This window comes from Mesoplodon mirus (genome assembly GCF_964341445.2).
Source record: "Mesoplodon mirus genome assembly, chromosome: X".
Lineage (NCBI taxonomy): Eukaryota > Metazoa > Chordata > Mammalia > Artiodactyla > Ziphiidae > Mesoplodon > Mesoplodon mirus.
Genome location: NC_138981.1, coordinates 58,867,044 through 60,020,476, shown reverse-complemented (window position 1 = coordinate 60,020,476; position 1,153,433 = coordinate 58,867,044). Strand labels below are relative to the sequence as shown.

Below are 1,153,433 nucleotides of genomic sequence, written 5' to 3'. Positions count from 1 at the left end.
AAAAATCACATCAGAGGAAGGGGTAAGTGAATTAGAGCCCAATAAAGCTGTTATGAAAAAATGGGAGGGGGGGATCCCCAAACCAAAAAACAGGAGAGAATGGCCCCAGGCCTGGTTTTGCCCGGCCTGGGGGGTGGCGATCCCTCCTTGGCAGTTTCAGCTACTCAAGTCACTATCTCTTTTGCCCATTCCTTTCTTGATCAGCAAAAAGCCAAGGCCAGCTCATCCAGGGGGAGGTCAGATGTTGCAGGAGAAAGAACTTCACAAACACACAAGCCACCTCTTCGTTTACTGTAAAATCCTGTTTAATGTGTAACATTTCAGGCAGAGAGAGGCCTTAGGGACTAGAGGCAAAGGCAGCCCTGACCAACCCCCACTCCAGCTTATCTGCCTGTTTCTCCCTCCCTACCTCCTCCACCCCAGACATGTCCTCCTTTTCCTTGGGCCGGCAAGCACTGTTCCTCCTTTTCTTGCGTTTGCTACCCTCCCTTCTCCACCCACACGTCCACAGCACCCTCCCTCCACTCCACTTGCCCACATCCCTCCCTACTGATGTGACTCCAGAAATAGGGTATCTGACAGCACGGGGTTAAGATTAGTTTCATAATTGGAGATGTTGTCAGAGCATCCTACCTCTGGTCCCCAGTGGTCCCAGGGAGAGGGAGAGGGAAGTGGAAGGGGTGCAGGCAACGAGCGCGGCCCACACGCCCAGTAGCCTTGAGTGCTGGCGTGGGTGGCCTCCAGTTCCCCACCCCTTCAGCCCCTGAGGCAGAAGGCCCTGGGAGGAAGGGAAGTTGGGAGAGAAGGAAGGTTTTGATGGAGCAATCCCTAGCAGTCTGAGGCCTGTGCACCGAGCCCTGTGCACCGGCAGGGGAGAAGGAGGGGCAGGCCGGTGCAGGGTGGGGGACGGGATGGGAGGTTGCCTGGTCTGTGGCATCAGCAGGCTGAGCAGCGGTCGCTCTTCTCGGCCAGCCCGGCCCCGGTGCCGGGGCTGCGGCGCAGTATGTCTTTCAGGGAGCCGTCCTGCTCGCTGAGCAGCTTGTTGATCTCGTTCTGCTTGTACTCAGGTGAGAGGCGGTGGCCGAAGCCCCCGGAGCCCTTGCGGGAGGGCGGATTGGAGCGGCGCTGGGCTCGGCGGGCGCAGGCCCGGAAGATGAGGTACACCACCTCGGCCACGTTGAGGATGATACAGATGCCGGAGGCGGCCAACATGAAGACAGTGAAGACGGTTTTCTCCGTGGGGCGGGACACGAAGCAGTCCACTGTGTTGGGGCAGGGGTAGGCCTCACATTTGACCAGCCGCACCATGGCGTAGCCAGGGTAGAGCAGATAAAAGACGTACATGAAGGCGGCTTCGAACAGCAGCCGGAAGACCACGCTGATGACATAGGTCCACCACAGTGTCCCTGAGATGTGGACCTTGTGCCTCTTCACCTCCTCCAGGTGTAGGGGGTCCCCGTGGCCCTCAAGTCGCAGCATTTTCTTTTCTATGTGCTGCTGGTGAGCCACGTGCATGGCCACGAGGAGAGCTGGGGTGGAAACCAAGATGAGCTGCAGAGACCACAGACGCACATGGGAAATGGGGAAAAAGTGGTCGTAGCAGACGCTGTTGCAGCCAGGCTGGAGGGTGTTGCAGATGAAGGAAGACTTCTCGTCACCCCACACGCTCTCGGCAGCCACCACCAGCACCATGATTCTGAAGATAAAGATGACCGAGAGCCACACTCGGCCAATGGCAGTAGAATGCCGGTTCACACCACTGAGCAAGGTGTACAAACCCGTCCAATTCATCCTGCCTCATTCACACCTGCAAAACATGAGCCACAGAGCAAGCTGTCAGGAACCTGGGGCCGAAAGCCAGGCACCATAACGCTGCCTGACACCCCCTTACCCCTTCCGAGAGCCAGGGACAAGAAAGGAAGAAGGAGAGTCATAGCTTTCCTCACCACCCCCTCTCCCGTGCTAGCCTCTCCTTCTCTTTCTCTTCCTCCTACTTCTCCTCCTCCTCCCTCATTCACTTGATGACTTGACCTCCCTGAGCCCCATCTCCCTTCTTCGCCTTTATCCAACATTCTTTCCTCTCCTGCCCTTTGTTGCCAGGCCCATCTTGTTCTGCCGGCCCATCCTCTTTAGCTCCCCCTCCCCCAGCTCCTTAAGTCTGGACCTGGGGCAAACCCAACAAAGCCTCATTACCTTGGGGAGCGCCTATCCCTGAGGCCACCCAGACAGGTCCCCTATGGTCTCATGTCTGTGCAGGGGGAGTGGTCCCTGGGTCCGCGCCTGCGTCCCAATTCATCACCGCCCGGTGCTGGGGAGTCATATGCTGCTTTATACCCAGTGTCTGCACAATGGGACCTTTGTGGGGCTCTGAACAACGCCCTTTAGAATTCAGATCAAACGCCCTGACTTCCGCCCACCCTACACACAGAGCACTTGTGTCCCAGCGCCGGACACCCAGCCTGCACCCACCTGTTCTGTGCCCGCCCGGTCCATCGCCGCACCCGCCCCATAGCCCCACCAGAAGAATGGCCACAGCGGGGCGGGCAGGGGGAAGATGGAACAAAGACAGGTGCATGTAAGAGGGGACCCGGGGGAACAGGAGGCTCTGGGCTGAGGCCCTCTCCGGTGACTCTACTAGAAACTTAGATTCAGCAGGATTTTTCCTAGGCTTAGATCCCCTCCAGGGAACGGGTGAGCTTGAGGTTAGGAAAGGGAGCTCACATTTATCAAGCTAGGAACTGTGCTAAGCGTTTTCCCATACATTCTTTCTTTTGACCCATTTAGCAAGCGTCTAAGGACTGTTACCCCAGTCTTTCCAGCTGAGGAAGCTGAAGCTCAGATAAGTTAAGTAACTCGCTCAAGATCACACAGCTGAAGTGTTTGAGTAAGATGAAACACAAAGGTATCCGCAGCAGAAGTCTAGGCTCTTTCCATGGTATAATCCTTGTGCTTTTGCTGATGGTGTCCACAAAAGCGAAGCCTAGCCGTTAATGTCAACAACAGCAGCAGCAACAGAAGCAAAAGCTAATGCTACCCATAAAAGCACAAGAAACAAGGAAGCTGCTGACCAGTGAGTACAGTCCAACTCCAGTGTCATGGAGCAAACCCTGACCATTCCTCCTTGAGCCCATATCGAGGGTGGCCAGGTGAGGACAAGCCAGGAGGAGAAAGCAAACGTTAAGCAAGCAAACAGAAAGTTAGAAGATGCAATAGGTAAGAGTCACCTAGCTTTGGGTCTGAATACTGGTTCTTCACTGGCTACGACTTTGGGCTGAGTTACCGAACCTCTGAGTCTGCCGTGTTCATCTATAAATGGGGTTAATACCCAGGGTTATGGTGAGGTTCAAAGAAGCCACCTGCAAAAGTTCTTAGCCCAGCTCCAATCTCATAGTTGGTGATCAAGGGAAGTAAAAACCTTATCAGGAAGAGAAAACAATGTGGCTTCGGAGGAACTAAGTGATCTGCCAAACCCAATATCCCTCTTTTTTCCTTCCCAATGCTGTTGTTGACCTATAGTGTCTCTCTGAGACAGAACAGACTGTTCCATTGCTGCCCTGCCCCCAAGTCAAGCATACATGGTAACTCCTGGTTTCCTGAGCTTGCTGGTTGCTCTAGGGAAGAAATTCCCCTCTGTCCCTTAGGCAGGCAAAGAAGGCCTCCCCACCACTTCTGCCATTAAGTTGCAGGGAGATCATGCTGGAAGCCGGGAACTGGCTGTGAGAGCACACAGGCCTGGACGCAGGGGCAGTGGTTGTTGTAAGGGAAAGGGTAGGGTATTAGCAGCTGGAAAAGCTGTGGGGAACGGAATGGAATGACAGGAACTGGGGGACGAAGGGACGGTCCATGGGAGATAGATTACTTCTCTGAACAAGGTTTCTTCATTTAGCTTAACAAAAAAGCCTCAGCCAGTTTACGCTGTGGGCCTAAACCAGTGTGGGAAAAGCAGGGATGCAGGTGCCCTTTCTCCCAAGCCTGGGATTCTGAAGGCAGAGCTGCTACAGGAGGTACCCCGGGAAGAAATGCTTCATCCAGTGAGACACGTTAGAGTCAAAAACAGGTGGTCGAGGAGCATTATTAAGAATAACCATTTCCGGGGCTTCCCTGGTGGCACAGTGGTTGAGAATCTGCCTGCCAATGCAGGGGACACGGGTTCGAGCCCTGGTCTGGGAGGATCCCACATGCCGCGGAGCAACTAGGCCCGTGAGCCACAACTACTGAGCCTGCGCGTCTGGAGCTTGTGCTCCACAGCAAGAGAGGCCGCGATAGTGAGAGGCCTGCGCACCGCAATGAAGAGTGGTCCCCGCTTGCCACAACTAGACAAAGCCCTCGCACAGAAACGAAGACCCAACACAGCAAAAATAAATAAATTAATTAATAAACTCCTACCCCCAACATCTTCTTTAAAAAAAAAAAAAAGAATAACCATTTCCTGAGCCCCTGTTATGGGCCAGGCCCTTGCATGCACACGATCTCACGTGAATCTCAGAACAACCCCGTGACGGAGGTGTTATTTGTAATCCTCATGTCACAGACGAGGAAACTGAGGCAAAGGAAGGTGAAGGGCCTTACCCCAGTGTCACAAGGGTCATGCAGTGAGTACGTGCCGGAGCTGGGATTTGAGCCAGGTCAAGCTGACTCCAGAGCCCATACTCTTTCCCATAAGGCTTTACTGCCTCAGCTACAATGATCATTTTTCTTTCTATGAGTGTGTTTTAGAAACAGAGAGATCGAAGACTGGTCTGGCTTTTATTCTCTTCTAGCTCTTCTCCCCTTTCCTATAACTGACAGCTGTTTTCCTCTCCTCCCTTCCCAGGGCTTTCGGCGGCCTCCTGATTTGTTCTGTTTCCCCTTCCTTACCTTTCTCCAGCTGCTTCCTCAAACCTCAGAGCAAACTTCATATGTTCTCTTCTCTCTGTCCCTCAGCGGTGCCCCACAGACAGCCTGGCCACCCCTGAGTTTCTAGGTTCTTGTAGCTCTCCGCCTCCCATCTTCTTGAGCCCTCTGGGACATAGCCAGGAGCTCCCTTTGGGGCCCCTAAGGACCCTTGTGCAGGCACTGGGATCTCAATTTTTGCTCTCCCTTTGGAAGGAGAGCTGATCCCTATGTCAACATCAATACCTCAAGGGTTTCATTTCAAAAACATCCAGGGGACTTACCTGATTTTGAAATCCAAACTGTTTTTGTGACTTTGGGTTAAAGTCCAGGTATTGATATGCTCTGTGTTGCTCCAGGAGTGTTTTGCTCTCATGTTTAATTGGGCAAGACTTCTCTGACCATGTCAGGCTCTGGCCTTGCCCTCATATTCAGATTTGCCCAAGCACTCAAGCACAGTTCCAAATCAGGAGATCGTCCTCAGTGTCTCCAACTAATATTATGCCCGCTTCTCAGACAAGGCAGTCGAGGCTCAGAGAGGTTAAATAACTTACCTCAGTGACAACTGCACTGCTGCCAAATGGTAGAGTCAAATTTCAAATTTGTTCTCCTCTGACCCTAAAGCCTTTGTACACTGGCAGCCTCCCTTCCTTAAAGGACACTGCATTCTGAGACCAGGCCCATAACTCAAAATCGTATACTCCTTTCCACGTGTGCCAGCATGCGTGGGTATGCGTGCACACACACACACTTTCATCAAGTCTGTCTCTCTCTTTCTGCTCCCACCTCTTCCCCGTGCCTCCTTCCAACTCCTTGTGTCTTTCTGGTTTGGGGAAGAGAGGCCCGGCTGGGCTGGCTGAGGTTACACTCAGCTTCAGACTCCACACTCCCTCTCCTGTTTCACAGGCAGCCTCTGGCCAGGAAAGGACAGGGACCTTTCTTTGAGATTTTCTTCTGAATTCTGGGCTGCCTTCATCAGTTTGGCTAAGACCAAACTCCTCCGGCCCTCTGCCTCTTCACCTGCTTCTCTTCACCGCCTACCCCCTGTGGTTCCACAGCACCTCAGTCGCTGCACTGTTCCCTCCACGCTGCCATACGTATTCTGTGGCCGGGCTTGGGTCAGGGCCAATCTAGCTCATTCCAGTTTTCTTCTTCTCTCACTCTGCCATGGTCTTTCCACAGAACTGCTGCTAATATCAGCTCCCTTCGTCACTGTTTGGACTATGCCCTCTTATGCCTCCATCAGCTATCTGACTTCCTGTTGCTCTCTACTTGGGCTTATTATAGCAGCCACCATTTATGAAATACCTACTGTGTGCTAGAAGTGGTCTGTTCCTTAACTCTTATCCTCACTACACCCTGTGAGCTGTGGGTTATTGTCTGCAATTCACAGAGGAGGAGATGGAGGCTCAAAGAAGCTGAGTAACTTATCACACAGCTGGTAAGCCAGTGCTGGAGCTCAGATTAGGATTCATGTTGGCCCCTCACCAAAGCCTGGGTCCCTTCCCCATTGCTCTGCTGCATCCTCATATAGACTTCTCTCCATTCAAACCCCTCTTGTCTCTATTCTCCTCTCCCCATCTCATTTTCTAAAAGTCCATGCATTCTGAAGTGCCATTCCCAACAGCTGGAACAACTTTTAAACAGCTGGGGTGGGGGGAGCCACCCGTCTTCTAGATCTCCCAATCATCAGTTACACCAAGCTCAGCTTGAGTCTCCCTGTCTCCCTCAAGAAGAAGGAAACGCATGCTCCCAAATCTTGGCCCCATTGGCTGGTCCTCTGGGCCTGCTGAGTGCACTGTATTCATCCGCTGACAGCCCCCATGTTGGTTGCACGCCTGGTTTACCTTCCAATCAGGGAAGGAAGACAGCACCGGGCAGTGCCCAGAGGCCCCACCGAACCCTAACCCTGTGTGGCAGGAAATGTCTTAAAGAGATAAACTTGGCCACCCTGAGCTTGGTGGGGGCCCCTCAAGTCTTTCCGGGGATTTGACCCTGTGGAGATGAGGGGGATTCTTGTCTGGGAAAAAAAAGAGTGAGAGCAGAAGCAACACGGAGCCTGGAAAGAGGATGAGTTGGGGGTTACAGAGAGAAACTAAGCAAGCCTGGCGGGAGGGGCCTCAGCCCAGCTCAGAAGGAAGCAGAGAAGGGATCTAAGTGGCTGAATCCTGAGCCCAAGAGAAGGCAAAACCCGGGCCTCTCCCCAGCCCCTGCTTCTGCCCTCCTGGGCCACACCAGCCCCCGGGGCCCACCTCCCTCAGCCCCCAGCTTCCTCACCTGGCTGCTGCTGCCCTTTCCCAGGGAATGTCTGCAAGCGTGTCTGCACTATGTCACTAGGTACTGTCAGCCCAGTCCAGGGGAGGGACAAAGAGCCCAGGGCTGGAGCCAGATATGGCCCACAGCCCAAGAGGAACCAGACAAACATTAACCAGCCCTACTTCCTCCCACACAAAATCATTAAATAAGATTGATCCCCTGAGCTCCCAGTGGCTTTGGAGACACAGATCACATAGCCTGAAGTTACTGCCCTGTCCCAGAGGAAGAGAGGCATCATCGTCACCCATGTATGCATATTTAGCCCAGTCTGGGAGGCTGAACTGGACCTGGGCTCAGCCCTCAGCCTTCCCCAACCCCTGGCCATAGGTAGATCCAATATGTGCCATCCCTTCCATCCCTTCCAGCTCCCAGTCTTTAAAATGATATGACTATGGGGAGAAAAAAAAAAGCCATGGGCAATGCTTACTGGCCACTTGAGGCTGAGGTGAGAGACGGCAGTGCTTCCCCCACATGGCAGTACCAGGGTGCTCTGTGGCCGTCTGTTTATCGCCCATGCCCTGAGTGGCTAGGGATGGACCAAAGTATTTCCAATCCCATCCCAGAACCCCAAAACCTCTTCAGAATTGCCTTCTACCCTCGGGGCCAAAGCAGTTGAACCACAAAATGTATCGTGTGCAGCAACAGATCTTGGCAATCATTAAGGTAAACAGAGAATGTCAACCATTAACTGAGGGATCAGTCCAGTTTGAAGGAAGGTTTACCTGAAGATCCTGCTAACTCTGTGACCTGAGTGGCAGTGAAGAAATAAGTGAAGTCAGCAGAAACTGGTCCCCTGACTTCTCTTCACCCCAGCCCAAGCTCACTGCCAGAAAGAGAGCCAGAGCTCTGGCTTCCCTTGGCCAAACCCGGGCATATGGGTACATCAACTGATAAGTCTTTACTGGACACCTGTTGGGTACCCAGTACTGGTTACATGCCAGGGGCAGATGGCAGGAGAGGGGGAAACATCCTAACTGTTCTTAAGGAATTTATCAACTTCCGGAGGAGACAAGACCAAGACTCAAAAGTTGCCATGACGGATTTCCCTCGTGGCGCAGTGGTTGGGAATCTGCCTGCCAATGAAGGGGACATGGGTTCGAACCCTTGTCTGGGAAGATCCCACATGCCACATAGCAACTAAACCCGTGTGCCACAACTACTGAGCCTGCGCTCTGGAGCCCGTGAGCCACAACTACTGAAGCCCACATGCCTAGAGCCTATGCTCTACAACAAGAGAGGCCATGGCAATGAGAAGCCTGCGCACCACAACGAAGAGTAGCCCCCGCTCACCAAAGCTAGAGAAAAGCCCACCTGCAGCAATGAAGACCCAACTCAGCCAAAAAAAAAAAAAGTTGCCGTGAAAAATATTAGTGTATGTTCAGTTATGTGGTTCTGACTTGGACTGCTGAGAGAGTTTGAAGAAGGGGAAGATGAGGGTAAATTGAGGTAACCAGGGAAGACTTCCTAGAGGAGGTGAGGCTTGAGTGGAAAAGTAAAGGATGGGGGGCTTCCCTGGGGGCGCAGTGGTTAAGACTCCGCCTGCCAAGGCAGGGGACATGGGTTCGAGCCCTGGTCCAGGAAGATCCCACGTGCCGCAGAGCAACTAAGCCCATGCACCACAACTACTGAGTCTACATGCCACAACTACTGAAGCCCACGTGCCTAGAGCCTGTGCTCTGCAACAAGAGAAGCCACCACTATGAGAAGCCCTCGCACCCCAGCGAAGAGTATCTCCCGCTCGCCACAACTAGAGAAAGCCCGTGGGCAGCAACGAAGACCCAAAGCAGCCAAAAATAAATAAATAAGTTGTGTGTGTGTGTGTGTGTGTGTGTGTGTGTGTGTAAATATACATAAAAAGAGTAAAGTATGAGTGGGAGTTGGAAAGGTGAAGGGTAGGGCTAGCATTCCGGGGAGGAACACTGTGAGTAAAGGCAGAAAGGTAGGAATGAGTAGGGTATGTCTGGGAGACAGAAAGGAGGCAAGACTGTGTTGGGTGGCTGTGGACAATACCATCAGTCAGCTAAGGGGCTCAGAGCAGGAAGGATATTTAAAGTCAGGTAGGGAATTCCTTCAGTGAGTGTCTGGTAAACTTGGTATAAGGCAAAACTGAGCTAGACACCATGGGGGACAGGCTGAATGCCATTTTTTGGCGCTTGGCAGTTCCTGCTGAGAGTACAGGTTGGAGTAGATAAAGAGGACTAGCTTTCCTTGAGTACTTAGTGGGTGAAAGGCAATGTTCAAAGTGCTTTGCAAGTATCACTTTGATTCTCAAAATAGCCCTCTGTGGGTTTCCCTGGTGGCGCAGTGGTTAAGAATCTGCCTGCCAATGCAGGAGATACGGGTCCAAGCCCTGGTCTGGGAAGATCCACATTAGTGGAGCAACTAAGCCCGTGTGCCACAACTACTGAAGCACATGCGCCTAGAGCCCATGCTCTGCAACAAGAGAAGCCAACACAATGAGAAGCCTGCAGACTTCAACGAAGAGCCCCCCCCCGCTTCGCTGCAACTAGAGAAAGCCCGTGCACAGTAGCAAAGACCCAACGCAGCTAAAAGTAAATAAAATAAAAAATTAATTAATTAATTAAAAAAATAGCCCTCTGCCATATATGTTATTAATATTCCCATGTTACAGGGGAATTAAGACACACAGAGGATAAGTGACATAACTGAGGTCACCCAGCTAGCAAGTGACAAAGCAAGATTTGAACCCAGGGAGTCTGGCACCAGAGCTTGTTAGTTTAACCATGACATCACAGCCGATGAGCTCTATAGGTCCCATGGAGTATCTGAGTGAAAACTGGTCCTTGACTCTAGAAGGGTCTAAGCTAGCAGGAAAGATGAGAGGTATACCCGAGTACCTACAACAAGGGAGTATGTCCTAAATGACATACGTAGATATGAGGGGCCAGAAGGCGTTCAGATGTAGGAGTATTAAGGTAGGTTTTATTGGAAGAGGCAGAGTGGGACATGGGTCATAAAAGAGATAGAGAGGCCAGGCATTCCAGGTGACAGGAAGCTGTGAGATGTTTAGGGAATGGTGGGCAGACCTGTTTGACCAGAAGAGAAAGCTCCTATAACAGAGCTCCTAGGAAGGGAAAATACAGGTCAATATCAGTGTGTACTCATTGTTTCTTAGAGTTCGGGCATGGTTTCTCTAGGGTGCTTGCAGTTCTAGGCTACAGGAAGTCTTTTAGAGTAGTTTGTAGTTGTATAAAAAATACTGTTGTTAGAAGCCACTTGTCCTCTGCCTGTTTATTGCTGCTTGAATACATCTTCTGGATGGGGTGCTGCTGCAAGAGAGAGGAAAGGCGAGGGGAGAGAAGGCAGAGCAAGGGAGAGGGAAAGGGGAGGAAAACGGAGAGGAGGGGAGGAAAACTGTACTGCAGGGAGCAGTGCAAATCCATTTGCTTCTGGTAAGCAGCTAAAAACAGCGTCTGCCTTGAATCCTAAGCAGACCTCCTTCTTACAGTGGACGTTTTGGGGCAATATTAAAATTTTTTTTACATCAGACTGTTTATTTCCTCAGATTCACTCAGGGAGATCTTCATTAGATCTGGAAACATACAAGATAAGAGGCCCTAAACTTAAGCCTGCTGTGGCTCAGACATTAGCCCAAACAAGGGCTTTCCCCGTTCTGTTCCACCCAGGACCAGGACAGTTGCTGGAAAAAACTGATCACTTTATTTCAGAGCACATTTCACCAGGAACATGGTCATAGTTCAGAGGTTCTGAACGCATCAACAGAATCAGCAGGCCAGTGGGAGCTCTGCTCATTACACCCCAGAGCAGTGCCGGCTGCCTCAGCACAGCGATCTTGAGGCTTCCCGGGATGGCCTGCAGCAGTACTGACTTGCATGTGGAGTCCATCATCCAGTCCGTCCCTGGGCCTCATTATCGAACAAAATGTGGCATTTTGTATGGCTTTGATCAATGAGACAGCATTGCTGTATGGCTCAGCAATCAAAGGGGACAGCTTCCCATATAAATGTTGCTTAAGACACACAGGCCAAAAAGACCTTCCCAAATGGGTCCATAAGATTAAGGAAATGGCTAACCCTGAAAATCTGCAGAATATTTCAAAAGTCCCCACCCCAGCTCAGGCTGTGGAAGGTTATGCAAACTGTTTCCATAAGGGCTGCTAGGGAAAAATGGAAGTTGTCCTGTATTCATAATTGGTTTTGGTTGTCACAAATCCTTTTTAAAGGACACATAATTATATGAATGAGTTTGTGCCTCAGGAATTCATATTCTCAGAAGAGGTCAAGAAGGGGGAGTTATCAATATTTTTTCAAGAGAGTTTCTGAACAACTGGACACACAGAGTGCACCAATTCACTTGACATTAAGCATATACCTTTTGCTCTTAGGGCTGTTTGGAGCAGGAAACAAAGCAAAGCTGCTTCAGTCCTCCCCCTCAAAAAACCTGAGTGTAAAATATCCTGAAACCAGCCCCACACGATCAGGATAGTGCACTCATTCTACCAACAGTAAAGCTTATTGATTTCTTGGGAGTAAGATCATTAGGCAGCACCACATCCGCTCCCTGCAGTTTGAAATTCACTTTGCCTCCATTTTTGTATTTTATCAAGACCCGAATTCCTGGGGTTTGAGGAATGGTACTGTATTTCACTGGCGTCTGAGCACTGCACCAACAGAGGGTATGCTCGCAAAAGATTCCAGAAAATTCCACGTCATTTCAGGTAGCCAAGTGAAACAAGGGTAATGGGAAATTGGAACTTTTGGGCTCCCATCTTAATGCTACAGCTTGATGTCCATTTCCTGATCTTTCTGCTTTGGGGTACAGTGCACTGTAGGACCCAGGGAGCGGTGCAGGGGAAGAAAATTCCTAGATTGCATCCAATCCCAAGGTGTCTAGACGTAGCATGATAGCAGTGAGGAATCAGAGAGGAGTCCAGGTTACAGCCAGAAAAATGGGGCCAAGAGTCAAGTTTGAAGGGTGAAGCAAAAAGAACACAGGAGAATTTAGCTTGTTCTGCGAATTAATTGTCCAAGTTTGCTAATTGTCCAACCTGATGAGCTGACGCCCTGCCCATTAAGCTGTTAATAGTTTAGTACTTTCTTTTCATTTTCCTTTCTTTTTCTTTTTCTTTTTTTTTTTTGGCCGCGCTCCACAGCTTGTGGGATCCTAGTTCCCCGACCAGGGATAGAACTCGGGCCCTCAGCAGTGAAAACTGTGGAGTCCTAAGCACTGGCCCGCCAGGGAATTCCCACCAGTTTCCTTTCTTTACATGTACACCGATCACTGAAATCATACTGTATATAAAGGGGATTTCTTTTTCATAGGATCCTTTTCCAGGACTTCCAAGTAGAAATGTATTGGTTCATCACCCACCCCCTCAAACTGATAATCCAATAAAACATGTAAATCAGGCCCTAAATAGAAGCCCCGAGGCTCATCATTTCTGTCTAATCTTTGGACTTCTCTGCTCTTCTCTCTGTCACCGAAGTTTGTCAACAATAACACCATGAATGCCTCATCCAGAATCCCTCTGCCTCAGCAATCAGAGCCACTGCCTCTCTTATTTCTCTGAACCACCCAATGCTCTTAGGTCAATACCTAGGGGAGTGCCAGGCTGCTGATGACCCCCTGAAGGCCAAGGCTTCTGTTGACAAGCATTGCTCATAGGAGGGATGGTAGGCTGTCTAGGTAGGAAACCCAGGCACTTTTCCCCCAATTCCACCTGCCCCAGTCAACTCTGCTGCCAATTAAAGGACTGATTCCTAGGCCCATTCAGACCCCTGAAATCATGAACCCCATTGCTTCTGCCTAAAGCTGCCCCTGTTCCTGTTCATGTACATCCATCCACCCTACCAGGGATAGGGAGCCAGCCTGTGTGTTACAGGGATTCCTGGATAGCCCCACCAACGTGGATTCCAGGGAGAGAACTGTGGGTCAGAGGGGTACCCCTAGGAGCTTGAGTCCAACCTTAACTCTCATCCATAATGCTTTGAGCCAACTCACCTCCAGCCCCAGCCAATACAGTGGGGGGGGGTGTATGTGTGTGTGTGTGCGTGTGTGTGTGCGCGCGCGCGCGTGCGCGTGTCACAAGGAGAAAATAGGATCTACTCCTATATACCTTCTTTAAACTGTCAAATCAGTCCCTGCAACAGGCTCTGAGCACTGTATAAAAGAAGGAGCTCTCATACCTCTTCATCCTTTACAGCCTTCATTCTAACTTGCCTACTTTCCTTAATTTGTTCCTTGCACCTGAATAGGACAATCCTGCTCCCAAGCCTCTCAGACAAAGATTTTGTCTCCCTTCTGTTTCCATCCTCATCTTGCCTTTTGTCTAAAGATTATGGTTCTCCTCTATGGCTTTGCTGCTCTGGGTCTCCTCATGTGAAAACCTCTTCTATTTGGATGCCCCTAGGATCCTTCTCCCTCTGTTCGCCCCAGAAGCAGACACATCCTGAATCAGGATTCCATAATCTATGGGGCCTCTGCCTCAGATAAAAAAGTAAGAGCTTCAGATTCTCTGAAGAGGCCTCCATTTTGGTTGATTTTTCCTCCTACAAAAGACAAGGGTGATTGAGCTACTTCATTGTCTCCTAGGCAATGGGTGTTCAGTGGCATTGGATTTGCCAGCATGAGGGCGCTTTTCAGAATGTCAAGCGGTTATTGATTGCTGAATCTGTGTTGGTGCTTTAATAAACATAAACTGCTCTTTCTCACTGTTGACATTTCACCTCACAGTGCTGGGGATGGGTTGAGCTGTAGCATGCACTGAGGTTTGGCATTATTCCTAGAGAACAACATTGTCTACAAAACTGAGTTACACACCTTGATAAAGAAGCCCTGACTGTTATCACATGAGTCACAAGAACTTCCACAATGATTTCATACTTATCGCAAGCTTTGGGGGAAGGCTCTTTTCCAAGTATTAACCCACACTTTAAATTAGGTAGCCACATACGTAGCATTGGAGTCTTTCACTCAGTTCTAACGATGGTAAGTTTGTCTCTGAGCCCAGAAGAGCAATTTCTGATGTTGATTCCTTGAGCTGGCTGTTGCTTCCAATTCCACACTATGCTGTACCCCTTACACTGAAAATCTGAGTGTCAGAAGACCTTCATAACCTACCCCTGTTCAGGGTGCTTAAAGCCACCACGCATAGTGTGGGAGTCTTAAACTGGATGATATCTGAAAGTGGGCTTCTGCTCTATGTCTTTTCCTTCTTAACCACATTTTAAAAATTAATTTATTAACTTATTTTTAGTTTTGGCTGTGTTGGGTCTTCTTTGCTGCACACAGGCTTTCTCTAGTTGCGGCGAGCGGGGGCTATTCTTCATTGCGGTGCCGCAGGCTTCTCACTACGGTGACTTCTCTTGTTGCAGAGCACAGGCTCTAGGCACACAGACTTCAGTAGCTGTAGCACACGGGCACAGTAGTTGTGGCTCACAGGCTCTAAAGCGCAGGCTCAGTTGTTGTGGCACACAAGCTTAGTTGCTCCGTGGCATGTGGGATCTTCCCAGACCAGGGCTCGAACCCGTGTCCCCTGCATTGGCAGACAGATTCTTAACCACTGTGCCACCAGGGAAGCCCTTAACCACATTTTTTGAATGACATGTCTATACTTGCCTTCTACACTTCTTCATCTCCCGTTCACTCTTCCATTCCTCTCCAGTCCGGCTTCTGCCCCTGCTCCCTACTCCATTGAAATAGTTTTCACCAGGGTCACTTTGTTGCTAAATCCAATGGACATCCCTCAGAACTAGTCTTACTGACTCTGAGGTGTTGGATCCAGATGACCACTCCCACCTTCTCTAAAGTTCCTTCTTTGATTTTTTCCCTTTTATATTATTATTTTTATTTATTTATTTATTTTGCAGTACGCGGGCCTCTCACTGTTGTGACCTCTCCCGTTGCGGAGCACAGGCTCCGGACGCGCAGGTTCAGCGGCCATGGCTCACGGGCCCAGCCGCTCCGCGGCATGTGGGATCTTCCCGGACCGGGGCACGAACCCGTGTCCCCTGCATCGGCAGGCGGACTCTCAACCACTGCGCCACCAGGGAAGCCCTATATTATTTTTTTTATGTTTGCTGTTACACAGGTAATGCACGTTCCTTATGGAAAACTGGAAAATACCAAAACAAATCATAAGGATAAAATTTAAAATAGTCTGTAACAGGAGCCTGCGAGCCACAACTACTGAAGCCCACGCGCCTAGAGCCTGTGCTCCGCAATAAGAGAAGCCACTGCAATGAGAAGCCCGTGCACCACAACAAAGAGTAGCCCCCACTCACCGCAACTAGGGAGAAGCCCGCACGCAGCAACGAAGTCCCAATGCATCCAAAAATAAATAAATAAAATAAATAAATTTATATTTTTAAAAAGTGTTATTCTAGGGACTTCCCTGGTGGCGCAGTGGTTAAGAATCTGTCTGCCAATGCAGGGGACACAGGTTCGAGCCCTGGTCCGGGAAGATCCCACATGCCACGGAACAACTAAGTCCGTGCGCCACAGCTACTGAACCCGCACCCCTAGAGCCCATGCTCTGCAACAAGAGAAGCCACTGCAATGAGAAGCCCGCACACCGCAGCGAAGAGTAGCCCCTGCTCGCCACAACTAGAGAAAGCCCGCACGCAGCAACGAAGACCCAACGCAACCAATAAATAAAGAAAAAAGAAAAAAAAAATAGTCTGTAACATCACCACCCAGAGATAACCATTACTGCAAGGTGTGAAACCTTAGTTGTTTTTCAATGAAAATATATACATATACTTTTAAAATAAAATTGTCATTATAGAATGCATATTATTTTTATGAGGTATAATTGACATGTAACATTATATTAATTTTAGGTGTACAACATAATGATTCAACATTTGTATGCACTGTGAAATGATCACCACAGTAACTCTAGTTACCACACATAGGTACAGAATTTTTTGTGTGTGATGAGAACTTTTAACATCTACTCTCTTAACAACTTTCAAATATGCAATACAGTATTATTTACTACAGTTACCATGCTGTTCATTACATCCCCATGACTTATTTTGTAAGTGCAAGTGTGTTCCTTTTGACTCCCTTCATGCTTTTGCCCACCTTCCACCCCCCACCTCTGGCAATCACCAATCTGTTCTTTGCAATATGTATTATTTTATATCCTCTTTCACTTGCCATTATATCATGACCATTTAAAAAATGTCATTAAATATTTTTCTAAAACATATTTTTTAACACCTACAAAGTCTCCCTTGAATTTTTTTTTTTTTTATGGCTGCGTTTGGTCTTCATTGCTGCGTGGGGGCTTTCTCTAGTCATGGTGAGCAGGGGCTACTCTGTTGTGGTGAGCTGGCTTCTCATTGTGGTGGCTTCTCTTGTTGCAGAGCACAGACTCTAGGTGTGCGGGCTTCAGTAGTTGTGGCACAAGGGCTCAGTAGTTGTGGTGCATGGGCTTAGTTGCTCTGCGGCATGTAGGATCTTCCCGGACCAGGGCTTGAACCCGTGTCCCCTGCATTGGCAGGCAGATTCTTAACCACTGTGCCACCAGGGAAGTCCCTAGAATAACACTTTTTTTATATATAAATTTATATATTTTATTTATTTATTTTTGGCTGCGTTGGGTCTTCGATGCTACACGTGGGCTTTCTCTAGTTGTGGCGGGCAGGGGTTACTCTCCGTTCTGGTGCACGGGCTTCTCATTGCAGTGGCTTCTCTTGTTGCGGAGCACGGGCTCTAGGGACGCGGGTTCAGTAGCTGTGGCACACGGGCTTAGTTGCTCCGTGGCATGTGGGATCTTCCCTGACCAGGGCTTGAATCCGTGTCCCCTGCATTGGCGGGCAGATTCTTAACCACTGTGCCACCAGGGAAGTCCCTAGAATAACACTTTTTTTATATATAAATTTATATATTTTATTTATTTATTTTTGGATGCGTTGGGTCTTCGTTGCTGTGCACGGGCTTCTCCCTAGTTGCAGTGAGAGGGAGCCACTCTTCGTTGTGGTGCACGGGCTTCTCATTGCGGTGGCTTCTCTTCTTGCGGAGCACAGGCTCTAGGTGCGTGGGCTTCAGTAGTTGCAGCACATGGGTTCAGTAGTTGTGGCTCGCAGGCTCTAGGGCACAGGATCAGTAGTTGTGGCACACCAGTTTAGCTGCTCCATGGCATGTGGGATCTTCCCGGACCAGGGCTCGAACCCGTGTCCCCTGCATTGTCAGGTGGCTTCTTAACCACTGTGCCACCAGGGAAGCCCCTAGAATAATACTTTTTTAAAAAATTTAATTAATTTATTTATTTATTTTGGGCTGTGTGGGGTCTTTGTTGCTGTGCGTGGGCTTTTCTCTAGTTTCAGTGAGTGGGGGCCACCCTCTGTTGTGGTGTGCGTGCCCCTCATTGCAGTGGTTCTCTTGCTGTAGAGCACAGGCTCCAGGCGCACGGGCTCAGTAGTTGTGGCTCTTGAGCTCTAGAGCACAGACTCAGTAGTTGTGGTGCACGGGATTCGTTGCTCCGCGGCATGTGGGATCTTCCCGGACCAGCGCTCGAACCCGTGTCCCCTGCATTGGAAGGCAGACTCTCCACCACTGCACCACCAGGGAAGTCCCTAGAATAATACTTTTTAAGGGCAGAGACCATTCATCTCTGTATCAGTACTAGGTACCTGGCACGTAGTAGGTATTTAGAAAAATTTTAATGAGTGACAATTGAATTAATGATGGAGGTGGCCAACAAAAAATGAAGTTGAGGTTTTCAACCTGTCCTTAAACTGTCAACGTGAGAATGCAAGGAATTCCCTGGCAGTGCAGTGGTTAGGACTCTGCGCTCTCACTGCCCAGGGCCCGGGTTCAGCCCCTGGTCTGGGAACTAAGATCCCACAAGCCGCATGGTGCGGCCAAAAACATGAGAATGCAAATCATCTTTTATCTAGGCATTACTCCAGACATCACTTCCAGAATTGGGATGATCTGCAGAGTGGCCTTAGCTAAAAGCTGCGTCCAGTATGTCGTGGAACAGATCCTGCTACTGAGAGACCATAAAGAAGTGTCACACATGCCAACCTACTCGGTCTGCATCACCCATCACAGTTACCCACTCTTCCAAGGGAAGTGATCCAGGGAGCTCAGTCAAGAATCCTTTTCCATACTAGTCAGCCATAAAAAAGTACAAAATAATGCAACAAGGCTGCAAGTAGAGATTATCATACTAAGTGAAGTTAGTCAGAAACAGAAAGATAAATACCATATGATATTACTTATATGTGGAATCTAAAATATGACATAAATGGACCTATCTATGAAAAAGAAACAGAATCACGGACCTAGAGAACAGACTGATAGTTGCCAAGGGGGTGGAAGTTAGGGGAGGCATGGAGTGGGAGGCTGGGGTTAGCAGATGTGAGCTTTTATATTTAGAATGGATACACAACAATGTCCTACTGTATGGCACAGGGAACTATATTCAATATCCTATGATAAACCATAATGGAAAAGAATATAAAAAAAGAAAATGTATATATATATATAATGTATATATATGTATGTATGCATGTATAACTGAATTACTTTGCTGTATAGCAGTAATTAACACAACACTGTAAATCAACTACACTTCAATTTAAAAAAAAAGAATCCTTTTTCAGGGAAAGATTAATTTCTGGATCATGATAGCCTCCCTTTGCTAAAGGCTCCAAAGAGGTTCTGCTTCCACCTCCTCCCCTCTTCAGCACCAGTCTCTGCTCTCTCCAGCTATTTGTAAACCCACTGGCCGGGGACAATGGACCTGCATTGACCTCAGCTTATTTTAAAGAATGTGTGGATAAGAACTTTATCTGAGTTGTGTCACGTCTCCTACCTTATCACCCTCAAGCAAACTGTCAGGTTGAACCAAGGCTTCTCCGAAGCACACTGTTGAAGATTTTCCAATGAGGTTTCCCAGAGTTTTCTTCTCTCAACATGTCACTCCATGTTCAGCAACAGGAGTTGGTCTTGCTGAATTACTAATGAGGTGATGTCTCAAGACTTGGCTCCAAAGTTTTCCTCTCCTTTTCATTCCTTTCAATAAATATTCGTTAAGTACCTATTGTGTGCCAGGAACTCTGTTAGGGGCCGTGGAGGATGCAAAGATGAATGAGACAAGTCTCATTAGTTGTTTAAATAACCAGTGTGAATGAGTGAAATGTGTTAAACAGAAGTATAAGCAATATGTTGTGGGAACACAGGTGAGAAAAGGGGGACAGGAACTCTCTAAACACTTACCTATGTTGTCAACTACTATCACATATGTTATCATAGAGATCAATTCTGACTGGGGAAATCTGAAAAGTATTCATGCACTAGGACATTTAGTTGGGCCTTGAAAAATGAATAAGAATTTGACAAGAGGAAATCAAAGTAAGACACTCAAAGTTGAAAGAACATTATGTAAAAAGGCAACAGGGCATGAAAGTGCATGAGTTGTTCAAAGAACACAGAGTTTTGGGCATGGCTGGGTCATGAAGTATAAAAGGGTAGTGTGGGGAATGAAGCATGGAAAGGTGGGCTGGCAGCCGACTTTGGAGGAGTTTTGATGCCTAGCTTGGCCATTTGAATTTTATTTTGGAGGCAATGAGGAACCACTAAAAGCTTTTCAATGAGGGGAATGACAAGATGGAAATGAAGCTTTAGGGAGATTAATGTGGCAGAATGAACTGGGGATGGGTAAAAGAGAGGTTGCAAGCGTAGGTAGAAGGCTGTGTCAATAATCCAGGCATGAAGTTAGAAATATTCAGTCTTGGGAGGTGGCAGTGGTGACAGATCCAATAAGATTGCGAGAGGCAATATGGCACAGGACAAAGCCTGTGGACTGGGGGCTCCAATAGCCCTGGGTTTCAGTCCTGACTCCTATTTACAGGCCATGGGGATTTACCTTTCACAGATTCAGGTTTCTTTTCTGGAAAAGACGAAGCTTAGAGAAATAATTATCTTCGGGCTTCCCTGGTGGTGCAGTGATTGAGAGTCCGCCTGCCGATGAAGGGGACGCGGGTTTGTGCCCCGGTCCGGGAAGGTCCCACATGGCACGGAGCGGCTGGGCTCGTGAGCCATGGCCGCTGAGCCTGCGCGTCTGGAGCCTGTGCTCTGCAACGGGAGAGGCCGCAACAGTGAGAGGCCCGCGTACCGCAAAAAACAAAACAAAACAAAACCAAAAAAAAAACAAAAAAAAAAGAAATAATTATCTTCAAGTTCTCTTCCAGCTCTAATGTCCTGTGGTTCAGACTAAGTCACTTGTCCAATATCACAGAGCCAGGATTTGCTCCCAGGCAGTCTTGTGTCTAGGGGCAGTGTGCTTAACTCCTATACGACTAATCGACCAGATTTGGTAAGGGATTAGCTGTCTTGGAGAATGAAGGTGCCATTGATATGATGATGGAGTCAAAGAAGGAAGCTAGCCTTGTGAGGAAGGATGATGTTTCAGGCATGCTGAGTATGAGGTGTTGGTGGAACATCTGACTAACTGTTGAAAGGGTGGGAGAGCAGCTCTGGAGAGAGGCAAGGGTGGGAGATTTCAAGTTGGTGATCAAAAAACCTACAGGCAATCCTAGAAGCTGTGCAAACCGATGAGTTTATAGAAAAAGGAAGTGAGCATAGGAGAGGAAAGAGCAAAGAACTATGGGAAGTGAGAAAACGGAAAAAAAAGGCAAGGAAGGAGCAACAGACTGTGAACCTTGAACCAGCTACTTCCATTTTCTGGCTCTTCCGTCTCCGCATTTGTAAAATGAGGGGGTTGGCGCAAGTAAGCGATAAGGCTGAGACATCCTATGCATAATCAGAGAAAATAGAAGAGAAGAGAATGCCATGGAAACTGAAGAAGAGAGTTTCTAAAAGAAGGTTTGAAGAGGTCCCTTGCATCCAGTGGTGCAGAGGTGTCAGGAATTGAGGACTTAGATGAAGCCACTGCATTTAGCAGTTTAAGGAGATCCTCTCCATGGACTTCCCTGGTGGTCCAGTGGTTAAGACTCCATGCCCCTAACACAGGGGGCGCGGGTTCGATCCCTGGTTGGGGAACTAAGATCCCACATGCCATGTGGTGTGGCCAAAAGTTTTAAAAATAAATAAATAAATAAAAAGATCCTCTCCAAGGTAAGGACTTCTCCCTCTCTCTCACACCACTAATTTCCTGTACAATATTCTGCAAAATTCCATTCTCTGCTCTTCACAGTGGCTCAGCCAGTCTCCGAGATTATAAGGTGACTCAAAAATCTCTGGTGTGTGGGACTTCCTTGGTGGTTCACTGGTTAAGAGTCCACCTTCCAATGCAGGGGATGCTGGTTTGACTGCTGATCGGGGAACTAAGATCCCACATGCTGCAACTACAGAGCCCAAGCTCTCTGGAGTCCACGCGCCACAACTAGAGAGAAGCCCCCGCACGACGCAACGAAGAGCCCATGCACCACAAAGAAAAATCCCACGTGCCACAACTAAGACCCGACGTGGCCAAAAATAAATACATAAATTAAAAAAAAATCTCTGGTGTGAATCAAAAATCTTTGGTCCAGGGACTTCCCTGGTGGCGCAGTGGTTAAGAATCCACCTGCCAATGCAGGGGACACGGTTCGAGCCCTGGTCCGGGAAGATCCCACATGCCTCGGAGCAACTAAGCCCGTGCGCCACAACTACTGAGCCTGTGTTCTAGAGCCCGCAAGCCACAACTACTGAGCTTACGTGCCGCAACTACTGAAGCCCGCGTGCCTAGAGCCTGTGCTCCACAACAAGGGAAGCCACCACAGTGAGAAGCCCGCACCCCGCAATGAAGAGCAGCCCCCACTCGCCACAACTAGAGAAAGCCCGTGCGCAGCAACAAAGACCCAACACAGCCAAAAATAAATAAATAAATAAATTTATTAAAACAAAATCTCTGGTCCATACCTTCCTTTTGCACTTCAGTTCACATTTCTAACTGCCTATTAGGCATTTCCATCAGTCACTGAAATTTACCTGGCAGTAAAAATGATAATATTAAACATAATAGCTAACATTTATTGAGTACTTACTCTATTTTGTCCTATATGGTAGGCATTTTATTATCCCCACTATGCAATGAGGAAACAGACTCAGAGATGTTAAATAACGTGTCTAAGATCACACAAATGGAATGTTGCAGAACCAGGATTCTTCCTGATTCCAGAGCTCGAGAGCTTAATAATTCACTATGATCAATCAATCACAAAGTCATCATCTTTATTTTCTAAATCAGCTCAACTGCGTCACTTTGCTATTTGTTTCATTGTCCTTCAACATCTTGCCACTCTTTTAGGACAGGTTCTCAGCCCCTCGTGATCAGACAGTTACGAAAGTCTCTCAAGTCCACTTGCAGTTTGACCCTTCCAATTCTGGACATGTGACTAATCTAGCTTTAAAAAACTCTGGAAGCTTCCCATTACCTCCATTAAAGTCCAAACTCACCAACACGCCATTTATCTGTACTGAGCCACTAGTCATCCCCAAACATGGCAGAGATATTGCTGTCTATAAGCCTTTGCCTATGTGTCCCTCTACCTAGAATACCCTCCCTACCTGTCACCAGGAGAACTTCCACTCATCTTTCAAATCCCAGCTCTAATGTCATTTCCTCCGTCAAGACTTCTCAGGTTCCCAACCCCTTCTTCCAACAGAAATTATGTTCCCTCCTCTGTGCTCCCAGACCTCTATGTCTGTCTTCTACTACACTATGAGCACCTTGGGGACAGTGACCTCACCTTGATCTTCTTCATATCCCTAACGACCAAGGAAGGCACCCAATAAATGTTTGCTGGAGTTGAAAGAAATTGTAATACTCACCTTCTGTATATTTGTTATTTAACATATGGTAACTGGTATTGCTACTGCGAAAAGAAATGCCCAGATTCCGGTTTTCAGAAAAAATAGTTCACACTCACTATCCTCACTTCCTTACTTCCCACCATAATTCAATCCCTGCATTCTGGTCTCTGCCCCAACCACCAGCTTTCATTATGCTCATAAGTGGCTTCCATATTGGAAAAGCCACAGACATACTTCAGAGGGAACTTCTCACTAGTATTTGATACTAAGAACAAATCTCATTTCTAGAAAGTTACTCCTCCTTTGACTTCCGTAATATCATGCTCATGATTTTACTCTGCACTGTCCTCCTCTGGCTTCTCCATCTCTGTAGATGTTGCCCAGAATTCTAGCCTCAGTGTCTTCTTACTCCAAGTCTCTTGCTGAGTGATTTACTTGACTCTCTTGCTTTCAAGTACCATCTGTTTGTTGATGACTCCTAGAGCTCTATTTTAGGTTTTGATGTTTCCTTTCCTCCTCCACCCCTCCAGCTCATTCCAGCTATTCCCAGAGTGAACATCCATTTCTCTGCAAACTCGCATACTCCTCTTCTGGAACCTACTGCAAGGTCAATAGATGAATATATCTTCATATATAGTCTTCACCTCACATCTGGGAAGGTTTTTTTTTTTCCTTTCTTTCTTTCTTTCTTTCTTCCTTTTGGCTGAGCTGGGTCTTTCTTGTTGCACAGGGGCTTTCTCTAGTTGCGGAGAGTGGGGGCTACTCTTTGTTGCAGTGTGCGGGCTTCTCACTGTAGTGGCTTCTCTTGTTGCAGAGCATGGGATCCAGGCGAGTGGGCTTCAGTAGTTGTGGCACGTGGGCTCAATAGTTGTGGCTCGCAGGTTCTAGAGTGCAGGCTCAGTAGTTGTGGCACCCGGGCTTAGTTGCTCAGCGGCATGTGGGATCTTCCCGGACCAGGGATCGAACCCGTGCCCCCTGCATTGGCAGGTGGATTCTTAACCACTGTGCCACCAGGGAAGTCCCTGGGAAGGTTTTTAATCCATTTATATGCTATGGTGAAGGGCAAAGTTGCTGGGCACTCCTGTGAGTGTATCAGACAGTGATTATTTGTGGATATAGTGGTGTCCATTATAAGCACATTAAACTGAAATGAATGAATTCACCTAACGATTTAGAGAGGGAGAGAGAAAAATATTTAAATAGTCCAGATCCCACCTTTGCCACCTCCCGCCCGCCACTATTCCCAATCCACCCTGTAGTGAGGTACTATAGGAAACGTGGATCTAACGTTTTCTCCAAATTGCTCTCCAGCCCCATAGGAATCTCATGACACCAAGTGGGGGTTGAATTTACAGATTTCCCAACAATATGGCTCCTAACTGCATATGTACAACTTCATCAATGGCTCAGCTCAAGAAACAACAATCTGGGCTTCCCTGGTGGCGCAGTGGTTGAGAGTCCGCCTGCCGATGCAGGGGACACGGGTTGGTGCCCCGGTCCAGGAAGATCCCATATGCCGCGGAGCGGCTGGGCCCGTGAGCCATGGCCACTGAGCCTGCGCGTCCGGAGCCTGTGCTCCGCAACGGGAGAGGCCACAACAGTGAGAGCCCCGCGCACCGCAAAAAAAAAAAGAAAGAAAGAAACGGCAATCTGTCGCAAGCTCTGTTGAATTTTTTGAGATAAAGCATGTTGGCCTCCAGCGTGATATCTTCCTCATGGGTTTTTAAAGGGTGGGTTTAACTACTGTTGCTTGGGAAGAAGAAAAAGGGAGGAGGAGTTGATTTAAAGGCAACTGAAAGAAACATGTTAAGTAAATAATAGTACAAGTGGTCACATGGATCTGTCAAAAATTGTGAAGGTTATTCTTGAATGACTAAAGCTTGGGAAATATTGCCAGAGTACTCAGGTGAGAACTGGGCTAAACTGTCCTGGGAGAGTCTAGCAAGGCACTCTTGCATTGAGTTGCAAAGAAAGATTAAATTACAATCCAAAGGGTTTGTGGAGGACGGATTCCTGATCCTGACTTGCTGGTATCTAGGAGAGGGCTAAGGGAGGCTATTCCAAGAATGCAAGTGTATGGGCAGGTCCTTCAGGAAGAGCTGGGCCAGGGCAAGGACCGAGGCAAGGGTAGAGAAGCCCTGACCTTGCTAGCTCTAGACCTGTGTTTCCAACGGCCTTCTAAATATCTCCTAGATGTTCCTCAGGCACCTCTATTGGTATGCTGGAGTCAGCCTGTACTGGCAGTCGGTTGTTAATTTTTTAAAAAGACAATTTTTTTTAGAGCAGTTTTAGTTTCATAGCAAAACTGAGAAGAAGGTACAGTGATTTCCCATATACTCCCTGCCCTGACACGTGATAGCCTACTTCATTATCAACATCTCCCACTAGAGTGGTACTTTCAAAGTCCATAGTTTACCTTATGACTCTCTCTTGTTGTTGTACATTGTATGCGTTTGGGCAAATGTATAATGACATATATCCACCATTACAGTATCATACAGAGTAGTTTCACTGCTGTAAAAATCCTCTGTGCTCTGCCTATTCATTCCTCCCCCAACTCCAGCCCCTGGAAAGCACTAATTTTTTTCACTGTCTCCAAAGTTTTGTCTTTCCCAGGATGTTAGATATTGAAATCATAATTATGTAGCCCTTTCCAGTTGGCTTCTTTCACTTAGTAAGGTGCATTTGAGGTTCTTCCTTGTCTTTTTATGGCTTGATCACTCATCCCTTTTTATGAAAAATACTCCATTGTTTGGGTGTACCACATTTTATTTATCCATTCACCTAATGAAGGACATCTTGGTTGCTTCCAAGTTGTGGCAATTATGAATAAAGCTGTAATAAACATCTCAGTGCAGGTTTTTGAGTGGACATAAGTTTTCAACTCCTTTGGGTAAATACCAAGGAGTGTGATTGCTGGGTTGTATGGTAAGAGTATGTTTAGTTTTGTAAGAAACCACCAAACTGTCTTCCATTTTGCATGCCCACCAGCAATGAATGAGAGTTCCTGCTGCTCCATATCCTCACCAGCATTTGGTATTGTCAGTGTTCTGGATTTGGAGGATTCTAATAAGTGTGTAGTGGTATCTCACTGTTGTTTTAATTTGCATTGCCCTGATGGCATACAATGTAGAGCATATTTTTGTATGCTTATTTGCCACTTGGTTATCTTCTTTGATGAGGTGTCTGTTAAGGTCTTTGGCCCATTTTTAAATTGGGTTGTTTTCTCATCATTGAGTTTTAAGAGTTCTTTGTATATTTTGAATAACAGTCTTTTATCAGATGTGTCATTGGCAAATATTTTCTCTTAGTCTGTAGCTTGTATTCTCATTCTCTTGACATTCTTCACAGAGCACAAGTTTTTCATTTTAATTTTAAGCTTATTAATTATTTCTTTCATGGACTGTGCCTTTGGTGTTGTATCTAAAAAGTCATTGCCATACCCAAAGTCATCTAGGTTTTTGCCTATGCTATCTCCTAGGAGTTTTATTTTTATTTACTTTTATTTTTTTATTTTTTGGCCACACCACGCGGCATGTGGGATCTTAGTTCTCTGGTCAGGGATCAAACCCGTGCCCTCTGCAATGGAAGTGTGGAGTCTTAACCACTGGACCACGAGGGAAGTCCCTAGATCCATTTTTTGGATGTAGATGTCCAGTTGTTCCAGCCCTTGTTGTAAAGGCTGTCTTTGCTCCATTGTATTGCCTTTGCTCCTTTGTCAAAGATCAGTTGGCTATATTTATGTGGATCTATTTCTGGGCTTTATATCCTTTTCCATTGATCTTTTTGTCTATTATTGCACCAATACCACAATGTCTTGATTACTGTAGCTTTATAGTAAGTCTTGACGTTGGGTAGTGTCAGTCTTCCAATTTTGTTCTTCTCCTTCAGTATTGTGTTGGCTATTCTGGGTCTATTGCCCAGAATAAATTTGCTGATATCCACAAAATAACTTGCTGGGATTTTGATTGTGGTTTCTTTGAATATATACATCAAGTTGGGAAGAACTGACATCTTGACAATATTGAGTCTTCCGGTCCATGAACATGGAGGATCTCTCCATTTATATAGTTCTTTTTCACTTTTGTTCATAAGAGTTTTGTAGTTTTTCTCATATATTGTACATATTTTGTTAGATTTATATCTAAGTATTTGATTTTGGAGGGTGCTAATGTAAATGGTATTGTGTCTTCAGTTTCAAATTTCATGTGTTCATTACTGGTATTTAGGAAAGTGACTGACTTTTGTATATTAACCTTGCTATAATTGCTTATTAGTTCCAGGAGTTTTTTGTCATTGTTGATTCTTTTGTATTTTCTACATATCATGCCATTTGCAGACAAAGATATTTTATTTCTTTCTTCCTAATCTGTATGAATTTTCTTCTCTTTTCTTGTCTTATTGCATTAGCTAGAAATGCCAGTCCAATGTTGAAAAGGAGTGGTGAGAGGGGACATCCTTGCCTTGTTCCTAATCTTGGTGGGAAAGCTTCAAGTTTCTTACCATTAAGTATGATGTTAGCTGTAGGGTTTTTGGTAGATATTATTTATCAAGTGGAGGAAGTTTGTCTCTATTCCTAGTTTACTGAGATTTTTCTTTATCATGAATCAGTGTTGGATTTTATCAAATGCTTTTTCTGCATCTACTGATATGGTCATGTGATTTTTCTTCTTTAACTTACTGATGTGATAGGCTACCTTAATTGATTTTAGAATGTTGTACCAGTCTTGCATACCTGGGATAAATCCTAATGGATCATGGTGTATAATTCTTTTTATACAATGTTGAAGTTGGTTTGCTAATATTTCATTGAGGATTTTTGCATCTGTGTTCATGAGAGCTATTTGTCTGTAGTTTTCTTTTCTTGTAATATCTTTTTCTGGTTTTAATATTAGGGTAATGCTGGCTTCATAGAATGAGTTAGGAAGTGCTCCTTTTCATTCTATCCTCTAAAAGAGATTGTAAAGAATTGGTATAATTTCTTCCTTAAATGTTTGGGTGAATTCACCAGTGAACTCATCTGGATCTGGTGTTTTCTGTTTTTAGAGGGTTATTGATTTAATTTCATTAATAATTAGGCCTATTCAGATTGTCTATTTCTCCTTGTGTGAGTTTTGGCTGCTTGTGTCTTTCAAGGAATTGGTCCATTTCATCTAGGTAGCCAAATTTGTGGGCATAGATTTGTTTGTGGTATTCCTTTATTATCCTTTTATTGTTCATGGATCTGTAATAATGACCCCTCTTTCATTTCTGATGTTAGTAATTTGTGTTCTCCCTCTTTTTTCTTAGTTAGCCTGGCCAGAGGCTTATCAATTTTTCTGATTTTTTTCAAAGACTCAGCTTGTTTTTGTTGATTTTTGTCTATTGATTTCCTGTTTTCAATTTCACTGATTTCTGCTCTACTTCTTTTTTTTTTTTTTCTTCTGCTTATTTTGGATTTAATTTGATCTTTTTTTTTCCTGTTTCCTATGGTGGAAACTTAGATGATTGATTTTAGATCTTTATTCTTTTTGAATACAAGGATTCAGTGCTATAAATTTCCCTCTAAGCACTGCTTTTGCTGCATTCCGCACATTTTGATAAGTTGTGTATTCATTTTCGTTTAGCTCCAGATCTTTTAAAATTTGTCTTGAGATTTCTTCTTTGACTTTTGTGTTATTTAGAAGTGTGTTGTTTAGTCTCCACATATTTGGGGATTTTCCAGTTAACTTTCTATTATTGATTTCTATTTTAATTCCACTGTGGCCTGAGAGCAGACATTTCTCTCTACAGCCACCCCACCTTTTTGATTCTTGTTTAAAAAATACATCTCATCTCATTAGATTTGGCCTGATTATTTACATAAATGCAGCAAAGAAATGGTAATTGAACACATAGGCCTTTTAAAGTTTTCTTTGCTGGAACTGTTCATGAAGAATTTCACGTTAGACTTTCAAAAGCCTTCTGGAAGTCAAGCTGAGAACTTGCCATCAGATTTCATTTGCAATACCTATAGATGTGGGTGAATTCTTCTTTTCTTGAGGTCTCCAAAATAGCCCAAGATTCCTGGGCCTTCCTTGCAAGAAGTGACCTTCTTTACTCACCTGTAAGTCTGGGAAACCTGTAAGCCGGGTACCAGGCCAGTTTTCTCAAGAGGACTTTGTAAGTATTGGCTCCATAAAGTCAACCTTAGTTCCTTAAAGCTGTCTGGTCGTATCTGATTCTGTGCATATAATTTTCAGTTATGACATTCCAATCAATGTCTTGGTTATATATGCAATGTTTCTAATTATGTCCTGTTACAAGGAGGACAGATTCCTATTGAACTTATGCAAATAATTATATTGCCATGGAAATAAGAATACTCAATAAGAGTTTTCAAATTCTGGAGAGAGGACTTCCCTGATGGCAGAGTGGTTAAGAATCTGCCCGCCAATGCACGAGACAGGGTTCGAGCCCTGGTCTGGGAAGATCCCTCATGCCATGGAGCAACCAAGCCCATGCACCACAACTACTGAGCCTGTGCTCTAGAGCCTGTGAGCCACAGCTACTGAAGCCCATGCACCTAGAGCCCATGCTCCGCAACAAGAGAAGCCACTGCAATGAGAAGCCCATGCACCGCAATGAAGAGTAGCCCCCGCTCGCCGCAACCAGAGAAAGCCTGCGCGCAGCAATGAAGACCCAGTGCAGCCAAAAATAAATAATATAAATTAAAAAAAAAATTCTGGAGAGATCAGCTAGGGAGAAAATATGTTTCATTTCTGTTTACAAAAGTACAATATACTAGTTGTCATGAGTATAGCTAACTAAAGAGAAAAGAGAAAGGGGTTCCTTGAACCCAGCAGCAATATTCCAAACAAAAGCTACAATCATCCTTCATCAGTTCATTCAGTGCCATATAATTCATTCTCGTTCTTCTTGATCTTGGGTTAGCAGTTTAATGAACCCATTAGTTTCTCCACTGGAGTTCTGAAAATCCTAAGTCCACTGGTATGGTCTCAAAATTATTTAAGTAATGCCATCAGAAGCCTGTGCCCCAGATTACCTGGCACAGTCCTTTCTGGGGCTCTGAGACTGTTAAATTTTCAGGAATTTTGTGAGTGGGTTGACGTCACATTGGTAGCTTGAAATTGGCTACGGTGGGTGTATTTACACCATAGAAATCAGTAAATTAAGGATCCCCCCCTTCCAGAGCTGGTAGTTAAACATGTACCAGCACAACACCGGGCACCTCCAACTCAGCATATCTCAAACTGAACTCCTTATCTCCCCCCATAAAACCCACTCCTTACCCTATATTCCCAATCTTTATGTGAATGATGTCACCACAGATCCAGTTGTCAAGCAAGAAATCTTTGGCATTGTCCATGACTCATTTTTTCCCCATCACTCACCACATTAGTCACTGAGACTTGTCAGCTCTCCCTCAGAAATATTTTCCTGAACTAATCCTCTCTGTCACTATCTTAATTCAAGCTCCTATCATTTTTTGCCTGCACAATTGCAATAACCTCCTGAGTGATCTGCCTGCCTCCAGTACATCTGGGCACTATTTCCCATGCAGTCTTCCTGAAGTACCTCAGTGCAATCCCATCACTTGTCAACATAAAGACTGCAGCTGGGTCTCCTTTACCTGTGGGAGAATGTCCAAGATTGTCAGCATCACCCACAAAAGGCTTCATAATCTGGCCTCAGGTCTTCTTCAGCTTCATATTCCCCACCCCTCCTTACTGTATACCCCATGATCTGGTATGAATTGCTTCTTGTTCCCCAAATGTGGCCTATTCTTTCAAAACTTTAAGCCTTGGCCCATGGTATTCCTTCTGCCTGAAATCCTCTCTACCACTCAGAGCCTGGGAAATTTCCCCTCTTCTTTGACGACCCAGCTCAGAGTTAATATTCTCTGTGAACTCCCCAAGGAAAGTTAGTCTCCTCCCTCCTCCACACACAGAGTCTGTTTGTTCCTCTAATATAGAACTAAGCACCGTTTTGTAGCTATCCATTTTATAGGTCTGGTTCCCCCCACTAGACTGTGTCTTACCCCAGAGCCTAGCACAGCACTTACAACCTAGTGAGAGCTCACAAAATGTTGTTGAAAGAAGAGATGGGAGGATGAATGAATGGAGTTGATTCCTAGCTCTAATTATTGGGCTGTTTCCTGGTTTATTGTATAGAAGCCCATACCTTTAAGCCCCATTCAGGTGCTCCCAGCTCCTTAGTCCTACCTTGGTGCCCTGTCTGGCACCTTAGTCTTTGCTAGAATAGTGCTTCATCTGGCTCTTGCCAGACCTTTTGACATCTGGCATCCTGCTCTGGAAGCCCAAGCCCCATGGCAGAGCCTCTGTCACTGGCTGCCAGAAACTCTGGCTGCCAACCACCTGCCTATCTGGGCTTCGTCCTAGTGTCTGCTGTATCCTGGTTACCCTGATGCTTGCTCTACCTGCCTGTCTAAATAGCTGACTGGGGACTCTGCTGCTGCTTCTGAGATCTTCTGCTTTACCTGGTCTACTTTCAGAGTCCTGGCCCTCCCTGTTTTGCTTCCCCTGCCATCAAAGGAGTTCCATTTCTATCACTGTCCAACTAGAAGATTAGGTAAAGTGTACTGATTAAATTCATGGGCTCTAGACTCTAACTGCCTAGATTCAAATGTCACCTCTTCCACTTACAGCCAGCTGTGTGATCTTGAGGCAAGTCACTTCATCTCTTTGAACCACAGTTTCCTCATCTACAACATGGACATAATAATGATACCTACATCATAAGGCCAATGTGAGATGTAAATAAGATAATGTGCTTAACACAGTACCTGGCACATAGCACGTACTCAATAACTATTTGCTATCATTCTTTTTTTTTTTTTTTTTTCTGAACGCGGGCCTCTCACTGTTGTGGCCTCTCCCGTTGCGGAGCACAGGCTCCGGACGCGCAGGCTCAGCGGCCATGGCTCACAGGCCTAGCCTCCGCTACCGCGGCATGTGGAATCTTCCCGGACCGGGGCACAAACCCGTGTCCCCTGCATCGGCAGGCAGACTCTCAACCACTGCGCCACCAGGGAAGCCCCTGCTGTCATTCTTATTTTTATGTTCCCAGTATCTAGGACAGAGTTGGCATTCAACAAGTGTGTGTTGAGAAGGGAGGAGGAAAAGGAGTAACAATCAGTGGTTATTCAAGCTTTCCTGATCAAAGTCTGCTCCATCTGCAAATTCCACTCCCACCTCAGGATGTAAATACCTTGTGGCCATTTGGTTCTGTCACTCAGCTATTTCTGAAATCGCACCTCCTCTAGGAATCCCTTACAATTAAGAGCCAATAGCTTTGCTTGTCCCAATCTACCTAGATCTAAAACTCTCACAACTGCCCACCCCCACTTTCATCACCATTACATGCATTTATCCTGATTCCTTAGCCACAAACGGCACTGATCCCCAGATGTGTCACTGGCATGAACATCTCTGGACTCCACATTTTACCACATTAGCCCACTTCTCCCCTTCCATCTCCATGTGTTAGTGTTTTCTGCATTTTCGGTGTCATTCACTCCTTGTTGCCTTCGATGGTCAGGGCAAGGACTGTGTGCAAACTAATGAGGATAGACAGAGCTTTGGACAGAGGAACGCTTCCGAATTGTTTTTTGATGAAGATGAAGGAGAGAAGGTGGAAGCAGAAGCTGAGAAAGGGACAGTATTTGTGTCCCCACTTACTCTTCACCTCAGCAGGGGCAGAAAGCATGCTGCCTCTTTCTTGTTCATTGGCTACATTCCTCTCAGAGGCCAGAGGGGCAAGCCTGGACAATGCAAATGAGCTGTGTGGATGGGACTTAGCCAAGGGGCCTCCAAAGGGAGAGCAGCGGGGCTGCCGAGGAGGGAACAGAAAAGGAAGGTGCCTTACATATTTCTCAGCACCTTCTTTTCCCCAAGCAACAAACTACTCTCTTCTCCCAGAGACACAATACCAAAGTGCATAAGCTCCCTCTGAATAGATGCCCGAGTCTGAGGGCACTTTGCAGACTGAGTGGTCCCTGAGTCTCTAGCCTTTGGTATGATACTCAGACTCCAGGGAATTTGTTGTGCACCCACTCTGCACAAAGCCCTATACAGGCAGTGTTAAACCTAGGCAAACTGAAGCTTTCAAAAACAGGCTTTAGCTGTGGCATAAGAGACAGAGAGAAGTGGTGATGAGCGTGTGAGCATGAAAGAGCAACTGAGCCTACACGTGCCCAAAGGGGACAAATTCAGCCAGTTCCTTGCCAACTTCCTACTATACATCTGCTGGCGCCACTTCACCCTATCCGGGAAAGCATGCTGTGAGGACACTTGCCCAGGTGAAACTCCATTCATTCACTTATTTAAATGGACTGGGTCGAGGACAGCTTCTAAGTTCAGTTTCAGCCCCCTACTTGTTTTGTTCACAGCCCCCCGCCCCCAACCGCCCACTTCCCTCTCCACACCATTAACGACTCCAAGTCTGTTTCCCCTTTAGGGCCGTAGTCCCCAGCACAGCTGTCATATGTGTCTGATGCAGATGCCCAAGAGACCCACAGAAATGTTTGAAAACTTCCAACCCTAATCGCGCCTCCCCTTGAGTCCTCCCTCTGCGAGGCCAGCCGCTGAAGCGGGGCTGCTTGACCTTTGCTAGGAACTCAGAGCTGCCTGGGGTTTGGAATTGAACTGGAAACAGAGGCAGAAGCCAGCCCCCATCACCCCATCATCATTTCTCACGAGAAAGAGAAAGCTCAAAGAACAGTGACGGGTTAAGCTCCTTATAAGGAAACGAACCTTCCCGTTCCTGCGCGGAAATTGTTTTTTGCTTCTGTATGTTTCAAGTACACTGTAAAAACCACACTTGATAGGATTCACAAAAACCATTCCCCCGAAGGTGGGGGAACACCTAGGAGCCAAGAGAGATAAGACGGGCGGGGCGGGTATAAAGAAGGAGCGCCAGCGAAGAATTTAAGGGATGAGTCATCAAAAAGAAGCTGGGAAAGAGAGCGGAACAAGTAATCTAAGCTGGGAAGGAGGCGAGCATTCATTAGGCACAGACCGTGTCAATCACGTCTGCTCCACAAATGACCTGAGAGCCTCCCAGGCTTCTCAGACCGGAAAAAGGGTCTCAGTGGGCGGTCGTAAGGCTTTGAAATCGGAAAAGACAGAGCGCGAGCAGCAGTCGGAGGAGTCTGATACATCGCAGGCAGGCTGCTTGGGAAGATGGCGTTTGCCATCAAGGTCGCATGGCCACTTTAGGGGACTAAGCGAAATACTAGTGAGAATGATAGGAACAGCCAGCTAAGGATTCAGATTTTCAGGAGCAGTCTCGAATCCAAATATTTTTTTGCCAGTTAAACTCATAAGCACACTTAGGTTTGTCAGAACATAGGTCCTAAAAAACATAAAAACGACATGGGAAGGGGTGGAGTTTCACCGGGGCTCTTCTCTCTCAGGGAGCAGGAAAGTGTGGGAGATCCCAGGGGTCAGGGTGACTGCACAACCAGAAGGCAGCTGGGTGCCTTCCAGAAGGCAAGGTGGGAGGCCGATTCTGCCCGGGACTGCCAGTCTCACCAGATCTATGTTAGGCTAAAGTCTAGGCAGCTTGATCTAACTTCTGGCTTCTCACCTGTTTTGCAAGGTTGCCCTGACACAAAAGGACTTTGTTGGGTTCCCTGTACATTGCACCAGGTAAGTTCACCTACAGTTAGACTTTAGCTGATCCAGGATAGGATAAGGAATGTTAGTTAACCCCTAAACCCATTTGTTTGTATGTTCTTTTATTAGTCTTCTTATCTGTTTCCTAGCAGATGTTACTTAAAAAAAGTTGGCAACCCAGTTGTAGCTAAACTACAGGATAAAAAGGGATTTGTTAACTTATTGGCCAGTCCCGTTAGGGGGCCTCCACTCATGCCGCCCTGTATTGTAGGGACCAGGGAAGAGCTGGGACATATAAAAGTAGTGATCTGAGAATGGAAGCATTCTAATCTAGCTGATTCCTTCCATTTGCACTTCAGCCATTTTCAGTCTCCCACCCACAATCCATAATCCAAACTGAGAGCTTCCCAGGATTCCCAGCACTCAGAGGAGCCTGCAAAAGCTGTGCCTGAGAAGATGAGGGCACAACAGAAAAGCAGCCTTCAGGGGTACCTGAGGATGCAGGCAGTGGCAGAGGGATTCACCTCTTCACTAGCTCAGTCTTGTCCTTACTCAGCTCCGGCCATCCCAATTCAAGCGAACCCCTCAGTCTACCCTCTACGATTACCCCATTGTGAGGCATCATCAGACCAATTCGGTTTTAGTTTTATCGATCGCTTTGAATCTATTCAGGAATGGGGTTTGAGGGCAAAAGGGGCTACCATGTGTTCTACTCTCTGAGGCACCCCCATTCTCCCTCCCCTAACCTTTTAGAAGGGCTGTAGGAAGCCTAAGTATAGCCTCCGGGAACAGATTTCTCTTGGAAGAGTTTGGGCTCAGTCATTCTAGAACAGTTATAACTCACACGGGAGGAAACAGAGGTGAACTCATGGGGGAACCAGACCTCTTTACTGTTCCTCCCTTGGCCGCCCTAGAGGCTGACAACAATGTCTCTTGGTCAGATCTGAAAGAGAGATCTTGTAGCATCTGTTACGGATATTCAAGCCATTGTGAGAAAGTGTGTGTGAGTGGGGGGTGGGTGGAGGAAGGGGGACACAGCAAACATAATCCTGTAGTACTTGGGTAAGCACACATCTCCAGGGGTACTCTGGGGGAAACTGGAGCTTTTATCATAGAGGAAAGGATGGCCATGAGGCCTGCCCGGAGCAGCATCTTCCCTTTCTCCCTCTTCTTTTCTGTTACCCAGACCCCAGAGTGACTCTACCCTACTGGAAGGAAGCTTGCCTCATCCTAGATACTGGGCGGCGGTCCAGTGCTCTCAACTTAGGAAGGAGGCTGCTATATTCCATCTCGGACACCAGGTGGCACCAAAGTATAACCATAAATCCAAAGAAACCGGCAGGAAATGGACCTTGGGAGTCCTTGAACTATTTTCCTCTCCCTCCCCGCTCCCCACGTGGAATTGAAAAATAAGAAGCCTTTCAGATATGGTGGATAACTCTCATTCAATAAAAACGCTTGAATCTTTAATCTTCCAGCTGAAGATTCCAAGGATTTAAATGCAGCCTCAGTCCTCACCCTTCCCGGAGACCTATTTCTCAGCGGCAGATAAGGAAAATGGGACGTTCCTGGAATCATTTCAGATGCCTCCACCCTCCAGAAGAGTTGTTTTTCTTCAAGGTGGTCAGCTGAGGAGTAGCAGACATCAAACCTCGGCGGCTCTGCTCAAATCCTGGGCCCCCTTCTGAAGGGCTGCGTGCTCTGTCATGGGCATGCTAGGAATGACCATGTCTAAACAAGTTGTGATGTGGCCAACCAGCCTCATGGCCTCTTACAGTCAAACAGGACTGCTTCCAGCCCCTCGGACACGCTCCATAAATCCCCATTCCCAGGCTCCTCCACCTGGAATTCTGTCCACTCTCAGCTGTTTCTATCTGTCAGATCCAAGCCACTTGTTGAGGTGCAGATAGAGCTCCATGAAGCCTTCCTTCATTGCCCCCAGTCTGAAGGGACCTCCACTTTTCTAAATTACCATAACAACTTGTGCCATTTGCCCTATTCTTCTACTTTATGTTATAGTTGTTTGTGAACATGTCTCCCCTACAAAATTATGAGCTCCCCAAGGGCAACGACCATATTTTATGTATCTTTTTTATACCCTGTACTGATGAACAGAGTAGGCACTCAATAAATAATGATAATAATATCTTACATTTGTATGGTGCTTACAGTTTACAAAGCACATTCACATCCATTTTCCCATTTAATCCTCACAACAACCCTGTGAGGTAGGTGTTATCATCCCTGTTTTACAGATGAGCAAACAGACTCAGAGAAGTTAAAGAACTTGCCCATGGTCATACAGCTGGGAAGAGGCGGAGAAGGGTCTGAATGCAGTTTTTCTGACCCTAAATTCAGTTCTTTCAACTTTCTCTACCTGAGCTGGTGGCTGGAAATTCCTTCCTGGAGACTGAGGTCATGGAACTCATCATGGGACCGGGGGAAAAGGGAGGGGAAGATCTAAAGGTCAAACTCCTTTCATCTCTGCTCCATTCTCTCCCCCTTCCCTTGTCTCCAAAGAGGATTTCGGAATGCAATCTTACTTTATTTAAGAATGTCCTGGTGTGAGATGTCCTTGTGGATAAGAAGAAACAATGTGGGGTGAAGATGGGACAGTAAAGGTGTATTCACAGCCGGTGACTAGTGGATCTTTGGAGGCCTGAAGGGAGGTCCCTGGCCTGTCCAGTAATTTAATTAACGACTTGGATCAGGACATTGATGGCATGCTGGTCAAATTTGTAAATGACGCTGGTTTCAGGAAGATCCCAAGAGGCCATAATGAACCAGGAAAATGAAATGTGAAGTTTCATAGTCTAGTTCATCAAAACCAAATGCTTCAGTGCAAGGGAGGAGAGACGTGACTCTGTGTGAAAAGGTTTCAGGTGATTGAGGTGCCTGCAGGCTCATTATTTTTGACATTAGCTGCCTGCAATGCTAATGAATTCAGGGCTAGGATGTGGGAGATTACAGTTGTGCTTTCTTCTCTGCTCATTAGACCACAGTGGAGGACCGTCTTTAGCCTTGGACACCGCACAAGGACAGGGGCATTAGCAACCTGGAGCGTGCACAAAAGACGGAGACCAGGAGTGTGAGGGGATTTTAGAATCATCGTCTATGAACCTGGAGAAGGGATCAAAGAGGGGATGTGGTGGATCCGGATCAAGTTTTCAAATATTGGATGCTTCATCATATATAAGAAGGAGTCATCTTGTTTTGCTCGATAAGAGGGACAAAAGGCATGTGCTCTGGGTAAACATATTTTGACTCAACCTAAGGAAGAACTTTATGATGGTTCAAGATGACCAAATGTTATGCAATGGTCGGCTTTGAAAGGACAAGATATTCCCATCACTGGAGGTATTTAAACAGAGAGAGGCAAGATAACTATTGGCAAAGAGGTTGCAGAGGGGATCAAGCATCAGATCATAAGGGTGAGGAATTAGGCAATCATTAAGTCAGCTTCTGACACTGTAATTTGGGGATTCAAGTCAGGGGTAGGGGTGGGGGCCAGAGGTGAAAATCGTTGTGGCCCTCAAAGTAGGTACCTCCCAACCATTTACTATCTCTGCTTCCAGCCTGCCCTGCACAGAGACTCCAGTAATATTTTTCTGAATACTTTATCATGAGACTTTCCAGCTCACGTATCATAGAATCCCAGTAACTCTAGAGGTCATCCGGCACAGTCCTTTATCAGATGCTTTTTTGCCTTTGAATCACCCACATGGAGTGATTGTCCAGTCACTGAATATCTCTGGTGATGGCGAGCTGCCTACCATTTGGGGTAGTCTATTCTAATTTCAGAGACTATTACTAATCATTAGAAAGTTCTTCCTAAACACAGCGAAATGCTTATATCAGGCTGTTGAGATTAGGAAATTTTTTATTTTCTGTTTTTGAAACTGTTGGTAATAAATTTTTAAAGGACTTCAAGAGGCTGGAATCATGAGCCAAAACTTTTATTATCATTTTTTTCATTATAAAAAGGAAAGAAAAAAGCCTCTTCCCTCTGTTGAACCAAAATCTGCTTTCCTGTAACTTCCACCCATTAGATCTCAGAGCCCTTGGAGTCATACACAGAATAAATCTACAGCTTCCTCTTCACCATGAGCCCAGTAATGATTTGCTGACAGTAGACAAATTTCTCTGGGGATTTGCTAGTCCCCTCACTATTCTCACCACTCTTTCTCTGGCTATACTTTTGTTGACATTTCCTTTGAAGTGTGATGCCTGCATTGAACGGAGGACCTCAGGTGTGGTCTGACCAGCGCAGAGTAGCACAAGATGATCACCTCCTTTATTCTGGATGTTATACTCTTATTAATACAGCCCAAGGTCACAGTACTTTTTGTAACAACCAAACCGTGCTTTTGACTCATGGATCATGATGAGTTTTCATTTATTCTAAAACCCTCTAAGCAACATCTCTCACTTCCTACGGTTGTACTGTTACATTTTGGAATTCAAATAGGTGACTTCATATTTGTCCCTGTAAACTTTGATTTTGCTATAGCGAGTCCAGCCTCATGACTGGTATATATCATACCAGCCTCTTGACAGCTCTACGAATTCTTATTCTGTCATCTCACATTTTGGCTCTCTCTCCCAGCTATGCGTAATTTTCAAATTTGATCTAGTGACATTAAAACAGAAAGAACCCTTTTGTGTGTGGTCGTTCAACTGGTTAAGAATCACTTAGAATCCCCACATTTCTTTATATTGTCTCAAGAGTATGGTGAGAGAACGTTTTATTGAACTCCAAATACATTGTAGGGGTAGCATTCTCCTCATCTGCCCATCGAGTCACCCTATCAAAGGAAATGAGCTTGAGTGGGGAATGATTTGTTTTCCCTGAATCCATGCAGGGGCTGAGTGATCTTCTCTTCCTTTTGTAAGTGCTCACCAATCCTCCTTTTAATAATTTGTTCTTGAATCTTGCCTTCAATCAATATTTAACTCGTTGATCTCAGTGACACGGCAGTGTGCATCCCTTTCACCCTCCATGGGGTTTTCAAAGACATCACCAGTTGTCCTGCAACTTGAGCTGCAGGTCATCATAATGCCCTGGGCTGTTATTGACCTAAACTATGAGATGGAGTTGCTCAGAGCAGCTAAAGGCTCTCTGGGACTAGACTGCCTTGAGGAGCCTCTCTCTGGGGCTCACTTTGTCCCTTTGACTTTGAAAATCCTTCTCTTTGCAGAAGAGAAGGAACACAGGGGTTGCCTAGGAGGTTTTGATTCCTCTCTGTAAAACTATTAACAAATGAAAAAGGGCGCCACATCACTCATCTGGTAACACCCAAACTCCTCAGCTGTTATGAAGACCTCCACAACCTGCCTTTCCAATCTGATTTCCCACCATTTAACTTGAACCCTCTACTTCGGTCAAGTCAGTTCCCTCACTGCTCCTCAAGCACATCTAGACCTTATCTCCATGCTCTGGCTGAGGACTTTCTCCCAATTTGGAATGCCCACTATTCCACCCATCCACCCAGATCTCATCATAGCCTTTCTTGCAATTTCTGTAACTCCTGTAACCTTTATCATACAATTGAAGTCACAGAGATTATGGATGTCACTCATATGATCATAGTTCAATTTTGTCTTCCTGACAGTATGCACACCGAAAGGGGTATGTTTTATCCCTCATGGTATATAAACCAGCACAGGGCCTGGCCTACAGTCCTGATAACCATCCTCACTTCCAACAGAGATTTTCCACAGTGACCAACCTCTGGCCCTTCACACACACACCACAAGTTCAGATCCCAAGATAGCTGTGTCCAGCTCCTCAAATGACTAATATAGAAACTAGATAAATCTAAGGATGCAGGCTGGACCTGGTCTAGGCACTAATGATTTTTGCAGTGTGAAATCAAATATAACTATACCTTCGGCCCTTTAAACAAGAACCTGGGCTTTTTTAGCTGGGCTCAGGGCTGGCGGTCAACAAGGGGGCCAAGAACACTCAAGGCACCCCCGGACAGCACTGACTGTCAATTAGACTGAAACCCTGCCTGCCTTGGAGGTCACTCAGACCTTTTGAAGGTGCGAAGACCAACTGTAATCTCTCACTGATGGGTCCCAAATAGGATTGGAGCTGGGTTTGCTATGGCACCTTGAGTTCTTAGAGGAGAAGCAATGTCTAAATCTTCCCAACTAGAAAGCCTCCTAATTTGGAGGTACACACACACCCCCCAGAAGAGGAGGCCCAATTTGGTAATACCTGACATGGAGCAATGAAAGGATCATGACAACAAAGACTCTGAATTGATCTAAAATGGTCACGTAACCCAGCCCTCTCTGCCTTCAGGAAAGTGAGCACCATTGCTTCCCTTAGTCATTCACTCAATTTGGCAACTATTATTGAGGACTTACTACATGCCGTGATCAGCTCCTATCTACAGCAAAGTTTTGCCTTGTGTCTAACAATCTTTTCCCCTCTATCTGTCTCAGAAGAAATGGAGAAGAGATCACCATCTCTGTCCTGATTTAGGAGTTACATTTTTGAAGCACACTTGTCATATAGTAGGTGCTCTACAATTATTGAATGTTACTTCATCAGCTTCTTCCTTTCTAAATTAAAAAAACAAACAAACCCTAGTCCTTTGGCACATTGTTTTTGCTCTTCTCCAGACCCTCTGCAGCTTTTCCACATATACTGAAAATGTGTTGACCAAAGGCAGACCCACGACTGTCTTCAAAGGCCTAACAAATACTAGGTAGAGTGGAGAAAGTTGAGGACCATGAGAAAGGTCATATGTTACTGGACTGCATTCTAGATCTGTTTCTAACACTGTGACATTGTGCTTTTCTGAGCCCATTTACCCAGTTATAAAATAAGTGGGTTGGACTACATGACTCTGAGGTTACTTCTAATTCTAAAAATTCGGACTCTGATTACTTCCCAGTGACTCCATCCTAAATTTTTGTTATGATATGCTAGTATTTGAGTTAGTTTTGGAAAGAAGGAAGGAAGGGAGGGAGGGAGAGAGGAAGAGAAAGAAGAGGGTGGGAGGGAGCAGGGAGGGAAGAGAAAACCAGTTCTACACTACGGACTCAGACTCATTCAACTCATGACCCACCCTGCCAGCCTCTCCCCAGTTCTTTTTTCTTTTTTAACTAACCTGGGTCAAGTCAATCATTGCCCATCTCTCTTGTCCCCACGTACCATATTAGTATATTAGTCCTCGATTTTGGTCTTTGTACTGCCTTGTGTTTGTGCCCTCTGAACATCATCCTGTTGTGTTGGTTCATCTCCCTCATTTTGTCAGGGTCACTTTGAAGAATTCTATTCCTGGTTTCTGAGGTGTCAGCAACCCCACCCAACTGTCACACTTGATGAACAGACTCCTGGTTCAGTCCTTCAAGTCACTGAGAATAATACGATACCATAATGCTAACTCTGTGGAGCCCATTGAATCTGTCCCCCAGGGTTGACAGGGAGCCACTGATCACCATCCTGGAGAGGAATGCTCCCAGAGCCCCAGTGACTTCTCCAATTCTAATTCATAGACCAGGAAACCAGTATCTCTGGGGAGGAGAGGGCCCCTGCTGTCAGTCACCCAAGGCCAGGGAGTCCACATATCTGATGCTGCACTGGATTCAGACACGAAAAAGAATTTCAGCACGTTAGAGGGCAGACCTCCTCCCAGCCCCCAGTCCAGGACGAGGGCAGGGTGGTGGCAGTGGTGGCAGTGACAGAGGCAGCAGCGGGTGGTGGCGGCGGCAGCAGAGTGGTGCAGTGAAGAAGGAAGTGTTTTTTTTGATGTTTCATTAGGAGGCCCGAGGTGCTGAGAGAAGGCTTCAGCTGCAGGAACCCAGAGCGTTGGTGGGGGGGGCAGGGGGGTGGGGACTGCAACCTGATTAAGATTGGAGAGGCCTTCGTGCAGGGGGCCGGTAGTGTGCTGCCCAGACTTGTATCAGCTTAAAGGCACGGGATGCAGAGGGAGGCGCCCTGCCGGGAGGTCTGTTGGGCAAGGCCTGTGCAAGGGAGGCAGGTTGGGAGTGCTAACTGGATTTTTTATTTTTATATCAAGACACTGTGTTTAAAATTTTTACAAAGGACAAACTCCGTGGGTTTCCGTTAGTGTTTTAAGAACTTTTCTTTAAAAAAAAAAAAAGCCAACAACAACAAAAAACACCACCTTTTTGAAAGAGAAATGACAGACACAAAAGAGACTCTGTAAAGAAAATGGGGCGAATTTCTGATAGCATTACCCCAAGGGCAGAGGCAGAACCCAGATTGTACCCGGGGCACCGATAATCACATGGCCTCCACAAAACCTCCTTCACCAAATCTGCAGTCCCCTGCCTGGTATATCTAGGCCAATGCTCCTGGCCTCTGGGGGACGCAGGTCACCCTGTGGTCTCTGCGGCCCTCCACAGAGATACAGAGGTGGCTGGCAAGTTGCCCCCTAAGGCCCTCCAACCCCATCCAATGAGAGCCCCTTCCTCCTTCTCCCCATGGTTTTGCTGGAAACTGTTTCTTTCTTGGGGGCCATGTTCCTTGGTCGGATTGTGTGAGCACTGGGAGTTCCAGAGCCAGAGAGACCTGGGCCTGAAGCCCTCCCTTCCGGAGCTTCTTTGCACCCATCGGTTGGAGAAGCATTTGTTCCAAATTTTTTTTTAAAAAATCAACAAAAACAAGACCCAGAAAAAAGACCAAGTCTGGGGGAGAAAGAGCTACTCTGCTCTTTAAAGCTCCCAAGTCTGGAGTTGGTCGGTGGTGCAGTTCCAAGAGAGGTGGAAGGCGAGCACCAAGGGGGTGTCCAGCTGGTGCTTCAGGCTCCCCAGTAGTGTCTGTGGTCAGGCTCGGGGAGCCGGCTTCAGCTGCTGTTCCACGGGTCCTCAGTTCCCCAAGGACTCGTTTGCGTCCCCATTTGAAGGGTTTGTTCAGGTTTACTTCCTTATTTGTGTTGTTGCACATGCGGGTGCATGCCCACATCTGTCTATGTTTGTGCAGGTGGGTCTGCTGTCGGGTGTGGGTGCGTGCGTATACATATATGTCTGTGTGTGTGTGTGTGTGTGTGTGTGTGTGTGTGTGTGTTCGTGGATCCGGGAGGGACAGAGCCGGGATATATGCTGTGCTCTGGGCTGCAGCTATACCCGGGTGGTGGAGTGTGAGTGGGGCAGCCCGGTACTGTTGAACCCTGCAGCAAAGGTGTTATAGGGGTGCAACGTCTGCAGCCCCACCAGGGAGTTGGGGATCATAGTGATAGTGTTGGGGGTCATGAGTGGGATGTCATCAGGGGAGCGCCGCAGGGTCAGCGTGTAGTCGGGCAGTGCAGTGAGGCGCAGGGTGTCATGGGGGGGACCCGCCTCACACTCGTGGTGGGTGGGGCCCAGCTGCAGTGCTGCCAGCTCCTCCTCGGGAGCAGCTCCCAATTCAGGAGCCCCGGCTCCCCTCTGAGGGCTGGGCTGCCGCAGGGGCTCCTGACGCCGCTTGTCCTTCCGATAGTAGAGGGCGGCGAAGGCCAGGACATTAAGGAAGAGGAGGGAGGCCCCCACGGCAATGGTGACGCTTAATTCAGTGGAGTAGTCACGAGGGTTCTCCACCAGGAGCGGCCCTGCGTCCTGGTCCCCGTTCCAGGACCCTTGGGCGTTCTCGTTGCTGTAGGCGGGGGAGATGGCTGGCCGTTTGGTGCTCCAGGTCTTGCCATTGGGCCTGCGGGTGATGTGGGAGCTGTGGGTGGTATCCGGGGGCGGCACTTTGGTGGTCGTGGACGTGTAGTGGAACATGTCATGCAGGTTGTATAGGTGGGGCACCAGGTGCTTCCAAAATGCCACCTTAGTGGCACGGTAATGATCGCGGACCCTTGGCTTCAGGCCGATGTGAAGGTAGAGCTGGTCTCGGGGATTGTATTTGGACCAGGCCACTTCCTCAAAGCGGTTGGCCTTGGTGTGAATGAACTTGGTGTCCTGGGGGACCGGCTTGTTGGGATCCCTGAAATACCACATGGAAATCTGGGGTCACCACTCTACCTAGACGAGGAAAGGGTCCAGGATTCTTCCTCTCACACCCAGCCCTAAACCCCTTTCCCAGTCCAAAATGTCCCACCATTTCCATCTTTTTCAGGGTCCTTCCCTCTGTCCATACCCCTCTTTGTCCCCAGGCCTTGAACTCCTATTGCCCGTGGCATCATGGAAACCATTTCATCCTTCCCGACGCCCATCCTGTGAGATCAACCTATAGGACGCTTCTTCTTCTCACAAGCTACAGGGCACCCATCAATCTTTTCAGCTGCCTAATTTTTCTCAGAGCCCTTTAAAAGCTCTTTCTGAACGTACTTTAGTCCCACTTCACATGGCCTCCGACCATCTAACCTTGAATCCCATAGTTCTGCCAGTAACTCTCACTCCTGCTCAATCTTAATGCTGAGTTCTGAGCCTCAAGAAAAACTTTTAAGGGAAGGAAATGGCATGAAAGACTAGAAAGGGGGACGTAGGAAGAGGGATGAAGGGGTTACAAATCAAGATTTGGGGACTGTCTTAGGAAGGGAGATGAGGGAAGAGGTTTGGGTAGAGGAGCAGAGGGGAGGGCACGCTGGGGTCCCAAAGAAGAACCCCCCCAATTTCTCCTTACCCGGTCTTGGCAAAATTGGTCCAGTAGGTCATGACGACAGCACTGAGCATAACGTCATTCTTGGAGAAGTTGCAGGGGAAAAGGTCAGTGGGGCCTACCATAGGGACACCGAAAACGTAGGGTACTTCATCCCCATGAGCTGCGTCTGACCAAGCAGGCTTCATGAGGCTCTGGCAGTGATGGTAGAAGGCGTAGAAGTAGGTAGGCGAGCCATAGCGGGCGTGCAGATCAGCTGTCACCACTGAGGGCTCCACCCACTGGTGGTCAGTGAAGAGCGCCACCAGTGTTTTACGGCGGGTCTCAGGATTGTCACGGTCTGCCCAGTCTGTGTACATGAACTTGATGGTCTCCCGCAGGGTGTCCTTACCCTCAGGATAGCCATACAGATTGTCCACAAAGTTGGAGACTGAGTAGTCAAAGTCAGTGCCAGAGACACCATCCTCAGGGTCCACCACCCCTTCCACAAACTTGAGCCCCTCGCCCTGGTTGACACCTAGCATGATGTCATAGTTGAGGAACTCGCCCTGTTCCATGAGAATCTCCGGGTCATCAGGAATGACATCACCGTCAATCACGGGGCCAAAGGCCACATGGTAGCGGGCAGGCTGGATGTCCTGCTCTACCAGCTCCTTGGCACTCTTTTGCCGAAGACAGTCCACCATGTCGACGGTGTCTAGCACATTACAGCCTACCTTGTCTGCCAGCAGGCTGGTGTACTTCACTGGTTGGTAGTTCACAGCCCAGCTGGACAGAGCAGAACCACTTTGGATGATGGCCCTCTGGAAAAGCCCTGTAGAAAATAAGCAGCACCAGGTCAGATCTGTCATGTCTCTCACAGCCTAAGCCTCCCTTGTTTGTCCCTGAGGGACAGATTGAACACCTCCTCATTCCTTTGTTACTGAGGCTGCCCTCTGGGTTGAATGGACTGCAAGGGACGAGTAACCCTTTCGGCTGGAACGATGGGCTAGGACGAGAGGAGGGATTGTTGGGCTCCTTTCCTGACTGGTCCCCTGCCTGCTTCTTGCTTCCTTGTTCTGGGTGATGGTTGGTAACTTGGGGGTTAAGGAAACGCCAGGAAGAATTAACCCCTTGGGTCCCAGACATCAGCTTCCTTATGCTCCCTCTCTTTATCTCTCCTTGTCTTCCCCTCTTGCTTCCTGCCCAGCTGGGCCCAGCTCTGTGCCAGCACACCACCAGGGAGCTGGCGCTTCCACCACAAAGGGGTCTTTTTCATGAGAGATGAGAAATGCAGGCAGGAGAGAGCCTCACGTTCTGGGAGTTTAGGGAAAGATTCCCGAGGGCAAAGGCCCTATGGTCTGAAAGTCTCCAGGGAACGTGCCCTCCCAGGCTGTAACCTCCACAGACACTTTCCTTTTCCTGAAGCTACTGATGCCTCAGATCCAGATTTCCCCCTAGGTGAGAGGGAACCAGTCCCCCAAACTCAAAAAGTAGGTGATTCTTCCCCGCTAGGGAAAAAAGGTATCATTCTCTCTCTGGCCCCAACGTTCCCAAGTAAGGGAGAACCTGGCCCTCAGGTGCACAGTTCTGTTCCTCTAAGAGAAAGGGAGTTTACGGGACTTCCCTGGTGGTCCAGTGGTTAAGACTCCATGCTCCCAATGCAGGGGCCACGGGTTCGATCCCTGGTCAGGGAACTAAGATCCTGCATGCCGCATGGTGCGGCCGAAAAAGAGAGAGAGAGAGAGAGAGAGAGAGAGAGAGAGAGAGAGAGAGAGAGAGAGAAAGGGAGTTTGCACGGGTGAAAAAGAGAGGGAGAGAAATATAGATGAGTACTTAAGTGAGTCTCACTTTTTGAAAGATTATTCTCCATTAATCAGTTACAGAAAAACAGAGAGAATAAATCTTTTTTTTTTTTTAGATTTAAAAAAAATGTCTTTATTGAATTTGTTACAATATTGCTTCTGTTTTCTGTTTTGGTTTTTTGGCCACGAGTCATGTGGGATCTTAGCTCCTGGACCAGGGATCGAACCCGCACCCCCTACACTGGAAGGCAAAGTCTTAACCTCTGGAACACCGAGGAAGTCCCAAGAGGATAAATCTTTAAAGCAGCCAGGTCTCCAGGGACACAGGCCCCCTATGAGACAGAGAATAGCAGCACACCAAGAAAGGCCTTCTCCTCCCAGGGAAATAGTCCCTAATCAGAGGAGGCACCGTTCCTCTTTCCAAACAGAGGCACCCTCACAACTAGTCACTTCACCCTCCTTGGTGGAAAAAAGGAATTCCTGTTCCTGTACTGTCACCTAGGAACATATTCTAAAGGAGGGATGTACATCCGACATTCCCTACATCCCAACTTAGTCTTCCCTCACGGAGTCCCTGGAGGGATAGAGACAGAATTTCTAGGTCAGAGAAGGTGATTTTTCTCCTTCAGAAAGACAGGCCTTCTTCAAAGAGAGACTGCAAGTCTTTCTGTTAGAATATCACTAACTCATAAGGTTGATTTCAGTAAAAAATCCGTGTCCTCTCTTACGGCCTTCCTTATCTTGGCGAAGGACACTTATTTTGGGAAGATCTCTTCTTTGTGAGAAGCTCATCTTTGCCTCTCAGAGGTAGAAAGGGCTTTTATAGTCCAGAGGTGAAGAGGATGAAGAGAACACTTCCTGCTGAGCAAAAAAAAAAGGCCCTATTTGGCCCCCTTGGAAGGGTCACTGGCAGGGGGACCCACAGCAAGGAGAGAGGTTTCCCTTCGGGCTAAAAATGAAAGTCTCCCTTAGAGGGGGTTGTACAGCCCGGGGGGCGGGAGAGGTCTGGTCTGGAGTCTGATAAGAGCTCGCCATCCCTCAGGCAAAGCCCACCCGCAGGTTTGTAATCCTCACTTCGGTCCCATCGCCCTCCCCACCCCCCACCCCGTCAAGGGCAGTTCCCATCTTGCACAGATTTGTTCTTCAGCGTGAAAGGCAGAGAATGTTTCTTACACCTAACATCTAATTTCCTCTCTAGAGCTCTACCCGAAGTCATGTGTCTTTCCCACACGGAAAGACTTCCCCCCACCCAAAAAGAGCCGCTGTCCTTCAGAGAGAGACGTTCTACTCCCACGTTCCTCAATAAGACTCCCACATCAGGAGAACATTCCTTTCTCAAGATGTAAATGGGATTCTCTCCTTCCCTCTCTCACAGTGGGAGAATTACATCCTCCCCTCGAGAAACATTTCCCTTCCACTTCTCCCCAAAGGGACACCGAGCTGGCAGGTGAGGGCTGCTGACCCCCCTGGATGCTCCTGGGACATGGAATTGGGCACCCTGGAGGGACTGGGGCTCAGGGTCGGTGGCCAGCACTTGTCTAGTTCCTGTTTCGTTCCAAGAGCTACTCACCCTCAGAGTGATGCGACAGCGTGAGGAGGCTGACACAGGACGCGCCAATGCCCGAGCCAAAGACGGTGATACGGCGGGGATCGCCACCGAAGAAGGCGATATTCTCGCTCACCCAGCGGAGGGCCTGGATTTGGTCGAGGAGCCCATAGTTGCCCTTGGCAGCCTGATCGCCAGTGCTCAGGAAACCTGGATTCAACAAAGGGCACGAGGACAGTGAAGGTGGAGGGATGGAGGATTTGGATGACGGTGACAGTAGGGGGCGTGAGGACGGAGGATGAGCATGCAGCGCAGCTCTTTCCACCCAGCTAGCATTAACCATTGCTCCTTTCTGCAAGGACCAGTGCCATCACTATAGGAAGGATCGGCTTCCTACCTCCCACCCATTCTCCAGTTTGGAAGGCGAGGTCTCCAAACCGTTCAAAAGGGATGTCTCCAGCTGGGAGACTTAAACTGCAGGAACTGCAAATGACCAGGGCCCAGCATCCTCTGCCCTGATGTACCAGCCGGGACATTACCCTAGCACGTGGCAAGATAGAGTGGAAAGAGCAGGGACCCTGGAGTCAGTTTGGTTTGAGTCTTGGCTCTACCACTTACTGGCCATGTAGCTTTAGGCAAGTTATTGAGAATCTCTGGGCTCTAGTTTCCTCTTCTGTAAAATGGGGATAAAATACTTCAAAGGGTTGTAACAAGGATAAAAGGAACATAAGCGTCTCGAATATGCTCAGCACATTACACATCTATAGTTACTTCTCTTTCCCCATCCTTCTGTCTCTGGAGGAAGTGAAGATCCCAAGAGGCTACAATTCCTAAGCCCTCCTTGCCCCTCCTGTCCAAGTTCGTCCATTTCCACTTCCTTCCAGGGTCTCGGATGCCCCCTTCTCTTCATTCCCACGGCAGGTCCTCACTTTCCCCTCCTCCAAGACCTAATGAATCGGAAACTCTGGGGATGGGGCCCAGCAATCCGTGTGTTTAACAAGCTCTCCAGGTAATTCTGATGCCTGCTAAAGTTGGAAAACCACTGGGTTAGACCATCTTTTTCGTCTAGTGGAGAAATGGGGAAGTCAGTGCAGAGCGGTTACCACAGAAACAGGTCTTCCTGCCCACCCACTGGGATTCGCTGCTGAGGAGACATGTCACCATGGAGACTACCTTCCCACCCACCTGCTGGGATTTGCTGCTGTGGAGACTTGTTGCCATGGCAACTACCTTCCCGCCCACCTGCTGGCTATCCCACAGAGATGTCCTATATTCCCCCCCACCCTGCTTCCATTTTAGTCTGATCTTGCTGCTTCATTTCTTCTCTTTTCCTTGATCCTTAGGCTCCTTGGAAGGCTCTATCTTCTCCTGTCCTAGGCTGTTAGAAAGGTTCTTTCCAAGTGGGTAGCTGTGGTGCTCCTACACATTGGAAACCTATACCTGGGTGAGTATTTTTTGACCCCACAGTTAAAAGCTCATTCGTAGCCCCTGGGATCAACTTTGTGGGAGGCCATGTTTGAGGAGGCTCCCTCAGCTCACAGAGAGTTCTCTGACGGTCCTGGTAGTCCACGGGCAGAAGCTGACCTTAAACAGACTCAAGCAGGCACAAGACCCCATCACTGTCTTTCTTGAGTCCTTTAGTTTCTAGTTTCTGTAAAAGAGCTCATTTCACCCTCTTCAAGTGTGTTATTAATTTACCTTTGGTGCAATTAAGTATGTAAAGTACTTAGTTATTCCTCCCAGGACCTAGTCACAAGCCCTCTTTAGCCCCAGGTTCCCGATGAGGAAATGAGAAGGAATTAGGGAAAGCCTGAATGAGGATGAACGGAGGAGCTCTTGTTCCTCTAGACAAGAGAACCAGCTTCTCCTTTGCCCGGCTCATTCACAAGCTGAAGTTGCTCCTGCAAGTCTTAAAGTATGCTGACCAAGATCCATCCCAGCTGTCCAAGCCTTGCGACCCTCCAGCAAAAATCACTATGTGTTTCTCTTAGCCTGCCTGTCCTCTCTCCCTCCTCTCTCCTTCCCCCGTTTTCTCTCTTCCTTTTCTCTTATTTTCGCAATAGCAGACTTGGCTTCAGTCTTTGCCAAGGTATCGTCCAGTGAAATGTGTCAAGTACGTCTGTCCTAACCAGCAGGAAGAGCCTGCATTTGGATGCAGTAGGTTTCTCCAACACGTACCAGTCTCCTGGGTTAGAAACAAAGGTCTGAAAGGGCTGGGTGGAGGATTTGACCATCACTCTCTGCTCCCTCAGATCCCACAAACCTCAGGATAAGAGGCACTGAAGCCTGTGGATGATGTCATGCCAACCATCCTACTACAAGCGTCCTGCTTGAAGTGCTCTATGCAACAGGCTCAGGCAGATGATACAGCAAACGTCGCCGACCACAAGCACACAAAAACCTGTCAGTCTGGGAGAGCGATCGCTCGCTACTACCTCCCCAGTAACTCAGTCACCCACAGAAACCATGTGAGAACGAGGGCTGAAACACCAAACTCCATAAACTGTTAGAGCAAATCTGAGCCAGTCTCCCTGGGCCCAAGTTTATACTGCAGTGCATGGTAAGCTGCTTGTCAACAGAAGACAGGGGAATCTGGCACATTGTATCAAAACCAGGTATCTGTGTCACCCAAGGCTTGACATTCACCAGGTTTTCAGTTTGCCTGAAGGGTACCTGAGCAAGAATGTAGGATTAAATTCTGAAACCCAGAATAAAACTCGGCAAGCCCCTACTTCCTCAGCCCCAGGGATACCCACATCCTGTATCCTGCTGGGCTCCCTTTCTTTTGTTGGTCTCAAGCCCAGTGGGGGCTTCTCCAATTATAGCTACCCCTCTGCCTTGGATGGGAATCCATGGAATAGCCTGTGACATTCTCCAAATACCTGAATCACCAAGATGTCTAAAGAAGCACCTTGGAGGAAACCGTCTGTTTGGGCTCAGGGCTCAGAGAAGCTGATGGGAGGGAGGGTGAATGAATGCAGATAATTGAGGTCCAAAACTGGCCACCTGTTCTGGGATGTTTCGGGAAACAAAACAACAAAGCCTCAGCTCTACAGCAAAATCCCCAAGATTCAGGGACAAACCCGTGCTCTAAATCTGGCGCCAAGAGACGAAAACATCTTGAACGTACCCAGAATCCAATCAGCGGCTTATTGATTACATTTGTGTTCCAGAGCAGGCACTAAAGGGTACACAGGAAGTGGTGGGGAACTTCTGGCCAAATCTCAGTTTATGGCTCCTTCTGAGGTTTGGGTAATATTAGTTTGATCATTAACTATTTAAGCCCAAAGAATAAAACTCCTACCCCGAGATGTGCTGTTCTGGTTATCCAAACGAGAGGAGGTTATAAGGTGGCGGTGGGGGGGTCTTTTAACCTGAATTTCGTGGATAAGTTTCAGTGGGATCCATTAAATAAGTTCTGTAAGTGTGTGTGTGTGTGTGTGTGTGTGTGTGTGTGTGTGCGCACGCGCGCGCATGCGCACACATGCATCTTTGGGGGGAAGAGTCCATAGTTTTCATCAGAATTTCAAAGGGGTCCAAGACTCCCCAAAAGGTTAAGAACTTCTAATACACAAGCTTAAGGATTAGAGCAATTGAAGGGTTGTGAAGTAATCAGCAAACCAGGATATCATAGGGAGCGCTCGCCAGCAATAATAGCCTTCCGTGCAGCCCACAGCTCCCAACTGACACTTCAAATCCCGAGTCTCTCCTCTGTCTCCTTTCTGCCTCCTTTCTGTGTGTCACTCTTATCCTCTTTTCTCTTTCCCGTCCTTTCCTTCTCTTCCTTATTTTCTCCTCTCTTTTCCCCCGATGCTCCACTCTCTCTTTTGTTTCATTCCTACCTGGTCCGATCATCTGGAACTGAAGCATATTCTTAGTATTCTCCGTGCTTTCCATTGATCCTTAGAGACTGGAGCTTTGTCTTGATAATTTTTAAAAGCAACTGAGTTGAATATTTCCTGTCACTCTCATTTAGAAAATAAAGTAACACAGTTACTTCTGGCCTTCAACTACCATGCACTTGTGCCTGTGTCTCTGTGTGTGATTACGTTTGTATACGCATTACTCTTCAGGAGCTATGCAGCCCAAGCATGTGGGTTTGCAGCCAGCTTCATGGTACCATTTTTACTATCAGAGACTCAGATCCCCTTTCTCAACAGGACAGAAAAGCTTACAGAACAGGGCCTTGCCACGATGTCTGTGGCAACTCAGAGAGACAGAGGAGCAGTGGCAGAACCATGAAACCCAAAGCCCACTAGACTGCGGAGAGGCCAGGGAGACGCCCTGCATATGTCACACCCAGCATCCAGGTGCCGCTGAAGGGAGCGCAGGCTCCACTTTTTTCAGGGAATGTCATTTCTCTCGTCTGAACCCCCAAAAGGTGTCTTGCTATCCCACATAGTATTAAGGGGAAGTCAAGACAAGATTGCCTTTCTGTGTACGTAGATGCACCCAGAAGTGAAACGCAGCTCTGGGGCCTCTGGGATGCCAACGACCAAAGCCACACACTCAAAAGCAAATTAAAATAGGGTCCTGTCAGCCAACAAGCCCTGGAGTAAGCCGTGCCTAATTGCTCGTTCAGCACCCAGGCCTGCAGACCTGAGAAACAGCCCAGACACCCACTGGGGCTCAGGACCCCAGCCCTCCGGGCAGGAAGTTGGCTTCTTTGTGCCACTCCAGGGCTATGGGGCCGCGTGTGCCCTCAGAGGCCTGGGTGAGCATCCGAAAGGGAGCGAGGCCGTGTGTGCTTGGTCGCCCTTTCTGAGGCACTTGTTTGCCTCAAGACCTTGGCCACAGTTAGGCATTAACAGTTACCAAAGAAGGCACAGGGTAGAGGGGCAGCCTAGATCACCAAAATAAGCGTGTGGGTGACAGAGTATGTGTGGGGAAGGGCATATGGGTGTGTATGTATCAGGAGGTGTTTGGGAAGTAAGTGTGTGTGTGTGGGAGGGAGATGGTGTAATGGGTGGGAGTGTATGGGGATGTATGTGTGGAGAGAGTAGAATAAATGTGCAAAGTATGTATGTGGGATACGTAAGTGTGGGGTGTGCATGAGTGTGTATACGTGTATGGATATGGATGACCAGGTGTGGGGATATGGATGCGTGTATATTCGTGGGGTAGGAATATGTAATACGTATGTATTGGACATATGTATGCCAGATGTGTATAGGAAGAGTGTGTGTGTGTGTGTGTGTGTGTGCGTGTGTATGTGATATGGGTACGTGTATCGGGGCCTGTGGGTGTGTGTATAAGGGGGGATGTGTAAGCATAGTGCATGGGATGTGTATGTAGATGTGGAAGCAGGGATATGAGGGGTATGTGCGTAGTATCTGCGTACTGTGGGCTGGGGAGGTGTGGACGTGCAGGCATGGCTCCCGCATGTGTAGGGAGGGGAACGCTGGTTCGTGTTTGTGTAGGGAAGGTGAGGGACATACGTATGTGTGTGGCTGTTGGAGGAGAGGTGGATGTGGGGTGTGTAGGGGGACGTGGATCTGTCCGTGTATGTGTGGAAGGAATATCTGTGTACATTCAAGGTATATATATGTGGGGTTTGGGCGCGGATGTGGACGTGCAGGGTGTGGGTCTTTGTGTAGAGTGTATTATGGGGGTAGAGGAAAGCGTGAGTGTGGGGGCACGTGTGGTGTATGTGGGCACAGATGTGGATACAGTGATGCGGAGGGAGAGATACATGGGAACGTGTGTGTGTGTACGCGTCCATGGAAGGTGAGAGAGATCTGTGTAGGTGTGCGGTGTGGATGTGGAGTGTAGAGAGGCATCTGGGTATGTGGATACGTGCATCAGGGAGACTATACGTGTGCAGTGTGTATGGAGTGGTGGGGGAATGTGCATATATGTGAGGGGGTCTGTAGATGTAGATGTAGGGGTCTGTATGTGTGTGGGTATGTATGTGTGCTTGGGGGGGGTGAGCGAGAAATGGATGCACGCTGGTGGATGTGGGCAGCGTGGAAGGTGGACATGTGAGGGTACGTGGGTGTATGGATATGTGACTGGCTAGAAGGAGTATCTGTGCATGTGTGGGGTGTTTAGGGATGTGGGGTGGGTGGGTAGGGATGAGGATAGGACACCAGAAAATGAATTGACTCTACAAAACTCAGCCAGGCAAAAGTCTGGAACCAGAGACCTGGCTGGAGACCTAAGAGAAGGTGTGAAGTTTGAATTGAATTTCCAGTGGCATCTCAACATTCCAGGAACGGGCCTAGGGGTGCCGTGGGGAAGCCCCGGGCAGTTGGGTAGGGGCTATGGGATAACAACGTCATGGCCATGGTCGTTAGCACCAGCTAGAGAACCAAGGCGGCCTGTTTTCAGCTCCTCAGCTTTCTTTCCTCCCTCCTTGAGAACCCAGGCTTCCTTCTAGGCACCCAGCAGGGAACCATACCTAGCACTCCAACCCGATAGTTGAGGGTGATGACGATGACGTTGCCATAACTGGCCAGGACGCTGCCGTCAATCATGTTGCCTGTCCCTTCCATGTAAGAGCCTCCATGGATGTAGACCATGACAGGCTTAGCGCCACTGTCCCGGATGTCTGCAAGGAGAAGGGGTGAGACACAGGCTGGGTAGGCTGCCCTTCCTCCCCCACCCCCGCCAGCCCTGGGTGGGGGGGTGTGGGCAGCAAAGCTATCCCAGGTGCCAGGACACCACCGCCATCTCTGAGGGCAGGACTCATGGGGCTGTTCAGCCCGGAGCTTGAGCATCAGCCAGAGAAAGTTGGACGTCGGTGATGTTTTTAAAGACTCTGGTTTCAGGTGCCTCCCAGTAGTAGAAGGCAGCCAGGCGTTCCTGATACAGCTAGGTCTACCGAGGCCGTGGCTGGGCCCTGGGGGACAGGGGGAGGGAGGAAGAGAAAGGGCAGGTCCCTTAGATGGATCAGTGAGTCCCTGCCCCGGGCACCCAGGAGTCCTGGGACCTGACATGGCTTTAGAGAGCAGGGGCTGGGGAGCCCTGAAACCCCCAGGACTAGACCAGTTACATGGAAATACGGCCATTGGCAGCAGCTGGCCCCCCAGTGCAGACAGAGACAAGAGGGGCGGGAATAGGGGGTGGCACAGGAAGAGAACAAGGGAGAATGTGGGGACGGGGGAGTGAATGGCAGAGATGGGGTGTGTGTGTTGTGGGGGGGAGAACCTCACTGACATGGTTTCTCAGCCATGTGCTCGTTTACCCCATTCTCCGCGGGCACCGGGCAGACTTATCTGGAAACACTGGGGATGAGGAAGAGGTGGGAGCAGAACCGAGGATGAGGGAGCCTGCCCCCAGGCAGCTTTAAGATGAAGATGGAGCCTCCGCAGAGGCCACTCAACGAGAGACCTTTAAGCGGCTGCTCCCAAGCCCCGAGCAGTGCGGCGACAGGGCTGGGCGGCCACGAGAAGGCTCCCAGCCTGATCACCTCGACCTGAAGCCTCTCGGCCTGTGAGCTGGACCACACTCTGCCACACCGGCACAGCCCTACCAGCCACCAGTGGGCCCCCCTGAGCTGTGCGGCCCCCAGGCCAGGTCTGGGGCGTGGAGGTAGAAGGGAATGCTCTCTGCTGCCGAGCAAACACAACCTGTTTTCCTGAGGAGGAAGGAAGACTGGTTCAACCGTCACCCGAGGATCTTATGCCATCCACTGACTGGGCTGTGGCGTCCTGGCCTCAGCCCGGTGATTTGGCCCAGTCCTGAATCTAATGCAGCCCCTGGCCCTGAGGCCATCTCTCTCTTTCTGGGCGAAGGCCAAGGAGGTTCTAGGTGGCGCTGTTCCCCAGCCCCTGTGATTGTCAGTGCCTCACTCCTCAGTTCAGCATCCTGCAGGGCCCCTCTTCCAGGAGCCAGCCTCCCCGCAGAAACACAGGGGCTCCTCGCCATTCCATTTCCTCTGTGCCTCTCCTCGCCCCCGCCCCCCTCAGCCCTGCTTTCTCTCCACTCTCACTGCTGCTCAGTAGGGGCAGGTGCCCGTGAACCACAGAAGATGGGGGAGGAAGCTGTCTCTGGGCAGTGGGGACCGGGGCGAGGAGGATGCCCTCCCCATGGCTCTGCTCGTGGTCCCCTGCTCCCGCCAGCCGTGTCCATCACCCTGGAACTCCCAGTGGCCGACCAGGCCAAAGGTGGATGAACAGCCCAACGGCCTCGTACAGGAACAGAAACACACCAACGGACGGACAGACAGACAGACGGGGCTTCTCCCCATCGAGAGGGGGAGGGGCTCTGTGCCATGCACCAGCCGCCACGCCCTGCAGCCCCCAAATACCTTCATCTTCATCCCCGTCATTATCCGCTAAGTCCTCGCCCTGTTTCTTAGCGCCGGATCCTGGGGACCAGACACGGGGAGACACAACAGCACAGAACAGAGAACAAAACAGAGAGAGAATTCAAAAACAGCATGACTGCAGTGTGGCCCAGCAAGCCAGCTCTGGGCCTGGGCCCAGGACAGGCAGGAGGGATGGCAAGAACTGAGGGAATGGGTGGGCTGAGGCCCAGACCTTCATCAGGATGATAGTGCTGCAGGCCCCTGCTGTGCTGGCCTCCCTGTGCCTCTCTGTCCCCAACAGCCTGTCTCAACCAACCACCTTCCCAGCTAGGAAGGAGGTAGCAGCAGGTGGGTCAGGGCACAGAGCCAGAGACCCACTCAGGGGAAGGACTTCTCCCGGGTGGAAGGGGCTGCACGTGTGTACACAGGCAGGCTGAGCTGGAGAGCAGGGACAGGCACCAAAGGTGAGAGGCGGCATCGCCAGCACGTGTAGATACGGATATGAGCCGTTAGGGCAGAGCCAGGGATCCCAGCCCTGAGCTATTCGGGCCCAGTGGGCAGGCTCCAGCTGGGCCTCAGCTGACCCTGATTCCCACAGGAGAAAATGGGAGATGCAGCTTTCCCTCCGGTCTTCCTCACTGGGGCCTGCTCTGGGTAATGGCAAATGGGGTTCCTGCCCACAGGAACCAGGCCTGAGAGCAGCAAGCATTGCTCTGAGATCGAAAGAGAGCCAGAGAGGGATGGAGGGAGAGAAGGAAGGGGAAAAGGAGAAAAGGGACATGAGAGAGAGAGAAAGAGAGAGAGGGGGAGAGAGAGAGAAAAGACAGAGATAGGAATAATGGTAGCAGCTCCTACCATGTACCGAATGGTTACCATGTGCCAGACACTCTACTTCTGCCATCCTGTCTGATCCTTACACCCCAGTGAGGGAGAGACTATCTTTATTCCTGTTTCACTGATGGGGAAACTGAGGTTCAGAGAGGCAAAGTGACTTGCTTAAGATTGCACAGCTAGGAAGTGCTAGAGGTGAGATCCAAACCCAGGTCTGCTTGATTCCAAAGCCCATGGTCTTTCCACTGCACCATGCCACCTTTCTGGGATGGGGGAAAGGGAAGGGAAAAAATAAGTCAGGAAAGAGGTGGAGCATGGGGGGGGGGTGGAGGGGAGGGGAGGGAAGGAGAGAAAAGAAGAGACCCGAGGAGAGAAGAGAGACGTTTAGGGCCCGGGTGAGCTAGCCCCAATTCTTCTCATTCTAAGGAGGTGAGAAGTTCATCTTGAGAACGGCTTTGAGAAAGAGGACCCACTGCCTGGGTGCTAGTCAGTGTGTGGAAACGGAGGTCATTCTGCTGGCACCCCAGGGCTTATCCTCTTGTCTAAGACGTCAGATACTCTCGGCCTGGAGGCAGCAAATAGCCCTCTTTCTCAGCTGGTCTGGGTTCCCTTACAGCTATTAATCAAAACAGGAGCCGCCCTCCAATTACAAAATGGCTTTGTAACCTGGGCAAGAGCCCAGCCTGAGGGGCAGAAACTGCCTCCGGCTTCCCGAACCTCCCTCCCGTGGTGCCTACCGTCTTAACACCTGATGACGACGGTGCTGCCCTCAGAAACCCTGTGGGACATGGGGCGTCATCACCCACACAGCAGACAGCCCCCCGAACGGCAAGGAATCATCCATCCCTAAACATGAATTCCCTCCAACTTGATGGGGGTGGAGGTTGGGGGACAGGGCCTATCTTCCCCAGGAAATCCTTTGCTTCCCCTGGACCCCGACTTAGAAGATGCGTCCCGTTTGCCCCGCTCTGGGAATGTCCCTGGGTTGCTGCCTTGTCCCAGCCTCCTCCGTACAGAAGCATTTGCTCCCTCAGCTTAGCACTCGCTGAGCAACTCCTTGCCGCCACGCCTGTCCCCCACCCCCAGGCCAGGTCGACCACCGTCCCCCAGCCCAACACTGTGCTGCGGCAGGAGCCCAACCGGGCCAGCCCTGCCTGCCCTGCACACATCACAACTCTAACCACCTCTGGGGACGGGTCTCCCCCGAGAGGCAGACTTTTAAAATCTGTTCCAAAGAGCCAACAGGCCCTGGATAGGGAACTCATTTGAGCAGCTAAATGACCAGATGCCCTCTCCCACACTGTCTGGAACCCACTTCCCAGCTCGGCCTGTGGAACTTAGCTAAACCAGCTGAGTTTCAATGCTAGGCTAGGAGTTTCCTCAGAGTAGCGATCAGGTCTTCAGTTATTTCCAAATCTTTCCTCCACCTCGTATCCCTCCACATCCCAACAGCACCTAGCACGTGGCCTTGCCCATAGTCAACAATCACGACTGGTAAGTGTTTGAACTTGACTAGAGCGTCCAGTTGGCTCTCTAGCCAAACTCTCAGGACTGGACTGGACTGGACTGCCCTAGGCTCTTAATGGCGCCCTGGGGGATCATTGTTCCTAGGAAATGGTTAATGTCATCGCCTCCCCCTCCGCCACCCTGCACCCGAGTAAGCAAGTAACTAGCAGCAGCAGGTTTAAGAGACCCTCTTCCTGAAATCTTTTATACGTGAATGGAATGTTAAGACCAGAATAGTCCCCTACCACCTTCAGATGCAGAAACAGAGGTTCTCAAAGGAAAAGACTTGTCTAAGGTTTCACTGTGAGTTAGCAGCAGAGCTGGGACTCGGTCAGGCTTGTGGCTCCCAGACCCATACCCTTTCTGTGGCACTGCAATGCGTCTTCATTCGTGCAAAAACATGTTTACTGATTGCCTTCTGAGTGTGAGGTCCTGGGCTGGGTGTGGAGAGGTGGTGTAACGCTTATCCCCAGGGCAGCAGACCTCACTCAAAGCTTCAGTGAGCATCAAAAGTGCAACAGGCAGATCGCCGGGCTCTGCCCGCAGATTCTTACTCAGTAGAGGGCACTCAGCCCCAGGAATCTTGACGGCCCCACCTGGGGGAACCCCGCCCTATGATTTTCAAAGGAAAACAAACTCCAAGCTTGCCAAAGGGTAGGGACCAGGCTGTGCTTTTCCACTTGTTCCTTAGTCTTACTGTTTCCAATTCGGTTCAACCCATCCACATTTCACCATTTGTTTCAGAGTAGGGGAGGTGGGAATGACCAGATGGGAGTTGCCTCGCATGCTACAGTGGAAAGAACACGGCCCTGAGGGTCAAGAGACCCAGGTTATGGTCCAGGCCCTGCCACAGACCAGCGACGGGGCCTTGAGCAGCAGCAAGTCACTCCCCTGGGCCTGTTTCCTCATCTGTAAAATTGGGATACCAATTCCTGCCTCATAAGCTTCCACAGAAGGGGGGGGGGATTTTCTGAGGTAAGTATGCAAGCGCTTTGCAGAAAACATAAAGTGGTATTTGAACAGGAAGAGTTATTACACTGGTGGAGGGCGACAAATTCCTCCCGGAAAGAGGGTCAATTTGCAATTCGGGATCTCGCGCCTCCTTCAGAGTGCACAGTTCCTGGAGACCCCCAAGGTCTGCCACCAGGCTAGCTCGGGTCACTCAGCTAGGCCCTGGCCAGAGGTGGTGGGGGGGGGCAGGGTTGCTACACCTGGCTACAGTTTGGTCTAAGCTCCACCGCTGGAGAGTTGACTCTCGACTTTCAATCCGGGAAGGAGCACGGAAGGATGAGCTGGTGGTTCCCTCACCAGGCAAAGGTCAGAGCCTCTGGCTCCATCTTGGCGGCTTAGAGTTTCTCCTGAGGTGTCCCAGAGGGGACCACTGGCTCTGTCTTTGGCACACACTTTAGGGTGGACTTTGGGGCTGGGAAGTTTGGAAGAAATGGGGTTGCTGCTTCTGCTCTGAACCTGCCTCAGGCCACCAGAGCCTCCCTGAAGAGCAGCCGGGGCCCTCGGACGAGATGGAGCTTATGCTTGCTCACCGACCGCCCCCTGAGCCTGGGCTACTTGAAGGAAGGCTGGGTCCTCGGGGGCAAGGGCAGGTGGGCAGGCAGCCCTCCCTCTCTCTCTCTCTCCCTCCCCGCCGGCTCGCTACCTACCTCCTTTCCTACAAATTTTCTTGTTGGGCTTTCGGGCGCATTCCTTGGAAATCCGCTTTACTGTAAAATGAATAAAAAACTAAAAAATAACAGGAGGCCTCTGCCCAGGGGCATGCACCCGCACCACCCCCCAGGCCCCAAGAGCTGCTCTGCAGGCGGCACGTGGCAGAGAGCCTGTCCCACCATCTCCTTGCTTCTGTCACTTACCTTAGTGTGACCCCCGCGGGAGGAGGCGTCAGCTAGTGAAAGAGGAGGCACCTAAGCACTGCCCACCAGGCTTGCCCCCTGCCCCCCAGACACACCCAGCTCCCTTGGCCACACACACCTACCACCTCTCCGAGCAGGTGGAATGGCAGCAGGGGGGCCCGGTGGCGCCAGCATCCTCCCGCGGGCAGCTGCCAGCAGTGACCCATACTCCCCCAGGGAACCCCCATCCAGCACCTGGCCCTAGACCTGTCAAAGCTCTCAGGCCTGGCCAGGCCCCTCCTGGTAACAGTGTCACTCACACATGGGAGCTCAGACAATGCTGGGAGAGGAAAGAACGGGGAGGAGGAAGGGGGAGGCCAAGCAGAGTGATGGTTAGAAGCATTTTCACAGACAGACAGATGCATGCAGCAGGGCACACCACCACATGCCAGCCACAAACACAGCGGGGCGGGTGGGAGGCAAGGAGGGCACAGTGCCTGGCCGCACTCACCATCCTCCGTGGGCACATAGACGTTCAGGTAGAGGCAGTCTTCGTTGGGCTCCTGAATGTAAGTAGCGACGATATCCAAGTTGGCCGTGAACCAGACAGGGAGCATGACTTCGGGCACAGCTGTGTGGATGTTCTGGGGGCACACTGGGGGAAAGTGTGTGGCGTTCCGGATGCCCGACCAGGATGGGGGTGGTTCAGGGGGCAGGAAACGTTTCTCGCCGATGGGGGGGGCTGCGTAGGGCACCCCGAGGTATTGGTCCACAGGCCCCAGGATCTCACTGGGCAATGGTACCCGGGCACCCCTTAACTTCCCAAAGTGAGTATTGACTGTGGGTGCTGGGGCCTGGGTACTGGCCCTCAGCACCAAGCTCAGGAACCACAGGGTGAGGCACAGGCTCCGGCCAACTGTGGGCTTGGGGCTCAGGGACAGCGAGGGCAGGCCAAGCCGCCGCCACATGTTCCGGGCCGGGGGACTGGCAGGAAAGGCAGACTCCGGGGTCACAGCATCAGCCCAATAGGCAGCCCCTTCATGGCCACACTGACTTGAACCTCAAAACTGAGCTCTCGAGGGACACCTACAGGTGCCCGGCAACGTAGAGAGCAGGTCTTCCAAGCACCACAGCTTCAGAAAGGGGACTCCCTCAGGGCCAGACAGGCCTGTGGAAAGAGGGAAGTATGCGTCATCCAAGATGGTCGCAGAGGGCTATGGAGTGGGTCTTTGGGGCCCTGCTGCGCTTGGGCTACCCTCCTACAGTTAGGAGAGGTTTCCTATGCTCGGGGTTCCATGGACCCTCAAACGATCTCCACTGCCAGTCAGAGCCATTCGCTGTGTCCGGGCCATGGTTGGAAAAGCCAAGGGGGTCGACAGATTGACAGTTGTTGCCACTGCAAGTTGCCAGTCCCCGACTTCAACTCTTCAACCAATGGAGCTCATCGGGGTCAGCTGGAGCCAGAGTAGCATATGGTAGCAGGCGATGGGAGAACAGGAAATGGAGCTCAGGCTCCTGGGCACGCTGCGTGGACACTGAGCTCCTAGCCCCCCAAGACGCATGACCCCACACAGGGACCTCAACGTCAGGAGACGGTAGGATCGTGAACCTCACTCTGGGAATAAGGCAGAAGAAGGGAACACAGCAGATAGGCAAAGGGGCCCCCAGAGAGACCCCGTCTCCCTCTGGCAGGGCAGGGGGCAGGACAGCCATTCACCAGAGTCCCCAGACCCTCCTGTACATTTCTCAAAGCCCTCACTGCTCCCACATCCTTAAGCCTCGGTCCTTTCTGTCAGCTATCCCTAATTCACATGGGGTGCCAGAGACTGAGGCAGAAAGCGTTCTGCCTAGCACCCTAGGCATTGTTGATGCTCAGCCAGTGTAAAATAAACAGCAGAGTGCGGGGGACACCCACTCAGAGACGCGTAGAAATAAACTCACAAACACTCAAAGAGGGAGTGAGAGAGCAAGCCGGGACCACAGACACCGTGATGTTCACTCACAGAGACATACATTCCAAACCCACAGAGATAGCCTCATATAGTCTCACATTCTGAGACAGAGAGCTTCACAGAGCCAGAGACTCACAGAGAGATACCTTCAGAGACACACGCAGAGACTTACTGAAACAGAATCACACACACATCGCATAGGTAAATATCCAGAGACACATGCAGCATAATGGTGACACATAGGTGGAGACAGAAACAGAAACAGCAACACAGTCGAGGCACATAGGCCTTCTGACAAAACAGTTGTACAGTCAACATATATACACAGGCACACACAGACACTTCCGCATGGACACACACACACACACAATTTAGTTTCCCCCTATTTCTCCCGCCTTCCAAGATTGTGGGCCTGCTCCTTTAAGAACTGGCTGAAGGGGTGGGGGGAGGGAGATTGGGAACGCCCGGCAATCGGCCACCGAGAGAGGGGAATGAGAATGTGTGTGTGCCTCGTGTGTGTGTGTGTGTGTGTGTGTGTGTGTGTGAGAGAGAGAGAGAGAGAGAGAGAGAGAGACAGACAGACAGACAGACAGACAGGGAGAGAGAGAGAGGGAGAGGGAGAGGGAGAGAGAGGGAAAGAGAAAAAGAAGGAGGAGGAGGAGGGCGGGCGGGCAAAGCGACTAAAGGGGTGGGGGCTCAGAGGAAAAGGGGAGCAAAGTATGGGTGGTTAGATCCCAGACGCTGCCCAGAATGCACCCGGGTGGAGGGGAGGAGGGGACGGGGAAGGAAGGGGTAAGAGTAGGGAGGTGGGGCAGGAGGGAGTGTGTATGTGTGTGTGTGTGTGTGTGTGTGTATTGGGGGGGGATAGTCCGCAGCTGAGTTCACACAATCCCCCCATTCACCGTCTCCATGGCAACTCTGGGGCACAGACCGCTCATTCACACGGCTTCCCCGCCAGCAACCCCCCCCCCCACACACACCATTAACCCCCTCGGTGCCGCCCCTCCCCTCAAATTCCATTAACCCTTTCGGGATGCCTCCCTCTCCAGTAACCCTTCAGCACCAAATGCCATTCTCCTCTGAGTCAATTTCCTGCAGCCCCTCCCCCCGTGAACACCTAGACAAATCGACCGACCCCCAAACGCCCTCTGTACCCTAGGACCCACTGTGAGTCTTCAAGGCCAAGATCTCCATCCTGGTCCAACTTGCAGTTTGGGAGAAGACAGGGGGAGGCGGCAATGCCGGGGCTTAGAATGGCATCTGGGGGTACTTTCTGGGCTGGAGCAGTATTGGGCTAGGGGCATTGTGCAGGAATAGACTGGTGTCAAGAACTGCAGTATTGGGGGCTATGCGGGTTCGGAATGGTATTGGGGGACGGAGCTGCATTGGAATGGGGGAGGATAGGATAAAGGCCTCCATTGGGGGGGGCTGCAGAGAGTGGGGGAGGGAGCCTGGCTGTGAGATGCTATGATGGAAGAGAGATAGGGCTGCACTGCGGGGGAGGGGGGACTGGCAATGTACTATACAGGAATGGGGCTGGGGGCCTTCAGGAGGGGTATTTTGATGAGCATGCGGGCCGGGCTGTGGAAATAGAGGGACCACGGGCGGGAGGATGATAAGGGTGCGGGATTCAGGGAGGAGGTGGAGGAGAAAAGCAGGGGAGGATTGGGGGGTCAGGGGCGCTGATGGAGAACGTGGGGTTGAGATGGATGGGGAGCACTGGATGGGAAGTGGGGCTCCCCAGGATTGGGGGGGATAGGATCGGGGCAAGGTATGGGCAGCTAGAGGATGAGAGACCGGGGCAGGCGGCCTCACCTGTTCCCCGGGCTGTTGCGAGCGACTGAACCGGGCCACGGACCACCCATATCGCCTCCAGGCCAAGGGCTCCGCACCCGAATCCCCGAGATCTGCTCTCCGGCAGCCTGGCTGCTGTGCCCGCGCACCGAGGGGGCGCGCTGCGCGTGCCCGGACACGGGGGGGCGCGGTCCCTGCCATTAACTCCTTTTGTGCCAGAGATGGCTCAAGTCCTGGGGCATGGCCCAATTCCTCCCAGGCTCAAGCACGCTCTTCAAGCTCTCTCCCTACCCCCTCTCTCTCTCACACCCCTCAAGTCACAGTCAGGTGATCTTCCGGGGCAGCTAGTCCAAACTTTACCTGCAAAGCTTGAGACCTTGAAACAAAGGGAGAAACTGAGGCACTGCCTGCAGGAGTCCCCAGTCACACTCCATGAAGACCCACCTCCACCTCATTTGGCATCCCTCACCTCTCCTCAGCACCAGCACCACTCAAGCAGCACCCAGGAGGTGTGGGGGGGAGGGGCACTTTGCCCTCATCCTGTCACTTTCCCAAGGGTCAATGCTGTTCCTTTCTGCTGGGGTATGTCACACTCCGGCTGTCAGTGTGCCAGTTGTCGGACCATTTCAGTCTCTCCCCTCCAGATCTGGCTGTCTTTGTGTCTTGTGTTTCTGTGTGTAGCGCACCTGTCCAGTTTCAGTAGACCCCCACCCCAAGCCCCCCTGAGTGTCCCTTATCCCAGGCAAGCCTCTACCCCTATAGCTCCTCAGAATGTTTCTGTCAGGATAGGACAGGGCAGAAGAGAGCTTCAATCATGTTCAACTTTACCCTGTCGGGGAGTTCCACTCCCTGTGTACACAACTCTTAAACTTGGTAAGTCCCATCTGAGCAAGGACCTCATGGACCTCAAAGAGGGAATTTTTTTTTTTTTTTGTAACTTGGGTATTGACTGGTGCTCCTGGTTTTACCAGCACACTTGACACTTCCCAGTAATAGAGTGCAACTATGGCCTGGATGGTATCCTGAAGTTGTCAAATCACCTGATACCACCCACCCACGAGGCTGGGGCTGGCCCTCTTCCACCTGCAGCCTGGGCATACCAGAAGACTCCATGGTAGTAAACCAGTTGGCTCTACTGGATAGCCTTAGATCTAGGGCCCCAAACCTGAAGGCAAGGGGGCCGAGAATGGCCGCGCCACAGTTCCAAACGTGACCCTGGAGCAACAGTTTTGAGTTTTCTCTACTGGAAAATGGGAGTGAGCAGGTCACCCTGGGTAGCTGCCAAGGTGGGTCGTGTGAAAACAAGCAGTTCCAGCAACAGAGCAGAGAGAGAAAAGGGTGCTTCCCTTTGCTGGTTTCTCTTCCTCCTAGAACCATACTGTCCTTCCACCACCTATGTGGTGGCGACACTTGCCAATGGAAGGCAATGTTTCATCCCAGAAATGTGACTCAGGGAAGTTCTCTATCTAGGATATCACTTGGAACATTATGGGGGCCACAGAAGGTGGCAAAAAGGGTAAGCAGTGTCTGTCACCCCCCACCCCGAAGCTAGTTCAAAACCCAGCACGTGGGATGGGTGGAAGGAGAATCAGGTTCCAGTGACTTTTCCTCTGGCCCAGCGGCCCCCCACCAATCCCAGAGGTGTATCCTCCCATGGAGACAAATTATACAGGAGCCGCACCATCTAGCTGAGGTGAGCCGCCCTTACTGAGAGACTAAGGCCCCAACCCTTAACACGTTGCCAGGTTGGAGAAAAGAGAGGGTAGTAAGCCAATTAGAATTCAGAAATTTAGGGGGTGGAAGATAAACAGGGGAGATGATCTGAACAGAATGAAGGTGCTGACTTGCTGGTCCGGCCCGCACCCTTCCGAGAGCCCGCCCTTCCCGGATATGCAGACTCACACACTCCCTTTGCAAAGAAGCTCTGTGTATTGGGTGCAACAGCTCTGGGGTCTCTATATAAATAATATACAAAACCCAACAGCTCAATGCCTCACATTAACAAAAATACTAAAAACTCATTAAAAATGGAGCCTGAGGGAAGAGCCCCAACCACTACTGGTGCTAGCCCAGGAAGGGGACTGGGAATTAAGAGGAAAGGGTGGGGCCCCATCCAGCGCACAGGCAGTTCCTCCCGGTGGCTCAGTAGCGTCCAAATATGTTGGTACTGGGCTGTGGCTGGGTATCTGTGAAAAACCAGAGATTATCAGGGGTGGGAGGCCGAGCGGGGGTGGCGGTCTGCACTGAGGAGAGCCATTCAGGCACCGAGGGAAGGGATGGAAGGCAACGCTCCCCCTCACAACCGGGGCCTGAAGCAATCACCTCGGCTACTTTGGCCTCGCCCGCCCCGCCAGCCCCCCAGTTATTCCGCGGGGCTCTCCTTGGGAAGAAAGGCGGGCTTACTGGAGAGCTGCTGTTGGAGCTGCCGGACCAAAGCCGCTGTCTGCTGTTGTTGCTGGGTCTGCTGAAGCCCCTGCCGCTGGAACTGAGGTGAAAACGGCAAGTGGAAGACTGAACTCGAACCTTCCCCTTCCTTCCCTGTCCTCATGTCCCCAGCCCTCGGCGGAGGGCCCTGCCTTGCCTCCCGCCTCGACGTGGCTGCACACTGCCCCCAGCCTGGGCCGCTGTCCCAGAGCCCGGGGCTGGAGTCCAGCAGCTACCTGGGGCTGGGACTGGGGCTGGGGCTGGGGAGGAGCTGCCTGCTGCTGCTGCTGCTGCTGCTGCTGCTGCTGCTGCTGCTGTTGCTGCTGCTGCTGCTGCTGCTGTTGCTGCTGCTGCTGCTGCTGTGAAGACAGAAGAGATCTGTCTAGGGAGAGCAAGGGGCTGAACCTCAGTGGTGGAGGGATGGGGATGGGGGAAGAAGCACAGGGTGGGAACTCTGGGTCCGCTGCCCTCCCCGCTCAGAGAGCTGCGGAGGAAATCAAATCTGGAGCGCCAAACAGATAACCCCCAACTCTCTCCCACCAGGACCCCTGGAAACAGCGGGAGGGAAGGAACTGGCTTCTTAAGCCCCCACTACGTGCCAGCTGCCCTGCTGGGGTATGCCCTTACACTGCCTCATTCAGTGTTGAAAACCACCTGGAAGAGCCTGTGCCTCTCCTCCGCCTCCTCCTCCCCCGCTCCCAGTCCCCTTCCTCCTCCTCCTCCTCCTCCTCGGGCTCCCAGGTCCCCGACGAAAATCTAGGGCCTTTTACCCGCAGGATCTGCTGCTGCTGCTGCTGCCGGATGTGGTACTGTTGCTGCTGTTGCTGCTGCTGCTGTTGCTGCTGCTGTTGCTGCTGCTGCTGTTGCTGCTGCTGCTGCTGCTGCTGCTGCTCAGGCAGGATGGAAGCCGACCGGACGCCAGCCTGCACACCCTGGGCGCCCAGTGGGGTCATAGTGCCTATCATGGGTGTCTGCTGCAGTGTCTGGTGGGAAAACCTACAAAGACAAGGAGGCGCAGAGATCAAGGCATGGGCTGTGGGGAGGGGGGGGGGGCAGATGAGCCCCAGGTCCCTGACCCCAAAGAAACATCAACAGGCCATTTCATTCACTCCTCCTGTCACCAACCAGAAGAGCCTTTTTGGCTTCTGACAGATTTCTAGGTTGGGGAATGAGGAGCAAAGACAACACCCCATTTTAGTGTCTCCTAACCTTCGTGGTTAGGAATTTTTCAATTCTGTTGTAGCTAGTTTTCTCTCACGAAAATGAAACACAGTCTCAGCACAGGCTAGGCATTCCATAGACACCACTGAGGTTGTTCTGCTTATCACTGTTGTTGGTCCCCAGTAACACGTCAGGGTCTTGAAGACTGTTGAGTTCTATTGCCCCTTACACCTTCCTGACCCCAATCTGTACTTCACTGCAACAGGCTACTGGCTGGGCCCGTCTCAAGTCTTCTGTCACCTTCCGTACGCATCCTCTCCATGAATTCCACGTTAACCTCTCAACACGCCCAAATCATCACATCACTTTCCTGATCAAACGAGTGCTTTCTGGGGACTTCGCTGGTGGTGCAGTGGTTAAGAATCCGCCTGCCAACGCAGGGATCACGGGTTCGATCCCTGGTCCGGGAAGGTCCCACACGCCGCAGAGCAACTAAGCCCGTGCGCCACAACTACTGAGCCTGCGCTCTAGAGCCCACGAGCCACAACTGCTGAGCCTGTGTGCCGCAACTCCTGAAGCCCACATGCCTAGAGCCCGTGCTCCACAACAAGAGAAGCCACTGCAATGAGAAGCCCGCGCACCGCGACGAAGAGTAGCCCCCGCTCGTCGCAACTAGAGAAAGCTCACGCGCGGCAACAAAGACCCAACGCAGCCAAAAATAAATAAATAAATAAAATATAAATAAATTTGTTAAAAAAAAAAAAGAGTGCTTTCTGGGATTGTGTCTCAGTCCTTCACCGAATGTTCAAGGCTCTCTCTCAACCTGCACACTCCCAGCCTATCCCTACTCCTTCCCTGGCACAAGTCTTACATTCCAGCCAAGCTCTTCTCCTTCCTGTCCTCCCAGCCACCCTACTCATTCGCGTCCCCATGTCTTTGTTCATGCTACGTCCTCTACCTGGGATCCCCTTCCTTCTCCTCCTCCCCACAAATCCAAATCACAGCTATGCTTCAAAGGCCAACTCAAGTCTGACCTCCTTCACGGAACTTTCTCTGATGACTCAGGCCCACAATGATATCATCCCGCACTCTTCCTGAATTCCCATTTACTTCACAGCACCCAACTGCACAGCTGATTATATCTTTCATCACTGTGTTCCCTAAGTGTTCTTCTGAGTAAGCCTCCTCTCCCCAGGTATAGTAGAAATTCTCTGTGGTGAGGGACTTTGTATTTTTTTCAAATAGCTTTCCTCACCCCACCTGGTCCTAGCATAGTGCCGGCCACACAGTGGGCCTAAGGCACGTCTAAGTGAGGGACTTTTCTTCTGGTCCACCCCGCAGTGTTCTCAACCCTAAGCTGCGGAGCCTCAAGCCATGACTCCAAAGTCTTAACTAAGGCCTGACTGACGTTCAGCACGGTGGGAGAATGTGCTCTCTGGTCCATTCCAGCACTAAACTGCTCTAATAGTGGCTGGATGACTCCTTACCACACACTGCATCTATGAGCCCCCGATCTTTCCTTCTCATAGTCATATATACATGATTTCCCCTCTTTGGTCCTCGAAGAAATGTTGGGAAGCAGGTGTGAGAACACTGGCCGCCAGGGTCCCTTCCAGCTCTGGGATTTTGTGGTGACAGGCCAGGTGGCCAGATAAGTGTTCTTGACGCCTCCAAAAGTTCTGACTAGTCCCATCACCTCCAGGCCCAGGTTTTCCAAAATCGAAAGCCTCAGTGTGTCTCCACAACCCCCGGCTTCCTTGGGTACCTTTGAGTGGAGGTCAGCCCGTGTCCGTAGGTCGGGGCCTGCTGGTGCACATAGCCACTGGGCCGCTGTTGCAGATGGCGGGTAGGATCTACAAGAGTAGGATTGGTAGAAGAGTGGGTGCTCTGATAAGGCTGGCTGGAGTAGCTGGGGGGCACCATGGTACCTGCGGGGCCTGTGTGTTGCTGCAATCCCACATGAGAAACGTAAGGAGTATAGCCCTGGAGGGAAGGAAGAGAGACGGAGTCAGGGTCAAGACTGTGCAGTGCAGCCTGCCTCAAGCTCCCCGATTCTCACCATCTCATGCCCTTACCTGGGAGGTCTGCAAACCGTAGGAAGAGCTGGGAGTCATCTGATGGACAGATGACTGTCCCAACATCCCCTGACTCTGCTAGAGGGAAAAAGGAGACAAACTCAAACTCAGGAAGGGCTTTCTGCCACCTCGTTTCTTGTATCTCCTACTCTGTGTGTCCTTGTGAAGATCCCAATCCCTGTGACCCTCAAAAGCCCCTCTCCCTGACGGCCCTCCCTGCGGCCCCTCTCACTATCTTTGCCTGGAGCTGTTGGCGAAGGCGCTGTCCCTGGGGCACCGCAGGCTGCTGCTGTCGGTACACAGACGTCTTGTAGGAGGATGGTTCCAGTCCCATGACGCCAGTCATGGTGGTGGGCAGCACTCCAGGGTAAGGTGGTCGGGTCGGCAGCTTCTGCATCGGTAACCGCACAGGGCGGTACGGGTCCACACGGGGGCCACCTGGAAAGGGGAGCAGGCTGACCTCTTTAGGCTCTTCGTCCCTCTGCGCCCTGCTCAGCGCCCCGGGCATCCACAGCTCCTGGGAGGAGTGGCATCGCCCCTCAGGCGGAAGGCATGTTCGGGTCAGTCCCTCGTGCCTAGTAGCTGGCACTCACCTGCCGGCAGTGGCTGGTTCTGGGTGTAGAGGCCTATGGAGCCCTGCCTGTAGCTAAGGTGGGATATGGAGCCAGGGTTGGTATGGTGCAGGAGGTCCGGAGGCACTGTCACTCCATAGGGGCCACTCCGGCCTGGGCCCATTCCATAGTCCTGTGTGAACGGCACAGGAGGAAGGGGAGAGGGCTGGGGTCAGGTGGGGTAGGAGGGGGGAACAGGAGCTGGATGTATATGGTTCCCTGTTCTAATTCTAAAGGTATCCCTTCCCCAGATGCCCCCAGCCCTCCCACAAACCAGTCGCTCGACAGCATCAGGAAGAGAGAGGGGCTGGGGAAGGGGCGCGACGGGGCTGTGGCGAGGTGGCAGCGGCGCTCACCTCTGTCTTGGCGGCCGGCTGGCTGCGTTTCTTGCCCTTGGTGGACTTCTTCTTGCGTTCCTCAGTGCTGGGGGGAGCGGCCCCAGGTTTGTCAGTTTTGGGGGGCTCTGGAGCCTTTTTTTCAGGCTCCAGCAGGGCGGGGGCTGGGGGCTCCTCATCTTCCGGCGGCAGCGGCAGCGGCTCCAGGTAATAGGCGCGGGGCCGGGGCCTCAGGTGCGTGTGGTACAGCAGCAGCCGCTGCTGCTCCTCTCCGCGGGCCACGCGCCGGTCCACCCGGACTGTTCCAAACCAGCCCCAAGACAGTGGCGCTGATGGCTTCAAGCCTTCAAAAAGATCCCAGGGGGAGATCTTTTGTTTGGTGGAAACCTGTAGACCCTGCTCCGGAAAATGAGAAACAGTGAGCTGTTGAGACTTGGAAAACAGAAGACTTGGAACACTTGAGGGCTTGGAGGAGAGGGAAAAGTATCTGTTGGCAATAAAAGAAAGAAAGTCACGGGTATATTCAGGGAAGATGGTGAAAGGAAGGCACACGGACACACAGACACACGGACACACACACACACACACACACACACACACAGGAGAGAGTTAAGAGGAGATGGGGGGGGAGCAGAGGGAGACAGAGACAGAGACAGACGTTGACAGAGGAAGACAGATACAGAAACAGGAAGGCCGAGAAAGAAAAGGCAGTGAGAGACTGAAAACAGGCAGAGAGAGAGACAGAGACAGGGAGAGAGAGAGAAAAACAGGAAGAGACAGACAGGCAGAGAGAGAGAGAGAGACAAAGCCAGGCAGAAAGACAGACAGAGACACACCGAGCCAGGAAAAGAACGAAGAGTAATGCTATATGAACGGGTCGGACTTTGGCTTTTGAACTCTGCGTAACTCCGCGTTCTCTCTCTCCTCTCCCTCTACTCACACAGTGATTATGGTTACTCAACAAATACTGCAACTGACAAAGAGAGGGGACAGAGAAAACTGTGCAGAGATGGGTTGACAGGGTTGGGGGGAGAGAGATGCAGGGATAAAAGGGGTGGAGCAGTATGGGAGGCAGGTGGGGCAGAGGAAAGAGAAGGGTAGTGTGCTGAGAAATGGGTGGTACGTATAAAGGTGGATGGGGGTGATGGGAGGTGCAGAGGGGTGAAGGGAGAGACCAAGGAAAGAGAGGGAGACTCCCAAGATGGGAAGAAGAAATGTGAGGAAAATTAAGTGATCAGCTCAACACCCCAGGGATGGCTCTAGCCCACAGAGCCTGATAAACCTGTTGCAGCTACAGAGGTTAATGCAGGGGAGGCTCTGACCCAAAGGGGAACAAAGGTGGGGAGCGGGGAGCAGGGGATGGGAAGATAATGGAACATGCCTCCTTCTTGAAGATAGAGTCGAAGCCGGCAATCTTGTTGCCTTTGGTGTCGATAAGGGAGCCCTGCGGCTCACATGTGATGACATCTCGGGTCTGCTTGGGCAGTGGCAGCAGCTGGCGAACTTTTTCCAGACTGTCTGACTGGCGCTCCCCCAACTCCTTCTGCAGGCACAGAAAGATAGGACAAGAGTTCAAGGACACAGGAAAAGAGGGACGGGAAGTCTCAGGGGACAGCACAGAAGCTGGCATGAAGAAGACACTCGGTAAATCCTTACCATGTGAATAACAAAGAAAACACGGACGTGCAAGGGAAGGGTAGCGGGCTCTGGGCGGGACGATGCCACTGTGGCTGGACCGCAAACGCAAGGTCAAGGAATAGGGAGCTGAGACCCTAGGCCTCTAGGCCTCGCCCTCGCCCCCTCCTCTCACCCGCAGCTTCTTCACCAGGTTCATGTAAGCACGTTTGTTTTCCTCCATGCTGCCCTGGGAGATGCTGGACATGTCCGCAGCTAGGGTCCCATTGATGAGCACGCTCAGCATATCCAAGACGGTGGTGAAGAGCTCACTGTGGCAGGAAGCCGGCGGCGGCGGAACCAGAGGAGAAAGAGTTTCAGACAGACAGAAACAGCCGGGTTGGACACGAGCAGGGAGCAGGCACCAAAACCGTGTGGGGAACCCCGGACCGCAGAGTCCGCAGTATGAGCCACACCGATTGCAGCAGGTCGTGCACCTGGTGTCAGGGAAGGGGATCCTCTCGGGTACAAAACTGGAGGGAGGGGATGGGGATGCTTTACTTGTTGGACTGCATGTCGACAGTGCCGCTGATGATGATCTCCAGGAGGAGCACAGCCCACTCTGTGGTCTGCTGGGTGCTGCGCTGCACCGTGTCAAACATGCCCCCCACCTGCCAGGGCCACAACAAGTCAGTCAGATGGCTCAGGGGCGGAGTGCAGCATTTAAGGAAAGCTTAGATTAGAACCTGGGCTGGATGTGACTCAGGACACCTGAGGTCAATGTTCCAGTTGTACCTATGATTTGCTACATGATCTCAGGCCAACGACTTAATTCTTGACAACTCTCGGCCTTGGTTTCCTTACTTATAAAATGATGAAGTTGGACCAAAGGATGTCCAGGATCTCATTCAACATTTCACAATAGATGTCTAGGGCTTCTCGGGCCCAGCCAGAATCTAGGATACTGAGGCAAGGTCCCTGCAAGGATCCAGTCTCCTTAACCACTTTCAGGTCCTGCGTCCTTTAGGAGAGCTGGGCTAATACGTGAAGACCCAGAAGAGCCTGGGCCCTGCATCCTCACCCTCGCCTCCCTGGGCTGGGGCTTCGTTGTCTGCAGTCCTAGCCCCACCCCTTTCCTTCTTCTCCCCAGCTCCGTCTCTCACCAGGTTGAGCCGCAGTTTGAGCGCCTCATGCATTAGCTGCTTTGGCTTGCAATCATCTAAGTACTGGTCATCTCTCCAATTATTCACAATCTAAGATAAAAACAAGTACAACACACAGCTCAGGGATCTTCTCGTTTCCATGCCAAAGCACCCACGGTGTTCTTGTCAGAAAACACTGAAGATTCAGTGGCCTCTTGGCTGCATCCTTCTCTGTCCTCCTGCCCCGCTCCAGGGCCCAGAGACCTGTACCTGGTGGACCTGGCTGTAGAGGGAGGTAAGGAGTCCCTCGCGCTGCTCGTCCTGACCCTTCAGACACGTCAGCACCAGGGATAAGAAGGGCTGCTGGCTCAACAGGGACATGCTAGAGATGGGAGGAAAAGAAAAACAAAAGTACAGGACCATGGGTTGTAGGTTAGGCAACTTCCAGCCTCATTCCTCTGAGCCCCAGACTCTTCTCTTTTAAGAGCTAGCCTCTTGCTCAACTATCACTCTTATCCTCTGTCCATTTTTCTGATTTTGATCCTCACCTCTTTGCCCCAACTTTTTTTCTTCCCTGGGTATGCCTCCTCTCCTTTCTACCCCTCAGTCCCGGCCCCCTCGTAGCCGCTTTACCTCTTCTGCTTTTGTCGATCGCGTTCTTTGCGCGAAGAGGAACCCAGGTGCTGGCCCTTCTCCAATTCTTCCCCAGCAGCCTTTAACACATGCCCCTGGACTGAGGTGGGCAGTTTGGCAATGAGAGGAGCCACCAGCCACACACCAGAGCGCTCTAGGGAGCTGGAGAGATGGCGCGCACAGGGTTACAGAGGAGCCGGGCAAGGTTGGAACAACCCATCCTCTCCTTTCCTGATGGACATGCCTGGCATCTCCAGGTGGCTGAAATCATTTACACTACCAGAGGAGAAAACTCAGAAGGGGATGGGTCCTAACACGTTTCTACCCAACCTGAGCACGGGCTTGGTCTTGCTGCTGCTGGGCATGTTGCTTGCAGTGTTTCCAGAAGACGACCCTGTCTCTGCAGACTGTTGGAAAACCTCGATTGTGGCCTTGGCGATGTTCTCTAAGAGGGAGTTCATCTCCTGAGGAGGATGAAAGGCACAGGGGTGCTCAATAGGTAGCTGGCGGCAAAGGCAAAGAGATGGTAGGAGAGCTGGGAGATGAGGACATAGGAAGGCATCCATGGAGGTTGATAGGAGGGTAACGGACACAACTCTGCTGGGTGTCGTGTCCTCCAGCACCTCGTAGTATCTCTCCAATGCCCCACTGTCTTCTCCTTTACATACCTCCTTACGGCTGCGGCCACAGAAACAGCCTCTATGGCCACCGCCACCAACCTTCCCCATAGCTCAGAGCCCCAACACTCCCAACCCGTGTCCCTTATCATCGGCTCCAAAGGTCCGCCATCTTCCCATCCTCTCTGATCTCCAGAACCCAAAGGTAGGACCTAGGTTCTTCTATGGTGGCCCACCTCCCTGACATGTGTCGCTGGAAGCAAGCATGGGAAAGAGAGGGCCCGGGCACCACTCACATTGTTAGGGGTCTGCTTGATCATGAGCTGCAGCTCCAAGGAAGACTGGCGCATGGTCCACTGGTCCAAGTTCTGTGACAGAGGCCCCACCCACAAGCTAGTCATCATTGTGTCATCCCAGCCACTCAGCACCCCGATGCCAGCTCCTGATCTCTCACAACCTTGAATCACATATGCCTGGAGGCCTGAAAGGGACCTCTATGTCCCCTCTTTAGGGAAGATCATACCTAAATAGTCCAAAATGACTGAAAAGTCTATCCTATTTTAAAAGCGGTTCTGGAAAGATTTCACATCTTTCCCCAGTTTCCTGTTCCAGAGCCTCACATTCCTTACCATCAGGAAGTTCTGCTTAATGCTTAACCTAAATCTTTGATGTTGAAGTTGAAGCTCGCCGCTCCTGTTTCCAACCAGCTGCTCAAAGTCCTTTACAGACCCGAAGGCTAGTCTCAGCTAATCTCCCTTTGGCATTATCTCCGCCAGGCTGAAGAGGCCTCATTCCTTTAGCTTTTCCTCAACGGCTTTATTTTTCCACCCTCCAGTCACATGAATGTCTGCAGCAGCGTGGTGAGGCAGGAAGGGCACAGGCAGACCTGGGCTCATATACTGACTCTAAACTCCCTAGCTGTGTGAGTTCCTGAACCTTGGGCAAGTTACTTAACCTCTTCAAGCCTCAGTTTCCTCACTGGTCAAATAGGTATATTCTTACCTACTTCGCAGGGCTGTAAAGAGTAAATGAGAACATCTACGTAGAGTGCTGAGCATGGTACCCCACATGAAGCAGCCGCTCGATAAGTAATAGCTCTTTGGTAGTATTACTACTCATGACAGAGCCATGACCAACATGCCAAACACACAAGGCCAAAAACTAGGCCTCCCAGATGCTATGCCTCCCACTGATAAGCTAGAGTCCTACTCCAGATAGCTGTGCACTCACCCAACAGTTCACTCTCCAGTCTAGACCATATTGGCTTAACTTCGAAACCCATGCTGGAGCTGTTCCTCTCACCACCTTTCACCCACATCCGCATTCGCCTTCCTACTTCACTCTCTCTCTCTTTTTCTCTCAAGGTTCCCATCGTTTCACCCCAGGCTCAGGCCCCACTGCTTCCTCCAAGACCCCCATCGCCTTGGCCTACCTGGAGAATACGCTTAATGCGTTGCCGCTGAGGGTTTTCCCCATCCTCATTGTCCAGCAGCCGATGTGGGTAGCAGATGAGCTGCATGAGGCGCTGGGCCTGGGCACTACTCAACACTGGGTCTTGCAAGTCATTGCTGTCCTCACACAGCGATTTAAGGCAACGTTCTCCTACCCATTCCTGAGGAAGCCAAGAATCGGGGGACTGGGGCAACCAGTAAGCAGGTTAGGAATAAGGGGGATGGACTGGGGGGTTGGTGAGGGACATGATGTATGGCAGGGAGGTGGTGCGATCATGGCAGGAAACAGGACTATATTATATAGCGGCATTTAGGAGGGGTGGGGGGAAGGTGAGACTGACCTGCTGGCAGATGCTGCGTAGCACGTACTTGGCATAGACATCCAGACTGGCTGTCTCCACAGAGATGTTGCGGCCACCCTGCCTCCGACCGCCACTGCCACCTCCTCCCTCCTCCTCTGGAAGTTCTTCTGTTCCTCCTGTCACAGTGAAGCCTGAACCCTTCAGTTCCGCATCCCCTGTGGTTCAGAGGCAGGAGATAGGGAGGGCAGAGTGAGATCCGAATGCTGTGTGGAGACCCACCCCGGACCCACAGAAGCAGCAACTCCCCAGCTCCTGCCCTATGGGACAGAAATATACTTCCCTCCCTCGTCTCCTCCCCAAAGGTCAGAGAGACCACCTTCAGGAGGGAGAAAGACTGTCCTTTGTAGTTTAGCTGGCGCTCCACCCTATACACACTTCTGGCACCACTCCCTTCCTACCCCCATACCAAGTACAAACACAGCCTTGAGAACAGCAAACACAGCTCCATCCACAATGCGGTTCTGGGAGGCAGCCAGCAGGTGGCGGTCACAGGAGGAGCGGATTCCTACCGTAGGCTTGTCTGGGGAGACAGCTGAAGTCAGGGGAAGCAAAAGTAGAAACGGTGTGGGTGGGGTAGCCACACTTTCCACGGCTGGCCGGCTCGGATCAAGGTCACTTACTTCCGTCCGACTGGCAAGGATTGAGTTGAGGTGTCTTGAAAAGGTGGAGGAGGATGCGGCAGGTAAGCCGGGCCCCCGGCTCAGAGTCCTGTTCACTGCAAGCTACAGAGAGGAAGACAAAGCAGAGGGGAAAGGATGAAGGCGGACTGTATGTGGGTCTGTAGGTGGTGAGGGGCTAAAAGGGAAGCTGAGGCCAGGCGAAAAGAGATAAAACATTGGAGGAGAAGTGGGGTAGCAAACTGTTCTCCAGTATAAGGGGAGTACCCGGAAGGGTCAGGAACCGGAAAGATCGGGGCTGCAAATGCAGGGTTAGAAAGACGCCCCTCCCAGCCTGAGGCACGCCACAGGACTGGCCTCTGGTGCCACCAGGAGCCCCACACTGGACAACCGGAGTGCGGCCGTCCAGTGTGTATTGAGACTGGGGGGTCTAGACATTCTAGGGGTTATGGATCGGTAGTTCACCAGCATTAAGGAGCGAAGGGATGGCTGCACAGCGAATCAGATCCTCCAGGAGCAAACACTGCCGAGCAATGAGGATGGCAACAAAAGTGGCCAGGGAGTCGTGAAAAGACAGGTCACTGACCTGGAGGAGAAAAGCAGACAGACACCAGGACTCAGTGTGGAGAGAGGGCGGCTACTCAGAGCGCTTGGCCTCCACTCTGCAAAACTCTGTCCCTCCGCTCCTGTGATTAGTGGGAGCAGACCCCTGCCCCGGGAAATGCCCGGTGTCCGGCACTCCCCCACCCCCAGTCTCACATCTACATTGCAGAGGAGGTCGTTGAAACCACAAGTGCCATTGTTAGAGGAGCAGCACAAGGCCTTAAGCACTCCCAGCCACTCTGCACTCAGTGACTTGCAATAGCCGGTCAGCTCTGCACACAGGATTGCGATGTCATTCACCCTGGGGAAAAGTACAAATGCCCTCAGGAAAAACCTTGTTCCCGGCAAAACCTCAGACTCATTAACTTTTCATCTCCACCCCGGCCATAACCAAGGTTGCAGTACCTCCCAGGCATCTCATCCCTCCCAATATCAGGCGGGAGCGTGGTGCCCATTCCTCACTCAGTACGCCCCATACCTATCGGGATCATGGTGCCCCACACAGACGTGCATAAGGGCATTGCAGACAAAGCTGTAGCGGTTAGCAGGGTTCTCACTAAGACTCTTGCCTAGCCCTGTGTAGGTGAAGGTGTGAGCGGCAGGGTTCTCCAGAGTGTCAATCATGAACTCGGGTGCCCAGCGCATGTTGGATTCTGATGGTTCCACGTTGCAGTAGATGGTGTTCTTCACCTTGGAGCAGAAGTCGCTGCAGGGGTGGGTGAAAGGAGAGAGCAGCGTTGAGGAAGGGCTAGTGAGCTAGAGGGATGGTCAGGAAAGGGGAGAAAAGAAAAAAAAAAGGAGAATGTGAGGGACAAGGGGCCTTAGGGCAAGAAAAGGGGAAATGGGACAAAGCAGACCGACTGGGCAGGAAAGGAACCCAGTGAGAAGAAGGCACAGGGGCCTCTGGAGGCAGGGAGGAGGAGTGTGGGCCCTGCAGACATGGGCTGGAGGCAAGGCTGATGAGGAAGGAGGCCCACTCTCAGGAACCAAGGACATGCAGAGGACACCATCCCCAAATGGCCCCGCAGAGACCGCAGGGTCCTGGGCTGTGCTCTGCCCGAGTGGGGCCGTAATGGGAAGGAGACGGGACGAGGTCCCACTCTCTACCCCTCACCTCCCACCTCTCTTACCTGAAGAGCTCCCCAAATTTGCTCTTTAAATGGCTACAGGAGGTGTACAGATCATAGAGATAAGCAAGGATACAGCGCTCTGCGGAGGAGCCATCGGACCGGTTCATCCCATGCTTGACTACGCCACACAGCCTGTCACGAAGGGGCAAGGTCGGGAGGTGTGCCTGAAGCAATGGCAGGCCGGGGCGCAAAGATTCCCGTCCCTTGGCAATACTCTCTCCCCTCCCCACCTGAATGGCATGCACTTCCGCACAGTGAGAGCCCCACATGTTCTTCGCAGGCCACTTCCACCAGCATTCACCAGGGCCCTGCATTTTGAAGCCCTGCTTACCCCTCAAAGACCTGTGCCATCTGGTCCTGGTTGAGGATGAGGCAGGCGTGATAGTGCCGCAGGACAGCCACGATGCACAGGCACAGGCTGGTAGTGTAGCTGCCCACCAGATCCGAGGATTTGAGAAGCAACTCGGCCTCAACTACACTCAGTTCATTCAGTAGCTAGAGCAGAGTGAGCAGGGGTTGACAAATGAGAAGAGGCCTTGAGTATTACACATAACCCCCCTTCCTGTGAGAAAACTGGAGCCCCTTCCTGTTGGAGCTGCCTCAGCCTGGAAGGGCCCTGGTACCATATGCCACTGTCCCTTATTCTAGTAACGACAAGCCATGTCAGTGATCTAACCAGTCTCTGGGATACAATCCTATGAACCTCAGGATGGGAGGACAGTCTGTGCCCAGTGCTCTAATCCGTCTCTCGGGTCTCCTCAGGGAGCACTTGAGTCTCTACTCCTGCTGGCTTAGCTCATGGGCCACTCCTCCCACACTAGTCTTTCGGTCCCTCCAAATAGCCTGGGACACTGGCTTGAGCCTCTCCTCCTGTCCCTATGACCCTGTACAGCACAAACTCCTTCCCCCACCCTCATCTCCCCAGCTTCCCCACCTGAATGGCAAAGTCGATGAGGCCACTGATGCTGAGTGAATATTCCATGAGGTCGAAGATGAACTGCACATGCTGCACCAGAGGCAAGTGGTACGACATGCCAAGGGCAAAGCTCGTAATCTGCTCCAGAACATTCCGGGAGACCTAATAAGGGCAATGGGAGTGAGACAGGAAAGGAGAGAGGTGGGAAGAACCAGAGAGACCAGGAGGCTTAGCCTGCCTGAGGGGGGCAAAAAGACAAGGAGGAAAGGAAAACGGGACAAGGAGGCCGGAATGTGGGAAGGGGGCTGGACTTAGGCCCACACCTGAGCTGTGACCTGGTGTTGGTCATAATGCGAAAGGTGCTGGAACTTAGCAAAGATATCCTCGGCAGTGGGGAAGGCTTCAGGCCGGTTGCGCCGCCGCTTCTGCCCATCCTCCCCACCTGAGGGGACAGTTGAAAGGGACCAGTCGGGACAGGGAAGATAACTAGGTGACTGGGGGTGGGGAGGGGGGGTATGGAGAGAAGGCTATTGGGGGGGGCAAGGGGAAGGAAGGGAGGGAGGGAGAGAGGGAAGGAAGGAAGAGGGAAGACGGGAAGGGAGGGTCAAGGAAGGGGCGGGGAGGGATGAAGGGAAGGGGACAGTGAAGCAAAGGTTTGAAGGACCACAGACTATGTGGACCTTGGAGGAATATGTACAGGGAGGTGCTAGGTTGAGGGAGGGAAGGGAGAGGGAGGGCGGGCAGTATGGGGCTTACTGTGAGGTACCTAAGAATGTCAGGTCTCCAGGATTCAGAGGCACAATAGGAGCAAGCTGGTCTGCAGAGGGGGGGAATGAGGGGGGAAGTTTCAAAAGGACTAGAGCTCTCAGGAGACTCCAAGAGACAGGACATCGGGACATGACTAGGAGTTCCCTACACTGGGGAAGGGAAGACTGACTAGGGCGCTTTTTGGGGGGATATCGATTTAAGGCGCCTCAAACCCACCAGTTTCCGCCGTCCCTTTGCGGTTCAGAACCTTCAGGATATCCTTGGTAATTTTCTTGATGGCATGGCGGGCATCATCTCGCTGCTTTCCCACCCCAAACAGTACGACCAACCGCTGGTTGCACTCATGGCTGCATGACTCCTCCTGCATCCCAGCGGCACCATCAGACTCCAGCACGGATCGCTCTCCCTCCTCTTAAAAGCATGCTCCATACCCCCCTCAGCACCCCAGTGCTCAAGCCCTTCCCAGCATACCACACCCTTAAGAACAGCTCCAACCCCTCAGCACAGTCCTTGGACAGAAACCTGGGCTCAGAACAGATGGTCGCAAGGTGTTGGGGAACGGTACCTGGGGGATGGGAAAGTGCGTGGCATACTGCACGTGCCGCGGCTGGTCATAAAGGACCCCAAGGGTCCCTTCTAGCTTCTCCTTGGGTGGGGGCTTCACCTCCTTCTCAACATCTGGTTTCTCAGGGGATGGACTGCCCTTCCCCTCACAGGGCATAGTGGGGGAGAACAACTAAGAGAAAGGCGAAAGGGCAGAACATTTAGAGGAAGACAAAGGGATGAGGGGGCACAAAGAAACTCCCCAAAGTGGCATAACGGGAGGACCTCAGGAGCTGGATTCTCCCACACCAGGATCTAACTTACTGAGAAATCAGGCTTCTCCATGTCCTCAAAGAGCACACTGGAGCTAGGGTCGATGTCCATAGACTCCGAGAGGCCTGGATCCTGAGGGCAGAGAACAGAAGCGAAGCTGCTTTAGCCCCGAGGAGCTGCTCCCCACCATCTAGAAAAGTTGACCAGGGAGTCAAAGAGAGGAGACCATATTGGGAAAAGCACCAGTTCCAGATGCAAGCCTTGACTGGTCCCTTAACTTCCACAGGCCTTGGTTTCCTTCAGCTTTAAAATGAGGATAAGAATACCTCACAGGGTGGAATTCCCGGTGGTCCAGTGGTTAGGACTCAGCACTTTCACTGCCATGGACCCTGGTTGGATACCTGGTGGGGAAACTAAGATCCGCAAGCCGCACAACACAGCCAGAAAAGAAAAAAAAAGAATACCTCACAGGGCTGCTGTGAGGATCCAATGACAAAAACTGACATGAGAGTGCTTGCTAACCTGCAAAGCACTAAGCAAATCTTACCCTTGTCACCAGGTAAAGGATTCTCAGAGGATTCCAGGAGCCAGGAAGATGGGACTGTCAGAAGAAATGATCTAGGGCGAGGAAAAGCCCCCTCACCTCCAGCTTGCTGCTGCTGCTGCCCTCAGCCTCCTTGCGCTCGGGGTCATCGGCAGGGTCATCAAAGGGAGAGGGAGGCCGGGGACCAGGGGCTCCGAAGGCAAGGTCCCCTCGGGAGATGAGGGTGCAAGTGTACATGTTGTGGGAGAAAACATCATGTCGAATCAGTTCACAGAACAGCAGTACCAAGTTAAAGAACTCCACTCGCTCACTCTCACTTCGGGGGTCCGCTGGAGAGAGGGGATGAGAAAAGATGAGTTAGGGGAGCACGAAAGAGATGGGCAGAAAGAGAGAGGGACACACCTAAGGCATGGTGCTCCTAGGGTTCCTGAAGTAGGCAAGAATAGCAATGACTCAAAAAAAAAAACCCAAAAAACCAAAAGCCAAACCAAAAACAACAACAATAAAACCAAAACTGTTGAGGGATAAAGTGTGGTTGGTTACCCCAACTCCTGCCCCACACACCATCTCATAAAGGAATACAGCATCTCTGCTATTTATACGTGAAAATGCTTCGATCGTATGCTCCTGCTTTTATTCTTCTCTTTATTTCTCTACTCTGTTAAACTGTAAGATGAGCAAAGGCTAGGATTATGTCCAAAAGTCATTCTGCATAGAGCTCAAGACAGAAATATATCCAGAAGGCCCTTCATATGCTTTCTGATGACAGGGATGGGTGAGTCTAGGCAGAGGTAACCAGAGGGTGGCAGGGGTCCATACTCAGCATGGGAGCCTGTGTATCCAGAAACTGCAGGAGGACATCCTGGAAAATGGGAGCACTAGGAGCAGAAAGGGAGCCAGAGGCTATGGAACCCTTCTCATCTGCGGCTTCCGATTCTCCACAACGCTGTAAGATGAGAGAACAAACCGTAGGATTGGGTTTTACCTGTTTCTTCACTCGTCCATGTGCAATCCTTGAACTACTGCCTATTTTGGATCCATCCCAAGCTTTTCACTTCTACCCTCCCCCGCTTGACTCCCATTTTCTTTACCGTCTCCCAGCTGCAGCCTTGGTCACTTCTCTCTGACATCAATCCACTCCTTTCTACTTTTGCCTTATGTCCTCAACTTTCCTGTACATTCTCTACCCCTTTTTCACTCTCACAACTTCAACTTTGGTCCCACTACCAGCTCAATGTGGCTCCGACCCCAGCTGCCACTGCCCCATGGGCCCCCTAACCTCAGCCTCAATCTCTGCCTGTCTCTTCTCCAGCAGCTTGGCTACCACCATCGCACGATGACGACCAGAGCGCTTGCAGCTGACAGCCCATTCACACAGTAATGATACCACAGCATCATCATCTGAGGAGATCTGGAGACCAAAGGAAGACCAAAGGGGTGAGTAAGGTAGAGCTGGGGACAAAGAACCGAGTTCCAGTCTCCCAGCGACTAGGCCCCATCTTAAAACATCTTAAAACATAGCCCAGTAAGACCGGCTGTCTCTTCAGACATCCTCTGGTTTCAATGCCTTGCCAAGCCTTCCCCACATATATACTGTTGCTCTTGCTGTTTTTCACTCATTCTCTTCCCCTTCTTGCTTATTACCTCGTGCCCATCCTTGCTAGGCCCCAATCCAAAGATTCGATTACAGAGGGAATCAAGAGAGTTGCTGAAGTCAGAGCGCTCAAAACTATGGCTGTCCAGCACTTCCAAAGTATGGAGCACCCGTCCAATGGTGAAGCCTGAGGAGGAAAAGTGGTAAAGGGGACTTTAACTAGAGGCCCGATGTACTCCAACTTTCAGATCTGTAAGTCCTTACCTTCCCCATCCTTTCCTCAAGCATCCTTCTTACTGTCTGTCCTCTGGCACCCACCTGCAGTAGCTTCTTGGCACTTATCAAAAGACCAGCGAACCTCAACGGCCTGTCCTCGCTCCTTGATCTGCTGCTCAATCTCCCGCAACTTTGCACGGACCTGCAAAGACGAAGGCTTTAAGGATGTAGCAAGGCATACAAAAAAGGCCAGGGCTCCAGGCTAAAAGAATAGTAGCAGACTCCGAGTCACTATTTCTGAAAGAGTAACCTAAGCCTCTCACATCCCAGTTGCCTGGGAGTACCAGGCTATTGGTCAGACTTACCTGCTGAGTGAAGGCACTGTTGCCCTCTGGCATGGGCAGGTTGGAGGGGGCAATAGGCAGGTGGTCAAGTGGTGAGCCAGTCTTGATTCGGCTATCAGTCAGCGAGTAGTGCCAAACCAGGGCACTAGGACAACACAGGAGGATGGTCTGCCAGACAGGAACAGCTAAGTCAAACTCAGTTATCACGGCTACCTGTCTAGAAGCCCATTATAAGACCCAACCCTTCAGTTTCTGATCCAAAGTTATTCTGAGCCCCTGAGGTGGCATCACTCCATCTCTGAGCCCCTCCCCTCATCCACTCTCCTAAAAGGCTTTGGGCCTACTATCTAGACCTGGAAGGGAACTAACTGAAAAGGAACTAACACCCCAGAAATGAGAAGCCAACAATTTCCAAGCAAGTACTCAGTGCCTACTCTCGCCTCCAATTTAGAACCACTCCCATTTTCCAGGACAGGCACCTGAGTCTTCTCAAGATGCCTTTTAATACTTCCATGGGCCCACCTAGTACCTACCTGAAGGATACAGCTGAGGCCAAAAACTAGGGGCCGGTGTTGAGGGCACATAAGCAGGTCACTAAAGGGTGTAGAGGGTGTGCTGCTAGTTGGGGGCTGAGGAGCAGGGGTTGTGGGCAGTGTGCTTGTTGACTGAGCAGACATCACATGAGATGAGTGACTGCTCACGCCATCCAGCTGCAGGGCCAGTCTCCGCGTACAGAAGTAGGCAAGGCGGCGGGAGAGGTATGCAGACTGAACGAATTCCCCAGAGTACTGTGAAGACACGACGATCAAAACCCCCCAGTTGGGGACTTCCCTGGTGGCGCAGTGGATAAGACTCTGCACTCCCAATGCAGGGGGCCTGGGTTCGATCCCTGGTCAGGAAACTAGACCCCACATGCATGCTGCAACTAAGAGTCTGCATGCCACAACTAAGGAGCTCGCCTGCCACAACTGAGGAACCCTGGAGCCACAACTAAGACCCGGCACGACCAAATAAATAAATAAATATTAGGAAAACAAACAAACAAACAAAAAACAGTTCTCTCCAAGGGACATTGCTTTCACGTCTTATATCTCCTCACGTCCTCCCTAGACCCCCCAAATCCTAGGCCTTACTCGAAGCAGCAGGGGCAGCAGCAGTTTAAGCAATTCATCCTCTCCAGGGCGGATTTTCTCAAAGCACTCAAGTACCCAGGTCAGGAACTCATGTCTGTCCAGCATTCCGTCCTATGGGTACAAGGGATGGGAATAGGATTAGTTTTGCCAAGGGACTATTAGAGACGAGGCAGAGAAAGTAAATGAAAGAATGAAGAGAACCACGAGTCGGGCAAGGTGGCAGGCGGATTCTGTTCTATGCTGGCAGAGTGTGAGGTCAGGCTCAATCCCACGTCCCACACGACATGCCTTCTTCCTACCTGAAACATGAACATGGCCAGCTTCTCATTGTAGTCCCACTGCCGGATTGCCACCTCTACATCATGGGGCAAGGGCCCTATAGTAGAACCACAGCCCCCACTTCCGGAAGGCCCTGGCCGGTAGTATTCAGCCATCTTTTGCAGCTGCTCCCATAAGTACTTGGTGATGATCTGAGTCCATTCTAGGGGAAAGATGGGAAAAGGGCTATTTTATACTGTCCCTTTGCTTAGAACACCTTCTGTCCCCCACCCCCAGTCACCATACTTCTAAATCCTATTCATCCCCTTAGGCTCTAGTCAAATGCCACCTTCAACAACAAGGTCCTACTATATAGCACAGAGAGCTATATTCAATATCCCATAATAAACAATAACGGAAAAGAATATGCAAAAGAGTGTATATATATATGTATATATATGTAAAACTGAATCACTTCATTGTACACCGGAAACTAACATGACATTGTAAATCAACTATACTTCAAAAAAATTAATTAAAACAAAACAGAAAACAAACAAAGAAACAAATGCCACCTTCCTAAAGCCTTCCCAGGTGTCCCCAAAAGAAAGTGATATTTTTGTTCACTGAATTCTCAAAGAACCGTCTGCCTCCACTTTTGACACTACGCTTCTATATTTATTTATTTATTTTATTTTTTTTTTTTTAAAGAAGATGTTGGGGGTAGGAGTTTATTAATTAATTTATTTATTTTTGCTGTGTTGGGTCTTTGTTTCTGTGCGAGGGCTTCCCCTAGTTGTGGCAAGCGGGGACCACTCTTCATCGCGGTGCGCAGGCCTCTCTCACTATCGCGGCCTCTCTTGTTGCGGAGCACAAGCTCCAGACGCGCAGGCTCAGTAGTTGTGGCTCACGGGCCTAGCTGCTCCGCGGCATGTGGGATCTTCCCAGACCGGGGCACGAACCCGTGTCTCCTGCATTGGCAGGCAGACTCTCAACCACTGCGCCACCAGGGAAGCCCGCTTCTATATTTAATTATGGGATTCGTACATATGCCTTAGCATCCCTACTAGACTATAAGCATCCTAAGGGCAGGGATTAGATAGTGGTCATCTTTATAGCCCAGTACATGCACACAGTAGATACTCAAGATACTTGATGCTTACTAATTGAGTGAATGCAAGATACAAGCAGAAGCAAGGAATACAGATGAGGAAGGAGAATAATTGCAAGGGTCTCTCTACCACTCCTTGAAGCGATCAGTGGCGGGACCTCTGGTATTAGGAGTTACTCACCCATGAAAGGGTCAATGACATGTCTCTTCTTAACCTTGGTCTCTGTGATTGCCGCATAGTAGGCACAGGTCATCTTAATGAGCCAGGCAGCCCGCATCACAGGCACTGTGTACTTGGCCAAGTACCCAAACACTTCTTCCTTCTTACTGAAAATGGGGACCTGGATGGACATCGCAAATAGTTGAGACCTCTCTCACCCCCACGAGCTGGCACCCGTGTAGCTTCATCTGGGAATCAGAAGGTACTTGGTACCCGCGCTCCCCTCCTTGGCCTGAAGAACAAGAAACAGTACCTCACCTTTTTGGCTAGTTGTGTGAGTGGCTTGGTGCCAGCCAGATCGGTGAACCAGGTGTTAATGGCACTCTGGGATCGTGCAGTCACCAGCCAGAAGTTGTCCTTCTGGTTCACTTGGGGCTTCCTTCTACCGGTGTCAGGGAGGGTGTTACAACGTAACTTCTCTGCAATAATGCTGCTGAAGTTGGAACTGATCTGAGGGAAGAAAACTACACCTCAGGGTGGGAAGAAGGGGCAAAGAAGTGGTTGTGCCTTTGACGGGCAAATGCCAATGTGGTAGCATTAGGTTATGAAGGAAAACTCGGCCATTTAGGTCATCCCTTTAAGTCTTCCCAACCCAGGGCCTTTGCTCCTTCTCAGACTCTTCCAGCCTTTTCCTTCAGCCTGGCAGGGTTGTCTCACCTTGGCAGGATTGAAGTTGACGTTCTTGGCACTGCCATGTTCATCCCCAGAGACAGCTGGCTGGTTATTGAAACCTTGTTTTACATTCAAGGCCGTTAGTTCATCCTGAGGCAGGAAAACAACATTTTAGCTTTTTTTTTTCCCTTGGGGGTGGGAGTGGGGGTGGGGGGGTGGGAGAAGAGGGCAGAAGAGGGAGGAACAAGGGGGGGAAAAGGTAGGAGGAAGATTCGGAGAACAGATTGTGATTTAAAGCTAGGCCCTTGTATTCATTTGGACCCCACCCTCACTAAGATTCCCAATTCCCCAGAGCTCGCTCAACAGCACTCTGCCCCTGTGAGCTGGCAAGCAGCCGTAGCTCACCCAGCCGCCTCAGACAACTTTCTGAGGTGTGTGTGTGTGGAGAGGGGGGCGCCTCCAGCGTGGCCCCGACATCACTCCCGGTTCGCGCCCAGGAACCAACCCCCACCCCCACTAGGTCCTACTCTTCTACACCAGCCCACTTTACTCTTCCCCCTTTCGGGACTTGCGCTCCCACCGAACCGCCCCGCCCCCCCCTTCCCCGAGCCATCAGTTCTTCCTCCTATGGCGATTGTTGGCCCCTGGCCCCGTGGGAGCCCGGATTTCTGAACGCACCTCCTTCTGTTTGGGATCTTGAGGGTATACATCGGGAGGCCCCAGCCGCGGCCGCTTCAGGGGCCGGTGTTCGTAGCTCAAGATCCCGAAGGCCGCCATCTTGCCCAGCCCGTAGCGCCAGAGGCGCCAGCCGGGCCCGGCCGCGGGGGAGGGGGAGAGGGAGCCGAAAAGGGGGGCGGCGGTGGCGAGGACGGCAGCCGAGAGACAAGGGGGCACATTAGCAACTCTCGATCATTGACGGAAACTACCGAGGGAAACCGAGGGACGCCGGGAACCGTCGGACAATACCTACCGCAGCGGGGGCGGGGCCCAGCCCGGCGTGGGGCGGAGCTCCGCGCGCCGGGATCTTCTCCGCCCCAGCCGCCGGAGAATCGATTTCACTCAGTCAAGATCCCTGCAACGTCCGCCAGCCAGGCGCTGGGGATACGAACCTGCGAGGCGGGAGGCGGTCCCGGCGCTGAGCTCCGACTGGAACTGGATTCCCAGCGCCTCGCTCAGTTCTCGGCCTAGAATAAGTGCTCTACCATCTGCGCGTTGCTTAGAAACTCTGCCTTTTGCAAACCGCTTCTTTGTTCCTTAGTTCCTGCATCTGAAAAATGGGTGTACTAACACCTTCAAGGGACTGTTGCCAAAGATTACAAACTATGTATGCATAACAAAGCACCTATTAAACCCTGAAAGGTCGGCTCTGAGGTTCTTAACCTCTTCTGCTTCACAGTCCCTTTAAAATGCTGATGAAAGCTATGGCCCTTCTTCCCAGAAAAATGCACGTAGAGATATACAAAATGCTAGATACTTTGCAGGGAGATTCTTAGACCCCCCCTCTTGAAGTTCACTCACATATCCCCTAAGGGTCCATGAACTCCAGGTTAACCCTTGCTGTATCGAAAGAGGCACCTACTGAGTGTCAGATGCTTTTCAGACATTGTCTCCTCTAATCCGCAAAAAACCCTTATGAGTTAGGGATTATTATTGTGTCCATTTTGTGGACGAGGAAGCTGATTTTCAAAGAGTGGAAGTTTGCTTGCTCTATATTATATGGCTACTGTGTAACAGAGCTGAGACTAGGATTTTTTCTTGTCTCTGTCTCTCACTCTCTCTCTTTAAAGTAGTGTATCATCTCACTGCTGTTCTTTTTTTTCCTGCCTATTTCAATTGCAGTATATTTGATGTACAATATTATATCAGTTACAGGTGTACAACATAGTGATTGACAATTTTTAAAGTTTATACTCTACTTATAATTATTATAAAATATTGGCTATATTCCCCGTGTTGTACAATATATCCTTGTAGCTCATTTTATACATAATAGTTTGTACCTTAGTCCCCTACTCCTATATTGCCCCTCCCCCCTTCCCTCTCCCCACTGGTAACCCCTAGTTTGTTCCCTGTATCTGTGAATCTGTTTCTTTTTTGTTATATTCACTACTTTATTGTATTTTTATCTTTTTTTTTTTTTTTTTTGGCCGCGCGGCTCGCACGATCTTAGTTCCCCAGTTCCCCCACCAGGGATGGAACCCGTGCCCCCTGCAGTGGAAGCGCGGGAGCCCTAACCACTGGGCCACCAGGGAATTCCCTGTTGTATTTTTTTAGATTTCACATATAAGTGATATCATACTTTTCTTGACTCTTGATATTCTTTCTATGATGGTATTGCCTTTTAGAGAAAAGATAGAGTGCTGTAATAAAAGTAACAAATAACAATAAATAAAAAATAATAAAACCAGCACATAAATAAAAGTAACAATAACACAATGCTATTGAATCACAATGGAAAGACAAATTAATTCTGATTGGGAAGAGGAAGACATTGGAGGAGGTAACATTTGCGCTAACCCTGAGGAATTTAAACCCACGGAAAATTAGGGTGGGTTAGAACATAAGCACAGTGCCTGGCACATATTAAAGGCTCAATAAATGTTTACTAAATAAACTATTTATGTAAATAGTGTCTCCAATCAGCTCTGCGTTTGGGGGAAGATACATCTGGCAACAGAATAAAGAGTGGATTAGAGAGCAGGGGGCCTTTAGAAAGGGAGCCCAGTTAGTGGGTTCTAGTACTAATCGTGACTACAGGGAATGAAAGGCTGATTTAGCACCGTGGCTGTGGTCATGGAAAGGAGGACACGACTGCGAGAAACACAACAGAAGTAGAGCTGATAGGATTCTCAGGGTGAGAGAGACGGAGGAATCGAAGATGACTTTGAGGTTTGAAGTCTGGGTGACTGAGAGGGTGATGATACCATTAACTGAGATACAGAACACAGGAAGAGAAGCAGATTCAGGGGAAGATGAGGAGTTTGAAGCCAGTATTGTTGTTCCTTCATTTCCAGAATCTACTTCTAAGTCAGACCCCCTCACCAGTCACAATGGGGACCCAACTCTCGCAACAGCTAAGGGTGGCTATTCTGGTTTGGATAAGGTCAGAGGAAAGATAGCTATAGATGTGCCCATGGGAGCCAAGACTGCAATTTCCATCCAGCCAAGACAGTAGAGCTTTGATAGCGGTTTCAGGGTGACTGAACCAAGGAAGGAGCATAGCATAGGATGGAGGGAGGTTCAGACCCTCCACTATATGGGATAAAATAATTTAGATGAGAAGGTGGCCGGGAACAGGGGTGGTGATGAGCAGATCCTTCCCAGGATCTAGGTAGTCTGAGGCTTCTTGGGTCTGTGACAATATTGGATACCCAGCTTTAGTCTCTACTTAACACCACATTACAGTGGTGGTGTTACTTCTACAGATTAGATTAACACCTAATCTCCCAGAGGATTTAGCCTGTGTCATAGCACACATTCACCACACCCTCCGTAAAGCTCTGGCTTCTAAGGTTCTTTCCACCGGAAGTTATGACAGAAGGAAATGTGTGGGTGGGGAGGGGTAGTGGGTAAGGGGCCCAGGTTCCTGACACAGTCTACACCCAGGGAACGAAGAGTAAGCGCCATGTTGAAGCCACCATTGCCACTCAGATCCCTCTTATTTCTGCAGCTGCCTCTGCTGGGGGTGGGGCTGAAGCCAAAGGTCCTCACGCCCAATGGGAATGAAGACATCACAGCTGGTGGGAAACCTGGGACTGGAGGAGGTTGGTGAGAAGGGGAGCTGTGGGAAGGGGTCTTACTGAATTCTGGAACCTGCCACTGGACATTAGAAGGATGCAGGCAGAGTTTTAAGTGTACCATGGGGAGGGCAAGGGGAAGGGTTCCCTGCCTCACGCTGCTTCTTCTGACCATCGTGTCTTCTCTTCCCCTCCCCCACTTCATTTTCTCCCCAACCTAGACTTCTTCCTGACCTCTACACCCCCTGGGACCCTCAGTGTTTCCACTCTGCCCCTCCCAAAGGTTCAGTGTTTTGTGTTCAATGTCGAGTACATGAATTGCACCTGGAACAGCAGCTCTGAGCCCCACCCCACCAACCTGACTCTGCATTATGGGTATGAGAAGGGGAGAGGGGATCGCACGGGGGAGGAAGAGGAGGTGGGCTAGATGTGAGAGACCGCGTGGGGGCCAAGAGTATCCCAGGCTCCCCACTGTTTTCTCGTAAGGGGTAAGTCGTAAGTCAGTTCAGAGGAGCTGAGGCTGGGCTGTGGAAATCCGGAGTACCCAAGTTTACCCCACTGTTCTTCTTCCTTGAAATCTTTCTCTAGGTACAAGAACTTTAATGATGATGATAAACTCCAAGAGTGTGGCCTCTATCTATTCTCTGAAGGGATCACTTCTGGCTGTTGGTTTGGAAAAAAGGAGATCCATCTCTACCAAACATTTGTTGTCCAGCTCCAGGACCCACGGGAACACAGGAGGCAGCCCGAACAGTTGCTAAAACTGCAGGATCTGGGTAATTTGGAAAGGAGGGTCAAAGTATATTGTGGGGTATTGAGGAAAGGGGTATATAAACTAGTGTTCTTTCACCATAAGGGTACTTCGGCAGAAAAGAGGCGAGGAATAGAATGGGGAAGGGAGGAGGGCTCAGGCACACTACCTTCAGGATCCTGACTTGTCTAGGCCAGGGGAATGACCACACACGCACACATATCTCCAGTGATCCCCTGGGCTCCGGAGAACCTGACACTTCGCAACCTGAGTGAATTCCAGCTAGAACTGAGCTGGAGCAACAGACACTTGGACCATTGTTTGGAGCACCTGGTGCAGTACCGGAGTGACCGGGACCATAGCTGGACTGTGAGTGCGTGGGGATGGCAGCTCAGGCTGAGCAAGTGGGGATGAAGGATTCAATTAGCCAATAGGAAAGTTTGATCCCCAGCTCCTGTTCTGTGCCTCCCAGTTCCCCTGCCCACCTTCCACCCTCCTCTGACTCCTTTCCCTCTCATCACCCGTGAGTTTTCCTCAAGGTTTCCCTACCCATGCTCTTCCCAAAGCCAGAAAGGCAAGTAAACAAAAGCGAGCCTTTAAGGAGGCATTAAATTCTAGGCAGTGAGGGGAGCAGTGTGGCTTAAGTAGTCAAGAGAGGAGGGAGAAACTGGGAAGAACCAGAAGATGACCTGGGGTGGGGGTGGGGGGCAGCAGTTTCCATTCTCCCTTCTTTTATAGACACCCATCTTTCCCTCACCCTCTTTCTCCTCAAGGAACAAGCCGTGGGTCACAGACATAGCTTCTCTCTGCCTAGCGTGGATGCACAGAAATTCTACACGTTCCGTGTTCGAAGCCGCTATAACCCACTCTGTGGAAGCGCTCAGCATTGGAGTGACTGGAGCTGCCCCATCCACTGGGGAAGCAATACTTCAAAGGGTGAAATGGGCCTAATACATCACCCCGACCCATGAGCCCAGGAGCCTTTCTAGCACCACTGTCTTTTGCCCTACCTCCCTACCCCTAAGCCCCCAAACTTGGTGGCTCATCTCCCCTCCCTGTTCAACTCCAACCCCCAGGAAGCAGGATTTTTCTGTGTAGGGTTGGATCAGTGTGTTGTTACAGTAGGGGTGTGGATTGGGAAGGAGGCTGAGGGGGTCCTCAAAGGGGATACAGAATGTATAAAATTTCCCTGCAGCATTCCCGGAAAGCCTGCATGGTAAAGATGGCTTTGGAATCAGGCACATCTAGGGTTTAAACCTGCCTCTGCCACTTCCTACGTCTTTGACCTTGGGCACATCACTCACCTCTTTGATTCTGTTTCCTCATCTGTAAAATGGAGATAATAATTGCTCCCCGCCCCGCTCAGGAGTTATGAGGATTAAGTATACAGATAGCGTTTAGCACAGTGTCTGGCACCAAGTTGGGGCTCTAAATGTTGGCACGTAGTAGGGGCACTACAAATGTTCGGTCTCCTTTCCTTTCCTCTTTTCCATAGAGAATCCTGAGAATCCTGAGACTCCTTCGTTGTTTGCACAGAAAACTGTGCTGATCCCCCTTGTCTCCATGGCATTCATCGTGATCCTCATCTGTTTGTACTGCTGGCTGGAACGGTGAGAATTCGGAATCCCAGAAAAATGAGGTGGGGGCTGGGAGTAGGGGAAGAGGGTTATTACCGGGTCTCCAGGACTAGAGGGCAGGACAGTAAGGGATGAGGGATCACCCAAGTGGGCATGGTGTTGGAAGGAAGATGCAGGCGCAGACAACACAGAATCACTTCATTCCATGTGGGAGAACTGCGAGAAGGGTGATAAAGGAGCGTAACCGATGTGTTCCTGCTCCCTCTTTCTCCCCACTCAGGACGATGCCCCGAATTCCTACCCTCAAGAACCTAGAGGATCTGGTTACTGAATACCACGGGAACTTTTCGGTGAGAACATTGTCATAGGCAGACTGCAGTCTGTCAATGGCCAACTGCCTGCCAGCTAGACAGACAGAGCATGGGGGGCAGAGGGGAGGGGAGGGAGGCCTGCGCTAACAGGATGTGGCCGACCAGTTGGGGGATGGGCTAGACGCAGAGAGACACCCAGAAGAACTGATCCTAGATTGGTTGAGGCAGATGGAAACAGTGGTATTGAGGGCCCGGGAGTGTGTGTGTCCCTTCTGTAATCACAGTGGTTGCAGATCTTGGGAGAGTTCCCCTGGCACAGAGCCTGGGTCTTTTGCTTCCTGCTTCTAATTGAGCCCTGACCTGGAGATATCTGTCTTTAGGCCTGGAGTGGTGTGTCTAAGGGACTGGCAGAAAGTCTGCAGCCAGACTACAGTGAACGGCTCTGCCACGTCAGTGAGATCCCCCCAAAAGGAGGGGAAGGGCCTGGGGGCTCCCCCTGCAGCCAGCACAGCCCCTACTGGGCTCCTCCATGTTACACCCTGAAACCTGAGCCCTGACACCCTGACAGAACCCCAGGGCCCTGCAGCCCTAAATTTTACTAACTTGCCCTCATCCAACCAACCTGGGTCCAGTGCTCACCTCGCCCCCCTGTGGCTGATTTTGAATTTTGTGCCCCCTATAACTACCTTCTCATTCAATATCTCCTACTTGAGAATTGCCCCTTTGCCCTGTCCATGTTTCTCACCTCCCCCAGCCCAGCCCTTCCTCCTCACAGCATTGCTTCTGCTGTCCCTCCCTCCCTCCCCCTTTCCATCTACCCTTCAACTGTTCCAGGAATGAATGAGAAATAAAAGTTCTGTTGATAATCATCAAGGAAGTCTGCTGTTGTGGGGGGGGAGCAAGGGAAACGTGGGGTGCAATGCGAGTGGGAGGCATGGTGCCGAGGGGAGGAAAGAGGCGCGGTGGACTCATGCCGCGGAGGCAGCGGCACTACAGACTCACTCGAAAAGAGTGCTGTTCCAGAAACGGACTTTTCTCTAGGTGTCCTACACTCCTTCTAAGGGTCAGTTTAGAGTTAGATTTACCATGCTGCCCCCATTTTCTTTTGTTGCTGTTGTTGCCCCCATTTTAACAAATCTTTTATAGACCCCACCCAGGTTCTTCTCTCCTTAGCCTTACCTCACCTTCTGTCACACATACCACTTCTGACCTCATAATCCCTCAGCTGCAGCCTCAGGCCCCACCCCTAGGGATGCTGCTTATCCACAGCTGCCCATAGCTCTCTCCTGTTTGCCCAGTCTGGACCTCCTCAGCCAATTTAATGCATCTTCCTCTCCAGTCCCCCGACCTTATGGGCCCACTTGGCCCCCCAAGGCCTCTAGAACACCCTCCTTCTGCCATGACTTATTAAGACTCTCTGAAGAGTGAGAAGATCTTCAGAGCATGTTCATCTTTATCAAACATGGAGGTGAGGGGTACCACAGAGCTGGAGTCTATGTGTAGGGTTGGGGATGTTGGAGGGCAGTGGAGATCACAGAGATGGTATAACTGAGGAAGGACCACATGCCCCGTGTGCCATCTCTTCTCAGATAATCAACAGTTTCTGGCCAATACTAATTGTTCTGTCCTCCTGTTGCTGCATTATGTCCATCATGAAGTGGGGTTGCCTAAAACAGGTGAGAAGTGTGGGGAGGGGACTCATGGCCAAGGGTCAGAAGTAGCAGGGTCATCTCTAGCCCTCAAGTCCTCCTCCTGGCAAGAAGAGAGCTCCTTGAATCCCGACAGCTTCCTCCAACACGTTCTGAATAGGATCACTGGCCTCTTTTGCTCCCTCTCTCCCTCCTTAGCTGCCCCAGTTACCCTGTGGTCTCCCTCCAGACACCATCGATTTGTGTGATGCAATGGGGACGATGCAGCTGTTTTTCCTGATGAAGACCCTTGGGGACTATGCCAACAAATTCCTTACAGCTCGAAACACCTACTACGTTTGTAGGGTGGAGCATGAGTTAGCAGGTAGCGGCTTGGGAGCATTCCCCAGAGATAGAGTAAGGCCCCAAAGATGGACTGTGGACTTGGTCCTTCAAATAGGGCCCCTCAACCAGATCCAAATTGACCGTCTCTAGTCAGCCTAAGGAAGGGCACTGCCTCTATGACATTGGTTAGGTTAGCACATTCTGTGCACCGCTCCCCCCCCCTGACCTGACCTAGGGATGGACCAGAGGGGAGAAAAGAAGGTACACCAGCTCAAGGTAGTGTTGAGTGTTAGGGTCCTGAAATCTTGGGCTTTGGAAGGGTGGAGGCTGGGTGACGGGGGCTGGGGATCGTGCACTGCCATGTTCACAGGAACTGGACTTGAGAATGTCTACAGAGCTTTTGTGCCCCTCCTGAAGAACCCAGAACCCAAGCTAATTGGTAAGGAGCATGATGGAGGAAGAAGGCACATGGAGGGTACTGTATAACGGTGGGTGATGGAGAATATAGGGTGGGGCTGGTGTAGTCCATCAGGTAGGATCACAAGATCCTAGGAAAAGGGGAATAGGGTCTAGGGCCACTTCAGAAGGGATGTTTAGCTCAAACCAGGTGCAGTGTGCCTGTGTCACTCATCCCTCCTCGCTGTTTCTCAGCCATCTCCTCAGTACATCTCCCTATCCCCACCACATCAGTCCCATCTTTCCCTTCACCTTTCGCTCTTGGAGTCTTGGTGTCCCGATTGCCACTGAAAAGAGCAAAGCTTAGGCACCTTCAGGTCACTCCTCAGCCTAGCTTTAGGCCCGGTTACTCCAAGTGATCATTTGAACGATGGGAGGGACAGGATGGGAAGGGAAGGTCTCCAGTCCTCAGAGGTGAGGGTGCCTTTTCCTGGTTCCTAGATGCCTTGCATACACAATGTGACCTCCTGCAGAGGGGTAAAATGAAAATGCGTAGAAGACAAGAAGCCAAGAAAGTCGCTCCAGTTCATTCCAGTCGGTGAAACTCCCAGTAAGACTTCCCAAACATGGTCTGTCCCGGCAACCTCCTTTCCCCGCCAGTCTACCGAAGGCTCCTCCACCGTGGCCCTCTGGGATGAATTTCCTTTCCAAATCCAACATCCATGCCCAAGACCTGCCTCTCACCTCTTTTGTCCTGCCTTCGGCCCTAGTTTGTAAAAAGCTTCCCTGCAGGGGCCTCCTTCTCTACTTACTGACCCTATCCTTTTCCAGTCCAAATCATCAGGACACTCAGATGAAGAGGGGACCACTCGCAGTGGTCCACTCTTTAAGGCCAGAGCGAACTTTATCCGTAGTAGGGATAAAAATTGCTAACAAAATAAAGTGACCAAGTGAGAGCAGCAATACTAGGTATGAAATTACTGGCATTTAATGTGAGGTTCCTTTTTTCAAGAAAGACTTCTTCTCCCAATATCCGCACCAAGGCTTAAGTCTGCGCCAGGCATTGTGGAGGCTCTCAGGGTGGGTAGGAGCAGCGAGGGCGAGCACATGGGTGGGGGGTGAGGAAAGACAGCAAAGTCTAGCACAATGAGCCTTTGAGGGACAGAGTGGGGGGTGGGGTCTTCTCCAACCAGACTACCTCCCCCTGGGAGGCCTATCACAGCCCGCCTACTCCTGCTGGGGTTAGGTGACGGATGGGCATCTTCCCTCCCCCCACCACACTCCACCAAGTCCCCGTCTGAAATTCCCCCACCCCCCACCAGTCTGCCTCTGGGCAGTCCCTACCTCCCCCTCCGATATCCGCGGGGAACAGCGAGGCAGCAGAAACCAGAGCTGGTTATAGGCATTTATTGAATTTATTCATTTATTGATTTGACACACTTCCCCACTCCAATCTAGCACATGATACAATCTGGGTAGGCCAGGCGCTGACACAGGAAATGATGGGAACCCACAGCAGGGGCGGGGGAGGGGACAATGCAAAGGGGACTGGGGGAGGGGCTGCTTTGGGGGCTAGGGTGGAGAAGGAGCCCCAGATGGCCTTTCCTAGCAGGTGCTAGTAAACCTGATCCACATTCCCCTCCATCCCTGCTCATTTCCCAGACCCTCAGCCAAGCTCCCCAGCTCCCCTTTCCCTGTTCCGCCCCTCCCCCTGCCTGCTACTGCACACACTTCCACATAACCCCTGCAGTCAGGCAAGGGGAAGAAGGGCAGGGACAGCTGTCTGGGGCCTTGAACAGGGAGGTCTCTGTGCCTAACTTTATCACCCTAAATCCTTCCCTCCTTCACTTCTCCCCCCTCCCACCCCCTTCCAAGGCCACAGACTCATTCCTGGCCCTCAACGCACTCTCCCACCACAGCACGAACCCACAGGGGGTCACACGAGAGTGTGACTGTGCCCCAACACCACACACTCCCAGGCACAAGGTGACAGAGTGAGGGGACCTGGCTTAGGGAAACTCCAAGCTAGTTCCGTGTAGGCCGTGTTTTACAGCTGGTCCTCACGGGAGCTCTTCCCCTTGCCCCCTGCTCTCTGCTGACCTGGGGTTCTCTCCCCTACTTCCCCCATGTTTCCCGGAGTAATGTCTGTAGTGTTTGCATCAGGTCACTAGGACAAAGCCTTCAGAAAGAAAAAAGCATTCTCCCCATCACTAGCACCTTGCCACTGTTAAAAATCTCTATATTTGTGTTTATATTTCTTTAAAAGTTTATAAAAAGCCTTTCTGTTATCTGTAGCCTTCCAAGGGCGATTTGGCCTGGTGAGCCACTCCAGGCTTCAGACCTTGGCCCTTCCAGCTCCCCATTACCACCCCCGCACAATCCCACACCACTGGCACAAGGGGCCACTGCATAAAAATCCCAGGCTCAACCCAGCCTGGACCAGCTCAGATAAGACTCTACAAAAAATCCTGCTCCCGAAGGCAGGGGTAAGGCCACTGGTGACTTCACATTTCCAACAGTACTGCCCGCCCCTGCTACAAAACCTATGGGGTGGGAATGGGGTGGGGGGCCTGAGGATGGCTCCTGAGAGGGGGGCCTTACCCCCTAATTGGCACAGTGAGAATAAACCCTCTCCCTTTCCCCCTCCCCTTCCCCTCCCCACCCCCAGCTTTATAATTTCCTCAACACCCAGGTGAGCAGACCCTACCCTAGCTCTAAAGCAGGGTCCCAAATTCCCAGGGAGGGGTCAAGGGTAAAGAGTGGATATGGGCACGCCTGGCTCCGTCTCTGAAGCAGGGAATAAAGCTGCCAGCCAATGGCTCAGGGATCTGTGGGAAGAGAAAACGGAGGACAACGTAAGAGGCTCCTCTGGGGCATGACAACTTTCCACCCTCAAGATCCACACCAAGGAAAACAGAGACGGCCCCTTCCCCACCTCTCCCATGCTACCTTGTAGGGGTGAGCACTGCTGAGGGGCCTGGAGGTCCCATCTGGAAACTATGCCACTCTAACATGACATCGTCCCTCCAATTCCCCGGGACCTCCAGCTACCCCTTGTTCTACCTCTCCTTTGCTCAATCACAGGACTAGCTGGACACCTAGGAGGAGGTATAGGTTGTGAGATGCTACCGTGATTCGGAGGTGCCGTACCTGGCTCAAAGTTGAAGTCCAGTCCTTCGCCCCCATCCATGAGGTCATTGATGATGTTATCCATGTCGCACTCCAGATTCTCCATGTACATATCAAGATCGAGATCCTGAGGCATTCGGTCTTGGCTTGGAGCTTCAGTAGGAGGCGTGAGCACAGGAGCCCCCAGGGGCTTGGGGACGGGAGCACCCGCCATGACTGGAGGCGGTGCTGGTGCTATCATCGGAAGGGTGGGAACCAGACCGCTGGGGCCTGGAGCCTCTAGGGGCTTAGGACACAGGCCACCCCCTGTGCCTAGCTTACTGGAGGAAGGTATCCCCCCCAGCAACAGAAGTGTCGGAGCCTGGGACAGAATGGGATCTACCTGGGTCATGAGGACATCGGCAGGAGGTGGTGGCGTATCAGAGGTGAGCAGGGCCTCCAGGGACTGGGAGCTCGAGAAGCACCCTTCTCCTGCTGACAGGGGCCCCTCTGCTGGGCTGAAGAGGGAGGTGCTGTAGGTGTGTAAAGGGCCTGAAACCCCAGGATGCTGCAAAGAGAAGCCAGTGAGGCCGCTCCGAGACAGCAGGGAATGGGGAGATGTGAGATTGAGCCCATCTAACAGCTCCAGATCTTCTTTTAGGGTGGGAGGGACACCCCCAGCATAGCTGCTGGCCGAGGCTGGCATTTCCTCTTCCGCCAGCACCTCAGGCTCTGGCCTCCTGGGGGAGGGCCGGGTGCTGACAGTGCTGGCATTCGAACTGCTTCGCGGACGGAAGGTGCTCCACACATCAGCTTCCTCGCGGTTTCGAGAGCAAGGGCTGCCTGACCACTTGGCAAAGTGGCCAACAGGGCTCCTCGGAGTGGCACCTTCGGGCGGAGCTGGCAGCACGGCTGGTTTCTTCTTGGGGGCCTTGCTGCGGCCCCGGAGCAGCTTGCTGCTGCTATCCATGGAGGCTGCCCGGCGGCGGGGCGCCTTGCCACTCTTGCCTCCCTCTGGATTCAGCATCCACCAAGAGCTCTTGCCGGTAGCCTCGTTGTGAACCTTGATGAACTTGCTGTGCAGGGACAGGTTGTGGCGGATCGAGTTCTGGAGGGGGCAGAGGCAACAGGAAAGGGAGGTCAGCGGCCGGCAGTGCAGTCTAAAAGGACGCTGGGATGCAGCGGGGGCATTCCTGGAGACGCAAAGCTAGTCAAATCCAGGGGGAAAAGAGGCAAAGGTAGGGGTGGGGGATGGTGGCAGGGGATGAGACCACACACAGTTCCCACCCGAGCAATGAGCTACTCAGAGGGCACCGTGCCCCCCTCCCCGCCCCCCCCCCCCCAAGAGCTCACAGCGCTCTACCCCTTCCAAGTCTCTGGTGGCTGTCTCGGGCTTGTGGGCGTTGGGAAGACGCACTCCTGGTTCAGCAAGAACTAGGCTCAAGTGGGAAAGAGCGTTCCACAGCTCCACCCCTTTCCTTGAGTGCAGGCTTGGGTGGAATTTACAGGACAGTGGCGCAACAGCAGCCCAGGACAGACCCACCCTGTCCTGAGCCAGTCCTCTGAACTGGCTCCACTCTGTACAGGGCATTTGGGCCCCGGCTCTCTATAGGATTGGCAGATCCCTTTTTTCTGATTTCTCCCAATTCCTGGACACACACCCTCAAGTACATTCAGGCCAGGCTTCTCCCTGTGCCTCAAATACACCAGGCCCATCCCTCCCCTCCCTCCCTCCTTCTCCCGGGGAAGGATCTCCCCTCTCTAAATTCTACTAGCTTGTCAAGATCAAGCTGAAGTCCTCTCTCTTTTCTAAAGTGGTTGCTTGACTTCTGCAGCCAAATTTCTTGTACAGCATTTTTCATCTATTCCCCGCAAATTTCCCTAATCTATATTATGCTGTTTATGGTTTCAAGTAATTCGTCTTATCAAGTGTAAATGCCAGGACATGTTGTCCAAGTGGGCAGCCCCCAGCAGTGCCCCCCTCAGAGTGCCAATCTCCCAGTACATAATCAATATTTGTTGCCTGATCGGTGGGTGGCCCTCTGGTGACGGATGGTGAATCTCCCCTTGAGGCTCCGTCAGCTCTTGAGTGCCTTGAGTATTAGAAGCTCTGTTCTTCCTTCCTCCCTCGCTGCTGATATTCTGCTAGAGATAAGTTTTTTTCTCCAGGGGCCCAGGGAGCTGAGATTGGCAGCTTCTTGAGCCCCCAGAGCAGCTTATTTCTACTGGCTGCTCCAGGCTAGTTACACCATCCTTTTGTGTCCGCCCCACCCCACCCTCCAGGAACCTCCCTTCTCTTTCCTATCTCCTTTTCCCCACTTCTCCTCAGGAATTTGTGCATAGGATCTCCAACCTTAGGGGCATTTGACCTCCCACACAAAGGTCTTTAGTGTTTAGAAACTTGGGAGGAGGCCAGAAGGGCTTGGAGCAACTAGCAGGCTGAGGCTATGGACAGTCAGAAATCACTTCATGTGCTTCAGACTGATGCTCTAGATAAGGAGACCCTTTGCCTGGGGAAAGATGCTTAAGCAGCCTCTTGCTCCAGGGCTCTTTAGAAGTCATTGTCTGTAGTAATGGCATTCCAACTCCTCTGGCTGCGTTAGTGTTTTTGGTTCCTTCAAGGAATCACACTTGTCCATCCAGCCTGGGCTCTTAGTAACTGAGAACCACAGTGACTTTTGGCACTGTGATTTCCCACCCACCCCCCCGCACCCCCTGCCTTTCCATCCTCTAACTCTGGGTCTACTGAGAAGGTTCATTCCTTTCCCTACTACTCAGTACCCACGAGTGCCATTTGTTCATCCCCTCTTCTTTAGGCCTTGGAACTAGTACATTGTACAGCCTCCTACCTGGAGAGGTCGGCTCCCTAGAAGTCTACCGTTCTAACCTGTTGGAAGGGGGGCGACTGCTAATTGCTCCCCCAGCCACCTAAATTAAGCCTTCTTGTTCTAGGTGAGTGCCGCCCCCTGGTGGAGTGGTAGTAACCTTGGCACATCACCAGGGAAGCCAGCTCAGTCTTGAGGTCTCCCCCTTGGAGTGGGGTGGGGGTGGGGACTGGCAGGTGAGGGCCTTGGAGGCCCCAGATTTGGCCTGATTTGGCTTTGCCATCATTCCATGGCAGCATGGATTAGCAGAAAGAGCATATGATTTATAGTTAGACCTGAGTTCAAGTCCTCATTGTATCGATTTTGGCGAGTTTCCTAACCTTTCTGTACCTTGGTTTCCTAATATGTAAAATGTGGAATCTCAGAATTGCTGTGAAGATAAATGAAATTAAAATTTTTAATTACTTTGTAAACTAAAAAACCCCGTATACGTGTAAATTCTAAGGAGGGACTACACTACCGCAGCATAACTAACAACTCATGGTTATTTCTTCTACCCTGGAAAATGAACCTAAGGGAAAAGAAAAACAGCTGTGTAGGCTGGGTCCAAGGAGGGGAGCTCTGTATGAGCTGAGACTGTGGCGTGGCAGTCTACCCAGAAATAGTGCCAAGGGTCTCAGTCAGCTGTCCTGCTTTCTGTTCTGCCCAACCCCTAGGGACACTGCGGATCCGATCCCTTGATCTCTTATACCTAGGAGAAGACCCTCCTCTGCTCACTCAACCCTCTGTATTTCCTTGCATGCTGATCTCACCACCTATGGGGGCACAAGGTGTCAAAAGGAGTTAAAGCTCCCAAATCTTGTGATTAGAGTCCCATATTTCTCAGGACAAGCTTTCAGAGCATCTAGCGAGATCTTTCCTCGCAGTTTCCTCATGGAAGGCCAAGGGAACTCCCAACCTTGTGCTCTGAAGTCAGAGCCCTATCTATCTTTTCCGTGAATATTCCTCAACAGTAAATGAAAACTTCCCCCCACAACTTGGATAGCCCCTTACTAAGGAGAGTTTCTTGGCATTATATAGGGTAAACCGAGGCAGCCCCCCCTTTTTTCTTAGTGCATAAGATCTGCTACCTTACCACATGGATATCACTCTTTTTACCTTTCGCCACTTCACTCCATCTTCTTGGGTAGCAGAGTCCTAGAACAGTACTTCTACCCTGAGGTATTGGGAGGCAAGCAGGGAATCCAAGTGATCCCACAGGAATGGGAGAAAAGGTGTTGGGGTGGGAGGTGGGGGAGGAGGGAAGGCTAGGTTCCTGTGGGGAATCCACACAGTTCCTGCTGTACATAGGATAAAGACTTCTCTGTGGGGATAAGTGTTTGGGGCAGCCCAAGCCAAAGTGCTGGGAGTGTTGAGCAGTGAGCAGAGAATTCAATTTTCTCCAGGGCTAGGACAGTGTCTTATTCATCTGTGATCCTCCAGCATCAAGCACCCAGCGGCATATACTATGTCTTAAGTAAATGTTTGTCTAAATGACGACGGAAGGTGGACCTCTGGGCTAGGGGTGTAAAAGGGGCCCCAGAGTAAAGGTAAGGAGACTGGGGGGACCAGGAGCAGACGGGTATTGGGACGGAGGTAAGGGGGTCGTAGTTACCTTCCATCCTGCTGAGCTGTTGCTGTCACCCTTGTCCTTGAAGTAGGGCACTGTGCGGACCATCCACTCATAGATCTGGGCGAGTGTCAGTCGCTTCTCGGGGGCGCTTTCAATGGCCTGGCTGATGAGTTCTGCATATGACTGATTTCCCCAGGCATTCCGGCGGGAGCCTCCCTTCCGAGGACCTGTTACGGCCCCCAGGATCCCAGGCTGGGGGCCCCCTGCCGGGTCAGGGAGCCGGGAGGGCAACAGGGTCGGCTGGGAGCGCCCCTCCGAGCGCCCCTCCGTGTGTACCTTCTCTCCCAGACCTGACTCCACCTCGGCCGGCTCGGACGGCTCGGGAGCGAGCTCTGGTCGGGGAAGGGGCCAGGTGCAGGAGCGGGGACGGCTCTGGGGTTCGAAGTCGGGATCGAGGTCTACGAGCGCGGCAGCCTCTCTGGCTGAATTCTCATTCACTGGATCCATACGTGGAGTTGGACCTCCGCCGCTCAGCGTTCAGAGGAGCCTGCCACAGTCCCTCGCGATGCCTCCCCCCAGGGGGGAAGCACCGAGGGCCAGGAGGCACATTCCTGCCAGTCCTCAGAAAGTCTCGAACTTCCCCCTCGCCCCTGGACGCTAGCCCCTAAGCTGTCCCTTGCACACAGTTAGTTCTCTGATACTCTCCTCCACAACAGCCTGCAGCCTCGGAGCTCTTTCCGAGACACCACCTGTAACCTTCGCCTAGCGAAGGCACTTTTTCCCCAACCTCTCACTCAGCTTCCTGCTCTTTTAAACCTGAGGCACCGTATCCCCTCACAAATCGCGCTCCCATCACCGAACGTCTCTTTAGCTGCAGTTCCCTCCCCCTTTTAAGTTGCTGCCCCCCGGACACTCCTCCCGAATTTCCTCCACCCGGATCACTGCCCTCCCCCCCGCCCCGCTCCCCCGCGTCACTCGCCCCTCCCCTGACTCCCCCTCCCCCCGCCTCTTCCCTCCCCCCAACTCTTACTCGGGTCCACGTCCCCGCGGCCCCAGCCTCTTGAATTCCCGCACCAATCCCCCTATCAACCCCCCCCACCCCCCGCCCCCCGGGTTTCCCTTTTGTTTTGCTCCAAGCTGCGGCCCCCGCCTGACGTCTCTGTTTACCACTCGCCGGGGCAGCCATCTGCGCACGCGCCTGGAGAGCGGGTTGGGAAACAGAGTTCTCTAGTCGTGCCAGCCTGGTCGGGCTTGGGGACTACATCTCCCGTCCTACTTCGCGGCCAGGAGCCCGATCTGGGTGGCAGGAGAGCGGCGTGGCAGGATATAGAGAGGGGGAACCTTAATTATTAGAGGTCGTCGCAGACTTTTTCTTTTCTTTAAAAATCATTTTCTTCCTTTTCTCCCCTTCCCCCCTCCTCCCTTGTGATTCGGGATCGCCTAGATGAACGTGTCGAGAGATGTTAGACCGTTCCGTCTTTCCGTCAGAAGAGGGCAAAAGGAAAAAATGCGGTCCCTGCAAGAAGCAGAAAACCGAGAAGCATGAAGCAAAGAACTGACTAAATAGGCTTGTTTTCGTGTTGAGGAGATGGGCGGAGGGCTTGGGGAACATAAACAAATGGTTAGCTGATGATGGTGTCTCCCCCACCGCTCTCGACTCCCCATACGCAGTTCCCATTGATAGTGCGGTTGCTAACCAGTTTTCTCCACTGGCTCTTCTGGCCTCTCCTCAAATATTGATATTCTCCAGGTTCCCATCTTCGGCGGCTTCACTTCTCATTCAACAGGTTCCAAACAGAACTCATTATCTGTTCCTGCACCCACACCCCTATCCTCTGGATACTCTTATCTCTGAATTTGGTTAATGGTTGTCCTAATCTACCCAGTCTCCTAAGCTAGATTTACCCTTCATCTTTTCATCTCCCTAACCTCCCACATCCAAATCCCAGTTCAGGATCTTATTTATCACTGGACTAAATTGCAGCATCGTCTTAATCAGACCTCCCACCATGAATCTTTTCCCAACTGCAGTTTATGTTCTGTGCTGTCAACAAAGTAACCCTTCTAAGAAACACTCCTGGTAATAACTAAAATTTATGGAACACTTATTATGTGCCAGGCGCTGTGCTGACTGCTTTATATAAACTAGCTCCTTTACTCCTCAAATCAACCCTGTGAGGTAGGTACCCCTGTCATCCCCATTTTCCAGACGAAGACACTAATGCTCAGAGATTTAGTGACTTGCCCAAAGTCACACAGCTAGGAGGCAGGAGAACTGGAATATCACCTATATGTGATCATAGCATTTCCCTGCTTAAAACTTCCTTTGATTTTCCCCATTGCCTATGTGATAAAGTTCAAACTCCTTAGCAAGGCATACAGGTCTCTTCAGATTCAGGCCACCTTTCCTGCTTCCTCTTTCACTGGGCACATTAAGTTCTGACCAGTTTGAGTTTCACACAATTTCCTGGAAATGCCATACATACCCTTTTATACCTTTCCCTCCACATCCTGGGATGTCCTCCCTCTCATCATCCCTTCCCCAATTCTCTTATTCTGGAAAACTCTTACTCAGCCTTCCTGGTCTCCCTCAGGTACAGTTAGTTCTCTGTTTTATGCATTCCCAAGCATTTTGTGCAGGCTTATGTTATATAGCATAAACTATATTATACTGTAATTATTTGCTTATGTGTATGTATGTCTCTTCCACTAAACTGTGAACCCCTTGAAGGCAGAGACGAGTTTTATGTATCTCTGTGAGCCCACATAACAGACATTCAATAAATGTTTGTTGAATGAATGAGGTCAGGAATTGAGTGACCATTGCACTTGTGCATTTGATAACGTTTTAATAAACGTATCATATTTATTTACTGCCTGGCCATGTCCCATTTTTCCTGTTAGACGGCAAGCTCCTAGGGGTAGGGACTGTAATTTAACTTATCTGTATAGTGCCTAGCATTATACCATTGGCAGTGTTGCTTGATACGTGCCCTGTGATGACCAGGCCTTCCTCCCATCACGGTTGTAAAGCCATACCACCTGGAGTTTTTCAGAGGCCACAGCACACTAGACCTTCAAAGTGATATTAGTCTGCTCATGGTAACATAACCATCTTGGTTCTACATATTCCTGCCTTCTTCTACTCCAACACGCATTTGTCATATAGAGGGTAAACAGAAGACTGTGTATTCCCACCTGAGGTCCAGACTAGAGGGACAGGAGATAGTTGCTCACAATGCCTGCGAACATTTCCTGCCTACGCCTCTTCCAGCACAGCCTGGAGTACTTGGAAAGTGCTGCACGAGTGGTGAATTTGGTAGAAGAGGGAGGCTGGTGGGCACTAGGTCACAAGGAGCTCTCTTCTCACTGAAACAGGTGTGGTGGCAGATCATGAAGAGCTGCTGAGACAGGGAAATGGCAGGGTGGGGCAGGCACCTGTCGTGGCTTGAGTTATATCTTGTGTTGCCTCCCTTTGTGCATTTGTTTGAAAAGGTCCACCTCTCTACCAACTCATGTCCATCACCTTAAATTTCCAATTCAAAGCTCAAAACTTACATGCTCTTGGAAACTTTCCCCAACTAGCCCAACCCGACAGATCACTTAACAACTTTGCATCTCCTGAGCCTCTATGAACTCAGTTTGTATTCTTTCATTTTGTGCTTGGGGTTACATGGCTTTTCATTTCATGAGGGCATATTGTCTCCCCAACTAAAGTATAAATTCTTCAGTCAATCCACAAATGCTTATTGAGCCTTTACTGTTAAGATGAGGGTATACCTTGTAACTCCGGACAGATGAAAATGATCATAAACCATAGGACCTCCAGATGCTTTAGGAGGGTGAGCTGAAGGATCGATGGAATGGTAAGAACACCAAGACTTTAAAGCATGAATCCAGAGAGGTCAGAATTATGCACTTTATTACTGTGGCAGTGTTGGAATATATATTAGTCAAGAGAGAGAGTCAGCAAGGTGGCCTTGGAAAATAGAAGAGACGTTGGTCATGAAAGAGGACCAACACAGATGCAAACTATTATATATAGGATGGATAAACAACAAGGACCTACTGTATAGCACAGGGAACTATGTTCAGTATCCTGTGATAAACCGTAATGGAGAAGAATATGAAAAAGAATATATATATATATATATATATATATATATGTATAACTGAGTCACTTTGCTGTACTGCAGAAATTGAACACAACATTGTAAGCCAACCATCCTCCGATAAAACTAAAAAAAAAAGAGGACCAACAGCAGGGCCCCAGAAAACTGCTACAGTTATAAGTTACAAACAGAAATATGGTAGGATATGGGGGGCACAGGCCTTTTTCCCGGTTGCAAGCCCAGAGTTTATGATCTCAACTGGCTCCCCATTCCCACGTGTTTTTTTCCTCTTGAAGGTCAAAGGTGTTTGGCTCTCTTGCCTCTTTCACTGCCACCACCCACTCTTCTACCTGGGTGCCACCCCCCAAGCCTGCTGCCAAACCGGCTTTATTCATTTGAATTGAGATAGACATTTCCCCACTTTTTTCTTACCCTGCCCAGCTTTGAAAACACCCCTCCCCCCATCTAGGGTTTGCATAGGGTTTTTGCTAGTAACTACAGAGGAAGATGAAGGGGTTAACAAAAATAACAATGAGAAAGCTCAAGGAACCTCAGCTTGTCCCTGGTCTTCACAGACGTGTATGGAACATCCATGTTTTTGTAGCCCTCTTCCCTAAATCCTTCTTTTATGTGTTTCCGTGAAAGATTTCTTGTTCTTCTTGTAGAAGCCAACAACACCCTCCCAACCCTGTCGTTGTTTTTAAAAATCTTTTTAGTTAATAAACATTTCGTAAGAGCCTACATTTCCAGACACCAGGCTACGTGCTTTTGCATAAAGTACACCCCAGACTAAAGTCCTAAGATTTAGCCCCAAGTAGATTTGAGTTGGCACCACTACTAAGATCGAGGCAGCTTTCAGTCCTTTCCAAACCCTGGAAGTCAATCTGATGTAGTAAAAAGAGCACTAGGTTGAGTCAGGAGATCTGAGTCCTTGTCGTTGTTCTGTCACTAAACTAGTTGAATAATGATAATAATTACACTACTGTTAATAAGTAACATCTATTGAGTTTTTATTATGTATTAGGCACCGTGTCAAGTGCTTTACACGGATTATCTGGTTTAATCCACACAATAAGCATGTAAATTAAATGCTATTGCTATTTTCATTTCACAGAGGAAAATGAGACTTAGAGAGGGTACAGGGACCTACTTAAGATCCAGAGTTACTAAGTGGTAGGGCAGAGGTGCATATCCAGGCCATCTGACTCCAGAGCCTACACAAATCAATTCACCTCTTTGGCTTTGTTTTTCTCCGTTGTAAAATGGGAATACTGTATTAGGTGATCTCTGAAGTCTCTCCTAGGTCTAAAATCCTATTTTCTGTGATGTTTGATATGGGTACAAGACTCCAGATTGCCCTTTTGGCTTTAGACTGCCCTGAGCTTACACTTCACACCCACACAAATTCTGTCCTGGCCCCCTGCAGGAATAAGGTCCACAAAGCTTCATCTCTCAGGTTTCTGGCTCTTTCAACCGACCTTTGAGCTTTCTCATTAACCATTCCTATAGGCCTCTATGGTTTCAACCTTCTAATGGCATGATACTTACTAGGCTTATTACCAGAAGAGCTTCCAATACACAAAAAGATGCTTGTATTTTAAAAGTACATGAAAAGAGCTAGATGTGATGCTTTATATGCTATATGCTCATAGTTTTGTTTAAAATACATTGAGAAAAAAATAGGAAGAAATGCCCAAAAGTGTTAACAGTGGTTATTTTTTCTTTTTACTTTCTTATATTTTTCCAATTTTCTTTGTGTATAACTTTTAAAATGTGGGAAATGCCTTACGTTTTGCTCTTTCTATAAGGGATTTGAGGCACTTTACCAGAAAAAAAAAAACAGTACAAATGTCATCAGATTATAGAAGTAGAACATCAGAGGCATGTAGAGGAAAAAGCAGCTAATGTGCGATGACTGAACATTAAATTAATCTTCTGGGCCGCCCAGGGGAACGGGGAAAACACAGTAAATTACACAATTCTTCTTATCAGAAAGAAAGACACGTGGCAATTCCTCAAGAGAGATAGAGATTTTCGTCACTAAATTCTTTTTTCCCTCACTTGAAAAGACAGGGCTACAGCAAACAAAATTTTTTGAAAAAAATAAAAGATTTGTAATCCCATCGCCCTCATGCAATTTTCATCCTTGCCTATAGCTTTCCGTCCTTGTTCACAGACACAAATAATTTTGCATGGCTGCAATTAGACTCTATGTACCATTCTGTGTTGTTTCTTTTTTCAATGAACATATCATAAACACGTTTTCATATTCAGTCTTCTAGAATTACAATTTTTAACAGCTACATAATGGTTCATCGCTGACACTAAATTCCATAAGAAATTTCTCATGTGGGATTTACCATAAGGGACAATGTCCTCAGTAACAGTTTTATAATGCACACAGAAGAGATTTTCATATTACTTTCTTGTAACTGCCCTGGCTAAAAGCCAAGGGTATAACATTAAAGCATTTCTGCAGGGGCCGAGCTAATATGGTTCAGGCATGTAACCTTCTGGTGCTCTAACTTGCTCTGAAGACACAACTTAAAATGCCACCTAAAGAAGTGGATGGATAGAATGTCCCTTATAATATATTCCATAAATATCTCTTCTCACAGCCATGTTTTGACAGGACCTCAGAGGCTGACTACATTTATTCTCTGATGAAGCCCAGAAGAGTTGGTATGCTCTGTTGTTGACTGAGGCAGGATCCATATGTTTTGGAAGCCAGATGAACAGGTGGTTGGGTGACAGGGTTAACATTCTGGCTTGAAAGTTGAGAAGCTTGACCAGTGTTGTTGCCTGCATGGAAGTTGACCTTGCATCCCCATGGAGGTAGGGTGCAGGTGAAGCCAGATTTTTCTTAAGAAACAGCTTTTGGAACTGAGTTCCACACCACATAGGAGGGTTTTTTTTTTTACCCCCTTGGCCATGCCACATGGCATGTGGGATCTTAGTTCCCCGACCAGGGATCAAACCCCAACCCCCTGCACTGGAAGTGCGGAGTCGTAACCACTGGACCGCCAGGGAGGTCCCCAGAGGAGGCATTTTTGATCTGAACAATTTTCAAAGCCCATAACCAGTCAGGTGTCCTGGGCATAAGAAGGGAATTCTCGTAAATATTCCAATGGACCCTCTGTTTTTAGGAACTGTAGGGTCTCAGTGTGTCTGCCAGTATGAATTAGCTGCAGAATGGGGTTTTATATTGACCAATTGAATCTTGGAGACTGTCACCAAGGACAATTGAAATTTTTTACATAAGTGAGATTGAGCTGTTATTTCTGGCACTAATTGTATACCAGAGCCCACTGCCTCTTAAGAACTACATCTAATGTGTGATAATACTATGTCAGCAGAATAAAGGTGGATTCATTTTTTTTATTAATTAATTAATTAATTAATTTATGGCTGTGTTGGGTCTTAGTTGATGCACGGGGGCTTTTTCTAGTTGCAGCGAGCGGGGGGCTACTCCTCATTGCGATGCACGGCCTCTCACTGTGGTGGCTTCTCTTACTGCGGAGCATGGGCTCTAGGCATGCGGGCCTCAGCAGTCGTGCCACACGGGCTCAGCAATTGTGGCTCGCGGGCTCTAGAGCAGGCTCAGCAGCCGTGGCACACAGGCTCAGTTGCTCCATGGCATGTGGGATCTTCCCGGACCAGGGCTCGAACCCGTATCCCCAGCATTGGCAGGCAGACTCCCAACCACTGTGCCACCAGGGAAGTCCCTGGATTCACTTTTTATTTAAGAATTTTTATTGTATTAACATTACAGCCATAAAACAAAAAAAACTTTTAAAAAATAGAGAAATAGAATAAAATAATTACCCACAAACCCACCATCTTAACACAACTATCGTTAGGATTTTGTATACTTCCCTTATTTTTTTCACCACCATATTTTTACATATTTATATTCACGTTATGTATATAAATTTGTGTCCTGTTTTAATAATTATAGTTACACAAGTAAAACATAAATAGATCTTCTTTAAAATTTTAGAACATTACAGAAAAATCTAAAAATCCCTTTTAAAAAAAATCCCTTTGGTCCCTTCTCCCATTCACCTTTCCTCCCTCCTTGAAGTTAGCACTGTCATTAGTTTGATATGTACTCTTCTAGACCTTTTAAAAAAATACTCTTACATAGTAAAAATGTAGTATTGTTTTGTGTGCAATAAATGATTACATTCAGCAACTGACTTTTTTCACACAAAAATGTTTTTGAGATCTATCCTTATTGATACCTCTAGCTCATTCCCTGTAACTGCTGTATTGTATTCCATTTAATGAATATGTCACATTTTATTTAGCCATTCCCCAAGCGAGAATTCTTATCTGTGTGTGTGTTTGTGTGTGTGTGTGGGGGGGGGGCAAGAGGGTTAGTAGGTCTGCTAAGCTGCCTTAGTTTCCCTGGTGTCACTCGGAGCACATTGATGCAAAGAGACAACCTGAAGTAAGAAAAAAAATAAGTCACTTTAGGAACCCTCCTACACTGTTGGTGGAAATGTAAACTGGTACAGCCACTATGGAGAACAGTATGGAGGTTCCTTTAAAAACTGCAAATAGAGCTACGATATGATCCAGCAATCCCAATCCTGGGCATATACCCAGAGAAAACCATAATTCGAAAAGATACATGCACCCCAATGCTCATTGCAGCACTATTTACTATAGCCAGGACATGGAAGCAACCTAAATGTCCATCAACAGAGGAATGGATAAAGAAGATGTGGTACATATGTACAATGGAATATTACTCAGCCATAAAAAAAGAATGAAATAATGCCATTTGCAGCAACATGGATGGACCTAGAGATTGTCATACTGAGTGAAGTAAATCAGACCGAGAAAGACAAATATATGATATCACTTATGTGTGGAATCTTAAAAAAGGCTACAGGGCTTCCCTGGTGGCGCAGTGGTTGGGAGTCCGCCTGCCCATGCAGGGGACACGTGTTCATGCCCCAGTCTGGGAAGATCCCACATGCCACGGAGCGGCTGGGCCCGTGAGCCATGGCCGCTGAGCCTGCGCGTCCGGAGCCTGTGCTCTGCAACGGGAGAGGCCACAACAGTGAGAGGCCCGTGTACTGCAAAAAAAAAAAAAAAAGGCTACAAATGAATTTATCTACAAAACAGAAATAGAGTTACAGATATAGAAAATAAACTTATGGTTACCAGCGGGTAAGGGGGGGAGGATAAATTGGAAGATTAGAACTGACACATATACACTATTATATATAAAATAGATAACTAATAAGGACCTACTGTACAGCACAGGGAACTCTACTCAGTACTCTGTAATGGCCTATACGGGAAAAGAATCTAAAAAAGAGTGGATATATTATGTGTATAACAGATTCACTTTGCCGTACACCTGAAACTAGCACAACATTGTAAATCAACTATACCCCAATAAAATATTTTTAAAAGTCACTTTACATGCAGACGCAGAGATGCCTGATCCTCAGATCACCATCCTGTGAGTCTAGATTCACAGTGCTGTCCAATGGAACCTTCTATGATGATGGAAATATTCTATATATGCTCTGTTCAATACAGTAGCCATTAGCCACATGTGCTTATTCAGCATTTGAAATGTGGCCAGGTAACTAAGGAGCTGAAGTTTTAATTTAATTTAAATTTGGTCACATGTGGTTAGTGGCTACTGTATTGGATGGTGCAAGACTCTAGCGTACGGTAATGGAAGCCACAGTTTTTACCCTACAGTTTTTATATCATCAGGAGCTCTAAGACAATTGCATCCACCCCCTAAAGGTCAATGAATGATGTAAGATCTTGTGTTAGTCCCTTTACATGTCCTACTTTTAAGTCTCCTTGTTCCTGATTTCCAGGTGGGTTAAAAGATGGATTATCATACAGAAAAGACAAGGTTGCTAGAAATCCTTTCTGGGAAATGACTATACTCAAACCAAACCATGTAGAAATTAACTTCTAATTCCAACACTCTCGCATGACATTTAATAATCGAACCCCCCCCCCATCAGCCATCCCACTAGCCCAGTGAAAGTTTCAAGGATGACGGAAGCAATATACAAAGTCAACAGAATAATATGAATATCTTAACAAAAACAGTCTTGGCTATGAGCTGTCGAGTTGTTTGTCATAAATGGGTTTAGACCCGGAGAGAACTAATCTACTTTCTTGTTTTCCATAAATGCCTCTGGGACTTCCCGAATCCCCATCCAGATCTCCTTTATCACCCAGAATGTTCCCGACTGTCCCACATAGTCTGCTAAATCTATAGCTCACGTAGATAGGCACGTGGTTATGCAATTTGCTCCCAGAGTAGGCTCCAGAATGTCCAGACCTAGTGTCCAGTTGATCTTCCCTGGCAACATCAGGCAGATATGACAGCACATGTGGGCTGAAGAAATACATAGTGTGCCCCTGGGGAATAGTGAGGCACGAGGCACAAACACACATACTCTTAATACAGATAATAATAAAATAACATGAAAAATATGCTAGCTATGCCTGTAATAAAAATCCATGACCAGCTCCTCTTTTTCATGCGGGTGCCAATGTATGAAAGTATGTATATACATATACCTATCCTCTTATCTTTCCCTCCCCCCTCCCGTTTCCTGTTCTTTTATGTTTACTTTCTCTGATCTCTTTGCTTAGTCTCTTTCTCCTTCTGCCTCTGGCAGTTTCCACTGCTGATCCCCTTTCTTCTTTTCCTGAGGCCAGTCTTATAGCATCCTTCAACAAGGTCATGCACTTAGTTAATCTATGAGTGGTATCAGGCCATTAAGGTACAAGTTAAAGAGAAAGGAGGCTTAAACACAGTCCTGTTTTACTTGTGATTGTCGTCTGGTATATCAGGGGACCTCTACCTACCCTTAGACTTTCTATTTTAAACTTTTTAAAAAAGAAAGTCTCCCCACACTCACTATAGGAATAATGCTGCTTAAATAATGTGTTTATTAAAGAAAAATTGTGAAATACAGAAAAGAATTGTTTAAACTAACTGTAGTTCCATCACCCAGTGAAAACCACAGCCAATAATTTGGCTATATTTCTTTCCAGCATTATTTTTCCCTTCCACATAGATTTTTTTTTTTTTACAAAAACAATGTAATCACACTATACATACAATTTTGTATTTTTGGTTTTGTCTTTTTCCCACTTAACATATAAGTGTGTTTTCAAATGATTACACAGGTTTATAAATATAATTTTAGTGCCTACATAATATTCTATAAGTTGAATGCACCATAGTTTAATCATTTCCACGTTACTCGTCATTTATCTTGAAGTGGTATTGAATGAGGATTTTCACAAGCATTGATTACCAAGGATCTATGTTAAGCACATATGGATAGCCTTCAAACAGTAATTGCCCATGAAATCACAGGAAAACGATAGTTCAATGAAAGCTTCAGTTTTTCAAAGCACAGTAGATTTCTCCATAAAGTTTAAGGCAGTATAATAGTAGTCAGTCTTATAGTAGTGTCAGGACCTCCCTCTCGATGATGACAGCCTGGCATAGTAGAAAGGAAAAAATACTTTGGAATCAGACTTTCTTTTCTTTATTCAATAATATTAATTGAGTGCTTATTGCATGCACTGTAAATACACCAATAAGGAAAACATGGTGCATGCCCTAATGGAACATATAGTCTAGTGAAGGTCACAGACAATCAACTCATGTAATTACATACAGCATGATAAATGCTAAGATTGGAAAAATGTGGGGGGCTATTGATGTATTAGTGAGGGACACCTAACTTGGACTTGGGGTATCAGGAAGGCTTCCTGGAGGAAGTGGTGCTTAAGCTTAGTTGTGAAGGATGAGTAGGAGTTAGCAGGCTGAAGATAGGGAGGGGACTAGAGGAGAGACTGTGTGCTCCAGACACGGGGAACAGCAAGAATAAAGGCTTATAAGCATGAGAGAGACTCTCTTTATCTGAAGAGAGTCTTTATTTTGCCTTTGTTATTGAAGAATATTTTTACTGAACATAGAATTCTGGGTCGACAGTGATTTTTTTCCCCCAGTAATTTAAAGATGTTTTCCTACTCTCTTCTAGCATCCATAGATTCTGAGAAGTCCATTGTTATTTGAATCATTATATGTAATGTGCTGTTTTTCTCTGGTTGCTTTCGAGATTTTCTCTTGATCTTTGGTTCTCAGCAGTTTGACTATGATACACATAGGGGCAATTTTCTCCATATTTATCCTGTTTGGGCTTTGCTGAGCTTGAATCTTTAAATATATGTCCTTCGCCAAATTTGGGAAGTGTTCAACCATGTTTTCTTCCAATAGTGTTTCTGGCCCCATTCTGTCTTTTCTCTCCTTCAGGGATGCTAATCACACATATTTTAGACCACTGATGTTCTCTCATGGGTCTATAAGGCTCTATTCATTTTTTTTCAACCAACTCTCTTCTTCAGATTGGATAGATTTTATTGCTGTACCTTCAAGTTCACTTACTCTTTCCTCTGGTGTTTCATTTTGCTATTAAGTGCATCTAGTTAATTTTTTAACTTTCAGATATTGTGTTTTTCAGTTTTAGAATTTCCATGTAGTTCCTTTTTATATTTTCTATTTCTCTGCTGAAGTTTCCTATCTCTTCATTCATTACCAGGGCATTTTTCCTCTCCTCATTGAGCATCATCATCTCAGGGTTGGCCTCCATTAATTGTCTTTCCCTTGAGAATGGGCCACATTTCCCTGATTCTTCATATAGTGAGCAATTTTAGAGGCTTTACTGGACATTGTGAATGCTATCTTGTGGAGTCTCTGGATACTGTTATACTTCTCTGAAGAGTGAGGATGCATTTGTTTCAGCAGGCAATTAACTTGGTTAGATTCAAACTAAAAACCCTGCCTTGCCTGTGGTGGGTGGCAGCTCAAATCTCAGTTCCATTCTTTTAGTCTTAGATGAAAGTTGTTTTCAGTCCACCCTGTGCATGCATGGTTTAGGATAAGTCTTGGGAGGAATTTATACAGATAATTTAGGGCTCCTCCTCAGGATGTCTTTCTGATATACCCCCTCATTTTCTACAGACTGTCGTTTCCCCAGATCCTGTCCTCTGGTTCTTTAGGCTAGAAAGATGAGGGTTTCCTGTAGTAGTTTTAGCGTTGTGGCTGATGACTACAGCATGCCCTCAGGCTAAATCCATAAAAATGGGAATCCTGGCCCCTGCTGTTCCCTTCTTCTAAGTTCCAACCTCCATCCAATATCTGCCTACTTTTGTTTACTCTCTGGAGCTTTCAGGTGTGTGTGTGTGTGTGTGTGTGTGTGTGTGTGTGTGTGTGTGTGTATTTTGTGTATTTTGTCCAGAGTTTATAGTTGTTACCGGTTGAGAGTTTATTCCATCAAACCTGTGAGAGAATCTCAGATGAGCTTACTTCACACTTTGGGGGGAAAACCATTGCCCCTTTCTTTTTCACCTTAACATTTCTCTATATTATGACCCATATTCTCCTCTTGCTTCAGAGAAAAAGAAAGGCTAACTTGTTTACTTTTCCCCATTACCTCCTGTTTTTAGCAGGAACTACAGTTCTTCCAACCATTTATTCAGTTATTCAACAAATATGTATTGAACCAGCCATTGAACTAGGCATTATAGGTAACAAGAGTAAAGTCAAAATATACCCTACTTCACTGAGACCTCTCTCTTCAAGGTCATCAAACGTCTGGCTTCTTAATCACCAGATGAAATAACCTTATCTCAGTCTTATCCTTTCTAATTTCATTGATCCATCCTCCATTGACTCTGGTGACCAGTCTCTGCTTAAAACTCTCTTCTTCATCTTCCAGTTCTCTCACCTCATTGATTTCTCCTCTCATTTTCCAAGTAGAGGAATTCTCAGAGATTTTGTCCTTGGTTGCTTTGTTCTCTTGTCCTTAGTGGTCTTAATCTTAGTGTTTCAACTACTACTTCCATACCCAAGACTCCAAGTCTCTATCTTCAGTTCTGACATCTCTCCTGAGATTGAGACTTGAATTTCAACTGTTTGTCTCTACTTGGTTGTCTAACAATCACAGTAAACTGCACGTAGTCAGAATCCAACTCATTATGTAGCTCCTGAACCTATTCTTCCTCCTATGCTTCCTATATTGATTAATTCTTGATACTGGAAGCATATAATTAAATAAGAGCTGAATCAGGGCTGTTGCAAAAGGGATTTTTGCGTTGGGTGGGAAGTTTGACAATAGGGAAATCTCTAAAGTCCTTTCTAATTCTGTGATTCCATTATGGTCCCAGTACAGTGTTATCCATTTCCTTCAAGGAGTTTGCAATCGAATTGGGGGAGACAACAACTGAGTGATAGCTAGTCCTGACTTCAAATGCAGCAGGAATTCAGAGAAAGGAGATAGTGTGCATTGAAGTAGTAAGAAAAGACTAAGCTAAGGTATTCAAAGGTAGAAGCTGTATCCTGTATTTAATTTCTATCCCCACACACCATTCTCTACACACTGTAGAAGCTCTATAAAAACTCTTTGAATGATTTTGTAATCATCATTAATGTTTATTGAGTACACATTGAGTGCATAGTTCTTCACTAATGATTCAGGGGTTAACCAAGATTTGATGTAGTCTCTGACCTTTCCCAATCAATTAGTTAACCAACAAATATTTGCTGAGTGCCTATTATTTGCGATACACCATGCTAGGCATTATGGGGGATACACGATGCAAGAGAAATAAAAGTCATAGTCTCTTCCCTTAGGGAGTTTACGGTATGGTTGGTAAGATGAGACATAAATGTACACAAGACTAATTAAAAATGCGAGTCAGAGCCAAATGAACACTACAGACAAGAAGTCTGTAAAAAATTTCAAAAGTACAGATTACTGTAGACTAGATGAATATGGAGGCTTTATGGAGGAGGTGGGACCTGCACTGGGCTTTGAAGGATGGGCAGAAATTAAATAGGCTTGAAGTTATCATAGGTATTAAGAAGATAGACTTCAATACAAAAAGTTTCAGATTAAAGGCCAGATGAAGAACATCTAGGCAGGAGCAGGCAACTTACACCAGAATGTTACTAAGCTGTTGTTAGTGATATTCTACCCCCTAAACAGTTTCTTTTGGTCTTTATTTCTCTCCTTTTTCCTCTCCTAATTCTTTTTCCATCTTACTCCTTTTATGATGACTCCTTTTTAGCCCTGTATGGGCTAAAAGGATCTTCTCTGGGAGGCAGGTTGAAAACCTGGGCTCCAAAACCAGACTGGCTGGGTTCAAATCCTGACTTTACCACTTATTAGCTGTGTGATTTTGGGCAAATTGCTTAATCTGCCTGTGCCTCATTAGTAAAATGCAGCTATAAAAATAACACCTATGTCATAGGATTGTCCTGAGGATTAACTGAGTTAAAATACATAAAGTGATTAAAAGAGTGCCTGGCAGATAGTAAGTGTTCAATAAATGTTAGCTTTTATTAAGGGAAGAAAGCTGGCTAATTGCAACATTATCATCTTTCCCGGTTTTATTGTTGCTAGATGATTCATTATATAATTAACAAACACCTGTATGGAAGCTGGAGGCCAAACTCTTGTCAGCTAAAGGGTTAGGTCTTTAGTAACACCTGATAAACATGCATAGATACTCACACACTTAGGCCACACCACTTTTCCTCAGATTGCCCTCACCCCTAGGCGATTGAGAGATACTTTAGTAAAGTAAATACAGTCACCAACTTAAGTAGACAAGTTGAGTATTTAAAGGACTCTTCATCAACATTGGAAATGTTTCATTAACATTTCATCCAACTTTCAGAAGGGATTTAGTTAAAGTAGAGACGATCCCTAGGGAGGCACCAGGTGAAATTAGGGTTAAAGGAACTTCAAGAGGAGAAGTCACTACTAGTAGTAGGCAGTTGGATGGATGTGTGCAGAAAGAGAGCGGGGCTCCATAGAAAGGCAGGTAAACTCTGGATCAACATTCCCTGGAGTAGACTGTATGTCATGAGCCCTGCTCTCTGGATTTCCTCTCTGCACTACCTCTTTTACACTCAGACCCTCCCCTTACTCCCTCCCTGCAGTTCCAGACCCCTGCTCCCAAGAACAAAAACACTCCAAATTATAGGGGCTCTTGATTTGCCAATTCCTCAGGACAGTCTGAATAGAGACTAGAAAGAAGTTCTTGTCAGTATGATTGTGTATGACTGATTCGGAAATTGTGCAATCTCCTTTGGGAAAAATTTAAAGGCAGAAAGATGGATAGATGTATGTTTGATTAAGGTCCAGTATTGCCTGTGGGCAGGAGGATGAACTAATGAGATTCCTTCCAATTTGAGGATCCTAAATCTCTCTCATTCCCCTCCCAACACTGGACTCCTTTTGGCAAAGAATGAACATAGTCAAAGAAATCCAATGAGAGGAAAACGCGCATTGCTCTCACATCATGCTCTGATGTCACCTGTTTGCCAAGAGATTTGCCTTGACTATTCTATTCTCTCTGTGTGTGTGTGTGTGTGTGTGTGTATGGGAGCCAGCTGATAACAGCTGTCAATTGCATTATTACTGCAAAAGATTTAATTAGCCCAGTACTCTGCTACTCTCCTCTCCACCTTATCAAATCTTTCTCTTAAAAAAAAAAAGACCGTGTATTTACACCTCATTGTGAATTTAACTTTCACAATTCTCCAAGGGCTATTTGATTTTAAGCCTTTTCCTATTACTTACCTGTATATTCAACTTCTCTTTCTATGAAATTCTTCCCCCCCACACCCCAGTTGTTATACATATTCAAGCCTCCTTTCTCTTTAAACAAACAGACAAACAAATCCTTCTTTGTCAATGCATTGCTCTCTAGCTACCACATTCCTCAAATCTTGGGCAAGCTTCTTTAAAGAATAGTCTGTACTAAATGTTTCCACTTCACCTCTGATTCAATTCTTAATCTGCTGCAATCTGGGTTCTACTCCCAGCGCTCTACCAAACCTCTCATCTTTAGGTAATTGTCAAATTGAGTGTACATTTCCCAGGTTTTATTTGACCATTCTACTGTATTAAACACTGTTAACCACCTACTTTCCTTTTGGAAACATTTTTTATCCCACTCCTTCAGATCACTATTGTCTCCTGGTTCTCTTTCTACCTCTCCGAAAATTCCTTCCTGGGTTTCCTTCACAAGCTTCTCTTCCTGTGCCTGTCCTTTAACTTTTTTCCCAGATGGAAATAGTTTTATTTTTTCTGATTAAAAAAGGTACATGTTTATTGTTAAAAATCGGGTCCTTTAGAAAATTATAAATAAAAACATAAAACTGAAACCCCACCACCACACAGAGGTAACTACCACTAACATTTTAATTTATATGCTTCTAATTTTTAAAAATTATTATATATATCATATACAGTAATACAAATGGTATCATATTACAATATTTTTTTTCACAAATAAGATCTTTTACTTGTCACCATTAAAAGTCTGAATTTTAAACAGATTCTTGGACTGGCAGCTAATATCCACCAACTCATTCAACTTTAGCACCTGTCTCATCCCCAGTAGCATTTCCAGAACTACTACCTGTTTTTCCCCTTTTTAAAATTAATTAATTAGTTAATTTATTTTTGGCTGTGTTGGGTCTTTGTTGCTGCGCGCGGACTTTCCTCTAGTTGCGGAGAGTGGGGGGCTACTCTTCGTTGTGGAGCACGGGGTCCAGGCACGTGGGCTCAGTAGTTGTGGCGCACGGGCTTAGTTGCTCCGCGGTATGTGGGATCTTCCCGGACCAGGGATCGAACCCGTGTCCCCTGCATTGGCAGGCAGATTCTTAACCACTGTGCCACCAGGGAAGTCCCAGAACTACTACCTTCACCATGTTGCTCCATTAGTTTTCCCAATTCAAACTTGGGCTTGTTCAGCATTTTTACTTTTCTAACAAAGACACCATGGAGCGGATAAATAGATTGGCAAGTGTTTTCTATGTCTTTTCCAATGCTGTCTGGAATCAATTTATTGACCACCGCTTTCAAGTCACTTGTCTGCACCTCTTGGGTCATGAATTCCATCATCTTCTTCCGAATTTGGTGGACCTGCTGGTGCTGGGCATAAGAGGTCTTCTGAACCTGATTGTTGCATTTTTTAGTAAAACCCACACAGAATAGATGAAGCAAATAACCATCGGTAGTCTTGACGTCAACGTGAGCTTCAATCATGGTACTTTCTTCTTGGCTCCTTTTTTGCTGCCTTTTGTAAGGCGCTTGTTCTTGCTGACCGCCATGGTCTACAGTATTTTTTTACCAGCTTTTTTTCACTTTTTTCGTGGGCATCATTCCATATCAACGAATATAAGAACATTATTTTACATGGATACATAGGAGAACCCTGAATTTGGCCATTTACACAAGACACTGAGTTTTATGATCGAGGTGAAAATTTTGAGCCAACAGTTTTGATAAATAACATTAATTTTTTTTTTGGCAGCACCCCATGGATTGCAGGATCTCAGTTCCCCCATCAGGGATTGAACCCGGGCCCCAGCAGTGAAAGAGTTGAGTCCTAACCACTGGACCGCCAGGGAATTCCCATTTAAAATATTTTTACAATACAAAAGCACTTAAACATAAATTAAATGAAAATGAAAAACAACTCTCCCTGCTGTCCCTGACTCCTGTTCTCCAGTTCTGCTCTCCAGAGACAACCAGTATTACAAGTTTCCTGAGGTCAAAGGTTTTTTTTTTTTAAATACATACTGCCAATTAGCCTCCCAGAAAGATTGTACAGATTTACACTCTCATCAACATTGCATGCCTTCATCAATTTTTAAATATTCTGTCCTTGCCTCTTCACATTTTTCTTTCTACACTCTATGCTAATAATTCCCAAATCTCTAATTCTAGTCACACCCTCGAGCTCCAGGCCTGTATTTCCAGCTGCCTCCTGGACATTTGGATGTCCTACAGACACCCCAGATTTATCTAAATTGAACTCACTGTCTTCCCTCCCAAGCTCACTCTTCTTTCTGTAATTCCAATTTTGATTGGTGATACCAGCAATCCACATAGTTACCTACCTCAGAAACCTAGGAGTCATTTTATCTATTTTCTCTCTCTCCCATCAAATAGTAATAATAGCTAATAGTTACTGAGGACTTACTATTTGCACATATTTTATTTCATTGAATTCTCACAAAAGCCCCAGGGGTAGCTTTTAGTCTTATTTCCATTTTACAGAGGAGGAAAACTTGTTGGATAACATGCTCAAGGTTATACATCTAGGAAGCAATGATCTAAACCCAGGCAGCCTAAGTCCATAGCTCACACATTTAAGCCCTACACTATACTACCACCATATCTATCAGATACAACTCCTATCTATTTTATTTCCTCAGTCTCAGCCTTCTCTCTTCCCTTTTCTCCATTCCCACCACCATCATCTGATTCCAAGTACTACTGTATCAATAGATACTCATAATTGGTCACACTCAACTCAGATACATCTTCCATGTTGCCTCCAAAATAATCCTTCTAAAACACAAATCTGATCATGCCTCTGTGTGTGTGTGTGTGTGTGTGTGTGTGTGTTGAAGATCCTTCAGTGGCTTCTTATTGTCTACATTATAAAACCAAAGATCCTTTGCTTAATATAGAAGGATCATCCTCATCTGCCCATCCCCAGCCAGGCTACTTCTCTAAGCACTTCCACTACACAACCTGAATTGGTGATAATTGCCTAAAAATACCATGCTGTTTCTTATCTGGATGACTTTAAATATGCTATTCCCTCTGCAAGAAATTACCTTTCCCTATTTCCATTCCTGTTTGTCTTTTCATGTCTGTCAAACTCAGATGTTTCCTCCTCCAGGAAGCCTTCCTTAATTCCTCCAGTTACTCATGTCCTATGTGCTGCTTGGAATATTCACTTATTTTGTATTTGTCACATTATATTAGTTTATTTACTCATCTCCTTTTCTAAAACATTAACTCCTTGAGGGCGGGGACTCTCTTATTGAACTCTAGGTCTTAGTGTTTAGCATGGTGCCTGATGCGTAAGTAGTTGCTTAGGAGATATCACTTAAATTGAATTAAATAACTGTGAAATTATAGGGCCTTGTACTCCGTTGAAAGAATTTCAGGTATCAATGATATGGGAAATTTTTTTTTTGAGCAGAAGAGGGCTGGTGCAAGGAGGAGAAAGGATGACCTAAAATCACCACCTTTACTGTGGGCACTACCCTCTTCCTGTGGGCCATGTGTAAATTAGTCATACAAATATTAGTATTTCTATAGATATTCTCATGTAGACACATATTCTATCTCCATTATGGGCTGTAAGCAACCTCAGAGCAGCACCAAATTTGGACTTCGCAGAGTAGCGATAGAAGGTGTTGAAATAAATGCCCTCAGTTTGCTGAGAAATGTAATATCCGAGTACACCTGAAATTAGCTTTTACGTGGCAACAAGTGGAGGGTGAAGATATGCCCCAATTTTCCTGAAAAGTGAGAATGAGAAATCATCTTTGTATACCCCATCCTCGCTGCTTTCCTGGCACCATAAGTAGCGCTCACTGAGTGCTCAATTGTGTGTGAAATGAATTGAAACTACTAGTGGCACAAGTGGCCGGGCTGCGTTTTAGGTTCTTAGTACCATTGTTGAAACCCCACCGTCGGGAAACCACCCTTCTATTTTCGCGCAAAACCAGGACTTATTCAGGTCACGGGGCTTCGGCCTATCACTGTACGATCCTAGCTTGCGGGGCAGTGCCCACTGCTGATTGATGCACAGTATAAGACAATTTCTTGGCTTGAAGAGCAGCGATTGGCGGATCTCCCCTGTAGTGCTTCCTAGGATACTGGGGGTGCGTATTGGAGACGCAGGTTCCGGGGCGGCCATAAACACTGCCCGGAAGTCTGAATGACGCCTCCTCGGTACAGGACTTCCAGCCGTCCGCTTCGCCGCTATTCAGGGTGCCGGGCCCCGGGCCGCGGCGGCGTGCGCGTGCGTGCGTGCGTGCGTGGGCGCGCGTGCGCGGCGCCGCAGTCTGTGGGTTGGCTGGTTATTTTGCAAGCGGGAGGGGCCGCGCGCGCTCCTGCCTTCGGCCTCTGTCCCCCATACCCCCTTCCCCGGTCCCGGTCTCTCCTTCGGAAAGATGTCGGACACGGCAGTAGCTGACACTCGGCGCCTTAACTCGAAGCCGCAGGACCTGACCGACGCTTACGGGCCGCCAAGTAACTTCCTGGAGATCGACATCTTTAACCCACAGACGGTGGGCGTGGGCCGCGCGCGCTTCACCACCTATGAGGTTCGCATGCGGGTGAGTCACGGGGTGAGGGAGACAGCTGAGGGAGGACCGGGCGGCTGGGCGGGGAGGGCGGGGGTGGGCGGGGGGTGAGGCTGCCATAGGGACGGCCAACGGTGGAGAAGACGCTGGAGGGGTCATTTGGGGGTTAGGGGCTTAATAGGTTTGCAGAGAGGTCTGCCCACTCGGTTGTGGCCCAAGGATACAGAAAACTCCTGAGGGGGGACATCGGACCGGCGTGAGGGAAAACAAGTACCCATGAGCAAGAAGTGAAGCATGGCTGGAGACGGTGGGGAAGGATGGAGAGGATTAGAGTGAGGAATCCCAGGAAATAGGAATCAGGACTGTAGCGACAGAAGGAGGGAAGGAGGAGTGGAAGAGGGCCGGGGGATGGAGAGCCAAGGCGATATGCTGCGGGGTCCCATAACTAAACTAGGTTGTGGGAAGTCAGTCTGAAGAAGGGGGACAGGAAGGCCCAGAGGAGCTTCTTCTTAATGAGGTCTCCGTGGATGATGGAGTTGAACAAAGCCTAGATTAAAGGGAAGAGAGATTCCAGGAATGGGAGACAGGACAGTGGGCTTGGTGGAGCAGAAATAAGAAGGGGAGTCTCCTTGAGACTGAGTGCTTCCCAGACTTGTGTAGAATTAACATCTGAAGGAGAGAAGTGTTTAACGCTTAAGTTTTCTCAGGTACTACATGCTCACTGGAAAACCTGACCTTGCCCTCGGATTGGCGGATTGTCAGTCGCTGCCCTCATCCTGGGCTGACCCTTTAGATCTGAAGTATCCAGAATATTTATTTCAATATTTACTGGCTCTCATTTGGCATTTCTGTATATGAATGGCCATTTGCCCTTTCTGCCCTAGATTAACCTTTTGGATTCATTATATTAGTCCCTAGTCTGTAGTTAACTTTAATATATGACATTTCAGGACTGCCCCAGGAGTGGTTTCTTCCAGTGTGCATTACAGAGGACTTTATTCTCTAGTTCTTAGTCCACGATGCAAGGATGGAATGTGCAGAGTACATGGTTTGCAGTTTCTTTGGCCCCATTGAAGTGGTTACAGGCAAAAAAGTTTGAGAGCCATTTCCTAATTTTCCTTATGTTTTCTTCTCAGACTAGAGGGCCAGAATATTCTCTATGGACAGCATGCTGCTCAAACAGCATTTGAAGACCTAAAAGAGTGTATGTGCTTTTATTTTTGAATGAATGAATTGAATGAGAGAGTGTACTCTCCCACCTGGGCTTTGAAACCTAATTAAGAAGCAATGATCTCCAAATTCCAAGTTTGGCAAAGTCCAAACTGCAGAAAGAAATGCAAATAGAAAAAAATGAGAAAAACTTGTCTATATAAGAACTGTTTGAAATCATCTCTTTGTGGAAGAATGGACGTTAGAGCCCTCAAAATATGATAAAATCTGGGAACTGTTAATGGCAGAGAACTTAATTACCTGAGGAATCCTGGGCATAACTTGTTCAGTGTAAGAACTCTCTGCTGTGGGGTTTTGGAGACATTGTCTTGATGTATTACCCAAGGGCTGTAGGGATTATGAATGGAATTGTTCTCTACTTCAGGCATTCTAATAAAACAGAAACTGTTCATCTAGTGCCTACTGTGTGCCAGGCACTGAACTAGGCTTTAGTTTCTAAATCCTTACAAAAACACCATTTTACAGATAGAAAACTGAGGAGGAATGCAGTTTAAGTAATTTCCCCAAGTACACATAGCTAATAAGTGTCAGGGTTGAGATTTGAACCCAGGTCCGTCTGACTCCAAAGCCCACCATACTCTTTCCACTACACTTTAGTCTCTTCGGCAATACTTAGTTGCAGAACTTCAGTGTGCAAGTTTTTTTTTTTACCCACTAAGATTTTCATCAGTCTTTTCCACAATTACTAATTGTATAGTGATTGATGATAGGGTTGATGGCAGTTCCTAATTCTGTGGGTTTGAGTTAATTTGTATTTATGTTAATTTTGTATGGCCATATAGGCTTTTAATATTTTTGTTGAACTCTGTTTTGGGGAAAATTGGTGAAATCATTTGGTTTGAAATTGCTAATTTAAGTGACCGATCACGGTAGGCATTATAGGGAGCATGAGACTCAAGAGAATGGGCTTTGGGAATTAAGCATTGTGTATGGTAGAAGCAGATGGCACTGACTTGTTTCTTTGTATAACAGCTCAGGGAAGGAATACCCACCCCAAGAAATAAGGAGTCTGGAGAGGTATTCTGGTGGCTTAACAAGATATGTATGGAACTTTTCAAATGTCAGTTGTCCTGTGGACTTGAACTTTGCTTCTTTCTCTCCTTTCCCTTGATTTTGTGTTGATCAGAGCCAAAGGACTCTATATGCTGTACTACACAGTCGTGTCTCCCTCATATAATTTGTAGGTTGGAGCTGAGAGAGTATCCTAGTATATAGTATCCCCTTCCATAGATGGCTAGGTGCTGAGATGAAAGGCCGTTACTGTCACCATCCTGTGGGGGTGGGGAAAGAATAGCATTTTTGTAAGTCAAAGGAGGAAGTTCACAAAATGGCAGTGGGTGGTTTTGCTGTGTCTTGGAAGAATCTACTCAGCACTTTTTTTCTTTTCTTAGATCCTTCTGTTGGCTTCTGTAAAGGCCTACTGGTTAAGGTTCTACTGTTTGGGGATCACAGTATTTGTAATGAACTCTGGTGGAAACCTGGAATCTCATGATACTGAAGGGCTTTTTTTCTTGAATGATTATTTTTACTCTCAGCTTTATTGAGATATAATTGACAGATAACTTTGTGTAGGTTTGAGGTATAGAATGTGATTATTTGATACACATATATATTTTGTGCAGGATTCTGAGAATGTTCTCTATAATGGCTTATTGTGAATAAGTAATACATGCACATGGTACAAAATTCAAAAGGTATAAAAATGATATACTATAGTTATTGAAAAAAATCTGTGTATAAGTGGACCCATGCGGTTCAAACCCGTGTTGTTCCGGTGTCAACTGTACTGTAAAAATGAAGTCTCCCTCTCTCCCTCTGCCTTCCAGAGGTTCCCCTTTCTGAAGAAACCGCTGTTTCCATTTTCTTATTTATTATTCTAAAAAATAGTTTAGGTAATATTACTTTACGTATATCTCACTCCACTTCAACCCATTGACATTCCTGGGACCTTGATCCTGAGTAGAGTTGTAACTAATGTAAGTTGGCCAGTTATTTGGCTTTTGATACCCTATACCTAGAGCTAGATCCTGAAAAGACAGTTTCCAGACTTGAGGACTACAAAGCATGACATAGTGAGGAATGTGTGAAGCTCTAGCGTAGCTCCAATGCTCTTTACCTGCTCTGAGTTAGCCGTGGAGAAAGGAGAGAAACTAGCTCCTTTTTTTCCATCTACTGATTTGAATTGACTGGTGGGAAATATGGTCAGTATTAATACATTTGTTGGCCATTTCTACTTAGAACTTGTAGATAGGAATGAGGATCAGGGCTTTTTGTTTGTCGGAGGTTCCTGTTGCCATTGGAGCCTTGGGAAAATTCTCAGTGATTAAGATGTGGGAATAAGCCGATTTATATCAGGGAGCAAGCCACGGTAAGCCAACTTAATGTAAGTGCTATTTCTGCTGCACTTTCTGGATAAGGAGAGGGTAAACAGATACATAGGGCCACTATTAATCAATTGAGTATTTACTGAGTAACTTGCATAATCTGCATTTAGGGAGATCCAGCAGTAGTCATGGCTCCCGATTTCAATGAAATTATAGTTTAGTTAGGTAGCAAGACTAACATAATGCTTGAAACAGTGGTGTGTCAGGCAGTACTAAAGTCTGTGTGTCATAGGAGTTCAGAGGAGAGGGAGACCAATAAATTAAACTGGTGTTGTCAGGACAGATTTCCTGGATGAAGTGGGACTTGAGCTGGGCTTGTAGAATGGAGAGGATTTGGACAGGAAAAGCAGAGGAAAGCATAATTTGGAGGTGCTTATCTCTTGTTCTTTCCAGGGAACTTAAATTCACTTTTCAACTGAAAGTGAAATGCATGCATATGATAAATTCAAATTGCACAATGAAAAATGTGACCTACCCATTCCAGTTGTCTAGTCTTATTCTCCAAAGTCAATCACTGTTATCAGTATCTTTTCATAAATATTTAATTCATAAATATAAATATATACATGTATACATATCCCTTTTAAAAACAAATAGAGGCAGGCTGTATATACTGTTGTGTGCCTTGATTTTAATGCTTAATATCTTTCCATACTGGGACACATATATCTTTTGCATTCTTTTCATAGTTGTATTCCACTGTACAAGTGTACCATAATTTATTTAACCAGTTATCTGTTGATGGACATTTATTATTATTACAAATGAGAAAATTCAGTGAAAACCTTTGTACATACATATTTATGTACAACTTCAAATCTATTTGTAGGATAAATTCTAAGCAGCAAGGGACTTCTAGTCACCACCTGTGACAAGGCTGGATGTGGTAAGGATTGGTATTCACCTGGTGGTGTTTTGAAAGGGTTCTAGGAACATGATCCATAGGCGCTGTTTCTTTCTTAAGACCTGTCCAAGTGGTTGTGATAGGTGGCCATCACAGGCTGACACTTCTTACCATCTCTCTTCTCTCACATTCTTTCTTCCCTGTAGACAAACCTACCTATCTTCAAGCTGAAGGAGTCCTGTGTACGACGGCGCTACAGTGACTTCGAGTGGCTAAAAAATGAGCTGGAGCGAGATAGTAAGGTATGGCCCTGTTTCCTGTGTGGTACCCTTGAGAGAGGAGATCTGCATAGTTTTATAAAATCTTGAAGGCAACAGAGAGGGTGAACACCCTCTGTCTACCAAATCCCAATATACTGGATCTGGGTGATACCCTTTGAAACTTGAAAGTGGTAAGTTCAGGAGAAATTGTAAAGAAAAACTATTAGTTGACTTAGTGGCTAGAAAAGTCATACAACTTAATTCCTTTAGGTGCTAAAAATGGAAAGTGTAGCTAAATTTTTGGATGGTAGTGGACTGTCAAAGAAAGTGAAGAATATTTGGAGTTTACTTCCTTTCTTTTGAGATGGTAAACCTGTCCTCCCACAGAAACAGAGCTGGATTAATTTTTGACCTGAGCCACCCCCTGACTGTTCTTATGACCTCAGTTCTTGCAAGTTGCTGAACTATGGCATAGGATGGGCCCTATGCCTAATAGGAAATGACGTGTACAGTGCTTTACCACCTTATTCTGTCTCTGTCCTCTCCTGTGTGACTGATATTTTGCGTCTGCCTACAGATTGTAGTACCACCACTGCCTGGGAAAGCCTTGAAGCGGCAGCTCCCTTTTCGAGGAGATGAAGGGATCTTTGAGGAGTCCTTTATTGAAGAAAGGAGGCAGGGCCTCGAACAGTTTATTAACAAGTAAGCCAAGTTCCTGGGGATTCCTTTTGCTACTTTTGCCATTTTGGTCTTTCTATATGTTTCGTCTCTTTCCTCTTTTGTAATGCGTAATATGATGTGGTGCCAATTGTGTGCTGGGCTCACTGGACAGTAAAACTCCATTCCTTTGAGCAGAATTCCAATCCTGTACCTCAGGGCCTGAATAAGCGCTGCATGTTGGATGTGTCTAGGGATTTCCCCCACCTTACACCTCTATCCCCTTCCCTTCTGCAATATTAGGGTTGAAGTGGTACCCTGCTGCTGTCCTCTACTTGCTTGAACTTCAGGGCTGACTTTGCCCTTCTTCCCCTGTCCACATCCACAGCCCTATCCCTCTGCGAATTCTCTCTGATCCCAGATACTACTGATAACCATCTTGGTCTCTTTATAGAATTGCTGGGCACCCACTGGCTCAGAACGAACGCTGCCTACACATGTTCCTGCAGGAGGAGGCAATTGACAGGAACTACGTCCCTGGGAAGGTGCGCCAGTAGGAGCCCCTCTCACCACTTGCCCTCTACTTTCCTGCTGAAATGACATTGGTTTTTACACTAAGCCTCTCTCTCTCTCTTTGATCTGAAGTTGGCTCTCCATCCCCTGGCCTGATAGACTGTCTGGCACTGTGTTCCTTGGTACCTGACTATACCGTGGGCACTCTGCTAGGATCCTCTCCTCTGAGGAGAGGTGGGAAACCACAGGCAGATGCCCTTTGCTTGGGGTTGGGGGGTGGGTGGGGGGATTGGACTGGAAGGCAATTTCTTGGGCATTTACCCATGCCAGAAGGCTAACCTTGCGGGGGGCGGGTCTTGTGCTGGTGGGGCACTTGGGTACATACTGATGCTGCAAGTCCAGGGGATTTTTCTTACTCTTAGGTTTAACCAGGAACACTGAGCAGGGAAAGACCCTGCCTTTCCTACCTGCATGAACTTTTTTCCTTGTGGGGAAGGTGGCAGAGACCGAAAAGCTCTCATTTTCTCTAGGCCCGTTCCCAGTTTTCTCAAGAGTTTCTTTTGTTGTACTTTCTGTCTCCCTTGTTGCTTTTCATGGCAGTAATTCTAGAGTCTAAGCAGTATGTTGTGTGGAGCAAGGTGTGTGGGTTTTCTAGACCCATCATCATGGCTGCTTCAGAGTCAGAAGAAAGCCATAGGGCAGTTGGGGAGCTCCTGTTGCCTAGCCCCTTTCCTTTGTGGCTCCCTACTCTGGCTGCCTGTTCTCACTCACCAGCAGGTGAGTCAGAATGGGCTGGGCTGGCAGTTCTCCCTCCCCAAGCCCTTGCTACTTTTATGGGTTAGCTTTGCAGCTTTGGAGGCTTGAGGGCTATGGGAAACTCACCACTGCCAGGTAACTCCCTGAAGGGTGGGAGTGGATAATTTTCTAGGTACCTCCCGGTGGTAGGGAAGGGCATCACCACTCTCTTCCTTCCATTCTCCCTTCCCCCCATCCCATTTAGTGCTGCCACAAGACAGAAAACACATGAACAAACCACACAGTCTCTGACTTCTCCTAAGCACTTTGAGCTATTGATGGGGCTTAGGGGCAAGAGTTGTCGCTGCCCTCCCCAGCTTGGTCACAGGGTTATTGAACTGCCTGCACTTGTTTCCCATGGAACCCCAGCATTCTCCCCGGAAGCTGAGGTAGGGTTAGCACCTGGGTATAGATTTCTTAAAACTTAGAGTCTGAGGCAGCTTGTTGAGGCTGGCGACTTTCCTGGGCTTCTGTCTGGGATGTAGTGGTTTGTTTGCTGGGCCCGATATCTGTCCCAAGTGGTGGGATGGGAACAGGTTAACTCTGGTGTCAGGTCAAAAGTGGGGGCTCTTTGCTTAGACACCCTATCATGGAAGGACTGGAATTCTTTATATAGGGTCCTGAGGGAAAAGATTACTGATTCTGACAAGACCCTGATCGGAGAGATTAGGATTGGATTTTGATGTGGGGTTTGGAGTACATCTAAATGTTGAAGTTCCCCGACACAGATAGCTCTTCAGCTGCCGGGCCTGTGCCAGGGCCTGAGCGGCCCCTAGAGCGAGGCTCTGCTCCCTTTCCCAACTTCCCAGTGTTGGCGTTGTTGCTGCCTTTTTCATTTGTATCCTCTGTTATTGACTTTTAAAAAAAAAAAGATTCCTCCTTTCATTGTGCACAAGTGCTGAGAGCCTGAGGCCCCATTTCTGCTGTGTATATATCCTGACTCGGGGCTTTTATTCAGCAAAATGTTCATTCTTTTGTCAGACAATGTCATATTCAACTCTGTTCATATTAAACCACTGTGAAGCAAGCCTCTGTTTTCCTGCTTAAGTTGTAAATTTAGTACTTTTTAGTTTCTAGGATATTCTGGGTATTGTGCAGAAATTATACAACATGGTCAACGTCCTGAAGTGATAAGTAATTTTTACGTTTAAATTTTAAAAAAAGCAGAATCCTAGCTGCCTGTAGCAGTATTTACCTATCTTTCTTGCAACACGCAATTGACTTTGTCACAGAGGTAATGCATCTGCTTGCAGGAAGTAGCCATAGGTCTCAGTAACTGTGGTTTGGGTCACATTTAGCAGATTTGGTTTTTAAGCTTGTGGGTGTGTGCTAATTTGGGCAAAATGTATTTATTGTGTGTGTGTGTATATGTATATGTATATGCTATCTGTGTACATAAACACGTTTGTGCATACGCTCATCCTCCAACACACCCTCACACCCCTTACAAACACTATTTCTTTCATAGGCTTTTTACCTCAATTGAGATGTTTTTCTTTCACATAGATTTGATGCAGGCAGAAAGGTGAGTGAACTCTGAGAATTTTTGATGGATGGATATTTTCACCTGACCAGTGGGCTCTGAAATGGCTTCATACACAAAGTGGGTTTTGGGAAAGGTTTGGGATGAGAGGTTAGGTAGGAATCTTGGCATTTGGGGAGTCAAAGGTAGTTTTAATCATGTAGTTGAGCGTGGAAAGAAGGTATAGAAAGTGATGTGGTCAAAACATTATGAATTAAGATGACTTAACAATGGTATTTGGGTCCAAGTAGAAGAGTGGGGGCTGAATTGAAGAAGTTAAGAGGTTTTGGTAGTTCAGGAATTAGATGACTAAAGATATCTGAGGGGATAGGGAAGAATAACTCTTTCTGTGAGATAAGAGAAAGGAAGAGTAATAAGAGAAATGCAGCCTTCGCAGGCAGCAGTGTTGGAGAATGAATAGAGAATAACTAGAAAAAGCAGCTGTAAAATAAAATATTAAGCTGGGCTGTGATGGGGCGGGGTGCTTGAGGTAAAATAAAATGATTACATTCTCTTTCTTCAAAGACCTTATACTTCTTATACTTTAGTTCGGGAGATATCTAAACAAGACACAATAATGCTAGAGACAAAATAAGAGGTCCAGACACATCTAGTTAGTTGTCCAAACTTTTTTAATATCAGGTAAATTCCCTCTTTGGAGTCAAATGTAACTGGGTCCTGAAAGAACCCCAAATCCAAGCCCATCAACACTGGGAAGGAGAAGCATACTTTTATAAGGAATTCAAGTTTATGCATGCATCTAGGTATTTACTACTAATTAATCCCCTTTATCCATAGCACAGAAAGCAGCTCAACCTTTCACTGGGACCTGGGGGACAGAGGCTAACAATTTTTGAACATAGTAGCTACAACCAAAAGAAGTCTAAATCCTCACATTCCACAGATGCCTTATCCACCCTTTGAACCATTCTTTGAGATGAGTTGAGCTAGTAAAGGGTGGGAGAGGTGGACAGCATTCAGGCTTCTCTGGAGTTGCTGTTGGATGAGGTGTCCTATTTAAGACACTTCCATCTTCAAATACATGCTGTAATAATTTAAGTAAAATTACTTTTTTGCTTTGGAAATGCAGACCAGCTGCTCACTGAAATGGATATTTCTTCCCATCCTTGAGGACTGTTGAGTCGCCTCTGGTCTTCTCTTCTTAGACACAATAACAGTTCTAAGTTTTCCTCACTTCACTCATTTTTAACCCTTTTATCTTTATTATTCTGAAATCTCTCCAAGGTCCTCATATGTCCCTAAGTCATAGAGTCTAAAACCGGACACCACTTTAATTATAGCCTGAAGTTTAGGTGGTTGTTAGTCCATTTATACTTCGCAGTGTTCAAGTTTACTTTTAAAATGTAAACACTTTGTGACTAATTTAGCTTGTGGTTCTCTGCCACTCCCTTCCCGACCACCCACCACCCCTCATTCTTCTTATCTGTTTTTTTGCCTTGTACAAAAAAAAATTGTTCCCTATTTTACTTTTATTTTCTCTCTCCCTCCTGTCTGTCTATCTATCTGTCTGTCTCTGCTATTGAGAACAGAAAAGTCATTCCTTACAAAACAGACAAAATGGGGGTAATTATTCACATTATACAGAATAAAGGATTCTTTAAATCATGACAGGGTTTCTTTAAATAGGTGCTTCCTATGGTGGTTTTAAGTGTTTGTATATAGATCAACAACTACTTAATATAGAGAAACTGAACGTAAAGGATTAAGAGGCACTGCCAATTGAAGAACAATCAGAAATTGGATAAAACAGTAGCTCTTAAGTGAACAGTAAAATACACAGATTCACAGAAATTTATGCATTACTTTTGAAGAAAATGTTATTTATTATACCAATAATTTCCTTCATCCAGATACAGTCAACTTTTCTTTTTTTTTTTGGTACGCGGACCTCTCACTGTTGTGGCCTCTCCCGTTGTGGAGCACAGGCTCCGGACGCGCAGGCTCAGAGGCCATGGCTCATGGGCCCAGCCGCTCCGCAGCATGTGGGATCTTCCCGGACCGGGGCACGAACCCGTGTCCCCTGCATCGGCAGGCGGACTCTCAACCACTGCGCCACCAGGGAAGCCCTACAGTCAACTTTTGATCATCTGTGCTAGTAGAGGGATATACTTTTTTATTATGCATTTTCTAAAATTTAAATATAGGGATGTCTGATATTCATAAGACTTAAAAAATATTCCCTAATATGTCATCAGAATAAAGACTCAGGAAAATCTGAAAAGTAGTAGAAAGAGTAATTGGCCTGGAATAGAAACCTGGGTTCTGGAGCTGGCTATGCTATTAGCTGGCTATAGCACCTTAGGCAAATTGCTTCACCACTCTGGGCCTGTTTTCTCAGCTTTAAAGTGAGGGGATTTGACTAAATGATATCTGAGGTATCTTAAATCTCTAATGCTTATGATTTCTAACCCTTGCCAAGGAGTTGAGAAACCCTGGAGGTGATGCCACCAAAAAGGTGAAAGCACAGTTTCCCTGTGTGATGGAATTTGCTGTAGTGCAGTTAGTTTTCTCTCCCAGAAATGAATGACTCTTCACTTATCCTGATTAGATTTTGTTTGCCTATATCCTGTTGTGTCAAATCATGAGTACCCCCATTGAATCTCCGTGGTGATTTGATTTACAGCTGCCCTGATTTTATCATAGGTCTTCTAGCTGAAATTTTTATTTATTATTTTTTTAAAAATTAAAAAAATATTTTTTGGCCACACAGCATGCAGGATCTTAGTTCCCCAACCAGGGATCGAACCTGCGCCCCCTGCAGTAGGAGGGCGGAGTCTTAACCACTGGACCACCAGGGAAGGCCCTAGCCGAAATTTTTAAATGAAATAGTCACCTCATAACTATATGTAATTATTCTTGTTTAAAATATATAAATTATAACTTGATCTGATTACAAAATATATAAATTATAACTTGATCTGATTTAAAATATATAAATTATAACCTTATCTGATTACAAAAAATTACAGTATTATAAATTATAACTTGGGGCTTCCCTGGTGGCGCAGTGGTTGAGAGTCCGCCTGCTGATGCAGGGGACACGGGTTCGTGACCCGGTCCAGGAAGATCCCACATGCCACGGAGCGGCTGGGCCCGTGAGCCATGGCCGCTGACCCTGTGCGTCCGGAGCCTGTGCTCCGCAACGGGGAGAGGCCACAACAGTGAGAGGCCCGCGTACCGCAAAAAAAAAAAAAAAAAAAAAAAAAAAAAAAATATATATATATATATATATATATATATAACTTGATCTGATTATAAAAGTGCCTATTTTGTTAAAATGTTTTATTGTGATAAAGTTCAAAAGTAATGCTAATTGACAAAATTGAAACAAAACATAAATATGTAGAAAGTGAGATTTCTCCTTATTCCCTAACCCTATTCCCATTCCTCAAGAATAACTTAATTTGGTATGTGTCTTCCTAGACTTTTTTCTATGCACAAATATATGTATATGAATATATACATATATTCATACACACATATACAATCATCGAATACCCACACACTTGTATATAGTTTTTTGAAAACAAAATGGGATATTTTATGTAGTATTTTGCAACTTTATCACTTTGTAATATAGCGTGGACTTTCTCTCACATTAGTACATGGAAATTTACCTCATTTTAAAAATAATATTTCATAGTGTAGTTGTATCATCAGCCACTATTATGAGTAACGCTGCATATAACCTTGCTCGTGTGTTTTAAGTGTTTCTGTAGGATAGAGTTTGAAAGAAGGAATTCCTGGGTCAAAGGATGTGTGCATTTTAGGTTTTGATAGGTACTACTAAGATACTGTCTTAAAAAGTGCCGTTTAGGGGCTTCCCTGGGGGCGCGGTGGTTGAGAGTCCGCCTGCCGATGCAGGGGACGCGGGTTCGTGCCCTGGTCCGGGAAGATCCCACATGCCGCGGAGCGGCTGGGCCCGTGAGCCATGGCCGCTGAGCCTGCGCATCCGGAGCCTGTGCTCCGCAATGGGAGAGGCCACAGCAGTGAGAGGCCCGCGTACTGCAAAAAAAAAAAAAAAAAAAAAAAAAGTGCCGTTTGGGAACTTTCCTGGTGGCCCAGTGGTTAAGACCCCAAGCGTCTACTGCAGGGGGCGCGGGTTCGATCCCTGGTCTGGGAACTAAGATTCCACATGCTGCACAGGCATGGCCAAAAAAAAAAAAAGTGCCGTTTAGATTCCCACTTACAGCAAATGAGAATTTCTGTTTCTTCCCAAAAGTGGAGAAATTCCTGTTTCCCTACAAAGTTTTTTTGCCAAAAGTGGAAAAATATTAAACAATTCATAATTATCCAAACTAGTTGGTGGAAGTGGTATTTCTTAGTTTTAATTTGCATTTTCTGGCATATTTAGTTGTAATGATACCACTATCAGGTTTTCAAAAATTTCTCCACACATTTCATTTTAGTTGTTCTAGAAGCAGTATTTATTACTGCTAATTGAGTATCCCTACACTCCTCGCTATAGAAAAACCAATAATCTCAATTAAAGGCCCAGGATGTTCCTAGCCTTCTTCCCACCTAAATTTGGGGGAAAATGAAACAACTAGCCTAGTGGCAAAGCAACATATCTGAGGCGCTCTCATGACCAATACCTTTCTCAGGTTGGCACTCGTTGAGGCCAATCCCAGAGCAGCACTGACAGCTCAACCACAGGCTCATCTGACCTCAGGGCCAACCTCCTTGGAAACTCGGGGAGATATCACTTTGCCTCTTGGGCCACGATTCCTCCAGCTTAGATCTCCTTTTCGGTTATTTCGGTTATTTCTCCCAGATCCCTACCTTAGATTACAGGTAGGGACGGGACAAGGACAGTGACGTAGATCGAGATGGCGACTGAAATAGGAAGCCGACTTACCAGGCCTCGGCTCTTCTGGTTGGCTACCCACACGTCAGTCAGAAATGAGCAAGCTTTTAGTTGGTCTTACGCAACGGGAAGTACATACTCTCCTCTGATTGGCTTCTTAATCGAGGGGGTGGGCCATAGGGAGACCTGCTGGTTGGCTGGAATGGAAGACCAATGGGGATCCTGTGGCGCTGCTTTCGAAAGCAAAGCTTTCCTCATGGCACTTGGAAGAGTCGGCGGGGCTGCCTCGGAGCTCCCTCGGCTTGTTTGGTAACTGCCTGCAACCCGCAACCTAGCTACCCTCTAATCCCCCACCCTCACCCCATCACCCCAGGCCCTGTCACGCTTCGGCGTCTTAGAGTGTCTCTGGGTGTGCCACCGCGACTCTAGCACTTAGCGGGGCCATGCCTTACCCTGCAGGGTTCCTTCCACCACCGCCAGCCCGGAGCTCTTCCTCTGATGCGGCCCAGGGAGTGGGGGTCGGGGATCCGGAATGGGGCAAGAATTTGCTGGCAACAGGGAGAGGTTTGTGATGCCGGAAGCGGGAGAGACTGGGCTGTGTGGCGGTGAAGGCCTTTGAATTAATCCCAGGAAGGGAGCAGGAGGTGCCTGACTCAGAAAGTTCCGCCATCCAGGTGGTCACCACCGTTTGAGCCATCCATTCCCTCCGTCGCTTGATTTCACCCCTCGTCGCTTCTTCCTAGACTCATCAGCTCCAGAAGCCCTGCAGCAAATATACTGGCCCTCTCAGCCTGGATTCAGAGCCAGTGCCCTTTCTTTCTCAGTGTCAATGGACCTGACCTCGTTGCTTTATTCCTTTAACCCAATTATTTTTAATTACACTAGTACATTTTCCTTGGGAGGGGGGAACCCTCAAAACATTATACAAGGATAGTGCTAAAGTACACGTTGACCATTACCCACAATCCTAGTCCTCTTCCCCTTCCCAAAGGTCAACAGTTTGGTATGTATCCTGGTAGCCTTCCAGCTTTTTTTTTTTCTTTAAGAAAAGGTGTCGTGTCTTTATTTCTATAAAAAGTATACCATACTGTACATATCCTGAAAGTTTTTCATTAAATGTTTTGGAAACATTTTAATTTCACTACATCAAGATTTACTTCACTTTAAAAAAATGTGGCATAATACGCCATAGAATGGCTACTAAATGGTTTATTTAACCATTCCTTATCGATAGACTACTAGATTTTTCCATTTTTTTTGCTTTTACAAGCAGTCCTGCTATGAACATTCCTGACATGACTTTTTTGTCAGTTTCTCTCAGGAAGTGGTTCTCAAACTTTTTGATGTCAGGACCCCTTTACACTCCTAAGAGAATTTATGTGGGTTTATATCTATCACTATTCAATGTATTAGAAATTAATAGTGAGAGTTTTAAGATTTTCATTAAAAATAACAGCAATAAGCCCATTACATGTTAGCATAAATATTTTTAGATGAAAAATAACTTTGCCAAAGCAAAAAAAAAATGAGAACAGTAAAATTGTGCTACATTTTTTGCAAGTCTCTTTAATAGGGTTAATATGAAACATTTGGATTCTCATATCTGCTTCTGTATTTGATCTATTATGATGTTTTGGTTGAAGTATATCACACAGATGTAATTAGAAAAACAAGCAGTATTTTAATAGCCTTTTCAGATAATTGTGGATATTCTTTAATACTATATCAATCCTCAACAGTAGTAGTTTCTTAAAGATTACTTTTTTAAAGATTACTTTAATGTGGATTTTGAAACAATATCAGTCAACTTTTCATATTTTGTTGCATTAAAATCCATTAGTCTACCCTGTACTTTAATAGATCTTTTATCGGGTGCATGATTTTATAACATCATGCACTGGCAATTTATTTATTTATTTATTTTTTCTGAAGAGTCTTTTTTAAAAAATTAAATAAATTTATTTATTTTTGGCTGCATTGGGTCTTCATTGCTGTGCGCGGGCTTTCTCTGGTTGCTGCGAGCGGGGGCTACTCTTCATTGTGGTGTGCGGGCTTCTCACTGTGGTGGCTTCTCTTGTTGCGGAGCATGGGCTCTAGGCACGCGGGCTCAGTAGTTGTCGCTCATGGGCTCTAGAGTGCAGGCTCAGTAGTTGTGGCGCACGGGCTTAGTTGCTCCGTGGCATGTGGGATCTTCCCAGACCAGGGCTCGAACCCTTGTCCACTGCATTGGCAGGCGGATTCTTAACCACTGTGCCACCAGGGAAGCCCTGCACTGGCAATTTAGAAAATGTTGGTTTCACTGAGTTATGCAGGTCTTTCCAATGTTGACACAGTGTCAAAAAATCACATTCATTCATATCACCACTGCTCTCATCAGAAGTCTTTAAGTGTTGGAAAGCTGCCAAACCTATGGTGGAGGTGCAAGTTTTCCAAAGTTCGAATTTTTGCTTGAAAGCTCAGATTTTATCAGCACTGGATATTGTCAGTTGTTTTTCTTGAAGCGACAGGCTCACTTTGTCCATTTTGAGAAAATGCCTGCCAAGAACCCAAGTCCGAATAGCCGTGGTAAAATATTAGAAAGCCATGAACTCGACAATGGAGACTTAATAATTTTTACTGCTTCATCAAGGACATTCTTAAGTGTGCAGTGGTGAAAAAATACAGTGACTACTAGTACAGTTTGGTGCTACTGCCTTTTACCCACCTTTGCTTTTTCTTTTTCTCCCACCTTTGCTTTTGCACCATCAGTGCAAATGTCAACACAGTAAAAAAGGCAAATACATCTTAATACTTTTATGAAAATAGTTTTGAATCTCATAGACCACCTGAAAGGATCTTGGGAGCTTCCAGGTATCTGTGGACCACCTTTTGAGAACATCTGAACAGCTGCTCTAGGGCATATACCTAGGAGTGGTATCGTAAACTATATGCATTTGTAATCTTAGTAGATATTACCAAATGCCCCTTCAACGTGGCTGTACTAGTCTGTGCTCCCCCCAGCAGTGTGTAAGAGGTCTCAATTCTTTTTACTCTTCCCAACACTGAATATTATCACACTTTAAATTTTGCCAATATGATAGGTAGAAAATAGAATCTCATTGCTTATTTGTAGTACTCTGATTAAGAGGGAAGTTGAACATCCATTCATATGTTTATTGGCAATTTGTATTTTTTTCTGTGATGTGCCTGCTCATATCCTTTACCTGTTTTTCTATATTGTTTGTCTTTTTCTTATCCAGGATAAATAAAGAAAAATATTAGTCCTTTGTTTTATATATATTGCAAATATTGTCTCTCAGTCAATCTCTTGCCTTTTAACTTTATGGTATATTTTACTGAGTAGAAGTTTTAAATTTCAAGGTCAGATTTATCTTTTGTTTTTTGGCTTTTGAGTTTTGTGTTTTGTTTAATAAAGTCTTCCATATGCCAAGGTCATAAACATTCCTCTGTGTTTTCTTGTACAGGGGTTTCCGTGTGTTTGATTATATCTTTGATACAGCTAGGATTTATTTTTGTGGATGGTGTGAGTGACTTATATTTTTTTGTTCTTTGTTTTCAAAGGACCATTTTGAAAATAGACGAGAATACAGCAGAGAATACAGCAAAGAATAAAGGGAATTTAGGACTGTGAATCTCCAGGGTTCCTCAATTGAAGTCTTGTCCATGATGTTTTCTGACCTTAGTAGTTGGCTGCATTCAATGGGACACCTGATGAGGGGGCCATTTCCTGTAAAGAAGGATCCCATTCAGAGTCCAGCATCCCCACACCCAGCTGTCATCTGCCAATCAGTGGGAACTTCCTGTATGGCAGTGGCTCTTTCCTGGCCTCCACCCTCATGCTGGGAAAGAAGTAGTCTATAGGTGAGCTAACATCTTCCTAGAGAAATCCTCATCTGGGATGAAGGGAAGGGAAGAAACAGCCTAGTTCCAGGTATCTTTTGGAGAGTGGGAGTGGGAGAGTACCTAGCCCATCCAGACAAACAGCCCTTAAGGCAGATAGAAGAAAAATCACCAGGTGGTCTCTCTAGACTTACTCTGGAGAAGAGGTTCCTTGAGTTTTTTCTTGTCATGATAGAAAGTCCTAAGAGGTTTCTTTGGGTCAGCCATCTTTTCCTTAGGATTCAGTTTGTTCCTCTATTTTTTTTTCCTTTTAAAGTGGGTGTATTAGTTTCCTATTGCTGTTGTTACAAATTACCACAAACTCAATGGCTTAAAACAACACAGATTTATTGTCTTATAGCTCTAGATGTCAGAAGTCCAAATAGGTCTTACGGGGCTAAAATCAACGTGTTGGCAGGGCTGTGTTCCTTTTGGAGGCTTTCCAGGAGAATCCGTTCCTTGTCTTTTCCAGCTTCTAGAGGATATCCGCATTCCTTGGCTCATGGTTCCGTTCCATCTTCAAAGCCAGCAATCTCCACTTCAACTTCTACTTCTGTCTTTTCATCTCCTTCTCTGACTCTCCTGCCTCCGTCTTTCACTTATAGGGACCCTTGTGATTATGTAGAGGCCACCAGGATAATTTCCCTAACTTTAACTTAAATCACTGAAATCTTTAACTTAATCACATCATCAAAGTCTTTTTTCTTCTGCAAAGTCTCTTTTGCCATGTCAGGTAAAATATTCACAGGTTTTGGGGATTAGGACATGGCCATCTTTGGCTATTTAGCCTACCACAGTGGGTTACTTCAGCAGAAGGCTATGCTTACTCATTTGATATTGATTCATAGTTGGTAGAGAAGCATCTTTTAGGCTTGCAGGATTATATGCAACAGAATTTGTAACCCTTCCATAATAATTTCCCAGTCATATTCTGTCTGCCTTTGGTTGGGTTATAGAGGAAGTACGAGGTAGAAGGGAGAAGCTCACAAAGGAAGTTGAGGAATGGGAAGAGATGTAGGAGGAAAACCAGGAGGGTGAGGTGTCATGAAAGCCAAGGGAATAGAGTATTATTGAAAGGAAGGAAGGAAGGAAGGGGTTACATTTAATACTGTATTAAATGCTGCTGAGAGAGTAAAGTAAGATGAGGACTGAAAGGCAACTGTTAGATTTAGTGACCTTTGCAATAGCTATTTCCGTGGAGTGATGGGAAGTGGGAAGAACATTGAGTACAGAGCTCATTTAAGAGTTTTCAGGGACTCACCCGGTGGTCCAGTGGTTAAGACCCCGTGCTTCCATTGCAGGGGGCACAGGTTCTATCCCTGGTCAGGGAACTAAGATCCTGAATGCTGTGCAGTGTGGCCCCCCCAAAAAAAGAAAAAAAATCATTAAAATTAATAAAGTTTAAAAAGTATATATAAAAAAGTTTTCAAAATTTTTTTATAAAGCAGTAGAGAATGGCAGGATGGAGTTGAGAAAGGATTTTTTCCCCTCTTAAAGGTGAGTGACTTGCGTCTACTTATAAATGATGATGGAAAGGACCCAGTTGAGTGGGTAAGGTTTAATGATATAGAAGGGACTGAATTCTCATGGTTTCAGTAACCTGATTCCCAAATGTGTGGTTCTAATCAGACCTCTCTCTCAAGTTCCGGACCTGTATAATCCAACTTCCTACTGAACATGTCCACTTGGAAATCCTTCTCAAACTTAAAATGTCCATTATTAAATAACACTTTTTTGCTCCTTTCCTGCCCCCCTTCATCAACTCCCACTCCCTTTTATCATTTCTCTTCTGGATTGCTAAAGTAGCTTTCAAAGTGGCCTTTTTGTGTCTACAACTACTGTCCAATCTATTTTCTGCACAGCACCTAGAGTGATCTTTCTAAAACAGGTAGGTGACTCCAGTAAGCTTTAAAAATTCCCTATTGTTTTCAGTGTAAAAGCCAAATCCTATATTCATCTACATAGGTTCTATGCTTCAAGCCTGATGAACTATTTCCAGTTCCCAGAGAAAGCTATGTTCTTTCATGCCTCCATGCCTTCACACATACAATTCCCTCTGCTTATAATACCTTCTCCATCTTTTTGTTCCCATTCACATTTTTCTTGGCTAGTTTCTACTCATCTTTCAAGGCTCATTTCAGGCTTTCCTTTCAACTTCCTTTTGGAGGCCTTCCTTGGTTTTCCAAGGCTGGGAACTTAGGTCTCTCTGTATCCCCACAGCACCTGTGCCTTTTTTCCTTACCATACTATATATTTTCTGTAGTTGACCCATTCTTTTAATTTTTTTAAAAAGCATTTTGATTCTTCAAGTAATACATGAATATATTTTTATTAAGTCAAACATTATAGATAGTTCTTCTTTCCAGCCCCTGCAATGCAGGTCCCTGTCCCAGAGGAAACCAATGTTACCAGGTTGGTGTTTGTTCTTCCAGATCATCTTCTGTGTATTTAAAACTAGAAATATATTTTTTGATTATTTTTTCCTGTATAAGTGATATACTCCACACTGTTCCACAGCTTGCTTTTCCACTTGGCAGTATACCTAAGGGAATGAGGTAAATCAGTGGTTCTGATACAAGACATGCTGCATAGTATTCTATAGTATGCATATAGCATTTCCCACTTCCCTTTTTTTAATTGTGGTAAAATAAACATAACATTTACCATTTAATAATTATTTTCATTTTTTAAATTGAAATATAGTTGATGTGCAATATTACGTAAGTTACAGGTGTTACTGGTCCTTTACCACATGCAGTTTGAGAATCACTGAGAGATAGTTCCTAGTTTTCTGGGTTTTTTCCCATTAATTCTTTTAAAAAAATTTTTACTATTAAAATTTTTATATTGTTTTCTTATGGAAGTGTAACACATCTTTATTGTAGAAAATAAGAAAATACAAATAAAAGAAAAGAAATAGCGACACAACATGTCATTATGTAGATGTCAATCTTTTTTCGATCCATGTCTAAAATTTATCCCATGGTCTCCTATTGATGTACACTTGAATTTTTTGTTATTATAAACAATACTGTAATAAACACCCTGTGTGTTGATCCTTTTTTTTTTGGATCTCTGATTTTTTTTGCGGTACGCGGGCCTCTCACTGTTGTGGCCTCTCCCATTGCGGAGCACAGGCTCCGGACGCGCAGGCTCAGCGGCCATGGCTCATGGGCCTAGCCGCTCCGCGGCATGTGGGATCTTCCCAGACCAGGGCACGAACCCGTGTCCCCTACATTGGCAGGCGGACTCTTAACCACTGTGCCACCAGGGAAACCCCATATTGCATTTTTAAGGCTTTAAAAAACATTTTTTAATTGAAGTATAGTTAATTTGTAATGTGTTAGTTTCAAGTGCACAGTAAAGTGATTCAGTTATACTATATACATATATATGTATAAACATACATATATATGTATATACATATATTATACATATATATGTATTATACATACATGTATATACATACATATATGTATAATACATATATTATACATATATATGTATATACATACATACATATGTATATAATTTTTCAGATTCTTTTCTGTTACAGGTTATTGCAAGATATTGAGTATAGTTCCCTGTGCTATACAGTAGGCCCTTGTTGTTTATTTTATATATTGTATGGTGTATATGTTAATCCCAAACTCCTAATTTATCTTTTTGTGGACATATGCAAGTGTTTCTCTAGGGTAGGTAATGAAGAATAGAATTACTGGGTTGGAGGGTACGCACGTTTTACATTTTAATAGATGGCATAAAATTGTTCACCAAAAGGCTGAATGTTTCCAACAACAGTGTATGAGAGCACCTATTTCCCCATACCCCTGCCAGCAATTGATATCAATCTTTTTAAACTTAAAAATCTGTAAGGCAAACCTGATGTTTTGATTCATAGTTCTGATTATTAGCCAAATTATATATCTTCCTTTCATATGTTTATTAATATTTGTATTTCCTCTTTTATTATTTGCTTGTTGTATCTTTTGCTTATGTTTCTATTGAGTTGTTTTTTCTTATTGATTTGTAGGAGTTCTTTATTTTGGGGATATTAGTTATCTGTTGTCTATATATGTTGCAAACATTTCCCCCAATCTACCCTTCTTTTGTATTTATTTTTTACGTCTTTAGAATAGAAACTTTAAATTTTGATGTAGTCAAATATATATCATTCTTTTCCTTTATGGCTTTTGCTTTTTTTGTCTGTTTAAGAAGGCTGTCCCTACTCCAAGGTTTTAAACATAGTCACTTATATTTTCTTCTCATACATATCTTCCTCCTTTTTTAAACAGCTTTACTGAGGTATGATTGATGTACAATGAACTGTACATAAAGGATATAATTTGATGAGTTCTGACATATGTACATGCCCATTAAACTATCACCACAACAAACATGTCCATCACCCCCCAATATCCTCTTGTTCCTTTGTTCTCATACATTTCTAAGTGTGTATGTTTGTGTATGCATGTGTGTGCTAGGATTATTTTTTTTCATTTTTAATAAGGTATAATTTGCATATAGTAAAATTCGCTCTTTTTAGTGTGCATTTCTGCATGTTTTGACAAGTGCATACAGTTGTGTAACAACCACCATAATCAAGATATGGAATAGATCCATCACTTCAAAAAATTCCCCAGTTCCCCTTTATGGTCAACTCCTTCTCCCTACTTCCTAGTACTCACTACCTATTTTCTGTCATTATAGTTTTACATTTTCAAAACTGTCATATAAATGAAATCATACAGAATATAACCTTTTGAAACTGGCTTATTCCAATCCACACACTGCCTTTAAATTGTATCCATGTCATTCCTTGTATCATCAGTACTTTTTTTCCTTTTTATTGCTAAGTAGATTCCAATGTATGGATATACCACAGTTTGTTTTTCCATTCCCCAGTTGAGGGACATTTGGGTTGTTTCCAGCATTTGGTGATTACAAGTGCAGTCACTGTAAACATTAGCATCAGGTTTTTGTGTGAACACAAGTTTTCATTTCACTTGGGTGAATGCCTAGGAGTGGGACTGCCAGGTTGTGTAATCAGTGTATGTTTAACTTTGTAAGAAACTGCCAAACTGTTTTCCAAATTGGTTATACAATTTTGTATTCCTTTCAGTAATGTATGAGAGTTCCAGTTACTTCTAGTTCCCCAGCACTTGGTAGTGTCAGTTTTTGTTTTTTTTTTTAAAGATGTTCTAATAGGTATGTAATGTTTTTTTTAAATAAATTTATTTATTTTATTTTTGGCTGCATTGGGTCCCTGTTGCTGTGCACGGGCCTTCTCCAGTTGCGGCGAGCAGGGCCTCTCCTCGTTGCAGTGCACGGGCCCCTCATTGTGGTGGCCTCTCTTGTTGTGGAGCACGGGTTCCAGGCTCACAGGCTTCAGTAGTTGTGGCACGTGGGCTCAGTAGTTGTGGCGCACGGGCCCAGCTGCTCCGCTGCATGCAGGATCTTCCCGGACCAGGGCTCAAACCCGTGTCCCCTGCATTGGCAGGCGGACTCCCAACCACTGCACCACCAGGGAAGCCCTATTTAATGGTTTTTCATTGTGGTCTTAATTTGTATATTCCTGATGACTTAATGATATTGAGCATCTTTGGTATAATGTCTGTTCAAATCTTTTGCCCACTTAAAAAAACTGGATTGTTTTCTTATTATTGAGTTTTGAGAGTTCTTATATATTTTTGGGTATAAGTCCTTTATCAGATATGTGATTTGCAAACATTTCCTGTCAGTCTGTAGCTTGTCTTTTCATTCTCTTAGCAGTATCTTCTGAAGAGCAGAAATTCATAATTTTGTATCGATTTTTTCTTTTATGACTCATGTTTTTGGTTTCATATCTAAGGAATCTTTGTCCAACATAGGTTGTTTCTGAGTTTGTTTTTTAGGTTTTATTCTTTAAACTGTTTAGAATTTATTTTTGTGAGTGGTGTGAGGTATTGCTATAACTTAATTTTTTTCCAAACAGGTAGCTAATTGTCCCAGCACTACTTATTGACTTTCTCCAATGATTTGAAATGCCACCTTTATCATATATTAAATTCCCTTATACACATCAGTCTGTTTCTGGACCATCTTTTTGTTTTGCTGATATATTTGTTTGTTCTTATGCCAATATTAATGTCAATATCAATATCAATATGAAAATTACTGCTAAGGCTTTACCACAATTTTTTTTTTTTTTTTTTTGCGGTATGTGGGCCTCGCACTGTTGTGGCCTCTCCCGTTGCGGAGCACAGGCTCTAGACGCACAGGCTCAACGGCCATGGCTCACGGGCCCAGCCGCTCCGCGGCATGTAGGATCTTCCCGGACCGGGGCACGAACCCGTGTCCCCTGCATCCGCAGGCGGGCTCTCAACCACTGCGCCACCAGGGAAGCCCTATCACAAATTTTGATACCTGATAAGGCAAGTTTTCCTCTGTTGTATTTAAAATATTCCTTGACTAATCTACCTCATTTTTCCTTCCATGAGAATTTTTAGAATCAGCCAATAAATTCCACAAAATATCTTGCTGAGATTTTAGTTGCGATTACATTGAATTTTCAGCTTAACTGAGGGGGAGTTGATATCTTTACGTTATCGAGTTTTCCCAACCAGGAACATGGTATATCTTTCCATTTATTTAGATCTTCATTTATATTTTATAATATTTTGTAATCCTTTGTTTACTTCTTATCTGTGAACTTTTTGAGTGTAGGAACCTTTTTGTTTCATCTCTGTAGTGCCTGGCATATAGTAGGTTGCTCAATAAATGTTTGATGAACAAGTTACATTACGGTAATTGTTCAAAATTTGATTTAAAAACTATAGACTTTTTCCCGAGAAAAAAGACACAAATATACATAGAATTTTGCATAAAGTTTCAAGGGATACATGGGTACTTTCCCTGCTGCCATCCATAAACCTCATGTTAAGTATCCCTCAACAAAAGTGATAAATCCTATAATAGTGGTTGTATAAACTGCTATAGGATTTGAGGGAAGGATTTCATTACCACAGGGTATCAGGGAAAGCCTCATTAAAAATAATCTTTGCTCTGAGACTTAAAGAATGAGTAGGAGTTTCCTGGACTTTCAAGGGTGGGGTAAGGGCATCTTACACTGAAGGATCCAGTTAACCTGAAAGCCAGTTTATCCTGCAAGCCTCCTTGATCATTTGCCTTTTTGTTTACTCTTTTTCGAGCTTCCAGCTACCCTTCCACACCTTCCCTTACCCCATTCATCCACCCACTGTTGCCTCTCTTGCCGATTCTTTGCACGGTGTTTTCTGCAAAACTGATGTCATTGTAAACAAACTCAAGTGTACACTAAATTTCCTCCCCCAATTCTCTTTTCAGTTGCTTTAACTGAAGCCTTGCTTCTCCCCAGGGGTACACCTCCCTTATTGCTATGGCTCTTGAGTAAAAGCCTCACGTTATTTGTTTAACCAGTGTCCTTACTGATGAATATTTAGGTTGTTTCCAGCTTTGTTTTGTTTTTGCTATTACAATGCCACACTGAACATCCTTACATCTATGTTTGAGTACATGTGAATGTATTTGTAGGATACATTTTTGGAATTGGAACTGCTGAATTAGATGGCATGAGAATTAAAAAATTCAATAAATACTGCCAAATTAATTTTATCCAGAAAGTTTGTTCTAATGTACATTCTTACCAGCCATACATGAGAGTGCCCATATTCTTACACCTCACCATTACTGGAGAGTTATTTATCTTTTTCAGTCATTTTACTCATTAGTCATTTTTATTTGTTTCACAGGAGAAGTTGTCATTCTTATTCTTCACTGTTTTCAGACCATTGCTTTCAACCCTCAGATTAAAAGTTTCTCCTTTGCGGCTCATGCCTTCTGGTAGTATTACTTTTTATTCCTTCTTTTTTTTTTTTTTTTGGTCACGTCCCACACCTTGTGGTATCTTAGTTCCCTGAGCAGGGATTGAACCCGGGCCCCTGGCAGTCAGAACGTGGAGTCCCAACCACTGGACCACCAGGGAATTCCTGGTGGGAATTCTATATTCATTCTTGATGTAGTCATTTGTTAACTTCTTTTATATTTCCTTATATTCTTTGAGAACTCGGGCATCTGGTTCTTATTCTCCCCTCTTCCCAAACTCTAGGTCTTCACCTGCTAGCTGATCACAGTGCTCTGAGATTGGACTGGCCAAGCAACACCCTAGCTTCACAGTTCCCTGGCCACAGCTAGTGTTCTTCTCCATTCTACTTCTGTGACAAAAATCTCTCCTCCTGCTCCTGGATTTGGTTATTTCCCAGAATTACTCTACTGAAAATGTAAAATTCCATTATCTCATTCTTTGTCCTTGACTTTGGTTTGTTCCAGCTTTCTCACTACCTTAATCTTTTTGTAATTGCCCTTCAAATCCATAACCCCTCCACTTTATTTTTCAAAGGTGTTATTATTATTTTAAACATAATATGTATTATAAAAGATTTGCTTAATAACATAAACCTACAACCTAGGCAGTATAAGTCTCTGGTAATTCTATCACTCTGAGATAACCCCTGTTAAGAATTTAGTGTAAGTCTTCCAGAGTTTCATCTACACATATACTTTTAGATAATTTTTATAATAAATGGGTACACGCTATATTTTATTTAATATTTATTTATTTATTTGGTTGCATCGGGTCTTAGTTGCAGCACGCAGGATCTTCGTTGTGGCATGCGGGATTTTTCGTTGTGGTGCACGGGCTTCTCTCTAGTTGTGGCTCATGGGCTCTAGAGTGCGCGGCATGCAGGCTCTCTAGTTATGGTGTGCAGGCTCCAGAGCACGCAGACTCAGTAGTTGCGGCACACTGGCTCTCTAGTTGTGGCGCGAGGGCTCTAGAGCGCACAGGCTTAGTTGCCCCGCAGCATGCAGGATCTTAGTTCCCCCACCAGGGATTGAACCCGTGTCCCCTGAATTAGAAGGTGGATTCTTAACCGCTGGACCACCAGGGAAGTCCCCGCATGCTATATTTTATACACCATTCTGCAACTTCCTTTTTGCATAACATATTTTGGACATTTTTGTCTTTTTATACATACAGCATCAATGCATTCATGTTTTTTAAATTCAAACTTAATTTTTTATTGAGGTATAAATGGATATATAACATTATAATAGTTTCAGGTGTACAACATAATGATTCAACATTTGTGTATATTGAGAAATGGTCACCAAAATAAGTCTAGTTAACACCCATCACTATACATAGCTACAAACTTTTTTTTCTTGTGGTGAGAACTTTTTAAGATTTACTCTCTTTTTTTTATTTTCCCTGCATTGGGTCTTCGTTGCTGCACATAGGCTTTCTCTAGTTGCAGTGAGCTGGGGCTACTCTTCGTTGTGGTGCGCGGGCTTCTCATCGCCGTGGCTTCTCTTGTTGCGGAGCATAGGCTCTAGGCGCATGGGCTTCAGTAGTTGCAGCACACAGGCTCAGTAGTTGTGCTGCACAGGCTCAGTAGTTGCAGCTCATGGGCTCTAGAGCTCAGGCTCAGTAATGTGGCACACGGGCTTCGTTGCTCCGAGGCATGTGGGATCTTCCCAGACCAGGGCTCGAACGCTTGTCCACTGCACTGGCAGGCGGATTCTTAACCACTGCACCACCAGGGAAGTCCCTTTTTTTCGTTTTTTAAAAAAATTATTTTATATTGGAGTATAGTTGATTTACAATATTGTGTTAGTTTCAGGTGTACAGCAAAGTGATTTAGTTATACATATTCATATATCTATTCTTTTTCAGATTCTTTTCCCATATAGGTTATTATAGAGTATTGAGTGTAGTTCCCTGTGCTATACAGTAGATCCTTGTTGATTATTAAAAAAAAGAAAGATTTACTCTCTTAGCAACTTTCAAATATGCAATACAGTATTATTAATTACAGTCACCATGCTTTACACTACATCTCCATGATTTATTTATTTTATAACTGGATGTTTGTACCTTTTGACTCCCTTCACTCATATTGCCCCCCACCTCTGGCGACCACTAATCTGTTCTCTCATGTCTATGAGCTTGTTTTGTTTTGTTTTTTGTTTGTTTGTTTTTAGATTCCACATACAAGTGAGATCATATGGTATTTGTTTTTTTCTGACTTATTTCCCTTAGCATAATGCCTTCAAGGCCCATCCATGTTGTCACAGATGGCAAGATTTCATTCTTTTTTGTGGCTGAATAATATTCCACTGTATATATTTCCCACATCATCTTTATCCATTTATCCATTGATGGACATTTATTTTTTTATTTCACTTTTGAGTTTTTGCACTTTTCCTGATTATTCCATGTAAGGTGGAAACTATGTATGTTTAAAAGACATACACAAATCTAGTACATCAATAACCAAGTTTTTTTCTTTTTTGCTATACTATTTTCACAACCATGGGTATGCTTGCTAGGCAATATAACCATCACAGAAGCAAACGTGGGGCAGAATACTGGTAAGGAAAAGCAAAGCAAGAGAGAGCTACCAGGTATACAGACAGGCTCGTTCTACATCATTGATGGACATTTAGGTTGTTTCCATATCTTGACTATTGTAAATAATGCTGCACTGAATATAGGGGTGCATATACCTTTTTGAGTTAGCGTTTTCATTTTCTTTTTTATTTATATATCTTTATTTTATTTTTGGCTGTGTTGGGTCTTTGTTGCTGCACGTGGGCTTTCTCTAGTTGTGGCAAGCGGGGGCTATTCTTCATTGTGGTGCGCAGGCTTCTCATTGCAGCGGCTTCTTTTGTTGCAGATCATGGGCTCTAGAGTGCAGGCTCAGTAGTTGTGGTGCACGGGCTTAGTTGCTCCGAGGCATGTGGGATCTTCCCGGATCAGGGCTTGAACCCGTGTTCCCTGCACTGACAGGCAGATTCTTAACCACTGTGCCACCAGGGAAGTCCAGCGTTTTCATTTTCTTCAGAAAAATACCAAAAAGTGGAATTGCTGGATCATATGGTAGTTCTATTATTAATTTTTTGAGGAACCTCCAAACTGTTTTCCCTCATGGCTACACCAATTTACATTCCCACCAATGGTGCACAAGTGTTCCCTTTTCTCCACATCCTTGCCAACACTTGCCATTTCCTGTCTTTTTGATAATGGCCATTCTAACAGTTGTGAGTTGATATCTCATTGTGGTTTTGATTTGCATTTCCCTGATGATTAGTGATGTTGAGCATCTTTTCGTGTGCCTCTTGGCCATTTGTATGTCTTCTTTGAAAAAATGTCTATTCAGATCCTCTGCTCATTTTTTAACAATTAATTAATTAATTAATTAATTTTCGGCTGTGTTGGGTCTTCATTGCTGCACACGGGTCTTCTCTGCACACGGGTTGCGGCGAGCGGGGGCTACTCTTCATTGCAATGTGTGGACTTTTCTCCTTGCAGTGGCTTCTCTTGTTGCAGAGCATGGGCTCTAGGCTTGTGGGCTTCAGTAGTTGTGTCATGTAGGCTCAGTAGTTGTGGCTCGCAGGCTCTAGAGTACAGGCTCAGTAGTTGTGGCACATGGGCTTAGTTGCTCCAAGGCATGTGGGATCTTCCTGGACCAGGGCTTGAACCTGTGTCCCCTGCATTGGCAGGCAGATTCTTAACCACTGCGCCACCAGGGAAGTCCCCCTCTGCTCATTTTTAAATCAGGTTTCTGTTTTGTTTGTTTGTTTGTTTTTTACTATTGAGTGTATGAGTTCTTTATATATTTTGAATATTTACCCCTTAGCAGATATATGAGTTGCACATATGTTCTCCCATTCATTAGGTTGTCTTTTCATTTTATTGATAGTTTCCTTTACTGTGCAGAAGCTTTTTAGTTTGATGTAGTCCTACATGTTTGTTTTTGCTTTTGTTGCCTTTGCTTTTGATGTCAAATCCAAAAAATCATCACCAAGACCCAAGTCAATGAACTTACCACCTATGTTTTCCTCTAGGAGTTTTATAGTATCCAATCTTACATTTAGGTTTTTAATCCATTTTGAGTTTGTTTTTGTATATGGTATTAGAGGATGTTCTAATTTCATTCTTTTACATGTAGCTGTCCAGTTTCCCCAGCACCATTTGTTGAAGAGACTGCCCTTTCTCCATTGTATATTCTTGTCTCCTTTGTCATAGATTAATTGACCATAAGTGTGTGGGTTTATTTTTGGGCTATTTATTCTATTCCATTGATCTATGTGTCTGTTTTTATGCCCGCACCATACTCTTTTCTTTATTTTTTATTTTTTATTTTTTGCTTTATAACAAATTTAATCAGTTATACATATACATATGTTCCCATATCCCCTCCTTTTTGCGTCTCCCTCCCACCCTCCCTATCCGCACCATACTCTTTTGACTACTCTAGCTTTGTGATATAGTTTGAAACTGGGAAGTGTGATACCATGTTCTTCTTTCTCAAGATTGCTTTGCCTATTTGGAGTGTTAACTCATTCATTTAAAAAATATTTTATTTATTTATTTAGATGAATAAAAATTGTATATACATATGTATTTTAAAAAATTGTATATATTTAAGGTATAAAATGTGATGTTTTGATAAATGTATACATTATGATATGACTACCACAACCAAACTAATTAACATACCTCCCATAGTTATCTTTTTTTGGTGTGTGTGGTGAGAACACTTGAGATCTCTGTTAGCAATGTAATACATTTTTATTAACTACAGTCACCATGCTGTACATTAGGTTTCCAGAACTTATTTATCTTATAACTGAAAGTTTGTACCCTTTGATACAAAAAAAATTATCTTCTCTTTCCCCACCACCCCCAGCCTGTGGTAGCCACCATTCCACTTTCTGATTCAATGCCAACTAATTAATTTTAATACCTGCATAGTGTTCCATTGTATATATGGACCATCATTTTATTTAGCCAAATCCACTGATAGACATTTGGGTTGTTATAATGTTTGACTATTACAAGTACTGCTACATTCTTTGTGCACATATCTGTGTGCCTATGTGAGTATTTATGTAGGATGAAGTTTTAGAAATTATTGCTATGTGAAATGGTATGCACATTTAGAATTTTAATTATAGTCATGTAGCCTTCTAGAGTCTACCATTTTACACTCTTTACCAATAGGATATGAAAGTATTGATATGTTTTTCCCACATATTTGTCAATATTGGGTATTATCAATCATTTTTCATCTTTGCCAATATGATAGATGAGAAATTTCTTGTTCTTTCTTTCATGTTGTTTGTAATCCATTTTGTTTGCACTCAGCAGTATGTTCTGAACTTCTTTATGTTTTGAACTTCTTTCTGTGTCAATGAATATAGATTATATCATCATTTTAAGTGGCTGTGTAGCATTGCATTGTATGGATATAACATAATTTTATTTAATTTTCTCTTAATGGACTTTTTTTTTTTTTTTTTGTGGTACGCAGGCCTCTCACTGCTGCGGCCCCTCTCGCCGTGGAGCACAGGCTCCTGACGTGCAGGCCCAGCGGCCATGGCCCGTGGGCCCAGCCGCTCCGCAGCATGTGGGATCCTCCCGGACCGGGGCACGAACCCATGTCCCCTGCATCGGCAGGTGGACTCCCAACCACTGTGCCACCAGGGAAGCCCCTGGACGTTTAGATTGTCTTCTTGCTATTATAAGCTCTTGTGATGAACATTCTTACCCATGCATCTTTGTGTACTTGTCTGGTTCTCTCCTTAAAGTAAAATGTATTACTTATTAATGCATTTATTAACCAACATTTATTCCAAAATCTATAGCTTGTAAGGAACAGTTTTTGTGTAATGCTTCTTTTGCTCAGCATAATGTTTCTGAGATTTTCCCGTGTTAATCGTGCATATCAAGTTTTCTCCTTTTCATTATTGAGTGACATTCCATTGTATGAATATACCACAGTTTGTCCTTTCTATTATTGATGGACATTTGAATTGTTTACGTTTTTTAGCTATTATGACTAAAGCTGCAATGAACATTCTAGTACAAGTCTTTTTGTAAATATATGCTTTTTTTGTTTTTGTTTGTTTGTTTTTGGTAAGTCTCTAGAAGTGGCATTTCTAGACTGTAGGGTAGATGTATATTTAAATTTATAAGACACTTTGGAACAATTCTCTTAAGTGGTTGTACCATTTTATATTCATATTGACAATGTATAGGAATTCCACTTGCTCTTCATCCTGTCCAACATTTGATATGGTCAGTCTTTTAAATTTTAGCCATTTTGGTGTGTAGTAGTATCTCATTATAGTTTTAATATGTGTTTCTCTGATGACTAGTGATGTCAAGCACTTTTTCACCTGCTTATTGACTATTCATACATCTTTCTTTGTGAAGTGTCTATTCAAATATTTTCTCCATTTTTCAAATTGGATTGCTTGACTTTTTCAATTATTAAATTGTAGGAGTTCTTTTTTCTGTATTTTCAAATTAAGACTTTAATTTCTTGGGAAATTTTTAGGTTCACAACAAAATTGAGGGGAGGGGGCAGAGATTTCCCATATACTCCCTGTACCTATGCATACAAATGAAGTTTTTATACCTGTTGCTGGCAGAGAGGTAGGGAAATGAGTATACTCATCCAGTGCCTGTGGAAGTGGTTCCTTTAGCTCCTGTTAAGACTGTGCGAAAGGCGCTTCCTCCTGTTGTACCTACAGGTCTGGTTGCTATGACCACAGACCATCTGGTAAACAGAGATGCCATTTATCTTTCTCCTAGATTGTGACTTTCAACACATTCCTTATATTTTGACATCATTTTCTAAGATAGGAGTTCTTTCTATACTCTGGTTACAAGTTCTTTGTCAGGTATATGTTTTGCAAATATTTTCTCCTAGTCTGTCACTTACCTATTCATTTTCTTAGTGGTGATTTTTTTGTGTGTGTGGTGATTTTTGATGAACAGGTTCTTTTAATTTGGTCAAATCTAATTTATATTTTTTTTCTTTTATGATTATTGCCTTCTGTGTCCTTTCTAAGAAAGCTTTGTCTATCCCCAAGTCTCAAAGATCCTTTCCTGAGTTTTCTTCTAGAAACTTCATAGTTTTAACAGTTATCTTTTATGACTAGTTCCATGATCCATCTTCAATTAGTTTTCTAAAAATTTCAGCTTTATTGAGGTATAATCGACATTCAGTTAGTTTTTTGTGAATGGTGTAGGGTTGGGGTTGAGGTTTATTTTCTCTGTATTGATATCCAGTTATTCCAGCACCGTTTGTTGAAAGACTTTTCCTTTCCCCAGTTCAAAATTGCTTTGTCAAAAATCAAATTACTTTATATGTATAGGACTCGCTATTCTGTTCCATTGACCTATTTGTCTGTCAAATATTGTAGCTTTGTAGTAAGTCTTAAAGTCAGGAATATAGATCCTCAAACTTTTGTTATTCTTTTTCAAGTTTCCTTTGGATATTTTAGGTCTTTTGCATTTCCATGGACATTTAAAAATCAGCTTGTCAATTTCTGTTTTTAAAACCTGGTGGGATTATTATTACAATTTTATTAAATCTATAGATGAATTTTGGGAGGTTTAGCACCTTAACAATATTGAGTCATTCAGTCTAGGAACATGGTATATCCATTTATTTAGGCCTTTAAAAATTTCTCATTAGAATGTTTTGCAGCTTTCAGTGTAGAAGTTTCTAGATTGGTTTTAATGGATGTTATCAAATGCCTTATAGAAATGTTGTACCAGTTTGCATTATCACCAGTAGTACATTTTCTCATACTTTCATCAATACTGGATTTTATCAATGTTTTTATTCCTTGCCAGTCTCATAGGTTAAAAATTATATTTCATTTTTATTGGCATGTCTTTGACTAATGGTGAGGTTAAACATTTTTTCACAAACTGTATTTATTGATTATCTGTATATAATTTTTCATGAATTGCCTGTTCTTATTCTTTGCCCATTTTTCTTTTGGGAGGAGTTCATCATTTTCATGTTGATTCGTAATGATTTATGAAAGCTCTTTGTAAGTTAGGGAGGGGTGTGTTTGTGTGTGTGTGTGTGTCTGTGTGTAAGTGTAACTAGAGAAGTAAATAGTATTGTCTTTACAACATGAAGAAATTGAGGCTGAGAAAATCTAAGCCCAAGGTCATGCAAATAATAAGTGGCAGAGCAAGAATTTGAATCCTGGCCTGTGTGACACAAAATACCATGTTCCTTCTTTTACATAAAGACTATTTTTAGTCTCTTAATAACTTTTTCAAGACTTTTAGGGCTTCCCTGGTGGTGCACTGGTTAAGAATCCATCTGCCAATGCAGGGGACACAGGTTCGAGCCCTGGTCTGGGAAGATCCCACATGCTGCAGAGCAACTAAGCCCGTGCGCCACAACTACTGAGCCTGTGCTGTAGGGCCCATGAGCCACAACTATTGATGCCCGCGTGCCTAGAGCCTGTGCTCTGCAACAAGAGAAGCCACCGCAATGAGAAGCCCACACACCACAATGAAGAGTAGCCCCCACTCGCCGCAACTAGAGAAAGCATGCACAGCAACAATGACCCAACACAGCCAAAAATAAAAAATAATAATTAAATAAATAAATTTATTTTAAAAAAGACTTGTAAAAATTCTTTAAGATTATTGTCTCTTGGGCTTCCCTGGTGGCGCAGTGGTTGAGAGTCCGCCTGCTGATGCAGGGGACGTGGGTTCATGCCCCGGTCCGGGAAGATCCCACATGCCGCAGAACGGCTGGGCCCGTGAGCCATGGCCACTGAGCCTGTGCGTCCAGAGCCTGTGCTCCACAGCGGGAGAGGCCACAACAGTAAGAGGCCCAGGTACCGAAAAAAAAAAAAAGATTATTGTCTCTTTGGGGAAGAGATCAAAATGGTGGAGTATGAGGACACTGAGCTCACTTACCCCTATAAACACATCAAAAATACATCTACATGTGGAGCAGTTCTCACTGAAAACAAACTGGAGAGAGGAAGAAAGACTCTGCTGCAACCAAGGCTGTAAAGAAAGATCCAAACGAAGTTGCATAGAAAGGGAGGAGAAGTGATCTGGTCGGGACCTGCGCACCTTGGAGGGGACACAGAAGAGGAGAGGGATTATGTGGACTTGGAGATCCTCCCTGGGGAATGAGCAGTGCAAACCACATATTGGGCACCCCAGCCCTGGGGTCTGACACTGGGAAGACAAGTCCTCTTAGCTGGTTTGAAAGCTAGTGGGACTAACAGGAGGGCTGTAACAAACATAGTCTGTGCCCCTGAAGAGCATGCACACACTTGCTTACTCCCAAAACAAGGCAGAGGAAGCAGATCAAAACTGCCTGGGACTCTGGCCAGTATCCCACGAACTCCCCAATATGTGCCCTGGCCCACACCAAGCACCCACTATGACCTCTCTTGCTCCAGCACAGCTCCCCACTAGGGCAAGGGCTGCTGTTGCTGAGGAGAGTGTACAGTGTACTAATTGAATTAGTAATTAAGAGGAATCCCAGCAAACTAAAGTCCAGTACTGGATGGCTTCACAGGGGAGTTCTACCAAACATGTAAAGAATCCTATCCTCCTCAAACTCTTCCGAAAAACTGAAGAGGATGGAACACTCCCAAATTCATTCTACGAGGCCACCATTACCCTGATACCAAAACCAGATAAAGACACTACAAAAGAAGAGATTACAGACCAGTATCTCTGATGAATATAGATGCAAAAATCCTCAACAAAATATAAGCAAACTGAATTCAACAATATATAAAAAGGATCATACATCATGAACAAGTGGGATCTATTCCAGGGATGCAAGGATGGTTCAACATTCGCAAATCAATCAACGTGATACACCACATTAACAAAAGGAAGGATAAAAATCACATGATCATCTCAATAGATGCAGAAAAAGCATTTGACAAAATTCAACACTCATTCATAATAAGAACTCTCATCAAAGTGGATATAGGGGGAACAAATCTCAACATAATAAAGGCCATATATGAAATACCCACAGCTAACATCACACTCAATGGTGAAATGCTGAAAGCTTTTCCTCTTAAATTGGGAAAAAGACAAGGATGCCCACTCTCACCACGTGTATTTAACATAGTATTGGAAGTCCTAGCCACAGCAATCAGACAAGACAAAGAAATAAAAGGCATTTAAATTGGGAGGGAAGAAGTAAAACTCTCACTATTTACAGATGACATGGTACTATATATAGAAGACCCTAAAGTCTCCATCAGAAAACTACTAGAACTAATAAATGAATTCAGTAAAGTTGCAGGATACAAGATTAATATACAGAAATCTGTTGCTTTTCTATACACTTATAATGAACTATCAGCAAGAGAAAGCAAGAAAACAATCCTGCTTAAAATCACATCAAAAAGAATAAAATACCTAGGAGTAAACTTAACCAAGGAGGTGAAAGACCTATACCCTGAAAACTATAAAACACCGGTGAAGGGAATTGAAAATGATACAAAGAAATGGAAAGATATCCCGTATTCATGAATTGGAAGTATTAACGTTGTTAAAATGGCCATACTACCCAAAGCAATCTATAGATTTAATGCAATCCCTATTAAAATATCCATGACATTTTGCATAGAACCAGAACAAATAATCCTAAAACTTATATGGAAATCAGAAAAGACACCCCCCGCCCCCGCCCAGTAGCCAAAGCAACCTTGAGAAAAAGAACAAAGCTGGAGATATCATGCTCACTGATTTCTTGGCACAAAAATAGACACAGGTCAATGGAATAGAATAGAGAGCACAGAAATAAACTCATACACTTACGGTCAGTTAATCTCTGACAAGGTAGGCAAGAATATATAATGGGGGAAAAGGCACTCTCTTCATTAAGTGGTGCTGGGAAAACTGGACAGCTATATGTAGAAGAATGAAATTAGAACATTTTCTCACACCTCATACAAAAATAAACTCAAAATGGATTAAAGGCCTAAATGTAAAACTGGGAACCATAAAACTCCTAGGAGAAAACACAGGCAGAACACTCTTTGACACAAATAGTAGCAATATTTTTATGGATCTGTCTTCTAAGGCAAAGGAAACAGAAGCAAAAATAAAATATGGGATGTAATTAAACTTAAAAGCTTTTGCACAGCAAAGGAAACCATTGATAAAATGAAAAGACAACTGAGTGGGAGAAAGTATTTGCAAGTGATATGACCAATAAAGGGTTAATAATCCAAAATATATAAACAGATCATACAACTCAGTATCAAAAACAAACAACCTGATTTTAAAATGGGCAGAAGGCTTGAATAGACATTTTTCCATGGAGGAAATGCAGTTGGCCAACAGGCACATGAAAAGATGCTCAACATTGCTAATCATCAGAGAAGGGTAAATCAAAACCACAATGAGATATCACCTCACACCTGTTAGAATGACTATTGTCAAAAAGGCCACAAATGACAAATGTTGGCAAGGCTGTGGAGAAAAGGGAACCATAGTACACTGTTGGTGGGAATGCAGTACAGCCACTATGGAAAACAGTATGGAGGTTCCTCAAAAAACTAAAAATAGAACTACCATATGATCCAGCAATTCCACCCCAGGGTGTATATCCAAAGACAATGAAAACACAAATTTGAAAAGATACATGCACCCCAATGTTCATAGCAGCATTATTTACAATAGCCAAGATATGTAAGCAACCTATGTGTCCATCAAGAGATGAATGGATAAAGAAGACGTGTGTGTGTATACATACATATATATATAATGGAATATTACTCAGGCATAAAAAAGAATGAAATTTTGCCGTTACAACAATATGGATGGACCTGGCGGCTATCATGCTTAGTGAAATAAGTCAGAGATAGACATATACTGTATGTTATCACTTATATGTGAGACCTTAAAAAATAAACAAATAAATGAATATAATGAAACAGAAACAGACTCACAGATATAAAGAACAAACTAGTGGTTACCAGTGGGGAGAGGGAAGGGGGAGAGGCAGGAGAGGGGTATGGGATTAAGAGGTACAAACTATTATGTACAATAAATAAATGTATAATCGAACCCATGCCCCCCTGCAGTGGAAGCACCGAGTCCTAACCACTGGACCACCAGGGAAATCCCTATTCTCCTTTAATCTAAAATGGTTCCTCTGTCTTTTTTTCTTTCATTATGTTGCCATTTTTGAAGAGTTCAGGCCAGTTATTTTGTAGAATGTCCCTTAGTTTGGGATTATCTATGATTAGCTTCAGGTTATGCATTTTTTAGAGGAATATAGCAGAACTGGTATGTTCTTAATGCATTACAACAGGCGGTACATGATGTCAGTTTGTCCCATGATTGCTGATGTTAAGTTTGGCTATTCGGTTAAAGTGTAGTCTGCAAGGTTTCTCCATTGTAAATTTACTATTTTCCCTTTGTAATTAATATCCAATTTGTGGAGGTATAATTTGAGACTGTATAAATGTCTTGTTCCTCATCAAACTTTCACCCAATAGTTTTTAACATTCATTGATGATTCTTGCCTGAATCAGTTACTACTGTGTTGTTTGAAAAATGGTGGTTTTCTCAATACATCTCTATTTCTACATTTATTAGTTGGCATTCTACTGTAACGAAGAGCTTTCCCTTTACCCCATGTATTGATTTTTTTTTTTTTTTTTTTTTTTTTTTTTGCGGTACGCGGGCCTCTCACTGTTGCGGCCTCTCCTGTTGCAGAGCACAGGCTCCGGACGTGCAGGCTCAGAGGCCATGGCTCACTGGCCCAGCCGCTCCGCAGCATGTGGGATCTTCCCGGACCGGGGCACGAACCTGTGTCCCCTGCATCGGCAGGCGGACCCTCAACCACTGCGCCACCAGGGAAGCCCCCCATGTATTGATTGATTGATTGATTGATTATCAGTATGGACACATGGATTCTTATTCTTTGCATGGGTTATAATGTTTTTAGTGTCATTATTCAGTTTGATGCTTAAATTGGCCCAGACTTGGCCAGTAGGACCCCTTTCAAGCTGACTTCTGTGTCCATTTACATGTCCCCACCATTCTTTAGCACTTCCTTACTTTCTGGGACAACAAGAATATTTCAGGCTTATCTTATATTTTCCCTGCTGTAGTCCTGGAATCAGCTATTTCTTCAAGGAGCTTTGGCTCTGTTAAATGAGGAATGATATTTAGAAACCAAGATCTGGGTGCTAGGTATATTCATTGCTACTGAGGTGTCATGGCTTTTGGCTAAAAGCAGAGAGACCTAGGAATTATCCTAGGCTTTTGAATCTCTCTCAATATTCCCACCAAGTGATTGTCTAGGTCTGTGCTTGAACACTTTATTATTTGAGGATACTGCTCCAGAGATAGTCTCTTCCATTGTTGCTCAGCTCTGATACTTGACGACCCTTTACATTTGAAAACAGTGGTCATTGGTTTGCTCTACTAAGTCTTGTCTTCTTTGTGCTAAATATCTGCAATTCCTTTACTCATGGCAGAATTTTAAGATTTGCTCATCATTCTGGTTATTCTGTTCTCTTCATATTTCAGTTCATTAATATCTCTCTTTAAAGATTGGCATCCAGAATGAAACGTACTATTTCAAGTAATGTTCTGATCACTACAGAGGAGTGGTTCAGTGACTTTTTTTGTTCTAGACCCTATGCTACTACTCATGCAGGCCAAGATTAATTTAGCTTTTTTCTTTTCTTTTTTTTTCTTTCTTGACAATCACATCAATCACTCCGTTGACTTATGTTGAGGAAGTTAGTTGAAATCCCTAAGACTAATTATGCTGCTGTGTTCATCCATTTGGTACTTGCACAGTTGTGTTTTAGGACCCAGTACATGTCTTTAAGTTGATCTCTTTCTCTTCACCTTGTTAAATTTAGCCTATTATTCCTGCTTGTCAAGCTTATTCTGAATCCCAAATGTCATCCAGTTGTACTAGCTTTCTTTCTAGCTATCATCTGCAAATTTGATTAGTATGCCATTAGTGTGTTCATACAAGTAACTATTTAAAAGTATCAAGAAGGGCAGGGTGAAACTCAAATCTTTTCAGCCTGACTAGAGACTTTCTCCCATGTTGAAATCAATCCATCAAATAAGGGTTACTGCTGTTCATCTACCTTCAGTTACTGTTGTATATAGGATCTGAGCTAACAGACCTATCACAGTACACAAAATAGGTCGAATTTCTAAGTTTTTTTCATAGGGTCAGTGCTTCAAGGTCATAGGAAGGCTTATTTCCTGTAAAATGGAGGCCTTTCACATAGTCCAAACTTATTCTTGAGTGGAAATTGACCTGGTCTGGCTCCTTCTCTGTCCTCCTTGGTGACAGAGGCAAAGAGAAATGTTTCAGGGAACCAAGACTATTCTACTTTAATCATAGAATCTTCATTGAATCTAAGGAACTTTAAGGGTCATCTAGTTCAAGCTTCAAAAATTTGACTGACAAAACCTCCTATTAATGTACCCTTCTCTTTTAATCTGCTAAATCAGTCAACAAGTACTTATACACCTTATTAAAAAGGAGGAAATATGCCTTATTCTATAAGGTGCTCTCAGAATTGCAAATAAGCATAGGGAAAGGTCATTGTCTTAAAATTAAATATGAAGGATAAAAGCAGCTATCTGAAAGCATACATCTAACAGAATTAACCTACCTTAAGAGAGCGTTTCTAGGTTTTCTTTTAATGAGACTAGAGTATCTTTCAAGTTTCCATCAAAGACCAGAGTGTAGTCTTAGGAAGAAGAGAATGAAATGTAATAATGCAAAGAAATCCCAACTTACTCAACTGCGTAATAACTTGGCCATCTGACATAGTGATCCATGCATAGAAGGGGAAGGGTGGTTATCAGCAAGGAGCCTGGAAAGGAGAAGAGTGATATTTTGTTTCTTTAGCTTTTTCTGAGGGTTCTTTCTGTTATTTGTTTTTAACTACACCGATAATATGTGAATACTTCTTCCTGTAAATAATATTAAAACATTACAGGTAAGAATAAGTGTCCTTTCACCAATTCTCTTGCCCCTAGTTCTGGTTAGGTAGGCTTTTTTTTTAAACATCTTTATTGGAGTATAATTGCTTTACAATGGTGTGTTAGTTTCTGCTTTATAACAAGGTGAATCAGCTATACGTATGCATGTATCCCCATATCTCCTCCCTCTTGCGTCTCCCTCTCACTCTCCCTATCCCACCTCTCTAGATGGTCACAGAGCACCGAGCTGATCTCCCTGTGCTATGCGGCTGCTTCCCACTAGCTAGCTATTTTACATTTGGTAGTATTTTTAAGTCCATGCCACTCTCTCACTTCGTCCCAGCTTACCCTTCCCTGTCCCCATGTCCTCAAGTCCATTCTCTACGTCTGCGTCTTTATTCCTGTCCTACCCCTAGGTTCTTCAGAACCCCCTTTTTTTTTAGATTCCATATATATTTGTTAGCATACAGTATTTATTTTTCTCTTTCTGACTTACTTCACTCTGTGTGACAGACTCTAGGTCCATCCGCCTCATGACAAATAACTCAATTTCATTTCTTTTTATGGCTGAGTAATATTCCATTATGTATATGTGCCATATCTTCTTTATCCATTCATCTGTTGATGGACACTTAGGTTGCTTCCATATCCTGGCTATAGTAAATAGAACTGCAATGAACCTTGTGGTACATGACTCTTTTTGAGTTATGGTTTTCTCAGGGTATATGCCCAGTAGTTGGATTGCTGGGTTGTATGGTAGTTCTATTATTAGTTTTTTTGTTTTTTTGTTTTTTGCAGTACGCGGGCTTCTCACTGTTGTGGCGTCTCCCCTTGCGGAGCACAGGCTCCGGACGCGCAGGCTCAGTGGCCATGACTCACGGGCCCAGCCGCTCCATGGCATGTGGGATCTTCCCGGACCAGGGCACGAACCCGCGTCCCCTGCATCAGCAGGCGGACTCTCAACCACTGCGCCACCAGGGAAGCCCTATTTTTAGTTTTTTAAGGGACCTCCATACTGTTCTCCATAGTAGCTGTATCAATTTACATTCCCACCAACAGTGCAAGAGGGTTCCCTTTTTCCCACACCCTCTCCAGCATTTATTGTTTGTAGATTTTTTTTTTTTTTTTTTTTTTTTTTTTTGCGGTACACGGGCCTCTCACTGTTGTAGCCTCTCCCGTTGTGGAGCACAGGCTCCGGATGTGCAGGCTCAGCAGCCATGGCTCATGGGCCCAGCCGCTCCGTGGCATGTGGGATCTTCCCGGACCGGGGCACGAACCCGTGTCCCCTGCATCGGCAGGCGGACTGTCAACCACTGCGCCACCAGGGAAGCCCCTGTTTGTAGATTTTTTATTGATAGCCATTCTGACTGGTGTGAGGTGATACCTCACTGTAGTTTTGATTTGCATTTCTCTAATGATTAATGAGGTTGAGCATGCTTTCATGTGTTTCTTGGCAGTCTGTATACCATTTTTGGAGAAATGTCTGTTTAGGTCTTCTGCCCCTTTTTGGATTGGGTTGTTTGTTTTTTTGATATTGAGTTCCATGAGCTGCTTGTAAATTTTGGAGGTTAATCCTTTGTCAGTTGCTTCATTTGCAAGCATTTTCTCCCATTCTGAGGGTTGTCTTTTCGTCTTGTTTATGGCTTCCTTTGCTGTGCAAAAGCTTTTAAGTTTCATTAGGTCCCATTTGTTTATTTTTGGTTTTTATTCCCATTTCTCTAGGAGGTGGGTCAAAAAGGATCTTGCTGTGATTTATGTTATAGAGTGTTCTGCCTATGTTTTCCTCTAAGAGTTTGATAGTGTCTGGCCTTACATTTAGGTCTTTAATCCATTTTGAGCCTATTTTTGTGTATGGTGTGTATGGTGTTGTTAAGGAGTGTTCTAATTTCATTCTTTTACCTGTAGCTGTCCAGTTTTCCGAGCACCACTTACTGAACAGGCTGTCTTTTCTCCATTGTATATTCTTGCCTCCTTTATCAAAGATAAGGTGACCATATGTGCGTGGGTTTATCTCTGGGCTTTCTATCCTGTTCCATTGATCTATATTTCTGTTTTTGTGCCAGTGCCATACTGTCTTGATTACTGTAGCTTTGCAGTATAGTCTGAAGTCCAGGAGCCTGATTCCTCCAGCTCCATTTTTCTTTCTCAAGATTGCTTTGGCTATTCGGGGTCTTTTGTGTTTCCACACAAATTGTGAAATTTTTTGTTCTAGTTCTGTGAAAAATGCCATTGGTAGTTTGATAGGGATTGCACTGAATCTGTAGATTGCTTTGGGTAGTATAGTCATTTTCACAATGTTGCTTCGTCCAGTCCAAGAACATGGTATATCTCTCCATCTTTTTGTATCATTTTTAATTTCTTTCATCAGTGTCTTATAGTTTTCTGCATACTAGGTAGGCTTTTAATAGAAATATCTTGAGTAGAGAAGGGTATTTTATCAGGCTCTTATAATTTGATGGGTATATATCCTTTGTGGATATAAACTCTTTTTGTTTTAAAATTGTGCTCACAAATCCACCTTTTAATATGTAGTCTGGACTGCTGAATATGCCTGCCCTCCTGGAGGGACTGTCCTGTACAGATGACCTGGTGCTGGTTCTTAAAGTAATTCTGCTTCTCTTTGTAAATTAACACTTTGGCATATAATCTGGCTAATTGTGGGATTGACTAATTTGGCTTCCTAAGCACCATACCTTGGTCCACTGAGATGCCACAAAGATATTGCCTACCTAGGAGGTCATTCTTCTGTAGTTGGCAGCAAGCCTCCTGACCTTAAACAGCTCTTTGACTTCCATACGTATAGTGGGAGATGCAAAGAAATTTTAAAAAGCTCCATGAGGAGCTTATAGTTTTACTGGGAAGACTAGACATGCATTTAAGGCATTTCTTGAAGAAGATAACACTATATATTTATAACATAGGACAGTATATAGTAAAGGATTAATTGGGCAGCATGGATGAATGCTATACAAATTCATAGTCTCTTTCAGTTCCTGTCCTCTCTCCTTCTTTACCTTCAGTCACCTTTTATTTCCTCACCTCTTGCTCTTCAATTCATCTGGCTTCTCTTCTGCCATTGGCCTGGAATTGCTAGTGGTTAAAGATATGAGGCCACAGGCAATGTGTTATGCTTTGCAGTTTTGTTTTGTTTTTTGGCCGTACCGTGCGGCTTGTGGGATCTCAGTTCCCTGACCAGAGATTGAGCCCAGGCCACAGCAGTGAAAGCCTGGAATCCTAACCGCTAGTCCACCAGGGAACTCCCACTTTTTTTTTTTTTAAATAGGGTTATCTTATCCATTCCCATGGCTTCAACTGCTTAGTATACACTCACTTCACACAAGTGTATGTCCAACCCAGATCTCTTTCCTGAGTTTCAGACCCCATGTATCCATCTGCCTATGTGGATAGGCATCTCAAATTCATCATTTCCCATATTGAGCTTGTTCTTCCCTTCTCCTTCTAAACCTGTTCCTCCTCTTGTGTTCCTTATCTCAGAGAATGGCACCACTGTCAACTCAGTCGCCTAAGCCTGAAACCTTCATACCATCCTCCCTCTAGTTATTCTACCACTAAATCCTTTTAGTTCTATTTGCTAAATAGCTGTTGAATCCATATACTTCTCTCTACTCCTACTGCCACTATTCTGGTCCAGGCCACCATCACCTCTCACCTGAACTACTGCAACTGTCTCTTAATTCATCTCCCTGCTCCCACTCTTTCCTACCCCCAAATCATTCTCCACACTGTAGCCAGAGAACACTTTCTAAAACACAACCCTTCTGTGGCTTCCTAGTCCCCATAAGAGAAAGTCCACAATTCTTTGAGTAGCTTCCAAGGCCCTACATCTTGCTCCTGCATCCACTTCATTTATCAAAACTTTCCATCTCAAACTCTTTTATCTCAGTCATTCTAAACTCCTTCTTCCATTCTTGGACAACTCCATGCTCTCTTGCTCTCAAATCCAAACCTTCACACATGCTATTCCAGTGTCTGGTTGTTCCACTTTTAGTGATGCTGTGATTGAGCAGTGAGTGCAGATTGGTGACCACTTGATCCTCCCACTGTAAAGTTCCCTATTTGTCTTCTGTTAGTTTTAGCATCCAGTGGTGATCATTATCTGAATCAGTTATTTCATAAGGGGCTTCAAACTGGTGATTTTTCTAGTTCTATCATTCTTTCTACATCTGTTAGCTGGAATTCTTTCATAAAGAATTTTCTCTTGCCAACTAGGTCTATTTGGTATACTGAAATACAGTTTGTACATGATTGGTGAGGTAAATGTTTAATTCTTTTGTGATTATATTTTTAAACGTTTATTTAAATTAGTGACTTGAAGTTTGGGACAATTTTATCAGAGAAACTATTTATGAGTAGTGGTTGTGTTTCCAGAATAGCAGATAAAAGCCTACTTAATCCACAGGGTAAGTTAAACATTACACATAAGCAATGAAAAATAGAAAATATTTTTGTAATATTAGTTATTAAACAAATGAAAATTGAATGCGTTTTTGAAGTTTAATTTGAGTGCTAGTACTTGAGAGAAAGGCAGTTTCACTTAGAGGAAGAAGATGTAGATGCATACTTATGGTGATTTGAAGGGGTCCACTGAGTATTTTCAAGAGCTTTTAGAATTTGATGGCACTGGTTCTTATGTTTAATTTCACTAAGGATTTAAGCTATTTCCATTTCTGTGACTGGTGTAATACCAACACTTCTGTTATACTCAGCAACCAGAGCCCATATGCCAAGTATTAGAAGGGAGTTAAAGAGGTGAATGTGAGTGAGTGCACCTGAGACCAGAGTGGTAAAATATAAGAGGAAGGACTTTAATGCTTGGACTTAGGTGTGGGGAGGGACCAGGGCCAGAACTAGGGTGAAGCAAATGAGGTGCCTGTAGTGCCGATGCTACACTTGCTTGACCCTGAGAGTGAGTGCCACCTTAAATGTTGTGCTGTAGGACAGTGATTTTGAGCTCTGTCAGTGGGAAACAGACCAGTGAGAGCCATGGAAGGACTAGGTGCAAGAGTTCCTGGGTACAGGAGTTCGAACCTGAGCAAAGACTCTAAGGCTACAGATAAGAACCCAGACATTATGTGATAGGAGAATAAGGTTCAAAACCAAAGTATACTGAATATTGGAGGTCAAGAAAGGCTTCACAGAGACCTGTGTTGGAATCAGAAAGCTCTCCTCAGGTCAGAAAGGTTTGGGAAGAAGTGTGATAACAAAGGACAGAGGAAACAGTAGATGCAAAGGCATGGAGGTATGAAATAGCTTTAGTGGCTGGAATTTAGGGAGCAGTAGGAGATGAGGTTGGGGACCACATTATGGAGGGCTTTATAGACCATGCTGTAGATTTGAGCTTTATCTCTGTGGACCTTGGGGAACTACTGAAGTTGTTTTTTTTTTAAGATATTTTTTTATTAGTTTCTGCTTTATAACAAAGTGAATCAGTCATACATATACATCTGTTCCCACATCCCTTCCCTCATGCATCTCCCTCCCTCCCACCCTCCCCATCCCACCCCTCCAGGCGGTTACAAAGCACCGAGCTGATCTCCCTGTGCTCTGCGGCTGCTTCCCACTATCTATCTACCTTACGTGAAGTTGTTTTTATACTTGGAAGTTACACGGTCAGATTTGTGACTTTAAAAAATTATTAAATGTTTTCACATGTACTCATAAGTAAAGAAAATTGTATAATGGACCTTCATGTACCCATTAACTACATTCAATAATTATCAAGTTTTTGCTGATCTTGTTTCAGCTATCTCTTTTTTTCTTTCTCTGTCTTTCTTTCTTAAAATTTGCTGAAGTATTTTAAAGCCAATCCCAGACATCATGTTATTTCACCTGTACATATTCAGTAGGCATGTCTAAAAAGTACAAACATTTTCTTATATAACCATGCTGTCGTTAGGCTATCTTACAAAATTAATAATTCCTTAATAGCATCTAATACCCTGTCCATTATAAAATTTCTCAGATTATCTCAAAATGTTGTCTAACGGTTGGTTTGTTCATATAAAGATCCAAACAATGTTCTTATATTACAATTGGTTATTATCTTTTTTATCAGCTTATTGAGATTGCTATAGATTAAATGTTTGTGTCACCCCCCACAATTCATATGTTGAAACCTAACCCCCAGTGTTATGGTGTTAGGAGGTGGGGCCTTTGGGAGGTGATTAGGTCATGAGGACAGAACCCTCATGAATGGGATTAGTGCCCTTATAAAAGAGACTCCAGAGAGATCCCTCACCCATTCCACCATGTGAGGACACAGCGAAAAGTGGGTTGTCTATGAACAAGAAGCGGGCTCTTACCAGACATTTAATCTGCCAGCGCTTTGATCTTGGATTTCCCTGCCCCTAGAACTGTGAGAAATAAATTTCTGTTGTTTATGAGCTGCCAAGTATATGGTATTTTGTTATAGCAGCCTGGGTGAACAGACTAAGACAAGGTGTCATTGACAAATAAAAATTGCGTATATTTAGGGAATTCCCTGGTGGTCCAGTTGTTAGGATGCTGCGCTTCCACTGCAAGGGACCCGTGTTTGATCCCTGGTTGGGGCACTAAGATCCTGCAAGCTGCTCAGCCTGGCCAAAAAAAAAAATGCATATATTTAAGGTGTATAACTTGATGATTTGATATAGTTATCCATTGGGAGATATTTACCACGACCAAGGAGGGTAGGTATTAAAGGGAGAAATGTTGGTAAAGTGGTACAAAGTTTCAGTTATGCAAGATGGTTATTATTTCTTAAGTCTCTCTTAATCTAGAGAAGTCTGCATCTCACTTTTTCTTTTTCAAGCCATCGACTTGTTGCAGAAAGTGGGTCAGTTGTCCTAGAAAATCCTGCATTTTGGATTTGTCTGTTATCTTTCTTACACTGTCATTCACTTTATTCTTCTATACCACCCCATATTTTTCTATAATGGAAGTTAGCTTTAGAGGCTTGATGATATTCAGGTTCAATTATTTTTTTTTGTCAAGAATATTTCACGGGGGTTGGTGTGTAATGCACTTTGAATCACATCTGGAGGCTCATGTCTGCTCCATCTTTAATGAGCAGGTGACAGTCTGATTCCTTCTTTATGATGTTTCCCATTAACCTTTCATCTAATGGTTTAATCCATTGATGATCATTGCCAGAATTAATTATTTCACTAGGAATTTCAAAGTGGTGATTTCCTAATTTTATCTTCTACATTAGTTAGCTGGAATTCTTCGGAAAATAAACTTTCCCTCATCAGTTATGGCTATCGAGTTACCTGTACAGAGAGGACAGGAAAGATGCTTAATTCTTCATCTTGGACTTTATTGCCAATTTTTAGAATAAAGGCTTGGTGCCCTGATTACTTACTTTCAATGATATCCAATGAGTTGTATGTGTCTGTTCTCTCTTTATCATTATGAGCTGGTGTTTTAAAAAATACATTCAGTGGGGCTTCCCTGGTGGCGCAGTGGTTGAGAGTCCGCCTGCCAATGCAGGGGACACGGGTTCGTGCCCTGGTCCGGGAAGATCCCACATGCCGCAGAGTGGCTGGGCCCATAAGCCGTGGCCACTGAGCCTGCACGTCCGGAGCCTGTGCTCCGCAACAGGAGAGGCCACAGCAGTGAGAGGCCTGCGTACTGTAAAAATAAAAAAATAAATTAAAAAAAATACATTCAGTGGGTTTCAATTGATTGCACTCGTTGTCCTTGTTAGTGCTCAAATTGTCCCATATCTTGCCAAAATGTTACCTCCTATATCCTTTCCACCCTACTCATTAGGTTTCTATAGCTTGCTTGATTTTTGGCACAAAGATTATCATGTATATTTCCTGCCTGAGACCTGCCATTTCTCTAAGGAGCCTTAGTTTATTTATGTTTTCTTTTTTAACAATAGCTTTATTGAGGTATAATTTACATACCATAAAATTCACCTATCTGAAGTATACAATTCAGTGATTTTTAGTAAATTATGTAATTGTACAACTATGACCACAATCTGACTTTAGAACATTTCCATCAGACTACAAGATCTTTTGTACCCTTTTCCCATCAATTCCCTTTCTCACCCCTAGCCAACCACTAATCTACTTTCTGTCTCTATAGATTTGCCTTTTCTGTAGAATTCATATAAATGGAATCATATACTATATAACCTTTGACATCTTGCTGCTTTCAGTTAGCATTAGTTTTTTTTTTAAAAAAATGAAGATGTAAGTCACATACCCTAAAATTCACCATTTCAAATTATATAACTCAGTGGTTTTTAGTGTATTCACAAGGTTGTGCAAACATCACTACCATCTAATTCCAGAACATTTTCATCATGCCAAAAAGAAACTCTGTACCAGTTAGCAGTCAGTTCCCTTTTTCCCCCTCCCCCCAGGCCCTGGCAACCAACAATCTACTTTCTGTCTCTGAATTTGTCCACTCTGAACATTTCATATAAATGGAATCATACAATATATGACCTTTTGGTCTGGCTTCTTTCACCTATCACAGTGTTTTCAAGGTTCATCCGTGTTATAACATGTATCAGAATTTACTTTATTCCTTTTATGTCTGAATAGTATTCCACTGTATGAATATACCATATTTTGTTTATCCATTTATCAGTTGTTGGATATTTTGGGTTGTTTGGGACATATGGTAGGTAACTCTAAGTGTAACCTTTTGAGGAACTGTCACACTGTTTTCCAAAGCCGTTGCACCATTTTACATTCCCAGCAATAGTGTATGAGAGTTCCAGTTTTTTCCACGTCCTTGCCAACACTTGTTTATTGTCCATCTTTTTGATCATAGCCATCCTAGTGGGTGTAGCCACTTTGGAAAACACTTGGCAGTTCCTCAAAAGGTTAATTTCAGGCTCTGATCCCTACCCACCCCTCCTCTGAGGTTGCTGTGGTGACTTGCCTCGACTAATTCTGTAGATTCTGTCTCCTCTTCAGTTTGTAACCTATTAATGTTTCTACTATTTTTATTTATAAACCTGGCTTCCTAGGTGTCATACCTGGGTCAGGATAGCTTAGTGTTAAGCCAATGATTTGTTAGAGATTGTCCCTAAACACCTTGGGCCAGTATTTTCTTCCACCCTTTGTTGATGGAATTGTGTGTAGGGTGGGAAGTATAGTCGAAGTTCAGGGAGTTTACAAATCTTCCCTGATTTTTACTTTCTGCTAGGCCTTCTCATGTCTCCTCTGTACCTGTGTAAGGCTTCACATTTAGACAGGGAAATGTAGATAACTAGGACCCTCTCCAGTACCTTGAGCTTGAGTGCAGCCATGTACATATGTATAGCCTTCTAGACCCCAGGGATATGAGTGAGCTTATCAAGCCCTACTAGGGCTGTCTTGTTCTCTGGATCTCTCTGCTAAAGTTTCAGCAGGCCTGCTGTTCTGTTGCTTGCCCCAACCTATGTTGTAATCTCAGGTAACTGTGATGTTCATTTTCTCTGATCTAAGGAGTTTGCTATTATTTTCAACACCCCTGGGCATAGAACTTTTTTTGAGCTCATTCCTATACAAGTAATTCCCCTCCAGCAGCCAAGTTGTTGGTTTTTATGGCTTGACTTGGCCTACCCTTGTAAAATCAGCTCCAGTAGAGCTGGGGAGGGAGGTGGGAATGTGAACAGCCTCAGGCTAAAACACCATAGATTCCCACTGTTCTTACCCAAGGTTCAGTAGGTTTTCTTAAATACTTCTTAATTTATTATTTAGTTTTGGTCTATTTCCAGAATCCTGAAATGGTTGTTTTTGACAAATTTGTACAGTTGTATCATTGTTTTAGGGAGAGACAATTAGCTGAACCCCTCATTCTGCCATTCCTGAAGTCCTGCATAATTTATGTTTTATAAGATCATTCTGATAGCAATGGAAGATCACTTGGGTGGAGGGAAAACTAGTGGTCAGGAGTAGAGGATTTTACTCAGTAGTAGTTTGTAATCTATAAACAGAAATAACAAATAGAGATAGTTGGGTTGATTTGTGGGTGGGGATTAGCAGGATAGGTATGGTGGAAAATCAAGGGGATAGGAGAATTCAGAGTGCTGGTTACTGTCATTGAAGTCCCACTGTCCATGGAGTCTTTCCTAGGTAGAGAAGGAAGTGAAGTCCAAAGGGACACTGATGCCTTGGAGAATAGGTAAGAGGGTTGATGAATCAAAGGCCTTGGGAAAGTTGAAGGGTAAATTCAAATAGTGTAAGGTGTAGGACAGGTAGAAAAACAGGTAGTTCTGAGTGTGGACTCTGGTTTTGGAGGTAGAGCCATTCCAGGTGTCACTACAGAAATGGATGACTGAAATGGAGTTGAGCTGAAGAAATTAAAATAGGATATGTCATAGAGCTGCGAAGTTTGGATGTTAGATCATCAAGTGGGGATAGTGAAGGCTTTCAGGATGAAAAGGGGAAAGAAAACCGTTGGTACCAAAGTCCTCAGTGAATGTCAGGGAGAGATCTGGAAGTTGACATTTAACATTAACAGGATGATAAAACTGAGTAGTATAATTTTGAAGAAAGAAGGGCTGTTGAGAGAAGATGGTAAAATAATACTTTGGGGATCCAGTGAACAAGACATGAGAAGTTGCTAACTTGGTCTTGACTTATGTGGAGGGATGAATAAAGGAAAATGAGTAGCTTCCAATTATGAACTTTGCAAGGGAGACAGAACTTTGGATACCCAGGGTTAAGGAGAAGAGATGGAGATTGAATGGATGAACAAGACCAAAAGCAAGAAGGTTTTAGGAAATGGTGGATAGTTCTTTTTTTTTTGCTTAAGCATAGGTATAATTAGGAGTATATTAGAAGATAATATTGGCATCTATGTGGTTAGTTTGAATCTAGAATATAACTAGGGTTATTTTTAAAATATTAGTTAGATGGTACACTAAGGAAACTTTTTGAAATTATTTTGTTTAGATCTTAGGGAAATTCTGGAACTGGTATTGGTAGCTTGGAAACAATTTGACAGCTTTGGAATACTTTGACTGTGACAAATGTGAACTGGTGTATGTTTGATAAGTTATTAATGCCACCATTGGAATTGAAGGTGACTGTAAATCATAATCTTGATAGGAATGTATCCAGTAGACTGATGAGTTTAGGTCTTTTGTAATTAGAATATTGAAGCTGTAGGGCTTCCTTGGTGGCGCAGTGGTTAAGAATACACCTGCCAATGCAGGGGACACAGTTTCGAGCCCTGGTCCAGGAAGATCCCACATACCGTGGAGTCACTAAGCCTATGCACCACAACTACTGAGCCTGCGAGCCGAGAGCCTGTGCTCTGCATCAAGAGAAGGCCCCACTCACTGCAACTAGAGAAAGCCCGTGCACAGCAACAAAGACTCAGCACAGCCAAAAATAAATAAATTTTAAAAAAGTTTGCCATCTATCAAAAAAAATTGGAGCTTTAAAAATGTATGGACTTTTTGAGAGTCATGTACCACAATGTTCATTGCAGCTCTATTTACAATAGCCAGGACATGGAAGCAACCTAAGTGTCCATCAACAGATGAATGGATAAAGAAGATGTGGCACATATATACAATGGAATATTACTCAGCCATAAAAAGAAACGAAATTGAGCTATTTGTAGTGAGGTGGATCGACCTAGAGTCTGTCATACAGAGTGAAGTAAGTCAGAAAGAGAAAGACAAATACTGTATGCTAACACATATATATGGAATTTAAGAAAAAAAAATGTCATGAAGAACATAGGGGTAAGACAGGAATAAAGACACAGACCTACTAGAGAATGGACTTGAGGATATGGGGAGGGGGAAGGGTAAGCTGTGACAAAGTGAAAGAGCGGCATGGACATATATACACTACCAAACGTGAGGTAGATATCTAGTGGGAAGCAGCCGCATAGCACAGGGAGATCAGCTCGGTACTTTGTGACCGCCTGGAGGGGTGGGATAGGGAGGGTGGGAGGGAGACGCAAAAGGGAGGGGATATGGAAACATATGTATATGTATAACTGATTAAATTTGTTATAAAGCAAAAAAATAAAATTAAATTAAATTAAAAAAAAAAAAAAAAGATGCAGACCTATTAGAGAATGGACTTAAGGACAGGGGGAAGGGGAAGGGTAAGCTGGGACAAAGTGAGAGAGTGGCATGGACATATATACACTACCAAATGTAAAACTGATAGCTAGTGGGAAGCAGCCGCATAGCACAGAAAGATCAGCTTGGTGCTTTGTGACCACCTAGAGAGGTGGGATAGGGAGGATAGGAGGGAGGGAGACGCAAGAGGGAAGAGATATGGGGATATATGTATATGTATAACTGATTCACTTTGTTATAAAGCAGAAACTAACACACCATTGTAAAGCAATTATACTCTAATAAAGATGTAAAAAAATGTATTGACTTTTTGGAATAATCTATTCTTTTCCAGAACCATATGTTAATTCACTATATATATAGAAGACTGTGTAGGATCTGCTTTAGTGTGAGAGTTTTGATCTCAGTTGCCCTGAATAACTCTATTTGATGTGATTGTGTCTATGTATAAGAAACATAGGAGCGTGGGAGAAGAGAAAATGTAAAGCAAAAATGAGACTGAATTGTAGATGTAGAGCTCCAGCTATGAAAACTTTAAGATTAACTGCTGTGATGGTAATCTGGTGTATTTTCAGTTCTAGCTATCGTTTGTTATGAACTGAAAGAACATTGAAATAATTGGATACTGAGGTGCATAATTGCTGGCAATGGGATGGAGGAGGGGAGTTGGTTAGCTGGCAAGAAGCCTTATAGCTGTTTTTATATTAATACTGTATATTTGGCATTGGTTGATAACAGCAGAAAAATTATTTATGATTATGCTGGGGACTTGTTATATTGATTTTACTCTGTAATAATATGAAAGAGTTTAATGGTTACTCTTATAGATGTAATATTTCTCTTTTTTTGTCATTCCAGTAGCCATCAGAAAAGAGATCACAAAAAAGCAATTGCCTGTACAGTCCTCTTCATCATTTGTGACCTGGGATATTGAGCTCTTGGGCTGTCAGAATTCCAGTTCATGAGGCAATGTATGTCATTCTGGTCTAGCCAGGTGAGTAGTCTCTATGGACTAATACCTTGTTCTCTGAAAAGAACAAGAAAGAAAAAAAGCAAAGGAGGGGAGTATGGAAAAATCTAGATATGAATCTTAGGCCCTAGAGTAGAAGTTAAGCCTTGGGCCATAAGCAGCAAAACAGGTGGAGATGACCCTGGGGGTTATGTACAAGTTCACTAGAGTGGTATTCATGAAAAAACGCTGGGAGAATTACGTCTCTTTTGAGACCTGGCTTGACTTCAAGAATGAAGAAACTTAGATTGAACTGCAATAAAAATACCTATGAAGGCAAGGTTAAATAGGAAGGAAGTATGCTTTGAAGTTAAGATGGATAGAAGTTTAATTTTAATGAAGTATCTTTTTCTTTCTTTCTTTTTATACCAATATTTTATTTTTTTGTTTGTTTTTTTAAATTTTTATTTTATATTGGACTGTAGTTGATTTACAATGTTGTGTTAGTTTCAGGTGTACAGTAAAGTGATTCAGTTATGAAGTATCTTTTTCTAAAGAAACATCAGCTCTATATAGATGATAATCACATTTTAAAGATTTCTTTAATATTTAATAGTTAAGAGAATGAATCCCAGCTCTTTCACTTACTAGCTATGTGATCATGGGAAAATTGGTTAACCTTCTCAAACTTCAGTTTCTTTAGCTGTCAAATAGATTATTTATACTTACATGGTTATTGTACGAAATAAATGAAAAAATATATAAAGCATAAACATGATGCCTAGCACATAGGTAGAGCTCAATATACAGTCACTATTATCAGGCATTGGAAGGGAGAGTATATGAGATGGAAGTTCAATACTGTGATAAATGATTTTTTCACAGGTAGGCATGCAATCAGGTATTTCTTGTCAGAACAGTTTGCAGCAAGAAGTTTCAGGGTCAGAACATCTTGGAGATCAGGCTAGTGGGTGCTAATTAGGCCAGTTTGAAGGAGGGTAGCTTCCTTTGTTTCCTGAGTTTGTAACAAATTAGGTCTTCTACACTTTCCTTCCAGAACAGTGCTTTTAACATTAGTATTTTTAGTTAGATTTGTCATTAGTGTTTTTAATATTTTTGTTTGTTTGACTTAGATCTTGAATTTTGGGGAAGATGGCAAAATGAAGGACAGGTCAGGTAGGTAGACCATGCTAGTTGAAAACAGAGAAGATAGTAAGAGTATAAAAGGTAAAGATTTCTCCATAGTTAGTACAGATCACCTTTCGTATTGAACTCGTTAGGTCACTTGTCTGGGTAAAGTGAAACAGAATGCCTGGAGTTGAAGTGCCACAGGGAGTCTAAAACAGAGGTCCTAATGAGGCTCTCTGGCCAGCCTATTCAAGTTGAGGAGGAGTTAGGCTTCTCAGTCTAGATAGCAAAGGAGGACATGGACTGTGCTTTTTATGGACCTAGTTTTGCTGGGCCTAAAAAGGAGCCATGCAAGAGAAAGTATAAAGGTACAGGATTTTTTGTTGTTATTTCACCTTCTATTTGAAGAGTCTCTGTTTAAAATTTTTTTTCTTTTTAAATATCCTTTATTTTTAGAGCAGTTTTATGTTCACAGCAAAACTGAGCTAAAATTACTGAGAGTTCCTGTGTACCTCTTGACCCCATGCATGCACAGCCTCCCCCACAGTCAACATTCTGCACCAGAGTGGTGCATTTCTTATAATCAATGAACCTGCAATGACACATTATTATCACCCAAAGTCCATAGTTTATATTAGGGTTCATTCCTGGTATTGTACATTCAGTGGGTTTTGACAAATGTGTATGATGACATATAACCACCATTATAGTATCATACAGAATAGTTCCACCACCCTAAAAATTTTCTGTGTTCTTCCTATTTATCCCTCTCTCCTAACCCCTGGCAACCACTGGTCTTTTTACTGTTTCTATAGTTTTGATCTAATTTTAAAAAATAGCTTTATTGAGGTATAATTCACACACCACAGAAGTCACCCATGTAAAGTGTACAATCCAATGTATAATTTAGTATATTGATCTTTTCAAAGAACCAGCTTTTAGTTTCATTGATTTTTCTCTACTGATTTCTATTTTCAGTTTCATTGATTTCTGCTCTCATTCTTATTATTTCTTTTCTTCTGCTTACTTAGAATTTAATTTGCTCCTCTTTTTCTAGTTTCCTAAGGTGGAAACTTAGATTACTGATTTTAGATTGTTCTTCTTTCATGCATTTGATGCTATGACTTTCTCTCTAAGCACTGCTTTTGTGGTATCCCACACATTTTGATAAGTTATGTTTTCTTTTTTTTTAAAGATTATTTATTTATTTATTTATTTTTGGCTGTGTTGGGTCTTAGTTGCGGCACACAGGATCTTCACTGAGGCATGCAGGATCTTTCGTTGTGGCGCGTGGGCTTCTCTCTAGTTGTGGAGTGTGGGTTTTCTCTTCTCTAGTCGTGGCATGCATGCTCCAGGGCGCATGGTTTCTGTAGTTGTGGTGTGCAGGTTCCAGAGTGTGTGGGCTCTGTAGTTTGCAGCACATGGCCTCTCTAGTTGAGGCGCACAAGCTCAGTAGTTGTGGCGTGTGGGCTTAGTTGCCACGCGGCATGTGGGACCTTAGTTCCCTGACCAGGGATCGAACCCTCGTCCCCTGCATTGTAAGGTGGATTCTTTACCTCTGGACCACCTGGGAAATCCCCAAGTTATGTTTTCCTTTTCATCTAGTCAAAATATTTTTAAATTTCTCTTGAGATTTCTCCTTTGACCCATGTGTTATTTAGAAGTGTGTTGTTTAATCTCCATATATTTTGGGATTTTTTTCAGTCTTCTTTCTGTTATGATTTCTGGTTTCATTCTTCTGTGGCCTGACAGCAGAAATTGTCTGATTTCTATTCTTTTAAAGTCTGTTCTTTAAATTGTTAAGGTGTGTTTTATCCTGGTGCATGGTCCATGTGAGCTTGAGAAGAATGTATATTCTGCTGTTGTTGTATGAAGTAGTCTATAGATGTCAGTTATATCCGGTTGATTGATGGTATTGTTGAGTTCAACTACATCCTCACTGATTTTGTGTCTGCTGGATCTGTCCATTCCTGACAGAGGGATGTTGAAGTCTCCAACCAAGATATTGGATTTATCTATTTCTCTTTACAGTGCTATTAGTTTTTGCCTCACATAATTTGATGCTCTGTTGTTAGGTTGTATATACATTAAGGGTTGTTATGTCTTCCTGGAGAAGTGACCCTTTTATCATTATGTAATGCTCTTCTTTATCCCAGATAACCTTTCTTGCTTCAGAGTCCACTCTGTATGAAATTAATATAGCTACTACTTCTTCTTTTTTTTGTTAGTGTTTGCATAGTGTATTTTATTCCATCCATTTACTTTTAATCTATGTGTGTCTATATTTAGAATGGGCTTCTTGTAGACAGCATATAGCTGGTCTTGTTTTTTTATTCACTCTAACAACCTGTCTTTTAATTGGTGCATTTAGACCAATAACATTCAAAGTGATAATATTTATCATATTCATTAGTGTTTTCTATTTGCTGCCCTTGTTCTTTGTTCCCATTTTCATCTTCCATTCTTTTTCTGTCTTCTGTGGTTTTAACTGAACATTTTTTATGGTTCCTTTTTGTCTCCTTTCTTAGTATGTTAATTATACTTTTTTCCCCCTTTTGAGTAGTTGCCCTAGAGTTTTCCATATACATTTATAGCTAGTCCAAGTCTACTTTTCAAATAACACTACAGTAGACCTTTGAACAACATACACAGGTCCACTTATATGCAGATTTTTTTCCAATAAATATGCAGTTAGTCCTCTGTATTCACAGGTTTTGCATCTGTGGATTCAACTAACTGCATATTGAAATTTCCATCTGCGGTTGGTTGAATCTACAGATGTGAAACCCACAGATATGGAGGGGCAACTGTACTATGCCATTTTATATAGGGGAGTTGAGCATCCACAGATTGGGGGCTCCTGGAAACAATCCCCTGTGGATACCTAGGGATGACTGTATACTGCTTCACAGGTAGCATGAGTGCCTTATAATAACAAAATAATCCTAATTCCTCCCTCCCATTCTTTGTATCATTGCTGTCACTCATTTTGCTTCATTATAAACACACACACACTCAAGCATACATAATTGAATACACTGTTGCTATTTGAGCAAACTGGTATTTAAGATCAATTTAGAATGAGAAAAATTTCTTCTGTTCCTTTTTTTATTTATTCTCCTTCTGGTATTCCCATTATGCATATATTACACTTTTATTTTTGTTGACCGACAGTTCTTAAATAGTCTTTTCCTTTTTTTTTTTTTTTCCCGGTACGCGGGCCTCTCACTGCTGCGGCCTCTCCCGTTGCGGAGCACAGGCTCCGGACGCGCAGGCTCAGTGGCCACGGCCCACGGGCCCAGCCGCTCCGCAGCACGCGGGATCCTCCCAGACCGGGGCATGAACTCACGTCCCCTGCATCAGCAGGCGGACTCCCAACCACTGCACCACCAGGGAAGCCCTTTTCCTTTTTTTTTTAAAGTCTTTTTTTTACTTTGCTTTTTATTTCTGGAGGATTCTATTGATATATCCTCAAGTTCAGAGATCCTTTCCTCAGCCATGTGCAGTCTACTAATGAGCCTGTCAAAGGCATTCTTAATTTCTGTTACAGTGTTTTTGATCTCTAGAAAATCTTTTTGATTCTTTCTTAGAGTTTTCATCTCTCTGCTTAAATTACTCATCTGTTCTTGCACATTATCTGCTTTTTCCATTACAGCCCCTAGCATATTTATCATAGTTGTTTTAAATTCATGGCCTGATAATTCTAGCATCTGGTATGTCTGAGTCTGGTTCTGATGTTTGCTCTTTCACTTCAAGCTGTATTTTGCCTTTTGGCATGCCCTGTAATTTTTCACTGGAAGCCAGACATGGTGTATGAGGTAAAAGAACTTTGGTAAATAGGACTGTAGTAATGTACTGGTAAGGTATGGTGGGAGGAGAAGTGTTTTATAATCTTCTGATTAAGTCTTAGTCTTTTAGTGAGACTGTGTCCCTGGGCTGTGAACTTTATGTGTCTCTCAGTTTTTTTCTCCCCACTTAGGTGGTACAGGGTGTTTAGAGGGGGCAAGAGTTGGGTATTTCCCTTCCTCTAAGCTGGTTAGGCTCTGATGAGACCCCAATAGATTAGGCTCTGGTGAAATAGTTTCTCTTAAGGGTAAAACAGAATGGTCTAGCATATTTCAAAATGATTACTTTCTCCTCCTCCTACTGGAATCCTGAGAGTTGGGGGTTCCCCATGACTGGGTCTCCCTGGCTTTTTTTTTAAATCTCTCAGGCTTGTCGACTCTGATACTCCAGCATTTCATCAATAGTTCAGAATTTTCTACCCCAGTACTGGTTCCCATGGAGGTTTCTGCTCATGGGTTTCTGTTCTGGCAAGTTGTGATTCTCTGTATCTGCCTGTTTGTCTTTGCAATTTTAGGGGCAGTGTTTGCCTTGTTACCTCACTGACAGATCTAGAAGAGTTGTTGATTTTTTTAGTTTGTTCAGCTTTTTACTTGTTAAGATGGAGTGGTGACTTCTCCTTATATGCCAAACTAGAAATTTGGAAGGCTCCTTTGTCAATTTTTAATTGGATTATTTGTTTTAGTATTAAGTTGTAAGAATTTATATATTTTTGATATAAGTCCCTTAACATATATATGATTTGCAAATATTTTTCTCCCATTCTGTGAGTTGTCTTTTCACTTTCTTTCTTTTTCTTTTTTCATTACTCCCTGGAAGTCTAGTACCTTCTTTCCTCATTGTCCTGGAGAAGCTCAACCTTTTCCTCTAAATTTGAGTTATTTCTTCCCCCAGATATTTTAACCACTTTCTATCCCAGTACCTTTTTATGAGCTGCCATCTCTCAAACAAGATCTGATGGCAGGAACTGGGGGATTTTTGTCTTTCATGTGTTTGTCAACTTCTTATTTTAGGTTATGTCACAGAACAGTCATTAACGTCCTTGACTTAGAGAGCCTAGATTCTGGACACATTCGTGTGACTACTGATTTAGAATGGGGAGGGTCTAACACCTCTCATTTTTTGATGTTTCACAGAAGAGAGAATAAAACACAAATTATTGTCTAAATAAATCATCCTCTGAATTCTCCTCCCCAAGTAAATTTTTGTGCTTTAAAAATAGTTTCCCTGCTGAATTGTCTCTTTATAAGTGTCCTGTGTATCTCAGGTACCTGTGCATCTGCTTTCTCTAACTAGTTATTCTCATAGGTAAAGTGGTATCTCTTATTTATGTTATCTCTGAGCATTTTGAATTTGGGTATGTGAGATTACCTTCAAGAAAAAAGTTAGATAAGTTGATTGCAATTGGAGAGATCTTCATAATCCTGGATGTCTTGTACTTTAAAACTGTAAAAAAATTAATTTAGATGCAGTTTACAACTATGACCTCTTTATTCTCCTTGTCCAAGTTCTTTAGCCCCTGCTTATATTTGGGGAGCTCATGTCTTATTCTCCTGGGGTCTGACATGGACTATCTTGCCATGGATCCTTTTATTGATGAAAAGTCTTTTCACTTAACTGATATGTCCTTTGAAATACCAAAGTTTAAAATTTTTGTTAGTCCAGTACATCTATTTTTTTCTTTGATTACTCATGTCTTTGGTGTCATACCTAAGAATCCATTGCCCAATCCAAGGTAATGAATATTTACATTTATGTTACATTTAGGTCTTTGATCCAATTTGAGTTAATTTTGTATATGATGTGAGATAAAGGTCCAACTTTATCTTTCGAATGTGGCTATCCAATGTTCCCGGCACCATTTTATTGAAAAGACAACTCTTTCCCTATTGAATGTATTTGGCACCCTTTTCAAAAATCAATTGACCACAGATACATGGGGTTTTTTTTTAACTTTTTTTTTATTAGTTTCTGCTTTATAACAAAGTGAATCAGTCATACATATACATCTGTTCCCACATCCCTTCCCTCATGCATCTCCCTCCCTCCCACCCTCCCCATCCCACCCCTCCAGGCGGTCACAAAGCACCGAGCTGATCTCCCTGTGCTCTGCGGCTGCTTCCCACTATCTATCTACCTTACGTTTGGTAGTGTATATATGTCCATGCCTCTCTTTCGCTTTGTCACAGCTTACCCTTCCCCCTCCCCATATCCTCAAGTCCATTCTCAAGTAGGTCTGTGTCTTTATTCCCGTTTTACCCCTAGGTTCTTCATGACAATTTTTTTTCTTAAATTCCAAATATATGTGTTAGCATACGGTATTTGTCTTTCTCTTTCTGAGTTACTTCACTCTGTATGACAGACTCTAGGTCTATCCACCTCATTACAGATAGCTCAGTTTCGTTTCTCTTTATGGCTGAGTAATATTCCATAGTATATATGTGCCACATCTCCTTTATCCATTCATCCGATGATGGACACTTAGGTTGTTTCCAGCTCCGGGCTATTGTGAATAGAGCTGCAATGAACATTTTGGTACATGTCTCTTTTTGAATTATGGTTTTCTCAGGGTATATACCTAGTAGTGGGATTGCTGGGTCATATGGTAGTTCTATTTGTAGTTTTTTAAGGAACCTCCATACTGTTCTCCATAGGGGCTGTACCAATTCACATTCCCACCAGCAGTGCAAGAGGGTTCCCTTTTCTCCACACCCTCTCCAGCATTTATTGTTTCTAGATTTCTTGATGATGGCCATTCTGACTGGTGTGAGATGATATCTCATTGTAGTTTTGATTTGCATTTCTCTAATGATTAATGATGTTGAGCATTCTTTCATGTGTTTGTTGGCAGTCTGTATATCTTCTTTGGAGAAATGCCTATTTAAGTCTTCTGCCCATTTTTGGATTGGGTTGTTTGTTTTTTTGCTATTGAGCTGCATGAGCTGCTTATAAATTTTGGAGATTAATCCTTTGTCAGTTGCTTCATTTGCAAATATTTTCTCCCATTCTGAGGGTTGTCTTTTGGTCTTGTTTATGGTTTCCTTTGCTGTGCAAAAGCTTTGAAGTTTCATTAGGTCCCATTTGTTTTTCTTTGTTTTTATTTCCATTTCTCTAGGAGGTGGGTCCAAAAGGATCTTGCTGTGATTTATGTCACAGAGTGTTCTGCCTATGTTTTCGTCTAAGAGTTTGATAGTTTCTGGCCTTACATTTAGGTCTTTAATCCATTTTGAGCTTATTTTTGTGTATGGTGTTAGGGAATGATCTAATCTCATACTTTTACATGTCCCTGTCCAGTTTTCCCAGCACCACTTATTGAAGAGGCTGTCCTTTCTCCACTGTACATTCCTGTCTCCTTTATCAAAGATAAGTGGACCATATGTGCGTGGGTTTATCTCTGGGCTTTCTATCCTGTTCCATTGATCTATCTTTCTGTTTTTGTGCCAGTACCACACTGTCTTGATTACTGTAGCTTTGTAGTATACTCAGAAGTCAGGGAGCCTGATTCCTCCAGCTCCGTTTTTCGTTCTCAAGATTGCTTTGGCTATTTGGGGTCTTTTGTTTCTCCAAACAAATTTTGAAATTTTTTGTTCTAGTTCTGTGAAAAATGCCAGTGGTAGTTTGATAGGGATTGCATTGAATCTGTAGATTGCTTCCGGTAGTAGAGTCATTTTCACAATATTGATTCTTCCAATCCAGGAGCATGGTGTATCTCTCCATGTATTTGTATCATCTTTAATTTCTTTCATCAGTGTCTTATAATTTTCTGCATACAGGTCTTTTGTCTCCTTAGGTAGGTTTATTACCAGATATTTTATTCTTTTTGTTGCAATGGTAAATGGGAGTGTTTTCTTGATTTCATTTTCAGATTTTTCATCATTAGTGTACAGGAATGCCAGAGATTTCTGTGCATTAATTTTGTATCCTGCTACTTTACCAAATTCATTGATTAGCTCTAGTAGTTTTCTGGTAGCATCTTTAGGATTCTCTATGTATAGTATCATGTCATCTGCAAACAGTGACAGCTTTACTTCTTCTTTTCCCATTTGGATTCCTTTTATTTCCTTTTCTTCTCTGATTGCTGTGGCTAAAACTTCCAAAACTAGGTTGAATAAGAGTGGTGAAAGTGGGCAGCCTTGTCTTGTTCCTGATCTTAGTGGAAATGGTTTCAGTTTTTCACCATTGAGGACAATGTTGGCTGTGGGTTTGTCATAACACAGCCTTTATTATGTTGAGGAAAGTTCCCTCTATGCCTACTTTCTGCAGGGTTTTTATCATAAATGGGTGTTCAATTTTGTCGAAAGCTTTCTCTGCATCTATTGAGATGATCATATGGTTTTTCTCCTTCAACTTGTTAATATGGTGTATCACATTGATTGATTTGTGTATATTGAAGAATCCTTGCATTCCTGGAATAAACCCCACTTGATCATGGTGTATGATCCTTTTAATGTGCTGTTGGATTCTGTTTGCTAGTATTTTGTTGAGGATATTTGCATCTATGTTCATCAGTGATATTGGCCTGTAGGTTTCTTTCTTTGTGACATCCTTGCCTGGTTTTGGTATCAAGGTGATGGTGGCCTCGTAGAATGAGTTTGGGAGTGTTCCTTCCTCTGAAATTATTTGGAAGAGTTTGAGAAGGATGGGTGTTAGCTCTTCTCTAAATGTTTGATAGAATTCGCCTGTGAAGCCATCTGGTCCTGGGCTTTTGTTTGTTGGAAGATTTTTAATCACAGTTTCAATTTCAGTGCTTGTGATTGGTCTATTCATATTTTCTATTTCTTCCTGATTCAGTCTTGGCAGGTTGTGCATTTCTAAGAATTTGTCCATCTCTTCCAGGTTGTCCATTTTATTGGCATAGAGTTGCTTGTAGTAATCTCTCATGATCTTTTGTATTTCTGCAGTGTCAGTTGTTACTTCTCCTTTTTCATTTCTCATTCTATTGATTTGAGTCTTCTCCCTTTTTTTCTTGATGAGTCTGGCTAATGGTTTATCAATTTTGTTTATCTTCTCAAAGAACCAGCTTTTAGTTTTATTGATCTTTGCTATCGTTTCCTTCATTTCTTTTTCATTTATTTCTGATCTGATCTTTATGATTTCTTTCCTTCTGCTAACTTTGGGATTTTTTTGTTCTTCTTTCTCTAATTGCTTTAGGTGCAGGGTCAGGTTGTTTACTCGAGATGTTTCCTGTTTCTTAAGGTGGGATTGTATTGCTATATACTTCCCTTAGAACTGCTTTTGCTACGTCCCATAGGTTTTGGGTCGTCGTGTCTCCATTGTCATTTGTTTCTAGGTATTTTTTAATTTCCTCTTTGATTTCTTCAGTGATCACTTCGTTATTGCGTAGTGTATTGTTTAGCCTCCATGTGTTTGTATTTTTTACCAATCTTTTCCTGTAATTGATATGAAGTCTCATAGCATTGTGGTTGGAAAAGATACTTGATACAATTTCAATTTTCTTAAATTTACCAAGGCTTGATTTGTGACCCAAGATATGATCTATCCTGGAGAATGTTCCATGAGCACTTGAGAAAAATGTGTATTCTGTTGTTTTTGGATGGAATGTCCTATAAATATCAATTAAGTCCATCTTGTTTAATGTATCATTTAAAGCTTGTGTTTCCTTATTTATTTTCATTTTGGATGATCTGTCCATTGGTGAAAGTGGGGTGTTAAAGTCCCCTACTATGAGTGTGTTACTGTCGATTTCCCCTTTTATGGCTGTTAGTATTTGCCTTATGTATTGAGGTGCTCCTATGTTGGGTGCATAAATATTTACAATTGTTATATCTTCTTCTTGGATCGATCCCTTGATCATTATTTATTGTCCTTCTTTGTCTCTTCTAGGAGTCTTTATTTTAAAGTCTATTTTGTCTGATATAAGAATTGCTACTCCAGCTTTCTTTTGATTTCCATTTGCATGGAATATCTTTTTCCATCCCCTTACTTTCAGTCTGTATGTGTCTCTAGGTCTGAAGTGGGTCTCTTGTAGACAGCATATATACGGGTCTTGTTTTTGTATCCATTCAGGCAATCTGTGTCTTTTGGTGGGAGCATTTAGTCCATTTACATTTAAGGTAATTATTGATATGTATGTTCCTATTCCCATTTTCTTAACTGTTTTGGGTTCGTTATTGTAGGTCTTTTCCTTCTCTTGTGTTTCTTGCCTAGAGAAGTTCCTTTAGCATTTGTTGTAAAGCTGGTTTGGTGGTGCTGAACTCTCTCAGCTTTTGCTTGTCTGTAAAGGTTTTAATTTCTCCATCAAATCTGAATGAGATCCTTGCTGGGTAGAGTAATCTTGGTTGCAGGTTTTTCTCCTTCATCACTGTAATTATGTCCTGCCACTCCCTTCTGGCTTGTAGAGTTTCTGCTGAGAGATCAGCTGTTAACCCGATGGGGATTCCCTTGTGTGTTATTTGTTGTTTTTCCCTTGCTGCTTTTAATATGATTTCTTTGTGTTTAATTTTTGACAGTTTGATTAATATGTGTGTTGTCGTATTTCTCCTTGGATTTATTCTGTATGGGACTCTCTGTGCCTCCTGGACTTGATTAACTATTTCCTTCCCTATATTAGGGAAGTTTTCAACTATTATCTCTTCAAATATTTTCTCAGTCCCTTTCTTTTTCTCTTCTTCTTCTGGAACCCCTATAATTCGAATGTTGGTGCTTTTAATGTTGTCCCAGCAGTCTCTGAGACTGTCCTCTGTTCTTTTCATTCTTTTTTCTTTATTTTGCTCTGCATCAGTTATTTCCACTATTTTGTCTTCCACCTCATTTATCCGTTCTTCTGCCTCAGTTATTCTGCTATTGATCCCATCTAGAGTATTTTTCATTTCATTTATTGTGTTTTTAATCGATGCTTGATTCATCTTTAGTTCTTCTAGGTCCTTGTTAACTGTTTCTTGCATTTTGTCTATTCTATTTCCAAGATTTTGGATCTTGGAAATAGAATCTTGGATCATCTTTACTATCATTATTCTGAATTCTTTTTCAGGTAGACTGCCTATTTCCTCTTCATTTATTAGGTCTGGTGGGTTTTTATCTTGCTTCTTCTCCTGCTGTGTGTTTTTCTGTCTTCTCATTTTGCTTATGTTACTGTGTTTGGGGTCTCCTTTTTGCAGGCTGCAGGTTCGTAGTTCCCGTTGTTTTTGGTGTCTGTCCCCAGTGGCTAAGGTTGTTTCAGTAGGTTGTGTAGGCTTCCTTTTGGGGGGGACTAGTGCCTGTGTTCTGGTGGATGAGGCTGGATCTTGTCTTTCTGGTGGGCAGGTCCATGTCTGGTGGTGTATTTTGGGGTGTCTGTGGACTTTGTATGATTTTAGGCAGCCTCTCTGCTAATGGGTGGCATTGTGTTCCTGTCTTGCTAGTTTTTTGGCATAGGGTGTCCAGCACTGTAGCTTGCTGGTCGTTGAGTGAAGCTGGGTGCTGGTGTTGAGATGGAGATCTCTGGAAGATTTTTGCCGTTTGATATTATGTGGAGCTGGGAGGTCTCTTGTGGACCAGTGTCCTGAAGTTGGCTCTCCCACCTCAGCGGCACAGCACTGACTCCTGGCTCCTCAATTTGGGATGATTCGTTGTCTATTTATGTATTCCACAGATGCAGGGTACATCAAGTTGATTGTGGAGTTTTAATCCCTTGCTTCTGAGGCTGCTGGCAGAGATTTCCCTTTCTCTTCTTTGTCCTCACAGCTCCTGTGTCTCAGCTTTGGATTCGGCCCCACCTCTCCCTGTAGGTCGCCGGAGGGCATCTGTTCTTCGCTCGGACAGGACAGGGTTAAAGGAGCAGCCGCTTCGGGGACTCTGGCTCACTCAGGCTGGGGGACAGGGAGGGGCACGGAGTGCGGGTGGAGCCTGCAGCGGCAGAGGCCGGCGTGACGTTGCACCAGCCTGAGGCGCGCCATGCGTTCTCCCAGGGAAGCTGTCCCTGGATCCCGGGACCCCAGCAGTGACTGGCTTCACAGGTTCCCTGGAAGGGGAGCGTTGACAGTGAGCTGCGCTTGCACACGGGCCTCGCGGTGGCGGCAGCAGCCCCAGCGTCCCACGCCCGTCTCTGGGGTCCATGCTTTCAGCCGCGGCTCGCGCCCATCTCTGGAGCTCCTCCAAGCAGTGCTCTTAATCCCCTCTCCTTGCGCACCAGGAAACAAAGAGGGAAGAAAAAGTCTCTTGCCTCTTCGGCAGGTTCAAACTTTTTCCTGGACTCCCTCCCGGCTAGCTGTGGCGCATTAGCCCTTTCAGGCTGTGTTCACGCCACCAACCCCAGTCCTCTCCCTGTGCCCCGACTGAAGCCCGAGCCTCAGCTCCCAGTGCCGCCCACCCCGGCGGGTGAGCAGACAAGCCTCTCGGGCTGGTGAGTGCCGGTCGGCACTGATCCTCTGTGTGGGAATCTCTCCGCTTTGCCCTACCCAGGTACGTGGGGAGTTTCTTGCCTTTTGGGAGGTCTGAGGTCTTCTGCCAGCGTACAGTAGATGTTCTGTAGGAGTTGTTCCACATGTAGCTGTATTTCTGGTGTATCTGTCATACCTATCAGTAATCACTTTAAATGTCAATGAACTGAATGCTCCAATCAAAAGATAGAGGGTGGCTGATTGGATAAAGAAAGAAAACAAGACCCATCTATATGTTCCTTACAAGAGACTCACTTCAGACCTAAAAGCACACACAGACTGAAAGTGAAGGGACAGAAAAAATATTTCATGCAAATGGAAATGGCAAGAAAGTGGAGGTAGCAATACTCATATTAGACAAAGTAGACTTTAAAACAAAATCTATACCAAAGACAAAGAACGACATTATAAAATGATAAAGAGATTAATACAAGAAGAGGATACAACAGTCATTAATACATGTGCACCTAATACAGGAGCACCTAAATACATAAAGCAAATATTAGCAGACATAAAGTGAGAAATTGACAATAATACGATAATAGTAGTGGACTTTAACAACCCACTTACATCAATGGATAGATCATCCAGGCAGAAAGTCAATAAGGAAACAATGGTCATAAATGATACAGTAGAGCAGTTGGACTTAATTGATATCTGCAGGATATTCCATCCCAGAACAGCAGAATACACATTCTTTTCAAGTGCACATGGAATGTTCTCCGGAATAGATCACATGCTAGGCAACAAAACAAGTCTCAACAAATTTAAGAGCATAGAAATTATATCAAGTATTTTTTCCTACCAGAACAGTATGAAACAAGAAATCAACTACAGGAAGAAAAATGGAAAAAACAAAAACACGTGGAGACTAAACAACATGCTACTAAAAACCAATGGGTCAATGAATAAATCAAAGAGGAAATCAGAAAATACCTGAGGCAAAAGAAAATAAGAACACAATGTCCAGAAATCTATGGGACACAGCAAAGCAGTTCCAAGATGGAAGTTTATAATGATACAGAACTACCTCTAGAAACAAGAAAAAATGGAAACAAATACTCTAACATCTAAAGAAATTGTAAAAAGAAGAACAAACAAAGCCCAAAGTCAGCAGAAGGAAGGAAATAATAAATCAGGGAGGAAATAAATAAAATAGAGACCCCCCCCAAAACAATAGAAAAGATCAATGAAACCAAGATATGGTTGTTTGCAAAGACAAACAAGATGATAAACCTTTAGCGAGGTTCATGAAGAAAAAAAGAGGACCCAAATAAACAAAATAAGAAACGAAAGAGGAGAAATACCATCTGATATTACAGAAGTACAAAATATCATAAGAGAATACTACAAATAGTTATATGCCAAAAAATTGGACAACCTAGAAGAAATAGATAAATTTCTAGAAGCATACAACCTTCCAAAACTGAATCAGGAAGAAGTAAAAAACCTCAACTGACCAATAGTAAATAGTGAAATAGAATTTGTAATAAAAAAAATTCCTAGCAAACAAAAGTCCAGGACCAGACAGCTTTATAGGGGAATTCTAGTAAACATATAAAGAAGAACTAATACCTATCCTTCTCAAACTATTCCAAAAAATTGAAGAGGAGGGAACACTCCCAAATTCATTCCCAGAGGCCACCATTACCCTGATACCAAAACCATACAAGACACTACAAAAAGAATTACAGGCCAATATCTCTGATGAATATAGATGCAGAAGTCCTCAACAAAATATTAGCAAACTGAATTCAGCAATATATAAAAAGGATCATACACCACGATCAAGTGGGATTTATTCCAGGGATGCAAAGGTGGGTCAGTACCCACAAATCAATCAATGTGATACATCACATTAACAAAAGGAAGGATAAAAATCACATGGTCATCTCAATAGATGCATGGCCATCTCATAGCATTTGACAAAATTCAGCATCCATTCATGATAAAAACTCTCATCAACGTGGATATAGAGGCAACATATTTCAACATAATAAAGGCCATATATGACAAACCCACAACTATCATACTCAGTGGTGAAAAGATGAAAGCTTTTCCTCTAAAAACAGGAACAAGACAAAGATGCCCTCTCTTGCCACGTCTATTTAACATAGTATTGGAAGTCCTAGCCACAGCATCAGGCAAAAAAAAGAAATAAAAGGCATCCAAACTGGAAGGGGAGAAGTAAAACTCACTATTTGCAGATGACATGATACTTACTATATATAGAAAACCCTCAAGTCTCCATCAGAAAACTATTAGAACTTAATAAATGAATTCAGTAAATTTGTAGGATACAAGATTAATATACAGAAATCTGTTGCTTTTCTTTTTTTTAAGATATTTATTAGGGACCAACATATGTAAAGGGAAGCAGACTTATATATTTATTTTTTGGCTGCGTTGGATCTTTGTTGCTGTGTGTGGGCTTTCTTTAGTTGCAACAAGAAGGGGCTACTCTTTGTTGCAGTGTGCAGGCTTCTCATTGCAGTGGCTTCTCTTGTTGCAGAGCACGGGCTCTAGATGCATGGGCTTCAGTAGTTGTGGCACATGGGCTTCAGTAGTTGTGGCTCGTGGTCTGTAGAGCGCAGGCTCAGTAGTTGTGGTGCACAGGCTTAGTTGCTCCGCAGCATGTGGGATCTTCCCGGACCAGGGCTCAAACCCGTGTCCCCTGCATTAGCAGGCAGATTCTCAACCACTGCACCACCAGGGAAACCCTCTGTTGCTTTTCTATACACTTATAATGAACTATCAGCAAGAGAAAGTAATACAACAATCCTGTTTAAAATTGTATCAAAAAGAATAAAATACCTAGTAGTAAACTTAACCAAGGAGGTGAAAGACTATACTCTGAAAGCTATAAAACACTGGTGAAGGGAATTAAAGATGATCCCCCAAAATGGAAAGATAATCCCATGTTCATGGGTTGGAAGTATTAATATTGTTAAAATGGCCATACTACCCAAAGCAATCTACAGATTTAATGCAGTCCCTATTAAAATGACAGTTTGCACAAAACCAGAACAAATAATCCTAAAACTTATACGGAAATCAGAAAAGATCCCCCCAATAGCCAAAGCAACCTTGAGAAGAAGAACAAAGCTGGAGGTATCATGCTCACTGATTTATTGGCACAAAAACAGACACATAGATCAGTGGAACAGAATAGAGAGCCCAGAAATAAACTCATACACTTATGGTCAATTAATCTACAACAAGGTAGGCAAGAATATATAATGGGGGAAAAGGCAGTCTCTTCAGTAAGTGGTGCTGGGAAACTGGACAGCTACATGTAAAAGAATGAAATTAGAACATTTTCTCACATCTCATACAAAAATAAACTCAAATGGATTAAAAATCTAAATGTAAGACTGGAAATCATAAAACTCCTAGGAGAAAACACAGGCAGAACACTCTCTGACATAAATAGTAGCAATATTTTTATGGATCTGTCTCCTAAGGCAAAGGAGACAGAAGCAAATATTAAAAAATGGGACCTAATTAAACTTAAAAGCTTTTGCACAGCAAAGGAAACCACTGACAGTATGAAAAGACAACCAAATGAGTGGGAGAAAGTATTTGAAAATGATATGACCAATAAGGGGTTAATCCAAAATATATAAACAGCTCATACAACTCAATATCAAAAAAACAACCTGATTTTAAAATGAGCAGAAGGCTTGAATAGACATTTTTCCAAAGAAGATGTTCAGATGGCCAACGGGCACATGAAAAGATGCTCAACATTGCTAATCATCAGAGAAGTGTAAATCAAAACCACAATGAAATATCACCTCACATCTGTTAGAATGACTATCATCAAAAAGACCACAAATAACAAATGTTGGCAAGGCTGTGGAGAAAAGGGAGCCCTAGTACACTGTTGATGGGATTGTATATTTGTGTAGCCACTATGGAAAAGAGTATGGAGGTTCCTCCAAAAACTAGAAATAGAACTACCATATGATCCAGCAATTCCACTCCTGGGTATATATCCAAAAAAACCCCAGAAAACACGAATGTGAAAAGATACATGCACGCCAAGGTTCATAGCAGCATTATTTAGAATAGCCAAGATGTGGAAGCAACCTGAGTGTCCATCAACAGATCGATGGATAAAGAAGATGTGGTGTATATATATATATATATATATATATATATATATATATATATATATATATGTATATTATATATATATAATATACATATATATTCATATATGATAGAGTATTACTCAGCTATGAAAAAGAATGAATTTTTTGTCATTTACAGCAACATGAATGGATCTGGAGGGTATTATGCTTCATCAAATAAGTCAGGCAGAAAAAGACAAATACTGTATGATATCGCTTATATGCGGACTCTAAAAAATAAATGAATGAATATAACAAAATACAAGTAGACTCACAAATATAGAGAACAAACTAGTGGTTTTTAGTGGGGAGAGGGATGAGGGGAGGGGCAAAATAGGGGTAGATGATTAAGAGGTACTAACTACTATGTATAAAATAAATAGCTACAAGGATTTATTTTACAGCACAGGGAATACAGCCAGTGTTTTATAATAACATTAAATGGAATATAATCTATAAAAATACTGTGTCGCTATGTTGTACAACTGAATCGAGTATAATATTGGAAATCAACTATACTTCAATAAAAATAATAAAATACAGTGTTCCTCCAGTATATAACATATAGTTGGATCTCTTTTAAAAATCCATCTTACAATAATTGCCTTTTGATTGGATTGTTTAATCCACTCACATTTAATGATATTGATATAGTTGGATTATATCTGCCATTTTCGTTTTTATTTTCTGTTTCATCTCTTTTTTGTTTCTCTAGTCTTCCTTCACTGCTTTGTTTTGTATTAAGTGAATGTTTTCTAGTGTAACATTTTAATTTCTTTAATCATTTTTCCAGTGGTTATCTTTAATGAGAGATGCGTCTAATGTGTAGCATTCTGGGGTTTGATACTCCATGAGTTTCTCTATATTTAAATAGGTTTTAGAAAATAACCTTAGAGGGAGTATTAGGATATGTTGGAACTAAGATAGATTTAAAACCCTTAGCTTAAAAAAACTTGTTTCAGGGCTTCCCTGGTGGCGCAGTGGTTGAGAGTCTGCCTACCGATGCAGGGGACACGGGTTCGTGCCCCGGGCCGGGAGGATCCCACGTGTCACGGAGCGGCTGGGCCCGTGAGCCATGGCTGCTGAGCCTGCGCGTCCGGAGCCTGTGCTCTGCAACAGGAGAGGCCACAGCAGTGAGAGGCCCGCGTACCACAAAAAAAAAAAACAAAAAAAAAAAAAACAAAAACTTGTTTCAAAGTTTCCCTGAGCTCCTTTTCTACCAGTCCTCTTCTTTTCTGGCTGGCATAGTGACTTGTTACAAGGTGTGTTTAACAGACACCAGAGGGTTTTAGTAGTAGTTGGTTGCACCTAAAACTACTACTAAAGACAGTTTGGGATGGGTGATAATTTGGGGGAGGCACGTGGGCAGGAATTTACAAATCTTTTTGGTTGCCCCAAAATGACCTGAGAAAGTAACACACTACGTTAAGGCCAGGATCCCTTCAACTGAAGATTGTATATTTATCAGTTTTTACAAGAAGTTGTTAGGTAAAGCTGCTACCTGTAGGGGAACAAGTCTTAAAAGCTGGGTTGTGAAATGTAGGAGACTGGACAATGACTAGTATTCTTTTTTTTCTTCTTCTTGTGTGAAAACCATATAATCAATGGTCCTTAAGTATGAAATATTTGAAAGCCTAATATGTACAAGGCTCTAGGGCATAGAAAGGTCAACAAAGTATAGCTAGTAGTGGGGATAGACATGTATTTTGTGTTAAAGTTAAATTTCCCTACACAAGCTCAACTTATCCCCAATCTTGGGCAAATGCAGCCATGTGCTTTCACCCCTCATGCTCCTGACATGGAGTAAATATCATAGTCACATAGATAGGAGCAACTGTAAAATTAATAGCATTCCCAAGCTCAGCTTGGTTTGCTATACTGTTCTGCAGCCTTTTACTTATCCATCGTCAACACTTTCTCACTCTCCTGTTTATCTCTTCTAAGAATTTGCCATTCTTATTAAGCCCTCCACTGTGGCCTTCTTACTCTCTCACGAGCCTGTCTTCTACTTCAGAGAATATATTAGTTATCAAGTGAGGAATTTTCTCTCTCTACCTCCAAGCTGACTAGTGGTGACACCCATTTTTTACCTTCTTCCCTTCAGACTCTGGCCTTCCTATCTCAGGCTAACTCTTCCACCTTTTTTTTCTTTTTTAATTTAAAATAATGAATTTGCTTGTTTCCCCCAAATGATACATTTATTATAAAAAGTTAAACAGTGAAAGAAGTAGAGAAAAGCACTCTCTATCTTTGCTCTTGATGATCCCCTCCCTACTTCTCCATGACCTTGCTCCATCAGCTATGCTCTTCTCTCTTCTATCTTCATCCTCTTCCTCTCCCTTCTTCTTCTGCTTCCTTCCTCCCTATCTACAAATATACTCAAATCCTCAATCCAGGAAGAAACACTCTGCCTCTTCTCAAACTATAGTTTCCCTCTTTCTTTTCACTCTCATTTTTGGGATAAATTTGTCAAAACACTGGCACTGGGTATCTGAATGTGTCCTTCCTCACTTCCCATTCATTCTCTTCTCAACATACTGCAGGATGTCTTCTATTTCTCCTGTTCTAACAAGGGAGACCTAAAGTAGGTTAATATTGCTGGTTAATTCTCTCCTTTGATGAACTTCAGACAGCACTGAGAAGTAGCAAGTGATGAGTGGCTAAAGATGAGGATAAGCAGGTAGAGGCTAGGCTGCTGGGGACTGCTAACCTCTATCAGTGCTGTGGTTATTGGAAAAGAGCCCTGTAGCGCTTCAAGTAGGTTTTAAGAAAACAGAATGGAATTGAATTTTAAACGGATAATAATGGTGGCTATATGGTGTGTGGGAATGAAATAGTTGTTGGCCAAGATCCAAGGCTGGGAGACCAGTGAGGATATAATAGTTATACCATATACAAGATGGTGAGGATGTAAACTAGGGCAATTGTAAAGTTGGAGAGGATGGATTCTACAGATCTTTAGAAGAGTAGAATACAACTTTAGTGAGAACTAAGATATGTATATATTGGTGGTGTCATTGTTGAATAAGAAGATGACTTCCAGGTTTCTGGCTTGACTTAAGGAGGAAAATGGTACCATTGACTGAGATAAGCAATATAGGAGGAACAAGTTTTGTTGCCAGGGTGACAATAAGTTCAGTTTTAGACATGTTTAGGGCATTCAAGAAGAGGCAGTAATCAGGCAATAGGATATAAGAATTTGAAGCTTAAAAGAGAGATGAAGGCAGGAAGTAGGGATTTAAGAACTATCAGCACTTAGCTAATGGTTAAAAGCATGGGAATGTAAGAGATCACTTACAGAGATTATAACAAGAAGAACAGGCTAATGTTAGTACCCAAGGGAATGTTTAGAGGATGGGTTAAGGAATAGCCCAGGAAGATTTCTGTCTTCTATCCTTGGGGTTTTTTGTTTTGTTTTGTTTTGCTTTACACATTCTCTGTAAGAAGTCTTATCTATACCAGTGGCTTTAAATACTCTTTTTTTCAAAATTCAGTTTAGTATTTCTAACTCTGTACTGGACTCTTCTTCCCTGAATATTTCAAACTTAGCATCTAAGACTTAGATTTTTCATCTCAAATAATATCATCATCATTAACAATAGCAGGTCCTCCTTTCTGGGGGTGTAGGCATAACTGAGGGTGTCATCCTACCATGTGGTCTCATTGAGCATCTCTGCATCCTCAGTCTGTTACATTTTGGGTGCTCTTGAGTGGAATACAGAGAAATCAGGAGATGGAGATGAGCAAAAGGCTGCAAGCCACCCAAAATCCTACCCACAAAAAGATGGATAATGGACTTGAGGGGTGACTGTACTGCAATGTCAGGGCAGTGGAACAGGGACCACAGCCCTGACATCACCATGGATTCTTCTCAAATGGTGCAGGATAAATGCAAGTCATGTAAGTTCTTGCAATATGATGCCATTTTTATAAAGCTGAACACTAAATATACATTTCATGGGATTCATACATATGTGCTATAATTATGAAGGAAAGCAAGGGAATCAACACAGTGGCCACAATGCTTCCCTGTGGGGATGGCACAGGGGTGTGTTTTGGGGAGAGTGAAGGTGTTGATGACATTCTCATGCTCAAGGGGAGTGGTGGCTTCATGGATTTTCACCTTATGCTTTATATGTTATATATTCTTATGTATGTACCAAATATTATGCAAATAAAAAAACAAAAAGCCAACTAGACTTAACAGACATATACAGTAAGTCCCCTACATATGAATGAGTTCCTTTCTGAGAGCACATTCGTAAGTCCAATTTGTTCATAAGTCCAACAAAGTTAGCCTAGGTACTCAGCTAACACAATTGGATATATAGTATAATATTATACTTTTTGCACAAATAATACATTAAAAAAAGACAAAAAATAAAGAAAACATTTTTAATCTTACAGTACAGTACCTTGCAAAGTACAGTAGTACAGTACAACAGCTGGCATACAGGGGCTGGCATCAAGTGAACAGGCAAGAAGAGTTACTGACTGGAGGAGGGAGAGGAGCCAGGAGATGGTAGAGCTGAAAGATCATCAACAGTAGGAGATGGAGGGCAAGCTGCAATTTCACTCATGCCTGATGTTGGTGGAATGCACGTTCCCATCTCTGAAAGTTTGTAACTTGTAAGTTTGTATGTAGGGGACTTAATGTACAGAACATTCCCCCCAACAACAGCAGAATACACATTCATTTCCAGTGCATGGGGGACATTCTCCAGGAGAGATCACATGTTAGGCTGCAAAACAAGTCTTAATAAATTAAAAAGATTGAAATCGTTAAAAAAAAAACATGACAGTAGATGATATTGAGCACTTATTACATGCTGAGTACTAGGTGCTTTATGTATTTTAACTCATTTTATTTCTCACAACACCTTGATGAAGTGGCATATTATATCCATCTTCCAGATGAGGAAATTGATACGTGGAAATGTAAGTAACCTGTCCAAGGTCACATAGCTAGTAAGTGGCTATGCCTGAAATTGAACCTAAGCAGTCTGGCTCTAGAGCCATTAATTTTAACCACTGTGTTCTACTACCGTTCTTAAATTTCTTCACCATCCTTTGTTCTTAGTTTCAGTTAATGTCACCATCCCTCAGGTTTTTTAAGCTGGCAAAGTCAGTGTCATCTTCTTGACTTATCCCCGTTCCTTATCCTGAACATTATACACACTGTTATTTTGCCTTTTCTCTAGCCTGTTTTTTTTTTTTAAAGAAGATGTTGGGGGTAGGAGTTTATTAATTTATTTTTTTGTTTTTGCTGTGTTGGGTCTTCGTTTCTGTTCGAGGGCTTTCTCTAGTTGTGGCGAGCGGGGGCCACTCTTCATCGCAGTGCACAGGCCTCTCACTATCGTAGCCTCTCTTGTTGCGGAGCACAGGCTCCAGATGCGCAGGCTTAGTAGTTGTGGCTCAGGGGCCTAGTTGCTCCGCGGCATGTGGGATCCTCCCAGACCAGGGCTTGAACCCGTGTCCCCAGCATTAGCAGGCAGACTCCCAAGCACTGCGCCACCAGGGAAGCCCCTCTAGCCTCTTTTTAATTTCAACCCTTATCTACTCTTATTAGACTATTACAGTAGTCATCCCTGTGGTCTTCATGCCTCCTATCTCTTCCCTATTCCAGCTTTCTTCAACACTTTGCTGTAGCTACTATCCTACTGATCATTTCCTTGCTTAAAAGTCTCTGTTAGGGTTCCTAAAAAAGGTAAACACAGAATTTTCATATGACTTGGCAGTTTTACTCCTAGGTATATTATTAAAGAGAATTGAAAGCAGGCTTTCAAATGTAAACTTGTACATGAATGTTCATGACAGCATTATTCATCATAGCCCAAAATGGAAACAACCCAAATATCCATCACCTGATTAACAGATAAGCAAAATGTGGTATAGCCATACAATAGAACACTATTCAGAAAAAAAATGAATGAATGAAGTACTGATACATGCTACAACATGGATGAATGAACAGAATAATCCTAAGTGAAAAAAGCCAGACAGAAAAAGCCTCATACTGTATGATTTCATTTATATGAAATATCTAAAATGGCAAATTCTTAGAGACAGAAATCAGATTAGTGGTTGCCAGGGTTTGGGGGAGTGGGGGAAAGAGAACAATGGGAAGTGACTGCTTAATAGGCACATGGTTTCTTTTTGAGTGATGAAGTGTTCTGGAATTAGGTAGTGGTGATGGTTGCACAACAATGTGAATGTACTGGAAGCCACTGAATTTGCACACCTTAATGGTTAAAATGGTGACTTTTATGTTATGAGAATTTTACCTCAACTACAAAAAATCGTTTCTCTACTTACAGGATAAAGTTCAAATTCTTTAACTTGGTATACAAAGTCTCTAGTTTCATAATACACATGCACTTCCTCTCACAAATATTCTAAACATATTGAATGTAATACTTCCCTTTTGTATCTGTGCCTTTACATATTCTGTTCCCTCTGCCTAGAATATTAATATTGTTCTATTCCACTTGGCAAACTGATACTCACTTTGGAAGATTCTGCTCAAATGTTACCTTCATGTGAAGCTTTTCCTAGCTACCCCAGGCACACCTAATTGCTCCCTGGTCTATGTTCCCACAGCACCTTATTTATATTTTTGTTCTAGCATTTAGCTTAATTGTTTTGTAACTTGTCAGTTAATATATGTTGTTTCCCATTTAATCAGTGAGTTTTAAACTTTTTTGGAGGTCATAGATGATATAAAATGTGGACTCTTTCTAGAAAAATGCACATATATTCATATATTTACACAGTTTTCATGTAATTTCATGGAGTTCATGAACCTCCCAAAGGGCATGTACAGACCCACTCACCTGCATCAGAATCACCTGGAATGTTTGTTTAACAAGCCAATTCCCAGGTCCCACCCCCAGTTACTAAATCAGGATCTTTGGAGGTGACACTTTTATTCACTAGACACTGCAACACATTGAGAATAAAAATATGAATAAGATGTGACTTTGGCTCTTAAGGAATAAAGACAATCTAGTGGTAAGGGAAACATAAATAGAGAAAATGTGTCAAAGCAACAACAGAGAGTGAGATTAGAGACATACATCTTCAGAGAGAAGGCAATTAAACGAAGACAGAGAAAGAATAAGCATTTACTAAGTGCACAAGGTAAGGAAGGGCATTTCAGGAAGAAACTAAATTGCCCAGGCATGAAATGGTAAAGCAGCGCGGCCCATTCTTGTAACTGAAAATAGACTGGTATAGCTGAACTATAGGTATAGAGTAAGGAATTGATAGAAGATAAAGTTGGATAGGTGGGCAGGGGTCAGAACACAAAAGGGCCTTGTAGGGACTTATTTGGTTGTCCAGTCGTTAAGAATCCGCCCTCCAATGCAGGGGATGCGGGTTCGATCCCTGGTCGCAGAACTAAGATCCCACATACCGTGGGGCAACTAAGCCTGTGCACCACAATTACTGAGCCCATGTGCTCTAGAGCCCATGCACCGCAACTACTGAGCCTGCATGCTCTGGAGTCCATGTGCCACAACTAGAGAGCCTGCATGCTGCAACTACTGAGCCCACATGCTCTGGAGCCCGCACACCACAATTACTGAGCCCACATGCTCTGGAGCCCACGTGCCACAACTACTGAGCCTGCGCGATGCAACTACTGAGCCTGCACGCTGCAACTACTGAGCCTGCATGCTCTGGAGCCTGCACACCACAACTAGAGAGAAGCCCATGTGCAGCAACTAGAGAAGCCTGCATGCCACAACAAAGATCCCGCGTGCTTCGACTAAGACCCGATACAGCCGAATAAATAAATAAAAACAAAAACGAAACAAAAGGGCCTTGTATACCAAACTGTGTGGTAGTCATTGGAGAGGTTTTTTTGGTTGTTGTTGTCTTTGGGTTTTTTTGCCGCACCATGAGGCTTACGGGATCGTAGTTCCCCGACCAGGGATTGAACCCAGGCCACAGTGAAAGCACCACTGGACCAGCAGGGCATTCCCATTGGAGAGTTTTGAAGGGGAAAGTGCACCGTGTTTTAGACAACTGGTTACAGTGTGAAGAATAGACTGGGAAAGACCAGAGGAAGGGAGATTAGTTTAGAAGGCTATTGGAATTGTCTCAAGGGAGAAATGAGGTCCTGAACAAAGAGAGGAAGTGATAGATTTAGAGAGGTATTTCTTTTTTTTTTTTTTCAGCTGTATAGCTTGTCTTTTTATTCTCTTGACAGTGGCCTTGGCAAAACAGAAGTTTTTTAAATTGATAACATTCAATTTCTCAATTTTTTATTTTATAAATTATATTTTTGGTATCAAAAAACCCACAACCCAATCAAAATATGGGCAGAGCACCCAAATAAACATTTCTCCAAAGAAGACACACAGGTGGCCAACAGGCACATGAAAAGATGCTCAGCACCACCAATCATCAGAGAAATGCAAATCAAAACCACAACGAGGCATCTGTCACCCCACTCCACTCAGAATGGCCATCATCAAAAAGTCTACAAACAAATGCTGGAGAGGGTGTGAAGAAAAGGGAACCCTCCCACACCGTCGGTGGGAATGTAAACCAGTGCAGCCACCGGAGGACAGCCTGGAGGTCCTTAAAAAACTAAAAACAGAGCTACCATATGATCCAGCAATCCCACTCCCGGACATACATCCAGAAAAGACAAAAACTCTAATTCAAAAAGATACATGCACCCCAGTATTCATAGCAGCACTATTTACAATAGACACGACATGGAAACAGCCTAAATGTCCATCAACAGACGAACGGATAAAGAAGATGTGGGGTGTGTGTGTGTGTGTGTGTGTGTGTATGTATTTATAATGGAGTATTACTCAGCCACAAAAAAGAACGAAATAATGCCTTAACAGCAACATGGAAGGACCTAGAGATTATCACACTAAGTGAAGCAAGTCAGGCAGAGAAAGACAAATATCATATGATATCACTTATATGTGGAATCCAAAAAAATGATACAAGTGAACTTATTTACATAGAGAGGTATTTCTGAAGAAGATTCAATAGACCTTTGCTGACTAAGTAAATATGGAGAGAACGAGAGGAGTTAAGAAGGGCTTAAAGCCTTTAAATGGATTAAAATGGCTTAAAGCCTTAAAGGGCCCTGCTTTAGGAGACTAGGTCAGTGGTGAGACCATTAACTAAGAATAAAACGGTTGGCAGGAGGGCTTCCCTGGTGGTGCAGTGGTTGAGAGTCCGCCTGCCGATGCAGGGGACACGGGTTCGTGCCCCGGTCCGGGAAGATCCCACATGCCACGAAGCGGCTAGGCCCATGAGCCATGGCCACTGAGCCTGCACGTCCGGAGCCTGTGCTCCACAATGGGAGAGGCCACAACAGTGAGAGGCCCGCGTACTGCAGGAAAAAAAAAAAAAAGAAAGCAAAAAAACTGTTGGCAGTAAGACAAGTTTGGAGAGTGGTGACTGTGATATAATAATCGCTAACATTTATTGAGAGCCCACTGTGTGACAGGCACTATACTAAGTGCTTTATATGTACTCATTTTAATTCTCACAACCTTAAATGAGGTGTTACTATAATCCCCATTTTTATTAATTAAGAAGTGAAAAGAGAATGAGGAGCCAGTAAAGGAGATTGAAATTATGTTCATTCAATATTATGAATTTAGTTCTTGTTAATTTTTATGCTCATCAGTTTGGGAAGGTACTTATTTGAGCTTTTCATGCCCAGTGCTATGCCAAGAGCTTTGGAAGCTATCTATGGTATGCGATACCTTGTGCTCTCAAGTTACAATAATTGTAAAAAGCATCACTGAAGAGGTGGGACTAGGGTTTTTTTTTAATTAATTTATTTATTTCTGGTTGCATTGGGTCTTCGTTGCTGCACGTGGGCTTTCTCTAGTTGTGGCGAGCGGGGGCTACTCTTCATTGTGGTGCACAGGCTCTAGGTGTGCAGGCTCCACTAGTTGTGGCTCATGGGCTCTAGAGCTCAAGCTCAGTAGTTGTGGCACACTGGCTTAATTGCTCCACGGCATGTGGGATCTTCCCATACCAGGGCTCAAACCCATGTCCCCTGCATTGGCAGGCGGATTCTTAACCACTGCACCACCAGAGAAGTCCCTAGGGTTGTTTATTAAACAAGAGGAGGATTTAGGCACAGAGAGAGGTAGTGGGAGGACAGTCTAAGAAGAGGCAACAGTATGAAGAAAGGTATGGGGATAGAATGTGCCTGGTGTGCTCCAGGAAGAGTGAGGAAGAAATTGGTATAACTAGTGGCAATTACAAGTGTGAGAGTAACAGGAAATAAGGTAGTATTGTATTGGCAGAAGGATAGCAGATAATGGAAGACTTTGAAAACCAAGATGAAGTGTTGCGACTTGAGGCAACTAGAGAACTGTTGAGGTTCCTCGAGCAAGAGAATGGCATGATGAAAGCTGTGCTTTAGGAAGATTTTCCCAAAGCTGTGTGTAAGATATACTGGGAAACAGTAAAGGGAGACCAACTAGGAATCTGTCATGGCAAACCAGGTGTGAAGCAATGAGATCCTGGGTGGTCCCACTATCATTGAAGAAGGATGTGTAAATGAGACACATTATAATGGAATAAATGACAGATCTATTTTTGCACCCTGTATCCAAAGATGAGGCTGAGACTTTTACCTAAAAAATGGGAAGAATTGTGGTACCACTAACAGGAATGGGATATTTGAGAAGGGGAGCCAAGTGTTAGGGTAAATAATCTATTCTAGATTGTTAAAAATTCAAAATAGCTGTGGCTTGGTGTGAGATGCTCATTCTCTAAATTTAATATCTTCCTAAGATACAGTCAGGAACTAGAAAATATTAGAACTGTATATGTATTTTTTGTATAATCTCATTTATTTGTTCATTCAAGACTTATTTATTTGTAGTCTGGTGAGATTAGAGTGTGAGAGTTTGTCAGGGTAGGGGTCCAGTTGCAGACAGGTTAGAAAGAAAGAAGCTCATCAAAGAGGACCTTGCATGATGTACTGACTTTTGACTTTATTTTGCAAGTAATGGGGAGCCATCAAAAAAAGGCTTTTGAGGGCTTCCCTGGTGGCGCAGTGGTTGAGAGTCTGCCTGCCAATGCAGGGAACACGGGTTTGTGCCCCGGTCTGGGAAGATCCCACATGCCGAGGAGTGGCTGGGTCTGTGAGCCATGGCCGCTGAGTCTGCGCATCCGGATCCTGTGCTCCGCAACGGGAGAGGCCACAACAGTGAGAGGCCTGTGTACCGCAAAAAAAAAAAAAAGTCTTTTGAGCCAACAAGGTAACATATTCAGATCCTTTTTCAGCACTGGATTGTTAATTTCTTGTGGACAGTGACTCTGTATTATTTATCTTTGAACTAGTCACTCAAAGGTGACATATTGCTTTTTGTTTATTAAACATCTACAATGGGCAGGTACTGTGTTAAAGGTTTAGTGGTAAGTAACAGATCCACTTGCTACTCTCAAACAACAAACAAAAATGCACCCAGAATCTAGTATTTCCCTCCATCTCCACTGCTACCCGCCTAGATGATAAATTCTACCTGGATTATTGTGATAGCTTAGTCTGTCTGCTTCCACTTTTGCCCTTCAACAATTCATTTTTTTTCCAGAGTAGATACATTGATCTTTTCAAAAGGGTAAGGACTTATCCTTCTGGTTATGATGGAGTAACAAGGACTGGATTTACCCTTCTGCCTTAAATAACTGCAAAACTGGACAAAATATATGAAACAGCAGTTCAGAGAGAGTGAGCCTGGCTAGAGTCTAGTGGTCTCTCTGAGTTTAGGAGGCAGAGTTGAGAATTCAGGGAAGCTGAAGTGGCTAAGAAAGAGTAGTGCCTCAGTAGTGAGGACAAATTAGCTCTAGACCAAAGGTTGCTCTGGTTCTGCCTAACAAAACTTAAGAGCAAGCCTTGAAGGGATTAAACTGTTTCTGAGTAACTTAACTATATCTCAGAACAAATTGCAAAAGTATTTAAAGGAAAAATAAAGAAAAACTCCAGCACCCAACAACATAAAATCCACAATGTCTTGTATCTAGTAACAAATGATGAGGTATACAAAGCAGGAAAATATGAGCAAAATTAATCAACAGATACAGACCCAGAAATAGCACAGATGATAGGATTAGTAGACAAGGACATTAAAATAATTATTTTGAATATACTCTATTTTTTCAGTAAAGTAAAGGGAAATGTGATCATATTGAGGAGAGACATGGAGGACATAAAAAGACTGAAATTAAACTTCTAGAGATGATACATACAATGTCTGAGAAAAAAATACTTGATTGCTTTAACAGATTAGACACTACCAAAGGAAAAATTAGTTAACTTGAAGACACAGCAGTAGAAACTATCTAAATGAAACACACAGAAAAAATGACTAGAAGAAAAAATTAACAGAGCATCAGTGTACTTTGGGACAACTTCAAGTGGTCTGAACTTGGGAGAGATATTGAAAGTAGAGATAGAGATTTGCTACTCTCAATTATAATCGATGGTATTTGAAGCCATAAGGCTGGATGCCATTGCAGAGGGAGAAAATAGTACAGGGAAAACAGAAGAGGACCAACGACAGAACTTGGGAGAATGGCTTCATATAAGTAAGGGATACCTTTATAGCAGTGTTTGTTAGAAAGCAGATTCCAGAATCTCTGATTTCAAAATTTGTCACTGACAAAAGATTCTCAGCCTTCACAGCCAGATTTCTTGAAAAAACATTCTACATTCATTACTGCCACTCCTTGCATATGTGGTTGTGGAGACAAAGCAAACAAAAATTTGATGGTATTCTAGGCAGAGGGAGCAATATATTGACAAGCACAGAAGTGTGCATGACCATAGTATTTGGGGAGAATTTCAAGTAATATATTATTAATGTGTAGGGATTATGTAATGGAGTAGCAAGAGCTGAAGCTGCAAAGATCAGCATGGATCAATGGGGAACTATGGCAGGCTTTTAAGCAGAGGAGTGATATGACTACATGTGTATTTTAGAAAAAGCCATCCTGGTGGCAGTGTAGAAAATGGATTAGAAGGAAACAAGCCAAGGCAGGGAGATCAGTTAGGAGGTATATTAGTTTCCTAGAGCTGCCATAACAAATTACCACAAATTAGTTGGCTTAATATAACAGAAATGTATTATATTTCTGGAGGCTAGAAGTCCAAAATCAAGATGTTGGCAAAGCTACACTACCTCTGAAAGCTCTAGAGAAGAATCCTTCCATGTCCCTTCCTAGCTTCTGGTGCTCCCAGCAATCCTTGGCATTCTTTGGCTTGTAGCTGCATTATTACAATCTCTGCCTCCCTGTTCATGTAGCTTTCTCTGCCTCTTTCCTGTAAATACTCATGTCTTTATATGGCTTTCTTTTCTGCATGTGTTTACATGGCTTTATTAGGGCCTGCCCTAATCCAATATGACTTCATCTTAGCTACTTATATCTGCAAAAACCCTATTTCCTAATAAAGCCACATTTTGAGATTCCAAGTGGACATGAATTTGGGGGGACATTATTCACCTCAGTACAAGAGGCCATTACAGTAATCCAGGAGAGAGATGATGAGAGTCTGACATGGCAATGGGAGTGAAGTGGGATGGACAGACTCAAAAGGTAGAATTGTTATGGGCACTTGAAGGCATGCTTGATTATATCTTTCCTTTAACCAATAGTGAATCTTTTACATATATCTCTCTAATTCCATTAAAAGTCAGTGACACTGTTGCTTTTTTTTTTTGAGCTTCTACCATCTGCCTGTTTCAGATGGTACATCATTTAAGTAATAAGATTAAGTGTACAAAGGTTAAAATTCATAATTCTTTTTATAGGATCCTATAAAATCTTTTTTAATGGCAGTATAGTTGGTGTACAATATTATGTAAGTTACAGGTGTACAATATAGTGATTCATAATTTTAAAGGTTATACTCCATTTATAGTTATAAAATATTGGCTATATTCCCTGTGTTGTACACTACGTTATACATAATAGTTTGGACCTCTTAATCCCTTACCCCTGTATTGCCCCTCCCCCCTTCCCTCTCCACACTGGTAACCACTAGTTTGTTCTGTATATCTGTAAATCTGTTTCTTTTTTGTAATATTCACTAGTTTGTGATATTTTTTAGATTCCACATATAAGTGATATTATACAGTATTTGTCTTTCTCTGTCTGACTTATTTATTTCACTTAGCATAATACCCTCCAAGTCCATCCATGTTGCTGCAAATGGCAAAATTTCATTCTTTTTTACGGTTGAGTAGTATTCCATTGTGTATATATACCACATCTTCTTTATCCATTCATCTGTTGATGGATCCTCTAAATTCTAATTGGACTAGACAATCAACTTGAATTCCTTGACCTATGATGAAACCCATTATTGACTGAGAGCTCTGTGGCCCCCTGACCATAATGGTTAATTTTATTTGACAGGAACTTATTGAGAACCCATGCGTACCAGACATTATCCTAGGCCCCAGGAATACAGAAAAAAATAAGCTATGGTCCCTATCCTTACGACACTCACAGCTTGGTGTGAGACATACGGGTAAACAGATAATTGTAGCACCTCGCGATAAATACTGTGACAAAAGTAAGCATCATATACAATGAAAGAATATAAGAGAAGTAACTAACCCATTTAATTTTATTTTTTTAAATATATGTTTTATTTATTTATTTATTTTTGGCTGCATTTGGTCTTCGTTGCTGCACGCGGGCTATCTTTAGTTGCGGCGAGCGGGGGCTATTCTCTGTTGCAGTGCATGGGCTTCTCATTGCGGTGGCTTCTCTTGTTGCGGAGCATGGGCTCTAGGCACGTGGGCTTCAGTAGTTGTTGCACATGGGCTCAGTCGTTGTGGCTCTGGGGCTCTAGAGCGCAAGCTCAGTAATTGTGGTGCACAGGCTTAGTTGCTCTGTGGCATGTGGGATCTTCCTGGACCAGGGCACGAACCTGTGTCCCCTGCACTGGCACGCATATTCTTAACCACTGCGCCACCAGGGAAGTCCCTCTAACCAATTTTAGAAGGATGTTAAGGAAGACTTCTTAGAAGAGATGATGATCAAGCTGCATTTTGAAGGAAAGGTAGGAGTTAGTGTTTCTAAGTGAAATATTAGAGGAAATGGGATTCTAGGCAAAGGGACAGAAATGAGAGAACATAAGAGAGTACTTAGAAATGAGTCTGGAGAGAGTCAGGGGCTAGACCAGAAAGAGTATTGTAGGTCATGCTATGCCAAGGTATTTAGACTTTATTTTGAAGCTATGGGAAACCATAGGACTTTAAGTAGAGCAGTCATGGTCAAATTTTCATTTTAGAAAATTTACTCTGGTGGTTATGTGAAAGCTGGATTGGTAGAGGAGACAAAACTGGAAGCATGAAGACTAGTTAGGTAGCTACCAGAACAATTCAGTTAAAAAATTTCCGAGCTTGAACCTATGCAGTGGCAGTGAAGATGGGGAGATGGGGGCATATTTGAAAGAAATTTAGGGCCAAGTCAAGAAGCTCTGGAAGATCATATGTGGGGACTAATTGAGATAGATGTCAAGGATGAATCCTGTGCTCCAGACTTGAGTACCATTCACTGAATAAAGAATTCAGGAGGACAAGATTTGAGATTTGTGCAGGATGTGAAAGATGATAACATCATTTTTGTATATGTTGAGTTTGAGAGCCTGTGGAAAACAGAAGTATAGATGTATGGTGGATACCCGGATATATGGGTTTAACATTTATGAGATTTAGGATTTGTCAGTTTTATAGCTATTAGCTGAAGCCATGAGAAATGATGCAGTCATTCAGCGAGAATTTGGATCATGAGACAAGAAGAGGACTGAGGATAAGACGTAGAAAACAGGCATTTAAGGGGGGTGGGGAATGAGGCAGAGGAAATGGAGAAGGAAAACTAAAAGAAGTATTGGCCAGAGAAGTAGGAGAAAGGCTAGGGCTAGCAAAATATCCATCACCACCCAGTCTTTCAGGGCAGTGCTTGTGTCCCACCCATCACCATAAAAGAACCTGGGTATATTAGAAGCAGAGACTTCTTTTCTCTTTGAAATACAAGTATATGTTTATGGCGTTCTGTTCTATTTCATTTTTACATTAAGGATATTTATTTATTCATTTTCACTTTTCAAATTGTGAAATATACATAGAGAATATTCATATAACATGTATTTACAGTTTAACAAATAATTATAAAATGAATGCCTGTATAACCACTACTGAATTCAAGAAATAAAATGTTACTAGCACTTCAGCAGCTCACTGTATGCTCTCCCTCTCCCCCATCTAGGTAACTTACAGTAAGTTAAAAAAATTTTTTTTTGTTCCTAGCTTTTTGAGATAGAATTGACATATAGCACTGTATAGGTGTAAGGTGTACAGCATAATTATTTGACGTAACACAGTAAGTTTAGTTAATACCCATCCTCTCATATAGATACAAAAAAAAGAGAGAGAAAAAAGTGTTTTTTTCCTTATGATGAGAACTCTTAGGATTTATTCTCTTAACTTTCAGATACAACCTACAGCAGTGTTAACTATAGTGTCATCGTGTTGTGCATTACATCCCTACTACTTATTCATCTTTTTTTAAATTAATTTATTTATTTTTGGCTGTGTTGGGTCTTCATTTCTGTGCAAGGGCTTTCTCTAGTTGTGGCAAGCGGGGGCCACTCTTCATTGCGGTGCACAGGCCTCTCACTATCACAGCCTCTCTTGTTGTGGAGCACAGGCTCCAGACGCGCAGGCTCAGTAGTTGTGGCTCAGGGGCCTAGTTGCTCCACGGCATGTGGGATCCTCCCAGACCAGGGCTTGAACCCGTGTCCCCTGCATTAGCAGGCAGATTCTCAACCACTGCGCCACTAGGGAAGCCCCTACTTATTCATCTTATAACTTAAAGTTTGTACCTTTTGACCACCTTTGTCCAGTTCCCCCTCCCCCACCCCCTACCTCTCATAACCACAAATCTGATCTTTTTTTCTATGAATTTGGTTTTTTGTTTTGTTTTGTTAGATTCCACATATAATTGAGATCATACAGTATTTGTCTTTCTCTGTCTGACTTATTTCACTTAGCATAAGGTCCATCCATCCATGTTGCCATGAATGGCAGGATTTCCTTCTTTTTATGGCTTAATAATATTCATATATAGCTGAATAATATATATATATATGAGTTTTTTATACATATATATTGCAACTTCTTTATCCATTCATTTGTTGATGAATGCTTAGGTTGTTTCCATACATTGGCTATTGTAAATAATGCTGCTATGAACTTCGAGGTGCAGATATCTTTTCGAATTAGTGTTTTTGTTTTCTTTGGATATATTCCCAGAAGTGGAATTGTTGGATCATATGGTAGTTCTATTTTTAATTTTTTGAGGAAAATCCATACTGTTTTTCATAGTGGCTGTACCAATTTACATTTCCATCAGCAGTGCACAAGGGGACTTCCCTGGTGGTGCAGTGGTTAAGAATCCGCCTACCAATGCAGGGGACACGGGTTCGAGCCCTGGTTTGGGAAGATCCCACATGCTGTGGAGCAACTAAGCCCGTGCGCCACAACTACTGAGCCTGTGCTCTAGAGCCCGCAAGCCACAACTACTGAGCCCGTGAATCACAAACACTGAAGCCCATGTGCCTAGAGGCCGTGCTCGGCAGCAAGAGAAGCCACCACAGTGAGAAGCCCATGCACCACAACTAGAGAAAGCCCACGCGCAGCAACAAAAACCCAACCTAACCAAAAATAAATAAATTACTTTAAAAAAACAAAAACAAAAACAGTGCACAAGGGTTCCCTTCTCTCTACAGATTCACCAACACTTCTTATCTCTTATCTTTTTTTTAAGATTTATTTATTATTTTATTTATTTTTGGCTGCATCAGGTCTTAGTTGTGGCATGCGGGCTCTTCATTGTGGTGCGTGAGCTTCTCTCTAGTTGTGCCATGCAGGTTTTCTCTTCTCTAGTTGTGGCGCACAGGCTCCAGGGCACATGGGCTCTGTAGTTGTGGCGTGCAGGTTCCAGAGCACGTGGGCTCTGTAGTTTGCGGCATAGGGGCTTTAGTTGAGGTGCAGGAGCTCAGTAGTGGTGGCACGCAGGCTTAGTTGTCCCGCAGCATGTGGGATCCTAGTTCCCTGACCAGGGATCAAACCTGTGTCCCCGGCATTGTAAGGCGGGTTCTTTACCCCTGGATCAACAGGGAAGTCCCCTCTTATCTTTTTTGATGATGGTTATTCTAACAGGCCTGAGGTGATACCTCATTGTGGATTTAATTTGCATTTCCTTAATGACAGGTGATACTGAGCATCTTTTCATGTACCTGCTAGTTGCAGATCTTCTTTGGAAAAATATCTATTTGGGTCCTTTGCCCATTTTTTAATTGGATTACTTGGTTTTTTGCTATTGAGTTCTTCATATATTTTGGATATTAACGCTTTATCAGATATATGGTTGCAAATATTTTCTCATTCATAGGCTGTCTTTTCACTTTGGTGATGGTTTATTTTGCTGTACAGAAACTTTTTAGTTTGATGTAGTCCCAGTTATTTATTTTTTTATTTTTGCTGTTTGTGCTTTAGGTGTAATTTCCAAAAATTCACTACCAAGACCCATGTCAAGTAGCTTTTTGCCTATGTTTTCTTCTAGGAGTTTCATTGTTTCAGGTCTTTAATCTAATTTGAGTTAACTTTTTTTGTTGTTTTTTGTTTTTTGGGGTTTTTTTGTGGTACGCGGGCCTCACTGTTGAGGCCTCTCCCATTGTGGAGCACAGGCTCTGGACGCGCAGGCTCAGAGGCCGTGGCTCATGGGCCTAGCTGCTCCGCGGCATGTGGGATCCTCCCGGACCGGGGCATGAACCCGTGTCCCCTGCATCAGCAGGCGGACTCTCAACCACTGCGCCACCAGGGAAGCCATGGAGTTAACTTTTTAAGAGTTTTGTTTATTTATTTATTTATCTTGGCTGCACTGCGCGGCTTACAGGATCCTAGTTCCCTGACCAGGGATCAAACTTCCACTGCCCCCTGCAGTGAAAGTGTGGAGCCCTAACCACTGGACTTCCAGGGAATTCCCTCGAGTTAATTTTTGTGAGTGGTATAAGATAGTCAAGTGCTATTTGAACATTGGGGTGCAGATATCTCTTTGACATAGTGAAAACTTTTTATTTTGAAATATTTCAGACTTACAGAAAAGTTGTAAAAGTAGTAAATATAATTATCTTATTTTTCACCCAGATTCCCTATTGTAAATATTTTACCACATTTGTTTTATCATTTCCCCTCTCTCCCTTCTCCTCCTCCTCTTCCTCCTCTCTTTTCTCTCACTCTCTTCATTTGTTTCTGAATCACATAAATTGTAGACATAGTGCTCCTCAACCCCTAAATATTTCAGAGTGTTTTTCCTGAAAACAAGGACATTCTCTTATATAACTACAAGACAGTTATCAAAATAAGGAAATTAACATCAATGTGATACTACTATCTAATCTACATACCTTATTCAAATTACCAATTGTCCCACTAATGTCCTTTATTTCAAAAGAAAAAAAATGTCCAAGATCCAATCCAGGATAACACGTTGCATTGAATTGTCATGTCTCTTTTAGTTTCTTTTTTTTTTAAATTGAGGTGAAATTCACATAACACTGTTTTAAAGTGAACAATCTAGTGGCATTTAGTACATCCACAGTGCTCTGCAACCACCACCTCTATCAAGTTCCAAAACATTTTCATTACCCCCCAATAAAACCCCATATACATTAAGCAGTATTTCCCCATTTTCCTCTCTTCCCCCTGCTAATACCTAGCCCCTGACAACTACAAGTCTGCTTTCTGTCTCTGTGGATTTACCTATTCTGGACATCTCATACAAATGGAATCATACAATACGTGACCTTTTGTGTCGGGCTTCTTTCACTCAGCATAATGTTTACAAGGTTCATCCATGTTGTAGCATGTATCAGTACTTTGTTCCTTTTTGTGGCTGAATAATAATCCATTGCTTGGATATACTACATTTTGTTTATCCATTCATCTGTTGATGGACATTTGGATTGTTTCCACCTTTTAGCAATTGTGAATAGTGCTGCTGTGAACATATGTGTTCAAGGTTTTGTTTGAGCACCTGTCTTCAGTTCTTTGGGGTATATACCTGGCAGTAGAATTGCTGGGTCATACGTTAATTCTATATTTAACTTTTTGAGGAACCACCAAATTGAGTTTCTTTCAATCTGGAGTTCTTAGACTTTGTCATTCGTGACATCGGTATTTTTTTTTAAGAGTACAGAGGGAATTACCTGGTGGTTCAGAGGTTAGGACTCTGCATGTCCACTGCAGGAGGCATGGGTTCGATCCCTGGTTGGTGACCTAAGATCCTGCAAGCCATGCGGCGCGGCCAGAAAAAAAAAGAGAGTATAGAGTAGTTATTTTGCAGAGTGCCCCTCATTTTGGATTTGTCTGACGTTTTCACATGATTAGATTCAACCATGCATGGGGATGGGAATACCACAGAAGTAATTTGTGTCCTTCTCAGTGCATAATATCAGGAGGCACATGATACCTATTTGTGCCATTACTGGTGATACTAATGTTGATCAATTGGTTAAAGTCTGCCAGCTTTAAAAGCAAATTGTTATATGTGCTTGTGATATGCCATGTATAATATGATACCACTAATATAAAGCTAAACCACCCCAAAAGTTAGTCACTTAAACCAACATTTATTTTGTTTGCTCAAAATTCTGTGGACAATTTGGACTAGACTTAACTGGGCATTTCTTCTACTGGTCTTGCCTAGGCTCACTCATGCTGTAGCAGTCAGCTGACCACTTTGTAGGGGCTGGATGATTTAAGATGACCTTACTCACATGTCTGGCAGTTGGCAGGCTGTCAACCAGGCTGCCTAGATTTTCTTCCATGTGACCTGTCCAGAAGGTTTGGATCCGTTCATATGATAGCAAGTTCTGATGTACAAGTGCTTTTCAAGCTTCTGCTTGCATCCCATTTGTAGATATCCCATTGGCCAAAACAAATTATGTGGCCAAATCCAGAGTCAATGCAGGAGGAGACTCCCCAAGGGTGTGGATTCAGGGAGGCATGGTTCACTGGGGGCCATTGATCCGATATCTTCCATGACTACATATTTTTTAGGAATATATACATATGTAGTATAAATATCAAAACATGTATGGAAATAAGAAATACCAAAGGCTGAATACCTCTGGGGAGGTACAAAGAGGAATAGGGAATGATAGGTACACATGATACATAAACTATAGCAGTAATGTTTTATTTCTTTAAAAAATAGGAAGGAAATTTGGCAAAATGTTAGTATTTAACAAACTGAGTTGTGGGTACATGGGTGTTCATTATATTATTTTCTACCAATTTTTTTGTTTGCTTAGAGTATTTCCAAATTTTAAAAAAGTGAATGGGAGGTGTGGTAATGCAGACTAATCTTTGAAGATGTTTGGCAAAAGGAAAGGGCAATAGGGAAAGGAGGCAGCAGTTAGACAAAAAAGCGTGGTAGAAGGAGCACTATATTTATTAAGATAAGTAAAGGCTTGAGAACATTAATAGCTTGAAGAAAAGGCATCAGTAGATTAGGATGCTGAAAGAGGAAGTTAATTCAAGAAGTACTGCTGACTTTTACCAAAAAGATGAGAGATAACAAGTGTTGGCAACGATTTGAAGAAAGAGGAACCCTTGTACACTGTTGGTGGGGATGTAAATTGGAAAATAGTACAGAGATTCCTCAGAAAATTAAAAATAGAACTATGATATGATCCAGCAAACCCACTCCTGAATATATGTCCAAAGGAAATGAAATCAGGATTTCAAAGAGATATCTGTACTCTCATGTTCATTGCAGCATTATTCACAGCAGCCAAACTATGGAAATAACCTAAGTGTCCATCAACAGATGAATGGATAAAGGAGATGTGGTGTATATACACAGTGAAATATTATTCAGCCATGAGAAAGAAGGAAATCCTGACACCATATGGAACATTATACTAAGTAAAATAATCCAGACAGAGAAAGACAAATACTGTATGAGCTCACTTATATGTGGGGGAAAAAAGGTTGAACTCATATAAACAGAGAGTAAAATGGTAGTTACCAGGGGTTGGTGGTGGGGAAGATGGAGAGATATTGGTCAAAGGGTACAAGACTTCAGTTATAAGATGAATAAATTCTGGGGCTCTAACATATAGTATGGTGACCATAGTTAATAATACTGTGTTGTATACTTGAAATTTACTAAGAGAGTAGATCTTAAATATTCTCACCACACACAAAAAAGATAATTATATGAAGTGATAGATGTTTTAACTAACCTGATTGTGGTAATCATTTCACAGAGTATACATATATCAAATCATCACATTGTAAGCTTTAACTATATACAATTTTCTTTGTCAATCATGCTTCAATAAATCTAGATTAAAAAAAGAATAATTTAGTAAGATTTCACCTTAAAAAAATGTAAACTGCTCAAACATTTCAAGTTGGGCTTCCCTGGTGGCGCAGTGGTTAAGAATCTCCCTGCCAATGCAGGGGACACGGGTTCGAGCCCTGGTCCGGGAAGATCCCACATGCCACGGAGCAACTAAGCCTGTGCGCCACAACTACTGAGCCTATGCTCTAGAGCCCGCAAGCCACAACTACTGAAGCCCGTGTGCCTAGAGCCCGTGCTCTGCAACAAGAGAAGCCACCACAATGAAAAGCCCACGCACCACAATGAAGAGTAGCCGCGGCTCGCCACAACTTTGTGCATCAACAAAGACCCAATGCAGCCCAAAAAATTTTTTTAATAAAATAAATAAATTTATTAAAAAAAGAACATTTCAAGTTGGTTACAAAGCTGCCATTCTACCAAAACAAATCCACCCTCTGGTGACAATCATATAAAACATCAAATATGCAAAGCCATCTTTTTTAACCCAAAAAAATTCATATAATGGGTCTCTTGAATATTTCTATACTTTATTCTAAAGCTTCCCAAGTTAAAAGACGTTTACCCATCTAAAAAGGCAGTTAAAATACTAGTTAAGTGAAGCTATTTACTAGCAGACACTTGGGGTGGGAGGCTGAGAAATCTTGTTTGAGGCCCTAATGGGCAACACTAAACTTGATATATGATTATGTTAATGATTCCATAACTTCAAGGTAGGGAGATAATTGAATGAAATGACACGATGTCTGGGATTTGCTTTAAAATACTCCAGACAAAAAAAGAAAAAGTTAATACATAAATACTGTATATCTAGGTACATAAATAGGGAGTGATCACCTAGCTGGCTTCCCTGGGTTCAATTTTTATGTTAGTTTTTTTTTTCTCCCCCAAGTCTGCAGTTCCTACCCAAGTTGGTGAATTTATTGAGTTTTGAAATCTTAAGATATATAAATGTATACTTGTTGCTTAAAAAAGTAAATATATGTAAATGTCTCTGGAGACTCTTAAACTTGATGTTCTATAGTAATGTCTTTTGCATTTAATTTTAAGGTATAGCACCTGATGGAATTGGGCATTTTTCACAATCATAGGACTATATAGCTCTTAAGGATCCTTAAAATTTGATCCAGTTGAATTTTGGATATTTCGCATGGCTTCTTCTGACTCAAGGTCAGAACTTAAAAGGTTCATTCTACTAATATTCCCCTTGAGTCAGAAAATGTCTCCTAACTGCTCTCCTTAACAGTTTCTATATTCTTCATAATACCAGTAAAAGAGTTAATACTAACATGATTAACAAGCTCAGCAGTAATCCTCAACAGTGCCTAAATTCTTGATTTTTGATTGTATTTCCTTTTCTTTTAGACTGAAAACCTTGATTCCTAAAATAAAACACATCATCGCTATTATGTGTTTTTGCATCAAATACAAGAAAATGTTTTAAAAATACAGTATTAACACGATCAATAATGTTACAGAATAAAGTCCAAAAATAAATAAAGAAGCACTCCTGATCTATTCCTCTGTTAATCACTTCAGACAAATTCACTTAGTATATGAAAAGTGATCTTTATTAAACACTACCAAGTTGTTGGCATTCAATGCTTGTAGTTGAGTGAGTATTGAAAGGATACGGCAAGAAGAAGAAAAGCAAGGCAGCAACAAAAAGTCTACTGCCAAAGAGAGGTTTTGGAATTCATTTACACAGTAAACATTTATTGAGCACTTACAATGTGCTAAACTCACTGGGGATACAAAGATTAGTGGGACTTTGTTGCTATCACTATGGATTTACAGTCTAATGGAGATGATATTGTATAAACAGAAATACTACATTCCGTATAGTAACTGCCATTACAGAGAGGGGAACAGAATGCTATAGGAACATAGAGGGCAGAGCAATCATTTGTGTGTAATACACATTGTCTGAAGCACAGTGGTTAAAGGTTCAGCCTTTGAAGGCCTGTATTTAAATCCCACAATTTACAAGATGGAAAAGTTATTTAACTTCTCTAAATCTCAGGGGGGTTTTATCTATAAAATGATAATAATATCACAGTGTTTTAAAAAATATTTATTTATTTATTTAGGCTGTGCCAGGTCTTAGTTGCAGCACATGGGATCTTCGTTGCAGCATGGGGGCTTCTTAGTTGCAGAATGCCAGCTCTTTTTTTTTTAATTTTTTTAATGTATTTATTTATTTATTTATGGCTGTGTTGGGTCTTCGTTTCTGTGTGTGGGCTTTCTCTAGTTGCGGCGAGCAGGGGCCACTCTTCATTGTGGTGTGCAGGTCTCTCACTATCGCGGCCTCTGTTGTTGCAGAGCACAGGCTCCAGACGCGCAGGCTCAGTAGTTGTGGCGCATGGGCTTAATTGCTCCGTGGCATGTGGGATCTTCCCAGACCAGGGCTCGAACCTGTGTCCCCTGCATTGGCAGGCAGATTCTCAACCAGTGCGCCACCAGGGAAGCCCAGAATGGCAGCTCTTAATTGCAGCATGTGAACTCTTAGTTGCAGCATGTGGGATCTTCATTGCAGCATGAGGGCTTCTTAGTTGCGGCATGCCAACTCTTAGTTGTGGCATGCAAACTCAGTTATGGCACACAGTCTTCTTCGTTGTGACACACGGACTTCTTAGTTGCAGCATGCGGACTCTTAGTTGCGGCATGCATGTGGGATCTAGTTCCCCAACCAGGGATTGAACCCCTGCATTGGGAGCACAGAGTCTTACCACTGGACCACCAGGGAAGTCCCATATGACAGTATTGATTGAGGATTAAAATAAGCTAATGAACATAAATTTCTTAGTAAAACTGCTCAATAAATGATAGCTAGTTTGTGTTTCCTGAGAAGACATATACACATTTTTTCCCTGAGAGTTAGAAGGTTAGAGTGTGTACAAATGCATGGAGGTAAGAGCATGTATGCAGGGATTTGCAATTCTGTATGGCTGAAGGTGAAGTGTTAGGTTGAAGCATGAAATCTGTCATTCAGTCATGCTATAGGTATTTATTGCAGATTGTCTACATGTCAGACATGTGGAAGATGCTGTAGGGAAAAAAGCAAATTCCCCTTCTTAGACACCTAGGACATTGTCAGGTGAGGAAGAAAGAGAAGGACGTTCTAAGAGGGAATACAATGTGTTGAGACATGGGGACATAAAAGGGCCTGGTGTGTTTGTGGAATGGTGAGAAGCTTCATAGCTGGAGTTGGTGGTGGGGTAGAAAGTGAGGCTCATAAGGTAGACTGGATCCTAATATGCTAGACCAAGGAGTTTAGATTTTATCCTGTAGGAATTTGGAAGTCAGAAGAGTGGCTTTGGTTTTGTTTTGTAAAGGTCATTTTGAAAGCAGTGTGGAAGCTGAACTGGTCTGGAGTGGGGAGGGAATGGTGACAGGACTAGTTAGCAGGTGTTGTAGTTAAGTAGTCCAAACTAATATTATTAGAACTTGAACCCAGATTGTGGCAGTGCAGGCCAGGTTTGGCAGAATTATATTTCTGAGGTAGAATCAGTAGAATTGCGTGCTGCTTGACTGAATACGCAGGGTTAGGAAGAAGAGGTAGTTAGGGCAAAAGCAAAGGTTTCTAGTTTGGGAACTTGGTTTGTGATTGAGAATGAGAATATAATTAAGGAATCCAATATATCGTGGAGGATTGGGGCAGTAGAGAACACAAGTCTGATTTCAGACCAGTGGAGCTTAAGGTACCCTTGTAGTCTATAGGTAGAGATGTTTATAAGTAATTTGGAAAGCTTAAGCAGGAATTTGGGGCTAGTATTAAAAAGTTGGGGATCTATCACTGTATAGTTGATAGTTGAAGCTGTGTAAGCAGATGAACTTCTTTTTTTTTTTTTTTTTTTTCGGTACGCGGGCCTCTCACTGTTGTGGCCTCTCCCGTTGTGGAGCACAGGCTCCGGACGCGCAGGCTCAGTGGCCATGGCTCACGGGCCCAGCCGCTCCGCGCCATGTGGGATCTTCCCGGACCGGGGCACGAACCCGTGACCCCTGCATCGGCAGGCGGACTCTCAACCACTGCGCCACCAGGGAAGCCCAGATGAACTTCTTAACCCCAATGAGTAAGGATTGGACAGAAGAGGAGCATCTGACAAAGGCAAGAAAGAAGAATGAGGAGACGGTAGTGACCCAGAAGCCAAGAAGAACTTTTGAGAAATAAAAACAATAAATAGCTTTAGGCAATGTGACTACAAGCCAGTGAATTCAGCAACCAGGAAGCTTTCCTTTATAGTTTTATGGAATCTTGGCAGAAGCCAAACTGTAGTGAATTGAATGAATGGAAAAGGAGAAAGTACTGACAGTGGATGTAGACTAATCCTTCCAGAAATCTGGCTATGAATGGAAGGAGGGAGAAAGGATAGGAGTTTGTAATGAAATAGGGTGGATATAAGTGTTTTTAGTTTGTTTCGAGTGGAGAAAGTTAAGTATGTCTGTAGGTAGACAAGAAAATGTTCCATAAAAAAAAGAAACTTTTTTATCCACAACTTTTTTATCCATTCATCTGTCAATAGACACTTAGGTTGTTTCCATATCTTGGCTGTCATGAATAATGCTGCAGTGAACATTGGGGTGCAGGTATCTCTGATATTCTGTTAGTTTTTTGAGGAACTTCCATACTGTTTTCCATAGAGGCTGTACCAATTTACATTCCCACCAACAGTATATGAGGGTTCCCTTTTCTCCACACCCTCTCCAGCATTTATTGTTTGTAGACTTTTTTTTTTGTAGACTTTTTGATGATAGCCATTCTGACGGGTATGAGGTGATATCTCACTGTAGTTTTGATTTGCATTTCTCTAATAATTAGTGATCTTGTGCATCTTTTCATGTACCTGTTTGCCATCTGTATATCTTCTTTGGAAAGCTATCTGTTCAGGTCTTCTGCCCATTTTTTAAATTCAGTTGCTTGTTTTTTGATATTGAATTGTATGAGCTGTTTATATATTTTTTGATATTAACCCCTTGTTGGTCATATCATTTGCAAATATCTTCTCCCATTCCATAGTTTGTCTTTTCATTTTGTCAGTGGTTTCCTTTGCTGTGCAAAAGCTTTTAAGTTTAATAAAGTTCTGTTTGTTTATTTTTGCTTTATTTCTTTTGCCTTAGGACACAGATCCAAAAAAATATTCCTGTGATTTATGTCAGAGAGTGTTCTGCCTATGTTCTCTTCGAGGAGTTTTATGGTTTCCAGGCTCTGGTGGGGTGTGTGTGGAGAGGGACTCAAGTGGCTAGCATCAGCAAATGTGAATACCTATGGAGCAAAGATGGTGAAATCTTTAGAGGGTCTGCAGCGGCTGGGTTGGCCTTTAGTTTCTTCAGTGGCAGAATCTGCTGTTTGTCTGCAGGGCAGGTCACTGTGAACTGCGATTGCTGCCACTGCATGACTGTATTGGTAGCCCCTGTTTTTTCCTTATTCCTAGCCATCTCTATATGTCTCAGTTTTGATGGTCTGGGTGGAATGAAACTGAAGTGGGACCTTCATGTGGTGCCCAAAAGGCTGGAAACTGGTCGCCCATCCCACTCTTCCTTTTCTGGTGAGGGGAACCCTCTACCTGAGAAACCCCCTCTTGGTACTGAGCAATGCTTACTTGGGGGATGTGATGATACAAGCAAAATGAAGCTATCTTTTTTCTCTTCTTGGGCAGTTATTCTCAGGTTTTGTTTTTCTACTGTGTTGCCAAAGTTTCTTAATTGGATTACAGAGCTCTCCCACAGCTGTTTTGTTCATGGATAGCTGTCTAATTGTTGATCTTTGTTGGGGGATGGAGGCCAGGGTCTCCTATGTCACCATTTTGGTGACGTCCTTAATAAATTTTATTGTTTGGAGTTTTTTTACTATAGTAGTTAACATGTTTATTTTAGGAACTTCAGGAAATACAGATAAACAAACAGAAAAGATAAGAGAACTTGGGTACCCTACTCCCCAGAGATAATCAATACTAGCATTTTGGTATATATTCTTCAGGCCCTTTTTTCTGTGTGTAATAGCTATGCGTAGAGCCAAACTCCATCTAACCACTTCCACAAGACTTTCATCTGTCAGATTCCAAATGGTCCCAGTTAGGTTTCTACAGTACTTATTTGATAAGCCACACAGTGTATTATGTTAATGTTATTTCTTCTGGGAATCACCAAGGAGTCACATTTTCATTTTCCATACATTCTAGATTTGAAAGCATATCACTAACCATCTGTTTTAGGGATTCTAGTTTTTTTGTTCCTTCTTGCTACTGGACATGACTGTCTTATAATCCTCACTGGGAATTGATTAGTGTATAGATATTGCCAGGTAAAATAATTAGTGCTATAATGAGTATGTTGGAAGCTAAAAACTTGGAAAAAGAATTACTTACTGAAATTTTAATAAGAATTGTCATCTAAGAGATGAGATTAGCCATCTGTAGAAGTGGTTTACAAGTGTGTTATTAATGGAAACATAGGAAACAATCAAATTAATCAAGATACAGCTTTAGAACTGGGAGGCAACTAAAGAAAGCATTTCTACAAGCAATTTTTATAGACTTTTAAGATTACAACAGTATTTCTACGTCTTTCAGTTTTTCTACAACAGAAACTATGTAGAAATACTTCCTTGTCTGTATTACAGATCTGTCTCATTTTTCCCTTTTTTTTTTTTTTTTTTTTTTTTTTTTTTCGCGGTACGCAGGCCTCTCACTGTTGTGGTCTCTCCCGTTGCGGAGCACAGGCTCCAGGTGCGCAGGCCCAGCGGCCATGGCTCACGGGCCCAGCCGCTCCACGGCATGTGGGATCTTCCCGGACCGGGGCACGAACCCGTGTCCCCTGCATCGGCAGGCAGACTCTCAACCACTGCGCCACCAGGGAAGCTCTCATTTTTCCCTTTTTTATTATGGTAAAATGTACATAGCCTAAAATTTACCCTTTTAATCATTTTTCAGTGTACAGTTCAGTGGCTTTAATTACATTCAAATTTTTGTATAACCATCACCTCTATTCATTTCCAGAACTTTTTTTATCATCCCAAGCTGAAACTCTGTACCCATTAAACAATAACTCTCCATTCCTCCCTCAGCCCCTGGAAACCACTATTCTACTTTCTGTCTCCATGAATTTAACAACTCTAGGTACCTCATGTAAGTGGAATCATACAATATTTGTCTCTTTGTGTCTGGCTTATTTCACTTAGCATTCTGTCTTTAGGGTTCACCCATGTTGTAGCGTGTTCAGAATTTCCTTCCTTTTTAAGTTTGAATAATATTCCATTGTATATATATACCACATTTTGTTTATCCATTCATATGTTGATGGTCATTTGTGTTGTTTTCACCTTTTGGCTATTGTGAGTAGTGCTGCTATGAACACAGGTATACAAATATCTGTTTGAGTTCCTGTTTTCAGTTCTTTTGGGGTATATACCTAGATGTGGAATTGGTGACTCATATGGTAATTCTATGTTTAATTTTTTGTGAAACCTCTATACTGCACCATTTTACATTCCCACCAACAATGCACAAGGGTTCCAATTTCTCCACATCCTCACTAACACTTATTATTGTCTTTTGATTTTTTTAAATAATAGCCATCCTAATATCCTAATGGGTATGAAGTGGTATCTCACTATGGTTTTGATGTGCATTTCCCTAATGATTAGTGATGTTGAGCATCTTTTCATGTGTTTTTTGGCCATTTGTATATCTTCTTTGGAGAAATGTCTATTCAAGTCTTTTGCCTATCTTTAAATTAGGTTGGTTTTGTTGTTATCTTTTGAAGGATAAATTTGCTGGATACAGAATTCTAGGCTGGGTTTTTTCTTTCAACACTTTAGATATTTCATTGCACTCTCTTCTTGCTTGCATGGTTTTTGAAGAGAAGTCTGATGTAATTCTATCCTTGTACCTCTAGGTAAGGTGTTTTTTAACCCTGACTTCTTTAAAAATCTTGTCTTTGATTTTCTGTAATTTGAATATGATTTGCTTATGTGTAGATTTTTTTTTTTTGGTATTTATCCTGCTTGGTGTTCTCTGAGCTTCCTGGATCTGTGGTTTGTATCTGTCACTAATTTTGGAAAATTCTCAGCCATTATTAGTTCAAACATTTCCTCTGTTCCTTTCCTTCTTTCTTCTCTTTCTGGTATTCCCTTTATGCATATATTACACCTTTCATAATTGTCTCACAGTTATTGCATATTCCATCTTTTTCATTCTTTTTTCTTTTTGCATTCCATTTTTAGAAGTTTCTATTTACATATCTTCAAACTCACTGATTCTTTTTTTAATTTATTTTTTATTGAAATATAGTTGATTTACAATGTGTTAATTACTGCTGTACAGCAAAGTAACTCAGTTATACATATATATATATACATTCTTTTAAATATTCTTTTCCATTATGGTTTATCACAGGATATTGAATATAGTTCCCTGTGCTATACAGTAGGACCTTGTTGTTTATCCATTCTGTATATACCACAAACTCACTAATTCTTTCCTCATTTATGTCTCATCTACTGATGTGCCCATAGAAGACATTCTTCATTTCTGTTATAGTGGTTTTTATTTCTATCATTTTTGGGGGGCTCTTTCTTAGAGTTTCCATTCTCTCTGCTTACATTACACATCTGTTCTTGTATGTTGTCCAGTTTTTCCAATAGAGCCCTTAGCATATAGTTATTTTAAATTCCTGTTCTGGTAAATCCAAAATCTCTGCCATATCTGAGTCTGGTTCTGATGCTTGCTCTGTCTCTTTATACTGTGTTTTTTGCCTTTTAGTATGCCTTGTAATGTGTTATTGAAAGGTAGACATATGATGTACTAGGTAAAAGGAACTCGTAAATTGGCATGTAGTGTGAGATTGTATGTTTATTTGGCTAGGAGTTAGGCTGAGTTTACTGTTTACTGTAGCTGTGTCAGAGGTAAAATTTCCTACAGTGTCTGTTTTTTTGTTTCCCCTGTCATCTTTGAGTTTCCCTAGAGAGTCCTTCTTAAATAAGGTCTGAGATGTGCAGTTCTTTCCATTGTAATTCCCTGTTTTATACAGGAGTCTTACTGATGTGGTGGTATGATATCAGAAGATGGGAAGGATTCTATATTCCTATTTCCTGGGCTGTAATCTTTATAAGTGCTTTTTCATTGCACACCCCCACCCCTTCTTAGATGAAACAGGAAAGCTAGAGGGGGCTGGATTGGGTATTTCTATTACTGCAGATCAGCTAGGCTCTGGTAAAACTCTAGGTGGAATCTAATCATGTGCAATGTTGGTGACTCCAACTTTAGAAATAATGAATACTGGACTTCCCTGGTGGCACAGTGGTTAAGAATCCACCTGCCAATGCAGGGGACCTGGGTTCCATCCCTGGTCCGGGAAGATCCCACATGCCGCGGAGCAACTAAGCCCATGTGCCACAACTACTGAAGCCCACGTGCCTAAAGCCCGCAAGCCACAACTGAGCCCACATGCCACAACTACTGAAGCCCACGTGCCTAGAGCCCGTGCTCCACAACAAGAGAAGCCACCACAATGAGAAGCCCATGCACCACAACGAAGAGTAGCCCCCGCTGGCCACAACTAGAGAAAGCCCTCATGCAGCAACGAAGACCCAACGCAGCCAAAAATAAATAAATAAATTTATTTTAAAAGCTAATAAAATAAAAATTTTAAAAAATAAAATAAAGTGATAAGCATCTTCTAAAATATTGGATATTAATGCTTAGTGAGCTCTCAGGTTTGTAGTTCCTATGTCTGCCATGTACCTTCACATTTTCTATAGTGAGCCATTCCCCACCCCCCAACCCCTGTCCACGCATTTGCTTAATCTTCTCTGGCTTTCAGAATCAAGTGGCTAAAGGAAGAAAAGCTTAGTAAAGGGACTTAGGTTCCCTTTTTATCTACTGCTTCTTTATTGGCACCATTTCCTACTCCCCAAACAATAACTAAAAAAGCAAAAACTAATTTTCAATAAAAACCCTTTTATATTAACAGCTTTATGGCAGGTCAATGCCATATTGCCTATTCTTGGATTGTGGGGACTGTATCTGTGGGGTTTCCCAAGACAAGGAGCCTCTAGAAAGCTGGAAACATCAACCCAATTATGCACTTAATTCCTTTGTCAAGTGCTATAACCAAAGACCACACAGAGATGGTAAACCATAAGGCTTATATTTAGTATGAAGGGAACAACAGGCATATAGAGGGATCGCTCCAAGACTGTCACTTCGGGGACCTCTCTGCCTGCCCAGTCAGTATTCCTACAGGAAGTGGGGCTATTGTTAGGGATGACCTTAAGTGAAAGTGCTTAAATGTTTTCTGTGTGAGGTTTGTATGATAATAGTCAATCTTAGTTCTCTCTCTCCTCTCTTGCCTGTCTCTCTGTCCTCCACCACCACTAACAACTTTTACAGCTACTGTGATTTATCTAGAAGTGAAATACCAGTCCAGAGACCTCCAAAGTCAACATGGAAATGAAACCTCAGCAGAGCAATGTCCATTCTGTTACCTCCTGTCCAGGGCACTTTTTGCTACCCAGAGGTAGGCTGGGGCCAAAATTCTTGGTGGGTTTAACTCACCCCAGATAGTCAGAAACCAGATAGACAGGGAAGATAGGAAGGAAGGCTTGGTCCACAGAAACTGAAACGGCTCAACATTATAGTCAACTTAGTGCCGCTTGGCCCAACCTTAAGCCCTTCTAATCTCTTCTGTTCCTATCCCTGAAACCTTTATGACTCTGGCCTTTGTGTTCTTTTCTAGGTGACCAGGGTGATATTTAAAAGAAGACAGGAAGCTATAGTAACATGCAAAGCAGATTTGGAATTAGGGAGTGTTCTCCTTGGCTCCAGGTTCCAGACTTCAATTGTTTCATTCAACTTAAATTTTATGAGTACTTACTTAGGCCAGGTATTTGGTGAGACTTTGAGATAAGGATTTGCGTAAGATTTAGTCCCTGTCCAGGAAGAGTTCATAATTTGGTGGGGAACACACAAATATGAACAAATAATTGCCATATTATAAAGTGCAAGTACTAGAATAGAGGTGCTATGGGGAGCACTGTCAGTAAAAAAATCCTCAGCCAGTCTGGTTTTGGGGCCAGACCCAGTCGACTCCTGTTGGTTTCTGGAGCCAATCTGGAAAAAAGAAACTCAGGTGGAGTCTGCAAGCTCATAATGCAAAGGCTGTGGAGCTGGGAAGGGGTAGTGGCTTGCCCACCACCTCCAGAGGCAGCGGGAGGGGGGCGGCTCAAGGAGCTCAGTGGGTGCCTTCACCTGTTTGCTTATTGCTCCTGAGGACCATCAGGGTCTCCTTCATTTCCCTCTATGGATACCAGAGCTGTTGGAAGGTAAGCTGAGGCATATTAAAATTTGGGGGAGTTTGAGTAAAAACGAATTTGAATTGGGCAGCGCCAAACTGGAGGTGGTTGGGGTCGCTCTAACTATAGGAGGTGGGGGGAGAGACTTCTGTGGAGAAAAGGCAGAAGCAAAGTAAGGAAATTATTGATTGGTTATTACTTAAAGTCTAGTTGGCTGTGTGTGATTGGTTGTCCTTATCGCTGTGATTTTGAAACCTTGAGGCATTTATAGGCTTAGATTCTGGCCTGCTTACATAGGCCACCATGGCATTAGAGCCACATCAGTCTAATGGCCTCCTTATTTAATTAATTTAACAACATATATATAAATATTTAGACATGTCTCTGTATTAAGCTAAACATGAGTTCATACTAATGTCTCCAATTCATATCTATTACCCTGTGGATCATTTTAGCTTCTTCCCTTTGCTTATCTGTACCCTCCCACTCCAACAGTAAGAAAACTGGCTCCTATAATCCGCCATCAGGTACTTAATTGTTCAATTCCAGTCTACATGTATAGTGGTTTCAGAATTGCTAGCCTGTACCCTCAGGGGAGACAACTTTATCAACCAGAATAGAGTGCTTATGTACAGTCCCTTTTGCTTATATTCTTAGACACAACTCATTTACAAAGTTACTTAGGTTTGCACCTTTGCCCCCACCCACTTCAGGAAGGTTCTTTCAAACATTTGTAAAACAGATTCTTTTTTCATATTCTGCATTCTGACCTTGTATCTCTTGATCTCCTAAATGATTTTTTATTTTAGTTACATATATTAAGTTTTACTCTTTGTGCTATAAAGTTCTATGGCTTTTGAAAAACGTGTAAAGCATCCACCATTACAGTATCATAGAGAATAGTTTCACTGTCCAGAAATATTCCCCTGTGCTTCATCTATTCAACCCTCCTCCTCTTCTCCAAATTCCTGTAAACCAGTGATGTTTTTACTGTCACTATAGTTTTGCCTCTTCTAGAACGTCATATAAATGGAATTATACAGTATGTAGTCTTTTCAGACTGGCTTCTTTCACCTAGAAATATATATTTATGATTCATCCATGTTTTTGCATGGGTTGATAGTCCATTCCCTTTTATCCCTCAATAGTATCCCATTATTTGGATGTACCACAGTTTGTTTATTTAGTCACTTACTGGGGAACATCTTGGTTCCTTCTAGTAATTATGAATAAAGCTGCTATAAACATTCACATCCAAAAAAAAAAGATCCTCATAGAAGAAATATTTGAGCTGAATATTGAAGGAAAAGGAAGAGTTTACTAAGGAGAATGAGTGAGAACAGCATGAGAAAGGGCAGAGAGGGATGAAAGAACATGGCACGTTTGGGGGCCATCAGAAAGTTTTCCCTAATTGAAATGGTACATTTATGATGACAAAGTTGGAAAGGTAGGATGGGACTAGATCATAAAGATTCATGGAGTGTGGACTTTATCCTTATAGACCAATGTTTTCCAACTTCACTTATTCATATTCTACCTTCACCATTTTAATTTCTTAAATCTAGGCAATAAAATCTTTGAAATCATTAGTTTAATATATTTTCTTATGAATATTAAAATAAAAAGTATGCCTATTAAAATAAAAATGTATTCATTTGTCTCCCAACAGTGGTACACTATAACTGTTTAGAAAGATAATTCTGAGAGTGTTATATGAGAGAGAGTGGATGGAGGAGTCAAACGGGATTATTTTAAAGGCTATTGAAATACCGAGAGATGATGAAGTTCTGAACTAAAAAAAGCCTTATTGGCAGGGATGGTAAAGAGGGGAAGGACTTTAAAAGAGATTTAGGAACTAGAATAGACAGGATTTATTAATTAGAGGAAGGTAAGGATATTTATGAACTAAAATCTGGATTTGGTGACTAATTAAGTGGAAGGGTGGAAGATTACAGAAAAGGAAAGATCTAGAATTACTTGCAGGTCTCTTGTCTTGGAAGTGAATGATGGTACCAGTTAACCCAAGCAGAGAACAAGAGCAAAATTAGGTTTGAGGGAAAAAATTTCCCTCGAAAATTTATTTAATTGAAAATTTATTTTAAGTTACAAATACAATATGTTCTCACTGTAACAAGTGAAATAAAAAATGCAAGAAGATAAAGTTAAAAATCTCCCCTTTCATATCCCCCTCCCCTCCCCTTGTAACACTGAGGGTACCAATTTGTGCAGTCTTTCACACCTTCTTCATGTGTGTGTATTTATGCACACAAATATGATTATTTTTTATAAAAATGAGGTCATATTCTCTCTCCCTCCCTCTCCCCCCTCCCCCACCTCCCTCTCTCTCCGCTTTGTGCTTCCCTCCACAGCACCTGCACATCACTCCGCAGCAGTAGCAGGCCCGAAGGGGTAGGTAACAGCAAGAACAGGGGCCAAGAAACACAAGTCAGTAAGAGCCATCCACCGGAGGCAAAACTCGTAGCTAGTATCGCACAGGCACAGGTCTGTATAGTCTCCCTCGGGTCCGACATACAGGGATAGAGCATGCTATCCTCACCACATACAGCTCACCGCTTGAAGCAAAGTTCTCACGGAGTCAGGCGCGTCCTGACAGTGGCCCCTCCAGTTTTCCTCATGGTTGAAAGCATCCTGGCAGTACGCGCACCACCCACTCGGAGCGCTCCCTGTCCTCCTTCCACCACCGGGACTGGCCCCGGAATGAATGTGTCTTGATCACGCTGGCCCCACGCTGATGCCAAAGTCTGAGGAGTCCTCATGGGGGTAATTGTAGTCGTGCTTAAGGACCTTGTCCTTGGCAAAGCGCAGGTACGAGCCCACGTCTTCCAAGGGGTTCAGGTATTTGTCCCTCGCCGGCGCCGGTAGTCCTCGTAGTGTGCATCATCCAGGTCTTCTCCCTGGGTTGATGTGCACGATCTCCTAGTCGTCCAGGAAGCTCACCTGGCAGTAGGGCCTTGCCATCAGCTGTTCCAGGTGATAATGGTCTGTGGGGTATGGGTCGTGGAGGTGACCCAGGGTATAAATCCTCTGGTGCTCACAGGATGTGAGGGAGGAGATTGTCCGAATAAGTTGTTCCTTCTTCTGAGACGAATTATTGATAGAACTGTCTGTAGCTGTTGTAAAAACGTCATTGCAAAGCTCAGCTTCGCTACGGATGGTGGAAGATGATGTTGAGCTTCCTATAAGGTCTTCGATTGCTTTCCTCACTCAAGGCTTCAGACAGTAAGTCAAAACTTACTATTGTTGACCTTCCAATGATGAAAGGTTGGGTTGGCTTTGGTGTAGACCAATTCCTTTCTTAAATAGCATTCCAATACCACCAGTGTGTCTTTCTGTCGTTCACCATGGATGAGAAAGCCGATTTGTCATCCGGGTGCATGACCTTACTGATCCCACCTTCCTTCCTGTGGAAACCATCCCCCGGCTGGAGTCATCTGAGGTCATAACCACAGCCTTGACATGCATAATATAGCTGTCCTCACCTGCATGTGTTTCTTTGGTCATTTTCCTGTTCACCTACATACCTGTCCTGTGGCGGTGGGCAGCCTTCATTTTCCTGTCTGCTCCCCCTCCCCCTTATTCACATCTTGGAGATGGCCTGATTTGGTTCGGGGGTGGGGTTGCTAGAGCAAGGCAAGGCGACTGAAGTGCCTGGGCAGGGGTGCATAGGCAAGGTGGCGGGGGCTGGGACTGAGCACCCTGGGGCCAGGGGGTGGAGGCCGGCAGGGGCTCTGGGGACTTGGGAGCGGGTAGAGCGGAGAAGGGAGTGATTTGGGTGGGAAAACAAATGTGCCACTGAGAGCTGGGGAGTGCTGAGAGAAGAAGGAGAGGGCCAGCTGCCGGAGGGGGCTCAGTCCCAGGTTGCCCCCTCCCCCACCCAGGCCAGACCAATCACGGTTTTGGGGGAGCTGCACCTGCGAGGCACTGCAAGGTACCCCACTGAGCTACATCTCTCCACTCCACCGATTTACTCCATATTGGATTCTTACCATCGTCAAGAGGAGGAGCTTCCCTTTACTTTTCTTTTTTTTTTAACATCTTTATTGGAGTATAATTGCTTTACATTGCTGTGTTAGTTACTGCTGTATAACAAAGTGAGTCAGCTATATGTATATGTATATCCCCATATCCCCTCCCTCTTGTGTCTCCCTCCCACCCTCCCTATCCCACCCCTCTAGGTGGTCACAGAGCACCGAGCTGATCTCCCTGTGCTATGCGGCTGCTTCCCACTAGCTATCTATTTTACATTTGGTAGTATTTTAAAGTCCATGCCACTCTCTCACTTCGTCCCAGCTTACCCTTCCCCCTCCCCCTAAGTCCATTCTCTACGTCTGCGTCTTTATTCTTGTCCTGCCCCTAGGTTCTTCAGAAAACCTTTTTTTTTTTGATTCCATATATATATGTTAGCATACGGTATTTGTTTTTCTCTTTCTGACTTACTTCACTCTGTATGACAGACTCTAGGTCCATCCACCTCATGACAAATAACTCAATTTCGTTTCTTTTTATGGCTGATTAATATTCCATTGTATATATGTGCCACATCTTCTTTATCCATTCATCTGTTGATGGACACTTAGGTTGCTTCCATATCCTGGCTATAGTAAATAGAGCTGCAATGAACATTTTGGTACATGACTCTTTTTGAATTATGGTTTTCTCAGGGTTAATGCCCAGTAGTGGGATTGCTGTGTCATATGGTAGTTCTATTTTTAGTTTTTTAAGTGACCTCCATACTGTTCTCTATAGTGGTTGTATCAATTTACATTCCCACCAACAGTGCAAGAGGCATTCCTTTTCTCCAAACCCTCTCCAGCATTTATTGTTTGTAGATTTTTTGATGATGGCCATTCTGACTGGTGTGAGGTGATACCTCGTTGTAGTTTTGATTTGCATTTCTTTAATGGTTAGTGACGTTGAGCATCCTTTCATGTGTTTGTTGGCAATCTGTATATCTTCTTTGGAGAAATGTCTGTTTAGGTCTTCTGCCCATTTTTGGATTGGGATGTTTGCTTTTTTGTTATTGAGCTGCATATGCTGCTTGTAAATTTTGGGGATTAATCCTTTGTCAGTTGCTTCATTTGCAGTTATTTTCTCCCATTCTGAGGGTTGTCTTTTTGTCTTGTTTATAGCCAAAGCAATCTTGAGAAAGAAAAATAGAGCTGGAGGAATCAGGCTCCCTGACTTCTGACTATACTACAAATCTACAGTAATCAAGACAGTATGGTACTGGCACAAAAACAGAAATATAGATCAATGGAACAGGATAGAAAACCCAGAGATAAACCCACACACATATGGTCACCTTATCTTTGACAAAGGAGGCAAGAATATACAATGGAGAAAAGACAGCCTCTTCAATAAGTGGTGCTGGGAAAAGTGGACAGCTACATGTAAAAGAATGAAATTAGAACACTCCCTAACACCATACACAAAAATAAACTTAAAATGTATTAGAGATCTAAATGTAAGGCCAGACACTATAAAACTCTTAGAGGAAAACATAGGCCGAACACTCTGACATAAATCACAGCAAGATCCTTTTTGACCCACCTCCTAGAGAAACAGAAATAAAAACAAAAGTAAACAAATGGGACCTAATGAAACCCTTTTCTTTCTTTTTTTTTTTTTTTTTTTTTTTTGCCATACGCGGGCCTCTCACTGTTGTGGCCTCTCACTGTTGTGGCCTCTCCCGTTGCGGAGCACAGGCTCCGGACGCGCAGGCTCAGCGGCCATGGCTCACGGGCCTAGCCGCTCGGTGGCATGTGGGATCTTCCCCGGCCGGGGCACGAACCCGTGTCCCCTGCATCGGCAGGCGGACTCTCAACCACTGCGCCACCAGGGAAACCCGAAACCCTTTTCTTATAAGGACACAAGTCATATTATATTAGGGTCCACCCTGATGAGTTCAACTTTACTTGACTACATCTGCAAAGACACTTGCTATAGACTGAATCTTCCTATTCCCCCAAAATTCATATGTTGAAATCCGATTTCTAATGTGATGGTATTTGGAGGTGGGGGGCCTTGGGGTTGAATAAATTGTGAGGGTAGAGTCCTCATGAATGAGAATTACTGCCCTTTCAAAAGAGACCCCAGAGAGCTCCCTTTGCCCTTTCTGCCATGTGAGAATACAAAAAGTCAGCAGTCTGCAACCTGGAAGAGGGCTCTCCCCAGAATTCAACCATGCTGGCACCCTGATCTCAAACTTCCAGTCACTAGAACTGTGAGAAATAAATTTCTGTTATTTATAAGCTACCCACTCTGTAGTACTTTGTTATAGAAGCCTGAACTAAGACAGCCCTATTTCCAAATAAGGCCACATTCACAGATACGGGTATTAGGACTTCAACATATCTTTTTATGGGATACAATTCAACCTATAATAGTAATTTTTGATATGTTAAGGCTTGAGTCTGCCATTTTATTATTTCTTTTCTGTTTGTTTCCTCTGCTTCCTGTTCTTCTTTCTCTTTTTTTGCTTTCTTGTGCTTCCTTGAACATTTTTAAGGATTCTATCTTGATTTATTTATAGTATTTTGGGGCACACTGCTTTGTATATTTTCTTAGTTGTTGCTCTAGGAATTATAATATAAATATGTAACTTATAAAAGTCTATTGATATTGGTATTTTACTACTTCAAGTGCAGTAGAGAGACCTTACTTTCATTTAGATCCCTTTACCGTATCCACTTTAAAAATGTATAATTGTCTTAAGTATTTCCTCTACATATACTGAGACACCACATCAGACGGTGTCATAATTTTAGCTTTAACCATCAAACACGGTTTCTTAAGAGGATAGTATACCCTTATTATTTTTTTTTTAAATTTTATTTATTTTTGGCTGTACTGGGTGATACCCTTATTTTTGCCCATTCTGATGTTCTTTCCTTTCTAAAGTTCCAGGCCTCCTTCTTTTATCATTTCCTTTCTGTTTAGAGAACTTCCTTTAGCTGTTCTTTAAGGGCAGGTTTGTTAGCAACAAATTCTCTCAGTTTTCCTTTGTATCAGGGATAGTTTTACCAGACATAGAATTTGTGGTTGACAGGATTTTTTCTGAATAATTATTTTTTAGAACAGTTCTAGGTTTACAGAAAAATTGAGAAGATAGTACGGAGAGCTTCTGTATACCCCACATTCAATTTCCCCTATTGTTAACATCTTATATTAGTACATTAGTATGGTACATTTGTTACAATTAATGAAGTAATATTGATACCTTATTATTAAAGTTTATACTTCATCCAAATTTCCTTTGTTTCAACCTAATGTCCTTTATCTGTTTCAGAGCCATCCAGGATACCACATTACATTTAGTCATCATGTCTTCTTAGGCTCCTCTTGGCTGTGACAGTTTCTCAGATTTGTACTGCTTTTGATGACCTTGATAGTTTTGAGGATCACTAGACAGCTGTTTTATAGAATATCCTCTGCTGGAATTTGTCTGATGCATAACAAAACTGGAGTTATGGGTTTTGGGGAGGAAGACCACAGAGGTGAAGTACCATTTTCATTGCATCATATCAAGGGTACATAATATCAAAATGACTTATCACTTTAGATATTCACCTTGAGCACCTGGCTGAGGTGGTGTTTGTCAGGTTTCTCCACAGTAAATTTACTCTTCTATCCCCCTTCCCATATTGTACTCTTGGAAGTCACTGTGTGCACCCAAACTTGAGTAGAGTTTTGCTCTATCTCCTTGAGAGCAAACTATCTACATAAATTATTTAGAATTTTGATTGGGAGATTTGCCTCTTTTCCCCCATATATGTATGTATGTGTGTATGAATAAATGTATGTTTGTATGTATGTATTTATCCATCCAATCAGTCAATCATTATATCAGTATAGACTCATGGGTATTTATTTTATACTTTGGATTATAATACAATACTACTTTTTTGTGTCGCTCAAATTGTTCTAGCTTTGGCCATTGGGAGCTCTTTTAGTTGGCTCCTGTGTCCCTTTGACATACCCCTATCATTGTGGTTATTTTTCCTTTTGAGCACTTTCTTACTTTCTGGCTCTACAAGATGTTCTAGGCTCATCTTATGTGTTTCCTGCCCTAATCTGACAGTTCTGCTCTTTCTGTGCTTGAAAAATTTTGTGCCACTATCTTCTGGCCTGCATGGTTTCAGGTGAGGAGTCTGTTATCATTCAAATTGATGTCCACTTATAAGTAGAGCGTCGTTTTTCTTTGGCTGACTTCAGGATTTTTTCTGTCTTTCATTTTCAGAAGTTCAATTATGATGTGTCTTAGCATGGATTTCTTTGTAATTCATCCTTTCTAATAGCTGCATACTATTCTATATGTGGAGATATCACAATTGAAATGTATGCTACAGACATATAATCACTAATACAAAAATATACATATAAAGAATATTTATTGCAGCATTATTGTTAGTGGCAAAAAATGTTCCCATCTTAGACTGTAAGATCAAAGAGAGTGTGTTATTAATTGCGGGGATGTCCTCAGTGCTGTGGGCTGAGGGAATCATATTCCTCAGTTGATAGCATATTGTCATCATTGGCTCATGCAAGATTCCTCCCTTGTTTGTATGTTTTCTTTTAGCCCCGTTCTCCACTCCCATCCCCTCTTCACCCCTCAGGCAACCATTCCTTAATGTATATCCTTTTGTTTGAATATATTCTTATAAAATGCAATTTGTTATTTTGTGTGTGTATTATTTTAATTTAAATAAATCATATTGTGTTAGACATTCCAATGTTTTTTTTTCACTCTGCACACTGTTGTAGAAGCCATTCCAATCAGATGCTTGGGATGAACACAAACACACTACTGTATAGAAGATATATAACCAGCAAGGAACTACTGTATAGCACAGGGAACTGTACTCAATATTCTGTGATAACCTATATGAGAAAAGAATCTAAAAAAGAATGAATATATGTATATGTATAACTGAATCACTTTGCCATACACTTGAAACTAATACAACATTGTAAATCAACTATACTCCAATAAAATAAAAAACAAAGAAAAAAAAAGCATCTAAGGCATTCCCTCTAACTGCCGTATAGTACTCCAAGGTATATGTCTACCATATTTTCCCTATCAGCTTCTCCAGTGATGGACAAGCAGATTACCTCCACCTTCCTGTTAACACAAACAACAATGTGATGAGCATACTCATACATGCACCTTATGGACCTGTGTGGCAATTTCTTTGGCATATAAGAGATATGTATATACATGTATTTCATATTTTAATAGATATTGCCAGATTACTTTCCTGAAAGGTTACAGTAAGTCTTACTTCTACCAGAGGTGTATGAGAGTCCCTGTTATCCCTAATCTTTGCCAATATTGGATGTTATCATTCTTGTGAATTTTTGCCAGCCTTGGTGAGAAACATTGCATTTATTGCTTTAATTTGCATTTTCCTGATTACTAGGTGAGATTGGGCATCTTCTCATATGTTTCTGGCAACTTGAATTTCTTCTGTAAATTGCCTTGTTTAGAACTGAATTCTGAATGTGTTGAGTTTGTCATCTAGGAGCATCTAGATGACCTGTCTAGTAGGCAACTCAGAATATGAGTCTGTAGTTCCAAAGAGAATTAGAGTTGGGAGATAGCAAATTGAGAGTTGACAGTTTATAGATGAGAGCCAAAATCATCTAAATGGGATCTAAATGATAGGGTCATTCTTGAAAACAGTGTAAAGTGAGGAAAGAGCTGAACAGAACCCCTGCAAATACATTTAAGCAGCAGATAGAGTCAGGAAGAATGTGAGAAGGAAAAGTCACAGAGGAGGGAGAGAAGCAGGAGAGAGTGATGCCAGGGAAGCCAAGGGAGGAGAGATCGTCAAAGAAAAGGATGTGATCAGCCATGTCCAAGGCTACAGAGAGGCCCAGTGAGATTAGGACTGAAAAGTATCCGTTAGATTTGCAATTAGGGCATTATTTGTCACCTTAGTGAATGTAGTTCCAATAATATGGTGAGGTCAGAAACCAGATTGCAGGGGTTGAGAAGAGACTCAGAGGTAAGGAAGTAGATATAGTGAGAAATAGATGATCCTTTAAAGAAGTTCAGACCTAAAGGGAAGGAGAGGGGTAGCAGTTAGAGGGATTATAAGGTTTGGGGAGAGCTTCATTTGTTTTAAGAAAAGATACTTGATCATTTGTACAGGCTGAGAGAAGGAGAGGTTAGAAGCAAGAGGAAGAGAGATTTTCTAAAATGTCCAAAGTGGAACTCCTGATTTCCCTTCCAAGTTTGCTTCCCAAAACTTTCCAATCTCAGTAAATGGCACCACTATCACTTAGTTTCTCAACCCCCAAACCTGGATATGATGCTTGAGTCCTCCCTTTCATCCCTTTCTCTCATTCCATTTCATGAACAAATGGGAATGCTGGGAGAGCACCTAAATTTTCTAATATTCCAATAACCTTACCTGGCTCATTGAAGCCCTCCCAGAGCAGGATGTAGGAGCCACGCAGGTCAGGGTCAGAAAGAGGGTGAGCTTGCTTTTTATTTCCTGACCACGTTCAAGGGTAATAGTCAATTTTGAGAACAGAGCAGATGCTAGCCTCTTTAGATATTAAGAACAATACTTTCGCTTCAATGCTGTGTTTAAAATTCATGGTGAGAAGCATCAGCAAAATAGCACAAACTTGTGATGTAACTCCTCTTCATAATAGGTATTAATTCTGCTCTTCCTTCTAGTTCTCTGGCAAGATAGAGAGAGGATTCGGCTCCTGTCTAATAATGAAAGAGAAGGACATGGGTAGGGGCTGAGTGTGAAGGAAATTAGCCTATGTTTGAAAATCTACTCTGGGCCTTAGAACTCACTAGACTTAAATCCTTAACAGCAAGGAGTGTGTCTGTACCCTCAACACCCGGCACATAGTGTCGGTGCTCAATAAGTGTTTTAACCTAAAGAGCTAAATTACCTCATTTAATCCCGGCAATAACCCTATGAGGTAAATACTTTTACCCACATTATATAGATTTGGATACAAAGGCTTAGAGAATCTAGTAGCCTGCTCATTATGGGAATGTGCATGTATAAATTGTGGTGCAGTGAAAACGCAGGTCTGTGGTTTGGGGTAAGGGGATGAGGCTGTGGCAAAGAGGGTAGCTCTTTCTGGGCACTGACCTGTTTTAGAGCAGGGTTTCTCAGCCTTGAAATTTGATACTTGCAGCTGGGTAATTCTTTGTTGTGGGGGGCTGTCCTATGCATGTAAGATGTTCACTAGTATCTCTGGTCTCTACCCACTAGATGTCAGTAGCACACCCTCCCACCCCACCACATGGTGTAAGTCAAAAATGTCTCCAGACATTGTGGACAGTTAAAATCACCCCTGGTTGAGAATCACTGCTTTAGAGGCTCACAGAGCAGGGCTGGTGCTGCCCAGGAGCCTCTTTATACTCAAAGAGAGGGACTCTTCCCCAGTCTTTTCTCCCTACAAAGTCAGTGGTAGAGAAGCTGAAATGAATACAAGTTGACGTTGGCCAGTTCTAAGTCATAGACCTTTTCTGTGCCCTTTATTCTCCTTCCTCTCTTGTATATTTCTGTTTTTCCCTTCCTTGGGTCCCCCAACCCCGCCCCAGCCCTTTCTCCCATTTAGGCTAAAGTTATGCTTTGTATGAGAACTGCACCCCATGGGCACTAGAGTAGCAGTCACTCAGGGTGTTTTTGAACTTTCTGGTAAAATCCAGGCCCTTTCTGCTAACAAACTTTACTCCAGTCCCTGAGGCTGGTTGGCTCTCTCCCCCATGGTCTCCTTTGTCACATGGAGATACCAGTCATATTTGTGAGATTCCATCCATTATTAACAAAATGGTGGAGTCAGATCTATCAGAATCCAAGGCCCGTGCTCTTACCTTTACCCCTGTGGTTTTCAAACTTTAGCATGGGTCAGAATTACTTGGAAGTCATGTTGCCAGATTTTGAAAAAATAATAAAAACCAAACAAACAAACAAGACGCCCATTAAATTTTAATTTGAATATAATTATGTACCAAATATTGCAAATATTTATAGGAAAAAAATATTTGTTGTTTATCTGAAATTCAAAATTAACTGGGCCATTTTGTATTTTATCTGGTAACCTTGCCTAGAAGGCTTATTAAAACACAGCTTGGGCTTCCCTGGTGGAGCAGTGGTTAGGAATCCAACTGCCAATGCAGGGGACACGGGTTTGAGCCCTGGTCTGGGAAGATCCCACATGCCGCAGAGCAACTAAGCCCGTGCGCCACAACTACCAAGCCTGTGCTCTACAGCCCATGAGCCACAAATGCTGAATCTGCGTGCCACAGCTACTGAAGCCCGTGAGCCTAGAACCCGTGCTCGGCAATAAGAGAAGCCACTGCAATGAGAAGCCCGCGCACGCAACAAAGAGTAACCCCCGCTCACCACAACTAGAGAAAGCCTGTGTGAAGCAACGAAGACCCAACACAGCCAAAAATAAATAAATAAAAATTTAAAAAAACACAGCTTGCTGGGCCTCACTTCCCAGAGATTTTGAATCTGTAGGCCTGGATGGGGCCTGAGAATTTATGCATGCTGGTCTAGAGACCACTTTTGAGATCCATGGCACATAGGTTAAATGGTGAAAGATAAGAATGTTTCTGTGAAGCTTTTCCCTTTGATCCTCACATCCCACCAAAGCAGAAGGGAAGAAATGGCTAAAGCTTAAAGCAGGGTTCTACTTTTTTTTTTTTAACTACTGAACCACCTGATCAGAAATCCATTTGTGAGGGTATATGAATTTTTATTGATAACAATAGTCTGCTAGCTATTCAAAACTATGAATTTTGAACAATAATACAACAACATTCTAAAAGTGAGATTAGGAAACTTTATTCATACCATTTACCAAAGCCAAGTGTTAGTCATTGCTCAATTTTGATTACGTCAATGAGGATGCTTCGTTTTATAAACTGATTCCTGAGAACTATGTGATTATCACAGTCTTTAAAATTTTTTTCTTTAATCACTGCTTTCGCTAATCACAGAAGTAATGTGTGCTCATTAACTTTTAAACAAACAACCTAGAAAGTTGTGACTTTGAAAGAAAAATTCTCTATAATCCTAGTCCCAAGAGATAAGCTCTGTTAACTATTTGCTGTACATTTATAGGGGCCCTTTGCATAGTGCTGATATGTATGATTTTATTTATTTTTTAACAAAAATTAAATCATTATGAACTCATGGATTTGAATATATTTGATATCTCGGACACACCTTGCACATTTCCTGCCCCAAACCTGGAATCAGCCACTTCTCCAAAAAGCCCTGGTTCCTTTTTAGTGGGAAATGGTATTTCAAGGCCACAGTCTAGATACTAGCGGTGCTCATAGGTGCAGGGCTGGTCACTATTTCTAAGCCTTTTAAGAAAAAATGCCTCATGAGTTCACACAGATACTTTAATTCAAAGTCAGGCCTACAGGATTTTAGTTAACTCCTGTGTTATATTTGAATCTCCTTTCTTTCAAACTTGAGAATCTCGGTTCCCAAAGATATAGGGAATAATAGAATATCACATAATTACTCATTTGCTTTGTCCCACTGACATACACAACTGTCTCAGAATAACAGTATTAATACTACCACCACCAATATGATTACAAAAGCAATTAAACATTTATTTTGCATATCATCTCTCCATTTTCTCCCCTTCTGTAGCAATTATATTCTATGCTCTTACTTAGAACGTTCATTGAATCTTAGTGTGTGTGTGTGTTTATTATATTTATTTAATGCTCACTACCAGTCCTTATGTCAACGTCTTTCTAGTTATTTTGGTTTTCTGAAGTTCATTCTCTAGTAGATTCCTCAGATAGGGTTCATAGGACCAATCTTTCCTGAGTGATTACATGTTGATAATAGTTCGTAGGCTCTAATCTAGAAAGTCAGTGTATTTGTTAGCTAGGGCTGCCGTAACAAAATATCACAGACTGGGTGAATTAAACAACAGAAATTTATTTTCTCACTGTTCTGAAGGCTAGAAGTCCAAAACCTAGGTGTTGGCAAGTTTGATTCCATCTCAGGCCTTTCTCCTTGGCTTGCAGATGGTCAACTCCTCAATGTGTCCTTGCATAATCTTTTCTATGTGCAGGTACATTACTGGTATCTCTCTTTGTGTCCAAATTTCCTCTTATGAGGACAGTGGGATTGAATTACGGCCCACTCTGATTGCCCCATTTTAACTTAATCACCTTGAAAAGCCCTGCCTCCAAATATAGTTCACATTCTGAGATACTGGGCTTCAACATAAGAACACTGAGAGGGGACACAAGTCAGCCCACACCAGTCAATTTGGCTGGATATAAACTCTTTACCTCACATTTTCTTTCCATGTATATCTTGAATATGTAAATTAATTTTCTTCTGGCATAAACCATTGCTGTCAATACATCTGATGACTGGCTGATTTTCTTTCCCTTGTTCTCTTTACTTGGATACGTAAGATTTTTTTCCTTAAAGTCCAGTAATTATACTACGATATGATCATTTTGGGTTAATTTTCTCAGTTACACAAATTCCCTTCTTTTTTTTTTGTGGTACGCGGGCCTCTCACTGTTGTGGCCTCTCCCGTTGTGGAGCACAGGCTCCGCACGTGCAGGCTCAGCGGCCATGGCTCACGGGCCTAGCCGCTCCGTGGCATGTGGCATCTTCCTGGACTGGGGCACGAACCTGTGTCCCCTGCATTGGCAGGCGGACTCTCAACCACTGCGCCACCAGGGAAGCCCCACAAATTACCTTCTTAAATGTTGTTTCAAGTGTGTCAAAAGTTATTTCAAGAAAACTTTCCTATGGTCTTTATTATTCATTCTTTTTCCCTTGCTTTGGTTTTCTTTATGTATGTTGGATTTTCTTTAACTATCTTCTGAATTTGTCACTTTTCCTCAAATTCTTTCTATCTCTCTTTTCTTTTTAGTTTAAATTTTTTTCCTCTTTTCATTTTCTTTTTCTCTTAAGGCATTGTGTGTTGAGTTTATTCACTCTCGTGCTCCTTCTAGTTTAGAATTCATTTCTGATTTTTTCTTTTATTTCCAATTCTTTCCTTATTTCTATTACCTAACTTTGAAGTTTTTCTAATTCTGCATTATGTTGTTCTTCCACATCTCGTATCATTTTCTTAATGTCTTTTTACTTGTTTTAAAATAGTAGGTTATAGTTTTCATATTTTGTCATTTATCTGCCATGGTTTTATTGTCAAGGGATGTTATTAGCCTTATTTTTTCCATTATAATAAATATAACCTTGATCCTTTTCTGTTGCTCATTTTTACATGAAAAGATTTTTTTTTTAATTTTACAAGAATGTTGGATTTAGAGTAGATTTTTAAATTCATGGCTTTTGAGCTCCCTCTTCTGTTGCTTTTGTGTAATATTAAAACAAATGATATCATGGTGCTGCTCCCCTCTCCTATTTTCATCTGGACCTTCTGTTGCTGCACTGCCTAGTTTGGATTCTACTCCCAGAAGTTTCTCCTCAGTGTGGGCTTTGTCCTAGGATGGAGCTTTAGCTGGTTAGTTTTGAGAGTTCATGGGGCTCACACTACTCCAGGCCCAGATTGTTCCAGCCTCTTTAGGTCTTACCACTGCTCTGCTATAAGCATATGCAAAATCTCTCCCAGTTTTAGCTGCTGTCCTTAAATTGTCCCTCTGAGCTTTCCACTGAGTAACTTTGGCTATTTAGGGATTCTCTGGTCTTTTAGATGCCCCCTTGCTTCCCTCTGCTTCCTTTTGCTGAAACCCACATGTGTCTTATAGGTGCTGGTAATTTGTCCCCTTTCCTCATATTTTGAGGTTCATGGGGGTATCTTGTTACCTAGTTTTGTTGCAGATATTGTCTATATGTTTTGGGTTTTGCTGTCCTATTTTTTCTTTTTATAGAGGAACTTGGGGCAATTGAAAAACTATGCCACCTTACCACCTTCCAAGAATCACCCTGTCCCTTGTTTTTTTTTAAAATTCATTTATTTTTGGCTGCTTTGGGTCTTCGTTGCTGTGCGCGGGCTTTCTCTAGTTGCGGAGCGAGCAGGGGCTACTCTTTGTTGCAGTGTGCGGGCTTCTCATTGTGGTGGCTGCTCTTTGTTGTGGAGCACAGGCTCTAGGCATGTGGGCTGCAGTAGTTGTGACACGTGGGCTCAGTAGTTGTGGCTCGCGGACTCTAGAGCGCAGGCTTGGTAGTTGTGGCGCACGGGCTTAGTTGCTCTGCAGCATGTGGGATCTTCCCAGACCTTGGCTCGAACCCGTGTCCCCTGCATTGGCAGGTGGATTCTTAACCACTGTGCCACCAGAGAAGTCCCTCCATTAAGTTTTAATTGCAATTATTATATCTCTCATTTTTACAAGTTTTTAAAGTTTTTTTTTTTTTTTTTTTTTTGCGGTATGCGGGCCTCTCACTGTTGTGGCCTCTCCCATTGCGGAGCACAGGCTCCGGACGCGCAGGCTCAGTGGCCATGGCTCACAGGCCCAGCCGCTCCGTGGCATGTGGGATCTTCCCAGACCGGGGCACGAACCCGCGTCCCCTGCATCGGCAGGCGGACTCTCAACCACTGCGCCACCACGGAAGCCCAAGTTTTTAAAGTTTTTAATCAACTTTCTGAAATATTATTTACATAAAATAAAATATAATACAGTGTACCTATCTTACACAAATAGTTTGATGAGCTTTGGCAAATAAATACACCTGTGTAACTACCACCACTGTCAAGAGAGAACATTTTTATCATCCCAGAAAGTTCCCTTGTGCTCCTTCCCAGTCAATCCTTCTCACTCATGGCACCAGACAACCATTTATTTGCTTCCTGTTACTATAGATTTGCCTTTTCCAGAATGGCATATAAGTGGAATCAACAGTATGTATACTTTTTTGTGTCTGGACTCTTGCTCAGTATAATGTTTTTGAGATTCGTTCATGTTGTTGCCTGTATCAATAGTTTGTTCCTTTTTAATGCTAAGTATATTCCTTTGTATGGATATGCCACTGTTTATTCATTTATTCTCCTGTTGGTGGATTGGTAATGTTTGACTTTTATGAATAAAGCTGCTATGAGTATTCTTATACATGTCTTCTGATGGATATATACATTTATTTCTGTTGAATGTTTACCTAAGAAGAATTGCTGAGTTGTAAAGTAAATGCATGTTTAGCTTTATTAGATACTACCAAATAGTTCTCCAAAGTGATTATACCAATTTACACTGCCATTAGTAATTATCAGTAATTATCCCTCCACATTCTTGTCAAAATTGGTATTTTCAATATTTAAAAAATAGGCTTTCTTGTGAGAGAGGTGTGTTTTACTCATTTCTGAGAGTGAGCTTCTCATTTTCCTCAGGAAGTTATTTGTGGGAGTTTTTTGAGGAGTAGGGTAAAAGAACATTCTTTCAGAAAGTTTCTGTGTTTGCTTCTGCTAGGCACTTATGAGAAATGGTCTGGGACTATGTAAACTAAATGAAGGTTTTCTGGGGTTTTTTGACCACCAGATAGTGTGTATTTGAGCTATAAACTTGAGCAAGGACCAGCTTATTGTTCAATTTCTCAAGGACATGATTCTCCCCTCTATTATATTCAGAGCCAAGGCAGTCTTTTCTTTTCAGTCCCCCAGAGCTGGGGAAGTGGGGTTTGGTGAGGTTACTTTCTAGTTTGCCCTTATTTAAGGTTGTGGCCCTTTCAGGATCCAGCTAAAACCCAGGGGTACAAGAAGAAGACCTTTTTTAGACTCCCCACCTTGGAGGGACCTAGGAGTCCACAAATGTTTTACCTGAAGGTCACCAGGTTTTGCAAATGCTCCCAGGGCAAAGCAGCTTCAGTGCATCACATGTCTATATGGGTTCCGTTTTATCTTATTAATTCCTTTTTATCTTACCAGTTCTTTGATGCTTTTAATAAGGTGCTTTATGTTTTATCCAGTCTCTTAAGGGGTTTTCTGTGGGAGGTTTTGTTCAGATACCTAGTCCACCATATAACCAGGAATGCTTCATATTTCTGTTATTATTCTCCTGTACAGTTTTGTTTGTTTTTCCTGGACTCTCTAATTGCCTTTTATATTTTCTTTTTGAGGAAAGAGATCACTTTTTCTCATCATTAATATTTTCTAGCTTCTTAATTTATCCATCACTTGGAATCAATTTCATTCTTCTTGAAGACATTCTTTCTGTAGCACTCTGGTTTCTCATTCTAAATTGGACTGATTGCTTTCCAGGCCTACTTCCCAGTTGTCATCCTAGAGGGTTTTTGTCACTGGATTCATGAGTTAAGTCTCCTATTTCTTGTTTCCCATGTCTTTTTCTTTCTGGGATTTACCCTGGTTTTGTTGAAGTACATCTTAGAGTAACAAAATAAGAAAGGCTGTGCAGGAGTTATTCTTTTGAGTCTTTACATTTCTGAAAATATCTTTTTGTACTCATACTTGATTGGTGATTTGGCTAGGTTTTAAATTCTAGGTTCAGAATAATTTTCCCTCAGAATTTTAGAGAGTTATTCTAACATCCAGTGTTGCTAATGAGAAACCTGATCTTTGTTTCTTTACAGGAAACCTGCTTTTTCCTTCTGGAAGCATTTATAATTTTCTCTATTTCTGATGGTATAAAATGATATAGTGTCTAAGTATGGGTCTTTTTTCCCCTTTGGTCTTAGTAGGCCCTTAAAATCTCTTCTCTGAATTATCTGTTTCCTCCGGGGTTAATTCTGCTTGCTTCTCTTGGCCTTTCTTTTCATAATGCTGTTTTTCTTCATATGTCTGATGGTCTTTGATTGTCTCTTCATATTTATAAATGAAAGAATAGGCAGTTGATATAGGTTTTTCTACTTTATGTATGTAGATCCATTTTCTCACTAGTTCTCTCCTCTAAATAAGGGATTGGACTAGACATCTTTGTAACTGGTCAGGGCTTGTGACTAGCAGCCTTCTCTTTAGACTTGTGTTTGGAAGTTGCCTTTAGGCGGGGGGACCCCAAATGCCAGATTAAGAAGCGTTTTCATTTGCACTGGAGCACCAAAACCTATACTACCCTTTAGTTTTCTCCAGGTGTTTATTCTATTTCTACTGAGTCCTCGTCTTCTTTTATTTTTCTTTTTGTTTCTCTCTTTTCTTTCTTCCTTTCTCTCTTTCCTTGCTTTCTTTTGTTCATTCATTCTTTCTTTTTCTTCCTTTTTTTTCTTTTTTTGCTGGGAGGTAAAGATTGGGTGAAATATGCTGAATGTGGGGATGATGGGTGGGGAGATCATGGGGAACCAATGCGGACATTTGTTTCATAGACAGGCTTTCAATTCACCCCATAGTTTTCAGACTCCCTTCTTAGTTTGACCTTGAATACTTGCCAGCTCTGAAATAGGAGCCTTTCTGGGATTCTGCCAGGTACATTGGCTTGTTCCATTCTGTTTCATCAGTTGACACATTTCCAATCTTCCAGAAATTTGTTAAGCCCATTTTTTTCACTGTTAAGGCCTTATTCCTTTATTATCATTTTAATGGATGTCAAAAGGGAAGAGATAAGCACACATCTTTACTCAGATATCTTCAATTAGAACTCTCTTATTTTTATAATGGCTTCATGGTAGACCTTTGTGTAGATATAATATTGTTTATTAAAGGTCCAATTGATTGGCATTTGGGTTCTTTCCAGTTTTTCACTATTCAGACAGTGCTGCAGTAGACATCCTTTGTACATACATCTTTGGGCACCCGTGCAAGTATTTCTGTAGGATAAATTCATAAAGTAAATTTGGTAGATATCGCCAAATTGTACTCTTAAAACATAGACCCAGGGCCTCCCTGGTGGCGCAGTGGTTGAGAGTCCGCCTGCCGATGCAGGGGATACGGGTTCGTGCCCCGGTCTGGGAGGATCCCATATGCCGCGGAGCGGCTGGGCCCGTGAGCCATGGCCGCTGGGCCTGCGCATCCGGAGCCTGTGCTCCGCAACGGGGGAGGCCACAACAGTGAGAGGCCCGCATACCGAAAAAAAAAAAAAAAACATAGACCCACATCACACTCCAACTATCAGTGAATGAGAGTATCTTCCCCCCACATCTTCACAACGCTATTTGTCATTTATCATTTTCCATTTTTTGCCACTCAAATGGGCAGAAGTCTGCTCTCTCATTGTTTTAATTTTTATTTCTTAAATATGAGTGAGGTTGAGCATTTTTTCAGATGTATTGGTCATTAACCAATTTCTTCTGTGAATTGCCTGTTGATGTCTCCTTCGCCCATATTGTTTGTCTTTTTTGAGTTGATTTGTACGAGTTCTTTTTATATTATGCATCACAATTCTGACTCTGGATTTACATAATTAATAAGTTTGGGATGTGCAGAGTGAAACAAAAGCTTAAAAATAAAAAGCCTTTAGTGTGGTAATGTACATTGTGAAAAAGTGAATTTAGTGTGCAACATTTCCCAAACTAATCTGATCACAGAACTATTTTTTTTCTTGGAGTATCTTAAGAAACTAATTTTGAGGGACCAGTTTGGGAACTGCTGTCTTATCTAGCACTTAAGCTCAATGAGAGTGAAGACAATGTCTACCTTATTCACCACTGTATATCCAGCGTCCAGTGCCTGGCACGTAGTAAACTCTAAGTAAATATTTCTTGAATAAATGAATGAATACATTTTTTTTTTTTTTTTTTTTTTTTTTTTTTTTTTGCGGTACGCGGGCCTCTCACTGTTGTGGCCTCGCCCGTTGCGGAGCACAGGCTCCGGACGCACAGGCCCAGCAGCCATAGCTCACGGGCCCAGCTGCTCTGCAGCATGTGGGATCTTCCCGGACCAGGGCACGAACCCGTGTCCCCTGCATTGGCAGGCGGACTCTCAACCACTGCGCCACCAGGGAAGCCTGAATACATTTTTTTTTTTTTTTTTTTTTTTTTTTTTTTTTTTTTTTTGCGGTATGCGGGCCTCTCACTGTTGTGGCCTCTCCCGTTGCGGAGCACAGGCTCCGGACGCGCAGGCCCAGCGGCCATGGCTCACGGGCCCAGCCGCTCCGCGGCATATGGGATCCTCCCAGACCGGGGCACGAACCCGTATCCCCTGCATCGGCAGGCGGACTCTCAACCACTGCGCCACCAGGGAGGCCCTGAATACATTTTTTAATGCCCAATAATTGAGCTTTTTTTTTTACACCTACTAGTATGGTACTCTAATTCAAGATGTAGAACTTATATTTCATCTAATCTGAAACAACCTTGACTATAAGACATACCCTTGTTTTATGCACCACTAAGAAAGAAAAAAATTGCACCTTGCGCTACACCAGAAAGTAACACAACATTGTAAATCAACTATACTTCAATAAAAAATTAAATAAACAAAAAAGAAAAAAAAATACGGCCAAATAAATTATAACACAATACTATTTTAGCTTTTATAATTTATACTTTATAATTATTGAGAGCGTTCTTTAAGACTTGTTTAGAAATGGATTTTTATCATCTATAACTCTTGTACATATGTTACAAAGAACCCTGAAATGAAAATTGGTTAAGGTATTTCTAAAACCTGTTCACATTTGGAATCTGAGTCTTCTGAATTACTTTTTGGCTCAGTCAATATGTTCTGGATTTTCCTCACAATACTATTGTTTGTCATTAAGGACATTGGCAATGCAGTATTTCTGGTGGGGTGAAAGAAGTATTCTACTTTTGTCCGGGGTTTTCTTCCACGTTGCTGACAACCATTCTGCAAGTTTTGATGCTGGTACTTTCTCGATCTTACCAGAAGGTGTCAGGCAATGACAATTATATCACAACTGCTGCCGGGCCAACAGCAATCGTGACATTCCATTACTTATAAACTGCATGCCAATTTCAGAAATGTTAAAAACATGAAGAAATGTACATTTTTGAATCGATGAAATGCTATTAGATATTATCACTGTGCCCTTCCTGAATTCTGCATTTCTCCTTAGTTCAATTTATTTTTCTCTTTTCCTTTATAGCTCTGCTTTTAAAAAGGGCAGTCTGTATTTATTGTCTTCCTTTCCTCCCCTTTCATTCACCCTTTAATCTACTACATTCTAACCCCCATCACTCCAGTGGTGGTCTGCTTTCAGTCCTTATGCAGATTCATTCACCAACCAGTGAATGCTTATAGTCTGTTTGGGAAGATAACAGTAGTATGGAGCAAATCACAGAATCTTAGAGCTAGAAGGTTTCCTAATTCTGAGCTTTTCTTATGTGGCAAACCATCACATATTTGACTGTTGTTCGTGGCTCCTTTCCCATCTGCCCATTTTAGATTCATTTTTTTAAGTTCAGTAGTTCTAGCTTCTTTAGCCAGTCCTCATATGACAAGGTTTCCAGAAAACTTCCCATCTTGGTTGGACTTACATGTAGCTGGCAGAGCCCTCCTCAGATGTGGAGCCCCAAGTGAAATGCACAAAGCCCCCAAAGGAACCACAGTGACCTAGCAATCCTTTTACTATTACTGGCTAGCTTTTGCTCCCATTCCCCATAGATGCTGTTTCAAACCTTCCCTCACCTCTCTTCTCAGGTTGCCTGCTCTGTCTCCATTCCCTCCCATTTTGAAATTCTTGCCTCCCCTTAATAAAGAAAACTGAAGCCAGATACCAGCTCTTCTACTTCAAAATATAGTTACAAAATTTGTGCTCAGCCTTTCCTGTTTACCTCCCTTTGTGAAAAGCCAATAATCTTCTGCCTGTGCTCAGCATCCTATATCCTCCCATCTCTACAGGGTCCTAACTTGGCCAATATTATTCCTTCTCTTTCTTATCTCTTAAACTTTTTTTATCTTCATCACAGATTTTTGCCCTCAGCTAGTAAACATGCTTTAGGATCTACTGTATTGTGAGAAAAATGTATACTTCATTAATTCTATATCCAGCTTTAGTTAACTTTATTTTCTTCCTTTTTTCATAAACTTAACTTAAAATTTTTATTAATATTTCTTTTTTTTAAGATTTTTTTGATGTTGACCATTTTTAAAGTTTCTACTGATCTTGTTACAATATTGCCTCCACTTTTTTTAACCTTTCGGTTTTCTAGCCACAAGGCATGTGGGATCCCAGCTCCCTGACCAGAGGTTGAACCTGCACCCCGCCCCCCCCCACCCCGCCCCCTGCCACACTGGAAGACAAAGTCCCAACCAATGAACCACCAGGGAAGTCCCTATTAATATTTCTTTTTTGGTTCAAGATTCAAAAGTTATAAAAGGTCATACCAGGAAAAATTTCCCTCCCATTCCCATCCCAGTGGGAACCAGGGTTTTCAGCTTCTGTATACACACCCTTTGCAGCCCAGCCCTAATGCCCTAAGGCAGTGGTCCCCAAACTTTTTGTCACCATGGACCGGTTTCATGCAAGACAATTTTTCTACAGACCAGGGGTGGGGATGGTTTCGGGATGATTCAAGTGCATTACATTTATTGTGCACTTTATTTCTATTATTATTACATTGTAATATATAATGAAATAATTATACAACTCACCATTATGCTGACAGGAGTTGGAGCTCAGGCGGTAATGCGAGCAATGGGGAGCAGCTGTAAATACAGATGAAGCTTCGCTCGCTCACCTGCCGCTCATTTCCTGCTGTGCAGCCTGGTTCCTAACAGGCCAAGGACTGATACCGGTCCATGGACCAGGGATTGGGGACCCCTGCCCTAAGGCATCCATTGTATGTAATGAATAAACTTATCACCCATGCATCTAGAATGGCATTAGTTATGTACAGTTCTTGGGAAAATTAAGAAAATATTCACACAAATAATGTTCTATAGGGCTTTAATCTCTGAAACCCAGTTGAGAAAAGCAATAAACTATGTATATAACAACAACTGTGTATATATATATATATATTATATATATATATAATATATATATAATTTTTCTTCTTTTTTAGAGAAATGATGTAATCTTATATGCTGTCTTACATCTTTATTCACTTAACCATATATATTGGAGATCTATGTATGTATCTACATCTATTCTATCTATTAGATAGATATATATGTTTGTATACATCCACAAACCTAAAGATCTCCCTCATTAAAAAAAAATTCACCTGTATATTTTTTAAAAAGCTTTATTGAGCTATAATTCATGTACCATACAATTCACCTATTTAAATGGGTTTTAGTATATTCACAGAGTTTAGCAGTCATTCCTCATTCCTCTCAGCCCTTCCAGCCCCTGGCAGCCACTAATCTATTTTCCATATCTATAAATGTGCCTATTGTAGATATTTCATATAAATGGAATCATACAGTGTATGCTCTTTTGTGACTGTCTTCTTCCTCTTAGCATACAGTTTTCAAGGTTAATGTTATAGCATGTGGCAGTGCTTCATTTGTTTTTCTTTCTTTTAGTATTTTTTTTAGTACTTCATTTCTTTATAATGAGAAATAATATTTGACTATATGGACATACCACATTTTATTTTTCCATTCATCAATTGATAGACATTTGTTTCTATTTTTTGGCTATTATAAATAATGCTGCTATCAATATTTGTGTACAAGTTTTTTTTGTGGACATATGTTTTCATTTCTCTTGGGTATATATCTAGGTGTACATTTGCTGGGTCATATAGTAATTCTATGTTTAACCTTTGGAGAAATTGCCAAGACTGTTTTCCACAGAGACTGCACCATTTTACATTCCCACCAGCAATGTATGAGGCTTCCAATTAATCTACATCTTCACCAATACTTGTTATTATCTGTCTTTTTGATCATCCTAATGGGTGTGAAGTGGTATCTTGTGGTTTGTTTTTTTTTTCAGGGATTGAACCCACGGCCCCTGCAGTGGAAGTGTGGAGTCTTAACCACCGGACCGCCAGGGAAGTCCCCTTATTGTGTGTGTGTGTGTTTTTAATAAATTTATTTTATTTATTTATTTTTATTTTTGGCTGCGTTGGGTCTTCATTGAAGTGCGCGGGCTTCTCACTGCAGTGGCTTCTCTTGTTGCGGAGCACGGCGCGCGGGCTTCAGTAGTTGTGGCGCACGGGCTTCAGTAGTTGTGGTGCACGGGCTTTGTTGCTCTGCGGCATGTGGGATCTGCCCAGGCCAGGGCTCAAACCCGTGTCCCCTGCAATGGCAGGCGGATTCTTTTTTTTTTTTAATTTATTTATTTAGTTTTGGCTGCATTGGGTCTTTGTTGCTGTGGGCGGGCTTTCTCTAGTTGCGGCGAGTGGGGGCTGCTCTTTGCTGAGGTGCACAGGCTTCTCATTGCGGTGGTTTCTCTTGTTGCAGAGCACAGGCTCTAGGCACGTGGGCTTCAGTAGTTGTGGCACGTGGGCTCAGTAGTTGTGGCTCGCCGGCTCCAGAGTGCAGGCTCAGTAGTTGTGGCACCTGGGCTTAGTTGCTCCGCGGCATGTGGGATCTTCCCAGACCAGGGCTCGAACCCGTGTCCCCTGCATTGGCAGGCGGATTCCTAACCACACTGCACCACCAGGGAAGCCCCTTATTGTGGTTTTGATTTGCATTTTCCTGATGGCTAGTGATGTTGAGCATCTTGTCATGTTCTTTTTGGTCATTTGCATATCTTCATTGGAGAAATGTCTATTCAGATCCTTTGCCCATTTTAAAACTGAGTTATTTATCTTATTTTTTTATTGTTGTAAAATATACATAACATAAAATTTACCATTTTAACCATTTTAAAGTGTACAGTTCTGTGGCATAAAGTATGTTCACAGTGTTGTACAACCACCACCACCACCCATTGCCAGAACTTTCTCATCTTCCCCAGCTAAAACTCTGTACCTATTAAATAATAACTCTCCATTCCCACCTCTCCCCATCCCCTAGAAACTACCATTATACTCTATGTCTCTATTCATTTGACTACTCTAGGAACCTCATATAAATGGAATCATATAATATATGTCCTTTTGTGACTGGCTTATTTCCTCTAGCATGATGTCTTTAAGGTTTATCTATGTTGTAGCACATGTCAATATTTCCTTCCTTTTTAAGGTGGAATAATATTCCATTGTATGTATATACCACATTTTGTTTATCCATTCATCTGTCAATGGACACTTGAGTTATTCCACCTTTTTGGCTATTGTAAATAATACTGCTATGAACACAGGTGTACAAATACCTGCTCAAGTCCCTGCTTTCAGTTCTTTTGGGTATATACTCAGAAGTGGAATTGCTGGATCATATAGTAATTCTATGTTTAACTTTTTTAGGAATCACCATACTGTTTTCCACAGCAACTGTACCACTTTACATTCCCACCAGCAAGGCACAACAACATTTGTTATTTTCTGTTTTTTTTTTATTTTAAAATAGTCGTCTTAGTGGATGCGAAGTGGTTATCTTTTTATTATTGAATTGTAAGACTTCGTTATATATTCTAGACACAAATCTTTTATCAGATAAATGATTTGCAAATATTTCCCCCTATTTTATGGGTTGTCATTTCACTTTCTTGAAGGTGTCATTTGAAGAACAAAAGTTTTTAACTTTGATGAAATCCAATTTATCTATTAATTCTGTTGCTTGTGCTTTTGGTGTCATATCTAAAATCCATTGCTGACTCCAAGGTCATGAAGATTTACACCTATGTTTTCTTATGAGAGTTTTATAGTTTTGGCTTTTATATTTAGGTCTTTGATCCATTTCGAGGTAATTTTTGTATATGGTGTGAGATAGGCGTCCAAAGTCATTCTTTTGCAAGTGACTATCTAGTTGTCCCAACATAATTTGTTGAAAAGATTATTCTGTCTCCCATTGAATTATCTTGGCACCCTTGTCAAAAATCAGTTAACCATAAATGTGAAGGTTTATTTCTGGACTCTCAATTCTATTCCATTGAGTTATATATCTGTCCTTATGCCAGTATCACACTCTCTTGATTACTGTAGATTTGTAGTAAGTTTTGAAATTGGAAAGTGTGAGTCGTCTAACTTTGTGCTTCTTTTTAAAGATGATTTTTACTATTCTGGGTCTCTTGAGTTTCCATATGAGTTTTAAAATCAGCTTGTCAGGTTTTTTTTGTTTTGTTTGTTTGTTTGTTTTGCGGTACGCGGGCCTCTCACTGTTGTGGTCTCTCCCGTTGTGGAGCACAGGCTCCGGACGCGCAGGCCCAGCGGCCATGGCTCACAGGACCAGCCGCTCCGCGGCACGTGGGATCTTCCCGGATCAGGGCACGAACCCGTGTCCCCTGCATCGGCAGGCAGACTCTCAACCACTGTGCCACCAGGGAAGCCCCAGCTTGTCAGTTTTTGCAAAGAAGCCCATTGGAATTTTGATGAGTATTGCCTTATATCCATAGATAAATTTGGAGAGTATTGCCATCTTAATGTCAAGCCTTCTGGTCCATTAGCATGGGATGGCTTTCCATTTTTTAACATCTTCTTTGATTTCTGTCAACAATATTTTGTAGTTTTCAGAATGTAAGTTTTGTACTTCTTTTGATAAATGTATTATAAGTATTTTATTCTTTTTGATGCTGTTATAAATAAATGGAGTTTTTTTTTAATTTCATTTTTGGTTTGTTTATTGCTCCTGTATAGAAATACAATTAACTTTTATATATTGATTTTGTACCCTGAAATCCAGCTGAACTCACTTATTAGTTCTGTTGGTTTTTAGTGGATTTCTTGGGATTTTCTATATGCAACATCATGTCATCTGCAAATAGCGACTGTTTACTTCTTCCTTCCCAATCTGGATGCATCTTGTTTCTTTTCCTTGCCTAATTGCTCTAGCTCAAACTTCCAATGTTGAATATAAGTAGTGAGAGTAGACATCTTTGTCTTGTTCCTGATTATAGGGGGAAAGCATTCGGTTTTTCACCATTAAGTATGATGTTACCTGTGGATTTTTGTGTGTGTGTGTGCTTCAACCGCCTTTATTTTTTTAAATTAATTTTTATTAGAGTATGGTTGCTTTACAATGTTGTGTTAGCCTCCACTGCACAACAAAATGGATTTTTTATAGTTCTTGAGAACTGCCTCTCCTCCTGTGCTAAGTCTCTGAGTCTCTACTCTGGAGATCAGGTCAGGGACAGTGGCCTCTTGGAATGACACCCCTGTTTTATGAGCTGGGCACTGAAAAGGTCTGGTAGCCTCTGGTCTTCTTGGCTTGCCAGTGTGTGTGGAACCTCTGCCCTACAGGCTAGCTGGGCAAGGGCCTTAAGGACTGCAGTAGTTTTGTCCTGCTGCACCTCCCCTCTCTGCTCTGAGATTTAAAAAAAAAAGAGGTGTAGGATTTTTCCTAGTACTGTTATGGTTAGTTATGGTTTCATTTTATATTTAAGTTTTTTTATCCATATGGAATTTATTTTATTGTATTTTGGTACAAGATATATCTATGAATCCAACTTATTTGTTTCTAGATAGCTACCTATTTGTTCTACAGAATAGGGACGATTTTTCTTCATGTCTGCATCTCCAGTGCCTAACATAGCTCCTTGCCCATTGTGGGTTGTCTGTAAATGTGGTTTGAATGAACAAGATGGATACTGTGCTTATCTTATAATATTTAGTACCTGCCTTACTGGGCTGGACATACACTAAAATGACCCCCAGTTTGTCACACCCTGTATAATCCCCTCCCCTGAGTGCAGGTAGAACCTGTGACTTGCTTTTAATCCATAGAATATGGCAAAGGTGATGGTTTGTCACTCTCATGATTACATTAGGTTATATAAGACTCTATCTCAGCAAACTAGAATGAGAGAAACTCACCTGCTAGCTTTGAAGAAGCAAACTGCTACGAAATAAACTGCCTATGGAAAGGGCCATGTAGCAGGGAACTGCTGGTGGCCTCTAGGAGCTGAGAGTCTCAGTCCCACAACCATAAGAAACTGAATTCTGCCAACTATGTGAGTTTGGAAGAGCATCCCAAGTTCCAGATGAGGCGCCAGTCCTGGCCTATACCTTGATTTCAGACTACTGGGATCCTAAGCAAAGACCTAGCCAATCTGTGCTGGGACTCCTGACCCACAGAAACTATGCAGTAATAAATGGGATTGTTTTAAGTTGCTAAATTTGTGGTCATTTGCTACACAGCAATAGAAAACTGATTTACTTAAATTGTTGACCCATTTAGAGCTTCCAGGTTTTTTTTTCTTCATATCATTTTAAGTCAGTTTACTCCATCTTATTCCTTCAAAGTCAAGTTTTAAAATTGAATATATGACATTTAAGTATTTATTACCGTTAAATCCCATCTTCTTGGTTTGGAATCAGTGTTCTAGCATGTAGATTATTTGATAGGTTTTATCTCCTCTTCTGTGAGTTCCTCCTGGATGGCTTTTCTCTGTCCTTTCCCCCAATACACTGTGGATTGTTCTTTCTTTTGAGATACAGTAAGTCCCTTGCATACGAACCTTCAAGTTGTGAACTTTCAAAGATGTGAACGTGCATGCCATCAATGTCAGGCGTGAGTGAAATTGCAGCTTGCCCTCTGTCTCCTGTTGCTGACGATCCTTCAGCTCTACCATCTCCCACCTCCTCTCCCTCCTCCAGTCAGTAACTCTTCTTGCCTGTTCACTCGATGCCAGCCCCTGTATGCCAGCTGTTGTACCAAACTGCTGTACTTTTCAAGGTACTGTACTGTAAGATTAAAAATGTTTTCTTTATTTTTGTGTTTGTTTGTTTTTTATGTATTATTTGTGTGAAAAGTATTATAAACCTATTACAGTGTAGTACTATGTTGCCGGTTGTGTTAGTTGGGTACCTAGGCTAACTTTGTTGGACTTACGAACAAATTGGACTTACGAATGCGCTCTCGGAACGGAACTCGTTTGTATGTAGGGGACTTACTGTGTAATAGCATTATTACAGTGTGTTGTAATTATCTGCTTACACACTCATCTTTCCCCACTAGACTATGAACTCCTCAAAGACAGGGACCTTGACTTTTCATGTCTTAGTGCAGTGCCTGACATGTAACAGAAGCTCAATAATTCTTTTTGTTGTATGAATAAAATGAAAGAAGAGGTGATGAATAACAGGAAATGCTTCATAGGACTTAAACCGAAGAGGCTGAAGGAAGATATGATTTGAGGTATTCATGAAAATTTCAAGCCCCCTCTAAGGTGAATTCTGCCCCTATTTTGTCACTTAAGGATAGAGTTATGATCATAGGCCTCCCTATGTCCATTGCAGCTTATGGTGGCCTCTTTCCTGACCTAGCTGTGCTTGACAGGTACATTTAGTTCAAGACTATAATTCTTCACCCAGTTACAACACGCACACGTGTTGTTTTTCCCACACCACCAAGCAATTCTCAGACACTAGCTGGGTGTCCTAAATTCAACACAGTTCTGACACTATGTACCCGGAGATAACATCAGATCCCACAGGCTCAGTCCTACAAGACTGCCCCGCCTCCAACTTCAGACATCAATTCCAAGTCCAGGTTGTCACCTGTGCTTCTGAACTGCCAGATATAGAATGGAGGTTCCAAAACCCACTCCTTGGTTTTAATTACTTGCTAGAGTAGTTCACAGAACTCAGAGAAATATTTTACTTACTAGATTACCAGTCTATTATAAAAAGGTATAACTCAGGAACAGCCAGATGGAAGAAATACATAGGGTATGAAGAAAGGGCACAGAGATTCCATGCCCTCTCTGAGAGCACCCAGACCCCAGAAGCCCAGAAGCTCTTCAAACCTCCGTCTGTTGGGGCTTTTTTTTTTTTTTTTTTTTTTTTGCCGCACCACACAGCTTGCGAAATCTTAGTTCCCCGACCAGGGATTGAACCCAGGCCCTCGGCAGTGAAAGCGCCAAGTCCTAACCACTGGACTGCCAGGGAATTCCCTTTTTGGGGGTTTTTTATGGCAGCTTCATTACATAGACATGGTTGATTAAATCATTGGCCACTGGTGATTGATTCACCCTCCAGAACCTTCCCCTCCCCCAAGGTCAGAGGGTGGGACTGAAAGTTGTTTCTCCTGGCAACCAGCCCCCATTCTTAGGCTAGGTCCAAAAGTCACTCATTAACATAACAAAAGACACCTTGATTGCGCTCCTCTTTTAGGGAATTCCAAGGATTTTAGGATCTCTGTTCCGGAAAGGAGGCAAAGACCAAATCACAATATCACAAAGACCCCCCTCATGGCAGAAACTAATGGAGCCTGAGTACCTGAGTCACAGGTAGAATAGGCTAAATACACTTCACAGGGTAGGGAATTATTGCCAGCTCCTCCTCTTTCTGATATCTACACCAGTGCTTATTTCCTACTTTGTGATAGTGAACCCCCAAGAGTTGGGAGTGGAATCAAGAACTGACACCCTCTGAGTGTAGTGTATTACTTACGTGGCAAGGACATTCCCTAAATTTTTATCAAGGAAACCTGAATATCTTCCCTAACCTAAGGAAGAGCTCAGAGTAATTCTCAGATCTAACGGAGGGTATCAGGGCCTAATCCTCACGTCTGGAATGTAACCGATGTAAAGAAAATGAATTCATTTAATTGTATTATCAATATAATCTGTTTGAGGTTGCCAGAAAGTTGGTATTCTATGAGAAGAATAGAAATAATGGAACCAAAAGTAAGAATTTGTGAGTATATCACCAGGCTTGACCTTGAGAGCAGACATAATTTTCTCCAGAGTACAGTACAGGAGTTAATCCAACTATTCTTATTTGATGAAAAATATATCTAAGAATATCCAATTTCCTATTTATTGAAGCATTCTTTGTAATAGTGAAAATTTGAGAACAACATCAATTTACCATAATAGTTATTTTAGAATACTTCAAAAGGATATTACAGTAGATTTTGAAGAATGTTCAATGCTAAGGGTAATAGTTTACTAGAGCTGCCATAACAAAATACCACAGACTGGGCAGCTTAAACAATAGATTTTTATTTTCTCATAGTTCTAGAGGCTAGAAGTCCAAAATCAAGGTGTTGGCAAGTCTGGTTTCTTCTGAGGCCTCTCTCCTTGGCTTGCAGATGACCACATTCTTGCTGTGTTCTCACACGACTTTATTTTTCAGTGTGTACCCATTCCTGGTGTGTCCAAATTTCCTCTTATAAGAATACTAGGGCTTCCCTGGTGGCGCAGTGGTTGAGAGTCCGCCTGCCGATGCAGGGAACACGGGTTCGTGCCCTGGTCCGGGAAGATCCCACATGCTGCGGAGCGGCTGGGCCTGTGAGCCATGGCCGCTGAGCCTGCGCGTCCGGAGCCTGTGCTCCGCAACGGGAGAGGCCACAGCAGTGAGAAAACCCGCATACTGCAAAAAAAAAAAAAAAAAAAAAGAATACTAGTCAGATTGGATTAGAGCCCACCCTGATGGCCTCATTTTAACTTCATCACCTCTTGAAAGGCCCTATCTCCAAATAGAGTAACATTCTGAGGTCCTGGGAGTTAAGGCTTTAACATGTGAATTTTGGAGGAACACAGTTCAGTCCATACAATGGGAGAAAGTTTTACAATATGAATAAAAGTGCAGGATATAATATTTAGGGTGATTCTAATCATATAAACATATGCTGAAAAAGACTGGAAGGAAATACTCAAAAATATTAATAATGGTTTTCTTAGGGTTTAGGAGTTACGAATAATTTAAAAATTTTTCTTCTTTATGCATTTCTGTATTTTCTAAATTTTCCACAATGAGCACGTATTCTATAATGGAAAAATGCAATAAAAGTTACATTAAAAATTCATTCCTTTTTCCCTTAATTCTATGACTAAATCAATTTACCTTCAAGAACAGAAGACAAGGGGCGATAAATGTGGCAGAATAATTTATATCAATTGTTAAATTATAAGTGGCATTCTGTTATAAGTCAAGCTCTAGTGAGGTTGACCCTATTGACTGGTTCTCTTTTGAGTAAAATAATTAAAAATGACTTGTTCTGGGCTTCCCTGGTGGCGCAGTGGTTGAGAATCCGCCTGCCGATGCAGGGGACACGGGTTCATGCCCTCGTCCGGGAAGATCCCACATGCCGCGGAGCGGCTGGGCCCGTGAGCCATGGCCGCTGAGCCTTCTCGTCTGGAGCCTGTGCTCCGCAATGAGAGAGGCCACAACAGTGAGAGGCCCGCGTACTGCAAAAAAAAAAAAAAAAAAGACTTGTTTTTATGCGTGAAGGGGATCAAAAGGTAAAACTTCCAGTTATAAAAGTCTATGACTTAGTCCATGACTAAGTCATGGGAATGTAATGTACAGCATGGTGACTATAGTTAATAATACTGTACTGCATATTTGAAAGTAGGAGAGTGGATCTTGATGGTTCTCATCACAAGAAAAAAAATTTTGTTACTGTGTGTGGTGACGGATGTTAACTTGGATTTATTGTAGTGATCATTTTGCAATACATACAAATGTTGTATCATTACATTGTACACCTGAAACTAATATAATGTTATGTCAATTGTACCTCAATTAAAGAATTTTTTTAAACTTGTTTTTTTAATCTGAAAACCAGGGGATTCATTTCTGGACTGCAATAACACCTCTATCCACTACCCTACAACGAAACCCCTGTAGAACCTTTCATCTGGCCCTTTCTTTGACATCTAACTATGAATTCCCATCCCGAGAAGATGTTTAAATCAAAGTATCCATATCATGTACTTTAGACTACTATTTTTCTCTTTCTATGGGACCACACTTAAGAGATGTCAAAGCAGGAATCTTGTATTGCTGTGGTCTCCCAGGTTCACCCAACTATGATATTATGTCTCAACATATGAGCACACAGATTCCAAGCAACTGTTTCCAGATACCTTTATAATCACCTCCATTTTTACCCTTTAGTATATCTGTGCCTTCTTATTGCTTTCTTTTTGGGCTCTCTCTTCCCACGCTGCTCTCAGCTCTGAAACTGCATACTTTTGCCCATTCATCAGGAGCTGGTTCATCCAACTCTAGCATCCATCTTTGGGTGCATTTTCTCTTATCTAGTTCAAAGGTCATTGAGTCATATGGGCTCCCCTCCATGAAGCAAACTTGCAGAACCTGTAATTAAGGAGACATAATCTAGATGCGGGGCAACATGGTTTTCATTAGAGTTAGCATTCCTAATATTAAGAGTTTATTAAAAGGCTAATAAGTAAGCATACAGATGAGCAACTAGTGGATGGAATGTAATTAAACTTCGAAAACTGTTTTTGAGAAGCTTTTATTTCAAAGGTAATTCAAAAGGAACTATCCTTTTTCTTTCCTCATAAAGACCAGCAACTTAGCAAGATACCAGGTGCTGGGGTTAGAAGAAGAATAAAATGATCTTTATACCTGAGAAGGCCTGCCTAGTGGGGGATATGAAAAATATGAACACGATTATTCTTTTTCTTAGCCATGTGGCATGTGGCAGCTTAGTTTCCCAACCAGGGATCGAACACTTGAACCTCCTGCATGGGAAGCATGGAGTCTTAACCACTGGACTGCCAGGGAAGTCCCTGAATATGATTATTCTTTTATAGAAGAAGTACTATGTTAGATATATAAACAGAAGAACAAGCTCTCTCAGACCTAGGTTTTGGCGACATGGCTAAATGCACCAAGAAGGTTGGAATCGTGGGTAAATACGGGACCCATTATGGTGCTTCCCTCAGGAAAATGGTGAAGAAAATTGAAATCGGCCAGCACGCAAAGTACACTTGCTCCTTTGGTGGCAAAACCAAGATGAAGAGATGAGCTATGGGCATTTGGCACTGTGGTTCCTGCATGAAAACGGTAGCTGGTGGTGCTTGGACCACACCACCACTTCTGCTGTCACAATAAAGTCTGCCATCAGAAGTCTGAAGGAATTGAAGGACCAGTAGAAGCACCACCTTTTGAAATGTTGCTAGCCTATAATAAATGGGTTAATTTATGTAACAAAATTACTTTGGTTTGTTGTTAAATGTTCTTATTTGCATTGCATTAATTTTACTTTCTAAAAGAAGACTTGGATATTAAAATCCTTCTAATTTTTGTTGGAAAAAACAAAAACAAACAAACAAAACCAGAAGAACAAGAGATTAACACTACCTGAGTAGAGGATGTTAAGGTTTTAAAGGAGTCAATACATAATGCTTCCTTTTCCCCCTTCATAATTTCTAACCAACTGAGAAATAAGGCATAGGAGACCAGTAAATGGAGATTAAAATCTCAGCATTCTTACTGATGAAACTGTTGAGTGGACATGACTTTAGAGCTGCAGTCAAGTGGGCCTTTTAATTTTCTTTAATTCTCTGCACTGAATTAGAGAGACTTAACTCACCTGGTCGGGCAACCTAGGCCACCCTCACAGAGAGCAAATCAGAATGCACCCTCTCTATAGGCAGGATGGCTTCAAAAGTGGGAACTCAGGAAGAGCGGAGCCATACATACCCAGTACCTTCTCTCAAAATCATTAGTCAGGTTAGTCAGTTTTCTTCCTAGAGAGGAGTAGTGAGGAGGTAGAAAGAGAAAAGAGGTTCATTCTCTAACAGACATCTGCCTGCTCTGACCTGTGGAGACCCGCCCCTTTCTGGTACATACAGTCCCCTTGGGACTGTGCAGAAGACTTCCACTCCACCCCTGAGTGCAGAGGTGGGCACAGGACTGAGACTTGACCACTCATGGTAGCCCATAAGCCTGGGCTGGGTACAGGTCTCAAGTAGGGCCAGCCAGAGACCTCATAGGAGATTGATATGTGGACAAAGATATTGGGTCTTCAGAGTTTTTCTTAGATTACAAGTTGTAAGGATATCTCTGTCTCAATCTCTACCTCCCCACCACAAGCTGCCACACGGAGGGGACCCGTGGCAGGAGATGAGCAGAAAGAAACAGGGCCTAGAAAGAGGGAGCCTGGTGGCATTGTTTGCATCTCACTGTTCCTAAAGTGAGATCTTGCCTTGCCCTTCCCATTTATATGAGCCAATATATTCCCTTTTTTGCCTATACTAGTTTGAGTTGGATTTCTGTATTAAAAAAAAAAAGGCCTGTGTAATACAGGCCTATCTTGAAACATGAGTAGGCATTTCTAAGCTAAGAAGAGGAGGGGCATTTTAGATAAGAGACACAGCCTAGGCAAAAGCTCAGAGGTTTGAAATGTTCAGTGTGGCTAATATAATGCCAAACAAGAGAATTGAAAATGAAAGGAAACATCTTATGTGGAACAATGTGGTAAACATCTCTTCCTAATAAAATAACTTTAAAAAATAGAAATAGGACTTCCCTGGTGGTGCAGTGGTTAAGAATCTGCCTGCCAGTGCAGGGGACACAGGTTCGTGCCCTGGTCCCGGAAGATCCCACATGCCGTGGAGCAACTAAGCCTGCAGGCCACAACTACTGAGCCTGCGCTCTAGAGCCTGTGAGCCACAACTACTGAGCCCATGTGCCTAGAGCCTGTGCTGTGCAACAAGAGAAGCCACCGCAGTGAGAAGCCTGTGCACCGCAAGGAAGAGTAGCCCCCGCTCGCCGCAACTAGAGAAAGCCCCCGTGCAGCAACGAAGACCCAACACCACCAAAAATAAATAAATAAATAAATAAATTTATTTATTAAAAAAATAGAAATAGAAGGACATTTTCTTAATGCGGTAAAGGAAATCCCAAACCAACAGTCATCATACTTACTCCCTTGTAAATTGAAAATAAAACAAGGATGCCTGTTATTGCCATTATTCTTTAATATTGTCTTGGGTGTTCTGGCTAGTGCAATAAGATTTGAAACAGAAATAAGAGGAATCAATATTTGAAAAGAAGAGACAAAAATATGACTTGCAGATAATGTGGTTGTATGCCTGAGTATTCCCCAGGTAAGAGGGATATCCAAAAATCAGTAGCAATCTTGTACACCATAAATAACCAGTTAGAAAATACAGCACAAGAGATCCTATGACATGTAAGAAATATATATATATATATATATATATAATGTTTTAAAATAAACTCAATGAGAGATACATATGACCTAAGAAAAACTACAAAACTTAATTGAAAAATATAAAATGAGTTTAATAAAGAGACATCTTTTGTTTCTGGATAGAAAAACTAAATATATCAGAATATTCTCTTAAAATGGATTTATGGATTTATTATCATTCCATTCGGAACCTCAACAAAGTTTTTCTTGAAACTCAATACAGTCAGTTCTGCTATAGTCAACATACGCATTTCTGAAAATCACCGAGCTATGCAAAATTGTGCAATAAAAGCCACATGGCTTATGGGTAAGATGGGGTTAGAGGCACAATACTACAAATCTTTGTCAGTGACACAAAAAAGATAGGAGATGATTAATCAAAATGGTATCACAGTTTTACACCAATTAAATGATAAGGAATGTGTGAATACTACAATAAATATGACACTTTACCTTGAAAGAGACCTAAAGTTTGCTTGTGGAAGTGGGCACTGAATGATTTTAGCTTGTGAATTACTGTAAAGTGGTGGAAAGAGAGTTATCCGAAATTTAATGCAAAGTTGTAACACCAGAAGGATAGGTGGGACTGAAGTTCTCGTGGTGAACTGATGTAGCTGGTAGATGTCTGCAGAGTATGTATGTGTCCTGCATGTGTATTCCTGCACAGCTTGGTTTATCTGCGTGCAGTTTTCTGCATTCGTTCACTGTTTCCCATAGACCAAACTGCACATAAGCAAAGGCGGAATTTGCATTCTGCTAAAATTGTTGCCTCGATATATCAATCGCTTTGGAACAAAATCTCATTTTCAAAACAAGCAAGATAGCAGAAATGACTGTGAAATGACTGTTTCACTTTGAAAAATAAACTGCTTGAAGTACTACGTAAAAGGAGTAAGTCTTGCGTTAACAAATGTTAAAATATGGTAAAGTGCCCATTATTTAAAATGTGCTGGGAAAAGAAACTAGAAACCACATAAATGTGCATAAATAGGGGACTGGTTAAATAAATTATGGGCCACCCCTACTGTGGAACACGAGACAGCCATTTTAAAAAGTGAGGGGGTCCCATGAAAACTGATCTGGAAAGCAGTTCAAAATATATTTTCAAGAAAAAAAAACCCAGAAGAACATGTATAGTATAATCATATTTGTATTTTAAAAGCCTATCTGGGGACTTCCCTGGTGGCGCAGTGGTTAAGAATCCGCCTACCCCGCCTGCCGATGCAGGGGACGCGGGTTCGTGCCCTGGTCCGGGAGGATCCCATGTGCCGTGGAGCAGCTGGGCCTGTGAGCCATGGCCGCTGAGCCTGCGCGTCCGGAGCCTGTGCTCCGCAATGGAAGAGGCCACAACAGTGAGAGGCCCGCATACCACAAAAAAAAAAAAAAAAAAAAGAATCTGCCTACCAATGCAGGGGACACGGGTTCGAGCCCTGGTTGGGGAAGACTCCACATGCCGCGGAGCAACTAAGCCCGTGTGCTACAACTACTGAGACTGTGCTCTAGAGCCTGTCTGCCACAATGACTGAGCCCGCGTGCTGCAACGACTGACGACTGAAGCCCACTTGCCTAGAGCCCATGCCCCGCAACAAGAGAAGCCACCAAAATGAGAAGCCCGTGCGCCCCAACGAAGAGTAGGCCCCGCTCACCGCAACTAGAGGAAGCTTGTGCACAGCAATGAAGACCCAACACAGCCAAAAATAAATAAATAAATAAATTAATTAATTAACTAAAAAAAAGCTATCTGTATTTAAATTTAAATTATGTGTATATTTTCTTGTATAGGCACGGAATCTAGAAGAAAGCAAAACAAACTGTTAACAGTGGAGATCTCACAGTGGGTGGAAGTGGATTTTTATTTTCTCTCTTACATGTTTTGCTTTTGTAATTTTTAAATTAAAAACTAAATTTAATGTGCTGGCATAAAAGCAGACATAGATCAGTGAAAAATAGAGAATCCAGAGCTATATGCTAGTATATTTGAGAATTTACTACATGATAAAGTAGACATAATCAGACAGTCGAGAAAAAATGACTAATGAATTGTATTAGGCCGACTGATTTGTATTTTGACAAAACTTCAAATTATTTATATACATAATATATATAATATCACATTTCAAACACCAAAGTAAATTCCAGATGGATTACAGGGTTAAGTAGAAAAAGTGAGATATCATCTATAAGAGGGTGATCATTTAAAAGTTTTTTTTTTTTTTGCGGTACGTGGGCCTCTCACTGTTGTGGCCTCTCCCGTTGCGGAGCACAGGCTCCGGACGCGCGTGCTCAGCGGCCCTGGCTCACGGGCCCGGCCGCTCCGCGGCATGTGGGATCTTCCCGGACCGGGGCACGAACCCGTGTTCCCTGCATTGGCAGGCGGACTCTCTACCACTGCGCCACCAGGGAAGCCCCCCCATTTAAAACTTTTAATTAAAAAAAATTTTTAAAAATTCAAGCCTATGGATAATTTTAGTAGTGTAATGAATACCCATATACTGTTTACCTAAATTCACCAATTGTCAGTGTTTGCCACATTTGCTTTCTTTCTCTCCCTCTACACACACTCTCATGTGCATGCACGTGCATACACACATATGCACATTATTTTTGCTGACCCATTTGTGACACTTCATCCCTAAATACTCTCAGCACGTGTCTCCTAAGAACAAGGACATTCTCCTACATAACCTCAATACCATTATCATGCACAGGAAACTAGTACTGATACACTATCATCATCTAACACATAGTCCACATTCAAATTTCCCCAGTAGCCCCAATAATGTCCTTTATAGTTGTTTTTAAAAAATATCAAAGTTCCAATTGAGAAATATGCACTTTATAATGTCATGTCTCCTTTTTAAAAAAGTTTTATTTATTATTTACTTATTTAATTTATTTTTTGGCTGCGTTGGGTCTTCGTTGCTGTGCGTGGGTTTTCTCTAGTTGCGGCGAGCGGGGGCTGCTCTTCATTGGGGTGCGTGGGCTTCTCATTGCAGTGGCTTCTCTTGTTGCAGAGCACAGACTCCAGGCTCTCAGGCTTCAGTAGCTGTGGCATGCAGGCTCAGTAGTTTTGGCACACGGACTCAGTAGTTGTGGTGCATGGGCTTACTCTGCGGCATGTGGGATCTTCCCGGACCAGGGCTCGAACTCGTGTCCTCTGCATTGGCAGGTGGATTCTTAACCACTGCGCCATGAGGGAAGTCCCAATGTCTCTTTAATCTAAAATAATCCCCCTGAATAAAGACACAGACCTACTAGAGAATGGACTTGAGGATACGGGGAGGGGGAAGGGTAAGCTGGGACAAAGTGAGAGAGTGGCATGGACATATATACACTACCGAATGTAAAATAGATAGCTAGTGGGAAGCAGCTGCATAGCACAGGTAGATCAGCTCGTGCTTTGTGACCACCTAGAGGGGTGGGATAGGGAGGGTGGCAGGGAGGGAGACGCAAGAGGGAAGAGATATGGGGACATATGTATATGTATAACTGATTCACTTTGTTATAAAGCAGAAACTAACACACCATTGTAAAGCAATTATACGCTAATAAAGATGTTTAAAAAAATAATCCCCCTGCTTTTTTTGTCTTTTGTCTTTCAAGACAGTTGCAGAGTTCTGGCTAGTTGTCTTTTGTCTTGTCAAATGTCTCACAATCTGGATTGTCTGATTATTTCCTCATGACTAGATTCAGGTTAAAATTTTTTGGCAAAAATATGTCATGGATGATATGTATTGCTCATTACATCACATCTGGAGTGACAGAATGTCAATTTGTCCCATTATTTGTGAAGCTAACTTTGATCATTTGGTTCCATTATTTGTGAAGCTAACTTTGATCATTTGGTTAAGGTAGTTCCCCCTAGATCTCTTCACTATACAGGTTCTGTTGTAGGCAGAATTTTGGCTCCCATGACCTTCTCTCCCTGTGAATGTGTTATATTACATGGCAAAAAGGACTTTGCAAATATAATTAAGGTTACCAATCCAAAGCAGGGAGATTGTCTTGGATTACCTCAGTGGGCCCTGTGTAATCACAGAAGCCCTTAAAAGTAGAAGAGGGGAGGTCAGAGAGATTCAAAGCAGAAGGATTTGATGCTTTAGAGCTTGGAAATGGAGAAGATCATATGTTAAGGAAACGGGACTTCAGTCCTACAATTTCATGGAACTAAATTCTACGAACAATGTGAATGAGCTTGGAAATGAATTTTAGATGCTCTTCCCCAGAGCATCTAAAAAGGAATGCAGATACTTTGATTTTATCCCTGTGAGACCCTGAGCAAAGAATCCAGCCATGCAGTGCTGGACTTCTGACCTATATAAAGTGTGGAATAATAAATTTGTGTTGTTTTAAGCCTATACATCTGTAGTAATTTGTTACGGCAGAAATAGAAAACTAATGTAGGTACTTTTCCTTTTGTAATTAATATGTAAACTGTGGGGTGCTGCTTTGGGATCATGTGAATATCTTGTTTTCCATCACTCAAGGATCATCTATTGATTATGCTTATCTGAATCAGTTATTACTTGGGTGAGTACAAAACGGTGAGTTTTGAATTCTAGCATTTCTTGTAGGTTTATTAGCTGGTGTTCTTCTATAAAGAAGAGCTTCCCCCTGCCATTTAAAAGCATCACTATGACCTTATGAATTCTCTTAAAATTCAGTGTATTATCCAATACTATTAATGTTCTTTTGAAATTAAGTTTGGCAACTTCGAACATAAAATTTCAAAATTAAATATACTCACATTCTATGCTCAGCAAGTCCACTGATAGGTTTATACTCAATAGGAATGTACACATGTGTTCAGCAAATGATATTTACTAGAATGTTCATAGCAGTACTGCTTGTAGTAGCTAAAACCTGGAAAATAACCAAAAGTTGATCAACAAGGTAGAAGGAATAAATTGTGATATATTTGATATATCCCACAAAGGAATACCATACAACTAAGAATGAATGATCTACAATGACACACAACAATATGGATGAAACTCAAAAAGTTAATGTTGAATGAATTTCCTCAGTCTGGTAAAGGGTATATACAAAAACCCCACAGGGACTTCCCTGGTGGCACAGTGGTTAAGAATCCGCCTGCCAGTGCAGGGGACATGGGTTCAAGCCCTGGTCCGGGAAGATCCCACGTGCCACAGAGCAACAAAGCCTGTGCACCACAACTACTGAGCCTGCGCTCTAGAGCTCGTGAGCCACAATGACTGAGCCTGCATGCCACAACTACTGAAGCCCGTGTGCCTAGAGCCCGTGCTCTGCAACAAGAGAAGCCACGACAATGAGAAGCCCACGTGCTGCAACAAAGAGTAGCCCCCACTTGCCGCAACTAGAGAGAAAGCCTGCACGCAGCAAGGAAGACCCAACGCAGCCAAAAAAAAAAAAAAAACCCACAGCTAGCCATCATACTTAATGGTGAAAACCTGAGTGCTTTCCCCCTCTAATCAGAAACAAGGCAAGGATGTCTACTCTCACCACTTCTATTCAACACTGTACTGGAAGTTTGAGCTAGAGCAATTAGGTAAGGAAAAGAAATAAAGGGCATTCAGATTGGAAATGAAAAAGTGAAACCATCTCTGTTTGCAGATGATATGATCTTGTATATAGAAAGTCCTAAGGAATCCATTAAAACACTATTAGAACTTATAAGTGAGCTCAGCCAGGTTGCAAGGTACAGGATCTAAATACAGATATCAATTATATTTCTATAGGACCAGTGAAAAATATAAGGAAACATTTTATTTACAATAACATTAAAAAGAATAATATACTTGGGAATATATTTATCAAAAGAAGTACAAAACTTACTCTCTGAAAACTACAAAATATTGTTGACAGAAATTAAAAAGACCTTAAAAAATGGAAAGACATCCCATGTTCACAGTTCAGAAGAGTTGATATTGTTAAGATGGCAATACTATCCAAATTAATCTATGGATATAAGGCAATATCCATCAAAATTCCAGCTGTCTTCTTTGCAGAAATTGGCAAGCAGATCCTACATTTCACATGGAAATTCAAGGGACCCCAGAATAGTCGAAAGAATATTGAAAGAGAAGAACAAAATTAAAGGACTTGCATTTCCAATATCAAAACTTACTACAGGGGCTTCCCTGGTGGCGAAGTGGTTGAGAGTCTGCCTGCCGATGCAAGGGACACGGGTTCGTGCCCCGGTCCGGAAAGATCCCACATACCGCGGAGCAGCTGGGCCCGTGAGCCATGGCCGCTGAGGCTGTGCGTCCGGAGCCTGTGCTCTGCAACGGGAGAGGCCACAGCAGTGAGAGTCCCGCATACCGCAAAAAAAAAAAAATTACTATAAAGCTACAGTAATCAAGAGTGTGGGACTGGCATAAGGACAGACATATAACTCAGTGGAATAGAATTGAGAGGCCAGAATTAAACGCTCACATTTTTGGTCAGTTGATTTTTGACAAGGGTGCCAAGACAATTCAATGGGGGAAAGAATAGTCTTTTCAATAAATGGTATTGGGACACTTGATATCCATTTGCAAAAGAATGGATTTGGACCCCTACCTCACACCTTGTACAGAAATTAACTCAAAAATGGATCAAAGACCTAAATATAAGAGGTAAAACCATAAAACTCTTAGAGGGGGGCTTCCCTGGTGGCGCAGTGGTTGAGAGTCCGCCTGCCGATGTGGGGGATGCAGGTTCGTGCCCTGGTTCAGGAGGATCCCATGTGTCGCGCAGCGGCTGGGCCCGTGAGCCATGGCCGCTGGGCCTGCGTGTCCGGAGCCTGTGCTCCGCAACGGGAGAGGCCACAACAGTGAGAGGCCCGCGTACCGCAAAAAACAAAACAAAACAAAACGAAAAAAACAAAAAAAACACAATAACACACCACTTCACACTTACTAGGATGGCTATGATTAAAAAAAGATGGATTATAACAAGTGTTGGTGAGAATGTCGAATAAATGGAACCCTCATAATACGGCTGGTGGGAATGTAAAATAGTGCAGCCTTTGTGGGAAACAGTGTGGCAGTTCCTTGAAACATTAAAAATAGAGTTACCATATGATTCAACAATTCTACTACTAGGTATGTACTCAAAATAATGTAACACATATGTCCACAGAAAAACTTGTATACTAATGTTCATAGCAGCATTATTCATAATAGCAAAAAAAAAAAAGGGAGAAAACCCAAATGTCCATTGGCTGATTAATGGATAAATAAATTTTTTTTCCATACAATGGAACATTATTTGGCAATAAAAAGGAATGAAGTATGTACTTACACATGGTAGAACATCAATGAACCTTGAAAACATTATGCTAAATGAAAGAAGCTGGTTCACAGAAGACCACATATTGCGTGCTTCCATTTAGGTGAAAATGTCTAGAAAAATAGGCAAAGTTATGGAGACCAGAAGTAGAATTGTGGTTGCCTAGGGCTGGAGTGAGGGGTTTGGGAAGAAATGGGGAATGACTGGAAATGGGAACGGGGTTTCTTGTTGGGATGATGAATATGTATAAAATTGATTGTAGTAATGGGTGTACAGCTCTGTGGCTATACTAAATCTAGTGAATTGTTCACTTCAAAAGGTTGAATTTTAACTTTCTTTTTTTTTTATTTTTATTTTTTTGCGAGACACGGACCTCTCACTGTTGTGGCCTCTCCTGTTGCGGAGCACAGGCTCCAGACGCGCAGGCTCAGCGGCCATGGCTCACGGGCCCAGCCGCTCCGCGGCACGAGGGATCTTCCCAGACCGTGGCACGATCCGTGTCCCCTGCATCGGCAGGCGGACTCTCAACCACTGCGCCACCAGGGAAGCCCCAAAAGGTTGAATTTTATGGTATGTGAATTTTATCTCAATTATCAAAAGAGTACTTACTATATGTTTCCATTTATATAAAGAACAAAAACAGGTAAAAAAAAATCTAGGCTGTTAGAAGTTGGGACAGAGGTTGCCCTTGTCAGAAGGGAAAGTAGTTACTGGAAGGAAGCATGAAGGGGATTTCTGGGGCACTGATAATGGTTTGTTTCTTGATGTGGGTGCTGTTACAGGAGTGTGTTCATTTTGTGAGCATTCATTGAGCTGTACACTTTTGATACCAGTGTGCACATTTCTCTGTGTATACGGTACCTCAATAAAAAGTTAAAAATTTTTAAGCTCTGTAAATGAAAGCAACAAACATAGGAAAATATTTGAATCGAATATTACAGAAGAAAGGTTAATATCTATATAAAGAATTAATTCTCATTTATAAGGAAAGCATCAGGACCCAAATAACTAAGTTGGAAAAAGAAAAGATATGAATAAACAATTTCCAAAAGAAATAGTAATTCTAAACAGAATGCACTTCTACTTTGATTTTATTAGCAAATGACTTGTTTAAATTATAGCTATGCTGGTGAGATTGTGGTAATGTTGCTTTGCTGTAACATGGCTGATAGCACTGTAAACTGATAAAAATCCTTTGGGAATGCACTGTAACAAGTATCAACATTTACAAATATGTTCATTATCTTTGATTCAATAATTCCAATCCTGGGAATGAAGCCTAAGAAAGTAATTCAACTAGAGACATCGTATTAATGAAGGTGTTTCTTAGAACAAAGGAAAACTGGAAACAACCTGAATAAATGTTTAAATGGTTAAATAAATAATGGTACATCAGTGCTATGGAATATTATGTAACCACTAACAATGATAATTTTGAACACTAGAAGTAATTTGAAAAATATTTATTTGATCATGAAAACAGAAGCATGCAAAATTATATGAAAATATTGGGTGGGTTTTTTTCTTTTTTTGCAGTTTTCATTAGTGTTAAATTGTTTTATAATAAAAACAAACAAAAAATTCAATGTTTTGCACCTGGCCATTATACCACAAGAAAGAGTTAATGAAGCTGGAGAAATCCATAATGGTGGAGGACATCATGGAACTTCTGGAAAAATAAAAGCTGAGGAAGGAAATATGGTTGAATTCTACAAATTCATGAAAGGGATAGGTAGGTGAATGAGAAGTGTTGCATAAAATCTTGGAACGCTAGAATTGGAGAGCACCTCCTAATGCTTCTAATTAACTGATCAAGTTTTTATTGAATAATTGAATGCCTATTAAGTCCACTGTTAACCTGCACATGCTAGGCTGGTCTCTACATGGGACCCTGACTTCACTTCATGCCTCAACCCCTTGCAAACTAAGAGGCCTTCTTTATATATTCCGGTCTGTACCAAGGACTTCTTTCCCTGAATATTTACAACAGCAATTTGTCGATTAATCTCATAATTGAATCAATCACCTAATCTAAGTAACCAAATAATTATCATACACACTAAAGTATTATACTGAATATGAATTAAGTTTTTATTGAATACTTCCCATGTGCCAGGCAGGAAGAGTTGACTTCATAATCTCATCTAAGCATCTCAACAACCCTGTGAAACGTGTATATTATATCCAAAAACTGAGGCTCAGAGATGTTAGGTGATTTGCTCAAGGCCACACAGTGTCTGAGCTGGAAATTTAACCTAAGTCTAACTCCAAAGACTGCACTCCTAACCACTAGGTAATACAGTTTCAATTGTATTGTGTGTGTTTTCTATCACTAACTAGATTTTTACGACTACGAGGGCCAGGATTTTATTTTCTGTATCCTTTGTAGTCTCTTCATTGCTATGCTAGCTGCTCTACATAGTCAGTACTCAATGAATACTTAAGGAAAGCCAAAATGGAGCTGTAGCTAGCTGAAACTACCAGTTACTTCAAAAAGGATTTATATTTTAGATAGATTCATTGGTGACGTATTCATAATGGATTATTTAAAGGAAACAAGGATATTTAGGCCCGTCCTTAATCCCCAAGATGTCTTGGTGGAAGAGAACCACACCTTCACAACCCTTGGTGTTCCGTTCTAAGAACTGATTAGGCTGGATGGGGTTTTAGGGTCTGACACCCGGTGTGATCTTTCTTTGATTCTTCTGCTCCTCTTCTGTTTCCCAGAAACTGCTAGCCTAAAAGGGCTTGTCTCCATGCTGGTGCTTCTCCTGGTTTGGCTTTGCTTGCTGCCATGCCTCCTTTTCTTGTGCATTTAAATGAGGTATGGTACCCAAAGAGGCCGGTATTGAAGTCCAATACACCAGGTTTTACCAGTAAGGTGGTCAACAAATAATTATGGTGTATGTCAGGCAAGTTATGCCTCTGAGCCTCAGTTTACTCATCAGTAAAATGGAATTAAATAAGCTCCCTCCTCTAATATTTCAATATTGTCAGAATTTCATAGTTAATATTTAGTTTAACATTTATAGGTAGCTGGAGGTACACTATGGAGAGACTGGGGCCTAGAAATCTATATGGGATTAATTATCTGTGTACAGGTGGTGGTTGAAATCATCTTCTATTCTCCTGCTGACTGCATTAGGAAACACCCACAGTTGAGGGTCAGGGCTGAGGGGTTGGCGTCAGATGGCTGTCCACAATCTGGTAGGGTCCTTGGGAAAGATTTCAGGGGTGAGGTAACCTCATGTAGAAAAGAAAGCTTAGTAAGAATGAGAGTTGAGTTGGAGACTCCCCAGTGCCACCTCTCACCCCCCTCCCCCACTCCTGCCAATCACCGATTCTGACTATCAAGGCACAAAGGTAGAAAATCCCTTGGGGTTTCAGGCCATGTCCGGCTCTGACGCTGAGCGAGGAGAATGGGAAAAGGCTGCCCTCCCCCCGCTTCTCGCTCCCTGCCACGCTGAGAGAGAGAGAAAGAGAGAGAGAGAGAGAGAGAGAGGGAGAGAGAGGGAGGGGGAGAGGGAGAGGGAGAGAGAGAGAGAGAGAGAGAGAGGGCGGGCGAGAGAGAGAGAGAGAGAGAGAGAGCGAGAGAGCGGGCGAGAGAGAGCGAGAGAACGAGCGAGAGAGCGAGAGAGCGAGCGAGAGAGAGCGAGGGGGTGGGGGTGGGGTGGGGGTGGGGGGCGGGCGAGAGAGAGGGCGGGCGAGAGAGAGGTGTGTGTGTGTTGTGTAGCGAAGAGGATTGGGGGTGGGATTCCATGACGTTACCGGCTCCGCCTCCCGGTGTATAAAACAGGCGGTTGGCGCGCAACGACCCTAAGCAGCCGCTTTGAAGCCTGAGCAACTGAACTCGGCAGCCCCAACCCAACTCGGCTGAACTCAGCCTCACCGAACCCTATCCGAGACGCTCCGCGCCCTGGGCTTGCAACAGCTCCCCGGTAAGCGTTGGGGGCCGACAAGTGTGTCGGAGGGGGCGGGCGAGGGTCTGGGCATACCTAGGATTCTCTGGCAACCATGGCATGCAGTTGCATCAACGCGGCCGTGACCTGTTGCTGGCGAGACCCCAGCCCTGGGAGCCAAGGCTCCCATTTCCACCTCAGCCCCAGACCTTTTCTAGATGGGGGCATAAGAAACTGGGAGCCGAGTCGTGGGGCATAGGGCGGAACCCCTCCTCTCGGGTGTGAGCAATTTCTGGCTGCTCAGGGGCCCCCCTCGGGGGGCGTCTCCAAATCTTTAGATGTCGAAGCCACGCCTGACTGTTGATGCTTGCTGGTCAGCCTTGCGGGGCGGGAGGAAGTGGGGGAACATTTGCTTACCCCCCTGGGCGATGCCAGCGCCAGTTACACAGTGTGGGCTTGGAGAGGAGGGATGGAACTGAGTCGGTGCTCACTTTTGATCTGTAGCCGAGGTCGGTCCCCCCTCCCTCCGGGAGATCTAGGAACCTTGCTTATTTGAAGCCCTGGGGGCGAGCGCCGAAAAGGAATGTGGATATTGGGTGTGAGAAGGGGGTTCTCCCCAGAGCTGCTGGCCTTTCCTGGGTTGAGTTCTGTTTAATCCCCAAAGAGCCACAGGCCAGGGAACGGACACAATTGAGCTTCTCTGGCTCCTGGGTTGGGGTCTAGGATAAACGCTATAGTTTCCCCGCCAAAGAAAGAAGAGACTAATATTGATTGAGCACCTACTAGGTGCCAGGCCACTGAACTATAGGGAGCTTTCACATGCCTTTTCTGAAATTAGTCCTTCCACAAACCTGTGAGGTATTGTTATTCCTACTTGCATATGAAGAAACTGAGGTTAGAGGAAAAGTGACTTGCCTTTGTCCCTTCAACATCCTCCTCCCATCCCCCCCAAGCTCCTTTACTTGGTGGAGTGGGTACTGTAATTCACTCTTAGAGCTTAGGGATAATGAGCCCTATTGAAGGTCTTTTGTCTTGTTTTTCACCAGATCCTTCCTAGCATCCTCTCCAATTCCAGCTAGAATGCTGTGGCAGGCGCTTTGCAGATTTGGTCAAAAGCTGGTACGCAGACGTACACTGGAGCCAGGCATGGCTGAGACTCGCCTTGCTAGATGCCTGACCACTCTGGATTTAGTGGCCCTTGGTGTGGGCAGCACATTGGGTGCAGGCGTGTATGTCCTGGCTGGCGAGGTGGCCAAAGATAAAGCAGGACCATCCATTGTGATCTGCTTTTTGGTGGCCGCCCTATCTTCTATGTTGGCTGGGCTGTGCTATGCGGAGTTTGGTGCTCGGGTTCCCCGTTCTGGTTCTGCGTATCTCTACAGCTATGTCACTGTGGGTGAACTCTGGGCCTTCACCACTGGCTGGAACCTCATCCTCTCCTATGTCATCGGTGAGATGGTGGGGCAGGGGGGAACTGCACAGCCAATGAAGGGGCATGGAGTCAGGAAATCTGGGTGGAATGGTGAAGTGAGGTGTTCATCATTCGCAGGACTTAAATATCCATAAATGCGTGTATTTGTTGGGGGGCTGGGAGGGTTGAAGTTGTGGAGAAATTGTTTGTTCTACTTACCTCTGTCTTGGTGTCCTTAATTGACTGGCTTTGGTTCTTAAAAGATAAGAATAGGTGAAAATAGCAGGTATTCTTGTGAGACTGGTCTGGGGGAGGGAGGAGAGGATAGAGGAAACTTGACCCCGTGTTTCTGCCTCTGGTCCACCAGGTACAGCCAGTGTGGCCCGGGCCTGGAGCTCAGCTTTTGACAACCTGATTGGGAACCACATCTCTCAGACCCTGCAGGGGAGCATCTCACTGCACGTTCCCCATGTCCTCGCAGAATATCCAGACTTTTTTGCTATGGGCCTTGTGTTGTTGCTCACCGGTGAGGCAAGCGACAGGGACAGTGACGGGGGTGGGGCTAGTGGGGACTAGGCCTGGGAGCTTGTGGAGGTGAGAGCAGTGAGAAAGAAGAAGCTGGGAAGGAAAGGTCTGCACATAGAGGCAAGGAAACAAAGCTTGGACTGAGGCCTTTCTTTCCCACAGGATTGCTGGCTCTGGGGGCTAGTGAGTCAGCCCTGGTTACCAAAGTGTTCACGGTGGTGAATCTTTTGGTTCTCGGTTTTGTCATCATCTCTGGCTTCATTAAGGGAGATCTGCACAACTGGAAGCTCACAGAAGAGGACTACAAACTGGCCGTGGCTGGACTCAATGACACCTATAGGTTAGGAGATTCAGGAGATGCAGAGCTGGGAGCATGACGGGGAACAGAGGGATCTACGCTGAGGGATTCTGGATTGGCAGTGGGGAGGAATGGGATCCTAGGCCTTGAAGACCCAGCTAAATAGTTGGGCCTGAGAGAAAAGGAACAAGAGTTGGCTGAACACGCTCTTACCTTTTCTATCCCTTCTTTCACTTTAGCTTGGGCCCTCTGGGCTCTGGAGGGTTTGTGCCTTTCGGCTTCGAGGGGATTCTCCGTGGAGCAGCGACCTGTTTCTATGCATTTGTTGGTTTCGACTGTATTGCTACCACTGGTAACACAGTCATTCCGTTCCGTATGGGGCTCGGGCATCTGTGTGTGCTCAGGCGGCGTGCGGGTTGGAGTGGTAGAGGAGCAAGCCTGCTTCTCTGATTCAGAACCTTGTGCCCCTTCCTGCAGGGGAAGAGGCCCAGAATCCCCAGCATTCCATCCCCACAGGCATTGTGATTTCACTCTTCGTCTGCTTTTTGGCCTATTTTGGTGTCTCTTCGGCACTCACGCTCATGATGCCTTACTACCAGCTTCAACCCGAGAGCCCCTTGCCTGAGGCCTTTCTCTATACTGGATGGGCCCCTGCCCGCTATGTTGTAGCCATCGGATCCCTCTGTGCTCTTTCTACCAGGTCAGTGTCAAATGTTTATTCTCCTCTGCTGTCAGAGTCTCAGGTGATAGCATTCCACACCAGAGAATACCCCTTAAAAGGCCCTTAAGAAGTCCCTAAAATGGCTGTGAGCAGAAGGTGGAGACTCGTTAAGCTCACAGTCTTGAGGAGAGAGATGCCCAGTCAACGCCACTCTGGGCGTACTTCTCTCCAGCCTCTTGGGCTCTATGTTCCCCATGCCTCGGGTGATCTACGCGATGGCAGAGGATGGCCTCCTGTTTCGTGTCCTTGCCCGGATCTACACCGGCACACACACCCCCATCGTGGCCACTGTGGTCTCTGGCATTGTCGCAGGTGAAAACTCGTCTTTGCCCTTCCCCTCGTTGTTTCAGCAACTCCGTTCACTTTGCTCTTGCCTTCGCTCATGTTTTCTGCCCATCAATTTCAGCATTCATGGCATTCCTCTTTGAACTCACTGATCTGGTGGACCTCATGTCAATTGGGACCCTGCTTGCTTACTCCCTGGTGGCTATTTGTGTTCTCATCCTCAGGTGAGACTCCTTTCCTCTGCACACTGTGGTGTGGATTTTGATTCTGAGATGAGGAGTCATGGGGATCTGCTCCTCCTTCCTCCTCTTCCTTCATCATCCTGACTTTCCTTGAGGAATATGGATATCCCTCCCTGCCAAAAGGAATGGCTACCCTTAATGGTGATGAGGAAGGTTAAGCTGCCTGGGAGAAGATGGTATAGTGGTTAAAGGTTCTTAATACTGCCATCTTCCTCTTGTCTCAGGTATCAGCCTGACCAGGAGATGAGGAATGAGGAAGGTGAAGTGGAGTTGCAGGAGGAGGAGAAGATCCATGAAGCAGAGAAGCTGACCGTACAGGGACTATTCTGTCCACTCAACTCTATCCCCACTCCACTCTCTGGCCAAGTTGTCTATGTTTGTTCCTCACTGCTTGGTGAGCACTGGCATTTTTCTCTTGGGTCAGCACGATGGGAAGGAGGGGAGTGTGTGGCATTTGGTGGCTGAGAGAGGGTGACCTTCCTTGGAATGGGGTGCCTAATGTCTTAATATGTTGCTCTCAAGAACTGGTTTTGACGTTTCTCAACTTGACCCTTGAAGCTCTACTGCTGAGTGTCCTTTGCCTGGTGCTGGCCCAGTGGTCCACTCCACTGCTTTCTGGAGACCCAGTGTGGATTGCAGTGCTTGTGCTGCTCCTGATGCTCATTACTGGGATCACTGGAGTCATCTGGAGACAGCCACAGAGCTCCACTCCACTTCACTTTAAGGTAAATGACCTCTTTTTTTCCCCTCCACCAACCCATCTTGGAAGAATACGTTCCAGATACCTTGTAGTCTCATACATATTCTTTCATTGGACAAGAAGGGAAAGATATAGGAGCATACCTAGGCCAAAGATGTCTTCTCTGACCCTTCCTGTTCCATTTCCACAAATTCTGCATATTCTTGGAGTCCCATATGAGGTACACTATATGAATGGACACTGAAATACACAGCATGAGTAGGAGTCGGACTCTCCCTTTCCTGGCTTGAGTAGGTTAGGGATCTCTTTCTATATCACCCTGTGGTCTGTACAAAGAAGATTTTGCTTTGTTCCCAGGTACCTGCTTTGCCTCTCCTCCCACTAATGAGCATCTTTGTGAATATTTACCTTATGATGCAGATGACAGCTGGCACCTGGGCCCGATTTGGGGTCTGGATGCTGATTGGTAGGTATCCACTTGGGAAGAGTAGGCCTCTCGGGTCTCCTTTCCTGCCTCCTTTCCCTCTTGGTCTCGAGTAGGAGCCCTATTAAGCCTTTACAGGCCACTATTTTTCCTACCTCACAGCTACCTTTCCCTACTAGGGTTTGCTATCTACTTCGGCTATGGGATGCAGCACAGCCTGGAAGAGGTTAAGAGTGACCAACCCCCACTCAAGTCTAGGGCCAAAACTGTAGACCTGGATCTCAGCAGTGCCTGTACACATTCGATTTGACATCATCACACCTGAATGCTGTCTGTTCTCCCCGCACAATAATGGAGAGTACTCCTGACCACACAGAGAGCTAGGCTTCCCATGGGATGTTGGTGGGGGAACACAGATAGAGCTCTGTATTTATTATGGAGTGAAGGATGTGTCTGCTCTTTCTTGTCTTTTTTTTTTCCACTCGTCTACTTTTTAACTGTATCTGTAGCTGCTTACTGGCTTTAAAAAAATTGTTATTAAAAGAAACTAGAAATAGAAACTATGTCTTGTTCTTTGCTTGCTAGAGATGATATGGAGCCTGACTTTCAGTGTGGAGAGCTTCAGATAAGTGTCCTTTGTTTGCTCCCGTCACCACAAAAGTATCTGCTGTGCCTGTGTGTGCTTCTTGTTGGCTTGGGGTTTGAGTAGGGTGGTGTAAGTAGCCATCAAGTCTAGTCACACTTCAAGGAACGATCTTGAGATATGTTTTCCCCTTGCTACACAAAAGGTTAGGTTCTGAATAAGTAGACAGCAACACTCGTCTCTGGGATTTGGGGGTGGACTCTGATCTCAACACTGGCATTGGTCAGGGCCTACACTGAGACCATTGTCTTCTGTTCTACCCCTTCTAGTTGGACCAGTCCCAGGCTCCTATGACTGCCTGGACAACAGAAATTTTGGCTGTGGTGTTTAGTACTTCTGGGAAGGGGTGGACAATAGGAGAGGATGGGTAAAGGACTGTGTATATGTATAGCTACTGGTTGTTGTAAGGAAACAGAGGTTAGAGCTGCTCAGACCAAGAACTATTAATTCCTCCATTTACTCAACAAACATATGAGGAGGGCCTGTAAAATGCTAGGTCCTTGCTGGGTGCTGGGGATACAAACATGAATAAAACATAGTCCCTGCCCTCAAGGAGCTCACGATCTAGTGGGGGAGACAAGCATGTAAACAGGAAACAATGCTATTTGTCCCAGGGCAGGGGTAAGTGCCAAGAGCTGCAGAGGCACAAAGAAGGATGTGCTTGACCTGAGTGCACCCTGCGGCTTGTGGGATCTTAGTTCCCCGACCAGGGGTTAAACCCGGGCCCTCGGCAGTGAAAGCGCAGAGTCCTAACCACTGGACCGCCAGCGAATTCCCTTGAGTAGGTGTTTATGAAGTGGACTGAGGGGAGGGCTTATCTGCCAGTGAACAGTGTGCACAAAGCTGTGGAAGTGTGAAATGGCGTACTGTATTGGGGGTATGACATATAGTTTAATGTGGCTGGAGGGCAGCATATACGGGGTTGTGGTGAAAGGTAAGAGACCACATGAATGGCCTTGTATACCCTACCTAGAAATTCAGATGTTATCTTAAAATGGTGTGTGTGTGTGGAGCGGGGGAGGGGGTATTGTCACTGAATGATTCCAAGCAAAAGGGGTGGTTGGATTTATTAGTCTGGCAGCAGCAAGGAGGATGGCTTGGAAGAGGGTGGGGGAAGTTAGAGCAGTGTGATAATAGCTGCCATTTATTCAGTATTTATTTTATGCCAGATACTGTGCATACAATCTCTTTTTAGTTCTTGCAATGACCCAATGAAGTAGATGTTATGGGAATTATTTTTTACAGATGAGGAAATAGGTTTGGGGTAAGAAGTATGCTATAGGTCACATAACTTGGAGTGATCAGGGCTGGGATATGCACCCAGTTCTGACTCTGCAGCCTGTGCTCTTTAACCACTGTGCGACATTGCTAGCAGTAATTAGTTAGGAGAGCATCATAGTCATTTGGGCAAAATATTTCAGGATTTTTGGTCATTTGGATGTCGGAGGTAAGAAAGAAGTGGACGACTTAGATTTCTGGGTGAACTTTCTGGGTGAATGATCAAATTACTAGCCAAGATGGAGAGCGTAAGAGGAAGAGCATATCTGTGGAAAGATAAATTCAGTTCCAGATATGCTGAGTTTATAAACATGTACATGAGTTTAGCTTCATATAGGTGAAGATACATAATCACCCATTGGAACTTGGAGCCAGGCTAGAGGTCTAGGCTAGAGTTATAGATTTAGGAATCATCAACTTAGAGGGCAAATGAGTATGTAATGGAAGCTGTGTGTGGGGCTAAAGATTGCCTTGGGGCAAAATAAACAATCAAAAAATTTTGAAGCACAAATGATATCATTTCCTTTATGTGCAAAGAACTCATAAAAAATAAGAAAGATGAATAACTTGATAGAAAACTGAGTACAGGATATAGTGTTCAGAAAGAGAATATAAGATACCAACAAATATAAAAAAACATACTGAACCTCACTCAACAAGAAATGCAAATTAAAACAACCATGAGAATTCAGTTCTTACCTTCCAGACTGGCAAAACAAATTTCGATGACAAGGCATTGGCAAAAGTGAGGTTAAACAGGCAATCTTATGCATGATGGGGATATACATTCTTGTGACTTTTGCGGAGGGTAATTTGATGATACCAGAATTAAAAACACATTCTTTTTGATCTGACAATTTCATTTATAGGGATTAAAAATTTACGTATATGAGGATATTTACAGTAACATTATTCATAATAGCGTAAAACTTGGAAGCTACCTGATGTGCGCCGGCCAGGAACTAGTTAAGCTATATTAATTCAGTGGAAGACATACAGCCATTTAAAAGATGAGATCTTGCTTTCCTGGATATAAAAGCTCATTATAAATCTAGGTTAAATAAAACAACATGGCATTTACTCAAAAAAAGAAAAAAAAGATAGAATTATATGTGCCAAGAGGTGATATGGAAAGAGCTCCAAGTCACACTTTAAGTAGAGACAAAACAAAATGGAACAAAAACCCCAAGGTGCAGAATATTTGTGTGAAATAGCAAAAGAGGATGCATTTATACCTATTTTTTTTCTGGAAAAATTAACCAGAAACCTCTGGTTTCTCCTCTGTACTTTTTCAGTTTTTCACCAGGTACAAACATTATTTTATTCTTTTAAAAATTAAAAAGAAAAATTTTTTTTGGCTGCACGTATGGGATCTTAGTTCCCTGTCCAGGGATCCAACGTGCGTCCCCTGCGGTGGAAGCGTGGAGTCTTAACCACTGGACCACCAGGGAAGTCCCCAAACATTAGTTTTAAAATTCCTTTTAAAAATCATTATGATAGTAAAAGATTGGAGGAACTCTAACATTGAAGTGATACAGGAGGAGGAGGACTCAGTGTAGGAGGAGGTGGAGACAGGAGAGTGATATGGAAGTCTAGGGAGGAAGGGACCTCTCAGGAGCAGTCAACAATGCCAAAGGCTGCCTAGAGAGCCGAGTTAAATAAGATGAGGACAGAAAGGGTTCATTGGTTTTGTCAGTAGGTAATTGATCATTTCAAGAGCAGTTTCTGTCAGATGGTAGGGGGTACTGCAGTGGATTGTGAATGGAGGGTGAGGAAGAGGACCTGGGCTATAGGCGAGCATTTCAGGGCACCGCTGGAGGGAGCTGAAGGAGAGGTTTGGGTTTTTTGTTTTGTTTTAAGATGGGCAATTCTTGCATTTACATGCTTAAAGGAGATTGTCAGTGGAGAGAGTGATAAATCCCTGCACTACCGTTTAAATAAATCTTTTGTGAAGGAAGGAGTAGTCCTTTGATTTGGTACTCTAGGTCTTTTTTCATTCAGTGTCGTGTTTCCCAGACCTCAGACAGGTAAGTATAGCCTTCATGAATTTTTCTCTTTTTGTGTAATTCCTGTACTATTAAAAAAAAAACCCACCAATTTTTAAGCTTAAATACACTTCTTTGAAAAAGAAAACATTTTACCACTATCATAAGTGGAAAACAAAGTATTTTCCTAATACACATTAAAATATCCAACTATTAAAAATGTTTGGCTGTGCACCACCTAAAATAATCACATACACCATATTTTGGAAACAGTTAACACAGTGAATAGTATCTCCATAGGACACTATGCTTGAAGCTGGAGTAGAAAATTGCTTTAGGCATGGTCTAATCTTGATCTCCTCAAGGAGCCAGAGACAAAATTGGCCCAAATAAGTACAAAGTGGGAAATAATAGGTATCCTAAGAGAGGTCTGAACGAAGTACCATGGGAATTCACATGAAGGAGTTCTGTGAAGTCTTCATGGAAGCTGAGGCTTTTAAGCTGTGCTTTAAAGGATGGGTAAGATACGTAATTTCAGATATGGTGGGAGAGCATTTCAGGAAGAAGGAACCTTGTGCACAAAGGCAAGAAGATGGGAAAGTTTATAATTCAGTTTGCCCAGAGCCTAGGATTTTGAAGTGGTGAAGTGGAAAAAGAAGGCAGGAAAGGCAGATTCCAGTCACTCTTGAACTCAATTTCAGGGCCTGCAAGTAAAGGGCAGGAAGTGTGTGGATGAGAGTGTTATAATATGTGAAGGAGAGAGTGGGTCTGTGATTTGTTTCAATGAATTAACCTCAGCTACCTACTCATGGTTATACCCTAGATTTTGCCAGAATGTCACCTCTGAAATCACTATTTCAAACATCAAATTCTCTGTCTACATCTTCCCAAGCTCCAGCTCATTTGCTCAGGTAACCCCACTACAACAATTCTTTGACCACGTGAATCTTCCAATTCACTACTCCCCTGCTCCCCAGATACACCTTCTCTGTGTTTATCAGTTTCCTCCAATCTTTGCTTGTTCCCTTTACCACTTAAATTTCTGAATTTATTATCATTATCACGCTTGCGAATATCTTCACCTCACTAGGCAATACTCCAGAGTCCTCTCCACCCCAGCCGGAGGAATCCAAACATCTTCTCCATACTTTCACCTGTGTAGCTCAGGATTGTTGGAGGCAATCACACAGCTGGGCAGATGAATGATCATCAACCTTGACCAGGTCCTCAAAGGGGATTTCTGCCGGAAATCATCTTTTTCTCTCCGATTCCCCTGCTCGCTGAAACAACTGTTTCTTACCTTCCTCATATTCTTCAAATCTCTCCCTCCTACTCTCTGCTGTTGACTTTGCCTCATACTTTATTGCAAAAACGCATGCCCATCAGATAAAAACTCCCTCATCTTCCTGTGGATTTTTCTTTTAATGGAAATAGCTTTTCTTTTTTTCCCCTAATGATAAAAATGTGTTCATTGTAGGACATTGAAAAACTGAAAGATATAAAGAAGAAAGCAAAGATTCTCCCAAATCCCAACACTCAAAGATAAACAGTGTTAATATTTTGGTAAATACTCTTCCAGACATTTTCGTTCAAATATGCATACATAAGTGTTTATCTTTTCTGTGAGACCTTTTCAGTTTACGTATTAGTGGGATTGGTTGGTCACTGTAGCCACTTGTCTCTTCCCATTCACACCCAGGTGGAGACCATCCCAATAGTTTTCTTAAATTGAAGTGTATAGTTGATTTACAATGTTCTGTTAGTTTCAGGTGTACAGCATAGTGATTCAGCTTTGTTGCAGATTCTTTTCCATTTATAGGTTATTATAAGATATTGGCTATAATTCCCTGTGCTATACAGTAAATCCTTGTTGCTTATCTATTGTATGTGTAGTAGTTGGAACTCCCTGTATAGTAGTTTTTTTAGTCACTCAAATCTATAAAATTATACTTTTTAAAAATTAGTTAATTACTTGATTTTTATTTTTGGCTGCATTGGGTCTTCATTGCTGTGTGCGGGCTTTCTCTAGTTGCGGCGAGCAGGGGCTTCTCACTGCGGTGGCTTTTCTTGTTGCGGAGCATGGGCTCTAGGCGCATGGGCTTCAGTAGTTGTGGCACGCAGGCTCAGTAGTTGTGGCACACGGGCTTAGTTGCTCTGCGGCATGTGGGATCTTCCCGGACCAGGGCCCCAACCTGTGTCCCCTGCATTGGCAGGCGGATTCTTAACCACTGTGCCACCAGGGAAGTCCCTACACCTTTTTGAGCAGTTGGTAACTTTTTTCTTTTTTTAAACTCAACAGTGATATAGGCATTTCCCAAGTTTTATACCTCTACGTTGTTTTCACAGCAGTGTTTTTAAAGGCTGTATAAGTATGCCACTATATGGTACTAATGTACACTAGGTTGTATAAATAGTCCACATTTAACTAAGTGAACACTTAAGAGACTTACAATGCCTCAGTGAACATTTCTGTTAATCTATCTTTGCAAAATTTTTCAATTTCTTCTTTAGGAAAATTCCTAGAAGAGGAATTGTTGGGAAACGGTACACACATTTAAGACTTTGATACCAATTGCCAAACTGCCCTCCAGAAAATTTGCAGTAATTTGTACTCCTAACCAACAGTACACAAGAGTGCCTGTTTTGTGCCTCTTGTCAATTTGAGGTTTTGTTAATCTTTTTAACCTTTGCCAACCCGATAAATGAAAAAAATTCACCTTGCTTTATTATTTGCATTTCTTTGATTACTGGTGGGGTTGAACATCTCTTTATGTGTTTATTGGCTATTTATATTTCTTCCTGTACAAATTGTCTGACCATGTCCTTCGCTGATTTATGTGCTAGACTATTTGTTTTTTTTTTAATTTTAAGAGCTCTTACTGTTTATCTGTTATATATGTTGAAAAAATATTTTTCTAATCTGTGGTTTGTCTTTCAACCTTGCTTATAGTACCATTCAGAAGATTTTAATTTTTATGTGGTAAAACTTATCATTATTTTTCCTTTTGATTCTGGTTTCAGGTCACGTTTAGATCTTGTCATGTTTATAAAATACTCACCCAAACATCCTTTAGAAGTTTTATGACTCAATTTAATCTTTGATGAATCCAGAATTCATTTCAGTATATGAAGTAAGGCAGGGATCTGGTTTTATTTATTTTTTTAAATGGCTATCCAGTTGTTTCAATACTTTTTCCGGACCAGCTCTTTTCTCCACTGATTTGAATCATTTCTATATATACTCGGGTCTGTTTCCGGACTCTATTTTGTTCTGTTTATCTGTCTGCATGCACTATTACCATACAGTTGTATTTACGGTAGTTTTAATATCTGGTAGAAACTAATAAAAAATAAATAAATAAAAAGCATAAAAAAATATCTGGTAGAACAAGCCCCTGTCCCTTACTTTATTATTACTTTTGTTTTTAGAATTTTCCAGACTATAATTGCATATTTACTCTGGAGGTGTTTTTCTTCTTTTAACAAGGTGTAATGCTACCTTCTGCACTACTTTGCATTCTCGGTTGCTTACTCTCTTTTAATCCAGTCTATTAATGAGAGTCTTAATAAGCGCTCATTAGAGTCCAAGCTGTTCACCTGCCGTATGTAACAATCTCTTTCAACATTTCTGCACTAAGTTGTTAAAGGGTTGCAGTGGAAAATTTATAGTTTATGCTAGGGGTAAGGTAAGATAATTTACAGCATGTTGAGTGCTGCTTAATGGTATTTTACTACTCACTCTTGCATGTCCTCCCCAATATGTACCTGCTTCTTTTATGATCTCCTTTCCTCTTCTCTCTCTCTTTGACTTTTTTTTTCTGTCTCTTAATTCTCATTTACTTGTAACATCTAGAGAGGCCATCTAGATCAAAACCAAAAACATTGGGGCTACCCATACAACATAAGGATTTTTTACCCTTTCTGCATATTTTCCTTTATTCCACTGGCCCTTTCAGTGCAGTGGTGCCAGCTCAGTAAGTAGCCCTGACTTTGGAGTCTTATTTGCAGTCAGTATTAATCAACAGAGTCATTTGATTCCTGTATGCCTGATATAATCTTGGATAATATAATATCCATTCTACTACAGACATTATTAATCGCTAAGAGCTCTAAAAGGACCCCTGTGGGCTTGAGAGCTGAGGTCTAATTATTGTCCTGTTTCTTCATCTGTTCATCCATGAACAAAGGAGTTATGCTAGAGCCAGGAGCTTGGGTGGAATGATAGAAGTTGGGAGCCCTTAACTGCCAACCAGGAAATGGGGAGTGATAATGGGAACTAACATTCTTTAAGTACCTACCATATGCCAGCCACTGTTCTAGATGCTTTATGTACACTATTCCATTGAACCAGAAGCCTAGAATTACTTTTATTCCCATCTTACAGATGAAGAAATTGAGGCACTGAGATTCTAAGTAGCTAGCGCCAGCGCACGCAGTATGTAGTGCATGAGGATTCAGTCAATTATGGGATACTACCAGACTTCTTCCCCTGATTTAGCAATCTAGGGTTGTGAAATATATATCAAGTTGCAGGATTTAATAGAGGAGGATCCAAAAGAAAAGTGGTTAGTAGCAGTATTTCCTGTTTTCCCCCTTTTCTTCACTATACTATGTGATCTAGATGCAGAAAATTTTGAAGAGGGAAAAGAAATTATTTTTAGAAATCCCATCTTTTCCACAATAAATAACGACTGACTCTGAGACTCTCAGGGTCAGGAGGCAACTCTGTTAGTGTTCCCAGACTTCAAGCCACAATCTCTTCTCTTCATCTTGTTAGCCAGCTCCACATCTGGCTTGACTGAGGTGCACAAGGCTTAAAAGAGGGGTATGTGAGGGAAGGGGTGGGAGGCTTGTTAATGCTTTGATTTGGCGTGTCCCCAAATTTGGAGGCCTCATGCCTTAACACTGCTGTCTCTGAGTGGAGATTTCAGTAGAGGCCAACTCCTTGGTTGCAAGCATCACTCGTAGATTTAGCTGGAATCAAACATGTTCACATATATATATTCCACACCATCCCTGAAACCATTTGTTTGGAGTTGGGTAGGACCCCTGCCCTTGCTATGAGCCTGCAGGGGAGTCACTGTGTAGTTTCCTTCAGATTTGACAATGGCAGGGCAGCAGAAACATGTCTTGGGACTACAGGGTTTTTCAGTCTCCAACTTTTTTTTAAATTAATTTATTTATTTGTTTTTATTTTTGGCTGTGTTTGGTCTTCGTTGCTGCTCGCGAGCTTTCTCTAGTTGCAGCAAGCGGAGGCTACCCTTTGTTGCTGTGCGTGGGCTTCTCATTGCAGTGGCTTGTTGTGGAGCATGGGCTCTAGGCGCGTGGGCTTCAGTCGTTATGGCTCTCCGGCTCTAGAGTGAAGGCTCAGTAGCTGTGGTGCACGGGCTTGGTTGCTCTGAGGCATGTGGGATCTTCCCAGATGAGGGCTCGAACTTGTGTCCGCTGCATTGGCAGGCGGATTCTTTTTTTTAAAAATAAATTTATTTTATTTTTGGTTATGTTGGGTCTTCGTTGCTGTGTGGGCTTTCTCTAGCTGCGGCGAGTGGGGGCTATTCTTCATTGTGGTGTGCAGGCTTCTCACCGCAGTGGCTTTTTTAAAATTGCGGAACATGGGCTCTAGGTGCAGGGGCTTCAGTAGTTGTGGCTCACGGGCTCTTAAGAGTGCAGGCTGAGCAGTTGTGGTGCACGGGCTTTGTTGCTCCGCGGCATGTGGGATCTTCCTGGACCAGGGCTTGAACCCGTATGCCCTGCATTGGCAGCCAGATGCTTAACCACTGCGCCACCAGGGAAGCCCTCCTCAACTTCTTATATTTCTGACCTTTGCGCTCTTGAATAACCAGTGGGCAACATTGTTTACTTTCCGTTCCTTCCTTCCTCCCTCCCTCCCTCTGTCCCTCTTTCCCCTGCCTCCTTCCCTCTGTCCCTTTTCTTTTTTTCTTTCAAAGGCCTGCTCTCCTCTTTCCTGTAACCCTCGCCATCTGCACTCTTCCCGCAGTAACTGCAGTATGTTTCAGTATTTCACTATACTCCCTCACTTTCATTGATTCTCACCCTGGCCCTCTGAACTGCATCCCCAGAAGTTCACGCCGGGACTGTGCCCAGAAACTCATGCTTCGAGATGAAGGGAAAACGTCAATTGGGAAAGACCTTTCTCAGACATCACTATGGGGGGAGGAGCTTTCCAAGCGTCTTCACTGGCACCGTGGACTTGGTTTGCTCCGGGAGCACTGTGGCGTCGGCGGTCCCGGCGGAGGTGTACAAGTTAGTTGTTTCCAACTAGCAAGGAGATGCGGTCGTTAGGTCAACACTTTTTAAAGCGGCCCTGAGGCAGTGATTTTGAACTATGGAGCTGACTCTCCAGTGAAGAAAGACGGGGAAAGACAGGGTTTCGGGACTTGGATGAAGGATGGGGAGTGGTGCGGCGGCTCGGGCGGGACTTGGATGAAATATGCGGAGTGGTGCGGCGGCTCGGGACTTGGATGAAGTATGGGGAGTGGTGCGAAGGCGCGGGGTGGGGGTGGGGGCGAAGGACCGTCAGTGATTGGATGCTTGGGACGTACGTGCGTCAGGGTCGGGGTCGGGGGTTTTTGAACCAATTAGGCGGATCGTCCTTAAAAAAGAAGTGCGACGAAAATTTCCCGTGAGCCGGGTTCTCGTCGCTGGACAACCTGCCGCTGCCTCTCATTAACTGCTTTTTCTGGGTTTTAAAATTTCCTCAGCGTTTTTTTGGGGGGGAACAACTAACAGGAAACATTTGAAAAGAACTTTATTGAGAAGGTGGAGAATAAAGGACAGAATATTAAAATATTTTCTTATTTCGTAGGCCTGAACCGGAGATTTAAAAATGGACGCCGCTGATTTACGTTTCATGGACTTTATAGGTATTTAGCTTTGCACTAGAAAATGTCACACTGTTCGCTACCTTATCTAAGATCTTCTGAATGGGGCTTCCCTGGTGGCGCAGTGGTTGAGAGTCCGCCTGCTGATGCAGCGGACGCGGGTTCGTGCCCCGGTCCTGGAGGATCCCACATGCCGTGGAGCGGCTGGGCCCGGGAGCCATGGCCGCTGAGCCTGCACGTCCGGAGCCTGTGCTCCGCAACGGGAGAGGCCACAACAGTGAGAGGCCCGCATACCGCAAAAAAAAAAAAAAAAAAAAAATTACGGCTAGATCCTGAAGTGCCTTTCCATAGTCATCAGTTAAAAATAAATTATATCCTGTGTAGCTTTAGGTTTAAGAGCGTTTTTCTGTATTTTAATTCTTTTGAAAATTGGTATTCTATGGATGATATATTTTTTTTGCGGTACACGGGCCTCTCACTGTTGTGGCCTCTCCCGTTGCAGAGCACAGGCTCCGGACGTGCAGGCCCAGCGGCCATGGCTCACGGGCCCAGCTGCTCCGGGGCACGAACCCGCGTCCCCTGCATCGGCAGGTGGACTCTCAACCACCAGGGAAGCCCTCTATGGATGATATTTGTGGGAGTTCTTAGTAAACAGAAGCAATTCGATGGACTAGAACACCAGATTCCTCGACCATGCCAGATACGGGAGAGTTCACCATGCTTCTTTTTTTTCTGGGGACATGATTAGACCTGTGGTACATTCGCATTCACGTTCATATAATAATGAAATATGTTGTAACCAGGGTGGCTACAAATCTATGCTTTAAAAAAGTTTAGGTCAGTATTTTGTTAATGCTTGTCATTTTAAAACAATGATAAAGCCAACTACCACCTACCTGGAGATTTAATTTAGGATAGACTATCTTAAAGATATAAGTATTGAGTAGGGATTATGACTTTTAAGTATATGGTATTTGAGACTTGGTATTTACATAAATATTTGAAGCACACAGAAAAGTAAGGAGAATAATATAATGAACACCTCTAAAACTACCACTAAGTTTTGTTGAATCTTCACATTTTGTCATACGCTTCAGATATTTCAGTGTTCCAAAGAATGAAAAGATTGAGGTGCATGTTTTTCATCATTTGAAATATTACATAAATTGTATCATTTTGTATAGTTTTTTTTCCTGCAACTTGTATGTTTTGCTCAGTATTATGTTTTGGGTGTTTACCCATATGGATATTTTAGGTCTAGTTCATTTATTTACACCGCTGACTAGTAATAATACATTGAATATAAGTGTACCACAATTTATCTAATCTCAACAGCATTACAACATTGTGTTTTGTAGTGTTTATTAGGAGCTTTCAAAAATTTTTGACCGCCACCTATGGCAAGGAAATACTATATTTTACATCACATCCCAGTATCAAAAGTTTAATGAAATCATTTTACCCTTATTACACACAGCACACTATGATATTTCCTATTCTATGCTTTTTCATTTACAAAAAGTTGGTTATGACTCACTAAATTTATTTCTTGAGCACTAGTGGGTGAGGCTCTAGGGCAGTGCTGTACAATTGAAACAGTGCAAACATAAATAATTTTATATTTCCTAGTACCACATTAAAAAAGGTTAAACAGATGAAATTAATTTTAACAGGACAGATTATTTAGCTCAGTATATCCAAAATGTTATCATATCAACATGTAATTGATATAAAAATTAATGATATTTACATTCTTTTTTTTTCTGTACAAAGTCTTTGAAGTTTGGTATGTATTTTATAGTTAAAGCATATCTCATTTTGGACTTGCCACATTTCAAGCGCTCAATAGTCAAATGTGGCTAGTGGCTACTCTATAGTGGCAGTGCTATTTTGGGGGGTACGTTAAGAAGTTTTACTGCTGGGTCAAAAGCTACAAGCATGTTTAACTTAACAAATATTGCCAGATTGCTGTCCACAGTAGTTTTAACAATTTATACTGCCTCTTCTTTTCTCTTTCCCTATATTATTGCTAATATTTGGTATTGCCAGACTTTAAAAATTGTGCATGAGTGAAGGGATTTTTAAATTAATTAGTTTTGGCTGCGTTGGGTCTTCATTGCTGCATGCAGGCTTTCTCTAGTTGCGGCGAGTGGGGGCTGCTCTTTGTTGTGGTGTGCAGGCTTCTTATTGCGGTGGCTTCTCTTGTTGTGGAGCATGGGCTCAGGTGTGCGGGCTTCAGTAGTTGTGGCACATAGGCTCAGTAGTTGTGGCTCACGGGCTGTAGAGCGCAAGCTCAGTAGTTGTGGTGCATGGGCTTCTTATCGCGGTGGCTTCTCTTGTTGCGGAGCATGGGCTCTAGGTGCGCGGGCTTCAGTAGCTGTGGTACGCGGGCTCTAGAGCGCAGGCTCAGTAGTTGCGGTGTGCAGGCTTAGTTGCTCTGCGGCATGTGGGATCTTCCCGGACCAGGGATTGAACCCGTGTCCCCTGCATCGGCAGGCAGATGCTTAACCACTGCGCCACCAGGGAAGTCTGGTGGTGGTGTTTTTAGTTAACATTTTATCTTGGAGTAATTTTAGATTTACAGCATAGTACAGAGATAGTGCAGAGAGTTCCCAGACACCCATCAGCCAGTTCTATTTTCTCTCATGTTATCTTTTTTTTTTTTTGTGGTACGCAGGCCTCTCAGTGTTGTGGCCTCTCCCATTGCGGAGCACAGGCTCCGGACGCGCAGGCTCAGTGGCCATGGCTCACCGGCCCAGCCGCTCCACAGCATGTGGGGTCTTACCGGACTGGGGCACGAACCCGTGTCCCTGTATCGGCAGGTGGGCTCTCAACCACTGCACCACCAGGGAAGCCCCTACATGGGTGTTTTAATTTGCATTTCTCTGTCAGCTAGTGAACTTGGATATATTTTCATAAATTTATTGACCGTTTGAGTTTTCTTTTCTGTGTACACAACCTTTTCAGTCAGATTTTGTAAAAATGGACCACAAAGGGCCATGTGATGGCTTAGCTTATTTTCTTCTCAGGGAGAATTGACATAACATCCCTCTTTTTGTACCAACAATTCCAATCAATTTCAAGGCCAAAAAGGAATACAAATTGGTCTAAGTTATACTCACTGGGTCTAAATAATTGTAACTCCTTTTCTGCATGTCAGCTCTTCAGCTATTTGAAGGTAGTTATGTCCCCTGGGAAGTCTCTTCTTCAGATTCAGCATTTTTAGTTCTTTCAGTCATTTCTCATATTACGTGGTTTCTAGTCCTCTCATCATTTTGTGTGCTGTCCTCTGAACATGCTCTGTTCTTTTCATGTTATTCCTTAAAGTATGGTACCCAGAACAGAACACAATTCTCTAGGTTCGATATGATCAGCTCAAAATAATCTTTCTCTTTAGATTTAGGAATGATCATCATTGTCTTTAGATACTGATATAGCTAAGATTGATTTTTTTTTCTTTTTTTGGGTGGTGGCAGTCATACCACACTAATGACTCATTTTGAGCTTTTGGTCCCCAGAAGACCCTCAGTCTTTTTTTAATACATGCTTGTATTAAGCTACATCTTGCCTGTCATATATTGGTGCAGTTAGTTTTGGAGACATAAATGCAGGAATTTAATTTTTTCTTACATTAATGTCATTGCTATAACTGGAGATTTAATTTTTGTTCCTGATTATATCTTCTGTCTTATTTGTTATCTGTTTCTCTTTCAACTTCTTCATCCAAATCATAGATAAAATTGTTAAATAGGAGAGGGCCAAGGACAAAACGTTGTGTCATTAAAAACTTCACTTCAGGGACTTCCCTGGTGGTCCAGTTGCTAAGACTCTGCGCTCCCAATGCAGGGGGCCTGGGTTTGATCCCTGGGAACTAGATACCACATGCTGCAACTAAGAGTTCGCATGATGCAACTAAAAATCCCACATGCCGCAACTAAAGGTCCCGCATGCCTCAACTAAAGATCCTGCATACCACACTGAAGATCCCACATGCCGCAACTAAGACCTGACACAGCCAAATAAATAAATAAATACTAAAAAAATAAAAACTTCACTTCAGGTTGACATCAATTCATTAAGCAGCAAGCTCTGAGTATGCTTTTTAAAAAATATTTGTTTATTTTAAAATTAATTTTCATTGGAGTATAGTTGATTTACAATGTTGTGTTTGTTTCTGCTGTACAGCAAAGTGAATTGGTTATACATATGTCCACTCTTTTTTTAGATTGCATTCCCATATAGGTCAGTACAGAGTATTGAGTAGAGTTCCCTGTGCTATACAGTAGATTCTTAGTTATCTGTTTTATATATAGTAATGTGTATATGTCAATCCTAATCTCCCAATTTATCCCTCCCCCCCTTTCCCCCTTGGTGACCATAAGTTTGTTTTCTACATCTGTGACTCTATTTCTGGTTTATAGATAGGTTCATTTGTACCATTTTTTTTTAGATTCCACATAAAAGTGATATCACATGATATTTGTCTTTCTCTGTCTGACTTCACTCAGTATGACAGTGTCTAGGTCCATCCATTTTGATGCAAATGCCATTATTTTGTTCTTTTTTTATGGATGAGTAATATTTCATTGTATATATATATATATATATATATATATATATATATATATATATATATATATACACCACATCTTCTTTGTCCATTTCTCTGTCGATGGGCATTTAGGTTGCTTCCATGTCCCAGGTGTTATAAATAGTGCTGTAGTGAACATTGGGGTACATGTATCTTTTCGAATTATGGTTTTCTCCTGGTATATGCCCAGGAGTGGGATTGCAGGATCATATGGTAGCTCTATTTTTACTTTTTTAAAGGAATCTCCATAGTGTTCTCCGTAGTGGCTGCACCAGTTTACATTCCCACCAACAATGTAGGAGGAGGGTTCCCTTTTCTGCACACCCTCTCCAGCATTTATTGTTTGTAGATTTTTTGATTGCCATTGTGACTGGTGTGAGGTGATAACTTGTAGTTTTGATTTGCATTTCTCTAGTAATTAGTGATTTTGAGCATCTTTTCATGTGTCTGTTGGCCATCTGTAGCCTTCTTTGGAGAAACGTCTATTTAGGTTTTCTGCCCGTTTTTTGATTGGGTTGTTTGTTTTTTTGATACTGAGCTGCATGAGCTGTTTGTATATTTTGGAGATTAATTCCTTGTTGGTCACTTTGTTTGCAAATGTTTTCTCCCATTCTGTGGGTTGTCCTTTTGCTTTGTTTATGGTTTCCTTTGCTGTACAGAAGCTTTTAAGTTTCATTAGGTCCCATATGTTTATTTTTGTTTCTATTTTCGTTACTCTAGGAGGTGGATCAAAAAAGATGTTGCTGAGATTTATGTCAGTGTGTTCTGCCTGTTTTCCTCTAAGAGTTTTATAGTATCTGGTCTTACATTTAGGTCTTTAATCCATTTTGAGTTTATTTTTGTGCATGGTGTTAAAGAATGTTCTAATTTTATTTTTTTACATGGGGCTGTCCAGTTTTTCCAGCTCCATTTATTGAAGATATTCTCTTTTCTCCATTGTGTATTCTTGCCTCCTTTGTCATAGATCAGTTGACTGTAGTTGCGTGGGGTTTATCTCTGGGTTTTCTATCCTGTTCCATTGATCTATTTGTCTTTTTTTCTGCCAGTACCATACTGTTTCTTCTTTGTGTGTGTGTGGTACACGGGCCTCTCACTGTTGTGGCCTCTCCCGTTGTGGAGCACAGGCTCTGGACGGGCAGGCTCAGCGGCCATGGCTCACGGGCCTAGCCTCTCCGTGGCATGTGGGATCTTCCCGGACCAGGGCATGAACCTGTGTCCCCTGCATCCGCAGTCGGACTCTCAACCACTGGGCCACCAGGGAAGCCCCCCTATGGTGTCTTTCACTAAGCATAATCGTTTTGAGAGTCATCCATATTGTTTCATATATAAGTAGTTAATTCCTTTTTATTGTTTAGTAGCATTCCACTGAATGACTAGACCATAGTTTGTTTATTCATCAGTTGGTGGACGTTTTTGATTATCATGACTAAAGTTGCTGTGAGTATTCATGTATAAGTTTTAAGTGATTTAGGTTTTCATTTCTCTTGGGGAGAATATCTAGGAACAGATTTGCTGAGATGTAAAGTGCTTTTGTAACCAGGTTTTACCAGATTTTCTAGATTGTTTCCTTTTTGGAGGACAGGTTTTGAAAGGCCCAAATTCTTAATTTAAGAAACAGTAGCATCTGGGCTGGGGGTGTTTCCTAAAACTGTCCTGCTTGATTCAGAAAGAAAAAGTTCCTCATCTTGACAAGCACCAGGACCATGCAAAATAGAAGGTGACTTAACATGGGAATAGCAAAAAGTTGAGTGTTGTTGAATAGTTGTACCAAGATAATTCAGGCCAGTTGTCCTCCTCAACATGAGCGCTGTTTCTTCTTAAAGAATGGCAACTGTTTATCAAGCTTTGGAACTCCCTTTCCTGTTGTTAATTTGAAGACAATTCTCCTTTTTCTAGATTTCTAACATCTTTGTATTTGCTATAATATAAATATCCTTATGGTCTATTAAAATATCCAAGTTTTAACTTTCTTTTTTCTGTTAAATCTGTGACGACTGTTAAGGAAGTAGGTATTAACAATTTTGTATCATTAAATCTTCAGAAGCCAATGACAGTATATACTTTATTTTTTAAATTTATTTATTTATTTATTTTAAAAATTTATTATTTATGTATTTATTTATTGGCTGCATTGGTCTTAGTTGCTGTGCATGGGCTTTCTCTAGTTGTGGCGAGCGGGGGCTACTCTTCATTGCGTTGTGGTGGCTTGTTGCGGAGCACAGGCTCTAGGCACGTGGGCTTCAGTAGTTGTGGCTCGCAGGCTCAGTAGTTGTGGCACACAGGCTTAGTTGCTCTGCGGCATGTGGAATCTTCCCGGATCAGGGCTCGAACCCATGCCCCCTGCATTGGAAGGTGGACTCCCAACCACTGCACCACCAGGGAAGCCCACAGTATATACTTTAGACCAGCCCTGTACAATAGAAATATAATGTGAGCTACAATGTAATTTAAAAATTTCCAGTAGCCACATTTAAAAAGCAGAGAGAAACAGGAACAATTATTTTAAATAATAATAATAGTAATAATAATTTTGATACTATGTTTATAGCCCTACATATCCAAAATATTATTTCAACATGTAATCAATATAGAAAATTACTGAGATATTTTACATTTTTTATACTAAATCTTTGAAATCTGGTGTGTACTTTACAATTATAGCCCATCTTAATTTGGACTAACTACATTTCAAGTGCTCAGTAGTCACATGTGGCTGCCATGTTAGACTGCAGGTCTAGACTGAAAAGTTTAGTAGGAAAACTCACTCAAGATAATTGACTTTCATTGAATCTCAAACGATTTTATTCATTTGAAAGCCTCCCTCAACAATTTTTTCCCATTCCTTTAAATGCCACAGTGGGATCCTCAGATTAGGAGTGATGGAATTATTAGGAAGTGTCCCAAGAGTGTGCCATGTAGCTCAGAGTCATAAGCACAGCATCTGTATGGCCTGTGCAGAAATCTTGTTGATATACTTGTTGGAGTCACCTGGTATGCACATATTAGGTAGAAATAATATAGTTTATGAGATAAAGAGACAGTGTAACTAACAAAATGGAACTTTGTTAGTATACCATGCAATGTGTTTCAAGCTCTGGCCCATACATACCTTTCTAATGGTGTTTCCTGTAACCTTCCTTTACCCTTTTTTCCAGCCATACATAACTACTTATGGTTATTTGAACCCATTGTGCTTTCCACACCTGCATGTTTTTCCTTCTGTTTGGTATGTTGCCTGGCAAACTCTAAGTTATCCCTCAAGACCCACCTCAAATAGCACTCACTCAGTGAAGCCTATTCTGCCATCCTTATGTCCCAACTCTCAAACGGGTAGTTACTTAATTCTTCCTTTATATTTCTGTAGCGTCTTGCACTCACAACACTTACGATATTGTAAGTTTTCTCATTTTAATTTCTCTTAATAGTGTGATCTACTTGATGGTATAGACTGTTTCACTCATCTTTGTATTCCTAGTAAGATCCCTAGTATCTGCCTGATATCAAGCATTCAATAAATGTTTGTTGTATTAACTTTTTTTTTTTTTTTTTTGTTGTGGTACACGGGCCTCTCACTGCTGCGGCCTCTCCCGTTGCGGAGCACAGGCTCTGGACGCGCAGGCTCAGCGGCCATGGCTCACGGGCCCAGCCGCTCCGCGGCACGTGGGATCCTCCTGGACCGGGGCATGAACCCGCATCCCCTGCATCGGCAGGCGGACTCCCAACCACTGCGCCACCAGGGAAGCCCTGTTGTATTAACTTTTACGAGGAGAAATACAGACACCAGCCAAAGCAGAAAGTACAGTTGTTGTGGATTTTATTCATGCTGTACTACTAATAGCTTTGATCTTGGGCAAGTTAATTAACTTCCCTGTAGCCTATTTTAATTAATTATAAAATTAGAGTGGGTTACTAGAATTTTTTTTTTTTTTTGCGTTACGCGGGCCTCTCACTGTTGTGGCCTCTCCTGTTGTGGAGCACAGGCTCTGGACGCGCAGGCTCAGTGGCCATGGCTCACGGGCCTAGCTGCTCCGCGGCATGTGGGATCTTCCCGGACCGGGGCACGAACCCGTGTCCCCTGCATCGGCAGGCGGGCTCAACCACTGCGCCACCAGGGAAGCCTGGGTTACTAGAATTTTAAGGTGACTTACAGCTCTAAAAAAATTGGTTGATTGATACATGTGTATACCATACATCTTGTGTGGAAATGTGTGTAAGCTCCTCAAGGGAGGGAACTGTGTCTTGTTTACATTATTTTTCGTGCTTAGCAAAATACTTGATTATCATTAAATGTTTATTGAATTAATGAATGAAATAACTCTTGTCTCTTTCATTCATATTGCCCACAAGGTTAGTAACACTGTCACCAGGAATGATGCTATATATTTCTGATGATGATTTGGAAATGCACATGGGCTCAGATAAAACTTTCCTGTCAAAAGCAGTTCATAAGATGCTTAATTGTTTATGACATTTTGATTAGCAATTCTCTAAATAACTAGTGCATTCTGTTAGGAATGGAAAGGCTAAAGATATCTTGTGTGGAAAATTAGCCATCATTCATTTGGTTTCATTAAATATTTGACGTCTTTTGCAAGCAAGTTTTATATGTATTATGTGTAGTTTACAATAGTATAGAGATAAGAAATCACAAAGACAGTTGAATCAACTTAGGTTTCTTTCTTCCTTCGAAGACCTCTTTGGTGAGAGTTGCTATAATGTACTCAGCTTAGCTAATCCACTTCAGCCTTCCAACTGTGTTGTTATAGTCTACTTATTGCATTCCCAACCTTTCCATGTATTGTTTTTGGTCTGATTTAGATGTGAATCTACTGGGAAGGTGTCTTGGATAAGTCTGTCTTCAGTGCCTAGTGCATTGTTAACTCAGTAAACAAGTTAATTAGTTAAGTTGTTAAATAGATAGAAATAGCCTTTGGTAACCATGGTAACTAAAACAAAGCACATATTAGCTGAATAGAAGACTCAGTCAAGAGCAGCAGGGTTCAGCTACAGTGGGTAAGATGATGTAATGAGAATAAAAGAGTAATATATACAGATATTTTGTAAATATATACAGATGCTTAGGGGTAGGATTGGATGAATTGGCAAATTGAGATTGGTTATTGACCTTGCATTTTATAGGAGTGTGAAAGAAATAAGATACCAGATTCATTGCAACATTTATACAATGTGCATTTGGTTGAGAGGACTGAGTTGTGGCTCTTTTGAGATATTCCTCCTACTGCTATGGTTTGTTCAATGTAAGTATAATTCTACCCTTTAGTCTCTAAAGTTTAGTGCTCTGATGTGACTGCATGTCTTTCCTCACCAGAATCAAGTTGGAAATTCCTTTTTTGGTTAGCATGATATAGTCATCTCTTGCCTTTTTACCTCCCGCCACCACCCAGCCAGTTGCCCTGCAAAATTTTACATAGCTTTATCTCCTGATGAGCCCAGGCCTAGGTTTGCTTCAGTCCCTGAGCCAGTTCTGTACAGGGCAAGAAAGAATAACAGTATTATGTTGTAGGGAAGAGACTGGTTTGGAATGAAGTCATACTGGCCATCAGATTTGAGATTTAACATGCTAGGGGCATACTGGAGGCACCTGTTGAGCTTTAGAACTGTATCATTACTGACGGTCATGATTTTCATGGAGCTAGCCTGCCCTTTCCTAGTTGCTCTCCAGGACCAAGATGCTGCTCAGAACTACAATACACTGCTGTGAATAATTCTCTTGGAACTATGGTTCATGCACTTTCATCTGACTTCTGCATTATGATTCACTGCTTGGATTCTCTTGTGCCATACCCAGTTTGTCATTTGGGTCCTCCTGGAACATTGTATATGAAAAATGATTGTCTCTCTGACCATTAGATAGAAAGTATGATTTACAGTGTGGTTTTGTCTGTCACTAAACCTGTTTGTTCTGAGTTTGCTTGAGTTTTTTTGCCATGCCCTTTTGACACTGTTTTGGACGACTGTCCTCATTAAAAGCAGCCCCTGCTGGAATAGTGTTTCTTAGCTTACAATCAGAATTATAGTGTAGCACTCTGAATGGCGCTGGCTCATTTCTTCTCTCTCTACTGTTTTTTAGTTGTCTCAGAGTCCTGGCAAGTCAGTTCTTTCAGGCCTTTTCCAATAGGCCTAGTATAGTGGAAGGACAGGATTTCAAATTAGAAAGCCTGAGTTCAGCTCCTATTTTGCTACTTCCTCTTTCTGTCACCTTTGAGAAGTCACTATACTTTGTTATATCTCAGTTCCTGCATCTTATAAAAGTATCTCCCTTACAGAGTAGATTAATGGTTAAATGAGAATGCATGTGAAAAAAAAGATTTGAGACTGTAAAGCACTATGCAAATGTTAATTTTATTGTCATTTTTGGTTCTTTTCTCACTGAAGAAATTGCAAGTAATCATTGTGATTTGGAGTAAAATCTTGAATTGACCCTGGCAAGTCTTTGAACTCCTTTGGCTTTCGGATGACTGGTTGAGTTGATGGAGGTCACGGGGAGAGACTTGGCAGGACTGTTGATAGATTTTTTCCATGTTGTAACAGAAGCTCCTTTCCTCAAGGACAGGGAAGAAGTTTATTTTCTATTATACTGTACCTAGAATGCTCTCTACCTAATCAGAATTAATTGGTACAGATTAACGTGGCTGCCTCAGTAGAGTGACTCCCCAGTTTTAACTAGGATGAATCTCATTTAAATTAAATTGACTGCAGTCATGTTGTAAATCATAGTTTATTTCAGTAGCCAGGAAGATAATTTAATCATTTTTTTCAAAATGTACAATATTGCCTGATATAACCTTAATACAGAGTGTTGTCTTCACATCTCAGGAATAGGCTGTATTTATAGAAGCTCTTTTCTGAGCTTCTCCCAGAAGCAAGGCTCTCCTTCATAGTGTAACTCTCAACCATTCAGCTATGTGATCTCTATTACTCAGCTTTGCTGACTGCATTTTATCCTCAAGAACTGCAGTGCTCTCATTGCCTCAGCTGGTGTTGGTCAAGTTGCTCAACTGAATGACACTGAAAATATGCTTTGAAAGGACCAGAATTATTTTGACAAAGAATGAATTATATAAAATATTAAGAGAACACTCACAAATCAAAATTAACGCCTTCACAGTCTCATATACCATGTAACTAGGAGTTATAATTGGTATTCTAATAAAATACAGTTGGATTTTTTTAAAAAGGAAGTCAAATAAAAAATTTTATATTGGGTTTTTTCCTTTCAAAAACATTTCAAGAAATCTGTTTTTAAAAGATATTTGGATATTTAAAAACATCATTTAAAAACTTTCCTAATTATATTTTTTAAATTGAGGTATAATTGACATACAACATTATATTAGTTTCAGGTGTACAAAATAATGATTCAATATTCGTGTGTATTACAAAATGATCAGCACAATAAGTCTAGTTTAACATCCATCACCATAGATAGTTAGAAAATTTTTTTCTTGTGTTGGTAACTTTTAATATTTACTCTTTTTTAAAAACATCTTTATTGGAGTATAGTTGCTTTACAAAGGTGTGTTAGTTTCTGCTTTATAACAAAATGAGTCAGTTATACATATGTCCCCATATCTCTTCCCTCTTGCATCTCCCTCCCTGCCACCCTCCCTATCCCACCCCTCTAGGTGTTCACAAAGCAACGAGCTGATCTCCCTGTGCTATGGGGCTGCTTCCCACTAGCTAGCTATTTTACGTTTGGTAGTGTTATGTCCATGCCACTCTCTCACTTTGTCCCAGCTTACCCTTCCCCCTTCCAGTATCCTCAAGTCCATTCTCTAGTAGGTCTGTGTCTTTATTCCTGTCTTGCCCCTAGGTTCTTCATGACTGTTTGTTTTCTTTTGGATTCCATATATATGTGTTAGCATACGGTATTTGTTTTTCTCTTTCTGACTTACTTCAATCTGTATGACAGACTCTAGGTCCATTCACCTCACTACAAATAACTCAATTTCATTTTTTTATGGCTGAGTAATATTCCACTGTATATATGTGCCACATCCTCTTTATCCATTCATCTGTCGATGGACACTTAGGTTGCTTCCATGTCCTGGCTATTGTAAATAGAGCTGCAGTGAACATTGTGGTACATGACTCATTTTGAATTATGGTTTTCTCAGGGTATATGCCCAGTAGTGGGATTGCTGGGTCGTATGGTAGTTCTATTTTTAGTTTTTTAAGGAACCTCCATACTGTTCTCCACAGTGGCTGTATCAATTTACGTTCCCACCAACAGTGCAAGAGGGTTCCCTTTTCTCCACACCCTCTCCAGCATTTATTGTTTCTAGATTTTTTGATGATGGCCATTCTGACTGGTGTGAGATGATATCTCACTGTAGTTTTGATTCACATTTCTCTAATGATTAATGATGTTGAGCATTCTTTCATGTGTTTGTTGGCAGTCTGTATATCTTATTTGGAGAAATGTCCATTTAGGTCTTCTGCCCATTTTTGGATTGGGTTGTTTGTTTTTTTGATATTGAGCTGCATGAGCTACGTGTAAATTTTGGAGATTAATCCTTTGTCAGTTGCTTCATTTGCAAATACTTTCTCCCATTCTGAGGGTTGTCTTTTGGTCTTGTTTATGGTTTCCTTTGCTGTGTAAAAGCTTTTAAGTTTCATTAGGTCCCATTTGTTTATTTTTGTTGTTATTTCCATTTCTCTAGGAGGTGGGTCCAAAAGGATCTTGCTGTGATTTATGTCATAGAGTGTTCTGCTTATGTTTTCCTTTAAGAGTTTGATAGTTTCTGGCCTTACATTTAGGTCTTTAATCTATTTTGAGTTTATTTTTGTGTATGGTGTTAGGCATTGCTCTAAGTTCATTCTTTTATGTGTAGCTGTCCAGTTTTCCCAGCACCACTTAATAAAGAGGCTGTCTTTTCTCCATTGTATATTCTTGCCTCCTTTATCAAAGATAAGGTGACCATATGTGCTTGGGTTTATCTCTGGGCTTTGTATCCTCTTCCATTCACCTATATTTCTGTTTTTGTGCCAGTATCATACTGTCTTGATGACTGTAGCTTTGTAGTATAGTCTGAAGTCAGGGAGCTTGATTCTTCCAGCTCTGTTTTTCTTTCTCAAGATTGCTTTGGCTATTCAGGGTCTTTTGTGTTTCCATACGAATTGTGAGATTTTTTGTTCTAGTTCTGTGAAAAATGCCAGTGGCAGTTAGATAGGGATTGCATTGAATCTGTAGATTGCTTTGGGTAGTAGAGTCATTTTCACAGTGTTGATTCTTCCAATCCAAGAACATGGTATACCTCTCCATCTATTTGTGTCATATTTAATTTCTTTCATCAGTGTCTTATAATGTTCTGCATACAGGTCTTTTGTCTCCTTAGGTAGGTTTATTCCTAGATATTTTACTCTTTTTGTTGCAGTGGTAAATGGGAGTGTTTTCTTAATTTCACTTTCAGATTTTTCATCATTAGTGTATAGGAATGCAAGAGATTTCTGTGCATTAATTTTGTGTCCTGCTACTTTACCAAATTCATTGATTAGCTCTAGTAGTTTTCTGGTAGCATCTTTAGGATTCTCTATGTATAGTATTATGTCATCTGCAAACAGTGAGAGCTTTACTTCTTTTTTTCCGATTTGGATTCCTTTTATTTCTTTTTCTTCTCTGATTGCTGTGACTAAAACTTCCAAAACTAGGTTGAATAATAGTGGTGAGAGTGGGCAGCCTTGTCTTGTTCCTGGTCTTAGTGGAAATGGTTTCAGGTTTTCAGCACTGAGGACGATGTTGGCTGTGAGTTTGTCATATATGGCCTTTATTATGTTGAGGAAAGTTCTCTCTATGCCTGCTTTCTGGAGGGTTTTTATCATAAATGGGTGTTGAATTTTGTCGAAAGCTTTCTCTGCATCTATTGAGATGATCATATGGGTTTTCTCCTTCAATTTGTTAATATGGTGTTTCAGGTTGATTGATTTGCGTATATTGAAGAATCCTTGCATTCCTGGGATAAACCCCACTTGATCATGGTGTATGATCCTTTTAATGTGCTGTTGAATTCTGTTTGTTAGTATGTTGTTGAGGATATTTTCATCTATGCTCCTCAGTGATATTGGCCGGTAGTTTTCTTTTTTTTTTGTGACATCTTTGTCTGGTTTTGGTATCAGGGTAATGGTGGACTCGTAGAATGAGTTTGGGAATGTTCCTCCCTCTGCTATATTTTGGATGAGTTTGAAAAGGATAGGTGTTAGCTCTTCTCTAAATGTTTGATAGAATTCGCCTGTGAAGCCATCTGGCCCTGGGCTTTTGTTTGTTGGAAGATTTTCAATCACAGTTTCAACTTCAGTGCTTGTGATTGGTCTGGTCATATTTTCCATTTCTTCCTGGTTCAGTCTCGGAAGGTTGTGCATTTCTAAGAATTTGTCCAATTCTTCTAGGTTTTTCATTTTATTGGCATAGAGTTGCCTGTAGTAATCTCTCATGATCCTCTGTATTTCTGCAGTGTCAGTTGTTACTTCTCCTTTTTCGTTTCTAATTCTATTGATTTGAGTCTTCTCCCTTTTTTCCTTGATGAGTCTGGCTAATGGTTTGTCAGTTTTGTTTATCTTCTCAAAGAACCAGCTTTTGGTTTTATGGATCTCTTCTATCGTTTCCTTCATTTCTTTGTCATTTATTTCTGATCAGATCTTTATGATTTCTTTCCTTCTGCTAAGTTTGGGTTTTTTTTTGTTCTTCTTTCTGTAATTGCTTTAGGTATAAGGTTAGGTTGTTTATTTGAGATGTTTCTTATTTCTTAAGGTAGGATTGTATTGCTATAAACTTACCTCTTAGAACTGCTCTTGCTGCATCCCATAGGTTTTGGGTTGTTGTGTTTTCATTGTCATTTGTTTCTAGGTAATTTTGATTTCCTCTTTGATATGTTCAGTGATCTCTTGGTTATTTAGTAGTGTATTGTTTAGCCTCCGTGTGTTTGTATTTTTTACAGATTTTTTCCTGTAATGGATATCTAGTCTCGTAGCGTTGTGGTGGGAAAAGATATTTGATATGATTTCAATTTTCTTAAATTTACCAAGGCTTGATTTGTGACCCAAGATATGATGTGTCCTGGAGAGTGTTCCATGAGCACTTGAGAAGAATGTGTATTCCGTTGTTTTTGTGTGGAATGTCCTAGAAATATCAATTAAGTCAATCTTGTTGAATGTATAATTTAAAGCTTGTGTTTCCTTATTTATTTTCATTTTGGATGATCTGTGCATTGGTGAAAGTGGGGTGTTAAAGTCCCCTACTATGATTGTGTTACTGTCGATTTCTCCTTTTATAGCTGTTAGTATTTGCCTTATATATTGAGGTGCTCCTATGTTGGGTGCATAAATATTTACAATTGTTATATCTTCTTCTTGGATTGATCCCTTGATCATTACATAGTGTCCTTCTTTGTCTCTTGTAATAGTCTTTGTTTTAAAGTCTATTTTGTCTGATATGAGAATTGCTACTCCAGCTTTCTTTTGATTTCCCTCTGCATGGAATATCTTTTTCTATCCCCTCACTTTCAGTCTGTATGTGTCCCTAGGTCTGAAGTGGGTCTGTTGTAGACAGCATATATATGGGTGTTGTTTTTGTATCCATTCAGCCAGTCTACGTGTTTTGGTTGGATCATTTAATCCATTTACATTTAAGGTAATTATCAATAAGTATGTTTCTATTACCATTTTCTTAATTGTTTTGGGTTTGTTCTTGTAGGTCTTTTCCTTCTCTTGTGTTTCCTGCCTAGAGAAGTTCCTTTAGCATTTGTTGTAAAGCTGGTTTGGTGGTGCTGAATTCTCTCAGCTTTTGCCTGTCCGTAAAGTTTTTAGTTTCTCCATCAAATCAGAATGAGATCCTTGCTGGGTAGAGTAATCTTTGTTGTAGGTTTTTCTCCTTCATCACTTTAAATATTTCTTGCCCCTCCCTTCTGGCTTGCAGAGTTTCTGCTGAAAGATCATCTGTCAGACTTATGGGGATTCCCTTGGATGTTATTTGTTGTTTTTCCCTTGCTGCTTTTAATAGTTTTCTTTGTATTTAATTTTTGATAGCTTGATTAATATGTGTCTTGGCGTGTTTCTCCTTGGATTTATCCTGTATTCTTTGCTTCCTGGACTTGATTAACTATTTCCTTTCCCATATTAGGGCAGTTTTCAACTATAATCTCTTGAAATATTTTCTCAGTCCCTTTCTTTTTGTCTTCTTCTGGGACCCCTATAATTTGAATGTTGGTGCGTTTAATATTGTCCCAGAGGTCTCTGAGACTGTCCTCAATTCTTTTCATTCTTTTTTCTTTATTCTGCTCTGCATTAGTTATTTCCACTATTTTATCTCCCAGGCCACTTCTGTGTTCCTCTAACTCAGTTATTCTGCTATTGATCCCTTCTAGAGAATTTTAAATTTCATTTATTGCATTGTTCATAATTGTTTGTTTGCTCTTTAGTTCTTCTAGGTCCTTGTTAAACGTTTCTTATATTTTCTCCATTCTGTTTCCAAGATTTTGGATCATCTTTACGATCATTATTCTGAATTCTGTTTCAGGTAGACTGCCTATTTCCTCTTCATTTGTTAGGTCTCATGGGTTTTTGCCTTGCTCCTTCATCTGCTGTGTGTTTCTCTGTCTTCTCGTTTTGCTTAACTTACCGTACTTGGGTTCTCCTTTTCGCAGGCTGCAGGTTCGTAGTTCCCATTGTTTTTGCTATCTGCCCCCAGTGGCTAAGGTTGGTTCCATGGGTTGTGTAGGCTTCCTGGTGGAGGGGACTAGTGCCCATGTTCTGGTGGGTGAGGCTGGATTTTGTCTTTCTGGTGGGCAGGTCCACGTCTGGTGGTGTGTTTTGTGCTGTCTGTGGCCTTATTATGATTTTAGGCAGCCTCTCTTCTAATGGGTGGGGTTGTGTTCCTGTCTTTCTAGTTGTGTGGCATAGGGTGTCCAGCACTGTAGCTTGCTGGTCGTTGAGTGGAGCTGGGTCTTGGCGATGAGATGGAGGTCTCTGGGAGATTTTCGCCATTTGATATTACGTGGAGCTGGGAGGTCTCTTGTGGACCAGTGTCCTGAACTTGGCTTTCCCACCTCAGAGGCACAGCCCTGATGCCTGGCTGCAGCACCAAGAGCCTGTCATCCACACGGCTCAGAATAAAAGGGAGAATAAAAAGAAAGAAAAAAAGGGGAAGATAAAATAAAGTTGTTAAAATAAGAAATAAATAATAGTTTTTAAAACTTTTTTTAAGTAATAAAAAAGATGGAGGAAAGAAAGCAGAGAGCAACCAAAGGAAACCAAAAAACATCCATCAATGATAAAAAGTGATAAAAACTATATTAAAAAAACAACAACAAAAAAAAATGGACAGACAGAACACTAGGACAAATGGCAAAGGCAAAGCTATACAGAGAAAAGCACACACAGAAGCACACACATACACACTCTCAAAAAGAGAAGAAGGGGGAAAAATATATATCATTGCTCCCAAAGTCCACCTCATCAATTTAGGATGATTCGTTGTCTATTTAGGTATTTCACAGATGCAGGGTACATCAAGTTTGTTGTGGAGATTTAATCCGCTGCTCCTGAGGCTGCTGGGAGAAATTTCCCTTTCTCTTCTTTCTTCGCACAGCTCCTGGGCTTCAGCTTTGGAGTTGGACCCGCCTCTGTGTGTAGGTTGCCTGAGGGCATCTGTTCCTCACTCAGACAGGACGGGGTTAAACGAACAGCTGATTCGGGTGCTCTGGATCACTCAGGCCTGGGGGAGTGAGGGGTATGGAGTTCGGGGCGAGCCTGCGGCGGCAGAGCCCAGCGTGATGTTGCAGCAGCCTGAGGCATGCCATGTGTTCTCCCTGGGGAAGTTGTCCCTGGATCTCGAGGCCTTGGCAGTGGCGGGGTGCACAGGCTCTCGGGAGGGGCGGTGTGGATAGTGACCTGTGCTTGCACACAGGCTTCTTGGTGGTTGGAACAGCAGCCTTCGCGTCTCATGCCCGTCTCTGGGGTCTGCGCTGATAGCCGCGGCTCATGCCCGTGTCTGGAGCTCATTTATGTGCGCTCTGAATCCCCTCTCCTTGCGCACCAGGAAACAAAGAGGCAAGAAAAAGTCTTTTGCCTCTTTGGCAGCTCCAGACCCTTTCCTGGACTCCCTCCCGGCTACCTGTGGCATACTGGCCCCCTTCAGGCTGTGTTCACGCAGGCAACCCCAGTCCTCTCCCTGGGATCTGACCTTGGAAGCCTAACCCTCAGCTCGCAGACCCCACCCCCTCCAGCGGGTGAGCAGACAAGCCTCTCGGGCTGGTGAGTGCTGGTTGGCACCGATCCTGTGTGCGGGAATCTCTCCGCTTTGCCTTCCGCACCCCTGTGGCTGTGCTCTCCTCCGTGGCTCTGAAGCTTCCTCCCTCCGCCACTGGCAGTGTCTGCCCGCAAAAGGGCTTCCTAGTGTGTGGAAACCTTTCCTCCTTCACACCTCCCTCCCAGAGGTCCAGGTCCCATTCCTATTCTTTTGTCTCTCTTTTTTCTTTTTTTTTTTGCCATACCCAGGTATGTGGGGAGTTTCTTGCCTTTTGAGAAGTCTGAGGTCTTCTGCCAGCGTTCAGTAGGTGTTCTGTAGGAATTGTTCCACATGTAGATGTATTTCTGATGTATTTGTGAGGAGGAATGTGATCTCCACGTCTTACTCCTCCGCCATCTTGAAGCTCCTCCCAAGATTTACTCTTAACAATTTAAAAATATACAGTATAGTAATAACTATAGTTGCCATGCTGTATATTACATCCCTATGCCCTAATTATTTTATAACTGGAAGTTTGTACCTTTTGACTTCCTTTACCCATTTGACCCCCCCTCCACTTCCTGCTTCTGGCAACCCCCAGTCTGTTTCCTGTATTTATGAGCCTTTTTAAAAAAATGATTCCACATGTGAGATCATATGGTATTTGTCTTTCTCTGTGTGACTTATTTCACTTAGTATAACGCCTTTAAGGTCCATACCTGTTGCAGATGGCAAGATTTCATTCTTTTTTATGGCTGAATAACATTTTATTGTATATATTTAGCACATTTTAAAAATCCATTCATTAATGGAGAGTCAGGTTCTTTCCACATCTTGGCTGTTGTAAATAATGCTGCAATGAACATGGGGTTGCACAGGTCTTTTCAAGTTAGTGTTTTCATTTTCTTCAGATAAATACCCAGAAGTGGAATTGCTGGATCATATGGTAGTCCTATTTTTAATTTTTTGAGGAGCCTCCCTACTGTTTTCCATAGTGGCTGCACCAATTTACATTTCCATGAACAGTGTTGAGGGTTCCCTTTTCTCCACATCCCCGCCAACACTTGTTATTGCTTGTCTTTTTTTTTTTTTTTTTTGCGGTACATGGGCCTCTCACTGTTGTGGCCTCTCCCATTGTGGAGCACAGGCTCTGGACGCTCAGGCTCAGTGTCCATGGCTCACGGGCCTAGCCGCTCTGCGGCATGTGGGATCCTCCCAGACCGGGGCATGAACCCGTGTCCCCTGCATCAGCAGGCAGACTCTCAACCACTGCGCCACCAGGGAAGCCCTGCTTGTCTTTTTATGAGGGCCATTCTAACAGGTGTGAGGTGATATCTCATTATGGTTTTGATTTGCATTTCCTTGATGATTAATGATGTTGAACACCTTTTTTTTTTTCATGTACCTGTTGGCCTTCACTGTGTTTTCCTTGGAAAAGTGTCTATTCAGGCATTTTTTTTTTTCTGGTACGCGGGCCTCTCACTGCTGTGGCCTCTTCCGTTGCGGAGCACAGGCTCTGGATGCGCAGGCTCAGCAGCCGTGGCTCACGGACCCAGCCGCTCCGCGGCATGTGGGATCTTCCGGGACCGGGGCACGAACCCATGTCCCCTGCATCGGCAGACGGACTCTCAACCACTGCGCCACCAGGGAAGCCCTATTCAGGCATTTTTAAATTGGATTTTCTTTTGCTATTAAGTTGTATGATTTCTTTATATATTTTGGATATTAAGCCCTTATCAGATATATGATTTGCAAATATTTTCTCCCATTCTAAACTTTCCTAGTTCTGTTATCAATATTTTGAGCAAGGGCTATAATATATATACTTCTCAGCTTAATGCTTACTTAATCTTAGATGAATCAAGGTATTTAATATTAGTCCTTCTGTTAACTAATTTATGGGAGTAAGGAACCTAGAGGTTTTTCTTTTCATATGTATCATTACTTGAGGCATATGAAATATGTATGGTATATTTTCCCTAATATCTCTGATCATGCAGTGGGTACTAAAGTCTATGAACTTTAAAAAATGTTTCAGTGTATTTGAAAGTAAGTTTCTTTGTGGAGTCTCTGTGAATCTATTTTCTGATATTTAACTGAAAAGTTTTCTTTAAAAAAATTTTTATTTATTTATTTTTGGCTGCGTTGGGTCTTTGTTGCTGATCGCGGGCTTTCCCTAGTTGCTGCGAGTGGGGGCTACTTTTTGTTGTGGTGTGCGGGTTTCTCATTGTGGTGGCTTCTCTTGTTGCAGAGGATGGGCTCTAGGCATGCGGGCTCATTAGTTGTGGCTTACGGGCTCCGGAGTGCAGGCTCAGTAGTTGAGGCGCATGGGCTTATTTGCTTCCGTAGAATGTTGGATCTTCCTGGACCAGGGCTCGAACCCGTACCCCCTGCATTGTTAGGTGTATTCTTAACTACTGTGCCACCAGGCAAGTCCTGAAAATTTTTCATTTAGCAGATTTATTGTTCGTTGTAGCAGGTTAAAAACCTGTTTATTGTAGCAGATTAAAAATCTTCCAGAAGGTGCTCTTATGGTATTGTTATGAATATTAACAACATTCTTGCTAGTTAATGCTCAGAAATGTTGCAAGAAATTAGAGACATGTAGGTTATGGAGACCTCTGTTACACGAGTTTGGAAAAACCTCAATTTTGATCGTATGAAAGGCATCAATTATGGTTCTACATCATGTTTGGGTTTTAAGGAATTCTGTGGCCTAATAAGATTCAGTTATATTGGGTCTGGAGCTCAAGACTGTTTAGAAAATGGTGACATCATTTGTACAGATTCAAGAACTGGCTAATGTTGTTGCTAATTGAGCATGTCATTTTTTTCTCACAAAGTAAGGTCAAGACTTCAGCATATGTCTGTCTAATGCTTTAAAGTATTAATAAGTATTTTAGTTTTACAGGGCATGTATCTAAGTCTCCCTTCAGAATTTCTACATTTTGTAATTTTGAAGACATTGTTAATTTCTCTTCTGTAGTTTTTTTTTTTTTTTTTTTTGCGGTATGCGGGCCTCTCACTGTTGTGGCCTCCCCCGTTGCGGAGCACAGGCTCCGGACGCGCAGGCCCAGCGGCCATGGCTCACGGGCCCAGCCGCTCCGCGGCATATGGGATCCTCCCAGACCGGGGCACGAACCCGTATCCCCTGCATCGGCAGGCGGACTCTCAACCACTGCGCCACCAGGGAGGCCCTCTTCTGTAGTTTTAAGATGACCTATAATAACATGACTATTTGTGAAGTCAGTGCATTTTACTTTGAGAATGAGTAATGATGATTAAGTTATAAACAAGTGACTCCCAGGAAATACAAATTTTATTTGAAAATTATACTTTGCCTTTAGCTAGAATAAACTTTATCTCCAGTTTGGTTTTACTCTAAGGAGTATTGAAGTTTCTCCATGCTGTATTCATTTGACAAAAGTCTAGGAACAGATTTCAGAATGATTTGCTACTTTCAGCCAATGGTGATAGTTCACAGCACTTTTATCATTTATTGTTATTTCAGAAATTGTTGAAAACCTGATTATAAATGACAGTTCACCTCAGATACCTGAGACAATTGACAGCCTCTTCGTGGACATAGCAAATATCAACAGGGAGTCTATGGCTGAAATAGACGACTCTCAGGTTGGTATTTTGTTTATAACTTTTGATGATTTTGTTTATAAGTTTTGATGATTCACTGTTTTAATTAATGTATAAGTAAAAAATATAGACTTCATGATTAACATGAAATCTAAATACATGGAAATCAAGCCTAATGGCACATTTAAGGAAAATAGTGTTTTAGAAACCAATGGAAAAATATGTCTCAAATTTATATGTACTGTTTAATCTGTCTAGGCTTCAGTTTTCTCATCTGTGAAAAGGACCATAATAAAACCCACCTCCCAGTGTTGTTGTGAATAGTGAACAAAATAACATATTTAAGGTCCTGGGTGCATAGCAGTTAGTCATTAATAAGAGTTCTCGGGCTTCTCTGGTGGCGCAGTGGTTAAGAATCTGCCTGCCAACGCAGGGGACATGGGTTCGAGCCCTGGTCCTGGAAGATCCCACATGCCACGGAGAAACTAAGCCCGTGTGCCACAATAAGGGAAGCCACTATGATGAGAAGCCTGCACACCGCAATGAAAAGTAGCCCCTGCTCTCTGCAACTAGAGAAAGCCTGCGCATAGCAATGAAGACCCGACACAGCCAATAAAATAAATAAATAAAAATAATAATAGTTCTCTTTTCCTTCCAGCAAAGTAAGAAACTGCGTGGTACCTGGTAGTGGGGAACTCAGTTGAATATAAGCCTTCAGTGATGCTTTTTCGGGTTTTTTTTTTCCTAGTGTTTAATTGGAGGTCTGTCACGTAAGTTTTTTTATTTATTTTTTATTTTTTTATTTTTTTTTGCCGTACGCGGGCCTCTCACTGTTGTGGCCTCTCCCGTTGCGGAGCACAGGCTCCAGACGCGCAGGCTCAGTGGCTATGGCTCACGGGCCCAGCCGGTCTGTGGCATGTGGGATCCTCTTGGACCGGGGCACGAACCCGTGTTCCCTGCATCGGCAGGCGGACTCTCAACCACTGCGCCACCAGGGAAGCCCTGTCACTTAATTTTGAAATTGCCTTGAGGTTCTGAAATACTTTTGGGAATGTTTACCTTGGGCAGTTCCTTCCATTTTGGTGATTGCACACATGTGAGAATAAACTGAAACTTGATTCACACAGGTGAGAATAAAGTTTGTTGTAAATATGTCTTATATATAACTTTATTTATATAACTTTATATATAATTCATATGCCATATAATTTACCCATTCCAAGTGTACAATTCAATGATTTTTAGTATTTCACAGAGTTGTGCACCCATCACCACAGTTAACTTTAGAACATTTTCATCACCTCCGAAAGAAACCTCGCACCCATTCACAGACACTCTCCATTTCCTCCTCTCTCCTCCAGCTCTAGGCGACCTCTAATCTACTTTCCATCTCTGTGGATTTGCCTATCCTGGACATGTTATATAAATGGAATCATACAATATGTGGTCTTTTGGGACTGCTGTCACTTAGCATAATGTTTTCAAGGTTCTTCCATGTTGTAGCATGTATCTGTACTTCATTACTTTTATTTTTAATTCTAACTTCCATGTGAAAGCTTGAGTTTTATTTATTGATTGATTGGCTGCGTTGGGTCTTCATTGATGCACGTGGGCTTTCTCTAGTTGTGGCGAGCAGGGGCTACTCTTTGTTGCGATGTGAAAGCTTCTCATTGCGGTGGCTTCTCTAGTTGTAAAGCACAGGTTCTAGGCACGTGGGCTTCAGTAGTTGTGGCACGTGGGCTCAGTAGTTGTGGCTCGTGGGCTCTAGAGCACAGGCTCAGTAGTTGTGGTGCATGGGATTCATTGCTCTGCGGCATGTGGGATCTTCCCAGACCAGGGCTCGAACCCGTGTCCCCTGCATTGGCAGGCAGATTCTTAAACACTGCGCCACCAGGGAAGTCCCATGTACTTCATTACCTTTTATGGCTGATAATATTCCATTCTTTGGATATATCATGTTTTGTATATCCATTCATCTGTTGATGAACGTTTGGGTTGTTTACACCTTTTGGCTACTATGAATAATGCTGCTATGAACATTCATGTACAGGTTTTTATGTTTTTATTTCTCTTAGGTATATACCTAGGAGTGACATTGCTGGTCATATGGTAACTCTGTTTAACTTTTGAGGAACTGCCAGATTGTTTTCCAAAGTGACTGTATACAATTTTGCATTCCCACCAGCAGCATATCAAATTGGGTCAAAAATTGACCCAATTTTTCCACATCATCACCAATACTTATTATTAGCTTTTTGATTATAGCCATCCTAGTGAGTGTGAAGTAGTATCTCATTGTGTTTGTTTTATTTTTAATTGTGGTAAAGTATACATAATGTAAAATTTACCATCTTAACTATTTTTAAATGTAAAATTCAGTAGTATTGAGTACATTCACATCATTGTGCAACCAATCTCCAGAACTCTTTTCATCTTGCAAAACTGAAATTCTATACCTATTAAACAACAACTCCCCATTCTCCCTTTCTCGCAGACCCTGGCAACCACCATTCTACTTTCTATCTCTGTAAGTTTGACTACTCTTGGTACTTCATATAAGTGGAATCATACAGTATTTATCGCTTTGTGACTGGCATATTTCACTCAGTATAATGTCCTCAGATTTATCCATGGTGTAGTATGTGTCAGAATTTCTGCCTTTTTTTCCCCTCCCCCAGAATTTCTGTCCTTTTTAAGGCTTCATAATATTCCTTTATGTGTACATACCACGTTTTGTTTATCTATATATCAGTCCATAGATACATGAACTGCTTCTGCTTTTTTGGCTTTTGTGAATAATGCAGCTATGAACATGGGCATAAAAGTATCTGTTCAAGTCCCTGCTTTCAATTCTTTTGGGTATATACCCAGAAGTGAAATTGCTGGATCATATGGTAATTTTATTTTATTTTTTTGAGGAACTGCCATACTGTTTACCATAGTGGCTGCACCATTTTAAATTCCCATCAGTAGTGCACAAGGGTTGCAGTTTCTCTACATCCTTACCAACACTTGTTATTTCTGTTTTTTGATAGTAGTCATCCTAATGGGTGTGAGGTGGTATCTCATTGTGGTTAATTTGTTTCCCTGATGGCTGATGATGTTGAGCATCTTCTCATGTGCTTATTGGTCATTTGCATATTTTAGTTGGAGAAATATCTATTAAGATCCTTTGCCAATTTTTAAATTGAGTTGTCTTTTTATTATGAGTAGTAGGAGTTCTATATATATATTCCAGATACAAGTCACTTATCAAATACGTGACTTGTAAAATATTTTCTCTCATTCTGTGAGTTATCTTTTCACTTTCTTGATTGTATCCTCTGAAGCAAAAAAGTTTAAAATTTTGATGAAGTCTAACTTATCAAGTCTTTCTTTTATTGTTTATACTTTTGGTGTCATATCTAAGGAGGATTTTCCTAACCCAAGGTCGTGAAGACTTACTGTTATGTTTTCTTCTGAGAGTTTTATAGTTTTAGTTCTTACCTTTAGGTTTATGATCCATTTTGAGTTTACTTTTGCATATCATATGAGGAAGGGATCCAGATTCATTCTTTTGCATGTGGATATCAAGCTGTCCCAGTATGTTTGTTGACTGTTCTTTCCCCATTAAATTTGTGTTAGTATCCTTATCAAAAATCAATTGACCATAAATATGAGGGTTTATTTCTGGATTCTCAGGTCTATTCCATTGGTCTGTATGTCTGTCCTTATGCCAGTACTACACTCTCCTGATTATTGTAGATTTGTAGAAAGTTTTGAAATTGGAAATGTGAGTCGTTTAACTTTGTTCTTCTCTTTCAAGATTTTTTTGACTATTCTAGGGTCCCTTGAATTTCCATATGAAATTTAGGATCTGCTTGCCAATTTCTGCAAAGAAGACAGCTGGAATTTTGATGGGTAGTGCATAAATCCATAGATCATTTGGGGAGTATTGCCAACTCAACAATATTAAGTGTTCTAAGCCATAAAATGGTGTGTCTTTCCATTTATTTAATTTTTTCAGTGTTTTTAGTTTGGAGTGTAAGTTTTGTACTTTTTTGTTAAATTTTCTACATGTTTTATTTCTTTTGATGTTACTGTAGATGTACTGTTTTCGTAATTTAATTTAATTTGCTAATGTAATTGTTTTCCGTGTATTGATCTTGTATCCTGCAACCTTGTTAAATTTGTTAATTAGTTCTAAAGTTGTTAGTGTATTTTTTTACATAGAAGTCTCTTTTTAGAATGCTCAATATCATTAATCATTAGAGAAATGCAAATCAAAACTACAATGAGATATCATCTCACACTGCTCAGAATGGCCATCATAAAAAAATCTACAAACAATAAATGCTGGAGAGGGTGTGGAGAAAAGGGAACCCTCTTGCACTGTTGAGGGGAATGTAAATTGATACAGCCACTATGGAGAACAGTATGGAGGTTCTTTAAAAAACTAAAAATAGGGGCTTCCCTGGTGGTACAGTGGTTGAGAGTCTGCCTGCCGATGCAGGGGACACGGGTTCGTGCCCCGGTCCGGGAGGATCCCACATGCTGCAGAGTGGCTGGGCCCGTGAGCCATGGCCTCTGAGCCTGCGCGTCCAGAGCCTGTGCTCTGCAACAGGAGGGGCCACAACAGTGAGAGGCCTGCGTACTGCAAAAAATAATAATAATAAAATAAAACTAACTAAAAATAGAACTACCATATGACCCAGCAATCCCACTACTGGGCATATACCCTGAGAAAACCATAATTCAAAAAGAGTCATGTACCACAATGTTCATTGCATCTCTGTTTACAATAGCCAGGACATGGAAGCAACCTAAGTGTCCATCGACAGATGAATGGATAAAGAAGATGTGGCAGATATATACAGTGGAATATTACTCAGCCATAAAAAAAATGAAATTGAGTTATTTGTAGTGAGGTGGATGGACCTAGAGTCTATCATACAGACTGAAGTAAGTCAAAAAGAGAAAAATACCGTATGCTAACACATATATATAGAATCCAAAAAAAACCCAAACAGTCATGAAGAACCTAGGGGCAAGACAGGAATAAAGACACAGACCTACTAGAGAATGGACTTGAGGATACCGGAAGGGGGAAGGGTAAGCTGGGACAAAGTGAGAGAGTGGCATGGACATATATACACTACCAAACGTAAAATAGCTAGCTAGTGGGAAGCAGCCCCATAGCACAGGAAGATCAGCTCATTGCTTTGTGACCACCTAGAGGGGTGGGATAGGGAGGGTGGCAGGGAGGGAGACGCAAGAGGGAAGAGATATCGGCACATATGTACATGTATGACTGATTCACCTTGTAATAAAACAGAAACTAACACACCACTGTAAAGCAATTATACTCAATAAAAATGTTAAAAAAAAAAGGTGTGAACATTTTTTGGCTCATGTTATCAAATTGCTTTCCAAAATTCCCAAAATGGCAGCTTTAAGTTGTTTTACTCTGCATGCTTATTTTTCCACCTAACTACCATTTGTTCCTCTGGGAAATTTTAAGTCAAATATTAATTCCATGTGCTTTTGATGAAACAAATCAAATAATATTTCATATGAAAGTCATCATTAGGTCAACTGTGGCATGGGGATACTGTGTGAGAGAGGTGGAGATGAGCATGATAATTAGCTGCAGAATAGTAGTGAAATGATGGCCATCTAAATAAATAATCCATTTAAAGGGAAGCTCATCAGGGAAATGTGGAATTGTAGGGGGAAAAAGTAGTCTTGAGGAAATAAACTAAAATACAATTGTGCACTGTTATTGTACACAAACTGAGTTTAATATTTTTTTCCAGTTACTCCTCTTAGTCATATTACTACCAATATGTTTATGATAAGATAATGGTATATAGCTTCTATCATAGTCACTATAGCACACCGGGAGATTTAGGCCAGAGCTATGGCATATTGGTCTGAGGCAATAGTAGCACCCAGGACCAACTATTGCCTTCAGAGATCTCTTGCCAGAAACGAATCTACTGCAAATTTTATTCTTGAGATACTATGAGCTTGATTTATTTTCCATCCAGTTGACTGTGTTCAACCTGATAGATAAAACCAGAAGCTACTAGAATCTTTTCCCCCATAGTCCCTAGAACAGAACATAATAAAACAACAAATCTTATTATTTTAATATGTATTCTTTAGTTACCACTTTGGCAGGTAGTATAAGTGCTACATAAATTGAGTGAGATATGATCTTTGATTTCAAGGAATCTAGTTGGGAAATAAGAGTAACAATAAAAACAAAGAATAAATGGTACACAGTAGCATAGTTAATTGCTCAATTATGTAAAACTTAGTTAATATAGGAATTCAAAGAAGAGAGAGAGCAATGAAGACTGTAATGGTTGCTGAAAACTTCATGTATGTTCTTGGTGAGGGTGAATTTGGCTTTGAGTTACATACAGATCATGGGAGGAGGTATATCAGGTGAAGCCAACAGTATGAATAAAGGTACGCAGGAATGAACAAGTTGTGTTCATGGGACAATAAGATAATTACTCTGTGGGTAAGTTTGTGGGAGAAAAGCAAAATGGGACTAGATTATGGAGGACCTGTAAATGACCCACAATAGTGACATAAACGTGAAACATGCACGAAAGAAAATATCATTGGAGGTGGACAGTATCTTAAGTGGCTAAGCAAATGTTTCTGTTGTACAGATTGAAGAAATGGCAGTAAACCTGTGGAACTGGGCAGTTACCAAGAGAACAGCTTTGGATTTAAGTGAAGAGCAGAGTGCTAAATGTACGTATACGTTTTGTGACTCATATTATGAGGAGTGTTCTTATTATACATTAGATTGTGTCCCTGCAGTTTAAGTAATATTTTGACCTGTTCTTAGATGCAGGTTTGTTAAAAGAAAACTAAACAAAACAACCCATAAGCAGTGGTTTCTCAAGCAAACCCTGTCTTGGTTTTGTGGTTTTTCAGAGCTTAGCTCCTTATTAATAAAAATTTAAAAGCGTAACTGCAAGAAATAGTCTGCTGGTGAACAACAGAGATGATTAAAAATGAGGCGGGAAAACGAGAACTTGAAAAATTTCAAAGGACATGGAGTATTTCCTTGGAGAAGAGATGATCAGAATCTTCAGGATTCTGAAGAACCATCAAATAGTAGTTTCTCCTCTCCATTAATAAAATACTGAAAAATGTTGCTATGTGAGGAATTCAGATTAAAAAGTCTGTAAAGAATAGTTTCTTCATGAGGTGGGTTAATGAACATTGGACTGAGTTACTGAGAAAAATTATAGAAGTTTTTTGTGAGAGCAAACAAGAATAACAACAGCAAAACAAAACCCCAAAACCATATTCAGCCGCTTAGATGTATTAAATGTGATCTACTGTCTGGCAGAGTTTGGGTGCTTTAGCTAAATGGACAGGGTCTAGTGTGCTGACAGTTACTGATTTCCAACAAGGATAGGGACAGTTAATGCATTTATGGAAAGTATATGTCCCATTATAAAGTATACATTGAGGCAACAAACCAAAAGGTGAATCTCTGGAGTGCTTGGCTTGTAGACAATTGAATTTTGTCTGTATGCAACAAATAGAATTTAATACTAAGTATTTATCTTTATGAATATAAACCAAACTGTGTACAACTTCAGTGTATGTATAGGGTAATTAGTGGTTGAGATAGTCAATAATATACTTACTTTTTAGCCCACTCCTCTATTAGGATGTTTAGAGAACAGTTCTGTCTCTTTAACTCTCAGATAATAAATGTTGATATCATTGCTCCTAGAAGCCTTAGATCTTGTAGTTGCGAGGAGGGAAGAGTTGGAAATTCATCTGTGGGAGAAACTTATTACACAGGTGTTAAAATGCGATGTTAAAATGCTTTAATTCTAAACTTCTCCCATTCTGCATATCAAGGAATATTGCTCTGGCTGTTTTTCACTGCTTGTCAAATAGTGGGGATTTGGTAGATGAAGTGGGAGCTGCAGCCCTAGGACCGACCTTTCCTAATGTACTTACTCTGTATGTAGCAGTTCTTAGATATTTGGGTGCTTATTATGTGTATAATACTTTGAAGATACAGTGGAAAACAGGGTGTAGTGCAGGAAGCCTCTGATTTTAAAAAGTTTTATTCTCAAAATCTGTTGATTGGAAGATATTTTGTCTCAAAAACAAATTCAGTGTGCCTGGATTGTGTTGTGATCAAAACGTCATTAAGATTTATGCACTACAATTTATTATTATTGGGAAGAATTATGGAACAATGAACAGAAATAGGAAAGGCAGAAGTAGAGGAATGACTCTTAAACTTTAGTTTTAGACCTGTTGTATTTGAGGTGACAATAAGGTTGGAGATGTGAGACTGGAGCTTGTGAGAAAGGTCGGGCTGCCTATAGATTTGATGGTTATTCACATGGAGATGACTGTTGGAGCCACATGAATTGTTGAGTTCTCTGAGGGAGAAAATAAAGAGCAGTGGTTCTTAGATACTGATATAAATGAGAGTCACCTGTGGAGCCTTTTAAAATACAGATGCCCAGGCTCCACCATTGGAGGTTTTGATTTGGGGGGTTTAGGATGAAACCTGGGCATGTCTGTAATTTGAAAAAATTTCTCAGGAATTCTCATGCTTACCAAATATTAAGAACATTTCCCACAGAGGGACTGCTCAGTGCTGAACCAGGATAGAGTGAGGCATAGGAAGTAGTATTTTTCAAAAAGGTTATTATGATCATTGTGAAATGTAGCTGTGAAGTCAGGGAAGCTGATCTTTGGGAGTGCAGCTTTAGTAAAATGGTAAAGATGCAAAACAGGTTGCAGGGCATTAAGGAGACGAGGGAGTAGCAATAAAACAGATAGTAGGTCATTCAGTTCAAGAAGTTTGACAATGAGAGGAAGAGGAGAAATGGGAGGGAAGCTTGAAGCACAGTGGGGTTAGCTGAATTTTTTCAAGGAAGGGAGATGGATATATTTGAAGGTAGAGGGGAAGGAGTAAATTGAGAGGGAAGCACTGAAGATATCTTTGGAGAGGGAAAATAATTGAGATCAGGGTCCTTGAGTGTATGGAAGAATTAGTAAACTTTGAAAAAAAATAAAGGAAACATTTTCAAAACTGGAAATGTGGGCTTCCCTGGTGGCGCAGTGGTTGGGAGTCTGACTGCCGATGCCGGGGGAGCAGGTTCGTGCCCGGGTCCGGGAGGATCCCGCGTGCCGTGGAGCGGCTGGGCCCGCGGGCCGTGGGCCGTGGCCCGTGGCCGCTGGGCCTGCGCGTCCGGAGCCTGTGCTCCGCGGCGGGAGGGGCCGCGGCGGTGAGAGGCCCGCGTACTGCAAGACAAAACAAAAACTGGAAATGCAGGACAATGTAAATATATGTTTAGAAATTATTTTACTGAAAGTTTTTTTCCCAGAAACAAATTAAACTTGTTGAGGGATGAATGAATTTTACATTTTGTAATGGTTAATAAAATTTTGACTACTTCAATTACCCATAATTTAAGCTGGGCAAATCTTCTCTTTTTCATTGGAATATTAATTAAAAATGGTGTTAGCATAGGTAGAATGGCTGCTGAGATTTAATAACATCAAGGCAACTAGTTCAGTTATATGTGAAGTCATCTTTAAAAAATTGGGTATGTTTTATGATGAAAGAAACTACACAACTAAAGAGGTTACAATTATTCAGACTTCCTTATTTTCAGGGTAAATGAACTGTATAATGAAGATATCTGTATTTTCTAAGTTATGCTTCAAGAACTTTTACCTCATCTGCAGAAAATAATATATTTAGACAGTTTCACATTTTAGGAGAATAATCTTAAACTATTCTGATGTTCAGAAATTTTGTCAGATGTTGAATAGCTTTACATTCCAATTCTACTTAGAATTATTTTGCTGCCAGCGTGGTACATACAAGAGCATCATGTGAGTCTTTGGGATTTAAGACAGGCAGAAATTAAAATTTGAAAATCAGATATCTGTCTGACTAAAGCATTAAGCACATGATTCATTTGGTAATTTTCAGGTCATTTACTTTTGATAATTGATTTTTTAAAAAGACCTCTAAAGTTCTTATTTTTTAACAACAAAAGTGGTTTCACTTCACTCCTCTTTTCTCTTTATATGTGTATATAAAAGGGGAATGAATGTTTTGTGTTTATGGGTATCTAATTACTGTTTTGCAGTACGGCATGTTGCTTGCAAGTTGTTGTGTATGTGTGAAGGCTCAGCTGCTTCAGAAGAAACTATTCGAAGACAAATTATGGTAAGTCCTAATTAAATCAGGAGAAAGTGCAGATGCAGTGAGAGAGTCATTACTCCTGTGTAGATGGTTGAAGTTAGTGTAAACCTGGAAGGGGGTTATATCCTTTAGTTCTAGCAATGTTACTTTTATAATGATTATATCCATTACAATTAAAGGTCTCAACAGTACTGTAGTTGTTATTACAGTGATTCAGTGGACTAAAACATTGAACTTATAATTCAGGATTTATGAAAAGTAAGGAAAATAATAAAAAGTAATAGTTTTCTGCTCCATCCCTTTCTACCCCCTGTCTTGCTCCCTAGAGGCAAGTATGTTTTTTTAGTGCAAAGTTTTTTTCCTAGTGTTTTAAAACAATATTTTATTGAAAAGTTCAAATGTACACGTGAAGCAGAAAAGATAATATGATTCCCCTATTTTCCTGTTACTCAGCTAGAGTAATCATCAACTCATGACCACTCTTGTTTCTTCTGTATCTCTTCTAACAGCAAACCCCTGGCCCCATGGATTATTTTGAAATAAGTCCAAAGAAGCATTATTTTGCCCATAAATACTTCAGTACATGTCTCTAAAAGACCAGATTTCTTTTTTATTCAAACCCAATACCCATTATCATACCTGATAAAATTTAATAAAGATGTTTCGAAAATCATCAGATATCCAGTCTTCCCTCCCCACAACCCTTCCCACTTATCTCCCCCCCTTCTTTCCAGTTGGTTTTTTAGAATCAGGATTAAAGTCCACACCTTGTATTTTGTTAATATGTTCTATAGTTTACCTAAATTCTGGATTCTGATAACTGCATCCTTATGGTGTCATTTAATATAGTACTTTGTCCTCTGTTTTTCCTGTAAACTGGTAGTTAGATTTAGAAGCTTGATCTGATTCAGGTTCATTTTTGTCAAGAATAATTCATAGGCGGTATGGTGTACTTCCATCAGGAGGCACTAATGTCTCCTTGTCTCTTTTCTGTTGTGTTAGTGTCCTTTGATGATTATTGTCCCCAGATCCATTATTTCTGTGGGGGTCTGAATATTCTAATTCTGTAGTTATTTTGTTTATTAACTGGAATAGAGAGAAACTTTCATCAACTGTTTGGTTACTCTGAAGTATATTTTGTATAAGAAAGTCCTGACTCTTCCCCTTTATTTAACAGTTTTCAGAATAATGAGTTGGTTCTGTAACATCCTTAAATGATGACTAAATGTTTTTTTTAAAAAAGTATTACTGTGAACTCATGAATTTTAACATATTTAATGACTTTCAGTCCCTTGTAGTTATTATTCTTATTGAAGCACAATGTCCTATTTTGGGCTGGAAGGAGCCTCTTTAAGTGATTCTGAGTCCTTTTGGCACGACCTCAGCAGTCTTTAATAGTTTCATTTGGTTTCTGATATGGCAAGATATCCAGGCTTATCTTATATAGTTCCTACCCTAGACCTGGAATCAGCCATTCCTCTAAGGAGCCCTGCTTTCTTTTAGTGGAGAACATTTTTTAGAACCCACAGTCTGGACGTCACAAATGCTCATTACTATTGCATTGGTTATTGTTTCTAGACCTTTTTAGTGGACAGAGCTATGACATATAATTTTTTTTAAGAGAGAAAGTATATAATGAGTTCATACTGATATTTCCAATTGATATTTAGGATTATAGGGTTTTACTTAGCTTCTTGATTTTATATTTGTGTGTCTTTGGTGCTAAAAATCTTGGTGCCTAACATTAAAGTAATGAATAACCTCTTTTATCCTAGAAAATATATTTTGATAACAGTTTCAGGATATAGCAATATCGATATTATTACTAAGAATGATTTCTAAAAACGTTTAGGAATTTTTTTGCACTTTTGTTCTTAGGATATACCTCACTAGGGATGTACAGTCAAAATATTGTTTTAATATTATTAAAATATCTTAAAATTACCTGAAATAATTCCTTTCCCTATGATTAAGCTATCGACTTGATACATAGTTAGGTTTATTTGCTTCTGCTTGCTTTTGATTTTTGTGATTGCTCCCACCTACCCATTTTGATTGAATTTTGTTTTATTTTATTATTCATTTATTTATTTATGGCTGCGTTGGGTCTTCGTTGCTGCACCCGGGCTTTCGCTAGTTGTGGCGAGCAGGGGCTACTCTTGTTGCAGTGCCTGGGCTTCTCATCGCGGTGGCTTCTCTTGTTGCGGAGCATGAGCTCTAGGCACGCGGGCTTCAGTAGTTGCAGCACGTGGGCTCAGTAGTTGCAGAACGTGGGCCCTAGGGTGCGTGGGCTTCAGTAGTTGTGGCGTGTGGGCTCAGTAGTTGTGGTGCATGGGCTTAGTTGCTCTGTAGCATGTGGGCTCTTCCCGGACCAGGGATCAAACCCACGTCCCCTGAATTGGCAGGCAGATTCTTAACCACTGCACCACCAGGGAAGTCCCTGAATTTTGTTTTATAATTATGTAAAATACTGACATGGTTCTGAGGTCAAGTCAAATCTAAAGGAAGTATATTCAGAGAAGCCTAGCTTCTGTCTCTGTCCTCTTTACTCTGTTCCCTCCCTTCCCCTGTCGGTAACTATTTTGTTTATTTTATTGTTTATCCTTTTGATATGTGTGTATGTATGCATGTATGTATGTATATATGTATTTTATTGAAGTATAGTTAATTTATAATACTAGTTTCATGTGTACAACATAGTGATTCAATATTTTTATAGATTATACTCCGTTTAAAGTTATTTCAAAATAATGGCTATATTTCCCTGTGGTGTACAATATACCCTTGTTGCTTATTTATTTTATACATAGTAGTTTGCATCTCTAAATCCCCAACCCCTTTCTTGTCCTTTCTTCCTTCCCTCTCCCCACTGGTAACCACTAGTTTGTTCTCTATATCTGTGAGTTTGTTTCTGTTTTGTTATATACATTTGTTTGTCTTATCTTTTAGATTCCACATGTAAGTGATAATGTAGATTATTTGTCTTTCTCTCCTGTTGTTTTTTTTGAAACTTAAAAATATGTATTCATTTATAATAACAATAATCAACGTATTATGAGTCAGCATAAATCATGTTTTTAACAGAAAATATCTATATTTTCCAAAACAAGAGAAAATATGTGAGAAGAGTGACATTGTTTTGCATTAAGTTCTTTTTACATAAAGTTACATCACTTTTTTTTTTTTTTTGCGGTACACGCGCCTCTCACTGTTGTGGCCTCTCCCGTTGCGGGGCACAGGCTCTGGAAGCGCAGGCTCAGTGGCCATGGCTCACGGGCCTAGCCGCTCTGCGGCATGTGGGATCCTCTTGGACCGGGGCACGAACCCGTGTTGCCTGCATCGGCAGGCGGACTCTCAACCACTGCGCCACCAGGGAAGCCCACATTTTTTATTTTTATTCAAATAGAAAGTCACAAAAATTATCATCATCCTCATCAGTTCACTCAGTCCCATGTAATTAATTTTTTTTTATCTTGATCTTTTGTTAGCACTTTTATGAATTCATCAGTTTTCCATTAGAGTTCAGAAAATGCTTATTCATTCAGTTCAGCAGTATTATCAGTTACCAGAAACCTGTACTTATCAGAGTCTTTTCCATGAATTCCTTGAAGATGAAACCCTTTTATAGGAACATTTTTGCAAAAGAATCAGAGTACACGCAGAACTGTCTGTAAATGACAAAAGACTTAAAAATGACCACGGTTAAAGATTTGATAGAAGTTCATAATCAATTGATAAGGAAATTTAGTTACTTCTGAGATATACATTTTAAAGTAATAACTAGAATTATGACTTAAAACATTATACCAGAACATATAAGATTTTTAGGAATTTCATGTAATGTCTGAAACATTTATATTAACATGTTTCCATACAAATAACCCAAAGAAAGTTTAGTATTAGTTTTTTTAATTTGATTTAATTTATTTTTTTATACAGCAGCTTCTTATTAGTCATCAATTTTATACACATCAGTGTATACATGTCACACCCAATCACCCAATTCAGCACACCACCATCCCCACCCCACCGCGGCTTTCCCCCCTTGGTGGCCATACGTTTGTTCTCTACATCTGTGTCTCAACTTCTGCCCTGCAAACCGGTTCATCTGTACCATTTTTCTAGGTTCCACGTACATGCGTTAATATACAATATTGGTTTTTATTTTTCTGACTTACATCACTCCGTATGACAGTCTCTGGATCCATCCACGTCTCAACAAATGACTCAATTTCATTCCGTTTTATGGCTGAGTAATATTCCATTGTATATATGTACCACAACTTCTTTATCCATTCGTCTGTCGATGGGCATTTAGGTTGCTTCCATGACCTGGCTATTGTAAATAGTGCTGCAATGAACATTGGGGTGCATGTGTCTTTTTGAATTACGGTTTTCTCTGGGTATATGCCCAGTAGTGGGATTGCTGGATCATATGGTAATTCTAGTTTTCGTTTTTCAAGGAACCTCCATACTGTTCTCCATAGTGGCTGTGTCAATTTACATTCCCACCAACAGTGCAAGAGGTTTCCCTTTTCTACACACCCTCTCCAGCATTTGTTGTTTGTAGATTTTCTGATGTTGCCCATTCTAACTGGTGTGAGGTGATACCTCATTGTAGTTTTGATTTGCATTTCTCTAATAATTAGTGATGTTGAGCAGCTTTTCATGTCCTTCTTGGCCATCTATATGTCTTCTTTGGAGAAATGTCTGTTTAGGTCTTCTGACAGTTTTGGGATTGGGTTCTTTGTTTCTTTAATATTGAGCTGCATGAGCTGTTTTTGGAGATTAATCCTTTGTCCGTTGATTCGTTTGCAAATATTTTCTCCCATTCTGAGGGTTGTCTCTTCGTCTTGTTTATGGTTTCCCTTGCTGTGCAAAAGCTTTTAAGTTTCATTAGGTCCCATTTGTTTATTTTTGCTTTTATTTCCATTACTCTAGGAGGTGGATCAAAAGAGATCTTGCTGTGATTTATGTCAAAGAGTGTTCTGCCTATGTTTTCCTCTAAGAGTTTTATAGTGCCCAGTCATACATTTAGGTCTCTAATCCATTTTGAGTTTATTTTTGTGTATGATGTCAGGGAGTGTTCTAATTTCATTCTTTTACATGAAGCTGTCCAGTTTTCCCAGCACCACTTATTGAACAGACTGTCTTTTCTCCATTGTATATCCTTGCCTCCTTTGTCATAGATTAGTTGACCATAGGTGTGTGGGTTTATCTCTGGGCTTTCTATCTTGTTCCATTGATCTGTGTTTCTGTTTTTGTACCAGTACCATATTGTCTTGATTACTGTAGCTTTATAGTATAGTCTGAAGTCAGGGAGTCTGATTCCTCCAGCTCCGTTTTTTTCCCTCAAGACTGCTTTGGCTATTCGAGGTCTTTTGTGTCTCCATACAAATTTTAAGATTTTTTGTTCTAGTTACGTAAAAAATGCCAGTGGTAATTTGATAGGGATTGCCTTGAATCTGTAGATTGCTTTGGGTAATATAGTCATTTTCACAATATTGATTCTTCCAATCCAGGAACATGGTATATCTCTCCATCTGTTGGTATCATCTTTAATTTCCTTCATCAGTGTCTTATAGTTTTCTGCATACAGGTCTTTTGTCTCCCTAGGTAGGTTTATTCCTAGGTATTTTATTCTTTTTGTTGCAATGGTAAATGGGAGTGTTTCCTTAATTTCACTTTCAGATTTTTCATCATTAGTGTATAGGAATGCCAGAGATTTCTGTGCATTAATTGTGTATCCTGCAACTTTACCACATTCATTGATTAGCTCTAGTAGTTTTCTGGTGGCATTTTTAGGATTCTCTGTGTATAGTATCATGTCATCTGCAAACAGTGACAGGTTTACTTCTTCTCTTCCAATTTGTGTTCCTTTTATTTCCTTTTCTTCCCTTGATGGCCGTGGCTACGACTTGCAAAGCTATGTTGAATAATATTGGTTAGAGTGGACATCCTTGTCTTGTTCCTGATCTTAGAGGAAATGCTTTCAGTTTTTCACCATTGAGAACGATGTTTGCTGTGGGTTTGTCATACATGGCCTCTATTATGTTGAGGTGGGTTCCTTCTGTGCGCACTTTCTGAAGAGTTTTTATCATAAATGGGTGTTGAATTTTGTCAAAAGCTTTTTCTGCATCTATTGAGATGATCATATGGTTTTTATTCTTCAGTTTGTTAATATGGTGTATCACATTGATTCATTTGCGTATATTGAAGAATCCTTGCATCCCTGGGATAAATCCCACTTTATCATGGTGTATGATCCTTTTAATGTGTTGTTGGATTCTGTTTGCTAGTATTTTGTTGAGGATTTTTGCATCTGTATTCATCAGTGATACTGGTCTGTAATTTTCTTTCTTTGTTGTATCTTTGCCTGGTTTTGGTATCTGGGTGATGGTGGCCTCATAGAAAGAGTTTGGGAGTGTCCCTTCCTCTGCAGTTTTTTGGAAGAGTTTGAGAAGGATAGGTGTTAGCTCTTCTCTAAATGTTTGATAGAATTCACCTGTGAAGCCATCTGCTCCTGGACTTCTGTTTGTTGGAAGATTTTTAATCATAGTTTCAATTTTACTACTTGTGATTGGTCTGTTCATATTTTCTATTTCTTCCTGGTTCAGTCTTGCAAGGTTATACCTTTCTAAGAACCTTTGTAAGAATTTGTCCATTTCTTCCAGGTTGTCCATTTTATTGGCATAGAGTTGCTTGTAGTAGTCTCTTAGGATGCTTTGTATTTCTGCGGTGTCTGTTGTAACTTCTCCTTTTTCATTTCTAATTTTATTGATTTGAGTCCTCTCCCTCCTTTTCTTGATAAGTCTGGCTAATGCTTTATCAATTTTGTTTATCTTCTCAAAGACCCAGCTTTTAGTTTTATTGATCTTTGCTATTGTTTTCTTTGTTTCTATTTCATTTATTTCTGCTCTGATATTTATGATTTCTTTCCTTCTGCTAACTTTGGGTTTTGTTTATTCTTCTTTCTCCAGTTCCTTTAGGTGTAAGGTTAGATCGTTTATTTTAGATTTTTCTTGTTTCTTGAGGTAGGGTTGTATATCTATAAACTTCTCTCTTAGAACTGCTTTTGCTGCATCCCATAGGTTTTGGATTGTCGTATTTTTATTGTCATTTGTCTCTGTGTTTTTTTGATGTCCTCTTTGATTTCTTCAGTGATCTCCTGGTTATTTATTAAGGTATTGTTTAGCCTCCATGTGTTTGTGTTTTTTTACGTTTTTCTCCCTGTAGTTCATTTCTAATCTCACAGCGTTGAGGTCAGAAAAGATGCTTGATATGATTTCAATTTTCTTAAATTTACTGAGGCTTGATTTGTGACCCAAGATGTGATCTATCCTGGAGAATGTTCCGTGCACACTTGAGAAGGAAGTGTAATCTGCTCTTTTTGGATGGAATGTCCTATAAATATCAATTACATCTGTCTGGTCTATTGTGACATTTAAAGCTTGTGTTTCCTTGTTTATTTTCATTTTGGGTGATCTGTCCATTGGTGTAAGTGAGGTGTTAAAGTCCCCCACTATTACTGTGTTACTGTCGATTTCCTCTTTTATAGCTGTTCGCTGTTGCCTTATGTATTGAGGTGCTCCTATGTTGGGTGCATATATATTTATAATTGTTGTATCTTCTTCTTGGATTGATCCCTTGATCATTATGTAGTGTCCTTTCTTGTCTCTTGTAACAGTCTTTAGTTTAAAGTCTATTTTATCTGATATGAGTATTGCTACTCCAGCTTTCTTTTGATTTCCATTTGCATGGAATATCTTTTTCCATCCCCTCACTTTCAGTCTGTATGTGTCCGTAGGTCTGAAGTGGGTCTCTTGTAGACAGCATATAGATGGGTCTTGTGTTTGTATCCATTCAACAAGCCTGTGTGTTTTGGTTGGAGCATTTAATCCATTCACGTTTATGGTAATTAACGATATGTATGTTCCTATGACCATTTTCTTAATTGTTTTGGGTTTGTGTTTGTAGGTCCTTTTCTTCTCTTGTGTTTCCCCCTTAGAGAAGTTCCTTTAGCTTTTGTTGTAGAGCTGGTTTGGTGGTGCTGAATTCCCTTAGCTTTTGCTTGTCTGTAAAGCTTTTGATATCTCCTTCGAATCTGAATGAGATCCTTGCCGGGTGGAGTAATCTTGTTTGTAGGTTCTTTCCTTTCATCACTTTAAGTATATCATGCCACTCCCTTCTGACTTGTAGAACTTCTGCTGAGAAATCAGCTGTTAACCTTATGGGAGTTCCCTTGTATATTATTTGTCATTTTTCCCTTGTTGCTTTCAGTAATTTTTCTTTGTCTTTAATCTTTGCCAATTTGATTACTATGTGTTTCGGCGTGTTTCTGCTTGGGTTTATCCTGTATGGGACTTGCTGCGCTTCCTGGACTTGGGTGGGTATTTCCTTTCCCATGTCAGGGAAGTTTTCGACTGTAATCTCTTCAAATATTTTCTCTGGTCCTCTCTCTCTCTTCTTCTTCTGGGACCCCTATTATATGAGTGTTGTTGCATTTAATGTTGTCCCAGAGGTGTCTTAGGCTGTCTTCATTTCTTTTCATTCTTTTTTCTTTATTCTGGTCCACAGCAGTGAATTCCACCATTCTGTCTTCCAGGTCACTTACCTGTTCTTCTGCCTCAGTCATTCTGCTATTGATTCTTTCTAATGTAGTTTTCATTTCAGTTATTGTATTGTTCATCTCTGTTTGTTTGTTCTTTAATTCTTCTAGGTCTTTGGTAAATATTTCTTGCATCTTCTCGATCTTTGCCTCCATTCTTTTTCTGAGGTCCTGGATCATCTTCACTCTCATTCTGAATTCCTTTTCTGGAAGGTTGCCTATCTCCACTTCATTTCATTGTTTTTCTCGGGTTTATCTTGTTCCTTCATCTGGTACATAGCTCTCTGCCTTTTCATCTTGTCTATCTTTCTGTGAATGTGGTTTTTGTTCCACAGGCTGCAGGATTGTAGTTCTTCTTGCTTCTGCTCTATGCCGTCTGGTGGATGAGGCTATCTAAGAGGCTTGTATAAGTTTCTGATGGGAGGGACTGGTGGTTGGTAGAGCTGACTGTTGCTCTGGTGGGCAGAGCTCAGTAAAACTTTAATCCACTTGACTGTTGATGGGTGGGGCTGGGTTCCCTCCCTGCCAGTTTTTTTGGCCTGAGGCAACCCAACACTGGAGCCTACCTGGGCTCTTTGGTTGGGCTAATGACAGACTATGGGAGGACTCATGCCAAGGAGTACTTCCCAGAACTTTTGCTGCCAGTGTCCTTGTCCCCACGACAAGCCACAGCCAGGCTAGCCACCCACCACCTCTGCAGGCGACCCTCCAACACTAGCAGGTAGGTCTGGTTCAGTCTCCTATGGGGTCACTGCTCCTTCCCCTGGGTTCCGATGCGCACACTACTTTGTGTGTGCCCTCCAGGAGTGGAGTCTCTGTTTCCCCCAGTCCTGTTGAAGTCCTGCAATCAAATCCCACTAGGCTTCAAAGTCTGATTCTCTAGGAATTCCTCCTCCCGTTGCTGGACCCCCCAGGTTGTGAAGCCTGACATGGGGCTCAGAACCTTCACTCCAGTGGGTGGACTTCTGTGGTATAAGTGTTCTCCAGTCTGTGAGTCACCCACCCAGCAATTATGGGATTTGATTTTACTGTGATTGCGCGCCTCCTACCATCTGATTGTGGCTTCTCCTTTGTCTTTGGATGTGGGGTATCTTTTTTGGTGAGTTCCAGTGTCTTCCTGTCGATGATTGTCCAGCAGCTAGTTGTGATTCTGGTGTTCTCACAAGAGGGAGTGAGAGCACGTCCTTCTACTCCGCCGTCTTGGTTCCTCTCTCTACTTTTGCTTTTTAAATATAAGCAACTAGGTATTTATTCATATCTCTGCCTGCCCCGAGTTTCTGAGATAATTGGTAGTATTCCATATGTATACTTTGCTCCACCTTTTTTTTTACCCTATTTAACATTATATCCTAGAGATCACTCCATAGCAGTATATAGAGATGCTCGTTTGTTTTCTTTAGCTACGTAGCATTCAGTTGGTGCATGTAACTTGTCATATTCAACCAGCCCTCTTTGATGGACATTTGGATGCTGCAGTGAATTGCCTTGTGCATATATCTTTTCGTATTTTAAGGCTATTGCTTGTAACCATGTTTGTTTTTACTTCTCACGTTTACTTTCATATATCTTAATCATATGCTTATATCACTGTATTAGTTTGCTAGGGTTGCCATAACAAAATACTATACAGTGGGTGGTCTAAACAATAGAAATTTATTTTCCCACTATTCTGTCCAAGATCAAGATCCAAAATCAAGTCCAGGATCAAGGTGTTGGAAGGTTTGTTTTCTCCTGAGGGCCTCTCTCCTTGGCTTGCAGATGGCTGCCTTTTCGCTGTGTCCTCATATGGCATTTCCTCAGTGTGGGCACACACCTGGTGTCCCTTTGTGTGTCCAAATTTCTTCTTAAAAGGACACCAGTCAGATTGGATTAGGGCACACCCTAATGGTGTCATTTTAGCTTCATCATTTTGTTAAAGGTCCTATCTTCAAATACAGTCACATTCTGAGGTACTGGGAGCTGGGACTTCAACATATGAATTTTTTTGGTGGGGAGGGGCGACACAATTCAGCCTACAATAATTAAATCTTTTTTTTCTTTTTTTTTACATCTTTATTGGAGTATAATTGCTTTAAATGGTGTTAGTTTCTGCTTTATAACAAAGTGAATCAGTTATACATATACATATGTTCCCATATCTCTTCCCTCTTGCGTCTCCCTCCCACCCATCTAGGTGGTCACAAAGCACCGAGCTGATATCCCTGTGCTATGCGGCTGCTTCCCACTAGCTATCTATTTTACGTTTGGTAGTGTATATATGTCCATGCCTCTCTCTCGCTTTGTCACAGCTTACCCTTCCCCCTCCCCATATCCTCAAGTCCATTCTGTAGTAGGTCAGTGTCTTTATCAGCTTCGTATTTGATCTGTTTCTTTCTGCTATGATAGATGAAGATTTATCTCATCATATATTACCTCCCCTACTCCTTTCAGTTTTTGTTAGTTATATTATACTGTTTTTAATTTGATTATTATTACTATTTAAATTTAAATTTATTTATTTTAATATATTTAAGTTTTTATTTCTTTCTCCATCAGTTTTGAAGAGTATATCTTTACTTTCAACTCTGAGGATATTAGTACGTTTATCATTCTCTCTCCCTTTCCCCACCATTACCCTTCCAACTTCTGTTACCTCTAACATTTGCATTTTTGGCTTTATTGATTTCAAAGCATGGAACCTAAAAGGAGCATTTTATTGATTATGACTGCTGTTTAATTCTGTGGATAATAATGGTATTTCTCTTTGTTTTTCCATCTACTAGCTGTCTTAATTGTATTTTCTCATGTATTCTGTTTGTTGAGTGTGATGTCCTTTCGTATTATTGGTTTCCCTCAAATATTTGGTGATTCTTGCTTATATTTAATTTGAGATTCCTTGATAGTCTTCTGCATCACACTATTTATTGTAACTGAATCCAGTGACTGATGGAGAATTAAGACCAGAGGTTTTGCATTGACCTGTGTTATCAGCCACCTGGAACTCTGTTTTTCTCTAGCCTAAGTGATTGTACTTACTGTTCCTTTCTGGGGAGGAGGGGAGAATATATCTCTTGGGGATGAAGCCTACTGCCTGATACTCCTCCTGTTCATATCCAGAATGTTTCCACATTTTGCATTTTTGTGCATTTTAGGATATGGGATTTTGCCTCATTCCATTTGTTGTCTATTTTTCAGAGGTTCTTCATAATTTCATATCAACTGAAAACGCCCCTTATTCTTCAGGACTATTATTAATAAGAAAAATATGTATATTTTTCTTTTATTTCTAGAAAAAAAATATAAATCCCTAGAAAGGATTTATATAATATATATAATATGTATCATAATATATTTATATGATATATATATCCTTTCTAGGGGTTTATAGTATATAAAATTTATAGTATATATTATATTCATTTATAGTATATAAAATTTATAGTATATCATAGTATGTACTATATACACATCATTTCTAGGGATTTATAATAGAAGGCGTGGCTGTAGTGTGTGCTCAATCCTCCATCTTGATTCAGTCCTTGTTTGCTTCCACAGTATTTGTGCATATTACTTACCAACTATTTATTTACGTGTCTGTCAGTTATAATACTGTGAGCTTCTTCAGGGTGCCTGGCATGTAAAGGATACATAATAAACATTTGCTGGACTAAGAAAAATTTTATTAGAGACATAATTAAAAACTAGAACCAAGGTATGTTGACTTATAGGCTAGTGCTTATCATACAACTTTCTTAAAGTATGAGAGGCACAAAGTTTTTTTTTTATTTTAAGAAGATGTTGGTGGTAGGAGTTTATTAATCAATTTATTTAATTTTGCTGTGTTGTGTCTTCGTTTCTGTGCGAAGGATTTCTCTAGTTGTGGCAAGCGGGGGCCACTCTTCATCGCGATGCATGGGCCTCTCACTGTCGCGGCCTCTCTTGTTGCGGAGCACAGGCTCCAGACGCGCAGGCTCAATAGTTGTGGCTCACGGGCCTAGTTGCTCCGCGGCATGTGGGATCCTCCCAGACCAAGGCTCGAACCCATGTCCCATGCATTAGCAGGCAGATTCTCAACCACTGCACCACCAGGGAAGCCCCAGGCATTAAGTTTTAGAACTTTCTCTTCCTGTCTAAATTATCTCAATGTTTTCTTTTAGTCTTTTCTTAGAAGATGTGTTTTCAAATCTATTAATTTTTTATTATTGCTTTTCTTAAGACCGTTTCTCTTTAATTATGGAGTTCCGAACAGAGCACAGAACTCTAATAAATGCTGTTAGTTTTTTGTTTTCTGTGGATTACACTGCTGAATATGGACAGAGGATTAAATATTTTCTCCAATATAATCCTCAATCAGTTTGGAAGAGGTGTGAATTTTAAAAAATTATTTTCTGACTTCTTTCTTCCAGCTGAATATGAAAACAGGAGTAGGATGGGTGGATGTTGGAAATGCTGTGATCGCTGATGAATTTTTTCAAGCTGCCATGGCTGTAAGTTACCACTGATTTTTAGCTGTGGCAGTTATTAGTAACAATTGTGGTTATTTGCATCATTACATTGTATTGTGGTTTATTTTCCAGGGTGTGGAGCAGTTATATGTCAAATTAATGCAGAGTTGCTCCACTGAGGGCCATGTGACTATGCAGAAGAATGATACGGAGAGGGACGTTTTCAGAGTGCTGTCTTACCAAGCAGAGTCAGTAGGTATCATAGTCACTAGGGCTTCACAGTGGGGTATTTTATATACATAAATGCAAAAGTGATGACATGTAACCTATTAGAAGAAAGTCAGGTGTCATTGGTCTTTTATAGGATATTATATTTGGCCTTTTCAATCTCTGTTTTATATCTGAAGGTGACATTACTAATGGTGATTGGTACCTATTGGGGTGGATGAGATTGAAAAGACTTAAATAACTAATCATCATTTTCAGCCACTGCATGTAATGTCTATCATTTATTTGTGGCAGTGGCCTCTACTTGAAATACCTGTCTCTGTGGATATCTTACATTCATAGTCTACCTAAAATATTTGCCCAAAAAGAGCCTTCACATTTGCAATTATTCTGGGTTGTTTGCTGATGTTTTCTAAAAGTCTGCTGATGTCAGTGTTCAGAGTTGTACTTCACCTCTGTTTGGCTTGTGGGTTTTCTTCTTTTGTCACCATGCAGGTAGGTGTGCATTTTCAGTTGACAAAATGTAAGCTGTGATAAGTTTACTCCCTGAAATTATGTAATTCTAGAAATGAAAGAGACCTTAAGAATCATCTAGCATAATCTTATTTTTATTTTTTAACATCTTCATTGAGATATTTATAATTTGTATACTATAAAATTAACACATTTTAAATGTACAATTCAATGGTTTTAGTATATTCATAGAATCGTACAACCTTCACCACAATCTTAAGTTTAAAACATTTTCAGCACCCCAAAAGAAACCCCCTATCCATTAGCAGTCACTCCCTGTTCCTACTGACCCCGGCTCTAGCAACCACTAATATACTTTCTGTCTTTATAGATTTACCTATTCTGGGCATTTCATATAAATGAAATCATACAATATTTGGTCTTTTGTGATTAGCTTCTTTTACTTAGCATGTTTTCAGGGTTCATCTATGTTGTAGCATGTATCAATATTTTTATTACCAAATAATGTTCTACTGTATGGATATACCAAATTTTGTTTATCCATTCATCTATTGATGAACATTTGGATTGTCTCCAGTTTGGGCCTATTATGAATAATTCTACTGTGAACATTCACGTACAGATTTTTGTGTGTACGTTTGAAAATTTCTCTTGGATGTATACCTAGGAGTAGAATTGCTGAATAACATGATTACTCTGTGTTTAACCTTTTGTGAAACTGCCAGACTGTTTTCCACAGTGGCTGTACCATTTTACACTTCTGCCACTAGTCTCTGAGGGCTCCAATTTCTGCATATCTATGAGTTTTATAGATTTAGCACTTACATTTATGTCTTTGATCCATTTCAAGTTAATTTTCTAGTATGGCATGAGGTGGGAGTCCAACTGCATTCTTTTGCATATAGCTATCCAGTTGTCCCAGCACCATTTATTGAAAAGACTATACTTTCCCCATTGAATGGTCTTAGCACTCTTGTTAAAAATTAATTGATCCTGGTGAGGCTCTGGAACTGTTATTTGACTTCATGGTGCGGAGATTTTGTGAGGTGGTGTTATCCCGATTTTATGAATGAGGAGCCTGAGGCTCAGATAGAATGCCCTAAAACCAACAACACACTGAGTAAATAATACTAAAATAAGAAGGCTACTAGAGGAGACCTTCAAGATGGCAGAGGAGTAAGACGTGGAGATCAACTTCCTCTCCACACATACATCAGAAATACATCTACATGTGGAACACCTCCTACAGAACACCTACTGAATGCTGGCAGAAGACCTCACACTTCCCAAAAGGCAAGAAACTCCCCACGAACCTGGGTAGGGCAAAAGAAAAAGGAAAAAACAGAGACACAAGAATAAGGATGGGACCTGGACCTCTGGGAGGGAGCTGTGAAGGAGGAAAAGTTTCCACACACTAGGAAGCCCCTTCACTGGTAGAGACAGCAGGTGGCCAGGGGGGAAGGTTTGGGGCCACGGAGGACAGCGCAGTAACAGAGGTGCAGAGGGCAAAGCAGAGAGATTCCCGCACAGAGGATCAGTGCCGACCAGCACTCACCAGCCCAAGAGGCTTGTCTGTTCACCTTCTGCGACAGGCGAGGGCTGGGAGCTGAGGCTCCAGCTTTGGAGGACAGATCCCAGGGAGAGCGCTGGGGTTGGCTGTGTGAACACAGCCTGAAGGGGGCTAGTGCGCCACAGATAGCCAGGAGGAAAAAGTCTGGAACTGCCTAAGAGGAAAGAGACCACGGTTTTGGGGTGTGCAAGGAGAGGGGATTCAGAGCACCGCCTAAACAAGCTCGAGAGACAGGCATGAGCTGTGACTATCATCGCGGGCACCAGAGACGGGCATGAAATGCTAAGGCTGCTGCTGCAGCCACCAAGAAGCCAGTGTGCATGCACAGGACACTATCCATACCTCCATTTCCGGGAGCCTGTGCAGCCCGCCACTGCCAGGGTCCCGTGATCCAGGGACAACTTCCCTGGGAGAAGACATGGCGCGCCTCAGACTGTTGTAACGTCATGTTGGTCTCTGCTGCCACAGGCTCGCCCCACATTCCATACCCCTTACTCCCCCAAGCCTGAGTGAGCCAGAGCCCCCTAATCAGCTGCTACTTTAACCCCATCCTGCCTGAGCAAAGAACAGACACCCTCAGGCGACCTACACGCAGAGGTGGGTCCAAATCCAAAGCTGAACCCCATGAGTTGTGTGAACAATAAGAGAAAGGGAAATTTCTCCCAGCAGCCTCAGGAGCAGCGGATTAAATCTCCACAGTCAACTTGATGTACCCTGCATCTGTGGAATACCTGAATAGACAACGAATCATCCCACAGTTGAGGCGGTGGACTTTGGGAGCAACTGTAGACTTGAGGTTTGCTTTCTGCATCTAATTTGTATCTGGTTTTATGTTTATCTTAGTTTAGTATTTAGAGTTTATTATCATTGGGAGATTTGTTCATTGATTTGGTTGTTCTCTTCCTGTTCCTTTTATATATATATGTATTTTTTTCCTTTTTCTCTTTTGGTGAGTGTGTATGTGTATGCTACTTTATGTGATGTTTTTCTGTATAGCTTTGCTTTTACCGTTTGTCCTACGGTTCTGTTTGTCCGTTTTTTTTTTTAGTAGAGTTTTTAGTGCTTGTTATCATTGGTGGATTTGTTCTTTGGTTTGGTTGCTCTCTTCTTTCTTTCTTTCTTTTTTTCTCCCTTTGATTCTGAGCCGTGTAGCTGACAGGGTCTTGGTGTTATGGCCGGGTGTCAGGCCTGTGCCTCTGAGGTGGGAGAGCCAAGTTCAGGACATTGGTCCACCAGAGACCTCCCAGCTCCAAGCAATATCAAATGGCGAGAGCTCTCCCAGAGATCTCCATCTCGACGATAAGACCCAGCTCCACTCAACGAGCAGCAAGCTACAATGCTGGACACCCTATGCCAAACAACTAGCAAGACAGGAACACAACCCCATCCATTAGCAGAGAGGCTACCTAAAATCATAAAAAGGCCACAGACATCCCAAAACACACCACCAGACGTGGACCTGTCCACCAGAAAGAAAAGATCGAGCCTCATCCACCAGAACACAGGCACCAGTCCCCTCCAACAGGAGGCCTACACAACCCACTGAAACAACCTTAGCCACTGGGGGCAGACACCAAACACAACGGGAACTATGAACCTGCAGCCTGCGAAAAGGAGACCCCAAACAGAGTAAGTTAAGCAAAATGAGAAGACAGAGAAACACACAGCAGATGAAGGAGCAAGGCAAAAACCCATGAGACCAAACAAATGAAGAGGAAATAGGCAGCCTAGCGGAAAAAGAATTCAGAATAATGATAGTAAAGATGATCCAAAATCTTGGAAATAGAATAGACAAAATGCAAGAAACATTTAACAAGGACCTAGAAGAACTAAAGAGTAAACAAACAATGATGAATAACACAATAAATGAAATTAAAAATTCTCTAGAAGGGATCAATAGGAGAATAACTGAGGCAGAAGAACGGGTAAGTGACCTGGAAGATAAAATAGTGGAAATAACTACAGCAGAGCAGAATAAAGGAAAAAGAATGAAAAGAATTGAGGACAGTCTTAGAGACCTCTGGGACAACGTTAAATGCACCAACATGCAAATGATAGGGATCCCAGAAGAAGAGGAAAAGAAAGGGACTGACAAAATATTCGAAGAGATTATAGTTGAAAACTTCACTAACATGGGAAAGGAAATAGTTAATCAAGTCCACAAAGCGCAGAGGATCCCATACACAATAAATCCAAGGAGAAACATGCCAAGGCACATGTTAATGAAACTATCAAAAATTAAATACAAAGCAAAAATATTAAAAGCAGCAAGGGAAAAATGACAAATAACATACAAGGGAATCCCCATAAGGTTACAGGTGATCTTTCAGCAGAAACTCTGCAAGCCAGAATGGAGTTGCAGGAAATATTTAAAGTGCTGAAAGGGAAAAACCTACAACCAAGATTACTCTAGCCAGCAAGGATCTCATTCAGATTTGACGGAGAAATTAAAACCTTTACAGACAAGCAAAAGCTAAGAGAATTCAGCACCACTAAGCCAGCTTTACAACATATGCTAAAGGAACTTCTCTAGGTAGGAAACACAAGAGAAGGAAAAGACCTACAGTAACACACCGAAAACAACTAAAAATGATAATAGGAACATACATATCGATAACTACCTTAAATGTAAATGGATTAAATGCTCCAACCAAAAGACACAGACTGGCTGAATGGATACAAAAACAAGACCCGTATATATGCTGTCTACAAGAGACCCACTTCAGACCTAGGGACACATACAGACTGAAAGTGAGGGGACGGAAAAAGATATTCCATGCAAAGGGAAATCAAAAGAAAGCTGGAGTAGCAATTCTCATATCAGACAAAAGAAACTTTAAAATAAAGAGTATTACAAGAAACAAGTACACTATATAATGATCAAGGGATCGATCCAAGAAGAAGATATAACAATTGTAAATATTTATGCACCCAACATAGGAGCACCTCAATACATAAGGGAAATGCTAACAGCCATATAATGGGAAATTGACAGTAACACAATCATAGTAGGGGACTTTGATACCCCAATTTCACCAATGGACAGATTATCCAAAGTGAAAATAAATAAGGAAACACAAGCTTTAAATGATATATTAAACAAGATGGACTTATTTGATGTTTATAGGAAATTCCAACCAAAAACAACAGAATACAGTTTCTTCTCAAGTACTCATGGAACATTCTCCAGGATAGGTCATATCTTGGGTCACAGATCAAGCCTTGGTAAATTTAAGAAAATTGAAATCATATCAAGTATCTTTTCCGACCACAGTGCTATGATACTAGGTATCACTTACAGGGGAAAATCTGTAAAAAATACAAACGAATGGAGGCTAAAGAATACACTACTGAATAACCAAGGGATCACTGAAGAAGTCAAAGAGGAAATACAGAAATACGTAGAAACCAATGCCAATGAAAACAGGATGACCCAAAACGTATGGCATGCAGCAAAAGCAGTTCTAAGAGGGAAGTTTATTGCAATACATTCCTACCTGAAGAAACAAGAAACATCTCAGGTAAACAACCTAACCTTTCACCTAAAGCAATTAGAGAAAGAAGAAGAAAAAACACCCAAATGTAGCAGATGGAAAGCAGTCATAAAGATCAGATCAGAAATAAGTGAAAAAGAAATGAAGGAACCAGTAGCAAAGATGAATAAAACTAAAAGCTGGTTCTTTGAGAAGATAAACAAAATTGATAAACCATTAGCCAGACTCATCAAGAAAAAAAGGGAGAAAAATCAATAGAATTATTAATGAAAAAGGAGAAGTAACAACTGACACTGCAGAAATACAACGGATCATGAGAGATTAGTGCAAGCAGCTATATGCCAGTAAAGTTGACAACCTGGAAGAAAGGGACAAATTCTTAGAAAAGCACAACCTTCTGAGAGTGAACGAGGAAGAAATAGAAAATGTAAACAGACCAATCACAAGCACTGAAGTCGAGACTGATTAAAAATCTTCAAACAAAAGCCCAGGAAGAGATGGCCTGACACGCGAATTCTGTCAAAAATTTAGAGAAGGGCTAACACCTATCTTTCTCAAACTGTTCCAAAATATAGCATAGGGAAGGAAACTCCCAAACTCATTCTATGAGCCCGCCATCACCCTGATACCTGATACCAAAACCAGACAAAGACGTCACAAAGAAAGAAAACTACAGGCCAATATCACTGATGAACATAGATGCGAAAATCTTTAACAAAATACTAGCAAACAGAATCCAGCAGTACATTAAAAGGATCATATACCATGATCAAATGGGGTTTATCCAAGGAATGCAAGGATTCTTCATTATATGCAAATCAATCAATATGATAAACCATATCAACAAATGGAAGGAGAAAATTCATTTGATCATCTCAATAGATGCAGAAAAGGCTTTTGACAAAATTCAGCACCCATTTATGATAAAACCCTCCAGAAAGTAGGCATAGAGGGAACTCACCTCAGCATAATAAAGGCCATATATGACAGACCCGCAGCCAACATCATTCTCAGTGGTGAAAAACTGAAACGATTTCCACTAAGATCAGGAAGAAGACAAGGTTGTCCACTCTCACCACTATTACTCAAGAGGGTTTTGGAAGTCTTAGCCACAGCACTCAGAGAAGAAAAAGAAAGAAAATGAATCCAAATCAGAAGAGAAGAAGTAAAGCTGTCACTGTTTGCAGATGACATGATACTATGCAAAGAGAATCCTAAAGATTCTTCCAGAAAACTATTAGAGCTAATCAGTGAATTTGGTAAAGTAGTAGGATACAAAATTAATGCACAGAAATCTCTTGCATTCCTATACACTAAGGAAGAAAAATCTGAAATAGAGATTAAGGAAACACGCCCATTTACCATTGCAACAAAAAGGATAAAATAGCTAGGAATAAACCTACCTAAGGAGACAAAAGACCTGTATGCAGAAAATTATAAGACACTGATGAAAGAAATTAAAGATGATACAAATAGATGGAGAGATGTACCATGTTCTTGGATTGGAAGAATCAACATTGTGAAAATGACTCTACTACCCAAAGCAATCTACAGGTTCAATGCAATCCCTATCAAACTACCACTGGCATTTTTCACAGAACTAGAACAAAAAATTTCACAATTTGTATGGAAACACAAAAGACCCCGAATAGCCAAAGCAATCTTGAGAACGAAAAATGGAGCTGGAGGAATCAGGCTCCCTGACTTCAGACTATACTACAAAGCTACAGTAATCAAGACAGTATGGTACTGGCACAAAAACAGAAAGATAGATCAATGGAACAGGATAGAAAGCCCAGAGTTAAACCCACGGACATATGGTCACCTTATCTTTGATAAAGGAGGCAGGGATGTACAGTGGAGAAAGGACAGTCTCTTCAATAAGTGGTGCTGGGAAAACTGGATAGGGACATGTAAAAGTATGAGATTAGATCACTCCCTAACACCATACACAAAAATAAGCTCAAAATGGATTAAAGACCTAAATGTAAGGCCAGACACTATCAAACTCTTAGAGGAAAACATAGGCAGAACACTCTATGACATAAATCACAGCAAGATCCTTTTTGACCCACCTCCTAGAGAAATGGAAATAAAGACAAAAATAAACACATGGGACCTAATGAAACTTAAAAGCTTTTGCACAGCAAAGGAAACCATAAACAAGACCAAAAGACAACCCTCAGAATGGGAGAAAATATTTGCAAATGAAGCAACTGACAAAGGATTAATCTCCAAAATTTATAAGCAGCTCATGCAGCTCAATAACAAAAAAACAAACAACCCAATCCAAAAATGGGCAGAAGACCTAAATAGACATTTCTCCACAGAAGATATACAGACTGCCAACAAACACATGAAAGGATGCTCAACATCTTTACTCATTAGAGAAATGCAAATCAAAACTACAATGAGATATCATCTCACACCAGTCAGAATGGCCATCATCAAAAAATCTAGAAACAATAAATGCTGGAGAGGGTGTGGAAAAAAGGGAACACTCTTGCACTGCTGGTGGGAATGTGAATTGGTACAGCCGCTATGGAGAACGGTATGGAGGTTCCTTAAAAAACTACAAATAGAGCTACCATATGACCCAGCAATCCCACTACTGGGCATATACCCTGAGAAAACCATAATTCAAAAAGAGGCATGTACCAAAATGTTCATAGCAGCCCTATTTACAATAGCCCGGAGATGGAAACAACCTAAGTGTCCATCATCAGATGAATGGATAAAGAAGATGTGGCACATATATACAATGGAATATTACTCAGCCATAAAAAGAAATGAAATTGAGCTATTTGTAATGAGGTGGATGGACCTAGAGTCTGTCATACAGAGTGAAGTAAGTCAGAAAGAGAAAGACAAATACTGTATGCTAACACATATATATGGAATTTAAGAAAAAAAATGTCATGAAGAATATAGGGGTAAGACAGGAATAAAGACACAGACCTACTAGAGAATGGACTTGAGGATATGGGGAGGGGGAAGGGTAAGCTGTGACAAAGTGAAAGAGCGGCATGGACATATATACACTACCAAACGTGAGGTAGATAGCTAGTGGGAAGCAGCCGCATAGCACAGGGAGATCAGCTCAGTACTTTGTGACCGCCTGGAGGGGTGGGATAGGGAGGGTGGGAGGGAGACGCAAAAGGGAGGGGATATGGAAACATATGTATATGTATAACTGATTAAATTTGTTATAAAGCAAAAAAATAAAATAAAATAAAATTAAAAAAAAAAAGACTTTTGGAGGAGGAAAACATAGGCAGAACACTCTATGGCATAAATCACAGCAAGATCCTTTTTGGCCCACCTCCTTGAGAAATGGAAATAAAAACAAAAATAAAGGGGACCTAATGAAACTTAAAAGCATTGACACAGCAAAGGAAACCATAAACAAGATGAAAAGACAGCCCTCAGAATGGGAGCAAATATGTGCAAACGAAACAACTGAGAAAGGACTAATCTCCAAAATTTTTAAGCAGCTCGGGCAGCTCAATACCAAAAAACAAACAACCCAGTCCAATAAAGGGCTGAAGACGTAAATAGACCTTTCTCCAAAGAAGATATACAGATTTCCAACAGACACATGAAAAGGTGTTCAACATCACTAATCATTAGAGAAATGCAACTCAAAACTACACTGAGGTATCACCTCACACCACTCAGAATACCATCATCAAAAAATCTAGAGACAGTAAATGATGGAGAGGGTGTGGAGAAAAGGGATCCCTCTTGCACTGTTGGTGGGAATGTAAATTGGTAACAGCCACTATGGAGAACAGTATGGAGGCCCCTTAAAACTACACCCCAGCAATCCCACTACTGGGCATGTACCCTGAGAAAACCATGATTCAAAAAGAGTCATGTACCACAATGTTCATTGCAGCTCTATTTACAATAGCCAGGACATTGAAGCAACCTAAGTGTCAGTCAACAGATGAATGGATAAAAAATATGTGGCAGATATATACAATGGAATATTACTCAGCCATAAAAAGAAACGAAATTGAGCTATTTGTAGTGAGGTGGATGGACGTAGAGTGTGTCATACAGAGTGAAGTAAGTCAGAAAGGAAAACAAATACTGTATGCTTACACATATATATGGAATCTAAAAAAAAAAAGAGGACTGAAGAACCTAGGGGCAGGGCAAGAATAAAGATGCAGACATAGAGAATGGACTTAGTACACAGGGAGGCGAAACGGTAAGCTGGGAGGAAGTGAGAGAGTGAGAGAGTGGCATGCACATATATACACTACCAAACGTAAAATAGATAGCTAGTGGGAAGCAGCCGCATAGCACAGGGAGATCAGCTTGGTGCTTTGTGATCACCTAGAGGGGTGGGATAGGGAGGGTGGGAGGGAAGCGCAAGAGGGACGAGATATGGGAATATATATGTATAGCTGATTCATTTTGTTATAAAGCAGAAAGTAACACACCATTGTAAAGCAATTATGCTCCAATAAATATGTTTTAAAAAAGCCAAAAAAAAGGCTGTAATTTTTAGATCTGTGTCAACTAAACATAGGAGGAATAGAGAGTTACAATAATACTATCTTTGAAACTAAAAATCAAGTTTAATGATCTAGAGAACAAATTAAATTAAATTGATCTAATTTGGCCATTGTTTTAAAAAATTTTACCTCTATTTATCAGTCTGGGATTGTACCACCTTTCCGATTCCAAAGGCTGTTCCAACCAAGAGCCTTTTGATGAGGAAATGACAGGGAATGGAGTGTAATAAAATACCAAGTGTGTTATTTTGAATTCTTCTCATGCTTGAGAACGGAAATACCTTAAGCTTTGATAAAATGGTGCAATTTTATATTTTCCATTTGACTGCCTTAAAACACTCATTGTCTTTTAATGAAACTACAGGGGGCAAGAGCAGAGATGGAAAGAGGTAGTACTGTAAAAGGGATGGCTTTTAGCTTCTAGTACTTGAGTGAAGACCCTACAATAAAGTAAGATGGAGTGCAGCAACAAGTTGTGTGCCTTGAAGCCTCCTCTTCTCTGTGGCAGTAATTTGGAGTTAATTTGTGCGGCTTCTCAATAAAAGACTTTGTGTTTAAAAAAAAATTAATTGATCCTAAATGTGAGGGTTTATTTCTGGACTCCTGATTCTGTTCCACTGATCTATATGTTTGTCTTTTTACCAGTGCCACACTGTCTTGATTACAGTAGCTATGTAGTCAGTTTTGAAATCAGGAAGTGTGAGTTTCCAGCGTTGTTATTTTTCAAGGTTATTCAGCTCTTCTGGGTCTCTTGCATTTCCATATGAATTTTAGGATATGCTTGTCAGTTTTTGCAACAAATCAGCTGGGATCCTGATAGGAATAGCATTCAATCTGGATCAATTTGAGGAGTATTGCTATCTTAATAATGTTAAGTATTCCGATCCATGAATATGAGATATCTACCCATTTATTTAGGTTTTGTTTAATTCCTTCTCATTTTTTAAATGATGAAACTGAGGTTTAGAGAGAAGGTGTGAGTTAGTTGAAGATCTAAGACCAGAAGCAAGATTTTCTGACTTATAGTCTAACGCTCCCTACCCTACAACATAGGTTGACTATTTAAAAAGAGAACCCCTTGTGGTAATATTGTCTTGCCTTGTAATGTTAATATCCTTTGTTGGCTACTTTAATGGAACTACTATAAAAAACTGATATGAAGTCCAGCAGGTCTTGGTCTTATATCTTAACTATTACACGAACTTGCTGTATGACCTTGGGCTGTTACTTAAACTCCTCAAGCCTGTAAAATTGCAATATTTAAGATACCAACTCCCTATGTAATACACTGTGTCAGGGATACATTTGGCTTGATAGCAGTTCATGTGAGAAAAAAACCTAAGTGCTTTATATAATTTTTTTATTGACGTATAGTTGATGTACAACATTATATGTTACATATGTGCAATATAATGATTGACAATTTTTAAGGTTATACTCCAGTTATAGTTATTATAAAATATTGGCTATATTCCTGTGTTACACGATACATGCTTGTAGATTACTTTATACATAATAGTATTTTTTTCTTTTTCTTTTAAATTTTTTTAAACATTTTTATTGGAGTATAATTGCTTTATAATGGTGTGTTAGTTTCTGCTTTATAACAAAGTAAGTCAGTTATACTTATACATATATCGCCATATCTCTTTCCCCTTGTGTCTCCCTCCCTCCCACCCTCCCTGTCCCACCCTTCTAGTTGGTCACAAAGTGCCGAGCTGATCTCCCTGTGCTATGCGACTGATTCCCACTAGCTATCTATTTTACATTTGGTAGTGTATATATGTCCATATACACACTACCACTCTCTCACTTTGTCCCAGCTTACCCTTCCCCTTCCCCGTGCCCTCAAGTCCATTCTCTAGTAGGTCTTCGTGTTTATTCGATCTTGCCCCTAGGTTCTTCATGAACATTTTTTTTGGATTCCATATATATGTGTTAGCATATAGTATTTGTTTTTCTCTTTCTGACTTACTTCACTCTCTATGACAGACTCTAGGTCCATCCACCTCACTAAAAATAACTCAATTTTGTTTCTTTTTATGGCTGAGTAATATTCCATTGTATATATGTGCCACATCTTCTTTATCCATTCATCTGTCAATGGACACTTAGGTTGCTTCCATGTCCTGACTATTGTAAACAGAGCTTCAGTGAACAGTGTGGTGCATGACTCTTTTTGAATTATAGTTTTCTCAGGGTATATTCCCAGTAGTTGGGTTGCTGGGTCATATGGTAGTTCTATTTTTAGTTTTTTAAGGAACCTCCATACTGCTCTCCATAGTGGCTGTATCAGCTTACATTCCCACCAACAGTGCAAGAGGGTTCCCTTTTCTCCACACCCTCTCCAGCATTTATTGTGTGTAGATATGTTGATGATGGCCATTCTGACCAGTGTGAGATGATATCACATTGTAGTTTTGATTTGCATTTCTCTAATGATTAATGATGTTGAGCATTCTTTCATGTGTTTGTTGGCAACCTGTATATCTTCTTTGGAGAAATGTCTATTTAGGTCTTTTGCTCATTTTTGGATTGGGTTGTTTGTTTTTTTGATATTGAGCTGCATGAGCTGCTTGTAAATTGTGGAGATTAATCCTTTGTCAGTTGCTTCGTTTGCACATATTTTCTCCCATTCTGAGGGTTGTCTTTTGGTCTTGTTTATGGTTTCCTTTGCTGTGCAAAAGCTTTGAAGTTTCATTAGGTCCCATTTGTTTATTTTTGTTTTTATTTCCGTTTCTCTAGGAGGTGGGTCCAAAAGGACCTTGCTGTGATTTATGTCATAGAGTGTTCTGCCTATGTTTTCCTCTAAGGGTTTGATAGTGTTTTGCCTTACATTTAGGTATTTAATCCATTTTGAGTTTATTTTTGTGTATGGTGTTAGGGAGTGTTCTAATTTCATTCTTTACATGTAGCTGTCCTGTTTTCCAGTTTTATGGTTTTTATTCTTCAGTTTGTTAATATGGTGTATCACATTGATTGATTTGCATATATTGAAGAAACCTTGCATACCTGGGATAAACCCCACTTGATTATGGTGTATGATCCTTTTAACGTGCTGTTGGATTCTGTTTGCTTGTATTTTATTGAATATTTTTGCGTCTGTGTTCATCAGTGATATTGGTTTGTAGTTTTCTTTTTTTGTGACATCTTTGTCTGGTTTTGGTATCAGGGTGATGGTGGCCTCGTAGAATGAGTTTGGGAGTGTTCCTCCCTCTGCTCTATTTTGGGGGAGTTTGAGAAAGATAGGTGTTAGCTTTTCTGTAAATGTTTGATAGAATTCGCCTGTGAAGCCATCTGGTCCTGGGCTTTTGTTTGTTGGAAGATTTTAATCACAGTTTAAATTTCAGTGCTTGTGAATGGTCTGGTCATATTTTCCATTTCTTCCTGGTTCAGTCTCGGAAGGTTGTGCGTTTCTAAGAATTTGTCCATTTCTTCCAGGTTGTCCATTTTATTGGCATAGAGTTGCTTGTAGTAATCTCTCATGATCCTTTGTATTTCTGGAGGGTCAGTTGTTACTTCTCCTTTTTCATTTCTAATTCTATTGATTTGAGTCTTCTTCCTTTTTTTCTTGATGAGTCTGGCTAATGATTTATCAATTTTGTTTATCTTCTCAAAGAACCAGCTTTTAGTTTTATTGATCTCGGCTATCGTTTACTTCATTTCTTTTTCATTTCTTTCTGATCTGATCTTTATGATTTCTTTCCTTCTGCTAACTTTCAGGGTTTTTTGTTCTCCTTTCTCTAATTGCTTTAGGTGTAACGTTAGGTTGTTTATTTGAGATGTTTCTTGTTTCTTAAGTTACGATTGTATTGCTATAACTTCACTGTTAGAATTGCTTTTGCCGCATCCCAGAGGTTTTGGGTCGTCGTGTTTTCATTGTCATTTGTTTCTAGGTATTTCTTGATTTCCTCAGTGATCTCTTGGTTATTAAGTAGTGTATTGTTTAGCCTCCGTGTGTTTGTATTTTTTACAGATTTTTTCCTGTAATTGATAGCTAGTCTCATAACGTTGTGGTCAGAAAACATACTTGATACAATTTCAGTTTTCTTAAATTTACCAAGGCTTGATTTGTGACCCAAGATATTATCTATCCTGGAGAATGTTCCATGAGCACTTGAGAAGAAAGTGTATTTTGTTGTTTTCAGATGGAATGTCCTATAAATATCAGTTAAGTCCATCTTGTTGAATGTATCATTTAAAGCTTGTGTTTCCTTATTTATTTTCATTTTGGATGATCTGTCCATTGGTGAAAGTGCGGTGTTAATGTCCCCTACTATGATGGTGTTACTGTCGATTTCCTGTTTTATGGCTGTTAGTATTTCCCTGATGTATTGAGGTGCTCCTATGTTGGGTGCATAAATATTTACAATTGTTATATCTTCTTCTTGGATTGTTCCCTTGATCATTATGTAGTGTCCTTCTTTGTCTCTTGTAATAGTCTTTGTTTTAAAGTCTATTTTGTCTGATATGAGAATTGCTACTCCAGCTTTCTTTTGATTTCCCTTTGCATGGAATATCTTTTTCCATCCCCTCAATTTCAGTCTGTATGTGTTCGTAGGTCTGAAGTGGGTCTGTTGTAGACAGCATATATGTGGGGGGTGTTTTTGTTTCCATTCAGCCAGTCTGTGTCTTTTGGTTGGATCATTTAATCCATTTACATTTAAGGTAATTATTGATATGTATGTTCCTATTACCATTTTCTTAATTGTTTTGGGTTTGTTCTTGTAGGTCTTTTCCTTCTCTTGTGTTTCCTGCCTAGAGAAGTTCCTTTAGCATTTGTTGTAAAGCTGGTTTGGTGGTGCTGAATTCTCTTAGCTTCTGCTTGTCTCTAAAGGTTGTAGTTTCTCCATCAAATCTGAATGAGACCCTTGCTGCGTAGAGAAATCTTGGTTGTAGGTTTTCCCCTTTCATCACTTTAAATATGTCCTACCCCTCCCTTCTGGATTGCAGAGTTTCTGCTGAAAGATCAGCTGTTAACCTTATGGGGATTCCCTTGTATGTTATTTGTTGTTTTCCCTTGCTGCTTTTAATATTTTTTCTTTGTATTTAATTTTTGATAGTTTGATTCATATGTGTCTTGCTGTGTTTCTCCCTGGATTTATCCTGTATGGGAGTCTCTGTGCTTCCTGGACTTGATTAACTATTTCCTTTCCCATATTAGGGAAGTTTTCAACTATAATCTTTTCAAATATTTTCTCAGTCCCTTTCTTTTTCTCTTCTTCTTCTGGGAGCCCTGTAATTCGAATGTTGGTATGTTTAATATTGTCCCAGAGGTCTCTGAGACTGTCCTGAATTCTTTTCATTCTTTTTTCTTTATTCTGCTCTGCAGTAGTTATTTCCACTATTTTATTTTCCAGGTCACTTATCTGTTCTTCTGCGTCAGTTATTCTGCTCTTGATTCCTTCCAGAGAATTTTAAATTTCATTTACTGTGTTGTTCATGATTGTTTCTTTTCTGTTTAGTTCATCTAGGTCCTTGTTAAAGGTTTCTTGTATTTTCTCCATTCTGTTTCCAAGATTTTGGATCATCTTTACGATCACTATTCTGAATTCTTTTTCAGGTAGACTGCCTATTTCCTCTTCATTTGTTTGGTCTCTTGGGTTTTTGCCTTGCTCCTTCATCTGCTGTGTGTTTCTCTGTCTTCTCATTTTGCTTAACTTACTCTGTTTGGGGTCTCTTTTTCGCAGGCTGCAGGTTCATAGTTCCCGTTGTGTTTGGTGTCTGCCCCCTGTGGCTAAGGTTGGTTCAGTGGGTTGTGTAGGCTTCCTGGTGGAGGAGACTAGTGCCTGTGTTCTGGTGGATGAGGCTGGATCTGTCTTTCTGATGGCAGATCCACATCTGCTGGTGTGTTTTGTGGTGTCTGTGACCTTATTATGATTTTAGGCAGCCTCTCTGCTACTGGGTGGGGTTGTGTTCCTGTCTTTCTAGTTTTTTTGGCATAGGGCATCAAGCACTGTAGCTTGCTGCTCGTTGAGTGGAGCTGGGTCTTCGTGTTGAGATGGAGATCTCTGGGAGATTTTCGCCGTTTGATATTATGTGGAGCTGGGAGGTGTATTGTGGAGCAGTGTCCGGAACTTGGCTCTCTTACCTCAGAGGCACAGTTGTGACCCCTGCCTGGAGCCCCAGGATCCTGTCATCCACATGGCTCAGAATAAAAGGGAGAAATAAAGAAGGAAAGAAAGAAAAAGATAAAATAAAATATAATTTAAAAAAATGTTATTAAAAAACAAAATATAATTATTAAAAAATTTTTTAAAGTAATTAAAAGGAAAGAAAGAAAGAAGAGAACATCCAAATCAGAAAAGAAGTCCATCAATGATAAGAAGCGCTGAAAAGTATACTAAAAAAAACCCCAAAAAACGGACAGAGAGAACCTTAGGACAAATGGTAAAAGCAAAGCTATATAGGCAAAATCACACACAGAAGCATACACATACACACTGACAAAAAGAGAAAAAAATATATATATTGTTGCTCCCAAAGTCCACCTCCTCAATTTGGGATTGTTTGTTGTCTATTCACGTATTCCACAGATGCAGGGTATATCAAGTTGGTTGTGAACATTTAATCTGTTGCTCCTGAGGCAGCTGGGAGAAATTTCCCTTTCTCTTCTTTGTTCACACAGCTCTTGGGGTCAGCTTTGGATTTGGCCCTGCCTCTGCGTGTAGGTTGCCTGAGGGCGTCTGTTCCTACATAGACAGGATGGGGTTAAAGGAGCAGCTAATTTGGGGGCTCTGGCTCACTCAGGCCAGGGGGAGGGAGGGTTACGGAGTGCAGGGCGAGCCTGTGGCGGGAGAGGCCAGTGTGATGTTGCACCAGCCTGAGATGCACTGTGTGTTCTCCCGGGGAAGTTGTCCCTGGATCTCGGGACCCTGGCAGTGGTGAGTTGCACATGTTCCCGGGAGGGGCGGTGTGGATAGTGACTTGTGCTAGCATATAGGCTTCTTGGTGGCTGTAGAAGCAACCTGAACATCTCATGCCCGTTTCAGGGGCCATGCTGATAGCCTCGGCTCACGCCCGTCTCTGGAGCACCTTTAATTGGTGCTCTTAATCCCCTCCCCTCATGCACCAGGAAACCAAGAGGCAAGATAAAGTCTCTTGCCTCTTTGGCAGCTCCAGACACTTTCCTGGACTGCATCCCGGCTAGCTGTGGCACTCTAGCCCCCTTCTGGCTGTGTTCATGCAGCCAACCCCAGTCCTGTCCCTGGGATCTGTCCTCCGAAGCTGGTACTTCGGCTCCCAGCCCCTGCCTGTCCCGGCGGGTGAACAGAGAAGCGCCTCGATCTGGTAAGTTCTGGTCGGCCCTCATCCTCTGTGCGGGAATCTCTCCGCTTTGCCCTCTGCATCCCTGTTGCTGTGCTCTCCTCCGTGGCTCCGTAGCTTCCCCCCTCTGCCACCCACAGTCTCTGCCTGCGACGGGGCTTCCTAGTGTGTGGAAACCTTTCCTCCTTCACAGCTCCCTCCCACTGGTGCAGCTCCCGTCCCTATTGTTTTGTCTGTGTTTTTTCTTTTTTGTTTTGCCCTACCCAGGTACGTGGGGAGTTTCTTGCCTTTTGGGAGGTCTGAGGTCTTCTGCCAGCGTTCAGTAGGTGTTCTGTAGAAGTTGTTCCACTTGCAGATGTATTTCTGAGGTATTTGTGGGGAGGATTGTTATCTCCACGTCTTACTCTTCTGCCATCTTGAAGCTCCCCTCTACCTATTTATTTTTATTTATTTATCTGTCTATTTTATTTATTTATTTATTTATTTATTTATGGCTGTGTTGGGTCTTCGTTGCTGTGCACAAGCTTTCTTTAGTTGTGGTGAGTGGGTGCTCTTCATTTTGGTGCGTGGGCTTCGCATTGTCGTGGCTTCTCATTGTGGAGCACACGGGCTCTAGAGCTCAGGCTCAGTAGTTGTAGCGCACGGGCTTAGTTGCTCCGCGGCATGTGGGATCTTCCCAGACCAGGGCTCGAACCCATGTCCCTTGCATTGTCAGGTAGATTCTTAACCACTGTGCCACCAGGGAAGCCCCTACCTATTTATTTTTAGAGAGACTCTCAAACTGTTTTTTAGAGTGGCTGTGACATTTTAATTCCCACCAGCAATGTATGAGAGATCCCGTTCTCTGCATCCATGTCAGCATTTGGTATTGTGACTTATTTTAGCTGTTCTATTAGACGTGTAGTGATATCTCATCGGTTTTAGTTTGCCTTTCACTAATGTCTAATGATGTTGAATTTTTTATGTACTTTTTTGCCATTTGTGTATTCTCTTTTTAAAAAAATTTAGTTATTTGTTTATTTTTGGCTGCTTTGGGTCTTCGTTGCTGCGCGCGGGCTTTCTTTAGTTGCGGCGAGCGGAGACTTCTCTTCGTTGTGGTGTGCGGGCTTCTCATTGTGGTGGCTTTTCTTGTTGCAGAGCACAGGCTCTAGGCACACGGGTTTCAGTAGTGGTGGCAGTAGTTGTGTCTCGTGGGCTCTAGAGTACAGGCCCAGTAGTTGTGGCGCACGGGCTTAGTTGCTCCACGGCGTGTGGGATCTTCCCAGACCAGGGCTCGAATCCATGTCCTCTGCATTGGCAGGCGGATTCTTAACCACTGTACTACGGGGGAAGTCCTGCCAGTTGTATATACTCTTAGGTGAGATGTCTCTTCATGTCTCTTGACCATTTTGTCATTGGATTGTTTGATTTTTTTACTGTGAATTTTGAGATTTATATATTCTAGATTTGAGTCCTTCATCCAATACGTGTTTGTAAATATTGTCACTTAGTCTGTAGCTTGTCTGTTCATTCTTTTAATCGGGTTGCAGAACAGAAGTAATTTTGATGAAGTCCAATTGATTTTTTTCTATTATGGATTATGCTTTTGGTATTCTGTCTCAAAACTCTTCACCAAGCCTTAGATCTGAAAGATTTTCTCCTATATTTTCTTCTAAAAGTTTTATAGCTTTGCCTTTTGCATTTAAATATATGATTGATTTTGAGTTAATTTTTGTGTAAGGTGTGAGGTTTAGGTTGAGGTTGCTTTTTTGTTTATGGATATCCAATTGCTCCAGCACCTTTAGTTGAACAGACTATCCCTTCGCCATTGAATTGCTTTTGCATATTTGTTAAATATCAGTTGGCCATACTTGTGTGGATGGATCTCTTTCTGGGATCTCTATTCTTTCCTTTTGATCTGTGGGTGTATCCTTCTTTCAATACCACAGTGTCTTGGTTACTATAGCTATAAAGTCTTGAAAATGTGTGGAGTCATTCTTTCCATTTTATTATTATTTTTCAGAATTATTTTAGCTATTCTAATTCCGTTTTCTTTACATATAAATTTTAGAATAATCTTGTCCACATTTACACAAAGTTTTTGCTGGAATTTTCATTGGAATTATGTTCAGCCTATATATCAATTTGGGGAGAATTGACATCTATTATTTTCATTTGTTGCTTGTGCTTTAGTTGTCATATCTGAGAAACCATTGCCTAATCCAGGATCATGAAGATTTACTCCTGAATTGTAGTCTAAGAATTTTATAGCTTTTAGCTTTACATTTAAGCCTTTGATCTACTTTGAGTCAATTTTTCATATGACATGAGGTAGGTATTCAATTTCATTCTTTTGTATTGGGTATCCAGTCCTAGCACCATTTTTTAAAAGAGACTATTCTTTCCTCATTGAATTGTCTTTGCACCCTTTTCAAAAATCAATTGACCCTAAATGTAAGCATTTCTTTCTGGACTGTTAGTTTTATTCTGTTGATTTATATGTCTCTCCTTATGCCAATACCATAGTCTCGACTATGGTAGCTTTGTAGTAAGTTTTGAAATAGTAAGTGTGAGCCTTATGACTTCGTTCTTGTTTTTCAGAATGGTTTTGCTTGTTGTAGCTCCCTTAAATTTTTAGATGAATCTTAAGATCAGCATGTCAGTGTCTGCAGAAAAAGCCAGCTAGAATTTTGATGGGAATTGCATTGAATCTTTGGCTCGATTTGTGGAGCATTGCCATCTTAAGGCTATTAAGTCTTCTGATCTGTGAACATGGGATATCTTTCTGTTTATTTAGGCCTTCTTTAATTTCTTTCAACAATGTTTTGTAGTTTTTAGTGTATAAGTCTTGCAGTTTTTCTAATTTTTAATTTTTTGTTGTAATTTAAATGGAATTGATTTCTTAATTTCATTTTTGGTTTACTCATTGTTAGTGAATAGAAATACAACTTACTTTTGTTTATTGTACCCTGTAACCTGGGTGAACTTGTTTATTAGTTCTTCTAGTTTTTTTGTGTGGATTTCTAGGGATATTCTCTATATAAGATCATGTCATTTGAGAATAGAGAATTTTATTTAGGGATTATACTCATGAATAAATTTAACAGAAGAAGTGAAAGAAACCCATAAAATTTTATTGAAAGAAGTTAAGAAGATCAAATAAATGGAAAAATATTCTATATTCATGGATTGGAAGGCTTAATATTGTTAAGATGGCAGTACTCCCCCAAATTGATCTACAGATTGAATTCAGTCCCTATCAAAATTCCAGCTTCCTTGTTTTTTGCAGATATTGATACCCTAATCCTAAAATTCATATCAGCACTCATGAGACCTGAAACAGGCAAAACGATCTTGAAAAAGAATAAAGTTGGAGGACTCACTTTTTTTTTTTTTTTTTTTTGCGGTACGCGGGACTCTCACTGTTGTGGCTTCTCCCGTTGTGGAGCACAGGCTCTGGACGCGCAGGCTCAGGGACCATGGCTCACGGGCCTAGCCACTCTGCGGCATGTGGGATCTTCCCAGACCGGGGCATGAACCCATGTCCCCTGCATCAGCAGGCGGACTCTCAACCACTGCGCCACCAGGGAAGCCTGGAGGACTCACGTTTCTTAATTTCAAAACTTGCTGCAAAACTATAGTATCAAGATAGTGTGCTACTGGCGTGAAGACAGACATATAGATCAATTGAAAAGAACTGAGAGTCCAGAAATAACCCCCCATATTTATGGTCAAATATCTAAAAGTAAGAGTTGAAAATATAAAACTCTTAGAATAAAACATAGGTATAAATCTTTGTGACCTTAGGTAAGGCAATGATTTCTTAGATATGACACCTCAAGTACAAGCAAAGAAAAAATCGCTAAATTGGACCTCACCAAAATTTTAAACTTTCTTTTATAAAAATGAATTTATTTATTTATTTATTTTTGGCTGTGTTGGGTCTTCATTGCTGCGTGCCGGCTTTCTCTAGCTGTGGTGAGTGGGGACTACTCTTTGTTGTGGTGCACGTGCTTCTCATTGCGCTGGCTTCTCTTGTTGTGGAGCACGGGCTCTAGGCACGTGGGCTCAGTAATTGTGGCTTGCGGGTTCTAGAGTGCAGGCTCAGTAGTTGTGGCACACGGGCTTAGTTGCTCCGCAGCATGTGGGATCTTCCCAGACCACGGCTCGAACCTGTGTCCCCTGCATTGGTAGGTGGATTCTTAACCACTGTGCCACCAGGGAAGTCACAGCATTTTAAACTTTTGTTCATCAAAAGACACTATGAAGTCAGTGGGCTGCTACAGAATGGGAGAAAATATTTGCATGTCATATAACTGGTAATTATCTAGCATCTAGAATACATAAAGAGTTCTTGGAACTCAACAATAAAAGTATAAATAATTCAAATTTAAAATGGGCAAAACACTTGAGTAGGCATTTCTCCAATGAAGATAAACAAATGGCCAATAAGCACATGAAAAGATGCTCAACATTATTAGTCATTGGAGAAATGGCAGATGAAAACCACAGTGAGATGCCACTTTGCAGATGCTCAGATATGTATAAATACAAAAATGGAAAATAAGAAGTGTTGGTGAAGATATGGAGAAATTGAAATCCTCATACACTGCTGGTGGGAATGTAACATGGTGCAGCTGCTGTCGAAAGCAGTTTGGAAGTTCTCAAAAAGCTAAACATAAAGCTTCCATATGACTTAGCAATTCTACTCCTAGATACATGCGCAAGAGAATTGAAAACATATGTTCATACAAATGCTTGTAACACAAATATTCATAGCATTATTGTTCATAATAGCTCCAAAAAGGAAACAACTGGAGAGGGAAAGGGGGGAGGGACAATTTAAGGGTATGGGATTAAGAGATACAAATTACTGTGTATAAATTAGATAAGCAACAAGGATATATTATATAGCACAGGGAATTATAGCCATTATCTTGTAATAGCTTTAAAGAGTATAATCTGTAAAAATACTGAATCACTATGCTGTACACCTAAAGTAATATAATATTGTAAATCAAGTATACTTCAATAAGAAATATATATGATATAAAAAATTAAAAAAAAAACCAAAACAAAATGGGAACAACCCGAATGTCAATCAGTTGATGAATGGATGAACAAAATGTAGCATACCCATATAATGGAATATTTAATCCATGATACAATATGGATGAACTTTGAGAACACTTTGCTAGGTGAAAGAAGCTAGATATAAAAGGCCATGTGTTGTATTATATGATTCTGTGTATATTAAATTTCCAGAATAAGCAAATCCATAGAGATAGAAAGTAGCTTATTGGTTGCCAGGGGCTGGAAGAAAAAGGTGATGGGTAGTGGTTACTAATGGGTACAGGGTTTTATTTGGGGATGATGAAAATGTTCTGGAAATAGTGGTGATGGTTGCACAACCTTGTGAATATACTAAAAACCACTTCAGTGGTTTTAAAATGCAATTCATTGTGCACTTTAAAATGTTGAATTTTATGGTATATGAATTATATCTCAAAACAAAAGACCTATGAATGGGGCTTTTCCATGGAGCTGCCAGACTGGTCAATTAGTGATGATTCTCTGGGGAATGGGGCTTTTTTGGCTCCTCCAAACTCATTCTGTCCTTTTCATTGCCTCCTAAGCTAATATGGTTCCCAATCTACTGGTTTTCAAGGCTTTTGCAGGGCTGGAGAGGGGGATAAAATTAGCAATTTAAAATACTACAGGCTTGTTGCCCTTACCAAGTTCTTTTATTCAAGAAAAATCAGCTGATTTTCTTGAGTAAACACCTCTAAGATCATTGCAAACTCTTTTTTAATTTCCAGAGTTCTGAAAAAGTTAATTTTGACAATTTTTGCCTAAGTCCTCATTGCTTTCCTCGAGGAATGGAGTTTCAGAGATCTTTAAGTCACCATTCTAGGAGTGATTCTTCTAAAGTTGATTTTCATATGTTGATCTTACATCTTTTTTTTTTTTTTTTGGCTGTGTTGGGTCGTGGGCTTTCTCTGCTTGCAGTGGCAAACGGGGCCTACTCTTTCGTTGTGGTGCGTGGGCTTCTCATTGTGGTGGCTTCTCTTGTTGTGGAGCACAGGCTCTAGGCGTGTGGGCATCAGTAGTTGTGGTGCACGGGCTTAGGTGCTCCACGTCATGTGGGATCTTCCCAGACCAGGGCTCAAACCCGTGTCCCCTGCATTGGCAGGTGGATTCTTAACCACTGTGCCACCAGGGAAGCCCGATCTTACATCTTATCTCTTTGCTGAATTCACTTATTACTTCTAGAATTTTTTGGTAAATTTCTTGGAATTGGCTGTGTAGACTAACTATCATGTCATCTGCAGATAGGGACAGTTTTATTCCTTTCCAATCTGTATTTTCTTTATTTTCTTTTCTAGCCTATTGTGCTGGCTGGGACTTTCTTTTCTTTTTTTTTTGTGGTACGCGGGCCTCTCACTGTTGTGGCCTCTCCCGTTGCGGAGCACAGGCTCCGGACGCGCAGGCTCAGCGGCCATGGCTCGTGGGCCCAGCCGCTCCGCGGCACGTGGGATCTTCCCGGACCGGGGCACGAACCCGTGTTCCCTGCATCGGCACGCGGACTCTCAACCATTGCGCCACCAGGGAAGCCCGGGACTTTCAATACTATGTTGAATAAGAGTGGTGAGGGTGAATGTGATTTTTTTGGACATGTTATAATGGAATGTGTCAACCATGGTATAGCTACATAACTCAGTTAACTAATACTTTCCAAATTACCAGTTCATATTGTTACAAAATCACGCATGGGTAAAAGATGGAGTCAAAGTGTAAGATAGATCCATGGGTTTTAATGTAAAAGTTCATTTGTATGGTTCCAGAATTCACACTGCAACTAACCTTGAAGAAGCTGCCACTTGCTTAGTTTTGGTGTTGTATCAAAGAAGAATAGCTTCAATTATCTGAAAAGACTATTTTCCAACTACATATATTTGTAAGAATGGATTTTCTTCATATACTTAAATCAAAACATTATAGTAGGTATAATGCAGAATCAGATATGAGAATCCAGGTGTTCTATTAAACCATTTACAGATTTGTAAAAATGTAGTACAATGGTACTTTTCAGCTAATTTTTTTATTTTTGGAATATATAGTTTTCACAAGAATGTGTTATTTATATTAACATATTCAACCTTATTTTTCAATGAATAAATACTTTTTAAAATTTCAGTTTTAATTTATAATATGGTAAATATTGATAGCTTTAAGGTAGATAGACAAAATCTCTTTGAGTCCTCAGTATTTTTTTTTAATTAAAGAAGATGTTGGGGGTTTCCCTGGTGGTGCAGTGGTTGAGAGTCCGCCTGCTGATGCAGGGGACACGGGTTCGTGCCCTGGTCAGGGAAGATCCCACATGCCGCGGAGCGGCTAGGCCCATGAGCCATGGCCGCTGAGCCTGCGCGTCCAGAGCCTGTTCTCTGCAACGGGAGAGGCCACAACAGTGAGAGGCCCGCGTACCGCAAAAATAAATAAATAAATAAATAAATAAGAAGATGTTGGGGGTAGGAGTTAATTAATTAATTTATTTATTTTTGCTGTGTTGGGTCTTCGTTTCTGTGCGAGAGCTTTCTCTAGTTGTGACAAGTGGGGGCCACTCTTTATGGCGGTGTGCGGACCTCTCACTGTCGCGGCTTCACTTGTTGCGGAGCACAGGCTCCAGATGTGCAGGCTCAGTAGTTGTGGCTCACGGGCCTAGTTGCTCCACAGCATGTGGGATTCTCCCAGACGAGGGCTTGAACCCGTGTCCCCTGCATTAGCAGGCAGATTCTCAACCACTGTGCCATCAGGGAAGCCCAAAGTCCTCAATAAATTTTAAGAGTTATAGGGCCCTTAGACCAAAAAGAATCAAAACTGAGACTTCCCTGGTCCAGGAAGATCCCACATGCCACGGAGCAACTAAGCCTGTGCACCACATCTACTGAGCCTGCCCTCTAGAGTCCATGAGCCTCAACTACTGAGCCCACGAGCTGCAACTACTGAAGCTGGCGTGCTCTAGGGCCTGTGTGCTGCAACTACTGAGCCCACGTGCTGCAGCTCCTGAAGCCTGCGTGTGGCTAGAGCCTGTGCTCTGCAACAAGAGAAGCTACTGTGACGAGAAGCCTGTGCACCGCAACGAAGAGTAGCCCCTGCTCTCCACAACTAGAGAAAGCCGCCATACAGCAACGAAGACCCAAAGCAGCCAAAAAATCAATCAATCAATGAATCAATCAACTACTAAAAAAATAAGAGAATCAGAACTGTTTTGGTGTAGGATTGGTCTAGAGCCGTGATTCTCAAAGTGTGGTTCCTGGACCAGCAGCATCAATATCACCTGGGAACTTGTTTGAAATGAAAATTCTTGGGTGCCACCCAAGACTCAATGAATCAGAAATTCTGGAAGTAGGGTCCAACAATCTGTGTTTTAGCAAGGCTTCCATATGATTCTGTTTATGCTAAAGTTTGAGAATCATTAATATACCATATTCTGTCAGGATGTTTGACAATGAGAAGAAAAATTGAGTTGTAGCTGCTGAGAGAAGCACAGTCAAAGGAACGTTATTTTCAAAATAGAATATATAGGAACACATTATAGGTAGAATACAAAAAGGCAGGAAGAAGATTGGAGGAGTTGGATAAAGAGGAAGGCGTAATTAATGGGTCATACACCAGAAGGAGATGGAAATGAATCTGATCAAATACGTATACAGAGGGATAAACATTTATGTAGTGCCTGCTATATAAGTAAATGCTCTGTGCACTAGAGATAAAAAGACCAGGGAATTCCCTGGCGGTCCAGTGGTTAGGCCTCGGTGCTTTCACTGCCGTGGCCAGCTTTCAATCCCTGGTCAGGGAACTAAGATCCCGCAAGCCAGCAGTCCCCAACCTTTTTGGCACCAGGGACTGGTTTCGTGAAAGACAATTTTTCCATGGACCAGGGAGGGGTGGGATGGTTTTGAGATGATTCAAGTGCATTACATTTATTGTGCACTTTATTTCTATTTCTATTACATTGTAATATATAATGAAATAATTATACAACTCACCATAATGCAGAATCAGTGGGAGCCCTGAACTTGTTTTCCTGCAAGTAGACTGTCACATCTGGGGGTGATGGGAGACAGTGACACCCGAAGTGTGTTGCTTATGTCCAGTCTACTCCGTAATCTCGTTTTGGTTGCTGTCACTGCAGAAAACCCTGCTTCACAAAGATAGGATGTTGGAAATGGAAGCAGGCTTTTCAGTGCTTTTGTGGCAATCTCAGGATTATTCCGCTTTGACTTTAATCCATAACGTATGGAGATTTGAAGTTGTCTCAAACATACTTTTAAGGCCACTGTCATTTGCAGTCTCAAGCAGTTGATCCTCTTCTAGCATGGACAAAGTCGATTCACCTGGCTTATTCACAAATGGGTTGCAGATCCATTCCTTCCCCGGGGTCTTTTGTGGTTGGGAAGTAATGCTCAAACTCTTTTAAAAGCTGAGATAGGTGATCATTTACCAGCTGGGAGAAAGAAGGCCCTGGCTCAGTCTCTTTCAAAATCTCTCCTAATGTTTTGAAATATGTCAAAAATCCCAATGTTCACTCGTCACCCCCATAATTCCAGTTTGGCTTTGAATGCAGCCACTTTATCTGCCGACTTTGAACACAGCTATCCTTCTCCTCTGAAGTGACAGATTGAGTTCGTTGAGCAGGTTGAATATGTCACACAAGTATGCAAGTTTTGTGACCCATTCTGTGTCACTGAGATGTGCTGCCAGTGGTGACTGTTTTCTAAAAGAAATCTCTGAAGCGGCTCTCATAACTCAGGAACTCTGGCCAGTGATCCACCCTTAGAAAGCCATCTCACTTCTGTGTATAAGAGAACACGTGTGTGCTCTGTGTCCACCTCCTCACAGAGCTGCACGAACAGATGTGAGTTAAGGGCACGTACTTTAATGTGGTTGATAATTTTAATCACATCCTGCAAAACGTTGCTAAGTGCAGGTGACATTTTTCGGCTAGCCAGCATTTCTCTATGGATGACACAGTGTGTAGACTCGCATTCAGAAGCGACTTCTTTGACCCCGAGTAGTGAAACCAGAAAGCCATCCAGTCATGGCAGCTGCTCCGTCCGTGCATATACCGACACAAAATGACCAGTTCAGTTTTCCTGATATGTAATTATCCAAAGACTTGAATAATTCTGTAGCTGTGGTGTTGGTTAGCAACAAAAGTGCACATAACATAGCCTCATGCACATCCTCCTGAAAAATATGTCACACTAAAACAAGCATTCTTACCTTGTTGTCAACATCAGTAGACTCATCAACTTGGATTGCACACCATGGTGACTCATTAATCCTCTCTAACAATTGTGCCTCAGTATCCTCTGCTATTTCATCAAGTCGTCTAGTATGGTGCTAGCCAAAAGAGGAACATGTGCCACCTCTCCTAAAAGTTCACGACAGATGTCCTTAGCAGCAGCAGGATCAACTCTTCACCAGTAGTAAAGGGCTTCTTAGCTTTAGCAATGTGGTTAGCCACTAAGAATGATGCTCTCAGTGCAGACACATTTGATGAAGTGGTGGCCTTCAATAATTGCTTCTGTTCTTCATGTTCATGTTTTTTTCTTTTGAAAAACTCCAAAGGCTTATCTTTTAATGCAGGGTGCTTGGTCTCCATGTGGCGAAGCAGTTTTGAAGGTTTCATGGCTTCGTTGGTTAGCCGGTCACCACATATTACGCAAAGCAGGCTTGGAGAATGTGAATCACCATTGCAATGAACCCATAATTTAAGAAGGACTCTTGGTATTTTCTTTTAAATGCAGCTTTCTTTTTGTTGTCAGTCTTAGAGTCTTCTGCTTTCTCATCATTGGGTCTTTCCCCCTTTTCAAAGAAGCTCTCTAGCACGTTTGTTGTTTACTCATTTTGGCTAGGGTTAACTTGTGGGCTTACCAAAACTGTGATTGAGACCAAGCGCACAGTGCGGGAAAGAGGCGTGGATGGAAGTGGTAAATAAAATAATGGGTGGGCCATGCACAGACTAAAATAAGTGTCGGATCCTGACTTAAAGCCTGCCACCAGATGCAACTGTACAATTGAAGTACATCAACTCACTTGCCACTATAAAGCCTGCCACCAAATGCAGCTTAATTGTCAGTCGCCACTCACTGATAGGGTTTTGATATGAGTCTGCAAGCGATTGATTTATTATGGTCTCTGTGCAGTCAAACCTCTCTGCTAATGATAATCTGTATTTGTAGCCACTCCCCAGCGCTAGCATCACTGCCTCAGCTCCACCTCAGATCATCAGGCATTAGATTCTTATAAGGAGCTCGCAACCTAGATCCCTCACATGCGCAGTTCCCAGTAGGGTTCACACTCCTATGAGAACCTAATGCCACTGCTGATCTGACAGGAGGTGGAGCTCAGGTGGTAATGTGAGCGATGGGGAGTGGCTGTAAATATAGATGAAGCTTCGCTTAGTGACCTGCTGCTCACCTCCTGCTATGTGGCCTGGTTAGGGACCCCTGCCACAAGCCACGTGAGTGGTGTGGCCAAAAAAAAAATCATGTTAATGTGTGGTTCCTCTCTTATAGGAGCTTAAGGTCAGTTTTGTGGAAGATACAGATGTATAAGCAGATACATTACACTAGGATAATTGCTTTCATATGAATGAAGTTCCAGTTCCACAGTAAAACAGAAGGTGAACAACTAATTATGCTGTGAAAATTAAGAAGATTGTGGATTTTTTCTGGTTAGGAAAGGGACATAAGTTAGGTATTTTACACTGCAAAGAAGAATTAGACGTTCAGGAGTGCATGAGTTTTTTTTTAATAAGGTGGAAGGTGAAGTAATTTTTGGGAGAGGTGCAGTAGGAGGTTGTGGTATGTTATGGAGCACTTGAAGAATACGAAGAAGGGCTGGAACATCTGGGTGGGAAATGACCTAAGAAAATCAACAAAGAAGGAAACTAATTTTTACTGAGCATTTACTATATACTTGACATGGTACTAGGAGCTGTAACATTCTTGTTTGCTGAGCTAAAGTGAAGGTCCAGTTGAAGTTAGCATAAATTTTTAGTGGATCCATTCAGCATAGTTTACTCTCTTTGGATTGATTGTGTTGTCATCATCACTTAGTAGCATATTAGGTGATAGTCTGTCTAGCATTTAATTCCTTGCATAATGGCAATAATCCTTTGCAGCAGCAGTTCAGGTCCAACCTTGGAGTCCTTCTTCTCTCTTCTAAGGAAGGGAAACTTAAGATTCCTTGATCCATCAGTATAAGTTATAATACTTTATAGACCTGCTAGCATATGATTTCACAAGCAGTGAGTACCACACAAGAGCAGATAACTTCCTTTGTTACAATTCTTGGCACTGGTGGTAGTTTTGACTGTTAAATATGTTAACATTTTTGTATACTGCCTTACAGTTTATGAAGTGCCTTCATATCTGTGATCTCACTTGATCCTCATAAGATCAATCCTATGTGGTAGACATTGCTATCCCTATTTTACGATTAAGGAAATTGAGGCTCAAAGAGGTTGTGACTTGCCTAAGTTCACTGAGCAAAGAAGAGGGGAAGCTGGGAATCCAAATCCTATATTCTTTTTACTACATCAGTATAGGCTGGGCATCATCCCAGACCTAATGATTCAGAATCTCTTAAGTGGTGGGACCTGGGCATGTGATTTTCAGAAAGCTCCACTGGTAAGTATGATGCTCACCAAAGGTTTCTACAGCATTACATCATGCTGCCTCTTCCTTAAGACTTCTTTTACTGGAATTCTGTATCATTTGGATTTGAAACATTGATTTCTGGCCCAACAAGATGAATAAATTTTCAAAACTAGCTTGAATTATTAGACCTGTTATTTCCTCTGAGATAAAATCTCAGTATACTTTTTGTTGTTGAAAGAAAAAGATGTTTAATTTCAGATTGTTTACTTAATTCAAATTTAGAAATTAAATAAAACAATAAAGCATGATCCAAACTCTATAAAGATAAACCTAGATGGTTTTGAAAGGAAATACACCCGAATATCAGTAGTGATCATCTGAGTTTGGAGATTACAGTTGATTTTATTCTTTAAAAATATTCTGTATTTTTAAAGATCTCTGTAAAAGTCATATATTCTTTTTTAACAAGAAAAAATGAATAAATTGTATTTTATCAATTTCTCATTGAATAAGTTTTTTAATAGTTGCCTTCTACCTCAGTAAGTTTTAGGAAAACATGAAAAGACCTTTGGACTTTGTAAAATCTGAGTATTGATAGACACTTTATGGATTCTTTGACTATTAAAGGATTGTATTGTTTTGTATCTTTTAAGAACAGAAAGCATCCTCCTCTGATATTGATGTTTGTCACTCAGTGTATCTCTTTTATAATAAGATTTTCTTCACCTTGAATAATGAATCAATTAGCACGTATTCATCAAACATTTATTTGTATAGATGGGAATATTATTTTGTAATCTCTATAGATAATTGAGATTTGGCTTATTGAGATTCTTACAGTTTTTTTTCTCCTTTAACAAAATCTAGTATTAAAGCCTTAGAGAAGGGTATCTACTCAGCAAAATGTCAAGCTTAAGATTCAGCAAGTAGATAGAGGAGAAAACTAGAGAGAAGCTGGCTTCTTACATTCTTCATCTTTCCTTCTCTCTACTTAATTCTTTTATTATCCAAAGCACAAAAATATTTGACACCACATAAAGAAGAGAAAAGAAAATAGTGAATATAGGGATTTTTTCCCTGAGAAGGTACTTCAGAAAATTATTTTTTTGTGTGTGTCCACGTTTCTTTTTATATGCCTCATCAGCTAAATTCTTTAATGACTGAAACAAGCCTCTTCTACAAGTGTGGAAGTAATGTGTGATTGATGTTTTCGTTTATTTGAGTGTCATGGAATGGTAGAGCTGAAAGAAATCTTAAGGGATAATTTAGTACAGTATCCTCGTTTTATAGATGAGGAAGCTAAAGCTGTGAGGGCATAAGGTTCAAGGTTATACGTAATAAATATCAGAGTAGCTCTTCTAGCTCCAAGATAGGATTGCACTAAACTGCCTTTCGTAGCGGATGTTCACAGCATTTCAGACTATGAAGTTACTATGAACCTGTTTTAGGACAAAAGACTGCTATTTAATGTAAAAAACTCCTCTAATGTGGAGACAAATACAAGAGCTCTTCAAGCTGGGGAAACATCTATCAGACATCGCATTATATCATAATATAATAACATAAGATTGTATAATACACCAATTTTGATATTTCCAGAAAAATGAAGTAACTCTTGTCATTCAGTGTCAACTTTGTCTCACCCAAGATTCTTATCACTTATTTCTCTGTATTTTGAGCTGGCTCTTATGTTTAGCTCAACCAGTTAGCATTGCTAAGAAGATTAGAAAAGAAATTAAGACTTTTTAACACCAGTTAAAAATATGTTAGATTTTACTTATAGACAAATAGCTTGTTATTTCATTTTAACCAGTTACTGACATTTTTTTGCTTTCCCAGGCAGTTGCTCAAGAGGATTTTCAAAGAGCATCTACATGTATACTGCGCTGTAAAGATATGTTGATAAGGCTGCCCAAAATGGTGAGTGAAATCTCTGCCTTTATTCTCCAAGCATTTGAAAATATGCTATATCAAGTTCTAGGAAGAATCATTACTACTTCATGTGATCCTTTAGAGATTATATTTTAGATCATATCTACTTACTTAGCCAACCTTTGAAATATTTTGCTTCCTTTGTTCTTTACTAGAAAGGGTTTTTGAACAAGTGATATGGGTTCTTTCTTTTTTTTTTAAATAGATTTGATTGGAGTATAATTGCTTCATAATGGTGTTAGCTTCTGTTGTACAACAAAGTGTATCAGCCACAGGCATACATATATCGCCATATCCCCTCCCTCTTGAGACTCCCTGCCACCCTCCCTATCCCACCCATCTAGGTGGTCACAAAGCACCGAGCTGATCTCCCTGTGCTATGCAGCAGCTTCCCACTAGCTATCTGTTTTACATTTGGTAGCGTATATATGTCCATGCCACTCTCTCACTTCATCCCAGCTTATCCTTCCTAACCCTGTGTCCTCAAGTGCATTCTCTATGTCTGTGTCTTTATTCCTGCCCTGCCACTAGGTTCATCAGTACCTACCTTTTTTTTTTTTAGATTCCATATGTATTCGTTAGTATACAGTATTTGTTTTTCTCTTTCTGACTTAACTTCACTCTGTATGACAGACTCTAGGTCCATCCACCTCACTATAAATATATCAATTTTGTTCCTTTTTATGGCTGAGTAATATTCCATTGTATATATGTGCCACATCTTCTTTATCCATTCATCTGTTGATGGACACTTAGGTTGCTTCCATGTCCTGGCTATTTGTAAATAGTGCTGCAGTGAACATTGTGGTACATGTCCCTTTTTGAATTATGGTTTTCTCAGGGTATATGCCCAGTAGTGGGATTGCTGGGTCATATGGTAGTTCTATTTTTAGTTTTATAAGGAACCTCCATACTATTCTCCATAGTGGTTGTATCAATTTACATTCCCACCAACAAAGCAAGACGGTTCCCTTTTCACCACACCCTTTCCAGCATTTATTGTTTCTAGATTTTTTGATAATGGCCACTCTGACCGGTGTGAGGTGTTACCTCATTGTAGTTTTGATTTGCATTTTTGTAATAATTAGTGATGTTGAGCATCTTATCATGTGCCTCTTGGCCATCTGTATGTCTTCTTTGGAGAAATGTCTGTTTAGGTCTTCAGCCCATTTTTTAATTGGATTGTTTGTTTTTTTGATTTTGATCTCCATGAGCTGTTTGTATATTTTGGTGACTAATCCTTTGTCCATTGTTTCATTTGCAAATATTTTCTCCCATTCTAAGCATTGGCTTTTCGTCTTGTTTATGGTTTCCTTTGTTGTGCAAAAGTTTTTAAGTTTCATTAGGTTCCATTTGTTTATTTTTGTTTTTATTTTCATTACTCGAGGAGGTGGGTCAAAAAATATCTTGCTGTGGTTTATGTCAAAGAATGTTTTCCTATGTTTTCCTCTAAGAGTTTTATAGTGTCTGGTCTTAAATTTAGGTCTTTAATCCATTTTGAGTTTTTGTGTGTGTGTGGTGTTAAGGAGTGTCCTAATTTCATTCTTTTACATGTAGCTGTCCAGTTTTCCCAGCACAACTTACTGAAGAGGCTGTCTTTCCTCCATTGTATGTTCTTGCCTCCTTTGTCATAAATTAGGTGACCACATATGCATGGGTTTATCTCTGGGCTTTCTATCCTGTACCATTGGTCTATATTTCTGTTTTTGTGCCAGTACCAAACTGTCTTGATTACTGTAGCTTTGTAGTATAGTTTGAAGTTGGGGAGCCTGTTCCTCCAGCTCTGTTTTTCTTTCTCAAGATTGCTTTGGCTATTCATGGTCTTTAGTGTTTCCATACCAATTGTAAAATTTTTTGTTCTAATTCTGTGAAGAATGCCATTGGTAGTTTGATAGGGCATGGAATCTGTAGATTTCTTTGGGTAGTGTAGTCATTTTCACAATATCTTCCAATCCAAGAACATGATATATTTTTCTATCTGTTTATGTCATCTTTGATTTCTTTCATCAGTGTTTTATAGTTTTCTGAGTCCCAGTCTTTTGCCTCCTTAGGTAGGTTTATTCCTAGGTATTTTCGTCTTTTTGTTGTGATGGTAAATGGGATTGTTTCCTTAATTTCTCTTTCTGATTTTTCGTTGTTAGTGTATAGGAATGCCAGATATTTCTGTGCATTAATTTTGTATCCTGCAACCTTACCAGATTTCTTGATTAGTTCTAGCAGTTTTCTGGTAGCATCTTTAGGATTTTCTATGTACATTATCATGTCATCTGCAAACTGTGACAGTTTTACTTTTTCTTTCCCAATTTGTATTCCTTTTATATCTTTTTCTTCTCTGATTGCCATGGCTAAGACTTCCAAAACTATGTTGAATAAGAGTGGAGAGAGTGGACATTCTTGTCCTGTCCCTGATGTTAGTGGAAACACTTTCAGTTTTTCACCATTGAGTATGATGTTTGCTGCGGGTTTGTCATATATCGCCTTTATCGTGTTGAGGTAGGTTCTCTTTATGCCCATTTTCTGGAGAGATTTTATCATAAATTGGTGTTGAATTTTGTCAAAAGCTTTTTCTGCATCTATTGAGATGATCATATGGTTTTTATTCCTTAATTTGTTAACATGGTGTATCACATTGGTTTGCGTATATTGAAGAAGCCTTGCATCCCTGGGATAAATCCCACTTGATCATGGGGTATGATCCTTTTAGTATGTTGTTGGATTCTGTTTGCTAGTATTTTGTTGAGGATTTTTGCATCTATGTTCATCAGTGATATTGGTCTATATTTTTCTTTTTTTGTGATATATTTTTTTGGTTTTGGTATCAGGGTAATGGTGGCTTGGTAGAATGAATTTGGGAGTGTTCCTTCCTCTGCAGTTTTTTGGAAGCGTTTGAGAAGGATCAGTGTTAGCTCTGCTCTATATGTTTGATAGAATTAGGCTGTGAAGCCATCTGGTCTTTGACTTTTGTTTGTTGGAAGATTTTTAATTACAGTTTCAACTTCATTATTTGTGATAGATCTGTTTATATTTTCTAATTCTTCCTGGTTCAGTCTTGGAAAATTGTACTTTTCCAAGAATTTGTCCATTTCTTCGTGGCTGTCCATTTTATTGGCCTATAGTTGTTTGTAGTAGTCTCTTATAATCCTTTGTATTTCTGCAGTGTCAGTTGTGATTTTTCCTTTCTAATTTTATTGATTTGCATCCTCTCCTTTTTTTTTCTTGATGAGTCTGGCTAAGGGTTTATCAATTTTGTTTATCTTCTCAAAGAACCAACTTTTAGGTTTATTGATCTTTGCTGTTGTTTCCTTCATTTCTGTTTCATTTATTTCTGCTCTGACCTTTATGATTTCTTTCCTTCTACTGACTTTGGGTTTTCTTTGTTCTTCTTTCTCTAGTTGCTTTAGGTATAAGGTTAGATTGTTTATTTGAGATTTTTCTTGTTTCTTGAGGTGAGATTGAATTGCTATAAACTTCCCTCGTAGAGCTGCTTTTGCTGTGTCCCATAGGTTTTGGGTCGTCGTGCTTTCATTGTCATTTGCTTCTATGTATTTTTTAAATTTCTTCTTTAATTTCTTCAGTGATCTCTTGGTTATTTAGTAGTGCACTGCTTAGCCTCCTTGTATTTGTGTATTTTACAGATATTTTCCTGTAATTGATTTGCAATCTTACAGCATTGTGGTCAGAAAAGATGCTTGATATGATTTCAATGTTCTTAAATTTTCTGAGGCTTGATTTGTGACCCAAGATGTGATCTATCCTGGAGAATATTCCATGTGCACTTGAGAAGAAAGTGTATTCTGCCACTTTTGGGTGGAGTGTTCTATAAGTATCAGTTAAATCTATGTCTGTCTATTGTGTCATTTAAAGCTTGTGTTTCCTTATTTATTTTCTGTTTGGATGATCTGTCCATTGGTGTAAGTGGGGTGTTTAAGTCCCCTACTATTATTATGTTACTGTCGATTTTGCCTTTCATGGTTGTTAGCATTTGCCTTATGTATTGAGGTGCTCCTGTGTTGGGTGCATACATATTTATAATTGTTTTATCTTCTTCTTGGATTGATCCCTTGATCATTATGTAGTGTCCTTCCTTATTTCTTGTAAGAGTCTTTATTTTAAAGTCTATTTTATCTGATACAAGTAATGCTATTCCAGCTTTCTTTTGATTTCCCTTTGCATGGAATATCTTTTTCCATCCCTTAGCTTTCAGTCTGTATGTGTCCCTAGGTCTGAAGTGGGTCTCTTGTAGACAGCATATATATGGGTCTTGTTTTTGTATCCATTCAGCCAGTTTGTGTCTTTTGGTTAGGGCATTTAAGCCATTTACATTCAAGGTTATTATCGATATGTATGTTCCTATTGACATTTTATTAATTGTCTTGGGTTTGTTTTTGCAGGTCTTTTTCTTGTCTTGTGTTTCCCCCCTAGAGAAGTTTCTTTAGCATTTGCTGTAAAGCTGGTTTGGTGGTACTGAATTCTCTTACCTTTTGTTTGTCTGAAAAGCTTCTGATTTCTCTGTCCAATCTGAATGAAATCCTTGCTGGGTAGAGTAATCTTGGTTGTAGGTTTTTCTCTTTTCTCACTTTAAGTATATCCTGCCACTCCCTTCTGGCCTGCAGAGTTTCTGCTGAAAAATCAGCTGATAACCTTATGGGGATTCCCTTGTATGTTATTTTTTGTTTTTCCCTTGCTGCTTTTAATATTTTTTCTTTGAATTTAATTTTTGTTAGTTTGATTCATATGTGTCCTGATGTGTTTCTCCTAGAGTTTATCCTTATGGGACTCTCTGCACTTCCTGGACTTGGTGACTATTTCATTTCCCATGTTATGGAAGTTTTTGACTATGATCTCCTCACATATTTTCTCAGACCCTTTCTTTTTCTCTTCTTCTGGGACCCCTATAATTCGAATATTGGTGCGTTTAGTGTTGTCACAGAGGTCTCTGAGATTGTGTTCAATTCTTTTTATTCTTTTTTCTTTATTCTGCTCCTTGGCAGTTATTTCCACCATTTTGTCTTCCACCTCACTTATTCCTCCTTAGCCTCAGTTCTTCTGTTATTGATTCCTTCTAGTGTATATTTCATTTCAGTTATTGTGTTGTTCATCTCTGTTAAACACTTCTTGTATTTTTTCAATCTGTGCCTCCATTCTATTTCTGAGATTCTGGATCATCTTTGCTGTCATTACTCTGATCCTTTTTCAGGTAGATTGCCTATTTGCTCCTAATTTATTTGGTCTTGTGGGTTTTTACCTTGCTGCTTCTTCTGTGATGTATTTTTTTAAAGAAGATGTTGGGGGTAGGAGTTTATTAATTAATTTATTTATTTTTGCTGTGTTGAGTCTTTGTTTCTGTGCGAGGGCTTTCTCTAGTTGTGGCAAGCGGGGGCCACTCTTCATCGTGATGCATGGGCCTCTCACTATCACGGCCTCTCTTGTTGCGGAGCACAGGCTCCAGACGCACAGGCTCAGTAGTTGTGGCTCACGGGCCTAGTTGCTCCGCAGCATGTGGGATCCTCCCAGACCAGGGCTTGAACTCGTGTCCCCTGCATTAGCAGGCAGATTCTCAAGCACTGCGCCACCAGGGAAGCCCCTGTGATGTATTTTTTTGCTGTCTGTGGGTTTTTTTTTATTTTTATTTTTTGATGAGTGGGATGTGTTCCTGTCTTACTGGTTGTTTGGACTGAGGCTTCCAATACTGGAATTTGTAGGCTGTTTGGTAAAGCTGGGTCTTGCTGCTGAGATGAGGACCTCCATGAGACCTCACTCCTATGAATATTCCCTGGGGTCCGAGGCTCTCTGTTAATCCAGTGGTTCAGACTTGGAGCTCCCACTGCAGGAGCTTCAGCCCAACCCCCAAGTTGTGAACCAAGATCCTGCAAGCCACACGGGGTGGGGAAAAAAAAAGAACAATAGCAAAGTAAAAAATAAAATTAGACTAGGAAACTAACAGGTATGTTAGAAAGAGTTTAAAAATAAACATATAGATGAAACAACAACTGGGAGGTAAAACTGAACCACAATAGTAAAAAAGAGGAGGAGCAAAAAGAAAAAGTGGAAAAGGCCTTGGCTTCGGTCGGTGGGGACTAAGCAGGGGCAGGGTTTGGATGGTGGGCGAGGCCTGTGCTTAGGACCCACAGGGCTGGAAAAGGCCCTGGGGCATTTAGGGGGTGGGGCTTAGGCTCAAAGGAACTGAAGGGGCCCTGGCGTGCCCCCCACCTCTCATCTCCCTGGCCTCCCTCCTATGCCCCCAGGACCCACGTGGCCTCTAGGGGGCCATTGAGGGCTAGGGACCCAGCCTGGAAGCCCAGCAGGTCTTCTGGGCTTGGGTTGGTGGGGCTAACGCCCTCCACTCCTCTCCCACCCCTCTGGTCTTGGAGGGGCCCTCCTGACTGCCTTTCTTCTTCCCTCCACCCCCGGCCTCTCCTGTTCTCCCCCTGCACTCCCAGGACCAACGCGGCCCAGAGGGGGCCTCTGAGGGTGTAAGACCCTGCCCGAGAGCCGGACAGACTTCCCCGGCCTTGAGCAGGGGAAATGCTGGGTGCGCTCAGCCCTGATCCAAGCCCCCAAGGGTCCCTCCAGGTGTGGGAACACCTCCCCCCCCTCAGCCCCTCCTCAGGGGTTACAAAACTATTATAGGAATAGTACAAAGAACTCCTGTATACCCTTTTACCAGAGACCCCGTTCAAGTTTCTCAATATTGTTCTTTACACAAAATGGATTCAATGTAGGATTCACCTAGTCACCAGTCTCTTTCAGTGGAACACTTTCTCATTCTTGCCTTGACTTCCATGACCTTGACACTTTTGAAGATTACAAAACAGTCATTTTGTAGAATGTGACTTAATTTGTTTTAAAGAAATTTTATTGCGATATAATTGACACATAATATTGTATAAATTTGATGTGTGTGACATGTTGATTTGATACACTTATATGTTGCAATATGATTACTGCAGTAGTGTTAGCTAACACCTTTATCATGTCACAGAAATATTGTTTTTTTGTGTTGAGAACTGTTCAACTCTAGTCTTTTAGCAGTTTTAAAAATTTATAGCACAGTATTGTTGACTGTAATCACTATGTTGTACATTAGATTTCCAGAACTTATCTACTAGTTTCAAGTTTGAACCCTTAAACTACATCTTCCCAGTTCCCCCATCCTAACCAAATTAAAGTTTGTTCAAAGTTTCCTCATGATTAGACCAGGTTATGAATTTGGGGCCAGAAAATCAGAGAAGTGATTCTGTTGGGTGGCGTGCAGGATCAATTTACTCTATTGTTGGTGGTGCTAACTTTGATTTCTTGGTTAAAATGGTGTCTTCCAGGTTTCGCCAATATAAACGTACGTATTTTTTCCCTTTGTTATTCCTAAGTGTTTTGTGAGGTGGTACTTTGAGACTATGTAAAATCCAGTTTCTCATCCCACTTTCACCATCCATGGAGATTTCTTGCCTAAAATAGTACTGTGAAGGTTGACAACTGGCTATTTTTCTAATTCCATCCTTCTTTTTATATTCATTTGCTGACATTCTACTATAATTTTTACTGTGCTAAAATATATAAAATTTGCCATTTTAACCATTTTAAGTGTACAATTCAGTGGCATTAAGTGCATTCACAGTGTTGTACAACCATCACCACTCTGTACCCATAGAAATTCTGTACCCATTACACAACTACTCCTCATTACTGCCTCCCCTGGTAACCTCTAATTTACTTTCTGTCTCTATGAATTTGCTTGTTCTAGATATTTCATGTAAGTGGAATCATACAATATTTATCCTTTTGTGTCTGGCTTATTTCATTTAGCATTTATATTTTCAAGGTCCATGTTGTGGCATGTATCAGAACTGTATTCCTTTCTATGGTTGAATAATATTTCATTTTATGTATATACCTCCTTTTGTTTATCTGTTCATCAATTGATGGATGCTTGAGTTGTTTCCACCTTTTGGTTATTGTGAATAGTGCTGCTATGAACATTGATGTACAAGTATCTGCTCGAATCCCTGTTTTTAATTCTTTTGGATATATATCTAGGACTGGAATGTTTGGTAACATGGTAATTTTATGTTTAACTTTTTGAAGAACCACCAAACTGTTTTTTCATAGTGGCTGCACCATTTTACATTTCCACCAGCAGTTGAATGAGGGTTCTAGTTTCTCCACATCCTCACCAATGCTTGTTATTTTCTGGGCTTAAAAAAAATTATTATTATAGACATCTTAGTAAGTGTGAAGTGGTTTCTCATTGTGCCTTTGGTTTGCATTTTCCTGATATCTAATGACATTGAGCATCTTTTCATGTGCTTATTGGCTATTTATATAGCTTCTTTGGAGAAATGTCTTTTAAAGTCCTTTGCCTCTTTTAAAATTGGGTTTTTTTAAGATTACAAATGTATTAATGTCATGTTAAATGGTGTTATAAGCTGCTGAACATTAAACAAATTGGCATTTCTACTGGTGCCAGTTTTTACAAAATGCTGTGAACTGAAATGTGTCCCCTCTGCCCCAGGTTCAGATGCTGAAGCCCAAACTCTCAATGTGTTTGGTGATAGCACCTTTGGGAGGTAATTAGGTTTAGACGAGGTAGGGCCCTCGTGATGAGATTAGTACCCTTATAAGAAGAGGCCCAGAGAACTTGCTTTCCTCACACCCCCTGCCCTCACCATGCAAGAAGGAAGCTGTCAGCAAGCCAGGAAGAGAGCCTTCACCATAGAAGAGTGTTGGCTAAACCTTGATCTTGGACTTTCTAGCCTTCAGAACTGTAAGAAATAAATTCTGTTGTTTAAATAAAAATAAATAAATAAAATTGGCTTGTTTTTCCTACAGTGAGGTATCACCTCACTCCAGTCAGAATGGCCATCATCGAGGGACTTCCCTGGTGGTGCAGTGGTTAAGAATCTGCCTGCCAATTCAGGGGACAAGGGTTCGAGCCCTCGTCCAGGAAGATCCCACATACTGCAGAGCAAGTAAGCCTGTGTGCCACAACTACTGAGCCTGAACTCTAGAGCCTGTGAGCCACAACTACTGAGGCCACGTGTCACAACTACTGAAGCCCGTGCATCTAGAGCCTGTGCTCCGCAACAAGAGAAACCACCACAATAAGAAGCCTGTGCACTGCAACGAAGAGTAGCCTCTGCTCGCCGTAACTAGAGAAAGACTGTGAGCAGCAACAAAGACCCAGTGCAGCCATAAATAAATAAATAAACAATAATAATAAATAAATAAATAAATACATTTTAAAAAAATTTAAAAGAAAGGCTATCATCGAAAAGTCTACAAATAATAAATGCTGGAGAGTGTGTGGAGCAAAAGGAACCTTCCTACACTGTCAGAGGGAATATAAATTGATGCAGCCACTGTGGAGAACAGTGTGGAGGTTACTTAAAAAACTAAAAATAGTTACCATATATGATCCTGCAATCCCACTCCTGGGCATATATCTGGAGAAAGCTATAATTCAAAAAGATACTTGCACCCCAATGTTCATTGCAGCACTATTTACAATAGCCAAGACATGGAAGCAACCTAAGTGTCCATCAACAGATGAATGGATAAAGAAGATGTGGTGTGTGTGTGTGTGTGTGTGTGTGTGTCTGTCTGTCTGTCTATGAACACAATGGAATATTATTCAGCCATAAGAAAGAATGAAATAATGCTATTTGCAGCAACGTGGTTGGACGTAGAGATTATCATACTAAGTGAAGTAAGCCAGCCAAAGACAAACATGATACTGCTTATATGTGAAATCCCCAAAAAAGATACAAATGAGCTTATTTACAATATACAAACAGACTCAGAGACATAGAAAACAAACTTTTGTTTACCAAAGGGAAAAAGTCGGGGGAGGGATAAATTAGGGGTTGGGATTAACATATACACACTACTATTTATATAAAATAGACAACCAACAAGGACCTACTGTATAGCACAGGGAACTATACTCCATACTCTGTAATAACCTATATGGGAAAAGTCTCTCTCTCTCTCTCTCTCTCTCCCCATATATATATATACACACACACACACACGTATATATAATATACATATATATGTATATATATATATACACATGTATATAGATACATATATATGTATATATACATATATCTCTGAATCACTGTGCTGTACACCTGATAGCATGACATTGTAAATCAACTATACTTCAGGAAAAATAGGTTTGTTTTTCTTTTGGTTGTTGAGTTGTAAGACTTCTTTATATAGTCTGGATATTAAACCCTTATATGATTTGCAAGTAATTTTGCCCATTTTGTGGGTTGTCTTTTCACTTTTTTTGATAGTGTCCTTTGATGAACAAAATTTTTTCTTTTTTCTTTCTTTTTTTTGTTTTTTTTTTGCTGTAAGCGGGCCTCTCACTGTTGTGGCCTCTCCCGTTGTGGAGCACAGGCTCCAGACACACAGGCTCAGCGGCCATGGCTCACGGGCCCAGCTGCTCCACGACACGTGGGATCTTCCCGGACCGGGGCACGAACCCGTGTCCCCTGTATCGGCAGACGGACTCTCAACCACTGCGCCACCAGGGAAGCCCAGTTTTTTCATTTTGATGAAGTACAACTTATTGGTTTCTTTTGTTGCCTGTGCTTTTTGTGTCATATTTAAGAAACTATGACCAAATTCAAGGTCATGAAGGTTTTCCCCTATGTTTTTCTCTGAGAGTTTTACAGCTTTAGCTCTTAAATTCAGGTGTTTGATCCATTTTGAGTTAATTTTGTGTATGGTGTAAGGTAAGGGTCTAAATTCATTATTTTACATGTGGATATCCAATTATTCTAGTACAATTTGTTGAAGAGATTATTCTTTCCCAATTGAATGGTCTTGCATCCTTGTCAAAAATCAATTAACCAGGGCCTTCCCTGGTGGTGCAGTGGTTGAGAATCTGCCTGCTAGTGCAGGGGACACGGGTTCGAGCCCTGGTCTGGGAGGATCCCACATGCTGCGGAGCAAGTAGACCCGTGAGCCACATCTACTGAGCCTGCGCGTCTGGAGCCTGTGCTCTGCAACAAGAGAGGCCGCGATAGTGAGAGGCCCGGGCGCCATGATGAAGAGTGGCCCTCACTTGCCACAACTAGAGAAAGCCCTCGCACAGAAACGAAGACCCAACGCAGCCAAAAATAAATAAATTAATGAAAAAAAATCAATTGACCATAGATATCAGAGTTATATTTCTGTGCTTTCTGTTGTATTGTATTGGTCTATATGTCTATCTGTATACCAGTACGACACTGATTATTGTAACTTGGTTGTACTATACATTTGAAATAGGGAAGTGGGAGACCTCCAACTTTGTTCTTTTCCAAAATTATTTTGGCTCCTCTGGGTCCCTTGAGAATCTATATGAATTTTAGGATAGGTTTTTATAATTTCTTCAAAAAGGGCCACTGGGCTTTTGATAGGTGTTATATTGAATCTATGTTTCTCTTTGGGTAGTGTCATTTTTACAATACTCTTTCAACCCATGAGAGTGAGATGTCTTTCCATTTATTTAGGTCTTTAATTTCTTTCAGCAATGTTTTCTAGTTTTCAGTGTACAAGTCTACACCTCCTTGGTTAAGTTTATTCCTAAATATTTTATTCTTTTTGATGATATTGTAAATGGGATTTTTTCCTTAATTTTCTTAATTGATTGCTCATTTCTGGTGTATAGAAATGTAACTGAGTTTTGTGTGTTGGTTTTGTAACCTGCAGTTTTGCTGAATTCATTTATTACCTCTACATTTTTAAAAGGTTCTTTAGGATTTTATACATACAAAATCATGTCACCTGTGAATAGAGATAGTTTTACTTCTTCCTTTCCAATATGGATGTCTTTTGTTTCTTTTTCTTGTTTAATTGCTCTGACTAGAACTTCCAGTACTATGTTGAATAGAAGTGATGAAAGCTGGCATCATGTCTTGTTCTTGATTTTAGAGGACAAGCTTTCTGTCTTTCACCATTGAATATGATGTTAGCTGTTTCTCATATACAGCTTTCATCATGTTGAAGAAGTTACCTTCTATTCCTAGTTTGTGTGTTTTTATTGTGAAAGGTTGTTGGACTTTGTGAAATGCTTTATTTTTAATCAATTGAGATTTGTGTGTGTGGTTTTTTTGTTTGTTTGTTTGTTTTTTGCGGTATGTGGGCCTCTCACTGTTGTGGCCTCTCCCATTGTGGAGCACAGGCTCCGGACGCACAGGCTCAGCGGCCATGGCTCACGGGCCCAGCCGCTCCGCGGCATGTGGGATCTTCCTGGACCAGGGCATGAACCCCTGTCCCCTGCATCGGCAGGCGGACTCTCAACCACTGCGCCACCAGGGGAGCCCTTGTGTGTGTGTTTTTCTGTAAATTTTGATACATCATATTGTTTTCTTTATTGAGAGAAGATTGCACTCATCAGGCAGCTTTACTGCTTAGTACTTCAGTGTATATTTCTTAAGAATAGAATAGCCCCTCTTTATAAACACAGTACAGTGATGAAATTCAAGAGATTTAACATTCATAAGTTCTTTTTTTGTTGTTTTAAGGGCATGTCCTAAAGTTTGTTTTTGGTTTTTGTTTTTGTTTTTGTTTTTTGGCTGCATTGGGTTTTCATTGCTGCATGCGGGCTTTCTCTAGTTGCAGCGAGTGGGGGCTACTCTTTGTTTCAGTGCGTGGGCTTCTTATTGCGGTGGCTTCTCTTGTTGCAGAGCACAGGCTCTAGGCGCGCGGGCTTCAGTAGTTGTGGCTCGCGGGCTCTAGAGCGCAGGCTCAGTAGTTGTGGTGCACGAGCTTAGCTGTTCTGCGGCATGTGGGATCTTCCCGGGCCAGGGACTGAACCCATGGCCCCTGCATTGACAGGCAGATTCTTAACCACTGCACCACCAGGCAAGTCCCATAAATTCTTTAATGTACAATCCATATTCTAATTTTGTTAATTGTACTTTATTATTAAATTTTTTTAATAATTTTTTTTGGCCACGCGGCATGTGGGATCTTAGTTCCCTGACCAGGGTTCAAACCTGTGCCCCCTGCATTGGAAGCACGGCGTCTTAACCACTGGGCCATCAGGGAAGTCCTAATTGTACTTTATAGCATATGTTTTTCCCTTCCAGTCCAGGATCCAGTTCAGGGTTATGCTTTGCATTTAGTTGTTCTCCAGTTCAGGGTTATGCTTTGCATTTAGTTGTTCTATCTCTTTAGTATCCTTAGTAATTTGCCTTTATCTTTTATGAAATTGGCATTTTCAGAAGAGGTTTATTGAGGTATAGTAAATCACATACATTTAAATTGTACAGTTTGATGAGTTTTGGCACATGTGTACACCCATGAAACCATCATTACAGTCAAGATTATGAGCCTTTCCATAACCCCCAGAAGTTTTCTTTTGTCCCTCCTCTTCCGCCTCCCCTGCCACCTCCTTCATACCCAGGCACCACTGATTAATTTTCTGTCTTTACAAATTTGTCTGCATTTTCTGGAATTTTTATGTAAATGGAATCATACTGTATATCCTTTTTTTGATTTGGCTTCTTTCACTCTGTATATTGATTTTGAGATTTATCCATGTGTTTTTTCATATCAATAGTTTGTTCTTTTTTATTGCAGAGTAAAATTCTGTTATATGGATATACCACAATTTGTTTATCCAGTCATCTGTTGATGTATATGCAGATTTTTGCCAGTTTTTAGCTGTTTTTAAATCTAATACAAATAGAACTGCTTTAAATATTCATGTATAAGTTTCTGTGTGGATATATGTTTTTATTTCTCTTGGGTATCGTAGGAGTGGAATGGCTGAGTCATATGTTAAATGTATGTTTAACATTTTATGAAACTAGTACAGTGTTTTCCAAAGAGGTTGAACCATTTTATGCTCCCACCAGCAGCATATGACAGTGCAGGTTGCTTTACATCCTTACCAACACTTGGTATGGTCAGTCCTTTTACTTTTACCTATTAGAGTTGTGATATAGTGGTTTTATTGTTCCTTTATAAGAATTGCATTGTTTTTCTATTTGTTTTCATGATTATTCCTTTGTCTTTAGTTTTCAGCAGTTTGCTTATGGTGTGTCTGAGCATAATGTTTTTTGGACTTACCCTGTTAGGGATTTGCCGAGCTTCATTTTTTTAAACAATTTTATTGAGGTGTGATTGACAAACCAAAAACTGTATAATTAATATATAAAGTTTGACAAGTTTAGAGGTAAGTATACATCTGAGAATTCATCACCACCAATCTGTGCCACAAACATATTAATTACCTCCAAAAGTTTCCTACCACTCTCTTCATTATTATTATTTTTATAAGAACACTTAAATATAAGGTCTACCCTCTTAGAAAAATTTTAAGTATACAATATAGTATTGTTAACCACAGGCAGTATGCTGTAAAGTAGATCTCTAGGACTTATTCATCTTGCATAACTGAAACTTTGTACCTTTTGATTAGTATCTCCTCATTTTCTCCTTCCTCCACCCCTGGAAGCTACCATTTTACTCTATTTCTATGAGTTGGACTATTTTAAATTCCTCATGTAAGTCAGATCATGTAATATATTTGTCCTTTTGCACCTTCTTTTTTAATGTAGCATAATGTCCTCCAGGTTCATCAGTGCTGTCACAACTGGCAGGTTTTCCTTCTTTTTTTATGGCTGAATGATATTCCATTGTATACATATACCACATTTTCTTTATCCATTCTTCCATCAGTGGACATTTAAGTTGCTTCCATGTCTTAGCCATTGTGACTAATGCTGCAGTGAACGTGGCAGTGCAGATATCAATTTGAGATTATGATGTCAGTTCCTTTGGTTGGATCACATGGTAGTTATGTTTTCAAGTTTTTGAGGAACCCATAGTGTTTTCCATAGTGGCTGTACCGATTTACCAATTTACATTGCATTACAAGGATTCCATTTTCTCCACATCCTCAGTAACATTTATTATCTCTTGTCTCTTTTTTTTTTTTTTTTGCGGTATGCGCACCTCTCACTGTTGTGGCCTCTCCCGTTGCGGAGCACAGGCTCCAGACGCGAAGGCTCAGCGGACATGGCTCACGGGCCCAGCCGCTCCGCGGCATGTGGGATCTTCCCGGACCGGGGCACGAACCCGTGTCCCCTGCATCAGCAGGTGGACTCTCAACCACTGCGCCACCAGGGAAGCCCTCTCTTGTCTTTTTGATAATAGCCATTCTAAAAGGTGTGAGGTAATATCTCATTGTGGTTTTGATCTATGATTTCCTGATGATTAGTGATGTTGAGTACATTTTCATGTACATATTGGCCAAGTGCCTGGGACACCAATGGTTGGGAATTTAGGGTTTTTTTATTATAATCTTATAGGTACTTGATGCTCTGTTCCCTATTTTTTCAGTCTTTTTTCCTGTCTGCTTTTTAGACTGGATAATTTATATTGATCTATTTTCAAGTTTACTGCCTCTCTCCTTTTTCACATCCATTCTGCTATTGAGTCCATCCAGTGAGGTGTTTGGGTTTTTTTTTTTAATTATTTTGCTTATTATATTTTCCAGTTTGAACATTCCCATTTGGTTCTTTATAGCTTCTATTTCAGGTGTTAGCAAACTTTCTGTAAAGGACAAGATATATTTTAGGCTTTGTGAATCACATACAGTCTATGTTGCATAATCTTTTTCAACAATCTTTCAAAATGTAAAAATAATTTTTGCTCATAATCTGCATTGGCCCACAGCTTGCAGTTTGCTGATCTCTGTTCTGTTTATTTGATGAGAGTTTCTATTTTTCTATTTGTGTTGAGAGTGGTCATAATTGCATGTTCAAACAGTTTTATAATGGCTGCTTTAAAGTCCTTACTGGGTAGTTCCAAATTCTATGTCATCTCATTGTCTGCTTCTGTTGATTGTCTTTTTTCATGTGAGTTGAGATTTTTAAGGGTCTTCATAGATTAGTTTCTTATTGTGTCTAGATATTTTGAATATTATGTTATGAGCCTCTGGGTCTTATCTAAATTTTATAGAAATGTTGATGTTTTTGTTTTAGCTGTCAGTCAACCTGGTTAAATTCATGCCACAGTTTTCAAATTCTGGGGGCTGTGGTTCCAATATCAATTTAGTTTTCAAAGCCTGTGCAGTGCTATTCAGATTTGTCCTGCATGTGCAGGACACTCATTGGTCAGTCTGGTACTAGTGGATGTCTGTCCCTTAGTTCAGTTCTCACAGTCCTTGGTGTGCTAATCAGGATCAGATCCATGCTTGCCCAGGCTGTTTATAAACAACATGATGGTGTTGCTTTTCTGGACTCCTCTCTCCATCATCTTTTTAGTAGTTTCTGGTTCCCTTGAGCTACCCTTTTCAGTCCTCCAGCCAGTGACTCTCCATATCTGCAGTCGGACTACATCTGGGGCCAACCAGTGGGAAGTCAGAGAGGAAAAAAGCAATGTTTTTTCCCCATCCTCTTGGAACTGAAGCTCCCTGAATGGAGAGAAAGGTTTCTCTCCTCAAAGTTTCAATTCTTGTGGTTTCCTCTAGCTGCATTGTTGTTGCCACCATGGAATTGCCTGGGGACTGAGTCACTGAGAATGGAGGAAAGAAAAAATAAAAACCAAAACAGGATTTCTGTACTCTCTCTGAATAACTCAAGCCAGAACTAGAGATGCTTTCTCAGTCTGAAGCACAATGCTCACTGCTTAGTTTTTGGCTGTGCATTAATTTAGACTAGGGTATACCAGCGGGAAAGAATGGTAAATTCACTACCAGGTTGGTGTTACTTTGAATTCTGGTATTCTTCCCCTATGTGCCTTCTGTTCTTTTCTTTTCCGAGCCTTTGAATAGCTCCATGCAGTTAGTTCAGGTTTTATAGTTAACATTCAGTGGGAGGGAAAGGGTGGCATGTGTTTATTACATCTTACGTACTCAGAACTGTAACTCTTGTTTATTTTGATACTCAAATTTTCCCAGATTTGGCCACTAGGAGCCCCTTTAAGCTGACTTCTATGTCTTTTTAACATATTGCCATCACTTGTGAACATTTCTTTCCTTTCTGGCTCACTAAAATGTTCCAGGCTCATTCTGTACTCTCCTGCTCAAGCCATGGAATTAGCTATTTTTCTCTCACGAGCCTTTGGTTCCTTTTGGTGGAAAATGTTATTCAGAAGCCAAAATCTGGGCACTAGGTGTGCTTATTGTTTTGGGGTGTCACTGCTGTCAGATCCTCTCAGTGAACTGAGCATATATATACACTTACACTTTTGTTTATATACATATATATTTATATATAATATATACATATGTAATATGTACACACATTTCTACCCATATCTGTCTATCTATCTATCTATCTATCTATCTATCTAATCTACTGAAAGCCATGATACTTTCAATTCTAGTCCAACACCGAAGTATTCATCTTAGTGTTCTTCCTTTCTATATTTCTAATTCTCTTCTCCAGTAATGAGGACCCTGGCTTCTATTAGCCTTAATATATTTGCTTATTTAATCAGTCCCTCTGTATGTAACCAGTCTCCCATCCCCTCTGCCAGCCTCTCCAGTGTGAGGGTGCCCTACTCTCCCTGTTCATGCTCTGAATCTTTATTCTGGGTGTACATCCTCCTCACCCTGGTCCAACACCGTATGCCTGGCGATTACTCCATGTAGATGCTCTGTTACTGGGCTCTGACTCTCTATGCTCATCCCCTGGGTGAATGAACAATACATTCTTACACTGCTAGAATCTTATCAAGGAAACCACGCAGTCCCCAGAGTCTCTCTCTCTCTGTAAAATTATAGAACTATAAAAATAAATTCCTAAAACCGTGTAAGTCAAGTGATTATGTTACAGAGAAGAGAAAGTATACACAGAAACTGGGTATGAGGCATGGCTGACTTGATGTCAACATGTCTCTATTCCTTAGAAGAGGATTTTATGAAGTTCTAAAAAACCCAAAACCAAAATACCTACTCTAAAGTAAAACTAAATTAGCTTCTATTTTAAAGTACATGTATGCCACACAGCACTTCTAGGAGCTTGATGGAAGTGTTGCGAAATCATGAGAATCATGCAAAATAATGAAATGGTTGGAAATAATTAGTTTGGTGTATAGCTTCTGTAGGTGCATAGTGAAAAAATCACTATTAACTGGATTAATTGGGACATAGTGATATGTTGTTTAACTGAACTTCGTCTTGTGAGAGTTAGAAAATTCTAGCAATTTAAGCATTTATTTAAAAGTTGGCATATACTTACTTACCTTGGTAAGTAGAACATAGAGACACTTTCTTTGATATTTGAGACTCTTGTAATTACTCAAAACAAGGTTCATGATCTGTGTAGAATATTATAGAAGGGGCTACTTACTAGTGTGGCCAGTGGTAAGATACTTCACTGCTCTGAAAATCATTGTCCTCATCTGTAAAATGATTGCATGACAACAAGTTCACAAGTGTACCTTCAGTACAAAAATTCCTACTTCTTGATTTAGAGAAGCCCTGGGCCAGATCCTAGAATGTATGTGTCTATGTGTGCATTTTTTTTTCTTTTTCTTTTTTTTTTTTTTTTTTTTTTTTTTGCGGTACACGGGCCTCTCACCGTCGTGGCCTCTCCCGCCGCGGAGCACAGGCTCCGGATGCGCAGGCCCAGCGGCCATGGCTCACGGGCCCAGCCGCTCCGCGGCATATGGGATCCTCCCAGACCGGGGCACGAACCCGTATCCCCTGCATCGGCAGGCGGACTCTCAACCACTGCGCCACCAGGGAGGCCCATATGTGTGCATTTTTAATGGCAAAAATCTCTTAACAGGTTGTTTACTTATTTAACTGTTTCTCCTCAAAGTTTGAAACTTTAATCAGAATTTTATTTTCATTAGTTGATTTGTGTGTTCGACTTGCTTTTATCTTTCATTTCTATTCTTAGCTTTCTCTAGAATTTATTTTCAGTGTAGAGTTTTAATTCATTATGAAAGTTTCACTTACACAAGGAAAATGGCCAGTGGGCCTCTGGAACCCTTCGAAGTAATTAATTCAAGATTCAGCTAGATTTCATTGCTGTTCTGTAGGGGCACAAAGCTTTTAAGTGAAGTCTAGGCTGCCTGGACTTCATTACCATGATTTTATTCTCTTTTGCCTACTTAAACTTACCATTTTATAGCCAAATATTTGAAACATATGTGTAAGATTGTGTACGTCTCTCCTTCCATAGTAGAATCTAATCTCATAGCACACAAATGAATTACTCCTCTGAAAGTAAAATTCAGTTTTCTGCCTGTTGTGGCTAGTGGGATATGATTGCTTTCTCTGAGCCTTTCCACCCACTGCTTCGTGTATCTGGGAGAGCGTTAACTCACTTAAGGGTATCAACTTCATTACAAACTCAGAATCATTTGAGCCTTAAATATGACTTACTGGAATCTTTGTAATGGCATGTTTCATTAAATTTTAAGTGAGTTATATACTTTTTAACTAAACAGCTATAGCATATGGAAAGCCTGGTCATACTTGTTCATGTTCTTGGCTGCAGTTAGGCTCTTTATGTAGCCATTAGAACATTAATGCTTCCAACAAATATTGATGTTTATTTTTAATTCAGGCTATCATCGTTATTTTTAAATGTATATGGTTTACTTTTTTTTTTTTTTTTGCGGTACGCGGGCCTCTCACTGTTGTGGCCTCTCCTGTTGCGGAGCACAGGCTCCAGACACGCAGGCTCAGCAGCCATGGCTCGTGGGCCCAGCTGCTCCGCAGCATGTGGGATCTTCCCGGACCGGGGCGTGAACCCGTGTCCCCTGCATTGGCAGGCGGACTCTCAACCACTGCGCCACCAGGGAAGCCCTGGTTTACTTTTTATGCCTACCTTTTATGCATAATTTTAATTTTTTATCAGTGTATATATGTACATAGTTTAAAGAGAAAAATAATTCTACAATTCATGTTTCAAAATTACCTGTCCCACACCCCTCTTCTTTTAGTACCTTTAAAATGTTATGCTACCATCACTTCTATCTAGTTACAAAACATTTTTAGCACCCCAAAGTAAAATCCCATACTGTTGGAAACACCAGTCTGCTTTCTATATCTATTGATTTAATTTGTGACTGAATGATATTTCATTGTATGGATATACCACAGTTTCTTTATCCATCATTGGTTGATGGACATCTGAGTTGTTTCCACCTTTTGACTATTGTGAATACTGCAGTTATGAACATTTGAGTACAAGTATTTGAGTACCTGTTTTCAATTTTTTTAGATATATACCTAGGACTGGAATTGCTGGGTCATATGATAATTCTGTGTTCAACTTTTTGATGAAGTGTCAAATTGTTTTCCACATTGGCTATATATACCACTTTACATTACCATCAACAATGTATGAGGGTTCCAGTTTCTCCATTTCTTCACCAATGCTTCTTATTTTCCGACTTTTAAAATTAAAGCCATCGTAGTGCGTGTGAAGTGGTATCTTGATTTGCATTTCCTTAATGACGTAATGTTGAACATCTTTTCATGTGCTTGTACAAATGTTCACCATTTGTATGGCCATTTTCTGTTCTTTGCAGGAATGTGCGTTCAAGTCTTCTGTGCATTAAAATTTTTTTTTTAATTAAAATATTTTTGACTGCACTGCATAGCTTGCAGGATCTTAGTTCCCCGACCAGGGATTAAACCTGTGACCCCTGCAATGGAAGCGTGGAGTCCTGACCACTGGACTGCCAGGGAATTACCATTTGCCCATTTTTAAATTGGATTATCTTTTGGTGACTGAGTTGTAGTATTTTGGCTACTACACCTGTGTCAGATATATCATATGATTTGCAGATATTTTCTGTATACTCTGTGTTGTATATTCATTCTCTTGATAGTATCCTTTCATGTACAAAAGTTTTAAATTTTTTTTAATGCTTTTCTTTTTTAAAAATTTATTTATTTAATTTATTTATTTTTGGCTGCCTTGGGTCTTCGTTGCTGTGCGTGGGCTTTCTCTCGTTGGGGAGAGTGGGGGCTACTCTTGGTTGCGGTGCACAGGCTTCTCATTGTGGTGGCTTCTCTTGTTGCATAGCACGGGCTTTAGAGCGCAGGCTCAGTAGTTGTGGTGCATGGGCTTAGTTGCTCTGTGGCATGTGGGATCTTCCCAGACCAGGGCTGAAACCCGTGTCCCCTGCATTGGCAGGCAGATTCTTAACCACTGCACCACCAGGGAAGCTCCAAAAGTTTTAAATTTTGATGAAATCCAACTTATTCACTTTTTCTTCTGTTGCTTGTGCTTTGGGGTGTCAGATCTAAGATTCCACTGCCAAATCCAAGGTTATGATAATTTACCCATGTGTTTTCTTCTAAGATTTTTTTTATAGTTTTAGCAGTTAAAATGATAAGAATCTTTGACTCATTTTGACTTAATTTTTGTATATGGTATTAGGTAGGGGTCCAAATTCATGTAGAAATTCCAGTTTATCATTTGTTGAAGAGAGTATTTTTTCTCTTAATTGGTTTTGGCACTTTTGTCAAAAATCAATTGACCTTAGATGTCAGAGTTTATTTCTGTGTTCTCAGTTCTATTCCATTGGTCTGTATGTCTTTTCATTATGCCAGTACCATACTGGTGTTTAAAATTTTTAAATTTATTTATTTTTCAAATTTTATTTTATATTGAAATACAGTTGATTTACAATATAGTGTTAGTTTTAGGTGTGCAGCAAAGTGAATCAGTTATACCTATACATATATCCATTGTTTTTCAGATTCTTTTCCCATATAGGTTATTACAGAATACTGAGTAGAGTTCCCTGTGATATACAGTACCATATTGTTTCAATTGCTGTAGCTTTGTTGTACTGTACATCTGAAAGACAGATGTTTGAGACTTCCAAATTGTTTTTGTTTTTCAAGATTATTTTGGCTATTTAGGGTTCATTGCAATTCCATCTCAATTAGAGGATTGGCTTTTCTATCTTTGCAAAAAAAGGCTGTTGGGATTTCGATAGGGATTCCATTGAATCTGTAGATCACTTTGGGGAGTATTGCCATCTTAACAATGTTAATTTTCCCATTCCATGAACATGGGATGTCCTCACATTTATTTATGTTTTCTTTAGTTTCTTTCAGCAATATTTTATAGTTTTCAATGTGCAAGTCTCGTACCTTCTTGATTAAATTTATTCCTAAGTATTTTAATCTTCTTGATGGTGTCGTAAATGGAATTGCTTTCTTACTTTCCTTTTCAAGTTGTTCATTACTAACATATAGAAATATAACTGATTTTTGTGTGTTGATTTTGTATCCTGCAACTGTGCTAAATTCACTTATTCGTTCTAGTAAGAATGTGTGTGTGTGTGCACTTTAACTTGTGTGTATTCCTCAGGATTTTCTACATTTGAGATCATGTCATATGTGAATAGAGATAATTTTACTTCTTCCTTTCCAATCTGGAGGCCTTTTATTTGTTTTCCTTGTCTAATTCCTCCAGTTAGAACTTGCAGTACAATGTTGAATGAAGTGGTGAAGGCAGGCATCCTCGTTCTTCATCTTAAGGGGAAAGTTTTCAGTCTTTTATCATTGAGTATTATGTTAGCTGAGGGTTTTTCACAAATGCACTTTATTAGATGGGTAAAGTTCTCTTTTATTTCTAGTTTGTTTAGAGTTTTTTTTTCACTAAAGAGTGTTGGGTTATTGTTAAATGCATTTTTTCGCATCAGTTGAGCTATCACGTGTTTTTTTCTTTCTTCATCCTATTAATGTGGTGTGGTACATTGTATTTTCTTACGTTGGACCACCTTTGTATTCCTGGGATAAATTCCACTTGGACATGATATATAAATTAATCCTTTTTGTGTATTCCAGGATTCTGTTAGCTAGTACAGTAAGTCCCCTACATATGAACCTTCAAGTTTAGAACTTTCAAAGATGTGAACGTGTGTTTGCATGTCCAGTCATGTAAGTTAGTTCACGTGTCTGGTGTACATTGTCACGTGCATGCGTCCTCTACAAGTGGTTGTGCTTTTTTGTACTTTAGGGTACATTACTGTATAGAGTATAGTAGTGCAGTAACTTTATTTCAAGCCCAGGATGTCTGGAAGCAAGCGTAAAAGCAACGGTGATGTAGCTGGTACTGCAAAGAAGCGCCAAATGATAATGATGGAAACAAAAGTGAAAATAATTGAGAGAGTGGAGCGAGGCGAAAAGATGGTAGATGTCGCTTGTTCTTATAACATGAGTCATTCAACCATTGGCACGATTCTAGAGAACAAGGACAAGATCATGGAACGTGTGAGGTCTGCTGTGCCAATGATGTCAACAATAATATCGAAGAAGTGTGGGAAAGTGATGGAGGAGATGGAGAAACTTCTCAGTGTGTGGATGCAGGATCAGCATCAGCGTCGAGTCCTGCTCAGCTTAATGCTGATTCAAGAGAAAGCTAAAAGCCTTCAAGAGAAACCTAAAAGAGTTGAGAAAGAAACATGGCGAAGAATCAGAGGGAGCATCTTTTAACACCAGCCATGGGTGGTTTCATCGGTTCAAGGCTAGAGCCAACCTTCACAACGTAAAAGTAAGTGGTGAGGCAGCGAGTGCAGATACGGTAGCTGCCTGGGAATTTCCTGAAACACTTTGAGAAATTATTGATGAAGGCACGTATTTACCTGAGCAGGTTTTTAATGTGGATGAGATAGGACTGTACCGGAAGAGGATGCCAGACCAAAGTTACATCAGTAAGAAAGAAAAGTTGGTGCCCAGCTGTAAAGCAGCAAAATAGGCTAACTCTGTTGTTTGTTGGCAAGGCTTCTGGCAATCTGAAGCTGAAGCCTCCCTTAGTTTATCATTCAGAGAACCCAAGAGCCCTTAAAAGCATAGCCAAGGGCTCTCTTCCCATTGTGTGGAAGAGTAACCCCAAAGCCTGATTACACAGGCCATTTTCCAGGACTGGTTTTTCCACCACTTTATCCCGGAGGTAGAGAAATATTGCTTGGAGAAGGACATCCCATTCAACATTCTTTTGCTGCTCGACAGTGCTCCAGGCCATCCCCCATTCATGGATGACATTCATCCCAACGTCAGAGTAGTGCATCTGCCACCAAATACTACTGAATACATTGCTCATCCAGCCTATGGACCAGGGATTTATAGCGACTTTCAAGAAATGTTATTTACGTCACACTTTTCATCAGACAGTAAAGGTTAGTGACGAATCAGGAACAACCTTGCAGCAATTTTGGAAGGATCATAATATCTACAAGGCCATAAAAAACATTGACTTTGCTTTGTGTGAGGTTACAGCTGTCACCATGAATGGGGTTTGGAAGAACCTTTGGCCACAGTTTGTTCATGATTTTTGTGGATTTGAGAAGGTGGATGAGGAGTCCAAAGAGGTCTTCAGCAACTTAGTGACCCTCAGCGAGAAGCTGGAGATAGATAGACAAGAGGATGACTTCACTGAACTCCTTGCTGTGCAACACGAGGAGCTTACTAATGAAGACCTGATGGAATTGGCAGCCCAGAGAAAGGACAAAGAGAGACAAGAGGAAGAAGTAACTGAAGAACTGAAGAGATTCACGATGCAGGAAATGGCAGCGGATTTTCTTTATTTGAGGAGGCACTGTTAGTTTTTGAGGCATAGGACCAAATGTAGAACAGTACTCGAAGGTTGCAGCAGCCATTCAGAATGCAATCCAGTGGTATGGTGTCACCTATGACGAGAAAAAAAGAGCTACTACCCAGACATCACTGGACCATTTTTTCAAGAGAGTAGACAGAATTGAATCCAGCAAGGAACCAGAACCTGTGCCACCAACGTCAGGCATGAGTGAAATTGCAGCTTGCCCTCCGTCACTTATTGCTGATGATCCTTCAGCTCTACCATCTCTCGCCTCCTCTCCTGTTCACTTGATGCCAACCCCTGTATGCCAGCTGTTGTACTACTCTACTTTTCAGGGTACTGTACTGTAAGATTAAAATTTTTTCTGTGTGTGTTTTTATGCATTATTTGTGTAAAAAAGTATTATAAACCTATTACAGTAGAGTACTATATATCCGATTGTGTTAGTTGGCTAACTTTGTTGGACTTATGAACAAATTAGACTTATGAATATGCTGTCGGAATGGAACTCGTTCGTATGTAGGGGATTTACTGTATTTTGTTGAAGATTTTGCATCTATATTCATAAAGGACATTGTGGTTTTCTTATTTTGTGATATCTTTATCTGGCTCTGGGATCAGGGCAATGTTGGCTTCATGGCATGAGTTAAGAAGGATTCCCTCATATTCTATTTTTTGGAAGAGTTTTAGAAAGATTGGTGTTAAATCTTCTTTAATTGATTGATAAAATTCACCAGGGAATCCATTTGGTCCTGGACTTTTTTCAGAGGAGTTTTTGATTCCTGATTCAATCTCTTGTCATAAATCTTTTCAGATTTTCTATTTCTTCTTGAGTCAGTTTTGGTAGTTTATGTGTTTCTAGGAGTTGTCCATCTAGGTTATCTTACTTCTTGGCATACTATGTTCATGGTAATTTCTTATAATCCTTTTTATTTCTGTAAGGTCCATAGAAATATTCCCACTTTCATTTATGATTTTAATAATTCTTTTTAGAAACTTCTTTTTTGTTAGTCTAACTAAAGGTTTATCAGTTTTATTGATCTTTCAAATGACAAACTTTTGGTTTGATTAATTCTATTGATTTTCTTTTCTCTGTTTTATTTATCTCTAATTTTTATTATTTTCTTCCTTCTGCTAGCTTTTGGTTTAGTTTGCTCTTCTTTTCCTATGTGTTGATTTGAGATCTTTATTTTTAAAATTTATTTTATTGAAGTATAGTTAATTTACAATGTTGTGTTAATTTCTGCTGTAGAGCAAAGTGACTCAGTTATACTAAGTCTTTTTCATATTCTTTTCCATTATGGTTTATCACAGGATACTGAATATAGTTCCCTGTGCTATACAGTAGGACTGTTGTTTATCCATTCTATATATACTAGTTTGCATCTCCTAATTCCAAATTCCCAATCCATCCCTCCCCCAACCCCCTCCCCCTTGGCAAACACAAGTCTGTTCTCTATGTCTGTGAGTCTGTTTCTGTTTCATAGATAAGTTCACTTGTGTTGTATTTTAGATTCTGCATATAAGTGATATCATATGGTGTTTGTCTTTCTCTTTCTGACTTCACTTAGTATGATAATCTCTAGGTCCATCCATGTTTTTGCAAATGGCATTATTTCATTCTTTTTTGTGGCTGAGTAATTAATATTCCTTTATATATATACCACATCTTCTTTATCCATTCATCTTTTGATGGACATTTAGGTTGTTTCCATCTCTTGGCTATTGTGAATAGTGCTGTGAACATAGGGCTTTATGTATCTTTTTTGAATTATAGTTTTATAAGATCTTTTTTTTAATGTAGGTGTATATAGCTATAAATTTCCTTCTGAGCATTGCCTTTGCTGAATCCCATAAGTTTTAGTATGTTGTGTTTTCATTTGCATTCATCTCTACATATTTTCTAATTTCATTTGTGATTTCTTCTTTGACCCATTGGTTGTTTAAGAGTTTGTTGTTTAATTTCCACATATTTTTGAATTTTCCAGTTTTCAAGTTTTATTCCATTGTGGTAGGAAAAGATGCTTTGTATGATTTCAGTGTTGTAAAATTTATTGACACTTGTGGCATAGCATATGGTCTATCCTGGAGAATGTTCCATGCGTACCTGAGGAGAATGAGTATTGTGCTGGTTTGGGGTTGAGTGTTGTGTATATGTTTATTAAGTCTAGGTGGTTTATAGTAAGGTTCAAGTCTTCTATTTCCTTTTTGATCTTTTGTCTGGCTTTGTACATGATTGAAAGTGAGGTGTTGATATCTCCAACTGTAATTGTAGAACTGTTTGTCCTTTCACTTGTGTCAGTTTTAGCTGCATATATTTTAGGGGTCTGTTGTTAGGTGTATATATGTTTATAATTGTTATATTTTCTTGATAAATTTACCCTTTTATCAATATTTAATGTTCTTTGTCTTTTGTAACAATTTTTGACTTAAAGTCTATTTTGTCTGATATTAGTATAGGCACTCAGCTCTCTTTTGGTTCCTATTTGCTTAGAATATTTTTTTTTCATGTTTTTACTTTCAATCTATTTTTGTCTTTGGATGTAAACTGAGATTTTGTAACCAGCATATAGTTTGATCATGGTGTGTTTAAAAAAAATTTAGCCAATCTGCCAATCTCTGCCTTTTAATTGGAGAGTTAAATTACATGTAATTACTGATAAGAAAGGACTTCTGCCATTTTCCTGTTTGTTTTCTATATACCTATATATGTGTCTTATATCTTTTTGTTCCTCATTCCCTCCACTACTACCTTCTTTTTTGTTTAATTGCTTTTATCTAGTATTCCATTTTGATTTCCTTCTCATACCTTTTTCACCATATGTTTCAGTTACTTTCTTACTGGTTATTCTGAAAAATATAATTAATGTCGTAAACTTGTAAGAATCCAGTTTGAATCAATACCTATTAGCTTCAATATTATACAAAAAAGTCTGCTGCTATACATCTCCATTTATGAATTACATATTTGTATATTATGTGCCCATTAGCATAGACTTATACTTATTTTTATTTTATTTTATTTTATTATTATTTTTTTGCGGCACGCGGGCCTCTCACTGTTGTGCCCTCTCCCGTTGCGGAGCACAGGCCCTGGACGTGCAGGCTCAGCGGCCATGGCTCACGGGCCTAGCTGCTCCATGGCATGTGGGATCTTCCCAGACTGGGGCACAAACCCGCGTCCCCTGCATCGGCAGGTGGACTCTCAACCACTGCGCCACCAGGGGAGCCCTATACTTATTTTTAAATGTATTTTTCCTTTAAATCGTATAGAAAAAAAAAGAGGAGTTATGAACCAAAAATACAATAATTCTGACTTTTATATTTACCTAGTTACCTTTACCCTTATTTGTATTTCTTTGCATTACTACCTAGCATACTTTTATTTCAGCCTGAAAATTTCTGTTTAGCATTGTAGAACAGGTCTACTAGAGACAAACTCTCTCAACTTTTGTGTATATGAGAATGTCTTAATTTCTCCTTCATTTCTGAAAGGATAGTTTTGCCACACAGAGAACTTTTGGTTGAAAGTTGTTTTTTCATCACTTTAAATATGTCATTTCACTGCGTTCTGGCTTGTATGGGAAATTGGCTGAAGTTTGAGGATCCCTTGTACATGACTACCTGCATCTTGCTTGTTGCCTTCAAGATTTGTTGTCTTCTTATGGTTTGATTATAATGTGTCTCAGTGTGGATATCTTTTTTTTGTTGTTTGTTTTTAATAAATTTACTTATTTATTTATGGCTGTGTTGGGTCTTTGTTGCTGCGTGCGGGCTTTCTCTAGTTGCGGTGAGTGGGGGCTACTCTTCCTTGCGGTGCGTGGGCTTCTCATTGTGGTGGCTTCTCTTGTTGTAGAACACGGGCTCTAGGCGCAAGGGCTTCAGTAGTTGTGGCATGTGGGCTCAGTAGTTGTGGCTTGCAGGCTCTAGAGCACAGGCTCAGTAGTTGTGGCGCATGGGCTTAGTTGCTCCACGGCATGTGGCATCTTCCCGTACCAGGGCTCAAACCCATGTCCCCTGCATTGGCAGGCGGATTCTTTTTTTTTTTTTTTTTTTTTGCGGTATGCAGGCCTCTCACTGTTGTGGACTCTCCCGTTGCGGAACACAGGCTCCGGACGCGCAGGCTCAGCGGCCATGGCTCACAGGACCAGCCGCTCCGCGGCATGTGGGATCCTCCTGGACCGGGGCACGAACCCGCGTCCCCTGCATTGGTAGGTGGACTCTCAACCACTGTGCCACCAGGGAAGCCCCGGCAGGCGGATTGTTAACCACTGAGCCACCAGGGAAGTCCTGTATATCTTTGTGTTTATTCTATTTAAAGTTTGTTGAGCTTCTTAGACTTGCAGATTTGTATCTTTTTATCAAATGTGGAAGTTTGGGGCCAATATTTCTTTGAGTATTCTTTCTGCTTTTTTCTCTGTCTTCTCGCCTTCAGGGACTCTGATTTTACATACATTGTTGTTGTCTCATGGGTCTCAGGCTCTGTTCATTGTTCTTCATTCTTTTTTCTTTCTGCTCCTCAAACTGAATAATTTCTATTGATCTTACTTTCAAGTTTGTTGATTCTTCTTTCTGATCTAATCTTTTTTTGAAACCCTGTGGTGAATTCTTAATTTCAATTATTGTACTTTCCAGCTCCAGAATTTCTTTTCTTATATATGTAATTTCTATCTCTTTATTGATATCCTCTATTTGGTAAGACATTTTTATCCTTGTTTCCTTTAGTTCTTTTTCCGTGAATTGCTTTAGCTCATTGAGCATATTTAAGACAGTTGATTTAAAGTCTTTATCTTTGGAATTCCCTGGTGATCCAGTGGTTAAGACTTGGTGCTTTCCCTGCTGGGACCTGGGTTCCATCCCCGGTTGGGGAACTAAGATCCCACAAGCCACGCAGCGTGGATAAAAAAAAAAAAGAAGTCTTTGTCTTTTATGTCCAGTATCTGTGCTTTCTTAGGGACAGTTTTCCTTCCTTCCTTCCTTCCTTCCTTCCTCCCTCCCTCCCTCCCTCCCTCCCTCCTTCCCTCCCTCCTTCCCTCCCTCCCTCTCTCCCTTTCTTCCTCCCTCCCTCCCTTCCTTCTTTTCTTCTTGTGAAAGGGCCATACTTTTTTGCTTCTTTGTATGTCTTATTTTTTTGTTGTTAAAAAGTGGACATTTTCAATATTATAATGTAGTAACTTTGGAAGTTAGATTTTTCCCACTACTCAGTTTGTTGTTCTTGCTGTAGTTTGTACTTATTTGTTTGTTTAGTGACTTTTCTAAACTATTTTTTAAGACTGTGTTCTTTGTCTCCTTTACTCTAAGTTGCAGTCAGCCTTTATCTATTTATCTATTTTTTTTTTTGGCAGCGCCGGGTCTTAGTTGTGGCACACGGACGTCTTAGTTGCAGCATGCATGTGCGATCTACTTCTCCGACCACGGATTGAACCTGGGCCCCCTGCATTGGGAGTGTGGAATGTTACCCAGTAGACCACCAGGGAAGTCCCCACAATGAGATATTGCTTCATACTCATTAGGATGGCTAAAACAACAAAATAACAGGTGTTGATGAGGATGTGGAGAAATTGGAACCCTCGTACACTTGCTGAGAATGTAAAATGATGTAGATGTTATGGAAAACAGTATGGCAGTTCCTCAGAAAATTAAAAAATAGAATTAGTGTATAATACAGCAATCCCATTCTGGGTATATGTCCAAAAGAAATGAAAGCAGGTTCTTGAAGAAATATTTGCACACCCATGTTCATTACAACATTATTCACGGTAGTCAAGAGGTGGAAGCAACACAAATGTCCATTGACAAATGAATGGATTAAAGAAGAAAGGTAGTATACACATACAGTGAAATATTATTCAGTCTTAAAAGGAAAGAAAACCTGTCAACTGCTACAACATGGGTGAGCCTTGAGAATGCTATACTAAATGAAATAAGTCAGTCACAAAAAGCCAAATATTTTATGATTTCCCTTATACAAGGTATTTAAAGTAGTCAAACTCACAGAAACAGAAAGTAGAATGGTGATTGCCAGGGGTTTAGGGAGGGGCAAATGAAGGGTTAGTGTTCAATGGGTAAAGAGTTTCAGTTTTGCAAGATGAAAAAGTTCTGGAGATCTGTTGCACAACAATATGAATATAGTTAACACTACTAAATTCTACACTTAAAAATGGTTAAGATGGTACATTTCGTTACATGCTTTTTACCACAATTAAAAACTTTTCTTCTTTTACTATCAGTTTACTGGGGTGTTAGGAGAGAGCAGAGGTAGTTGTGTGTGCTCAATCTGACATCTTTAACAGGAATGTGATGCTGGCTTTTTCGTTTGTTTTCTCTGCTTTTTGTTTCCTGGCTACTTTTTCCCACCTTCCTGTGGGTTAGATGAACATTTTTAGAATTACATTTTATCTATATTATTTTTGAGTTCTGTTTTTATAAGGACAGTCATGATGGATTTAGGATGCACCCTAATCCAGCATTACCTCACCTTGATTACACTGCAAAGACCCTATTTCCAAATAAGGTAAAGTTCACTGGTTCCAGATGGACATGAATTTTGGGAGGAGGGCATTATTTAACTCAGTATAGTCTTGATAACATAAGTTCTTTTACTTTATTCTTCTTCAATGTTGTTTTAGCTGTTCTGGGCCTTTTACTCTTCTGTATTCTTTATAGAGTCAGCTTGTCAAGTCTGGTGAAAAACTATTGAAATTTTGATTGAAATGGCATTTGATTTATGATTAATTTGGAGAGCATCATTGTCTTTATAATGTTGAGTCTTCTTATTAATGAATGTGATATGTCCTAATTTATATAGTCTTCTTTAATGTATTTCAACATAGTTTTAAATTTTCTGTATAAAGATATTTCAGTCAACTTGCTGTCATAAGTGATATCTTAGAGTTTACATTTTTATTTGTCATTGGTGTATAAGAATGCAGTTGCTTTTATTTTTTTTTATTTTTTATTTTTTTTTCTTTTTGCGGTATGCGGGCCTCTCACTGTTGTGGCCTCCCCCGTTGCGGAGCACAGGCTCCGGATGCGCAGGCCCAGCGGCCATGGCTCACGGGCCCAGCCGCTCCGCGGCATATGGGATCCTCCCAGACCGGGGCACGAACCCGTATCCCCTGCATCGGCAGGCGGACTCTCAACCACTGCGCCACCAGGGAGGCCCTGCAGTTGCTTTTAAATGTTTATTTAATATCCAGCAACTTCTCTGAACTCTTTTATTAATTCTCATAATTTCATCTATAAAGTTTCTTGGATTGTTTGCATTTGCATGTTTTTACCATCTCTTTCTTTTGTCTCTAGCTCTGTTGCTATCTATTTCACATTATAAATTACTAGAGGACGGACATCTTTCTTTAATATGCTTTGTAGAATAAATGGACATTGAATTGCATATTGAAAGATATGAAAGGAGACTCATAACTGGTGTTTAGGGAAAGAAAAATTTTGGTACCTTGCACAGAGTTAGAGCTGATAAAGGGAAAAGCAAATGTAAAGAGAGGGGAAAGGATTGAATTAGAGGATCAAGGATATGTAACAGAAAAGTAATTATTAACTATGCCTTCGTCAGGATGGGGCTACCATCAGAGGACCTTGAAGTTCAGAGTTAAGAGTTTGTATTTTGTTTAGAAGGTGATTGATAGAACTATACTATTAGAAAACTTACTATTTTCATTCTAAAGGTCAATGAAATTATTTAGTGTGCTTTTGATGGGCTTAAGGTTTAGACAAGACCTGAAAATCCAGGGCAAGAAATCTTATAATGAGAGGAAATGATCGGATAAAGGTTGGAGAGGAGCTAACTGTAGTGTTATTCACTTAAAAAGAATTAATGAATTAAATAAGCCAACTCTCTTATTTCTGAGACATCCTTCCTGTATCCCAAAACTAGATTAGGAATTACTTAAGGTGTTGACATGATGGCAGAAGGTAATGCTGTATTGTTTAGAGGCAGAGAAATAAAGTGTTTGGAAAATTGTATCTTAGAGCACCAGGAGAAATAAGTAATGACCTATTGTTTATTATTACTGAGACATCTGAGGATTAGAGAAAGCTGAGTAAGGGAGGGATTGGAAGGTAAACGTCTTAAAGCCATTAAGGAAGAAAGGCAGGCAATTATCATTCAATTATTGTTACACAATTATAATTGAACAAAATGTAAAAATACATGATCTATAAATGTTTAAAAGACAGCAAAATCACAAAGTAAAATAGCTTGGAACTTGGAACTAAAAAAATAATAGGTTTGCTTTTTCTGAATTTTAAGAACCTAATTTATAAAGCAATTCACAGAAAATGAAATTATCTAGTTAATTAAAAATAAAAAGGGGACTTCCCCGGTGGTCCAGTGGTTAAGATTCCATGCTCCCAATGCAGCGGACACGGGTTCAATCCCTGGTCAGGGAACTATCAATAGATCCCTCATGCCACGACTAAGAGCCCACATGCCACAACTAAAAGATCCCACATGCCGTAACTAAAGGTCCTGCACACCTCAACGAAGATCCCGCATGCTGCAGCTAAGACCCAGCACAGCCAAATAAATAAATAAATATTTTTTTAAAAGCCTCATACTGAACTCAAAAGTTAGTGATCAAACTCAGTTTTAGCTGCAATATCTGAGTTTTAAAAATCATCTATATAGTCTCATCGTGTCATTGTAAATTAGGTATTCGGTTGGATCTTTTATTTCTGGGCCAGTAGATGAAGCAGTGGCTGGAGTTTCTAGAGATTCCATGAGTTCTGGTCCCATAAGTCCGTTTCTATATGACCAATATACAACAGACTTACAAATCTACCTTCTTTGTGTTTTTTTGCCACTGTGTATTACTTGCAAAATGAGATGTTACCACTCCATGGAAGGCCAGGAACGTATTTTTTTAAAGAGATATTTGTATAAATCTTAGTACTAAGTACCCCATTAGAAATGTTTCATGAGGACAGAGATTTTTGTCTGCTTTGTTCACTGATATGTCTCTAAGGCCTAAAATAGTGCCTAATAGATAAGACATGCTTAGTAAATATTTATCATTGAATGTATAAATGAATGAGTGAATGGAGCAGTACTGGTAGTTAAAAGATTTTTTTTCGGTCATTACATTGAAAATATGCTGCAGGTCTCTTGAAAGATATCTTAGTATTTTGTAGCTTTGGTCTTATGAGTTTATTGTTTTATATTCTTTTCTCCCCTAGGAAGTAGTATTTAATGTAAGTACACTTGAAGGGATTGTGAGGGAAGAAAAAAAAAACACTGAGGAAATTGAATAAAGACTCAGTACCTTTAAATGTTCATCAAAAGTTTTACTTTCCATTTTTCTCTGTGTAAGTTAGTTGCAAGCCTCTCTGCAGCAAGTGGGTATAAGCTGCATTATTCCAGTATAGCTACATAACTGGTGTAGCCCTTTGTGAACCTGTGGGATCTGGGGCATGTAATGAGTTAAGCTTTTTCTGCTGAAATTTTTCTGCTGAAATGTCGAGAATGCATTTAAATACTTCTGGATTCTTGCCAGACCCACATTACCAAGACTGTTCTTTATTTTAGATTCAGATATGCAGTAGGTCTGTCTGATGTGCTCAGGCATGCATATTGAACTTATACTTTCTGAATGTACTGTCCTGTAATTCAAAGGGAAACTTTTTTGAAGCAAGACAGCTCTTTACACATTACTTATGAATAACTTCCCTCAGATCTTGGATTCTTAATTGAGGATCTGCTCTGTAGTCTTACTCAGGTTAAACTTATAAAGGACTCCTTTATATGGTTATAATCAGATTCTGGATAGATGGTTTCTATAAATAGGGGATATTTGGGTAAATTATTAGAATTAAGTTTTTTTTCTTTTATGCCATTTCCCAGTATTTTGATGAATGAAAATTCTGTACGATATGACATTGGCACAGCAACTGAGATGCTGATTAATATGTAAGAGTATTTTCCTATGGTGTCATTCACATACTTGTTCCTACCTTCATCTCAGTGGTAATTTATGTAAAGAAAATTTTTGTTGTTATCAAGAGATCCATTAAATTAACTATTTCTCAATAACTCTTATGACTAGATAGTACTTTGGACACATTTCACGTGTTTTAAAGTTGTCTTAATTTTGAAAGGTATTCATTCATTTTTTTGCCCCCCTCAGTGGTGATTTTGTTTTCTTTGAATATACTCTTTTCTAATGCCTTTTACTGAATCTGGCAACCTACAGAGGCATTTTAGCCTGCTCTTTTGCTGGGCAATGATTAGTTTTCCCATTTCCTGTTACAAAGGACCTTTCAAGTTCTATTAGTAATGTATTGTATTACCTTTCCATAGATAACTAATGCCACACCCTGAATATTTTTTAGCTCCTCTTTATATAAATTGAGAGGTTTTGATAAGGATGAGTGGGTTATTTTGATGTACAGAACACTTAAGTATGTCTTAAAGACTCTGAAATGCTGTAGATTTTTTTTAACGTTTCGAGAATCATGAATCTGACATATCTTGTTTTTTTTTTTTTAATATTGTAGACCGGATGTCTTCATGATCTCTGTTATAACTTTGGAATAGAAACCTACAAGCAGAATAAATATGAAGAAAGTACTTTCTGGTTCAGGTAATATAAAAAAATAATGAATATAAATTAACGATTATTATCATAGAGTTCAGTTAATACTTACTCTAGGGTACTTTGGCAGTTTAAACATTTTGTGATTTCAAAAGTCAACATGCTAAATTTAGTTACTCCTTTAACATGTATTGTTTATTATTCTTATATGTTGCCAGTTGATAGAAAAATGTATTCTATTCTTAATAACATAAAAGCATGTTCTCCTTCCATTCCTCCTTTGTATCTTCATCAAGAATATGGAAATCCTTATTTTTTGCTTTGGTATGTATTGATGTCTGCTAACCCCAGAGTATAAGGGCAGGTGGGTAAATAGTAGGATCACCTAAAATTATTAGTCTTGAGAATCTTGGTATTTTAATATCAGTCAAGTAAGTATATATTAAGCACTTACTATATGCTTAGAACTACACTAAGATTTGTACTGTTGTGTTGAATCTGGAAATATCAGGGAATAGTGCAAAAATATAGCAACTATATGCAAGAATCCTGTGTTTCACTGAATACCTATGCCCAGTACAGGTTCTGACATAACAGTAGATACTCAGTAATTGCTAGTGAACTTCTGTGAAAAAATCTGTTTTTCTGGAGATGTCACATAAAGTGCTTTGAATTTTCTTTTCCTTTTTAATTAATTAATTAATTAATTTTTGGCTATGTTGGGTCTTCGTTGCTGCACATGGACTTTCTCTAGTTGCAGCGAGTGGGGGCTACTCTTCGTTGCAGTGTGTGGGCTTCTCATTGCAGTGGCTTCTCTTGTTGCAGAGCATGAGCTCTAGGTGTGCGGGCTTCAGTAAGTTGTGGCTCGCGGGCTCTAGAGCTCAGGCTCAGTAGTTGTGGTGCATGGGCTTAGTTGCTCTGCGGCATGTGGGATCTTCCCGGACCAGGGCTCGAACCTGTGTCCCCTGCATTGGCAGGTGGATTCTTAACCACTGCGCCACCAGGGAAGTCCCAAGTGCTTTGAATATCAGGCGATTATAGAGTAAAATATAGCAAATCAATTCCTAAATGTTTCCCTTCTCTGAGTATGGGGTTAGTTCTAGTTATTTGGAGATATTCTCTTGATTAGTCTAACTATTGTGAAAACTACATTTACCATTAATGAAATAAATAGAAATATGGTCATTAAGATGATAGCACTCATAGGCATATATATCTCTAATAAAATACTTATGCAAATAACTTGTTTATGTAAAAGACTTTTTAGAGCTCAAAGACTGATCAAACTCTGTAACGAACTATGCCTGACAGAGCAGGCTTATGCGGTTGTAAGAGATATACTTGTCTCAATTTAGAATGCATCATACAAGTGGAATATACCTGAAATGTTTATTATAAATCACATTTATCAATTGAATTATTAAAAATATACCAAAGGAGGTAGCTAGTTTAGCATAGGTTTACAGCAAGTTTCCTTTAAATGAATCAACCTTTTTATAAAGTGAATGAGCGAGTTCTATTCCAGGATTTGGCAGTATTTGGGGGAGCAGCAATCACAAAGGTTATAGCATCAACCTATCAAAAGATTAGTATGCCAAGGAGACAGGAATGGGAAGGACAAAAAAAGAAAAAACGATGCTGTGGTGCCATGGATGGCTTCTGGAAGCTTAAGACTATGGAGGTGAGCCTGTAGTTTATGTCAGAATGAACATAAACATGAATGCTCTCTAGCAACTGCTTATAAGAGTAGGCTGAGGCTTGAAGTGGCATAAATGTAGGTTATTATCATATATGCCATGGATTGTTGACCTCTTATCTGTCATCATCTTTTTTTAGAAAACCTTACGGAAGGAAAATATGACAGTGATAGAGCATGACTGATACTTATATCATAAGCTAACTATATCAGATTTTTACTCTCTGTTTAGTGTCTGTATTATTAGGAACATTATTTGACCCACAGTCATATTTAGATAATAACAGATTTATAGAGCACCACTATATTTTTGACTCTTTTTGTATTCTTGTCACTAGAATGAGATTGGGGAAAACCTGAAGGACTTGAATTCTAGCTCTAGTTATTATATATTATTTTAATCTTTCTGCCAGATTATTTTTCCACATCTTTTGGGGATATAAAAATAACTAAGTGAAGTATTGTCAGATGCCTTGAAAAGGATTATATTTTAATGTATTTAAAAAGAGGCAAAAATAATTATCAGCATTGTGATACCTACTTTTAAGAATTATTCTAGAGATTAAATACGATGATGCATATATTGTAGAGTGTTTAGTAACATGCTTGGGAAATAGAAACTGCTCAATATATGGCAGTAGCTGCTGCTATTGCTAGGTGATGTGTTTGCTGTTTACCGCAAATGGGCACTAATGTGGCTGCTTCACTAGTATATTCTAAAATTTATCACAGTGAAATCAAACGCAGATTACTTGTTGACTTCCCAGGTAAAAATATTATAAAGACAGACACCCACATCTTTTCATCATATACTGCCATTCTTTGGGGCAATTCTTCTTTGTGCTCTAATTATCTGTGTGTTGAGAAAACTGTTGGGAGCAGTTGGTGATACAAGCAGGAATGAATAGCTGCTAATTAAGCACCTTTCTCTGTAGGTTTTGTACTAGAAGGAGGGCATGGAAGGTGAGTGTACTTTCTACAGGCTTAACTCTTTTGAGAACAGTGGCTATCTTAAGCTAGAGGTTACATACAATTTGGAAATACCCATTCAGTCTAAAAGGAAAACCCCTCATTTTTTCACAAATGATAAGATACCAAAATTGCTGTAGTATATTAGAATTTTGTTGAAGTAGAAGCCTAGAACATAAAGGGTGGTAGTGGGTATTGCTTATAAAGCTCTTTTCTTTCCCTCAGTTCTTGTTAACAGATCTCAGTTTAGGACCTTGGTCAGTTTTTGTCTCCCTCTTGCCTTTTCTTTTGCTAAGAAAACTTCATAAACAGCTGCTGCTTTCCTTGATTTCTGCCACATTTTTGGGGGGGGGATTTTTTAAAAAATTATTTATTTTTGGCTGCTTTGGGTCTTTATTGCTGCATGCAGGCTTTCTCTAGTTGCAGCCATCGGGGGCTACTCTTCGTTGTGGTGCGCAGGCTTCTCATTGTGGTGGCTCCTCTTGTTGCGGAGCACGGGCTCTAGGCATACAGGCTTCAGTAGTTGTGGCACGCAGGCTCAGTAGTTGTGGCTTGTGGGCTCTAGAGCACAGGATCAGTAGTTGTGGCTCACGGGCTTAGTTACTCCACGGCATGTGGCATCTTCCTGGACCCGGGATCGAACCCGTGTCCCCTGCATTGGCAGGCGAACTCTTAACCATTGCGCCACCAGGGAAGTCCCTCTGGCACACTTTTTTGATTATGTCCCCTTATTAGAGATGCCACAGATTAAGAAAGGCCGCTATAATTCTGAATGAAATTGGGAATCCTTAAGCTTACTTTACTGTTGGCGTCAAGGTACCTGCCTCAGTGTATTCAAATGACAAATTCAGTTAGGACTCCATAGAATATAACATTTCAGATCTTTGAAACGAGCTTTGGAAATACGTTTAAGAGGTTTTCTTGTTTAATAAAGTACAGTTTTTTTCTCCCCTTTTGTAATTCTTGCTATACTGAGCGCCTCTGTCTACTCCTGGCAGAGGCAAGAATAAGTAGGTGGGAAGAGACTGTTGATATTGAACTCTCTTCTGCACTCTAGAGGATTTGTTAGTGGCCTCTCAGTTGCCCTGGTAGAATTTAAATTTAGTGTTTAGTCTTTTAAAGTCCTGTCTAACAATTTGGACATATATTTTGCTGAACTTGGCTTTTTAGAAAAGGTTTACAGAAATTGCGCTCTAACTAATTAGTATTCTATAAGAAGTACTGTAAACCAAACAATAGAAATGAGTCCAACTCAAAAGGCTTTGGAATTACACTGATTTACTGCAAAGACTTTGCAGATTTTTTTCCCCCCCAGGAGAAAAATGTCCTCATCCCCATATCTTAGTCATATTCTTTTTTTTTAACGTGATAGAATTTATTTATTTATTTATTTATAATTTATTTTTTAAAATTTATTTATTTATTTTTGGCTACATTGTGTCTTCATTGCTGCACGTGGGCTTTCTCTAGTTGCGGTGAGCGGGGACTACTCTTCCTTGCGGCGCGTAGGCTTCTCATTGCACTGGCTTCTTTTGTTGTGGAGCACGGGCTCTAGGCATGTGAGCTTCAGTAGTTGTGGCACGTGGGCTCAGTAGTTGTGGCACACGGGCTTAGTTGCTCCACGGCATGTAGGATCTTCCTGGACCAGGGCTCAAACCCGTGTCCCCTACATTGGCAGGTGGATTCTTAACCACTGCACCACCAGGAAGTCCCACCTTAATCATATTCTTTATCAAGGATGATTTTTCCTTGACTTCTAGTAGTTCTTTCTAATTCACTCCTGTGTTCCTTGGAGCTACTGGCTGGTAAACACTTGGGGAAGCTTACTTTTCCCCTTTTGCTATAAGACCTATTTTCTAATTATGGCAAATTAAATTTGGGAGAGAAGAATCAAAATGAAAGGGTAATACCCATGGATATAGTTAAAATAATGTTTAAAACTTCTTTGCTGATTGGGGACTTCCCTGGTGGTCCAGTGGTTAAGACTCTGCACTTCCAGTGCAGTGGGCGTGGGGTCGATCCCTAGTCAGGAACTGAGATCCCACGTGCCAGGCTGAGTGGCCAAATTAAAAATAAATAAATAGAATTAATTTTTTAAAAACTTATTTGTTGGGCTTCCCTGGTGGCTCAGTGGTTGAGAGTCTGCCTGCCGATGCAGGGGACACGGGTTCGTGCCCTGGTCCCGGAAGATCCCACATGCCGCAGAGCGGCTGGGCCTGTGAGCCATGGCCGCTGAGCCTGCGCGTGTGGAGCCTGTGCTTCGCAACGGGAGAGACCACAACAGTGAGAGGCCCGTGTACCGCAAAAAACAAAAAGCAAAACTTCTCTGGTGATTAAAGCAGTTATATATGCTAATTATAAAAATTTAAATGTCACAGAAAAAGTAATATGGAAAGTAAAAGTCCCCTGTAATCCCACACTCATAAATGCTCAGTATTAACATTTTACGTTTTTATTTTTTTTCAAAAATAGTTTTTAAAAACTCTTAATATATTAAACGACAAGGAAAACATGAGAATCCTTTACATGTATTTGGAAGATTTAAGGAGTTGAGTTTTTTCAAAATGGACAGTAAATAAAGAAGGTTAGCGAAATGAAACTGAGCCCAAGACTATACACAGGAAAATTCCTAATTGGTGACCTCTTGTTGTAGTAGAGACAGTGAGATAAATTGGGAAAATGACAGAAAACATTTGAATTGGATAGAATCCTGAAGAATTGGATAAAACCCTCAAAGTGTTTTGTAAAAAATAATCTAATATTGATCTTAATAACTGAAATTTAAATGACCCTACTGCCTTAACCTACCCGTCAGAGACTAAGTGCTTATAAATTTCTGAAGAGGAGAGGCCTTTGTAGGTTACCAAAAACGAGAATATTTCTCAGCTCCTTGTGTGAGAGGCCTGGGTTGCTTTTCTCCTCTCAGCATCCAAAGAAAGCACGATTTCTTTAGTATCCTTCTGAGACCATAAGGTCTCATTTCGTATTTTCTTAAACACACACACACACACACACTAAACTTAATGTTGCTAGATTTTTGGATGTGAATAAATAATTGGGTAAGTAGTATGTTAGAGGAGGAGTAATTTTTTAGCTCCTTTTCTAACACCATTTTACATTTCTCTAAAATGAATCTGAAGCCTGTCTTAGTTGGCAGCTAATGTGAGTTGTTTCCTAGTGGTTGGAGATAGTTTTTATGTTAGATGTAGTTCCTCAAGTGGGAAGAGAAGTGTGTCTCTTTCCTGTTCTGTAAAACTTTTTGTATCTGTTATGGAATCGAAAGAGGAGAATTTAACAAAAATTATAGTGTTAGTTTCTAAATTTATAGTGCTTAGAGTTAGTAAACCCAGATTATGTAATTTCTATGACGGTTTTAAAAAATAGTTATTATGTTTACAATAAGGACAGTGTTAATGAGATATTTTTATTTATCAGTATTTAGCCTTTACTATGGTTGTATAGGAATATGTGACACCAGAGGTCTTCTAATAAGAAGGGAAACAACAAAGGAAATACACATAAATGTATTTATATGCACAAATATTAACGGTTCAATATATGAGCCCAAGGGAAGTTTGTATCAGTTTTAATGCTACTTAATATTCATTGCTTTATTTTTGCTTCTGTCTCAGCCTGAGACCTTGAGATTTTGACAGTATTATCTGTAATCAGGCAGTGTGATCTAGGGAAAGAGCACAGAGCTAGCATTAGAAAATCTGTTACTAATCAACTCTGTGACCTTGGGTCACTCACCTAGCTACTACTGCTGTGATATAGTCATCTGAAAAATTAGTGCAACATTATTTGTGTAGGTGGCTTGTAATGAAGATAGCATAAGTAATACAATAGTACTTTGAAAAGTGAAGGGTATTATCTGATCATAGACTATGATAAAATTATTAACTGTAAAAATGACCATATAGAAGACATGTTTTAATGGAAAATGGAATGTATTAGCACCATCTTGTGGAAATATAACAAACTGTATAGTAGCAATTTTAATAAGAAGATAATTTACTACAGGTAACACTTTATAGCTGTAAGAACCCTTACAGATCATCTAGTTCAGAAATTAAGAAACTGTGTTCTGGGCTTCCCTGGTGGCGCAGTGGTTGAGAGTCCGCCTGCCGATGCAGGGGACGCGGGTTCGTGCCCCGGTCCGGGAGGATCCCGCGTGCCGCGGAGCAGCTGGGCCCGTGGGCCGTGGCCGCTGGGCCTGCGCGTCCGGAGCCTGTGCTCCGCAACGGGAGAGGCCGCAGCAGTGAGAGGCCCGCGTGCCGCAAAAAAAAAAAAGAAAAAGAAAATGTGTTCTGTGGTACCCTTAGGTTCTGCCAGAAGAGCTTTAGAATCTCCTTTAAGAGGAGGAGACTTATTCACACTTCTCCAAGATCCCCATCTTGCTTCAGAGAAGTTAGGCTTTAATCAGTTTCCTATGTAGTATGTCCTCTTAAGATTTTGTTTGAAAAAAATGATTCATCTGCTTAGAGTTTAAAAAATGGTATCGATCAACTTCATCTTGTACAGATAAGGAAATGGAAATTTGGAGAGATTAAGAGATGTATACAGGGGGACATAGCTGAGGCACTAGGTATGAATTGTCTTTCTCCAAATGTCAGTAGTGATGTCACCCCTATTTGATTCCTGATTTTAGTAATTTGAGTCTTTTCTCTTCTTGGTTAGTCTAGCTAGCTAAAGTTTTGTCAATTTGTTGGATCTTTTCAAAGCACCAATTTTTGGTTTTCGTGATTTTCTCTATTGTTTTTTAAGTATTCTATTCCATTTATTTCCACTGTAATCTTTATGACTTTTTCCCTCTGTGCTTGCTTTAGGTTTAGTGTGCTGGCTTTTTTTTCCCCCTAAGATGGAAGGTTGAGATCTTTTTTAATATTGCTGTTTATGGCTAGGATATTTCCCCTAACCATTGCTTTAGTTCCATCCGATAAGTTTTGGTATGTTTTGTTTTCCTTTTCATTCAGCTCAAGGTATTTTCTAATTTCCCTTGTGATTTATTCTTTGACCTGTTGGTTATTCAGGAGTGTGTTGTTTAATTTCCAAATAACTTCTTTTTGCTCTTGACTTCTAATTTATTTCCATGTAGGGAGAGAACATATTTTGTATGATTTCAATCCTGTTAAGTCAACTGAGGCTTTTTAAGGCCTAGAATATGTTCCATTCTACAAGAATGTGTAGTCTGCTATTATCTGGTGCAGTGTGGTGTAGTTGTCTGTTCGGTTAGTAGGTTCATAGTGTTGTTCAAATCTTCTGTATCCTTTTTGATGCTCTGCCTAGTTGTAATATGCATTATTGAAAGTGGGACACTGACATCCCCAACTATGATTATTTAATTATGTACCTCTCCATTCAATATTGTTGACTTTTGCTTCATGTATTTTGGGGTTCTGTTGTTAGGTCCATATATGTTTATAATTGTTATATCTTCCTGATGGATTAGCCTTTTTTATCATTACAAAATATCCGTCTTTATCTCTAGTAACATTTTCTTTTGTTTTGAAGTCTGTTTTGTCTGATATTAGTATAGCTACTCTAGTGCTCTTATGGTTGTTATTTACATGGTATATCTTCTTCCATTCCTTTACTTTCATCCTCTTTGTTTCTTTGAATCTGAAATGTGTCTCTCATCGACAGAATATAGTTGGATCTCGTTTTTTAATTTAGTCTGAAAATCCCTGCCATCTGATTGTATTGTTTAATCCATTCATATTTCATGTTGATATTTTTAAACTTCATTTGTTTATTTTTATACAGCAGGTTCTTATTAGTTATCTGTTTTATACATATTAGTGTATATATGTCAATCCCAATCTCCCAGTTCATCCAAGCACCACCACCCCCTCCTACTTTCCCCCCTTGGTGTACATACGTATGTTCTCTACACCAGTGTCTCTATTTCTGCCTTGCAAACCAGGTCATCTGTACCATTTTTCTAGATTCCACATATATGTGTTAATATACGATACTTGTTTTTCTCTTTCTGACTTACTTCACTGTGTATGACAGTCTCTGGATCCATCCACGTCTGTACAAATGACCCAATTTCATTCCTTTTTATGGCTGAGTAATATACTATTGTATATATGTACCACATCTTCTTTATCCATTCATCTGTCAATGGGGATTTAGGTTGCTTCCATGACCTGGCTATTGTAAATAGTGCTGCAGTGAATATTGGGGTGCATGTGTCTTTTTAAATTATAGTTCTCTCTGGATATATGCCCAGTAGTGGGATTGCTGGGTCATATGGTAATTCTCTTTGTAGTTTTTTAAGGAACCTCCATACTGTTCTCCATAGTGGCTGTACCAATTCACATTCCCACCAGCAGTGCAAGAGTGTTCCCTTTTCTCCACACCCTCTCCAGCATTTGTTGTTTGTAGATTTTCTGATGATTCTAACTGGTGTGAAGTGACACCTCATTGTTGTTTTGATTTGCGTTTCTCTAATGATTAGTGATGTTGAGTATCTTTTCATGTGCCTCTTGGCCATCTGTATGTCTTCTTTGGAGAAATGTCTGTTTAGGTCTTCAGCCCATTTTTTGATCGGGTTGTTTGTTTTTTTGACTTTGAGCTCCATGAGCTGTTTATATATTTTGGAGATTCATCTTTTGTCCGTTGATTCGTTTGCAAATATTTTCTCCCATTCTGAGGGCTGTCTTTTCGTCTTGTTTATGGTTTCCTTTGCTGTGCAAAAGCTTTTAAGGTTCATTAGTTCCCATTTGTTTATTTTTGTTTTTATTTCCATTATTCTAGGAGGTGGGTCAAAAAAGATCTTGTTGTAATTTATGTCAAACAGTGTTCTTCCTATGTTTTCCTTGAAGAGTTTTATAGTGTATGGTCTTACATTTAGGTCTTTAATCCATTTTGAGCTTATTTTTGTGTATGGTGTTAGGGAGTGTTCTAATTTCATTCTTTTGCATGTAGCTGTCTGGTGTTCCCAGCACCACTTATTGAAGAGACTGTCTTTTCTCCATTGTATATTCTTGCCTCATTTGTTGTAGATTAATTGAGTGTTGGTGTGTGGATTTATTTATGGGCTTTCTATCCTGTTTTTTTTTTATTCGTTTCTGCTTTATAACAAAGTGAATCAGTCATACATATACATCTGTTCCCACATCCCTTCCCTCTTGCGTCTCCCTCCCTCCCGCCCTCCCTATCCCACCCCTCCAGGCGGTCACAAAGCACCGAGCTGATCTCCCTGTGCTATGCGGCTGCTTCCCACTATCTATCTACCTTACGTTTGGTAGTGTATATATGTCCATGCCTCTCTCTCGCTTTGTCATACCTTACCCTTCCCCCTCCCCATATCCTCAAGTCCATTCTCAAGTAGGTCTGTGTCTTTATTCCTGTTTTACCCCTAGGTTCTTCATGACATTTTTTTTCTTAAATTTCATATATATGTGTTAGCATACGGTATTTGTCTTTCTCTTTCTGACTTACTTCACTCTGTATGACAGACTCCAGGTCTATCCACCTCATTACAAATAGCTCAGTTTTGTTTCTTTTTATGGCTGAGTAATATTCCATTGTATATATGTGCCACATCTTCTTTTTTTTTGTATTTATTTTTATTTTTATTTTTCTGCTTTATCCATTCATCTGATGATGGACACTTAGGTTGTTTCCATCTCCGGGCTATTGTGAATAGAGCTGCAATGAACATTTTGGTACATGTCTCTTTTTGAATTATGGTTTTCTCAGGGTATATGCCTAGTAGTGGGATTGCTGGGTCACATGGTAGTTCTCTTTGTAGTTTTTTAAGGAACCTCCGTACTGTTCTGCATAGTGGCTGTACCAATTCACATTCCCACCAGCAGTGCAAGAGGGTTCCCTTTTCTCCACACCCTCTCCAGCATTTATTGTTTTTAGATTTCTTGATGATGGCCATTCTGACTGGTGTGAGATGATATCTTATTGTAGTTTTGATTTGCATTTCTCTAATGATTAATGATGTTGAGCATTCTTTCATGTGTTTGTTGGCAGTCTGTATATCTTCTTTGGAGAAATGCCTATTTAAGTCTTCTGCCCATTTTTGGATTGGGTTGTTTGTTTTTTTGCTATTGAGCTGCATGAGCTGCTTATAAATTTTGGAGATTAATCCTTTGTCAGTTGCTTCATTTGCAAATATTTTCTCCCATTCTGAGGGTTGTCTTTTGGTCTTGTTTATGGTTTCCTTTGCTGTGCAAAAGCTTTGAAGTTTCATTAGGTCCCATTTGTTTATCTTTGTCTTTATTTCCATTTCTCTAGGAGGTGGGTCCAAAAGAATCTTGCTGTGATTTATGTCACAGAGTGTTCTGCCTATGTTTTCGTCTAAGAGTTTGATAGTTTCTGGCCTTATATTTAGGTCTTTAATCCATTTTGAGCTTATTTTTGTGTATGGTGTTAGGGAATGATCTAATCTCATACTTTTACATGTCCCTGTCCAGTTTTCCCAGCACCACTTATTGAAGAGGCTGTCCTTTCTCCACTGTACATTCCTGCCTCCTTTATCAAAGATAAGTGGACCATATGTGCGTGGGTTTATCTCTGGGCTTTCTATCCTGTTCCATTGATCTATCTTTCTGTTTTTGTGCCAGTACCACACTGTCTTGATTACTGTAGCTTTGTAGTATAGTCAGAAGTCAGGGAGCCTGATTCCTCCAGCTCCGTTTTTCGTTCTCAAGATTGCTTTGGCTATTCGGGGTCTTTTGTGTTTCCAAACAAATTTTGAAATTTTTTGTTCTAGTTCTGTGAAAAATGCCAGTGGTAGTTTGATAGGGATTGCATTGAATCTGTAGATTGCTTTGGGTAGTAGAGTCATTTTCAGAATATTGATTCTTCCAATCCAAGAGCATGGTATATCTCTCCATCTATTTGTATCATCTTTAATTCTTTCATCAGTGTCTTATAATTTTCTGCATACAGGTCTTTTGTCTCCTTAGGTAGGTTTTTTCCTAGATATTTTACTCTTTTTGTTGCAATGGTAAATGGGAGTGTTTTCTTGATTTCACTTTCAGATTTTTCATCATTAGTGTACAGGAGTGCCAGAGATTTCTGTGCATTAATTTTGTATCCTGCTACTTTACCAAATTCATTGATTAGCTCTAGTAGTTTTCTGGTAGCATCTTTAGGATTCTCTATGTATAGTATCATGTCATCTGCAAACAGTGACAGCTTTACTTCTTCTTTTCCAATTTGGATTCCTTTTATTTCCTTTTCTTCTCTGATTGCTGTGGCTAAAACTTCCAAAACTAGGTTGAATAAGAGTGGTGAGAGTGGGCAGCCTTGTCTTGTTCCTGGTCTTAGTGGAAATGGTTTCAGTTTTTCACCATTGAGGACGATGTTGGCTGTGGGTTTGTCATATATGGCCTTTATTATGTTGAGGAAAGTTCCCTCTGCCTACTTTCTGCAGGGTTTTTATCATAAATGGGTGTTGAATTTTGTCGAAAGCTTTCTTTGCATCTATTGAGATGATCATATGGTTTTCCTTCTTCCATTTGTTAATATGGAGTATCACATTGATTGATTTGCGTATATTGAAGAATCCTTGCATTCCTGGAATAAACCCCACTTGATCATGGTGTATGATCCTTTTAATGTGCTGTTGGATTCTGTTTGCTAGTATTTTGTTGAGGATATTTGCATCTATGTTCATCAGTGATATTGGCCTGTGGTTTTCTTTCTTTGTGACATCCTTGCCTGGTTTTGGTATCAAGGTGATGGTGGCCTCGTAGAATGAGTTTGGGAGTGTTCCTTCCTCTGAAATTATTTGGAAGAGTTTGAGAAGGATGGGTGTTAGCTCTTCTCTGAATGTTTGATAGAATTCGCCTGTGAAGCCATCTGGTCCTGGGCTTTTGTTTGTTGGAAGATTTTTAATCACAGTTTCAATTTCAGTGCTTGTGATTGGTCTATTCATATTTTCTATTTCTTCCTGATTCAGTCTTGGCAGGTTGTGCATTTCTAAGAATTTGTCCATTTCTTCCAGGTTGTCCATTTTATTGGCATAGAGTTGCTTGTAGTAATCTCTCATGATCTTTTGTATTTCTGCAGTGTCAGTTGTTACTTCTCCTTTTTCATTTCTCATTCTATTGATTTGAGTCTTCTCCCTTTTTTTCTTGATGAGTCTGGCTAATGGTTTGTCAATTTTGTTTATCTTCTTAAAGAACCAGCTTTTAGTTTTATTGATCTTTGCTATCGTTTCCTTCATTTCTTTTTCATTTATTTCTGATCTGATCTTTATGATTTCTTTCCTTCTGCTAACTTTGGGGGTTTTTTGTTCTTCTTTCTCTAATTGCTTTAGGTGCAGGGTCAGGTTGTTTACTCGAGATGCTTCCTGTTTCTTAAGGTGGGATTGTATTGCTAGAAACTTCCCCCTTAGAACTGCTTTTGCTGCATCCCATAGGTTTTGGGTCGTCGTGTCTCCATTGTCATTTGTTTCTAGGTATTTTTAAATTTCCTCTTTGATTTCTTCAGTGATCACTTCGTTATTGGGTAGTGTATTGTTTAGCCTCCATGTGTTTGTACTTTTTACAGATCATTTCCTGTAATTGATGTCTAGTCTCATAGCATTGTGGTCGGAAAAGATACTTGATACAATTTCAATTTTCTTAAATTTACCAAGGCTTGATTTGTGACCCAAGATACGATCTATCCTGGAGAATATTCCATGAGCACTTGAGAAAAATGTGTATTCTGTTGTTTTTGGATGGAATGTCCTATAAATATCAATTAAGTCCATCTTGTTTAATGTATCATTTAAAGCTTGTGTTTCCTTATTTATTTTCATTTTGGATGATCTGTCCATTGGTGAAAGTGGGGTGTTAAAGTCCCCTACTATGAGTGTGTTACTGTCGATTCCCCCTTTTATGGCTGTTAGTATTTGCCTTATGTATTGAGGTGCTCCTATGTTGGGTGCATAAATATTTACAATTGTTATATCTTCTTCTTGGATCGATCCCTTGATCATTATGTAGTGTCCTTCTTTGTCTCTTCTAATAGTCTTTATTTTAAAGTCTATTTTGTCTGATATAAGAATTGCTACTCCAGCTTTCTTTTGGTTTCCATTTGCATGGAATATCTTTTTCCATCCCCTTACTTTCAATCTGTATGTGTCTCTAGGTCTGAAGTGGGTCTCTTGTAGACAGCATATATATGGGTCTTGTTTTTGTATCCATTCAGCCAATCTGTGTCTTCTGGTGGGAGCATTTAGTCCATTTACATTTAAGGTAATTATTGATATGTATGTTCCTATTCCCATTTCCTTAATTGCTTTGGGTTCGTTATTGTAGGTATATTCCTTCTGTTGTGTTTCTTGCCTAGAAAAGTTCCTTTAGCATTTGTTGTAAAGCTGATTTGGTGGTGCTGAACTCTCTCAGCTTTTGCTTGTCTGTAAAGGTTTTAATTTCTCCATCAAATCTGAATGATATCCTTGCTGGGTAGAGTAATCTTGGTTGCAGGTTTCTCTCCTTCATCACTTTAATTATGTCCTGCCACTCCCTTCTGGCTTGTAGAGTTTCTGCTGAGAGATCAGCTGTTAACCTGATGGGGATTCCCTTGTGTGTTATTTGTTGTTTTTCCCTTGCTGCTTTTAATATGATTTCTTTGTGTTTAATTTTTGACAGTTTGATAAATATGTGTGTTGTCGTATTTCTCCTTGGATTTATTCTGTATGGGACTCTCTGTGCCTCCTGGACTTGATTAACTATTTCCTTTCCTATATTAGGGAAGTTTTCAACTATTATCTCTTCAAATATTTTCTCAGTCCCTTTCTTTTTCTCTTCTTCTTCTGGAACCCCTATAATTCGAATGTTGGTGCGTTTAATGTTGTCACAGAGGTCTCTGAGACTGTCCTCTGTTCTTTTCATTCTTTTTTCTTTATTTTGCTCTGCAGCAGTTATTTCCACTATTTTATCTTCCACCTCACTTATCCGTTCTTCTGGCTCAGTTATTCTGCTATTGATCCCATCTAGAGTGTTTTTCATTTCATTTATTGTGTTTTTAATCAATGCTTGATTCATCTTTAGTTCTTCTAGGTCCCTGTTAACTGTTTGTTGCATTTTGTCTATTCTATTTCCAAGATTTTGGATCTTGGAAATAGAATCTTGGATCATCTTTACTATCATTATTCTGAATTCTTTTTCAGGTAGACTGCCTATTACCTCTTCATTTGTTAGCTCTGGTAGGTTTTTATCTTGCTCCTTCACCTGCTGTGTGTTTTTCTGTCTGCTCATTTTGCTTATCTTCCTGTGTTTGGGGTCTCCTTTTTGCAGGCTGCAGATTCGTAGTTCCCGTTGTTTTTGGTGTCTGTCCCCAATGGCTAAGGTTGTTTCAGTAGGTTGTGTAGGCTTCCTGGTGGGGGGGACTAGTGCCTGTGTTCTGGTGGTTGAGGCTCGACCTTGTCTTTCTGGTGGACAGGTCCACGTCTGGTGGTGTGTTTTGGGGTGCCTGTGGCCTTATTATGTTTTTAGGCAGCCTCTCTGCTAATGGGTGGGGTTGTGTTCCTGCCTTGCTAGTTGCTTAGCATAGGGTGACCAGCACTGTAGCTTGCTGGTCGTTTACTGAAGGTGGGTGCTGGTGTTGAGATGGAGATCTCTGGGAGATTTTCGCCGCTTGATATTATGTGGAGCTGGGAGGTCTCTTGTGGACCCGTGTCCTGAAGTTGGCTCTCCCACTTCAGAGGCACAGCACTGACTCCTGGCTGCAGCACCAAGAGCCTTTCATCTACCCGGCTCAGAATAAAAGGGAGAAAAAGTAGAAAGAAGGAATTAGTAGAAGAAAGAAAGAGAGAAAGAAAGGAAGAAGGAAAGAAAGGAAGGAAGGAAGAAAAGAAAGGAGGGAGGGAGGGAGGAAGGGCAGAAAGAAAGAAAGGGAGGAAGGAAAGAAAAAGAAAGAATGAAAGGAAGAAGGGAGGGAGGGAGGAAGGAAAGAAAGAGAGAAAGAAAGGGGGCCGGAGGGAGGGAGGGAGGAAGGGAAGGTAGGAACAAAAGAGAGAAGATAAAGTAAAATAGAATAAAGTATAAAATATAGTAGCGTTATTAAAATTAAAAAGTAATTATTGAAAAAAAAGCGGACAGACAGAACCCTGGGACATATGGTGGAAGCAAAGCTAAACAGAGAAAATCTCACACAAAAGGATACACATACACATTCACAAAAAGAGAACAATGGGGAAAATATCGAAAATCTTGCTCTCAAAGTCTACCTCCTCAATTTGGTGTAATTCGTTGTAAAAAGAGGAAAAAGGGAAAAAGTCTGAAATCTTGCTCTCAAAGTCCACCTCCTTAATTTGGGATAATTCGTGTAAAAAGAGGAAAAGGGGAAAAAATCTTAAATCTTGTCCTCAAAGTCCACCTCCTCAATTTGGGATGATTCGCTGTCCATTCCTGCACTCCACAGATGCAGGGCACATCAAGCGGACCATGGAGCTTTAATCCGCTGCCTCCGAGGCTGCACAGAGAGATTTCCCTGTCTCTGCTCTCGCAGTCCCCGGGTCTCAGCCTTGGACCTGGCCCCGCCTCTGTGCGTAGGTCGTGGAGGGCGTCCGTTCTTCGCTCAGACAGGACGGGTTTAAAGGAGCCGCTGATTCGGGGGCTCTGGCTCACTCAGGCCGAGGGGAGGGAGGGGCACGCGGTGCGGGGCGAGCCTGCAGCGGCAGAGGCCAGCGTGACATTGCACCAGCCCGAGGCGCGCCGTGCGCTTTCCCAGGGAAGCCATCCCTGGGTCCCGGGACCCCGGCAGTGGCGGTCTGTACAGGCTCCCCGGAAGCGGGGGGGTGGACAGTGACCTGCGCTTGCACACAGGCCTTGTGGCGGCGGCAGCAGCAGCCCCAGCGTCCCACGCCCGTCTCCGGGGTCCGCACCTTTAGCCGCGGCTCGCGCCCGTCTCTGGTGCTTCTTTAAGCAGCGCTCTTAATGCCCTCTCCTCGCGCACCAGGATACAAAAGGGAAGAAAAAGTCTCTTGCCTCTTCGGCAGCTCCAGACTTTTTCCCCGGACTCCCTCCGGGCTAGCCGTGGTGCACTAACCCCTTCAGGCTCTCTTCCTGCCGCCAGCCCCAGTCTTCTCCCTGCGCTCCGACTGAAACCCGATACCCGAACCCCAGCTCCCAGCCCCGCCCGCCCCGGCGGCCAAGCAGAGAAGCCTCTCGGGCTGGTGTGTGCCTGAGGGCACCGATCCTCTGTGCCGGAATCTCTCCGCTTTGCCCTCCACACCCCTGTTGCTCTGCTCTCCTCCGCTACTCCGAAGCTTTCCCCCTCCGCCACCTGCAGTCTCCACCCATGAAGGGGTTTCTAGTGTGTGGAAACCTTTCCTCCTTCACGGCTCCCTCCCACTGGTGCAGGTCCCGTCCCTGTCCTTTTGTCTCTGTTTATTCTTTTTTCTTTTGCCCTACCCAGATATGTGGGAAGTTTCTTGCCTTTTGGGGGGCTCTGAGGTCTTCTGTCAGCGTTCAGTAGGTGTTCTGTAGGAATTGTTCCACGTGTAGATGAATTTCTGATGTATCTGTGGTGAGGAAGGTGATCTCCGCGTCTTACTCTTCCGCCATCTTCCTCCCTCTGTCTGTCCTGTTTCATTGATCTCTATTTCTGTTTTTGTGCCAGTACCATGCTGATTTGATAACTGTAGCTTTGTAGTATCGTCTGAAGTCTGGAATCTGATTCCTCCAGCTCCATTTTTCTTTCATAAGATTGCTTTGGCTATTCTGGGACTTCTGTGTTTGCATACAAGTTGTGAAATTTTTTGTTTAGTTCTGTGAAAAATTCCATTAGTAATTTGATAGGGATTGCATTGAATCTGTAGATTGCTTTCGGTAGAATAGTCATTTTGACAGTATTGATTCTTCCAATCCAAGAACATGGTATATATCTCCATCTGTTTGTGTCATCTTTGATTTCTTTCATCAGTGTCTTATACTTTCGTGAGTATAGGTCTTTTGTCTCCTTAGGTATGTTTATTCCTATGTATTTTATTCTTTCTGTTGCAATGGTGAATGGGATTATTTCCTTAATTTCTTATTCTGATCTTTTGTTAGTGTATATGAATGCCAGAGATTTCTGTGCATTAATTTTGTATCCTGCAACTTTACCAAATTCACTGATTGGCTCTAGGAGTTTTCTGGTAGCATCTTTAGGATTATCTATGTATAGTATCATGTCATCTGCATTGACAGTTTTACTTCTTCTTTTCCGATTTGAATTCATTTTATTTCTTTTCCTTCTCTGATTGCCATGGTTAGGATATCCAAAACTGTGTTGAGTAATAGTGGCAAGAGTGGACATCCTTGTCTTCTTCCTGATCTTACAGGAAATGCTTTCAGTTTTTCACCATTGAGAATGATGTTTGCTGTGGGGTTGTTGTATATGGCCTTTATTATGTTGAGGTAGGTTCCCTCTCTGCCCACTTTCTGGAGTTTTTATCATAAATGGTGTTGAATTTTGTCAAAAGCTTTTTCTGCATCTATTGAGATGATCATAGGGTTTTTATTCTGCAATTTGTTAGTATGGTGTGTCGCATTGATTGATTTGCGTATGTTGAAGAATCCTTGCATCCCTGGGATAAATTCCACTTGATCATGGTGTATGATCCTTTTAGTGTGTAGTTGGATTCTGTTTGCTAGTATTTTGTTGAGGATTTTTGCATCTATCTTCATCAGTGATATTAATCAGTAATTTTCTTTTTTTGTAGTATCTTTGTCTGGTTTTGGTATCGGGATGATGGTGGCCTCATAGAATGAGTTTGGAGTTCCTTCCTCTGCAATTTTGTGGAAGAGTTTGAGAAGAATGGGTGTTAGCTCTTCTCTAAATGTTTGATGGAATTCACCTGTTAAGCCATCTCACCCTGGACTTTTGTTTGTTTGGATATTTTTAATCACAGTTTCAATTTCATTACTTGTGATTGGTCTGTTCATATTTTCTGTTTCTTCCTGGTTCAGCCTTGGCCAGTCATACCTTTCTAAGAATTTGTCCATTTCTTCCAGGCTGTCCATTTTATTGACATAGAGTTGCTTGTCGTAGTCTCTTATGATGCTTTGTATTTCTGGGGGGCGTCCATTGTAACTTCTCCTTTTTCATTTATAATTTTATTGATTTGAGTCCTCTCCTTCTTTTTCTTGATGAGTCTGGCTAAAGGTTTTATCAATTTTGTTTATCTTCTGAAAGAACCAGCTTTTAGTTTTATTGATCTTTGCTATTGTTTTCTTTTTTTCTATTTCATTTACTTCTGCTCTGATCTTTATGATTTCTTTCCTTCTGCTAACTTTGGGGTTTTTTTTTGTTCTTCTTTCTCTAGTTCCTTTAGGTGTAAGGTTAGATTGTTTATTTGAGATTTTTCTTGTTTCTTGGGATAGGCTTGTATTGCTATAAACTTCTCTCTTAGAACTGCTTTTGCTGCATCCCATAGGTTTTGGATAATTGTGTTTTCATTGTCATTTGTCTCTAGATATGTTTTGATTTCCTCTTTGACTTCTTCAGTGATCTCTTGGTTATTTAGTAACATATCCTTTAGTCTCCATATGTTTGTGTTTTTTACGTTTTTTCCCTGTAATTTATTTCTAATCTCATAGCATTGTGGTCAGAAAAAATGCTTGATATGCTTTCAGTTTTCTTAAATTTAACAAGGCTTGATTTGTGACCCAAGATGTGATCTATCCTGGATAACGTTTTGTGTGCACTTGAGAAGAAAGGGTAATCTGCTGTTTTTGGTTGGTATGTTCTATAAATATCAATTAAATCTACCTGGTCTATTGTGTCATTTAAAGCTTCTGTTTCCTTATTTATTTTCTGTCTGGCTAATCTGTCCATTGGTGTAAGTGAGGTGTAAAGTCCCCCACTATTATTGTGTTAGTGTTGTTTTCCTCTTTTATAGCTGTTAGCAGTTGCCTTATGTATTGAGGTGCTCCTATCTTGGGTGCATATATATTTATAATTGTTATATCTTCTTCTTGGCTTGATCCCTTGATCATTATGTAGTGCCCTTCCTTGTCTATTGTAACCTTCTTTATTTTATGCTCCATTTTATCTGATATGAGTATTGCTACTCCAACTTTCTTTTGATTTCCGTTTGCATAGACTGTATTTTTCCATCCCCTCACTTTCAGTCTGTATGTGTCCCTAGGTCTGAAGTGGGTCTGCTGTAGACAGCATATATATGGGTCTTGTTTTTGGATCCATTCAGCGAGCCTGTGTCTTTTGGTTGGAGCATTTAATCCATTCACGTTTATGGTAATTAACGATATGTATGTTCCTATTGACATTTTCTTAATTGTTTTGGGTTTGTGTTTGTAGGTCCTTTTCTTCTCTTGTGTTTCGCACTTAGAGACATTCCTTTAGCCTTTGTTGTAGAGCTGGTTTGGTGGTGCTGAATTCTCTTAGCTTTTGCTTGTCTGTAAAGCTTTTGATTTCTCCATCAAATCTGAATGAGATCCTTGCCGGGTAGAGTAATCTTGGTTGTAGGTTCTTCCCTTTCATCACTTTAAATATATCGTGCCAGTCCTTTCTGGCTTGTAGAGTTTCTGCTGAGAAGTCTGCTGCTAACTTTATGGGAGTTCCCTTGTATGCTATTTGTCATTTTTCCCTTGTTGCTTTCAGTAATTTTTCTTTGTCTTTAATTTTTGTTAATTTTATTACTGTGTGTCTCAGTGTGTTTCTCCTTGGGTTTATCCTGCCTGGGATTCTCTGTGCTTCCTGGACTTGGGTGGCTCTTTCCTTTCCCATTTTAGGGAAGTTTAGAATATAATCTCTTCAGATATTTTCTCTGGTCCTTTCTCTCTCTCTTCTCTTTCTGGGACCCCTATAATGTGAATGTTGGTGCGTTTAATGTTGTCCCAGAGGTCTCTTAGGCTGTCTTCATTTCTTTTCATTCTTTTTTCTTTATTTTGTTCCATGGCAGTGAATTCCACCATTCTGTCTTCCAGGTCACTATCCATTCTTCTGCCTCAGTTATTCTGCTATTGGTTCCTTCTAGTGTATTTTTCATTTCAATTATTTTATTGTTCATCTCTGTTTGTTCTTTAATTCTTCTAGGTGTTTGTTCTTTAATTCTTCTAGGTCTTTGTTAAGCATCTCTTGCATCTTGTTGATCTCTGCCTCCATTCTTTTCTAAGGTCCTGGATCATCTTCACTGTCATTATTCTGATTCTTTTTCTGGAAGGTTGCCTGTCTCTACTACATTTAGTTGTTTTTCTGGGGTTTTATCTTGTTCATTCATCTGGTACATAGTCCTCTGCCTTTTCATTTTGTCTATCTTTCCGTGAATGTGGTTTTCATTCCACAGGCTTCAGGATTGTAATTCTTCTTGCTTCTGTTGTCTACCCTCCTCATGTTAATATTATTGTTGGATTTATACCTGATACTTTGCTTTTTGTTTTCATGTTTTGTTTCATAACTACTTTCTCCCTCTTTTTCACCTTTAGTACCTCCTTTTGTCTTAAAAGTGGATATTTTTTGAAAAGTAATGAATTTATTTTTTATTGTGGTTATGTATATATCATAAAATTTGCCATTTTAATCATTCTAAGTGTGTAATTCAGTGACATTAATTACATTAGCTGTGTTATGCACCTGTCATCACTATTTCCAAAACCTTTTCATCAACCCAAACAGAAACTCTGTGACTTTTAAACATCAGCTCCTCCTTCCTCCCTCCCCTTCATCCCCAGAAAGCTAATCTGCTTTCTGTCTCTATGAGTTTGCCTATTCTGTGTACTTCATATAAGTGGAATCACACAATATTTGTCCTTTTGTGTCTGGCTTATTTCACCTAATGTGATATTTTCCAGTTTCATCCATGTTGTGTAATGTATGGATACTTCACTCCTTTTTTTTTTTAACTAATGACTTATTTTACTGTTGTAAAATGTACATAACATAAAGTTTACCATTTTAACCATTTTTAAGTGTACAATTCAGTGGCACTTAATTACATTCACAGTGTTGTTCATCCATTAGCACAATGTTTTCATCACTCCAATCAAATTCTGTTCCCATTAAACAATAACTCACTGCCTCGCACTCCTCTCAGCCCCTGGTAACCTCTATTCTACTTTGTCTCTGTGACTTTGCATATTCTAGGTTGCTCATATAAGTGGAGTCATATATTATTTTTTCTTTTCTTTTTTGTTTTTGTGGTACGCGGGCCTCTCCCGTTGCGGAGTACAGGCTCCGGACGTGCAGGCTCAGCGGCCATGGCTCACGGGCCCACGCACTCCGCAGCATGTGGGATCTTCCCGGACTGGGGCACGAACCTGTGTCCCCTGCATCGGCAGGCGGACTCTCAACCACAGCGCCACCAGGGAAGCCCTATTTTTCTTTTTTGATTGGCTTATTTTACCTAGCATAATGTTTTCAGGTTCATCCATGTTGTAGCATGTATTAGTATTTCGTTGCCTTTTATGGATGAATAATATTCTGTTTTATGGATTTACCACATTTTGTTTATCCATTCCTCAAGTGATGAACATTTGGGTTTCCATCTTTTTTGCTTTTGTGAATAATGCAACTATGAAGATTGATATATAACTCTGCTTGAGTCCCTGCTTTCCATTTTGTGTATATACCTAGAAGTGGAATTGCTGGGTCGAAAGTGAGTATTTTATACTATATTATTTAAATTTATTGAGCAATTTAAAAAATTATATATTCTTTGAGTTATTTTCTTTCTGATTGTTCTGGGGCTTACAACATACATCTTAATTTATTAGAAGGTACTTCGGGCGTATGCTAACTTTATTCCAGTAAAATATAGGAACTTTACTTCTATATAACTGCATTCCCTTCTCTCTTTGTTTTGTATATATTTTAAAACTCAACAATATATGCTTATAATTATTGCTTTATATAATCTTAATGTACTCTAAAGAAGAGTAGAGAAAAAAGGAGAACATAAGTATATTTATAGAATTTTAAAATATATTAACCTTCTTATCAGTTTTGGTTTTCTTCATTTATTCATATAGATTTGAATTACCATCGGGTGTCATTTCCTTACTCTAATTATAATTTCATTCCAACCTGTGCTTCTTTGTGTTGTTATTGTCAAATATATTACATATGTAATGCCCCAACAATAAAATTTTATGGATTTTTATATAGGTGCTTTTTAAATAAGAAAGGAAAGAGAAGAAATATGTAATCATGCTGTGTTTTTTATATTTATCTACTTAATTACTAATACTTTTTTTTCTTATGAATTCAGATTGATATCTGATGCCACATGCTTTCAGCCTGGAGACTGTCCTTTTGTCTTTTTTGTAAGCTAGCAAGAAATTCTCAGTTTTTGTTTGCCTGGGAATGTAATTTATTTAGTCTTCATTTTGAAAAATACTTTTCCTAGATATAGGATTCTTAGTTGATAGTTTTTTTTTTCTCTTTAAGCCTTTTGAATATGTCATCCCTGCCTTCTGGCCCCCGTTGTTTCTGATGAGGAGTCAGCTGTTACTTACTATCATTCCCTTTTACATGATGAAACATTTTTCTCTTATTGCTTTCAGTATTTTCTCTTTCACTTTGAATAATTTGGCCATAATGTGTCTGGTTATGGATTTCTTTGTGTTATACTGCATGGAGCCTTTTAAGCTTCTCGATGTGTAGATTATTCTTTTTCATCAAATTTGGGACATTTTCAACCATTATTTCTATCCCTTTCTCTCACTTCTCTCCTTTTGGTACTCTGATTGTGCATATGTTGGTGTGCTTAATGATGTCCCACATTTCTCTGAGGCACTGTTCTTTTTCCTCATCTTTTTTTATTATTTAGATTTGTATAATCACTATCAGTCTATCTTCAAGTTTATGTTTTCTCTTTTTGCCTGCTCAGATCAACTTTGAGCCTCTTCTAGTGAATTTTTCATTTCAGTTATTGTACTTTTCAACTCGAGAATTTCCACTTTTTTAAAAATGATTTCTATCATTTAATATATTCTTATTCTCTATTTGATGAATCATTGTTATCCTACCTTCCTTTAATTATTTAAACATGGTTTCCTAAAGTTTTTTGAACATAATTCTAGTAGCTTCTTTTTTTGTTGTTGTTTTTTTGCGGTTCGCGGGCCTCTCACTGTCACAGCCTCTCCCGCTGCAGAGCACAGGCTCCGGTCGTGCAGGCTCAGTGGCCATGGCTCACAGGCCCAGCCGCTCTGTGGCATGTGGGATCCTCCCAGACTGGGGCACGAACCCGTGTCCCCTGCATCGGCAGGCGGACTCTCAACCACTGTGCCACCAGCGAAGCCCTCCAGTAGCTTCTTTGAAGTATTCTTCTAGTAAGTGTAATGTCTGGGACCTCTCAAAGGCAGTCTCTATTGCCTGCTCCTTTTCTTGTGTATGAGTCACATTTTACTGTTTTATTGCATGTAATATTTTGTTGAAAACTAGACATTTTGGGTAATATATTGTAGTAAGTTTGGATACCAGTTCCCCCGCTTTCAGGAACTTATTTTTCTTTTTATTGCTTGTTTGGTCATCTACTTGTTTGGTCAGTTGACTGGACTAATTCTGTGAAGTCTGTTTTTCTCACAGTATGTGACCTCTAATGTCCCTGCTGAGAGTTTTTTCTCCTGTTTTTATCTTTTCATGATTTTCTGGGGTTCACCCCTGCATCTGGATACACAAGCCCCTTGTTGGTCAAAGGTTGTTTTAAGCCAGTTCAACTTTCACTCTTTCCTGTTGGATGTGTGTTTGGCTTAACGACTATCTTCACAGTTCAGTGAATTTATCATTTTGCCCTGTATTCATCCAGGGGGTGGTAGCTAGTAGGTCCTTTCTCTGGTCATGCCTGAGTGGGCAGTCTTGAGCATGTGCACAGTCTCCAACACCCCCCTCCCCAGTTATGAGTGCGATTTGATTTTTTTACGACAGAATTTTTTAGAGCAGTTTTAGGTTTACAGCAAAATTGAGAGGAAGGTACAGAGATTTCCCACATACTCCCTTCCCTACCACATGCATAGCCTCCCCCATAATCAATATCACTCACCAGAATGGTGCTTTTTTTTTTTTAAACTAAGGGTAAACCTACATTGACACATCATAATCACCTAAGTCCATAGCTTACGTTAGGGCTCACTGTTGCTGTTGTACATTCTGTGGGTTTGGACAAGTGTATAATGATATGTATCCAGCATTATAGCATTTTAGTATCATACAGAATAGTTTCACTGCCCTAAAAATATTCTGTGCTCTGCCTATTCATATCTCCCTCCCCCCAACCCCTGTCAACCACTGACCTTTTTAGTCTCCAAAGTTTTGCCTTTTCTGGAATGTCATATAGGTTGGAGTCATACAGTATGTAGCCTTTTCAGGTTGGCTTCTTTCACTTAGTAATAATACATTTAGGGTTCCTTCATGTTTTTTCTTGGCTTGATAGCTCATTTCTTTTTCGTGCTGAATAATATTCCATTATCTGGAATGTACCACAGTTTATACATTCACCTACTGAAGGACATCTTTGTTGTTTTCATGTTTTGTCAGTTATGGATGAAGCTGCTATAAACATCCATGGACAGCTTTTGATATAAGTTTTCAATTTCTTTGGGTAAATTCCAAGGAGCATGATTGCTGGGTTATATGTTAAGAGTGTGTTTAGTTTTATAAGGAACCACCTAACTGTCTTGCAAAGTGGCTGTACCATTTTGCATTCCCACCAGCAGTATATGAGTTATGTTCTCCCACATTCTCACCAGCATTTGGTGTTGTCAGTGTTCTGGATTTTGGCCATTCTAATAGGTGTGTAGTGGTATTTATGATTGTTTTAATTTGCATTTCCTGATGACATATGATGCGTGGAGCATCTTTTCACAGGCTTATTTACTGTCTGTATATCTTTTTTCGTGAGATATCTGTTAAGAACTTTGGCCCATTTTTAAATTGGGTTATTTGTTTTTTTATTAAGAGTCTGTACATTTTTGACATCAGTCTTTTATCAGATGTGTCTTTTGCAAATCTTTCCTCTGAGTCTGTGACTTGTCTTCTAAATCCCTTGACATTGTCTTTCACAAAGCAAATGTTTTTAATTTTTAACGAAGTCTGGCTTATCAATGATTTCTTTCATGGATTGTGTCTGTGTCTTTGATGTTATATTCTTTTTTTTAATTTTTAATTTTATTTTTGGCTGCATTGGGTCTTCATTGCTGCGTGTGGGCTTTCTCTCGTTGCGGCGAGTGGGGGCTACTCTTTGTTGTGGTTTGCAGGCTTCTCATTGTGTTGGCTTCTCTGTTGCAGAGCACGGGCTCTAGGCACACGGGCTTCAATGGTTGTGGCACGCAGGCTCAGTAGTTGTGGCTCACGGGCTTAGTTGCTCCATGGCATGTGGGATCTTCCCAGACTAGGGATCGAAACTGTGTCCCCTGCATTGGCAGGCAGATTCTTAATCACTGCGCCACCCGGGAAGTCCTTTGGTGTTATATCTAAAAAGGTATCACCATATCCAAGGTCATGTAGGTTTTCTCCTATGTTATCTTCTAGAAGTTTTACAGTTTTGCACTTTGCATTTCAGCCTGTGATCCATTTTGAGCTAATTTAAAATTTTTGTGAAAGATGTAAGGTCTGTATCTAGATTCCTTTTTTTTTTGCATGTAGATGTCCAGTTGTTCCTGCACCATTTGTTGAAGAGACTAACTTTGCTCCACTGTATTGCTTATGCTCCTTTGCCAAAGATTAATTGACTATATTTATGGTGGGCTCTCTATTCTGTTCCACTGATCTATTTGTCTTTTCTTTTGCCAATATCTTGATTACTGTAATAAGGAACTGTCTTTGATAGCTGTAGCTTTATAGTAAGTATTGAAGTCAAGTAGCAGCAGTCCTATATTTTGTTCTTTTCCTTCCATATTGTATTGGATATTTGGTCTTCTGCCTCTTCATAGAAACTTTAGGATCATTCTGTCAGTCTCTAATATAACTTGCTAGGATTTTGATTGGGATTGCATCTGATCTATAGATCAAGTTGGGAAGAATTGATATCTTGAATTTTTCTATCCATGAACATGGAATTTTCTCAATTTGTTTAGTTTTTCTTTGATTTCATTTATCAGAGTTTTATAGTTTTCCTCATATATTGAAATAGATCTTGTACATATTTTGTTAGATTTATATCTAAGTATTTCATCTTTTAGGTGCTAAGATAAACAGTATTGTGTTTTTAATTTTAAATTCCACATGTTCATTACTGGTACATATGAAAGCTATTGATTTTGTATGTTAACCTTGTATCCTGAAACCTTACTATAATCACTTATTAGTTCCAGGAGTTTTTTTGTCAATTCTTTCAGTTTTTTTGTAAATTTTCTGTTTTTAAAAAATTTATTTATTTATTTTTGGCTGTGTTGGGTCTTCGTTGCTGCACGCGGGCTTTTCTCTAGTTGTGGCGAGCAGGGGCTACTCTTTGTTGCAGTGCATGTGCTTCTCATTGTGGTGGCTGGCTTCTCTTGTTGTGGAGTATGGGCTGTAGGCACATGGGCTTCAGTAGTTGTGGCTTGCAGGCTCTAGAGTGCAGGCTCAGTAGTTGTGGCGCACGGGCTTAGTTGCCCCGTGGCATGTGGGATCTTCCCGGACCAGGGCTTGAACCTGTGTCCCCTGCATTGGCAGGTGGATTCTCAACCACTGCGCCCCCAGGGAAGCTCTTTGTCAGTTTTCTACATAGATTATCATGTCATTTGTGAGCAAAGATAGTTTTATACCTTCTTTCTCAATCTGCATATCTTTGATTTCTCATTTTTGCCTTACTGCATTAGCAAGGACTTCCAGTATGATGTTGAAAAGGAGTTGTGAGAAGGGACATCCTTGTCTTTTTCCTGAATTACTGGAAAAGTTTCAGTCTTCTCACCATTAAGTATGTTAGCTGTATATTATTTGTAGGTAGTCTTTATCAAGTTGTTACTACTTTAATGAAAGGTTTTTTATTTTTTGATCATGAATGGGTATTTGATTTTTTTCAAATGCTTTTCCTGCATCTACTGATATGATTATGTGATTTTTTTTAGTCTGTTGATATGATAGATTACATTAACTGATTTTTGAATGTTGAACCAGCCTTGCATATTTGGGATAAATCCCACTTGGTTGTCTATAATTTTTAAAAATTTGCTTTTGGATTTAATTTGCTAATATTTTGTTGAGGATTTTTGCATCTGTGTTTATGACAGATATTGGTCTGTTCATTTTCTTTTAATGTCTGTCTGGTTTGGGTATTAGGGTAATGTTGGCCTCATAGAATGAGTTAGGAAGTTTTCCTTCTGCTTCTATCCTCTGAAAGAGATTATAGAGAATTTATATAATTTCATCCTTAAATATTTTGTAGAATTACAAAGAACTACTAGAACTCATCAGTGAATTCAGAAAAGTTGTATTTCTGAATTCTGTTATATTTCTATACACTAACAATGAATTATCAGAAAGAGAAATTAAGAAAACTATCCTATCAATCACATCAAAAAGAATAAAATATCTGGGAATAAATCTAAGGAGGTAAAAGATTTGCATTCATACACAAACACACACACATAGTGGAATATTACTCAGCCATAAAAAGAATGAAATCTTCCCATTTGCAACAACATGGATGAACCTAGAGAGTATTATGCCAAGTGAAATAAAGTTAGACAGCGAAAGACAAATACTGTAAGATTTCACTTTTATGTGGAATCTAGAAAGAAAACAAATGAATAAATATAACAGAAGTTATAGATACAGAGAACAAACAAGTGGTTGCCAAAGGGGAGGGTTTGGTGCGGGGGAGGAGAGAAATAGGTGAGGGAGATTAGGAGGTACACACCTCCAGTTGCAAAATAAATGTCAGAGATATGAAATGAATGGTATGGGGAATATAGTCAGTCAGTAACTATCTAATATCTCTGCATGGTGACATATCATAACTAGACTTATTGTGAACATTTTGAAATGTATAGGGAATATCCAATCACTGTGTTTTGTAATGGGAACTAACATAGTGTTGCAGGTCAATTATACTTCAGAAACAAACTCATAGGAAAAGATATCAGATTTGTGGTTACTACAGGTTGGGAGTAGGGAGAGGGAGGATTGAATGAAGGCAGTTAAAAGGTACAAACTTCCAGTTATAAGATAAGTAAGTACTAGGATTTTAATGTACAACATGATAAATATGACTAACAGTGCCGTGTGTTATATATGAAAGTTGTTGAGATAATAAATCCTAAGAATTCTCATCACAAGAAAACAATTTTTTCTATTGATTTAATTTTATATCCATATGAGATGATGGATGCTCACTAAATCATTGTGATAATCATCTCACGATGTATGTAAGTCAAATCATTATGCTGTACACCTTAAACTTGTACAGTGCTGTTTGTCAATTATATCTCAATAAAACTGGAAGAAAAGTTTGATAGAATTCAGCCGTGAACCCATCTGGGCCTGGTGCATTCTACTTTGGAAGGTTAATAATTTTTTTTAAAAATCAGCTCTTTCTTTTAATGTTGATCCATACAAGTTCAGAAACACTGACCTGTAGGGTCAAGTGCAAACTCCTTAGAGCAGCACGTGTCTTGTCTCCATCACCCTCCAGCCTCCTTCCTGCACCTTCCCCCATGCCTGCTTCTTACTTGACTAGAGCTGGAAGGTTAATATTTTTTATTCAATTTATAAAATAGATACAGGTCTAATCAGACTGTCATTTCTTTTCATGTGAGTTTTGGCTGCTTGGGTCTTTCAAAGAATTGGTCCATTTAATCTAGGTTCTCAAATTTGTGGACATAGAGTTGTTCATAGTATTCCTTTTAATACTCTTTAAATTTTCCAAGGGGTCTAATAGTGATGTCCCCTCTTTCATTTCTGATGTTAATAATTTGTGTCTTCCTTTTTTTCTTAGCCTGGTTAACAGGCTTATTAATTTTATCAGTTGTTTAAATAACAGCTTTTGGTTTCATTTATTTTCTCTATTGACTTCCTGTTTTTAATTTCATTGATTTCTGCTCTAATTCTTATTATTTCTTTTTTTTCTGCTTGCTTTTGATTTAATTTCCTCTTTTTTTCCAGTTACTTAAGGTGGAAACTTACTGATTTTAGATATTTCTTATTTTCTAATATATGCATTGAACGTTATAAATTTCCTTCTATGTACTGCTTTTGCTGCATCCCACACATTTTGATAAGTTGTGTTTTCATTTTCATTTAAACTGTTTTAAAATTTCTGTTGAAATTTCTCCTTTGACCCATGTTTTACTTAGAGTATTGTTTAATCTCTACATATTTTGGAATTTTCCTGTTATCTTTCCATTATTGATTTCTATTTTAATTCCATTGTGGTCTGACAGCAGATATTATATGATCTATACTTCAGATTTCTTAAAGTATGTTTTATGGCTCAGAATGTGGTCTATCTTGGTGAATATTCCATATGAATTTGGTAAGAATGGATCTAGTAGTCTGTACATTTCAATTATATCCCGTTGATTGATGGTGTTGCTGCATTCAACTATGTTCTTACTGATTTTGTGCCTGCTCTGTCTGTCCATTTCTGAGTGAGGGGTGTTGAAATCTTCAACAATGGTAGTAGATTCATCTATTTCTCCTTGCTGTTCTATCAGTTTTTGCCTCACATAGTTTGATGCTCTGTTGTTAGGCTCATACATGTTAAGAATTGTTATGTTTTCTTGGAGAATTGACCTCTTTATCATTATGTAATGCCCTTCTTTATCCCTGATAATTTTCCTTACATTGAAATGTGCTCTATCTGAAATTAATATAGCTACTCCTTCTTTCTTAGGATAGTGTTAGCATGGTATATTTTTCTCCATCCATTTACTTTTTATCTCTATGTGTCTTTATATTTAAAGTGGGTTTCTTGTAGACAATGTATAGTTCAGGCATTTAAAAAAAATCTGTTCTGACAGTCTCTTTTAATTGGTGCACTTAGGCCATTGAAATTCAAAATGATGATAGATACAGTTGGATTAATATCTACCATATTGTACTGTTACTGTCTTCTATTTGTTGTTCTTGTTCTTTTTTCCTATTGTTGTCTTCCACTCTTCTGCCTTTTGTGGTTTTAGTTGAGTATTTTATATGATTCCATTTTCGCTCTTTTCTTAGCATATAGGTTATACTTTAAAAAACTTTTCTTAGTGGTTGCTCTAGAGTTTGCAATATACATGTACCACTAATCCAAGTACACTTTCAAATAACACTGCACCACTTCATGAGTAGTGTGAATACCTTATAATATCAAAATTCCTCCCTCCCACCCGTAGTATCATTGCTGTCATTTATTTCACTTTATTCTAAGTGTCATTTATTTCACTTTATTCTCTCTATATATACATATATATACACACACAGAGAAGATATGTAAATATGCACACATTATTGAACACATTTTTATTGTTATTATTTTGAACAGTTATCTGTTAGATCAGTTAAGGGCAAGAAAAGTAAATTTTTATTTTACGTTCACTTATTCCTTCTTCCATGCTCTTACTTTATGTACATCCAAGTTTCTGACCTATATTATTTCTCTTCTCTCTGGAGAACTTCTTTTACCATTTCTTGCAAGGCCAGTCTGTTGGCAACAAATTGCCTCAATTTTTGTTTATCTGAGAAAGTCTTTATGTCTCCTTTACTTTTGAATGATATTTTCACAGGGTACAGAATTGTAAGTTGATGCTGTTTTTCTCTCAGTACTAAATATTTCACTCCACTCTCTTCTTGCTTGTATGGCTTCTAAGAAGTTGGATATAATTCTTATCTTTGCACCTTTTAAGATAAGGTGTTTTTTTCCTCTGGCTTGTTTCAGGACTTTTTTCTTTATCTTTGATTTTCTGTAATTGGAAAATTATATGCATAGGTATAGTTTTTGGTATTTATCCTGCTTGGTGTTCTCAGAGCTTCCTGGGTCTGTGGTTTGGTATTGGACATTAATTTGGGGAAATTCTCAGTCATTATTGTTTCAAATGTGTCTTCTGTTCCTTTCTTTTTTCTTTTGGTATTCCCATTACACTTACATTATATGTTTTGCAGTTGTCCCACAGTCCGTTGACATTCTGTTCTTCTTTTTTTTTTGAGTCTTTGTTCTCTTTGCTTTTCTGTTTTCAAGGATTCTCTAGCTTATAGATTCTTTTCTCAGCCATGTCAAGTTTATTAAAAAGTCCATCAAAGACAATCTTCATGTTTGTTACAGTGTTTTTTATCTCTGGCATTTCTTTTTGCTTCTTTCTTAGCCTTTCCAGCTCTCTGCTTATGTTGCCTGTCTACTTTATCCATTGGAACCCTTAACATATTAATCATAGTTATTTTAAATTCCTGGCCTGATAATTCCAACATCACTGCCATGTCTGGTTCTGATGCTTACTGTCTCTTCAAATTGTGTTTTTTGCCTTTTGGTATGCCTTGTACTTTTTTCTTGGTAATGGGATTTGATATACTTGGTAAATGGAACTACTTTAAATAGGCGTTTAGTAATGTGGTGGCTAGGTGTGGAGGAGGGAGAGGCCAGTAGTCCTATGACTAGTTTTCAGTCTTTTCGTGAGTCTCTGCCTCTGAACTGTGAACTTCACACACGTTTCTCATTTTTTTCCTCCCCTCTTAGGTGGTACAGAATGGCTAGCGTAGACTGGGGTTGAGTATTTTTCTTCCCCAGGTCAGTTAGTCTCTGATAATACCCCAGGAGGTTAGGCCCTGGTTCACTAGGGCAGGCCTTGTTAGGAACAGATCGCTTTGGGCTGTTTCAAAATGGTTCCTTTTTACCTTTTCCTGCCAAAGCCCAAGGGGATTTTTCTATGATATTTACTGTGGGAATCTGGTTGAGCTCCTGGAGATTAATCTGATGATATTGTGGGTATCCCCCTGTAACTATGTCCTCTTGGAGTTTTAACTCTCAGACTTGTCCACACTGAACCTCCAGCAGTCTGTCAACTACAGTTCTCAATTTCCTGCCCTAGCAGTGGTGCCCTTGGTAGTTTTTACTTGTGCATCTCTCCTGTGCTAAGTGTCAACTCCTTGTATTTTTGCCTGTCTCCCCAATCTTGGGGGTAGTGGTTTGCCTTGTGTCCTCACCTGTCTTTTGGATCCAAGAAGAGTTGTTGATTTTTAAAAGTCTTTCCAGTTTTTTACTTGTTAGGATGGAGTTGTGACTTCCAAGCTCCTTACATGTGGAGCCATAAACTGGAAGTGTGATTTGATTTTTAAGCTTCGCTTCCTTACTGTCACCCCTGGATCAGAATAGCTTAATTTTCAGTCCATGTTTGGTCAGAGGTTCTGATAAGCTCCTTGAGCCACTCAGGCTCAAGGCTCTTTCCTGATGGATCTGTGTATGCCTTGAGGAATGCTTTCTAGTCCCACATTTCCCTCTGATTGTTCCTGAGGGTGCAGCCTAGAACATATGTATAGCCTTCTGTATCCCCAGGGATGAGTGTGACCCTAGGATTGTTCTTCTTGTCTCTTTCCCTGGTTCTCTCTGTTCAAACTTCTGGCTTGTCTGCTATTTCACTTGTTGCTACTACTATCTTGGAGGTACCAGCCCCTTCTTAATTGCTCACCAGCAAGATCTCCATTGTTTTTGACTATGCCCTTAGGTAGGAATCTCTCCTTGCTCTGTTCCAAATAAAGTCATTCCCCTTAGGCAGAAATGCTGAGCTCTTCTTCTTTGTTGCCCACTTCTTCCCCTGGGTGGAAACTGGCACACTGCTGCAGCTGGGGGCAGGAGCATGACAGCTACTCTTGCAGTGACACCCCTACTATATGAGTAGATGTTGGGGAGATGGTAACCCCTAATCTACTTAGCATGCCCTCCTGTCCTGCATCCTCTGCCAAATGAGCCAGCCTGGGTGAAGGGGATCAGGGTCCCAGTATTCTTGAGCTGTTACCCCTGGGGTAGAGCCCTTACCGTAAGAGTGAGAACTGAGTGGGGAAAGGAAGACCCAGTCCTCTCGTTATGCCCGCCAATAATAGCACTTCTGCAACACAGATCTGGGAGAGATGAGAGTGGCTGGCAGCCTGAGTCTAGGACCTGGAGGGAGAGGGAATTCCCAGTTTCGTTTTGTTTTAAATTAAAGTTGACTTTCAACATTATATCAGTTTCAGGTGTACAGCATCGTGATTTGATATTTTTGTATATTACAAAATGATCACCACGATAAGTCTAGTTACCACTTTTCACCATACAAAGTTATTGTAGTATTATTGCCTATATTCCCTATACTGTATATTATGTCCCCGTGACTTATTTATTTTATAACTGGAAGTTTGTGCCTCTCTATCTCCATCACATATTTCACTCATCTCCCCACCCCACTCCCGAATTCCTACTTTCTTGACAGCACTCATCTGGAGTAGCTTCCATGACATGGAGGTGGTGTGGATAGGAACAGGTCATGGCTCAAATGCCACAGACTCCCACTGTTGTTATTGAGATTCAGTTGATTTTTTTTTAAATAAATGTTTTTCCATTTGCTGTATGCCCTTAGGACACTTTCCAGAGACCTTAAGTGGTTGTTTTAATGGTTTTTCCAGGCAAATGGTTGTTTCACTGGGGAGAGGGGGTCCAAGAGCTCCTTAATACCACTGTTGCAGAAGTTCCATTTTCATTGATTATTTTAAAAACTGGAAGTAGAAGGTTTAATGTACCAACAGAGACCTCTATGAAATAGAGCTTACAATGAGGCCATTATAATGTATGTAGGCCAGCATTATATCCTTGTTAGCAAGCTGAAAACTCAGTTGGTAGCTGTGGGTCTTTTAAAAAGTAAAAGTAAAAGGAGTACTTCAAAGTAATGGCTTCAATTTAGTCCAGTTCACCAAAATTTTATTGACTTCCTCCCTTGGAATACCAATTTTATGGTGAGTGATCTTTGTTTTACTTTTTAAGCTTTTTTTGGAAAACCTGAGGCTCATATTAATACATTATTTGTGGTTATCAGAATGTCCCATAGATAATATGGTATGGTAACTAAAGCAGAGAACTTAAAGTCAAATTTCTTTTCTCCCCATCCCCTTACTCTCATTTTTAATACCAATCTAGGAAATACTAGAAATCACTTAACTGCTAAATTGATTCATTCAGCTGCAAAATGGAACTAATATTGTGTGTCACAAGGGTGTTGTGAAGCTTAATAAATATTGCTAAAGCATTTGTTTCCATGAAAACTCCTGTATTTGTTTTATTTCAAAAATATATTTCTTACACTTTAAAATGTACCCATAAAATAAGGGCTTGTACACACATGTAAAATAGTTTAATCTAGTGTGTATATAGCCAAATGGAAAAGAGCAGTAATATAATTATAGTGTTGATTTATTGGATATATGTCCTGAGGAAATTGTGGTTTTCTTTTCTTTTTTCTTTTTTAATGGGTGTTGAATTTTGTCAAAAGCTTTTTCTGCATCTGTTGAGATGACCATATGGTTTTTATTCTTCAGTTTGTTAATATGGTGTATCACATTGATTGATTTGTGTATATCGAAGAATCCTTGCATCCCTGGGATAAATCCCACTTGGTCATGGTGTATGATCCTTTTAATGTGTTGTTGGATTCTGTTTGCTAGTATTTTGTTGAGGATTTTTGCATCTGTATTCATCAGTGGTATTGGTCTGTAATTTTCTTTGTATAGTATCTTTGTATAGTATCTTTCTGTAGTATCTTTGGTGATGGTAGCCTCATAGAATGAGTTTGGGAGTGTTCCTTCCTCTGCAATTTTTTGGAAGAGTTTGAGAAAGATGGGTGTTAGCTCTTCTCTAAATGTTTGATAGAATTCGCCTGTGAAGCCATCTGGACCTGGACTTTTGTTTGTTGGAAGATTTTTAATCACAGTTTCAATTTCATTACTTGTGATTGTTCTGTTCATATTTTCAATTTCTTCCTGGTTCACTCTTGGAAGGTTACACCTTTCTAAGATTTGTCCATTTCTTCCAGGTTGTCCATTTTATTGGCATAGAGTTGCTTGTAGTAGTCTCTTAGGATGCTTTGTATTTCTGTGGTGTCTGTTGTAACTTCTCCTTTTTCATTTCTAATTTTATTGATTTGAGTCCTCTCCCTCTTTTTCTTTTTCTTTTTTTTTTTACACAAAAGGATTTATTAAAAAAACAGTAAGACACTGCTACATCATGACACTGTCACACTGGGCTTTTAACACAAGACTTGCTCTACAATACTGGGGAGGGCGGGGCATAAAACACAAATTGATTCTGAAGCATAGCAATTAAGAAATAAAACAATGAAAGCAAATTTCTTTTAATGAGAACTCAGAATTAAACTTCAGGGGGACCCAAGGTCAAACTTCCATTCAGGGACTTGATACAAAAAATTTAGTTTGAACTGCTATTAGCAGGTGGCAGGAGCCACCTTCAAATGATTCTTCAATTTGGAAAATACTGCTTCACCACCTGTTGGGGATAAGTTGCAAATGGAATAATTTAGTATGGTTCGTAGCTATTTTGATGACCACCTCGCCTGGATACTTTCCCATAACCACTCTGCTGGTCACCACCTCTTCCATGAGCTCTTCCCGCAAATCCTCCTCTAGATCCCCACTGTTGCTGTTGCTGATGCTGTTCCTTTGACATAGCTACTTTTATTTCACATTTACTAAGACCAACATTGTGGTATTTCTTTTCCATTATCTTCTTCACTGGTTCCTCTTCCTTAAAGGTAATAAAGCAGAATCCACGCCTCTTATTGGTCTTGTTGTCCATGGAGAGCTCTATGGATTCAACCTCACCAAAACCACCAAAGTACTCCCTTATTTTCTCTTCAGGTGTATCTGGAGAAAGGCCACCAACAAAAAAATTTTTAATAGGCTCTTTTGTTTTCATGGCTCTGGCCCTCTTAGGATTAATCACCTTCCCATTCAATTTATGTTCTTTCTGATCCATGACCTTATCTACACTCTCCGACTCTTTAAATAGCGCAAAGCCAAAACCCCTTGATCGCCCTGTGATAGGATGTAACTTCAGAGTGCAGTCTACGACTTCACCAAATTTGGAGTGTCCCAGCTAAGGCCTCCTATAAACATTTTCCATTCTTCCCGCTGTGCCGTCGCTGCTTCAGAGTGTCGTGGGGAGGAGTGTGAATGACCGTCATCCTCCTCTTTCTTACTGGCATCGATCTTCCCCCCCCTCCGACTCGGCACTGCCTCCTTCGGTGCCTCTGGCCGCGGTTCCGCCCCCGGTCCCGGCTCCGCTTCCCGCCGCCGCCGCTGCCCCCTGTGCCGCCGCCACCATGCTCCCTCCTGTTTGCCCGCCGAGCCGCCTACCGCCGCTGTTGCGGCCGCCGCCGCCCCGTCCCTGCCAAACTGCTCCTCCGACATAGAGCTACTGCCTCCGCCGCCGCCAAGACTACATCTGCCGCTGCCGCGAACCGAAACTAGCAGCAAAGTAATCCCTGCCGCTGCCGCGCGCCCGCTCTACCACACGAAGCACACAAGACAGAAAAGGCGTGCGTGGCTGCAAAGGCTCCTGCGCCTCTCCCCGGCCTGCCCCCCTTGCCTCCCACTCTCGCGTGGCGCGCACTCCCACCCTCGTCCGCCGCACTAAAAAAGAATAAGAAGGACCCCGGAGGAAGATGGCGGAAGAGTAAGACGCAGAGGTCACCTTCCTCCCCACAGATACATCAGAAATTCATCTACACGTGGAACAACTCCTACAGAACACCTACTGAACGCTGACAGAAGACCTCAGACCCCCCAAAAGGCAAGAAACTCCCCACATACCTGGGTAGGACAAAAGAAAAAAGAATAAACAGAGACAAAAGGATAGGGACTGGACCTGCACCAGTGGGAGGGAGCCGTGAAGGAGGAAAGGTTTCCACACACTAGAAGCCCCTTCGCGGGCGGAGACTGCAGGTGGCGGAGGGGGAAAGCTTCAGAGTAGCAGAGGAGAGCACAGCAACAGGGGTGTGGAGGGCAAAGCGGAGAGATTCTGGCACAGAGGATCAGTGCCCTCAGGCACACACCAGCCCGAGAGGCTTGTCTGCTCGGCCGCCGGGGCGGGCGGGGCTGGGAGCTGAGGCTCGGGTATCGGGTTTCAGTCGGAGGGCAGGGAGAGGACTGGGGCTGGCAGCAGGAAGAGAGCCTGAAGGGGTTAGTGCACCACGGCTAGCCCGGAGGGAGTCCGGGGAAAAAGTCTGGAGCTGCCGAAGAGGCAAGAGACTTTTTCTTCCCTTTTGTATCCTGGTGCGCGAGGAGAGGGCATTAAGAGCGCTGCTTAAAGAAGCACCAGAGACGGACGCGAGCCGCGGCTAAAGGTGCGGACCCCGGAGACGGCATAAATCACAGCAAGATCCTTTTGGACCCACCTCCTAGAGAAATGGAAATAAAAACAAAGAAAAACAAATGGGACCTAATGAAACTTCAAAGCTTTTGCACAGCAAAGGAAACCATAAACAAGACCAAAAGACAACCCTCAGAATGGGAGAAAATATTTGCAAATGAAGCAACTGACAAAGGATTAATCTCCAAAATTTATAAGCAGCTCATGCAGCTCAGTAGCAAAAAAACAAACAACCCAATCCAAAAATGGGCAGAAGACTTAAATAGGCATTTCTCCAAAGAAGATATACAGACTGCCAACAAACACATGAAAGAATGCTCAACATCATTAATCATTAGAGAAATGCAAATCAAAACTACAATGAGATATCATCTCACACCAGTCAGAATGGCCATCATCAAGAAATCTAGAAACAATAAATGCTGGAGAGGGTGTAGAGAAAAGGGAACCCTCTTGCACTACTTGTGGGAATGTGAATTGGTACAGCCACTATGGAGAACAGTACGGAGGTTCCTTAAAAAACTACAAATAGAACTACCATGTGACCCAGCAATCCCACCACTAGGCATATACCCTGAGAAAACCATAATTCAAAAAGAGACATGTACCAAAATGTTCATTGCAGCTCTATTCACAATAGCCTGGAGATGGAAGCAACCTAAGTGTCCATCATCGGATGAATGGATAAAGAAGATGTGGCACATATATACAATGGAATATTACTCAGCCATAAAAAGAAACGAAACTGAGCTCTTTATAATGAGGTGGATAGACCTAGAGTCTGTCATACAGATTAAAGTAAGTCAGAAGGAGAAAGACAAATACTGTATGCTAACACATATATATGGAATTTTAAAAAAAAGTCATGGAGAACCTAGGGGTAAAAGAGGAATAAAGACAGACCTACTTGAGAATGGACTTGAGGATATGGGGAGGGGGAAGGGTAAGCTGTGACAAAGCGAAAGAGAGGCATGGACATATATACACTACCAAACGTAAGGTAGATAGATAGTGGGAAGCAGCCGCATAGCACAGGGAGATCAGCTCGGTGCTTTGTGACCGCCTGGAGGGGTGGGATGGGGAGGGTGGGAGGGAGGGAGATGCATGAGGGAAGGGATGTGGGAACAGATGTATATGTATGACTGATTCACTTTGTTATAAAGCAGAAACTAATAAAAAAAAAAGAAAAAAGAAAAAAAAAGAATAAGAAGCAGCGGCGGCCGCTCTCGCTTCCTCCTCGCTTTAATGGCACCGCCGCGGTCCCTCTTTTTCTTGATGAGTCTGGCTAATGGTTTATCAATTTTATCTTCTCAAAGAACCAGCTTTAGTTTTATTGATCTTTGCTATTGTTTTCTTTGTATCTATGTCATTTATTTCTGCTCTGATCTTCATGATTTCTTTCCTTCTGTTAACTTTGGGTTTTGTTTGTTCTTCTTTCTCTAGTTCCTTCAGGTGTAAGGTTAGATTATTTATTTGAGATTTTCCTTGTTTCTTGAGGTAGCCTTGTATAGCTATAAACTTGCCTCTTAGAACTGCTTTTGCTATATCCCATAGGTTTTGGATCGTTGCGTTTTCATTGTCATTTGTCTCTAGGTATTTTTTGATTTCCTCTTTGATTTCTTCAGTGATCTCTTAGTTATTCAGTAACGTATTGTTTAGCTTCCATGTGTTTGTGTTTTTTACATTTTTTCCCGTGTAATTCATTTCTAATCTCAGCGTTGTGGTCAGAAAAGATGCTTGATATGATTTCAATTTTCTTAAAGTTACTGAGGCTTGATTTGTGACCCAAGATGTGATCTGTCCTGGAGAATGTTCCGTGCGTACTTGAGAAGAAAGTGTAATCTGATGTTTTTGGATGGAATGTCCTATAAATATCAATTACATCTGTTTGGTCTATTGTGTCATTTAAAGCTTGTGTTTCCTTATTTATTTTCATTTTGGATGATCTGTCCATTGGTGTAATTGAGGTGTTAAAGTCCCCCACTATTACTGTGTTACTGTCAGTTCCCTCTTTTACAGCTGTTAGCAGTTGTCTTATGTATTGAGGTGCTCCTATGTTGGGTGCATATATATTTATAATTATTATGTCTTCTTCTTGGATTGATCCCTTGATCATTATGTAGTGTCCTTTCTTGTCTCTTGTAACATTCTTTATTTTAAAGTCTATTTTATCTGATATGAGTATTGCTACTCCAGCTTTCTTTTGATTTCCATTTGCATGGAATATCTTTTTCCATCCCCTCACTTTCAGTCTGTATGTGTCCGTAGGTCTGAAATGGGTCTCTTGTAGACAGCATATACACGGGTCTTGTTTTTGTATCCATTCAGCCAGTCTATGTCTTTTGGTTGGAGCATTTAATCCATTTACATTTAAGGTAATTATCGATATGTATGTTCCTATTACCATCTTCTTAATTGTTTTGTGTTTGTTATTGTAGGTCTTTTCCTTCTCTTGTGGTTCCTGCCTAGAGATGTTCCTTTAGGATTTGCTGTAAAGCTGGTTTGGTGGTGCTGAATTCTCTTAGCTTTTGCTTGTCTGTAAAGCTTTTGATTTCTCCATCAAATTTGAATGAGATCCTTGCCAGGTAGATTAATGTTGGTTGTAGGTTCTTCCCTTTCATCATTTTAAGTATATCATGCCACTCCCTTCTGGCTTGTAGAGTTTCTGCTGAGAAATCAGCTGTTAACCTTATGGGAGTTCCCTTGTATGTTATTTGTCGTTTTTCCCTTGCTGCTTTCAATAATTTTTCTTTGTCCTTAATTTTTGCCAATTTGATTACTATGTGTCTCAGCCTGTTTCTCCCTGTGTTTATCCTGTATGGGACTCACTGCACTTCCTGGACTTGGGTGGCTATTTCCTTTCCCATGTTAGGGAAGTTTTTGACTATAATCTCTTCAAATATTTTCTCGGGTCCTTTCTCTCTCTCTTCTCCTTCTGGGACCCCTATAATGCGAATGTCGTTGCGTTTAATGTTGTCCCAGAGGTCTCTTAGGCTGTCTTCATTTCTTTTTATTCTTTTTTCTTTATTCTGTTCCATGGCAGTGAATTCCACCATTCTGTCTTCCAGGTCACTTATCCGTTCTTCTGCCTCAGTTATTCTGCTATTGATTCCTTCTAGTGTAGTTTTCATTTCAGTTATTGTATTGTTTATCTCTGTTTGTTTGTTCTTTAATTCTTCTAGTTCTTTGTTAAACATTTCTTGCATCTTCTCGATCTTTGCCTCCATTGTTTTTCCGAGGGCCTGGATCATCTTCACTATCTTTATTCTGAATTCTTTTTCTGGAAGTTTGCCTGTCTCCACTTCATTTAGTTGTTTTTCTGGGGTTTTATCTTGTTCCTTCATCTGGTACATAGCCCTCTGCCTTTTCATCTTGTCTATCTTTCTGTGAATGTGGGTTTTGTTCCACAGGCTGCAGGATTGTAGTTCTTCTTGCTTCAGCTGTCTGCCCTCTGGTGGATGGAGGCTATCTCTGTGGTTTTCTAAAGTTAGAAAGTATTGCTTTATGTAATTGATTTTTATGTATCAATTGGCTAATAATATGTTGTAGTGCAAAATAGAAAAGTTGTAACTAAGTATAATTATAACATGTCTTCTTAGTAATATGTAGTCTTGAAAATATATATATAATTTGAAATAAATATGTATTTATATGTATTTTTTCCTTTTTTAATGATAGACAAAGCTATGATACTGGGAAGATGGATAAGCAGTATGTTCGGCCACGCATGCTGGTAAGGAATATGTTAAATATTGCAGAAGTAGGTTGAAGAAATACAGTTTATGTTATTGTAATAAAATTATGATAGTCTGTCCCTCCATTTGTGAGCAGATTATTCACTGGGCACATCATTTAATATCTCAGTGCATTAGTTTCTGTAAAGTTGATATATTTATAGAATCTATCCTCCAGGTAGATTCTTGTACCCATGAATTAATTAATACATGTAAAGTGCTTAGGACAATGTTTGGCTCTATAAGTTTTAGCTTATATTCTCGGTTTCTGTAACCACCCAGATAGAACATGCTTGGTATGGAAGTTAATTTTAATATTTAATCAAGTAAAATGTGATTATGTAAATAAATCTGATATAAAACTAATTTAATACATACCATAGCAGAATGGAATTTTTTTGAATATCCGTCTTTGCTTCTTACCATTATTACAGTATATCACTCAAAATGTAACTGAATACATACACACACACACACATGTATACATATATTTATATGTATATACACACACGTATATATATATCAATATATCTAACAATGTGGTAGATGGGGAAAAAAAGACAAATATAAAATGTGGCCTCTACCCTTAAATAGCTTATGTTTAAAGGATGAAACTAATACAGGTGAATCCAATGGAATATTATTCAGCCATGAAAGGAAGGAAATTCTGACACATGCTACAACATAGATGAACCTTGAGGACATTATGCTAAGTGAAATAAGCTATTCACAAAAAGACATACTGTATGATTCCAGTTCAGTGAGATATGTTGGGTAGTCAAATTCATAGAGACGGAAAATAGAATGGTGGTTGCAGAGGTTTGGAGGGAGGAGAACATGGGGAGCTATTGTTTAATGGGTGGAGAGTTTCAATTTTGTGAGATTAAAAGAGTTCTGGAGATGTACGGTGGTGCTGGTTGCACAACAGTGTGAATATACTTAATGCTACTGAACCATACACTTAAAAATGGTTAAAATGGTCAATTTTATGTTATGTGTACTTTATCACAAGTAAAAATAATGAAAATATATTATGATAGTGTCATATAATAGAATACCATATAACAATGAGAATAGACTACAATAATTGTAACAATATGGATGTTCTCACATATAATGTTGAACAAACAGAGCAAAATACTAAGTAGTACATACTGTATGGTTCCATAAATGTGAATGCCAAAAGCAGGTAGAACTAATACATGGTGTTGGAAGTCAGATAATTGGTTACCCTTGTTTGGAATAGTGTCTGAAAAGAGATGTGAGATGAGACTAATGTTCTGTTTTTTGATTTCTGTGTTGTTAACATATGTGTGCTCACTGTGTGAAAATTCAGAGTTGTACCATAGAGATTTTGGAACTTTTTTGTATGTATTTTATACTTTTATTAAAATTTCAAAAAAAGATTAAAACAAATGAGTACAAGTGAAACAGTTTGGGAAAAATAAGTGATAAACTGTGTGGTACTAAACTGAAGTATACGCAAGGGCATGCAGAAAAGGGGAATATTAATGTTGACTAGAATAGTTGAAGAAGACTTTTGGTAGGAGATAGGCTTCGAAAAGCAGATGGGGTTCATACAGTTAAAAGGGGAGGGAGAAGGGAATACGAGGCAAGGGATCTAGATGAGAAGACGTCTGGAGGAGGAAATGAGGATGGAAGATAGGATTTAAGCGTGATTGAAATATAATATTCATATTGCAAGGTATGGAGAAGATTATGAAATAGTTTTTCTTTCATGCTAGAAGTGTTTTATTGTGGTATAACTTAAATAAATAAATAAATATATATATATATATATATATACACACACACACATATATATACACACACAGACTAAATTGCACAAATCTTAAAATTGTACAGCCTGATGAGTTTCAATTTATCTATATAGTTTTGTAACTACCACACAGATCAAGATACAGAACTTTCCATCACCCTCAAAAGTTACCTTGGCCCCTTTCCAGTTAATAGCCATTCATACCCCCATGATAAAACCACTATTCTGACTTTTATTGCTGTAGAATATTTTTGGCTTATCTTGAACTGTGTATAAATGAAATCATGCAGTATGTACTGTTTTATGTCTGGCTTCTTTTGCTTAACATAATAGTTTTGAGGTTCATCCATTTTGTTTTATCTTTATGATTATTTGACCCTTTTACTCTTATGAAATAGCTACAGTCTTTCTCAGAGATGCCATATTTACTCCATCAGAGTCCTCTGGGGAAGTTTATAAGTTGAGAGTTGCTCCACAATAATAATAATGATATTAAGTACATTATATCCATCTTAGTTTTTTAATTAAAATCTCAAAGCTCTCACACCCTAAATGTCATTTCTCTAAGGTTCGCAGAGCCCTAATGTGCTTAACATTTTTTTTTAAGTTAGAAGAACACCTTCGCCTGATCCTACTGTCCTCATTATACTTAGAGGCAGAATAGAATCTTCATTGAAATAGGCCTCCTACTTTCAAAATGTGAATCTGTAGTTAAATAAGTCTGTGCTAAGTGGAGTTATTCCCCTTATCAATGTAGATCTGGCTGGAGAAACTGACTTAATTACTAAATACTTTATTAATTTTAAAACTTGGTTGAGTTGGGAGAAATCTTGTCTATAGGAAAGTATATCTGCTCCTAGTGAAATGGTGGTATATGTGCCCTTGGTCCAATTGGTTAATCTCAACTAGGCTATAAAGTCTTTGAGAGAGGGATTATGTCTTTCAATTTATTTCTTTTGGTGGAGGCCTAATATAATGCTACCTAAACAGTAGGTGGTAAGATGATTACATTAAATATTGCTGTGCTTTAATTTCCTTATTTTTAAAGTGGTGATGATTAAGTACTTTACCACTAAAACACTGTTAAGAAAATAAGTATATTAACACAATTATATTAAATTTAAATAAGCTATTACTGTAAAATTCTCAGATGGTATTTGGTGTGGGTAGCATAATGATGAGACATATCCCAAGACTATGTGGTTGCTTAAGGAAATGCTATTTCATAATTATGACTGAGGTTTGAGAAATGCCTGTCACTGTGTAAGTGCTAGTCAGCTGTTGTATTGCAGTTTAACCCTCAGCTGTGTGTGTGTTTTTTCTATTTTTAATTATAGGCTAAAGTTCTACGGTTACTAGCCACTGCTTATATGGATTGGGACGGCAAAGAATATTATAAGGCTCTCAGCGCTGTAAACCTAGCAAACAAGGTATAAGAGGTTTTTACTTTTGAAAATTAGCTTAATGAAATTTTGAAAGTATTGATTCACATTTTGAAATCCAGTGTAGACATTTGCTCCAGTATTCCTGTTTGTTTTTTTATTAAAACAAGATTGTTGCAGTCTCTTCTGCAGCACAGAAAGGAAGAATAAAGTATACTTATACCTCTGACAACAGATATTTTTGAAAAAAATTTTCTTTCGCACAAAAGAGAAAAGGTTCTCTGATGTGAGTAAATTTTAGGATAAAGAAGGAAATGATAAAATAGGCAGATAATGGGATTTAGTTTAAAAAAACCAACATCAGTCGTTCACTTTCAGCTGATGCTCATACATACATACATACACATATACATACATACATACATACATGCAATACCTCTATACTCCTGGATAAGGAATATTGATAGGCTGATGACTGTTTTAAGAGATTCAATTAGGATCAATGTGTTTTACTCTATAAGGCGATTAAATATAGTGATACATTTTTAAAAATTTTTATTTATTTTGGCTGCATTGGGTCTTCGTTGCTGGGCGCGGGCTTTCTCTAGTTGTGGTGAGCAGGGGCTACTCTTCATTGTGGTGCGCGGGCTTCTCATTGCTGTGGCTTCTCTTGTTGTAGAGCACGGGCTCTAGGCATGCAGCTTCAGTAGTTGTAGCACGTGGGCTCAGTCGTTGTAGCTCGCGGGCTCTAGAGTACAGGCTCAGTAGTTGTGGCACACGGGCTTATTGCTCCATGGCATGTGGGATCTTCCCAGACCAGGGATGGAACGCTTGTCCCCTGCATTGGCAGGCAGATTCTTAACCACTGCACCACCAGGGAAGTCCCTGATACATTTTCAAAAGATTTTTTTCAACAAGATGAGAAGCATGAAAGTGAATAGTTGAATTTATCAGAATATTAAATTGCCCAAAGAAACCATTTACTTGAATTATATTTTCGTGAAATTTATGTCACGTGGATGGGGTTTTTTAATGCTGAAAAACTTCTTTTATATTAAATGTTTAAATTTTAAAATATTAATACACATGAACATTTTCAAAAGCTGCATCCTTTTTTTTTGCATTTGCTAAGATGCAAGTCTAAATAAAAAATAGGATCCAAGACAATGGAGGAGGCTGCATACTAGCTACATGGCTTCTTGTCAGCATGTCCCTTTGTTCACTGGATACAGAAGTTGCAGTTTTTATAACAATAATTGTCCATCTGCATTACTCCTGACATATCACATTTAATAGCCTAATTATTGACCCTGGACATCGATGAACTGGGTGCATTAGGATTTCAGTGGCAATATACACTTAAAAGAGTTTTATTTGTAAACAATTTCAAACCTAGAGAAAGATTGAAAAAATAAGAATAGTTCAAAGAATACTCATCTATTTACTTCAACCAGAATCACCTGTTATTAACATTTTGTGCATTCTCTCTTTCTCTGTATTATTGAGGAAATATAATTCATACATTCATCTTATTGAGGGTAATATATATTGATATCTATAATAATAATATATGTTATATACACTCAGTAACGAACTGTATAGCATGTTTTGCTCTCCAATATAGGATTAATCAGTCTAGGATTAGGTATTGCATTTTTGTGACATGTCTCTTTAGTCCCCTGTAATCTGGAACATTTCTGTAGCCTTTCTTTTGACTTTTGTGTCATTGATATTTTGGAAGAATACATTAGCTCCTTACCTTGTTTTAAATGAAAATTCTTCATTTGAGATTTATCTGATGTTTCCTTGTGATTAGACTCATATTATGCATTTGTGACTGGAATACTGCATGAGTGATATTGTGTCCCTTCTCAGGGCATCACATTTGGAGGCCCCTGATGTCCGTCTGCTCCTCATTGGTGATAATACTGATAACCTGTTCAAAAGTGTATATCTTCACTGTATATTAACCATTTTTTCCCTTACAACCAATAAACACTTTAAAATTATGCATACACCCTGCTTTTTATTAAAAATTTCCTTAAGAATTAGTGTTCTTGCCTGAATCAATCTTACGATGGTTGCCAAACAATCATTTTCTAACTGTAGCACTCCCTTCATATTTACCAGTTGGCACTCAGCATTCTACTGTAAGCAAGAGCTCTCCCTTCTCCCATTTATTTAATATTTATTTATTTACTTATTGATTTATTCATTTGTTATCAGGATTTATCAGGGTTTTTGTATTCCTATTTTGCCACTGACATAATTCATTACTCTTAATTATCTTTTAACAGTTTTGTTTAGGTATAATTAACATACAATAAACTACCCATATTTAAAGTAAAAAATTTGATGAGTTTTGACATGTGTGTATATCTATGAAACAATCACCACAACTAGGATACTGAATATATACATCATTCCTCAAAGTTTCTTCACACCCTTTTGTCACCCCTCTTTCCCACTCTTCCCTAGGTAACAGCTGATCTGCTTTCATAGATTAGTTTGCATTTTCTAGAGTTTTATACCGATGGAATCATAGAGAATGTACTCTAGTTTTGAATGGCTTCTTTCATTCAGCATTCAGTACAGTTATTCTGAGATGTTGTGTGTGTGCGTAGTTTATTCCCAGGGTTCAGTAATATCTTATTGTATGGATATATACCATAGTTGCTCTTAAATCTACTTTATCTTTTATTGATATAGTTACTTTAGCTTTCTTTTGACTAGCGTTAGCATGGTGTATCTTGTTCTGTTTTCCTGTTTACGTCTTTATGTTTAAAGTGCATCTCTTGTAAGCTGCATACAGTTGGGTTTTGCTTTTTTACCCACTCTGACAATCTCAGTCTTTTGACTGGGGTGTTTAGAATATTTACATTTGATGTGATTATTGATGTGGTTAAGTTTGAGTCTATCACCTTGTTATTGTTTATTTGTCCTGCATATTCTTTATTCCCCTTTTCTTCTTTTTTTTCTGCCTTCTTTTGTAAGTTTGTATTTAAGTAAGTTTTTCTTCAAAACAATTTATGAGTCCAATGTAGTTTTTATTCTAACCTCCTGAAGAATCCATATTGAAATATTATGAAAATACGGACTTCCCTGGTGGCACGGTGGTTAAGAATATGCCTGCCAATGCAGGGGACAAGGATTTGAGCTCTGGTCTGGGAAGATCCCACATGCCGTGGAGCAAATAAGCCCTGTGACACAGCTACTGAGCCTGCAAGCCACAACTACTGAAGCCCACATGCCTAGAGCCCGTGCTCCACAACAAGAGAAGCCACTGCAGTAAGACTGTGCACCACAACAAAGAGTAGCCCCCACTCTCCGCAACTAGAGAAAAGCCCGCATGCAGCAACAAAGACCCAATGCAGCCAAAGATAAATAAATAAATTATTTATTTATTTAAAAAAGGAGGAGTATTATGAAAATATTTGCAGGATCATCTGGAGGAATAAACAGACTACTCAGGGAAATACTGAAAAAGGAGAGTGATCATAGAGGCTGTGTCACATTACATATTTGAATAATTTTTTAGATTCAGTTTTATTTCTTCTGTTGGCTTATTAGTTGTAACTCTTTGTTTTGCTATTCTACTGGTTTCTTTAGGGCTTATACTATATACCTTATCTTGGTCTACCTTCATATGTCATAATAGTGTACTTTTATATCTCCCAGCCTGGCCTTTATGCTACTGTGGTCATATGTTTTACTTTTACATATGTTATAAAATCCACAATACTATGTTATTATTTTTGTTTAAATTGTCAATTTTATTTTAAAAGAGATACAAATAAGAAAAAAACTTATGCATTTACACATGTAGTTACCATTTCAAGTAATTGTTATTCCTTTGTATACATCCAAATTTCCCTTTGTTATTTTTCTTCTGCCTGAAGAACATTATTTTGGGATTATCCAAAGAGACTTATTATGAAGAATTGGCTCATGCAGTTATGGAGGCTGGTGAGTCTCAAGATCTGCAGGATGAGTTGGCAAGACAGAGACTCAGGAAGGCTGATGGTATGGTTCCAGTCTGAGTCCAAAGGCCTGAGAACCAGGAGAGCCAATGATGTAGTTTCAGTCCAAAGGCTGGCAGGCCTGAAACACAAGAAGGGCCAGTGTTTCAGTTCCAGTCCGAATGCAGGAAAAGGCTGATGTCCAGCTCAAAAGCAGTCAGTCAGGAAGAGTTCTCTGTGACTCAGGGGAGGGTCAGCTTTTTTGTTCTGTTCAGGCCTTCAACTCATTGGGTAAGGCCCACCCACATGCTGGGCAATCTGCTTTACCCAGTCTACCTGTCTGTCTGTCTATTTATTTATTTATAAATTTATTTACTTACTTATTTATTTTTGGCTGCATTGGGTCTTCGTTGCTGCATGCAGGCTTTCCCTAGTGGCTCACGGACTCTAGAGCACAGGCTCAGTAGCTCTGGGGCATGGGCTTATTTGCTCTGCGGCATGCGGGATCTTCTCGGACCAGGGCTCGAACCTGTTTCCCCTGCATTGGCAGGTGGATTCTTAACCACGGCGCCACCAGGGAAGCCCCAGTCTGTTGATTTAAATGTTAATCTCATCCAGAAACACTCTCACAGAAAGACCAGAATAATGTTTGACAAAATATCTGGGTACCCTGTGGCCCAGTCAAGTTGACATATAAAATTAACCATCATTTACACCTTTTAACATTTTTTGTAGTGCTGGTCTATTGGTGATGACTTATTTCAGCATTTGTGTCTTTGAAAATGTCTTTATTTCACATTATTAAAAAAATATATTTATTTGGCTGCACTGGGTCTTAGTCGTGGCACGCGGGATCTTCGATCTTTGTTGCAGCATGTGGGTTCTTCAGTTGCGGCATGCAAACTCTTAGTTGCGGCATGCATGTGGGATCTAGTTCCCCAACCAGGGATTGAACCAGGGACCCTGCATTGGGAGTGTGGAGGCTCAGCCACTGGACCACCAGGGAAGTCCCTATTTCACATTATTTTTTTAAAAACTTTTTATTTTTAATACTTATAGAGTAACAGGAAGTTGCAAAAATGGTACAAAGAAAAAAATTAAAATTAAATAAAAGCAATAGATTCAGAAGAAAATTTTAACACCCCCCTCCCCTCTCCAAATAGTACAAAGAAGTCCCATGTACCCTTTACGAAGTTTCCTCTGATGGTTAACTGCTGCATTACTATAATACATCAAAAACAGCAGATTGTCATTGGTACATTTTATGTGTATAGCTTTATGCCATTTTATCCCATGTGTAAATGCATGTAACTATCCCATCACCCCAAAGATTTTCCTCATACTACCCCTTTATATGCACACCCATACCTGCTCCACCCCCACCATCCCTAAGCCCTTGCAAACACTATTCTTCATCTCTATAATTTTGTCAGTCCAAGAATATTATATAAATGGAATCATACAGTTTATGACTTTTAGAAGATTAGCTTTTTTCACTTAGCATAATGCCTTTGAAATCCATTCAAGTTTTTGTGTGCATTAATACTTGGTTTCTTTTATCACTGAGTGGTGAATGGTATGGATGGTATCACAGTGTGTTTAACCATTCACCTACTAAAGGAAATATTGGTTGTTTTCAGATTTTGGCTATTATGAGTAAAGCTGCTATGGTATTTGTGTATAGGTTTTTGTGTTGGATGTAAGTTTTCATTTTCCTGGATAAATGACTAGGTGTACAGTTGTTGGGCTATTTTGTTTTTAAGAAATTGTCAAACTGTTTACCAGATTGGCTGTACCATGTTGCATTCCTACCAACAATGTATGAGAGTTTTAGTTTCTTTTCCTTCTTGCTGGCATTTGTCATTGTCCCTGTTTTCATATTTTAGCTGTTCTAATAGGTATGTAGTGATTTTAATTTATACTTTACTACTGGCTAATGATGTTGAACACCTTTGCAGGTGCTACTCTTTGGTGAAATGTCTCTTCATAAGGCTTGTGCATTTCATACTTGGATTGCTCAACTTCTACTGTTGAGTTTGATAAAATAAGATATTCTAGATAAGAGTTGTTTGTCACATATATGGATTGCAAATATTTTCTCCCTGTCTGAAAGCTGTCTTTTCATCTTTTTAACAGGGTTTGATTTATGGCCCAGGATATAATATATCTTGGTAAATGTCCTGTGGACACTTGGGAAAAAAAAAGTGTATTCAGCTCTTTTGGGGTGGAGTGTTGTATAAATGTCAATTACAGTTGACCCTTGAACAACATGGGTCGACACCCTGCACAGTTGAAAAGCCACGTATAACTTTATAGTGGGCCAGTCGTATCCGTAGTTCCATATCCATGGATCATGTAGTACTGTAGTATTTATTGAAAAAAATCCACATATAAGTGGACCTGCACAATTCAAACCCTTGTTGTTCAAGGATCAGCTGTAGATCCTGTTGATTGATGATGTTGAGATCTTCTATATCTTTGCTGAGTTTTTGTCTAGTTCTATGAATTTTTGAAGGTAGGGATGTTTAAATTTCCAACTATAATTGTGGATTTGTCTGTTTCCCCTTTTATTTCGGTAATTTTTTACTTCAGATATTTTACAGCTCTTTTGTTTGGTGCATACGTATTTAGAGTTACTATTTCTTCATGGTAGATTGACCCTTTTATCATTCTATAATGTCCCTTTCTGTCCCTGGTAATTATTTTTTTGATGTACAGTCTACTTTATCTGATATGAATATAGCTATTCCTACTTTCATATTGTTAAATTTTTCATAGCATATAATTTGCCATCTTAACTGTTTTTAACTATACAGTATAGTGGCCTTGAGTACATTCATATTGTGAAACCATCTCCAACATTCTTCTCCAGAACTCTTCATCTTGTAAAATGTAAACTCTGTACCCATTATATAATAACTCCCTATTCCTCTCTCTTCCAGTTCCTGGAAACCACCATTCTACTTTCAGTCTCTATGAATCTGACTACTCTAGATATCTCATATAAGTAAAATAAAACAGTATTTGTACTTCTGTGACTGGTGTATTTCACATAGCATAATGTCCTCAAGGTTCGTCCATGTTATAACATGTGTCAGAATTTCCTTTCTTTTTAAGACTGAATAATATTCCACTGTATGTATATACCACATTTTGCTTATACATTCAGCCATTTATGCACATGTTGGTTGTTTTCACCTTCGGCTATTGTGAATAATGCTGCTGTGAATGTGGGTGTACAAATAGCTGTTTGGTTCCCTGATCTCAATTTTTGGGGGGTATAAACCCAGAAATGGAACTTCCGGATCATATTGCAATTCTATTTTTAATTTTTTTGAGGAAACACACTACTGTTTTTTCCGTAACAGCTGCACCATTTTAAATTTCAGCCAAAAGTATACAAGGGTTTCAATTTCTCCACATCCTTGCAAACACTTATTATTTTTTGATAGTAGACATGCTAATGGGTGTAAGGTACACCATTTATTTTTTTATTCTTTTGACTTGTGTTCGGTCTTCGTTGCTGTGTGTGGGCTTTCTCTAGTTGTGGCGAGCGGGGGCTACACTTTGTTGCAGTGTGCAGGCTTCTCACTGAAGTGGCTTCTCTTTGTTGCGGAGCACAGGCTCTAGGCATGCGGGCTGCAGTAGTTGTGGCGAGCAGGCTCTAGAGCGCAGGCTCAGTAGTTGTGGCACATGGGCTTAGTTGCTCCATGGCATGTGGGATCTTCCTGGGCCAGGCCTTGAACCCGTGTCCTGTGCATTGGCAGGCGGATTCTTAACCACTGCGCCACTAGGGAAGTCCCCCGTTTGTTTTTGAATGATATTTTTTCTGGGTATAGAATTTGAAATGGAGAGCTTTTCTTTCTTTGAGAATTTTAAAGATATTGTTCACAGTTTTCCTGTTACATTGTTTCTGATAATAAATATGATGCAATCCTTATTTTTGTTCTTTATGTAACATGTCCTTTTTCTCTGGCTAATATTTGGATTTTCTGTTTATCACTGGTTTTGAGCAGTTTGTTGATGATGTACTTTGAAGTAATTTTCTTTGGTTCTTGTGCTTGGGGCTCTTTGAGCATCTTGAATCTCTGGGATCATGGCTTTCATCATGTTTGGAAAGTTCCAGTATTTTTTGAAATATTTTTTTCTGCTTCACCCACAGATGCTAATTACTCATATATTAGGTTGTTTGAAGTCATTCCCACAGTTCACTTATGCTGTTTACATTTAAAAAGATTTTGGGGGGCAGGCTTCAATATGGCGGAAGAGTAAGACATGGAGATCACCTTCCTCCCCACAAATACATCAGAATTACATCTACATGTGGAACAACTCCTACAGAACACCTACTGAATGCTGGTAGACCTCAGACCTCCCAAAAGGCAAGAAACTCCCCACGTACCTGGGTAGGGCAAAAGAAAAAAGAAAAAACAGAGACAAAAGAATAGGGATGGGACCTGCACCAGTGGGAGGGAGCTGTGAAGGAGGAAAGGTTTCCACACACTTGGAAGACCCTTCTTGGGTGGAGACTGCAGGTGGCGGAGGGGGGAAGCTTTGGAGCCACGGAGGGGAGCACAGCAAGTGGTGCGGAAGGCAAAGTGGAGCCCACACAGAGGATCGGTGCCGACAGCACTCACTAGCTCGAGAGGCTTGTCTGCTCACCCGCCAGGGTGGGTTGTGGCTGAGAGCTGAGGCTCTGGCTTTACTGAATCCCAGGGAGAAGACTGGGGTTGGCTGCGTGAACACAGCCTGAAGGGGGCTAGTGCACCAGAGCTAGCCGGGAGGGAGTCCAGGAAAAAGTCTGGAGCTGCTGAAGAGGCAAGAGAGTTTTTCTTGCCTCTTTGTCTCCTGCTGCGTGAGGAGACAGGATTAAGAGTGCCGCTTATAAGAGCTCCAGAGACGGGTGTGAGCCGCGGCTGTCAGTGCAGACCCCAGAGACGGGCATGAGACACTAAGGCTGCTGCAGCCACCAAGAAGCCTGTGTGCAAGCACAGGTCATTCTCCACACCTCCCTTCCCAGGAGCCTGTGCAGCCTGCCACTGCCAGAGTCCCATGATCCAGGGACAACTTCCCCGGGAGAACACACAGCACAGCTCAGGCTGGTGAAACGTCACACTGGCCTCTGCCGCCGCAGGCTTGCCCTGCATTCTGTACCCCTCCCTCCACCCGACCTGAGTGAGTCAGAGCCCCCGAATCAGCTGCTTTTTTAACCCCGTCCTGTCTGAGTGAAGAACAGACGCCCTGAGGCGACCTACACGCAGAGACGGGTCGAAATCCAAAGCTGAACTCCAGGAACTGTGCGAACAAAGAAGAGAAAGGGAAATTTCTCCCAGCAGCCTCAGGAGCAGCGGATTAAATCTCCACAATCAACTTGATGTACCCTGCATCTGTGGAATACCTGAATAGACAACATATCATCCCAAATTGAGGAGGTGGACTTTGGGAGCAACAATATATATATATTTTTCCTTTTTTCTCTTTTTGTGAGTGTGTATGTGTATGCTTCTGTGTGTTATTTTGTCTGTATAGCTTTGCTTTTACATTTGTCCTTGGGTTCTGCTGTCCGTTCTCTCTTTTTTTTTAATATCGTTTTTAGCACTTGTTATTGGTGGATTTGTGTTTTGGTATGGTTGCTCTCTTCTTTCTTTTTTTATTAAAATTTTTTTAATACTTATTTTTTATTTTAATAACTTTATATTATTTTATTTCATTTTTAAAAATCTTTTTCTTTCTTTCTTTCTCCCTTTTATTCTGAGCCATGTGGATGACAGGTTCTTGGTGCTCCAGCCAGGTGTCAGGGCTGTGCCTCTGAGGTGGGCGAGCCAAGTTCGGGACATTGGTCCATAAGAGACCTCCCAGCTCCATGTAATATCATACAGTGAAAGTCTCCCAGAGATCTCCATCTCAATGCCAAAATCCAGCTCCACTCAACGACCAGCAAGTTACAGTGCTGGACACCCTATGCCAAACAACTAGCAAGACAGGAACACAACCTCACACATTAGCAGAGAGGCTGCCTAAAATCATAATAAGGTCACAGACACCCCAAAACACACCACCAGATGTGGACTTGCCCACCATAAAGACAAGATGCAGCCTCATCCACCAGAACACAGGCACTAGTCCCCTCCACCAGGAAGCCTGCACAACCCACGGAACCAACCTTAGCCACTGAGGGCAGACAACAAAAACAATGGGAACTATGAACCTGCAGCCTACGAAAAGGAGACCCCAAATATGGTAATTAAGCAAAATGAGAAGATAGAGAAACATACAGCAGATGAAGGAGCAAGGTAAAAACCCACCAGACCTAACAAATAAGGAGGAAATAGGCAGTCTACCTGAAAAACAATTCAGAATAATGATAGTAAAGATGATGCAAAATCTTGGATATAGAATGGAGAAAATACAAGAAACGTTTACCAAGGACGTAGAAGAACTAAAGAGCAAACAAACAATGATGAACAACACAATAAATGAAATTAAGAACTCTCTAGAAGGGATCAATAGCAGAATAACTGAGGTAGAAGAACAGATAAGTGACCTGGAAGATAAAATAGTGGAAATAACTACTGCAGACCAGAATAAAGAAGAAGGAATGAAAGGAATTGAGGACAGTCTCAGAGACCTCTGGGACAATATTAAACGCACCAACATTCGAATGATAGGGGTCCCAGAAGAAGAAGATAAAAAGAAAGGGACTGAGAAGATATTTGAAGAGATTATAGTTGAAAACTTCCCTAAGGAAGGAAATAGTTATTCAGGTCCAGGAAGCATTCAAATCAATTGAATTTGAAATGAAAAAGGAGAAGTAACAACTGATACCGCAGAAATACAGAGGATCATGAGAGATTAGAAGCAACTATATACCAATAAAATGGACAACCTGGAAGAAATGGACAAATTCGTACAAATGCACCACCTTCTGAGACTGAACCAGGAAGAAATAGAAAATATGAACAGGCCAATCACAAGCACTGAAATTGAAACTGTAATTAAAAATCTTCCAACAAACAAAAGCTCAGGACCAGATGGCTTCACAAACGAATTCTATCGAACATTTAGAGAAGAACTAACACCTAACCTTCTCAAACTCTTCCAAAATATAGCAGAGGGAGGAATACTCCCAAACTCATTCTATGAGGCCACCATCACCCTGATACCAAAACCAGACAGTGATTTCACAAAGAAAGAAAACTACAGGCCAATATCGCTGATGAACATAGATGCAAAAATCCTCAACAAAATACTAGCAATCAGAATCCAGCAGCACATTAAAAGGATCATACACCATGATCAAGTGGGGTTTATCCCAGGAATGCAAGGATTCTTCAACGTATGCAAATCAATCAATGTGATACACCATATTAACAAATGGAAGAAGGAAAACCATATGATCATCTCAATAGATGCAGAGAAAACTTTCGTCAGAATTCAACACTGATTCATGATAAAAAATCCTCCAGAATATAGGCATAGAGGGAACTTACCTCAACATAATAAAGGCTGTGTTATGACAAACCCACAGCCAACATCGTCCTCAATGGTGAAAATATGAAACCATTTCCAATAAGATCAGAAACAAGACAAGGTTACCCACTCTCACCACTATTATTTAACATAGTTTTGGAAATTTTGGCCACAGCAATCAGAAGAGAAAAAGAAATAAAAGGAATCCAAATCAGAAAAGAAGTAAAGCTGTCACTGTTTGCAGATGATATACACTATACACAGAGAATCCTAAAGAAGCTACTAGAAAACTAGTAGAGCTAATCAATGAATTTGGTAAAGTAGCAGGATACAAAATTAATGCACAGAAATCTCTTGCATTCCTATACACTGAAGATGAAATATCTGAAAGTGAAATTAAGAAAACACTCCCATTTACCATTGCAACGAAGAGAATAAAATACCTAGGAATAAACCTACCTAAGGAGACAAAAGACCTGTATGCAGAAAATTATAAGACACTGATGAAAGAAATTAAAGATGATACAAATAGATGGAGAGATATACCATGTTCTTGGATTAGAAGAATCAACATTGTGAAAATGACTCTACTACCCAAAGCAATCTACAGATTCAATGCAATCCTTATCAAACTACCAATGGGATTTTTCACAGAACTAGAACAAAAAAATTCACAATCTGCATGAAAACACAAAAGACCCCAAATAGCCAAAACAATCTTGAGAAGGAAAACTGGAGCTGGAGGAATCAGGCTCCCTGACTTTAGAGTATATTACAAAGGTACGGTAATCGAGACAGTATGGTACTGGCACAAAAACAGAAATATAGATTACTGGAACGGGATAGAAAGCCCAGAAATAAAGCCACACACATACAGTCACCCTATCTTTGATAAAGGAGGCAAGAATATACAATGGAGAAAAGACAGCGTCTTCGATAAGTAATGGTGGGAAATCTGTACAGCTACATGTAAAAGAATGAAATTAGAACAGTCGCTAACACCATATGCAAAAATAAACTCAAAATGGATTAAAGACCCAAATGTAAGGCCAGACACTATCAAACTCTTAGAGGAAAACATAGAACAGTCTGTGACATAAATCAGAGCAAGATCCTTTTTGACCCACTTCCTAGAGAAGTGGAAATAAAAACAAAAATAAAGAAATGAGACCTAATGAAACTTAAAAGCTTTTGCACAGCAAAGGAAACCATAAACAAGACCAAAAGACAACCCTCAGAAGCGGAGAAAATATTTGCAAATGAAGCAGCTGACAAAGGATTAATTTCCAAAATGTACAAGCAGCTCATGCAGCTCAATATCAAAAACACAAACAACCCAATCCAAAAATGGGCAGAAGACCTAAATGGACATTTCTCCAAAGAAGACATACAGATTGCCAACAAACACATGAAAGAATGCTCACCATCATTAATCATTAGAGAAATGCAAATCAGAACTACAATGAGATATCATCTCACATCGGTCAGAATGGCCATCATCAAAAAATCTACAAACAATAAGTGCTGGAGATGGTGTGGGGAAAAGGGAACACTTTTGCGCTGTTGGTGGGAATGTAAATTGATACAGCCACTATGGAGAGCAGTATGGAGGTTCCTTAAAAAACTAAAAATAGAACTACCGTACGACTCACTACTGGGCATATACCCTTGAGAAAACCATAATTCAAAAAGAGTCATGTACCAAAATGTTCATTGCAGCTCTATTTACAATAGCCAGAACATGGAACCAACCTAAGTGTCCGTCAACAGATAAATGGATAAAGATGTTGCACATATATACAATGGAATATTACTCAGCCATAAAAAGAAACGAAATTGAGTTATTTGTAGTAAAGTGGATGGACCTGGAGTCTGTCATACAGAGTGAAGTAAGTCAGTATCAGAAAAAGAAATACCATATGCTAACACATATATATGGAATCTAAGAAAAGGAAAAAAAAAAAAGGTCCTGAAGAACCTAAGGGCAAGACAGGAATAAAGACACAGACCTACTAGAGAATGGACTTGAGGATACGGGGAGGGGGAAGGGTTAACTGTGACAAAGTGCGAGAGTGGCATGGACATATAAACACTACCGAATGTAAAATAGCTAGCTAGTGGGAGGCAGCTGCATAGTACAGGGAGATCAGCTCGATGCTATGTGACCACCTAGAGGGCTGGGATAAGGAGGGTGGGAGGGAGGGGGATGCAAGAGGGAAGAGATATGAACATATATATATATGTATAACTTATTCACTTTGTTGTAAATGGAAACTAACACACCATTGTACAGCAATTATACTCCAATAAAGATGTTAAAAAAATTTTTAAATTTAAAAAATAAAAAGTTTTTTTTGGTCTGTGTTTCATTTTGGAATGTTTTGTATTGCTGTGACTTCAAGTTCATTAATTTTTGTTCTGCAGTGTCTGATCTTCTGTTAATCCCATCTGCTATAAGCTGAATATTTGTGTTCCGCGACCCCAAATTCATACAGTGAAATTCTAACCACCAAGGTGATGGTATTAGGAGGTGGGGTCTTTGGAGGTGATTACATCATGAGGGCAGAGTCCTGATGATTGGGATTAGTGCCTTTATATAGGATGCCTGAGAGAGAACTCCCTCACCCCTTTCCATTTAAGATTCCAGTGAGAAAGGAGCCATTTATGAGGAAGTGGGCTCTTACCAGACACTGAGTATGCTGGTGCTATGATTTTGGACCTCCCAGCCTCCAGAACTGTGAGAAATAAATGTTTGTTGTTTATAAGCCACCCAGTTTATGCTGTTTTTGTTACAGCAGCCCAAATGGACTGACACCATCTTGTATAGTTTTCACGTCTGATTTTGCAATTTTTATTTGTGGAAGTTTGATTTGGATCATTTTTGTGTTCTGTGTCTCTGATTAGCTTTTTGAGCATATGAAATATAATTTTACTCACTCTTTTAATGTCCTTCTCTGCTAATTCTTGTATCTGTGTCACTTCTGGGTCAGTTTCAGTTGGTTATCTCCCCCGTATGGATCATGTTTTCCTGCCTCTTTCCAGGCCTCATCGTCTTTCATTGGATGCCAAGTGTTGTGAATTTTACATTGTTGAGTGCTAGATATTTTTATGATAGTATAAATCTTGTTGAGCTTTATTACGGGAAGCAGGCAAGTTATAGGCATACCTAAAGAGATATTGTAGGTTAGTTCCAGACCATCACAATAAAGCAAGTATCACAATAACGTGAGTCACACAAATTTTTTGTTTTCCCAGTGCATATGAAAGTACGTTTATAATGTAGTCTATTAAGTGTGTAATAGCATTATGTCTGAAAAACAATATAAGTACTTTAATTAAAAATACTTCATTGCTAAAAAATGCTAACCATTGTCTGGGCCTTCAGCAAATCATAATAATGTCTTTGCTGGTGGAGGGTCTTGCCTCGATTTTGATGCCTCCAGACTGATCAGGGAGGTTGTTGCTGAAGGTTGGGGTGGCTGTGGCATTTTCTTAAAATAAGATGAGATAGAAGTTTGTCCCATTAATTAAATCTTCCTTTTACGAACAATTTGTCTTTAGCATGCAGTGCTATTTTGATAGCATTTTACCCACAGTAAAACTTCTTTCAAATTTGGAGTCAATCCTCTCAAACCCTACTGCTGCTTTATCAACTAAGCTTAATATTCTAAATCTTTCGTTGTCATTTCAACAGTCTTCACAGCATCTTCACCAGGAGTAGATTCCCTCTCCAGAAACCACTTTCTTTGCTCATCTATAAGAAGCAACTCTTCATTCATTAAAGTTTTATCATGAGATTGCAGCAGTTCAGTTCCATCTTTAGGTTCTGCTTCCAGTTCTAGTTCTCTTGCTCTTTCTACCACATCTGCAGTTACTTCCTCCACTGGAGTCTTGAACCCCTCAAAGTCATCCACGAGGGTTGAAGTCAACTCCTTCCAAACTCCTATTAATGTTGATATTTTGACCTTTCCCCATGAATCACAAATGTTTATAATGGCATCTAGAATGGCGAATCCTTTCCAGAAGATTTTCTATTTACTTTGTCTGGATCCATCAGTGGAAATCACTACCATGGCAGCTATAGTGTTACGAAATATATTTGTTAAATAATAAAACTCAAAAGTTGAAATTGCTCCTTGATCCATAGGCTGCAGAATGGATGTTGTATTAGCAAGCATGAAAACATTAATTTTATTGTACATCTCCATCAGAGTTCTTGGGTGACCAAGTGCATTGTCAAAGTAATATTTTGAAAGGAATCTTTTTTTCCTGAGCAGTAGTCCTCAACAGTGGGCTTAAAATATTCAGTAGACCATGTTGTGAACAGATGTGCTGTCATCCAGGCTTTGTTGTTCCATTTACAGAGCACAGAAGAGTAGATTTAGCATAATTCTTAAGGGCCCTAGGATTTTAGGAGTGGTTAATGAGCATTGGCTTCAACTGAATGTCACCAGCTACATTAGTCTCTAACAAGACAGTTAGCCTGGCCTTGGAAGCTTTGAAGCGAAGCATTGACTTCTCTCTAGCTATGAAAGTCCTAGATGGCATCCTCTTCCATTAGAAGGCTGTTTTGCCTACAGTGAAAATCTGTTGTTTATTGTAGCTACCTTCATTGATTATCTTAGCTAGATCTTGTGGATAAACTTTCTGTAGCTGTTATATTAGCACTTGCTGCTTCACCTTGCACTTTTATGTTAAGGAGTCAGCTTCTTTCCTTAAACCTCATGAACTAATCTCTGCTAGCTTTAAACTTTTGTTCTGTAGCTTCCTCACCTCTCTCAACCTTCATACAATTGAAGAGAGATAGGGCCTTGCTCTGGATTAGGCTTTGGCTTAAGGGAATGTTTTGGCTGGTTTGATCTTCTATCCAGACCACTAAAACTTTCTGTATCGGTAATAAGACTGTTTCACTGTCTTATCATTCATGTGTGCACTGGAGTTGCACTTCTAATTTCCTTCAAGAATTTTTCCTTTGCATTCAGAACTTGGCTAACTGGTACAAGAGGCCTAGCTTTCAGCTTATCTTGGCTTTCAGCATGCCTTCCTCACTAAGCTTAATTATTTCTAGCTTTTGATTTAAAGTGAGAGGCATACGACTCTTCAGGTGAACACTTAGAGGCCTTTGTAGGGATATTAATTGGCTAATTTCAATACTGTTGGGTCTCAGGGAATAGGGAGGCCTGAGGAGAGGGAGAGAGATGGGGGGCTGCCCAGTTGGTGGAGCAGTCAGAATACAGACAACGTTTAAGTTCGCCATCTTATATGGACACAGTTCATGGCATCCCAGAACAATTACAATAGTAACATCAAAAATCACTGAGCACAGATAACCATAACAAATATAATAATAAAATTTGAAATATTGCAAGAATGACCAAAATGTGACACAGAAACACAAAGTGAGTAAATGCTACTGGAAAAATGGTACTGATAGAGTTGCTTGACGCAGGATTACCACAAACCTTCAGTATGTAAAAAACACAGTGTCTGCAAAGTGCAATAAAATGAGGTGTTCCTGTACTTGGAAACAATTTGATCCTGCAGTTAGTAGTACTCCTAACTCTTGCTAAGTATGAAACATTTCCTCATGTGCTTTGTAATTTGGGATTGTTAGTTTATCTTTAGCGTTAATCTTTTAGAATCCTGTACAACCTGGATTGAGGACATGGCCCTAAATCTTTTTTTTTTTTTGATGTGGACCATTTTTAAAGTCTTTATCGAATTTATTACAATATTGTTTCTGTTTTATGTTTTGGTTTTTTGGCCCCGAGGCATGTGGGATCTTAGCTCCCCAACAAGGGATTGAACCCACACCCCCTGCATTGGAAGGCAAAGTCTTAACCACTGGACCACCAGGGAAGTCCATGGCCCTACATCTATTTGCTTTAACCAGATATCTAAGAGATAACACTCTTTTGGTGACTTTTATTTTGATTTTCAGCTTCACAGTTCTTGGACAACATGAGTAGTATAAATTCTTTAAATACATGTATTTATTTATTTTTGGCTGTTTTGGGTCTTCGTTGCTGCACGCGGGCTTTCTCTAGTTGCGGCGAGCAGGGACTACTCTTTGTTGTGGTGCGCAGGCTTCTCATTGCGGTGGCTTCTCTTGCTGTGGAGCATGGGCTCTAGGCACACGGGCTTCAGTAGCTGTGGCACTCGGGCTCCATAGTTGCGGCTCGTGGGCTCTAGAGCGCAGGCTTAGTAGTTGTGGCACACAGGCTTAGTTGCTCTGTGGCATGTGGGATCTTCCCGGACCAGGGCTCAAACCTGTGTCCCCAGCATTGGCAGGCGGATTCTTAACCATTGCACCACCAGGGAAGTCCGAGTGGTATAAATTTGAACTCCATATCTATGTGAAGGTAGAGCTTGTTAAAAAATCCTCCAGACTCCCCCCTCCCCCGCGTCCGCCAATCATCTAGACAAACATTTCTTTTTGGCCTCATTCAGAGATTTGGCAGAAGACAGACAAACTTCCAATACCATTAGATAAAAGAGAAATAAAAAACCCAGGATACTCACCATTCCCATACAGTCCACTTCTCCATGTTTTGATGACTTACTACAATCTTTCTGCTTTTGTTTACTTTTCAGAGTCCTCAGGTTGTTGCTTTGTAGATCTTGTTCAGGGCTTTTAGTTGTAATTAGTGGAGGATATAGACTATAGTTGTCATGCTCCATCTTGGCTGGAACTGGAACAGATAGTAATGTTTTTAAAAATTAGTTTTTGAGGGGAAATTAAAATTTGGTAGCCTTATGTTATTCCACAAAGTTGTTTTTGAAAATTTGTCAGTACAGTGAAATTGGAAGTCTTGGTTGCTTAGATAAGACACCAAAAGCACAAGAGAAAAAGGAAAATTAGATGATATCAGGCTTCATTAAAGTTAAAAATTTTGGGACTTCCCTGGTTGCACAGTGGTTAAGAATCTGCCTGCCAATGCAGGCGACATGGGTTCGAGCCCCTGTCTGGGAAGATTCCACATGCCACAGAGCAACTAAGCCCATGCACCACAACTACTGAAGCCCATGCCCCTAGAGCCCGTGCTCTGCAACAAGAGAAGCCACCGCAATGAGAAGCCCGTGCACCACAACGAAGATTAGCCCCCGCCCGCCGCAACTAGAGAAAGCCCGCACGCAGCAACAAAGACCCAACACAGCCATAAGTAAGTAAGTAAGTAAGTAAATAAACAAATAAATAAATAAATAGTTAAAAAATTTTGCTTCAAGTGAAACCATGAGGAAAGTAAAACCACAACCCATGGGGTCCTCCCAAAAGAATGGGAGAAAATAATTGCAAATTATGTATGATAAGTGTCTGGTATCCAGGATATATTTTTATAAAAATCTCTTACTACTCAGTAGTAAGAAGACAACCCAATTAAAAATGAGCAAAGGATTTGAATAGGTATTTCTCCAAAGAAGGTATACCATAGGCCAATAATAAGAACATGGAAAGATGCTCAGTATCACTAATTATCAGGAAAATGCAAATCAGAAACACAATGAGGGACCACTTCACACTCACTAAAATGACTATATATATATATATATATATATATATTTTTTTTTTTTTTTTTTTTTGCGGTACATGGGCTTCTCACTGCTGTGGTCTCTCCCATTGCAGAGCACAGGCCCCGGACGCCTCAGGCTCAGCGGCCATGGCTCACGGGTCCAGCCGCTCTGCGGCATGTGGGATCTTCCTGGACCGGGGCACGAACCCTTGTCCCCTGCATCGGCAGATGGACTCTCAACCACTGCGCCACCAGGGAAGCCCTAAAATGACTATATTTTTTTAAATGGACAAAAGCAATTATTGATGTGAATGTGGAATAATTATAACATTTATACACTGCTGGTGCGAATGTTAAATGGTACAACCACTTTGGAAGACAGTTTGGCAGTTCCTCTAAAAGTTAAACATAGAGATACCATATGACCCAGCAATTCCACTCCTAGGTGTATACTCAAGAGAACTGAAAACGTGTCCACATAAAAACTCGTGCATGAATGTTTATAGCACCACTATTTACAACAGCCAAAATATGGAAACAGCCCATATGTCCATCAATTGATGAACAGATAAAATATGGTATATCCACACTAAAGAATATTATTTGGCCATAAAAATGAATGTAGTGCTGATACATGGTACAACATTAATGAACCCTGGAAACATTATGCCAGTTGAAGAAAACCAGCCACAAAAGAACACATATTGTATCATTCCATTTACATGAAATGTCCCAAATAGGCAAATATATAGATACAGAAAGTAGAATAGTGTTTGCCTGGGTTTTGGGGTGAGGTGGCACTGGAAGGAATGGAGAATGACTATTAAAGGGTACAAGGTTTCTTTTTGTGGTGATGAAAATGTTCTAAAACTGATAAACAACTTTGTGAATATACTAAAACTCATTGAGTTGTGTACTTTATTTTTTTTAAAAATTTACTTATTTATGGCTGCATCGTTGTGTTTTTTTTTAAATCACAACTCTTGAGTGCATGTCTTTATTTTGTTCTGATTTTGTTTTTCTTTCTTTCTGGTGCCATCAATTTATTTATGGGAATGGGATTTTTTCAGTGTTTTGATTTATAAATTGGAAAAATAAGAATAGAGTTGACGCTGAGCCTTGTGGACATAGGAACTAACTGAAGAAAACAGATTAGCCCTCTCCATCTATTAAATTTTACTTTTTATATTTAGTAATTATTTATCATAACTGTAATACACTTGTGTCATTTTGATTACTTGCATACCAATAATTGTACTGATTTCTCAATCCAGAAGATTATTATTTTTGAACACTTAGAGCCTTGTGGTCAATTCTGGAGCACATTTCTATTGCAGGGACACATGATCGGGGATCTATAAAATAATTCCAAGCATAAAATACATTAGATCTTTGGGGGGAATGGAGCGGGAATAGGGATTCACAGAGAGGAGTGTGGGGTGAGCATCCAGTCCTAGATGGAGTATTGGATGGTACCTGACAGTCCCCTTATTTGCCTTTTCATGGCTCTGTCGTGATGCTCTGGTGGTGTGGGTTCGCAGACACGGCACATGTGTCCAGAGCTGCGGCCATGGCCTCGCCATCCTCCTCCTCTGTCTCTTGTACCAGAAGGCATCGATGTGCCCGGGGGAGGAGAAGCTGGCAGGCCACAGCACCCCCTTTTTTCTGATTTTAATTGGAGTGTTCTTTTTTTTTGAGAATTTTTTAGAGCAGTTTAAGTTCACAGCAAAATTAAGCAGAAGGTACAGAGATTTCCCATACACATCCTGCCCCTAGTCGTGCACAGCCTTCCTAGCTATCAACCCACCAAAGTAGTGCGTTTGTTACAACTGATGAGCCTGCATTGACACATCATTATCACCCAAAGTCCACTGTGTACGTTAGAGTTCACTCTTAGTGTTGTATGTTCTAAGGGTTTGGAAAAATGTGTAATGGCATGTATCCATCTATACTATCATACAGAGTAGTTTCACCGCCCTAGAACTCCTCTGTGTTCCACCTATTCATCCCTCCCTTTCCCCTAACCCTTGCCAACCACTGATCTTTTTACTGACTCTGTAGTTTTGCCTTTTCCATAGTGTCATATAATTGGAATCCTGTAGTATGTAGCCTTTTCAGATTAGCTTCTTTCAGTTAGTAATATGCATTTAAGATTCCTCCATGTCTTTTCATAGCTTGATAGCTCATTTCTTTGTAACTTTGAACAATATTCCATTGTCTGGATGTTCCATAGTTTATTTATCTATTCACCTACTCAAGGACGTCTTGGTTGCTTCCAAGTTTTGTCAATTATGAATAAAATACCATCAGCTGTTTTCCTTGAAGCGACGGACCTATTTCTTTCATTTTTGTGAAAATGTCTGCCAAATACCCATGTTGGAATAACTGAGGTTTGTCTAAAATGGTATTCCGTGACAAAAATGGCTTGTTCAGCTTGCAGTTCAAATAATCACACAAGTGTTTTTTTCCTGGAAACAGCTACTATGGTACTTCAACGTGCAGGAAAAATGCTTTATGCATACTTCTCATTTCATCATATTGGATATTAAAAAGACATGAACTGGTACAGCCACTTTGGAAGACAGTTGGGCAATTTCTTACAAAACTAAACATACTTTTACTATATAGTCCAGTAATTGCACTCCATGCTATTTGCCCAAAGGAGTTGAAAACTTGTGTACACACAAAACCTACACATGGTTGTTTATAGCAGCTTTATTCATAATTGCATTGGGTCTTAGTTGCGGTATGCAAGATCTTGCATTGCAGCACACTGGCTCTTTGTTGCAGTACACGGGCTTCTCTCTAGTTATGGTGTGCAGGCTCAGTAGTTGCGGCACGTGGGCTCTCTAGTTGTGGCACGCGGGCTCCAGAGCACATGGGCTCTGTAGTTGTAGCACGAGGGCCTAGATGCCCTGCAGCATGTGGGATCTTAATTCCCCAGCCAGGGATCGAACCCACGTTTCCTACATTGGAAGGTGGATTCTAAACCACTGGACCACCAGGAAAGTCCTGAGTTGTGTACTTTATTGTTTATTATTATTATTATTATTTTTAATGTCATGGGTATTTTTAAAATTTATTTTGGGCTGTGTTGGGTCTTCGTTGCTGTGTGTGGGCTTTTCTCTAGTTGCAGTGAGGGGGGCCACTCTTTGTTGCAGTGCGTGGGCCTCTCATTGCAGTGGCTTCTCTTGTTGCAGAGCACAGGTTCTAGGTGCACGGGCTTCAGTAGTTGTGGCTCGCTGGCTTAGTTGCTCCACGGCATGTGGGATCTTCCCGGACCAGGGCTCAAACCCATGTCCCCTGCATTGGCAGGCGGATTCTTAACCACTGTGCCATCAGGGAAGCCCTCCGAGTTGTGTACTTTAAATGGGTGAATTGTATGGTATGTTTATTATAGCCCATTAAAGCTGTTACCCCCCAAAAAAGTCTTGCAACAGATTTTTTTTAACCTAAAATGATATTTGTAGCCTGAAAAATGGGTAAGATTTCTGAAGGAGAGAATGTAGGAAAAGGAGTAGTTTCATAGAAGCTAAACCTTAGGAAAGCCTCACAGTAAGGGGCTAGGAAGATAAGAAGAACACCTTAAAGTAGGTAAAATACCCAGTAGATTGGCAAAAACTTAGAAGTCTGATAATTCCAAGTGTTGACAAGGATGTGGAACACTGGGAATTCTCATCCACAGCTGATGTTAGTGTAAAGTGGTATACCACTTTGGAATTGCAAGTATGAGTCCTCCTGCTTTGTTCTATTTCAAGATTTTTTCGGCATCCCTTGCATTTTCATATGAATTTTGGGGTCAGCCTGTCAATTTCTACAAAGAAACCAGCTGGAAATTTGATTGCATTGAATCTGTAGGTCAATTGGGGGATTACTGCTATCTGAACAATATTAAGTTTTCCAATCAGGAATATGGGATGTATTTTTATTTATTTAGGTCTTTAATTTCTTTCAGTAATGTTTTGTAGTTTTCAGTATAGAAGTCTTGCCCTTATTTTTAAAATTTATTCCTATGTATTTTATTCTTTTTGATGCTATTATAAATGGAATTATTTTCTTAACTGCACTTTTGGATTGTTCATTGCTAATATGTGGAATATGTCTTGAGCCGAAGAGATATTCCAACATGCCCGTTAGGAAAGGTGGTAATGCAATAAGTTATAATTATAATGCAATCTTAGTTTATTCTTTGTACTGATGTTATCTTTATTTGCAAATGCTTTTAATACCAGTAGTTACTTTTTCCCTAACTTTCCATTCTTCAGGCATCTCAGCCATGAATCGCTGTAATTTTTTGCAGAGCTTGGAGCTAATGAGTACAATGTTCATGTAGAGGTTAATTGACATTGTAGAGAGAAAAATTCTATTCTGTGAGCCTAGACTGCACTTTTAATCGTAGACTGCTGTTTAAAGATGTACGCTGTCAGGCAAAAGTGGAAGCAGGTCCAACTAGCAAGGGCTTGGAAAAACCATTCAGAGTACATTGTTATTAATAGTAAATGTGATAGGTGTATCCTATAGGAAAGACAGTATGTTTTCTATTTCATTCAGCCATTGTTTGCAAAGGACCTTTGTTGTTATTAAAGTCTCAAAAGAAAACAAACCTAATTGATGTTTGGAGTTTTGCTTACCAAGACAAAAATATGGTCTTAACATTCTCACAGTTTAAGTATTGACCTTGCCATTAAATGCTTGCCACTCAATAGAAATGTTTACATGTTCTTTTCCTTTTACTATTTCATTTAGATTGAATAGAATACCAGAAAATATCCTCAGGAATAGACTGGATGTTATGATTTGATTTTTTATAATTTTGATTTCCTTTGATCATGATACATCTTGCTGTGGTTGAATAAAACAGGCAATTACTTGAAAATTGTCTTTAACATTTCACAGTGTTAATATCATTGTGATTTCTTTGTTTAAAATAGGAACATTTAACTCCAAGTGGGCTTTTCTTAAAGATGAAAATCCTCTTGAAGTATGAAACAGCTAATGAAGAATTTCTTGGAGGTAAGTAACATCTTTGTGTGTGAAGAGTACACAATTTTGAAATATTAACACCAATTTGTTCAATGTAAGATCTTCTGTAGTATACTAGCATAGGTACAATTTGATGGTGACTGAGAAGGAAATTGAGCACATAAGACTGTCAGTCAGGAAGAAAAGGAGAAGGAAGAGAGAATAGTAGCAAATTTAACAAGTAGTAAAAAAGAGCTGAATAAAAGCTATCAGTTTTCCTTTAGTCTAGCAGAAAATTGCAGCTGCCCAACCTGCCCACCATGAAGAAAGATAACCTATTGATAGAAAAAGCCTTTGTAATGCTGTGCCTTTTTATAATTACTTGTATAAATATTGCTATTTGCTTTTCAAAATTCTCAAGGGACTAGAATGTACACATCACAACATAAACATCCTGATACACAGCTGTGGGTCATTTGGCAAGTGACTTAACTTTTCTGTGCTTCAGTTTCTTCATCTTTAAAAGAAATGTAATATTAATGTCTACCTCACTGTGTTGTTTTGAGAATCCTATGAGAAAAAGTATGTAAAGCATTTAGTTCCATGCCTGGTACACAGTTAGTGTGCAATAAATATTACCTGTTCTTGTAGTTATTATTATTGTTGTTATTACTACTATATAGATGAATTAAGTGAGGCATAATATCTCTATGCACACTGGCCCCTTAACAGCATTTCAGTTATGTTTAGTCATAAAAATAATTTACTCTAAATTTTTTTAATGTATACATGCTTTATTTTTTACTGCATAAAAATTTAATTATACTATAGAGCTGCATTTTTACTATATAAAATTATTTGTTAGTATAATAACTGATTATCCAATAAATAATAACAATTTATAATAAGTAGGACAGTAATCAGATTTGGAAGTTGCTCTAAATTTAGTGCCAATTTAGTACTGCTGAAACTTTCTGTGACTTCTAGAATGTTAGCCAATCACTAAGAGACCTCAGAAGCTGAAATATATAGAGGATTCTGCATCTCTAGGTAATAGTATCAGCTCAGATATACACAGGTTGAAATTTATTAGGAGCCAGAAAGACAACTCCTCTTTTTTTGCAGTACAGGAATAAACAAACCAACAAACTAATTAAAGGAATAGTCACTCAAGCTAATATAATATGGGAAGATCAGAGAGATTATTGGAGTCACCTAGTTTGAAGTTGATTAATTTTGGACTAGAATTCCCCATTACAGTTTGTAGAAAAGAAACAGAGTTTAAAATGAAATTTTTCTTTATTTCCAGATTGTTTTTACTTAACTCAATCTAGATGCTCATGATAGAGTTGCAACATCAGATTACAAACTAGGAAACTTCATGAATTTAAGTTTTCTATAGTTTAAAATAATAAAATTATTTTTCACTTTGTATTAAAAGTATATATGGGGACTTCCCTGGTGGCGCAGTGGTTAAGAATCTGCCTGCCAATGAAGGGGACACGGGTTCGAGCCCTGGTCTAGGAAGATCCCACATGCCCTGAAGCAACTAAGCCCGTGCGCCACAACTACTGAGCCTGTGCTCTAGAGCCCATGAGCCACAGCTGTTAAACCCACAAGCCAGAGCTTCTGAAACCCGCGCCTAGAGCCCATGCTCCGCAACAAGAGAAGCCATTGCACTGAGAAGCCCACATATCACAATGAAGAGTAGCCCCCACTTGCCGCAACTAGAGAAAGCCCACGCGCAGCAACAAAGACCCAACGCAGCCAAAAATAAATAAATTAATTAGAAAAAAAGTATATATGAAACTTGCATTTTTATAATCTGTTCATTTCTTTGCTAATGAAAATACTTTAAGAATGGTCAACCTGGGCTTCCCTGGTGGTGCAGTGGTTAAGAATCCACCTGCCAATGCAGGGGACACGGATTCGAGCCCTGGTCTGGGAAGATCCCACATGCCGTGGAGTAACTAAGCCCGTGTGCCACAACTACTGAGCCTGCGCTCTAGAGCCTGTGAGCCACAGCTACTGAGCCTGCGAGCCACAACTACTGAAGCCCACGCGCCTAGAGCTCGTGCTCTGCAACAAGAGAGGCCACCGCAGTGAGAAGCCTGTGCACTGCAGCGAGTAGTCCCCACTCGCCACAACTAGAGAAAACCCGTGCACAACAACAAAGACCCAACATAGCCAAAAATAAATACATTTATTTATTTTTTTAAAAAAAGAATGGTCAACCTAACTGTTGTTTTTCATTAGAACTTCACTGGTATTTTTTATAGTAGGAAAAGTAGAAATTAAAAATATTTTTTATTATGAAAAGGTAGCACATACCCATTAAGGAAGTTTTTGGAAAATACTAAAAATATCCATTGTCCACCATCCACTGGAATATCACCTCCTTGGCAGCAGAGATTTTTGTGTGTTTTGTCCACTTCTGGATTCCCAGCACCAAGCACAGTTCCTGGCACAGAGAATACACTCATCAGTTATTTTTCGAATAGATAATCTAAACACAATCACTTTTAAAAATTTGATGATTTATTTTCAGTATTTTTCTATATTAATTTACTTGTTTTATAGAATTGTGACTATATAGTACAGACAGCCTTTGTTTTCCAATTTTGTTTTTTTACTAATCTTATAACCATTTTTCATATTGGTGCATATTCATTTTTTAAATGCAAAACAGTTTTATTTCATACTTAACAATTTTAATGGTTGCATAGTAGTTTATCACTACCCTACAGTGGACATTCAGTATATGTCCTTTTTATTGTTGTTACAACTTATATTGCTTTTAATATCCTGTTCATTACATTTCCCCACATTTATTTCAGATGAATTTTCAGAAGTACACTTTCTGAAGTAAAGGGAATAATAATAATAGCAACTTTCATTTACTGAATGCTTACTAAGTGCTAGGTCCTTTGCTATGTAATTTACATACATTATCTCATGTAACTCTCTCATCAGCCCTGAGAGGTTGGTGATTTGTTCCCCACTTTACAGATGACAAAACTACGGTGCAGAAAAACTAAGTAACTTGCCTATGGCCATGAAAGTGGAAAGTGGTTTCAAATATGGATCTGTCTGACTTCAGATCCCAAGCTTTTATCCACTGTGTTCTTAGCAGATAGTAGTCAAATTGCTTTTCAAAAAGTTAACTTTGCCTGTTTTACTGCACTCTCTCTAGCATTGGATATTATTGCTATATAAAAAGACTTTGGTAAATTGTTAGGCAAGACATGGTATATGGCAAACATTTAGAAAGTAGATTTTGAACAGAGGAAAATTATTGAAAATAGGTAAGGTTCCTAAAAAGTGAAACTAATGTGATTATTTCCTTTGTTCTATTTGTTAGCTGTCATGGAAATACTACATCGTGACATGTCTTTAGACTTCTGTCTGAACATTGCTAAACTGCTGATATATCATGAAAGGTATAGAAGAAATGATTTTCTTTTCTTTAAAGACTAACATTTTTCTAAGGTTTCCATTAACATATATTGAATTATATCTATCTGTCTATATCTATCTATCTATCTCCCTCCATCCATATTCGCAGAGCACAATATTTGCCACTGTGCTAATCAAATTAGAAGATGGAACTGCTTGCTTAAATGATTTAAACCATCCATAGTCAAGTCAATTTTAAAATTTATATTAAAATTTTTTTAAATAAATAAGAAAGGTGTAAGATAGGGTTTTATAAAACAGGAGTTGACTAGGTTAACTTGTAGGCCAGTGGCATGTGGAACAGGAAGGCATGTGCAAGTGTAGTTCTGCAAATGATATACCTCTCTGGCTCTATCCTCATGGGATCATTAATGTCAAAAGGGACCTTAATGTACTTGCAGACTTCTTAGTGGTTTTCAGACTTCAGTGTTCATCACAGTTACTGGGGAATCACTTGAAAAGATGCTCAACATTGTTAGCCATCAGGGAAATGCAAATCAAAACCACAATGAGAAACTGCTTCACACTACTAGGATGGCTGTAATCAAAACGATAGATAATAACAGAAATTGACAAGGATGTGGAAAAATTGTAACCCTCATACACTGGTGGTGGGAATGTAAAATGGTGCAGCCACTTTGGAAACAGCCTGTTAGTTCCTCAGTAAGTTAAATAGAGTTACCATATGACCCAGCAGTTCCACTCCTAAGTTAAACAGGAAACGTGTCCATACAAACACGTGCATATGAGTGTTCATAACAGCATTATTTTAAATAATCAAATGTGGAAACAACCAAAATGTCTATCAACTGATGAAAAGATAAACAAAATGTAGTATACTCATTTGGCAATAAAAAGAAACAGTACTGATACATGTTATAACATGGATGAACCTTAAAAACATGCTAAGTGAAAGAAGCCAGTCACAAAGACCACATATTGTATCATTCCATTTATATGATATTTCCAGAACAGGCATATTTATAGAAGCAGATAGTAGATTTGTAGTTGCCTAGGGCTTTGAGAACTGGGCGGATATGGGGAGTAACTACTAATGGGCATAGGGTCTCTTTTTGGTATAATGAAAATGTTCTAAAATTGTATAATGGTTGCACAACTCTGGGAATATACTAAAAACCATTGAATCATATACTTTAAATGGATGAATTGTATGGTATGTGAATTATACCTCAATAAAGCTTATTAAAAAATAATCACTTGGGAATGTGGTAAAAACAGAGAGATCAGGCCCTACCTTACTCCAACAAGCCCAGACCTCTGTATTCTATATTAGTCCCCCAGGTGGTTCTGAGAACCACTGTTTTGTTTAATTTTTTAATTTTTTAAATTGAAGCATAGTTGATTTACAATATTAGTGTCAGGTGTACAACATAGTGATCCAATATTTTTATAGATTATACTCCATTTAAAGTTATTATAAAATACTGACTATATTCCCTGTGGTGTACAATATATCCTTGTAGCTTATTTATTTCATACATAGTAGTTCGTGCCTCTTAATCCCCTACCCCTGTTTGCCACTACCCACTTCCCTCTCCTCATTGGAAACCACTACTCTGTTTTCTATATATGTGAGTCTATTTCTGTTTTGTTACATTGATTCATTTTAGTTTTTAGATTCCACATGTAAGTGATAACATACAGTATTGGTCTTTCTATGTCTGACCTATTTCATTAAGCATAATACCCTCTAAGTCCATCTATGTTGTTGCAATGGCAAGATTTCATTCTTTTTTATGGCTGAGAAACATTCCATTTTATATATATACCACATCTTCTTTATCCATTTATCTGTTGATGGGTTGCTTCTATATCTTGGCAGTTGTAAATAATGCTGCTATGAACATTGGGATGCATGTATCTTTTCGAATTAGTGTTTTTGTTTGTTTTGAATACATACCCAGGAGTGGAATTTCTGGATCATATGGTAGTTCTATTTTTAGTTTTTTGAGGAACCTCCATACTGTTTTTCACAGTGGCTGCACCAATTTACATTCCCACCAACAGTGCAGGAGGGTTCCCTTTTCTCTACATCCTCACCAACATTTGTTATTTGTGGTCTTTTTGATCATAGCCATTCCGACGGGTGTGAGGTGACATCTCAGTGTGGTTTTGATTTGCATTTCTCTGATGATTAGTGATGTTGGGCATCTTTCATGTGCCTGTTGGCCATCTGTGTGTCTTCTTTGGAAAAATGTCTGTTCAGGTCCTCTGCCCTTTTTTTAATCAGGTTTGTTTGTTTTCTTGATATTGAGTTGTATGAGCTGTTGATATATTTTGCATCTTAACCCCTATTGGTCATATCATTTGCAAATATCTTCTCCTGTTCAGTAGGTTACCTTTTCATTTTGTTGATGGTTTCCTTTGCTGTGCAAGAGCTTTTACTTAATTAGGTCCCATTTGTTTATTTTTGCTTCTGTTTCCTTTGCCTTAGGAGACAGATCCAAAAAAATAACTGCTACTATTTATGTCAAAGAGTGTTCTGCCTATATTTTCTTCTAGGAGTTTTATAATTTCCAGTCTTAACGTTTAGGTCTTTAATCCATGTTGAATTTATTTTTGTATATTGTCTGAGAAAATGTTCTAATTCCATTCTTTTACGTGTAGCTATCCAGTTTTCCCAGCACCAGTTGTTGAAGAGACTGTCTTTTCTCCGTTGTATAGTTTTGCCTCCTTTGTTGTAGATTAATTGACCACAGGTGCGTGGGTTTATTTCTGGGCTCTCTATTCTGTTGCATTGATCTATGTGTCTGTGTTTGTGCCAGTACCATACTGTTTTGATTACTGTAGCTTTGTAGTATAGCCTGAAGTCAGGGAGTGTGATACCTCCAACTTTATTCTTTTTTCTCAAGATTGTTTTGACTGTTTTCAGTCTTTTGTGGTTCCATATAAATTTTAGGATTTTTTGTTCCAGTTCTGTGAAAAATATCATGGGTATTTTGATAGGGATTGCATTAAATCTGTAGATTGCTTTGGGCAGTATGGACATTTTAACAATGCTCCTAGTGTTCTTATCACTTTAGGAAATTACAAGGGCTGTAGAAGCTCAGTTCTAAGAATCGGGGGCAGAGACCAACATATATTTTCTGTTATCTCATACATACTTCATAAGCTGTTAAGTTTCAACCTGATTGTTGCAGCCTATTTTTTTTCAGTTCTGATTTTTGTGAATTTTGATTCTGTCATGCAGTATATTAACTACTCCTCCCAGTTTATGTCATCCTCAGATTTCATAGGCATGCCCACCTGTCTTCATTTAATTCAGATTAGCAAACTTCTTCTTAAAGGACAAGATAGTATATATTTTAGATTTTCGGGCCGCACAGTTTCTGTCACAACTCCTCAACTCTGCCATTATAGTGCAAAAGCAGCTATAGACAATATATAAACAAATGTGGGTGGCTGTGTCCCAATAAAACTATTTCCCAGTTTCTTTTATTGTGGTAAAATACACATAACTTACTATACTAATCATAAAGTGTACACTTCATTGGTAACAAGTACGTTTATATTCTGCAAACATCACCACAGTCCATCTCCAGAACTCTTTTCATCTTGCAAAACTGAAACTCTTTACCCATTAAACAATAAATTCTCTGTTCCCCACTTCTCCCAGTCCTTGGCAACCACCTTTCTACTTTTCATCTCTATGAATTTGACTACTCTAGGTACATTATTTAAGTGGAATCATATAGTATTTGTCTTTTTGTGACTGACTCATTTCACTTAACATAATGTCCTCAAGTTTCACCCATGTTGTAGCATGTGTCAGAATTTTGTTCCTTTTTAAGGCTTAAGAATATTCCATTGTATGTATGTACCACATTTTGCTTATCCATTTATTTACTGATGGAAGATAAAACTTCCATGTTTTAGCTATTATGACTAATGCTGCTGTGAATGTGGGTGTAAAAATATTTCTTTGAGAACATGCTTTCGATTCTTTTGGTTATATGCCCAGAAGTGGAACTGCTGGATAATGTAATTCTGTCTTTAATTTTTTGAGGAACTGTCATACTGCTTTCACAGTGGATGTACCATTGTGCATTCCCACCAACAGTACCCAAGAGTTCCAATTTCTCTACATTCTTATCAACTTTTTTAAAAAATATATTAGTAGCCATCCTAATGAGTGTGAGGTGGTGGTATCATGTAGTTTTGATTTGCATTTCCTTAATGACTAGTCATGTTGACCATCTTTTCATGTCATTTTTGGCCATTTGTATATCTTCTTTGGAGAAATGTCTGTTTTAGTCCTCTGCCTATTTTTTAATCAAGTCGTTTGGTTTTTAATGTTGAGTTTTAGGAGTTCTCTATGTATTCTGGTTATCAATCCTTTATCATATAAATCATTTGCAAATATTTTCTTCCATTCTGTGGGTTGCCTTTTTACTCTGTTGATAGTGCCTGCTGATGCAAAATTTTTCATAAAATCCAATTTGTGGTTTTTTTTGTTTGTTTGTTTCCTGTTCTTTTGGTGTCATATCTAAGAAATCATTAACAAATCCAATGACATGAAGATTTCCCCCTTTGTTTTCTTCTAGGAGTTTTATAGTTTTAGGTCTTAACATTTAGGTCATGGATCCATTTTGAGTTAATTTTTGTACATGGTGTAAAGTAAGGGTCCAACTTCATTCTTTTGCATGTGGTACTAGTTTTCTCAGCATCATTTGTTGAGAAGACTGTCTTTTCCCCATTGAATGGTCTTGGCACTCTTGTCAAAAATCATTTGAATATATATGTGAGTTTATTTCTGTGTATTCTGTTCTCTTCCATTGCTTTTCTTTTAACTGTTATTTTGTAGTAAGTTTTGAAATCAGTTAATATGAGTTCTCCAGCTTTGTTCTTCTTTTTCAGAATCTTTTTTTTTAATTTATTTATTTTTTGCGGTACACGGGCCTCTCACTGCTGTGGCCTCTCCCGCTGCGGAGCACAGGCTCTGGACTCGCAGGCTCAGCGGCCATGGCTCATGGGCCCAGCCGCTCTGCGGCATGTGGGATCTTCCCGGACCGGGGCACGAACCTGTGTCCCCTGCATCGGCAGGCGGACTCTCAACCACTGCGCCACCAGGGAAGCCCTCAGAATCATTTTGATTCTTCAGAGTTCCTTGAGATTGCATATGAATTTTAGGATGAATTTTTCTATTTCTTCAAAAAAAATCATTGGGATTTTGATAGGGGCTTCATTTAATCTGTAGATCACTTTGGATAGTATTGGCCTCTTAACAATCCTGTCTTCCAATTCATGAACATGGAATTTCTTTCCATTTATTTATGTGTCCTCTAATTTTGTTTAGAAATATCTTGCAGATTTTATCAAACAAGTCCTTCACTTCCTTGGTTAAGTTAATGCTTAAGTATTTTTTATGCTATTGTATATGAGATTGTTTTCTTAATGTTCTTTTCAGATTGTTTATTGTCTGTTTATAGAAATGCAACTGATTTTTGCATGTTGACTTTGTGTCCTGCTACTTCGTTGAATTCACTTATTAGTTTTAATAAGTTTTTTTGTGGAATCTTTAGGGTTTTTTACATATAAGATCATAATCATCTATGAACAAAGATAATTTTACTTCTTCCCTTCCAATTTGAATGGATGGCTTTTATTTCTTTTCCTTGCTTAATTTCTCTGGCTAGGATGTCCAATACTATGTTGAACAAAAGTGGCTAAAGCAGGCCTCCTTGCCTTGTTCCTGATCTTAGAGGAAAAAGTTTCAGCCTTTCACCATTGAGTATGATGTTCACTATGGGTTTTTCCAATATGGCTTTTTTAAAAAATTTATTTTCTTCCTTCCTTCCTTCCTTCCTTCCTTCTCTCTCTCTCTCTCTCTTTCTTGGCTGCATTGGGTCTTAGTTGCGGCATGCAGGATCTGCGTTGAGGCATGCGAGATCTTTTTGTTGCAGCACATGGGCACTTTGTTGTGATGTGCAGGGCTTCTCTCTAGTTGTGGGGTACAGGTTTTTCTGTCTCTAGTGCAGGCTCCAGAGCTCATGGGCTCTGTAGTTTATGGCACGCAGGCTCTCTCGTTGAGGTGTGCAAGCTCAGTAGTTGTGGCACGTGGGCTTAGTTGACCTGTGGCATGTGGGATCTTAGTTCACTGACCAGGGGTCGAACTCGTGTCCCCTGCATTGGAAGGCGGATTCTTTACCACTGGACCACCAGGGAAGTCCCACATATGGCTTTTATTATGTTGAGGTAGTTTCCTACCCTTAGCTTGTTGAGTGTGGTTATTATCAAAGGGTGTTGAAATTTTCAGATGATTCTTCTGCATTTGTTGAGATGATCATGTGATTTTTATCTTTCATCCTGTTAATGTGGTATATAACATTTACTGATTTTTATATTTTGAACCATCTTTACATCCCAGGAATAAGTCCCACTTGGTCATGGTGTATGATCTTTTTAATATACTGTTGAATTTGGTTTGGTAGAATTTTGTTGAGGATCTTTACACTATATTCATCAGTGATATTGGCCTGTTGTTTTCTTTTCTCATAGTGTCTTTTTCTGTTTTTGTATCAGGGTAATGCTGGCATCATAAAATAAGTATGGAAGTGTTCCCTCTTCAATTTTTTGGAAGAGTTTGAGAAGAATTGCCATTAATTCTTCTTTAAATATTTGGTAGAATTTATGAGTGAAGCCATCAGATCCTGGGCTTTTCTGTGTTAGAAGGTGTTTGATTACTGCTTCAATCTCTTTACTAGTTATATGTCTGTCAGGTTTTCTATTTCTTCATGATTCAGGCTTGGTACATGATATATTTCTAGGAATTCATGCACTTATTTCTTCTAGGTTATCTAATTTATTAGTGTATACGTTTTAGTAGTAGTCTTTTATAATCCTTTTGATTTCTGTGGCATCAGTCCTAATGTCTCCTCTTTCATCTCTGATTTTATTTATTTGAGTCTTCTCGCTTTTTTTCTTAGTTAACTATCTAGCTAAAGGTTTGTCAGTTTTATCATTTTAAAAAACCAACTCTTAGTTTCATTGAGTATTTTTTTTTCTGGCCTCTATTTCATTTATTTCTGCTCTAATTTTATTATTTCCTCCCTTCTGCTAGCTTTTGGTTTAGTTCTTCTCCTAATTCCTTAAATTCTAAAGTTAGGTTGTTGATTTGAGACTTTTGTTGATTTAATGTAAGCTTTTATAGTTATAAATTTCTCCCATAGCACTGCTTTTTCTGTGTCCCTTAGGTTTTGGTATGTTGTATTTTCATTTTTATTCTTCCTTAAGTATTTTCTAATCTCCCTTGTGATTTCTTCTTTGATTCATTGGTTGCTTAAGGCTTGTTTAATTTCTGCAGATTCTGAATTTTCCAGACTTCAAGACTGAGAAACTTATCCCCCCAATACTACATTCAAAAGGAATTTATCACATAAGAGTGAGTTTGCAAATAAGTGGACCTATGACCTGGGTATGACCACAGATGTGTTGCATAGGGATGCATTAATTGCCAACATTTAACAATTTCACATAAAAATTTGGATTTTTGAGTTCTCTTGAAAAAATTGAAAAAAATCTGGAAACACATGGTCAGTATTCCCACTAAGCAATAATCAGTTGGAACCAAGTGGCAGTTGTTACCTTCAGATGTGGGACATGTATTCTCCAGTTTGACATAGTCCCCACAATGCCTTATTTTCTCCCATATCCTGTGTGTCAAGTTGTCATTTATCATCTTCTTTGTGTCATTATTCTTACAGCAGATATAAGAGGAAAATAAATGTTCATGGCATCCACATCTCTATCAAAAGTGAGGGAATGAAAGCTAGACTGAAAGGAAAAAATATATTCCTGTGTTTAATATGCAAAGAAGTGTGTTGGTATCAAATAAGTACAACTTAATAGCTCATTATGAAATGAAATAAAGTAGAAACTGTGGCTAGTATACACAAAAGCAATGTAATGAAAACTTATCAAATTCAATAACAGGACTGAAATTTCAACCAGGTTTATTTTGGAAAGTTAATAAAATAAGCTATCCTGTTGTGAAATGCAGTTATATAGTTTTTTTTTTTTTTTTTTTTTTTTTTTTGCGGTACGTGGGCCTGTCACTGTTGTGGCCTCTCCCATTGTGGAGCACAGGCTCCGGACGCGCAGGCTCAGCGGCCATGGCTCACGGGCCCAGCCGCTCCGCGGCATGTGGGGTCTTCCCAGACTGGGGCACGAACCCGTGTCCCCTGCATCGGCAGGCGGACTCTCAACCACTGCGCCACCAGGGAAGCCCTATATAGTTTTATATTAAGGAAAACAATTGCCCAGGCGTTAAACCCTTTTAAAGATGACAAGTTACAAAAGTGCATCTACTGAGTGAGTCATAAAATGTATTCTTAAGTTTCAAGTGTAAATCTAACCAGAAATGCTGCTGTTTGGCATGTTGAAGGTATGACTGATAATTTATTAGATAGGTTGCTTTAAAAGAGTTATTTGTGGTGTTTCTGTTGCATGGACATACGTAATACTGCACAGTAAAGCATATTTACTTGTGGTGTCAATGAAAATTTTGATAAGACAGAACTTTTGAACATAGTACCTGTGTCGTATAAGTTTAATGTAGATGGATGAAAACAATTTGTGTGTGACTACAGGATATATTTCTGCAGTGGTTAGTTATTAGGGTAAATCTTGATTTGGAAGTTAAATCCAAGGTGGAAGTATTTTTTCAGAATATAAGACAAGTCTATTAATTGTATAATTTACCAGGAAACACTGTGCTAAAAAGCTAAAAATGAAACATGTGGATGTAGTAATAACACATGTATACTGGATATTCTTCTGTGGCTTCAACAGAGATGATTGCTTTGCTGGGTGAATTCGATGCACAGTAGAGTAGTTGCCTCTACTTCTTGGAGCTTAAGGGGCTTAGTTGGATGTGGTGCTGTCACATGTTGGGTTACCCTAGAAGCGGATTTTAAAGATGGAGATTAGTGTACAGATAATTTGTTAAGGGGTGGTCTCAGGATCAACACCTATGAGGGAAAGGAAAGGAGGCAGGACTAGGTAAAGGGAGAAGTTGGGCTGATGTAAAGTCACCATAAGGCTTCAGCTTTCCCCCATGGGATGCTCTGAAGCTGGAATGGCCATTCAGAATTGTCCTCAGTTAGGGTGAGAAAACCAGATCTAGCCCAGTGTTTACTAGTCATTGGATGCCAGCTGCCTTGGGAAGGGAGCATAACCTTGGATGAGGTAGCTCTCTTCAGCCTAGGTAATTCCTAAAGAGCAACCTGGAAATAAATATTTTAGTGTTGAAGGGAACATCTGGGTGATGCAACACAGCATCCATGACAGGTGCTAAAGAGATCTTTTTGAACTGTTGAAATAATTAAACTTACTCGCGTCATCTATGGGAAAAACCTCTGCCTCAGCTCAAAGACTTGACCTTTGTGGTGAATATGACAACTCATGTAAACACTCTGAATGTCTCTACAAATGCAGTAAGTAAATGAATGTAAATTTAAATTCACATGTTCTTAGTGAAGTCGTTTCTTTGGGAAACTCATTTGGCAGGGACTAATCTGACTCACTTTTCTCTGCTGAAATTGATTTCCAAAGATGGAAGTGATTACCTGAACTACATACTCAAAGTTTTAGACTTGAAGATTGAATTCTTAAGAATACGTTTTCTGATTTCCAACATTATAATAGTGAAAAATATTGTTTATTTTGCCTTTCTTAATTAATATTACTAATGTGAATAAAGAACTACAAATTGACCTGCACTATAGTGTGGTACTAAATTCTAATTAGACAAATATGGAATATCAGATGTAGTAGACATTTACTGCTTTTGGTCAGTCATCACTCATTCATCTACTTTCTTATTGATAACATTATCCAAATTTCCATTTAGGTATCTACTTCTTCCCTATCAGTATGTGTGGACACTGACATATTGGTGTAGAAGAAAAAGTTTCAGTTTTCTATTTCCAAATCAAGAAGATAATCAGTTTCAAAAGGAAAATTTGATAAATTAAGTGTTTATATTTTTAGATTTCAAATTTAAAATACAGCTTCTATTTTTTACAGGTTTGTACTATGTTAGCATGCTTGTACAATCATTCAGTTAATAATAAAGCTTGATTACATATCTGGCAGTCTTTTTTTAACATCTTTATTGGAATATAATTGCTTTACAATGGTGTGTTAGTTTCTGCTGTATAACAAATGAATCAGCTATATGTATACATACATCCCCATATCTCCTCGCTCTTGCATCTCCCTCCCACCGTACCTATCCCACTCCTCTAGGCGGGCACAAAGCACTGAGCTGATCTCCCTGTACTATGCGGCTATTTCCCACTAGCTATCTGTTTTACATTAGGTAGTCTATATATGTCCATGCCAATCTCTCACTTCATCCCAGCTTCCCCTTCCCCTCCCCAAGTCCTCAAGTCCATTCTCTACATCTGCATCTTTATTCCTTTCCCGCCCCTAGGTTCTTCAAAACCATGTTTGTTTGTTTTTTTAGATTCCATATATATGTGTTAAAATACGGTATTTGTTTTTCTCTTTCTGACTTACCTCACTCTGTATGACACACTCTAGGTCTATTCACCTCAATACAAATAACTCAATTTTGTTTCTTTTTATGGCTGAGTAATATTCCATTGTATATATGTACCACATCTTCTTTATCCATTTATCTGTCAGTGGACAATAAGGTTGCTTCCATGTCTTGGCTGTTGTAAATAGTGCTGCAGTGAACACTGTGGTACATGACTCTTTTTTTTTTTTTTTTTTTGCGGTACGCAGGCCTCTCACTGCTGTGGTCTCTCCCGTTGTGGAGCACAGGCTCCGGACGCGCAGGCTCAGCAGCCATGGCTCACGGGCCCAGCTGCTCCGCGGCACGTGGGATCCTCCCAGACTGGGGCACGAACCCGTGTCCCCTGCATCGGCAGGCGGACTCTCAACCATTGTGCCACCAGGGAAGCCCCACATGACTCTTTGAATTATGGTTTTCTCAGGTTATATGCCCAGGAGTGGGATTGCTGGATCATATGGTAGCTCTGTTTTCCATTTTTTAAGGATCCTCCATACTGTTCTCCATAGTGGCTGTACCAGTTTACATTCCCACCAACAGTGTAGGAGGGTTCCCTTTTAGGCACATCCTCTCCAGCATTTATTACTTGTAGACTTTTTGATGATGGCCATTTTGACTGGTGTGAGGTGATACCTCACTGTAGTTTTGATTTTCATTTCTCTAATAATTAGTGATGTTGAGCATCTTTTCATGTGGTTTTTAGCCATCTGTATGTTTTCCTTGGAGAAATGTCTATTTAGATCTTCCACCCATTTTTTGATTGGGTAGTTTGTTTTTCTGATATTGAGCTGTGTGAGCTGTCTGTATATTTTGGAGATTAATCCCTTGTCAGTTGTTTTGTTTTCAAATATTTTCTCCCATTCTGAGGGTTGTCTTTTCGTTTTGTTCATGGTTTCCTTTGCTGTGCAAAACCTTTTAAGTTTAGTAAGATCACATTTGTTTATTTTTGTTTTTATTTTCATTCCTCTAGGAGGTGGATCAAAAAAGATCCTGCTACTATTTATGTCAAAGAGTCTTCTGCCTATGTTTTCCTCTAAGAGTTTTATAGTATCCAGCCTTACATTTAGGTCTTTAATCCATTTTGATTTTATTTTTGTATACAGTGTTAGCATGTGTTCTAATTTCATTCTTTTACGTATAGCTGCCCAGTTTTCGCAGCACCACTTATTGGAGAGACTGTCTTTTCTCCATTGTATATTCTTACCTCCTTTGTCATAGATTTGGTGACCATAAGTGCATGGATTTATCTCTGGACTTTTATCCTGTTCCATTGATCTATATTTCTGTTTTTGTGCCAGTACCATACTGTCCTGATTACTGTAGCTTTGTAGTATAGTCTGAAGTCAGGGAGCCTGCTTCCTCCAGCTCCGTTTTTCTTTCTCAAGATTGCTTTGGCTCTTTGGGGTCTTTTGTGTTTCCAACAAATTGTGAAATTTTTTGTTCTTGTTCTGTGAAAAATGCCATTGGTAGTTCGATAGGGATTGCATTGAATCTGTAGATTGCTTTGGGTAGTAGAGTCATTTTCACAGTGTTGATTCTTCCAATCCAAGAACATGGTATATCTCTCCATCTGTGTCACCTTGATTTCTTTCATCAGTATCTTGTAGTTTTCTGAGTACAGGTCTTTTGCCTCTTTAAGTAGGTTTATTCATAGGTAATTTATTCTTTTTGTTGCAGTGGTAAATGGGATTGTTTCCTTAATCTATCTTTCTGATCTTTCACTGTTAGTGTATAGGAATGCAAGAGATTTCTGTGTATTAGTTTTCTATTGTGAAACTTTACCAAATTCATTGATGAACTCTAGTAGTTTTCTAGTAGCATCTTTAGGATTTTTCTATGTATAGTATCATGTCATCTGCAAACAGTGACAGTTTTACTTCTTTTCCAGTTTGGATTCCTTTTATTTCTTCTTCTTCTCTGATAGCCATGGCTAGGACTTCCAAAACTATGTTCAATACAAGTGGCGAGAGTGGACCTCCTTGTCTTGTTACTGATCCTAGAGGAAATGCTTTCACCTTTTTACCATCGAGTATTGTGTTAGCTGTACGTTTGTCATATATGGCCTTTATTATGTTGAGGTAGTTTCCCTCTAAGCCCACTTTCTGGACAGCACTATGAGATTAGAAATCAGTTACAGGAAAAAAAGACTGTAAAAAACCACAAACCGGGCTTCCCTGGTGGCGCAGTGGTTGAGAGTCCGCCTGCTGATGCAGGGGACATGGGTTCGTGCCCTGGTCCGGGAATATCCCACATGCCGCAGAGCGGCTGGGCCTGTGAGCTATGGCCGCTAAAAAAAAAAACAAAACAAAACAAAAAAAAAAACACACAAACTCATGGAGGCTAACAATATGTTGTTACGTATTCAATGGCTCACTGAAGAAAGAAATCAAAATCAAAAAATACCTAGAGACAAACACAGCAATCCAAAACCTATGGGACACTGCAAAAGCAGTTCTAAGAGAGAAGTTTATAGCAATACAATCTTACTTCAAGAAACAAGAAAAATCTCAAATAAACCACCTATCCTCACACCTAAAGCAACCAGAGAAAGAAGACAAAACCCATAGTTAGTAGAAGGAAAGAAATCATAAAAATCACAGCAGAAATAAATGAAATGGAGATGAAGACAATAGCAGCAAAGATCAATGAAACTGAAAGCTGGTTTTTTGAGAAGATGAACAAAATTTATAAACCTTTAGCCGGACTCATCAAGAAAAAGAGGGAGAGGAATTAAATCAATAAAATTAGAGACGAAAAAGCAAGTGTTATATCAGATACCACAGAAATACAAAGGATCATGAGAGATTACTACAAGCAACTATATGCCAGTAAAATGGACAACCAGAAGAAATGGACAAATTCTTAGAAAGATACAACCTTCCAGGTCTGAGCCAGGAAGAAATAGAAAATATGAACAGACCAGTCAGAAGTACTGAAATTGAAACTGTGATTAAAAGTCTTACAACCAACGAAAGTCCAAGACCAGATGGCTTCACAGGTGAAGTCTGTGAGACATTAATAGAAGAGTTAACACCTACTCTTCTGAAACTCTTCCAAAAATTTGCAGAGGAAGGAACACTCCCAAGCTCATTTTATGAGGCCACCATCACCCTGATACCAAAATGAGACAAAGATATCCCCCAGAAAGGAAATTACAGGCCAGTATCACTGATGAACAGAGATGCTAAAATCCTCAACAAAATACTAGCAAACTGAATCCAACAACACATTAAAAGGATCATGCACCTTGATCAAGTGGGATTTATCTCAGGGATGCAAGGATTCTTCAGTATATGCAAATGAATCAGTGCGATACACCACATTAACAAATTGAAGAATAAAAACCATATGATCATTTCAATAGATGCAGAAAAGCTCAACACCGATTTATGATATTTTCATTTTTTAATTAAAATTTTTTTGAAGTTTTAAATTGTGGTAAAATACACAAAGCATGAAACATACCATGTTAACTATTTTTAAGTGTACAGTTCATCAGTGTTAAGTACATTCACATTGTTAAGTTTGTTACAATTAACATTCATAGTGTTAAGTACATTAACCAAACTCCAGAGCTCTTTTCGTCTTGCACATTTAAAACTTTGTACCCATTAAGCAGCAAGTCCCTATTCTCCCCTTTCCCAGTCCCTGGCATACACCATTCTACTTTCCGTCTCTATGAATTTGACTACTGTAAGTACCTCATATTAGTGAAATCATACACTAGTTTTCCTTTTGTTACTATTGTATTTCATTTAGCATAGTGTCCTCAAGGTTCATCCGTGCTGTAGCATGTGTCAGAATTTCCTCCTTTTGAAAGGCTGAATAACATCCCACTGTGTGTATATACTTCATTTTGTTTATCCATTCATCCGTCGATGGAGACTTGTATTACTTGCACCTTTTGGCTATCGTGAATAATACTGCTATGCAAGTGGGTGTAAAAAAATTTCTTTGAGACCCTGCATTCAGTTATTTTGGGTTTATACCCAGAAGTAGAATTAGTGGATCATATGGAAATTCTGTTTTTAATTTTTTAAAGGAATCACCATACTGTTTTCCATAGTGGTTGCACCATTTTACATTCCCAGCAACAGTGCACAGGTCTCCAGTATTCCCACATTCTTGCCAACACTTGTTATTTTTTGTTTTTGTGACAGTGGCCATTCTAATGGGTGTGAGGTGTATCTCATTGTGGCTTTGATTTGCATTTCCCTAATGATTAGTGATGTCAAGTATTTCATGTGATTTTTGCCACTTGTATATCTTCTTTGGAAAAATGTCTATTCAAGCCCTTTGCCCATTTTTAAGTCAGTTGATTTTTTGTTGTTGAGTTTTAGGAGTTCTTTATATATATGGATATTAACTGTGTATCTTACGTATGATTTGCAAATATTTTCTCCCATTTCATAGGTTGCCTTTTCAACTCTGTTGATTGTGTTCTTTGATACACAAAATTTAAAAATTTTGATGTAGTCCAGTTTATTTTTACTTTTGTTATTTGTGCTTTTGGTGTTATATCAAAGAAATCATTGCCAAATTCAGTGTTGTAAAGATTTTTCCCTTATATTTGCTTCTAAAAGTTTTATATTTTAGCTCTTCCATTTAGGTCTTTGATCCGTTTGGAGTTCATTTTTGTATATGGTGTAAGGTAAAGGTCCAATTTCATTCTTTTGCTTATGGATATCCCGTTGTCCCTGCACCGTTTATTGACAAGATGGTTTTTTTTCCTCCATGGAATGAATGCTCTTGGCACCTTTGTCGAAAATCATTTGACCATATATGTGAGAATTTATTTCTAGACTCTATTCTATTCCATTGGTGTATTTGTGTCTTTATGCCAGTACCACATTATTTTGATTATTGAATCTTTGTAGTAAATTTTGAAGTCATGAAGTATGAGTCCTCCAGCTTTGTTCTTCTGTTTCAGGATTGTTTTGGCTTTTCTGGGTACCTTGATATTCTGTTTGATTTTTAGGATGGAGTTTTTCATTTCTGCAAAAAATGTCAGTGGGATTTTCATAGGGATTGCATTACATCTGTAGATCACTTTGGGAGTATTACCATCTAAACAATATTAAGTCTTCCAATCCATGAACTGTTTGCATTTAAAATAATCATTATCTACTGGTCTATTATTTGTGTAATAAGCATAAATAAATTTTTAAAGGAATTGTTGGCAGAGGGAATTGGTAAATTTCTTTTTCTTCTTTCAGTTTTATTGAGATATAATTGACATTCAGCACTGTATAAGTTTCAGCTATACAGCATAATGACTTGAGATGGTGGTCAAAAGGTAGAAACTTCCAGTTATAAGATAAATAAATACTGGGGATGTAATGTACATGATGACTATAGTAAACAGTGCTGTATGGTATATTTGAAAGTTGCTAAGAAAGTATATCATAAAAGTTCTCATGAACAGGGACTGGTAAATTTGTAATGTCAGTTCATGTATCTTCACTTTATGGATCTCATGTTCCAATATTTATAAACTGACATAAGTTTTGGAGAAAAAGAACCAATTAGATATTAGTAGAGAAATGATTATCTGACTCTATGTGTTCATAAAAAGAAAATATTTGTGGCTTGATAAATTAAACAAATTAAATTAAATTATTTATTGTTGACCAATAGGCTTATTTAGACATTTAATGATATTAACTAAGTTCAGATATAGTTTTATCTTGTCTGTTTTGCTCATACTCAAACAGACTTTCGCCTTGTTAATTAAAAATGTTATTTTATTCACACCACTTAAAATTGTGTCTCATTGAACAGAGAATTGCTTGGGTTTCATTTCCTGAAGATTATCTGTGAACATTTTAAGTCATCAGAAAATACTGGTAAAGCTCTACTGCTCCATTTTGACATGCTTTTACAAAGGAAGGAAGAATTGCTTGCCAAGGAGAAGATTGAAGAAATCATTATAGGTCAGTAGGATTTCTGCAGGTGTTTTAGAAAGGTGTTAATACACATGTAGTTCTAAGATGGAGGTCAGAAAAGTAGCAGAATCCTCAGGTCAACAGATATTTTCCTTTCTCTCACTTCCTTTTTTTTCTCCTTAATACCCTTTGACTATAACAACTCACCTATCCAGATTCCACATATTTGGCAAGCTAGAATGAAAGCTAAACAAAGATAACAAAACATCAACAAAAACAGACAGACCTCTGAGCTTAAACCTCATGTGTAATGGAAAATTGTGAGATTATAAGCCTAATTTCATGTTTCAGTTTGATCTCAAATTAGCTGTGTACCTTCAGGCAAGTCAGTAATATCTCTGGATCTTGGCTTTTTCCAACTATAAAATGAAGGTCGTGAATTACATTCCTACTTTTTAACTTATTTTTAGCAGCAACAGCAGCAGCATCCTTTTGTGATGCAATTGTATATGAGCCCTGCCCCCAGTACAATAGAGTAGAGTTGCTGTGGTTAAAGCAGAGATGTAGAGCCAGATCTCAGCATTCCATTAATCCCCCATCTCTCTGTAGAACCCTATACCCTGAAGAACACAGAGAGTATGATCCCTTTATTAGAAAATTCTTGCCCTGATCTGTCTTTCCTACTCTATACATATATAGAGATATAACTGGAATGATAGTCACTAGTGTTAACACTGGAATTATTCTGAGTGGTGGCAGTTTAGGTGATTTATTGCTTTCCTTGTTTTTTACCAGATTGCTTGAATTTTTGTAAGTATGTATCATGTTTTTATAAAAACAAAGTCATTGATTTTTTTAAAGGAAATCTTTTGACTAGATAATCTCTAAGAGTCTTTTTTTTTTTTTTTTTTTTTTTTTTTTTTTTTTCGGTATGCGGGCCTCTCACTGTTGTGGCCTCTCCCGTTGCGGAGCACAGGCTCCGGACGCGCAGGCCCAGTGGCCATGGCTCACGGGCCCAGCCGCTCCGCGGCATATGGGATCCTCCCAGACCGGGGCACGAACCCGCATCCCCTGCATCGGCAGGCGGACTCTCAACCACTGCGCCACCAGGGAGGCCCATAAGAGTCTTTTGAACTCTAGATTCTATGAACTGTATTTTACTGATGACACCCTTCCTCCATATCCTCACTAAGAATCCAGTTATTTTTAGACCCAGTGTTGTTAAGCTTGGTTATCTGGTTTTCCAACCCTTAGCATTTTAATGGTAGCATATTATAAAGGGAGAAAGGACCTACAGGGAAATATACAGATAACCCGATCACAAGGGAGGGAAAAACCTTATAAATTATATAAAACAATTTTAAGTATTTAAAAAAGTATAATAATCTGTACTACATCATAATTACTGAAGGCATCATTATGATATACTATCAGTACAATAAAATACAATAGTTGTTAGTGTTGACCTTGAATAGTCAAGCAAAAGTTAAATTGTGCTTCAGAAAACTAGAATGTATGTTTAGAAAAACATAATTCATAAAACATAATTTTTAGAAAAATTAAGAACTTTAAATGATTTAGACTTTTTAAAATAAAAAATTATTTTATGTTTAATGAAAGTAAACTGTCAGGTAACTAGAAAACTTTGCTATCCAGAATAACTAATTTTCTAAGATTACAGTTAACCCAAGTTATATTGTGATATCTAATTATACACTTACACTTTCAAAGTATGATAATATTTTAAGTAGATGCTTTATGTGGCTTTTTACTCTCATGTGAGTATTTTTAACTAAGTCATGGAACAAACTATGTCTGCTGAGGGGTCAGAGACTCTCAGTTTTCTAATCAAGACTTTCATGGAAATTGATAGTGCCAAAGGGGTGGAAGTGAAAGGGGTATAGAATTCTATTATAGCTTAAACTTTACCTTAGTGTGTGATAATGTATTTGAACCCGGTAAATGTCTAGACCAGAAACAATCAAACATGAGTTACAATTTAAAGTAATAGAGTTTATGTGTAAACATGGTCTTAAAGTATTTTACAAAGGCTTTAAGGTATAATTGGCCTTTCTTGGGAACTTGATCTGATCTAGTTAGTACATAATAGTATAAACACTTCTTATTAATGATTTCTAGCATTGCTGTTTGTTCATTGATAATAACATTAAGGCACCAGATGATGATCAAATTTGGAACTTAGAAAATACGTTAAAAAGAGACTAGGCTGGAAAACTATTACAGATTGATGGGCGAATTACAGTGATTCTAGCAAACTCTGATTGTATTACATAATCAATTTTGCTAGTAAATCTGAAATTGATGATGAAAACCTGCCTGAATGTGATTGTGTTTGTAGCCATTACTTAAAGATTATAGGTTCTGAAGAGCACAGTTAGTGCTCTTTATTTAATGTAATAGATCTTGATTCTTGTTTTTAGAACTTGGTTGTTTTTTTTTTTTTTCAGGTCACCAAACAGGAAGACAACTGACAAAAGAATTAGTACGCTGTTTACAGAACATTCTATGGAAAAAAGCTACCAAAAGTTTTGAGGTTTGGGAATAATCTATTTTCATTCTTTATATTCTTTCTTCACCCCAACAAATAAAACAATGTATTCACTATAAAAATCATAGAGCATCAAGTACTTTAATAATCTCTTTCTGCTTAGGTACTGTCTATTTATTAAATATTTGTAATGTAGAATTTTAATGGGCATTGGACAAGAATTTATTTAAAAATACTAAGATGTGGACTTCCCTGGTGGCACAGTGGTTAAGAATCCACCTGCCAATGTAGGGGACATGGGTTTGAGTCCTGGTCCAGGAAGATTCCACATGCCGCGGAAGCAACTAAGCCCATGAGCCTCAACTACTGAGCCTGCACTCTAGAGCCCGTGAGCCACAACTACTGAGCCCACGTGCCTAGAGCCCGTGCTCTGCAACAAGAGAAGCCACCACAATGAGAAGTCCGTGCACCACAATGAAGAGTAGCCCCCACTCACCACAACTAGAGAAAGCCCACATGTAGCAACGAAGACCCACCACAGCCAAAAATAAATAAAGTAATTTGTTTATTTTTTAAGAAATAAACTAAAAATAAAGATACCAAGATGTGATTCAACCCCATTGGGAGTTTACAGTTTAGGGAAATGACATCACTGATATTAAGATATAGGAAAGTATAATTTATTTTAACATGAGGAGCAAGAAAGTCAGAGGGTTTTATTTCCTTTAAAAATTGAGGTATGGAGCACAGAGGATTTTTAGGGCAGTGAAAATACTTTGAATGATACTATAAGGATGGACACATGTCATTATCCATTTGTCTAAACCCGTAGAATGTACAACACCAAGAGTGAACCCTAATGTAAGTTCATCAGTTGTAACAAATACACCATTCTGGTAGAGGATGTTGATGATGGGGGAGGCTCTACATGTGTTGGGTCAGGAGGTATCTAGCAGATATCTGTACATTCCTCTCAATTTTGCTGTGATCCCAAAACTGCTCTTAAAAAAAAACCTTTTCAAAACATTGTGGTATAATAAATACGCAAAACAAAGTAGTAATATTTTTTTCTTCTTACAAAACAGTCCAGGTTTACTGTAGAAAATTTGAAACCACAGATAAGTTTTTTAAAAAGAATAGTCATTCTTAATCCAATCACTCTTAAAATTTTATATATTGCCTTCTAATCCATATGCATTTGTGTGTGTAAGAAAGGGCGTACTGTTTTAGTGGATTTCCACTTCCAACCAAAATGTAAGAGACCTGGTTGATGTCCTTGCCTGAATAACACCTTGCTCCCTCTCCCTACGTCCAAAAAAACAAGACAAAATACATGAAAAAATGGTTTTCAAGACACTGGACATTAGGCAATGGAGAATGATCTCTGGTAGATAGGAAATAAACAAGGTGAGCACTGCAGTTGTTCAGCTTACTACCTTGAGTTTCCAGGCTGTAGCATAGGAACAGAAACTGAAGTGAACTATGACATAAATCACAGCAAGATCCTTTTTGACCCACCTCCTAGAGAAATGGAAATAAGAACAGAAATAAACAAATGGGACCTAATGAAACTTAAAAGCTTTTGCACAGCAAAGGAAACCATAAACAAGATGAAAAGACAACCCTCAGAATGGGAGAAAATATTTGCAAATGAGGCAACTGACAAAGGGTTAATCTCCAAAATGTACACATAGCTCATGCACCTCAATATCAAAAAAACAAACAGCCCAATCTAAAAAGGGGCAGAAGACCTAAATAGACATTTCTCCAAAGAAGATGTACAGATTGCCGACAAACACATGAAAGCAAGCTCAACACCACTAATCATTACAGAAATGCCAATGAAAGCTACAATGAGGTATCACCTCACACCGGTCAGAATGGCCATCATCAAAATATCTACAAACAATAAATGCTGGAGAGGGTGTGGAGAAAAGGGAACCCCCTTGCACTGTTGGTGGGAATGTAAATTGATACAGCCACTATGGAGAACCATATGGAGGTTGCTTAAACTAAAAATGGAACTACCATATGACCCAGCAATCCCACTCCTGGGCATATATGCTGAGAAAACCATAATTCAAAAAGAGTCATGTACCACAATGTTCGTTGCAGGTCTATTTACAATAGCCAGGACATGGAAACAACCTAAGTGTCCACTGACAGTTGAATGGATAAAGAAGATGTGGCTCATATATACAATGTAATATTAGCCATAAAAAGAAAGAAATTGAGTTATTTGTAGTGATGTGGATGGACCTGGAGTCTGTCATACAGAGTGAAGTAAGTCAGAAGGAGAAAAACAAATACCATATGCTAATACATATTTATGGAATCTAAAAAAAAATGATTCTGAAGAACCATGGGGCAGGACAGGAATAAAGACACAGATGTAGAGAATGGACTTGAGGACACAGGGACGGGGAAGGGTAAGCTGGGACGAAGTGAGAGAGTGGCATTGACATATATACACTACTAAATGTAAAATAGATAGCTAGTGGGAAGCAGCTACATCACTCGGGGAGATCAGCTTGGTGCTATGTAACCACCGAGAGGGGTGGGATAGAGTTGCAAGAGGGAGGGCATATGGGGATATATGTTTACATATAGCTGATTCACTTTGTTATACAGCAGAAACTATAACCATTGTAAAGCAGTTATACTCCAATAAATATGTTAAAAGAAAAAAAAGGAAAAACTGAAGTGGATCCTAGCAGGCTTCCTAATTTGAGGAGTTGGAGCTGAGAGTCTGGGAAGACCAAGGTAGCTAGAATTCATAGGACAGAGTATCAGAGAGGAGAACAGAACAAGAAAGAGAACTCCGACAATCAGAGAATCTTTCTCAAGTGTTTAGCAGAGTACTGATCAAGATAATATGGGATGAAAATACCTAAAGCCAGAGGAGTCCCCATCTAAAAGTATTAGAACAGTGCCTGGCACTCACACAGATCTGGGAATAGAACCTGTTCATACCAGCCAGACTGGAAAACTTCTAATTCATGGGGCATTGGGTAGAGAATTCAGAAAGGTCTTGTTTTGGTAGTGGGGAGTAATTAGTCGTAAACTGAGCACTGTTCCAGACCTACCTGAAAAATCATAAAAGTATGACCTGAAAGGATCAAATTGATCCCAAGGAATTTAAGTGCTTGCCAGAGTAGAGGTCAAGGATATTTACCAGAATGCGGAACTATCCAGCACCCAACAAGGTAAAGTTTATAACATCTGGCATCTGATAATAAATTACCAAGCATACAAACAGGCAGGAAAATACAACCTATAATGATGAAAAGAAGCAACAGTTGAAACTAACATAGAAGTTAACATTAACAGAGGACATTAAAATAGCTCTTATAATTGTATTCTATATATTCAAAAAGTTAGGTAGAGACATAGAACATATAAAAGACCCAAATCAAACTTCCAGAGATGAAAAGTATGTCTAGGATCAAAATTATACTGCATAGTATTAACATCAGATTAGACATTGCAGAAGGATGGATATGTTAATTGTGGTCATTTCACAGTGTATACATATATCAAAACATCTTGTTTTATACATTAAGATGCTGCAAAATAGAATGATATATATTCTTACTTTCTTTTAGAGGGTGTCTGTTTCTTTACTGAGCAAGTAAAAAATTATTTCAGAATTCCCTTCTCATATTGAATATTTTTTTCTCTCATTTTCCAGTCTTGCAGGATAATTTTTTTAACTCCCACTTCCAACACTGTAGAAGAATGTAATCTTTTTTTTTTTAAGATGTTGGGGGTAGGAGTTTAGTAATTTATTAATTTATTTTTGCTGTGTTGGGTCTTCGTTTCTGTGCGAGGGCTTTCTCTAGTTGTGGCAAGTGGGGGCCAGTCTTCATCACGTTGCGTGGGCCTCTCACTATCGTGGCCTCTCTTGTTACGAAGCACAGGCTCCAGACGCGCAGGCTCAGTAGTTGTGGCTCACAGACCTAGTTGCTCCGCGGCATGTGGGATCCTCCCAGACCAGGGCTCGAACCCGTGTCCCCTGCATTAGCAGGCAGATTCTCAACCACTGCGCCACCAGGGAAGCCCAAAGAATGTAATCTTAATTCTAAATAGTCAAAGGCAGTGTTATACCTCCTCAGCACTGTTGTTTCTAGTAGGGAGTGAGTTTTATTCCTTTTAGGTACTAATGGCTCCTGTCTTTCATTGAAAAATGTGAAGTTTCTTGGTAGGGTACAGGGGACTCATCTACCTTACCTTGGTGTGCATGAGCGATCTTAATTTTCTTATCTTAAAAAAAGTTATCCAGGTCATTTGTATTAGATTTTTCCTAATAGCTTCTTACCATTGAAAATTTTAAAGTGCCTCAAAAGTAAGAAAATATTTTTGTACAGAAACATAGCATTTAATTAAAATAGTGAAAAACCTGGAAATTTACTAAATATCTTACATTTTCTTATCCTACATAGCAACATAGATTAATATTTACAAAATGAAGTTAAATGGAAAGAATAGAAAATGAAATTGTAATATAAGGTATGATTACAACTATATAAAAATACAGAACGGTAAAATTAAAATGGAATGTGGAAAAATGAGAAGAGCTGTATTCGAATGGTAAATTATGGGTGTTCTCTTTTAAAATTTTTATCATTGTTGTTTTAATAACTTATAAATCATATTCTGAGTTTTCTAGGGTAGCTCACCACCCTCTCAGACTCTTCACCCCATATGTGAAATTTCATTTTTTCAGCTTTATTGAGGTATAATTGACAAAATTATGATTAAAGTGTACAATGTGATGATTTGATTTGATATACATATACATTGTGAAAGGTTTCTAATGATTTATTTAACATGTTCATCACCTCACATATTCACCTTTTTTCTTTTTGGTGAGAACATTTAAGTTCTGCTCTCTTAGCAAAATTCAGTTATACAATCCAGTATTACCAACTATAGTCACCATATATCTAATGTATATATTAGATCCTCGGACCTTTTTCATCTTATAACTGAAAGTTTGTACCCTTTTACCAACCATTCTCCATTTCCCCCACCCTCAAACCCCTGGAAAACACGATTCTACTCTGTGTTTCTGTGAGTTTGACTTTTCTTTCTTTACTTCAGATTCTACATATAAGTGATACCATGCAGTGTTTGTCTTTCTCTTTCTGGCTTACATAATTTAGCATAATGTCCTCCAAGTTCATCCATGTTGTCACAAATGGCAGGATTTCATTCTTTTTTAAGGCTAATATTCCATTGTATACATAAACTGTACTTTCTTTACCCACATTCATCAGTAAACAACAACTTTGGTTGTTTCCATACCTTGGCTTGCTGCAGTGGACATGGTAGTACAATTATCTCTTTGAGATAATGATTTCATTTTCTTTGGGTATCCCACACAGAAGTGGGATTACTGGATTGTATGGTAGTTCTATTTTTAATTTCTTGGGAAACCTCCAACTGTTTTCCATAGTGGCTGTACCAGTTTACATTCCCACCAACAGTGTACAAGGTTTCCCTTTTCTCTACATCCTCACTACCATTTGTTATCTCTTGTCTTTCTGATGTTAGCCATTGTAGCAGATGTGAAGTGATATCTCATTGTGGTTTGATTTGCATTTTCCTGATGATAAGTGATGTTGAGCACCTTATCATGTACCTATTGGCCATTTGTATGTCTTCTTTGGAAAAGTCAGTCCAGATCCTTTGCCCATTTTTAATCAGGTTTTGTTTTTGTTCTTGTTTTTGTTTTTTGTTTTTATTTTTTGCTACTGAGTTGTAGTATTTCCTTATATATTTTGGATATTAACCCCCCAAAAATACTGCAAGTATTTTCTCTGATTTCATAGGTTGCCTTTTAATTTTGTTGGTTTCCATGAAATCTCTAATGTGAGGGAAGAGGAGAGAATATTGATTGCCAGTTTATAACTTTATATTGATCAAGGCTGATAGTAAAATGCACTTAGCATTCAACTAAAGAGGATGTTGTGTTTTGGTTGCCTAAAAATGTAAACAGTGCCATTTTTTTTTTTGTTTCTAAAGGTGACTTGGAACAATTAGGGTCAAATATAGAGATATCTCTGTAATTTTGTTATTTCTTTTTAAACTTTAGGTACAAGATTATGCTGATGCCCTATACTGGTACTGCTGTTCTCTGAGATTTTATGCACGTGATCAAACGTACCTGGACTTTGCCAAGCTACAGAGGCATGTGGCTTCTTGTTACATGCATTTGGAACAACTTGATAAGGTCCTTTGATTTATCTGTTTTTCAAAGGCAGCAAATGTTGTTATGCGCAATGGCAGAGAGATGGTTGTAGTGGTGTGACTTCTTGGCTATTAGGTTAGGATGTCTGAGAGTTACTTCATACAGAACAAAGTCAAATTGATATTTTCCTGACTTGCACACTATAAACATTAATGAATGGAACTTCCCAAAAGGTGAGAAAATTTGGAGACTCTTAATTTCATTACTTACTGTTTATTTTTAACACCCTGTTCTGAAAGGTAATATATCATTGCAATTCATGAACAAACTTATCTGCTGCTAACCATCTGCAGTATTGTCCTTTGAAGCAGAATAAATTTTAAGGTACACATGTTTTTGGGTCAAGCATTCAGTGAGAGCAAACACTTGGATGAAATTTGTTCTTTTACTTTCTGGGTTATCTTTTGCCTTTCCAACCAATCTAAAAAAATGTTCAGCATTTGATTTCTTATCAGGACAAAATTCTAGAGGTAAAAGGGATAAAACTTGCTTGAGGATAGAGCCATTCATGCTCCCCAAAGCATTTGGGACATTTCTTCCTTTGGTTATCATATAGTATGCACATAATGGGGTGGGGCGTATTGTCTTGTGGTAAGATGAAAAACAAGAAGTACAAGTATGGATCCAGATAAAATATGAAGGTTTTTGTTGCTTTTTAAGTTTTAATAACAAATTTAGGGGAAAATATGTGATTAAGGGTTGTAATTTTAGACATTTTCTTTGAAGATTTGTTTACTTTGAAGGGTTGTTTACCTTAATAAATACTTCAGATTTTATTTCAAAAGAATATTTACCACTTAGTTTGTTTGTTATAAATTCACAGTCCTGAAAGAGAAGTTGAAAGGTTACTTAATTCATCGTATTTCTACACAGGCCAGCATTTAAGTGTTTCAGAAAGATGGTTGACTGCTGTTTACTTAAAGACCTGAAAAGAAGATGTCACATAGATTTTGTTACCTAATTCATTATATTTCTGCTCAGAATACCGTTACCTATTTCAGAAAGGTAGTTTCCTACTGCTTACTTACAGACCTGTAAAGAAGGTAATCACAAAGCTTTTGTAACTCTATGATTTATGTTAACCTGGCAGATTGGGAAGGACCTGGACCTGGAGCTAGACATGCCAACTGGGGGGGTGGATACATCTGCAGGCCAAGGAAGGATATCTAATCACCTAGTCAAGATAGAAAGAACATAGTATGAGATACTGTGATAGTCTCTGAAGTTACAGAGATGAACAAGTTGCCTTTGACTCAGCCAAGCAGCTGGCATCAGGGTATCCTAATGGGCAGATCAGAAGATTATGGCAATGGGGGAAATTTAAGTATTGGAAAGATTCCATAAGTTAGGCACATAGGTAGTTGGCATCACATAAGCACATCAGCAGGGAACAGGTCTTCACTCATAGAGATTTGGACTCAGATGCAGGGCTCAAATCTTTGCATCACTGGGGGTATGTGTAGATAGTCTAGAAAGAGCAAGGTCGAGCTCCAAACCTAAAGTGAAAGGAACATGAGGCTCTTTTTAAGAGTGGAGCTCAGGCATAGGGAGCCAGACTGGGATGCAATTACTGGAAAAAGAATACAAAGTGAATAGATGATACAGTCTTCTAAGACTTGAAGCACTGCTTCTTAAATTTCCTCTAACTAATGTGAAGTTTGGTCCTAGAGCCTAGTGTAGGACTGAACCTATAATTGGGAGTTCAAATGGTATTAGTAGTAAGGAGGGGAAGAAGAAGAGAGCAGGCAACCAGGCAGGTCCTAATATGTATACTCAGTTTGTGATTATATCATTTAAGGCCAGATTGCCTTGTTGATTACTGTTAGTATATTTCTCCATTTCATCCTTCCTGTCTTAAACTTAGCAGACATTGATTTGATACCTCCATATGTAAGGAATACTCTACTATGCACTAAGACAGATGAAGAAAGGTGAAACAGTTACACAGTTCATCATATTTTACTATTTTGCTATTGCCACCTAGTCTTGTTAATTTTTATTGTCTACTTTTTTCACTCCTTCCCTTGATTTACTTGAGTACTGTTCAGAAATTTTGTGAAACCATATTTATTGAATCTGCTAAAATTTCTTAGTTTTCATATAAGCACTAAGTAAAACTGACTCTTGTTGACTTTCTGTCATACTCCTCACCAATCCTTGGTGATTCCAAAACATTTTTTTTATCCCTAAGCCCCTATGCCTTATCCTTCCTTTTAGCAGAAAACCTTATCTTCTAATTTCCTGGGCTTGTAGCCACTGACATGAACTTCACCTTCTCTCTTTATCCATTCTTCTCCCTTATCTCTGAGAAAGAAGTTACTTTCCCAGGGGACCTTCCCTACAAATCTCAACCCTAACTCTTTCATCTTTCTCTCTCTACTGTTTCTTTCCCCTGTCACTACAATTATTTTTAGGCCTTCTTTATTCAAAAACCTTTCTTCAACCTTGTCATCCTCCCGAAATTATAGTTTGTCCTTCCTTTCATCACCAAACTTTATAACCTAAAATTACTGCCTATATTTTTTTTAGTATTCATTCATTCAAAAAATATTTATTAACTGTCTACTACATGTTAAATACTGTCCTAGGCAAATAGACAAAACCCCCTACCCCCACAGAGTTTATATTCTACTAGGAGAGACAGACAATAAAAAGATAAATATTATGGTATATTAGAGAGGTCAGCAAATTTTCTATACAGAATCACATAGTAAATATTTTAGATTTTCTAGACCATACAGTCTCTCTTGCAGCTACTCAACTCTGCTGTTGTACCATGAAAGTAGGTGTAGACCATATGTAAACAAATTGGCATGGCTTTGTTCCAACAAAACTTTATATTTAGGAACACTGAAATTTGAATTTCATATAATTTTTTGTGTCATAAAGTATCCTTTTTTTGATTTTTTTCAGCCTTTTAAAAAAGTAAAACTTAGCTTGATAGATGGTAGGCTGGATGGAGCCCAAAGGCCATAGTTTGCTGACCCTGTTATATTAGATATTGATAAGTGTTAAAGAGAAAACTAAGTAGGAAAGGGTAGTATTAAATGTTATAGAGGAGGAATGAAGGGTTGGAATTCTAGACAAGGTGGCCAGAGGGGGCCTCAGTGAGAAGGTAGTTTTTGAGTACAGACCTGAGGAAATGAGGGATATGGCTATGAGGATACCTTTAAACAGAGCATTCCACACAGAGGGAGCAGCAAATGCAAAGGCTCTGGTGTGTGGGGTAGGAGCATATATGTGGTGTTTGAGGAACAGCAAAGAGACTAGTATGGCTGGAGCAGAGGGAGTATTAGGGAAAACAGGAGATGTGATCAAGGAAGTAGTGGGGAAACAGATCACGTAAGAAAGACATTGTAGTTCATTGTAAAGATTTGTGTCATCAAGTCTAAGTGAGATGGGGAGCCAGTGGGAGGGTTTGGGGCACAGGAGTGTCAAGATCTGACTTGCATTTTAATAAAATCACTCGGCCACTGTGTTGAATAGACTGAGCTGGATGCAAGGGTGAAAGTAGGGAGACCAGTTAGGAGGCCACTGAAATAATCTAGGCAAGAGATGATGGTGGCATGGACCAGGATGAAGGAAGTATGGTTGGTGAGAAGTGGTCAGATTCTGTATAGAATATGAAAATAAAGCTGACAGAATTCTCTGACAAACCAGATGTAGGATAAGAGAGAAAAAAAGAGACAAGAATGACTCTAAGGTTTTTGGCCTCACCACCTACTTCCCTCTTGATGATTTTTGCATCTGATTCTATAAACTGCTCTTTTGAATATCACTAGTGACCTTTTTTTTTTAAATAAATGTATTTAGTTTTGGCTGCATTGGGTGTTTGTTGCTGAGCACGGGCTTTCTCTAGTTGCGGCGAGCAGGGGCTACTCTTCATTGCGGTGCGCGGGCTTCTCGTTGGGGTGGCTTCTCTTGTTGCGGAACACGGGCTCTAGGCATGTGGGCTTCAGTAGTTGTGGCTAACGGGCTCTAGAGCGCAGGCTCAGTAGTTGTGGCGCACGGGCTTAGTTGCTCCACGGCATGTGGGATCTTCCTGTACCAGGGCTCGAACCCATGTTCCCTGCATTGGCAGGCGGATTCTTGACCACTGCACCACCAGGGAAGCCCCGCTAGTGACCTTTTAATGATTAAGTCATGATTTTTTCCCTCAGTCCATTTTGTCCTCTGGTCTCTCTAGCATGAGAGAATATAACACTACTTTTTCCTTCTAGAAACTTTCTCTTTGGCTTCTAATGACATACTCACTTTTTTTTATTGAAGTATAGATGATTTACAGTGTTGTGTTGTTAGTTTCTGGTGTACAGCAAAGTGATTCAGATATATCTATATATATATCTTTATCATATTCTTTTCCATTATGGTTTATTACAAGGTATTAAATATAGTTCCCTGCATTATACAGTAGGACCTTGTTGTTTTATCTGTTCTATGTATAGTAGTTTGTATCTGCTAATCTCAAACTCCTAATTTATCCCTCCCCCACCTCCCTTCCTCTTTGGTAATTGTTAGTTTGTTTTCTGTGTATGACATACTCTCTTAATCCTATTGCTCTGACTGTTCCTTTTTTATTTATGTTCTTGGTAGTCTCTTTTCCCAAATAAATGTTGGATGAGGGCAGGTACTGTTTATCTCATTCTCCATTTTATCCTTAACACCCATGAACATGCTTGGTACATGGTAAGTTTTCAGTAAACATCTGTAGAATTTATTCTCTGCTCCCTTCTTTTATTTCTGTTGTACACTATCCCCTCAGAAATTCATCAACTGTTTTCTTAGCTTCAGCTCTCCATACGCAAATCTATATCTCTAGCCCTGATCTCTCTCATAGCCCACATCCACTTTTCTACTGTCTTTGGGTATATACAGCTATCTAAAACTGAAATCTTATATTCATGGATTCCTTCTTCTCCCCCTATATTCAGTCGTATGCCACATCTGGTCAATTCTACCTCTGCAGTATTTTTGCCAGCTGTCTCCCCTTCCATCTTTACCTCACTACCCTAGTCCAAGCCCTCATTACCTCTAAGACTGCTGGAATAACCTAACTGATTATTGTATCTTGCTCAGTAATTTTCAGTGGCACCCTGTAAATAAAGACCAAATTCCTTAGACTTAAGGTCCTCCATAATCTTTATGTATTTATTTTTAAACTTAAAAAAATCTATTGTAGTATAATTGCTTTACAATGTTGTGTTAGTTTCTGCTGTATAACAAAGTGAATCAGCTATACATATACATATATTACTATATCCGCTCCCTCTTGCATCTCCCTCCCACCCTCCCTATCCCACCCCTCTAGGTGGTCACAAAGCACACAGCTGATCTCCCTGTGCGATGTAGCTGCTTCCCACTAGCTATCTATTTTACATTTGGTAGTGTATATATGTCCATGCCACTCTCTCACTTTGTCACAGCTTACCCTTCCCTTTCTCTGTGTCCTCAAGTCCATTCCTATGTCTGCATATTTATTCCTGTCCTGCCGTTAGATTCATCAGAACCATTTTTTTATATTCCATATATATGTGTTAGCATATGGTATTAGTTTTTCTGTTTCTGACTTACTTCATTCTGTATGACAGACTCGGTCCATCCACCTCACACAAATAAATCAATTTCGTTTCTTTTTATGGCTGAGTAATATTCCATTGTATATATATATATATATATATATATATATATGCTACATCTTCTTTATCCATTCATCTGTCAGTGGACACTTAGGTTGCTTCCACGTCCTGGCTATTGTAAATAGAGCTGCAGTGAACATTGTGATACATGACCCTTTTTGAATTATGGTTTTCTCACGGTATATGCCCAGGAATGGGATTGCTAGGTCATGTGGTAGTTCCATTTTTAGTTTTTTAAGGAACCTCCATACTGTTCTCCATAGTGGCTGTATCAATTTACATTCCCACCAACAGTGCAAGAGGGCTCCCTTTTCTCCACACCCACTCCAGCATTTATTGTTTCTAGATTTTTTGATGATGGCGATTCTGACCAGTGTGAGGTGATATCTCATTGTAGTTTTGATTTGCATTTCTCTAATGATTAGTGATGTTGAGCATCCTTTCATGCGTTTGTTGGCAATCTGTATGTCTTCTTTGGAGAAATGTCTGTTTAGGTCCTCTGCCCATTTTTGGATTGGGTTGTTTGTTTTTTTGTTATAGAGGTACATGAGCTGCTTGAATATTTTGGAGATTAATCCTTTGTCAGTTGCCTCACTTGCAAATATTTTCTCCCATTCTGAGGGTTGTCTTTTCGTCTTCCTTATGATTTCCTTTGCTGTGCAAACGCTTTTAAGTTTCATTAGGTCCCAGTTGTTTATTTTTCTTTTTATTTCCATTTCTCTAGGAGGTGGGTCAAAAAGGATCTTGCTGTGATTTATGTCAAAGAGTGTTCTTCCTTTGTTTTCCTCCAAGAGTTTTATAGTGTCTGGCCTTACGTTTAGGTCTTTATCCATTCTGAGTTTATTTTTTGTATGGTGTTAGGAAGTGTTCTAATTTCATTCTTTTACAAGTGGCTGTCCAGTTTTCCAAGCACCACTTACTGAAGAGGCTGTCTATTCTCCATTGTATATTCTTGCTTCCTTTATCAAAGATAAGGTGACCATATGTGCATGGGTTTACCTCTGGGCTTTCTAACCTGTTCCGTTGATCTATATTTGTGTTTTTGTGCCAGTACCGTACTGTCTTGATCACTGTAGCTTTGTAGTGTAGTCTGATGTCTGGGAGTCTGATTCCTCCAGCTCCATTTTTGTTTCTCAAGATTGCTCTGGCTATTTGGAGTATTTTGTGTTTCCAACAAATTGTGAAATTTTTTCTTCTAGTTCTGTGAAAAATGCCCATGGTAGTTTGATAGGGATTGCATTGAATCTGTAGATTGCTTTGGGTATTAGTCATTTTCACAGTGTTGATTCTTCCAGTCCAGAAACATGGTATATCTCTACATCTGTTTGTATCATCTTTGATTTCTTTCATCAGTCTTATAATTTTCTGCATACAGGTCTTTGTCTCCTTAGGTAGGTTTGTTCCTAGGTATTTTATTCTTTTCATGGCAATGGCAAATGGGAGTGTTTCCTTATTTACTCTTGCAGATTTTTCATCCTTAGTGTATAGAAATGCAAGATATTTCTGTGCATTAATTTTGTATCCTGCTACTTTACCAAATTCATTGATTAGCTCTAGTAGTTTTCTGGTAGCATCTTTAGAATTCTCTATGTATAGTATCATGTCATCTGCAAACAGTGACAGCTTTACTTCTTCTTTCCGATTTGGATTCCTTTAATTTCTTTTTCTTCTCTGATTGCTGTGGCTAAAACTTCCAAAGCTGTGTTGAATAATAGTGGTGAGAGTGGGCATCCTTGTCTTGTTCCTGATTTTAGAGGAAATGGTTTCAGTTTTTCACCACTGAGAATGATGTTGGCTGTGGGTTTGTCATATTGCCTTTATTATGTTCCGGTAGGTTCCCTCTATGCCTACTTTCTGGAGAGTTTTTATCATAAATTGGTGTTGAATTTTGTCAAAAGCTTTTTCTGCATCTATTGAGATGATCATATCGATTTGTCCTTCACTTTATTAATATAGTGTATCACATTGATTGATTTCTATATACTGAATAATCCTTGCATTCCTGGGATGATCACCACTTGATCATGGTGTATGATCCTTTTAATGTGCTGTTGGATTCTGTTTGATAGTATTTCGTTGAGGATTTTTGCATCTATGTTCATCAGTGATATTGTCCTGTAGTTTTCCTAATGACCTCTTTGTCTGGTTTTGGTATCAGAGTGATATTAGCCTCATAGAATGAATTTGGGAGTGTTCCTCCTTCTGCAATTTTTTGGAAGAGTTTGAGAAGGATAGGTGTTAGCTCTTCTCTAAATGTTTGATAGAATTCACCTGTGAAGCCATCTGGTCCTGGGCTTTTGTTTGCTGGAAGATTTTTAATCACAGTTTCAATTTCAGTGCTTCTGATTGGTCTGTTCATATTTTCTGTTTCTTCCTGGTTCAGTCTCGGAAGGTTGTGCATTTCTGAGAATTTATCCATTTCTTCCAGGTTGTCCATTTTATTGGCATATTGTTGCTTGTAATAATCTCTCATGATCCTTTGTATTTCTGCAGTATCAGTTGTTACTTCTCCTTTTTCATTTCTAATTCTATTGATTTGAGTCTTCTCCCTTTTTTTCTTCATGAGTCTGCCAAATGATTTATCAATTTTGTTTATATTCTTAACGAACCAGCTTTTAGTTTTATTGATCTGTGCTATAATGTCCTTCATTTCTTTTTCATTTCTTTCTGATCTGATCTTTATGATTTCTTTCCTTCTACTAACTTTGGGGTTTTTTTGTTCTTCTTTCTGTAATTGCTTTAGGTGTAAGGTTAGGTTGTTTATTTGAGATGTTTCTTGTTTCTTGTGGTAGGATTGTATTGCTATAAACTTCCCTCTTAGAACTGCTTTTGCTGCATCCCATAGGTTTTGGGAAGTCGTGTTTTCATTGTCATTTGTTTCTAGGTATTTTTTGATTTCCTCTTTGATTTATTCAGTGATCTCTTGGTTCTTTAGTAGTGTATTGTTTAGCCTCCATGTGTTTGTATTTTCTACAGATTTTTTTTTACTGTAATTGATATCTAGTTTCATTGCTTTGTGATCGGGAAAGATACTTGATACAATTTCATTTTTTTGAATTTACCAAGGCTTGATTTGTGACCCAAGATGTGATCTATCCTGGAGAATGTTCCATGGGCACTTGAGAAGAAAGTGTATTCTGTTGTTTTTGGATGGAATGTCCTATAAATATCAATTAAGTCCATTTTGTTTAATGTGTCATTTAAAGTTTGTGTTGCCGTATTTTTTTCATTTTGGATGATCTATTCATTGGTGAAAGTGGGGTGTTAATGTCCCCTACGATTATTGTGTTACTGTCTATTTCTCCTTTTTTGGCTGTTAGCATTTGCCTTATGTATTGAGATGCTCCTATGTTGGGTGCATAAATATTTACAATTGTTATATCTTCTTCTTGGATTGATCCCTTCATCATTATGTAGTGTCCTTCTTTGTCTCTTGTAATAGTCTTTGTTTTAAAGTCTATTTTGTCTGATATGAGAATTGCTACTCCAGCTTTCTTTTGCTTTCCATTTGCCTGGAATATCTTTTTCCATCCCCTCACTTTCAGTCTTCATGTGTCCCTAGGTCTGAAGTAAGTCACTTGTAGACAGCATATATACAGGCCTTGTTTTTTATCCATTCAGCCAGTCTGTGTGCTTTGGTTGGAGCATTTGATCCATTTACATTTAAGGTAATTATTGATATGTATGTTCCTATTACCATTTTCTTAATTCTTTTGGGTTTGTTTTTGTAAGTCTTTTCCTTCTCTTGTGTTTCCTGCCTTTAGGATTTGTTGTAAAGCTGGTTTGGTGGTGCTGAATTCTCTTAACTTTTGCTTTGTCTGTTAGTGTTTCAATTTCTCCATCACATCTGAATGAGATCCTTGCTGGGTAGAGTAATCTTGGTTGTAGGTTTTTCCCTCTCATCACTTTAAATATGTCCTGCCACTCCCTTCTGGCTTGCAGAGTTTCTGCTGAAATATCAGCTGTTTTCCTTATGGGGATTCCCTTGTATATTATTTGTTGCTTTTCCCTTGCTGCTTTTAATATATTTTCCTTGTATGTAATTTTTGATAGTTTGATTAATATTTGTCTTGACGTATTTCTCCTTGGATTTATCATGTATGGGATTTCTGTGCTTTCGGAACTTGGTTGACTCTTTCCTTTCTCATATTAGTGAAGTTTTCAACTGTAGTCTTTTCAAATATTTTCTCACTCCCTTTCTTTTTCTCTTCTTCTTCTGGGACCCGTATAATTCAAATGTTTGTACATTTAATGTTGTCCCAGAAGTCTCTAAGACTGTCCTCAATTCTTTTCATTATTTTTTCTTTATTCTGCTCTGTGGTAGGTATTTCCACTATTTTATCTTCCAGGTCACTTACCCGTTCTTCTGCCTCAGTTATTCTGCTATTGCTTCCTTCTAGAGAATTTTTAATTTCATGTATTGTGTTGTTCATCATTGTTTGTTTGGTCTTTGGTTCTTTTAGGTCCTTGTTAAACTTTTTTTAAATTTTCTCCATTCTATATCCAACATCTTGGATCAACTTTACTATCATTGCTCTGAATTGTTTTTCAGGTAGACTGCCTATTTCCTCTTCATTTGTTTGGTCTGGTGGGTTTTTATGTTGCTGCTTCTTCTGCTGTGTGTTTCTCTGTCTTCTTATTTTGTTTAATTTACTGTGTTTGGGGTCTCCTTTTCGGAGGCTGAAGGTTCTTAATTCCTGTTGTTTTTGGTGTCTGCCCCTAGTGGGTGAGGTTTGTTGAGTGGCTTCTGTAGGCTTCCTGGTGAGGGGGCTGGTGCTTGTGTTCTGCTGGGTGGGGCTGGCTCTTGTCTTTCCAGTGGGCAGGGCTGCATCTCGTGGTATGTTTTGGGGTGTCTGTGAACTTAGTATGATTTTAAGCAGCCTGTCTGCTAATGGGTGGGGTTGTGTTCCTGTCTTGCTAGTTGTTTGTCATGGGGCATCCAGCACTGGAGCTTGCTGGATGCTGGGTGGAGCTGGGTTTTAGCATTGAGAAGGAGATCTCTGGGAGAGCTCTCACCAACTGATATTATGTGGGGCCGGGAGGTCTCTGGTTGTCCAGTGTCCTGAACTCGGCTCTCCCACCTCAGAGGCTCAGGCCTGACCCCAGGCCGGAGCACCAAGACCCTGTCAGCCACACAGCTCAGAAGAAAAGGGAGGGGAAAAAAGAAAGAAAAAAATAATTAAAAATAAAATAAAATTATTAAAATAATTTTTTTTTAAAAAAAGGAACAACCAAACCAATAAACAAATCTGTCAATGAAGAGAAATGCTAAAAACTATACTAACATAAACGTAAAAATCAGAAACAAGTCAGCCGCAGACAGCAAACCGCAAGTCTACAGTTGCTCCCAAAGTCTACCACCTCAGTTTTGGGTTGATTCGTTGTCTCTTCAGGTATTCCACCGATGCAAGGCACCTCAAGTTGATTGTGGGGATTTAGTCTGCTGTTCCTGATGCTGCACGGAGAAATTTTCCTTTTTCTTCTTTGTTCACACAGTTCCTTGAGTTTAGCTTTGGTTTTGGCTCCACCTCTGCATGTAAGTTGTCCTCAGGCTCCTCTTCCTGCCCAGACAGGACGATGTTAAAGCAGCGGCTGATTAAGGTGCTCTGGCTCACTCATGGTGGGGGAGGGAGGGGTACAGTAGTTTTAATTGGAATGCAGGGCGAGCCTGTGGCAGCAGAGGCCAGTGTGACGTTACAACAGCCTGAGGCATGCCATGTGTTCTCCTGGGGAAGTTGTCCCTGGATCATGGGACCCTGGCAGTGGTGGGTTGCACAGGCTCTTGGGGGGCGGTGTGGATAGTGACCTGTGTGCTTGCACACAGGCTTCTTGGTGGCTTCAGCAGCAATGTTAGCGTTTCATGCCCATGTCTGGTGTCTGAGCTGATAGCTGCAGCTCGCGCCTGTCTCTGGAGCTCATTTAGGTGGTGCTCGCCGTCTGTGGTCAGACAGGGAAGGAATCCCTTCTCCTCGTGCTCCCCGAAACAATGGTTTCTTGCCTCTTATTCAGGACTGGAGTTTTTCCCAGATTCCCTCTCGGCTAGCTGTGGCGCACTAGCCCCCTTCAGGCTGTGTTCACGCAGCCTTCCCCAGTCCTCTCCCTGGGGTCTGACCTCCAAAGCCTGAGCCTTAGCTCCCAGCCCCCACCCGCCCCACCCCACCCCGGTGGTTGAGCAGACAAGCCTGTCAGGCTGATGAGTGCTGGTCGGCACCAATGCTCTGTGCGGGAATCTCTCTGCTTTGCCCTCTGCACCCCTGTTGCTGTGTTCTCCTCTGTGGCTCTGAAGCTCCCCCCCCCGCCCATCCCCCATCTCCGCCAGTGAAGGGGCTTCCTAGTGTGTGGAAACTTTTCCTCCTTCATGGCTCCCTCCCAGAGGTGCAGGTCCTGTCCCTATTCTTTTGTCTCTGTTTTTTCTTTTTTCTTTTGTCCTACCCAGGTATGTGGGGAGTTTCTTGCCTTTTGAGAAGTCTGAGGTCTTCTACCAGCATTCAATAGGTGTTCTGTGGGAGCTGTTACACATGTAGATGGTTTTTTTTTTTTTTTTTTTTTTTTTTTTTGCGGTACCTGGGCCTCTCACTGTTGTGGCCTCTCCCGTTGCGGAGCACAGGCTCCAGACGTGCAGGCCCAGCGGCCATGGCTCACGGGCCTAGCCGCTCCGCAGCATGTGGGATCTTCCTGGACCAGGGCACGAACCCGTGTCCCCTGCATCAGCAGGCGGACTCTCAACCACTGCGCCACCAGGGAAGCCCTGTAGATGTATTTTTGATGTATTTGTGAGGGAGGAGGGTTATCTCCACGTCTTACTCCTCTTCCATCTTGAAGGTCCCCTCCTCCATAATCTTTAAATAAAATTCCTCTTTTATTTCCTCTACACGTGTACTATGTTTGTTCCCAACTGGAGTACCTGCTGCTTCCTAACCATGATCTATGCTTTTCTACCTCTGTAACTTCATCCATGCTTCTCTATTGCAAATTACGTCTTCCATGCATCCCTACCTTTTGAAATTCCTTTTTGAAAGCTTAGATCCTAATGAGAGTCTAAGGAAATTTCTGAGTCTTGGTCTTCCTCTAAGAATTTGTAACACTTCTATTTATACCTTGGTACTTATGTTCTGCCTTGTATTCTAGTTGTTTTTGTACCTGTCTTAGCTCCCTATTAAATCGCTTTCTCCTTGAAGATGGGACCATATCTTATCTTTATTTTGTCTGATGTCTAGCATAGAGCCTAATGCATAGTAAGCACTCATTACATCAAAAAAATAGTCATGGAGACTCCATAAATACCTGTGAATCAGGTTCCCTAATACAGGAATTAGGAATATCCTTGCTACTGTGGATAATTGGAAATTAAAAGTGATCAAGATCTGTGAGTGCCTTTGATTACCAGAACTGAATGAGATTATGTTATTTTAAAAGTCACCCCATTATTCCTTTCTCTAGCTCAGTTCCTTTCTTTTCAACATGAAATATTGAATCATAGGTGAGAAGTTAATTTGGGTGGGTTAAAGAATTTGGAGAATATCTTCCTCTGAACTCTTAGTAGATTATGTTACAGATTCATCAGTTCATGCATTTGGTGACATCATTTTGAGATAACAATGCTAAATTTAGCTAACTTCTTTAGTTTATTTTCTAATCCATATAAATGTAAATTTTTAATTGCCATTATCTGTTGAGTATCCCACCTCAGAGTATCCCACCTCTTGAGTATCTCCAGTACATTTTATGAGGCAATATTAGACTACGTAGTTTCATAGACATCAACTCTACCTTTGAGGAATTTATAGCACCTTAAGCCCAATAACCTGATTTTATTATATTATTTTTGAAGAATTTAAAGTGTTTCATTTGTGAAAGTCATAGGTTTGCATGGACAGACTTAACATGGAAGAAATGAACTTGGGTTACAAGTATAGGAGCAATTTATCACAACTTGATATAATGGGATTTGCTGCAAATCATAATAAAGTTTAATTTTTGTTAAGAGAGAGATAATGGATTGTTTTGGTGATAGTCTGTAAGTTAATAGTAATACACAATGGGGTACTCTTTAACTCAGTACAGAAATTCCATCCTCAGCTTGCAGCTGCAGTTTAGGTACATGGATGTCATTGGTATTACTATAGATTGATAAAACTAAAGCATAACCTCAAAGCACAGTATGGTCATAAGATCTACAACAGCCCTAAGATTCGACTATTTAATAGAATATTTATATGGCTTAAAATGAAAACAACCACGACTCATGTGCTGGTTTTATATTGCTTCTGTTTGCTATATGAAGTTCTAAAAATCATGCCTTTCCATTATAGGAGTGAAAATGAGCTTGTGATCAGCAGAAGTAAACTAGTAATGTTCACTAGATGGCACTGTGGCCTCTGTTTGCACTATAATAGCTCATTGATGATTTTGAAGTGATTTTGTGATGCTTTGGCTGTTATAGCCTTTCCCACAAATGTTTCTGTATGGATGTAAAAGAAAATTAGCACTTACGTAACCATGAGATGAAGGTCAACTGTGACTCATTCTTGGTACAGCCATAGTGTAAAAACACTCTAATTTAGCTTTTAAGTCAACAAATATTTATTGAATACCTAATCTATGCCTCGTACTATAGAACAAGTAGAAGACATGATCCTTTCTATAGATAAGCTTAAAATATTTTTGTTAAAACAAGATTTACACGTGTGAAATAGAAAGTAAGAAGTTTGCAATTGAATATCAAATTGTGTGGTATATACCATATGAATTTAGAATAATAATATGTAGATGAAGACCTTTTGTGAATATTGATTGAATGTACATATGACCTAAAACTGAGTAAGTAATGTGTTAGAAAACAAAGTCAGATCTGAAGGCACCTCAACAGGCTGAAATGATGAGCCCATTTTAGAAAGATGAAGACCAACAGGGAACAACAAAACACCTTATACTTGGATCCCTAAAACCAACTGTATAAGAACAGAATAGATGAAATGTGGCTTAATAGCAGCATACGTGGAACATTTGGGTTTATTGGTTGACTGTAAGCTCAACATAAGCCAATAATGCTAAGAACGTTCATTGAAATTAAGTAGCATCAGTAGAAATATAATATATAGAAGAGTGGTCATCACCCTGTATTCTGCTCTGGTTGCAGCATACCTGAAGTATTGTGTTGGACGGGGGGGGGGCAACACTCTTGAAGGAGGATGTTGACAAACCCTAATGTGTCAGGGGGAAGGCACTCAGGATGGGGAGAAACCCAAAACCATCTTATTTGAAGAATAGTTAAAGGAAATATGGATGTTAAACTTGGAAAATGGAAGATTTAGGAAGAACATGATAGCTCCCTCCTAATATTTGAATGGCTGTCAGGGAGAAAAGAATTCAATTTATTCCATGCATGTTTCCATAGGTGAGGCCTACAAGGAGTGAGATTTCAGGTAATTATAAGGAAACTCTGTCTAATAATTAGACCTGTCCAAAAACTGAAATGGGATCAAGGTATTTAAGCAGAGATTGAATGACTACTTGGTGTGAATGTTAAAGAGAAGATTCAGGCATCAGAAGAATTTTTGACTGAGAGAACTTTGAGGTCTTTTCCAACCATATTGCCTTAAGATATCAGATAATATGATGAAAATCTATAATAGTCAAAGAAGATTTTGTATGTTTATAAGTTCATAGATCATTGAATTTTAGAACTAAAGAGACCTTTAGAAATCATTTTAATTTCTTTTAAAAATCAAATTTATTGAAGTATTATTTACATTTAAAACACTAATTTTAAATATACTGTTAGATGATTTTGACGTATATATATCCCAGTGGACACAGTTCACCAATCTATATATAGAATACTTTCACTACCCTAAAAGATTTCCTTGTGCTCCTTCCCAGTCAATCCCCATCTCTACTCCCAGCCCCAGGCAATGACTGATATGCTTTCTATTACTATTGATTAGATTATATTTTCTAGATTTTCATATAAATGGAATCATACAGTACGTAGGGGTTTTTTGGGAGTGGGGATCTGGCTGCTTTCACTCAAGATAATGTTTTGGAGAGTCACTCATCTGTTGATGGACATTTTGACTGTTCCCACTTTGAGGCTATTATGAATGAAACTACTATGAACTATCAAGGTAAAACTCTGTATGGATATTTGTTTTGATTTCTCTTGGGGAAATATCTAGAAGTAGAGTTGCTGGGTCATATGGTAAGTGTATTTCTAAGTTTATAAGAAGCCATCCAGCTGTTTTCCAAAGGAATTATGCCATTTTACATTCTTGCCAGCAATGAATGAGAGTTCCAGTTCATTCACATCTTTGTCAATGTATGGTATCTTTTGTCTTACCTTAAGAATCTTAGTAGGTGTGTTGTGGGATTTCTTTTAATAACATCAAATTTATTGTACTTTTCTTTTATGGTTTATGTTTATTGTGTCCTAAGAAATCTTTGTCTGTCCAAAGATGGCAAATTTTTTCTTCTATGCTTTCTTCTATAAATTTTACAGTTTTTAGCTTTTATGTTTTGGCCTATAATCCATTTTGAGTGTGTGTGTGTGACAGAGAGAGAGAAAGAAAAAGATAAAGATAAAGGTTCATTTTTTTCCCATATAGATATGTTGTTCTAGCCCCAGTGTTGAAAGACTATTCTTACCCAGTTGAATTACTTGGTACTTATGTCAAAAATCAGTAATTGATAAGTATTTGGCTCTGCCTCTGTACTCTGTTCTGTTGCTTCTATGTGTCTATCCTTATGCTAATACCTCACTTTCTTGATTATTGTAGTTTTATAGTAAGTCTTAAAATCAAGCTGTGTAAGTCCTTGACTTTGTTCTTTTTCATAATCTTTTGGCTACTCTAAGTCCTTTATATTTTTACACGAATTGTAAAAGCAGCCTGTTAATTACTCCAAAAGTGCCTGGTGGGGTTTTTACTGGGATTGCATTGAATCTATAGGTCATTTTGAGAACAGTTAACATCATAATACTTTTGTGTTCTATCCCATTAACATAGCGTAGCTCTCTATTTAGGTCGTCTTTAATTTCTCTCATCAATAGCTTATACTTTTCAGCATAAAAATCTTGCACATATTTTGTTAACTTTATCCCAAAGAATTCATGTTTTGATGAAGTTGCAAATGGTATTACTCTATTAATTTTAATTTCCAGTTGTTCATTGCTAGTATATAGAAATAAAATTGATTTTTTAAAATTATGGTAAAATTTACCATCTTAACTATTTTTAAGTGTACAGTTCACTGGCATTAAGTACATACTGTACACAGTATTGTGCAACCACCACCACTACCCATTTCTAGAACTCTTCATCACACAAAACTAAACTCTGTGCCCATTAAACAATAACTCCCCACACCCCCTATTCCTCAGCCCCTGGCAACACAATTCTGTGTTGTGTCTCTGTGACTCTGACTACTTTAAGTACCTCACAGAAATAGAATTATGCAATTTGTCTATTTGTGACTGGCTTATTCCATATAGCATAATGTCCTCCATTTTTATCCATGTCGTAGCATGTGTCAGAATTCCCTACCTTTTTAAGACTGAATAATATTCTGTTGAATTTATATACCCCTTTTTGTTTATCCATTTATCTGTTGATGGACACTTGGGTTGCTTCCACCTTTTGGCTATTGTGAATAATGTTGCTATGAATAAGGGTGTGCAAGTATCTGAGTCCCTACTTTCAATTTTTTTGGGTATATACCTAGGAGTAGACTTGTTGGATCATATGGTAATTCTATGTTCTTTTTTCCTGAGCATCTAGCATCTCATTTCTGAGTTTTTCTGTTTTATGCTATTCTTTCATATCTTGTATCATTTTTCTTAATGTCTTCTGGCTCATTTTGAAATAGTTACAGTTTTGATCTGTTTTGTGGGCACATTTTTCTTGCATGCTTTCATTTTCTGTGGAGATATTTTTCTGCTCTTTATTTTTCTTAACAACAACTTTTGGGGTATTTATCTTGAAACTTTACTGTTTCTCATTTTAATGTGAAATTAGTTTTTCTTAACTTTTACAGTGAGGTGGGGTTTTGAAAAGTGTTACTAACTTCACAAAACTCCTTTTTCTGTGTGTGGTGGTTGTTTTGATTTTGCTTTTTGTTTTTGTTTTTATAGTGCTTTAAAATAAGGCAGCTTGCTTTTTGAGGTTTCCTAGCTCTACACCCCCTGCCTACTTCATTTTTGTTGTTGACTTGTACTATTCAATATGATACCCACTAGCCACATGCGGCTATGCACGTTTAAATTTAAATTAATTAAAATTCAAAAAATTTAGTTCTTCAGTTGCACTAGTCACATTTCAAATGCTAAATAGCCACATGTGGCTAGTGGTTACTGTATTAAATAGCACAGATGTAGAATATTTCCATCATCACAGAAGTGCTGTTGGGCAGAACTGGTCTATACCTTTTCTTTCTTTCATCTCTATTGTCTCTGTCCTATTCAATTTTGATTGTACTCTTATCAGTTTCTCCTCACTGTGGAGCCTTAGAAGAGAGCTCTGGTGGGTCAAGTTTGAGGGTTCATGGGAGCTAGACTGCTTCAACTTCTTTAGTCTATTTATATGAAGCCCTTGTACTCGCTCAATAATGGGGAAGGCAAATTCCCTCCCAATTTGAACTGCTGTTCTTAAATTTCCCCAGCGTACTTTTAGTGAATTTCTGTGAGCTATTTGGAGTTCTCCTTTTCTATAGTCTATTAGATGCTTGCATGTTACCTCCTTTTCTTCTTCATCCTGTACAGATGCTGATATAATGCAGGTCTTTTAGTTGTTGGTGTTTTGTTACCACCCATTTTTATTTAGGAATTCTTGGGGATGCTTTGTCATCCAGTTTTGTTGTAAATGTTGTCTATCAGGTTTTGGTTTGCCATCTACATGCTCAGTCTTTTTTCTTTTGTTGTTTTTTTTGTTTGCTTGTTTTTTGTTTTCACCACACTGTGAGGCATGCGGGATCTTAGTTCCCCAATCAGGGAGTGAACCCGTGCCCCCTGCAGTAGAAGCACAGGGTCCTAACAACTGGACCACCAGGGAATTCCTGCTCAGTCTTTTATCATGTGGGGATTCAGAGAAATTGAAAAACTGTACTGCCACCACCACCGTATTTCCAGACCCCTTCCATACAGTTTCCTTTCTAGACTCTTTTAATAATTAACAATAATTCACTTATAAATTCTTTTGGGTTTTCTACATATCCAATTATATCAAATGTGAATAATGACAGTTATGTTTCTTCCTTTTCAGTCCTTATACCTTGTATATTTCTTGCCTTATTGTGTTGGCTAATGCTTCCAGTATCATGTGGAATAAAACTGGTGTTCCTGATCTAAAATGGAAAGTTGCCATAAATTGCCATTAAGTATGATATTTGCTTTAGGGTGTTTCTTGTTTTTTTTGTTATTTAAATATAAATATAGGTATTGGTTTCCTCGGGTTGCTATAGCAAAGGGTCACAAGCTGGTTGGCTTAAAACAACAGAAATTTATTCTTCTTGGGGTTAGATGTCCAAAGTCATGCGCTCTCTGAAGTCTCTAGTGGAGGATCCTTACTTGTCTCTCATTTGCAGAGAGATTTTCTGATTTCTTTTAAGGCGGTCATATGATTTTTTTCTCCTTTATGTCATTTATGTCCTGATTAATGGATCTTCTAGTGTTAAATAAACCTTGCATTCCCAGGAGCAACCCAACCCTATCATGATGTTATTCTTTTTCTATTTTACTAGGTCTTGTTTTTCAGTATTTGTTGAGGATATTTGCATCAGTCTTTGTGAGTGAAATTGAGCTCTAATATTTCTTTCTCATTTTGCCTGTGTTACATTTTGATATGAAGGTTATGCTAGCCTCACAAAATAAGTTGCAGGGAATTCCCTGGCAGCCCAGTGGTTAGGACACCACACTTTCACTACTGAGGGGCCCGGGTTAATCGCTGGTCGGAGAACTAAGATCCCTGCAATCCACATGGTGCAGCCAAAAAAAATAATAATTTTTTAAAACAGTTGCAGAGGGTTCCTTTTTTTTCTATTCTCTAGAAAAGTTTGTAGGACTTGAATTATTTCTTCCCTAAAATGGGATGCTATCTGGGATTTGACTTTTTATGGGAAGATTTTAGACTATTAATTAATTACATTAATAGTTATAGGACTATTCAAGTATTTCTGGTTCTTGTTTAATCATTAAGTTTTAGTAAATTATATTTTTCTAGAAATGCATTTATGCTGTCTAAATTCTCAACTTTATTGGCATAAAGTTGTTCAGATATCTTCTTGGTAACTTCTACCTTCTCTCTTTGTTTGTTGTCTTACCAGAGATTTGTTCATTTTATTAGGATTCTGAAAGAACAAAGTTTTGGCTTTGTACGTCCTTTCTATTGTATGTTTGCTTTATATTTCAGCAATTTCTGCTAGTATCTTTATTGTTTTCTTCTTTATACTTTCTTTGGATTTATCTTGCAATTCTTTTTCTAACTTCTTAAGATGGATCCTTAGCTTATTAATTTACAATGTTCTTCTCAAAATATATTTATTACCTAATGTATTGAATACATTTTCATCTAAGTGCTGCTTTAGCTGTAGCCCATGATATTTTAAGTAAATTTTTATTGATGTATAACCTACAGAGAGAAAAACACACAAATTATAAGTGTATGGTCTAATGAATTATCACAAAGTGAACAAACTCATTTAGCCACTACCCAGAGAATAATTAGAACATTAACAGCATCCCTGAATATTGCTTATACCTAGTTTACAAGTTTTGATATGTAGTATCTTTGCTTTACTATTGAAAGTATTTTTCAGTTCTTATAGTTTCTTCTTTAACCCATGAATTATGTATAAATGGTATATATAAAATTTGAAAAACATAGGGATTTTCTTGGTATCTACTTAGTGATTCTTTTGTACTTTGACTGCATTGTAATTGATTTTGGACCTTTAAAATAGGTTGAGATTTGCTATGAATATGTTCCATTTTTAAAAAATATTCTGTGTATTCTTGATAGAAATGTGTTCTCTGCAATTATAGGGGAGATAGAAAGATAAAGTTTATTGTTCATTTCATTTGAATCTTCTATATCCAAATTTTGTGTGATTACTCTATCAATTACTGAGGTGAAGTGTTAAAATGTCCTCTTGAAATTATGAATTTCTGCATTTCTCCATCTAATTTTATCTTTTTTGTGTTATATATCTAAGACTGTACTTTTCATGCATACAGATTTAGCACTGTAATATATTCTCATTAATTAGTTTTTATTGGTATGAAATAATCCTCTCTATTTCTAGTATTGCTTTTTGCCTTAATGTCATTTCTGTCTGATATTAATACGTCCACACTAACTTTCTTTGATTAGTATTTTCCAGGTATATCTTCCTTAATCCTTTTACTTTTAACTTTTCTGTATCCTTATGTTTTAGGTATGCAAGTTGTGAATAGCATATAAATATTTTTAATTCAGTCTTCACCATTTTTGTTTTTTAACTGGAGCACTTCTTATACATTTAATGTGATAATTGATGTATTTGAGGTTAAATATACATCTGTGTGCTTTATACTTGTCCCCTCCATCCTGTTTCTTTCTCTCTCCTTTCTTTAGAAACATTTAAAAAAATTAATAGACGTTACTTTTAGATTTATAGGAAAATTGAGTGGAAAGTAGAGTTCTCATATACTTCCTCACCACCACCACCCCTGCACATACTCAGTTTCTCCTATGTTAACATCCTGCATTACTGTGGTATATTTGTTAAAACATTGAGCCAATACTGATATTTTATTTTGAACTAAGGTCCATAGATTACATTAGGGTTCGCTCTTTGTATTGTACATCCTATGGGTCTTGACCAATGTATAATGACATCCGTGTGCCATTACTGTATCTTAGAGAATAGTTTCAATCCCCTGTGCTTCCCTATTCATCCCTTGTTCCCTCCCACTGAACTCCTGGCAACCACAGGTTGTTTTACTTTTGCCATAGTTTTGCTTTTTCCAGAATGTCGTGTAGTTGGAATCATAGAGGATGTAGCCTTTGCAGACTGGTTTCTTTCCCCTAGCAATAAGCATTTAAGATTCCTCCATGTCTTTTCATGGCTTCATAGCTCATTTCTTGTATCACCAAATAATATTGTAAGGAATCACTACAGTTTATTTGCCCTTTCACTTATTGAAGGGCATCTCTTTTTATCCAGGTTTATTGAAATATAATGAACATATCATACTGTATAAGTTTAAGGTGTACAACTCAGTTTGATACACACATATACTGTGAAATGATTACCACAATAAAGTTAGATAATACATCCATCACCTCACGTAATTACCTTTTTATTGTGGTAAAAAACACTTAAGACCTACACTCTTAGCAGCATTCGAATATATAATACAGTATTGTTAACTACAGTCACCATGCTATATATTAGATCTCCAGGACCTATTCATTTTATAACTGGAAGTTTATACGTTTGACCAACCGTTCATTTCCTTCATCCCCCAGCCTGTGGCAACCACCACTCTACTCTCTTTTTCTATGAATTCGGCTTTTTGTTGATTCCACATGTAAATGAGATCATACAGTATTTGTCTTTCCCTGTCTGACTTATTTCACTGAACACAATGCCCACAAGGTCCATCCATGTTGCCACAAATGGCAGGATTTCCTTCTTTTTTTATGGCAGAATATTTCATTGTATATATACCACACTTGTTCCATTCATCTGTTGTTTCCATGTCTTGAATATTGTGAATAATGCTGCCATGAACATGGGGGTGCAGATATCTCTTCAAGATAGTGATTTCATTTCCTTTGTATATATGCCCAGATGTGGAATTGCTAAATCATATGTGGCTCTATTTTTAATTTTTTGAGGAAGCTCCATACTGTTTTTCATAGTGGCTGCACCAATTTACCTTCTCACCAGCAGTGTACTAGAGTTCTTTTTCCTCCACACCATCCCTAACACTTGTTATCTGTTGTCTTTTTGATAGTAGCTATTCTGACAGGTGTGAGATGATACCTTATTGTTGTTTTGATTTTCATTTTCCTGATGATTAGTGATGTGGAGCATCTTTTCATGTATTTGTTGGTCATTTGGATATCTTCTTTGGAAAAATGTCTGTTAGGTCCTCTGCCCATTCATTAATCTGATTATTTGGGGTTTTGCTGTTGAGTTATACAGGTTCCTTATGTATTTTGGATAGTAGCCCTTTATCAGATTTATAGTTTGAAAACATTTTCTCCCATTCCATAGGTTGCTTCTTCATTTTGTTAATTGATTGTTTTGCTGTGCAGAAGCTTTTTAGTTTGATATAGTACTACTTGTTTATTTTTGCTTTTGTTGCTTCTGCTTTTGATGTTATATTAAAAAGTCATAGTTAAGATCAATGTCAAGGAGCTTTTCCCCTGTGTTTTCTTCTAGGAGTTTTACAATTTCAGCTCTTATATTTAAATCTTTAATCCATTTTGTGTTAATTTTTCTGAGTGGTATAAGACAGGGATCCAATTTCATTCTTTGGTGAGTGAACACCATTTCTTTTAACACCGTTATTGGAGTATAATTGCTTTACAATGCTGTGTTAGTTTCTGCCGTATAACAAAGTGAATCAGCTATACATATACATATATTACTATATCCGCTCCCTCTTGCTTCTCCCTCCCACCCTCCCTATCCCACCCCTCTGGGTGGTCACAAAGCACCGAGCTGATCTCCCTGTGCTGTGCTGCTGCTTCCCACTAGCTATCTATTTTACATTTGGTAATGTATATGTCCATGCCACTGTCTTACTTCATCCCAGCTTACCCTTTCCCCTCCACATGTCCTCAAGTCCATTCTCTACATCTGTGTCTTTATTTCTGTCCTGCCTCTAGGTTCTTCAGAACCATTTTTTATTTTAGATTCCATATATATGTGTTAGCATACGATATTTGATTTTCTCTTTCTGACTTACTTCACTCTGTATGACTCTACGTCCATCCACCTCACTACAGATAACTCAGTTTTGTTTCTTTCTTTTTATGGCTGAGTAATATTCCATTATATATATGTGCCACATCTTCCTTATCCATTCATATTTTGAAGGACACTTAGGTTGCTTCCATGCCCTGGCTATTGTAAATAGTACTGCAACAAACATTGTGGTACATGTCTCTTTTTGAATTATGGTTTTCCCAGAGTATATGCCCAGGAGTGGGACTGCTAGGCTGTATGGTAGTTCTATTTTTAGTTTTTTTTTTTTTTTTTTTTTTTTTTTTAATGCATATATTTTTTATTTTCTCCCATTTTTTTTTATAACAAATTTAATCAGTTATACATATACATATGTTTCCATAACCCCTCCCTTTTGCGTCTCCCTCCCACCCTCCCTATCCCACCCCTCCAGGCGGTCACAAAGTACCGAGCTGACCTCCCTGTGCTATGCGGCTGCTTCCCACTAGCTATCTACCTCACGTTTGGTAGTGTATATATGTCCATGCCGCTCTTTCACTTTGTCACAGCTTACCCTTCCCCCTCCCCATATCCTCAAGTCCATTCTCTAGTAGGTCTGTGTCTTTATTCCTGTCTTACCCCTATGTTCTTCATGACATTTTTTTTTTCTTAAATTCCATATATATGTGTTAGCATACAGTATTTGTCTTTCTCTTTCTGACTTACTTCACTCTGTATGACAGACTCTAGGTCTATCCACCTCATTACAAATAGCTCAATTTCATTTCTTTTTATGGCTGAGTAATATTCCATTGTATATATGTGCCACATCTTCTTTATCCATTCATCCGATGATGGACACTTAGGTTGTTTCCATCTCCGGGCTATTGTAAATAGGGCTGCTATGAACATTTTGGTACATGTCTCTTTTTGAATTATGGTTTTCTCAGGGTATATGCCCAGTAGTGGGATTGCTGGGTCATATGGTAGCTCTATTTGTAGTTTTTTAAGGAACCTCCATACCGTTCTCCATAGCGGCTGTACCAATTCACATTCCCACCAGCAGTGCAAGAGTGTTCCCTTTTTTCCACACCCTCTCCAGCATTTATTGTTTCTAGATTTTTTGATGATGGCCATTCTGACTGGTGTGAGATGATATCTCATTGTAGTTTTGATTTGCATTTCTCTAATGAGTAAAGATGTTGAGCATCCTTTCATGTGTTTGTTGGCAGTCTGTATATCTTCTGTGGAGAAATGTCTATTTAGGTCTTCTGCCCATTTTTGGATTGGGTTGTTTGTTTTTTTGTTATTGAGCTGCATGAGCTGCTTATAAATTTTGGAGATTAATCCTTTGTCAGTTGCTTCATTTGCAAATATTTTCTCCCATTCTGAGGGTTGTCTTTTGGTCTTGTTTATGGTTTCCTTTGCTGTGCAAAAGCTTTTAAGTTTCATTAGGTCCCATGTGTTGATTTTTGTCTTTATTTCCATTTCTCTAGGAGGTGGGTCCAAAAGGATCTTGCTGTGATTTATGTCATAGAGTGTTCTGCCTATGTGTTCCTCTAAGAGTTTGATAGTGTCTGGCCTTACATTTAGGTCTTTAATCCATTTTGAGCTTATTTTTGTGTATGGTGTTAGGGAGTGATCTAATCTCATACTTTTACATGTCCCTATCCAGTTTTCCCAGCACCACTTATTGAAGAGACTGTCCTTTCTCCACTGTACATTCCTGCCTCCTTTATCAAAGATAAGGTGACCATATGTCCGTGGGTTTAACTCTGGGCTTTCTATCCTGTTCCATTGATCTATCTTTCTGTTTTTGTGCCAGTACCATACTGTCTTGATTACTGTAGCTTTGTAGTATAGTCTGAAGTCAGGGAGCCTGATTCCTCCAGCTCCATTTTTCGTTCTCAAGATTGCTTTGGCTATTCGGGGTCTTTTGTGTTTCCATACAAATTGTGAAATTTTTTGTTCTAGTTCTGTGAAAAATGCCAGTGGTAGTTTGATAGGGATTGCATTGAACCTGTAGATTGCTTTGGGTAGTAGAGTCATTTTCACAATGTTGATTCTTCCAATCCAAGAACATGGTACATCTCTCCATCTATTTGTATCATCTTTAATTTCTTTCATCAGTGTCTTATAATTTTCTGCATACAGGTCTTTTGTCTCCTTAGGTAGGTTTATTCCTAGATATTTTATTCTTTTTGTTGCAATGGTAAATGGGAGTGTTTCCTTGATTTCACTTTCAGATTTTTCATCATCAGTATATAGGAATGCCAGAGATTTCTGTGCATTAATTTTGTATCCTGCAACTTTACCAAATTCATTGATTAACTCTAGTAGTTTTCTGGTAGCATCTTTAGGATTCTCTATGTATAGTATCATGTCATCTGCAAACAGTGACAGCTTTACTTCTTCTTTTCCAATTTGGATTCCTTTTATTTCCTTTTCTTCTCTGATTGCTGTGGCTAAAACTTCCAAAACTAGGTTGAATAAGAGTGGTGAAAGTGGGCAACCTTGTCTAGTTCCTGATCTTAGTGGAAATGGTTTCAGTTTTTCACCATTGAGGACGATGCTGGCTGTGGGTTTGTCATATATGGCCTTTATTATGTTGAGGAAAGTTCCCTCTATGCCTACTTTCTGCAGGGTTTTTATCATAAATGGGTGTTGAATTTTGTCGAAAGCTTTCTCTGCATCTATTGAGATGATCATATGGTTTTTCTCCTTCAATTTGTTAATATGGTGTATCACGTTGATTGATTTGCGTATATTGAAGAATCCTTGCATTCCTGGAATAAACGCCACTTGATCATGGTGTATGATCCTTTTAATGTGCTGTTGGATTCTGTTTGCTAGTATTTTGTTGAGGATTTTTGCATCTATGTTCATCAGTGATATTGGCCTGTAGTTTTCTTTCTTTGTGACATCCTTGCCTGGTTTTGGTATCAAGGTGATGGTGGCCTCGTAGAATGAGTTTGGGAGTGTTCCTCCCTCTGCTATATTTTGGAAGAGTTTCAGAAGGATAGGTGTTAGCTCTTCTCTAAATGCTTGATAGAATTCGCCTGTGAAGCCATCTGGTCCTGGGCTTTTGTTTGTTGGAAGATTTTTAATCACAGTTTCAATTTCAGTGCTTGTGATTGGTCTGTTCATATTTTCTATTTCTTCCTGATTCAGTCTTGGCAGGTTGTGCATTTCTAAGAATTTGTCCATTTCTTCCAGGTTGTCCATTTTATTGGCATAGAGTTGCTTATAGTAATCTCTCATGATCTTTTGTATTTCTGTAGTGTCAGTTGTTACTTCTCCTTTTTCATTTCTAATTCTATTGATTTGAGTCTTCTCCCTTTTTTTCTTGATGAGTCTGGCTAATGGTTTATCAATTTTGTTTATCTTCTCAAAGAACCAGCTTTTAGTTTTATTGATCTTTGCTATCGTTTCCTTCATTTCTTTTTCATTTATTTCTGATCTGATTTTTATGATTTCTTTCCTTCTGCTAACTTTGGGATGTTTTTGTTCTTCTTTCTCTAATTGCTTTAGGTGCAAGGTTAGGTTGTTTATTCGAGATGTTTCCTGTTTCTTAAGGTGGGATTGTATTGCTATAAACTTCCCTCTTAGAACTGCTTTTGCTGCATCCCATAGGTTTTGGGTCGTCGTGTCTCCATTGTCATTTGTTTCTAGGTATTTTTTAATTTCCTCTTTGATTTCTTCAGTGATCACTTCGTTATTAAGTAGTGTATTGTTTAGCCTCCATGTGTTTGTATTTTTTACAGCTCTTTTCCTGTAATTGATATCTAGTCTCATAGCATTGTGGTCGGAAAAGATACTTGATACAATTTCAATTTTCTTAAATTTACCAAGGCTTGATTTGTGACCCAAGATATGATCTATCCTGGAGAATGTTCCATGAGCACTTGAGAAAAATGTGTATTCTGTTGTTTTTGGATGGAATGTCCTATAAATATCAATTAAGTCCATCTTGTTTAATGTATCATTTAAAGCTTGTGTTTCCTTATTTATTTTCATTTTGGATGATCTGTCCATTGGTGAAAGTGGGGTGTTAAAGTCCCCTACTATGATTGTGTTACTGTCGATTTCTCCTTTTATGGCTGTTAGTATTTGCCTTATGTATTGAGGTGCTCCTATGTTTGGTGCATAAATATTTACAATTGTTATATCTTCTTCTTGGATCGATCCCTTGATCATTATGTAGTGTCCTTCTTTGTCTCTTCTAGTAGTCCTTATTTTAAAGTCTATTTTGTCTGATATGAGAATTGCTACTCCAGCTTTCTTTTGGTTTCCATTTGCATGGAATATCTTTTTCCATCCCCTTACTTTCAGTCTGTATGTGTCTCTAGGTCTGAAGTGGGTCTCTTGTAGACAGCATATAGATGGGTCTTGTTTTTGTATCCATTCAGCCACTCTGTGTCTTTTGGTGGGAGCATTTAGTCCATTTACATTTAAGGTAATTATCGATATGTATGTTCCTATTCCCATTTTCTTAATTGTTTTGGGTTCATTATTGTAGGTATATTCCTTCTGTTGTGTTTCTTGCCTAGAGAAGTTCCTTTAGCATTTGTTGTAAAGCTGGTTTGGTGGTGCTGAACTCTCTCAGCTTTTGCTTGTCTGTAAACGTTTTAATTTCTCCATCAAATCTGAATGAGATCCTTGCTGGGTAGAGTAATCTTGGTTGCAGGTTTTTCTCCTTCATCACTTTAAGTATGTCCTGCCACTCCCTTCTGGCTTGTAGAGTTTCTGCTGAGAGATCAGCTGTTATCCTGATGGGGATTCCCTTGTGTGTTATTTGTTGTTTTTGCCTTGCTGCTTTTAATATGATTTCTTTGTGTTTAATTTTTGACAGTTTGATTAATATGTGTCTTGGCGTATTTCTCCTTGGATTTATTCTGTATGGGACTCTCTGTGCCTCCTGGACTTGATTAACTATTTCCTTTCCCATATTAGGGAAGTTTTCAACTATAATCTCTTCAAATATTTTCTCAGTCCCTTTCTTTTTCTCTTCTTCTTCTGGAACCCCTATAATTCGAATGTTGGTGCGTTTAATGTTGTCCCAGAGGTCTCTGAGACTGTCCTCTGTTCTTTTCATTCTTTTTTCTTTATTTTGCTCTGCAGCAGTTATTTCCACTATTTTATCTTCCACCTCACTTATCCGTTCCTCTGCCTCAGTTATTCTGCTATTGATCCCATCTAGAGTATTTTTTATTTCATTTATTGTGTTTTTAATCGATGATTGATTCATCTTTAGTTCTTCTAGGTCCTTGTTAACTGTTTCTTGCATTTTGTCTATTCTATTTCCAAGATTTTGGATCTGGGAAATAGAATCTTGGATCATCTTTACCATCATTATTCTGAATTCTTTTTCAGGTAGAGTGCCTATTACCTCTTCATTTGTTAGGTCTGGTGGGTTTTTATCTTGCTCCTTCTCCTGCTGTGTGTTTTTCTGTCTTCTCATTTTGCTTATGTTACTGTGTTTGGGGTCTCCTTTTTGCAGGCTGCAGGTTCGTAGTTCCTGTTGTTTTTGGTGTCTGTCCCCAGTGGCTAAGGTTGGTTTAGTGGGTTGTGTAGGCTTCCTGGTGGAGGGGACTAGTGCCTGTGTTCTGGTGGATGAGGCTGGATCTTGTCTTTCTGGTGAGCAGGTCCACGTCTGGTGGTGTGTTTTGGGGTGTCTGTGGACTTTTTATGATTTTAGGCCACCTCTCTGCTAATGGGTGGCGTTGTGTTCCTGTCTTGCTAGTTGTTTGGCTCAGGGTGTCCAGCACTGTAGCCTGCTGGTCGTTGAGTGAAGCTGGGTGCTGGTGTTGAGATGGAGATCTCTGGAAGATTTTCGCCGTTTGATATTATGTGGAGCTGGGAGGTCTCTTGTGGACCAGTGTCCTGAAGTTGGCTCTCCCACCTCAGAGGCACAGCACTGACTCCGGGCTCCTCAATTTGGGATGATGTGTTGTCTATTCGTGTATTCCACAGATGCAGGATACATCAAGTTGATTGTGGAGCTTTAATCCGCTGCTTCTGAGGCTGCTGGGAGAGGTTTCCCTTTCTCTTCTTTGTTCTCACAGCTCCTGGGTCTCAGCTTTGGATTTGGCCCCGCCTCTGCGTGTAGGTAGCCGGAGGGCGTCTGCTCTTCGCTCAGATAGGACAGGGTTAAAGGAGCAGCCTCTTCGGGGACTCTGGCTCACTCAGGCCGGGAGGGAGGGAGGGGCACTGAGTGCGGGGCGAGCCTGCAGCCGCAGAGGTCGGCGTGACGTTGCACCAGCCCGAGGCGCGCCGTGCGTTCTCCCAGGGAAGCCGCCCCTGGATCCCGGGACCCCGGCAGTGGCGGGCTGCACAGGCTCCCGGAAGGGCGGTGTGGGCAGTGACCTGCGCTCGCACACAGGCTTCTTGGCGGCGGCAGCAGCAGCCCCAGCGTCCCACGCCCGTCACTGGGCTCCGCGCTTTCAGTCGCGACTCGCGCCCGTCTGTGGAGCCCCTTTAAGCAGCGCTCTTAATCCCCTCTCCTCGCGCACCAGGAAACCAAGAGGGAAGAAAAAGTCTCTTGCCTCTTCGGCAGCTCCAGAGTTTTCACGGACTCCCTCCCGGCTAGCTGTGGCACATTAGCCCCCTTCAGGCTGAGTTCTCGCCGCCAGCCCCAGTCCTCTCCCTGCGCTCTGACCGAAGCCCGAGCCTCAGCTTCCAGCGCTGCGCGCCCCGGCGGGCGAGCAGACAAGCCTCTCGGGCTGGTGAGTGCCGCTCGGCACCGATCCTCTGTGTGCGGATCTCTCCGCTTTGCCCTACCCAGGTATGTGGGGAGTTTCTTGCCTTTTGGGAGGTCTGGGGTCTTCTGCCAGCGTTCAGTAGGTGTTCTGTAGGAGTTGTTCCACGTGTAGCTGTATTTCTGGTGTATCCGTGGGGAGGAAGGTGATCTCCGCGTCTTACTCTTCCACCATCTTACCTATTTTTAGTTTTTTAAGTGACCTCCTTACTGTTCTCCATAGTGTCTGTATCAGTTTACATTCCCACCAACAGTGCAAGAGGGTTCACTTTTCTCCACACCCTCTCCAGCATTTATTGTTTCTAGATTTTTTGATGATGGCCATTCTGACTGGTGTGAGGTGATACCTCATTGTAGTATTGATTTGCATTTCTCTAATGATTAGCGATGTTGAGCATCCTTTCATGCGTTTGTTGGCAATCTGTATATCTTTGGAGAAATGTCTGTTTAGGTCTTCTGACCATTTTTGGATTCGGTTGTTTGTTGTTTTGATATTGGGCTGCATGAACTGCTTGAATATTTTGGAGATTAATCCTTTGTCCATTGATTCGCTTGAAAATATTTTCTCCCATTCTGAGGGTTGTCTTTTCATCTTGTTTATGGTTTCCTTTGCTGTGCAAAAAAGCTTTTAAGTTTCATTAGGTCCCATTTGTTTATTTTTGTTTTTATTTCCATTACTCTAGGAGGTGGGTCAAAAAGGATCTTGCTGTGATTTATGTCATAGAGTGTTCTGCCTATGTTTTCCTCTAAGAGTTCTATAGTTTCTGGCCTTACATTTAGATCTTTAATCCATTATGAGTTTATTTTTGTGTATGGTGTTAGGAAGTGTTCTAATTTCATTCTTTTACATGTAGCTGTCCAGTTTTCCCAGCACCACTTATTGAAGAGGCTGTCTTTTCTCCACTGTATATTCTTGCCTCCTTTATCAAAGATAAGGTGACCATATGTGCATGGGTTTATCTCTGGGCTTTTATCCTGTTCCGTTGATCTATATTTCTGTTTTTGTGCCAATACCGTACTGTCTTGATTACTGTAGCTTTGTAGTATTGTCTGAATTCAGGGAGCCTGATTCCTCCAGCTCCGTTGTTCTTTCTCAAGATTGCTTTGGCTATTCAGGGTCTTTTGTGTTTGCATACAAATGGTGAAATTTTTTGTTCTACTTTTGTGAAAAATGCCATTGGTAGTTTGATAGGGATTGCATTGAATCTGTAGATTGCTTTGGGTAGTAGAGTCATTTTCACAGTATTGATTCTTCCAATCCAAGAACATGGTATATCTCTCCATCTGTTTGTATTATCTTTGATATCTTTTATCGGTGTCTTATAGTTTTCTGCATACAGGTCTTTTGTCTCCTTAGGTAGGTTTATTCCTAGGTATTTTATTCTTTTTGTCGCAATGGTAAATGAGAGTGTTTCCTTAATTTCTCTTTCAGATTTTTCATCCTTAGCGTATAGGAATGCCAGAGATTTCTGTGTATTACTTTTGTATCCTGCTACTTTTCCAAATTCATTTATTAGCTCTAGTAGTTTTCTGGTAGCATCTTTAAGATTCTCTATGTATAGTATCATGTCATCTGCAAACAGTGACAGCTTTACTTCTTCTTTTCCAATTTAGGTTCCTTTTATTTCTTTTTCTTCTCTGAGTACTGTGGCTAAAACTTCCAAAACTATGTTGAATAATAGTGGTGAGAGTGGACAACCTTGTCTTGTTTCTGGTCTTAGAGGAAATGCTTTCAGTTTTTCACCATTGAGGACAGTGTTGGCTGTGGGTTTGTCGTATATTGCCTTTATTATGTTGAGGTAAATTCTCTCTATGCCTACTTTCTGGAGAGTTTTTATCATAAATGGGTGTTGAATTTTGTCGAAAGCTTTTTCTGCATCTATCGAGATGATCATATGTTTTTTATCCTTCAGTTTGTTAATATGGTGTATCACATTGATTGATTTGCGTATATTGAATAATCCTTGCATTCCTGGAATAAACCCCACTTCATCATGGTGTATGATTCTTTTAATGTGCTGTTGGATTCTGTCTGCTAGTATTTGGTTGAGGATTTTTGCATCTATGTTCATCAGTGATACTGGCCTGTAGTTTTCTTTTTTTGTGACATCTGTGTCTGGTTTTTGTATCAGGGTGATGGTGGCCTCATAGAATGACTTTGGGAGTGATGAACACCGTTTATTAAGAAGAATATCCCCCCCCGGAGGGCTCCCTTATCATATAATTGACCATATATGCCTGGGTTTATTTCTGGGCTCTCAATTCTGTTCCTTTGGTCTATGTGTCTGTTTTTATACTAATACCATACTGTTTTGATTACTGTGGCTTTGTAATGTAGTTTGAAATCAGTGATGCCTTTATCTTTCTTTGTCTTTCACAAAATTGAATTTTGGGGTCATTTGTGGTTCCACAGGAATTTCAAGATAGTTCTTTTCTACTTCTGTAAAATATGCCATTGGAATTTTGGTAGAATTTGAGTTGAATCTCTAGATATCTTTGGATAGATGGACAATTTAACAATATTAATCAGATGCATGATGTGTATCTTTCCATATAAAGGTGTCTTCTTCAGTTTCTTTTATCAGTCTCATAGTTTTAAGTGTACAGAAATTTCTCCTTGGTTAAATGTGTTTCTTTAAATTTACTGTTTTTAATGCTATTGTAAATGGGATTGTTTTCTTTATTTCTCTAACATAATTCATTGTTAGTATATAGAAACACAACTGATTTTTCTATGTAGATTTTATATCCTGCAACCTCACTGAATTTGTTTATTTTAACAGTTTTTTTTTTGATGGAGTCTTTAGGGTTTTCTATATATAAGATCCTGTCATCTGAAAACAGGCAATTTTTCTTCTTCCTTTCCAATTTGGATGCTTTTCTTTTTATTTTCCTTGTTTGCCTAATTGGTCTGGTTAGGACTTAAAGTACTATGTTGAAAACTCACCTCCTTTCAAGAAAACATCAAAATCACAACTAATTGCTGAACAACCATCAACAAGAAACACTGGAACCTACCAAAAAAGATATTCTACATCCAGGGACAAAGAAGAATCCACAGTGGGATAGTAGGAGGGGCACTTTTGCTGTATAATCAAATCCCATGCCTACTGGGTGGGCGACCCACAAACTGGGAAATAATTATATTGCAGAGGTTCTCCCAGATTAGTGAGAGTTCTGAGTCCCACATCAGGCTCCCCAGCCGGGGGGTCTGGCATTGGGAGGGAGAGTGCCCAGAACATTTGGCTTTTAAGGCCAGCAGGGCTTAAGTGCAGGAGCTGCACAGGACTGGGAGAAACAGAGACTCCATGCTGACAGGGCACACAGATGGGATCCAGGGCAAAGCAGTGACTCCATCGGCACCTGGACCAGACCTACCTGCGGATCTTGGAGGGTCTCCTGGGGAGGCGGGGATTGGTTGTGGCTCACTGTGGGGGCAGGGACACTGGTGGAAGCGGCCCCAGGGAATATTCATTGGTGTGAGCTCTCCCAGAGGTCGCCATTTTGTTAATGAGGCCTGGCCCTACCTAACAGCCTGCAGGCTCCAGTCCTGGTACGCCTCAGACCAAACAACCAACAGAGTGGGAATAAAGCTTCACCCATCAGCAGACAGGCTGCCTAAAATTGTCCTGAGCTCACAGCCGCCTCTAGACACACCCCTTGACATGGCCCTGCCCGCCAGAGGGACAAGACCAAGCTCCACCTACCAGTGGACAGGCACCAGTCTCTCCCACCAGGAAGCCTGCACAAGCTCCTGGAGCAAACTCACTCAACAGATGGCAGGCAACACCAGAAGAGGAACTACAAACCTTTACCTTGAGAAATGGAGATCACAAGCACAGAAAGTTGACAAAATTAGACGGCAGAGAATATGTTCCAGAAGAAGAAACAAGACAAAACCCCAGAACAACAACTAAGTGAAGTGGAGATGGGCAATCTGCCTGAAAAAATATTCAGAGTAATGAGAGTAAAGATGATCCAGGATCTCAAAAAAAGAATGGTGGCACAGGGAGATCAGCTCGGTGCTTTGTGACCACCTAGAGCGGTGGGATAGGGAGGGTAGGAGGGAGACACTAGAGGGAGGGGATATGGGGATATATGTATACATACAGCTGATTCATTTTGTTATACAGCAGAAACTAACACAACATTGTAAAGCCGTTATACTCCAGTAAAGATGTTAAGAAAAAAAAAAGAATGGCGGCACAGACCAAGAAGATATAAGTTTCAAAGAACACACAGAGATAAATGATACAATAACTGAAATGAAAAATGCACTAGAAGGAATCAGTAGCAGAATAAATGAGGCAGAAGAATGAATAAGTGAGCTGGAAGACAGATTTGTGGAAATCACTGCTGTGAAACAGAATAAAAAAAAGGATGAAAAGAAATGAGGACAGTCTGAGACCTCTGGGGCAACACTAAACACACCAACATTCGCATTATAGCAGTCCCAGAAGGAAAAGAGAGAGAGAAAGAGCCTGAGAAACTATTTGAAGAGATAATAGCTGAAAACTTCCCTAACACTGGAAAGGAAACACTCAAGTCCAGGAAGCACAGAGAGTCCCCTATGGGATAAACCCAAGGAGGAACATGCCAAGACACATATTAATCAAATTGACAAAAATTAAAGACAAATAGGAAATATTAAAAGGAAGAAGGGGAAAAGCAACAAATAACATGCAAGGGAATGCTCATATGGTTATATGCTGATTTTTCAGCAGAAACTCTGCAGGCCAAAGGGGAGTGGCATGATATATTTAAAGAGATGAAAGGGACAAACCTACAACCAAGAATGCTGTACCCAGCAATGCTCTCATTCACATCTGATGGAGACATCAAAAGCTTTATCGACAAGCAAAAGCTAAGAGAATTCAACACCACCAAACCAGCTTTACAGCAAATGCTAAAAGAACTTCTCTAGGCAGAAGAGAAAGTGCCACAACTGGAAAAAAAAATTATGAAAGGGAAAGCTCACTGGTAAAGGCAAACATACAGTAAAGGTAGGAAATCATCAACACACAAATATGATATCAAAATCAGCAATTGTGAGGAGGGATATTGGAAATGCATTTGAAATTAAGAGACCAGCAACTTAAAGCAATCTTTGTGTGTGTGTGTGTGTGTGTATACTGGTATATCAAAACCTCATGGTAACCACAAACCAAAAACATACAGTAGATACATACACAAAAAAGAAAGCAATCTAAGCACAACTCTAAAGATACTCATCTAATCAGAAGAGAAGAGAACAAAAGAGAAAGAGAAGAAAAAATATCTAGAAAAACAAATTCTGAACGATTAATAAAATGGCAGTAAGAACATACATATTGATAATTACCTTAGATGTAAATGGATTAAATGCTCCAACCAAAGATATAGACTGGCTGAATGGATACAAAAACAAGACCTGTACATATGCTGTCTGCAAGAGACCCACTTCAGATCTAGGGATGCATACAGACTGATAGTGAGGGGATGGAAAAAGTCATTCCATGGAAATGGAAATCAAAAGAAAGCTGGAGTAGCAATACTCATATAAGACAAAATAGACTTTAAAATAAAGACTGTTACAGGAGACAAAGAAGGACACTACATAATGATCAAGAGATCAATCCAAGAAGATATAACAATCGTAAATATATATGCATCCAATATAGGAACATCTCAATATATAAGGCAAATGTTAACATCCATAAAAGGAGAAATCAACAGTAATGCAATAATAGTGGGGGACATTAACACCAGACTTACATCAATGAACAGATCATCTAGGCAGAAAATCAATAAGGAAACACAAGCCTTAAATGACACATTAGACCAGAGGGACTTAATTCATATTTATAGAACATTCCATCCGAAAGCAGCAGAATACACATTCTTCTCAAGTGCGCATGGACATTCTCCAAGATAGATCACATGCTGGGCCACAAAGCAAACCTCAGTGAATTTAAGAAAATTGAAATCATATCAAGCATCTTTTCTGAGCACAACGCTATGTGATTAGAAATCAACTACAGGAAAAAAACTGTAAAAAACACAAACACATGGAAGCTAAACAACATGTTATGGAACAACCAATGGATCACTGAAGAAATCAAAGAGGAAGTTTACAAAATTACCTAGAGACAAGTGAAAATGAAAACATGATGCAGCATGGGATGCAGCAAAAGCAGTTCTAGGAGAGAAGTTTATAGCAATACAGTCTTACCACAGGAAATAAGAAAAATCTCAAATAAACAACCTAAGCTTACACCTAAAGCAACTAGACAAAGAAGAGCAAACAAAACCCAAAGTTAGTAGAAGGAAAAAAAAACATAAAGATCAGAGAAGAAAGAAACGAAATAGAGACGAAGAAAACAGTAGCAAAGATCAATGCCACTAAAACCTGGTTCTTTGAGATGATAAACAAAACTGATAAACCTTTATCCACACTCATCGAGAAACAATGGGAAAGGGCTCAAATCAATAAAATTAGAAGTAAGAAGTGAGAAGTTACAACTGACACCACAGAAGCACAAAGGATAATAAGCAACTACTAGAAGCAACTATACACCAATAAAATGGACAACCTAGAAGAAATGGAAAAATTCTAAGAAAGGGACAATCTTCCCAGACTGAACCCGGAAGAAACAGAAAATATGAACAGACCAGTCACAAGTACTGAAATTGAAACTGTGATTTTAAAACTTAAAACAAACAAAAGTTCAGGACCAGATGGCTTCACAGGTGAATTCTCTCCAACATTTAGAGAAGAGTTAACACCTATCCTTCTGAAATTATTCCAAAAAATTGCAGAGGAAGGAACACTCCCAAACTCATTCTATGAGGCCACCATTATCCTAATACCAAAACCAGACAAAGATACCACAAAAAAAATTATAGGCCAATATCACTGATGAACATAGGTGCAAAAATACTCAACAAAATGCTAGCAAACTGAATCCAACAATACATTAAAAGGATCATACACCCGATCAAGTGAGATTTATCCCAGGGACGCAAGGATTTTTCAATATCTGCAAATCAGTGTGATACACCACATTAACAAATTGAAGAATAAAAAGCATATGATTATCTCAATAGATGCAGAAAAAGCTTTTGACAAAATCCAACACCAATTCTTGATAAAAACTCTCCAGAAAGTAGGCATAGAGGGAACCTACCTCAACATAATAAAGGCCTTTATGAAAAACCCACAGCTAATATCATACTCAGCAGTGAAAAGCTGAAAGCATTTCCTCTAAGATCGTGAACAAGACAAGGATATCTACAGTCACCACTTTTATTCCACATAGTTTTGGAAGTTCTAGCCATGGCAATCAGAGAAGGAAAAAAATAAAAGGAATCCAAATTGGAACAGAAGAAGTAAAACCATCACTGTTTGCAGATAACATGATACTATACATAGAAAATCCTAAAGATGCTACTGGAAAACTACTAGAGCTCATCAGTGAATTCGGTGAGGTTGCAGAATACAAAATTAATACACAGAAACCTGTTGCATTTCTATACACTAACAACGAAAGTTCAGAAAGAGATATTAAGGAAACAATCCCGTTTACCATCACAACAAAAACAATAAAATACCTAGGAATAAATGTACCTAAGGAGGCGAAAGACCTGTACTCTGAAAACTATAAGACACTGATAAAGAAATCAAAGATGACAGAACCAGATGGAAAGATATACCATGATCTTGGGTTGGAAGAATCAACATTGTGAAAATGACTATACTACCCAAAGCAATCTACAGATGCAATGCAATCCCTATCAAATTACCAATGGCCTTTTTTACCAGAACTAGAACAAAAGAATTTTACAATTTGTATGGAAACACAAAAGACCCTGAATAGCCAAAGCAATCTTGAGAAAGAAAAACGGAGCTGGAGGAATTAGGCTCCCTGACTTCAGACTATACTACAAAGCTACAGTAATCAAGACAATATGATACTGGCACAAAAATAGAAATATAGATCAATGGAACAGGATAGAAAGCCCATAAATAAACCCGCACACCTACGGTCACCTAAACTATGACAAAGGAGGCAAGAATATACAATGGAGAAAAGACAGTCTCTTCAATAAGTGGCGCTTGGAAAACTGTACAGCTACTTGGAAAATAATGAAATTAGAACATTCTCTAACACCACACACAAAAATAAACTCAGAATAGATTACAGTAAGTCCCCTACATATGAACCTTCAACTTGCCAACTTTCACAGATGCGAACATGCGTTTGCATGTCCAATCACATTAAGTTAGTTCATGTGTCTGGCGTACATTGTCCCGTGTGTATCCTCTACAAGTTGTGCTTTTGTGTACTCTACTGTACCATACTGTATAGAGTACAGTAGTACAGTATCTTTATTTCAAGCCCAGGATGTCTGGAAGCAAGTGTAAAAGCAGCAGTGATGTAGCTGATATTGCTAAGAAGTGCCAAGCAATAACAATGGAAACGAAAGTGAAAACAATTGAGAGAGTGGAGCGAGGCAGAAAGATGGTAGACGTTGCTCATTCTTATAACATGAGTCATTCAACCATCGGCACAATTCTAAAAAACAAGGACAAGATCATGGAACATGTGAAGTCTGCTGTGCCAATGATGTCGGCAGTAATATCGAAGAAATGTGTAAAAGTGATGGAGGAGATGAAGAAACTTTTCAGTGTGTGGATGCAGGATCAGCATCAGCATCGAGTCCTGTTTAGCTTAATGGTGATTCAAGAGAAAGCTAAAAGCCTTCAAGAGAAACCTAAAAGACTTGAAAAAGAAACATGGTGAAGAATCAGAGGGAGCATCTTTTAACGCCAGCCATGGGTGGTTTCATCGGTTCAAGGCTAGAGCCAACCTTCACAACATAAAAGTAAGTGGCGAGGCAGTGAGTGCATATATGGTAGTTGCCTGGAAATTTCCTGAAACACTGAGAAATTATTGATGAAGGCACGTATTTACCTGAGCAGGGTTTTAATGTGGGTGAGATAAGACTGTACTGGAAGAGGATGCCAGACCAAAGTTACATCAGTAAGAAGGAAAAGTTGATGCCTGGCTATAAATCAGCAAAGAATAGGCTAACTCTGTTTGTTGACAATGCTTCTGGTGATCTGAAGCTGAAGCCTTCCTTAGTTTATCATTCAGAGAACCCAAGAGCCCTTAAAAACATAGCCAAGGGCTCTCTTCCTGTTGTGTGGAAGAGTAACCCCAAAGCCTGGATTACACAGGCCATTTTCCAGGACTGGTTTTTCCACCACTTTATCCTGGAGGTAGAGAAATATTGATTGGAGAAAGACGTCCCATTCAACATTCTTTGGTGCTCGACAGTGCTCCAGGCCACTCCCCATTCATGGATGACTTTCATCCCAGCGTCAGAGTAGTGCATCTACCACTGAATGCTATTCAGTACATTGCTCATCCAACCTTTGGACCAGGGAGTTACAGCGACTTTCAAGAAATATCATTTACGTCACACTTTTCATCAGACAGTAAAGGTTAGTGATCAATCAGGAACAACCTTGTGACAATTTTGGAAGGACTATAATATCTATAAGGCCATAAAAAACATTGACTTTTCTTGGTGTAAGGTTATGGCTGTCACCATGAATGGGGTTTGGAAGAACCTTTGGCCGCAGTGCACAATTTTTGTGGATTTGAGAATGTGGATGTGGAGTCCAAAGATGTCTTCAGCAACTTAGTGACCCTCAGCAAGAAGCTGGAGCTAGATCTGCAAGAGGACAGCTTCACTGAACTCCTTGCTGTGCAACATGAGGAGCTTACTAATGAAGACCTGATGGAATTGGAGGCCCAGAGAAAGGACGAGGAGAGACAAGAGGAAGAAAAAGTAACTGAAGAAGCAAAGAAATTCATGATGCAGGAAATGACAAGGGGGTTTTCTTTATTTGAGGAGGCCCTGTTAGTTTTTGAGGCACAGGACCCGAACATAGAACAGTACCCAAAGGTTGCAGCAGCCGTTCAGAATGCCATCCAGTGCTACCATGTCATATATGATGAGAATAAAAGAGCTATTACCCAGACATTGTTTTTTTCAAGGGAGTAGATAGAATTGAATCCAGCAAGGACCCAAAACCTGTGCCATCAGCGTCAGGCATGAGTGAAATTGCAACTTGCCCTCCGTCACCTATGGCTGATGATCCTTAAGCTATACCATCTCCCACCTCCCCTGCCTCCTCCAGTCAGTAACTCTTTTTGCCTGTTCACTTGATGCCAGCCCCTGTATGCCAGCTGTTGTAGTGTACTACTGTACTTTTCAGGGTACTGTACTATAAGATTAAAATGTTTTATTTTTTGTGTTTGCTTGTTTTTATGTATTATTTGTGTGAAAAGTATTATAAATCTATTACAGTACAGTACTATATAGCCGATTTTGTTAGTTGGGTACCTAGGCTAACTTTGTTGGACTTAGAAACAAATTGGACTTAGGAGCACGCTCTTGCAATGGAACTTGTTCGTATGTAGGGGACTTACAATCTAAATGTAAGAGCAGATACTATAAAACTCTTAGAGGAAAACATAGGCAGAACACTCTTTGACATAAATTGCAGCAATGTCTTTTTGGATCCACCCCTAGAATAATGAAAATAAAAACGAAAATAAACAAATGGGACCTAATTAAACTTAAAAACTTTTGCACAGTAAAGGAAACCATCAACAAAACGAAAAGATAACCACAGAGTGGGAGAAAATGTTTGCAAACAAAGTGACCAACAGGGAATTAATCTCCAAAATGTACAAATAGCTCATGCAGCTCAATAACAACAACAACAAAAAAAAACAGACAACCCAATCAAAAAAGGGGCCGAAGACCTAAATAGACATTTCTTCAAAGAAGACATACAGATGGCCAAAAAGCACATGAAAAGATGCTCAACATCACTAATTATTAGAGAAATGCAAATCAGAAGTACAATGAGGTATCACCTCACACCTGTCAGAATGGCCATCATCAAAAAGCTACAAACAATAAATGCTGGAGAGGGTGTGGAGAACAGGGAACACTCCTACGCTCTTGGAGGGAATATAAATTGATACAACCACTATGGAGAACAATATGGAGTTTTCTTAAAAAACTAAAAATAGAACTACCATATGATCCAGCAGTCCCACTCCTGGACATATATCTGGAGAAAACCATAATTTGAAAAGATACATGCACCCCAGTATTCATTGCAGCACTATTTACAACAGCCAAGACATGGAAAGAACCTAAATGTCCATTGACAGAGGAATGGATAAAGACGATGTTGTACATATGTACAGTGGAGTATTACCCAGCCATAAAAAAGAGTGAAGTAATGCCATCCATGTTGCAGCAACATGGATGGACCTAGAGATGATCATACTAAGTGAACTAAGAGAAAGACAAATATCATATGAGATCACTTATATGTGGAATCTAAAAAGATGATACAAATGAACTTATTTACAAAACAGAAACCAACTCACAGACTTTGAAAACAAACTTATGGTTATCAAAGGGGAAAGGTGGGGGGAGATATAAATCAGGAGTTTGGGATTAACATATGCACACTACTATATATAAAATAGATAATCAACAAGGACCTACTGTATAGCACAGGGAACTCTACTCAGTATTCTCTAATCATCTATATGGGAAAAGAATCTGAAGAAGAATGGATATATGTATATGTATAAGTGAACCACTTCGCTGTACACCTGAAACTAACAACACATTGTAAATCAACTATACCCCAATATAAAATAAAAATTAAATTGAATAAAAAGAACTTAAGTAAAAAATAAATTACTTAGGTCTAAAAAAAAGTACTATGTTGAATAGAAGTCGTGAGAATGAACATCCTTATCTTATTCCTGAGTTTAGAGGAAAACCTTTCACATTTCACCACTGAGTATGTTGTTAGCTGTTGTTTTGTCATATGGCCTTTGTTATTTTGAGATATGTTCCTTTTATACCCAGTTTTTTGAGAGATTTTGTTATGAAAGTGTTGAATTTTGTCAAATGCTTTATCTGTATCTATTGAGAGAATTGTAGTATTTTTATTTTTCATTCTATTACTGTAATGCATTATTTTTATTGATTTGTGTATGTTGAACCATCTTTGCATCCCAGGAATAAATCCCACTTGATCATGGTGTATGATCTTTTTAATGGGCTGTTGAATTCTGTTTGCTAGTATTTTGTTGGGAATGTTCGCATCTGTATTCATCAGGGATATTGGCCTGTTGCTTTTTTCTTGTGGTATTTTTATCTGACTTTGGTATCGGTAATGCTGGCCTCATGATATGCGTTTTGGAGTGTTCCCTCTTCAAGTGGAAGAGTTTGAGAAAGATGGGCATTAATTCTTCTTCAAATGTTTGATATAAATCACCACTAAAACCATCTGGTCCTGGTATTTTCTTTGTTGGGCCGTTTTTGATTACTGATCCAGTCTCCTTACTCATTATTGGTCTGTTCTGATTTTCTGTTTCTTCCTGTTTCAGTCTTAGTGGGTTGTCTGTTTACCTTAGTTTCATTAATTTTTTCTATTATCTTTCTAGTCTCTATTTCATTTATTTCTGCTCTAATCTTTAATTTCCTCCTGCTAAATTTGGGCTTAGTTTTTTCTTTATAGTTCCTTGAGAAGTAAAGTTAGGTTGTTTATTTGAGATCTTTTGTTAATGTAGGCATTTATTGCTGTAAACTTCCTTCTTAGAACTATCTTTGCTGCATTCCCTAAGTTTTGATATGTTTTCTTTGTTGTTTTTGTTCTCAAAATACTTTCTAATTTGCCTTTTGATTTCTTCTTTGATCCATTGATTATTCAGGAGTGTGGTTTAATTTCCATGCATTTGTAAATTTTTCATTTTTCTTCATATTATTTTTTTCTAGTTTCATGCCATTGCAGTGGGAAAAGACACTTGATATGATTACAATCTTCTTGAATTTGTTAAGGCTTGCTTTCTGGCCCAACATATGATTTATCCTAGAATATGTTCCATGTGTATGTGAGAGGAATATATATTCTGGTGCTGTTGAATGGAATGTTCTGTATGTGTCTATTAGGTCAATTTTGTCTATAGTGTTAGGTCCACTATTGATTAATTTTCTGTTTGGATACCTATGTATTATTGAAAGTGGGTTTTGAAATGTTCCCTACTGTTACTTATTTCTGTTACTCCCTTCAGTTCAGTTAATGTTTGCTTTAAATATTTAGTTGCTCTAGTGTTGAATGTGTATGTATATACAGTTGTTATATCCTCTTGATGAATTGACTCCTTTGTCACTATGTGGTGTACTTCTTTGTCTCTTGTGACCGATTTTGACTAAAGTCTATTTTGTCTGATAATTATAGCCACTCTTGCTCTCTTTTTGTTACCATTTGCATGGAATATCTTTTTCCATCCCTTCACTTTCAGCTTATGTGTGTCCTTAAAGCTAAAGTTAGTCTCTTGTAGATAGCACATTGTTGGATCTTGTTTTTGTTTGTTTTTTATCCATTCAGCCACTCTGTGTCTTTGATTGGATAGTTTTAGTCCATTTACATTTAAATATTGATAGTTAAGGGCTTACTATTCCCATCTTGTTAATTGTTTGACTTTTTAGTTCCTCTCTTGCTTTTTTCCTTTTTGATTTATTTTTATAATGGTGTGTCCTAATTCCTTTATCATACATGTGTTTTGCAAATATTTTCTCCCATTGTGTGGCTTGCCTTTTCATTCTCTTAACAGTGTCTTTCACAGAGCAGAAATTTCTAATTTTAATGAAGTCCAGCTTCTTTTTTCTTTCATGAATTGTGCTTTCAATGTTGTTTAAAAAGTCATCAGTAAACCAAATGTCACTTAGTTTTCTCCTGTGTTACCTCTAAGAGTTCTGTAGTTTGAGATCTTACATTTAGATTTACGATTGTTTTTGAATTAATTTTTGTGAGATGTTTCAGGTCTGTGGTCAGATTTTTTTTTCTTTTTTGCATGTGGATGTCCAGTTGTTCCAGCACCAATTGTTTTAAAAAGACTATCCTCATTTTTCTGTACTTCCTGGTTTCACCCTTCTACTAGAGTAGAAATTAATTAGTTTCTATTTTTTTAATGATTGTCCTAAAAGAATAGAATACTTACTTAACTGTCCACCATGTTTGTAGTCTCTCTTTGCCGCACTTTAGCTGCATATTTATTATGTCTTATCTTTCAGTTCACTGATTTTCTCTTCATCTGCTTATAACTTGCTCTTAATAAGCCTATCCATTATGTTGCCATTTGGATTATTGTATCTTTCATTTCAAGTAGTTCCTTTTGCTCAAATCAGCAAGGTCACATTTTATAGTTTCTGTTTCTTATAAACTTGTGTGATGTGCAAAGTGTTTAACAACTGATATGGCTTGGGCAATAATCAGTCAAAATGGATACCAGCTGGAAACAACCACTGTAAGTGTATCAATATGTATTATTGAATATCAGCCTAGTTATATAATTTTTGAACATATCTTTTATTTCCTTAAACTTTGAAAACAGAGGTGTTTTATAGGCAGTTTTTGATACTTCTTTTATTTACATCCTGAGAATCTGTTTCTGCTGATTCTCATTTATGGTGTCTTGTTTCCTACTGTGCTTGATTTTTTTATGTTTCTACTCAAGATTCTTGAAACATTATTTATGGAAATATTTTGAAGCCTAAGATGAAGGTGTCTTCCCCCAGAGAGGATTTACATTTGCTTCTTCCTATGTTTGGGACCAATGAAAACTAAATTCATAGCTTGACATCTTTTGGCCTCCCATATAATGTAATTTGGGGCTGTAAATACATGAGAAAGTCTGTTTGTATTATACCTTAGGGACTGGTTTTCCTTACCCCATTTTGTTGTATTCTTCTCAGAACCAAGGTATCTTATCTTTCATTGCAGTCCCCTGAGGATGTGGATAAAAGTGGGTTTACTTCTGGTTTGCCCTTAGCCTAAGAGTGTGATCCCTTGAGCCTTGATGTCTATTTTCCTGACCTAGTAAGGTACATTAAAACTAAAGTTAAAATTTGCCTAGGTTTACAAATGCCCACCAGGGGAAAAAAAAAGTAGCTTTAATTCTCCATTTACTTCTCTGGGACCTCACTTTTCCTTAGATATTGCTTGGTAATTGCTTTACTAGTCACTTGCTTTTGGAATTAAAAAAAAAACGTTATCCAACATTTTTGGTTGTTTTCAGTAGGAGGGTTGGTTTGACATATATAATGTGCCCTATTTTCAGAAGCAGAGTTCACTATTTCCATAGATTTTTTTTTTTTTTTTTTTTGCGGTACACGGACCTCTCACTGTTGTGGCCTCTCCCGTTGTGGAGCACAGGCTCCGGATGCACAGGCTCAGTGGCCATGGCTCACGGGCCCAGCCACTCCACGGCATGTGGGATCTTCCCGGACTGGGGCATGAACCCGTATCCCCTGCATCGGCAGGCGGACTCTCAACCACTGCACCACCAGGGAAGCCCTTCCATAGCATTTTAATAGAACAGTTCTTCAAAGATTTTTCTTAGATTCATGTCTTTTCATTATGAGTATCCCTCAGCCATTGTGACTATGTTCATAGTATTAGTAAAATATGGTAAGGTCTTCCTTATATGCTTTGTAAAAGAAACCCAATATTTCTTTTTTCAGGCTAAAGAGGCAGTGACCGAAGCTGAACGATGTGATCCTACAAATATTTTCACTAAATTTTGTATATTCAAGATTGCAGTCCTAGAGGGCAACTCTTACAGAGGTATAAATGTTATTTATGAGTTATATTTGACTGTTAACACAAAGAATAATCCTCTTTGACCGTAATAGAGAAAAATAGCTTTTAACACAATGGAGTTGAATATATATGCTAGCTTTCCTATGTAAAGATGATACAACCATACAAAAAGAAACTATGGAAGGTTGCATAAAAATAAAAGAACAGGGTTTGCCTATTGAAGGAGTAGGAACTAGGCAGATGTGGGGCAAGAATTGGGGGAAAGTCTTGTTCCTGTATACTTTTTTGTACTTTGTCATTGGAACCAGCCTATTAAAAATTAACTTTAAAAAACTGTGGGAGCAGGAAGAAGTTATAATGCAGTCAGTTAAGAATTGTCATTAGAGAATAGAAGTCTCCAGGATACCTTTTGATTGTTTGTACTTATTTGGGAAGTTATCGGTGAGAGATCTGGCCCTGAAATGTAGTTTCTCTCCACAGGGTTGACAGTGGCACAGTTGCTCACATGAACCTTATCCCATTAGTGCTTTGTCCTTTCCATTAAGTTAAGCGTAGTTTCCTAGCTCATTGTCTGCACACACGTGTATCTTGACTTGGTCACAGATTCACCTGTGCTGTGATATTATTCCTGCTCAGCTCTGGGTAGCTGAGCAAATCCTGGAGCAGTTTGAGCTTCAGACTGGTGTTGCCCTTTGTGAAGGGCACAAGTAGAGAAATTGAGAAGCTTGAGTTAATGGGTTCAAACAGAATTTATACTAGTCCAATTAAGCAACTATTTGTGAATACCTACTAAATGTGCAGTGGAGTCTGTTATTCACTCTGTAAGAAAAAGAAAGATGATTTATTCTGCTTTGAAAAAGAAATGTTCCATGGTAGTAAAGTATATCTGTATATTAATTAAGGAGTAACAAATAGGAATCAGCTCTTTATCAAGGTTAATATTGCTGTTATGTCCATCATCAGGGTTTTTACTAGAGACTTCTGGGCATTTGTTTTTCTTGATATATTATGCTGAAGTATAGAAAAACTTGAAACTTTTGCCAGTAGAAATGGCAAAAAAAAAATAACCCCACACAACCAGATTTCCTATTAAGGCTTTTCTTTTAACATTCTATTAAAATAAAATTATTTTACTTTTTAAGCATAGCATTAGCTCAGTATTTTCATTTCTTCCCCAGTTATCTGTGTCCACTTTTTAGTCATGTTTATTGAAAATACATACAATAAAATTTACTCTTGCCTAGTGTATGATTTTATAAGGTTTATTTATATTAGTAATTCTATGAGTTTTGACAATTGCTTACAGTCATGTAACTAGCATCACAATCAAGATATAGAACAAAAAATTAACTCAGGCCCCTTTGTTGTCACTCCTTCCCACCACTTCAAGCGCTGATTCCTACTAATCTCATTTCTATCCCTATAATTTTGCCTTTTCCAGAATGTCATATAAATGGAATCATATAGTATGAAGCTTTTTGAGCCTTCTTTCACTTAGCATAATACATTTGAAACTCATTCATACTGTGTGTGTTCCCATAGTTTGTTCTTTTTTATTGCTAAGTAGTATTTCATAAGTATAGATGTACCAAAATTTATACATTTAACAGTTGAAGGATATTTGGATGGTTTCCAGTTTGGGTGATTATAAATAAAGGTGCTATAAACATCTGTTTACAGATTTTGTGTGATGACAAGATTTCACTTCTCTAGGGTAAATATCGAGGAATGGGTTTGCTGGGTTGTAAGTATATGTTTAACTTTGTTAGAAACTGCCAAACTCTTTTCTAAAGTGGCCATACAGTTTTATGTTCTAACTAGCTATGTATGAAAGTTCCAGTTGATCTACAGCCTCATCAGCACTTGGAATTGTCCACTGAAAAATTTCTTTAGTCATTCTAATAATAAGGTAGAGATATAGTACTGTGATTATAATTAGCATTTTCATAGTGTCCAATATTTGACATCCATATATCTTCTTTGGTGGAGTGTTTGTACAAATCTTTTGCCCAGTTTTCTATAAGGAACTTTGTGTTCTTATTGAGTTTTGAAGTTCTTTATATATTCTAGACACAAGTTATTTATCAGATATGTGTTTTACAAATTTTTCTTTTTTATTTTCTTATCAGTGCATTTCATGACAAGATGATGAAGTCTAATTTATCTTTTTTCTTCTTTTATGGATTTTTTTTGGTATTGTATCTAAGAAATCTTTACTTAATCCATGGTCACAAAAAATTTTCCCCGTGTTTTCTTGAAGAAATTTTACAGTTTTAGGTTTAAGTCTGTGGTTAGTTCTGTGATCCATTTTGCATTAATTTTTTATATTTGACTTAAGGTATGGATTAAAGTTCATTTTTTTTGCACGTGGTTACCTAATCATTCCAGCTTCATTTATTTAAAAATTCTGTCCTTTCCCAACTGATTGCCTTTGTACCTTTAATGAAAATCAGTTGTCATATGTGCATGGGTCTCTTTCTGGACTCTTCATTCTGTTCCACTGAACTACTCCTCTTTACCCCATTCCCACACTGTCTTGATTAATGTAGCTGTGTAGTAAATTTGAAATCATGTAGTGTTAGTCCTCCAGCTTTATTCTTCTCTTTCAAATTGTTTGGGCTACTCTAAGTCCTTTGTATATCTCTGTGAATTTTAAATTTTAAATAAGTTTTTCAGTTTCCACAAAAGGAAATATTGATTGGGATTACACTGACTCTATAGATCAGTTTGGAGAGAATTGACATCTTCCAATCTGTAAGCAAGTTATATTTAGGTCTTTAATTTCTCTCAGCAATCTTTTCTGTCTTTCAACATGTGCACCTTTTGTCAGATTTATCACTAAGTATACCATATTTTATGCTATTTCAAATGGCATTTTTAAAAATCCTTCAGTTTCTGATTGTTCATTGCCAGTATGTAGAAATATAATTGACTTTTGTATATTGATCTTGTATCCTACAGAGTTGCTAAACTCACTTACTAGTTCCAATAGCTTTCTTGTAGATGATTATGTTGTCTGTGAATAAAGACAATTTTACTACTTCCTGTCCAATCTGGGTACAGTTTTTCATGCCTTATTGTACTTGTTAGAATCTCCAGTAAAATTGGGAAAAAGCAGACATCCTTGACTTTTTCCTGATTTTAGAGGGAGAGCATCCAGTTTTCAATTATTAAGTATGATGTTAGCTGTAGGTTTTTCATAGGTACCTTTTATCAGGTTGAGGAAGTTCCCTCCTGTTTCCTGTTTCCAGTTTCCAGGGAGTTTTTAATCAGGAATGGATGTTGAATTTGGTCATATGATTTTTCTACATCTATTGAAATGATCAAGTTTTTAAAAAATTGTTTGGAGTACAGTTGATTTACAATGTTGTGTTAGCTTCAGGTGTATAGCAAAGTGAACCTGTTATACATATATCCACTCTTTTTAGATTCTTTTCCCATATAGGCCATTACAGAGTATTGAGTAGAGTTCCCTGTGCTATACAGCAGGTCCTTACTAGTTATCTATTTTATATATAGTAGTGTGTGTATGTCAGTCCCAGTCTTCCAATTTACCCCTCCCCCACACCCCCGAACCATAAGTTTGTTTTCTACATCTGTAACTCTATTTCGGTTTTGTAGATAAGTTCATTTGTAACCTTTTTTTTAGATTCTACATATAAGTGATATCATATGATATTTGTCTTTGACTTACTTCATTCAGTATGACAATCTCTAGGTCCATCCATGTTGCTGCCAATGGAACTATTTCATTCTTCTTTATAGCTGAGTAATACTCCATTGTATATATGTACCACATCTTCTTTATCCATTCCTTTGTTGATGGACATTTAGGTTGCTTCCATGTCCTGGCTATTGTAAATAGTGCTACAGTGAACACTGGGGTGCATGTATCTTTTCGAATTATGGTTTTCTCCAGATATATGCCCAGGAGTGGGAATGCTGGATCATATGTTAGCTCTATTTTTAGTTTTTTAAGGAACCTGCATACTGTCTTCCATAGTGGCTGTACCAGTTGACATTCCCACCAAGAGTGTAATAGTGTTCCCTTTTCTCCACACCCTCTCCAGCATTTATAGTTTGTAGACTTTTTGATGATGGCCATTCTGACCAGTGTGAGGTGATACCTCACTGTAGTTTCTTTTTTTTTTCTTGTCTTTTTTTTTTTTTTTCAGTATGCGGGCCTCTCACTGCTGTGGCCTCTCCCCTTGCGGAGCACAGGCTCCGGACGCACAGGCTCAGCGGCCATGGCTCACGGGCCCAGCCGCTCCGCAGCATGTGGGATCTTCCCGGACCGGGGCACGAACCCATGTCCCCTGCATCGGCAGGCGAACTCTCAACCACTGCGCCACCAGGGAAGCCCCTCACTGTAGTTTTGATTTGCATTTCTCTAATAATTAGTGATGTTGAGCATCTTTTCATGTGCTTTGTAGCCATCTGTATGTCTTCTTTGGAGAAATGTTTATTTAGATCTTCTGCCTTTTTTTTTATTTTTGTGGTATGTGGGCTTCTCACTGTTGTGGCCTCTCCCGTTGCAGAGCACAGGCTCCAGACGCACAGGCTTAGCGGCCGTGGCTCACGGGTGTAGCCGCTCCACGGCATGTGGGATCTTCCCAGACTGGGACACGAACCCGTGTCCCCTGCATCGGCAGGCGGATTCTCAACCACTGCGCCACCAGAGAAGCCCTTCTGCCCATTTTTTGACTGGGTTTTTTTTTTTTTTTTTGATATTGAGCTTCATGAGCTGTTTGTATATTTTGGAGAGATTAACGTGTACTGGCACAAAAACAGAAGTACACATCAATGGAACAGGATAGAAAGTCCAGAGATAAACCCACACACCTGTGGTCACCTAATCTATGACAAAGTAGGCAAGAATATACAATGGAGAAAACACAGTCTCTTCAGTAAGTGGTGCTGGGAAAACTGGACAGCTATATGTAAAAGAATGAAGTTAGAACACTCCCTAACACCATACAGAAAAATAAACTCAAAATGTATTAAAGACCTAAATATAAGGCTGGATACTATAAAACTCCTAGAGTAAAACATAGGAGAGCACTCTTTGACATAACTCACAGTAACATCTTTTTTGTTGTTGTTTATTTGTTTGTTTATTTGTTTTGCGGTACGTGGGCCTCTCGCTCTTGTGGCCTCTCCCGTTGCGGAGCACAGGTTCCGGACATGCAGGCCTAGCGGCCATGGCTCACAGGCCCAGCCACTCCGCGGCATGTGGGATCCTCCCGGACCGGGGCATGAACCCGTGTCCCCTGCATTGGCAGGCGGACTCTCAACCACTGCGCCACTAGGGAAGCCCCACAGTAACATCTTTCTCGATCCACCTCCTAGAGTAATGAAAGTAAAAAACAAAAATAAACAAATGGAACCTAATTAAACTTAAAAGCTTTTGCACAGCAAAGGAAACCATAAACAAAACAAAAAGACAATCCTCAGAATGGGAGAAAACATTTGGAAATGAAATGATCAATTTTTTTATTGTTGTTAATATGGTCAGTTACATTAATTTTTTAACAGATAAACCAATGCTGCATTCCTGGGATAAGCTCCACTTAGTCATGATGTGTTCCTTTTTAAAATATAATGTTAGATTTGATTTGCTAACAATCTGTTTAAGAATATTTGTACCTGTGTCCATGAGTGATACTGGTCTCTAGTTTTCCTGTAATGTTTTTGGTTTTGCAATTAGGGTAATGCTTACTACATACAATGAATTGGAAAATACACCGTCTTTTTCCATCTTCTAGAAGAATTTGTGTTGCTCAGTTGGTATTATTTCTTTGTTAAATGTTTGCTAGAGTTCACAGGTGAAGCCATCTGGGGCTGGAGTTTTCTTTATGAGAAGGTTTTTAATTATAAACTCAATTTCTTTAATAGACAATAGGTTTCTTCAGGTTATCTATTATTTCCAAACTGAACTTTGGTAGTTTGTGTCTTTCAAGAAATTTGTGTGTTTCATCTAAGTTGTTGAAATTATTGGCCTAAAGTCATTCATTATATCATCCATATTATCCTTTTGACATCTGTAAAATCTTTAGTGATGTCACCTTTCTCATTCCTCATATTTGTAATTTGTGTCTTCTCTCTTTTTCTCCCTGTCAGAGTGGCTACAAGTTGATCAATTTTATTGCTCTCAAAGAACCAGCTTTTGGTTTCATTAATTTTTCTCTATTTTATTTTCTGTTTTCTATTTCATTTATTAATGTTCTGATCTTTATCATTTCCATTCTTCTACTTACTTTGAGTTTCATTTGCTCTTTCTTTTCTGGTTTCCAAAGGTGAAAGCTGACGTCATTGATTTAAGACCTTGATTCTGGTTTAACATAAACAGTTAATGCTGTAAATTACCTTCTAAGTATTGCTTTAGTGACAATACACACATTTTGATATATTGTGTTTTCATTTTAATTCATTTCAAAATACTTTGCAATATGACCTTTGACTCCAGTGTAAACCCATGGATTATTTAGAAGTATGCTATTTATTTTCCAAACATTTGCAGATTTCCAGAGAACTTTTTTATTAATTTAATTTAATTGTTTTAGTGTAAGATCATAAGTTTGTATGACTTGATTATTTTAAAATATGTTGATGCTTTTTATATGGCTCAGAATATTCTCTTTCTTGGTAAATGTTCCATGTGCACCAGTGAGAAATGTGTATTTTGCTGGTGTAAGGTCAAGTGTTCTATAAAGGTCAATCAGGTCAAGTTGATTAATAGTGTTAAATATCCTTGCTGATTTTCTGTCTATTTCTCCTGTCAGTTATTTGAGAGAGGTTATTGAAATCTTTGACAATAATTATGGATTTGTTCATTACTCCTCATAGTTCTATCAGTTTTTGCTTCTTGTACTTTGAAATTTTGTTATTGGATGCATAAGCATTTAGGATTATGTCCTCATAATGAATTGATTCCTTTATCATCATGAAATAACCTACTACCACTGGTAATAATCTTTGCTCTGAAGTCTATTTTGTCTGCTATTGATATAACCCCTCCAGCTTTCTTTTGATTACCTCTACTATAGTATATATTATCCCATCATTTTCTTTTAACCAATTTTGGCTTTATATTTAAAGTGTGTTTCTTGTAGGTAGCATATAGTTTAAAGTTGCTTTCTTTAATTCAATCTATCTCTGTCTCTTTTTTTTTACATCTTTATTGGAGTATAACTGCTTTAAAATGGTGTGTTACTTTCTGCTTTATAACAAAATTAATCAGCTATACATATACATATATCCCCATATCTCTGCTCTCTTGTGTCTCGCTCCCACCCTCCCTTTCCCACCCCTCTGGGGGTCAGAAAGCACCAAGCTTATCTTCCTGTGCTATGTGGCTGCTTCCCACTAGCTATCTATTTTACATTTGGTAGTGTATATATTGTCCATGCCACTCTCTCACTGCGTACCAGCTTACCCTTCCACATCCCCATGTCCTCAAGTCCATTCTCTACATCTGCATCTTTATTCCTGTTCTGCCCCTAGGAACTTCGGAATCATTTTTCTTTTTTTTCAGATTCCATATATATGTGTTAGCATACAGTATTTGTTTCCCTTTCTGACTTATTTCACTCTGTATGACAGACTCTAGGTCCATCTACCTCACTACAAATAACTCAATTTCGTTTCTTTTTATGGCTGAGTAATATTCCATTGTGTATATGTGCCACATCTTCTTTATCCATTCATCTGTCAGTGGACACTTAGGTTACTTCCATGTCCTGGCTACTGTAGATAGAGCTGCAATGAACATTGTGGTACATGACTGTTTTTGAATTATGGTTTTCTCAGGGTATGTGCCCAGTAGTGGGATTGCTGGTTCATATGGTAGTTCTATTTTTAGTTTTATAAGGAACCTCCATAGTGGCTGTATCAATTTACATTCCCACCAACAGTGCAAGAGGGTTCACTTTTCTCCACACCCTCTCCAACGTTTACTGTTTGTCGATTTTTTGATGCTGGCCATTCTGACTGCTGTGAGCTGATACCTCATTGTAGTTTTGATTTGCATTTCTCTCATGATTAGTGATGCTGAGCATCCTTTCATGTGTTTCTTGGCAATCTGTATATCTTCTTTGGGGAAATGTCTATTTAGGTCTTCTGCCCATTTTTGAATTGGGTTGTTTGTGTTTTTTTATACTGAGCTGCATTTGCTGCTTGTATATTTTGGAGATTAATCCTTTGTCAGTTGCTTCATTTGCAAACATGTCCTCCCATTCTGAGGGTTCTCTTTCCGTCTTGTTTGTGTTTTCCTTTTTCCTTTGCTATGCAAAAGATTTTAAGTTTCATTAGGTCCCAGTTGTTTATTTTTATTTTTATTTCCATTTCTCTGGGAGGTGGGTCAAAAAGGATCTTGCTGTGATTTATGTCAGCGAGTGTTCTTCCTATGTTTTCCTCTAAGAGTTTGAGTGTGTCTGGTCTTACATTTAGGTCTTTAATCTATTTTGAGTTTATTTTTGTGTATGGTGATCCATTTTGAGTTTATTTTTGTGTATGGTGTTAGGGAGTGTTCGAATTTCATTCTTTTACATGTACTGTCCAGTTTTCCCAGCACCACTTATTGAAGAGTCTGTCTTTTCTCCATTGTATATTCTTGCCTGCTTTATCAAAGATAAGGTGACCATATGTACGTGGGTTTACCTCTGGGCTTTCTATCCTGTTCCATTCATCTATGTTTCTGTTTTTGTGCCAGTACCATACTGTCTTGATTATTGTATCCTGGTAGTATTTTCTGAAGTCCGGAGCCTGATTCCTCTAGCTCCGTTTTTCTTTCTCAAGATTGCTTTGGCTATTTAGGGTCTTTTCTGTTTCCCTAGAAGTTGTGAAAGTTTTTCTTCTAGTTCTACGAAAACTGCCATTGGTAGTTGGATAGGAATTGCATTCAATCTGTACATTGCTTTGGGTAGTATAGTCATTTTCACAATGTTGATTCTTCCAATCCAAGAACATGGTATTTCTCTCCATCTGTGTGTATCATCTTTAGTATCTTTCATCAGTGTCTTATAGTTTTCTGCATACAGGTCTGTTGTCTCCCTAGGTAGGTTTATTCCTAGGTATTTTATTCTTTTTGTTGCAGTGGTAAATGGGAGTGTTTCCTGAATTTCTCTTTGAGATTTTTCATCCTTAGTGTATAGGAATGCAAGCGATTTCTCTGCATTAATTAATTTTGTGTCCTGCTATTTTACCAAATTCGTTCATAAGCTCTAGTAGTTTTGTGATAGCATCTTTAGGATTCTCTATGTATAGTATCATGTCATCTGCAAACAGTGACAGCTTTACTTCTTCTTTTCCCATTTGGATTCCTTTTATTTCTTTTTCTTCTCTGATTGCTGTGGCTAAAACTTCCAAAACTATGTTGCATAATGATGGTGAGAGTGGACAACCTTTTTTGTTCCTGATCGTAGAGGAAATGGTTTCAGTTTTTCACTATTGAGAACGATGTTGGCTGTGGATTTGTCATATATGGCCTTTATTATGTTGAGGTAAGTTCACTCTATGCCTACTTTCTGGAGGGTTTTTATCATAAATGTGTGTTGAATTTTGTCAAAAGCTTTTTCTGCGTCTATTGAGATGATCATATGGTTTTTCTCCTTGAATTTGTTAATATGGTTTATCACATTGATTGATTTACGTGTATTGAAGAATCCTTGCATTTCTGAGATAAACCCCACTTGATCATGGTGTATGATCCTTTTAATTTGCTGTTGGATTCTTCTTGCAAGTATTTTGTTGAGGATTTTTAAATCTATGTTCATCAGTGATATTGACCCTTAGTTTTCTTTCTTTGTGACATCTTTGCCTGGTTTTGGTATCAGGGTGATGTTGGCCTCATAGAATGAGTTTGGGAGAGTTCCTCCTTCTGCAGTATTTTGGAAGAGTTTGAGTAGGATAGGTATTGCTTTTCTCTAAATATTTGTCAGAATTCACCTGTGAAGCCATCTGGTCCTGGGCTTTTTATGTTAGAAGATTTTAAATCACAGTCTCAATTTCAGTGCTTGTGTTGGTCTGTTTATATCTTCTGTTTCTTCCTGGTTCAGTCTCGGAAGGTTGTGCATTTCTGAGAATTTGTCCATTTCTTCCAGGTTGTCCATTTTATTGGCATATTGTTGCTTGTAGTAGTCTCTCATGATCCTTTGTATTTCTGCAGTGTCAGTTGTTACTTCTTTTTCATTTTTAAATCTATTGATTTGAGTCTTCTCCCTTCTTTTCTTGATGAGTCTGCCTAATAGTTTATCAATTTTGTTTATTTTCTCAGAGAACCAACTTTTAGTTTTATTGATCTTTGCTATCATTTCCTTCATTTCTTCTTCATTTATTTCTGATCTGATCTTTATGATTTATTTCCTTCTGCTAACTTTGGTGTTTTTTTCTTCTTTTTTCTCTAACTGCTTTAGGTGTAAAGTTAGGTTGTTTATATGAGATGTTTCTGGTTTCTTCAGGTAGGATTGTATTGCTGTGAACTTCCCTCTTAGAACTGCTTTTGGTGCATCCCATAGGTTTTGGGTCATCATGTTTTCATTGTCATTTGTCTTTAGGCATTTTTTCATTTCCTCTTTTATTTCTTCAGTGACCTCCTGGTTATTTAATGGTGTATTTTTTAGTTTCCATATGTTTGTATTTTTTTTTACAGATTTTTTCCTGTAATTGATATCTAGTTTCATAGCTCTGTGGTCAGAAAAGATACTTGATACAATTTCAATTTTCTTAAATTTAGCAAGGCTTGATTTGTGACCCACAATATGATCTGTCCTGGAGAATGTTGCATGAGCACTTGAGAAGAAAATGTATTCTGTTGTTTTTGGATGCAATAATGCTGTAAATATCAGTTAAGTCCATCTTGTTTAATATATTATTTAAAGCTTGTGTTTCCTTATTTATTTTCATTTTGAATGATCTGTCCATTGGTGAAAGTGGTGTGTTAAAGTCCCCTGCTATGACTGTGTTACTGTCGATTTCCCCTTTTATGGCTGTTAGCATTTGCTGTTAGGAGCATAAATATTTACAATTGTTATATGTTCTTCTTGGATTGATCCCTTGATCATTATGTAGCGTCCTTCTTTGTCTCTTTTCATAGTCTTTATTTTAAAGTCTATGTTGTCTGATATGAGAATTGCTACTCCAGCTTTCTTTTTTTTGTGTGTGTGGTATGCGGGCCTCTCACTGCCGTGGCCTTTCCCATCGCGGGGCACAGGCTCAGCGGCCTTGGCTCATGGGCCCAGCCGCTCCACGGCACATGGGATCCTCCCGGACTGGGGCACGAACCCATGTCCCCTGCATCGGCAGGCAGACTCTCAGCCACTGCGCCACCAGGGAAGCCCCCAGCTTTCTTTTGATTTCCAATTGTGTGGAGTATCTTTTTCCACCCCCTCACTTTCAGTCTGTACCTGTCCCTAGGTCTAAAGTGGGTCTCTTGTAGATAGCATATATATGGGTCTTATTTTTTTATCCATTCATCCAGGGCTTCCCTGGTGGCGCAGTGGTTGGAAGTCCGCCTGCCGATGCAGGGGACATGGGTTCGTGCCCCGGTCTGGGAGGATCCCACATGCCGCAGAGCGGTTGAGCCTGTGAGCCATGGCCACTGAGCCTGAGGTCCGGAGCCTGTGCTCCGCAACAGGAGAGGCCACAGCAGTGAGAGGCCCGTGTACCGCAAAAAAAAAAAAAAAAAAAAGACTTCTTGACAGTTCAGCAATTTAGATGACTTTATGAAAATTAATTAATATTTTAAAGATATTAATGCTCTTAAATTCCAAAGTCATTGGGATATAATTAACCATAGATAGCTATTATCTTTGATAAGAGTATCTCATTTTTTAATTGTTTCCTTGTTTTTCAGCTTTGCAGGCAATTACTCCTTCAGAGAATTTATTAAGAGCTGAAGAACAAGAAGAGGATGATGTACTTAAAAATAGACGTTTAGTTGTCACGCTCCTCAGTTCAGCTGCTGAGTTTGCTCTACGGGTAATTCTTATGTACCCATCTGTGAGATTTTTACTTCTTTTCCATTTTCAGAGACAATTAGAATGGAATCATCATCAGTTAGGCACAGGAGAGGCCTTTCTTTACCCTCTATTTTGCCTCATTATTTTCACACCAAGCTTTGTTGCAGAATTGCTTTATTTCTCTCCATTGCTTTATGATGTAGAGAAAAGTAAATAAAACAAAGTGATGTAATAGTTTTGAGCTTAAAACAACAGAAAAAATAAGCATAGCAAAACATTAACTTTTATTAGAAACTTGAGATTTAAAGTACTATACCATGCAAAAAAATAGTCATCTATTTGGAAACTTATCTTTCTCATTAGTTTGCAAAAAAAAAAAAACAGTTTAAATCTTAATGGACCTTTTTAGTTTGTAACCAGAAAGCGACTTTAGTTTAGAGGTAATAAATACTTGCACCTCCTTTGTTTACTTGCAAAATTCTGGTCTTAGTAATATACAGGATTAGGAAAAGCATTGTAGCAACTGTGTAGCTCTTGGACTAGGTGACAGACGGGGTTTGAATTCTGATTCTGCCATTTAAGTGCTTCCCTTCTTTGAATCTTAATTTCATCATTTGTAAAATAAATATAATACCTAACTCCAGTGTTATTGTGAAAATTAACTAAGAGTATGGCTGAAAATGTGATTTGTAATGAAAGAAGCTTGATCTACACATATAGTGTTTCTGTTCTTATTAATGATATACAATCTGGCCACAGCCGTCTCTTCTACTTTATCTCATATTACTCCCCTGTAGCATCATTATAGTGATATAAGCCACCGTTACGTTAGGCACAGGATCTAGAATGGTGGAGGCACAGGCCCTCTATAACTCCAAGCAAATACAGTGTCTCTCAAATAGGCCAGTCACATTCCTTTTTCTGTGTCTGGTTTATACCATCCCATCTTTTAAGAAATGTTCTTATTTAAATGCCACCTTTTCAAAGTCCAACTTAAGATTTCCTTCCACTGTAGAGACTTCCCAAATCAATTCCAGTCCTCATTGCTCTCTTTCTACTCTTAAGTTTCAGTAATTTTTAACGTGTATGCTAGTTATTTGGTCTGTATCCTATATACTGCCTTATGTTGCTAATGCATGGATTGTCTGTCTAACTTGACTATAAGATCCTTCAGGGCCATATTTCTAGTACCTAGCCCAATATCTTGCCCAAAGTAGTAGCTGAATACAGTTTTGAATGATATGTGTTTTGATGTTAATGAATAGGATAATAGACGTCCTGGCAGAGGAAAAATATTTGGCAGATGTAGATACATGATGTGCTTGTGCAGGAAATGAGAGAAAAATCTATAATGGGGAACCCAAAGGCAAATATCTTTTTAAAGGAAGGTTTATAAAGTTACATTTGATGGAAATCAGAAGAAAGCCAATGGGAGAATTATGGAACTATATTTCTGAAAAGGAAAATCATTTTAATAGAGGAGAAAGAATCAGAAAAAAAAAGCCTCAAGTAGTTTGAATTAGAAGATGGAAGGAAGGATGGATGAGCCAAACGCAGGAAACTGAATATATCTCTACAAAAGAACAAGGGTGGAATCCAGTTTTTACTTACTGCAATTGCTTTGCAAAAGGCATTTCAAGTGCTAGTGAGACTATCATTCATTCAGCAAATATTTATTGAGCACCTGCTAAGTGCCAGGCACTGTTCTAGTCTCTTGGGATAAATTAGTATACAAAACAGTGATACACCTTCTTGGAGCTAACATTCAAGCAGGAGGAGAGAAGATAATAATAAGCATAATAAATAAGAAATTATATAATATGTTAGAAGTTGATAGTAATATAGAAGAATAGAGCAGGATAACAAGGATCAGGGATGGGAGTGGTCTGGGATTGGTGTGAGTTATTTTTTTTTACTAGGGTGGTGAGGAGAGGTCTCATCGAGGAGATGACATTTGTACAAAGACTTGAAATTGTTGAGGGAGTTAGCCCTGTAGATATATGGGGGGAGTGAAGAGGAAGAGTATTAAAGGCAGAGGTAACAGCCAATACAAAGGCCCTAAGGTATATGTCAAGGAAGCCAGCATAGCTAGAGTGAATAAAGGGTGGGATTAGTGAGAGATGAAGTCGGAGAGGTGATAGCCCGGATTATGTAGATCCTTGTAGACCAGTGAAAGGACTTTGACTTTTACTCTGAATGACATGGGGAACCATTGGAAGGTTTTTAACAGAGCAGTGACATGATTTGACTTCCATTTTGACAGAAATACTCTTGGCTGTTATATTGAGAATAGACCATAAAAGAACCAAGCAAGGAGACCTGTTAGGAAGTTTTCAGAGTAATCCAGGGAAAAGATTAAGGTGACTCAGATAAGGGAGATAACAGTGGAGGTAAATTATAACAGAATTTGCTGACAGATTGGATTAAGGGTATAAGAGAAAGAGACTGGGTCATCAAATGGAGTTGCCATCAATTGAACTAGGAAAGGCTGCAAATAGAGTACGGTTGGGGGGAAAATCAGGAGTTCAGTTTGGACATGATGCATTTGAGATGTCTATTAGACTATCCAGGTAAAGATCTGAATAGTCAGTTGTATATATGACTCTAGAGTTGTGAAAGAGGTCTGGGCTGAAGATAAAAGTTTAATAAAAGTCATTAATATATAGATGGTATATAAAGCTATGAGACTGGGGTGCCATCACCAAGGGAGTGAGTATATATGCAGTAGAGAAGAGGACCAGAGACTGAGCCTGAAACCCTCAAACATTAATGGTTTGGAGAAAAGAAGAGGAACCAGTAAAGGATAATGAAAGGGAGTAATCCATGAGGTAGGAGAAAACAAGGATGATGTGGTATCTTGGAAGCCAAATGTGTTTCAAGGAGGAAAGAGTGATCAACTATGTTGAATGTTGCTGATAGGTCAAATACAGTGAGGACTGAGAACTGACCATTGGAATTTATAATATGGAGGTCATCAGTGAGTTTGACAAGAGCAGTTTTGTTAGAGGTAGGACAATCACCTGATTAGAGTAGGCTCAAGAGAGAATTGAAGGAAAAGAATTGGATACAATAAGTATAGACAATTCTTTAGAAGAGTTTACTACAAAGGGAAGAAAAGAAGTTGGGCAAGAAAACAAAATTTTTTTTAAAGTTGGGCAGTAGTTGGTGAGAGAAGTAGGATCAAGAGGTTTGTTTGTTTACTTGAAATGGGATGAGTGAGAATGTTTATTTGCTAATAGGAATGACCCAGTTAAGAGAACAAAAATTAACAATGTGAGAGAGAAAAATGAAAATTGTTAGAGTAATGTCATTAAATAGGCAAGAGGTGATGGATGCAAGTGTATAAGTTTAGGGTTTGGCTCTAGGAAGAAACATGGATAGTTCATTTATGATAGCAGTTGAGAAGGCAGAGTATGTGGTGTGGTTCCTGGTGTGTGAATAGATGTGGTAGTGGGAATCTGTGGAAGTTCTCTTTCTGACTGCTTCAGTTTTCTCAGTGAAGTAGAAAACAAGGTCATCACCTGAGAGTGAGAATAGGAGAGGAGGTGTTGGGTGTTGAGAAAAGAGGATAAGATATCAACTAATCATCCAGAAAATCAAGAAAGTGAATGGCAAGGGTAGTGTGGTATGCTTGCCTTGTAGCAGTAAGGTCCATTTGATGAAGTTTTAAAAACAAAACAAATGGTTGTACAGGTTTTTACCCAGCTACTTTCAGCTGCATGGATGCAGGCACAAAAGTCACTAGAAAGTTGAATTTAACCAGGCTCATGGTTTTGCCAGATGAATACAATGAAGCAAAAGAGGGGCAGGAAAACCAAGGAACAAGGGAGTGATTATAATTAATCCCCATGGAATTTAAACTGGATACCGAGGAGGACTTTAAGGGGATGAGGGATGGTGAAATATTAGTAGTATCAATGTATTGGAGATCTTAATGCATTTGAAGGATTGCTTGAGTGGTAGAGGGAGTGAATTAGAAAGGTAGGAGATGGTAGAATACATGAAATAGAGCAGGGTACAAAACTAGAGTGAGGGAGTGAGGCACCTAGAATTGGTCCATGCACAACCCTGAGAATGAGTGTATCCATAAATTGTGTACCCTAGGAGCCTCACTTGCATCACCTGGCTTTTAGTGATGACAGTGTCCAGTGAATGACTGTACTAGTGAATGGCTAATATAATTGGCAGAGTGGAATTCAAGGAAATAAGAGACTAGGATATTAAAAGGATCATCTATCTGTATAATGAAAATGCCAAAAATTGACAGGAGTATATTTTGGAAAAAATAACTGTGAGTAGTAGATAAACCATTAAGAAGTGAGAAGAAATGGTCTGAGAGCAGTTCACCGTAACAGTGAAGGATAATGGGTGATACAGTCTGGTGACAGGAAATTCAAAGCTGGGGGTTTTAGGGAGCAAGAGGGAGAATAATTTTAAAACAGCAATGAAGAGCAAAAATGATGCCTACGCCATCTCCAGGTCTAGGGAGATGAAAGAAAAACAGCCACTACTTGAGAGGGCTTCACTGGAAGCAGTGTCCTTGGAGAAACCTAGATTTCCATTAGAGAAAGATTGTAGAGGGAACTTTCTGGGAAGAGGTTGCTCATAGAGGAGACTTTACTGATAATGGACTGAATTTCAGAACGCATAGTGGAAGGTTTGGAGGAGTTGGGGAGAAATGAGAAAAGAGGACAAAAGGGATTTACAGAGCCTTATGTGGATTAAGGTGCTGGAAATGAGGGTGGCCTCAGAGTCCAGGGTTCTTTTGGCTACTGCTGACAAACAGGAATAAAGAGCACAGTAAGATTAGTCCTAGTGAATTCAAGGCAGTGTTGGCAAGGCTATGAGTGTTTGTGGGTAGGGAGGAGTGGCTTTCTGGGGCCAATATGAACCTGTTCTATTTTTGTCAATGAGTTGTATCTTCATTCTACCATCTTGCAGTAGCTCTTTTGAGAATACAAAACAAACAAGTTCAGATTTTGTCTTCCCCTTAATGGACAGGAATATAGATAACATTTTGTAAGTATCACTTTGAGATGTAATTTAACATATTATATTTGTCCTTTTTAGAATGAACAGCAAATCGTGGCAGGAAAAGTTTTGGAATATTTAGCTCAATGTTCAAAAGACGGACAACAAGTCCTTACAGCTTTAAAGTAAGTAATCCACATCCTGTGGATGTGAAAGGATCTCCTCTGTACATGTTACTCTTGGTCTATAAACTTTGCCAAAACAGTACTGATGGGATCAAGCTGAGTCAATGCCTACAATACCAAGTGGGTTTTTTTCCAGCTTTATTGAGATGTAAATGACAAATGGTGGCATTGTGTAAGTTAAGGTATGTAACCTGGTGATTTAATACACATTCGTATTATGAAATGGTTAGCACAGTAAGATTAGTTAATACATCCATCACCTCACAAAATTACACACTGTGTGTGGTGAGAACATTTAAGATTGACTCTCTTAGCAATTTTCAAGTGTATAATACAGTATGGTTAACTATAGTCACCATGCTGTACATTAGATCTTTGGAATGTATTCATCTTATAACTGGAAGTTTATACCCTTTGACCAACATCTCCCCATTTTCTCCACCCACAGGCCCTGGCAAACATCATTCTACTCTATTTCTATGTGTTTGGATTTTCTTTCTTTCTTTCTTTCTTTTTTTTTCTTTTGTTTTTTTTTTCTAGAGATTCCACATATAAGTGAGACAATACAGTTTTTGTCTTTCTCTGTCTGACTTATTTCACTTAGTACAATGCCTTCAAGTTCCATCTGTGTTGTCACAAAAGGCAGGATTTTCTTCTTTTATTTGGTTGAATAATATTCCTGTTTGTGTGTGTGTACATATACCACATTTTCTTTATTCCTCCACTGATGGACACTTAGGTTGTTTCCATGTCTTGGCTATTGTGGATAATGCTACAGTGAACATGGGGGTGCAGCTATCTCTTCAAGATAGTGATTTCCTTTCCTTTGGATATATACCCAGAAGTGGGATTGCTGGATTGTATAGTAGTTTTATCTTTACTTTTTAAGGAACCTCCATGCTGTTTTCCACAGTGGCTGTACCAGTTCGCATTCCCATCAACAACGCACTAGGGCTCCCTTTTCTCTACAGCACTCGTTATGTCTCATCTTTTTGATAATAGCCATTCTAACAGGTGTGAGGTGATATTCCATTGGGGTTTTGATTTGCATTTCCCTGATGATTAGTAATGTTCAGCATCTTTTCATGTACCTGTTGGCCATTTGGATGTCTTCTTTGGTAAAATATTCAGGGGCTCTGCCCATTTTTTAATAAGATTATTTGTTTTTTGCTGTGGAGTTGTAGGAGTTCCTTATATATTTTGGATATTAACCCCTTATCAGATATATTGTTTGCAGACATTTTCTCCCATTCCATAGGTTGCCTTTTCATTTTTTTGATAGTTTCCTTTGCTGTGCAGAAGCTTTTTACTTTGATGTAGCCCCACTTATTCATTTTTGCTTTTGTTGCTTGTGCTTTGGGTGTCATATCCAAAAAATCATTGTCAAGGAGCTTTTTCCCTGTGTTTTCTTCTAGGACTTTTATGATTTCAAGTTTTATATTTAAGTCTTTAATCCATTTTGAGTTAATTTTTCTGAATAGTGAAAGATAGGGGTCCAATTTCATTCTTTTGTATGTGGATATCCAGTTTTCCCAGTACCACTTATTGAAAAGGTTATCTTGCCTCCATTAAATATTCTTGTCTCCCTTGTCAAATGTTAGTTGACAGTATATATATGGGTTTATTTCTGAGCTATCTGTTCTATTCTGTCAGTCTATGTGACTACGTTTATGCCAATACCATGCTGTTTTGATTACTATAGCTTTGTAGTATAGTTTGAAAACAAGAAATGTGATGGCTCTAGCTTTGTTCTTTTTCAAGCTTGCTTTTGTTGTTCAGGGTCTTTTGTGGTTCCATTTGAATTTTAGGACTTTTTTTTCTATTTATGTGAAAAATGCTATTGGAAATTTGGTAGGGATGCTTAAGGTAAGAAAAGATATCAGTTGAAACTGATCTTTCCCTTTCTCTGTTTGTATGAAGGAAAATGGTTTATCAAAAGGGAAATTTTACATACAATAATGAGACAGAGGAGGGTGAGGTCAGGACATAGTAACTCCTAATGATGTAACTGAGAATATGCCAGTGGGAAAAATAAACCAGGAGGGTTCTATAGTGATTCTCCCATTGGTCAACTATACTTGAGGCCACACTTCTGGAGGGAAATGGAGTCACAGATATAAAAGTATCAGAAGGAGTCTTGAGATACATACGTTTAGTCAGATAAATACCTAAAATTATTCTGGATGATTGATGGTGTTTTTTTCTTTTTAAAGATTTTTAGGATTTGAAACTTTACAAACTACCTTATTTTGTCAGTTTGTCATCATGCCACCAGATCCCTTCAAAAAATATTCATCCTAGTTTATGTGGAACCCAAAGGCCAGTTCCAGGTTCCTTTATAGAAAGAAAAATATAAAAGACTTGTACACTATATCTGATGTTCTGGCAGGTGATTTGGGGCAATTATATAAACTGTGGAACTATTTAAGAATTTGTCATAAGCAACACTTTCGTTTTAAAATTATTTTATTAAATTACTCTTCCAAAATTACAAAGTTGGTATGTTTTCATTGCAACCATTAAGACATACAAAGACCTATAAATAAAATAATCTCCTTTTTTACCTCTCTTTTCTCACTTCTGCCTCCTGGGCTAATCAAGATTAATAACTTGATATATATTCTTTCACATATTTCTTCCTAAGCATCCCTTTTTTTATTTATCATACAGGTGTTTGCTTCGTCTTGTTTTTCCACAAGTTTCTCAAATGCCAGAATCTGAAAACAAGTAAGTTATAATTCAACAGAAATGATGTATTCACCATTAGAAAAAATATAACAACTTTCACTAGAAACCTTGTATTGAGAGATATATAGTATACTGGGTAAGGTCAATATAGGCTCTGGGGCCAGTCTTCCTGGGTTCATATTTTGGCTCTGCCACTTACTAGATATGTAACCTGGGCTCTGTTTCCCGATCTGTAAAATGGGTATAATAATAGTACCTACCTTATGAGGTTGCTGTGATGACCTGATGAATAAATACGTGTAAAACACTTAGAATAGTACCAGGCATTTACCACGCCCTCAATAATGTTCATTATGATTTCATTATGATATTGTGTGTGTTTCCCCCTTTCTTAACAGGAGACTTAAATATAGACATAGCTCTTAGCTCTTACTTTCCCACAGAAACATAAATAACTGGGTTGGCTTGTTGATTCTGATTCTATATCAGCTCATCTGGGAGTATTCAAATATCTTTCTGCTCACAGTTTCTATGGCATAAGATATAAAGAACTTAACAATTCATGGGAGAATCGGGTCACCCATATTTCATTCACAAAATTCACTTCCTCCTAATGATTTAAAAGAAAACTCTATTCAAGGTCTTGACTAGGGATAACTTTCAGAGAAATACCACCTATCTCTATTTTCTCTACTTGGACAAAAACTCTGTAATAGTGTATCACTACTTCATTTTTGCTTTGTATATTTATACCTGGAGGCAATATATTTTTTTAGCTAAATTCTTTGGGAACTATCTATGACTGAGAAAATATTAGATTGATGACATAACTTTTTTCATAATACAAATTTTACCCAGACATATATGGTAAGTTTTGCCCCTTCTTTACAGGCTCTATGAATCCATTTGAAGGGCACTCAAACTAACTAAAAAAAAAAAAGCCATATTGAGATAATTGAAAACTTGAGTAATGACCAAATATTTGATATTAAGAAATTATTAACTTTTAGGCATATAATGGTAGTATAGCTATGTTTTTAAAAGGATCCTTATATCTTACAGATACATCCTAAAATATTTATGGATGAAATGATGCGATGTCTGGAATTTGCTTCTACAAACAATAAATGCTTGAGAGGGTTTGGAGAAAAGGGAACTCTCTTGCACTGTTGGTGGGAATGTAAATTGATACAACCACTATGGAGAACAGTATGGGTGTTCCTTAAACTAAAAATAGAACTACCATATAACCCAGCAATCCCACTACTGGGCATATACACTGAGAAAACCATAATTCAAAAAGGTCATGCACCAAAATGTTCATTGCAGCTCTATTTACAATAGTCAGGACATGGAAGCAACCTAAGTGTCCATCAACAGATAATGGATAAAAAAGATGTGGCACATACATACAATGGAATATTATTCAGCCATAAAAAGAAACAAAATTGAGTTATTTGTAGTGAGGTGGATGGACTTTGAGTCTGTCATACAGAGTGAAGTAAGTCAGAGAGAGAAAAACAAATACTGTATGCTAACACACATATATGGAATATTTTTTAAAAAAAGTTCTTAAGAACCTAGGGGCAAGACGGGAATAAAGACACAGACCTACTAGAGAATGGACTTGAGGATACGGGGAGGGGGAAGGGTAAGCTGGGACAAAGAGAGAGAGTGGCATGGACATATATACACTACCAAATGTAAAATAGATAGCTAGTGGGAAGCAGCCGCATAGCACAGGGAGATCAGCTCGGTGCTTTGTGACCACCTAGAGGGGTGGGATAGGGAGGGTGGGAGGGAAGGAGAGGCAAGAGGGAAGAGATTTGGGGACATATGTATATGTATAACTGATCCACTTTGTTATAAAGCAGAAACTAACACACCATTGTAAAGCAATTATACTCCAATAAAGATGTTAAAAAATAATAATAATATGGGAGAAGAGGGGGTAGGTGGAGGTATCATTAAAATAAGATTGATGATGAGTTAATAATTATTGAAGCTGGGCCATGCATACATGGGGATTCATTCATCTGTTAAATTTAAGCATCTTTGAAATTTTCAACAATAAAAAGTTAAAAAATGAAATAAACTCAGAGACTAAATCTTGATAGCTAATAGATTGAAAGAGCTCCTCAAAGGCTAGGACTATGTGTATTTATCTTTGTATCTCTGGAACCTAGGACAGTATCTAGCACATAATAGCCACTCAATTTATTTAAATGGCTGAATATCGGTTCTTTACAAGAAGATCTTATATTGGATTTAAAAGGTGCTTCATATTCCATGTAATTGTGATGCACAGTCAAATCCCACTCATTAAAACTAATTTAAAGATGGGGAAAAGGAAAGGGATCTTGTTCAAATTAATGACAAACTTTAATTACAGAATATTTTATAAATATACCTTTATTGTTCTCAAGTAAATATAGTAATAAAGCACATCTACTAGCAGTGTTTTCAAGCAGAGGTCAGGACCTGATTTAACAAATAGATTAGACTAACTTATAAAAGAAAAAAAGCCTAATTCAGTGGGAACAGTCAGAGAATTGAGTTCTAGTTTCAGCTGTTTCACTAACTTCTGATTTACCTTAGACAATAACAACTTATTTAACTTCTCTAAGCTTTATTTTCTTCACCTATTAGATAAAAGAAGGTGAACTGGAAAATTTCTGAAGTTCTGTCCTCTTCTAAAAATCTTATGTTTTTGAATTACAGTATCTACCTAAGTATTAACAATTTGTGTGCTACAATTTTTGAAAGCAGTTTGTCTCAAGTAGATTATACATCCCTTTCCATGTCCTCATTCTTATTTGTACTATTTATTTGCATTAATGGACCCTCCCTAGATTATTTTATATAGTCACTGAATTAAATAGTGAAGTCCACTTTAGCTCAGCTGAAATTCAGATTAATAAAATTTACTGTTAGAAGTTACTTTATATAAAGCAGATGTTTAATGTTTATCCCTAAAAAAGCTGCTACTTTTCCTGAAGCACAGTTTGTATTGTATAATACTAGACATTCTCCTGATAAGGCCAGTCTTGTAGGGTGTTCTACCCTACTTACTATAAACTTCCTTAGTTGAGTTTGCCGATACTTCCATATTCAATCCTTTGTTTAAGCATAGTGGGATGTTTTTCTCTGTTAAAATGTATGTTCCCCCTAAAGAAGCTTAACAAAGGGTCAAGAAACCTAGGTAGTAGCAGTCTTGACATTGTCATTGCGTAACCTTAGACAGATCATCCCGCATTTCCAGATCTGTTTCCTCATCTGTAAAATGAAGGGTATGGATAAGTGGTTTTTAAACTATATTCCTTAGAAACCTGGAAATTCTGTGGCACTGCCTCAGGGGCTTCCAGGAAGCTGAGGCTCTAGGCCTCCACCTACCACTGGTTCAACCAGAGCAGGTACACTTTTGTCTCTTCTTGTATATTAGACTTTTATAAAATTTTATTTGAAACACAGGTTCCAGTTGCCCCTCTTCAAAAAAAACCAAAGCTTGAAAATCACAGAGATCACTACCTGCTCTCAAATTCTGTGACCCTGTAATATAAAACCTTATCAGTCATTGAAATCCTTTGCTTGAGAGTAGGTGTAGAAGGGGAAGAGAGAAAAAAAATATGAGGACATTGGAGATGATGAACAGTATCCTATAATGAGGAAAAACAGTGTTGAAATGATAGGTTGGAGCCTTGAACAACAAACTTGACAATTTTACATTTTCCTTGAGCTGCTCTCAGGCAAATATAGAGTCTCTTTTTGGTACTTTTCTGTAGTAAAGCTTTGGAACAGTATGAAAATACTCTTTTCTTTATTTTTTAGAAAGAAAGAAATGTATAGACTTTTGACTTGCTTGAATACAGGTAAATATCTCCTTGGTTATTTTCACTCCTTCATTTTGCCTCTATCCTCTATTAAATTCTCCAAGTACATTGAGCACACTGACTCGGGCTTCGTGTTTGAGTTAAGCTTCATGCTTTTACTAACACTTGTCACAGCAGTATACCTGTTTATTTATTCACAAGCAGAGAAAAGTTTGTCATCATTAGCATTCATCTCCAAATGTGATTTCACCTCTGTTTTTATTCCAGTTTTTTAAAAGACATTCCCCTTCCTTCCTTCCTTCCTTCCTTCCTCCCTCCCTCTCTCCCTCCCTCCCTCTCTCTCTCTCTCTCCCTCCCTCCTTCCCTTCCATGTCTATTGCCACTTGGTCCTAACCTAGAAATTGAACAGGTGAAAAAGGGTCAAGACAAATAAAAGTATTCTGAGCTCTGCTAATTTTCATGTTCTCTGAATCAAATTCAGATTGTTTACTCTGTTGTTTTGAAGCTGTCCATCTGTCTATCCAAGTCTGTGTCATCTCCTCTATCTACTAATTCCTCCCTATCCACTTCATTCAGCTAACTTCCTAGCTACATTGCATTCCTTTTTCCAACTCCATGCTTTCTTTCTTAGTGTCCCTTTTGCCTAATAGGTCTTCCAATTTCTACTGCCCATGTACCTATTTCCTTATGTCTAAAACACACCAAAAACTCCATATCTTAGAAATTCTGTTCCATTTATTGCAGTAGTTCAATTTTATACTTCAAATACCTGTCAACAGGGTGTAAATGTAGCAAAGTGGTTTAGAAACCACAGCTTTTCAAAAGAGAAAACGTTTTCTGTTGGCATTCTTATCTCTCAGAAGGGCACATGAGTATGTAATAAATGCTTTCTGATGATGACGGCACATTCTGGTTCCATACTGTGCTTGCTGTAGGAGCACAGTAAATATTATGCCAACCTATCAATACTCTTCCAATCCTCAATCTCCTTTTCAGTGTTTTAAATGATTATTCCTCTTCTTTGTTTCCTTACACATAAATCATATCTTTCTACCTCAGGTGGTGAATGATTGCTCTAATTAAAATTCTAAATCTCTCCAAAGGTGTGTTTGTTCCCCAGAGTTTGAGTTAACAGTTTCTTGGAGCTTGGTAATGCTTTTTGTCATTTAAATTACTTTTGGTACGCACCCATGCACACGCATAGAAAAAGAACTTTCTAAATTCAAGCTCATGTTTGACTGTTTTTAAAGCAGGGTTAACAACTTTGCTAGAGTATAAAGTAAAAGACCTCAATATCAGATTTTCCTGTTTGACTGCAGCACTCCCGAAACTTGTTCAGTATTTTGATGGAGAAGTCTCAACTTCAGGCTCAAGGACTAATGAAGCTCATTGGTTTCGAAAAATGGGTAAAAGGAAATTCTGTGGCTATGGGAAACATTGTGGGGTGGTAGAATCAGACAGATGTGGATTCAAATTCTGGATCTTCCATTTGTAGCTATGGGTACAAGGATAACTTGCTTAATCTCAGTTTCACTATTTATAAAAATGGGGACAATTATACATACTTCATAGGGTTATTATGGGTTTTAAAAGAAACAGTGTATTTACCTGGGGCATACTGTGTACTCACTAAATACTAGTTTTCTTCCTTTTCCGTAGAAATGGATCTAAGAATAAAATGATGAATTAGAACTACAGGTCCCCAAGGTTATGCTTCTAAACTTGGTCTAGAATGCCCAATTTGTCTCTAAGTGTGATTCATGAAAAATAAACTACATGCAACAATATGAATGAATCTCCCAAAAATAATGTTGAGCAAAAGAAGCCAGATGTTGAGTATATACTGCATGGTTCCATTTATATATAGTAAAAAACAAAAACAAAAACACAGGCAAAACTAATTGGCGCTGTTAGAACTTAGGATAGTGATTACCCTTGAAGGGAGTCGTACTTGAAGAGGGTAAGTGAGAGTGCTTCTGGGTTTCTGGTAATGATCAAGATTTTCCTTGATCTGGATTGGTTACATGGATATATACACTTTGTGAAAATTCGTCAAGCTGTACAATTATGAGTTGTGTAATTTACTTTATGTAGGTTCTATTTCAATAAAAATGTTTACGAAATTGTGGAGGTAGTTACTACAGTGATAAGTAAGCAAGAGCAATTAAGCATCAGTGTCACAAAGTAAACTGGTTCTACATGGACCTTTTTCTGCTTTATGGGGTTTACTGGGGCTCTAATCTAGGAGAAAAGGGAATAAATACAGCAATCTGGCTTCTGGGAAACATGCAAATAATGGAAAATAACAAACATTTAAACTATAGAAAGGTTTAATGACTTTGACCTTCTGGAAGTTTGAAAAGTTATTTTCTAGTACTTGTTTTACTGAATTTTAATTTTGATTTTCCAAGGTAAAGATCATACTGAATGTTGCCTACTGGGGGCTCCACCAGCTGAAGTCGGTGAACTCCTCAGTGTGATCCTCATTTTTTTAGATGGATTTGTGCCAACTAAGAATTTATCATACGTCCCCAATTTAAAAAAATCCAACACTATCTCCATTGGCCACTGTCCTAGAATTAAAGATTGGAAGTGATAGAAGTCTCTAAATTTACCTGGAAAAAATTTCTCTGAAAACCTAAAGTTAACTTCTTTTAACCACTGAGAAACCACTCATTAGTGTGTTAATATTAAAGATGTAGGTAGTGGAGATTATAATGGTACAGATTTAAACAGTAAATTTTCATAATTATGTTATTTCATGTTAACTTTCAGCTTGGAACTTGGCTGTGCAATGTGACAAAGACCCAGTGACAATGAGAGAGTTTTTCATAATTTCTTATAAGGTAAGTCTCTTCCAACAAGTATCTCACATATGGATCACAACAAGGATATGACCACTATGGGTATAGTCAATGACTAAGTATAGAGTGAGATTGGCTTTTAATCTAGGAACTTTTAATATATGTTTAAGCAGGAATGACCTAAGGAGAATTTGATCCCTATAGGGTATAATATGAGAACATGAGGCAGGTCTCCCCATACCGAAATATCACAGACAACCATCATGGAGCCTGAAGTTCTACCATAAGAGACTTATTCCTTTATCTTTAAAGGAATTTCAGTCTCTCAGAACCTGTATCAAAATATAACTGTCTTGGGCTTCCCTGGTGGCGCAGTGGTTGAGAGTCTGCCTGCCGATGCATGGAACGCGGGTTCGTGCCCCGGTCCGGGAGGATCCCACATGCCGCGGAGCGGCTGGGCCTGTGAGCCATGGCCGCTGAGCCTGCGCATCCGGAGCCTGTGCTCCGCAATGGGAGAGGCCACAGCAGTGAGAGGCCCGTGTACCGCAAAAAATAAAAAATAAAAAAAATATAACTGTCTTTAGGAGGGAATACTCTAAGAAGTTGTCAATTACCAAAACATTAGGAAGGGTTACGGGTATAAGTCTGTAGGAATATTGAATAGGTATATGGGGCCAACAGGAGGTTAAAAGGATGCTACGAAGCTTGGACCTACTTTATAATTTTTCCAACAGGTTTTGTGTGTAAGGATTTGTGAGCTTGTTTTGCAGTTACAAGCCTTTTAAAATAGTTGTTATCCTCCAAGGTAGAGGTTAAATGCCAGAAAAAGGATCAAGTATTGATTAGAGGATGAAAAGAGAGGTGGCAAAGAATATCCCTCATACACATTCAGGAGTATGCAGTCTGATATGTTGAGGTAGATTAAATGTTTTAGAACTGGAAAGAACTATAGAGATAATCTAGCACAACTCCCTCATTTTATATACGAGTCACCTGAGATGTACAGAGCTTGGGTGTCTTGAAATGCTATTAGTTAAATGATGGTGATGATTATGATCACTAAATATTGGGGGAGATTAAGAAATAATGTTTGAAAGTTTAGGTATAATTGCCATTTTAATTAGGTGAAATAAATTAGCTTTAGTTTTGACATTCATGATAGCACTAGTCGGATTCCATGTTAGAATCAAGTAGCTTAGAATTTTACTGTACTACAAAGCTGGGAGGTTTGGGGGTTTTTTTTGAGGTTAATTTGTGCTTTTATTTGCTAGTATAACTTAACTACAGTGGCCTGCAAACTCTTTTGATCTAAAAAATACCTTTTACATTACAGTCCAACAAACACACACACATATATAATATGCATACATATATAAGTGAAACAAAAGTTTTGCCAAAAATGTCTACCCTGAGTGTTAATTCTCTTTTTTTTTTTTGAGACTTTTTTTTAAAGCAGTTTTAGGTTTACAACAAAATTGACAGGATGGTACAGAAATTCCCCCATATACCCCGTCCCGACACATGCGTAGCCATTATCAACAGTCATACCTTTTTTTTTTTTTTTGCGGTACGCGGGCCTCTCACTGCTGTGGCCTCTCCCACTGTGGAACACGGGCTCCGGACGCGCAGGCTCAGCAGCCATGGCTCACGGGCCCAGCCGCTCTGCAGCATGTGGGATCCTCCCGGACCGGGGCACGAACCCGTGTCCCCTGCATCGGCAGGCAGACTCTCAACCACTGCGCCACCAGGGAAGCCCCCTTTCCTTTTTTAAACCGAGGACAAACTGCATTGACACATCATAAAACCAAAGTCCACAGTTCACCTTAGGGTTCACTTTACTGAAGTGAGTAGTGTTGCACGTTCTATGGGTTTGGACAAAAGTACAATGACATATATCCATCATTATAATGTCATACAAAGTATTTCACTGCTCAGTAAAAACTTCTGTACTCTGTGTATTCAGCTCCCCTCTCCCCCCTAAACTCCTGGCAACCATTGATCTTTTTATTGTCTCCATAGTTTTGCCTTTTCCAGAATGGCATATAGTTGGAATCTATTTTTTTTTCCCTTGAATAAAAAAATTCAAAGTCTTTATGTCTATAAGACCACTTACGGCCCACTCATATGTGGACCTCACTGGCTCTAGGTGGCAAACTTCCCCACTAAATACTGTAGCTTTTCTTCCAATATTGAGACCTGTCCCACTGGTCCTACCCAGAAGCCATGTGGAGCTACAGGGGGGTATGTGTTGGGTATTTGTTCATAGGAAGGCCACAAGTTTGTGCCCCTTGTCACAATGAACTCAGATTTCTGTTGGGTGTGTTGTAAACAGAGGAGCCATTTCTTCAGGCCCCCTGCTCTGAGCACACCCCATGGGATTTTTTTCTAAAGCTGGAGGACAAGGTTTAATGATGAGGTTATGACTAATGCCTGTCAAGATTTGACATTGTCTCTTTCAACCATGAGCAATATAGGTACTAATTTCAGCTCTATTCAATGCAAAGGGGAAATCTATTTGCCAGGGGGAAAATCACTTAGAAATTACAACGTAAACCAAGAAGTAAATCACTAGATAGAAATACAGGGCCAAATGACAGTACTTGTCACTGGGAAAGATAGGAAAATTGTGAAGAAATGAAGCTTTTTAATCTCTAGAAAGGTGCTAAAAAACAATAGAAAGTAATAGAAAATTAAAACCATAAATCAGTGTTATAGTCTATATCATTTTTAAGGTGAGATGTGCTTTTCCAGCTGAATTTTGTCATTCAGACAGGATTTTGCTGATTTTCATTCTGATTGTTTGTGTTCACCTGGCAGAATTCTCACTATTCATTGATGTTCTGGTTATTTCTTATCAGCTGTCCCAGTTTTGTCCTTCTGATCAAGCAGTTCTGATTGCACAGAAAACATGTTTACTTGTGGCATCTGCAGTTGATCTAGAGCAAGGGAGAAAAGCTTCAACAATTTCCGAACAGGTAATGTGCAACCTTCAGGGAAAACACAAGCATTCAGTGTGCTGTTTGGTATGTTTGCTTTCCCTGATGCAATTTTTTTGATTCTCTTTAAAGAATCCTTCCCTCCATTCTAGCAACATCTTGATTTCAAAGATTTGTAATGGCTACTTCCTTCCTAAGGAAAGGTCACATTTGGCTTGGCCTCTTCCTTTTTTAAAAATGCCCCTTGCCATGGACCATTTTTTCTGAATCTGTTTTGAAATATTCTTTTTTTTTTTTTTAGTTTCTGCTTTATAACAAAGTGAATCAGTTATACATATACATCTGTTTCCATATCCCTTCCCTCTTGCGTCTCCCTCCCTCCCTCCCACCCTCCCTATCCCACCCCTCCAGGAGGTCCGACCTGATCTCCCTGTGCTATGCGGCTGCTTCCCACTAGGTATCTACCTTACGTTTGGTAGTGTATATATGTCCATGCCTCTCTTTCGTTTTGTCACAGCTTACCCTTCCCCCCCCATATCCTCAAGTCCATTCTCAAGTAGGTCTGTGTCTTTATTCCTGTTTTAACCCTAGGTTCTTCATGACATTTTTTTTCTTAAATTCCATATATATGTATTAGCATACAGTATTTGTCTTTCTCTTTCTGACTTCACTCTGTATGACAGACTCTAGGTCTATCCACCTCATTACAAATAGCTCAATTTCGTTTCTTTTTATGGCTGAGTAATATTCCATTGTATATATGTGCCACATCTTTATCCATTCATCCGATGATAGACACTTAGGTTGTTTCCATCTCCGGGCTATTGTAAATAGAGCTGCAATGAACATTTTGGTACATGTCTCTTTTGAATTATGGTTTTCTCAGGGTATATGCCCAGTAGTGGGATTGCTGGGTCATATGGTAGTTCTGTTGAAATATTCTTTATCTTCATCATCTCCCTGTGATCACATGTGGTCCATAGGAGTGTTTTCTCTATTTCTGTTTCCTTTCACACATCCTCTAAGGAAGCACTCATTTACTTCCACAGCTTTGATAGCCATCTGAAATTATTTAGTTGGCTTGTTTTTCGTCTCTCAATTGCATTTGCTTTCTTTGGCCCACATTCTTAAATATTTTGTCATTAACTCAATTTTAACAAGAAGAAGACAGAATTCCTACTTTGGCCTGAATTCCACTCTCAGCTTAAACCTTACCCCTTTTAGGAGATACCAACATCAACATCTTGCTCTCCCATCTACCAGAGTATTCTTTGGTTTGCCTTTAGTTCTTTACCTTCCTTCTTTCAAGCTAAGAAAGTTGTCACCAAGTTGGACCACTAGCATTTTTGTATGGTTTTAAGTTCTAGGTCTCTCTGCTTTTTTCTCTTCCCTAGACAAAGAAAACATCCCAATTTCCCATACCTACCAGCTTCTTTTCTTTCCAGTTGGTATAAAATCCTTCTTGGTGCTTATTCTCTTCCTTCTGTTAATCTGTTCTTTTATGTGATTCTTCACATCTGGAACAAACTCTTAGCAGATCTCTGCCAACATATTTTCTTTCCTTTCTCTTCCTTGTTGAGTTCAACTCGAAAAACATACGAGTACCAAGCACTCTGCTAGGTACTGGGGATAAAGAAGATAAAGTCGTTGTCCTGAGGAGTAAAGGGGCCTCTTTTTAGAAACCTCTCCATTGTAAAAGAAGATGAAAAAACGAATCTACGAGCCTCAGAGCAAAACCAAAACAAACATTTTGCTTCTTAACAAGTAAGGATGTTGTCGAACTCAAGTTCGTATGCCCCACACACAGTGAGGCCAAACAAACTGAAATGTCAGAGTTTGGAGCAGAGAAAGGCTTATTGCAAGGGCCATGCAAGGAGAACGGGTGGCTCATTCTCAAAAGACCCAAACTCCCCAATGGATTTCAGGGAAGAAGTATTTATATGTAAAATTTGGGGGGGAGGTGATGCAGAGTGTGTAACCCTCCTCTGACTGGTTGGTGGTGAGGTAACAGGATGGTGTTCCAGGAATGTCAATCATCAGCCTTCTGGTTCCAACCAGTCTGGGGTCCAAATACTTGTGCTCAGCCTAAAGTTATCATCCTCCACCTGGGCGGGGGCCTTAGTTCCTGTAGAAGAACTCAGAGATATATATCAAACTTTATCCACATCCCCCAAGGAGGAACCAGGACCACCATCCTGCACTATTGGTTTTTTTTTTCTGCATTCCCTCACTCTTCTAATTAGTAACTATTTGAATCTGCCCTTTGGAACTCAGGGAAAGTCTAGGAGGCTGAAAGCCTTTATTCTACAAACAAGAAATGGGGGAATGGAAAGGTTTTTATTCCCCAGGAGGGCCCCACAGGGTCGAGCTCTGTTTCAGTGGTATTCTCAAAATAAGGTCTTTTGCTTTACTAAGAAAACAATAACATCTTGTTTTCACATAGAGGTTTTAACTTTTTAAAAGCTTTCCCTCTTAAGTTGGTAGTCCTGAGTCTGTTAAATTTGTATCTCAGTGAATAGAGATCAAATTGACGTGAGGGAAATTTCACAAACTCTTAAGTATGATCCTTAATTATTTTGTTTGTTTCTAACACTGTTCTTTTTTTCCTGTGTTCTTTCTCTTGCACACACTTATGTTTCCTAAGAACTCTCTAACCTAGTAACCTTTCTATAATCTTCTTTGCTTTTGAAAGGATATCTGTTTAGATAATTGAAGATGTACTTCTGCCTTTCCCCTTGTTAGTCTGGCCCCTATGAGTTAGACCATGGTGCTCTTTCTCTAATGAAGATTTGTTGGATTCTATTATTTACATCTGTTCCTTGTTCTCTAAATCCTCATCAACTGAAGTATTTCCAGATAAGTATATTATGAAGCAATATAGATAGACTGCATAATCCTATCAACTTTGCATCTAGTCTCCTGAGTATGAGCTGGGGAAAGTGAGGGATGCTTTAAAATATATATAGTAATTGTAAGTTACCAAGGAACCACATCTTTTTCCTAGAACAGGACAATTTGTTACTGAAGGGAAAGCTAGGGAAGAGATCTGGTCTTCTGTTAATTACTTATCCTTCATTTCTACTTCTTTGATCTAAGGAAAGAACCAACAGGTTAGGCAAGGTATTGTGTGATCAAAAGATTTGAAAGGTGTGCTTGGGCCAAAGATGAGTAGAGCATGGGGATGCCTGATTTAAAAGTTAGTTACAATATAGCTTTGCTAAATTGACAAGAAAAGGGGTTTCCTGCTGAGGGCAGTTTCCTACAAAGAGCTGCTTACAAAGGTAAGCCCAAAACCTAATGGGGAAAACAACATTAAACCCCAAGGCTTAAAAACAATCCTCCTTGTCTTGGTGCCCCACATTTTGAACCCACTGGGGCTACAGTTGGGCCCCCAAGCCTCTAGACCCCACCTGCATGGCTCTGCCAGGTGCAGTACATGCTGCAGCTCTCACAAGTTAGGGTTCAGGCTGGAATTCCACAAGGTGGCTCTACTGGTCTGGGGTAGAAGGCTCTGTGGGGCATTGCCCTAGTGAGGGCTTTCTGCAGTGGTTCTCCCCTACAGAGGTTCTTTGCCTGGGCCCTGACGGTCTCTGGGGCATCTTTTGAAATTTAGGAGAGGGCAGCAGTGCCCCCCAGCTCTTGCACTCTGAATACTGGGGAGAAAACACCAAGCTGATGCCTTCCAGAGGTTTGCAACCTGTGCCTTCTGGAGGGACAACCACAGCAGCCTGTGCTGCACTTGGGGTGTCCGAGGAGCATGGTGTGGGAATTTGAGGAGCACAGCCCAGGAAATGAGATGGCTCTGGGCCACAGTGGGCCCCTCCTTTGAAATCCTTCTGCCCCGCAGGCCCTTGCACTCTGGGCCCGTGATGGGAGGGCCAGCCCCAAAGATCTCTGATCTGCTGTTGAGGTTATTCTTCCTTTGCCTTGGACAATAGGTCCTGGCTTCTGTTTAGATGGCTGACCAATCTCCCCATTGTCTTGATGAATAGCTCCTAGCTTCTGTTGAGAAGGTTCATCCACAGCGATCTCCTTATCAATTCAGCCACACCCTTGGTGTTCTCTCCCTTTGACGCTTTCTTATTTATTTCAATATTAATGGGCTAAGAATTTTCCACATTTTAAAATTCTGCTTAATTTTTTTTTTTTTTTGGCGGTACGCGGGCCTCTCACTGTTGTGGCCTCTCCCGTTGCGGAGCACAGGCTCTGGACGTGCAGGCTCAGTGGCCATGGCTCACGGGCCCAGCCGCTCCGTGGCATGTGGGATCTTCCTGGACTGAGGCACGAATCCGTGTCCCCTGCATCGGCAGGCGGACTCTCAACCACTGCGCCACTAGGGAAGCCCCTCTGCTTAATTTTTGATTAACAATTCCACCTTTAAATCATTTCTCTCCTCACATTTTACTATAAGCATTCAAGAGAAACCAAGCCACTCTTCAACACTTTGCTTAGAAATTTCTTCAGCCAAATATCAATTTCATCGCTCACAAGTACTACCTTCTATAAAACGCTAGGAACACAAACACAATTCAGCCAAGCTCTTTGCCACTTTATAGCAAGGATGGCCTTTCCTCCTTTCCTCTAGTTTCCAATGTTCCTCATTTCCATCTGAGACCTCATCAGAATGACATTTACTGTCCATATTTCTACCAACATTCAGTTCACAACCACTTAGATATTCTCTAAGAAAACTGAGGCTTTCTCTACAGCTCTCCTCTTCTCTTTCTTGGTCCTCAAGAGAATTTCCCTTAACAGTCCATTCACGGCAATGTAGACTTTCTAGCATGCACCTCCAAACTCTTCCAGACTCTGCCCATTACCCAGTTCCAAAGCTGCTTCCATATTTTTAGGTATTTGTTACAGCAGCACCCCACCAATCAGTACCAATCTTCTGTCTCAGTCCATTCAAGCTGCTATAACAAAACACAATAGACTGGGTAGCTTATAAACAACAGAAATTTATTTCTCACAGTTCTGGATGCTGGAAGTCCCAAGAACAAGGTGCCAGCATGGTTGTGTTCTCTGATGAGGTCTCTCTTCCTCCTTTATAGCTGACACCTTTTTGCTGTGTCCTCCCATGATGGAAAGTGCCAAGGATCTCTTTGGAACCTTCTTATAAAAAGCACAAATCTCATGTATGAGGGCTCCATCCTTATGACTTTAGCATCTCTCAAAGGCCCCACCTGCTAATACCTTCACCTTTGGGGTATGATTTTAACATATGAATTTGGGGGCATACATTCAGACCATAGCATCATAGCTTGAGCAGCATCCCATAAGTATTGGTTTGTTTGTTTTTCTCTTTTCATTCATTGCAAAGTATTTTCTCATTTTCATTCTGATTTCTTCTTTGACCCATTGTTTATTTAGGAATCTATTGTTTAATATCCACATGTTTGTTTCCCAAATTTATTATTATCTTACTGATTTCTAATATTGTTCCACTGTGGACAGAGTACATACTTTGTGTGACTTCAAGTTGGTTTTTTTTTGTGTGTGTGTGTGGTATGTGGGCCTCTCACTGTTGTGGCCTCTCCCGTTGCAGAGCACAGGCTCCAGACCTGCAGGCTCAGCAGCCATGGCTCACGGGCCTAGCCGCTCCGCGGCATGTGGGATCTTCCTGGACCAGGGCATGAACCCGTGTCCCCTGCATCGGCAGGCAGACTCTCAACCACTGCGCCACCAGGGAAGCCCGACTTCAAGTTATTTTACATTTATTTGAAGTCTGTGTTGTGGCGTAACAAATGGTCTGTCCTGGATAAAGTGCCATGTGTGCTTGAGAAAGAATGTATTTTCTTCTTGGGTTGGTGAAATGGTATAAAAAAAAACTATATATAGTTTTATACAGTTGTTTTTTTAAAATGAGAAGAAAGAAGAAATATATATTTACACTTTCTTTTACAGTTACATAATTACCTTTATCAGTACACTTTGTTTTTTCATTTGGATTCAGATTACTATCTGGTGTCACTTGCTTTCAGCCTGAAGAACCTCTCTTAGCATTTTTATAAAATGGTTCTGCTAGCAAAAAGATTCTCTCAGCTTTTTTTAATCTGAGAATTTATTTTGCTTTCAGCTCTGAAAGATAGTTTTGCTGGATATTAGATTCTTGGATGACTGATATTTTATTTCATTACATTGAATATGTTATCCCACTGCCTTTTTAATCAAGATTCTGCATTTCCTGACATTGTCATCATACCTTCCTTCTTTAAGTGTGGTTTCCTTTAGTTGTTTGAACATATTTAGAATAGCTACTTTGAAATCTGCGTCTGCTAAGTTCCAACATTGGACCTTTCCAAAGTCAGTTCCTGTTGCCTACTTTATTCCTGTGTATGGGTCATACTTCTTGTTTCTTTGCATATCTTATAATTTTTTGTTGAAAACTGGACAGTTTGCATAATATGTTGGAACATCTTTGGATACTGATTCCCCCCCCCATCTGGGACTTGCTGTTAATATTTGCTTGTTTATTTGTTTAGTGACTTGGCTGGGCTAGCTCAGTGCAGCCTATTTCCCACAGCTGTATAGTAGTATACACCTTCTGATACTACTTATCAGAGATTACAGTCTTTGCCTTTGCAGTTACCCTGACCCCTCCCCTGAAAAGGGATGAAAGAAGTTTTAGCAGGGTTATTTTTGACTATCTCTTTCTGTGATCTCCCTGTTAAGCTTCTGAATGGGCTTCTTTTATTGGTATCACACACAGATGTAAGTCTTGACTAATTATTAGGTGACTGCTGTGTGTGTGCGTGTGTGTGCGTGCGCACGCATGCACACGCACATGCATGTGAGTGTTTGAAAATGCTCTTTGGCATAAATTGCTCCACAGCCTGATCCAATTAAAGTAAGGCCCCTTTGAAGGGATAGGGAATCTTCTTAGCTTTCTCTTCCCCTGGTTCTCTCTGTAAACTTCTAGCTGGTCTACTGTTTAGCTTGTCGATATCATTAGTTACCAGCCTCCTCTTAATTGCCCACACCAAAATCTCCACGTTTTTTTATAGTGCCCTTAGACTCGAACTCCTCAAGTTCTATTTCAATAAAAGTCAGTCTCCTTAGGGTGACTACAGAGCTCACTCTTCTAATGACCTTCCTCTCCTCCTGAGCAGAAACTCTATACCACTGCTTTGAAACTAGAGGCAGGGACAGTGACCCATTTGTATCAGAGTGACAATACATCTCTATGAGTCAGGGCTAGGCAAAAGTCGTAGTCCCTAGCATTCTTGGCTTGCCTCTTCCAGCATGGAAACTCTATCTTATAAGCAAGCTGAGGTGAGGGCAACTGAGACCCAGTAGTCTCAATTTGCAATGTCTCGTATGGGGACTGGGTAGAAGAAGAGAGCTCAAGTCTTCTCAGTTGTGCTTGTTTATAATAGAACTCATGCAATACAGATCTTGGGGAGGGGGATGAGAGATACTGGCAGCATGCCCATTCTGGTCATCCCTAGCCTGGAAACTAAAGATAGAGTGAGCCCCATCTTCTTGGCCACACCCACCTAAAGTGCACTTACATCACACTGAGCTTGGGGGAGAGTGAGCAGATCATGGCTCAACTGCTACAGGTACTCACTGTTCTTACTGAGACTTAGTAGATTTCCTGGAATAGATGTTTCCCCGTTTGCTATATGCCCCCAGGGCAATTTCCTGAGACTTTACATGATTGTGTTTTAAAATTTTCACCAGTTATGGTAATTTTGCTGGTGAGAGGATCCATGGCTCTCCTCATACCACCATTCTGGAAGTGCTTCTCTTCTATCCGAGGTTATTAAAGAAATTGATAATGTTCAAGATTTTCTATATAATCCTCATTTTCCTGGAACATTAAGGAAAAGTAAAAAAATATAGAGAGAGGCTAATATTTATATATAAATTCCAAATATTCAGTTTATACTTTCATTTTTCTATAGTTTTACTTTTAACTGTTTTTAGTGAAAATGATATTTTTATTTGCTTAAAGTTTGGTTTTGTTGAGACTAATTTTCTCATGGCTTTCTTACCAAATAGGCCATGTTACTGAATCGTGCACTTGATCAGATCCATAAATGCAGAGACATCTGGAATCTCGTGAAAGAAACAGGTACAGTGGGACTGGGAGTTTGGTAACACAGTTATAAAAGGGGTTTCAAATCTTAATAACCTAGTCTTTATCACCAGAAATTTGTCCCACTGCAATACTTGATAACCAGTCAAATGATTCTTTAAGAGCTAGCTTTTCCCCATGGTATGTCTGTATTTTGACTCTTTGATATACTACTTAGAGTAAGAACATTTTTTACCTTGATTTTTATTGAAGTATAGTATTGAGTATAAAAATAGGACCATAATTGTTCAACATGACTTTATTGCTCCTAGGTCACAAGATTTGATGTCATAACATTTTGTTATGAAATAATCAAAATAATAGTAAACCTTTTGAAGTTACATAGTAGCTTGCTACTGTTTCCTGATTAAGAATGGTATTATTAGATAGACTTTTTTGTGTCCATCTGTTTCTGTTTTAGTTAGAATTTTTAAAGAAATCAGTAGATATTGAATTGAATTACATGCCTTTTAAGCTTCTATAGAGATAATCATATGGTTTTTCTCTTTTGAAGTATTAATATATTGAATTATAATAATAATATATTTCCTAAAATTGAGTCATTGTTGCATTTCTGGAATAACCCCTATTTGGTCATGGTGTATTATTATTTTTTAAAAGGCTGATGAATTTGGTTTCCTAATATTTAGAAATTATTGGTCTGTCATTTTGTGTGTGTTCATGCATGATATCTTTGATGGATTTTGATATCAAACTATAGGAATTATAAGGAAAAACATAAACACATAAAATTTAGCTCACCTCTCTCAATCTATGGCAGGAATTTAAAAGAATACAAACAATAAAAAGAAAGGATAGAGAATACCTAAATAACGTTCTTAGTATGGAAGATGTAATAGAAATGTACTCTATAGCCTGAAAACATACTTTATAGCCTGAGAATAGAAAACTCATTTTCTCTTCATGTGCCCTTTGAACATTTACAAAATTGATCACAAGAAAAACTTGAATAAAAAAAAGAAAACATGAATAAATTCTAAGACAGAAATAAAACAGACAACATTATCTGATCACAATGCAGTAAAACTAGAAATTAATAATGGAATCAGGAAACAAAACCCTTGACCAGTTGGACATTTTAAACAACAGTAATAATGGAAAATCCAGAAAATCATGATAACAAGAATACCTCATAACAGAATCTGAATTGCTAAAGCAGTGCTCAGCGTGAAATTCATACCTTCAGTGCCTTTTATTTACAATGTATATCAGAATGCTAGCTGTCTAATGAAGAATCAATTTCTTCTTTCTAGGAACACAGCTAGACTCTTATCTATCTATCTATCTATCTATCTATATCTATCTATCATCTATCTATCTATGTCATTAGAGACTTGCAAATTTAAACAACAATGAAATGCCACTACACACCTGTTACAATGGAAAAATTTAAAACACTGAAAACACCAAATGCTGGTAAGTATGTGCAGCAACAGGGATGCTCATTCATTGCTGACAGGAATGCAAAATGGTTTAGCCACGTTGAAAGACAGCTTGGCAATTTCTTACAAAACTAAGCGTACTCTTGCTATACAGTCCAGCAGCTGTGCTCCCTGGTATTTACTCAAATAAATTGAAAACTTATGTCCATGAAAAGACCTGCACGTGGATGTTTATAGCAGCTTTATTCACAATTGCTAAAATTTGGAAGCAACCAAGATATCCTTCAGTAGGTGAATGGATAAACTGTTGAATGTCCAAACAATGAAATATTATTCAGGGTTAAGAAGAAATGAACTATTAAGCCATGAAAAGACATGAAGGAAACTTAAATGCACATTACTAAGTGAAGGAAGCCAATCTGAAAACGCCACATACTATATGATTCCAACTATATGACATTCCAGAAAAGACAAAACTATGGAGACAATAAAAGGGTCATTGGTTGCCAAGGGTGAGTTGTGGAAGGAGGGTTGAATACATAGAACACAGAAAATTTTTAGGGCAGTGAAACTATTATGTACGATACTACAATGGTGGATACATGTTATTATACATTTGTCAAAATCCATAGAATGTACAACACCAAGAGTGAATCCTAATGTAACCTATGGAATTTGGGTAAAAATGATATGTCACTGTAGATTCATTGATTGTAGCAAATGTACCACTATGGTACAGGATGTCAATAGTGGGGGAGGTTGTATGCAGTGGGGGATAGGGTATATATGGGAACACTCAGTACTTTCCACTCAATTTTGCTGTGAACCTAAAACTGCTTTGAAGAATGGCTATCATCGGTGCTCCTTCCTGCACCAGGAGAAAAGCATGCCCCTGTGCCGATGCTCTTCCACCTGAGCCCTGGAAATGAAAAGCACATGAATCAAACCTAAATTCCACTGCAGCCAACCCACAGACCAACCTGGGAGAAATTAATCTTTGCTGTTGGGTGATTTAAAAGGCGATAAAGAACTTTAAGCTGCAAAAGCCATGTGGAGGACAGGCTCTTGGTGCTCCAGCCAGGTGTCAGGGCTGTGCCACTGAGGTGGGACAGCCAAGTTCAGGACACTGGTCCACAAGAGACCTCCCGGCTCCACATAACATCAAACGGCGAAAATCTCCCAGAGATCTCCATCTCAGCGCCAAGACCCAGCTCCACTCAACGACCATCAAGCTACAGTGCTGGACACCCTATGCCAAACAACTAGCAAGACAGGAACACAACCCCACCCATTAGCAGAGAGGCTGCCTAAAACCATAACAAGGCCACAGACACCCCCAAACACACCACCAAACGTGGACCTGCCCACCAGAAAGACAAGATCCAGCGTCATCCACCAGAACACAGGCACTAGTCCCCTCCACCAGGAAGCCTACACAACCCACTGAACCAACCTTAGCCACTGGGGACAGTCACCAAAAACAATGGGAACTAAGAACCTGCAGCCTGTGAAAAGGAGACCCCAAACAGAGTAAGTTAAGCAAAATGAGAAGACACAGAAACACACAGCAGATGAAGGAGCAAAGCAAAAACCTACCAGACCTAACAAATGAAAACGAAATAGGCAGTCTACCTGAAAAAGAATTCAGAATAATGGTAGTAAAGATCCAAAATCTTGGAAATAGAATGGAGAAAATACAAGAAACGTTTAACAAGGACCTAGAAGAACTAAAGAGCAAACAAACAGTGATGAACAACACAATAAATGAAATTTACAATTCTCTAGAAGGGATCAATAGCAGAATAACTAAGGCAGGAGAACGGATAAGTGACCTGGGAGATAAAATAATGGAAAAAACTGCAGAGCAGAATAAAGAAAAAAGAATGAAAAGAATTGAGGACAGTCTCAGAGAACTCTGGGACAACATTGAATGCACCAACATTCGAATGACAGGGGTCCAAGAAGAAGAAGAGAAAAAGAAAGGGACTGAGAAAATATTTGAAGAGATTATAGTTGAAAACTTCCCTAATATGGAAAAGGAAATAGTTAATCAAGTCCAGGAAGCACAGAGAGTACCGTATAGGATAAATCCAAGGAGAAACTCGCCAAGACACATATTAATCAAACTATCAAAAATTAAATACAAAGAACAAACATTAAAAGCAGCAAGGGAAAAATAACACATAACACATAAGGGAATCCCCATAAGGTTAACAGCTGAACTTTCAGCAGAAACTCTGCAAGCCAGAAGGGAGTGGCAGGACATATTTAAAGTGATGAAAGGGAAAAACCTACACCAAGATTACTCTACCCAGCAAGGATCTCATTCAGCTCTGACAGAGAAATTAAAACCTTTACAGACAAGCAAAAGCTGAGAGAATTCAACACCACCAAACCAGCTTTACAAAAAATGCTAAAGGAACTTCTCTGGGCAGGAAACACCAGAGAAGGAAAAGACCTACAATAACAAACCCAAAACAATTAAGAAGATGGTAATAGGAACATACATAGAGATAATTACCTTAAATGTAAATGGATTAAATGCTCCAATGAAAAGACATAGACTGTCTGAATGGATACAAAAACAAGACCTGTATATATGCTGTCTACAAGAGACCCACTTCAGACGTCGGGACGCATACAGACTGAAAGTAAGGGGATGGAAAATGATATTCCATACAAATGGAAATCAAAATAATGCTGGAGTAGCTGTTCTCATATCAGACAAAATAGACTGTAAAACAAAGACTATTACAAGAGACAAAGAAGGATACTACATAATGATCAAGCGATCAATCTAAGAAGAAGATATAACAATTGTAAATATTTATGCACCCAACATAGGAGCACCTCAATATATAAGGCAAACACTAACAGCCATAAAAGGGGAAATCGACAGTAACACCATCCTAGTAGGGGACTTTAACACCCCCTTTTCACCAATGGACAGATCATGCAAAATGAAAATAAATAAGGAAACACAAGCTTTAAATGATACATTAAACAAGATGGACTTAATTGATATTTATAGGACATTCCATCCAAAACCTACAGAATACACATTCTTCTCAAGTGCTCATGGAACATTCTCCAGGATAGATCATATCTTGGGTCACAAATCAAGCCTTGGTAAATTTAAGAAAATTGAAATTGTTTCAAGTATCTTTTCTGACCACAGCGCTATGAGACTAGGTATCAATTACAGGAAAAAATCTGTAAGAAATACAAACACATGGAGGCTGAACAACACACTACTTAATAACGAACAGATCACTGAAGAAATCAAAGAGGATATCAAAAAATACCTAGAAACAAATGACAATGAAAACACGATGACCCAAAACCTATGGGATGCAGCAAAAGCATTTCTAAGAGGGAAGTTTATAGTAATACAATCCTACCTTAAGAAACAAGAAACATCTCAAATAAACAACCTAACCTTACACCTAAAGCAATTACAGAAAGAAGAACAGGAAAACCCCAGAGTTAGCAGAAGGAAATAAATCATAAAGATCAGATCAGAAATAAATTGAAAAGAAATGAAGGAAACGGTAGCAAAGATCAATAAAACTAAAAGCTGGTTCTTTGAGAAGATAAACAGTATTGATAAACCATTAGCCAGACTTATCAAGAAAAAACGGGAGAAGACTCAAATCAATAGAATTACAAATGAAGAAGAAGTAACAACTGACCCTGCAGAAATACAAAGGATTATGAGAGATTACTACAAGGAGCTCTATGCCAATAAAATGGACAACCTGGAAGAAATGTACAAATTCTTAGAAATGCACAACCTTCCGTGACTGAACCAGGAAGAAGTAGAAAATATGAATAGACCAATCACAAGCACTGCAATTGAAACTGTGATTCAAAATCTTCCAACAGGGGGCTTCCCTGGGGGTGCAGTGGTTGAGAATCTGCCTGCCAATGCACGGGACACGGGTTCGAGCCCTGGTCTGGGAAGATCCCACATGCCGCGGAACAGCTGGGCCGGTGAGCCACAGCTACTGAGCCTGCGTATCTGGAGCCTGTGCTCCACAACAAGAGAGGCCGCGATAGTGAGAGGCCCACGCACCACGATGTAGAGTGGCCCCCGCTCGCTGCAACTAGAGAAAGCCCTCGCACAGAAACGACCCAACACAGCCAAAAAAAATAAATAATTAATTTTAAAAAATCTTCCAACAAACAAAAGCACAGGACCAGCTGGCTTCACAGGTGAATTCTATAAAACATTTAGAGAAGACCTAGCACCTATCCTTTTCAAACTCTTCCAAAATATAGCAGAGGGAGGAACACTCCCAAACTCCTTCTATGAGGCCACCATCAGTATGATACCAAACCAGACAAAGATATCACAAAGAAAGAAAACTACAGGCCAGTATCCCTGATGAACATAGATGCAAAATCCTCAGCAAAATACTAGCAAACAGAATCCAGCAACACATTAAAAGGATCATACACTATGATCATGTGGGGTTTATCCCAGGAATGCAAGGCTTCTTCAATATATGCAAATCAGTCAACGTGATACACCATATTAACAGACTGAAGGAGAAAAAACATATGATCATCTCAATAGATGCACAGAAAGCTTTTGACAAAACTCAACACCTATTTATGATAAAAACCCTCCAGAATATAGGCATAGAGGGAACTTTCCTCAACATAATAAAGGCCATATATGACAAACCCACAGCCAACATCATCCTAAATGGTGAAAAACTGAAACCATTTCCACTAAGTTCAGGAACAAGACAAGGTTGCCCACTCTCACCACTGTTATTCAACATAGTTTTGGAAGTTTTAGCCACAGCAATCAGAGAAGAAAAAGAAATAAAAGGAATCTCAATTGGAAAAGAAGTAAAGCTGTCACTGTTTGTAGATGACATGATACTATACATAGAGAATCCTAAAGATGCTACCAGAAAACTACTAGAGCTAATCAATGAATTTGGTAAAGGAGCAGGATACCAAATTAACGCACAGAAATCTTTTGCATTCCTATACACTGAAGATGAAATATCTGAAAGTGAAATTAAGAAAACACTCCCATTTACCATTGCAACAAAGAGAATAAAATACCTAGGAATAAACCTACATAAGGAGACAAAAGACCTGTATGTAGAAAATTATAAGACACTGATGTAAGAAATTAAAGATGATACAAATAGATGGAGAGATATACCATGTTCTTGGGTAGGAAGAACCAACATTGTGAGAATGACTCTAAGCAATGTACATATTCAGTGCAATCCCTATCAAACTACCACTTGCATTTTTCACAGAAGTAGAACAAAAAATTTCACAATTTGTATGGAAACACAAAAGACCCCGAATAGCCAAAGCCATCTAGAGAAAGTAAAACGGAGCTGGAGGTATCAGGCTTCCTGACTTCAGACTACAAAGCTACAGTAATCAAGACAGTATGGTACTGGCACAAAAACAGAAATATAGATCAATGGAACAGGATAGAAAGCCCAGAGATAAACCCACGCACATATGGTCACCTTATCTTTGATAAATGAGGCAAGAATATACAGTGGGGAAAAGACAGCCTCTTCAATAAGTGGTGCTGGGAAAACTGGGCAGCTACATGTAAACGAATGAAATTAGAACATTCCCTAACACCATACACAAAAATAAACTCAAAATGGATTAAAGACCTAAATGTAAGCCAGACACCATCAGACTCTTAGAGGAAAACATAGGCAGAACACTATGACATAAATCACAGCAAGATCCTTTTTGACCCACCTCCTCGAGAAATGGAAATAAAAACAAAAATAAACAAATGGGACCTAATGAAACTTCAAAGCTTTTGCACAGCAAAGGAAACTGTAAACAAGACCAAAAGACAACCCTCAGAATGGGAGAAAATATTTGCAAATGAAGCAACTGACAAAGGATTAATCTCCAAAATTTACAAGCAGCTCATGCAGCTCAATATTAAAAAAAAAAAAAAACCCAATCCAAAACTGGGCAGAAGACCTTAACAGACATTTCTCCAAAGAAGATATACAGATTGCCAACAGACACATGAAAGAATGCTCACCGTCATTAATCATTAGAGAAATGCAAATCAAAACTACAGTGAGATATCATCTCACACTGGTCAGAATGGCCATCATCAAAAAATCTAGAAACAGTAAATGCTGGAGAGGGTGTGGAGAAAAGGAAACCCTCTTGCACTCTTGGTGGGAATGTAAATTGATACAGCCGCTATGGAGAACAGTATGGACATTCCTTAAAAAACTAAAAATAGAACTAGCAATCCCACTACTGGGCATATGCCCTGAGAAAACCATAATTCAAAAAGAGTCGTGTACCAAAATGTTCACTGCAGCTCTACTTACGATAGCCAGGACATGGAAGCAACCTAAGTGTCCTTCGACAGATGAATGGATAAAGGAGATGTGCCACATATATACAATGGAATATTACGCAGCCATAAAAAGGAATGAAACTGAGTTATTTGTAGTGAGGTGGGTGAGACCTAGAGACTGTCATTCAGAGTGAAGTAAGTCAGAAAGAGAAAAACAAATACCGTATGCTAACACATATATATGGAATCTAAAAAAAAAATGATCATGAGGAACCTAGGGGCAAGACGGGAATAAAGATGCAGACCTACTAGAGAATTAACTTGAGGATACAGGGGGGGAAAGGTAAGCTGGGACAAAGTGAGAGAGTGGCATGGACATATATACACTACCAAATGTAAAATAGATAGCTAGTGGGAAGCAGCCGTATAGCACACGGAGATCAGCTCGGTGGTTTGTGCCCACCTAGAGGAGTCGGTTAGGGAGGGTGTGAGGGAGGGAGATGCAAGAGGGAAGAGGTATGGGAACATATGTATATGTATAACTGATTCACTTTGTTATAAAGCAGAAACTAACACACCATTGTAAAGCAATTATACTCCAGTAAAGATGTTTAAAAAAAAAAAAGAATGGCTATTATCAAAAAGGCAAGGGAGAGGGCTTCCCTGGTGGTGTAGTGATTGAGAATCTGCCTGCCGATGCAGGGGACACGGGTTTGAGCCCTGGTCCGTGAAGATCCTACGTGCCGCAGAGCAACTAAGCCCGCAAGCCACAACTACTGAAGCCCGCATGCCTAGAGCCTGTCTAACGCAACTGGAGAAGCCACCACAATGAGAAGCCCACGCACCGCAAGAAAGAGTAGCCCGTGCTCTCAGCAAGTAGAGAAAAGCCTGCATGCAGCAACGAAGTCCCAACACCTCCAAAAATTAATTAATTAAAAAACTAAAAAGGCAAGGGAGGATGTGGAGAAAAGGGAATCCTTGTGCACTGTTGATGCGACTGTAAATTGGTACAGCTACTATGGAAAACAATGTGGAGGTTCCTCAGAAAATTAAAAATAGAACCACCATATGATCCAGAAATCCCGCTACTGAGTATATATCCGAAGGAAATGAAATCACAATTGCAAAGAGATAGCTGCAGCACCATGTTCACTGCAGCATTATTCACAATAGTCAAGACGTGGAAATAGTCTAAGTATCCGTTGAAGGATGAATGGATAAAGAAAATGTGACATACATACATATATATATGTATGTCTGTATGTACTATTATGTACAGCTCCAAGGATGATGGGTTGTAAAATGCTATTAAATATGGATTTTATTTTAGTGTAAAAAATAAATCTATTAATTAAAAAACAAACAAATGTGGTAGCAGAAAAGACTATAATAGGAAATTTCTTAGTGTTGGCGATTCTTAGTTTTTCTGGAATATAGTATGTTTTTCCAATTTGTAAATTCAAGAGTTCCTCTTTTTCTAGAGATTTTTCTAGAACTGTTTTTAAACATTTGGTTTTATTTTTTTCAATTTTCTTCTTCAAGAACTTTAGGTATGTTTTGGATCTCCTTTGCTTGTTTCCAAATCTACCATCTTCTCTCTTTTTAGAGTTTTAATTTCCGTTCTCATTTTTTGAACACGTTAAAGATTTAAGTCGTTAATTAATAAAGGAACCAGTAAGATGTTACAGCTGTTTCAAAAGATGAGTAAAACACACACACACACACACACACACACACACACACAGGCAATTAGGAAATGGATTTACAAGTATATTCAAAACTGAATTGCCCTTAGGTGTGTGTGAATGTGCATGGGTATGTTATCCTTTGCTATTCCAAAGCTAGGATACAAAGGCCAAGAAACTCTCTCCACCAGATTTACCTGTAGTACTTATAAATGTGAGGAAAATCATCTTTTTTCAAGGTCCTTCAAATTTATTAAGGCTCCTGGCCTTGTGGAAAGTGAACTTTTTTATCACATTTAGACTGGGAACCCTCCCTATAAGTCAGGTACCAGGACAATTCCCTGAGAGGACTTGTAGGCATTTACTCCATACAGCTGAGGTAAGATCAACCTTATTCCTTAAAAGTATCTTATCATACCTGGTTAAGTGGCTATCTTTCTTAAATATGGATAGTTCATGCAAGGCCTTTGTTGCACAATGAGTCCATGTATATCCTGGTTTAAAAAGTGGAAAATTTTTACAAAGCCAATGCAAATAACTATATTACCATGAAAAATAAGGAGACTTAGGAACAGTTTCTGAATTCATAACGGAGGGGTAGGATGGGGAGGAGGTAAGTGAGAATCATATCATTTTAAAATATTTTAATTTAGTTTACAGAAGCAGCATCTACTAAATTGTTTTGAGTTACAAATAACTTACAAAGAAAAAGGACTGTCTCGTAAATTCAGAAAACAGAACATTAAAACATAATCAATGATATTCCAAATAAATAACCACAATAAAATTTCCCTCATCAGTTTATTCAGTCCTATATCATTAGTGCTACATCTTTGGTTAGTAGTCTGCTTTCATGAAGCTGTATGCTTCTAAACTTAAAAAAAAAAAAAAAAGCCCTGGAAATCCTCACTAAGTATACTGGTCTCAAAATTGTCTATGCAGTGCTAACTTAGAAACATGTACCTGAGAGTCTATTCTGATATATCAGTAGTTTGAAAAACCTGGTGCAGTCCTTTTCTGTGAGTCTCTGAGCCGTTTGTTGGAGACACAGACCCTGGCCTGTAACTTATAGCAGTCTTCAAGCCAGCAATAGAGTAAAACAAAAACTGTATACTACAGAGAGTTAATAGCGGTGGTTAATTTAGGAAGTAACCAATAATATCAGAATGGAGGAAGGCAAACTTCTCTATTGGGGTACAGTACCTAACTATTTCATAAGAGTTTTTATTGTAAAAAGTATGTAACATAAATTTGCCGTGTTGACCATTTTTACATACACAAATTCAGTGGCATTAATTACATTCACAGTGTTGTGCAACCATTAGTGCTACTTATTTCCAAAACGTTTTCATCACCCCAAACAGAAGCTCTGTACCCATGAAAAAATACCTCCCTATTCCCCCTTCTCCCAGCCCCTGTAACCTCTAATGTTCTTTATGTCTGTATGATTTTGCCTATTCTAGATATTTCATTTAAGGGCAATCATATGATATTTATACTTTTGAGACTGGCTTATTTCACTTAGCATAATGTTTTTAAGGTTCACCCATGTTGTGACATATTAGTACTTCATTCCTTTTTATGCCTGAATAATATTCTATTGTATGGATATACCATATTTTGTTTATCAGTTCATCCGTTGACAGACTCTTGGGTTGTTATCACCTTTTAGCTATTATGAATAATGCTGCTATGAGCATTGGTGTACAAATATACAAAGCAAATATCTGTTTGAGTCCCTGCTATCAAGCTTTTGGATCTATATCTAGGAGTGGAATTGCTGGGTCATATGATAATTCTACATTTAGCTTTTTGCAGAACTGCCAAACTGTTTTCCATAGCACTACACCATTTTACATTCCCACAAGCACTGAATGAAATTTCTAATTTCTCCACCTCCTTGTAGCCATCCTAGTGAGTATGAAGTGGTATCCCATGGTTTTATTTGCATTTTCCTAATGACTAATGATGTTGAGTGTCTTTTCATGTGTTTATTGTCCATTTATATATCTTCTTTGGGAAAAAAAGACTTGTCTGTCAAGTCCTTTGCCCATTTAATTGGGTTAGCTGTCTTTTTACTGTTGCTTGTATTAAGCCTAAAAAAGAAAAACCTAAAGTTTCTTCCCCCTCCTGTGTTTTTCTTTCCTGTGTATCTCCTTTACCTTCACAGAGAACACTTCTGGTCACCAAACGTGTGGAGATTTTCCCCCACACGAAGCAATTTTCTGTGACACCAGCTGAGTGTGCTGCAATTTACCTGGGCTTCTGACAAATGGCTATAGGTCAGAGATCCCAACAGCTCTCGCCTTGGGTTCAATTAATTTGCTAGAGAGGCTCATGGAGCTCAAGGAAACATTTACTTATGGTTACCAGTTTATTATAAACGGAGGTGATAAAGGATACAGATGAACATCCAGATGGAAGAGATGAGTAGGGCAAGATTTGTGAGAAGGGATGCAGATCTTCCATGCCCTCTCCAGACATGCCACTTTCCCAGCACCTTCATGACTTCATCAACCCGGAAGCTCTCTGTACCCTGTACTTTGGGGATTTTTATGGATGCTTCATTACGTAGGCATGACTAATCATTAACTCCGTTTTCAGCCCTTATCCCTTCTTAAGAGAGTGGGGGACTGGGCTTAAAATTTCAAGCTTATAATCATGGCTTGGTCTTTCCAGTGACTAGTCCTCATCCAGGAGCCCACGCAGAGTCACCTCACTAGAACAAAAGATACTCCTATCACCCAGGAAATTACAAGGGTTTCAGGAGCTATGTATCAGGAACAACGATCAAAGACCAATATTAGAACAAGAGATGCCTCTAGTGTTCTTATCACTTGGGAAATTATAGGAGTTTTAGGAGCTCTGTACCAGGAACAAGAGGCAGAGACCAATATATATATTTTCTGTTATCTCACAAAACCCTTATCAGGTACATCATTTGCAAGTATTTTCTCCTATTCTGTAGGTTGTCTTTTCACTTTCTTGATAATGTCCTTTGATGCACAACAGATTTTAATTTTGATGAAGTCCAGTTTATCCACCTTTTCTTTTGTTGCTCATGATTTTAGTGTCATATTTAAGAATCTATTGCCAAATCCAAGGTCCTGAAGATTTGCCCCTATATTTTCTTCTAAGAGCTTTATAGTTTTAGCTCTTATATTTAGGTCATTGGTCCATTTTGAGTTAATTTTTGTATATGGTATGAGGTAAACATCCAGCGTCATTCTTTTGTGTGTGGAAATCCATTTGCCCAAGCAGTATTTTTTTGAAGAGACTTCTTTTCCTCGTTGAGGAGTATTGACACTCTTGTTGAAAATCAGTTGGCCATAGATGTTTATTTCTGGATTCTCAGTTCTGTTTTATTCATCTGTATGTTTGTCCTTAAGGCAGTACCACACTGCTCTGATTACTGTTGCTTTGCTGTAAGTTTTGAAATAGGGAAGTGTGACTCCTCCAACTTTGTTCTTCTTTTTTGAGATTATGTTGACTTTTGGGGGCCCTTACAATTCCATATGAATTTGAGGATTGGCTTTTCTATTTCTGCAAAAAAGGCTGTCAGAATTTGGTAGGTATTGCTTAAGGTAGTTTTGATATCTTACCAATATTAAGTCTTCCAATCCATGAACATGGGATGCCTTTCCATTATTTAGGTCTTGTTTAGTTTCTTTCATCAATGTTTTATAATTATCAGTATATAAGTCTTTCACCTCCTTGGCCAAATTTACTCCTAGGTATTTTATTCTTTTGGATGCTATTGTAAATGGAATTGTTTCCTTAATTTCCTTTTTGGGTTGTTCATTGCTGGTGTATGGAAACACAGCTGATTTTTGCATGTTGCTCTTGTACACTGCAACTTTGTTGAATTCATACATTTCTTGTGGATTCATTGGGATTTATATCTATATGTATATCTATATATATATATATAGATATATAGATATATATATGATCATCTCATCTGTCATCACCAATAGTTTTATTTCTTCCTTTTTAATGTGGATGCCTTTTATTCCTTTTTCTTGCCTGATTTCTCTGGCTAGAACTTCCAGTACAATAGCAGCAGTGAACACAGGCATCCTTTTTTTGTTCCTGATTTTAGGAAGAAAGCTTTCAATCTTTCTCCATTGATTATGTTACCTGTGAGTTTTTGTAAATATCCTGTATCAGGCTGAGTATATTCCCTTCTATTCCTAGTTTTCTGAGTGTTATTTTTCTTTATCATGAAAACATCTTGGATTTTATCAAATGATTTTTCTGCATCAATTGAGATGATCACATGGGGTTTTTTCTTTTGTTCTATTAATGATATATTAATATATCATCGATTGATTTGCTTATGCTGAACCAATCTTGCATTCCTAGGTTAAATCCCACCTGGTCACAGTGTATAATCTTTTCATATGTTGTAGGATTTGGCTTACTAGTAGTTTGTTGAGGAGTTTTGAATCATTACTCATATAGTATATTGGTCTGTAATGTTCTTTCCTTATGATATCTTAAATTGGCTTGCTGCCAGAGTAATGCTGGCTTCATAGAATGAGTTGGGAAATATTCCCTACTCTTCAGTTTTTTGGAAGAATTTGAAAAATGTTGGTGTTAATTCTTTAAGTGTTTGATAGAATTCATCACTAAAGCCTTGTCATCCTGGACTTTTTTATTAGGAGGGTTTTGGTTACTGATTCTCTTTTAATTTTTTTAGGTCTGTTGAGATTTTCTGTTTCTTAAGTCAGTTTAAGTAATGTGTGTGCTTCTAGGAATTTGTTGTTTCATCTAGGAAATCTAATTTGTTGGCATACAATAGTTCATAGTAATCCTTTTTATTTCTGTAAGGTCAGTAGTGATATCCCCTCTTTTGAATTACAAGAATCTGATTCTAGTAATGAGTCTTCCCTCTTTTATTGTCAGTGTAGCTAAAGGTTTATCAATTTTGTTAATCTCTTCAAATTCTTGGTTTCATTGATTCTTTCTATTGTTTTTCTATTCTCTATTTCATTTTTCTCCGCTCTTTATTATTTCCCTCCTCTAGTAGCTTTGAGTTTATTTTGCTCTTGTTTTTCTAGTTTCTCAAGGTTTACAGTTATGTTCTTGCTTTAAATTTTTTCTTTTTTAAAAAAAAAGTATATTTTATTTTATTTTATTTTATTTGGCTGTGCTGCATGGCATGTGGGATTTTGGTTCCCTGACCAGGGATTGAACCCATGCCCCCTGCATTGGAAGCATAGAGTCTTAACCACTGGACCACCAGGGAAGTCCCTCCTCCTCTTTTTTTTTTTTTTTGTGTGTGTGCTGTACGCAGGCCTCTCACTGCTGTGGCCTCTCCCGTTGTGGAGCACAGGCTCCGGACACGCAGGCTCAGCGGCCATGGCTCATGGGCCCAGCTGCTCCGCGGCATGTGGGATCTTCCCGGACCGGGGCACGAGCCTGCATCCCCTGCATCGACAGGCGGACTCTCAACCACTGCGCCACAGGGAAGCCCCCTCCAATTTTTTTATGTAGGTAATTACAGCTATAAACTTCCCTCTGAGTACTGCCTTCATTGCATCCCATAAATTTCGGTGTGTCGTGTTTTTGTTTTCTTCCATCTCTAGGTATTTTCTAACTTCTCTTGTGATTCTTTTCTTTGACCCATTGGTTATTGCTTAATTTCCACATACTTCTGAATCTTCCAGTTTTATTTCTGTTGTAGATTTCTAGCTTCATTCCATTATGGTCAGAGAATATACTCTATTTCAGTCTTATTAAATTTATTGAGACTTGTTTTGTAGCCAAACATATGGTCTCTACTGGAGAATATTCCATGAGCACTTGAGCATAAAGTGTTTTCTGGTGTTGTTGGATGGAGTATTCTACATAATGTCTGTTAGGTTTAATTGGTTTATAGTGTTGTTGGCATCCTCTGTTTCCTTGTTGATCCTCTATCTAGATATTCTATCCATTATTGAAAATGATTCATAAGTGTTTCTCTTGAAGGTAAAAATACACTAGGAACAGAGAAGACTGTCAGAAATCTCCAGGAACTGCTCATAAAGTATAAAATATTTGAAATTTTTATATTAATAATGTTTTACCTATAAAAATTTAACATAGAGAAAGCTGAGTATCTGTTCTGATTTTGCAGCTCTTCTCATGCAACTCTTACAATAGTAACCCATCATACAAACCTAATTACTTCTTATATTTCTCTCTTTATGAGGAGAAAGAATAAATCTTTGCAGTTTTCCAGGGGCCCTTTTGAAAATCTCAAAGATAATTTTAGCTTTAAAAGATAACCTGAAAACTTTATTTTATATCTTCTATATATGGGATGCAACTTTTCAGAAGGCAAAATCAAGAGTTATTAGAGGCAGTTTGGGTGCTTGATTAAAATAGGATCATGGGTGCCTGAAAAACAGTACTTGGTTACCTGTTCAAGCAAAATGACAATAAAACGTTTACAAATAAGCATAGGAAGTAACACAATTCTAAAGAACTTTAGCTCTTCAATAAATGAGGAAACTTTGTTCTTTGTTTGTTTGCCATTAAATGATCAAGAGTAAAGACATAACAAATACAATAAAGATCACAAAATTATTCTGATAAAACACAGAATCTACTCTCTAGGCAGATTACATACAAGGTAAAGAACAGCCTTTCATATTGTAAGTGAAACCATTAATTAGTAAACTAAGGAAGCAAGCCCATCAAAAAATCAAGATAACTTTGCTCCATTTTAATACATTACAGAGCTTTATTTCAGACTCAGGTTTATACCAGGGCAAATAAAATTTACTTTCCAGGTTTGTCCTTCATTATGCGCTTTTATATTCTGGAACAAACTGACAACCTTTTAGAGGATCTGCCTAGTCAAAACTATTTTTATGATAATACTAAGACATAGTTTTCCAGAGGCTACATGATGTGTGATATTGTAATAGATTAGATGCAGAAGCAGATACAAGAATCTAGCTATTTCTATTAAGTCAGGCATTAAGGAGCTTTGCAAAACTGTGAAACAATCTTCTCATTCATTTTTAAAATATAATTACTTTTTAATTGACATTAACATGCAGTGGGTTCATCTAAATTCAATCAGGAAATAAATTTAAATTTTCTGTTTTAATTTTTAATATGGTAAATATCAATAGTTATAACGTACATATGAAAAATCTCTTCGGTAATTTTTTCAGAGTGCAAGGGGGACCTGAGAACAGAAAGTTTGAGAACCACTGATTTAGGAGCAAACTACATTTTCCTTTAAAAACAAAAGCACAGGGACTTTCCTGGTGGTCCAGTGGGTCAGACCCCATGCTCCCAATGCAAGGGGCCTGGGTTTGATCCCTGGTTGGGGAACTAGACCCTGCATGCATGCCACAGCTAAGGATCCTGCATGCTGCAACGAAGACCTGACACAGCCAAATTAAATAAATAAATAAATATTTTTTAAAAGTCGGTTACAATCTATTAAAAATAAATAAATAATAAAAGCAAAGGCACCTATCCATTTGACACTATTGCTCATATATAATCTCAACCACTTGTTTTAATTGTAACTTTTAACCAAAATAATTTTTATTTCAAAGAGAAAACTTGGAGAGGTGTAATTGAGAACCATCTCTCACAAACAATATAGCAGACTAGCAGAGTTCATAAACATGCACGGCACAGCTTTCTATGGTCACACCCATACTTTTTAAAGAGGAAAAATGAACACATTCATTAACACAACCCAAAAATATCTCCACTCTATAGCATATAAAAGTAAGAAGCAGGGGCTTCCCTGGTGGCACAGTGGTTGGGAGTCCGCCTGCCAATGCAGGGGACACGGGTTCATGTCCCGGTCCGGGAGGATCCCACATGCCACGGAGCGGCTGGGCCAGTGAGCCATGGCTGCTGGGCCTGCACGTCCGGAGCCTGTGCTCCGCAACGGGAGAGACCACAGCAGTGAGAGGCCCGCATACCGCAAAAAAAAAAAAAAAAGTAAGAAGCAATAGTATATAAACTTAAAACTATGCTCAGTAATCAATGTTGAAGTATTCAGTTTTACTTAAACGTTATCTTGGTATCTAGTGATTATCCATTTATTAACTCAATATCAGTCTAGCATTTTAAGTGAACTAAATATCTTGAAAATTATCTTAAATCTAACATTCTACAAACCGTTACTGCTGAAATTAAGAGTCTGTCAGAACAATGATTCAACTTTAGTTGAACACAATTTACATTTTTCATAATCTTAAAATATATAACATTATTTAATTAGTAAATGTGTACATTTAGGAAAAACAGACCCAAGTTAAGTAAAATGTATGCTAGTTTTCTTTTTAATTAAATAATTCATTTACTCTTTATTTCAATATTGCATTTTTCATTCTTTTTTTTTTACATTTTTTAGCATCTTTATTGGAGTATAGGTGCTTTACAATGTTGTGTTATTTTCTGCTGTATAACAAAGTGAATCAGCTATATGTATACATATATACCCATATCCCCTCCCTCTTGTGTCTCCTCATCCTCCCTCCCTCCCTTTTTACTTTACACAAATAAATCACCAAAAAAGTCTGTCTTTTCAACCAAAGTCACTAATCTCATTTGCCAAAGATTTACCTTAACTTTGGATTACTAAAATGTTTGAGTTAGCTGAATTTTTGTATAAGAATACTTTTAGTTTATCACATGTAAAGTATTAGAAGTTCAGTTTCCTTTTTATGGAAATTTTAAGAATATTTGTATATAAGTGCTTATTTATATCTATAAACCAATTAGAACAGAGCTCCTTTAATATGAGACTTTATAATCTAATTTATGAATACCTGCCAGAGATAGGAAAACATTTCCTACTCAATGTGAAGTCAAGGTCTTTCTCAATTATCAGCACATAGCCACAGGGATATAGATCTTGTAGCTTCAGATCTACAACTTCAGCTATGGGTCAAGAATAAATACAGAAACTTACCAGTCCAGATATCATAGTGCTGTTCTTCCCAGCAGGCATGAAATAATTGATTAATTAGAGCTCAAAATGGACAAATAGAACAACAAAAAAGACTAACAAATTAAATTGTCTGTTGTTTTTTACCCAGTCAGAGACTAGTTAATCTGTTCATCCATTTACAGAAATCACCAAATGATCAGACCATAAAACCACATTCCCAGTCATTGCTGCTACCAAGGGAGAATAACTTATTGGCTATACCCAAACTGGAAGCAAAAACAAAACATAAACTCAATAGAAAAGAAAAAAGAGATTCAACAAAGTTCTACTGGCACTTGGGGTTCAATCTGGGAGCCAAGAAAAGATGAGGTTAAGCAGTCCATGACTTGCACTTCTCTGGCAACACGATTTACCCTGTTCTGTCAAGTATATTCATTTGGCATTTTGGTGGATAATTTTTTAAAAGATATATCCATTACTCTCGTACAAATATAAAATGAACATGTGTTAAAGATTTTATTTAACTCATTAATTGATGAGAAAACATAATGTTAGAATCAATTTCAATTTCCATTTCATTTTGCTTACTTATCTCTTATTTTCTGTATCCCTTTCTGTTTATTCAGTGGTGTCTCTTCACTTTTGCTGCTTCCAGTTTTACCTTTATTTCTGTGATGATTTTTGTTTCTCTTACCATTTCCTTCTAAAATGGCTCATATTTCATTTCCTTTTGTCTACCAGCTCTTCCCTGAGCTCTTGAATGCCCACTTTATATTTTTATTTTATAGAGATGATTACCTAATTAATGTTTTATAATTCATGCTGACATGTTTGGTCACAATTTTCATCTGTTTTATGGCAGCATTCCTCTGGTGAGAATTCTCCATCTACCATTCTTTTTTCCTATTCTTCTCATCCCATTTTCATGTAATATCTTATACTGTGCTATACTTTGGATAACCTATTTTTTAAATTCAGTTTTATTTATTTTTTTAATATATCTGTCTCTTTTTTTTGGCTGCGTTGGGTCTTCGTTGCTGCACACAGGCTTTCTCTAGTTGTGGCGAGTGGGGGCTGGTGGCTTCTCTTGCTGCAGAGCACGGGCTCTAGGCGCACAGGCTTCAGTAGTTGTGGTACGTGGGCTCAGTAGTTGTCCATGGCTCTAGAGTGCAGGCTCAGTAGTTGTGGCACACAGGCTTAGTTGCTACACAGCATGTGGATCTTCCCAGACCAGAGCTCGAACCTGTGTCCCCTGCATTGGCAGGCAGATTCTTAACCACTGTGCCACCAGGGAAGTCCCTAAAATTTTATTTTATTGTGGTAAGAACACTTAACATGAGATCTACCTTCTTAACAAAGTTTTAAGTGTACAATATAGAATGTTTACTATAGGTACAGTGTTTTACAGCAGAACTCTAGAACTGATTCATCTTGTTTAACTGTAAATTTATGCCTGTTGATTATCAACTCTCCATTTCCCTTCCTAGCAACCACCATTCCACTCTTTGAGTCTATGACTTTGACTATTTTAGATACCCCATAGAAGTAGAATCATGCAATATTTGTCCTTCTGTGACTGGCTTATTTCACTTAGCATACTGTCCTCAGAGTTCATCCATGTTGTCACATACTGCAGAATTTCCTTTTTTAAGGTTGAATAGTATTCCATAATATGTATAAACCACACTTTCTTTATCCATTCATGCCTCAGTGGACATTTAGCTAGTTTCTATATTTGGTTATTGTGAATAGTTCTGCAGTGAACATGGGAGTGCTAGTATCTCTCCAAGATCCTGATTTCAGTTCTTTTGGATAAATACCAGAAGTGGGATTGCTGGACTGTACAGTAATTCTATTTTTAAGTTTTTAAAGAACCTCTGTACTGTTTTCTATAGCGGTTGCACCATTTTGCATTCCCAGCAACAATGTACAAGGGTTCCAGTTTCTCCACATCCTTGCCAATACTTGTCTTTTTTTTTTTTTGATAATAGCCATCCTGACAGATATGAAATGATGTTTTTGGTTTTGATTTGCATTTATGTGATGATTCATGACTTTGAGCATCTTTTCATATACTTCTTGGCCATTTGCATGTCTTTTTTGGAGAAATGTCTATTCAAGTATTCAGCCCATTTTTAAACCGACTTATTAGTTTTTCGCTATTGAGTTTTGATAACTTATCTTTAATTGTGGTACTTTTTCCTTAGGCCAACTATTTGTAGGAAGTTCATGTGGAGAGGAGGCTAGGGCCATGATCCAGGCTAGCAGAAGTTTATACCTATGATCTAGGGTTGTTGAGTACATGAGTTCTTGTAGTCTTTATGTTTTCCCAGCCAGTGGATATAGGTACCTGTAGAGCTTCTCATAACACAAAGGTTCTTCTCCACTGTCTCACTGACCAGCTGCTCACTCTTCAGCCCTTTCTCCTCTGCTTCTCAAAACCAAACCAAACTCAGACAAGTTCCCATCACCAGCCTATAAACTGTTCTTGTTATTGTAGATAAAGGATTTGCATCTTGGTGTGTGCCCCTAACTTTGGACTGTTGTACTCTTGCTGGCCTTTTCTGATACCATATTTATTTTTTAAACGTGTATATATGTTTGTATGCATATATACTAGATTGTAAGCTTCAAGAGGACAAATACTGTATCTGCGTTTGCTTACCTTTGTATAGCCAATACTTGATATTTGATTATTGCATGAATGAACAAAAGAATACACACACACAAACATACACATACGCATATACGTATATAGTCGTCCCTCGATATCTGCGGGAGATTTGGTTCCAGGGCTCCCCCTGGATACCAAAATCCCCGGATGCTCAACTCCTTATAAAATGGCTTAGTATTTGCAAATAACCTGCATATTTCCTCCTGTATACTTTAATCATCTCTAGGTTATTTATAATACTTAATACAAAGTAAATACTACGTAAATAGCTGTAAATACAATGTAAATACTATGTAAATAGTTGCTAGCACATGGCAAATTCAAGTTTTGCTTTTTGGAACTTTCTGGAATTTTTCTTTGTTTGTTTTTAATATTTTTGATCTGTGGTTAGTTGAATCTGCACGTGTAGAACCTGCTAATAGGGAGAGCTGACTGTAAGCATGCATACATGTGAATGCATATATCATATATAAAGCCTTGGAAGGTTACACACCAGACTCAACATTTGCTAGGATTTAGTGAGTTTGTGAGACTTTTACTTTTTATGTCACTTATTATTTGTATTGTTTGAATTTTTCAATGAATATGTAGTACTTTAATAATAAAACAAAATTCAGTTCGAAAAAATGAATCTGTCTTGTTAAAGGTTTATATTTCTTAAGATTGGGTATTTCCAATGAAATAATGCCTAAAATTATGAGCCCAGCATGTGAATTATTTACATGCTACCAACTGTAAATAGACAAATTAAGGCAAAGTGCAAAGCTGGTGACTCATAAGCTCCTGGGGGGAAATTGGAAAACGCCAACCTTTTAAAAATCTATTCCAAATCAAAGTTAATTCAGAACTGTATAAACAGTGACTGAAATCTTAGTGCTATGGGAATTGGCTTTTACAAAAGGATTAACCCTGATGTGCCATTATGTCAGTGACCTAAGGACAGCAGCTTACCACACGCAGTCTACAGAGTCTTTATTAAATTCTTAGGGGCTACTAGGTATTGCGAAAGCATAAGGAAATGTGTTACTGTCTCTAACCTTAAATTTACAGTGAAGAAAGGAGATCAGAAACAATCTATTACACATATACAAAGCTAAATGAAATAACTTCACTAATAGAAATATAGAGGGTATGGGACCACAGAAGAAGAAATGACCCTTTCCAAAAGGTAATATTTGAACTTACTCTTGAAGAATGAGTAAGATTTTAATGGTTAGAGAAGGAAGTAGAAGGCATTAAAAGCTGTGGGAACTGAATAAACAAAAGCCAGGAGTACAAGAGAGCACTGTTACTTTTGGAATTGTCTCTTATTCAGTGGTTATATAGTGGGAGGTAAGGCTGAAAGTAGTGTGATCTGTAGTATGCCCCTTCTCAACAGTAAATCAGGCCAATAGTATCACCTTAGTCCAAGCTATGTCATTTCTCACCTGGACCACTGTAATAGCTTCTCAACTATCCTCTCTGCTTCCACAGTTGCCCCTCTATAAATCCAGTAGCCACACAGCAGCCAAAGTATTATAAGTCAGATCATGTCAGTCCTCTTGTACTTCCCATTTAGTTGGACTTAAAATAAAATCCAAAGTCCTTACCATGATCTACAAGGCCATAGATTATCCGGCTTTTGGTTTCCTCTCTGACCTAATCTCTCATCACTCTGCCTTAGCTCACTATAATCTAGCTCTACTATATCTTAATAATAATACCTTATACTTTCTTGCCTCTGGCTCTTTGTATTTGCTATTCCCTTTGCCTAGAACACTTCTCCTGGATATTCATGTGGCTTGCTCCTCCACATCCTCTGCTCAAGTATCACCCCCTTCAGAGAGGTCTTTCCTGCCCACACCCTTTCTAAAATATCAACTTGTATCACTATCTACTCCCTTAACCTATAGTTTTTCTTTAAAACGCACATCACTACTTGACATTATATTATATATTGTATATCAGTTTTATTCCCAACTAGAATCTAAGTTCCATGCAGGTAGAAAAGTTGTCTGTCTTGTTCATCCTTTATCCCTACCTCCTAAAACTATCTGGCATATACTAGGGCTTAAAATACATTTACTAATGAAATGCTGCTATGGTGCCAGAAATTCTATCATTAGAAAGTCATTTGTTTGAGTATTAGAGCATTTTGGTCTTTGAGAGCCCTCTTTGCAAAGATGCCTGGGAGAGCTTACAATTTATCACTCATTATCAGTTTACACTTTGGGAGAGAAACATTAAGAAAAACACCTTAAAAAAGATTCAACTTGGGATATAGGTATAGGACAGAGAAAGGCAGATCAGGTTTCCAGAAAAAGAAAAAGGAGATTTAAAGGGAAGTAGGGATTGCACCACAGATGACTGCTTATGATTTTAAGACACTCCAAACCTTTCTAACACAAGGGAACTCACTACCTTCTGAATCTATTTTTCTGGCTTCTTTTGAGTATCTCCACTTAAGAGCATAATTTTTGGATGTTGCTAGGAACATCCTTGGAGTTACTTTCTACATGAAGAGTCATCACACATTAGGGCTAAGAGTAATCTTAGTGATTACATTTCTTAAAGCTGTTTATTTTGTCATATGAGTAATTTTTCTAATATGTTTATTGGAGTACAATTGCTTTATATTGGTGTATTAGTTTCTGATTTATAACAAAGTGAACCAGCTATACGTATACATATATCCCCATATCTCTTCTCTTCTGCATCTCCCTCCCTCCCACCCTCCCTATCCCACCCCTCTAGGTGGTCACAAAGCACCGAGCTCATCTCCCTGTGCTATGCGGCTGCTTCCCACTAGCTACAGGTTTTATATTTGGTAGTGTATATATGTCCATGCCACTCTCTCGCTTTGTCCCAGCTTCCCCTTCCACTTCCCTGTGTCCTCAAGTCCATTCTCTAGTAGGTCTGCGTCTTTATTCCCGTTCTGACCCTAGGTTATTCATGACCACTTTTTTTTTTTAGATTCCATATATATGTGTTAGCATACAGTATTTGTTTTTCTCTTTCTGACTTCACTCTGTATGACAGACTCTGGGTCCAGCCACCTCACTACAAATAACTCAATTTCGTTTCTTTCTTTTTTTTTTTTTTTTTGCGGTATGCGGGCCTCTCACTGTTGTGGCCTCTCCCGTTGCAGAGCACAGGCTCTTAGACGTGCAGATTCAGCGGCCATGGCTCACAGACCTAGCCGCTCCATGGCATGTGGGATCTTCCCGGACCTGGGCACGAACCCGTGTCCCCTGCATCGACAGGCGGACTCTCAACCACTGCGCCACCAGGGAGGCCCAATTTCGTTTCTTTTTATGGCTGAGTAATATTCCATTGTATATATGTGCCACATCTTCTTTATCCATTCATCTCTCAGTGGACACTTAGGTTGCTTCCATGTCCTGGCTATTGTAAGTAGAGCTGCAGTGAACATTTTGGTACATGACTCTTTTTGAATTATGGTTTTCTCAGGGTATATGCCCAGTAGTGGGATTACTGGGTCATATGGTAGTTCTATTTTTAGTTTTTTAAGGAACCTCCATACTGTTCTCCATAGTGGCTGTATCAATTTACATTCCCACCAACAGTGCAAGAGGGTTCCCTTTTCTCCACACCCTCTCCAGCATTTATTGTTTCTAGATTTTTTGATGATGGCCATTCTGACTGGTGTGAGATGATATCTCATTGTAGTTTTGATTTGCATTTCTCTAATGATTAATGACGGTGAGCATTCTTTCATGTGTCTGTTGGCAATCTGTATATCTTCTTTGGAGAAATGTCTGTTAGGTCTTCTGCCCATTTTTAGATTGGGTTCTTTGTTTTTTTTGATATTGAGCTGCATGAGCTGCTTGTAAATTTTGGAGATTAATCCTTTGTCAGTTGCTTCATTTGCAAATATGTTCTCCCGTTCTGAGGGTCATCTTATTCGTCTTGTTTATGGTTTCCTTTGCTATGCAAACGCTTTGAAGTTTCATTAGGTCCCATTTGTTTATTTTTGGTTTTATTTCCATTTCTCTAGGAGGTGGGTCAAAAAAGATCTTGCTGTGATTTATGTCATAGAGTGTTCTGCCTATGTTTTCCTCTAAGAGTTTGATAGTTTCTGGCCTTACATTTAGGTCTTTAATCCATTTTGAGCTTATTTTTGTGTATGGTGTTAGGGAGTATTCGAATCTCATACTTCTACATGTACCTGTCCAGTTTCCCCAGCATCACTTATTGAAGAGGCTGTCCTTTCTCCACTGTACATTCCTGCCTCCTTTATCAAAGATAAGGTGACCATAGGTGTGTGGGTTTATCTCTGGGCTTTCTATCCTGTTCCATTGATCTATATTTCTGTTTTTGTGCCACTACCATACTATCTTGATTACTGTAGCTTTGTAGTATAGTCTGAAGTCAGGGAGCCTGATTCCTCCAGCTCCGTTTTTCGTTCTCAAGATTGCTTTGGCTATTCAGGGTCTTTTGTGTTTCCATTACAAATTGTGAAATTTTTTGTTGTAGTTCTGTGAAAAATGCCAGTGGTAGTTTGATAGGAGCTGCGTTGAATCTGTAGATTGCTTTGGGTAGTAGAGTCATTTTCATAATGTTGATTCTTCCAAACCAAAACATGGTATATCTCTCCATCTATTTGTATCATCTTTAATTTCTTTCATCAGTGTCCTGTAATTTTCTGCATACAGGTCTTTTGTCTCCTTACATAGGTTTGTCCCTAGGTATTTTATTCTCTTTGTTGCAATGGGAAATGGGAGTCTTTTCTTAATTTCACTTTCAGATTTTTCATCATTAGTGTATAGGAATGCAAGAGATTTCTGTGCATTAATTTTGTATCCTGCTACTTTACCAAATTCATTGATTAGCTCTAGTAGTTTTCTGGTAGCATCTTTAGGATTCTCTATGTATAGTATCATGTCATCTGCAAACAGTGACAGCTTTACTTCTTCTTTTCCCATTTGGATTCTTTTTATTTCTTTTTCTTCTCTGATTGTTGTGGCTAAAACTTCCAAAACTAGGTTGAATAATAGTGGTGCGAGTGGGCAACCTTGTCTTTTTCCTGATCTTAGTGGAAATGGTTTCAGTTTTTCACCATTGAGGACGATGTTGCCTGTGGGTTTGTCATATATGGCCTTTATTATGTTGAGGAAAGTTCCCTCTATGCCTACTTTCTGCAGGGTTTTTATCATAAATGGGTGTTGAAGCTTTCTCTGCATCTGTTGAGATGATCATATGGTTTTTGTCCTTCAGTTTGTTAATATGGTGTATCACGTTGATTGATTTGCATATATTGAAGAATCCTTGCATTCCTGGGATGATCACCACTTGATCATGGTGTATGATCCTTTTAATGTACTGGCTGTTGGATTCTGTTTGCTAGTATTTTGTTGAGGATTTTTGCATCTATGTTCATCAGTGATATTGGCCTGTAGTTTTCTTTCTTTGTGACATCCTTGTCTGGCTTTGGTATCAAGGTGATGGTGGCCTCGTAGAATGAGTTTGGGAGCGTTCCTCCCTCTGCTGTGTTTTGGAAGATTTTGAGAAGGATAGGTGTTAGCTCTTCTCTAAATGTTTGATAGAATTCGCCTGTGAAGCCTTCTGGTCCTGGGCTTTTGTTTGTTGGAAGATTTTTAATCACAGTTTCAATTTCAGTGCTTGTCATTGGTCTGTTCATATTTTCTATTTATTCCTGGTTCAGTCTTGGAAGGTGGTGCATTTCTAAGAATTTGCCCATTTCTTCCAGGTTGTCCATTTTATTGGCATAGAGTTGCTTGTAGTAATCTCTCATGATCCTTTGTATTTCTGCAGTGTCATTTGTTGCTTCTCCTTTTTCATTTCAAATTCTGTTGATTTGAATCTTCTCCCTTTTTTTCTTGATGAGTCTGGCTAATGGTTTATCAATTTTGTTTACCATCTCAAAGAACGACCTTTTAGTTTTATTGATCTTTGCTGTCATTTCCTTCATTTCTTTTTCATTTATTTCTGGTCTGATCTTTATGATTTATTTCCTTCTGCTACCTTCGGGGGTTTTTTGTTCTTCTTTCTCTAACTGGTTTAGGTGTAAGGTTAGGTTGTTTATTTGAGATGTTTCCTGTTTCTTAAGGTGGGATTGTATTGCTATAAACTTCCCTCTTAGAACTGATTTTGGTGCATCCCATAGGTTTTGGGTCTTCGTGTTTTCATTGTCATTTGTTTCTAGGTATTTTTTGATTTCCTCTTTGTTTCTTCAGTGATCTCTTGGTTATTAAGTAGTGTATTGTTTAGCCTCCATGTGTTTGTATTTTTTACATATTTTTTTCCTGTAATTGATATCTAGTCTCATAGCGTTGTGGTCAGAAAACATAACTTGATACGAGTTCAGTTTTCTTAAATTTACCAAGACTTGAATTGTGAACCAAGGTATGATCTATCCTGGAGAGTGTTCCATGAGCACTTGAAAAGAATGTGTATTCTGTTGTTTTTGGATGGAATGTCCTATAAATATCAATAAAGTCCATCTTGTTTAATGTATCATTTAAAGCTTGTGTTTCCTTATTTCTTTTCATTTTGGATGATCAGTCCATTGGTGAAAGTGGGGTGTTAAAGTCCCCTACTATGATTGTGTTACTGTCAATTTCCCTTTTATGGCTGTTAGTATTTGCCTTATGTATTGAGGTGCTCCTATGTTGGGTGCATAAATATTTAGAATTGTTATATCTTCTTCTTGGATTGATCCCTTGATCATTATGTAGTGTCCTTCTTTGTCTCTTGTAATAATATTTCTTTTAAAGTCTATTTTGTCTGATGTGAGAATTGCTACTCCGGCTTTCTTTTGATTTCCATTTGCATGGAATATCTTTTTCCATCCCCTCACTTTCAGTCTGTATGTGTCCCTAGGTCTGAGGTGGGTCTCTTGTAGACAGCATACATAGGGGTCTTGTTTTTGTATCCATTCAGCCAGTCTATGTCTTTTTGTTGGAGCATTTAATCCACTTACATTCAAGGTAATTATCGATATGTATGTTCCTATTACCATTTTGTTAATTGTTTTGCATTTGTTATTGTAGGTCTTTTCCTTCTCTTGTGTTTCCTGCCTAGGGAAATTCCTTTCGCATTTGTGGTAAAGCTGGTTTGGTGGTGCTGAATTTTCTTAGCTTTTGCTTGTCTGTAAAGGTCTTAATTTCTCCATCAAATCTGAATGAGATCCTTGCTGGGTAGAGTAGTCTTGGTTGTAGGTTTTTGCCCTTCATCACTTTCAACATATCCTGCCACTCCCTTCTGGCTTGCAGAGTTTCTGCTGAAAGATCAGCTGTTAACCTTATGGGGATTCCCTTATGTGTTATGTGTTGTTTTTCCCTTGCTGCTTTTAATGTTTGTTCTTTGTATTTAATTTTTGATAGTTTGATTAATATGTGTCTTGGCGTGTTTCTCCTTGGACTTATCCTGTATGGTTCTCTCTGTGCTTCCTGGACTTGATTAACTATTTCCTTTTCCATATTAGGGAAGTTTTCAACTATAATCTCTTCAAATATTTTCTCAGTCCCTTTCTTTTTCTCTTCTTCTTCTTGGACCCCTGTCATTCGAATGTTGGTGCATTCAATGTTGTCCCAGAGGTCTCTGAGACTGTCCTCAATTTTTTTCGGGTTTTTTTTTTTTTCTGCGGTATGCGGGCCTCACTGCTATGGCCTCTCCTGTTGCGGAGCACAGGCCCCGGGCGTGCAGGCTCAGTGGCTATGGCTCACGGGCCCAGCCGCTCCGTGGCACGTGGGATCTTCCCGGACCGGGGCACGAACCCGTGTCCCCTGCATCGGCAGGCGGACTCTCAACCACTGTGCCACCAGGGAAGCCCTCATTCTTTTTTCTTAATTCTGTTCTGCAGGAGTTTTTTCCACTAGTTTATCGTCCAGGTCACTTATCCGTTCTTTTGCCTCAGTTATTCTGCTCTTGATCCCTTCTAGAGCATTTTTAATTTCATTTATTGTGTTCTTCATCACTGTTTGTTTGTTCTTTAATTCTTCTAGGTCCTTGTTAAAGGTTTCTTTTATTTTCTCCATTGTATTTCCACGATTTTGGATCATCTTTACTATCATTATTCTGAATTCTTTTTCAGTTTGACTGCCTATTTCCTCTTCATTTTTTAGGTCTGGTGAGTTTTTGCATTACTCCTTCATCTGCTGTGTCTTTCTTTGTCTTCTCATTTTGCTTAACTTACTGTGATTGAGGTCTGCTTTTCACAGGCTACAGGTTCGTAGTTCCCGTTGTTTTTGGTGTCTGTCCCCAGTGGCTAAGGTTGGTTCAGTGGGTTGTGTAGGCTTCCTGGTGGAGGGGACTAGTGCCTGTGTTCTGGTGGATGACTCTGCATCTTGTCTTCTTGTGGGCAGGTCCACGTCTGGTGGTGTGTTTTGGGGCGTCTTTGGCCTTATTATCGTTTTAGGCAGCCTCTCTGCTAATGGATGGGGTTGTGTTCCTGTCTTGCTAGTTGTTTGGCACAGGGTGTCCAGCACTGTAACTTGCTGGTCGTTCAGTGGAGCTGGGTCTTTGCGCTGAGATGGAGATCTCTGGGAGATTTTCACCGTTTGATGTTACGTGGAGCCGGGAGGTCTCTTGTGGACCAGTGTCCTGAACTTGGCTCTCCCATTTCAGAGGCACAGCCCTGATGCCTGGCTGGAGCACCAAGAGCCTGTTATCCACACAGCTCAGAATAAAAGGGAGGAAAAAAAGGAAGAAAGAAAGAATATAAAATAAAATAAAATAAAGTTATTAAAATAAAAATTAAAAATGGTTATTAAAAAATCATTTTAAAAAAGTAATAAAAAATTTTTTAACAGGAAAGAAAGAAGAGAGCAACCAAACCAAAAAACAAATCCACCAATGATAACAGTGCTAAAAACTATAATAAATGGGCTTCCCTGGTGGCACAGTGGTTGAGAGTTCGCCTGCTGATGCAGGGGAGACGGGTTCATGCCCCAGTCCGGGAAGATCCCACGTGCCGTGGAGCGGCTGGGTCCGTGAGCCATGGCTGCTGAACCTGCGTGTCCGGAGCCTGTGCTCCGCAGCCGGAGAGGCCACAACAGGTAGAGGCCTGCGTACCGCAAAAAAATAATAATAATAAAATAAAATAATAAAAAATAAAACACACTATAAAAAAAATACAGACAGAACCCTAGGACAGATGGTAAAAGCAAAGCTATACTGACAAAAACACAGAAGCATACACATACACACTCACAAAAAGAGAAAAAAGGAAAAATATATATATATCATTGCTCCCAAAGTCCACCTCCTCAATTTGGGATGATTCATTATCTATTCAGGTATTCCACAGTTGCAGGGTACATCAAGTTGATTGTGGAGATTTAATCCGCTGCTTCTGAGGCTACTAGGAGAAATTTCCCTTTCTCTTCTTTGTTCACACAGCTCCTGGGGTTCATCTTTGGACTTGGACCCGCCTCTGCGTGTAGGTCTCCTGAGGGCGTCTGTTCTTTGCTCAGACAGGACAGGGTTAAAGTGGCAGCTTATTCTGCTGCTCTGGCTCACTCAGGCCTGGGGGAGAGAAGGGTATGGAGTTCGGGGCAAGCCTGCAGTGGCAGAGGCCTGCATGACATTGAACCAGCCTGAGGCACCGTGTGTTCTCCTGGGCAGTTTGTCCCTGGATCACGGGACCCTGGCAGTGGCGGGCTGCACAGGCTCCTGTGAGGGGAGGTGTGGATAGTGACCTGTGCTTGCACACAGGCTTCTTGGTGGCGGCAGCAGCAACATTAGCGTGTCATGCCCGTCTCTGGGGTCCGCGCTGATAGCCGTGGCTCGCGCCCGTCTCTGGAGCTCCTTTAAGCGGTGCTCTTTGTCCCCTCTTGTTGCGCACCAGGAAACAAAGAGGCAAGAAAAAGTCTCTCACATCTTTGGCAGCTCCAGACTTTTTCCCAGACTCCCTCCCGGCTAGCCGTGGCACACTAGCCAGGCTGTGTTCATGCAGCCAACGCCAGTCCTCTCCCTGGGATCTGACCGAAGCCAGAGCCTCAGCTCCCTGCCCCCACCGGTCCTGGCGGGTGAGCAGACAAGCCTCTTGGGCTGGTGAGTGCTGGTCGGCACTGATCCTCTGTGCAGGAATCCCTCCGCTTTGCCCTCCACACCCCTGTTGCTGTGCTGTCTTCCATGGCTCCAAAGTTTCCCCCCCACCCCGTCCACTCCCCCATCTCCACCCGCAAAGGGGCTTCCTAGCGTGTGGAACCTTTTCCTCCATCACAGCTCCCTCCCACTGGTGCAGGTCCCGTCTGTATTCTTTTGTCTCTGTTTTTTCTTTTTTGTTTTGCCCTACCCAGGTACGTGGGGAGTTTCTTGCCTTTTGTAGGTCTGAGGTCTTCTGCCAGCATTCAGTAGGTGTTCTTTAGGAGTTGTTCCACATGTAGATGTATTTCTGATGTATTTGTGGGGAGGAAGGTGATCTCCACGTCTTACTCTTCCACCATCTTTAAGCTCCCCTCTCCGTGACTCTGTTTAATTGTTTGAGGACCTGCCAGACCATTTTCCAAATTGGCTGCACCATTTTATATTGTCACCAGTAGTGTATAAGGCTTCTAATTTCTCCACCAGCATGCCAACACTTGTATTATCTGACTTTTTGATTCTAGCCACCCTTCTTTGTGTAGAGTGATATCCCATTGTGGTTTTGATTTCCTGATGACTGATTTTCTTTTTTTTTAAACTTTATTTATTTATTATTTATTTTTGGCCATGTTGGGTCTTCGTTGCTACACGTGGGCTTTCAATACTTGCGGCGCGCGAGGGCTACTCTTCGTTGCGGTGTGCGGGCTTCTCATTGTGGTGGCTTCTCTTGTTGCAGAGCATGGCCTCTAGGCACTCGGGCTTCAGCAGTTGTGGCACGTGGACTGAGTAGTTGTAGCTCAGGAGCTCTAGAGCGCAGGCTCAGTAGTTGTGGCGTACGGGCTGAGTTGCTCCGTGGCATGTGAGATCTTCCCGGAGCAGGGCTCGAACCCCTGTTCCCTGCATTGGCAGGTGCATTCTTAACCACTGCACCAACAGGGAAGTCTCAATGACTGGTTTTCTTGACAACTAATGGTATTGAGCATTTTTTCATATGCCTGTTGGCGATTTGTACGTATTTTTTGGAGGAATGTCTATTTAGATCGTTTGCCCAATTTTTAATTGGCTTCCCTGGTGGCACAGTGGGTGAGAGTCCGCCTGCTGATGCAGGGGACACTGGTTCGTGCCCCGGTCTTGGAGGATCCCACATGCCGCGGAGCGGCTGGGCCCGTGAGCCATGGCTGCTGAGCCTGCGCGTCCAGAGCCTCTGCAACAGAAGAGGCCACAACAGTGAGAGGCCCGCGTACCGCAAAAAAAAAAAAAAATTATTAAGTCATAAGAGTCCTTTATATATTCTAGATGCAGGTCCCTGATCAGATATATGACTTGCAAATATTTTCTCCCATTCTGTGGGTTTTTTCCTTTTCTCAGTAGCATCCTTTGAAGCACTTTTTTTTTTTAACTTTCATGAGGTACAGTTTATCTATTTTTCTTTTGTTGTTCCTGCTTCTGGTATCATATCTAATAACTGCCAATCCAAAGTCATAAAGGTTTACTCCTGTGGTTTCTTCTAAAGAGTTTTATAGTTTTAGTTCTTACATGTAGGTCTTTGATCCATTTTGAGTTAACTTTTGTACGTGGTATGAAGTAGGTCCAGTTTCATTATTTTCCATGTGGCTATACAGATCCACTTTTTTGAAAAAGCTATTCTTGGGAATTCCGTGGTGGTCCATTGGTTAGAACTCTGTGCTTTCACTGCTGAGGGCGCGGGTTCAATCCCTGGTCAGGGAACTAAGATCCTGAAAGCCATGTGGCACAGCCAAAAAGAAAAGAAAATAAGTTATTCTTTCCCCATTGGATGGTCTTTGTCTCCTTGTGGAAAACTGTTGACCATAGACACATGGTTTTATTTCAGGAAATGTTAGTCTCCAAATGTGTTCTTGTTCTTCTTCTTTTTTTTTTTTTTTGTGTGTGTGTGTGTGTGTGTGCTCTTCTTTTTCAAGGTTGTTTTGGGTATTCTAGATCCCTTGAATTTCCACATGAATTTTAGGATCAGCCTGTTAGTTTCTGAAAAAAGAAAAAGCCAGCTGGGATTCTGGTAGGGATTGTGTTGAATATATAGATCATTTTTAGGGGTATTGCCATTTTAACAATGTCAAGCCTTCTAATCCATGAACATGGAATATTTTTCCATTTATTTACATCTTAATTTCTTTCAGTGATTTTTTATAGTTTTCAGTGTACAAGTCCTTTACTTCTTTAATCCTAAATAGTTTATTTTTGGTGCTATTATAAATGGAATTGTTTTCTTAATCTTATTCTCATTTTGCTCATGGCTATTGTATAGAAATAGAATTGATTTTTGTACATTAATATTATTAAACTTCTTTATTAGTTCTAATGGTATTTTACTGGAATCCCTAGGAATTTTATTTACAGGATCACATTGTGTATTAATAGTTTCACTACTTCATTTCCAGTCTCGATGTTTTTTATTTCTTTTCCTTGCCTAATTTCTTTAGGTAGAACTTACAGTACAGTGTTGAATAGTAATGGTAGGGGTGGGCATACATGTCTTTCTTCATCTTAGAGGGAAAGAATCCAGTCTTTCACCATTAAGTATGTTGTTAGCTGTGGTTTTTTTCATAGATGCCCTTTATCAGGTTGAGGAAGCTCCCTTCCACTCCTAGTTTGTTAATTGTTTTTATCATGACAGTGTTTTATCAGGCTTATTGGATTCTGTCAAATACTTTCCACCTCTACTGAGATCATCATGTAGTCTCTGTTTTGTTGATATGGTGTATTAAATTAATTGGTTTTCACTTGTTAAAGCAACCTTACATTCCTGGGAAAAATCCCACTTGATCACATTGTATAATTCTTTTATATGTTGCTGGATGCAGAATACTAGTATTTTTGGGGGGATTTTTGTGTCTATATTCATAAGAGACATTTGTCTAATTTTCTTTACTTGTGATGTCTTTGTCTGGTTTTGGTATCATAGTAATCTGGCCTTATAGCATAAGTTGTGAAATGTTCCATCCCCTTCAATTTTTGAAAGAATTAGTAAATACTTAGTATTAATTATTCTTTAAATGTTTGCTCCAATCCTGTGGTGAAGCTGTATAGGCCTGGCCTTTTCTTTTTCTGTAGTTTTTTTAAAAATATTTATTTATTTATTTTGGCTGTGCCGGGTCTTAGTTGTGGCATGTGGGATCTTTTACTTGTGGCATGCGGGATCTTTAGTTGCGGCATGCAGGCTCATAGTTGTGGCATGCAGACTTCTTCGTTGTGGCATGCAGACTCTTAGTTGCGGCATGCGTGTGGGATCTAGTTCCCCAACCAGGGATCAAACCCAGGCCCCCTGCATTGGGAGTGTGGTGTCTTACCCACTGGACCACTAGGGAAGTCCCTGTATTTTAAATTACTAATTCAATATCTTCCTTCATTATACATCGATACAGATTGTCTGTTTCTTCTTGAGTCAGTTTCAGTAGTTTGTCTTTCTAGGAAATTGTTTATTTTATTCAGGTTGTCCAATTTATTGGCATACATTTTTCATTGCATTCCTTTATAATCCTTTTTATTTCTCTAAGGTTGGTAATGATGTCTCTTTTTTTCATTTCTGATTCTAGCAATGAGGCTTCTCTCCTTTTTTCTTAGTCAGTCTAGCTAAAGTTTTGTCAATTTTGTTGGTCTTTTTAAAGAACCAGCTTCTGGTTTCATTAATTTTCTCTATTGTTTTCCTATTCTCTCATTCATTTCCACTCCAGTCTTTATTATTCTCTACCTTCTACTTCTTTGGGTTTAGTTTGCTCTTAAGTAATGTGGAGGGTTATATTATTGATCTGAGATCTATTTTTCCTTCTTTTTTTTAAGTTTCATTTTATTTTATTTTTTTCCAGGTTTATTGAGGTATAATTAACATACAGCACTATATAAGTTTAAGGTGTACAACATATTTTCTGTAAAGATATAATTAATTATATGTTTATATGTTTACCAATATAATTATATGTTTATGGATATAATTTTTCATCTAAGCACTTTAGCTGCATCCCATTAGTTTTATTATATTGTGTCTTCATTTTCATTCATTTTCAAAATATTTTCTAATTTCTCTTTTGATTTGTTTTTTCACCCATTGGTTGTTTAAAAGTGTCTTGTTTACTTTCAATATATTTGTGAGTTTCCCAATTTCTTTTTTGTTATTCTAATTTCATTCCACTGTGGTCACAGAACATACATTGTATCATTTTATATTTTGAAATTTATGGAGGTTTGTTTTATGACCTAGCATATCATTAATTCTAGAGAATATTCTCTATGCATTTGAGAAGAATGTCTATCCTGCTGCTGTTGAGTGTTCTCTAAAGGTCTGGTAGGTCTAGTTGGCTTATAGTGTTTTTCAAGACATGTTTCCTTCTTGATCTTCTAATTGTTCTAAGTATAATTCATTTTAATAAAGTTCAAGAACACCCAACTCTATCAATAGTTGCATTAAATATAAATGGTCTAAATCAGAGGTCAGGACACGTTTCTTAAAGACCCAATAGTAAATATTTTCAGCTAACAGGCCGTAGGGTCTCAGGCACAACTAGTCAACTCTGCCATTATAGGCAGAAAAATAGGCACAGATAATATTTAAACAAATGAACATGACTGGGTTCCCAGAAAACTTTATTGGCAAACAAGCGGCCAGCCCATAGATTGTAGTTTGCTCACCCCTGCTCTAAACACACCAATTAAAAGATCAAGAAAAGAAATTAAGAATGTCAGATTGGCTACAAAATCAACACCCAACTACATGCTGTCTATAAGAAACCCACTTATATATGAATACATAGATAGGTTAAAAATAAAAGGAATTGAAAAAGGTACACTATGCAAACACTAATCCAAAGAAAGCTGGAATGGCTATATAAATATCAGAGAAGACACTTTAAAACAAGGAATATTACTAAGGATAAAGAGGGATATAATGAAAAAGTGGTCAATTAAACATGGCAACATAACTCTCCTAAATTTGTAATGTACCAAACAACAGAGCTTCAAAATACATGAAACAAAAACTGATAGAACTGAAAGGAGGAATAGACAAATCCACCCTATGGTTGGAGACTCCAGTACAGTAATCAATAGAATAAGTCAACAGATACTGAACAAGGATATAGAAGACATAACTAACACTATCAACCAACTTGATCTAATTGACATTTATAGAATGCTCTACCCAACACCACCAGAATACACATTTATTTTCAAATGCACGTGGATCATTCAACAGAGGCCATATTCTGAAGCATAAAATAAACCTGAAAAGAGTTAAAAGGATTGAAATCATGCAAAGTATTTTCTCTTCCCATAATGGAATTAAATGATAAATCTATAAAATATATGTAAAATATATTTTAGTTATATTTTTCCAAATATATTTTTGGAAATTAAACAACATACTTCTAGTTGATATAGAGGGAACATATATCAACATATTAAAGGCCATTTATGATGAACTCACAGCTACCATCATACTCAATGGTGAAATACTGAAAGTCTTTCCTCTAAGATCAGGAAGACAAGGATGCCCTCTCTTGCTACTTCTATTTAACATAGCAATGGAAGTCCTAGCCACTGCTATCAGACAAGACAAAGAAATAAAGTGCATCCAAATTGGAAGGGAAGAAATAAAACTCAGTATTTCCAGATGACATGATACTATATATAAGAAACCCTAAAGTCTCCACCAAAAAAGTATTAGAATAAATGAATTCAGTAAAGCTGCAAGATACAAGATTAATATACAGAAATCTGTTGCTTTTCTATACACTAATAATGGACTATCAGGAAGATAAAGCAAGAAAACAATCGTGAATAAAATCACATCAAAAAGAATAAAATACCTAGGAATAGACTTAACCAAGGAGGTGAAAGACCTATACTCTGAAAACTATAAAACATTGATGAAGGAATTTGAAAATGATACAGAGAAATGGAAAGATATCCCATGTTCTTGGATTGGGAGAATTAATATTGTTTAAAATGTCCATACTACCCAAAGTGATCTACAGATTTAAGGCAATCCTCATCAAAATACCCATGACATTTTTCACAGAACTTGAACAAATAATCCTAAAATGTTTATGGAACCACAAGAGACCCAGAACTGCCAAAGCAATCTTGAGAAAAAAAGAACAAAGCTGGGGTATCATGCTCCCTGATTTCAGACTGTACTACAAAGCTACTGATACTCAGCAAGTGTATAGAAGACATAAATAACACTATCAACCAACTTGATCTAATGGATATTTATAGAATGCTCTACCCAACAACACCAGAATACACATTTATTGTAATCAAAACAACACATTTTTTTGTAATCAAAACAACATGATACTGGCAAAAAAACAGACACATAGATCAGTGGAACAGAATAGAGAACCCAGAAATAAACCCATGCACCTACGGTCAATTGATCTATGACAAAGGAGGCAAGAATATACAATGGAGAAAAGACAGTCTCTTCAATAAGTGGTGCTGGGAAAACTGTACAGCCACATGTAAAAGAATGAGATTAGAACATTTCCTCACACCATACACAAAAATAAACTAAAAATGGATTAAAGACCTAAATGCAAGACCTAAAACCATAAAACTTCTAGAAGAGAACATAGGCAGAACACTCTTTGACATAAATCATAGCAATATTTTTTGGATCTGTCTCCTACAACAAAAGAAATAAAAGCAAAAATAAACAAATGGGACCTAATTAAACATAAAAACTTTTGCACAGCAAAGGAAACCATTGACAAAACGAAGAGACAAGCTATGTAATGGGAGAAAGTATTTGCAAATGATATGATCAATAAGGGGTTAATATCCAAAATATATAAAGAGCTCATACAACTCAGCATCAAGAAAAAAACCAACAACCCAATTGAAAATGGGCAGAAGTCCTGAATAGACATTTTCCCCAAGAAGACATACAGATGGCTAATAGGCACATGAAAAGATGCTCAACATGGCTAATCATTAGAGAAATGCAAATCAAAACCACAATGAGATATCATCTCACACCTGTTAGAATGTCTACAAATAACAAATGTTGGTGGGGATGTGGAGAAAAGGGAACCCCTTGTACACTGTTGGTGGGAATGTAAATTGGTGTAGCCACTATGGAAAACAGTATAAGGTTCCTCAAAAAACTAAAAATAGAACTACCATGTGATTATGCAATTCCCTCCTGGTTATATATCTACAAAAAAAGAAGACAATAATTCAAAAAGATACATGCACCCCAATGTTCATAGCAGGATTATTTACAATAGCCAAGATATGGAAGCAACCTAAGTGTCTGTCAACAGATGAATGGGTAAAGAAGATGTGGTGTAATATATAAAATGGAATATTACTCAGCCATAAAAGAATGAAATTCTGCCATTTGCAACAACTTGGATGGACTTAGAGAATATTACCCTTAGTGAAATAAGTAAGACAGAGAAAGACAAATACTCTATGTTATCCCTTATATGTGGAATCTAAAAAGTAAAACAAACCAATGTACATAACAAAGCAGAAACAGATTCACAGATACAGAGGACAAACTAGTGGTTGCCACTGGGGAGAGTGAAGCGGGGAGGGGGCAGGACAGGAGTATGGGATTAAGAGATACAAACTACTATGTATAAAATAGATAAGCAACAAGGGTATATTGTACAGCACAGCAAAATATAGCCATTGTTTTGTAATAACTTTAAACTGAGTGTAAGCTATAAAAATATTGAATCACTATGTTGTATACCCAAAACTAATATAATATTGTAAATCAACTATGCTTCAACTTAAAAAACATACTTTTAAATAATCAAATGGGTCGAAGAGAAATTCACAAGGGAAATCAGAAATAATTTGAATGGAAGTAAATGAAAACACAGCATATAAAAATTTGGAGGATACAGCTAAAGCAGTGTTTAGACAAAACTTTGTAGAAATAAATGCCTCTATTAGAAAAAGAAAGATCTTAAATAAGCCTCCACCTTAGGGAAAAAATTAGCAAATTGAACCAAATCAAGCAGAATGAAAGGAATAATATAAGAGCAGAAGTCAGTAAGATTTAAAACAGAAAATAATAGATAAAATTGATGAACCCAAAAGCTGTATTGTTGTTGTTGTTTGAAAAGATCAGTGCAGTTGAGAAAACTCTAGCCAGGCAGATCAAGACACAAATTAACAATATCAAGCATGATAGTGTTGACATCACTACAGATGCTACAGACATTAAAAAAAAGATAAGGGAATATTCTGAAGAAATTTATGCCCATTAATTTGAAGGGTTAGATGAGATTGACAAATTCCTTGAAAGTCAAACTACCAAAGCTCCCACAAAAAGAAATAGATAACCTGAATTGTCCTATACCCATTGAATTCATAGTTTAAAATCTAGTAAAACATGAAAAGGATAATAGATTATAACCAAGTAAGTTTTATCCTGGGTTCAGCATTGTAAACTCAATCATTTAATTCACCATATCAACAGATTAAGTGACAAGACTCAACATCCATTTATTATAGAAACTCTCAGCTAAACAGGAATAGTAGGGAAGTTCCTCAAGCTGATAAAGGCCATCCACAAAAATGAAACCTACAGCTAATGTCATTTTTAATGATGAAAGACTGAATGCTTTCCCTCTAAGGACATAAACAAGTCAAGGATGTCTACTCTTACCACTCCTGGTCATCATCATCCTGGTGGTCCTAGCCAACGCAATAAGGCAAGCGAAAGAGTGGGAAAAGACATATATAGAGTGAAAAAGATCAAATAAAACTATCTGTATTTGCAGAGGACACATGATTCTCTATATCAAAAGTCCAAAGAATCTACAAAAAAGTTATGTGAACTAATAAATGAAGTTAAGCAAGTCACAGTATACAGGTCAATATTCAAAAGTTGATTATAGTTCTACATGCTATCACTGAAGTTCAATAACAAAAAATACCCATCAGTAGTGATAGAAGTCAAAATAGTTGTTAACTCTGCAAAGGTGATATTGACTGGAAAGGAGCATGAGTGTTGGAAGTGTTCTATATCATGATCTGGGTAGTGATTATATGGGTTTGAACATATATAAAAATTCATCACCCTGTTTGTTTAAGATTAATGCACTTCACTCAGTTTATTATATGTATGCTATACCTCCAAACTTTTGAAAACATTCAGTGTAACAAGGGTGATTGGAAACCATCTCACATAGTATGGTAGATGCCACCTGATACAAGATTCTGCCCATGGCGATAACCAAGAAGTATTGTTGACTGACTAAATGAAACAGTTCGGAAACTTTCCCTTGCTTTGTTTAAAATAAAACCACAGTTGGTTTATATTGCACTGTATTTTCTGGTTAACTCAGTCATTAAAGTAAGGCAGGTAAACATATTTGAATTAGATAGCAACAAGACTTTTCCAGGCTATTTAGGAATATCATGGTAATAATTTCAGGAAATGTAGACAACTCTAGTGAATGCATTTCAGGGTGTGAAAGTATTGGTGAGTTTATAGATTTTAAAATGTAAAAGATCTGTCTACAGGAGCTGGGATAACCTTCAAATTATAAGTAAAATTAATTTTCCTCAATAGGAAAATCTCCCCAGAAGAGAGATTAGAATAGAAGAGAATGATAAAATGTAATCACAGAGAATGTTGCATTTTTGCCTCTTTCTTAGGGGACTTCTCAAGAGATCCATGTGAGACATTGCTTCTGCTGTATGAGTTTGAAGTTAAAGCCAAAATGAATGACCCATTACTGGACAGCTTCCTGGAATCAGTGTGGGAACTGCCTCATTTAGGAATTAAAGCATTGGAAACAATCGCATGTAAGAGCTGTATTTATGTTTTTGGAAGGCTGGTACCCATTTAAATCGTACTACTTTTTTCTTTCTTCTCTCTCTTCTCTCTTTCCTCCAGGTGGGAAGCAATGTATCCTCATAGCACTTTGTTTCTCCTTCTCTAATGGCATTCTCGAACTATTTTCTATTATAATTGTTTGTGCATTTATCTTTTTCTTTATATGAGATTATAGGCTCCTTAGGGTCATGAGTAATAATTACTTGTATTTGTTGTACTTATAAACCCTAGCAAAGTGAATTGCCCATAATAGGTGCTCATATTTATTTTATGTGTAGAATCGAATAATATAACTACACAATAGAGGTAGTTCAAACTTCAGAAAGTTAGTTTTGCTCAGCTAGTTAGAAATAGACAATCAGCTGCTTCACTAATCAAAAGTGATACACTCTTAGCCGTTTATAAAAGTGTACAGAGAAATATTGGTGATATTTTTAACACAATTGCCAACCTCAAATCTGTCATTGGGCTATAAGTAGTATTTGGGGGCTCAGAGCCTCTATGGGGATATACTGCAAGAAATGGCCTCATTATGTTCCCTTTATATCTTTCACCCTCCTCGGGAACCTATGTGTAGCTAATAAAGGTATTAGGTAGCCCCAAGTGCACAAGAGTCACATTTGCCTTTCCTTGTCTTGCCAAGACAGAATTTCTAGACCCGTGGAGCTGGTGGCGTATACTTTATAGACATGTGATGGTGACCACTGTTCCTTGTATAATGGAACTCCAATTCTAGAGGCCTGGTAAATGCGTCTAGAAGTTTTAGGGGTTTTATCTCTGATACTTACTCTTACGTCAAGTGTTTCCTGTTTTTAATATTAGGCAGAAACAGTATATTTAGTATAAATCTGTTTTTGATTAGTACCCTTTTACTTATCTGCTTTCTGTTTCCTTCTTAGTGTGCCCCTCCTTCACTTTGGTTCCTAAGATTATTGCTTCACCTGTATGACTATGCGCAGGCTCACAGAAACAGTAGGTTCTCTGTTGATGTTTGCTGAAGAAAAAATATAACCTGGTGATCCTGCCATGTTACTCTGCCCAGAAAGTAGAAGCTATCTCTGAAAGCCACCATGGATTCATCATTTTATAAAATTCATTTTTGGGTTTTTGTGTTTGTTTATTTATTTGTTTTTGTTCATCTGTCTCAGGTCAGTTTCATCAGAGAAAGTCAGTTGTAATGTGGGATGAAAACTGTGATGGATGAGATTATGGTATTCACAATCTTTTTGCTTCCCTTCCTGTAGCATTAGCAATGGATATGCCTGCACACTACCCTTCTGTCGCTATAAAGGCCTTGAAAAAGGCTTTACTTCTCCACAAAAGGAAAGAATCAATTGATGTTTTGAGATACAGGTTAGTAAATATAATTCAACACTGAATCCTAGTTTTTGATAGCCAAAAGTGCTATAGTCAGTGTCCGATAAGTCATCAATCAACTGACTCAAAAGATGATTGGGCCACTCCTGTAACTCCTGGACTAAAAAGCCCTCAGAATAGCTCCATATTTAGAGTTGTGTGATAGACCGAGGCAAGGCAAAGGAGTCTGGTTTTCCCAAAGGAGAAAAGAGGGAGAAAGTTACTTCTTTGTGTGAGCCTGTGTATATAATAAAATTACTAATTAAGTACCTTTCTTTCTTTTATTACTGAATATGCCAAATATACAGAAAAGTACAGAGATTAATATAACAAACACCAGTGTATCCACCGCTCAAATTTAACAGATGTTAACATTTTGCTACATTTGCCTCATATATTTTTTTCTAAGCACCTTTCTTTAAGGACCAGTAAGTGCTGTACATAATATAAAGTAGTATTTATTGAAGATTTTATGTTCTCTGTGCCTAGACATGGGGGAAAAATAGATATTGTGTGATTTTTCTCTGGAAAACTTCATTACAGTCTTCCTTTCCTGAGACATGAGAGAGCTCTCCTGGAATTACTCCCAATTTAAATCCCAGTTCCCTTCCGCATTTGAGGATGTAACGAGATGCTTTAAAGTATCTGTAGATTAAACCAGCTCATAAAATATAGTAAACAGACACAACTCCTTAGTTCAGGAAACTAAAAAAAAAAAAAAAAGTGAAAGACAACCGTAGGCATAATAAAAGGAAGGATTGGTCAGCCCCCTTTATATCTTCAAAAATCTGTCTTCTGAGCTTGGAGGCCAGATAAAATTGAAGGAAGAACAGACGTGTTTTGAAGCTCTTAGTCTGGGATGAGATCCAGATTTTACTTATCTTAGCCATGAAGTCAATGATTTCTTTCCTTATGGGATGCGTTTTCTCTTTTTGATTTTCAGCAAATGTATGCACAGCTTGGTTAACCTCTTAGTGCCAAATGTGGTGCCAAAAGAAGAACTCTGTCCCCTGGAAGAAATTTGTCACTATTTTGAAGATGCTCTGAGCTTTATTAGGCACACTGTAAGTCAAACAATGATATTAAACTTTAAGCTAATTTTAAAGAACTAAATTATCTTATGTATTAGAAATCACATAGAATAATGCTTTTTGATATGAGTTTTAATGTAAATAAATTTGTATTAAAATGTGGTTACACACTATAAAATTTCCCTGGGTTTGTGAAATGTAAATAGTTAAAAGTAGAAAATTTCTGGGGCTTCCCTGGTGGCACAGTGATTGAGAGCTCACCTGCTGATGCAGGGGACACGGGTTCATGCCCCGGTCCGGGAAGATCCCACATGCCACAGAGCGGCTGGGCCCGTGAGCCATGGCTGCTGAGCCTGTGCGTCCGGAGCCTGTGCTCCACAATGGGAGAGGCCACGACAGTGAGAGGCCCGTGTACCACAAAAAAAAAAAAAAAAAAGTAGAAAATTTCTTATACAGGTATACTATGGATTAGGTCAAAGTAGCAGTACCATCTGGCATTTTGAATTACTTTGTATTTTCAAAACCTGGTAGAATTATTATTTCCCTGTGATGAGACTAACCCTTTGAAAAAGTTTATTATTATTCCTGCCACTTCTGAGACAGGTAATAGAGTAGAAGGAACAATGAAAACCTGTGTTTTAGTCCCTCCTGTGTTGCTTTTTTTTTCTTTTCAGTGCAGGTTTATTCAGTAATTTTTAAATTAGCTTTATTAAGATGTAATTTATATACCGTAATTTCACCCATTATATGTATATAATTCTGTGATTTTTAGTAAATGTATAGTCATGCAACTGTCACCATAATCCAGTTTTAGAATATTTTCATTACCCCAAAAATTTTCCCATTGCCCATTTGCAGTCAATCCCTGCTCCCATTTTCAGGCCCAGGGAACCACTGATCTGCTTTCTATCTCTATAGATTTTCTCATTCTAGACACTTCATATAAACGGAATCATATTTGTGACCTCTTGTGTCTGGTTTCTTTCAGTTTAGCTTACTGTTTTTGAGGTTCACCCATGCTATAGCATGTATCACTATTTCATTCCTTTTTATTGCTGAATAAATAGAATATTTTTATAGGCTGTTGAATTAGTATGTCACATTTTGTTTATCCACTCACTAGTTGATAAATATTTTATTTGTTTCTACTTTTTGGCTATTACAAATAATGCTGCTATGAACAGTTATGTCTAAGTCTTTGTTTTCAAAGGTTTGTTTTCAATTTTCTTGAGTACATGAATTAATGGGTCATATGGTAACACTCTATATTTAACTTTTTGAAGAACTGCGATCTGTTTTCCAAAGTTGCTGCACCTTTTACATTCCTACCAGCAGTGTATGAGGGTTCCAACTTCTCCACATCCTTATTAACACTTGTTATTGTCTTTTTTATTATAGCCATCCTAGTGGGTATGTAATGGTAGCTCATTGTGGTTTTGATTTGAATTTCCTTGATAGCTAACACTGTTGATCATTTTTTCTTGTGCTTATTGACCACTTGTTTATCTTTTTTGGAAAGATATCTATTCAATTATTTTCCCATTTTTAAAATTGGATTCTCAGTAAGTTATGTGTTATATATTCTAGATATAAATCCTTTATCAAATATACTATTTGTAAATATTTTCTCCCAGTCTCTGGCTTGTCTTAATGGCAGCATTTAAAAAGCAAATATTCTGAATTTTGATGAAGACCAATTTATTATTTTTTCTTTTATGGGTCATGTTTTTAGTCATGATAAGAAGTCTTTGCCTATTCCAAATTTACAAAGATTTTCTTCTATGTTTTCTTGTAGCTTTTATACTTTTATTTCTTACATATAGGTCTGTGATTCATTTTGAGTTAATTTTTGTTTATGGTGTATGAGGTAAGGGTCTAAATGGTTTCTCATTTGCTTGTTTTTGCATATGGATATTCCTCCTCCGCTGTTTGACTTCAGTTTTCTCATTTGTAAAATGGAAATAATACCCTTTCTGACTCCCACACTGAGGTTTTAAGGATCAGTTAAAATAATGGTATGTGTTGTGAACTTTAACAACTCATACACAGGTAAGGTAAGGTAGTATTGTTATTATAAGGGAGCTATAAAATATTAAGAAGGTCAAATGGCTTGCTTAAAGTCACACAAAAGTCATTACTTGAGTCCATGTTAATATCCAAGGCTCCTGACTTGCCCAACTGCTTCTTCATATACAAACGTCTGCAAACCACAACAGATGGTGGAACAATATAGCAGGGTGACAACCTGGTACAAACTAGCATCATGTTACAGAAACCCAGAATTCTGGAGCTATGTAATTATGGCCTGTTTAAATTTAAGTTTAAAAAAAACTTTAGCATTGAACATTTTGGAGACATATACGTCTTTTTTTTCCCCTCAACTTTCTTTTGGGAAGAAGAGAAAATTAAATTTCTAAGCCATGAGCCTCATCTGGACCTTCAGATGTGTTTGCCATAGTAACAAATACAAACTAAAATTAAATTGTACTATAAATTCAAATTGATCAATTTCCATAGTCGCTATATAAGGCCAAAACTGCTCTGAGCATTTTGGTTTTGCCACTTTTATTCTATCTAATGTATTACTGTTCCATCTCTCCGAATCTTGGGTTGCCTGTTAGAGAGGTTAATATTTTTTTAGTTTTTTGACCAGCCTCCCATCCGTTATTGCTAATTCCCTGAAACATGATGGGATAGTTAGCTTTCCTATACAGAGATTAATTTAATAACCCTCTTGGCTCTTTACATAGTATATGTTGCTTTTTACTGTTTGATTGAATGTGCTATGCATCCCTTTTGTTTTAAATACTTGGAAAAAAATTTGCCCTTATTTGACTTTTCTGATGACCAGTCACTCATTCATTATTTATTAAGCAGATAATCAAGTGCCTCCATACAGTGGCAAAATGGCTATTGCACAAATATAAAACCTCAAGCCCACACTATCATACTTTACATTTTACAAAGCATTCTTACATCCATTATTTCATTTGACAGCCCGCCCCCCAGTAATTCTATGAAGTAGGCAATGCTGGTATTATCCTTGATATACAAATGAGGAAATTTTTAAGATTCAAAAAAGTCAAGTTACCAATTTGCCTAAGTTCATATGGCTAATGAATGAAAATCAGAACTAGAACCATCTGACCTCAGTTCCAGGGCTCTTTCCACCAGAACACACGTCTTATTTACCTGCTCTTGCTAGGAATTTCAGTTCAAAGGAGAGGCTCAAGTTGGTATCTAGTACACTCTTTGCCTAGCCCTATATCCCAAAGATTTTCTCCTCTTTTTTTTAAGTTTTATATTTTACATTTAAGTTCATAATACATTTTAAGTTAATTTTTGTATGAGATGTGAGATTTAGGTTGAGGTTCATTTTTGCTATGATATCCAGTTGCTCTAGCACCACTTGTTGACAAGGCTGTCTTTTCCTCCGTTAAATTGCTTCTGTACTTTTGACAAAAAATCAGTTGGGCATATTTGTGTGAGTCTCTTACTGGGTTCTCTATTTTCTCTATGTGTCAGTCCCTCTGCCAGTACCTGATTACTACAGCTACATAATAAGTCTTAAAAGCAAGTAGAGTGATTGTACCCACTTTATTGTTATTAGCTGTCTAGTTCCTTTGCCCTTCTGTATTCATTTTAGAATAATCTTGTCTAAATCTACAAAAATTCCTCCTGGGATTTTGATAGGAATTGCATTAAACTGTATTTGTTTCCTAGAACTGTGATAACAAATTAGCACAAACTGGGTGACTTATAACAAGAGAAATTTATTTTCTCACAGTTCTGGAGGGTAGAAGTCTGAAATCAAGGTATCGGTAGGCCATACTCTTTCTGAAGGCTCTATGGGGAGGATCCTTCTTTGCGTCTTCCTGTCTTTTTATGGTTGTTGGCAAACCTTGGTATTCCTTAGCTTATAGATTCATAACTCCAGTCTCTGTCACCACATGGCATTCTCCCTCTGTCTTTCTCTTTTTCTTATAAGTACACAGCCATTATTGGATTAAGGGTCCACTCTACTTCGGTATGATCTCATCTTAGTTACATCTGCAGTGACCCTATTTCCAAATATGGTCACATGATGAAGTACCAGGAAGGACGTGAATTTTGGGGGAGGACTCCATCAAACCTAGTACACTGTATATCAAGAATTGACATCTTTAATTATATCTCAATTTTAAAAAAGAGTTGACATCTTTATTATATCGAATCTTCCAGTCCATGAACAGGGTATGTCTCTTCATTTATTTAGATTTTTTTATTTCTTTCATCAGCATTATGTAGTTTTCAGCATACAAATCCTGTACATGTATTGTTAGATTTATATCTAAGTGCTGTGGGTTGTTTTTTTATTTTTTTTGAGTGATTGTAAGTGGTGTCCTGTGTTCATTTCTAGTATGAAGAAATGCAGGGTTTCCCTGGTGGTGCAGTGGTTGAGAGTCCGCCTGCCGATGCAGGGGACACGGGTTCGTGCCCCGGTCCGGGAAGATCCCACATGCCGCGGAGCGGCTGGGCCCGTGAGCCATGGCCACTGAGCCTGCGCGTCTGGAGCCTGTGCTCCACAACGGGAGGGGCCACAACAGTGAGAGGCCCGCGTACTGCAAAAAAAAAAAAAAAAAAGAAAGAAATGCAGTTGATATTTCTGTGTTTATTTTGTATCCCACAATCTTGCTGAACTCACTCATTTCAGGAATTTTCTTTGAAGATTCCTTAGGATTTCCTATGTAAACAACCATGTCATCTGCAAATAGGGACAGTTTTATTTCTTCTTTTCCAATCTATATGCCTTCTCTTTCCTTTTCTTGCCTTACTGCGCAGACTAGAACTTTCAGCACCATGTTAGTTAAGAGTAATGAGAGTGGATATTCTTGTCTTGTTCACTCTCTTAGGGGGAAAGCATTCAGTCTTTCACCATTAAGTATAATGTTAGCCATAGGATTTTTGTAGAAGCTCTTTATCAACTTGAGGAAGTTCCCACTATTCCTTCTTTCTGAGTTTCATGAATGAGTATTGAATTTTGTCACATGCTTTTCCTGCATCAGTTGATATGATCGTGTGATTTTTCTTCTTTAACCTGTTAATATGGGGGATTACATTGACTGATTTCAAATATTGAACCAGCCTTGCATCATTAGAATAAACCCCACATGGTCATAGTGTATAATTCTTTTTTTTTCTTAGCATTTTTATTGGAGTATAATTGCTTTACAATGGTGTGTTAGTTTCTGCTTTATAACAAAGTGAATCAGTTATACATATACATATATCCCCATATCTCTTCCCTCTTGCATCTCCCTCCCTCCCATAATTCTTTTTATATATTGCTGAACTCTGTTTGCTAGCATATTGTTAAAGATTTTTTATCTATATTCATTGGTCAGTAGTTTTTTTTCTGTACAGTCTTTGTTTTGGTATCAGGGTAATACTAGATTCATAAAATGAATTGCAGCGTGTTTCCTCATATTTTTGGAAAAGATTGTGTAGAATTTATATCAGTTCTTTTCTTAATGTTTGGTAGAATTCTGCAGTGTAAACGGGCCTGGAGATTTTTTTCAAGAGTTTAAAACTACATATTCTATTTCCTTAATAGTTACAGACTGTTCACATTATCTATTTTATATTGGGTGATTTCTGGTAATTTGTGTTTTTCAGTGAAGTGACCCGTTTCATCTAAGTTGTCAAAAAAAATTTTATATATAAATTGGTATGACCAAGGCTGACAACATCAGCATTTTATTTTTTTTAATTTATTTTATTTATTTATTTTTGTCTGCATTGGGTCTTCATTACTTCATGCGGGCTTTCTCTAGTTGCAGCAAGTAGGGGCTACTGAGCAGGGGCTACTCTTCGTTGCGGTACACGGGCTTCTTACTGTGGTGGCTTCTCGTTGCAGAGCACGGGCTCTAGGCACGTGGGCTTCAGTAGTTGTGGCATGCAGGCTCTATAGAGGGCAGGCTCAGTAGTTGTGGTGCATGGGCTTAGTTGCTCCATGGCATGTGGCATCATCCCAGACCAGAGCTTGAACCCGTGTCCCCTTCATTGGCAAGCGGATTCTTAACCACTGCACCACCAGGGAAGTCCCCTAAGTTGTCAAATTTATGTGTATAGAGTTCTTTGTATTATTACTCCCTTATTATTCTTTTGATGTGCGCAGGGTCTGTAGTGATATCTACTGTTTTATTCCTGATATTGATAATTTACATCTTCCCTTCTTTTCTCTCTGTCATTCTTGCCAAGAGTTAGTAGATTTTATCCACCTTTTCAAAGAACCATCTCCTCCATTGATTTTCTCTATTGCCTTTGTGTTTTCAGTGTTGTTGATTTCTGCTCTTTATTATTTACTTCATTCTGCTTGCTTTGCATTTACTTTGCTCTTCTTTTCTAGGTCCTTGAGATGGGAACTTAAATTATTGAGACCTTTCCTCTTTTCTAATATATACAGTTAGTGCTGTAAATTTCCCTCACCAAGCTGCTTTAGCTGTAGCCCACAAATTTTGCTATATTGTATTTTCATTTTCATTTACTTCAATGTATTTTTTTATTTCCTTTGAGACTTCCTCTTTGACCCATAGATTACTTCGTAGTGTATTGTTTAGTTTCTAAGTGTATACAGATTTTCCTATTATCTTTCTGTTATTGAATTCTAGTTTTATTCCATTGTGGTCAGAGAACACAACTTGTATAATTTCAGTTATTTAAACGTTTTGAGATTTATTTTATGGCCCAGGATATGATCTTAGTAAATGTTCCATGGGCACTTGCAAAGAATGTGTATTCTGCTGTTGTTGGGAGGAGTAGTCTATAAATGTTGATTAGATCTCACTGGTTCATGGTGTTGCCAAGTTCTTGTATACTTTTCCTTATTTTCTGGCTAATTGTTCTATTATTTGTTGAGCAGGCATATTGAAATCTTCAACTATAACTATGGAGTTATCTAGCTCTTCTCACTCCTATTGGTTTTTGCTTCATATTTTGTAACTCTGTTATTGGATGCATACACATTTATGATTGCTATGTCTTCTTTGTGGATTTCACCTTTTATCATTGTATAATGTTCCTCTATGTCTCAGGTAATTTTCTTTGCTCTGAAATCTACAATAACTAATATAATATTGCCACTCTTGGCTATCCTTTGATTACTGTTTATATAATATACCTATTTCCATCCTTTTACTTTCAACCTGCCTATAATGTTATATTTGAAGGAAATTTCTTGTAGCCAGCATATAGACAACACATTTTTTAATCCACTTTGCCAATCTCTCTTTTTTAATGTTCTCTCTTTTTTAATTATATTAAAAGTTTCAGGTGTACAACCTTATAATTCAACATCGGTATACACTACAAAGTGATCACCCCAAAAAGTCTAGTTACCATCTGTCGCCATATAATTGGCTCCCTTTACCACTTTTGCCCAATCCCCAGCATTCTTCCCCTCTGGTAAACACCAATCTAGTCTCTGTATCTATGAGTTTGTTTTCAATTTGTTTTGTTTTTCATTTGTTTTTGTTTTTTAGATTCTACATATGAGTGAAATCATAGTCTATTTATCTTTTTTCTTCAGATTCTTTTAGCATAATGCCCTCAATCCATGCTGTCACAAATGGCAAGATTTATTCATTTTTATGACCAAGTAGCATTCCATTGTGTGTGTGTGTGTGTGTGTGTGTACATACACACACACACACATACACATATATGCCACATCTTTATCCATTTATCCATCCATGGACACTTAGATTTCCCCATATCTCAGCTATTATAAATAATGCTACAATGAACATAGGGGTGCATATATCTTTTTGAATTAGTGTTTCATATTCTTTGGATAAATACCCAAAAGTGGAATAGTTGGATAATATGGTAGTCCTAGTCTAAATTTTTAAAAGAATCTCCATAATGCTTTCCATAGTGGCGTACCAATTTACATTCCAAACAACAGTGCACAAGGGTTTTTCCTTTCTCCACATGCTCGTCAACACTTACTTGTCTTTTTGAAAATAACCATTCTAACAGGTGTGAGGTGGTATCTCATTGTGATTTTGATTTTCATTTCTCTAATAATTAATGATGTTGAGCATCACTTCATGTATGTGCCTCTTGGGCATCTCTGTGTATTCTTTGGAAAAATGTCTACTCAGGTCCTCTGCCCATCTTTTTTTAAAAATAAATTTATTTATTTATTTATGGCTGCATTGGGTCTTCGTTGCTGCACGAGGGCTTTTGTCTAGTTGCAGTGAGCAGAGGCTACTCTTCATTGCGGTGCGTGGGCTTCTCATTGCACTGGCTTCTCTTGTGGAGCACAGGCTCTAGGCACACGGGCTTCAGTACTTGTGGCACACAGGATCACTAGTTGTGGCTCGCGGGCTCTAGAGCACAGGCTCAGTAGTTGTGGCGCATGGGCTTAGTTGCTCCGTGGCTTGTGGGATCTTCCCAGACCAGGGCTTGAACCTGTGTCCTGTGCATTGGCAGGCGGATTCTTAACCACTGTGCGACCAGGGAAGTCCCTGTTTTCTTATTATTAATTACTGCCTTTTTTTTCAGCTTAGAGAATCCCTTTAACATTGTAAAGGCCTTCTTAGTGGTATGAACTCCTAAAGGAGTTAAAGCTTTTGCTTATCTGGAAAACTCTTAATCACTCCTTCAATTCTGAGTGATAACCTTCCTGGGTAGAGAATTTATGGTTGGAAGTTCTTTCCTTTCAGCACTTTGAATATGTCATGCCACTCTCTTCTAACCTGTAAATTTTCTGCTGATAGTCTTATGTGGTTTCCCTTGTTATGTAATAAGTTGTTTTTCTCTTGCTGCTTTTAAGGTTGTCTCTTTAACTTCTACCATTTTAAGTATAATATATCTTGGTGTGTTTTTCTTTGGGTTCATCTTATTTGGAACTCTCTGGATTTCCTGGACCTGGATGTCTGTTTCCTACCCCAGATGGAGGATGTTTTCAGCCATTATTTCTTCAAATAATTTTTCCAGCCCTTCTTCTCTCTCTTCTCCTTCTGGGACCCCTTTGATGTGCATATTAATACTCTTGATGTTGTCCAAGAGGTCCCTTAAAATATCTTCACTTTTTTAAAATTCTTTTTTCATTTTGCTGCTCTGTCTGAGTGATTTCTATTGCTTTATCTTCCAGCTCACTAATTTGTTCTTCTACTTCATCCAGTCTGCTGTTAAACCCATCAAGTGTATTTTTTAGCTCAGATATTACTTCTGTTTGGTTCTTTCTTATATTTTCTCTTCCAGTATCCTCCCAAGTTTGGTGAGCATCTTTGTGACCATTACTTTGAACACTTTATAAGGCAGGTTGTTTATGTCCATTTCATTAAGGTCTTTTTTCTGGGGATTTGTTCTTAGGTTTGGAACATATTCTTCTGTCTCTTCATTTTGTCTGACTCTATGTTTGTCTATGTATATTAGGCAAAACAGCTACCTCGCCTGGTCTTGAAGGAGGGTTCTAGTGTAACACATGATCCATGGGGCCTGGAAACACATTCTCCCCTGGACATCAGAGCCAGACACTCAAGAGGTGTCCCTTGTGTGGGCTCTTGTGGGGCCACAGCTGCTAATGGGGAGGGTGAGGCAAGGTGTGTGTGCCCACCCCCTTGGTTGTAGCATAGCTGTTTCATGGAAGGTTGGGGATGAGGCACATGCCTGGCCTGGTTGCAGAACAATTGTTGCATGGCATGGGGGTGAACTCAGGGTGCTCTCGTGGCCCAGTTGTGGTGAGATTGCTGCACAGGTGTACAGTACACAGGGTACCCACCTGGTCTGATTGCATCGTAACTGCTGTGCTTAGGCAGGTGGGGGGTAGTGCTCTCACCTGGCCCAGGTGTGGTGCAGCTGTTGTGTGAAGTGGGTGGGTGCTCAAGGTGCTCACCCAGTCAGGCTGTTTTGCAGGGTGTGCAGAGCATGCCCAATGGTGTAACCAGGCTAGAGGGAGGGCACCAAAAATGACACCTGCCAGCTCTGTCACCAGCAAGTTAGGATATGACTGTAAAATGTTGTCAGCCACGAAAAGACAACCCTCAGAATGGGAGAAAATATTTGCAAACGAATCAGTGGACAAAGGATTAATCTCCAAAATATATAAACAGCTCATGCAGCTCCATATTAAAAAAACAAACAACCCCATCAAAAAATGGGCAGAAGACCTGAATAGACATTTCTCCAAAGAAGACATACAGATGGCCAAAAAGCACATGAAGAGTTGCTCAACATCACTAATTATTAGAGAAATGCAAATCAAAACTACACTGAGGTATCACCTCACACCAGTTAGAATGGGCATCATCAGAAAATCTACAAACAATAAATGCTGGAGAGGGTGTGGAGAAAAGGGAACCCTCTTGCACTGTTGGTGGGAATGTAAATTGATACAGCCACTATGGAGAACAGTATGGAGGTTCCTTAAAAAACTAGAAATAGAATTACCATATGACCCAGCAATCCCACTACTGGGCATATACCCAGAGAAAACCACAATTCAAAAAGACACATGCATGGGCCTCCCTGGTGGCGCAGTGGTTGAGAGTCCGCCTGCCGATGCAGGGGATATGGGTTCGTGCCCCGGTCTGGGAGGATCCCATATGCCGCGGAGCGGCTGGGCCCGTGAGCCATGGCCAATGGGCCTGCGCGTCCGGAGCCTGTGCTCCGTGACGGGAGAGGCCACGGCAGTGAGAGGCCCGCATACCGCAAAAAGAAAAGAAAAAAAAAAAAAAGACACATGCACCCCAATGTTCATTGCAGCACTATTTACAATAGCCAGGTCATGGAAGCAACCTAAATGCCCATTGACAGACAAATGGATAAAGAAGATATGGTACATATATACAATGAAATATTACTCAGCCATAAAAAGGAACGAAATCGGGTCATTTGTAGAGACGTGGATGGACCTAGAGACTGTCATACAGAGTGAAGTAAGTCAGAAAAAGAAAAACAAATATCGTATATTAACGCATATATGTGGAACCTAGAAAAATGGTACAGATGAACCAGTTTGCAGGGCAGAAATAGAGACACAGATGTAGAGAACAAACGTATAGACACCAAGGGGGAAAAGTGGCAGGGGGGTGGTGGTGTGATGAATTGGGAGATGGGGATTGACATATATACACTAATATGTATAAAATGGATAACTAATAAGAACCTGCTGTATAAAAAATAAATTAAATTTAAAAGAAAGAAGAGAGGGGCTTCCCTGGTGGCGCAGTGGTTGAGAGTCTGCCTGCTGATGCAGGGGCCACGGGTTTGTGCCCCGGTCCAGGAAGATCCCACATGCCACGGAGCAGCTAGGGCCATGAGCCATGGCCACTGAGCCTGCGCGTCCAGAGCCTGTGCTCCACAACAGGAGAGGTCACAACACTGAGAGACCCGCATACCGCAAAGAAAAACGAAAAGAAAAGAAAAATGGTGTCAGCCAACGCTTCCGTTCCTGGGAAAAGTCTCAGGAGGTTCCTGCCTCCCCAGCAGTTGCTTTAAGATCAGTAAGTGGGTCTCCCTTACTTATAGTTTAGGCACTTTTCAAACTGTTGCTTTTCCTCTGGATCTCCCTGTGAAATGGATTGTGCATGAGCTGTTTAAGAGCAGGTTCCTTGTTCCCTGTAGTTTTGTGGTTCTCCTGACCTCTTAATCCCCATTGATTTTCAAAACCAGACATTTTGGGAGCTTGTCTTTCTGGTGCTGGACCCAGGGAATGGGGTGCTTGATGTGGGGTTCAATCCCTTCACATCTCAAGGGGAAATTCCATATTGTGGTATCCCTCCTCACTTTGGGTCACTGCTCCTAGAGTGGAATCCCAGGAAAGACCATGTCTCTGCCTCTCCTATCTGTCTCAAAGTTTATCTTTTAGCTTTTGTTTGTGGACATGCTATTCATCTAGTTTTCAGGTCTTTTTCAAAGGAAAATCATTCCAAATATAGCTGAAAATTTGTTGTGTCTGTGAGAGAAACTGTGTTCATGGTCTTCCTGTGCTGCCATTTTGAACCTCAACCTTTAGTCTGTGTCTTTTTTTTTAAATTAAAGTTTAGTTGACTTAAAATATTGTGTTAGTTTCAGGTATACAGCAAAGTGATTATTTTATATGTATGTTTTTTCAGATTATTTCCATTATAGGTTATTGTAAGATACTGAATATCATTCCCTGTGCTATACAGTAGGACCTTGTTACTTATCTATTTTGTGTATAGTAGTCTGTATCTGTTAATCCAATACTCCTAATTTATCTATCCTCCCCTTTCCCTTCCCCTTTGGTAACCATAAGTTTGTTTTCTATGTCTGTGAGTCTGTTTCTGTTTTGTATGTAGATTCACTTGTGTTATTTTTTACCTTCCACATATAATATTTGTCTTTCTCTGTCTTACTTCACTTAGTATGATATTCGCTAGGTCCATCCATGTTGCTGCAAATGGCAATATTTCGTTCTTTTTTATGGCTAATATTTCATTGTGTGTATATATATATACACATATATGAGTGTATATATATATATATATATATATATATATATACACACACACACATCACATCTCCTTAAGCCAGTTGTCTGTTGATGGGCATTTCAGTTGTTTCCATGTTTTGGCTATTGTAAATAATGTTGTTATGAATATCGGGGTACATGTATCTTTTCAAAACAGAGTTTTCATCTTTTCCACATATATACCTAGGAGTGGGACTGCTGGATCATATGGTAGCTCTATTTTTAGTTTTTTAAGGAACCTCCATACTGTTTTCCATAGTGGCTGTACCAATTTACATTCCCACCAACAGTGTAGGAGGGTCCTCTTCTCCACATCCTTTCTAGAATTTATTATTTGTAGACTCTTTGATGATGGCCATTCTGACCAATGATAACTCGTTGTGGTTTTGATTTGTGTTTCTCTAAGAACAATCTTGAGCATCTTTTCATTGTGCCTATTGGCCATCTGTCTGTCTTCTTTGGAGAAATGTCTGTTTAAGTCTTCTGCCCATTTTTTGATTGATTTTTTTTGATATTGAGTTTTATAAGCTGTTTTTATATTTTGGATATTAAACCCCCGTTGGTTGCATCATTTGCAAATATTTTCTCCCATTCTGTAGGTTGTCTTTTTGTTTTGTTGTTTGTTTCCTTTGCTGTGCAAAAGCTTATAATTTGCTTTTATTTCTTTTGCCCTGGGAGACTGACATAAGAAAATATTGCTATGATTTATGTCAGGGAATGTTTTGCCTATGTTCACTTCTAGGAGTTTTTTGGCATCATGTCTTATATTATATTTAGGTCTTTAAACCATATCGAGGGCTTCCCTGGTGGCGCAGTGGTTGAGAGTCTGCCTGCCGATGCAGGGGACACAAGTTCGTGCCCCAGTCCTGGAGGATCCCACATGCCGCAGAGCGGCTGGGCCCATGAGTCATGGCCGCTGGGCCTGCGCGTCCGGAGCCTGTGCTCTGCAACGGTAGAGGCCACAACAGTGAGAGGCCCGCATACCGCAAAAAAAAAAAAAAAAAAAAAAAAAAAAAAAAAAAAACCATATTGAGTTTATTTTTGTATATGGTGTGAGGAAGTGTTCTAATTTTATTACATGTAACTGTCCAGCTTTCCCAACACCACTTGCTGAAGAGACTGTCTTTTCTCTATTGTATATTCTTGCCTCCTTTGTCATAGATTAATTAAACGTTAGTGTGTGGGTATATTTCTGAGCTCTCTATTCTGTTCCATTGATCCGTATGTCTTTTTCTGTCAGTACCATGCCATTTTTATTACTGTAGCTTTGTAGTAGTGTCTGAAGTCTGGGAGGGTTATGCCTCCAGCTTTGTTCTTTTTCTCCAGGCTTGCTTTGGCAATTCTGGGTCTTTTGTGGTTCCATATAAATTTTAGGATTGTTTGTTCTAGTTCTGTGGGAAATGTCATGGGTATTTTGATAGGGATGACATTAAATCTGTAGATTGCTCTGGGCGGTATGGCCATTTCAACAATATTAATTCTTCCGGTCCGAGAGCATGGGATATATTTCCATTTCTTTGAATCATATTCAGTTTCCTTTATCAGTGTTTTATCGTTTTCAGCATATAGGTCTTTCACCTCCTTGATTAAGTTTATCCCTAGGTATTTTTTGATGCAATTTTAAATAGGAATTATTTTAAACTTTCTTTTTCTGATATTTTATTGTTAGTGCAAAAAAATGCAACAGATTTCTCTATATTAATCTTGTAGCCTGCTACCTTTCTGAATTCTTTTATCACTTCTAATAGTTTTTGTGTGGAGTCTTTAGGGTGCTCTATATAGAGTATCATGTTATCTACAAATAGTCACAGTTTTACTTCTTCCCTTCCAATTTGGATACTTTTTATTTATTTTTCTTCTCTGATGGCTGTGGTTAGGACTTCAAATACTATGGTGAATAGAAGTAGTGAGAGTGGGCATCCTTGTCTTGTTCCTGAATTTATTGGGAAGGCTTTCATCTTTTCACCGTTGAGTATTATGTGGCTGTCGTTTTGTTGTAAATGGCTTTTATTGTGTTGAGATATGTTCCCTCTATACACACCTTGATGGGTGAGAGTTTTTATCATGAATGGATGTTGAATTTTATCAAGCACTTTTTCTGTGTCTATTGAGATAATCATGTGGTTTTTGTCTTTTATTAATGTGGTGTATCACATTGATTGATTTGTATATACTGAAGCATCATGGCGACCCTGGATTGAATCCAACTTGAACATGGTGTATGATCCTTTTTATGTATTATTGTATTGGGTTTGCTAAAAATATTTTTTGAGGATATTTGCCTCTATATTTGTCAAAGATATTGGCTTATAATTTTCTTTTATTGTAGTGTCTTTGGTTTTGGTATCAGGGTGATAGTGGCTTCATAGAATGAATTTGGGAGTGTTCCCTCCTCCTCAGTTTTTTGGAATAGTTTGAGAAGGATAGGTATAAGTTCTTTGTTTATTTGATAGAATTCCCCAGTGAAGCCATCCAGTCCTGGACTTTTTTTTTGCAGGGACTTTTTATTATTATTACAGATTCTATTTCACTTCTAGTGATTGGTCTGTTCAAATTATCTGTTTCTAAGAATTTGTCTATTTCTTCCAGGTTGTCCATTTTATTGGCATAGAGTTGCTTGTAGTAATCTCTCATGATCTTTTGTATTTCTGCAGTGTCAGTTGTTACTTCTCCTTTTTCATTTCTAATTCTATTGATTTGAGTCTTCTCCCTTTTTTTCTTGATGAGTCTGGCTAATGGTTTGTCAATTTTGTTTATCTTCTCAAAGAACCAGCTTTTAGTTTTATTGATCTTTGCTATTGTTTCCTTCATTTCTTTTTCATTTATTTCTGATCTGATCTTTATGATTTCTTTCCTTCTGCTAGCTTTGGGGGTTTTTTGTTCTTCTTTCTCTAATTGCTTTAGGTGCAGGGTCAGGTTGTTTATTCGAGATGTTTCCTGTTTCTTAAGGTGGGATTGTATTGCTATAAACTTCCCCCTTAGAACTGCTTTTGCTGCGTCCCATAGGTTTTGGGTCGTCGTGTCTCCATTGTCATTTGTTTCTAGGTATTTTTTTATTTTTTTATTTCCTCTTTGATTTCTTCAGTGATCACTTCGTTATTGAGTAGTGTATTGTTTAGCCTCCATGTGTTTGTATTTTTTACAGATCTTTTCCTGTAATTAATGTCTAGTCTCATAGCATTGTGGTCTGAAAAGATACTTGATACAATTTCAATTTTCTTAAATTTACCAAGCCTTGATTTGTGACCCAAGATATGATCTATCCTGGAGAATGTTCCATGAGCACTTGAGAAAAATGTGTATTCTGTTGTTTTTGGATGGAATGTCCTATAAATATCAATTAAGTCCATCTTGTTTAATGTATCATTTAAAGCTTGTGTTTCCTTATTTATTTTCATTTTGGATGATCTGTCCATTGGTGAAAGTGGGGTGTTGAAGTCCCCTACTATGAGTGTGTTACTGTCGATTTTCCCTTTTATGGCTGTTAGTGTTTGCCTTATGTATTGAGGTGCTCCTATGTTGGGTGCATAAATTTTTACAATTGTTATACCTTCTTGGATCGATCCCTTGATCATTATGTAGTGTCCTTCTTTGTCTCTTCTAATAGTCTTTATTTTAAAGTCTATTTTGTCTGATATGAGGATTGCTATTCCAGCTTTCTTTTGGTTTCCATTTGCATGGAATATCTTTTTCCATCCCCTCTCTTTCAGTCCGTGTGTGTCTCTAGGTCTGAAGTGGGTCTCTTGTAGACAGCATATATATGGGTCTTGTTTTTGTATCCATTCAGGCAATCTGTGTCTTTTGGTGGGAGCATTTAGTCCATTTACATTTAAGGTAATTATCGATATGTATGTTCCTATTCCCATTTCCTTAATTGTTTTGGGTTCGTTATTGTAGGTATTTTCCTTCTGTTGTGTTTCTTGCCTAGAGAAGTTCCTTTAGCATTTGTTGTAAAGCTGGTTTGGTGGTGCTGAACTCTCTCAGCTTTTGCTTGTCTGTAAAGGTTTTAATTTCTCCATCAAATCTGAATGAGATCCTTGCTGGGTAGAGTAACCTTGGTTGCTGGTTTTTCTCCTTTATCACTTTAAATATGTCCTGCCACTCTCTTCTGGCTTGTAGAGTTTCTGCTGAGATATCAGCTGTTAACCTGATGGGGATTCCCTGTGTGTTATTTGTTGTTTTTCCCTTGCTGCTTTTAATATGTTTTCTTTGTGTTTAATTTTTGACAGTTTGATTATTATGTGTCTTGGCATATTTCTCCTTGGATTTATTCTGTATGGGACTCTCTGTGCCTCCTGGACTTGATTAACTATTTCCTTTCCCATATTAGGGAAGTTTTCAACTATAATCTCTTCAAATATTTTCTCAGTCCCTTTCCTTCTGTCTTCTTCTTCTGGAACCCCTAAATTCGAATGTTGGTGCATTTAATGTTGTCCCAGAGGTCTCTGAGACTGTCCTCAGTTCTTTTCATTCTTTTTTCTTTATTTTGCTCTGCAGCAGTTATTTCCACTATTTTATCTTCCACCTCACTTATCCGTTCTTCTGCCTCAGTTTTTCTGCTATTGATCCCATCTAGAGTATTTTTAATTTCATTTATTGTGTTTCTAATCATTGCTTGATTCATCTTTAGTTCTTCTAGGTCCTTGTTAACTGTTTCTTGCGTTTTGTCTATTCTATTTCCAAGATTTTGGATCCTCTTTACTATCATTATTCTGAATTCTTTTTCAGGTAGACTGCCTATTTCCTCTTCATTTGTTAGGTCTGGTAGGTTTTTATCTTGCTCCTTCACCTGCTGTGTGTTCTTCTGTCTTCTCATTGTGCTTATCTTACTGTGTTTGTGGTCTCCTTTTTGCAGGCTGCAGGTTTGTAGTTCCCGTTGTTTTTGGTGTCTGTCCCCAGTGGCTAAGGTTGTTTCCGTGGGTTGTGTAGGCTTCCTGTTGGAGGGGACTGTTGCCTGTGTTCTGGTGGATGAGGCTCTATCTTGTCTTTCTGGTGGACAGGTCCACGTTTGGTGGTGTGTTTTTGGGTGTCTGTGGCCTTATTATGATTTTAGGCAGCCTCTCTGCTAATGGGTGGGGTTGTGTTCCTGTCTTGCCAGTTGTTTGGCATAGGGTGTCCAGCACTGTAGCTTGCTGGTCGTTGAATGAAGCTGGGTGCTGGTGTTGAGATGGAGATCTCTGGGAGATTTTCGCCGTTTGTTATTATGTGGACCTGGGAGGTCTCTTGTGGACCCGTGTCCTGAAGTTGGCTCTCCCACCTCAGAGGCACAGCACAGACTCCTGGCTGCAGCACCAAGAGCCTTTCATCCACCCGGCTCAGAATCAAAGGGAGAAAAAGTAGTAAGAAAAAATTAGTAGAAGAAAGAAAGAAAGAGAGAGAGAGAGAGAGAAAGAAAGAAAGAAGGGAAGAAGGAAAGAAAAAGGAAGGGAGGGAGGAAGGATGGAAGGTAGGAAGAAAGAGAGAAGATAAAGTAAAATAGAATAAAGTATGATAAAATATAATAGTTATTAAAATTAAAAAATAATTTAAAAACGGTCGGATAGAAGAACCCTGGGACAAATGGTGGAAGCAAAGCTGTACAGACAAAATCTCACACAGAAGCATACACATACACATTCACAAAAAGAGGAAAAGGGGAAAAAATCATAATTCTTGCTCTCAAAGTCCGCCTCCTCAATTTGGGATGATTCGTTGTCTATTCATGTATTCCACAGATGCAGGGTACATCAAGTTGATTGCGGAGCTTTAATCCGCTGCTTCTGAAGGTGCTGGGAGAGATTTCCCTTTCTCTTCTTTATTCTCACAGCTCCCGGGTTTCAGCTTTGGATTTGGCCCCGCCTCTGCATGTAGGTCGCCGGAGGGCATCTGTTCTTCACTCAGACAGGACGGGGTTAAAGGAGCAGCTGCTTCGGGGGCTCTGGCTCACTCAGGCCGAGGGGAGGGAGGGGTACGGAGTGCGGGGCGAGCCTGCGGCGGCAGAGGCCAGCATGATGTTGCACCAGCCCGAGGTGCGCCGTGCGCTCTCCCAGGGAAGCCGTCCCCGGATCCCGTGACCCCGGCAGTGGCGGGCTGCACAGGCTCCCCGGAAAAGGGGCGTGGACAGTGACCTGCGCTCGCACACAGGCCTCTTGGCGGCGGCAGCAGCAGCCCCAGCGTCCCACGCCCGTCTCTGGGTTCTGCGCTTTTAGCCACGGCTTGCACCCATCTCTGGAGCTCCTTTAAGCAGCGCTCTTAATCCCCTCTCCTTGCGCACCAGGGAACAAAGAGGGAAGAAAAAGTCTCTTGCCTCTTCGGCATGTCCAGACTTTTTCCCGGACTCCCTCCCGGCCAGCCGTGGTGCACTAACTCCGCAGGCTGTGTTCATGCCGCCAACCCCAGTCCTCTCCCTGCACTCCAACCGAAACCCGAAACCCGAGCCTCAGCTCCCAGCCCCGCCCTCCCCGGCGGGTGAGCAGACAAGCCTCTCAGGCTGGTGAGTGCCGGTTGGCACCGATCCTCTGTGCGGGAATCTCTCCGCTTTGCCCTCCGCTCCCCTGTTGCTGTGCTCTCTTCCGCGGCTCCAAAGCTTCCCCCCTCCGCCACCCACAGTCTCCACCCGCGAAGGGGCTTCCTAGTGTGTGGAAACCTTTCCTCCTTCCTGGCTCCCTCCCACTGGTGCAGGTCCTGTCCCTATCCTTTTGTCTCTGTTTATTCTTTTTTCTTTTGCCCTACCCAGGTACGTGGGGAGTTTCTTGCCTTTTGGGGGGGTCTGAGGTCTTCTGCCAGCGTTCAGTGGGTGTTGTGTAGGAGTTGTTCCTCATGTAGATGAATTTCTGGTGTATCTGTGGGGAGGAAGGTGATCTCTGTGTCTTACTCTTCCGCCATCTTCCCCTCTCCTCAGCAAGATCTTTTTTGATCCACCTCCTAGAGTAATGGAAATAAAAACAAAAATAAACAAATGGGTCCTAATGAAACTTAAAAGCTTTTGCACATCCAAGGAAACCATAAACAAGACGAAAAGACAACCATCGGAATGGGAGAAAATATTTCCAAACGAATCAATGGACAAAGGATTAATCTCCAAAATATATAAACAGCTCATGCAGCTTGATACTAAAAAAACAAACAACCCAATCCAAAAATGGGCAGAAGACCTAAACAGACATTTCTCCAAGACATACAGATGCCCAAGAAGCACATGAAGAGTTGCTCAACATCACTAATTCTTAGAGAAATGCAAATCAAAACTGCAATGAGGTATCACCTCACATCAGTTAGAATGGGCTTCATTAGAAAATCTACAAACAATGCTGGGAACCCTCATTGCACTGTTGGTGGGAATGTAAACTGATACAGCCACTATGGAGAACAGTATGGAGGTTCCTTAAAAAACTAAAAATAGAAATACCATATGATCCAGCAATCCCACTACTGGACATATACCCAGAGAAAACCACAACTCAAAAAGACACATGCACTCCAGTGTTCATTGCAGCACTATTTACGATAGCCAGGTCATGGAACCTAAATGCCTATCCTCAGACGAATGGATAAAGAAATTGTGGTACATATATACAATGGAATATTACTCAGCCATAAAAAGGAACGAAATTGGGTCATTTGTTGAGACGTGGATGGATCTAGAGACTGTCATACCAAATGATGTAAGAAAGAGGAAAACAAATATCGTATATTAACTCATATATGTGGAAACTAGAAAAATGGTACAGATGAACCAGTTTTCAGGGCAGAAATTGAGACACAGATATATAGAACAAATGTATGGACACGAAGGGGGAAAAGCCATGGGGGGGTGTGTGATGAATTGGGCTATTGGGATTGACATGTATACACTGATGAGTATAAAATTGATGACTAGTAAGAACCTGCTATATAAAAAAAAAAAGAAAAAAGGTAACATTCTTTTCTCCCAGTTAATGTTTTTTCTGTTGCTTTTCATGGCATGGGATAGCAGGCCTATCCTATATTTACAACACTGCTTTCCAATTTTGTCTGAAGAACCATGTCTTGGAAACAATAGATGTGAACTTTTTTCTATTAATATAAAAGTCATTGTCTCTCAATAGGGTAATATATTCTACTTATAGCTATTTTAGTGTGTTTCTCTTTTCAGTCTCTTCACATTTTTCTTTATTAAAATGTCATGTTTACTTTCTTGTATATTCATTCCTCCATATTCATGCATTAAATCATTCAAAATATTTATTAAGCAAAAAAAAAGATGCTTAACATCACTAAATATTGGAAAAAATTCAAATCAAAACTACAACAGGGTATCAACTCACACCAGTCAGAATGGCCATCATTAAGAAGTCTACAAGTAATAAATGCAGAAGAGGGTATGGAGAAAATGGAATCCTCCTACACTGTTGGTGGGAATGCACATTGGTGCAGCCACTGTGGAAAACAGTATGGGGGTTCCTTAAAAAACTAAGAGTTACCATATCATCCAGCAGTTGTACTCCCAGGCATATATCTGGAGAAAATTCTAATTTGAAAAGGTACATGCACCCCAGTATTCATAGCAGCACTATTTACAATAGCCAAGAAATGGAAGCAACCCAAATGTTCAACAACAGATGAATGGATAAAGAAGATATGGTGTGTTTGTGTGTGTGTGTAATATATATTTGCATACATACACACACAATGGAATATTACTCAGCTATAAGAAAAAAATGAAATAATGCCATTTGCAGCAACATGGATGGACCAAGAGATTATCATATTAAGTGAAGTAAGTCAGATAGAGAAAGACAAATGTTATGTTATCACTTATATGTAGAATCTAAAAAAATGATACAAATGAACTTATTTACAAAACAGAGATAGACTCACAGACCTAGAAAACAAACTTATGGTTACCAAAGTGGATAGCGTTGGGTGAGGGGAGATAAATTAAGAGCTTGGGATTAACAGATACACACTACTAGGTGTGAAATAGATAAACAACAAGGACCTACTATATAGCACAGGGAACTATACAGTAAGTCCCCTACATACAAACCTCCAAGTTGCAAACTTTCAAAGATACAAACGTGCATTTGCATGTCCAATCATGTAAGGCGTGAGTGAAATTGCAGCTTGCCCTCCGTCTCCTACTGCTGATAATCCTTCAGCTCTGCCGTCTCCCTCCTCCTCTCCCTCCTCCAGTCAGTAACTCTTCTTGCCTGTTCACTTGATGCCAACCCCTGTACGCCAGCTGTTGTACTGTACTAATGTACTTTTCAAGGTACTGTACTGTAAGATTAAAAATGTTTTCTTTATTTTGTGTGTTTGTGTGTTTGTTTTTTATGTATTATTTGTGTGAAAAGTATTATAAACCTATAATAGTACAGTACTATATAGCTGATTGTGTTAGTTGGGTACCTAGGTTAACTTTGTTGGACTTAGGAACGTGCTCTCGGAATGGAACTCATTCGTATGTAGGGGACTTACTGTATTCAAAATCTTGTAATAACTTATAATGTAAAAGAATCTGAATCACTTTGCTGTACATCTGAAACTAACACAACATTGTAAATTAACTACACTTCAATTTTTTAAAATGGTTAAAAATAAAAGGAACCCCAATGAGAGTAACTGTTGACTTCTCACCAGAAACAGTGGGGACCAGAAGGCAGTGGCATATTCAGAATGATAGGAAAAAAATAACAGCTAACCAGGAATCCTATAATCAGCAAAATTATCTCACAAAAATGAAGATATTAACAGATAAAGAAAAACTGAGAATTTTCTTGCTAGCTGACCTGCCTGCAAGAAATACTAAAGGAAGTTCTTTAGGTTGATAGCAAGTGAAACAAAAAGCATTGGTAATTAGGTAATTATACAACAGTATAAATGCATATTTCTTTTTCTTTCTTCTCTTGTATTATTTAAAAAGCAAATGTATAAAACATATAATTGTTTGTTGGGCTTTTATTGTATAAAATGTAATATAAAAATAACAGCACAAAGAAGGAAGGTGGGAGCCAGTTTGGGAATAAGGAATGACACTAGAGAATAACTCTAAGCCATGGGAAGAAAGGAAAAGAACCAGAAATGGTAAATAAGAAAGTTAATATAACAAATTATAAATATATGCTTTCATTCTTTACTTCTCTTAGCTTCTTTAAAACACATAAAATTATATGAAGTAATTAAAACTATTATTGTTGCATTGTCTATTTCAAAACTTACCACAAACCTATAGTAATCAAGACAGTGTGGTACTGACATAAAGATAGACATAGAGATCAGTGAAATAGAATTAAGAGTCCAGAAACAAACCCTCACCTTTATGGTCAGTTGATTTTTGACCAGATTGTGAAGACTATTCTATGTGAAAAAGTAGTCTTTCTAACAATAGTTCTGGGACAAGTGTGTAGCCACATGGTAATGAATGAAGTTTGGACCCCTATCTCGAAATGGATCAAAGACCTAAATGAAAGAGCTAAAATTATAAAACTATAATTATATATAAGCTAAAATAATAAAACTTGTAGAAGTATAGGCTTAAATCTTTGTAACCCTGGGTTACACAGTGTTTTCTTAGATATGACACCAAGAGAACAAGCAATAAAATAAAAAATCAATTAACTAGATATCAGCAAAACTAAAGCTTTCTGTGAAGGACCATCAAAGAAGTGAAAAGACAACCCACAGAATGGCAGTAAATGTTGGAAATCATATATTTGTTAAAGAACTTGTACTTAGAATCTATAAAGAGCTCTTACAACTCGATAATATAAAGAGAACTAATTTTTTTTAATGGGCAAAGATCTGAGTAGGCAATTCTCCAAAGATATTCAGATGACCAGTAAGCATATGGAAAGATTCTTGACATCATTAGTCATCAGATATAGGCAAATCGAAACACAGTGATCTACCACTTGACACCCACTAAGATGACTATAGTCAAAAAGACAGATAATAACAAGTATTGACAAGGATGTGGAGAAATTGGTGCCCTCATACACCGTGTTACTGCACAGTGGTACAGCTGCTTTGGAAAACAGTCTGGCTAAGTTCCTTAGAAAGTTAAACGAGAAGTTACCATATGACCCAGCAATTTCACTTCTAGGTATATACCCATAAGAAATGAAAACAAATGCCAAACAAAGACTTGTACACTAATGTTCATAGCAGCCAAAAGTGGGAGCAACCCAAATGTCTATCAACTGATGAATGGATAAACAAAATGTGGTATTTCCATACGATAGAATATTTTTTTTCCATACGATAGAATATTAATTGGCCATAACAAAGAATGAAGTATTGACACATGCTACAACATGGATGGACCTTGAAAACATTATGCTAAGTGAAAGATGCCAGTCATAAAGGACTACATACTGTGTGGCTCTGGACATTTATCTGAAATGTCCAGAATAGGCCAATCTATAAAAGACAGAGATGGGGGTTATTGGGGGAGATGGAGAGTGACTGCTAATGGGCATTGGGGTTCCCTTTTAGGGGGATGAAAATATTCTACAATTGACTGTGGTGATGGTGGCAGAAGTCTGTGAATGTACTAAAAGCCATTGAATTGTACATTTTTTTTTTTAGCAACTTTCATGGTTTGGATGCTTTTTTTTCAAATTTATTTATTTATATTTATTTTTGGCTGTGCTGGGTCTTCGTTTCTATGCGAGGGCTTTCTCTATTTGTGGCAGGCAGGGGCCACTCTTCATTGCAGTGCGTGGGCCCCTCACTATCGCAGCCTCTCCTGTTGCGTAGCACAGGCTCCAGACGCACAGGCTCAGTAGTTGTGGCTCACGGGCCTAGTTGCTCCGCGGCATGTGGGATCCTCCCAGACCAGGGCTCGAACCCGCGTCCCCTGCATTGGCAGGCAGACTCTAAACCACTGCACCACCAGGGAAGCCCTGTACACTTTTAAGTAGGTAAATTGTATGGTATGTGAATTATATCTCAGTAAAGCTGATGTACACAATATTCACTTCAGTAACCCTGAAGAGAGCCTAAAAAGACAGTATTTGTGTTCCAAAACACGTACAGTTTTGTTAGAGATATGTAAGACTGCCATGTTTATTAAGATGTTGAAGACAGAGAAAACTGGCTTCAAATATGAGCCCCAGAAAATCATAAGTGCAAACATCTCTACTTGCTGACATTGATTTGTATGTTACCACAGGCAAGCCTATGTTGCACTGGGGTGAGTATCTGCACGGTTGCATTTCTTCGTTGAAGATGAATGATTCTCCTGAGCAGTGCTGGACATGAGAGTAGCTAACACAAGTGAAAATAAAACTCCTCCAGTTCCCTAACTCATTGAATGGCACCGTCATTCCTCCAGTTGCCCAAGCCAAACATCTCGGAGTCATCCTCAATTCCTCCCTCACTCCCATTTCTAATCTATCACTAAGTCCTGTCAGTTCTGCCTCCTAAATATCGTATATTCATTTACTTTTTCCCATCTTCCACCATCAACAACCTAGTTCAGGTTATCATCTCTTACCTCAGCTACTGCAGGAACCTTTTAGCTGGTCTTCTTGCATCTCTTGCTTTCTTCATTTCTCCATCCAGCAACCAGAGTGATCTTTTAAATTTTCGAATATATGTGACCTTGCTTAATCTTCTTCAGTAGTTTCTCATTGCTCTTAAAAACCAAATTCCTAAACGTGGCCTACAAGGTCCTGCGTACCTGTCTGTCCTCATCTTGAGCCACTCTTTCCATCACTCTCTGTACTGCTAGCCACACAGTACTCCACTAATTACCACCTCCTAGATAAATTTGATGCCCTCTTTCTTTACCCTGGCCTTCATTATTGACCACTGCCTCCTTATTGAAATTGTCTCTTCTTTTGTCCTTTATGTTCTCATCACTCTTCTGTGTTATCTTTTCCCTCTTGCCACCGAACTATGAACATTTCCAATATTCTCTACTCTTTCCTTCTCCATATTCTATACTCTGTCCTTTAAGTGGATTGGTATTTTTCAACTATTACCTGAGTTCCAGTCCATATCTGCAACAGCCCACATGATATCGCCAAAGTTACCACAATCTCAACATGATTAAAATAGAAGTTAACATTATCTTGATCCTTTATCCCCAGAAACATTTCCTTCCAATTTCTTCTTTCAGTGGTATCAGCATTCTCTCAGCCACTCAAACTATGTACTTCAGAGCCATTTTTAATTGACCTATCTTCCATTCCCCATATCAAATCAGTTACCAGGTTCTACTGATTCTTCCTTTAGAGTGTTTCTTACATCTTTCCATTTCCATTGTCACTATTTCTGACCCTCATCCACTTCATTCTTCATTTCTTACAAGTCCATTTAAACAGTTCTCGCTGTATGTGTTTTCTCACACTCACGTCTGTTCTAAACACCACTGGCATTTCAATCTTATTAAAACTCCAGTTTTATCATACAACTTTCCTTCTCAAAAAGTTTCAGTGACTTCTCATTGCCAGCAGAATAAATCCCCAAATCTGTGGCCTGTTATGCAAAACCCTTAACACTCCAGCCCGATGTTTCACAAATTACATTCCACAAGATGTTAGTAAATGATCTACATACTCTGGATTAAACAAAGTTACATGGTTTCTTCACTGTAAAAGTTCCTAAAACTTTTAATGAACTAATGTGCATTAAAACTCTCCAAGAGGTTGTATATAGAATGCAGCATTTCCAAAATATATTTGACTAAAGAACCCTATTTTTATACACCATCTGTTAACATTTTTCATGACACTAATGTTCTAAGGAAAAGCATCTAGGAAGTGCTTAGGTAGCCCCATCCTACATTTCCAGTCCTATTTCCCATTAATTTCCCTACATCAATTGTCTGCTTGGGCCAAATGACTATTAGTCCCCCTAGACGTGCTTAGTCTCAAGCACAATCTGAGTCTTTACTGATTCTGTTCTGCCCACATGGAATGTGCTTTTCTTTCTCTGTATATATTTTTTAAGTTGAAATACAATTCATATATCAATTCATATATAAAATTCACAATTTTAAGGTATACAATTCAGTGGTTTTTAGTATATTCACAAAATTCTGCAACTATCACCAGTATCCAAATCCAGAACATTTTCATCACCCCAAAAAGAAACCCCATAACCATTAGCAGTCACTTCCCATTCCCCTCTCCCCCAGCCCCTGGCAACTACCAATCTGCTGTGTCTCTGGAATTGCCTGTTCTGGACATTTCATATAACCTCTCTATAGCTAGATATCCTGCTCATCGACTCTAAGATCATGTCTATTTGTTCAGTCATTTGTTAAGTCATTCAGTTAAGATCACAACACGGTCATGTGTCAGGCTGTGAATACGCAAAGGTAGATGACATTCTGCCTTTAAGGAACTCCCAGCCTAGTGAAGGAGACAGACAGTAGGTGCCGTGAACGAAGTGCCATAGGAACAAAGTGGTACAGATAATAAATTGTGGAGAGTCAGGCAAAGCCTGACTGAGGAGGTAGCATTTTAATAACTGGATATTAATTAATTTGTTCATTCAGCAAATATCTGTTGGGCCCTTATTATGTGTCAGGCACAGTGTTGGACTCTGAGGATACAAAGATGAAGAAGAAAAATTCCCTGTACTCAAGGAGCTCAGCCTGGAGGAGATACATATATACACAGTTTCAAAACAATGTGATATAAGTTGTATTAGAGGAATGTAAAGCTTGCTGTGGGAACAGAGAGAAAGGAATAACTAACTCCGTTTGTTAATTTGAAGAAAAGGTAGAAGTTACCAAGTGGATAAAGATTGGGTGGGGGGCTGGCATTTCAAGCAGAGAGACTAGACCTCTGACTGTGCCAGCCCAATGCTCATTTGTTTGACTGAGCTGGAGCACCTAATGCCTGTGTCACTCTGACTAGCCCTTAACCACACTCCTGGTGTGGTCCTCTTTATATGTGGATGCCTTGTCTCCCCAGAGGCATTATGTGTCATTTAGGATAAGAGCTTTGTCTTGTCACTCTTAGCACCCTCATTCTCATAGTGTTTTATGCATAGTAATTTTTTATAGATCCACATGAGTGAAAGGACAGCTGAGACAATGTCATTGACACTCTCAAGAACCTGCTGCCCAGGTCTTCTGTCACATGTCCCCCTTCAAGGGCCTGAGACCTCTTGTGTAGATGAAGGACTTTAACATGGAATGAGCACACAAGTGCTCCCTCTGTGGTCCATCTCCTCTACAAGAACGGCAAAAGTAGCTCCTTAGACTAATCGTTTTTGCTATTGCAAAATCTTGTGATCAGCCATGTTAAAAGACAAAGGGACCATCTTAGAAATGTGCCCTGTGTTCATAGCTAGGTAGATACTGTCAACACTAAAGATCATTTTTAAATTACAATCAGTTGACTTGAAGTACAATAAAACAGATTACACCCCATAATCAGTTTTTGCCTTCAAAGTGGAATCTGAGGTTTCCCGGAGAAGGAATTCTGCCTCAAGATTCTAACAGAAATTTGCCTGAGTTTCCAGCCTGCTGACCTGCCCTACAAATTTCAGACTCAAGATCACAACATCAAGTCTTACCTGATTTTATAGCCTGCTGGACTACCCTGCAGATTTCAGACTTGCCAGCCCCTACATTGTGTGAGCCAGTTCCTTAAAATAAATCTCTCTATGCATATGCAAAAAATAAAGATTAATATAATTTCTGTTCCAAACACAGACTGATTCAGGTCAAGGAAATTAAGAGATTCAATAAAACTGCTGCTTCACAACCTTCTCTGAAAATTAGAGATAGGTATTGGGGAGATAATCGACTGAGGACAGCAACAAGGGAAGCCCCAAACAGGATACAGGTTTTTCTCCTGCTCCAGAAAGACAGAACTCAGTCCAAGAGGGCTTCATTGCTTTTTTAGTGTATATGTCACTTCATGAGGTCTTGCTATGGAGCATCCTACAGCTGACAGACTTTCAAGGTGGTCTCCTCCTACTGTCCAGGAGCACAGGATTGCTCGTGGGGGCCGCGGGCTCCTTCCTCAGTGTCAGCAGAGCACCCACTGTTTAATAATACTGGGATGCAGCCCTGATAGAGTCAGGGCTACAGTGATTGTGACAGTAATAAGTGTAAACCCACTGTTCTTGGATTTCAGAACGGCTACCCAGAAGTGGAGATTGTCTGGCTGATGATCAAGTCCTGGAATATTGGAATATTTATGTACAGCAGCAACAAGTATATGTCTAGTGAAAAATGGTGTGGCCTGGCACTGTGTTTCCTTGACCACCTTGGCTCCCTTAAGAGAAACTATGAAACTCAGGTGAGGAGGGAGAGGGCTACAGGTGGATGGTATGACTCAGGGACAGAGAGGTTCTACATAGCTCTCGTTAAGGACACAACCCTGCCTTCCTTGGCTAGGAAAGGATCTTGACGTTGTTCCTCTCAGTGGTTCCACAGAAGTGCAAGAGTTATGGGACTATAAACAGTAATTTTTTATAGTGAAAACCAGGAAGAATGGTGAACAAGGCAAACTTAGGAATAGAAAATGGAATCTAATTAAGAAGAATGCCAAGAGTGGGCTCTGGAAAGATGCATCCCTGTCAATGCCAGTGCACGTAGGGAAGGACCAGCCTCTGTGCAAACAATGACTGTTTAAAAAGACATTTTCTGCAGGAACTATTTTGAGTAGCAGACTCCTGGGCCCTTAGCTGACCAGGAGAAGCTTGATAGAGAAAAAGTTTTTGTATCAAATAAGAGCAAAGGATCTTTTATGTTTTAAGTACTTCCTCCCTTCTTCTGCCTATCTGTAGTGAACAGACCTAGTGTCATGGGATCCCTTTGCCCCAGGTGAGTACTGTATGTTCTTCCCAGAGTGGTGCCTCAGGTCTCAGAAGGTAAAGGTTGGACTCTCATGCCATCACCATGGGTCTGGGAAGATTTCCCACATTTCCTTTCCTCTCAAGAAATCTATTTGCTGTTCTCTTTCCCAGATGCATGTTCTGTACGGTGAGCTTGTGGCAACATTAAATAAAGAAATATGACCCCCTTGTTAATGAAGAGTGAGAACTGCTGGAACAGAGCAAGCTGACAGTGACTTGAAGATTTGTGGTCCTGAGATGTTGAATATTTAAATTCTTGCCAAAGTTACTCTTGAGTTTTTGTTTCTGTTTTCTCCTGCCCTATTTTCATGTTGTTAAATGACATTTTCTAAAATAAAAGCATTGTGACTTTTACTGCTGTGACCAGCTAATTTCTGGGGGACAAATTATTTTTTTCCAAAGTGCTAAGGAGCTAAGGAACATTATATATACATGTGTGTGTATATATATATATATATATATATATATATATATATATATACACACACACACACACACACACACAGAAATAGCCCATGTGAGAGCAAGATGATTCATGCCCCATGTGAACAAAAGGGGATGTTCATCCCAGTCCCACACAGGTTGCATTTTATTCAAGTAGTGCTCAAATTCACATTACCTGAAGGTTATAACAGAGAACCATAGACTCTTCATCGGAAGGACCTTAGTGGTCTTTGGGCCCAGCATTGATCAGATTTCATGAAATCGATGACATCCTTGAGACTTGGTTGTGCAGTCTGTATCAGAACATAGCCTGTGATGAACTCCCGAGACACCGCAATCTGCCTTTTTTTTTGCTAATTGGTAAAATACCCTTCCTCATACTGAGCAGAAATTTGTCTCCCTGTAACAAGTTTGTTTCCTCTGTCCCCCATCCTCCTGACTTTTTTGTCTTCTGGTTAAACATCCTCAGACCCCCTCAGCTGTTCCTCATATGATGTAGTCACCTCACCTTTCCCAGAGCCAAGGCCCACGTTCCAGTGAGGTCTGACCCACACAGAGTTCAGCAGCCTCATTCTGGCTAGACTTGCATTAGTGTACCGTAAGATTACACTGGCTTTTTTTCCCCCAGTTGATTTATATTAACATTTTTTAACTTTTGATTTTGAAATAGTTTCATACTTACAGAAAAGGTGCAAATTGCCACATACCCTTTACCCAGATTCCCCATTTGTTAACATTTTACCACATTGCCTTATCATTCTCTTTGTGTATTTCTTTCTGAACCATTTGAGATTAATTTACAGACTTCTTGCTCCATTACCCCTTAATGCCGCATTGTGTATTTCCTAAAAGCAAGGATACTATTCTCCTAAGTCAGGGGTCCCCAACCCCCGGGCCGCGGACCACAACTGGTCCGCGGCCTGTTAGGAGCCGGGCTGCACAACAGGAGGTGAGCAATGGGCGAGCGAGCAAAGGTTCATCTGCCGTTCCCCATCGCTCGCATTCCCCGCCCACAGCGCCCCCACCGCCATCCGTGGAAAAATTGTCTTCCACGAAACTGGTCCCTGGTGCCAAAAAGGTTGGGGACCGCTGTCCTAAATGACCACAGTACAACCATCAAAATTAGAAAATTAATAATAATACAAGTCTACCATCTAATCTACAGGCTCCATTCCAATTTCATTGATTGTCCTAATAAAGTCCTTCGTAAGTTGTTCAGGATCATAAGTTGCATTTAGATGTCATGTCTCTTTCGTCTCCTGCAAATGGAAACAGTTTCTCAGTCTTTCCTGATCTTTCATGACCTTGACATTTTTTAAGAGTACCGGCCAGTTACTTTGTAACATGAACCTCAATTTCTGTGTGTCTGGTGTTTCCTAATGATTAATTTATGCATTTTTGGTAGGCACACCACAGAAGAGATGTGTTCTTCTCAGTGCATCATACCAACAGAGACAATGTCAGTTTCTCCCACTGATGGTTAAAGTTAAGACGGTGTCTACCATATTAGTAATTCATAAGTAACTAGGAAGTATTTTGTGGAAGACACCTTGAGACCAAATACCCTGTTCCTCATTGAACTCCCACTCACTAGTTTTAGCATCCATTGATGACTCTTGCTGGAATTCCTTTTTACTGTGATGGTTGCTAAATGTTGATTTTTAAATTTCTGTCATTCCGTCTTCATTTATTGGCGTTTGTTAAGGAGAGCATTTTCTTCTCCCCTACTTATTTATTCATATTTTAAAAATATATTTTAGTACAGACTGATGGATTCCTATCTTATTCAGTGAGTTATAATCCACTATTACCACTATTTTGATGCTCAAAGCTGGCTCCTATGTCCTTTTGACATGTCCCCATCATTCTTTGAACACTTCCTTACTCTGTGACATAGTAAGATGTTCCAGGCTCATCTTGTACTTTCCCTGCTCCTGCACTGGAATCAGTTATTTCTCCAAGGAGCCCTCATTCCTTTTAATGGAGAATGGCAGTATCCAAGATCTGGGTGCTAGGTGTACTCATTATTACTGGGGTGCCATTGTCTCTAGAGCCTCTCAGTGGACAGAGTTAGGAAATAAATGTGTGGATGTGTATATACCTGTACGTGCATATATGTATACATAAAACCGAGTTCATACTGATACCTCCATTTTCAGTCCAACACCAGAGGGTTCATTCTAGCCTTCCTCCCTTTCCATATTTGCAACTATCTCTTCCAACATTGAGAAATCTGGCTCCTATTAACCTCAAATATTCACTTATTTGCTCAATCATCTCCCTGCTTGAGAATAATCGCCCAGTCATGCCTCAGTCCTGACCCCACCATCGTGACCATGAGGGCCGCCCCTTCAGCCGAGAAGCCCTGGCAAGCACTGGCCAAGTCATCAGCTGAGCTTCCAGCCAGGGGAGTGAGCAAGCTGAGTTCCCCACTGAGCCCCCACCAAGGGGAAGACCAAGAAACCACATTCCATTCAAGCAGGCATTTCATATTGTTGACTCATGGGACTTACTGTTTACTCTCCCCTGCTTTCACCTTGGTGTTTCTCCTATTTAGTTTTGAGAAGTCAGCTCAAGGGTCAGTTCCTCAGAGAAACCTTCCTCCACCAGGTCAGGTTCTCTTGTCATGTGCTCTCTTAGTGCTCTTGTTTTATTCTTCATAGTTTATAAACGTATATTTCCTTGTGGACTGATTTGATTAACATCTGTCTCCCTCAATAGTCTTTAAGCTGCAGAAGGGCAGACAGTATGTTTCCTCACCACTGTATATCCCAGTGTCTAGCACAGTGCCTGGCACTTTCAACAAATATTGGTTAAAAGAATGGATGAAAACTTCGAAGTCTTCTTTTCATACATCTTGCTATTAACTGATGTCTCAGCTTTTACTTCCAGTCTGTTTAAGTGCATTTATCACTATTAAATTGCTCTCGCCAGTTGTTCTTTTTGGATACAGTGTCTATTACAGTGTTATCCCACTCAGACCCACATTATCTGCATATTTGATCAGTGTGCCATCTAATGTCTTTATCCAAATAGGTGATAAGACGTACTGAATAGGGGAGGGCTGAGACAAAGCTTGGTGACAGGCCTTGCAGTCCTACCCACAAGTTCATGCATTCATGCAACAAACAAACACTTTCTGAGTACTTTCTACTATGTACTGGGCACGGTTATAGGTACTGGGGATAAAGTCATGAGCAAAATAGAGGACGAAGTCTCTCCTTTGAGGAGCTTACATCCGAGTGGGTGTGTCAGTTAATAAATTAGTATATAAATAAACTTTGTTCTTCTAACTAGCAGACTTTGGGATGATCACTACTCACCCATTCCATAATTGTACTGTCTACATTTTCCCAACTTTTTCACAAGGAAAAAGTCACACACGAGTGATTTTGTCAATGCCTTGCTAGGATCCTGATACACTGTGTCTACCATGTTCCCCTGCTTTACCCACTTACATATACTCACCTCATTTCAGAAAAGAAAATGAGCTTAGTCTGTCTTGCGCTATTCTTAGGTAAAGGGCTTTATAAATCCTTTGTGATCACTAGTTCCCTTCCAGGTCTCATGCAAACCATCCTTTCCCGTAACGTATAGAAATTTGCCTGGGATTAAGAGGAAATCTACCTGTCTAAAGCCTGGGAAACCTATCATCCTCCCTTTAAAAAGGAACATATGTCCTTCTCTCTAGGCTTCCAGCATCTTTCTTTCTTATTCCCCATGGTTACAAACACCAGTGCAGTGATCTCATCAACAGGTTCTCTCAACACCGTGAATACAATTTGTCTGGGCCAGGAGACTCAAAATCATTTAAAGCACCCTGAGGCTTTCTTACAATTTTCGTATTTACTGTGATCCTCAGGTCCCTCTTACCAATGTCTGCTTGACCCTTTCCAGTCTAATGGACAGAGTTTGTATGGCGGAGAAGACCAGAGCAAAGGAGGAATTAAAGAGGTCCTCTTTATCTTTGTTGTCTGGCAACATTACACCATTTCATTGTTCATTTTATACCCTGGAATTATTTTTACATGTGCTTATATTACATTTATAATTTAAAAAACTAATTCTTTTTAAAATTTTAATATTTTATTTATTTTTATTTTTGGCTGCGTTGGGTCTTTGTTGCTGTACGTGGGCTTTCTCTAGTTGTGGCGAGCAGGGGCTACTCTTCGTTGCAGTGCACGGACTTATTGTGGCGACTTCTCCTGTTGTGGAGCATGGGCTCTAGGCACACGGGCTTCAGTAGTTGCAGCACGTGGGCTTCAGTAGTTGTGGCTTGTGGGCTCTGGAGCGCAGGCTCAGTAGTTGTGGCGCACGGGCTTAGTTGCTCCGTGGCATGTGGGATCTTCCTGGACCAGGGCTCAAACCCGTGTCCCCTGCATTGGCAGGTGGATTCTTAACCTCTGCGCCACCAGGGAAGTCCTTAAAAACTAATTCTAATTAAAACGAAACATACTATCTGCCCCAACTTGCAGACTTTTTAAGGCCTCCTCGATCTGCTTCTTGGCGTGAACAAAACTGAAAACAGCCTCTTTCTCTTACTCTTAGAATTAGCTCATTTCGGGTCAGGCCTCCCTGATATTATTCTGACAGCTCCGTGTTACTACTTTATATTCATCTGTGGTCAGATGCCCTCTCTCCACCTTTTTAATGTCTCATCATCAAAGAACTCCCTCATTTACATCATTTTCTTTCCATACTTTTACTTCTTCATTAAAATACTTCACAATTATATGGTCAGAATTTAGTTTCTAAGAGCTTTTCAACCCTTTTGGGAGGGCGGTTAAGTAGAAAGTGCAAGAAAACTAACAGTTGATGCACCCCTACTAAGAGCTGAGCCCTTCATGTGTGCCATCCCATCTAACTGTTGTCACAACCCCAGGAAGGAGGTGGTGTCATTCTATTGTTGCCATTCCTTCCTTCCTTCTTTCCTTTCTTCGTCCCTCCCTTCTCTGTCATTCCTGTGGGAAACTGAGGCTCAGAGAGTTTACGTCACTTAATCAAGGTCACACAGCAGGTAAATGGCAGAGCCATGATTTAAAGCTAGATCTATGGGACCCCTGCTCTTTGCCCTCATGATACCTTTCTTTTCTCTGAAACATCTGAAGTCTGCCTTCTTAAATTCTAGGGCAAAATACATTACTATGTCCAGCCTTATGCTCTCACAAGCCCTGAGCTAATACGGTTGCTCTTTAAGTTTCCACTTCGCCAATCAGTTCTTTGTTATTGGTCAGAATTAGGTCATGGAGAACAAACAGTTCTCTTGTGGATTTCTTTACTTTTTAAGGGGCAATATGGTCAGCAAGACAAGTAAAAAAATTTGAAATGTTCTTCTTTTAAGCAAATGAAGCAAGAGAAGCCCTGCACAAAGTCCCTCACTGCTGCTAGATCTTGCCCAATGCCATTTTCGTGATCTGCATCAGGAATACATCATCCATTTCTCCCATTTTGTAAAGTGCTGTGTGACATGCTTACACTATATTACTCCTGGTCCTTTCTCCTTTCAACTTCCCCAAAACTCTGTAGAGGACTCTGTCCTCACGTTTGTGGATATCTATGCACATAGCACCATACCACCTCCCATTCTCAAGGGCACCTTTCTTCTTTACAATGTGCTCCTCCCGATACCAAATTCCAGTTGTAAGTTTCATTCCTCCAAGTCTTAATGATATCTCTTAGGTGATATTTCCTTCCTTGAGTTAAAACTTCAAGTTTACCTCATAATCTTTGGTTGAACTATATGAAGTTGCCATTTTTGTAGGTCAAAACCATGGAATATTGGCAATTTCATGTGGTTCAACCCAATGCACGTGCTGTGTATTGATACAGAAAACAGCTTAAGCCGTAAGTTCTATTTATGACTCTTCCCAGATGTATTCTCCTAAGACTGAACAGGCACCTCTTCCAGTGCTGTTCTTGTTGTCATATCTGATATCATCCATAGTAATTGATTTTATAATATCATCAGGTCATTTTTCTCCTTTCTCCTCCATTTTCAATTTACAGTTCTCTGTATCAGATCAGCAAGGCTCTGGGTAAACACATTTTTCCCAGTTATCATAGAGAACTCTGTCCCTAGCCAAGAGCCCAGCAATCCAGTATTTTAAACAATGGTCCAGACAAAGCAAATCCTATTCTACAGTTCCATCTCTACAGGCAACTATTTCACCATCCATCCATCTATTCTTTTCTAAAGTACCGGTTTTCTTTTGCAAGAAAAAAAACCCAAAACACCACCTGGTCCATCACATCCTTGGATTTTCTGGGCACAACTTCATAGTCCTTGGAGATGGTTTCTCCACCTACAGGAGGTCCACCTGTTAGATCAAGAGGTGGAGGAAGGTGGAAATGGGCAGCATTTGTTTGATTTGATAGCTTTCCCATGGCTCTCTGCTAAACTGCAATGAAAATACATGATCAAAGAAAATATTTGTATTATGTCTGCATACTTATGGCCCCTCCACATTGTCAGTCATGAAACCACCAACTATTCATTCATTCATTCATTCATTCATTCATTCATCTGTCCATCCAGCCAATGAGTAATTGTGGTTTAGACCCAGATCCTACCCTCAGTGAGCTTACAGGAAAGGAACTGGTTAGGCTTACACTTATTATATTACAGTGATTATAATATTAAAGACAGAACGTGAATGCTATAAAAGTAGGGGAAACGTGCTGAGATTTCAAAGGAGGGGATCAGGAAATGCTTTGTGGAGAAGGTTGAACTGGACTTTAAAGATGTATAGTATTTGAACATAAGGGGACAAGGGGAAGGGTATTCTAGGCAAAAAAACAAACCAAACCAAACAAACAAAAAACCAGCATGTCAAAGGCATGTGGTCTTTCCATACAAGGAACGATGAATGTTTATTTGCAGCATCGAGTACTTGAGGGTGAGTACTGGGGGAAAGCTTTAAAAGGGGGGTTGGAACCAGATTATGGAGCATCTCCAATACCTGGCTAAGGTGTTTGAACTTTATTCTGTAAGCCACGGAAGGAATTTGAGCTGGGGAGTGGTGTGGTCAGAGACAGACTCTGGGAACATTAATCAGGGCAACAGTGGATGCAGTGGATTGGAGAAGGGAGAGTCTAGAGGTAGACTAATTTTGAGGTCATTGTAACTTCTCTATTTCACCCTTTTATAAAGCCCCATACTTTTTGTGAACAGCACTTATCACTCTGTAAATATCTATTTGCGTGACTGTCTGATGCCTGTCTCCTCCACAGTGAGCTCTATAAGGGCAGAGACTTATCTGCTTTGCTCACCGTTGTATCCCCAGGGCCTGACATGTGGAATTATGTGTTTGTCAAATGAATGAAAATAATGAAGAATCAAATTGGGATAATAGCAGTGAAAACAGTGATGGTGGACGTGAAGACTATTAGAGAGACATATAGAGATGATGCAAAGGTTTCAGGTCTGGGTGGAGAGGATGTTTCAACAGCATCAAATATGGCAGAGAGCTTTGTATACCTCTATGAAGGTATCGGATCTGGTGACTTGGAAGCCATGATGACTTTTGAGAGCAGTTTCAGTGGAGTGGTGAGGGCAAAAGCCAGACTGCAAAGAAATACCGAGGTGGGAAGTGGTAAGAAATAGACAAAGCAGCACAGCATGCTGGCATAACCCGGGACCAAACTGCCCAGGTTCGAATCCTTGCTCTCCCACTTACTAGCTGGATGGCTTTTGGTGAGGTACTTAACCTCTCTCCAGGCCTCAGTTTCTTGTCTATAAAGCTTCCATAACAATCCTAGAGTTGTTGTAAAGAGTAAATAAGTAAATACATGCAAAGCTGGTAGAGCGATGCCTGACACCCAGTAAGTGCTTCTGAAGGTTTGCAATTATTATTCCGCTCTTGCTCTCTAGCAGGGTCACGTGTTTCCCTCCACCCACTAACTCTTGACACCCTCTTGTCATTCTGTTTCTCCAGGAGATCTGAATTTTCCAGCCCCAGGAAAGGCTTCCTACCTTTGTGGGGCAGCTAGAGTGATGTGGGGTTTTTAACTCTTTTCTGTTGTTTTGCAGTCTTCTGCTCACCAGAGTCTCGACTCTGGTTTTTATTCCCCTTTACTTTCTCTATTGCCTGTTGTTATTTCTTCTCTAGAAATAGTGGGGCGAACTCTAGCAGACCCCAGAGAGCAAGCACCATTTTTGTCTCCTCTACTTAACAGCAAGGAGGGTGGGTTCCCCCTTGGCTTTTTTAGGATCTTTTTACCGTTACCTTTTGAGTTGTTTTTTTGTTTGTTTGTTTGTTTTTTGTTGCAGTTTTCCCCTCATTCGGCCTAGGAAACTTCAACCTCTCTGATAAGGCAAAGGCCTGGGAACCTTTTTAATGCATCAAGAAAAGTTGAAAGTTGATAAGCTCACATTTAATTTAACAAACACAAAGCCAGCAATTGTTCTGACTAAAAGCCAAACCTGGTGCATCACTGCCTGCAGGGGCCTCGGTACCAAGAAGTACTTCCTGATTGGCGTCTCACAGCTGACGGCCCTCATGCTCTTGTGGGAATCACCACCAGGAACTACTGTTTGCCACCGTGGGGCACCTATACTCTCCTTAGGAGGGCATCTAGTGGCACGTTTGACACCTCCATTCCCATATTTCCCTAGCGCCATTTCTTTGTGTAACGGTAAGTAATAGGATGCAGCGCTCTCTTCTACCACAGTTTTCTATTATTTAAAGCTGTCCTGGGATCGTGCGCCTCCACCCAACTGGGAAAAGGAAATTTCCCGTGTCCTGGTCCACACATCTCCTGTGGCTCCTTTTGCCCCCTCCTTTCCAGCAGGCACCTAGCCTCTGTGTGTAACGTGTGATCATGTATAAACCTTGGGCCATGTTCTTTGGCAGCTGTATTTAAGCCGTTCACATCACCTGCACCACTGTTCATTTGTTTTTTCCAACTGCAAGTCCACACAGGCATGAACTTTCTTTTTGTGAGGGATTCCGCACAGTACATGTCCTTTAGAATTCTATTTTATCATTGTCAATAAGCGTTAAGGGCCAGAAGAGGCCGTAGAGGTCATCTGTGCAACTTCCTCCTGTTTTAGATAGTGAGGCCCAGAGAGGGGGAGCTCATTCAACAGTCCTTTGTTGAGCACGTAGCATGTAGTAGCTTCTGTGGGGGATACAAAGATACACCAGATGCCATCCCAGCCTTCTAGAAGCTTTTTGTCTAGTTGAAGTATGTTATGGATGAGGAAGAACAGAGTAAGTTCGTATAAACTGCTAAAGTGGTGCAAAGGAAGGGAGGGGGAAGCTCTTCTGGAGAGACCAGTGACGTCATCATGAAAAATGCCATTGAAGCTGAAACCTGAAGGGTTTCATAGAGATTGGGACTGGAAACATTCCAGACAGAGGCTTTGCTCACAGGTGAAAAGGCAAGTAGTCTAGATTGGTTTATAGAGAAATACAGGAGATAATGGGGAAAAGCAGATCAGGGGCCTGCAGAGGGTGTTCAGTACTTCGCGTGCTTACATCCCACACCCCTACCCCACCAGGCTAGCCCTGCTGACCTTATAGGTCTGACCTGAACATCCACCTCCTCAGAGAAGCCGTCTCTAAGCAGGGCCCCTCGCTATATTACCCTCTATTGCTGCATCCTATTTATTTCTTTCACAGCGTTTAGTATAACAGGTAATTATATACTTACTTAGTTACTTGTTTGTTGCCTCCCCCCACTAGACTAGAAGATCCCTGAGGGCAGGGACTGTCTTTGTTTGATTTGTGGCTCTTGTTATTGCAAGGATAGGGACAGTGATAATGAAAACAAAGCGCTAAATTGAACAGACACTGTAAAGAATCAAGTTTTGGTGGGAGATTGGCTATGATGACCAAAGGAGAGAAATCAGATTTTGAGCTTAGGTGACTAGGAAAATGGTGGCACTTAGGATGGGGGAGAAGAGTGGGTGAAGCAGTCTTCCTTGCAGCCATAGGGCTCCAGGGAGGAACGGACTCACCGCGAGGAGTGGGGGACATGGCATGTTCATCTTTCTCTGACGCTATGGCTGAGAGAGGAGTCTTTGAAAGTCATGCTTGGGAGGTCCTGGCTGACCCTGAGAGCTTCCGGGCACTGGATAAGCTTGTGCTGAACGAGCAAATGGTCAGTAAGTGAGAGCAGAGCTGGGGGACTGTTCAGTTCCTGGTGAGCAGGCAGCAGAGTGAAAAGAAGGGGAAGGAGCTAAAGGAGCGGAAACAGTTGGAGATGGAAAGGAGTCATAATTGGAGCAAGATCCCAGAGGAAGTAGCAGGAACTCCAGAATGGAGGTTCTCCATAAAACAGAAAACAAAATTCACATTCACCACAGGTTTGGGCCTCGTCAAATCTCTTCCCTCCAAGCTTGAGCCAAAGACTAGGACATCTCTTTTACTGAGCACCTGCTATGCGACAGATACTGTGCCAAATGCTGGAAATGGGAAGGCAAATGGGACAGTCTCTGCTCACAAAGAGGAGTCAAGGAGAGGAAGCCAGATGTCAAGCGAGAAGGGCCAGAAAACGTGTGGCAGAGGGAGAAGCAGCGCAGCGCTTAAGAGCACAGCCACTGCAGCTGGATAAGAGCACCAACCTCCTAGGGCTGTTTTTGGCAATAAATGATTTAAAACGCACAAAGCACTGAGCACAGTGCCTGTCACATAGTAAGTGTGAAGTAAGTGTTAGCGGTTACGATGATGGTGAAAGTTCTTACAGGGTCTAACAACAGCACAAAGGAAGGAAGGGTCTTTGTGACCCACGGCATGGGGGCAGAAGAGGTACTTCAGGAAAGGCAGCATAGAACGAGGGGAATTCTTGAATGGAGTCTTAAAATGTTGACAGGAGTTTTGCAGGTGAGCGAGATGGGGTGGCAGCGAGGGCATTTATGGGCAGAAAAAAAAAAGCCAGCAAAGACACAGGGTTGTGCTGCACTCAGAGAACCCACGGCTGGAGCGGACGGGGCCACAGCAAAAGATGAGGCAGGAGAGAAAGGGCAGGGCCGCCATGATAAGGAGCTTGTTGCCCTGTAGGCAACAGAGCCCCACGGGGAGGGAGGGCGCTTTAGTAGGCCGATTCTGTCAGCTACAGGGAGGATGGCTGTGGTGACAAGGCCAGTCAGGAGAGCATCCGCTTGCACATGTTCTTCACCACCAGCAGGCAGGTCTGAATCCTTCTTCTCAAACCACCCACTTTCCAGTCCTCTGCCGTGCGCTAGATGCTCCTGGCGACAGTGCGAGTGCCGGGGAAGGACAGGACGCAGAGGGAGTCCATTAGGTCTAATGTGGAAAACACCAGTGGGTATCACCCTGCGACAATAGGCTCAGTGCTTCAGATAAAATCTAGTTGGGGCTTCACAGCTGAAACAGACTATCCTCTGTGAAAGCTCTTGCTACCAAGACCCCACTGCTTCGGCAGGAACCAAGGTGTGCGGGGATTGGGGGGAAGCGGGGGGCGGGGGGTGCCAGTTCTGCTTTTTCTGGGAAGTGATGAGGAAGAGAGGCTTTGGAGGAAATTGGAATTTGAGCTTCAGAAAGTTACTTGCAGTAATAATAGAATGTCCTAGAGGTGCCGCGGAACTGACTGAATGGGTAAGAGGATTAGTGGCATCGAGGCCATGAAACCCTAGTTGGGAACAGGGATGAAGGGCGAAACGTGGGAGCACTGAGGTGAGCGTCTCCCACAGGCGCTCGCTCGTGGGGTTGCCTTGAGAAGGCTAAGGCTCTCTCAGCAGCCACTCTGACACCGTGGGCCTCCAGTGGTTGGCACCAGGCAAGTGCTGTCCCCGTGGAGAGGGCTCCGTTGTCCTTTAGTGCTGACCTTTCTGCTCAAGGAGCCCAGTGTCCCTTTGCAGTCCCATCCTTTTTAGCTTGACTTGGACCTGCTCAGGATACTCCCCCTGTAGTCCCTTCCCAGTCCTGCAGCTCAACCCCTACCTTCCTCTGTATCTGTATTAGCTTCATCCTTGAGCATAACTTCCACACTTGTTTTGGTAAAGATTTTGCTTTCATTAGTTAATTTCTAGAACCACTTTCACCTTAAGACAAAGGTGGTCATTTGCATCTGAACAAGTATTTTATGTAGTCATGAGCATCATCCTAGGAATGTTTTTTTTCAACATCTTTATTGGAATATAATTGCTTTACAATGGTGTGTTAGTTTCTGCTTTATAACAAAGTGAATCAGCTATACATATACATATGTTCCCATATCTCTTTCTTCTTGCGTCTCCCTCCCTCCCACCCTCCCTATCCCACCCCTCTAGGTGGTCACAAAGCACCGAGCTGATCTCCCTGTGCTATGCGGCTGCTTCCCACTAGCTAGCTATTTTACATCTGGTAGTGTATATAAGTCCATGCCACTCTCTCACTTCGTCCCAGCTTACCCTTCCCCCTCCCCGGGTCCTCAAGTCCATTCTCTAGTATGGAGAATACTAGTATAAAGTCTGCGTCTTTATTCCCGTCCTGCACCTAGGTTCTTCGTGACCATTTTTTTTTTTTAGATTCCATATACATGTGTTAGCATATGGTATTTGTTTTAATTTAAGGTCTGGTAGAGACAAAGAGGCTGGGGCGGGACTGGCTGCGTTGTCAGCAGCAGAGCCGGGGAGAGAGCGCAGCGTTGCCTCCCAGTGGAGAAGGCGGCGGTAGAGTTCAGAGTCAGGGTGTCCACCTCTGCTCTTCCCAAGTTGCTCAGCATCTTCCCTCCGGGGCTGCGTTTTCTTCAGCCGCGCCGCCTCTAGGAGGGCCAGCGGCTGTGGAGCCAGAGTCTCAGCACAGCGGGATCGGAGGCCAGCTCTTTGTGCCCTTTACACTTAGGAGGTGGATTTCCTTAAAACCCCACAGAGCACTTCGGGGACTCCTTTTTGTTAGGCTGCCTTCTAGCAAATGAGAGAATGTGTGAAAAGAAGCACCCTGCAAACAGCTAAGCACTGCTGTCCTTGCTGTGGTTCGGCCCCCACAGGCTCAGCCATCGCTCTTGAGCTGAACCACAGCAGGACGTCCTCAGGCTTCTCCACACAAACTACAGGGACATCAGCCACGTCACAGGCACCTGCTCTAAGCGCTCCTCCTCTCGTCACAGGGCTGCCGGGATGACTGCCACCCTGCTCTGCAAACTGGGCCCATCTCACCCTCGTTCCCCCTGCGCTCTAATGCTTTCTGGTAGCTGGGAGCCCAGCTTTTTGTTACCACGTTTATTACTCGGTTCTCTGCTCCTGCCTCGGCTCCCGCTTTAACAAACGTCTGTGCCGCATTAGGCACCTCCTGTCTTTGTGTACCTTTGCCATTTTGCCCCGAAGGCCGTGGATGCCCTCCACACGCACCTGGCCAGCACTACCTGAGGCAGTTTTGTGGGGGTGGGGTAGAAGACTGAGTGCAAGGCTTTCACAAAGGACCTGTTCTGACCACAGGGGTCTAGAGCCAGCCAGAGGAACACCTGACCGACCCGGTCGGCTGATGGCCACTAGGCAGAGAGTCTTTTGTCCCCCAAAGGTTTGGGACATGTTTCCCACTGCTGTGCCCCCACCCTCCCCTCTCAACTACTTCAAGAAGGTCTCTGAGCCACAGTTCATTGCAACTATCATTTATTAAAAAATATATGTCTCCTTGGAAGGAACACTGGTAAACCAACTAGTGTCATGCTTGCTTTGAATCTCTGCTTTTCTTCCCCGGGAGGGGTAGAGGGTTGAGCATCACTTAACATCAGAGAAATCAAAACACCCCCAGCTCACCCCCTCCTCCCCAGAGTCATAATCGGACACCACTTTACCCCTCTTGCCTCCGATCCAGTGTACTGTGCAGGTAAAGCTGCTGCCCTTTCTTTACCCACATTCTGGGCCCCACACTTTACAGTTAGCCTCATCATGCTGGTAGGAGAACTGCTAACAGACTTCCTAACTCTGGCTAGTAGCGCTCAAAGCATCTTCGACATGTATGCTTTGCACCGGTTATGACACAGTGGGCTAGGAAACAACAGGCTCAACCCTGGGGCCAAGCATGTCCACGCTCTTCTCCCCTGGGTCGTGCCTCCAGCGTGGAGCTGAGGGAGGCGTGGTGGCTCCAAAGGAGCGTGGTGGGGTGGGGTGCGGTGGGGCGGGGCCCGGGCCACACCTGCCGCCTGCATTTCTGGTCAGAGAAAAAACCCCTTGACCACAGTCACTGCCGTCTGACTCTGGGAAAAAGCAACAAGGTCTCACATCTCAACAGTAAGTGAATCGTAGCTCTACAGCTCAAATTGACACCACGAAAGTCTACTTTCTTCTTGAAGAAACGGTAAGCTACCAGCTGTTGGTGAGGGACCGGGGTAGGTGGGGCATATGAAGCAGCTGCGAAAAAAACCCAAATCAAACTTTTCATTACGCGGCTGGCCAAGCTCAGGGCCGTCCCACTGTCCCAGCGCAGAGCTGGAAGGCAAGTGACTCCCCGTCCCTGCCAGTGGGCCCCGTGACAGGGCCTCGGCTGAGCCCAGCATGTCCCTGGCAGGTGAGTGAAGGGACACGTTACAGTAGGAGGCCCAGCTCCTGTCGGTTCTCACCTGCCCCCACTTCCCTTTCCGCTGACGGGGTGGCCAAGCCCGGGTCGCCCAGTCTATCACGAGGCCTGGCTCCTCCAGAACATCATGAGCCTTTAGAACACGGTCAAATTGGATTCTACACGTTCACTTAAATCGTAAAAGTAAAATTTGGAAGAATGAAGAGGCTGACACGGTAGCACAACATGGTTTTGGTTTAACAGCAGCTTAAAAATGAACAAAAAGGAAACCTCTCATGCAGACATGGCATAAAACAATCGGCAATTTAATACGTTGGGAGCACCGTCAGCCATTCTCTCACTCCCCACACGCGGGCCTAACTGTGCCCCAAGGGCAGCACTGGCTCTAGGGTCACAGCTCCAAGCCTCTGGCCCCCGGGCCAAAGCCCCTTCTCACCGTTCTCTGGCTGACCCCTCCTAAAGAAAAGCCCAGCTCTCCAGAGAATGACCAACGCGGGTGCCCTCGGTACAGCACTTACTACCACTTTCACTCCCTCCCCAACCAGTTGGGATATAAGATGCCATCTGATTGCAATATGAAAATTAAAGCATTTCTCTAATAACACAGTACCATTGATGAAGTCTCCATAGATTTTCTAGTCCAAATGCGTGTGGATATATATATATATTATATGAGAGTGTATAATATATATATATATAATAATTTCTATATATTTTATATAAATTACATATATATATCTGTATATAAATAAGATACTTTCTGTCGCCATGACCGCGCTGTCCCAAGCCGCGAGGCAGTGCACAGATCGTAGCAAAGCCTGGGAGCCTCTCCTCACGGGGTGCGCGGGGCTCGCTTCATAAGCCGCACAGCTGTCCAGTCTGTCTTTCCATCAGTCCTCCTCTCTTCGCTTCTGCTTGGTTTTATGAAAACACTGACTCTGATGGATTTGCACCTGCGCTAGTGCTTGGGAAAGGTCCATGCAGGGACGGGCGCAGTCACATGGTGAGTGAGATGGCATCATCCCCAAAATAAACTAAAACAAAACAAAACTTTAAAAAAACAGAACAGGACTAGAAAACTCAATTTTGTGGACATATCTAAAAAAGGGGACAAGAACAGCAGTCATCTGTTCTCCCCATAGGGACAGGAATGAAGAGGGAGGAGGGAAGAGGGACTTGATTTCTTCTGTTCACAATAGAATGGTTGGAGGGGATTCTTCAGAGTTTTTCAGGGGATGGGACCCAAATGTAGTGCCCAGACTGGTCCTCAATGATTTGTTTGATTTTGTTATAAATCTCTTCCAGTGAGTCACCCTGTACAATGGCTGAAGAAGAAAACAGAATTATTACCGTGGTCCACAGCAACCCCCTGCCCCAAACCCTGACAGTCTGGCCCATCCCAACCGTCCCACAGCTCAGCCCCACTCATTCACTAGGCAGCCATCTGGGAGCCCAGGTCGCTGGGGAAACTGGCGGGCACTGCAGGCCCGGGGCTTGAAGTCAACTTGCTAAGACAGTGAGAGTGAGCAGCAATTAGTAGGAAAATGTGTTCTTCAGAAATGTTTATTGAGCACCCATTAGAGGCCAGACCTTGTAGATCATGCCCCTCTTGGCTGCCATGAGGCCGGCAGCTGGTAATTCTAACGCAGCCTTACCAGAGGATGTGGAAAATCCTGGGTATCCAGAGCAAGAGCTGAAAAAGCCACAATTTCTGGCAAGGTGCCGTGCTCCTGGGGCTGTCACATCTGCTCCATGTCAGAGGTCAACCCGACAAACAAGGACATGGATGCTAACAGAAAAGGGAGCTCCAAGACCCAAGGTATGCGAGGACAGTTGTGAATGCTGCCCCCTGGTGACCTTGTAGCGCCACCGTGCACACACGTCCCTGGACTTCAAAGGTCAAGCGACACATTACACAGAAAGCGTCCCAACCGTTTAGGAACTGACCCTTCTGAAGTAGGTGACCATATAAACCACACACACGCGTGCGTGTGCACACACTGACAGACAGCCTGAACACCACGCCAGGGAATCAGCAGCAGCAACGAACGTTCACTCAGTACATAAAACATGCAAAGACAAGTGCTGGATGGGGGAGCCTGGGAAGGAGGGAAACAAACTAAAACAGGGAGCCTACAATCCAGGAGGGACATGAAGACGAACAAAAACGATCAAAGGCAGCATTTGGTGATGGTGGTTGGTAGCAGAAACTGGCTAAACTCCTCTGGCTGGAGGGCACTTGAGTACTTTGGCAATGCTTGAGCTCAAAAGCACCAAGAAACTCTGTGCAAGGTGTCTGGGCCTCTTGGAAACACTCACAGAATAGGTGTCCAGTTGCTCCCATGTTACCCCAGCTGTGCAACGGGGAGACTTACCTGTGAAGTATTCTCCAAACTCCTGCTCCAGTTTCATGGCTTTGTCATAGATCTTATTTGCTTGTTCATATGTCTGCCGTCGGTTCATTTCCCTGCCAAAGACACGGAAGAAAACAGTACCCAAAACTAGGTTCTATGTTTTGATTAACAAAAAGGATTGTTCCAGGCTCCCTGAAAAGCTGCTCAGCTGCCCTCTGAGAGCAGCAGCGGCCCAAGGCTCAACATTCCTCAAACCTTCCAGGTTTAAAAGCTCAACCAGGGATACACGCAAGTGCACTCGAATCCAAAGGAGCCCCCAGTGAACAGGGTGGGGCACACACACTCCACTGAGCAACCACTGGGTCTTACCCCTGCCCAACAAACCACCTGAGTTTTCATTTCCTTTCCAGGGCCCTCTCCTAGCCGAGAGTCTCAGCAAATACTCACATAAGCGCTTCGATGGACTTGGGCTTGATGAAAATGGCAATGGGGTAAAGTTGTGATTGCTGCAGCCTCTTGATAGCATTGCCAGAAACATCTAAGATGCAGTGCTTGCCCTGAAAAAGCAAAGACTGGCATCAGTCCACCCAGTCCCTGTCTACGCCCTGTGCTAACCCAAACATCCACCTGCGGGAAACACGGGACCACCCAGAGAGGCCTGGAAGATTCTACTTCTGAGGTACCCAGCCCCCACGTTTTGCTCCTACTACCCAGACAAGGCCACATCTGCAGCTGCAGGTGGGTGACGCTCTGGGGTGAGTTGCGCAGAGGAGACAGATGCCTCCAACCCGGGGCTGGGAACACGCGGAGCGGGCGTGGCGTTGGTCAGCACTGCCACCGGGTAGGCCATGTGCTGGCAGGATGAGGATCCACGCATCACTTTGGCTGGAGCATTTCTGTGCTCCCTTTGATGGTAATTTCGTAGGGCCACTGCCTCCGCCTCCCTCCTTACCCTCTCTGCAACTGCCCTCACTGACTGGATGCTGGTCCCATAGAGATTATCGTTGAATTGGCCTGCCTCGATGAACTTGTTGTCCTGAATATCCTTCTCCATCTGTTCTCGGGAGACCACAAAGTGGTAGTCTTGCCCATCCACTTCATTATCACGCCGAGGCCGGGTAGTATCTGCAGGAAGAGAGGAAACGCTCTGTGGTGCAAGGACAACGACCTGCCCCAAGCCCCCGAGAGCGGACTTGTTCCCCCCAACCACCGCTGGGCCCCAGGGCCACTCCAGTGCTTTTCAGATGAGTCGGGGGAAAGAGGCTGGGAGGAAGTTTGTCTTGCCTACATCTCTTCTAACCGCCAGGTTAGAAGCTGGGAGCTATCTGCTTTAGCTTCAACTGGACCAGAAAGGTGGGGTTTCCTGGGCCAAGGTCTGGCAGACAGAGGGTGCCAAACGTGGTACAGGAGCCAGCGAGCCTCACAAGCCGACCAGCGGGCCGCACCCACACCTCATGGGCTGGGCACCCCCAAGCGCCCAATCGTTCCCAACCACCACCACTCAAACTCCTCTCCAAGGGAGTGAGCAGGCCGGCCTGATGTCTTAATCCTCCCCACATCAGCTTTGGGGGAATGCGTTGCTACCTAATCTCTTCCAGGGTGGGTTTTTTTCTTTTTACATTTTTTTTTTTTTTTTTTTTGCGGTACGCGGGCCTCTCACTGTTGTGGCCTCTCCCGTTGCAGAGCACAGGCTCCGGATGCGCAGGCTCAGCGGCCATGGCTCACGGGCCCAGCCACTCTGCAGCATGTGGGATCTTCCCAGACCGGGGCACGAACCCGTGTCCCCTGCATCGGCAGGCGGACTCTCAACCACTGCGCCACCAGGGAAGCCCTCTTTTTACATTTTTTAAAACTATTTTTTCAGCTGTGCCGGGTCTTACTTGCGGCATGTGGCATCTTCGTGGCAGCATGTGGGATCCCGTTCCCTCACCAGGGATCGAACCTGGGCTCCCTGCCTTGGGAGCGTGGAGTTTTAGCCACTGGACCACCAGGGAACTCCCTCTTCCAGGGTGTTAGATGCACCCTGTTCCCAGAGAACCCTAGAACCTGGCCGCAGGCCCTTTCCATAAAACATCAGAGCAACAATTCCCAGGGCACCAACACCTCCCTCCCAAAGACGCCCTGGGCTTTTACGTGGTACACAGGATCCAAATTTATGCGGGAACTCCGAAATCAGGTCATCGTTGACTCTGTCCTTCATTGGGCCCAGGATGATGACAGGCCTTGCATAGTGAACTGGAGAGCAAGCACGGAGACAGTCAGTGAGGTCCCCACCAGAGGGCCTGTTGTCCCTCCCCGTACGCCTGGAGCACTGAGGCTCTGGAGCCACTGCTCAGACGGGAGAGCACATCTTCAGCCATTCTGCCTTTTAACTACAAAGACATCAAAGAGCCTTTAATTTGAGAATATCTAAGTCCAAGGCAAGTATGAAACCAGAAGCATCTCCCTTTCCAACAGATTCCGGAGAAATCTCTGCATGGGCACCAACAGCTGAGCAAGGGTTTTCAGAGCAGCCACGGAAGGGGGGACCGGAGCCTCTCTTCTAGCAGTGGCCGCATCCGCTGAAATCGACCTTTGCTATCCTTGTCAATCTGTCCTATCCTTCGGAAAGCATCCCAGCAGCAAGCAAAGGTATAGTGAGGGGTGCACACTGGGTGGCCTTCCCTGTTCTCTCTGACGCTAGGAAGAAGTAGATGAGAAGGAGGCACCCAGGGGCTGGCTGCCCTCCTACTCCCCCACCTTTACCCCCTGCCGCCACGGCCAACCACTGGGCCGGGCCCCATGACCACCAGACTGGCTCAAAGGCAAGGCTCTCAGAAGGGGGCTTACTTTCTTGCCGTGTCACTGGCTCATATGACAAAATAGCATCCTCTTGTCCTTCTGCAACAAAAAAGGGAGACACGTTAGCACTTTATAATCTGCCTCCCTGTGTCCTCATCTCCCTACAAACGTTCACTTCACCCCCACCTCTGCCAGAAAACAGCCTTGTCAGCTGGTACTTGCTAACACCTGCCCTTGGGCCTGTCTACTTCCCATTGGCAAGAAAGCACAGGAAAACCTTCACCGCCCCTGGGACAGGAGTCAGGAGTCCTCTTGTTCAGTGAGATATAGCTGAGCAAAGGGACGTGACCCAGAAGCCATGAAGCCTCCACCAAAAGCCACCTCAATTTCTCAGAACTCTTCTTATAGGTAATAGTCTACTGTGTTCAGTTGCCTTCTTGCTCTGGTGAGAATCACAGGAAAGCGTCAACTGGTCGAGACACACTGCCTGTGTCTCCTCATCTGCGGGCAAGGGAGTCAGGGCACTCATGCAGGTCCCCAAAGATGCAGCTAAACTTTGCCCCTTTTAAGGGTCTACCTATCTCCCCTTCACTGGAAGAAGCAACCAGAAAAGTGGCACAAGGCTGGGCTAAGGTCCTCAGTGCCCTTCAAGAGCAGTGCTGAGCACTGCTCTCCCCTCACGGCAGAGCTCCATCTATCCTAGCAGTGATGAGCTCTTCCTAAAACAGTCACCAAGCGACGCGGTGCTGGGTGCTAGGAGGTCCCAAAGTGGCCGACGGCAGTGCTGGGGGAGGCAGCGATATGGGCATCAAGCCCCAGGATGCATTCTCAGGGCCTCCAGCCACAACTCCTGAGAGGCCAGTAGTCCCAAAGTTCATGCGGCTTGAATTGTGGCTGCTCTGGCCTGGTCACAGGATCTCTGAAGGAAAACTGGGCAGTCATCTGGTCATTTAGCCCAGCTAAAAGGTAAGGACACCAAGCCTTAACCCAGGAAGTACTAGTGACCTGGAAAGGCAATTCAGAACAATATCCCACAGGAGCCATTCTTCTTTTGGTCTCTGAGCAAATCTGTAAAACTGGCAGCACCTACAGCCCATAGTGGCTGTGGCAGGGATTTGCTCACTGGCTGCTCAGCCTTCCCAGGGCCCAGGGAAGCTTTTAAGTCAGGTCCTGGCCAGAACTGCAGGGCTTATGCTCTCCCCTTTAATCCACAGCCTAAACCCCATCCCATAAGGACAAAATGGCCACAGCATTTCCAGGATCTCCAAGTGTACATGGCTAAAAGAAGCACTAGCCTCTGAACAGAAACGGCAGCTGTGCAACGCTGGAATGAGGATGGCTGGGACACGTGGTAGAGCTACATGACATGGGGGAGAATGACACACACTTACTGGAACTGCTTTCGCTGTCACTGGTGTTGGATGTCACTCCCTCTGCAAGCCAACAAGAAAGAGACTCCGATTCAGAACACACCACTGAGAGGTCACACGCGGCACAAAACTCAAATGCTCCAAGAGCCAGACACTGAGCTGCCAACCAAGTCAGGCCACGGGAGGCCTGCCACATCAGGCTACCAGCTGGGAAGCACAGCTCCAATCCTGAGCCCCGGCCACCTCGCACTTGTCCCCAGGGCCCTCTGGGGCTGCCAAGGCCCTCCCTATAGACTACCAGCTTCCAATCTTTGGCAGCATCCTCTTCATCTGAATCAGAAGAACTGACTTGGATGGTCTCCAAATCCTATCCCAAAATGCACCTCCCAATGCTAGACAGGCAGTGACACTAGCAAAGAGAAGCCCAGCGACCAGGCCGCTCTTGAATGTCCTCCCCACGTAGACCCCCTGAAGTACAGAATTGTGCAGGACTAAGAGGCTAAGCACTGGGTTGGTTGAGCAGTCAGCAGGGAATGACGTGTTGGCCAATGGGTGGAACCAAGAGCCCTCCTGCTGCTGCTACCTGGAAAGAGGGCTTGGCCCCAGCGGTGAAAGGGGATGCTCCTCCGTCCAGGAGAAGACGGACACGTCACAACACAGAGACAAAAAATGAAGAAGAACACTGGGAAGACAAGACGATCCTCCTGTCTCAGACTATTGGGGCCTCCCCGCATCTGAGCGGGCACAGCAGCCGCACTCGCAGGAGGCAGAGAGCACAGTTTGGCCCAAAGAAAGCCCATCGCTCCCAAGACGACAGGCGAATGAAGATGAAACACGGAAACAACGAACTATGGAGTGAGACACTGCTCGTTTCAGCCAAGATGACACTGTTCCAGACCGTGATATGCTGTGGCCCCCAGGAAGGACTGGCTGAGTCACCGCCCATGCTAGTAGTTCCTGAGCAACCCCCCGATGAAGCTCCTTTACCCTCACGCCTTTATTACTTATGGAAGCAGAGTATCCACTAACAGAACCTGCCCGGCACGGCCGCACGTGTGTGCACGTGCCTGTGTGCACAGCAGGGAGGCTAAGGCCCTGTCATCTAGGTCCCTTCCTTTTTCAAGTCTAGGATTATTTTCCAGAGGGGAGAGGTTGGTCAGGTTTTCCCAAGCTAAAGCACTGAATATATACAGTCCAGAAAATGCTGTCGAGGCTCCCAACCGCGCAGCCCCTTAGAGATGCTCTGTGGGGAGCCAGCCCACAGCCACCTGCTGAGGCCCCTGGACCTTCTGGGACATCCCAGATGTACGCTGGGTAAAGGGCTTCACGGTACTCTTACCCCCTGTTTAGAGAGACTGAAACAGCTAATTCTTAAGTCCAATTCTTTAGTGCTGCGTCACTGGAAGAAGAATACAACAGGCGGGCACCCCTCACCTCAACAACAGGTTAGAGATGAGCTGAGTGGTCACCTCTGGAGAAGCACTTCTTGCCCCCCCTCACTTATAAGGTGGGATGCCAAGACGGCTCCACACCATTTCAAGGTACAAAAGGAAAAGAGACATGAATGATAGGCTTTTATTATGGTACCAGGGATCCAGAGCAAAAGTGTGACATTCAGAGCCACTTCTAATTCACCCTGCTGTGGTACCAGTTCTCACAAATTCTCTCACTGCCCTCCCCTCCGCCCTTTGCCCTCACCCAGGTCCCCTATACCCCAACCCCAGCAACTCCACTCATGCCAGAAATAGTTAACGGTATGTAAGTTTGACTTACTCAGGTTCTTTGCTCCATAATAATCGTCACTTAACCCAGGGAAGTCCTAATTTCACAGACAGCAGGACAAAGTGGGAAGGAGGGAGGGAGGGAGGGAGGGAAGGAGGGAAGGAGGGAGGGAGGGAGGGAGGGAGGGAGGGAAAGAATTGGGGAGAAGACAGAAAATAGAGAAAAAAGACAAGGGGAAGGAAGAATACAGAGCCAGGTGAGCATAAGTGACAGAAGTATGAAATACTATGAAGACCTATAAACATAGCCAGGTTAAGAACTTTGCTACAGAAAGAACATCCCAGGTCATATATGATACCTGGACTTCATGCTGCCCAATTTGCTGCCAAAAGGCCCTGGAGTGGATGACCTTTTTGAGGTGGTCTATATATAGCCTACAGGCCGACAGGACAGACAGGTGACTTACCAAGGCTTGGAGCACCTGCTTTGACTAAATGTGTAGTTACACAGCCATCTCTGCTTTGCCCCTGAAATCACCATTTCCCTCTGAGGGTGAATGAAAAATCAAACATCTACGTGTGGCAGACAGGCCGGCAGAATTATCATCAAGGAGCTTTCGTCCAATACTGACTCACTCTGTGCAAACCCTTCAGGGAAAGCTTCATGCAGTCTGAGGTGTGGGCTTCCAAGCTGACCTGAGTTGTGCAGACCACAGGGGATGAGCTCAGCTTCTGGAGAATAAGCACTAGGCAGTTTCAACTCTTATCCAGCAGCCAATCCCCTCCCCCGTTCAGCTGGGCCACCCAACAGCAAAGCCTCCCCAGGCTGGGCTCAGCACGGAAGTTCTGGAACTTGTCTGGTGAACGAACCATGGTGACCTCGCCTCAGGCCTCTGTCTCAGACCGCCTCCTACTGCACCTAGTGCTTCTTATTGAGCTACCCAGAAGTGTGAGCCCTAACCTGCATCTGGATGAGGGCACCCTTGTGATGTACTAGCTGCCACCCCAGACACTGATGACCTATGTATCCCATGACCATGAAACATGCTGGCCTAGAAAAAGGACATTCCCTATCGGAACTAGTCAGTCTCCTGCTGTCCCAACAGCTCAGGACCCCGAGACCCCTCCTTGCGAGGCAGAAGAAGAGAGGTTTACAATTCACCATGAGCCATGTGAGAAATACTTTAGCAGCCTGACCTGGTATTTAAGGTTAGGGTGAGAGCAGTTAATTGCTGAGGCACATGGTAGAAAGAGAATATTTCTCAGGATGGCAAGTTCATTTAGCCCAGCTTTATGGCCTTTTCTATCAAACCAGCTTTGTGTTGCTCAATAAACCTTTATTTGGACAATGTTTAGTAAACCCCGTTTGGTGTCAATTCCTTTCAGCAAGAAGGATTTTATTTGGAAAGCTGGCTCTGTAACACTCTGGGAAGACAGTGAGTCTGTTAGAGCTGTGTGAACATCCCTATGCATTACACGCATATGCACGTGCATGTAATTCAAGAAGTAGGCCCCGACTCCAGGTGTCCAGGGAAGAAAAGGCTCTTCTCTTGACATAGATGAGTGAAGATAAGGGAAAGAAAACACAAGAGGGAGAAGCCAGGAGAGCAACACTGAGTCCCTAGACTTGGTTTTCTTGAAAAACCATTTTTCTGAACTTGACACTGTAGCTGATAATTGCTCGTCACCACCACAGCAGAGCTCAGCCAGGCACTCCCAATGCCAGTGCCAGCGACTTTCTGGTGGGCAAGCCCTGGAACCAGTTCTACCTCAGAGCCTCCAACATTCTTTCAGAGCGAGGAGCTGGACAAAATAGACCCAGTGTCTCCCTGTGCAGATCAATTTCTACCCTGACTCTGCAAATAAGCAGGTACACACACACACACACACACTCACTCGCACGCATGCACACATGGCGGATAGACGGGGGGACCGACACACACGGACACAAACACACCCACACCCATACCAACACACACTTTCCCAGTCTTCGGTGCAAATGAGGAAGAGAGGGCGGGGCTGTGGGTGGCCTGCTCTCTGTTCCCTGCTGCTACTTACGTTCCTGTACGCTGCTCTCCTGGGCCATGTTTTCTTTGCTCTTGTAAAATGGAAACTTTCGAGAGAGGCGGAAACTCTTTTTACGTTTCGTTTTGATCGACTGTGAAAGAACATGAACATGGAGGGGAAGGACAGAAGGAAAAAAAAAAAACAGAACAATGGATTTTAAAGCAAGAAAAACGAAAATGGAGACAATGGTGAGCTAAACAAAAGACCATCTCTCACAAATGGAGTCTATGAGATTAAATGAAAGTTGATGTAAGAGGAAAATTATGTTTACAGGAAAATGTTGTAGGGATGTTAGAGGTTTCTACCTAATCCAGACTCACAGCACTCACTGGTACTTCCTAAAGGGTAAAGGTCACTGTAGCCTCCTGGACACATGCCCTAAGGCGCCACTGATACACACACAGTCATCTACCCCGTGTCTCTCTTCCCTCTACCGCTCCGGAAGTTCTTTGGCCTGTGAAGCTCACAGAAGAAAAGGGGTGAATGGAGAGAGCCCTCATGCCTCGTTCGGTCTGAAGGGCGGTCGGAGCTCTGGGGCTGGCCTTGCCGGCTGGAGGACGAGGCCAGGCTCTGTTCAGGGTCCCCACAGCTCCGAAAGGGTCTACAGCCAGGGAGACACCCACAAGTGGTTTCATGTGCCCCAAGAAAGTCAGCCTTCCAAACAGTCCAACTCCAACACATCTTCAAGAGCCAGTTACCCAGGGGGGAGGAGTATACACTGGCTGTAGAGGTTGGGTGCCCGCTCTCTCTGCTTTGTGAAAAGCAGTCAGTATTCTGATAGGACAGAGCCAGCGCCCTGAAAAAGAGAGATTCCTTTGTGCTCGCCAGTTCTCTTATCCACCAGACAGACTTCAAGCTTCTTATGCCTCTTCACATATGGCTGACTTCCTTGGGGATCCCCACTTACCCTGTTAGACTCAATCATCCCCGTCCTGGCATGAAACTTCACGGTTTTCAATCGAGCCCTTTCTTTCTTTTCCACCCTGTTTTGGAGTCAGAAAGAAGTCCTGTTACTGCCAGTGCATGGTCTCAGCAGTGGGTTGCAGTGGGCACAGCAGCTATCTTTGACTCACTGAATCGTAACCATGTCCTGAGCACCAGCTCTCTACCAAAAAGGAGTAATAAAGCACATCCACTGCTCTCAAGCGACTTATAGTATAATAGGTAAAAAAGAAATCAATACCAGGAACAGGGTAAGGAAAACCTCTCTCATGATCATGACGACTCACCTCTTCTTACTGGGGATCACACCAATTTGCTCACTTTCTCCATGGGGGGTCACCAGTCTCGCCTGCCACCACTCATCATCAGAGGCGTTAATGACATGTAGAATGTCACCATAGGAGAAGCTGAGGCCTTGGCTCGGCAGGCAGCTGTCCCGAGTCCGGTCATAATCAAACAAGGCCCTGGAAACAAACAGTGAAAGATGAAATGGTCATCTCAACCCTAAGTAGGTGGAAGGATGGCAGAGGAAGGTCAACCCAAAGAGTCAGCACACACCCAGCAGCCTTACAGCAGACCAGAAGGAATTCTGTGGGAGACTGCAACCTTCTTTCAGTCTTGCCATTGTAAATATCCCATTCTCCCAACAAGGGGCGTGAGGGAAAAAAATCTTTCACGAGTCCCATCTCCTCCCAGCTTCTGGACATGAAGTGTGAGTCCAAAGCAGAACACCCTCGCTAGTCTTCTCCCTCAGCCACATCCTAGGGAAACAAGTTAGCTCTGCCAATGGGCTGTTTCAGTTTACAACAAATCTTTAAAAAGTAGTTGAAGATAGGACACAAAAATGTTAACTACAATCCCAAACAATGAATGGTAAATGCTGTAGAAATACAAAAGAGAAAAGGGCCGTGCATCCTGGGGCAGCAAAAGAAAAGGCTAAGGCTGATGTTGACCCGCACAAGGATAAAGTTGAAGGGGCCCCTCTAAAGAAGTCTCCCAGTTCAGTCTCTCCCTCTCATATACGGGAAAACGGAGGCTCAAGGAGGAAGAATAATTTGACTGAGGTCACACACCAAACTAACTGGGACAGAAGCCAGGTCCTCTGATAAGACATGCAGAGTAAAGATTAAAGGGGAGGGTAGGAGAAGGTGGGGAGAGAGCTATTCCATCTAGGCTTGAAAAAACGGAGGAGACCAGCTTGGTTGCAGCTGAGAGTCATGGAAAATGAGGCTGGAAATAAAGGTCTGGCGCCAATTTTGGAAGGTCTTGAATAGACCTGATCTAGTGACCCCTGAAGATTTGGGATTAAGGAAGTGACACATCAAAAGAGACTTAGGAACATTAATCTGACCTCATATATGATGAGATAGCAGGGAAAGGGGGTGGATTTGAAGGAACATTTAAACCAAAGCTACAAGCTCAATCCTTCAGGATACACCACTGACTTCGGCTCTGGTGAAGCTGGTACTTGACAGCAGAGCTCCCCTGCTCAGGGAACAAACACATCTACATGAAAGTGTCTACTTTTCTCATCCACTGGATCTCTCCTCATATGCAGTCACCACAAATGGGTGATTTCAGTGAGAAGTCTGTATTTTTCTACTTGCAATCTAAGCTCTGTCTTCTTCATATTCTTTGCTAACACCTTTGCACATACAGCCCAGCAGATTTCCCAGAACTAGTTCCAAGACTTAGACTTCTACCTGCAATACAGTGGTCTGTGGCTCAGAGGGAAGCTGCAAAGTAAAACATACTATTTTCCCATGTGCAGGCCGGCCCAAATGAAATGCAGAAGGCCATAAAACTGTGGAGCGTGAAACACCCATCTACATCTTAAACTTCTTAAAATGGAATCCTTAGGAAGTCACTGTCAGAGTATTTGAAAATGAAAATACCCAAATTCTGACAAAAAGCCCTTTATCTCCCTCAATTTACACACTCAAAGCAATAAGGAGAGAGGCTGAGGTCAGCAGATTAAGGAGGCCCTCCATCCCCAAGGTCCTTTCTGGGCTTTGTGTGATAGAATCAAATCTGAACACGTTTGCACTGCATTCGAAACTGAGTGTCCTAAAGCAAGGAAGCTGTTCTGTCAGAGCTTCCTACGAACACGTGCATGGTGAAGACCTTATCTAAGTGACAATGAGAAACACTAAATGTCATTATGGGCTTCAAAGATTAAAACAAATACATTAAGGAAAAGAACAGAGCTTGGATTCTGCACAAATTAGTTTGGGGAGAGAAGGAAGAAGATGTTGAAATGAGTTAGGAGAGATCAGGATGAGGTTGTAGAAGATTAGAAGGGAGAGTTTACTGGTTACAAGTTTAAAACATAAAAGGGACAATCCAATATATATTTTAGCACCTCACAGAACCATATTGACCTTTGGCAACAGCAGTAAGAAGCTGGAGTACATACAGTAAAGTTGATGTAAACATTTTCTGGATGAGGAATCCAATTATTGGTAATTGATTAAACATCTGAGATTTAAATAAAACTAATAGGTCAGTTTGCTTCCAAGATGAATTTTGGATACTTTACAATATTAAAACACATAATACTAGCTAAGTAAAAACAAAATAAGCACAGATCCAAGGCAACAAGAATGCCAGCAGTTCCCACTGCCTGTCAGGAATGGAACTGTTTGGTTTGTTTTTAAACCACAGGCATGTGTTCCTTTTACGACTTGCAAAAAATGTAACTCAATTTAAAAAGGAACTGCTCTCAAATATTTTAGCTGTTTCTTTTTCTTTTCTAACATATTTCTAAACAACTGCTTCTTCTTGCTTTGTTTTTTACATTTTAGACATTATGTATCAGTCTTCTATAGCACTCACCCATTCTTTTTCCCCTGCCCTCCCAATTTAGTTACATCACATTTTTTTGGTTAAACAATATTTAATTTTACATCACTATGTAAGTGGTGTTCATAGATGACTACCCCTCCTTTCCTATAAACTTTTTCTATTGTTGTTTTTTTTAAACAAATTTATTTGTTTATTTATTTTTTGGCTGCGTTGGGTCTTCGTTGCCGCGCATGGGCTTTCTCTAGTTGCCGCGAGAGGGGGGCTACCCTTTGTGGTGGTATGTGGGCTCCTCATTGCGGCGGCTTCTCTTGTTGCGGAGCAGGAGCTCTAGGCGCGCGGGCTTCAGTAGCCGTGGCACACGGGCTCAGTAGTTGTGGCTCACAGGCTCTAGAGCGCAGGCTCAGTAGCTGTGGCGCACGGGCTTAGTTGCGCCGCAGTTATGTGGGATCTTCCCAGACCAGAGCTTGAACCCGTGTTCCCTGCATTGGCAGGCGGATTCTTAACCACTGCACCACCAGGGAAGTCCTCTATTGTTTTTTTTCCCCGGTGGAAATAAATGCCTGATTTTTCATTTGACTATATTTCTACATCCCTATTATTTTGTAACTCCCTTATTTAACACATAGGCTATTTAGATTTACTATTACTTTTTGTTACAGTTAAAATATTTGAAAGCAGTTACCTTTGTGTAGCAAGAAAGGGGGTGAATAGGCAAGGGATTAAATTTTTTGCATATGCTATTGTAATATTTGACATTTTAAACTATCCATATGCATTAATTTCATTAAAAATTAAATTAAAATAATATAAGCTCATTATAGAATGTTTGAAAAATATAAAGCCTAAAAATAGAAAAATCACATTTAATGTAACTTAGAAGTAACTCTTCATACTGTTGTGGTATTGTATAATATTGCATAATAAACACACAAATCAAAAAATACATATTTCTCTAAGTTACAAACATGGTGTGTATACACAATTTTGCAACCTTACTTGTCACTTGAAATTGTATCATTAATATTTCCCATATCATTGACTACTCTTCAAAACTAATATTTTAAATGATGATACAATAGTCTATTCTTAAGGATATTCATTAATTAAGCAAATATTTATCAGCATCTAATATGAACAGACACCACTCTTCTAGGCACTTTAAAAAAAGAAAATAAAAAGGGCTGGGGGAGTCAATAAACCAGGCACCTGACTTGAGTCATTTACTTCAGATGAGGAACCTGTTTGGCTCTAAGTTCCCTGGCAAAAAAGGTAAAAAAGGCAATTTCCCAATAAAATGTAGTACCTAAGTTCACCTACATTCTATCTGATGAATTTGTGAATGAGCAATAGTGAACAACAGAATGGACAACGCCTTTTTTAAACCATGATTTTGTTAAAAACATAGCAGCCTCAAATTTGAATCTGAAATTCTGAACTACAGTATCATTCTCAGTTGAGAGCATAAAAGGTGAATCGACAAGAATTTCCTTTTCTATCAACCGGAACAGCAAATGAGAAGAGCTCTGCAGAACACTGAAACCTCAAGGGTCATTTCACCCCACTTCCTATCTAATAAAGGAAATTCCTTTGATATTCTCTAAATTTCTTTCCAGTGCAAACATTTAATGAGTCTGAGTCCTTCCTAGGTCTTCTCTACCAGGCTAAACATTCCTAATTCCTTCAACAGTCCTTCCATTGTCATGATCATGATTTGTTTTCCAAATCTCTTCCTGCTGAAATTTTGTCTGACTAAGAGCTTGAAAAGTGCCTCATAGACAATGAAAACCAGTCCCAGAGATCCACAGGGCCTCATCTTAGAGTTGTATGATGGTTAACTCTCAGACCAGGGCTCTTAAATCTCAGAAAAATTTTGTGAGGTCTAAGTCACAGTCACATTTTTAAAAAAGAAAAAAAAAAAAAGCTAACTGTCCACTTGGCTATGTCTGGAAAATATCTTTCTTCCATTATTTACATACTCACTGAGTCTACTTTGGGGCACTGTGTTTGACAGAAGGGAGACACAGAAGCAAAATGAGTCTTGGCCTCGTGGAGTGTGCTATCTGACAGAGTGTGTCATAGAGAGAGGCACAAGGGCAGGACAAACCAAGGCCTAAAAGCCTTCAGAGGGCGCATAGGTCATAGCGAGCTTGGGGAATCTATGGGGAGGTGTTAACTTTGAACTGGGCCTCGATGACGGTTCAGATTTCAAAGACAGAGATGGGGAGAGAGGCCCTTCCGGCTAGAAGGAACAGCATGAGCAGAAGCTAGGAGGCAAGCAGCCCAGGGTGTGTACTGGGGTCAGCAGCACCCACGTTTGGCCTCACCGCAGGGCACTCGGGAGAGCGGTTGGCCAGGTCCTGCCTGTGGACAGCCTGGAGTCCAGCTAAGGAGTCTGGCATTCATTTAGGAGGCCTTGTGTGACCGACTTCATTGCCTCGCTTTTTTTTTTTTTTAATCATTACCAGGCTGGTGGCGCAGTGGTTAAGACTCCACGCTCCCAATGCAGGGGGCCCGGTTTGATCCCTGGTCAGGGAACTAGATCCCACACGCATGCTGCAACTAAGAGTTCCCGTGCCATGACTAAGAAGCCCATGTGCCGCAACTAAGGAGCCCATGAGCCGCAACTAAGGAGCCCACGTGCTGCAACTAAGACCTGGTGCAACCAAATAAATTTTTTAAAAAAATCATTACCAGGCTAAACTTTCACGTGGGAAGTAATCCAGTAAAAGAGAACAGGCCTGAGTAGTAAAGTCAAACCACCTTTCAAATGACATGTAATAGGAAAAACTATGCAAATTAGACCTTAATAAATTTTGAAAAAATACTGACTACCTACCTAAGATCTTCAAGAGGCATGCTAAACTGTGGCCTTCTAGCAATAACAGTCTCTCTTAGGAACAGCCTAGAAGCCTAAGGAAGTGACAGGGGTTGGCACCTTGCTACAAATGCCTCTGGTCAGGCTTGGTAAGAGGATCAAAGAACACCTTTCTCCACAACATGAATATATCCTCCTGCCCACCCCTTTTTATCCTTAGGGCAAGCACTAAGGAAAGTCAAGGCAGTAACATATCGCTCCTTTTAAATCAGACTGAACAACTGTCCTGGAGCCAAAATCCTACACATGCAGGGCCCAGATGACACAGCAACCAACCTTTTCAACCTCTGACTCAAACCAAGAGTGAGCAGAAAAAAAAGCAACACCTATTTTCTCCGGACACCTAAAGAAAGACCATAATTAACTACTCTGTCACCTTGGTCCCATCTCATGTGTGTGAGCTTATTGACAAGATGGTGTGTTGGGAGACTAGAAGCCTCAGAAACTCCTTATCCTTCCTGGGTGTAAATATAAAGAATCTCATGGGGGCCTCCAAGTTAAGGACTGGTCAGGTCAGAAGGAAACACTGTCGGGAAAGAACAAAGCTTATGGAAATATTACCATCCACAGCCTAAGATCACAGTGAGTGGTCTACATAAAAGATTATTGACTTCAACCCTGAATATGTTCTCCTTGGTTATGGCCATGTACCTCTGTGAAGCAAAGGAGAGCCAGATCTTGGGTTTTCCCACATCTCAAACATCATGGCCAGGCCAGAAAATACTGATTTATCCTGAGAGCGGGGTAAAGAGCATGTCCCAGGTAAAATGTGGCACGTAAAAACAGAAAGTGGGCGATGAAGCCACCTTCCAGAGCCAAGTCACAGCAGCACAAAAAGCAGGTGCCTCACTTCCCAGGGTCTGCGGGTTGGAGTTCCCAAGCTAAGTTTCAGCGCGGCAGCTTTAAATGCCGCTGCCTGTCTTTCTTAAGGAGAAAGCGTTGTCAAAGGTCTTGAAAGATATGTTGTTTAAGTGGTGACCTTTCAAATAGTATCCCCTAAGAGCTGCCCACAGGGATGATGCACCCGCTCCAGAGGACTTTGCCTAATCTTCCTTTCAGCTGGGACCTCACTGCCAAGTGGGAAAGCAGGAATATAATCAGTTCAAAGTAAACAGATTACCAGGCCTAAAGTCTCTGCAGTTCAGATCCTAAATTTTAAAGTTTAGGGTCTGAAAGATTCAGAGAAATCATATGCATCTGGCCCAGACACCCTGGTGTCTTAGTGAACAGGAATGCAAAGAAAATGGCAAATACCGAGGAAACTGGTCAGGCAGGTTTTTCAAAGCAAAGTAAACAACAGCACTTCAGCACTACAGCCTCAAAGGCAAGTAGCTGCTTCCATGTGCTCACCTAGTAGTGTGCCCACCTCTTTGCCTGTGGACCCAGCCATCTGTCTGGCCTGGGAGGCTCGGCCTGTCCCCTTGCGCCATCAGCAGCTCCTCTGAGGCCCAGCCCAAGTCCCACCCTTCTCTGTGACCCTGCCCACTCCAAATTTCCTTCTTCCAAATTCATACTACGTACTTAGCAGTGATCTTTCTTTATATTTTCTGTTTAGTGCTATTTAACTCTTGCAGTTTTCTAATCTTTCATATTATATCCCTTTGGGGAAAGCCCTTTGAGGACTGAGACCACGTATGAGGCTCGTGAATGGTGGATGAGACCAAGCTGGGGCAGGGAGCACAGAACACCCTCCCAGTTACTATCCTGCAGTGTTCTTCCACTGTATATCCCTCCCATACCAGTTGGGAGACATTGATTTCTTCCTTTGGTCAGTGTTATGGGCTGAATGTTTGGGTTCCCCCCTCCCAAGTTCATTTGTTGAAGCCCTGACCCCCAGTGTAATGGTAATTGGAGGTGGGGCCTTTGGGAGGCAATTAGGTTTAGATTAGGTCATGAGGGAGGGGCCCTCATCCTAACATTAGTCCTTTATGAGAAGAGGAAGAGACAAAGAGACCTGTCTCTCCTCAGAACACACCCAGGAAAGGCCACATGAGGACACAGCAAGAAGGTGGTCATCTACAAGCCAGGAAGGGGGGAGGGGGCTCACCATAACCTGAATTTGCCAGCACCTAGAGCTTGGACTTCCCAGCCTCCAGAACTGTGAGGAATAAATGTCTACTGTTCAAGCCACTCAGCCTACAGTATTTTGTTACAGCAGCCCAAGCTGCCTGAGACAGAAAGTACCAGATAAAGGGCACATATTACTTAAAAATTCAGCAGCCCCTCCCTTGCCTGGTCCATCTAAAGGATGCACAGAGAGCTGTAAAGCAGCAGTCATTCATCGGCCCTTGACCTTAGTGCGAGAGTTAAAATTTCTAGCAGCTCCTGAAGAGCAACTCAAAAGTCCAAACTTGAGTACTCAGATAGACACAAGGTGAGTCATCACAGGAGGAGCAAGTGCAGCTGGCAGCAAGTCAGGAGTCCCTTGCACACCTTGAAGAAGGGAACATGGAGAACAGGGGAGGGCACTCTTCTCCTTAGTTTACCTCAGAGTCTCAGGCCTTAGAGAGCAATTATGAAGTTAGAGGGGCATTCACAGACCCACAATGTGTGAATATTCGGGGTTCACAGCACCTGTTGGATCAGCTGAGGGGATTACAAATCCAGGACTGGTGTCTGTATATGATCTAGCAACAGGCAGTTCCAGAATCACTGATACAGGAAACTGTCCCACCCTCTGGTAGCCGCGAACACTACATAAATTGTGGTTGCTTTTTAAGATGCGGATTATCATCACTCCCAGATTCTGTCAGATAGTGAAGCCTGCCAACATTACCTCATTGGCATCTTAATCCACTACTGAAACTCACTAATGAGCAAGACAAAGTTGGGCTCCCCCGAGCACCACCCTGGGCTAAGCACAGAGCAGTGTACAATTAATGTCTGCTTGTTAAGAAGGAGGAGCACCTTCCAGCCTTCTTTGATGACCAAGCCAATATTTCTGACATTTTTTTTGACATTGTTTCTTGAATCGTGACTACAGATGGGGCATGATTTCCTTCCTAGAGTGGGAAGAAGACTGGGATGGCAGATGGCCAGCCAGAAGGCCAGGACTCCCCAAATGCCTGATGCTGCCCTGTGACTGCAAAGAATGTAGCCAGGCTAGCCGGAACAGACTTTCAAAAGCTATTTCTACAAATGTACTATCAAGCCTCTTGGCAAGCTTTGGAGGATAAGGTCTTTTGTTCATTCATGAAATAAATAAATAAACTAAATACAAGTGTAGAACTTGGTGGTCTCTGGAACTCTAACCTACCCTGTGTCTTTTTACTACCTTCACATCAGAATGGCCTGAGTTAAACATCTAATCACCCTGACCCTGAGCAAAAGGCTCAAGAGAGGCATACTTTGTGGACTTTTCTAGTGTGGAAGGCAAATTAACCAGCAGAGCAAAGGCCCTAGACTGGGCAGAAAGAGGGGCTCTGTTCACCCTGCCTATACTATTTACGAGATGTTTCTATGGTATGGTGAAGGGTGGGGAAGGCCTTTCCATTAAGTCACTAGTGACTTTAAAACCAAGTTTCATTTTCCAAACACTGTTATCTTTCCTTCTTCCTCCTGCTCCCCGCTCCACAAATCCCATCTCCCCTGTGGTTAGTGCGGCTGCAGCTTCCTAAGGCTTCACCTGCTACAGCCTCGGTGCAGCTGCAAGAGGGTGTTATTTGCTTCAAAACAGCTTTGCAACCCCATGCACACCAGAGGAGGATAGAGATTCAGGAGCAGGGAAGGGAGGAGGAGCATGTCAGAAGGGGAAACAACAGCAAACAGAATTAGAGGTGAAATCCCACTGTAAAGGGTTCCTTCACTTTAACCACCTGCTGCGCACTATCCTCTGTGTGGATGCCAAGCTGCTGGAGGGCGGGAACCACGTCTACCGCTTCCTTGAATCTACTGCCACAACCACACACAAGTTCTCAGGCCCGTGCTTTACTGCTTTCCACGTGGCAGGAGCTAAAGTAAGTGTAATGTTCAGTTGTTCGAGTGAAAATGAAATAAATGTCTATTGTGACAAACAAGTGGTCATTCCAAAGCATTATGACTGCTTGTTAAAAACATACATTTCCCCAAACCTGGTGAATGTAAATCGATAGAAGAGGAGCCTGGGAATCTGTACTTTTACTAGCATGCCAGCTGATTCCTATCAGCAAGTTTGGGAAATGATGAGAGAGCCACACTCTAGTCAGAACCAGGTTCAAATTCCAGTTTTGGAACTTCTTAGCTGTCTAACTGGAATCTCAGTTTTCTCACCTGAAAAATAAGAATAATAATGCCTACTTCGTAGCATTATTAAAAGGATTTTAAAAGCAATTTAAAGAGAATGTTTAAATGTTTGTTCCCCTAAATGTTTGTTTAAAATGTTTGTTTGTTCCCCTTCATCCTGAAGACACTGGAACTACTAAAAGCCTCTGAGCAGATCTTTAGCCTCAACCCGCTCTGCAACACTCAGACAAATGGCTGCCCAGCCTCGTCGGTAACACCTCCAGTGACAAAGAATCAAATTTACTATCTCCAGAAACAGTTCATTCCACTTTCAGACAGTTTTAATCATGAGCTCTTTCTTCCTTATGTTGAGTTGAGATCTGCCTTGGGTGACAGAACAAATCTAATCCCTTTTCCACATGATAGGGTGACACAATTAGTTTAGATAAGGAAAGTAAGGAGGAGGAGGAGGAGGTGTGGGGGTCCATTTGGAACACTTATCCTGCTTGTTTGAGGCACTGGGAGGGCAGTTCCAGTCACGTGTGCAACAAGTGGTTGATATGGGGGTCTGGAGTTCAGTCAAGAGATCAGAGTTGTCATTTACACAACATGATTTGAAGCTGTGAACATAAATGACATTGCCATTTATGGGGCAGAGCTAATGAAACGTACTGAGGAATGGTCAGCAAGGTAGAAAGAGAGCCTTTACAGAAGGAAGCCGGTAATTCATGTAAACAAATGTGAAGAGGTCAGACCAATGGCAGAGAATCAGCGAACCAGTCACTACTGACAGAGTTGGGCTTCTGGAGCCTTCCAGAGTTGCTTGGAACCATACTACCATGCTGACAAGCAGATGCACACTTCCTTTCCTACTGAAAGGGAAGCAATTTGAAGAAATAGCAGCAGCAAGTACAGACAACTGCAATATTTCCCAGCCTGGATGCTAAGACCAATTTCTCCAAATAAGGCTCCCATGCTCCTATCTTTGGGGGAAACACTGCCTAGTACAGTCCCTCCTGGAGATTGATCACAGTAAAGAACCCTATTTTCCTCTGTTTAATCCTGCATTTGCCCAACTTACTGAACCACTGATTTTTCACACAATACTTAACATCTTGAGGAGCTAGTGTTTCCTGGCACATAATGTGGCAAATGTGGTGAGAAGAAGAAGAGAAACAAGACAATAGTTTAAGGGACTATTGGTAATCAAAGGAATTTTTTTTCTTTCCTTTTTAAGAATGGAAGAACCTTGAATATACTTAAATGCTGAACAAAAGGAAGCTACTGTAGAGTAAAAAAAAGGCCAGAAACAGGCACAAAAAGCAATAGAGCGAGCCAGGCTTCAGGCTTTGGTAGAGGGTTAGCTTAGCGAAATACCTCAGCTCGCTAATCTAGCCATAAAATATTATTTCCCTTGATGAACTCTAGTGATTACAAATGTTCACTATTCTAAACCATATTTACTTTCCTGTGAGGATACAGATGTTATCTACATAAGGTTAAGGGCAGATGATATAAACTGTATAAACTGATTCACTAGAAACAGAGTGCAGTCTCCACCCTCCTCCCCAGAGTCAGACGGAATGCGTCCCTTGCCAGGACCAGACAAGGGTGTTCCAGGTCTTCCAGGTTGAGAGCTGATGCCCCACTCCCCCTGCCCAGGCAGGGAGAGCTCTAGCACAGGATAGGCGGAGAGGGGAAATTTAGAAATAAAGCTCTCCAAAGAAACTGTCTTGCCTAAAGATCAGCTTCCCACACACACTGGAGTGCCACATCTGCGGGGGCTGGAAGCACGGGAATGGAACAATCCTGACCAAGTCACATAACTATTACCCTTTTGCGGGAGGCGACAGCATATTTCTGAGTCCCCCCATCGGCACCCCAGTGTCTAGGCTGCAGATCCAGAGCAAGGGATTAGGGACAGAAAACAGGAGACTGAAAAGATCACCAGTGACTAGTCCAGCCTTCCTCCCGCTCTCCTCTCTTCACAACCAATGTGAAGAAAGCTGCTCTCAACACAGAGGGAGTTGAACTGAGGGTTCATTTTAGAAAAGAACCACGAAGGGTTCTAGTGGGCTTGAGGGTCAAATCTGGGCTCCCTTGGCTCTTCTCCCTGCAGGAGGGTCAGGAACTAGCTACTGAGGAAAAAAAAATCAAGCACCGAGAGAAAAACTGCAATTAGCATTTATATCGGTTGGCTATCAGTCTTCTCAAACCCCAAGGACAGAGTAGATGTCACGTTGCCAGGCAACTAGCAACTGTAGCCTCCCCTCCCCACCCTCCAGCTGGTATCAGAGGTCACTAGAAAAAGTTTAACCCAAGAGTCTGATACAAGCATTAAACACACACACACACACACACACGCACGCACGCACGCACGCACGCACGCACGCGCGGCTCAGAGGAGTAATCCTATCCTACCACCTCTTTCTCTGAGGATTTTACCCTTGGAGAGGTACAATGTACTTGCCCCAGACCGTTGGAGTTTTGCCAAGAAGCCCAAGCAGGAAGAAGGAAACTATCCCTAATTCTAGGAGGAGTCCATAGTGTTCATTTAGCAATCCAACTCTCTAAGAGGTTTGTACTTTGACCTGACAAAGTATTATAATGTGACTCAAGGGTCAAAAGCTCAGCCTTGGACAGTATCTCAGAACAGCTTTCAGCAGCAATACACTCAATGCTATATATCCGTTCCACCCACCCTTCCTGTGGAAGATACACCATCCCATCCCATGTCCCATGATTCAGATACAGCAGACCAGTGCACAGGGAGTGAGGGAACACAATTTAAAAAAAAAACAAAAAAAACCAGAAAGCAGCAACCTGTCAGTTCTTTGGTTTCTTAAAAGAGACCCTGTACCAGAACACAGTGATAGCTGATATGCTCGCATACAAATTCTGATGTCTATTATGCATATGTAGAAGGGGGGAATGCCAAGTTTCCCCTCAAATCACAGATTGCAAGCAAAGTACTTTGAACATTTGAGTGCTCTCTGAATGCTGACTAGCAACAATCACCCAACAGTCTTTTACAATTAGAGCAAAATGAAAATTTCCCATACTGAGTCATTCAGGAGCAAAAAGGAAGAAGCCAGCTCACAAAAGGGAGGAGATACTGACCATAAAGTACACAACCTGAGCATACAGTGCAAAGTGTTGTTTTAGTACTGGGAGTACACACTCCCTACCCCACTAGTTAAACAAGAAGGGCTGGGTTGGCACAGAGCTCCCCTCGTGCAGCACAAGGCCTGGTGCTCAGAGGTGAGACTTACCTGACGTACAAGGACCTCTTCTCACTCGTTCGCAGGGACCCAGACCCAGAGCTCATACTGCTGTTCATCATTTGTTCTCGCAAGTCATGTATCTTCGATTCAAAGCGACTGTATTCTGTCAGAGAGACAAGGGAAAGGACAAGAAAAGAATGAACCCAAGGAGTTGCACCAAGCCTGTGTGCCAACGGCCAAACAGCCAGGAGGACCCTTAGCTTCAAAGCAGCCAGAGCCAGCCCAGTCAATCTTTGCTTTGATAAGCAGAGTACCTCCTCCACGCACAGAAAGATTTCTCTCCACCCCCAGACTAGTAGAATGAAAGAATACACCTGAAAAAGGAGTAACATTTGGACATATCGAACGGAAAAAGCTCACTGATCCTTAAAAAAAATAACAACTGGAAAGAGGTTCCAGTGCAGCCTTCATTAATCTTTACAGCAGGCACTAAGGCCCAAGGAGAGCAGATGGGAAAAGAGACTTTCCCGAAAAGTGGATTGCAGAGAACAGATGGCCCTGAGATGCAGGGTGGTGGGGCAGGGAAGGACCTGAGGCCATTATATCACTGTTAGGCAAAGAAGATGATCTGTTTCTAGATGACTTTTTTTTTGAGGGGGGACGTTGGAATGCAGTACAAAGGTAAAAACAAACCTCACAATCAGAAGAGAAGATCACAAAGCTCTCCTGAATTATTTCCCTTTTAACAAACAGGGTCTTTGGCTTCAGTAACAATTGAACATTACAATAGAAATTCTCCCAAACCCAGAAGTCTGCTGACATCTCTCTCCCCCAAAACCATCTAGCCAGGGGGGTCATAAGTCCATGCCCAACTTTGTAGCCCACTGACACCATTACAACAGTCTGAAAAAAAAAGCCTCATCATTCTGGAAAGGTGACTACAGGTTTACACCCGATTTAAGAAAACCTGACATAGGAAAATTAACTCTATCCATACAATTATTATAAAAGGCTTTTTACAGGGCTACTTTGCTGTGACACTCTCCTAGCACGTTTTAAATATGATTCACATTTACCACAAACACACACACACACACACACACACACACACACACCACATTTTTCAGGTCTATAATTGCCACATAAAATGGGATAAATCTAAGGCACAGACTATGAAAACGGTAGAAAACAGGCATACTTCACTATGACAAGCTGATTTTAAAGGAAGTCACAATTTATACTGGGGGTTGAAGGTTGGGGAACTGCTTTAAAAAACAAACACATTTCCAGGAAAAAAGAATTCCACAAAAGCATTTTCATGCACCACAGAGGGCTGGCAAGAAGCATCCCCATCTAGTCTGTATGACTCTACAGGCAGAAAACAAAACACCTGTTCTAACACCTGACACTCCCCTTCCCTCAGCAAAGCAACCTGACCTTCAGCTGGGTATAAAGGGAAACAGTAAAAAGCCTAAACAGGAGGGAATAGAGTTCTAGCTCATACAAATATCCTCTTCTCAACAAAGTTTCTTTTTGTTCACTCTGGTACCAATGAAGCCAACTGGTTAAACTCATGTGCTCTTTCATTCATCACGCACTGGTGTTATGGTGATTTGTCCTCATTACTTACTCCTGTCCCTGAAATCCTGCAGGAAGCAGTTAAGTCACTGACTCACCCATTAAATATTGGGGAAAGAAAAAAAGAGAGACAGCAGCTGGACAACGTCCCTATTCTGAGGGTTAGAAGGCAACACATCAATATCAATGAGGCTTCCCAATCTAAAGGTAGAAGGTGGTGACCGATCTGTCATGGCAGCCCTGGACGGCCCAAGTGCGCAGCAGCAGGGCTATCTACCTCTAGAGCCGCCCAGGCGCGGGTCCCATCCCAAGGCTCAGCCCTCCGGGCCAGCCCTCTCCAGTTGGCTCCTTTCTGGCCCTCCTCCCCACTCACCGGTTAAAAGGAGACTGGGTGAGACAAAGAGATTTCTGACCAAGCAACCCCTTCTTGAGCAAGATAAGTAAAAGGCAGATATATGCACTGAACACAGAAAAAAAAAAGAAAAAAAACCCACCACCCAATCATCCTTAAGCCATTTTCCCCCTCTCCCAACTTGTTTATATATTCTCTTCTTTGGAATTGGCTTGCCCACTGAACTCCAACTTAGCAGCCGGTCATGGCAGTTGCTTAGTAACTACATTTCTTAAAAAACCATTTAAAAACAACCACCAAACCACTATTTCCTCAAAGCTCCTAATCCAAGGATGATAACGCTGGGCCAGAGGGCCCACTTAAAATAGACTATAGAAAGAGAACAAGGCTATTGCTTTAAGGAAGCCACTTTCTGTTTTCTCTGTGCTACTAAGCTTTCAAGTCTAATAAATAGTGTTTTATTCACTTTTTCCCCATTCAGATGATACCCTTGGAGTTCTAGCTGCTCATCGGTCTCTGCCTTTTATTTGTAGAGTTATCTAATGTCCAGTAGGCACAAAGTAGGCTCTGAATAAATGATTGTTGGGTAAATGAGGAGCAGATTAAAAAACTCTGCCCAAGTCGATGCTTCTGTTCTCACACTAATAAAACTAATGGTTTATTTAACTGATGGCTGCCAGCTTCACTGAGGGCTTGGAAAAGTAGTTGAGAAGTATTCCCATTTGCTTTTGTTCCCAAGGTTAACTGTTGGGAGCAATTGGAGTATATGTTTTTTAAACACCTTTTTGAGATGTTAATAACCCACAGTGGGCAGCTGATTAACAAACTTTGTGTATAACAAAGAAAAAAATAATTCTAACAAAAAGCTGTTTAGAATAGTCTTTAGATAGTACCTCATCTTAGTATTGAGGCCTCATTTTCCAAGGACAAAAGCTTCACCTAAAAAGCATCTGAATTCTAAGACCTTACAATTTGCCAAGGTCCCTCTTTTTCCCTTCCACTCATAACAAAGCTGTTGCTGGAAGGCATCTCCTAGGCCTAAGTCTTTGCCTAAGAAGCCCACCAGACCAGCCTCTATAATCCAAAAGGCCTACTTCAAACAGGTTATTTTAAGGAAACAACACTTATTACTAAAATCTCAAGTCTACTAAACTGTGTTATATTCCTTTTTTTCCCATTCATATGAACCCAACCATTTGTGATCCACAAAGATATCCATGGTGAGTCAGTCATTGCTCCCTCATTCTCTTTACTAATCACAGAGAGAAAAGGGGATGGGGTAGGGGACAATCAGACATCATTCCCCGAAACAGGATTTCTCACTGACCATCTTGGGTGCCTCTGAAAGATCAGGATTTGGGACCCTACCCCCTGATACACTGACTCAGAACCTACTGAGTGGGCCCAGGAATCTGTATTTTTAACAAGCATCAAGGTAATTCTGATGCCAAATAAAATTTGAAACTGCTGGTCTTGATTACAAAATTGAGTTTTGTTTTATTTTGTTTTGTTAGTTCAGGGAAAAAATAAGGTAAGTATCCTGCAGCCTGTCTCAAAAGGAAGTTAGGACAAGAGGGTTGGAAAGCTCTCCAAAAAAAAAAAAAAAAAAAAAATGGCAATACAACTGCAAATTCCACAGGAAAGGAAAGTGCTAAAGAAGCCTCTGTCCAATATATACACTACCAAACGTAAAATACATAGCTAGTGGGAAGCAGCCACATAGCACAGGGAGATCAGCTCAGTGCTTTGTGACCACCTAGAGGGGTGGGATAGGGAGGGTGGGAGGGAGGGAGACGCAAGAGGGAAGAGATATGGGGACATATGTATATGTATAACTGATTCACTTTGTTATAAAGCAGAAACTAACACACCATTGTAAAGCAATTATACTCCAATAAAGATGTTTAAAAAGAAAAAAGAGGGCTTCCCTGGTGGCGCAGTGGTTGAGAGTCCGCCTGCCGACGCAGGGGACAAGGGTTCATGCCCCGGTCTGGGAAGATCCCACATGCCGCGCAGAGCGGCTAGGCCCGTGAGCCATGGCCGTTGAGCCTGCGCGTCCGGAGCCTGTGCTCTGCAATGGGAGAGGCCACAACAGTGAGAGGCCCACATACCGCAAAAAAAAAAAAAAAAGAAAGAAAGAAAAAAAAGAAACCTCTGTCCAATGTGCCTGCAAAGAAATCTAATGAGTTTACACTTTTTTAAATTATAAAAGTAGCACATGATTTTTAAAAATCTTTAACTTTTTTCTTTGGACATTCCTGTATCATTTCCCCATCCCACTACCCAGAAGTAACCAGTTAGGATTTTTAGTATGTATCCTTCCAGACTTACTTCCATGTATGTATCGTTTATATACATACACTCACAACTCACATTGATTCACATGCTTTTTTCATTCTCTGATATATAATGGAAACCTATTCATGTCAGTACACAGTGATCTACCTCGTCCTTTATAATAGCTGCACAGTATTGCATATTTTGGACAGACCATAATTTATTCAGTCATATCCCAACAGACATACATTTAAATTGTTTATAATTTTTTTATATTACAATCAATGCTGCTCTGTATATTTGTATGAGCATTTCGATAGCATAGATTCCTAGAAGTGAAAATGCAGGGTCAAATTACATGCACATGAAAAAATTTAATTGGCACTACGAAACTGAACCCCAGTATTCTGAAACCTTCATGACTGGAAGTGAGGATAAACTGCTGGTCTAAAGCTTCCAGCAGCTCTTCTGTTCCTGAAGAAGTAGAGGCAGAATTTACCTTTAAGGACAGACTGATCTTTTTGTTTGGGGGAAAAAACTCTAACAAGCCTTTTGGTTATGAAAAAGTAAAGCCAAGACTGCATTCTGGAATAGACAAAGAGGAACCTCAAATGTTCTCTCTGCATAACCACAGAAAAGGTCCTCCTGTGGGTGGAGCTGCTGATTCAAAGGACTTATCCTACCACCTATATGATACTTTATCTACCTCTAGAAATATCTACCTCTAGACTTCACCACTCTGCCTCCCCCTACTTAGTAATTTCATGCCAAACCTCCCTGGTACAGTAAATGACAGCCCCCTTCCTCCTGTACACAACCAGTGTTTCCTCAGTGTTTTGCTGATGTTCTTCCTAATTGCTTCCTCAATCCACCTCTTTCTTTCTAACTTCCACTGTCATTGCCTTTTCCTTTTCTCATGATTATTTTTATCTCTTGCCTGGATTTAGGTCACACTGTGTTATCTCTTCTCTGGACCACTAATGTATTGCTCTAGCTGGTGGTCTGCCCCCAGGCTCTCCAAACTCCAATCCAGCTTAAGATTCTTATTTGAAAAGCCTTCCTAAAATGCCAACTTGTAGCCCTCTGTCCAGGTATCTATAATAACTCAACAGCAACTAAAGAACTTTAATATCTCAACTAAAATTTCAAAGACTGCTAAAACCATCATCTTGTCACTCTCAGCCAATCTATCCCATGTCTCATTAGACAGATCCTCTTTTGATCTAACCTGCCTGGAACTCTTGAACACAATTTGTTCATTCATACCTATTATTCCCTTGTCCTGAAATTTTCCTCCCTGCCTGACACTGAACATCCTTTATGTCCTTCACCACCCAGAAGTTTTATTCATTCATTTATTTATTCAAATATTAACTAAATGTCTACAGTGTGCCAGGCATTATGAGAGCTGATGGGGATATAATGGTAATCAGTTCCTAGAAATTACAATAATGAAAAAAACAACTATTTAATTACAATTTTAATTACGATTGTGACAACTGCTATGAAGAAAATGCTACGAGACGAACAGGGTGACCCAATCTACTGAGTGGGGGATGGGAGGTTAACAAAAGGTTTCCATGAGGAAGTGACATTTAAGCTGAGCCTTTAAGGATGAAGAGTTAGCCCGGGGAAAAGGGGTAGATAAAGAAAGCATTCCAGACAGAAGGAACAGCATATGCGAGAGTACAAAATATCTGGATCACAGGGAAGTAAGGGAATACTGGCAGGAGATCAGACTTGTAAGGTAGACAGAGGTCAGATTATACATGACCTTGTGGACTACAGTAAAGATTTCTGCTTTCATCCTAAGAGTAACAGAAAGAAGTCACTGAAAGATTTTAAGTAAAGGAATGACATGAACATGTGTGTATGTGTATCACTATGGCTATTGTGGGGAGAATAAGTGTGGTGCCTCACATGTAGATTTAAGTTTCTTGACAGCAGAGGACCATGCTTTCTCTTTTTGTCTAGGCCCTACAGCCCCTAGGGGGGCCTGCTTTACAGCATCCAAACCAGCTAGCCCCCTAGCCTCTGCTCAAAAATATCCAATGTTGGGAAGCTCTGTATTCCTTAATTATTAGACAAAATACTATTCAAGAGAAAATTCTTGGATTGAGGGCCATCTCTTTTGCTAGCTGGTCCTACTTTGGTGTCTAAAACAGTATAAAACGTGATGGATTCCCTTCTGCATAACTGTATGAAGGAACAGTTTAAAGAAAATCAAAGAGCTGGGAAAGCCTGGAGCAGGTTCCAAGACTACTGAATAAGACGGCCAACAAACACAGGAAAGAATGCTCAACATCACTAATCATTAGAGAAATGAAAATCAAAACTACAATGAGATATCATCTCACACCAGTCAGAATGGCCATCATCAAAAAATCTAGAAACAATGAATGCTGGAGAGGGTGTGGAGAAAAGGGAACCCTCTTGCACTGCTGGTGGGAATGTGAATTGGTACAGCCACGGAGAACAGTATGGAGGTTCCTTAAAAAACTACAAATAGAACTACCATATGACCCAGCAATCCCACTACTGGGCATATACCCTGAGAAAACCATAATTTAAAAAGAGTCATGTACCAAAATGTTCATTGCAGCTCTATTTACAATAGCCAGGAGATGGAAGCAACCTAAGTGTCCATCATCGGATGAATGGATAAAGAAGATGTGGCACATATATACAATGGAATATTACTCAGCCATAAAAAGAAACGAAACTGAGCTATTTGTAATGAGGTGGATAGACCTAGAGTCTGTCATACAGAGTGAAGTAAGTCAGAAAGAGAAAAACAAATACCGTATGCTAACACATATATATGGAATTTAAGGGGAAAAAATGTCATGAAGAATGGGGTAAGACAGGAATAAAGACACAGACCTACTAGAGAATGGACTTGAGGATGTGGGGAGGGGGAAGGGTAAGCTGTGACAAAGTGCGAGAGTGGCATGGACATATATACACTACCAAACGTAAAATAGATAGCTAGTGGGAAGCAGCCGCATAGCACAGGGAGATCAGCTCGGTGCTTTGTGACCACCTAGAAGGGTGGGATATGGAGGGTGGGAAGGAGGGAGACGCAAGAGGGAAGACATATGGGAACATATGTATACGTATAACTGATTCACTTTGTTATAAAGCAGAAACTAACACACCATTGTAAAGCAATTATACTCCAATAAAGATGTAAAAAAAAAAAAAAGACTGAAGAGAAGGTGGAGTGTGAACAGGGGAAGGGGAAGTGATGGAAGGTTAGGGGGCCAGATTATAAGAGTTTGAGATAGGACTTTTCTTACTAGGCTTTGGGAACTACTGTTAAGTGTTTAAATAGGAAAGTGATACAATTAGAACTAGGTTTGGGGGAAGATTATTCTGAGAACATAATACAGAAGGGAAAACAGCGACAAAGATAACAGAGACCTGTTCTACTAGTATAGACAATGACTTGAAAGGCTTGACATAGTGTGGGGGCAACTGAGGACAGAAAGAAGAGGCAAGAATCAGGAAATATGCTGGAGCTAGAGGAGAGAAAATCTGACATCTGACTGGATGTAGGGTGAGAAAGGATCCAAGGCAGCTTCTGAGTTTCTTCCTGAAAGACCAGGAAAAGGTGGGATGATATCAGCCATAATAGAAAATGGCCATCATGTACTCCAAGTAAGTTCTCTATTCTCCAGGCTAAATATTGTTACTTCCTTAACCATTCTTCATCTAACATGGTTTCCAGGCCCTCCACTACCTCTCCCTTTTTAAAATCTAGTGCCCAGAATTTGTGGTGATGTCATTTTCTTTACAAAACTGTAAGCTCCTTGATGTGGTTTTTGTTTCCTTCTCAAAGTTTAGCATGGCAATCTGCACCCTTGTTGAGTCAACGATCTTTACTGAATGTGCTAACTCACTATAAAGATCCAACAAGACAAACCTGGACCCTGTAATTATCAAATTCTGACTCCTCAGGAACTAATGTAAGAAAAAAGAATACAAAACTTTCTCCTTCCACTGACCCCAAAATGGTAAAAACTGAACAACAAAACCACAAACCAGTTCTGCAAAACACTAACATATCAGAGGTTTCAAGACCTACTTAATAGCCTAATAAAGCATCAAAGAGGACTGAAACTACAATATTCACTAATATGAAATGGACACATAACCAAGCCTCCAAATCCATCTCCCCTATAAGACTTTGATCTCAAATGCATCTACGTTCCTAATGACAGAAAAACTGTCTTCTCAGGATAAAAAATGACATTTGTCAGTAATTTGGAAAAGCAGAAAGGGGCTCAGTTTCTCAACCCATAGAAGACTTATGTGGTTCTATTTAACTATGGGTAGGAAAATGTTGTAGAGACAGGAAACAATGGGAAGCAAAAAAGGGTACTTACTCTGCATGAAGCACTGACTACCTATGGTTTGAATGAAGATATAAAAGGTAAATGCTCCAAAATAAAATAAAAACCATGCCTACCAAATTTGGAAGTGACAATGAAGCTGGGGAGACAACTGGATGACAGACTTCAGACACACAGATTGTGACAGGTAGGAACAATGGAAAGATGGGAATACAAATAGAATGCAAAAGAGAAATGTAACTTCCTGACCTTGAGTCCCCACACAAATACTGAGTAGGGAAGACAGGGCTGAATAACAGCACGTGTCTTGGTTGGCTATCAACACAAACCAAGTCAATAGCTGCCCAAAGGCTTGTTTGTTCCTATGGAAGTGAAGGTGTTCCAATCTCAAACTCATACAGCCCTCATTTGCCATTGCTGAGCTGCCCTGAGCTCAGAGGAATCACCCGTTGCGCAAATGTACAGAACTCATGAGAGAGTCACAGATTTTGATGAGTATGAATTGTGTTTTAGGTTTCTACAGTTACCTTTGGAGTGCAAACCCTCAGGATTTGTATGAATTACAAGCATCTGTCCCAACAACATAGTTCATGTTTTCAAAAGAAATGGATGGAGCCCAAAGTAAAATAAGCCCATCAAGAAGATACCTGTCAGTGTGGTGATAAGTACATGAATCGTCAAACAGCACAACATTTCTTGGAATCACAAACTTGTCTCTATAAAATAATATGAAGCCTATTACTTGGGTTAGTTTCTAATTATGGGGCCTACTATTTAAAGAATCTGACACCTCTAAGAGAAGCCGCAGACCTGGACTGGAGCAGCTCGGAGGTGGTGAATAATAGCTCTTCAAGTCTGCAATAAAAAATGGCCTCCAGGGCTTTCCTGGTGGCGCAGTGGTTGAGAGTCCGCCTGCCGATGCAGGGGACACAGGTTCGTGCCCCGGTCTGGGAAGATACCACATGCCGCAGAGCGGCTGGGCCGGTGAGCCATGGCCGCTGAGCCTGCGTGTCCGGAGCCTGTGCTCCGCAACGGGAGAGGCCACAACAGTGAGAGGCCCGCGTATCGCAAAAAAAAAAAAAAAAAAAAAAAAAAAAAAAAAAAAAAGGCCTCCAATAAAACTACATTGCAAAATATGGGAAACAAACAGAATGGAAAGAGTAAAAAAGTCGAAGAGGCAGAACCTGAAGAATTTGTGGTAGAAAAAGTACCGGACCGACGTGAAGTGAATGGGAAGGTGGAGTATTTCCTGAAGTGGAAGGGATTTACAGATGCAGACAATACTTGGGAACCGGAAGAAAATTTAGATTGTCCAGAGTTAATTGAAGCATTTCTTAATTCTCAATGGTAAAGAAAAAGATGGAACAAAAAGAAAATCTTTTATCTGACAGTGAATCTGATGATAGCAAATCAAAGAAGAAAAGAGATGCTGCTGATAAACCAAGAGGTTTTGCCAGAGGTCTCAACCCAGAGCGAATAATTGGTGCCACAGACAGCAGTGGAGAATTAATGTTTCTCATGAAGTGGAAATATTCAGACTTGGTGCTGGCAAAAGAGGCAAATATGAAGTGTCCTCAAATTGTAATTGCTTTTGTGTGTGTGTGGGGGGGGGGTTGTGTGTGATTTGTGTGTGTGTGTGTGTGTGGTTTTTATTTGTAATTGCTTTTTATGAAGAGAGACTAACTTGGCATTCTTGTCCAGAAGATGAAGCTCAATAATTGTTTGCATTGCTTTTTACATATATATTTTTTTATCCAAAATCTGGGTCTTGGTTTTTTTGATTTATTAGTGTGAAGAAATAACTACATTCTAATGAAAATCAAGTTTGATATGTTCGTTTTGAAGTAGTATTGGGGAAGTTGTTGGGTTTTGGGGGGGATTTTTGGGTTTTTTGTTTTTGTTTTTTTTTTTGCATCTGTAGCACTGGTTACTTTGAACAAATAAAAGCTTTCTGTAGTTGCTTCCTTTAGCAGAAAAGAACGTTTGATACCACGGTATATTATTTCCTCTGCATTAGAGAACAGCTTTTCTAAATGTTGGGGAAAATCTCCATAGTCATTACTCAATCAGAATTTAGAATTTGCATTTAACTCATACATGCCTAAGGACCATTCTGGGTTTTTTGTATGTGTATACATATGTAAATGGTTTGGGGATTTTCTGGTTATTGTTTAAATACATTTACCAAAACAAAAACAGCCTTTCACAACCATGGATAAGCCCATGTTTCTGGGATTCTATCATTTTGAGCAATGTAAGAAATCACTTCAACTTAAATTGAAAATTTAAGTCTTAACCTTTCAAATTAAATAATTTTGTAATTAATTAGACAGATTAATGTAAACAATTTAAATTGGGTAATTTTTTAAAGCAGCCCTACCAGAATCTGCATCCATATCTACCATCATATAAATGCAGTTTTATATGTAAAACCCCTGAAAGTAAAATTTTATCTCTGTCAACCCAAATGAAAAAACTAGAAAAATTCTGGTATGTTTTAATTAGCCAAGCAAGACTTAGTTAAATGGAGATTTAAAGCTTCCTTTTGGCAAACCATTCTTTTATAAGAAGTTGAAATCCCTGTGCTGTATTTACTGAAAGACTGTGATACATGGAATGTCTCAGACTTGTTAATGGAAACCTAATCAGATGGTTAGAGATGTTGGCAATTTAGGATCTGCAGGAATAAATGAGTGAACAAACTTTACTAATCTAAACTTGACCTGCATGTTTTTTCAAACTTTACCCCAACCCATTTCTTACATGTAGGCTCAATCTTCTCAGTATTTTGGGTTACTGGTTCAGCAGAAGCCAGGAAAAACAATAACTCTGTAGTAATCAGAATGTTATTCAACTGTATATTGTTTATTTTATTGTAAATACTGGTGAACAGTGGTCAATAGTTTTATATTCAAAAAAAGAATCTGACACCTCTAAAACTAGACAATTTCTCAGTTCCCTTCTAATTTTGACATAATTATGATTTTAGAACCAAATCAATGAGGTCCATAAGAAATCAAACCTAGGACTAGTCTAATAAAAATTTTTAATATGATCTACAAGAAGGAAATCTTCACATCTGCAAATAATCCTAAACTCTTTGGGTCAAAAAAATACCAATTTAAGGAGTATAAATTGCAAGAAAAAGAATTTAAGGCTATAAGAGGGGGCAGAAAAGTTGCAAACAGACCTCCATATGGGCAAATGCTGCTTGAAGAAAAATAATTTCAGCTCTACTTTTAGAACAATGGGCTTGGAACTATGACTAACCCAGAACAGAAACTTCAGTGTCATTGTATTCTGGTCCCTGCACTGTCACAATGTGCTTCCTCACCCATACACACACATTACCAGGGTCCTGATACTGGGAATAAAACAGAAAACAAGATATGCCATAAAAAAAATCCAGATTATCCCTACTGACTGGATGTTTCTGTCCCCTAAAGAGCTTAGTGAGGATGCAGGAAGGGCCACTGAGCAAAAGTGCTATACTATAAAAAGGTGCTATGACATTCAGCCACCTGGCCTGAAATGAGTAGAATGAAAAATGCTTTGATCTCACATCAAGCTAAGAAAAAGTTTTTCATAGGACCTGGCCATTGGCTCTCCTCACCCTGTTCTGGATCACCCAACAGATCAGGGTAAAAGCTTCAAATAGGGCCTTTTCTCTAATTCAGAAGAATTTCATATAGCATATTCAAATGCAAGATTAACAAAGCCTTTAGCTCCTTTAACCCATAAGTCAAAGTCTATGTAAGAACCACCCCAAGACAAAACACCTCATCTAGAAAACATGAGAATGAATACCTTGCCCTGAAGGTAGCAGGTACTCTTGTTCACAACAATCTTTTCCACTTAACAGAAATGCTGCAACACAGTGTCCGAAACACACAACATTTTATGACTAAGCTTGCTAACTTGAGATAATGCAACTGATTTCTACGTTTTGTTTTGTTTTTTGTTTTTTTTTGGCCGCAGCCGGCGGCTTTCCCCCAACCAGGGATCGAACCCGGGCCCCCTGCAGTGGAAGCACAGAAACATAACCACTGGACCACCAGGGAATTCCCTGATTTCTATGTTTTACTATGTCAATTGAGAATCTAGATTCAAATGTTCTTCACAGTAGTCACTCCAATAGGATCACAAATTCTCTCACAATAGTTATTGGGGTATCAACTGAATCTCTTTTGGGTCAAGTTTCTGTGGAAGGAACCCAGAAACTGAGACCTAGAGAAAGACCCTTCTGGTTATTTGTCAAAACATCTGCGGTCATTTTTCATATTTTACTCTGATAATCCCAGAGTAAAATATTACAGAACAGAATTAAGAAACCCCAAATCCAAATTATGAGCATGTGCGTGTGGTTGTGTGTGTGCGTGCGTAATAAAGGTGGCACTTCAAAACAGAAGGAAAATGATGGATTATCTAATAAATGGTACCAAGGTATTCCTTAAATATTTGGAGCAAAAATAAGGTAGTGTCCTATCTTACATCATAAATAAAGTCCAGGCAGGTTAAAGTTTTAAATGCAAAAAGAAAAACATTAAATAACTACAGTAAAACAAAGGCAGACATTTATTTTCTCTCAGGGTAGGAAAGGCCCTTCCAAACCTAGGGGCAGAGGTGAAATACACAAAAGAAAACACTGATAGATTTGACTACATAAAAACAAAACATCTGTACATCAAAATAAAATAAAATAATAAAGCAAAATGGGAAAAACCACTGCAATATATATGACAAAGAACTAATATTCTAACTACTTTAAAGCTTTTACGTATCAGTAAGAACTAATAAACATACGTCAACGGGGAAATGGGGAAAGGATATGAACAGGCAATCCACACACACAAAAAGAAAATGATGGACAAACGCACACACAAATGTTCAATTCTATTATGAAAAAGAAATACAAATTAAGATATGAATTAAGTAACATTTTTACCTATCCAATTTGCAGAGATTTTGAATTAAGTAACATTTTTACCTATCCAATTTGCAGAGATTTTTAAAAAATAATACTCCATGTTAGCAAGGTTGGTGGAGGTGGAGAAATATACCAAAATATATCAAATATATCAAAAGTCTTAAACATGTTCATATCCTTTGGCCCAATAATTCCACTCCAAAGAATTCATTCTGAAGACACAATCACAGATTCACAAAAAGCCTCATACAAGGATATCCATCAAAGTGTTATTTATAAGATCAAAAAATTTGCAAACAACCTACAAGTCCTCCAATAAGGGAATGATTACATGAATTATGGCACACACATGATGGAATATTGTTAAATTATTAAAAACCATTTTAATAAAATATGCATGACATATGCTAAGTTAAAAGAATGGATATAAGACTGCTTAAATACAATGATCCGAGTCTTGAAAGAGATACATACATACTATATGATATATAAAAGTTTAGAGGGATGGGCTTCCCTGGTGGCGCAGTGGTTGAGAATCTGCCTGCAAATGCAGGGGACACGGGTTCGAGCCCTGGTCTGGGAAGATCCCACATGCCGCGGAGCAACTGGGCCTGTGAGCCACAATTACTGAGCCTGCGCGTCTGGAGCCTGTGCTCCGCAACAGGAGAGGCCGCGATAGTGAGAGGCCCGCGCACCGCAATGAAGAGTGGCCCCCGCTTGCCACAACTAGAGAAAGCCCTCGCACAGAAACGAAGACCCAACACAGCCATAAATAAATAAATAAATAAAGCAAACTGTCAACAAGTAAAAGTAAACACTAAAAAAAAAAAAAAAAGTTTAGAGGGAAATATACACAAACACAAGGTTATTTCTGGAGGTAGTTTTACAGGTGATTTGAAATTTTTTTACTTTGTATTTTGTTATGTTCCAATTTTCTACAAATCTGAATGTAATATTTATATATCCAGGAAAAATATAATTTTAAAAATTATATATTTTAAAATTATATATATTATAATATAAAATATAATTTGAGGGGGATGGGGAGGCAGACTGAAAAAGACAGGCCCAAGGATGAAGCCAGGACACATGTGCACTAGAAATTCCCCTCTTCACTGCTCTTGACTCCTTCATCATTTGCCTCTGGGACGGATCACCCAACCAGTTGCAGACAAATCCACTTAAATGTATTATCACTATTATCACCTTGCCATCTTATCCAAGAGTAGACCAAAGAAGCTCTGCCAATGCATTGCTAAAATCTAGATATACCACATTTAACCTATTTCCTTGGTCTACCAGTCCAGTAACCCTGTCCATCAAGGCAATTTGGCAGTCTGACATGATTCGTTTGACTTTGGTGAACCAATACTGGTTCCAGTGCTCACCACTTCTTTTTTCTGAGTGTTTATAAAACAACCCTTGGGCCTCCCTGGTGGCGCAGTAGTTGAGAATCTGCCTGCTAATGCAGGGGACATGGGTTCAAGCCCTGGTCTGGGAAGATCCCACATGCCGCGGAGCAACTAGGCCCGTGAGGCACAACTACTGAGCCTGCGCGTCTGGAGCCTGTGCTCCACAACAAGAGAGGCCACGACAGTGAGAGGCCAGTGCACCGCGATGAAGAATGGCCCCCGCTTGCCACAACTAGAGAAAGCCCTTGCACAGAAACAAAGACCCAACACAGCCAAAAATAAAAATAAATAAATTAAAAGAAGGCTCAACATTAAAAAAAAAAAACCAACTCTTAATAATCTAGCTTGGAATTTAACCCAAGATTTACAAAATTCTCTTTCTCCTTTTTGAAAATCTGAAGGACACCTGTGTATCCAGATCCCCAATGCACACATTTATACAAAATGTGTTAATTTCATCAAGTTGAAAAATCCCCAAATCTCTAGGGTCTTTGTTTTTTTAAGATATCTAAATTCAGTGAAAAGCAAACAAAGATCTATTTCAAGAGGATGAAAGCCTTATCACAGGAAAGAAGAGGGGAAGACAAGACCTTTATTAAAGCAAGACCATTATTAACTCAAGACTGTGATTCAACAACAGTCTAGGTACAAACAGGAACTTGTGAATTGAATTCACAACTCACTTACACTTACCTAACACAGAATTTGAGTTAGAAGAAACATGTGAGATCATTTTGCACAGTCCCCTCATTTTACAGATCAGAAAACTGGGGCCCATGGGGACTTCCCTGGTGGCACAGTGATTGAGAATCCACCTGGCAATGCAGGGGACAAGGGTTCAAGCCCTGGTCCGGGAAGACCCCACATGCCGCAGAGCAACTAAGCCTGTGCACCACAACTACTGAAGCCCATGCTCCGTAACAAGGGAAGCCACTGCAATGAGAAGCCCGTGCACCACAATGAAGACTAGCACCGCCCCCCACCGCTGCAACTAGAGAAAGCCCACGTGCAGTAACGAAAACCCAACACACCCCAAAATAAAATATAATAAAATAAATTTTTAAAAAACCAATAAAACCATTACCCTATGGTGGAATATAAGTCTAAAGCTTCAAACAAACAAAGCAACAGTGTAAATACCAGGGTCAAGATTTCAACAAGCAACACATTAAATTAAAAAGAAATCCTAAAAAGCTATAAATAAATAAGAAATAATTCATTCTCTATATCATTCTAATCACTCTACCCCATCAGAAGAACCGATGTTTTACAGACACCAAAGCTCCTAGGATTTTGCCTCAAACCATGTAACAAGGACAAGAAAGCACCTGTCTAGCTAGGTTCAGAATTCTTTGCCAACTCTAGCTACCATGTCCTTAGGCTACATGCAAGACAAAAAAGCACAGTGCACACAAGTACACACACAAACACACACACACAAACACCTGTATATAAAGTTCAGCCCCAGGAGGCAAAACTGAAATGAAAGCTAACATATTTCTCTCTTCTAAGTTTGCAAAACAGGGTGGGCCTAAAAGGGTGCAGACACTTTGGGAAAGTCTGGCAGTTCCTCAAAAATGTTCAATGTTGTTACCTTATGACCCAGCAATTCCACTCCTAGGCATATATACCCAAAAGAATTGAAAACATATGACCACACAAAAACCTCCCATGAGGTTCATAGCAGCAGTATTCACAATAGTTGAAAGGTGGAAACAACCCAAAAGTCCATCAACAGAAGAATGGATAAACAACTTGTGGTATAACCATAGGATGGAATATCATTCAGCCTTAAAAAGGAATGAAGTGTTACATGCTACAACATGATGAACCTTGAAAGCACTATGCTGAAAGAAAGAAGACAGACACAAAAGACTACATGTTGTATGATTCCATTTATATGAACCAGCCAGAAAAGGACACTTTACAGAAACAGAAAGTAGATCAGTGGTTGCCTTGGGTGAGGGGAGGCGAGGGGAGGAGTTTGGGGGAAATGGGCAGTGACTGCTAATGGGACAGGACTTCTTTTTGGGGTGAGGAAAATGTTCTAAAATTGACTGTTGCACCACTCTGAACACTCTAAAAACCACTGAGTTGTACACTTTAAATGGGTGAATTGTACGGTATGTGAATAAGCTGGAGGGTTTTCTGTTTTTTTTTTTTAAAGGTGGGCCCTATCATTTTTATCAGGTCAGCATTCCTAGATAAAATTATCAGTACCCACACCCTCCAGCACACAGTGATAAGAGTGGAAAGGTAGTCCCTTATCCTCCTGGTTCCCTCTAATCACCTGAGTAATAACAGTTGGCTTGCTCGGGTCTCAAGTCAATTTATAAACAACGTGAGAATCATGGGACTAAGCAAAGCAAAACAATAAGCACATGAAAAGATGCTCAACATCATTAGCCATTGGGTAAATGCAAATGAAAAGCACAATGAGGACTTCCCTGCTGGCGCAGTGGTTAAGAATCCGCCTGCCAATGCAGGGGACACGGGTTTGAGCCCTGGTCCAGGAAGACTCCACGTGCGGCGGAGCAGCTAGGCCCGTGTGCCACAACCACTGAGCCTGCGTGCCACAACTACTGAAGCCCGCATGCCTAGGGCCCATGCTCCACAACAAGGGAAGCCACCGCAATGAGAAGCCCGTGCACCGCAATGAAGAGTGGCCCCCACTCGCCGTAACTAGAGAAAGCCTGCGCGCAGCAACAAAGACCCGATGCAGCCAAAAGTAAATAAATAAATAAATAAATAAAAATTAAAAAAGAAAGAAAGAAAAGAAAACCACAATGAGATATCGCTTCACACCCACCAGAATGGCTAGTATCAAAAAAACTGACATTAACAAGGGTTGGCGAGGATGTGGAGAAACTGTAACCCTCACACTGCTGGTGGGAATGTGAAATGGTGCAGCCACAATGGAAAACAGCCTGGCCATTCCTCAAAAGGTTAAATATAGAGTTGCCATATGATCCAGTAGGTATATATAACCAAAAGAAATAAAAACACATGCCCATGCAGAAAACTGCATACAGATGTTCAAAGATAGTATTCATAATAGCCAAAAGAGTGGAAATAACCCAAATGCCCATCAACTCATGAATGGATAAACAAAATGGGATATATTCATATAATAGAATAGTATTCAGTCCTGAAAAGAAATAAAGTACTGATACATGCTACAACACAGATGAACCTTGAAAACACTATGTCAAGTGAGAGTAGCCAGTCATAAAAGACCATATATGAATCCAGTTATACAAAATGTCCAGAACAGGCAAATCCATAGAAGCAGGAAGTAGATTAGTAGAACTGAGGGGGATGGGGAGGTTGGTGGGGCAGTGGGGTGGGGAGGGGGCTGGGGGGACAGCTAAAGGATTTTTCTTTTTGAGGTGGTGAAATGTTCTAAAATTGACCGCTGTAATGGTTGCACAACTCTGTGGATTTTACACCATTGAATTACACCCTTAAATGAGTGAACTGTAAGTTCATAAAAAAATGAATGACAAATACAACTCTATTTCACTTGAAGAAATGGGAAATTCCTATTTACTGCATTAGTATTCTTAGGCCTGCACACATTTGCTGTTAAGTCAAGCCAACCAATTCCCATCTTTTGGCTCCTCCTGAGGTTCCCCCCACAATATCATTCTATGGTAGTCTTCCCAAGTCCACGTTCCTTTTGCAGGAGAGGGGGCGTCTCCTTCAGGCTTCCAGCAGCCCCTCTACCCCCAGGTTACCTCCTCCTTTGGTACAGGAGTTTGTGGTCATCAAGACTTAAAAAGCTGCCATTTGGGGCCTTACCTGCTGGCGCAGTGGTTAAGAATCCGCCTGCCAATGCAGGGGACACGGGTTCAATCCCTGGTCCAGGAAGGTCCAGGAAGTTGCTGCGGAGCAACTAAGCCCGTATTCCTCAACAAGAGAAGCCACTGCAATGAGAAGCCCGCGCACCGTAACGAAGAGTAGCCCCTGCTCGCCGCAACTAGAGAAAGCCTGCACACAGCAACGAAGACCCGACGCAGCGAAAAATAAATAAATAAAATAAATAAATTTATTTAAAAAAAAAAAAGCTGACATTTGGGAGTTGGCTTTAGTCCATCTGTTAACAGCTTCTGGCACCTGAAGAGTCTCAGAGGAGTATCTTCTGGGTAGAGAGAGGGGGCTCACAGCTTCTCTGCTGTGGAGAGAGGTCGTTGTGGTCTCTTGGCAAAAGCCCTGGACACGAAGTTCTCAGGAAATCTGACTTCAAATTGTGATTATGCCCCTTACTGGCTGTGGGACCTTTAGCAAGTCACTCAACCTCTCTGATCCTCACTTTCCTCATCTGTAAAATAGGGATGATACCACCTATCCCACAGGGATGTCCTGAAGATTAATGCTTACAAAGCCATCTAGAACACAGACATACTCAATAATTCAACAAAACATGTGCCAGGCTCTGGACTAGGTGCTGGGGCACAAAGAAAAATACAGTAGTAGCTGCCTTCAAATTGTTCAGTGTAGAAACGCTGTTAACAGGAATTCATTTTCTTCCCTCCCTACATTAGCCTTCTTTTAGGATGGCAACAGGAGTTTCAGAACTTTGATTCTTTGCCTTGATAAACTTTCACCTCTGTGCTCTCAAAAGAGATCATGCTGATAGGGTGGCACCTATGTTTACATCCCTCATTCTCAAACAGGGGAGATGGGGTGGTAAACTTAAATGTTATGGGGAAAATATCCCCTTTATGCTTTCAAGTTATTACCAACACTGATCCTTACACTCTTCCAGGCCTTACCTGAAGGTGTTTCCATGGTGAAAAGTGTGCTTCTTCAGCACTTTAAAATAAGTATGGAAAACCCTAGTTCCTTCTCATTCCCTGTACCCCCAGCCTGTATGGATTTATATTCCAGTTGAAAAGACTAGTCACAAAGGATCAGTTCCCAGTTTAGCTACCTTAGTGACCAATTTCTGGCTCACCTCCTGATTTGGGGTTCAGAATCTATGCTAAAAACAAAAGGGCTTTCCAGAAAAATACTAGCTGAGTTTATAAACAGAGGCTGACACAAAGCAACTAGGGAGGAAAATGTAGGAGATAGTTTCTAAATCAAAATGTTATAACATGAAAACCATCCTTCCCTTGGTGGAGCAATTCCACAAGTCACAGAAAAATATTTTTCATTTTAGAAGAGATTGGAAGAGAGCCTCTGCCAAGAGCCAGTTGTTTCAATTTTCAATTCGAATTTTAAGCAGGATTATACATGCCCAAGAACATCATGCTATTTTTAGCTAAATAGGTAGGATTGCTGTGTCCACAACAGTTTGGAGCAATCAGGAGTGAAACTATTAAACAGCATCTCTCACTGTAGTAGCTTATCATTTGGCACTTCTATATCTATTTTAATATTTTCCAAAGCTTCATCATACAAATATTTGTAAAGCACCCATGCTTAGGCACAATACAAAGTTTAAATAGATAGACAAGGGTCCTATCTTCATTATGGGTTCAACCCATTAAGCAACCAGATATATGAAAGAATCTCACAGTTAGAGCAAAGTCAGAGCTGCCATCCAGCCCCTAACTGCCCAGATGAGACACATCAGGAAGCAACTGTCCTACACCTACCACCCTTCCAATGCTTGCACCATCTCTATGTATTCAAAAGAGAGGGGTAATGAAAATGTTCTAAAATCGACTGTGATGATGAATGCACAATTCTGTGAATACACTAAAAAGCCACTGAATTGTACACCTAAATGGATGCATTGTATGGTGTATGAATCATATCTCAATTAAGCTGTTAAAAAAAGGAGAAAAATTGTTCTTACTCTGATTGTTCTAATTAGTCAAAGCTATTTTTTTTTAAGCTCTCGTACTAAAGGATATCTAGCTAAAGGCTGCACTGGTTTGGCAATGGTGCCTCAAGGGCCACCATGGAGACCACTCTAATCTTTCCCTCACCCTCTCTTCTATTATTTTCCCAGTTCCTTTCCTCTGCTCCAACTAGGTCTTAGGTTTCTCAGGTATTCCCAAGCACGATTTGTCCCAGCTGGTGGACTTCAGGATTAAACTGACTGCTGACCCTCAGCAACTTTCCCTTCATGACCTTAGGCAAGTCATGTCCCTGCTCTCCTATCGCTGTTCTGGTTTGCACAATGAGGGGTTGGACTACGTGATCCTTTCCAGCTCCCACATTCCATGTGAAAAAAATACAAATGATGAACACTTACTTGGCCAATAACATACAAAGTCTCTGCCATTTTAGCGAACAAACATATATTTGGATTATTCATTTTGTAAATGCCTATGTGATGCAATCCTCCAAAGAACAGTATTTAACATAATTATAAAATGATCAACATGGAGTCCTTATTCTTAAAAACTATCACTTTATCAAAGAAAATTCAGAGCCCAACACGGAATGCTTGATAGTCTCTCCGGACCTGTTTCCAAGGGTCCATTTTTGAATGGAAAAAAAAAAAAAGCTTTTGCATGTTGGGGCCCTGTTGGATTTTCCAAACCAAAGGAAGAAATGAGATTGGGGTGGCAGAGCCTTAACAACAGTAGTTCAACTAAATCCTGAGAGAAGAAAGGCTTTGTTTGGCAAATGGTAGAGAGACCTAGCATAAGACAGCACCTCGACAAACATCAAAAATGCTCAGAAATATGCCCAGAGAGCCACGAACACTGAAGGAATCCCTTTAGCCAGGACAACTTGCAGCTTTTTATGCAAATCAATTACATTCTCCTAACAAAACTCGGAGAAACATGTAGTCACCAGTTTCCAACATACTACCACCAAATTCACAGTATTGTTTCCATGTGCCCAGCATCAGTGAGCAAAACCGAAAGAAACACATCAATTTCTCCTTCACACACACACACAAATATGCAAGAGAAACCATTTTCTTTGCAGAACCTACGTTGCCTAAGTTGTGGGCATGAAATGGATAAATATTGGTTGCTAATAAAAATCAGATGGTGAGCTCTACACTGAGAAGCAAACAGCACGCGCAGGCATCATAAAAACAATAACCCTAATGTGTGTTTCTTGTCATTAAGCGGGACACCCAACATGGAAAGAAATGACTCAAAGTGTCCATTTGCATCCCTCTTTCCCACTACCTCAGACCAACAAGCTCTCCTGTTAGTCACCTCCCTACACTTGTCCCCATCAAAAGGGCCTAGTGCATAAGGTTGCAGGCCCCTCTCTTGTTGGCCTTCAGGCTCCTGGCTTGAGGCGCTGAACGAGGGGTAGGGGGGCAGCGGAAAGGACAAAGGTAGGCGCTTTCGATCCCTCACGGCTTTGCAGCAGGGCTGCCAGCCTCTCCCCATTCTCATCACCGAACAGAGCACCTGCCCTAAGGGACAAAGGCCGGCCTTACAAAGAGGAGGGGGAGGCGAAAAGGAGTCGGCGACAGTCGCAAACGCTGGCAAACAAAAGCGGGCATGGGGCGGCCCGAGAACACCAAGCCCACCTCGGGGGTTCCCAGAGGTCGCCAGGTCGGGGTGGGGGGGAAAGGAGGCGTAGTAACGGATGTGGGGGAGGGGAAGACGGAGAAAATTCCTCTGAGGACCGAGATTAGGTAGCTGCTGGGGGCGCAGCCGCCGGCAGGAAGGAGACTGGGGGGCGGACAGAGGTCCCAGGCGAGAAGGGGCAGAGTTCGCGGGTGGGGAGAGGTGATGGCCAAGAGGTGGAGGCCGGCTGGGGCTCAGCCGCGCGCACTGCTCCGCGGGGCCGCGAGGGACCCTCGGGAGGGGCTCCAAAGCCGCGCGCCGCGCGGGGCTGGGGACACGCGGCCCAGGGATTCCGGGGAGAGCTCAGAGTTGGGGGCGCAGTGTGGGAAAAGAGAGAGTCTGAGAACAGAACCGTAGAGAGGCTAGGGGGGACTGTGAGGGGGCCTGACCCCCGTCCGCCCCACCTCACCTGGCGCCGGGTCGGAGTCCAGGTCTAGTGCTGAGAAAGCGCCAGCTCCGGCCGGCCCCTCTGTCCCGCGCGGGAGACCACGGACACAAAGCGGGGCACGCGGGAGGAGGGGGGAGGAGGGGGAAGAGGAGGAGGAGGAGGAGGAGGAGGAGGGGGGAGGGGGAGGGGGAGGGGAGGGAGGAGGAGGAGGAGACGCCTGAGGCGCGCGGGGCAGGGAGGGGGGGGAAGGAGGGGCGCCCGCCGCCCTCCGCCTGGGTCAGGGGGCGGGGCGTGAGGCTGGAGGCCGCGCTCGGCCGGCCAATGGCCACCCCGCCGGCCGGCTGGCTCAGGCGCGCTATCCCGCAGCTCACCTCGGCACCTGGGCCTTGGCTGGCCCCAGCCAATCAAACGCTTTCATTTGCATAACCGGCCCCTCCCACTCGCCCAAGCCGGGGGACTGCTCCCGCAGAACACAAAGAAGGCCCCCAGCAGGGAAAGGGGGGTCCACTTCCGATTCCCTACCTGGAGAGCCTAGCATCACCTTTTCTGCGCGTTTATGGCTGTTTCACGGTCACCCTGATGAGGGGAGAAGTGGGGGTCATAGAGGTTTGGCCCAAGCACTCTTAAGAGGTCGGTACTCTTCTCCCTCAAGTCCTTCTAACCGAGGACTACCCTCCCGTTCCAGGGAACACAGTTATGTTCTTCGCCTCTTGAGCCCTCCGCCTCTGCCTCCCTCCCCCTCCCCTTTTTCCAGTCGCCCCAATCTCTGCGCTTCCTCCCGTAAACTGCTGCCCACTACTGGCCTTCAGCTGCATTGCAGTCCTATTCACCAGGCTCTGAGCACAGCCTTGATGGATGCTCCCAAGCTGTCCAAACCTACCCCAGTCCAGAAGGAAAACGAGAGAGGAAGAGGTTACTGTACCAGTGTAAGAAAGGACCTACTCAAGTGGCTTTGTTACCTATGATGGCAAAAAGCCAGCAGTTAGTAATAAGTCTAATCTCCCCAAATCATCTTGTTCCACCTTCCTTCTCCTACCTTCAGGTCTGTACTGGGCCACAATAGTGACTGACTGGCCAGCCCGTTTCAGAGCAGCTGCAGCCTGCTCATGAGTTGCATTCCTCAGGTTCACGCCATTCACCTGTCCAAAGAGAGGAGTTATGAGCCACCCCAAAAGCAAGAAAGGAGCCCTCTGTTGTAGCAATTAGGAGAGGGAGATGGGTAGCCCATCTCTAAGCCTACTTGGATGCCTTTCTCAATATCCCATCCTTGCCCCTAGGATGAGACCTAAAGGATATATCTCTAGCATAATAATATCTTTGTGGGGGTCAAATGCCAGCCAGGGTTAAGATCCAAGAGATACTCACTTTCTCCTTAAGTATAAGTCTGGTTCCCTGTCCCTCACTAAGGACATCTATAAAGAGAATATGTTTTCTCCAGCTCTTAGCCTTCCCCCACTTCAAGAAGCATTCCTTGGAGACAGCCAGGTCTTCCCTCCTCCCTTTCAGACTGGCATAGCTCCCATCCTCCCACCTTGCCTTTGTCTCCTCACCGATAAGATCCGGTCTCCTCTGCGCAGCTCCCCACTCAGGTCAGCTGGGCCTCCTGCCAGGATGAAGGAGACGAAAATGCCTTCTCCATCCTCTCCTCCCACGATGTTGAAGCCCAGGCCTGTGGAGCCCTTGTGCAGGATGATCTTGCGGGGCTCTCTGGTGGGAAAGGAGTGGAAGGGTCAGGACAAAGTAGGTATAAACTGTTGTCCCTGTGAGGGCCAGCCTGGAACAAGGCCCATATGGCTGTAGAAGGACTTAGGTTCCTAGGTATGATACTCTGTTGCTCCCTTTCTCTCCTGAAACCTGCTTGGCTGCTGTTTGCTGCCAGGTGCCAAGTTTCAGTTGTTCTTCCTCCCTTCTTCCTGAGGGCTTGGAGTCAACTTCCCAGTGGACAGTCCCCGACTCTCTCTGGTCAACAAACCCCTACCCTGGGCTCTAGAGACCATATCTCAGAGCCCACTCACTGGTCCCCTTCTTCCCCAGATTCTCCCATCCTACCAACTGGTGTGATTTGAACCCTGGGCCACAAGAAGGGGAATCAGTTAGGGGCTGTGGGATGGCCCTGGTGCTGATTGCACTCACCACCCACAAACTGCATACTTACTTTATACATGCTTCTCCACAGTCTCAAAAATCCACCAACCAACTATGACCCCTCCTACTTTCCCCAACAACAGATTTAGTCAACAGCTAGCACTATGTACCCTTGCTGGGTGATGTGTGAGATAGAGATAAAGAAATCCCAGGTCCCCAGAAGAAGCTTAGGAGACTAACTGAAGAGGGGAGACAAACACATGAAAACTCCGACTCCAACTAACCATGTCTAAGGAATCCCTCTGTAAATGGTCAGTGTCATCAAGTGAGAGCAGCTGCGGCTCCTGTATATCCATACAACCTGACTCAGCACACTTGCCCAGCCCACTGCCTTCACTTTAAGCATCTTTCATCCGAGAAGCCCCAGGTCCGAGGCTCTACCTTTCTTGCTCCCAGTCTCAGGTGCGAGGCTCCTTCCCTGAGACCCGGATGCTCTTGCTAAAGCCCTCCTCTCCTCCTACCTGGCATCCCCTCCAGGCCGCAGGGAGCGGAGCGGCCAGGCCCACCTCTGCGAAGCCCTCCTCCGCGAAGCCCTCCTCCAGGCCGAGGCCGAAGCCGAGCCCAAGCCCAGGGGCAAGCCGGAGCCTGAGAACTTGCGTGCCCTCTCCATGGCTCCTCCAGCTCTCCCCCCCTCCAAGTCCGTCCGCCTACCCTTCCGGCTCTACTGCAGCCAGCCCAGCAGCCTCCCAGGCCCCACCCTGCAGCAAACCTGTCCCCCGGAACCCCTGCCGGCCCAACCAGTTCCGCGGCGGCGGCAGCCGCCAGAGTGGGGCGGGGCCGTTCCCTGCGTGCGAGGCCACCTGGCCCGCCAGCCTCCCAGCATCCCGGACCAACCCCACCGGCTGAACTGCTCTCTTCTCTAACGTGGAATGGTTGCAGCAGAGGGGGCTGCAACTGTCTCGGGGCAGGAAATCCCGCAGCCTCCACCTCCTCAGCCCCCTAAACACTCCCTCCTACCCTTTCTCTGCACTTTCGAACGGGGGCCACGCACTTGGCACTCCCCCTGATGGTAGAACTTGTCCCTGCAGCCACCTCTGTCTCTCCTTAGGGCCCCAGGGGCCTGAGAGGGGGCCTCAGACCCCAAAGACAGGAGCGATGAGAGCTTTATCCTCTTCTTTGCCATACTACGAGGAGGCCTGTGGCCAGCCAGAAGCGATTCCTCTCCGCCCCATCCCTAGGTAGGATGCGGAGGGGCGGGGCGGGGGAGGGGGTCTTACCTGGTGAAGTCCTCCTCAGCCAGCATGTGCCTGGGGATAGGAGAGTAGCGGGCGGGGGGAACCTGAGGAGGAGCAGGGTAGCTGACCTTGCTCTCCACAGCCCCGAGATAACCCAGGCTGGAGTTATGGCTTATGTGGTTGTCAGCCAAGGCAGTAAAAGCTGGAATCGAGAAAGGGAGAGAAAAGTTCCGAGACCACTCCCCAGTGGTACCCTACTCCACCCGCCACCAAGGGCTGACCACCCCACCCCCACCTCAGATGTAAAGAGACCAGACCGAGGGATGCAGATTCCTCAGGCATCTCCTCCCCACTCCACCCCCTAGGGTTCCTCCTCCACAGTCCCTTTCTGAATCCTGAGCTCACTCCTGTGAGTCTTAGAAAGAGCTAAAGTCAAGGCAATCTACAAAGAAAGGCATGACTAGAGGTGTGACTAATAATAATCCCTCACATCTCTATAGCCTGATACAGTTTTCCAAGGGTTTTCTCGTCCGTGATCTCATTTGATCCTTGCAGCAGTCCTATGAGGAGGGCAGCACATATATCATTAGCTCCTTTTTGCCAAAGAGGAAACTAAAGACAGGTGAAAGGGACTTGTCCAAAGACACCCAGGTATAAGGGACAGGGCTGGGATTTGGACTCAGCTTTCCTGAGCACCAGTCTTATTTTCTCTCTCTCTCTCTCTCTCTCTCTCTCTCTCTCTCTCTCTCTCTCTCTCTCCTTCTCTCTCTCTTAACAAGGAGCATAAACTTCTTCCCCTCCAGAAACCAGGGGGCAGGGCTTCAGGACAGGGACAGGGCAGACTGGTACGTACTGCTGGCGTAGTCGGGGGGTGCATACATGTCGTTGAGGTGGAGGCTGCCTGGCTTGGCCACCTTCAGATAGACCATGTCAGATGTGTTCTTCAGCGAGGCCACAGCTTCCTCATGCCTCACATCCTGCAGATTGGTGTTGTTCACCTAGGAGAGGAGAGGCCTTAGGGCTAGCACCGGGGAGAAGAAGGGAGGGCCTCCCCAGGGAACACTGAGGGGTGCCCTTTCAGTGAAATTCAACAGTGCTCTATCTAACAGAGGTCCAAATACAGTGCTGTGAGGGGCAGAGAAGCAGGGGGTAGGGGGGGACAGGTGAGGGAGTTCCAGCCACGAAGAGGACTAGGGCCTTGCTATCTGGGGACACACAACTCAGATGATGCTCTTGAAACTTCCCGTGATGCCTAGTCCCTGAGTGAGGTTCAGGTGGAGGGAGAGGCTACTAGAGCTCCACCTCCCCACCCCGCCATTTGGGCATCCCCGGGAAGGCTGTCTCACCGCCAGCAGCCGATCCCCGATCTGTAGGCGTCCATCCTTCTGAGCAGCACCCCCCTCAATGATCTTGGTGATGTAGATGCTGTTGTCTCCTGGGATGTGCTGGTTGCCAATCCCCCCAGCAATGCTGAAACCCAGGCCTGGGCGGGAGCCAGCAGGGAGTGGGAGAGGGACACAAGGAGAAGTTAGAGCACGCAGTCAATCCCAACCCCAATCCCCCGCACCCAGCCAAGCCACCAGCCCCATAGGAGCTCCCCCCAGGGATCCCAAACACCAGGCTGCCCTCCCGAGGTCAGTACAGGTGAGATGTGAGATCAAGAAAGAAGGCTGTGAGCTGCACCAGGGAGTCAGGAAGGAAGTGAGGGTATTCCCTTTCGATTCCTACAGGGCCAACCAGGGGCCTCTGGCCAGAGCACGAGAACCCAGAGGGCCGCACCTTTGGGCCCTTTGAGCAGGTTGACCTCCATGATGGTCTCTGGTGGGGGCTGTCGCCTCCGTACCACCAACCGCACCACAGGGCCGGCCTCCTTCAGCGCCTCCACCGCCCGGCTGTGCACCACCTCTGACACATCCACCTCATTCACCCGCAGCACACAGTCATTCACCCTGTGGGGGAAGCCCAAGAGGCATGACACCCTGCCACCGCCCCTCCACCCCCTCTCCCGCCTCCTCCTCTTCCTCTCCCCTCCCCTCCCCCTCCCTCCTCACCCCTCCCCATCTCAGATCTAATGCAAGGGTCATCGTGCCAGGCGGCCCTCCTCCCCTCACCTCCATCCTGCCCCTGCCGTCCCCAGCCCTGCTTCCAGGCCACCTCACCCCAGCCTCCCGTCCATGGCAGCTGCTCCACCAGGGATAATCTTGGTAATAAAGATGCCAGGGTCATCGGGGACATGGGGGTTGTCGATGCCACCAGCAATGCTGAAGCCCAGGCCAGAATTGCCCTGCAGGAGGAAGTGGAGGGGCACAGTTTGCTCATGCAGAAGGCATGGGGGAGGGTTTCCGGGGCCCCATCTACCCCTGCCCCCAAAGAGCAGCTTCTCCAGGCCTCAGAAGGGGCCACGGCAGGCTGGGGCACATTCGTCACGAATCTGGCAGATTCCCATCCTGTGCTGACCATTCTGGCGTGGAGGCCTCAGCGAAGCCATCCCCTCCCCAATTCCCCAGGCCTCAGCGAGCAAGGTCAATTAATATTTGTTAGTCAGTTGATTGACTGATGCAGTGATGCAGCCTCTGAGGGCCGCCGTTTCCCCATTCTCTCAATGCAGGTCCCCCACGAGTCTTGACACCAAGGTTCAGGGCCCTCCCCTCTCCCCGTTCTAACCCTGCCCTCCCATTTCATCCTGCCCCACCTCCAAACTCACCCGCTCAAGGACTATCTCCTCATACTTGAACATGCCATCACTGCCATTCACCTAGGGGAAGACACAGGCAGGGTCCTAAGTGCCTCCTGCGCCGTTCCCCGCCCCCCGCCCCCTGGTCAACCTGCTTGTCCCCCAACTCCCCACGGAGTAGTAGGAGAGCCCAAATTCACCCTGAGACATCTGTTGGCCACAGATGGGACAGGCTGACCCTGAGGAGGCCCCCCTCCCCTTGCTTCCAGCCATATCAGGCCCAACCCAGCTGCTCATTTAGCCCAGATCAATTGTCTGGGACCGAGCCAGCCAGTGGTGCACTGACCAAGAGGCTGGGCTCCAGGGCCTTGGGGTTCACTAGGAGGGGTGCAGGGCTGGTCTGAGGGGGATGGCACAGATGGAACATGGCAGGCAAACCATGCCACGCTCAGCATCCGTGGGGGCACCCAGTGGCCTGGACAGGGACCTGCACCCCTTCTGAACAACAGCTCTCCCTGACTTGGGATCACAGACTCCCACCATGTCAGAGCAGGAGGGTCAGCAGACACCATCTTGTTCAACCTCTCCCATGTGACAGATAGTGACACCGAGGCCCAGAGAGGACACAGGTTGTGCCTAAGGGCACACTGGGAGTTAGTGGCAGAGCAGGGGCTAGAACCTGGATCTCCGCACGCTCTTTTGAGTAAAGCAAGCTGCCAAGGCCATTGACGTTCTGGCCACTCATCACCTTGCCCAGCAAAGCTCATGGGAAAAAGAAAAGTTACCCCCTTCAGAGTACCTCATGAACCCTCATTCTATCTCCTGTGTCCCCAAGAACCCAATTCCTCAAATGGGCAGAAGTCAATCCATTCTCTCTCTTTTTTTTTTTTTTTTTTTTTTTTTTTTTTTTTGCGGTACACAGGCCTCTCACTGTTGTGGCCTCTCCCGTTGCGGAGCACAGGCTCCGGACGCGCAGGCCCCACGGCCACGGCTCATGGGCCCAGCCACTCCATGGCATGCGGGATCTTCCCGGACCGGGGCACGAACCCGTGTCCCCTGCATCGGCAGGCGGACTCTCAACCACTGCGCCACCAGGGAAGCCCCAATCCATTTTCTATCAAGGGGCTTTTGATCCCAAACCCTTTGTGTTTCCCAGCAGAGAGGGATCTGCTCGGGAGTCAGAGGCAAAGCCAGGGGTGGGACAGGAGCAGAGTGGACAAGATGCCCCATGAGGAAGAAGCTGATGACCCACGGACTGATTGGCAGCAGAGTCCACAGCCTTCAACATGCAATAGCCACAGGAGGAGAAGCAAGGGAAAGGGATGGAAACACAGGGTTGGTCTGACCAACCCACAGAGATGGCCTCTCAGACAGGACTTACTTGTGGCCACTGTCAAGTGAAAATGTGATTCTGGACAGACAAGTAGCACCTGCTCCCTGGCTTTCACTCTTATCCCCAAGAATGGAGGAGCCCTCTTGCCTCTCTCCCCAGATAGCCTGGTGCCCCTCCCCCATCCTTCTCTGGCTGTGTTGCCCCTTTCCTGACCCCTGGTCTCCTCATCTGAAGAGGGAAGCTGCAAACCCAGGGTGAGGGCTCCTCTGCATGCCCTGCTCTGCTTCCCCTCCCACCTACACCCCACACAGCTTTGGCTTCGAAAAGCAGAGAGGAGGAGAGGAGGAGAGCGCTGGCTAGTCATGCCTCCACCTTTTCTGAGCCTGGCCCCAGGGCTTTTCGCCCTGCAGCCCTAGGAGTTGGTGGCAGGATTCTCGCTGCAGCCCTACTCCTGTCCCTGATCCCAGGAGGAAGAACCGATGGCTCTTAAGAGCCCTCAAACCAACACCACTGCCTGAAGTACCATGCAACAGACACATAGGCAAAAGGATTTCCATGTAGCTCTTGTATGCATCTGGTACACCATGTGTGCCCACATGTGATAGCCACGCTTCAAGTCCAGCTCTGGTGAGACCCAGCAGCTCCCAGCTTCCACTGGTCCACCCTCCAGCCTCCCACCACCCCCCTCAGGGAAACTGCTCCCAGGGCCAGGAGCCAGCCAGGGATCAGCCCTGGCAAAGAAACCTTGACCAACTGGCCCAGCCTTGGGACTGGCACCTATCTACCAGTTGAGCAGGACAAGCACAAGAGAGTGCTTACAAGGGTAGGGCCCCAGGATGGAGGGGAATCCGCTGGAGAGGGCAAGGGGCCAAGGCAAGGGACACAGGAAACAGTCAGTGTGGACAGACAGAAGGCCTGAACCGAGGACTCCTCTCCCCAGGAAGTCCCCAACCTTTGCTTCTGAGCGAGAGCACATCTGATCCCCAGAGGGGGACGGAGGTGGCCAGAACGGTCACCAGCTTGGGGCAGCCAGCACCTGCCCTCCACAACAAAGCCTCCTCCTCCCCTCTCCCTACCCTGGGGGCTGCAGAGCCGAATAACCAGACAGGCCCTCCGCCATGCATGCCAGGGACCTGGCTCTGCCGGCCCAGCCTCCATTTTGCTGCTTCTCCCACAGATGCTCCTTCCATTTTCTAAGCTGGCAGTTTATTTAGGCTGGGAGTGGAAGCCGGAGTTGTGCCCAGCACCCAGGGGTTCCCAAGCTGTGCCAAGTCAGGACTGGGGGGCCAAGTTCTCCCACATCTTGCGGTACCCAAGGGGAAGATGCCCCACCGGGGCCAGTCCCTGCACCAGAGCAGCTGCCCCTTGCCTGGCTCCAGGCATCATGCCTGTTCTGGAGCAAGGAAGCTGGCTTCAGTCCCCCCCTCGCCCCCTGAGTACACATACACACTTCAGAGCTGCTTGGACAAAAGAGTCCATCCTTCTCAGCAGCCTCTCAGCCTTGCTTGGGACGTGTCTCTCGCCTCCTCCCCCTCCCCTCCCTTGCCTGTCAAGCGCCTCTCACCAGGGACACCACACACGCACGCGCACGCGCACACACACACACACACACACAGAGGCACACGCGTGCACACACTTGCAGCCACATGCTCACACACATATACATGTAGCCACACACACACAGGCAAACACAGCCAAACGTGCAGCCTCATCTACAGAGACACCTCCACATTCAGAGAGACATCCCCACATGTCCATGTGCACATTCACACACAAAGGGACTAGGACGGAGAGGGACTCATGGCATCAAGGGATGAAGCTCAGCAAGCTGGGCACATGGGCTCCTCGACATAGATTCACAGGAGCTCCACTGCCTTCCTCCACACACCTCAACACACACACACACACACACACACACACACACACACACATGTCCCCCCTACAGAGCACCATGCCCCCTCCTCCCCTCCTGTGGAGACACACACCGCACACAGCCCCCGCAGAACCTCCCGCCCCCTGCCAGACACAGAGACACTGCTAAACCCCCCCGCCCACGCTGAGGCGAACCCAATCCCCCCACACGGGAGAATGTGCCCCTCCGCCATGCCTTCGCCTCCTGACACACAGCTCCTCCCAATCCCCTCCAAATGGAGACCCCCAAACAGACACACTGGGAAGCACACGTTTCCAACCGCCTCTCTTGGCCCAGCTGCAATGCTAGGGCTCAGGGTCTGCGGGCTGGGAGCCCCGGGAACCCGTGCTGCACCCCAGGCCTCCAGGCGCCCACTCCCCAGCCCCCGTGGGTTGCCCCACCACCACCCCCTCTGCTGATCCATACCTGCTCGTACCAATCCCGGTTGGTACAGGTGCACTCGGGCCACCAGCTGGGGCCGCTGCCGTTGAGTTTGGGGGTGCTCTTGCCCGGGACTGGCTTAGGGGGCACTGGCCCCACATCCCGGCCGGTGGGGATGAGCTTGGCCTTGGTGCGGGGGGTGGGGGTGGCCCCCGCCTGCGAGGGCAGGGTCTGCGAGCTGTAGCCCCCGTAACCGGCGCTGGCTCCATTGCCCCCACCTGGCCCGTAGGGGTCGGGTACCTGCCAGTCCCCGTAGCCGGGAGGCTCGAGGCGCCGCAGGGCGGCCAGGCGGGTCACCTCGTAGCACTCGGGGCACTTACAGCAGTGCTGGTGCTTGTGCATGGCACTGCCCCCCGCGGCCCGGACCCCCCAGCCCACGCCGGTTTCCACACCGCCGCTGCCGCCGCCGCCGCTGCCGCCAGGCTCCCGGGCACACTCACACTGCTCGGACCAGGAAGGGGGGGGCACCCGTGGGGGCGCCCGGGCGGAGCGGGGCCTGGGGCCGGGCGGGCGTCCCGGGGCCTCTGCCCCCACGCTGCCCCGCACCCACGGCTCCCCCTCCAGCACTGGCGGCTCCGTGTCGCCCGTCGTGGCTCCTGGGCCGAGGCCCAGCGGCAAAGAAGAAGCGGGAGCCTGGGCAGAAGCTGGGTGCTGCGAGGACCGCTCCCGCACTGGTCCCCAGGATGGCTCTGAGTGGAGTCAAGAGCATCTCTCCCTGGCTCCCTTCTCAGTTGATTCCAGCCAATCAGCGTGCAGAGTCAGGCAGCGGCAGCGGCAGCGGCAGGAATGCTAAACAGAGGCTCCTTAAAGGAACAGAGGCAGTGGCGCCCCCAGGCTCAGCCCCAGCTCCCCAGATATCGGGGGTAGGGCCAACCCTAGGGCAGGGACAGGGGACTTGTGCCACGGGTGAGCTCAGCCCCCACTCTCGTGCCCCCTCATCTCCAATTTCAGCCTGTCCTCGGCCCACTCCACCCCACCCCACTACCAAGAGGGAGTTGCAGGGAGATGCTCAATGGGTCCCCGGGCTTGCTCTGAGCTGGGGCCACCAGAAGTAAAGACTTGAGGCGGCAGAACAGATCGAAGGGACGTTAGAGCAGGGCGAGGGAGGTGCTCTCTCCTAACGGGACCAAGGAAGAGGGCAGCTTAGGAGGCTACTCTCTTGTCAGGGCCTCTTCCTCAGGACTATTGTTCTCTCAACCTCTAGGCCCCGAAATGACTGCAACCTCACACTTGACCTGCTTCCATCACCAATGAGGGACTCAAGCCTAGAACAGAAGGAAAGGAAAGCTCTAAGCTTTTGTCCCTGGTGCACAGATTCCTGTCTCTTCAACTCCACTCCTGCATGGTTATGATGGCAGGAAGAGCTTCAGGATGCCAAGAGAGTAAAGAAAGTCCAGGGCAGAAGGAAAGGTAAGAAAGAGATCTGAAGTGAAAGAAATCCGGGTGTCTGGAGAAGAAGTTGGGAATACTTATCCAAGGACATTTCCTTAGCCTCTCCTGGCTCAGTCTGTTGGCGGATGGAGGAAGGATGACATGCTGGGAAAACTCTTATCTTTTTGCTGTTCTTTTTGTCATTAGCTACCAATTATTGAGTCTTCACAAAGTCCTAAGTGCTTTACATGCAAACAAAACCCCTACCAAGGTGCTACTATTATTATCTGACTTTTACCGAGAAATTGAGGCTCAGAGATGTTAATACAGCTAGGTTACACAGGTGGAAGTGACAGAATCAGGATGCAGATCCTGGCCATTTGACTCCAGAGTCCACGCTCTGAACCACTCAAGTCCAACAGGTCTATTCTAAGTTCTCCTGCAGATCTCAGATCTCAGTTCAACGAACATTCATTGCACACCTACTCTGTGCAAGACCTTGACCTAGGCCCTAGGGCTACAGAAATTCATTCTTAAGTCAACAAGTATTCACTGAGCACCTGCTATGTGCCAGACACTGTTCTAGGATTTGAGGATATAGCAGCAAACAGAACAAAACACAGTAAATCCCCGCCCTTGGGGTGCTCACATTCTAGTGAAAGGGCACAGACAAAAAAATAGCACAATAAATAAATGAAGTATATACTACGATATATGGTGATAAGTGCTATGGGAAAAAAGAAAAAGAGCAGAGAAAGCAGGATTGGGAGTACTAGGGAAGGACATGAGGTTGTGATCATTTTTCTTCAAGTTTTTTACCCCTGCATTTTAACATGAGAATTTTCAAACATACAGAAAAATTGAAGGAATTTTACAGGGAACAAACATCCAGGTGCCCCCTAGATTCTCATTAACATTCTACTATACTTGCTTTATCACATGTATATCCTCCACATATCCTCTCCAACTTTTTAAAAAATGACAATTTGCAAACATACAGAAATGTTGAAAGAACTGTACAAGGGACACCTATATATCTTCCTCATAGAGCCAACAACTGGCAATGTCTTGTTACATTTGCTTTATCAATCTGTCTACAATTCCTTCTGAACCGTTCAAATGTACGTTACAGATTTCATTACACTCCTCCCCTAAATATTTCAGCATTCATCTTGTGGGAATAAAGACATTCTCCCACATAACCACAATATGATTATGACATCTAAGAAAATTAACAATAATTTCATATCATCTAATATCCAGTCTATTTCAAATTTCTCCGAACTTGCCTTTTATCTTTTTTAACATCAGAACCTAATCAAGGCTGTCACATTGCATTCGTGTCTTTAGCTACTAGAACAGCCCCAATCTTAAAGGAAAAACTTTTTATTTTGAGATAATTATAGATTTACAAGGAAGTTGCAGGTAGCACAGAGAGAGCCCGTGTACCCTTCACCCAGTTTTCCTCAATGATTGCATCTTACATAATTATAGTACAATATCAAAACCAGGAAATTGACATTGGTACAGTGTGTGTATAGTTCTATACCATTTTACCACATGCGGAGATTTCTGTAACAACCACTGCAATCAAAATACAAAACTATTTCATCACCACAAAGACCTACTGGTGTCGTCATTTTAAAAGGTTGAGGAAAGTGTAAAAAAATTACCTCCCTTTAGGTCTCTTTACCATGTCTTATTTATAGTATGGTTGTCTTAAATATTTCCTCTACATATACTGAGCTTCACATCAGATGATGTTTTACTTATTGCTTCAACCATCAAACATTATTTAGACAACTCAAGAGAAGAAGGAAAGTCTGTTGTACGTACTTACGTTTTTACTCATTCTATTCTTTCTTCCTTCCCGATGTTCCAAGATTTCTTCTTTTATCATTTCCTTTCTGTTTTGAGAACTGCCTTTAACCACTCTTTTAGGGTGGGTCTGCTGGTGTCATGGTCTCGTAGCTTTCCTTTTTCTGAGGATATCTTGATTTCTCCCTCATTTCTGAAGGATATTTTCACTAGATATAGCATCCAGGCTTGGCAGTTCTTTTAACACTTGAAATATGTTGTTGCCACTTCCTTCTGGCCACCACGGTTTCTGGTGAGAAATCGCTGATACTTGAATTGTTTTTCCCCTGTTGGTAAAGTGGTGTTTCTCTCTTACTGCTTTCAAGATTGTCTCTTTGTCTCGTTTTTAAAAGTTTGATTATAACGTGTCTTGGCATGGATTTGACTTTATCCTGTGTTGGGGGTTTGTTCAGCTTCTTGAATCTGTAGGTTTATGTCTTTTGCCAGATTTGGGGGATTTTCAGCCATCATTTCTTGAGGACATTTTCGCCCCCACCCTTTCTCTTCTCCTTCTGGGACTCTGATGACATGAATGTTAGGTATTTTGTTATAGTCCCACATGTCTCTGAGGCTCTGTTCATGTTTTTGTTTTTAGTCAAGTCATCTAGTCAAGTCTGTCCTTTCCTCCTTCTTTTAGCATCTTCCTATGTTTGTTTTATATATCACATACAGAGTTTTAGCTGTCCTTAGTGGGAGAAATAGGGAGAAGCAGGTCTACTCCACTTGGGTCCAGAACTAGAAGTCTCCCATCTTTATTTTTTTTTTAATTAATGACATCGGCTTTTTGAAAAGTACAACTCAGTTGTTTTGTAGAATATCCTACATCTGGATTTGTCTGTTGTTGTTTTTTTTTTCCCCTCGTGGTGTCATTTATCTTGTTCCTCTATACCCTGTATTTACTGTAAACTGGAAATTAGAATAGAGGCAATCTTAAACAGGCTGGTCAAGGTAGGCCTCACTGAGAAAGTGACATTTGAACAAAGACTTGAGGGAGGTGAGGAAGGGAGCCATGCAGAAGAGTATACCTAGCAAGGGAAGAGCCAGTGCAAAGGTCATGGGTAAGAAGTGCATCTGGCTTGTTCAAGAAACAGCAAGGAGGACCAAGTAGCTGGAGCAGAGTGAGAGGGAGAATGTACTAGGAGATACAATCAGAGATTTAGTAGGAGACCAGATTGTATAGGGCCTGTAGGCCATTGAAGGATTTTGGCTTTACTCTGAGAGAGATGGGGAGCCATTGGAAAGTTTTTGTGCTGAGAACTGACATGATCTGACTTGCGTTTAGCAGGATCACTCTGGCTTCCGTGTGGAGAATAGGCCACAGGGGACAAGGGTGAAGCAGTGAGACCAGTCAGGAGGCTACTGAGGTGATGCCAGAGAGACGTGAGTGATGGTGGTTTGGACCAGGGTGGTAGCACTGGAGGTGATAAGTGATTGGACTCTGGATGTATTTCGAAGAGAGAGTCAACAGGATTTGCTGACAGACTGAATATGAGGTGTGGTTCCAAGGTTTTTTGGCCACAGCAACTGGAAAGGTGAAACTGCCATCGACTGAGATGAGGACCGCTTTAGGGGAGGGGTCATTAGGGCGAAAAAGATCAGGTGTCCAGATTTGGACATGTTGAGTTTGAGATGTCTATCAGACATCCAAGTGGCAATGAATAGTAAACAGACCCTGTCGCCAAGGTGCTCAAAGTTAGAGAAATGGACATATAAGAAGCATTTCATTACAGTAACTGTGAAAAGTGCTATTTCAGAGGGGGATACAAAAAAGTAAGTTATCAACTCTACTTGTGGGTGGCGAGGGGCTTACGAAAAGTTTCATAAGAGGTGACATTTTGAGTTTGCTTCTGAAGGGTGACTAGGTGTTCATTAGGTAGAGAAAAGAGAGGAGTGTCTTGTTTCCTGTATTCTTAGACCCTGGCACACAGTGGTTGCTCAGTCACACCCAACCCAGTCACTAGTTGTGCGACCTTGGCCATTACTTTACTTCTTGAGCTTCAGTTTCTTTACCTGTGAAATGGAAATAATCATAGGGTTTTTGTGAGGATTAAATGTAAAACATTTAGCACATTACCTTGTAACAGTGGGTTAAGGTTAATTATTATTGTTGAATGAACAAATGAATGAATATCTTCCTTCATGACCAAGTCTAGGCTAGGCTGGTAACTCAGGACCTTAAAGTCTTTTATATGCTCAGCAGTTTGCCAATACAATAGAGTGTTAGACTCTTTTCCTACATCCTAAAACTAGCTCAGGAAAAACAAAAAACAGAAAACACCCTATAGTCTGAGCCTCTGAACTGCTCTGATTGAGGAATAAACATTGCTAAGCCTGGAGTGAATGGAGAGGTTCAAACTGCCTTCCCCACACCCCGTCCCCATTGACTGCTCTCTCCTCTCTCCTCTCTCTCACATACACACACACACACACACGCACACGCACACACACACATTTTCATTTTTGATGAATGAGTTACATCCCTTTACACTCATAGTGAGCTTCTCCCCACTCTACAGGCTCTCTGATGCTGACTGGACTTGGTTGGCAAGTCAGCAACCTTGAGATGCTTTGACACTTGGAATCCCCTCCCAACTGCTAGAGTTTCAGCCCGAGGCCCCAGGGAGACAGGCGCCCCCTACAGGTCCAAAACAGCCCACGCCCCTGCAGGCGGTTGTGGTTGCTAGGCAACCGGGAGGCCCGCACGGAGCCTGAAGCCACAGAGGAGCCTGAGAAGGGATTTGGGAGAAGAGGAACTGTTTCTCGCTCCTATCCACCGTTTCTCCAGCACCCTCCCTCAGCAAACTGATGGGGTTAGGGCAGTGCGGCCCGCTGCTGTCTGATAATCTGGGCTCATTCTTGAAAGTACAGCTTCACTGGGTGACCCCAATCTTTTTGTGTGGAGAAATAATCACCCTTGCCCCAAAGCCCTCGGGTTTCACCTGGGAGCCAGAGATTGGGATTGCTGAAAGCAGGAAGTTTCTGGTTTGCGAGTAAGGGGCATTGCTGTGGGTGTGCATCCTTGGTGGATGGGAATTCTAGCACATTGGGCGTGGGTAGGAATAATTTTGGTGATTAGTCTACTGAGGTATCAAGATTTCCCCACCATTCCCAAGGTATGGATTAGGGAACTCCTACTTTCGCCCATTAAAATAAAAAGGCCCCATAGGAACGACAATATATAAAGGATCATTCATACCTTGGTGGAGACAAGTTTCTCAGTGGCTTTCCTGAATTAGATTTCTCTATGGAGTAGGGAGAGATCCTGAGGTCTGTTGACCCCTGTGAGTAGGGACAGAGCCCAACAAGAGGGAAAGAAACAAAAAGAAGAATGGCAGGGTGGTAACACAGAATTCGGCAGCTTCCTAGTGCTGTCTGGTTTGGGGCTAGCAAATCCTGTCAGCTCTGTGCCCTCTCTGTTAGGACCATGCTGAAGTATTCCGTCCTTATGAGGGCCTTTGGGGACCAGAAATCCACAGCTTTTCCTCCTAGTAACCTAGCATTCTGGCCCAGGAGTAGGTCCAAGCAGGCCGAAGCCGTGGGCACAATAATCCCTCCACTTGGGGGACTCAGCTCTTCACTCTCAGGACAGCAGGAGCTTCATTGTGGCAGAGGCCCAAGCCATGGCAAACTTAGGGGAGAGCTGTGCCCAGAGTCTCGTCGTGGGCTTTCCCTCAAGAGTTCCAAGGTAGAGATACCAGGCTGAGGTACAGGCAGCCAGAGAGGTCCTGGTCCAGCCACTGCCCCAGTCCACATCTCCACAGCCGCACGATGGCAGGGGGAGGCTCCTTGCTCCCTGTGCTTCTAAACTGAACTGGGTCGGGGCTGTGCCTTAGCTCTATTAATAGCCCCCTAGCCCAGCCTGCTAGCCCCAAACCCGGATGCCAGAAGCTGTGAGTCAGCAGCTAAAAATAACGAGAGCAACTGCACCCAAACCCCAATGAGCAGCGCCCCTTGGTCCTCCACCCTCAAGTTTTTGTCAATCTCAGCCTCCAGTCCAGGACCTTATAAAGGTTAAGTGCGCCATAGCTGTCCAGTCCTCCTGGGAAGAGAGGAAGGATGGACGGTGGCAGGCTCAGGGCTGAGTGCTCAAGGATAGGGGCTAGGGGCAAGGGGCAAGGGCTTGGGGCATTCCGGCCGAGAGTCTAGACTCTGAGGCTAGAGGACTGCAGCTGACAGCCTGGGAGCTCAGAGGTGGAGGCTGCGGGGGCTGGAGACCCTGGATGTGGTCAGGGTCAGTTCGGAATGGGAGGCGAGGGAGAGGCTGCGGGGCTGCGAGGCTGGGCGACTGGGAGGGGACAGAAAAGTAGGGATGGGGGTGGGGGGGAGGTCCATGCTGAGAGGTGAGAGCCCGGCAGTACCTGGGCGCCCCAGAGCTGAGGCCGGCAGTCGGTCTGAGGGGCGGGATCGGGAACAGGGAAAACTACGGAAATGCAGCTTGAAAAGGTAGTGTGTGGAAGAGGCGGTCCAAGGCGGCGTGGACCCCCGAGAAGACTGGGACCAGGCAGCAGCCGCGGCGTGGGCTCCCGGCGCTCCTCCCACCTCCCAGCCCGTCGCACGCCGATGCCACCGCCCACCGCGCCTGCTGCAGGCCAGGTATGTTGGCGTGGACGGCGGCCTGTGTGTGTATGTGCATGTGTGTGCATGGCGAGGGCGGGGTGGCGAGAAGGGAAGGGGCGGGGTCTGGGAGGAGGAGGGGGCGGGAACACAAATTCAAATTCGCTTCGGTCCATCCCGAGACCGGAAGTGGCCGTGGGGCATCCTGGGAGTTGTAGTTCCCGGGGCTGCCCTGCAACCGAGGAGGGTCTTGTCCCTAGGTGCCAGTGCCGCCCCCGGGTCCCAGGCTGGCGAGAGAGGAGGAATTGAGAACCGAACCTCCTGACCTCGTCAGACCCTTAGTTCGATTTCCCTTCGTGTGGAGACATGAACCGGGGTGAATGTGGGTGCGGTGAGGACTGAAGAGTCAGCCAGAGCCCCCTCCTGTCCTTGTGTTTGCCTTAGCCCCTCCCCCACTTCTACCAGACTCCTTATCCTAGGCCAGCTCCGCGCTGGTCATCTTAGCTGTTTATCCCAGGGACTCACGAGCAGCAAACATACCGGGGAACTTGCTCCTCGAGGGTAAGGTGGGCCCGGCAACCTGACCCTGCGCGCAGCCCAGAGAAGCGAAAACTTGTGGAAATCGGACCATGCCCTCGGGGTACGGAGTCAAGGACACAGGTCCCCAACGGGCACAAGAAACAGGTAGCATTCAGCAAATACGTCACGGCTGACGACGGCGCGGCCCTCCTCTTGGGGCAGGTGACCACAAGGTGGAGCTACAGCGCAACTCTGCACAGCGCGCCTGGGCCACCCGGAACGCTCCCTGTGGCGGCTGCTCTCCTGCTTCCCACTTGCAGCCCTTCATTGCCCCAGGTGGACCTCTTGCCACCTCCATCCCAAGATTCTCCCCATGATGACCCCTCAATGTCATGTCACATACAACCCTAGATGGAAGGTGCATCCTCCACCCAGCCCCAGTGCTGAAAAGATTAGACTGTGCCAAATGGGCATCAATTCATTGAATAACCGATTAACGGACAAGATTCAGGAACGAATGTGTCTTGAAGAAAAGACTGTGCACAGCAAAAAGCCACCTGTAGGCACAGAATTACATGGCTAGATGGGCTCTTTGGCCCCCAGCCTCTAGGCAGGAAATCAGATAAATTGCATATGTTAGGGGAGACAGTGAATGAAGCCAGGTCGATATCTCCATCATCTTATAGTTCTCCAGGAAAGGCCGTTTTGTCATCTCCTTCAGTCACTGTTCCAAGCTGTCCCGTCCCTGTCACCCTGTGCCTTCTACACAAGAACACGTGCACACAGATCAGAAACATTCTCTTGGCAATCTTGTCTCTTCGTCTGTTCTAGTTTCATTTGGGGAGAAATTTCTGGTGACTCAGTGTCTTCCTAACCACTTCAGGTCAAAATCCCAAGGGGAACGGATTCCATGGAAGTTTGGGGCATGCCACCATCTGGGCAGAGGGCCCTCATAGTTCAAAACCTCCTGTTGGCAAAGTTCACCCCACGCCGACCCCACCAACATTCCACCTCAGCCATTCTCTCTTCCTTGCTCTTGGCCAATGCAGACAGGCCTCAGACTTTGGCTGGTGGGGGTCCAGGACAGGGCATTCACTCCGTTATGAAAGCGTTGATCCTGGTCAGCAGCACTGCTGTTTCTAAGCCTGGGGAGAGGGGCATATAGGGAGTGAGCAAGGGGAAGGCTAGAGGAGGAGAAAAATGAGGTGAGGGGAGAAAGTTCTTACCGGTTCTCTCTCTCTCCTTAGCACATCTCCTGTAGGGAGAAAAGCTTCTCATTATGAGTTCACCCAGCTTCAAGCACGACCTTTTGACCCCGAGTTCCCCCAGACTGCCTTTCCCAAAAGGTTCAAGCCAATTGGATATATAAGGAAGGGTCTAAGAATCTCCGAGGAACCAAACAGACCAAACCCCAAGCCAGCCCCAGGCAGCATTTATGAGTCTGAATCAGCCCTATCACCAGGACCCTAGGGAGAATAAAGACCCAGAAAGCTGGGGCACAAAACACTCACCGTTGGAGGAGGAAGGTCCACAAAAGCAGCAGGATGGAGACACAATTGGTAATGATCCACATCATTAGGTAGGTTTGAGGGGGCTATGGGAATAGAAAAAAGCCCCTGTCAGTGGCCAGAGCGACCCATATACAGACACAGGTAGTATATGGGGGGAGGAGGGGCAATAAGTAAGGAAGAGAGGGATAGGGTTAAGGAGAAGCAGGGATGGGAAAAGAGGAGGAGGGGTGAGAGTCCCAGAGCCCTTACAATAAGCCAGACAGGGTAACGCATCTGCTGCAGCAGCTGGCAGTCATTGGTGGTGACCGAATCCACCCCTGCACACCAGAGTAGGGAGAAGAGCCAGGGCTTGTTCACTACAAATAGGTTCACCGAGACATTATCTTGGTGCAGTGCTCTGTGGAGGAGGGGAAGAAATAGGGAACATCCAGAATCATGGCGTTCCAGGCATGGGAGGGAGACAGCCCCTCTCTGTGCTTGAATCTCCAGTGTCACTGCCCCAGAGTCATCAGTTCTGCCTTTGCATAGCAGCCCCTGACCAACTCTGTCTCCTGGTGGATTCCACCTATGGGTCCTAGCTTTGCTGTCTGGGGCCACACAAATGTGTCTCTCCTCTTTGTCTCATGACATCCCTTCAGAGGTCTGAGGGGCAGTGACCACATTCCCCTGAGTCTTCTCTTCTCCAGGCCCAACAGCCCCAGTCACTTCAACTGGGGCTGGGGACCTGGCTTATAATTCCCTTCCCCATGCAAACCTCTCTAATCTGATCTTACTCCAATTTACCTATGTTCCTTTTGAAGTTTGGAGCCTGCATCTGAAGGTGATATCCCGGGTGGGCTGGGACCAGCTTCGAGGAGAGCAAAACTCCTTCTGCCTTCTGGGCACTATGCCCATGTGAAGGCAGCCCAGGGTCAGGCTAGTTTTTGGCAGTGTCATTCATTATTCACAGTGTTCAATCAAAGCCCTGGTCTTTTTCACACATGCTCCTGCTAATGCCAGCGTCTCCCTCTCTTGTTTTTGTGCAGTTGAGCTTCTTTTGGACCCCAAATATAGGTCTTTACATGTATCTCTGTTGCATTTCATCCTGGTACATTTGGCCCGTCATCTTGGAGTGCTTAGACCTTTCAGGGCCTCCATTTTCCCATCAGTGTTTTCATTACCAATTCATGCCTTTTGGAAACATGATCAGCAGTCGATGTTGACCAGGACAAGACTAAGGGGAGGGCCAAACCTGATATCGTGTCTCCTCCCATGGTGACAACTTGGGGAAAGGTCCTTGAAATACTTAATATGATAACTGAGCTATCATTCAGTCCACATTTTTTTCTGTCTGACCACAAGGATATTATAAGAGACCTTGGCAACTGCATGTTTTTAAGCCTATCATGTTTCCTGGCTGGGTCAGCTTCTGGGGCCCAGCTCACATCTGGGACTCTCGCCTCTCTCCCCTGGATCCATCCTCTCTTGCACCAATCTCTTTGGTGTAGAATGAAAGCTAAAATCCTTCTGGTGGCCTACAAGGTCCTACCCAATTTGGCCCCTGCCTACCTCTCCAGCCTTGCCTTCCCCTCGCTCACAAGGCTGCTGTTCCTGTTCTTCTGCAGCTCTTCCCATTGTCCTCTCTTTGTGACCTGTCAGGTCTCAGCCCAGACACTGCCTCTTTAACCACTCTTCCTACTGTGACCCCCCCTAGCCCCTCTCTCCCAATCTCTACTACATCTTCCCACTTTTTTTGTCTTCAGATCACTTATCACTACCCAATATGCATATGTTTTGTGCCGTGGTTTATTGTCTGTCTCTTTCACCCCCAAAGCCTGCAATAAACAGTGCCTGACACATAGCAGGTGTTCAATAAATATGTGTTGTATGAGCGAATGAATGAATGGCTTTTGCCTTCCTAGCCTCGGCTCTTCCCCACCATTAAGCCTCATGTGATCCCCTCAGCTCCTTTCCTCTGGCACTCACTTGATATCCAACAGTGGCAGGTCTTGATAGGGGAGGTTGAGAAACTGGGGCCTCTCAGTGCTGTGGCCTCCCAGATGTCCATATATCTGGCGCATTTGGGGGGCCCGTTGTTGGACATAAGCCCGATCTTCATCCGGTAGCCAGAGGACCTGTGGTTCAGGGTGGATGGGCATGAAGCTGGGGAAGGCCTAGGGATTCCGGGGGTGGGGACAGGGGCAGAGAGGTCTGACTGCGGATGGGCTGTATGAGCTGGGGTGGGGCCCTGGGGCGGGGGGAAGCCTCAGCATTATCATCATGGCCTAGGGAAGGCAGGGGAGAGGGGCACTAGGGAGCACTTGGGGTCCTGGCAACATCACCATGGCTTGGGGCACCCCTGAACTCAGCACAGTCTCCAACGTCTGGTTCACAAAAGTGTCATGGTATGTATGGTTTCGTGGGGGGCGGCGCAGGTCAAACATGACAGAAAGGTTGCAGGCTTCAGCTTCTTTCAGTAGTTCTTCCAGGGCTGGCACTGTCTGATTCTCAGCGTCTTTCCGATCAGGGCCTGACAGCTGCTTAGCCCCCCAGAAGGGTCGCCTCTATAAGAAGAAGAAAATTGTTTCAAGACCAGAAGAAGCCTCCAGGCCATCCTCCCATCCTCATTATCTTCACTCATTACCCCTACTTGGTGTACAGCTTCGGCCCACTGCTGAGCCAGGGTTTTTCCTTTCTCCAAACTGTGGCCTTTTCTAGACCCTCTAACACCTTACTCTGGCCCCAACCTCCTATCCTCCCGGTTTCCTAACTTCCTCACTCTCACCACACTTTCCCTTGGGTCTCACGGAGACCTCTGGGATCTTGACCCCTTGGTTTCCTCCCAATCCATCAGCCCCTTTCTGGCCACACCTACATCCCCTACCCATGGTCCATCCGCAGCTTGAACTACTTTTCCACAGCCCCGTCAACTCCTTTCCTGCCCCACAAATCCCAGACTCTGAATTCTGCAGTTGTCCGCCCCCTCCACCCCTAGAATCGGGGGGCAGAGCACACCACGTGGGCTGTTGGCATTTTAGTCCTATTTTTTTTTTTTTTTTTTTTTTTTTTTGCTGTACGCGGGCCTCTCACTGCCGTGGCCTCTCCCGTTGCGGAGCACAGGCTCCGGACACACAGGCTCCGCGGCCATGGCTCGCGGGCCCAGCCGCTCCGCGGCATGTGGGATCCTCCGGGATCGGGGCACGAACCCGTGTCCCCTGCATCGGCAGGCGGACTCCCAACCACTGCGCCACCAGGGAAGCCCTTTAGTCCTATTTTTTGCTCTCAGTGCCACTTAGCCATCCTTTTACTTGTTCTTGATTTGCTCCCTCTCCCATTCCTCCTGGTGGCTGTTCCAAACCTCTGCCACTCTCCTCTCCTCCCCTTGAAATCAACAGATGACCTTACCTCCTAGTCACTGGCATGGAGAAAGTGAGCTATCAACACTTATTAAATGTTTACTATGTGCCAGGCGGTATTAGAAGCACTTATGTGTATTAATTTATTTAGTCCTCCCGATAATCCTACAAGGTAGGTATTGTTATTATTCCCATGTTATAGATGAGGAAAATGAAGCACAGAGACCCTAAGGAATGTTGCCTAGGCTCACACAGCTAGGAAGTGGTGAAGCCAAGATTCAAACTCAGACGTCCTTTACTCTTAAATGCTCAGATATGTCTTAATCCCTCAGAATATGTATCCAACTGATGGGTTGGATTACGGGAGATTTTTCAATTTTAGGTTATTTCTCTGACATTTTACTTTAAAAAAAATTTTTTTATAAGGAATTACTTTGGTAATCAAGAAAAGAAAAACTAAACAAATTAAGTATCCTTTTAAATAATTTCCATCACCTGCAGGATTGAAGTCCACACTTCTAGGCCTGGCATTCAAAGTCCCCGGAGACCAAGCCTCTACTTCCCCGGCCCCCGGCCAGTCTCATCTCCCACGACTCCCATGCATTTTTGTCTCCCACTTCCACTGAGCCACTTTTTCATTGTCTTTTTTTTTTTTTTTTTTTTTTGGCCTTGCCGCACGGCTTCCAGGATCTTAGTTCCTCAACCAGGAATTGAAACCGGTCCCAGGCAGTGAAAGCACCAAATCCTAACCACTGGACCGCCAGGGAATTCCCACTGAGCCACTTTTTGTTCCCTGGAAAGGCTCCTTCATATTTCTGGGCTTTACACACACTCTTCCCTCTGACCAGAATTCCCGTTCCCTGCCTTGTCCATCTTAAAAACTACCCTCACTTCATATGCTGCTCAGGCATCCTCTCCTGTGAAACCACTCCTGATCCTCTCCCGCACTCCCCCTGCCCAACAGTGACCTCTCTCTCCTCTCTACCCAGTAAAGACCTTGCTCTTGCTGGAGGTTTCATATTCTGATAGCCTGTTGCCTAGGTGCTTTCCTTACTAGGAGGGAATGACCTGAGTGCAGAGACTGTATACCTGTCGCCCAACACGGGGCTCAGCAGATGCTTATCAATGAGTGAACTCCACCCCTGAGTGCCCCTGCCCGTGGCTGCCTCTTCCAGAAGGCTGTCCTCACCTGTAGGAACCAGGCCCCGGCATTGAGTCTCTTCAGCTCAGTCCAGGAGAAGTTGCTACTGTGGCTGTTGACTCGGTGTGGGAACACAGAGGCCACATCTGTGGTCCTGGTCAGGCGCTCATCATGCATGAGGAAGGGGATCCCGTTGGAGCTGAAGGCACAAGGGGAGTCAGAGGGCCAAGCTCTGGGGCTGGTCATCATTTCCGGAGCTTCCCTGCTGTGTCCCTCGGGTCAGGAGGGGGACCCGGCTTCCCTCACCTGACCATCACGTCGGTCTCAAACACAGCAGCTCCACATTCAGCTGTCTTCCGCAGGGACATCAGGGTGTTCTCGGGGGCCAGCTGGGAAAGGTGAGGAGGTGGCAGGGAAGGGTTGGAGCCTGGGAACCCACAGGCCTGGTCACAGCAGCCTAGAGGAGCAGACCCTCCCTGCCCTGCCAGCATTCTGCCCAGCACTCACCATGGGGGCCCCTCGGTGTCCCATCAGCTCAGGCTTGGGGGGTAAGTCTTTGGGTTCCAGGATACAGGCTGAGGAGATGAATAGGGGCACCAGGTAGATGGCCAGGGCAACTCCAAAAAATAGGAGCAGTAGCAGAATCTTGGGACCTGTGAGGAGTGGGGGACAGGCTATAGAGAAAGGACAGTGGTGGGCCCTGGGGACAGAAAGCAGAGTGCAGGTGCAGGAAACGGAGCAGCAGGAGGCAGAAGCATTGATGGCCAGTGAGGGTGTGTGGGAGGGTAGAGTTGGCACCTCTTCTGTGGATACGGTAGAAGGTATCAGCCACAGGCCAGGCCAGGAGAGTGATGCCAGCAACTGCTCCAATGTGAAGGAATGGGGCTGTGGCCTGTGGACAAGAGTTGTTGAGGAGGGCTCTTCTCCCTAGAAGCCCTCCCCTTTTCCTCCTAGGACCTGACTTTTGAAGTTGAGAGCTACCTGGAGTCTCGGGGCACCAGGGAGCAAGCTGTGTCCTGGGGTTGGCCACAGGCGAAGGTTTCCCCCGCTAAGCCCTGGATATCAGCCACTCACCTGCAGTGACAGACGTAAGCTATGCCACTCCTGCCGCCATTGGACCTCCAGTCCCACAAGGCCAGCGGCCACAAGAAGTATAATGAGGAGCAGCAGCACCTGGGGGACCAGGGATCTTCATGTCATCCTGGGCTTGTGGCTGCCTGGGCTGCCCCTCACTCTACGAAAACAGGACCATTCTCTTCTCCTGACTCAACCACTGTCCTTTCACTCAGCACATATTTACTGGGCTTCAGGTACTGAGCTCGTGCCCAGGGATAGAAGAACTGGCTAAGCGCCAGGCCCAGTGTACCCCTCTCCCGCTTGCTCCCATACGCCCACTCTACCTTGTGGGTGGTGTGCAGGCACAGAGGCTGGCCACAGAGCCGCAGGAGCAGGGCCAGGAGCTGGGGGCAGAGGTGGTGGGAGTCATGAGGTGCCGAGAGGGGGGCTTTCCAGGCTGATACCTCCCTCCTCCCCTCCCCTCAGTGGCCGGGGTGAGAATGACAGGGTAGAGCTGAGAGGGAAGGAAGGGCTAAGGTTAGACCAGCTGCCCCGGGACCCACCAAGAGCAGGGATGCGTATGTGACCAGTAGAGAGATGACCAGTAGGAATGCCGGGGACCAGTCCATCCAGTGTCCCCAGTGCTGGAACAGGAATCTGTGGGAGGGGAGAGGGAGGTGTCCGAGTGGGGAAAAGGCAGCGATAGTGGCCTGAGGGGAGCTGGGCTGGGTGGCTCTAGGATGGGGGCTAGAAGGGAGTGAGGGGAAGCCCTTCAGGGGGTCAGGGGCTCCACGGACTGGGGAGACTTCACGGAGGAGTTTTCAAGGAGGCTGGGTAGGGGGCAAGCCAGGCAGGGCTGGGGATGACCGAGCACCCTGGAGTCCCGGGGTGGGGAGTAGGTTGACATGTCTGCTGAGGAAGGGGGTCCGTGACACACTCATTGAAGTTGTGCAGGTCATTGAGAAGGACGAACACGACGTACAGCCAGCCCAGGGAGAGGAGAAAGGTGAGGAAGAGCAGGCCAAACCAGATACATTCACACTGCAAAGGGGCAGGAGAGAAGCTCACAGCCCATCCCCACTTCAGCTCAGAGTCCCCAACAGAGGGCAGCTCAAGGGGGCTTCCTGCCAGGCATGGGGGTACTCTGCTTTTGCAGGTAGTTCTTTCCATGTTTGAGGGGATTTTCCTCCTGGGGAGAGAAAGCCCCTTCCTTCCCTATCCCCTACCCTCCGCTGTCTCTGAACACACCTGGCCTTCTTATCCCCTCCGAGTGGCCTCTGCCTTGGACTTCCGCACCACCCCCCCGACACCCCATCCGTACTTCACCTGGTTGGTTTGTGTCCTGTCTCTGGGGCATTTCTTCCAGTGGCAGCTATACAGGCAGTGGAGGCAGTGGGCCCAGACCGAGCAGCAGCCGGGAGACTCGCCCATGGTGAGGGCCTGGGGGAAGGGAAACTTGGCTATCAGGGACCCTGGCAGAAGGCAGATCCCAGCCTCCCTCCCAGTATATGTGAGGAGCCCCGGGGAGGAGCAGAGGTCACAGGGCAGGTCCCAAGTGCCAGACTGGATGAGGAGGTGAGCAAAGGGGACAGTTTCCGGGGTCTTTCTTTCGCTTTCATCTGCATACGTGGAAAGTCAGTGGGACACCCCGGAGGTCTAGCCTCCTGGCAGGCTATACACCCACTCTCTCCATCTCCTCCCCTTTCAACAGCATCCCTATCTGGGAATGGAGAGGTTGCCTGGGGTGGGGACTCAGGAGAAACTTCCCTGGGGTGGGGACTCAGGAGAAACTTCCCTGGGGTGGGGCAAACACGGTTTAGCAAGTTGAGGCAGATCTGGCCAAACTTCAGGCGGCCCCGTGTTGAGGCTTCCACCATAGGAACCAGGAGGAACCTGAAGGAGAGGCACCAGGCCTGACCTGGGGCTGAGGGAGGCCTGGCTAGTGGCTAGTTGGTCAGTTGCTATGGTTACAGAGATTGCACACATCGCAAAGCCCTGAACTGAAAGATTCTCTGTCTCCATCTCCCAGGGGCAAGGGGGTACTACCAATAAGAGGAAATCTTGAGAGGAACAGGTTGCCTGGGTCACGCCCTACCTTCTGAAGGAAACTTTTTCCTGCCCGCACACATCTGGAACATCTAAGCCCTCTCACCCTAGTCCTGTCGCTTCTTGCCTAGTCATCCCCCAACCTCAGCCAGGAACCCAGTCCCCGCCTTTTCCTTCTCAGGGGCCCCACCCTCTGAGGACACTGGTGAAAGTGCAACAAATACAGGGCAAAGGTGTGTATGGGGGCTGTGGTTGTCTTGGGGCAGGGGATCCCTGGACCTTGCGCTTTGAGGTCAAGCTGAGACCAAGCTGGCTTACTGATCCCCAGACTAGGCTGGGTGTGTGATTTTGATTCTATATGAGAAGGTGTGGGATTTGTGTCAGCATTTGTATGTGCATGCGCATTAGTGGCTGTCAGTAAAATGGGTTTCTAGGTGACTTGGAGTATGTAAAGGAGCCCCTGGATACACCCAAAGTGGGTGTGGTCTGAGGAACACGACCCCTTGCCTTGTCATCTGGGCTCCCCTGAAGCTGTGGAGTCTTTAGGGGGTGCACAGTGGCTGAAAGGAGGGTGTGGCTGCTCCTGAAACAGCCCTTCTTACCCTCTGCTTGCCTTGGGAAAGGAGGGTTGGGGTAGGGATGGAAGTTAGGGGGCTGAAGCTGGGGGTGGAGGGAAACCTCTCCCCACCCTGACACCCCTCCCAGGAAAAAGCCAACCCAGAGGGAGGTCCGCTGCCTCTTCCCATGCTGGGACCGAGTGGTAGTAGCCTGCCTCGGGCTCCAGCCATAACTTCTGCCGTCCGGGTCCCACCTCCCTCCAGAAGCTGTCTGTAGGATGGGGTCAGGATCTGAGCAGCCAGAAAACTCCAATCAGGGGAGCTGACCAGGGGTGCTGCTCAATCCCTGGGCCCAATCCCTGCCGGCAGGAGCCGGTCTTGGCCCTGCCACTCCCGCCTGTGGCCCCCAGCCTTCCCGAGCCCTCACACCTTTTCTCAGCAGCAGGTCCGCTCTGCTCTCCGCCCTCTGCTGTGCACTGCACTGTTTCCCAGGTCCTCTCCAAGTTGTCAGCCTCCTCCCTCTTCCAGGCTCAGCCCCACCAGTCAAACAGGTGGCACTGTTGCCACCTACAGGAGGCTGTGCGGGTCCTCTCCCAAGGCCTGCAGCTGCTCTGTGGCCTGTGGTGTCCGTGCCTGGTCGGGTGGGCAGATGGGAGGGGGGGCAGGGGGAGGGCGAGCAGATCTGCTTCTTTACTCGCTGCCGGTCAGGGGGCTTGGGGTGAGGAATTCCTTTGTGCAGCTTTCCCCATCCCTCTGTCCCTCCTCCTGTTCTCTTAGTCACTGCTGGGGCTTTGTCCCGGCTCAGGGAGGCGAGGGCTGAGGGCGCGGGCGGGCGGGAAGCTGGGGGGAGGTGACCACACAACTTTGCAACTTGGCAGTGAGGAGAAGGGGCCCAGCCAGCCCCCTGGAAAGGGGTGTGTATGTGTGCGAGGAAGTCTAGCATCCAGTCTCAAGCTCCCTGGGAGGACAGCCTTAATTCATCAGCCTCCCTTCCCTCTTGGGATCTTGCTTCCGCTTCTGCAAGGTGCATCTAGAAGGGAACTCAGATTTGCACGCCACTTCTTGTTTCACCCAGTTTCTGGACCAGGGGTCTCCGTGGGCCTTATGGGGCCTGGGTGGTACTAGCAGCCCTTCCCTTTCCCCCTCACCCCAGAAAGGAGATGCTCATTCAAGATGTGCTGAGATTTGTATCTTTTTCGCTGCTTTGACCCCAAGGCATCTACCGTCTCTTTCCAAGAATCATTTGAGGAGTGTATAGTGGTATGGTCACTGGCTTTTGGAAGATGAACACATATAAAAGGCACTTTTACCACACCATCAGCAGGGGAGGGATGGCCAGCAGGCCGTAGAGTCAGCTTAGTGCTAAAGCACAGGGCTCTGGGTGGGCCAGGGACTGGGGGCTGGCTTGATTGACCTTCCCTCTCAACCTTTTGGCTGAGACAGTGACTCGATGCCTGGGGGCTAGTGCAGTGTTGGTGGGAAAGAACGTCTTCTCTGGGGATAAGCTCATTTACCCCTCCCCCCAAACGCACTGGATTTGGAACAGTGAGAAGGAAGACCTGCTCTCTTAGGCCAAGAGCCTGCCCCCTCCTTCTCTGCCTTCCCATTGTATCCAGAGGCTCTAGTTGGCAATGGCAAAGGCTCCCTTGCTCCCTCGGCATTAAAATGCAAAGAGAAGCAGGGCTGCTTGCTGGCAGGAGGCCAGAAAGGGCTGCAGGGTCACCTAGTTCCAAAGGCTTCGCTCTAGGCAGGTTGTCCTTCAGTTTCCTTTGCTTGGACTCTGTTGGATTCTGGAGGAGTCTTGGCTTTCATGTGCCAAATTCTGGGGTGTACTTTGGGAGCTTTGTTCGGGGCAGGGGGCTGGTATTCAGAATGCATGCATATGACGCTCAGGGCCTGTGAACTCCTGAGAAGCCTGCAGGGCCAGGGCTGGCTCCCTTTTCGCCTTAAGCAGAGATGAAGAACCCAGATGCAGAGTGAGGAGTAAGCCACGCTCATCCTCTTCCCTTTCAAAGGAGGAAGCAGGGTGTAAGTGCAGTGCTGTCCGGGGGCTGGGCAGCAGTACGATCCCATGCCCAGGCGACTCCAAATCAGGCCGCAGGCTGCCGATCTAGAGTCAGCTAAGAACTTTTGGTGTCAGACCTGGGTTCAAGTCCTAGCTCGATTACTCGTTAACTTTGTGACTTTAGTGAAGTGACTTAACGTCTTTGTATCTCAGTTTTCTCATCTGCAAAATGAGACCTATTCACCTTGAACTTTTTTGTGAGGAGCAAATAAAATTGCGGCAAGCACATGGAGATGCTTGGTAAATATGGTTCCTTCCTCCTAGATCTGGAGGTCAGGCAGCCTCTACAGTGAAGGTCAGGCCACTGGCCTTACTAGCATTATTCTAACCTCCTGAGATAACAGAGCAACATGAAGACACATGACTTGCTGCTCCATACTCCCCTCAGGGGATGAGGGCTGCTACAAGGCAGTGGGGGGCTTGGGCCCTTGCACTGACTTTCCTTAATAGCGTTCCCAGGGGCACAGGAACACAGGTTGAAACTGTGTTTCTCCCTCTAGCACAGAAGACTCTTTCCAAACAGCAGATGGACTAAGATTTATTTATTTACTTAACATTAACATTTAAAAAGATTTCAATTACCTCAGCAACTTGAAAGACAATGAGTGTACTATTAAAACACTTGAAATCCAGAGACAAGAAAGATCCCAGCGCCATTCTGGAGGTGGCATGAAGATCTGTGCCAGGCCTCCGACCTAGGCTAGGCTCTGCCATGAAACTGAGACAACCTAAAGATAAGACAGCCTTGGCCTCCTTCCCACTGGGAGACAGCCCTAACTGCTCATGAGTAAGAGAGAGCTAGATTGTACTGAGGACTGGTTCCTCATGAGTCATCAGGAAGGTCAGTTGGTTCTCTCTTCAGCAGGTAGCTTAGCACCCTTCTGGAGAGGAGAGTAGTCGTCAGGGGCTGGGGGGCTGGACACGAAGTTGCCAACATCCAACAAAGGTTCCCTCTTTTTCAGTAACGTGCTGTTCCTTTTTTCAACAGCAAGAAACCTGAAATCAAGAGGAATCGTGAAAAAAAACCCCTTTTGGCTGCAACCTGAAGGCATCTCCCAAGCCAGACCAGGGTGGATATGATGAGTCCAACTTCAGTGGGCCTCTTCTTCAATGGGGGAGCAGCCAGAGAAGAAGCTGATATTGTTGGCCAGAGCTCGTTTCTTTTTCTTCCCTGGAGCTTTATTTTCTTGGGATTCTGGTGCTACATGTTTTGACTCTGGGAGGCCAAGGAAGGAGGCACCTGGAGCCGTGTTGTTTAATAGCACCTGCTCCACATCACACATGTCTTTCAGGATCTAGGAAGGACAGAGACAGCTATATGACTAGATCTGGGGTAGGGACAGAGGCTGATGCAGCCTAGCCACTACAGATGTTTAGCACACTCCCAGTGGTATGAGGTGACCCCCCAAATAGCTCTGTTGAAAAAACCAGACTCTAGCAGATGCCCGGTTCCCAGTTCCCAGCAAGCTGACTGTACTTTTACCTCCTTTTCTCCCACAGCTCTCTGTCAGCGCTAATGCAGAGACGGACGCTGATACATTTGGAAACACCTGGCTTTTAGGCCACCTACCTTGCTGTTGGGAGTGGCACAGACAGGGTTAAAGAAGCTCAATCCTGGGGTCACCTCTGTGGGATCCTCCAGTTTGAAGGAGCCTTCAGAATCCCGAGTCCACTCAACAGTGCCCAAGCTATCCTGAGAATCAAGCAGACAAGGATATTAGAAATTCACCTACTAGGGTTACACAATCAGTCTGCTCCTCTTCAGCCAGTGAGGTACCAGCTCTGAGGGCCTCATCAGTCAGTGTAAGCAGGTCTTAGGGTGACCCTGCTTGGGGAGATCACAGTGCTGAAAGGTAGCCTCTGAAGGCAAAGGACTGGGTAGGAGAGTGGCACAGGAGACATCATGAGGCAAGGTTTAAAACAAGGCTGAGCCCTGGTCATTTCTTTGATTAATCCTCTCCCCTCCCCAGTCTACAATATACTTTTTAGCATTTCTACAGAATGTTGCCTGTATTGGTCTTCCTTTCAGAGAGGAAGCTGAGGCCAAGAGAGAGAAGTTGCTTAGGTAACAAGGCGACTCTGTGGTAGAGCTTGGATTAGAATTATAGCCTGTTGTCATGGAAACTGAACTGGATTAAGAGTCAGGAAGCCTGAGGTCTAATCTTAGCCGCCATGAGCAGCTGTATAATATCACACTGAGTCACTTAAGCTTATCTCTGGGCCTTAGTTTCCTTCTCTGTAAAATGGCAGTATTGGACTAGATCAGTGGTTTTCCAACTGAAATTCTAAGAGGAAACTCGATATATAAACAACTAAAGAGGAAGTTGCTTTGGTTGGCACCGGGTCAAACTGAGCTGAACCACAAGCACAGGCTGTGCCTGGAAGCACTTCCATGGAGCCACTATAAGACTCTAGAACCCAAACTGAGAAAAGCATGGGCACAGAGAATCCTGAAGGTCCTTCTGCAATGCTACTTCGACAGTTCTTAGCCTGACCTCTAGCTTGCCACTTTAGTCCTCTAATGATTACCTACCTCAGAAGTTTTTTTAATGGAAGACCCAGGGCAAAACTGCGCCCATATAGATGGTTAAGAAATGCACGGTGAACTAGTCTTGTTAACATTCCTGTGTATCACACAGAGAGCAGTAGGAATGAGCTTTTGCCGTGGGCACAGGTAGGCATAAGGCAAGTTCGGGCATCTGACCTGCTTGGTGCTGCACTTCTCAGTACACATTTTGTTTCCCTGAGTTTGCTATCCCTGGGAGCAATATAAGAACGGCTACAGTTAACTTGGCTCAGAACAGTGAATATCAGAAAGACCAGGTTCCTGTGGGTCTTTTCCTAGAGCCACGGAATAGCTGGTTCCCATGGAGAAGGTCTAAGTAACTAATGTCTCAAGATGTCAGAAGGATTAACTTCCTTCCTGGAAGCTGCTACCTCAGCACGTGGCCCTTACAATTCCAGCTAAGCCTCTGGACTAGTTTGATCCTGCATGGCTGTATGCCTGTAAATGCTTGCTCTGCTGTTCCTTGCTTGTGCCTTAGACACTGTACAGAACTTTTACAGCCAAGGCTAGGGGTGGGGAATTGCATATCTGGGAATCTCCTGGGAGAGGCTGTGGCTTCTGAAGGGGCTGTGTGGACAGGCTAGCAGCAAGGAAGAAGGACTGAGAAGCAAAATGTCTTTTTCTGGTTGCAGAGGGAAGAAGGGTAGGAAGGGCTGTGCAGGAGACTCTGGCTTTCAGGAAGGAAGGTAGAAGAAAAGGGCAGAAACTGCTGGGAGATCTGAAAGGATGGTGAGGGACGGCAGCACCGATCCTACCTTGCGTTGCTGACGGTTCCTACACTTTGTGAGGTCACAGCTGCAGTCCGCGCCACAGTCCAACTTCTGTCTCCGGCACCCACACTGCTTGTTCCCACACCAGCCCTTGCAGGAACACTGCAAAGCAGGTTTGTAGAAAGACACATTACTGAGTCAGAAGACTAGGTTTGAAGTACCTTCCCTTCATTCTCAGGCCATTCTAGAAAAACTGGAAAGTACCATCAACTTTACTAAGCTTCTATCTCCTCAGTCCTCTCTTTAGTGAAACAATGATCACTAAGAACCCCCATAGGTTTTCTAAGAACAAGTCATGCCACACTTTTGGGATAGTGTACTTGAAAGATGGATTGGATGGATACCATAATAATGAAGGGTAACTGACAAAGATCCTCATGGTGATTTTATGGCCAAAGTGAAGAACTATGAGGTGAATGGTAGTAGAATTAGGCATATTTAAGGACTGAGTATAGTTGCTCAGTATCTTTAGATCTACCAAGCTGTACTTTCATCCAACTCACATTTCTACAGTTTGTTTAGTGTCAGCCTGGGCTTTGTCCTCAGCAGTTTAATCATTCAACATTTTAATAAATCACTGATGATATGAAATAAAATCATTTACATTTGTATAGCACTTTACAGTTTTCTGAGTACTTTCATATATAGAAATGAAAAATCTCATTTGAATCTCATAGCCAGTCTACAAGGTAGGCATATTTATCAGCTGTAACAATGACACAAGGCTGGAAGGATGATGAATATGTAAGATAATAGAATCACAATTCAAAAATATTTTGACTGGCTGGAATTATGGGCTGGAATTAGACAGAAAAGTTATAACAGGGATAAATGTAAGTCTGGCATTAAGTTCCCCCCAAATCAGCCATATAAATATAATGTTGCGGGGGGGAGATCTGGCTTAAAAGTAGTTTGGTGCAGGGAATTCCCTGGCGGTCCAGTGGTTAGGACCCGAAGCTTTCACTGCCGATGGTCCAAGGGCCCAGGTTCAATCCCTGGTCGGGGAACTAAGATCCCACAAGCAAGAATGAAGCCCGCCTTTCCACAGAGCTGGAACTCCTGGCTTACGGTCTCTTCCCTCCGCCGTCACTGAACTGCCCCGGAGCCCAAGCGGAGGGTGGCCTCACTGAGGCTGCCGGCTCTACAGGGGCCCCAGCAGCCGAAGCCACGACAGTCCTGGGGACCGAGGGCTGGATCACTCATCCTGGGGTAAGCTAGCTGCCATGTCATGAGGACAATCAAGCAGCCCTAAGGAGAGATCCATGTGGCAAGGAACTGAGGCCTCCTACCTATAGCCACATGACCGTGTGGATGACAGGCTCTTGGTGCTCCAGCCAGGCATCAGGGCTGTGCCTCTGAGGTGGGAGAGGCAAGTTCAGAACACTGGTCCACAAGAGACCTCGCAGCTCCACGTAATACCAAATGGCAAAAATCTCCCAGAGATCTCCAACTCAACACCAGCACCCAGCTTCACTCAACGACCAGCAAGCTACAGTGCTGGACACCCTATGCCAAGCAACTAGAAAGACAGGAACACAACTCCACCCATTAGCAGAGAGGCTGCCTAAAATCATAAAAAGGCCACAGACATCCCAAAACACACCACCAGATGTGGACCTGCCCACCAGAAAGACAAGATTCAGCCTCATCCACCAGAAAACAAGCACTAGTCGCCTCCACCAGGAAGCCTACACAACCCACTGAACCAACCTTAGCCACTGGGGACAGACACCAAAAACAACGGGAACTACGAACCTGCAGCCTGCAAAAAGGAGACCCCAAACACAGTAAGTTAAGCAAAATGAGAAGACAGAGAAACACACAGCAGATGAAGGAGCAAGGCAAAAACCCACCAGACCTAACAAATGAAGACGAATTAGGCAGTCTACCTGAAAAAGAATTCAGAAAAATGATAGTAAAGATGATCCAAAATCTTGGAAATAGAATGGAGAAAATACAAGAAACATTTAACAAGGACCTAGAAGAACTAAAGAGCAAACAAACAATGATGACCAACACAATAAATGAAATTAAAAATTCTCTAGAAGGATCAATAGCAGAATAACTGAGGCAGAAGAACGGATAGGTGACCTGGAAGATAAAATAGTGGAAATAACTACTGCAGAGCAGAATAAAGAAAAAAGAATGAACAGAACTGAGGACAGTCTCAGAGACCTCTGGGACAACATTAAACGCACCAGCATTAGAATTATAGGGGTCCCAGAAGAAGATAAGAAAAAGAAAAGGACTGAGAAAATATTTCAAGAGATTATAGTTGAAAACTTCCCTAATATGGGAACAGAAATAGTTAATCAAGTCCAGGAAGAACAAAGAGTCCTATACAGGATAAATCCAAAGAGAAACACGCCAGGACACATATTAATCAAACTATCAAAAATTAAATACAGGGCTTCCCTGGTGGTGCAGTGGTTAAGAATCCGCCTGCCAATGCAGGGGACATGGGTTCTAGCCCTGTTCTGGGAAGATCCCACATGCCGCTGAGCAACTAAGCCCGTGTGCCACAACTACTCAGCCTGCGCTCTAGAGCTCGTGAGCCACAACTACTGAGCCCACGTGACACAACTATTGAAGCCTGCATGCCTAGAGCCCATGCTCCACAGCAAAAGAAGCCACCAAAACGAGAGGCCCGTGCACTGCAACGAAGAGTAGCCCCTGCTCGCCACAACTAGAGAAAGACCACTCACAGCAATGAAGACCTAATGCAGCCAAAATAAATAAATAAATTAATTAATTAATAAAAAGTACTTCTTTTTAAAAAAAGAAAAAAAATTAAATACAAAGGAAAAATATTAAAAGCAGCAAGGGAAAACCAACAAATAACATGAAGGGAATCCCCATAAGGTTAACAGCTGATCTTTCAGCAGAAACTCTGCAAGCCAGAAAGGAGTGGCAGGACATATTTAAAGTGATGAAGGAGAAAAACCTACAACCAAGATTACTCTACCCAGCAAGGATCTCATTCAGATTTGATGGAGAAATTAAAACCTTTACAGACAAGCAAAAGCTAAGAGAATTCAGCACCACCCAACTAGCTTTACAACAAATGCTAAAGGAACTTCTCTAGGCAGGAAACACAAGAGAAGGAAATGACCTACAATAACAAACCCAAAACAATTAAGAAGATGGTAATAGGAACATACATATCGATAATTACCTTACATGCAAATGGATTAAATGCTCCAACCAAAAGACATAGACTGGTGGAATGGATACAAAAACAAGACCCATATATATGCTGTCTACAAGAGACCCACTTCAGACCTAGGGACACATACAGACTGAAAGTGAGGGGGTGGAAAAAGATATTCCATGCAAAGGGAAATCAAAAGAAAGCTGGAGTAGCAATTCTCATATCAGACAAAATAGACTTTAAAATAAAGACTATTACAAGAGACAAAGAAGGACACTACATAATGATCAAGGGATCAATCCAAGAAGAAGATATAACAATTGTAAATATTTATGCACCCAACAAAGGAGCACCTCAATACATAAGGCAAATACTAACAGCCATAAAAGGGGAAATCGACAGTAATACCATCATAGTAGGGGACTTTAACACCCCACTTTCACCAATGGACAGATCATCCAAAATGAAAATAAATAAGGAAACACAAGCTTTAAATCATACATTAAAGAAGATGGACTTAATTGATATTTAAAGGACATTCCATCCAAAATCAACAGAATACACATTCTTCTCAAGTGCTCATGAAACATTCTCCAGGATAGATCATATCTTGGGTCACAAATCAAGCCTTGGTAGATTTAAGATAATTGAAATCGTATCAAGTATCTTTTCTGACCACAACACTATGAGACTAGATGTCAGCTACAGGAAAAGATTTGTAAAAAATACAAACACATGGAGGCTAAACAATACACTACTTAATAACCAAGAGATCAGTGAAGAAATCAAAGAGGAAATCAGAAAATACCTAGAAACAAATGACAATGAAAACACGATGACCCAAAACCTATGGGATACAGCAACAGCAGTTCTAAGAGGGAAGTTTATAGCAATACAATCCCACCTTAAGAAACAGGAAACATCTCGAGTAAACAACCTGACCCTGCACCTAAAGCAATTAGAGAAAGAAGAACAAAAAACCCCCAAAGTTAGCAGAAGGAAAGAAATCATAAAGATCAGATCAGAAAGAAATGAAAAAGAAATGAAGGACACGATAGCAAAGATCAATAAAACTAAAAGCTGGTTCTTTGAGAAAATAAACAAAACTGATAAACCATTAGCCAGACTCATCAAGAAAAAAAGGCAGAAGACTCAAATCAATAGAATTAGAAATGAAAAAGGAGAAGTAACAACTGACCCAGCAGAAATAAAAAGGATCATAAGAGATTACTACAAGCAACTATACGCCAATAAAATGGACAACCTGGAAGAAATGGACAAATTCTTAGAAATGCACAACCTTCTGAGACTTAACCAGGAAAAAACAGAGAATATGAACAGACCAATCACAAGCACTGAAATTGAAACTGTGATAAATAATCTTCCAACAAACAAAAGCCCAGGACCAGATGGCTTCACAGGCGAATTGTAGCAAACATTTAGAGAAGAGCTAACACCTATCCTTCTCAAAATCTTCCAAAATATAGCAGAGGGAGGAACACTCCCAAAGTCATTCTACGAGGCAACCATCATCCTGATACCAAAACCAGACAAAGATGTCACAAAGAAAACTACAGGCCAATATCACTGATGAACATAGATGCAAGAATCCTCAACAAAATACTAGCAAACAGAATCCAACAGCACATTAAAAGGATCATACACCATGATCAAGTGGGGTTTATCCTAGGAATGCAAGCATTTTTCAATATATGCAAATCAATCAATGTGATACACCATATTAACAAGTTGAAGGAGAAAAACCATATGATCATCTCAATAGACGCAGAGAAAGCTTTCGACAAAATTCAACACCCATTTATGATAAAAACCCTGCAGAAAGTAGGCATAGAGGGAACTTTCCTCAACATAATAAAGGCCATATATGACAAACCCACAGGCAACATTGGCCTCAATGGTGAAAAACTGAAACCATTTCCACTAAGATCAGGAACAAGACAAGGTTGCCCACTCTCACCACTATTATTCAACATAGTTTTGGAAGTTTTAGTCACAGCAATCAGAGAAGAAACAGAAATAAAAGGAATCCAAATGGGAAAAGAAGAAGTAAAGCTGTCACTGTTTGCAGATGACATGATACTATACATAGAGAATCCTAAAGATGCTACCAGAAAACTACTGGAGCTAATCAATGAATTTGGTAAAGTAGCAGGATACAAAATTAATGCACAGAAATCTCTTGCATTCCTATGCACTAATGATGAAAAATCTGAAAGAGAAATTAAGGAAACACTCCCATTTACCACTGCAACAAAAAGAATAAAATATCTAGGAATAAACCTACCTAAGGAGACAAAAGACCTGTATGCAGAAAACTATAAGACACTGATGAAAGAAATTAAAGATGATACAAATAGATGGAGAGATATACCATGTTCTTGAATTGAAAGAATCAACATTGTGAAAATGACTCTACTACCCAAAGCAATCTACAGATTCAATGCAATCCCTATCAAGCTACCAATGGCATTTTTCAGAGAACTAGAACAAAAAATTTCACAATTTGCATGGAAACACAAAAGACCCCGAATAGCCAAAGCAATCTTGAGAAAGAAAAACAGAGCTGGAGGAATCAGGCTCCCTGACTTCAGACTATACTACAAAGCTACAGTAATCAATACAGTATGGTACTGGCACAAAAACAGAAACATAGATCAATGGAACAGGATAGAAAGCCCAGAGATAAACCGACGCACATATGGTCACCTAATTTTGACAAAGGAGGCAAGAGTATACAGTGGAGAAAAGACAGCCTCTTCAATAACTGGTGCTTGGAAAACTGGACAGCTACATGTAAAAAAATGATATTAGAAAACTCCCTAACACCACGCACAAAAATAAACTCAGAATGGATTAAGGACCTAAATGTAAGGCCAGACACCATCAAACTCTTAGAGGAAAACATAGGCAGAACACTCTGTGACATAAATCACAGCAAGATCCTTTTTGACCCACCTCCTAGAGAAATGGAAATAAAAACAAAAATAAACAAATGGGACCTAATGAAACTTCAAAGCTTTTGCACAGCAAAGGAAACCATAAACAAGACCAAAAGACAACCTTCAGAATGGGAGAAAATATTTGCAAATGACAAAGGATTAATCTCCAAATTTTACAAGCAGCTCATTCAGCTCAATATCAAAAAATACAAACAACCCAGTCCGAAAATGGGCAGAAGACTATATAGACATTTCTCCAAAGAAGATATACAGATTGCCAACAAACACATGAAAGAATGTTCAACATCATCAATCACTAGAGAAATGCAAATCAGAACTACAATGAGATATCATTTCACACCAGTCAGAATGGCCATCATCAAAAAATGTACAAACAATAAATGCTGGAGGGGGTGTGGAGAAAAGGGAACCCTCTTGCACTGTTGGTGGGAATGTAAATTGATACAGCCACTATGGAGAACAGTATGGAGGTTCCTTAAAAAACTAAAAATAGAACTACCATACAACCCAGCAATCCCACTACTGGGCATATACCCTGAGAAAACCATAATTCAAAAAGAGTCATGTACCAAAATGTTCATTGCAGCTCTCTTTACAGTAGCCAGGACATGGAAGCAACCTAAGTGCCCATCGACAGATGAATGGATAAAGAAGATGTGGCACATATATACAATGGAATATTACTCAGCCATAAAAAGAAATGAAATTGAGTTATTTGTAGTGAGGTGGATGGACCTAGAGTCTGTCATACAGAGTGAAGTAAGTCAGAAAGAGAAAAACAAATACCATATGCTAACACATACATATGGAATCTAAAAAAAAAAAAAAGGTCATGAAGAACCTAGGGGCAAGACAGGAATAAAGACGCAGACCTACTAGAGAATGGACTTGAGGATACGGGGAGGAGGAAGGGTAAGCTGGGACGAAGTGAGAGAGTGGCATGGACATATATACACTACCAAACATAAAATACATAGCTAGTGGGAAGCAGCCGCATAGCACAGGGAGATCAGCTCGGTGCTTTGTGACCACCTAGAGGGGTGGGATAGGGAGGGTGGGAGGGAGGGAGACGCAAGAGGGAAGAGATATGGGGACATATGTATACATATAACTGATTCACTTTGTTATAAAGCAGAAACTAACACACCATTGTAAAGCAATTATACTCCAATAAAGATCTTAAAAAAAAATAAAAGATCCCACAAGGTGTGCGGTAAAGCCAAAAAAACAGTAGTTTGTGCAAAAAGGGACTATGGATTTGAGGTGTCAGCAAGCTTCATGAGTCAACAGTGTGAAATGGCTGTCAAAAGCAAGTCAGTCAGGCAGAAATTTGGAGTTCAGAAATCATAGGGAGAGTGTTTCAGTAAACTCTGGGTCAGTCAGAGTCAATTTGAAATGATATATCCTATTTTAGGGCCCCATAATTTTTTTTAGGCATATAAAAAGCATAGACAAGAAAAAAACCCCACTCATGTTCCCAACCCTCCCTTGATGAGTAAAATACAGATAGAACTGAAGCCTCCTGTCTACGCTTTCCTGATCCCATTTGCCTCCCTCCCTCCCAGGGGCAGTCTCTTGAATTAGGTGCTTATTATCCCATGCATGTCTTTTTACCACATATGAGTTCTTATTTAAAATATATGAGGAATTATCTTACACACTTTTAAACTTTATATAAATGGTATTTTATCATCCATCGATGCATGTAGCTCCTGTTCCATTCATTTTCACACTATGAGTATGCCACAATTTACCCATACTCCTCATAGTGCCATATTTCACACTTACAACAAGGCTGCAGTAGTAATAGCTGACATCACCGTGTGCCAGGCAGTGTTAAGTGCTTTCCATATATTAAGCCCATTTTATCAATAAGTATGTTTCCTTGTGCACACATTCAGGAGTCCACTGTGTGTATGTGCTTCATAAAGAGGGAATTAGGGGCTTCCCTGGTGGCGCAGTGGTTGAGAGTCCGCCTGCCGATGCAGGGGACATGGGTTCGTGCCCCGGTCCAGGAATATCCCACATGCCACGGAGCGGCTAGGCCCACGAGCCATGGCCGCTGAGCCTGCGCGTCCGGAGCCTGTGCTCTGCAACGGGAGAGGCCACAGCAGTGAGAGGCCTGCGTACCGCAAAAAAAAAAAAAAAAAAAAAAAAGAGGGAATTAAACAAAAAGGGGGCGGGTGACCAGCATTATAGGAAGTGATGTTGTAAGAGAAATGGTGGAAGAAAGTGAGGATAGTTTGGCTTGGAACAAATACAGGTGACAGAGCTCACAAAATGATGGATTAGAGTCAGAGGAGACCTCAGTGACCATCTAAAGCCTGATTTGATGTATGAAGCCCCACTCAAACATCCCTGGTCTTATTATCCAATGCTCTATTTATCCTGAGATGATAACAGTTTCTATATAACTTCTGACCTCAGGACCAAATTCTGCCATCTGGAATGACATGGAATCAATTTAACCCCACTTTCACAGCATATATGTTCAAACCCTGAGCATCGTTTTCACTCCCTAGTCCCACTCTGTCCAAATCCTCTCAAAGCTAAATATACCTAGCTCCCTCAATGATTCACCACGTGACATGGTTTCCAAGAATTCTCACCACCTTGGCTATATACCAATTTGTCCAAGTTCATCTTTAATTGTGACATCCAGAAATGAGCATAACTTTCTAAATGTGGTGTGACCATTGTGAAGCAGATTGAGACAAACACCTCCCTTGTTATGAACTCCATAGTTCTGCTAATGAGTCCTAAATCACAGTAGCTCTTTTCCCCTTGTCATATCTTTGTGGATTCATATTGCATTTACAGTTAAACTCAAGCCCTTGAGTCTGTTTCATATGGACAACCATCACCACTGTTGTGTAGTTGTGAGGGTAAAAGAAACCATTAAAACATCTTCCCCCTCGCCCCCATTATGAGAATAATATATAGTACTTTTTAAAATCTGAAAATCAAAACCATGATTTTTAATATTTAACAATTCTATATAGTCTTTCATCATGTGGAAATGTCAATTTACTTAACTAGTCACCTAACATTAGATATTAAGATTGTTCTGAAAGAAATTGTTTGCCATTATAAATCATGTTGCAGCAAATATCCTGGTACATAAATACAATCCAAATCTTACCATGATTGACAAGGCCTCTGATTACCCCTCTGACCCGACCTTGTACTGCACTCTCCCACTTCTCAGTATCCTCCAGCCTCACTGGCCTCTTCAGCTGTTCCTTGATAAGCCAAGCTCATTCCTGCCCTGAGGCCTTTGCATTTACTGTTTCCTTTTCCTGAAATGTTCTGATTTTTTTCCTGACTTGCTCCTTCACTTTGTTCAGATCTCAGCTTAAATATCTCCTCTTCAGAGAGGCCTCTCCCAAACACTCGTCCAAAGTACTCTTTTCCTACCCCATCATTCTCTATGATTTGACTATATTTTCTTTTTATCTCTTATCATCTAAATTTATTTTATTTGTTTTTATGGTCACTATAAGTCTCTCTCCACAAGAACGTCTTCAGTTTCATGAGGCCAAGGATTTTACCTGTCTTGTTTATTGCATCCTCAGCACCTAGAAGCAGTGCCTGATACATAGTTTGATGCTCAAAAAAGATTTATAAATCTTTTTACATATCAATGACTGTTTCCTTAGTATAAATACCTATGTGTATAATTATTGAGCCAAAGGATAGGAACATTTTTAAGGCTTTTGATGCATATTTTCAAGTTGCTTTCCAGAAAGGTATGCCAAACTATACTCCTAACAACAACAGACAGGAATGCCCACCTTAGTCACCTTTGCCAACACTGGACATAACAAAAAAAAAAACCCTAACTTTGCTTCTTTGAATAAGACAGAGCAAAAGACAGAGTTCTATGACATGTCCTAGAGACACCTCGCCAGGATGACATTGATCCGTTGATTGCTACAGGCTGGGTATGGTCCTCTGACCATTTACACATTTATCTATATTATATGCCTCAAAAACACTCTATTACCCTGTCCATGTGTCTCTATTTTATCCAAAGTACAAGAGTGGCGTCTGAAGGGCTATCATAAGGAAGAATAATTAGACTTTACATAGCCAAGACTCATGGGGATGATTTATAGGACAGCTCAACAAGGAACAACTTTCCAACACCTACTTGGAATACAATGGGCTGCCCTGTCTCACGACTGTGAGCCTCCCCCTACTAGATTGCTTGTTTTCAAGCAAGCAGAGGCTAGATAAACACCTGGGAGTGGTATTATAGAACAGTCATGATGTACATGACAGATGTATTCACACGAATGCCATGTGCACTAGCTTTAGCTTCATCCTATTTTCTCTCACACCAGGACGCAGATCAGAATATAAGAGAGGGAGCAAGATCTTGCCACAGACAAAATCTCAAATATGATGTATGTGGGGTGTGTGTGTATACGTGTGTGTGTATCACAACTGCTAGCAACCCACCAGCATGTCCCAACACCATAGCTGAGAACCACTATAATAGAGAGATTCTTTATATAAAAGAAGTGGGAAGTCGAGATGAAAGACCTCTGGGGTTCCTTTAAGCCAGTGGTTCTCAACCCTGGCTGCATATAAGAAATCTCTGGGGAGCTTTTCAAAAAGGCCAGGTCCCACCTCAGACCAATTAAATCAGAATATCTGGGGGTGGGGTCCCAGGCAACCTGTGTTTAAAAGCTCCCTGGGGGATTCTAACGTGCAGCCAGGGTTGAGAATTCTTTAGAGTCTATAATTCTTCTAGCACTGATTTCAGTGTTATATTATATCTCAGAATGATAAGATCTGGTAAAAATTGTAACATAAAGGATACCAGGCTAGGAATTAGGAGCCTTGGTCTCTAGTCTTATATTTAATACTTGGCATGACCTTGGACAAGTCACTCCATCCAAGTTTATCTATCTCCATTCTTCCATTACTAGAGACCAGAATACCTCCTCCCTCTTTTCTGCCAAAGGGGACAAATGGGAATATTTGTAAAAATGCTTACAGTGCTTTAATAACAATACCTGCATGATATTTTATCCTTCACAAGGTGCTCTTGCATATATTCCTTCTTTTAACTTCTCAGATACCATATAACCCCATATAAAGGTAGTATTATTAAAACCCATTTATTAAAAACAACAACAACAAAACCCATTTATACAACTGTGACTGTTACTTTGACTCAGGATATTAGTGCTGGAAGGGCCCCTATATATCACTATTCTAGCCTCATCCCTTTATTACATAAATAAGGAATCTGAGGTTCAGAGAGATTAAGTGACTTGCTTAAGGCCATCCAACTAAACAGTGGCAAACTCAAGACTACAACTCATGTTTACCTGGCTTCTAAGCTATCACTTCTTTACTACAGCACATGGCCTATCCTTCCGCATCTCCTTAGTACAAATAGGAAATATGGCTGAATGAGGAAAACTAGTTTTTTCAGCATTAGCTTTGGACAGGTCATCATTTTGGTACCTGCTGCAGTCTCCTTTGCAGATACCTAGTGATTCATACCAGCCGGCTTCAGCTGGGTTGAAACAATAATAATCAGGATGGCCTTCATGCGAAGCATCAAGGTCTACAGCTGATGTGTCTACAAGCAGTCTGATCAAAGAGCAGTCCATGTACTTTGAGGCCTCCAAAAGGGAGAAACTAGATTGTATGTCAACTTGCTCCCCTTAAAGCCCAGTTATATTCTCAAGTTATAAAATCAGGGGAAAAGCCTAGAAAAGAATCATCTCTCAGTGTTTTAGAGATAGGATTTATCATTGATAGCAAATATCACTTACGTGCATTTTTGGCTATACTTCTATATTTCCTTTTTAAGCTTACAGCAACAGCGCTATTATATCTATGCTTGTGTGTGTGTGTGTGTGTGTGTGTGTGTGTGTGTGTGTGTGTGTGTGTGTGATAAGCTTTCCTCAAGGACAAGTATACCCATATTTGCTTGCCATTTGGAAACTCCTTCCCCAGAGTTTTAGGTCCTCTACCATTTGTTTCTGTGTGTACTTCTCACCTGTGCTTCCTATTACTGACCTTTTCATCAACAATCAGCTCATGCTTACCACTTCAACCACAGTAGAGAGCATAAATGTTTGCTGAGTAAGTGAATCAAAGTCAGACATGTTCTGCCCCATTTTCTCTCAGTGTCCCAGCTCTGTGTCCTGCTACTACCTCTACTATCAAGTCTTTGCAATATGCTATTCATTGTGCCAGAAAATGGCTTCCCAGGTGTTCCCAAGACTGTATTTCCCTTTCTGTCTTATAATGAAGCAAGAGTCGTCTCTTTCATGGCATGTTCATAAACTACATCTATTTGGTTTGGCTTTACAGTCACTCTTAAAAGCCCCTCAGTCCATCTCCCTGAGATGAGTATGCTGAGGTCCTGTGATGTGTTCCTATTTCTTTGGCTTGTTTTCCCATTACATTATAAGCTCTCTGAGGCTAAGGATGAGCTCTTAGTCCCACTAAGAGCACATGGTATGTTGCATTCCTGATGACTTTCCAAATGACTTAAGGCCACCACGGCTGTCTATTCCTCATGACTTGCTTCTCTCTGGTGTTGTGGCTTTACAAGGCTCAGTTCCCCATGTGGTGCACTATCAGCTAATGAAATTGAATAACCTTCCAGGAATCCAGCTAGGGTAATTTGTGAGCTGTTCTCTTTAAGAGGAATGTGGCTGCAAGCCACAGTTGGGGTAGTGATGAACTGTAATGCCTGAGAAGTTAATGTTTCAACATAGAACACCTAGGTTTGATAAATACGTAGGATTATCATTGTGTAAGTAAATAGAGCATGCCTCAAAGTCAGATTGTTTCTAACTAGCCTTAACTTTGGTGTGTTCAATCTTAAAGTTCCCACTCAGCTTCTGGTCTACAATTTTTACTGATATGACCATGATGTGGTAGAAACAAACTGGACTTGGAGTCAGAACATTTGATTTCAAGTCCTGACTGTCACTTTGTTTTATGTCCCTGGGCAAGGTCATTTCCCTCTTGTGGGTCCCAGATCCAGCTGTAAAATACAAATAATAAACACCTCACTGGATTTTCTTTGGTGACAATGAAAAGAGGTAACATATATGAGAATGGTTTATAAACTGTAAAGTGCTTTAAAAATGTGAAAGATTATTATGGTCACACTGGAACCAGTTTCAATGAGATGGTATAGAACACTACTACTTGTTCATACTGGTCAGAACTTGAAAACATGAAAAGAGCCTCCCTGTGCACCCAGGCAGTCCTCTCAACTAGCCCCCGGTTCCATACAGAGCTGGCCCAACAAGCACCCCTCAGCAGAGCCAGTGCCTCTGAACACGATCGAGGGACTGAGGTGTAGGGTCTGGGGCTGGCACACCCTCACTGTCAGTGAAAACTAATGACTAGAACCCCTGAAAGAGATGAGCTGCCTCCTACCCCTTGGATGTTCTTCTTGGACACCTTAACTAATTTTGTTGGCTTCCATTCCTCATCATCCCCATCACCACCATCACCATCACTGTCCTCAGGCTCATTCACAGAATATTCTGGACAATACTTTATATCTTTGATGTCCATGCTTTGCTCCAGGAACTTTTCTTTAAACCGGGAAGGTTTGGGCTAAGAAAAAAAGTTTGGAATGGTTATTTAATTAAAAACAACAACAACAACATGTGGATTATATCTTCCCAGTAGCTGCTGCCAGCTATATTCTCAGAGCAGAGATTTCAGATGCCCTCAAATATACCCCACTTGGCTTTACCAATCAGAAGAAATTCTGCTTTAGCCTTTGGCCTCACAGAGTCTTTGAAGGGAGAGAAACTGAAGGGATAGAGGCTGAGCAATCTGAGGGAGGAGGGAAGAACTCATGATATGATAAATATCTTTGGATGGACAGCCGAACACTGCTCTTTTCTATGTGCCTCCTCCTCAGCTGTGTTGCATAATGCCTGTACATGGTCCAAAGTCAGCCGTCTACGGAGGCAGAATGCCTATTTTCCTCAAGATTTTACTGTAGTTTTATTTGGGACTCCATAGAAAATTGAGATGCTGGAATGTGGGAATTTTAACGCTCAACCACTTCTGAAAGGTGATTTTAGTACACTCACCCCAAACCTTGGCTATGCGAAGGTATCACAGGCCCTGAGCAGTTTACCTTAGGTGGGATATATTCGAAAGAAGAGTCTGGAGATAGAAGTGTATCCTTAGGAAGATGAGATTTCTGTCTGCTGGCTACTTGGAGGAGGTTCAGTTTCTATTTGAAAAGAAGAGACAAAGTGTACATTGCAGGGCAGCTTCTGAGAGTGTTCATGGCTAAAACATAAAGATTCCTAAGTTAGCTTAATCTTAAGCCATGGTAAAGTGAGGCAGGGTAAGAGCAAAGTAGGTTGAAGGACTCCCACTTTACAAGATCAGTATTAGATTCAGAAAAGACCAAATTAAAAAATGTGTGGGCTCCCCTGGTGGCGCAGTGGTTGAGAGTCCGCCTGCCGATGCAGGGGACACGGGTTCGTACCCCGGTCCGGGAAGATCCCACATGCTGCGGAGCGGCTAGGCCCATGAGCCATGGCCACTGAGCCTGCGCTCCGCAACGGGAGAGGCCACAGCAGTGAGAGGCCCGCGTACCGCAAAAAAAAAAAAAAAAAAAAGTGTTTATACCATCTGAAATGCACATGACCATACCACATGGAAACTAGATGTAGACCTCATAAAATTGAGCCAAGTCAGTATACTCAGGGTTGTTCCCACGAGCTGGCCTCAGTTGCAAGAGGGTCTCCCAGGGCTTATTAAATGGGTGGGAAGCTGTACTACCTGCTTCATGATTTTGTTCTCTTGGAGAAGTTGCTGATTTTGCTCACACACTTCCTGCATCTTCTCAAGTTCTTCATCCTATTTCCAGATAATGCAGTGATAGGTGGGGTTATTTTGGGCACTACATGTGGGTTACCAAACAACTCACAGGGATGAAAACATACTACTGCCAAGTTGCTGGCAGCAGGTGGTTTTTGCACAGCAGGCACTGGCGCCCAGAGAAATGCCTGATCCCCACCAACTCCTAGGTGTCCTGAGTGCCACCTCTATTCCAACACTCCCAAGCAGCCACGACCGCACTTGCAGGAACCATGGGCTCTGCTCTACACGCCTTCCTCATTCTTTTCTATTTTCTAGCCTGATATCCCTTATTCACATCAGGATGCTGATAAAGAAACCCACCCAGAGAGTCAGCTGTTTCTTTGAAGTCTACAGATGCTTTTGCCTATGCTTCTCAACACAGATTAGGCAGTTTATTTGCTACACTAATAAGCCTGATTAAATTTCCTTGGCACTTACGATAATTGGATTCATGCCTACGACCTTAACACGTTTGGTTATGTCTTTGATGGGCGGTGCCAAGGAAGCTGTAGAGACTGGTGGTTCAGGAAAAAGACTCTAAGTTGGATAAAATAGTGCTCCAACATGCTACTAAAGGGTGTGGTGTTCCCAGCCTCTGGAAGAAATGTAGACCCCAGGCATTTTACAAACAGGTCAGGTCTTAACTCAGAACAGGCACAGGAAGAGACAGCTAAATGCCCCTAGGATTCTACTGGATGATTTAACTTTCTCAACTCTTTAGAGCTCAGCGTTGAGGCAAAGAACCAGGAGGCCTCAAAATCTGGTATGGAGTATGTACTGTCATTTCTGTACCAAAACGGAGGTTATCCTACGTGTGGCTACATCCTAAACACCCCAAAATTGATCAAACAGGGCAACAAGGCAATAGAGGCTACCATTATAAAAGGCTACCATTATAAAGCTTTTTTTCAGTAGGTAATTACTCTTTCCTGCAGGTACAGTCATGTAAATCAGACAGGATTCTCAGTCAGGCCTGGGGACCCCATCTCTGGAGACCTTTGCCTCATCTCCATACCTGACACTTCAGGATGCTCAGCAGCTGTTGTTCCTTTTCGCTGACGGACTCCTCTAGCTGCTTCTCCACCATTTGGCTTTGCTGCAGCTGGCTGAGGAGGTATAGCACCTAGAGAAAGATACAACCCAAAGGTACCAAAGGAATGAGAGGAAAAAGGAATTCTGGTTTAGTCCAAGCAGTGATCCAGTTACTCCTTTGTGATTTCAAAGTAAATTGTTCTCTTTGGCTCTCATGGCTTGAAGTATCATCATGTTCATCTTGGTATTAAAGTTGGAGGCTAAGAGCCATTGTCACTGGTATGTGTAAACTTATTAGATAAGTCGTTTTTCTCTATTTCTGATTTCTTATTTGCAAAAATTGGAAAAGACTCCATGGTCTTTTGAAGGAAACTTCATACCCCCATTATTATTATTATTATTATTATTTTTAACTAACAACAAAGAGCAACAGTGGTTTGTTTTTCAGTATAGCTTCTTGGCTTGCCAGCTTACCTTCTCTTGGTGCTGTTGCTCCACTCTCACCAGCTCTGCCTGTAACTCTGTCTCTATTTCAGCAAAATGATTTCGTTCCTCAAACAGCATCTTCTGCATATCAGCACAGCTGGCCTTGTTCTGTTTCAGGCTACTTTCAAGCTTGCTGACCTGTATTTTGGAGGAGACCAGCTGGAAGGGATAAAAGAAGATCAGTTTATTTGGAGAATGGCCACCTTTCCCCATTCATTAGGCAGGAAAGTGTCAGCTTTCTTGAAATGGACTGAGAAAAGTTCTTCCATGTCCAAGTCCATTCTTATGTTGTCATGTCATATGGATTCTACCATTGAATAGAATCACCACCACCCAAACCAAGAGCCGAGATAGATATCTGTTGAGATATGTATCTTAGAGCTGGAAGCCACTGCTGAGGTCATTTAATCTCTTGTTTTACCTCAAGGAAGAATAAATCTAACACAAACAGTATCTGACAATTTCAAATTCTGATACTCAAGTTCTTCCATAATTTTAAAGAGAAATCCATAGCACACAGCCTTATGGCTAATTATGTCCCATTTCAGAATGTCTGTTGTGGCCTCTCCCGTTGCGGAGCACAGGCTCCGGACGCGCAGGCACAGTGGCCATGGCTCACGGGCCCAGCCGCTCCACGGCATGTGGGATCCCCCGGGACCGGGGCACGAACTCACATCCCCTGCATCGGCAGGCGGACTCTCAACCACTGCGTCACCAGGGAAGCCCTAAACTTTCTGAATATAATACATGTCAGAGGTGTTTTAAAAAGTAGTATAGTATAATATTTTACATTTGACCTGTGGCCTACTATGGCATCCTGATCTTTTCATAATAACAGTGAACATTTATTGAGCACCTGCTATGTACCAGGCATGGGTATCAACTTGCAACTCATATATATATGTATATATATATATATATATATATATATATATATATATATATATATATATATATACACACACATATATATATATGTATATATATTTATTTTTTTAAAATATGGAATGCTTCACAAATTTGTGTGTCATCCTTGTGCAGGGGCCATGCTAATCTTCTCTGTATCATTCCAATTTTAGTATATGTGCTGCCGAAGAGAGCACTCATATATATTTTTAAGTGACTGGCTTGTACTTGCCCACACCAACCTTTACCCATAAAACTATTTCTCTAATGTTTGTGTCATCGTGGTTTCTACCACGAACAGTGGCAATAACACTATGATAGTATTCTAGGCTAACATCTTACTTCAACCCGCCAAGCCAGACCCCGAATTGCTGAGAGGAAGAGAGATGTTTACCTCTCCAATCAAGTATTTCAGGGCACACTTGGCTTCCAGAATGGTAGCAATATTCTCCCAGCGGTGTTTTGGCCTGTCTTCACTTTCTGCATCCAGCAGCTTCTGCTGTAGGTCAGCAATCTGAGCACTCCTTCAGGGAAAGAAACAGTGAGCCTTATTTGTAGTAGCCTCAACACCAAGGAGAGGGGAAGAGCTCTGAGGAGAAACTTCAAATAGTTTCACGGACAGAGGTGTCAGTTAAATACCATTTAAATAATGATTGAGTCATCTGGTTAGGGTTTTTTTTCTTTTTTTGCGGTACGCGGGCCTCTCACTGCTGTGGCCTCTCCCGTTGCGGAGCTCAGGCTCCGGACGCGCAGGCTCAGCAGCCATGGCTCACGGGTCCAGCCGCTCTGCGGCATGTGGGATCTTCCTGGACCGGGGCACGAACCCGTGTCCCCTGCATCGGCAGGCGGACTCTCAACCACTGCGCCACCAGGGAAGCCCTGGTTAGGGTTTTCTACAGTATCTCAATTCTTGTTACAAAGGGATGCTAAGACTAACCAAATGGTTTTATTTTATTAAATACTGGTTGAAATAAGTGGGTCATATAGTGGGACTTGGAAAGATTTGTTTTAGTGAGGCTTTTGTTGTAGCACATTGACCATAATGTGACTTTGTCTTGAGGCCACATAAGCTGGAACTGTGACGTGGTGGCTCACCTATGCAAGGACAAGATTCAGGTTAGAGACCTTAAGGAAAAAAATCTCAGAAGAACAAACAGGTAGATGCTCTTTGCTGGAATCTAACACCAAACTGATACCTATGGCTGGTGTCGTGAGAGGTTATCTTGGAGTACCTGTCACAGGACTGAGAAGTTTCTATGAAAACTAGATACCATGACCCTGGTTATAGCTTCCAGATACTTTACGGTCAAGTATGGCCTGAGACTGAGATGTATACAACATTTCAGTTTTGTCAATGGCTTCCTTCTCAAATTTGCTAGGTGTCCAGTAAGAGGGAGCATACCGGCATGTGTGTAACATGCAGTGCTATGTAAGGTACTATAAAGAAGATGGGTACTAAAATAATCTAAGATAGCAGTTCTAAACTTTTTGGGTCTTAGGACCCCTTTACACTCTTTTTTTTTTTTTTAATTTATTTATTTATTTATTTATCTTTGCTGTGTTGGGTCTTCGTTTCTGTGCGAGGGCTTTCTGTAGTTGCGGTGAGCAGGGGCCACTCTTCATTGCAGTGCGCTGGCCTCTCACTATCGCGGCCTCTCTTGTTGCGGAGCACAGACTCCAAATGCGCAGGCTCAGTAGTTGTGGCTCACGGGCCCAGTTGCTCCGTGGCATGTGGGATCTTCCCAGACCAGGGCTCGAACCCATGTCCCCTGCATTGGCAGGCAGATTCTCAACCACTGCACCACCAGGGAAGCCCCCTTTACACTCTTAAAAATTATTGAGGACCTCTAAGAAATTCTGCTCATGTATGTTATACCTATAGATATTTACAGTATTAGAAAGTAAAACTGAGAAAAACATTTATTAATTCACTTAAAATCATAACAATCCATTATACATTAACAATTACACCTGCAATGACACTATTTCCAAATAAAGTCACATTCTAAGGTCCGGAAAGGACATGAACACAGGGTGGGGGAGTGTGTGTGTCACACACACACACAACAACATTTTCTAACACGAAAAATAATGTAGTGAGAAGAGTGGGATTGTTTTACATTTTTACAAATCTCTGTAATGTTTGGTTTAGTAGAAGATAGCTGGATTCTCATATCTCCCTCTGCGTTTAATCTTTTGTGACATGTTCTGGTTGATGTAAATGAAGGTAATCTGGCCGCACATGGATATGTAGCTGGACAAGGGAGGAGCATTTTATTTTATTTTATTGTGGCGGTGCCATGCGACTTGCGGGATCTTAGTTCCCCGACCAAGGACTGAACCCAGGCCACTGCAGTGAAAGCGCTGAGTCCTAACCACTGGACTGCCAGGGAATTCCTGGGAGAAGCTGTTTTTTTTTAAATTTTATTTATTTTTGGCTGCGTTGGGTCTTCGTTGCTGTGCATGGGCTTTCTCTAGTTGCGGCGAGTGGGGGTTACTCTTCGTTGCAGTGCATGGGCTTCTCATTGCGGTGGCTTCTCTTTGTTGAGGAACAGGGGCTCTAGGCGCACGGACTTCAATAGTTGTGGCACTTGGGCTCGGTAGTTGTGGCTCGCGAGCTCTAGAGTGCAGGCTCAGTAGTTGTGCACGGGCTTAGTTGCTCCACGGCATGAGGGATCTTCCCGGACCAGGGCTTGAACCCGTGTCCCTTGCATTGGCAGGTGGATTCTTAACCACTGTGCCACCAGGAAAGTCCCCAGGAGGAGCATTTTTTTTTTTTTTTTTTTTTGCTGTGCGCGGGCCTCTCACTGTTGTGGTCTCTCCTGTTGCGGAGCACAGGCTCCGGATGCACAGGCTCAGCGGCCATGGCTCACGGGCCCAGCTGCTCCATGGCACGTGGGATCTTCCCAGACCGGGGCACGAACCCGCGTCCCCTGCATCAGCAGGCGGACTCTCAACCACTGCGCCACCAGGGAAGCCCAGGAGGAGCATTTTAATAGTCTTTTCAGATAATTGTGGATATTCTTCTTTGAGGCTACACCAAAACCCAACAAGTTCCTTAAAAGTTAGTTGAAATGTGGTTACTTGCAATCTGAATGGATCTTTTACTGAAACGTGATTTTGTATCATGTCCTTTGGACAGTCATACAGAGCCTTCAAATCAACACATTTCATTACACAATATAAAAAAGACCATAATTGTTAATATCACTACTGGTCTCATTAGAAAAGTTATGAAAAACTGTCAAGTTTACAGTGGCAGATACACATTTTCCAAAATTCTAAGTTTTGCTTGAAAGCTCAAATTTTATTTTTGGTGATAAACACTGTCATTTGTTTTCCTTGACTTGACAGGCTCACTTGGTTCATTTTTGAGAAAATGTCTGTCAAGTACCCAAGTCTGAGTAACCATAGTTTGTCTGTCAGTCGTTCTTTCAAGTAAAAATGATGTCCCATGAAAAAAGAGGCCTGTTAAACTCACACCTCAAACAATTGCACAAGTGCTTTTCCTCGAGAGAAACATCATCCTTCGGCATCAGCACAAGTGGTTTATGTGTTCTTCCCATTCTGTCACACAGAATATTAAAAAGATCTGAACTCAAGGGTTGAGATTTAATAAAATTAATAATTTTTATTGCTTTATCAAAGCCAAAAGTAAAACTGACTTTTAAGTAAAACCAAGAGTGTGTGGTGGTGAAGTATTCAATGAGTGCTAGTACAGGTTTGTGCCACTGCTTTGATTCAAGCTAAGGTTTTAGCAGTTTTGTCCACTGTTGCTTTTGCAGTATCATGGCAAATGTCAGTGTAGTAAAAACAGCAAACAATGTCTTAATATTATTATAAAAACAGGGAGTCACCTAGACTCCCTGAAAGGGTCTCAGAGACCCCCCAGGAGTTTGTAGACCTCACTTTGAGAACCCTGGTCTAATATATAGTCCTTTCCTTTAACAAGCTTACAATCTGTCTAGATTGACAAGACTAATCAATGTAAAATAATTAATAAATATAAAGATAACATACATCATCTATACTACATGACCGAGTACTGTAAGTTCTGAAGGAGTTTAGAGAAGAGGAAAATTAGTGAGGGATGAAGAGTCAGGGAAGGCTTCTTGGAAGAGGTGGGCCAGAACACTTCAGAGTTGTTTTATCTATCAAATGCCCTTTCTTGTCCTTAGGGAAATTCCCTTGATTAAAGTCACCTCTGTCTAATTGCCCTCTACCTGGCACCTGCCCTACATTTAAATAATCATTTACTTATGCACAGTGGTGTGCAGGTAAATGTTTAACAAACAGTACCTAAAAAACCAGATCTGATTTGTAGCTTTTGCTTGTTTCTGTAGTGTGAATACTCTCACCAAAGGAATTGTAAGCTCTCAACAGTTTACAACCGTCTTAAAATTTTAACAAACAATTCCAACACACCACTGTCAGTCATTATACTGTTTCTACTCGAGAGCGAGGACAATGTCATCTATTCTTTCTATATATCCCAACTGCATCCAGTGCAGCACAAAGCAGAAACTCAAACGTTGAGCAACTTAAAGACGTATCCAAAGATAAACAGCTAGTATGTGTTGCTAAAAACAAATTAAATGGTCTCCAAGGTCTTCTGGGCAATAAAATTCTATTACCCTAAGACACTATAAAATATCTGTCAAAGTTCTGTTTCTTCTAGATTTCATAGATACTTAAAAAGAAAGTAACAGTGATTAAAGAGAAGAGCATTCATTGAGCACTTCTAATATGCCAAGTACTGTGCTATGTACTTTACTTTCTAATCTCATTTAATGGTCATGATACTTTACTTATGCATTATATTATATCTACTTTGCTGATGATCTCTAATTCTCCTTCTCCCAGGTTGTTGATCTTCTGGTATCATTTCTTGGGTTCCTCTAAAGTTTTGTTTTTAGTCAGTTCTTGTGGTATATGATAAAGACCATAGGCTTTGGAATTAGATAAACTGAGTTTTGAATCCCAGTTCTGTATAAACTTTAGCAAATTTTTTAAGATCTTTGAACTCTAGCTTAGATCTCTAAAGTGAGAAGAATGATACTTACCTCACAAGGTATACCTCATAGGGAGAGACTGAATGAGAAAACGTATCTAACATGTCTAGTGAAGTGTATAGCTCAAAAAATCATTACTTTCTCTTGTATCTCCTACATCACAAAGCTTCTGAAAAACAAGCTTTTGAATAACTGATTGATAGGTTCTATTTTGATTCAAGGCATAAATTTTTATAATGCCTTAGACATAGTCCCATTACCTGAGTTCCATTTCAGTCTCTAGGCTTTCAATCTGCTTTGTAATGGAATCCTCTGACTCAGAAACTTGACCACGCAGTTCAGCAAGTGAGAATGTACGCCTCTGTAAAGAAGAATATTGGGGATGAGGGTGAAGTACTACTTGGAAAGTAATTCTCCAAAGTAGTGAGGGCTTCTGGGGAGTGTGGAGTCTGATCATTGGTAACATATTTCCATAGGGCACTTACGCGGAGTTTAGGAGGTGGATTCTCCCCAGATTCCACTTTTTCTTTGAGTTGAGCCACATCCTGAGCCAGGATCTTTCTGTCTTCAAGAAGGTCACTCAGATGGCGTTTGGCTTCCTCAGTACTGACCATAACCTCAATTTCATTTCCAAGCCAACTCTAGAAGATAAATCAGTGATGTTGGGTTAGGGATGAGTAATCTCTGGCCCATGGGCTATATTCAGCTCCAGATTTAATTTCACTTGGACTAGAGCCCAAGTGACTAGAAGTGAGATTTCCATTTGTGCCTACACTGACCAAAAATCCCAATAATGCTCTAAGAGCCTTTAACAGCAATATCCCAAAAGGTCACAAGAAAAGTTTTCTGCAGAAAATCTTTCTCCAGATATCCTAGCATTTCTATGTATTCTGTCTTTACCTTCTCCACTTTCTCCTTAACCTTTGTCCTTAACAAGTCATAATATAGAACTGAAGTATATTTAGATTATCTGTTCTATTTAATAAATAGATAACTATTATTAATCTTTAAAATAGATGAATGGAATTTTTTAAAAAAGCAAACAAAATTAACTAAATTCAGTTTTTAAAAAAGTAACCATCCCTGAGAAACCTTTCACTTTTGGATGAAGATATACCATGCTAAGAGTAATCAAAGAAAGCTGGAGTGGATATATTAATATCAAATAATATAGAATTTACTTCAAAGAATATTATTAAGAAGAACAAAGACTGGAGGTATCATGCTCCTTGATTTCAAACTATACTACAATGCCACAGTAATCAAAACAGTACGGTACTGGCACAAAAACAGACACATGGATAAATGGAACAGAATAGAGGGCCCAGAAATGAACCCACACTTATATGGGTAATAAATCTATGACAATGGAGGCAAGAATATACCAATGGGGAAAAGACAGCCTCTTCAATAAATGGTGATGGGAAAACTGGACAGCTAGATGCAAAAGAATCAAACTGGACTACTCTCTCACACCATGCACAAAAATAGATTCAAAATGGATCAAAGACCTAAATGTAAGACCCAAAACGATAAATCTTTTTAGAAGAAAACATAGGCAGTAAGCTCTTTGACATCAGTCTTAGTAATATTTTGGGGGCTATGTCTCCTCAGGCAAGGGAAGAAAAGCAAAAATAAACAAATGGGATTATATCAAACTAAAAGCTCTTGCACAGTGAAGGAAACTATCAACAAAAGGCCACCTACTGAAGGGGAGAAGATATTTGCAAACGATATATCTGATATGGGTTAATATCCAAAATACACAAAGAACTCATACAATTCAACATCAAAAACAAACAAACAAACAAACAAAAACGAACAACCAGGTTTAAAAGTGGATAGAGGATCTGAATAGACATTTTTCCAAAGAAGACATACAGATGGCCAACAGGCACATGAAAAGATGTTCAACATGGCTAATCATCAGGGAAATGCAAATCAAAACCACAGTGAGATATCACCTCACACCTGTCAGAATGGCTATTATCAAAAAGACAACAAATAACAAGTGTTGGTTATCCATTTTAAATACAGCAGTGTGTATACCTGAAACTGTCACAACATTGTTAATCAACTGTATTCTAATATAAAATAAAAAGTAAAAAAACAAAAACAAGTGTTGGTGAGGATGTGGAGAAAAGGGAACCCTCATGCACTGTTGGTGGGAAGGTAAATTGGTGCAGCCACTATGGAAAACAGTATGGAGATTCTCAAAAAATTAAAAATAGAACTTCCATATGATCCAGCAATTCCACTCCTGGGTATTTATCCAAAGAAAACAGAAACACTAATTAGAAAAGACATATGTACCTCTATGTTCATTGCAGCATTATTTACAATAGCCAAGATACGGAAGCAGCCTAAGTGCCACCAATAGATGAATGGATAAAGAAGATGTGAGATATATATATGTATATATGATGGAATATTACTCAGCCATAAGAATGAAATCTTGCCATTTGTGACAACATGAATGTACCTAGAGGATATTATGCTTAGTGAAATAAGTCAGACAGAGAAAGACAAAAACTGCGTGATTTCACTTATAAGTGGAATCTAAAAAACAAAACAAATGAACATAACAAAACAGAAACAGTTATAGATATAGGGAACAAACAGGTGATTGCCAGGGGGAGGGGCATAGAGGGAGGAAAGAAATAGGTGAGGGAGATTAAGAGGTACAAACTTCCAGTTGCAAAATAAAGGAGTCAAGGGTATGAAATGTACAGTGTGGGGAATATAGTCAATAACTATATAATATCTTTGCATGGTGACATACTGCAACTAGACTTATCATGGTGATCATTTAAAAATGTATAGAAATATTGAATCACTGCTGTGTAATAGGAACTAACATAGTGCTGTAGGTCAATTATACTTCAAAAATAAACAAACTAACAAACTCATAGAAAAAAAGATCAGATTTGTGGTTACCAGAGAGGCAGTCAAAGGTACAAACTTCCAGTTATAAGATTAAGTAAGTACTAGGGATGTAATGTACAACATGATAAATATAATTAACACTGCTGTATGCTATATATAAAAGTTGTTAAAAGACTAAATCCTAAGAGTTCTCATCACAAGAAAAAGAATTCTTTTCTATTTCTCTCTCTCTCTTTTTTTTTTTTTTGCGGTACGCGGGCCTCTCACTGTTGTGGCCTCTCCTGTTGTGGAGCACAGGCTCCGGACGCGCAGGCTCAGTGGCCACAGCTCACGGGCCCAGCCACTCCGCGGCATGTGGGATCTTCCTGGACCGGGGCACGAACCCATGTCCCCCGCATCAGCAGGCGGACTCTCAACCACTGTGCCACCAGGGAAGCTCTATTTCTTTAATTTTGTATCTATATGAATGATGGATGCTCACTAAACTTATTGTGATAATCATTTCAAGATGTATACAAGTCAAATCACTATGCTGTACACCTTAAACTTTTGCAGTGCTGTTTATCAATTTATCTCAGTAAAACTGAAAGAAAAAAGAGGAATATTATCAAGGATAAAGAAAAGATAATTTCATAATGGTAAGGGAGTCAATTATTCAAGAGAACTTAATCCTTAATGTTTATGCCCCTAATATACAAAGCACCAAAATATCTGAAACAAAATCATATATAAGCCAACAAAGGAGATAATATGGAATCATAAAAATACTCAATTGATCCAAAAGAAGCCAGAAAACAAGGAAAAGGGAATGAAGAACAGATGGGACAAATAGAAAACAAATAGCAATATGATAGATTCAAATCAACCCATATCAATAATCACATTAAATGTAAATGGTCTAAACACCCCAATTAAAATGCAGATTGTCAGACTGGATTAAAAAAGCTAGACTCAACTGTATACTGCCTACAAGAAAAACACTTTAAAAACACACAAAGGCACAAAGAGGTTAAAGCTAAAAGGATTTAAAAAAATATACCATGTGAACATTAAAAGAAAGCTGGAGGGACTATATTATTATCAGAAAAAGTAGATTTCAGAACAAAGAATATTGCTAGGGATAAAAATGATCATAATAATAAACTTTTTTTTTTTTTTTTTTTTAGCGGTACGTGGGCCTCTCACTGTTGTGGCCTCTCCCGTTGCAGAGCACAGGCTCCGGACGCACAGGCTCAGTAGCCATGGCTCACGGGCCCAGCTGCTCCACGGCATGTGGGATCTTCCCAGACCGGGGCACGAACCTGCGTCCCCTGCATCGGCAGGAGGACTCTCAACCACTGCGCCACCAAGGAAGCCCTAAACTTATTATTATTATAATAAACGGATCAATTAATCTTATATGTTTATGCCTCTAAAAACAGAGCTTCAAAATATATGGAGCAAAACCAGAACTATAATAAGAAAAAGACAAATCCATAATTCTAATTGAAGATTTCAATACCCATCTCTAAGTAACCGATAGAACAAGTAGGCAGAAAATCAGCAAGAATACAGTAGAAATGAATGGCACAATCAATCAAATTAACATGATTGACATTTATAGAACACTCTATCCAACAATAGCAGAATATACATTCTTCTCAAGTACACACAGTTTGAACATTTGCCAAGACCATATTCTAGGCCGTAATAAGTCTCAATAAATTCAAAGGATTCAAGTTATATAAAGGATACTCTCTAACCATAATGAAATTAAATTATAAATCATAACAGAAAGATATTTGGAAAAATCCCCTAATATTTGGAAACTAAATAACATCATTTTAAATAACTGTGGATCAAAGAAGAAATCAACAGGGAAATTAGAATGCATTTTGAATTGAATGAAAACATAACTATCAAAATTTGTGGGATGTCATTAAAGGAGTATTGAAGGGGAAATTTATAGCACTAAATGTTTATACTAGAAAAGAAAAGAACTCAAATCAATGACCTCAGGTTCCACTTTTAAGAAACTTAAAAAAAAAGCCAATTAAATCCAAAGCAGAAATAAGGAAATAATAAAGGTCAGATTGGAAATTAATGAGCTAGGGTTCTGGGGGTATTGTTTTTAATTGTGGTAAAATATACATAACATAAAATTTACTTTTTTTTTTTTTTGCGGTACACGGGCCTCTCACTGTTGTGGCCTCTCCCGTTGTGGAGCACAGGCTCCAGACACGCAGGCTCAGCGGCCATGGCTCAGGGACCCAGCTGCTCTGCGGCATGTGGGATCTTCCCAGACCAGGGCACGAACCCGTGTCCCCTGCATCGGCAGGCGGACTCTCAACCACTGCACCACCAGGGAAGCCCTAAAATTTACTATTTTAACCATTTGTAAGAATGAGCTGGTTCCTTGATAAACCTTAGCCAAACTGATCAAGAAAAAGGAGAGGGCTTCCCTGGTGGCGCAGTGGTTGGAAGTCCGCCTGCCGATGCAGGGGATGTGAGTTTGTGCCCCGGTCCGGGAGGATCCCACGTGCTGCGGGGTGGCTGGGCCCATGAGCCATGGCCGCTGGGCCTGCGTGTCTGGAGCCTGTGCTCCGCAGCGGGAGAGGCCACGGCAGTGAGAGGTCCGCATACTGCAAAAAAAAAAAAAAAAAGAGGAGAAAAGACACAAAATATCAATAACAGGAAGGAGATAGAGGACATTACTAGAGTTTTTACACACATTAGAAGGATAATAAAGGAATATTATGAATAACTTCACACCAATAAATTTGACAATATAGACAAAACACACAAACTACCAAAGCTCACTCAAGAGGAAATATATAACCCGAACAGCCCTATATCTATTTAGAAAACTAAATTACAGTTAACCCCTCCTCCCCACCAAAAGCAACAACTAACAAAAACATCCTTCAGTTCCAGATGGCTTAACTTGTGAACTGTACTAAACTTCCTCTTCTTTTTTTTTTTAAGGATTTTTATTTTTATTTTTAAAAATATTTATTTATTTATTTATGGCTGCATCGGGTCTTAGTTGCGGCATGCCGGATCTTTTGTTGCAGCGTGTGGGCTCCGTAGTTGTGGCGCATGGGCTCCAGAGCGTGTGGGCTCTGTAGTTGCGGCACGCGGGCTCAGTAGTTGCGGTGCGTGGGCTTAGCTGCCCCATGGTGTGCGGGATCTTAGTTCCCTTACCAGGGATGGAACCCGCAATCCCCTGCATTGGAAGGCGGATTCTTAACCACTGGACCACCAGGGAAGTCCCCGTACCAAACTTTTAAGGAAAAAATAATATTAGTTCTATACAAACTCTTACAGACAATTGAAGAGGGGGCAATAGTTTCTAATGTATTCTAAGAGGCCTTGATACCAAAATCAGACAAAGACACTACAAGAAAACAACAGACCAATATCCCTCATGAACACAGATGCAAAAATTTCACACGAAATTTTTATTTTAGCAAAATTTTAATTTTATGTATTGTTGAATTCAACAGTACATAAAAAGGATGATATATCACAACCAAGTGGAATTTATTCAAAGAATGCAAGGCTGGTTCCATATGTGAACATCAAAGTCATTCACCAAATCAACAAACTAGAGACAAAAAGTATTTGACAAAATTTATATACACTCATTGGAAATTCCCTGGTGGTCCAGTGGTTAGGACTCGGCACTTTCACTGCTGGGGGCCTGGGTTTGATCCCTGGTCAGGGAAGTAAGATCCCACAAACTGCGCGGCATGGCCAAAAAAAGAAAATTATATCCACTCAGGATAAAAACTCACAGCAAACTAAGAATAGATAAGAACTTCCTTAAGCTGATAAAGAGCCTCTATGAAAAACCTATAGCTAATGTCATACTTAATGGTAAAGACTGAATACTGTTCCCCTGAGATCAGGAATAGCAGAAGGGTTTCTACTGTCACTACTCCTATTCAACATCATCCTGAATGTCCTAGCCAGTGCAACAGGGCAAGTAAAATAAATAAAAGACATATAGATTATAAAGGAAGAAATAAAACTATTTATAGATGGCATGATTGTCTATGTAGAGAGTCCCAAAGAACCTACAAAATAGCCACTAAACTAATAAAACCAGAAGATAAAAGTTAATATACAAAAATCAGTTGTATTTCTATATACCAGCACTGAACAACTAGATAAATAATTTGGCAGTTTTTCATTTTTTTTAACTTTTTATTATTTTGATATTATTAGATTTTTAAAAATTTTATTTTTGGCTGTGTCAGGTCTTAGTTGTGGCACGTGGGATCTTTGTTGCGGCATGTGGGATCTTTCGTTGCAGCTCTCGGGCTCTTTGTTGAGGCACAAGGGCTTCTCCCTAGTTGTGGCGCATGGGCTCTGTAGTTTGCAGCACTCGGGCTCTCTAGGTGAGGTGCGCACACTCAGTAGTTGTGGTGTGCAGGCTTAGTTGCCCCGCGGCGTGTGGGATCTTAGTTCCCCTACCAGGGATCGAACCTGCGTCCTCTGCATTGGAAGGTGGATTCTTTACCACTGGACCACTAGGGAAGTCCCTTGGCAGTTTCTTATAAAGTTAAACATACACTTACCATATGACCGAGCAATCCCACTCCTAGGTATTTACCCAAGTGAAATGACTACCTTTGTTATACAGAAACCTGTATGTGAATGTCTTTATAGTGGCCTTATTCATGATCACCAAAAACTAGGAAAAAAAAAAAGACTCCAAGATAACCTTTAACAGGCAAATAGATAAACTGTGGAACATCCATACGATGGAATAATACAGGCAACAACATGGATGAATATCAAATGCCTTATGCTAAGTGAAAGAAGCCATACTGTATGTTTCCAATTATATGACACTGATGCAATGCAAAGTGAAAATAATAATGACAGAATACAGATCAGTGTTTGTGAAGGTCCAGCATATGGATGTGGGAGAAACTGACTACAAAGTGTTATAGGGGAATATAGAACTATTCTATATTTTTATTGTGGTGGTGGTTATACACCTATATATGATGTTAAAACTTGCAGAACTACAGTAAAAAGGGTAGATCTTACTGTACATCAGTTATACCTTAATAAAATAAATTGGAAGAAAATCAATGTCATTTGCCATACTGAATAAAAACAAACAAACCAACTATAAGATCGTAAGATCACCTCAAGAAGATTATCTCAAAAAGATCAGAAACCATAAGGTCATCTCAAGAAGATTCAGAAAAAACTTTTGAAAAAACCCAACATCTATTCATCATAAAAACTTTCAGCAAACTAGGAATAGACAAGAACTTCTTCAACCTGATAAAGAACATATATAGAAAACCTATAGCTAATATCGTACTTAATGGTGAAAGGCTGAATGCTTTCTCTCTAAGATTGGGAACAAAGCAAGGATGCCCTCTTTTCACCTATTCTATTCGATATTTTATTGGAGGTTCTAGCAAGTACAATAAGGCAAGAAAGTTTTTTTTTTAAGGCATACAGAATGGGTAAGGATAAATAAAATTGTCCCTATGTGCAGATGATGTGATCGTCTATGTAGAAAATCCAGTGACAGAAAGCAGATTAATGGCTGCCTGGAGATGGGGCATAGAGGGATAGACTGGGGAGGGGAGGGAGGGATTACAAAGGGGTACGAAGAAAGTTTTGGTCCTGATGGACACTGACTTTATCTTGATTGTGGTGATGATTTAATGGGTGCATATCTGTGTCAAAACTTATTAAACTGTACACTTTAAATATGTATAACTTATTGTAGGTAAAGTATACCTCAATAAAACTTAAAAAATTAACTGAACAGGGGCAGGGATAGAAAGGGTTCACTACTCATGGTCTTTAACAACCGTTCAGAGACAATCATATCTTTAGGAAATAACGCTTTCAGGTAGAACTCCAGATTTTGTAGTGTTTACTTCTAAACGAAAAGACAGCTACTTCCCATTTTTTCCTATCCCCAATGTACATAAGACAAATGGCAGTTCAAGTTGTCCATACCTTCACTCGAGCTGTAGTGCCTTCCATTCCACGGCTCTGAGTCTCCTTCCGCTTTTCTGCGACCTCTCGTTGTTTTTGGAGAGCATCCTTGAGACGCTTGTTGGCAGCTGCTGCCTAAATAAAAATGGCTCATAGTAATGTTGAATTGAAGGGTAGAAAGAACATTCTTCATTAATTATGTATCTGATGATTCATACAGCTAATCATCTGAGAAATACAAATTAGAACCCAGTGAGATGCTTTTACTCAAACCCTGGAGTGGCTACGATGAAAAATAAAATGACTGACAATCCCCAGGTTAGTGAGGGTATGGAGCAACTGAAACTCTTATCCATGGCTGGTGTGAGTAAACTTTGGTTTACAAATACCATGGAAGATGGTTTGTCATTATTAACTAAACTTGAACATACACAATCCCTGCGATTCATCATTTCCCCACTAGGTATAACTCACCAGAAATGCTCACGTACCTGTGCCAAAAGATACTGAAATGCAAGTTCAGAGCAAACCACCCCTACGTGCAACAGCATTGGTGTTTATTACAATTCTACTACCAAATGAAAGAAACAAGATGCACTTCATTCTCTGTAATTCCCTTCAAAACCAGGAAAAATAATTTGTAGTGTTAGAAGTCAGGACAGCCGTTACCTCTGAGGAAGAGGGAAGGACTCGTCATTTGGAGAGAGAACAAGTGGGGGGTGGGGATGAAGTTCTAAGGTTCTAGTAGTGACTTGTTTGTCTTAGGTTGATGGTTGTGCAGGTTTTTTCACTTTGGAATAACTCGTGGAGATGTACACAATATTTGTGCCCTTTTTAGGTATATATATTCTACTTCAATAAAAGAATTTATATTAACATAATAAAAAATAAAGACATTCTAATTTCTAGCATATTAGTCAAGAAAAATAAAAAATTCTATGGGTTTGAATTCTTATAGGAACGACATTTATAAGTCTCCATGTACATAACACTGGTGAACAGCTACTGCTTTAAAGTCTAGGGGAGGCACACAATTTCAAGGAAGCACTGCAGATTGAAAGCGTCTGGAAATGTCATATATCAGAATTACTCTGCTTTTTGTTTTGTTTTGTTTTGTTTGGAAAGAAGCAAGCCCAATTAGAAAAAAATCCTTATTTGAATAGTACCATTTTCAGCAGGTTTTTATCTGCTCACAGTTCATGACAAACAGGGATCAATACTTAGGAACTGCTGGTCAAGACTGTTATCCCTGGTTTCTCAGGACACTGGCTCATTTAAGGGATACTACTCTGCCATCATCCAAGCCTGAAAGTGATAATACACTTGACCTAGCAGATTGGATTTTCTTACCTCCTCAGTTTTACGTCTGAGCACATTAGACTGTTTCTGGAAGCATCTTTCAAGTTTGAGCAGTTCATATTGCCTCTTACGGTCCTGAGAAGAAAAGAGTCAGACTTTTCATTGCTAGCTAAAATAAAACCTTATAATGTAACTGAAGAGTCTTTCAATGGTATAGTCATTATGGAAATCAGTATGGAGGTTCCTTAAAAATTTAAAAATAGAAAGACCATATGATCTGACAATCTCACTACTGGGTATATATATATCCAAAGGAAATGAAATCAGTATCTTGAAGAGATATCTGCATTCCCATATTCATTGCAGCATTATTCACAATAACCAAGATATGGAAACAACCTAAGTTGACAACCTAAGTTGACCTAAGTTGTTGACAAATGAATGGATAAAGAAAATGTGGTACGTGTGTACAGTTGATGCCTGAACAACGTGGGGTTAGGGGTGCCAACCCCCATGCAGTCGAAAATTCGTGTGTAGCTTTACAGTTGGCCCTCCATATCTGTGGTTCTGCATCCATGGATTCAACCAGCTGCGGATAGTATAGTAGTGTAGTATTTACTATTGAAAAAAATACATGTACAAGTTGACCCACGCAGTTGAAACCCATGTTGTTCAAGGGTCAACTGTATATACAATGGAATATCATTCAGTCACATACAAGGAAATCCTGCCATTTGCAACAACATGGATGGACCTGGAGGTCACTGTGGTAAGTGAAATAAACCAGACTGAGAAAGACAAATACTATATGATCTCACTTATATGTGAAATCTAAAAAAGTCAAACTCATATAACCAGACAGTAGAATGATAGTTACCAGGTACTGGGGAGGGGATGGGGGCAGTGAGGAAAATGGGGAAAGGTTGGTCAAAGGGTACAAACTTTTAGTTATAAAATGAATAAGTTCTGGGGATCTATGTATAGCATAGTAACTATAGTTAATAATACTATACTATATACTTGAAATTTGTTAGGAGAGTAGATCTTAAGTGTTCTCCCTACACTGAAAAGAAGGGGTAACTATGTGAGGCGATGGATGTGTTGCAATCAGGAAATGTGATATCTCCAAATTTATTATTCTCTTTAAAGATTGTTATAACTATTCTGGGTCACCTGCATCTCCACATGACTTTTAGGATCAGCATGTGAATTTCTACCAATAAGCTAGAGGAAATTTGGTTGGGATTGTGTTGAATCTGTAGATCAATCTGAGGGGGTATTCCAACTTAAGAATATTAAGTCTTCCCATCCATGAGCATGGATTATTGTTCCATGTATTTAGATCTTTTTTTAAAATTAATTAATTTATTTTTTGGCTGTGTTGGGTCTTCATTGCTGCGTGCAGGCTTTCTCTAGTTGCGGCGAGTGGGGGCTACTCTTCATTGTGGTGCGTGGGCTTCTCATTGTGGAGGCTTCTCTTGTTGTGGAGCACAGACTCTATGCATGCGGGCTTCAGTAGTTGTGGCGCACGGGCTTAGTTGCTCCGCAGCATGTGGGATCTTCCCAGACCAGGGCTCAAACCCATGTCCCTTGCATTGGCAGGCGGATTCTTAACCACTGCGCCAGCAGGGAAGCCCTATTTTGATCTTTAATTAATTCAGTGATGTAGTTTTTAGTGTATAAGTCTTACACCTGTTAAGCTTATTCCTAAGTATTTTATTCTTATTGATGTTATTATAAAAGGAACTTTCTTAATTTCATTTTCAAATTGTTAGTGAATAGAAACACAACCAAATTTTGTGCATTGAACTTATGTCCTGCAACCCTGCTGAACACATGTATTAGTTCTAATAGTTTTCAGTTGATTCTCTAGGATTTTCCACATACAAGATCATGTCATCTCTAATAGAGATAGTTTTGCTTTTTCCTTTCCAATCTGGATGCCTTTCATATATTTTACTTGCCTAAGTGCTCTGGCTAGAACCTCCAGGACAATGTTGAATAGAAGTGGCGAGAGTGGATACCCTTGTCTTGTTCCTGATCTGATGAGGATTCAGCTGTTAATTTTATTGTGATTTCTTTGTATGTGAGGAGTCATTTTATCTTGTTGCTTTTAAGTTTTTTGTCTTTGTCTTTCAACCATTGGACATGATGTGTCTTGGGTGTTGATCTCTTTGCATTTATCCTACTTGTAGTTGATTGAGCTTCTTAGATGTGTAGATTAATGTTTTTCATCAAATTTAGAAAGTTTTCAGTCATTAGAGCTTTGAATATTTTGACTGCTGTTTCATTTATTGTTCTCATGGAGCTACCAGTCTCCTCTTAATTGCTCACCACCAAAATTTCCATTGTTTTTGACAGCACCTTTAGGTTTTAACTTCCCCAGACTCTGTCCCCAAATAAAGTCAGTCCCCTTAGGGAGAGCTGTATTCCTATGGCCTGCCCCTCCCCCTGGGCAGAACCCTCTGCACCACTGCTTAGGACCTGGGGGTGGGGACAGAAGCCCACTTCTCTGAGTGACATCTCTGTTCTATGAGTAGGCTGCTGGCCAGTGGCAGCATACCCTATTTTTCTTGGCTGGTCTCCTGACATGGAACCTACATCCTATGATTAGATGGGTTATGGTAGTCAGACCCCAGTAGTCCTGGTCTTTTGCAGCATGGATACAGCTTCCACCCTCTGCATGGAGGCTAGGTGGAAGAAGGGATCCCCAGATCTCTTGGCTTCTCTTGCCTGAAACAAAGCTTCAGCAACATGGAGCTGAGGGGGATGAAGGGAGAGAGTTGGTCGTGGCTCATATGCCACAGACTATTGTTGTTCTTACTCAGATTTAGCAGATTTCCTTGAATAATTGTTTCCTTGCTGTATGCCCTTAGGACAATACATTTCACCAGTTGTGCTTCTTTTGCTGGGAAGAGAGTCCACAAAGTTCCTCATGTCACCATTCCTGAAGTACTTCTCTCATTTCTTGACCCAATATATCACATTCTGGCCAATTCTTAAAATTACCCCAAATTAATGTCCTTTCCAGTGTGCTTTCCAAGAACATTGTTACTACTCTAATTCAGGCCCTTATTATCTTTCTGGATGATGCAATATCTGCTTAACTTGTGTTCTGGCCTCCAGTTTCTCAATACTTCAGTTTGTTCTACACCTGACTCCCAGATGTATCTTTGGAAAGCAGTACTTTGCTGATAGCACTTTGTTTCTCAAAAACCTTAAAAATCTTTACACTGCTAACAAAATACAGTTCAAACTTCCTAGATCTTTAACAATCCAGATTCAACTTGTCTTTCCAATGGAATCTTCTCCTACTGTCTTTCATCCCACCTGGATCATTCGCTATTCCTTGAATATTCCTACAAAGTTGTCATCTCTGTATCTTTGTTCCTGCTCTTCCATTTATCTGGAATGCCTGCATTTATCTCTTCAAAATCCTCCCTATTCTTCAAGGTCTTTTCAGTCCAACTGGAAGTGTGCTTCCCTTTCTTAATTACATTGGTATTTTAGACTATTTGTAAAGCACAAGTCTCTTTATTTCTTGTATTGAAGAAAATCATGCTTATGTCTCATTTTTCCCCTTTAGACAAGACAGTCTTCAAGAGCAAAACACATATACTACTCATCTTTCTATTTTCCATGGTATCTAGTGGATAGTATCTTGCACGTAGTAGACGTTTAATAAATAGTTGTTAAATTCATGAATGTATCATATATTTAGAGATACCAGCTGTTTGAAGAGAAGCTTTAATGTTAGTCAGCCCAGAAAAGGGTTCATTAGGTAGGACTTTGAGAAATTGTAGTTACTTACCCGTTCTTTTAACTGGATTACTTCTTTGTCTTTTTGTTGCTTCCACTGTCTAAACCTCTCAGCATCCTCTTTCATCTGACGCATTAACTGTACCCGCTGGTTTTTCATCACCTGTAGAAACAAAAACCAGCACGAATAGTAGTCATCTGCACTTATTCTGGGCTGATGTACAGATGGATAGACTAACCATTAAGAAGAGAGAAAAAAATCCAGAGCTGAGCTGAGAAGCCTGCCAACAGATTTTCTGATTACGTTTGCAATACCATTTGCTATGCTTGCATAGACTATACAAATGAATGCTCTGAATAATAGAAAAAATGTACCTACAAGCTAAATCCAGCCCTAAATTCACTGCATATAAATGAAATTTCAAGGAAGTATCTACTAAGTCTCAAGGACAAATCTACCTAGCAACCACTGTATTCGAATAGTTTCAGTACAATGACCTGTAACCACCACTTTGTACATGTCAGAAGTTGAACATTCAATGACTGAAAATTTTCTCCGTGTGTCTGTTGTTTTGCAACCACTTTGCAAAATTATTCCACATGATCATGGAAAGTGGTCAGAATGTCACCACTAAATATTAAGGTATCCTTGCCTTTTGGTTTCAGAGAATCTAACATTAAAACTCTGAATGTCAAAGCAGAGTTTTGTTATTCAGATTCTAGATGGCTAACACAATGTCCTACAAAAGGGACTTTTGTAGAGATTCAAACACTTGAAATGATGGGCCCTGCCTGCTACTTTCTCACCTGCAAACACCTCTGTAGTATAATTCTAAATAAAACACCTATGTTTGTAAGTTTCTATAGGGTAAATGCAAGGATGAGAGTTTATTACCCGTATTTCCTGGTTCAGTTTGGAGACGGTATGCTCTGTGGATTCTTTCAGCTTCAGAAGTTTAGACTGCTCGTTCAGTTTCTTCTTCAGATCAGCTATTTGACCCTCTAGCTCCTGGAGACGTTTCCGGCGGCGCTCACTCAACCTAAACACAGATGTTGTAGGAATGAGGACTAGCAGCAGCAAAGTCTGACTCCAAAAGACATAATATTAGACTCCCAGGTTCACAACCCTTATATATATAAAGTAGGCGACCAGTCACATAGCCATCTTTAAATAATGAATCCCACCCAAACAACCAAAACCATCTCAACGCTGGGAGCTAAAGAGTAAAGGAAATTGTTTGCGTAAGTAACAATGTAGCTACCTCAATACACTACTCTCTCACAACTCTGCATTAAAAGGATGGTTCTTTGAAGGCATTTCACTTCACTTGAGCGTAAGGAATAATTCCGATGATTGTTACACAAGTCTGAGACAGAAAGTAAACATTCAACTTTTAAGAACATGAACTTTAGATACTATAGAGAGATATAACAGAATCACTAAGTAAAAAGAAGGTAGAATAGCCAATAAAGACAAAGGTCTAAGGGAGTGTAGGATATTCTGGTAATTTGTCTTGGTTTTATTCTTAACTTGCTAAGGGATGGCTAGATTGATTTTTCATTTGCTAGTCTGATATTAATTCTATTCACAAACGAATTTACCATCAGCACAGGGACAAAGAAACTGTTGCTGTCTGGTAGGTCTGATAATCTTTCAAAATACAGCTCAAATGCTAACTTCTTATAAAGCTTTCCTTGATCATGCCAGCCTGAACTGATATCTCCTGCCTCTGAACTCTTAAAGCCATTACTGCCTAAGAAATTTATTTGGCTGCTAATCATATGCTGTGTTATGGCATTCTTTTACTGTCACCATGAGATGTTATTTAAAATCTCAGTTCCTTAGCTTTTCTTTTGTTTTAGGTCTCCTCTCCATAATTAGGTTTAAATCCTGTAGGGGCAGGAAATGGCTCTTTCACTTCTCTGTTTCGTCTATGGCCCTTCATACACGGTTTGGGACTTGAAATAATAGTATTGACTTTTTTCTTACTTGGCTTGGTTGACATCCTTCTTTGTTGTCTGAAGTTCAAGAACCAATTCTTCTTTTTCCTTTTGCAGATTGATGACTTCCAATTCTAGATTTTTTATGTTATCCTAGAAATGTTATAGGTCGAGAGAAAGAAAGCATTACAAGGCAAAGCAAGAAAATCACTTCAACATCTCATGTCTTAAGGAACTAGGCATTCAACTTTACCACTTCGATTGCACACTAAAAGCATTTGTACTTGATTTGATGGAGAATGAATTTATATAGTGGGAAAAGTACGAACTTGGAATCCAAAGGCCTGGGTTTAAACCTTGAGTCCAGCACATCCTACCTAAACAACTTAAGGAAAGCCATTTCATCTCTTTTAGCCTTAGTTTCTATGCAAACAAGAGTTAATGTGGCAGGCCTGAGACTGATATCCTAAAAACAGACCTGGCTTGCAAGTTGGACCTCGGCTCATGTCTGGGATCTTGGATTTTGGTAGGATTCCCACCATCTCCTAACTGATAAGAGTGGCTCATTATGCATAAACTGTGTAAACAGTATGATTTATCCTGAACACATGCTTTCCTTCTGGGAGTCTAGATTTTTTTTATGTGCTAGGCAGAGAATGCCTACATGAATTACTGCTGCTAACAATCCTGGACTCCTAGGCTCAGGGGAGCTTCCCTGATAGACAACATTTCACACATGTTGTCAAAACCCATTGCTGGAGGAATTAAGTAAATACTATGTGACTCCATCGGAAGAAGACTCTTGGAAGCTTGCACCTGGTTTCCTTCAGACCTTGCCCCATGTGCTATTTCCCTTTGCTGATTTTGTTTTGTATACTTCCACTGTAATAAACCTTACACTGAGTCCTGTGAGTCCTCCTGGTGAATCATTGAACCTGGGGGTGGTCTTGGGGACCCCCGAGAGTTTTCCTATCTATGTAAACAACTAACACCACCTACCTCACAGGGTTGTTGGGAAGACTGAATAAGATAAAAAGTAAAGATATTTTGTAAACTGTAAAGAGCTGCACAAACATTCTTATATTCTGAACTTTCAAACGTATGCATTCAATAGCAACTGCAGTTCTGCATGCACTTAGAAAACAAATTCTAGAAACTGAAGTTTGGTAGTTTTTCCAAGGTTGGGAAAACTCAATGAACAGATTCCTTCTTGTTCTCATAACCAAAAGAAGATGAAAGGAAACTGGCTGAATGAGTGATTGGTAGCCAAGAAGATTATACGAGGGCCTTAGACCAGTACTGAAATGACAAAAAGAAGCAGAGGCAGGTTAGGTGGGGCTGTATCTAAATAGGCAAGAGCTATTTTCCATGAAGTATACTTTTAGTCCTTTCAATCTAATCAATGAAGACCAATCTCACTGCTTTATATACCCTGTATATTTAAACTGGCAATAACGTGTGTGTGTGTGTGTATGTGTACTTATAGAAGTAACACATGAAAACACTCTTGTAAAAAATAATCCAGATAATACATATAAAGGGCAAGTCCCCTTGACTGCCCCACCCCTGCCAAAATTCCAGTCCTCTCTCCAGAAGTAACCATTGTCATCAGCTTGGTTCAGATCTTCCAGACATTTTCTTCCTAGACACTTACATACTATGTATATGGACATGTACATATTCTAGACATTTACATAGAAATGTAAATGCCGTGTGTGTGTGTGTATTTACTAAATATATTGTGGTAAATGCCTAGAATATATAATAATATATGTAAATAAATAGATTTTAAAATAATATATATACACACGTGTGCATATATGTATGTGTATGTGTGTACTTACTGAAATATGTTAAAGACAAACAGTTACATTATATGTAGATAATATTCTGTAACTTGCCTTTTTTTTTTAAAACTTTGTCTTGGAGATTTATTTATATCAGTGCATACAGATCTATCTCATTCTTTTTGTTGCCATAATGAAACATTATTGTACATGCCTTCTGTGCACACGTGCAAGGTTTTTCTAGGGTAGAGACAAGTGGAATTACAGGGTCATGGGGGTACACATTTTCAATTTGAATAGATACTGCCAAATTGTCCCCCAAAGTGGTTATTCCAATTTACACTCTCGCTAGCTATGTATGAGAGTACTTATTTCCCTGCACCCCTGTCAACATTTGATATTGCTACACTTCAAAATTTTTACCAATGGGATGGGTAAAAAAATATTATCTTGGGCTTCCCTGGTGGCGCAGTGGTTGAGAGTCCGCCTGCCGATGCAGGGGACACGGGTTCGTGCCCCGGTCCGGGAAGATCCCACATGTCGTGTAGCGGCTGGGCCCGTGAGCCATGGCCGCTGAGCCTGCGCGTCCGGAGCCCGTGCTCCACAACGGGAGAGGTCACAACAGTGAGAGGCCCGCGTTGACTCCTGGGCTATTATAATTCATGGTAGTCTTCACTAACAAGAACTTATACCTCCTCAGATTTTTCTATAGCAATTCTTTACAGTGACAGGAAAAATATTGTTTAGAACAAAAAACTACCTTTATTTCTTAGAAAAAGAGAGACATTTACATGTGATTAAAAGGTACTGTTAACATTAAGAATTTATTTCCTTTTAACTTTAAGGTTTGGAAGCTCAAGCATATTTGATTCCAAGGGAATAAAAGGACAAGTTATCCTACTACAGCTATAGCTATAGATCATTACTAGCACCCCCTCATAGGGTTAGAAGTACACTGGGGGAACATATGTTCCTGCGTTTCTAGGCAAGAGTACAAGAAGAGAGGAATAATTTCTCAGCCTTATTGTTAATCCTTCGTTTATCCTGGAAAGGCCAAAATACGTTCAACCTAAAAAAGGCTGCATGTTATGTCCTGTTAGTATGGAGGATTGAGCTATGTATTTAACTTGCTCTCTCCTAAAACCCACTAAAATGACCTCCCAAAAGGGTATAAATCAACATGGATGAAGAGAGCAGTCAAGAGATATAAACAAACTTTTTTGGATGAGGAAAATAGTTGGATAAGTGGTAACTGAATTAGAGTAGAAAAAACTAAACCATGACTCCTATAGGACAAATGTCAAGAAGTAACAAGCCAATTTGTACCATAGCACCACAAAGAGAAGAGGTTTCCTCTCTGGAGAGGCTGAACCTGACAGGCTGGACTCATAGGCAGCAGACACAGCAAAAGGCAGGGATAAAGTAACATACTACTGATAGGGGATTAAATAAAAGTCTGTATAGAACTGGAGAGACTTCAACTCCCTTATTTCCTCTGAGTTACCAGAAATAGGGCATATTGCTACTCTCCCCACACAACTCCAGGCAGGAGAATGAAAGATTTCTTTATTGGAAACTGACCAGCCCAGAGAAACCTATGCATACAGAACTTCCTATTGGCTATTAATGTCTCACTGTTAAATATGAATGGACAACCAAAGATCACTGGAAATTTGAAGAAAGCTTCTTACATGAAAGACCAAATCAAACACACTAAAGAAAGGAATTTGAATGAAACAGAGGCAAGGCAGGAAGAAGAAAACTTCAACAAAATTTAATTTCTATCCTTAGAGATGAGCACTGCATCCATGAAAAAAAAGAAGAGAAGGCTATAAAAAGGAACAATTAGAGGATTTTAAAAAATCTTAGAAATAGGCAAATAAAAAAATTCACCAGAAGGAGTGCAAGGAAATCTCCCAGAGAATGGAATAAAAAGACAGAGAAATAGAAAATAGGAGAGAGGAGATAAGAAAAGCAGAGACTAAATCAAAGAGATCCAATATCTGACTAAGAGGAGTGTAAGAAAAGAAAAAACAGGGACTTCCTGGTGGCATAGTGGTTAAGAATCTGCCTGCCAATGCAGGGGACAGGGGTTCGATCCCTGGTCCAGGAAGATCCCACATGCCATGGAACAACTAAGCCCGTGCGCCACAACTACTGAGACTGCACTCTAGAGCCCATGAGTCACAACTACTGAGCCCGCATGCACAACTACTGAAGCCTGTGCACCTAGAGTCTGTGCTCCACAACAAGAGAAGCCACCACAATGAGAAGCCCGCACACCACAGTGAAGAGTAGCCTCCACTCGCCGCAACTAGAGAAAGCCCATGTGCAGCAACGAAGACCCAATGTAGCCCAAAAAATAAATAAAAATAAATAAATTTACTAAAAAAAAGAAAAGAAAAAACAAAGAAAATAGAGAGATGGGCATTATTATTATTATTATTATTTTTGTTTGTTTTTGTGGTACGCGGGCCTCTCACTGTTGTGGCCTCTCCCCTTGCGGAGCACAGGCTCTGAACGCGCAGGCTCAGCGGCCATGGCTCACGGGCCCAGCCGCTCAGCGGCATGGGGGATCTTCCCGGACCGGGGCACGAACCCGCGTCCCCTGCATCGGCAGGCAGACTCTCAACCACTGCGCCACCTGGGAAGCCCGATGGGCATTATTAAAGAAATAATAGAAGAAAACTTCCCACTAAAGAAGAATACAAATTTCTAGATTGAAAGGACCCACCAAGCACCAAGCACAATAAGTGAGAACAGATCCACACCAAGGCACATGATTGTGAAATTAAAGAATACTTGGGGACAAAGAAAAGATCCTGAAAGTTGCCAGAGGGGAGGAAAATACAGGTCAAATAAAAAGAATCAGGAATTATAATGGACTTCTAAACAGCAACATTGGAAATAGAAGACCATGGAGCAAAGCCTTCAAAATTCTGAAAAACGATTCCACTGTAGAATTCTAAACCCAGCCAAACTAACAAGTGTAAGAAACACCACCATCACCACCACCACCACCACAACAACAACAAAGAGCTATTTTCAGGCATGCAATGGTTTAAAAAGATTTTCCTTTCATGTACACTTTCTCAGAAAGTTGTTTGGGTTGTACTCCACCAACACAAAGGAGTAGCCCAAGAATGAGGAAGACATGGAATCGGTTTCAACACAGAGACGAGAAGTGAAGCAGGTTCCCAGGACGACGGTCCCAGGCTGATGGCTGGGCAGTAGGCCTAGAGAAAGCAAACCAGAACAAAAGATTCCAAGAGGGTTGTCTTCAAGAAAGAAATGGATTGATAAATTACCTGGTATGTTTGACTACTGAGAGGAGCTTTATAATTCTGTTAAGAAGTTTGGAGATAAATTATTGACAGGTAAATAGCAGACTAAGTAAATGAAAAAATGAGATTATTATTACTATTGTGATTATTATTATTATTATTGGCCATGCTACGTGGCTTGAGGGATCTTAGTTCCCTGACCAGGGACTGGACCCCGGCCCACAGCAGTAAAAGCCCCCAGTCCCAACCACTGGACTGCCAGGGAACTCCCAAAATTAACTTCAGGAAATGCAAAAGGCTGTATAAGAAAGGAAATGGAATCATAGTACACTATGTGGCTCAGTTATAAAACTTACGTAATCATAAAATTTAAACACTAAATATTCATTTAATCAAAAAGTGTGATATAACCATTTTGAAAGATAGAGGTGAGGCAGTGTGCATGGGGGGATGTATAAGAGAGCTATATTCCCATCTCCCATAGTGGGAAGTCAATTGAAAATGTCCAAAAATTTGAAAGTGACATAATTATACTACCAACTCTTATCTAGAAATCTGGAGGTAAATGCCAGAAGAAACAGCTTAAAGAACTTAAACTATAAGCCTAGGGAATACGGGAGAAGGTAGTAGGGCAGGATATTGCTTTTATATTTCTGAGCATTGTACTATTTGACCTGTAAAAATGATATACATGCATTTGTGTGACATAAATAAAAAATAAGTTTCAAAAAAGTTAAGACTGTGATAACAAAAAGGAAATAACACCTCTATTGGCAACTCAGTTATTATTTTGTGAGCAACTTCTGCCCTATGGAAAAAAAAGTGGTGAAAATTATTTAGGAGAAACACTTTTCTTGTTTTTACTCTGAAAACTTAGGGGAACCGGTGGTAGAAATGTATGAGTAATACAGGGATTTGTCGAGAACAGCATATAGGACTTTGGGGATGATAGGATATAGCTGAATGGGAAAGCAATCCACCCTTCCCCCTACCAGTTCTGCTAACATCCCTTTGTGGATGGGAAATACCGGGCTACAGGGGAAAATAAGGTCTGGAGCAAGAGTAACCTTGTGGACAACCTAAAAGCCCAAGACTTGTCTTTAAGTAAAGACCTGATTATTAATTAGCAAGGGCCACTTAGGACTACCACTAGGAAAAGCAGTTTAGCCATTTGCCAAGTCATGTGACATCCACTACAAGTGTCTTCATAATTCTCACTATAACCCAGACCGTCTACTAAGAGATGTACCTTTCTTAGAATCCCAGCATAGTTATTAGAACAAAATTTCTCTACAAGTAGGGACCACATTTATTATAACATTATCTAACTATTTATTAAATACCTGTTGCATAAGTAAGGTATTAGATTAAATGAAAGAAAATTACAGTTTCTTTATACTGAATGTATCCTTTTTTTTTTTTTTGCGGTACGCGGGCCTCTCACGGTTGTGGCCTCTCCCGCTGCAGAGCACAGGCTCCGGACGCGCAGGCTCAGCGGCCATGGCTCACGGGCCCAGCCGCTCTGCGGCATGTGGGATCTTTCCGGACTGGGGCACGACCCCGTGTCCCCCGCATCGGCAGGAAGACTCCCAACCACTGCGCCACCAGGGAAGCCCGAATGTATCCTTTTTTTAACCAGCAGTACAACTCCAGTTGTACTATGCACATTATGTTGCCTTGTCATCATCAAAAACGGTGTGCCTGTTTTCTTCCCATACTACTAAAGAGAGATGGTAGACATGAACATTACGTGCCCTAGTAAATATTGTACCTGGTACTGGAACTCGATAGGCTGTAGTTGGCTGTCATTCTGAGTCATTTTCTTGGCTAGGGCCTCTTTCAGTGCAAGGGCTTTATTCAACTCAACCAGCTCCTTAGACATCTGAGCTTGACGTAGAGCATGCTGAGTGGTGAAAGCATCAGAAGACCTGCTGCTCCCTGGACTGATTTCCACTTGCTGGAAAAGATCAGGATAATGCTTTGTGAGAGGAACAAGCAATTGGAGTTCCTTAGGCACTGTTTCATCAAGTCTCACAGCCACTTCTCCATTATCAGTACCTCTGTTCTTTTTTTTTTTTAAGTACCTCTATTCTTTTAAAACTGTAGCTTCTCAAACATTTGCTTTAAACATCAGAAGTAAATTGAGCTAACCTATTTCTCTGCTCTCACAAGAACCTTATTTCTTATATCCTTTAACTGATTCTTTTAGAGTGAACCAAGTTTCTTGCTCTTTCCTTTATGCGTCTGGCCAACACTTTTTTTGTGTGTGTGGTACGCGGGCCTCTCACTGTTGTGGCCTCTCCCGTTGCGGAGCACAGGCTCCGGACGCACAGGCTCAGCGGCCATGGCTCACGGGCCTAGCCGCTCTGCGGCATGTAGGATCTTCCCGGACCGGGGCACGAACCCATGTCCCCTGCATCGGCAGGCGGACTCTCAACCACTGTGCCACCAGGGAAGCCCTGGCCAACACTTCTTACTTTCACCTTATTAGAGGAGAGAGGGCTCTGGAAATGGCACTTTGGTAATGGTGGAAATGGAGAAGAGGCTTCATTTATTCTCACAGAGCTGACCTCTGGCACCTGATTTACCTCCTATCTTTCTTCTTTCAGAATATAAAAAATACCAACATATATTTGTTTTAGGGAGAAAAAGCTGTCTCAAGCAAACCACTGTCCATCCTTTCATTCTGACTCTACTCTATAGCCTTCAGCAAATATCTAACACATTTTATCTATTCTTGCAACTTGAATGCTCAAAATATTTTCCTTGGTTCTTTTAGCCCTTAACCACTGCATCCACAGAAACGTATGCCGAGAAAAAATTTTCTTCCATTTCTTCTCTAATGCTTTTTTGACTTTGCCATAATTTGCTAATTTGTTTCCTTCTTTGTCTTAATGTGCTAGACAGTTGATGCAGAATACTTGCAACTAATAAGAAATCAGTAAGCCAGACTGCAAATATGGAAAGTGGCATCCCTGAGCAGCTCTGCTTAGCAGTTATACTATTAGAGAGAGATACTATCCAAGTTAGGGATTTTATAGTTAACTGAGGTTTACACTCAAGATTTCTGGATTTCCAAGGCATTCTATATTGAGGATGGTAGCAATCAGGGAGTCTCTTCCTCAGTTGAGTGATAAATCATAAGAAATGGCACAGTTAAAGTTCCTGGTTCTACGCAAAGGGGCCAATTACTTACCGCTTCTGGTTCCACTGCAGTATCAATGGCTGCAGCCACACAAGCAACAGTTTCATCCTGCAATGAGAAATGATGTCTCAGTTTAGGAGCTTGCTAGTGGGTTTTATATGGGTTATTTAGTTGTTTTCAAGTGTATATAGAGACCATTTAAGGTGTTGGACCAATTCTGTAGTCACATATACCCCAACAACCACGTTTCTACTTCCCATCTCGCAAGGGTCTGTCTTCTTTATAAAGGTTGATTGTGCAGTCTTCGTAAAAATAGGGTCATGTGGCCACTGACATATTTATTGCAGCTCTCCTGCTCTGCCAGAGTTCACTGGGCTAGAGTGAAACAGCCATTCCAGCAGGCCAAAGTTTAATCCACTTTATAGACTCTACCCTTTCTTTTTCTGTTTTTTACCACTAAGTCTACCTCTATAATGTATAGGTCTAGCCAGTTCCATAGACATACCATCCTAAGACCAGACATAGCAAATAAAGGCAATGCAGCAGAAAAGTGAATAGGATGAAGGATTATTTTTGATTTTTATCTTATATCCAGTCAAGGTAGCAAGAGCCCACTCTACAAGGAAATAAACGCCACAGGTGAATGCCCCAGAAAAATGTGCTCATGAAGTCAGACACACTTCAGACTCTGTCCCTCATATACATAGGAACCAATCATATACAGCTACTCCAGGTTGTGGTTAGTTGAAGGGAAAGGGTAAGCACTGATTCGCTCCCAGAGAAGGGCACATTCCTTTTTTTGGTCATTAGAACAACAACCACCTAAAAGGGAAACCTAAAACCACTTATTAGGACTAATTTATTTATAGGCTCTCATATGAGCAAGCTCTGTTCTCCCCACTGGAATTTAGGCTTTATTTGGCATTGCAACATAAAGATTACCACTTCTGTTTAAGTGATTCTGCAAAGCCCTGGGAAGAAAGGATTATTTCCAGGATGTCACATGATTAAGGTCATAGATGAAAGAGCTATTGGCTCAATAGCAAGGAAAGAATTTAGAGTTAGCACAGGGAGTCTCGGCACCAGCCCAGTGAAACATTACATAGTTGTTGAAACTTGAATCTTAGTACCTTTAAGGCAAGAAGTGAAAGAGGCCCTTAATGGGACTTCCCTGGTGGTCCAGTGGTTAAGACTCCATGCTCCCAGTGCAGGGGGCATGGGTTCAATCTCTGGTTGGGGAACTAAGATCCCGCATGCCACACAGTGTGGCAAAAAAAAAAAAAAAAAGGCCCTTAGTAAATGCTGTTTGTAAAGCATTTCCCTTATTCTGCCCAGAAATTCCTAACCGTGAGACTCAAAGAGAATTCAAAGGAAGCCCCAGTATTCCTACATCCTTTCTCATCATGATTTACACTACTGGTGATTCTCCAAGGGCAGGACATACTAAATCCTTCTTAAAAAACAGAGCACTTCAATGTATTATAGGTTAATGGTTACCCTTTTCTCCCTCCCAGTAAGTCTCAGTAAAAGGACTAGCTATAGGCCTATCCTACATTAGTAGGGCCTATGACACTGGCTTTTGGAGACTTTTTCTAGGACCTTCCAGAGGATCAGGATCCAAGTAGATCCGATTCAACATGCCCTGAAGAAGACACGTTGTTACTGTGGGTTTACCTTTTGGCCCAGTGAAATTTCACAATGCTAAGGTTTAAGCTTTGGTGACACGTTCTACATGAACATGGCAGGATTATGCCTTTATAATCCTAAATGTAAATATATAACAATAGGATTTATTTCAATCTAACAGCCTCTTTCTCCCTCATTCTACAGCTACTGAGAACCTCTTGTAATAAAAAGACATGATTTGCTGAAGGTGATGGTCAGGGGAACAGGACTACTACGGGAGCAGGTACGTTGAGCTACATTAACCAGTAATACCCTCCAAAATGAAGTTTGTGCTTGTAGGCTGTAGGCAATAGCATTACTGGGCATGCAAAAAGCTTTTTATGGAACTGGTCTTGGAGGAAGGGGTAACAACAGAAAAAATTTGATTTTGTGGGAACTGAAAGGACTGCATGAATTTCCTCACAGGTAACTGCAACAAGGTTTGCCTGAATTATATTTTAAAGGAAGAAATAGTACAGTTTAGCACTTAAAGCCCTAGGAGAAAGGTCCAGGGATAATGGTTGCCTTCATAACTGAAAAGAGGGTGTTCAACCATCACTTATAATAAAAATAGTTTTAATCCAGAATGAAGGGCACAAGCACTTACATTTAAAACATTCTGCTTTCACTGTAGTGAGTCTCAATAAAAGCCACAGGATACACTGTTGTGTATTTCCAAAAAAAAAATATGTAGGGCTTCCCTGGTGGCTCAGTGGTTGAGAGTCCGCCTGCTGATGCAGGGGACACGGGTTCGTGTCCCGGTCGGGGAAGATCCCACATGCCGCGCAGCGGCTGGGCCCGTGAGCCATAGCCGCTGAGCCTGCGCGTCCGGAGCCTGTGCCCCGCAACGGGAGAGGCCACAACAATGAGAGGCCCGCGTACTGCAAAAAAAAAAAAAAAAAAAATGTAGCTGGGAGGGTCTCCAAACAATAGACACAGAGAACTCTGATTCAAGAGTCCAGCAGGAGCCCAGGGTAAAAGGGTTTACTCTACCTGACCATGACGGTGGATGGAAGCCAGGGACTTTATCAGCTTGTGGCAATCTTTAGCACCCTCCTGCTACGCATGCCAAGTGAATTTTAGTGACAGACACAGCAATTCTCTAGAGTTCCTCTGAGCCAGCCACCACTAGCAACTTCCTCCACAGTCATGCCAGGCACCAGTCATACTGCCAGATCCTCACTGAAGATATGCCTTCTCTTATATTGTTAACTTGGTTCCATTAGTTTCCTTCTTCATCTTTCCCACGTGACTCAAAGAGGTGGTGTGGAATCCTTTAAGCTCGGTGTGGTGGCCACGAACAATGGTGCCCTGGATTACTCTTTTCTGATCTTATAAACTTTGGCTCCAGTAGGGCTCTGCAGTCTAGATTATCTGAATTCTGAGGCAGTTCACACAAAGTTTTCATATATAAGATGCTTCACTTCGATTACAGATGGTGAAATTTAACCTTGTGATAGCCATTCTCTAGCACATATTCTATACTTCAGCCACAATGAAGTTCTTACCATGTTCTAAACATTCATACCTCTTTGCTTTTGCATATACCTTTTCCTCTATATAGATCGTCCTTTCCCCTCTGTCTGTGTGGCAAACTCCTATTCATTTTTCAGGACCCAGTTTTTTCTTCCTGAATTTTCTAGGCAGTTAATCACTCCTTCCTTTGGGCTCCCACCACACTTTGCTCATATTGCTAATGTAAGAGGATTAAAACAGATATGAGAGAGGGCTTTTTGCCACCTCTCCCACCTGTGAACCTTGGCAAACTGACAAACAACAAGGCTTGGAAGAACAACTCTTGAAAATAATTGGACATTTATCAGGATGGGATTGTACCAGTGTTCTTGAGCAAGAAGCATGAAAACTGGAGCATCCTCCAACCAAAAGATTCACAGCAATTAACAACAAAAGCTGCCAACTGAGACAAACCACAAGGAATCACACCCCTCCCTTCTCACTGTATGAAACTCCAATCCTATTTCAACTCGGGGAGTTATTTGGAGTTCAGGTGATCCCTGAGTACATCAGCTGAATAATGCCTTTAACCTCGATTTGAGTCACTTGGATTATTTTCTTTCAATATCAATATAGTACTTAGCAAGGTTACACAGCTAGTGAGTAGCAGAATGGGCTTCAAACCAGGGTTTGTCTGGCTTTGGAGCTCAGATTCTCAATTACTATGGCCTGTTTGTTAGGAAAATGAACTGTCATCTTGGACTACCTGTAATAATTTTGGACAGTACTACTTATTCTAAAACACTGCTTTCTAGTCTTTTGGAAGTTTACTCATTTAATTCCTTGAACTGGCCATCCTAACCATTCCCCCTACAATATTGTATGGTATGTTTTTCACTGACTCTTTAAGAGTAAAATAGAGGTGCGGATGATTTTCTGATACCCTTTTCACAACTCTAGAAAACACTGGGCAAGACCCGGGGTAGAGAATCACTGTTCTGGTAAAATTAAAACCTCTGTTTCAGACCTAGGAATTACTACCAGGCACTTACATACACATTACTGCTTCAGAATAATAAACAAGAGGGTATAGATGGAACAAAACAAACCATAACCCATTTACCAACCATGACCCCGTAACATAATATGATTTCAATTTTTCAAAAAAATATCTATGCTTAAGTACTAGGATAGAGAAGGAACACCAAAAATAAAAAGAGGCTTTTAGGATGGTAGGACTGTAAGAATGTTTCTTCTGGGAAAAACAACAAACAACCACCCTCCCAACAAAACCCACCCACAACTACTATACTAGTTCTATAAATAAAAATGGGAACTTAGGGCTTCCCTGGTGGCGCAGTGGTTGAGAGTCCGCCTGCTGATGCAGGGGACACGGGTTCGTGTCCCAGTCCGGGAAGATCCCACATGCCGCAGAGCGGCTGGGCCTGTGAGCCATGGCCGCTGAGCCTGAGCGTCTGGAGCCTGTGCTCCGCAACAGGAGAGGCCACAACAGTGAGAGGCCCGCGTACCAAAAAAAAAAAAAAAAAAAAAAAAAAAAGGGAGGGGGGACTTATAGCGGAATGATCATTCAAACTAATTTATTACTGGTTATAAAAGAGTGCTACGGTATTCCCTGGAGGCTCTATGCTATCTGTCAGAACCCAGCTTATTTAAAATTGGGGTATGGTATAAGGCCTCTTATTAAGTTAGCCTACACCAAAAGGACAGCAAATCAATGACTGCTGCTCATGCTACCCAGGCAATTTTGCACCACTGTGTTGCTGCTTCCAGTGTTTGATTAGAATACTGAAATATTAATGTGCCATTGCACGTGTAATCTATGAGTGTTTTTGATTTAACTAATTCAATATTCAGATCATATCCAACGATCCATGATCTTTGTCCTCAAACAGCTCACAATCTAGTTGTTTCAGGAAAAGGTACAGAGTTAGACATGTTTATATGCATCAAGAGAAACAAACGAAAGCAATATGCCTATTTACACTGTCCCTACTTGGCTTACCGATAGCTGGGTAATCACTTGCTGCAGGTTACGAATCATCTCTACATTTTCTTTTAATTCTTGGTCTTCCAAAGTCTCCACTAGCTTTTGAAGATCCACTTTGCAGCTGAAAATTCAAGCAAAGGAACCCAAGGGTTAATCATACTGCAAAGGCCAGTGGGTCCGTGATTATGTACTAAGGTGGTATAGGTCACTAACAAACATCTGGTAGGAAACTTACGCTGCATGCTTCTTGAGCTCTTCTAGCTTGGCGTTCATTTTTTCATTCGCTTGTTCTGTCTGCAACAAAGACCCAGGAGATCATCAGTGGTACTGCCTGACAGCCTCACCTAATTAGGCCCTCTCTTCTGCTCCTATGGATTAAAACCTAGGTAGAGAGGCTAACTCCTTTGCTGTAATAAAGGATTTAGTGGGCTTTGGTTATTTAGCGAGAAATGTGTTTTTTAACAGTCATGGAAATTAGCCCTTCAGTCAACATGAGCTACTAAAAATAGCATCCAAGCAGCTGGGTCTTATGCTTGCCATGAAGCTCAGACTATAGGGTGGAGCGTGAAGCCTTAATTCCATAGAGAACTTTGCAACTAGGGGAAAAAGCAATACTTCCTGGCATGCTACGCCCTGCTGTTTGCAAAAAAACCCATTTGCTTTAAAACTGCCTCCTACACTACACTGTTCCCTAGCCCCACCATAAGGACATTTAAAACATAAAAGGGCCTCACACTGAATATGAGCTGAGGGTTTTTTCAAGTTACACTATGTGATATGGTAGACTAGTTTTAGCAAAAGAAAGCAAGAAAAAGATGAGGCATAAGAATGATGGCAAAGAAGAAGAAATGGCAGAGAAGCAGCTACATTTTGGGAAGGGTTACTGATATTTTCCATTTTATTTCAGTCACAGTATCTGTAACATTCTAGATGCTGCAACAGATTTGGGAAGGACGGTTTATATAGGACAAAACTGTTGTGCTCGTTATGAAGTTCTGACAAGACATCAAACAATAAACCTATTGGGCAGCCATTGTAACAACCTTATAAAGGTCAGATGGGTACATGGCTAGAATAACAAGTACTGTCTGTTATGTGAGCCACACTGACATGTGAAGCACAGCTTCTAGAGTTACTTCAAAGACATAAAATGTAGCACTGGAGATAGAAAACTGTATATAAAAAATCCCCTAGATCCCATTTTCACCCTTCTGCTAGTAATGGACATTACAATGGACCTAGGATTTGGCCCTCTTTAAAGAAATCTTTAAGCAGCTTACCCTTCCTTGACTGGAGTACACTGATGCGTGAAGGTGTATAAATTACAGATGTTCAATTACATTTTGGTGGAAACTCATTTTCACTTCTGGCAATTGCTGTGCTATCAAAGACTGAGTTGTATTTAGACTAGTAGAGCAATGTTAGTGACAAAGCCAGCACACACTGAGCCAGGAGGGTACTATCACACATGTAGTAGGACACAGAACTGGTGTAGTCAGTTACATAGTGATCCACTATTTGAAAATTAACCGTATGTAAAAGGAGTTAAAATTAATTTTCCAGATGTTTTCTCTCTCCATGGCAGCTGTTAGGATGGGATATGAAATGTGACATTAGGGGAAGGGAGACAGAAAGGAACTAAAATCTTAGTGAGGAGAATTACTTGGTATTATGGATGATCAGGCAGAACTTAAGGTGACGGAAGGACCTGGTTCTTTCCTCTCTGATATTTTAGAATGAATCCATTTTAAAATGGGCTTCACGTAGATTCTTTGTGGTAGATATATAGGTGTTCACGGTATAAGTCTTTTAATTTTTCTGTATGTTTGATTAAACGTTCTTGGATTTTCCCTGGAGGGGGCTCCAGGGAGGATATGGTAATATTAATTCATTTCTTTCCATGTAACTTGTCTCTCATAATGAGAAGCATGTTAAGTATTTCAGAAACTAAAGTTAGTAAATGTGCAGACTGGTAGTAGTTTAGTCTTGAAGCCTCACCAAAATGATCCTCTCCAACATCTGGGCTGTCTGACCAGCAGCCTCACTTAGACCACGACTTAATTTTTCATTCTCCTCTACCAGTGACTGATTCTTCTCCATGAGGGATTGTAGATTCTCTGATGGTTCCACACTAAGACAAGGAAAGTAACATATTAGAAAAGTACTTGTGGTCTTCCCTGGTAGCACAGTGGTTAAGAATATGCCTGCCAATGCAGGGGATGCAGGTTCGATCCCTGGTCCGGGAAGATCCCACATGCCGCGGAGCAACTAAGCCAATGCGCCACAACTACTGAGTCTGCACTCTAGAGCCTGCGAGCCACAACTACTGAGCCCGCGTGCCACAACTACTAAAGCCTGCATGCCCTAGAGCCCACGTGCCACAACCACTGAGCCCACACACTGCAACTACTGAAGCCTGCGTGCTTTAGGGCCTGTGTGCCGCAACTACTGAGCCTGTGTGCTGCAACTACTGAAGCCTGCGTGCCTAGAGTCCATGCTCCACAACAAGAGAAGCCACCGCAATGAGAAGCCCATGCACTGCAATGAACAGTAGCCCTCGCTTGTCGCACTAGAGAAAAGCCCATGCACAGCAGTGAAGACCCAATGCAGCCAAAAAAAAAAAAGTACCCGATTGATAACAGTTATATCAAAGGTGGATAAAAATATATATCCCATAGGCCTTTGGGTGGGATTGGTTTAAAATTACCCCCCAGAAGTCTAGAAAAAGTGTTCATTCCAATATATACTTCCAGCCAGGTAGTATATTGGATAAATAAAAATGTATGCCTGAACTACTTTAAATTAATGGTTTGGAGGAAGGTAATAATTCAGAGCAAGAAATGGTTGCAACTAGAATGACTAACCTCTAGGTTTAGGATCTTGGTTTAAGATCTTTCTATTTATGCTATGTAGGTAAGAAGTAAAGGTTAACTAATTGCTAAGATACATGTTCTCTCCCTCTTCTCATTCTCAATCCTTCATTAAAGATTAGGGAACTAGAGAAGGAAGAGGTATGGGGGAGGTAGAAGTGACACTGCTAAGGGTCAAAATTTAAGCTAATCAACATAAGTCAATTACCTATTTGCTGTAAAGTTTAGGGAAATAGCATTTAGGAGTGAAAAAGTTGCAATGATGACCTGTGGCCACTAAGAACACATTTCACAACTCTCCATAAACAAGTACTCCCTTCTAAATGCTTGCCTCCCTTCAAACTGATGACCCACAGCCTCCTGTTCATTTGTCTATCAATTTTTAATGGTTTAGAGTGGGTGGTGGCAACAATAGTATTCATTTCAAATAGGAGTGGAAGGGACAGAAATAGCTTCAAAGAACGTTTGGCATTTATGCAGATTACTTGCTATCAGTTCCAGACTACTGAAACAGATCAATAAGAAGCAGTTTTGATTTGCTTTTTTTGTAATCCACTGGGATTAATTGCTCAAAAGAGTAGAAAATTGGACTGGCAAAAAAAGATCAGAAGAAACATGAAGATTTGATCTGAAGGAAACGGAAGGGGAAAATGAATAGTTGTCAAGGATATAATAAAGAGAAAAAAAGGAAAGGGAACAGCTGTTCTCAATCTCAAGAAAGGATAGAAAAGGATTTCAGGAATAGATGCCCTCTCACCCAGTTTAAGATTTCCATGAAGTCTTATAGAAGATCTTAGCATGTTCTTTATCAAAAAGTTAAGAGCAAGGCCACACCATAGGGTTTCATTACACTCTTGAGAATTTACTAGAACTCTTATGAAGGAATGTTCAATTAAAATGTGGATTATAAAAATAAACTATGGGTAAATTTAGTGTTAGTTTAGATTGCTCTGATTTCTTTATTGTTATTAAACTGAAAACTTCCATGCATCATTCACGAAAGTTGACAAGCTCCAAAGTAATGATATTTTTAACTCAATTGTGTTTTCCTCTAAAAATTTCCAAGGTTTCTCTAAACGGGGGAAAATACAATGTAAACCAATGTTTCCTCTTTCAGATGCTATTTAATTGCCAATGCTAGTAGGATTCCTCAGTTGAGCAGGTGAAAATTGACAAACACATGCAGAAAATCTATACAAAAGCTTCAATGACACACATTCACAAATAAAGGAATATAACCTAAGGAAAAAAGCAAAAAAAAATCATGTATATAAACTGTACATTTTGTAAAAAGCCTTAAGAAATGTCTCTAAAGATATAAATATACATTTTTGAGAAAAGTAGCATCTTTATTTCTCTGTAAAACATTGAACAATTGAGTTACATTGTTTCATTCATCAACTGTTTCTTAGAATCTGTTACTTTTGTAGCTAAAACTATATCCTATAGGATATTCTAGGTAGTTGGAAGTCTGGAGTGGTTTTCATTAGTCTTGTTTTACATGAAACAGGTCTGTGCTAAATTGAAAGGAAAGATGGGTCAATTGCTTCTAAACTGGGTATACTAGAACAGGTCTTTAGGAGACCCTTTAAGAGATCCAAGCTTTCCTCAGTTCCTTTATCCAACATTTTAAAAATATTATCAGGAAACCAAGATTAAATGACCCAAAGAGGGAGAGTTACAAAGAGAAGGGCAGTCATTTCTGGGTGATAAAACTATGGCAAATTTTAAGATTTATTCTTTATACTTTTCTAAATGTTCTACAAGAAGCAAGGTATCACTTTTATAATCAGAAAAAATTATTGAGTTATTGAAAATAAGGATATTAAAAGAAAATAGGTCCACACCAAACACAAGTATAAACTCCAAATGGAAAAATGAAATGTAAAAAATAAAACCAACATAAGTACTAGAAGAAAACATGGGTGATTTCCTCTTTAATCTCGGCATAGAGAAAGCTTCTTAACTATGAAGTAAAATCCAGAAACATGAGGAGAATGTAAACAGTGTAGCGACTTTGGAAAACAGTTTGGAGGTTTCTTTAAAAGTTAAACATAAGACCCAGAAATTCCACTTCTAGGTATCTACCCAATAAAAAACATATGTCCATACAAAAACTTACAAGTGAATATTCATGGAAGCATAACTCATAACAGTCCCAAAGTTGAAACAACCCAAAAGTCCATCAACTGGTAAATGGATAGACAAAATGTGGTATATCCAGACAATGGAATAGTATTTAGCAATGAAAAGGAATGAATTACTGATAATCTCAGAAACATTATAGATGAAAGAAGCCAGACAAAAAGTCCACATACTGCAAGATTCCACATATATGAAATGTCCACAATAGGCAAACCTTGTAGAAAAAGACAGCAGATTAGTGATTGCCTGGGGCTGGGAGTGGGAACAGGAGTGAGTGCAAATGGGCACGAGGGATCTTTCTGGGGTGACGGAAACGTTCCAAAATTGGATTGTGGTGATAGTTGTACAACTCTGTAAGTTTACTAAAAACCACTGAATTGTACACTTAAAATTAGTTAATTTAATGGTATGTAAATTACATCTCAATAAATCTAGAGGCTAAAAAATCTGGAGGCAATAAAAAAATGATGGATAAACTTTTTACTACATAAAAACTAATTTTTTGGCCCGCCTGAGCTGAGGTGTTGGCAGCAGCCATTCCGCACTAGGAACTCCAGTCAGAAAAGCCAGGTGAGAGGCCTCTGCACATGGCCCCTGTGAGCAAGTGAATCCCAACTAAGCACAAAGGGAAAAAAAAAAAGTCAACTCAGAGCTGTGACTATTTCCAAGGCCACTGTTTTTCCCTGTGGAACACTGCCTTTGGGGCAAAACAAGGAAGGAGCAGGTGATTCTAATGTGCAGTGTAGAAGGAGAGCTATTGCAGGCCAGCTTCCCCAATTCTAAAGGCACTCCAGCCGTGTGGCTGACAGGGTCTGGGTGCTCCGGCCGGGTGTCAGGCCTGAGCCTCTGATGTGGGAGAGCTGAGTTCAGGACATTGGACCACCAGAGACCTCGTAATATCAATTGGCACGAGCTCTCCCAGACATCTCCGTTTCAATGCTAAGACCCAGCTCCACTCAACAACCAGCAAGCTCCAGTGCTGGACACCCCATGCCAAACAACTAGCAAGACAGGAACACAACCTCACCCATTAGCAGAGAGGTTGCCTAAAATCATACTAAGTTCACAGACACTCCAAAACACAACACAAGATGCAGTCCTGCCCACCAGAAAGACAAGATCCAGCCTCATCCACCAGAACACAGGCACCAGTCCCTTCCACCAGGAAACCTACACAACCCACTGAACCAACCTTAACCACTGGGGGCAGACACCAAAAACAACGGAAACTACGAACTGACAGCCTGCAAAAAGGGGACCCCAAACACAGTAAGTTAAGAAAAACGAGAAGACAGAGAACACGCAGCAGATGAAGGAGCAAGGTAAAAACCCACCAGACCAAAAAAATGAAGAGGAAAAAGACAGGCTACCTGAAAAAGAATTCAGAGTAAGGATAGTAAAGATGATCCCAAATCATGGAAACAGAATGGAGAAAATACAAGAAACGTTTAACAAGGACGTAGAAGAACTAAAAAGCAAACAAATGATGATGAACAACACAAAAAATGAAATTAAAAATTCTCTAGGGGCTTCCCTGATGGCGCAGTGGTTAAGAATCCGCCTGCCAAGGCAGGGGACACAGGTTCGAGCCCTGGTCTGGGAAGATTCCACATGCTGCGGAGCAACTAAGCCCGTGCACCACAACTACTGAGCATGCGCTCTAGAGCCCACAAGCCACAACTACTGAGCCTGCGTGCCACAACTACTGAAGCCCGTGCGCCTAGAGCCTGTGTTCCGCAACAAGAGAAGCCACCAAAATGAGAAGCCTGTGCACCGCAACAAAGAGTAGCCCCTGCGTGCCACAACTAGAGAAAGCCCAGGTGCAGCAACGAAGACCCAAGGCAGCCAAAAATAAATAAAGAAAGAAATTTATATTAAAAAAATCTCTAGAAGGAACCAAGAGCAGAATAACTGAGGTAGAAGAACAGATAAGTGACCTGGAAGATAAAAGAGTGGAAATAACTACCACAGAGCAGAATAAAGAAAAAAGAACAAAAAGAATTGAGGACAGTCTTAGAGACCGCTGGGACAACATTAAACACACCAACATTCAAATTATAGGGGTCCCAGAAGAAGAAGAGAAAAAGAAAGGGATTGAGAAAATATTTGAAGAGATTATAGTTGAAAAGTTCCCTAATATGGGAAAGGAAATAGTCAATCAAATCCAGGAAGCATAGAGAGTCCCACACAGGAAAAATCCAATGAGAAACATGCCAAGGCACATATTAACCAAACTATCAAATATTAAATACAAAGAAAAAATATTAAAAGCAGCAAGGGAAAAGTAACAAATAACATACAAGGGAATCCCCATAAGGGTAACAGCTGATCTTTCAGCAGAAACTCTGCAAGCCAGAAGGGAGTGGCAGGACATATTTAAAGTGATAAAAGGGAAAAACCTACAACCAAGATTACTCTACCCAGCAAGGATCTAATTCACATTCGACAGAGAAATTAAAACCTTTACAGACAAGCAAAAGCTAAGAGAATTCAGCACCACCAAACCAGCTTTACAGCAAATCCTAAAGGAACATCTCTAGGCAGGAACCACAAGAGAAGGAAAAGACCTACAATAACAAACACAAAACAATTAAGAAGATGGTAATAGGAACATACATATCGATAATTACCTTAAATGTAAATGGATTAAATGCTCCAACCAAAAGACATAGACTGGCTGAATGGATACAAAAACAAGACCCGTGTATATGCTGTCTACAAGAGACCTCCTTCAGACCTAGGGACACATACAGACTGAAAGTGAGGGGATGGAAAAAGATATTCCATGCAAAGGGAAATCAGAAGAAAGCTGGAGTAGCAATTCTCATATCAGACAAAATAGACTTTAAAATAAAGACTATTACAAGAGACAAAGAAGGATGCTACATAATGTTCAAGGGATCAATCCAAGAAGAAGATATAACAAGTGTAAATATTTATGCACACAACATAGGAGCACCTCAATACATAAGGCAAATGCTAACAGCCATAAAAGGGGAAATCGACAGTAACACAATCATAGTAGGGGACTTTAACACCCCACTTTCACCAATGGACAGAACAACCAAAATGAAAATTAATAAGGAAACACAAGCTTTAAATGACACAATAAACCAGATAGATTTAATTGATATTTATAGGACATTCCATCTGAAAACAGCAGATTACACTTTCTTCTCAATTGCACATGGAACATTTTCCAGGATAAAGCACATCTTGGGTCACAAATCAAGCCTTGGTAAATGTAAGAAAACTGAAATCATATTAGAAATAAATTACAGAGAAAAATGTAAAAAACACAAACACGTGGAGGCTAAACAATACGTTACTACATAACCAAGAGATCACTGAAGAAATCAAAGAGGAAATCAAAAAATACCTAGAGAAAAATGACAATGAAAAAAAAGACAATCCAAAGCCTATGGAATGCAGCAAAAGCAGTTCTAAGAGGGAAGCTTATAGCAATACAATCCTACCTGAAGAAACAAGAAAAACCTCAAATAATCAATCTAACGTTACTCCTAAAGGAACTAGAGAAATAGAAAACAAAACCCGAAGTTAGAAGGAAAGAAATCATAAAGATCAGAGCAGAAATAAATGAAATAGAAACAAAGAAAACAATAGCAAAGATCAATAAAATTAAAAGCTGATTTTTTGAGAAGATAAACAAAATTGATAAACCTTTAGCCAGACTCATCAAGAAAAAGAGGGAGAGGACTCAAATCAATAAAATTAGAAATGAAAAAGGAGAAGTTACAATAGACACCACAGAAATACAAAGCATCATAAGAGACTACTACAAGCAACTCTATGCCAATAAAATGGGCAACCTGGAAGAAATGGACAAATTCTTAGAAAGGTATAACCTTCTGAGACTGAACCAGGAAGAAATAGAAAACATGAACAGACCAATCACAAGTAATGAAATTGAAACTGTGATTAAAAATCTTCCAAGAAACAAAAGTCTAGGACCAGATGGCTTCACAAGTGAATCCTATCAAACATTTAGAGAAGAGCTAACACCTATCCTTCTCGAACTCTTCGAAAAATTGCAGAGGAAGGAAGACTCCCAAACTCATTCTATGAGGCCAGCAACAGCCTGATACCAAAACCAGACAAAGATGTCACAAAGAAAGAAAATTACAGACCAATATCACTGATGAAGATAGATGCAAAAATCCTCAACAAAATACTAGCAGACAGAATCCAACAACACATTAAAAGGACCATATACCATGACCAAGTGGGATTTATCCCAGGATGCAAGGATTCTTCAATATACCAAATCAATCAACGTGATACACCATATTAACAAATTGAAGAATAAAAACCATTTGATCATCTCAATAGATGCAGAAAAAGCTTTGACAAAATTCAACAGCCATTTATCATAAAAACTCTCCAGAGACTGGGCCTAGAGGGAACTTACCTCAATATAATAAAGGCCATATATGACAAACCCACAGCAAACATCATTCTCAACGCTGAAAAACTGAAAGCATTTCCTCTAATTTCAGAAACAAGACAAGGATGTCCACTCTCGCCACTATTATTCAACATAGTTTCAGAAGTCCTAGCCATGGCAATCAGAGAGAAAAAGAAAAAAATGGAATACAAATTGGAAAAGAAGTAAAACTGTCAATGTTTGCAGATAACATGATACTATACATAGAGTATCCTAAAGATGCCACCAGAAAACTACTAGAGCTAATCAATGAATTTGGTAAAGTTGCAGGATATAAAATTAATGCACAGAAATCCCTTGCATTCCTATACACTAACAACGAAAGATCAGAAAGAGAAATTAAGGAAACAATCCCATTCACCATTGCAACAAAACGAATAAAATACCTAGGAATAAACCTACCTAAGGAGGTAAAAGACCTGTACTCAGAAAACTATAAGACACTGTTGAAAGAAATTAAAGACAAAACAAACAGATGGAGAGATATACCATGTTCTTGGATTGAAAGAATCAATATTGCGAAAATGACTACACTACCCAAAGCAATCTACAGATTCAATGCAATCCCTATCAAACTACCACTGTCATTTCTCACAGAACTAGAACAAAAAGTTTCACAATTTGTATGGAAACACAAAAGATCCCAAATAGCCAAAGAAGTCTTGAGGGAAAAAAACTGGAGCTGGAGGAATCAGACTCCCTGACTTCAGACTACACTAAAAAGCTACAGTAATCAAGACAATATGGTACCGGCACAAAAACAGAAATACAGATCAATGGAACAGGTTAGAAAGCCCAGTGATAAACCCACGCACCTATGGTCAACTAATCTATGACAAAGGAGGCAAGGATATACAATGGAGAAAAGACAGCCTCTTCAATAAGTAGTGCTGGGAGAACTGGACAGCTACATGTAAAAGAACGCAATTAGAACACTCCCTAACACCATACACAAAAATAAACTCCAAGTGGATTAAAGACCTAAATGTAAGACCTGACACTATAAAACTCTTAGATGAAAACATAGGAAGAACACTCTTTGACATAAATCACAGCAAGATCTTTTTTGACCCACTTCCTAGAGTAATGAAAATAAAAACAAAAACAAACAGGGCCTAATGAAACTTAAAAGCTTTTGCACAGCAAAGGAAACTATAAACGAGAGGAAAAGACAACCCTCAGAATGGGAGAAAATATTTGTGAATGAATCAATGGACAAAGGTTTAACCTCCAAAGTATATAAGTAGCTCATGAAGCTCAATATTAAAAAAAAAACTAACAACCCAATCAAAACATGGGCAGAAGACCTAAGTAGGCATTTCTCCAAAGAAGACATACAGATGGCCAAGAGGCACATGAAAAGCTGCTCAACATCACTTATCATTAGAGAAATGCAAATCAAAATTACAACGAGGTATCACCTCACACCAGTTAGAATGGGCATTATCAGAAAATCTACAAACAACAAATGCTGGAAACGGGCTGGAGAAACGGGAACCCTCTTGCACTGTTGGTGGGGATGTAAATTGATACAGCCACTATGGAGAACAGTAATGGAGGTTCCTTAAAAAACTAAAAATAGAATTACCATATGATCCAGCAATCTTACTACTGGGCATATACCCAGAGAAAACCATAATTCAAAAAGACACGTGCACCCCAATGTTCACTGTAGCACTATTTACAGTAGCCAGGTCATGGAAGCAACCTAAATGTCCATTGACACATGAATGGATAAAGAAGATGTGGTACATATATACAATGGAATATTACTCAGCCATAAAAAGGAATGACATTGGGTCACTTGTAGAGACATGGATGGACCTAGAGACTGTCATACAGAATGAAGTAAGTCAGAAAGAGAAAAACAAATATCGTATATTAACGCATATATGTGGAATCTAGAAAAATGGTACAGATGAACCGGTTTGCAAGGCAGAAATAGAGACATAGATGTGGAGAACAGACGTATGGACACCAAGGGGGGAAAACCGTGGTGGGGTGGGGATGGTGGTGTGCTGAATTGGGTGATTGGGATTGACATGTATACACTGATGTGTATAAAATTGATGACTAATAAGAACCTGCTGTTTAAAAAAAAATAAATACAATAAAATTTAAAAAATATTGTGGTAAAAAGCATAATATAAAATTTACCATCTTAACCAGTAAATTTTAAGTGTACAGTTCAACAGTGTTAAGTATGTTCACATTGTTGTGCAATGGATCTCCAAAAGTTTTTCACCTTGTAAAACTGAAATTCCATATCCATTATACAACAACTCTCCACACCCACCCCCCCAGTCTATTATTTTAGTTTTCTGCCACTGCTTTTATTCATAGAATGCTCTTTACCTTCACCTATGTGCACATAGAACTTTGCCTGTATTTTCTTCTAGTTCTCTTGTAGGTTTTTTCTTTCTTAAAAATTGTGGGGACTTCCCTGTGGGCACAGTGGTTAAAAATACGCCTGCCAATGCAGTGGACATGGGTTTGATCCCTGGTCTGGGAATATTCCCACATGCCGTGGAGGAACTAAGGCCGTACGCCACAACTCCTGAGGCTGTGCTCTAGAGCCCGTGAGCCACAACTACTGAGCCCGCATGCCACAACTACTGAAGCCCGTGCGCCTAGAGCCCGTGCTCCACAACAAGAGAAGCCACCGCAATGAGAAGCCCATGCAACGCAAGGAAGAGTAGCCCCCGCTTGCCGCAACTAGAGAAAGCCTGCATGCAGCTGTGAAGACCCAATGCAGGAAAATAAATAAATAAATTAATTTACATGAAAAAAATTGTGGTAAAAAACATATAACATAAAACTTAACATCCTAACCATTTTTAAGTGTACAGTTGAGTAGCATTAAGTATATTTACATTGCTGTGAAATAGATCTCCAGAACTTTTTCATCTTGTAAAACTCAAATTATATACCCATTAAATAACAACTCCCTTTTTCCCCCCTCCCCTAGCCCCTGGTAACCACCATGCTAGTTTCCATTTCTATGAATTCAAATACTTTAAATTTCTTATATAAGTGGAATCATACAGTATTTGTCTTTTTGTGACTGGCTTATTTCACTTACATAACGCCCTCAAGTTTCATTCATGTTGTAACATGTGATAGGATTTCCTTCCTTTTTAAGGCTGAATAATATTCTGTTGTATGTATATACCACATTTTATTTATCCATTCATACACTGATGGACATCTGTATTGCTTCCGCTTCTTAGCTACTTTTTATTTTATTTATTTATTTAGTTAGTTAGTTTTTATAGAATATAGGAAGGTGTTTAAGCCCTTCCTATATTCTGTTTTTAACAAATTTATTTATTTATTTATTTATTTTTGGCTCCATTGGGTCTTCATTGCTGCATGCGGGCTTTCTTTAGTTGCAGCAAGCAGGGGCTACTCTTCATTGCAGTGCGCAGGCTTCTCATTGTGGTGGCTTCTCTTGTTGTGGAGCACAGGCTCTAGGTGCACGGGCTTCAGTAATTGCAGCATGCGGGCTCAGTAGTTGTGGCTCGCAGGCTCTAGAGCACAGGCACAGTAGTTGTGGCACACGGGCTTAGTTGCTCCTCGGCATATGGGATCTTCCTGGATCAGGGCATGAACCCATGTGCCCTGCATTGGCAGGCGGATTCTTAACCACTGTGCCACCAGGGAAGCTGTTAGCTACTTTAAAAAAAATCTTTATTTACTTATTTGGCTGCATCAGATCTTAGTTGTGGCATGTGGGATCTTTTGTTGCAGCACGTGGGCTCTTTGTTGTGGTGTGCGGGCTTGTCTCTGGTTGAGGCGTGTGGGCTCCAGAGTGCAGGGGCTCAGCAGCTGCTGTGCACGGGCTTTCTAGCTGTGGCACGCAGGCTCTAGAGTATGCGGGCTTAGTTGCCCCACAGCATGTGGGATCTTAGTTCCCTAACCAGTGATTGAACTCATGTCTCCTGCATTGGAAGGCAGATTCTTAACCAGTGAACCACCAGGGAAATCCCTCTTAGCTATTATGAATAGTGCTGTTATGAACATGGGTATGCAAATATCTCTTTCAGACCTTGTTTTCAATTCTTTTGGATATATACCCAGAAGTGGGATTGCTGGATCATATGGTAGTTCTATTTTTAATTTTCTGAGGAACCTCCATACTGTTTTCCATAGCAGTTACACCATTTTACAATCCTTTCAACAGTGCACAAAGGTTCTAATTTCTCCACATCCTCCTCATATCCTTTCCAACATTTGTTACTTTTTGTTATTTTTTGTTTTTGATAGTAGCCATCCTGACAGGTATATAGTGATATCTCATTTTGGTTTTGATTTGCATTTCTCTGCTCTGAGTATATCTTTTTGTAAAACGCTGACTCTTAGAGCATGATAATGTTTCACATACCCTTCGTATACCCAAAATATAAACAAACAATTAAAACTAACCAGGCAAGATGTAGTGGGAACCCACAATGGAATACAAACAGTAACTCTGGGAAACAATATCTTGCCTGGATACTCTAAGCCTAAAGACAAAAGAATTATACATATATGCTGTAATCTAGTTCTTAAAAGTATTTCTCACAGAGGTATGGGCTAGCAATCCAAAATTATTTTACGTGTATACTAGAACTGAACAAGTAAGTAAATAGAATGCAGATAATGAGAGCTGGTTTTTCACTGCTGGAGAATGAAGTTATAAATAAGGAGAGTGGGAGGATTAGAATAAACCCTGTAGTGTTGGACTGGAATCAGAGGTATCAGTCTAAAATCATGGTTTTTAATATATACACAGTTAGATAGACATAAAAATATAGATATATGTGTGGATTACTATACATACAGATATTTCCTAGCTCTACTCACTGAGAGGGCCTAGAAGTAATGACTTCTCAGTAACAATGAGCACACCTAGCACCCAGATCTGGTTTCTAAACACCATTTTCCAAAAAAAAAAAAAAAAACCCATGGCTCCTTGGACATATGGTTGATTCCAGAATTGGGGCAGGGAAAATAGAAGACGGGTGTGGAACATCTGGTAGAAATGCTTAAAAACTTGATAGCGTGTTAAAGAGTACAACAGCCACCCTGAAGGAGCTCCTAGTGGACAAAGCAGAAACAACAAATAAAACAAGCAATAAAACATAATGCTAGTATTGGATGCTAATGCATAGAATAAAATAAATACCCATGAGTCTATATGGCTATAAATACATAATCAAATAAATAAATAGTGGGAGGGGAGAGACAGCTCTTCCTCATAGTAGAATTCTAATTAATAAACTTCTGAGGCCAGAACCTATGCTCTTTCTATTATACCAGGTTGTCTCAAAGCTAACTAGCTAGTCCTAAATAGACAGCAAGTTTGTTAAGTTCCCTACCTTGACACCAAGTGCTACCAGAAACTTTAGAATATCAGGGGAAAACAATCATAAGGAGAAACAGGCTCTGTTAGAATATACATTTAAAATTAGTCTATGACTCTTACTTTATAGATCCAGGCAGGGTACCTCCATGGGCTTGCAGCAACAAGACCTGTAGCTGTTGTACCTGGAAAAGGCAAAGAAAAATAGTTAGCTAGTTACCAATCAAAAGTTACTTATCGGGCTTCCCTGGTGGCACAGTGGTTGGGAGTCCGCCTGCTGATGCAGGGGACACGGGTTCGTGCCTCGGTCCAGGAGGATCCCACATGCCGCGGAGCGGTTGGGCCCGTGGGCCATGGCCGCTGGGTCTGCGCGTCCGGAGCCTGTGCTCTGCAATGGGAGAGGCCACAGCAGTGAGCCACCCGCGTACCGCAAAAAAAAAAAAAAAAAAAAAAGTTACTTATCCCTTATCAGCAAAATTACCATGATTAGTAGTTGGGTAATTTTACTTGATACCTATGAAATCTAAGGCATATCTTAGGTATTACAGAAAGCAACATGGTAGATGATTCAATGATAAAAGGACAATCAGTATTACATGAATAACTAGTACTTAGAAGATGAGCTGTCTCTTTTACCTAAGCATCTTCATGAGTTTTTATTGAGAATCTATTTTTTAAAATTTATTTTTATTATTATTATTTTTTTAAATATTTACTTATTTTGGCTGCACCGGGTCTTAGCTGTGGCACACGGGATCTTCGCTGTGGCATGTTTAGTTGCGGCACACCGACTTAGTTGTGGCACGCACGTGGGATCTAGTTCCCTGACCAGGGATCGAACCCGGGCCCCCTGCATTGGGAGCACAGAGTCTTACCCACTGGACCACCAGGGAAGTTCCAGAGAACCTACTGTTTTAAAAAAAATCAAACTTAGGGACTTCCCTGGGGGCGCAGTGGTTAAGAATCTGCCTGCCAGTGCAGGGGCCATGGGTTCGAGCCCTGGTCCGGTAGGATCCCACATGCCACGGAGCAGCTAAGCCCGTGTGCCACAACTACTGAGCCTGTGCTTGAGAGCCTGCAAGCCACAACTACTGAGCCTGTGTGCCACAACTACGGAAATCCACGTGCCTAGAGCCCATGCTCTGCAACAAGAGAAGCCACAGCGATGAGAAGCCTGTGTGCCATAACAAAGAGTAGCCCCTGCTCACTGCAACTAGAGAAAGCCCGCGCAGCAACAAAGACCCAACACAGCCATAAGTAAGTAAATAAATAAATAACTTAATTAATTAATTTTAAAAAATCAAACTTAGCATTGGGCTATGCAATGTAGGGGGGTACAAGAATAAACTCTTGTGGTTTATTATCCAGTTTACAATCTAGTTGATGAAGACAAGACTAAGGCCTGAAAAAGTAAGAAATAACACAAGACAGAAGATGCTAGTCATCAAGTATAGTTAAGTACTTTAGGGTTCTGAGAAGAAGCAAATTAATGAAATTCCAAAATAGTCCAAAGGAGGCTTCATGGAGACGGATCTTAAACCAAAGTGAATGTGTAATCAACCTCTCCATTCCCTCTTATGATAAAAGAGGAGCTGTTCTCCTTGAGCTTTGGATCCCAACTCTTCTTGCCTTCTGATAAATCCTATTCTAGGGACTTCCCTGGTGGTCCAGTGGTTAAGACTCCATGTTCCCATTGCAAGGGGCCCAGGTTCAATTCCTGGTCAGGGAACTAGATCCCACATGCCACAACTAAAAGCCTGCATGCCGCAACTAAGACGTGGTGCAGCTAAATAAATAAACAAAAATTTTAAAAAAATCGTATTCTATTTGTTATCCGTTCTCTCTTCTATATCTTTGACTTCTCCCTTTTTACAGAATCCTTCCTACTAAGATTAAAACATGTTCAAATCTCTCCCATCTTAAAATAAAACAAAACAAAAGCACCTTTCCCAATCCCACTTCCTATCTTTTTTGCCCAATTTCTCTCCTTCACAAAGTTTGACAGAATAGTCTACACCCACTGCCTCCATTTCCTTTTGCTCTTCTCTCACTTGCTCTTTAACCTATTCTCACCTGATTTGTGCCCACAACATTCCTCTGAAATAACTCTTGATAATGTCACCAATGACCGGCATGTCACTACATCCCATGGGCATTTTTCAGTCTTCATTTTGTTTGACTGTTTGGTAGCATTTGAGTTACCAGATGCCACACTTTCTTGCTTTTCCTTCTATTCTTCAAGCTGATCTTCTAAGTCTCTTAGTTCATCTTTGCTCCAATTGTCCTTTAAATGATAAAGTTCCTCAAAGCTCACTCACTTTCTATTCTCTCCTTAAAGTCTCATCTCTGACTATGGTTTCAATTACCATCTATAAACTGGTGACTCCCAAATTTATCTCAAACACAGATCTTTCTGAATTTAGAACCCTTTTTTAATGCAATAACACTAGTATTTTACATTTATTATCACATCATTATTTCCAAAGCATGACTACACATGTGATTTCATTTGGTCCACATAGATTTCTAAAGCATTTACAGGGAACAAGGCTGTTTGATAGGGAGAAACTGGTATTTTATCTCCATTTTATGAAAAGGAGCCTTCAGGCAGAAAGCTTAGGGAGGATTTGCTGGCCATCAGTGAAGGAATTGCTGGTAGGGGGGCGCTCTTCCCTCCAATCCAGCTATCTCTCCCTTGCAACCTGCAAGTAAGGCTTATCAGAGTTACTATACCACTGCAGGGAGAAGAGCTTTCTCTGTTCCTTGATAAGCCACTACTGCTCCATCTTGGAGAGACAGTGGGAAAAGTCAAGGGCAGGATATCAGGAGACCTGGTTCCTCCATCAGCCTGCCCTGAACCATCTATATTCATTTCTTAGACCCCAGTGTCTTAAAATGGGAATAAAGATATCTGCTGTGTTCACTGGCTTATTATGATCATAAAATTAAATAATGAATATAAAAGGGCTTTTTTTTGAACCATAATCATATATGAATGTCAAGGTGAGACAGGAAATCTGAAAGGAAGGGAGCTTCTTTGAGGCCTGAGTCTAGCCCCTGGAGCCAGACACTACGCAAGATGGTTTAGACATAATATCCTGTTTAATCCTCAAATCAGCCCAAGGAGCTGAGTAATACTATTATTAGATCCCGTTAGTTTTTCTGAATTTAGAACCTTTATATTCAAATATCTACTTAATATTTCTGCCTAGTTTTCTGCTATCCCAAACCTGGTCCTTCTCCAGTATACTCTAGGTCAGTGAATATGCAGTTTCACATGCCAGAAAGCTGGGTGTCATACCCTCACCCCCTTATCTAATCCACTGGTCACTTCTTTCTATCACTTTCTAAGCCACCATTTCTCTCTCTGGACCACTGCAGTAACTTCTTAAGTGGTCTCTATGAGTCTATTTTTGCTCCACTATAATCCATTTCCACACAGCAGCCATACCATTTTTTTAAAAGTGGAAATGATCAATGTTGCCACCTTGCTTAAAATCATTTTTAACATAGTACATGAGGCCTTGATCAGGCCTCTGCTTCTTCTCTAGTCTCAGACTGGAACACCCTTTCCTTGCTCTCTCCAATCTAGCCACACTGGCATTCTGAGTTCTTCAAATGCACTGTATTCCTAACTCAAGATCTTTGCAGACATACTATATGCCTGGCACTGTTCTAAGTGCTTTACATGTATTAACTCATTTAGCCCTCACAAAAACCCTATGAAGCAGGTACTATTATTATTTCCATTTTACAGATAGGGAAACTGAGGCACAGAGAACTTGCCCCGGGTAAATAGCTAATGAGGTATAGAGCCAGGATTTGAACCCAGGCAGCCTGGCTGCAGTGTCAATGCTGTTTCCCATCATACTGTGCTACACATGCTATTTCTTCTTCCTGGAATCCTCTTCTTTCTTTTCTGCATAGATGATTCCTACTCAGTCCCTCAGATCTCAGCTCAAATGTAGCCACTTCAGGGAAGGCTTCTCAGATTATATATTTAACAGAAGATCAGAAGATCCTGTTCCATACTTTCACAGTGCCCTATAGCACACTATCCCAGTTTATAATGATATGTTGATATGATTGTGTGTTTAATGTTTGTCTCCCCCACTAGGCAATAAATTCCATGAACGCAGAAACTGTGTCTGCTTTGCTTAACAATGTATCCCAGCACAGTACCTGGCACATAACAGTGTGAAATGACCAGGAAAAAGAGCATTTTTGGCAATAGGAATACACATGAAAGAAAACAGAGGAGCAGGACTGAATAAGGTATTTTACAATTGAGATGATTCTGTGAACAGGTAAATTATTTATGTTTTCTATAGTGAACCCTAGGAGGGAAGGAAATAAAGGAGGATAAGGGGAAGGAAGACAACAGATTGAATGAATGGTAATTATTATCACTGAGGAGGAAGGCCAGAGACGGAGTGAACACTAGACAGTTGGGAAACACTAGATTCCCGTTGGGAAGAGTGCTACACCAAGAAAACCTGACCCCCCCAAAGGGGTCAACCCAACCACCTGCCCTCTCAGCTCCTCTGCCAGAGCTACTGAGCTGCTGCACAGTCATACTGATACCACCACAAATGCATGTTCCTAGTCAGCTACTTCTTCCATTTCCGTGATTTTAAGCCTTCTGTGGTTACCTCAGTCCCTCTACCCTATCATCATCTGCTTGCTTGCTCTTAGAAAATGACCTTGCCTCCTACTTCACTGAGAAGATAAAGATTGTCAGGCTGAAAATTGCTCAATTTCCCTTCTTCTTCCTCTAAATTAGTATCACTGTATTCTTCCTATCCTAACCTCTTTTTTATAGTCTTGGGGGCAAGTATCCCCTCTACTGTCTAAAGCAAAGCCCTCTTTATTTTGTGCTCAGTATCTCAACTAAGAGATGACCCCTTATCAACTCATCCCTATTCTCAGTTTTAGTCTCTCCCAACTGGTTCTTTCACATGTTCAAGCCTCTTCCATATTTTAAAAACAAACAGATTTACACCCCTTGACACTTGACTACCAGCTATTGTCTTCTTTCATCTTGCCTTCTTGAAAGAAGAGCCTAACAACTTCCTCCACTTTCTTATCTAGCATTCACTGTCCATCCCATAGCAATCTGCTCCTATCATTCCCCTGACCCTCTTCTCACTCCTTGTTGATTAAAAAAAAATCAATGGACACTTTTCAACCCTTATCTTACTTTACACTTCTTTATAAATTTATACTTTCAGTAGCCCTCCTTGAAACTTTCTTCTCTTGTCTTCCATGAACCACTGATTTTCTTCCTGCCTGTTTGCTCCTTCTTCATCTCTCTTGTCTTCTACTCCTTTCCCCCTTCCTTAAATGCTGCTGTTACCCCTGAGTTCTGTCTAGGCTTCTTCTCTCTTCTTGTCCATTTGCTCATTCAGCCAATAATGAGGAAGTGCCTTTAATGTGCCGGGCACTCTTTGATCTCATCCACTCCATAACTTCAGATACCATCTAAATGCTGATGACTCTCAAATCTGTATCTTCAGTTCAGACCTCTCTACATTAAACCCACATACCCAACCATGTTTGAACAACTCTACTTAGATGTCCCATAAGCCCTTCAAATTCAAAATGCCCAAAACTGAATTTCATCATTTCCATTTCCCTACCTGACCCTGTTTTTCCTCCTATATTCCCTGACTCAATGATTATTACTACCATTTATTCAGTTGCCCAAGCAAGAAACCTGGGAATTAACTTTGATTCTCCCTACCTACCCTTCCACGTCACATGTGTCACCACATTTGTAAGCTCTATACATTCTACCTCCTTGTTTTTTGTTTCTAATTTGTCCCCCTTTCTTCATCTCTATAGCTACTGTCTTTAGTTCAGGCCATAGTTCTCACCTGAGTTATTATAATACCCTAATTTATTTTCTTACTTCTAGTCATGCCCACCTCTAATCCACTTTCTATATACTTGCTAGAGTAATCTCATTTCAACGTTACCCTCTTACTTAAATCTTTCAGTGGCCCCCTACAGCTTTCAGGTTGAATTCCAAATCCTTTAACAAGTCATATAAGGACCTTTGGGATCTGACTCCTGCCTACCTCTCTTGCCTCATCTCTCACTGCTCACTTCTTTATCAGTGAAATCTCCAGTGCCACTCCCTAATCTTAAATATGACCAAAAACCTGTTAATAGGAGTTACTTTAAGATTTCCCCAAACTAACATAATGCTTAACCAACATCTCTAAACTTCTGGTAGAGAAGAAGCTGAGAAATAGGAGCTCTATCATTCCACTCACACACTTGTAATTTTTCCCATCAAATGTCAAGTTTCTTCTACCTGTTGCTTCAGATGATTAAGTTCAGCTCTCTGGGGATCAATATTAACAACAGGTTTGTTCTTGATTTTTCTTGCTCTGTCAGCATAGCGAAGAGTATTTAATGTTTCCTCTAGATTGGAGTCAGCAGGACTCACACAGGCTATCATAAGAGTGTGGCTATTACCTCCTAGAGAATCTGAAAAAGAACAAGGGAAGGAAATGAAATCAAACAAGTAGGATGCAAGTAAAACTGTCTGTTTGGGTTGGTGACTTCAATCTCAGAGCTGTAAGAAAAAAATTCTTAAGTATCTACAAGTTTCCTATTGTGTCAATATAAAAACATTAAGATTTTTGTTGTATAAAATGATATAGTTTAGAATCCTATTGCATGTGTCCTAGTTCTTAAGAGAGACTGTGACTTCAGCAGTTAATCAGGTTAAAACAAACAAAAAAACCTTACTGGGCCAAGTTAGGAGTCACTATTAGGATTAAAATTTCTTTGGATGCCCCCTCTAGGTAGATCTTAACTCCTTAGGGAATTCTTATCATCAGTAATAAAGGCAGTAACTAAGTTCATTTTCAGGTACAAAGTACTAAGTACAGCTGACACGCTACATACAGACTTTTTGGCTCTCAAAGCCATATATGAAGACATTTTTCCATTACCTTAGAAGCCTGCTTGCCAACAGGTCTCTCTCCTGTTTATCAACTAGACAGCTCTGTATGTAATAATCCAAAAATCTGGCTTTCTACCTGTTCTATCTTTGCTTTCTCAGCACTATCATTCTGAGTTACTCTCTTATTTTTAGAGGCACTTTGGGCTTACCTTGAAGCAGTCGAGTCAACTTGGAATCTCTGTAGGGCACAAAGCCACCCTTTTTGTCATCTCCAAGAGCACTGATTACATTTCCCAAGCATAGGAGGCCTCGGTTAATATTAATACCTAATAGCAGGAAACAAAATTTAAATTGCTTGGTAACATATACCCATGTTACCTGGGTAACATCTAACATATACCTATCCTGAGAAAGAGATAAGAAATAAAGACCCTATAGAAATATTAAGTCAGCAATCTTAAAGAAACCTCTTAATCTTGTTCACTTTTCTGAGAGTGCCTCTTTTTTTTTTCAAACAGAAAGCTTCATAGAAATGAAAAACAACAGTATTTAACAGTCTTTAGTGTTCTTATCATATATTCTTATGCTCTTTGGGAAACAGGCCATATTTTTCCTAGGTGGTATGGGTAGAAATGGGAATAAACATGATGCTGGTAGAAGTTGGTGATATCCACTCTGATATTTTACTTTCTTTCCATCTCTTCCTCTTTCAAACAGTTGGTCTTCCAGTTAAGCAAAGTTCAAAGGACAAAGGTGAATGCACAATTGAGTCTGTTGGCACTTCTTGCCCTTTCCCATGGAAACAAAGCAGAGAGACAGATAATGATCACCATGACAATAACCACTTGTATAGTTATTTACAAGTGGTTATATACATTATCACACTTTTAATATACATTATCATACTTAATGCTTAAATTAATGCTGTGAAGTTACATTAAAAGCTATTTTTATTATTATCATTATTTTAACTATCATTTTCAGTTTATTGATGACAGAACTAGCTCAAAGGTTAAATGACTTGTCTAAGGTCAAGTGGTACCACTAGCGGGTAGGTGGTAGGCCTGAGATTCCATCTCAGGATTGCAGTCAAATCCTATGCTCTTTCTATTATACCACAATGAAATACCTTTCCTCTTATTGCTTTAAATAGAGTAAAGGTTCTTTTCCACTTCTTAAATTCCAAGGTTTACTTTTTAAAAATTGTAATAATCTCTGAGGTCCCTTGAAAGCCCCTGACCCTCCCATGGTTATGTTTATCATGGAAAGTCTATGTAGTATAATGGTTAAGTGCATGGGCACTGGTGTCAGATAGACCTAGGTTCTAATCCTGGCTCTGTCACTGATTAGCTATGCGATTTTGCGTAAGTTCCTCTATAAAATGAGGCAAATCTACCCACCTCATTAGGTTGTGGTGGGGAGTTAATAAGATACTTTACACAAAACAAAGTTAAATGATATACAAATGGCATCATTATTGTTAGTGCTGTACTACTTTACTTATTCAGCTGTACTTTGGACTCCCTTATAACCTAAAACAATTATATCTACAAGATCCTGAACTCCAAAATTCCTCTCTGCATCCTACTACTATCCTTCCAATTCTTTCATGGATCCTGTTCTTCACCCTTATTGTGGCTACAAATTTACTGACGCCTTCTTTCTTTTTTCTTTTTTCAGCTGCACCATGTAGCATGTGGGATCTGAATTTCCCGACCAGGGATCGAACCCGTGCTCCCTTAAGTGGAAGAGTAGAGTCTTAACCATTGGACTGACAGGGAAGTCCCTACTGACACTTTCTAATACTCCCAGTAGATCATCCTTCCTGGGCCTTAAACTACCTATTCCCTGCAGTCAATCATTTCAGTTATGTTTTCCCAAGGGCTCACTAGACCCATGACCTTCTGCCATTCCCACCATGTCAATTCCCAGGCCTAGGTTAAACCAACTGTGTGTGTGTGTGTGTGTGCACGTGTGCGTGTGTGTAAGTTTCTGAAAGTCACATAACGAAATGGAATGGATCCATCCATTATAAAACACGTTATCTGACCTTGGCTGAACCCTTGGTCAATAGACAATCTTCTCTTCTTCATTCTTCCTTCACCACAGCAGCTATTCTAAACACTCATCATTTCCAAGGCTGGAAATCTACCTTCACTCTACTAGTAGATGATTTCAACAAATACATTATGGTGATCAATTATTCACAAGGGCTCCCTAACCTTCCCTCTCCTCACTTCACAGTCTTTCCTTTGCTGTTACTGATTCCTTTGTCCTTCTCCTTGTTTCAGAGGAGGAAATAACTACCTTTATTTTCCCTTCAGCCTCTGCCAGTGTTTCTATTCCCTCCATTTTCCCAGGGACCCTGGATCCCTTGATCTTCCCCCTCCCTCTTAGATCTTCAATTTATTTTTCGTTCACGAATTCCTTCTTTTCAGTCTATACACATGCTCAAATCTCCCCAACCTAAAACAAAAACAATTCCCTCAAGCAACTATCTCTTTCTTTTCCCTTTATTGCAAATTGGAAGGGGTACCATTTTTCAGGGCCAGTTATCCCATCCAGGATGTGAAGGAGATCCTGCTGAGATTGATCAAACCTCACCAATGCCTGTACTAATCCTCATATTAGTTCACTCCTTTCTCTTCTTTTCCCCTTTTAGCCAAATAGAACATTGTGCCATCTTATTGGCCCATATCCCATGTAGGATGTGAAGGAGAGACTGCTGAGGTTTTTCAAACCTGCTGAGCAAAATGTCCATCTATAGTTCCATAGGAACAACAATAAAAGTCCAGATGAGCCCTGAGAAGAAATTATGGCTACTGTGATCTAAGCAAGAAGCATAGACTTAAGGATAAAAAGGCTGATTTTTTTTTTCTTCAAATGAGAGTTGGAGTTTTGGAATAGATAGGAGCAAGGGAAATGAATGTCTTTTTGGAAAGAAATCATCACAAAACAGCATGTGATTTCCTGTTGTTAAGAGAAAATTCTTGACATGGTTGGAGATTATATATTATAAAGACTGGGAAGAACATGTCTGCAGAGACTTAAAAGTTCTAATCAAGGATGGCTATGGAGAAAATGCCCAGATAAAATTATAAGACCAGAAGTTCCTCTTCTCTCTAAAAGACTGAGAACAGACCAAGTGAGGAGAGGATCAAGAATACTACTTAACAGCTTCGGGTATTTGTTCACTAGGGCAACAAATAAATAATAAAGTAGAGATTTTAACTTTAAAAAGGGACTAGAACTTCACAAGTATCATGGAGGCACGTTACAATTGGTTTCACAACTAGAATAAAAGGGTATATTGGTAACAGGAGAGAAAAATGAGGCAGAAGAGAAACTAAGCAGCTCTATATGCAGCAGCTCTCAACTGCGGACAATTTTGCTTCCTGCAGGACATTTGGCAATATCTGGAGACATTTTGGTTGTCACAACCTGTGAGGTCAGGGGGAGTGCTACTGGCATCTAGTGGGTAGAGGGCAAGGATACCACTAAACACCCTACAATGCCCTGGACAGTCCCTGCCCCCCAACATTGTTTGACCCAAAATGTCAATAGTGCCACAGCTGAGAAACCCTGCTCTATATGTGAAGAAAATATGTATGAGCCTAAGGCAGGTAGCACAGCCAAGAAGATTAGGGTGAAAAACAGAAGTAATATGATAGTATAGATATGGTCTGCCTAGCTAGAAGGGGAATGATCTATTACTGCACTAGATCACAAGATTTACAGGAGTAACTACTAAGAGGGGATAGAGTGGAAAGGAACTTGATTGGGAGATAGAATCTTTTTTTTTTTTTTTTTTTTTTTGCAGTACGCGGGCCTCTCACTGTTGTGGCCTCTCCCGTTGTGGAGCACAGGCTCCGGACGCACAGGCTCAGCGGCCATGGCTCATGGGCCCAGCCACTCCGCGGCATGTGGGATCTTCCCAGACCAGGGCATGAACCCGCGTCCCCTGCATCGGCAGGCGGACTCCAACCACTGCGCCACCAGGGAAGCCCATGGGAGATAGAATCTTAGTTCAAATTCTGCCTCTCCCACCTATCAATGTGTGTGACCTTGGACAAGCCACTAAAACTTTCCTTTATCCATAAAACAGGTGTAATACATACCTTACCTCATGAGGCTATGATAAAAATCAAATGTGATCTATAAAGTGCTACCTACATGTAAGTTATTATTAATAGGATAGAGGAACTTAGATAATCTGGATATTTGCTAAGTTACATGACAGTGAAAGCAGAGTACCCAATAAATTCCTTATCTACTCTGATGACAATTTCTTCACCCAAAAGATACTGCAAGTGAAGAAGGAAATGGCAGTATCTTGAAGTTGGCCTTCAAGTTGACACACATGGAAGAACTGATTATGTAAGTAAAATGATGAGAATCTGGTTGTAGGGGACCGAGGTGCATGGTCAGACATCAGTATGCTAGATGGTAAGAAAACGTATCTCTAAAATTCAGGAAAAAAGATAGTTAAGTTTCTGGTACAGAAAGTCTAAAGGGGGAAAAGTATGAAAGGCTTTCAAAAAATAAAATTGTAATTATCTAGGCACATATTATTCCAATAAAAAATTGATACAGCTTCATAGGAACCAATGTAACAAATAAAGTTATACACAAAAAGAACACAGAGAGCATTAGAGGAAATTCTGTTCAAACACAGGAGACTGACCACCAGCATTTCTTTCCCCCCTAAGATACCACTAAAAGGAATTTAAAAAGTAATAACCCATAAGATGACAGAGCACAGGAGAGGAAATATCCGTAGACAAGAGGTTTCAATGTGTTTTTAGAGCACAGGTAGAGAAGCAATAACTGACTCAGCAAGATGGAGGAGCCTCAATCTAAAGTGCCTGCAGAGGAACAATAATGACCATGACAGTGATAATAACAGCTAAGTTTATATAGTGTTTACTATGAGCCAGATACTGTTCTAGGAACTTTATGCTTATTACCTTACTTAATCCTCACAATAGTCCTAAAAAGTGTGCATCAAGTATGATTATCTGTGCTGACAGATATGAGAGCTGAGGCACAAAGAGATTAGGTAACTTGCCTAAGGTCACATAGCTAATAAGTGGCAGAGTCAGGATTCAGATGGAGGCAGCCTGGCTCCCAAATCCATGATCTTAACCTCTATGCTCTATGGAAATGAGCAAATTTGCTCACTTAGAGGCACCAGGTACCTTGGAAAGAGGAGAGACTTGAGGCTGAAAAGATGGAGTTGGTAGAAAATATATTTAAAGAAAGCTTGAACTCTCACATCGCCCCTCCAGAGCCATGTGACTACTGTGTCCCCCATTCTCAATCATTCCCAGTCTACTTAATGGGGTAGTTTTTCCAATACCCTCCCATTAAACGTTGGTATTCTCTTGGGACTGTCTTAGGCTCTTTGCTTACTATATATACTCTTCCTGGGCTATCTCATCCTTGCCTAGAGTTCCAATAAACACCTATATTAATGACTCCCTCAAATTCCCATCTCCAAACCAGACCTCTTTCCTATTGTCCAAAGCTATATTTTGTCTGCCTACTGAATAACCTCCAGTGGGCTGTGCCCACGTGGCATTGCATAACACAGACTTGAACAACACAGAATTCATCTTTCAGTGCAAATCTATTTCACTTACAGCACTGTTCCTTTTCATTGTCTCACCACCTAACCAGTCATCCAACAAACAACAAACCTGCGACATCCTGGACTCTCCCTCTTTTCTCACCCCACACATCTGAGTCCTTATCATTTAGTGAATATGTTCAATATTCTAGGCACTGTGCTAGGCATTAGAGGTAGAAAGATGAATAAGTCACAATCCTTACTCTCAAGGAGTTAAAAATCTAAAGGGGGATAGACACACCAACAAAAACTATTTGCAAATATAATGTTAAAGGAAAAGGTAAGTATAGTAAAAATGGGTTCTCATAGGAGTGGGAATTGAATTTGAGCTGAACTGTGAAGAATGACTAGGACAACGCTGATGGAGGAGGGAAGAGTAGGAAAGAAGAATGTAAGGTTATTCCAGGCAGAGAAGTAACATATGTCAAGGCACATATTTGTGAGAGAGCGTCATACATTTAGGAACTACAGGGAGTTCAACAGGAAAATAATGCAAGTTATGAGATAGAGAGTAACAAATAGTGAGGCCAGAGGACAGTTAGGGACAGATCATAAAGAGCATGAAAGATATGTCATGCTCAGGTATTTGTGTTTATCCTGTAGGACAGTGGTTTTCAAATTGTGTTCCTCAGAACCTTAGGGATACTTTAGGGAACCACAAAAATACTGCAGAGTTTCTGCAATTGTAATTTGGATTTTGTTTTAAAAATTACTTCTATTGTGGTAAAATATATATAACATAAAATGTACCATTTTAACAGTTTTTAAGTGTATAGTTCAATGGCATTAAGTACATTCACACTGTTGTGCAACCATCACCGCTATTTAACGTTATTTTAACTATTTTAAAAACTGCATTTAAGGGACTTCCCTGGTGGTCCAGTGGTAGAGAATCCACCTTTCAATGCAGGGGACATGGGTTCGATCCCTGGTCGGGGAACTAAGATCCCACATGCCATGGGGCAACTAAGCCCGCACGCCACAACTACTGAGCCCCCGTGCCTCAATCAGAGAGCCTGCCTGCTGCAAACTACAGAGCCCATGTGCTCTGGAGCCCACACGCCACAACTAGAGAGAGAAAAACCTGCACGCCACAACTAGAGAGAAGCCTGCGTGCCGCAACGAAGATCCCGCATGCCACAACTAAGACCCGACGCAGCAAAAACAAAAAACAAAAAAAGCCCTATATTGTTTTTTTTTAAAAACTGCATTTAAATGGCTCATTCTAATGTTCTATAAAGCAAATCTTTTTTTAAAAATAGATCTTTATTGGAGTCTAACTGCTTCACAACACTGTGCTAGAATCTACTGACACATTATCTTGTGCCGCAAGGTTAATTAATTTTTCTGCAGTCTTTGAAAATTCCTCTATTATTTGTACATATGTTCGAAGTTTTTGCAAATGTGTAATTTAAGGTTGTGGCTTTGCACGAGACCTTTGCCCAGTTCACATGCACACTCATGGAAAACTGTACAGATAATTATACCACTGTAGCACATGAGCTTGTACTGAAACACCAGACAGAGGCAGTTACTCAATTCATGTGCTCATCACTGCATCATAGTCGGTTGTGTGGTACCAAATCAATAGGGAACTCAACATGTTATGATATACTATTAAAGATGGTTTCACAATCTAATTGTCCATTGATGGATGAATGAATAAAGAAAATGTGGTACACACACACAGAGAAATATTATTCAGCCACAAAAAAGAAGAAAATCCTGCCTTTTGCAACATAGATGGACCCTGAGGGCATCATGCTGAGTGAAATAAATCAGATGGAGAAAGACAAATACTGTGTGTCCTCACCTTATATGTGGAATTTTAAAAAAGCTGAACTCATAGCAAGAGAGTAGAATAGTGGCTGCCAGAGGCTGAGGGGCGGGGGAACTGGGAAGATGCTGGTCAAAGAGTACAAACATCCAGCTATTAGATGAATAACTTCTGGGTATCTCAAGTACAGCATGGTGACTATAATCAACAGTACTGTATTATGTACTTGATGGTTGTTAAGAGACTAAATCTTTTTTTAATTAAAAAAGTTTATTGAGATAACATTGGTTTATATCATTATATGTTTCACGTGCACATCACATTTCTACTTCTATATGTCCTACAGTATGCTCACCACCAAAGTTTTAGTTTCCATCTATCACTATACAGTTGATTCCCTTTACCCATTTCATCTTTCCCCAACCCCATCCCCTCTGGTAACCACTACTTTGTTCTAAGGGAGTAAAGCTTAAATGTTCTCACCACACACACACAAAAATGGTAATCATGTGAGGGGATGGAGATGTTAACCAACCTTATCGTGGTAATCATTTCACAACATATACATGTGTCAAATCATCACACTGTACACCCTAAACGTAACATATGTTATATGTCAAGAATATCTCAATAAAGTTGGGAAAAAAAAGAAAATGTGATGGTGCATATGAAGCACTTAGCCAATGGCACTCAAAAAAAAAAGATGGTTTCAGTGCTTCTTGTAAGCTTTGTGTCTTGTTAGACATTTATAGTTATCATATAACATATTAGGAAATATATTGTTAGTGATCCAACATTGAATTTAAATGTCCTATTACTCCTCATTGAAGCTCCTAGTTCAGTTTAATAATTGAAGAGATTGTAAAGTGGGCTGTTAAAAAATGTTTATAACTCATAATTATGTATTAGTATGAATCAGGATTTTCTTGATAATGTGTGACAAGAAAAAAATATAGAAAAAATAGATACAAAACCTTAAATAAGATTGTTGCCGTTATCCAGAATCCCCATCATGTTATATACTAAGAACTATGTTCACTGGAGCTAGTGTGTAATAGCAAAAGTCTGGAACCAACCTAAATGTTTATCAATAGGGGAATGGTATAATAAATACAGTGGCATATCTATACAATATATGGACATGAAAAAGAATACAGTAGAGATGTATATACTGATATGGAACAATCTCCATAAATACAGGGTAGATTAGAACAGAGTGCATAATATGCTTCCATTATACAGAAAGAGAGAATGTCTAAAGACATAGACTAGGGACTTGGGGAAAGAGAAAAAGTTACTTTTCATTATACTGCATTAAAAAAAAACTTTTTATTTTGAAATAATTATAGACTCACAGGAAGCTGCAAAAGCAATGTACAGCAAGGTCTTGTGCACCATTCACCCAGCCTCCCCCAATGGTAACATCTCACATAACCATAGTACAATATCAGAACCAGGAAATTAACATTGGCACAATCCCCAGATGTTATTCAGATGTGACCAACTTTTACACGTACTCTGTGTGTGTGTGTGTGCGTGTAGTTCTGTGTAATTTTATCACATGTATAACTCCATGTAATGATCACCAAAATCAAGATATAGAACTGTACTATCATCACAAGGCTCTCTTGTGCTGCCCTTTATAGGCACACCTACCTCTTCAATCTCCAATCCCTAAACCCTGGCAATCATTAAGCTTTCTCCCCTATAATTTTGTTATTTCAAGAATGTATAAATGGCATATACAGTATGTAACCTTTTGAGACTAGCCTTTTTTTTTTTCACTCAGCATAATAATAACCCACCCAAGGAGTCTGTTTTAATAGTTCATTCCTTTTTACTGCTAAATAGTATTACACGGCCTGGATGTACCATAGTTTGTTTAACCATTCATTCACCTGTGGGTAGACATCTGAGTTGTTTCCAGTTTTTGGTTATTACAAATAGAGCAGCTATGAACATTTGCATACTGGTTTTTGTGTGAACATAAACTTTTTCTGGAATAAATGTCCAATAGTGCAATGTATGAAAAATTCAATTTCACCACATTCTTGCCATCATTTGATATTATTACTATTTCTTCTTTTAGCTATTCTGAGAGGTATACAGTGAAATCTCCCTGTGGTTTTCACTTGTATTTCCTTAATGACTAAGGATGTTGAACATCTTTTCATGTGCTTATTGCCATTTGTATATCCTCTTCAGTGAAATATCTGCTCGTGTCTTGCTCATTTTCTAGCTGGATTATTTTTTACTATTGAGTTTTGAGAGTTCTTCACATATTCTAGACACAAGTCCTTTGCTGGATATACTGCATTTTTTTACCATGAAAAATTTTATGATATGCAATATACAGAAAGAAATTGTGATCATAAAATAGCTATAATATTCTTATTGTTTGAAGATTGACCTACTCAATGTTATAAATTTGAACTTACAAAATAAATTTATGTGAATTTAAAATCTGTTTTTTAGGGCCTCCCTGGTGGCGCAGTGGTTGAGAGTCCGCCTGCCGATGCAGGGGATACGGGTTCGTGCCCCGGTCTGGGAGGATCCCATATGCCGCGGAGCGGCTGGGCCCGTGAGCCATGGCCGCTGGGCCTGCGCATCCGGAGCCTGTGCTCCGCAACGGGAGAGGCCACAACAGTGAGAGGCCCGCATACCGCAAAAAGGAAAAAAAAAAAAAAAAAAAAAAAAATCTGTTTTTTAATTTATTTCAACTGTTAGAATTTGTTTTAAGACTTCATTTTAAAAAGAGTTCCTCTGCTTTAAAAAGAAGGCAGATTAAAAACATCTATTGTAGATGATGGACACAAATGAAAGGTTTTAAAGAAGGAATAAACATGATCAAATTTAGATTTCAGAAATATTACTTTGGTAGTCATTTGGAAGGTAGATTTGGGAGTAAAAAACTGGTGTTTAAGAAACCATTTAGGAGGTTATTATTTTTTTTTTTGAGGAAAAGATGGACAATTTAATATATTCTGTTGGGGAAGATGGCTATCCATATGGAAAAACATAAAACTAAGTTGCTACCTCACACCACACGTAGTTATAAATTCCAGACAGATTTAAGACCTTTTTTAAAGAAGAAAACATAGGAGAAATGCCTTTATATCTGTATGACTACACTGAAATTCTATTTATATAAAAAACCCAACACTTTATATGACAAAAGACATCATACACTTAGTAAAAAGATGTGCCACAGATGGGGACAAAATATTTGGAACTCATAAAACTGACCACTTACGTCCAGAATATATGAACTCCCTCTCCCAATTAATTTTCTAAAAAGTCAACAGAAAAACAAGCACAGTATTTGAGTTGGCAATTCACAGAATTTAACAGATAAAAATATAGGACATATAAAACACAAATAAGTTTTTAGTATAAGTATGTCCTGTGTTTCCTGTCTTCCTAGTATATCCATGTCCTGGGCTTCCTGTGGTTTACTTGGCAACTTTACTGAAAAGACACTCAACCTTACTAGAAATCAAAACATACAAATTACAACAATAAAATTTTGCATCCATCAATTTAGCAAAAATTATCAAATTAATAATATTTGCTGGTGGGTGTGTAAAAGGGTACAAGCTCCTTAGAGAGGATTTTGCAATACCTACTAAAGTAAAAAACGTTCATTACAATATGAGCCAATAACTCTACTTCTGGGTGTCTATCAAGAAACTTTCTCATCGGTGCATAAAGAGACATGTACAAGGATGTAATTTTAATAGTTCAGTTGAGTGATCTCTAAGGACTGGAACCATGGGAGAGGAATGAAGTAGATAGAAGGTGTTTAAGACATAAATATGACATGACCAAAAGACCTTTTGGATGTGGGAGACGAGAAAGAAAGAGGATGAATACAACATGTACTCATATTCCAGGAATAAGGCAGATATTCATTTATCCGGCCAGACAACAGTTATGGAATGCCTACTGTGTGTCAGACACAGTCTTAGCATAGGTGGCAAGGAAATACGAACTGGTCACTACCTTCAAGGAAATAAAAGTTTAATGAGAAAAAAAGACAAATATAATTACAGTGAAAAGGGAGAATGCTGTGAGACGTGGTAGGGTGACAACTGACTGGGAAGGGAGATAATCTTCTATATCATGATAAGGCTTTTGATTACAGGCTTTTAGGTAAATGCATTTGTCAAAATTCAGCTACAATACACTTAAAATTGTGCTTTTCATTGTAAATTTTATATTAAAAATCTAAAGAAATATTAAACTCCAGTTAATAATATGTAAGCTTAAGAATCTGGGAAAAAGTGCACTAATGTGTGCAATTTACTTTAAAAATGCGTTTTAAAAAAGAATGTGGATTAATGAGTGGATAAATGGACAGATATAAAGCAAATATAGTAAAATATTAATGGCGGAATCCAGATGCTAGGTGTAGGGATGTTCCTGTATAATCTTTCAACTTTGTTGTATCTTTGAAAATTTTCATAATAAAGTGTTAGGAAAAAACACTATGGGAGCACCCACTGATGGAAAGACTTGGACCCAAAGTAAAGGTTTCATAGGTGGGTGACATCTGAACTGTGAATTGAAATATCAGTAGGCATTACCAGTCAGACCAAAAGGGAAAAAGAACTCAGGCATTCAATGAGGGCCAATGATGACATGTCAGGCACTATGCCAGGTCCCTGGGGTTCAAAGATGAATAAGACATAGTTCCCCCTTTTGATTAGCCTGCTGTCTACTGGGAGTCAGCCAGGCACGGTGATGACTGTAGTACAGAGTTGGGGTAGTGTTAGTGTAGGAAAGAGGTAAGAACTAGATGAGGGAGGTGGGAGTGGAAGGAAATGGAGGGGGTCAAAGAAATGGAGGTGGTTCAAGGGGATGAAATTGGAGCTGAGTAGTGAAGGGCGAAATAGAATTAGCCACGTGAAGACAGGGAAGGCATTTATAGCAGAAGGAGCAAGATGTACAAAGGTGCACAGACAAGCAAGAACGTAGCACACTTAGTATGGCTAGGCAGATTCTGACGAAGGGCTGAGGAGAGGGGAAGCTAGCCAGGTAGGCAAGGCTAGAGCACAAAGGCCTTGCTAAGCAGCGTGGCACAAAGTGAGGAGCTCTGAAAAGAGCTCTAAGCAGGGATATCCCGTTTAGGGAGAACATGCTGCTGCTGGTTGGTAGATAACTTGAACAGGTGCCTGACTGAAGATAAGGAATCCAGTTGGAAAGCGTGCTATAAGCTAACGATGAAGGCCTGAACGAAGGTAGTGGTAGTAGGGTTAGAGAAATGAAAGTGACTTGAGAGATGAGAAAGTAAGACTGACAGGACTTGGTGACTGATGGGATTGGGAAGAGGAGTCAGAGTGAAGAAAGAGTATGGAGTGATGCCCTGGTTTCTGGCTTGGGTGACTGGGGGAATGTTGATATTACTGAATACAGGTAATGGAGGGGCAGGTTTAACAGAGGCAGGGAAGGATGGAGAGTTCAGCTTCAGATACATGGAATGGGAGGTACCTGTGGGACATTCACGAGATGCCCCACAGGCAACTACATTTATAGGCTGAAATGTAGATGCAAGATACGGGCAGGAGATAGAGGTTTGGGATCAGCAGCACATGGGTAGGAGCTATAAGCATCTAAGTGAGCGAGACCACTTAAGGTGGTGTGGAGGGAGCAAGGTGATGGGCTTGAACAGCGGGAAGAGAAAGAAAAAAATCCCAGGACAGAACCTGGGCTATGTTTCAAGTATGGGTGGGTGGAATAAGAGGAGCCTGAGAAGGAGTCCTCAGAAATGTAAGAGGAAACCCAGGAGAGGGTAGTGTCATAGATCCACGGGAGGAATGAGACTGTCCAGAAGAAGGGGGAGGGTGTGAGACACAGTGGAGTCACCAATTAAGAGGAGGACTGAAAAGAGCCTAATGGATTCAGTTATTCAGGTCATTGGTTGATCTTGGCAGGGACAGTTTCAATGGGATGAGGATGGAGTGCTGACAAAAAAGCAGAGTGAAAGGAAAAGGGAAAAGAGCAGTAGTATGAGGAGGATCAAGGATTTAGTTTGTTTTAAAATGGGAGAAACGGGCTTCCCTGGTGGCGCAGTGGTTGAGAGTCCGCCTGACGATGTAGGGGACACGGGTTCGTGCCCTGGTTTGGGAAGATCCCACGTGCCGCGGAGCGGCTGGGCCCGTGAGCCATGGCCACTGAGCCTGCGCGTCCGGAGCCTGTGCTCCGCAACGGAAGAGGCCACAACAGTGAGAGGCCCGCGTACCGCAAAAAAAAAAAAAAGCAGTCTAAAATGGGAGAAACACATTGGTGTGCTTCTATGCTGAGGGGGAAAAGCCAGTAGAGAGGGAAAGGTTAAAAACACAGGAGGAACAGGGGTGCTTGATGAAACCAGGTTTCTGAGGCAGTAGGGAAAAGAAAACCCCCAGCATATACAACAGCACAGAGATCTGAAACAACAGTACTGTTTGGAAAGCAATGAGTAGACTGCTGTGGCTGGATCCCTTTAGTTGGTGGGGAAGTGTTGGGAGATGAAGCTGGAAATACAGAGGGGCCAGGAAATGACCAGACAGCCCCCTGGTACTACCGAATTTTAGAGGAGAAGAAATACATTAGAAGATGAAATGGATCTAAATACATTAGAAGATGAAATGGTGACATCAAAAACCTCAAGACTTGGGCTTTCCTGGTGGCGCAGTGGTTGAGAATCTGCCTGCTAATGCAGGGGACACGGGTTCGAGCCCTGGTCTGGGAGGATCCCACGTGCCGCGGAGCAACTAGGCCCGTGAGGCACAACTACTGAGCCTGCGCATCTGGAGCCTGTGCTCCGCAACAAGAGAGGCCACAATAGTGAGATGCCCGTGCACCGCGATGAAGAGTGGCCCCTGCTTGCCACAACTAGAGAAAGCCCTCGCACAGAAACGAAGATGCAACACAGCAAAAATACATAAATTAATAAACTCCTACCCCCAACATCTTCTTTAAAAAAAAAACGCATACAGCCTTTAAAAAAAAAAAAAAAAACCTCAAGACTTAAGTTGGACCTTGAAAGATGGCTATGTTGTAGATAGTTTGATGGGGGATGGGGAGAATGACTTCATTCTGGGAGAGAAGAGGAGACAGCTGTGATGAAAGTACACAGAAGCCAGAATTAGCAGGACATGTTGTGGAGGCCATGTAGCTGGAGAGGAGAGTATGGGCAGGAAAGCTGTGAAAGACAGCTGAGGAGGTAACATGGGATCAGGGTACAAAGGTTCTGGAAGGCCTAGCTATGGTTTTTCGACTTCATCCTATAAGCAGTGATGAGCCACTTAGTTTCTAAGCAGGGGAGGTGTCATGGACAAAGTGGTATTTTAAGAAGATTAACATGGCTATGGTACTTAGAAGGAATGCCTCCTAGGAGTGAAAGAGTTAGGAGGCTCCTGACCAGGTGTGCTGGGCAAGGCAAGGACTTCGCAGAGGCAGGAGGAACAGACTGGAAGTGGGTGAACCACCACAATATTGCTAAGGAAGAATTAACAGCAGGTGATGGGTACTCATTCCTCGTCAAGGAAATCATGCTGAGTACAATAATTAGCATATTATTAGAAACAGGAAGAAGAAAAGCAAAAGAGACTGAAAAGGAATAGTTTGAGTTAAGAAAAGAACTAGGAAAGTGAACATTCACAAACCAGAAGAGTTTCAAGAAGGGTATGTTCAAGTGTCAATGCCACAGAGAAGTCAGGTAAGATCGACACTAAAAATAACCAATTCGTTTTGGTAATTAAGATATCAGTGGTGGAGGAGACCTTCAAGATGGCAGAGGAGTAAGACGTGGAGATCACCTTCCTCCCCACAAATACATCAGAAATACATCTACATGTGGAACAACCCCTACAGAACACCTACTGAACGCCGGCAGAAGACCTCAGACCTCCCAAAAGGCAAGAAACTTCCCACATACCTGGGTAGGGCAAAAGAAAAAACAGAGACAAAAGAATAGGGATGGGACCTGCACCTCTGTAAGGGAGCCGTGAAGGAGGAAAAGTTTCCACACACTAGAAAGCCCCCTCACTGGCGGAGATGGGGGATGGGCGGGGGGAAGCTTCAGAGCCACGGAGGAGAACACAGCAACAGGGGTGCAGAGGGCAAAGCAGAGAGATTCCTGCACAGAGCATCGGTGCCGACCAGCACCCAGCAGCCCGAGAGGTTTGTCTGCTCACCCACCGGGACGGGTGGGAGCTGGGAGCTGAGGCTCGGGCTTCAGAGGTCAGACCCCAGGGAGAGGACTGGGGTTGGCTGTGTGAACACAGCCTGAAGGGGGCTAGTGCGCCACAGCTAGCCATGAGGGAGTCCAGGAAAAAGTCTGGAACTGTCTAAGAGGCAAGACACCATTGTTTCGGGGTGCACAAGGAGAGGGGATTCGGAGCACCACCTAAAGGAGCTCCAGAGATGGGCACAAGCTGTGGCTATCTGCGTGGACCCCAGAGAAGGGCATGAAATGCTAAGGCTGCTGCTGCAGCCACCAAGAAGCCTGTGTGCAAGCACAGGTCACTATCCACACCTCCACTCGCAGAAGCCTGTGCAGCCCGCCACTGCCAGGGTTCCCTGATCCAGGGACACCTTCCTCGGGAGAACACATGGCGTGCCTCAGGCTGTTGTAATGTCATGCTGCCCTCTGCCACTGCAGGCTCACCACACATTCTGTACCCCTCCCTCTCCCCGGCCTGAGTGAGCCAGAGCCCTCTAATCAGCTGCTACTTTAACCACGTCCTGTCTGAGCAAAGAACAGATGACCTCAGGAGACCTACATGCAGAGGTGGGGCCAGATCCAAAGCTGAACCCCAGGAGCTGTGCAAACAAAGAAGAGAAAGGGAAATCTCTCCCAGCAGCCTCGGGAGCAGCGGATTTAAATCTCCACAATCTACTTGATGTACCCTGCATCTGTGGAATACCTGAATAGACAACAAATCATCCCAAAATTGAGGTGGTGGACTTTGGGAGCAACTGTAGACTTGGGGTTTGCTTTCTGCATCTAATTTATTTCTGGTTTTATGTTTGCCTTAGTTTAGTATTTAGAGTTTATTATAATTGGTAGATTTGTTTATTGATTTGGTCGCTCTCTTCCTTTATTTTTTTTTACATATAGATATATATATTTTTTTTCCTTTTTCTCTTTTTGTGAGTGTGTATGTGTATGCTTCTTCGTGTGATTTTCTCTGTATAGCTTTGCTTTTACCATTTGTCCTAGGGTTCTGTCTGTCTGTTTTTGTTTTTTTTCTAGTAAAGTTTTTAGCGCTTGTTATCACTGGTGGATTTGTTTTTTGGTTTGGTTGCTCTCTTCTTTTTTTTATTATTTTTCAATTTTTAAAAAATAATTCTTTAAAATATTTTATTTTAATAACTTTCTTTTCCTCCCTCCCTCCCTCCCTTCCTTTCTTTTTTTCTCCCTTTTCTTCTGAGCTGTGTGGCTCACAGGGTATTGGTGCTCTGGCCAGATGTCAGGCCTGTGCCTCTGAGGTGGGAGAACCAAGTTCAGGACGTTGGTCCATCAGAGACCTACTGGCTCAACGTAATATCAAATGGCGAAAACTCTCCCAGAGATCTCCACCTCAACCAGCTCCACTCAACAACCAGCAAGCTACAGTGCTGGACACCATATGCCAAACAACTAGCAAGACAGGAACAACCCCATCCATTAGCAGAGAGGCTGCCTAAAATCATAATAAGTTCACCATCACCCCAAAACACACCACTGGATGCAGTCCTGCCCACAGAAAGACAAGATCCAGCCTCATCCATCAGAACACAGTCACCAGTCCCCTCCGCCAGGAAGCCTACACAACCCACTGAACCAACCTTAGCCACTGAGGGCAGACACCAAAAACAACAGCAACTACAAACCTACAGCCTGCGAAAAGGAGACCCCAAACACAGTAAGTTAAGCAAAATGAGAAGACAGAGAAACACACAGCAGATGAAGGGGCAAGGTAAAAACGCACAAGACCACACAAATGAGGAGGAAATAGGCAGTCTACCTGAAAAAGAATTCAGAGTAATGATAGTAAAGATGACCCAAAATCTTGGAAACAGGACGGAGAAAATACAAGAAATGTTTAACAAGGACCCAGAAAAACTAAACAGCAAAAAAACAATGATGAACAACACAGTAAATGAAATTTAAAATTCTCTAGAAGGAAACAATAGCAGAAAAACTGAGGCAGAAGAACGGATAAGTGACCTGGAAGACAGGATGGTGGAATTCACTGCTGTGGAACAGAATAAAGAAAAAAGAATGAAAAGAATTGAGGACAGTCTCGGAGATCTCTGGGACAACATTAAACGCACCAATATTCGAATTATAGGGGTCCCAGAAAAAGAAGAGAAAAAAAAAGGGAATGAGAAAATATTTGAAGACATTATAGTTGAAAACTTCCCTAATATGAGAAAGGAAATAGTCAATCAAGTCCAGGAAGTGCAGAAAGTCCCACACAGGATAAATCCAAGGAAGAACACGCCAAGACACATATTAATCAAACTATCAAAAATTAAATACAAAGAAAAAATATTAAAAGCAGCAAGGGAAAAACAACAAATAACACACAAGGAAATCCCCATCAGGTTAACAGCTGATCTTTCAGCAGAAACTCTGCAAGCCAGAAGGGAGTGGCAGGACATATATAAAGTGATGAAAATGAAAAAACTACACCAAGATTACTCTACCCAGTAAGGATCTCATTCAGATTTGACAGAGAAATTAAAACCTTTACAGACAAGCAAAAGCTAAGAGAATTCAGCACCACCAAACCAGCTTTATAACAAATGCTAAAGGAACTTCTCTAGGCAGGAATACAAGAGAAGGGAAAGACCTACAATAACAAACCCAAAACAATTAAGAAAATGGTAATAGGAACATACATATCGATAATTACCTTAAATGTAAATGGATTAAATGCTCCAACCAAAAGACATAGACTGGGGGAATGGATACAAAAACAAGACCCATATATATGCTGTCTACAAGAGACCTACCTCAGACCTAGGGACACATACAGACTGAAAGTGAGGGGGATGGAAAAAGATATTCCATGCAAATGGAAATCAAAAGAAAGCCGGAGAAGCAATTCTCATATCAGACAAAATAGACTTTAAAATAAAGACCATTAGAAGAGACAAAGAAGGACACTACTTAATGATCAAGGGATCAATCCAAGAAGAAGATATAATAATTGTAAATATTTATGCACCCAACATTGGAGCACCTCAATACATAAGGCAAATGCTAACAGCCATAAAAGAGGAAATCGACAGTAACACACTCATAGTAGGGGACTTTAACACCCCACTTTCACCAATGGACAGATCATCCAAAATGAAAATAATTAAGTAAACATAAGCTTTAAATGATACATTAAAAAAGATGGACTTAATTGGTATTTATAGGACATTCCATCCAAAAGCAACAGAATACAGTTTCTTCTCAAGTGCTCAGGGAACATTCTCCAGGATACATCATATCTTGGGTCACAAATCAAGCCTTGGTAAATTTAAGAAAATGGAAATCGTATCAAGTATCTTTTCTGACCGCAATGCTAGGAGACTAGATATCAACTACAGAAAAAAAACTATAAAAAATACAGACACATGGAGACTAAACAATACATTACTAAATAACCAAGAGATCACTGAAAAAATCAAAGAGGAAATCAAAAAATACCTCGAAACAAATGACAATGAACACACGACAACCCAAAACCTATGGGACGCAGCCAAAGGAGTTCTAAGAGGGAAGTTTATAGCAATAAATCCTACCTCAGGAAATAAGAAACATCTAAAATAAACAACCTAAACTTACACCTAAAGCAATTAGAGAAAGAAGAACAAAAATACCCCAAAGCTAGCAGAAGGAAAGATCATAAAGATCAGATCAGAAACAATGAAAAAGAAATGAAGGAAACGATAGCTAAGATCAACAAAACTAAAACTGGTTCTTTGAGAAAATAAAAAAAATAGATAAACCATTAGACAGACTCATCAAGAAAAAAAGGGAGAAGACTCAAATCAATAGAATTAGAGGGCTTCCCTGGTGGCGCAGTGGTTGAGAGTCCGCCTGCCGATGCAGGGGACGTGGGTTCGTGCCCCGGTCCAGGAAGATCCCACATGCCGCGGAGCGACTGGGCCCATGAGCCATGGCTGCTGAGCCTGCGCATCTGGAGCCTGTGCTCCACAACGGGAGAGGCCACAACAGTGAGAGGCCCACATACCGCAAAAAAAAAAATAGAATTAGAAATGAAAAAGGAGAAGTAACAACTGACACTGCAGAAATACAAAGGATCATGAGAGATTACTACAAGCAACTATATACCAATAAAATGGACAACCTGGAATAAATGGACAAATTCTCAGAAATGCACAATGTTCTGAGACTGAACCAGGAAGAAACAGAAAATATGAACAGACCAGTCACAAGCACTGAAATTGAAACTGTGATAAATAATCTTCCAACAAACAAAAGCCCAGGACCAGATGGCTTCACAGGCGAATTGTATCACACATTTAGAGAAGAGCTAACACCTATCCTTCTCAAACTCTTCTAAACTATAGCAGAGGGAGGAACACTCCCAAACTCATTCTACGAGGCCACCATCATCCTGATACCAAAACCAGACAAAGATGTCACAAAGAAAGAAAACTACAGGCCAATATCACTGATGAACGTACATGCAAAAATCCTCAACAAAATACTAGCAAACAGAATCCAACAGCACATTAAAAGGATCATACACCATGATCAAGTGGGGTTTATCCCAAGAATGCAAGGATTCTTCAGTATATAAAAATCAATCAATGTGATAAACCATATTAACACATTGAAGGAGAAAAGCCATATGATCATCTCAATAGATGCAGAAAAAGCTTTTGACAAAATTCAACACCATTTATGATAAAAACCCTCCAGAAAGTAGGCATAGAGGTTACTTACCTCAACATAATAAAGGCCATATATGACAAACCCACAGCCAACATCGTTCTCCGTGGCGAAAAACTGAAATCATTTCCTCTAAGATCAGGAACAAGACAAGGTTGTCCACTCTCACCACTATTATTCAACACAGTTTTGGAAGTTTTAGCCACAGCACTCAGAGAAGAAAAAGAAATAAAAGGAATCCAAATCAGAAAAGAAGAAGTAAAGCTGTCACTGTTTGCAGATGACATGATACTATAGAGAATCCTAAAGATGCCACCAGAAAACAACTAGAGCTAATCAATGAATTTGGTAAAGTAGCAGGATACAAAATTAATGCACAGAAATCTCTTTCATTCCTATACACTAATGATGAAAAATCTGAAAGAGAAATTAAGGAAGCACTCTCATTTACCATTGCAACAAAAAGAATAAAATACCTAGGAATAAACCTACCTAAGGAGACAAAAGACCTGTATGCAGAAAAGTATAAGACACTGATGAAAGAAAGTAAAGATGATACAAATAGATGGAGAGATATACCATGTTCTTGGATTGGAAGAATCAACATTGTGAAAATGACTCTACTACCCAAAGCAATCTACAGATTCAATGCAATCCCTATCAAACTACCAATGGCATACTTCACAGTACTGGAACAAAAAATTTCACAATTTGTATGGAAACACGCTCCCAGACTTCAGACTATACTACAAAGCTACAGTAATCAAGACAGTATGGTACTGGCACAAAAACAGAAATATAGATCAATGGAACAGGATAGAAAGTGCAGAGGTAAACCCACGCACATATGGTCACCTTATTTTTGATAAAGGAGGCAAGAATATACAATGGAGAAAAGACAGCCTCCTGAATAAGTGGTGCTGGGAAAACTGGACAGCTACGTGTAAAAGAATGAAATTAGAACACTCCCTAACGGCATACACAAAAATAAACTCAAAATGGGTTAAAGACCTAAATGTAAGGCCAGACACTATCAAACTCTTAGAGGAAAACATAGGCAGAACACTCTATGACATAAATCACAGCAAGATCCTTTTTGACCCACCTCCTACAGAAATGGAAATAAAAACAAAAGTAAACAAATGGGCCCGAATGAAACTTAAAACCTTTTTCACAGCAAAGGAAAACCTAAACAAGACAAAAAGACAACCCTCAGAATGGGAGAAAATATTTGCAAATGAAACAACTGACAAAGGATTAATCTCCAAAATTTACAAGGAGCTCCTGCAGCTCAATATCAAAACAACAAACAACCCAATCCAAAAATGGGTAGAAGACCTAAATAGACATTTCTCCAAAGATATACAGATTGCCAACAAACACATGAAAGGATGCTCAACATCATTAATCATTAGAGAAATGAAATCAAAACTACAATGAGGTATCACCTCACACCAGTGAGAATGGCCATCATCAGAAAATCTACAAACAATAAATGCTGGAGAGTGTGTGGAGAAAAGGGAACCCTCTTGCACTGTTGGTGGGAATGTAAATTGATACAGCCACTATGGAGAACAGTATGGATGTTCCTTAAAAAACTAAAAATAGAACTACCATACGACCCAGCAATCCCACCACTGGGCATATACCCTGAGAATACCATAATTCAAAAAGAGTCATGTACCAAAATGTTCATTGCAGCTCTATTTACAGTAGCCAGGACATGGAAGCAACCCAAGTATCCATCGACAGATGAATGGATAAAGAAGATGTGGCACATATATACAAGGGAATATTATTCAGCCATAAAAAGAAATTAAACTGAGTTATTTGTAGTGAGGTGGATGGACCTAGAGTGTGTCATACAGAGTGAAGTAAGTCAGAAAGAGAAAAGCAAATACCGTATGCTAACACATATATATGGAATCAAAAAAAAAAAAAGGTTCTGAAGAACCTAGGGGCAGGACAGGAATAAAGACGCAGATGTAGAGAACGGACTCGAGGATGCGGGGAGTGGGAAGGGTAAGCTGGGACGAAGTGAGAGAGTGGCATGGACATATATACACTACCAAATGTAAAATGGATAGCTAGTGGGAAGCATCCACATAGCACAGGGAGATCAGCTCGGTGCTTTGTGACCACCTAGAGGCGTGGGATACGGAGGGTGGGAGGGAGACGCAAGAGCTAGGAGATATGGGAATATATGTATATGTATAGCTGATTCACTTTTTTATAAAGTAGAAACTAACACACCATTGTAAAGCAATTATACTCCAATAAAGATGTTAAAAAATATATATATCACTGGTGATGTTTTCCATAGAGGTTTTAGTAAGGTGGATAAAGATAGACTACAGAGAGAGTGAATCAGGTTCCTAGATACAAAGTCAATATTAGAAAATAAATTTTATTTCCATATGCCAAAAACAAAGTTAGAATATAAAATTTTAAAAGATTCTATTCATGCTGGTTACATGAGTTTATTCAGTTTGTGAGAATTCAGCAAGGTATTCACTTATATGTACTTTTCTGTTTGTATATTATACTTTACTAAAAAGATTTTAAAATATCACTTCCAATAGAGTCAAATTACAAATTACTGAAGAATAGAACAAAGGATGTATAAGATGTCTACAAGGAAAATTACTGAGAGATATTAAAGAAGTCCTAAATAAGTGAGGAGATATACATAGATTTGGAAAACTTAATTTGACTTAAAAGAATAGAGTGCCCAAAAACAGACCAAGCTACATTTGGGCACTTAATAAATGACAGAATTGGCACTGCTCATCAGTGATAAAAGTATGGACTTTTCAATAAGTAGTGCTAGGACAAATGTGTATTTACATGGAAAACCAAAATTGGACCCCTACATCATTCTGTGTACAGAAAACATTTGCAGGTGAATTAAAGACTTAAATGTGAAGGCAAAACTGTAAAGCTTTTATTAGGTAATAAAGAATAATTTCAAGAATATCTTGGTGGTACTGAAGGATTTCTTAAAGAAGACATAATATAAAGGAATCATAAATGAAAAGAGAGTGAAAGGACAAGCCAGAGATGAAGGAGAATATATCTGCAAAACATGTGGGGGCGGGGAGGTTTGCAATAAATATAACTGAACAGTGACTAGAATCTACAGTATATAAAGAAGTACGTTTTAAAACCAGTCAGAGACAGACACAATAGGAAAATGGGCAAGAATAGAACAGGAATTTTACAGAAAAGAAAATATACATGGCCAATAAACACATGAAAAAATGATCAACCGGTCATCCAGGTAATGAAAATTAAAACCACATGAAGTTTATCACTCCACACCCACTAGATTGGCAACTATTTAAAATTCTGACAGAACATGGGGAATATAACTACATGGGGACCACTCAGCAACAGGACTCTCACACATTGGAATACTTTGGAAGACAGTTGGGTGTATATGTACCCTATGACCAAGTAATTCTAGGTATATACCTTAGAAAATTCTTATGCATCAGGATACATGAACAAGAATGTATTGTTGATAATAGCTAAAAACTGGAAACAATTGAAACTGTTGTTCCATCAACAGTAGAAAGAATAAATAGTGGTATAATCATACCACTGGAAAACTATACTGAAATGGAAATAAAAGAACTACAGCTATATGCAACATACGAACTTTTCACACACAACGTTGAATGGAAGATGTAAGACACAAAAGATTACGTACAGTATGATTCCACTTATACAAAGTTTAAAAGTAAAGAAAACTATTGGGTTGGCCAAAAAATTCATTCGGGTTTTTCCATAACATCTTACCAAAAACCCAAACGAACTTTTTGGCCAGCCCTATAAATTATGCTGTTTAGAGGTGCATACTCAGGTGGCAGTACTATCAAGAAAAGCAAAGTAATTGCTACCACAAGAGTCAGGAGTGGTTACCTCTAGAGGGAAGGGAGGGGATCATGACCTGTGAGGGCTATATATGGGTGCTAGAAATGTTTTGTTTTTCAACCTAAGTGTAACTACATGGGTGTTCACTTTAGAATTATTAATAAACTATATACATGATTTATGCAATTTTCTGTAGGTATGCTATATCTCACCAAAAAATGTATGAGTGAATCACATGTGTTGCTAAGCAGTGTAAACATTTTTGAGGAGCTTAACTCTAAAGGGAAGCAGATAAGGTAGCAGTTACAGGAGAATTCAGGATTGAAGGAATTTGTGTACATATGTTCAACGAAATACAGGTACAAGAATATTCATAGCAGCACTATTCATAATAGCTCCAACCTGGAAATTACCCAAATGCCCATCCAACAGTACAAAGAATAAATAAATTGTGGCATATTCACCAATGGAATATGTATAGTAATGAAAATGAATGAACTACAACTACATGCAATAATATGGATGAATCTCACAAGCATAATGTTGAGTTAGGGTTACTAGATTTAGCAAGAGAAAAAAAATACAGGGCATCTAGTTAAATTTGAATTTCAGATAAATGATGAATCATTTTTAATATATATATATATATGCTCCATGCAAAATGATTCACTGTTTATCTGAAATTCAAATTTAACTGGGCATCCTCTAATTTCTTTGGCAACCTTACATTGGACGAAAGAAGTCAGACACAAAGGTTACCCTCTGGGGAAGATAGAGACTGGAAGTGGGCACGGTGGTAATTCTGGGATGCTTGTAATATTGTTTCTTGATCTGGGTGCTAGTTACATGGGTATATTCATGCTGTGAACACCCACCAAACTGTATAATTATGATTTGGGCAACTTTCTATATGTATATTATTCTTCAATTGAATAATCTATCTGTTATCCATCTGTAATCTATTTATAATCTATCTGGCATGTTTTATATTCAAAGTCACAACAAAAAGTAGGGATAAACTTAACAAGAAATATACAGCACCCAAACTGACTAAAGGGAGAGAAATGCCTTGAATGGGTAATTTAATCCAGAATATAAATGGTCTATAAATATAAAAGTATATTCAATTCACTAATAACTACAGAAATGAAAATGAGATACCACATTTCACTTATCAAATTGGTAATAATACTTAGTAGAAAAGTGAAAAAACTTTAGAAAAATAAATAATCTCATGCCTTCATGGGAATTTTAAAAATGTAGAGGGATTTTAGGAAGATGGTAGGTTAAAGACATTCCAGATCCCCTCTATTCCCAAGTCGGATCCATCTACTCTGTTCTTGAGCCAAGTAGGTACTGCAGTCAGCCAAGAGAATGAGGTCACAGGATGGGTCTGAGACCTGAGACTAAGGGGTGATGCAGGGTTTTTCATCTCTGGAACAGATGAGAGCTCTGGGCTACTGGCCTGGGGTCTGATGTAGGAGAGCCAAAGTGCAAGGATGGGAACATAGTTCCTGGTGAAGACTTGGCCTGCAGGACTCTATGAACTCCTAGGGGACAGGTGATATTACCTATGTGAGTGTGCCAGGTTTTCCTGGATCTGAAAATGCTGAGAAGAAACTGAAGAGTTGGATTGGGTCCTCCCTACCTTGAGACAAGGACAGCACCAGAGAACAAGAGTATAGAGAGGCCCCTCTTGATGCCTCCCAAGAGTGTGACAAGCTGACTGACAACATGCCTGCTGCTACAGTCCTGGCTCATGGGCAGAAATCACTGTGGCTTTTCCACTCAACATAGCTGTTACAATGTAAGGCACCCCAGCATTAGACTTGAGCCCTAATGAGCAGACAAAAGAAAATAACAATACACGTAAGGAGACCCAGAAACCAATAAAAGAAAGAAGCAGAACGCTTAGAATAGGCCTTTTATGAAATAGAGTTGCTGAAAGGAAGTGGACAATTTGAGCTTAAAAAAGATCTCTCAAGGAGATTTAAGTACAGCTTTACTTTCTGGAACTAAAAGAATTAGATACAATTTACCAAAACCAGTAGCAATTATCATTCCAAATATAAAAACACTAAAACTATTCCAATTAAAATCAGAAACTAGATTCCTCCCAAGGAAAGCAACTTTACAAGCTCAGGATGTGTCCTTCATCATGTTTCTTGCTAATAAACAAAAAATAAGAGAATTAAATAACAGGAATAAATATTGGCAAAGAGATAATTTTCTTTTTACTGATATGACTTTATACTAAGAAAATTTAAGACTTTTGTTTTAAAAAAAAGCTTAGAACAGAGCTATATGGATCAAGATGGATGAATCTCACAAACATAACACTGAGGAAAAAATCAGTGATGAAAAAACAAATACATTATGAAACCACTTATGAAAAGTTTAGAAACAGGCAAAATATCACTACATATCATTAAGGGATACAAGAATAAGGAAATTAATGGAAAAGATAAACACCATATTCAGAATGGTAGTTACATTCACACCTCAATCTGATGCAACCTGCCCCGATTCCTTACCACTCAACTGATCACCAAAACCTCAGTGGACAAATCCGTTTCTTTTCAGTCCTCATCTTATGTAACCACTCTGAAACATTTGACTCAGGTAACAATCCCTTCGTCCTAGAAACTCTTACTTTGGTTTTTTAACTACTACTATCCTGTGTCCCTTGAACCTCTTTAACTGGCTCCTTTACTCTTGACTCTTAAATATTAGTGCTCCTCACTAATATTTAGTGCTGGCTCTCTTAATATCTAGTCTTTCTCTATAAAACTCTCTCTGGGCAACCTCACCCTTAGATTCCAAATATTTATCTCCAGCCCAGACGTTGCTTTTAAGTTCTAGTTCTGAATTTCCCCTTTCTTCCTGGACTTTTCTAATATGCATTCCAAATCTGACACATCCAAAATCAAACTCGTTATCGTTCTCTCTGCTGTCTGCTTCCTATATACCTGTGTCTTGCTTTCTCACTAGCTTCCCTTTCAGCTAATGGTATCTCCCACTTGATCTACGACTCAATTGTGATTTTGTCATAAACTTCTTTGCCTCATAAATCAAACCTGGCACTTGAGTACACCTCCTTCCTCCACCCCCAGTAATGCAATATGCAACAAAATTCTGATGAGCCATATCCACCCTCTGAAAATATCCTAGAGGGGCTAGCAACCTTCTTAGCTCTTGATAGGTAGAAAATGATTCCCTCTAACAGTGGGGGGCTTGGCTTTGGGAATGATATTTTGTTAGCTAAAGAAAACTTAATTCCGCTGGTACAAGTCACATACCCACAAGCCTCTTCCACCCTCAAAAATCTACCTCAAATGATGACAAGCACCCTAGCAAGCTCCTAGGGGGTCTTAGTTCATCTGAGCTTGTTTATAAATATCAGTAGGGCCCCTATATTCCTTATTAACCACCACTCAGAGCAAGTGAAACCACAGAAGATGGAATTAATAATTATTAAGAGGCTAATATATACTAGGAATTATGTTACATTTTTTTACAATATGAGTTCACTTAATCCTCACATCTTTGTGGGGGTATATATTCAAATCCTATTATACAAATGAGGAAATTGAAGCTCTGAAGTTAAAAAAAGGAACCTGGAATGTAGGGGCAAAACTCTCTAATGAAATTGAGTTAAATTCCTTTGAGAGCGCCTAAAAGTCTTTGAAAATGCTGCCAAGTGAGAAAGCCGGCAGCCACTTTTTTTTTTTCTTTTACTGTATGATATCATTTATAGGTGGACATACAAAAAAAAATTGAACTCACAGAAACAGAGAGCAGAAAAGTGGTTGCCAGGGGCTTGGGGATGGGGGAAACAGGAAAAGGTTGGTAAAAAAGTACAAATTTTCAGTTATAAGATTAATAAGGTCTGAGAATCTAATGTATAGCATGGTGACTAAAATTGATTATACTGTATTGTATAATTGAAAGTTACCAAGAGTACAACTTAAATGTAGATACTCTCACCAAAAAAAAAGGGATCAATGTGTTAATTAACTCAAGGGGGGTAATCCTTCCACAATGTATAAATATATCAAAGTATCACATTGTACACTTTAATATCTTACAATTTTATTTGTCAATTAAACCTCAATAAAGCTGAAAAATAAGGGTAATTATTTTGATAATCCACACATTATATAAGGCACCTACTAAGTTCCTGCAATTGATTAGGCTGGAGGACACAGATATGAAAAATAGTGAGGCAGTAGAATTGGGGGAACTTTTTCACAAGTTCACACTTGTTCAAGCACAGAGAGATAGAAAAGAAAGATCTGAAATGATTTTAGATTTCAAGCTTTTGTAATTAAGTCCAAACACACAAGGTGGTGTAATATATTAAATTGATATTTAGAAAAAGAAACAAACTTTGGAGAACTGGTAATGCGTTCAGTTTTAAACATTCTGAACTAGTGAGAAAACTAGTCTAAAAGGAAAGTTTCATTATGGTTAAGATGTTCAGAGAAGCAGTTAAGGCAGGAGATTTAGGTATATTATTTATCACCATACATAGAATTATAATAGAAATTAGTTTAAAATTCTGAGAGTGGATAAGAAAGATAAGATGTAAGATTAGATTGAAAAGTTTTGTGTGGTATCTCACAGGGACCGATAATTAATTGTTCAAGTCAGTTACATTAACTCCAATCAGCAAATATATTATGCAGTCATTCTGTGCCAGGTACCATTCTAAGTTTTGAGGATACAATGGTAAAAAATATAAACTCACTGCCTTTCCTCTAAGAGCCTATAGAATTCTTTGAGAACAGATCTTTATATCCATGATTAATAGTTTCCTATTACCTAGAACATATAATTTCAACTCCTACTTTTGGCATTTAATTATCTAAATGACTTGAACGAACCATTATTTACTGCTAATAGGCACATATACTTTTTGTTTACTCAGTGTAGTTTGATCCTTCTTCTGGAAACAGCACATTTTACTTAAAATTATTCTCTCCCCAACCCTCAATCTATGGGTTTACTTGGAGAGAGGGTGGAGTATTTGACCCCACCTGTAGTTCAGAGTGGGCATGTGACTGAAAGCCAGCCCATCTGAGCCTTTTATATCAAAGACCACAGTTCAGAAGGGGACAATTGGCCCTAATCACACCATCCAGACCTGAAGAGACTTCTGGAGAAGGACGGTAATGTTGGAGGAGGTCATGGTGTAATGGGGAAGAACAAATCTGATTCCATAACGGATCTGTTTCTTTTACTTTAACCTTTGTATTCTATTGCTTTTGCTACAAGTTAAGAATGTTGCTTGTAGCCTGAAATATACAGGATAGCCCATTCTCAAGGCTCTGCCCTTTAAAGATGTAACACTTTTCCATTCATATAGAGATAAAATGTTGCAGAACAGAGAATACCATTTGTCTTATTGGAGGTTTATAGGAACACTGTGACCAGACCTACTTAGACAGCTACAAGATCAATGGATTCTGGCACCAAGAAGTTTGTAGCAACAACCATACACACGCACCCCTTTTAGTATAAGAGAAGCTTGAATTCTAACTCCGGGAAGATGGTTCTTTGGGATACTAGTCCACCATCTTCTTGATCTGCTGGCTTTCCGAATAAAGTCACTATTCTTTGCCCCAACAATGCATCTTTCTATTTATTGGCCTGTTGTGCAGCGAGCAGTTAGTTCAAGCTTGGACTCAGTAATACTAGAGAGGATATTACCACAGATTGACCCATGAAATGGACCTGGGCATCTGGGGGCTCCTCATCCCCTTCCCTGTCCTTGGAACTTATGTGCTGTCCACCATTCCCACAGCTAGAGCCATTTTCAAGAATGCAGTCTCGAGAGAGTAAGGTCGTATTGAGACCATATGGACAGTGCACATGACTAAACTCAGTTAAGCCTCTATATAAACTTTAAGATTCTGGTGGGCAGGTGTGGAGATCCACTTGTCTTGCAGCTGCCCAACACAAGCCTCATGTTAAGTTCCCTTGCTTATTAAATCTGCCACCTACCAATCTGGAATGGCCCAGCAGCCACTTCTGAATCTATCACTGGTGGATCAGAAATGGCAAAATCCTTGAGACTGAAAGCAGATGAATTGGACTAACAGAAGAAAAAATATACAGGAGAACTGCTATGAAAAGGTGGTACCAACTCTAAGGGTAGTGTAGACTTGAAGGTAGTGGATCCAGCAAACAAGAGGGAGCCTTCGGACAACAATCAAGGTAATTGGTTGTAGTACCAAAGTAGGAGTAGGCCATTGGGCTAGTAGCCAATGATATGGCAGGAATAAGTCCAAGCACAAACATAAAAACATGTAGAATAAAACCTTCTGTTAAAAGAGAACACCCGATTGGGCATAAATGAATGAATGAATGAATGAACTCAAGATACATGGTTTCAATTAAGGGATGCAAAAAGACATACCAAGCAAGGGCTAACAAAGAGAAAGTAGGTGAAGATATATTAATCAGACAAAATAGACATAATCATCTAAGAAGACATATGCCATGACACTTTATGCAGCTAGCAACATAGCTTAAAAATATATAATACAGGGGGCTTCCCTGGTGGCGCAGTGGCTGAGAGTCCGCCTGCCGATGCAGGGGACATGGGTTCGTGTCCCAGTCTGGGAAGATCCCACATGCCGCAGAGCGGCTAGGCCCATGAGCCATGGCCGCTGAGCCTGCGCGTCCGGAGCCTGTGCTCCGCAACGGGAGAGGCTACAACAGTGAGAGGCCCGCGTACCGCAAAAAAAAAAAAAAAAAAAAAAAAAAAAAAAAATATATATATATATATATATATATATAAAATACATAAAGAAATACAAGGAGAAATTGACAAATCCTTGGTCATAATGTAAGAAAATAGCATATTAAGTAAATAACAAGACAGGACATGGAGACTCTGAATAATACAATTAATGAGTTTATCTAATAGGTATACATAGAACTATATACCTAACAAAAAACACACTCTTTTCAAATATACATGGAATATTAACAAAGCTCAAACAAGAGTCAGACAAAATTTCAAAAAACAGAAATCACACACATTCACTGATCATAATGCAATAAATCAGAAATTAACAACAAAAGAATACACAGAGACACCTTCTACCTAACTCTTAGGTTAAAGAGGAAATTAAAAAGGAAATCTCCTATTTAAAAATGAACAGTTAGAGTACTATTTCTCAAAATTATACGATTATATCCAAGTGGTACTTAGAGGAAAATGTATAGTTTTAAATAGAGCTTTTGGGACTTCCCTGGTGGCGTAGTGGTTAAGAATCCACCTGCCCATGCAGGGGACACAGGTTCGATCCCTGGTCTGGGAAGATCCCACATGCCGTGGAGCAACTAAGCCCGTGTGCCACAACTACTGTGCCTGTGCTCTAGAGTCTGCGTGCTGCAACTACAGAAGCCCGTGTGCCTAGAGCCCATGCCCTGCAACAAGAGAAGCCACCGCAATGAGAAGTCTGCGCACTGCAACGAAGAGTAGCCCCCGCTCACCACAACTAGAGAAAGCCTGCACACAGCAACGAAGACCAGATGCAGCCAAAAATAAATTAAATATATATATATATAAACTTGGCAAAATCTTCGAACCAAAACAAGGAGAGCATACATACAAAAAAAAGTTATAGGTTACTCTCTCATAGGAACAGATATATAAATACCCTAAATTGGAAACTAGTACGTGAATCCTGCAATGTACAGAAAGAGTAATTTATCATGATCAATTGGGGATGATTCAATGACAGAAAATTTATTTTTACAATTTATTCTATCAATAGGTTGAAAAAAAGAAAAACTACATGTTCATTAATTCCCAATCAATGATAAAATTCAATACTCATTTCTTATTTTAAAAATATATAATTCTTAGCAAACTAGGACTAAAAGGTCACTTCCTTAAGTTGATAAAGGCTATCTGCCAGTAGATTAAGGTGAAACACTAGCAATGTTCTGGTTAGAGCAAGAAAAAAGAAAAAAAAAGATGAGAATGGTTACTATCATTGGTACTATTCAACCCTACACTGAAAAAGATATGAAAAGAAATAAGATATAAATGTTGGAAAGGAAGAGGCCAAAGTATGTACTTGAAAATAATGTGAATACCTACCTAGGAAATCCAAGAAGCACAACTGACAAATTATGAGAAACTAAGAATGCAATTCAGACATGTGGTTAGATATAAGACGGAAATTTGAAAATTAATACTTTTCTTAAACAGGATTAGAAAATAAAAATAGAAAAAGAGGTATTCAAATAGCAACAAAAACTATAATATTCCAGAATAGGCCTACCAGGATATGTGGTGTAAGAATTACATTAAGAAAACTACAAAGCTTACTGAAAGACATAAAAGAAGACTTGAATAAATGCAGAGAGATCATGCTCATGGATGGGTAGGCTCAGTTATACTTAATCTATAAGCTGAATTTAAGTTCTCAATAAAAATCCCAAAAAGATTTTTCACAGAACCTGACAACTTGATTCTAAAATTCACCTGGACAAGAAAATAATCAAAACAGTTCTGATAAAAGAAAAGTGAGGTGAAACTTGCCCTCCCAGAGATTAAAATATACTGTGATGAACTGTATTTATTAAAAGGTTTGGGACTTCCTTGGTGGCGCAGTGGTTAAGAATCTGCCTGCCAATACAGGGGACACGGGTTCGAGCCCTGGTCCGGGAAGGTCCCACATGCTGCGGAGCAACTAAGCCCGTGCGCCACAACTACTGAGCCTGCACTCTAGAGCCTGTGAGCCACAACTAGTGAGCCTGCGTACCACAACTACTGAAGCCTGTGCGCCTAGAGCCCGTGCTCCGCAACAAGAGAAGCCACCATCATGAGAAGCCCACGCACTGCAACAAAGAGTAGCCCCCACTCGCAGCAACTAGAGAAAGCCCTCATGCAGCAACAAAGACCCAACGCAGCCAAAAATAAATAAATAATAAAAATAAAAAAATAAATAAAAGGTTTAAGAATAAACAAATTCACTAATAGGGCAGAATAGTGTCCAGAAATAGACACACACACATATGGTCAACTCAATACACCAAGATACTAAGTCAATTCAGTAGGTAAAGGACCTTCTTTTTAATAAATGGTGCTAAAAGAACTGGATATTCATGGGGGGTGGAGGATGATCTTCAACCCCTATTTCACTTTATAACCAAAAACTAATTCAAGATAGATTATACAACTAATGTAAAAGCTAAAACTATAAAGCTTCAAGTAGAAAACATAGGAAATTATTGTCATCACTTTGGGTATGCAAAGGTTTCTTGGATAGGATACCAACAGCTCTAAGCATTAAAGAAAAAAAACGATAAACTGAACTTCATCAAAATTAAAATTTTTGTGCAAATCAAAACTACAATGAGATACCACCTCACACTGGTCAGAATGGCCATCATTAAAAAGCCTACAAATAACAAATGCTGGAGAGGGTGTGGAGAAAAGGGAACCCTCCTACACTATTGGTACAAATGTAAGTTGGTGCAGCCACTATGGAAAACAGTATGGAGGTTCCTCAAAAAACTAAAAATAGAGTTGCCATATGATCCAGCAATCCCATTCCTGGGCATATATCCAGACAAAACTATAATTCAAAAAGATACATGCGGGCCTCCCTGGTGGCGCAGTGGTTGAGAGTCCGCCTGCCAATGCAGGGGATACGGGTTCGTGCCCCGGTCTGGGAGGATCCCATATGCCGCGGAGCGGCTGGGCCCGTGAGCCATGGCCGCTGGGCCTGCGCATCCGGAGCCTGTGCTCCGCAACGGGAGAGGCCACAACAGTGAGAGGCCCGCATACCGCGAAAAAAAAAAAAAATACATGCACCCCTATGTCCATAGCAGCACTATTCACAATAGCCAAGACATGGAAACAACCTAAATGTCCATCGACAGATGAATGGATAAAGAAGATGTGGTACATATATACAACTGAATACTACTCAACCATAAAAAAGAATGAAATAATGCCATTTGCAGCAACATGGATGAGCCTAGAGATTATCATACTAAGTGAAGTAAGTCAGAAAGAGAAAGACAAATAACCATATGATATCACTTATATGTGGAATCTAAAATACGACACAAATGAACATACCTATGAAAGAGAAACAGACTCACAGACATAGAGAACAAACCTGTGGTTGCCAAGGGGGAGGAGGGAGTAGGGGCGGGAAGGATTGGGAGTTTGGGATTAGTAGATGTAAGCTATTATATTAAACAACAAGGTCCTACTGTATAGCACACTATAGTCAATATCCTATGATAAACCATAATGGAAAAGAATATGAAAAAGAATATATATATATATATGTATAAACTGAGTCAGTTTGCTGTACAGCAAAAATTAACAAAACATTGTAAATCAACTATACTTTAATAAAATTTTTTTAAAAAGCTATGATGGGGAATTCCCTGGCGGTCCAGTAGTTAGGACTCAGCACTTTCACTGCCGTGGCCCAGGTTCAGTCCTTGGTCTGGGAACTAAGATCCCACAAGCTGCGTGGTGCAGCAAAACAAAACAAAACAAAACCAAAAACAAACAACAAAAAACTATGATGAGATGTATTTGACACCCACTAGAATTTCTAAGACACCATCTTTATTTATGAAGCTGTGATAAGATGGAACTTTCAATAACATTGCTGGAGTATAAAACAGTACAAACCATATTACAGAACTGTTAGGCACTTTCTTATAAAATGAAGCATATATCTACCTCTTCCACTCCTAGGTAATTACCCAAGAGAAATGAAGATGTATGTTAACAAAAAGACCTGTACACGAATGTTCAGGGCAGCCTTATTCATAATAGCTAAAAACTGGAAATAACCCTAATTTCCATCAATAGGAAACTTGAAGAACAAATAGTAGTATAATCATACAATGGAATACTACTCAGCAGTACAAAGGAACACATTATTTTTTTTTAAAGATGTTGGGGGTAGGAGTTTATTAATTAATTAATTTATTTTTGCTGTGTTGGGTCTTTGTTTCTGTGCGAGGGCTTTCTCTAGTTGTGACAAGCGGGGGCCGCTCTTCATCGCGGTGCACGGGCCTCTCACTATCGCGGCCTCTCTTGTTGCGGAGCACAGGCTCCAGATGCGCAGGCTCAGTAGTTGTGGCTCACGGGCCCAGCCGCTCCGCGGCACGTGGGATCCTCCCAGACCAGGGCACGAACCCGTGTCCCCTGCATTAGCAGGCAGACTCTCAACCACTGCGCCACCAGGGAAGCCCAAGGAACACATTATTAATCAAAGCAAGAACATGAAAAAAATCTGCCCAAAAAATCTTAAGATGAGCAAAAGAAGCCAGACACATGAAAAAATTATATTATTCCATTTATATGAAGTCTAAGAACATGTAAAATTAATCTATGGTGACAGAAGTCAGAAAGTGGTTGCTTAAACTGGAATGTGGGAAGGGTGGATTGACTGGAAAGAGCACAAGAGAACTTTCTAGGGGAGATGGAAATGTTTTTTATCATGTTTTGGTTGTAGTTACATGAGGGCATACAACTATCAAAACTCAAGAAATTGAGCATTTAAAATATGTGCATTTTATTGCGTATAAACTTTACCTCAAGAAAAAAGTATATAGGAAGAAATACACACATAAGACATGAATCGAAAGATTAACAAAGTTAAAAAATGAGACTAAGAAAAATATATGCAACAAGGGATTAATATCTAGAATACAGAAATAACTCCTAAAGTCAACAGGAAAAATAACAAGAAAAACAAGAAAAAGTCAACCTGAAAGAAAAAAACCAAATCAAAACAAAGGGTATGAGCAGGGAATTCACAGAAATGGAAAGAGAAATGGCCAGTAACATAAAAAGATGCTTAATTTCATAAGTAATTGGGGAAATACAAGTTCTAAAAAAATAACATGCAATGTTCAAGATAGGGGAAAATAAAAAAGGTCAATAATATCCAATATTGTCAATGGTACAGTGAAACACAGTCTCATATATTGTAGGTATGTGCATACTGGGACAGACATTTTAGAGGACAATATTTAGCAGTATTTAAAAATCTGAAATGTGCACACCCTTCAAACTAGCAATTCCTCTTCCACGTATATAACCTAGAGAATACTCTCACTTGTATATCACATACAAGGTTATTGACTGAGGCATCATTTTGCAATAGCCAGAAACTGAACAATCTAAATGTCAGTCAAAATAGGAATAGTTAAACTAAAGGTAGACTTTGTATACTGTGGAATCCTAGATAGCAGTTGTAAAAATGAGGTAGACTTATATACTAATACAAAAAGATTTCAAACATATATTGCTGAGATAAAAGCAAGCTGAAAAACAATATATGAAGTATGATAGCATCTATCTTTAAAAACAACAGGAAAGGGCTTCCCTGGTGGCGCAGTGGTTGAGAGTCCACCTGCTGATGCAGGGGACACGGGTTCGTGCCCCGGTCCGGGAAAATCCCACATGCCACAGAGCGGCTAGGCCCGTGAGCCATGGCCGCTGAGCCTGCACGTCCAGAGCCTGTGCTCCGCAACAGGAGAGGCGCATACCGCAAAAAAAAAAAAACCAACAGGAAACACCAATAAAAATATATACACAGAAAAACTTGAATGCTACCCACCAGGCAGGTAAAAGTAGTTACCTCTAGATTAGGATTAGGTGGTAAATCAGGGGGGATTTTATCTTCATCCATATTGCTTATGTTTGTATACCAGGAATTGATTCATGTATTACTTGTGTAATTAAAAGGAAATAAATTGATTTAACAATGCCAAAATTTTAAAAGGCATATAACAAATGTATTACTAAATGTGCATATATATATACGTATATAGAAAAATATCTGGTGATGATACACACCCAACTTAATAGCCATGGTCAAACAAGAGCCTGGCTGAAAACTTAAAAGGAAGATCTGGGGAGTGAAATGTCCACTGGGGACTTTATTTTTTTTATAATTTTTTAAAAAATAAATTTATTTATTTATTTTTGGCTGTGTTGGGTCTTTGTTGCTGTGTGCGGGCTTTCTCTAGTTGCAGCAAGTGGGGGCCACTCTTCGTTGTAGTGCACGGGCTTTTCATTGTGGCTTCTCTTGTTGCAGAGCATGGGCTCTAGGCACTCGGGCTTCAGTAGTTGTGGCACGTGGGCTCAGTAGTTGTGGCGCACGGGCTTAGTTGCTCCACGGCATGTGGGATCTTCCCGGACCAAGGTTCGAACCCATGTCCCCTGCACTGGCAGGCGGATTCTTAACCACTGCACCACCAGGGAAGTCCCTCCACTGGGGACTTTATTTTATTTTATTTATTTTTTAACATCTTTATTGGCGTATAATTGCTTTACATTGTTGTATTAGTTGCTGCTCTATAACAAAGTGAATCAGCTATACGTAAACATATATCCCCATATCCCCTCCCTCTTGCGTCTCCCTCCCACCGTCCCTATCCCACCTCTAGTCCACTGGGGACTTTAAAAAGCTCTGATATATTGCTGGAGAAAGCCATGTGCATGCTCAGGAAAGACCTAAAAATGTCAGTAAAGACCTAAAAGGCCCTCATCTTGTACCTCTGGCTGACTTTGAGACCCTGCTCAAGAAGTAAAGACTAAGACAGATTGTAAAGAACCTTAGCATTGAAGGTAAGCCGCAACACAAACTCAGAGCCCTAGGCAAATGGTGGCAGAGTTATAGGTTCAAGGCATTTAAGGAAATGAGACCAATCACTAGCTAACTACTAAAGTAACTGAGCAGACACTTCTGTGACCACAAACTATGGGGAGTTGTAGAATTAGTCCAGTAAAGTCATTAAAGGTATAAAAACAGTAAGTTAGATTTATTTTAGGAATACAAGATGGTTTAGCATCCAAAAAGCAATTAATGTAATATACCAACAGAAGAACCAAAATAACGTGATCATGTCAATAGATGATGAGAAAACATTTGACAAATTCATGATAAAAACGCTCAATGAACTAGGTATAGAAGGGAATTTCCTCAACCTGATAGGGGCATCTGTGAAAACCCCCCAGCTAACATCATACTTAATAGTAAAAGACTGGGGCTTCCCTGGTGGCACAGTGGTGGAGAGTCGGCCTGCCGATGCAGGGGACACGGGTTCGTGCCCCAGTTCAGGAAGATCCCACATGCCGCAGAGTGGCTGGGCCCATGAGCCATGGCCGCTGAGCCTGTGCACCCGGAGCCTGTGCTCCGCAACGGGAGAGGCCACATCAGTGAGAGGCCCGCGTACCGCAAAAAAAAAAAGAAAAAAAAAGACTGAATGCTTTTCCCCTAAGATCAGGAACAAGACAACAACATCCACTCACGCCACTTCTATTCAACACTGTACTGGAGGTTCTAGCCAGGACAGTTAAGCAAGAAAAGGAAATAAAGGTATCCAGACCAGAAAGGAAGAAGCAAAACCATCTCTGTTCACAGATGACATGATTTTGTAAACAGAAATCCTGAAGAATCCATCAAAAAACTATTAGAAATAACAAGCTTAGCAAGCTTGCAGGCACAAGATCAATATACAAAGCTCAATAAATAGTTAGAAAATGAAATTAAGTAAAAACAATTCCATTTACAAAAGCATTGAAAAGAATAAAATATTTAGGAATAAATTTAACAAAAGAAGTGTAAAACTTGTACTCCGAAAATTAAAAAAAATTCTGTTGAAAGATATTAAAGAAGACCTAAATAAATGGAAAGACCTCTGATGTTTATGAATTGAAGGACTTGAAAGAACTGAAAGATGCCAACACTCCCTAAATTGACCTACAGATTCAACACAATCCCTGTGAAAATCCCAGCTGGCTTCTTTGCAGAATATGACAAGCTGACCCTAACATTCATATGAAAATGCAAAGGACCCAGAACAGCCAAAACAATCTTGAAAAAGAACAAAGTTGGAGCCCTCACACTTCCCCATTTCAAAATTTATTACAAAGCTACAGTAATGAGGACAGTGTAGTAATGGCATAAGGATACACATATAGATGAATGGAATAGAACTGAGAGTCCAACTGCTTCTTGACAAGGATGCCAAGACAATTCAATGGGTAAAGAATAGTCTTTTCAACAAATGATGCTGGGATAACTGAATATCTACATGCAAAAGATTAAAGTTTGGACTGCCACTCTACACTATATACAAAAATTAACTCTAGGGGCCTCCCTGGTGGCGCAGTGGTTGAGAGTCCGCCTGCCGATGCAGGGGATGCGGGTTCGTGCCCCGGTCTGGGAGGATCCCATATGCCGCGGAGCGGCTGGGCCCGTGAGCCATGGCCGCTGAGCCTGTGCGTCCGGAGCCTGTGCTCTGCAACGGGAGAGGCCACAACAGTGAGAGGCCCGCGTACAGCAAAAAAAAAAAAAAAAAAAAAATTAACTCTAAATGGATCTCCGACCTATATATAACATTGAAAACTATAAAACTCTTAGAAGAAAACAGAGACGTAAATCTTTGTGACCTTGGATTAGGCAATGATGTTTTAGATATGATGCCAAACACCAAGCAACAAGAGAAAAAACAGATGAATGGAATTCATCTAAAAATTTTAAATGTGTGCTTCAAAGGACACCATCAATAAAGTGAAAAAGCAACCCAAAGAATGGAAGAAAACATTTGCAAAGCATAATATAACTGATATGGGGCTAGTATCCAGAATGTGTAAAGAACACACACAACTCAACAATAAAAAGATAAATAACCCAATTTAAAAAATGGGCAATGGGGCCTCCCTGGTGGCGCAGTGGTTGAGAGTCCGCCTGCCGATGCAGGGGATACGGGTTCGTGCCCCGGTCTGGGAGGATCCCATATGCCGCGGAGCGGCTGGGCCCGTGAGCCATGGCCGCTGGGCCTGCGCATCCGGAGCCTGTGCTCCGCAACGGGAGAGGCCACAACAGTGAGAGGCCCGCATACCGCAAAAAAAAAAAAAATAAAAAAAATAAAAAATGGGCAATGAATCTGAATAGACATTTTTCCAAAGAAGATACACGAATTGCCAAGAAGCGCATGAAACATTATTAGCCGTCAGGGAAATGCAAACCAAAACCACAATGAGGTACCACTTCATACTCACTAGGATGGCTATAATTAAAGACATAATAAAACTAAGAATATGGAGAAATTACAATCCTTTATATATTGCTGGTAAGAAGGTAGAATAGGTACAGTTGCTATGAAAAACAGTCTGACAGTTCTTCAAAAAGTTAAACATAGAGTTATCATTTGACTGAGCAATTCCACTTAGGTGTATACCCAAGAGAAATAAAAATACACATCCACACGAAAACTTATACATCAGTGCTCATAGCAGCATTACTATAAAAACCAAAAGTGGAAACAACCCAAATGTCCGTCAACAAGTGAATGGATAAATAAAAACTTAATATATTCATGTAGTGGAATATTGTTTGGCAGTAAAAAGGAATGAAGCACTGATACATGTTACAACATGATGAACCTTGAAAAGATGTTAAATGAAAGAATCCAGTCACAAAAGATCACATATTGCATGATTACATTTATATGAAATGTCCAGAATAGGCAAATCCATAAAGACAGAAGAATTAGTCACTGCCTGGAGGTGGGGTGGCAGGGGGTGGACAATGGAAAAACATGAGTGACTGCTAATGGGTATAGGTTTCTTTTGGGGGTGATGAAAATATTCTAAAATTTATTGTGGTGATAGTTGTACAACTTTGTGAATATACTAAAAAATCACTGAATTGTACACTTTAAAAAAGTGGGTTTTATGGTATATTAATTACATATTAATTTTTTTTAAAGAAATTTAAACAGCTACCATATGACCCACGTATAACACTCCTCGGTTATACCTAAAGAGAAATTAAAACACTTGTCCACACAAAAACTTATATATAGATGTTCACAGAGCAATATTCAAAATAGTCAAATTGGATACAACTGATGAATGGGCAAACAAAATGTTGTATATCTGTACAATGGAATATGATTTAGCAATAAAATGAAGTGATGATACACACTGCAACATGGATGATCCTTGAAAACCTTATGTTAAGTGAAATAAGACAGTCACAAAAGACCATAAATTATAGGATTCCATTTGTATGAAATATAGGTTAGTGGTTGCCTAGGGCTAGAAAAGGGGGCTGGGATGGGGAGTGACTGCTAATGGGTATGAGTTTCTTTTTGGAGGTGATGAAAATGTTCTAAAATTAGATTGTGGTGATGGCTGCGCAACTCTGAATAGACAAAAGTCCATTGAAATGTACAGTTTAAACAGGTGAATTTTATGGCATGTGAATTATATCTCAATAAAGCTGTTAAAAAAAACTCAGAGGGCTTCCCTGGTGGTGCAGTGGTTAAGAATCCGCCTGCCAACGCAGGAGACACGGGCTCGAGCCCTGGTCTGGGAAGAGCCCACATGCGGCAGAGCAACTAAGCCCGTGTGCCACAACTACTGAGCCTGAGTGCCTAGAGCCGTGCTCCACAACAAGAGAAGCCACTGCCCGCGCACCGCCATGAAGAGTAGCCCCTGCTTGTCGCAACTAGAGAAAGCCTGCGTGCAGCAACAAAGACCCAACACAGCCAAAAATAAATATATAAATTAATTTAAAAAACAAAAAAACCTCAGACTGTACACCTAAAAAAAGATAGAGGAGGCAAAAGAACCTTTAAAACTAGTCTTAGAAGGATAAATCTCAAAGTACAAACATAGAACAAAAAGGGCACTTTTAAATACATTCAGAACAAAAAGCTGAATGAGGAAGAAATAGGTCTCTGCCCTGTGCCAGCAGTATAATAATGATAGATGACAAAGAGGTAAAATTCCTCAATTACTATTTCTGCTTCTGCCTTCTCAGTTCCCAAGAGGGAACTGAAGCCCAATATGAGTAAAGAACTCATTGTAGTAAGGTAGTAAGCAAGAACTCAACTACTTTAATAAGAGTTCAAATGTCTTGTACCAGATGAATTATAGCTGAGGGAACTGAGAGTAATTTCAAACAAGAACACTGAAGCTATGTCAATGATATTTGAGGAATCACAGAGAAGGATGTTCCGGAAGACTGGGCAGATGTAATTTCAATTTCCGAAAAAAGAGAGGTAAGTTAATTCCATAAATTACAGACCAGTCAGTTTGATATAAGTCTTCTAGATTATTATAGGGATGGCTTGCAAGAACCTAGAAATGGAAGAATAAGCACTAGATGCCAGCTTGAATACACTTAGAAAAAGTCAATTTAGGCTAATCCTTATTTCTTTTTTGTACTGTTACTAAGCTGGCAGCTATGAAAAATATGGTAGACATATAGTATATCTGGACATTAGCAAGGCATTTGACAAAATCTTTTATGAGATCCTTAAGCACAAAATTGAGAAATGGGAGCTGGTTGTTAATTTTTGTTAGCTAGATTAATAACTGCTTGAAAGACCATTCCCAAAGCATGCAGATTACCAGGTCATTATCATGCTAGACGCAGGTTTCTAATAGCATATACCATGGGGTTCTCCTAGCCTTAGGAGCTTCATCATTTATATCCAACCACTTAAATGAAGATATGGAAACCATGCTGATGAGGTTTATAAGTGACAACATCTGGGAAGGATAGTGAATACTTGGGATGACAGAATCAGGATATTGATTTTAATTATAAGTAGTTGGGGGTAAAACAAAACAAAACTAAAACTTGCCTGGGCCAGATGAAACCAAACCAAGGACCAGATCCAAATCTCATACCTAAATTAGAAAATGAGTGCAAGGGAGAGAAACAATTTTTCACTGTTTCTGAAATCAGCCTCAAAGTTGAATTGTAGCTACTGTTAGAATGTGACCTGAAATATTCCAGTCAAGACACCAGCAACAGCAATGAGAGTACTAGAAGTTTTTATCTACGACTGTAGCCTTAATTATTCTCACCCTCTTTTAGACGATCCCCTTCGGCCTTGGTTTTCTTCTGTCTTTCTGATCCAGCAAGGTCTACAAGATGCAGCTTGGAGCGAAAGCTGCTGTTCCTGTGATGATAACAGGACACAAGTGAGAATGGTACACAAGCTTGAGGGTAGGTTGAGTATCAAAGCTCACATGCCGGCTCTCATTTTCTTTCATGTCAGTCCAAATGGCTCCATTCATTACTCATGCTCAGAGTACTAATGTCTGGTTATTTTTCAAATCAAGAAGCAACCTATTATTCAACTTTAGTAGAACTAATGTTAAAAATCTTGACTCTTACTTGTAACTTGAACTTACTTGTCACTTTTCTTTCTTTGCTCTATGGAGATTGTAAAGATGGCATGAGATCGGGATGACTGGGAGTTCATAGCTGTGGAGGCCACAGTCCTACAGTTGTTGCCCTGCTCCAAACAGGAAACAGTATCCAGGGCGACTAAAACAGTCTTCTCAGTGAGTCCCACAATCTAATTCAGAGAAAGAAAAAACTCTCTTATGATTCTACTTCAAATACTTCATCAGAAATATAAGGATTGGTGGTTTAAATAATAATGCCTTGGGCTTCCCTGGTGGCGCAGTGGTTGAGAATCTGCCTGCTAATGCAGGGGACACGGGTTCAAGCCCTGGTCTGGGAAGATCCCACATGCCGCGGAGCAACTAGGCCCGTGAGCCACAACTACTGAGCCTGCGCGTCTGGAGCCTGTGCTCCGCAACAAGAGAGGCCACGACAGTGAGAGGCCCGCGCACCGCGATGAAGTGGCCCCTGCTTGCCACAAATAGAGAAAGCCCTCGCACAGAAACGAAGACCCAACACAGCCAAAAATAAATAAATAAATACATTTATTAAAAAATAAAATAAAAATAAATAAATAAATAAAAAATAATGCCTTAGTGTTCCAGTAGAACCTTAATAAATAGTCATGGTAATAAGGGCTGGGTTGTTTTAAATTTTTATTTTATTTATTTTTGGCTACGTTGGGTCTTCATTGCTGTGTGCGGGCTTTCTCTAGCTGTGGCGGGCGGGGGCTACTCTTTGCTGCGGTGCACGGGCTTCTCATTGCGGTGGCTTCTCTTGTTGTGGAGCACGGGCTCTAGGTGTGTGGGCTTCAGTAGTTGTGGCTCGCAGGCTCTAGAGCGCAGGCTCAGTAGTTGTGGCGCACGGGCTTAGTTGCTCCATGGCATGTGGGATCTTCCTGGACCAGGGCTCGAACTCATGTCCCCTGCATTGGCAGGCGGATTTTTAACCACTGTGCCACCAGGGAAGTCCCATAAGGACAGTTTTAACTAGCAACTCTGTGATCACTGCAAACCAAGGTCTCCAATCTTTGCTGGGGACCTCCAAAACAAGGATGCCAGTCAATACTGGAGCTACAAAAGACCTCTAGATTTTATGGTAGCAATGGATATGTGCCTTCCAGGGAGCCCCAAGTGAAGGTAAGTTTTGGCCCTAAGGACAGCAAGGGCAACACAAATAGCTATGGTATTTGTATTTCTCTTTGCTACATTCTCCTCCATGTGGCCTTGTGTTCCTCCCTATATCTTGGACCCATTTTATACCTCATATTCACTAGGTAAAATAGCATGGTACACTTTCCACTGGATTAGGAAGTCAGGAAAACAGGGTCTTAGGCTTGGTACTGTATCTACCCAGGAGAATTTGTACAAGTTAAAATCTCTTGGAGCCTCTGGAGATTGAACTAGATGATTATGAAGTCCCTTCTAGCCTCAATATGCTATGATTTTATTACCCCATAGCTCCCAAATCTATATCTGTGGCCCTAATTTCTAGTCCTATACTTCAAATTGCCTGCTACTTACACTTTGACATCAGCAAATTATAAAACTAAACTCATCTTCCTTCCACCAACACTGATTCTCTCCACTACTTCTTCGTTTCTACTAAGATCTCTATTCTCAAAACCTCAGATTCGCCTTTAATTCCTGCTATTCCCCCATATCTCACCTATCACCAACTCCCAGTCATTCTTCTTTTGTATCCATTGTTTCCTTTTCCTTTCCACATCTACCTGCCTAATCCAGGCCCATATTACTTCATGCCTGAAAAATAAGGCTAAGTTTCCCTAAATTTTCCTTCCTCATCCTAGTTTTTCTCCTTTTCAATCCATTCTTGTTTAGCCTTCCGAAAATCCTGCTTCCTAAAATGTCACCAAACTCCTAAGCCCTATGCTAGATAATGAGGGTACAAAGAGATTTTAAGATACTCTCCTGGGCCTCCCTGGTGGCGCAGTGGTTGGGAGTCCGCCTGCCGATGCAGGGGATACGGGTTCGTGCCCCAGTCTGGGAGGATCCCATATGCCGTGGAGCGGCTGGGCCCGTGAGCCGTGGCCGCTGGGCCTGCGCGTCCGGAGCCTGTGCTCCGCAGCGGGAGAGGCCACAACAGTGAGAGGCCCGCATACCGCAAAAAAAAAAAAAAAAAAAAAAAAAAAGATACTCTCCTAACCTCCCGGGAGCTAACCTAGTCAGAGATATACATAAGATAAAAACTTGGTAAAAGTAGCCAGTGCAATCCTTCATTTGGAAGTATTAAGTAGCTTACATACTATTCACAGGGAAAGAAACTAAGCTCTTTAGCCTGGCTTCATAATCTGGTCCTAACATATCTCCTATTACTTCCCAACCCATATCCTCTAATGCAGACAGACCAATCTAGTCTTATTACCCCCAGGAATATATTTTCTGCTTTCCTGCTTAAGCTATTCCTTACTACAAGAATAACCTTACTTCTTTACTTACTTATATTCCATCCATCCCAATTGAAGAGTGCTCACAAACTTGTCCTTACCCTTCCCAATTTGAGTCAGAAACTTAACACTTCTCCGTATTGCAAATTTTCCCTCAAATAGTGCTTGGGATTTAATTCCTGCCTTGGTATAGGACATATAAAAGATCTTAGTACTGGGTCAAGAGCCGGCTCAGTACCAACATTCTTTCTGGTGACAGCATGCATTTTACCCAGGTTTCTTATCCCCACTATCCAAACTGTCTTTCTGTATCCCACGCTTATCAGGCTTTCAAAATAAGTCTTGATTCTTCAAGCCTTGCTTTAGTGCCTGGCTAATGACTTAACGACCCAGAAGGAAAAAAATTTCAGTAGCATAGGCACCTGCCCCTCAAGCACCTGCACCCTAAATTTCAGCTTTCTCTGCAGGGAAGAGAAGGAGAGAAAGATGGATAAGGTATTATTTTACCAAGTTTTCCTAAGTCTGTACTACCCTATTCTCATCCACTTTCCACCTCAAATTCTCCCACTCCTGAATACTCAAGCTGCTGCTAGAACCAAGCTCTGCCTGTTTTCAACACTGGCTCCTGGATTTGGTCCACTCCCGTATACAATACTCCCAACCTTGCCTCAAACTTTGTTCAGCTACAGCTCCTCAGCCTACATCTATACCATGTGATGGAAGCCTCTCAAATAAGCGATCTCTTCTTCCTATGGTACTTATAAATTTAAAATTTTTGTATTGTTTTACTTTCTAAATATCACTCCAGAGATCTAGCACAATGTCTATTACAGTGTTGTCTAACAGAATTTACTATGACCATGTTTTATATCTGTGCTATCCAATACAGTAGCCACTAGTCACGTAGCTATTGAGCACTTGATATGTGGCTGGTAACTGAGGGACTGAATTTCAAATTATATTCAATTTTAGTTCATTTAAGTTTAAATAGCCATTTGTGGCTAGTGGCTACCATACTGGACAGCCCAGTCTCAGAACTCTGTAAATAGCCAATAAATATTTAATTGATATTAGCATTCCCTCAAGAGGTAATAGGAAGGTGATAAAACTTCCTTCCCCACAAAATTTCCCATCTAGGAATTCTAGGTTAACAAAGGGAATTAGGACCACACAAAATCTGAAAGACTGAGATGTTAGTAGTCATTTAAAACCACAGTGGCAAATAAAAGGAGTGTGAACTTTAGTAGTGGCCAACATTTTAAAATAACATCAAATCAGAGAAAAACACACCTTTATGCCTTCCTTAGGATCCTCCCGTATATTTATTTGAGGGGCTTTCTCACGAGATGGGCACAGAAGATCCAAGATTTCTTCATTGTAAATCTGGTATTGTTGAAAACAAAGTGGTAAAAACAAGATGTTAACAGTGGTAATTGAGGAGTGGTGGGACCACAGGTGATTTTTAAAATTCTTTATGACTTTCTGTATTAAAAAAATTTTTTGCAACAAACATATTATTTTTATAATTAAGAAAAGGATTTTAACCCTACATGTAACCATTTGATACTCATAGGAATAAATTCACATATTACTTGTAACAAAACTGAGACTGCTCTCTTGAGAGAATGTTTCTCAGGAATAGCAGACACAATGAAAGCTACATGGGTGCCCAAATTCAGTTCTTTGATGGTGTCATGACAACATCACCTTCACCAATTTTGTTAAAATGTAAGCAATGGGTCCTTAGTGGAGGGTGGAAGTGGGAAGCAAAAGGGAGAGGTAGCAACCAATATTTCAACAACAACCAGAACTTTAAGTACCAAAACAGTGTTTGCACATAGTAAGCACCATGTTTGTTTGCTATTATTGCTGTTGCTACTATTTAATATAGCAGGTTCCTAAGTTATTTTTACATTTGGTCACCTTGGCCACAACTGGGTTAATCAAGAGTTTCAAGAAGGTTAATCTTAATGATGTTTAACTCCCCATCTTCCACCTCTATACCTCCTATAGCAACTAACATATTGAGATTCAACTTCAGGATGAAGTATTCACATACTATTTATAATTGCATGTTTAAATTATATACATTTAATTATTGCTCCTTAAAGATAAGACATCTTATCACTGCTACGGAATCAACCAGCTAGTTTCCCAGAAGCCATAAATTCCCTAACTATGTGCTTCTGGTGTCATGAGGTTAGATATAACTGGTCAGTCTACTTGTATACTGATATATAATAGAATGAAAATACCCGCAAAGGCAGGGACTTCTATCTGTTTTGTTCACTGATATATCCCAAATACCTAGAACAGGGCCTGTAACATGTAGGTACTCAATAAATATCTGTTGAATACACACTCTGTCATCACTTACACAGCTCAATACTTCACCCAATTTTTATAACATTCTTCATAGAGTAGCAGCATTATCACTCAAGCCTCGAAACACTAAAGGGATATCAAATATTTTTCTACAGACTCTACAGGGAATCAATAATAGAGGCCAAACTGGAATTAAAGGATTCCTATTATCTTTTTATATGGGAATGCCAACTCCTCTAACAATCAGATTAAACAGACTATTCTGACAACAGGGAAAGAACTGGGTGGGAGCCAGATCCAACTGAGCCAGTAAGTTTTCTCTATCAATTTATTAAAATGCAACTTACTAAAAATGCAATTTATTAATTTGAGTCATGCCAGGAAAAACCTGATTTGTATTTATTTTTCTACCCAAAGATAAATTTGAATTCAGAATAATTAAAGATAAATCATTTACCTCCAAGTATGATACTTTCAGAGTAAATTCGAAGTCACTCTTTTTATCAATTTCTTGGAAGAGCAGCTGTATTACTCTAGGAATGACCCCAACTGTTGGTTCATTTTCTTGCTCTGCAGTGTATGCACCTCCCATCGAATAGGTTTTTCCAGAGCCAGTTTGCCCATAGGCCAGGACGGTTGCATTGTATCCTGACAAAATAGAAGTCACATGTGCAGTGATGCTCAAATATTTTCATCCAATCAATACACTCTACTTCCTTCAGCAATTACTTGTAACAAAATTGAGACTGCTCTCTAAACACAAGGGTCTCTTAGGAATGTCAGACACAAAGAAAAGTTATTTGAGTGCCATGACTTTGCACTACTCCAAATAAGCAAAGAAGAAAAATATCAAACCTGAATGTGTGCCTCTCTTGATAGCCCTTAAAAGCTAGGAAGTAAAACACTTAAAGATATGACTGAGATAATGAAGGTGGCCAAGTCACTGTCTAAAAGCCATTCAGAGTTTTATAATTCTACTTTCTCTCTACTTGGAACAATTCTAAATTAGGGCAATTAAATGAAAGTTTTAGAAGCTGCATAAATAGAAGGGTTTCCAACGTGTATTTCTTTGGTTAACAGAGTCTTCATTTGAAAAGGCAACTAAGTTGCTTTTTACAGTCAATGAAAGCATCCTTGCCTATATGAATTCTCAGACTGCATTTGGACCGTATTATCAGGCTCCTCATAGAAATGTCATCATTTAAGTATGATTCAATGTGATATATGTCCTTTGCTTTTTTTTCTTTTTGAAAGAACTTATTCACCTAAATGAAGACCCTGATGTTCTGGAAGATCTTAAGATGTTAAATTGATATTTTCACTGTAATAGATTGCTAATATCACCTGGCATGACTCTGGGACAAGAGAATAACATTCCATAATCTTCTGTAATACCACAGATATGTATATATATAGTAATAAATGGGGAAACCAAGTTTCAGTACTTTTTACAAAAACTCAGGGTGCTGTTGACCTGACTGAAAAATACTGGCTTTATCTCTGCAACTGAGAGCAATGTTAACAAAACACATAGATATTGGAATCACTTTCTACTTTATATTGCCTCTAAAGATTATCATTCTCATAGTTTCCCAAGTCAAGAATACTAAAGTAGAACTATAGTGTTCTTACTAAGCTGTGAAAGGTACATTCTGAGGAAGATAACAAGATAATGAAGGGTCTGGATACCATATTTTTTTAGGAATGGCTAAAGGAAAGGAGGGATGGTTAAGTAGAAGAGACTTAGAATCAAATAATGGTCCTCCAAATATGTAAATAGGAAAAAGATTAACTTTATAGTGGAGAAGTCTGGCAGACACCACCTTAATCAAATGATCAAAATGAACATCAATAGTAATGGAACAAATCAAAATCGTGTGCTGCCTGATAGAATTCAGTGAGAAGAATACAGCATCACTTCTGTGATATTCCTGCTAAAGATATATTGATACAACCTGAATCTAATCATAAATAAACTTCAGACAAAACAAAATTGAAAAACAGTTTACAAAATAACTGGCCTGTGATCTTCAAAAGTGTCATGATCATCAAAGTCAAAAGAAGACTGAAGGAGTTTTATAATAAAGGAGACTATAGAAGTAGTACAACTAAACGTAACATATGATTTTGAACTAGATCCTTTTGCAACAAAGGACATTATTGGAACAACTGGTGAAACTTGAATGAGGTCTGAGGACCAGATGGTAGTGAGGTAGCAATGATAATTTCATGATTTTGATGGTCATATTGTAGTTATGTAGGACAGTAGGACGAAGTTCTTGTTTGTAGCAAATATACACTGAAGTATTCAGGGGGCCATCAGGTCAACAACTCAAGTCAGATGGTTCAGGAAAAAAAAGTTCTTTATGCTGTTCTTGCAACATTTCTGTAAGTTTGAGATTACTGCTTTAATAGTTAAAAAATTTGAAACAGAGTATTCAGTGTATCCTGAGCCATGACATCATTTTTTTCCCACTTCTTTTGTTTTTGTTTTTGTTTTTTTTTTGCGGTACGCGGGCCTCTCACTGTTGTGGCCTCTCCCGTTGCAGAGCACAGGCTCCGGACGCGCAGGCTCAGCGGCCATGGCTCATGACATCATTTTAAGAAGTGAAAAAGGGGCTTCCCTGGTGGCGCAGTGGTTGAGAGTCCACCTGCCGATGCAGGGGACACGGGTTCGTGCCCCGGTCCGGGAGGATCCGACATGCCGCGGAGCAGCTGGGCCCGTGAGCCATGGCCGCTGAGCCTGCGCGTCCGGAGCCTGTGCTCCGCAACGGGAGAGGCCACAACAGTGAGAGGCCCGCGTACCGCAAAAAAAAAAAAAAGAAGTGAAAAAAAATGTGAATAGCTGTTGCTTGGAAGAAGGCTTCTGTTTGCCTAGAGGGATGAACTAACATCACTGGGTAGAAATTACAGGGAAGCAAATTTCATCTCAATATAATCTAAAACAATTAGAGTTGTCCAAAACCAATCAACAGGACTACCCTATGAGCCAGTGATATCCCTGTCAAAGAAAAAAATTTTAACCAGATGCTGGAAGTTCACTTAGAGATATTGCTAGAAAGTATTTTTCTTTGGATGGAAAGTTAGACTAGATGATGTACAAATATCCCTTTCAACTTTAAGGGACTAGTATGCCATGGTTCTACTTCTTTTAAATAGCCCTCTGCTTTGAATCCTGAATAACCACTGTACTAGAATAACAATTAGACACCTCTCAGGCACTGCTCCCTTCTTCAGAACTTTGCCATGGTCTTCAATAATACTAAAGCCTTAGCTTCTGTAATCAAGATTATTAACTGGCCAGGGTATTCGGGGGCTTTAGGAAATCTCAAAGGTTTTAACTTTAAAAATATTTTTTCTTAAAGATAGGAGCAAAAAGTTTAACATTTCTAACGTATTTAAAAGTATGGGGACTTCCTTGGTGGTCCACTGGCTAAGACTCCATGCTCCCAATGCAGGGGGCCCTGGTTTGATCCCTGGTCAGGGAACTAGATCCCACATGCTGCAGCTAAGAGTTCGCATGCTGCAACGAAGATCCTGCACGCAGCAATGAAAATCCCGTGTGCTGCAACTAAGACCTGACGCAGCCAAATAAATAAATAAATAAACTTAAAATTCACAAAAGAAAAAACACAAGTGATAAATGTCAATAAAATATAAAAAGATTTTTTTTAAAGTATGTATGTAGTCATCTATTTCCATTCTTACGCCTGGACTTTGAACTCTTCCAGGGCCCAGAAGCTATGTTATTTATCTCTGAATCCCTCAACAGGCTTTGCAGTGCCTGGGCCTCAAGTAGGCCCTCATCAGCACCCATCAAACAGCTTAGAATCTAATGAGGTTCCAGGACAAACAAATAGAAACATATACAAGTCAAAGATGAGCAGAACCATAGAAAGCAAATATAGTATAAAACTAGCTTCAAGGGTACAAGTGATATTGGGTTAGTTCTTAGGCTGTGGGCTTTCTGAAGGCAGGACTCATGCTTCATCCATTCCTGTATTGGCAGCACCCAATCACAGTGCCTAACACAGTGTATGCTCAAGAACCGTTTGAAGAATCAAACAGCCTCACCTTTAAATACGCCTTTTATGAGTGGTGCTACTGCTGTATTGAATACTTCCTCTTGTTCAGTAGAGGGGTCAAACACAAAATCGTAGGTAAAGGATTTGTCAGTACCAACCACCACCTAGAGAAGGCAAGGGACAAGGAGTAAGAAAAAAAATGAAAGGCCAGACCACGCCCCTCACTGCCATTTGGCCCCAGCTGTTCAGAGGCAGGCCCAGGACTCGCTACGCACCTGAGGTTCCTCGGGTACGAAGGAAAGGCACATCTGGCAGCCCTCATTAATCTCTTTGGGGACCAGAGGGCGACATCGCAGTGCCACTCTTACAGGAATGCCCTTCACCTCTTCCTTCATGATCCTACCTCGGCACCGTCTCTGCGGCGGGGGGGTGGGGAAAGATGATCGCTGATTAAGTTTGGTAGGTCGGCAGGGGTGGGAAGGCTTTCCTCCTCAGTTCCGGCCTTCCTCGGAGGGTGTGGTGGGCTAGGGAAGTCAGCGGTAGCTTACGGTGGCAGCCTCCCGCTCCCGGCGGGATCGCTGCCTCGGGAAAGTCACTGTGCCTCAGACTTTGCCACGACAGGACTGCCAGTCAGCCGACCCTCTGAAGAGAGCGAAGTGGCGTCTGAAATGAAAAGGAGAAGCCCAACGGAGACGACAACAAAGAACCAAAGCCCCAGGGTACCGGGAAAGGCAGATCCTGAGCTAAGGTGTGCCCCCTTAACTCACCAAACTAAACGTCCTTTCCCCGGTCTCCCGGCGCCCTGTCCCAACCGCAGCTTTAACCGCCAAGTTTCAAATCACTCTCGGAGGCGCCAGCCAATCGGAGCACAGACAAACTGTGCGCGAAGCACGCAAGCGGCGCGCGCAGGAAGACGCATGGGGGAGGAGGAGGGCCTGCGCGCCGCACCCTGACCCCGCCCTTTTTCCACAGCTGAGCATCCGCTTCCGGGTCCCAGGCTGAATTGATGGTGAGAGGAGTACGGGGTGCCTGGGGCCTGCCGGCGGGGAGAGGTGGTACGACGATTTTTTTTACAGCGCCGTGGGCGCAGGACTCAGGCACGATGCGGGACGGGTATCTGGAAGGTGGCTGGTGGTAAAGGAAGGGCCGATCTGGGGACCCCCACCATTACTGATCAAATTAGGGAATGTGGGGCGGTACCTTGCCCCGAGTCCCTGTGGATAGTTGGAGTCAGCACTCCTTTGAATTTCCAAAGTAGTCAGATCTTTCTAGACGCGTTCCTGATTTCCTCTTCTCTAGAATGAAGACGGTACATCTATTTTGCAGGATTGTTGTGAGAAAGGAGATCATTTCTATAGTGTACCTAACAGGTTGCTTGGAGTCCATATATTCAGCTAAGTTGATAGTTTTCTTCCTTCTCTCCCAAAATGTTTATCACCTACCTAGAAGTGGGCCGGGCCTAGAGACTGACAGCCTTGGAATGGGTTGGGGTTGTTTTCTGAAACTCGCTGGGCTACTATCCCTTTTGAACCATTTTCGTCAGCTTTGACTCACCCTTCCATTTCAGGGCCTTGCTGAAGATGGACAGCCGGATTCCTTATGATGACTACCCGGTGGTTTTCCTGCCTGCCTATGAGAATCCCCCAGCATGGATTCCTCCTCATGAGGTGGGAACCATCCGTACAAGGGATTTTTTTTCCCCATAGGCAAGGGATGATATATGAAAGGTAGGATGGCAGGGTTAGAAAGCTCAATGGACAGTGAATCTTAGCCAGAAGTTAGATTCTGAGCAACTGGGCCCATTGGGAACTTCTTATGGAATCCTCCTGCCAGAGTCCACTTACACCAGAGAATTCTGGAAATTCAGAGCCCTGATTTCCATTTTGTCGGGGTAAAGAAGTGGGAAGCTACTGGGTGGCTAGCATTTCCCCACTGCTATCCGTCTACCTATTTGGACAGTGTTATCTGTTCTACTTAAACTAAGTCCATGACTTCACCTTCTCCTGGCTTCAGGGTGATGCAGTTGTGTTCTAGATGAAGGTAGTAAGACTGGTAGTAAGATTTCTGGGGTTGCTGTGTCTTGCAGAGGGTATACCACCCAGACTACAACAATGAGTTGACCCAGTTTCTGCCCCGTATCATCACACTGAAGAAGCCCCCTGGAGCTCAGGTGAGTTTATGGAACAGTTGCCTCTTATTCCAGGCGAGATTTGTCCGTACCAGGCCCAGAAGTTAGCCACGGTTGGGGGGACGGATTGGGAAGCAGGTAAGGAGGTAAAGAAAGTTACTTTTATGGGCAGAAAAGCTGAGATGCCACTTCCACAACTTCTGACTTCTCTCTGAGGGACACAAGGCAAGCTATCATACAGTGATGCTACTAGATGTCTTGTGTTTGTGGTCTGTATTGAGCCCCCATTCTGTGCTCTTGTCTTACAGTTGGGATTTAACATCCGAGGAGGAAAGGCCTCCCAGCTAGGCATCTTCATCTCCAAGGTGCGTGTGCCTGGTAGGCAATATGGATAGCTACTTCCCTTTGTTAAGTTATCAGGTTGCAGAACCCTGATGTCCCAAGGCTTGGGGAGAGGGATGATTTAGTAGACTCAGAAGGGGCATAGTGGGGATACCCTTGCCCACTTAAAACTTCCCACCTGGCAAGCCACCGTTTCCCTGCATTGTCTCACACACACACACAGCCGATAGTACCTTACGTTTGAGTAGCACTTAATTCACTTACATTCTTTGAAATTATCCCACCTTGATCATGTATATTCTCTCCTTACCAACAGGTGATTCCAGACTCTGATGCACATCGAGCAGGACTTCAGGAAGGGGACCAAGTCCTAGCTGTGAATGATGTGGATTTCCAAGATATTGAGCACAGCAAGGTGAGCACAGCACCCTGGGCTGTGGTGAGGCAAGAAGCCATCCCAGGTAGGACACAGTGGATAAGATTAGCCTGATGTGTAACTTGATAAGAAAGAATTTCTTCTTGGTTAAGAGGGAAGCAGCTATTAGTGACCCAGAAGGTTGGAATGGCAAACTACATTCCTTCTGTTATGATTCTGTCCCGAGTTGTATCTTTTCATTTGTACAAGCTGCTGTGTTCCTTCCAGGCTGTTGAGATCCTGAAGACAGCTCGAGAAATCAGCATGCGTGTCCGCTTCTTTCCCTATAGTAAGTGCCGCTCTCTTTTTTGCTTACCTGGCAGGGCCTTCGGTAGGAACTCTTTAAATACCAATTACTAGAGGCCCCACAAGTTGGAGATGGGGAGTTGGGAGCTCAGGCTGGAAAATAACCTGCTCTTTTCCTCCTTCTTTCCCCCAGATTATCACCGCCAGAAAGAGAGGACTGTGCACTAGAGAGTTGCAACCCACAGCCCTCCACGTGGAATCTTCTAGGAAGAGCTAGCTAGGCCTCAGGGAAGCCACTTGGGAAACTCTACTCTCAGCCCCACCCTGGCAGAGTGGAGTAGGGAGGATGGGGAGACAGCGAGGCCCTGCCCTGAGCCAGCTGGCCAACTGCATTATCCCACCTGTACTGCACTTTGAGTTCCCTAGTTTTCTAGGTGGGCTTCATTCCCTGGAAGGAGAAGGATGATGATGTCTAGGTATCGCTTAGCCTGTGGAGAACCCTGCTAGAGAAGGCAACTGACGTTTATTGAATACCATGTGCGAGGCAGTTCCACATATGTCATGTCATTTTCATTAACGTCTACAAATCTTGGGGGCCTCCCACCTAATCTGCCTGGCCATCTCATCCCATCCTTATGCTACCAGTCATACACTCTGGAGATTCCAGTGGAACCCCATTTTCCCCCACTCCCTCGTTCTATCTTCTCCCTCCAAAAAAGTAAAACAATGCTGAGGAAATGTTGCTTGACACTGATTTGGATGATACTGATTGGGTGTTAAATGCCTTCAAGATAAAAATAAAAGCTCTTCCAAAGAGAGGAGCCACTAGAAGCAGCAGAGCAACACTATATGTACTTCACAATTCTCTCTCTCAGAACATTAGGGAGACCCAGGAAGCTTATCTGCAGTATAACTGAGGAATGGTATAGGGTGAGGGGGTACTGGAGGAAACAGTACCCCTTCCCCCATGAGCTGTGGCCATTTCTCTGCAGGGGGCAGTATTAATATGGTTCTGTCTTCTCTTTTCCCAGATTCTTTCATCGGGAACATAAACTAAGGGAGAGGCTTGGATGCATTTCTTTTCAGGGACAGCAGTAAGAAATTGCTTCCTAATTTTCACCTGGTTGGTTGAGCAGTACTGACTGCTGATTTCCCCCTTGTCTTCACCCCAGCCCCCAAATAACCTTCTGCTATGTTCTTAGCAATCCATTGTTAGAGATTCCAGGCCACGCCTTACGCCATTTCCATTGGCGTGTTCACAATACCCGTTCAGAATAGAAAGTTGTCTAATGAGGTATGGGGCGAAGTTGTACCCCACAATGAAAGTCCCGAACTTGCCTTGAAAGAATCCTGGGGAGCTTCAATATATATTTTGAGGCCCTTGCCCCCATTGAGTAATTCTGTTGATCTGAGGTGGAGCCTGGATGTCTGAATTTTGATTTTTATTTATTTTTATTGTTTTGTACTTAAAGATCTTTTTATTCAAAGTCACAATACAATTATGTACATCAACTATACCTCGATTTAAAAAATCACAATACAGGCTTCCCTGGTGGCGCAGTGGTTGGGGGTCCGCCTGCCGATGCGGGGGACACGGGTTCGTGCCCCGGTCCGGGAGGATCCCACATGCCGCGGAGCGGCTGGGCCCGTGAGCCATGGCCGCTGGGCCTGCGCGTCCGGAGCCTGTGCTCCACAGCGGAAGAGGCCACAGCAGTGAGAGGCCCGCGTACTGCAAAAAAAAAAAAAAAAAAAATCACAATACAATTAGGAGGCTGCCCCTCTGCACTTTCAGTACCACTTCTACTCATGTTGCCACAGTTAACTCACTTTGCCACTCTACTCTCTTCTCTCCAAATTTTGCACAAACCAACCAATTTACTAACTCTGCGAAGCACTAATCACCCAGGGTTTCCATGCTTCTTTTTTGTTTTTAATGGATTTTAAAATAAGGGGAATAAGTCTTCAAATATGGGAAACAGTTCTAAATAGTGGTAACATATCTCTGTGAGGAAGTTCTGGTTCTTCCTATAAAACCCACCCCAGCTGTACTATGGTACCTCTTCCAGAGGCTCGCTGCTATTGTTAGGTAGCAACATCCTAGTGAGCAGAGCTGGAGGTACAATCAATCTAGCTGTCTCTGTGTTTCCTGGGAAATCCCCCCATATAGAATATATGCTCCTGTTTGCTCTGCTGCCCCCCAATGGCCATCTGAGTAAAAAAATAGAGGCTGAGATACTTGCACAAAGGCATATTGGCTGAGTCTACTGAATGTTGAGGTCCAAGACTCTCCCAACTGTCTGTGGTTAAAAGGTTTTAAATCAACTCATCGAAGAAGTGTGGTAAACAGGGTAAAAAGTCCAAGCCAGGTGCCACGGGCCTAAGAGGCAAAAATCCTGCCCTAAATTGGTTCTTTGAGGTATTTAGAATGGTTCTGTGTTGGGACACCAGCATGATGCAACTGCATTGTGGAGGTGTAGGTAGAGCATGGAGAAGGTGCAAACGATAAGAGGCTGAGGTGAAAGGACCAGTCATTTATTGAGGGTGACATAGGAAAACAGTGGAGAAGGAACTGTATCAATCTTTGAGGTATCCCAGCTGCTATAGAACTGTATCCCCTATAGATGTGTTTTAGCAGTCGTAGACGGCCAGGTGGGATTCCTGGACTCTGCCAGAACTTTCCACCCTGTAAGTGTGAGAAGTGGTCAAGAGAAAGTGATAGCATTTTCAGGGGTTCCGTTTTACTCCTAAGCCTAGGAATTGAACAAGAGCTTAGTAAGTGGCCAAGTATTTAAACCATAAACATGAGGTTGGGGGAGAAGGACTGGTACTGGGAAGCCCAAATGCAGTAAGTTGATCATATTAGGCAGAGAGATAACCTAAGCTATCAACAGGAACAATGGTTTTTGATGCCTAACTCATTGGAGGGTTCCAGTTGGATTTTAGCACTGAAGTGTGTGGTAAGGAAGGAAGGTAATAAAGTGGCTGGGGTCAAATCTCAACTTCCAGGGGCATCTTCTAGGACATACAGAAAAGGAATTTTTATCTTACGATCCCTTTCACCTAAAGGCAAACCAGGGAGCTGCTTTGGGCTGAAGTTAGTCCCATTTTCCCTTCAGTATCAGTCAGGCAGAAAAATTGGCCTGGCCATGAAAGCAAAGGAAGTTTGCCTTCTCTGCTTGTACCCTCCCTACCCCAGCAAAGCTGGGAGAAAGGATAGTCTCGTCTTCCTTCAGTGGAGAGGAATTACCTCTGGAAGTGAGGGCAGAAGCCATGCTATGGAATAGCCGTGTGTGTGTGTGTGTGTGTGTGCGCGTGTGCGTGTGTGTGTGTGTGCAAAAGAAAGAAAAAAGGTCAGGTTTAGAGATATGATTCCAGGCCTTTGCACTGCATGATGGGGAGATGAACCTTACCCCCACCCCTCGATAGGACAAGCCAAGGTTATCCAAAAGAATAAGCAGTGGTGAATTTGGCACTGGTCTCAATAAACATCACATTGGGGTCTCTGGATTTTTCTTCTGCCTCCTCGGTAGAGACTTGTCTGGGCAAATGAGAAATGATACAAGGGGCCAGATAATGGTAAGACCCCCTTCTGACCCAGAGTTAGTGGATAGGGATAGATCCTTCTGAGGCGTAAACATGCATCCCTACGACCAGGAACCCTCGAAGCCCTGAACCCATGACCTTTCTGATCCCTGACACAGGTAACTCCTCCCAAGTAAATAGAGCACAGTAGACCCTCCCCATTGGGATTGAGCTCTAGGTATGCCAGAAGCAGTTGCAGTTATACCTTTCCTTTTGTTGTTCAGATCAATCTTGTTACCCACCAACATGATGATGATATACTCTGCCCGTACATCTTCTACCCACTTATCTGTTTCCTTGAAAAAGTTGATGTCTACAGGACAATGTGTTGCAGAGAGTTGAAACATTTAGTAGAGATTTGGAGAAAATAACGTACCTGTCTTTCTCTCTCCTAGTCTTTTTTTTTCTTATGCTCTTATGCTTGTATTTTTTAATCCTCTCTGCTAGTCTTACCAACCTCTCTATTGCTTCCCTCAATCCCCTTTTCGAGTAAAACATGGCATAACTCCCACTTGTGATGTCATAGACAACCACAGCAATAGTTGAATCATGAATGTTGCTAGAATTAGGCTGCAAAAGTTCTGGCCAGCTGCATTCCATAGCTGCAGCTGAACCTGCATAAAACAAATGTTTAGAAAGAAGGTGGAGAGAGATAGAAAAGAAACTAGCTTTTTAAAGGCTAGAACTTAATAAAGGCATAAAAAGAGTCAAGGAAATTGGGTTCCTGAAAAGTCGCTGCTATGGCCACAAACCAAGTGCCTACCATCCTAGGACAGGTCCGATCTCAATACACTATTTTGATTAAGGAAGACCCTACAGAGCAGCAGATTTAAGGATTCAAGGCTACTTGGACTTTGTTACAGCTGGAGATTAGATGAGGGCAGACAGAATAAGAAACAGCACAGGATTTGGTAGTTTGGGGAGGTTTCACTTTTTATTTCTCCTTCTTTATCCACAGGTAATGTGGGGTGGTGCTACCCTACTGTGATGAATAGGCCTAAGTGATTGAGGTACCGGATTAGTGGCATGAGAGTGAACACTCACTATTCAGTCCTCCAAGTACATGATCTTAGAAAGTCAATTCCAAAGGTCTCCTGCAAACCCCTCCTCTACCCCCAATACCAGGCAGTGTTAGACCCGGAAGTGGAGAATAGCACTTGAAAAGTGTCCTGGCTCAGCTTTTCAACACTTACAATAGATAAGTTTGAGGAGAAGAATCCCTGGGTAAGTTGACCAAAGAAGGGGGCAAAAATGTACTGTGTGATGCCTTGGCGGTGGGCTCACCCAGCAGGCGCCTTCGAAGCTGTTGTACATAAAGTGGGTGATGATAAGTAGGCCAAGTGTCACCCTGGGCGAGGAGGAAATTGATTCCCCAGAGAACACCCCATTCCATTCCATACCGTCACACCTTCCTGTTCCCAAAGCCCAACCCAGACCCCCACTACTCTGACCCCCAAGGATTGCAGTGTTTGGATTTGCGCAGAGACTGGTGCTTGGGTGCCTCGTCTGTGGGCCTTGTGGTGTGCTATATGCTTGGCAGGTGAGTGGCACTTGTTGCCTGGGGTCACATGGCACTCTCTGTCCAACCATCAGCGTCACCCTCAGGCCTGGTCTCAGGGCCGTGTCCCCTCAGGCGCTGCCCACAGCTCCGAGGTGGGAGTGGGATAGTTGGGGTGGGGGCAGAGGTGACCAGGGCCCAGAAGGAAAGTTGAAGGACTCAGGGGTGGGTGGCCTTGCCGGAGGGAAGTCAGGGTTGTTTAGAGGAAAAGCACATGCTGCAGGAGATCTAATCACTGATGTGGGGTGGCGGGTGGGGACGTGGCTCATTCCAGGTAGTTCCATTACCCTCCTCCAGGAGGAGGAGATACCAAAGCGATCAGCGGGCACATCTGGACAAGCTGATTTATTAGAGTGTTACAGTGGGGCTTCCACACAGAGGCACCCGAGCCAGGCACTCAGGTGCCCTCATTCCCCTCGGCCGCCAAAGCCTCCTGGCTCTCCTCTCTGCCGGGCTGCTGCTGAGCGAACTCCTCGATGACTATGTCCTCAGAGCTTGCAGAAGCAGGAGAGGGAAATGGAGGGTTAGGAGCAGCTGTCTGAGCGTCTTCCACATCCACTCCCGTTTCCTGATCCCAGAGAAGGGATCCCTTCCCTGCTTCCCAACTCCGATCCTCACCCCCTCTCAGCTGCCCCCGCCCCACTTGGATCCCACTGGCTTGTTTCCTTTGTTCCCTCCCCAGTCTGCCAACACAAAAGCCCCCATGAGGGCCAGAGGGGAAATAAGAATGGAGGGTGGGAAGGAGGGAAGGGATGGGAGAATGAAAGATGGGAGAAGTTAGGGTGAGGAGGCGCGGGGGGGAAGGAAAAAGAAAACTGGAAGGGATGAGGGGGATGGACGATTGGGAGAAGAGCAGGAGGTGGAGGGCGGGGGACGCAAAAAGGGAAAGAGGGGGGCGTGTGAAAAGCACTGAACTATGACACGAAGCTAAACCACATGTTTCCACTGCACACCTATTGAAAGCAACACTCCAGGGAAGCTTTTTTCCATTTCCATTGTCATAAAATGGAGAGTGGCAGTGGGGAAAGGGGGGCGAGGTTTCCAGGCCTCACATTTTCTTACCTAGCAGCCTCTGTAGCAAGCATGGAGAGGGAAGGAAATATGGATCGAAGCTGATAAGTTCCCTGAAGAAATGTCCTGTTACTCATTCCTCTCCCTTTTTAACCCTCTCCCTCCCATATACACAACACACACACACACACACACACACACACGACTTCCCCCGAAAACCTAGACACCCAACCTACCTATTGCTATTCAATCCCTACCCAAACTGCCAGTCCTCGATTCATGAGATCAGAACTGCTTGGTCCCCAACCCTCCGGACCACTGTTCCTGTGAGTCCCACCTGGTCACTCACCGTTCGATGGCTTTGGATGCATCAGGATCAAGGGCAGCTCCACGCCAACATCACTGCAAGGATCCCAAGGTAGAGTCACAGATTTCCCTCCAAGGCCACTCCCTGAACCTCTCCCTCAATTTTTCAGTCCCGGGATGCCCTTAGATTCTCTCATGTCATTCTTTTGGTCTCCTGATCGCATCTTCCCCTTCTTGCCCCAGTTCCCCCTCCCCACAGTGTCTTACCTGGCTGTCAGGTCGCCTAGGATGCTGAGGGTAGAATGACACCCTAAAATTAGCAGCTGGAAATGGTTAGTAGCAACCTAATTTTGCAGGGGAATGAAGGATTGTAAGGCCAACTCAACCACAGAATGGGTTTCTGGAAGGGAAGGTGGCTTGTTCGTGGAGCTCACAGGTTTGGGAAACTGGTCCAGGAGAAGGGGTGGGGAATAGCTGGAGTGGGTCAGTCCAACTGGGAGGAAAGCAGAAGTGGCTCCCCAGCCCCTGCCCAGACAGACCCTGCACTCTTACTCACCCTCCACAGGACACCATCAGGTTGACTCTGCCTTTGTAGGACACCAGGATCCCCAGCAGTTCCTTGTCCATTCCTGGTCGAAGACTGGAGGTGGTAGTATTCATTGTTGTGTGTTTGGAGGGGAGGGTCTGGGGGTTAATTCATTCAGTGCACCTTTTGTCATCTGACAGGGCTCCCAGGCTCTGATCTCCTACTCATTGGGACCACACTTCTGTTCCTCAGATCCAGTTTTACCAGGTCACCCTCTGCTCAGGAGCCTACCTCTCTGAATATGACTACTACACTGCTTGGCTTTCATGACCCTTAACAATCTAACCTTCCTGCCCTAACTCCCTAACACCTGGGATACAACCTAAGTGGACCCATGCTCTCTCCATGCTCAGAACGTGCCATGCAGATTCCTACCTTCTAGCCTTTGCCCAGGCTATGTTCCCAACCCGGAACACTCTTTTCTTCCTCTGTTGCTATCCAGATCCAACACCTTCGAGCTCTAGCTCCTTCTGTCTCCTCTAGGGAGCCCTCTCCAGCTGTGCTGGCTTCTATTAACTTCTATCGGATTTGTAGTCTGAACCACACGTACTAACATTTAACTGTTAGATTGCATTTAAATTCCTCTTTGTTCTCCATTTAGGCTGTAAATTGACTGAAGGCAGAGACTGTCTTAAACGTCTTTGTATCCTCCCACATTGCTTAGCATAGGAATAAGCATGTAACAGGTGTTCAATGAAAACCCACTGATTGAAAAATAAGGCACAGAAAACTATGATCTTGGGAAAGTCTCTTCATTGCCCTGGGATGCTGATCCTCTATCTGTAAAATAATGCTGTTTGTATGATTTCTCAGGCTCTTTCAAGCAATAATAGTCCATAGCTACATGATTGATAAGGCATAGGGAAAGGCAGTGGGAATTAATGCTTGTTAGATGGTGGCAGATGGCTTTTGGTGGGAGACACATCTTACACTAGGGCCTCCAAGTGTTAGGCATAGGACCAAATGAACGATTTGATAGAATTATATCAATTCCTATCATATTTTTCTTCTTTTTGTCCTCTTTTCTCTCCATTTCTCATCTGTCTTTCATTGAACTCTATCTTCACTAGAGAGTAGCTGCTGTAGTGATTGCAGTGTTAGAGCCAGATGACACGTGATAGAATCTTTTCCATCTCTGCCACTTATTAGCTACGCAAGCTTGGAGAAGTTCCTTCATCTCTCTGAGCCTCAGGGTCGTTAAGTGTAAAGTAGAATAAGAATACATATCCAGCCTACTTTAATGGGATTCTTATGAAGATAACAGTACCATACGTAAGACCTTTATGAGCTGTAAAATATTATACAACATAAGGAATTTTTCCTTTCCACTTTTTCCTTTCTTGTTGCCTATGACCTAAGCCTGCCATTGGTCCCATGGGTATTATTTAGCTTACTGTCAGCCCTCTTGCCTGGAGGCAGCTCTGAACACTGACCTAGGGACATTTTTAAAAACAGGTAGGCCTCATTGAAGGTGAAACCTCAGAACTGTATATATAGCACACAGAATGGGTTGGGGGTAGAAAATGAAGGTTGGGAGTTACATTTGAGCTTACATCGTGCTAGAGGCCAGATTGGTATCACCATGCTTGAATTTGCCATCCAGTGCCAGGCCCTGTTTCTGGCAGTTGGCAGCCAGGAGTGGGGTTACTGCAAAGCTGTTGGAGAAGGTGGAGTTAGCAGCTACAGTCTCCCTTTCAAAGGAAAAGAAGAGATGAACTTAAGCTAGGCTTGCCAACTAAGTGATTCTCATTCCCAAGAGTTTTTTGCACGATTCCATGAAACTACTGGAGTATCCAAGAGAGCTGGCATGTCTGACTGTGGAGAGTGGGAACAATTTACTCTGGTGGGAAATCCTTATGCCTCTGCCCTCTCTCAAGACTTGATGATCCTCTTGTGGTATCCCCCCTCCAGCTCTCTTGAGAATCCCTCCCTCTTTCCACATCAACCCTCACCTTGATGTTCCTCAGTCCTGGGCTCTTCTCCACTTCCTTCTTTCCCCAACCCCCTCCTCTGCCTCCAGACACCGGCCCTCTTCCCACCACCCTATCCCTTGGCTCTCTGACCCAGGCCCCAGCGCCAGCTCACATGAACTCCTGAACGAACACAGTCTTGGTGTACTTGTCTAGTGAATACAGGACGACATCTGTGACCTGGTCAACTGAAGAGCCAGGAAAAACACATGACTACAATTAGTCAGTCATCCTCGAGACCCCAACTTGCTGCCCTTGTACACGGGCACACTACTCATGATATACTAAGATGTACATATGGACAAAGAGAGATACGTGTCCTGATAAGCCTGCAATGGAGGGAAAGCTTAGATGAATGCAGACTGGGTAAGTGGGGCAGAGTTCTGGAAAAAGACCTCTGCATTTGGGACCAGGTGCAGGGGGATAGGAAAAGAGGCTCACCTGAAATCTTAATATTTTTGATGACCTTGTTGGTGCAGTTGTTGATGGAAACGTTGACAGTGATGGATTTGCTGTGGTAGTGAACCTGAAGCAGGAGGAGAGGCCCATTATAAGACTGGAGGGGGAACACCCAGATCAAGACCTAGAATTTGTTTCCTCAGTGCTTTTGCCACCCTGGCTTCCACCCTTGTCTTCCCAAGTAGGAGATAAATGAAGAAAGGGTGTCAGAGGGTTTGCATGGTAGGGGTCAGGAAATGGGGGTCACAAACCTCCCTGTCCATCCAGGCCTGGGGTTGTAGGGGCTGAGCTGACAGAAGGAAGCAGCGAACAGTCTGGGCCCAGGGGCCAGGGCCTGGCTCCAGGGGTGCAAACTGGATTTTCCGAATCACCAGCCGCACAGAGTCTCTAAGTAGAGGCCAAGGGGACAGCCAGAATGTCTCCTTAGGACCCACAGACCTTTCTCATGCTAACCCTGTAGCGCAGTCCTTGCTTGGGGCGGGGAGGTGGTGGGAGGCCTCTGTCAGAGAACTCCTCTGGACCCTCAAGGTAGGTATCTAGACCACAGGTCAGCAAACTATGGCTCAATGGCCAAATCTGGCCTGCTGCCTGTTTCTGTATGGCCTGCAAACTAAGAATGGTTATTACATTTTTTAATGGTTGAAAAAAAATCCACAATAATATTTCATGACGTGGAAATTATGTAAAATTCAAATTTCAGTGTCCATAAATAAAGCCACACTCGTGCATTTACGTACTGCCTATGGCTGTTTTCACGCTACAGTGGCACAGCTGAGTAGTTACAACAGAAACTACGTTGCTCACAAAGCCTGAATATTTCTTTTTTTTGGCCTTTTACAGGAAAGTTTGCTGACCCTTGCCCTAGAGCAAAGAAGAGAAGTCAGAGTGAAATCAGAACTGGGCATCTGAGTTGGTGGTGACTGTGCTATAGAGGTTAGAAGTAGGGCTGTTTCTGTCCTGAGAGCAAGATTTGTTTTCTGGTGCAGGCCGGAGGCAGGGATTTTGGAGAGGACGAAAGAAATACCTCTTGGAGACTTTCTCCTCCAGGTTTTCAGCACAGAAACCCTTCACTTCAAAGTCAACACCACAGGCCTGCAAAGGGGCAGGAGCAAGGAAAACTCATTTCTGACACTACCCCTCCCTTCCTCATGGGTTTATAAGGAAATGTCTGATCCCGTCCCTTAGCTGTCCCTTTTTCTAGTCTTGTCCATTTATCCCCCTGTCCCTCTTTCTCAGAACCCACACCTCACCTTCCCTGTATCATCAGGACCTGGCTGCAGTGTCATCGAACAGGGCAGGTTGACAACCATCTAAAAGATCAGAAGGAGGTCAGCAAACAGAAGAAACAGGGACCCCTTTCCTCTGTTCTCCTTCTTTAGCTTCCTTTCTTAATCTTCCCTGGAAGCCTTACCTGGGACTTGGGGTTAGTACCTGCAGGGTAAAAGGGTAGGCATTGTCCCCCAGCTTGTGCAGCAGTTGCTCCTGCAGGACTGTGAGGGGCCCCTGGGGGCTGCTGTGCTCAGCTGGGACCACTTGCTGGACCTGTACATACAGATCTTTGCGGAACGTCAGACCAATCACATCCAAGTCATCATGGCCATAGCGAAAGGCACACGTCAACATGACAAACACTGCAGGCAAAGGAGGAAGAGAGTGGCCTGTCAGACCCGAGGGGGAAAGGAGATCTTAAATAGCTCAGAGGAAGACATGGAGAGACAATGTAATATGATCAAAACAGTATGATCATAAAGAAAAGAATCAATACATTTGACTATAGTAAATTTAAAACTTCTTTACATTAAGAATCTTTATAAATAATGAAACAAGCAAAAGCCTGAGAGGAAATATTTGCAACACATATAACAAACAAAAGTTTAGTGTTCGTAATATATAAAGAACTCCCACAAATCAGTAATAAAAATAAAAACAGCCCAACATAAAAGTGTGCAAAGTTTATGAATAGGCTCTGCACAGAAGAGCAAAACAGAATGGCCAATAAGGTATGAAAACATGTCCAATCTAATGATAATCAGATAAGTGCACATTAAAACCACAATGAGAGGCCTTCCCTGATGGTCCCATGGTTAAGGCTCTGCACTCCCAATGCAGGTGGCCTGGGTTCGATTCCTGGTCAGGGAACTAGATCCCACATGCTGCAACTAAGAGCTCACATGCCGCAACTAAAAGATCCTGCATGCTGCAACTAAAAAAAAAATCCCGCATGCCACAACAAAGATCCTGCATGCCGCAACTAGGACCCAGCACAGCCAAATAAATACATAAATACTTTTTAAAAACCCACAATGTGATAACACTTCACACCCATCATATTGTCAAAAACTTTAAAGTCTGACAGCACTATGTGTTGAGCAGTGCTCCAGATGTGGAGCAATATGGTTCATTACACACTGTGGTGGGAATATACATTAGTACAACCACTTTTTTTTTTCTGTCAGAGTCCCTAGGTTTATTTATTTATTTTTTTACAGAGGGCAATTCAATTAATGAGGAAACCAGTAAGATGTTAAGACAGATACAAGAGAAAATTCAGGGACCTGGAGATTTGTAGTTGGTCAAAGGAATGCAGAAAAAAATTTGCTAACAAATGAGTACAACCACTTTGGAAAACTGTTGGGCACTATCCAGTAAAGCTGAATCTTCTCATGTCTTATGACCTAAGACAAATTTAGAGGAAGTCTTGCTCATGTCTATAAGGAGATACCTATGAGAATGTTCATGGTGTCAATGTTTGTCATAGCATAAGATTGGAAATGATTTAAATACCTATCAATGGGAGAATGGGTAAACAGTTGTGGTATATTCATATCATGGAATACTAAACTGAGGTTAAAATAAATGAACTAAACTCCATGTATTAACATGGTTAAGTCTCAAAAACTATTGAGTAAAAAATGCTAGCTGCAGGATGATATGCACAATCTGATACCATGTACGTAAAGTTGAAAAGCATGTAGAACAGTACCAAAGTTGCTCATTGATATATAAATATAGAGTAGAAGTATAGAAACATCATGGGAGTAATAAACATCAAATTCAGGATAGTAATTATCTGCGGTGGAGGCAGGAAGAAAAGGAGGGAGGGAGGAAGGAGTATGGGATTAGGGAAGGATACACAGGAGACTTCAGTTTGATTCTGTAATTCTTTTTAAAGCTAGGTGGTGAGTACAGGGTATTCATTACATAATTCTCTAGGGTCAGAATACTTGGGCTTGAATATGACTTGCATAAATCCCTCGAGTTGTCTGAGCCTCAGTTATTTCACCTGTCAATAATAGGACTGCACTGAGAGCTCTATATATGTTATTTGGACCTCACAATAATCCTCTGAAGTATTATTATCTCCACTTTACAGGTAGAGAAAATGAGCTCAGAGCAGCTAAGTGACAGCCCAGGATTTCAACTCAGGCCTGACTCCAAAGCCCAGTCTCGTACGTGCCCAACTTAACTCATGGTTGTAAGGAGTTGACGTATGAGAAATCCCTTTGGAAATTTAAATTAGATGTGGATGATGATGATGATGATGATCATGGGAATATTAGAAAAGTGGAACAGTTATAAATGAACTTATACATTGCAGCTAGTACCTAAGATTATGGGCAAATAGAAAGTCACTTGAGTGCACTAGTGGTGTGGGATGGGGTACAGAAAGATAGCTGTCCAAGGACAGTGACAGAGACTGAGGGAAGGAAAGATTTAGAACAGGGGTGGAGAATCTTACTTTTAATCAGGAGCCCTGACCCAAAGAAAAGAAAACTACCAAGAGCCACACACTAGTAGAAAGCAAGTAATTTTTGTATTTTTAAGAGATCAAAATATCAAACAGCCAGATTATCTGCTTTTAAAATTACGAGCAAGCAAAGAAAATGAATCTATATTCAAAAGATACAATAAAGACTGAAAGTAATGATAATGGTAGTGTTTATAATGACTGGGGCAATGGGCAACCTCATACCCTGCAGGAGGGAGAGTTAATTGGTACAACCATTTTGAAGGGCAATTTGGCAATAGAAACCTTTAAAAATGTGTGACTGCCCTTTGGCCCTTCATTCCTTTTCTAGGCATTTAGTCTAAAGAAATAATTGGACAAGTATGAAAAGAAATACATACAAACATGTACTTTATGGGGTTGTTTATCGTAGCAAAAAATGTCCAACGATTGAAGTTGGCTAAATATATTATGGTACACCCATACAATATACTACTAGGCAACTTAAAACTTTATAGATTTTAACATATTGCATAGGTAAAAAAGATTAGAAAATGTTATTTATAATATAGCATTTTTAATAAAAATATAGATTTTTTGCTCAGAAAATATGAATAAATATGAAGTGAAATATTAGTGATTATCTCTGGGTGAGAGGATTACAGTCTTTTTCTCCTTCATCTGTACTTTCTAATATTTCTACAATGAAGACAAACTTAACAATTTTCAAAAGATACAACAAATTAAATTCACCTTGGTTCCCAATCATGCCAATAAAATTGGGAAAGGGAGAGAGAAAGAAAAGGAAAAGGAAAGAGGGGGCAAAGGAAAAGAAAAAACAGAGAAGATAAGAAAAAGAGGAAAAGAGGTGGCTGGAAGGAAGCAATGGAAGGGAGGAAATGAAAGAGATGAGAAATAAGACAGAAAAAGATCAGGCGAGGCCAGGCAGAAGAAGGGTATCTAATAGCCCCTGAGGTAAAGGTGTTAATCAGATGAATTGTTCTGTCACGTCCCGCTGTGGCATGTGGGAAGGGCATCACCCCACCCCCAAGATCTTATTGGCTCTCTGGCAGTTTAGAATCATCCTTTTTTAGTGTGTTAGGAAATAGCTTGTTTTTATCTTTTTTAATTCAACATCTGTTCTAAAGTTATTAATCTATATTTGTGTTTATTATATAAACAATACATATTAATTGTGTGGCAATCAGAAAACACAAAGAGAATCAAAGCCCTGCCATCATACATCATATTCCAGAGATAACTGCTGTTAATTTCTGTTGCATTTGCTTCCAACTTTGTTTCTATAATTAAACATAAGGCCACCTTAGCTATTGACTTCTCTCTCATTGCCTTTTTGAAATGAAACATTTTATTTTGAGATCATCACATGCGGTTGTAAGAAATAATACAGAGAGATCCCACATCAATTTTTGTCAAACCGCACTTCATTCACACAACCGCATATATTGCCCTACAACCAGCCTTTTTCATTCAAGGTGTAGCGTAAGCATATTTCACATCAACAAATGCACCTCAAAAGGAAAAAAAAGCATATTTGAAAATATGATGCAAATAAGATTATCTTCATAAAAGTAACAAAACATATAAAGTAGCTAAGGAATAAACTTAAATCTATACAACTTAAATGAATAATAATATAAAACTACTAAGGGACATGAAGAAGATTAGAATTAAAGGAAAAAACACATCTTATTCCTGGATTGACATGCATTTTTTCAACGAAAGATTTCTTTCTGTAGGTTATTCTGAAGACTTTGTAGGACTGTGAACAAATGATTTAGGTTTTAGAACTACAGAGTAATTGAGAGTCTTAAATAAATTGGTTAATTTACTGACCATACCCCAAAGTTCCTCTGATATTTAAAACTGGGTGGACTGCTTATCCGCACTGTTTAATCTGAGCGACTAAGTCTGGTTTATTCCACAATATCTAAAGGTTGCATCTGAACTAGTATTCATCAATTTGTTCTGAGCCTTTTTCACATCAAAGTCAATTTGCAGTCTAATTGGATCACAGAGTAAGAATTAAAAGAAAAAAAAGTGGCAAGACAATATTTCAGTGTAATCTGGATATATAATACTGTAGCCAGAGCAATGTCGCTTGCTGTTACTTGCTGTAGTTATTGTTTTGTTTGTTTCTTTGTTGGGGATTTTTTTAATGGAAAAACTGGGTTTCCCTACACAAAGGAGATATGGAAAGACATATGCAATTAAAGGAAAAAGCAAATGCAAAGTGGCAGGCTGAAGATCACATCCAGCCTATGGAAAAATAAAGTTTTTTGATTTATCCAGGCCTTTAAAAATCTTTTAATTAGTTGCCAACATTTGAAAATCAGGAAATTTGCATTAAAATATGGATTTCTGGTGTACTGGATCTTTCCATGGGCAGCCTAAGCAGAGGCACCACCAACAGTAATGGAGAAAATCAGAAATTTTAGGAAAAGACTTAATTTCAGCACACATGTAAATTTTGTGTGATCTTGAAAAACAAAATTTCATTTATGCTTTAGAAATGTATCTATTTTGAATATCATTTGGGGAAGGGGCACTAGAATCTTTTCAGACTTTGGGCCTCTCAAGGTCGTATTCTGAGCTTCATTTCCAGTTCCTCTTTAACAATTGGAAAATCTGGCCACACTGGGCTGAAATTCTCAGTGGTTAGCCTCCACCAAACAAGACATTCACAGTTCCCACTACTTTTATATTTTCTTATACCCCTCTGGTCCACTCGTCCACTCCACTCATTCAGGTTACTTGTCTGGCATGTGTGACATTTTAGGTTGGGGTCCCTGGCACATACACAGACCAACAAGGATTTTTACTTACTCTTTCGATCTTTTAAGTAATCAGGGTCAACCAGGACTACACCATCTGTGGAGAGGGGGAGAGATGGCCCTCTGGTCAGGAAAGGTCCTCAGACTATGAAACAGAAGTTGACCCCTGAATGGTTCCTCCCAGAATGGTTTCTCTTTAATTGGCCTCTTCTTCTGCATGGTCCTTTCTTGGCTTTCTTTTACTCCCTCACACCCATTCCCTTCTCCCCAGGTTCTTTCCCTTTTTGGACTCACTGACCAATGGGTTCCACCATGTCCACATGGTCCACGAAGTCCCATTTCCCCAGGTAGATGGAGAGCTGTTGTGGAACAACCTCCCATGTTATTCTCATAATCACCTTTGAATGGATTCCCCTGAAGCCCCCAACCCAAACCCCTGAGACCGTGAAGGACGTACCAACCTATCCCTTTTGCCCTCTTATTTGTCCAGCTGGGCCAGGCTCTCTCACCTTGCCATTGGAGCAGGTCTTCTTAAACACCCTGTGAGGAGAAAATCAGAGGATAGGGAGGGGGATTGGAAGAGAAGGGAAGGGGAGAAGAAGAGAAAGGTAAGTGGGGAGAAAAGAAAATATTTCTAGGATTAGAAGAAGAGGCCCAGGGACTTCCCTGGAGGTCCAGTGGTAAAGAATCCACCTTACAATGCAGGGGACGCAGGTTCAATCCCTGGTGAGGGAACTAAGATCCCACATGCCTGGAGGCAACTAAGCCTGCATGCCACAACTACTGAGCTCTCGGGCCTCAACAAGAGAGCCCAAGTGCCACAAGCTACAGAGCCCACGCACTCTGGACCCCGTGCACCACAACTACAGAGCCCATGTGCCCTGGAGCTTGCACTCCACAACTGGAGAAGAGAAAACCCACACGCCACAACTAGAAAGAAGTCCGCGCGCCGCAACCAAGATTCCGCGTGCCGCAACTAAGACCCAACGCAGTCAAAAATAAATAAAATAAATAAATAATAAATAAATCTTACTGGTGGGATTGGGGAGGAGCTGGAAAAAAAAAAAAGAAGAGGCCCAAGGAGAGCGAAATGACACAAAGGTGGAGGCAGTTGGGATAGAGCCCAAGACACAAGTTGGGGAGAGGTTGCAAACCCCTTCCCCTCAAAGGCAAGTACTTGGGTTTGGGTAAGTGACAAGTCACAGATTCAGAGAATTAGGAGTTCTTACTTACCTGGATATGCTGGCCATGGCGTTGATGTTGAGCCTTTTCTGGCAAAAGGGAAAGAACGGGGAAGGCTCAATCATTTGGTCCCTATTCTCCTTACCTGGCTCTGGTATACCATCCAGACACACCTAGTGGGATGTAACCTTTTCTTCTTAGATAGACACCTCACCACGATCCACGCCTCCTATTCTCCCTCGTGTCAAGGTTACTTATTCAGCCATAATCTCAACTATCCTGGACATGGGAAAAAACCTTTCCTAGTTTTTATGAATTGTTGACTAACCATATTGTCTATTCTCCAGAAAGAGTGAGGCTTTTTGAAATAGCTGGGGTGCTCTTGAGAGCCTTTTGAGAGAAGAAGTTTGTCTGGAGAAAGGCCTCCATCCAGGAAAGTATGAGGAGAATTGGACTGGATGAGTCTGAACATCACCTGGCACACGGTAGGCACCAAGACATGTTTGTTAGATATACGAATGAATGAATGAATGAATGAACAAAACCCAGACTCTGGCTTTGCTCCTGCAATGGATTCTGAGCCTGAGTTCACCTCACAGTGGCCTTAATACTCAGCTAAGAAAGGAGAAAGGTGTGGGAGAGAAAAGGTTGGTACCCTCATGCTCGTGGTTGTTGGTGGCAGAAACCTGTATGGAGGTTGAAAGCCTTCCTTGAACCTATTCATCGCTCTCATCACCCTCCCCAGATTTTCCCACCCTTATCTCCATCCATGTCCCCAGGTGCTAAGCCTTGGAGTAGGGATACTTAGAGAGAGGAAGACGTCTCTCTAATGCTTTTCTTTGATGTGTATTAGATCTGGCTTGAGGGGTGAACTTAGGGGAGCTTCCAGAGGTCTCTCCCAGGGTCTCTCAGCCTGAGTGCCTGTCAGCTGTGTCGGGAAAGGTGCCCTTCAAGTGCTTCTTGATATATTGATGGGGGTGCTAAGGGCAGGGGATATGGGACCGAGTATGGGCTGGAAATAGAGGACTTTGGACTGTTACCTGGAGAGGAAGATGAAGCTCACATCTGTCTCCAGCTCTGGTCACTATGCTCGCCTCCCCAACCTCTTATACCCAAGGTTCTCTGAGTATTTAGATTGGTGGGAGTCAGGGGAGAAGAATAGGGTTCTGGGGGGGCATGAAATACTGCTTTATAAATAGCTCAGGTGCCAAGAGTTTGGAAAGCAGATTAGTGGCTAAAAGATTAGTGGCTAAAGATTACCAGGCTCTTGCTGCTGGGACAGGGCGGGAGTCAGGGGTTGAATCCGATATTGTTAAAATCAGGGGAGTTTGAGAAAGGGAACTACAAGGTTTTGGCCTTGTGAGGCCTTGAACCTGAGGACCGGGATCAAAGGGGACTCTGGGACATTAAAAGAAAAGCAATGTGAGGGACAGAAATAGGAGGGCTCAAAGTATAGGCCTTTGTGATTCTGAAAGGAGAGCCTTGTGTCACATTCCAGTCTTTCTGTATCTCTTTTTTTTTTTTTTACAACTTTATTGGAGTATAATTTCTTCACAATGGTGTGTTAGTTTCTGCTTTATAACAAAGTGAATCAGTTATACATATACATATGTTCCCATATCCCTTCCCTCTTGCATCTCCCTCCCTCCCACTCTCCCTGTCCCACCCCTCCAGGCGGTCACAAAGCACCGAGCTGATCTCCCTGTGCTGTCCGGCTGCTTCCCACTAGCTATCTACCTTACGTTTGGTAGTGTATATATGTCCATGCCTCTCTCTCACTTTGTCACAACTTACCTTTCCCACTCCCCATATCCTCAAGTCCATTCTCAAGTAGGTCTGTGTCTTTATTCCTGTTTTACCCCTAGGTTCTTCATGACATTTGTTTTTTTCTTAAATTCCATATATATGTGTTAGCATACAGGCCACACAAAAGCCAAGGGTATGGGAAAGAGCACCCCTTCCCCAGCCCCCCACTACGTGGGACTTGGGACTCTTGAAGTGATGTTTAGAGACCCAATTATCCCAGCTTATGTGCACAGCAGGAGTCAATCTCCCGTACATGGGGGTGGGGTAGGGCAGGGGAGGCTGAGTGTGTTGAGCTGTGTGCACATATCTGTGAGCCTTGAACTTCTTTTCCTGTTGGAGAGGAAGGTAACAAAAGATTCTTGGCCCAGGGGCAGGTTCTCTGGGCAGGATGTTGCCTGTGGAGGGAAAAAGCAATTGATATCTATATCACCCCCACCTGAAGTAAACCTTTCCTGCCCCCCAGCCCTTGACTCTCTCCAATCCCTAAAACTAAGTCCACGCTATAGGCTCTAAGCAGCTTCCCTCACCTCATATGACCACTCATGGAATTAGAGAGAGATATTTCTGTCCTGCAGCTGCCAGGACCCCCCACAATGGTAGCAACAAAAGTAATCTTCCTTTCTTGGCTGTCCTTCCCATAAGGCCCAGGCCCAGGCTTCATGGACATGGGGGATGTAGAGACAGGATATCCAAGCTCTGGGGATACAGGACCCTACACCACCTCACCTCACCATAGTGCCGGCTGTGCTTTAGTATCTATCCATAGATGCAGCCCTCAACCCTCCACGACAGCATGTCTGTTCCTCAGAGGGTGACTATGTCTGTGGCTCGGGGGCTGGGCCTTCCCTATCTCCCACTCCCCACTGTGGGCACTGGAGAGCTAGCTGTCCTGTAATCTCTTTGCCCAAATAACCAAGTTAGCCTTTGCCATTCCTTGTTAGTATGCACCCCAGGGCCTTGGCTTTTAGTCATTGTAACTCTCTCCTTCTCAGGGATTTTCAGCTACAGCTAGAAGCCCAGGCTCTGTGGAGAAGGTTGGTGTCTATGGAGAAGGTGAAAAGTCAGAATGAATGTACTTTTGGACTAGCCTTCAACCCATTTTTGTCTTCAGACCCACACTTGAAGCTTAGGCCCTCTTTCAACTCAGGTCCATGGTACTCTCAACAGGAAGTAGATCTCGTAGGCCTTTAATTCATTATTATGATTGAACTTAAATCATTCTCTCTTTTCCTGGAGTATGTGCATTTCTTGCCGGAGGTATAATTTAACAAAAGTAAAATGCACAAATTTTAATTGCACAGCTTGATGAATTTTTACCTACTGTGGAAGGCTGAATAATGCGTCCTCAAGGATATCAGGTCCTAATCCCTGGAACCAATAAATGTTACCTTATATGGCAAGATAGGACTTTGCAGATGTGATTAAATTTAGGATCTTGAGAGGGGAAGACTATTTTGGATCATCCGGGCGGGCCCTAAATGTAATCACTAGTCTGTTTATAAGAGGGAAGCAGAGGGATATAGAGGGAGATTTAACTGCAGAGACAGAAGGCAATATGAGGACTGCAGCCAGATGCTATGCTCTGGGCTTTGAAGATGGAGGAATGCAGCTCTAGAAACTGGAAAAGGCAAGGGCACATATTCTCCCCTATAGTCCCTCATGGTTGCAAGGTGGCTGTCACAGTTCAGGCATAGTCCTGATGATACCTTGATTTTGGCCCAGTGAACCTGATCTTGGACTTCTGACCTCCAGAACTGTAAGAGAATAAATGGTGTTTTAAGGCACCAAATCTGTGGTAATTTCTTACAGCAGCAATAAGAAATTACTACACCTATGTATACATACATGTAACCACCACCCAGACAGAGATATAGAACATTTCTAGCTCCCCAGAAAATTCCCTTGTGTCCCTTTCCAGTTAGTAATCTCCCAAAGAGAGACACCATAGTTTTATTTTGATCAATAGTATTTGCATTTTATGAGGAGGCAAGAGTAAGAAGGCAAAGGAGTGCATCTCTAAAGGTGAAGTGTCTGGCCCCTGTGGTAGATTGATGGGAGAGGTATCTTCAGGTCCTTACCCACCCTCACTCTGCACACCCCAGTGATATTCCCAACCAGTCCTTCCAGTTTGGAAGTGATGACCGGATAGCTGAGTGAGGAAGGGCTGGTTATTCCATAAGGGATCCTAGCAGACAGGATTGTTTATTGACTCAATAGGCATCTCTCCCTTCTTTCTTGTGGGCAGAATCCCCACTTTTTTATGTACCCCTCCCTCCTCCACCTGGCTCTCTGCTCCTCTCAGCCAGTCATGGTCATTTCATCCTCTTTGCCGGTGGTTGGTTTAGTTATAGGCATGATGAAACTCAGGCCACTGAGACATGAGGGGAAGCATGCTAGGGAGATTCTGGGAAAGGTTTCCTGAGTGATAAAAATAAGCACACAGGAAGAGAGGCCTTCCTCTCCTTTTGTCAATGGTATTTCCATGTTTGGATGCAATGCCTAAAATGCAACAGCCACCTTGTGACCATGAGAGTTGCTGAGCAGCAGGCTGAGGCGTGCAGATCAGAAAGATGGAAAGAATCAGGTTTTTTTAATGACATTGTTGAACTGTTGAATTAATCAACTCTAAAGCTCCCTGCTCCTGGACTTAGATGCTAGATAATACATTTCCTTATTTTAAAGTCAACTGAGTTGGCATTTTCTGTTATTGCAGCTGACAGCATACCAGCAGACTTAATTGGGATCTGCACAATGGCACTGGCTCAGTGTGGGAGGATGGAGAGGAGGCAGACAAATCAAATGGTAGAAGCAGAGACTTCCCCTGCTGTCCTAGGTACCGGACACAGTGGTACTGGTCTCTAGTCTAAAGTTGTTAACAGCCTTGTTGGAGATAAAGAACAGACATTTAGAAAGACTAAAAGAGAACGCTATAGAAAAGACACCTGGACAACACTAACTTGGGTACAGTTATATGGAACCAGTCACTTTCCCATGATTTTATTAGTAAATTTGGATTGTCCAGGATTTCAGGTTACTGCTCCTTTCCATCAAGCCTGTGGGGATTGTCTTATTCCACTCCACACTGCACCTTACTTTCAGCAGGCGACCTCGTCTTTTCCCTTCATAAAGAAAACCTAGGCAACTGAAGAGAAATTTTGATTGGAGGGAGATTTGTATGCTGGAATCTCATTGGTCATTATAATTATTCATAACTTGTAAGTTAAATCATGAGAGTGGATGGAGAGAGAGAGGGAGAGAGAAAGAAACAATGGAGGAATGGAGAGTGAGGAGAGGAGAAAAGAGATCTGGAAGTAAGTGTTGCGGAAGGGTCACATTTGGAGGAAGGAGGACAAAAAGGAGCCAGGGAAGGGGTCAGAAGGAACATCCAGAGGAATAGGAGAATCAGAGTAAAGTCACAGAAATGAAAGTGAGGAAGAGTTTCACAGGAGAGAGGGGTCTGGTCTGCAACCTTTCAGAAGACATGCATTCCTTTTGGCCCAGGTGACGTCAGCGGAAGCTAGCTTCTGGTTGGGGAATGTTGGGAGAGGTCTTTTCCTGAAGTAGCCACTGGGAGGCAGTGGTGGCAGCGTTGGCAGCTGCAGCTGCATCCAGGGACTGGCAGAAACCTGGCAGAGCTAAACCAGCTTGAAGCAGTAGGAGCAGGAAGCTGGCTCCTGCTGGGGCTTCTCTAGTTTAGTAGACACTGGGATGTCCCCTTGGGTGTATGCCAAGCTTCAGGTCACACTTGTCCTCCTCTGAAGAGGCCAGCGTCACCCCTGGGAGCAAAGTAAATAATACAAAGTACTTTGCAGATTAGCAGCATTTTACGGTTTACAAAGTGTTTTCACATCTATTAACCAATTCAGTATTCAGAAAACCCTGAAAGGTTGGTATTATTGACCCCATTTCACTCATGAGGAAATTCAGTCATGAAGAGGTATCCAGGGTGACACAACTAATACGTGGAAGAACAAGGGTTTGAATTCAGGTCTGGCTCCAAACACCTGAGCCTTTTGTGCAAAATCACAGTGATCAGCTGTCCAGGACTCAGGCTATGACTGCTTTCTCCACGCCTACCTTCTATCCACCACACCCCCACTGGGCAAGGATCTCCAAGTTTCCCCCATCTAGGTTTCTCAGTCTTCCAGGAGATCTAGATTCTAGATTCTAGAGCCTCCCCTACAGCCCTGCTTCCTCCCCTCACTCCCAGAATCCAGCTGGGCAACATTCTCAGGATCTGAAGATCAGTTCAGAGTCCCCGTTGCTTCCCAGCTCCCTTCAGAGTGGATTCTGCTTCAGCCTGCTCCCTCTCCCCAGGAGCACTACCCACCTTAACCTCAGAGTCCTCCAGGCCCAGAGCTTGCTTCCTGTGCCTAAGACTTCCATAATCACGGAGACTGAGTTAGCCCCAGGAGCCTTAGGCCCAGAGCTCCTGACAATTCCATGTTCCCTAGCACCAGGCTCTCAAACATCTAGGCGTGGTGTCCGTACTGTCTTGGCTGTATTCAGACCAGGGTCTCCTGGGGTGATAGAGACGAGGGGTAGTATGTAGGAGGGGGTGGAGTCTGTAAGGGAAGCAAGTGGGCTAGCATCCTTGGGGAGGAGTGAATCACCTCCTCACCACCTCCTCTTACATGCGTAATAGGCATCTTGAAATTGGCAGGTGGAAAAATGAGCTCCTCATCTTTCCCCACACCTACTCCTCTCACAGCCTTCCCCATCTTTGTCAATGGTGTAAGTCCATTCTTCCAGTTGCTCAGGCCAGAAATCCTGGAGTCATTCGTGACTCCTCTCTTTCTCTTATACCCCTTATCGGTAAATATTGTTGTCTCTACTTTCAAAAGCTAGCCAGAATCTGCCACTTCTCACCACCTTCACCAGCCTGGTCCAAGCCACCATCATCTCTATTGGCAATGGCCTCTGATCTGCTCTTCCTCCTGTGTCCCTAGCCCTGTAGTCTATTCTCAACATAGAGCTAGCCAGGGATCTTTCTAAAATGTGAATCAGATCCTGATACTTGTCTCTTCTAAACTCTCAGTGGCTTCCCAGTCGCTGAAAGTAAAAGCCAAGATGTCCTCACAATGGCTTCCAAGGACCTTCATGATCTGGTTTGTGCCAAACTCTCTGACCTCCTCTCTATGTTTCCTCTTCCTCACAACCATCTGGTCCTTATTCAAAAGTCACCCTAATATTTAAAACAGAAACCCTCTCTATTCCCTTTCCCTCCTTTACTTTTTTCCATAACAATGATCATGATCTATATATTTTACTTGTTAATTTTATTATCTTTTCCCTCCCACTGGTATGTAAGCTCCATTAGCATAGGAGGTTTTGCCTGTTTTGTTTACTATTAGTGAACTACCAGTGCCTAGAACTGGTCCAAGCACGTAAAAGGCTCTCAGAACATGTTTGCTTATCCTTTCCTGGATTATGGCCAGTGGCTTAGAGAGGCCACTAAGCATAGCAATTATGGTTTGCTAAAGCCTGGTTCAAAGGCTGGCCTTCCTGGGTTTGAAATCTTGACTCTACCACTAATTAGCAAAATACTTCAACTTTCTGTGCCTTCGTTTTCTCATCAGTGAAGTAGGGACAATCATGATACTTACATCATAGAGAGCCTGTGGGGCCATTAATAAGTACAAAGCGCTTAGAACAGTGCCTTGCATGTAGTAAGTGCTATATACAGATTTCTTATAATTATATGCACATGGAGTTAAGATTTATATCAGTAGTTTAGATTTCCTAAAATCTTTCGATGTGTTATCCATGCTAACATTCATTTTCCGTGTTTCTGCTCATACAGATTTCTATGATCTTCCTGCAGTCTTAGTTACCTCCAGTGGCCTGGCTCTTCATCTGTCAACTTGGACGTTTCCTTGTGTACTCTCTCCTACAGTCATTTAGGAGCCGTTAAATAATAATCTCACTGGGCCCCAGTTTCCCAATCGGTGCACTGAGTGGGTGGGACTAGATAATCTTGATGGGCCTTTCTAGCTCTAATGATTTCCCAGGACTGGAGGAGGTACAGGTCCCACGCCCAACCCCGCCCCCTTGGATATGCCCTCTGGCTGCCAAGGGGAAGGGTGACAGAGTCAGCTGGGCTCAGCTTCAAGGGGAGCAGGTAGGAGACGTGCCAAGTTTCTTGGGTAAGGGTGGCGATGGGGTTCCTGGGCTGGCCCAGGCTGGGGGAAGGTATCAGAGATCACTGTAGTTCAGAGACACTGGGACCAGGGGAGAGAAGTTACTGTATGGAGAGATGTCCTCTTCACAGGGACACAGCTGTTGTGATAAGCTGGGAGACAATTTGGGTCTGGGTATCTTCCTACATTGGATAGTCCTGGTAGGCCTTGACCCCCTTTAGCTAACCAAGCTCTGAAGGACAGAGTCAGCTTCAGAAGAAAGACCCAAACCCACTGACTGCCCTCCTGAGCCCTGGCACTGCCTGCTGCCTACTATTCCCCAGGCTGGACCGAGGGAGCTCTGGCAGGAGCCAGGCTGGCCCGGGTTACTCCCAGATGCATCCTCTCAACTCCCCCTTGTGCTTCAACCATCGCCCTCCCCATTCTCTGCATTTTTGCCTCAGGTCAGGGCTGGGGGGCCAGGGAAATCTGGCTACCCTCACTTCTGCCCTTTCCACCCCTAGGGGGACCATGACTAGTACGGAGTCCTCACTGTTCACAGCCTTAGGCCCCCACTCAGATCCTGACGACAGTGAGTTGGAGCTGGACTGCCGGTTTAATGAGGAGTTCAAGTTTATCCTGCTGCCCGTGAGCTATGCAGTTGTCTTTGTGCTGGGCCTAGGCCTCAATGCCCTGACCATCTGGCTCTTCCTCTTTTGCCTCCGACCGTGGGATGTGACAGCCACCTACATGTTCCACTTAGCTTTGTCAGATACTTTGTATGTCCTGTCGCTGCCCACCCTCATCTACTATTACGCAGCCCGCAACCACTGGCCCTTTGGCATTGGGCTCTGCAAGTTCATCCGCTTTCTCTTCTATTGGAACCTCTACTGCAGCGTCCTTTTCCTCACCTGCATCAGTGTACACCGCTACCTGGGCATCTGCCACCCTCTGAGGGTGCTGCACTGGGGCCGCCCGCGCCTTGCTGGCCTTCTCTGCCTGGCAGTTTGGTTGGTCGTAGCTGGCTGCCTCATGCCCAACTTGTTCTTTGTCACCACCAGCCCTAAGGGGGACATCATCTTGTGCCATGACACCACCCAGCCTGAGGAGTTTGACCACTACGTGCACTTCAGTTCGGCAGTCATGGGGCTGCTCTTTGGCGTGCCCTGCCTGGTCACTCTTGTCTGCTATGGGCTCATGGCCCGGCGCCTGTATCGGCCCTTGCCAGGGGCTGCCCAGTCATCTTCCCATCTGCGCTCGCTGCGCACCAGCGCTGTGGTATTGACTGTCTTTGCCGTCTGCTTCGTGCCTTTCCACATCACCCGCACCGTTTATTACATGGCAAGGCTGTTGGAAGCTGACTGCTGGGTGCTGAACATCGCCAACATGGTCTATAAAGTGACTCGGCCTCTGGCCAGTGCCAATAGCTGCCTGGATCCTGTGCTCTATTTGCTCACTGGGGACAAGTATCGACGTCAGCTCTGGCAGCTCTGCAGGGGTGGCAGGCCCCGTCTCCCCACAGCTGCCTCTTCTCTGGCGCTGGTGTCCCTGCCTGAGGACAGCAGCTGCAGGTGGACAGCCACCCCCCAGGATGGTGGCTTGGGCAGATAGATTGTAAAGGAAGCTGGGAAGTGAGAGAAAGGGGGTGAGTGCAGGGCAGAGGGGAGGGAACCTTATAGTGACACCGGATCTGGCTGCTTTCTCCTCTTTTTTGAGCTCTGGAGAGAGGCCCTCACCCTGAGATTTAGGAGGAGCCAGAGAAATCACGTGTGACCCCATCGCTCCTAAACCCTTCAGTTGCCTTTTCCTTTTTAGCCAAAGACACTAGCAGCCACTCTTCGTCCTCGACTTCTTTCTCTTTGTTTCTGTCCCCTTCCTGGGGCCACTGGTCCTGTTTCTTGGTCCTACAAGGCTGCTGGAAATCTTCCCCAGCCCTCCTTCTCCTGCCCTCTCCCCCCATATCCTTGTATAGCATGCGTTCCTTCAGCCAGACCAGAGCATTTAACTGGAGGGGTGAAGAAGCTGGAGTGATCTCAGGATTGGCCTGACTCATCTGACCAGTGATAGCCAGAATCAGGAAGTGGGGGCACCAGCATATTACAAATGCCTGGGAAGTGATATATGTAGTGCCCACACCCACTCCCTGGTTTCCCCTGGAAGACAGGATAGTCTTGTCTACCGAGGTGCTGAACTAGGGCACCATCCCAGAGAGCCTGCCTGTCAGGGTCCCCATGTGCAGCTAGAGGCATGGCCCTGTTGAATGGTGGGTAGCCATGAGGTAGAGAGGGAGCCCTGAGTCTTCTCATGGGGTGGGGACCTTGAGGAGCCTCAGGGGGCAGGACCCAAGCTGATAATGGCCTTTGGAACAGGAATGGGACTGGCCCTTCTGTATGAGGTTTGCTGAGAACATATTTGACAGCTCTCCTGTACTTAATGAAAGGCAGAGTGGATGACTCAGAACGCAAGGGAGGAGCTCTCATGTCTATGGCATAAGTTCCAGCACCAAAGGGTGGAGAAGGTTTGTGCAGAGATTGGGGTGGTGACAGGGACTGAGGCCCAGAGCTGACTCTCCACTGGTCTCTCCCCTTTCTCTAGCTCCTGCCCTAGATAAATGATAAATCTGTCACCAGCTCTTTCAGATCAGGTTTTAGGACTTCGAGGACAGGGCAAGGCACTGGGACTAGGACAGCTCCCCTCAGAGTTTCCCATAGAGTCACTCCTCTCCAGCACTATCTTAGTGCTTACAGACTTCCAGGAGTGGGGGTGGGGTGTGGAATTTGGGGAGCTAACTCCCAAGCTTTGGGAAGTAAGAGTTTCTGGGAAGGCATTCGTGAGAAGAGTAGGCTTACACTTCCAGGCACCCTCTCTAAAATTGCCTTGCAGTCCTTTTGTCTCTTGAGTCTCTAGCCTTCCTTTCCTTTTGCCCCACTCTTGCTGACCTAGCTCTGATCCCTTGCTTGTCTCCTGGCTTCTAAGGGGTCTCTCTTGAGAGTAAGGTTAGGGCTGGTCTGCAGAAAAATAAAATGATTTCACTGCCCCTGAGTCCCCCTTTGCATTCTTGTAAGTGCTCCCTCTTCCTCTCTAGATATCAAGGACCCCTTCCACTAGGAGTTAATGAACTGGCCTTCTTCTTACTAGCCTCCCAGTCTCATGGCCACTGCCTAGACTGTTTCATATGCTGTTCCTCATCGGCACTCACTCCCTTTTATTCTGATGAACACAGTCTCCTCACGTATCACCTCTCCTACCCACCAGCCCCACCTAACAAAGTTGCTCTCTTCATCACAGCTGACCCAGGCTCTTCCATTTGTCCAGTTCATTGAAGTCCCCTACGCTTAACTGAGACTAACTGCCCAGACTTTGTGGTCTGCTACTTTTGGGCCACCTTCTCTCACACTCTAATTTTAAACACCCTGACTTTCACCTTGGGCCAGTCTTCTCTCCCCTAGGACTAGAGGGGATTGCAGGCGAAGTCAGAGCCCAAGGCTGGCTTGACCCACTGAAACTTGATGTGTTAGAACTTCATCTAAGCTCCCATTCCCCTTAGCCTGCTGAGTTCCTAGTGAACATTCCAGAGCAACTCTTTACTGTCTTTTCTACCTTCTCAAGACCCCAACTTCATTCTCCCCTATAACCTCTTAAGAGTTACCTTGCCTCCTATTTGTAGTTTTTTAAGGAACCTCCATACTGTTTTCCATAGTGGCTGGACCAATTTACATTCCCACCAGCAGTGCAAGAGTGTTCCCTTTTCTCCACACCCTCTCCAGCATTTATTGTTTCTAGATTTTTTGATGATGGCCATTCTGACTGGTGTGAGATGATATCTCATTGTAGTTTTGATTTGCATTTCTCTAATGATTAATGATGCTGAGCATTCTTTCATGTGTTTGTTGGCAGTCTGTATATCTTCTTTGGAGAAATGTCTGTTTAGGTCTTCTGCCTATTTTTGGATTGGGTTGTTTGTTTTTTTGTTATTGAGCTGCATGAGCTGCTTGTAAATTTTGGAGATTAATCCTTTGTCAGTTGCTTCATTTGCAAATACTTTCTCCCATTCTGAGGGTTGTCTTTTGGTCTTGTTTATGGTTTCCTTTGCTGTGCAAAAGCTTTGAAGTTTCATTAGGTCCCATTTGTTTATTTTTGTTTTTATTTCCATTTCTCTAGGCGGTGGGTCAAAAAGGATCTTGCTGTGATTTATGTCATAGAATGTTCTGCCTATGTTTTCCTCTAAGAGTTTGAGAGTTTCTGGCCTTACATTTAGATCTTTAATCCATTCTGAGCTTATTTTTGTGTATGGTGTTAGGGAGTGTTCTAATCTCATACTTTTACATGTACCTGTCCAGTTTTCCCAGCACCACTTATTGAAGAGGCTGTCTTTTCTCCACTGTATATTCTTGCCTCCTTTATCAAAGATAAGGTGACCATATGTGCGTGGGTTTATCTCTGGGCTTTCTATCAAATAGAACTACCATACGACCCAGTAATCCCACTACTGGGCATATACCCTGAGAAAACCATAATTCAAAAAGAGTCATGTACCAAAATGTTCATTGCAGCTCTATTTACAATAGCCAGGAGATGGAAGCAACCTAAATGTCCATCATCAGATGAATGGATAAAGAAGATGTGGCACATATATACAGTGGAATATTACTCAGCCATAAAAAGAAATGAAATTGAGTTATTTGTAGTGAGGTGGATGGAACTAGAGTCTGTCATACAGAGTGAAGTAAGTCAGAAAGAGAAAAACAAATACCATATGCTAACACATATATATGGAATCTAAGGAAAAAAAAAAGGTCATGAACAACCTAGGGGTAAGATGGGAATAAAGACACAGATCTACTAGAGAATGGACTTGAGGATATGGGGAGGGGGAAGGGTAAGCTGTGACAAAGTGAGAGAGTGGCATGGACATATATACACTACCAAACGTAAAATAGATAGCTAGTGGGAAGCAGCTGCAAAGCACAGGGAGATCAGCTAGGTGGTTTGTGACCACCTAGAGGGTTGGGATAGGGAGGGTGGGAGGGAGACGCAAGAGGGAGGAAATATGGGGATATATGTATATGTATAACTGATTCACTTTGTTATAAAGCAGAAACTAACACACCATTGTAAAGCAATTATACTCCATTAAAGATCTTTAAAAAAAAAAAAGAGTTACCTTGCCTCCTGAAAAACAGATAAAATCTAATATCTCAGCTTCCCTCTGTTTCATTCATGATAACTCTACTTCTACATTCATTTTGTCTTTCTCTCTTTCTTCCCTGCAGTCCCAGAATAAGAAGTGGCCCTCTTTCCTTTTCCTTTGTTTATCCCTCTTCATTTTCAGTCTCTTCTGTAACTGATTACATCTAGTTTTAAAAAACAAACTCTAGGACTTCCCTGGTGGTGCAGCGGTTAAGAATCCGCCTACCAATGCAGGGGACACAGGTTTGAGCCCTGGTCCAGGAAGATCCCACATGCCGCGGAGCAACTAAGCCCGTGCACCACAACTACTGAGCCTGTGCTCTACAGCCCGAGAGCCACAACGACTGAAGCCCGCGTGCCTAGAACCCATGCTCCGCAACAAGAGAAGCCACTGCAATGAGAATCCGGCACACCACAAGAAAGAGTAGCCCGCACTCACCACAACTAGAAAAAGTATGCGTGCAGCAACAAAGACCCGACACAACCCAAAAATAAATAAATTAAAACAAACAAACAAACAAAAAACAAATTCTATTCATCTTATTCATTTCACTCTCAAATATCTGGAAAGAGTACCATGAATTCCATTTCCTCACCACAAAGTCACCCCTTAACTCTCTGGATCTGGTTTCCTTCCTACACTTTTCTGTACCTAGAACACAAATTGCCTCATAAGCAAAACCTTTAATGATCTTTTCTCTGCCTTCATCCTTTTTGACTTCTCTGCTTCGCTTGACCCTGTTGCATATCTTCTTTAAAACTTTTTATAAAAACCACATTAATAAATTCCACTATGACAACATTAAAGCAAAATTTGAAAGAAAATATTTACCTCAACTTCCCAACCCTAGACAATTGTTTTCATATTTCCACATTCTGTGCTTTTTCAATTTGTATAATACATATATATATATTTTTTATATATAAGTGCAATCATAATGTACATATATTTTTTAATTCTTCTTTTAAAAAACTTAATTGCAGATACTCTCCTTGTGTTACAGTCTTTCATATTTATCACTCCAATGGCCACATAAAATTACATCCATCAGGGCTTCCCTGGTGGTGCAGTGGTTGAGAGTCCGCCTGCCGATGCAGGGGACACGGGTTCGTGCCCCGGTCCGGGAAGATCCCACATGCCGCGGAGTGGCTAGGCCCGTGAGCCATGTGAGTCCGGAGCCTGTGCTCCGCAACGGGAGAGGCCACAACAGTGAGAGACCCGCGTACTGCAAAAAAAAAAAAAAAAGAAAAGAAAAAAATTACATTCATCAGTAGATTATATTTTATTTGATTATTCCCCTATTACTGGACATTTAGGTGACTCCCAATTTTTCTGTGCTTTGAATATTTTAATGCATATAGCTTTTTTCTTCTTTGTAATCCTCTTCCTAGGACAAGTTCCCAGGGGTGAGATTACTAGCTCAAAGAGCATGAATGTTTTTATAGAGCTTGATTTCCCGATTTCCCAAAGGACTGCACAGTTTTCAACACCACAATGACATGCGAGTGTTCCAGTTCCCTTGCAGCCCCAGCATTGGACTTGATTAGAAATCTTTTTGGATGGCTTAAACATTAACTTATTAATTCCTTTCTTTGATTACTCATAGGATTGAATACTTTCCCATATGTTTACTATTTGCACTTTCTCTTGGGTGAACTCTCTGTTCATATCCTCCTCCAGTTGGTATCTTAGTGGTATTCTTATCTATCTAAATGTATTTTTATTTAACATACATGTTAACCCTTTGTCATATTTTTTTTCGGTATGCGGGCCTCTCACTGCCGTGGCCTCTCCCGTTGCGGAGCACAGGCTCCGGACGCGCAGGCCCAGCAGCCATGGCTCGTGGACCCAGCCACTCCGCGGCATGTGGGATCCTCCCGGACCGGGGCACGAACCCGTGTCCCCTGCATCGGCAGGCAGACCCTCAACTACTGCGCCACCAGGGAAGCCTCCTTTGTCATATTTGATATAACTATTTCTTCCATTTATTGTAATACTTTTAACTTTAGTTTCTTATTTTATCCCCTTGCTTTAAAGTTTCTCTCTTCCTACTTTACTCTCTCTTATTACTTCTTCTTTTTCTCTTTTACTCCCTAAGTAAACAGAGTTCCAAGATGTGTCATAGTCATAGCATTTGGGGATTATTTAATCCCCTCCCCTCCTCTGAGCCTTGATTTTTCTCTTGGAGAGAACATATATGCATGTGAATACAATTCAGTTGACTCATAGTCCTTGAGAGTATCTCAGAAATCTTCTAGGGCTGGGGCACCCCCTCACTTTACAAAGGAGGAAACAGGCCCAGAGATATGACTTGCCCATGATTTAGTAATTTAGGGGCAGAGCAGAGACGAGGCTCCAGGACCCCTGAATTCCAGAGCTCCTTCCATTACACCAGGCCAACTCAGTTCTATGTCTGACCTTTCTCCCAAGCTCCACCTCTATGTCTTCAGTTGCCCACTGGATAGTTTCACTGGATCTTCCATTGTTACTTCCAACTCAAAATGTCAAAAACTAAACTCCCTGAACCAGTTTCCCTACCTGTCTTGCTCATTTGTGTTCATGGTATCTTCTTTTCTCAAGTCACCTAGGCTTGAAAACACTCAGGCAACTTTGACTCTTTGCCTTCCCTATTTCACAAGATTCTGACATTTCTTCCTTCATCATGTCAATTACAATTGGCCTTCCTTTATGGTCCCAGTGCTACCATTCTAATACTGGCTCTTGTCACCTTCTCCCTGACTGACTGTCACTGCCTCCCAACTGGTCTTCCTTGCCACCAGTCTTTCCTAGCACGATATATACAGTGCATATTGCCAGATTAATCGGCCCCAAAACTGCTTTCAGTTTCACTCTCTCACTCAAAACTCTTTCATGGTTCCCCATTGTCTACAAGACATGCTGAAATCCTTTTGTCAGAAATTCAAGAGCACTAATGCATATGCCTCCCCATCATTAGCCTCACTTCTGCTCTTTAAATTTAAATCCCTCTTGCCAGGTGGATGAGAAGTTGATCTGTGAACTTAGTTCTCATTTCTCCATTCTTTAGTCAAAGCTTGTGCTGTGTCCAAAAAAAAAAGAAGAAATTCAAGAGCGCTTTTTCAGTTTTATTTTCCATTCCTCCCCAGTACAAATCTCTCTTCTCCAGCTACTTTGATCTCCTCATTATTTTTCCAAATAAGACTTTCGCTTTCTCACCTCTCCACCTTTATTCTTCCTTTCCCATACTCTAGAATGCCCTCCCTTTATTTTCCCACTGTCTTTTTCCTACCCAATGTCAAAGGCCAGGCTTAAGTCCCACTTCCTCTTTGAGGCCTTCTCTGCTGACTCTTACCCACAGTGACAGTGACCTTCCTGGTCACTCCTACAGTAATTATTATCTATATCAGTCATTTGACACTTTTATTTTCTTTTGATATCGCTTATACTATCATCCTGAATTGTTATTTAAGTTTTTATGTGTCTTTGTTTTGAGTTCCTACCTGTAAACCCCTTGAGTTACTGTGATAGAGAGGAAAGAGCATAGAACTGAAAATCAGAAGAACCAACTTGGAGCCCTAGTTATCAAGGTGGGGCTCAGGTATGTCACTTGGGTGAGTCACTCAGACTCTGAGCCACAGTTTCATCATCTGTAAAATGAAGATCATAATCTCAGCTTTAGGTACTCCAGATTGTGGCAAGACTCTGCAAATCTAGACAGCTAAGCAAATATAAATATTTGTTATTTTATCATCCCATTTGCTTAATAAATGGTGCTTAATAAGTATTTTCTGAATAATTACATGTCAGTAATTCAGCTTCATGTTTCTTCTCCTGGGAATATTTCCATGTTAAGAGGCCACAGAGCTCAAGGAGCCTAAAGATCTAGGGGTACTTCAGGAGCAGTGGAGGCTGGGAGGGCATTGGAAAGATATTTTGAAGGAAAGTAGGCCTGTCCAGCATATCTCACATCCTACTACACTGGCTACTCACTGCTTGGCTTACCTGTAAGGGTAACCTGGATGTGAAGTGAAGGAGATGGTACATCTGAGCTTCTGCTTTCCCCACATTTTCTACTACTGCATCCCACAATCCATAACTGGTTATGCTAAATGCTTCACCTGAGACCTCTGTTCTCTTTCATTCATGTGATGAAAGCAAGTGTTTTGGTGAAGGAGGTGATGAGGAGTAGTAGAGAGAATAGCAGTTTTAGTCAGATAACCAGATGTGGCTTTGAATCCTTGATCTGCTACTCACTAGCTGCATGATTTTGTACACATTATTTAATCTCTCTGAGCTTCAGTTTCCTCATTGATAAACTGGAGATAGTAATACCTATTTGGCAGGGCTGTTGTGAAGTGTCAATGGAGTAATGGATGAATAAACATCAGTTATAGTTCCTGTGGGTGGAAACCCCTTCTCAAAAGTTCTCAACTTTAGTGTAGCTGGACAAGGAACCAGAATTCTACATTTGGATTTGGTGCTGCTTAGAAGTGATAGTTAAGTACTAGCAAGGTAGTGAGAGCCCAGTAGCAATGTTGGACCCTGAAGTCTGTCTAGCCTACACTGAGATTTCTCTGGGATGCTCATTTTCCTTATGGACAGCCCTAGTCATCTGGCATCAATGCTTAGTATCTGGGGAACTGTGAGAGACGCTGGGGAAGAGACACTTACGGAAATGGGAAAATAGTCCCTGATGTGGGTCCAGGCACACCAGTTCCTTACCCAGGCTGATCGCCTGCCACCTGAGATAGAAATATCTGTAGGGGATGGTGTCTGTGTGTGCCAAGCCCACCCCTCCTGCTCACCCAGTGCTTCCCTAGCAGCCTGGAGGGATCGTGGCTCTGCTAGGGAAAAGAAAGAGACCCCAGGATGGTCCTGGCTGGCCTAGCTCCTGTGGCTCTGAGAATTTGGATGAGAGGCCTGTGGCATGGTAAGTGGGACTGCCTGGTTACAGGTTGAGGTGGAACATTCTTCAGTCCTGTTCTTTCTAGGTCCATGAATCTTACCTTGCTCTGGGGTCTTCCAGTCCAGGAAAAACCAGGCAAAGTAAAGGGCTGGTAGTGGCCACTAGGATGTAAACAGCAGGTAAAGGGACAATGGTTGCAAGATCCAAACTGATGAGGGAGCAGATCAGACCAAATTTGTGCTGCCAGCCGAACTTGACCATGTCCAGCCCTATTAAGAGTCCTCCAAACTCTCCAAATGCCCTGGTCCTGGCCTTCTGCACAATCCAGCCTGTCCATCAGCCATGTCCACTTGTCCTTCAAACTTTCCCTCTATCATTTACCATACATTCCAGATCTATTTCTCTGCTTACCTGTCATCCCCGTCCACCTGCCCGCTCACCATCCCCCTACTCCTGCTCCCTGCCTGCCACCAGCTTTTCCCCCACTGCTTGCATTCATCCACCATCTTTTCCCTCTTGTCTCCTGTCTCCCTCCGTATTCATCATCCTTGAACTCTTGTTAAAACACTAGCTCACCCTCCCTTGTCCATATACTCTCTATATCTCCCCATACTCCGTGCATACAGCATCTGCAGCCTTCTACTGTTCCCCGTACACCATTCTTATACCCTTGCCCATTCACCATTCCTTCCATTATCTCTGTCTCCCCTCATCCCCACCTTGCTACTACCACTCCCTTCCCAGAATGGAAAATTCTATGGTTCAAACACAGGCGATACTTCTCTAAGTCTGTAATGCTAATGCTTCCTCTGCCCCACTCCCCATGCTTCCTTAAGATTTTGGACAGATCACGCTTATTCCATGGCCCTCATTTCTCCTCTCCAGATAGTGAGGGTTAGGAAGTGGCTGAAACTAGCTAGATCTACTCATAAGCAACATGACCCTGTTCCACCTCCCACCTCCACCTGTCCTTTCTGCCCCTGAGACTCTATCTCTTCCTTCTCCAGGGCACTCAGGGAACTTGAGACTCCTTGGCTTTACTCTGTAGTACCAACTGAGGTGATCAAAGGCCAGAGATGAGAGTTCCCATGAGCACAAAAGTCACCCCAGATCTGGTCCTGGCCTCTGACTCTGGCTTCTTGCCATGATGTCTTGAATCAGTACACACATATGGCAAGGTCGCTCAGGGGCCAGTGCAGAAATACCAGACTCTGGAAGTGCTTAGGCTGCTTGAAACAAGGCATGATGCCCAGGAGCCTGAAGGAGATGAAGATCTCAGAACGGTGTTCCAACCAAAGGTACCACTAGCCTCTGGAAGCTCGCCAATATTGAACGCATATAGTTATGAGGATTTTCATCTCCCTGTCCCATCCTTGTCCAGCCCCACATCTACCACCCACTGAAGGGGGCAGGCTCTGGAGTGGTAAGGACTGCCCCATTAGGTCTGAGTCCTGGGCCTTGCCCATTTGCCCTTTGATTCCCTTTCCTGGTATTACTAGAACATAATGATGAAGAAAAGGTGAGAAGGGCTGCTATCCGGTCCTAGTGACGCAGAGGTCCAGAGAAGGGAAACACCCCTCACATCACAGGCCACTCTGAGACTGCTGGGGTTGTGACCTCAGGGAGATGGCTGGTGGGAAGGGAGTGCTGTGGGTTTGTGGAGGGGGGGGCACCTGGTATTAGATATCTGTTGCGACCGTTGCCCTGAGGCAGCCTGGTTCGAGGCCGTCCCCCTCTTTTAATTTTCTATTATAAAAATTTGCCCCCACACACAAAACTAGAGAATGCAAGAAATTTTCATTTTTGTGTTCATGTTTTATGTTCATCTTCAACAACTATTAACATTTTGCCATGCTTGTTTCATATATCTCCCAGCTCTTTTTTTTCCCCTTGAAGTATTTTAAAGCAATTCTAAGACATCATGTCATTTCACCCCTAAATTTCACTATGCATCTACAAAAATTTGGATGTTTTCTTTGATAATAACAATGCCATTATCACCCTTAACAAAATTAATACTCCTCTAATAATATCTAATATCCAGTCCATATACAAATGTCTTTTTATACTTGTTGGCCAAAAAGTTCCTTCAGTCTTTAAGTAAAAATAAAAGACACATTTTTCATTTTCACCGAGAACTTTATTGAACAACGTATTCACTGTTTTGTTCCACTACCTTCTGCCATTTTTCAGGCAACTTCATAATTCCATCTTCCCCAAACTTTTTATCTTTTTGAGCAATGAACTGTTCCAGGTGCCTTTTACAGTCTTCCAGGGAATTGAAATTTTTTCCATTAAGAGAATTTTGTAAAGACTGAAATAAATGGAAATCCGAAGTTGCAATGTCTGGTGAATACGGCGGATGAATCAGAACTTCCCAGCCAAGCTGTAACAGTTTTTGCCTGGTCATCAAAGAAACATGCAGTCTTGGGGTATCCTGATGGAATATTATGCATTTCCTGTTGACTAATTCCAGACGCTTTTTGTTGAATACTGCTTTCAGTTGGTCTAATTGGGAGCCGTACTTGTTGGAATTAATCATTGGTTTTCTGGAAGGAGCTCATAATAGAGGACTCCCTTCCAATCCCACCATATACACAGCATCACCTTCTTTGTATGAAGACTGGCCTTTGGTGTGGTTGATGGTGGTTCATTTCTCTTGCCCATGATCTCTTCCATTCCACATTATTGTACAGTATCCACTTTTCCTCGCCCATCCCAATTATTTTTTTAATTTATTTTTTTTAATTATAATCATTTTATTTTATTTTATTTTAAATTTTTATTGGTGTATACTTGCTTTACAATGTTGTGTTAGTTTCTGCTGTACAATTTGTTTTAGAAACAGAACATTTTTGTTACATTTAAGTAGAGAATCGCATGCGGAAATACGGTCAAGAAGGTTTATGTCACTTAACTCACGTGGAACCCAAACATCAAAGCAATTAACATAACCAAGCTGGTGCAAATGATTTTCAACGCTTGATTTGGATATTTTGAGTATGTCGGCTATCTCCCGCGTTGTATAAGGGTGACTGTTCTCAATTAATGTCTCGATTTGATCGCTATCAACTTCAACTGGTCTACCCGACCATGGAGCATCGTCCAATGACAAATCTCCAGCACGAAACTTCACAAACCACTTTTGACACATTCGACCAGTCACAGCACCTTCTCCATACACTGCACAAATCTTTTTTTGTGTTTCAGTTACGTTTTTACCTTTCTTGAAATAATAAAGCATAATATGCCAAAAATGTTTTTTTCCTTCCATCTTCAATATCAAAATAGCTACACAAAAATTCACCAATTTTGGTAAGTTTTTTTTTTAATGCACGCTGATATGACAGCTGTCACAATACAATCTAACAAAATTGTTTCGAATGAAGTTAAGGACAACTAAGTGCTACTAGAGCCATCATATGGAAAAAACCGAACGAACTTTTTGGCCAACCCAATAGTTGGTTAATTTGAATCAGTATCTAAACAAGGTCCACTGATTTTATTTGGATGTTATGTCTGTTAAGTCTCTCTCTTTAATTGTTCATTGTAAAATAAAACCCAGATACAGAAAACCACCTAAAACAAATATGACTTAATGAATTATTATAAGACAAATACCTCGTGGTCACTGTTAGGTCAAGAAATAGAAGTTTTCCACCCACCCCAGAAGCCTCCCATGTGCCCCATTACAGTCACAACTCTCTTTCTCCTCCCAAAGTAACCATTATCTTTGACATTTAGAGGAATCGTTCCCTTGCATTTCTATGGTTTTATTACCCAAACACACTTCCCTAATGACTATGGTTTAGTCTTGTCCATTAAAAATATTATTATAACCCTTAAAATTTCTTTTTTGTAAACGTTTTATTTGAGAATAATTTTAGATTGATAGGAGAGTTGCAAAGATAGTGCAGAGAGCTCCTTATACCCTTCACCCCACTTCCCCTTATGTTACCATCTTATGTAACCATAGTACAGTTATCACAGCTAGGAAACCAATATTGTAACATTACTGTTAACTCCAGACTTTATTCGAATTGCACTAGTTTTTTTCTACTAATGTCCATTTCTGTTCCAGGGTGCCATCAAGTCCCATGTTGTATTTAGTCATCGTGTCTCCTTAGTCTTCTCCAGCCTGTGACAGTTTCTTGGTCTTCCCTTGTCTTTTATGACCTTGGCATTTTGTAAGAGTTTAGGTCTGTTTTAGTTTCCAGCTTCCCCCTCCATCCCTTTTTTTTCCTGATCATTTATCTGTTGAACAACCCACATTTGACCTGGAGAGTCTCCCACAGCCTGGACTCCGCTTGCTGCGTGTCTGTATTTCCCCCAGATTGGCAGTTGGATTCAAACACTGGATCAGACTCAGGTTTGAGCCCTTCAGCAAGATCTTCATTTACTTTTTTTTTTTTTTTTTTTTTTTGCGGTATGCGGACCTCTCACTGTAGTGGCCTCTCCCATTGCAGAGCACAGGCTGTGGACACGCAGGCTCAGCGGCCATGGCTCACGGGCCCAGCCACTCCGCGGCATGTGGGATCTTCCCGGACTGGGGCACAAACCCGTGTCCCCTGCATCGGCAGGCGGACTCTCAACCACTGCACCACCAGGGAAGCCCTTCATTTACTTTTAATACAGAACAATCACACTTCCTACCCTCCTTTTTCCCCTGCCATTGACCTGTCAAAGACTGTTCTCCCTTGGAGTTAGCCTGTCTTCCAGACCTCAGCACCACCTCCCATGAGCAGGGGTGAGCCCCACGTCCAGGCCAAAGTGAGGGGGGAGGCCAGCAAAGCCCTCATTCTCCTTTCTGACTCCCATCTCTTACCTTGTTATAACTTCATGCCCAATGAAGCAAATTGAGTTGTTGGTTTTTTTGTTTTGTTTTGTTCTTTGTTTTTGTTTGATTTTCACACCTGAAGTCGGTATGCTTCTAAAGGGATACAGACCATATCTTATTTTTAAATGCATCTTCCTATAATGCCTGGAAAGTCCTAGGCCCTCAGTATTAGATAAACAATCAGTGGGTGAGTATCTTAGTTTGTGGTCTGTGGTTTCTTCTGGGTAATGAGATCACAGGAGTCCTATGGAGGAGTGTGTCCTGGGGACATGAGTGGGGGGACAAAAGGCTGTACAGAAATAGAGGACAAGGGGCACGTTGCAAAACAGGAAAAGAAGAATGAGAGGAAGGAAGGCAAGTGTTGACCTTTGAGTTGGTTTGGCAAAAGACAGAGTTCTGCATACTTTGCCTTCTCTGCACCTGGAGGGCTGTCCCCACTCCAGCTCTTCCTGCTAATTGAATATCAGCCCAGCCCTGTAGCAAGCTTGAGCATTCAGGCATTATAGCAACTCCTGCAATCTGTGTTGACATCCCTGTGCTTGAAGGTGAGGACTAGCCCCTGGCAATACAGGGGAGATTAGCATTCTGTCTTTCCAGAATAGGATTTTCTGGGGTGACATTAACTCCCTCTCCATGCCCTCTTGTCCTTGTAAATTGTCTTCCTCAGGACTGCTCCTAGATTAACTTTTAATAATTTGTGCATTTTCAGTTTTTCCCCTTTATCTCCTCCCACCCCCCTCACCCCCCCATAAAAAGAAGTCAGTTGTTGAGAAGACACTCAAGCTACAGAGTGTTGATCTGTACACATATTTTTTCATTTTAACAGCAGATCGCATCCTTTGTTTTCATATTTTAATATTTAAAATGTCATAGACTTCCATATAATAATAGTTGTATTTTTAATATCCATTGATTGAGAAATATATAACAAATGAAAGCACTATGGCTATACATCATGACAGTATACATCGTGACATTTGAAAAAAAAATATGTGTAAGCATATTTTTTATTCATTCTAGACAGTGCCTGGGCCATATAGGAATTTCCAGAACGCTTGTAATAATTAAGTTACTCCCTGCCCCCCACAGTGGTCTGCTGCTTACAGGTTAGAAACAATGGCTTGTTTGCTTTTTTCAAATTGGAAGTTGATTTATTATTTTTCCTGATTATAAAAATAATCCATGTAATTCATAAAAATTTCAGACTATGCAAGGAAACATAAAGGAAACAAAAGTGACTCATAATCTCACAATCCAGAAATAACAACTGTTAACTGTTCACGTCCTGGTATCTCTCTTTCTTGACTTTTTCCTGTATGAATATAGAGTTAAATATTGTGTCACTGTGAAGAGTTTGGGCTCTTGAGTCCAACATATCCCAGTCTGTACCTCAGCTCTGCCACTTAAGTGAACTATGGCAAATTACTTAAATGCTTAGTGCCTCAGTTTCCTCATCTCTAAAAGATAAATATAATACCTACCGATACCATTGGGTTGTCATGAGGGTAAGTAATTAATGTAAAGTTTTTTCTTCAGTGCCTTGTTTATTTATATGCTCATATTTAAAGCTCAATAAATGTTAGTTATATGTATAATTTCTTAATCAAAATGAAATCATATTCTCTGTACTGTTTTGTAACCTGTTTTTTCACCTAAGAGTATATGATGGACATTTTTTCATGTCAATTTTCTTCTATCACATCATCATTTCATTGTATGGATATGCCATGATTCATTTAACCAATCTCCTATCATGGAGGAAGCACTAATTTTTAGACATGCCTCTTTCACTATCTGGTCAGACTTCTAGGTCTTTTAATGGTAGGTGAAAGGTCACTGATCAGAAAGCGTCACTTACCCGCAGCCCCTTCAGTGGGCACTGCTGTTTCCTCTTTCCCTGCAGTTTTTAGGATTTACTGGTGCAAAAAGCGGACCACTTCCTCAAGCCTCAGTTAACCCTGGTAAGGCCCAGGGACCAGGTAGTGTGGTCAGCAGAGTCGGCATCTCTCTGCCAGGAAATGACTAGGTCTGAAGAAAGGGCTTGAACCTCTTCTCCAAACAGCTCAGGAAACAGGTTTCTTGAAGGCCCCCTATATACTAGACCTGGCAGGGCTGCTGCTTAGTTTCACCTTCGCTCAAGCTCAGGAACGTTTAAACAGAAGCCAAGTCAGGGGGCTGAGGTGAAGTGTAGAAAAATGGGTCTTGGGGCTTCCCTGGTGGCACAGTGGTTGAGAGTCCGCCTGCCGATGCAGGGGACACGGGTTCGTGCCCCGGTCTGGGAAGATCCCACATGCCGCGGAGTGGCTGGGCCCGTGAGCCATGGCTGCTGAGCCTGCGCGTCCATAGCCTGTGCTCCACAACGGGAGAGGCCACAACAGTGAGAGGCCCGCGTACCGCAAAAAAAAAAAAAAAAAAAAAAAAAAAGAGTCTTGAAAGGTGTGGATCACTGAGATCAGCCTGTACCCAGGAAAGATCAGTACAAGAAATCTGTTGTATCAATACGTTGGTTTCTATGCTTTCATATTGTTTTCTTTTCTTTTTGAGAAAAAAATTTTTTAATCTAGTCTCATCTGAACTGAGAATGAGAGTGATTGCAGTTCCCTAGGCCAGAGACTTCCTTGGTATGTGGGTGGTCCTGGTCACCATGAATTGTATCAGAGAAAATGGAGTGATGGCCAAAAGAAATTAGGAAGCCTGGGAATGTGAGAACTGATTGTTAGTAAGTACACTGATCCTTTTTTTTCTTCCCCCACCCTTTTTTTTTTAACATGACCTCACAGAATTGTACTAATTGCAATCCTTGGTTGATGACACACTCTCATTGTTTATGGATGTCCCCCTTCCCTCTTATCTATCTATCTATCTATCTATCTACCTACCTATCATCTATTTATCTACCTATCATCTATCTATCTATCTATCTATCTGTCTATCTATGTATTTATCTATCTACTTTTGCAGTAGGAATTGCCCTCTTAAGCACTACACATGAGAAGTACTGTCTTGCCCCTGTGTCACAACTTAGCAGCTACTTGTCTGGTCTTGGCCTTCACTTCCTTCTCAGACATCTGAAGGTATCTTCTTCTTCTTCTTCTTCTTTTAGTTTATTTTATTGAAGTGTAGTTGATTTACAATGTTGTGCCAATTTCTGTTATACAGCAAAGTGATTCAGTTATACATATATATTCTTTTTCATATTTTTTTCCATTATGGTTTATCACAGGATATTGAATACAGTTCCCTGTGCTACACAGTAGGACCTTGTTGTTTATCCATTCTATATATTGAAAGTATCGTCTTGATGCTACAGCTTTGGTAATAGAGTTCTTCTTTTCCTTATCTTCAGTCCCTGACCTGGTAAGAATTCATGACAGCAGCATCAAATCCTTAGGTGAGTTCTGTCACAATAGGATGTGGATGGCAAATAGCCAAAGCAGGTCATGGGGAAGGATGGACAGGCATCAATAGTCCCTAAAGCTGATGTCTGGTCCTATGGAGAGGTAGATATTAGAAACGAGTTGAAGTTCTAAGATCTGGGAAATCAGCAAGGTGTGGAGGTCAAGGCAAGAATAAACCAAAAGGCAAGTCCATTTCAAAATGGCCTTTCCCCCAAGTGGCATGGCCTGCCTCTGGCTATCTGCCTATTCCTTTCTAAGCCTGTTTTGCTGCTAAACAATTGGATGAATTCATGCTGTGTGGTGTGTGCAGAAATAACCAAACTGTGGGTGGCAGGAATCAAAGATTTGTTTAGTGCAGTGGGAGTGAAAACCAGAGTTTGCAAAGAAATAACCTGTCATCTCACCGAACATGGCTGGGCAGATGCTAACTAGGAAGCTGCTTCAGTTTCCCTGATGCCACTGGACTCTGAGGGACTAAGCACTGATCAGTCTGAAGAGGAACGGTTTATTGGTTGCAAACTGGTGCCTAAGCACCCTCAAGGGATTCTTTCTAACTTGTAAGTCCAGGCACATTTATCTCATACTTCACATTTATCTCATACTTTATATCCCTGATATAGTTGTTTACCTCGAAGGCCCCCTGATGTTGCTGGAAGATTTTCCTTCCCCATCCTTTTCACCTTTGATGCCAGAGAGTCATAAAGAATCATCAAATTCTTCATCTTATCTTCTAGGAGAAGCTAACTGGTGTGGCTTGACTTTTTCAAGGCCCCACCTTTGTCTTATAAGGTAGAGTACACTTGCTGAAGTTTCTGTAGCTACTGGGAGGTGGGTGAAGAGGGCTTCCCTCCCTACTGCAGGGTAGTGGGGAATTACAACAGCTTGTGTTGTCCTTTCCTGTTCTAAAAACAAAACTTTGCATAAGGTTTGTTCGGCCTGTGGGAACGGCCGAACAAACCACGTACATGCAGGAGACATGGAGATGCAAGAGGGGCCAAGCCCTCCAAGCTGAGCTACCAGTTGCAAACTCAAATGTCTCTAGGGACCAGCGGTACTAGAAATGAGGGAACAGGCTGAGAGTTATAATAGGGAATGGTGGGGATTGTGGTGAACTAGAGAGGGCATGCTCCTTGTAAAGGCCTTCAAAGTTAGTTTTTCCAACTTTTTCTTGTAAAAAAAATTCAAGCATACAGGAAAGTTGAAAGAATAGTATAATACACACCTGTATATCATCTACCTCTTCAAGTCAACAATTGTCAGTATTTCACATATTTATTTTATCTGTATCTCTCTATAGGAATTATGTACATATGTACGTATATATGTATGTGGGTTTTCTTTTTCTAAACGATTTAAAATTTTTAAAATGACACTAACTGGACTGTCTAAACAAAACACAACTGCAGGCAGATTTGGCCCAAGGGCTGCTCATTTGTGACCAGTGGGGAAGGACTGGACACAGATCAAGTGTGGGGAGCCAAGAGGAAGTCTTCGGAGTCCAGTTAACACCCAATTAACACTGAGAGCTCCTACATGGAGCAACGGGGGGACCAGCAGAAATGGGCGTAGCCTTCCCACTCCTCCCCTACCTTCTTGTATCTGAAAAGAATATATAATCTTTTTCAGATCGGCTAGGGGGTCTACTTTTTCTTTTCTTCGTGTTTTTGTGAGATGTATCATATGTATAAAAGATTTGAAATAATAATGAAGACATTATTATGATATATTGTTCTATATTATTCATTTTTATAATTATAATATATAATAACTAATATTTATATAATAATGCGGACACACGTGTATTTACCACCCAGCTAAAGAAATAATATGCTACCAGTAGCTTTGAAGGCCCCTGAGTGCCTCTCCCTAATCTCCTTCCCCTCATCTCCTCCCCTACCTTGAATAACCTCTATGCTGATGTGTTTGTCTGTCATTCCCTTTCTTTTATCTGTAGTTTTATCACGTATGTTGTTTAGTTTTGCCTACTTTTGTGTATATATGTGTGTGTATATATGCACACATACACACATATATATGGTATTTCTCTCTAACTTGATTGTTTCCACTCAACACTAAGATTTTGAGTTTCATCTTTGTTGACATATGTAGCTTTGCTTTTTGTATTCCATTGTATGAATATGGGTGGATGTACCATGGTTTATTCATCCATGGTCTTATTTATGGACATTTGGGTTGTTTCCAGCTTGTTTTTGCTATTATGAACCCTGTTTCTAGGACATTCTTCTCCATGTCTTGTAGTGCTCATGCGTAAAAGTTTCTCTAGGGTATATGCCTAGGAGTGGAACTCCTGAGTCATAGGTTCTGTGCAGATTCGGTTTTACTAGGACATGCTAAATTGTTTCCCAAAGTGATTATATCATATGCTTTCAGCAGAGTGTGGATACACATTGCTCCATATCCTAACACTTGGCTTTAACTGACTTTTAAATTCTTGCCAATCAGTTTAGTGTCAAATGCTACCTTGTTGCAGTTTTAATTTGTATTTCCCTAATTACTAAAGAAGTTGAGCATCGGTTCTTATACTTATGGGCCATATTTCTTCTGGAAAATATCTGCTTACATCTTTTACTCATTTTTTTATTGGTTATCTTTTACTTAATGATATGTAGGAGCTCTTGACACAGTCCATATACTAATCCTTTGTCAGTTGGCTGCTGTGAATGTCAGTATACCAATTTACAATAAGGAATAGAGTACCTGGCCTCTAGGGCCAGACTGGGTTCAAATCCCAGCTCCACCCTTCACCAACGGTGTGATCTCAGGCAGTTAACCTCTCTGTGCCTCAGTTTCCTTAACCTCTTTGAGCTTCATTTTTCTCATCCGTGGAGTACCTAACCCACAGAGTTACTGTGCCAATTAAATGAGTTAATATATGTAAAGTACTTAGGATGGTACCTGGCCCCTTTTAATCAACATATGCATTTCAATAGAATGTTCCTTAGGGGCAGGGATTTTGTTTTGATTCATCTACTAATTTATCCTAGGGACCATTAACAGTGCCTGGCACATAGTAGGTGCTCAATAATATTTGTTGAATGATCTTTCTCCTAGTTTGTAGATTGTCTTTTCTCTTTCTTTAGAGATTTTTAAAAGTTCTTAGTTTTAATGTGAATGTATCAATCCTTTGTGTGTTGTTTTAATAAAAATTTCCCCATCTGAGAACACGAAGATATTTTTCTATACTTTCTTCCAAAATTTTAAAAGTTTGTTGTTCTTAAAAATTTTTTAATAACTTTGGGAAAAAGACAGAGATGCAAAAATAGCAGGTTTAGTTACTTACAGAAAACGTTAAAATCACCACAAAAGTCGATTTGAGTGCTTTTCAGTCTGTAAATGGGATTAGGCTAAGCCTCTTAGCTCCTCTTCAAGCTCATTCCTCCATGTTCTTAGCCTCAGGGCTGAGTGTTCCGTTCTAGGCCTTCCCTCCTCACCATTTTTTTTTTTTTTTTTTTTTTTTTTTGTGGTACGCGGGCCTCTCACTGTTGTGGCCTCTCCCGTTGCAGAGCACAGGCTCCGGACGCGCAGGCCCAGCGGCCATGGCTCACGGACCCAGCCGCTCTGCGGCATGTGGGATCTTCCCGGACCAGGGCACGAACCCGCGTCCCCTGCATCGGCAGGCGGACTCTCAACCACTGCGCCACCAGGGAAGCCCCCTCCTCACCTCTTTAGCCTCATGTTTTCTCTAAAATTTCTTAAAGTCAATTACTCATAGAAGGACATAAGTAAAATCTATTTTATATCTCATTCATTCATTCAACAAATACTTATTGTGTGCCAACTATTGTATACAGTGTTCTAAGTGCTGGGATTTCAGCAGTGTACTAAACAAGGCCCCTGTCCTCATGATGCTTATATTCCAGGGAGGGATGACAACAACAAAAAAATAAATATATAATTACAAATGGTGATATATTCTGTGAAGTAAAAGAAATCAGAGTAAGGGGGATGGGGATGGGGCTGCCATTTTAGGTAGATTGGTCAGGGAAGGCATGTGACTATCAAGGGGAAGAGCCATTCCAGAGAGAGGGAACAGCAAATACAAAGGCCCTGAGGCAGGAGCATACTTGTTCAAGGAATTTATTCAAGGAAAAGCAAGCAGATCCTGTGGCTGGAGTGGAGTTAACAACAAGTAGAGAAAATAGTAGGAAGTGGAGTTAGAGAGATGGTGGTAAGGTTAACCATGGTAAGTCACTGAGGAAATAAGTTATCTTGGATCATCAATGGCTGTGTGTTGTGTAGAAGCAAGACCTAGGGCTGGCTTCCTATTCTGGTCTCCTGGTCTCTGGTTTCTCTTCCATTCTATACTACTACCCACTTAATCTTTTGAGAATTCCTTCTGTACTACCACTTTCAGGGGTCCTCTATTGCTTATGAGATAAGAGCCAAATTACACAGCCTCTGAAACCTCACTCATGCTGTTCCTCTATCCAGAACACTCTCTCACCTCTTCTTTGCTCAAGGTCACATGATCAATACAGTCAAGACAAGAAGCCAGTTGTCTTGACTCCAGTCATAATAATCAGAGCATGTTAGAATAAGAATGATTTGTTAATTAGGATGTAGGTTCAGTGAATGTGACAGAGATCCAAAATAAAATGTAGTTTACATAAGATAAAGATCTATTTCTCTCTCTTTCAGACCCAAAGATGAAGTGGCGATTTCAGACCCAAAGATGAAGTGGCTATTGTGCCAGGCTACTCAGTGAAGTTGTCAGGGGTCCAGGCCCCTCCATCCCTAGGGTGTTGCCTTTATTTGCATGATCCAAGATGGCAGCCTCTAAATGACCTCTCTGCTTTGGTATTTGTCCATTTTAAAAAAATATTATTTTATTTTATTTTATTTATTTATTTATTTATTTTGTCTGCGTTGGGTCTTCATTGCTGTGTGCAGGCTTTCTCTAGCTGCAGCGAGCGGAGGCTACTTTTCCTTGTGGTGCGTGGGCTCTAGGCACATGGGCTTCAGTAGTTGCAGCACACAGCCTCAGTAGTTGTGGCATGCGGGCCCCCTAAAGCGCGTGGGCTCAGTAGTTGTGGTGCACAGGCTTAGTTGCTCCACGGCATGTGGGATCTTCCCAGACCAAGGATCGAACCCGTGTCCCCTGCATTGGCAGGCGGATTCTTAACCACTGCACCACCAGTGAAGTCTGGTATTTGTCCTTTTAAATTCTATTTTTTACAAGGCAGCTAGAGGAAGGCTTCTAAAATATAAGTCAGATTTTGTCATTCCCTTGCTCAAAACCAATAATGAGGAAGATCTCGAGACAGACATGAAGTGATTTCCAGGATATACTTTAAGTGAAAAAAGTAAGATACAGAATAGCATATACAGCTATGCAACCTTTAGTCAAGAAGAGGAGGGATATGAATATATCTGTGTACTTACAAATATATCATATAAATGCTTCTAATTGGAAAAAGAACTCTAGAAGGAAAAAAAAAACAAATTAACCTTCCCCGTAGAGACAGGGAAGGAAAAGTTTAGAGGGGGTGGAGTTGGAAGTGAAGCTTATCAGTACACTGCATTATGTGAGCTAATAAGTGTGGAGGGGATGATAGAAATAGAAAAACATCCTTGTACAACTTCTGATGAAATAATTGTGACATGTCATGATCATCACTGACTGCTATAACCATGAGGTGAAGGTTGATGTGGAATGTTACAATGAAAAGATCAGGCTATCGCCACTCACACTTCAGATTAATCTCTGAAGCACTAAAAGGGGGATAACCTCAATGTGAAGCATGCACCCATCAAGTACTCTTACCTTCAAAATTGAACCTGAATCTAAACAAGCCTCTGGCTAACTTTCAGTTCACAGAAAATAGGAAGGATAAAGGAACAACTTAAAAGACACCATGAGGAAGCTAACAGACAAATCCAGAACATGGGACTTTTTATAAGACAATGGTCTAGTTTCTTCAAAAAGTCAATGGTGGGCTTCCCTGGTGGCGCAGTGGTTAAGAATCTGCCTGCCAATGCAAGGGACACGGGTTCGAGCCCTGGTCCGGGAAGATCCCACATGCTGCGGAGCAGCTAAGCCCATGTGCCACAACTACTGAGTCCACATGCCACAGCTACTGAAGCCTGTGCTCCTAGAGGCCTGTGCTCCGCAACAAGAGAAGCCACGAAAATGAGAAGCCCGTGCACTGCAACAAAGAGTAGCCCCGGCTCGCCGCAACTAGAGAAAGCCTGTGCACAGTACCAAAGACCCAACACAGCCAAAAATAATATAAACAAACAAACAAACAAATAAATTTAAAAAAATAAAATAAAATAAGTCAATGGTTTGAAAAAAGTGGGGGGTTGGGGGAGAGGACCACTCTAGATTAAAATAATTGATGGAACATCATAAACCAACTTTAAAAAAAACTATTTTGAAGGCAAGGAGGGAAATGTGACTATGGACTGAGTATTAGATGATACTAAGGGAGCATAGTTAAATTTTTGATGTGATAATGGCTTTATTGTTATATAATGGTCATATTTTTTAGATGTGCCATACATAAGGGTGAAATTTGCTTTAAAGCACTTCAGCTTAAAAAAAAAAAAGAAAAGTTGGGATAGATGAAGCAAGTGGTATTATCTTAATAGTTGTGGAATCCAGAACTTCCATGGAAGTTCATGATTACTATTCTCTGTAGTTTTGTATGTGTTTAAAATTTCTCATACAAAAAAAAATTAAACCTTCCAACAACTCCTCACCTCACTTAATAGAAAATCCAATGCTATCACATTGTCTTATGAAGTCCTACTTGATTAGCCCCTGTCTACCTCTGTCATCTCATCTTTCATTCTCCTGTTGTTCATTCCACTTCAACCAGTTACCAGGCAATCTTTCTAAAAAAATTTTTAAATTGAACTATAGTTGATTTACAATGCTGTGTCAGTTTCAAGTGTACAGCAAAATGATTCAGTTATATATACATCTATATCTATTTTTTTCAGATTCTTTTCCTTCATAGGTTATTACAAAATATTGAGTATAGTTCCCTGTGCTATACAGTAGGTCCTTATTAGTTATTTATTTTATATAGAGTAGTGTGTATCTGTTAATACCAAACTCCTAATTTACCCCTACCCCCTTCCCGCTAACCCCGCTTTCCTCTTTGGTAACCATATGTTAGTTTTCTATGTCTGCCAGGCAATCTTGTTATTCCCTGAACATGCCAGGCTCTTTGTCCTTGCTGGTCCCTCTATTAGAACTGTTCTCCCCCCATGCTAACGTGACCGGATGCCTCACTTCATTCAAATGTCTGTTCCAACAACACCTTTCCAGGGAAGGCCTCCCTCACCACCCTAGCTGAAATAGGACTCCCTATCACACACTGGTCCCTTATTGGCTTTATTTTTCTTCATGGCACTTACCACTATCTGAAGATGATTGCTTGCTTGCTTAATCTGCCTCCCCTAACTAGAATGTAAATTCTGTGAAGGCAAGGTCTCTGTTTTACTCAGTGCTCCAATCCTAGCATCTAGAACAGTGCCTGTCACATAGTAGGAACTCCATAAAACATTTGTTGAAATGGCAAAAGAATAGTGTCGTGACAGTTTAAAAGCCCTGAGTGATGTGGCACAGATAGCAATTCATGCTGACACATTTGCTGAACTGCTAATCCTCTAGGAACAGCGTGTGCTGTGATGCTCTGTATATGTCATACGGTGGGAGAGATCTTGGGGATAAGGAGTGAGGCATCTCCCAGACTCTGCTTGTCTTCAGGGAGAACTTGTTTGCACAGATGTTTTGGGGCCGTGTCTCCAGGCTGTTGGGTTTGTCAAGGGGGTGGAGTCCCCCTCCAGCTATCAGCATGACTGCTCTGTTTTCTGACTCACCAGTTCCCAGTTCTGGGCCATCCCTAAACTCAGTTTTCTTCCAATTACTGGGGAAAAAAGGCAAACTGCCTATTGAGAAAAAGCACCAGGTCCTGAGAGCCAGAGATTAGGCTCTAAAAATTTCTTAGTTTTTCCTCAGTCATTATGCCTTGACACTGTGGTGGTTTTTGTGGAGGCATAAAAAGTGGGAGGCTCCATGTGATAGCCTTGGACCTGGGGGCAGCAGTGAGTCTGAGGGTCTCTTCCTACCCCCAACAAGGAAACCTGCCCTTCATCTGTATTCCCTCTGACCTCTTTGCATTGTCCCTCTTGATACCCTCTTGTTATGCAGCCACAGGAGACATGTGAGCTTGGGCCTGTGGCACTCTTGAACAAAGCCTGTTCAGAGATGTCTGTGCAGAGACCCCATTCAATTCTTCAGCTCAACAAATTCTGAGGGACCTTGGCCACTGATTTTGCTGTGCACTCAGACAATAGTGTTTTGCCATTGGGTCGAGGTCTTGCTTTGGCCTAGAAAGCACCACTGTCAAGGACAAATCTTCATAGGCCCTGAGGAAACCCCCTCCATTTTCTCCCAAGGGAAGAGACCATGAGGGAACTGTAAGCAGAGAGACTCTAAATCCTGTCAAAAAACAAAATTCAACCCAGTAGATTTGAAGATCTAATTTGCTTTATTAGATGATTCATGAATCTGTCAGCATCCCATCTAGCAACCAGAAGGAACCTCCCAGGAGCCGTACAAGACGGAAGGCTTTTATAGAAAGGAAGTTGGGGAGAGGAAGTCGTTAGCAAAAGAAAAGAAAGGGTAGGGACTTCCCTGGTGGTCCAGTTGCTAAGACTCTGCACTCCCAATGCAGGGGGCCTGGGATCAATCCTTGGTCAGGGAACTAGATCCTGCATGCAGCAATGAAGATCCCGCATGCCACAACTAAGACCCAACACAGCCAAATAAATAAATAAATATTTAAAATAAAAAAAGAAAAGAAAAGAAAGGGTTATTTTGGGCCAAGGCATCTTCTTCTTCTTTTTTTAAATAAATTTATGTATTCATTCATTCATTCATTCACTCATTTATTTATTTATTTTTGGCTGCAGTGGGTCTTCGTTGCTGCGAGTGGGCTATCTCTAGTTGTGGCAAGCGGGGGCTACTCTTCGTTGCTGTGTGCGGGCTTCTCATTGTGGTGGCTTCCCTTGTTGCGGAGCACAGGCTCTAGGTGCGTGGGCTTCAGTAGTTGTGGCATGTGGGCTTCAGTAGTTGTGGCTCACGGGCTCTAGAGCGCAGGCTCAGTAGTTGTGGCGCAAGGGCTTAGTTGCTCCGCGGCATGTGGGATCTTCCTGGACCAGGGCTCGAACCCGTGTCCCCTGCATCGGCAGGCAGATTCTTAACCACTGTGCCACCAGAGAAGCCCCCAAGACATCTTTTTTTTGTGAGGAAGGGAACTAGTAGATTGCCTCTTCCTACTCTTGGGGGGTGTGGGGCAGATAGAGAGGGCCCACGTGACGGGTTACCTCATTGGTGCAGACCAGAAAGTTCTGGACTGGTTGATTTAAGATTACATTCCTGGGGAAGGTCAAAACTGTAATTAGGTTAACTAGCATGGGTTTAGGTTAGTTTTGGCATCGTGGGCTTTAGCACAAGTGATGCCATTTTAGGTCTGTGGTTTTTCTCTTTAACATTTCTAATTAGTTATTATTAGTATACAGGAAAATTTGATTGTTGTATATATTATCTTGTATTTAGCCACTTGATTGAACTCTCATCAATTCTAACAATTTCTTAGTTTATTCTCTTGAGTTTTAAAATTAAACAATCATATTGTTTGCAAATAACTTGTAGCCTATTGGTTCCTGGACCAAGTTCAGTCATTAAGCTGTCATAAGGTAGATTCATATCCTACTGGTGCAGTATAATACATTCTAATTTGTTCCTGAAAACTCATCTGACACTAAAAATACCAAAATTGATAATAATTGAAAATAAATGAAAAAAAAAATCCAAATATATGGGTTTTTGCTGTTGTTTTTTTGTTTTGTTTTTTTTTGCCGTACGTGGGCCTCTCACTGTTGTGGCCTCTCCCGTTGTGGAGCACAGGCTCCGGACGCACAGGCTCAGCGGCCATGGCTCACGGGCCCAGCTGCTCTGCGGCATGTGGGATCTTCCTGGACTGGGGCACGAACCCGTGTCCCCGGCATCGGCAGGCGGACTCTCAACCACTGCGCCACCAGGGAAGCCCCCAAATATGTTTTTAAAAGATCCTTATGGAGTATGTAATACAAAACACTAAATAAAACACTAAAAAAATGCTACATTATAAATGCTTTAAATACTACATTAACACATGAAAGAATGCTCAACGTCATTAATCATTAGAGAAATGCAAATCAAAACTACAATGAGATATCATCTCACACCGGTCAGAATGGCCATCATCAAAAAATCTAGAAACAATAAATGCTGGAGAGGGTGTGGAGAAAAGGTAACCCTCTTGCACTGTTGGTGGGAATGTCAATTGATACAGCCACTATGGAGAACAGTATGGAGGTTCCTTAAAATACTACAAATAGAACTACGATATGACCCAGCAATCCCACTACTGGGCATATACCCTGAGAAAACCATAATTCAAAAAGAGTCATGTACCACAATGTTCATTGCAGCTCTATTTACAATAGCCAGGACATGGAAGCAACCTAAGTGTCCATCGACAGGTGAATGGATAAAGAAGATGTGGCACCTGTATACAATGGAATATTACTCAGCCATAAAAAGAAACGAAATTGAGTTACTTGTAGTGAGGTGGATGGAACTAGAGTCTGTCATACAGAGTGAAGTAAGTCAGAAAGAGAAAAACAAATACCATATGCTAACACATATATATGGAATCTAAGAAAAAGAAAAAGGTCATGAAGAACCTAGGGGTAAGACGGGAATAAAGACACAGACCTACTAGAGCATGGACTTGAGGATATGGGGAGGGGGAAGGGTAAGCTGTGACAAAGTGAGAGAGTGGCATGGACATATATACACTACCAAACGTAAAATAGATAGCTAGTGGGAAGCAGCTGCATAGCACAGGGAGATCAGCTCGGTGCTTTGTGACCACCTAGAGGGACAGGATAGGGAGGGTGGGAGGGAGGGAGACGCAGGAGGGAAGAGATATGGGAACACATGTATATGTGTAACTGATTCACTTTGTTATAAAGCAGAAACTAACACACCATTGTGAAGCAATTATACTCCAATAAAGACGTTTAAAAAATGCTACATTAAAAATGCTTTTAATGCTACATTGAAAATGCTACATTATAAATGCTTCTTTCTGGGGGAGGTTATTTTTACTCATGGGCTGGGCTAAGATGACCATCGTGAATATATGAAAAAACCACTGAATTGTACACTTTAAAAGGGTAATTATGTGGTATGTGAAGTATATCCCAATCTTTTAAAAAAGAAAATATAGTTCTTGAAGTTTGGAATGAAGATGTCATATTTTTCTGTTAAATATCAAGTGAACATAGGCATTCTTTATTACTCTTATGACCTTCCAAGTGCATTTTAAAGTAGGGTCATCTTTCTGGAAAGTTTTTGTTGCCAATGAGCTGCATATTGACACATGGTAAATGTTTAGAGAGGGGTAATTTCTATGGCAACTTGAACAGTGACCCCTTGCTCTCCTATTTCAATAAAATCTTCATGGTTGAGTTCCTTTGAGGACCTAACAATTCAACCACCTCTGCTTTATAGCCAGGTCTTGATTTATATTTCTTGACACTGGAGATTTGTGACAGCATTAGATTACAAAAATTCCTGCTTTATTGATATTAGACACCTATATGGAAATAGTAGCCTTCCTCTTCAATGATTTCAATTAACTTTTCCGGAACTCCTTCAGTGCTTCTGTGCCAGGACCTGCAGATTACCTCTCCCCCAATTCTGATATCGTAGTAAAATTTCTCTTGTTGTAGCTATTAAAACAGAAGTGTACTTTGTTCAGGATGAAATGTTTTCTTTTGATCTCTCTGCCTATTTTTATGTGTTCTTAAGAGAGACAATGCTTTTGTCAAAATTATTGCTTGGCTCATTATGCATTAATGGAGTCAAAATATCATACTTCAGTTTTAAGTTATAGTCTCTCAATTCTTTATTGATTTGGCATTTCTTTTCTCATATATTGGGGAAAGTGAAATTTTTTTCAAATTTGAAAAATAAAATGATAAAGGGGATCAGATATTGTCACTTCCTCATTCAAAACTTTTCAGTGGTTTCCCATCTCACTCAGAATATTTACCATGACCTCCAAGACCTTATGTAATTGAATCCCTGCCTACCACTCCCACCCTGTTCTTATTTTTCTTCTTGTTTACCCACACCTCAGCTTATTATCAATTGAATTTGTATCAGTGTAAATAGCAGTTTAGGTATTACAGTGGGGATTTTAGTCGTGATAAGAAAGGAATCACCTCTAAACATAATTCTGTCGCCTTCTTTCCCATATTTATTCCTCTCAATTCTGTTTTACTTGTTATTGCTTTGGCCAGGAATCTGAAAATAGTAGTAAGTAACGGTGTTGATAAAAGACATTCTTGGTTTGTTTCTGATTTTAAAGGAAATGTCTATAGGGTTTCATTTTATGATGCTGGCTATTGACCTGAGATAGGTAGCATTTATGATATTACAGAAGTATCTTGTATTCCTGGGTTTTAAAGAGGTTTAACCAAGAATGGACATTTAATTTTATTTTATGCTTTTTAAGCACATATTAAGATGATCATACAGTTTTTCTCTGTTGACCTATTGTTGTGTCCTAGGAATAGATTTCCTAATATTTAGCCATATTCGCATTCCTGGGATAAATCTTTCTTGGCGGTGGAGTATTCTGTTGAGGGTACTCTGAATCCAATTTATTCTTATTTTATTTAAGAGGTTTACATCTTTGTTTGTAAGTGATATTATTCTGTAGTTTCCTTTTTTGGCGTGTGTGCTGTCTCTGTTTTTAATCAGGTACTATCAATGAAAACACTTGCAAGAGATGGACCATTTTGGTGGCCTTCTCTGAGTAGGTACAATGGTTCTATTTGCTCAGGGTGGCATTTTATACATAATCAAAATTTATTAATCCCTCATACTTTGCACAAAAATTAATTCCAAATGGATCATGGGCTTAAATATAAAATGTAAAGTTAGAAAAATGTTAGAAAAACACATGGGAGAAAATCTTGGGGACCTAGAGTTTGGTGAAGGACTCTTAGACATGACACCAAAAACAAGATCCATGTAGTAGGCTGAATAATGGTTAACCCTAAAGTGTCCACATCCTAATCCTTGGAACTTGTGAATTTGCACCTTATGTGGCTGAGGACTTTGCAGATATGATTAAGAGATGGGAAGATTATCCTGAATAATCTATGTGGGCCCAATGTAATCACAGGGCTCCATATAAGAGGGAGGCCGGAAGGTAAGAATCAGAGAAAGAGATGTGATGCCAGAAGCAGGGGTTGGAATGACACCTTTGCTGGAGGAGGGTCATGAACCAAGGAATTCAGACAGCCTCTAAAAGCAGGAAAAGGCAAGGAATGAATTCTCTCCTAGAGCCTCCAGAAGGAATGCAACCTTGCCAACACCTTGATTTTAGCCTGGTGAGAGCCTTTTTCAGGCTTCTGACCTCCAGAACTGTAAGATAATATATTAGTTGTTTTAAGCCACTATGTTTGTGGTAATTTGTTATAGCTGCAATAGTAAACGGATAAAATTCATAAAAGAAAAATTTGATAAATTGGACTCTACCAAAACTAAAAATATTTTCCCTGCAAAAGACTCTGTTAAGAGGATGAAAAGACAAGCTATAGACTTGGAGAAAACATCTGTAGACCATGTATCCAACAAAGGACTAGTATCCAGAATATATAAAGAACTCTCAACAGCAAAAAGCTAATTAGAAAAAAAAAAAAGCCCAATTAGAAAATGGGCAAAAGTCTTCATTTCACTGAAGAGGAGAGATAGATGGCAAATAAACACATGAAAAGATGTTCAACATCATTAACCATTAGGAAAATTGTAGTGTAAGTGCTTAATAATTAGCTTTTTTATTGTAATGTAATTGCCTGTCATTAAGCTTTTGATTGCTGAGGCATCTGTTTCAAAAACATTCATCTTGAATAAACATATTGCCAGCTACACAATGAAATAAAGAGCCAGGCTGTCCCACTCCTGTAGTTCCCCTTTTAGAAAGCTCTGGGTGACCTAGATAACTGAAAGGATGTGTGACCCTGCTTTTCCCTTCCTATACTTTAATTCCCACTCTTATGTTTTAAATTCATCAATAAAGAATGAACTCGTGAAATCCTGGGCACCCCACCCTCAACCCCAATAAAGGCAGAACCCCAGGTTCACATGCTCTCTCTCTCTCTCCCCATGACCTCTCTGTGTGGCCCTCAGAGTGCTATGTACCATCCAGGACTTATGAGTAATGAACCTCATTTTTCTATATTTCCTTGATGGTCTTGCAATCATAATAAGAACCACAAGAGCCGGTCCAGCCACAACATTGGCTCTGGTTAGGGAAATGTCCTTGGGGCTCGCCCACAAGTAGTAGGGCCCAGGTGAGTGCCCCCAGGCATTTCTAACTAATAGCGTCATCATTGGTAGGCTGAGACTGACCTCCCCCCAATGCAAATTAAAACTACAACGAGATATCACTACACATGTATCAGAATGACTAAAATAAAAACAGTGACAATACCAAATACTGGCTAAGATGCAGAGAAACTTGCTCCCTCATATATTGCTGATGGGAATGTAAAGTGGTACAGTCACTCTAGAAAATAGTGTGACCGTTTCTTATAAAACTAAACATGCAATTACTTATATAGCCCATTAATTGCACTCCTAGGCATTTATGCCAGAAAAATAAAACATGTTCACACAAAAACTTGTACATGGATGTTTATAGAAGCTTTACTTGTAATACCCAAAAACTGGAAACAATCCAGATGTTTTCCATTGGATGAGTGGTAAAATGAACTTTGGTACATCCAGACCATGGAATACTACTCAGAAATAAAAAGGAATGAACTACTGATATACGACACCTTGGATGGATCTTAAGGACATTATGCTTAGGGAAAAAAGCCAATTTCAAAAGATTACATACTGTGTGATTCCATTTGTATACAGTTGTCCCTTGGTATCTGAGGGATATTGGTTCCAGGACCCCACCCACCTCGCTGCAGATACCCAAATCTGCAAATATTCAAGTCCCTTATATAAAATGATGTAGCATTTGCATACAACTTTTGCATATCCTCCCTTATATTGTATTATTTTGTTTTATTTTATTTATTTATTTTATTGAAGTATAATTGATTTATAATATTATATTAGTTTCAGGTGCACAACATAGTGATTCAAAATTTTTATACATTATATTCCTTTTATAGTTATTATAAAATATTGGCTATATTCCCTGTGCTGTACAATATATCCTTGTAGCTTATTTATTTTATGCATAGTAGTTTGTACCTCTTAATCCCTTACACTATCCCTCTTCCCTCTCCCCACTTGTAGGCACTACTTTGTTCTCTATATCTGTGAGTCTGTTTCTTTTTTGTTATATTCACTAGTTTGTTGTATTTCTTAGATTCCACATATAAGTGATAACATACAGTATGTGTCTTTCTCTGTTTGACTTATTTCACTAAGCATAATACCTTTCAGGCCCATCCACGTTGTTGCAAATGGCAAAATTTCATTCTTTTTTTATAGCTGAGCAGTATTCCATTGTATATAAATATATCACATCTTCTTTATCCATTCATCTGTTGATGGACACAGTTTGCTTCCATATGTTGGCAACTGTAAATAATGCTGATATGAACATTGGGGTGCATGTAACTTTTCGAATTAGTGTTTTCTTTTTCTTCGGATATATACCCAGAAGTGAAATTGCTGGATCATATTTAGTTATATTTTTAGTTTTAGTTTTTAGTTTTTAGAGGAACTTCCATACTATTTTCCATAGTGGCTGCATCAATTTGCATTTCCACTAACAGTGTACGAGGGTTCCCTTTTCTCCACATCCTCACCAACATTTGTTATTTGTGGTCTTTTTGATGATAGCTCTTCTGACAGGTGTGAGGTGATAGCTCATTGTGGTTTTAATTTGCATTTCTCTATTGGTTAGCAATGTTGAGCATCTTTTCATGTACCTGTTGACCACCTGCATGTCTTCTTTGGAAAAATGTCTGTTCGGGTCTTCTGCCCACTTTTAAATTGGGTTGTTTGTTTTTTGATATTAAGTTGTATTAGCTGTTTATATATTTTAGGTATTAATCCCTTATGGGTCATATCATTTGCAAATATTTTCTCCCATTCAGTAAGTTGTCTTTTTGTTTTGTTGACGGTTTCCTTTGCTATGCAAAAGCTTTTAAGTTGAATTAGGTCCCATTCTCATATATTTAAAAATCATCTCTAGATTACTTATATTATAGTGCCTAATACAATGTAAATGCCATGTAAATAATTGCTGGCTTGTGGCTAATTCGAGTTTTGCCTTTTGGAACTTTCTGGAATTTTTTTCTGAATACTTCGAATATTTTTGATCTGACAATATTTTTGATGAAATATTTTTGATCCATGGTTGAAACTGTGGATGCAGAACCCTTGGATACAGAAGGCTGAGGGTAATATCCTTGAAATGACAAAGCAACAGAAATGGAGAACAGGTCAGTGATTGCCAGGAGACAGGGACGAAGGTGGAGGTATGTGATTATACAGGTGTAGTATGAGGGAGTTCCTCTATGGTGATGAAACAGTTCTATATCATGACGGTCATGGGGGCTACACAAATCTATATATGGGATCAAATTGTATAGACACACATACATGCACACATACACACACACACAAATGAGTGTGTATAAAGATGGTGAAAACTGAATAAGGCCTGTAGTCTAATTAACGGTATTGTACCAGTGTAAATTTCCTGTTTTGATATTGTACTTCAATTATATAAGATGTCACCATTGTGGGAGGCTGGGTAAAGGGTCAGACGAGCTCTATTTTTGCAACTTCCTGTGAATCTACAATCATTTCAAAATAAAAAGTGTTAAAATTTTTTATTGTGATTTTGAAACTTTAATATAGCTCACACTTTTTCCCTTAAACTAAAATGCTAATTTTTCTTTGAGGTATAATTCATATTGTAACAAAGCAGAACTGTTTGGGCCCTCTTGGGGACAGACACCCCTCCCCACAATGTCCCCTGCCTGCATCTTATTTGTAGAAGAAGCTTGGCATCTTTGACTCCATAATGTATCTATCTCTTCTGCTGCTTTAATCTCTGAGTCATAAACCTCTGCTTAGCTCTACATGTAGACGTGTTAATCACTAAAGGAATTTTGCTTACAGCTTAAGATTTGTGCAAACAGCCCCTCACCTGAAACTTGTCTCCCACAGGGAGATAAGGAAGTATGAACAAAAAATTAACGATTGCCTTGTCCAGATTTAAAGGAACATTGTGACCAGACTCACATCAACGCAAGTCAGCTGACCAAGAACAAAGTTTTCACAACCATCCTTGGACCTTTGCTGGTGACCACATGTCACTTCCTGATCTTAACCCCTTCTTGCTTCCTTCTTTCCTACAATAAAACAAGCTTGAATTCTACCCTGAATTAAGATGGTTCTTTAGGACATTAGTCTACCATCTTCTTGGTTTGCTAGCTTTCTGAATAAAGTCGTTTTTCCTTGCCCCAACACCTTGTCTCTCAACTCAGTGGCCTCTTGTGCAGCAAGCAGTATGAGCTTGATCTCGGTTACAATATATCATAAAATGCACCATTTTAAAGCATACAATTTAGTGGGTTTTAACATATTCACAAGGTTGTGCAGCCATCACCACTATCTAGTTCCACAACATTTTCATCATCTCAGAAAGAAACCATGGACCCATTAGCAGTCACTCCCCATCACCTCTTTCCCCAGTCCCTGACAATGACTAATCTACTTCCTGTCTCTCTCTTTTTCTTTATCCACATATTTGCCTATTCTGGACATTTCATGGAAATGGAGTCATGCAATATATGGCTTTGTGTTTCTGGCTACTTTTACTTAGCATGATGCTTGTAAGGTTCATCCTGTTGTGGCATGTATCAGTACTTCATTCTTTTTATGGCTGAATAATATTTCATTGTATAGATGTACCACATTTTGTTTCTCCATGCATCATCTGATGAATCTATGGGTTGTTTCCACTTTTTTGCTATTAGAGGCTTACTTAGAAGATGTTGTGGGTTCAGTTCCATACCACTACAATAAAGCAAATGTTGCAATATAGTGAGTCATGTGAATTTTTTGGTTTCCCAGTGCATATAAAAGTTATGTTTACACTATACTGTAGTTTATTAAATATTCATTAGCACTGTGTCTAAAAAAACAATGCACATACCTTAATTAAGAAATGCTTTATTGCTAAAAAAAAATGCTAATTATTATCTGAGGCTTCAGTGAGTTTTTGTAGTAACATCAAAGATCACTGATCACAGATCACCATAACAAACATAATAATAAAGAAAAAGCTTGAAGGATTGCAAGAATTACCAAAAAAAGTGATTCAGAGACACGAAGTGAGCAAATACTGTTGGGAAAATGGTGCTGATAGATTTGCTCCACAGAGGGTTGCCACAAAATTTCAATTTGTAAAAAATGCATTATCTGCAAAGCAAAATAAAGTGAAGCACAATAAAACCAGGCATGCCTGTGTAAATAATTGTGCCATGGTCATCCATATACAAATTTTTGTGTGACTGTGTGTTTTCAGTTCTTTGGGTATATATGTAGGAGTGGAATTGCTAGATCATATGATAACTTTAACTTTTTGAGGAACTGCCAAGCTGTTTTCCAAAGGGGCTGTACCATTTTATGTTCCCATCAGCAATGCCTTAAGAGTTCCAATTTCTCCATATCCTCACCAATACTTGTTATTGTCTGTCTTTTTTATTATAGTCATCCTAGGGGGTGTGAAATGGTATCTCATTTTAGTTTTGTATTATATTTCCCTAATGGTTAACTGACCATTTTTCATTTGTATATCTTCTTTGTAGGAATGTGTCTATTCAAATCCTTTGCCCATTTTTAATTGGGTTGTCTTTTTGTTGTTGAGTTGTAAGTTATTTATATATTCTGGACACTAGACTCTTATCGGATGCATGATTTGCAAATTTCTCCTGTTCTGTGTGTTGTCTTTTCACTTTCTTGATAGTGTCCTTTGAAGCACAAAAGTGTTTAATTTTAAGGAAGTTCAACTTACCTATTTTTTCTTTTGTTGTTTGTGTTTTTGGTGTCATATATAAGAAACCATTGCCAAATCCAAGGCCAGCAAACTACCCTACTTTTTCTTCTAAGAGTCTTACAGTTTAAGCTCTCACTGTAGGTCTTTGATCCTTTTTGAATTAATTTTTGTATGTGGTATGAGGTAGGGTTCCAACTTCACCCTTTTGCATGTGAATATCAAGTTGTCCCTGCATCATTTATTAATAAGACTATTCTCCCCTCCCCCCATTGAATTATCTTGGCACCCTTGGCAAACATCAATTGACCATAAATGTAGAGTTTGTTTCTCGACTCTCAATTCCATTCTGTCGCTATAAAAAGTTTATTTAATTAATACATTATTTTCCATGAGGCCTAACCTGGGACCACTTGGAGTAGAATCCATGTCATTTTTACCCACACTTATGAACTAATTTAAGTAGGGTGCCACAGGACCACATTTAGGAAAATGAAGCTGATTAATAGGTCTCCAAGAAATGAGGAATGGGAAGTGTGGTTGTTTTTTGAATTAGAAAGAGCTTTGGAATGGAACCAGCAAAACCTGGATTTTGTGGCTTTGGGCAAGTTACTTCACCTCTAGGAGTTTTAGCTACTGTGAAATGGAGATGATGGCAATCTCATGGGGCTGTGTTAGCATTCAGAGACAGAGGCTGCGAAAACGATGGCATAGTCTCTGGTACGCAGTAGGCTCTTTTATTATTATTATTGTTGTTATCATTATTATTTTGTCTGCACCACGCAACTTGTGGGATCTTAATTCCCTGACTAGGGATTAGACCCGGGCCCTCAGCAGTGAAAGCACTGAGTCTTCACCACTGGACCACCAGGGAATTCCCTGCAGTAGGTTTTTGACATAAAGTAGACTCACAGCTGGTACGTGGTCTTGTAGGTGCCCTCCCTCCTCACCCAGGGTGGTTATGTGGGATCAGGAGAGATGGGCTACTCAGGGCGTGCCTGTGCCAGTTCCCATGGTTCTGTCCTGTCTCCTACACTGTGCAACAGTTCTGGTTCCACTCCTCCATCTTTTCTGTCAGCTACAGAGTAAAGGGTGGGTAAAGAAGAGGAAAATGGCTCTCCACAGACCAGCTTTCTGGCTAGGTTTCAGGGAAGCCCAGTAGTGAACCACACAGTAATTAGGAAATAGTCATATCCTGTTTTATATATCTAGAGCTTTATTTTTTATAGAAGAAATGGCGTAATTATTTTTAGTAAAGTTTTTGCCAGTGTAGAACTGTATCACAGCTGAGGGAATCGTGTCTGCTTTGGATCAGGAAAGCATAGCTCAGGTCCCTGGTTTACCTTGTGGTGGCCCCCAAATTGTAAGGAAAGGGCCAAGGGCCTAGGAGAAAACAAACCATCCTTGTTCTCAACAAGGCTTCTAAGCTTCAACCTAAATAGTGATGGTGTCAATAAGGCTCAGGAGGAAAGGGCATGGTGTTCTTTAATTTCTCATTCCTCTGATCAGAGTTGGCTGGAGTCAGGGGGCAAAAAAGATCTGTGGACTCACAAGACTCTGCTTACTAAACTGGGTTGTTGCCCACTCTTCCCCATCCCTCTGGTTCCTTCCTCTAAGCTGCACTCTTTAAGTACTTTCTGGCTTGGTTGGCCTCTTCACTCAACCCTGAGATCTCCCCCTCTCCCCAGATTCTTCTTTCCATGTGGCTCTACTTGGATCCCTTAATGCCTTTGGGGGTTCGATAACGGGGAAATCCAGCTCATGTTATATGATTGTCAGCTCCTGGGTCTCAGGGATGCCATACTGTACTTTGTCAAACAGCTTGCACAGGGCGCTGATGTAGAGTGAATGGTACTTGTCCACTGTCTTTTTTTTTAAACATCTTTATTGGAGTATAATTGCTTTACAATGGCGTGTTAGTTTCTGCTTTATAACAAAGTGAATCAGTTATACATATACATATGTTCCCATAGCTCTTCCCTCTTGCGTCTCCCTCCCTCCCACCCTCCCTATCCCACCCCTCTAGGTGGTCACAAAGCACCAAGCTGACCGTCTTTTTGTTTGGCTTCTTAATCTTGGGAATTGGCAGGGGCTCCCCAACTGTGGGAAAGGAGGAGAGACAAGCATCAGACCTTTCCCCCCACCCAACTCAAATTACCTATTCCTCAGAGGGAGCCACATACTGAAACTCAGTATCTGGGTCCCCTCCCCTTCCTTTGTTCTTTCCCTCTGCTCCAACCCCATCCTGTCCCATGTTCTCCAACTACCTAATCTCGTACATGCTTAAGAGAATGAGAGTAAACTCAGAGAGTGCTGAAGGAATGTATGCGAATAATGATGCCCTCATGGCAGCTGCTGAACTGTGTCCCTCCAGTGAATGGCCACAACTCTGATCTGTTTAGTTGTCCTCCCCACCCTGCCCTCAACCACAGCCACTGGAATTCTCATTGCCTGTCCCAGCTGTGTGCCGGGTCCCCTGAGACTTGAGGGGTGACCTGGGTGGGGGGAATCAAGGACCAGAGTGGTCCAAAGATGCTGGAAAACTTACCAACAGTGGTAATGGGCCGATTGAAAGGCAAGAAGCCCCAGGATCCTCGAGTGAGGCCCCGGCCGTGGAAGGTACAGAAACTTAGTCTCAGGGTTTTTTTGATTCTGTCCTGCAAGGTTTATTTGGAAGAACCTTAGCCACGTGCCCTCAGGGAAGGTCTCTTGATTGTGAACCTCATTCTCTCCAAAGGAATAGGAGGGTACAAGGTATGATCTGCAAAGAGACGGGCAGGAGTGTGAGTTCTCCCAGGAAGCTCCCCGCAGTGAAACCCTCTCCAAGGTAGGAAACCTCTACAATCTCCCCATTATAGGACAAGAGTCCAAGCACCCAAGCATCTCCAGCCTTGTGTCTCATTCTTGCTATGCTCCACACCCACCTCCCACAAGTGAACCCTTTGAGGGGAGTTGCTGCACCTTGTCTTGTGATGGGAGGAAAGTAATCTCAGGAAATCTAATAGCCCTTATTGTACCCAGCATCCAGAGTGATCTTCCTAGACTGTGTATCTGGACATGTCACTCTTCTCTTTAAAACTCTTCCAGAGCTCCTCACTTTGTGCCACGCTGCTTAGCAAGGCCTTTGTGCTCTAGCCTTGCCTACCTGGCTAGCTTCCCCTCTCCTCAGCCCTTCGTCAGAATCTGCCTAGCCATACTAAGTGTGCTACGTTCTTGCTTGTTTGTGCACCTTTGTACATCTTGCTCCTTCTGCTATAAATATCTTCCCTTTTTCTTCACGTGGCTAATTCTATTTCGCCCTTCACTACTCAGCTCCAATTTCATCCCCTTGAACCACCTCCAGTTCTTTGACCCCCTCCGTTTCCTTCCACTCCCACCTCCCTCATCTAGTGCTTACCTCTTTCCTACACTAACACTACCCCAACTCTGTACTACAGTCATCACCTTGCCTGGCTGACTCCCAGCAAGCTAATCCAAAGGGGGAACTATGTCTTATTCATCTTTGAACCCCAGGGGCCTGACATAGTGCCTGACATGTCATCATTGGCCCTCATTGAATGCCTGAGTTCTTCTCCCTTTTGGTCTGACTGGTAAGGCCTACTAATATTTCAATTCACAGTTCAGGTGTCACCCACTTATGAAACTTCTACTTTGGGTGAAAGGCTTTCCATCAGTTGGTGCTCTCATAGTGCTTTATACATATGTCCATTATGGCACATCTTTCATTCAACAAATATATATTGAGTTCTTTCTATGTGCCAGCACTTTTTTAAGCCCTGGGGACACATCAGTGAACACAATGGATTAAAAAAAAATCTCTGTCTTCATGGAGCTTACCTTTTATTAAGAGAAGACAGACAATAAACAATAATAATGAACAAATAGAAAACCATATATGTAAAGAAATAAAATTGATGACATATGAGGAGATGATAAGTGCAATGGGAAAAAGATCCAGCAGGATGGTCAGGATAGGCTTATTGAGAAGAGACATTTGAGCAAAGACCTGGAGAAGGTAAAGGAATAAGCCAAAGAGTTATTTGTAGGAATAATGTCCCAGACAGAGGGGACAGCTAGAGCAAAGGCCCTAAGGGAGGAGTGTGTGGCTTGTTTGAGGGACAGCAAGGAGGCCAGTGTAGCTCTAATGGAGTGAGCAAGGGGGAGGGCAGTGGCTGATGAGATCAGAGACGTGGAAAGATCATTTAGGGTGTTGCAGGCCCTTGTAAAGACTTTGGTTTTGCTCGGAGTGAAATAGGAGCCACTGGAGCATTTGGAGTAGTGACATGATCTGACTCACGCTGAATAGGATCATCCTGGCCACGGTTGAGAATAGACTCTTGGATGTGAGGGAGGCAAGGATAGAAGAAGAGAGAGCACTTAGGAGACTGTCATAATAATCCAGGGGAGAGACGATGGGGTGGTAAACCAGGGGGCGATAGTTGAGATGGTAAGTGGTTGGCTTCTGGATATATTTTGTAATTATATGTGAATATGTCTGTCTTCCATTGGACTGTGAGTTCCTTAAAGGCAAGTACCAGGTCTTATCTATTTTTATACCCTTAATGCCTAGTACTATGCCTGACACACAGTAGCTGTTCAGTAACTGCTGAATGAATGCATTCTATTTCTCAAACCAGATTATATGCTCTTTGGGGGCAGTATCCATGTCTTTTGCATCTTTGCAATCCCCACAGCATCAAGCCCAGTGCCTTCCTTGCCCTGGGTAAGTTCTCTGGGCCTTGCAGTTCATGGGTTGATATAGGCTGAAGCCCCACTTCCCCAGATCCCCAGCCTACCAGGCTAATGGGCAGAAGGTAAAGGTCTTTTACTGTTTTTTCTCCAACTTCAGGCTTTAAAAGTACCCACCAGAATGTGTCTGGAGGCCCAAACACCCTTAAGGCACAGTGTGAGTGAGTAGAGAGAAGCAATCAGAATGAAGAGGGAACCCCCTCTAACAGGTTTCCAAGGAAGGGCACCATTCTGGAGAGGTGCTACAGAGGACCTATGGCACCCTGAAGATAGGGCACCAGAACCTAGGGACCCACCCTGTCTTCAGTGCCAACCTCACAAAACCTTTATGCTGTTTAAGGAGGACGGTAGAGGCTCCTGGGTGGCACAAGAGGGCTTCAGCAGCTCCACCCACCACAATAACCACAGCATTGCCCGAGCCTTTCTTGGTCAGCAAATACTTCAAGGCCAACTCACTCACTGGGCACACACCTGTGAAACCAAAGAGTCAAGTGGTATAACAAACTTGGTGCTTGAGGACGGGGTAAGGGGTTCCTCCAGGGTCTTCCTGCCGGCGACAGTTCTTCTGTCTCCTGACTGTGCTTGTTTCCACTCTTCTGTCTTTAACCTCCACATCCTGGGTTAGCCCTGAGGTTGGTCCTTAGGTTCAGCTGCTTGCCTTGCAGCTCTGTGCTACTACAGTTGGGGTTACATTGAGTTCTTCTGCCTACTTTCTCTTAGCTCTATAGTATTTAAGCCCATCACTTCCTTCTCTACCCAGGAACCACAGCTGTCTTCCACTCTCCCAAGGCTGATGGCAATTGAGGCTCTCCAGAGTTCTCTTCCCTAGGAGTAGTGAGGAATAGCCACCACCACCCTGCTTCCTCCTTAGAGCAACCTGGCAAAGGGAAGCCATTGGCTGGGGGTTCTGGAGAGTAGGCAGACCCAGGATCCTGTCCAAGCCAAATTGAAATGTAGATGAACCATGGAATGAGGATGACATCTTGCTGCTCTACAACAGTCACAGAGTCTTTCCTCACCTCTGCTTCCCAACTTTGCCCTGTGCTCACCTTCTGTTCTCTCCTGGGATGGCAGACATTGGCTCCAGGCCACAGTCCTTGAGATCCAGGTTCATACCAACCTCAGAGGGGAGCAGAACCATCCTCTGGGACTCTAGTGGTCTCACCTGGCCCCTCCAGGTATCAATGTATCTTACCTTTTAACGTTTGGCTTCAGTTGTTTTCTGGTGTCCAGAAGGATGGATATTCATCCAAAGAGAAGGACATTTGGCACAGTACCCCGGCTTGAAGCCTGGCATGGGGAAGTTGTCCTGGATTCTGACGGACGCTTATCCTTTATCCCTTGATGTCTTATGCAAGTTCAAAGGGGTTCTCAGGAGATGAGGGTCATGGGCCAGGAGGGTACCAGCTAGTATGAAAGACTTAAAAGTGTCTTTGAGACGCCCTGAGATGAGAGTTGCTATATAAATGACTGGCCAAAAGAAGCCAGTTGACATCCCCCAAAAGTCAGGCAAAGTTCATCTGAGCTGTCCCATTCATGCCTCATTTTCCCTATATTTGGTTTTGATATTTGGCTTTTGCTTTCTGCTTTCCACTTTGGCTTTGATCCTGAACTCCAGGCTTCTGCTTCCTCTTCTGAAAGGATCCTTGACAACTCTTATGAATGCCTATAACTTATCCTGCTGTCTAATCAAACGCTGCCTCCCAGATCTTGGACAGAACCTGAGGCTTGGCCACATATTCCTGTTATTGGCCCAGTGTGTTCTGGACTCATTTTCTACTAAGTCTTCTTCCAGCAGGGAGTGAGAACTGGACTGACTGTCAAGGCTTATAGAAGTTGGAGCCCTGAGGTAGGTCAGAGAATGGAATGATTTCTTATACTCACCCATTGACATTACATAATCTCGCACAATTGGGATCCAGAAGATCCCTTCCAAGGTCCCTACATAAGGAGTGATGGCTGGGAAAATCCGAGCAAAGCCAGTGGCCTCAGTGGGAAAGATGATGAAGACACCATAAGAGAGAATGCCATGGGGGTGGTTGGCAATGATATAGTTGTGTTTGGGACAGAGGTCATGAGTCTTCACCAGCTGTTAGAGGGAGATTGAATCAGAGTAGTGGATAGAAGGAAGAGAGGACATGTGGACTGAGATCCCAGTAGGTAGCCTGTGTTTCCCTTGGGGAGCCCCAAATCCCTATTCACTGGGATGTCTTCACTGTCACAGGATTGCCAGGGGTTATGATGCTCAGAGAGGCTGACCTGGGTCTGCCACTCTGAGGCAAGGTGCTATCCAGTTGTCTCCCCACCTGCCCATCCATCTTGGGTTCCTGCTCTGCATTATGCCTCTGGGCCTTGATGTCCACTGCTGGCCACCAAAGCCTTTGAAAACATGGGGCTGAATGGGGAGGGACAGTCTGGGCAACAGGGAGTGAGGGCACCCAGAGGAAGTGTAGTCACCTTTACTGGGAAGTAATTTGGAAATACTTCCAGAGGGTCCAGTCTCGTACCCAAGTTGAACACCTACCACCTGCAGGTACGGAAGGGAAGGGAAGACTGGGTGAGAGCTTGCCAATCCCTCTACTTCTCCCAGAGGTGGAGGATACTTCCTAAAATCTTCAGGTCACTAGAGGGGCCTCTTTCTCACATTTCCATATCTTGGGCACAGAGCTATAGGTACTGTCCCTGAATCCAACCCCCAAGGAGACACAGGAAGCCCCTGCTCCTCTGGAGCAGTCAGAAAGTTGGGAGGGAAATAGCAGGAGGCTGGGAGCACCCACCCAGAAACCAGCCTCAATTCTTCCTGGGCAGCCTGGCAGAGACCTCTGTTACTTGCTGAGCTTTGCCCTCCTGTCTCCCTCCCCTTCCCTCTACCTTCCTGTGCTCCTCTCCCTCTCTCCCTCGCTTCGCCTCCCTGACCTCCTTTCCTTTCCCTTTCCTCTTCTTTCCTCTCCCCACCTCTTCTCCCTCTGTCTCTCCCACTCTCTCCTTCCACCCCCACCCCAGCCCTGTGGTTCCATCCTTGGTACCGACAGGGACCACCACTCTTCCCCTGTTTCTTACCTTGACTGTGGGTGTTCCAGTCATAGGTGAGCCAGGCTAAGGCGAGCACGGACAGCATCCCAAACTTAGTGAACACCAGAAAGTAGGGTATAAGAAGAATAGGAATAGCTCCTGAGGGGACACAAAGGGTTTGTGCCCTTCAGTTCCCTTCAAGTTTAATACACCTCTCATAACCCCGATCTCTGCTCTGTAGTGAAGGAGCAGGTCGAGGCCGGTGTGAGACTCTTCTCTCCTCATCCCCCCCGACCCCCTACCCCCCTCCTAGCTCTGCTGTGGTCCGGGAGGACCTCTGAGTCCCTGGATCTGGGTCCCCTTGATGGCTGAGATCTTAACTGAGGACAGCAGAACCATGACGTTCTCAGAGTAGGTCCTCAGCTGGGGTCAAAGGACAGCACTACTTGGCAATTGGAAGGAAACAGCATCTTGAGCCGGTGGCTTACATCCCCATTCTGGGACCTCAGGAAGTCCTTTCTGAAAGCTCAACCCTCCTTCCTTTGTGGAACTGCTCTGTCAGCACATTCCAGTGGAGAGGGGCGGCCTGCAGTGTACGGGCTGTTTGATGCTGAGAAGAAAACACATATTAGAAACTGCTTTACTTTGTTCGATTTTGTCCCATTCAAAATGTCTCAAAAGTTCAGAAGGGGGAAAAATCATCTCTGTTAGCAAAGAAAGGGTCACAGCAGGCTGTGAAATGCAGACGTGGTACATCTTACAGCAGTGGGAGTTGAATTCCATTTTAAAATCTGCATTCATGAGAAAGAGGGGCTCAGCACACATATTGTGAATTTAAAAATACCCAGCTAAAGGAATGACTTCTTTGACCAGATAACATCATAGTAGATAAAAGTTTCAGAGAAGGGGAAGAAACTCAAGAGTTACCTGCCAGCAGGTTTGTCTCTCGCATTTTGGGCTTAGATGAAAATAACAGGAAAAAGATGGAATGGGCATTAAAAAAAAAAGTCGTGTTATGGAGTGGAAGAAACCTTAGTGATAGGCTGAATTCCCCTTACAAGAGCTGGCTGAAGTGGTTGTTGTAAGCATACTAATTCAATAGGAAATAGCAGGGGGAGGAATTTTATGGGAAGATTGCCATGGATACAAATCTTGCTACCTCTGACCCTCATAAAAGATGAGAGTAGGGGGCTTCCCTGGTGGCGCAGTGGTTGAGAATCTGCCTGCCAATGCAGGGGACACGGGTTCGATCCCTGGTCTGGGAAGATCCCACATGCCGCAGAGCAACTAGGCCCGTGAGCCACAACTACTGAGCCTGCGTGTCTGGAGCCTGTGCTCCGCAACAAGAGAGGCGGCAACAGTGAGAGGCCCGCGCACCACATGAAGAGTGGCCCCCACTTGCCGCAACTAGAGAAAGCCCTTGCACAGAAACGAAGACCCAACACAGCCAAAAATAAATAAATTAATTAATTTATTTATTTTTTAAAAAAAGATGAGAGTAAATTTGCTGGGTAAGCTTCAGAAGAAAACTCAGATAAAGTTAAATACGAATCATTATTAATTTTTTTCAACTTCTTTATTGGAGTATATTGGCTTTACAATGGTGTGTTAGTTGCTGCTGTATAACAAAGTGAATCAGCTATACATATACATATATCCTCAGATCCCCTCCCTCTTGCATCTCCCTCCCACCCTCCCTATCCCACCCCTCTAGGTGGTCACAAAGCACTGAGCTGATCTCCCTGTGCTATGTGTCTGCTTCCCACTAGCTATCTATTTTACATTTGGTAGTGTATATATGTCCATGCCACTCTCTCACTTCGTCCCAGCTTGCCCTTCCCCCTCCCCATGTCCTCAAGTCCATTCTCTACGTCTGCGTCTTTATTCCTGTCCTGCCCCTAGGTTCTTCAGAACCTTTTTTTTTTTTTTAGTTTCCATATATATGTGTTAGCATATGGTGTTTGTCTTTCTCTTTCTGACTTACTTCACTCTGTATGACAGACTCTAGATTCATCCACGTCTCTACAAATGACCCAATTTCGTTCCTTTTTATGGCTGAGTAATATTCCACTGTATATATGTGCCACATCCTCTTTATCCATTCATCTGTCGATGGACACTTAGATTGCTTCCATGTCCTGGCTATTGTAAATAGTGCTGCAATGAACACTGGGGTGCATGTGTCTTTTTGAATTATGGTTTTCTCCAGATTTATGCCCAGGAATGTGATTGCTGGATCATATGGTAACTCTATTTTTAGTTTTTTAAGGAACCTTCATACTGTTCTCCACAGTGGCTGTATCAATTTACATTCCCACCAAGAGTGCAAGAGGGTTCCCTTTTCTCCACACCCTTAGAGGGATTTTTTTTAGTAGATTTTAAACGTATTTAATTTAATGGGATTTTCTACACAGGTGATCATGTCATCTGTGAATTAGGACAGTTGTATTTCGTACTTTTCAATCTGTATGCTTTTCTTTCTTTTTTCTTTTCTTCTTGCTTTATTGCACTTGCTAGGACTTTTAGTATGATGTTGAATACAAATGGTGAGAGTGAACATCCTTGCTTTGCTCCTCATCTTAGGGAGAAAGCTTTCAGTCTTTCACCGTTAAGTGTGATGTTACCTGCAGGTTTGTTTTTTTTTTTTTTTACAGATGCTCTTTATCAAGTTGAGAAAGTTGCCTTCTACTCCTAGTTTGCTGAGAGATTTTACCATGGATTAAAGTTTGTCAAATGCTTTTTCTACATCAATTGATATAATTGTGTGTGTGTTTTCTCCCTTAGGTGGTTAATATGCTAGGTTACATTGATTGATTTTCAAATATTTACACTTGCGTTCTGGGATAGAGCCCACTTGGTCATGGTATATTTGTTTGATTTGCTAGTTTTTTGAGGATTTTTGCATTTATATTAATGAGGGATATTGGTCTGTAGTTTTCTTTTTTGTACTGTTTTGTCTGGTTTTGGTATCAGGGTCTGGCCTCATAAATGAGTTGGCAAGTGTTCCTTCCTCTTCTATTTTCTGAAAAAGATTGTGTAGAATTTGTGATATATCATCTTTAAAATGTTTGGAAGAATATGCCGTTGAAACCAACTGGTCTGCAGATTTCTGTTTTGGAAGGTTATAACCTTCCAGAATTAAAATTTAATTTAGTTAATAGTTACAGGTTATCTATTTCATTTTGGGTGAGTTTTGGTTGTTTGTGGTTTTCAAGGAAGTCTTCAAATGTAATTGTTAATTTGTCTATTTTTTTTTCAGCTCTGTCAGTTTTCACTTCATATATCTTAAAGCTCTATTGCTAGGTGCATAGACATTTAGGATAGTTATGTCTTCTTGGTGAATTGACCCTTTTACCATTATGTAATATCCTTTTTCACCCTTGCTCTTGACTTTAAAAAAGTAAATGTAAACCTGTACACCCTCAAATTACTAATGATTACTAGCTTAAGTTAAAGATGGTACCAATATGAATCTAAGCAGGTCCTTTCTTCAAATCATTTCTGATTCATCTTGCTTGCTCACTTTCCCCATATAGTAATAGCCAAAATTTACTGTACACTCATCATGTAAAACTAAGTATTTTACATGTGTATTTTATTTAATCTTCATAAAGCCCCCATTAGGACAATAAGCATTCTCATTTTGTGAATGAGGAACCCAGGTTCAGAGAAGTTAAATAACCACTTAAGGTCACGCAGCCAGCTAGTGGGTGAGCCAGAGTTGAGAACTCACACTCTTCCTCCAGAGACTGTACTCTTCGCCACTGAGCTCTAATTATTGCTTTCCTTTAGTCAATTGTTAATTCCTATCAGTTCTGTCCCCCAAACATCTTTCAAATTATTCTATTCCCCACCTCCATGCTACCATCTGGTCCAAGCCACCATTCTCTCTCTCTAAGCCGACTGCCAATATCTTCTAAACAGGTTACCTGCTTCGATTTGAGCCATGATGCAGCCAGCATGCTAAATGCAAATCTCTGTCCTTCTATAGCATATAACCAAGAACATGGCTGGTTTGTCAAAGAGACATTTCTGTGGCTCTGTGATTACTTAATGGATCAAAATTAATGATAAATATGAGAACCTATGGGGGTTAATGGTAATTCAATAATTCAACAACTCACATGGCTTCCCATGACTTTTAGGATCCAGTCCAGTCTCATAACCTTGGTTCTGAAGGTCCTTGGTGATGGAGCCCCTGGCCACCCCCTAGTTCTCTGCATGCCACCATACTGTTCTTCTGTCAGTTTCTTCAACTCATTCTGTTCCCCAGCCTCCGGGCTTCTGTGCATATTGTCCCTTTTGCCTGGAAGACTCTTTCCTCAGCTCGTTGCCTGGCTAGCTCCTATTCATATTTCAGGCCTCAGGATAAATGTCACAGTTTCAACATTTTGGAGCTATCTTTAACTTCTCTCCCTTTCCAAAAAAAAATCTCTCCCATTCATCCTCCTGCCTCTATCTCCACTGCCACTGCTGTGGTCCAGAACTTGATCTCCTCTGGTCTGGACTGCAGCCTTTTGTCTATTCTTGTCTGCTGGTCTCTTCCCCTCCAGTCTGTTTTCCATGCCACAGATATATTTTTAAGGCACAGTCATAATGTTGTTTGCCTCCTCTGAAGCCTTCAGTATTTTACCACTGCTGACAGGATAAAGTCTGAACATGTTAGCCTGGTGGTTTTTTTTTTTTTTTTTTTTTTTTAGCCGTACGTGGGCCTCTCACTGCTGCGGCCTCTCCCGTTGTGGAGCACAGGCTCCGGACGCACAGGCTCAGGGGCCATGGCTCACAGGCCCAGCTGCTCTGCGGCACGTGGGATCTTCCCGGATCGGGGCACGAACCCGTGTCCCCTGCATCGGCAGGCAGACTCTCAACCACTGCACCACCAGGGAAGCCCATAAATGAACTTTTGAGATGACTGCAACAACTGGCATGTGAAATGTAAATCTCTGTGATGTCTATTACCGACAAATTCACAGGTATTTCTGTGGTTTGCTGCCTACATTCATCATTACAATATGAGGTTAGTGAAAATAAACAGGTAATTTTTTCCATCCAAATTCAACGTTGTCCCTCCCTGCCTCATTCTAGGTCTATAGGTCCCTAGTTAAGAACCACTGCTCTAGGGCTTCCCTGGTGGCGCAGTGGTTGAGAATCTGCCTGCCAGTGCAGGGGACATGGGTTCGAGCCCTGGTCTGGGAAGATCCCATATGCCACAGAGCAGCTAGGCCCGTGAGCCACAACTGCTGAGCCTGCGCATCTGGAGCTTGTGCTCCACAACAAGAGAGGCCGCGACAGTGAGAGGCCTGCACACCGCGATGAAGAGGGGCCCCCACTAGCTGCAACTAGAGAAAGCCCTCGCAAAAAAACGAAGACCCAACATAGCCAAAAATAAATTAATAAATTTATATAAAAAAAAAGAGGGGCTTCCCTGGTGGCGCAGTGGTTGAGAGTCCGCCTGCCGATGCAGGGGACACGGGTTCGTGCCCCGATCCCGGAAGATCCCACATGCCGCGGAGCGGCTGGGCCCGCGAGCCATGGCCGCGGAGCCTGTGTGTCCGGAGCCTGTGCTCCGCAACGGGAGAGGCCACAGCAGTGAGAGGCCCGCGTACAGCAAAAAAAAAAAAAAAAAAAAAAAAAGAACCACTGCTCTAGAGGGTCATATAGCCTCCCACAGATTGGACTTGGCAGCCTCCTAACCTGTCCCATCCTTCAGGATGACATTTCTCCACGTCCAGTTTCCAAACTTGCCCCTGTAATTGGCTGCTCACAAAGCCCTGGTTTCTGACTGAGAAAACCTTCAAGCTCTCAGCCCATTTGCCCAGCACCAATGACTGTCATTCTCTGAGTCCATGGTAGAACTGGCCCTTTCTCAAAATTCTGTCTCATGAGTCACTCACGCAGCCCGCAGATTTTCCATAATTCTCTCATCATAGTCTTATACTGGAAAACCACCTTACGTCTACCCAGTAACACCAACTCTGCCCCTGCCCCCGAATAGGACTCTTTTCAGCTAGTTCACAGGGGGCAGTCCTGAGAGAGGGCTGGGGTGATCTTTAAACCAGGAAACCTGCAGCCTCACTCCTGGCCTTCATGCCCCTCAGATGGGAGGAGAGAAATCTAATGAACTCAACAGTAGCCATCTCTCTGGGTGGAGAGGCACAGTCCTTCCCAGAGAGAGGGGACCAACCAAATGATCTCTTTGGAGTCCTCCTCATCTGGAGATTCCTGGTCTCTTTCTTCATCTGTTCCCTTGTGCTCTCCAGCTCCTGGGGTTCACTCACCTAAAAAGACATCACCTGGGATCCACTGCAAAACAGAGAGTGTTTGGAGGCTTTCCTGAAGATCCAGATGGGAGAGGAAGGCCATGGCCATGGTGCTGTTCTGTTGTGGTAAGAAGGCTGGTGCCTCCAAAGCTGAGCTGATTGCAGGTGCTTTGCTTTAATCTCATCACTGAGTCCCTTTATCTGCTGGAGGTTTTAGCCTTTTCTCCAGTCTTCCCTATTCTCTCCCCACCTCAACTTCCTATGCACACACCAGGATTTAGATCATACTTTCTAATCTCTCTAATACGCATCCTTTCCCCACAGGTGCTCAATTGCCTCAGGCTGGTTCTAGCTGTGTGTGTGTGTGTGTGTGTGTGTGTGTGAGGAGGGGTCCCTGATAAATTAGTACAGGAAAAGGGAATGGCTTAGGTCTCAAATAGGATCTCTGAAAAGCAGTCTGCCCTGGTGGATGCTCTTTGACTCCTCCTGTCTTCTGCTGAGAGCCACCTAGTCGACCAGAGCCTTCTCTGCATGAATATCTAGACTTCTCAGATCCCTCCTTTTGTGCCTCTGTTCCCAGGGGTTCTGTACCAGTGGCCAGTGGGAGAAGCATTGCACAGACAGCAGACCTGGCTCCGCCAAGTTCCTCCCCGGACGCTGTGGGGGAATCGCTCTGTCTCTCTAGATCTGTTGTTGGGAGGCAATCTAGCGGCTAAAGGCATGGACTTTAGAGCCAGATAGCTGGGGTTCAGATCTCAGCTCTGCCACTTACAAGTGGGCAAACTGCTGTGCCTCGGTTTCCCCAACTGTAAAATGGGGATAATAATAGTACCTGCTTCATAGGGTTGTTCTGAGGATTGAGTGAGTGAATGTAAAGCACTTAGCACAGGGCCTGGCACACAGGAGGTATTACTGTAAGTGTTTCCTATTATTATTCTTCGTTTAATTAAATGAATGTCTACTGAACACCTATTATGTTTCAGGCTAAAAGGCTTGCTTCTGCACACCAGCCTTTTCAAAATTAAAGATTGTCTCCAGGTCCCAGGCTTGTGGATTCCTTTTTTCGGTAACTATCTGTTGAGTGATTACCGTTTGCCAGGTGCTGTTCTAGGTGTTGAGGATTCATTGGGGAAGAAGATGGGCATGATTCCTGCCTTTATTGAACTCACGGTCTAGTGGAGGAGACAGACATTAAAAACTTACGAAACTGTCTATACACTTGAATTTCTGGTAAGTGTCCTAAAGGAAAAGGCCAGTAATTCTCAGCATAAGGCCTCTAATGTAGGTGCTCAAAAAAATCTTCTGAATGTAATCAAAAAGGTTGCTAGGGGGGCTTCTCTGGTGGCGCAGTGGTTGAGAGTCCGCCTGCCGATGCAGGGGACACGGGTTCGTGCCCCGGTTCGGGAAGATCCCACATGCCGCGGAGCGGCTGGTCCCGTGAGCCATGGCTGCTGGGCCTGCGCGTCCGGAGCCTGTGCTCCATGGCGGGAGAGGCCACAGCAGTGAGAGGCCCGCGTACCGCAAAAAAAAAAAAAAAAAAAGGTTGCTAGGAAAATCAAATACAAAAAGGTATCAAGTGTCCTACAAGTACAAGGAAATATTGATTCCTTAGCCTTTTCCAGGAATATTAGTGCAACTCTCTCTCCCTCCCTACCTCCCACTCTGGCTTGGGCCTCTGCGATTAGACTGACTAATATGAATCTTCAGAGTTGAGCTTAGGGGACGGTTTTGGTGCACCGTGGGATGTACTGTCCTCCCCCAATGTACCCTCCATGGCCACTTGACATGCCACCCCTCCTCCTCATCCTCTTTCTTTTCTTCCCCCTGGCTAGCTGGGGTTACCAAGCTGCTTCTTGGGGGCTAGTTGGCCACATACAGGGTGAGACGTATTAGAGCACGTCTGCTCAGAATCTGCAGGGGAGAAGGGAGAGAGGTAAGAGGTGGGCCTGGGCCCTTCCAGGGCAAAGCACAGATGTGGGGAGGGCGAAAGTATCCCGGATAGACGAGTTCCGCAATGCTGCCAGCTCCAAGGCTGCTTACAAATCAGGTCTCTACCCTGCTTAACTTTCAGATGGGTAAATGGAAGAGGCCTAGAAAGGGCTCACACAGGGTGCTAGATGCAGGGCAAGGACACACGGATTTCCATTTCTGCCTCCCTAATGTCCGGCTCAGGGCCTGATGCAGTGTAGGCATTCAAGTAAATGCTTGTGGAACAAATAATGAGGTCTGGTCTCCTGGTTCCTTAAGCAAGATGGACTGGCAGGGGGCTTCCCTGGTGGCGCAGTGGTTGAGAGTCTGCCTGCCGATGCAGGGGACACGGGTTTGTGCCCTGGTCCGGGAAGATCCACATGCCGCGGAGCGGCTGGGCCCGTGAGCCATGGCCGCTTAGCCTGCGCATCTGGAGCCTGTGCTCCGCAATGGGAGAGGCCACAACAGTGAGAGGCCCACGTACCGCAAAAAAAAAAAAAGAAAAAAAAAAAGATGGACTGGCAGGGCTGGGCCATGACCCTGATTTGCCAGCCCTTTCCCCTCCAAAACAAAGATCATACTGTCTGAGCTGGAGCCTTCCTGAGCCAACTGGACAAGTATAACATGAACACCAGTGAATGTAGTAAAAGCAGGAAGAAGAGAAGTAGGTGAGCAGACAAATCCTGAATAACCAGCACTCATGATTTCCCAATTACAATCCAACCAACCAACAAGCAAACCCTTAGCTGCCTCGGAGTAAGCAGTACCAAAGGAGAGGTGGCCGAGAAGCACAAAAGGGTCTGGTAATTTCATTCATAGACATTTAGGGCTGATATGATTCTAACCCTCAAGAGACTCACAGTCCAGCATGTGAGGTGGATGGAATCACAGACACCCATATGGGGTGCCGTGGGGTGTGCAGACGCAGATGAGAGAAGCATCCGCCAGCCTGAGGAGGGCAGGGAAGCCTCTATGGAAGCGGGGGTGCTGTGGTGAGAAGAAAGGGTGCAAAAGGCATGGAAGGACAGCAAGGGGAAGACTGCACTTAGCTCGCCAAACCAGAAGCTAAGAAGCTTTGCAGGAACAACAGAAAACCAAAGAAGACTGGAAGGAAAAGGAGAGCGAGGGGACCGGGGAGCTCAGAAGAAGTGGGTGGAAGCGAGGGAAACGCTGAGAAAGAAGCAGCCCTAGGATTCTTCTTCCTGGATTCTGAAGGTTCACCCTCAGCCTTCAGAATGACTCATTTCTTGAAAGCTTTGGATAGCTGAGGTTTTGCTATAATGTGTTTTCTTCTGATCGTCCCCCTTCAATCATACCCTTACTTGGTTCGGTACTGCAATTTCAGCAATACCTGAATAGGAGAACCTATTTAATGCCAGTCAATGGGCTAGGTACTATACAAGGGACATACATAGTCCCTTCTTTCACCAAATTTTTATTGAGGTTCTACTACAAGCCTGGCATTATTCTAGGTTGACAATCGTGTGTGTGGTGGGTCAGGGGGCTGGCAGGGAGTGAAAGAAGTACACACATCATCAATACAAGGATTGGGGCCATCAGAGAAGTACAAAGAAGATGGAGGGGAAGGCTAGTAGCTGTGTGATCTTGGACGAGACACTTCCCTTCTCTGAGTCTCGGTTTCCTCCTCTGGAAAAAGGGACTAATCATATTTATTTGCTGTGAGGAGTAGTGGTAATGTTTGAAAAGTTCTCGGGCAGTGTCTGCCACCCAGGAGCTTTTCTATTTTTTTTTTTTTTTTGCGGTACGCGGGCCTCTCACTGCTGTGGCCTCTCCCGTTGCGGAGCTCAGGCTCCGGACTCACTCCCTATCCCAACCCTCTAGGCGGTCACAAAGCACGGAACTAATCACCCTCTGCTATGCGGCTGCTTCCCACTATCTATTTTACATTTGGTAGTGTATATATGTCCATGCCACTCTCTCACTTTGTCCCAGCTTACCAAACCCCTCCCCATGTCCTCAAGTCCATTCTCTACGTCTGCATCTTTATTCATGTCCTGCACCTAGGTTCTTCGGAAACATTTTTTAAAAAATACCATATATATGTGTTAGCATATGGTATTTGTTTTTCTCTGACTTACTTCACTCTGTATGACAGACTCTAGGTCCATCCACTTCACTACATATAACTCAATTTCGTTTCCATTTATGGCTGAGTGATATTCCATTGTATATATGGACCACATCTTCTTTATCCATTCATCTGTTGATGGGCATTTAGGTTGCTTCCATGACCTGGCTACTGTAAATAGAGCTGCAATGAACATTGGGGTGCATGTGTCTTTTTGAATTATGGTTTTCTCTGGGTATATTCCCAGTAGTGGGATTGCTGGATCATATGGTAATTCTAGTTTTAGTTTTTTAAGGAAGCTCCATACTGTTCTCCATAGTGGCTATATAAATTTACATTCTCACCAACAGTGCAAGAGGGTTCCCTTTTCTCCACACCCTCTCCGTCATTTATTGTTCGTTTGTATTGTTTGTAGATTTTTTGACGATGGCCATTCTGACCAGTGTGAGGTGATACCTCATTGTAGTTTTGACTTGCATTTCTCTAATGATTAGTGATGTTGAGCATTCTTTCATGTGTTTGTTGGCAATCTGTATGTCTTCTTTGGAGAAATGTCTATTTAGGTCTTCTTCCCATTTTTGGATTGAGTTGTTTGTTTTTTTGATATGGAGTTGCATGAGCTGCTTGTATATTTTGGAGATTAACCCTTTGTCAGTTGCTTTGTTGGCAAATATTTTCTCCCATTCTGAGGGTTGCCTTTTTTTTTTTTTTTTTCTGGTACGCGGGCCTCTCACTGTTGTGGCCTCTCCCGTTGCAGTGCACAGGTTTCGGACACACAGGCTCAGCGGCCATGGCTCACAGGCCCAGCCGCTCCGTGGCATGTGGGATCCTCCCGGACCGGGGCACGAACCCGTGTCCCCTGCATTGGCAGGCAGACTCTCAACCACTGCGCCACCAGGGAAGCCCACCCAGGAGCTTTTCCATGGTACTGGTACTCAGCTGTGCGGGGGGGTGGCATTTGCAATGGGCTTCAACAGGCAGAGAAGTAGGGAGAGTGATCTGTCTTGTGATGGCTGGGGAGACACAAAAGTCTGCAGGTTTGCTTTGGCACAGGGACTAGTTTCATTTGACGGGAGCCTCAGGTTTGTGGAGGGGAGCAGAGGGAAAGAAGACTGGACGTTGGTAAGTGGGGATGTCTTCCTCATAAATCCCTTTATGTCTGCAGATCAGCAGCTCTAGAAAGAACCTACAGAAAGTAAATGAACCCAGGAGTAGTGGCTGGAGGTGGGGACCGAGGAGGTGGAGTGTGGGACAGAACAGGGTGAGTATTTCAAAATCTCTTGGAAGTCACTGGATCACTTCTCAGGGCAGGCAGGCTCTGGGGAACAGCAGCATCTAGCGCCTTGGTTCAGGCTAGAATGACCGACTATGTCTATTTGCCAGGGGCTGAGGAGTTGCCCAGGACGCAGGACTTTCAGTGCTAAAACCAGGGTGGTTTGGGGCTCATTGGGACAGCTGGTCCCCTAGTTCAGGCCTTTGTCACTGTCTCCTGGACTCCAGCAGGCTGCTTCCAGCTGCTCTACCTTCCTTTGGCCCTTTGCTGCTAGAGGATTGGTATCAAACACAGCTCTTACCCTCTGCCCTGTTTCTAACCCTCCAAAGGTTCCCATGGCCTCCGGGATCAAGTGCGAAGCCCAGAGCCTGGCCTCCAGAGCCCTTTTGCTCCACTGGTTTCTGCCCTCCTTGAAAGTCTCACTTCCCATAACCTTCACACCACACCAGATACAGCCTCCTTTCCCAACAAGGAAGTGCCCTTTGCTATTCTGGGCCTTTGCCCACGGTGGTCTCTTAGCAGCCTAAGTCCTACGCATGCTTCAAGTTACTGTGAAAATGTCATTGTCTGAGATTCTCCACCCTGCTCTCTCCTCTGGATTCCCAAGGTACATTATACATACTTTTGGGAGAGCACATATTAGGAAGTTAGTTTGAGAGTGTAGACCCCACTGCTATATCCAGCTTCTAGTGAGATGCTTCATGTACAGTAAGCTTTTGGTATATATATCTTGAATAGTCAGCATATTCACATGATTCAAAATTCAAAAGGGTCTATAGGGAAATTCAGTGAAAAGTCTCCTTCCCACTCCTGGCCTCTAACAATCCCACACCCCTCCTCCTCCTCCAGGGAAATTTTATGCGTGCCCAGGCAAATAAGGTAATTTGCTTTGTTAAATGAATAAAGGAAATAACAGTAGAAACCTGGAAACAATCTAAATGTTCAAAATCTGGGCCTGGCTAAGTAAGCTATTATATAGCAATCTTATAGACAATCTGCAGTCATTAAAAGTCATTAAAATTATTATAAGGTAGACTCTGTAGTATATGATATGGTAAGCTTCCAAAGCAGAGTATAAAGCAGACCTCTCCACTGAATACACATTGTGAAAATGTGGTCCCTTCAGTGATAGGATGAAAGGGGGTCTGAGAGAGAAATGATTGCTGCTTTAAGGTGAGGGATTCTGGGTTTCCTTTTATGTAAAGTTGTTTGAATATGAAAAGAAAGAGGCTGCATTATTGTGAATCTGCCTGACGAAGAAGCATGATTCATGATGGAACTCATTCATTCAGTAATTCATTCTGCAGACACTGAATGCCGGCTTTGTCAGGAGAAGGCCAGAAACAGTGCTGAGCTTCCCAGGAAGAGCACTAAGTAGGCGACAGGCCCTGAGAAACTCTAATGGAGCCAGAGGGGTGAGGAGTGTGATGAGTTCATTGCCACGCTGTTGAATTTGAATTTTTGTTCATCAAGAGGAGCGGTGTGGTAGATGATAGGATATGGGTCAGGGAGCTCAGCAGAAAGGTCAGGGCTAGAGCTGGCCATCAGCATACATGTGGTGAGTCATGGAAGCTGGAGGTGGGGTGAGCTCACCCAGGCAGAAGGTAGACAAGGAAAGGAGAAGACAGGTTCCATAAAGCGGGTGACGAGTCTTTCTGCCAATCTCTCAATGTCTCTGAGCCGGGGACAAGGGCACCAGGGTAGCAGAGGCGGTATCTTGTCGCCAAGTGTGGGAGGTCCTCAGAGTTCAGGCAGAAATCCTCCCTCCCAGCCCCTGGCTGCCAAGTCTCATGCGCACACAACCTGGGTCTGGTCTTAGTTGTCCAGGAGGGCCTGGTAGATCAAGGTGGGGGGCTTTGACGGGCTCAGAAAATGTGTAGAAGCCCTTAAGTGAGAGGGTGGAATAGAGAGAGGGTTTAAAAGATTCACTTGTACCAAGATCGGATAGGGCTGGAAACACATGGGCCTGGCACTGGGAGCAGGAATGTTCTACAGGTTGAGGGATGTAGGGCCCCAGGAAGGGGAGAGTTCTGAGTCCGGGGTATTCCCCTAGTGAGCAGGTCTCAGATGTGCCCTTAAAGGGCCTGGCCGGCAAAGCTGATAGAATCGTTGCTCAAAATTTAGACAGAGAAAGGGGAGGGGTGATCCCCAGAGCAGTGTGCCAGCGGGGTATCTCGCCCACCTTCCTATGTCCCCCGTGCTTTGTGCTTCCCGGGGAGTGTGGCAGACTGGAAGGACGTGGCCTGTGGAATCAGGCCCACCTGGAATCCAGGCCCAGCTCGACACTTAGGGCTGAGCGATCTTTGGGAAATCCCTTCTCTGAGCCTCAAGTTCCTCATTTACAAATTGAGGCAATAATAATATCTACCTTGGGACGTTGTTGTGAGGATTAGAAATAGTCAACTCCTAGTATACAGTAGGTGCTCAATACATGAATTCTTGTTATTTGTGCTACCACACGGGAATAGGATGGCCTAAGTCATTGCTGAGTTGTACTCTCTTGGAGGGATTTATTGCCAGTTGGGACAAGAAACTGAAATCTTTTGTTTACCATCTTTTCATATACATTTGTCAAAGGCGGCCTGGTGGGCAGATAAGTAAAAACCGGTTCTCAATTTCCACTGCATGTAACAATTCTCTCCTGTGCCTGTGCTGGTCATCTCCAGCACAAAAAGCAAAGCATGTTCACAAACCTTTTCGCTGGTGGTGATATATATAGAAGACTGAGAAAGCAATAGGGGGGCAGGGGTTAAAATAAGTTGTGAAATACTGAATTTAAAAAACAATGCATCCCCTCCTCTGGCCGCCAAACTTACATTTGTGCTATGTTTTCTAATTGTTCAAAGTGCTTTTCCATATTTGACTTCATTTGCTCCTTACTCTGGCCTGTGAGGTAAGTAGGCCAGATGTTGTCAGCATCTGGGAGGGGCTAAAACTGACAGAGCTGGTATTAGAACCCATACCTCCTTGCTATGGAGCATGAGTGAACTGAGCCAGGTTAAACCTTGGATGAATGGGTGAAAAGCAATCTGTGAGGAAATGATGTGCAGCTGTTGGAGGGAGCTGTTTTGCAAGGAGACAAAGGTCACAGTGCCGTCTTGTTGTTGGGTGTCTGAAAGAGCCGGGTGGCAGTGTATCTGTTGTGCTGATGAGCAAACCGGAGGCCCACAGTAAGCAGAGGAGGACTTTGGAATTCAGTTGACATAAGAGAGGTGAATTTAGGTTCAAAAGTTTTATCCTTTGCACGTTGTTTTAAATGACAGCAGTGACCCCCGTGACCTGGGTGGCCCTGGGTCACCCAGCTAGGGAGGGGCAGAGCCCTGAGGATTGAGACTCAATTCAGAACCCTTAACTCCAACTTCTTGGGCTTGAAATCAGCTCATTCAGTCCCCTGCCCTGTCTTTCTTACAGGGGTGTTGAAAAGAATAAGAGTGGAAAGGACAAATCACCGCATAATGGCATTAAAAGAAGTAGTGCCCAGCATTCACCTTTTCCAAATAACTAATTGGCCTCCATGTGAGAGCTACAGAGGGCAAATATTTTGGCTACACTGATATGTTTGCACGGTCTATGTATTAGCTGTGTGCTGAAGTAAGTCACTCACTGCATTTCCCCAAGGCAGTTTCCTTCTCTGTAAAACAAAGGCATCATCTCCTGCCTGACGGGTTGTGAGAATGAAATATGCAGCATATGTGAAATAAGCATAGTGCAAACGATGAAGCAGTACTGTTATCTGTGGAATGCTTTGAGTCCTAGCTTCCCGGGGAGTCCACCAAACCCAGCTCACTCTAGGACCCCGAAACGCCTTGTTCTGGTGGGAGTAGAGAAGGTGGTTCTCTTTTTTTTTCTCTAGCCGCCAGACAGGCAGACTGAACTGGGGAGGAAAATGGAGGGAGATGGGTTTGCTCACCGCCTCTGTCTTATCCCCCAGCTGAGGGGGAAACGGCAGGGGGGAAGAGGGCTGGCATAACCTTTTCTTCGGTGAGTCAGCTAAAAAGAAATTTCTATAGCTCCAATAACGTATAAGTGGTGGTTTGGGTTTGGATTTTTCAAGCTGCTCCCTCTTTTTAAGCTGCTTTAAGATGCAGAACTAAAAGCACACGCAAATGGGAAGCACATGGAAAATGACAGAAGCACAGCTTGTTACTAATGTGAACTTGAAGAAATCACTCAGCTTCTCCGGGCCTGTTTTCTCATCTGTAAAATGGGGACAATGCTACCTATTTTGCAGGGTCATTGTGAGTATTAATAGCATGTGAAAGTGCCGGGTCTGCTGCCTGGCACGGAACAGAGTTTCCAACACCTACCTGTCCATTTCCTTTCCCTTCCTAGTGGACAGACCATAGTCACTGAGCTCAGACGAAAACACTTATTCTTTAGCCTATTACAATGGCTGCCATTATTCATTTAATTCTCAAAACAACCCTATGAAACAGCTCATCTATAAACATGGAGAAAACAGAGCAGTTCAGAGAAGTTATATTGCCCACGGTCACACAGCTTTCAACTTTTAAAGCCAGGATTCAAACCCACTTTGTCTAGTTTGCCTCTTAGGTATCAGAATGTGAGGGGGCTTCATCAGGCTGGATCTTCTGAAAGGACCATCTTTAAATAGACTCAGACCAAGGGGATAACCCCAACCTGGCCCATCTGGGGAATGAGCTCAGGGTGGAGTTTCAAGGGCACGAAATAGGCCATTGCTAGAGGCAGCCTGGCAATAACTGGAAGAGAACTACAAATGAATGTTTGCTTCCCAAATCTGTGGGGAAGTTAATCTGTGCTCTACCAGTTTCAGGAGCTTATGTTGTGAGGGTGACATGAATCCTTTATTAAGCAGTATATATTTAGCAATAAATATATTATTGGTAGTCTTCTGTCATCTCCCACTAAACATAACGTCCTACTCATCGTCTGACAGCCCTCCACTTACCACCCTACAAAGGAGAGGGATCTGAGTCTCCTTTTCAAACCCCTGTCCTAAGCTAGGCTGCAGAAGCTAGAATAGGAAGGCTGAGTCATCTTAAAAGAAAGTGAAGTGTACCAAAGCCACATAGAACAAAAGTATGTTTTCTAGATCGTTCGTTTTCACACATGGCTGCTTTTCTAGGGTATCAACCCGGAAGCTGAGGACGTGTCTTCTCTTTACTGCAGAAAGTAGGTACCTTTCCTTGACATCTGTGCTGTCCCCGCTCCCCCACTCCCAGTTATTGGCATGACTGCAGGTACCTTATTAACTAGCAAAATGACTGCCATGGCACACTGACCGCTTGGGACTGTGCCAGGTATGGCACAGCACGGGCAAAGAGGGCCAAAATGGTCTTCCAGCAGCTCACTTAAGAGCTAGGCTACGGCCTGAGCTGCTCTTACCCTCAGGGTTCTAGATAGTTCCAGAGTAAAGGCCCTGGCCTCAGATGCTCACACAAGGATGGCTCTCATAGTGCCTTATCGGTTTCCTCATTTCTCATGACTGAAGCAAGGAAGATTGGGTAGATGGGATTGTTCTGTTCATTTACAGCTGTAATTCCTAAAAATAGAGCCGTGTGGCAAGACAAGTCCTGGCTTTTGTGCTTGTCCCTTGTAAAGCAAATGTTGGGTTAGTTCACAGCACTGGGGTAGAAAGGAGAAAGCAAGCTCCAGCCAGTCTGGGCAGCTCTGATGCTGGGTAATCTCACTGCCCACATCAAAGGGAGATGACTAGGATCTCTCCATAAGCCCAGGGACCCACAGCTGACCCCCTCCCCTCACCCTCTGGAAGAAAGCAGCTGATACTCATATTTCTGCACAGGCTCACATGATAGAGGGGACTTTTATTTTTCAAAGAGAATTCATACAGCCATTGATTATACAGAACCATTTCTCAGTACTCTTTTCTTTCCACTTAAGAAAAGTGGCATATACCATGATGAGGATTATAATTCCAAGACAAGATTGCTGGCTCATCATCTAGGGTACAAATACACACTTAGGGCTTCCCTGGTGGCGCAGTGGTTGAGAGTCTGCCTGCCGATGCAAGGGACACGGGTTCGTGCCCCGGTCCGGGAAGATCCCACATGCCGCGGAGCGGCTGGGAACGTGAGCCATGGCCGCTGAGCCTGCGCGTTGGGAGCCTGTGCTCCGCGACGGGAGAGGCCACAACAGTGAGAGGCCCGCGTACCGCAAAAAAAAAAACACAACAAAAATTTAAAAAAACCCAAAACAAAACAAATACACACTTAATTGTTTGATATTTTAATGAGAAGACTGCACAGCTTTCCTTGGTGGGGAAGACAGAAGCCCCTGTAGTCCCGTCTTGTTGTGGGGAGACTAACCCATGTTCTGTCGGTTGCCATAACCCCTAGGATGGGTGTCCTTCCAGTCATCCCACTCCCGAGCTCTGTGGACTGCCTGTTCATCATCCTCTTCCTCCTGTTCCTGATCTTGTTGCTGAGCTGCTGTTCTGAACTCTGCCCAAGTGGAAAAATGAGAAAGCAGGGGTGAGGGAAAGAGCGACTGTCACGGGCCCCAGGTCCACTCTGAATATGACCACATAACAAGAGAACAAGGAATATATACCTAGCTGCCTACCCTGGGGCCAGCAGAAGTGGGGAGAGTACTTACTATTACTTAACAGGTGACATGTCAAATAATAGTAAGACAGGATCCTCTGAGTGGTTTTCACGAGAAGGCAAAAACATAAAAGTTGCCCCTCAAAATGAATTCTATTTTGGGAAAGAATTCTTGCTAAAATGGCCAACCCCTCACAACAGAAAACAAAAACACCAACTGACAAACAGAACCCCAGCAAACCAAAAACACTGAAGTGTTTCCATAGTATACAGTGGTTATCACACTCGCCTGACAAAAACACTAAAGTAAAAAATATTTATGATTTTATGATTTGTGATTTGCCGGGGAGGTGGGACTATAGGTGAATTCTCCTCCTTCATCCATTTCCTTTATTACAGTTCTACAATTCTGTGTGTGTATAAAATTGGAAATCACGGGGCAGTTGAACCTACCAGAAAAGAATGTGTGTTATTTTGCACGTTTGGAACAGGGTCTGAGGTCCAAATGGCACTTGTCATGCAGTGTACCAAATACTAGGTCTCTTTTGCACTATTTTTTTCTTTCCTTTGTGAGGTAAAGGAACATTTCCTAGCTATCTTGAATTTGCCCACGAGAAACACTCTCATTACCATGATAAAGAATGAAATATGTGGGGAATCTGATCTCTCCTTACAGCTTAGGAGTCTAGTGTTCTGTTTTTTTTTTTAACCCTTTTATTGTAAAATAAAAGATACTGGAAATCACACAAAAATATATATAACTTAAAATTTGATAAGGAGGCTATACCTTTATAGCCTTCACTTGGGTCAAGATACAGATTTTCTGTACCCATCCCCAAAGCTTCTCCATGAGCATCTACCAAATGACACCCTGTGCTCACTAGCAGTTAATTCCCATTACTCCCCTCCCTGGAAATCACCAATCTACCTTCTATCTCTATAGATTTGCCTATTCTGAACATTTCCCATAAATGGAATCAAGTAACATGTGGTCTTTTGTGTCTGACTTCTTTCACTTAGCATAATGCTTTTGAGGTTAGTCTTATCCATTTTCAAATATTTTGATATATTTTTAATCTACAGGTTTCTTCTTCCATCCCTTTCTTTCCTTACAAGTTCTCTATTGAAGAGGCTGGGGCATTTGACCTGTAGTTTCCCCAAATCTGGATTTTGCCGACCGCATAGTCATGATGGAGTCCAACATGTTCTTCTGTATTTCTGCAGATTGGCAAGTGGACACAGAGCTTGATATGACTCAGGGTTGATCCCTTCTCATGAATAGAGGTGGTGCTGTCCTCCCCCAGCAGGTGGCACATAGTATCTGTGTCTCGTATGTTGTGATGTTAGCAGCTGTTGATGCTCAATGCCTAGATTCGTTAATTTTCCCAGGATTTCAAAATGGTGATACTCTTTAACATTTCTTTTTTTATTAAGTAGAATGCTTTTATAAAGAGAGGCTTTCCCTCATCTACTACTATTTAGTCACCCAGGAAAAGAAAACAAGATTAATGCTTGATTCTTCTGCTTTAATTTACCATTTCTCAAGGTAATAAATTGGTTCCTTATCATCCTCTGAAATTGAACAATTTTTGTTTTAACTATAGTTATGAACTCATGGATTTAAACATATTTGATGGGTTTCAATGAATTGCAATGATTTCTAAAAAATATTCAAATAAGCTTTCTAACTTTAGTATTAATTTGCAGAAAAATTGAGAAGATAGTACAAGAGTTCTTATACATCCGTACCCAATTTCCCTTATTGTTAACGTCTTACGTTACTATGGTTTGTGCGTCATAACTAATGAACCAATACTGATACATACATAACTAACAACTAAGGTTCATACTTTATTCAGATTTCCTTAGGTTTTACGTAATGTCCGTTTTTTTTGGTTCTAGGATCCCATCAAATATTCCATATTACATTAGTCCTCTGGCTCCTTCGTCTCCTCTTGGCTGTGAGAATTTCTCACTTTCCTTGTTTTTGATGACCTGGACAGTTTTAAGGGGTACTCATCAGGTATTTTGCAGAATGTCCCTCAACCTGCGGTTGCCTCATATTTTTCTCATAATTAGACTAGGGTTATGACTTTTGGAAGAGAGTAACAGTGAAGTTTCCTCCTTATCACATCAAACCAAGGCTACACACCACCAACATGACTTATCACTGCTAATGTTAACTGGGATCACTTCAGGTAGTGTTTGTAGGGTTCCCAACTGCTCCCCCTCCTTCTATACTATAGTCTTTGGAAGCAAGTAACTAAACATAAACTACACTGAAGGGGTGAGAAGTTATGCTGCACCTCCTTGAGACAGGTGTATATACACAAATTATTTAGAATTTTTCTGTAGGGGAGATTGGTCTCTTCGCCCCCATCTATTTATGTAATCATTTATTTCTATCACGATAGACTCACGGACACATTTTATTCCTTGTGTTATAATCCAATACTGTTATTTTCCTGCTCACATTCTTCGAGTTTTGGCCAGTAACAGTCCTTTCAGAAGGCTCTGTGTCACATTAACATACCTCAATAGTTTTTTGTTTGCTGTTGCTGTTTTTTGAGTGTTTCTTTATTTTCAAGTACTACAAGATATTTCAGGTTCATCTTGTATATTCCCTGTCCAGCCCTAGAACTATCCATTTCTCTAAGGAGCCCTTTAATTGGAGGATAGTATTAGAAACCAAGATTTGGGCACTAGATGTGCTCGTTGCTACTGGCAATTATCCTTTTTCAAGCCAAACTGTCTTTGGCCAGTGGAAACGTCTTCAAAGTGGCTCCTGAGTCCTTTTGATATGACCATAGTGGTCTTTGAAAGCTTCTTTCCTATCCTTTATGACAAGATTTTCCAAGCTCATCTTATTTATTTCCTGCTGCAAACTTGGAATTAGCCATTTCTCTAAGACATCCTGGTTTCTTTTAATGGGAATGGTATTTCAAGAACAGAACCTGGGTTACTAGGTGTGCTCATTGCTTCTGGGCTGGTCATTGTTTCTAAGCCTTTTCAGTGGATAAAGCAAAAGTGTGTGTGTGTGTGTGTGTACTTTTCGATAAAATTTCTCATGAGTTCATATTCAGGACGACAGGGGTGTTTTGTTTCTAACTCAAATTCTTTTGAATTACATCTGTATTCTTCCACACTAAAAGTCTTAGCTCTCAAAGACAGAGAATGATGGAATTTGAATATCTCATAATTACTCAGTTAATATTATCTCACATTACACAGTCCTGGAATAACACTAATACTGTTACCAATATAATTGCTGAGAACATTTCTTTTTTTTGCATATTCTTTCCCCATTTCTCCATTAAAAGTAACACTGTATCTACATTACCAGAGCACTAGGCATATAAGCATTAATACTTTCTTTCAAATCTCATTTAGTCTTAGTTCTACAAGTAACTATATATTTAATGCTGACTGACAGTCCTTATATCAATGTCTCTCTCATCACTTTGGTTGTCTTAAGCTCATTCTCTAGCAAATTTCTCAGAAAGGGATCATGGGATGAATATTTCCTGAGTTCCTGCATGTTGATAAATACCTGTACCCTCTATACCTAAAAGTCAGTTTTACCAGATATAATGTCCTTGGCTCACATATTTTTCCCCTTGAGTATCTTAAATGTTACTCCATTTTCTTCTGGCATAAAGTGTTGGTGTCAAAAAGTTTGAAGATGATCTAATTTTCCTTCCTTTACAACCCACCTGCTGTTTTTGCTGAAGTATCCAAGGCATTTCTTTTTTTAAAAAAAGTCTAGTAATTTTATTAGAATGTGTCTTGCTGCTGGTAATTCTGGGTCAAAATTCTTAGGTACACGGTGTGCTTTTTAAAAGCAAATCTAAAGTTTCCTCAATATTAGTTTTTTCTTTAAATATCTTTATTGGAGTATAACTGCTTTACAATGTTGTGTTAGTTTCTGCTGTACAACAAAGTGAATCAGCTATATGTATACATATATCCCCATATCCCCTCCCACTTGCATCTCCCTCCCACCCTCCCTATCCCAACCCTCTAGGTGGTAACAAAGCACCGAGCTGATCTCCCTGTGCTATGCGGCTGCTTCCCACTAGCTATCGGTTTTACATTTGGTAGTGTATATATGTCCATGCCACTCTCTCACTTCATCCCAGCTTACCCTTCCCCCTCCCCGTGTCCTCAAGTCCATTCTCTACATCTGCATCTTTATTCCTGCCCTGCCACTAGGTTCATCAGTACCGTTTTTTTAGATTCCATATATGTGCGTTAGCATATGGTATTTGTTTTTCTCTTTCTGACTGACTTCACTCTGTATGACAGTCTCTAGGTCCACCCAATATTAGTTTTAACCATTTTTTTCTTTTTCCTTGCTTCAGTATTCTTCTTCAGATAATCTTATTATCCATATGTCAGGTCTTCTTTGCTACCTTTCATATTTGTCACTTTTTCTAGAAATCTGTTCATCTTTGTTTCTTTTTGATTTAAAACATTTTCCTTTTTACTTTAGAAAGGCATTTTCTGTTATATTCATTCATTCTTGTTTTCTTCTAGTTTAGCCTTCATTTCTTTTCTTTTATTCAAATTGAAGTCTAATTGATTTACAATATTAGTTTCAGGGGTACAACATGTTGATTTAATATTTTATATATTATATTTCATTTAGAGTTACTATAAAATATTGGGAAAACGGTGGAAGAGTAAGAAGTGAAGATCACCTTCCTCCCCACAAATACATCAGAAATACATCTACATGTGGAACAGCTCCTACAGAACACCTACTGAATGCTGGCAGAAGACCTCAGACCTCCCAAAAGGCAAGAAACTCCCCACATACCTGGGTAGGGCAAAAGAAAAAAGAAAAAACAGAGACAAAAGAATAGGGATGAGACCTGCACCAGTGGGAGGGAGCTGTGAAGGCGGAAAGGTTTCCACACATGAGGAAGACCCTTCACTGGCGGAGACGGGTGGAGTGGCGGGAAGCTTCGGAGCCACGGAGGACAGCGCAGCAACAGGGGTGCAGAGCACAAAGCGGAGAGATTCCCGCACAGAGGATCGGTGCTGACCAGCACTCATCAGCCCGAGAGGCTTGTCTGCTCACCCGCCGGGGTGGGCGGGGGCTAGGAGCTGAGGCTCGGGCTTCGGAGGTCAGACTCCACAGAGAGGACTGGGGTTGGCTGCGTGAACACAGCCTGAAGGGGCCAGTGCACCACAGCTAGCCGGAGGGAGTCCGGGAAAAAGTCTGGAGGTGCCGAAGAGGCAAGAGACTGTTTCTTGCCTCTTTGTTTCACAGTGCACAAGGAGAGGGGATTAAGAGCGCTGCTTAAAGGAGCTCCAGAGACGGGTGCGAGCCGGGGCTATCAGTGCGGACTCCAGAGACGGGCATGAGACGCTAAGGCTGCTGCTGCCGCCATCAAGAAGCCTGTGTGCAAGCACAGGTCACTAGCCACACCTCCCTTCCGGGGAGCCCATGCAGCCTGCCACTGCCAGGGTCCCCTGATCCAGGGACAACTCCCCCGGGAGAATGCACAGCACGCCTCAGGCTGTTGCAATTTCACGCCGGCCTCTGCCGACGCAGGATCGCCCCGCATCCATACCCCGCCCTCCCCACGGCCTGAGTGAGCCAGAGCCCCCGAATCAGCTGCTCCTATAACCCCGTCCTGTCTGGGCAGGAACAGACGCCCTCAGGTGACCTACACGCAGAGGCGGGGTCAAATCCAAAGCTGAACCCCAGGAGCTGCACAAACAAAGAAGAGAAAGGGAAATCTCTCCCAGCAGCCTCAGGAACAGTGGATTAAATCTCCACAATCAACTTGATGTATCCTGCATCTGTGAAATACCTGAAGAGACAACGAATCATCCCAAAATTGAGGCGGTGGACTTTGGGAGCAATGATATACATATACTTTTCCTTTTTCTCTTTTTGTGACTGTGTATGTGATTTTGTCTGTATAGCTTTGTTTTACCATTTGTCCTAGGATTCTGTCCATCCGTTTTTTTTGGGTTTTTTTAGTATAGCTTTTAGCGCCTGTTATCATTGGTGGATTTCTTTTTTGGTTCAGTTACACTCTTCCTTCTTTTTTTTTTTTTTTTTTACTACTTTTTACATTAAAATGTTTTTTAATAATTATTTTTTATTTTAATAACTTTATTTTATTTTTTCTTTCCTCCCTCCCTCCCTCCTTCTTTCTCTTTCCTTCCTTCTTTCTTTCTTTCTCTTTCTCTCTTTCTTTCTTCTACTAATTCTTTCTTTCTACTTTTTCTCCCTTTTATTCTGAGCCAGGTAGATGAAAGGCTCTTGGTGCTGCAGCCAGGAGTCAGTGCTGTGCCTCTGAAGTGGGAGAGCCAACTTCAGGACACTGGTCCACAAGAGACCTCCCAGCTCCACATAATATCAAGTGGTGAAAATCTCCCAGAGATCTCCATCTCAACACCAGCACCCAGCTTCACTCAACGACCAGCAAGCTACAGTGCTGGTCACCCTATGCCAAGCAAACAGCAAGACAGGAACACAACACCACCCATTACCAGAGAGGCTGTCTAAAAACATAATAAGGCCACAGGCACCCCAAAACACACCACCAGACGTGGACCTGTCCACCAGAAAGACAAGATCGAGCCTCATCCACCAGAACACAGGCACTAGTCCCCTCCACCAGGAAGCCTACACAACACACTGAAACAACCTTAGCCACTGGGGACAGACACCAAAAACAATGGGAACTACGAATCTGCAGCCTGCAAAAAGGAGACCCCAAACACAGTAAGATAAGCAAAATGAGAAGACAGAAAAACACACAGCAGGTGAAGGAGCAAGATAAAAACCCACCCGACCTAACAAATGAAAAGGAAATAGGCAGTCTACCTGAAAAAGAATTCAGAATAATGATAGTAAAGAGGATCCAAAATCTTGGAAATAGAATAGACAAAATGCAAGAAACAGTTAACAAGGACCTAGAAGAACTAAAGATGAATCAAGCATCGATTAAAAACACAATAAATGAAATGAAAAATACTCTAGATGGGATCAATAGCAGAATAACTGAGGCAGAAGAACGGATAAGTGACCTGGAAGATAAAATAGTGGAAATAATTGCTGCAGAGCAGAATAAAGAAAAAAGAATGAAAAGAACAGAGGACAGTCTCAGAGACCTATGGGACAACATTAAACGCACCAACATTCGAATTATAGGGGTTCCAGAAGAAGAAGAGAAAAAGAAAGGGACTGAGAAAACATTTGAAGAGATTATAGTTGAAAACTTCCCTAATATGGGAAAGGAAATAGTTAATCAAGTCCAGGAGGCACAGAGAGTCCTATACAGAATAAATCCAAGGAGAAATAAACCAAGACACATATTAATCAAACTGTCAAAAATTAAACACAAAGAAAACATATTAAAAGCAGCAAGGGAAAAACAACAAATAACACACAAGGAAATCCCCATCAGGTTAACAGCTGATCTCTCAGCAGAAACTCTACAGGCCAGAAGGGAGTGGCAGGACATATTTAACGTGATGAAGGAGAAAAACCTGCAACCAAGATTACTCTACCCAGCAAGGATCTCATTCAGATTTGATGGAGAAATTAAAACCTTTACAGACAAGCAAAAGCTGAGAGAGTTCAGCACCACCAAACCAGCTTTATAACAAATGCTAAAGGAACTTCTCTAGGCAAGAAACACAACAGAAGGAAAATACCTACAATAACGAACCCAAAACAATTAAGGAAATGGGAATAGGAACATACATATCAATAATTACCTTAAATGTAAATGGACTAAATGCTCCCACCAAAAGACACAGATTGGCTGAATGGATACAAAAACAAGACCCATATATATGCTGTCTACAAGAGACCCACTTCAGACCTAGAGACACATACAGATTGAAAGTAAGGGGATGGAAAAAGATATTCCATGCAAATGGAAATCAAAAGAAAGCTGGAGTAGCAATTCTTATATCAGACAAAATAGACTTTAAAATAAAGACAATTAGAAGAGACCAAGAAGGACACTACATAATGATCAAGGGATCAATCCAAGAAGAAGATATAACAATTGTAAATATTTATGCACCCAACATAGGAGCACCTCAATACATAAGGCAAATACTAACAGCCATAAAAGGGGAAATCGACAGTAACACACTCATAGTAGGGGACTTTAACACCCCACTTTCACCAATGGACAGATCATCCAAAATGAAAATAAATAAGGAAACACAAGCTTTAAATGATACATTAAACAAGATGGACTTAATTGATATTTATAGGACATTCCATCCAAAAACAACAGAATACACATTTTTCTCAAGTGCTCATGGAACATTCTCCAGGATAGATCATATCTTGGGTCACAAATCAAGCCTTGGTAAATTTAAGAAAATTGAAATTGTATCAAGTATCTTTTCCGACCACAATGTTATGAAACTAGACATCAATTACAGGGAAAGATCTCTAAAAAATACAAACACATGGAGGCTAAACAATACACTACTTAATAACAAAGTGATCACTGAAGAAATCAAAGAGGAAATAAAAAAATACCTAGAGGGCTTCCCTGGTGGTGCAGTGGTTGAGAGTCCGCCTGCCGATGCAGGGGGTGCGGGTTCGTGCCCCGGTCCGGGAAGATCCCACGTGCCGTGGAGCGGCTGGGCCCGTGAGCCATGGCTGCTGGACCTGCGCGTCTGGAGCCTGTGCCCCGCAACGGGAGGGGCCGCAGCAGTGAGAGGCCCGCGTACCGCAAAAAAAAAAAAAAAAAAAAAAACAACCTAGAAACAAATGACAATGGAGACACGACGACTCAAAACCTATGGGACGCAGCAAAAGCAGTTCTAAGGGGGAAGTTTATAGCAATACAATCCCACCTTAAGAAACGGGAAACATCTCGAGTAAACAACCTGACCCTGCACCTAAAGCAATTAGAGAAAGAAGAACAAAAACATCCCAAAGTTAGCAGAAGGAAAGAAATCATAAAGATCAGATCAGAAATAAATGAAAAAGAAATGAAGGAAACAATAGCAAAGATCAATAAAACTAACAGCTGGTTCTTTGAGAAGATAAACAAAATTGATAAACCATTAGCCAGACTCATCAAGAAAAAAAGGGAGAAGACTCAAATCAATAGAATTAGAAATGAAAAAGGAGAAGTAACAACTGACACTGCAGAAATACAAAAGATCATGAGAGATTACTACAAGCAACTCTATGCCAATAAAATGGACAACCTGGAAGAAATGGACAAATTCTTAGAAAAGTACAAACTTCTGAGACTGAACCAGGAAGAAACAGAAAATATAAACAGACCAATCACAAGCACTGAAATTGAGACTGTGATTAAAAACCTTCAAACAAACAAAAGCCCAGGACCAGATGGCTTCACAGGCGAATTCCATCACACATTTAGAGAAGAGATCACACCTATCCTTCTCAAACTCTTGCAAACTATAGCAGAGGGAGAAACACCCCCAAACTCATTCTACGAGGCCACCATCACGCTGATACCAAAACCAGACAAAGATGTCACAAAGAAAGAAAACTACAGTCCAATATCACTGATGAAGCTAGATACAAAAATCCTCAACAAAATACTAGCAAACAGAATCCAACAGCATGTTAAAAGGATCATACACCATGATCAAGTGGGGTTTGTCCCAGGAATGCAAGGATTGTTCAATATATGCAAATCAATCAATGTGATACACCATATTAACGAATTGAAGAATAAAAAACATATGATCATCTCAATAGATGCAGAAAAAGCTTTCGACAAAATTCAACACCCATCTATGATAAAAACCCTTCAGAAAATAGGCATAGAGGGAACTTTCCTCAACATAATAAAGGCCATATATGACAAACCCACAGCCAACATCGTCCTCAATGGTGAAAAACTGAAACCATTTCCACTATGATCAGGAACAAGAGAAGGTTGCCCACTCTCACCACTATTATTCAACATAGTTTTGGAAGTTTTAGTCACAGCAATCAGAAAAGAAACAGAAATAAAAGGAATCCAAATGGGAAAAGAAGAAGTAAAGCTGTCACTGTTTGCAGATGACATGATACTATACATAGAGAATCCTAAAGATGCTACCAGAAAACTACTGGAGCTAATCAATGAATTTGGTAAAGTAGCAGGATACAAAATTAATGCACAGAAATCTCTTGCATTCCTATGCACTAATGATGAAAAATCTGAAAGAGAAATTAAGGAAACACTCTCATTTACCATTGCAACAAAAAGAATAAAATACCTAGGAATAAACCTACCTAAGGAGACAAAAGTCCTGTATGCAGAAAACTATAAGACACTGATGAAAGAAATTAAAGATGATACAAATAGATGGAGAGATATACCATGTTCTTGAATTGAAAGAATCAACATTGTGAAAATGACTCTACTACCCAAAGCAATCTACAGATTCAATGCAATCCCTATCCAACTACCACTGGCATTTTTCACAGAAGTATAACAAAAAATTTCACAATTTGTATGGAAACACAAAAGACCCCGAATAGCCAAAGCAATCTTGAGAACGAAAAACGGAGCTGGAGGAATCAGGCTCCCTGACTTCAGATTAGACTACAAAGCTACAGTAATCAAGACAGTATGGTACTGGCACAAACACAGAAATACAGGTCAATGGAACAGGATAGAAAGCCCAGAGATAAACCCATGCACATAGGTCACCTTATTTTTGATAAAGGAGGCAAGAATATACAATGGAGAAAAGACAGCCTCTTCAACAAATGGTGCTGGAAAAACTGGACAGCTACATGTAAAAGAATGAAATTCAAACACTCCGTAACACCATACATAAAAATAAACTCAAAATGGATAAAAGACCTAAATGTAAGGCCAGACACTATAAAACTCTTAGAGGAAAATACAGGAAGAACACTGTATGACATACATCACAGCAAGATCCTTTTTGACCCACCTCCTACAGAAATGGAAATAAAAACAAAAATAAAATAAATGGGATCTAATGAAACTTAAAATCTTTTGCACAGCAAAGGAAATCATAAATAAGACAAAAAGACAACCGTCAGAATGGGAGAAAATATTTGCAAATGAAGCAACTGTCAAAGGATTAATCTCCAAAATTTACAAGCAGCTCAATATCAAAAAAACAAACAACTCGGGCTTCCCTGGTGGCACAGTGGTTGAGAATCTGCCTGCCAATTCAGGGGACATCGGTTCGAACCCTTGGCTGGGAAGATCCCACATGCTGTGGAGCAACTAGGCCCGTGAGCCACAACTACTGAGCCTGCGCATTTGGAGCTTGTGCTCTGCAACAAGAGAGGCTGCAACAGTGAGAGGCACGCACACCGCGATGAAGAGTGACCCCCACTCGCTGCAACTAGAGAAAGCCCTTGCACAGAAACAAAGACCCAACACAGCCATAAATAAATAGATAGATAAATAAATAAATAAATAAATAAATTTCTATCACAATTATACATATTAAAAACAAACAAAAAAAACAAACAACCCAATCCAAAAATGGGCAGAAGATGTAAATAGACATTTCTCCAAAGAAGATATAGTTTGCCAACAAACACATGAAAGAATGTTCAACATCATTAATCATTAGAGAAATGCAAATCAAAACTACAATGAGATATCACCTCACAGCAGTCAGAATGGCCATCATCAAAAAATCTACAAACAATAAATGCTGGAGAGGGTGTGGAGAAAAGGGAACCCTCTTGTACTATTGGTGGGAATGTAAATTGATACAGCCACTATGGAGAACAGTATGGAGGTTCCTTAAAAAACTAAAAATAGAACTACCCAATGACCCAGCAATCCCACTACTGGGCATATACCCTGAGAAAGCCATAATTCAAAGAGTCATGTACCACAATGTTCACTGCAGCTCTATTTACAATAGCCAGGACATGGAAGTAACCTAAGTGTCCATTGACAGATGAATGGATAAAGAAGATGTGGCACATATATACAATGGAATATTACGCAGCCATAAAAAGAAACGAAACTGAGTTATTTGTAGTGAGGTGGATGGACCAACAGAGTGAAGTCAGTCAGAAAGAGAAAAACAAATACCACATGCTAACACATATATATGGAATCTAAAAAAAAAATGTCATGAAGAACCTAGGGGCAGGATGGGAATAAACATGCAGACCTACTAGAGAATGCACTTGAGGACATGGGGAGGGGGAAGGGTAAGCTGGGACAAAGTAAGAGAGTGGCATGGACATATATACACTACCAAATGTAAAACCGATAGCTAGTGGGAAGCAGCCGCATAGCACAGGGAGATCAGCTCGGTGATTTGTGACCACCTAGAGGGGTGGGATAGGGAGGGTGGGAGGGAGGGAGATGCAAGAGGGAAGAGATATGGGGACATATGTATATGTATAACTGATTCACTTTGTTATAAAGCAGAAACTAACACACCATTGTAAAGCAATTATATTCCAATAAAGATCTTTTAAAAAATTGGCTATATTCCCTGTGCTGTACAATGTATCTTTGTAGCTTATTCATTTTATACATAGTAGCTGGTTCCTCTTAATCCCCTACCATCTTGCCCTCCCCTCCCTTTTCTCTCCTCACTGGTATCCACTAGTTTATCCTCTGTATCTGTGAGTCTGGTTCTGTTTTGTTATATTTTTATTAGATTATTTTTTAGATTCCGCATATAAATGATACCATACAGTATTTGTCTTTCTCTGACTTAGTTCACTAAGGATTAATACCCTCTAGGGGCCGTCCATGTTGTTGAAAATGGCAGAGTTTCACTCTTTTTAGGGCTAATACTCCACTGTATATATATATACACCACATTTTCTATATCTTTTCATCTACTGATGGACACCTTTGGTTGCTTACATATACTGGCAAATGTAAACAATGATTCTATGAACACTGGGGTGCATGTATCTTTTTGAATTAGTGTTTCCATTTTCTTTGGATAAAAACCCAGGGGTAGAATTTCTGTTTTGTTTTTTTTTTTTTTAATTAATTAATTAATTTATTTTTGCTTTATAACAAATTTAATCAGTTATACATATACATATGTTCCCATATCCCCTCCCCAGGGGTAGAATTTCTGGATCATACAGTAGTTCCATTTTAATTTTTTGACAAACTGCCACACTGCCTTCCATAGTAGCTACATCAATTTATATTCCTACCAACAGCGTACTAGGGTTCCCATTTCTATACATCCTCGCCAACATTTGCTATTTGTAGACTTCTTGATGATAGCCATTCTGACAGGTGTGAGGTGATATCTCATTATGGTTTTGATTTGCATTTCTCTGATGATTAGCAATGTTGAGCCTCTTTTCATGTTCCTGTTGGCCATCTGTATATCTTCTTTGGAAAGATGTCTACTCAGGTCGTCTGCCCATTTTTAAGTTTTTTTTATATTGAGTTACATGAGCTATCTATATATTTTGGATATTAACCCCTTATTGGGCATATCATTTGCAAAATATTTTCTCCCATTCTGTAGGTTGTCTTTTCATTTTATTGTTGGTTTCCTTTGCTGTGCAGAAGTTTTTAAGTTTAATTAGGTCCCATTTGTTTATTTTTGCTTTTGTTTCCTTTGTCTGAGACAGATCCATAAAAATATTGCTACGATTTATGTCAAGGAGTGTTCTGCCTTAGCCTTCATCTCTATTTTTTTTTATTTTTATTTTTTGACCACACCACATGGCATGTGGGATCTTAATTCCCCAACCAGGGATCAAACCTGCGCTCCCTGCAGTGGAAGCATGGAGTCTTAACCACTGGACTGCCAGGGAAGTCCCAGCCTTCCTTTCTTTTTTCTTTTCTTTTTAAATTTACTTGGCTGCATTGGATCTTAGTTGTGGCACACAGGCTCTTTGTTGCGGCACATGGGCTCTCTAGTTGTGGCTCGTGGGCTCTAGAGTGCATGGGCTTAGTTGCCCCACGGCATGTGGGATCTTCGTCCCCTGACCAGGGATCGAACTTGCATCCCCTGCATTGGAAGGCGGATTCTTAACCACTGACCACCAGGGAAGTCCCTCAGCCTTCACTTCTGAAGTGATTCTTTCTTCTTACTTCCCCCAAGTTGTCACTACATTTCTAAGTTTTTCTAATCCTGCTTTGTTTTGTTCTTCCATGTCTTATTTAATTTTCTTAATGTCTTCCAACTCATTTTTAAACAGTATATTTTAAATTTGTTGTTTTTTGAGTGTGTCTTTCTGGAATGTTTTTCCCCCCTTTTTCTCTTTTTTTTAAAAAATTGAAGTATAGTTGATTTACAATACTGTGTTAGTTTCAGGTGTACAGCAAAGTGATTCAGTTATATATATATATTTTTTCAGTTTATATCCTTTATATCACTTACATGTGGAATCGAAAAAATAATACAAATGAATCTATATACAAAACAGAAACTGACTCACAGACAGAAAATAAATTTATGGTTACCAAAGTAGAGAGGGAGGGAGGGAGGGAGGGAGGGACAAATTAGGAGTATGGGATTAAAAGATACAAACTACTATACATAAAATAGATAAGCAACATGGAATGCTTTTGATTCTCTCCTCTTTCTCCTTATAATAATTTTCTGCGGGATCTGACCTTGATTATTTTTCCATTCATTTTTCTCACAGCTTTATTGAGATATTTTTCACATACCATAAAATTTACCCATTTAAAATGTACAGTTCAGTGGTTTTTAGTATATTCAGAACTGTGCAACCATCATCACAATCTGTTGCTCATTCTTATGTGTACTAAGCTTTCCTGAACTTTTAGAAAGCTGTATGTGTACCCCAGCCCAAGCTGAATGTTTTGGCCCTGCTCACTCCATGCCACAGTGTGGCACTACAAAAAAAGGAAATTACAGGCCAGTATATTTGATGAATATAAATGCAAAAACCCTCAACAAAATATTAGCAAACCAAATCTAAAAATATATAAAAAGGATCATATACCACGATCAAGCTGAATTTATTCTAGGGTCACAAGGATAATTCGATATATGCAAATTAATCAGTGTGATACACCACATTATCAAAAGGAAGGATAAAAATCACATGATCACCTCAATAGATGCAGAAAGACCAATGGGATAAAATTCAACATCCATTAATAATAAAAACTCTGAAAGTGGGTATCGAGGGAACATATCTCAACATAACAAAGGCCATTTAGGACAAACCCACATCCAATGTCATACTTAATGGTGAAAAGCTGAAAGCCTTCCCGCTAAATTCTGGAACAAGACAAGGATGCCCATTCTCGCCACTTCTATTCAACACAGTATTAGAAGTCCTAGTCACAGCAATCAGACAAGAAAGAAATAAAAGGCATCCAAATCGGAAGGGAAGAGGTAAAACTGTCACTACTTGCAGATGATGTGGTACTATATCTAGAAAACCCTAAAGTCTCCACCCAAAAACTATTAGAACTAATAAATGAATTCAGCAAGGTTGTAGGATACAAGATCAATATACAGAAATCTGTTGCACTTCTATACACTAACAATAAAATATCAGAAAGAGAAAGTAAAAAAAAAAATCCTGCTTAAAACTGCATCAAAAAGAATAAAATACCTAGGAATAAACTTAACTAAGAAGGTGAAAGACCTATATTCTGAAAACTATAAAACATTTATGAAGGAAACTAAAGATGATACAAAGAAATGGAAAGATATCCTGTGCTCTTGGATTAGAAGAATTAATGTTATTAAAATGGCCATGCTGGGGTTTCCCTGGTGGCGCAGTGGTTGAGAGTCCGCCTGCCGATGCAGGGGACACAGGTTCGTGCCCCGGTCTGGGAAGATCCCACATGCCACGGAGCAGCTGGGCCCGTGAGCCATGGCTGCTGAGCCTGCACATCCGCGCATCCGGAGCCTGTGCTCCGCAACGGGAGAGGCCACAACAGTGAGAGGCCCATGTACTGCAAAAAAAAAAAAAAAAAAAAGGCCATGCTGTCCAAAGCAATCTACAGATTTAATGCAATCCCTATCAAAATACGCATATTTTTCACAGGACTAGAGCAAATAACCCTAAAATTCATATGGAACCACAAAAGATCCTGAATTGCCAAAGCAATCTTGAGGAAAAAGAACAAAGCCAGAGGTATAATGCTCCCAGACTTCAGACTATACTACAAAGCTACAGTAATCAAAACAGCATGGTACTGGCACGAAAACAGACACACAGATTAATGGAACAGAACAGAGAGCCCAGAAATAGGCTATGGTCAATTAATCTATGACAAAAGAGGCAAGAATATACAATGAAGAAAAGGCAGTCTCTTCAACAAGTGGTGCTGGGAAAATTGGAGAGCTACATGTAAAACAATGAGATTAGAACAGTCCCTCACACCATATACAAAAATGAACTCAAAATGGATTAGGAGACCTAAATATAAGACCTGAAACCATAAAACTCCTAGAAGAGAATATAGGCAGAACACTCTGACATAATTGTAGCAATATTTTTTTTGGCTCTGTCTCCTAAGGCAAAAGAAGTAAAAGCAAAACTAAACAAATGGACATAATTAAACTCAAAAGCTTTTACACAGCAAGGGAAAATATTGACAAAATGAAAAGACAACCTACACAGTGGGAACAAATATTTATAACTGATGTGACCCATAAGGGATTACTATCCAAAATATTATGAACAGCTCATACAATTCATCATCAAAAAAACAAACAACCCAATAAGTGGGCAGAAGACCTGAAGAGACAGTTTTCCAAAGACATACAGATGGCTAACAGGCACATGAAAAGATTCTCAACATCACTAATTATTAGAAAAACGCAAATCAAAACCACAATTAGGTATTACCTCACACCTGTCAGAATGGCTATCATCAAAAAGTCTATAAATAACAAATGTTGGAGAGGATGTGAAGAAAAGGGAACCCTTGTACACTGTTGATAAGAATGTAAATTGGTGCAGCCACTACGGAAAACAGTATGGAGGTTCCTCAAAAAACGAAAAACAGAACTACCATATGATCCAGCAATTCCACTCCTAGGTATATATCTAGAAAAAAGGAAAACACTAATTCGAAAAGATACATGCACCCCAATGTTTATAGCAGCACTACTTACAATAGCCAAGAGATGGAAGCAACCCAAGTGTCCATCAACAGACGAATGGATAAAGACGATGTGGTATATATATATGTATATATGTATACATACATACACACAGAGAATGGACTATTACTCAGCCATAAAAAAGAATGAAATTCTGCAATTTGCAGCAACATGGATGGACCTAGAGGGTATTATGCTTAGTGAAATAAGTCAGACAGAAAAAGACAAATACTGTGTGATATCACTTATATGTGGAATCTAAAAAGTAATACAAATGAACGGATATGAAAAACAGACTCACAGATACAGAAAACAAACTTGTGGCTACCAAAGGGGGCAGAGGAAAGTGGGGAGGGACAAATTAGGGGTATGGGATCAACAGATACAAACTACTATGTATAATATAGATAATCAAGAAGGATATACTATATAGCACAGGGAATGATACTCATTATCTTATAATAACTTATAATGGAGCATAATTTACAAAAATACTGAATCATTTTGCTGTATACCTGAAACTAATATTGTAAATCAACTATACTTCAATTAAAAAACAAGTAGAATGCACCTCTTGTAGACAGCATGCAGTTGAGTCTGGTAATCAATCTCTGATTTCTAATTTGAAGGTTTATTCCATTTATATATATATATATTTTTTCCCATTTATATTTAACATAATTACTGACATGGCTGGATTGGGATTTACCATTCTGCTATTGGTTTTCTGTTCATCTCATCTGTTTTTTGTTTCTCCATTCTTTCTTGCCTTCCTCCCTTTTAATTTCTCCATTGACTTTATAGCTTTCTCTCTTTGCATTATTTTTAAAAAATAGACCTTAGTTTTAGAGCAGTTTTAGGTATACAGTAAAACTGAATGAAAAGAACACAGCATTCCTATATACACCCTGCCCCACACAGACACAGCCTCCCCCCACTATCAACATCGAGCCGCAGTGGTACATTTGTTATAATCAATGAACCTACACTGATGCATCATTATCATGCAAAGTCCACAGTTTACATTAGGGTTCACTCTTGGTGTTGTACATTCTATGGATTTGGGCAAATGTATAATGACATATATTCACCATTACAGCATCATACTAATAGTCTACCTGCCCCCCAAATCCTCTGTGTTTTACCTATTCATCCCTCCTTTTCCTCTAATCCCTGGCAACCAATAACCCTTTTACTCTCTCCATAGTTTTGCATTTTCCAGAATGTCATGTGGCTGGAATCATACAGTATGTAGCCTTTTCAGATTAGCTTCTTTCACTTAGTAATATGTATTTAAGGTTCCTCCATGTCTTTTTATGTCTTGATAGCTCATTTGTTTTTAGCAATGAATATTATTCCATTGTCTGTATGTACCACAGTTTATCCATTTGCCTACTGAGGGCATCTTGGTTGCTTCCAAATGTTGGCAATTATGAATAAAGCTGCTATAAACATTTGTGTGCAATTTTTGTGTGGACCTAACTTCAACTCATTTGGGTAAATACCAAGGAGCATGACTGCTTGATAGTATGGTAAGAGAATGTTTACTTCTGACAAACTGTCTTCCAAAGTGTCTGTACCATTTTACATTCCCACCAACAATGAATGACAGTTCCTGTTGCTCCATTAGCCATGCCAGCATTTGGTGTTGTCAGTATTTTGGATTTTGGCCATTCTTATAGGGGTGTAGTGGGATCACTGTTGTTTTAATTTGCAATTCCCTAATGACATATGATGTTGGGCATCTTTTCATATGCTTATTTCCCCTCTATATAATCTTCTTTGGTGAGGTGTCTAAGGTCTTTTACTCATTTTTAAATTGGGGTGTTTAGGGACTTCCCTGGTGGCTCAGTGGTTAAGAATCTGCCTGCCAACACAGGGGATACGGGTTCGAGCCCTGGTCTGGGAAGATCTAACGTGCCGCAGAGCAACTAAGCCCCTGTGCCACAACTATGGAGCCGGCGTGCCACAATTACTGAAGCCCAAGCGCCTAGAGCCTGTGCTCCGCAACAAGAGAAGCCACCGCAATGAGAAGCCCATGCACCGTAACAAAGAGTAGCCCTCACTCAATGCAACTAGAGAAAGCCCGCGCACAGCAACGAAGACCCAACACAATGAAAAATTAAATAAATAAATAAATAAAATTGGGGTGTTTAATTGAGGCATTACTTCACTATCTCTGGGACCCACTGTTTCAAATGGCAAGGTGACAACAATTCATATCACTGTTCTTCTGTGTGTAATATGTACTTTATCTCTGGCTGCTTTTAAGATTCTCTTTTTCTTTTGTTTTCGGCAGTTTGACTATGATGTCCCTAGGCTTGGTTTTCACTGTATTTAAAACCTGCTTAGTTAGGGCTTACTGCTATTTCTAAATTTCTAAATTTGTGTTTCACAGATTTGGGGAACATTTCAGCCATCATTCCTTCAATTTTTTTTAATGGCCCCTTCTCTCTCTTTCTTCTCTCCTACTGGTATTCCAATTGTACATATGGTAGACCTTTTTACATTGTTCCACAGGTCATTGAGGCTCTTCGTTTTTAACCAGTCTTTTTTTTTTCTTCAGATTGCCTTATTTCAAGTTAACCAACCCTTTCTCCTGTCATTGCCAATCTGCTATTAATCTCATCCAATTTTTAAAAATTGAAATATAGTTGATATACAATGTTATGTTAGTTTCAGGTGCATTACAGTGGTTTGACATTTGCATACATTATGAAATGATCACCACCATAAATCTGGTAACCATCTGTCCCTACACAAAGTTATCACAATATTATTGACCACATTTCTTATGCTGTATATTACACCCCTATGGCTTTATTTATTTTATAACTAGAGGTTTATAGCTCTTAATCCCCTTCACCTATTTCCCCTCTCCAACCTCCCACTCCTGTGGCAACCACCCATGTTTTTGTCTGTATCTGAGTCTGGTTTGATTTTTAAACTTCAGATATTGTATTTTTCAGCTCCACAATTTTTTGTGCATAGTTTCTACTTCTCTGAGATTTCTTAACTTTTCATTCATTACAAGTATATTTTCCCCTATGCCCTTGAGCATAGAAATAAGCTGCTTTAAAGTCCTTATCTGCTAATTTCAACATCTGAGTCATCTTGGGGTTGGTTTTCATTGATTGCTTTTCCTCTTGAGTATAAGTCACATTTTCTTTCTTTTTTTTTCCTGTACGTATAGTAGTTGAGGACTGAATCCCAGACTTTGTGAATGGTTATGTTGTAGAGATTATGAATTCTGTTTTGTTCCTCTAAAAAGTACTGATTTTTCATTTCAGTTAGTTTTCATTTGTCTAGAACGAAAATTCCAAATTCTGTTTCCTCTGCATTGGGCAGTAGCTGGATTATCCATTCAGTTATTTTAGCTCTATCGAGGGTGCTTGGAGTCAATCCTGTATAGCTTAGTAGTCTGCCAGAGATTTGGACAGGCTTTATACAATTAGGGCTCCTCCTCTGTGGTTCTCTCCTGGGATATCTTCTCAGGTTTCAGTTGCTACAGTCACCCTGAACTCAGTTCTCTCCTTCCTCATCCGATAAGACTGGTTTCTATCCAAGTTTTACCTACCTCCATATTACAGCAAGTGCAGCCTGCCCATGGGTGAAAAGCTATAAAAAAAACAGGAAACCTTTTCAAATGACCACTCTTCTCTTTGCTACAGTGGAAATAGCATTGGAAGTGGGAATTTTAGGGCCTGTATTAACATCCTAGCCTGTCCACTTTCTAGCTATGTTTACTTTGGGTTAGTTCTCAGACACCATTTCCTCATTCTAAAATGGGAGTAAACACAGTCCTCGCAGAGAGTCGCCGTGGTTTCCTGCTTCAACAGTGCTTGGATGGAACCCGGCGCTCATCTCCCGCTCCGGCCGGCCGCTCAGAGCCAGCCCTCGCCACCACCTCACAGCACCCTCCGACCGCCCCAAGGTCCCCGCCGCCGTTACAGCGCCGTGCAGCCACCGCCACCGCTTCACCTCAGCCGCCCGCCATGACGACCGCGTCCCCCTCGCAGGTGCGCCAGAACTACCACCAGGACTCGGAGGCCGCCATCAACCTCCAGATCAACCTGGAGCTCTACGCCTCCTACATCTGCCTGTCCATGTCGTAGTATTTTGACCGTGATGATGTGGCTTTGAAGAACTTTGCCAAATACTTTCTTCACCAATCTTGTGAGGAGAGGGAACATGCTGAGAAACTGATGAAGCTGCAGAACCAACGGGGTGGCCGAATCTTCCTTCAGGATATCAAGAAACCAGACTGTGATGACTGGGATAATGGGCTGAATGCAATAGAATGTGCGCTACACTTGGAAAAAAGTGTGAATCAGTCACTACTGGAACTGCACAAACTGGCCACTGAGAAAAATGACCCCCATTTGTGTGACTTCATTGAGACTCATTATCTGAATGAGCAGGTGAAATCCATTAAAGAATTGGGTGACCACGTAACCAACTTGTGCACGATGGGGGCCCCCCGCATCTGGCATGGCACAGTATCTCTTTGATAAGCACACCCTGGGAAATAGTGATAATGAGAGCTAAGCCTTAGGCTGGCTTCTCGTAGCCACAGGGGTGACTTCCCTGGTCACCAAGGCAGTGCATGCATGTTTGGGTTACCTTTATCTTTTCTGTAAGTTGTACCAAAACATCTACAAGTCCTTTCCTTAGTACCATTCCTTCAAATGAAGTAATTTGGTACCCCTGCCCAAATAATAAATAAATAAATAAAATGGGAGTAAGAATGTTTGCTTCATGGGGTTGTTAAGAGTATCAAGTGAGATAATACATGAGATAAAGAAAATAGGCTCAGAGGGGCTAGATGATGTCCTATCTAAGTGGTAGGAGTAATTGGTTACTCCAGATCTGTCCGTGCTTTTTCTGCTGTGCCATATTGCTTCCATCTTTCTAACGACTACCAGCTCCACCTTTCCCTCCCAAACACACCTCCAAGTACCTACCATGATCTAATTACCAAACTGAGCACCAAGAACACAGTAAGCCAAAGTCCTTGCCCTCAAGAAGTTCCAAGTACCATTCCCTTCTTATATAAGTGTTGACTGCCCTACAGTCTATGTCTGATTTTGGTCACTCTCAGGGCCTTCAGATAGCTGTTTTGTTATATTCTGTTCAGTCTGTAATTGTTATCTATAGGAGGGGTTGGCCTGATACAACCTACTCTGCTGTTACCAGAAGCAGAACTGCTATTTATGGATTTTTGGCTTTGCTATCTAGCTGCTCAGTATGTTTTTATGCCATGATATTTGGAGAAATTAAAAAACTCTGCTGTCCCACTGCCCCCATCCTCCCAAAATCATGTGCTATTTATTTTAATAATAAATGAAATAAAATACTGACTAGAAACTTTCTATTACACAGAATCTTTGTCCAGATTTCTTTTGCTTCTGAAGGGCAGCAATACTTGGTCTGAATTTAATTGCTCGAGAGTTAGGGACCGGTAGTGTAGTAGTATAACTACTCTCCTTCCACCCCTCCATACCTGATGTTTTCTTGGCTATACCCTGATCAGGTAATGCTCCAAGTTTCCGATGCTGTTCATACCAGTCATTCACTGTCATAGATGCCAGACTTGGATAACCAGCTCCAAATACTCTGCAAGAATAACACTGCATTTAGAAAAGTAAACATAAACAGCTCTATTAAAAAGCCTCTTCTCTTTAGTGATAAAGCCTGTGTCTATTTCATCCTTGTTCCCCTACCCAGCTATCTTCTGAGGATTTGTGCAAACTCCTGTTAGGATATGTAAAAAGAGGCATCCAGGAAGGAGAATTAAAGGCAAGAGCTTTCATGAGAAGATAAATAGCCCAGAATCATCTCCCAGTAAGCAATCCTGGAGGCTAATGCCCCACAGAGGAGTGATGATACGATGGAAGGAGTATTTATACCTGGAGGGTATAAAAGATACACAGAGGAAGAAGACTCTTCTGCCACCCTATGGAAAAGCATCCCCAAACTCAGAATTAAAACCTAGATAGGCAAACATGTCCTTTTGAGAACTGTAGCTGAAGGAAACAGTGGGAAACAATTTTAAGGTCTACAATTCTCCCTTAGATTCTTCTTTCTGTTTTTAATTAGTTAATTAATTAATTTTTGTTGGTTTCCTTTCTAGACTATTTTTAAGCTCGAGTTTGTGAGGGAAATGTCTGATGAAGACAGACAGAGAAAGTATCAGAGGAGATACCTCTGATGAAAGAACAGCCTCCCCAGGTGAAGCCATTACCTTCTGGTACTCATGCACTGTAAATGAACCATAAAAGCAGGGGGCTTGCAAAGGCAATCCACTTTTTAATACTACCTACTTGGCTTGGGCCATGTTCCGAGTGAGAACAAACGGTTTCATTGGAGGCCTGTCCCGATGAGATGAGTGAGAAGTTGATGCCTAAAAAGGAAATTAATTATCAGAAGTGTACTTGTCATTCTGCCCACCCTACTATGCAGGCTCTTATGTCTTTAGGTGCTTAAAAAGCCCTATTTATCAGTCTCTAAGATATATCTGCAGAATACTAATGGTGGAGGTTGGTTAGCTCTCCTGAGGTGGCCCAAGTATCTTGCTGGAAAGGGAGGAAGAGAAAGCTCTCCCAGGAATCATTTCACCACAAGTGAAAAATTACTTGACTTTAAAATACTCCCCTCCAAAGAGGAAGATTCCAAAGCCTTCTTCCCTGTTCCATCTAAAACCCTTGAGCTGAATTTGAAGCCCCTTTCCTTAGCCTGGCCTTCAGTGCTAAAGTTGAATTATGAAGACCCTTCTGCTAAAACCCTGTCCAATGTAATTTTGCTATTAATTGTCATGAGCTCCCTAGGGTGTTTTAGAAGTGGATGTTCCTAAATGCAAGGGGGGGAAGAATGGGTTAGTATTTTTCATATATAGGTGCACAGAAATGTTTCAAGGAAACTTGGCTGTCCAGGGGCACACCAAAACAAACTATGGTCAAGAAAAGATGTTCACTTGGTTCTAAACTCCATCACTTCCAGAGCCAATCCCAATACCAAATGAGAAAGTATAAAAACAAAAAACTGGCGGGCTTCCCTGGTGGCACAGTGGTTGAGAGTCCGCCTGCTGATGCAGGGGTCACGGGTTCGTGCCCCGGTCCGGGAAGATCCCACATGCTGCGGAGCGGCTAGGCCCGTGAGCCATGGCCGCTGAGCCTGCGAGTCTGGAGCCTGTGCTCCGCAACGGGAGAAGCCACAACAGTGAGAGGCCCGTGTACCGCAAAAAAAAAAAAAAAAAAACAAAAAAAACTAAGGAGATGGGAGGATCCAGAGGAGTTCAGCCTCATGATGCTTGAAAACCACTCATCTAGATATGCCCAAGGGGCCTTAAGGCTTTAGAATACTAATTGTTCATTCTTTGATCCCTTCACAGGAGAAACTAGGTTGATGTTACCCTGAGGCAAAAGCTCCTGGGCTAATTAGTGGAAATCGAATTAGCAAGAGGTTTCTCTGAGGACTTAAATGCCTGCGACTAACTGATAAATTCAACTCAATTCATGTTATATTCGGAACCAAAAAATAAGTGGCAGCAGAGCCTAATATTTTGAAGTAGCAGCTCCAAAACACAGTTATGATCTTCAGAGACAGCCAAAGTGGGGTTACAGCAAGTTTTCTTTACCAATATGCCTGACATTTTGTGCAGAGATGTCCTTGCTGTGTTTCATACTTGGGTGACCTAAGGTGTGAGAGTGTATCATTGTGTAAGGTTAAATCCTGGTTTCTCCCCCAACCTAAACACATTCCATGTCTTTTGCTTTATCTTCTTTTTACTCTTTTCTCTCTTTTCCAGTTACACTCTTCTTCTTCATTCCCATCCTATCCCTCTTCCTGTTTATTACAGTCAAGCACAGGTTTTCAAGGCCCACCTCCCTATGCCTTCCTTCAGCAGTCATGACTGCTCACAGCCCAAACCAATTTTCACTTCAGAGAAGACTCCCTCCCTCCTGGCATGGCACAAAATTACAAAAGACTGGAAGTGTGTTACAGGTTAGAAAGCACTGGGAAACAATACTATAAACTAGAAAGAAAGCTATCCTAGTGAACCTTCAGCCTTCCTCCACTAATCTTAATAAGAACAATGATTTTATGGAGACTTAAAAGGATTTTAATTCGATTACTCTCCTGTAGAAGATTCAAATCTCTGACAGTAGCTTTTTCAGCGATATAGGCAGTGACCAGGCTTACCTCTTTTGAAGAGTCTTTTCCTCTCAAGATCTTTATCTCCTGGTCAATGCTCTCAATCTCTTCTAAGCTGATACCAATCCACCTTCGAAGGTGAAGGAGGTAATATTCACGAACACGCTCATCATCTGCTTGACCACTTTCCACAGCAGATTTCAGTGCAGACAACCTATGCTCCACCTCCTTCTTCTGCTTGTATCTGTTCCACAGAAACACATTAGCCATGAACTTAAAAATAAAGAGGTGTTCCTTCAAAAGAAGGCCACAATACAATGTTACCTTTACAAATGACCAGGTACACCGATTTCCATTTAGGCAAAAATACAGATTCTATACCTCAGAATTTGCCACCAAGGCAGTTCTCTCAAGACTACAAGGCAAGGAAAGGATCAGCAGAAGCTGAGAAATACATCCTGAAACCAGAAAAATATCGAGGTAACCTGATCTGAGCAACTCTTCCCATCATATTTTGAGATGGGAGAGCCTTAGTAATTTTATGACATCAACCTTTACTAGGTCGGGTGCTTAGTATATACAATGTCCATTTGGGAATTACAGCTTCAAATAGTCATAGAATCTTAGGGGTCATTTACCTGACATTGATGCAGGAATTCCTTGTGAAACAGCTTAAAAAATGGTAATCTCTTCTTTTCTTCTGGGCAAAACATTTCCAGCTCCTCTAACTCATCCTAGTATAATTTGAAGACTCATATCCACCCTGCCTGCCCTTTTCAAGATGTATTCTAGTGTGTCATCTATCACTCATTGGACTATTTACTGAGTACCTATTGTGTGACAGGTACTGTTCTCAGTGCTTGAGACACAACAGTGCATACAAGAAAGTCCTTGCTCTCCTGAAGCTTTCATTCTAGTGTGAGAAGACAGACAAAAAGAAATAGATGAGTCAGGTGGTGGTGAAGTGCTCTGAAGAAGCAAAAAAAGCAAGGTAAAGTGGATAGAGTGATGGTGCGAAAGTAGGGGTGATCAGGAGAGACTTCTTTGAAGAGATGACATTTGAGCAAAGACTTCAAGGAAATAAGGATGGAAGCCATGCCAGTATCTGAAACAGTGTTCTAAGGGGGAAAAGCAAATATGAAGGTCCTGGGGTGGGAGAGTGTTGGCCTGACATGTTTGAGAAATAGCAAGGAGGTCAGTGTGGCTGGCATGACGTGAAGAATAATAGGAAGTGAGGTCAGAGAGATAGCCAGGGCCATGATTTGTAGAACGCTGTAGGCCAAGAATACACGAAATATCAAATGTCATGATATTTTGAGAAGAGAAAGCCACTGGAAGCTTTAAAATAGAATACATGAAATGAACTTTTTTTTAATGGACTACTCTGTTGTGTGTAGACTGTGGGCAGGGGAGGCAAGGGTGGAGCAGGAAAATCAATTAAGAGGATATTGCCACAATCCAGGCGAGAGACAGTGACTTGAAATAGGGAGGTGGTGAGATGTGGACATAATTAAAATATAACAGTATTTGTTGATTTATTGGATGTAAGGTCTTGAGGCAAAGAGAGGAATCAAGGGAAAACTCCACAACTTCCAAGAGAAGTATCTTGAAATATCTATGTCTGGAACCCCACTCTAGACCTCCAGAATCAGACGCTCCTCTGTGGGTGTTCACCCAAATCTGAAGTTCTTAACCTGAGGTCCACGGACAGAGTTTGGAGGGGGGGGTGTTCTTGAACTCCCCCAAATTTTGTATAGAGTTCTACGTGTATGCTTCTTCTTCTTTTTTTTTTTTTTTTTACTGGGGAGAGGTTAAGGAGGTCCATGACCCACAAAAAGTCAAGAACCTCTGCTCTGGAATCATTCTTTATTATAAAAACTTTTAGGCTCTTCTGATCTTTTTAATCAACAAGTGGGCACTTTATATAATGTTACAAATAACTGTCACAGCACCATCACAGGTGACCTTCTGAGTAAAACACTACACAGGTCAATTCCTAGTTCATGAATGCTATTACAAATATCACTTGAGAACATTTAACTCTGGTGCCACTTCTACCCCCACCCTCTTTCCTGGATGTACCTAAGTCAGGAAAAAAAAATACACGCACACACACACACACACACATATATATGTATCAGGGCCTTAGAATGTATGTAATCCAGGGTAAATTCTTGGTTAGTCTACTGGGCCTTTGAATAAGGTTCCTGTGCTTCCTTCCCCATCCTCTGCATGCAAGCGGTCTAGTCACACTCTCTGGTCTTTCCTTCTTCTCTACTTCCTTTGCTTCTATGACTTTGCTCCTAGTCATCTTTGGGACTTCTAAGTTCCTGAACTCCTATTCTTTGAGGCCAGTGTTTTTTAAACCTTTCTGTCTTAGCAGAAGAGCCCTTTCTTCTTATGAGAGCTTATTTGGAACTCCAGAAAGTAATAAAAGATAAAATCCGCCTTGGTTAAATCAGAGGAGGGCTCCCAACATGCCCCCTACCCAGGCACTGTGGTAGAATCTTAGGGCTCGAAGGAACAGATTGTAAACCACTGTCCTAGACCTTTGTCACTGTTCTAGATTTCCTATGGTGAGCCATTGCATGCAAACAGTCCCTATCACACTAGAATTCCCCAGTGCCTGTCACCCTTCTGACTCTGGGCCACTTTCATCATTCATTCCCCTTTTCTGTTCCCAAGCTGCTGAAGAGAGGTAACGAATTACAAATTTGTGTCAAATGAGTCAACTACAAATTCATATGATCAAACTTCAGCGGAACGGTCACTCTTGTTCAGCTATCTTTTTGCTCATCTTTTGTGGATTCCATGCCAACATCATGCTCACCAGATGGCCAGCCAATGAAGAAATTCAATTTCTCTTTTTACCTTAAAATCTCTATAGCTTCACCTTTCCTCCTCTCCTCTTGCCTTTAAGGAGCTAATGTTGTCTTTACCATTCCACTTTGGCTATCAATCCTGTCCCCACCCACATTCTTCCAAGCCTCACTCAATCATCCTCCCTGTCATTAGCAGTTACAATTTTTCACCCTACTAGTGCCTTTCCCCTATCCTAGAAACACCTTCCCTCAATCCATGTTCTGTCTTTTCAAATGACCACTCTTCTCTCTTTTCTAAACAGCACTAGAACTGGGAATTTGAAGACCTGAGTTTAAAGCCTGGCCACTTACCAGCCATGTAACTTTGGACAAGTCAGTACTCAGAGCCCATTTCCTTATTTCTAAAATGGGATAATATCTGCTTCATGGGGCTGTCAAGAGGATCAAATGAACAATATTCATGAAAGTGCTTTGTAAGCAGCAATATATTGTTATCTGATGGGAAAAATTGAGGTTAAGGGGGGCTAGATGATGCCCCATCTACTAGGTGGCAGAAATTGGACTGGTCACCCCAGGTCTGACTCCAAAGCCCAGGCTTTTTCTGCTATACCATATTGTTTCCATCTTTCTGATGACCACTCTATCTGTCCTTCCCAAAGATACCTCAAGTACCTACTATGATCCAGTTACTGGTTGGGTACCAAGGATATGATGATATAATTAGGATACTAAGGATATAATTAGTCAAGATCTCTGACCTTTAGAAGTTCCAAGTCTAGAAAATAACAGACTGTTATGGCCTGATAAGTAACATAAACTAAGTGCTACAGTATCTGGGAGGGGAGACAGGTAGAGAGAAGCTTCAAAGAGGACATGACATTTGTCCTCTCTCTTCCCCAGGCTTCTTTCTATAAGTACTTTTACCTGTACCTTGTTGAGTCTCTTACCTCTGCTCTTTCTTTCCTCTTCCTTCTCCCTTAATTTGCCCCAAGGTTTTATCCTTGGCTTTTTTGTTCTCTCTACATGTTTTTTCTTGGCAAACTGTCCACACCCAGTGACACTCCTGAATTTTTAGCACTAGCAGCAAAACAGTCTGATAAGTTTTAGTTACACATTTCCATCTGTCTATGGACATGGCTGTCCAGTTGTCACTTTAGGACCTAAATTCAGTAAATCTAAAACTAGACTCATTGCTTACCCAGCTTCTACTTCTCCATTTTTGTCAAAAGAATGTAGGTACAGTTAATCAAGGCTTACACTCACGCCTCAAAGATGGGAATTAGAGTAGAGAAGATACGTGAAGAAACAGGTTTTGAGGGAGAGAGAGGACACACCATTTAGGTGTTTTATGTAGGATGGCCTCACTGTGTAAAGTCATGAGATGGGGGATGGAGGACTTACAGAAATTAAATAAGGATTTGAACAATTTGTTTTCTAATCATATAAATGCTTCTTGCAAAAGTAATATCTCTGATAGTTGTTAACTTCATTTTTATCACTTCTTCCCAGTTGAAGTACTATTATAACACGTTAACTTGTCTTTCTGCCCCTCTCTTCCTTTTCAATGTTCCATACACATCACTTCCTTACAGTCCTCAAACCATACTACTCTTAGCTTCTGCCAAATCAGACTATTCTCCATTTCCTGTACATACCTCCAGCTACCCTGCCTTGGGCTTTTGCTCATGTTGTTCCCCCCTACTTGTCAAGAATAAATATTTTTTGAGCACCTTCTATATACCAAGCCCTGTGCTAGACATACCACAGAGAACAAGAGAGAAATGGCTACCGCTCTCATGGAGTATACATTCTAGTAGGGGAGAAAGACAAAGCCCAGAAAGACAGATAAATGAAGAGCATTCCATGCAAAGAGAACAACATGTACAAAGACTCTGTAGAAGGAAAGAACTGGATCTGTTCGGAACTGAAAGAAGGCTATTATGGCAGCAGTCTAGTGAACAAGGGGAGTATGATATATGACGAGATTGGAGAGAGGCAGATGCCAGATCATCCAGGTCTTTATAGTTAATGGCTTGGATATTTCAGGTGAGAGATGCTGGTGGCCTAGATGAAGGTATGATAGTGGAGAAAGAGAGAAACAGAAGGACATAAGGTACATTTTGTAGCTAGAACTGGCAGGCCTTGTTGATGGACTGGATGTGGCAATTCAGAAGGGAGGAACTGAAGCTAACTCCTAGGTTTCTAGCTTAAAACCTGGGTGAGTGGTGGTCTGTTTATTGAGGTGGTAAAGACATGAGTGCGGGGGCACATTTGGGGATTAAAAAGCCAGCAGTTCGGGCTTCCCTGGTGGCGCAGTGGTTGGGAGTCCGCCTGCCGATGCAGGGGACACGGGTTCGTGCCCCGGTCTGGGAGGATCCCACATGCCGCGGAGCGGCTGGGCCCGTGAGCCATGGCCGCTGAGCCTGCGCGTCTGGAGCCTGTGCTCCGCAACGGGAGAGGCCGCAACAGTGAGAGGCCCGCGTACCGCAAAAAAAATAAAAAATAAAAAGTTCAAAGATCAAGCTTTCTAACCAAAGAAATGTAAATCAAAACAATGAGGTATCTTTCCTGCTTGCCCATCTGGATTTTCTAAGCGCTGCCATTCAATACTGTTGCAGTGGGACATACTTTGAAACTTTGTTATTGTGGAAAGCAATATAATTACCATCAAGAGTCAAAATATTCAAACCTTTTGATTTAGGCACTGGTCCTTCTAGAAATCTGTCCTACAGGAACAGTGACAGATGCAGTTATGTTTCCTCATAACATTACTTAGAATAGCAAATAAAAAATCAACCCATAGGGCTTCCCTGGTGGCGCAGTGGTTGAGAGTCCACCTGCTGATGCAGGGGGCACGGGTTCGTGCCCCGGTCCGGGAGGATCCCACATGCCGCGGAGCGGCTGGGCTCGTGAGCCATGGCCACTGAGCCTGTGCGTCCGGAGCCTGTGCTCCACAACGGGAGAGGCCACAACAGCGAGAGGCCCGCGTACCGCATAAAAAAAAAAAGAAAAAGAAGAAAAAAAAAATCAACCCATAGACAGGCTAAGCATTTGACAATAAAAGATTAGTTTAAATAATTATGATATGACTGTAAGCTGGAATACTATTTAACCATTAAATACCATGGCTTCAAAAGACATAGGGAAATCAAAACAGGATGTTAGGTTTAAAAAAAAGGATAAAAAAACTATATTTATGGTATTCTTCTAAATTTATTAACTAAAATAACTATGTATCTGGAAGGAAATGCATCAGATAGTTAAAAAAGCTCATCTCTGAGTGCTAGGATGAAGACTTATTTTTAATTTAAAAAATGTTCTGTTATCCAACTTTCTACAATGAGTATTATTACTTTTACATTCAGGCTAACCTGTAATTTGCATTTTTAATTTGCATCCTTCTAGTCTCACCTCAAATGCTACTACATTCCGAAACCTTTTCCTTAACCCTCCAACCAGATGTGATCCCTCCCTGGTCTTTGTCCACAACACCATTTGTATCTCTCTAGTGCATTTACAGTCTTTTTTTTTTTTGGATATATTACGATTATTTGGATATCAAATTCACTGTTTAAACTACCTGTTATATGCCAACAGGCTGCCCCTACCTTCTTACAAAGGACATGATACTGAATTCCACTTCATATCAGTCTATCCCATTTCCTCAAAAATCATTCTCTGTCACTCACTAGCTCTTAACCATACTTTATTATTCTTTAAAGCCCTTACCACCTAAAATCACATTTTTATTTACTAGCTTACTGTTTGTCTCCTCCACCAAAACAAGAGCTCCATGAGGGCATGGACTTTGTCTGGGTCTCCATTACTTAGCACACAGTAAAGGCTCAATAAATATGTTAAATGAATCAATCAATTTTCAGCTCTCTAGACCAGGCCTCTCCACTGAGCTTCATGCTACAGATACCTTGACTTGGATGTCTCCTAGGCACCTTAAATGCAACATGTCTCAATATACAATTCATACTCTCCTCTATCTGTTCTTCCTCTTCTATTCCCCCATCTCAATGAGTTCTACAGCCACCCACCACCTACATCAGAAACATGGACATCTTCCTTGCTGCTTCATTCTACCCTACCTGTCACAACCAATTGATCGTTTTCTGCAGATTCAACCCTATAAACAAATATATCCCCTCCATCCCTTCTGCCATTGTAGTAGTAAAGTCTCATCACCTCTGTGACCTAACTGGATCTAATCTTCTCCCTCAGAATACTTCCTAACTGCTGCTAGAGTATGCTAGTTAAAATGCAAATATGACCTTGCTACTCTTTAAGGAAAAAAAAAAAAAACCTCCAGTGGATCCCTAGTCACCAAACAAATCTCAGGCTCTTCAGCATGGCCTAATAATAGGTAACATTTATAGAATATTTACTATGTAACAGATACTGTGCTAGCTGTTTTATGTGGTTTATTTTATTAATGCCTCTTAACCCTATGATAGGTACCACTGTTACTTAGACTTCACATATGAGGAAACCTGAGGCTCAGACAGGTTACATAAGCTATCCCAAGTCCAATGGCTTATAAGTAAAGCTGGGTCTCAAACCCAGGTCTCTCATTCCACGACCTGTACTCAGCTACAAAGATATGACAATAGCTGACTTTGAGTGCTTACTGTATCAGACAATGTGGTAAGAGCTTTTTATGCATTTCTCTTCTATTTTATAGGACCTATTATTATCCAATTTGACATCTGGGGAAGTTAAGGCACTGAGGGATTAAGCAACCTACCCAAAATCAGAATGATTAAATTTTGGAGCTGGGATTCAAACCCCCTTCCCAAGTTCTCAGGAACAAGGTCGTCCTTTCACCTTCCCCACACCCCAAGCTCTCCTTGGTCTGAACACTACAACATTCTTCAGCATCATTCTTTCCCCTTCTTCACCACCCACTTTGTGTTCTAGCATCACCTAATTGCTTACAGTTGTTCCCCACCCCAGCACTGTGGTCTTTAATGTCCCTGTAGCTTTACTAATGCTATTATCTCTGCTGGCTAAAGCCCTCCTTTCCTCTTCCTCTAGATGATACTCCAATGCATCCTTAAACAACTCATCACAGGAGTCACCTCGTCCAGGGAGCCTTCTCCTCTCTCCTGCTCCCTCTTTGGTTAGGTGCCCCTCCTGTCTGCTCTCCTGATACCTTGTGCATTTCCCTATCACATCATTTTGTAATTTATACTGTTTCTATGCCTCTTTTCCTCACCACACTGTATGCTCCTCCAAGGCAGAGACCACCCGTATCCATACAAACGCCCATACTCAGTTTGAATCCCCAGTGCCTAGCATAGCTCCTAAACACTATGAGCATTCTTTTTAAAAAACGAAACTAAGAGAGTAAGCAAGGTGTTCAAGGTCACATAATGAAGCTATGCCAGCACTAAGATTAGTTCAGGATGTTACACACCTGATCCACTATTGTTAGAACAGAGCTTCTCAATCAATTGACCATAAATGGACTATAGCTACAAGATATTTGTGCCCTTCAGAGATACTTACCTCACTGTACCATGTGAGTATTGCTATGCTGTGATGTGGGAGAGACTGGGAAACACTGTGCTAAACTACATTGCTGTTGTTGGCAACCATAAGGTGCTAGGGGTCTGACAGTTAGGTATGATCATTTCAACCAAGGCAGAGGCTTCTTGAAAAACTCAGGAGTTTGCTCTCACCAGGGCCTATGCTAAATAAGAACCCAAAGAGTGACACACACCATTTTTTCCCACCCCCCCCAGAAAAAAAACATGCACCCCTCCCCCCCAACAGCACTGCCATTGGGCAGTCTTCAAATGACCCACCTCTCTATTTTAGCCTGTCTCTGAGATGCCATAGAAACGAGGCTAGGATAGGCCATGGAGGAATCAGCAGTGTTATTTTCAGCAGAGTTGGTCTTGGTTTTGGGCAGCTCAAACTCTGCCACATGATAGTATTGGCACTGAGTTAAGTAGTTTAAAAAGTGTTCTCGAGCCCACTGCAAATGATCTAGACGCTTGCTGGGGTTGACTTGTTTCATGGCGAATGCTCCTTGAAATGCTGGCACCATCAGGTACTTCAGATCGGTGGAAGCAATCTCTTCCAAATCTTCATTTCGGCTGGAAAGAGCAAAGAGGAGGCTGTGAAGTCTGCCTGGGTCTTCAAACTGTGGCCCTGGCTTCCTGGGGGAGGGAAGGGCTGGGGTGGGGGTGGGGGTGGGGGTGGGACAAAGGGAGGAGGCACCGGGAACAGCTGCCAGTTTTCTTCACTGACAGTGGCTGAGCGCTCACACCCACTGCCTATACAAATAGCCAACACTAGGGAGCAGAGTTGTGTGATATTAAGTATCTCGGAAGAGAGGTGGAGAATGGAAACAATGTACACAAGGTCGTAGTGGGACGTAGGAAAGAAAGGCTCCGGGTTTTAAAGGTCTCCTGCACCCAGGATCAATGGTTCCGCCCTTGGTAACTATTATTACCTACATTCTCAGTCATACTACCCTCTCCCCGTACCTGAACAAGTCGAGCTCCAATAACATTTCGGCAGCCTTCTTCAGGAGGTCCAGCCCCTTGAACACCTTATCTTGGATGATCCGGGAGCCGGTGGGTTCAGTCGCGACTTCCACTTCGTCCAGAAGCTGCTTGCTGGTTTCGAATAGCTCGGGGAGCCGCGGCAGCAGTAAGTCGTCTTCGGCTGTTGCCATCTTGGGGCAGGGAAGAACACGGAAAACCTCACTTCCGACCCTGGGACGGATGGGCTGGGCTGCCAGCAACGAAACCGGAAGGGGCGCAGCATTGGTCCAGCGGCTCCATTGTTACCTAAGCGTCGGACAGCTGCCAGAAGCGGCTGTTAGCTAAACCTAGCAACCGTTTCCATAGACTCATTTTACCAGGCTGCCTATTAACAGTAGTAGGCATCTGTTACAGACACACAACGCGCAAACAAACAAGCAAACCCTAGGTGCTGCTTTTCGCGTGGCTACTCGTCGCCGATCCGGGTCTGGGCAGTGCCGTAGGCTCTGAAGCGCGGGTGTGACGAGGCTGAATTCGGAGCTAGGGCGGGCGCGAGAGGGTAGGCGCGGGCGCGCCTCCGGAGTCGGCCAGGCGTGCGCCTTACCTCGCAAGGCTCTCCCTGGCCTGAAGGGCCGGGGCGGCCAGGGTCGTGCAAGTAGCGCCCCCCTCCGGCTTCCGTCCACCCAGCAGCTGGAGCTCTGGGTTCCTCCCAGCCAATCCTCGCCTGCTCTCTTTCCCGTCGCTTCACCCCTCCTACACACACATTTAAAAGTTACTGTTACCAACCCCTTTTACACACACACACACACATTCAAAAGTTACCGTCACCCCTCCTATACACACACACACACTTTGAAAAGTTACTTCCTCTGTGAAAGCTTCCTTGAGCCCCTCTCCCCCGCCAAATGAAAATTTTCTGTGCATCTCTATCAGAACACCTACCACATTGTATTACAGCTAGTGACTTACAAATCTATCTCCCTTACCACTATAAGTCTGATTAACTTTTGCACCTCTCCGGCTAGCCCAGTGCCTGGTACTTACTAAGTGCCCAGTGTCATTATATCAATAGAAAAATAAGTGATCGGTTTGGAAAGCAGCTTAATTACGCAGAACTGCGCTGTTCAACACGGTAGCCACTTGCCACATGGGGCTATTGAGCACTTGAATGTGGCTATTTTGAATTGAGATGTGCTTTCAATGTAAAATATACACCGGATTTTGAGAACTTATTACGAAAAAATAATGTAAAATATCTCAATAATTTTTACACGGACTACATGTTGAAATGCTAATGTTTTGTATATATTGGGTTAAACATATGATTAAAATTTCACTTGTGTCTTTTCACTTTTTTAATGTGCCTACTAGAAAACTTAGAATTACATTTTGGGTCCACGTTTGTGGCTAACAGCTACTGTACAGCGCTGATGTAGAAATATAATTCCAGGACTTTGAAAGAAGGGACCTCATTGCTTTGAACAAATCAATATAAATATGTACTGATTACCATAAGACACACCCCGAGTTGTCCTAGGAGATTTAATTTAAGTAAAATGCATGTTGCCTGCCCTGGAAAATAAGCTTTTAAACGAAATGTAGTTTACACTATCATTGAGAAGAAAAAACTTTTCATGTAAAAACAACTAGAGGGCAATATAGGACAGTATATAACTAGGGGATATGTTGTACTGCATAGGTTGTTGGAAACCCAAGAAATGACAAGTCATTTTATGTTAGTAGTCAGAAAGCTTCTTAGACATGACATTTCATTTCATGAAATTCATGAAATTCCATGAATTTCAAAGTTGGAAGAGGATCTCAAAAATCATAGGAAAAAAACCTGAGACCAGATAAGTGACTTGCCCAACGAGTTGTGACAAAGCCAGTGTCTTCTAAGTTCAATTGTTTTTACTCCATCTATCTTAAATTGAGTAGGATTTAAAAAGATGGAGAGGCCTTTCATGTGGGACAGAATGAAGCCCCAAGCTAAACCAGTGCTTGGCAAGAAGGAGAGGAGAGTGGGGCATAAGTGTGGGTGGAAAAAGCTTCCCAGGTGATTCTAATACGCCTTCCCTTGCAACCTGCTTTAGAAGCTGAGGAGGAAAGGAAGCTCTGGTGAATCACCAATTTGATTTGCCTGGCACCTCTAATGAGTCTTGTAAACTGAAATTTCAGGGTCAGCCTTGGCCAAGAATACAAAGAAGAAAGATAGTACTTGTGAAGGAGACTTAGAAACAGTAATTGTGAGACTAAAGATAATTTGTTCCTGCACATTTGCTTGGATTAAGACATAGCTTTACTGTTGCCTAAGAGAAAAAAAAAATACGCAGAATTTGAATCTGGTCTTGAACTTTGTAAGCCATTTTTCTATGGCTTTCAAAATGACAGTCTTCATGAGAATCGCCAGTTACTTTCAGAGTGCATATCATATATTCACATCATCATTTTAAATATTGAATTGCATCTTACTGAGATAATACCAAGATTAAAAAGTGGTTAGAAAAAAAGTAATAATAAAAATGAGTCATTTATTGTGTTTCTGTGTGTAAACACTTTATCACATTAAATCCCAGTTGTGTATGAGAGATTTTTTTTTAAAATCCTAGTTTAGGGCAACCAGAAGGGCCCTTAGAAATCTTGTAAGTATAATGTCACTTAAACTTTTTGTAGTAGCAGAACTCTTTTTCCAAACCAAATTTTAGACAGGCCCATAGTTTTTAAAAGGGCTGCTGTGTTTGAAGTAGATACACAGAAGCCTGCCAACTCAGCCCATCTTTTCCCCAACTTGTGCAGTGGCACCCAAGGCACCAAAGCACTTCTGAGGGACTCGAGGGCTCTAAGTAACACAGTATAAAAAGCACTAATCTAGCACAGCCCCCTCATTTAGCAGATGAAGAAACTGAGACCCTGAGAAGTTAGGTAACTTGCCCAAAGTCATAGAGCTAGGATGACTAACAGGTCAACAGTATATAGAGTGAGTCGGAATGGGGAGAAACTAAAGTCCAGGAAAATAGTAGAAAGCATTTTAAGTAATCTGTGCATAGCTATAGAAATGAGATGACCTTTCAAGTATTTCCTGTTGTGACTCCCCGATCGAAATGATGGATGTTCATTTGTCATGTTTGGATCAGCACAGATTTGTTCTCTGAGATAAATTTTGTGAGTCATGAGAGAAATGGTATAGTAGACCTTTTCCTGCCTGTCTGAATTGAGGTGCTTGGCAATTTAGACCTTCTTTGGCCTACTGCTGTTTTGTCTTGAGTGAGTAATATTCTACTGATATTTGTACCTGTAATGCCAGCAATAACACTAGATGAGATCAAATTGTGCACAGTGTAAAGCCAAGAGCAGGCTGTAACTTGCCAAAAATTATATATGGAATAATGACTTAATCCCTAGTGTTCAAACTATCTTCACTAAGTATTTCTGAGATTTGAATTTGCCTGACTAGTAGCAAGAAGTTCATTAAGCCATGAAAGGAAAAACTCCAGTACAATGAAGACTGAATTAAATGAAAGATTTAAATTCCTACTTTTATATCCAACTCTGAGGAATGTGGTAAAACAGTTAAAAACACTCTGGAGACTGATATTGAGTCCTACCTCTGCTACTGAGTAGCTGTGTGACCTTGCAGAAGTCCCTTCCTTTCCACATTAGTTATGTGCTACCTAAATTCTAGGCACTGGAAATTCAAAGAACAAGACACTGGGTTTGAGCCCTTAAGGGGCCCACAGTTCAATGGGAAAGACCAGTGAACAAATAGTCAAATAGGAATTTGGTAAGAATGGAGGGAATAACTTTAGCCCTGAGGGGGGCATTCTGTTAAAGGTCAAACTCCATACCTGACTTTCTGATCCTTTCTGACCTGCTGCTGACATCCTTTTCATTCTGTTCATTCTGTTCACCCATGGATCCTAAGCTCCACCTTTAGCGGACTCTCCTAGTTCTCCAAACTATCATGTCCTCTTAGGCCTTCATGCATTTACATGGGTCGTGCCTTCTGCCTGCAATGTCCTTCTTTCCCTGTCTGCCTGGCAAATTTGTATTTAGTACTGACAACTTAGCTGAAGGATCACTTCCTCCAGGAAGCATTTCCTGATCGTTTACCTGCAGGTGAGGTGCCCTCCTCTTAGCTCTTACAGCACTTTATTCATCTCCCTATGACAGTACTGGACTATGGTTTTCTTTATCCACAGCTGTCTCTCAGTAGCCTGAGAGCTCCTTGAGGTCAGGGAGAGTGTCTTGTTCGACTTTGTTTACCTCAGCACAGCACCTGACACTGTGGGGTCATTAGGTAGGGACTCAATGTTAAATGAATTACAAAACAATAATACCTTACCTCCTCTGAGTGCTCATTTCCTGCCAGATGACTGTGCTAAGTATTTTATATGCATTTTCTCAATGAACCTCTACAACTGCCATAAGAAATAGGTGTTGTTATATCCTTATTTTACAGATGAGGAAATTGTGGCTCAGAGAGGTTAAAGTAACTGGCCCTTCAGTGTCCCCTTACCACGGGATTTGAACCCAACTCCATTGAATCCAGATCCTATTCCAGAGCCCATGCTTTTAACCACTATACTATACTACAAAAGAGGGGGGAAATTACAGACCTAGTGAAGAATGAAAGGGGAAATGAACATGTAACAGATAGTGCTAAAAAGTAAAAGGAAGCAAGGCTGAATCAGTAGGCTGGCCCACATTATGGAGGATGTGGAGTCAGCCAGAAGTGTGTAGACTTGATGTGCTGTAAGCAATAGGGAGGCATTTGGTTTAATTCAATATTTATTAAGGACCTATTATGTGCCAGCCACTGTGCTAGCTGCTGGGATATAAATGTGCATAGTCTTTGCTCCCGAAGCTCTAACTGCCAGGTGAGGGAGACAGACAACAAGTCAATGTAAAGTGGTATATGATTTTATAGTGATACATTGAGAGTGACACATCTCAAAGGAGATGATGCCAAACCTGAGTCTTGAATGGTGATAGGATGTGTAGGGAACTTGAAGCATTTCACTATTATTGGAACTTACAGTTGGAAGCAACAAGAGGTAGGTAATTAATTCATTCAACATGTATTTATTGAATGCCTGCTATGTGCAAGACACCGTTCTAGGCGCTGGAGTGAATGAGACAGACAAAACCCCTGCCCTTGTGGATCGCAAGGCAAGCAGGAGCTACTACTGCATGCCCATTTGTATAGCACTTATTTCCAAAGAACTTAGATAATGTCTTAACTGCGCCCCACAGTAGCTCTGAGAGAGACTACAGTAGGTATACTGGTCAGTCTTTCCAAAATGTGGAGGCATACTGGTGATATGAGAGATGAATTTAGGTGGTACAAGGAGGACCACTTATAACATTTAAATAGCTCTAAGTGGGGCTTCCCTGGTGGCACAGTGGTTGAGAGTCCGCCTGCCGATGCAGGGGACACAGGTTCGTGCCCCGGTCCAGGAGGATCCCACATGCCTCAGAGTGGCTGGGCCCGTGGGCCGTGGCCGCTGAGCCTGCGCTCCGCAACGGGAGAGGCCACAGCGGTGAGAGGCCCGCATACCGCAAAAAAAAAAAAAAAAAAAAAAAAAAAAAAAGCTCTAAGCGATACCCCTAGCAACCTTCTAGCATCACAGATAGAAAGCTTCACCTCCCGCTGTTCCCTAGGTGACTCCACCCCTTCCCCATCTGTTGCCATGGAGATGAGTGGCTTCACTTCTCTAATTCCCCTACCTCCACCCCTAGGTGAGGCTCAGAGAGCCCCCTCCCCATCTCCATGGAAAGAACTCCATGCTCCCCAACCTTTCTTCCAAATCACATCCTGCTTCTCAGGCTGTCACCATAGAAACAGAAATGTCGTCCCCATCCCCCCAGGCATCTCCATGGTGACCCTAAACCTTATCCCCAGGACATAACCAGGATCAATCCCTACCAGAGGTCTAGAAATCAGGGGGCGCTGGAAGGAAGGTGAGGGTGACTCCCTGCTGTGGCTGCAGTCTTTTGTCTCTTTCCCTCTGGCTTTGAATGAAGGCATTGGGGCCCCTCTCTCAACAAAGGGGGTAGGGAAATTACAGTTTATAAGTACCATAGGTGCCAGGCACTGGGCTAGGCACTTTACATACTCAAATCAGACATTTTACAGAGTTTAAGGGAGAAAGGCTCACAGAGGGGGAGGCACTTGACCTTGTTTCCCCTGCTGAGCCTCTTATCATCCTCACTGAAACCGGGAACCAAGAGGATTTTATTTCCACCATTCTTCTTTGCTGTATGACCTTGGGCAAGTAGCCTCCTGTCTCTGAGCCTCATTTTCCCCATATGTAAAATAACAGTATTGGACTAATTGTCACCTTGAATATCCCCTTATTAATGTCAGATCATAAGTAGTTCTGATCTTCTCTTGAGGAACTGACTTTTTTTAGGTATGAATGCTAGTAAATCTGTTAAGGTGTTTTTGTTTTTTGAAACTGACATAGTGGAGGTCTTCAAAATTTTATGATTGAATACTCTATAAGTTTATCGCTTAGAATCTCTAATGGTTTCTTCTAAGGTTTTTTGTTTGTTTTGAAATTTCTATTTTGAAGTAATTCACAGGAAGCTGCAGGGAGGTCTTTTGCATCCTTTACCTCACCTCTGCCAATGCTGGCATCCTAACTACCAGTATAATATCAAAACCAGTCAACGGACACTGATACAATCCACAGAGCTTATTCAGATTTCACCAGTTTTACATGAACTCATTTGTGTGTGTGTGTGTGTGTGTGTGTAGTTCTAATGTAATTTTATCGCATGTGGAGATTCATGTATCCACAGCCTCAGTCAAGACACAGAGCTGTTCAATCACCACAAGGAATTCCTTGTGTTGTTCCTTTATAACCACACTCACTTCCCTCCCTTCATCCCTAATCCCTGGCAACCATAAATCTGTTCTCTATGTCTTACAGTTTTGTTATTTCAAGAATTTTATAAAAACGGAATCATATAGTATATAACCTTTTGGAATTGGTTTTTTCACTCAGCATAATTCCCTGGGGATTCATCCAAGTTGTTGCATATATCAAGAGTTCATCTTTTTATTGCTGAATGGTAAGTATCCGATGGTATGGATGCACCAGTTTGTTTAACCATTCACCTGATGAAGGACATCTGGATTGTTTCCAGTTTTAGGCTGCTATGAACATTCATGTCTTTTTGTGTGAGTCAAACATGTCTTTCACAGAGCAAAATGTTTAATTTTGATGAGGTCCAATTTATCAATTTTTACTTTTATGGACTGTGCTTTTTGAGTCAAGCCTAAAAACTCTTTGCCTAGCCCTAGGTCCAAAAGATGTTCTCCTATTTTTTTCTAAGAGTTTTATGATTTTATGTTTTAAGTTTAAGTCTGTGATCCATTCTGCGCTCATTTTTGTGTAAGGTTGGGGTTTATGTTTTGCCTATGGTTGTCCAATTGCCCTACTACCATTTGTTGGAAAGACTATCCTTCCTCCATTGAATTGCTTTGTACCTTTGTCAAAACTCAGTTGGGCAGATTTGTATGGGTCTATTTCTGGGTTCTCTTTTCCACTGGTCTATGTGTATATCCCTGTCAATGCAGAGCACAGGCTTTTGAGACAGAATGCCTAGTGCCAGTTGCTAGCTTGGGTGATCCTAGGCAAGTTACCCTTCCATAACTTCCCATCTCACTCAGTATATAAGAAGGCCTTCAGAGCTCCGCCTGATCTAACCCCAGCTTACCTCTCTGTGCTTATCTCCTATTACTCCTCCCCTTATTCACTCTGCTCCAGCCACACTGGCCTCCTGACTGCTCCTTAATCACATCACATATGTTCCCACCTTAGAATCTTTTCTGGGCTATTTCCTTATCCCAGAACCTTCTTTCCACAGACATCTCCATTGCTACCTCCCTTACCTCCTTCAAGTCTTTTCTGAAATTTCATCTTCTCAGCGAGGCTTTACTTAAAATGGCAAAGCCTTTGCCTCTCCCCTTTCCCATGTGTTTTTACCTCCACAGCATTTATCACCGTCTAATACACAATGTCATCTACGTATTTATTCTTTGTCTGTCTCCCACTACGAGCTCAAGGAGAGCAGGCATTTTTGTTTTGTTCACTGCTGTATTCCCAATGCCTACACTGTGCCTGGTACAATACACCTTTGTTGAATGAATGAAGAAATGAGTGGATAGATGGATGGGTGAATGAGTGAGTGAAAGAATGCTGTGAGCCAGGGCCAGCTCACTTGAGCAGTCTCTCTGCCCTGTAGCTTGTGCCAAGACAGGGCTCCAGCCAGCCCCCATCCACTTGTCTTTCTAAGGCTGACCACCAGGTGGCAGTTGGAGCCTGAACTCTGGCTTCATTTGCTTGCTTGCTTGCTTGCTTGCGCGCGCGCACACACACACACACACACACACACACACACACACACACACACACACACACACACACACACACACACACACACACACACACACACACACACACACACACACACACACACACACACACACACACCCGCCCCCGCCCCCCACCTCCAGCTTTCTCCCTGCCGTCTGTCAGTCTTGCCCAGGACTGTTTGACCTCTGCCAAGGCTTGGCCAGGGGATTTTGTGTGAGCTGTTGAAGTAGGCAGCGTTAGTACCTGAAGCTTTGCATCTTTTTCTCCTTAGAAAGGTACTAGTTTCTTTCCTATCCCCCTCTGCTTTCTGTCTCAAATGGAAGAAACCATAGATAGCAGCCACTGGGCTGCTCCAAGGTCACTGTCTGCAGCCTCTAGGACATCAGGGGACATGGATCTAAAGAGATTTCATCTCCACTTCTGCCCAGCCCAGCAAGCCTCTCCCTTAAGGGGTGTTACTACACTCCTTAAAGGGGTAAAGGCTAGGTACTTTAGTGCCAGGGTTAAGCCTTTTGAGTCAGCCTGGGTTTCAATCTCTACTGTGCTGCTTATTAACCCTGTATCCTGGGTGATGTTGGGTAACTGACCCAGATTCTTCAAGCCTTAGTATTTTCAGCTGCAAAATGAGGATAATAATGGTTCCAAACTCACTGGGAGATAGGAAGATTCAATGGAATAATGTATGTATACAACATTAGCAGAGTGCCTGGTATGGAAGAAGGCTCAATTGAAGAAAAATCAGGGGCAGGGGTGGGGATAAATAAGACCTGACATGACAAGGACTGACTAGGGAGTATGAGGAGGGTGCCACTTAGGTGACTAGAAGGCTGAAGCCAAGAAAAGGTTGCGAGATCCAGGAAGTCTTTGCATAAGAGACCACGTTTCAGCTGTAGCTCACAGGTCAGGTCAAAATCTGCCAGACAGTCAAGCTGGAAGGAGAATCCCAGGAAGAAAGAATGGTATGTGCAAATAAAGAAAGGGGTGAAACAGTATGTGTATATCCCTGACTAACTGTAAGTAGTTAATATGGCTGAAATGCATGTTTCCTGTGGGGAAGTGACAAGAAATAAAGACAGGGGCCAGATCACAAAGGGCCTCATGGAGAAGAAGATTGGGACCTGATCTGGCATGCAGTGGGGAGCCATCAAAGAATTTAAAGCAAGGAAATGATGGTTACACTTGCTGGCTTGGAGATTCAGCTGCTTTGAAGGAGGGCAGAGACTGGAGGCAGGTGAGAGATTAGCTGGGCTTAGATTGGAGAAGTAGTGGGGATAGAGAACAATGGATGAAGACCATGGATTTTTTTCAGAGGGAGAAATCAGCAACCAAGGTTTTCTAAAATCTTGCCTGAAAAAGGAAGGAGTGCTAGGTCCAGAGAAGGAAATTATGGTACAGTTGTTGTTTTTTAATACAGGTGAGACTTGAGGCTCTTCCATTCCCCGTAGCACCTGGCACCAATTAATTGAATGACTGGAGGGAGGGGCACCTAGCCTAATACCCGCCAAGTGGTGGGGGCCTATCCCAGATTCAGCGTGGACCCCATCCTCTGACTTCCCTCTCATCTCTAAGCCGGAGACCCATGACACAAGCGCTGAGAGGCTGGTGAATTTACTCAGAACCTGGATTTCCCTTCCACTTAAGGGATTTCCCTATAATGGTCCCCAAGGACTGAGGGAAACTTATAAGCGAGTCAGAGAAGGTATCCCAGTTTGTTCATTTCCTGGCACGCCAATATGTTAGGAAAGCCCAGCAATTCTCCTCTATTTCCTTTTCACTTTCAAAGACCTTCACCCCCTTCTCTGCATTGTCTTTCCCCAGGGAGAATTGTTGGTTCTTGCTTTTCCCATCTTTTATCAGTACTTCCTACTCGGCATGGGACTATTTAAAACTACCCAAGGTCCAGCCCAGGCCCACAGTTTGGAAGAAAACTAAAGGAGTCCAACAGCAAGGGCCATTCAGAAGTCAGCCTGCTTTTGGCCTTGCTGTCTGTGCGCCTCATGGGCAGTAGTAGAAATTCTGCCCCTCTGCCCCAAGGCTGCTATCTTCTCCATGCTGGGGACTTTTGCCTTCCTGGCAAATCTGGGGTGAAAATATAGGAGTTTGTGGTGGGTAAGAAAGGGACAAATGAATACTTATATACGGGTACTTTGTGTTAAGTGCTTTGTAGATATCATTGTATTGCATCTCCACAACAACCCAATGAGGGAGGTATTAGTGTCATTACTTTATGGATGAAACTGAGGCTCAGGGAAATGGTAGAATTTGCCCAAGATTATTAGGTTAGTTAGTGGTAAGTCAGGAATTAGACCCATGTGTTTTTAACCTCAAAATGCATTTGTACCCAGTAAGTTATTTTGGGGGGGGGAGTGGGGTGGGGTTGGGGGGGAGGAGGAGAACCCCCCCTGGTTGACCTTTTTTCCAAGAGAAAAGGCTAGAAATAGGTTTCTCCTGTCCTGGGTGGGTGCCCCATCTCCAGAAAAACAAAAAGAGTAACCAGGGGTAGGCAGTGTCTACCTAAGGAATCTATACATGGATTCATTGTTGCCTCTCCCTCCTTTCTTCACCCCCACTTGGTGAGCTCCTGGGGAACAGGGTGAGCGGGCAGACTCAGACTCAGGTTTGCTGTCCCCTCGGACAAGCCTCTTCCCCTCTCTGAGCCTTTTGTTGTTCCAGCTATAAAGTGAGAGTATTGTCAGAGGGAAATGGTCTTCCAGCTCTAACATTCAAGGATTGTATTGACTGTACTGTACTGTAGGATTGCCTGGTTCATTCATGTATAGAAACAAATTTCCTGTTGCCATAGAGAACAAGGGCTTTTTGAACTAGAAAAAGATACGCTCAAGGAGGCAAGATAAATAGTGGAAAGGGCATAGGCTTTGAGTCAGCCAGACTTGGGTTAAAATCCTGTACACTGGGCAGGTCACTTTGCTTCTCTGCACTTCTTTCATCATCTATAAAGCAGGAAAAACTACTCCTGTTTCTTGGAGTGAGGTAATGTATATGACAGTGCCAAGGGAGGTACTCAAGACCTTGTGTGTGTGTGTGTGTGTGTGTGTGTGTGTGTGTGTGTGTGTAAATGGGGTTTGGCTCTTCCTCCCCAACTCCACCCCACTCTGTCTAGCTCACAGGATATTCTTTTCTCTCCTCCTCCCTGACAGCCAGGCTGAGTGTTTCCTGCCAGGGCCTCGACTTCCAAAGTTTTCTGGCAGGGTTATCAGGGAGTGTGGAACAACTCGACCTCTCTCACAACCTTGTAAAAACCCTAGAGGGGATGGTGCAACTGAGACCCGACCAAAGCCTGGGCTTTAGGTGTAGCCAGCTGGAGGTTCTGGCCTCAGAGGCCCTCGACCAGCTTTGTTGGCTCAGCTCCCTCACCCTGGCATCCAGTCTCCTGGACCATAACTGCCTGGCTAAAAACAGAGCGCTCCAGTTCTTGTGTCACCCTCAGGTTCTGGACCTCTCAGCCAATTGCCTCATCAGTGACATGACTGCTTACCAGGTGACCAAACTCAGCTCACTGGAGAACCTAAATCTCTCAGACAACCACATGACTCACCTGGCTTGGGGTGCCTTCTTGGATCCCCTTTTCTGTTGGGCATCAACCTGAGCAACAGCTAGCTACATTCTGGAAATTTGCTGGCTTGTCCGTGCCGTAGGAGCTCATCTTAGCCAGGAATTCTCTTCATTGCATCTCCACCTTCAGCCTCCCAACCTGTGGCAGCTCCACTTGGGCCCAGTGGCCTGCAGTTATCCATACTGAGGGCATACCAGTTTCAGGTATTAGACCCGAGTCATAACTGACTGAGTACCTTCCCACTTCTACCCACCTAATACCATCTCCTCTATTTTAACCTCTCTGACAACTCCCTGGCCTTCCTAGAATCAAATCCCCTATCCCCAGCTTTGGGGGTTGCAGTTGGTACCATGATATAACATCCAACCTGAACGCATTATCTTGGCATATCCCACTTGACCTAAGTAGGCAGCATTCCCGGGAGACTTCCTTGGTAGGCTTCCTGGCCTTCAGCGCCTCATAATGGCCTGGAACTGTTTCCAGAATGTGACAACCCACTGCCCCATGGCATCACCATTTCTGAGGCTGGCCCCTACTTTTCCACTGTCCTTCTGCCCTTGACATCTCTGGATCTCTGGGGGAATATTATTTAGTCATTGCCCACCTGGTTCTTTGAGATTATGCCCAGGCTGGGAGCCATGGACTTGGGGAACAAGGGGTTGCACCTGTGTTGGAGGCATGGGGCCATGGGGGAAGAGCCCCTCAAAAGCCCCCCCCGCCCAAAGTCTTTTCAGGGCAGTCTTCCTAGTGAAGCATCTGGGCCTTCGTGGAAGAAGCCCAGGGTCTTACATTCAGGAATCTGCCCCTGCCACCCTTTGCTCCCTGGATCTCTCGGGTAATACGGGGCTGACTTTAACTGCAGGGACATTCTGAAGCCTGCACTTCTCTTCATGGAAGCTCTCTCTGTATGGCAATAGCATGAGGGACTCCCAGGCACAGCCTCCCTGCCTACAGGAGCTCAGTGCCTTGACTTCTCTGGCTACAAGCTGAGCAGCCTTCCCAACCAAGGGCCTTGGCTGCTATCCCTTGGCCAGTCTGGACCTTCATTACCAGAGCCTGAAAGCTGTGAAAGGGGTGACCCTGAGGGTCGTGCCTGATCACCTCACGAGCTTGACCACTTCTAGCAATCTTCTCCACTGCTGGATGCTCTGCTTAGGGCCAGACTTAGAGGAAGGCCAGAGTATTTATCTTGGTAGCAGAACAGCTGCTGGGCTTGACTAATGGGTGACCATAGTTTACCGTGTATGAGGCATGGGAGCCTTTGGGCTATGTGGACCTGGCTGGTGGTGACTGGCCTGTTGGTCATCCGGTGTGGTCTGACTACCCTATTGAGAAAGAGTCATTGCTTGGCTCTTGGTCTGCAGTTCCACAGCAACAATATCAGCCCAAGGCTTGAGTAGAAAACTATGGGGAAAGGCTGTGGGTGGGATTCTTTTGCAAGGCATGGACCAAACCTCTTGGAGGGGGGTAAGAGAATTGAGAAACATGTGAAGGAAGATAACCATAAGCAGGCCACAGGTGGCTTCCTGTGTACAGAGGGAGACATGTTTCTCTCTAGCAGCTGAAGTGTGGATTCCCAGAGGACTTTAAAGGTATCACATTTGGGTCTTTTTTTTTTTTTTTTTTTTTTTTTTTTTTGTCTGCATTGGGTCTTCATTGCAGTGCATGGGCTTCTCATTGCGGTGGCTTCTCTTGTTGCGGAGCACGGGCTCTAGGCACACGGGCTACAGTAGTTGTGGCACGCAGGCTCAGTAGTTGTGGCTCGCGGGCTCTAGAGCGCAGGCTCAGTAGTTGTGGTGCACGGGTTTAGCTGCTCCGCGGCATGTGGGATCTTCCCAGACCAGGGATCGAACCCGTGTCCCCTGCATTGGCAGGCGGATTCTTAACCACTGCACCACCATGGAAGTCCCCACATTTGTGCAGCCAGAAAATGGAGATGTGCCAGCCTGCTGGCACTACAAGAGAACTTTAGACACATCCTCCCCTCCCCCCTTCCTGAATGGCCATGCAGCTTCTGCTTAGACATCCCTCTCCCTCCCCAGGAAGCCTGTTCTAGCCACGGACCACTCTGATTCCTAAGACAGGTGTTCTTCCTTGTATTGAGTCCAAGTCTGCTTCCATTCCTGGGTTCCAGCTCTGCCCTCTGGGGCCACATCCAAATTCTCTTGGACTCTGACAGAAGTCTGAAGACAAGAGACCCATGAATCCTCTCTTCTCCAGGCTAGACAGCCCTAACTCTTTCAATAAATCTTCAGGTACTAAACTGTCACCACATGTAACTTCTCTGTGTCTCAGTTTCCTCACCTGTAAAATGGGGACTAAACCAGATAATACATGCAAAAATCTTGTAACAGTGTCTGGCATATTGGAAGCAGTTGGTGAGTGTGGGCTATTATTATTCAACTCATATTGCTAGATTGGGTCACTCTGTGAAGTCAAAAGGCTGCGCCTCATTAATCTCTGTATGGCCAGTGCTTAGTCCAGCGTCTTGCACACAGTAGACACTTAATTCACGTCAGCTGTGAGATGGTGACATGGTCTCGAGTCCCTGTTCCAGTCTACTCACTCTCCTCTGGACATATTCTAGTTTGTTCCTCTTAATGTATGAAGCCCAGAACTGAATACTGTTGGATTATTTCAGGTTCAAGTAAGTTACAGGCATAAAATCACAGAATCCCAGAATCTCACATCAGGGATGGACTTTAAAAGTCTGTTATCTACTCCATCTAGTCTACCTTCATCTCCCAACTCCTCCATCTGATCCTACCGGCCCCAGGAAGTTGTCATCCAATGTGCGAATACCCCAGGGAGCCAGGTTCTGGGAGGACAGCAGTTTCTGTGGGAGCTCAAGCCCTGTGATCTCAACACACACCAGAAGAAGAGTTGGGGACTTCCCTGGTGGCGCAGTGGTTAGGAATCCGCCTGCCAATGCAGGGGACACGGGTTTGAGCCCTGGTCCGGGAAGATCCCACATGCCGCGGAGCAACTCCAAAGGTCAGTTGCAGACCCTGTAACTGGCTAGTTTCTGGTCTCCCTACTATCAGCCACCTGCCCCCCTGCCCCAAGTGTGATTCCTTCAGGTCTTGGTCAGTGGGTTGGGAATCATAGGGAGCACCCAGATGGTCCTTTCTCCAGCCACCCTATGGCAGAAAAATATACACAGGCATCTCTAGTGATGGTGGCCCACAAGGAGTGTGCCAGTCTCCCAGACCAGAGTGATGCTAAGGTGCTTGGACCCAATGCTTGGGTGCTTGGTGCTTGGACCCAGACAGAAATCACCTACGCCTACATTCTGGGGAGCTTGGACTCACGGCCACGTATTGGCCCAGACACCACCTGGTCTGGTCTATGGCTCCTAGAGCTTTCATTCTCAAAGAACCCTTATTAAACACCTGGGCAGGGCTGGGGCTGGGGCAAGCCCTGCATGAAAGGAATCCAAAGCCAGGCCTAGGCTCACAGAGGGGAACCAGAAACAAACATTCGAAAGGCTGCTCAGGCATAAAGGGCATGTGATTAACCAAGCAAACAGGTAACCAGGGCAGAATGAATAATCGACAAACACATCTACATTATGTACAAGAATAAGGATAAATGCATACCTGACAGCAGAGAGAGAACAAGAGAATAGGCAGGGCAGAGCCAGCAAATTGGCCACTCTTCTAACTAATCAGGAGAGGCTCTCTGGGTAAGGTGGAATTTCAGATTTCTGCGCACGTCTGCCCTCTCTGTAATGTGATTAAAATTGGTTTAGAAATTTGTGCTATATTTCAAGTGAGTGCTGTGCTTAAAGTGTAATTGCGTTTGGCCGAATATTTGACATTCTTGAAATTAGAGCAGCTTGCATGCAATAAGGAAATTTGTCTAGAATGGAATTTGATTTTTTAAGCCAACGCACAGAAGAGCAGTTTCAATCTGAGCCTCTGATGGATGGCTCCTTCAGGGCTGCCTCTCGGCTGGCTCTGTGCTGAACTTCCTGTTCATTCTGGAACTCTCCTCCAGTTCTCAGCGGGAGGGAAGCTTCTTGACCTCTGACTCCAGAAACCACATTTCTCCTGGCAGTCAGAGTCTGAGCTATCGTGACTCTCCGATCCAGGCCTCTCCTACACATCTGCCAGCCTCAGACTGTATGCCAGGTTAGGCAATTAGGGACTTTATCTTTGTCACCCAGGACTTAGGACCTTGATCTGGGATCTGAAACACCCAGAGCTGGTGCTATGTGTATCCTGGCTTGCTCTCCTTTGTCAGAACTCAAAAGAGCTGTTAGGATTGCTGGCTAATTCTCCCTCTCCACTGTGGCAGAGGCTGAATGGCTGCTCAAGATTCTGTCACCACCCCAAGAGAGATGGTGATGAGAAAGGAGAGAAAAAGGGGGGAAAGAAAGATGTCCCATTTCAGGGTATCCCAAATCCTTCTCAGATTTGACTCTGGCTAGTTAGCCATGGCCTTGCCATTGCGGGTTACAGAGGAACAGCCTACCTGTGTGACCCTAGAATCCTAAGACTGAGACGGACTGCAGGCATCATCTAGTCAGTCAACAAATATTTTGAGCACATACCATGATGCTGGGGTTATAGAGCTGAACAAAACAGGCCTTGTCCCTCCCTCAGGAGCTTCCAGTCTAGCGGGGAAAACAGTCTTTATACAGAAATGTGCAATTGTTTCATTACTTGTCGGTGTGCAAAATGCTCAGGGGAAGTACAGCTACTCGGCCTAGTTTAGTAGTCTGGAAGGCTTCCCTGCAGAATTAGTGTTTCAGGTCAAGGCCAGCAGGAGGAGGGGTTAACTAGGAGAAGGGTGTGGGGTGGGGATTTGTGGGGGCTCAATGCAGGAGGGAGCAAAGTTCCAACTACTTCATGGACTAATTAACTTCACATAGAAAAGCCGCTCCTCAGGCCAGCTGTCTTGCAAATGACTGCTTTTGGTCACCAGAAGACCAGACTATAACAAGCCTGGCATAGAGGTATTACTCCCTCAAACATGCCCATGGATGGATCCAAGAGGATCAACTATGGATTTGATGGACAGGACACTGTTATGCTGGCAGGCAGGCAGACAGCAGCTTTATTTAACCTTCTTCTGGTCTTATTTTTGTTTATTGGGCATGGTATCTAGAGGCCTCCAGTTTGACACCAGTCCAAGGGATAGGGCTGGCCACTGTGGATCTCACCTGTCCTCAGTAAACATATTCTGCCAAGCCAAGGAAAGGGAAGAAACACTTATTGAGCACATGCTCTGTGTCAGGTGCTTTTACAAATACCTCATTAAATCCTCACGGTACACTTAAGAGGTAGGTACCTCTTTGTTTTCACACATGGGGAAACTGAGGCACAGAGCAGTGAAGTAACTTGGTCAAGGTTGCAGAGCTAGAAACTGGGGGAGCTGAACTGCAACCTAATGGGATTGATTCCCAAAGCAAGCTTTTCCACAGTTCAACTCAGTCTCTCTGCAACAGCTGGACGTTCCTACCAAGCAGCAGTCCACCTGGGAGTAGACCCAACTGGGTCCTTCTGGTTCTCCATCCTGGGGCCTACCTTCATGCCCAGCTGGGGCTGCCATCACTATTCTCATCACACCTGTGAAGGGCCAGCTGGCAGAGACCTCGGCTCCTCTAAGTTCTAATCAGCCTTGATCCAGCACAGAGGTGCAATTTAAGGGGGTGTGTGTGGAGAGACAGGCTGGTAGAGGTCTCACTTGATGTCCCTGGGGGGATAGACTCCCCCTATGTGTCCAGAGCAAAGCGTGAGAGGCATACGCCATAGAGCCTTGGAAGCAGCTTTCCTTCTCCTCAGGGGAGGCAGCTAATTCTCCGAGTACTTCTCCCTTCTTGTCATCCTCCATATTTCCCACTCTTGGCTCATTTGGCTCTGTGCCCAAGTCATGTGCAATGATGAGCTGCCCACTCTTGAAAGTTAGCACAATCTCTTTTGGGGAGGTATTGGTGCTTGCATCATGAAAGAGGGTTGGGGGCTGTGTGAGAAAATGAAGCACAACATCCTGTCTCTTCTGTAGAATAAGCTGGGTTTTACTCTCCAGGGCCACTTCCCAAGGGTACCAAGGCGGTTGAGGTGGGGTTTCCTATCCCTGATTATACACCTGGGCTTAAGTCTTTTGCCCTACTGCCATTTTTCTTACTGGATGGGCCTCTTGTGGAAGAACAATACTTTCACTGAGAACTGTGACTTCTAGCACCTGACCCTGACAGAGACATTAGGCCCTGAAATCTTAAAGAGCTCACACTCCCTGAAGACTAACTTATACCCAAGAACTGAGCCCAAGAACAGTGTTTTCCTGGCAGATAAAATTCTGTCTGGGGAAGAAAGCTCACTCAGGAAAATAAAGGCCAACTCAAAAATATGCTTGGGGAACAGAGAAGACATTAAGGTGTTGCTGGGTGGGAGGTGGCAGTGGTGAGCTGGACTAAATGGCACTCTCTAAGATCTCCATCTGGGACATTCAGAGCAAAGGCAAATGTTCACAGGGATCCTTTGATCTGGCTTGAGTGACAGCTTGAGAAATCATCATGTCCCTTTCCAAAGGAGTTTCTCTTCCCAAACCTAGGGACAGAGTACTGGTCTGGGACTCTCCTGTGGCCCAGAGCCTGACTCTGGCCTTTGCCCAGTTCGCCTCTTAGCCCTCTGACCTAAGCTCTATCCTGTAGTCTACTGGCTAAAAATGACTGCAGCAAACCTTCTGTTTAATGTACGTGTAGGAGGGGGAGGGCTTGAAATAGAGACACCCATTGCTAATTGTGTTGAAAGAAGAAAAATGAGCCCTCTGTTTCAAAGGGAGGAATTTGAGCAAAGTACCAAGGAGGCCTTCACTTGGGCAAAAAAGGGGGTGGTCTAGGCCCCAGGGAGTCCAGCGGCACCTGAAGAGCAACTGATTTCACTTTTTGTTCCCCTCTCAGAACCCCTGGGACCTCTACCAAACTGACATCAAGATGAGAAGCTTCTCACAAAGAACTACACACACATGCAGAGTGGATGTAGACTCACAGAGCTCCTGGACTGGTGGCTGCTAGGTGTCTACCCTCTGTATTTGGTGCTATGCTGGGTCTCAATCCAAATACTTTAGAATTCATTGTCTTACATCTGCCTTCTCTCACCCATTTATATTAATGCTGATGGGCATTTGAGTTTGCAACTCTTATTATACCTCTGCCACAGAACAATGAATGATAATCACAATGATAACTATAACCACAGCAACAACCCTCCTATTTGTATAATGATTTAGATCCATGGACCGGCAGCATCAGCAGAACCTGGAAGCTTGTTAGAAATGCAGAATCTCAGGCTCCCTGAACCAGAATCTGCATTTTATTTATTTAATTTTGGCTGCGTTGGGTCTCTGTTGCTGCACACGGGCTTTCTCTAGTTGCGGCGAGCGGAGGCTACTCTTCGTTGCAGTGCGCAGGCTTCTCATTGCGGTGGCTTCCCTTGTTGTGGAGCCCAGGCCCTAGGTGCACAGGCTTCAGTAGTTGTGACATGCGGGCTCTAGAATGCAGGCTCAGTAGTTGTGGCGCACGGGCTTAGTTGCTCCATGGCATCTGGGATCTTCCTGGACCAGGGATTGAACCCGTGTCCCCTGCATTGGCAGGAGGATTCTTAACCACTGCGCCACCAGGGAAGTCCCAGAATCTGCATTTTAACAAGATCCCAGGTGATTCGATGCACACTAAAGTTTGAGAAGCACTTGTTTAGTAGACCCTTAACAACTGCCATGGGAACTTGGTCAAAGTTCTTGGGCCTCTGGATTACCTGCCATGTTTCCTGTTTTGTCACCTTCTATCATTGACTCTATACCCTAAATCCTAAAGGGCCTATGAGTCTGTGTCAGGGACAGCAAAAAAGCTGGGAACTAGAGCAATGTATCTGACTTTGTAGGCAGTCTAGGTGGGGAGAGGTGATGGTAGCTAGAAGGGAGAGACACGCATGGACCCACATGGGGCCTACGAGAAACTCAGAGTGCTCCCCAATAACCATTCCCTAGTATATTTAGATATGACCTGGTTACCAGATACTAAAGCAGGGTTAAGAACACCAATGGTTATGGAATGAAATCAGGCTGTTGAACACAAGCACAGAACAAGTGTTTTAGCTATAAAGATTAACCAGACATTTCAGTGTTCTCTGCTATCAACCTGTCATCCAATCTCAGCTTGCACTCCAGTGACAGGGAGCTCATTACCTCACAAGGTATCTATTCTGATTCATGGGTGACCAGTTCTGTTAGAAAGTCAATTCCTTGTGTTGAGCTGAAATATGCTTTCCCACGGTTTCTATCCATTTATGGGTCCTGGCTCTGCCCCTTGGGGCCTGTATCCCATCTGCTCTTGCTGTCCTATAACGGCCCTTCAGAGGTATGGAAACCACACTGCCTTCTGTCTTCTCTTCTCCAAGCTAAACAGCTCCAGCTCCTTCAACTGCTCCTCATGGGACCTGGGTTCCAGTTCTCTCCCCAGCCGTCTGGGCTCCCCTTAACTGGAACCCTAGTAAGATTAAGTGCAAAGGTGCAAAAAGAGAGATCAAGATGCTAAGCAGGGCTTCCCTGGTGGCACAGTGGTTGAGAGTCCGCCTGCCGATGCAGGGGACACGGGTTCGTGCCCTGGTCCGGGAAGATCCCACATGCTGCAGAGCGGCTGGGCCTGTGAGCCATGGCCGCTGAGCCTGCGCGTCCGGAGCCTATGCTCCGCAACGGGGGAGGCCATAACAGTGAGAGGCCCGCGTACCGCAAAAAAAGAAAGAAAGAAAGAAAGAAAAAAGATGCTAAGCATCAGCCTGAACCCATGGCTGAATATAGGGATGCAAGTGCACGTCCAAGAGGCTCGACTTAGAATCTAACAGCAGGCCTTTAGTCAGTTGAATAATAAAGGACTTTTGTTCTTTTGAGAACATTTTTAGAACCTGGTACTTCCCACCAGAGGCAAAACAAGGCAGGTTTTAAGTAGTTAGTCCTTGATGCAGTACTGGTTCCTATCCACCTGGAGAGGGTATACCAGCACTTTTATCTCTCTGCCACTCCCACTATCCCCACTGCGCCTTCCTTCACTACCTCTGTAGGATGTAGCTCCAGTACACCTGGTCAGTGACTCTTTGCCAGCCAGGAACCCTAGTAAGACCAGCCAGGAGAGGGTAGAGCCCTCATTTTGGCACCATTCTCCTGTCTCCTCGTGAGCTCTTCTCTGGTCACAAGACTGTCTTTTCTACTATCTGGGTGATTTTCATGAATCTTCTTGAACATCCCATTGCCTAAGTTACTTTTCATAGATCATACTTTCAGTGGCCTTGGGCACCACCAACTACGGTGAATAATAAAAATAGCAACACTAATAGCTAATATTTATTGAGCATTAAGTGTTTATTATGTTTCAAGCATTTTACATACATTAACTTATTTAATCCTCACAACAACCCTACGAAGTGGGTACTATCTATTATTAGCCCCATTTTCCAGATGAGTAAACTGAGGCATGGAAAGGTTAACTAACTTGCCAAAGGTGGCATGGGAGATATATAGTAGTATGTAGAATCTAGCTCCAAAGCCCACATGCTTAGTCACTGTCACTATAGAGGCAAAATTTCCCCAGTGTATCCACAGACCACCTATATCAGAATCACTTGGAGAGCCTATTAAAAAGTTCCAATCCCAGGGAAAACTATGCCTTCATGCTGTCTCACAGGGTGGATGGACCCATCTTTCCTTCATCTTCTGAGGCCTGTGGATCTCATAAGCCAGTATGTCTCTCAAACTCAGGGGTTATCAGAACCCCCTTCAGAGCTTGTTAAAAACACAGGCACTGGGGCTCCACCTCCAGAGAGTCTGATTCAGCAGGCCTGAGGTGGGATCCAGAAATGAGCAATTGCCATCATTTTAACTGTCATAAACACTGAGTAATCCTCACTGCAGGTTTTCTCCAGCTTTCTTTACCCACTCTGGGCCTTCTTCTGGCTCAGCAAAGGCTCTCACCATCTCCTGATGTGAGGCTCTCTCGGCTCTCCACTGTACAAACCTCTCCTTTCTTCAGATCTTAGAAGGTGTCTTTCCCTGGGCAAAACTGTACAAATATGGGTTCTTGATCCATCCCCTTCTGGCCTCCTGGGGAGGATCAAGCACTTTTGCTCTCTTTCCCCTACTCTCTCTGGCTTCTCTCCTTGAACCATAAATGCACTCAACCTTGCCTAGAACAACAGAAAAACAAAAAACAAACCTTTCTGCTTTCTGCATGAATTATTGTCTCTTCTCATTCACTATACACTTCTAGAAAGAGTACTTTATAACCTCCTTGGACAAGTCACTTAACCACTCTTTACATTAGTATTCTCATCTGTAAAATGAGGATTATGATAGTACATAACTCATAGGATAAGGAAGGATTAAATTTAAGAATATATGCAAAGTGCTCTGAGTAATTCCTGGCACATGGTAAGTGTTCAATATAATAATTATCAGCCATGTACACGCTAGCTATTATGATTATTCACAATAGCGAACAATTTAGTCTCAGTCCTCATCCTGAAATTCTGTGACCTTCAATTTTATTTGATCTCCCGCTTTTTGTTTTTAATATTATTTACAGAAGAATAACACACATACAGAAAAGTGCCCATTTCATAAGGGCACAACTCCATGAGTTTTTTCAAGTGAATATACCTGTATTACTAGTGCTCAGATTAAGAAATACAGTAGTAGTATCATTACCCTCAGAAGCCTCCCCACTCTCGCAGACACTTATCCCATTGTAAAAATTTATTTTTAACATTTTTGGTTTTTATATGACACCTAAAAATTTAGAAGGACAATTAATTTTTTTGTAAATTACCTATTTACTTCTAAGCTCTCATTTTACAAATTACTTTGCAGCTTCGTTTTTCTAATGAGTACTTAAAATATGAAGCTACTTTTAGGAAAACACTGAATTAAAAAATTTTTAACTTGAATTATTCATTATAATGATTTTCTGTGTTTCAAGAAAGACTTTAACTTTTAATCAGGCTAGCTATTGTGTATGGAGGTAGCACTACCATACTGAAATTTTTTAAATTTAACATATAGAGCAAGACTGTTAGGGAAATTTTTATTCACTGTAAAAGAATCATGGCTAATTGTTTTTTCATTAAAAAAAGAAAAGCATTTGCAATTTTAAATGATTATTTTCTTAATTGAAAAAAGGTCTTTTGTTTGCAGAAAAAAATACTACAAAATGATTTTAATGAGTCTCACAGTATCTAGGAATCTTTACACTGATTGGTTTTTATTGAAATACAATATAAAATAAAACTGTAATATATGCTCACTGTCAATAATCTGGAGAAATTAAATTCCATAATTCTCCTGGGAGAAAACCTCTGTTAACATTTTGTGTTTATTCTTGCCATGCCTATTCTACTCAAATAGAACTGTTAAACAAAGAAACAACAGACCCAAAATGAAGTCACGTGTGCTATGCCCCACATCAGTAAACCAAGACTTAATACGTAACCAAATTGCAGTTTTAGCCCATCCCATGAAAGTGACTTTAACCAGTCAGTCTGGAATTTCCTGGCCAGCACTAGTGAGGTAGTCTGCCACATAGACCCCTGCCTTCCCCAAAAGGAAGGTGACCTCTGTCTGAAATAACCCCTTATTTTGTTGATGACTTCTTTGTCCCACCCCTTCTCTGCCTTTCAAAACCTTCCGTTTTGTACAGTTCCTTGGAGCTCCTCACTACTTGGTGGATGGGATGCTGTCCCATTTGTGAATTGCTGAATAAAGCCAATTGATCTTCAAATTCACTCAGGTGAATTTTGTTTGTTAACAGAACTCTAAGCGGTGCTCCCTGCCATCCTGTCTGCCTATCGCCCTCCCCACCTTGGCCTCTGGGGACCTCCCTTCTCTCTTCAAAGATCAGTGAGGGAAATACATCAAGGCTAAAAATTTGACCTGGCTCAAAGTAAAAAGTCAAAACAACAAACAACAAAGCAAAACAGAAAGTTCTTAAATTTCAAAGTTTCTGCGGCAATTTCCTTGTGTCACCAAGGTTTAGTGGTTCTGCTTTTAGACAAGGCATTGTAGTGGGCCTCAGGTCTCTGCATCAGTAGAAGCAGAAGAAAGAAACAGAAACTGCTTTGCAAATGATGCAAAACTCAAAATCCATTGTGGGTCCGATTTCAGGAAAAAATTATACTGCTTTTAATGGAATTAATGATCCCCTCATCTTAGCAATGAAGGAAGGAAGGGCCAGAGAGGGGGAGTGTTGGGCTGATGGTCACACTGCAGAATTCCACGGCTGACTCGTCTGTGTCACGTTTCCCACCGCACTGTGCTGCTGCCACACGCAGCCTTGACATGACTCTTGGCTGTAAGTCAGGCAGAACAGTCCCAACATAGCTTCTGGGGCCATCGGGAGGAATCCCTCATGAAACGGCTGTAAATTCATCTATGAGATTCAAAGAGACCTTGTACGTGCCCTCCGACAATGCCCACGTGTGAGCGAGAGACTCCTCATGAGCTCTGCAAGCCTGAAATCGCCTTGTAAAGGTGGAGGGCAGGCCTGGAGAGGAGAAATTCCTGCGGTGGAACACACGTGCATCTGCCCCTAGGGCCTGCCTCCTCCTTGGCCAAAGCAAAGAGCCTGTTCAAGCAAACTCAAGTGGATTTAAAGAAACACACTTATTTTTCCCTGAAAAAGTAATGTGTTCGGGCTTCCCTGGTGGTGCACTGGTTAAGAATCCACCTGCCAATGCAGTGGACACAGGTTCAAGCCCTGGTCCAGGAAGATCCCACATGCCTCGGAGCAACTAAGCCCGTGTGCCACAACTACTGAAGCTCGCGCGCCTAGAGCCCGTGCTCCACAACAAGAGAAGCCACCGCAATGAGAAGCCCGCACACTGCAACAAAGAGTAGCCCCCGCTCAGGGCAATTAGAGAAAGCCTCGTGCAGCAACAAAGACCCTACAAAGCCAAAAACAAAAAAAAGAAAGTAAAAATCTCATAATCTCACAATTCAGACTTCACAATTCACTGCTGACATTTGGCTTGTAGCTTTTTAGTGTTTCATTTATATATGCATGTATGTATATCTGTATGTATATTACTGTATAAATGTATATGTATACATATGTATATATAATATGATTCTTATAGTAAAATAAATACAATTTACCATTTTAACCAAAAGATGTGGAATTTAGACTTTACTGTCTCTGAGGATTATTTGCTTTCCTTGAAAGCAGTGGGATGTGTGTATGACAAAGAGACAGGCTGTGAACTGTGGTCAAATAGTTACCTACTAGAGAACTACAGGAGGAAGGATGTAGAGCCCTCCCTGCATTGTCCTGCTGAAGCTCCTGTCTTATTATTATCAACTGAAAAAATCTGAGCTTGGTGACAGTACTGATGGGTGACACACTCTTGTCTTGCTACTGCTTTTATTTATTTATTTATTTGGCTGTGCCATGCGGCTTGTGGGATCTTAGTTCCCTGACCAGGGATTGAACTCGGGCCCTTGGCAGTGAAAGCGTGGAGTCCTGACCACTGGACCACCCGGGAAATCCCGTACTGCTTTTATTCTTAAAATTTGATTATATACTTAAAATTTTAAACTCTATTTATATTTTGAATAATCAGTGCTTTTACATCCTATTCTCAGCTGCTGAGCTGGACTCCTTGGAGTTTCTTGTGTATCCTTTCTAAGATAGTCTGTGCTCACTCATATGCTCCTTTCAGTTTGGCTCAGAGGTACAAAAAGCTTTAGTGTACAAAGGTTGTATACGTGAAACTGGGGACACTCTACTTGATTGGTAATTGAAGGGATTTTTAAGGGCCTATCTCAGTGGACCTTTTCCTGAGATACTCCAGCCACAAACCAGGGAATCACCTCTGATCCTGTCTTTGTCTTTACCCTCCTCCTAAAACAAATGTTAATTCTACTCCCAGTGTCCATCACTTTGGTCCCCTGTTCTCTCCCTGCCGCCACAGCCCCAGGCCACGTCAGCGTCGTCTGTCATGCATGAAAAGACAGCCTCTCAAATCAGCTTCTTGCCTCCAATCTCTCTCCTTGCAATCCATTCTTTCCCCTAAGATTCCTTATCTCTAAAGCATAGCTCTGATGTCTCATTCCTTCTGAAAAACAAACTTTTAACGGATTCTACTGCCCCTAGGGTAACATTCTAACTCCTGAGTACAGAAGATTTTTTTCCACAAAGGATGGAGCAAGTGGCAGAAATATTCTCTCTTCTCGGATGTGGCTGGTCACTGAATCTGGGCCCTACGGGAAGGCAGCTCATGATCAGAAACTCATGACCGGGATCAGAACCCGGTTACTCCCAGGACCCCTCAGGGATGCTTGCATTCCTGGGAATGGACAAACACTCATTCACATCAGACTGCCACAGGCCCCCGAGTTCTCACTTACTCCTTAGAGAGCCCGCTCCCCAGGGGCTAGAATACCCCGAGTAGCCCGTTCTTGGTTTCAAGGTAGCTGAGAAGCCCAGATAAAGCGGCTTCGTGGACATGGGAAAACACCGCTGCCGCTCCCCATTTCCTTCCGCTTTTGTTTCAAACAAAATTCTGACGTGATTTTGCAAGAACTTTGAACTCACCTCCAATTCCAGGAAAGCCTTATTAGCCTCTTCCTAGGAGGTGACTCAATTTGGTGATGAACCTTGGTGGCTTCACCTCGGCCACCCTGGTCAGTGCAGTCCCTCCCCCGCCAGCTCCCACAGATGCAAGACGGCAGGGGCTCCGGATTTTGTTTCTCACAGGCTCAAAGGAGCAACAGAGCGCGTGTGCTCATGGGCTTCACTCTGATTGGGCAGGCCCAAGCCATAGATTCACCTTGAGCCAATCACTGTGGCCCGGAAGAATCGGTGCTTTGATTGGCAGACCTGAAAGGGGAGGGTCCTGGAGGTGAACCGCTGTCACCCCAAGAGGGTGACAGGGGTTCGCACCCCCAAAAAGGAGATTGGAGGCTTTTGTGGTAATGGAGGGAAACAGACGCTGGAGATGCGAACAACCCTTCTTTACTCGTGTCTCGCCCACTGCCACCTCTGGTGTTTGCCTCCTGGGGACCTCACAGCCTGGGACGCTCTTCCCTTGAGGGCTTCCCCCCTAAATCTGAGATGAACTTTCCGAGCTTCCCGTTCCCTCTTCCTCCCTACTCCAAGCTGGCCCAGAGCATTCCCACTTCACTTCCTCATCTTCTTAACTGGACCACAGCACTTAAGGCTGGGCCTTGGGTTGGCAGTCACTTGGATTTGTGTGCTTCTCATCTCCGAGGCCGTGAGGCTGCCATGGAGAGCACAAACTCAGTCTTAATTATTTTGGGGCCCCTACCCAGCCAGCAGTGCCTGCTAGTAGAGATACTCAGTGTATTTGGTTGAACTGATTAGGATACTTAAACTGTTTTCAAGCCCCCTCAAATATGTCAGAAGCACTATTTACACACTTGAGAATGTATTCCAGTGTTTCTAGGCTATTCATTAGAACAGGTCCCTTGGGCAACTCTGCAAGCCCGCTCAACCGGTAGTTTTGCACTTAGGAACAAGGGCTGGAGTCAACATTGCAGTTGCGGTGTCTCCACCTTAGGCTATTCCTGCAGCTCCACAATACTGTTGTGTTTCCAAACTCAAGACTCATCAGGGCCATCCCTGGGGGAGGGATGAACATTTCTGTGGTCCTAGAAAGAGGACTCAACTGAGTAAAAGAGGCCTGGCAAATCTCCTTTAGTGCTCCCCCAGCTCCCAGCCCAGGCCTTCCCCATGCCCAGGGGCTTCTGTGGTTCTCTTCTGGCTCACTCCCCACCTCTAAGTAAAAGAAACCTCTTTTGTTTTCAAATTTCTTCTAAATCCCCATTAGACGCTTGAATGGCCTGAAAACCTCTGAGGTGGTGGCTATCCAGCCTGGGCTTACACATCTCCAATAACAGAGAACTCACCACCTTGTGAGATGGTTTTTCATATCTTTGAATAGCTCTGATTATCAAAACATTTCTTTCTTACGCCAAACCAAGACTGCTTCCCTATTGTTTCTGCCATGTAGTGTTGTGGGGTCATACACAATGTTCAGAGACAGTTCCTAGATTTGTGTGAGTGTGTGTGTGTGTGTGTGTGAAGGAGAGAGACAGAGACAGAGACAGAGAGATAGAGAGACAGAGAAACCAAGACAGGCACAGAGGGAGCTGGAAGGGCCTACAGAGATCATCTAGGTCAATGGTTAACACACTGTTTTGGCAAGATTAATTCAGGAGCAGTAAACATATTTAAGGGGCACATCTTTCCTATTCAAAGTCAAGTTGGGACTTGATGGCTGAGTTAATGAGCATATGCATAATCCCCCTAGGAGATACCCACCGAAATAAAACAGAATCAAAATGAGATAAGAAGATGTCTTCTTTTTCCAAGTAGGAACAGGCCACAGACGCAGAGCACAACCTTGGTATCTCCATATGCAAAATAATTTAAACCAAAGTAAAAATGAAGACGCCAGGAAAAAAAGGCAGAAGCTACCTGGCTCCTCCCACGCCCTCCCCGACCCCATGACAAAAGGCCAGTTCACTATTTCTGTTTCCCTTGTTTTCTATCTGTTGCTCCAAGGGCTAGGTTTTCTCTTTCCTTTATTCTTTTTTTTTTAATCTTCTAAATGGGAGCATAGGCAATTCGCTTTTAGTTCTACTGGTGGTTATTTTTATGACGGTAAGCCCCACGCTTAAGCCTACAATTCTCAGTTTTTCAACTTCAAAACTGAAATGGTATCTTTGATTCACCCTCTGAGAGATAAGAAAAATTTCACATTTACTCTTTACCTCCTGACTGTTTTGTCTAATTTTTGTCCCTATCTATTTTAGATAAATTATGGTTGTTTTACACAGCATAGCTTTTCTTCCAAGGACTCTACCTGACTGTCAGAGTCTCACTTCAAAGAAAGGCCCAGGCGCAGTTTCACAAGTGAATGGACTGTTTCAAACTTTCAAGGAGCAGATAATTCCTATGATATTTAAATTATCCCAGAGGAAGAGGAAGAAAGGAAATAGTGTTTTGAAATCATTTTTTTCTAGGTTTTAGATGATACATAGATACAACTTTCTACTTAAAAATTCAATGGTATAATGGATAAACAAAATGTGGTATATACACACGATGGACTATTATTCAGCTTTAAAAAGGAAATTCTGACACCTGCTACAACGTGGATGAACCTTGAAGACATTATGCTATGTGAAATAAGCCAGTCACAAAAGGACAAATATTGTATGATTCCACTTATATGAGGTACATAGAGTAGTCAAATTGAGAGACAGAGAGTAGAATGTTGGTTGCCAGGGGCTGGCAGGAGAGAGAATGAGGAGATATATAGCCTTGCAATAAAAAAATCCAACTCTATCGAAGGACATAGTTTAAAAGGAAAAAGCTCAACACCTTCCTCCTCCCACCCACCCATTTCTTTCCCTCTCCCTAGAGGAAACAATTCATATGGATGATCCAAAATTTACTCAGCTAGTCCTCACTGAGGATATTTAGGTTGTATCTAGAGTTTTACTTGCACAAACAACACTCTAATGAATAGCCTTGAAATATACTGCCGTATAATACGTATACCTGTAGTATAGGTCCCTGGATATGGACTGCCAGTTCAAAAGCTATGTGCGTTTTATTTAGCGAGTTAGTTAGGTTTAGATTTATTGATTAACTCATATAGTTCAAAATATCAGCCATTTAAGAGATCACACAGTGCAAAGCTCCGTCCCATCCTTTTCCCCCAGCAACTTGGTTCCCCTCCTCAAAAGCAACCAATAGTATCATTTAAAATATATTCTTTAGTCATGTACAAGGGAAACAGTATGTTTGAGAATGCCTGTTTCTGCATTCTCCCATCAACACAGCATATTATCAAACTTGACTTCTTTGCTAATCTGACTGATGAAAAATGGTATCTCATTCAATGTGTATTTATTTAATTTGTAATATTATGAGTAAAACCGATGGTTACTAAAGCTGGGAGACCATGCCAGCCTCCCTCTGCAGCTTCTTTCCCACAGCTCCCTCACCTGTCACCTCTATCCTCCAGCTCCACTGAACACGGACACACCATGTTCTTTTTTTTTTTTTTTTTTTAATGTGGACCATTTTTTTTTAAAGTCTTTATTGAATTTGTTACAACACTGCTTCCCTTTTGTGTTTTGGTTTGTTGGCCTCAAGGCACGTGGGATCCCAGCTTCCCGACCAGGGATCGAACCCTCACCCCCTGCATTGGAAGGCAAAGTCCCAACCTCTGGGCCACCAGGGAAGTCCCGACACCCTGTTCTTTCACTCCTGCCTTTGCTCTGGCTGTGTCCTCTGCGAGCTCCTCCTAAGCCTCCCTGCCACCCCAGGTCTGATGAAGTGTCCTTCCTCTGTGCTTCCTTTCATCACAGCACTGGTCATGCTGCCTTCTGTTTATTTCTGTCTATTTTCCCATCTGCCATTTCTACTAGATGGTGAGCGCTGGGACTGGATCTTTATCTCTCTACCTCTACTGTTTATCACCATTCTCTTCAGTAAATATGGAGTGAATGGATGAATGGACAGCTGGCAGTTTCACATGGAGGTCACTGGAATGCAGTTATTCTGTGTGACTGGCTGAAACGAGATTTACCCTCTCATAAGAATGTCATATATGTGGAAGGTGGCACTTGAAATCAGTGGTGAAATGGTGGATTATTCAGTAAGTGGTGTTGGGCTAACTGGTTAATTACCATAATTGGAGAAAATCAATTTATGTCCTTGTCTTCCACCCAAGTAATTTCCAGGTGGATATGTTAAATAGTGTTAAATATAAAGAGAAAGCATAAAAAACTTGAAAGTATATACGAATATTGATCCAACCTCGGGATGGGGAAGCCCTTTCTAAGCAAGATACCAAGACAGAAACCATAAAGAAAAAGATCGATAGATAGACCCCATTACAATTTTAAACTTGAGCACACGCAAAAAGTCAGAAACAACACTGAGAGCCTAATAATGTACGGGAAAAACTGTTTTTAAAAAATATCCGAATGAAAAGTGGAAGGACCTATTAAAAATCCGTAAGAAGAAGACAAACTTACCCATAAAAAATTAAGCAAATGTCAGGAACAGGCAATAAATTAAGAATTATTTGTTCCAGCATGAATGAAATAGACATGCTAACAAATACTTAGAGGAATATTCTACCTTACTAGTAATCAACAAAGGGTCAACTAATACAGCATCTTTCACCTAACAAATGAGCAAAGATGATAATTTTCAGTGTTTGCAACTATATGGGAAAATAACACTCTCACACCCTGCGAGTGTACATTGGCTCACTCTTTCTGGAGGGCAATTTACCAGTATGCATTAAAAGCCTCTCCTTTGGACCTAGATCACTTCTAGAAATCTTATCAAAGGGGAATAATCAGAAATATAGACAAAGACTCAGCTACAAGGATATTACAGTCGCATATTTGTAGCAGTGAGAAACTGAAAGCAATCTAAATGTCCAGCAATAGAATAGGACAAATAAATTGTGGCACATTCACAGGCTAGAATGCAGGCATTCAAATCATCGTATTGAAGACTAAGGAGAGAAGGAAATGCTTATAATGTATTGTTAAGTTAAAAAAAAAAAAGTAGTCCAAATAGAATGATACCAGTTTGGTTTTTTTTAAATACGCATGTCTATGTGTGTGTGTAGAAAAAGGGTGGAAGGAAGGAAGATACTGACTGGCCTGAGGAGTCCCCGCACACAGGCCCCCCTGTCCCCAAGAGGACACTCTGGTAAGCCCCAGTGGGATTTGCTTTCACGCTGCAGCCCAAGAAGTTTTGGCTTCCACTGTAGGACCTGCGGGAAGAGGCCAAGTGGCTCCAAAATTACTGTAGACAGAGTGAAGGGGTGGTTGCTGCCACAGCTGATAGTGTTATAGTGTTAGGCCCCTAGGTAATGATACATTTATTGCACATTTTATACATATTTTCATTTAATGTACCTAACATCCCAAGAGATACCTCTAAGACGGGCATTAACTGTCCCATGTTACTGATGAGGTAACTGAAGCCCAGAAAGATTAGATGACTTAATCCAAGTCACAAAGCTAGGAAGCGGGTATATGAGCTGGGCTTCAAATCCAGATAGGTGTCCTTGTCTTTGGCTGCTAAGGCAAAAGTGCATGATCATGAGGAGTAAATGAAGAATGGTAAGTAAATGAATGAAAGCTGCTTCTGGAATTGAACCCCTTTGGGAACAGTACCCCATGGCTTTTGCACACACAATTGCCCAGAACAGTCAACTGTCCTCAGTGACTGTGGTCACTGTTACAAAATGGAACAGACTGCAAATCCCTCATGTCCTGCCAGATCCCACAGCGAAGGCCCCTTCTTGGCTTGTGCTCTGGGCCTGGTTGGAATCTGGCCTGGGTTTACTCTTCCCCATCCTTCCAGCTGAAGGCAGACCCAGTGGAGGAAGCTGGGACAGGCCCAGTGAGATCTTAAGGGTTCCCTAGACAGAAATAGTTATTTCTCTTGTATTTAGGGAGAAAGAAGCCTGTAAAATGGGACTCTGCTGGTTTGTTTGCTGCCTTCTGCTGGGCAGAATTCCGTGGGCAGCACCAGGCCCTCCCCCCACTCCCAGCAAGGCCCACATTATCCAGGCAGTGCCCTCTTCACCAACCTATGCCCTCTTCCGCGGCCATGCCCCCTTCCTTGGCCAGTGCACCCTGCCTTCACAACAGTGCCCCCTCTGCATCCAGCCCCTCCCAACTTTATGTGCAGATAACTTCCCTAGCGAGTGCCTCCTCCCCTAGCCAGGTGCCACTCCCTAGCCCTTCCCCATGCAAAAGCCAGGAATCCCTTTTTCACCTTATACCAATTCATACCCTATACCAACCAGGCCCCTGGTCCTTGTCACCAGCCTATTCCCTCTTCCTCACTTCCCTAACCCTGCTCCTCAGTCTATACCCCCTTGGAGCCAGGCCCCCTTCCCCAGGTAGTCCCATTTCCCCACATTATGCACCCTGCCCCAGCAGATAAGCCCATCCCCCATCAGAAGCCCTTAACCTGCCTGTGCTTCCAAGCCAGCCAGGCCCTCTTCTCAGCCGGGCTCTCTTTGTCCGTTTATACCTGCCTCCCCAGCTACCTATGCCCCCTTCCCTGGCCAAGGCTACCTCCCCAGCCTGGTTCCCTTCCCCTCCTAGGCAGGCTTCCCCTATACCCACCTAGACCCTCGCCCCAGCGGAGTCACATTCCCAGCCAGTATCCTCTTTTGCAGTAACCCTACCCAGGCCCCTGCCTCGGCCCCTGCCCCAGCTTCTTACCCACCCACCCACCCCCGCCAGCCCGTGCCCAGGCTCCCTGACCCAACTTGCTTTTCCTTCCCCAGCCTATGCCCCCTTGCCCGGCCAGGCCCCTTTCCCCAGCCAGAGCCTCTTCCTCAGCCTATGCCTCCTTCTTGGCATTGGCCCCCTTTCTAAACCAGCCATCTTACCAGCCTGTGTCCAACTCTCCAGCCTCTAGCCACTTGCCTGGAAGTTTTCCCACCCTGGGCCACAGCCCAGCCTCTTTACCGTCCTATGCTGCCAGCCTCCCCTCCCCAGGCAGGCCTCAACCCCAGACTGTGTTATTCCCCATGCAGGACCCTTCTGCTCGCAGGCCCCTCACCCAGCCAGGGCCTGTTCCCCGACCTGAGACCCTGTTGACAGCCTCCTTAGCCAGGCTACCCTTCCCCAGGCAAAGCCCCTTTTCAACCCTTTGTCCCCTTGCCCTCACGGGACCCCTTCTCCAGAAAGGGCCTCCTTCTGATAGCCAGGTGCTTGTGCCCAGCCTTTTCCCTTTTCAGCTGGACCACTTTTCCAAGGAGTTCCCCCTTCACTGGCCTTTCATAGCCAGTGCCAAGTCGCATGATGCTTGACCACCTCAAGCTCCACTCCTACGCCACCTCCACCCGCAAGGCCGTCTTGGCATCCATGGACAATGAAAATATGCACACCCCAGACATCGGGGGCCAGGGCACCACGTCAGAAGCCATCCACGACATCATCCGCCACATCCGCATCATCAACGGCCGGGCCGTGGAGGCCTAGGCCGTCCCTGGGACTGTCTTGGCCCACCCTTTACATCCGCTTCGCACCCCCAGCACCCTAATTGGCTCGGTGGGTGGACCCAGAACAAACACACTTCTGCCACCCCCAGAAAAAAAAAAAAAAAAAGGCCTCCTTCCCTGGCCAAGCATCCTCCTCTCTCAGCTCTCCAACACCAGTAAAGTCCCCTCCCCAACCATGTGACATTTCCCTGCCGGGACCCCTTCACACACACATGCCCCCAGCTGGGAAGTCTTTCCCAGCCAGACTCCTCCCCACAGCCAGGCTCTCTTCACCCAGGGACCTAACAGCCTCTCCCCCAGTCTAAGCTCATTTCCCTAGGCGGGCCTCCTTCCCAGTAAGGTACCTTTCCTCAACCGGTATACCCCTTCCTCAACCAAACCCCTCCCCTAGCTTATTCTCCCTCCTCAGCCAGACCTTTTCCCTATCCCTAGCCTGTGCCCCCAGCTAGGTCCCTTTCCTCAACCATGTGCCCTCCCTCAGCCAGGACACACGCCTTCCTTCCCAGGCAGGATCCCTGCCCTAGCAGGCCCTCCCCACCTGCTAATCCCCCTCTTCCAGGCAGGTCCATCAACCCACCGATTATCCCATGCCCAGCCTATGTTGGTCTCAGCATTCGAACCTCTCCCGCCACCAGCTTCCTTTCCTTGCCTGTGCCTCCTTCCCAGGCCCCATTCCCCTGCCAGAGCCCCTCCCCAGGCAGGCCACCTTTCCCTGCCAGGATATTTTCTCCCCCCAATCTCCCCCAGCCCAGCCAGTCTCCCATCCTCAGCTTGTGCCACCCTATCAAGTCTCTGCTCCTTTTACAAGACAGGCCCCTTCCCACATCCAGGCCCCTTCCCCAGCCTCACCCTCTTCCCCAGCTTAAGCCTACTTTCCCAGCCAGATCTCTTTCCCTGGTCAGGTGCCATTCCCCAGGGTTTTTACCCTTTAACACTCAAGGATTCCTCTCTCATCCTTTGCCTCCTAACTCAACTAAGCCTCTTTCCCTTGACCAGCCGAGTCCTCCTTCCCTAAGCAGCCCCCGCTCCATTATCCCCTTCCTAGCCTGGCCTCCTTCTTCACCCTGTGCCCCAGTCCACACAGGTGTCCTTACCTCGCCGTCTCCCCTTCTTCTGCCTGTTCCCCTTTCCCCTGCCACGGCCCATTCATCCTCCTAGACTGACCCCTTCCCCAGTTTTCACCCTTTGTCCCAGCCAGGCCCCCTTCTACAGATTATGCCTCCCTTCCTGGCCTATTCTTCCTTCCCCAGCCAGCATTCTCATCCCTATAAAAGGCGCTCTTCTCACATTGCATCCAAATACCTAGTTTTCTCAGGGACTTCCTCTTCTCAGACAGCTGGCTATCTGAAAATGTATCTGATGCACACATTTACACAGCGAGCTATCTGGCAGGATTTCTATATTTGCATTTTGAAAAGAGATTCCCCCCAACACACACCCTGCCTTCAAAAAAAAAAAAAAAAGAAAAAAACAGTGGCACTTCTTTCCCTCCTGCAACTAGCCCTGGACTGGCAAGTTTTTGAAAGTGCAAGTACTTTGTCATGCATAGCAATGAGAACATCCTTAACTGGAGCCATTTCATGATGTTTTCACTGAGTGAAACATCAACTCAGGATAGCTTCAACTATCTTGTTCCTCCCTATATCCTTCCCTGGGAGATATTCCACTCCAGACCACCATCAGGACTGCAGGCCCATTCCTCCTTCCAAAAGCCTCATCTGTCACTGTGTCCTCCCCCTTCCCTCCTGCTCCCTAACCCTCCAGGATTCCTTTGCTGAAGTCGATCCTGGGATACAAACTATATGAACTCAGTCAGCTATACAAAAATAGAAAACCAGGTATTTTTTTAAACTGCTTTTATTCTTTAAACAAACTACTGTTCGCCTTTTCCCCTTCGTATGTTTTAGTTTAGAACATTTGGTGTGTACAAAGAATTTTTAAATGAATGTAAGTAATCTCACTGAAGTACAGGACCTAAAGGTTAAATTTTTTTAAATTGTTTACTGCAAATCATTTCACTTTTACTTTTTTTTGGCAAATTCAAGATATCAACAAGTCTCAAATATCAACAAAAGTATATTGCTCATTTTTTGTGCTTCATAGCAGTTGCAGATATAACAAAATGAATCAACGACTTTAATACTTTTTAAAATCTCTCTTTAAATACTTTTTATCTCTAAGAATTAAGGAAAACGACTAAGTTCAGATCTTTCACACTCATACCAGTTGTAGATAGAACAAAGTGGACCAAGTGCTTGAACAGCGTTATACCCTTTTATGTCTGAGAATAAAGGAAACTTACTAGTTGATGTCACCCCTCACAGTCAGTTAAACTACCTATCAGTTTGTCTCTTCTTACTTCACATCAGTTGCAGATATAATGAAATGAATCAACTACTTGAATAAAGTCATGTCCTTTCTTATATTTAATAAAGGAAATTAAATTGAGATCTTTCACATCTTAGAGCAAGCCTTATCTAGCCTATCAGTTTCGGTAAATCTACTTTCTACATTTAACGCTTACATTTAACTTCTAAAGTTAACAAACATTATTTAGAATTCAGAAAACATCTAAACAACTGTCATTAATTTGCAACCATACAAGGTTTTATGAAAAAACAAAACAAAATACTAGGGCTTCCCTGGTGGCTCAGTGGTTAAGAATCCTGGGGACACGGGTTCCAGCCCTGGTCGGGGAAGACCCAACCCCACATGCCGCGGAGCAAGAAAGGTGGGAACTTGGCATAGTCACTCCGCTAGGGTAGGACGGTGCAGATGTCTTCCTGGTCACCGGCCTCCGGTTCCCCTAACCCCGTGAAAGAAGCAACCCAGGGACGATCGAGGAGGATAGAAGAGCGAGGGGGGAAGAAGGGGGGGCGGGGGTGGAGAGAGGGGGTGAACTCTGAGTAAAATGAATCAACAAAACCCTGAGAAAACCGAAGGAAAAAAGCGGAGCCTGCTGAGGAGACGCGGCGGCGGCAGCTTCGGCTCCAACGGCAGCCGCCACGGCGATGGCGGCAGCGGGCCTACAAGAGACGGCAGGCCAGGCACCTGACGGAGCCGGCGTCGAGCGGCTTCACCGAGTTGTAGTGCTCCCCGCACATGGAGTAGCTCCTGTAGACCAGGGTGAGCGGCTTCTTGGTGTACTCCTCTCCGTAGACGACGGCGGGCGAGTTGGCCTGGATCACCTCGATGGGGGTCTGCAGGACGTGCGACAGGGCCCTCAGCTCGAGCTGGCCTCCACACGACGCGCTGAGCACGATGTCGTCGCAGCAGCTCAAGAAGTCGTCGCGGCTGCAGGCGTCGCTGCAGAAGGGCAGGAAGTCCTCGACATGCTTCCGCATGTACTCGGCGGTGCGCCTCCGCAGGCTCTCCACGGTCACGGAGAACACCAGCTGGTCTTGGATGGCGCGGTACATGCAGTGGCCGTCGGCCGGGATAGCCTTCATCTCCAGATTCCTGGCCCACAGGATGCCGTCGAGCTTCATTTCCTCGTCATGGCGGAAGCTGGCCAGGTGCTCCATCTCAGCCTTGGCCATCCTCTCCTGCCTTTCTCTCTCGAGGGCCACCTTTCTTTCGCGCCTTCTCTGTGCCCTCGAGAGGTGAGGAGGCTTGTCCTCGAGATCCAGCTTGCCCAGATCTTCAGTGACTGAATCGAGGTTGCTGTTATCAGGGAAACTCTCCTGGAACTTCTGCAGCTCCTGCTGCTGCTTCTGCTCCATCTCGGCCTCGAGGCGGGCCACATCGAGGAGCAACTGCTTTCTTCTCTTCTCGTCCCTCTTGGGGACCGAGCTCTTCATGCCCTGAATGTGGGCCTGCAGCTCTGCCTTCTCGCGCTTGTGGCGTCGTAACATCCGCTGATGCTCACTCTGTGCATCTCCCATGATGTTTAAGGGCAGGCGAGAATCGAAGTTTGGTGGCTGAAGTACCGCTACAGTTCGCGTCAACAGTCTAACCACCCAACCGGCTAGAGCTCCTCAGCCTCCCGTGGCGGCTGTACTCTCTTCCCCTCACCCGCGGCTGCCCTCACTCTATTAACGGCCCTCTCTGCCATTGGCCACTGTCTCTCCACGGCTACGCCTCCTAAACACTCCTGGCACTAGGATTGGCTGTTGGGAGACACTACGTATGCCCCCAGTAGACCCCGTAGCAAGGGGTGCTTCCGGTTTTAGCGGGGTTCCTGTCCCGGATGTAAAATCCCGCCTTGGTGCATCATGTGCAGCAACTGAGCTTGTGGAGATTTTCGTGGGCTCTGAACTGCGTACTTCACTTCCTAGCCTGAACACAGTGCAGACACTGGTCGTGCTTGAGAATCACATGACAAATACTGTTACACCAGATGAATGTGCCCTTGACACCGGACTTCCCATTGCTCCCAGTGTTCAGGAGGCAATGTGGCTCTCTCCAGTTCTTTAGTTGCCTTGACTGATGAACCCTTAATTTTGTGTATCAGAACAAGATATTTCCTTATGTTCCTGGGAACACAGAATCCTTTCAGTTTAGGCCTCAAATCCACCCTGTCCCATCTCAGTGTGAGAAAGCAACAACCTTAAAGTTCACTACAGCTGAGCAGACTTCGTCTTGTGCCAACAGAATGCACCTACCCTAAACTCCCCTTCTCCTGGGTTCCCAGCTTCCAAAATGGGCTCCCATGAAGCATGACAGTTGGCCTTCATCAAGCCACTTCCTTCTGATTATTTTGAATCTCTAAAAGTTCTAAAAAATAAAATAAAGTAAAATAAAATCCCTAAGCTCTTTCAAACATGCTCTCATCCTGCCCCACTCTGCTCATCTGTATCGTGAATTCCCAAACAGGAAGGCTCTTGAGACAACCTCCTCCCTGTTACAAATGAGGAAAGTGGACATTTGTCCAAGTTTTTACATATATCAAAACTTCAGTCGTTTTTAGTGCTAACTAGGATTCCATGATATGGATGTACTGTAGTTCACTTAACCATTCACCTGTTGAAGGACATCTGGGCTGTTTCCAGTTTGGGGTTGTTACAACCCCTGCTATAAACATCCATATACAGGTGTTTTGTGTGAGCACAAGGCTTCATTTCTCTGGGAAAAAAATGCCCAGGAGTGCAATTTCTGGGTCATATTATAAGTGTATGTTTAGTTTGTGAAGAAGCTATTTTCCAGAGTGGTTGTACCATTGTGCGTTCTCACCAGCAGTGTATGCGCAATCAGGTTTCTCTGCATCCTCACCAGCATTTGGTGTCGTCATCATTTTTTATTTTTAGTCATTCTGATAGATGTGTAGTGGTCTCATTTTACAAATTACTTTGCAGCTTCGTTTTTCTAATGAGTACTTAAAATATGAAGCTACTTTTAGGAAAACACTGAATTAAAATTTTTTTAACTTGAATTATTCATTATAATGATTTTCTGTGTTTTAAGAAAGACTTTAACTTTTAATCAGGCTAGCTATTGTGTATGGAGGTAGCACTACCATACTGAAATTTTTAAAATTTAACATTTAGAGCAAGCCTGTTAGGGAAATTTTTATTCACTGGAAAAAAGTCATGGCTAATTGTTTTTTCATTAAAAAAAGAAAAGCATTTGCAATTTCAAATGATGTTTTTCTTAATTAAAAAGGGTCTTTTTGTTTGCAGAAAAAAATACTACAAAATGATTTTAATGAGTCTCACAGTATCTAGGAATCTTTACACTGATTGGTTTTTATTGAAATACAATATAAAATAAAACTGTAATATATGCTCACTGTCAATAATCTGGAGAAATTAAATTCCATAATTCTCCTGGGAGAAAACCCCTGTGAACATTTTTTTTTTTTTTTTTTTTTTTTTTTTTTGCGGTACACGGGCCTCTCACCGCTGTGGCCTCTCCCGTTGCGGAGCACAGGCTCCGGACGCGCAGGCTCAGCGGCCATGGCTCACGGGCCCAGCCGCTCCGCGGCATGTGGGATCTTCTCGGACCGGGGCACGAACCCGTGTCCCCTGCATCGGCAGGCAGACTCTCAACCACTGCGCCACCGGGGAAGCCCTCTGTTAACATTTTGTGTTTATTCTTGCCATGCCTATTCTACTCAAATAGAACTGTTAAACAAAGAAACAACAGACCCAAAATGAAGTCACGTGTGCTATGCCCCACATCAGTAAACCAAGACTTAATACGTAACCAAATTGCAGTTTTAGCCCATCCCATGAAAGTGACTTTAACCAGTCAGTCTGGAATTTCCTGGCCAGCACTAGTGAGGTAGTCTGCCACATAGACCCCTGCCTTCCCCAAAAGGAAGGTGACCTCTGTCTGAAATAACCCCTTATTTTGTTGATGACTTCTTTGTCCCACCCCTTCTCTGCCTTTCAAAACCTTCCGTTTTGTACAGTTCCTTGGAGCTCCTCACTACTTGGTGGATGGGATGCTGTCCCATTTGTGAATTGCTGAATAAAGCCAATTGATCTTCAAATTCACTCAGGTGAATTTTGTTTGTTAACAGAACTCTAAGCGGTGCTCCCTGCCATCCTGTCTGCCTATCGCCCTCCCCACCTTGGCCTCTGGGGACCTCCCTTCTCTCTTCAAAGATCAGTGAGGGAAATACATCAAGGCTAAAAATTTGACCTGGCTCAAAGTAAAAAGTCAAAACAACAAACAACAAAGCAAAACAGAAAGTTCTTAAATTTCAAAGTTTCTGCGGCAATTTCTTTGTGTCACCAAGGTTTAGTGGTTCTGCTTTTAGACAAGGCATTGTAGTGGGCCTCAGGTCTCTGCATCAGTAGAAGCAGAAGAAAGAAACAGAAACTGCTTTGCAAATGATGCAAAACTCAAAATCCATTGTGGGTCCGATTTCAGGAAAAAATTATACTGCTTTTAATGGAATTAATGATCCCCTCATCTTAGCAATGAAGGAAGGAAGGGCCAGAGAGGGGGAGTGTTGGGCTGATGGTCACACTGCAGAATTCCACGGCTGACTCGTCTGTGTCACGTTTCCCACCGCACTGTGCTGCTGCCACACGCAGCCTTGACATGACTCTTGGCTGTAAGTCAGGCAGAACAGTCCCAACATAGCTTCTGGGGCCATCGGGAGGAATCCCTCATGAAACGGCTGTAAATTCATCTATGAGATTCAAAGAGACCTTGTACGTGCCCTCCGACAATGCCCACGTGTGAGCGAGAGACTCCTCATGAGCTCTGCAAGCCTGAAATCGCCTTGTAAAGGTGGAGGGCAGGCCTGGAGAGGAGAAATTCCTGCGGTGGAACACACGTGCATCTGCCCCTAGGGCCTGCCTCCTCCTTGGCCAAAGCAAAGAGCCTGTTCAAGCAAACTCAAGTGGATTTAAAGAAACACACTTATTTTTCCCTGAAAAAGTAATGTGTTCGGGCTTCCCTGGTGGTGCACTGGTTAAGAATCCACCTGCCAATGCAGTGGACACAGGTTCAAGCCCTGGTCCAGGAAGATCCCACATGCCTCGGAGCAACTAAGCCCGTGTGCCACAACTACTGAAGCTCGCGCGCCTAGAGCCCGTGCTCCACAACAAGAGAAGCCACCGCAATGAGAAGCCCGCACACTGCAACAAAGAGTAGCCCCCGCTCAGGGCAATTAGAGAAAGCCTCGTGCAGCAACAAAGACCCTACAAAGCCAAAAACAAAAAAAAGAAAGTAAAAATCTCATAATCTCACAATTCAGACTTCACAATTCACTGCTGACATTTGGCTTGTAGCTTTTTAGTGTTTCATTTATATATGCATGTATGTATATCTGTATGTATATTACTGTATAAATGTATATGTATACATATGTATATATAATATGATTCTTATAGTAAAATAAATACAATTTACCATTTTAACCAAAAGATGTGGAATTTAGACTTTACTGTCTCTGAGGATTATTTGCTTTCCTTGAAAGCAGTGGGATGTGTGTATGACAAAGAGACAGGCTGTGAACTGTGGTCAAATAGTTACCTACTAGAGAACTACAGGAGGAAGGATGTAGAGCCCTCCCTGCATTGTCCTGCTGAAGCTCCTGTCTTATTATTATCAACTGAAAAAATCTGAGCTTGGTGACAGTACTGATGGGTGACACACTCTTGTCTTGCTACTGCTTTTATTTATTTATTTATTTGGCTGTGCCATGCGGCTTGTGGGATCTTAGTTCCCTGACCAGGGATTGAACTCGGGCCCTTGGCAGTGAAAGCGTGGAGTCCTGACCACTGGACCACCCGGGAAATCCCGTACTGCTTTTATTCTTAAAATTTGATTATGTACTTAAAATTTTTAACTCTATTTATATTTTGAATAATCAGTGCATTCAGACCCTATTCTCAGCTGCTGAGTTGGTCTCCTTGGAGTTTCTTGTGTATCCTTTCTAAGATAGTCTGTGCTCACTCACATGCTCCTTTCAGTTTGGCTCAGAGGTACAAAAAGCTTTAGTGTACAAAGGTTGTATACGTGAAACTGGGGACACTCTACTTGATTGGTAATTGAAGGGATTTTTAAGGGCCTATCTCAGTGGACCTTTTCCTGAGTTACTCCAGCCAGAAACCAGGGAATCACCTCTGATCCTGTCTTTGTCTTTACCCTCCTCCTAAAACAAATGTTAATTCTACTCCCAGTGTCCTTCACTTTGGTCCCCTGTTCTCTCCCTGCCGCCACAGCCCCAGGCCACGTCAGCGTCGTCTGTCATGGATGAAAAGACAGCCTCTCAAATCAGCTTCTTGCCTCCAATCTCTCTCCTTGCAATCCATTCTTTCCCCTAAGATTCCTTATCTCTAAAGCATAGCTCTGATGTCTCATTCCTTCTGAAAAACAAACTTTTAACGGATTCTACTGCCCCTAGGGTAACATTCTAACTCCTGAGTACAGAAGATTTTTTTCCACAAAGGATGGAGCAAGTGGCAGAAATATTCTCTCTTCTCGGATGTGGCTGGTCACTGAATCTGGGCCCTACGGGAAGGCAGCTCATGATCAGAAACTCATGACCGGGATCAGAACCCGGTTACTCCCAGGACCCCTCAGGGATGCTTGCATTCCTGGGAATGGACAAACACTCATTCACATCAGACTGCCACAGGCCCCCGAGTTCTCACTTACTCCTTAGAGAGCCCGCTCCCCAGGGGCTAGAATACCCCGAGTAGCCCGTTCTTGGTTTCAAGGTAGCTGAGAAGCCCAGATAAAGCGGCTTCGTGGACATGGGAAAACACCGCTGCCGCTCCCCATTTCCTTCCGCTTTTGTTTCAAACAAAATTCTGACGTGATTTTGCAAGAACTGTGAACTCACCTCCAATTCCAGGAAAGCCTTATTAGCCTCTTCCTAGGAGGTGACTCAATTTGGTGATGAACCTTGGTGGCTTCACCTCGGCCACCCTGGTCAATGCAGTCCCTCCCCCGCCAGCTCCCACAGATGCAAGACGGCAGGGGCTCCGGATTTTGTTTCTCACAGGCTCAAAGGAGCAACAGAGCGCGTGTGCTCATGGGCTTCACTCTGATTGGGCAGGCCCAAGCCATAGATTCACCTTGAGCCAATCACTGTGGCCCGGAAGAATCGGTGCTTTGATTGGCAGACCTGAAAGGGGAGGGTCCTGGAGGTGAACCGCTGTCACCCCAAGAGGGTGACAGGGGTTCGCACCCCCAAAAAGGAGATTGGAGGCTTTTGTGGCAATGGAGGGAAACAGACGCTGGAGATGCGAACAACCCTTCTTTACTCGTGTCTCGCCCACTGCCACCTCTGGTGTTTGCCTCCTGGGGACCTCACAGCCTGGGACGCTCTTCCCTTGAGGGCTTCCCCCCTAAATCTGAGATGAACTTTCCGAGCTTCCCGTTCCCTCTTCCTCCCTACTCCAAGCTGGCCCAGAGCATTCCCACTTCACTTCCTCATCTTCTTAACTGGACCACAGCACTTAAGGCTGGGCCTTGGGTTGGCAGTCACTTGGATTTGTGTGCTTCTCATCTCCGAGGCCGTGAGGCTGCCATGGAGAGCACAAACTCAGTCTTAATTATTTTGGGGCCCCTACCCAGCCAGCAGTGCCTGCTAGTAGAGATACTCAGTGTATTTGGTTGAACTGATTAGGATACTTAAACTGTTTTCAAGCCCCCTCAAATATGTCAGAAGCACTATTTACACACTTGAGAATGTATTCCAGTGTTTCTAGGCTATTCATTAGAACAGGTCCCTTGGGCAACTCTGCAAGCCCGCTCAACCGGTAGTTTTGCACTTAGGAACAAGGGCTGGAGTCAACATTGCAGTTGTGGTGTCTCCACCTTAGGCTATTCCTGCAGCTCCACAATACTGTTGTGTTTCCAAACTCAAGACTCATCAGGGCCATCCCTGGGGGAGGGATGAACATTTCTGTGGTCCTAGAAAGAGGACTCAACTGAGTAAAAGAGGCCTGGCAAATCTCCTTTAGTGCTCCCCCAGCTCCCGGCCCAGGCCTTCCCCATGCCCAGGGGCTTCTGTGGTTCTCTTCTGGCTCACTCCCCACCTCTAAGTAAAAGAAACCTCTTTTGTTTTCAAATTTCTTCTAAATCCCCATTAGACGCTTGAATGGCCTGAAAACCTCTGAGGTGGTGGCTATCCAGCCTGGGCTTACACATCTCCAATAACAGAGAACTCACCACCTTGTGAGATGGTTTTTCATATCTTTGAATAGCTCTGATTATCAAAACATTTCTTTCTTACGCCAAACCAAGACTGCTTCCCTATTGTTTCTGCCATGTAGTGTTGTGGGGTCATACACAATGTTCAGAGACAGTTCCTAGATTTGTGTGAGTGTGTGTGAGTGTGTGCGTGAAGGAGAGAGACAGAGACAGAGACAGAGAGATAGAGAGACAGAGAAACCAAGACAGGCACAGAGGGAGCTGGAAGGGCCTACAGAGATCATCTAGGTCAATGGTTAACACACTGTTTTGGCAAGATTAATTCAGGAGCAGTAAACATATTTAAGGGGCACATCTTTCCTATTCAAAGTCAAGTTGGGACTTGATGGCTGAGTTAATGAGCATATGCATAATCCCCCTAGGAGATACCCACCAAACTAAAACAGAATCAAAATGAGATAAGAAGATGTCTTCTTTTTCCAAGTAGGAACAGGCCACAGACGCAGAGCACAACCTTGGTATCTCCATATGCAAAATAATTTAAACCAAAGTAAAAATGAAGACGCCAGGAAAAAAAGGCAGAAGCTACCTGGCTCCTCCCACGCCCTCCCCGACCCCATGACAAAAGGCCAGTTCACTATTTCTGTTTCCCTTGTTTTCTATCTGTTGCTCCAAGGGCTAGGTTTTCTCTTTCCTTTATTCTTTTTTTTTTTAATCTTCTAAATGGGAGCATAGGCAATTCGCTTTTAGTTCTACTGGTGGTTATTTTTATGACGGTAAGCCCCACGCTTAAGCCTACAATTCTCAATTTTTCATCTTCAAAACTGAAATGGTATCTTTGATTCACCCTCTGAGAGATAAGAAAAATTTCACATTTACTCTTTACCTCCTGACTGTTTTGTCTAATTTTTGTCCCTATCTATTTTAGATAAATTATGGTTGTTTTACACAGCATAGCTTTTCTTCCAAGGACTCTACCTGACTGTCAGAGTCTCACTTCAAAAAAAGGTCCAGGCGCAGTTTCACAAGTGAATGGACTATTTCAAACTTTCAAGGAGCAGATAATTCCTATGATATTTAAATTATCCCAGAGGAAGAGGGAGAAAGGAAATAGTGTTTTGAAATCATTTTTTTCTAGGTTTTAGATGATACATAGATACAACTTTCTACTTAAAAATTCAATGATATAATGGATAAACAAAATGTGGTATATACACACGATGGACTATTATTCAGCTTTAAAAAGGAAATTCTGACACCTGCTACAACGTGGATGAACCTTGAAGACATTATGCTATGTGAAATAAGCCAGTCACAAAAGGACAAATATTGTATGAGTCCACTTATATGAGGTACATAGAGTAGTCAAATTGAGAGACAGAGAGTAGAATGTTGGTTGCCAGGGGCTGGCAGGAGAGAGAATGAGGAGATACATAGCCTTGCAATAAAAAAATCCAACTCTATCGAAGGACATAGTTTAAAAGGAAGAAGCTCAACACCTTCCTCCTCCCACCCACCCATTTCTTTCCCTCTCCCTAGAGGAAACAATTCATATGGATGATCCAAAATTTACTCAGCTAGTCCTCACTGAGGATATTTAGGTTGTATCTAGAGTTTTACTTGCACAAACAACACTCTAATGAATAGCCTTGAAATATACTGCCGTATAATACGTATACCTGTAGTATAGGTCCCTGGATATGGACTGCCAGTTCAAAAGCTATGTGCGTTTTATTTAGCGAGTTAGTTAGGTTTAGATTTATTGATTAACTCATATAGTTCAAAATATCAGCCATTTAAGAGATCACACAGTGCAAAGCTCCGTCCCATCCTTTTCCCCCAGCAACTTGGTCCCCCTCCTCAAAAGCAACCAATAGTATCATTTAAAATATATTCTTTAGTCATGTACAAGGGAAACAGTATGTTTGAGAATGCCTGTTTCTGCATTCTCCCATCAACACAGCATATTATCAAACTTGACTTCTTTGCTAATCTGACTGATGAAAAATGGTATCTCATTCAATGTGTATTTATTTAATTTGTAATATTATGAGTAAAACCGATGGTTACTAAAGCTGGGAGACCATGCCAGCCTCCCTCTGCAGCTTCTTTCCCACAGCTCCCTCACCTGCCACCTCTATCCTCCAGCTCCACTGAACACGGACACACCATGTTCTTTTTTTTTTTTTTTTTTTTTAATGTGGACCATTTTTTTTTAAAGTCTTTATTGAATTTGTTACAACACTGCTTCCCTTTTGTGTTTTGGTTTGTTGGCCTCAAGGCACGTGGGATCCCAGCTTCCCGACCAGGGATCGAACCCTCACCCCCTGCATTGGAAGGCAAAGTCCCAACCTCTGGGCCACCAGGGAAGTCCCGACACCCTGTTCTTTCACTCCTGCCTTTGCTCTGGCTGTGTCCTCTGCGAGCTCCTCCTAAGCCTCCCTGCCACCCCAGGTCTGATGAAGTGTCCTTCCTCTGTGCTTCCTTTCATCACAGCACTGGTCATGCTGCCTTCTGTTTATTTCTGTCTATTTTCCCATCTGCCATTTCTACTAGATGGTGAGCGCTGGGACTGGATCTTTATCTCTCTACCTCTACTGTTTATCACCATTCTCTTCAGTAAATATGGAGTGAATGGATGAATGGACAGCTGGCAGTTTCACATGGAGGTCACTGGAATGCAGTTATTCTGTGTGACTGGCTGAAACGAGATTTACCCTCTCATAAGAATGTCATATATGTGGAAGGTGGCACTTGAAATCAGTGGTGAAATGGTGGATTATTCAGTAAGTGGTGTTGGGCTAACTGGTTAATTACCATAATTGGAGAAAATCAATTTATGTCCTTGTCTTCCACCCAAGTAATTTCCAGGTGGATATGTTAAATAGTGTTAAATATAAAGAGAAAGCATAAAAAACTTGAAAGTATATACGAATATTGATCCAACCTCGGGATGGGGAAGCCCTTTCTAAGCAAGATACCAAGACAGAAACCATAAAGAAAAAGATCGATAGATAGACTCCATTACAATTTTAAACTTGAGCACACGCAAAAAGTCAGAAACAACACTGAGAGCCTAATAATGTACGGGAAAAACTGTTTTTAAAAAATATCCGAATGAAAAGTGGAAGGACCTATTAAAAATCCGTAAGAAGAAGACAAACTTACCCATAAAAAATTAAGCAAATGTCAGGAACAGGCAATAAATTAAGAATTATTTGTTCCAGCATGAATGAAATAGACATGCTAACAAATACTTAGAGGAATATTCTACCTTACTAGTAATCAACAAAGGGTCAACTAATACAGCATCTTTCACCTAACAAATGAGCAAAGATGATAATTTTCAGTGTTTGCAACTATATGGGAAAATAACACTCTCACACCCTGCGAGTGTACATTGGCTCACTCTTTCTGGAGGGCAATTTACCAGTATGCATTAAAAGCCTCTCCTTTGGACCTAGATCACTTCTAGAAATCTTATCAAAGGGGAATAATCAGAAATATAGACAAAGACTCAGCTACAAGGATATTACAGTCGCATATTTGTCGCAGTGAGAAACTGAAAGCAATCTAAATGTCCAGCAATAGAATAGGACAAATAAATTGTGGCACATTCACAGGCTAGAATGCAGGCATTCAAATCATCGTATTGAAGACTAAGGAGAGAAGGAAATGCTTATAATGTATTGTTAAGTTAAAAAAAAAAAAAAGTAGTTCAAATAGAATGATACCAGTTTGGTTTTTTTTAAATACGCATGTCTATGTGTGTGTGTAGAAAAAGGGTGGAAGGAAGGAAGATACTGACTGGCCTGAGGAGTCCCCGCACACAGGCCCCCCTGTCCCCAAGAGGACACTCTGGTAAGCCCCAGTGGGATTTGCTTTCACGCTGCAGCCCAAGAAGTTTTGGCTTCCACTGTAGGACCTGCGGGAAGAGGCCAAGTGGCTCCAAAATTACTGTAGACAGAGTGAAGGGGTGGTTGCTGCCACAGCTGATAGTGTTATAGTGTTAGGCCCCTAGGTAATGATACATTTATTGCACATTTTATACATATTTTCATTTAATGTACCTAACATCCCAAGAGATACCTCTAAGACGGGCATTAACTGTCCCATGTTACTGATGAGGTAACTGAAGCCCAGAAAGATTAGATGACTTAATCCAAGTCACAAAGCTAGGAAGCGGGTATATGAGCTGGGCTTCAAATCCAGATAGGTGTCCTTGTCTTTGGCTGCTAAGGCAAAAGTGCATGATCATGAGGAGTAAATGAAGAATGGTAAGTAAATGAATGAAAGCTGCTTCTGGAATTGAACCCCTTTGGGAACAGTACCCCATGGCTTTTGCACACACAATTGCCCAGAACAGTCAACTGTCCTCAGTGACTGTGGTCACTGTTACAAAATGGAACAGACTGCAAATCCCTCATGTCCTGCCAGATCCCACAGCGAAGGCCCCTTCTTGGCTTGTGCTCTGGGCCTGGTTGGAATCTGGCCTGGGTTTACTCTTCCCCATCCTTCCAGCTGAAGGCAGACCCAGTGGAGGAAGCTGGGACAGGCCCAGTGAGATCTTAAGGGTTCCCTAGACAGAAATAGTTATTTCTCTTGTATTTAGGGAGAAAGAAGCCTGTAAAATGGGACTCTGCTGGTTTGTTTGCTGCCTTCTGCTGGGCAGAATTCCGTGGGCAGCACCAGGCCCTCCCCCCACTCCCAGCAAGGCCCACATTATCCAGGCAGTGCCCTCTTCACCAACCTATGCCCTCTTCCGCGGCCATGCCCCCTTCCTTGGCCAGTGCACCCTGCCTTCACAACAGTGCCCCCTCTGCATCCAGCCCCTCCCAACTTTATGTGCAGATAACTTCCCTAGCGAGTGCCTCCTCCCCTAGCCAGGTGCCACTCCCTAGCCCTTCCCCATGCAAAAGCCAGGAATCCCCTTTTCACCTTATACCAATTCATACCCTATACCAACCAGGCCCCTGGTCCTTGTCACCAGCCTATTCCCTCTTCCTCACTTCCCTAACCCTGCTCCTCAGTCTATACCCCCTTGGAGCCAGGCCCCCTTCCCCAGGTAGTCCCATTTCCCCACATTATGCACCCTGCCCCAGCAGATAAGCCCATCCCCCATCAGAAGCCCTTAACCTGCCTGTGCTTCCAAGCCAGCCAGGCCCTCTTCTCAGCCGGGCTCTCTTTGTCCGTTTATACCTGCCTCCCCAGCTACCTATGCCCCCTTCCCTGGCCAAGGCTACCTCCCCAGCCTGGTTCCCTTCCCCTCCTAGGCAGGCGTCCCCTATACCCACCTAGACCCTCGCCCCAGCGGAGTCACATTCCCAGCCAGTATCCTCTTTTGCAGTAACCCTACCCAGGCCCCTGCCTCGGCCCCTGCCCCAGCTTCTTACCCACCCACCCACACCCGCCAGCCCGTGCCCAGGCTCCCTGACCCAACTTGCTTTTCCTTCCCCAGCCTATGCCCCCTTGCCCGGCCAGGCCCCTTTCCCCAGCCAGAGCCTCTTCCTCAGCCTATGCCTCCTTCTTGGCATTGGCCCCCTTTCTAAACCAGCCATCTTACCAGCCTGTGTCCAACTCTCCAGCCTCTAGCCACTTGCCTGGAAGTTTTCCCACCCTGGGCCACAGCCCAGCCTCTTTACCGTCCTATGCTGCCAGCCTCCCCTCCCCAGGCAGGCCTCAACCCCAGCCTGTGTTATTCCCCATGCAGGACCCTTCTGCTCGCAGGCCCCTCACCCAGCCAGGGCCTGTTCCCCGACCTGAGACCCTGTTGACAGCCTCCTTAGCCAGGCTACCCTTCCCCAGGCAAAGCCCCTTTTCAACCCTGTGTCCCCTTGCCCTCACGGGACCCCTTCTCCAGAAAGGGCCTCCTTCTGATAGCCAGGTGCTTGTGCCCAGCCTTTTCCCTTTTCAGCTGGACCACTTTTCCAAGGAGTTCCCCCTTCACTGGCCTTTCATAGCCAGTGCCAAGTCGCATGATGCTCGACCACCTCAAGCTCCACTCCTACGCCACCTCCACCCGCAAGGCCGTCTTGGCATCCATGGACAATGAAAATATGCACACCCCAGACATCGGGGGCCAGGGCACCACGTCAGAAGCCATCCACGACATCATCCGCCACATCCGCATCATCAACGGCCGGGCCGTGGAGGCCTAGGCCGTCCCCGGGACTGTCTCGGCCCACCCTTTACATCCGCTTCGCACCCCCAGCACCCTAATTGGCTCGGTGGGTGGACCCAGAACAAACACACTTCTGCCATCCCCAGAAAAAAAAAAAAAAAAGGCCCCCTTCCCTGGCCAAGCATCCTCCTCTCTCAGCTCTCCAACACCAGTAAAGTCCCCTCCCCAACCATGTGACATTTCCCTGCCGGGACCCCTTCACACACACATGCCCCCAGCTGGGAAGTCTTTCCCAGCCAAACTCCTCCCCACAGCCAGGCTCTCTTCACCCAGGGACCTAACAGCCTCTCCCCCAGTCTAAGCTCATTTCCCTAGGCGGGCCTCCTTCCCAGTAAGGTACCTTTCCTCAACCGGTATACCCCTTCCTCAACCAAACCCCTCCCCTAGCTTATTCCCCCTCCTCAGCCAGACCTTTTCCCCATCCCTAGCCTGTGCCCCCAGCTAGGTCCCTTTCCTCAACCATGTGCCCTCCCTCAGCCAGGACACACGCCTTCCTTCCCAGGCAGGATCCCTGCCCTAGCAGGCCCTCCCCACCTGCTAATCCCCCTCTTCCAGGCAGGTCCATCAACCCACCGATTATCCCATGCCCAGCCTATGTTGGTCTCAGCATTCGAACCTCTCCCGCCACCAGCTTCCTTTCCTTGCCTGTGCCTCCTTCCCAGGCCCCATTCCCCTGCCAGAGCCCCTCCCCAGGCAGGCCACCTTTCCCTGCCAGGATATTTTCTCCCCCCAATCTCCCCCAGCCCAACCAGTCTCCCATCCTCAGCTTGTGCCACCCTATCAAGTCTCTGCTCCTTTTACAAGACAGGCCCCTTCCCACATCCAGGCCCCTTCCCCAGCCTCACCCTCTTCCCCAGCTTAAGCCTACTTTCCCAGCCAGATCTCTTTCCCTGGTCAGGTGCCATTCCCCAGGGTTTTTACCCTTTAACACTCAAGGATTCCTCTCTCATCCTTTGCCTCCTAACTCAACTAAGCCTCTTTCCCTTGACCAGCCGAGTCCTCCTTCCCTAAGCAGCCCCCGCTCCATTATCCCCTTCCTAGCCTGGCCTCCTTCTTCACCCTGTGCCCCAGTCCACACAGGTGTCCTTACCTCGCCGTCTCCCCTTCTTCTGCCTGTTCCCCTTTCCCCTGCCACGGCCCATTCATCCTCCTAGACTGACCCCTTCCCCAGTTTTCACCCTTTGTCCCAGCCAGGCCCCCTTCTACAGATTATGCCTCCCTTCCTGGCCTATTCTTCCTTCCCCAGCCAGCATTCTCATCCCTATAAAAGGCGCTCTTCTCACAATGCGTCCAAATACCTAGTTTTCTCAGGGACTTCCTCTTCTCAGACAGCTGGCTATCTGAAAATGTATCTGATGCACACATTTACACAGCGAGCTATCTGGCAGGATTTCTATATTTGCATTTTGAAAAGAGATTCCCCCCAACACACACCCTGCCTTCAAAAAAAAAAAAAAAGAAAAAAACAGTGGCACTTCTTTCCCTCCTGCAACTAGCCCTGGACTGGCAAGTTTTTGAAAGTGCAAGTACTTTGTCATGCATAGCAATGAGAACATCCTTAACTGGAGCCATTTCATGATGTTTTCACTGAGTGAAACATCAACTCAGGATAGCTTCAACTATCTTATTCCTCCCTATATCCTTCCCTGGGAGATATTCCACTCCAGACCACCATCAGGACTGCAGGCCCATTCCTCCTTCCAAAAGCCTCATCTGTCACTGTGTCCTCCCCCTTCCCTCCTGCTCCCTAACCCTCCAGGATTCCTTTGCTGAAGTCGATCCTGGGATACAAACTCTATATGAACTCAGTCAGCTATACAAAAATAGAAAACCAGGTATTTTTTTAAACTGCTTTTATTCTTTAAACAAACTACTGTTCGCCTTTTCCCCTTCGTATGTTTTAGTTTAGAACATTTGGTGTGTACAAAGAATTTTTAAATGAATGTAAGTAATCTCACTGAAGTACAGGACCTAAAGGTTAAATTTTTTTAAGTTGTTTACTGCAAATCATTTCACTTTTACTTTTTTTTGGCAAATTCAGATATCAACAAGTCTCAAATATCAACAAAAGTATATTGCTCATTTTTTGTGCTTCATAGCAGTTGCAGATATAACAAAATGAATCAACGACTTTAATACTTTTTAAAATCTCTCTTTAAATACTTTTTATCTCTAAGAATTAAGGAAAACGACTAAGTTCAGATCTTTCACACTCATACCAGTTGTAGATAGAACAAAGTGGACCAAGTGCTTGAACAGCGTTATACCCTTTTATGTCTGAGAATAAAGGAAACTTACTAGTTGATGTCACCCCTCACAGTCAGTTAAACTACCTATCAGTTTGTCTCTTCTTACTTCACATCAATTGCAGATATAATGAAATGAATCAACTACTTGAATAAAGTCATGTCCTTTCTTATATTTAATAAAGGAAATTAAATTGAGATCTTTCATATCTTAGAGCAAGCCTTATCTAGCCTATCAGTTTCGGTAAATCTACTTTCTACATTTAACGCTTACATTTAACTTCTAAAGTTAACAAACATTATTTAGAATTCAGAAAACATCTAAACAACTGTCATTAATTTGCAACCATACAAGGTTTTATGAAAAAACAAAACAAAATACTAGGGCTTCCCTGGTGGCTCAGTGGTTAAGAATCCTGGGGACACGGGTTCCAGCCCTGGTCGGGGAAGACCCAACCCCACATGCCGCGGAGCAAGAAAGGTGGGAACTTGGCATAGTCACTCCGCTAGGGTAGGACGGTGCAGATGTCTTCCTGGTCACCGGCCTCCGGTTCCCCTAACCCCGTGAAAGAAGCAACCCAGGGACGATCGAGGAGGATAGAAGAGCGAGGGGGGAAGAAGGGGGGGCGGGGGTGGAGAGAGGGGGTGAACTCTGAGTAAAATGAATCAACAAAACCCTGAGAAAACCGAAGGAAAAAAGCGGAGCCTGCTGAGGAGACGCGGCGGCGGCAGCTTCGGCTCCAACGGCAGCCGCCACGGCGATGGCGGCAGCGGGCCTACAAGAGACGGCAGGCCAGGCACCTGACGGAGCCGGCGTCGAGCGGCTTCACCGAGTTGTAGTGCTCCCCGCACATGGAGTAGCTCCTGTAGACCAGGGTGAGCGGCTTCTTGGTGTACTCCTCTCCGTAGACGACGGCGGGCGAGTTGGCCTGGATCACCTCGATGGGGGTCTGCAGGACGTGCGACAGGGCCCTCAGCTCGAGCTGGCCTCCACACGACGCGCTGAGCACGATGTCGTCGCAGCAGCTCAAGAAGTCGTCGTGGCTGCAGGCGTCGCTGCAGAAGGGCAGGAAGTCCTCGACATGCTTCCGCATGTACTCGGCGGTGCGCCTCCGCAGGCTCTCCACGGTCACGGAGAACACCAGCTGGTCTTGGATGGCGCGGTACATGCAGTGGCCGTCGGCCGGGATAGCCTTCATCTCCAGATTCCTGGCCCACAGGATGCCGTCGAGCTTCATTTCCTCGTCATGGCGGAAGCTGGCCAGGTGCTCCATCTCAGCCTTGGCCATCCTCTCCTGCCTTTCTCTCTCGAGGGCCACCTTTCTTTCGCGCCTTCTCTGTGCCCTCGAGAGGTGAGGAGGCTTGTCCTCGAGATCCAGCTTGCCCAGATCTTCAGTGACTGAATCGAGGTTGCTGTTATCAGGGAAACTCTCCTGGAACTTCTGCAGCTCCTGCTGCTGCTTCTGCTCCATCTCGGCCTCGAGGCGGGCCACATCGAGGAGCAACTGCTTTCTTCTCTTCTCGTCCCTCTTGGGGACCGAGCTCTTCATGCCCTGAATGTGGGCCTGCAGCTCTGCCTTCTCGCGCTTGTGGCGTCGTAACATCCGCTGATGCTCACTCTGTGCATCTCCCATGATGTTTAAGGGCAGGCGAGAATCGAAGTTTGGTGGCTGAAGTACCGCTACAGTTCGCGTCAACAGTCTAACCACCCAACCGGCTAGAGCTCCTCAGCCTCCCGTGGCGGCTGTACTCTCTTCCCCTCACCCGCGGCTGCCCTCACTCTATTAACGGCCCTCTCTGCCATTGGCCACTGTCTCTCCACGGCTACGCCTCCTAAACACTCCTGGCACTAGGATTGGCTGTTGGGAGACACTACGTATGCCCCCAGTAGACCCCGTAGCAAGGGGTGCTTCCGGTTTTAGCGGGGTTCCTGTCCCGGATGTAAAATCCCGCCTTGGTGCATCATGTGCAGCAACTGAGCTTGTGGAGATTTTCGTGGGCTCTGAACTGCGTACTTCACTTCCTAGCCTGAACACAGTGCAGACACTGGTCGTGCTTGAGAATCACATGACAAATACTGTTACACCAGATGAATGTGCCCTTGACACCGGACTTCCCATTGCTCCCAGTGTTCAGGAGGCAATGTGGCTCTCTCCAGTTCTTTAGTTGCCTTGACTGATGAACCCTTAATTTTGTGTATCAGAACAAGATATTTCCTTATGTTCCTGGGAACACAGAATCCTTTCAGTTTAGGCCTCAAATCCACCCTGTCCCATCTCAGTGTGAGAAAGCAACAACCTTAAAGTTCACTACAGCTGAGCAGACTTCGTCTTGTGCCAACAGAATGCACCTACCCTAAACTCCCCTTCTCCTGGGTTCCCAGCTTCCAAAATGGGCTCCCATGAAGCATGACAGTTGGCCTTCATCAAGCCACTTCCTTCTGATTATTTTGAATCTCTAAAAGTTCTAAAAAATAAAATAAAGTAAAATAAAATCCCTAAGCTCTTTCAAACATGCTCTCATCCTGCCCCACTCTGCTCATCTGTATCGTGAATTCCCAAACAGGAAGGCTCTTGAGACAACCTCCTCCCTGTTACAAATGAGGAAAGTGGACATTTGTCCAAGTTTTTACATATATCAAAACTTCAGTCGTTTTTAGTGCTAACTAGGATTCCATGATATGGATGTACTGTAGTTCACTTAACCATTCACCTGTTGAAGGACATCTGGGCTGTTTCCAGTTTGGGGTTGTTACAACCCCTGCTATAAACATCCATATACAGGTGTTTTGTGTGAGCACAAGGCTTCATTTCTCTGGGAAAAAAATGCCCAGGAGTGCAATTTCTGGGTCATATTATAAGTGTATGTTTAGTTTGTGAAGAAGCTATTTTCCAGAGTGGTTGTACCATTGTGCGTTCTCACCAGCAGTGTATGCGCAATCAGGTTTCTCTGCATCCTCACCAGCATTTGGTGTCGTCATCATTTTTTATTTTTAGTCATTCTGATAGATGTGTAGTGGTCTCATTTTACAAATTACTTTGCAGCTTCGTTTTTCTAATGAGTACTTAAAATATGAAGCTACTTTCAGGAAAACACTGAATTAAATTTTTTTTTAACTTGCATTATTCATTATAATGATTTTCTGTGTTTCAAGAAAGATTTTAACTTTTAATCAGGCTAGCTATTGTGTATGGAGGTAGCACTACCATACTGAAATTTTTAAAATTTAACATTTAGAGCAAGCCTGTTAGGGAAATTTTTATTCACTGGAAAAAAGTCATGGCTAATTGTTTTTTCATTAAAAAAAGAAAAGCATTTGCAATTTCAAATGATGTTTTTCTTAATTAAAAAGGGTCTTTTTGTTTGCAGAAAAAAATACTACAAAATGATTTTAATGAGTCTCACAGTATCTAGGAATCTTTACACTGATTGGTTTTTATTGAAATACAATATAAAATAAAACTGTAATATATGCTCACTGTCAATAATCTGGAGAAATTAAATTCCATAATTCTCCTGGGAGAAAACCCCTGTGAACATTTTTTTTTTTTTTTTTTTTTTTTTTTTTGCGGTACACGGGCCTCTCACCGCTGTGGCCTCTCCCGTTGCGGAGCACAGGCTCCGGACGCGCAGGCTCAGCGGCCATGGCTCACGGGCCCAGCCGCTCCGCGGCATGTGGGATCTTCTCGGACCGGGGCACGAACCCGTGTCCCCTGCATCGGCAGGCAGACTCTCAACCACTGCGCCACCGGGGAAGCCCTCTGTTAACATTTTGTGTTTATTCTTGCCATGCCTATTCTACTCAAATAGAACTGTTAAACAAAGAAACAACAGACCCAAAATGAAGTCACGTGTGCTATGCCCCACATCAGTAAACCAAGACTTAATACGTAACCAAATTGCAGTTTTAGCCCATCCCATGAAAGTGACTTTAACCAGTCAGTCTGGAATTTCCTGGCCAGCACTAGTGAGGTAGTCTGCCACATAGACCCCTGCCTTCCCCAAAAGGAAGGTGACCTCTGTCTGAAATAACCCCTTATTTTGTTGATGACTTCTTTGTCCCACCCCTTCTCTGCCTTTCAAAACCTTCCGTTTTGTACAGTTCCTTGGAGCTCCTCACTACTTGGTGGATGGGATGCTGTCCCATTTGTGAATTGCTGAATAAAGCCAATTGATCTTCAAATTCACTCAGGTGAATTTTGTTTGTTAACAGAACTCTAAGCGGTGCTCCCTGCCATCCTGTCTGCCTATCGCCCTCCCCACCTTGGCCTCTGGGGACCTCCCTTCTCTCTTCAAAGATCAGTGAGGGAAATACATCAAGGCTAAAAATTTGACCTGGCTCAAAGTAAAAAGTCAAAACAACAAACAACAAAGCAAAACAGAAAGTTCTTAAATTTCAAAGTTTCTGCGGCAATTTCTTTGTGTCACCAAGGTTTAGTGGTTCTGCTTTTAGACAAGGCATTGTAGTGGGCCTCAGGTCTCTGCATCAGTAGAAGCAGAAGAAAGAAACAGAAACTGCTTTGCAAATGATGCAAAACTCAAAATCCATTGTGGGTCCGATTTCAGGAAAAAATTATACTGCTTTTAATGGAATTAATGATCCCCTCATCTTAGCAATGAAGGAAGGAAGGGCCAGAGAGGGGGAGTGTTGGGCTGATGGTCACACTGCAGAATTCCACGGCTGACTCGTCTGTGTCACGTTTCCCACCGCACTGTGCTGCTGCCACACGCAGCCTTGACATGACTCTTGGCTGTAAGTCAGGCAGAACAGTCCCAACATAGCTTCTGGGGCCATCGGGAGGAATCCCTCATGAAACGGCTGTAAATTCATCTATGAGATTCAAAGAGACCTTGTACGTGCCCTCCGACAATGCCCACGTGTGAGCGAGAGACTCCTCATGAGCTCTGCAAGCCTGAAATCGCCTTGTAAAGGTGGAGGGCAGGCCTGGAGAGGAGAAATTCCTGCGGTGGAACACACGTGCATCTGCCCCTAGGGCCTGCCTCCTCCTTGGCCAAAGCAAAGAGCCTGTTCAAGCAAACTCAAGTGGATTTAAAGAAACACACTTATTTTTCCCTGAAAAAGTAATGTGTTCGGGCTTCCCTGGTGGTGCACTGGTTAAGAATCCACCTGCCAATGCAGTGGACACAGGTTCAAGCCCTGGTCCAGGAAGATCCCACATGCCTCGGAGCAACTAAGCCCGTGTGCCACAACTACTGAAGCTCGCGCGCCTAGAGCCCGTGCTCCACAACAAGAGAAGCCACCGCAATGAGAAGCCCGCACACTGCAACAAAGAGTAGCCCCCGCTCAGGGCAATTAGAGAAAGCCTCGTGCAGCAACAAAGACCCTACAAAGCCAAAAACAAAAAAAAGAAAGTAAAAATCTCATAATCTCACAATTCAGACTTCACAATTCACTGCTGACATTTGGCTTGTAGCTTTTTAGTGTTTCATTTATATATGCATGTATGTATATCTGTATGTATATTACTGTATAAATGTATATGTATACATATGTATATATAATATGATTCTTATTATAGTAAAATAAATACAATTTACCATTTTAACCAAAAGATGTGGAATTTAGACTTTACCGTCTCTGAGGATTATTTGCTTTCCTTGAAAGCAGTGGGATGTGTGTATGACAAAGAGACAGGCTGTGAACTGTGGTCAAATAGTTACCTACTAGAGAACTACAGGAGGAAGGGTGTAGAGCCCTCCCTGCATTGTCCTGCTGAAGCTCCTGTCTTATTATTATCAACTGAAAAAATCTGAGCTTGGTGACAGTACTGATGGGTGACACACTCTTGTCTTGCTACTGCTTTTATTTATTTATTTATTTGGCTGTGCCATGCGGCTTGTGGGATCTTAGTTCCCTGACCAGGGATTGAACTCGGGCCCTTGGCAGTGAAAGCGTGGAGTCCTGACCACTGGACCACCCGGGAAATCCCGTACTGCTTTTATTCTTAAAATTTGATTATATACTTAAAATTTTAAACTCTATTTATATTTTGAATAATCAGTGCTTTTACACCCTATTCTCAGCTGCTGAGTTGGACTCCTTGGAGTTACTTGTGTATCCTTTCTAAGATAGTCTGTGCTCACTCATATGCTCCTTTCAGTTTGGCTCAGAGGTACAAAAAGCTTTAGTGTACAAAGGTTGTATACGTGAAACTGGGGACACTCTACTTGATTGGTAATTGAAGGGATTTTTAAGGGCCTATCTCAGTGGACCTTTTCCTGAGATACTCCAGCCACAAACCAGGGAATCACCTCTGATCCTGTCTTTGTCTTTACCCTCCTCCTAAAACAAATGTTAATTCTACTCCCAGTGTCCATCACTTTGGTCCCCTGTTCTCTCCCTGCCGCCACAGCCCCAGGCCACGTCAGCGTCGTCTGTCATGGATGAAAAGACAGCCTCTCAAATCAGCTTCTTGCCTCCAATCTCTCTCCTTGCAATCCATTCTTTCCCCTAAGATTCCTTATCTCTAAAGCATAGCTCTGATGTCTCATTCCTTCTGAAAAACAAACTTTTAACGGATTCTACTGCCCCTAGGGTAACATTCTAACTCCTGAGTACAGAAGATTTTTTTCCACAAAGGATGGAGCAAGTGGCAGAAATATTCTCTCTTCTCGGATGTGGCTGGTCACTGAATCTGGGCCCTACGGGAAGGCAGCTCATGATCAGAAACTCATGACCGGGATCAGAACCCGGTTACTCCCAGGACCCCTCAGGGATGCTTGCATTCCTGGGAATGGACAAACACTCATTCACATCAGACTGCCACAGGCCCCCGAGTTCTCACTTACTCCTTAGAGAGCCCGCTCCCCAGGGGCTAGAATACCCCGAGTAGCCCGTTCTTGGTTTCAAGGTAGCTGAGAAGCCCAGATAAAGCGGCTTCGTGGACATGGGAAAACACCGCTGCCGCTCCCCATTTCCTTCCGCTTTTGTTTCAAACAAAATTCTGACGTGATTTTGCAAGAACTGTGAACTCACCTCCAATTCCAGGAAAGCCTTATTAGCCTCTTCCTAGGAGGTGACTCAATTTGGTGATGAACCTTGGTGGCTTCACCTCGGCCACCCTGGTCAATGCAGTCCCTCCCCCGCCAGCTCCCACAGATGCAAGACGGCAGGGGCTCCGGATTCTGTTTCTCACAGGCTCAAAGGAGCAACAGAGCGCGTGTGCTCATGGGCTTCACTCTGATTGGGCAGGCCCAAGCCATAGATTCACCTTGAGCCAATCACTGTGGCCCGGAAGAATCGGTGCTTTGATTGGCAGACCTGAAAGGGGAGGGTCCTGGAGGTGAACCGCTGTCACCCCAAGAGGGTGACAGGGGTTCGCACCCCCAAAAAGGAGATTGGAGGCTTTTGTGGCAATGGAGGGAAACAGAGGCTGGAGATGCGAACAACCCTTCTTTACTCGTGTCTCGCCCACTGCCACCTCTGGTGTTTGCCTCCTGGGGACCTCACAGCCTGGGACGCTCTTCCCTTGAGGGCTTCCCCCCTAAATCTGAGATGAACTTTCCGAGCTTCCCGTTCCCTCTTCCTCCCTACTCCAAGCTGGCCCAGAGCATTCCCACTTCACTTCCTCATCTTCTTAACTGGACCACAGCACTTAAGGCTGGGCCTTGGGTTGGCAGTCACTTGGATTTGTGTGCTTCTCATCTCCGAGGCCGTGAGGCTGCCATGGAGAGCACAAACTCAGTCTTAATTATTTTGGGGCCCCTACCCAGCCAGCAGTGCCTGCTAGTAGAGATACTCAGTGTATTTGGTTGAACTGATTAGGATACTTAAACTGTTTTCAAGCCCCCTCAAATATGTCAGAAGCACTATTTACACACTTGAGAATGTATTCCAGTGTTTCTAGGCTATTCATTAGAACAGGTCCCTTGGGCAACTCTGCAAGCCCGCTCAACCGGTAGTTTTGCACTTAGGAACAAGGGCTGGAGTCAACATTGCAGTTGTGGTGTCTCCACCTTAGGCTATTCCTGCAGCTCCACAATACTGTTGTGTTTCCAAACTCAAGACTCATCAGGGCCATCCCTGGGGGAGGGATGAACATTTCTGTGGTCCTAGAAAGAGGACTCAACTGAGTAAAAGAGGCCTGGCAAATCTCCTTTAGTGCTCCCCCAGCTCCCGGCCCAGGCCTTCCCCATGCCCAGGGGCTTCTGTGGTTCTCTTCTGGCTCACTCCCCACCTCTAAGTAAAAGAAACCTCTTTTGTTTTCAAATTTCTTCTAAATCCCCATTAGACGCTTGAATGGCCTGAAAACCTCTGAGGTGGTGGCTATCCAGCCTGGGCTTACACATCTCCAATAACAGAGAACTCACCACCTTGTGAGATGGTTTTTCATATCTTTGAATAGCTCTGATTATCAAAACATTTCTTTCTTACGCCAAACCAAGACTGCTTCCCTATTGTTTCTGCCATGTAGTGTTGTGGGGTCATACACAATGTTCAGAGACAGTTCCTAGATTTGTGTGAGTGTGTGTGTGTGTGTGTGTGAAGGAGAGAGACAGAGACAGAGACAGAGAGATAGAGAGACAGAGAAACCAAGACAGGCACAGAGGGAGCTGGAAGGGCCTACAGAGATCATCTAGGTCAATGGTTAACACACTGTTTTGGCAAGATTAATTCAGGAGCAGTAAACATATTTAAGGGGCACATCTTTCCTATTCAAAGTCAAGTTGGGACTTGATGGCTGAGTTAATGAGCATATGCATAATCCCCCTAGGAGATACCCACCAAACTAAAACAGAATCAAAATGAGATAAGAAGATGTCTTCTTTTTCCAAGTAGGAACAGGCCACAGACGCAGAGCACAACCTTGGTATCTCCATATGCAAAATAATTTAAACCAAAGTAAAAATGAAGACGCCAGGAAAAAAAGGCAGAAGCTACCTGGCTCCTCCCACGCCCTCCCCGACCCCATGACAAAAGGCCAGTTCACTATTTCTGTTTCCCTTGTTTTCTATCTGTTGCTCCAAGGGCTAGGTTTTCTCTTTCCTTTATTCTTTTTTTTTTTAATCTTCTAAATGGGAGCATAGGCAATTCGCTTTTAGTTCTACTGGTGGTTATTTTTATGACGGTAAGCCCCACGCTTAAGCCTACAATTCTCAATTTTTCATCTTCAAAACTGAAATGGTATCTTTGATTCACCCTCTGAGAGATAAGAAAAATTTCACATTTACTCTTTACCTCCTGACTGTTTTGTCTAATTTTTGTCCCTATCTATTTTAGATAAATTATGGTTGTTTTACACAGCATAGCTTTTCTTCCAAGGACTCTACCTGACTGTCAGAGTCTCACTTCAAAAAAAGGTCCAGGCGCAGTTTCACAAGTGAATGGACTATTTCAAACTTTCAAGGAGCAGATAATTCCTATGATATTTAAATTATCCCAGAGGAAGAGGAAGAAAGGAAATAGTGTTTTGAAATCATTTTTTTCTAGGTTTTAGATGATACATAGATACAACTTTCTACTTAAAAATTCAATGATATAATGGATAAACAAAATGTGGTATATACACACGATGGACTATTATTCAGCTTTAAAAAGGAAATTCTGACACCTGCTACAACGTGGATGAACCTTGAAGACATTATGCTATGTGAAATAAGCCAGTCACAAAAGGACAAATATTGTATGAGTCCACTTATATGAGGTACATAGAGTAGTCAAATTGAGAGACAGAGAGTAGAATGTTGGTTGCCAGGGGCTGGCAGGAGAGAGAATGAGGAGATACATAGCCTTGCAATAAAAAAATCCAACTCTATCGAAGGACATAGTTTAAAAGGAAGAAGCTCAACACCTTCCTCCTCCCACCCACCCATTTCTTTCCCTCTCCCTAGAGGAAACAATTCATATGGATGATCCAAAATTTACTCAGCTAGTCCTCACTGAGGATATTTAGGTTGTATCTAGAGTTTTACTTGCACAAACAACACTCTAATGAATAGCCTTGAAATATACTGCCGTATAATACGTATACCTGTAGTATAGGTCCCTGGATATGGACTGCCAGTTCAAAAGCTATGTGCGTTTTATTTAGCGAGTTAGTTAGGTTTAGATTTATTGATTAACTCATATAGTTCAAAATATCAGCCATTTAAGAGATCACACAGTGCAAAGCTCCGTCCCATCCTTTTCCCCCAGCAACTTGGTCCCCCTCCTCAAAAGCAACCAATAGTATCATTTAAAATATATTCTTTAGTCATGTACAAGGGAAACAGTATGTTTGAGAATGCCTGTTTCTGCATTCTCCCATCAACACAGCATATTATCAAACTTGACTTCTTTGCTAATCTGACTGATGAAAAATGGTATCTCATTCAATGTGTATTTATTTAATTTGTAATATTATGAGTAAAACCGATGGTTACTAAAGCTGGGAGACCATGCCAGCCTCCCTCTGCAGCTTCTTTCCCACAGCTCCCTCACCTGTCACCTCTATCCTCCAGCTCCACTGAACACGGACACACCATGTTCTTTTTTTTTTTTTTTTTTTTTAATGTGGACCATTTTTTTTTAAAGTCTTTATTGAATTTGTTACAACACTGCTTCCCTTTTGTGTTTTGGTTTGTTGGCCTCAAGGCACGTGGGATCCCAGCTTCCCGACCAGGGATCGAACCCTCACCCCCTGCATTGGAAGGCAAAGTCCCAACCTCTGGGCCACCAGGGAAGTCCCGACACCCTGTTCTTTCACTCCTGCCTTTGCTCTGGCTGTGTCCTCTGCGAGCTCCTCCTAAGCCTCCCTGCCACCCCAGGTCTGATGAAGTGTCCTTCCTCTGTGCTTCCTTTCATCACAGCACTGGTCATGCTGCCTTCTGTTTATTTCTGTCTATTTTCCCATCTGCCATTTCTACTAGATGGTGAGCGCTGGGACTGGATCTTTATCTCTCTACCTCTACTGTTTATCACCATTCTCTTCAGTAAATATGGAGTGAATGGATGAATGGACAGCTGGCAGTTTCACATGGAGGTCACTGGAATGCAGTTATTCTGTGTGACTGGCTGAAACGAGATTTACCCTCTCATAAGAATGTCATATATGTGGAAGGTGGCACTTGAAATCAGTGGTGAAATGGTGGATTATTCAGTAAGTGGTGTTGGGCTAACTGGTTAATTACTATAATTGGAGAAAATCAATTTATGTCCTTGTCTTCCACCCAAGTAATTTCCAGGTGGATATGTTAAATAGTGTTAAATATAAAGAGAAAGCATAAAAAACTTGAAAGTATATACGAATATTGATCCAACCTCGGGATGGGGAAGCCCTTTCTAAGCAAGATACCAAGACAGAAACCATAAAGAAAAAGATCGATAGATAGACCCCATTACAATTTTAAACTTGAGCACACGCAAAAAGTCAGAAACAACACTGAGAGCCTAATAATGTACGGGAAAAACTGTTTTTAAAAAATATCCGAATGAAAAGTGGAAGGACCTATTAAAAATCCGTAAGAAGAAGACAAACTTACCCATAAAAAATTAAGCAAATGTCAGGAACAGGCAATAAATTAAGAATTATTTGTTCCAGCATGAATGAAATAGACATGCTAACAAATACTTAGAGGAATATTCTACCTTACTAGTAATCAACAAAGGGTCAACTAATACAGCATCTTTCACCTAACAAATGAGCAAAGATGATAATTTTCAGTGTTTGCAACTATATGGGAAAATAACACTCTCACACCCTGCGAGTGTACATTGGCTCACTCTTTCTGGAGGGCAATTTACCAGTATGCATTAAAAGCCTCTCCTTTGGACCTAGATCACTTCTAGAAATCTTATCAAAGGGGAATAATCAGAAATATAGACAAAGACTCAGCTACAAGGATATTACAGTCGCATATTTGTCGCAGTGAGAAACTGAAAGCAATCTAAATGTCCAGCAATAGAATAGGACAAATAAATTGTGGCACATTCACAGGCTAGAATGCAGGCATTCAAATCATCGTATTGAAGACTAAGGAGAGAAGGAAATGCTTATAATGTATTGTTAAGTTAAAAAAAAAAAAAAGTAGTTCAAATAGAATGATACCAGTTTGGTTTTTTTTAAATACGCATGTCTATGTGTGTGTGTAGAAAAAGGGTGGAAGGAAGGAAGATACTGACTGGCCTGAGGAGTCCCCGCACACAGGCCCCCCTGTCCCCAAGAGGACACTCTGGTAAGCCCCAGTGGGATTTGCTTTCACGCTGCAGCCCAAGAAGTTTTGGCTTCCACTGTAGGACCTGCGGGAAGAGGCCAAGTGGCTCCAAAATTACTGTAGACAGAGTGAAGGGGTGGTTGCTGCCACAGCTGATAGTGTTATAGTGTTAGGCCCCTAGGTAATGATACATTTATTGCACATTTTATACATATTTTCATTTAATGTACCTAACATCCCAAGAGATACCTCTAAGACGGGCATTAACTGTCCCATGTTACTGATGAGGTAACTGAAGCCCAGAAAGATTAGATGACTTAATCCAAGTCACAAAGCTAGGAAGCGGGTATATGAGCTGGGCTTCAAATCCAGATAGGTGTCCTTGTCTTTGGCTGCTAAGGCAAAAGTGCATGATCATGAGGAGTAAATGAAGAATGGTAAGTAAATGAATGAAAGCTGCTTCTGGAATTGAACCCCTTTGGGAACAGTACCCCATGGCTTTTGCACACACAATTGCCCAGAACAGTCAACTGTCCTCAGTGACTGTGGTCACTGTTACAAAATGGAACAGACTGCAAATCCCTCATGTCCTGCCAGATCCCACAGCGAAGGCCCCTTCTTGGCTTGTGCTCTGGGCCTGGTTGGAATCTGGCCTGGGTTTACTCTTCCCCATCCTTCCAGCTGAAGGCAGACCCAGTGGAGGAAGCTGGGACAGGCCCAGTGAGATCTTAAGGGTTCCCTAGACAGAAATAGTTATTTCTCTTGTATTTAGGGAGAAAGAAGCCTGTAAAATGGGACTCTGCTGGTTTGTTTGCTGCCTTCTGCTGGGCAGAATTCCGTGGGCAGCACCAGGCCCTCCCCCCACTCCCAGCAAGGCCCACATTATCCAGGCAGTGCCCTCTTCACCAACCTATGCCCTCTTCCGCGGCCATGCCCCCTTCCTTGGCCAGTGCACCCTGCCTTCACAACAGTGCCCCCTCTGCATCCAGCCCCTCCCAACTTTATGTGCAGATAACTTCCCTAGCGAGTGCCTCCTCCCCTAGCCAGGTGCCACTCCCTAGCCCTTCCCCATGCAAAAGCCAGGAATCCCCTTTTCACCTTATACCAATTCATACCCTATACCAACCAGGCCCCTGGTCCTTGTCACCAGCCTATTCCCTCTTCCTCACTTCCCTAACCCTGCTCCTCAGTCTATACCACCTTGGAGCCAGGCCCCCTTCCCCAGGTAGTCCCATTTCCCCACATTATGCACCCTGCCCCAGCAGATAAGCCCATCCCCCATCAGAAGCCCTTAACCTGCCTGTGCTTCCAAGCCAGCCAGGCCCTCTTCTCAGCCGGGCTCTCCTTGTCCGTTTATACCTGCCTCCCCAGCTACCTATGCCCCCTTCCCTGGCCAAGGCTACCTCCCCAGCCTGGTTCCCTTCCCCTCCTAGGCAGGCTTCCCCTATACCCACCTAGACCCTCGCCCCAGCGGAGTCACATTCCCAGCCAGTATCCTCTTTTGCAGTAACCCTACCCAGGCCCCTGCCTCGGCCCCTGCCCCAGCTTCTTACCCACCCACCCACCCCCGCCAGCCCGTGCCCAGGCTCCCTGACCCAACTTGCTTTTCCTTCCCCAGCCTATGCCCCCTTGCCCGGCCAGGCCCCTTTCCCCAGCCAGAGCCTCTTCCTCAGCCTATGCCTCCTTCTTGGCATTGGCCCCCTTTCTAAACCAGCCATCTTACCAGCCTGTGTCCAACTCTCCAGCCTCTAGCCACTTGCCTGGAAGTTTTCCCACCCTGGGCCACAGCCCAGCCTCTTTACCGTCCTATGCTGCCAGCCTCCCCTCCCCAGGCAGGCCTCAACCCCAGCCTGTGTTATTCCCCATGCAGGACCCTTCTGCTCGCAGGCCCCTCACCCAGCCAGGGCCTGTTCCCCGACCTGAGACCCTGTTGACAGCCTCCTTAGCCAGGCTACCCTTCCCCAGGCAAAGCCCCTTTTCAACCCTGTGTCCCCTTGCCCTCACGGGACCCCTTCTCCAGAAAGGGCCTCCTTCTGATAGCCAGGTGCTTGTGCCCAGCCTTTTCCCTTTTCAGCTGGACCACTTTTCCAAGGAGTTCCCCCTTCACTGGCCTTTCATAGCCAGTGCCAAGTCGCATGATGCTCGACCACCTCAAGCTCCACTCCTACGCCACCTCCACCCGCAAGGCCGTCTTGGCATCCATGGACAATGAAAATATGCACACCCCAGACATCGGGGGCCAGGGCACCACGTCAGAAGCCATCCACGACATCATCCGCCACATCCGCATCATCAACGGCCGGGCCGTGGAGGCCTAGGCCGTCCCCGGGACTGTCTCGGCCCACCCTTTACATCCGCTTCGCACCCCCAGCACCCTAATTGGCTCGGTGGGTGGACCCAGAACAAACACACTTCTGCCACCCCCAGAAAAAAAAAAAAAAAAAAGGCCTCCTTCCCTGGCCAAGCATCCTCCTCTCTCAGCTCTCCAACACCAGTAAAGTCCCCTCCCCAACCATGTGACATTTCCCTGCCGGGACCCCTTCACACACACATGCCCCCAGCTGGGAAGTCTTTCCCAGCCAGACTCCTCCCCACAGCCAGGCTCTCTTCACCCAGGGACCTAACAGCCTCTCCCCCAGTCTAAGCTCATTTCCCTAGGCGGGCCTCCTTCCCAGTAAGGTACCTTTCCTCAACCGGTATACCCCTTCCTCAACCAAACCCCTCCCCTAGCTTATTCCCCCTCCTCAGCCAGACCTTTTCCCCATCCCTAGCCTGTGCCCCCAGCTAGGTCCCTTTCCTCAACCATGTGCCCTCCCTCAGCCAGGACACACGCCTTCCTTCCCAGGCAGGATCCCTGCCCTAGCAGGCCCTCCCCACCTGCTAATCCCCCTCTTCCAGGCAGGTCCATCAACCCACCGATTATCCCATGCCCAGCCTATGTTGGTCTCAGCATTCGAACCTCTCCCGCCACCAGCTTCCTTTCCTTGCCTGTGCCTCCTTCCCAGGCCCCATTCCCCTGCCAGAGCCCCTCCCCAGGCAGGCCACCTTTCCCTGCCAGGATATTTTCTCCCCCCAATCTCCCCCAGCCCAGCCAGTCTCCCATCCTCAGCTTGTGCCACCCTATCAAGTCTCTGCTCCTTTTACAAGACAGGCCCCTTCCCACATCCAGGCCCCTTCCCCAGCCTCACCCTCTTCCCCAGCTTAAGCCTACTTTCCCAGCCAGATCTCTTTCCCTGGTCAGGTGCCATTCCCCAGGGTTTTTACCCTTTAACACTCAAGGATTCCTCTCTCATCCTTTGCCTCCTAACTCAACTAAGCCTCTTTCCCTTGACCAGCCGAGTCCTCCTTCCCTAAGCAGCCCCCGCTCCATTATCCCCTTCCTAGCCTGGCCTCCTTCTTCACCCTGTGCCCCAGTCCACACAGGTGTCCTTACCTCGCCGTCTCCCCTTCTTCTGCCTGTTCCCCTTTCCCCTGCCACGGCCCATTCATCCTCCTAGACTGACCCCTTCCCCAGTTTTCACCCTTTGTCCCAGCCAGGCCCCCTTCTACAGATTATGCCTCCCTTCCTGGCCTATTCTTCCTTCCCCAGCCAGCATTCTCATCCCTATAAAAGGCGCTCTTCTCACAATGCGTCCAAATACCTAGTTTTCTCAGGGACTTCCTCTTCTCAGACAGCTGGCTATCTGAAAATGTATCTGATGCACACATTTACACAGCGAGCTATCTGGCAGGATTTCTATATTTGCATTTTGAAAAGAGATTCCCCCCAACACACACCCTGCCTTCAAAAAAAAAAAAAAAAGAAAAAAACAGTGGCACTTCTTTCCCTCCTGCAACTAGCCCTGGACTGGCAAGTTTTTGAAAGTGCAAGTACTTTGTCATGCATAGCAATGAGAACATCCTTAACTGGAGCCATTTCATGATGTTTTCACTGAGTGAAACATCAACTCAGGATAGCTTCAACTATCTTATTCCTCCCTATATCCTTCCCTGGGAGATATTCCACTCCAGACCACCATCAGGACTGCAGGCCCATTCCTCCTTCCAAAAGCCTCATCTGTCACTGTGTCCTCCCCCTTCCCTCCTGCTCCCTAACCCTCCAGGATTCCTTTGCTGAAGTCGATCCTGGGATACAAACTCTATATGAACTCAGTCAGCTATACAAAAATAGAAAACCAGGTATTTTTTTAAACTGCTTTTATTCTTTAAACAAACTACTGTTCGCCTTTTCCCCTTCGTATGTTTTAGTTTAGAACATTTGGTGTGTACAAAGAATTTTTAAATGAATGTAAGTAATCTCACTGAAGTACAGGACCTAAAGGTTAAATTTTTTTAAGTTGTTTACTGCAAATCATTTCACTTTTACTTTTTTTTGGCAAATTCAGATATCAACAAGTCTCAAATATCAACAAAAGTATATTGCTCATTTTTTGTGCTTCATAGCAGTTGCAGATATAACAAAATGAATCAACGACTTTAATACTTTTTAAAATCTCTCTTTAAATACTTTTTATCTCTAAGAATTAAGGAAAACGACTAAGTTCAGATCTTTCACACTCATACCAGTTGTAGATAGAACAAAGTGGACCAAGTGCTTGAACAGCGTTATACCCTTTTATGTCTGAGAATAAAGGAAACTTACTAGTTGATGTCACCCCTCACAGTCAGTTAAACTACCTATCAGTTTGTCTCTTCTTACTTCACATCAATTGCAGATATAATGAAATGAATCAACTACTTGAATAAAGTCATGCCCTTTCTTATATTTAATAAAGGAAATTAAATTGAGATCTTTCACATCTTAGAGCAAGCCTTATCTAGCCTATCAGTTTCGGTAAATCTACTTTCTACATTTAACGCTTACATTTAACTTCTAAAGTTAACAAACATTATTTAGAATTCAGAAAACATCTAAACAACTGTCATTAATTTGCAACCATACAAGGTTTTATGAAAAAACAAAACAAAATACTAGGGCTTCCCTGGTGGCTCAGTGGTTAAGAATCCTGGGGACACGGGTTCCAGCCCTGGTCGGGGAAGACCCAACCCCACATGCCGCGGAGCAAGAAAGGTGGGAACTTGGCATAGTCACTCCGCTAGGGTAGGACGGTGCAGATGTCTTCCTGGTCACCGGCCTCCGGTTCCCCTAACCCCGTGAAAGAAGCAACCCAGGGACGATCGAGGAGGATAGAAGAGCGAGGGGGGAAGAAGGGGGGGCGGGGGTGGAGAGAGGGGGTGAACTCTGAGTAAAATGAATCAACAAAACCCTGAGAAAACCGAAGGAAAAAAGCGGAGCCTGCTGAGGAGACGCGGCGGCGGCAGCTTCGGCTCCAACGGCAGCCGCCACGGCGATGGCGGCAGCGGGCCTACAAGAGACGGCAGGCCAGGCACCTGACGGAGCCGGCGTCGAGCGGCTTCACCGAGTTGTAGTGCTCCCCGCACATGGAGTAGCTCCTGTAGACCAGGGTGAGCGGCTTCTTGGTGTACTCCTCTCCGTAGACGACGGCGGGCGAGTTGGCCTGGATCACCTCGATGGGGGTCTGCAGGACGTGCGACAGGGCCCTCAGCTCGAGCTGGCCTCCACACGACGCGCTGAGCACGATGTCGTCGCAGCAGCTCAAGAAGTCGTCGCGGCTGCAGGCGTCGCTGCAGAAGGGCAGGAAGTCCTCGACATGCTTCCGCATGTACTCGGCGGTGCGCCTCCGCAGGCTCTCCACGGTCACGGAGAACACCAGCTGGTCTTGGATGGCGCGGTACATGCAGTGGCCGTCGGCCGGGATAGCCTTCATCTCCAGATTCCTGGCCCACAGGATGCCGTCGAGCTTCATTTCCTCGTCATGGCGGAAGCTGGCCAGGTGCTCCATCTCAGCCTTGGCCATCCTCTCCTGCCTTTCTCTCTCGAGGGCCACCTTTCTTTCGCGCCTTCTCTGTGCCCTCGAGAGGTGAGGAGGCTTGTCCTCGAGATCCAGCTTGCCCAGATCTTCAGTGACTGAATCGAGGTTGCTGTTATCAGGGAAACTCTCCTGGAACTTCTGCAGCTCCTGCTGCTGCTTCTGCTCCATCTCGGCCTCGAGGCGGGCCACATCGAGGAGCAACTGCTTTCTTCTCTTCTCGTCCCTCTTGGGGACCGAGCTCTTCATGCCCTGAATGTGGGCCTGCAGCTCTGCCTTCTCGCGCTTGTGGCGTCGTAACATCCGCTGATGCTCACTCTGTGCATCTCCCATGATGTTTAAGGGCAGGCGAGAATCGAAGTTTGGTGGCTGAAGTACCGCTACAGTTCGCGTCAACAGTCTAACCACCCAACCGGCTAGAGCTCCTCAGCCTCCCGTGGCGGCTGTACTCTCTTCCCCTCACCCGCGGCTGCCCTCACTCTATTAACGGCCCTCTCTGCCATTGGCCACTGTCTCTCCACGGCTACGCCTCCTAAACACTCCTGGCACTAGGATTGGCTGTTGGGAGACACTACGTATGCCCCCAGTAGACCCCGTAGCAAGGGGTGCTTCCGGTTTTAGCGGGGTTCCTGTCCCGGATGTAAAATCCCGCCTTGGTGCATCATGTGCAGCAACTGAGCTTGTGGAGATTTTCGTGGGCTCTGAACTGCGTACTTCACTTCCTAGCCTGAACACAGTGCAGACACTGGTCGTGCTTGAGAATCACATGACAAATACTGTTACACCAGATGAATGTGCTCTTGACACCGGACTTCCCATTGCTCCCAGTGTTCAGGAGGCAATGTGGCTCTCTCCAGTTCTTTAGTTGCCTTGACTGATGAACCCTTAATTTTGTGTATCAGAACAAGATATTTCCTTATGTTCCTGGGAACACAGAATCCTTTCAGTTTAGGCCTCAAATCCACCCTGTCCCATCTCAGTGTGAGAAAGCAACAACCTTAAAGTTCACTACAGCTGAGCAGACTTCGTCTTGTGCCAACAGAATGCACCTACCCTAAACTCCCCTTCTCCTGGGTTCCCAGCTTCCAAAATGGGCTCCCATGAAGCATGACAGTTGGCCTTCATCAAGCCACTTCCTTCTGATTATTTTGAATCTCTAAAAGTTCTAAAAAATAAAATAAAGTAAAATAAAATCCCTAAGCTCTTTCAAACATGCTCTCATCCTGCCCCACTCTGCTCATCTGTATCGTGAATTCCCAAACAGGAAGGCTCTTGAGACAACCTCCTCCCTGTTACAAATGAGGAAAGTGGACATTTGTCCAAGTTTTTACATATATCAAAACTTCAGTCGTTTTTAGTGCTAACTAGGATTCCATGATATGGATGTACTGTAGTTCACTTAACCATTCACCTGTTGAAGGACATCTGGGCTGTTTCCAGTTTGGGGTTGTTACAACCCCTGCTATAAACATCCATATACAGGTGTTTTGTGTGAGCACAAGGCTTCATTTCTCTGGGAAAAAAATGCCCAGGAGTGCAATTTCTGGGTCATATTATAAGTGTATGTTTAGTTTGTGAAGAAGCTATTTTCCAGAGTGGTTGTACCATTGTGCGTTCTCACCAGCAGTGTATGCGCAATCAGGTTTCTCTGCATCCTCACCAGCATTTGGTGTCGTCATCATTTTTTATTTTTAGTCATTCTGATAGATGTGTAGTGGTCTCATTTTACAAATTACTTTGCAGCTTCGTTTTTCTAATGAGTACTTAAAATATGAAGCTACTTTCAGGAAAACACTGAATTAAATTTTTTTTAACTTGCATTATTCATTATAATGATTTTCTGTGTTTCAAGAAAGATTTTAACTTTTAATCAGGCTAGCTATTGTGTATGGAGGTAGCACTACCATACTGAAATTTTTAAAATTTAACATTTAGAGCAAGCCTGTTAGGGAAATTTTTATTCACTGGAAAAAAGTCATGGCTAATTGTTTTTTCATTAAAAAAAGAAAAGCATTTGCAATTTCAAATGATGTTTTTCTTAATTAAAAAGGGTCTTTTTGTTTGCAGAAAAAAATACTACAAAATGATTTTAATGAGTCTCACAGTATCTAGGAATCTTTACACTGATTGGTTTTTATTGAAATACAATATAAAATAAAACTGTAATATATGCTCACTGTCAATAATCTGGAGAAATTAAATTCCATAATTCTCCTGGGAGAAAACCCCTGTGAACATTTTTTTTTTTTTTTTGCGGTACACGGGCCTCTCACCGCTGTGGCCTCTCCCGTTGCGGAGCACAGGCTCCGGACGCGCAGGCTCAGCGGCCATGGCTCACGGGCCCAGCCGCTCCGCGGCATGTGGGATCTTCTCGGACCGGGGCACGAACCCGTGTCCCCTGCATCGGCAGGCAGACTCTCAACCACTGCGCCACCGGGGAAGCCCTCTGTTAACATTTTGTGTTTATTCTTGCCATGCCTATTCTACTCAAATAGAACTGTTAAACAAAGAAACAACAGACCCAAAATGAAGTCACGTGTGCTATGCCCCACATCAGTAAACCAAGACTTAATACGTAACCAAATTGCAGTTTTAGCCCATCCCATGAAAGTGACTTTAACCAGTCAGTCTGGAATTTCCTGGCCAGCACTAGTGAGGTAGTCTGCCACATAGACCCCTGCCTTCCCCAAAAGGAAGGTGACCTCTGTCTGAAATAACCCCTTATTTTGTTGATGACTTCTTTGTCCCACCCCTTCTCTGCCTTTCAAAACCTTCCGTTTTGTACAGTTCCTTGGAGCTCCTCACTACTTGGTGGATGGGATGCTGTCCCATTTGTGAATTGCTGAATAAAGCCAATTGATCTTCAAATTCACTCAGGTGAATTTTGTTTGTTAACAGAACTCTAAGCGGTGCTCCCTGCCATCCTGTCTGCCTATCGCCCTCCCCACCTTGGCCTCTGGGGACCTCCCTTCTCTCTTCAAAGATCAGTGAGGGAAATACATCAAGGCTAAAAATTTGACCTGGCTCAAAGTAAAAAGTCAAAACAACAAACAACAAAGCAAAACAGAAAGTTCTTAAATTTCAAAGTTTCTGCGGCAATTTCTTTGTGTCACCAAGGTTTAGTGGTTCTGCTTTTAGACAAGGCATTGTAGTGGGCCTCAGGTCTCTGCATCAGTAGAAGCAGAAGAAAGAAACAGAAACTGCTTTGCAAATGATGCAAAACTCAAAATCCATTGTGGGTCCGATTTCAGGAAAAAATTATACTGCTTTTAATGGAATTAATGATCCCCTCATCTTAGCAATGAAGGAAGGAAGGGCCAGAGAGGGGGAGTGTTGGGCTGATGGTCACACTGCAGAATTCCACGGCTGACTCGTCTGTGTCACGTTTCCCACCGCACTGTGCTGCTGCCACACGCAGCCTTGACATGACTCTTGGCTGTAAGTCAGGCAGAACAGTCCCAACATAGCTTCTGGGGCCATCGGGAGGAATCCCTCATGAAACGGCTGTAAATTCATCTATGAGATTCAAAGAGACCTTGTACGTGCCCTCCGACAATGCCCACGTGTGAGCGAGAGACTCCTCATGAGCTCTGCAAGCCTGAAATCGCCTTGTAAAGGTGGAGGGCAGGCCTGGAGAGGAGAAATTCCTGCGGTGGAACACACGTGCATCTGCCCCTAGGGCCTGCCTCCTCCTTGGCCAAAGCAAAGAGCCTGTTCAAGCAAACTCAAGTGGATTTAAAGAAACACACTTATTTTTCCCTGAAAAAGTAATGTGTTCGGGCTTCCCTGGTGGTGCACTGGTTAAGAATCCACCTGCCAATGCAGTGGACACAGGTTCAAGCCCTGGTCCAGGAAGATCCCACATGCCTCGGAGCAACTAAGCCCGTGTGCCACAACTACTGAAGCTCGCGCGCCTAGAGCCCGTGCTCCACAACAAGAGAAGCCACCGCAATGAGAAGCCCGCACACTGCAACAAAGAGTAGCCCCCGCTCAGGGCAATTAGAGAAAGCCTCGTGCAGCAACAAAGACCCTACAAAGCCAAAAACAAAAAAAAGAAAGTAAAAATCTCATAATCTCACAATTCAGACTTCACAATTCACTGCTGACATTTGGCTTGTAGCTTTTTAGTGTTTCATTTATATATGCATGTATGTATATCTGTATGTATATTACTGTATAAATGTATATGTATACATATGTATATATAATATGATTCTTATAGTAAAATAAATACAATTTACCATTTTAACCAAAAGATGTGGAATTTAGACTTTACTGTCTCTGAGGATTATTTGCTTTCCTTGAAAGCAGTGGGATGTGTGTATGACAAAGAGACAGGCTGTGAACTGTGGTCAAATAGTTACCTACTAGAGAACTACAGGAGGAAGGATGTAGAGCCCTCCCTGCATTGTCCTGCTGAAGCTCCTGTCTTATTATTATCAACTGAAAAAATCTGAGCTTGGTGACAGTACTGATGGGTGACACACTCTTGTCTTGCTACTGCTTTTATTTATTTATTTATTTGGCTGTGCCATGCGGCTTGTGGGATCTTAGTTCCCTGACCAGGGATTGAACTCGGGCCCTTGGCAGTGAAAGCGTGGAGTCCTGACCACTGGACCACCCGGGAAATCCCGTACTGCTTTTATTCTTAAAATTTGATTATATACTTAAAATTTTAAACTCTATTTATATTTTGAATAATCAGTGCTTTTACATCCTATTCTCAGCTGCTGAGCTGGACTCCTTGGAGTTTCTTGTGTATCCTTTCTAAGATAGTCTGTGCTCACTCATATGCTCCTTTCAGTTTGGCTCAGAGGTACAAAAAGCTTTAGTGTACAAAGGTTGTATACGTGAAACTGGGGACACTCTACTTGATTGGTAATTGAAGGGATTTTTAAGGGCCTATCTCAGTGGACCTTTTCCTGAGATACTCCAGCCACAAACCAGGGAATCACCTCTGATCCTGTCTTTGTCTTTACCCTCCTCCTAAAACAAATGTTAATTCTACTCCCAGTGTCCATCACTTTGGTCCCCTGTTCTCTCCCTGCCGCCACAGCCCCAGGCCACGTCAGCGTCGTCTGTCATGCATGAAAAGACAGCCTCTCAAATCAGCTTCTTGCCTCCAATCTCTCTCCTTGCAATCCATTCTTTCCCCTAAGATTCCTTATCTCTAAAGCATAGCTCTGATGTCTCATTCCTTCTGAAAAACAAACTTTTAACGGATTCTACTGCCCCTAGGGTAACATTCTAACTCCTGAGTACAGAAGATTTTTTTCCACAAAGGATGGAGCAAGTGGCAGAAATATTCTCTCTTCTCGGATGTGGCTGGTCACTGAATCTGGGCCCTACGGGAAGGCAGCTCATGATCAGAAACTCATGACCGGGATCAGAACCCGGTTACTCCCAGGACCCCTCAGGGATGCTTGCATTCCTGGGAATGGACAAACACTCATTCACATCAGACTGCCACAGGCCCCCGAGTTCTCACTTACTCCTTAGAGAGCCCGCTCCCCAGGGGCTAGAATACCCCGAGTAGCCCGTTCTTGGTTTCAAGGTAGCTGAGAAGCCCAGATAAAGCGGCTTCGTGGACATGGGAAAACACCGCTGCCGCTCCCCATTTCCTTCCGCTTTTGTTTCAAACAAAATTCTGACGTGATTTTGCAAGAACTTTGAACTCACCTCCAATTCCAGGAAAGCCTTATTAGCCTCTTCCTAGGAGGTGACTCAATTTGGTGATGAACCTTGGTGGCTTCACCTCGGCCACCCTGGTCAGTGCAGTCCCTCCCCCGCCAGCTCCCACAGATGCAAGACGGCAGGGGCTCCGGATTTTGTTTCTCACAGGCTCAAAGGAGCAACAGAGCGCGTGTGCTCATGGGCTTCACTCTGATTGGGCAGGCCCAAGCCATAGATTCACCTTGAGCCAATCACTGTGGCCCGGAAGAATCGGTGCTTTGATTGGCAGACCTGAAAGGGGAGGGTCCTGGAGGTGAACCGCTGTCACCCCAAGAGGGTGACAGGGGTTCGCACCCCCAAAAAGGAGATTGGAGGCTTTTGTGGTAATGGAGGGAAACAGACGCTGGAGATGCGAACAACCCTTCTTTACTCGTGTCTCGCCCACTGCCACCTCTGGTGTTTGCCTCCTGGGGACCTCACAGCCTGGGACGCTCTTCCCTTGAGGGCTTCCCCCCTAAATCTGAGATGAACTTTCCGAGCTTCCCGTTCCCTCTTCCTCCCTACTCCAAGCTGGCCCAGAGCATTCCCACTTCACTTCCTCATCTTCTTAACTGGACCACAGCACTTAAGGCTGGGCCTTGGGTTGGCAGTCACTTGGATTTGTGTGCTTCTTATCTCCGAGGCCGTGAGGCTGCCATGGAGAGCACAAACTCAGTCTTAATTATTTTGGGGCCCCTACCCAGCCAGCAGTGCCTGCTAGTAGAGATACTCAGTGTATTTGGTTGAACTGATTAGGATACTTAAACTGTTTTCAAGCCCCCTCAAATATGTCAGAAGCACTATTTACACACTTGAGAATGTATTCCAGTGTTTCTAGGCTATTCATTAGAACAGGTCCCTTGGGCAACTCTGCAAGCCCGCTCAACCGGTAGTTTTGCACTTAGGAACAAGGGCTGGAGTCAACATTGCAGTTGCGGTGTCTCCACCTTAGGCTATTCCTGCAGCTCCACAATACTGTTGTGTTTCCAAACTCAAGACTCATCAGGGCCATCCCTGGGGGAGGGATGAACATTTCTGTGGTCCTAGAAAGAGGACTCAACTGAGTAAAAGAGGCCTGGCAAATCTCCTTTAGTGCTCCCCCAGCTCCCAGCCCAGGCCTTCCCCATGCCCAGGGGCTTCTGTGGTTCTCTTCTGGCTCACTCCCCACCTCTAAGTAAAAGAAACCTCTTTTGTTTTCAAATTTCTTCTAAATCCCCATTAGACGCTTGAATGGCCTGAAAACCTCTGAGGTGGTGGCTATCCAGCCTGGGCTTACACATCTCCAATAACAGAGAACTCACCACCTTGTGAGATGGTTTTTCATATCTTTGAATAGCTCTGATTATCAAAACATTTCTTTCTTACGCCAAACCAAGACTGCTTCCCTATTGTTTCTGCCATGTAGTGTTGTGGGGTCATACACAATGTTCAGAGACAGTTCCTAGATTTGTGTGAGTGTGTGTGTGTGTGTGTGTGAAGGAGAGAGACAGAGACAGAGACAGAGAGATAGAGAGACAGAGAAACCAAGACAGGCACAGAGGGAGCTGGAAGGGCCTACAGAGATCATCTAGGTCAATGGTTAACACACTGTTTTGGCAAGATTAATTCAGGAGCAGTAAACATATTTAAGGGGCACATCTTTCCTATTCAAAGTCAAGTTGGGACTTGATGGCTGAGTTAATGAGCATATGCATAATCCCCCTAGGAGATACCCACCGAAATAAAACAGAATCAAAATGAGATAAGAAGATGTCTTCTTTTTCCAAGTAGGAACAGGCCACAGACGCAGAGCACAACCTTGGTATCTCCATATGCAAAATAATTTAAACCAAAGTAAAAATGAAGACGCCAGGAAAAAAAGGCAGAAGCTACCTGGCTCCTCCCACGCCCTCCCCGACCCCATGACAAAAGGCCAGTTCACTATTTCTGTTTCCCTTGTTTTCTATCTGTTGCTCCAAGGGCTAGGTTTTCTCTTTCCTTTATTCTTTTTTTTTTAATCTTCTAAATGGGAGCATAGGCAATTCGCTTTTAGTTCTACTGGTGGTTATTTTTATGACGGTAAGCCCCACGCTTAAGCCTACAATTCTCAGTTTTTCAACTTCAAAACTGAAATGGTATCTTTGATTCACCCTCTGAGAGATAAGAAAAATTTCACATTTACTCTTTACCTCCTGACTGTTTTGTCTAATTTTTGTCCCTATCTATTTTAGATAAATTATGGTTGTTTTACACAGCATAGCTTTTCTTCCAAGGACTCTACCTGACTGTCAGAGTCTCACTTCAAAGAAAGGCCCAGGCGCAGTTTCACAAGTGAATGGACTGTTTCAAACTTTCAAGGAGCAGATAATTCCTATGATATTTAAATTATCCCAGAGGAAGAGGAAGAAAGGAAATAGTGTTTTGAAATCATTTTTTTCTAGGTTTTAGATGATACATAGATACAACTTTCTACTTAAAAATTCAATGGTATAATGGATAAACAAAATGTGGTATATACACACGATGGACTATTATTCAGCTTTAAAAAGGAAATTCTGACACCTGCTACAACGTGGATGAACCTTGAAGACATTATGCTATGTGAAATAAGCCAGTCACAAAAGGACAAATATTGTATGATTCCACTTATATGAGGTACATAGAGTAGTCAAATTGAGAGACAGAGAGTAGAATGTTGGTTGCCAGGGGCTGGCAGGAGAGAGAATGAGGAGATATATAGCCTTGCAATAAAAAAATCCAACTCTATCGAAGGACATAGTTTAAAAGGAAAAAGCTCAACACCTTCCTCCTCCCACCCACCCATTTCTTTCCCTCTCCCTAGAGGAAACAATTCATATGGATGATCCAAAATTTACTCAGCTAGTCCTCACTGAGGATATTTAGGTTGTATCTAGAGTTTTACTTGCACAAACAACACTCTAATGAATAGCCTTGAAATATACTGCCGTATAATACGTATACCTGTAGTATAGGTCCCTGGATATGGACTGCCAGTTCAAAAGCTATGTGCGTTTTATTTAGCGAGTTAGTTAGGTTTAGATTTATTGATTAACTCATATAGTTCAAAATATCAGCCATTTAAGAGATCACACAGTGCAAAGCTCCGTCCCATCCTTTTCCCCCAGCAACTTGGTTCCCCTCCTCAAAAGCAACCAATAGTATCATTTAAAATATATTCTTTAGTCATGTACAAGGGAAACAGTATGTTTGAGAATGCCTGTTTCTGCATTCTCCCATCAACACAGCATATTATCAAACTTGACTTCTTTGCTAATCTGACTGATGAAAAATGGTATCTCATTCAATGTGTATTTATTTAATTTGTAATATTATGAGTAAAACCGATGGTTACTAAAGCTGGGAGACCATGCCAGCCTCCCTCTGCAGCTTCTTTCCCACAGCTCCCTCACCTGTCACCTCTATCCTCCAGCTCCACTGAACACGGACACACCATGTTCTTTTTTTTTTTTTTTTTTTAATGTGGACCATTTTTTTTTAAAGTCTTTATTGAATTTGTTACAACACTGCTTCCCTTTTGTGTTTTGGTTTGTTGGCCTCAAGGCACGTGGGATCCCAGCTTCCCGACCAGGGATCGAACCCTCACCCCCTGCATTGGAAGGCAAAGTCCCAACCTCTGGGCCACCAGGGAAGTCCCGACACCCTGTTCTTTCACTCCTGCCTTTGCTCTGGCTGTGTCCTCTGCGAGCTCCTCCTAAGCCTCCCTGCCACCCCAGGTCTGATGAAGTGTCCTTCCTCTGTGCTTCCTTTCATCACAGCACTGGTCATGCTGCCTTCTGTTTATTTCTGTCTATTTTCCCATCTGCCATTTCTACTAGATGGTGAGCGCTGGGACTGGATCTTTATCTCTCTACCTCTACTGTTTATCACCATTCTCTTCAGTAAATATGGAGTGAATGGATGAATGGACAGCTGGCAGTTTCACATGGAGGTCACTGGAATGCAGTTATTCTGTGTGACTGGCTGAAACGAGATTTACCCTCTCATAAGAATGTCATATATGTGGAAGGTGGCACTTGAAATCAGTGGTGAAATGGTGGATTATTCAGTAAGTGGTGTTGGGCTAACTGGTTAATTACCATAATTGGAGAAAATCAATTTATGTCCTTGTCTTCCACCCAAGTAATTTCCAGGTGGATATGTTAAATAGTGTTAAATATAAAGAGAAAGCATAAAAAACTTGAAAGTATATACGAATATTGATCCAACCTCGGGATGGGGAAGCCCTTTCTAAGCAAGATACCAAGACAGAAACCATAAAGAAAAAGATCGATAGATAGACCCCATTACAATTTTAAACTTGAGCACACGCAAAAAGTCAGAAACAACACTGAGAGCCTAATAATGTACGGGAAAAACTGTTTTTAAAAAATATCCGAATGAAAAGTGGAAGGACCTATTAAAAATCCGTAAGAAGAAGACAAACTTACCCATAAAAAATTAAGCAAATGTCAGGAACAGGCAATAAATTAAGAATTATTTGTTCCAGCATGAATGAAATAGACATGCTAACAAATACTTAGAGGAATATTCTACCTTACTAGTAATCAACAAAGGGTCAACTAATACAGCATCTTTCACCTAACAAATGAGCAAAGATGATAATTTTCAGTGTTTGCAACTATATGGGAAAATAACACTCTCACACCCTGCGAGTGTACATTGGCTCACTCTTTCTGGAGGGCAATTTACCAGTATGCATTAAAAGCCTCTCCTTTGGACCTAGATCACTTCTAGAAATCTTATCAAAGGGGAATAATCAGAAATATAGACAAAGACTCAGCTACAAGGATATTACAGTCGCATATTTGTAGCAGTGAGAAACTGAAAGCAATCTAAATGTCCAGCAATAGAATAGGACAAATAAATTGTGGCACATTCACAGGCTAGAATGCAGGCATTCAAATCATCGTATTGAAGACTAAGGAGAGAAGGAAATGCTTATAATGTATTGTTAAGTTAAAAAAAAAAAAGTAGTCCAAATAGAATGATACCAGTTTGGTTTTTTTTAAATACGCATGTCTATGTGTGTGTGTAGAAAAAGGGTGGAAGGAAGGAAGATACTGACTGGCCTGAGGAGTCCCCGCACACAGGCCCCCCTGTCCCCAAGAGGACACTCTGGTAAGCCCCAGTGGGATTTGCTTTCACGCTGCAGCCCAAGAAGTTTTGGCTTCCACTGTAGGACCTGCGGGAAGAGGCCAAGTGGCTCCAAAATTACTGTAGACAGAGTGAAGGGGTGGTTGCTGCCACAGCTGATAGTGTTATAGTGTTAGGCCCCTAGGTAATGATACATTTATTGCACATTTTATACATATTTTCATTTAATGTACCTAACATCCCAAGAGATACCTCTAAGACGGGCATTAACTGTCCCATGTTACTGATGAGGTAACTGAAGCCCAGAAAGATTAGATGACTTAATCCAAGTCACAAAGCTAGGAAGCGGGTATATGAGCTGGGCTTCAAATCCAGATAGGTGTCCTTGTCTTTGGCTGCTAAGGCAAAAGTGCATGATCATGAGGAGTAAATGAAGAATGGTAAGTAAATGAATGAAAGCTGCTTCTGGAATTGAACCCCTTTGGGAACAGTACCCCATGGCTTTTGCACACACAATTGCCCAGAACAGTCAACTGTCCTCAGTGACTGTGGTCACTGTTACAAAATGGAACAGACTGCAAATCCCTCATGTCCTGCCAGATCCCACAGCGAAGGCCCCTTCTTGGCTTGTGCTCTGGGCCTGGTTGGAATCTGGCCTGGGTTTACTCTTCCCCATCCTTCCAGCTGAAGGCAGACCCAGTGGAGGAAGCTGGGACAGGCCCAGTGAGATCTTAAGGGTTCCCTAGACAGAAATAGTTATTTCTCTTGTATTTAGGGAGAAAGAAGCCTGTAAAATGGGACTCTGCTGGTTTGTTTGCTGCCTTCTGCTGGGCAGAATTCCGTGGGCAGCACCAGGCCCTCCCCCCACTCCCAGCAAGGCCCACATTATCCAGGCAGTGCCCTCTTCACCAACCTATGCCCTCTTCCGCGGCCATGCCCCCTTCCTTGGCCAGTGCACCCTGCCTTCACAACAGTGCCCCCTCTGCATCCAGCCCCTCCCAACTTTATGTGCAGATAACTTCCCTAGCGAGTGCCTCCTCCCCTAGCCAGGTGCCACTCCCTAGCCCTTCCCCATGCAAAAGCCAGGAATCCCTTTTTCACCTTATACCAATTCATACCCTATACCAACCAGGCCCCTGGTCCTTGTCACCAGCCTATTCCCTCTTCCTCACTTCCCTAACCCTGCTCCTCAGTCTATACCCCCTTGGAGCCAGGCCCCCTTCCCCAGGTAGTCCCATTTCCCCACATTATGCACCCTGCCCCAGCAGATAAGCCCATCCCCCATCAGAAGCCCTTAACCTGCCTGTGCTTCCAAGCCAGCCAGGCCCTCTTCTCAGCCGGGCTCTCTTTGTCCGTTTATACCTGCCTCCCCAGCTACCTATGCCCCCTTCCCTGGCCAAGGCTACCTCCCCAGCCTGGTTCCCTTCCCCTCCTAGGCAGGCTTCCCCTATACCCACCTAGACCCTCGCCCCAGCGGAGTCACATTCCCAGCCAGTATCCTCTTTTGCAGTAACCCTACCCAGGCCCCTGCCTCGGCCCCTGCCCCAGCTTCTTACCCACCCACCCACCCCCGCCAGCCCGTGCCCAGGCTCCCTGACCCAACTTGCTTTTCCTTCCCCAGCCTATGCCCCCTTGCCCGGCCAGGCCCCTTTCCCCAGCCAGAGCCTCTTCCTCAGCCTATGCCTCCTTCTTGGCATTGGCCCCCTTTCTAAACCAGCCATCTTACCAGCCTGTGTCCAACTCTCCAGCCTCTAGCCACTTGCCTGGAAGTTTTCCCACCCTGGGCCACAGCCCAGCCTCTTTACCGTCCTATGCTGCCAGCCTCCCCTCCCCAGGCAGGCCTCAACCCCAGCCTGTGTTATTCCCCATGCAGGACCCTTCTGCTCGCAGGCCCCTCACCCAGCCAGGGCCTGTTCCCCGACCTGAGACCCTGTTGACAGCCTCCTTAGCCAGGCTACCCTTCCCCAGGCAAAGCCCCTTTTCAACCCTGTGTCCCCTTGCCCTCACGGGACCCCTTCTCCAGAAAGGGCCTCCTTCTGATAGCCAGGTGCTTGTGCCCAGCCTTTTCCCTTTTCAGCTGGACCACTTTTCCAAGGAGTTCCCCCTTCACTGGCCTTTCATAGCCAGTGCCAAGTCGCATGATGCTCGACCACCTCAAGCTCCACTCCTACGCCACCTCCACCCGCAAGGCCGTCTTGGCATCCATGGACAATGAAAATATGCACACCCCAGACATCGGGGGCCAGGGCACCACGTCAGAAGCCATCCACGACATCATCCGCCACATCCGCATCATCAACGGCCGGGCCGTGGAGGCCTAGGCCGTCCCCGGGACTGTCTCGGCCCACCCTTTACATCCGCTTCGCACCCCCAGCACCCTAATTGGCTCGGTGGGTGGACCCAGAACAAACACACTTCTGCCACCCCCAGAAAAAAAAAAAAAAAAAAGGCCTCCTTCCCTGGCCAAGCATCCTCCTCTCTCAGCTCTCCAACACCAGTAAAGTCCCCTCCCCAACCATGTGACATTTCCCTGCCGGGACCCCTTCACACACACATGCCCCCAGCTGGGAAGTCTTTCCCAGCCAGACTCCTCCCCACAGCCAGGCTCTCTTCACCCAGGGACCTAACAGCCTCTCCCCCAGTCTAAGCTCATTTCCCTAGGCGGGCCTCCTTCCCAGTAAGGTACCTTTCCTCAACCGGTATACCCCTTCCTCAACCAAACCCCTCCCCTAGCTTATTCCCCCTCCTCAGCCAGACCTTTTCCCCATCCCTAGCCTGTGCCCCCAGCTAGGTCCCTTTCCTCAACCATGTGCCCTCCCTCAGCCAGGACACACGCCTTCCTTCCCAGGCAGGATCCCTGCCCTAGCAGGCCCTCCCCACCTGCTAATCCCCCTCTTCCAGGCAGGTCCATCAACCCACCGATTATCCCATGCCCAGCCTATGTTGGTCTCAGCATTCGAACCTCTCCCGCCACCAGCTTCCTTTCCTTGCCTGTGCCTCCTTCCCAGGCCCCATTCCCCTGCCAGAGCCCCTCCCCAGGCAGGCCACCTTTCCCTGCCAGGATATTTTCTCCCCCCAATCTCCCCCAGCCCAGCCAGTCTCCCATCCTCAGCTTGTGCCACCCTATCAAGTCTCTGCTCCTTTTACAAGACAGGCCCCTTCCCACATCCAGGCCCCTTCCCCAGCCTCACCCTCTTCCCCAGCTTAAGCCTACTTTCCCAGCCAGATCTCTTTCCCTGGTCAGGTGCCATTCCCCAGGGTTTTTACCCTTTAACACTCAAGGATTCCTCTCTCATCCTTTGCCTCCTAACTCAACTAAGCCTCTTTCCCTTGACCAGCCGAGTCCTCCTTCCCTAAGCAGCCCCCGCTCCATTATCCCCTTCCTAGCCTGGCCTCCTTCTTCACCCTGTGCCCCAGTCCACACAGGTGTCCTTACCTCGCCGTCTCCCCTTCTTCTGCCTGTTCCCCTTTCCCCTGCCACGGCCCATTCATCCTCCTAGACTGACCCCTTCCCCAGTTTTCACCCTTTGTCCCAGCCAGGCCCCCTTCTACAGATTATGCCTCCCTTCCTGGCCTATTCTTCCTTCCCCAGCCAGCATTCTCATCCCTATAAAAGGCGCTCTTCTCACAATGCGTCCAAATACCTAGTTTTCTCAGGGACTTCCTCTTCTCAGACAGCTGGCTATCTGAAAATGTATCTGATGCACACATTTACACAGCGAGCTATCTGGCAGGATTTCTATATTTGCATTTTGAAAAGAGATTCCCCCCAACACACGCCCTGCCTTCAAAAAAAAAAAAAAAAGAAAAAAACAGTGGCACTTCTTTCCCTCCTGCAACTAGCCCTGGACTGGCAAGTTTTTGAAAGTGCAAGTACTTTGTCATGCATAGCAATGAGAACATCCTTAACTGGAGCCATTTCATGATGTTTTCACTGAGTGAAACATCAACTCAGGATAGCTTCAACTATCTTATTCCTCCCTATATCCTTCCCTGGGAGATATTCCACTCCAGACCACCATCAGGACTGCAGGCCCATTCCTCCTTCCAAAAGCCTCATCTGTCACTGTGTCCTCCCCCTTCCCTCCTGCTCCCTAACCCTCCAGGATTCCTTTGCTGAAGTCGATCCTGGGATACAAACTCTATATGAACTCAGTCAGCTATACAAAAATAGAAAACCAGGTATTTTTTTAAACTGCTTTTATTCTTTAAACAAACTACTGTTCGCCTTTTCCCCTTCGTATGTTTTAGTTTAGAACATTTGGTGTGTACAAAGAATTTTTAAATGAATGTAAGTAATCTCACTGAAGTACAGGACCTAAAGGTTAAATTTTTTTAAGTTGTTTACTGCAAATCATTTCACTTTTACTTTTTTTTGGCAAATTCAGATATCAACAAGTCTCAAATATCAACAAAAGTATATTGCTCATTTTTTGTGCTTCATAGCAGTTGCAGATATAACAAAATGAATCAACGACTTTAATACTTTTTAAAATCTCTCTTTAAATACTTTTTATCTCTAAGAATTAAGGAAAACGACTAAGTTCAGATCTTTCACACTCATACCAGTTGTAGATAGAACAAAGTGGACCAAGTGCTTGAACAGCGTTATACCCTTTTATGTCTGAGAATAAAGGAAACTTACTAGTTGATGTCACCCCTCACAGTCAGTTAAACTACCTATCAGTTTGTCTCTTCTTACTTCACATCAATTGCAGATATAATGAAATGAATCAACTACTTGAATAAAGTCATGCCCTTTCTTATATTTAATAAAGGAAATTAAATTGAGATCTTTCACATCTTAGAGCAAGCCTTATCTAGCCTATCAGTTTCGGTAAATCTACTTTCTACATTTAACGCTTACATTTAACTTCTAAAGTTAACAAACATTATTTAGAATTCAGAAAACATCTAAACAACTGTCATTAATTTGCAACCATACAAGGTTTTATGAAAAAACAAAACAAAATACTAGGGCTTCCCTGGTGGCTCAGTGGTTAAGAATCCTGGGGACACGGGTTCCAGCCCTGGTCGGGGAAGACCCAACCCCACATGCCGCGGAGCAAGAAAGGTGGGAACTTGGCATAGTCACTCCGCTAGGGTAGGACGGTGCAGATGTCTTCCTGGTCACCGGCCTCCGGTTCCCCTAACCCCGTGAAAGAAGCAACCCAGGGACGATCGAGGAGGATAGAAGAGCGAGGGGGGAAGAAGGGGGGGCGGGGGTGGAGAGAGGGGGTGAACTCTGAGTAAAATGAATCAACAAAACCCTGAGAAAACCGAAGGAAAAAAGCGGAGCCTGCTGAGGAGACGCGGCGGCGGCAGCTTCGGCTCCAACGGCAGCCGCCACGGCGATGGCGGCAGCGGGCCTACAAGAGACGGCAGGCCAGGCACCTGACGGAGCCGGCGTCGAGCGGCTTCACCGAGTTGTAGTGCTCCCCGCACATGGAGTAGCTCCTGTAGACCAGGGTGAGCGGCTTCTTGGTGTACTCCTCTCCGTAGACGACGGCGGGCGAGTTGGCCTGGATCACCTCGATGGGGGTCTGCAGGACGTGCGACAGGGCCCTCAGCTCGAGCTGGCCTCCACACGACGCGCTGAGCACGATGTCGTCGCAGCAGCTCAAGAAGTCGTCGCGGCTGCAGGCGTCGCTGCAGAAGGGCAGGAAGTCCTCGACATGCTTCCGCATGTACTCGGCGGTGCGCCTCCGCAGGCTCTCCACGGTCACGGAGAACACCAGCTGGTCTTGGATGGCGCGGTACATGCAGTGGCCGTCGGCCGGGATAGCCTTCATCTCCAGATTCCTGGCCCACAGGATGCCGTCGAGCTTCATTTCCTCGTCATGGCGGAAGCTGGCCAGGTGCTCCATCTCAGCCTTGGCCATCCTCTCCTGCCTTTCTCTCTCGAGGGCCACCTTTCTTTCGCGCCTTCTCTGTGCCCTCGAGAGGTGAGGAGGCTTGTCCTCGAGATCCAGCTTGCCCAGATCTTCAGTGACTGAATCGAGGTTGCTGTTATCAGGGAAACTCTCCTGGAACTTCTGCAGCTCCTGCTGCTGCTTCTGCTCCATCTCGGCCTCGAGGCGGGCCACATCGAGGAGCAACTGCTTTCTTCTCTTCTCGTCCCTCTTGGGGACCGAGCTCTTCATGCCCTGAATGTGGGCCTGCAGCTCTGCCTTCTCGCGCTTGTGGCGTCGTAACATCCGCTGATGCTCACTCTGTGCATCTCCCATGATGTTTAAGGGCAGGCGAGAATCGAAGTTTGGTGGCTGAAGTACCGCTACAGTTCGCGTCAACAGTCTAACCACCCAACCGGCTAGAGCTCCTCAGCCTCCCGTGGCGGCTGTACTCTCTTCCCCTCACCCGCGGCTGCCCTCACTCTATTAACGGCCCTCTCTGCCATTGGCCACTGTCTCTCCACGGCTACGCCTCCTAAACACTCCTGGCACTAGGATTGGCTGTTGGGAGACACTACGTATGCCCCCAGTAGACCCCGTAGCAAGGGGTGCTTCCGGTTTTAGCGGGGTTCCTGTCCCGGATGTAAAATCCCGCCTTGGTGCATCATGTGCAGCAACTGAGCTTGTGGAGATTTTCGTGGGCTCTGAACTGCGTACTTCACTTCCTAGCCTGAACACAGTGCAGACACTGGTCGTGCTTGAGAATCACATGACAAATACTGTTACACCAGATGAATGTGCTCTTGACACCGGACTTCCCATTGCTCCCAGTGTTCAGGAGGCAATGTGGCTCTCTCCAGTTCTTTAGTTGCCTTGACTGATGAACCCTTAATTTTGTGTATCAGAACAAGATATTTCCTTATGTTCCTGGGAACACAGAATCCTTTCAGTTTAGGCCTCAAATCCACCCTGTCCCATCTCAGTGTGAGAAAGCAACAACCTTAAAGTTCACTACAGCTGAGCAGACTTCGTCTTGTGCCAACAGAATGCACCTACCCTAAACTCCCCTTCTCCTGGGTTCCCAGCTTCCAAAATGGGCTCCCATGAAGCATGACAGTTGGCCTTCATCAAGCCACTTCCTTCTGATTATTTTGAATCTCTAAAAGTTCTAAAAAATAAAATAAAGTAAAATAAAATCCCTAAGCTCTTTCAAACATGCTCTCATCCTGCCCCACTCTGCTCATCTGTATCGTGAATTCCCAAACAGGAAGGCTCTTGAGACAACCTCCTCCCTGTTACAAATGAGGAAAGTGGACATTTGTCCAAGTTTTTACATATATCAAAACTTCAGTCGTTTTTAGTGCTAACTAGGATTCCATGATATGGATGTACTGTAGTTCACTTAACCATTCACCTGTTGAAGGACATCTGGGCTGTTTCCAGTTTGGGGTTGTTACAACCCCTGCTATAAACATCCATATACAGGTGTTTTGTGTGAGCACAAGGCTTCATTTCTCTGGGAAAAAAATGCCCAGGAGTGCAATTTCTGGGTCATATTATAAGTGTATGTTTAGTTTGTGAAGAAGCTATTTTCCAGAGTGGTTGTACCATTGTGCGTTCTCACCAGCAGTGTATGCGCAATCAGGTTTCTCTGCATCCTCACCAGCATTTGGTGTCGTCATCATTTTTTATTTTTAGTCATTCTGATAGATGTGTAGTGGTCTCATTTTACAAATTACTTTGCAGCTTCGTTTTTCTAATGAGTACTTAAAATATGAAGCTACTTTCAGGAAAACACTGAATTAAATTTTTTTTAACTTGCATTATTCATTATAATGATTTTCTGTGTTTCAAGAAAGATTTTAACTTTTAATCAGGCTAGCTATTGTGTATGGAGGTAGCACTACCATACTGAAATTTTTAAAATTTAACATTTAGAGCAAGCCTGTTAGGGAAATTTTTATTCACTGGAAAAAAGTCATGGCTAATTGTTTTTTCATTAAAAAAAGAAAAGCATTTGCAATTTCAAATGATGTTTTTCTTAATTAAAAAGGGTCTTTTTGTTTGCAGAAAAAAATACTACAAAATGATTTTAATGAGTCTCACAGTATCTAGGAATCTTTACACTGATTGGTTTTTATTGAAATACAATATAAAATAAAACTGTAATATATGCTCACTGTCAATAATCTGGAGAAATTAAATTCCATAATTCTCCTGGGAGAAAACCCCTGTGAACATTTTTTTTTTTTTTTTTTTTTTTTTTGCGGTACACGGGCCTCTCACCGCTGTGGCCTCTCCCGTTGCGGAGCACAGGCTCCGGACGCGCAGGCTCAGCGGCCATGGCTCACGGGCCCAGCCGCTCCGCGGCATGTGGGATCTTCTCGGACCGGGGCACGAACCCGTGTCCCCTGCATCGGCAGGCAGACTCTCAACCACTGCGCCACCGGGGAAGCCCTCTGTTAACATTTTGTGTTTATTCTTGCCATGCCTATTCTACTCAAATAGAACTGTTAAACAAAGAAACAACAGACCCAAAATGAAGTCACGTGTGCTATGCCCCACATCAGTAAACCAAGACTTAATACGTAACCAAATTGCAGTTTTAGCCCATCCCATGAAAGTGACTTTAACCAGTCAGTCTGGAATTTCCTGGCCAGCACTAGTGAGGTAGTCTGCCACATAGACCCCTGCCTTCCCCAAAAGGAAGGTGACCTCTGTCTGAAATAACCCCTTATTTTGTTGATGACTTCTTTGTCCCACCCCTTCTCTGCCTTTCAAAACCTTCCGTTTTGTACAGTTCCTTGGAGCTCCTCACTACTTGGTGGATGGGATGCTGTCCCATTTGTGAATTGCTGAATAAAGCCAATTGATCTTCAAATTCACTCAGGTGAATTTTGTTTGTTAACAGAACTCTAAGCGGTGCTCCCTGCCATCCTGTCTGCCTATCGCCCTCCCCACCTTGGCCTCTGGGGACCTCCCTTCTCTCTTCAAAGATCAGTGAGGGAAATACATCAAGGCTAAAAATTTGACCTGGCTCAAAGTAAAAAGTCAAAACAACAAACAACAAAGCAAAACAGAAAGTTCTTAAATTTCAAAGTTTCTGCGGCAATTTCTTTGTGTCACCAAGGTTTAGTGGTTCTGCTTTTAGACAAGGCATTGTAGTGGGCCTCAGGTCTCTGCATCAGTAGAAGCAGAAGAAAGAAACAGAAACTGCTTTGCAAATGATGCAAAACTCAAAATCCATTGTGGGTCCGATTTCAGGAAAAAATTATACTGCTTTTAATGGAATTAATGATCCCCTCATCTTAGCAATGAAGGAAGGAAGGGCCAGAGAGGGGGAGTGTTGGGCTGATGGTCACACTGCAGAATTCCACGGCTGACTCGTCTGTGTCACGTTTCCCACCGCACTGTGCTGCTGCCACACGCAGCCTTGACATGACTCTTGGCTGTAAGTCAGGCAGAACAGTCCCAACATAGCTTCTGGGGCCATCGGGAGGAATCCCTCATGAAACGGCTGTAAATTCATCTATGAGATTCAAAGAGACCTTGTACGTGCCCTCCGACAATGCCCACGTGTGAGCGAGAGACTCCTCATGAGCTCTGCAAGCCTGAAATCGCCTTGTAAAGGTGGAGGGCAGGCCTGGAGAGGAGAAATTCCTGCGGTGGAACACACGTGCATCTGCCCCTAGGGCCTGCCTCCTCCTTGGCCAAAGCAAAGAGCCTGTTCAAGCAAACTCAAGTGGATTTAAAGAAACACACTTATTTTTCCCTGAAAAAGTAATGTGTTCGGGCTTCCCTGGTGGTGCACTGGTTAAGAATCCACCTGCCAATGCAGTGGACACAGGTTCAAGCCCTGGTCCAGGAAGATCCCACATGCCTCGGAGCAACTAAGCCCGTGTGCCACAACTACTGAAGCTCGCGCGCCTAGAGCCCGTGCTCCACAACAAGAGAAGCCACCGCAATGAGAAGCCCGCACACTGCAACAAAGAGTAGCCCCCGCTCAGGGCAATTAGAGAAAGCCTCGTGCAGCAACAAAGACCCTACAAAGCCAAAAACAAAAAAAAGAAAGTAAAAATCTCATAATCTCACAATTCAGACTTCACAATTCACTGCTGACATTTGGCTTGTAGCTTTTTAGTGTTTCATTTATATATGCATGTATGTATATCTGTATGTATATTACTGTATAAATGTATATGTATACATATGTATATATAATATGATTCTTATAGTAAAATAAATACAATTTACCATTTTAACCAAAAGATGTGGAATTTAGACTTTACTGTCTCTGAGGATTATTTGCTTTCCTTGAAAGCAGTGGGATGTGTGTATGACAAAGAGACAGGCTGTGAACTGTGGTCAAATAGTTACCTACTAGAGAACTACAGGAGGAAGGATGTAGAGCCCTCCCTGCATTGTCCTGCTGAAGCTCCTGTCTTATTATTATCAACTGAAAAAATCTGAGCTTGGTGACAGTACTGATGGGTGACACACTCTTGTCTTGCTACTGCTTTTATTTATTTATTTATTTGGCTGTGCCATGCGGCTTGTGGGATCTTAGTTCCCTGACCAGGGATTGAACTCGGGCCCTTGGCAGTGAAAGCGTGGAGTCCTGACCACTGGACCACCCGGGAAATCCCGTACTGCTTTTATTCTTAAAATTTGATTATATACTTAAAATTTTAAACTCTATTTATATTTTGAATAATCAGTGCTTTTACATCCTATTCTCAGCTGCTGAGCTGGACTCCTTGGAGTTTCTTGTGTATCCTTTCTAAGATAGTCTGTGCTCACTCATATGCTCCTTTCAGTTTGGCTCAGAGGTACAAAAAGCTTTAGTGTACAAAGGTTGTATACGTGAAACTGGGGACACTCTACTTGATTGGTAATTGAAGGGATTTTTAAGGGCCTATCTCAGTGGACCTTTTCCTGAGATACTCCAGCCACAAACCAGGGAATCACCTCTGATCCTGTCTTTGTCTTTACCCTCCTCCTAAAACAAATGTTAATTCTACTCCCAGTGTCCATCACTTTGGTCCCCTGTTCTCTCCCTGCCGCCACAGCCCCAGGCCACGTCAGCGTCGTCTGTCATGCATGAAAAGACAGCCTCTCAAATCAGCTTCTTGCCTCCAATCTCTCTCCTTGCAATCCATTCTTTCCCCTAAGATTCCTTATCTCTAAAGCATAGCTCTGATGTCTCATTCCTTCTGAAAAACAAACTTTTAACGGATTCTACTGCCCCTAGGGTAACATTCTAACTCCTGAGTACAGAAGATTTTTTTCCACAAAGGATGGAGCAAGTGGCAGAAATATTCTCTCTTCTCGGATGTGGCTGGTCACTGAATCTGGGCCCTACGGGAAGGCAGCTCATGATCAGAAACTCATGACCGGGATCAGAACCCGGTTACTCCCAGGACCCCTCAGGGATGCTTGCATTCCTGGGAATGGACAAACACTCATTCACATCAGACTGCCACAGGCCCCCGAGTTCTCACTTACTCCTTAGAGAGCCCGCTCCCCAGGGGCTAGAATACCCCGAGTAGCCCGTTCTTGGTTTCAAGGTAGCTGAGAAGCCCAGATAAAGCGGCTTCGTGGACATGGGAAAACACCGCTGCCGCTCCCCATTTCCTTCCGCTTTTGTTTCAAACAAAATTCTGACGTGATTTTGCAAGAACTTTGAACTCACCTCCAATTCCAGGAAAGCCTTATTAGCCTCTTCCTAGGAGGTGACTCAATTTGGTGATGAACCTTGGTGGCTTCACCTCGGCCACCCTGGTCAGTGCAGTCCCTCCCCCGCCAGCTCCCACAGATGCAAGACGGCAGGGGCTCCGGATTTTGTTTCTCACAGGCTCAAAGGAGCAACAGAGCGCGTGTGCTCATGGGCTTCACTCTGATTGGGCAGGCCCAAGCCATAGATTCACCTTGAGCCAATCACTGTGGCCCGGAAGAATCGGTGCTTTGATTGGCAGACCTGAAAGGGGAGGGTCCTGGAGGTGAACCGCTGTCACCCCAAGAGGGTGACAGGGGTTCGCACCCCCAAAAAGGAGATTGGAGGCTTTTGTGGTAATGGAGGGAAACAGACGCTGGAGATGCGAACAACCCTTCTTTACTCGTGTCTCGCCCACTGCCACCTCTGGTGTTTGCCTCCTGGGGACCTCACAGCCTGGGACGCTCTTCCCTTGAGGGCTTCCCCCCTAAATCTGAGATGAACTTTCCGAGCTTCCCGTTCCCTCTTCCTCCCTACTCCAAGCTGGCCCAGAGCATTCCCACTTCACTTCCTCATCTTCTTAACTGGACCACAGCACTTAAGGCTGGGCCTTGGGTTGGCAGTCACTTGGATTTGTGTGCTTCTCATCTCCGAGGCCGTGAGGCTGCCATGGAGAGCACAAACTCAGTCTTAATTATTTTGGGGCCCCTACCCAGCCAGCAGTGCCTGCTAGTAGAGATACTCAGTGTATTTGGTTGAACTGATTAGGATACTTAAACTGTTTTCAAGCCCCCTCAAATATGTCAGAAGCACTATTTACACACTTGAGAATGTATTCCAGTGTTTCTAGGCTATTCATTAGAACAGGTCCCTTGGGCAACTCTGCAAGCCCGCTCAACCGGTAGTTTTGCACTTAGGAACAAGGGCTGGAGTCAACATTGCAGTTGCGGTGTCTCCACCTTAGGCTATTCCTGCAGCTCCACAATACTGTTGTGTTTCCAAACTCAAGACTCATCAGGGCCATCCCTGGGGGAGGGATGAACATTTCTGTGGTCCTAGAAAGAGGACTCAACTGAGTAAAAGAGGCCTGGCAAATCTCCTTTAGTGCTCCCCCAGCTCCCAGCCCAGGCCTTCCCCATGCCCAGGGGCTTCTGTGGTTCTCTTCTGGCTCACTCCCCACCTCTAAGTAAAAGAAACCTCTTTTGTTTTCAAATTTCTTCTAAATCCCCATTAGACGCTTGAATGGCCTGAAAACCTCTGAGGTGGTGGCTATCCAGCCTGGGCTTACACATCTCCAATAACAGAGAACTCACCACCTTGTGAGATGGTTTTTCATATCTTTGAATAGCTCTGATTATCAAAACATTTCTTTCTTACGCCAAACCAAGACTGCTTCCCTATTGTTTCTGCCATGTAGTGTTGTGGGGTCATACACAATGTTCAGAGACAGTTCCTAGATTTGTGTGAGTGTGTGTGTGTGTGTGTGTGAAGGAGAGAGACAGAGACAGAGACAGAGAGATAGAGAGACAGAGAAACCAAGACAGGCACAGAGGGAGCTGGAAGGGCCTACAGAGATCATCTAGGTCAATGGTTAACACACTGTTTTGGCAAGATTAATTCAGGAGCAGTAAACATATTTAAGGGGCACATCTTTCCTATTCAAAGTCAAGTTGGGACTTGATGGCTGAGTTAATGAGCATATGCATAATCCCCCTAGGAGATACCCACCGAAATAAAACAGAATCAAAATGAGATAAGAAGATGTCTTCTTTTTCCAAGTAGGAACAGGCCACAGACGCAGAGCACAACCTTGGTATCTCCATATGCAAAATAATTTAAACCAAAGTAAAAATGAAGACGCCAGGAAAAAAAGGCAGAAGCTACCTGGCTCCTCCCACGCCCTCCCCGACCCCATGACAAAAGGCCAGTTCACTATTTCTGTTTCCCTTGTTTTCTATCTGTTGCTCCAAGGGCTAGGTTTTCTCTTTCCTTTATTCTTTTTTTTTTAATCTTCTAAATGGGAGCATAGGCAATTCGCTTTTAGTTCTACTGGTGGTTATTTTTATGACGGTAAGCCCCACGCTTAAGCCTACAATTCTCAGTTTTTCAACTTCAAAACTGAAATGGTATCTTTGATTCACCCTCTGAGAGATAAGAAAAATTTCACATTTACTCTTTACCTCCTGACTGTTTTGTCTAATTTTTGTCCCTATCTATTTTAGATAAATTATGGTTGTTTTACACAGCATAGCTTTTCTTCCAAGGACTCTACCTGACTGTCAGAGTCTCACTTCAAAGAAAGGCCCAGGCGCAGTTTCACAAGTGAATGGACTGTTTCAAACTTTCAAGGAGCAGATAATTCCTATGATATTTAAATTATCCCAGAGGAAGAGGAAGAAAGGAAATAGTGTTTTGAAATCATTTTTTTCTAGGTTTTAGATGATACATAGATACAACTTTCTACTTAAAAATTCAATGGTATAATGGATAAACAAAATGTGGTATATACACACGATGGACTATTATTCAGCTTTAAAAAGGAAATTCTGACACCTGCTACAACGTGGATGAACCTTGAAGACATTATGCTATGTGAAATAAGCCAGTCACAAAAGGACAAATATTGTATGATTCCACTTATATGAGGTACATAGAGTAGTCAAATTGAGAGACAGAGAGTAGAATGTTGGTTGCCAGGGGCTGGCAGGAGAGAGAATGAGGAGATATATAGCCTTGCAATAAAAAAATCCAACTCTATCGAAGGACATAGTTTAAAAGGAAAAAGCTCAACACCTTCCTCCTCCCACCCACCCATTTCTTTCCCTCTCCCTAGAGGAAACAATTCATATGGATGATCCAAAATTTACTCAGCTAGTCCTCACTGAGGATATTTAGGTTGTATCTAGAGTTTTACTTGCACAAACAACACTCTAATGAATAGCCTTGAAATATACTGCCGTATAATACGTATACCTGTAGTATAGGTCCCTGGATATGGACTGCCAGTTCAAAAGCTATGTGCGTTTTATTTAGCGAGTTAGTTAGGTTTAGATTTATTGATTAACTCATATAGTTCAAAATATCAGCCATTTAAGAGATCACACAGTGCAAAGCTCCGTCCCATCCTTTTCCCCCAGCAACTTGGTTCCCCTCCTCAAAAGCAACCAATAGTATCATTTAAAATATATTCTTTAGTCATGTACAAGGGAAACAGTATGTTTGAGAATGCCTGTTTCTGCATTCTCCCATCAACACAGCATATTATCAAACTTGACTTCTTTGCTAATCTGACTGATGAAAAATGGTATCTCATTCAATGTGTATTTATTTAATTTGTAATATTATGAGTAAAACCGATGGTTACTAAAGCTGGGAGACCATGCCAGCCTCCCTCTGCAGCTTCTTTCCCACAGCTCCCTCACCTGTCACCTCTATCCTCCAGCTCCACTGAACACGGACACACCATGTTCTTTTTTTTTTTTTTTTTTTAATGTGGACCATTTTTTTTTAAAGTCTTTATTGAATTTGTTACAACACTGCTTCCCTTTTGTGTTTTGGTTTGTTGGCCTCAAGGCACGTGGGATCCCAGCTTCCCGACCAGGGATCGAACCCTCACCCCCTGCATTGGAAGGCAAAGTCCCAACCTCTGGGCCACCAGGGAAGTCCCGACACCCTGTTCTTTCACTCCTGCCTTTGCTCTGGCTGTGTCCTCTGCGAGCTCCTCCTAAGCCTCCCTGCCACCCCAGGTCTGATGAAGTGTCCTTCCTCTGTGCTTCCTTTCATCACAGCACTGGTCATGCTGCCTTCTGTTTATTTCTGTCTATTTTCCCATCTGCCATTTCTACTAGATGGTGAGCGCTGGGACTGGATCTTTATCTCTCTACCTCTACTGTTTATCACCATTCTCTTCAGTAAATATGGAGTGAATGGATGAATGGACAGCTGGCAGTTTCACATGGAGGTCACTGGAATGCAGTTATTCTGTGTGACTGGCTGAAACGAGATTTACCCTCTCATAAGAATGTCATATATGTGGAAGGTGGCACTTGAAATCAGTGGTGAAATGGTGGATTATTCAGTAAGTGGTGTTGGGCTAACTGGTTAATTACCATAATTGGAGAAAATCAATTTATGTCCTTGTCTTCCACCCAAGTAATTTCCAGGTGGATATGTTAAATAGTGTTAAATATAAAGAGAAAGCATAAAAAACTTGAAAGTATATACGAATATTGATCCAACCTCGGGATGGGGAAGCCCTTTCTAAGCAAGATACCAAGACAGAAACCATAAAGAAAAAGATCGATAGATAGACCCCATTACAATTTTAAACTTGAGCACACGCAAAAAGTCAGAAACAACACTGAGAGCCTAATAATGTACGGGAAAAACTGTTTTTAAAAAATATCCGAATGAAAAGTGGAAGGACCTATTAAAAATCCGTAAGAAGAAGACAAACTTACCCATAAAAAATTAAGCAAATGTCAGGAACAGGCAATAAATTAAGAATTATTTGTTCCAGCATGAATGAAATAGACATGCTAACAAATACTTAGAGGAATATTCTACCTTACTAGTAATCAACAAAGGGTCAACTAATACAGCATCTTTCACCTAACAAATGAGCAAAGATGATAATTTTCAGTGTTTGCAACTATATGGGAAAATAACACTCTCACACCCTGCGAGTGTACATTGGCTCACTCTTTCTGGAGGGCAATTTACCAGTATGCATTAAAAGCCTCTCCTTTGGACCTAGATCACTTCTAGAAATCTTATCAAAGGGGAATAATCAGAAATATAGACAAAGACTCAGCTACAAGGATATTACAGTCGCATATTTGTAGCAGTGAGAAACTGAAAGCAATCTAAATGTCCAGCAATAGAATAGGACAAATAAATTGTGGCACATTCACAGGCTAGAATGCAGGCATTCAAATCATCGTATTGAAGACTAAGGAGAGAAGGAAATGCTTATAATGTATTGTTAAGTTAAAAAAAAAAAAGTAGTCCAAATAGAATGATACCAGTTTGGTTTTTTTTAAATACGCATGTCTATGTGTGTGTGTAGAAAAAGGGTGGAAGGAAGGAAGATACTGACTGGCCTGAGGAGTCCCCGCACACAGGCCCCCCTGTCCCCAAGAGGACACTCTGGTAAGCCCCAGTGGGATTTGCTTTCACGCTGCAGCCCAAGAAGTTTTGGCTTCCACTGTAGGACCTGCGGGAAGAGGCCAAGTGGCTCCAAAATTACTGTAGACAGAGTGAAGGGGTGGTTGCTGCCACAGCTGATAGTGTTATAGTGTTAGGCCCCTAGGTAATGATACATTTATTGCACATTTTATACATATTTTCATTTAATGTACCTAACATCCCAAGAGATACCTCTAAGACGGGCATTAACTGTCCCATGTTACTGATGAGGTAACTGAAGCCCAGAAAGATTAGATGACTTAATCCAAGTCACAAAGCTAGGAAGCGGGTATATGAGCTGGGCTTCAAATCCAGATAGGTGTCCTTGTCTTTGGCTGCTAAGGCAAAAGTGCATGATCATGAGGAGTAAATGAAGAATGGTAAGTAAATGAATGAAAGCTGCTTCTGGAATTGAACCCCTTTGGGAACAGTACCCCATGGCTTTTGCACACACAATTGCCCAGAACAGTCAACTGTCCTCAGTGACTGTGGTCACTGTTACAAAATGGAACAGACTGCAAATCCCTCATGTCCTGCCAGATCCCACAGCGAAGGCCCCTTCTTGGCTTGTGCTCTGGGCCTGGTTGGAATCTGGCCTGGGTTTACTCTTCCCCATCCTTCCAGCTGAAGGCAGACCCAGTGGAGGAAGCTGGGACAGGCCCAGTGAGATCTTAAGGGTTCCCTAGACAGAAATAGTTATTTCTCTTGTATTTAGGGAGAAAGAAGCCTGTAAAATGGGACTCTGCTGGTTTGTTTGCTGCCTTCTGCTGGGCAGAATTCCGTGGGCAGCACCAGGCCCTCCCCCCACTCCCAGCAAGGCCCACATTATCCAGGCAGTGCCCTCTTCACCAACCTATGCCCTCTTCCGCGGCCATGCCCCCTTCCTTGGCCAGTGCACCCTGCCTTCACAACAGTGCCCCCTCTGCATCCAGCCCCTCCCAACTTTATGTGCAGATAACTTCCCTAGCGAGTGCCTCCTCCCCTAGCCAGGTGCCACTCCCTAGCCCTTCCCCATGCAAAAGCCAGGAATCCCTTTTTCACCTTATACCAATTCATACCCTATACCAACCAGGCCCCTGGTCCTTGTCACCAGCCTATTCCCTCTTCCTCACTTCCCTAACCCTGCTCCTCAGTCTATACCCCCTTGGAGCCAGGCCCCCTTCCCCAGGTAGTCCCATTTCCCCACATTATGCACCCTGCCCCAGCAGATAAGCCCATCCCCCATCAGAAGCCCTTAACCTGCCTGTGCTTCCAAGCCAGCCAGGCCCTCTTCTCAGCCGGGCTCTCTTTGTCCGTTTATACCTGCCTCCCCAGCTACCTATGCCCCCTTCCCTGGCCAAGGCTACCTCCCCAGCCTGGTTCCCTTCCCCTCCTAGGCAGGCTTCCCCTATACCCACCTAGACCCTCGCCCCAGCGGAGTCACATTCCCAGCCAGTATCCTCTTTTGCAGTAACCCTACCCAGGCCCCTGCCTCGGCCCCTGCCCCAGCTTCTTACCCACCCACCCACCCCCGCCAGCCCGTGCCCAGGCTCCCTGACCCAACTTGCTTTTCCTTCCCCAGCCTATGCCCCCTTGCCCGGCCAGGCCCCTTTCCCCAGCCAGAGCCTCTTCCTCAGCCTATGCCTCCTTCTTGGCATTGGCCCCCTTTCTAAACCAGCCATCTTACCAGCCTGTGTCCAACTCTCCAGCCTCTAGCCACTTGCCTGGAAGTTTTCCCACCCTGGGCCACAGCCCAGCCTCTTTACCGTCCTATGCTGCCAGCCTCCCCTCCCCAGGCAGGCCTCAACCCCAGCCTGTGTTATTCCCCATGCAGGACCCTTCTGCTCGCAGGCCCCTCACCCAGCCAGGGCCTGTTCCCCGACCTGAGACCCTGTTGACAGCCTCCTTAGCCAGGCTACCCTTCCCCAGGCAAAGCCCCTTTTCAACCCTTTGTCCCCTTGCCCTCACGGGACCCCTTCTCCAGAAAGGGCCTCCTTCTGATAGCCAGGTGCTTGTGCCCAGCCTTTTCCCTTTTCAGCTGGACCACTTTTCCAAGGAGTTCCCCCTTCACTGGCCTTTCATAGCCAGTGCCAAGTCGCATGATGCTTGACCACCTCAAGCTCCACTCCTACGCCACCTCCACCCGCAAGGCCGTCTTGGCATCCATGGACAATGAAAATATGCACACCCCAGACATCGGGGGCCAGGGCACCACGTCAGAAGCCATCCACGACATCATCCGCCACATCCGCATCATCAACGGCCGGGCCGTGGAGGCCTAGGCCGTCCCCGGGACTGTCTCGGCCCACCCTTTACATCCGCTTCGCACCCCCAGCACCCTAATTGGCTCGGTGGGTGGACCCAGAACAAACACACTTCTGCCACCCCCAGAAAAAAAAAAAAAAAAAAGGCCTCCTTCCCTGGCCAAGCATCCTCCTCTCTCAGCTCTCCAACACCAGTAAAGTCCCCTCCCCAACCATGTGACATTTCCCTGCCGGGACCCCTTCACACACACATGCCCCCAGCTGGGAAGTCTTTCCCAGCCAGACTCCTCCCCACAGCCAGGCTCTCTTCACCCAGGGACCTAACAGCCTCTCCCCCAGTCTAAGCTCATTTCCCTAGGCGGGCCTCCTTCCCAGTAAGGTACCTTTCCTCAACCGGTATACCCCTTCCTCAACCAAACCCCTCCCCTAGCTTATTCCCCCTCCTCAGCCAGACCTTTTCCCCATCCCTAGCCTGTGCCCCCAGCTAGGTCCCTTTCCTCAACCATGTGCCCTCCCTCAGCCAGGACACACGCCTTCCTTCCCAGGCAGGATCCCTGCCCTAGCAGGCCCTCCCCACCTGCTAATCCCCCTCTTCCAGGCAGGTCCATCAACCCACCGATTATCCCATGCCCAGCCTATGTTGGTCTCAGCATTCGAACCTCTCCCGCCACCAGCTTCCTTTCCTTGCCTGTGCCTCCTTCCCAGGCCCCATTCCCCTGCCAGAGCCCCTCCCCAGGCAGGCCACCTTTCCCTGCCAGGATATTTTCTCCCCCCAATCTCCCCCAGCCCAGCCAGTCTCCCATCCTCAGCTTGTGCCACCCTATCAAGTCTCTGCTCCTTTTACAAGACAGGCCCCTTCCCACATCCAGGCCCCTTCCCCAGCCTCACCCTCTTCCCCAGCTTAAGCCTACTTTCCCAGCCAGATCTCTTTCCCTGGTCAGGTGCCGTTCCCCAGGGTTTTTACCCTTTAACACTCAAGGATTCCTCTCTCATCCTTTGCCTCCTAACTCAACTAAGCCTCTTTCCCTTGACCAGCCGAGTCCTCCTTCCCTAAGCAGCCCCCGCTCCATTATCCCCTTCCTAGCCTGGCCTCCTTCTTCACCCTGTGCCCCAGTCCACACAGGTGTCCTTACCTCGCCGTCTCCCCTTCTTCTGCCTGTTCCCCTTTCCCCTGCCACGGCCCATTCATCCTCCTAGACTGACCCCTTCCCCAGTTTTCACCCTTTGTCCCAGCCAGGCCCCCTTCTACAGATTATGCCTCCCTTCCTGGCCTATTCTTCCTTCCCCAGCCAGCATTCTCATCCCTATAAAAGGCGCTCTTCTCACATTGCATCCAAATACCTAGTTTTCTCAGGGACTTCCTCTTCTCAGACAGCTGGCTATCTGAAAATGTATCTGATGCACACATTTACACAGCGAGCTATCTGGCAGGATTTCTATATTTGCATTTTGAAAAGAGATTCCCCCCAACACACACCCTGCCTTCAAAAAAAAAAAAAAAAGAAAAAAACAGTGGCACTTCTTTCCCTCCTGCAACTAGCCCTGGACTGGCAAGTTTTTGAAAGTGCAAGTACTTTGTCATGCATAGCAATGAGAACATCCTTAACTGGAGCCATTTCATGATGTTTTCACTGAGTGAAACATCAACTCAGGATAGCTTCAACTATCTTGTTCCTCCCTATATCCTTCCCTGGGAGATATTCCACTCCAGACCACCATCAGGACTGCAGGCCCATTCCTCCTTCCAAAAGCCTCATCTGTCACTGTGTCCTCCCCCTTCCCTCCTGCTCCCTAACCCTCCAGGATTCCTTTGCTGAAGTCGATCCTGGGATACAAACTATATGAACTCAGTCAGCTATACAAAAATAGAAAACCAGGTATTTTTTTAAACTGCTTTTATTCTTTAAACAAACTACTGTTCGCCTTTTCCCCTTCGTATGTTTTAGTTTAGAACATTTGGTGTGTACAAAGAATTTTTAAATGAATGTAAGTAATCTCACTGAAGTACAGGACCTAAAGGTTAAATTTTTTTAAGTTGTTTACTGCAAATCATTTCACTTTTACTTTTTTTTGGCAAATTCAGATATCAACAAGTCTCAAATATCAACAAAAGTATATTGCTCATTTTTTGTGCTTCATAGCAGTTGCAGATATAACAAAATGAATCAACGACTTTAATACTTTTTAAAATCTCTCTTTAAATACTTTTTATCTCTAAGAATTAAGGAAAACGACTAAGTTCAGATCTTTCACACTCATACCAGTTGTAGATAGAACAAAGTGGACCAAGTGCTTGAACAGCGTTATACCCTTTTATGTCTGAGAATAAAGGAAACTTACTAGTTGATGTCACCCCTCACAGTCAGTTAAACTACCTATCAGTTTGTCTCTTCTTACTTCACATCAATTGCAGATATAATGAAATGAATCAACTACTTGAATAAAGTCATGCCCTTTCTTATATTTAATAAAGGAAATTAAATTGAGATCTTTCACATCTTAGAGCAAGCCTTATCTAGCCTATCAGTTTCGGTAAATCTACTTTCTACATTTAACGCTTACATTTAACTTCTAAAGTTAACAAACATTATTTAGAATTCAGAAAACATCTAAACAACTGTCATTAATTTGCAACCATACAAGGTTTTATGAAAAAACAAAACAAAATACTAGGGCTTCCCTGGTGGCTCAGTGGTTAAGAATCCTGGGGACACGGGTTCCAGCCCTGGTCGGGGAAGACCCAACCCCACATGCCGCGGAGCAAGAAAGGTGGGAACTTGGCATAGTCACTCCGCTAGGGTAGGACGGTGCAGATGTCTTCCTGGTCACCGGCCTCCGGTTCCCCTAACCCCGTGAAAGAAGCAACCCAGGGACGATCGAGGAGGATAGAAGAGCGAGGGGGGAAGAAGGGGGGGCGGGGGTGGAGAGAGGGGGTGAACTCTGAGTAAAATGAATCAACAAAACCCTGAGAAAACCGAAGGAAAAAAGCGGAGCCTGCTGAGGAGACGCGGCGGCGGCAGCTTCGGCTCCAACGGCAGCCGCCACGGCGATGGCGGCAGCGGGCCTACAAGAGACGGCAGGCCAGGCACCTGACGGAGCCGGCGTCGAGCGGCTTCACCGAGTTGTAGTGCTCCCCGCACATGGAGTAGCTCCTGTAGACCAGGGTGAGCGGCTTCTTGGTGTACTCCTCTCCGTAGACGACGGCGGGCGAGTTGGCCTGGATCACCTCGATGGGGGTCTGCAGGACGTGCGACAGGGCCCTCAGCTCGAGCTGGCCTCCACACGACGCGCTGAGCACGATGTCGTCGCAGCAGCTCAAGAAGTCGTCGCGGCTGCAGGCGTCGCTGCAGAAGGGCAGGAAGTCCTCGACATGCTTCCGCATGTACTCGGCGGTGCGCCTCCGCAGGCTCTCCACGGTCACGGAGAACACCAGCTGGTCTTGGATGGCGCGGTACATGCAGTGGCCGTCGGCCGGGATAGCCTTCATCTCCAGATTCCTGGCCCACAGGATGCCGTCGAGCTTCATTTCCTCGTCATGGCGGAAGCTGGCCAGGTGCTCCATCTCAGCCTTGGCCATCCTCTCCTGCCTTTCTCTCTCGAGGGCCACCTTTCTTTCGCGCCTTCTCTGTGCCCTCGAGAGGTGAGGAGGCTTGTCCTCGAGATCCAGCTTGCCCAGATCTTCAGTGACTGAATCGAGGTTGCTGTTATCAGGGAAACTCTCCTGGAACTTCTGCAGCTCCTGCTGCTGCTTCTGCTCCATCTCGGCCTCGAGGCGGGCCACATCGAGGAGCAACTGCTTTCTTCTCTTCTCGTCCCTCTTGGGGACCGAGCTCTTCATGCCCTGAATGTGGGCCTGCAGCTCTGCCTTCTCGCGCTTGTGGCGTCGTAACATCCGCTGATGCTCACTCTGTGCATCTCCCATGATGTTTAAGGGCAGGCGAGAATCGAAGTTTGGTGGCTGAAGTACCGCTACAGTTCGCGTCAACAGTCTAACCACCCAACCGGCTAGAGCTCCTCAGCCTCCCGTGGCGGCTGTACTCTCTTCCCCTCACCCGCGGCTGCCCTCACTCTATTAACGGCCCTCTCTGCCATTGGCCACTGTCTCTCCACGGCTACGCCTCCTAAACACTCCTGGCACTAGGATTGGCTGTTGGGAGACACTACGTATGCCCCCAGTAGACCCCGTAGCAAGGGGTGCTTCCGGTTTTAGCGGGGTTCCTGTCCCGGATGTAAAATCCCGCCTTGGTGCATCATGTGCAGCAACTGAGCTTGTGGAGATTTTCGTGGGCTCTGAACTGCGTACTTCACTTCCTAGCCTGAACACAGTGCAGACACTGGTCGTGCTTGAGAATCACATGACAAATACTGTTACACCAGATGAATGTGCCCTTGACACCGGACTTCCCATTGCTCCCAGTGTTCAGGAGGCAATGTGGCTCTCTCCAGTTCTTTAGTTGCCTTGACTGATGAACCCTTAATTTTGTGTATCAGAACAAGATATTTCCTTATGTTCCTGGGAACACAGAATCCTTTCAGTTTAGGCCTCAAATCCACCCTGTCCCATCTCAGTGTGAGAAAGCAACAACCTTAAAGTTCACTACAGCTGAGCAGACTTCGTCTTGTGCCAACAGAATGCACCTACCCTAAACTCCCCTTCTCCTGGGTTCCCAGCTTCCAAAATGGGCTCCCATGAAGCATGACAGTTGGCCTTCATCAAGCCACTTCCTTCTGATTATTTTGAATCTCTAAAAGTTCTAAAAAATAAAATAAAGTAAAATAAAATCCCTAAGCTCTTTCAAACATGCTCTCATCCTGCCCCACTCTGCTCATCTGTATCGTGAATTCCCAAACAGGAAGGCTCTTGAGACAACCTCCTCCCTGTTACAAATGAGGAAAGTGGACATTTGTCCAAGTTTTTACATATATCAAAACTTCAGTCGTTTTTAGTGCTAACTAGGATTCCATGATATGGATGTACTGTAGTTCACTTAACCATTCACCTGTTGAAGGACATCTGGGCTGTTTCCAGTTTGGGGTTGTTACAACCCCTGCTATAAACATCCATATACAGGTGTTTTGTGTGAGCACAAGGCTTCATTTCTCTGGGAAAAAAATGCCCAGGAGTGCAATTTCTGGGTCATATTATAAGTGTATGTTTAGTTTGTGAAGAAGCTATTTTCCAGAGTGGTTGTACCATTGTGCGTTCTCACCAGCAGTGTATGCGCAATCAGGTTTCTCTGCATCCTCACCAGCATTTGGTGTCGTCATCATTTTTTATTTTTAGTCATTCTGATAGATGTGTAGTGGTCTCATTTTACAAATTACTTTGCAGCTTCGTTTTTCTAATGAGTACTTAAAATATGAAGCTACTTTTAGGAAAACACTGAATTAAAATTTTTTTAACTTGAATTATTCATTATAATGATTTTCTGTGTTTTAAGAAAGACTTTAACTTTTAATCAGGCTAGCTATTGTGTATGGAGGTAGCACTACCATACTGAAATTTTTAAAATTTAACATTTAGAGCAAGCCTGTTAGGGAAATTTTTATTCACTGGAAAAAAGTCATGGCTAATTGTTTTTTCATTAAAAAAAGAAAAGCATTTGCAATTTTAAATGATGTTTTTCTTAATTTAAAAAGGTCTTTTGTTTGCAGAAAAGAATACTACAAAATGATTTTAATGAGTCTCACAGTATCTAGGAATCTTTACACTGATTGATTTTTATTGAAATACAATATAAAATAAAACTGTAATATATGCTCACTGTCAATAATCTGGAGAAATTAAATTCCATAATTCTCCTGGGAGAAAACCCCTGTGAACATTTTTTTTTTTTTTTTTTTTTTTTTGCGGTACACGGGCCTCTCACCGCTGTGGCCTCTCCCGTTGCGGAGCACAGGCTCCGGACGCGCAGGCTCAGCGGCCATGGCTCACGGGCCCAGCCGCTCCGCGGCATGTGGGATCTTCTCGGACCGGGGCACGAACCCGTGTCCCCTGCATCGGCAGGCAGACTCTCAACCACTGCGCCACCGGGGAAGCCCTCTGTTAACATTTTGTGTTTATTCTTGCCATGCCTATTCTACTCAAATAGAACTGTTAAACAAAGAAACAACAGACCCAAAATGAAGTCACGTGTGCTATGCCCCACATCAGTAAACCAAGACTTAATACGTAACCAAATTGCAGTTTTAGCCCATCCCATGAAAGTGACTTTAACCAGTCAGTCTGGAATTTCCTGGCCAGCACTAGTGAGGTAGTCTGCCACATAGACCCCTGCCTTCCCCAAAAGGAAGGTGACCTCTGTCTGAAATAACCCCTTATTTTGTTGATGACTTCTTTGTCCCACCCCTTCTCTGCCTTTCAAAACCTTCCGTTTTGTACAGTTCCTTGGAGCTCCTCACTACTTGGTGGATGGGATGCTGTCCCATTTGTGAATTGCTGAATAAAGCCAATTGATCTTCAAATTCACTCAGGTGAATTTTGTTTGTTAACAGAACTCTAAGCGGTGCTCCCTGCCATCCTGTCTGCCTATCGCCCTCCCCACCTTGGCCTCTGGGGACCTCCCTTCTCTCTTCAAAGATCAGTGAGGGAAATACATCAAGGCTAAAAATTTGACCTGGCTCAAAGTAAAAAGTCAAAACAACAAACAACAAAGCAAAACAGAAAGTTCTTAAATTTCAAAGTTTCTGCGGCAATTTCTTTGTGTCACCAAGGTTTAGTGGTTCTGCTTTTAGACAAGGCATTGTAGTGGGCCTCAGGTCTCTGCATCAGTAGAAGCAGAAGAAAGAAACAGAAACTGCTTTGCAAATGATGCAAAACTCAAAATCCATTGTGGGTCCGATTTCAGGAAAAAATTATACTGCTTTTAATGGAATTAATGATCCCCTCATCTTAGCAATGAAGGAAGGAAGGGCCAGAGAGGGGGAGTGTTGGGCTGATGGTCACACTGCAGAATTCCACGGCTGACTCGTCTGTGTCACGTTTCCCACCGCACTGTGCTGCTGCCACACGCAGCCTTGACATGACTCTTGGCTGTAAGTCAGGCAGAACAGTCCCAACATAGCTTCTGGGGCCATCGGGAGGAATCCCTCATGAAACGGCTGTAAATTCATCTATGAGATTCAAAGAGACCTTGTACGTGCCCTCCGACAATGCCCACGTGTGAGCGAGAGACTCCTCATGAGCTCTGCAAGCCTGAAATCGCCTTGTAAAGGTGGAGGGCAGGCCTGGAGAGGAGAAATTCCTGCGGTGGAACACACGTGCATCTGCCCCTAGGGCCTGCCTCCTCCTTGGCCAAAGCAAAGAGCCTGTTCAAGCAAACTCAAGTGGATTTAAAGAAACACACTTATTTTTCCCTGAAAAAGTAATGTGTTCGGGCTTCCCTGGTGGTGCACTGGTTAAGAATCCACCTGCCAATGCAGTGGACACAGGTTCAAGCCCTGGTCCAGGAAGATCCCACATGCCTCGGAGCAACTAAGCCCGTGTGCCACAACTACTGAAGCTCGCGCGCCTAGAGCCCGTGCTCCACAACAAGAGAAGCCACCGCAATGAGAAGCCCGCACACTGCAACAAAGAGTAGCCCCCGCTCAGGGCAATTAGAGAAAGCCTCGTGCAGCAACAAAGACCCTACAAAGCCAAAAACAAAAAAAAGAAAGTAAAAATCTCATAATCTCACAATTCAGACTTCACAATTCACTGCTGACATTTGGCTTGTAGCTTTTTAGTGTTTCATTTATATATGCATGTATGTATATCTGTATGTATATTACTGTATAAATGTATATGTATACATATGTATATATAATATGATTCTTATAGTAAAATAAATACAATTTACCATTTTAACCAAAAGATGTGGAATTTAGACTTTACTGTCTCTGAGGATTATTTGCTTTCCTTGAAAGCAGTGGGATGTGTGTATGACAAAGAGACAGGCTGTGAACTGTGGTCAAATAGTTACCTACTAGAGAACTACAGGAGGAAGGATGTAGAGCCCTCCCTGCATTGTCCTGCTGAAGCTCCTGTCTTATTATTATCAACTGAAAAAATCTGAGCTTGGTGACAGTACTGATGGGTGACACACTCTTGTCTTGCTACTGCTTTTATTTATTTATTTATTTGGCTGTGCCATGCGGCTTGTGGGATCTTAGTTCCCTGACCAGGGATTGAACTCGGGCCCTTGGCAGTGAAAGCGTGGAGTCCTGACCACTGGACCACCCGGGAAATCCCGTACTGCTTTTATTCTTAAAATTTGATTATATACTTAAAATTTTAAACTCTATTTATATTTTGAATAATCAGTGCTTTTACATCCTATTCTCAGCTGCTGAGCTGGACTCCTTGGAGTTTCTTGTGTATCCTTTCTAAGATAGTCTGTGCTCACTCATATGCTCCTTTCAGTTTGGCTCAGAGGTACAAAAAGCTTTAGTGTACAAAGGTTGTATACGTGAAACTGGGGACACTCTACTTGATTGGTAATTGAAGGGATTTTTAAGGGCCTATCTCAGTGGACCTTTTCCTGAGATACTCCAGCCACAAACCAGGGAATCACCTCTGATCCTGTCTTTGTCTTTACCCTCCTCCTAAAACAAATGTTAATTCTACTCCCAGTGTCCATCACTTTGGTCCCCTGTTCTCTCCCTGCCGCCACAGCCCCAGGCCACGTCAGCGTCGTCTGTCATGCATGAAAAGACAGCCTCTCAAATCAGCTTCTTGCCTCCAATCTCTCTCCTTGCAATCCATTCTTTCCCCTAAGATTCCTTATCTCTAAAGCATAGCTCTGATGTCTCATTCCTTCTGAAAAACAAACTTTTAACGGATTCTACTGCCCCTAGGGTAACATTCTAACTCCTGAGTACAGAAGATTTTTTTCCACAAAGGATGGAGCAAGTGGCAGAAATATTCTCTCTTCTCGGATGTGGCTGGTCACTGAATCTGGGCCCTACGGGAAGGCAGCTCATGATCAGAAACTCATGACCGGGATCAGAACCCGGTTACTCCCAGGACCCCTCAGGGATGCTTGCATTCCTGGGAATGGACAAACACTCATTCACATCAGACTGCCACAGGCCCCCGAGTTCTCACTTACTCCTTAGAGAGCCCGCTCCCCAGGGGCTAGAATACCCCGAGTAGCCCGTTCTTGGTTTCAAGGTAGCTGAGAAGCCCAGATAAAGCGGCTTCGTGGACATGGGAAAACACCGCTGCCGCTCCCCATTTCCTTCCGCTTTTGTTTCAAACAAAATTCTGACGTGATTTTGCAAGAACTTTGAACTCACCTCCAATTCCAGGAAAGCCTTATTAGCCTCTTCCTAGGAGGTGACTCAATTTGGTGATGAACCTTGGTGGCTTCACCTCGGCCACCCTGGTCAGTGCAGTCCCTCCCCCGCCAGCTCCCACAGATGCAAGACGGCAGGGGCTCCGGATTTTGTTTCTCACAGGCTCAAAGGAGCAACAGAGCGCGTGTGCTCATGGGCTTCACTCTGATTGGGCAGGCCCAAGCCATAGATTCACCTTGAGCCAATCACTGTGGCCCGGAAGAATCGGTGCTTTGATTGGCAGACCTGAAAGGGGAGGGTCCTGGAGGTGAACCGCTGTCACCCCAAGAGGGTGACAGGGGTTCGCACCCCCAAAAAGGAGATTGGAGGCTTTTGTGGTAATGGAGGGAAACAGACGCTGGAGATGCGAACAACCCTTCTTTACTCGTGTCTCGCCCACTGCCACCTCTGGTGTTTGCCTCCTGGGGACCTCACAGCCTGGGACGCTCTTCCCTTGAGGGCTTCCCCCCTAAATCTGAGATGAACTTTCCGAGCTTCCCGTTCCCTCTTCCTCCCTACTCCAAGCTGGCCCAGAGCATTCCCACTTCACTTCCTCATCTTCTTAACTGGACCACAGCACTTAAGGCTGGGCCTTGGGTTGGCAGTCACTTGGATTTGTGTGCTTCTCATCTCCGAGGCCGTGAGGCTGCCATGGAGAGCACAAACTCAGTCTTAATTATTTTGGGGCCCCTACCCAGCCAGCAGTGCCTGCTAGTAGAGATACTCAGTGTATTTGGTTGAACTGATTAGGATACTTAAACTGTTTTCAAGCCCCCTCAAATATGTCAGAAGCACTATTTACACACTTGAGAATGTATTCCAGTGTTTCTAGGCTATTCATTAGAACAGGTCCCTTGGGCAACTCTGCAAGCCCGCTCAACCGGTAGTTTTGCACTTAGGAACAAGGGCTGGAGTCAACATTGCAGTTGCGGTGTCTCCACCTTAGGCTATTCCTGCAGCTCCACAATACTGTTGTGTTTCCAAACTCAAGACTCATCAGGGCCATCCCTGGGGGAGGGATGAACATTTCTGTGGTCCTAGAAAGAGGACTCAACTGAGTAAAAGAGGCCTGGCAAATCTCCTTTAGTGCTCCCCCAGCTCCCAGCCCAGGCCTTCCCCATGCCCAGGGGCTTCTGTGGTTCTCTTCTGGCTCACTCCCCACCTCTAAGTAAAAGAAACCTCTTTTGTTTTCAAATTTCTTCTAAATCCCCATTAGACGCTTGAATGGCCTGAAAACCTCTGAGGTGGTGGCTATCCAGCCTGGGCTTACACATCTCCAATAACAGAGAACTCACCACCTTGTGAGATGGTTTTTCATATCTTTGAATAGCTCTGATTATCAAAACATTTCTTTCTTACGCCAAACCAAGACTGCTTCCCTATTGTTTCTGCCATGTAGTGTTGTGGGGTCATACACAATGTTCAGAGACAGTTCCTAGATTTGTGTGAGTGTGTGTGTGTGTGTGTGTGAAGGAGAGAGACAGAGACAGAGACAGAGAGATAGAGAGACAGAGAAACCAAGACAGGCACAGAGGGAGCTGGAAGGGCCTACAGAGATCATCTAGGTCAATGGTTAACACACTGTTTTGGCAAGATTAATTCAGGAGCAGTAAACATATTTAAGGGGCACATCTTTCCTATTCAAAGTCAAGTTGGGACTTGATGGCTGAGTTAATGAGCATATGCATAATCCCCCTAGGAGATACCCACCGAAATAAAACAGAATCAAAATGAGATAAGAAGATGTCTTCTTTTTCCAAGTAGGAACAGGCCACAGACGCAGAGCACAACCTTGGTATCTCCATATGCAAAATAATTTAAACCAAAGTAAAAATGAAGACGCCAGGAAAAAAAGGCAGAAGCTACCTGGCTCCTCCCACGCCCTCCCCGACCCCATGACAAAAGGCCAGTTCACTATTTCTGTTTCCCTTGTTTTCTATCTGTTGCTCCAAGGGCTAGGTTTTCTCTTTCCTTTATTCTTTTTTTTTTAATCTTCTAAATGGGAGCATAGGCAATTCGCTTTTAGTTCTACTGGTGGTTATTTTTATGACGGTAAGCCCCACGCTTAAGCCTACAATTCTCAGTTTTTCAACTTCAAAACTGAAATGGTATCTTTGATTCACCCTCTGAGAGATAAGAAAAATTTCACATTTACTCTTTACCTCCTGACTGTTTTGTCTAATTTTTGTCCCTATCTATTTTAGATAAATTATGGTTGTTTTACACAGCATAGCTTTTCTTCCAAGGACTCTACCTGACTGTCAGAGTCTCACTTCAAAGAAAGGCCCAGGCGCAGTTTCACAAGTGAATGGACTGTTTCAAACTTTCAAGGAGCAGATAATTCCTATGATATTTAAATTATCCCAGAGGAAGAGGAAGAAAGGAAATAGTGTTTTGAAATCATTTTTTTCTAGGTTTTAGATGATACATAGATACAACTTTCTACTTAAAAATTCAATGGTATAATGGATAAACAAAATGTGGTATATACACACGATGGACTATTATTCAGCTTTAAAAAGGAAATTCTGACACCTGCTACAACGTGGATGAACCTTGAAGACATTATGCTATGTGAAATAAGCCAGTCACAAAAGGACAAATATTGTATGATTCCACTTATATGAGGTACATAGAGTAGTCAAATTGAGAGACAGAGAGTAGAATGTTGGTTGCCAGGGGCTGGCAGGAGAGAGAATGAGGAGATATATAGCCTTGCAATAAAAAAATCCAACTCTATCGAAGGACATAGTTTAAAAGGAAAAAGCTCAACACCTTCCTCCTCCCACCCACCCATTTCTTTCCCTCTCCCTAGAGGAAACAATTCATATGGATGATCCAAAATTTACTCAGCTAGTCCTCACTGAGGATATTTAGGTTGTATCTAGAGTTTTACTTGCACAAACAACACTCTAATGAATAGCCTTGAAATATACTGCCGTATAATACGTATACCTGTAGTATAGGTCCCTGGATATGGACTGCCAGTTCAAAAGCTATGTGCGTTTTATTTAGCGAGTTAGTTAGGTTTAGATTTATTGATTAACTCATATAGTTCAAAATATCAGCCATTTAAGAGATCACACAGTGCAAAGCTCCGTCCCATCCTTTTCCCCCAGCAACTTGGTTCCCCTCCTCAAAAGCAACCAATAGTATCATTTAAAATATATTCTTTAGTCATGTACAAGGGAAACAGTATGTTTGAGAATGCCTGTTTCTGCATTCTCCCATCAACACAGCATATTATCAAACTTGACTTCTTTGCTAATCTGACTGATGAAAAATGGTATCTCATTCAATGTGTATTTATTTAATTTGTAATATTATGAGTAAAACCGATGGTTACTAAAGCTGGGAGACCATGCCAGCCTCCCTCTGCAGCTTCTTTCCCACAGCTCCCTCACCTGTCACCTCTATCCTCCAGCTCCACTGAACACGGACACACCATGTTCTTTTTTTTTTTTTTTTTTTAATGTGGACCATTTTTTTTTAAAGTCTTTATTGAATTTGTTACAACACTGCTTCCCTTTTGTGTTTTGGTTTGTTGGCCTCAAGGCACGTGGGATCCCAGCTTCCCGACCAGGGATCGAACCCTCACCCCCTGCATTGGAAGGCAAAGTCCCAACCTCTGGGCCACCAGGGAAGTCCCGACACCCTGTTCTTTCACTCCTGCCTTTGCTCTGGCTGTGTCCTCTGCGAGCTCCTCCTAAGCCTCCCTGCCACCCCAGGTCTGATGAAGTGTCCTTCCTCTGTGCTTCCTTTCATCACAGCACTGGTCATGCTGCCTTCTGTTTATTTCTGTCTATTTTCCCATCTGCCATTTCTACTAGATGGTGAGCGCTGGGACTGGATCTTTATCTCTCTACCTCTACTGTTTATCACCATTCTCTTCAGTAAATATGGAGTGAATGGATGAATGGACAGCTGGCAGTTTCACATGGAGGTCACTGGAATGCAGTTATTCTGTGTGACTGGCTGAAACGAGATTTACCCTCTCATAAGAATGTCATATATGTGGAAGGTGGCACTTGAAATCAGTGGTGAAATGGTGGATTATTCAGTAAGTGGTGTTGGGCTAACTGGTTAATTACCATAATTGGAGAAAATCAATTTATGTCCTTGTCTTCCACCCAAGTAATTTCCAGGTGGATATGTTAAATAGTGTTAAATATAAAGAGAAAGCATAAAAAACTTGAAAGTATATACGAATATTGATCCAACCTCGGGATGGGGAAGCCCTTTCTAAGCAAGATACCAAGACAGAAACCATAAAGAAAAAGATCGATAGATAGACCCCATTACAATTTTAAACTTGAGCACACGCAAAAAGTCAGAAACAACACTGAGAGCCTAATAATGTACGGGAAAAACTGTTTTTAAAAAATATCCGAATGAAAAGTGGAAGGACCTATTAAAAATCCGTAAGAAGAAGACAAACTTACCCATAAAAAATTAAGCAAATGTCAGGAACAGGCAATAAATTAAGAATTATTTGTTCCAGCATGAATGAAATAGACATGCTAACAAATACTTAGAGGAATATTCTACCTTACTAGTAATCAACAAAGGGTCAACTAATACAGCATCTTTCACCTAACAAATGAGCAAAGATGATAATTTTCAGTGTTTGCAACTATATGGGAAAATAACACTCTCACACCCTGCGAGTGTACATTGGCTCACTCTTTCTGGAGGGCAATTTACCAGTATGCATTAAAAGCCTCTCCTTTGGACCTAGATCACTTCTAGAAATCTTATCAAAGGGGAATAATCAGAAATATAGACAAAGACTCAGCTACAAGGATATTACAGTCGCATATTTGTAGCAGTGAGAAACTGAAAGCAATCTAAATGTCCAGCAATAGAATAGGACAAATAAATTGTGGCACATTCACAGGCTAGAATGCAGGCATTCAAATCATCGTATTGAAGACTAAGGAGAGAAGGAAATGCTTATAATGTATTGTTAAGTTAAAAAAAAAAAAGTAGTCCAAATAGAATGATACCAGTTTGGTTTTTTTTAAATACGCATGTCTATGTGTGTGTGTAGAAAAAGGGTGGAAGGAAGGAAGATACTGACTGGCCTGAGGAGTCCCCGCACACAGGCCCCCCTGTCCCCAAGAGGACACTCTGGTAAGCCCCAGTGGGATTTGCTTTCACGCTGCAGCCCAAGAAGTTTTGGCTTCCACTGTAGGACCTGCGGGAAGAGGCCAAGTGGCTCCAAAATTACTGTAGACAGAGTGAAGGGGTGGTTGCTGCCACAGCTGATAGTGTTATAGTGTTAGGCCCCTAGGTAATGATACATTTATTGCACATTTTATACATATTTTCATTTAATGTACCTAACATCCCAAGAGATACCTCTAAGACGGGCATTAACTGTCCCATGTTACTGATGAGGTAACTGAAGCCCAGAAAGATTAGATGACTTAATCCAAGTCACAAAGCTAGGAAGCGGGTATATGAGCTGGGCTTCAAATCCAGATAGGTGTCCTTGTCTTTGGCTGCTAAGGCAAAAGTGCATGATCATGAGGAGTAAATGAAGAATGGTAAGTAAATGAATGAAAGCTGCTTCTGGAATTGAACCCCTTTGGGAACAGTACCCCATGGCTTTTGCACACACAATTGCCCAGAACAGTCAACTGTCCTCAGTGACTGTGGTCACTGTTACAAAATGGAACAGACTGCAAATCCCTCATGTCCTGCCAGATCCCACAGCGAAGGCCCCTTCTTGGCTTGTGCTCTGGGCCTGGTTGGAATCTGGCCTGGGTTTACTCTTCCCCATCCTTCCAGCTGAAGGCAGACCCAGTGGAGGAAGCTGGGACAGGCCCAGTGAGATCTTAAGGGTTCCCTAGACAGAAATAGTTATTTCTCTTGTATTTAGGGAGAAAGAAGCCTGTAAAATGGGACTCTGCTGGTTTGTTTGCTGCCTTCTGCTGGGCAGAATTCCGTGGGCAGCACCAGGCCCTCCCCCCACTCCCAGCAAGGCCCACATTATCCAGGCAGTGCCCTCTTCACCAACCTATGCCCTCTTCCGCGGCCATGCCCCCTTCCTTGGCCAGTGCACCCTGCCTTCACAACAGTGCCCCCTCTGCATCCAGCCCCTCCCAACTTTATGTGCAGATAACTTCCCTAGCGAGTGCCTCCTCCCCTAGCCAGGTGCCACTCCCTAGCCCTTCCCCATGCAAAAGCCAGGAATCCCTTTTTCACCTTATACCAATTCATACCCTATACCAACCAGGCCCCTGGTCCTTGTCACCAGCCTATTCCCTCTTCCTCACTTCCCTAACCCTGCTCCTCAGTCTATACCCCCTTGGAGCCAGGCCCCCTTCCCCAGGTAGTCCCATTTCCCCACATTATGCACCCTGCCCCAGCAGATAAGCCCATCCCCCATCAGAAGCCCTTAACCTGCCTGTGCTTCCAAGCCAGCCAGGCCCTCTTCTCAGCCGGGCTCTCTTTGTCCGTTTATACCTGCCTCCCCAGCTACCTATGCCCCCTTCCCTGGCCAAGGCTACCTCCCCAGCCTGGTTCCCTTCCCCTCCTAGGCAGGCTTCCCCTATACCCACCTAGACCCTCGCCCCAGCGGAGTCACATTCCCAGCCAGTATCCTCTTTTGCAGTAACCCTACCCAGGCCCCTGCCTCGGCCCCTGCCCCAGCTTCTTACCCACCCACCCACCCCCGCCAGCCCGTGCCCAGGCTCCCTGACCCAACTTGCTTTTCCTTCCCCAGCCTATGCCCCCTTGCCCGGCCAGGCCCCTTTCCCCAGCCAGAGCCTCTTCCTCAGCCTATGCCTCCTTCTTGGCATTGGCCCCCTTTCTAAACCAGCCATCTTACCAGCCTGTGTCCAACTCTCCAGCCTCTAGCCACTTGCCTGGAAGTTTTCCCACCCTGGGCCACAGCCCAGCCTCTTTACCGTCCTATGCTGCCAGCCTCCCCTCCCCAGGCAGGCCTCAACCCCAGACTGTGTTATTCCCCATGCAGGACCCTTCTGCTCGCAGGCCCCTCACCCAGCCAGGGCCTGTTCCCCGACCTGAGACCCTGTTGACAGCCTCCTTAGCCAGGCTACCCTTCCCCAGGCAAAGCCCCTTTTCAACCCTTTGTCCCCTTGCCCTCACGGGACCCCTTCTCCAGAAAGGGCCTCCTTCTGATAGCCAGGTGCTTGTGCCCAGCCTTTTCCCTTTTCAGCTGGACCACTTTTCCAAGGAGTTCCCCCTTCACTGGCCTTTCATAGCCAGTGCCAAGTCGCATGATGCTTGACCACCTCAAGCTCCACTCCTACGCCACCTCCACCCGCAAGGCCGTCTTGGCATCCATGGACAATGAAAATATGCACACCCCAGACATCGGGGGCCAGGGCACCACGTCAGAAGCCATCCACGACATCATCCGCCACATCCGCATCATCAACGGCCGGGCCGTGGAGGCCTAGGCCGTCCCTGGGACTGTCTTGGCCCACCCTTTACATCCGCTTCGCACCCCCAGCACCCTAATTGGCTCGGTGGGTGGACCCAGAACAAACACACTTCTGCCACCCCCAGAAAAAAAAAAAAAAAAAGGCCTCCTTCCCTGGCCAAGCATCCTCCTCTCTCAGCTCTCCAACACCAGTAAAGTCCCCTCCCCAACCATGTGACATTTCCCTGCCGGGACCCCTTCACACACACATGCCCCCAGCTGGGAAGTCTTTCCCAGCCAGACTCCTCCCCACAGCCAGGCTCTCTTCACCCAGGGACCTAACAGCCTCTCCCCCAGTCTAAGCTCATTTCCCTAGGCGGGCCTCCTTCCCAGTAAGGTACCTTTCCTCAACCGGTATACCCCTTCCTCAACCAAACCCCTCCCCTAGCTTATTCTCCCTCCTCAGCCAGACCTTTTCCCTATCCCTAGCCTGTGCCCCCAGCTAGGTCCCTTTCCTCAACCATGTGCCCTCCCTCAGCCAGGACACACGCCTTCCTTCCCAGGCAGGATCCCTGCCCTAGCAGGCCCTCCCCACCTGCTAATCCCCCTCTTCCAGGCAGGTCCATCAACCCACCGATTATCCCATGCCCAGCCTATGTTGGTCTCAGCATTCGAACCTCTCCCGCCACCAGCTTCCTTTCCTTGCCTGTGCCTCCTTCCCAGGCCCCATTCCCCTGCCAGAGCCCCTCCCCAGGCAGGCCACCTTTCCCTGCCAGGATATTTTCTCCCCCCAATCTCCCCCAGCCCAGCCAGTCTCCCATCCTCAGCTTGTGCCACCCTATCAAGTCTCTGCTCCTTTTACAAGACAGGCCCCTTCCCACATCCAGGCCCCTTCCCCAGCCTCACCCTCTTCCCCAGCTTAAGCCTACTTTCCCAGCCAGATCTCTTTCCCTGGTCAGGTGCCATTCCCCAGGGTTTTTACCCTTTAACACTCAAGGATTCCTCTCTCATCCTTTGCCTCCTAACTCAACTAAGCCTCTTTCCCTTGACCAGCCGAGTCCTCCTTCCCTAAGCAGCCCCCGCTCCATTATCCCCTTCCTAGCCTGGCCTCCTTCTTCACCCTGTGCCCCAGTCCACACAGGTGTCCTTACCTCGCCGTCTCCCCTTCTTCTGCCTGTTCCCCTTTCCCCTGCCACGGCCCATTCATCCTCCTAGACTGACCCCTTCCCCAGTTTTCACCCTTTGTCCCAGCCAGGCCCCCTTCTACAGATTATGCCTCCCTTCCTGGCCTATTCTTCCTTCCCCAGCCAGCATTCTCATCCCTATAAAAGGCGCTCTTCTCACATTGCATCCAAATACCTAGTTTTCTCAGGGACTTCCTCTTCTCAGACAGCTGGCTATCTGAAAATGTATCTGATGCACACATTTACACAGCGAGCTATCTGGCAGGATTTCTATATTTGCATTTTGAAAAGAGATTCCCCCCAACACACACCCTGCCTTCAAAAAAAAAAAAAAAAGAAAAAAACAGTGGCACTTCTTTCCCTCCTGCAACTAGCCCTGGACTGGCAAGTTTTTGAAAGTGCAAGTACTTTGTCATGCATAGCAATGAGAACATCCTTAACTGGAGCCATTTCATGATGTTTTCACTGAGTGAAACATCAACTCAGGATAGCTTCAACTATCTTGTTCCTCCCTATATCCTTCCCTGGGAGATATTCCACTCCAGACCACCATCAGGACTGCAGGCCCATTCCTCCTTCCAAAAGCCTCATCTGTCACTGTGTCCTCCCCCTTCCCTCCTGCTCCCTAACCCTCCAGGATTCCTTTGCTGAAGTCGATCCTGGGATACAAACTATATGAACTCAGTCAGCTATACAAAAATAGAAAACCAGGTATTTTTTTAAACTGCTTTTATTCTTTAAACAAACTACTGTTCGCCTTTTCCCCTTCGTATGTTTTAGTTTAGAACATTTGGTGTGTACAAAGAATTTTTAAATGAATGTAAGTAATCTCACTGAAGTACAGGACCTAAAGGTTAAATTTTTTTAAATTGTTTACTGCAAATCATTTCACTTTTACTTTTTTTTGGCAAATTCAAGATATCAACAAGTCTCAAATATCAACAAAAGTATATTGCTCATTTTTTGTGCTTCATAGCAGTTGCAGATATAACAAAATGAATCAACGACTTTAATACTTTTTAAAATCTCTCTTTAAATACTTTTTATCTCTAAGAATTAAGGAAAACGACTAAGTTCAGATCTTTCACACTCATACCAGTTGTAGATAGAACAAAGTGGACCAAGTGCTTGAACAGCGTTATACCCTTTTATGTCTGAGAATAAAGGAAACTTACTAGTTGATGTCACCCCTCACAGTCAGTTAAACTACCTATCAGTTTGTCTCTTCTTACTTCACATCAGTTGCAGATATAATGAAATGAATCAACTACTTGAATAAAGTCATGTCCTTTCTTATATTTAATAAAGGAAATTAAATTGAGATCTTTCACATCTTAGAGCAAGCCTTATCTAGCCTATCAGTTTCGGTAAATCTACTTTCTACATTTAACGCTTACATTTAACTTCTAAAGTTAACAAACATTATTTAGAATTCAGAAAACATCTAAACAACTGTCATTAATTTGCAACCATACAAGGTTTTATGAAAAAACAAAACAAAATACTAGGGCTTCCCTGGTGGCTCAGTGGTTAAGAATCCTGGGGACACGGGTTCCAGCCCTGGTCGGGGAAGACCCAACCCCACATGCCGCGGAGCAAGAAAGGTGGGAACTTGGCATAGTCACTCCGCTAGGGTAGGACGGTGCAGATGTCTTCCTGGTCACCGGCCTCCGGTTCCCCTAACCCCGTGAAAGAAGCAACCCAGGGACGATCGAGGAGGATAGAAGAGCGAGGGGGGAAGAAGGGGGGGCGGGGGTGGAGAGAGGGGGTGAACTCTGAGTAAAATGAATCAACAAAACCCTGAGAAAACCGAAGGAAAAAAGCGGAGCCTGCTGAGGAGACGCGGCGGCGGCAGCTTCGGCTCCAACGGCAGCCGCCACGGCGATGGCGGCAGCGGGCCTACAAGAGACGGCAGGCCAGGCACCTGACGGAGCCGGCGTCGAGCGGCTTCACCGAGTTGTAGTGCTCCCCGCACATGGAGTAGCTCCTGTAGACCAGGGTGAGCGGCTTCTTGGTGTACTCCTCTCCGTAGACGACGGCGGGCGAGTTGGCCTGGATCACCTCGATGGGGGTCTGCAGGACGTGCGACAGGGCCCTCAGCTCGAGCTGGCCTCCACACGACGCGCTGAGCACGATGTCGTCGCAGCAGCTCAAGAAGTCGTCGCGGCTGCAGGCGTCGCTGCAGAAGGGCAGGAAGTCCTCGACATGCTTCCGCATGTACTCGGCGGTGCGCCTCCGCAGGCTCTCCACGGTCACGGAGAACACCAGCTGGTCTTGGATGGCGCGGTACATGCAGTGGCCGTCGGCCGGGATAGCCTTCATCTCCAGATTCCTGGCCCACAGGATGCCGTCGAGCTTCATTTCCTCGTCATGGCGGAAGCTGGCCAGGTGCTCCATCTCAGCCTTGGCCATCCTCTCCTGCCTTTCTCTCTCGAGGGCCACCTTTCTTTCGCGCCTTCTCTGTGCCCTCGAGAGGTGAGGAGGCTTGTCCTCGAGATCCAGCTTGCCCAGATCTTCAGTGACTGAATCGAGGTTGCTGTTATCAGGGAAACTCTCCTGGAACTTCTGCAGCTCCTGCTGCTGCTTCTGCTCCATCTCGGCCTCGAGGCGGGCCACATCGAGGAGCAACTGCTTTCTTCTCTTCTCGTCCCTCTTGGGGACCGAGCTCTTCATGCCCTGAATGTGGGCCTGCAGCTCTGCCTTCTCGCGCTTGTGGCGTCGTAACATCCGCTGATGCTCACTCTGTGCATCTCCCATGATGTTTAAGGGCAGGCGAGAATCGAAGTTTGGTGGCTGAAGTACCGCTACAGTTCGCGTCAACAGTCTAACCACCCAACCGGCTAGAGCTCCTCAGCCTCCCGTGGCGGCTGTACTCTCTTCCCCTCACCCGCGGCTGCCCTCACTCTATTAACGGCCCTCTCTGCCATTGGCCACTGTCTCTCCACGGCTACGCCTCCTAAACACTCCTGGCACTAGGATTGGCTGTTGGGAGACACTACGTATGCCCCCAGTAGACCCCGTAGCAAGGGGTGCTTCCGGTTTTAGCGGGGTTCCTGTCCCGGATGTAAAATCCCGCCTTGGTGCATCATGTGCAGCAACTGAGCTTGTGGAGATTTTCGTGGGCTCTGAACTGCGTACTTCACTTCCTAGCCTGAACACAGTGCAGACACTGGTCGTGCTTGAGAATCACATGACAAATACTGTTACACCAGATGAATGTGCCCTTGACACCGGACTTCCCATTGCTCCCAGTGTTCAGGAGGCAATGTGGCTCTCTCCAGTTCTTTAGTTGCCTTGACTGATGAACCCTTAATTTTGTGTATCAGAACAAGATATTTCCTTATGTTCCTGGGAACACAGAATCCTTTCAGTTTAGGCCTCAAATCCACCCTGTCCCATCTCAGTGTGAGAAAGCAACAACCTTAAAGTTCACTACAGCTGAGCAGACTTCGTCTTGTGCCAACAGAATGCACCTACCCTAAACTCCCCTTCTCCTGGGTTCCCAGCTTCCAAAATGGGCTCCCATGAAGCATGACAGTTGGCCTTCATCAAGCCACTTCCTTCTGATTATTTTGAATCTCTAAAAGTTCTAAAAAATAAAATAAAGTAAAATAAAATCCCTAAGCTCTTTCAAACATGCTCTCATCCTGCCCCACTCTGCTCATCTGTATCGTGAATTCCCAAACAGGAAGGCTCTTGAGACAACCTCCTCCCTGTTACAAATGAGGAAAGTGGACATTTGTCCAAGTTTTTACATATATCAAAACTTCAGTCGTTTTTAGTGCTAACTAGGATTCCATGATATGGATGTACTGTAGTTCACTTAACCATTCACCTGTTGAAGGACATCTGGGCTGTTTCCAGTTTGGGGTTGTTACAACCCCTGCTATAAACATCCATATACAGGTGTTTTGTGTGAGCACAAGGCTTCATTTCTCTGGGAAAAAAATGCCCAGGAGTGCAATTTCTGGGTCATATTATAAGTGTATGTTTAGTTTGTGAAGAAGCTATTTTCCAGAGTGGTTGTACCATTGTGCGTTCTCACCAGCAGTGTATGCGCAATCAGGTTTCTCTGCATCCTCACCAGCATTTGGTGTCGTCATCATTTTTTATTTTTAGTCATTCTGATAGATGTGTAGTGGTCTCATTTTACAAATTACTTTGCAGCTTCGTTTTTCTAATGAGTACTTAAAATATGAAGCTACTTTTAGGAAAACACTGAATTAAAATTTTTTTAACTTGAATTATTCATTATAATGATTTTCTGTGTTTTAAGAAAGACTTTAACTTTTAATCAGGCTAGCTATTGTGTATGGAGGTAGCACTACCATACTGAAATTTTTAAAATTTAACATTTAGAGCAAGCCTGTTAGGGAAATTTTTATTCACTGGAAAAAAGTCATGGCTAATTGTTTTTTCATTAAAAAAAGAAAAGCATTTGCAATTTTAAATGATGTTTTTCTTAATTTAAAAAGGTCTTTTGTTTGCAGAAAAGAATACTACAAAATGATTTTAATGAGTCTCACAGTATCTAGGAATCTTTACACTGATTGATTTTTATTGAAATACAATATAAAATAAAACTGTAATATATGCTCACTGTCAATAATCTGGAGAAATTAAATTCCATAATTCTCCTGGGAGAAAACCCCTGTGAACATTTTTTTTTTTTTTTTTTTTTTTTTGCGGTACACGGGCCTCTCACCGCTGTGGCCTCTCCCGTTGCGGAGCACAGGCTCCGGACGCGCAGGCTCAGCGGCCATGGCTCACGGGCCCAGCCGCTCCGCGGCATGTGGGATCTTCTCGGACCGGGGCACGAACCCGTGTCCCCTGCATCGGCAGGCAGACTCTCAACCACTGCGCCACCGGGGAAGCCCTCTGTTAACATTTTGTGTTTATTCTTGCCATGCCTATTCTACTCAAATAGAACTGTTAAACAAAGAAACAACAGACCCAAAATGAAGTCACGTGTGCTATGCCCCACATCAGTAAACCAAGACTTAATACGTAACCAAATTGCAGTTTTAGCCCATCCCATGAAAGTGACTTTAACCAGTCAGTCTGGAATTTCCTGGCCAGCACTAGTGAGGTAGTCTGCCACATAGACCCCTGCCTTCCCCAAAAGGAAGGTGACCTCTGTCTGAAATAACCCCTTATTTTGTTGATGACTTCTTTGTCCCACCCCTTCTCTGCCTTTCAAAACCTTCCGTTTTGTACAGTTCCTTGGAGCTCCTCACTACTTGGTGGATGGGATGCTGTCCCATTTGTGAATTGCTGAATAAAGCCAATTGATCTTCAAATTCACTCAGGTGAATTTTGTTTGTTAACAGAACTCTAAGCGGTGCTCCCTGCCATCCTGTCTGCCTATCGCCCTCCCCACCTTGGCCTCTGGGGACCTCCCTTCTCTCTTCAAAGATCAGTGAGGGAAATACATCAAGGCTAAAAATTTGACCTGGCTCAAAGTAAAAAGTCAAAACAACAAACAACAAAGCAAAACAGAAAGTTCTTAAATTTCAAAGTTTCTGCGGCAATTTCTTTGTGTCACCAAGGTTTAGTGGTTCTGCTTTTAGACAAGGCATTGTAGTGGGCCTCAGGTCTCTGCATCAGTAGAAGCAGAAGAAAGAAACAGAAACTGCTTTGCAAATGATGCAAAACTCAAAATCCATTGTGGGTCCGATTTCAGGAAAAAATTATACTGCTTTTAATGGAATTAATGATCCCCTCATCTTAGCAATGAAGGAAGGAAGGGCCAGAGAGGGGGAGTGTTGGGCTGATGGTCACACTGCAGAATTCCACGGCTGACTCGTCTGTGTCACGTTTCCCACCGCACTGTGCTGCTGCCACACGCAGCCTTGACATGACTCTTGGCTGTAAGTCAGGCAGAACAGTCCCAACATAGCTTCTGGGGCCATCGGGAGGAATCCCTCATGAAACGGCTGTAAATTCATCTATGAGATTCAAAGAGACCTTGTACGTGCCCTCCGACAATGCCCACGTGTGAGCGAGAGACTCCTCATGAGCTCTGCAAGCCTGAAATCGCCTTGTAAAGGTGGAGGGCAGGCCTGGAGAGGAGAAATTCCTGCGGTGGAACACACGTGCATCTGCCCCTAGGGCCTGCCTCCTCCTTGGCCAAAGCAAAGAGCCTGTTCAAGCAAACTCAAGTGGATTTAAAGAAACACACTTATTTTTCCCTGAAAAAGTAATGTGTTCGGGCTTCCCTGGTGGTGCACTGGTTAAGAATCCACCTGCCAATGCAGTGGACACAGGTTCAAGCCCTGGTCCAGGAAGATCCCACATGCCTCGGAGCAACTAAGCCCGTGTGCCACAACTACTGAAGCTCGCGCGCCTAGAGCCCGTGCTCCACAACAAGAGAAGCCACCGCAATGAGAAGCCCGCACACTGCAACAAAGAGTAGCCCCCGCTCAGGGCAATTAGAGAAAGCCTCGTGCAGCAACAAAGACCCTACAAAGCCAAAAACAAAAAAAAGAAAGTAAAAATCTCATAATCTCACAATTCAGACTTCACAATTCACTGCTGACATTTGGCTTGTAGCTTTTTAGTGTTTCATTTATATATGCATGTATGTATATCTGTATGTATATTACTGTATAAATGTATATGTATACATATGTATATATAATATGATTCTTATAGTAAAATAAATACAATTTACCATTTTAACCAAAAGATGTGGAATTTAGACTTTACTGTCTCTGAGGATTATTTGCTTTCCTTGAAAGCAGTGGGATGTGTGTATGACAAAGAGACAGGCTGTGAACTGTGGTCAAATAGTTACCTACTAGAGAACTACAGGAGGAAGGATGTAGAGCCCTCCCTGCATTGTCCTGCTGAAGCTCCTGTCTTATTATTATCAACTGAAAAAATCTGAGCTTGGTGACAGTACTGATGGGTGACACACTCTTGTCTTGCTACTGCTTTTATTTATTTATTTATTTGGCTGTGCCATGCGGCTTGTGGGATCTTAGTTCCCTGACCAGGGATTGAACTCGGGCCCTTGGCAGTGAAAGCGTGGAGTCCTGACCACTGGACCACCCGGGAAATCCCGTACTGCTTTTATTCTTAAAATTTGATTATATACTTAAAATTTTAAACTCTATTTATATTTTGAATAATCAGTGCTTTTACATCCTATTCTCAGCTGCTGAGCTGGACTCCTTGGAGTTTCTTGTGTATCCTTTCTAAGATAGTCTGTGCTCACTCATATGCTCCTTTCAGTTTGGCTCAGAGGTACAAAAAGCTTTAGTGTACAAAGGTTGTATACGTGAAACTGGGGACACTCTACTTGATTGGTAATTGAAGGGATTTTTAAGGGCCTATCTCAGTGGACCTTTTCCTGAGATACTCCAGCCACAAACCAGGGAATCACCTCTGATCCTGTCTTTGTCTTTACCCTCCTCCTAAAACAAATGTTAATTCTACTCCCAGTGTCCATCACTTTGGTCCCCTGTTCTCTCCCTGCCGCCACAGCCCCAGGCCACGTCAGCGTCGTCTGTCATGCATGAAAAGACAGCCTCTCAAATCAGCTTCTTGCCTCCAATCTCTCTCCTTGCAATCCATTCTTTCCCCTAAGATTCCTTATCTCTAAAGCATAGCTCTGATGTCTCATTCCTTCTGAAAAACAAACTTTTAACGGATTCTACTGCCCCTAGGGTAACATTCTAACTCCTGAGTACAGAAGATTTTTTTCCACAAAGGATGGAGCAAGTGGCAGAAATATTCTCTCTTCTCGGATGTGGCTGGTCACTGAATCTGGGCCCTACGGGAAGGCAGCTCATGATCAGAAACTCATGACCGGGATCAGAACCCGGTTACTCCCAGGACCCCTCAGGGATGCTTGCATTCCTGGGAATGGACAAACACTCATTCACATCAGACTGCCACAGGCCCCCGAGTTCTCACTTACTCCTTAGAGAGCCCGCTCCCCAGGGGCTAGAATACCCCGAGTAGCCCGTTCTTGGTTTCAAGGTAGCTGAGAAGCCCAGATAAAGCGGCTTCGTGGACATGGGAAAACACCGCTGCCGCTCCCCATTTCCTTCCGCTTTTGTTTCAAACAAAATTCTGACGTGATTTTGCAAGAACTTTGAACTCACCTCCAATTCCAGGAAAGCCTTATTAGCCTCTTCCTAGGAGGTGACTCAATTTGGTGATGAACCTTGGTGGCTTCACCTCGGCCACCCTGGTCAGTGCAGTCCCTCCCCCGCCAGCTCCCACAGATGCAAGACGGCAGGGGCTCCGGATTTTGTTTCTCACAGGCTCAAAGGAGCAACAGAGCGCGTGTGCTCATGGGCTTCACTCTGATTGGGCAGGCCCAAGCCATAGATTCACCTTGAGCCAATCACTGTGGCCCGGAAGAATCGGTGCTTTGATTGGCAGACCTGAAAGGGGAGGGTCCTGGAGGTGAACCGCTGTCACCCCAAGAGGGTGACAGGGGTTCGCACCCCCAAAAAGGAGATTGGAGGCTTTTGTGGTAATGGAGGGAAACAGACGCTGGAGATGCGAACAACCCTTCTTTACTCGTGTCTCGCCCACTGCCACCTCTGGTGTTTGCCTCCTGGGGACCTCACAGCCTGGGACGCTCTTCCCTTGAGGGCTTCCCCCCTAAATCTGAGATGAACTTTCCGAGCTTCCCGTTCCCTCTTCCTCCCTACTCCAAGCTGGCCCAGAGCATTCCCACTTCACTTCCTCATCTTCTTAACTGGACCACAGCACTTAAGGCTGGGCCTTGGGTTGGCAGTCACTTGGATTTGTGTGCTTCTCATCTCCGAGGCCGTGAGGCTGCCATGGAGAGCACAAACTCAGTCTTAATTATTTTGGGGCCCCTACCCAGCCAGCAGTGCCTGCTAGTAGAGATACTCAGTGTATTTGGTTGAACTGATTAGGATACTTAAACTGTTTTCAAGCCCCCTCAAATATGTCAGAAGCACTATTTACACACTTGAGAATGTATTCCAGTGTTTCTAGGCTATTCATTAGAACAGGTCCCTTGGGCAACTCTGCAAGCCCGCTCAACCGGTAGTTTTGCACTTAGGAACAAGGGCTGGAGTCAACATTGCAGTTGCGGTGTCTCCACCTTAGGCTATTCCTGCAGCTCCACAATACTGTTGTGTTTCCAAACTCAAGACTCATCAGGGCCATCCCTGGGGGAGGGATGAACATTTCTGTGGTCCTAGAAAGAGGACTCAACTGAGTAAAAGAGGCCTGGCAAATCTCCTTTAGTGCTCCCCCAGCTCCCAGCCCAGGCCTTCCCCATGCCCAGGGGCTTCTGTGGTTCTCTTCTGGCTCACTCCCCACCTCTAAGTAAAAGAAACCTCTTTTGTTTTCAAATTTCTTCTAAATCCCCATTAGACGCTTGAATGGCCTGAAAACCTCTGAGGTGGTGGCTATCCAGCCTGGGCTTACACATCTCCAATAACAGAGAACTCACCACCTTGTGAGATGGTTTTTCATATCTTTGAATAGCTCTGATTATCAAAACATTTCTTTCTTACGCCAAACCAAGACTGCTTCCCTATTGTTTCTGCCATGTAGTGTTGTGGGGTCATACACAATGTTCAGAGACAGTTCCTAGATTTGTGTGAGTGTGTGTGTGTGTGTGTGTGAAGGAGAGAGACAGAGACAGAGACAGAGAGATAGAGAGACAGAGAAACCAAGACAGGCACAGAGGGAGCTGGAAGGGCCTACAGAGATCATCTAGGTCAATGGTTAACACACTGTTTTGGCAAGATTAATTCAGGAGCAGTAAACATATTTAAGGGGCACATCTTTCCTATTCAAAGTCAAGTTGGGACTTGATGGCTGAGTTAATGAGCATATGCATAATCCCCCTAGGAGATACCCACCGAAATAAAACAGAATCAAAATGAGATAAGAAGATGTCTTCTTTTTCCAAGTAGGAACAGGCCACAGACGCAGAGCACAACCTTGGTATCTCCATATGCAAAATAATTTAAACCAAAGTAAAAATGAAGACGCCAGGAAAAAAAGGCAGAAGCTACCTGGCTCCTCCCACGCCCTCCCCGACCCCATGACAAAAGGCCAGTTCACTATTTCTGTTTCCCTTGTTTTCTATCTGTTGCTCCAAGGGCTAGGTTTTCTCTTTCCTTTATTCTTTTTTTTTTAATCTTCTAAATGGGAGCATAGGCAATTCGCTTTTAGTTCTACTGGTGGTTATTTTTATGACGGTAAGCCCCACGCTTAAGCCTACAATTCTCAGTTTTTCAACTTCAAAACTGAAATGGTATCTTTGATTCACCCTCTGAGAGATAAGAAAAATTTCACATTTACTCTTTACCTCCTGACTGTTTTGTCTAATTTTTGTCCCTATCTATTTTAGATAAATTATGGTTGTTTTACACAGCATAGCTTTTCTTCCAAGGACTCTACCTGACTGTCAGAGTCTCACTTCAAAGAAAGGCCCAGGCGCAGTTTCACAAGTGAATGGACTGTTTCAAACTTTCAAGGAGCAGATAATTCCTATGATATTTAAATTATCCCAGAGGAAGAGGAAGAAAGGAAATAGTGTTTTGAAATCATTTTTTTCTAGGTTTTAGATGATACATAGATACAACTTTCTACTTAAAAATTCAATGGTATAATGGATAAACAAAATGTGGTATATACACACGATGGACTATTATTCAGCTTTAAAAAGGAAATTCTGACACCTGCTACAACGTGGATGAACCTTGAAGACATTATGCTATGTGAAATAAGCCAGTCACAAAAGGACAAATATTGTATGATTCCACTTATATGAGGTACATAGAGTAGTCAAATTGAGAGACAGAGAGTAGAATGTTGGTTGCCAGGGGCTGGCAGGAGAGAGAATGAGGAGATATATAGCCTTGCAATAAAAAAATCCAACTCTATCGAAGGACATAGTTTAAAAGGAAAAAGCTCAACACCTTCCTCCTCCCACCCACCCATTTCTTTCCCTCTCCCTAGAGGAAACAATTCATATGGATGATCCAAAATTTACTCAGCTAGTCCTCACTGAGGATATTTAGGTTGTATCTAGAGTTTTACTTGCACAAACAACACTCTAATGAATAGCCTTGAAATATACTGCCGTATAATACGTATACCTGTAGTATAGGTCCCTGGATATGGACTGCCAGTTCAAAAGCTATGTGCGTTTTATTTAGCGAGTTAGTTAGGTTTAGATTTATTGATTAACTCATATAGTTCAAAATATCAGCCATTTAAGAGATCACACAGTGCAAAGCTCCGTCCCATCCTTTTCCCCCAGCAACTTGGTTCCCCTCCTCAAAAGCAACCAATAGTATCATTTAAAATATATTCTTTAGTCATGTACAAGGGAAACAGTATGTTTGAGAATGCCTGTTTCTGCATTCTCCCATCAACACAGCATATTATCAAACTTGACTTCTTTGCTAATCTGACTGATGAAAAATGGTATCTCATTCAATGTGTATTTATTTAATTTGTAATATTATGAGTAAAACCGATGGTTACTAAAGCTGGGAGACCATGCCAGCCTCCCTCTGCAGCTTCTTTCCCACAGCTCCCTCACCTGTCACCTCTATCCTCCAGCTCCACTGAACACGGACACACCATGTTCTTTTTTTTTTTTTTTTTTTAATGTGGACCATTTTTTTTTAAAGTCTTTATTGAATTTGTTACAACACTGCTTCCCTTTTGTGTTTTGGTTTGTTGGCCTCAAGGCACGTGGGATCCCAGCTTCCCGACCAGGGATCGAACCCTCACCCCCTGCATTGGAAGGCAAAGTCCCAACCTCTGGGCCACCAGGGAAGTCCCGACACCCTGTTCTTTCACTCCTGCCTTTGCTCTGGCTGTGTCCTCTGCGAGCTCCTCCTAAGCCTCCCTGCCACCCCAGGTCTGATGAAGTGTCCTTCCTCTGTGCTTCCTTTCATCACAGCACTGGTCATGCTGCCTTCTGTTTATTTCTGTCTATTTTCCCATCTGCCATTTCTACTAGATGGTGAGCGCTGGGACTGGATCTTTATCTCTCTACCTCTACTGTTTATCACCATTCTCTTCAGTAAATATGGAGTGAATGGATGAATGGACAGCTGGCAGTTTCACATGGAGGTCACTGGAATGCAGTTATTCTGTGTGACTGGCTGAAACGAGATTTACCCTCTCATAAGAATGTCATATATGTGGAAGGTGGCACTTGAAATCAGTGGTGAAATGGTGGATTATTCAGTAAGTGGTGTTGGGCTAACTGGTTAATTACCATAATTGGAGAAAATCAATTTATGTCCTTGTCTTCCACCCAAGTAATTTCCAGGTGGATATGTTAAATAGTGTTAAATATAAAGAGAAAGCATAAAAAACTTGAAAGTATATACGAATATTGATCCAACCTCGGGATGGGGAAGCCCTTTCTAAGCAAGATACCAAGACAGAAACCATAAAGAAAAAGATCGATAGATAGACCCCATTACAATTTTAAACTTGAGCACACGCAAAAAGTCAGAAACAACACTGAGAGCCTAATAATGTACGGGAAAAACTGTTTTTAAAAAATATCCGAATGAAAAGTGGAAGGACCTATTAAAAATCCGTAAGAAGAAGACAAACTTACCCATAAAAAATTAAGCAAATGTCAGGAACAGGCAATAAATTAAGAATTATTTGTTCCAGCATGAATGAAATAGACATGCTAACAAATACTTAGAGGAATATTCTACCTTACTAGTAATCAACAAAGGGTCAACTAATACAGCATCTTTCACCTAACAAATGAGCAAAGATGATAATTTTCAGTGTTTGCAACTATATGGGAAAATAACACTCTCACACCCTGCGAGTGTACATTGGCTCACTCTTTCTGGAGGGCAATTTACCAGTATGCATTAAAAGCCTCTCCTTTGGACCTAGATCACTTCTAGAAATCTTATCAAAGGGGAATAATCAGAAATATAGACAAAGACTCAGCTACAAGGATATTACAGTCGCATATTTGTAGCAGTGAGAAACTGAAAGCAATCTAAATGTCCAGCAATAGAATAGGACAAATAAATTGTGGCACATTCACAGGCTAGAATGCAGGCATTCAAATCATCGTATTGAAGACTAAGGAGAGAAGGAAATGCTTATAATGTATTGTTAAGTTAAAAAAAAAAAAGTAGTCCAAATAGAATGATACCAGTTTGGTTTTTTTTAAATACGCATGTCTATGTGTGTGTGTAGAAAAAGGGTGGAAGGAAGGAAGATACTGACTGGCCTGAGGAGTCCCCGCACACAGGCCCCCCTGTCCCCAAGAGGACACTCTGGTAAGCCCCAGTGGGATTTGCTTTCACGCTGCAGCCCAAGAAGTTTTGGCTTCCACTGTAGGACCTGCGGGAAGAGGCCAAGTGGCTCCAAAATTACTGTAGACAGAGTGAAGGGGTGGTTGCTGCCACAGCTGATAGTGTTATAGTGTTAGGCCCCTAGGTAATGATACATTTATTGCACATTTTATACATATTTTCATTTAATGTACCTAACATCCCAAGAGATACCTCTAAGACGGGCATTAACTGTCCCATGTTACTGATGAGGTAACTGAAGCCCAGAAAGATTAGATGACTTAATCCAAGTCACAAAGCTAGGAAGCGGGTATATGAGCTGGGCTTCAAATCCAGATAGGTGTCCTTGTCTTTGGCTGCTAAGGCAAAAGTGCATGATCATGAGGAGTAAATGAAGAATGGTAAGTAAATGAATGAAAGCTGCTTCTGGAATTGAACCCCTTTGGGAACAGTACCCCATGGCTTTTGCACACACAATTGCCCAGAACAGTCAACTGTCCTCAGTGACTGTGGTCACTGTTACAAAATGGAACAGACTGCAAATCCCTCATGTCCTGCCAGATCCCACAGCGAAGGCCCCTTCTTGGCTTGTGCTCTGGGCCTGGTTGGAATCTGGCCTGGGTTTACTCTTCCCCATCCTTCCAGCTGAAGGCAGACCCAGTGGAGGAAGCTGGGACAGGCCCAGTGAGATCTTAAGGGTTCCCTAGACAGAAATAGTTATTTCTCTTGTATTTAGGGAGAAAGAAGCCTGTAAAATGGGACTCTGCTGGTTTGTTTGCTGCCTTCTGCTGGGCAGAATTCCGTGGGCAGCACCAGGCCCTCCCCCCACTCCCAGCAAGGCCCACATTATCCAGGCAGTGCCCTCTTCACCAACCTATGCCCTCTTCCGCGGCCATGCCCCCTTCCTTGGCCAGTGCACCCTGCCTTCACAACAGTGCCCCCTCTGCATCCAGCCCCTCCCAACTTTATGTGCAGATAACTTCCCTAGCGAGTGCCTCCTCCCCTAGCCAGGTGCCACTCCCTAGCCCTTCCCCATGCAAAAGCCAGGAATCCCTTTTTCACCTTATACCAATTCATACCCTATACCAACCAGGCCCCTGGTCCTTGTCACCAGCCTATTCCCTCTTCCTCACTTCCCTAACCCTGCTCCTCAGTCTATACCCCCTTGGAGCCAGGCCCCCTTCCCCAGGTAGTCCCATTTCCCCACATTATGCACCCTGCCCCAGCAGATAAGCCCATCCCCCATCAGAAGCCCTTAACCTGCCTGTGCTTCCAAGCCAGCCAGGCCCTCTTCTCAGCCGGGCTCTCTTTGTCCGTTTATACCTGCCTCCCCAGCTACCTATGCCCCCTTCCCTGGCCAAGGCTACCTCCCCAGCCTGGTTCCCTTCCCCTCCTAGGCAGGCTTCCCCTATACCCACCTAGACCCTCGCCCCAGCGGAGTCACATTCCCAGCCAGTATCCTCTTTTGCAGTAACCCTACCCAGGCCCCTGCCTCGGCCCCTGCCCCAGCTTCTTACCCACCCACCCACCCCCGCCAGCCCGTGCCCAGGCTCCCTGACCCAACTTGCTTTTCCTTCCCCAGCCTATGCCCCCTTGCCCGGCCAGGCCCCTTTCCCCAGCCAGAGCCTCTTCCTCAGCCTATGCCTCCTTCTTGGCATTGGCCCCCTTTCTAAACCAGCCATCTTACCAGCCTGTGTCCAACTCTCCAGCCTCTAGCCACTTGCCTGGAAGTTTTCCCACCCTGGGCCACAGCCCAGCCTCTTTACCGTCCTATGCTGCCAGCCTCCCCTCCCCAGGCAGGCCTCAACCCCAGCCTGTGTTATTCCCCATGCAGGACCCTTCTGCTCGCAGGCCCCTCACCCAGCCAGGGCCTGTTCCCCGACCTGAGACCCTGTTGACAGCCTCCTTAGCCAGGCTACCCTTCCCCAGGCAAAGCCCCTTTTCAACCCTTTGTCCCCTTGCCCTCACGGGACCCCTTCTCCAGAAAGGGCCTCCTTCTGATAGCCAGGTGCTTGTGCCCAGCCTTTCCCCTTTTCAGCTGGACCACTTTTCCAAGGAGTTCCCCCTTCACTGGCCTTTCATAGCCAGTGCCAAGTCGCATGATGCTTGACCACCTCAAGCTCCACTCCTACGCCACCTCCACCCGCAAGGCCGTCTTGGCATCCATGGACAATGAAAATATGCACACCCCAGACATCGGGGGCCAGGGCACCACGTCAGAAGCCATCCACGACATCATCCGCCACATCCGCATCATCAACGGCCGGGCCGTGGAGGCCTAGGCCGTCCCTGGGACTGTCTTGGCCCACCCTTTACATCCGCTTCGCACCCCCAGCACCCTAATTGGCTCGGTGGGTGGACCCAGAACAAACACACTTCTGCCACCCCCAGAAAAAAAAAAAAAAAAAGGCCTCCTTCCCTGGCCAAGCATCCTCCTCTCTCAGCTCTCCAACACCAGTAAAGTCCCCTCCCCAACCATGTGACATTTCCCTGCCGGGACCCCTTCACACACACATGCCCCCAGCTGGGAAGTCTTTCCCAGCCAGACTCCTCCCCACAGCCAGGCTCTCTTCACCCAGGGACCTAACAGCCTCTCCCCCAGTCTAAGCTCATTTCCCTAGGCGGGCCTCCTTCCCAGTAAGGTACCTTTCCTCAACCGGTATACCCCTTCCTCAACCAAACCCCTCCCCTAGCTTATTCTCCCTCCTCAGCCAGACCTTTTCCCTATCCCTAGCCTGTGCCCCCAGCTAGGTCCCTTTCCTCAACCATGTGCCCTCCCTCAGCCAGGACACACGCCTTCCTTCCCAGGCAGGATCCCTGCCCTAGCAGGCCCTCCCCACCTGCTAATCCCCCTCTTCCAGGCAGGTCCATCAACCCACCGATTATCCCATGCCCAGCCTATGTTGGTCTCAGCATTCGAACCTCTCCCGCCACCAGCTTCCTTTCCTTGCCTGTGCCTCCTTCCCAGGCCCCATTCCCCTGCCAGAGCCCCTCCCCAGGCAGGCCACCTTTCCCTGCCAGGATATTTTCTCCCCCCAATCTCCCCCAGCCCAGCCAGTCTCCCATCCTCAGCTTGTGCCACCCTATCAAGTCTCTGCTCCTTTTACAAGACAGGCCCCTTCCCACATCCAGGCCCCTTCCCCAGCCTCACCCTCTTCCCCAGCTTAAGCCTACTTTCCCAGCCAGATCTCTTTCCCTGGTCAGGTGCCATTCCCCAGGGTTTTTACCCTTTAACACTCAAGGATTCCTCTCTCATCCTTTGCCTCCTAACTCAACTAAGCCTCTTTCCCTTGACCAGCCGAGTCCTCCTTCCCTAAGCAGCCCCCGCTCCATTATCCCCTTCCTAGCCTGGCCTCCTTCTTCACCCTGTGCCCCAGTCCACACAGGTGTCCTTACCTCGCCGTCTCCCCTTCTTCTGCCTGTTCCCCTTTCCCCTGCCACGGCCCATTCATCCTCCTAGACTGACCCCTTCCCCAGTTTTCACCCTTTGTCCCAGCCAGGCCCCCTTCTACAGATTATGCCTCCCTTCCTGGCCTATTCTTCCTTCCCCAGCCAGCATTCTCATCCCTATAAAAGGCGCTCTTCTCACATTGCATCCAAATACCTAGTTTTCTCAGGGACTTCCTCTTCTCAGACAGCTGGCTATCTGAAAATGTATCTGATGCACACATTTACACAGCGAGCTATCTGGCAGGATTTCTATATTTGCATTTTGAAAAGAGATTCCCCCCAACACACACCCTGCCTTCAAAAAAAAAAAAAAAAGAAAAAAACAGTGGCACTTCTTTCCCTCCTGCAACTAGCCCTGGACTGGCAAGTTTTTGAAAGTGCAAGTACTTTGTCATGCATAGCAATGAGAACATCCTTAACTGGAGCCATTTCATGATGTTTTCACTGAGTGAAACATCAACTCAGGATAGCTTCAACTATCTTGTTCCTCCCTATATCCTTCCCTGGGAGATATTCCACTCCAGACCACCATCAGGACTGCAGGCCCATTCCTCCTTCCAAAAGCCTCATCTGTCACTGTGTCCTCCCCCTTCCCTCCTGCTCCCTAACCCTCCAGGATTCCTTTGCTGAAGTCGATCCTGGGATACAAACTATATGAACTCAGTCAGCTATACAAAAATAGAAAACCAGGTATTTTTTTAAACTGCTTTTATTCTTTAAACAAACTACTGTTCGCCTTTTCCCCTTCGTATGTTTTAGTTTAGAACATTTGGTGTGTACAAAGAATTTTTAAATGAATGTAAGTAATCTCACTGAAGTACAGGACCTAAAGGTTAAATTTTTTTAAATTGTTTACTGCAAATCATTTCACTTTTACTTTTTTTTGGCAAATTCAAGATATCAACAAGTCTCAAATATCAACAAAAGTATATTGCTCATTTTTTGTGCTTCATAGCAGTTGCAGATATAACAAAATGAATCAACGACTTTAATACTTTTTAAAATCTCTCTTTAAATACTTTTTATCTCTAAGAATTAAGGAAAACGACTAAGTTCAGATCTTTCACACTCATACCAGTTGTAGATAGAACAAAGTGGACCAAGTGCTTGAACAGCGTTATACCCTTTTATGTCTGAGAATAAAGGAAACTTACTAGTTGATGTCACCCCTCACAGTCAGTTAAACTACCTATCAGTTTGTCTCTTCTTACTTCACATCAGTTGCAGATATAATGAAATGAATCAACTACTTGAATAAAGTCATGCCCTTTCTTATATTTAATAAAGGAAATTAAATTGAGATCTTTCACATCTTAGAGCAAGCCTTATCTAGCCTATCAGTTTCGGTAAATCTACTTTCTACATTTAACGCTTACATTTAACTTCTAAAGTTAACAAACATTATTTAGAATTCAGAAAACATCTAAACAACTGTCATTAATTTGCAACCATACAAGGTTTTATGAAAAAACAAAACAAAATACTAGGGCTTCCCTGGTGGCTCAGTGGTTAAGAATCCTGGGGACACGGGTTCCAGCCCTGGTCGGGGAAGACCCAACCCCACATGCCGCGGAGCAAGAAAGGTGGGAACTTGGCATAGTCACTCCGCTAGGGTAGGACGGTGCAGATGTCTTCCTGGTCACCGGCCTCCGGTTCCCCTAACCCCGTGAAAGAAGCAACCCAGGGACGATCGAGGAGGATAGAAGAGCGAGGGGGGAAGAAGGGGGGGCGGGGGTGGAGAGAGGGGGTGAACTCTGAGTAAAATGAATCAACAAAACCCTGAGAAAACCGAAGGAAAAAAGCGGAGCCTGCTGAGGAGACGCGGCGGCGGCAGCTTCGGCTCCAACGGCAGCCGCCACGGCGATGGCGGCAGCGGGCCTACAAGAGACGGCAGGCCAGGCACCTGACGGAGCCGGCGTCGAGCGGCTTCACCGAGTTGTAGTGCTCCCCGCACATGGAGTAGCTCCTGTAGACCAGGGTGAGCGGCTTCTTGGTGTACTCCTCTCCGTAGACGACGGCGGGCGAGTTGGCCTGGATCACCTCGATGGGGGTCTGCAGGACGTGCGACAGGGCCCTCAGCTCGAGCTGGCCTCCACACGACGCGCTGAGCACGATGTCGTCGCAGCAGCTCAAGAAGTCGTCGCGGCTGCAGGCGTCGCTGCAGAAGGGCAGGAAGTCCTCGACATGCTTCCGCATGTACTCGGCGGTGCGCCTCCGCAGGCTCTCCACGGTCACGGAGAACACCAGCTGGTCTTGGATGGCGCGGTACATGCAGTGGCCGTCGGCCGGGATAGCCTTCATCTCCAGATTCCTGGCCCACAGGATGCCGTCGAGCTTCATTTCCTCGTCATGGCGGAAGCTGGCCAGGTGCTCCATCTCAGCCTTGGCCATCCTCTCCTGCCTTTCTCTCTCGAGGGCCACCTTTCTTTCGCGCCTTCTCTGTGCCCTCGAGAGGTGAGGAGGCTTGTCCTCGAGATCCAGCTTGCCCAGATCTTCAGTGACTGAATCGAGGTTGCTGTTATCAGGGAAACTCTCCTGGAACTTCTGCAGCTCCTGCTGCTGCTTCTGCTCCATCTCGGCCTCGAGGCGGGCCACATCGAGGAGCAACTGCTTTCTTCTCTTCTCGTCCCTCTTGGGGACCGAGCTCTTCATGCCCTGAATGTGGGCCTGCAGCTCTGCCTTCTCGCGCTTGTGGCGTCGTAACATCCGCTGATGCTCACTCTGTGCATCTCCCATGATGTTTAAGGGCAGGCGAGAATCGAAGTTTGGTGGCTGAAGTACCGCTACAGTTCGCGTCAACAGTCTAACCACCCAACCGGCTAGAGCTCCTCAGCCTCCCGTGGCGGCTGTACTCTCTTCCCCTCACCCGCGGCTGCCCTCACTCTATTAACGGCCCTCTCTGCCATTGGCCACTGTCTCTCCACGGCTACGCCTCCTAAACACTCCTGGCACTAGGATTGGCTGTTGGGAGACACTACGTATGCCCCCAGTAGACCCCGTAGCAAGGGGTGCTTCCGGTTTTAGCGGGGTTCCTGTCCCGGATGTAAAATCCCGCCTTGGTGCATCATGTGCAGCAACTGAGCTTGTGGAGATTTTCGTGGGCTCTGAACTGCGTACTTCACTTCCTAGCCTGAACACAGTGCAGACACTGGTCGTGCTTGAGAATCACATGACAAATACTGTTACACCAGATGAATGTGCCCTTGACACCGGACTTCCCATTGCTCCCAGTGTTCAGGAGGCAATGTGGCTCTCTCCAGTTCTTTAGTTGCCTTGACTGATGAACCCTTAATTTTGTGTATCAGAACAAGATATTTCCTTATGTTCCTGGGAACACAGAATCCTTTCAGTTTAGGCCTCAAATCCACCCTGTCCCATCTCAGTGTGAGAAAGCAACAACCTTAAAGTTCACTACAGCTGAGCAGACTTCGTCTTGTGCCAACAGAATGCACCTACCCTAAACTCCCCTTCTCCTGGGTTCCCAGCTTCCAAAATGGGCTCCCATGAAGCATGACAGTTGGCCTTCATCAAGCCACTTCCTTCTGATTATTTTGAATCTCTAAAAGTTCTAAAAAATAAAATAAAGTAAAATAAAATCCCTAAGCTCTTTCAAACATGCTCTCATCCTGCCCCACTCTGCTCATCTGTATCGTGAATTCCCAAACAGGAAGGCTCTTGAGACAACCTCCTCCCTGTTACAAATGAGGAAAGTGGACATTTGTCCAAGTTTTTACATATATCAAAACTTCAGTCGTTTTTAGTGCTAACTAGGATTCCATGATATGGATGTACTGTAGTTCACTTAACCATTCACCTGTTGAAGGACATCTGGGCTGTTTCCAGTTTGGGGTTGTTACAACCCCTGCTATAAACATCCATATACAGGTGTTTTGTGTGAGCACAAGGCTTCATTTCTCTGGGAAAAAAATGCCCAGGAGTGCAATTTCTGGGTCATATTATAAGTGTATGTTTAGTTTGTGAAGAAGCTATTTTCCAGAGTGGTTGTACCATTGTGCGTTCTCACCAGCAGTGTATGCGCAATCAGGTTTCTCTGCATCCTCACCAGCATTTGGTGTCGTCATCATTTTTTATTTTTAGTCATTCTGATAGATGTGTAGTGGTCTCATTTTACAAATTACTTTGCAGCTTCGTTTTTCTAATGAGTACTTAAAATATGAAGCTACTTTTAGGAAAACACTGAATTAAAATTTTTTTAACTTGAATTATTCATTATAATGATTTTCTGTGTTTTAAGAAAGACTTTAACTTTTAATCAGGCTAGCTATTGTGTATGGAGGTAGCACTACCATACTGAAATTTTTAAAATTTAACATTTAGAGCAAGCCTGTTAGGGAAATTTTTATTCACTGGAAAAAAGTCATGGCTAATTGTTTTTTCATTAAAAAAAGAAAAGCATTTGCAATTTTAAATGATGTTTTTCTTAATTTAAAAAGGTCTTTTGTTTGCAGAAAAGAATACTACAAAATGATTTTAATGAGTCTCACAGTATCTAGGAATCTTTACACTGATTGATTTTTATTGAAATACAATATAAAATAAAACTGTAATATATGCTCACTGTCAATAATCTGGAGAAATTAAATTCCATAATTCTCCTGGGAGAAAACCCCTGTGAACATTTTTTTTTTTTTTTTTTTTTTTTTGCGGTACACGGGCCTCTCACCGCTGTGGCCTCTCCCGTTGCGGAGCACAGGCTCCGGACGCGCAGGCTCAGCGGCCATGGCTCACGGGCCCAGCCGCTCCGCGGCATGTGGGATCTTCTCGGACCGGGGCACGAACCCGTGTCCCCTGCATCGGCAGGCAGACTCTCAACCACTGCGCCACCGGGGAAGCCCTCTGTTAACATTTTGTGTTTATTCTTGCCATGCCTATTCTACTCAAATAGAACTGTTAAACAAAGAAACAACAGACCCAAAATGAAGTCACGTGTGCTATGCCCCACATCAGTAAACCAAGACTTAATACGTAACCAAATTGCAGTTTTAGCCCATCCCATGAAAGTGACTTTAACCAGTCAGTCTGGAATTTCCTGGCCAGCACTAGTGAGGTAGTCTGCCACATAGACCCCTGCCTTCCCCAAAAGGAAGGTGACCTCTGTCTGAAATAACCCCTTATTTTGTTGATGACTTCTTTGTCCCACCCCTTCTCTGCCTTTCAAAACCTTCCGTTTTGTACAGTTCCTTGGAGCTCCTCACTACTTGGTGGATGGGATGCTGTCCCATTTGTGAATTGCTGAATAAAGCCAATTGATCTTCAAATTCACTCAGGTGAATTTTGTTTGTTAACAGAACTCTAAGCGGTGCTCCCTGCCATCCTGTCTGCCTATCGCCCTCCCCACCTTGGCCTCTGGGGACCTCCCTTCTCTCTTCAAAGATCAGTGAGGGAAATACATCAAGGCTAAAAATTTGACCTGGCTCAAAGTAAAAAGTCAAAACAACAAACAACAAAGCAAAACAGAAAGTTCTTAAATTTCAAAGTTTCTGCGGCAATTTCTTTGTGTCACCAAGGTTTAGTGGTTCTGCTTTTAGACAAGGCATTGTAGTGGGCCTCAGGTCTCTGCATCAGTAGAAGCAGAAGAAAGAAACAGAAACTGCTTTGCAAATGATGCAAAACTCAAAATCCATTGTGGGTCCGATTTCAGGAAAAAATTATACTGCTTTTAATGGAATTAATGATCCCCTCATCTTAGCAATGAAGGAAGGAAGGGCCAGAGAGGGGGAGTGTTGGGCTGATGGTCACACTGCAGAATTCCACGGCTGACTCGTCTGTGTCACGTTTCCCACCGCACTGTGCTGCTGCCACACGCAGCCTTGACATGACTCTTGGCTGTAAGTCAGGCAGAACAGTCCCAACATAGCTTCTGGGGCCATCGGGAGGAATCCCTCATGAAACGGCTGTAAATTCATCTATGAGATTCAAAGAGACCTTGTACGTGCCCTCCGACAATGCCCACGTGTGAGCGAGAGACTCCTCATGAGCTCTGCAAGCCTGAAATCGCCTTGTAAAGGTGGAGGGCAGGCCTGGAGAGGAGAAATTCCTGCGGTGGAACACACGTGCATCTGCCCCTAGGGCCTGCCTCCTCCTTGGCCAAAGCAAAGAGCCTGTTCAAGCAAACTCAAGTGGATTTAAAGAAACACACTTATTTTTCCCTGAAAAAGTAATGTGTTCGGGCTTCCCTGGTGGTGCACTGGTTAAGAATCCACCTGCCAATGCAGTGGACACAGGTTCAAGCCCTGGTCCAGGAAGATCCCACATGCCTCGGAGCAACTAAGCCCGTGTGCCACAACTACTGAAGCTCGCGCGCCTAGAGCCCGTGCTCCACAACAAGAGAAGCCACCGCAATGAGAAGCCCGCACACTGCAACAAAGAGTAGCCCCCGCTCAGGGCAATTAGAGAAAGCCTCGTGCAGCAACAAAGACCCTACAAAGCCAAAAACAAAAAAAAGAAAGTAAAAATCTCATAATCTCACAATTCAGACTTCACAATTCACTGCTGACATTTGGCTTGTAGCTTTTTAGTGTTTCATTTATATATGCATGTATGTATATCTGTATGTATATTACTGTATAAATGTATATGTATACATATGTATATATAATATGATTCTTATTATAGTAAAATAAATACAATTTACCATTTTAACCAAAAGATGTGGAATTTAGACTTTACCGTCTCTGAGGATTATTTGCTTTCCTTGAAAGCAGTGGGATGTGTGTATGACAAAGAGACAGGCTGTGAACTGTGGTCAAATAGTTACCTACTAGAGAACTACAGGAGGAAGGGTGTAGAGCCCTCCCTGCATTGTCCTGCTGAAGCTCCTGTCTTATTATTATCAACTGAAAAAATCTGAGCTTGGTGACAGTACTGATGGGTGACACACTCTTGTCTTGCTACTGCTTTTATTTATTTATTTATTTGGCTGTGCCATGCGGCTTGTGGGATCTTAGTTCCCTGACCAGGGATTGAACTCGGGCCCTTGGCAGTGAAAGCGTGGAGTCCTGACCACTGGACCACCCGGGAAATCCCGTACTGCTTTTATTCTTAAAATTTGATTATATACTTAAAATTTTAAACTCTATTTATATTTTGAATAATCAGTGCTTTTACATCCTATTCTCAGCTGCTGAGCTGGACTCCTTGGAGTTTCTTGTGTATCCTTTCTAAGATAGTCTGTGCTCACTCATATGCTCCTTTCAGTTTGGCTCAGAGGTACAAAAAGCTTTAGTGTACAAAGGTTGTATACGTGAAACTGGGGACACTCTACTTGATTGGTAATTGAAGGGATTTTTAAGGGCCTATCTCAGTGGACCTTTTCCTGAGATACTCCAGCCACAAACCAGGGAATCACCTCTGATCCTGTCTTTGTCTTTACCCTCCTCCTAAAACAAATGTTAATTCTACTCCCAGTGTCCATCACTTTGGTCCCCTGTTCTCTCCCTGCCGCCACAGCCCCAGGCCACGTCAGCGTCGTCTGTCATGGATGAAAAGACAGCCTCTCAAATCAGCCTCTTGCCTCCAATCTCTCTCCTTGCAATCCATCCTTTCCCCTAAGATTCCTTATCTCTAAAGCATAGCTCTGATGTCTCATTCCTTCTGAAAAACAAACTTTTAACGGATTCTACTGCCCCTAGGGTAACATTCTAACTCCTGAGTACAGAAGATTTTTTTCCACAAAGGATGGAGCAAGTGGCAGAAATATTCTCTCTTCTCGGATGTGGCTGGTCACTGAATCTGGGCCCTACGGGAAGGCAGCTCATGATCAGAAACTCATGACTGGGATCAGAACCCGGTTACTCCCAGGACCCCTCAGGGATGCTTGCATTCCTGGGAATGGACAAACACTCATTCACATCAGACTGCCACAGGCCCCCGAGTTCTCACTTACTCCTTAGAGAGCCCGCTCCCCAGGGGCTAGAATACCCCGAGTAGCCCGTTCTTGGTTTCAAGGTAGCTGAGAAGCCCAGATAAAGCGGCTTCGTGGACATGGGAAAACACCGCTGCCGCTCCCCATTTCCTTCCGCTTTTGTTTCAAACAAAATTCTGACGTGATTTTGCAAGAACTGTGAACTCACCTCCAATTCCAGGAAAGCCTTATTAGCCTCTTCCTAGGAGGTGACTCAATTTGGTGATGAACCTTGGTGGCTTCACCTCGGCCACCCTGGTCAATGCAGTCCCTCCCCCGCCAGCTCCCACAGATGCAAGACGGCAGGGGCTCCGGATTTTGTTTCTCACAGGCTCAAAGGAGCAACAGAGCGCGTGTGCTCATGGGCTTCACTCTGATTGGGCAGGCCCAAGCCATAGATTCACCTTGAGCCAATCACTGTGGCCCGGAAGAATCGGTGCTTTGATTGGCAGACCTGAAAGGGGAGGGTCCTGGAGGTGAACCGCTGTCACCCCAAGAGGGTGACAGGGGTTCGCACCCCCAAAAAGGAGATTGGAGGCTTTTGTGGTAATGGAGGGAAACAGACGCTGGAGATGCGAACAACCCTTCTTTACTCGTGTCTCGCCCACTGCCACCTCTGGTGTTTGCCTCCTGGGGACCTCACAGCCTGGGACGCTCTTCCCTTGAGGGCTTCCCCCCTAAATCTGAGATGAACTTTCCGAGCTTCCCGTTCCCTCTTCCTCCCTACTCCAAGCTGGCCCAGAGCATTCCCACTTCACTTCCTCATCTTCTTAACTGGACCACAGCACTTAAGGCTGGGCCTTGGGTTGGCAGTCACTTGGATTTGTGTGCTTCTCATCTCCGAGGCCGTGAGGCTGCCATGGAGAGCACAAACTCAGTCTTAATTATTTTGGGGCCCCTACCCAGCCAGCAGTGCCTGCTAGTAGAGATACTCAGTGTATTTGGTTGAACTGATTAGGATACTTAAACTGTTTTCAAGCCCCCTCAAATATGTCAGAAGCACTATTTACACACTTGAGAATGTATTCCAGTGTTTCTAGGCTATTCATTAGAACAGGTCCCTTGGGCAACTCTGCAAGCCCGCTCAACCGGTAGTTTTGCACTTAGGAACAAGGGCTGGAGTCAACATTGCAGTTGCGGTGTCTCCACCTTAGGCTATTCCTGCAGCTCCACAATACTGTTGTGTTTCCAAACTCAAGACTCATCAGGGCCATCCCTGGGGGAGGGATGAACATTTCTGTGGTCCTAGAAAGAGGACTCAACTGAGTAAAAGAGGCCTGGCAAATCTCCTTTAGTGCTCCCCCAGCTCCCAGCCCAGGCCTTCCCCATGCCCAGGGGCTTCTGTGGTTCTCTTCTGGCTCACTCCCCACCTCTAAGTAAAAGAAACCTCTTTTGTTTTCAAATTTCTTCTAAATCCCCATTAGACGCTTGAATGGCCTGAAAACCTCTGAGGTGGTGGCTATCCAGCCTGGGCTTACACATCTCCAATAACAGAGAACTCACCACCTTGTGAGATGGTTTTTCATATCTTTGAATAGCTCTGATTATCAAAACATTTCTTTCTTACGCCAAACCAAGACTGCTTCCCTATTGTTTCTGCCATGTAGTGTTGTGGGGTCATACACAATGTTCAGAGACAGTTCCTAGATTTGTGTGAGTGTGTGTGTGTGTGTGCGTGAAGGAGAGAGACAGAGACAGAGACAGAGAGATAGAGAGACAGAGAAACCAAGACAGGCACAGAGGGAGCTGGAAGGGCCTACAGAGATCATCTAGGTCAATGGTTAACACACTGTTTTGGCAAGATTAATTCAGGAGCAGTAAACATATTTAAGGGGCACATCTTTCCTATTCAAAGTCAAGTTGGGACTTGATGGCTGAGTTAATGAGCATATGCATAATCCCCCTAGGAGATACCCACCGAAATAAAACAGAATCAAAATGAGATAAGAAGATGTCTTCTTTTTCCAAGTAGGAACAGGCCACAGACGCAGAGCACAACCTTGGTATCTCCATATGCAAAATAATTTAAACCAAAGTAAAAATGAAGACGCCAGGAAAAAAAGGCAGAAGCTACCTGGCTCCTCCCACGCCCTCCCCGACCCCATGACAAAAGGCCAGTTCACTATTTCTGTTTCCCTTGTTTTCTATCTGTTGCTCCAAGGGCTAGGTTTTCTCTTTCCTTTATTCTTTTTTTTTTAATCTTCTAAATGGGAGCATAGGCAATTCGCTTTTAGTTCTACTGGTGGTTATTTTTATGACGGTAAGCCCCACGCTTAAGCCTACAATTCTCAGTTTTTCAACTTCAAAACTGAAATGGTATCTTTGATTCACCCTCTGAGAGATAAGAAAAATTTCACATTTACTCTTTACCTCCTGACTGTTTTGTCTAATTTTTGTCCCTATCTATTTTAGATAAATTATGGTTGTTTTACACAGCATAGCTTTTCTTCCAAGGACTCTACCTGACTGTCAGAGTCTCACTTCAAAGAAAGGCCCAGGCGCAGTTTCACAAGCGAATGGACTGTTTCAAACTTTCAAGGAGCAGATAATTCCTATGATATTTAAATTATCCCAGAGGAAGAGGAAGAAAGGAAATAGTGTTTTGAAATCATTTTTTTCTAGGTTTTAGATGATACATAGATACAACTTTCTACTTAAAAATTCAATGGTATAATGGATAAACAAAATGTGGTATATACACACGATGGACTATTATTCAGCTTTAAAAAGGAAATTCTGACACCTGCTACAACGTGGATGAACCTTGAAGACATTATGCTATGTGAAATAAGCCAGTCACAAAAGGACAAATATTGTATGATTCCACTTATATGAGGTACATAGAGTAGTCAAATTGAGAGACAGAGAGTAGAATGTTGGTTGCCAGGGGCTGGCAGGAGAGAGAATGAGGAGATATATAGCCTTGCAATAAAAAAATCCAACTCTATCGAAGGACATAGTTTAAAAGGAAAAAGCTCAACACCTTCCTCCTCCCACCCACCCATTTCTTTCCCTCTCCCTAGAGGAAACAATTCATATGGATGATCCAAAATTTACTCAGCTAGTCCTCACTGAGGATATTTAGGTTGTATCTAGAGTTTTACTTGCACAAACAACACTCTAATGAATAGCCTTGAAATATACTGCCGTATAATACGTATACCTGTAGTATAGGTCCCTGGATATGGACTGCCAGTTCAAAAGCTATGTGCGTTTTATTTAGCGAGTTAGTTAGGTTTAGATTTATTGATTAACTCATATAGTTCAAAATATCAGCCATTTAAGAGATCACACAGTGCAAAGCTCCGTCCCATCCTTTTCCCCCAGCAACTTGGTTCCCCTCCTCAAAAGCAACCAATAGTATCATTTAAAATATATTCTTTAGTCATGTACAAGGGAAACAGTATGTTTGAGAATGCCTGTTTCTGCATTCTCCCATCAACACAGCATATTATCAAACTTGACTTCTTTGCTAATCTGACTGATGAAAAATGGTATCTCATTCAATGTGTATTTATTTAATTTGTAATATTATGAGTAAAACCGATGGTTACTAAAGCTGGGAGACCATGCCAGCCTCCCTCTGCAGCTTCTTTCCCACAGCTCCCTCACCTGTCACCTCTATCCTCCAGCTCCACTGAACACGGACACACCATGTTCTTTTTTTTTTTTTTTTTTTAATGTGGACCATTTTTTTTTAAAGTCTTTATTGAATTTGTTACAACACTGCTTCCCTTTTGTGTTTTGGTTTGTTGGCCTCAAGGCACGTGGGATCCCAGCTTCCCGACCAGGGATCGAACCCTCACCCCCTGCATTGGAAGGCAAAGTCCCAACCTCTGGGCCACCAGGGAAGTCCCGACACCCTGTTCTTTCACTCCTGCCTTTGCTCTGGCTGTGTCCTCTGCGAGCTCCTCCTAAGCCTCCCTGCCACCCCAGGTCTGATGAAGTGTCCTTCCTCTGTGCTTCCTTTCATCACAGCACTGGTCATGCTGCCTTCTGTTTATTTCTGTCTATTTTCCCATCTGCCATTTCTACTAGATGGTGAGCGCTGGGACTGGATCTTTATCTCTCTACCTCTACTGTTTATCACCATTCTCTTCAGTAAATATGGAGTGAATGGATGAATGGACAGCTGGCAGTTTCACATGGAGGTCACTGGAATGCAGTTATTCTGTGTGACTGGCTGAAACGAGATTTACCCTCTCATAAGAATGTCATATATGTGGAAGGTGGCACTTGAAATCAGTGGTGAAATGGTGGA

General features: G+C 42.2%; 25 protein-coding genes and 5 pseudogenes across 52 annotated transcripts; 11 read left to right on the top strand and 19 right to left on the bottom strand.

The window, feature by feature from the left end:
- Window positions 1–292: 292 nt before the first annotated feature.
- GJB1 (gap junction protein beta 1) lies at window positions 293–7,221 on the bottom strand. 2 transcript variants are annotated; one of them, XM_082609911.1, is made up of 2 exons: window positions 7,150–7,221; window positions 293–1,807 (listed from the first exon to the last, which is right to left on the bottom strand). In XM_082609911.1, exon 2 carries the CDS (start codon window positions 1,789–1,791, stop codon window positions 937–939), a length of 855 nt encoding a protein of 284 aa, XP_082466037.1. In that variant the 5' UTR covers window positions 1,792–1,807; window positions 7,150–7,221; the 3' UTR covers window positions 293–936. The 2 variants fall into 2 exon arrangements, with proteins under 2 accessions (XP_082466037.1, XP_082466038.1); XM_082609912.1 differs by lacking the exon at window positions 7,150–7,221 and adding an exon at window positions 4,858–5,069.
- Window positions 7,222–42,631: 35,410 nt separating this feature from the next.
- On the bottom strand, window positions 42,632–61,850 carry NLGN3 (neuroligin 3; the record flags this gene model as incomplete). 4 transcript variants are annotated; one of them, XM_082609782.1, is made up of 7 exons in its annotated part: window positions 42,632–44,505; window positions 45,145–45,934; window positions 48,475–48,660; window positions 54,851–55,000; window positions 56,702–56,761; window positions 60,697–60,756; window positions 61,394–61,850. In XM_082609782.1, the coding sequence occupies 7 exons, from the start codon at window positions 61,848–61,850 to the stop codon at window positions 43,662–43,664; spliced, it is 2,547 nt and encodes an 848-aa protein (XP_082465908.1). In that variant the 3' UTR covers window positions 42,632–43,661. The 4 variants fall into 4 exon arrangements, with proteins under 4 accessions (XP_082465908.1, XP_082465909.1, XP_082465910.1 ...); XM_082609783.1 differs by lacking the exon at window positions 60,697–60,756; XM_082609784.1 differs by lacking the exons at window positions 56,702–56,761; window positions 60,697–60,756.
- Window positions 61,851–66,538: 4,688 nt separating this feature from the next.
- MED12 (mediator complex subunit 12) lies at window positions 66,539–89,112 on the bottom strand. Of its 7 annotated transcripts, XM_082609485.1 has the most exons (46): window positions 88,614–89,112; window positions 87,981–88,085; window positions 87,582–87,773; window positions 87,285–87,444; window positions 86,034–86,215; window positions 85,735–85,845; window positions 85,135–85,389; window positions 84,623–84,769; window positions 84,360–84,459; window positions 84,092–84,228; window positions 83,727–83,858; window positions 83,267–83,393; window positions 82,547–82,776; window positions 81,955–82,035; window positions 81,653–81,823; window positions 81,304–81,448; window positions 81,086–81,136; window positions 80,643–80,761; window positions 80,338–80,481; window positions 79,735–79,898; window positions 79,404–79,535; window positions 78,752–78,979; window positions 78,430–78,574; window positions 78,136–78,256; window positions 77,674–77,775; window positions 77,460–77,573; window positions 77,033–77,208; window positions 76,673–76,852; window positions 75,537–75,608; window positions 74,954–75,087; window positions 74,624–74,785; window positions 74,261–74,372; window positions 74,012–74,101; window positions 73,410–73,519; window positions 73,045–73,180; window positions 72,616–72,777; window positions 71,256–71,630; window positions 70,882–71,032; window positions 70,521–70,726; window positions 70,289–70,366; window positions 70,142–70,196; window positions 69,979–70,066; window positions 67,823–68,048; window positions 67,289–67,411; window positions 67,032–67,113; window positions 66,539–66,814 (listed from the first exon to the last, which is right to left on the bottom strand). In XM_082609485.1, the coding sequence occupies exons 1-46, from the start codon at window positions 88,710–88,712 to the stop codon at window positions 66,771–66,773; spliced, it is 6,456 nt and encodes a 2,151-aa protein (XP_082465611.1). In that variant the 5' UTR covers window positions 88,713–89,112; the 3' UTR covers window positions 66,539–66,770. The 7 variants fall into 7 exon arrangements, with proteins under 7 accessions (XP_082465611.1, XP_082465605.1, XP_082465606.1 ...); XM_082609479.1 differs by having other exon boundaries at window positions 69,979–70,196; window positions 88,614–89,111; XM_082609480.1 differs by having other exon boundaries at window positions 67,289–67,408; window positions 69,979–70,196; window positions 88,614–89,111.
- A 2,415-nt stretch (window positions 89,113–91,527) lies between these two features.
- IL2RG (interleukin 2 receptor subunit gamma) lies at window positions 91,528–95,178 on the top strand. Of its 2 annotated transcripts, none has more exons than XM_082610117.1 (8): window positions 91,528–91,675; window positions 91,894–92,047; window positions 92,261–92,448; window positions 92,653–92,792; window positions 93,197–93,359; window positions 93,919–94,033; window positions 94,281–94,350; window positions 94,692–95,178. In XM_082610117.1, the coding sequence occupies exons 1-8, from the start codon at window positions 91,561–91,563 to the stop codon at window positions 94,866–94,868; spliced, it is 1,122 nt and encodes a 373-aa protein (XP_082466243.1). In that variant the 5' UTR covers window positions 91,528–91,560; the 3' UTR covers window positions 94,869–95,178. The 2 variants fall into 2 exon arrangements, with proteins under 2 accessions (XP_082466243.1, XP_082466242.1); XM_082610116.1 differs by having other exon boundaries at window positions 91,545–91,699.
- A 576-nt stretch (window positions 95,179–95,754) lies between these two features.
- Window positions 95,755–98,082, top strand: LOC309796204 (uncharacterized protein CXorf65 homolog; the record flags this gene model as incomplete). The annotated part of the gene is made up of 5 exons (XM_082609261.1): window positions 95,755–95,779; window positions 95,901–95,987; window positions 96,190–96,324; window positions 96,655–96,723; window positions 98,018–98,082. 5 exons carry the CDS (start codon window positions 95,755–95,757, stop codon window positions 98,080–98,082), a joined length of 381 nt encoding a protein of 126 aa, XP_082465387.1.
- A 1-nt stretch (window position 98,083) lies between these two features.
- Window positions 98,084–105,149, bottom strand: FOXO4 (forkhead box O4). Its single transcript, XM_082610664.1, has 3 exons — window positions 104,268–105,149; window positions 99,831–100,896; window positions 98,084–99,508 (listed from the first exon to the last, which is right to left on the bottom strand). Exons 1-3 carry the CDS (start codon window positions 104,730–104,732, stop codon window positions 99,501–99,503), a joined length of 1,539 nt encoding a protein of 512 aa, XP_082466790.1. The 5' UTR covers window positions 104,733–105,149; the 3' UTR covers window positions 98,084–99,500.
- A 20,118-nt stretch (window positions 105,150–125,267) lies between these two features.
- Window positions 125,268–131,705, top strand: SNX12 (sorting nexin 12). Of its 2 annotated transcripts, none has more exons than XM_082610157.1 (4): window positions 125,268–125,567; window positions 130,199–130,294; window positions 130,830–130,954; window positions 131,364–131,705. In XM_082610157.1, exons 1-4 carry the CDS (start codon window positions 125,403–125,405, stop codon window positions 131,464–131,466), a joined length of 489 nt encoding a protein of 162 aa, XP_082466283.1. In that variant the 5' UTR covers window positions 125,268–125,402; the 3' UTR covers window positions 131,467–131,705. The 2 variants fall into 2 exon arrangements, with proteins under 2 accessions (XP_082466283.1, XP_082466284.1); XM_082610158.1 differs by having other exon boundaries at window positions 125,269–125,555; window positions 131,364–131,704.
- Window positions 131,706–229,279: 97,574 nt separating this feature from the next.
- LOC309796203 (sprouty-related, EVH1 domain-containing protein 2-like) lies at window positions 229,280–233,042 on the bottom strand (annotated as a pseudogene). The gene is made up of 2 exons: window positions 231,855–233,042; window positions 229,280–229,338 (listed from the first exon to the last, which is right to left on the bottom strand). The product of its transcript is annotated as a sprouty-related, EVH1 domain-containing protein 2-like (transcript).
- A 30,908-nt stretch (window positions 233,043–263,950) lies between these two features.
- Window positions 263,951–264,230, top strand: LOC309796366 (large ribosomal subunit protein eL43-like; annotated as a pseudogene). The gene has a single exon. The product of its transcript is annotated as a large ribosomal subunit protein eL43-like (transcript).
- Window positions 264,231–277,339: 13,109 nt separating this feature from the next.
- SLC7A3 (solute carrier family 7 member 3) lies at window positions 277,340–315,224 on the top strand. Of its 4 annotated transcripts, XM_082610798.1 has the most exons (13): window positions 277,340–277,486; window positions 278,494–278,897; window positions 279,226–279,384; window positions 279,546–279,723; window positions 279,921–280,033; window positions 280,159–280,381; window positions 280,575–280,714; window positions 280,809–280,911; window positions 281,154–281,323; window positions 281,488–281,654; window positions 281,987–282,095; window positions 292,786–292,843; window positions 315,146–315,224. In XM_082610798.1, the coding sequence occupies exons 2-12, from the start codon at window positions 278,528–278,530 to the stop codon at window positions 292,818–292,820; spliced, it is 1,767 nt and encodes a 588-aa protein (XP_082466924.1). In that variant the 5' UTR covers window positions 277,340–277,486; window positions 278,494–278,527; the 3' UTR covers window positions 292,821–292,843; window positions 315,146–315,224. The 4 variants fall into 4 exon arrangements, 3 of the variants coding, with proteins under 3 accessions (XP_082466924.1, XP_082466923.1, XP_082466925.1); XR_014292567.1 differs by lacking the exon at window positions 281,987–282,095 and having other exon boundaries at window positions 315,146–315,162; XM_082610797.1 differs by lacking the exons at window positions 292,786–292,843; window positions 315,146–315,224 and adding an exon at window positions 282,233–282,629.
- A 23,201-nt stretch (window positions 315,225–338,425) lies between these two features.
- On the top strand, window positions 338,426–573,932 carry LOC309796202 (testis-expressed protein 11-like; the record flags this gene model as incomplete). The annotated part of the gene is made up of 16 exons (XM_082609260.1): window positions 338,426–338,500; window positions 338,591–338,710; window positions 370,506–370,586; window positions 405,635–405,720; window positions 447,228–447,282; window positions 450,401–450,493; window positions 474,317–474,398; window positions 477,709–477,787; window positions 494,146–494,297; window positions 496,718–496,803; window positions 502,856–502,993; window positions 548,945–549,047; window positions 560,875–560,999; window positions 566,051–566,136; window positions 568,807–568,863; window positions 573,908–573,932. The coding sequence occupies 16 exons, from the start codon at window positions 338,426–338,428 to the stop codon at window positions 573,930–573,932; spliced, it is 1,443 nt and encodes a 480-aa protein (XP_082465386.1).
- LOC309797242 (heterogeneous nuclear ribonucleoprotein D0-like) lies at window positions 441,353–442,588 on the bottom strand (annotated as a pseudogene). Its single transcript has one exon. The product of its transcript is annotated as a heterogeneous nuclear ribonucleoprotein D0-like (transcript).
- Window positions 573,933–573,998: 66 nt separating the features above from the next.
- Window positions 573,999–659,340, top strand: LOC309797243 (testis-expressed protein 11-like). Its single transcript, XM_082610801.1, has 9 exons — window positions 573,999–574,060; window positions 575,430–575,500; window positions 578,317–578,433; window positions 586,399–586,471; window positions 627,177–627,326; window positions 628,602–628,710; window positions 629,657–629,777; window positions 658,290–658,454; window positions 659,125–659,340. The coding sequence occupies exons 1-9, from the start codon at window positions 574,057–574,059 to the stop codon at window positions 659,173–659,175; spliced, it is 861 nt and encodes a 286-aa protein (XP_082466927.1). The 5' UTR covers window positions 573,999–574,056; the 3' UTR covers window positions 659,176–659,340.
- A 13,650-nt stretch (window positions 659,341–672,990) lies between these two features.
- On the bottom strand, window positions 672,991–738,544 carry DLG3 (discs large MAGUK scaffold protein 3; the record flags this gene model as incomplete). 5 transcript variants are annotated; one of them, XM_082610046.1, is made up of 22 exons in its annotated part: window positions 672,991–675,244; window positions 676,295–676,386; window positions 676,721–676,830; window positions 677,226–677,398; window positions 678,407–678,508; window positions 679,103–679,153; window positions 680,446–680,487; window positions 684,204–684,303; window positions 685,120–685,195; window positions 685,442–685,618; window positions 698,307–698,421; window positions 722,080–722,182; window positions 722,594–722,750; window positions 724,406–724,565; window positions 725,217–725,361; window positions 725,710–725,846; window positions 726,143–726,312; window positions 726,523–726,647; window positions 727,068–727,118; window positions 733,935–735,961; window positions 737,148–737,230; window positions 738,310–738,544. In XM_082610046.1, the coding sequence occupies 20 exons, from the start codon at window positions 733,992–733,994 to the stop codon at window positions 675,138–675,140; spliced, it is 2,253 nt and encodes a 750-aa protein (XP_082466172.1). In that variant the 3' UTR covers window positions 672,991–675,137. The 5 variants fall into 5 exon arrangements, with proteins under 5 accessions (XP_082466172.1, XP_082466174.1, XP_082466173.1 ...); XM_082610048.1 differs by lacking the exon at window positions 727,068–727,118; XM_082610047.1 differs by lacking the exon at window positions 738,310–738,544 and having other exon boundaries at window positions 737,148–737,415.
- On the top strand, window positions 707,707–719,378 carry LOC309796964 (chromobox protein homolog 3-like; annotated as a pseudogene). Its single transcript has 2 exons — window positions 707,707–708,401; window positions 719,145–719,378. The product of its transcript is annotated as a chromobox protein homolog 3-like (transcript).
- Window positions 738,545–739,268: 724 nt separating the features above from the next.
- Window positions 739,269–747,498, bottom strand: GDPD2 (glycerophosphodiester phosphodiesterase domain containing 2; the record flags this gene model as incomplete). Of its 2 annotated transcripts, none has more annotated exons than XM_082609922.1 (15): window positions 739,269–740,169; window positions 740,251–740,279; window positions 740,536–740,618; window positions 740,785–740,932; window positions 742,501–742,649; window positions 742,857–743,078; window positions 745,060–745,210; window positions 745,318–745,400; window positions 745,519–745,664; window positions 745,810–745,903; window positions 746,086–746,184; window positions 746,412–746,471; window positions 746,631–746,724; window positions 746,942–747,108; window positions 747,394–747,498. In XM_082609922.1, the coding sequence occupies 15 exons, from the start codon at window positions 747,496–747,498 to the stop codon at window positions 740,117–740,119; spliced, it is 1,683 nt and encodes a 560-aa protein (XP_082466048.1). In that variant the 3' UTR covers window positions 739,269–740,116. The 2 variants fall into 2 exon arrangements, with proteins under 2 accessions (XP_082466048.1, XP_082466049.1); XM_082609923.1 differs by having other exon boundaries at window positions 747,005–747,108.
- A 3,764-nt stretch (window positions 747,499–751,262) lies between these two features.
- Window positions 751,263–880,439, bottom strand: KIF4A (kinesin family member 4A). Of its 2 annotated transcripts, none has more exons than XM_082609877.1 (31): window positions 880,353–880,439; window positions 879,861–880,248; window positions 879,635–879,749; window positions 876,018–876,208; window positions 874,526–874,618; window positions 870,834–871,000; window positions 870,504–870,598; window positions 827,650–827,766; window positions 826,844–827,019; window positions 820,648–820,709; window positions 807,699–807,831; window positions 805,936–805,994; window positions 805,716–805,821; window positions 800,624–800,680; window positions 799,199–799,384; window positions 792,406–792,509; window positions 791,311–791,455; window positions 790,468–790,578; window positions 786,708–786,791; window positions 785,379–785,492; window positions 777,002–777,157; window positions 776,777–776,877; window positions 771,899–772,028; window positions 770,587–770,757; window positions 770,096–770,203; window positions 769,000–769,077; window positions 768,344–768,442; window positions 767,626–767,808; window positions 754,057–754,173; window positions 752,306–752,428; window positions 751,263–752,030 (listed from the first exon to the last, which is right to left on the bottom strand). In XM_082609877.1, exons 2-31 carry the CDS (start codon window positions 879,978–879,980, stop codon window positions 751,827–751,829), a joined length of 3,705 nt encoding a protein of 1,234 aa, XP_082466003.1. In that variant the 5' UTR covers window positions 879,981–880,248; window positions 880,353–880,439; the 3' UTR covers window positions 751,263–751,826. The 2 variants fall into 2 exon arrangements, with proteins under 2 accessions (XP_082466003.1, XP_082466004.1); XM_082609878.1 differs by having other exon boundaries at window positions 879,861–880,001; window positions 880,353–880,370.
- Window positions 880,440–880,572: 133 nt separating this feature from the next.
- PDZD11 (PDZ domain containing 11) lies at window positions 880,573–883,547 on the top strand. 2 transcript variants are annotated; one of them, XM_082610133.1, is made up of 7 exons: window positions 880,573–880,594; window positions 881,153–881,252; window positions 881,672–881,755; window positions 882,022–882,078; window positions 882,372–882,470; window positions 882,699–882,759; window positions 882,910–883,547. In XM_082610133.1, the coding sequence occupies exons 2-7, from the start codon at window positions 881,166–881,168 to the stop codon at window positions 882,942–882,944; spliced, it is 423 nt and encodes a 140-aa protein (XP_082466259.1). In that variant the 5' UTR covers window positions 880,573–880,594; window positions 881,153–881,165; the 3' UTR covers window positions 882,945–883,547. The 2 variants fall into 2 exon arrangements, with proteins under 2 accessions (XP_082466259.1, XP_082466258.1); XM_082610132.1 differs by having other exon boundaries at window positions 880,579–880,682.
- Window positions 883,548–888,253: 4,706 nt separating this feature from the next.
- On the bottom strand, window positions 888,254–906,419 carry ARR3 (arrestin 3; the record flags this gene model as incomplete). Its single annotated transcript, XM_082609259.1, has 17 exons — window positions 888,254–888,539; window positions 888,919–888,928; window positions 889,217–889,269; window positions 889,441–889,464; window positions 889,730–889,813; window positions 891,313–891,450; window positions 891,845–891,917; window positions 892,171–892,255; window positions 892,440–892,575; window positions 893,213–893,280; window positions 893,439–893,498; window positions 893,620–893,819; window positions 898,763–898,807; window positions 899,009–899,069; window positions 899,220–899,250; window positions 899,944–899,981; window positions 906,333–906,419. 17 exons carry the CDS (start codon window positions 906,417–906,419, stop codon window positions 888,254–888,256), a joined length of 1,479 nt encoding a protein of 492 aa, XP_082465385.1.
- Window positions 906,420–908,348: 1,929 nt separating this feature from the next.
- On the top strand, window positions 908,349–909,428 carry P2RY4 (pyrimidinergic receptor P2Y4; the record flags this gene model as incomplete). Its single annotated transcript, XM_082609946.1, has 1 exon — window positions 908,349–909,428. The coding sequence occupies one exon, from the start codon at window positions 908,349–908,351 to the stop codon at window positions 909,426–909,428; it is 1,080 nt and encodes a 359-aa protein (XP_082466072.1).
- Window positions 909,429–947,028: 37,600 nt separating this feature from the next.
- On the bottom strand, window positions 947,029–959,394 carry LOC309797118 (diacylglycerol O-acyltransferase 2-like protein 6; the record flags this gene model as incomplete). The annotated part of the gene is given in 10 exon segments (XM_082610541.1): window positions 947,029–947,126; window positions 947,299–947,364; window positions 947,813–947,930; window positions 947,932–948,025; window positions 950,310–950,484; window positions 951,898–952,102; window positions 952,471–952,490; window positions 952,493–952,540; window positions 953,074–953,184; window positions 959,304–959,394. Coding segments are annotated over 10 exon segments (1,026 nt in total).
- Window positions 959,395–970,827: 11,433 nt separating this feature from the next.
- On the bottom strand, window positions 970,828–1,005,917 carry IGBP1 (immunoglobulin binding protein 1). Its single transcript, XM_082609876.1, has 6 exons — window positions 1,005,689–1,005,917; window positions 1,005,002–1,005,295; window positions 996,412–996,607; window positions 994,533–994,612; window positions 993,713–993,825; window positions 970,828–971,058 (listed from the first exon to the last, which is right to left on the bottom strand). The coding sequence occupies exons 1-6, from the start codon at window positions 1,005,877–1,005,879 to the stop codon at window positions 970,919–970,921; spliced, it is 1,014 nt and encodes a 337-aa protein (XP_082466002.1). The 5' UTR covers window positions 1,005,880–1,005,917; the 3' UTR covers window positions 970,828–970,918.
- Window positions 992,065–992,845, top strand: LOC309796624 (ferritin heavy chain-like; annotated as a pseudogene). Its single transcript has one exon. The product of its transcript is annotated as a ferritin heavy chain-like (transcript).
- A 36,825-nt stretch (window positions 1,005,918–1,042,742) lies between the features above and the next one.
- Window positions 1,042,743–1,044,996, bottom strand: LOC309796200 (OTU domain-containing protein 6A-like; the record flags this gene model as incomplete). The annotated part of the gene is made up of 1 exon (XM_082609258.1): window positions 1,042,743–1,044,996. Exon 1 carries the CDS (start codon window positions 1,043,598–1,043,600, stop codon window positions 1,042,743–1,042,745), a length of 858 nt encoding a protein of 285 aa, XP_082465384.1. The 5' UTR covers window positions 1,043,601–1,044,996.
- Window positions 1,044,997–1,059,479: 14,483 nt separating this feature from the next.
- Window positions 1,059,480–1,061,609, bottom strand: LOC309796199 (OTU domain-containing protein 6A-like; the record flags this gene model as incomplete). Its single annotated transcript, XM_082609257.1, has 1 exon — window positions 1,059,480–1,061,609. Exon 1 carries the CDS (start codon window positions 1,060,335–1,060,337, stop codon window positions 1,059,480–1,059,482), a length of 858 nt encoding a protein of 285 aa, XP_082465383.1. The 5' UTR covers window positions 1,060,338–1,061,609.
- A 14,613-nt stretch (window positions 1,061,610–1,076,222) lies between these two features.
- LOC309796198 (OTU domain-containing protein 6A-like) lies at window positions 1,076,223–1,077,353 on the bottom strand (the record flags this gene model as incomplete). Its single annotated transcript, XM_082609256.1, has 1 exon — window positions 1,076,223–1,077,353. The coding sequence occupies exon 1, from the start codon at window positions 1,077,078–1,077,080 to the stop codon at window positions 1,076,223–1,076,225; it is 858 nt and encodes a 285-aa protein (XP_082465382.1). The 5' UTR covers window positions 1,077,081–1,077,353.
- A 15,590-nt stretch (window positions 1,077,354–1,092,943) lies between these two features.
- On the bottom strand, window positions 1,092,944–1,094,074 carry LOC309796197 (OTU domain-containing protein 6A-like; the record flags this gene model as incomplete). Its single annotated transcript, XM_082609255.1, has 1 exon — window positions 1,092,944–1,094,074. Exon 1 carries the CDS (start codon window positions 1,093,799–1,093,801, stop codon window positions 1,092,944–1,092,946), a length of 858 nt encoding a protein of 285 aa, XP_082465381.1. The 5' UTR covers window positions 1,093,802–1,094,074.
- Window positions 1,094,075–1,109,672: 15,598 nt separating this feature from the next.
- Window positions 1,109,673–1,112,058, bottom strand: LOC309796196 (OTU domain-containing protein 6A-like; the record flags this gene model as incomplete). Its single annotated transcript, XM_082609254.1, has 1 exon — window positions 1,109,673–1,112,058. The coding sequence occupies exon 1, from the start codon at window positions 1,110,528–1,110,530 to the stop codon at window positions 1,109,673–1,109,675; it is 858 nt and encodes a 285-aa protein (XP_082465380.1). The 5' UTR covers window positions 1,110,531–1,112,058.
- Window positions 1,112,059–1,126,399: 14,341 nt separating this feature from the next.
- LOC309796195 (OTU domain-containing protein 6A-like) lies at window positions 1,126,400–1,128,785 on the bottom strand (the record flags this gene model as incomplete). Its single annotated transcript, XM_082609253.1, has 1 exon — window positions 1,126,400–1,128,785. The coding sequence occupies exon 1, from the start codon at window positions 1,127,255–1,127,257 to the stop codon at window positions 1,126,400–1,126,402; it is 858 nt and encodes a 285-aa protein (XP_082465379.1). The 5' UTR covers window positions 1,127,258–1,128,785.
- Window positions 1,128,786–1,143,126: 14,341 nt separating this feature from the next.
- LOC309796194 (OTU domain-containing protein 6A-like) lies at window positions 1,143,127–1,145,512 on the bottom strand (the record flags this gene model as incomplete). The annotated part of the gene is made up of 1 exon (XM_082609252.1): window positions 1,143,127–1,145,512. The coding sequence occupies exon 1, from the start codon at window positions 1,143,982–1,143,984 to the stop codon at window positions 1,143,127–1,143,129; it is 858 nt and encodes a 285-aa protein (XP_082465378.1). The 5' UTR covers window positions 1,143,985–1,145,512.
- Window positions 1,145,513–1,153,433: the final 7,921 nt, after the last annotated feature.

Bases quoted from the DNA above. Each gene is read 5' to 3' on its own strand.
- SNX12 (XM_082610157.1), top strand. From the start codon at position 125,403: ATGTCGGACACGGCAGTAGCTGACACTCGGCGCCTTAACTCGAAGCCG. The intron at 125,568-130,198 runs GTGAGTCACGGG...TCTTCCCTGTAG, and splicing joins CCTATGAGGTTCGCATGCGG to ACAAACCTACCTATCTTCAA. The intron at 130,955-131,363 runs GTAAGCCAAGTT...GTCTCTTTATAG, and splicing joins CTCGAACAGTTTATTAACAA to AATTGCTGGGCACCCACTGG.
- FOXO4 (XM_082610664.1), bottom strand. From the start codon at position 104,732: ATGGATCCAGTGAATGAGAATTCAGCCAGAGAGGCTGCCGCGCTCGTA. The intron at 100,897-104,267 runs GTAACTACGACC...TGCCCCCTCCAG, and splicing joins ACAGCTCAGCAGGATGGAAG to AACTCGATCCGCCACAACCT.
- IL2RG (XM_082610116.1), top strand. From the start codon at position 91,561: ATGTTGAAGCCACCATTGCCACTCAGATCCCTCTTATTTCTGCAGCTG. The intron at 92,048-92,260 runs GTATGAGAAGGG...ATCTTTCTCTAG, and splicing joins AACCTGACTCTGCATTATGG to GTACAAGAACTTTAATGATG. The intron at 92,793-93,196 runs GTGAGTGCGTGG...TTTCTCCTCAAG, and splicing joins ACCGGGACCATAGCTGGACT to GAACAAGCCGTGGGTCACAG.
- MED12 (XM_082609479.1), bottom strand. From the start codon at position 88,712: ATGGCGGCCTTCGGGATCTTGAGCTACGAACACCGGCCCCTGAAGCGG. The intron at 77,209-77,459 runs GTATGGGGGTAG...TCTGAACCACAG, and splicing joins CAAGGCTGTGTTTGTACTTG to GGGATGCGGAACTGAAGGGT. The intron at 73,520-74,011 runs GTGAGAGACGGA...TGGCCCTGGCAG, and splicing joins TCAAACTGCGGCTCAACCTG to GTGGGGGGCATGTTTGACAC.
- GJB1 (XM_082609911.1), bottom strand. From the start codon at position 1,791: ATGAATTGGACGGGTTTGTACACCTTGCTCAGTGGTGTGAACCGGCAT.
- LOC309797243 (XM_082610801.1), top strand. The intron at 586,472-627,176 runs GTACAGTGGGAC...CCTCTTTCTTAG, and splicing joins GAATCTCGTGAAAGAAACAG to GGGACTTCTCAAGAGATCCA. The intron at 658,455-659,124 runs GTGAGGAGGGAG...TCTCTTTCCCAG, and splicing joins AGAGAAACTATGAAACTCAG to ATGCATGTTCTGTACGGTGA.
- PDZD11 (XM_082610133.1), top strand. From the start codon at position 881,166: ATGGACAGCCGGATTCCTTATGATGACTACCCGGTGGTTTTCCTGCCT. The intron at 881,756-882,021 runs GTGAGTTTATGG...CTTGTCTTACAG, and splicing joins AGAAGCCCCCTGGAGCTCAG to TTGGGATTTAACATCCGAGG. The intron at 882,471-882,698 runs GTGAGCACAGCA...TGTTCCTTCCAG, and splicing joins AAGATATTGAGCACAGCAAG to GCTGTTGAGATCCTGAAGAC.
- KIF4A (XM_082609877.1), bottom strand. From the start codon at position 879,980: ATGAAGGAAGAGGTGAAGGGCATTCCTGTAAGAGTGGCACTGCGATGT. The intron at 807,832-820,647 runs GTAAGAGTCATA...TCCTTGTCTTAG, and splicing joins ACCCTGCCTGGATCTATAAA to TGTGGAACCATCAGAGAATC. The intron at 791,456-792,405 runs GTAAGAAAAAAG...ATCTGTGTTTAG, and splicing joins AAGGATGTCAACCAAGCCAA to GTTGAGTGAGCGCCGCCGGA.
- SLC7A3 (XM_082610797.1), top strand. From the start codon at position 278,528: ATGCTGTGGCAGGCGCTTTGCAGATTTGGTCAAAAGCTGGTACGCAGA. The intron at 280,382-280,574 runs GTCAGTGTCAAA...ACTTCTCTCCAG, and splicing joins CTCTGTGCTCTTTCTACCAG to CCTCTTGGGCTCTATGTTCC. The intron at 281,324-281,487 runs GTGAGCACTGGC...TGACCCTTGAAG, and splicing joins TGTTTGTTCCTCACTGCTTG to CTCTACTGCTGAGTGTCCTT.
- IGBP1 (XM_082609876.1), bottom strand. From the start codon at position 1,005,879: ATGGCAACAGCCGAAGACGACTTACTGCTGCCGCGGCTCCCCGAGCTA. The intron at 1,005,296-1,005,688 runs GTACGGGGAGAG...TGCTCTTTCCAG, and splicing joins TTGGAGCTCGACTTGTTCAG to CCGAAATGAAGATTTGGAAG. The intron at 993,826-994,532 runs GTAGGTAGTATT...TTATTCTTGCAG, and splicing joins CGGAACATGGCCCAAGCCAA to AGTATTTGGAGCTGGTTATC.